Source organism: Anabrus simplex, chromosome 2 (genome assembly GCF_040414725.1).
Source record: "Anabrus simplex isolate iqAnaSimp1 chromosome 2, ASM4041472v1, whole genome shotgun sequence".
Taxonomy (NCBI): Eukaryota; Metazoa; Arthropoda; class Insecta; order Orthoptera; family Tettigoniidae; genus Anabrus; species Anabrus simplex.
This window is the reverse complement of record NC_090266.1, coordinates 424,100,028-425,111,448: the sequence shown is the minus strand read 5'-3', so window position 1 is coordinate 425,111,448 and position 1,011,421 is coordinate 424,100,028. Positions and strand designations below refer to the sequence as shown.

The following is a 1,011,421-nucleotide window of genomic DNA, read 5'->3' as shown; positions in this document are numbered from 1 at the left end:
TTGTTGGGAATTACCATGTTTTGGACATCAGTGTTAATAGAATTAATGTCTATTCCAATTTTAACACTGTTATTTTAAATGTTAATTTGTTCATTGTGTTTACAAATGTCTTTCTGGTAATGTATTTTTTACTTAATATTAAGATTATAATTAACTACAAATTAGTTATAAGTAATGTTAATAGTGTTATGTCTTAACCTTGAGAAAAGGTATAAAGGCTGAGGATGCTGGGAAGTCGAGCAAAACTCGTCCCTGTTAATGCAGTATTGTAGTAAAATGATTTTCTAGCAACAAAAAAAATGATGTATTGAATAGGTGGAAAACAAAAATGAAAATCGTATGCAAATTATAGCAAGTTTCAATACGGGTCTGAACATGAGAATAGTTACATGCAATACTAATGTCATTCCACGCCATATCTCCACTGACAGCTCGGAATGTACCACTTAGACGAGCAGCTCGTCTTCTTTCTCCCAAGTCTTCCCAATCCAAACTCTGCAATATTTTTGTAACGCTACTCTTTTGACGGAAATCACCCAGAACAAATCGAGCTGCTTTACTTTGGATTTGTTTTCCAGTTCTTGAATCAAGTAATCCTGGTGAGGGTCCCATACACTGGTGGGGTTTTACCATAGACTTATATGCCCTCTCCTTTACATCTTTACTTCAACCCTTAAACACCCTCATAACCATGTGCAGAGATCTGTACCCTTTATTTACAATCCCATTTATGTCATTACCCCAATGAAGATCCTTCCTTATATTAACACCTAGATAATTACAGTGATCCCCATAAGGAACTTTCACCCTATCAGTGCAGTAATTAAAACTGAGAGGACTATTCCTATTTGTGAAACTCACAACCTGACTTTTAACCCTGTTAATCTTTTTTTTTGCTAGGGGCTTTACGTCGCACCGACACAGATAGGTCTTATGGCGACGATGGGATGGGAAAGGCCTAGGAGTTGGAAGGAAGCGGCCGTGGCCTTAATTAAGGTACAGCCCCAGCATTTGCCTGGTGTGAAAATGGGAAACCACGGAAAACCATTTTCAGGGCTGCCGATAGTGGGATTCGAACCTACTATCTCCCGGATGCAAGCTCACAGCCGCGCGCCTCTACGCGCACAGCCAACTCGCCCGGTACCCTGTTAATCATCATACCATTGCCTGCTGTCCATCTCACAGCATTATTGAGGTCATTTTGCAGTTGCTCACAATCTTGTAACTTATTTACTACTCTATACAGAATAACATCATCTGCAAAAAGCATTATCTCTGATTCCACTTCTGTACTCATATCATTTATATATAAGAAAACATAAAGGTCCAATAATACTGGCTTGAGGAATTCCCCTCTTAATCATTACAGAGTCAAATAAAGCCTTGCCTCCTCTAATTCTCTGAGATCTATTTTCTAGGAATATAGCAACCCATTCGGTCACTTTTTTTTTTTGTCTAGTCCTATTGCACTCATTTTTGCCAGTAGTCTCCCATGATCCATCCCATCAAATGCTATAGACAGGTCAATCGCGATACAGTCCATTTGACCTCCTGAATCCAAGATATCTGCTAATATCTTGCTGGAATCCTACAGATTGAGCTTCAGTGGAATAACCTTTCCTAAACCCGAACTGCCTTCTATCGAACCGGTTATTAATTTTGCAATCATGTCTAATATAATCAGAAAGAATATCTTCCCAAGGCTTACATGCAATGCATGTCGAACTTAATGGTCTGTAATTTTCAGCTTTATGTCTATCGCCCTTTTCTTTGTCCGCCTCCGTAGCGTAATGGTTAGTGTTATTACCTGCCGTCCTCGGGGGCCCGGGTTCGATTCCCGGTACTGCCAGAAATTTAAGAATGGCAGGAGGACTGGTATGTGGTTGAAATGGTACATGCAGCTCTCCTCCAGTGGGGGTGTGCCTGAAAAGAGCTGCACCACCTCGGTATGAGGACACGACTTTACTTTACCCTTTCCTTTATACACAGGGGCTACTATAGCAACTTTCCATTCATTTGGTATAGCTCCTTCATGTAAACAATAATCAAATAAGTACTTCAGATATGGTACTATATCCCAACCCATTGTTTTTAGTATATCCCCAGAAATCTTAATCAATTCCACCTGCTTTTCTAGTATCTTTTGTATCTTATTGTAAGTGTCATTATTATCGTATGTAAATTTTAATACTTCTTTAGCATTAGTCACCTCCTCTATCTGGACATTATCCTTGTAACCAACAATCTTTACATAATGCTGACTGAATACTTCTGCCTTTTGAAGATCCTCACATACACACCCCTTGTTCATTAATGATTCCTGGAATGTCCTTCTTGGAATCTGTTTCTGCCTTAAAGTACCTATACATACCCTTCCATTTTTCACTAAAATGTGTATGACTGCCAATTATGCTTACCATCATGTTATCCTTAGCTGACTTCTTTGCTAGATTCAGTTTCCTAGTAATTTCCTTCAAGCTCTCCTATCTTCCACAGCCATTTCTAACTCTATTTCTTTCCAGTCTGCACCTCCTTCTTAGTCTCTTTATTTCTCTGTTATAATAAGGTGGGTCTTTACCATTCCTTACCACCTTTAAAGGTACAAACCTGTTTTCACATTCCTCAATAATTGCTTTAAACCCATCCCTGAGTCTGTTTACATTTTTATTTACCGTTTTCCATAGATCACAGTTACTTTTTTAAAACTGCCTCATGCCTGCTTTATCAGCCATATGGTACTGCCTAATAGTCCTACTTTTAAGACCTTCCTTTCTATCACATTTATTTTTATTACGACAAAAACAGCTTCATGATCACTAATACCAACTATTACTTCGGTTTCTCTATAGAGCTCATCTGGTTTTACCAGCACCACATGCAGTATATTCTTCCCTCTAGTTGGTTCCATCACTTTCCAAATCAGCTGTCCGTCCCATATTAACTTATTTGCCATTTATCGGTCATGCTTCCTATCGTTCACATTACCTTCCCAGTTGACATTTGGTAAATTCAGATCTCTCGCTACAATCACATTCCTTTCCATGTCGTTTCCCACATAGCTGTAAACTCCAAAGACATCAAGTTGCCTATTATCTTTAGAAATGAGCCTTACACCAAGAATGTCATGTTTGCCAACTTTTTCGTAGCTTACAAATTCTTCTTTCACCATAATGAATACCCCCTCCTACCATTCCTATCTTATCTCTACGATACACAGTTCAGTTCCGTGAGAAAATTTCTGAATCCATTAAATCATTTCTCAGCCATGATTCAACTTCTATTACAATATCTGGTAAGTATATACCGGTATATATTAAATTACTGAGTTCTATTCCTTTCTTTATAATACTTCTACAGTTCAACACTAACATTTTTATGTCATCCCTACTTGACTTCCAGATCCTTTACCCTTATCACCGCTCCCTAGACCTCCCCGCTTCCCTGAATGTACCTCATTATAACCCTTCCAAACAAGTTTCCTAACTTATACGTACCACTGCGGTTTAAGTGAAGGCCATCTGAGCGCAGATCCCTATCTCCTAACCACCCATTAGGATCTAGAAATCTCACTCGCAGTTTCCCACTTACCCACTGTATAGTCTCATTTACATCCCCAATCACCCTCCAGTCAGTATCCCTCCTACTTAGTATTCCATTGATAACAATCTCCGCTTCCGTGAACTTCACCCGTGCTGCATTTACCAGATCCCACACATTCCCAACTATGTTGGTACTTATACCAGCTTGCCTCATGTTGTTGGTACCGATGTGAAACACTGCCTGCTTCTCCTTCTGCTTCTCCTTCACTTCTACTTTCTTCAACATATACCTTAACCTAATTCCTGGATAACACTCTACCCTGGTTCTCTTTCCTCCACACACTTTCCCCACATGTCTTACAGTGGAATCCTCCATGATCAGAGCCTCAACCCTACCCACCTCAACTGATCCCCTCCCCTCCTGGTCAGCCCAATCTTTACTGACAGCTGCAGAAGCTACTTCCTCCTCCCTGTTCCACCTGACTTTTCCTACCCTCTACTCTACATTTCCCTTTCCTACCATTTCTCTTCCTCCTACTTCCACACTTGTAAACAACAGTTCCCTGTTCCTCATCTTCCCTCTGTTGTTCTACCTGCAGTGACTCATACTGAATTCTGATCCTGAATAGAGCCCTTAGCCTGCAATCTCCTTCCCCTTAAAACATTAGACCACCTGTCTTCTACAGTTCTCCTGTTTCCTTTCCATCCCTCTTTTACGCCTACTGTATCCTGTATATTGTTTGAGGGAGGCCTACCTCCCTTCCTCTCTTCTGAGAGAATCCTAATTATCTCCCTCAAACATTCCAACTCCTTTCTCATACTCTTTAATGCCTGGCCACACCCACAGTTCCTACACTTGCTCTCCTTAGCCATTCTTTACGGAAAAATAAAATAATTATTTTGTGCAAAAAAAAAATGAAAGGAAAGAAATATTGTCTAGGATATTAGACAAAGTTTACACGCAATAAGGTAATTTTCATACTACTACACCTCAATACTTCTTAGTTGTACTCTATTTTTATCTTACAACACCCTAACAGGATAAAAACTGCCTTTAATTACTGAATACCAAAAGGAATACACAAGAATTACACAATTCTAAATTGCAGTTAAGCCTATCCTAATTACAACAACAGAATTCTAGTAAGAGAGTTTCTACGGATATCTCTACTATAGGCCTACTACACAAATATCTTACAATAATAGAATAAGCACGCTAATTTCTCATAGATATTACTTGTATATTACAGTACACTACAATAATTTTAAACCATGTTCAGACGTATCCTAATTACAATACTGTATGTTACTACTGTACCCGGATGAGATAGGCCCTAGTTTTCATGATTTAGTTTTTATACGATAAATACAGATATATAGGAATATTAAGTTGAATACAGTGTCAGTTTTGTGTGAACGGAAGGATTTCAACATATCGGGACAGTCCGTCGCCACAGTTAAGCTTGTCATTATGGGGAAAATATTTCTTGGTCAGAAGCTAAGAGGATTAAATCTAGAGCTCACAACAACAGAAGTAATGACTACACGGAAGTGAAAGAATATTTATTTCTGAACAAGGGCGAGCCAGGTGTCTCACTGATACCGAGAATATGACGTACCAGTATTTTCCCACGCCTCGAGGCATTTTGTGTTGTCAAGTTGCAAGGAAGAAATTTTAAACTAACCGATGCGGTGTTGACCAATGGGAAAATTTATCATAGGCCCACAGTTAAACCAACATAAGAGAAACTCAGAGTGAACTCCAGTTAGCTTCTCCGATAACAATAATTAAATTATTCCAACCACAGAATTGAATAGAGGGGATTTTTGTAATATCATTCCCGTGTTGATTAATAGTAATTATCATAAATTAAAGTAATGAATTCTTGGAAATGACTCACGCTATCTCGCCATTGGTCAAGAAGAGCACGCCATCAGGGACGCCGATTTAGCACGCGAAAGGTGGAGGACAGGAATTAAGTGATATTTCCATGATCACCGAACGATATGAGTTCAGAATACGACACATGAATGTGTATCGCAAGTTTATTAAGTGGGATAAATCAAGAGATCCAAATCCACCTGCATATGCCCCCTCCCCATGAGATGACCACGGATGACCTCGGCGGGAAACCATATCGTCCATAAATAACCAGTAGTGGGACCTCACATCACCCAGTTGTTACCAGTCACCAGTTGTGACCGGTCGAGCTTCACATCAACCAGTCGTTTGAAATAATTTGTTACGCTGACGCGGTGACTCTGTCGGTACCAGAAAACTCATTATAGATTCTGTTAGAGTGAAAGTACGTTAGTAGTCATGAAGGTGAAGACGAACAGTGATAATTATTCAGTATATCGAGTGTAAATTATCAGTATCACTGTATGTGAAATTAATACATTTCTCAACATTTCATGTGTTGGAATTTAAAGGATCGACAGGAACGCTGATAATACTTTTTTAAGGCAGTGTTCAGAGCCTGAAATAAATATTTCATGATAGACGGTGTAACAATTACTGTAGCAGGCAACTGTAGGAGCGAGGCGATCGCAGGACGGCATCGTATACTTCAGGAAGTGCGGATTGAAGAACGCGATACGTGCTGGTTCGAATGAAACGACACTTCGTCGTAATGTGTCACGACGTGTGATTCGGGCTAAAGGAAGAATAATTGTGCAAATGTAATGGGTCTAGAGGCACCTATAAGTGTTTTTTTTTGTATAAATTAATGTAAATTCTGTAAGGAAGGTATTAATCATGGGTAGTCACCCAGAAGTATTTTATTGTGTTAAATTTATAAAGTGCGATATGATGGACGAGTAAATTACCATGGGGCCAGCAGGCCTCTCATCTGCTACGAGACAGTGGAATTCTACATAGGAATGAGTATACAAATTTGATATTTGGGGATGTTATCGCGACTAAACGGGGTTCAGTGTAAATTAATTGTGGTTACTTAACATGGTCCGCCTCCCGAATCCATGATTTTAATTTTTTTTTGTTAGATGGACGAACTAATTTATATTAACGTTATAATGGGTTAGATTAATTAATTTGAGTATTTGTTTGTTATATATAATGTAAATATGGGATATATTTCTTTCAATTAATGCATGCTGTTTGTAATACTTTGATTTAAGTTCATTTCAAGTGTTAAATTACTCTTTGTGCTAACCCATTTATTTGATTTCAATCACTGCAGTGATTATTTGTATTTTAGTTAGGAATATTTTCTACCAGACAGCCAGATTATGAAAGTGCCAGAGTATGTAAAATTTGTGTTGCGTACGGAAGGTCATTAAAATAATAATGTTCTATCTGCTTTGGGCGTTCGTAAGTTCTATATAATAATAATAATGCTCGGTGTGTTTGCGAGAAAGAAATAATAATAATGTTTGTGAGTTGGCAAAGGAAAGTAAATTAATAATAATAATAATAATATTTTGTGCGTTTGCAAGTTAAAGTATAATAATAATAATAATAATAATAATGCTCGGTGTGTTTGCGAGAAAGGAATAATAATAATGTTTGTGAGTTGGCAAAGGAAAGTAAATTAATAATAATAATAATAATAATAATAATAATAATAATAATAATAATAATAATAATAATATTTTGTGTGTTTGCAAGTTAAAGTATAATAATAATAATGACAGTGCTTTGTGAGTTAGCCAGTGCAAATAATAATCAACGTGGAGATGACATGTAGCGTTAAAGAATTTAATTCACGTAGTCAGTTTGATTTTACGTAAATTGTTGATTTCACGTTTGGACTTTATTTTAACCATTAAAATTTGTTTAAAAGCGATAGAGGCACACGAATTAGAATGGTCACGATATGTTAAAAGCCCAGAGTGGTTTGAGCCCATATTTAGAGTTGGAAGTCATGAGGGACGAATATCCGGCGTGAAATAAATGGAGCCGTATTGTTTGTAATGATGAAATAGATGAATCTCAAGGCCTAAGATGATATAAAGTGCATATTCCGGTGTTATTAGTGGCAGAATCCACGCACCGAGGATTAATTTACGAATAAGGAATAGTTTAGCAATCGCCGGCATTGGAGGTATTTGCCCAGCCGCGATGTGCCATAGGTTGTGAGATGTGTCTTGGGAGGACGTGTGTCCCCATATAAATTAACAGCAGTACGAAACTGAAGGTACGGTCCCGAATACCGTGTTGTCCCGACCGACATAAAGCAGAGCTTGGTGGTTCATAACGGGATTTAACATATGTGACTAAATTCTAAAGAGTGGAAATTAAAATATCATCTTTCCATTTTTAATAATAATAATAATAATAATAATAATAATAATAATAATAATAATAATCCAAGTGAATCTTGTCTTAAGTAACTTGCTTAGTGCCAAAGTAGACCGAAATTGTAAAGGTTTATGCATTTAACCATAAATATCGCTAACGGTAGTGTAAACGTGAAATTAGGATACTATAATAATAATAATAATAATAATAATAATAATAATAATAATAATAATATGAAGAGGAATAATAATAGGAAGGATTTATTCGATTAATTTGAGAATAATTATGGTGAGATCAATGTAAGATATTAATCCCATGATGAATAAGTGACGCGATAATGATAATCTCCACTGATGGAAATAATGATAATAATAATAATACTGTAATAATAATAATAATATTTATTAGGAAACTGATATTAAATTGTGCGGATAAATTACGAGGAAGAACGACCCTTCGTTTGAAACGTCGGCAAAGGTTGGCATGTAATCATCCCGGATGACAAATGATAATAATCAAATCTAGGATTATAATTGAAATTAATGATAATAATAAATTAATGGCAATCAAAGAATATAATAATGATTAGATAAAGAATGATAATTATATTATTTAATCATAGGAGGATATGATAGGGACAGTCATCCTGTGTCGAACTGCTCAGAACCAGATGTGGGGTTTTCACGGGGGAGATTGTTAGCGGATGCGAAGATAACCCACGGACGGCACATGTCTTCATTGTCAGAGCGTAGTAATGAACCTTTCCGTACGTCTTGTCGTATTGACAAGTGTAAATATTGAAATAGGCTTTGAGTTAATGAACTCTACCTGGCGTGTTTGTGAATCTGGAAATAATAGGCTAGAGTTTGTCCGTACTATAAATTCCCGTTTTTTCGAGGCGATAACATTTCCACAGTGGGTGTCCGGCTCACCAGAATGTACATACTGAAAGTGTCTCATGTCCAAACGGAACGAGGAGATGACCGTAAATAGTTACTGTCATGCCTTCGTCTCCGAAAGAAGATCTCCAGCGATGAAACGTCCATGCATACGGATGTGAATTCGACCCCCAGTAACCAATTGGGGCGAATTCACCAAATGTTTTACACTACCAGAGTAGTGAGGTAAATCCAAGTAGTATGTCATTTATTTTTCAGGATGGAAGTGTCCCAATGTAATAATTGTAATCATGTGTAGTTTGCAAAATAAGTGAATAAATTGCTCCTCATTGCAATTTCAATAGGAAACAGTTTCCGTACCTTTTTATTGTAGTTAGTCAATTATGCCCATGGAATTTAAGTTGTCACTTCCCAGTCCTATTGTGGAGTCAAAAATGTGTATCCGTGAATGAGTCGTCCCCCGTTACCGTAATTTGCATGCCCCGTTCATCCCTGTGTTCATATGATGTGCCGATATATAATTCAATTCAGAAATGAAAATTAGAAGTTTGAAATTTGCAAAAACTACTCAAAGAATACCAACAAAGCTAAATGCTGAGACAGATTATTATTAGTACTATTTTATCTTACCATGCTCTAATAGATACACATGGAAGATACACCCGAATATAGCAGGCAAGATACGGTGCTATCTAAATATAGGTACCGTATCTACACTACAATTATCAACTGAAATGTGGTTATATGATGTTTACAGCTGGTGGATTACTATTATTTTTCCTACTACACGGGATGGAAAATAAAAGTGTCCTTAAATGATGAAAAATAAGAGTTTGTCTACAATATGTTCTGTCAAAACTATGCCAGGAGCTTGAACTCAATATTATTGGGATATAGGAATTAGATTATTAACTTTTACTTGATGAATAAACAAAGGTACAAAGTATGCCAGGAATACAGCAATCAGCTGATTTTTGTATTTGTTTACACAACTTCCATGTGCATGTACTCTTTGATCTCGTCGGAATGCAGCAACAATCGTCAACAATCTAAAGACTGTTGAGTACCGTAATTATCCAGTGAAGTACCGTGTATTCTCTTTAACTTATTTTTAAATCGAAGTTTACAGGCCTATTGTGTTATTGAATTGAATAAATTATTACCTTCGTGATAGTTGAATGGATATCTATACGAAATACCGGAAAAGCTGAGGAAGTTACAACTCCTTATGATAAACTGCCATTGTAAGTATTACACCAACGAACCTACAGATATTTTAAAATATTTTTTTAAACTTAATATTATTACCTAAAGTATTTTCTAAACCTAAATTCGAAACAAGGTACACCTAGCTAGCCTACTTAACCTAGAAAGTGTAATCTGCTGAACACCAACTGAACCACTTGTTATAAAATTAAAATAAATATCACTACTCCCAGTTTCTACGAACAAGCATTAAACACCAATATATAAATAGCACTAAATGGATCACACACACACAAAATTAAATAATTTCAATAAGTTTTAACTATTTTATCACTGCAGTAATACAAGAGCACTCTCAATAGCCAACCATTCACAAGCGCATCCAACAATGGATCCACGTGTAGAGTCACTGTACTGTGTTGTAATGCAGACGGAAGGAAGAGATTTTCTTCCCTCGTCATACGAAAGTTCGATAAGCCACGATGTTTTAAGGGCATCAGGTACTTTTCATGCCAAGTACAAGGCATCTAAAATGCATACAGTACAGTAATCCAATGAATAAAGCACTTGCACAGGGGAGTCAGTATAGATTTCTCCTCGTCTTTGAATTATGTCTTCTTTTGTTTTCATTGCAAGGTTTTGTTTGCCAGCGAGTTATCCAATTGCAATATTTGAATACTGTAAATGCACCTTGTTGGATGGATACATTTTGGAAATAGTTTTCTTTTTTTAATGCCATTTGAAAGGTTTGAACCGTGAATCAAGGTTAATTGCATGCAGTAGCGAGTCTTAGAATAATTTGTGATGCTGCAAGGGTTGGCATTTCTGAATTACGAGTTGGTGGTTAATTCGAAACCATTCAATTCGAAGTCCGATTTTTGCATCCCAACGACTTTGAATTAATGAGATTTTGCTGTATATACTGTATTTCCAGCATGAATTCTACGTAATATGTAAATATTGATCTCATTTTCATACTCAGGTCAGTGTATGAGGGTTTTCTGAAAACGTTTATTTCTTTTTTCTTCCAGCTCCTCTACAGGTGTGTCCAAGCTATTAACTTGTCTCATGACAATGCTCATGCTCAGATGGATGTAAAGCTACGCAGTCTTATTTGTTTGGGCCTTAATGAACAGGTGCTTCACCTCTGGCTTGAAGTTCTGTGTTCATGTGTTGAAGTTGTCCAGAAATGGTAAATATGATTTCTTGTATTCAGATAATAATTCATTTTCAATGCAGTTTCATTTGTAAATTAAATCAGAACTCTCTGATTATGCTATAGAGTGAAACTTTATTTTGCATATTAATTTAAAATTCAACAAATTTATTTAACTCTAGATGTTTTTGTTTTGGTAATTTTTAGAAATATGTATTATGTTCTATTGGTTTTTCTATGTTAATTATTTGTAGTTTTCTTTCCTTGTGTTATTTGCTTAAATTATAAAATGCTTCATACTCAGGAGGAACCCATCCTACTTCAAGGTTGGGAAAGTATAATGTTGTTATCATCGAAAGCGCTGTACAGTATCCATTTTACAAATACAATATTGGCTGATAATGGAAGACTCGGTGCCTGTGAGTGTGGCAAGCCCATCATAATAATAGCCTATATGAAGCATCAGAGTGGATCAGAACAAAAATCTAAGGAGTACCTCAAAGCGACGCGCATCTACTTTGGTGCGAGAATTGGACGGATGTCATTGATCAACAGCCCAATCTAGGAGCTCTCTGGAAGAAGAAGAAGAAAAGAGAAAAAGAACCACCACCTTCTTGTCCACAGGAGAATGATGGAAATTGTACCTTTGGATAGTGCAAAAAGCATCCACCTCTGTATAGGAAGATAAGCTCTTGAAGATAGGAATTACATTTCGGCGTATCTCGCATGTGTTCCATTTAGAGTGTTGCAAGAACATTTCCAGAAGTTGATATTTCTAGACTATTTGTCGAACAGTATGTCGAGCTGACAGGCCAAGAGGCAGATCACTAGTGATCTGCATTTAGGGTAGTCGCCCAGGTGGCAGATTCCCTATCTTTTTTTTCCCTAACCTTTTCTTAAATGATTGAAGAGAAATCGGAAATTTATTGAACACCTCCTTTGGTAAGTTATTCCAATCTCTAACTCCCCTTCCTATAAACAAATATTTGCCCCAATTTGTCCTCTTGAATTCCAACTTTATCTTCATATTAAAGACACCACTCAAACTTATTTGTCTACTAATGTCATTCCACGCCATCTTTCCACTGACAGCTCGGAACATACCACTTATTGCAAGAAATCAGCTTCATTTCCCGTATCAAATCTTATTTAAATTAAATCAATAAAAGTAAATTTTCACCTTTTTGATACTTATATTTGCTTTAAGCGAATTATTTATAGTACATGTTTCATTCTTTCTGAACATCTTCAGCTATGTTACAATGCATAGGTAAAATTACAAAGAATTTTTCATCTTCTCAAAAAATATCATAAAAAGTATCGTGTTTTGCTTAAAAACTATTTGAATTTCAAAAAGATAAAAATAATTAAAATCTTTGAGGAGGGTTGAGTGGGGTAGCGAAATGTGAAGGGAAATGGATCTACTTATATTCTAACCTATTTTTAAATAATTTCTATTCACTTGAACAGATGTTTTTTTAAAAACATTTCCAACACTTTTGTTCACTGTGATGTGTATGTTTCTTAGTTGTTTATTATTAAAAATGTTTTTGAAAAAGATTTATTTCTTGTCGATGTTCCGTTTTTATTTAAAAACTGTTCTCTTCAGCTGCTCTTTTCCAAGGTGAATGTTGTCGTTTGATTTATTTTCATAGAAATGAGTCTCTTGAAATCTGTTTATTGCAGGATCCCTGAAGCTGATTGCTGTCTTATTGTTGTTATTACGAAAAGAGCAGTTAGGGGCACGCAGCTGTGAACTTGCATCCTGGAGATAGTGGGTTCAAACCCCACTGTTGGCATCCCTGAAGATGGTTTCCTGTGGTTTTCCATTTTCCTAGGCCTTTCCTATCCCGTCGTCACCATAAGACCTGTCTGTGTCGGTGCGACGTATAGCAAGTAAAAAAAAAAAAAAAAAAAAACTTGTGTTTGGTGAGTACGGAGAGTGTTCGAAGACCTTCCAATGCCACCGTTGCAATAAGAGCTTGACATTGTTTGCAACATGTCAACGTGCATTGTCTTGCGACACGATAGTGCGATCGTCTCACCATAAATGTGGACGTTCGCGCTGTATAGCCGGGCACAGGTATCACTCCAGATATCGGCAATAGTAGCCACTGTTGGCGGTTCGTCCTTCAGGCACAGCATGCATAAGAATAACACTTTCGTATTCGTATGCTACAATCAGCGTAAGCTTCATCCAACTGGGTTCCTGCCTGAATTTCTGTGGACGTGGCAAACCTGGGTGACACCATTCGTTCCATTGACGCTTTAATTCAGGCTCGTAGGCTTATGCCCACGTCCTATCTGTGGTATCTGTCCAGATGGATGCCAGCCAGTGCATACTGGTGCCATTTCTATACGTTGGTGAGTTGATTTGGAAGCCAACTGGATGCAATTTTCGTTATGTTAAGACATTTCGCCAGTATGTGCCACACCGTTTGACTGAGACCAACCTCTACGAATTCACGGACAGTCCATCGATGGTCTACGGAAACGAAACAACTCACGATGTTAATCTGACTTTGAGAAATGGACAACTGATCTATGCGATGCATATTCACAGTCTCATTCTGACCCACACGAAACGCCTTGTTCCATCGTGTAACAATTCTGTACAGTAACACATTCTCGTCACATAATCCTATTACACCAGGTCGAGTACACAGACACATCCTCAAGGTAACGGGGAATAAAGACACCATTCTAGAAAGACGTGAGTTAAGACATATAAACTTTTCATTTCCTTTCCCTTCCGCAATACAAATTAAATTTGAAATCACGAAATAGTTTGGCATCAACCACAGCAGTTTTGATGTGTTATTTAGTTTCAAGTTTGGATATGTTGTTCGGACCTCATCAATGTTTTAAATTAAGACTGTAAATTGTGTCATACCAGAGTGTTTAAATTATTATTGGTTATATGTGTGCTTATGTCTTCCAATTGGAGCATGGCTGAAGATGTCCCAATATATTTGGGGTCAAAACTAGTCCCAGTGTTATAAGACAATATACTGTACAATCTAATGGTATTGAATAGGTGGACCCTTCCAATAAAATACTGTATAACTTAACCAGTGTGGCACAGTGCAGCTGGTAGGATTGTCTGTTGAGAGACCTTTGTGACTGTCACTATCAAAGGTTAGAATAACTATATGTTTGATGAAACATTTTAACAAGTTTACATATCCTCTGCTGGTTGCAGATCGTGAGGTAAGCTGCCCAATTACAAGACCGTCACTTCACACAATACAACAGTGAAGCTACCTTAGGACAACAGTAAATCAAACAGCTTTTCACAGCCTTCTAGTACAGTTTAAATGGAGCTTCTAAGGAAGATTTTCAACATATCATGCAATCAATAAACACCTGAGGACTGTAATACACACCAACTTTTACTGTATAAAAGATTCAACCATTCAGTGTTCTTATAGAAGATTTTCAACATATCATACAATCAATAAACACCTGAGGACTGTAATACACACCAACTTTTACTCTATACAAGATTCAACCATTCAGTGTTCTTATAGAAGATTTTCAACATATCATACAATCAATAAACACCTGAGGACTGTAATACACACCAACTTTTACTCTATACAAGATTCAACCATTCAGTGTTCTTATAGAAGTGCCTCACCACAGACATTTAAAGACGTTTTCTAAAATATTTAATTGGAAGAATATGTCCGACTCTTTGGCTGAATGGTCAGCGTACTGGCCTTCGGTTCAGAGGGTCCCGGGTTCGATTCCCGACCAGGTTGGGGATTTTAACCTTCATTGGTTAATTCCAGTGGCCCGGGGGCTGGGTGTTTGTGCTGTCTCCAACATCCCTGCAACTCACACACCACATATAACATCATCCTCCACCACAATAACACGCAGTTCTCCACACATGGCAGATGCCACCCACCCTCATCAGAGGGTCTGCCTTACAAGGGCTGCACACGGCTAGAAATAGCCACACAAAATTAATTATTAAAATTGGAAGAATATGTTTTTAAAATATTGTAGACACGAATTTTAATTAAGTATTAATATTACACAAATGAATAACAGTCTGCAGAATGTTAAAATAACCGTCTTCTCAAACAACGTGAACTGTTCCAACAATTAAAGAAACCGTGCAAATGGTGTCAAGTTTTAGATCACACTGACATGACGGGATGGAACTGGGTTGATGTGAGGACGGGGAGGGTAAGGCATGATACTGACTAAGGTGGGGTTGAGGGGTGTGGAATGGTGGGTGATTGCTGGAGGGGAGATTTGAAAACATTGTGGAAAAGGGGGTTATGTTTACTTGATTTCTTTCTATTGAAAATAGGGATTGCATAACATAATTTTGGCTGAAGATGGTTTTTAGAGAGACTGAAACTAGTCCCGAATCTATGTAATTATTGTTACATTAAATGAGTATTGAACAGCTCTTGCTTTCACATTTGTAATTGCTCTTCAATACGGACTGTCATGAAGTTTATTGCTTATGAAGTGAAGGGTGTATGTTTTTAGAAGGTGATCAGCGTTCGTGGATTAGAATTGAAGTTGCCCGTGGCAAAAATGCATCAGAATGTTATGGCCTGTCACGGCCTGTTTATTCGTATGGTTTGGCGGAGAAAGGGGAGGCAATGTTGTTTCGTCATCTATTGCATCTCGTGAGGGGGGAGCGGGTTCTAGCTGTGATTCTGTGACGTCGTATTTGAGCATTCTACTTATTAAATTTATGTGTTTCCTGTTTACCCATTCCATGCATTTACGTATTTGCTCGTATAGGGTTTTTTTTTTGCTCATTCATTTCATTTAAATTCTGGTCTTTGTTTTCTAGTTTATTGAGAAGAATGTGGATGCTCTCTAGATTGTTCATGAGGCTTCCTTTATTGATCCTGCTAATGATTTGAAGATCCTGTTTGATATTAGTAAATTTATGATCTGCCTCTTTCATATGAGCTCCCATAGCAGAGAACCTCCTCTACTTCTCTGCATTAACATGCTCCTGATATCTTATTGCGAAACTCCTTTTATAATTTTGCCAAAGGCATGTAATAAAGTATCAATTAGGTGGGTAGGTGGTATTTCAATCTAATAAGTTGATTTAACTCATTGATACGGTCATGAAGTGGACATGAAGTCTAAATTAGTCAGGCCGTATTCATTATTGCTGGAACACATTCTTGCTCTCTGTTCTCAACCTCTGTTCATGTTGGTATGTTATCCTCTTGCACTGGAGATTTGCTATGATCATTATCCTGCAATGTTTCAGTCCTTTTCTCACCGCTAACACTCACTCGATTTATTATATTTTGAAGGTCGTCCTCAGAGAGAACGTTTGCCGATGCTTCAGGGGGGTAAAGTTGATGAAGACAAACCCTGTTTAGGAGTGCATTCAAAAATCGCTTCGTACGGGGACTTTTTAATTCCAAAATATACTGCACAGGTCCACTCCGCGGTGTTGCGCTCCTTGCTCCTGCATCCATATAGTTGGCACATTTTCTATGTCTTGATTTTCTTGCTGTATGCTGCCTTGGCTCTGGCTGTGTCTAAGTTTACTGTGCACAATGTTAAAATTGGGCCATGCTTCAGTTAAGCTGCTCATTATTTTGTTAATGAACTCTCGAGCATTATCTGACAGCAACACTGAGGTAGCACCTAACAACATAAAAATGTCAACAATGTTATCGGATAGCTCCTCAGCTTTTTCGGACTTCAGTGGCCTGAGAACAACGAATTTAATGAGATGGTCCTGATAAACCATTATGAATTTATAGTCTCCATCTGATTGCGATTAGAAGTCAGTGAGATCAACTTGATATCTGAAATTTAACTTTTTGAACAGCATAGGCTTCACTACTATTCCTTTCCTCTGACATAAGCTAAGATAAATCTGGACATCTCTGTATTTTATATTGTGGTACTTTGACTTCAAGCATTTTATCATTCGGTCGCATCCACTGTGGCTAGTCGTTACATGAGCATCATACAGAATATCATACAGTTCTTCATCATAAACATGGTACTTTATCTTATCTTCTTCAGTAACAGGTTGTATTAGTTTTGTTATCTCAATCACCTCGAGCACTTCATATCTCTTCAAAAACTTGTAGTCATTGCCGTCCCTCTTTCGTCCAAATGTTAGTGATTTAACCTTGCTGATAAGTGACTCGTACCTTTTTCTGCCCATGAAGACACAATTATAATTGGGGTTTCCCCGTTCCACTCTAGGATGTTCATAGAATTTCACTGATTCAACCATAACTGCACTGGTGTGTAACATAACAATAACCAACTGACGACAATTATTACATTCATGCCGTTGCCTGGTACCTTTGTTGGATGCTAATAGGAGCTCATGTTAGAGGACAAATATATGTCTTATTGTTTGAATCACATTCATAGTCGGTAAAAATTCACGACCAAATTAAACTCTCACCATTAATAATCTGCTACTGTACACATCCACTAACCAGAGCCAGTGATGGTACACCTTCACTAGTGAATGTGTTTTATTCATTTTATGGTAAGCTTTCACACTGATCATTTTAGTGATGGTATACATGCACTAGGGAAGGTAAACCTTCCCTAACCAACCACTTCCACTATAACATATGTACTATTTTTAAAAATTCATCATTGTATGGGTGAATTTAAGAAACAGCTCTCCTGAAAAGGTTTTTGTTTATGAGTTTTGTAAAAACACCCCTACGTTGGTCCTAACCTATCATGCCTTCTATGATATAATATCCACCTTTTTTCAATAGAAAATGGCCTCTTGGACCCAGCAGGTGTGCAACTCTCCAATGACAGCTGTAGGAGTGGATATAGTTTGTACAGTACATTAACATTTCATCAAAATTATAAGAGAAATGGACTCACCACTATATAAAAGGGTGCAGTATTTTTAAAATGAGCCTCACTCACTGCCTCTTATACTGTTATACATTATACAGGGAACCCTATATCAGGGTGAAATGGTCAGATCCAACATGTCGAAACCTACCCTGATATTTTTCTCACTGCAAGGGTATTTTAAATAAAATGCATTATTACAGTTTTAGCTATTACTATGTACTGGTGATATTTTTAAGAAATTGCTGGAAAGGCCAACATTCTGGGCTGGTAAGCTGTGGAGAAATTATATCAACCCCTGCCAGAGCAGATGAATGACTGCTTTCATGGCCTTGTCTTGACTGCACGGGTCCAACGTGGACCCACTAGTTCATTTTAGGGTAACTGTATTTCTTCATTAAACTTTTTTTATATAGTCCTGCAAATAGATTTTGTATGTTAGCACTGGTTGTAGTGTTCTATTCTTTACAATAATGTGGAATCCTATTAACATGTTGAGTCTTGCAGAGGGAAAAATGTAAAAAATGTTATATGAAACCAAAATCATCATATTCTCCATAAGTCTTTCATATGTGTGATTTGCTAGTTAATTTCTTAACAATCATTTAAACATTTCAATAGAAACTACAGAAATATAAGAAACGACACTAATGCTGTAGCAATGCATTAGTTGAGTGAAGAAAGTTGTGCTGATATGAGTCTGGAACAAGAACACCTTTCAAGCCCAAGGAAGAAGAAAACATTTCCTAACATAGCTTTCAGTGACTAGGAAAAAAGCTGTGAAATTTTGCTTAAATGAAGGTGGGAGAATAATCTTAAAGTTAAGCAGTGTGCAAAACCGATTCCAGTTTGTAAAATCAGAAAATGAATTGTACAAATGGAAGAAAGAATTACATGAAGAAAGAAACATGCATCAAAGTGAAACTCGGAAAAGTTTAACTTTTTCATTCCGGGAAAGTGAGAGCGGAAATGTGGACTTGTGGATGAGTACCTAGGGTGGCTGGCCCTGTCTGCTGTACAGGATATTTTCTGCTCTCAGCTCTCTTGCTCGTGTTTGTTCAGGTTGTTAAGTCATTACAGGTTGATTTTTTAAATCTATACTTTATCTTTATACTGTACCTCCTTTTAGATCCGTGGCTTTGGACATAACACTGGCAGAGTTAAATCTTTCCTTTCTTCATCATTTTTTTTTTCAAAGTCACTACTTGATATGAGGATAAGAGCTTCTTCTGCAGTATAAAGTTTCTCCTGCATTATGAAATATGATACCAGAATGTTTGAAGCTATCTATAGAAGCTCTAATATGTTGGCATTGAACAGCAGTTATGCGGCAAGTGATGAGCGTGAAAGTCACATGAACTCTTACCTTCTAACTTACTGCCCCTGACATCTGGTGACTCTACTGTTAAGCACAGACTCGCAAGACAACCGCTAGATATCTCGAAGGTTGAACTTCCTGACCACTCTACTGTAGCAAATCACAGGAAAGCAGAACTACGCGCAACTGCTACAGCAGTCCACCAACCATGTGGAATTGCTCCTGTGTGACTGCTATAGCAATCTACTGGGTACCTGGCATGGCTCTCTTCTGACTGCTTCAGCAGTCAACCAGACTGATGAGGTTGAAAGGTTTCAGACTGCATGTGAGAGACAAGGTACCACCAATGGAGATCTATGAGACTGGGCTCTTTGAATTGTAAATGAGACAAACAGTGACTTCTGGGCTTTGCCAAGCTAGTTAAGTAGATTCAAGAAATCGTACAGAATTAGAAGTTTGAAGAGTACTAAATTTATTGCAAGGAAACATGTAGAGGAGACTTCATAATTCACTGATGCTACAGAGAGGAAACATATAGAGGAGACTCCATTAATCACTGATGCTACAGAGAAATTCGTAGCTGATGTGAAGACCAAGCTTGCAGTTATTCCATGCAACTGGCATGCATAATGTTGATCAGTTAGACTTTGGGAAAGAAATGTATGCCAACCATATGTTATCATTTCATGGTGAAAACATACGGAGTTACTAGTGCAACCAGTGTCTTATGCCAATGATAAGTATGAGTGAATAATCACTGTTTCCTCACCTTCATATTTATCTTCACGAACCTCAGAGAAAATCAGGACCAAAAGTGAAAAGCTGTAATCTTATAATTGCTGTATCAAAATCTGACGAAATGGGAAAGAGTAATTTTCAATACTTTATTCAAAATTCATTCTTGGTATTCTCAGAAAATAATTCAGGGCTATTGTTAGACTATTATCCTAAGAATATTGACAGTTTTGTCTTTCAGGAAGACAGTGAAAAGACTATTGAAGTTACGAGTATTCCTCCAGGAACAACCCATAAGGTTCAACCTCTTGATAAAGAATTTTTCCAATAGTGGAGAGCATTTTATCAGAATATTGTCCAACAGTATAATTTCTGAAAACTGGGTGGCCCTATTCACAATGAAAATTGAACTTAAACATAATGCTATTGAAACAGGGTGCTATGTAATATAAAGGAATCATTCACAATGTATCACAGATTTTCAGTTAAACATTGGGTGCCTCTGTGGATCCGTGGTAGAGTGTCGGCCTCCGGATCCCAAGATAGCGGGTTCAAACCCGGCAGAGGTAGTCGGATTTTTGAAGGGCGGAAAAAAGTCCAATCGACACTCCATGTCGTATGATGTCGGCATGTAAAAGATCTCTGGTGATACATTTGGTATTTACCCGACAAAATTAATTAAAATCTCAGCCATGGACGCCCAAGAGAGATCCGGTTTACTCTAGGTCCGCTAGATGGCAGACAGAGTAAACCGGAACGTCGAAATTGACGAGCAGACAGCCAGATGGCGTCAAATCGAAATGTCTGCAAACGGTAGCTGAGGCCATACGATTATTATTATTATTATTAGTTAAACATTAAGATTCTCCGCTTGCGTTTATGCGGATCATAGGATATCAGCCAATCAGAACATATTGCTGTTTATATGTTCATAGTTATTAGCACTAGTTGCATAATGGCGTCGTTTGGTGAATGGCTGGTTGCAATTTATGAAATTTTTCCCTGCATTTATGACGAGAAAGACAGGTCATACAAAGAGACAGTGTTGAAATCTAATGTATGGCCATCGACTGTACGTGAATTAAATTGTGAAGGAAGAATGTGGTTTACTGCATATATACAAATAATTCATGTCATTGAATAATATGCACACCCTAATTTTAGGAGAGAATTTTTAAAAAGATTGGCTTTAATTTGTCTTTTATTTACAAGAAATTAATCCTGCCTAATGATGTACTCCAAAACTGAATAAAATATAAATTTGTAAGTCTCATTTTGTTTTTTCACCAGTCATGAGTACAGCTTTCTCTGACATCATGCTTTCTTCCTGCTGCACGGTTTCCAATGTACTCTGCATCTTCAATAACCCTAGGCTTTTCCTTAGCCATGAATGAGCTCACAAGAACTTGTAGACATTCTTTATATGTCGTTCACATTTCAATTACAGTATAAAGTTCTAATGTGCTACTGACAACTGACGCCAGACAGACCAAGGTTGAACAATGCTATAGTGTAACAGGATCCATTGTGTGAGGCAAAGCAGTACCAATCTTATTTCATTTAATGCATGCACCCAAGTGTTTCTTTGTAAAATTTCAGAAAAAAATTGTAAGGGATATTCATGTAAATGCAGTATATTACTGCAGTTGTAACTTATTTTGCTATCTGGCCACAAGCAGCTATTTTAAATCAGCTGTCAGCTAATAAAGAATAGACCTTCACTTGTTCTCTTTTTTCATTGGCTAATACTTCATGCCTTATTCATTGTGAATGCTTACATCCCAATGGTAGAGTTTCGGCCTCTGGATCCCATGATAGCGTGTTCAATCCCAGCAGAGGTAGTCGGAATTTTGGAGGGCGGAAAAAAATTCCACACGACACTCCATGTCGTACGATGTCGGCTTGTAAAAGATCTCTGGTAACACATTCAATGCTCACCCGACAAAACTAATTAAAACTCAGCCTTAGACATCTAAAAGAGATTCAATTTGCTATGCCATCTAGTAGGCCTAGAGTAAAATGGAACGTCAAAATTGATGAGCAAGTAGCCAAATGGCATCAAAATAAAATGCTTGCACATGGTAGCTGAGGCCAAATGATGATGATGGTGATAATTATTATTATTGTTTCTATTATTGTACCGGGAGGTACACCTCAACCCCGCTCATTCAAAAGAAGCGGCTTAATGAAATTCTCTATCGACCCAAAAGTGAAATTGCTACTACTGGAAGTTGGGACATTAATCAGAAGATGTCACCATTGAAGTATTGAGTAATTGTGTTATTGTGAAGTTGCCTAACTGACAGAATTTATTCGCCTTGTGTTTGTTTACTTCAAGATGTTTGAACTTTTCTCCATAGATGGCAGTACAAAAACTAAGGTCACACACTCTGGTGCAAGGAAGAACTATTTGTTATTGAAAGAAATTTTGTGTTTATAGGTTTTCACAAGTAAATCAACTTTCATTTTATATATATATATATATATATATATATATATTTCTAGGTTTGCAACACTTCTCTCTCATTCTGCAGTTTTTGAATGTGACCAATCACTAATTTTCTGTACTTATTTTTCAGCCTATCACAGGATTCTTCTTGGTTTTTGAGTGTAAAATTTTGAATTTGCCAATATAATTGAGAGGGTGTGTCCAGATTAGTCCAGAATCCTCTCAAACCTTCCCTTTGGGTATATAAGCTGAGGCTTTTCTGGGTACCTTGTCTATTGATCGTCGTCTTTAATGTTCACCAGTTTTTGAACTCGAACCCAAAACACTCCATCATCAAGTAGCTGCCTTTTCATTTCTGGTGTGATTTCAGCTTCCTCACTAACAGCAAGCTTTTGAAGTACAGATTTATTTGCTGGTAAACTTTGTAAACAAAACAAGTTGCTTCTCCACCTAGTCTGCCCAGGAATTTTCAAAGATATTCTGTCTTCAAACTTTTTGTCCAATTGAAGTCGGTCAAATAATGCTTTCAGGATGTGGCTATTCTTGATACTTTTCATTATGCTAATAACAGTTGCCATGAAAGATTTCACGGTGTTACATTTTAAAATATCTTCGCATAAAAGATGCAAGAGGTGAGCAAGGTAACCAAGTGGTATGATTGACAGATATTTCAACTTAACCAAGGCCAAAGCAGCTCTCATGTTGGAAGCATTATCTCCAATTACTACCAGAAACTTCTCTTTCAATTACATTGATCATCAACTCAGCTCAATTAAGGTGCATTGTGTCTGTTTTCCTTTGTTGCTACAAACTCTCCACAAAAAGCAGTTCTGGTTTTGAGATGACAAAGTTTATTATTGACTCATTTCTGATAATACTCCAACCGCCACACTGTAAATGTAAGTGTTTCGAGTCATTTAGCTGGCTTGCGACTTCATTTTGCGTTTCTGCATACTGAGCTTTGAGATATGAAGAAGTTAGACGGTACCTGGATGGTGGTTTGTATGATGGATGAAGTTTTTTCAAGAATTCTAACCACAGTGGATGTTCAACCATAGATAATGGAGCTCCGCTTATGAAGACTGCTTTCGCCAAACTTTGGTTGAGGTTTTCCTATATTTAAAAAAAATAAAAATATTAGGCATGCCATATAGTTATTATAGCCTACAACAAAACAAGTGTTCTTGAGTAAACAATCCCTTTACAAGACAAGTTACTATTTACTTTCTGATATAAAAAGAGAAGCAAAAACAGCAAAATTAAGTGTCCCAAACATGTATCGACATGTCCGAAAGTCCGATAAGGAAGTTATTGTCCTATTGCTGAACTGTCCAGCGCTAAACCGCTACAATGTCGTGTAACGCTCGCAGAAGCAACTGCCTCCACAGGCAGTTAGCATCGTTTGCGAAACCTAATTTTGCTGTTTTTGCTTATATTTTCATTACAGAAAGTAAATATAAAAGTATGAAAAAATCGAAGGTGATACAGTAATTGTAAACAATTACCCAAATTTGTTACTTAGGCAAATTGATCATGTTAAAGAATATGCTGCAGTTAAATAGGTACCAGTCACCAGACCTAATGTTTATACTGTAACTGAACTGCAGTATATAGTATTTTAAAAAATTATTTTACTTACATCTAATTGACTATCCATGTGGTCCAAAAAGTTCAATAAGTCTCCTCCGCTGGTGCTTGATGATGGTCGAGGTCAACTAAAGGTGGAATGGTCACTCCTTCCAGATAGGCTACCGGTACTCGAATTGCCCGGGGATGTTAAATTAAAAATTTGGCTGCTACTTGAACTCGGCCCTGGATTTGATAATTCTGGTTCACAAGACACATCTGCTTCCAATTCCTTTTGCTGTTGAAGATATTCAGGTGTTTTCTTTGTCCTGGATTTATGAATGGAATGGCCTACTTTTGTATTTACAGTGTTTGGCTGAACAAATTATTTTCTTCATTTCTTCAGGACATTAAAAGCATTTTCTGATATGATTGGTCATTTTATTAATATTAGCATATTTGTATACATTATAATACTTGCAGACAACACTGCCTTTGTTATTGTCTTTAAATAACTGCCAAGCCGGAGGGAAGTACAGTGTCAGTTTGAATTCTGGGTAGGATGAGCTGAGCAGTGTTGCCAACCCACATGCTTGCTTGCATACATCTTCACCCATTATAGAGCCCACATACTACAAAAACTTCCTGACATGCATTTATATTATTTAGAGTATGATTTAAATATTAATATTTTTTTATATTTAAAATTGAATAAAAAATAACTTAAAGCACTTTTACTAAGCATTTTTTTTAAATGTCCTTTCTATTGAATATATTTTGTTACCTTTTGAGTTTTGTCATAGGCCTACACATATTTCAGTTAATATACGTATAACCTACTCTTACTACAAAAGTAGCTTTTCCCTCCCACATTTTTGCTGCTCATTTCCAGTACCGTAATAAAACTCGACCTTCTCATTACCAGTATCTTCGTATTTATTAAAAATTTTAAACACAAAAAGACCAAAAGGTTTTATCCAATATTTTACTTTAGTTTAAGGAAAAAACACACTTTAAGAACTAAGAAAGACAAGGTTACAGTGCCAAAACATATAAATACCCAAAAATACCCTGACGTCCATTTTCCTTTTTTTTAGTTTTGAGGAATCAATATTGTTCCTGATTTCAATTTAAGGCATCAAATATCTGTGTTTCAGTCCTTCTTTCTCCAACACTTCATCAACACATCAAAAAGTGTTGTACAGAGTTCAAAAACTGAAAATACCCTCATTTTGGGTATTTAAATGACCCCTGGGTATATACGCAGGTAAATTCCCAATTTATATTTACCTTCCCACTGGGTATTTATGCAGCCCACATCGCTACTGGCAGGAGGATGGTAATGAAATTATCAGTTCTTTCAATAGAAGGATAAAATCTTGCTGCGCATTGAAAGTGAAGAATTGAAATTATTGCTAGATTTACAGTAGCTAAACATCCAGATCATTGACCCTATTTAATTTGTGGCAAAGAGAAATACAGAGCATTCTGCCTAACAAAGGATGTTAAATTAAAGAAGAGAAGAAAAATTCTACCAAAGTAATTAACAAGAAATTGTGGCAACCATATGATGATATGAATAGGGCCGTTTATTAATGGTTTAATCATACTTGTGCAACAGGACTGTCTTGAAGTGAACCCTTCTTACAAGGAAAGTCTTGGCAGTACTCTTCTGATTTTGATTTAGAAAAATGCTAGTTATGGCCTAGCTTGACGATTTTGTGTACAGTACATCACAACATAGTGTTTCAAGCAGTATGTGGAGAAATTGCTGATAGGTCATGTTGCAGTGGTAGATCTGAAGGTTACAGTGAATTATGACATTTTCTATGTGGAAAAAATAGAACTGTTCTTGAGTGCTACGTGGTTTGTGAGCAGAAAGGCATGAATGATGTGTGTTATGTTCTGTTCTTAGTGTAGTAACTTAATGCTAAAATGCAGCATCAAAACAAGAAGATTTTGCTCGTCATTGACAATACTCTGTACCATAGCTGTGAATAGCTATCAAATTTAGAAATAACATTCTTTCAAATCAACACAGCTTCATTTTCCCAACCAAAGGATCGGGGTGTGAATTGCACAGTTAGATTGAACTGTCAGTGAAAAGGATAAACTGATGCATTTAAGTATTTTTATAAAGGTAAGTTTGCCTTGTTTCACAGAATTAATGCTCACTCTTCAAATCACACGTATATGACAACTATTTTCCATGCTTTTAAAGTGGTTGGCTTCAAGGGACTGTGCTGTAATTTAAATCTTATATTAATGTTGTGAACTGTTATGAGCAGGAAAGGTAATTGTTGGAGTGTGGTCAGATAAAGGATCCACACTAAATGAATGCTTGTAAAAATAATACTATCCTTGCTGGGAAGTCTCAACATGACACTGCTGTCTGATTAAAAATCATTTGTTCCAGCAGAACAGTATCATTGATTAATTTAGAAATAAAACTGGTTGTTATAATTTGAATATCTTTATTTCCCAATAAACAACTAAGAGCTGAATGTAAACCTGAACTGCTTCTTTTTTATATGTATAGAATCAATATTACAGTTTTGTTGGAATTTAACTTATTGGATGCACTTAATTTGTTGTAGGTATCAGCCTTGGAGTTTCATCTACAGCCCTGGTTGGGTTCAAATCAAGTGTGAACTTCGGATCCTTTCTCAGTTTGCATTCAACTTGAATCCTGACTGGGAGCTGCCTGCCAAAAAGGAACAGTCACAGCCTCTGAAAGATGGTGTACGAGATATGCTAGTTAAACATCATCTTTTTAGTTGGGATCTCTAGGATACAGATTCATTGTTCAGTTGGGACTTGTAACCTCCACTGAACCATGGCTGTTGGTTATGATCAGTCAAACCAAATTTCAGTTTCACATCCTGGACCATATGTTGAGTGTTGAAAAGAAAATTCTGGACCAAGATTGGGTTACCATCCCTCTGAATAATCAGCAGATGAAGAAGTTATCTGTAAATATACATCATATGTACTTGAAAGTGCTTTGAAGGACCTTTGTAAGACTGTTGCACTCCTTCAGTATTTAAGTGATTTCAAATGTACAAATATGCCTGTGTTATGGTATGTGATGACCAGGAACCCTGCTTAGCCATGTTTTCAGAAAAAGTGACATAATACAGATAAGTGTGGAAATGTATTTGTATAATCTAATGCTTCCAAAGAAGTAACAAATGGAAAGGTGTCTAAGCAAAACTGTCTCATTCCTGATAGCATGTTTCTGGCAATATGTTAATGTTGTTTTGTGATGTCGCTGAATTACCTCCTCCTTATTGTCAAAGTCATCTTCATACAGGCCATGAAGGCCGTTGGAGGGGTGAAGGTAAAGGCATCCACTATCCGTAACCTCGGCACTAGATGGGGTAGAGTGGTTAGCTCTGCACCTGGCCACCTTTACCCCAGGAATTAAACTGATATTCATTTATTGTTTAGGCTGAGTGAACTTCAGAACCATATGCACCTCCGAAAGTGGAAATCTCGTTTCTTAAAGTTTTCGACTCCGTGGTGGGGAATCGAACCCATGTCCTACCGGGTGAACCGAGCACGCCTTTACCACCTTGACCGAGTAGCCCCTCCTCCTTATCGTAAAATATAATTACTTCTCTGGACTTTGTCTTCTCAGCCTTACATGTTTCATAAGCCATCTTCTCTTATCTTCTTGCTGTTGTATTTATACAAGTCTTCATTCTTATCTTTTACTTTGTTTTATTTTGTCTCCTGGATAACTTTCTTCACCTGAAAATATTTTATTCTATTTGACTGTTGTATCCTATGTCTAATTCTTGTGTTGGTTTCTCAAGTTGCAGATTGTATGAATGTGTATTTATTGAATGAAACCAGAACTGTTCATTTTTGTAACAGTGATAGCATGTATCATTTATAATTTTAATTTCAGAATCCATTTGTACCTAAAATGAATTATTTATTTAATTAAATAAAAATATTTGTTAGAACTCCCATGTTTTAACTATTTACTAGCCCATAGAACTGTAATAGAACTGTAATTATACTTCATTATTATTGACAATGTTGCAAGTTATGTTAGAACTATAAGGACAAAAGAGAACAAGCTGTTTATTTGTGTAGATGTATTGAAAGAACAGGAATGACATATTCTAACTGGTACATCATTTTCTACATTCCACATACCTGATAGTGTAAAATAAGGAGTTTAACGCATATTGTTTCCTACCAAAGAAAGTTATAGCTTACTGTTGTTACCTACATCACCATCATTGCAAGTAATGAACTTCATTCTGGTTCCGTATTGACTTTAAATAGCTAAGATAAAATTCTAAAAGAATTTAATTGTATAAAGTCCACCTGTTTAATACATATTTGCCATTTGATAAATGGTCTGTCTAAAAAGCTACATAGGACATGTTTCCACCTAGCCTAGAGGTCATCATTAGCTAAAATAACACAAAGGTAAAAGATGTATACAAAAACAGTGATACATAAAAAACTTGAGATAAAATACAGTCATCAAATGCAGTGAATATCTATGTTTAAAATGTTCATAGCTTTAATCTTGGATGAATTTAGTTTGTAACAGGTGTGGGTCCAACAACATTTAACACAACTGTTGGTTGACTGGAGGAATATTTTAAACTTGTGAAGACTGCTAAATAAACTTTCTTCAGCTTATCCCAGGTATTTCTGGGGTTGTTGGAGCCTCCCAGGCTCATTATGGTTTTAGCCGGGGGTTTAAGACCGGATGCCCTTCCTGGCGCCACGTAATTCTTAAGATGAAAATCTCTACCCAGGATCAACCGGGATTCGAACCTCAGCCTTCCAGGTGGGAAGCCAGCAGCTAAGCCACTGAGCTAATCACGCTTCTCTTGTGAAGACTGTTAGATGTTCATTTATTGTGCTTCTGGAAATGGAGGGAAGTTTTAAAATCCGTAAAATTTCTTCATGGAGAATACAAGTATAGCCAGGATCTAAAAGTGAAACCAAAAAGCTGAGTGTGAGAACGAAGAATGAAGTAGAAGTAAAAGATCACATGAAGAGTCGCAACATATTACTCGCTTCCTCCTTCCTCCAGCCCTGTGCTTTTATAGATCAGGTTGGGTCAGTGTTGACCTCCACACTGATCCAACAAACATTTGCAGTCAAGGGTCTACAAGTTCACATGTAACCAGTATGATACCAGTTATGTCAGACAGACTGGGAGGAATTTTTAAATCCGCTACAAAGAACAGCTAATTACAGAAGATTTTCCGCTATGAGTGAACACATGAAAGATCACAGTCACTCATTCTCCACCATAGATAAAGATCTAGATACCCTACATGTAACCAAAAAGGGAGCTTTATTTAACATTTTAGAAAATATTTATATAAACCTCGATAAAAAAACCAATCCCATCTATAATCTTAACGAAATCCAAGAAAAAACGTACATCCTGGTTGACACAATAATCGAAAAAGATCTGAAGCAACACTCAATTAAGTCTGTCACAGCACGCATTATTGGTCCACCCTCGCACTCACTCTCCCTCCCCTCACCCGCTGTTTTCCCCACCCAACACAACATCAGAATGGTCGCCAGTCAGTGTGGAGGTCAACACCGACCCAACCTGATCTATACAAGCACAGGGCTGGAGGAAGGAGGAAGTGAGTAACATTTTGCGACTCTTCATATTATCTTTTACTTCTGCTTCATTTTTTCGTTCTCACACTCGGCTTTTAGGTTTCACTTTTAGATCCTGGCTATACTTGTATTCTCCATGAAGAAATTTTATGGAATTTAAAACTTCACTCCGTTTCTTTTTTTTTTTTTTTGCTGGTTGCCTTACGTTGCACCGACACAGATAGGTCTTATGGCGACGATGGGATAGGAAAGACCTAGGAGTTGATGATGATGATGATGATGATGATGCTTGTTGTTTAAAGGGGCCTAACATCAAGGTCATCGGCCCTTGGAAGGAAGCAGCTGTGGCTTAATTAAGGTACAGCCCCAGCATTTGCCTGGTGTGAAAATGGGGAAACCACGGAAAACCTTCTTCAGGGCTGCCGACAGTGGGATTCGAACCCACTATCTCCCGGATGCAAGCTCACAGCCGCGTGCACCTGACCACATGGCCAACTCGCCCAGTCACTCTGTTTCTAGAAGCATGACAACAGAACAACATTTAACAGTCTTCACAAGTTTTAAACATTCCTCCAGCCAGCCAATAGTTGTGTTAAGTACAGTTTGACCCACACCTGTTACAACCAAATTCGTCCATGACTGAAGCAACGAACATTTTAAACTCACCTGTTCAATATATAATTAAATTATTTTAGAATTTTATCTTAAATACATCACAATCATTACATTGCCCACCTCCATATTGTAATAGTTAGCGTTATTTCCTGTCATCCTCGGAGGCTAAAAGATCAAAGATCAAAGAAAATTAACTGTGGAAGTAATAAGCCATAGGCCTGCATAATTTTTTAGATATTTTTGCATCACCCATTTCTGTTTTTGGTTTCTGTTCATATGCAGAAATTGTAGATTCATTTACTTTGCTGTAACAAATTACACCACATCTTAAAACTGCAATTGAACAACAGACATGTGAAAAGTTAAAATGATACTAATAATGTGTTTCAGTTGAGCTTGTAATGGAATGAACTCATTGTTGACTAGGCTTTAGTTTTCATTCATTTAATGATGGTCGAAAGATATCAAGTAATTTTTCTTATCTGAAATCTCTGTCAAAGTCAATTCCTGTCGATAGTTTTGATTCCTCTGGTTTTAAACATGCTGTGTGAGAAAGAAAAGAGCATATGGGAAGTGATGGATGCCATGAATTTAGCAAAGTCAGTACTGGGAAGACTGGTCAAAATATTGGATGGCAGTTGTTACATAATTTCTGTAGTATTCCAGTCTAACCTCACCTATGAAGCGTTTTCTTTTATTCTGTTGAGGAAAGCTTAAATTTAAGAAATTATTTATCTACTGCAAGTTATATTCACTATGACATGATGAAGGTAAGAAATTTAGAATATGCGTTTTGCTGCTGCCTTAGAAAAACAATTACAATTTTTGTACTCTCAATAAAACTGCAGGATTTGTCTGATTCTATGAATTTAGAGAGTGTCCGTGAATTCCCCGTACCCTTATGTCAAAACATTATATTGTATAATTGAGTATTTACATATAAAATCTATGTATCCAGGGGATCTCTATGTGCACCATTGTGCCTTACATGGAATTCTATCTGTCTCCAAGTCCTCACTGACTTCTTGCAGAGTATCTCAAGAGTTATCTTTCAAAAAGGCTTCCTCCACACGTTGGCACATTTCTTCGTTAGTCATGTACCAATGTTGAGCCACACGGGACTTGATTACTCCCCATAATGAGTTGTCTGGCGTGGTAAGGTCTGGGCTTCATGGTGGCCATTTCAATGGGGCTTGAGAAGTTGGTGAGCCACACCCAATCTAGCAGCCTCGAAATTGTTCATCAAGGAACTCGCGCACCTGAATAGCAAAATGTGCTGGAGCCCAGTCCTGCCGAAACCCCACATGATCCATGATTCCCTTGTCTTGGGGCTGAGGTATTAACTAAGTTTGTAACATGTGCAAATAAGAATTTCCATTCACATATCCTTCAAAATAATATGGTCCAAACTGGTGACGTGATGACATCCTGGCCTATACCATACCAGGCGCGTTCTTTTCCAACTCTTGCACATAATGAGGATTTTCCTTAGAGCAGAAAACCACATTCCTCCTCTGTGAACTGCAATATATCGCATATTCATCATAAAATAACACTCTTGAGTGAGACACAGCATTTTGAAATTGTGCCAACAGAGCACGGCAGGCTGCAAGTCGCTGCTCCATGTTGTCAGATAATTCATTCACATGCTTTGGTCTAAATACTTTCATTTTCAAATCTCTTTTAATGTGGTCATGAATACAGTATTTGACCATGGTACTTGAAGTTCAGCTGCTCTTTTGCGAATGGATTTAATTGGAGACTGCTCATTGTTTGAGCGACAGTGGCACACGTCTCTTCCTGCATTTTCTTATGTCCACTACGCGGCCTATCTTTGACACTGTCTGAAGCAAAAGCACGTTTCTCCCAATTAAGCTGAGTAGCTTTACAAGTTAGGGGCTTGCCAAAGCGATCTGTAAATGCACTCATTATCTCTGTCGTTTGCCCTGTCTGTGGTCTTTCGTGCACCCACACACACGACACTAATCGCTCCTCAACAGTGTAACTGTGTCCGCTCACATCAGCCATGGCTTCACAACTGAAATAAAACTGACAGCAACGCTTTTTGAGAGCTTCAAATACAACAACTATTTAATTCCCCAATTATACAAACTCAATAGTCCATGTCATAATAGAACAAAATGAACCGAGCTCGATAGCTGCAGTCGCTTAAGTGCGGTCAGTATCCAGTATTCGGGAGATAGTAGGTTCGAACCCCACTGTCGGCAGCCCTGAAAATGGTTTTCCGTGGTTTCCCATTTTCACACCAGGCAAATGCTGGGGCTGTACCTTAATTAAGGCCACGGCCGCTTCCTTCCCACTCCTAGCCCTTCCCTGTCCCATCGTCGCCATAAGACCTATCTGTGTCGGTGCGACGTAAAGCAACTATCAAAAAAAAAAAAAAAAAAAAAAAAAAAAGAACAAAATAATAATATGAAATTAGGGGTACAGGATTTCTTGGACATCCTCCATATGATTTTATTATGATCACAAAAGACAACCAAAGGATAACTCAGAAATTTGAATATATCCAGCCACATACAGAAGAAGAATATCTCTCATATCTTCAGCCATTGAACTTTGTGACTTTTCAATTTCCAGTACCGAGAACTTGATACAAAACATCACAACAGGCTATTTTCACTAGTTCTTATAATCCTGAATGTGATTGCTCAGAATTATTATCTGACTGCTATTTTACCAATTCCATGTAAGTCAACAAATAAATTAATCTCTGAAATAGCATTCTGAGTACAGGCTGTAACTCCCAATTATACTGTTCAGTTTCATAAAGATGGTACAAGGAAATAGAGCAACTGTTGAGGCTGAACGATTGATCTTCGAGGGTAATCCCAAAAATAAGGTCTCCTATTTTTGTTATAAATATAGAACTCCGTTCGTGTGGCTGTTGGTCACAATATTGTGAAGAGTGTTTCCCGTGCTCGCATATAAACACGCACACGCCGTGCTGAGGCACTCAGTCTTGGCTTGGCAGCCATTGAGAATGAAGCTCCCGTTGGATGTTTGGATGTTACCGCCAAGTGCGAAGTGCGTGCAGTTATTCGGTTTTTAATGCAAAAGGTACTGAACCAATTGAAATCCATCGCCAATTGACGGAAGTTTATGGTGAGTCGTGCATGGATATCAAAAATGTTCGTAAGTGGTGTAGAGAGTTTGCAGCCGGTCGGACTGAAATTCACGACAAACAAAGGAGTGGAAGAACATTAATTTCTGTCCAGACAGTCGTTAAGGTTGAGCAAATCATGTGTGAAAATCGGCAGATCACCCTGGATGATCTCTGCACTTTGGTTCCTGATGTTTCCCAAAGCGCCGCTCACAGAATTTTAACGGAAAAGTTGAAATACCGGAAGGTGTGCACAAGATGGGTGCCAGGCGAAGGATGAGGTTCACAACTTCCTGAACAGCATGGCGGGGAGCTGGTACGACATGGGCATACAAAAACTGTCACAGCGTCTACAAAAATGCATCGACCGAAATGGTGATTATATAGAAAAATAGCTAAATGTTCAAACTGTAAAATGATGTAAACCATTGTAGAAATAAACAGGTCTATGTATTTATAAAAAATAGGAGACCTTATTTTTGGTATTACCTTCGTAGGATTCTAATGAGCATCCCTGATTTGGCAGAAACTGAGAGACAATTCTGAAAAGTGGAAAAGATGGCACTTCAAAATAGAACATTTATTTTGTTTGCTGCAAATAAGGAAAAGAATTTGGTATATTCAGGTGAAGAAGTTGCATTTCCAATATGAGGTAGTTATGATATATCAGTCCTGTGTTTAACAAATGATATATTCTGGAAAAGTCTAACTAAAGAAAGAAAAACTATCAAGATTGAGAAAGATTGCTTTACATTAGAATAGCTAAATTTTATGCTAAGATATCAGTAGTATATTATGCAGATAAGATTCCAGTATTAAGACTGATGAATTTGAAGTTATGTTTAAGCCTTAAAAATGTACATGAAGCACATAGTAATAATATCATTATCATCATCATCATTTGTTTAGCCCTTCAGTTGCAATAGATTCTGTAAGAGACTCCAGGGTGTCAAAATTTTGTTCCACAGCTGTTTTTTAATGTGTCAAAAGCCAAAGATATGGAGCTGTTGCATTCAAATACCCTCAAAATGTTACCAGTGTCAGTCAAGGTCAAACCCACTATCTTAGGTGCAGAAGGGCAACTGACTGACTGTGCCTCTGAGGTTGGCAAATTGAGAGAGACAATGAATCCATCCATTTTTCCTGACTGATGTAATGTTACTGTGTTTGAGGGATATATAACAACACAAAGTTACAAACTCCAATTGTGACTGAGGTCCAAGTGAAATATAGTCCCTAACAAAAGTTTAAGATCACACCATATTTTGTAATAATTTTTTAATGGAAGGTAACATTTTTGAGGATATTGACAAATAAATTATATTACTGTAGTGCAGTAAATTATGAAATTTCTTTAATTTATCTTCAACCAAGCAGCAAATAAATTCCTTTTCCCCAAACACATGCCATTAGTGTAAATATTTTCAAAATCATGTAGAAGAGATCTATGATATATTAGAACATTTTTTATGAAAAAATACACATTTTACTCTTATTACACATCTTCAACATTTGTAATTATTAATTAGAGGATGGAAACCTTTTTAACAGCACCCAGTTCTTTGGCTTTTCCAATCAACTTTGGTCAACAACGGCTTCCTGACGAGCACTTGATGATACTGTCACTTCTCTCTCAGTATGTAAGAAGTGGTTGTTGTTGTTGATGCACTTTCTCCATACTTTCTTCAAATTCTCTCTTTGCAAAAGGAAGTGAAGACTTGAGGTTTCAATCTAGCGATCAGTCTGTCTTCACAGATAGATGTTGCCCTGGACCGGCCATTGCGTGATTTATCATACACTTCACCACCTTCAATAAATGCCTTAATTGTGTTCGTCATACAAGTCTTGAATCAAAATCTACAACCTGTTTTCCAGTCAATGACCAGGTCAGGGATGGCATGAATGAAGCCCCCAACTTGCGGCGAGGATAGGAAATATGCCGGCTGCCAAGGCCTGTCGCACTCCTCTGGGGCAACGATTAATGACTGACAGATGAAATGAAATGATAGTAGCGAGTGTTGCTGGAATGAAAGATGACAGAGAAAACCGGAGTACCCGCAGAAAATCCTGTCCCGCCTCCTCTTTGTCCAGCACAAATCTCACATGGAGTGACCGGGATTTGAACCATGGTATCCAGCGGTGAGAGGCCGGCACGCTGCCGCCTGAGCCATGGAGGCCCCCATACAAATCTTATGCACCCTTAATTCCATTGTCATTAATGTGTGAGATTTGCTGCACTTCCTCGTATCAATAATTCGTCATTTTAAATATTACCCCCCTTCCCTGCCTCCACCTTTCACCCCTGTGTGATAGAGTATGGTCCTAGAAGATCTTCCTTTACCTTTACTCTTGAGAGGAAAATAAGACTAACCAACTCACCCAAATCTGGCTATGCTACCTCCTGTAATGATGGAGTTATTTGTCCTCTAAGATACGAGTATTAATATTTTCCTCTTCATTGATACCGTTTGTGAAAAGTACAAAACAATTTTCAAAACATAAGAAACATATTTTTCTAACCTTTTAATTAGTCTGGAATATTGAAATATACTTCATAATTTTAAAAATTTACAAAAAATTAGAACAGGACTTGTGATGTGCTCACTGGTGAACCACGAGAAGTGAAGAAAAATATTTATGAATACAAATTTGATAAACATATGTCAGAAAACTAAAACTTGTAACTCAACTCTGCTTAAATGTAAATACCAGCCACAATCCGAATTGCCTACAGAAAATTCACGTTCAAGATATCAAGAGAAATGTTAGATCAGGATTTTGTAAGTCAGCACATTATTGGACATGCGCTAGTGTCCGCTTGAATAACTGCCTTGGCCTCAACTGACATAAGTTTCCCAATAGGTTGCAGCGGACACCAGTGTCACCTTACTTTATTCTCATTTTTTACATTAATTTTTACATTTGCATTGAATGCATGGTGGAATGTTGCTACTGAAACACCAGAGAGTAAAAATGAAGTTACAGCCCAACTTAAATCTCAAAAATTGAAGATTTTACAGACGTGAAAATTGATATTTGGAATCTCCTTTAAAAATAAAGAAACATGTATTTATGTTTTTGGAAAATACACTTAGATGGGAGTTGGGGAAGGTCTGATCAAGGATTTGAATTTTGTTATGGGGATGCTTATATATATCTCATAAACTTAAGATGTTACAGATGTGGGAATAGGTATTTGGAATCTCCTTTAAATATAAAGAAACATGTATTTATTTTTTCTACTTGAGAGAAGACTGTGTCTCACATGTACATTTCTATGTCGCATGGTTGTCTTAGCCCCAAAAGATAATACCACAAACATGGTTTACAAAGAATTTCTGGGCTAAATGAAACTCGCCTTTTGAGTGAGTTTTTATACTTTAGGAATTTTCAGATAATGTCTTAGTACAATGGCGAGGAACGATTACTTTGATCAAATTACGAAATCCACGCGAGCGAAGCCGTGGGTAATTGCTAGTATATATATATATATAAAATAACATGTCCTGACTGACTGGCTGACTGACTGACTCATCATCGCCGAGTCAAAACTACTGGATATAAAGAAATGAAATTTTGGGCATACATTTATATTAGTTTGTAGGTACTCACTATGGGAGTATGTTTGGATAGTCTGTCGCTAAGAGGGTGATTTTTTGAAATGTATATCTCAAAAACTTACACCGTTTCGGACGTAAAAATTGGTATTTGGAATCTCCTTTAAAAATAAAGAAACACGTACTTTTTTGTTTCCTGAAGATCCCATTGGGGGGGGGGGGTGAAAAGGTAGAAATAGTGGTTGAATACCTTTTATGAGGATACTCATATCTCAAAAACTGAAGATGTTACAGACATGAAAATTGGTATCTGGAATCTCCTTTGAAAATAAAGAAACACGTATTTTTGAGTTTTTGGAAAATCCAATGTATAGGGGGTGAACAGGATTGACAAACGCGGTGATGTTTTAAAAAGACTGTGTATGCAAATGATCTCAGACACGTAATATATTACAGACTTGAAAATTGGTATTTGGAATCTCCTATAAGAATAAAGAAACATAGATACTTTGTTTTCGGAAAATCCACTTAAGGGGAACTGAAAAGGAGGGTGAATTTCTTAAATGAGCAGATGCACAGTATATCTCAAAACTTAACATGTTACAGACGTGAAAATTGGTATTTTGAATATTTTTTAAAAATAATGAAATGCATATATTTTGTTTTGTTTTCAGCAAATCCACTTAATGTATGGGGGGGGGGGGGGGAAATTGAAAGAATTGAAAAATTAGTTGAATTATTTGTACGAGAATACTTATTTCTAAGAAAACTAAAGATATTACGAACGTGAAAATTGGCATTTGGAATCTCATTTAGAAATAAAGAAACACGCATTTTTGGGGGGAAATCAACTTGGTGTGGGTTGGGGATGAAAACGGAGTTGAATTTGTTTTACGAGGATACATATATTTCAAAAGCTGAGGATGTTTTTTTTTTTTTTTTTTTTTTTTTGCTAGGGGCTTTACGTCGCACCGACACAGATAGGTCTTATGGCGACGATGGGATGGGAAAGGGCTAGGAGTTGGAAGGAAGCGGCCGTGGCCTTAATTAAGGTACAGCCCCAGCATTTGCCTGGTGTGAAAATGGGAAACCACGGAAAACCATCTTCAGGGCTGCCGATAGTGCGATTCGAACCTACTGTCTCCCGGATGCAAGCTCACAGCCGCGCGCCTCTACGCGCACGGCCAACTCGCCCGGTGCTGAGGATGTTACAGTCGTGATAACTGGTATTTGAAAGCTCCTATATACGTAAAGAAACGCTACTTTTTTTTTTTTCAGAAAACTCCCTAAAAGGGGTAGTGTGAAAGGAAGTGAAAAAATTGAATTATTTTAGGGAGAAACTTATATCTCAAAACTGAAGGTTACAGGCGTGAAAATGGGTATTTGGAATCTCCTTTAAAAATAAAGAAGCACGCATTTTTTGGGTGGGGTGAAATCGACTTAACAGGTTGGAGTGGGGTGAAGGAAAAGTTGAATTCTTTTTATGAAGATTCTTATATCTCAAAAACTGAAGATGTTACAGACATGAAAATTAGTATTTGGAATCTTCTTCCAAAGTAAAGAAATACGTATTCTTGTGTCTTAGGAAAATTCACTTAAGGGGGTGAATGAATTGAAGAATTAGTTTAATTCTTTGTATATGAGGATATTTATATCTGAAAACAAAATATGTTAAATATGTAAAAGTTGGCGTTTGGAATCTCCTTATAAAATAAAATAAAATAAAACAGGCATTTTGGTGGAAATCTACTTGGGGAGGGGGCGGTGTATAAGGAGTTAAATTAATTTTATGAAAATACATATATCTTAAAATCTTAAGATATTACAGTCATGATAATTGGTATTTTGAAGCTCCTTTATAAATAAAGAAACACGTATTTTTGTTTTTGGAAAATTCACTTAAGGTGGGAGTGTGAAAGTAAGTGAAAAAATTCAACTTTTTATTGAGAAACTTACATCTCAAAACCTGAAGTTTACAGGCATAAAAATTGCTATTTGGAATCTCCTTTGGAAATAAAGAAACACGCACTTTTCGGGGGAAGGGTGTGGAATCAACTGAACCGGCGCGGGGGAGTGAAAAAGGAGTTAAATTCTTTTTATGGGGATATCTCAAAAACTGAAGATGTTACAGGCGTGAAAATTGGTATTTGGAATCTCCTTTAAAAATAAAGAAATACGTACTTTTTGTTTTCGGAAAGTCCTCTTAAGGTGGATGGAAAGAAGTGAAGAAGTTGAGTTTTTTATGAGAATACATATATCTCAAAAACTGAAGATGTTACAGACGTACAGACGTGAAAACTGGTATTTCTAATCTCCTTTAACAATAATGAAACAAGTATTCTTTTGTGTTCTGAAAATCCACTTAGGGAGCTGAAAAGAAGTGAAAAAAGAGTTGAATTGTTTTTATGAGGATATTTGTATCTCAAAAACTGAAGATGTTACGGACGTGAAAATTGGTACCGGTACTTGGAATCTCCTTCAAAAATAAAGAAACGTATTTTTTTCTCGGAAAATCCACTTACATTGATTTGGGGCTGGCTGAAGGACTAATAAAGGGGTTGAATTCCTTTCATGGGGATACTTATATCTTAAAAACTAAGATGTTACAGATGTGAAAATAGGTATTTGGAATCTCCTTTAAAACTAAAGAAATATGCATTTATTTTTTTCGACTTGAGAGAAAACTGTTTCTCATATGTCGCATGGTCGCCTTAGTCCCAAAAGGCAATACCACAAACGTGGTTTACAAAAAATGTCTGTGGTAAATGAAATTAAATTTTTCAGTGAGTTTTTATACATTAGCCAACGGCCGTAGCCGTGTTGAAACACCGGATCCCGTGAGATCTCCGAAGTTAAGCAACATTGGGCGTGGTCAGGAGTTGGATTGCCACGCGCTGTTGGGGGGGGGGGGGTAAGGGAATGGAGGAGCGGAAAGGAACTGGCCACCCTACCGCACGTAAACTCCGGCTCAGGAACACCTCTGCGGAGGTTCGGACCTGCCTCCGGGCAGAACAACCCTTACCTTACCTTATACATTAGGGATTTTCAGATAATGTCTGAGTACAATGCTGAGGAACGATTAGTTTTATCAAATTACAAAATCAACGTGAGCGAAGCCGCGGGTAACTGCCAGTATGAAGATAAAGTTGGAATTCATGAGCATAAATTGGAGCAAATATTCATTCATAGGATGAGAAATAAGGAATTGGAATAATTTATCAAAGAAAATTTTTGATAAATTTCCAGGTTCTTTGAAAACATTTCGGAAAATACTAGGTAAACATTGCATAGGGAATTTTCCACCTGGGCGACAGCCCTAAATGCAGGTCATTGAGGTCATTGATGACTGATTGATTTGATCCGGCATTATCTCTAATATCAGTATGAAACTCCCAGAGGATAAATTTCTCAATAAGGAATATATATATTGTATCTTACTTGGTTCATGCATGATGGATACTGTATAGAGTACAAACTACAGGCCGTGCGATCAGGGTCGTGTAGTTGTGAGCTTGCGTTCGTGAGATGGGTTCGTTTACCACCGTCGGCAGCTCTGAAGATGTTTTTCTGTGGTTTCCCATTTTCACATCAGGTGAATGCTGGAGTTGTGCCTTAATCAAGGTCACGTCTGCTACCTTCGCAATCCTTCCCTTTCCCATTCTTGCGTCGCCGAAAACCTTCGATGTGTTAGTGTAACGTTAAACCACTACAAAAAATCTACTTTAAGAGCAGGAAACGCCTTGACATCATTTTGTAACATTACGAACGGAACCTTAAATAGACTAGAAATTGAAGTGGCGGAAGGTTTGTTTGAAGCTTATCGTACGTAGTTTATGAAGAAAACCATGATACATACAGCCCATTTTGGGCCTTGTCTTGCCAGGATGACTGCTGCCCAACCACGTGGCATACGTATATTGGAGTGCCGTACGGTCAATTTATGCCAGGCTTTCGTGACCGGTTACGCTGCAGGTCACAATTCATACAAACTACAAAAGGATAATAAAGCCATTAGTTTTACGTGCCACTCTGTACTATTAAGCCAACGGCCGTAGCCGTGTTGAAACACCGGATCCCGTGAGATCTCCGAAGTTAAGCAACATTGGGCGTGGTCAGGAGTTGGATGGGTTGCCACGCGCTGTTGGTGGGGAGTGAGGGAATGGAGGAGCGGAAAGGAACTGGCCACCCTACCGCACGTAAACTCCGGCTCAGGAACACCTCTGCGGAGGTTCGGACCTGCCTTCGGGCAGAATAACCATTACCTTACCTGTACTATTACAATTTTTGGAGACGCCGGTGTGTCGTAATTTTTTCCCACAGGAGTTCTTTTATGTGCTGAGAAATCTACCGGCACGAGGCTGGCGCATTTGAGTACCTTCAGTTACCACCGGACTGTGCTGGAATCGAACACGACAACTTTAGCTCAGAAGGCCGTTTGAGTCATTGAGTCCGGCAAAACTAAAGGGACAGATTGACTAAAGATGACTGTGTGCTTGCAGTGACTGACTTATCTTCTCATGTATTACATTTCCAGTAACTCAGTATACTTAATGAACTGTTATGTGCTGCACACGTAGGCGAATACGCCTGGATGGTCTCTATGGAATGCGTTTGAGTATTTCCGGAGAAGTGATGCGAAAGGTTTATTTCGCAGTTTTGAATGGTACGTAGATGTCAGAAGGGATGTCGGTCGCACAATTCCCTGGTCTGAGACGAGAGAAGATTTAACTATTTTTTCACTGAAGTAATAACTTAATGATTACCAGTCAATATCTTCATGCACTACGCCTCACCAATTTTGTCAAGTACATTAGCAGAAACAGGTTTTTAATCTTCCGGAACGCTGCAGTGTTCCTTGTTTGTGTGATGTTTTGTGGTTAAAACGACCATAAACTAATTTCTTATTAAGGAACAATCTGCGGTTCACACTCTTGCAGGAATGTCATGAAGTGTGGAACGATTTTTCCCATTAATTACTTACAGGCGAATAAGGGTCTGCTGGCCAGTGGAAATTAAAGATCTACACTTTTCATCAATGTCTGGTACTGGAGCTACATGCGGTATATCATCCTCCATTGACGTGTATACCCTCCAAGTACTTTTAGAGACTGTAGCGTACGGTAGTTCACCCTCGATGATTAAGGTTGCAGGATCGAATCTCCGGACAGTTGGCTGGCATAATAATAATAATAATAATAATAATAATAATAATAATAATAATGATAATAATAATTGTAGCGGGTGGTACACCCCCACGCCGCTAATTCAAACTGTGCGCCAGTTGAAACTCCTCTACTGGAGGAAGTCTGAACTTTATCTACTGTGTTAATTTTCAAGTTTCTCAGAAGATGTCACTACTTGGAAATTTTGAAGTTTCTGAACTAGGTCGTTTTCGATGTATTTTTGTTTTGCCTGTAGTAAGAAGTGTGGACATTCTCTTCCAGATGGCACTACTGAAGAACTACAATTGTGCACCCTAGTGCGAAGTGAAAGAACTATGTTTTTGGAGAAATTTTGAATTCATAAGTTTGTTCTTTGTTAAATTTCTTTCAGTTATTGTTTAAGTTGGCAATATTAACCTTTTCTTTCTGCCAGTTTTGAAACTGGCCAATCATAATTTTCTGTAATTAATTTTCCACCAATAAGGTGTTTCTTCCTCATCTAGTGTAGGGGTTTTCGTCGTTAACCAATAAAATATTTGTGGGAGGGTGTTCTCATTCCTGAAACGCCTCGAACTTTCCACGAGGGTATATAAACTGCTGATTTTCGGGTCTCCGGGCCACTTCAGTAACATCTATCAGTTCGTAAAGTACGTAGCAGGGGGCGGGAAGCGTCTCTTTCTTCGGGCAGCAGTTCAGCCACCAGGTAATGGCCGTTTAATAACTTCTTTTCTTGTCAGCTCAGCAGTTTAAGTCTCGGGGCAGGTCCGAAGCCTTTCCACCATGTAACTTTTCCCTAAAATGTAAAGACACTTAGTATCAATTCTATCTTTTAAACTACATATTGGGATAGAGAGTGCTTAACCCTCTCGAGCTCCCACTCATATTGCATTGAGGTGAACTTATTTTCACAACCGTTTCTTCCTTAACGTAATGTAAATTGTTTCCTTCTAAAAGTCACCTCTTTAGTATGGGATTAGCCCTTGCAGTAACGGCCTAGTGCCAAGTAGGTTTTATATAAAGTGTATTAGGAGTGCAAGAACGCCTCCTCTCAAGTTGGTATTTTAGAGGCCATGTAATTTACCTGTTTCTTTTCTTAATAGGCCTCAGTAGGTTGGGTATTTTTACCCCTGTTTTCATGTCTTTGGAGGACAACTTGAATGTGGAGTTTGGTGTGGCCTATGATAGGCTTAAATTTTGAGAGCGAGTTGCTCTTTCTTGAAAATTGAGTTGTTGTATGCCTCGAGGAGGCTTTACCGTGTAAAGAGGAGCAAGTGCTCCTAGGCATGATTGGGGTCTTCTGCCCCTTTGTTGAATTCTGTATATCGTAAGATTAGGCTTATAGCTCAAGAATTGTGTGTCTGGCTCTCGGAGCCCAAATCCTGTAATCACTGTAATTGTACATTTTCGAATTGTGTTTCGGCTACTGAGTACCTGTTCTATTTGTTATTTCTTAATCTTGAAAAGAAAATATAACCTTGTTAAATTTTATCTTAACTTTAATTTCGTATTTTGAGACCTGTTCACCCCCGCACCTTCTTTCACCTCTGCTAATCCACCAAACCACGGTAACAAGTGGTAGCAGAGCGTGGTTGAATGGGTCTCAATTTAGCCCCTTTTGACGGCTAAACATTGCCTTATTTTCGAACTCTAACAATTTTCTCAGTTGCTGGAATTTTTTGATTTTTCCGTTTGTTTTCAAAATTGCTTTGTCAGCATGCCCGGCCCTCGCGATGTTCTCCATCTTAACTATTTGCGTAAGGAGGAGTTGATCTATGAATTAACTATTAGAAACGTGCAATCTGGAGGCACGGTTGCGGTAGACACAAATAAGCTTAGAGAGTCTCTTGATTTGCCCATTTCCATCCCCACTTTGGGAGAGAAAGAAATTGACGACTCTCTCTCCACGATCACGGACAATACTACTGAGCTGGCATCTGTAATTACCTTTTTTTGAAGAAAATGATCCTTCTCCCAATCAAATTAAACGTGTGCAAGCCAGGTTATTTCATTTTTCTAATAGAGTTAACGATCTGTTGTCTCTGAAGTTGAATGACGTTCAGAGGAAGGAAGCTAGTGTGGTTCTTGAAAATCTTTCTGAATTGTCCAGTAAGGTTACCCAATTGTTAACTGGGGAAGTTCCTCCCAAAACTGATCAACCCACTACGTTGAATGTAGGTAGCGAGGAAGAGCCTTCTAAGGAAGAAGTCAATAGGAAAACCGTTGGAGCTCAAACAATCTCTGCCCCATTGGACAACGAGTCTGAACGCCGTACCTCGTTGAATAATGTACATTCTGAATTAACTTCTTTGCCACTTAAACCTTTATCTACTATGTCACCTGGGTTCAGCAGCTTGCCTCATCCATTAGCAATGTTGCTCAGAGGTATCTCTAAGTTTTCTGTTAATACCACCAGTGAAGTAATTTAATTCTTAAGGTTTTTAGTTGAGTTTCAGGACCATGCTCTTGTTTTTTCTCTTTCTCCATGTCAAATTTTGCAGATAATTTATCCTTATGCAATTGGTGTTCTCTAAGACAAAATAGCAAGAGCCATTGCCGAACAATCATCTATTGAAGACTTCCACGCCCACCTGCTAGCTAACTTCATTCCGGCTAGGGCAAGGTCCTCACTTATTCAGAAGTACTATTATCGTGTACAGCGGTTGGATGAAAACTTGGCAGATTTCATCCAAGATATTAAGTTCTATACTAGGGTGTTTGCTCTTCACTTCCCTGAAGATCAGATTGTACAGGCTATTGTGGAAGGTATTTCACCATCTTTTAGGTCATATTTGTGTTTCGCGGCGTGCCCGCAAACCTTCTCTGAACTTGAAGCATTGGCCGTCTCAGCGGAAGGAGTTAGATACGCCGATTCCTTGCGTGTCGCGAAAGAACCCCCTCCTTCTTTTAGTAATCCTCGGCCTCCACCTCGCCGACCAGTCACACCCCGTAAATGTTATGCTTGCGTGTCGCCTGACCATCTTCGCAATAAATGTCCATTGGTCAAATCTAGTAGGGCAAATAATGGAGCTGGTTCATCACAAGGCTGTTTTAAATGTGGGGCTTTCTCACATATCGCCAAGAATTGCCCAAATTCGAATAGCACCCCCTCCTGCTCAACTTCTGGTGCAACTTCCACCAATGTCACTAATAATAAGTGACTAGCGGCTTCGGCTGAGTCGACTAATTCAGCTTCCCAAGGCTCAGCCCCTGGTAAACAGGTCGAAAATTCAGGGAAAATTCAGTCTTCAAATTCGTCTTTTGAATGCCCCAAAGATTGTCTTAGGATTGCGGCGTACTCGCCCGCACCCGTACCTTTTCTCAAAATTGAGTTAAATAATGAACCTGTAACAGCTCTTTTAGATTCAGGCAGTGTTTGTTCAATTATTTCGGCTCAATGGTATTCGAAATTGAAATCTATTTGTAAACTTCCTGACTATTGTTCATCGTCTGTTCAATATGTTTCGGCTAATTCTTCTCCATTAGAAATTTTAGGTTCCTTATATGTCAAAATTCGCATTTTTAAATTTACTTGGAAAATTAAATTGTTTGTGGCCAAGCACTTGTCTTGCCCCATTATATTGGGAGCTGACTTCATTTCTCACACCGGTCTAGTGTTCGACCTTCAGAGTAAGTCGTGCACATTCAAATTTGCTTCCAATTGTAAAATCCCCTTGTTAAAGTGTAATTCTGTATCATGTTCCTCTATTTCGCCTACCCAGGATGAGATGTTGTTAGACCTTAGACATCTACCTGAGGAGCAGGCTGATAGTATTCGTAAGTTGTGTCAGTCGTTTCCAGAGGTGTTCTCTGATACTCTTGGTGTTACTGACCTTATTGAATACAAAATTGAGGTCACGGATTCGATTCCGGTCCGTTTTCCACCATATAGGCTATCTCCACCTAAAATGAAGGCTCTGAAAGAAATCATTGATCAAATGTTGAAGGATGGTATCATTAGGCCCTCTAAGTCGGCGTATTCTTCACCTATTTTTCTAGTCCCGAAACCCCAAGGGGGCTTCAGGCCTGTCATTGATTATAGGGTTCTCAATCGGAAGGTGGTGTTACAATCTGTGCCCCTTCCTGACCTTCATTCTTGTTTTTCATGGTTCCGTAAAGCTAAATTCTTTACCATCTTGGACCTGAATCAGGCCTACAATCAAATTCCCCTAGCCGAAGAGTCTAAACACCTTACAGCGTTTGTCACGGATTGGAATTTGTATGAATACAACCGCGTGCCTTTCGGGCTCCCCACGGGAGCAGCTGTACTCACTAGACTGCTAGATAGGGTCTTCTCCGACATCAAATTTGAGTACTTGTATCACTATCTTGATGATGTCGTCGTATTTTCGGAGACTTTCGAAGAACATCTAGATCATCTGCGAGAAGTTCTCAATCCCCTTCGTAAGGCTGGGTTAACTGTGAAGTTGTCCAAGGTTGCCTTCGCTAAGCCCTCCATGTCATTCCTAGGGCATATTGTGTCGCCCGATGGTGTTGCAGTCGATCATTCTAGAACACAGGCCATCCGTGATTTTAACCTCCCATGGACATCAAAGGGATCGCCAGGTTCATTGGTATGGTGAATTTCTTCAGGAAGTTTATTCCTAACTTCGCTAATAGAGCGGCGCCCTTGAACCTTCTCCGTAGGAAAGGCATCACATTTGAGTGGGGACCTTCTCAACAAGCCGCTTTTGAAGATCTTAAATTAGCTCTGTGTAATGCCCCTGTTCTGGCTATGCCCGATTTCTCCAAAAAATTCATCGTCCAAACCGACGCGTCGTCGTCGGTGGTAGCTGCAGTCCTTCTTCAAGAGACTGAATTAGGGAGGAGACCCATCGCCTATGCATCTAGGACTCTATCGGCTCAAGAATCCAAGTATTCCATCTATGAGCTCGAAGGTTTGGCAGTCTTATTTGCCTTAGAAAAGTTCCGTCTCTATCTGGAACATGTCAAATTCGACCTGGAGACGGATAATCAAGCCAAGGTAGGCCGCGTCGTACTGGTCGTATAGCCCGTTGGGCCATCCGAATTTCTGCCTTCCAATTTGACGTTAGGCATATCAGAGGTACTGAAAATGTTGTCGCAGACGGACTCAGCCGTATGTTTTCCAATGACATCGCGACCCATGAATCGGTCGATTGTTCATCACCTCCCGAGTCCATACTATCTGAGGTTAATGCCATCTTAACAGATGCTCCCATGCTCTTTAGGGATATCGAGAAATACCAACGTGAAGATCCGACGCTGGCTCCGATAATGGAAACCCTTTCTTCTGGGGAACACGTCGTCCCTTATGTACTGAGGAATGGTGTTTTATGTTGCCCTTCGAGGCATGATAAGATGATGAAAGTTGTCGTTCCAGCTATTCTTGTACCTATGATCTTTAAGTACTATCATGAGACCCCATTAGGGGGACATCTAGGCATCTTTAAAACTCGTGAAAAGATTCGTGAAAAGTTCATCTGGAAGGGTATGGACGGTGAAATCCGTGAACTAGTAAAGGCTTGTAAATCCTGTTTGCTTAGTAAACCCACCATGTCCACTAAGGTAGGCCTTTTGTCTTCTCATCAGGCTTCGCGCCCAATGGAACGCCTGTATATTGATTATGTAGGACCCTTCCCCCAGTCAAAGGGAAATGCCAACAAGTTCATCTTAGTATGTGTAGATGGTTTTACAAGATTTTCCTGGTTATTTCCGACTAAGCTGGCTACCGCTCAGTCCACCATTACTTGTCTAAATTCAATCTTTGCTTCTTTTGGTCCGTGTCAATATATTGTGTCTGATAATGCTAAGGCTTTTACATCTAATCTATTTCGTAAATTCTGCTTTGACCTGTCCATCTCTCATGTGACAACTTCTGCTTATTACCCTCAACCATCTCTGGCTGAACGGGTTAATCGTAATCTCAGGTCCGCGCTTATTGCCTATCATCATGAAGATCATTCTAGGTGGGACACGTCCCTGCATTGGTTAGCTTTTGCTTTGAACTCGGCTGTTCATTAATCACATAAATTTACTCCAGCTTCGTTGATGTTCAAGTTTGTTCCCAACACGCCGCTCTCTAACCTCTGGTCTCTGAGTGACATTCTACCTGAGACAATAGATCCCGATAACATTAAAGATCTTTGGAAGAAGGCTAAAGCCAATCTTAAAGTGTCTCATGAAAAGGTTAGGGAAAGATATGATCGTGGACGGAGACCCACCAATTTGAAGGTAGGCGACCAGGTGATGGTCAAGAATTTTGTTCCCGCGGGCAAGCTTGCCCCCAGATTTCATGGGCCGTGTACTATTCTCGATTTCCTTACTCCCGTTACCTTATTGCTAAGCAATCCAGCCACCGAGAGGATATTTAGGGTTCACCTGTCATAGGTGAAACCGGTGTAATTTCTGTGTTAACTTGCTTCATATAATTTTGAAAGAAATATGAAGGTTATATTTTTGTTTGAGGGGTTTCACTTTTAAGGCCTTCTGCCCTTGGAATCTGTTTCCTTTGTGGGTAACCATTTATTGTAAACCTTCCCCGACCTGTTAAACTGCCATCCTGTCCTTACCACGGCCATTACCACGCTCCCGTCTCCTGCCCAACTACACACGGTGGCTTTCAAATGAAATTATTTCTACGCCGCTGGCCCCTCAGTTCCACCACAATGAATGTACCCTAAAATTATTCTGGTCCAACAAAATTCTGCCGCCGAGCTTTAATGTTTCAGTGCCCCCGCAGTAGCGCGGCGCCGTACCGCTACTGAGGCAGGGTATGGGCCCGCCCTTCTCCAGTGAGGCCAACCAGTGTACGGCGAGCCGGAGTCCTCCTCCCGGCCAAGGCTGATGTGCGGCGCACAACCTGTATCTGGCCCGCGACCTGCATGTTCGCCGCGGGCGCGGCGTGCTTCTACTCCACTACTCCTCTCATAGTGCGGGCGAGCGGTATCTCAGGGTACTTGAGGGGTTCGAGCGGCCTCCTCTGGACACAAGCAGCAGCGGCCGGTCTGGCCGTCTAACTTAATCAACCTTGGATATATGTAATCAGCTACATAGACATTTAATATCAACAATTACTACAGTTTTGAACCCAACTGCAATATCCGGTGGATTTAGAAAATTTTTCCTCAACTTTAAAAACTGAAAGTTTCCTTCTGAATTCAACCTCTACAAGCATAAAGACTTTACATCTAAAGTTACTATAAAGGATTCTGAAACTGAATCAAACCAAATTTAGAAAAAAAATTATAAATGCTTCTGCAATTAATTTCTATATCAACATCATAACTTGGACCTTATTTTGAAACAAAATTTTATGTTCTTCTGTGTTACCCCTTGGAGGAACTTTTGGGGGGGGGGGGGAGGTCTGTACCGGGTGGTACACCCCCACGCCGCTAATTCAAACTGTGCGCCAGTTGAAACTCCTCTACTGGAGGAAGTCTGAACTTTATCTACTGTGTTAATTTTCAAGTTTCTCAGAAGATGTCACTACTTAGAAATTTTGAAGTTTCTGAACTAGGTCGTTTTCGATGTATTTTTGTTTTGCCTGTAGTAAGAAGTGTGGACATTCTCTTCCAGATGGCACTACTGAAGAACTACAATTGTGCACCCTAGTGCGAAGTGAAAGAACTATGTTTTTGGAGAAATTTTGAATTCATAAGTTTGTTCTTTGTTAAATTTCTTTCAGTTATTGTTTAAGTTGGCAATATTAACCTTTTCTTTCTGCCAGTTTTGAAACTGGCCAATCATAATTTTCTGTAATTAATTTTCCACCAATAAGGTGTTTCTTCCTCATCTAGTGTAGGGGTTTTCGTCGTTAACCAATAAAATATTTGTGGGAGGGTGTTCTCATTCCTGAAACGCCTCGAACTTTCCACGAGGGTATATAAACTGCTGATTTTCGGGTCTCCGGGCCACTTCAGTAACATCTATCAGTTCGTAAAGTACGTAGCAGGGGGCGGGAAGCGTCTCTTTCTTCGGGCAGCAGTTCAGCCACCAGGTAATGGCCGTTTAATAACTTCTTTTCTTGTCAGCTCAGCAGTTTAAGTCTCGGGGCAGGTCCGAAGCCTTTCCACCATGTAACTTTTCCCTAAAATGTAAAGACACTTAGTATCAATTCTATCTTTTAAACTACATATTGGGATAGAGAGTGCTTAACCCTCTCGAGCTCCCACTCATATTGCATTGAGGTGAACTTATTTTCACAACCGTTTCTTCCTTAACGTAATGTAAATTGTTTCCTTCTAAAAGTCACCTCTTTAGTATGGGATTAGCCCTTGCAGTAACGGCCTAGTGCCAAGTAGGTTTTATATAAAGTGTATTAGGAGTGCAAGAACGCCTCCTCTCAAGTTGGTATTTTAGAGGCCATGTAATTTACCTGTTTCTTTTCTTAATAGGCCTCAGTAGGTTGGGTATTTTTACCCCTGTTTTCATGTCTTTGGAGGACAACTTGAATGTGGAGTTTGGTGTGGCCTATGATAGGCTTAAATTTTGAGAGCGAGTTGCTCTTTCTTGAAAATTGAGTTGTTGTATGCCTCGAGGAGGCTTTACCGTGTAAAGAGGAGCAAGTGCTCCTAGGCATGATTGGGGTCTTCTGCCCCTTTGTTGAATTCTGTATATCGTAAGATTAGGCTTATAGCTCAAGAATTGTGTGTCTGGCTCTCGGAGCCCAAATCCTGTAATCACTGTAATTGTACATTTTCGAATTGTGTTTCGGCTACTGAGTACCTGTTCTATTTGTTATTTCTTAATCTTGAAAAGAAAATATAACCTTGTTAAATTTTATCTTAACTTTAATTTCGTATTTTGAGACCTGTTCACCCCCGCACCTTCTTTCACCTCTGCTAATCCACCAAACCACGGTAATAATAATAATAATAATAATAATAATAATAATAATAATAATAATAATAATAATAATAATAATAATACGGCAGATCACTTCAGGGAACTGACAATACACAATTCTGATTGCACCCCAAATTGCAATTGTCCTAACATAGCTGAAGTCGAGACAATTCAATGTTTAGGTGATATTAAGTGAAAAAGTCAACGTAACTATCATATACGTAAAATTAAAAGAGCTACTTGTATATTTCACAGTTTAAAATAACTTACCTACGTCGTAAATGTAATGTAACTTTAAAGCTTTTCAGTCAGTCGAACACTAATTATAACACCCATGACACTAAAACATAAAATAATGTGGTTTTTACAGGTATGTTTGTAGTGTTATATGTGTTATAATTAGGGTTCGGCAGACTGAATACCTTTAAAGTTACGGTACGTTACCTTAACGGAGTCGACACGAAAAAGTATGGCTTCCTTCTTAACAAAATGGCACATCGTAAATATTAAATTAATGAGAGATATTTACTATATTCCACAAAACTCTGTGGTATATTACTATGTATTTTGCGAAATGTATTTATGCGAAATCGAAGGTGATTGGAGGACTTAGTAGCATATTTAATGCCTTTGGAGGGATTCAGCTAAATTATTCACTGATATAATTAGGATTTCTAAATACAGTAGTTCAGTAACGTATTTGATCAGGTGGAGTTTCCAAAGACATAAAATCAGAAATTAAATAACTATAGTATCTGGGTTTTATAATTGGACGAAATAGACGGTGTACTAGTCAACTTCCTAGTCACATTAAACGTATAATGTGGAAATGAAGAAACATTCGGAGAGTAAATCAACGGGGGTGTCCAGGTTTTATAATTCTACGAAATAGACCGTGGAAAAATTCGATGTGGAAATGATTAGCAACATTGTCAACAAGGAGGTTATTAATCCAAATGTTTGTTGTAAAATTCTTAGTAATGTAAACTGCGATAGTGCAGTTAGTGTATTGTTCGAAGTAGAAATTTGGAGATTGTAAGAAGACTGTCAAGCATTAGACCGGTTTTTAAACCGTGGCGACTACAGTGGTTATTAATGTACCACCCTGTCACGTGAATTCTCGCGCATACTTGAAGCTGTGACTTGATAACTTTAATGAAATAAATATGGTAGCTAGACAATTGCTTAACGAAAATTTCATTTCTCTAAACTAATGTCTGCTTGGTGTTGGGATTTCATTTTCCGCCAGTGTATGTATGTACTTCAGATGTGGTACTGTATCCCAACTCATAGCCTTTAGTATATCCACATAAGTCTTATCAATTCAAGCTGCTTTTCTAGTTTTCAACTTGTATATCTTTTTGTAAATATATTTGTTATCATAGGTAATTTTTAATACTTCATTAGTATTAGTCACCTCCTCTTCCTGGAATTATCCGTATATCCAAATATCTTCGCAGACTGCTAATACTTCTGCCTTCTGTAACTGCTCATTTCCCTTCGTCATTTATAATTCCTTGAATGTCCTTCCTGGAACCCGTCTCTGCCTAATATTACCTGTACATCTCTTTCCATTTTATCACTAAAATTCAAATGGCTGCCTATTATGCTTTCCATTATGTTATCCTTAGCTGATCTTCTTCTGTGAATCTGCCTTGAGATCCTGAGCATCTTGCTTCAGTTGTTCATAGCTTCTCCCTTGTTTGACATCTGTTAACATTCAAAACCTCCTTCTTCCTCTCCCTTTTTTACATCTATTTTTCCCTCCATCACCCTCTGTTTAAGACAATTTCTACGTAGTATGTGACCCAACCAGGATATTTTCCTCTTCCTTATCGTTTTCATCAGGTGTCTCTTCTCTCCTACTTTTCTTATCACTTCATCATTTCTCACTTTATCTGTCCACTTCACATTTTCCATTCTGCTCCACAACCATATTTCAAAACTTTCGAAATACTTTGTTTCTTTCTTTCTTTCTTTCTTAGTGTCCATGTTTCAGCTCCATACGACACTACACTCCACACAAAACACTTTGCGAACCTCTTTCTTAAATCAATAGGGATTGCTTTAGATGTCAAAAGCCCTCTCACCTTTCCGAAGGCTTCTTTTCCCATAGCCGATGTCTTCGCTAAATTCAAGTTCCTAATCCATGTTCTTCCGTATACTCGTATTCGAGCAACATGTATTTTCCGGATACATGGATTGTGTGTACCCACGCACCCAAGAAACGAATCACACCTTGTGTATGTAGAGTTGCGTAACTATTAGGGTTTATATGTGGTCGCATCCCAATATACAGTGCATGCAAACCGCATAGCAAATCCGGATTGTGGGCAAGAGCAAACTTTATACCGGTTTGCATTTTAATATCATATTTCGTCGCCATAAGATTTATCTGTGTCGGTACGACGTAAAGCCACTAGCAAATTTAAAAAAAAAACCTATAATACTGCGTGAAATTCCTGACCCTAATTTATAAATTCTCAGCAGTCTTCCACTAAAAGTAAACTCGTGTCGGCAACCCGAGGTAGTACAGCTCTTTTCAGGCACACCCCCAATGGAGGTAAGCTGCATGTACCGTTTCAACCACATACCAGCCCTCCTGCCATTTTTAAATTTCTGGTAGTACCGGGAATCGAACCTGAGCCCCCGAGGACAGCAGCTACTAGCACTAACCGTTACGCTAAGGAGGCGGGAAGTCTTCCACTGAATCACTGCTATGGCTTGTTTAACAAATATAGCAATGGAACCTCGAACAATTTAGAAAAAATAACGCAACTAAAAGGTTTTTCCAAAATATTTTCAGTGGCATTTGTTCTTATTTTACTTGAGAAGGCATGTTACGACGTCATAACATATATCGTCGTTGCGCCTGCGAAAACCGCTATGTTGTGGGAGAAATACTTATTATTATTGCTAGGGGCTTTACGTCGCACCGACACAGATAGGTCTTATGGCGACGATGGGATAGGAAAGGCCTAGGAGTTGGAAGGAGGGAGAAATACTGACCCGCAGCACATCTATCTATATATATATAAAATAAGAGTTTTGTCTGTACATTGCTCAGAATTTGAAAAGAGTGGTATTTCTGTATCGGTCATGTCCCAGTAACAAGAAAATGCATTTTTACTTTTCCGTAATGTCTGTCTGTCTGTCTGTCTGTCTGTCTGTCTGTCTGTCTGTCTGTCTGTCTGTCTGTCTGTATTATGTACACGCATCACGAGAAAACGGATGAAGACATTTTAATGAAAATCGGAATGTAAAGTCGGGTGATGAACCGCTACAATCTAGGCTATAAATTATTTTAATCACGCTGAGTGAAATGGTAGTTTAGGAGAAGGCTTGAAATTTAATTCTCAAATATTTGTTCTTAGTGGTCGTGTCTTAATGAAAATCGGTATGCAATGTCGGGGTAATAAGTCTATATAATCTAGGCCGTAAATATTGTATTCACGCTGAGAAAAATGGTAGTTTAGGGGAAGGCCTGAAATTTAATTCTCAAGTATTTATTATATTAGTGATCGTATCTTCACGAAAATTGGTTTGCAAAGTCGGAAAATAAGTCGCTGTAATCTAGGCCATCAATTATTTTATTCACACTGAGTGAAATGGTAGTTTAGGGGAAGGCCTGAAATGTGTAATCTATATATATAAAATAGCTTGTCCTGACTGACTGACTGACTGATTCATCATCGCCGAGCCAAAACTACTGGACATAAAGAAATGAAATTTTGGGGATATATTCACATTATGATGTAGGTGCTCGCTAAGAGAGGATTTTTGGATATTCCTTCGATAAGGGGGTGAAAAGGGGGGGGGGTGAAATTTTAAAATGAGTGTATCTATATCTCAAAACTTTAAAGGTTTATAGATGTGAAAATTGGTATTTAGAATCTTCTTTAAAAATAAGGAAACACGTATTTTTTTGTTTTCATAAAATCCCAATAGGAGGGGTGAAAAAGGGTGAAAATTGGGGAAAATGGGTTGAATGCCTTTAATCAGGATACCGGTACTTATATATCAGGAACTGAAGATATTACAGACCTCAAAATTGGTACTTTTGATCTCTTTTAAAAATAAAGAAACACGTATTTTTTTGTTTTTGGAAAATCCAATTAATGGGAGGGTGAAAAGGGGGTGAATTTCTAAAATGAGTGAATCTATATCTCCAAACTTTTAAAGTTTGCAGATGTAAAAATTGGTATTTAGAATCTTCATTAAAAATAAAGAAACACGTATTTTTTGTTTTCGGAAAAACGCAATAGGAGGAGTGAAAAGGGGTGAAGAAGGGGTTGAATGCCTTTAATGAGGCTACTTATATCTCAGAAACTGAAGACATTATAGACCTGAAAATTGGTGTTTGGGATCTCCTGTAAAAATAAAGAAACACGTACTTTTTTGTTTCTGGAAAACGCAATTAAGGGGGGGGTGAAAAGGGGTATAATGTTTTAAAATGAGTGTATCTATATCTCAAAACTTTTAAAGGTTATAGATGTAAAAATTGGTATTTAGAATCTCCATTAAAAATAAAGAAACACGTATATTTTGCTTTCGGAAAATCCTAATAGGAAGGGTGGAAAAGGTTAAAAAATTGGTCGAATGCATTTCACGAGTCTACTTATATTTCAGAACCTGAAGATATTACAGACCTGAAAATTGGTGTTTGGGATCTCCTTTAAAAATAAAGAAACACGTATTTTTTGCTTTTGGAAAATACAATTAATGGGGGGTGGTGAAAAGGGGGTGATTTTTTAAAATGAGTGTATCTATATCTCAAAACCTTTAAAGGTTATAGATGTAAAAATTGGTATTTAGAATCTCCTTTAAAAATAAAGAAACACGTATTCTTTTGTTTTCGGAAATTCCCAATAGGAAGGGTGTAAAAGGGTGAATAATGGGTTGAATGCCTTTCATGAGGCTACTTATATTTCAGAACCTGAAGATATTACAGACCTGAAAATTGGTATTTTGGATCTACTTTAAAAGTAAAGAAACACACGTATTTTTTCGTTTTTGGTAAATCCAAATATTGGGGGGGGGTGAAAAGGGGGGGTGAATTGTTTAAAATGAGTGTGTCTACATCTTAAAACTTTAAAATTTACAGATATAAAAATTGGTAGTTAGAATCTCCTCTAAAAATAAAGGAACACGTATTTTTTTGTTTCCTGTAAATCCTAATAGGAGGGGTGTAAAAGGGTGAAAAATGGGTTGAATGCCTTTAATGAGGATACACATATCTCAGAAACGAAAGATATTACAGAACTGATAATTCGCATATGGGATCTCCTTTATAAATAAAGGAACACGTATTTCTTAGTTTTTGGAAAAGCCAATTAATGGCGGTTAAACAGGAGTGACAAATTGGGGTGAATTTTTTGAAAGACTATATCTACAGAATATCTTGGAAACGTAAAATGTTACAGACGTAAAAAGTGGGTGTAAATCTCCTGTAAATGTAAAGAAATATAGGTGATTTGTTTTTGGAAACTCCGCTTAAGGGGAACTCAAAAGGGGTGAAATTTTAAAATGAGAATTTTTACAGTATATCTAAAAAAAACTTAACATGTTACAGAAGTGAAAAATGGTATTTTTATGTCTATTAAACATAAAGAAAAGTGTATTTTTAGTTTTCGGAAATACCACTTGGGAGGAGGGTGGGGGTGGGGGGTGGGTAAAAGTGACTGAAAATGGTGATGAATTCTTTTAATTAGACTACTGATATCTCCAAAATGAAGATGTTACAGACGTGAAATTTGATTTTTGCAATCTCCTTTAAAAGTAAAGAAACACGTATTCTTGGAAAATCCAATGAAGGGGGGGTGGGTGAAAGAATTGAAAAATTAATTGACTTAATTGTATGAGAATACATACATCTAATAAAAACTAAAGTTGTTACAGACGTGAAAATTAGTATTTGGATCACCTTTGTGATAGTACATATATCACACCCCTGAATTATATGTAGAAGTTAGAGATATTATTGTCAGTATTCGATTTATTATTATTATTATTATTAGTATTTCATTTGTATATTTTGACATTTATATTGGTAAGCTGGAAGATATCCACATATGTAGGTATGAGTAATTTGTTTTGCACGAGTGGGAAAACCTTGCTTTAATAACTCTGGTAATTTGAATGAGTCATCTGGCTACCCCAGTGTGTGTTGTGATGTACTTGTGTCAGGGAATTCCATTTGTCATGTATATATCCCAGCCTGTTGAGATAAGCTTGTTGTTGTACCAGGAAAGTTTGGTGATTCATGAAAACTCCCCAGAGTTTGTTATTGTCTTGGGAGGAAGAAGTAGTTCAGGGCTTGGTCTTGATTTGAGATCACTCATGATTGGCTGGCAAGCACCAATCCAGACGTCTCATCTGAAAGGAGGGGGATGTTGATGTCTATAAAGGTTGGTCATACGGCGGCAACCAGATGATTGTATGAAACACTGTAAGGAACATTGTAAGGGTGATTGTAGAGGTGATTGTAAAGGAACGAGAAGGAAGATAACTACAACTACAACTGACGCACTGTACGGGAAGGAAGTGGAGCTGATACACGGTACTGGAGTGACATGGCTGCAATGGACTGGACTTCAAACGTTCGTGGAGGGTAGTCGTGTTATGTTTGTGGAGAGTGCTTGCGCATTAAGTATTGCAGCACTTGTGGCGGCCTAGCATTATATGTTGGTGAAAGCTATCTCAGACTTTCCATAAATTTATATGTTGAGGATCGACAGACGTGTGTATATATCTTGACAACAAGTGTTAAAATATGTGAACACAGTAGTACAAGGTACAGTATCTGTGTGACGTGATAACTGCCGATTATGAGAATCGGTAAATCGAATTGATATAGAGACAGTGAAGGGTGTTTATCTTCATACATGTACATTGTTCATCGGACTATTTACAAATGGTAACTTAGTTCTCACTTTTGTTTTCCCACGGTTTTCATTATTGTTGTTGTTGTAAATATGGAGTCTTCCAGCAATATTTTATGTGTGTATTATATGTATAATGTTGTATGTTGATGAGGTGCACATGCACGGAATTTGTTCAGAATATAGTTAGCTATTTTAGAATCAGTGTTATTGATAAACCTAGGTGCAGTTCCTACCTAATTAGTCGTTTTCAGGAGGTTAGGTAAGGCCTGCAGCAGATGTACCAGTACGCAGCATTATGTACACGCCCTGGGATATAAAGTTTATCATGCTCTTATCTAAATTCGAGGGATCCATTCTGGTGAACTCTGGCGCCCATACTACGGACATTTCGGTTAATTATGCTTATTAATTTCATTAAGTTTTTGAGTAATTTTATTTATATATTTTTATTCATGATTTTATTTATTATTATCATCGAAAAAGTTACAATTGGCGCCCAGCGTGGGGCTGAATGATTGGTACATCTGTTAGGCGTATAAGCGTAGGTACACTTGTCAGGTGTGGTTGGAATTCTGCAAACTATGTCAGTGAAGTGTTTTATATGTACGTGATATGTATGTTGGAGTATGAAGAAATGTTGTAGCGAGTCGAGTATTATAAAATTGAGAAGTAGAGAGGTTGTTAAAGTTGCTGGTACCATGAATCAGGATAGGAGAAGTCAAAAGAATTCCACCACATTGAGTTTATCTAATTTAAGTGAGAGTAGCGAAATGGCTGATAGTAGGAAAGATCAATCGGCAACGATATGTGAGGAACCGAGTAACCCGTCTCAAACTCAGAATGTAGGGGATCAAGGGGAGGCTTCAATGCTCAGTATGCTTAAATCGCTACTTGATAGTCAGAGTAAAGAGTTGAAGAGTGAATTGAATTCCTTAAGTAATGAAATATGCAGTATTAACAGTAAAATCGATAATAATAATGTTGAATTGTCCAGTAAAATCGATAATAATAATGTTGAATTGTCCAGTAAAATTGATAATAATAGTGTTGAATTGTCTAGCAAGATTGATAGTCAGAGTAAAGAGTTGAAGAGTGAATTGAGTTTTTTAAGTAATGAAATATACAGTATTAATAGTGAATTAAATTCAGTTAGTACGGAACTGTCCAGTAAGATTGAGAATCAGAGTAAGGAATTAAATTCAGTGAGTGTTGAATTATCTAGTAAAATTGATAGTTTAAGCAGTGCTGTGAATGGTAGAATAGATGAATTAAACCAGAAATTTGACCATCAAAGCAGGGAAATTCAGGAAGTCAATAATAAGGTAGAAGCTCAATGCTTGGAATTGACTGAGAAAATCGAATGCCGATTTAATGTAGTTAGGAAAGAATTTGTTGAAAACAGCAAGGAATGTGATAAGAGAATAAAAATAGTGGAAGATAAAGTCGAAGAAATAGATAGAATTAAAACAAGTCAGAATGTTTTAGTGAAGCGAATAGATGAGAAGAATGAGAAATTGGAGAAAGACCTTAAGTCGGTAAAAGATGACCTCAATTCAGTAGAAGGAAATGCCAGAATGGTAGTGGAAGAAGGAATTAAATCATGTCATGTGAAATTAAGGCAGGAGATCAGTCAAATCCAATTAGGTAGCAATATATGTAATAGGTACGTATCTTGTACGAAGGACTCTGAATTACCCAAGTTTAATGGCCGGCAGTTTAATCCGATGGAATTCTTGAAAACGGTGGAGAAACGGTTTTCTAAGAATCTTGACGATGGTTTGATCGAGTGGAGTATGGTTGATGAGATGTTGGATATTGCATTTGTTGGAGAAGCGAGATCCTGGTTTCAAGTTTACAGACAGGGTATTTCGAGTTTGGAGGAATTTAGGGAGAAATTTATTTCTAAATTTTGGAGTGAAGCTATTCAGGGAAGGGAAAGAGATCGCGTGCTATTTGGCAAATATAGACCTCAGGAAGGTGTGTCTATGACGGAATATTTCTTAGCGCATGTTCTGATCAGCCAGAATATTGAAGGTCTAGCATCGGAGAGAGATACAGTCCGCCAGATGTTGAGACATTTTCCTGAGAAGGTCGGATTAGCTGCATGTATGCAGAATATTGTTACGATTAAGGAATTAGAGCAGCTGTTAGAGAGGTTTGATGCTTTGGAAGGGCAGGGGAGGACTAGGCAAAGTGAAGGTAGAAATTACGGGGATAATGGGAGACAAGGTAATCAGCTAGGGGGAGATAGGAATTATCAGAATTTCAGTCATTCTAGGCAAGGGAATCAGGGTGGTAATTCCGGAAGGGGAAACAGACAGTCTAATCAGGGAGTTAATCACCAGGAATATTTTAGCAGAAGACCTAATCAAGGGGAATCAGAAAGTAGGGGGCGTACGGATCAAAGACCTCCAGATCAAGTGCAGAGACATGATAATAGTGAACAGTCCATGTCAAGTAATTTAAACCGGAATCGGACTTCTTAGTTGGGTCAGATAGGCAGTCCGATACCGAAATTCCTATTCACGCGATGAAACAGGTAAGTTACGAGGTAGACGTGAAAGAGGAATCATTGTATGACCATGTGTTTTGTGTTCCGGGAGATTTTGAGAATAGAGGGCGTGATGAAGGTAAGAAAGCTGTGTCGGATGTCTTACTTTGTGCTAGTGGTGATGGTAATAGCGGTGTTGCGATCGATAATCTTGTAGAAGTTTCTGAAATTGAAAGTGAAGTTTTTTGTGAAGTTGATGAAGGTTGTTTTGTGAGTGAAGAGTGTTTACGGAGTATACATCATGAGGATGTTTGTGTTAATTTAAGTGTACGTGAGGAGAGTAAAGTTAGGTCCATTATGTGTGAAAATGGTGACTTTAAGATTAATGAAACTTCTGATAAGAGAGTCGAAAGTAGCAGTGTTGTTGACATGAAAGTGGTGCAAGTAGGAGCTGATATGGAAGGTGGTGAAGATGGATTAATTGTTGGGTCATTAAGTAGTAATGACAGCAATTTCAAAGTGTATTATGGTAAGAATTTCTGTAATCGAGTGAGCGTGAGTGAGAATGAAGTGCGTATGTTTGACAAGCGTATGTGTAATGTTTCATTTAAGACTGAGAGATGTGTGAAAGATTTGAATGACGTGCTGAGTGATATCGATGTGGAATGTGTGAAAAAGTATGTGATCTGTTTGCTTGCATTAATTATGAGTTTGTGGAAGAGTAAACATTGTGAGATTCCCGCGCATTTCAGAAAGAGGGATTTCTTGGTTATGAATGTCCGGAATGAAAGTTTGTATGATTCTTGTGTGACTGGATGGTATGAATGTTTGTGTGTGAGATAGTGTGGATTCTAGACGTAATCAGATTTTATTTCGGTACGCATTCCTCGCTTATCGATGCCAATGTTAAGTTTATGTATAGTTTTTGCATTTCATTTATATCAGGGTCCGTATGCTGTGGACAGTAGAATAGGCAAGTGTGCTTATAGGCTCCTAACCGCTGAAAATAAGGTCCTTGGGACATTTAATATCTATAGCCTTCGCAGATATAAGAGATAGGATCTGCACCTTGGATGTATATATTATCATTTATGAGTTATGTGTACAGTAGTAAGAAGGGATTGTATTCAATGGTATATGAAACAATCGGAGTTGTGTGTATATAGCCATATTATTATTATTATTGTTTGGACAAATTGTATTTCGTGTGTGCGAATACAATGCAGTAGACGCAATGTACATATCATTATTACAGTAAATTATGAGTTCAGTTATATAATTTATGAAGTTCTGTTTTATGGTGAATCATAATATATGATATCATCGATTCACCAAGGGGGCGTTATGTGATAGTACATATATCACACCCCTGAATTATATGTAGAAGTTAGAGATATTATTGTCAGTATTCGATTTATTATTATTATTATTATTATTAGTATTTCATTTGTATATTTTGACATTTATATTGGTAAGCTGGAAGATATCCACATATGTAGGTATGAGTAATTTGTTTTGCACGAGTGGGAAAACCTTGCTTTAATAACTCTGGTAATTTGAATGAGTCATCTGGCTACCCCAGTGTGTGTTGTGATGTACTTGTGTCAGGGAATTCCATTTGTCATGTATATATCCCAGCCTGTTGAGATAAGCTTGTTGTTGTACCAGGAAAGTTTGGTGATTCATGAAAACTCCCCAGAGTTTGTTATTGTCTTGGGAGGAAGAAGTAGTTCAGGGCTTGGTCTTGATTTGAGATCACTCATGATTGGCTGGCAAGCACCAATCCAGACGTCTCATCTGAAAGGAGGGGGATGTTGATGTCTATAAAGGTTGGTCATACGGCGGCAACCAGATGATTGTATGAAACACTGTAAGGAACATTGTAAGGGTGATTGTAGAGGTGATTGTAAAGGAACGAGAAGGAAGATAACTACAACTACAACTGACGCACTGTACGGGAAGGAAGTGGAGCTGATACACGGTACTGGAGTGACATGGCTGCAATGGACTGGACTTCAAACGTTCGTGGAGGGTAGTCGTGTTATGTTTGTGGAGAGTGCTTGCGCATTAAGTATTGCAGCACTTGTGGCGGCCTAGCATTATATGTTGGTGAAAGCTATCTCAGACTTTCCATAAATTTATATGTTGAGGATCGACAGACGTGTGTATATATCTTGACAACAAGTGTTAAAATATGTGAACACAGTAGTACAAGGTACAGTATCTGTGTGACGTGATAACTGCCGATTATGAGAATCGGTAAATCGAATTGATATAGAGACAGTGAAGGGTGTTTATCTTCATACATGTACATTGTTCATCGGACTATTTACAAATGGTAACTTAGTTCTCACTTTTGTTTTCCCACGGTTTTCATTATTGTTGTTGTTGTAAATATGGAGTCTTCCAGCAATATTTTATGTGTGTATTATATGTATAATGTTGTATGTTGATGAGGTGCACATGCACGGAATTTGTTCAGAATATAGTTAGCTATTTTAGAATCAGTGTTATTGATAAACCTAGGTGCAGTTCCTACCTAATTAGTCGTTTTCAGGAGGTTAGGTAAGGCCTGCAGCAGATGTACCAGTACGCAGCATTATGTACACGCCCTGGGATATAAAGTTTATCATGCTCTTATCTAAATTCGAGGGATCCATTCTGGTGAACTCTGGCGCCCATACTACGGACATTTCGGTTAATTATGCTTATTAATTTCATTAAGTTTTTGAGTAATTTTATTTATATATTTTTATTCATGATTTTATTTATTATTATCATCGAAAAAGTTACACCTTTAAAAACAAAGAAAAACGCGTTTTGGGGGGGGAAACCATCCTGGAGGGCGGGAGTGTAAAGGAGTTGAATTCCTTTCATGAGGACACATAAATCAAAAACTGAAGAAGTTAGAGTCGTGATAATTGGTATTTAGAAGATCCTTTACTATTAAAGAAACAAGTATTTTTTGCGGGAAAATTCACTTAGGGGGGGGGGGATTATTGTGAAATGAAGTGAAAAAAGGTAAATTATTTTTATGGGGATACTTATATCTCAAAACTGAAGGTAATAGACGTGAACATTGGTGTTTGGAATCTCCGTTAAACATAAAGAAAAAAGCATTCTTTTAATTTTTTGGGGGGGGGGTGGCGGTAAATAAACTTAAGGCGGTGGGGTGTAGAAGGAGGTGAGACCAATTGATTTTACTGTTATTAATGTACTTATAAGGATCCTCCGTTGCTCAGGCGGCAGCACGCCGGCCTCTCACAGCTGGGTTCCGTGGTTCAAATCCCGGTCACTCCATGTGTCATTCGTGCTGGACAAAACGGAAGCGGGACAGGTTTTTCTCCGGATACTCCGGTTTTCCCTGTCATCAGCTATTCCAGTAACACATAATAATAATAATAATAATAATAATAATAATAATAATAATAATAATATTCCGGACCGTCGTCAGATCTGCGACCGCGCTGGAAACGGCTCCTGGACGGGTAATGACTAAGAATGCAGTCCGGCCGCGGGTTCAGTGCCGCCAAGGCACCCAATATGACAGCACGCCAGATCTCCTGAAGGATTTTATCCATATTAAAAATATTATAGGAAAAGATGGCAAAGATTTACGGACCCAACTGACCGGGAGGAATACCTGAGCCTAGCCCGGAAGTACAAAATCGATTGCTGGAAAGGAAGATTTAAAAATGGGAGGAAACGTGCCGTAAAATAATAGAAAACCAGTCAGATCGGGAATTTTGGTGGATTCTCGCAGAAAACGAGTCAGATAGCGAATTTCGGCGGATTATATATTTAAAACAATAAGCATTCAATTATAAATTTCAGTATAATACCGTAGCGAAGCACGGGTATCTTGCTAGTTTATATATAAAATAAGAGTTGTGTCTGTACATTGCTCAGAATTTAAAAAGGATGGTATTTCTGTATCGGTGGTGTCAATAGTAACAAGGAAATGCACTTTTTAATTTTCCGTAATTTCTGTCTGTCTGTCTGTCTGTCTGTCTGTCTGTCTGTCTGTCTGTCTGTCTGTCTGTCTGTCTGTCTGTCTGTCTGTCTGTCTGTCTGTCTGTCTGTCTGTCTGTCTGTCTGTCTGTATGTATGTATTGAACCCATGACCTTTGTGCCCTAAGAACATTATGCATAAATTGACAAATCATTTAGAAGTTCGATTCTTGAGAGCATGGATTTGACACGTGACGAGGGGGTGATTACCTTCGGTCCCACGCTCTGGGGTACGTGACGTCAGCCACACGTGTCGACGGCGGAAGAATCTCAAGTCATTTTTGTGAACTATTTCGAAGCGCGTGTACATGGCGTGATCCAAGCCAAGTCAAAAAATATAGTGCCTATCAAAGGAGGTCAATCATCTCACAAATCGAACCCGTATAAATTTTAAATGTCCATGAACACTACCGCCAGAAATGTAGCAAGTATGTAGTCACTTTCAAAACTCTTGAAATTACAGTTTAGTTAAGACAGAAAATGTATAGAAATTTTCTTGGCGGCAAAGGGAGATACCCGAAGAGAGGGGGTAACTCCTATAAATATGAAGGGACGCCATGACGAAGTCTCCTTCTCCGACATTTAGAGTACGAAGCGGACGAAAAACTGTTGAGCTGCTCTGTGAAATCAAACAACAAAAGTAGACTGAGTTCAACTGCAGATTTTAGCCATTGCGGCTGGGGTCTTGACTCCATGTGGAGATAGTTTCTTGAGTGGAAATAATTGTACCAGATAGGACGGTCAAAGTACTGAATACATTCTAATGTGATAAAGTAATTCGTGTGCGGAAGTAATTATAGTCCATCGTGTGCGCTCCACAAACAAGTGAAGGGTAGTTTCATTTTTTATGCTTTATTCCAGGAAACCTGAAGAAATATAATAATGATCTGTAAAGCCATGAATGTAAAAATGGCTAAATAAAATGCCAGGGTCGCAGGTGAGCCCTATGACGAACAATGGTGTGACTACATGAGGTAGGTGACTTTCCATCTTAGTACCTATTATATCTTGTTTCATGATCTCTAAAAGTGTATTTGAATGGGGATATACGACGCAGTGGTCACCCCTATTAAGTTTTGTAAATGTGAGAATACGACTAAAAGAGTCATTTGTTTTATTTTCCACTTGGAAAAATTTTTGAAGTCTTGCGAGTGCCGTATAATGTTGTAAAAAAGTTATTGAATAGGGTTTCGAAGTGATATCACGTCCACCGAGCTCGATAGCTGCAGTCGCTTAAGTGCGGCCAGTATCCAGTATTCGGGAGTTAGTAGGTTCGAACCCCACTGTCGGCAGCCCTGAAGATGGTTTTCCGTGGTTTCCCATTTTCACACCAGGCAAATGCTGGGGCTGTACCTTAATTAAGGCCACGGCCGCTTCCTTCCCACTCCTAACCCTTTCCTGTCCCATCGTCGCCGTAAGATCTATCTGTGTCGGTGCGACGTAAAGCAACTAGCAAAAAAAAAAAGATATCACGTCCAATGTAGATCGTCATCCGTGTGAGTGTACTGCCTATATTTTGTGATGTCAAATTAAGATGTTCATTCGACGTAAAATTTTTCTGTCTGCAATTTGACGTTAATAATGTAGGAATCCATGGTTACTCATTTTCAATCGAGTGGAAGCGCGCTGTCGGGTGAGAATCTAGGGTGATGAATTTGGTCACGGAGAGAAACGTTTTCTAGGCCCATTTTAAACTGTGTCTGACTGACCATAAAGGATCTAGTAGAATTTTCAATCATTTTTCGTAAAAATCAAGTTATTAAAAATACGATATCATGTTATGCGAAGCTGTTCATCACTAATGCATTTGCGTATTAGACGTCATGAATTCTAGTAATGATTTTATTCCAGTTCTTTGTCGGTGATAGTTGTGGAGTTGGGAAACAGAGGTTAGTTTTGTCGTATGAGTTGATATGAGATTTGTGAATCAGGTTGGACCTGTCAGTGAAGACGGGACATGATAGCCCGAGGAATATTTATAATGTTGGGAATGGAAAGAAATATATAAAAATCCATGGCGGTATTAATTTGCGACGCGTATATTTATTGTGGGCATCTTGAAGCATAATCTGTGCATTTTGTTGGTTAGAATATCGTATTTGTTTAATTATGTCGGCAGAGTTTAAAAGGGAGCATTTTGAGAAGCCAGTCAACTGGAACAAACCAGGTGTTTCATGTTACTGCCAAGCGAACTTGGGGACGAGAGGCCTCAGCTGAGAGGGTTACACCGTAGGATAACGGGACAGGCGTGGAATTGAGATTGTATTCTCGGCCGGGGAGAACGTTAAAATGCTGGATTTAGTTGAAATTCATAGCCGGTAATAACCTGAGTATTGTGGAATACTGTAAAATTTGTTTAATTGGGGACGTAATGAACATTTGAAATCACAAACTTCGAGTATAAGGAACAGAGTAACCAAATTCAGGGTTGTCCAAAATATAGAGCAATGGTTGTGATTGAACCGTGTGTTTGGTCTCCTCCCGCCTTAAAGGACATGATACCTGTGCAGTGCTCCTAGTGAGCCCATTGAAATTTTCTACTATTAATTGTGCGTGTTTCCATCTATCTTGGCCATGTTGTAATAAATGTATTCTCTCCCTGTTCCTCACTTATGGCTCCTTGGGCAAGGAACTCATTCCGTCCTGGAGCGTCCCTCCGTATTTGCTTTCCTTTTCGAATGTTGATCGTCTGCCATGCCCCTGCTCGCGTCAGCTTACCCCCTCCCGGCTTCTCCGAGAGAGGGGGCGTGCTGACGTTGGTATTGAGACCTACCCCTCCCGGCGAGCCGGTGTGCCTCGCCGGGTGATGGACTTTCTCACTTACCTGCTGCTCTTGGAGTAGAGCACTACTCTTTCGTTGAACCAAGGACCGTGAGGGGGGCATGGGAGGTAAGATCTACTGGCTTGCTATGTGTTGGTAGGATGATGGGAGGAACTTGAAACTAGGAACTTGTACGAATATGTAACGCCATGCATCTGGTTGTAATTTGATAAGGGACGGCTTGGTGCCGAGATATTTTGTGAAAGTAACTTAAAGTGTTGTATGTTTCTTGTATCATGGGGAAAAAGCTCACGAAAGTGAGAGAAAGGTGCCAGAATGTTCTGGACGTGTAGTTTAGGAAGTATGCGTGTCATCGTGCCCGAATGAGTTGTTCATTGTGTTTTCACTGTTAGAAGATTTTTCCTTACCTTGTAACTGGTGAGCTGTATATACGTTGTAGCGCTGTAGTGATTAGTCAGACATTTATTTGTACCAAGGCGCGCAGGTTACGTTATGTCAGACCGTTTATTGGAGGAGAGGAATTCCTCTATGTTTTACGAGGATGAGAAATGGAAACGGGTCAAAACCTCCTTTAGTTATGTTGATTTCCAAGCGCTTCCGAATTTGTTTGTTTTCCATTGTCTGTGAATAAATGTTGTTGTCAAGCTGTTTGGAATTGGGTCTTGACATTAAACCTCTGGGTTGGACCTTTCATTTATATCCAGATCCCTGGCCCGCTCTCCTTTGGGTCGTCCTGCCGGTTGAATTACGGCACAGTGATTATGGTTTGTCTGCGAGGGGTGCGCAAAATTTATAAATGGTATGACGAGATATGACATCGTAATTATATGGCGAGTCGTTTGGTTTGTACGTAGATTATTAGGATATCCAAGTGTTAATAACGGTTAGGACTAGATTAGATTTAAAGTGTGAGATCATGAGACAAGATATATAACTGGACATGAATTATGTAACAATTCCTTTCCAGCCAGATAAATATGACAAGATTGAATTTACGTCACAGCTGCGTAGGAATTTGTGAAGAAACCAGAGTCCGCGGAGATAAAATTTACTGTTCTTTAACATTTCGTTAAATCATTTAAATTTATCTAATTATTAAATTCAGTGAAACCGCATTTTGAAATAACTTTAATCAAGCTAATAACTTTTAAGATGCATTCTGGAAATGTTAGTTTGTTTTCTGGGGAATATTTAAATGGTAAAGTAACGATTAGGGGGACATATCCGAAGGAAATGGATTTTTCTGCCACAAAGTTTGTGAGCATTGCTATTGTTGTAATTATTTAACTTTGATTGATTGAGCAGTGAATATGCTGGGGATAGTAAAGGGGAAACTTTGGTCATCAACCGATGTAATTTAATTGTGTTTAGCCTTCAGCCTAGAAACTTGGATGGTCATGGGGTCATCAACCTCAGTGACTTAGATTAGGGCCATATGCCACTGTAGCATCATTTCCTTGCGGTCATCATCCACAATGACTTTAAAGTAACTTAGAAGTTTAGATGTCGGTCCATGACATAGACGCAGGTCACATCGATTCAATTAAGGGTCCATGCCGTAGAACTACTGTGTGGCACTCACCGATTGGACTGCCTTAATTATACCCAGAGTCCAGAGTTCGTGTTACGAGGGCTGGACCATAATGAATCACTATGATGGTACATGTGGTCTCACATGGAAGCCGAATTTAAGGATTTCCAGACTTTCCTTTCTTAATTAATTAATAATTGAGATAATGGTTTCTAGTAAGAATGCCCATCAGGCAGTTACGTTAAAGTCTCACACCAGTGTTCTGACCTTTATGTAAAAATGATTGTGGTGTCCAGTGGACACAATTGACTTCTATGATACCGTTGACATATCAGATTGCTTCAGAATGTTCCTGAATAAATAGGAATCTTTTTAACAGACCTTTCTTTCCAGTAGATAGATTAGAATTACTGAACCCTACCTTTACCTCAGCAAGTGACGAAGAACCCGATACGACCCAAGAGACAGATTTCATGAACTTTGCTGATAGGTAAGAAAGGTAGGTATCCCTCAATATGGACCAAAGTATGTATGTATGTATGTATGTATGTATGTATGTATGTATGTATGTATGTATGTATGTATGTATGTATGTACACGCATCACGAGAAAACGGCTGAAGAGAATGTAATGAAAATCGGTATGCAAAGTCGGGAAATAAGTCTCTACAGCCTAGGCCATATATAATCGTATTCACGTTGAAGGAAATGGTAGTTTAAGGGAAGGTCTATATTTTTATGTTATGAGTGGCCCTATCGTAATGAAAATCGGTATGCAATGTCGGGAAATAAGTCGCTACAATTTAAGCCATAAATAATTGTATTCACGCTGAGTGGAATGGTAGTTTAGGGGAAGGCCTAAATTTTAATTCTCAAATATTTGTGTTATTAGTGGTCCTATCGACAAATACTACATTACTAAAGTTATATAGTATTAAATTTCCGATCATTTATGTCTTATAATTTTTACCGTACCGGCTATGATAAGAGAGATATTCATGAATTTGGATTTTTGTTGCTAAGTCCATTTCATCGCCAAGTCACGAGAAAATGGGTAAACAAAATGTAATGAAAATCGTTAAGTAAAGTCTGGGAATGAGGAACTACAGTCTACGCTATAAATAATTTCGCAAGACACCCTTATATCACAGAGTCGAAAGAAAACTAAATGTGAAGGCCTAAAATACAGAAAGATCATAACATTGAACAACAATAACATTACATTGACCATTGTTTGTTGTGAAGTGCTTTTTGCATTATGTTGCCAGTCATATCCGACAGATGGGATTACTACTGTATACCGAGTTTTTTAAAATTTGCTTTACGTCGCGTCGACACGGATAGGACTCATGGCGACGATGGGATACGAAAGGGCTAGGAGTGGAAAGGAAGTGGCCCTGGCGTTAATTACGGTACACCCCCTGCACTTGCCTGGTGTGAAAATGGGAGACCACGGAAGACCATCTTCAGGGCTGTCGACAGTGGTTTTCGAACCCACTACCTCCCGGATGCAAACTCACAGCTGTGCGCCCCTAACCGCACGGCCAACTCGCCCGGTCGTACCGAGTATAACCGTCTGCCTGAATATTGGCGGGAAGTAGCTGGTAAGTTAGGTAACTTTCTTCTCAAGCATGCCATTCCTCTGGTTCATAAATTTTCTGATACTACTGGTACGTAACAAACTGGTTCATCATAGCATTCGAGCTGTTCAATCTCTACCCCGAGGAACTGATTGGAATGAGCAGTGTGTATATTTAACAGAACAATGGCAGAGTAATGTTCACGGCTGTCTGCGGCCTGGTCATTCCAGCTCTGGAACTTTGGACTGTTAGATCGGCATCATCGTAGTACTGCTCGTTAAAAGTGAGAAAATGCGTGGTTTTTCATTTGAGCGAGTATTTTATATAACATTGTTTTTAATCCCTATATTCCTCCTGATATTTTTGTAATGGCCCAAGTTAACTGTAGTTAGGAAAACCACAAAGACAGTCTTTCTGAGAATCCCGTAGCGAAACACGGGTACATCAGCTAGTCTATATATAAAATAACTTGTCCTGACAGACTGACTGACTGACTGACTGACTGACAGATTCATCATCGCCGAGCAAAAACTACTGGCCATAAATGAAATAAACATTCATATTACAATGTAGGTGCTCACCAAGGGAGGAATTTTAGATATTCCCCCGCTTAGGGGGGAGAAAGGAGGATAAATTTTTAAAATTAGTGTATCTACAGTATATCTCGAAAACTGAACAGTTTAAGGACATGGAAATTGGTATTTGGAATATCCTTTTTTTTACTTATTTTTACTTCGGAAAATACTGTTAAGGGGGGTAGAAAAGGAATTGATATCTTTTAATGGATACGAATATCTCAAAAACTGAAGATGTTACAGGCATGAAAATCGGTATTTGGAATCTTTTTTAAAATAAACAAACACACTTTTTTGTTTTTGGAAAATCTACTTAAGGGGTGGTGAACGGGAGTGACAAAGGGGGTGAAGCTTTGAAGTGAGTATATCCCAAACACGTAACATGTTACAGACGTGAAAATTGGTATTTGGAATCTCCTGTAAAAGTAAAGGAACACGCATATTTTGTTTTCTGAAAATCTACTTAAGGGGAAGTGTTAAAGGGGGTAAATTTTTAAAATGAGCATGTATACAGTACATATAAAAAACTTAACACGTTACAGACGTGAACATTGGTATTTTTAATCTAATTTAAAAAAGTTACACGTATTTGTTTGTTTTCTAAAAAACCTCAGTAGGGGGTGGGGGTTGTAAATAGGACTGAAAAAGGGGTTGAATTATTTTTATGTGGATACCTATATGGAAAAAAACTCAAGATGTTACAGAAATGAAAATTTGTATTTGGAATTTTCTTTAAAAATAAAGAAATACGCATTTTTATTTTTGGAAAATTCAACTAAGGGTGAATAAATGAACTGAAAAATGAGTTTAATTCCATGTATGATGATACTTAGATCACAAAAACTAAGGATGTTACGGTCGTGAAAATTGGTGTTCGGAATCTCCTATAAAAGTAAAGAAACACGCGTTTTTTGTGCGGGGGATCAACTTAAGGGGGGTGTAAAAGGAATTGAATTATTGTTATGAGGATAAAATAAGAAGTAGACTTAAAAACATACACCCCTAAGGGGTTTTGACTGCGGGATGAGGAATGATGACAAAATGAAACGTTTATATGAAACCGTTTGAATTACGAAGTTAAAATGTCAAATGATACCCTAGATGTTAAATAAGAGATGGTTTGAAACATATTTAACCCCCGAAAGAGTTAAATGGGGGTTAAGATCCAAAAACAAATATATTCTTTCCTTCCTCCGAAACTGTTTAACGTACGGAGACAAAATTGCAAATAGCGGTATATATTTTGAATCCTAGGTGTGAAATTGGAAATATATTTAATTAAGGTACAGCCACAGCATTTCTATGGTGTGAAAATGGGAACCACGGAAAACCATCTTCAGAGCTGCCGACAGTGGACTTCGAACCCACTATCTCCCGGCAAGCACACAGCCGCGCGCCCCTAACCGCACGGCCAACTCGCCCAGTGGGTGAGACTTTGGGACGGGTATACAACTGGGGAGAAGAATCAATACCTCGCCCAGGTGGCCTTACCTACTATGCTGAACATGGGCCTTGTGGGGGATGGAATGATTGGCCATTGGGGGCTGCCAAGGTGAGGCACTAAAGGCGTGTTCGATTCACCCGAAGGGACGTGTGTTCAATTCAACGTCAGAGAGTCAAAACATCCAGAAACGGGACTTCTATTTCTGGACAGGCACATGGTAATGGGGTTCACTGAACCTACTCAAAAATAAGTATAATCTTAATTCCTGAGGACAATGATAGCCAGCTCGTCCTACATAGTGCCGAAGTTAGGAACAGAGAAAGCCTTTACCTTACTCTTCTCCGAGGGGTCTGTACGGAGATTGACTGAATGTGACCACTCCTGTTTCTGTGCCTTTTAATTTGGAATATATCAGTCTAACAATCGTCTCCCACATCTCCCTCTGCTCCTTTAACAATTCACGGTAATCCACTAGTTTCCTAGGTAACCTACTCTCCTGTTGATATGGGCAGGATCATGTAACGTGTTCATTCGTATCTTACTAGGGAAAGTTTTTTACCTGGATCTAAAATTTAGGCTCCAAGCAAATTAATGTACTACAATAATACGGGTACAACTTTAATACGTTGGTTACGTACAGTCTTGGCAGGCTGATATCTTGATGAAAATGAAAATCCACAGCCTGTTTGCAGTCATTCGACTGGGTCAGGTATGGAATTAATGAAGCCCCCATCTAGCGGCGAGAACAGTAATTGTGCCGGCTGCCGAAGCCTGTCGCACTCCTCTGGGGCAATGATTAATGAATGGCAGGTGAAATGAAATGATATTGGAGAGTGTTGCTGGAATGAAAGACGATATGGAAAAGCGGAGTACCCGGCGAAAAATCTGTCCCGCCTCCGCTTTGTCCAGCACAAATCTCACATGGAGTGACCGGGATTTGAACCACGGAACCCAGCGGTGAGAGGCCGGTGCGCTGCCACCTGAGCCACGGAGGCCATTATATCTTGATATTGCTGAAAAATACAGTACACTTTATTATAACATATAAAATACGTAGAAAACAATATCAAGAACGCAAGAGAATAACTACGGTTATTCGAGAAGAACCACAGCATTTCCTAATAAAAAATTTAAAAAAAACATTACTGACAGTTTACAAACTCCTAAGGACAAAGAAACCGCGAAAAAGAATAAAACTTAATTTAGGGTCATGAACAATGTTTTTTTTGTTTGGGTCATGTCCATAGACTGGTTTGATACATCTCTACATGCCGCTCTATCTTGTGCTAACATTTTCCTTTCCTCCTAACTACTACATCCTACATCTACTATAATCTGTTTGTCACATCGGTTTTCATACCTAGGTCTACCCTCACTGTTCTTACCGCCTACAGTTCCCTCAAAAACTAACTGAACAAGGCCTGGGGGTCTTAAGATATGTCCGCCAATGTATCTCTTTTTCTGGTAAAATCTCGCCAAATCGTTCCACCCTCACCAGTTCGATTCAGTATCTCTTCACTCATAATTTTACCTATTATTCTAGAAATAATAATAATAATAATAATAATAATAATAATAATAATAATAATAATAATAATAATAATAATAATAATAATAATAATAATAATTTCACCATCATGATGTTCGAAATTCCTTTTATGAGGGACATTGGAGTGTCGTAATTTCGTCCTGAAAACGGATTCTTTAACATGCCAATAAATCTACCGACATGAGTTTGTCTCATTTAAACATTCCTAATGCTAACCGACTGTGCTGAGATTCGATCCTGCAGTCTTATCATGGGAGACGAGCGCTTCAGCCAACTATTCTAAACTATTTCCACCGGGCAAGTTGGCCGTGCGGTTAGGGGCGCGCAGCTGTGAGCTTGCATCCGGGAGATAGTGGGTTCGAATCCCACTGTCGTCAGCCCTGAAGATGGTTTTCCGTGATTTCCCAGTTTCACACCAGGCTATGCTGGGGCTGTGCCTTAATTAAGGCCACGGCCGCTTCCTTCCCATTCCTAAGCCTTTCCTATCCCATCGTCGCCATAAGACCTATCTGTGCCGGTGCAACATAAAGCAAAAAAAAAAAAAAAAAACTATTTTCCCTGCTGACAGTCCATTCTTCCATAAAATTGTGATATTTTATACCACATTTTCTACGATTTGTTCTACGATACTGACAATTTTTGTTAGCTCCTGAGACGAACGGAAGTGAACTACGATTACGTGGGAACTCAATATAGCAGCAGGCATCTGCCCAATTGCTTGCAGATGGATCAATTTAAAGTGCAGAGCTTCTGTTGTTATGGACCGAGAGCCTGGTGATGACAAGTGTGGTGACAGCTGATGCAGAGTGCTGGAGGGAAGATGCTCGCCGGAACACAGAGAAGAACGACCTTGAATATTGCGCGAAGTTCAAGTGCATCTGATGACTGTTGAGAGAGGTTGATGCATTCATCCTTGTCAAAAGAAGAAGGCTTTCACTTTGATTGTAAATTCTTCCCAGAGAATACAGCTGTGTTCGGGTCTAGACTTCAGCGGTGGCCATGGCGAGTGGCGACCGGTTTATTGATAACGGACCTGCCAGGGCGACACAGTGGTCTGCTGACCCATTGCACCACCGCGCGCCTGCCAATCCACATACGCAACAGTCGGTCGTACCGCTTCTGCAAGAAGCCTTCCGCTTTGCTTCGCCGTGGCTCGTTCGCTAGTCCATGCCCCGCCAGCTGTATTGCCTCGCCTGGTTCTCTCGCGAAGTGCTGCCAGACTTCTCTAGTGACTGCCGTAAGTACCAGCATTAATCAAAATTTCCCGCTGTGCTCGTCTTTGATGGTATTGCCCAAAGCTCCCTCTTGCTCTAACCGAATTTAAAAGCCAGTTTTCTGTTGTTTAGTAGTATAAGTTTATCCTTACTTTCTCGTACCGTAGAAGAGTCAAGCTGAAATGACTTATTCGTGTGTCTGAAGTGTGTACTTCTGTACGTGGTAGTGAAATAAGGAAAGGTTACTCAGGCGTGTGAAGAGTGAGTGTATGGTAAATTTTAACAGCTCTCTGGAAATTTTGTTATTTTTTTTAACAGCAAACTGTGACATTTGTTACCTATACGTTAAAATTTGATCAATGCGAAACTTAAATCAAGTGGAAGTGCGTAAGTGCGTGCAGCGCGTTTTTTCGGTTGTTAATTATTTTACGTTAGTCGGAACCTGGTTAACACTAGAACGGTATCTAGCCAAATAAACTTTGTCAAAAATGCTGTGCAGAGGTTGGAATTTAAGAGTACTTTGTGTGTTACTTTGGTCTCCAAGTTTTGAGACCTCTCTTAACTAGAGATATGTCCAGAAGTAATCGCGTAAACAAGGCCGATGACTTCGTATTCTCTGCCTTCCTTGCCCAGCAGAGTGAAATTACAGATTAGCCCCGTAAAAACAAGTCTCTCCCGCCAAATGCCTTACACACCGCAATAAGTTATTCTTTTTGGCATGTTTCAAAATTTTGTTGCATACTTTAGAAACGTATTAAAAGTAATATTACGTGTATTTTAGATGTTTCATTCTTGAATTCAGTGTGTAATATAAAGTTTACTTTTTTATCTTTAGTATTGTATAAAAGAAATATTGTTCTGTGAGCTTATAGTGTTCATGGTTATAATACAACCTGCAAATTTATTCTGAGTATTGTAGAACTGTTCCAACTTCTCGTATCAGCTATTTCTGTTCGTCTCTCTTTGCTGTCTTTCATATTCCTTTTACATGAGAGTTTTGCTCACTTTCCTTCAAGTCGTCACGGCATGCCTCCTAGTACGCTCAGAAAATGCGATCGTACTAGTGCTGAATTGCGTAGTAGTTAATTATGTTCCGGCTCCATAGCTGAATGCTTAGCATACTGGCCTTTAATCAAGGGGTCCCGTGTTCGATTACCGGCTGCGTCGGAGATTATAATCTTCATTGGTTAATTCCGACGGCTTGGAGGCTGTGTGTGTTCTTCAGCATTAGAATTAATCATAGATAAGAGCCCCAGCTTCACAGTCGTGCAGGTCGCCTACAGGCGTAAACCCGAAAGAACTGCACCAGGCTTTACCGGAGGCCACGCGCCATTAATTATTATTATTATTATTATTATTATTATTATTATTATTATTATTATTATTATTATTATTATTATTATTATTCCGTGCTGAGTATCTCGGATGGTAGAGCGCTGGCTTTATGAGTCCAACTTGGCAGGTTCTATCCTGGCTCAGTCTTGTGGTATTTGAAGGTACTTATATACGTCAGCCTCGTGTCAGTAGATTTATTGGCACGTAAAAGAACTCCTGCGAGTCAAAATGCCGGCACCTCGGCGTCTCAGAAAACCGTAAAAGTAGTTAATGTGACGTAAAAACCAAATTATTATTATTATTATTATTATTATTATTATTATTATTATTATTATTATTATTATTATTATTATTATTATTATTATTATTATGAGTGCGGATTTTATGTTGCTGTGATGCACCCATTTGAGTAATTGTAGCTATTTGGATCAGGTCTTCCAAAATACAATACAAAATACAATTGATATTGCACTATTTTCCTCAAGTAAATCCATATAAACCGTGGATGGCAACGCACATACTTTGTAATGTGAAAGTTGATGCGGCTTGGAATCGAACAATTGAATTCGGGCACTGAGAGAAGGGTTGTGTGAAGGTGACTTTGTGGCCTCAACGAACCATGAGAAAACAACCCTAACAGATAATGCAATGGAAATTAACGAGATGCTATGACTAAAGATGTCCCAAGATTCGAATGTGAAACAAACCACATATTGGGTGAAACCGAGGTGTCCTACCCGCAAGACAGAACAAGACCAAATTCGTGGTATCTGGCATATCAACCGCAAGCTCGTTTCTGTAGCAACAGAGAAAACACTTCAACCCAATGATCTTTTAAACATTGCTTTTCAAAAAAAATCATCTGGGAATGAATATCTTACTCGGTGAATCTTCGTTTATAACTGTGGACGTAGGGCAAAAGTGCGTATTCCAAAACATAACTTTTCAGGATAGAATGTTAAACATTCAACCCCTTCTAATAAATCAGGGATTTGCACTGTGGATATACTTGGTGCAAATACGTGAATAGAAATGGATAATCAACCATGACAGATCCTATAACGGAATATACAATTTTTATTGCCATCTTCTTGATAAAAAGTACGCATTTCTGATAAAAAAATGTTAGAAGAGACAAAAATAGTTAAGTTCACATAAGTAGTCTTGCTTTCATTATTACTGTTTTTGTTAAAGCAGGAAAAACGGCATTTTTGAACATGGGTAGATTTCCCGGGTGAAAAATTTAAGCGATACACTTACTTTTGTTTGAGAACATATACATAAATTAACTTGATTATACAGTGTTTATTTATAGTAAAATCTTCTAAACACTAGGCCCTAAGTAAGAATACGTAAGTAAAGTTATTTACTTATACACAAACAAATTAACGTGAATGCTGACCGTGGGAAGTAACATAAATGTATAGGCCTATGTGTTTTCTTTTACACATTCACAACGACTCTGACCTGGCGATACCTTCTTAAAGAGTGCTGCACTCCGCCCTTGCTACTCTCAGTTAACACCAAATGACATGGTTCTGAGAGTAGAGGGCCGAACCTTTGAAGCTGCAATAGTTTTGAAAAACTGAGTTTCATACCACAGAGCCGACATCCTAAATATGGTTTCTCCTCAGCTAATCACATTTCCTCAAACTGCGACGGTGTAATTTAACAAGTGTCGGGGTATTTTTTGTAATTATATTCCCAAATAAACACATCTATACGACCAATACAGACAGCACTGGAACACAGGATACCAAATCAATATTTCCACTTACATGACCTCACAATGTGTGCTATCAAGAGTAACATATCTGGAAAAGCCTTCCAGGGGTTTGCTGCTTACGAAACGTGGGAGGCAATCATGGAACACAGCTGAGAATGGCACTAATTTAACTTATGTGTGCAAAAAATCTTTCCTTTCATTTTCCCGATTGATCTCCCTTGGAGAACTCTGAATTGTTTGTGAGGTCTAGGGAGTCTTCCATTTGCCCACCTTTCATGGACCTTCCATTTCTTTACCGACAATTCAATCTTGAGAGAGATTCAACACTGTGAAATTTTGTCAATTGGTCACAGTGGATCTTAAGATGATGTAATGAAACTGTGTATCTAATAGCATCCTTTCCCACCTTCGTACCCGACCGTATTAGAGTCACACGTAGTGCATATTTAGACAGTTAATAGAAGTCAAATGCACAGTAAATACATATTATTTTTACAGTGAAGTGAGTCCAGTAAATTTAGGGATTCCACGTGTCATGATTTGTATTTCAGCTCCAAAAATACTCTTCGAATGGGTTTACTTCGGTGACACAACTTACTTATTAAATCAATGGGAGATTTCTTCTGTGTGGCACCGCGAAGTATTACTAGTTTTGGAATATGCCTTCTAGTACGATTTCTAATTAGCTAAGTTCAAGTTACGATGAACAACGACCATTCATGGAAAAAACATTGTGCCCTGAAGATTTCCGCAATTAAGCCACATTGGGCGTTGTCAGGTCTTGAGTAGGTGACCACGTACTGTTGGCTGGTGGAGGAATGGAAAGGAACTGGCCACCATAGGACAAGTTGGTTGCCAAAGTCCAAGACTCGATAAGGCAATAAGTTAATCTACTTTCAATGGTGCAGAGCTGTAATTGTGTCATGTGTCAATCCTAGATGTTAGAGGTATAAATAGTGTTACCATTTCAAAGCGTAAGCATAGGTGAAGTAAAAAAAAAAAAATGTATGACGAGTGGTACACTATAACCTGAGCGTGAGTTTTGCAACGCTAAAGTTTAACTAATGCTAGGATTTTAGCCAGATTATGGTAGGCTATCCTGCCATTGAAATCCTCAAGAGATAAACGTAAACAACTTTAGGACGTTCTAGGACATATTGCTCATAGTTGATGCCACGTAACTATGCTTATGCTATATTGATTACAAGATTATTTCCACTAAACGAGTTAAGTTAAGGTTTGATCCATTGAATACTACAGATTTAAGTCGAGATTTAAGTCCAAATAACTTTTTCTTTGGTACTGATTAAAGTCGCACTAATTCAGGTTGGTTTTCGGTGACGGTGGTATAGTAAAGTATTAGGCGCGTGGAACAAGCAACTCTGACATTTATTAAGGAACATTTGCCCGGGCATTTGCCCGATGTAAAATTGAGAAACCATGGAAAGCCATCTTCAGGGCTCTCAATCCGTCTCCCAAAAGCAGGCTTACAGTTATACGGTCTGTGCCGCGCAACCAACTCTCTCAGTGTCCAAATAACTATTGATCATTCTAGGAGCCAATAGTGAATGGTAGTTGCTCCATGAACTCAAACACTGAATCTTTTATATTAAACAAAACTCGTAGCACATGCAGCCCATTATAGGCCTCGGACTGCCAATATGACTGCTGCCCAACCAGATGGCCTGCAGATATTGGAGTGCTAAGTGATCAGTCCAACGATATCATTTTCAGTATTGCTTATTTTTCGTGACCTTTTATATTACTGATATTAACACAGGCTACGATGCTAATCAGTCAAATGCTTCGAGAGACAAACGTAGATTAACATATTGTGTAGTTGCTGCCGATCATTACACACGTATGACACTAATGTGGCCGTACCCCTTACATCACTGAAATAGAGTGTAGATCTGTTGGAAGTACGAGAATTATTTCCCAAGTAACCACATAATATTTGATGAGGTATTATTCCATGGTGATAATACTCATGTAATTATATTAATACTACATTAACCATGGAGCTATGCCTACCCGAGGCTCGGTTCACTCTGAAGGGAAGGCGATAACTTTAGAAACGTGACTGGAGAGGCGCATGGTCCTACGTTCATTTAGCCAGCAACAGAAATGAGTAACATCTTAATACCTGGAAGTAAAGGTTGGTGCCGAAATTACAGATAGTGGGCGCCTTTGTCTTGTAATCGCCCAGGGGACATTTATATAGCCGCTATGGTGATGATTTGACAATGCTATTGATTTTATGTCCCACTAACTACATTTACGGTTTTCGGAGATGCGGAGATACCGGAATGTTGTCCCGTAGGAGTTCTATTATGTACCGGTGAATCTACCGTCACGAAGCTGGCGTATCTGACCACCTTCAAATACCACAGGACTTAGTAGATGGTGAGCAGAGTTAGCTCAGCTTTACATACTCGACGACAATGGGGAGTTTACGCTTATTTTTGTTCATACTAGGCTGTAGTTCAAGACAATTTTAAAAAAAAGATTGTTCTAATAGGGTTTATGTATCGAAGGGCTAAATGGTTAGCGTGCTGGCCTTTGGTCACATGGGTCCCGGGTTGAATTCCCGGCAGTTTCTGGAATTTTAACCATAATTGGTTAATTCCCCTCGCACGGGGACTGGGTGTATGTGTCGTCTTCATTGTCATTTCATCCTCATCACGACGCGCAGGTCTCCTACGGGAGTCAGATCAAAAGACCTGCATCAGGCCTCTCCGTAGGCCACACGCCATTATTATTATTATTATACAAATAGTAAGTGTATAGCATAGCAGTATTCCGTACACCGGTAATCTTAAGAATGCATAACAACTGAAGTGATATTCAACAACTAGCATTATAATTCTCATGTTTGTACTTACGACAAGGAATAGCTACAGCCGAAAAGAAGAGACAGTAAACTACTACTTTCTTCGAAGTGAAATGGGAAAGCTCACAAGTCCACTTCGGTGATGGTTTATCGTTGAACTGGACCTGGAATGCACCAATGTCTCTTATTTCATGTATAATGACCACTGTGACCAATGATGAGGGATAAGTAGCAACATTTATTAGTGAAGTCCATTCTCTAATTACAGTATGTTAGAAGTTCTTAAGATGTTCACATTCAACCTTATTGTAATCCTTGAAAAAATATTGTGACCAAATAATTAAAAAATAATATTAATACGTTCCAGAATTTGCACCTCAGTCCTACTCGTTGGCTGAATGGTCAGCGTACTGGCCTTCGGTTCAGAGGGTCCCGGGCTCGATTCCCGGCCGAGTGGGGGATTTTAATCGCTTCTGATTAATTCTTCTGGCTTGGGGACTGGGCGTTTGTGTCTGTCCCAACATTCTCCTTTTCATATTCAGACAACATACCGCACTACCTACAACCAGAGAAACATGCAATAGTGATTACATCCCTCCATATAGGGTTGGCGTCAGGAAGGGCATCTGGCCGTAAAGCAGGGCCAAATCCGATGTGCGACGCAGTTCGCACCCGCGACCCCACAGGTGTGGGAAAGAGCGGTAGGAAAAGAAGGAGAATTTGAACCTCAAAGACATACAGCTTAAGCTGACAGTGCTCAGCTATTCTACAGGTAATAATAATTTCGTGTGGCTATTTCTAGCCGGGTGCAGTCCTTGTAAGGCAGACCTTCCGATGAGGGTGGGCGGCATCTGCCATGCGTAGGTAACTGCGTGTTATTGTGGTAGAGGATGAGAGAGTGGTGTGTGAGTTGCAGGGTTGTTGGGGACAGCACAAACACCCAGTCCTCGAACCATTGGAATTAACCAAAGAAGGTTAAAATCCCCGACTCGGCCGGGAATCGAACCTGGGACCCTCTGAATCAAAGGCCAGTACGCTGACCATTCAGCCAACGAATTGGACGTTCTACAGGTGTGGAGGCTATACTGAACAAACTGAAACTTTCTTTCTTAATCCGTTTACCCTTCAGGGTCGGTTTCTCCCTCGGACTCAGAGAGGGATCCCACTTCTACCGCCTCAAGGGGAATGTCCTTGAGCGTGAGAATTTGGGTGGGGATACAAGTGGGGAGGAGGACCAGAACCTCGCCTAGGTGGTCTCACCTGCTATGCTGAACAGGGGACTTGCAGGGGAATGGGAAGATTGGAAAGGATAGACACGGAAGAGGAAGGAAGCGGCCGTGGCTTTAAGTAAGGTACCATCCCAGCATTTGACTGGAGGAGAATTGGGAAACCACGGAAAGTCACTTCGAGGATGGCTGAGGTGGGAATCGAACCCCATCTAGTCTGGTGACCTCACGAGGCTGAGTGGACTCCGTTCCAGCCCTCGTGCCAGAACCCAGGCCTCCGGGGGTGGTAGTTAATCACTCTAATCACTACACCACAGGGGCGGACACAAGTTCAAACACTGCTGAAAATCGAAAACTCCATTATGCGGACTTATGGACTGCGGGGTTCCGGGCGTGCAGCTACTGGCTTGCATTCGGGAGACAGTGGGTTCGGACCCCACTATCGACATCTCTGAAGATTTTTTAAAAGTTATTTTACGTTTTCGCTCTAGGCAAATGCTAGGACTGTACATTAATTAAGGCCACAGCATTACCTTCCCGTAACTACCACTACCATATCCATCACCATTACCACCTCATCACCATTATCCCCGTGTGTGTATGGAATCTGCGTGATCTGTTTGCCTGTGGTATCTGCAGTAATGTGTACTTATCTTCTCCGTCAACGTGGTCTGCCTTTTTTAAGGTCGCCATAAGACTATCTGTGGTGATAGAGAAGTTTCCATTCGCTTCCCAGTTCCCTATTATTTGACTGACGAGGCTGATTGAGCCGATTCATGGACTACAGCCGTCTCCTTCTCAAACCTGCCACTAATGACATACACAATATAGACATATTGACGTAGGTTGACGTAGGTTGACCAGTCCTACAGTACCTACTATCTTCTAAAAGCTTTCACTCCGTACCCTAATGGGGTACGGCTACCCTTGTAGAGGGTAACGCTCTCTCTCCGGCCAGATGTGTTGCGGTGATTTTACGTGCGGAGAAGGGTGAGAGGGGAGCGCAGAAGTAGGAAAATGTAACACAAGAATGTTCTCTGCAAAATAAATGAGAGCGTGCCGATTCGTCACCCTCACACTTGTGCAGCACAGTAGCTGGTTTTTGTGAGACATTCGTCGGCTAATTGCTTCCCTGTAGATGTAATTTGCGGTGAAGGAAGAGGGTGATGACGTATTAATTACTGAACTACTGGTTTTTTTGTGAGTCAGTATAAAGAAAACGTGTGTATTTGTACGTGCACATTTCTTGGAACCAACCGAGATAGCTCCAAACGATTAAGCACTAAGTAGAGCGCACATTATTTCTATATCCAGAAGATCAATGGATTCAAACTCCTTAGTTGATGCTCCTGAAAGAAAATAATTTCCTGTGTTTCTGCTCCTTGTATGTACCATGAAAGCATGCTAATTTGTAGTTTTACGTGACTTTCAATCATGCGATCCGTTGCTGTCAGCTTGCATTCTGGAGATGGTGGGTTCAAGAACCCCACTGTCGGCAAATCTGAAGATGGTTTTTCGCGTCGCCATAAGACCTATCTGTGTTGGTGTGACGTAAAGCAAATAGCAAAAAAAAAAAAAGAAAAAAAGAAACTATTTCGCCATCTTCGAATTCCTTTTTATAAAAGAATTTTGTTTAATACTGCAGGTATTTTTGAAATAACATTTTCTACCTTGTGTATAATACTCTGATTTCACACATCTTTTTCCTTGCTATATATCATAACTCGCCACTTCATAGTCCGGCCCCATGGCTAAATGGTTAGCGTGCTGGCGTTTGGTCACAGGGGTCCCGGGTTCGATTCCCGGCAGGGTCGGGAATTTTAACCATCATTGGTTAATTTCACTGGCACTGGGGCTGGGTGTATGTGTCGTCTTCATCATCATTTCATCCTCATCACGACGCGCAGGTCACCTACGGGTGTCAAATCGAAAGACCTGCAGCTGGCGAGCCGAACATGTCCTCGGACACTCCCGGCACTAAAAGCCATACGCCATTTAATTTTACCACTTCATAAAATGATTCACTGTCACAAAGACTGCGTTAATTGACAAATGCCTGGAATTCAAAAAAATTAAAAGTCACGTTCCTGTATTTTGGTATCCACGGAAAACTGGAGGTCTAATGGATATTAACACGATAATAACAGCCACGTAAATCAACTCGCTTTTTTTTGCTTACTTTCACCAACTGTTGGATAAAAAAATTGGGATTTAAACTCGAGATTGCCAGATCGAATTCCAGCGCAGTAGCTTGGCGCTTACGGGTACTTCGATGAGAGCTCTATATCAGTAGGTTTACTGGCAATATAAAGAAACCGCCAAGGCAGTCATGCCGCTTCGTTTCCTGGCTGCCCTTTCATCAAAAAAGCAATTAAGGTACACTACAAACAGTCACGACACCTACAAGCAAAACCAACACCAACACCACTACTCAGTCTACCTCCTCAACAGCCCCCGCAACCGAACCCAGGACCAGCCACTACCTCATCCAACCTGCCTATCACAGACACAAATACACTATTACAGTTATTACTGAACCTACTCCTGACCCATTTCACGCTAGTACAACCAATACCCAGACCCTCGAACCCAAGTACCACCGAACCCACCCCGCCAAGCATAGCGTAAGAAGCAAGAAACCACGCCTCACTTCCTAAACACCGCCCAGCCTTCTCAACAGCCAGCCTAAACCTAACAACAGCAAAATCCTCAACCAAAGTTATACATCCACAATAAATCAGAACCACCCCAATTAACGAAGCACTGGAAACACCGGTAGCCGAGGCGGAAATAACTAAAAGCTGCAATACCACATGCTGTATTTTCTAAATTTTAAGTATCAATAACACCTGATACGCATGAATATAAATATATTCTAGCGCACAACCCAGCGACAGGGCCCGATATAGTTAAGCAACTTCGGGCTTGGTCAGAGTATGGATGGGTGACCATCTGGGCTCGACCCCTGCCGCTGGTTCGAAAAAATTTAGATAATCTCCTAAACAGCCATGGCACGCACCGAATAACGTTGGGTTTTAACCATATCTGCAATTACAGTACGCATAATGCAGTAAAACTCCACCATTTATTATTATTATTATTATTATTACTACTATTATCAACTTTTATATATTTTTATTCCTTTTATACTTATTTTCACAAACAGGCCAGGTGAGGAGCGCGGCATAGCGCACCGGTACTGGCACCGCAACCGGCACCCCCTAGGGGGTGTCCAAACAGAAACATGGGGTATTTGGAGGAAGTGTTTTCCGTACTGGCTTTTGGTTCACAGGGACTCGGGTTCGATTCGCGGATGATCTTCGGATTTTAACTGTGAATGGTTAATTTCTCTGGCTCTGGGACTGAGTGTTTGTGTTCGTCTAAATACACTTCTCTTCAACTGCATGCACCTGGCTAGAAACTACCTCAGGAACACTCAATAGTGAATACATCCCCCACATGGTGTTGGCATTAGGCAAGTGGCTGCGTGGGTCGGGTCACGGAGCAATCAGCTTTCATTCGGGAGATAGAGGGATCGAACCCGACTGTCGGGAGCCCTGAAGATGGTTTTCTGTAGTTTTCCATTTTAACACCAGGCAAATGCTGGGGATGTGACTTAATTAAGGCCACCGTCACTTTCCACTCCCAGCCCTTTCCTATACCATCGCCGCCATAAGACCTATCTGTGTCGGTGCGACGTGTAGCAAAATTTTTAAAAAAGAAGGAAAGGCATTCAGCCATAAATCTGGGCAAAATTCTCATCAAGTGGAGACTCCAATAAATTGGAAAGAAGACCAGGAAGCGGTTGACCCTCCGTGGCTCAGACGGCAGCACGTCGGCCTCTCACCGCTGGATACCGCGGTCACTCCCGGCCACTCCATGTGAGATTTGTGCTGGACAAAGCGGAAGTGGGGCAGGTTTTTCTCCGGGTACTCCGGTTTTCCCTGTCATCTTTCATTCCAGCAACACTCTCCAATATCATTTCATAGCATTTATCTTTCTTTTTTTTCTGCTAGTTGCTTTACATCGCACCGACACAGATAGGTCTTATAGCGACGATGTGACAGGGAAGGGCTAGGCGTGGGAAGGAAGCGGCCGTGGCCTTAATTAAGGTACAGCCCCAGCATTTGCCTCGTGTGAAAATGGGAAACCACGGAAAAACATTTTTAGGGCTGCCGACAGTGGGGTTCGAACCTACTATCTCTCGAATACTGGATACTGGCCGCACTTTAGCGACTGCAGCCATCGAGCTCGGTATAGCATGTATCAGTCATTAATAAATCACCTTGGGAGTGACGACCCCATTGTAATAATAGCCTATATGTTGTTTGAGTCATCAGTCCACAGACTGGTTTGATGCAGCTCTCCATGCCATCAAATCCTGTGCTAACCTTTTCATTTCTACATAACTATTGCATCCTACATCTGATCTAATCTGCTTGTCATATTCATACCTTAGTCTACCCCTTCCGCTCCTACCACCTACACCTTTTTCAAAAACCAACTGAGCAAGTCCTGGGTGTCTTAAGATGTGTCCTATCATTCAATCTCTTCTTCTCGTCAAATTTAGCCAAATCGATCTCCTTTCGCCAATTCGATTCAGTATCTCTTCATTTGTGATTCGATCTATCCATCTCACCTTCAGCATTCTTCTGTAACACCACATTTCAAAAGCTTCTATTCTCTTTCGTTCTGAGCTAGTTATCTTCCATGTTTCACTTCCATACAATGCCACGCTCCACACGAAAGTCTTCAGAAACATCTTTCTAATTCCTCTATCAATGTTTGAAGTGAGCAAATTTCTTTTCTTAAGAAAGCTCTTCCTTGCTTGTGCTAATCTGCATTTTATGTCTTCCTTACTTCTGCCATCGTTAGTTATTTTACTAACCAAGTAACTATATTCATCTACTTCCTTTAAGACTTCATTTCCTAATTTAATATTTCCTGCATCACCTGCCTTCGACTGCACTCCATTACTTTTGTTGTGGACTTATTTATTTTCATCTTGTACTGTTCACCCAAGACTTCGTCCATACCATTCAGCATCTTCTCGAGATCTTCTGCAGTCTCAGATAAAATAACAATATCATCGGCAAATCTCAAGGTTTTGATTTCCTTTCCTTGGATTGTGATTCCCTTTCCAGATTCCTCTTTGATTTCCTTTACTGCCTGTTCTATGTAAACATTGAAAAGGAGGGGGGACAAACTGCAGCCTTGCCTCACTCCTTTCTGGATTGCTGCTTCTTTTTCAAAGCCCTCGATTCTTATCACTGCAGAATGATTTTTATACAGATTGTAGATAATTCTTCGTTCTCGGTATCTGATCCCAATCACCTTCAGAATCTTAAATAGCTTGGTCCAATCAACATTATCGAATGCCTTTTCCAGACCTACGAATGCCATGCACTTGGGCTTGTCCTTCTTGATTCGATCCTCTAAGATCAGACGTAAAGTCAGGATTGCTTCACGTGTTCCTACATTTCTTCTGAAGTCAAATTGATCTTCTCCCAACTCAGCTTTAAGTTGTTTTTCCATTCTTCTGTAAATAATACGTGTTAAAATTTTGCAGGCGTGAGATACTAAACTAATGGTGCGATTGTTTTCACACCTGTCAGCACTGGCTTTCTTGGGAATAGGTGTAACAACATTCTGCCAAAAATCGGATGGGACTTCTCCTGTGTCATACATCTTACACACTAAATGGAATAACCTTGCCATGCTGGTTTCTCCTAAGGCAGTCAGTAATTCAGAGGGAATGTAATCAATTCCAGGTGCCTTGTTCCTATTTAGGTCGCTCACAGCTCTGTCAAACTCTGACCTCAAAATTGGGTCTCCCATTTCATTAGCATCAACAGCCTCTTCTTGTTCCAGAACCAAATTATCTACATCTTCACCTTGATACAACTGTTGGATATGTTCCTGCCATCTTTCTGCTTTGCTTTTCCCCTAGAAGTGGCTTTCCATCTGAGCTCTTAATATTCATACACCTAGATTTCCTTTCTCCAAAGATTTCCTTGATTTTCTTGTATGCAGCATCTACCTTTCCTAGGACCATACAACCTTCGGCATCCTTGCACTTCTCCTTCAGCCAGTCTTCCTTAGCTACCTTGCACTTTCTATCTACTTCCTTCTTTAATCGCCTGTATTCTTTTCTGCCCTCTTCATTTCTAGCATTCTTGTATTTTCGTCGTTCATCAATCAGGTCTAGTATCTCCTGAGTTATCCACTGATTCTTAGTTGATCTTTTCTTCCTTCCTAACATTTCGTCAGCAGCCCTGCTGACTTAATTTTTCATTACTATCCAATCTTCCTCTATTGTGTTTCCTTCAGCCTTTTAATTTAGTCCATTTGCAACATGTTCCTTGAAACAATCCCTCACGCTCTTTTCTTTCAACTTGTCTAGATCCCAACTTTTTGCATTCTTTCCTTTCTTCAATTTCTTCAGCTTCAGACGGCATTTCATGACCAACAAGTTGTGGTCAGAGTCCACGTCTGCTCCTGGAAAGGTTTGCAATCCAACACCTGGTTTCTGAATCTCTGCCTAATCATAATGAAGTCTATTTGATACATTCCAGTGTCTCCAGATCTCATCCACGTACAAAGCCGTCGTTTGTGGTGTTTGAACCAAGTATTGGCAAGGACTAAATAATGATCAGTGCAGAATTCAACCAGCCTACTTCCTCTTTCGTTCCTTTGTCCCAATCCGAATTCTCCTACTGTATTACCTTCTATTTCTTGGCCTACCACTGCATTCCAGTCTCCCATTACATTTAGATTCTCGCCACCTTTTACATATTGTATTAAATCTTCTATCTATTCTTTCGATTTCCTCATCATCCGCTGAGCTAGTAGGCATATAGACCTGCACTATTGTGGTGGGCATTGGTTTGGTGTCTATCTTGACGACAATAATTCTTTCACTATGCTGGTCGTAGTAGCTTACGCGCTGTCCTATTTTCTTATTCATTATTAAACCAACTCCTGCATTTCCTCTGTTTGATTTTGTGTTGATAATTCGGTAGTCGCCTGACCAAAAATCCTGTTTTTCCTGCCAACGTACTTCACTTATGCCAACTACATCTAACTTTAGTCTATCCATCTCCCTTTTCAGATTCTCTAACCTACCACAACGATTCAAACTTCTAACATTCCACGCTCTGACTCGCAGAATGTCAGTATCCATCTGCCTGATGATCGCCCCCTTTCGTGTAGTCCCCACCCTGAAATCCGAATGGGGGACTAGTTTACCTCCGGAATATTTTACCCGGGAGGAAGCCATCATCAGTACATCATTCATACAGAGAGAGAGCTGCATGTCCTCGGGAGTTAGTTACGGCTGTAGTTTCCCGTTGCTTTCATTCGTGTAGCAGTATCAATTGAGCTAAGCCATGTTGAGTATTATTACAAGGCCATATCAGTCAATCATCTAGACTGCCGCCCTTGCAACTTCCGAAAGGCTGCTACATCCCTGACCCAGTCAAAGACTTGAACACAGGTTGTAGGTTTTCATTTTCAGCAGGAAGCAGATAATATGTTCACTCATTCTGGGCTGTGAACTAGATCCGTTGAGTCCTCCAGCGAATAAGCAACTTCGAGTTATCGTGCGATCCGCAACTGAAGAGGTATAACATGCTATGTGACCGACTAGTCCCATCACGGGTATTATTTTCAACTAGCAAGATACCCGTGCTTCGCTACGGTATTATACTGAAATTTATAATTGAATGCTTATTGTCTTAGATATATAATCCGCCGAAATTCCTTATCTGACTCTTTTTCTGCGAGAATCCACCAAAATTCCCGATCTGACTCGTTTTCTATTAGATTACGGCACGTTTTCTCCCATTTTTCAATCTTCTTTTCCAGCAATCGATTTTGTACTTCCCGGGCTAGGCTCAGGAATTCCTCCCGGTCAGTTGGGTCCGTAAATCTTTGCCATCTTTTCCTATAACTTTTTTAATATGGATAAAATCCTTCAGGAGATCTGGCGTGGTGTCATATTGGGTGCCTTGGCGGCACTGAACACGCGGCCGGACTGCATTCTTAGTCATTACCCGTCCAGGAGCCGTTTCCAGCGCGGTCCGCACATTTGACGACGGTCCGGAATATTATTATTATTATTATTATTATTATTATTATTATTATTAGTTGCTGGAATGGCTGATGACAGGGAAAACCGGAGTATCCGGAGAAAAACCTGTCCCGCCTCCGTTTTGTCCAGCACGAATGCCACATGGAGTGACCGGGATTTGAACCACGGAACCCAGCTGTGAGAGGCCGGCGCGCTGCCGCCTGAGCAACGGAGGATGCTTATAAGTACATTAATAACAGTAAAATCAATAGGTCTCACCTCCTTCTACACCCCACCGCCGTTAAGTTTATTTACCGCCACCCGCCCCCCCAAAAAAATTAAAAGAATGCTTGTTTCTTTATGTTTAAGGGAGATTCCAAACACCAATGTTCACGTCTATTACCTTCAGTTTTGAGATATAAGTATCCCGATAAAAATAATTCACTTTTTTCACTTCATTTCACAATAATCTCCCCCCCCCCTCCTTAAGTGAATTTTCCCGCAAATAATACTTGTTTCTTTAATAGTAAAGGATCTTCTAAATACCAATTATCACGACTCTAACTTCTTCAGTTTTCGATTTATGTGTCCTCATGAAAGGAATTCAACTCCTTTACACTCCCGCCCTCCAAGATGGTTTCCCCACCAAAACGCTTTCTTCTTTGTTTTTAAAGGAGGTCCAAATAAGAATTTTCACGTCTGTAACAACTTTAGTTTTTATTAGATGTATGTATTCTCAAACAATTCAGTCAATTAATTTTTCAATTCTTTACCCCCTCCCCCCCCCCCTTCATTGGATTTCCCGAGAATACGTGTTTCTTTACTTTTAAAGCAGATTCCAAATATCAAATTTCACGTCTGTAACATATTCATTTTTGAGATATCAGTAGCCTAATTAAAAGAATTCAACACCATTTTCAGTCACTTTTACCCCTCCCCTCCACCCAAGTGGTATTTCCGAAAACTAAAAGTACACGTTTCTTTATGTTTAATAGAGATAAAGAATACCATTTTTCACTTCTGTAACATATTAAGTTTTTTTTAGATATACTGTAAACATTCTCATTTTAAAATTTCACCCCTTTTGAGTTCCCCTTAAGTGGAGTTTCCAAAAACAAATCACCTATATTTTTTTACATTTACAGGAGATTTACACCCACTCTTTACGTCTGTAACATTTTACGTTTCCAAGATATTCTGTAGATATAGTCTTTCAAAAAATTCACCCCAATTTTGTCACTCCTGTTTAACCGCCATTAATTGGCTTTCCAAAAACTAAAAAATACGTGTTTCTTTATTTTTAAAGGAGATCCCATATGCAAATTATCAGTTCGGTATTATCTTTCGTTCCTGAGATATGTGTATCCTCAATTAAGGCATTCAACCCATTTTTCACCCTTTTACACCTCTCCTATTAGGATTTACAGAAAACCAAAAAATACGTGTTCCATTATTTTTAGATGAGATTCTAACTACCAATTTTTACATCTGTAAATTTTAAAGTTTTAAGATGTAGACACACTCATTTTAAACAATTCACCCCCCCTTTTCACCCCCCCCCAATATTTGGATTTTCCAAAAACGAAAAAATACGTGTTTCTTTACTTTTAAAGTAGATCCAAAATATCAATTTTCAGGTCTGTAATATCTTCAGGTTCTGAAATATAAGTAGCCTCATGAAAGGCATTCAACCCATTATTCAACCTTTTACACCCTTCCTATTGGGATTTTCCGAAAACAAAAGAATACGTGTTTCTTTATTTTTAAAGGAGATTCTAAATACCAATTTTTACATCTATAAACTTTAAAAGTTTTGAGATATAGATACACTCATTTTAAAGAATCACCCCCTTTTCACCCCCCCCCCCATTAATTGGATTTTCCACAAAAAGAAAAATACGTGTTTCTTTATTTTTAAAGGAGATCCCAAACACCAATTTTCAGGTCTGTAATATCTTCAGGTTCTGAAATATACGTAGACTCATGAAATGCATTCGACCCCTTTTTCAACCTTTACCACCCTTCCTATTATGATTTTCCGATTCAAAATATACGTGTTTCTTTATTTTTAATGGAGATTCTAAATACCAATTTTTACATCTATAACCTTTAAAAGTTTTGAGATATAGATACAGTCATTTTAAAATATTACCCCCTTTTCACCCCCCTTAATTGGGTTTTCCAGAAAAACAAAAAATACGTGTTTCTTTATTTTTAAAAGAGATCCCAAACACCAATTTTCAGGTCTATAATATCTTCAGTTTCTGAGATATAAGTAGCCTCATTAAAGGCATTCAACCCATTTTTAACCCCTTTTCACTCCTCCTATTGCGATTTTCCGAAAACAAAGAAATACGTTTTTCTTTATTTTTAATGAAGATTCTAAATACCAATTTTTACATCTGCAAACTTAAAAATTTTGGTGATATAGATTCACTCATTTTAAAAATTCACCCCCTTTTCACCCTCGTATTAATTAGATTTTCCAAAAACAAAAAAATACGTGTTTCTTTATTTTTAAAAGAGATCAAAAGCACCAATTTTCAGGTCTGTAATATCTTCAGTTTCTGAGATATAAGTACTGGTGTCCTGATTAAAGGCATTCAACCCATTTCCCCCCATTTTTCACCCTTTTTCACCCCTCCTATTGGTATTTTCTGAAAACAAAAAAATACGTGTTTCCTTATTTTTAAAGAAGATTCTAAATACCAATTTTTACATCTGTAAACTTTTAAAGTTTTGAGATATAGATACACTCATTTTAAAATTTCACCCCCCTTTTCACCCCCTTAGCGAAGGAATATCCAAAAATCCTCTCTTAGCGAGCACCTACATCATAATATGAATATATCCCCAAAATTTCATTTCTTTATGTCAAGTAGTTTTGGCTCGGCGATGATGAATCAGTCAGTCAGTCAGGACAAGTTACTTTATATATATATATAGATTTCACTATTGAGGAACGCCGTGAACAATAAGTGTGTAGTATTTGACAGATACTAAACTACTAAACACTACTAGGTTTTTAATGAGGAAGCATGGTGTCGAGGATACACGCTCGGAATACGTAGAGAGATCAATTTAAATTAATTCTTGCTTGTAGTTTTGTGTGACTGTTGATATCGTGATCATGGCCGCAGGACCTCCAATTTTGCGCAGAATTTAAACCCTTGGGATGTGATTTTTAATTTCAAAATCGCCATATGTGTTGTTCACTATGGTGAGAATCCTGTGACTCTGTCACTCAGCTATCACGCCCCTAATTATTTTTCCAAATATCTGTTTTGTATAAGAGCGTCTTTGTGATTCTGAGAAATATACAAGAGAGTTTTATGGCTTGACATAAAGCTTAGGAACAGTTAACGACATCGTCATACTGTATGTGCTACTGGGATTCTTCTGGAGCCGATGGCTTTGTGCAAGACATTTCTTATATTACAGATTGACAGATTACTTATTAAAGTGTTCATTAATAGTAACTGAGAAGTAAGAACATAGGGTATTAATAAATCTGGTTGTGCACAAAGTTCTGAGGATTTTTCTTCGTGAAAATTAAACAGATTTACTACTTTAAATTTATCAAAATATCTTCCATTATTTCCATGATTTCACTCTGCCTGCCAGCAATTTTAAAATTTCATCAATGCAGAACTGAGCTGGTTAGGCACGAAGAAGTCATCCGAAAGCTTAGTGATGGCGTTGAAATTATAAAAATGTTTTTTCCATTAAAACAGTTTTGAAAAATTGACCGGTTGGGCAAAATAGTTGACCTTCTATGCTTCATATTGTGCTTTCGATTCTGACAGAGTCAATTGGCATTTGAACTTGAATGCAAGGGCTCCGCGGCAGTAGATTTACTGGCTGTAATATTAAGATTTACTTCCCTGAGTGCAGGAGTGGTTATGTTCTCGTCCAGCACGTATGGGGATACGGGATACTGAGTATCCATTGGACTATACTGACACAGACTGAACCGAGTAGATCCTTCGGGCCCGCACACAAATCCTGACTTCTTAACTTTTTCCTTTGCTATGTTGGTAATATGCCTTTGCTGGCGGGACCTAGTGTTTACAGTGCACTATGTCTTCTGGTATGGGCTAGAGCAATCTTGTTACTTTCATTGATCTGTCTCAGCTTTATCCTTAGCTTTGACAAAATGAAAGTGACCGAGGTATGAGTGATGCTAGTAATGCCATTCCTTCTGCAGCCAGTCCCTGCTATGAATGGTGTGAAAATATTGCTCATAGGGTAGGTTGTTGCATGCATTTCAGTGGGCTTGGCAGACTGATATGTAATAGCAACTTCTGGCTCGGTGAGGAAAGCAACGGGAAACTACCTCACTCCTCATTTCCCTAGTACGCCTCTTCAGTGATGCCTAGGCCATCTATGACAGCTGATGGCAGAGCTGTTGAGGATCCAACCAGCCTTCGGGCTGAGGACTAACATACATACATGTTGGTAATACTGTACATTGGCTTCTAAGACTATACAGGATATCGAGCTGATAACGTGTCGAAATTTATTTTAAACTAGCTGATGCACCCGTGCTTCGCTACGGAATTCTACATTGTATAGGCTACAGAATTCTAGGTTAGGTAGTGTACACCTTGTGAGCAACATTGTATTATATTGCATTGCTCTTAACGCTACCCTAGAAACACGACGGTGAAGTCACCAAACGTCTTTTCTCATACGAAGAATGGGTTAGGGAATTTTCATTGTAATGATAGGCCCAGTTGCCTACCATCAGTCACAATCAGGTTGGGGAGTTTTCATTATAATGGCAGACACTCACTCTCCACCTGCTGTTTTACATCCTCAGAAAGACTGTCTTAGTGGTTTTCCCAAATGAAATGAACACAGGGCATTACAATGACGTCAGTAGGAATGGCGCGATTAAAAGCAATATGAAATAATCAAATGTAAAACCACGCATTTTCTCACTTTTAACGAACAGTACTACGCTGCCGATCGAACAGTCCAAAGTTCCAGAGCTGGAACGACCAAGCGGCAGACAACCGTGATACGTGAACACTCATCGTCTTTTTTCGCCGGGTGTGTGTGTGTGTGTGTGCGCGCGCGTGTGTGTGTGTGTGTGTGTGTGTGTGTGTGTGTGTGTTCGAACAGTGGAGAGTCCCAGGGCAAATCTATGCCCTTTTACTAATCTGTTTCCTAGGTGTACCCGATGAGTCGGAAAATTTCATTTCACTACACTGGCGGCAGAAAAATCTATCTGACTTGGAGGCAAATTTTTCCTCCAAACCAGAGGAGAAATCCCTCTTCACTCTAATTTGGAATAAAATGAATGTAAAATTTAATAAAAGTGAAGAGGAAGATGCTTTAAGAAACGGCTCTTTTGAGGGTTGAATTTTGAATTATTTAGTGAATCGTGCTATAATTTGAATAGACCTAAATTGTAATTCTAGACCAGGTCATACTACTATTACCGTACTGAGTGAGCCTCTGCCAAATGTGCACACTGCTCAGTCAAAACAGAGCGTCAGAGTAGGGATCGAATAGCTGGAATACCATGATGAACCAGTGTGTTGCGTACCAGCAGTGTCAGACAATGTATTAACCAGAGGAATGGCATGCTAAAGAAAAAAGTTTTCTAACTCCCCAGCTATTTCCCGCCAATATTCAGTCAGGCTGTTATACTTGGTACGCCACAGTAACCCCATCTATCGGGGTTGAGGTCACCATAAGAGGCAAAGAACATCACAACAGACAATGGCCAATGTAATGTCATTGTTGATCAATGTTATGCGCTTTCGATATTGTAGGCCTTTACATTTAGTTTCCTTCCGACTCTGAAATACTACTCTTATCATAGTCCTTACGGTAAAACTGAATAAAACATAAATGATCAGAAATTGTATTCTATATAACTTTTGTTACGTAGTACTTTTCTATAGGACCAATAACATAGCTATTTAAAATTCAATTTTAGGCACCTACCCCTAAACTACCATTTCATCCAGGGTCAGTAAAATTGTTTATATCTGAGACTATGTTTTCTTCTTACCCGACTGTATATACCGATTTTTGTTCAATTCTGTTCACCCATTTTTTCGTGGCTCGGCGTTGATATGGACTTAGCAACAAAATTCGAAATTTATGGATATCTGTGTTATCATAGCCGGTACGATAAAAAATGTATACGACATAAATGATCAGAAATTTAATTCTATGTAACTTTAGTTATGTAGTATTTATCGATATGCCCACTAATAATATAAATATTTGATAATTGAATTTTAGGCCTTTCCCTAAACTACCATTTCGCTCTGCGTGAATAAAATGATTCATAGCCTAGATTGTAGTGGCTCATCCCCCGACTTTACATACCGATTTTCATTAAATTCTCTTCAGCCGTTTTCTTGTGATCCGTGTACATACATACATACATACATACATACATACATACATACATACATACATACATACATACATACAGACAGACAGACAGACAGAAATTACGGAAAAGTAAAAAAAAAAATGCATTTCCTTGTTACTGTGGACATGACCGATACAGAAATACCATTCTTTTCAAATTCTGAGCAATGTACAGACAAAAATCTTATTATATATATATATATGTGTGGATGTATTTTCTGGCCTTGAGGAGACTTCAAACACCGACAGTATGTTAAAATGAACATTAATTCAGCTGTTCATTGTCTTGTATGTATGTATGTTTAGTCATCAGCCCGAAGGCTGGTTGGATCCTCAACAGTTCCGCCATGAGCTGTCATAGATGGCCTAGGCATCACTGAAGAGGCGTACTAGGGAAATGAGGAGTGAGGTAGTTTCCCGTTGCTTTCCTCACCGAGCCAGAAGTTGCTATTACAAATCATTCTGCCAAGCCCACTGAAATGCATACACCAACCGACCCTATGAGCAATATTTTCACACCATTCGTAGCAGGGACTGGCTGCGTAAGGAATGGCATTACTAGCATCGCTCATACCTCAGTCACTTTCATTTTGTCAAAGCCAAGGATAAGACAGAGACAGATCAATGAAAGTAACAAAATTGCTCTAGCCCATACCAAAAGACATAGTGCACTGTAAACACTAGGTCCCATAGATTTGATTTGTCTGGAGGTATGAGAAAGGGAGCAAAAAGCAATGTGAATGGATATTTCCAAAGTTGTGGAATACACTTTTATTTTCTCACAGTGATTGTTAAGACGGTCCGAATTTTGACTCTTTGTAATGACAAACCTTTGTCTTGTTCTCTAACTGTTAAACTACTTTCATCTTTTCTTTAGCATACGCCGGTAACCGTGATTTCGAGAACCACGCACATCACAACGGACGTAAATATTAACACAATACAGTATTTATATCCTGTAAACGATTTCTCATAACGTTTCTCCTTTGTCTCAATAGTTTATATTGTGATTTTTAAAGGATAATTATCCTAGACATTAAACATGCCTGTCCGGCTCCTTGGCTGAATGGTCAGCATATTAGTCTTCGATTCAGAGGGCCCCCGGTTCGATTCCCGGCCGTGCCAGGAATTTTAACTGCATTTGGTTAATTCCCCTGGTTCGGGGACTTGATGTTTTTGTTCGTCGTAATACACTTCTCTCCACTTGCATACAGCACACAACAGAGACATACAATAGTGAATACATATCCCACATGACGTTGGTGTCAGGAATGTCATCCGGTTGTAAAACTGGGCCAAATCCAAATCAAGTGCCGACACCAATAAACTGAGATAAAAAAAGCCAGGAAGAAGAAGATACATTAAACATGGCTCAAGATGTGACATAATACGAGACCGTTTTCTTATCTCGCACATCCACAGAGTTTCTGAACCTACCTCAGATGGTATAGATCGCTAGTTTTCTGACGCCAGTCTTGCGTCAGTAGATTTACCGGCACGTAAAAGAACTCGGCACCTCGGCATCTCTGAAAACCGTAAAATTATTTAGTGGGACGTAAAACCAATAACATTATCATCATCATCACCATCATCATTATCATCATCTTGAACTTGCTTCTCTGTCTGCAACGACACATCCCTCGCAGCGGTCCAGGTTCACAAGGCTCTCAATTCTATCCCTGAAGAAATGTGGTTACCAGGATGTAGTGAAGAACATCCTCTCTTTCTTTCAGTATATTAATGCGGTAGTCCGTTGGTGCTAAGTCAGGAGAATAACGAAAGTGCGGATGCCAGATTCTGTCTCGCAATGTAATGATGTAACGATCTTTCCAATATTTGGCATTCATACCTGTGACATTTGTTTCCTTCTGAAGTCACCTCCGTCTTTGAGATGTTCAGCAGAATTGTATGGAAGAGTGAGGAGCAGCTTGCACTAGAGAGAAAAGACACTCCGTCGGGTTTAGAAGAGAAACTGTATTGCTCGTGTAAGACAAGCAGTTTGCGGCCAATTTGTCGGTGAAGGCCAGCGAGCCATCATCAGGCTGGTACTCCAGTTCACACAACGTGCCGCCATGTGTTAGGCAACACCTAACAGAGAGGAGGGCGACATTGACCTAGAGTTAAGTAAAAAACATCAACAACAACCGAGGCAGCATAACTGGACCTCCGGTTCTTGGCTGCGATCTTCTGGGACTTGTTCTACTCCTTCCAGAAGTTCGAACACTCATTCCTATGTGTTACTGTGTTTGGGTGACACTCCTTGAAATTTTAGCAATGCAATTAATTATGGTCAGTAAGTCTTAGATTTTACCTTTCCATGACGATGACCACGGAAGAAACTGCATTTTTGGGGGTCCTGAACATTAGGGTAGACTCATTCATAGCAGGTGATTAATGTCCCCACAATTGCTAACGGTTTTCAGTGACGCCGGATTACAGGAAATCTTATCGCGCACCTATTGTTTTTGCTGCTACTGAATGTTTTAGACTTACTGATAGTAATTGTTGAAATAATGAAATACAAATCTACCTTAAATATATTCATTCATTCATTCATTCATTCATTCAACTTCGCTAATCGGCCAACTAGGGACCACGATAAGCCTCACTTTACATTCTGGCATTTGTTCATCTTTCGCTTGATCCACATCGTCTTTATTTGCTCACTGTGTTTAGCACGACGTTCTTCTGTCCATTTAGCACCAGTTGCCCGCTTATTATTATTATTATTATTATTATTATTATTATTATTATTATTATTATTATTGTCCGCCTCTGTGGTGTGATTAGCTGCCACCCCCAAAGGCCCGGGTCCGATTCCCGTTTCTGCCATGGAATTTGAAAAGATGTTCGAGGGATGGAACGGGGTCCACTCAGCTTCGGGAGTTCAAGTTAGTAGAAAGGGGTTCGATTCCCACCTTAGCCATCCTCGAAGTGCTTTTCCATGGTTTTACACTTCTCCTCCAGGCGAATTCCGGGATGGTACTTAACTCAAGGCCACGACCGCTTCCTTCCAATCCTCCCATCCCCCTACAAGACCGCTGCTCAGCATAGCAGGTGAAGCCACCTGGGCGTGGTACTAGTCCTCCTTCCCAGTTGTATCCCTGACCCAATGTCTACGCTCCAGGATACTGCCGTTGAGGCGGTAGAGGTGAGATCCCGCACTGAGTTCGAGGGAAAAACCAACCCTGAACGGTAAACAGATTAGGAGAGAAGAAAGATTATTTATTTATTTATTTATTTATTTATTTATTTATTTATTTATTTATTTATTTATTTATTTATTTATTTATTTATTTATTTATTTGCTAATCAGCCAACAAGGGACCACGATAAGTTTCATTATAAAATCTGGCTTTCATTATTATTATTATTATTATTATTATTATTATTATTATTATTATTATTATTATTATTATTATTTCATGTATTTATTTAATTGTTGTGCAGCCGTTGGTAGGCAGATCCTCTGATGAAGATGAGCGGTGTCTGCTGTGTTAACCTACCAACGTGCAAGTGTGGTGGAGGATAGTGTAATATATTGTTGTGTGAGGCTGGTGTGAAAAGGGCAGCACCAAACACACAGTCTCAAAGAATCAACCAGCATCAGTTAAATTCCTGTTACCCACCTGGAAATCGAACCCAGGATTTAGCAGCCCAAGGCATTCCGCGCTAATCACTGCGTCGCAAACACAAGCTGTGCTGATCATACAGCCAGTTACATAGGATATTGTACATGACATACTAAACATTCCAAATTGAAATAAAAAGGTGCCGGACTGAGTTGCTTAGACGGTAGGGACGCAGTCCTTTTAAACCCTAATGGACGGGTTCCATCCCAACACAGTCCTGTAGTATTTGAAAGTACTGAAATACGCCAGTCAATCCGATGTCTTAAAATAACTCTTATGGGACAACATTCCGGAACCTGGACGTCTCCTAAAACCGTAAAATTGGTTAATGGGACGTAAAATAATAATTATTATTATTGTTATTATCCGACTCATTGGCTGAATGGTCAGCGTTGAGGCCTTCGGTTCAGAGGGTCCCGGGTTCGATTCCCGGCCGGATCGGGGATTTTAATCGCGTCCGATTAATTCTTCTGGCTCGGGGACTGGGGGTTTGTGTTAGTTGCAACACTTTCTTCTTCATATTCAGACAACACACTCACTACCAACCACAACAGAAACACGCAATAGTGATTACATCCCACCATAGAGTCTTGGCATCAGGAAGGGCATCCGGCCGTAAAATAGGGCCAAATCCACATGCGTGACACAGTTCGCACCCACGACCTCACAGGCATGGGAAAAAGCAGTAGAGGAAGATTATTATTATTATTATTATTATTATTATTATTATTATTATTATTATTATTATTATTATTATTATTATTATTATTATTATTATTTGCTATTTGCTTTACGTCCCACCGAAACAGATAGGTATTATGGCGACGATGGGGCAGGAAAGGCCTAGGAGTGGGAACGAAGCGGCCGTGGCCTTAATTAAGGTACAGCCCAAGCATTTGCCTGGTGTGAAAATGGGAAACCACAGAAAGCCATCTTCAGGGCTGCCGACAGTGGGGTTCGAACCCACTATCTCCCGGAAGCAAGCTCACAACTGCGCGAGCCTACCCGCACGGCCAACTCGCCCGGTATTATTATTATTATTATTATTATTATTATTATTATTATTATTATTATTATTATTATTATTATTTCTGCCTTCATAGTTAAATTGGTAGCATGCTGGCCTTAGGTTCAAGGCGTCCCGGGCTCGATTCCCGGCCGGGCCGGTGATTTCAACTTCATTCGTTAATTCCTATGGTTCGGGGTCTAGATATTTGTGCCGTCTTCAGCATTAGAATTCACCTTAGCTAGAGCCCCATCCTCACGGATGCGCAGGTCGCCTATATGGCGTCAACTCAGGAGACCTGCACCAGGCCTTTCCGGAGGCCACACGCCATTTATTATTATTATTATTATTATTATTATTATGATTATTATTATTAAATAAAAATAAGATAATATCGGGAGCTAATCAGTTAATTTAATTAAATAATGTATACATCTTCCTCTCCTTCCAGTTTTCACTCACCTGTGAGGTCGTGGGTGCGAACTGTGTCACCATGTTGATTTGGCTCTGTTTCACGGCCGAATGCGCTTTCTGACACTAACCGTATGTGGAGTGATGTGTTTTTGTGGTAGTTGGTGTGTTGTCTGAATATGAAGAGGAGAGTGTTGGGAAAAACACAAACACCTTGTCACCATACCAGAGGAACTAACCAGACGAGATTATAATCCCCGACTCGACCGGGAATCGAACACGAGGCATTCTGAAACGAAGTCCTCAACTCTGACCGTGCAGTCAAGGAGACGGACAAATAATGTTTCTCTCTAAGCGAATCAAATCTGAATTGGATGATTACGGGTGTAGACGCAGTCCAGGCCACTTACCATCTCTTTTCATCGTCTTTCATCTTCTAATTAATCACACCATCAATACAAAAATTAGTGTAGTAGTATTGATGGTTATTTGCTTTCTGGATGGATGAAGCATGAAAATGTGTTAATTATGTGATAAACCCACGGAAGCAGGACTTCGAGTTGGACGGTGTCTTTTCTCGCACTGAAATTATTCTGATTTAGCTGGTAATTGGGCGCGGAGTTCAGCGAGTAATTCAGGATTTAGAATGCTACTCTTCTGATACATTTTTTTAAGGCGTTACTGTTAGTAATATAGCATTTCAAAACTGTCTCACATTAGCTTCCTCTTGAAGAATATTAAATCATCATGTAATGCATTAGGAAAGGGGTGTTCCACCTACGATACGCCTGTTACATCGAGCACGCACTGAGAGATGCACGTGCCTTAACGGTATAATTGTAAATATTCCTCCGTTTTGAAATTTCACTGGCTTAATGGCTGGGTATATCTTGTTCGGAGATCATCATTTACCATCTATGCGTAAAATTGAGATTAGTTTGCTTACTGTATGTTAAATTGAGATAAAAAGAGCAATTTTATTCTTGTCAGCGTGTAATTGACATTGAGCAAGCAGGCATGCTAGCTCGTAGATGTACGTGACTATTGAAATCATGATCATAGCCTCGGGAACGCAAGTTTTAAGTGGATTGCCAACCACAAGGACGTGACTTTAGATTTCAGAAAAATCTGAAATGTTTTGATGAGGATTTTAACCACAGCTGCCTTGACAAGAAGCCAGCGACAATATCATTCGCCTATCACGCCTCTATGAATTGGAATTGAATTCAGTTTTCGTCACATATTTATGCAAAATACCGTATATCAGATGCTGCTTTACGTGATCTTAATGTTCTTACTAAGTATCCTGATGACCTGTACTTCTGTAGTGTTGAGTATTTGTAAACAATTGATGAATTGATGAGAAGAAATACAGAAATAAACCGTGGACAATGTCTTAGGTACAATCCCCTAAAGCTGAACTGGAAAATCAGGGAAAACAGAGAAATCACTTTTAGGATTTCTGGTTGTACTCCCGAGATTGAGTAGAGTCCATATCCTGTTTGAGACCAACAAGACATTCCTATGTTCGGGGCAGAGGGGAGAAACCAAACCGCCTGTGCAACTATTATGCTAAAATCGATCCATTTTCGCCTCTCCTATCCTTCGAAATACTGGAAATTTACCAACAAACCAAAAGTCTACGCCCTCAAGGCCTCACATCAAGTTGAGATAAGGGACCAATGGTCGGGGATCTCAAACAAACCCACAGCTGCCGCTCTTCGAGCGGCAGCAGTCGCAACGCGAGGCTCAGGATCAGTGTGTGTGCTTCAGCCACAGTAACGTCGTGGTTACGTCATAGACCGTGAAGGTGAAGGTCTTCCAGGCAGTTTTGTTCATTGCAGTGACATGGTGGCGCTATATTAACCGCGTGACGAAGCTTCTCCAGTGTTTATTACTTATAAAGATGGTCAAAAAATGGAATATTTAATTAATCTTAAGTGTATGCGTGATCAGCAAACCATAAGTTGAATTGAAAATACCTACTGTCCACATATGCCACCAAAATCTGGTTTTGCTCCGACTTTTGCTCAGTATCTCAGGGGTGACCGGTTCTCGCCCTCTCACGAACGTCTAACTAACTTTACTAGGCTGAGATTTCGGAGACATATATTTCCACTGACAGACATGAATAAAGATGGAGCTGTGCTAAAATAATGGCTACAAAAATCAAAGAATGTTAACTTGATAAACAAAATATACAACAGTTACGACAAAAACCATGACATAAACACGAATAGAAATGTACTTAAATTCATCTCCAAAATGTCTGGAATTCAAAATATGTGCACTCGAATCTACGAACACAGTTAGCCGTCGAATATTTGATCACAGCCGAAGGATTGAATTATTTCTCATCATGATCTGCCTATCATCGATGAGTCCCTATTCGCCTCGCGCAGATGTTTTGAGGGGATTACTACAGTTTAACCTAATCTACAATACTGTACATCCTGAGTGAATCGTTATCTTATTAACTCCACACGCAACATCAAATGAACATGAATTTCAACCCTCGCATGGATTTCATCTACGACACACAATTATTCACAAAGCAATGAATCACAACACAAATTAAAATAAATCAGCACACACATATCCTTAAGAATATAATGCACTCCGTTAACGCAAATACACTCTCATGTACACTCTCATTCAACATTAAACAAATCTCCATTCATGCGGATAAAAACTGATAATCATGGCAGAAACTAAACAAATCTACTCCTATCTTACGTTCTTGTAGTTATTTCCTGTTCTAAAATACTCGGTTGTGGAAATCAATAACTTACACTCGTGAGTAGTGCAGTGCTAACAATATCATCATATAGGCCTCAGCAAATCTGACACTCCCTGGGAACCGTATAAATACCTTCGCAGTCTAGCTGGCATATAACATCAGCTGACAGCGATGACCAGTATCACACACGCATATCTTCATTTCACAGGACACTCGCCTGCACATAGTACACCTGGAAAACGACGCTCCGTAATAACACACATGATATGATTGCTTCAATGAGAAAAAATGTTGAAGAAATGAGACGTCAAATTGAATGTGCACTCATAACTTTCCTTAGTATCAACCAATTTCAATATTTGAGAGATGAAATGAAAGAGCTTCATCCACTGAGTGTTCTTAAGCCAAAACGAACTCCGTACCTCAATTAGAACCAAAGATATGATTTCTTCGAAGAGACAAAAATAGAAAAATCAAATAATTTGAGGAAGGTGGAAGTTAAGTGATCTATAGTACCTGATGACAAATCTGTGAATGAATACCTTTCAGTTAAATAAAATGAAGGAAATCGACCGGATTGAATGGTCGGACTGACTGACTTTAGTTTTCCTTTTTTTTTTTAAATATACAGTTAGTTTAATCTGTTACTTATTCTTCTGTACTCTAATTTTTCTCGATCTTACCTTTGGTTCCTTCCCTTAATTTAATTTATCTTAATTCAACTTTACTCTATCAATTTAATTATGACCAATTGTTTTCTGGTGATTTAACTTTATTTCACAAATTCTGTAGATTTTCTCGCAAAGTCGTCTTAGATTTAACTTCGTTATATTTAATTTTTAATAATTTATTAATTATATTTAATTCTCGGTAGCCTTCTTGAATTCATTTCTCCATAAATGGTGTTCAGAAACTATTTATCCTGCTGTGTAGTGCTTGTTATAATTTATTATCACGATACCCGTGCTTCACTACGGTTTTTTCTTTGCTAGTGGCTTTACGTCGCACCGACACAGATAGGTCTTATGGCGAAGATGGGAAAGGAAAGGCCTAGGAGTGTGAAGGAAGCGGCCGTGGCCTTAATTAATGTACAGCCCAAGCATTTGCCTGGTGTGAAAATGGGAAACCACGGAAAACCAACTTCAGGGCTGCTGACAGTGGGATTCGAACCCACTATCTTCCAGATGCAAGCTCTCAGCCACGCGCCCCTAACCGCACGGCTAACACGCCCGGTCGCTACGATTTTAAATTGAAAGTTATTTTTCAAAATTGTACATTTTGGAGAGTCTACCGTCGATTGAACCTGTAAAATACACCCTCAGATCGTACATCAAACGGTTTTGAGGTAATGATTATCAATTTTCTCATTAAGCACATATATGAACCCTGTGCAGAAGAACTGAAATGTTTTAAAACCCTATCTTATTTAATATCTAAGACAGCGATCAACCTGTGAAATTTAGATGTTATACGTCGAACAGTAATGGAGGAATGAATGTTTTCTAGGCGGTGAATGTTTTAAAAATATTACTTAACATCTAGGACATAGAAGACTACACTTCATATAAAATTTTAAGATCGTGCCCGAAACGGTTTCAGAAGAAGCGATATTGTGATTTTTGAGAGTCAAAGACCATCTAAATCCCTTAGTGGAGAAATATTTTGAAGTATATTTTAGATCTAGGGTATAAACGAAGACCCTTCACGTAAAATTACAAATTTGTACGTTAAACGGTTTTGGAGGTATGAATAATTTTGTTTGTGGAGATAACTCCATTTAACACCTTAAGGGTGGGATGTTTCAAAATATTTCCTAATCCACACCTAGGATTGAAAATATATACCGCTATTTAGAATTTTGTCTTCGTAGGTAAACGGTTTCGGAGGACGGAATGGATATATCTGTTTTTGGATCTTAACCTCCATTTAAATTTAAATTTTTCTCAAACTTTCTGTTATATATCATAATTTGAAATTTTAACTTCGTAATTCAAACGGTTTCCTAGAAGTGAATATTTTTGTCATCATTCCTCGTCCCCTAGTCAAAACCCCTTAGGGGTGTATTGTTTGAAGACCACTTCTTATTTAAAATCTGAGACATAGAATTTAGTGTGTATAGAGGGCAGCACCGATATCTGATAACAATCGAGATGAAACCTCCTTTATTATTTAGGTCTGTTATATACATTAAGCTTGTGGAAAGTGATTAGTAATTTGAGAAATTTAAATCTTTAAATATTATACATTCAACGTGTGCAAGAATGTGTAGGTACCAGGAATGGTATTCAGTCTTAAACAGAAATGTTCCTCCAGTTATGTATAAGTTCAAGATTATTTCAGTTAAACCCCTGAGTTTTACAATTAACTTTCTTTGGCAATAGAGGAAAGGAGTCGGAAATTCGGTTGAGTACCTTGGCTGTTGTGCGTATGCTGGGATCAATACGTGGGCTACTACTAGACTTAGGTTACCCCTTTTCGATAGTTGGTTTAGTCAATAATCCTTTTTTATGCTTTATTTTGTGACAATCACACATATCTCCACCACAGCAGAGCAGATTGACAGACAAATTTCACGAACTTTAAGAACATCTACTGATTAGCATATGACTCATTACGGTCTGCGGGGAGTGGCTCCTTGTTAATCAAAGGATTAACGATGATGGATGACTTGCTTGACTACTGCTGTGCAAAGATACCTTGATCTTTACGACTATTATTGGGAACAGTTTAAAAGACCTATTAGCATTGGTTATTACCGTATTATTATTATTATTATTATTATTATTATTATTATTATTATTATTATTATTATTATTATTATTATTATTATTATTATTTGCTTTGAGTTTTCCACCAGCATAGCCTGGTTGAAACACTGAATCACATGATATTACTGTAGTTATGGAACCTTTGACGGGGTCAGTACTTGCGAAGGTGAACGTTTGCTGTTGATTTGTGGAGGAGTAAAAATAGACATGCTGCACTACCTCATGTAAACTATGGCTTGGGATTCCTCATTAATATCACTTGGCTGACCTGGCGACGTTCATCAAGTTGTCAACGTCCAAACCTGACAAGGCTCTATGCACCTTTATATGTTGTGATTATTTTTATGTCAGTGAAATGAGTGTGTGTTTCCTAATTTGGCTATGTTTTTAGCCTGTTGCTTTCGAATGACATACACGTGGCATAACGGCCTTTTATAGAGTTGTGGAGGTGGGGCCTACCTAGCCGAGGCGATAAAGACGTGCTCAGTTCACTCAGCAGGGCGTGGGTTCGATTCACTATTAGAGAGACTAGATATTTAGAAACGAAATCTCCATTTATGCAAAGGCTCTGGGTTTCACTTAATCTCCACTAGAAGTGAAAAAATCAAGCTGTCCGACTCGCTGGCTGAATGGCCAGCGTACAGGTCTTTGGTTCAGAGGGTCCCGGGTTCGATTCCCGGCCGGGTCGGCGATTTTAATCGGTTCTGATTAATTATTCCGGCTCAGGGACTGGGTGTATGTGTCCATCCCTACACTCCTCTCAACATATTCAGACAACATACCACACTACCAACCACCACCGAAACACGCATTAGTGATTACATCCCTCCATATAGGGTTGGCGTCAGGGAGGGCATCCGGCCGTAAAACAGGGCCAAATCCACATGTGCGGCGCATTTTGCACTCGCGACCCTACAGATGTTTTAAAAAGCGGTAGCAAAAGAAGAAGAAGAAGAGAAGATGTGAAAAATTAAGCAATATTGTAATGTTACCTGACTGTTGATTTCGTGATCATAGCCATGGGACCTTCTATTTTATGTAAAATCTAGACCACAGGAACGTGACATCTTTTATTAAAACCCACATGCAATGGTAGGAAGTGAGAAATCGTGGCAATGCCACTCGGCTATTACGTCCCTACCAGAAACGAGTAGCCTACCAGGTTGATTCCTGAAGGGAAAGTCAGCTAGACATAGGGCTAACCGCTGTTAGGTTACGAATTGTTGAACCTTTACCTTCCACTCCTACAGTGACCTTTATGGCCTGCATGAAGCAAGGTGGAGCAAGTGACATGGTGTACCTTCTTTGCAGTCAGGAAATCAACGCCATACGTCGAGATTTAGCATGATGGTATATGTCCAGAATGTGTGGGAGAAAAAGTTACCGCTGCCAACAACAGTTGTTATTTGTTACCATGACATTGATAGTGACGGTATGGAACGTGTCTGCTTACAAATTACGTAGGTAATGGGTATTCTCTCGCAATCGGCTCCATCACATTCGCACTCTCTGTCAATAAATTTGCCACTACAACACTTCAGAGCCACATACAGTACTTCGTCGTGCAAGATGTGAATATGCAATACAGTGGTGGTAAGTGAAATAGACTTGGTGATTCCCCTCTAGCTAAAATTTATATGTACAGTAACTCCTCTACCTTTTAAAGCGTACATCATGTTGTATGTTGAGGAGTGGAAGGTTAACTCGATACTCGGTGGGATAGAGTAGTTAGCACTAAGCCTTTGCTCCCAGTAATTAGACTGGTACTCATTTTTTTTTGGTGCAGGCTGAGTGAACGTCAGCGCCATGTGCCGTCCCGAAAGTGGAAATCTTGATTTTTTAAATGTTTCGGTTTCCTGACGGGTAATTGGACACACATCCTTAGCTCTGGGGTTCTCTTAGCCTACACCAGATTGAAAAGCTCAAGCAACCTTGTAATGTTACGTGACTGCTGATTTCGTGATCATAGCCATGGGACCCTCTGTTTTACGCAAAATCTAGACCTCCCCTTTACTATCTCGGCAAGGCAGCCCAGCACTGAAGATCAGTACTAGGGAAATGAGAACTGATGTCGTTTCCCGTTGCTGTCCTCACCAAACTAGATAGTGCTGTTACGTATCAGTCTACTAAGCCAACCTAAATGCATACACCAACCGACCCAGTGAGCGACACTTTCACATCATTCATCACAGGGTCTGGCTATAGAAGGAACGGCATTTCTAGCATTGTTCACACCTCAGTGACTTTCACACTGTCAAGGTCAACGATGAGACTGAGACAGGTCAAACCGAGCTCGATAGCTGCAGTAGCTTAAGTGCAGCCAGTATCCATTATTCGGGAGATAGTGAGTTTGAATCCCACTGTCGGCAGCCCTGAAGATGGTTTTCCATGGTTTCTCATTTTCATACCAGGCAAATGCTGGGGCTGTACCTTAATTAAGCCCACGGCCGCTGCATTCCCTCTCCTAGGCCTTTTCTGTCCCATCATCGCCATAAGACGTATCTGTGCCGGTGCGACGTAAAGTAACTTGTAAAAAAAGAGAAAGGTCAATGAAAGTAACAAAGTTAATCTAGCCCATGTCAGAGTAAGTACTTCACTGGTAACACTTTATCTTACCCGACATGGATCTGGGAAGTTAATACATTTACAGAGTGTTCCATCAACCCCGTCAAAATACACGTATCACTGTTAGTCTTGGTCGATATTGCTCTGCTTGTTGCTTACTGCCAGCAACGTAAAGCGAGCCAACCTTGCATAGAAAAACGACTATTTGCGATTTTCGTACCCTGTTTACTGCGTATTGTTACAATGAAAGTACCACTAATAAGATCAAGTTAGTAGTTTGTGCAAAGATATATGTTGTGACAGAACTTAATGAACGCCTAGAAACATGAATCAGAGGTATGACGCGGAAATTAAATGTCGGCGTTAAAGTGGCATGCAAAAGTAGCGCGCTTCCTGAGACCTAGGAGTGTGTCGTCATTATGAATTGTATGAATCGGTAAGATACTGGTAAGATCTTTGTGATATGAAAGTGGATGTACGGTTCGAATCCTGTTGTATGCAGATATTTTTGAAGGTATTCACAGCTTCATTGCACCCATGTACGGCAGAATGGCTCCCTTGCGACAATAATATTGGCTAGTGTTACGATAATGTGCCTGAAGTCCTAAGCTATTACAAACATTCACAACACAAAGCCTACTCATTTACTCGTGTTGTGGGAGTAAACATAATTGTTTTCCTAATCTACACTTGTGACGTATTCCATTGACTAATAAGGCGATATGTTATTCATTTACGACGGAAGTCATTACAGTGGCAACTCCTGTATCACAAGCGAAACAAGGAAACCTAAAGCCAAGACGTCCCGCAGTCTTGCACGATGTCTGTGTTCAACTGGGACACCTGGAAGGAAAACTCCTATTAGAGATACTCTTATAGTTATAACGTGTGGTCATGACGAAGAGGTTCCTTTAGACGCTGTCAGGAATGCCCCTCATATTTATTGGTGCACAGGCACTTGTACAACAAACGATTATTACTGTAGCTGGGCATCTGCTATCAGAGTATTACCTAACAATAAATTTCATGCGGACCATATGCAATTACATTAGAAGCTTCACGATCTGACTTCAATGGTTTGAGAATGGTTTGATGCAGCCATTTTATCTTTCTCTCTTTCATTCCTTCCTTCTTTCTTTCTTTCTTTCTTTCTTTCTTTCTTTCTTTCTTAATCCGTTTACCATCCAGGTTTGGTTTTTCCGTCGGACTCAGCGAGGGATCTCACCTCTACCGCCTGAAGGGCAGTGTCCTGGAGCGTGAGACTTTGGGTCGGGGGATACAACTGGGGAGGAAGACCAGTACCTCGCCCAGACAGCCTCACTTGCTATGCTGAACAGGGGCCTTGTGGAGGGATGGGAAGATCGGAAGGGAGAGACAAGGAAGAGGAAAGGAAGCGACCGTCGCCTTAAGTTAGGTACCATCCCGGCATTTGCCTGGAGAAGAAGTGGGAAACCACGGAAGACCACTTGGAGGATGGCTGAGGTGGGAATCTAACCCTCCTCTACTCAGTTGACCTCCCGAGGCTGAGTAGATCCCATTTCAGACCTCGTACCACTTTTCAAATTTCTTGGCTGAGCCGGGAATCGAACCACGGCCCCCGGGGGTGGCAGCTAATCACGCTAACTACTGCACCACACAGGCGGACAGCCATTTTATCGACGGCCCTATTTTCGAATGAATCACGCTACGTAACATTTAACATTTCGGTGCGCTCTCGCCTAACACACTTCGTAATCCGTAATTCTTGTCTCTTCTGTTGAATATTTTGGTACAATTACTTTTCTGCCTGCAATAATCATCTTAATTAATCATTAGATTGTGGGGAAATTCCATTAAAGAAAGAGCAAAACCTGTTTTGTATCAGCGGTGCACAAATCATCTTCATTTGCGTACAATGATGTATCTCTACCCTTCACAAGTACCTTTACAGGTGTGTTCCGTGACTTGTATTGTATTCGTACTGTAGAAGAATAGCATCACATACCGGAAGTACAACATATTACAATCTCAGTAAGAACAAGCATTCTGTATCGGTCGCGAACGAACTTTACTCAGGTAGAAGAGATCCGTGGCAGATAGGCTTATTTGGGTACTTGGCATGCCAAGACGATTGCTGCCCAGACAGATGGCCTGCCGATATTAGAATGCCACGCGGTCAGCGTGACGACGACGTTCTCAGTCATATTGCTGAACCGGTTGCGTATCGTATCAGACAGCTCCTGACTTGGCCTCACATTCCAGCCCTCAGTCCAGAATTAAAATCCTGAGACTGGACGGAAATTGAACCCGGAGCCTCAGGGTAAGAGGCGGACTGTATACCACCGGAAGTACCCACACATCCGATCACAGATACAAACAATGAAATACATTTTAGGATGACAGAAGAAGCAAGCAAGTTTATACGGGTTGTATTATTCAATTGTTGATATCGTGATCATAACCAAGGGAATAACAAAAGAGACGAAAATTAAATGTGATAGTTTTCAGTTCTGTGTTGCTTTTCCTACGATGTAAGGACCTTTCAGAGTGAGACTGTATAGTGGGGCGAACATTGAATATGTAATTTTAATAGGAACAGTACTCACACCGAGGAATGCACATTAAAATACATCGAGTGATGTGATAACCAACAAGTATTGTTTCTGGATTCTCATTAAGACAACCGCTGTTCAAGTTCCAGCAATGCACATGAGATTTTGTAAATGAAATGTCACGCTTTTGTGGTTTGTACTCCATGTAAATCTAGTGGTTTCATGGCTATGATATCAAGAGCTACGTAAAACTACAAGCTTGCTTTAACTTGCAGATTAATTAATTCGGAAATACGATAAAAGTAATGACTACTTCTAAAATATGTACTTCTTACCTCGAGTGCACCACTTTCTCGAAATTGTCAGACTGCGTAATAAATCCCCTATAAGCTCGCTGAGCTCGTTGTCCGCATGAGAATTCTCTACTGTAAACGAGATGAATGCCATCCTTCTCTACCCAAGTCTATCGCTTTATGTCAACAATGGTACTGTACTAATATTACAAACAAAAAGAAAACAGTTCTGGTAGATAGGAAACTCTCGCAACGCTATTTAGTGAGCTCATACGTGCCGTTGCTTGGTGACAAGCCTCAGTTTGAGGTATGTAGATCCTTGGAAGAGCTACACAGTACTCTAAAATATATCCCATATCATTCTTTTCATCCCTTTCATCATCATAATTTTTGGAGGAACATTGCCCGAAGATCCCGTAGATACTGTATCAAAGTTAAAGGAAAACATAATATTTCAGAGAAGCTGTAATATGTCTGTCTCACGTAGCGACTGCTACTGCTTGAAGAGCGGCAGCTGAGATAGAAGTTGAAATTACCGACCTATTCGGTCTTACATTTCAATCTGACGTAGTTGCTCGTAAAGCGTGGACTGTTGGTACGTTTTGGTTCGAAATTTGCGACATTACAGTCGGTGCGACGTGCTGAGCCCTATTTCCAGTGCTTCCGGGATGATAAATAATTGGAGTACCTGGAGTGGGTATCGGGGAGTCTTTGAAAGAGAAGTCAGTTTCGACTATGTAATTGGGGTTATGCATAGGACGATGTTTAATGAGGCAGTTTCAGTGGGTCGTAAAAGAGGGGGAGGGGGGATTTTAGGTATGTGAGGTATGCAGTATTTAATTATGGGTAGGGGGAGGAGTGGCTGGCGAGGGTCTGTCTCAACGGGGTTAGCTACAGTTAGTTATACGTGTTTGGAGTGCTTGAAGTAGTTCTATGGTGAGCGGTTGTGGGGTAAGGTTGGTTACGATGGGGTGTGAGGTGAAGGGGGGGGGTGTTTTTTAGGTTTAACGGAGACGGGGGTTGTTTGTGTTGATACGCTGTGGAGAATAGATGTATTTTCCTGGCTTAATGTGCCTTGATGGCCTTCTTGTAGAAAGGGTAGCGAAAGCTACATTTTGTTTACATTATTTACGCCTTGTTCGTTAAAATTTAAATCAGTGGCACACATTGGCACCAGTCACATTGTTTTGCCAAGGCACCTGCTGCCGAGGTAGATTGAATGCAGATATTGTAGTGAAAGAGACAGGAATTGAATTTGGAATAACCAGGTACGAAATAGGGACTTTATCCCTACAGAGCGAAGGTGGTTTTAACATCTCATTTATTTTAAGAAACTCTCGTCATTTGTGGAAATCACCACCACCACTACCACCACCACCACCGTCATCATCATCATCATCATCTCTCATTATGTTGGATAATAATAATAATAATAATAATAATAATAATAATAATAATAATAATAATAATAAGAAGAAGAAGAAGAAGAATATGGTGTGGGCTACTGTAGTTACGTCCTAGTTCGTAAACCATGGACAACGGCTGAGTGGCCTAGTAAGTGGTCCTGAGAGTCTGGATACCAGTTGCTACGGAATGGGAATGGGCATCTCGGACATATTCTGAGTCGTGGCCCTCCTTGTGCTCAAGCGGCTAGGACTATACAATTCACCAGTGGTCCCTAACCCGTTAGAGGAGAGGTCCTCACTTTGACTATTTGTAAGTAGGGTAGCATGTTGCTTCACGAATTTACCAAGTCAGAACTTTTTAAGCAAGCCTCGGACCTATGGGAGTAACGGAGTCCCACTCCCATTTGACACGCGAGGAACTCCTTGAAAACAACTTGGCGAACGAAATGGAATTCGGTAGGGAGCTATCAATATTAATGTGGCTTATGAGAAAAAGAAAGTAGAACTGGCTGAGTCAGCATAAAGGATGCGTATGGATGTGCTAGTAGTACGTGATATTCGGGTAAGGGGAGATAACGAGGAAGAGATAGGAGATTATAAATTGTACTTGACGGGTGTTAAAAATGGAAGGGCAGAGTGTGGGGCAGGACTGTTCATCAGGAATACTATTTCAAGCATGTAAATGAGCGAATGATGTGGGTAGATTTGGAAGTTGGAGGAATTAGGACCAGAATTGTCACAGTGTATTTACCATGTGAGGGTGCAGATGAGGTTGAAGTTGACAAGTTTTATGAAGCAGTGAGTGACACCGTAGTCAGGGTGAACAGCCAGGATAGGATAGTGCTAATGGGCGATTTCAATGCGAGAGTTGGAAATAGAACTGAACGATACGAAAGGGTGATTGGTAAATGAGGGGAAGATATAGAAGCTAATAGGAATGGGAAGCGTTTGCTGAACTTCTGTGCTAGTATGAGTTTAGCAGCTACGAATACATTCTTCAAGCATAAGGCTATTCACCGCTACACGTAGAAGGGTAGGGGCACAAGATCCATAATAGACTATATCTTAACCGACGTCGAATTCAGGAAATCTGTTAGGAATGTACGGGTTTTTCGGGGATTTTTGGATGATACAGACCACTATCTGATCTGTAGTGGACTAAGAATCTCTAGGCCTAGGAGAGTGAAAGTGAAATCTGTCTGCAAACGAATAAGTGTAGAAAATCTCGAGGACGAGGAAATTAGACAGAAGTACATAGATATGATTAGTGAGAAGTTCTGAACAGTGGACAGTAAGCAGGTTTAGAATATAGAAAGAGAATGGGTGGCATACAGGAATGCTGTAGTGGAAACAGCAAGAGAATGCCTAAGAACAACCGTGTGTAAAGATGGGAAAAAGCTAACATCTTGGTGGAACGATGAAGTGAGAGCAGCTTGTAAACGTAAACAGAAGGCTTACCAGAAATGGCTCCAAACAAGGGAGATGCAGACAGGGATTTGTACGTAGATGAAAGAAACAGAGTGAAACAAATAGTTGTTGAATCCAAAAAGAACTTGTGGGAAGATTTTGGTAATAACCTGGAAAGGCTAAGTCAAGCAGCAGGGAAAACATTCTAGAAGGGAGGGAAAAATGAAATGAACAGTCTTTTGGGTAATTCAGGTGAATTCATAATAGATCCCAGGGAATCATTGGACAGGTGGAGGGAATATTTTGAAAATCTTCTCAACGTAAAATATTCATTGTAGTGTCGCGAACAACCGAGCTCATAGAGAGGAGGAAAATTATGTTGGTGAAATTACGCTTGAGGAAGTGGAAAGGATGGTAAATAAACTACATTGTCATAAAGCAGAAGGAATAGATAAAATTAGACCTGAAATGTTGAAGTATTGTAGGAAGGCAGGGATGAAATGGCTTCATAGAGTAGTAAGATTAGCATGGAGTGTTGGTAATGTACCTTCAGATTGGACAAAAGCAGTAATTCTGCCTATCTATAAGCAAGGGACCAGGAAGGATTTTTTTTTTTTTTTTTTGCTGTTTGCTTTACGTCGCACCGACACAGATAGGTCTTATGGCGACGATGGGATAGGAAAGGCCTAGGAATTGGAAGGAAGCGGCCGTGGCCTTAATTAAGGTACAGCCCCGGCATTTGCCTGGTGTGAAAATGGGAAACCACGGAATACCATCTTCAGGGCTGCCGACAGTGGGGCTCGAACCCACTATCTCCAGATTACTGGATACTGGCCGCTCTTAAGCGACTGCAGGTATCGAGCTCGGTAAAGGAAGGATTGCAACAACTATCGAGGTATCTCGTTGATTAGTATACGAGGCAAAGTGTTCACTGGCATCTTGGAAAGGAGGGTGCGATCTGTGGTTGAGAGGAAGCTGGATGAAAACAAGTGTGGTTTCAGGCCACAGAGAGGCTGTCAGGATCAGATTTTCAGTATGCGCCAGGTAACTGAAAAATGCTACGAGAGGAATAGGCAGTTGTGTTTATGTTTCGTAGATCTAGAGAAAGCATATGACTGGGTACCAAGGGAAAAGATGTTCACCATACTGGGGGCTATGGGATTAAGGGTAGATTATTAAAATAAATCAAAGGCATTTATGTTGACAATGAGAATTGATGGTGGAATGAGTTCCTGTTTCAGGTTAGACAAGGCTGTAATCTTTCACCTTTGTTGTTCGTAGTTTACATGGATCATCTGCTGAAAGGTATAAAGTTGCAGGGAGGGATTCAGTTAGGTGGAAATGCAGTAAGCAGTCTGGCCTATGCTGACGACTTGGTCTTAATGGCAGATTGTACCGGGAGCCTGCAGTCTAATATCTTGGAACTTGAAAATAGTTGCAATGAGTATGGTATGAAAATTAGCCTTTCGAAGACTAAATTGCTGTCAGTAGGTAAGAAATTCAACAGAATTTAAGGTCAGATTGGCGATACAAAGCTGGAACAGGTAGATAATTTGAAGTATGTAGGATGTGTGTTCTCTCAGGATGGTAATATAGTAAGTGAGATTGAATCAAGGTGCAGTAAAGCTAATGCAGTGAGCGATCAACAGTATTATTTAAGAAGGAAGTCAGCTCCCGGACGAAACTATCTTTACATCGGTCTGTTTGCAGACCAACTTAGCTTTACGGGAGCGTGAGCTGGGTGGACATAGAATATCTCATTCATATGTTAGAAGTACAGACATGAAAGTAGAGAGAATTATTGCTGGTACAAACGGGTGGGAACAATGACAGGAGAGTACTCGGAATGAGGAGATAAAGGCTAAGTTAGGAATGAACTCAATAGATGAAGCTGTACGCATAAATCGGCTTCGTGGTGGGGTCATGTGAGGCGAATCGAGGAAGACAAGTCACCTAGGAGAATAATGGACTCTGTTCCGGAAGGTAAGAGAAGTAGAGGGAGACCAAGTCGACGATGGTTAGACTAAGTTTCTAACGATTTAAAGATAGGAGGTATAGAACTAAATGAGGCCACAGCCCTAGTTGCAAACAGAGTTTGCGACGTTCAGTAAATTCACAGAGGCCTGCAGATATATAATATATTATTATTAATACATATTATTATTATTATTATTATTATTATTATTATTATTATTATTATTATTATTATTATTATTATTACGTCTATTCTAATGGCTAACGGACTTAACGGACGCCATGCGTTGGGAATTCTTTATCGTGCTGGAAGCCAACGACAAGGAGTTGTCACGTTCATACGCTCTAAAATGCCTCCGACCTCAGTCACCTTCGAACCTGCCATGCTGAAAACAGGCAACCAGGCTGAGTGGTTCAGACTTTAGAAGCATTGACTTTCTGAGCCCAAGTTGGTGGGTTCGACCCCGACCCAGTCCGGTGGTATTTGCAGGTGCTCAAATACGCCAGCTTCGTATCGGTAGATTTACCGGCATGTGAAAAAACTACGACAAACTTCCGGTACCTGATCGTGTTCGAAAACCTTAAAGGCAGTCAGTGGGACTTAAAAATCCAATAACATTATTATTACTATTATTATTAGATCAACGACTGTGCCATAATCGATGGTTTCCTCAGAAAATACTCGTAGATTTAAAAAAAATGTTTAATGGTAAGTTTTGTGAACATATGTTTAAAATCCTCACCGCCATATTTAACAATCTTTATGTGAATTTTACTCTACCAAACTACTATGTCATCTGTTGCTCCTTGAACTCTTTAAACAAATGACGCTGACTTGTTAATGAGCGAAATGTTCTGGAAAAAAAGGAGCTGCTTAATTGAAGTGGCATGGCGTTCTTGGTTCACCCGGAAAGATTTCGATTCCCCGTCACAATTTCGAAAAATTTTGAAACGAGATTCCATCTCTGGAGAGGAACACTCAGCCTATACAAAAAACGAGTACCGTTATCAGGTTAATTCCCTAACCACTAACCACTCTACACTATTCCAATCAGTGCCGAGGTTACGAACTATAGAAGCCTGATCTTTAAACTCTTTAGCCGGCCTTAGTGGCGCAGTAGGTTAATCTTTGCCCTTCTGTTTCCAGGATGGCTGCTTCGATCCTGGTTGAGGTCGGTTGTATTAAGAATGCTGTAATGCCACAACTCCGTGTTGTTGGTATGTTTAAGATATACTACAGGAGAAAATTCCAATACCCCACCGTTTCTTGAAATCTATAGCATTTTCAGGACTTTAAACAAATTATATTATTATTATTGTTGTTATTATTATTATCTGAAATCTTAATTGATTACGTTCTTGTGATTCTCCTCTGTGATAAGGTAGGTCCTACCGTCCTGGTAGAGAATTTCGCTTCGGAGGAATACATTTGTTACAAATTTGTTAGAGGTATCTTTACAGGCCACACTTTGTATCCTCATGGACCCATACGGATGGAGGTTTACATTCTTACTATACCTACTAACGAAGCACTGCATTTTGTACGGTCCTCATTACTGCCCGTAGGCCCCCAACTGAACTGCAAAATGAGATAACATTCCAAAACCACAGGCCTAAGGCTTGGTAGCAGTCATAACAGAGCACCGCATTTCGCACTGAATTAGGTTCCGAGATACCCTCTTACCCTAGCACGAGGTTCCGAGATACCCTCTTATCCTAGCACGGCACCTGCAAATTGATACTCCATTTGCTTAGCCTCGCACCTAGCACCTCATTCTGTTGAGATCTTGGCTACGATCTTGTTCAATTGTCGAATAACAATTAATAAGAATGAATGATGATGAGTACTCACCCCGAAGGCTGGTTGAATCCTCGACATCTCCATCATCAGCTAACATAGATGGCCTAGGCATCACTGAAAGGCGCACTAGGGTAATGAGGAGTGATGCAGTTTCCCATTGCTTTCCTCACTGAGCCAGACGTTGCCTGGCTCACTGAAATGCACAAACCAACTGACCCCATGAGTGACATTTTCACACCGTTCATTACGGGGACAAGTTGCATAATGAACGACGTTACTGGCATCGCTCATATCTCAGCCACTTACATTTTATCAAAGCAAGGATGAGACTGAGATAGGTCAATGAAAGCAACAAATTTGTTCTAGTCCGTACCAGAAGACACAGTGCACGTCGCGCCAGCAAAGACAGTAAATAAAGATACACAAACTAATCCTGCCGAGGACGCAATCGAATGAAATATTTGTCATTCTCATACAAAACAAAAAACAAAAAACAAAAAAAAAAAACAACAAGAAAACCTGTTTGGATTTTGTCTTAAATCTGTATGCATATAATAAAAATACTTCGCATTGCAGTGATTTTTGGATCAATAGATGAGCTACGAAGGAACTAAGTGCGTTGTGCCTTAGGTCTTATCTCCAAGAAAACACCGCTCTTAGCATAGACTTACCATCGACCGAAGCAACGTAGTTTTCGTAGTAATCTGGCCACATTTAAGTACTGGCCTACTGCGATTTGTAAGCTCTCATGCGTTGTCCCAGTTGAGTTTCGGCGGCCAGTATGCGCACCTCATCATCGTCTGATGAAGATTTCATGTTACTTAATCCCAGATGAAGTGCATGATATTTTGCTCGTAAACAGAATAAATTTGGAATTCATCCACTGATCCAAAAACGGCAGCAATGTGGAGAACTCTATCATATATAATTGGTTACAGGAGATTGAAAATATAATATATTTTTTTTTACAATTTGCTTTACGTCGCACTGACTCAGATACATCTTATGGCGACGTTGGGATAGGAAAGGGCTAGAAGTGGGAAGGAAGCGACCGTGGCCTTACTTAAGGTACAGCTCTAGCATTTACCTGGTGTGAAAATGGAAAAAAACACGGAAAGCGATCTTCAGGGCTGCCGACAGCGGGGTTCGAACCCACTATTTTCCGAATGCAAGCTGAACCACGCAACCACTTGCTCAGTAATAAATGAAACTGCATTAAATTATATCTTAGACAAAATGAATGAATTAATTAATTTGTATGAATTCATTATTATTTAACACTCGAATCAATCTCTCAACAGAGGTGTCAGCTACTAGACTCAGGAAATGGAAGATCAATTTGCAATTACGGTTCTGGGGTTGGTGCATAGCTTGGGACCAAGGTCAGTGTGAAGTGTTGTGCTCTGTTATGACTACTACCGTTTAATAACACGTCTCATTTTGCAGCAATTCAGCGCGGTACTACAGTAAGGTCAGTATAAATGTCGGTACTAAGGACGGTGTAAGGCGCAGTGCTTCGTTGTGTATACAGTGCAGTAGGTGTATGACACGCCAGGTAGTTCGGTGGAAGAGTCCCCGTGATCCACGATTAAGTTCCTTTACGTCGCACTGACACAGGTATGTTTTATGGCAACGATGGAATAGGAAAGTTCTAGGAGTGGAAAGGAAGTGACCGTGGCCTTAATTATGGCACATCCCCAGCATTTGTCTGGTGTGAAAATGAGAAACCACGGAAAGCTATCTTCAGGGCTGCCGACAGTGGATTTCGAACTCACTATCTCTCGAATGCAAACTGACAGCTGCGTGACCCAAACCACGCGGCCACTTGCTCGGTACTACAGTTTTTCTGAATGAAATCGCAGCTGGCGACCTTGAGTGTATCCAACCGCACACGATTCTGGAGCAGCCAGCAGTTCGCCTTCACGCATTGCACGCTGTCTGGAGCTCAGAACATAATCTTTCTCCGCGTGACGATTCCATTAGTGAGACGAGCTCAAACCTTCGGACAACGGAAGCTACAGAACGATCGACATTGTTGCCTTTAAAAATAAGGAGAGAGGTTACATCATCGAGCCAACTGTCCGCTTTGAAAGCCGTAAGTCGCAGCCCGCAGATGCCCACTATTTACGTACCAACAAATCCTTACTTCTGAGATAAGTACCAGCTAGAGGAAATCGTCATAGTGGGTCTGATGATTGGAGAGAGGGGTGGGGGGTGAAGACCAATTCCCGCTTTTGCCGCCAATTATTGGAAACAGATATCTCCACCAATGATAACTTTAGGGTAAATTGCCGTCATTGCCTTAAGGGGTTCAATAATAATTCTAAGAAAAGCATTGTTACAGTTAGGCTACCATCTAAATTTCTCGAGATTGTATCTATTTCTTTTCGAAAAACTAATGTAAAAGTATACTTCACTGCAAGGCAGCCTCTACATGAGAGGAAGTATTTAATAAATAAATAAATAAATAAATAAATAAATAAATAAATAAATAAATAAATAAATAAATAGTCCTGCTACAGTATTTGTATTCAAATTACTTCCTCTAGGAGCAGTGATCTGTATCCTGTATGCAGCATCTACCTTTCCTACACATACAGCCTTAAACATCCTTGCACATTTCTTTCAGTTCCTTAGCCGTTCTGCTTCATTCTTTAATCGCCTGTATTCTTTTCTGCCTTCCTAATTCTTTGCATTCTTGTACTTCCGCCGTTCGTCAATCAGGTCTAGTATCTCCCGAGTTATCCACTGATTCTTACTTGATCTTACCTTTCTTCCTAACCTATCTTCAGCATCCCTACTGATTTCATTCTTTACGATTGTCCACTTTTCATCCATTATGGTTCCTTCAGCCTTCTCATTTAGTTCTTATGTAACATGTTTCTTGAAATATTCCCCCACCCTCTTTTATTCAACTTATCTAAATCCCATCTTCTTGCATTCCTTCCTTTCAGAAATTTCTTCGACTTCAGATGGCATTTCATGACCAACAAATTGTGGTCATAGTCCACGTGTGCTCCTGGAAAGGTCTTGCAAACCAGCGTCTTATTTCTGAATCTCTGCGTAATCATAAAGTCTTAATTGATAGCTCTCAGTGTCTCCCGAACTAAATTTTGATCGGGGCAGACTTCCTCTTTCATTCCTTTGTCCCAGTCCAGATTCTCGTACTGCATTATCTTCTCTTCCTTGGCCTACTACCGTATTCCAGTCTCCCATCAAAATTAGATTCTCGCCTCCTTTTACATATTGTGTTAAATCTTCTATCTCTTCATATAGATATATTCTTTCGATTTCTTCATCGTCCGCTGAGCTAGTTGACATATAGACTTGTACTGTTGCCTGGTGTCTATCTTGACAACAATAAACCGTTCACTATGCTGGTCGTACAAGCTTACCCGCTGCACTATTTCTTATTCATTATTAAACCAACTACTGTTGATAATTCCGCTGTCGCCTTAGCACAAATCCTACTCTTCCTGCCAACGCACTTCACTTGTACCAACTGCATCTGAATTTAATTTATCCATTTCCCTTTTCAGGTTCTCTAACTTACAATAACGATTCAAACTTCTAACATTCCACTCTATGACTCACAGGATGTCAGTATTCATCTTTGTGATGATTGCCCCCTCTCACATAATCCCTACCTGGAGATTGGAATAGGGGGACTCTTTTATCTCCGGAATATTTTACCCGGGAGGAAGCCATCATCAATACATCATTAATTCACACAGAGAGACCTGCATGTCCTCGGGAGATAGTTAAGGCTGTAGTTTCCCGTTGCTTTCAGCCGTGTGGTAGTATCAACATGGCTAAGCCATGTTAAATATCATTACAAGACCACATCAGTCAATCATCCAGACTGCTGTCCTTGCAATTTCCGAAAGGCTGTTACCCACCTTTCGATGAACCATTCGTTAGTCTGGTCTCTCGACAGACATCCATCGGACATGGTTGAACCTACGGCTCGGCTATCTGTTTCATTGGGACGCACAAGGCTCTCCACCTCTACAAGGTCTCATGGTTTACTTGGGAAGTTTCCCTTAAGGTTGCGAAATCGTGTTCTAAAGAACTCCACTTAGAAACAAAATTCCAGCGTACCACTTATCTTAAAATCTATAGCAATCGAAAGGATTCTTCTTATTCTTCTCATTATTATTATTGTTATTATTATTATTATTATTATTATTATTATTATTATTATTATTATTATTATTATTATTATTATTATTATTATTTTGAATCCAAACATAGAATTTAGCTCTCGTCTCTTAGGCAATGGATTTTCATCAGTTTGCATCACATAGCTCCACTATCTAAGTGATCAATATGCACAGCTTCACCCAGCATCTTTATTTCTATTTACATTCACCTGTCCATCTCATCGCTATGAATACTTTCCTTCTGTATTTACTATAATAGCTCTCCCTGTTCTGCACTCTTATGAGTAGTATCATTGATATCCGAGTTGAGCTGGCAATGTTGTACAAGTTGTGTTACTGAACGTTTTTTATTCGGATGGGAGGTTGAAACTTCACCGTCGGCAACCCCTAAGATGGTTTACACACTATTCCATTTCTTTACGTCAAATAAATATCGGATCTGTAGCTTAATTAAGGACACAGCCTATCCCAGCATTTTCGAAAAACTGCAACGTGAAACAGCCAACAGAGAATTATTCATAGCCAGTTTTCGCTCCAGCACTGAAGAATCATCCTGAAGTATGAGCAATATAAGGATAATTTAGATTGGGAACACACTTCCTTGTGGTAAAATACAGCTGATCACAACGTACCCTCCATGTCTGACTTCACACAATAGGATGTTTACAGATGTTATGGTACGAGACGAAGGATCAGGGTTTTGAAAACCGGAGCAGTCAGTGGTTACGCTGACTTTTCCACATACTTTGGGGAAATGCTGAGAGATTTTTATTTTAGTGCCAATACCATCGCCTGTTGGTTAGCTGATTAACTTCGCTACCAGTTGATCCAAGTTCGATTCCCGACTCAGCCAAGAATTTTGGCCTGTTTTAGGATCTGGACCTTAGGTTAATTCAGCTTCAGGAGCACAACAGAGAAGAAAGGTGGGTTAGAACGTCTCTTAGCCATCGTAGATATAGTTTTCCATGATTACTCATTTCAAGTCTAAATCCAGGCGAAATTTGGAATGCTAACTATTATACTGCACACTTCTTATTTCTCCGTATAAACCAGAAGGTCTCTGAAGGAGTAGAAGGTAAAGATTTCCTCTATTTCTGACAACGCCGGCTCCATAGTGTAGGTGTAGCGTGCCTGCCGTTTACCTGTAAACTTCGAGTTCGATTCCGGTCCAGTCCAAGTACTTTCATTCTGGAATGAGGGCTGGAGCGGGATTCACTCAGCCTCGTGAGACCAACAGAGGAGGTGTCAAATACGAGAAGCAGCGACTTGGTCACGAAAGCCAAGTAATACGGCTGGTGATGTCGCCAAGCTGATCACCTGGCACTCCAAAATCTGCAGGCTATATGGCTGGACAGGAATCGTCTTTACAGGCCAAATCCTGTTGTGCCACGGGGTTTATTTTCGTGACCTCGGCATGTAGCACTATACTCGACACTTTCCCTACAGGAATTACCTGGTTCTCATTTATTTTGTAGGTCGATTGAACCTCAGGGCCATGCGACTGTGCAGAGTGGAAGGCTGGTTCCTAATTTCCTCGCCTTCCCAACGGGGAATAGAATCCAAATCCTTCCAGATAAACCGAGCACGCCCGCACCGTCCCGTTTAGATAGTTATTTACAATTCAAGACCCCAATAATTACAGGTACCCCAATATAGACTCTTCAGCATTACAGATTGCCAGCCTAACTTCACACAAATTTAGTTCACCGGACTGTTGACCACGATGTATTGAACCCGTTATATATAGCAGCAGCGATTTTCTCTTGGACTCCTCAATGTGTTTTCTGGTAACCTAAGTATGTTAGTGTGGAGAAAGGAACCATACCGGCACGACTAGAGCATGTAGAACAGGACGGAAGTTTGTTTCATTACCCATTATGTTTCTATAGCCGACCGGAAATATGGTTGTAAAACAAAGTATTTCAACCTGAAAGTAGCATCCTGAGGATCAGTACTGGAGTAGAGGATATTCACCACGTGGTGGGGTCCCCTCTTCCTGATGAGGTTAGGACCCCTTGAATCGAAAGCTGCGACGCTGATCATTCAGTGAAGGAGCCGAATAATAATAATAATAATAATAATAATAATAATAATAATAATAATAATAATAATAATAATAATAATAACAATAATAATAATAAATCCCATGAACTACTTTTACGATTTTCCGAGAGGTGCCGGAATTTTGTCCCGCAGGAGTTCTTTTACGTTCTCGTAAATCTACCGACATGAGGCTGGCGTATTTGAGCACCTTCAACATATATAACTAGGCTAGAGTATCTCCTCTATCGGTAGAAGCTCAAAATACATCCATGATATCCCTGTCTGTCGCAAGAGGCAACCTTCAAGGGGTCTCATACTGGGAGGGTGGGTTGGCAACCACAGGTGTTCCAGTTGAGTCTGACATTGTTTCCTCTTTCTTGTGATAGACTCCTCACTGTCATTCATTCATTCATCACACGTCACTTTCTATTTTACAGCCGGGTTAAGTGGCTCAGATGGTAAAAGTACAGGCCTTCTGAGTCCAAGTTGGTGGATTCGATCCCGGCTCAGTCCTGTTGTACTTGAAAGTACTCAAATGCTTCAGCCTCGTGTCGGTAGATTTACCGGCACGTACAAGAACTACAGCAGAATAAAATCACGGTACCTCGAAGTGTCTAAAACCCATAAAAATACTGAATGGTACTCTAGAAACCAATAACATTATTATTATTATTATTATTATTATTATTATTATTATTATTATTATTATTAGGGGCTACCCAGCTGAGCGATATAAGCATGCTCGTTTTACTCGGAAGGACGTGGGTTCGATTCCCTGTCAGGAAGTCGAAAAATTTTAGAAAAGAGATTTTTCACTTCTGGAGAGATACATACCCCGTAGGCTCACTCAACCTGCACCAAACATGAGTACCATGTTAAATCCTAGCGTTAAAGGTGGCTGGCCATAGATCCAACCACTCTATCCCACTTACTGCTGAGGTTGTGAATAGTGGACGCATTTACCTTTCATTCCTCCAAGGGTCTACATGGCGTGTACGGACATGACTTTTTTTTTATTATTATTATTATTATTATTATTATTGTTATTGTTATTATTATTATTATTATTATATGGTTGAGTGGTCAGCGCCTTGGCCTCCAGTCCTCGGGGCCCAGGTTCGATTCCTTGCTGGGTCAAAGAATTTTAATCTAAAACTGTTAATTCCCTGGCTCTGGGACAGGGTAACTGTGTTGTCCCCAACATTCTTGCAACTCGCACATCACACACAACATTATCATCTACCACACAAACACGCAGTTCCCCATAGATAGTAGTTGGTGCCCACTATCATCAGAGAGACTGCCTTACAAGGGATGAACAAGCCTAACAACAGCAACACGTAATTATTTTTATTATTACTATTATTATTATTATTATTATTATTATTATTATTATTATTATTATTATTATTATTATTATTATTATTCCGTAATTTACTGCAGCGAAACAGGAAAACATAGAAATCAAGAAATAATTTCAAAAACTGCTGAAGTTTGGACTCCAACTTTCGTTTCTTCGTAGCTCATAAGAATGAACTTACTGTATATAAAATCCGAGCCAGCACCGCGGTGTAGGGGTAGCGTGCATGCCTCTTACCCGGAGGCTCCGGGTTCGAATCCCGGCCAGGTCATGGATTTTTACCTGGATCTGAGGGCTGTTTCAAGGTCCATTCGGCCTACGTGATTAGAATTGAGGAGCCATCTGACGGTGAGATGGCGGCCCTGGTCTAGAAAGCCATGAATAACGGCCGAGAGGATTCGTCGTGCTGACCACACGACACCTCATAATCTGGAGGCGTTCGGACTGAGCAGCGGTCGCTTGGTAGGCTATGGCCCTTCGGGGTTGTTGGGTCATGGATATGCGGGGTATAAAATCCGAGAAAAATCTCGGAAAACCGACCGGAGTTGTGAGAGAAACAATTGAAAGAATGAACCTCACACACCACCCAAGTTTCCCATGCATATGAACACTGAACCTCGTTAAGCACGTCTTACAATGACCAGAGAGGTCTCACGAAGAATACGCTCTATGACTCCGACGATCCCGCCCGTTATTCGATGTCAACTTGCCAACTGTACTGGCACGATATCAGCACAGCGTTCTTAGTGCCTTGTTTTCGAGATCCTGTAAGTTAGCTCTGCACTTCCGTCGTAAGTCACTTAAATCTTTATTCCGTAGCAATATTGAATCTCGGTTGGAGAAAGCATGCGCCACACTCAACAAAAGAACGAATGAAAACAGTGGAAGAAAACCTCTCCACAGAAAATAATACCAAGAATAATATTTGTTGTTTCTTCCTAATAACAGTTAGGAGTCCATGATGACTAACAGCTCCGTCTACTTACTATACATGTGACATTTCTTTCTTCAACAACACCTTGCTACGTTTGTGGTATCAGTGGACCACACAGACTTAATCCTATCCTGTTATCATGCGATGACTTTAGCAAAAATTACACACGAAATCGCCACGATTCGTACCCAGGACACATGGGTTAGGAATCAAGTGACTAGACCACTGTGCCAGGATATTGTTAGCATCAGCGTCACATTGATCTTAATAAGTCCAAATAAAAATTATTATTTCTTGATCTTGACCAATGAGAAATGAGAAGGTTAGCGGTTCACTCATTTCGGACCGAGATATGGTCTTTTTCTCAAAGATTTTAAGGAAATCCTTCCGATATTATTTTTCACAGCAATTTGAGTTGGTCATCAACCACTTGAAAGGTGATGGATCGTTCTTAAATGTGTGCCATTATCGGGCATCAAGCATCAGACTTCCTAGTTGGCATGTTAAGTCATCAATTGAGGACTGTATTACGTTTACGAAACGCAAAATAGAATTGATGGAACCTAGTAAGCTGTTTTTTTTTCAAAGATTGGTTTATCGAGGGTAGGCAACTTTTTACATGGCATGGTTAATTTAAATCGAAATCACCTTTAAATAATGCATATTGAGGATCCTTCCACAGTCAGTCCCGCAATAGTTATCAACAGGTACATAGCTGATTAGGCGTCGCAAGTCATGCAAACATTAAATAAATGCAAATCAAACTTCTTGCTTTATGTGACTGTTGATATCGTGTTCATAGTCACGGGTCCTCCAGTTTTACGTGGAATCCGAACCACATAAAAGAGACTTTTTATTTCAAAAACCTATATACACTGGCCATGTTTAGACCACGGCTGCCTTGGCGTAAAGCCAGTGACTACGCCGCTCAGGCAAACATTAAATAGCTGAATACACAGTATTTTATTTGTAGCATCTCCATGTTTGGATTTGTGACATCGTGATTAATTTGTGTTTACGTAACGTCTGTTCGATAACCTGTGTCGTGTAGTGTCAGTACTAGTGTGTGTATTTTCAATTAAATAAGTCTAGTACTGAAATGAATAATAATAATAATAATAATAATAATAATAATAATAATAATAATAATAATAATGTTTCACTTCCCATTAACTACGTTTACGGTTTTTGGAGAGCTTTCTAATATCACCGAACTCAGCCGAGAACGAACCTATCACCTTGGGTTCAGAAAGCCAGCGCTCTACCGTCTGGGACAGTCAGCCCAGCTACGGATGAGAATCAGGACGGGTGGACAGAGAAGTAGGAATAAATAGGCCGTTGCCTCTGAGAAGGACGCCATCCCAGCAATTGCTTGAACTTGATGAAGGCAAATCGCAGATAACTAATCCGAGGATGGTCACTGGTGTGATTCAAATATCATCTACTTCCAGGGTTTGTGAAGATTGCGGTCAGGACTTAAACACATTAGCGTATAGCAAGGATCAGAATAAGTTCAAATAACGCCTAAAAGTGAAATGTGTATTACACTATTTATCTGTATATGTGTATTGTGGAAGTAGAAACTGAGGCTGGACTACTTGTGATTCGTTTCACTTGTCTCCTCCTCCTTTTGCACCACTGTTTTCCTTGAGGTTATGTCACAGTTACTTTGTTCGGGAAGTAATGAGGTATCCGGCTAATGTTTTTAGAGCAGAAATGCTGGCTGTTCTAGTTTTACGCTACCTGTTGAACAGCGGCAGTTTCAGTAATTGCATGTCATCTACCATATTACTGCTCCTTATTACGTCACTTCCCCCACCCAGTCCACCTTCCTTGGATCTAGGTGAAACACTTCGTTCAAATGAATTTCCTCGTAGCAATGAGTTTGGACATAGTTGAATCCTATCATTAATCGTCCAGGCGTTTCAGTTTTCGCTGTTCTCTGCTGTTATTTTCCAGCTGTGTTGAACCCATAATTCTATAAGTCAAGGGTTCAGTGTGTAGGCGTATCGATTATGCGAGTACCACGTATTCGTAAATGCACTTCACATCTATTAGAAATAAGAGTTCGTGATAAAAATCTGTGCTCTTAATCTTCAAGTAGCAGCCATTGGAGGAAACGGTCATATACTGGAGGTAAGCTAAAACCCACTTATGTTTTTGCGAGAAGTGTTAATCAGACCCTCCATGGCTCCTACGCTTCACTACGCGTTCTGGGTTCGAGTCTCGGAGACTGTTAATAAAATATAACCTTGAATTTATGATATGATCGATTCGAACGACACCGTCAAAATCGTGAAGATGTTTTCCCATGGTTTACCATGTTCCTACAAAACAAATGCTAGGGATGTATTTCAATTTTAGTCATTGCTCCGACTTTCCCAGTCCTAGCAATTTTCATACCAATGTCGCAGAGGAACCACCTTTGTTAGTGCGATGTTAACCTATTATAAGGAAAATGGAATTCAGGTATATTTTCTTGAATTATTATAATGTTATTTGCTTTACGTCCCACTAACTACTTTTACGAATTTCGGGGATGCTGAGGTGCCGGAATTTAGTCCCGCAGGAGTTCTTTTACGGGCCAGTAAATGTACCGACACGAGGCACCTTCTACTACTACTGGACTGAGCCATGATGGAACCTGCCAAGTTGGGGTCAGAAAGCCAGCGTCTCAACCCTCAGAACTACTCAGTCCGGCTATATTTTCTTCAGGGACTGCAATATACTAACTGACTGAGTGGCACAATTTATTAGACGCTTGCCTCGGGAGAATACTAAAACAAAGAAGACTCCTGGCGGTAGTTTAAAATAATAATAATAATAATAATAATAATAATAATAATAATAATAATAATAATAATAATAATAATCGATTTCCTGTTGGGTAGATGATTTTAGCCACATTGGCTCAATCTACCCCTCTTAGTATACCTACATCACACCACGACACTAAACACAACCAAATACGCAACAGTGAATTCTCATGGGACTAGCGTTAGTTAAAGGCATCTGGCCTTAAAACAGGGCCACATGTGTAACGAAGTTCACTGCACGAACTCACCGGGGTGTGGGACAAGCGTCGGAAGAAGAACTAACACAGTTATCCAGGTTGTAAGAAAGCGTCTAATATGCATAATCATAGATCATAGCTTTTCATAACGCCGTCCGTGATTCGAAACCTGGCCAGTGCGTATGGGATTTATGAAGTGGAAGGTCGAGTTTCTGTTGTTCAGGTCACACTTAAAAATGTGATCCCGTGGCTGACGATTTCGAAACAAGCACTTATGTGCTTGCTTTGCTTTTCATCCCTGGATACAGAACTTACGAGGTAACTGATAGATTTTCTATGAGTAACTGTTGTGAAATTTACAAGTGGAGTCCAAGTCCAGATGTAGGAGGACTACCAGTACGTATATTCGCCATTAGCTGTGGTTTTCATAATTTGCGCTCTTTAATAGTAAAGGACTGAATAGCGTGTACTTGTGTGTGCACTGTACATATCTGAACAGGATGGTTTTTGTGGTTTACACGAGCATTTGGAAAGGATGTTGCCATGGGCAATGAGTAAGTGCCATTTGCCAGATGCTGAGAAAGGCATTTCAATTAATGCTGATAGTAGAATTCGATATTAAATTCAGTCTTAGTTTTGTTAAATAGCTGGTACAAAAGGAACTCGATTATCCGGACTAGTTGGTACCAGTGGTAGTACAAATAAGCAAAAATCCGGATAATCGAATTCGAAATTTTATTGTAATAAAATAAATATACAATACAGTATATGAAACATTTATGAACTATTATGAATTCAACATTTTAAAAATTAAAGATAGATGCACATGAAGACTAATAAAATAAACATGCAATATTTGTATGTTCAACCGTTGTCCCGTATATCTACGGCGTCAGGTATGAAGTGAGACGAATCGTCGCAGCGAGTTTTTACGATCGGATGCCCTTCCTGACGCCAACCTCATCAGAGGAGTTAATGAGATTAAATGAATGATGTAATATGTGATAGTAGGAAGGGAGAGGGTAAACCCCGATGCCGCCACATAGCCTACTCCTGTCAAAATAGCACCAAGGGGTCTGCTCAAGGCTTTACCTCCCCATCCGACGGACGAATCACCATCAACAGCGTCATATGCCCTCACTCCATATGAGCACTGCGGATAGGTTTGTAATTTAATCCAGGATTTTGGCACGCAGTCTAGTGATTATAAATTGTATACCAGCGCCTCCCCTACCCTGCCGGCCAACATTCTGAAGGTGACAATTTTTTCGACCAACGGGACTCGAACCGGCTAACTACGGTGCCAGACCGCGTGTACTTCACGTCTTAACGATAATGGCCACCATGCGGGCTAAAATAAACATACATTACAATATATAACACATTTGTGAACAGTTATGAAGCCTTAAAGCTTACGTAACGTATCGATATATTAAAAAAATCAGGGACCTTCCACGTCCGGATAATTGAGGATCCGGATAACTAAGGTCCGGATAACTAAGATCCGGATAATTGAGTTTCTACTGTACTTTATTTGCAAGGAAACTGGAATTTTGCACATTTTAGTCTTCTGTTCTACCTGGTGCTACTTCCTGTTAGATGCAGTATTTTTGTATCTGTCAGAACGAAATGTAGCCTCCATTGAAGTCTCAAGTCTTGTGTATGGCCGTGGTAGTATAGGAGCTGTTAGGTATGGATATTGCCGAGTAACGCCATTCAGAACACGACTGTAAAAGGAGCGTATAATTGCTATGGATGGTGTTATGCATATGGTCAGTCGTGCTGCAGTAGCATTTCTGGCTCATTGAGGAAAGCCATAGCAAACTACCTTACTTTTCATCTTGCCCAGTACGCTGCATTTTTGTGCCACCATTTACAGTTTCCTTACAACAATTTGACCTCCAGTGGTGCTATTTGAAGATCCAGTTAGCCTCGGAGCTGATGATACAAAAGATGGAAATCCACCATTAACGATGCCATCAAAGAAATAATTCACGTATTCGATGGTCCTGTGGCAGTTATTCCGAGTGAAAATGGACAAACATTACTTAAAAATGTATTTCAGGTTTCGCTCAAAGTCGAACGCCGGGAATAAGTACTTTTTGAGAGCGGATGAGTGTAATGCTCCCGCCACATCGTTCATCATATTGTGCAAGCCTGTAATCATGTCATTAAAGCCAGACGGGTAACGATTTGCGCTGTCACTACGTCCACCTCAGAGGCAACAGATTAGGTAACCAGAGTTTAAAGCTCGACTCAAAGTTAGCCGTTAGCTGCTAGTTAGATAGCTGTGTAAAATTCCACTTCTTTAAATATTGATTCCAATTCTAGTTGCCTCCTGAGAAAATACGAAATGTTGTTGTCTCTATAGCAATATCAGTCAGTGATCAAAATCCTCAATGTATCCAAAAATAAGGAAGATTGTGCACCAGAACTCTGTAAAGACGATAACATTATCGGATCATTTATTTAATAAGAGATATAGAGTGATAGTATAGGATGAGCGAGATGAGACTACACATATTTACAATCTGCTTTACGTCGTACCGACATAGATAGGTCTTATGGCGACGATGGGATAGGAAAAGGCTAGGAGTGGAAAGGAAGCGAGCTTGGCTTTAATTATGGTACATCCCCAGCATTTGTCTGGTGTGAAAATGGGAAACCACGGAAAGCCATCTTCAGGGCTGTCGACAGTGGGTTCGAACCCACTATCTCTCGAATGCAAGCTGATGGCTGCGTGACCCAAACCACACAGCCACTTGCTCGGCTACAGGAAAGAGAAACACAGTAGATAGTGGGTCCTACTTGATGACCTGTTAACCACTATCGTGGAACTGAACTTAAGGATAAGTATTACGAATCTTAAGAGATTGCCTGACTCAAAGTACATTTCAGAATTTGTAAACAGAAACGTGTCTTCGGTTTTATAATTATACATGCTCATGATTTATGAATAAAGGAGAAGAAATAATAATTTTGTGCTTTCACAAGTTCATTGGATACCGGAAGATTTAGATAAACACGATGATGATGATGTTGATAATTGTTCTTTTAAGAAACGTAACACATAGGTCATTGACCCTTTCTGTAAAGAAACAGCCACCGAGCAAGTTGGCCTCGTGGTTCGGTTCGCAAAGCTTTGAGCTTGCATTCGGAAGATGGTGGATCTGAACCCCACTGTTGGCAGCCCTGAAAGCGACTTTCAGTGTTTTCCCATTTTCACACCAGGCAAATATGGGGCTGAATCTTAATTGAGTCATGGCTGATACATCGCCAGTCCTAGCTCTTTCGTATCGCATCGTCGCCAATAGTCCTGAGTCAGTGTGACGTTAAAATACTGCAACGGGCGAGATGGTCGTGCGGTTAGGGGTGCGCAGCTGTGAGTTTGCATCCGGGAGATAGTGGGTTTGAACCCACTGTCGGCAGCCCTGAAAATGGTTTTCCTTTTTCACACCAGTCAAATCCTGGGGCTGTACCTTTATTAAGTTCACGGCCGCTTCCTTCCCACTCCTACGCCTTTCCTATCCCATCGTCGTCATCGTCGGTGGGACGTAAACAAAATAAGTTACTTGCAAAAAATAGGAAAAGACAACCAGAAAACATAAGAAACGTATCTTTGTAAGTACAATACTATATCTTCGAGGTTATTGTTAATTATTTTGTGGTAAATGCTACATTGTACCATTTTGTTATCATAGCAACTCGGCTCCATGACAGAGGAATTTTTGAAAACGAAAATGATGTACATATTCCATAATAAGCGTTGTCGTAATTAGCGAATGGCTTCGCGGTTTGGGTTACGTAGCTGCGAGCTGGTATTCGGGAGACAGTAGGTTTAAACCTCTCTGTCTGCAACCTTGAGGATGGCTTTCCGTGGTTTCTCATTTTAATAATAATGTTATTGGCTTTACGTCCCACTAACTACTTTTACGTTTTTTGGAGACGCCGAAGTGCCGGAATTTAGTCCTGCAGGATTTATTTTATGTGCCAATAAATCTACCGACACGAAGCTGACGTACTTGAGCACCTTCAAATTCCACCGGTCTGAGCCAGGATCGAACCTGTCAATTTGGGGTCAGAGCCATTCAGCCCGGCGGTTTCTCATTTTCTTACAACGCAAATGCCTTACTTGAGGCCATATCCGCTTCCTTCCCAGTCGTAGCCCATTCCTATCCAATGGTCGCTATATTACCTGTCTGTGACGGTGCGACGTAAAGCAAATAGAGAAAAGAGGAAGCGTTGTCGGAGTACGCCCTGGCGAAGTGCTCTAGCCCAGGTTCGAATTCCGACGACGTCAGGTGGATTTGCATTAGGACCAGCGCGTGACTTTGAAATAAAAATGAACGTCCTTAAATAATGAGGGATCAAGACTGGAGGGCGCAAGGACTTGGTGTCAGGTACCATTCCGTTATGACATCGTCAGATTATCAAGCCCGAACTTCAGTTTTATTTAACACACCGCTCACGTTCGTTGGCCTTCCTAAGTAGGACGACGCGGGCAGTGCTGAATAGCAGGACGACGTGGAACGGGACGGATCGTTCTAGTACTAGCGGGAAATGTGGGATGATAGGTATGCTTAAAATTATAAATACGAAACAAAATATGCTATGAGAAAAGCAAGCAAGCTTGTGGTATTACGTGGCTGATGATGTCACGATTATAACCATGTGACCTTAGGTAAGATTCGAAACACAGATGCGTGACTCTGAATTTCAAAAATCCCACATGCATTGGCCGGGACTCGAAAAACATCACCTTGATGAAAAGTCAGAGACGAAGTCAGTCGGCCATCACGCTCTCCTGTAGGCTGCAAGAAGAAGACTGGGGTTAGTGTAGTGGTGTTCTCCTCGGGATTTATTGATGACAGGACATACATACATACATAATACAGACAGCCCGGACCATATATTCGTCATTCGCTTCTTGGCGCCATGGAAGTACCCAGCAGAGAGTTAAAGAACGCTGAGGTATTGGGCTGTACATAGCGCTAAGGATCAATATTTCTTCTTCTGCTTCTACTACCGCTTTTCCCACGTCTTTGGGGTCGCGGGTGCGAGATGTGTCGCACATGTGGGTTTGGCCCTGTGTTACGGCCGGATGCCCTTCCTGACGCCAACCATATATAGAGGGATGTAATCACTATTGGGTGTTTCTGTGGTGATTGGTAGTGTACTGCGTTGTCTGAATATGATGAGGAAATTGTTAGGACAAACACAAGTATCCAGTCCCCGAGCCAGAAGTATTAATCAGACGCGATTTAAATCCCCAACCCGGTCGAGAGTCGAAACCGGAACCCTTTGAGCCGAAGGCCTCAGCCAATGAGTCGGACGCTAACGATCAAGACTGAGGTGATATATTAGAACAACTTGTTTAATGTCTGTTCTACTACTATTGACTTTAAATAATTCTGAATAAAGTCCAGACTAAGTAGTTCAGACGGTGTAGCGCTCAAGCTGGTGGGTTCGATCCTGGCTCAGTAAGTAGTATTTGAGGGTGCTTATGATCACCAGCCTCTTGGAAGTAGATATGATCATTTACTGGTTCGTGAAAGAAATTCTGTGGGACGAAATTCTGGCACCTGGGCGTCTCCGAAAACCATAAAAGTAGTTATTGGGATTTAAACCCAATAATAATAATAATAATAATAATAATAATAATAATAATAATAATAATAATAATAATAATAATAATAATAATAATAATAATAATATTAGAAAACTGGAGTGCCAAAATGTTAGGCCTACCATTTCAACGAGCCAGTAAAATTACCCACATGAATCTCTCGCATGTAAGTGCCGTTCAGTGCAAACCGGCTGTGTCTGGTTTCAATCCAGCGATCTTGTGCAGAGGAGGCGAGAGCCTAATCAACTGCGCTGGCCAGATTGATGTGTGTTTGATCTACGGCATTCGTCGGACGTACATTTAAAGGTCTCACTCTACTGTATGATAAATTACAATGTATTATTAGTTTATGAAACTACAGGCTAAGATGTGTTTTGAGTGTAAAAATAGCTTCGAAGAATAGAAAACAAGATTCGCAGACGTAGTGCAGTTGAAGCAGAGTTGATTCTTGAGCTAAACATTACAATGTTTTTTCTCATACTATACACAGTCTATTTAGGTGTGATCATTATGGTACTCATCACTTTGGAATGATCTTTATAAGATTTCTGAAGAACTTCCTCAAATATACAACGGTGTCACCGAAGTTTAAAAATAACGATTTTGTGAATAAAATGCGATTGCTGTTCTCAAATTATTCTTTTTCAATCTTTTATACCGACCTTCTTCTTCTTCTTCTTCTTCTTCTTCTTCTACTACCGCTTTTCCCACATCTGTGGGGTCGCGGGTGCGAACTGTGTCACACATATGTGGATTTGGCCTTGTTTTACGGCAAGATACCCTTCCTGACGCCAACCCTAAGTGGAGGGATGTAATCACAATCGCGTGTTTCTGTAGTGGTTGGCAGTGCAGTGTGTTGTCTGAATATGAAGAGGAAAATTTTGGGACAAACACAATCTCCCAGAATTAAATCAGACGCGATCAAAATCCCCGATCCGGCCGGGAATCGAACCCGGGACCCTATGAACCAAAAGCCTCAACGCTAACCATTTAGCCAAGGAATCGGACTGCAATACGTTTGTTTAGAATAAAAGGATGATTTGAATGAAATTAATAGTATTTTTATAGCTACAAATAGCTTAGACCTATTTTTAGAAGGTGCCTACAATATTCATTTTCTTTATTATTATTATTATTATTATTATTATTATTATTATTATTATTATCATAGACGTTGCTAACTTCTATATTAATCCTTATAATGGTCCCCAGATTACAGGAAATGTGTATTCATTAAGTCTTACCATATGCTTCGAATGAGTAGTATTGTTCTGCTGAATACAGAACGTGTGCTCACCAAAACTAGAAGCAAAAACTGATGTAGGTAGTTAGGTTTGAAAATTCTCAGCTCGCTATCTTGAAAAAATTCTGTGGCATATTTAAAAAGTAAGCAGCAAGAAAGTAAACAAGCTTGTAGTTTTACGTGGGTTTTGATATCGTGGTCGTAGCCACGGGACAAAGAAAATAAACATTTTAATGCAAATTTATAGTGTCCGATGACACTGATTGATCACATTATCTATACGATAAACTAAATTCGTTCTATCATAATTATGTTTAGTTTGCTTAGTTTATTATCTAATTCTTATCATTATACCGCTTTTCCCACAACTTGTGGGGTCGCGGGTGCGAACTGTGTCGCACATGTGGATGTGGCCCTGTTTTATGGCCGGATGCCCTTCCTGACGCCAAACCTAAATGGAGGGATTTCATAACTATTGCGTGTTTCTGTGGTGGTTGGTAGTGTGGAGTGTTCTATGAATATGAAGAGGAGAGTTTTGGGACAAACACTAACAACTAATCCCCGAGCTAGAAGAATTAATCACACGCGATTAAAATCCCCGACCCGACCGGGAATCGAACACGGAACCCTCTGAATCGAAGGTCTTAACGCTGACCATTCAGCCAAGGAGTCGGACTTTGCTTTTTCTTTTAAATGCTATATCTTCGGGGCCCTACCTGCACCATAGGATATGAACCTGCGTGTAATTGTAATTGAGGAAGTGTAGAGTGTAAGAAAAGGAACATTAAGGACGGCACAAGCACCCAGTCCCCAGGCCAGGGATATTAATAATTTACAATTAAAAACCCCTGACCCGGCCGGGAATCGAACCCGAGGCCGTCGGGTCACAGGCGGACGCATTGCCCTCTACGCCGCGGGGCCGGATCGGACTTTGCTTAGTTTGCTATATGTGCTTAAAATATTATTTCATTAGATTTGTAAATAGTCATAACATCATAACACTGAACAGCCATTTGATAATCCAGTCTTGTGTAACCTATAAAGGTGAAGAGAAGATAGTGAGACACGTAATATTCCCTCTAAATTTAGCCTGCACTTCTAAAATTCCGTGTTCCTCAAACTTAGGCTTCACCTACGTACGAACCTACGTTATATGTAACACTTTATAATACTATGATTCAGCTTTTAAACGACTAAGCTAACTTGGCGTAATACAAGAATACGAGCATTTTTTCCTCGGAATCGACTAGGAGAAAACGACCAAGATACATATTCGAGACCCGGTGCGTGTGAATTACACTATGGTTGGCCTCGCTTGGATGGCCCCCACTCCGACTGATTTGTCATATCTACTTCATGAAAATGCCAATATAAGGTCGTTTTCATAGGCAATGTCCATTTTTTCCAATCCTAGTCTCAATGACGAACATTCGCACACTAGTGCAAACACCATGGTATCACGGGTTATCATGCAGTAAGTGTCTTGGGCTGGTCATCGTGATAACCAAGAAATCAACATCGGTAACAGAAAATTTTCCTTTTATAACCTCGTATTAGCCAAAAGTAATGAATAAGTCATCCAATTTTTCTCGAGATTAATTTATACTACGGGAATAATATATACATTTAATTTGTACCAGCGAGGTTCTAAATCGAAACTGAAGAGATTATTTCGCTGTAACTCGTTTAAGGACCATTTTTAAATATCAAAGTCCAAGCAGATAGGCCTATTTAAACAGTGAAAGATAAATACAAAATTTGCCATCAGAAAAGCCGCACCCAGAATTATTTATCCGAAAGAGACGGATGTTTGTATGAAGCACCACCAAGGATAATAGTGAAGATGATTTGAACTTCGCTGAAGTTGCCTAGCAGAACCGCCACCAGAGGGGATTAACTAAGCCATAACATCAGTAACTGGAACGACTGGAGGAAAGGTCAGTGAGTAGCCAGCATGTTTCGGCGGCACATTCGACAATAGTATCAATAACTCGCAGAGTTTAAGGGATGGCAGATTGTTGGACTACGGGTGGCAGGATGCACGTTCCGTCGAATTGGCCACCACCTGAGCTGCTGCGACTGAATAGTGCAGCGGTGCTAGGTGCAGTGGACACAGGAGGGAAGATTTATGCCCCGATAAGGCTCTGAGTGACCCAGAAAGACTACCAGACGAGAGGATCTTCTCGTCGTTGGACAGGCACTGTCCACCATCCAACAACATGTAAAGGCATCTCAGTGTCCACCAGCGCCATTTCGAGGTGCCTCGCAGAACAGGGCTTGTCTCCCATTGACACCCCAAAATCGGTCGTCTGGAGTTTTGTCGCGAGGGGCTGTCGCATGGACGGCTGAGGATTGGCGACGGGTCGTCCTTAGTGACAAATCAAGATTGGCATGAATGGCCACCAGAGTACGGAGGTGCAGTGATAAGCGCGCACTTCCGACATTCGTTGTTGAGTGGCACACCACCAGAACTGGGTCCGTGATGGAGTGGGGAGCAAGCTGCTATACTTCCAGGTCTCCTCTGACGATGTTGAGGGGATCATTAATGACACAAGGGTGCGTTTAGTATATTCTGAGGCATCGTAAGCTTCTCATAATGAGGCGGCTCGAAACTGACATGTTTCAACAACATAATGCCCGCCCCTACATCGCCTGGGTTTCTCAGGTCTGCCTTCCTGCTGTTGACACACTTCCTTGGCTCGCTAAATCCCCGGGTTTGTCGCACAAAGAACATGTATGGGATCAGATAAGACGGAATCTTCATTCTACTGAATGTGGAGTGGCAGTTGCAACAAGTATGGGCCAATTATCCACAGGAGAACATTCAACGTCTCTACGACACCAAGCCATTTCGTATCACTGCGTGTATTCAAGTTAGTGGAGTGCGACAGGGTACTGAAAGACACTCTTCAAATATACAATTTTGCCTGGATAAACGGCTCATTTGTTTTCATTTTGTATTCAGTTATTTGCATCATCGTTTCCATTGCCGGTACCGCGTATCATTCCATTTCTATGTCTCCTGTGTGCGGCTTTTTCTTATGGCAATGTGTGTATTTACGCTTCATGTACAATAGATTTCTGAACTGTCGCCGAGCCGGGTATCCTCGTTTATTCAAATCCCAGTCATTATGACGTATACCCATAGATTCTGGAGAGAGTTGAGTTCAACACCTCCCACAAGCCATCACTGATTTCTTTTCGTAAATTCTCCTCTTGATCACGGGTATTGTAGAGTGGTTCGATTGACGTAGCAATTTTCGATTTATTCTCAAATCTAAAACTGAACTGCACCAAATCTAACCCTTGGCACCTAGGGCGAACGAAGAGCCTTGGCCTGCCATGATGACTGCTGCTCAGTCATATGATATGCAGATATTAGAGTGTCATATGTTCAACATGATGACTCCCTCAGTCGTATTGCTTGACTTTCTTGGCCGGGTTCAGACATTTATATCGGATATATCACACCGCTATTCTGTTTTCCTCTAGATGCTGACAAGTGAGTGAATTCCGTCGCAGCCCTCAGACCAGATTTGAAATTCGAACAAGACGGAAATTCTATATGAGACCTCCGAGTAATAGGCAGACTCATTACCTATGTACCATGGGTCTAGTCCTTCTCAGTTCTAGTTGTGGTTAATTACAAATACATCAGAGCAGAAACAACAGTACCGTATGTTATTAGATGAAACTCGTACACACTAAAACACGAGGATGTTGATCATAATACCTCAAGACCCTAACATAAACAACAACAAAAACAACAACTTTGTCATGAATCAGTACTAACAGTTCTTTATTTGTGATTTACAGACTAGTAGTTTCTCTTTCACTCATTTCCAAAATAGCGGAACGAGTAGATTTCAAAGCATTGTTCAGTGCAATCAGTGGTTTAGTTAATGTTAACCAGCATGATTTTGTCCGAAAACGCTCACCCACCACCAATCATGCTGTGAACTCCCACTTCATATCTAGCGCACTGGATAATTGCAGGCAGGTTGATGCCGTGTACATGGTCTTTCCCAACACTTTTGACTCTGTGCAGCATAATACCCTACTGACTAAGTTGTCAGCATACGGCATTCATAGAAGCTTGCTTTAATGCTTTATGTGCTATCTATACGACAGGAGGTATTCAGTGAAACATAAAGGTCTCATTTCTCGTCCTTACTAGCCTAAGTCTGCAATTCCACAAGGTTTATTATTAAGACCTATGTCTTTCCTTCTATTTGTTAATGATCTGCCATCACAAACCCATTCGAGCAACTACCTGCTCTATGCTGATGACCTTAAGGTCTACAGGATAATTGAAAACATGGGTGACTGTGAAATGTTACATTCAGATATAAACATTATTAGTGATTGGTGCATAACGTGGCATTTAACCTAAATATTTCAAAGTGGAGTGCAATATCCTTCACGAGAAAATAGCAAGTTAATGCATTCAAGTATTATGTGAAGGGTGAAGAAGTGAAGCTTGCTGCCAAATTTAATGATCTTGCTGTACTTTTTAGTAATCAAAATGGTTTATCTTTCAATGAGCATGAGTTAAATAACGCCAATAAGGCATTTAAAATGTTAGGTTTTCTGAAAAGAAATCGCAAGAGTGTTAAATTCGTTGTCTCATTGAAAACCCTGTATTTTTCACTTTTACGGTTTAGTCTAGAATACTGCTCTGTAAAAACACGACTCTCGTGAGGAGACATTTTGTTTTGTTCTGATGTGGAGATCTGTATACTCCATGCTGTTGACACTAATGATGACTAGGACTAGAATGCGTTTATAAATATATAATGTATATTTGGGTTTAGTCAGCTGCTCCCAACATTTTATAATGTCTTTATGATTTATCATGCATATAATAATTGAAATCGCATTTTATTTTACAAATTTTCTGGCCGTAGTAGGTTACCTGTTCCTACATATTTAACAAAAACTCGATTACTTCTTACACATTTTAATATTTCATTACATATTTTGCCTACATTTCACGGTGAAAGTGGAGTTGAACATGGAGCTAGACATGAATCCCGGCTATTGTGACGTGCGTACTATCAGTGACATTTCAAGTGTAAAAGAAGATCTGGGTTTAACTCCATATGACATTACTAGATTTCCTGTGGCCCCCATTGATCGTAGTTTCGGTGAGTACGAATCAGTTTTAAACGACACTAAATGGGGTTTCACATTCAAGGAACCAAACACTATTTTATTACCCATTGCTTTGTAACATGACGATTTTTATAGAACGATTTAGGTTCATCGGCTGATTGATTGTACTAATTATGAAAATGACTTTATAATTAAACTACTCAACCTTATAATGTAACGTTTATATGCTGTAGATAGACATGTTCAGGCAGTTAGTTATTAAGTGGCATTTCAAGTAATTTGAAAGTGCCAATATCACCGTAGAATATAGCTGTACTTTCTTTTTGATTGCGTTCGGATCTTTTTTTAAATTATTTCAGTCTATGTTTTATTCCACATTTGAAGATTTTAGTCCATTTCATGCATCTTTTAGTACACCTAATTCCTAGATGCTCTAAATATTGTTACACATTTAGTGAAAATTCGGTTACTTCTTACATCTTTCAATTGCACAAACTGTTCATGATTTTTGGTGAAAATGAAATCAAACAGAGAATCGGTCGTAGATTCAGATTAATGTGACGTGTGTGATATCACTTAATGGTTATGACAGTGTAGAAGACATTTCTAAAGATTTATCATTTTCATATACAAGCAAGCCTTATCTTGATTAATTTTTCATCTTCGTTTTGTTCTCCATCGAAGTAACGGAAGTAAAACAAGAACACTTTGAAGTAACACCATTTTATGGCTCTTGATCCACTTCTAGGCACCGCTAGTGTTGGACGGTACGTTCACAGGTGTACTTCCCCCGATGTAAACACGGAAGACATAACCATCATGTCCATAATCATGAGTAAGTGTCCATAAACCGTTCAGCCTTCGAGAATTCTGTTTAAAATTATTAACAGAAAGCTTAAATTATGAAAATCTATGCTTGTGAGGAACGCTACTGATGGATATAGTCAGAGAAATGACGTAACGTTGCGCAACTGAATATAAATACTCCTTAAGATGGAATGAATGACTGCCTTGCCCAATTCTTCTTAGAATACCTAATCTATCTATAGCTTCACAGAACATTTATATATTTTCTCTCCAGTATATTTACAGTATATATATTTGCCCATGTAAATTTGCAGAAGTTCATTCAATGTTATCTTAGAACACACATTTGATGTCAAAGGTTAAAGAGACACGTTCTTTGGCTTATTTCACATAGATGAACTCCAGGTTGTTTACAGAGGAATATATTTAAGAAAATATTAATGTTTACAGTGTTATATACAATATTTATTCATTCCTTTTGTAGATGAAAAAACTACCTTTTAGTGTTTCGGAAGACAGAGAATAGCAGTAATTTAAATAATGACCACTGTGCTGAAACATACGGGATGACAACCAGGAAAGGCTTCCTGATTAGTTGAAAACAAATAGCTAGATGTGTATGAATAGTCACGACCATACTTTGCCAGCCATTACTACTACCAAACTGAAAACAAGGAAAGAAAAAACCATTGTACTACAGCAGTACTGTGCACTTGGGTTACTGATCAACGGCTGTCTTCCTTGGAAGCAGCGCTGGGTGCTATGTGGTCAGTTCTCGGATCCTATCGCCGTTAGTGTTCACTACGCTTTTATTAGGCTTTCATTTTTTCGGATTAGATAGGTCCTCGTGAGACTGAATGACCCCCCCCCCCACCCAAACTAAAACAAACCATAAATTCGTGTAAGATCCGGAAATCGAACATGGGATTTCAGAACAACAGTTTGCACCGTAGACCAGAGAGATAAATAATAATAATAATAATAATAATAATAATAATAATAATAATAATAATAATAATAATAATAATAATAATAAAATCGTCGCCATAAGACCTATCTGTGTCGGTGCGACGTAAAGCCCCTAGCAAAAACAATAATAATAAATGCAGACAAATATGACGTGGGTAACTACTTCTTCTTCTTCTTCTTTTCATTATTGGGCCGAGTGGCTCAGACAGTACAGGGATGGTTTTATCAGCTCTAGTTCACGTGTTCGATACCAGCTTAGTCTAGTGGTGTTTGAAGGCTCTCAAATACGTCAGCTTCATGTCGGTAGATTTATCGGCACAAGAAAGAACTCCTGGCAGACAAAATTCCCCACATCTGGGCGTCTCCGTAAAACCTAAATGTAGTTAGTGGGACGTAAAATGACCATTGACATCATCATCATCATCGTCATCATCATGAACCGTGTTCAGTGAGGAAAGAAGCAGGGAACTACCTCGCTCTTCATTTCCACAGTACGCCTCTCCAGTGACACCTAGGCTGCTTATTACAGCTACTGAAAGGGCTGATGGGATCTAGCCAGTCGTTGGGCTGAGGACTCGACACATCATCATTATTATTATTATTATTATTATTATTATTATTATTATGATTATTATTATTATTATTATTTTTGCTAGGGGCTTTACGTCGCACCGACACAGATAGGTCTTATGGCGACGATGGGATAGGAAAGGCCTAGGAGTTGGAAGGAAGCGGCCGTGGCTTTAATTAAGGTACAGCCCCAGCATTTGCCTGGTGTGAAAATGGGAAACCACGGAAAACCATTTTCAGGGCTGCCGATAGTGGGATTATTATTATTATTATTATTATTATTATTATTATTATTATTATTATTATTATTATTATTACCAGCTCCGTCACTGGCCTTAGGACCTTGGGGTTCTTGGTTCTATACGCGGCAAGATAGATGAATATTAATCTTAAAATATTATTTCCCTGTGCTTTGGGCTGTGTGTTTATATTGTTCCCAATATTCCTGCAACTCGCACACCATATATCCTTCATCGCAATAACACGCAGTTTCCTAAACACGGCAGACGCCGCCCACCCTCGTTACAGAATCTGCCTTAGGGCGGCTGTGCCACGTTAGCAATAGCCACTTGAAGTAATATATTATTATCATATTTTCTCAAGCGTTTCAGTCAGAGAAGAGAGAATCACCATTACATCTCCACTGTTGTGAAGTGGTTACTAGTTAACATGTTAGCGATTCTTATGACTCATGTGTAAAAGTCTAGTTGCAGTAAAACAATGGAAGGATGATAGCATGATTAACATGAGCTTATTTCTTATAAGATTATGCATTTAATATTTCATCAGGAAAAAATTACAGAATAATCAAAATTGAGAATAAATATAATCACTGCATAACGTAATTTTGTCATCTAATCGATATAAATAAAGTTGTAGGGGGTCGGCTGTCTGTAATTTTTCAGATATTTATCCGTTTTAGGTCAACTTTGGATCGTATCAGTGGTTTTTATTTTTCATGTCTGTTTTTCTGTTTGTTCCATCATCACGGTGAAACGGCTGGATAGTTCTCGACCAAACTTCATATTTAGAGTATACTCATCCAGGCGAAGGTTCTGATATGCATATAACTTAATTTCTGAACAGACGAGGGGTTTATAGAAAAACTAGAGCAGATTTTTTTCCATTTTATCTTATACTATTGATTTTCTGTAAAATCCGTGCACTATATGTGAAACGTCCCTTCATTATAAACAACTTTTGTTATGTACTTAATTTCGCTTACTCTTCAAATGACGGAGAAGATTACTATTTTCGGCGGGTCTCGTGTTCTCATTGAATGACTGACAGACCGACAACGAACCTACAGGTTACGATGGCAACGTCTCTGACTGCTTGCCAGCAGGGAAATTACGTATTGCCATTTTCGTCATCATTCCTGTAAACTCGTGATTGTTCCTTGGGTAGAATGCAAGAGAGACGTCAATCGGCCATTCTGCGAGATATTGGCGGAATACCGTTGGAGGTTACAATTGTATGACTTATTGTCGTGTCTCGTTTGTTGATACGTTAAATAGCGATGCATATTTCGATTATAATCAAATCTCTCCAGCTCGATTGTGACAGGCATTAGGAAGAGGGGTCTGTCTTTGTAATGAAAACTCCGGAACTCGACTATGATTGGCGGCAGTATGAAATGTGGCTGCCATTATCAACAAAACTTCCCCAATGTCTACCTTACATCGGAAACAACGTATGGTGTCCTCCCTGTTTTGTATCCCGGTAGTGCTAAGAGGCATGCAATTTAATATAATCGTTACTCACTGTCTTTACAGTAATTTACGGAGAAATCCGTATACAATATACCGTAGCGGAGCATGGGCACATTTGCTGGCCGTTAGTAATTTTCAAGTTTGTACAATTTTTAACTTGAAAATTTGAAAAGAAAGAATTCAGAAATCGGGCACATGTCCCAGCGCGTTCAAACTACCAACTCGATTCACTGCGGTGCATCAGCTACTCTTCCACTTCCTGTCGTAAACCTTACTCTCAATCCAACTTTTTGGAGAACTCTCACTTATCTGCAGGCATCTCTTTACCGTAATTTTAGTATGTGTGTATCTCAGTGATAAGATTGTAAAATAATACCTGCTTATCGTACTGTTGAGAATTTTCTCGTGGATTACTCATGTTGTTGTTTGAGTCATCAGTCCATAGACTGGTTTGATGCAGCCCTCCATGCCACCATATCCTGTGCTAACCTTTTCATTTCTACGTAACTATTGCATCCTACATCTGCTCTAATCTGCTTGTCATATTCATACCTTGGCCTACCCCTACCGTTCTTACCACCTACACTTCCTTCAAAACCCAACTAAACAAGTCCTGGGTGTCTTAAAATGTGTCCTATCATTCTATCTCTTCTTCTCATCAAATTTAGCCAAATCGATCTCCTCTCACCAATTCGATTCAGTATCTCTTCATTCGTGATTTGATCTATCCATCTCACCTTCAGCATTCTTCTGTAATACCACATTTCAAAAGCTTCTATTCTCTTTCTTTCTGAGCTAGTAATCGTCCATGTTTCACTTCCATACAATACCACACTCCACACGAAAGTCTTCAAAAACATCTTTCTAATTCCTATATCAATGTTTGAAGTGAGCAAATTTCTTTTCTTAAGAAATCTCTTCCTTGCTTGGGATTACTCATAAAAAAGGCAAAGAACCTCGGTTAGCCAGGGCTCTGTATTATAAAGTAATTTTTATTTAACTGAGTACAGTACATGCAACAGCAACAGTTCCACAGACTTCAAGCTGATAACATCACAACACTGTCTTGGCAGACGAGAGGACAGTGCTGGCATATAGCCCACCCCAGGGTCGAATTTACAACTATCAGATTACCGTGGGATCAAATTTACGGTCAAGCCAATGCAAATTGTCAGTGACGCGACGTGAGTTGAATACACTTGATTTTCTATTGGTAGTGGATCGACTCCTTCACAACGATTTTCGGATATCCTGTACCAATCATCGTGATTTTGTTCATTAGAATAAATAGTACTGAAGTGATAACTTTGTTGGAGAAGATCTTGATGCTAATTTCAGCAATACTGGTCTGAGCAGATATCCGCCCCATGAAACTGCTACTCCGTGTCATTTATCCCCATTTACTTCCAAGGCTCCCTATCTAACATCTAAAACTGTTCCGAAGTTCTTGTTCTTCTCTCAGGTTTTCGTAACAGTTCGGACTTTGTTCAACAAAGCAGAAAGATACAGCTAGTCCTAAGTACCTCAGGACCTCAGGTTGTATGCTGTCAATATGTGAAGAATTCTTATGATGAGATATAAGGATTCTTCACATATTTCTTCCAGTGAAGTCGTAGTAGTATTCGGTCTATTCACTTAGTTTCTACCATTCTCCCAGAACACACTCAACAACTGTGGCCTAATAGTTGAAGCATTCGTTTCCCTAGTGAAAAGATCATAGTTGACCGGGCGAGTTGGCCGTGCGGTAAGGGGACGCGCTGCTGTGAGCTTGCACCCGGGAGATAGTTGTTCGAATCCCACTGTCGGCAGCCCTGAAGATGGTTTTCCGTGGTTTCTCATTTTCACACCAGGCAAATGCTAGGGCTGTACCTTAATTAAAGCCATGGCCGCTGCCTTCCAACTCCTAGGCCTTTCCTATCCCATCGTCTCCATAAGATCTACCTGTGTCGGTGCGACGTAAAGCCACTAGCAAAAAAAAAAAGACCGTAGTTGGATTTCCAGTTGTCGTAGCTACTTTTAATTTTCAAGTTGATTTCTGCTGTCCAAATAAGTGGATTGGTCGATTCCCACTTAGGGACAGTGCCAACCACACTGCTCCATCTCCTCTAACAGATGCCAAGAACGTCCGGAGCCTTGTTATGCGCATTCCTCATGGACCATTGGGCCGGAAGAGGTGCTTACTTACTTACTTACTTACTTACTTACTTACATACCTATACATACATTATGTTTTCTGGTACATTTCAACCCAAGTTAACTTCCATTACGAAGACTTTTGTGAGTTATTTTTGTAGTTGAAATTTCGTGTAAGAAGGTTTTGGATATCCCCTTTACAAAGTAATTATTTCAGACTAGGATTAGTGTAGTTACATCAGCACTTGAGATAAAACAATCTCCCAGAATTTTTGGAGTGGGTGACCCCTGGTGGAACCATATACAATACAGCCGGTACTAAGGCTAGGATTCGAACTTCAGAAATCCGATGATGTATCTTCTCAGTTCATACATGGACTGTGAGCTAACACGCTGAGCTACAAAGTAGAATAAATTATTATTATTATTATTATTATTAACAGTTTTTACGTCTCACCAACTACTTTCACGAATTTTGGAGTCGCTGAGGTGTCGAAATTCTGTCCCGCAGTCAAATCTACAGACACGAGGTTGACGTATTTGAGCAACTTCAAATACCAACGGACTGAGCTGGGACTGAACCTGCCAACTTGAGCTCAGGTGGTTTGCGCTCTACCATCTGAACTACTCGGCCCAGTGGAATAAATTACTCTGTAGTACCAACAAATTCCTTACCTGTACTGTCTATTCGTTATATCCGTCCTGCTTCGATTAATGTTGCTTATTAGACCTCCACGCAGCAGAATTATTATTCTTTCTTAATGTTTCATTTACACATGTTATTATCTCAATTGGTTCATTTGATTTCTGCCAGCTACATTTCATTCCCTTTGTAGGTATAATAGACTTTAATCCAAAATCATCTCCGTGAAGGCCTCTGCAATTTGTAAACTCGGAACCAAGTGGAAGGATATACTAAACCACCTTTGCTCCCTGAAATCAACCTGATTCTCATTGTTGGCAGGTTCGATTCTGGCTCAGTCCGGTGGTATTTGAAGGTGCTCAGATACGTCGGCCTCGTGTCGGTACATTTACTGGCACGTAAAGAAATCCTGCGGAACAAAATTCCGGCACCTCGGCGTCCCCGAAAACCGAAAAGGTAGTTAGTGGGACGAAAAGCCAATAACATTATTATTATTATTATTATTATTATTATTATTATTATTATTATTATTATTATTATTATTATTATTATTATTTTGGCCGAGTAAACCACAGCACAGCCGCCTCTGTGGTGTAGTGGTTAGCGTGATTAGCTACCACCCCCGGAGGTCCGGGTTCGATTCCCGGCTCTGCCACGAAATTTGAAAAGTGGTACGAGGGCTGGAACGGGGTCCACTCAGCCTCGGGAGGTCAACTGAGTAGAGGTGGGTTCGATTCCCACCTCAGCCATCCTCGAAGTGGTTTTCCGTGGTTTCCCACTTCACCGCCAGGCGAATGCCGGGATGGTACCTAACTTTAGGCCACGGCCGCTTCCTTCCCTCATCCTTGCCTATCCCTTCCAATCTTCCCATCCACCTACAAGGCCCCTGTTCACCATAGCAGGTGAGGCCGCCTGGGCGAGGTACTGGTCATACTCCCCAGTTGTATCCCCGACCAAGAGTCTGAAGCTCCAGGACACTGCCCTTGAGGCGGTAGAGGTGGGATCCCTCGCTGAGTCCGAGGGAAAAGCCGAACCTGGAGAGTAAACAGATGTTGACGATGATGAAACCACAGCACCATGTAACTCTACAGAAGTGGTAGCCTTATTTTTAAATATCTAGCCTTCCTTAAGGGAAACTGAACTCACGTCTTTCTGGATGAACCAAGCTCGGCTCAGCTTGGTAACCCCAAATTGTGTTTCATGGATACAAACTTAAACAAAGAAAACATGATGAAATCCCCACTTCCAGTCATTCACTGACTGAATTAAAACAACAATACCAAAAGTAATCCCCATAGTCTTGATTTTTAAAATCTTGAATCTTTAGAGGCCTACTTTCGCTCCAACGTACCTTCCTCCGCCGAATTACATTAGCTTCTTGTTATGTGTTAACATTGAAAAGTATGGGTGGTTCCTTCCCAAAGAATATCGTTTTAAGAATAACAATAGTTCACTTAACTTGATTCCACCAAGTGTCGAGAAGACCGGGCAAGTTGGCCGTGCGCGTAGAGGCGCGCGGCTGTGAGCTTGTTTCCGGGAGATAGTAGGTTCGAATCCCACTATCGGCAGCCCTCAAGATGGTATTCTGTGGTATCCCATTTTTATACCAGGCAAATGCTGGGGCTTTACCTTAATTAAGGCCACGGCCGCTTCCTTCCAACTCCTAGGTCTTTCCTACGAGAAGGAAGCTAGCGCAAGGCAGTTGTGGTGGTATTTATTTGCTTGAAGGGAGATGTCTCGTGATAATCATCCTCTCTTGACCCTAATCAAGGAAGGAGAGAGAGAGAGGGGGGGGGGGGTAGGAGAAAAAGAAAAGGATTGAAAGATGTGCGAACGTTAGAACAATAAAGATATGGGCAGAATAATTAAAGGGGCAGGAAAAGTGTAAAATTTGCAGATTTTCTTTTTACGATTTGCTTTACGTCGCACCGACACAGATAGGTCTTATGGCAACAATGGGATTGGAAAGGCCTAGGAGTGGGAAAGAAGCGGCCGTGGCCTTAATTAGTGGGAGCAATGCCACAATCATCTAGGAGCTCCGTGGTCTCTTGGTGTTAAAACGGTAAACTGCAGAAAACCATGTACTGGGCTGCCGACAGTGGGATTTGAACCCACTATCTCCCAGATGTAAGCACATAGCTGCACCCCCCTAACCGCACGGCCAACTCGCCCGGTAAATTACAGATTCTATTGGACTCACAAACCCAATATCACCGGGTTCGGAAGAGAATAAATGTTGCCAAATGGAGGTAGGGGAGGACATATGAAAATGAGGAATCTGGCACAAGTGAGTGAGAGCAACGCCACAAACATTTAGGGGCCCCGTGGTCTCCATTCCACGCTCCTGGGTGGAAACCCTGGCAATTTCTATCAGATACCCGTGAAGTGACCACAAATTGATGTTTATGACGTTATTCTGGTATATATATATATATATATATAATTTCGTGTGGCTATTTCTAGCCGGGTGCAGCCCTTGTAAGCCAGACGCTCCGATGAGGGCGGGCGGCATCTGCCATGTGTAGGTAACTGCATGTTATTGTGGTGGAGTTATGTGTGGTGTGTGAGTTGCAGGGATGTTGGGGACAAGACAAACACCCAGCCCCCGTGCCATTAGAATTAACTAATGAAGGTTAAAATCCCCGACCCGGCCGGGAATTGAACCGGGGTCCCTCTGAACCGAAGGCCAGCACGCTGACCATTCAGCCAACGAGTAGGACGATTCTGGTATGAACGAGATAGATGAAAGCGACGAAACTAGAGGAAACCTGACTTACCTTCATTTAGTCCAGCACAAACTCACCGAGACGTCAGTCTGGCCTACAGAATTTAAAGACTAGGTCGACGACTAACCATCAAGACTCCTCTCTTAACTTGCCAAGTCTGCAGTAATCAGGTATAGTACGTTACGCTGACCAGCGGGAGGTGGGCTCATACGTCCTCGATTATTCCGGACAATTGCACGATTTTTCACCGTGTCCGGGGGTCCGGGCGCAGATGAAAATATTCGTCAAACGTCCTCGATCTTCCTTGCAAAATTGTACTTAAGGTTTCTATTTATGTATTTTGTAGCAATTTGTAAACTGAGGGTTTTTCTAAGTGAAATGTTTGGATTTCATTCTTCAGTACTAGTATTTCATTACTGTATATGACACTTTGGATAGAAAATAGTTTTTCGGATTGACGCCTAGGCTATTTCTGATAGCTGTTGACGAAGCTGCAGAGGATCAAACCAGCCTTCGGGCTGAATACCCAACATACATACATCTAATACAGTTTGATAACACTTTGTTTGTTGTGATCGGAGATTGAAAGTTCAGCCAATAACATCAATTCAAAACTTAATTATAATTTAAGAACTTATATAGACTTGTTCGATGAAGTGTCTTCAAAAAATAAGATTCTTAATTTAAAGTGGATGTGGAATGAAGTGGATGAATTGAAACTCTTGGAATCGTCAAAGGAAGCGGTCAGGATTTTCAGTTTCCTCCCTCAAAGAATGTAATTATAAAGCTCCAAATCTCCATAACATTAAAATGACAACGGAAACTGTGAAATCCTTTCTAAAAATTATTTTAAACAGTTACTGCAGCCGCAGTAACTTGTACTAATAAAAGAGTTGAACCTATCATCGAAAAGCTGTACCCTCAGAAAAATACATATCTAGTACTTGACGAAGTCCATAGCTGGACCATCTTCACCTTGCACCTAGCGAGTCATATTTCTAAGTCAACATTTTTACTAAAATGTTCAAGTTGTCCTTGTTTCTATTTCATAAATATGGCAACCATGTCATAACCTCATGTAACATTGCTTACTTAAACTTCAACCTAACAGAAATCTACAATTAAATTAATAATTTCTACTCGCACGAGTTGGCAAGAAGAAAATACTTTAAAACAGCGGAAGGTAAACGGTTCTGTTCTTGTCGAGATAGGTCGAAACTACACTGGTTGGTCTAAGGATTTATTCCAAACATGTACAGTATCAAATATTAGAATACCTAATATAATGCATATGACGCAACTGATATAGTACGTATATTCATGTAACATTGGATGCTACGAGTTTAAAAATAATTACCACCAGTCATCAGTCACCAGTGAGCTTGTAAACATTGACTTTGTTATTAATTTTACCTTCTTTATTGGTGTTCACAAGTAGAAATGCAGGTGGAATGTGGTAAGCGTGACGGCCCTCCTCAGACATATTGCTTAGCATTCATATTGTGTTCATTGTTTCTCAGACCAGGATATGAATCCTTGGACGACCAGGGATATTGAATCCGAAATTCTGATGAATGGATCTTGCTAATCAGTTCCCTTTTTCATTGTCAGGGCTGTTCAAAGAGAAGATCGTTTACATTATTTCAACGATTTTGAAAATAATTATTTTATTTTGAGGGAGGTAATTACGTTCGATTCAAAACTCTTAATTACAATGACAACTGTTCGCTGTCGTGGTGCAAGTTTTAGCATTGTATCTTCTCATCGTGCCTTTGCTGGCGGGACCTAGTGTTTACAGTGCACTATGTCTTCTGGTATGGGCTAGAGCAATTTTGTTACTTTCACTGATCTGTCTCAGCTTTATCCTTGGCTTTGACAAAATGAAAGTGACTGAGGTATGAGTGATGCTAGTAATGCCATTCCTTCTGCAGCCAGTCCCTGCTATGAATGGTGTGAAAATATTGCTCATAGGGTCGGTTGGTGCATGCATTATAGTGGGCTTGGCAGACTGATATGTAATAGCAACTTGTGGCTCGGTGAGGAAAGCAACGGAAAACTACCTCACTCCTCATTTCCCTAGTAAGCCTCTTCAGTGATGCCTAGGCCATCTATGACAGCTGATGGCAGAGCTGTTGAGGATCCAACCAGCCTTCGGGCTGAGGACTAAACATACACACATCTTCTTATCTAGTAAGGTTAAATTTGATTTCCAGTTCTGTCATAAAATCAGAATAATTTTAGAGACTTGAAGTGAGTTCACACAAGCATGTAGAGCAGTAGGCTGAAATCTCACTCTCGGCAATCCAAGAAATATTTCTCGGTGGAGCGTGATGTTCGGTTACCGACCAGTGCATGTATGATGTTTTAAATTGAGAGTCACATCTCTGTTGTTCGTACTTCACGTAAAATGAAAATCTCATGGCTATGATCACGACATCAACAATTGCGAAAAGATACAAGAAAAATAAAATAAAGTAATTATAGTAATAATGTCATACGTAAAATATGTTTGTGTGTCAGAATTATGCTCTGAAAAGGGATTTTAAGATGTCTGTGTATTTACTGAAGTTATTCTCTCAAATTTTAGCACTTTTAAGTGACAACTGACTGCGTCAGGAATCGATTCTGCAACCTTGAGTACGTAAGACGAATACCTCGATCAAATACGCTATGCAGTCGGTCAGTTTCTTCCATGGCTTCACTTTTCTACTCCAAGTAAATTCCAGGGTGTTTCTTTCTCAGTTTTAACCCCCATTTAATTACAAATGTTCACATCGGTGCAGACACGAGAGAAACAGAGGTTATCAATCTTCATACACACACTAAAGGCATGGGGCTGTTGACCAAGATATTCCAAGTCCCTTAATTGAAGTAACAACAACAATAACAGCAGCGTGAAGAAAGAGCAATATCTAGCGGAATTCAAAAACTTTGTATGAAGAACACAGTGGGAATTGAAGTCGCGCGCGCGTGCGTGTGTGTGTGTGTGTGTGTGTGTATACCGGGCGAGTTGGCCATGCCGTTAGGGGCGCGTGGCTGTGAGCTTGCATCCGGGAGATAGTAGGTTCGAATCCCACTGTCTGCAGCCCTGAAGATGTTTTTTTCGTGGTTTCCCATTTTCACACCAGGCAAATGCTGGGGCTAATTAAAGCCACGGCCGCTTCCTTCCAACTCCTAGCCCTTTCCTATCCCATCGTCGCCATAAGACCTATCCGTGTCGGTGCGACGTAAAACCACTAACAAAAAGAAGAAAAGCAAAGTCGTGTGTTACATGACGCTTGGAGCCATTTTTATCTAACCACTGCATTCAAACTTGCATTTTGGGTCTTCGATGTAATGACGTCAATCCGGCTCCTTAGCTGAATGGTCAGCGTTAAGGATTTCGGTTCAGAGGCTCTCGGGTTCGATTCCCGGCCGGGTCTGGATTTTAATCGCGTTTAATTAATTCTTCTGGCTCGGGGACTGGTTGTTTGAGTTTGTCCCACATTCCCGTCTTCATATTCAGACAACACAGCACACTACCAACCACCACAGAAACACGCAATAGTGATTACTTCCCTCCACATAGGGTTGTCGTAGGGAAGGGCATCCGGCCGTAAATCAGGGTCAAATCCACATGTGTAACACAGTTCGCACCAGCGACCCCACAATGTGTGGGAAAAGCGGTAGGCGACGAATGTGTGATAACGTCAGTAAGTTCGACAGGTGGCCTATATTCCTGTGGAGTACAGAGCACATGAATGCTGCTGGGAACTTTCTGCAAGCTTAACTCACTGCGGTCCTCACCTGCAGTCGTCGGTTGCAATTCGTATGTTCAGCGATGAGTTCCGTCATTATCGTTGTCCTCGTTGTTACTTCATTTAGGATTTAGGACATACCGGTCGTCAGCTCGGTGGACCTCTGTTTAATAATCATAATACCGAGTGAGTTGAAGTGCGTTTAGGGTCGCGTAGCTATGAGCTTGCATTTAGGAGATGGTGGGTTCGAATCCCACCGTCGGCAGTCCTGAAAATGGCGTTCTTTCAACTACTATAGTTCAATCACATCCTAATGCTAACCGACTTTAATGTGATTTGACCCTTCGACCTTGAGCTTAGGAGGCGATCATCTAACCAGCTACTCTACTCAGTTTAACACCCATAAGCACCTCCGACCACAGACGGGATAAAACCCACTATCTTGGGAAAAGAAAGGCAACTACGAACCGACTGTCCCACTGAAGTTGGCACTTCCTATAATGTTTGTAACTAGGGATTTGGGATTAACTTTCAGTTATCACAAGAATAGACTGGTGCCGAACGTGCGATCTTCGTTCACGAATTCAAGCAAGCGCCATCTTATTCATTCTGTTCGCTACTTGAGTATCTGATTTATAAGAAGAATTAAGTATTTCCTTCAGTGATATTCATTTGATAAAGATTACATTAGATGAAATGATCACCGTTCCACAGAGTAACCTTGATGGCTGCGACTCCAGCGGATGAAGGCTCGCACTGCCCCAGTTGCCCTGGCAGGCCCGCCAGTGACCCAGTAGCCAGGGCCCAACCCGTCTTTCGTTCTGTCTCCATTCCCCCACTTCCTCTTCTGCTGAGGTCGTCTGCGTCACCTTGCGTCCATCGCATCGCGCGCGACAATTACACAATTTCCATCTGACTAACAAATGATTTGTCGTTGGCTTGAAGACAGTGCCGAGGGTTGTGCTTACACTAGTCCGCCAACAGCCGGTCAAGACACTTCTCGAGAGCTTTCCTCTGTACTGAAGGTAGGGTGTTGCATGTTAAGTAGCCTCTATCACTTGCTGCATGAAGTAGTGCTTCCTTATTTCAATCAACTCATACGCTTATTGGCAGACAGAATGTGAAATTATTATGGGAAAATCTGAGTAACGTACATATAGGAATAATTTGTTCATCAGTTCTGCGATATGTGTCCTATGGTCGCTATAAATTTTTCCCTGAAATGTTGTTAAACTGCGTCTTTCATAGATTTGCCCTTTCGTACATTTTGAAGAACACATTTTTTAAAATTTCGTACCACATCGTACAAATCTCTCCTTTATATTTAATTATGTACTAGTTCTGACCTAGCTGATACTTTACAAGGAAATTATTTTATAGAAAATATAAACCACGGAATATTTTGTTATATTCATATAAAGCCATTCGTACATCAGCCTCGCGAATAACGTTTCTCATTACAAGTTAAGCTTCATATTAATATCTAGCGCTAAATGCAGTTAATCTACAGCAAACAATACGTGACTTAAATTGGTTAATTTACTCGTGTCTAAATTCTAACTCTAATATTTGTTTCAATGCTCTTCAATTTGAGCCCTTCATTTCCGCCGCTATGGTAACGTAATAACAGAGTTCTATACGGCTGGCCCGAGTTCAATTTCTGTCTGTGCCACGAATGTCGGACAGGTTTGAGGGCCTGGGCGGTCTGCATACAACCTTAGGTAACATAATTGATTAGAGAAGCCCACTCTCGGCCAATCTAGTAGTGATTATCTTTGGTTTCCTACGTAAGTGCCGGAATGGTACTGTACATGACATTTCTTCACCATAGTCACTTCCTTCCCAATTACAAATACGTACCACTACAGACGCAAAAGTTACAAAGATTGTCAGACATATTACACGCGCACATAAAGTATACGAGACTGTTAATCAGCATGTCCCATGAACCTTACATTAAGTAATTCATAATAAACCTCTTCAATAAATATACATTCGAGTTTGAAATGAACTTAAGGACTCCTTCTGCTCAAAAATTTTCTCTACGTACTATTGCGATTTACTGTGTACTTGTGCGTGTAATGGGTAGGCTTGTTTAGGTCACTATATACTCGGTACTTTGATTATTGGCTGATGATGAGGCTAGAGACTTTCAATTTTTGGAACCCTAGGTTATATCAGAAATACACCTACTGTAATGTCAGGTCCTTGAAGCGAATTACTTATAAATCAAGTTAATATGAAAATATGCTTACAACACTTTTTCCTTAACTCTATGTTAATGGTACGATCACTCTAATGTTCTCACGCTCAGTATGATTAACTTAAATATTTGGCCTACTCGCTGTTTAACGCAGTTATATCTTTCGTCCGTGTGCCATGTCGGCCTTGCTTGAAAGAAACTTTCACACATTTAACTTTAGGGACACATTTTTTTAATTTACTTCCATACTTTGTAAAATTCTCACAAAATAATCAATGCTTGTGTTCCGAACAAGTACGTCACCCCACTGAGGACCTACGAAACAATCTGTAATCTACCATTGTGGCGATAAAAATAAAATTATAGTCTGTCTAAGTTCATTTCTTCCTCTTGTAAAACATGAGTCTCACAGTTTGGAGCATACTGTAGTTCCCCATCCACCCTATGGTTCATTAGAAGGGCTCAGACATTTAAGACTTTTGAAACGATGGATCTCTCTCCGTACAACCATTTCAAGAAAAAATCAGCTAAATACTTCCACTGATCTCCGTATCTCCGTTTAATACGATACGATACATAACGTCGTGGTGACTGACTGTTTTCTGGCTCCGCTGCCCCCCCACCTCCAACTTCAAAATAATGTTCGAATGTAAAGCACGCCTTATTATGCTGTGGGTAGTTACGTTATACAGCGTGAATTTGAAATAACTTCAGATATTTAGGAAGTGATTTGAAATATAAATAATGTAAATTGTAAAATACTTTTTCTCGATTAATATTTCCCGATCTGAGCAAAAAAATAAATAAATATAGAAACATGTCCTTCATTTGACTCTTCCATTTACGAAAATGACCCCTTCAATGGTACTTTTCTTTCCTTAAACTTAAATAAAATTATACCAAATGAAGGTCTTTGTAAAGTGAATGGTTTTTAATGCGAAACACTGCCGTATTAACATTTTAAGATGCAATAATATGAATAGTAATGTCATTGGCCTTACGACCCATTAACTATTTTCACGGTTTTCGGAGATACCGATATGCCGGAATTTAGTCCCTCAGGAGTTCTTTTACGTGCCAGTAAATCTACCGACACGAGGCTGACGTATTGGAGCACCTTCAAATACCACCGGACTGAGCCAGGATCGAACATGCCAAGTTGGGGTCAGAAGGCCAGCGCCTCAACCGTCTGAACCACTCAGGCCGGCATTTCAAAACGTAGGCCTGTTAAAGACAGGCTCAACGTATACGCTTAATTTCCTATAAACTATTCTAAAATATTATTTTATCAGTTACATAAATTCCTGTATCGGCACAGTGAAACTTACGTTCGAGTCAACCGTTTACGTAACTGAAGTTTCAAATACAAGTTAAATTCTACTTTTCTTCTCAAACATTGTTGCTCGAATGAAGGAATTACTCTACATTGTTCCTTTAGGGAATAACATTTCCATCATTCCTGCGAGGTCCAATTTTATGTCAAATTCTCCCAGTCTGAAGTCATAAAACAATTTTCTGGAGATCGACAAAGCTGTTTATGTGCAGCTATATTCTAATTGGCTTTGATCTTCGTTGTGCAATGGCGGGAGCTGCTTAGCTAAGACAGTAAAGACATGCTCGATTAGTGTGGCTTCATTTCACTGTCAGGAAGTCCAGAAATTTAGAAATGAGAATGTCCTTGGGTTAGCTTAGCATACACCAGAAATGGATAACAGTTGATTTTTGTGGTCAAAAACCATTCTATTTCACTTCTGCTCCTCCAAGGCTTTTCATAGCCTATAAAGAAATAGGTTTGTTTTGTTGAGCATCGAAAACCTCAAATGATTTTCAATCATAATCTAATGTATATTGTGACGGGGAAATAAGAAACCGTTTCTGAAGTTTCATGAATGTAAATATATTCGTTTCATTGCCAGTTATGGAGGATTTTGTTTTGAAATAAGGCATATTTCGACCTATATACTGTTTATCAAACCAGATAAACATATACAACTCACTAAGTAAGTTTTTGAAAAAAGATGAGAAATCCTTTGGGTATTGTTTGTAATGTGTAAACCCATCTATGTCGCTAATATTTTATTCGAGAACTCACTATTTCATCGTAAATTATGGGGTTGAAGAACGTTTGAAGTTTTTCTCTGTTTTATCTGTCTGAACAAAGTCAGTTATACTAAAATCGAGATCTGAAGAACTTCATAGATGATGTAGATGTGCTTGATTACACAGAAGAACAATATGCTGAATAAGAGCTATTTGTGTGGCATTATATAGAAGTTAAGGCTAGTAGTACAATATTAAGGCTGTAACAGTGCGTTTGTTCGTGAATTTTAATTGATTTAGTATTTTTATTTATTTTATATGTAAATTCTTGTTTATGACAGGTATACGACAATTCAACAATCTTTTTTAATGCATTGACTTTGAAAGGAAATTTGTGTACACATACATTTCAGTAAATCCACAAAATTACATGATAAACTGTAAAGCAGATGTTTCAGTGTATTTTACTTAATATGAAAGTAAATGAGAGGAAGTATATAATAAATCACTAAAATCCCATTGTTGTTTGCTACCGATCTTAGAATTGTGTAACCTACTCACTATGTCTGTAGTTTCTTTCCAGAATATTTTTCTTACAAGTTGCTTTATGTCGCACCGACACAGACAGGTCATATGGCGACCATGAGACAGGAAAGGGCTAGGAGTAGGAAGGAATCAGCCGTGGCCTTAATTAAGCTACAGCCTGGTGTGAAAATGGGAAACCACGGAAAACCATCTTCAGGGCTGCCGACAGTGGGGTTCGAACCCACTATCTCCCGAATCCTGGGTACTGGCCGCAACTAAGCAACTGCAGCTATCAAGCTTGGTTTTTCCAGAATCGAACTAAGTCAAGTGACTTAGTTTATTTTTGGAAACACCTCTGCATTCTAACGTTAATAACGTCAACACAGGGGTTTAGTTTGTTAATATTGTTCTAAATTTTACTTTCGAAATGTTAATCTTATGTCATAATGAAGTAATAATGCCTAAATAGGCTCCGGTTCAAAAATGGATTTCCTGAAAAATCAGTCATTTTGACTTAATGAGTTTTGGAAACGAGCTCTTCAATTATAGGACAACCACCAAGGTTAATATGGTACGTAAGCCGTTTGGAATTTAAATTCCACCATTACATTTCGTTTTAGAACTTCCACTTGTGCTCTCCTGCACAGTAAAATTATAATGAACAAAGCGTTCTTTTGTACTTAATTACCGGGCGAGTTGGCCGTGCGGTCAGGGGCGCGCAGCTGTGAGCTTGCCTTAAGTAAGGCCACGCCCACTTCCTTTCCATTTATACCCCTTTCCTATCCCATCGTCGCCATAAGACCTATCTGTGTTGGGGCAACTTGATCATCAGTTCTGCTAAATAATTAGGAAAATCCACGGTAAATAGATTTGTGTTGTTGTCCTTCTGTTGATGTGCTGTGGATTATAACAGACGCCAGGGTGTTCCAAAGGATTTCATTGCCACGCCGACAACCAACGACACGGAGTTACTACATTTAAATACCATCAAAGCCCAGCGACCTCAGTTGGGATCGACCCCACAAACTTGGGAAAGAGAATGACAACTTCTAACAGATTGCACTACTCAGTAGGTCGACAATTACCTTTTGCTTGCAACATTTGTCATGGTTATGGCCTGAGTGTGCTGAAACTTGGAATAAGGTGAGTTTTCCGTTGTTAATGAACATTGGATTACTTATCCTATGGAGATCTTCTGATATCAAGATTTCCTCAAGATCTCAAGATCCTATCTTCTTTCTACGCATGGCATTTTCTTCACAACAAAGTTAAAAAGAAAAAAAAAGAATAAAAAGAAAAAGCAAAGAGCAAAGCTACAGTGTAAGCCTCAGTCGAGTTGCCTGTTATTCCCAGTGCCATGTCTGGGCGAGTGGATGATGCAATAACTGCCCTACCTATATAGCTCGCCCAGTGATGTCATGGTCTTTGCGATAAGCTTCCGTACAGCGCACAGAGTGATTGCTTCTTAAAGAGCAGTAATTGATCGGTTTAGTGCGTTTCATGGTTTCTGAATTAAGTGTTGAACAGCGTACTTTCGTGTGCTGTAGATCTTTAAATGCAATTCACACCGAAATTTGAAGATTCATGGGGCTGAATTGCAGGGAGTGCACCGAAATATCTTCATACGCTGCAACGCTTGTCTACAGGCTGAGGGAGATAATTTTCAACACTTACTGTATTGGATCAGTTTTGTTGTTTTTCTATCTGTTTTTCAATCTGATGATCTATTCATTGAAGTTGATGAGTTTTCTACGGGCGTATGGGAACAGTGTGACGACGAACGCTCTCTCGTTTACCGATACGCGGCATGCAGGAAGGACGGCAACTCTTGCGGGGCTCGCCCTTCGTAAAGGCCGTGCAGGCCCTTGGAGCAGTGGAAGGCGAAGTCTTTCACTACCTTTTACTTCGGCATTAAATGGGATAATGTGGTTAGCCCTGTACGGGGCCACCTATGCCTCCAGGAATTTACCTGGTACTCATTTTTGGTGTAGGCTGGGTGAACCTCAGAGCCATATGCCCCTCCAGAAGTGGAAATTTCGTTTATAAAATTTTCACCTTCGTGGCAGGAAAAAAAAAACAATATATATATAAATGTAACATTTCAGTACTGGAATACTGGATACTGGCCGCACTTTAGCGACTGCAGCTATCGAGCTCGTTATCCACTTGAACAACAGTATGTTAAGATGTATAATGCAGTTCTGGGTATCGTACTGGCAGAAACATTGTTTTTCCGTGTTATTTTCCAAGAGGCTCGGGATTGTGATTAACAACTCAGTGTACTTAAAATGCGTGTGAAGGCTCATAACCTGTGTAATTATTGTGTTTGGACTAGTTATTTTTCTTGGAAAGCTAGCAGAAACAGCTTTGATGTGTGTACGACAGTCTCATACTCTATCATTTTAACTTCTCAAGGTACCGAGAGAGGTTGCCGTGAGGTTAGGGACACGCAGTTGTGAGCTTGCATTCGGGAGAGAGTGGGCTCGAACCCCATTCTCGGCGGCCTGAAGATGGTTTTCCATTTTCCCCATTTTCACACCAAGCATATGCTGCGGCTCTACCTTAATTAAGGCCACAGCCGCTTCCTTCCCACTCTCAGCCCTTTCCTATCCCATCGTCGCCTTAAGACCTAACTGTGTCAGTACGACGTAAAGCAGATTGTAAAAAGAAACTTCTGAAGATACCCTTAGATTTTCCATATCAAAGAATTCCCTTGCTTAATTTTACTATTGTGATATAGCTTTTCCCAATTAGTGTATTCCACTAATTATGAAGCTCCATTTTTCAGGTGGGTTGATCTCCCGCGGCCATTAAGAAGCATAACCACAAACAATCGATTGCACTGAGTAGTAATTAACAGCGTGTTCCGCTGTAGATTGTATCTGCTGTAATAAGATTCGGATGAGAGCATCGAGCATGAACAAAAAACGTCCTTAACCATTAATTACTCCTCCCTGTCCACACTGAATCACGACGATTTTCGGAAGTGAATAATTGAACTATTGTTGGGGGCTATGTTTCACCGTTCTTATAAGGGGTGAGCGGAATTAGATCATGAGGGTATCTGCCTTACCGGGCGAGTTGGCCGTGCGGTTAGGGGCGAGCAGCTGTGAGCTCACGTCCGGGAGATAGTGGGTTCGAACCCCACTGTCGGCAGCCCTGAAGATGGTTTTCCGTGGTTTCCGATTTTCACACCAGGCACATGCTGAGGCTGTACATTAACTAAGGCCACGACCGCTTCCTTCCCGTTCCTAGGCCTTTCCTGTCCCATCGTCGCCATAAGACCTATCTGTGTCGGTGCGACGTAAAGCAAATAGCAAAAACAAGTATCTGCTTATATTTTTAAGTATTATTTTTACTTAATTTTCTATTATATATTTAATAATAATGATAACAATAATAAAACAAAAAAAATAATGAAATGGCGTATGACTTTTAGTGCAGGGAGTGTCCGAGGACATGTTCGGCTCGCCAGGTGCAGGTCTTTTCATTTGACACCCGTAGGCAACCTGCGCGTCGTGATGAGGGTGAAATGATGATGCAGACAACACATACACCCAGTCCCCGTGCCGGCGAAATTAACCAATGATGGTTAAAACTCCCGACCCTGTCGGGAATCGAACCCGAGACCCCTGTGAGCAAAGGCCAGCACGCTAACCATTTATCCATGGAGAACAAAAATAGTAAATGATGGAGAAACTTAAATTATACTGGGGCCGGGGTGAGTGGAGCAGATGGTAGAGCACTGGATTTCTGAGTCCAAGGTGGTAGGTTCGATCCTGGCTCATTTCGGTGGCATTTGAAGGTGCTGCATTACGCTAGTCTCGCGTCGGTAGATTTACTTGCACGAGAATTCGTGCGGCACAAAATTATTATTATCATTATTATTATTATTATTATTATTATTATTATTATTATTATTATTATTATTATTATTATTATTATTGTTGTAGTTTTTTTCTTCTGCTGTGGTATATACACCCATATTAAACCTTGTCATTACATTTTTATTGGCAGTATCAATACAGTCAAGCATGCTTGAATCTAATGCATGCTAATAATAAAATACTTTTAAAGTTACCTGATTTATAAAAGAACTGCTCTCGTCGATTCTTCTGCAGTGTAAGTTATTCACTATTTTAAACACAAAATACTAACCACTGTTAAACGAGACTATCCAAAACGTATGGTCTCCACTCCGCAACTGGTAAAAGCGAATTGTAAACTAAAATTCGAAACGTGACGAAAGCCTCACTCTGTGAATGATCACCAGAACATGTTACATGAGGTTAGAACTTTTTTTTTTTGCTATTTTGCTTTACGTCGCATCGACACAGGTAGGTCTTATGGCGACGATGGGACAGTAAAGGCCTAGAAATGGGAAGGAAGCGGCCGTGGCCTTAATTAAGGTACTGCCCTAACATTTGCCTTGTGTGAAAATGGGAAACCACGGAAAACCATCTTCAGGGCTGCTGACAATGGGGTTTGAACCCACTATCTCCCGGATGCGAGCTCACAGCTGCGCGTTCCTAACAGCACGGCCAACTCGCCCGGTGAGGTTAGAACAATATAAGTTAGTTTGCAGTAACATCGCCATAACACTCGCCGCTACAGCATCGTCTACATTGTCCTATTTTATTGCGGGCATGTCAAAGGTAGCACCTAGCTTGGCATGTTAAAATGCATTGAAACTTTCACTTCCTCAAAGGTTTACTGACCTTCAAAACAGTTACCAATATTCACTATGAGGGCTGAAAGCGAATTAGCCCCAGGGTCAGGATAAACGTAGAAAACGTGTAATACAATCCTACTTTCATTTTCTCATATCATTAATTACTTTAGAACAGTGGTACTCAGATATTAATTTGGTCTCATTAAATTATCTAAAATGTAAATAATATAACACATCCAAATTCTTATCACCGAAAATCTGGTGGGTCTAAGCCCCTGATTATAATTCATTCTTTTCGATGACCTATCATTGAGATTTTTATTTTAGCAGGTATACACTGAAGGTTCTAAAAAAATCCGATATTCTCTGCTGGGTTTAATGTCACGCTCTGGGAGTCTGGAGAACGACACTCAACTTCTGATCCACACAGAAAGATGTAATATAATAATAATAATAATAATAATAATAATAATAATAATAATAATAATAATAATAATAATAATAATAATAATAATAATAATTAGTTCAACGTCCCTTGAACTACTATTGGTGTTAATTAACGTTAGAGTTCTGGAATCTTTACCAGAAAAGTGATTGTCAACATGCCAATGAATCTACTGACTCAGGTCTGCAGTGTTCAAGAACTTCTAATTCTAATCCCATGGGTCACAATTCGGTACCGCAACCTTCAGTATATGATGCGAACACGTAACCAATACAGCCAGTCGTTAAAATTTTGTTGTTTTTACGGAACATTGTGGTCAGCAATCGCGTGCATTTTGTGCGTGTATAATCAGTCCTCTGACTTGCATGACAGTGACGTCTGTTTTGGTGTGTATATTAGTAATATATTCGAGCTAGAATTGCGTACCACAACTACTACTTCTTCAACATCTCTTCAAGTTGTGTAGATTACAGTAGAAACCAGGATGTTGGAAATTTGTTTCTCGGGAATTTTTACCTTACCATTAACACGGATTTCAAGCACCTAAGCACCCTCAAATACTACCAGCATCAGTAAGGATAAAATCCACTATCGTGGGAACTGAAGGACGTTGACTAACCAAATGCGCTATTGATGTCGTCACTAACGTTATAAAACATCCTCCCTTACTTTTCTATAAGATTGTAGTGTATAACTCCGAACACGTACCTCTTCCTTTTTTTTTGCTAGGGGCTTTACGTCGCACCGACACAGATAGGTCTTATGGCGACGATGGGATAGGAAAGGAATAGGAGTTGGAAGGAAGCGGCCGTGGCCTTAATTAAGGTACAGCCCCAGCATTTGCCTGGTGTGAAAATGGGAAACCACGGAAAACCATCTTCAGGGCTGCCGATAGTGGGATTCGAACCTACTATCTCCCGGATGCAATCAATCAATGAATACTGATCTGCATTTAGGGCAGTCGCCCAGGTGGCAGATTCCCTATCTGTTGCTTCCCTAGCCTTTTCCTAAATGATTTCAAAGAAATTGGAAATTTATTGAACGTCTCCCTTGGTAAGTTATTCAAATCCCTAACTCCCCTTCCTATAAATGAATATTTGCCCCAGTTTGTCCTCTTAAATTCCAAATTTATCTTCATATTGTGATCTTTTCTACTTTTATAAACGCCACTCAAACTTATTTGTCTACTAATGTCATTCCACGCCATCTCTCGGCTGACAGCTCGGAACATACCACTTAGTCGAGCAGCTCTTCTTCTTTCTCTCAATTCTTCCCAACCCAAAATTTGCATCATTTTTGTAACGCTACTCTTTTGTCGGAAATCACCCAGAACAAATCAAGCTGCTTTTCTTTGGATTTTTTCCAGTTCTTGAATCAGGTAATCCTGGTGAGGGTCCCATACACTGGAACCATACTCTAGTTGGGGTCTTACCAGCGACTTATATGCCCCCTCCTTTACATCCTTACTACAACCCCTAAACACCCTCATAACCATGTGCAGAGATCTGTACCCTTTATTTACAATCCCATTTATGTGATTACCCCAATGAAGGTCTTTCCTTATATTAACACCCAGATACCTACAATGATCCCCAAAAGGAACTTTCACCCCATCAACGCAGTAATTAAAACTGAGAGGACTTTTCCTATTTGTGAAACTCACAACCTGACTTTTAACCCCGTTTATCAACATACCATTGCCTGCTGTCCATCTCACAACATTTTCGAGGTCACGCTGCAGTTGTAACTTGTAACGTTGTAACTTATTTATCACTCTATAGAGAATAACATCATCCGCAAAAAGCCTTACCTCCGATTCCACTCCTTTACATATATCATTTATATATATAAGAAAACATAAAGGTCCAATAATACTGCCTTGAGGAATTCCCGTCTTAATTATTACAGGGTCAGATAAAGCTTCACCTACTCTAATTCTCTGAGATCTATTTTCTAGAAATATAGCAACCCATTCAGTCACTCTTTTGTCTAGTCCAATTGCACTCATTTTTGCCAGTAGTCTCCCATGATCCACCCTATCAAATGCTTTAGACAGGTCAATCGCGATACAGTCCATTTGACCTCCAGAATCCAAGATATCTGCTATATCTTGCTGGAATCCTACAAGTTGAGCTTCAGTGGAATAACCTTTCCTAAAACCGAATTGCCTTCTATCGAACCAGTTATTAATTTCACAAACATGTCTAATATAATCAGAAAGAATGCCTTCCCAAGGCTTACATACAATGCATGTCAAACTTACTGGCCTGTAATTTTCAGCTTTATGTCTGTCACCCTTTCCTTTATACACAGGGGCTACTATAGCAACTCTCCATTCATCTGGTATAGCTCCTCCGACCAAACAAGAATCAAATAAGTACTCAGATATGGTACTATATCCCAACCCATTGTCTTTAGTATATCCCCAGAAATCTGATCAATTCCAGCCGCTTTTCTAGTTTTCAACTTTTGTATCTTATTGTAAATGTCATTGTTATCATATGTAAATTTTAATACTTCATTGGCCTTAGTCTCCTCCTCTACCTCGACATTTTCCTTGTAACCAACAATCTTTACATACTGCTGACTGAATACTTCTGCCTTTTGAAGATCCTCACATACACACTCCCCCTGTTCATTAATTATTCCAGGAATGTCCTTCTTGGAACCTGTTTCTGCCTTAAAATACCTATACATACCCTTCCATTTTTCACTAAAATTTGTATGACTGCCAATTATGCTTGCCATCATGTTATCCTTAGCTGCCTTCTTTGCTAGATTCAATTTTCTAGTAAGTTCTTTCAATTTCTCCTTACTTCCACATCCATTTCTAACTCTCTTTCCAGTCTGCACCTCCTTCTTAGTCTCTTTATTTCTCTATTATAATAAGGTGGGTCTTTACCATTCCTTACCACCCTTAAAGGTACAAACCTGCTTTCGCATTCCTCAACATTTTTTTAAAACCCATCCCAGAGTCTGTTTACATTTTTATTTACCGTTTTCCACCGATCATAGTTACTTTTTAGAAACTGCCTCATGCCTGCTTTATCAGCCATATGGTACTGCCTAATAGTCCTACTTTTAAGACCTTCCTTTCTATCGCATTTATTTTTAACTACCACAAAATCAGCTTCATGATCACTAATACCATCTATTACTTCAGTTTCCCTATAGAGCTCGTCTGGTTTTATCAGCACCACATCCAGGATATTTTTCCCTCTGGTTGGTTCCATCACTTTTTGAATCAGCTGTCCTTCCCATATTAACTTATTTGCCATTTGTTGGTCATGCTTCCTGTCGTTCGTATTTCCTTCCCAATTGACATCTGGCAAATTTAGATCTCCCGCTACAATCACATTTCTTTCCATGTCGTTTCCCATATAGCTGACTATCCTATCAAATAATTCCGAATCCGCGTCAGTGCTACCCTTTCCCGATCTGTACACTCCAAATATATCAAGTTGCCTATTATCTTTAGAAATGAGCCTTACACCTAGAATTTCATGTGTCTCATGTTCAACTTTTTCGTAGATTACAAATTCTTCTTTCACCAGAATGAGCACTCCCCCTCCCACCATTCCTATCCTATCTCTACGATACACACTCCAGTGCGGTGAGAAAATTTCTGCAACCATTATATCATTTCTCAGCCATGATTCAACTCCTATTACAATATCTGGTAAATATATATCAATTAAATTACTTAATTCTATTCCTTTCTTTACAATACTTCTACAGTTCAACACTAACAATTTTATGTCATCCCTACTTGATTTGCAGTTTCCTGTTCCCTTATCACCGCTCCCTAGGCCATCCCGTTTCCCTGAATGTACCTCCCTATTACCCTTCCAAACAAATGTCCTAACTTATACGTACCACTACGGTTTAAATGAAGGCCATCTGAGCGCAGATCCCTATCTCCTACCCACCCATTAGGATCTAGAAATTTCACTCCCAGTTTCCCACATTCCCACTCCATAGTCTCATTTAAATCCCCAATCACCCTCCAGTCAGTATCCCTCCTACACAGTATTCCACTAATAACAATCTCCGCTTTCTTAAACTTCACCCGTGCTGCATTTACCAGATCCCACACATCTCCAAATATGTTGGTACTTATATCAGCTTGCCTTACGTTGTTGGTACCAAAGTGAAACACTACCACCTTCTCCTTCCCCTCCTCCCTCTCTTCTACTTTCCTCAACATCTGCCTCAACCTAATTCCTGGATAACATTCTACCCTGGTTCCCTTTCCTCCACACACTTTCCCCACGTGTCTGACGATGGAATCCCCCATGACCAGAGCCTCAACCCTACCCACCTCATTTGATCCCCTCCCCTCCTGGTCAGCCCTATCTTTCCTGATAGCTGCAGAAGCTACTTCCTCCTCCCTTTTCTCCTTCCCATGATCCTGTTCCACCTGTCTTTTCCTATCCTCTACTCTACATTTCCCTTTCCTACCTTTTCCCTTCCTCCTACTTCCACACATCTCAGCAACAGTTCCCTGTCCCTCATCTTCCCTCTGTTGTTCTACCTGGAGTGACTCGTACCGATTTCGCACAGACACCTACAGACACCTGCAAGCTCACAGCCGCGCGCCTCTATGCGCACGGCCAACTCGCCCGGTGTACTTCTTCCTGAACCTTATCATTTTTGTATCATGTTTCTAAATTTCTCACACTCCTGTACGTCGTTAATTTAACTTTCTTGTCAAATAGTTAAACATTCTGCGTTATTAATTTCATGTCTTATGGAGGGGTGTGAAAAACAAGATGCACGGTCATTGACGACCTCAGTTCCAATCCCGGACAATGCCCGTGTGGTTATTGAAACCAAAATAAGCGACCTTGAAGTTCGGATTCCACATAAATCTGGTGGCTATAATTACGGTATTACCCCCGTAAAACTGGGGGTCCTATGGCTACAATTATGATAAAATCATTCACATGAAACTGGAGGTTCCGTGGCTACGATAAGCATATCAACAATCAAGTGAAACAAAAGGTGGTGTGGCAATGAGTAAGATATAAACAACCACGTAAAACTGGAGGCCCCTTTTGCCATACTTACAACACTAACAGCCCCGTAAAACTGAAAGTTTCATGCTGCGATTACGATATGAACAGTTAAGTAGAAATGGAAGTCCCGTGTCAGTGATTAGGATATAAACAATCACGATCCAAGGAGAGGATCAAAACCCTGAGATTTGGCGATGATATTATTTTATCTGATTCTGCAGAAGGTCTGGAGAAATTGCTGAATGGTATGGACAGAGTCTTGGAGAAGGAGCAGCCTACAATAATGAAAACAAATACATACAAAACAAAAGTAATGGAGTGCATTCGAGCGAAGTCAGGTGATGTAGGAAATATTAGATTAAGAAATGAAGTCTTAAAGGAAGTAGATGAATGTTGTTTCTTGGGTAGGAAAATAACTAACGATGGCAGAAATAAGGAGGACATAAAATTCAAGCTAGCACAAGCAAGGGAGGTCTTTCTTAAGAAAAGCACGTCGAACATATTGATATATGAGTTAGAAAGATGTTTTTTTTGAGAATTTTTGTCTGGAGCGTGCATTGTATGGAACTGAAACATGGACTACCTCACAAAGAAAGAGAATAGAATTTATTGAAATGTGGTGTTACAGAAGGATGCTAAAGGTGAATTGGGCAGATCGAAACACGAATGAAGAAATACTGAATCGACTTGGTGAAAGGAGATCAATTTCGTAAAATTTGACCAGAGGAAGGGATAGAATGATGGGACACATCTTTAGACACCCAAGACTTGTTCAGTTGATTTTTGAGGGAAGTGTAAGGGGTAAGAGCGGTAGGGGTAGATAAAGGTATGAATATGACAAAAACATTAGAGTAGATATAGGATATAGTAGTTACATACAATTGAAAAGGTTAATACACGATTGGGTGGCATGGAGAACTGGATCTAACCCAAACAACAATACATACATTATTATTTTTTACAAAATGTCCATCAGTTGCTCATCTAAGGTGATCTGTAAATATGTCACGTTTTGTCTAAATGTGAGGTTCAAGTTGTTATATTCATTCGGTCACCATATACTCTATTATTATTTATTCATCTGGACATTTGAGAAGTACGCCCTGAATTAAGGTCGAACTAAGTTCTGTTCGACCTCTTTGTTGTTTAAAGTCCAGTACTCAGGTTGCCAAAGCTTACCAAAAATGTACGCTCTGTCACTGTTAATGTCGCGTGAGCCTACATTAGCAAGTGTAACAACATTATTCACCGTGCGTACTGACAACAGTCAGCCAAAAGCACGTACGCTGTGGATCGCAGTCGGTCAGGCATGCTCACTCACCATATGAGGGACTAGAATCTGAAGATTTCCACAACAGCACTGAATTGAACTGTATTCTACGACAGAGCGCCGTTTACTGGAGCAGATTATCCCGTTATATTCTTCTATTCGTTGTTACTAGGAACTAAACGACAAGACAGCGGTACTGTTACTACAGTTTACAGTGAATGAGTAAATGAATGAGCAATGTGCTATTCTACGTCTAAACGTATTATGTGGTTGTCCACTTTACTAATTACGGTAACCTCTGAAGCAGCCCAATCAAGTCAGAGGTAGTATTACGAAGTGAGATAGCTACGTAGCAGGCCTATAGGCCGTGCACTTTATAACTTCCACGTAAGAGGTTATACGATTTCTTCAAAAAAATCACAGCACAAGAAAAATTTACATCGTTCAGTATTGAGCTGATAAGCCATCAGTACGAAAACAGTCTCTTACGAAGCGAAGGGCCAAAATCGGTAACTGCAGTCGCTTAAGTGAGGCCACTATCCAGTATTAGGGAGATAGTGGGATCGAACCCCACTGTCGGCAGTCCTAAAGATGGTTTTCCGTGGTTTTCCATTTTCGCACAAGGCAAATGCTGGGGCTGTAACTTAATTAAGGCCACGACCGATTCATTCTCGCTCCTAGCCCTTTCCTGTCCCATCATCGCCATAAGACATATCTGTGTCGGTGCGACGTAAGAAAAGAAATCGAAGTGAATTGACGGGAAGCCGTTCACAACCAAAAATAGACTGCTGGAAGGCTCAGTGTGGTTACCGACCGTGTACTGTAAATAACTGGTAAAGCGATCAATCAGCTGCCTCCATGGGGCTACAGAAATCCCCGGATACACTTTGGGATATAGCACTGTACAGTGTATGCTTCAAACTATTCGTATTTTAAAATGAAGAATGACCGAATAAATTGCAACATCTACTGTTTTGATTCTGTCACTACTATTTTATACCTTAGATTCAGGCACTTGCAAGCATACATTAATCCAAATTAGTTCTACTGTTTAAAGATAATAATAATAATAATAATAATAATAATAATAATAATAATAATAATAATAATGCTGGTTTTGCATCTCATTAACTACTTTTATGATGTATTCAAGCTCATTCTGCATTTTCAATCGTGAACTAACCAGCGTTTCACCCCATGTGACAACGGACTCTTCAGTTAGATTTCCAGATGCTGAAGTTGCTGAAGATGCTGAAGGCTAGTGCGGCATTGAGGTACTACTGCAGGTCTCCTCTGTAGGCAGTGATGGAAAGAGTTCACGAGAAAAGAAGTTGGGTTGAATTACAATTACATTTACCTGAGAAATAATTTACTCCATTACTATTACATTACTTTTTTCAACGAATAATCAGTAAAATTACAATTACTTCACAGAATGCCAGTCTTATGGAAGTCAGTGACATTTATTTCGTATGGGGCTGGAATGATGCCAAAGTTTGCAAGGAAAAATATACTACAGTACTTAATTTTGTGTGGGTGCTTTTTTAGCATGCAGATTGGTAAGTTCACAAATGAGAAGAAGTGAAGGGCTTTAATACTTTAATATTCTCAGTCGACGACATGAATTTATGGTTTCCTTCTGGGAACTTACCCCGTGGTGTATGGGTAGCTTGTCTGCCTCATACCCGTAAGCTTCGGGTTCGATTCCCGACCAGGTCAGGGTTTGGGATCCACTCAGCCTATCTGATTAAAACTGAGGAGCCGTCTGACAATGAGATGGGAACGCGGTCTAGGAAGCCAAGAATAACTGCTGAGAGGATTCATCATGCCGACACCTCGTAATCTGTAGGCCTTCGGGCTGAGCAGCGTTCGCTTTTTAGGCCATGGTCCTTCGGGAATGTTGCGCCATGGGGTTTGGTTTGGTCTGGGAACTTAATTTTTGGTAGTTCTATGATTTTCGCAGACAACGAGGTGCAGGAGATTTTTTTCCTATCAGTAGATCTACCGCCACGAGGCTCGCGTACTTGAGCACGTTCAGATACAGCCGGACTGAGCCGGGATCGAATCCACAAACTAGGGCTCGGGAAGCCAGTCTTCTACAATTTGAGTCAGTTAGTCCAGTGAAAACCCACTTCTCCTCTCCAATAGTGACCTCAATGGCACAGACCGTTAGTGGCTGCCCTCCTATTTCTGAGATATCGGGTTCAATCCTAGCTGCGGTCGGTGGAATTTGAAGACAGTCGAATGTGACAAATCAGGGTACTTAGCTTCCGGAATGTTAAAACTTTCCTGCGGGACAAAATTCCGACGTCCCAATGTATCTTAAAATATATGAGGTTGTCAAACAAATTTCTTCTTCTTCTCCGTTGTACTCCTGAGTCTGACTACGCTCTATACCCCACCTCAACTGTCAAATAAGTCTTAAATTCGTGAGAAGTTGAGAATAGAATACGAGCCAAATTACTATGCTTTCACTACGAGCGTGCTTGTCAAGCATCCTAGTTACTGATGCATTCATTCATTTTACTGCATAGGAAACAATATAAGTGCTAATGAGAATCAATGTTGGACGAGGATATCTAACAATAGGAAAATGTAGGAAATTGGCATACCTGGGACGAACACCGAGGGGTCATCTGTAGCAGCTTCTGAAGTTAATTCTGCAAGGGAAAATAGGAGGTTGTACAGGTGTTGAAGGACTGAGCGAGTGACTGCATGGTTTGGTACATGTAGCTGTCAGCTTATATTCGGGAGATAGTGGGTTCGAACCCCACTGTCGGCAGCTTGGGGATTAAGTGTTTATGTTTGTCGGCAGCCACGGTCGTTTCCTTCCCTTTTCTGTCCCATCGTCGCCATAAGATCTATATGTGTCGGTGCGACGTAAAGCAGATTGAAAGAAAAGAAAATATATGTTGAAAGAAAAGTCCGGCTCTTCGGATGAATGGTCAGCGCAGTGGTGTTCGGTTCAGAGGGCTCTGAGTTTGATTGCCGGTCCGGTCGGGATTTTAACTTTGTCTGGTTAATCCCTCTAGCTTGGGGATTAAATGTTTATGTTTGTCATTTGCATACAATACATACATACATCACTGATGAACGCAATAGTGAATACAATAATAGTGTTAATTGCTTAACATCCCACTACCTACTTTTGCGGTTCTCGGAGACGCCGAGGTGTCGGAATTTCGTCCCGCAGGAGTTCTTTTACGTGCAAGTAAATCTACCGACACGAGGCTGTCATATCTGAGCACCTTCAAATATCATCGAGCTGAGCCAAGATCGAACCTGCCTAGTTGGGGTTAGAAGGCCAGCGCCTCAACTCTGCCCGGCAATAGTGAATATATTTCTCCACTTAGGGTTGGCGTCAGGAAAGGCATTCGGTCGTAACAATGAGCTAAATCCATTTAAGGGTAATTGGGAAAAGGCCAGGAAGGAGTACTGGAAGATGACAGCCTCCTGGCTGGGAGATATTCAAAACTGGGTTGATATACGAAACCCTCAGATGATATTTCGCCTTGCAGAAAACAGCTAACGTCGGGAAACTGATATGGTATATTCAAGAAGAAGTGTTGTACAATGTAAAGAAACATAGCATTTCTTTTACGTGATATTAAGTGTAAACAAATATTAGACTATAATGTACCAGTACATGAGCTGAGCCGGGAGTGAATACATGATCTAGGGCTTTGATCATTTCCATGTTGAAACACTGAGTCCACGTACATGTGCTGGAAGAGTCCTCCTCCATGGAGTAATGGGGACACGAGGAGGATTAGTATTCGTGTGGTCCTCTGACTTCCTCCTTCTTGTGTATTCCAACCAAGCTCCAACTTTATATCATCTACTGAATGACAGAATCATGAAACAATGTAACGCGACCACAGTACTAATTCACGCGAGGAGCACAACATGCTGCATTAAGCGAGCTCAGGAATGAAGAATAAACACGTGTACTTTAAAGAGAACTCGAATTCATTGCCCTTACCTCCACTATTGCACCCCACATTCACTCAAGTAAAATTATGGTACTAAATATATTTCTCAAGACCTCAGTACCAGCCCAGTTGCAATCTAGCCCCAAATAACGCCAAGTTATATGAAGGTGCCAACAAGCCAGAACTGTAACACTTCATGGCCGTTGACAAACTTTTATGAACCTTTGCTAGAGTGAAATAGACGGGAGAAAACGGAGATCTCGTTAAAGAAAAGTCTCATTTTCTAATTGTCTACTTGAAGCTTATCATTAATCATCAACATCTCAATCCAGAATATGGCAGACATGGCAGTTTTGGCCAATAATTAAAGTTAAGCGTAATTGTGCAGGTAGTAAAACGTAAACGGAGTTTATCACCATATATATATTTCCTTAAATCTATTATAAGTATAACAATGTTATGTAGCATATTTCGCGTCTCTACTACTACGTCAGTCTTCTTTCACGTTATAGAAAAACTACCGATAAGGTTCTTTCGAATTTAAGGTCTCTTTAATGACATCAGACTGTGGCAGGATTCGTTCCTGTGACCTTGAACACAAGAGGCGGGAACCTAGCTAACTACACTACGCAGTCATTAAAAAAAGAACAACAATGACATTCACGTCTTTTGTCGTCCTTGTTATTCTTGCCGTCGTAATTATTCGTTAATTTAGGCTGTAAATTTATTTGGATCTAAGTGTGGGGTTGGTTGTCACTCTTATACCATAGTATCTCGGGTTTAAATGTCGGGACTGAATATGAAACATTCGCTATATTAAGCGAGAATGGAACATTTTCCCTTCAATACCGAGCCCCTCAACAATTAAAATAATTAAGGATCTCCTACATTCGTAAACACTCGAGGTTGATGACCGGAATTTCCCCTACTATGAGTTAATAACTACAATAATTAAAATACCAATATTAATTTTATTTTATTGAAAGAGGTTCCGCTCAGGAAAACATAGATCGAGTGAATTGGCTACGCGGTTTGGGGCATGTAGCTTTCAGCTTGCATTCGGGAGATGGTGGGTTCGAACACCATTTTTTAAATTTCGTGTGGCTATTTCTAGTCGATTGCACCCGTTGTAAGGAAGACCCTCCGATGAGGGTGGGCGGCATCTGCCATGTGTAGGTAACTGCGTGTTATTGTGGTGGAGGATAGTGTTATGTGTGGTGTGTGAGTTGCAGGGATGTTGGGGACAGCACAAACACCCAGCCCCCGGGCCATTGGAATTAACCAACGAAGGTTAAAATTCCCGACCCGGCCGGGAATCGAACCCGGGACCCTCTGAACCGAAGGCCAGTACGCTGACCATTCAGCCAACGAGTCGTACTCGAACACCATCGTCGGCAGCCCTGAAGATGTTTTTTTTTGTTTTGTTTTTCGTGTTTCTCGTTTTCACGCGAGGCAAATCCTGGAGTTGTACACCAATTAAGGCCACGGCGCTTCCTTCCTGGTTCTACCTTGTCCTATCTCATTGTTTTTTTTGTTTTTTTTTGCTATTGGCTTTACTTCGCATCGGCACAGATAGGTCTTATGGCGACGATGGGACAGCAAAGAGCTAGGACTGGGAAGGGAGTGGCCGTGGCCTTAATTAAGGTACAGCCCCAGCATTTGCCTGGTGTGAAAATGGGAAACCACGGAAAACCATCTTCAGGGCTGCCGAGAGTGGGGTTCGAACCTACTCTGTCCCGAATAATGGATACTGGCCGCACTTAAGTGACTGCAGCTATCAAGCTCGGTGTCCCATTGTTATGATAAGACCTCTCTGAGTCGGTGCGACGTAAAGCAACTAGAAAAAAACATCGAGATATTTCAGTCAAGATATTTTAGTAAAATGCAGCCGGGCTGAGTAGCTCAGACGGTTAAGGCGCTGGCCTTCTAATCCCAACTTGGCAGGTTCGATCCTGGCTCAGTCCGGTGGTATTTGAAGGTGCTCAAGTACGACAGCCCCGTGTCGGTAGATTTACTGGCACGTAAAAAGAACTCCTGCGGGACTAAATTCCGGCACCTCGGCGTCTCCGAAGACCTAAAAAAAGTAGTTAGTGGGACGTAAAGCAAATAACATTATTATTAGTAAAATACATGTCTTTCGCGTATTGCTTATTGACCGTCCGTGACAGATCCACGAAATTTTTCTGAATGATTTCATGAATGATACCTGTCAATTAGGAACAATTTATTAGTATGTGTATCGTTTACAGCAGCAGAAATAACGAGAATTCTGAAGTGCTGTGTGTATCAAGAAGGCATCTTTTTTTTCAATTTGAATTTTCATTAACCAGCTCTGTACAAATACTAGTTTCAAAATACATATTTGAAGAGACTTCAGGAAGGACACAAGGCGGGTGGCCGTAGAGTGTACCACTCTAACCCACCAAGTGCCGAGATTACGGGTAGTGGAAGCCTTTACCTTCCACCCAACCAAGGACCTTCATGGCCTGTGCAGAGATGGCTCTGCTTTGGTTTTGCTTTTTCAAGAAACACGAACTTCCATACCTTCCGTTATATAAATCATGCATGGAATGAATACATGTTGAGTATGGATTCCTACATCATCTACCCAAAATGAAGGCTAAAGGATGTACTCGAACGCAATTCAGGGAGCTGAAACGATTTAGAGACAAATGTTATGATATAGAAATGATAAAAGTTAGAGTAAGTTCACAAAGTACTAGTCAATCACGTTTCCCTAGACGACGTGAGATGATGCACTCAGGAGTGCAATGGACCCCGGCTTTAGGATCTCAATCATAATTCTCTCCAGCCACTTGCACGGGGAATTCCCACTCATGAACCAAGATGTAATAATGTTAATTTGAACGAATGGTGTGTTGACCGCATCAAATTTTAAAGTGCTGTTGAATATAAATAAACTTCAGGTTGCATTCAACCTCATGATCCATTACGAATTCACAAGTTTAACCGCATAAATAGACTAAACGTAAAACTACCGTTGGTAAAGGTCGAATTTGAACTGCTGGTGGACCAGTTTAGTTTGATCCATGCCTACTCTTAATAATATCCGAGGGTGGGAGATGTAAAGACATAATAACTATGAGATTTGTTTTACCTCTTTTCATTGTGATGGACATTAAGAGATGTCCGTATACTGGAATTTTGCCATGAAAAGGTGTTCTTTTGCGAACCAGTAAATATATGACACGAGTCGATAGTATTTAAACACTCTTAAATGAAAATCTCAAAGTCTTAAGTGTGTAAAGTAACGATGAGGCAATGTTCCCTCACGCCTCTCTCCAGCTTATGACTTATTGTTTTCATATCCCTAACCTCGAAGTCATCGGTAAGACCAAATGAACTTCCCATCCAATCATCGCTGTACTTGAGAGTGAAGTCTCACTTCATAGGGGACATTGTCACAAGCTGAATATATACGTATTTTATATGGCAGTCATGTGAAATTTCGAAGCATTAAAATCTATAACTCAACGATTAATTGAGTAGTCACCATGAAACTCAGCATCAAATGAATTTATCCCAGTAGATATCACTGTAGGATAACCAATGACCGAGTGCCTTACCAAAACTTAGATGTCGGCTACCAAATCATTGTCCATAGCTAATCCACGGGCCACTTATCAACAATTTTAAGCCGGAGTGTACATGGCACTAGGGTAGGCAGAGCCTTCCTGCCCGTCCTCTAGACAACAACACGCGGACAACCCATCCAAGTGGTGACCCCCACCAAATGCTTTTCCCTACAGTTTTGTTAGTTTTTAATTTTCTTCTGATACTTTTGTCTTTAGATGATATTTCTTCGTTGCATTTTTTTTTGAAGTTTGATTTTTGCTACTCCATTGCAAATATATATATTTTCATTGCGGAACTCTGTTATTCCGCATCTCGCTGTTTTGGTTTCCCAAAATAAAAACTCTTGCTTAATCTCGAAGATCTCACTGAATCTCTGGTCCTTCAGCGCGGCTACGTCGTTCGCATTATTTTTAGGCTATTTAGATTTTTTAAAATTTCTATATCCCGAACGTTATTTGTAACCTTCATGTAATGTTCAAAGGAGGTTGGTTGGTTAAAGGAATGTATGGTCCCCCCCCCCCCAAAATGGAATTAGTGCATGTTCCTTGTAGTTAATATTTATCGAACTAAATTTCAATGATCACAATATAATTCACCTCCCATTTAGATACAAACCCGTGGATACCCTCAACAAACAAATCTGTAGGTTTACTGTTTCCGAGAAAAGTGTACTTGCCAGGAACTTGCCACGGGCTCATTTCTTTTTGTAGAGCGATTGTCTGTCTCGACATATTAATGTGCTCTTTACTTTTCAGGTAACATTTATTCATTATGAAAAAAGACGATTATTAGACTCAGTTCTTAATTATCTAGGCGTGGATCTAAACGAGGCCACAGGGTCAGTTGCAAATGAAGGATTTCGGAGACGCTTAGTAATAATAATCATATTGGCTTTACGTTCCACTAACTGCATTTACGGTTTTCGGAGACACGGAGGTACTGGAATTTAGTCCCGCAGGATTTCTTTTACGTGCCAGTAAATCTACCGACACAAGGCTGACGTATTTGAGGAACTTCAAATACCACCGGACTGAGCCAGGATCGAACCTGCCAAGTTGGGTCAAACGGCCAGCGCCTTAACCGTCTAAGCCACTCAGCCCGGTGAGATGCTCAGTTAATTCAGAAAATTTGTAGACTGAATGCTGGATGGCTTAACATACAAGTCTGTGTTGAAGATTTATGTATGTATGTATGTATGTATGTATGTATGTATGTATGAAGATGTAGTATATGCGAGACACAGTTTCGTATGTTAAGTCTACCTACTGTAAGATGAAATGTAGCTACGATAGAGATGTCTCAGAGGTTTTCATCGTATATCTTAGGTCATTAGAATAAGTTACAAAATCATTATTTAAATTTGAGATGTTTTCAAACAGGTAAAACCTCCCATGTCTTGCACAATGACTGTTATTTGGAAACGGTAAACTGTTATTTTTTAAAGCTCATAAATTACAGAAGACGATGGGCTTAATGGTCCAGAACTGTCCCGGATTCAACCTCATTGACATTCACCGACTTAGCATCGGGCTGATTATACCTTTCCAAAGAACCAAGATAACAGGATTCTAAAATAGTAGGGAGTTACATCGCGCGCGAATGACCTGGAGTGGTTTTTTATTGAGCAATAACTAAATAGCCGCATTCCACGCCGGAGTTGCATCATCGATAGGGAATCTTGTTTCCGCAGTTAAAACACCTAGACACACACGTTATTGTGTGGAGATTGAGGGCAAGGTTAATTAACCCACTCGTTATGGAACAAGGCCATACGCAGGACTTTTCCGGGGTGAGGGATCACTCCAGAAACAAAAGCTAAAGGAGCAATAAGAAAACACCCTGTGGATGGGGTGGTAGAATACACCCACGGTATCCTCTGCCTGTCGTAAGAGGTGATTAAAAGGGGGGACCTAGAGCTCTCAAATTGGGAACGTGGCTTGGTAACCACAGTTCTCCTAGATGAGTCTGGCAGTGGTTCCACTTGTGTCAGGCTCCTCACTTTAATATTTCCTATCCGACCACCCTTGGTGAACATCTGGTCTCTTCCGACTCCAGCGTTGCCGGTGCCGTTGTTCCTCGAAAGTGGGGCATCTTCCACATTCCATCTGAATGTTAACAGAGGCTGGTTCCCCAGTAATAATAATAATAATAATAATACTAGTAATAATACTAGCGTATAGCCTGCGGAGAGTCCTGGTGCAGGTCTCTTGAGATGACGCGCTATAGGCGACCTGCGCATCTGTGAGGATCTGTTTCTACCTAAGATGAAGACGACACGAACACCCAATCCACCCCCGAACCAGATGAATTAACCAATGAAAGTTAAAATCCCAGACCCGGCCGGGTATCGAAACCAGGACTCCTTGGACCAAAGGCTAGGTTGCTGACCATTTAGCCATGGAGTCGGACAAATTTCGTGTCCTTGTCCCGAGATGGTATAGCTCCTTCCAGGCACCCCCGCCCGCCCCCACCCCCGCGCCATTAGACCTGAGCTACGTGTGCCATTTTAACCTCATACCAGCCCTCCTGCTATTGCTAAATCTCTGGCAGTACCAGGAATCGAACCCGGACCTCCGATCACGGCAGCTAGTAGCACTAACAGTTAATGCTAGCAAGGTGGATGTTCCACAGTTAAACATCCTCTTAAAGCAATAACTACCACCATCAGCAAATATAAACGCCATATTTTCAGTCATGAAATAGATTTAATCGAATATAAATGTTCAAACATTTTTTGAGCAGTGCCATTTATAACTCATCGGAAGTCACAGCGAGCTACTACGCTGCGCACGCTATATCCCGAGCATGTAACGCGATACAAAGAGTTCTGACATTTGTTTTAAAAATAGAGGAAACCATTTTCTTTTTACACTCTAATTATTATAAAAGACGTTTAGAGGTTTGATGATACATTTTACAAATTTACAGCGGCTCGATAACTTGAAAACTTTTTTATTAAAATTATGCCACCCATATGTTATATTTCATAGTTTGGTCTTGTGTATCCTAGAATTTCATTAATTTACAACATGCACTTACAGAATTATTTTTAAACACTGTATACAAACATTATTTATGTTCTTCTTCTTAATCTGTTTACCCTCCACAGTCGGTTTTTCCCTCGGACTCAGCGACGGATCCCACCTCTACCGCCTCAAGGGCAGTGTCCTGGAGCTTCAGACACTGGGTCGGGGAATACAACTAGGGAGGATGACCAGTACCTCGTCCACGCGGCCTCACCTGCTATGCTGAACAGGGGCCTTGTGGGGGGGGGGGGGATTGGAAGGGATGGACAAGGAAGTGGGAAGGAAGCGGCCGTGGCCTTAAGTTAGGTACCTTCCCGGCATTTGCCTGGGGGCGTACTGGAAAACCACTTCGAGGATGGCTGAGGTGGGAATCGCACCCCTCTCTACTGAGTTGACCTCTCGAGGCTGAGTGGACCCCGTTTCAGCCCTCGTACCACTTTTCAAATTTGGTGACAGAACCGGTAATCGAACCCGGGCCTCGGGGAGTGGCAGCTAATCACACTAACCACTACACCGCAGGGGCGGACTTTGCCATTTTCACCAACAGGCAAATGCCGGGACGGTACCTTAGTGAAAACCAAGGCCGATTTCCTTCCCAATATTTCCCCCGCCCATCCGTAAGGGAAAGACGCCAAATCTGAGCGCGTCCGTTAAAACAAATAGGAGTAAATGTAATGATTAGAGCTGGGATTTTTATGTAGTATCAAGCGGCATAATATGCACATAAATATGTAACAAAAAGCACCAAAATATGTAGCAAAATATGTAGAATGGGCAAAATATGTAATATCATATAATTAATATAAACTTACCATTTTGTCAGTTACAACACACTAAACACGCTTTATATTACATTTTGCAGCACAGTGAACAATTAAGTATTTTTCAATGATCTTTAGAGTCATATTATATGAATATATCACACACATATTCAATAGACACTTATTATTTTCAACACTCAAGGCACGTTTATTCCTAAAAATTTTGTAGCACAGTGAACTATTAAGTATTTTTCGATGTTCCCTGGGGTCACGGAAAGGCGTTTGTCACTTAGGATGTTCTTATATGCAGAGAAAGATCTTTCAACATCACATGATGTAACTGGGGCAAATTTTAGGAGAGGAATTTTCGCTGGAGAAATGTCCTCGGGAGCATCAACGTCATCTCCATTTAGAATTCGGCACACACTGTGAAATGTTGAATAACTAGGATTTCCCTTCAACACTTTTTGCAATTTACTCAATACACTTGCACCAGTTTCCCCATGCACATCACTTAGTTTTTCAATAGCATCCTCTATGATGGCAATAGAATCTTGCAGTGACAGTCCTGATGTTTTTAGACGTTTGATGGTTTCTGGAAGCCAGCAGAAGTTGCCCCTGATGTAGATGATTGAGGAGACATACTTTGCGGCAGTGGTATCTCTGGCAATTGCTGTTTGTAAGATAGCACTCGTTGTGGAGCTTTTAGAGAAACCTTTTTTGTTGCTGAAATTAATCTATTCACTTGTGGAAACTTAGCTCTGATATATTCGGCAACACGTTGCAGTCCATGAGCCAAGCATGTAAAATGGAGCATATTGGGATAAAACACCTTCAAAGCAGTTGCAGCCTTAAGCATATATGCTGCAGCATCAGAATACATCACTAATACCTTTTCCTCTTTCATCTCAGTCAGCCACAGAGCTCTTAATTCATCATTCACAAATCTCGCAATAGTTGAGTGATTTGTAAAGTCTAGCTCTTTACAGTAGATCAAACATGGTTTTGAGGTGCTGTCAGGTTGTAGCTTCCCCACCACAAGATTTGCAATAAATCTACCCTTAGCATCTGTTGTTTCATCCACAGCAACCCATATGAAAACATTTCCTATATGCTGTCTTATGTTGTGCATTACCTCGTCGTAGCAGACTTGAAGATAATTCTTGCGTAGTGTTGATTGGTTAGGAACATGTTGCTTGCAGTATTTTTCCAGAAAAGATGTGAAATCAGGCACTTCAAGTTTATACCATGGAATATTGGCCGCAATCATTGCACTGCATAAGTCTTTATAAAAAGGGTTACTTGAAGGTGAAGGCTGCATCTGTGTTAAAAGGATTTGTTTCTTTTATAGACCTAACTGTTGGTTTTTTCTATGCAGAGCACTTCATGCATGTTGCTCAAGCTGGGATTTCATGGAACATGCGATATGTTTGTTGTATGCTTGGCAAATCACTACTTTGCCATCAGTTGCAAAGGACTCGTCAACTGCAATCCATGATTTTAACTTTGAAGCCAGCGAGGACGCTACTGGTGCCATATTGATTCTAGAGGAAACTGATGTTCATGAACTATGTTCTTCAGCTATTCAAAAGAAACTAAAACCTAATTGAGACATTTCATAGGAAGATAGCTCTAACAACAGATTTGGAAATTCCTAAGTACATAACAAGGAAGTCACAGAAATGCGCTTAGAAAAATATTCCTGGAAACTCCAACATGAAAGTGGCTAGTTGTAAAGCAATTAACTCTAAAAGGGATGAAAGATTTAAGACTGGCACATGTAAAGTAACAGTTTTCCTGCAGCTAATTGGAACCTTTAGAATAACCTATTTCGCAAGGGTCTCTACCTGCATCTATCATCCTATCAAATACCTGCCACTCATAATTACCTTAATCCCCCTGTTGATAGAACAGACAACAGTCCCACATCAAGTGTGAAACTTTAATTCAGCAATTTATTATATATGAAAACAGGAAAACGGTAAAATATGTAATTTGATGTAATATCACTAAGAATATGTAGAATACCCACAAATATAAAAAAATATGTAAAATGAAATTCGGTAATAATAACCCTAATATAGTGTTTTGTGAACATATGACTTTTCCCAGCACCTAAATAGCAAGGAACAAAATATGTAATTATATAGAAATCCCAGCTCTAGTAATGATTATTATTGTATCCCCGCTAAAATGGAGCACCTCTGCCGTTCAAAAAATTTGCCTTGGATTCAAACCACTACGCTGCCGATACTGCCACACATTGTGCTCCAGTCCTCAACCCCTTCGGCCACACACAAGTTAGGCCCTCACATGCTAGAGGTTGAATAATTAAGTATAACCGTTCTACCGCCAAAGTTAATATCCGTGTCAAAGTCCCCAATGATGTTTCACAGTGTTCATTTAACTTTATTAGATTACAAAACACGTGGCATAACCTATTCATTCGATCGGATTACAGCTACCTGTTTCATTTCAAGGTGCAATAAATCATAAGTTTGCAGAATGGTCCTTAGTATTTGGCGCGGAATTGTTCATAGTAACTTTTCCTTTGCTAGGTCCATGGATCAATTTACAGTGATGGCACACAGATAGGGGAGAGACTTATCGGCCATAAGGAGAAATTCAAGTTATTTGGATCTGTAAGTTATGCGCGTTATTTGGGTTGCCTATATCCGAGAAAGTAAGGGGCCGGTGAACCACCCCGCATAGGTATTTCAACACTTATACTGCCCGGCTCCAGGGCTAAATAGCGTTCTGGCCTTTGGTCCAGAGGTCCCGGGTTCGATTCCCGGCCGGGTCGGGGACTTTAACATTATTTGGTTGATTCTATTGGCTCGGGGGCTGGGTGTGTGTTCCACTTTAAGCATTAGAATTCATCACAGGAAGGGCACCATCCTCATAGACGCGCAGGTCGCCTATACGGAGTCAAACTGAAAGACCTGCATCAGGCCTCTTCGGAGGCCACTCGCCATTAAAACACTTATACAGTTAAGACAGCATACTTTAAGTTTTCCGTTTTATGTATTTATACGACGCCAATAAATGGCCAAAGTAAAAACATTTTGGACAAAAAGAACTTGGTCTGGAGTGTAAATAAATATATATATTAAATACACTAAAACAAACAAATGTACCAAGATTAAAATATTCATAGATTTTTCAGTAAATTGACTAACTATATTCATAGAGGAACGTTTAAAGGCTGCGAGGGTTAAATTCTTCTTCTTCTTCTTTATCTGTTTATTCTCCAGGGTCGGTTTTTCCCTCGGACTCAGCGAGGGATTTCACCTCTACCGCCTCAAGGGCAGTGTCCTGGAGCTTCAGACTCTGGGTCGGGGGATACACGTGGGGAGGGTGGCCAGTACCTCGCCCAGGCGGCCTCACCTGCTATGCTGAACAGGGGCCTTGCTGTGGGATGGGAAGATTGGGAGGGATAGACAAGGAAGAGGGAAGGAAGCTGCCGCGGCCTTAAGTTAGGTACCATCCCGGCATTTGCCTGGAGGAGAAGTGGGAAACCACAGAAAACCACTTCCAGGAAGGCTGATGTGGAAATCGAACCCAACTCTACACAGTTGACCGCCCGAGGCTGATCGGTCCGCGTGAGGTGAGTGGAAGAGTGGGTTCAAACCCCACCACCCGGAGCCTTGAATATAGTACTTCGTGGTTCCTCATTTTCAAACCACGACAATGCTTGGGATTTAACTTAATTGAGGGTACGTACGATACCTTCCCGTGCTATCCCTTCCAAATCCCTGCGTCCCCCCAAAAGAAATAGCCTATGTGTTAGTGCGACGTTAAATTTCTAATAATAATGTTATTTGTTTTACGTCCCACTAACTACTCTTTTACGGTTTTCGGAGACGCCGAGGTGCCGGAATTAAGTCCCGCAGGAGTTCTTTTACGTGCCAGTAAATCTACCGACACGAGGCTGACGTATTTGAGCACCTTCAAATACCACCGGACTGAGCCAGGATCGAACCTGCCAAGTTGGGGTCAGAAGGCCAGCGCCTTAACCGTCTGAGGTTAAATTTCTAGTTGTTGTTGTTGTTGTTTGGGTCATCATTCCATAGACTGGTACTTCTTGTACAGAAAGAAAAACTTCAATGGCATTTTAGTAGAGATCGAGCTGCATAGTCTTACCGGATAGGTACTCGCAATCTGTGTTCAAGGTTGCGGGATGAAATTTTGGTGCATTCGATTGAAATGTCTGTCTGCCTATAAGAGAGAGAACCATGACAGTAGATCTGGTGGCACGTTAAGAATCCAGCCTTCTTCTTCCTGGCCTTTCCACATTTTCTTGGGTTCGGCACTTTGTGTAGATTTGACCAATTTTACGGCAGGATGCTCTTCCTGACGCCAAACCTACTGTATGTAGACGAATGTATTATTGTATATTTCCGGGATGGTTGGTAGTGTGGTGTGCTGTATGTAAATGAAGATGTATCTTAAGACGAAAAAATATACCCAGTGCCCAAACTATTGCAATTAACCATACGCATTTCAAATCCCCGACTCGATCGGAAATTGAAGCCGGAGCCCTCTGAATTGAAGGCCACTACGCTACCATTCGTCAAGGAGACGCACTCACCTTAATAAGTTCATGTTAGAAAAAATTGCGACAATACAGTGCATGCGAAGCCGATCAAAGTTGAGAAAACATTATTGCATTAGCATCAGTATCTAATATTTAAAACTCTCATTTTTGTAACTATCAGTGTCTTCCTGGTGTGACTCACTGTCAGTTGTAACCTTTAAGTAATGGTAAAGTCCAACTTTATCAGATGCAGATGTAGTCAGGATGATATTTCAGGATTAAATTTAACCAATTATGATCTTAATTCAATTTTGACATTTTTGTGATGTGTTCGCCTTCTATATCCCAAAGTTTATTTGGGCGAGTATTTATAAATGATTGCAGCAAACCATAGATACTATTCTTCGGTGTTTTAGGATTTTCTCTTATTTGAGGAGCATGAAGAATTCAGTCACGTTTGATGAACGATCCTTGAAGTATTTCTAGAGCTGCTCATTATGCGACCTGGTAGGCGTGTGGTGCTTTGTCATTCCCATGTAAACAGACACACATTAACATGCGTAACAAAACAAGTAGTGCTCCTGTAATTATTTCTCTTCTTTACCAACTTGGTTTGTTTGACACCTGTCTGTCTCCTGCGGCATACATAATATCTCGTGGCCAAATAATGGAACAAGGAATGTAATCAATTCGATATGCTCATTACGACGTTATGATGGGGACAGGAAGCGAATGTTTGAATAGGAAGAGAATGAAGATAGGTACGTCAGACGAGTCATTCGATTCCAAATCTAGGGCCAAGGACGGCTATTACGTGCCCCACCAGCGATTAGCTTTGTAGTAGCCTTTTGCAGTAAAACGTGGTAGCGCTTTTAAATGTGATATTATAGGGCATTGTATGTACATTACTGAGTATCAACCCTTCACTATGTCACACTCCATTACAATGCTGCATTATTGACAGATTTCAGATTGGAACCGCTGCACATCGTACAAGACTGTATGTGATAGAGTTAGGCCTATCATGTTATACTTTAATTAAATGTAGAGCCTGATGTATCATAAACTGTTCAATCACTTTACTACATTAACATACATATGTGAGAATATTAAATTGGTGGTGTGGGGATAACATGCTTGTCTCTTATCCGGAGGGCCCGGATTCGATATCTGGCCAATACAAGGTTCATACTAGTCTGAGGGGTGGAATGGGGGGTCAATCAGCCTCGTGAGATAAACTAAGGGGCTGTCTGATACGAGAGCCGGCGGATTTCGTGGTGAAAGCTAAGTAATACGGCTGAGGGTATCGCCACGTTGATCATGCGATACTCCATTACCTGCAGGCCAACTGGCTGGGCAACAGTCGTTCTGGCAGGCCAAGATCCTTGATGGCCTATATGTGACAGGAGAGAGGGGGGTTAAATTGGGTTACGAGCAGAATAAAAACGATGACGTAATCATACATTAATAAAACAAGACTAGAAAACAATTTTAGCATAGATTACTATAAAGTGATCCCACCAACCAGGGATTCCAGGTGTCCCGTATTTTACGAGATAACCTTATATTTAAGGAAATTTTCTTGTATCCCTTGTAAACCTTTCACGAAACCCAGTTTATCCTGTATTTTTAAGTCTGAATTGAAATTTATATTTTACCTCAAAGATACAAGAAATATAAAGATAAATAAAGATAAAAGAAATTATCAGACACGAACAACCTTCGGCCTATCAAGCGACCGAAGTCCTGCCCAAAGTCAGCTGATTATGAATGTAAACATTCGATGAGAAAAAAATTAGTGTGCCCTATAATGAGATGCATTACTATGTTGTGACATTGCGAGGCAATATATTATGAATGATATACGTGTAACCTTGAATATTTTAGTTAACATTGCATTTTTACAACAATGAAAATGGGTTATTTGAAATAAAATAAAATGATTACGTACTTGCAACGACCACATTTGCAGTAAGCTCTGCCTTATTACCACAGAATTACTGTATATTCTTAGTACCTGTACTGTACATTAGGTGAAAATCTGGCATTCGGCTAGTTTTGAGGAGGGAAACCACAGGGAACCGAGAGTGTACCTTCATCCAATCTCTTTTCTCAGTTGTTATCACGAAACTGAGAACAGCCACATTCCAATCCTCATATCAAAGTTTAAATCGCTCCAGGCCATGACAGAGTCAAGGATGGAACCCAGGCCAGCCCAAGAAGCTAATATGCTAGACCACCCAGTGACGCATTAGTTTGTCTCCAACTACGTAACGGTCAAAAGAATGCTTATCAACACGGAGACAACCGTCTCAGTGAGTGAGCCGAAAGTGAAATGAAGAGTATTCATCAAGCCACTAATGAAACTTGAAGAGCCTGTGTCAAACGCTCACTCCTGTCTTCGAGCCTAAAGCCTGGAGCCTGGAGTTCTCTATGTTTACTTGTCAAGTCACTCACTCTAACACCAGCTGCAGGATTTTGCGAGCAGTAGCATTATGCCTCCATAGTTGACATTACATTGCTCGTGGCTCAGATCTGGCGTCATCCGAATATTTTCGAAAGAAATCATATGAATATCTGCAGATTCTACTGGAATATATCTATCGTCTACTTACAGACTGTTCGATCAACTTCCTTTACCCTATTTAAATACTGTGTGTTTCTTAACTGAATAACCTCTCGGGAAAATTTCAGTCATTCCTGGTAGTACGGAGTCTTTTCTTCATCTGGCACTATCGGCCCGGAATGATCTTCGGCCTATCAAGCGACCAAAACTCAGCCCGAAGGCTGCAGATAACGAGGTGATGCATGGTCACCGCGACGAATCCTGTCGGTCATTACTCTTGACTTTCTAGACTAGGGCCACCGTCAAATAGCTCGTCAATTGTAATAACATAGGCTGAGTGGACCTCGAATTCGCCTTCAGAACCAGGAAAACTCCCTGACCTGGCTGGTAATCGAACCCAAGTCCTCTGGTTAAGAGGCAGGCTCGCTACCCCTAGACCGCGGGGCTGGCCTTGGAGTAATAGTACCTAATGATAATAACAATAATAGAGGAAGAAGAAAATGCAGCTACGACGAACAGAAAGGAAGCCAGTGTGTTGCGACGTTCCCATGATAAAGGAATGAATAATACGGCACAGTCTGCTGGAGTATCAAGTCGAACAGTTCTAAGAGTGAACAAGGAGTGGCGAATTTCAACAGGAACCTCAAACTGGCATAGCAACACCCACAGTGATCACCAACTCGTTGCACGCCTCAAGGGAACACCATGTGTCCGTTGGCCTATATGGAGCAGGAAACCCAGTAAGATCAAAAAGTAACACATTTGAAATGGGTTCAGTGGCAGCAATTCACTGTGTGGGACTGGAAATGTGTGTTTTAGTCCGGAGTCTCACTTTCTTTGATTTTCTAATTGGAGGTGACCAATGTACAGTGGTCCAATGAAGTCCTGGCAGTGTTCTTAAGATTGGTTGGGTTCTCTGGTGGTCTGTGCTATTGTCTGGGTCTTTTCGTTCAATTTACTGAGGCATTGAACCTGTATGGGTATCTAGACACTCGAAATGGTCAAATTAACCAAGCCCTTCCTGGTACTCATCACCTGGCTACTCCTTTCTCCCAGGACGACAGTCATCACGTGCCCTGGTATCACACTCTGCTTTTATGGCATGACGGGCACTCCACAAAATTCTGATCTCGACTGGCCCGCTAAATCCCCATACTTCAATCCAGTAGAGAGTCTGTGGGGTCGGGGTGAATGAACCCAAATTGGCGGGTTTAGTCGCGGCTTAACCGTTGGTATTTGAAGGGGGTCGAATACGTTAGTTTCGTGTCGGTAGATTTATCAGGGCGTAAAATAACTCCTATGAGACAAAATTCCTGCACCTCAGCGTCTCCAAAAACCATTAAAGTAGTTAGTAGTGCGTAAAACCTTATTATTAAGGAATTCTCTGGGACTATTTGGAATAAAGGGTGAAATACACGGACGAGTATCCCCGTGATCTGAAGGAAATTCGGAAGCTCCTGATGCACGATTAGTTGCAAATTGATTTTGCACACCTCTACAACCTAGTAGAATCCACTACACATAATATTCATACAACTGATCAAGCGTTATTAGGTAAGTTGTGCTGCAGAGCTTAAATAAGTGAAAAATAGAACTGCAAAATTTCATTTTCTCTAGAAATTCCTAGCACTCAACGTTAGTTTCATAGATGACATGAACAAACAGCTCTGTACAGATCATGAAGGCATATGGAAGATCGGGAAGTACAGGTGCACTTTATTCGTAACATCGCCCCTAAGAGGGACAGAGTAGTAAGCATTATCCCTGCCCGCGTCTCGTCGCCGGTATTAACCTCATATTACTTTCTCGTGCAGGCTATATGAACCTCAGTGTAGTGTGGCTTTCCAGAAGTGGAAATCTCGTTTCTAAATTTCCTGACTCTCTGATGAGCAAGTGACACCATGTCCTCTAGAGTCCTCCGCTTCGGCAAGGCAGCTAAAATATGATTTGATGAATTCATTAAATATAATTATGATAGGTATAATTCTGCTAATGATTAGCTGCCACCCCCGGAGGTCCGGGTTCGATTCCCGGCTCTGCCACGAAAATTTGAAAAGTGGTACGAGGGCTGGAACGGGGTCCACTCAGCCTCGGGAGGTCAACTGAGTAGAGGTGGGTTCGATTCTCACCTCAGCCATCCTCGAAGTGGTTTTCCGTGGTTTCCCACTTCTCCTCCAGGAGAATGCCGGGATGATACCTAACTTAAGGCCACGGCCGCTTCCTTCCCTCTTCCTAGTCTATCCCTTCCAATCTTCCCATCCCTCCACAAGACCCCTGTTCAGCATAGCAGGTGAGACCGCCTGGGCGAGGTACTGGTCATTCTCCCCAGTTGTATCCCTAGACCAAGAGTCTGAAACTCCAGGACACTGCCCCTGAGGCGGCAGAGGTGGGGTCCCCCGCTGAGTCCGAGGGAAAAAGCCGAACCTGGAGGGTAAACAGATGATGATGATGATGATAATGATAATTTTGCTAAACTAAGATGATTATTTCACGGTTTATCATAAGAGTGTACATACATAATACAGATGAAAAGCGTAGAGCTGTAAGGGAATTGAAATGTTATTGTCCAGTGGGTTTCGAATTTTAAATAATGTGAGTGGGTGCTACTTTATTTATTTTTATTTTTTACTAGTTGTTTAACGTCGCACTAATACATCGAACATTTCGATGACGCAATGATGGGCTACTGTCTGTAGGATTTGAACCCACTGTATCCCGAATGCAAGCTCACAGCTACGCGACTCTACCAATTTGCTCGGTTCCTACTTTATTTAGTTATAAACTGAAAAAAAACCTCAGATGGGTTCGATTTCCATCATCGGCAGCTCTCAAGATGGTTTCTCGTAGTTTTCCATTTTCACACAAGGCAAATGTTGGGGCTGCACCATTATTAAGGCCACGATCGCTAACTTCACAATCCTTTCCTACTCTTGAGTCGCCGAAAACACTCGATGTGTTAATGCGACGTTAAACTACTAGCAGAAAACCCTGAGATTACTACATACCTAAATTTAAATCACATATGTCTACTAGAAAATAAAAATCAGAATACTATATAATTGTTTAAAGTGGCAGTATCCGGACACCTGGCTGAATATGGCGTACAAGTTCTTGGCGCCCTCCATCGGTAATGCTGGAATTCAATGTGGTGTTGGCCCACCCTTAGCCTTGATGACAGCTTCCACTGTTGCAGGTATACGTTCAATCAGGTGCTGAAAGGTTGCTTGGGGAATGGCAGCCCATTCTTCACAGAGTGCTGCACTGAGGAGAGGTAGCGATGTCGGTCGGTGAGGCCTGGCACGAAGTCGGCGTTCCCAAACATCCCAAAGGTGTTCTATAGGATTCAGGTCGGGACTCTGTGCAGGCCAGTCCATTACAGGGATGTTATTATCGTGTAACCACTCCGCCACAGGCCGTGCATTATGAACAGGTGCTCGATCGTGTTGAAAGATGCAATCGCCATCCCCGAAGTGCTCTTCAACAGTGGGAAGCAAGAAGGTGTTTAAAACATCAATGTAGACCTGTGTTGTGATAGCGCCACGCAAAACAACAAGGGGTGCAAGCCCCATCCATGAAAAGCACAACCACACCGTACATAACACCACCGCCTACGAATTTTACTGTTGGCACTACACTCGCTGGCAGATGACGTTTACCGGACATTCGCCATACCCACACCCTGCCATCGGATCGCTACATTATGTAGCGTGATTCGTCACTCCACACAACATTTTTCCACTGTTCAATCGTCCAATGTTTACGCTCCTTACACAAAGCGAGGCGTCGTTTGGCATTGACCTGCGTGATGTGTGGCTTATGGACAGCCGCTCGACCATGAAATCCAAGTTTTCTCACCTCCCGCCGAACTGTCATAGTACTTGGAGTGGATCCTGATGCAGTTTGGAATTCCTGTGTGATGGTCTGGATAGTTGCCTGCGTATTACACTTTACGACACTCTTCAACTGTCGGAGGTCTGTCAGTCAACAGACGAGGTCGGCCTGTACGCTTTCGTGCTGTACGTATCCCTTCACGTTTCCACTTCACTATCACATCAGAAACAGTGGACCTAGGGATGTTTAGAAGTGTGGAAATCTTGCGTACAGACTTCTGACACAAGTGACACCCAATCACCTGGCCACGTTCGAAGTGCGTGAGTTACGCGGAGCGCCCTATTATGCTCTTTCATGATGTCTAAAGACTACTGAGGTCGCCGCTATGGATTACCTGGCAGTAGGTGGCAGCACAATGCACCTAAGATGAAAAACGTATGTTTTTGGGGGTGTCCGGATACTTTTGATCACAAAGTGTATATTGGTCATTTTGGCGAAAAAATCGGCTTAATTGAAAGGATTGAATTTTCTTTCTTTTTACTAAGTTATTTCGTTTAATTCAAACTATTTATTACCTTAATAATAAGGCTTTGTTCCTCGGTCTGCATATGCACACAGCAGAAATGGGCATGCCGTCTGGCGACTGCTTGGTTAGGTTACGCGCCACCATTGTTTGCCGATGTCATGGTCATGTTTCCAATCGATCAAATATGCATGTTCTGCTCTAAGATTACTGTGTTTCTATACAAATGTATAACCTACTACGGAGTAAAATTCTGGAACTCGACTGTCTTCGAGCAATAACTTTGATTGTATGCTTGCATGGGTAGTCCTGAAGGTACTACAACAGTGCTGCACATCTATGACTTGGATGCTGAAGTTTGTAGATACAAGTTTTAGTTATACCTGGTGTATGCATAAGTTTTTGCCGATTTTAGTGGTAATGAAACACGTAATTGTCAAGGGAAATTCATTGTTTGCTTATTCAAAATATTGGCCATTGACTTCTACACACTTCGCCCATCTTTCAGGTAAGTTATGAATACCATGCCAGAAAAACTGCTTTTCTTTTGCGGCAAACAATTCGTCGAGCCATTTTCCAACTTCCTCGAAATTGCTGAAGTGCTGCTCTGCGAGAGCGTGCCCCATTGATGCGAAGAGGCGACAGTCAGATGACGCCAGCTCGGGGCAGTACGGCGGGTGCGGAATGATGTCCCATTCAAGCGATTTTTAGGTGTCTTTCACTGGTTTTGCTGCGTGAGACGGCGCATTGTCGTGTAACGAAATCATTTTTCCATGTCTTCTGGCCCATTCAGTTCGTCTCTCGATCAATGCGTGATTTAAAGGAATCATTTGTTGGCGATAGCGTTGTACATTTACAGTTTCGCCGGGCTTCAGGAGTTCATAACACACAATACCGCTCTGGTCCCACCAGACACAAATCACCACGTTTAAATTGTCGAAAGCATGTCTCGCATGTTCTAATCGATGGAGCGTGTTCACCATATGCTTCTACCAGCAAACGATTATTTTCCACAGCCTTTTTCTTTGATTAAATAAGAAAAGCAATGCGTGCCGCAAATGTTCTTTTTCAGGCACAAACCTCGACATGATCACTGAACGATACAACACAGACGCTAGTGTTTGGCCGACTCAACTTGTGTGTGTTGGTAGGTTAATGTCAGACGAACAAACTGACGTATGTGTCAAATTCATATGCTGCGTACTGTTTGCTGGCGCCATCTCTTAGAGAAACCGGAAAAGACTTATGCATACACCTGGTATTTGTATGTTTCTTTTTTGGTGTTGTGAGCACTAGTTCGGTAGGGAGAGCTTGTAAACATTTGTAAAGTGCGTGCAAATTATCTTCTGTTGTCGTGTATCAAGACACTCTTATTATTGAAAGATAGTGTGCTGCAATAATTGATAGCATATAACCAAAGGAATAAACAATATGGGTAACCTAAATCAACCTTATCTAAGTTACGGAAGGCTAAACGGAAGGCAAGGAGATGGCAATCAGCAATTACCGTACAGGATCCTCCACTGAAGAAATCAGGGACCAAAGTTCATGAAATGTTATCGGAAACGGATTGTTTTTATCAAGAAGGTGTCGCACAAACTTCAACTCAGGTAAGTTCTTCACCTATACCCAACAATCTTCATCACAGTACAGAAACAACAACCCAACAACTCAGGGAAAGTTGCATTGTGAAAAAAAATGCAAGTGAATCCTTTTCGAGGAATTGAGAGTATACAGGGTGAAGCGAAATTCGCGCACTCGGGCGTCGCAGGGCGACTCCTCACATGTCAGCAATAAACATTGTATCTCACAAAAGATCGTCCTGCGAGTATATCCGGCAGAAAAATAACGTTGAAGAGTGGCAATCTGGCAACCCTGTAACCACATGTAGGGTAACTACCTCTGTCAGCACGTATTAGCCGTGCTGTACAGTTGGTGCAGTGGTCGAGGGTTCAATCCTGGGTTGAGGCGCCTTTTTATTTGCTACTTTCCATCGGACATTCATCATCATCATCATCATCATCATCATCATCTGTTTACCCTCCAGGTTCGGATTCTCCCTCGCACCAACTGTACAGCACGCAGCACGACTAAGACGTGCTGACAGAGGGATCCCACCTCTACCACCTCAAGGGCAGTGTCCTGGAGTTTCAGACACTTGGTCGGGGATACAACTGGGGAGAATGACCAGTACCTCGCCCAGGCGGCCTCACCTGCTATGCTGAACAGGGGCCTTGTGGAGGGATGGGATGACTGGAAGGGATAGGCAAGGAAGATGGAAGGAAGCGGCCGTGGCCTTAAGTTAGGTACCATCCCGGCATTCGCCTGGAGGAGAAGTGGGAAACCGCGGAAAACCACTTCCAGGATGGCTGAGGTGGGAATCGAACCCACCTCTACTCAGTTGACCTCCCGAGGCTGAGTGGACCCCGTTCCAGCCCTTATACCACTTTTCAAATTTCGTGGCAGAGCCGGGAATCGAACCCGGGCCTCCGGGGGTGGCAGCTAATCACGCTAACCACTACACCACAGAGGCGGACCCATCGGACATTATATACTGTAATACAGTAAGACACCGTTTCTTAGGTTACATGTATCCTACATTTACAAAATTTAGTAACGCTGAACACGTTGTAACGCATCTAGTAGATGAAGTGGTGCGAATAAATTCATGTCCACGGCGTGGAAAGGGCGTCTTTCAAAGCTGACCAATGAAAAAGAATGTTCGTCCATTTCTAGGATCGTAGTATCTAAGTGCAAATAGTTTCTAAGGGACCCGCTGCAGTCGCTGTTGACGATTAAGGTGCCAGATACCATACCACCTGGACTACATCTAAGAAATAAAAAACATACGCCTCAACCCAGGATCGACCCCTCGACCTCCTGCACGCTAACCCAAAACTCTTTCCACTGCACCAACTGTACAGCACGCAGCACGACTAAGACGTGCTGACAGAGGTAGTTACCCTACATGTGGTTACAGTGTTGCCAGATTGCCACTCTTCAACGGCCTTTTTTCTCCCGGATATACTCGCAGGACGAACGTTTTTGAGAGACATTTTTTATTGCTGGCAGGTGAGGAGTCGCGCTGCGACGCCCGAGTGCGCGAATTTAGCTTCACCCTGTATACTTGTAAATGTCCTCTTTGAAAAACCTCGTCTGTGACGTGTTATATTCTGAATGTAATGGCAAGAGTGTAGAACTACAACGAAGAGATCACCAGAGATTTTCAACTAGAGTCGTAGTGAAGTGTGTTTCTTGTGGATTTGTTTTGTGTCAGACGTTTTCCAGTCCAAGAGACCACACTTCGAGCAAATATCGTAACACATCATTTGACGTTAACAAAAAGATGGTATCAACTTTTGGAATATTCTGTAGAGGCAATGCAGCCATGGAGAATTTCAGCCCTGGAGTGGGAATGCATGTTATGAGTAAAGCTACTTACTATGCTCGATTGGAACAGCATTGCATCTGATTTGAAGTCTTGTAGGCCTACATCACTGGTTTTAGGGGATGCAAGACGTCGTGCGAGGCAGGCACACATTGATGGAAATAAAAGTTAACTTTGGAACAATGCATTGCTATTTCTGTAACATATGGCGGCATGGGGCACAAACGAAGATTTATAAGTACCTTTGGTGTTGGCTGCGTAACTTATATTCTCTCTCGTTTAGTTATAGGTTATGAAGTCCTCTCGCAGTATGACCACAAATGTGCCTGGCAAGGAAGGATTTAGGTTCTCAGAGTCCAGACTTCAAATTTTGATTTGAAGGCCATACTGAAATGAAAATCTACAACCTGGTTTCCCGTCATTGACCGGGTCAGGGATGTAATGAATTAAACATATATGGGCTGTTATTACAATGGGGTCGCCACTCCCAAGGTGATTTATTAATGAGTGATAAGTGCTATGAAATGATAATGGAGAGTGTTGCTGGAATGAAAGATGACAGGGAAAACCGGAGTACCCGGAGAAAAACCTGCCCCGGCTCCGCTTTGTCCAGCACAAATATCACTTGGAGTGACCGGGATTTGAACCACGGTATTCAGCGGTGAGAGGCCAACGCGCTGCCGTCTGAGCCACGGAGGCTCCTGAAGGCCATACTACCGAGTGTGAAATGAACTATGAAGAGTTGTCCCCTGCGATGGAGGCACAAGGGGCAGAAAGGCTCTGGAGGTGGTCTGAACATATTGTCCTCCGAAACACCGAAACGCGGCTGTACTCTCAGACGAAGACTCCAAAACATACCTGCATCTTCGGAAGTTGAATATTGATGGTGACACCAAACCTATCCTCAAGGAAGAGTGTGTTAGTCATGTGGCTAAGAGACTGGGCACAGATCTGCGAAATTTGGTAAAAGAGCGGAAAGGCAAAAATGTGGCACTTGGTGGAAAGACACTAGGCAGCCTGAAGGAGGATAAAATAAAAGACAATATACACGATGTAAACAAAGTGAAATCTGCCGTGTTTGCTACACTTAACCATTGTGCCAGCACACATTAAAACCCACAACATAAAAAGTATCCATCTGGGGTGTCATCATGGTGCTTTTATAACAGAGTGATTGCCACAGGAAAGGTACCTGAAACGCACAAGTCAGTAATTCACACTCCACTGAATATGGATGTGTTATTGAAAATTATGCCTGTGTACAGGAGAATGGCATCAGAATCCCGTTTTAGCAAGATCCAGTGCTGCGAAGAAACGAAATGATAATGAAAATCGCCACAGTGTTTTCTGGTTTAAACGCCAAAAATAAATCTTTGTTTCTTAGAAGAAAATTTCAATGGCTGTGTCAGAAGCAATTTCATTGGTCAATCATGGAAAATGTAGAACTGAAGTTCCCAGAACTTCAGACGGAAGCTTCATGTGCGAAGTGAAGAGACTCCTCAGAAAACAGAGGGAACATCGTCGAGTGCAACAAAGTGTCCACCGGTCTTGGAGAAGGAGAAGGAGAAGAGATATGCCCCCAGAGTCACCAATATTCGTGCAGAATATGTTAAAACATATCGTCCCCTCTATGGCAAACTAGCGAAAGTGAAAAAATCTAGGGAATATTTAGTTCTGAAGTTTTGGTCTACATTTTATTATTTATATATTGACAAAGTCTCACATCTGCAGCTCGTTCTGTATGGCTAACATATAAAACTAATCATTAAATATAAAAATTGATTTGACATGAGTAATCGCAACTTCTTTCAGATCTCCTAATTTTTTGACAATTTTCATATTCCTTAGTTACGTGTCAGGTGACTTTTAGGTAATGGATCAGGAGGAAAACGTCATCTAAACTTTGTTTTCAATTTTCAACATTTATTTCAATTTTCTCCCATAATATTTTGCCAAATGTAAAAAACATTGTAGGGTATATGTATCACAGTTTTATTAAGAAACCTGCTTACAGAAATCAACCATAAGAGGATGTATTCAAAGCTTTTATGTCTGGATTGGTTATGAAGTCGTGCTATTATATTAATAACTATACAATAAGGGAGGCCTATAAAATGCTGTACGGTACGTGGCAGTTTTTCAGATAGGTGGGATCTTTAAATTTTAGTACATAAAATTAAACAAATTTTAGTACAGTATAAGTCAGAATATAAATTTTGTAACAGTATATTTGAAGAAGTGTAGCCTCCGTGGCTCAGACGGCAGCGCGTCGACCTCTCACCGCTGGGTTCCGTGGTTCAAATCCCGGTCACTCCATGTGAGATTTGTGCTGGACAATGCGGAGGCGGGACAGGTTTTTCTCCGGGTACTCCGGTTTTCCCTGACATCTTTCATTCCAGCTACACTCTCCACAAAAATTTCATTTCATCTGTCAGTCATTAATCTTTGCCCCAGAGGAGTGCGACAGGCCTCGGCAGCCTGCACAATTCCTATCCTCGCCGCAAGTTGGGGGCTTCATTCATCCCATCCCTGACCCGGTCATTGACTGGAAAACAGGTTGTAGATTTTCATTCAAGACTTGTATGACGAACACAATTAAGGCATTTATTGAAGTATATGATAAACCACGCAATGGCCGGTCCAGGTCAACATCTATCTGTGAAGACAGACTGATCGCCAGTCATGTTTTCAAAATCAAATCAATTTTCTGAATTTATCTACTTCTATTTAGCCGACTTTCACAGAATGTTTTGTGAAAATCCATGTATTAGGTAAAAAGGATCTCTTTATCTCCAGACTGTCGTCTTAAAATTACCAAGAGACAACACATGTGACGTGTTGAAGTGTAGGTTGAGTTAAGGTTAGATGATCTTCAATATTGTAAAATTAAGTATACAAGGCAGTATACAGGATATGAGGAACAAAATTTGAAAATATAACCGTCAATAGACACTATCTAGGGATTCGTTGCTCAGACCGTCGAAGCAGAGTAACATTTGACATGTGACATGTTGAAATGTAGGTTGATTTAAGATTAGATTACCTTCAATATTGTAAGGATACTAGACTTTCCACGGGATATGAGGAATCAAATTTGAAACGTAAATCTACAAATTTACGCTTGAACCACTTCGAAGTACAAGATCTTTGTAAGGTAGAGGTAATAGATGAAAAAAATGTTTTTTGGATGAATTTTCTTGCATACAGAATTTATTGATAGGTTACCGCCACCTCGAACTTTAACTCTTGTTTTTTATTTGTTAAGAAGGAAGTGTCGGCTCAGTTAATATGCCACTGTGTCGGGGTGCTATACAGAATGGAGGATTTAATTGCAGCATGCAAGCAACTGGGTATCATCTCATGAATACGAACTGTAAGTATCAACCATAAGAGGATGTATTCAAAGCTTTTATGACTGGATTGGTTATGAAGTCGTGCTATTATATTAATAACTATACAATAAGGGAGGCCTATAAAATGCTGTACGGTACGTGGCACTTCCGCTGTCAGACTTGTAATTATCTCTTCAAGGCCAGTGAAGAGCTATAGGTGCGTTTTCCTGAGCTCGTAGGGAGGAGCATATGGGAGATATCCTTTTGTGGGTGACCTTACTCATTCACCCTGAGGCGTGAATCCTCCTGATAAATAGTTACGTGTGTGGTGAAACTTTCCTTGGAGTTTATGGCGATGGATGATTGATTCATTTTGGCTTCTGGGAAGGATTCTACGGAGTCCTTTTAAGGATAGAATACCACATTTCTCATTGACAAATTATGCATTATTTAGATTTTATATGCTGTTCCTACGACTGTATTTGCTTCCAAAATGAGTTTAAATGGTAATGTTACACAAAAGGTGAACCTCATTTCCCGCTAATCCTTCCAGAATATATATTATTTTGTAATACAGCCATAACAAAGTCGCATAGTTGACTGTTAGTTCGGATATAGCCTTCTTATTCCATGCTTTAAATTAAGAAATTCTGTGAGGTATACAAAGGAAAGGATGATAAACATAAAGTTGATAACCAAAGGCCAGTCAGCTTGACGTGCGTTGCTTCTATGCTCTGGGAAAGCATTATTTCTGATTATATTAGTCACGTTTGTGAAATTACTAACTGGTTTGATAAAAGGCAGGTTTGGTTTAGGAAGTGATATTCTAGTGAGGCTCAACATGCAGGATTTCAGCAAAATGTAGCAGACATTATTTTAGATTCAGGAGGTCAAATGGACTGTATTACTACTGACCTATCCAAGGTTTTTGAATGGAGATGACTGACGAAAATGAGGGCTATTGGAATAGACAAGAAGTGACTGAATGGGTTGCTAAATTTCTAGAAAACAGAACTCGAAGGATTAGAATAGATTTAATGATAGAAAGGTGTTCCGCAAGGCAGTATTTTTGGAACTTCATGTTTTCTTATGAAAACCGGATGGCCCACCCGCCCCTTATTATTTGGTTTTATGAAACCCAACCAATATTCAATTCTCCTTAAGTTCGATATTGCTCTGCATCCTGCCTGTGTATCGACGATGTAAACGGGTCATGGAACTAGCAAAGGATTGACTATGCACAATTTCCCCGCCCAGTCCGTCGGACCATGGTACAAACGTACGATTTATTGCTCCCTGAAATAACAAATTTACCCGCAGTACGACCGAATTTTACCTGACAGGTTATGCCACATGATCTGTAACGGTAGAAAGTTAAATGAATGCCGTCAACCATGATTGAAAACTCTGGCGCGGATATTAACCTTCCAGGTGGAAGGGTCGTAGTTAGTACTACACTTCTGGGGAGTATCATGCATGGATGGAGTCCATGTATTAGATTGCTCAGTAACATGGTGCTAGCTAGCTTCTCGCCACGGTGGCCCTGTTTCTACTCCCGGCGATACATGTAGAATAGCAAAATAGATAGTCTGGACTCCGTGGTTCGGAGTCCATCTTAGTCCGTACGTGCAATGGTTTATGATCAGAAGAGAAACACTAACATAAAACAGCTTGCTTGATTCGAGAAGATCCTCTATTTTGTGTTTTAAAAGACTGTAATTGGGAGGCGTGATGGCATTGTTACCTGTACTGTCTTCTCCGGCCAATTCGTGGGAGGATTTTTAAAAGTGGAAAGTCACGTCCCTGTTCGTATCTCGCTTGAAAATGAGGGTCTCATGGTTATAACCATATCCACAGTCTCATAAAACTACAATCTTGTTATTATTATTATTATTATTATTATTATTATTATTATTATTATTATTATTATTATTATTATTATTCACCTACCGCTTTTCCGACACCCATGGGGTCGCGTCGCACATGTGGATTTGGCTCTGTTTTACTACCGGATGCCCTTCCTGACGCCAACCCTATATGGAGGGATGTAATCACTATTGCGTGTTTCTGTGGTGGTTGGTAATGTAGTGTGTTGTGTGAATATGAAGAGGAGAGTGTTAGGACGGACATAAATACCCAGTCCCCGAGCCAGAAGAATTAATCAGAAGCGATTAAATCCCCGACCCGGGACCCTCTGTACCATTCAGCCAACGAGTCGGACACACATAAAACTGCAATCCAGCTTGCTAACCTTTCCTGACAGCACTAAACCAACTTAGCCATAAGGATCAGTGACACAGTAACATAAAAATCGCTTGAAGAAGATTGCGGGTGTGTTGTAGGATCGCTAGGTTGCTTATTATTGTATGCGTATTGTGACACTTAGAGATAATATGATCGCAAGCGCCACATAACAGGCTTGTAACAGGACTGTCTGGACTGGATCTTGCGCATGCTGTTTTAAGCCTGAAAACCGGCTCCAAGACTTGCCATACTCCGTTAGTTAGGTTCAAGATTTTGTAGCCACCTGATAGTAGCGCCAAAAAGTAATCAACACATCAGAGTGCAGGCTCTATTCCACCTGCTGGAACCAGAGGAAACAGCTGATTTGCGTTATTACTTCAGTCAGCTATTGATATTGTTGACTGTTGATAATGTGATCATAGATACAGGACCTTTAGTTTTATGTGGAAGCTGAACCACAGGGTGACTTCTCATTAAAATAATCTCACATGCATTGGCTGGTATATATCAGGATAATTTCTATTGGGAGGCAACACAGGATTAAGAAAAGAAAAACAATAAGAAAATAACGTCATTAAATTGTAATGATTGCGCAAAGGATGACTGATTAGCAATGCTAATAAGACGTTCGCTTCAAGGTTTGCGGGCTTGAATCCCGACACATCGGTAGGTATTTAAGAATACCTTCATGTGAGATATTTGTCAGTACACATTAACGCATCTCTCTCAGGGAGAAATTCTGGCATTCCAGTCGCTCTTTTGACCATAAAAGACGAAAGTGGAGCTATATTGTTTTTATTATTAGCAGTAGTAGTACTGTATTTCGGACGCAATTTCAAGGTCACAGACATTAATATTACTGCTTTTTACGCCCCCACTAATTGCTTATTACGGTTTTAGGAGACGCTGAGGTGCCAGAATTTTGTCCCGCAGGAGTTCTTTTACGTGCCAGTCAATCTACCGACACGAAGCTGATGTATTTGAGCACCTTCAAATACCACCGGACTGAGCCAGGATCGAACCTACCAAGTTGGGGTCAGAAGGCCAACATCATAGATAACATGCTTCATTAGACGTAAACATTAATTAAAATAAACACAATAGGCGTCGTGTGTTTCAAATATAATATCTTAGTATCTTGTTTCTTTTATAAGTTCTATTCTATTGACTGCAAACCTTTTTCACATTCTACTTCGAACAAGTTAATCCTGCATAAAATAGACAAAGAAAAATCCTTCATATCTACTTGACGAATAATGATGGTGATTACTGTTAAGGAAAATCAATATTGATATTAGGTTTTATAGAACTCTGATTCTACTCTGCTTCGAATACAACCAACCTATATGAGATCATTTTATTTACATATCCCGTGGTTCATAATACTGTTAGGTGATCAATCACGATGGTGATAAAATGTACACCGACTGAGCAAATGTCATGGGATAGCGGAGCACTGATGCGCAGGTGTGTTGTCTGCGCACTACACGCCCCCTGTGCCAGTGGCAGTTGTATGGGAGATCTTGTGAGCAGTGGCTGTACATGTGACAGGTGTAACATGGAACGTCGTCGTGAGCTGACACCGTTCGAACGGGGTATGGTGGTCGGTGCCCGACGGATGGGAAGTGCGATTTCGGAATTGGTGCGGGAATTTGGCTTCACACGATCAACCGTGTCCAGGGTGTATCGTGAATGGTTGAATGCGGGTGTCACCGTCCAGAACAGACGAACGACCGGCCGTCCACCCACCCTCGATGACCGTGACCGGCGACATCTGAGACGGATTGTCAATAGTGACAGACGGGCAACCGTGCAACAAATCACGGCTCAATTCAACACAGGCCGTGCTAGACACGTCTCCCAGTGGACAATCCGTAGGAACATGGGTTCTGTGGAGTATGGGAGCCGGCGCTGCACACGAGTGCCACTGTTAACCCAACGTCATCGGGCACAATGACGCACATTTGTCGCCAGTCACCAGGGATGGACACTGGAACAATGGTGTAACGTGATATGGTCGGACGAATCACGATTTCAACTGCACCATGCCGATGGGAGGCATCGTGTATGGCGCGGACCACATGAAGCGATGGATCCCGCCTGCCTCGAAGGTGTGGTCCAGGGCGCTGGTGTCTCTGTTATTGTCTGGAATGCATTTTCCTGGTATGGAATGGGCCCCCTAGTTGTTCTGGAAGAGACTTTGAATGGTACGCGGTATGTTAAGCTGCTCGGAGACCATCTCCACCCATTTTTGGCCTTCCAGCGCCCAGACGGTTCTGCGGTGCTTCAAGATGATAACGCGCCGCCACATCGCTCCCACGTCGCCCGGGAATGGTTCCAGGAAAATGCAACGGAGGTCCAACGACTGCCATGACCACCCAGGAGCCCCGATATGAACCGTATCGAGCATACCTGGGATGTCCTGGAACGCAGGCTCCGTGCCATGGATCCTGCACCCACGAACAGCCCAGCATTGGCGGCCGCTGTGCAAACGATTTGGTGTCAGCTGCGTCCAGAGGACTACCAGGGACTTGTCGACTCACTTCCACGGCGTCTCACTGCAGTTCGCAGGGCCAGAGGAGGCCCCACACGCTATTACGTGACTATCCCATGACATTTGCTAAGTCAGTATTAAATTCAGCCACTGGACAGACTCGAATCAGTGGCTAACACAGTGTTCACTTCCAGAGCCCCACATATAATTTTACCGATCCACTGATTCACAAGTATTGCACGAGAGCATTAGGTACTGATGTTTAGAGCCCGGAAGTTAGGCAAAATGCCTTTTTTATTTCCATGTTTGTATTGAAGTGTCAAATAGAACAAATATATTTCCGTACATTTGGGAACGGTAGGGCCAGTTATTATTTTGCTTTTTTTTTTGCTTGTTTTAGCTTCCGTTGCCGATTTGATCGTTTAATGCCTTTCTTGCCCTTTTTGAGTTTTGTGAATATTTTCTGCTGCTATTTATTAATCAAATGGAAGAAAAGAAAATATGTTTCCCATGTACTGTGTTAATAATACAGAAGACTATTTCATTTTAAGTTAATAGATAAAAAATAAGAGCCTCCGTGGCTCAGACGGCAGCGCGTCGGCCTCTCAGCGCTGGATACCGTGGTTCAAGTCCCGGTCACTCCATGTGAGATTTGTGCTGGACAAAGCGGAGGCGGGACAGGTTTTTCTCCGGGTACTCCGGTTTTCCCTGTCATATTTCATTCCAGCAACACTCTCCATTATCATTTCGTAGCATTTATCAGTCATCAATAAATCATCCTGGGAGTGGCGACCCCATTGTAATAATAGCCTATATATGGCCACTCATTACATCCCTGACCCGGTCGAAGACTGGAAAACAGGTTGTAGGTTTTCATTTTCAGATAAAAAATAACATTTACAAAAACAATATTTTAATATTACACACATCTCTACTAAAACCTCACTACACAAGCCAAATGGTCGAGAGGGTTGTCAGGTCCCGTTCCTGCTACGTAAGCTTAAGTGGTGGTGGTGATTATTGTTTTAAGAGGAAAAGCAGCTTGGTTACCATCTTCTATTAACACTAATCAGAAGGAAAATGGAAGAGGTCTGACACCTCGAAAAATGAAGATATCAGGAAAAGAAAGGGAAGGGCCACGAAGGGCGTGAATATGAACAACTCCCTAATTCTTGAAAACCTAATACCGTCGGTGGCGGAGAAGAGCAAGAGTTGATCACAGGAGTTCGGGTATGAAAGATAAGAGCGATGAACCTGACACAAGTACTGTAAGTGGAAGCAACGCCAGTCACCTAGGGGAACCGCGGCTGCAATCCACACTCCCAAGTTGAGAGCCCCTGGTCCCCCTTTTAGTCACCTCTTACAACAGGCAGGGGATACCGCTGATATCATTCCATCATCCCCACACACAGCGGGACGTAAAATGGGATGCAGATATACATTACATAACTTACAATGAACCATCTTCATTATTTTAGTGCCCATTTTTGTCATTATAAATGCCTTTTAAATTATTTTACTGCCTATTTCCTAGATTTTAAGTGCTATTTTAGCCAAAATAAATGCCTGAGCTTCCGGGCTCTACTCATGATTATTAGCCGGGGCTTGAGGCATGTTGGTCAGTTGGGTGAAATCTCACTTTCGGCCATCCTACAAGTGCATTTCCGTGGTTTTCTATTCCAAATGAAGGTGACACATAATGGTTTAAATAACACAGATTTCCCATAAAAAGCATATTAATTTAATAACATCAAAATAATAATGTTATTCGCTTTACGTCCCACTAACTACATTTTTACGGTTTTCGGAGACGCCTAGGTGCCGGAATTTAGTCCCGTAGGAATTTTAATTGTTAGTAAATCTAGCGACACGAGGCTGACGTATTTGAGTACCTAGCCAGGATAGAACCCTGTTATGTTGGGTTCAGAAGGCCAGCGCCTCAACTGTCTGAGCCACTCAGCCCGTCTACTATTAATTTCACAGGATTTCCATGATAGATATTGCACACATGTGTACCCCCAAGACTTACAGTGAATTACGATATTTTCGGATGCATTACTGAAACAAATTGTGTAATGGATGGAGCCATGAAGACAGAAAAGGCAGAATGTGTAAGAAATAGTATTTCAGGGTCACAAAAAAACCACTGTAAAATTGGTCCATATCAAGTGCCGTCCCCAATTAGGAAATAAGGTCAAGAAGAATAAGATAGTGCTTTCTTCCATCGCTTCGCGTTTCTGACCCAAGTTGGTCTAAAGGAATGAATTGAAATGCGGATGAAGGCCAAATTATTAATTTAAAAACACTGCAGGTGATTGCCAGAATATGTAGTGAATGGACCACAGTCGTTTCTTTCATAATCCTAATCCGAATGAATAAGAAATACACATGGTGTCAAATGGATTATTTATAAAATAAGTATTCAGACTGTTCATCACAATATTCCAAGCTCCTTACCAGAAGTAATAAATTAATCCGAAACCATCTTGAGTCTGTCCGTCATCTTGATTTTAATTAATATTTCTCTCCTCTGTGGTCTTACTTTGGTGTAATCTGACACTGGTGTTGGTGTCATAAACTCAGGGGTTCGTAAATATGTTCTTGCAGTCACAATTCACTTAACATAGGCAGCTACTGACGAAGCAGTAAGTGAAGGTTCACATTTTTATACCTGTGGACTGAAGAAGATATAACTGAAGCTCAAGTCCGAGCTATCTGACTTCCTTGTTCAGACTCTCCTCCCATTATCCGTAAGAAAGGTCAAGGAAATAGACTACACCTTATCTCTATAAATAACGATACTATGTTACGCTTCAAACCAGCTTTCCTACCAAACCGTGGTTCAATTCCACTATATGGCATCTTACATCGTTAATGCTCATAAGACCGGGCGAGTTGGCCGTGCATTTAGAGGCGCCCAGCTGTGAGCTCGCATCCGGGAGATAGTAGGCTCGAATCCCACTGTCGGCAGCCCTGAAGAAGGTTTTCCGTGGTTTCCCATTTTCACACCAGGCAAATGCTGGGGCTGTACTTTAATTAAGGCCACGGCCGCTTCCTTCCCATTCCTAGGCTTTTCCTCTCCCATCGTCGCCATGAGACCTATCTGTGTCGGTGCGACGTAAAGCAAATAGCAAAAAATAAGTGCTTATAAGTCTCGGGAACATATGTTAATACCAGTCATCTTTATCAATTAAAGAGTTACACTCGCGTTTGAATATGATCCTCAGTTTATAGCAGATTTGAATCTCATAGTTTAAAACACGGTGCAATATGATCAGTTTACTTTATGAAACTGTTAGTTGTATGAAGTGAGCTGTCTACCAGCGTACCTGGTTTAGCCTACTTTCTGATTTAATCATAGGCTACACAATCCTTGCCGAATTTCTAAAAAGTACCTATGTGACAATATGATTCCATATGATTTCACTCGTTCATATTGCTACAAGTTTCTGAAATTAGTTGGTCTAAAAGAATGAACTTTCTTGTGAACTGTGGCTTCTGAACATAACATTTAATGAAGCATATTTTCTTTATCTTTTGAAAGTGCACTTCAACTGTGACTCGCTTCTCTCGAAAAAAGATTGCACCTAGCCAGTGGATCACTCACTTCCTTCATAATCATAGACCCTATGGATAAGAAACAGACGAACTATTCACATATTCAGAACTATTGATTACGATGTTCCAAACCCTTTACCTGAAGCAATACCAAATATTCATCTACTTTTTTTTACATAATTCTCTCTCTGTTAAAGTTTCTTACGTGGTAGGCTATATGCGCGAATATTTGGACATTTTGCTTACCATGCCATTGACTCCCCATTGAAGATATGTTGGTAGGAAGCTTCTGTTGACCGAACAAGTGGCTGCACGGTTTGAGTTGCTTTCGAGAGATGGCGGGTTGAACCCCACTGTTGGCAGCCCTGAAGATAGTTTTCCGTGGTTTCCCATTTTCACACCAGGCAAATGCTGGGGCTGTACCTAGCCATTTCCTATCCCATCGTCGCCATAAAACCTGTCTGTGACGATGCGACGTGAAGCAAATTGTAAATAATAATACAAATATTTTGTTATCTTAAAACATCAATGCTTATTCAAGCGTTCACTCGATTTGTTCCGCTTAAACGCACATTAAAAGTGAAGCCATATCTTCACTAAAGCGGCAAAGTGCTTACAGACATGCGGTTTTTGGAGGTATGTTATCAGCAGCTAAAGAAGACTACACCACACCACGCGCTATTTGCGAGATTTTTTTTCTAACGAAATGGAATATTCTCGGTAAGCGTGAAGGAAGTGTGCGGCCTCGCCTCGCCCAGTGACCAACACCGGACAACTGGAGCAACTGTAAACAATACAGTTTCCAGGTTGTTAAACAATAACGCTCAGTTTTTTATGTTCGGGAATGGCTCGTTTAATGGAGTGCAACAATTCAAATTGGTATGTTGAAGAATGTGAGAGAACGATTTTACTATCTGCTGCAAGTACTGTAGATGATTTATGTGTTTATGTAGAGGGTCGGCAGCCATTTAACCGGCTCTGGACGCATTTTCTTTGATTAATTCTACGTAGAATATTTTAACAAGATTATATTTCGGCATCCTTTAAATAAATGTACATGTATATTTATTCATTTGTATGAAGAAGATAAAGCAAGAGAGAGAGAGAGAGAGAGATTCTTCAGTTGCACTGCACTTAGCCTAATTCCTAAATAATGAGATAGATTGTTAGTAAACTTATCATGCAAGTAATAATAATAATGTTATTTGTTTCACTTCTTTTCAATGAGTATAGCTTTTCAAGGACGTCAGGTTTCAACATTTTATTTCTTTACTTTATTTATTTTACGTGCCAAAAGTTGTCGAAGTTGTTGAAGGTCAAATTATTAATTTAAAAACCCTTTCTTCTTTTCCTTTCTTAATCTGTTTACCGTCCAGGGTTGATTTTCACTCGGACTCAGCGAGGGATCCCACCTCTACCGACTCAAGGGCGAAGTCCTAGAGCAGGGGAATACAAATAGGGAGGAGGACCAGGAGGATCAGGAGGACCAGTAACTCGCTCAGGCGGGTGGATTTCCCTCGGACTCATCAAAGGATCCCACCTCTACCGCCTCATGGGTGGTGTCATAGAGCGGGGGAATACAAATAGGGAGGAGGACCAGGAGGACCAGTAACTCGCCCAGGCGGGTGGATTTCCCTCGGGCTCATCAAGGGATCCCACCTCTACCGCCTAAAGGGCGATGTCCTAGAGCAGGGGAATACAAATAGGGAGAAGGACCAGGAGGACCAGTAACTCGCCCAGGCGGGTGGATTTCCCTCGGACTCATCAAGGGATCCCACCTCTACCGCCTAAAAGGCGAAGTCCTAGAGCAAGGGAATACAAATAGGGAGGAGGACCAGGAGGACCAGTAACTCGCCCAGGCGGGTGGATTTCCCTCGGGCTCATCAAGGGATCCCACCTCTACCGCCTAAAGGGCGAAGTCCTAGAGCAAGGGAATACAAATAGGGAGGAGGACCAGGAGGACCAGTAACTCGCCCAGGCGGGTGGATTTCCCTCGGGCTCATCAAGGGACCCCACCTGTACCGCCTCAAGAGTGGTGTCCTAGAGCGGGGAATACAAATACGGAGGAGGACCAGTACCTCGCCCAGGCGGCCTCACCTGCTATGCTAAACAGGGGCCTTGAGTGTGTGTGGGGGGGATGCGAAGATTGGAATGGACAGGCAAAGAAGAGGGAAGGAAGCGGCCGTGTCCTTAAGTTAGGTACCATGCCGGCATTTGCCTAGTGGAAAAGTAGAAAACCACGGAAAACCACTTCGAGGATGGTTGAGATGGGAATCGAACCTCTCTCTACTCAGTTCACCTACCAAGGTTTAGTGGACCCCGTTCCAGCCCTCGCACCACTTTTCAAATTGCGTGGCAGAACCGGGAATCGAACCCGGGTCTCCTGGGGTGGTAGCTAATCACAATAACCACTACACCACAGAGGTGAACTTTAAAGCCATCCAGACGATTACCAGAATACCTAGTGCATGGACCACAGTCGTTTCTTTCATAATTTTAATCCAAATGAATAAGATACACACATGGTGTCAGATGGACTATTTATTTATTAAGTATTCAAAACTGTTCGTCACAATATTCCAAGCTCCTTACCGGAAGTAATAAACTAATCCGAAAGCATCTTGAGTCTGTCCGTCATCTAAGAGAAGTGGGGATCAACGATAAGTGCTCCAAAAATAATATGTTCTTTAAGTAGCTGATATTATGAAGTTGCAAATATATTGTTAAGTCCGCAATCGCTTCTTAGTGATACTCTTGATTCACAAGCATCTGTATAACTCGCTCCTCATTATGCCTTTTATGCTTCATTACGACACCACCATCGGTTTTCGCTGCTTCCCTGCAACCATATTACCTTTGGTGGTGCTATTTGAGGATCCGACCAGCCTCCAGTCTGACGGCTTAGCAGACAGACACGCATGTGTACTGTACTGCAAGGACGCGTGGCAGTTTTGAAAACTCTGTAACACTACTATTCATTGCAGAATTTAACTGTAGCAGTTCTAGTCGTTAGAGATGGTATGATTTGTATCGATAGTCCGGCTCTTTAACTGAATGGTCGGCGAAGTGGCCTTCGATTCAGAGGGCTCTGGGTTCGATTCTCAGACGGGTCCGCGAATTTAATCTTAAATGGTTAATTCCCTTGGCTCGGGGCTGGATATCTGTGCTGTTCTCAACATCCCTGTAATTCATATACCACACACAACACTACCCGCCCGCACAATTACACGCGGTTTTCCAATACATGAGAGATGCCACCCACGCTTGTTGGAGGGTCCGCCTTACATGGGCTGCACCAGGCTAGTAATAGTCACACAGAATTATTATTTTATTTATATGGTTCTGATAAGTGAGTGTCCGTCTCCTTGGTTGAATAGTCAGCGTAGTTACCTTCAATTTAAAAGACCCTGTGTTCAATTCCCGAGTTTAATAGCGTTTTATTAATTTTTCTAGTTCGGGGGATGGTAGCTTGTGATAATTGTAATACACATATTCATTTACATGCCACATATCACACTACAAACCACCACAGAAACACGCAATAGTGAATACATCCCCTCACAAAGGGTTTGCGTTCGGAAGGGCATCCGGCCGTAAGAAAGGCTTAATCCATATACAGTAAGTGCCGACTCCAGATAACTGGAAAAAGGGCAGGAAATAAGAAGAAGTTCTGATAAGGGAGTAATGTAATTATGTAGTTAAACATTATTAACAAAGGTCGTTCTTGAGGGGGGGGGGGGGGGGTGATTAGCTCATTGTCTTTAGCTGTCGGCTTGCAACCCGGAAGGCTGAAGTTCGATTTCCGGTGGTTCTCTGCGAGAGTCAAGGTAAAATCCAATCGCATTTTCTCCCTGGAATTATCATGCTACTCATTTCTGTTGTAGGCTGAATGAACCTGAGGGTTATGTGCCATTCCAGAGCTAGAAGTCCCGTTTATAAGTGTATCAGCATCCTGGCGAGAAAACGGACTCTACATACTTCCGGGTGAACAAAGCACGCTTCTTTACGTCAACTAGATTGTTCCCCAAAATGTTGAAAATATGCTTTAATAAGGGAATAACTTTACAGTAGCTATTGGTTGCATTAGTTCTCTTCCCGCCGATTTTGGCGCGGATGAGAACTTACTTTCTTTTCTTCTTAATCCGTTTACACTCCAGGTTTGACTTTTCCCTCAGCGAGGGATCCCACCTCTATCGCTTCAAGGGCAGTGTCCTGGAGCATGAGACTTTGGGTCGGGGGAAACAACTGGAGAGGAGGACCAGTACCACGCCCAGGCGGCCTCAGCTGCTATGCTGAACAGGAGCGTTGTGTAGGGGTGGAAAGATTGGAAGGGATAGTCAAGGAAGAGGGGACGAAGCGACCGTGGCCTTAAGTTAGGTACCATCCCGGCATTTGCCTCGAGGAGAAGTGAGAAACCACGGAAAACCACTTCGAGGATGGCTGAGGTGGGAATCGAACCCCCCTTTACTCAGTCGACCTCCCGAGGCTGAGTGGACCCCGTTCCAGCCCTCGTACTACTTTTCAAATTTCGTGGCAGAGCCGGGAATCGAACCCGAGCCTCCGGGGTTGGCAGCTAATCACGCTAACCACTACACCACAGAGGTAAGAAGTATCGCACATATGGATCGCCTTGATAGCCAGGCTAAGAAATCAGCATCGAACACGGATACACCGTAGCGTACTTGCTATGGCGCGATCCTGGCACCTCGGAGTTCCGTGTTCAAATTCCTGCCTTAGCGATTTTTTTCGTTCGATTGATGCTCTCAAGCCGGACTTAATCCACTTGGGTATTTACCAACAAAGCCTCGAAAATGCATTTGACTTCGACGGAGAAATCTGATTGGCTAACTTTAGCAGCTAGATATCGAACTATTCTTTTCAAATTATTTATCAGTATCTTACGCTCGTACACGGTTCACGTGGTTTCCGACCACCCTGTATGAAGTTCCAACTACGATGAGTGTAAATTCCAAAGCTAAGATATGCCAAAATAGTCCTACTGAAGGAAAACAGGCACACCGCAGGAACACTGCCAAAGAAGGAACACGTCTGTTTTTGAACTTCAGTGAAAATTCACAACCTGTTTCCAGTCGTTCGACCGGGTGAGGAATGGAACGAATGAAGCCTCCATCTAGCGGGCAGGATAGGAATTGTGCCCGCTGACGAAGCCTGTCGCACTCCTCTGGGGCAATGATTGATGAATGACAGATGAAATGATAATGGAGAGTGTTGCTGGAATGAAATATGACAGGGAAAACCGGAGTACCCAGAGAAAAACCTGTCCCGCCTCCGCTTTGTCCAGCACAAATCGCACATGGAGTGACCGGGATTTGAACCACGGAACTCAGCGGTGAGAGGCCGGCGCGCTGCCGCCTGAGCCACAGAGGCTCTTTGTTTTTGGACTTCAGTGTTGGCGAATTATCACATGGCCGGCCTTATAAGGGTTTACTCACAAGAAGAAATGGGAGACTTTCCATTATCACAATCATACACCGGTGCAGTGGTTAGTGTGACTAGCTGCCACCGCCGGAGTCCCGGGTTCGATTCCCGGCTCTGCCATGAAATTTGAAAAGTGGTACGAGGGCTTGAACGGGGTCCACTCAGCCTGGGAGGGCAACTGAGTAGAGCGGAGTTCGATTCCTTCGTCAGCCATCCTCGAAGTGGTTTTCCGTTGTTTCCCACTTATCATCCACGCAAATGCCGGGATGGTACCTAACTTAAGGCCACGGCCGCTTCCTTACCTCTTCCTTGCCTATCCCTTCCGGTCTTCCCGTCCCCTCACAAGGCCGCTGTTCGGCATAGCAGGTGAGGCCCCCTGGGTGAGATACTGGTCCTCCTCGACAGTTGTATCCCCTCGACCCAAAGTCTGAAGCTCCAGGATACTGCCCTTGAGGTGGTAGAGGTGGGATCCCTCATTGAGTCCGAGGGAAGAACCAACCCTGGAGGGTAAACAGATTAAGAAAGAAGACAGAAAGAAAGAACAATCACACACCTCTTACAGGAATTCAGGTGCGACCTTTTTTCTTTTTGTTGGTGAGAGGCCAGCGTGATAAGAAGTGGACCATGACGACCTCAGTAGGACTGGCAATGCGAAGATCTCCAACAGAAGAAGTAGAGTAGGTGATTAATGTCTTCAACTGTATTGTTTCTAAAACTATCGATGCCGGGCTCAGTGACTTAGACGGTTGAGGCCCTGGCCTTCTGACCCTAACTTGGCAGGTTCGATCCTGGCTCAGTCCGGTGTATTTGAAGGTGCTCAAATACGTCAACCTCGTTCCGATAGATTTTCTGGCCCGTAAAGGAATTCCTGCGGGACTAAATTTCGACACCTCGGCGTCTCCGATTACCGTAAATAGTAGTTAGTGGGACGTAAAACAAATACCATTATTATGATTATTATTTATACTATCGATGACGTGTCGAATGATAAAGTAAGGAAAATGCTTGTCTGATTTAATTTTAAAACTGGCCGAGCTAGTTGGCTACGCGGTTTGGATCACGTAGCAGTGAGATTGCATTCGGGATATGGCGGGTTGGAATCCTACTGCCGGCAGCACTATTCTGTGTTTTTCTTGCGTTTGGTAGTGTTTATAGGAAGAGGTGTATATTGAGTCAAATACCGAAAAACGGGCCAGTTGGCCGTACGATTAGGGGCGCACAGCTGTGAGTTTGCATCTGGGAGATACTTGGTTCGAACTCCGCTGTCGACAGCCCTGAAGATTGTTTTCCGTAGGTTCGCATTTTCACACCATGCAAATGTTTGGCCTGTACCTTAATTAAGGCCACGGCCGCTTCCTTCCCACTCCTAGGCCTTGCCTATCTCAACGTCGCCCTAGGGCCTATCTGTGTCGGTGCGATGAAAAGCAAATTGTAACAATAAATTCCTCTTAAATCAGGGGAATACACCCGGAACCCTCCTGAGTGGAAGGCCAGGATGCTGACCATTCAGCCAACTAATCGGACACAACGTTTACGTTCTTTGCTCTCCCTTCCTTAAACCATACAAGTATCCCTCACTACAGTAGCCTACTCAGTGAGTCAGTACAATATTTTTTTTTGGTGAGAACTTATTAGGAGTAAGTTCTAGCAGACTGAATGTACAGGAATGTAATGATTGAAGTCCACGTTTCAGTGTTACTTAACTGCAGTCCCAAGTACAGATCTTGGCAGTTAGTACACGGTTAATTCAGAATAGTCAATTGTCTTGAGCGAATATCATCAGGGAACTACCAAAAGTACCTCCATTTATCCTACTCTCGGCTATCCTAGGAATGAATTTCCATGCTTTCCCCATCTAACTCCAGGTGAATGCTGGGATCCTACATAACATACAAATCACGACCGCTACCTTGCAAACTCTAGTCCCACTTAATTACAACTACACACACTAATATTGACATTACAGCCATACATGTTAATAAAGAGACTTCACAAGCACAAAGCACATGAACATGTTCTCAGAAACAACAAGAGTAGAAGTAGTTGAAAATAAAATATTAAACCGATTTTCGTTCAGTGACATTTTTCATTTGCCGTAAGAAGGCTTACAGAAAAGTACTGGGAACATAGAAAGAATCTTGTGATTACGTTCTTGGATATTGAAAAGGCCTAAGACAGTGTCCCTCGAAACAAGATTTAGGAATGCCTGGAAGACCTCAAGGTGTCAAAGTACCTGACTGACAATGGGAAGATGCTATACCAGAATTGCTACAGCTGTGTTGGGATAGGCAATAGAAGATCGAAACAAGAAAAGCTGACTGAGTGGAACAATATGTTGGTAGGATGGTGATATAAATGAAGTAAACAGGAAGGTAGTTGCCAGTGTAGACTTCAGTGGTATGGGCACATTATGAGAATGAAGAAGGAGGAGCCTGTCAGAAAATACTTTGACCTTACTATCCAAGGGGAAGACCAAGGAAACGCTGGATAGATACAGTGAAATCACACGTGGGGGAGAGAGGTCTCCAATGAGAAGATGTCCTGGAACAGAAGTTTTATGCAGACAGGAAGAGATGGCGAGAGCTTGTACACCACACCAGGGAAACTGGAGTTGGAAAATGATATATGTAAACGTTCAGTTTAAACGTGATGCTTAAATTTGAAGTTCCAAATTTCAATTGAACCCTGCGAATTTAGGAGGGGAAGGAAGAGGGAACATTGTTTTCCTTTCAACAAATGTGTGACAATTTTATTGCAGCCAATGACTTTACAGATGGAAGATCATCTTACAAGAGGTAATACCGAGTATTTACTGGTTCATATTTAAACAGTCATGCACGTGCCTTAGCGATTTAAGTGTTGTTTCATAGCTTTGGAAATCGTGATGAACAGTTCTGTGTAGTCTACTTACTGCACATGAAGTTTCCTTGCAACCCTGAGTGGCTGTGCTGCCTGTGTATAATATTGCAACCAATGGGGGTTACGATTAGAGACTTGCTCGTAAGGATCCATCCCATCATGCACATGAAGATCAAGTGGGAATGCACGGTAAACCAAGAATGGAACTAAAAGTGATTTAATTTATCTTATGCTTCTATAAATTAATGAATCTCGTTTCAGTCCATCAAACTTGCGTTAATTTCGAGGCAATTCTAGGAATAGAACCCAGGCCAACTAGGCGCTAAGTCGTAGACTATGATGATGGGAACGATTTAATAAAATTGGTCATTGAAGACTGCTAGCTCCGCCGTGTAGCTAGCCTGCCTTTTACCCGGAGGCCCCAGGTTCGATTCTCGGTCGAGTCATTGATTTGACCTTAATCTGAGATGTGGTTCGAATTCCACTCAGCGTACGTGATTACAACTGAGGAGCTATCTGATGATGCGATATCGGCTGCAGTCTAGAAAGCCAAGAATAACGGCCGAGAGGATTCGTCGTGCCGACCTCACAACACCTCGTAATCTGCAGGCCTTCAGGCTGAGCAGCGGTCGGTTGGTAGGTCATGGCCCTTCAGGGTTGTTGCGGCATGGGGTTTTGTTCGGTTTAAAACAGAACCATGGTAACGCTTAAGATGGAATGGAATTTGGAGTAGCGTATGGCTTTTAGTGCCAGGAGTGTCCGAGGACAAATTTGGCTCGCCAGATGCAGGTCTTTTGATTTGACTCCCGTAAGCGACCTGCGCGTCGTGATTAGGATGAAATGATGATGAAGACGACACATGCACCCAGCCCCCGTGTCAGTGAAATTAACCAATTATGGTTAAAATTCCTGACCCTGCCGGGAATCGAACCCGGGACCCCTGTGACCAAAGGCCAGCACGCTAACCATTTAGCCATGGAGCCGGACAACGCTTAAGATGAGGATGGTATTAACTGTGTTAATGCTTTACATTAAACGTTTTTCAAGAACTATCGATCTTAAAGAGATAACGGAAAAATAAATTCCTTAATGTATCTCGGCCGTTGCATAAGAAATTTCTCACCGGGCGAGTAGGTCGTGCGGTTAGAGGCGCGCGGCTGTGAGCTTGCATCCGGAGTTCCAATTCCACTGTTGGCAGTCCTGAAGATGGTTTTCCGTGGTTTCCCACTTTCACACCAGGCAAATTCTGGGGCTGTACCGTAGGCAACGACCACTTCCTTCCAATTGCTAGGTCTTTCCTATCCCATCGTCGCCATAGCACCTATCTGTGCCGGTGCGACGTAAAGCCACTAGCAAAAAAAAAAAAAAAAAAAAAAAAAAAACCACTTTCGAAGTGAAAAATCACATTCCTGTACTTTGAATTCCATGTAAATCTGGAGATTACATGAGCATTATCACGACATTACCCTCCCATAAAATAACTAGCTTGATTGGTTGCCCTTAATCTTGTAGCACGCGTCTCCTGCATGAAAGCACTCATAAATGCAAATCGACTATTGCGGGAATTCACTCTGCTACCTTGAGCATGGGAGGGCAGAACCTAGTGAATTGCATTACTGAGCCTGTCTATCTGGTCGTTGCTTAAAGTTAGTTATTAAGTTGAACTTAATTTTCGGAAATTCTGAGAGGGGATCGATGATCTCGATTTTTAATCACTTAAAGCAACGATCATCATTATTTCAGTGTGTTTGAATGTGACAACGTCGTTTGATTGGCTTCCAGCTTGTATAAGAACTCTTGTAGGATAATATTCTGACTTCCTGACGTCTGTTGAAATGACAGTTATTACTATTATTATTATTATTATTATTATTATTATTATTATTTCTCTCTTATTCCGCTTACCCTTACCCTCCAGGGTTGGTTTTCCCCTCGAACTCAGCGAGGAATCCCATCTCTATCTCCTCAAGGACAGTGTCCTGAAGCGTGAGACTTTGGGTTGGGGATACAACTGAGAAGGAGTACCAGTACCTCACCCAGATGGCCTCACCTGCCATGCTGAACAGGGGACTTGTTGGGGGATGAGAAAATTGGAATGGGTAGACGAGGAAGAGGGGAGGAAGGGGCCGTGGCCATAAGGCCATATGTTAGGTAGGGTACCATCCCGGCATTTGCCTGGAGGAGAAGTGGAAAACTACGGAAAACCACATTGAGGATGGCTGAGGAGGGAATCGAACCCCCCTATACTCTGTTGACCTCCCGAGGCTGAGTGGACCCTGTTCCAGCCTTCGTACCAATTTTTCAAATTTTGTTGTAGAGCCAGGAATCGAAGCCGGGTCTCTTGGGGTGTGGCAACTAATCACACTAACCACTACACCACAGAGGCGGACATTATTATGATTATTATAATTAATGAGCGAGCTGGCTATGCGATGTGTGCAGAATGGCTTTAATACTGAATTCCGGTTCTACCCTCACCGTCGGCAGCGCTGAACCTGGTTTTCTGTAGATTCCCATTTTCACACCAGAAAAATGGCGCTCCGTACCTCGATTTTAATGTAGGCCACGGCCGCTCCTATTCAGTTCTAGCGTTCTCCCATACCAGCGTCGCCGATAACCTGTTTGTCTCTGATGTCAAACCACAAGCAACAATCACAAATAGTGTTTACAGTGCACTGTATCTTCTGGGATGTGCTAGAAGAAGCTTCATCGAACTGCCTCAGTTTCTTTTTTTTTTTTTTTTTTTTTTTTGCTAGGGGCTTTACGTCGCACCGACACAGATAGGTCTTATGGCGACGATGGGATAGGAAAGGCCTAGGAGTTGGAAGGAAGCGGCCGTGGCCTTAATTAAGGTACAGCCCCAGCATTTGCCTGGTGTGAAAATGGGAAATCACGGAAAACCATTTTCAGGGCTGCCGATAGTGGGATTCGAACCTACTATCTCCCGGATGCAAGCTCACAGCCGCGCGCCTCTACGCGCACGGCCAACTCGCCCGGTGCCTCAGTTTCTTGGACTCCGGCAATGTGAGAGCGAATGTGGTATGATGAACGATGTCAGTAAAACAATTCCTTATTCGGCCAGTCCATGTGAAAGTTTCACTCATAGGGTTAGTTGATGAATGCATTTCGGAGCACTTGGCAGACTGATATGTGATAAGCACCTGCCGGCTCGGTAAGGAAAGCAGTGGGGAACCAACTCACGCGTAGATTTCGTAGTTCGCCTGTTCAGTGATGCTTAGGTTACCTATGGTAGTTGATCTTCGAGCTCATAAGTTAGCATGCATTCACATTATTATCTTCATCATCATCATCATCATCATCATCATCATCATCATCAACATTACATTTGCAGGTAAAGTAAACTTGTGTCCTCATCCCAAGGTGGTGCAGCTCTTTTCAGGCACACTCTCAATGGACGTGAGCTGCATGTGCCATTTCAACCACATACCAACCCTCCTACCATTCTTTAATTTCTGGCAGTACCGGGAATCGAGCCCGGGCCCCGAGGACGCAGCTAATAACGCTAACAATCGTGAAAGGTTCTTGGGAAACGATAAGTGCCATAAAATCGTAATTTCATTTCCTTCATAAAAAGTAATCCACGTACCTTGGCCAGCAACGCAGGGAAGAGTATGTCCAATTAAAGCCACATGGTATTCAACTACTGACCGCGAAATTGAATCTGATACAACTCTCTTTGCAATGCTGGAGTTTATTGATATAACATGGATTTTTGCTATTCGAACGTTCTTGTTACATCAATGAAAGACTGAATGAAAACTGCAATATATTTTTCAAGTAATTCTTCGATAGCTATTTTACATATCTTTTTAAATAACCAGATACTCAGTACTAACAATGTTTTTCGTAGAAGTGTGAAAGCTGTGCGTTATGGCTTACTTTTATAGGCAGTAAGTTAGACTACATATTTTATATAGGCCTACTTGTAATAATAGGTTAACATCGAGCTCGTTGCTCTTTGCAGCTGTTTCTAACGAACTTTAGCAAGACACTCATATCGTTACCAGATTTCATAAACTTGCCATAATCTATGTCTAAACTGGTTGCATATAACAATATAACTTACCATCACATCCTTTGTTTTGACCAAAATTTTCTATGAAACAATTGAAAATTACAGGCAAATAAGTAAAACGTATGTAAATACGTTTGTTTTTGCTTTCCACAAGTTTACATTTATTTGATGTAAATTGTCTCCCAGTTACACGCACATTTTATAATTGATTATAAAGCTTATTTGACCTACTGTGTCATATGTATTGCCATGTACAAACCAGAATGAAATATTCTATAGCGTAACATTGGAGCAGAACTTCGATCCGTCCAGAGCTGGTGTGTTGGAATTCTGGCGAACCATCAAAGGACGTTACACGCACGTGCTGCAGAGTTCTTACACGCTCTGCCCGTGTGCTTTGGGCTCGGGTAGACTAAATGGAAAGCAGCACTGACGGCCTACGTCTTGTGTTCGCAGTGTAGCTTGGTATTTGTTTCACCAGTGGGTACGTGGTCTGAAATAACAGGGTTAAGTAAAATGATTGAATTGATCTCGAAGAGGCCATGTAGGTATATTCTTCAAGAAGCATGAAGTTCAGGAAATTTGCAGTACTCAGCTGAAGAATGGCAGACGAAAGGAAACTAAATATATTTTGAACTATTTCTTTCGGCCTTTTCTCGGTTTGTTGTGGATTTTTTAAATTTACAGGAAACCAACCACTGCCGTAGCTCAGACGAAGGAGCCTGCAAACTTGGAACCTGTTCACTTCGAATATCCTTAATTCGTATCCCTGTCCGGGCTTTTCACACTAACTCCAGGAAAATGTTTGGGTGGTGGCTCATTTCTAGTATCAGGGTTCAAATCCTAACCCTGGAGAAAGTAGGAAAGCAAATACAGTAGTTAGTTTAATGCATATTATACACCACCATATAGTTTTTATAATTATTGTTGACAATGTAACTGTGTAGGAAAGCAAATACAGTAGTTGGTTTAATGCATATTATACATCACCATGTCCGACTCGTTGGCTGAAAGGTCAGCGTACTAGCCTTCGATTCAGAGGGTCCCGGGTTCGATTCCCGGCCGGGTCGGGGATTTTAACCTTCATTGGTTAATTCCAATGGCCCGGGGGCTGGGTGTTTGTACTGTCCCCAACATCCCTGCAACTCACACACCACGCATAACACTATCCTCCACCACAATAACACGCAGTTACCTATACACGGCAGATGCCGCCCACCCTCATCGGAGGGTCTGCCTTACAAGGGCTGCACTCGGCTAGAAATAGCCACACGAAATTAAATTAATACATCACCATATAGTTTTTATAATTATTGTTGACATTGTAACTGTATATACTGTTATATGTATGGTGACCGAGCGAGTTGGCCTTGCGGTTAGGGTCGCGCAGCTGTGAGTTTGCATTCGGGAAATCGTGGGTTTGAGTCATACCATCAGCAGCACTGAAGATGGTTTTCCTTGCTTTCCCATTTTCACGCCAGGCAAATACTAGGGCTGTACCTTAATTAAGGCATGGTCGCTACCTTCCCAGTCCTAGCCTTTTCTTATCCTTCCGTTACCATAAACCTTTGATATGTTAGTGCAACTTTAAACAAGTAAATATAAGTTCTATATGTAAAGCTGTACGAACGATCCAAGAGCGTCCCATATTTCTGGATCAACTGATGATACAACTTTTACCTCTAACAGTTATAATGAACAACATACTCGTCTCCTAAGTCACTTCCCACATATCATCTCCATTCATCACTCACCGACTAAGTGTGGAAATCTAATCAGAAATTTTAAAACCCAATAACGCTATCCGAACAATCCTGAAATTCTTCTGTCCATTGACATAGTATTTTGAAGTCTAGAGTTCCCTAGCTTCATAGGCGGGAGGTGGTGGCTATCTTCCCCCTCATACTGGGCAAATTTTAGTATTACCAGTATTTAGCTTTCCGAGATTTAATGTTTTTTCTTTCAGTTTTAAATTCTTAACTCTGAAATGGCGTATGGCTTTTAGTGCCGAGAGTGTCCGAGGACATGTTCGGCTCGCCAGGTGCAGGTCTTTTGATTTGACACCCGTAGGTGACCTACGCGTCGTGATGAGGATGAAATGACGATGAAGATGACACATACACCCAGCCCCCGTACTAGCGAAATTAACTAATGATGGTTAAAATTCCCAACCATGCCGGGAATCGAACCGGGGACCCCTGTGACCAAAGGCCAGCACGCTAACCATTTAGCCATGGAGCCGGACATTCTTAACTCTATAGCATGAAAACAAACTACTTGTTAGAGATTGACTATATCTAATTAAACTGAACATTATACTCCAAACTTTTTCATCTAAACATACGATTCGTAAGGTAAAGTGCATTTGAAAATTTATTTTCGTACCGAAACGAGTGTATTTATCAATTTTACGACAAAAACTTCCTTAAACAATATCGGTTATGTGATCAAAAATAATGAGATATTCAAGACGTAATTGTAAATTATTTCGCCCTATTCTTGAAATGACTTCTTACCCCAATTGGGATCATAGTTCACAGTTTGAAACACTGTCATAGACCATACGATCTCAGGTACAAAACTAGAGAAAGGGAAGATCTGCCTTCTTAGTCGAACTATTAAATCCCCTCCTCGAGAGGGCCAAGAAATAGTTCCAATGGGAAATGTGAGATTTGAATCCCAGCGATAATAGTAGTTGTCTTAAGCGAGACATTACCCCGAGTCCCCCCTTTAACCCAGCCCAGGAAAGAAGAAACTGCAAAAATATCACCACATTCATCCCCAGAGCATCTAGCCCACACAAGGGAAAATAGTTAATGTTAAACACACCGCAAAAGACTTCACAATAGTACAGGTTACCAGACAGTTTCTACACACTCAATAGTTCACGGGACAGATAATAAAAAAGTGTCCGAAATGAATCAACATTTTAACTGCCTAAGATGGGTTTTGAGTAACAAAACCATAAGTTTATCGACACATTGCATGTCGCGTTCTTACAGAACAAAATATACTTAGACCTCATAATAGCCCTCTTTCATTTTTTTCTTAAGGAGTAAAATCTGGCCGTGAACCGTGTCTAACCGTGACCGATGTGATGATGAAGGCCTACCATGCTATTGACACAGAGCTGCTTACCAAATTACCGTAGGCTATCATCAGCATTTATTGCCCTATTTCGTGTCGTAATCCTCTTTCCGCCACACCTGCAAACATTTTTGTTTAAGATAAGGTGTTCAAAACACTTCTAGACCCAATGATGCAACGTAAGAGGTCAGTCAACTGGCAGGAAGCACGTGCAGGTTAACCTTAGTCCGTAGTCTGTCGCCTTGACCCAAATATAGTGCATACCTGTTGTTCTGCACGAGTTAACGCCAGTAAACAGAGTTATATAGTTTTGTGTTGACCGTTTCTCATGGGCACTGGGACTGTGCACAATGTATTTGTTAAACTACAAGTGTTTCTGATTATGAGCAAGGCTCCTCCGTCAGTTAAAGAGGAGAGTCTGGGGATGAACAGATATTCTTACCTAATGTACGGATTTTCAGGAAACGTATCTTATGCAATGAAAATAGTGTTCGTGAAACCTATATACTTTATATACTTCACGAAAAAAATGCTCTTTCCTGAAAATGTTAACTCTATATTTTCGTTACGTTCCTTTGCAATATTATTGCAAATCAGGAATTTAGCAGATCAATCAATCAATCAATCAATCAATCAATCAATCAATCAATCAATCAATCAATCAATCAATCAATCAATCAATCAATCAATCAATCAATCAATCAATCAATCAATCAATCAATCAATCAATCAATCAATCACCACTCATCTGCACTTAGGGCTGTCGTCCAGGTGGCAGATTCCCCATTAATTGTTTACATAGTCCTTTCTTATATGAATTTAAAGAATGTGGAAATTTATTGAACATCTCCTTTAATAAATTATTCCGATCCTTAATATATCTATAAACGAATATTTGCCATAGTTTGTCCTGTTTAATTCCAGCTTCATATTATGACCTTTCCTCCTTTTAAAAAATCCATTCCAGCTTATTCGTCTACTGAAAATGAAATAGCGTATGGCTTTTAGTGCCGGGAATGCCCAAGTACAAATTCGGCTTGCCAGATGCAGGTCTTTGAATTCGACGCCCGTAGGTGATCTGCGCGTTGTGATGAGGATGAAATGATGTCGAAGACGACACATACATCCAGCCCCCGTGCCAGCGGAATTAACCAATTATGGTTGAAATTCACGACCCTGTCGCGAATCGAACCCGGGACACCTGTGACCAAAGGCCAGCACCCTAACCAATTAGCCATGGAACTGAACATTCGTCTACTGAAGGAATTCTATGCCACCTCTCCACTCACAACTCGGAATATATACTACTTAGGGCCGGTTCTACCACCTACTGGTAAAGTAGTGCGTAATTTGCCCTCCACGTAAAAGGATGTTTCCGTTCGACCACCCCCAGGTAGCGCTATCGGCAGCATAAATCGTAGTTACCCGGCGCGTAATTTATCGGCCACTTCGAGAGCCCGATAAGACTTTACCTGCCGGGCAAGTTTTGAGAGTTGAACATTATTAGGTGTATTTCTGGTGACATACAACTTAAATTAGCTTTTATACTGAAAAAGGATGATACTGGAACACTGGCCGATATTGTATTGCAGGATCTTGAACATTAATGCTTCCGTTGTGTTGCAACGGCCACACCAGACTCTTGCATCGGTAGCTTAGTAGGGAACACATTTTATAAGTCAAGCTTTCGTAAAGAAACTTTAAAAGGATATAAAATCAAAATCTATTTGGAAATAATTTCAAATGGGCTTTAATTTTCTACTTTTTCAGTTTTCAGACACGAGGTATAACTTAGTGTATGTATCCTAACTGTTCAGGTGTTCTCGTAGCGTAATGCCAAACACGCTTCCTTTGTAATGCGAGGTATGCAGGTTCGAGTCTTTACTATGACGAATCTTTTTTATTTCCATTGTTTGCGTTATGTTAATCTGTATGCCTCTTTTCATACGTTCTTTTGTTAATAATATATTTCATTGAAATATTTAATCACAATATTATGTCTACTAGGAAATTGCTCTATATGTATGCTACGGTACTTATAGAAAGTGGTGTTATGATGAATAGCACATGGGACTGTCGCCCAGGCAGCAGATTCCCTATTAGTTGTTTACATAGTCTTCTTGTAAATCTTGTAAATTATTTCGAAGGAATTGGAAACTATTCCATTCCCGAATTCCTCGTCCTATGAATGGATATTCATCCCGATTAGTTCTTTACATTTACAGTACCTTCCAACTTTATCTTCATAAAGTTAAATATTAGAATGAAATGCTTTATCAATAAATGGAAGCATGTGGAATTAAACGAGGTCACAGAACTAGTTGCAAATAGACCATCGTGGAGATACTTAATCAATTCACAGAAGCCTGCGGATAGAATGCTCAAAGGCAATCAGTCCGTAAAGAAGATGTGTGTGTGTATATAGGCCTACGCAGGGCCTATATGGAAGCGTGTAAAAGAGAGTTAAGAACAACGGCAGGGAACGAAAATACATTTTAAAATGTAAATTAGAAATACGATGAAAACCTGCGTACCTTGTATTACGGAGCGAGCGACTTGATCAGTCTACTACGAGAATACTTTTCAAAAACGCTGCCTTACATGACAGGTTATAACGGGCGTAAGAAAATGTAATCTCGAGGATTTTAATCCCAATTAGGTATTGATATTGAAGATCATAGATTAAAATCACGAAAGCTTGACATAAATCGTTGTCCTTAACTCTTAAGACTCCCCGTATTAGGCTTTTTGGTGATAATCAGCAAACGCAAGCACAGGGAAATAAGACAATCGAAATGAGTTTCATGTATCTGACGATAGATAGCACCACACTCGAAAGCGAGAAGTCGCTGAAAATCAGTCTAGCCAACTTCGTATATCGGTGTCTAGCTCCGGGTAGCTACCTAGCGCTTGCACGGAGGTGGTTGGACGCAAGCCCAAGTACCAGCCGATTTACACCTCCAGGTAGTTTACCTCCCGGGCAGCTGCCAGCCACTTTACCAGCAGATGGTAGAACCGGCCCTTAATCGAGCTGCTCGCCTCCCTAATCCCAAGTTTTCGCAGCCCAAAGTTTGCAATATTTTCGGAAACCACCTAGCACAAACCATACCGCTTTCTTTTGGATCTTTTCCATCTCTCGAATCAAGTAATGATGGTGAAGGCTCCGTACACTGGAACTACCATCATCATCATCATCCTACCACCACTACTACTAGGAATAGTTATTACAACCCCTAAGTACCCTCATAATCATATGAAGGAATCTCTAACCTTTACTTACAATTCCGTTAATCTGATTACACCAATGAAGATCTATCCTCTTATACTGTCCAAAAGAACTACCGGAACATGTTTTTGAACATCTAGTGCGTTGCAGTACTTTTCACACAATTGGTACCAGTGGGCTTATTGCATATACTGAGACCTTATGTGTTCAAAGCAGGAAATATCTTAGTCATACTGTCTCTGTAGCCTTAGCCCTGCAGCGCAGTGCCAGGAGACCCCTCAAAATAAAGTGAATACACGTGTTTCGGTGTGCCGTAGCGTGGTAAACAGGATGAAGTTGCCATTTGCTGAGTTCGTATATCTTTAAGCACGTAGAGTGAGACTTTTTAACGACGTACTTTGATCCAGAAGTGTGAACTTTTCTTCGCGTTGCCAAGGACTTCAATGTCCCTCCGTCTGTCGTTTATCGGTTATACAATCGACACAAGAAGACAGGTAAGATCGCCAGACAGACTGGACACGGTCGTCGTCGCATCAGAACCTAAAAAGACGACCGATATCTGGCCATTTCTGCGTTGCGTCATCGTACCACCAGTGCCAGAGAACTGCAACAAGACCTCAGAAAGGTAACAGGAGTCACCATATAGATTAAACTGTAAGGAACAGGGTTACGGAAAGGAAGTTACGACCCAGACAACTGTTCGAGTGCCCCGCTTAAACGCACAACACCAAGCAGCTCGCCTTTTGTTCGCCTGTAACCACGTCAATTCGCAACTTCATTGGAAACTGTGTTGTTCACAGACGAGTCACGATTTCCCTTGATTCAAAGTGTTGACTGCGTGTGTCTATGGAGAGACCTGTGAGCGTTACTTGCCAATTGTTGTACAGCGAGTGGACAGATTCCAGTAGGGTTCTTTGATAGTGTGGGCTGACATTAGCGTCTTCAACCGCATGGCTGCCTTACCGCCAGGGAGTACATCAGCCAGATCTTGTTAGTCTATGAGGTGGGTGCTTCATACGGTGTTGGCACAGAATTCCTTCTTACGCACGACAATGCCAGGGCCCATGTAGCGGCCGACACAAGGGACGTCTTGAGAAGACTTCACATTAAAGTGGTGGAATAGCCAGTGGTGAGTCCCGACTTGAATCCCATTGAGAACGTATAGGACATGCTTGGCAGCCGTCTTCGTGGTCGTCCCGTTGCACTGCAGACTCTCATTGAAGAATGGGAGTGAATACCGCAGACTTGTACGGAGTGTGCCACTTAGGTGTTAGGCTGTGATAAATACTTACAGAGGGCATAAAGTTCTCAAACTCGGGAGAAAACCAAATTGGATGACAAAATGAGTGGCTATTCCCGCGTAGATTTTGACACTATTCGTACATTTAAGTTTGTTTTGCGAAAATGAATGATAATCAGATGATATTACTATTATAAAACTTACATGTTACAGTATATTATAATAATTTTGTGTGGCTATATCTGGCCTGGTGCAGCCGTTGTAAGGCAGACCCTCCGACAATTGTGGGTGGCATCCACCATGTATATGATACTGCGTGTTATTGTAGCAGAGAATAGTATTGTATGTCATGTGCGAGTTGCAGGGATGTTGGGGATAGTATAAACACCAGTACCTGGAACAATGTAATTAATCATTTGACATTAAATTCTCCGACCCGTCCGGGAATGGAACCCATGGCCCTCTGAACCGAAGAGCACTATGCTGACCATTCAGCCAAGGAGCCGGACAATCAGAAGATGATTTGTTATGTGCATTTTCTGTAATGAATCCAGGTATACCTGATAGCATTACTAATTGTCAATTTTTATTCCATGCAGTGTGGCACACGTGCAAAAACGTGTTCTGATAATTCTTCTGGACAGTGCACATGGTATCTCTTCGTGAAACTTACAACCTGACTTTTCAGCCCGTTTACCATCATACCATTGTCTGCTCTACATCTGTTAACATTGTCCAGATTTTTTGCTATTGCTCACAATCCTATAACTTCTTAATTACTCGATACAGTATAACAATACTATTATCTAGCAAAAACCTTATCTGATGTTCCGATTCTTTGTTGATGTCATATATAATAAAACATAAAGATTCAATGATACTGCCTTTAGGTACTCCCTCTTAATTATTACGGGATCAGATAATACTTAATTTAGTATAATTATTCTCTGAGTTAAATTTTCTAAAATGTAGCTACCCTAACAAATGCCTTGAATATGTCAATAGCGATACAGTCCATGCATCTTTAAGAAAAGGCTACGAAAGCAACAGATAGGGAAGCTGCCACCTGGGTGACTGCCCTAAATGCAGATCAGTATTGATTGAAAAATTGAAATCTAAAATATCTGCTATATGTTGTTGGAATCTACAAATTGAACCACATTTTAATAACAGTTCCTAAACCCAAACTGTCTCCTATCGAATCAGTTATTAATTTCGCAAGCGTACCTAATATAATGAGAAAAAAATGCTTTCTCAGAGCTTATATGCAAAACATGTCAAGCTGACTAGTCCTTCATTTTCTGCTTTGTATTTATCATTGTTTCCTTTGTACACTGGGGCTACTATAGCAACTCCCCATTCATTTGGTATAGCTTCTTCATGGAAACAGTAATCAAGTAAGTACGTACTTCAGGTATGGTGCTATATCCCAACCCACTGCCTAGAGTATCCCATAAATCTTATCAATTTTAGCTGCTTTTCTGTTCTCAACTTTTGTATCTTTTTGTAAGTATATTGGCGTAGGTAAATTTCAGTATTTCGCTAGTATTGGTCACCTCCTCTGCCTGGACATTTTACTTTCTTTTCATACTGCCGACTAAACACTCCTACCTTCCGTAAATCCTCACAAATTATACTCTCTCGATGTTCATGAATGATTCCTGGAATGTCCTTCGGGGAACCTGTTTCTGTTTGAAAATACATATACCTACTGTATGTACCGCCTGCCTTTGCTGGCAAGACGTAGTGTTTACAGTGCACTATGTCTTCTGGTATGGGCTAGAGCAATATTGTTACATTCATTTATCTGTCTCAGCTTTATCCTTGGCTTTGACAAAATGAAAGTGACTGAGGTATGAGTGATGCTAGTAATGCCATTCCTTATGCAGCCAGTCCCTGCTATGAGTGGTGTGAAAATGTAGCTCATAGGGTCAGTTGGTGCATGCATTTCAGTGGGTTTGGCAGACTGATATGTAATAGCCACTTCTGGCTCGGTGAGGAAAGCAACTCCTCATTTCCCTAGTACGCCTCTTCAGTGATGCCTAGGCCATCTATGACAGCTGATGGTGGAGCTGTTGAGGATCCAACCAGCCTTCGGGCTGAGGGCTAAACAAACAAACAAACAAACAAACAAACAAACAAACAAACAAACAAACAAACAAACAAACAAACAAACAAACAAACAAACAAACAAACAAACAAACAAACAAACAAACAAACAAACAAACAAACAAACAAACAAACAAACAACATCAAACATTTGTACCGTTTTATTTTTCACCAAAATTCATATGACTGCCAAACGTGCTTGCCATCACGTTATCCTTAGATGACTTCTTCGCTAAATTCAATTTCCTAGAAAGGTCCATCAATTTTGCTTTACTTCCACAAGAATTCCTAACTCCGTTTCTTATTAACCTGCACCTACTTCTTAATCTCTTTATTTCTCTATCGTAATATAGTAGGATTTTACCATTCCTCACCTGCACTTACTTCTTAATATACCGTACTTATTTTCCTGCTATATTATAATTGGCCCTTAAAATTTCTTACCACTTTTAAAGATACATACCTGTTTCCGCACCCCTCAATAATTGCTTTAAACTCATCCCATAGGCTCTTTACATTTTTATTTACCATTTTCCACCAATCATAATTACCTTTTTTAAACTCCCTCGTGCATTTCTTGTTAACCGTATCGTACTGACTAATTTTCCCACTTTTTTACAACCTTCCTTCCTATCGCATTTACCTTTAACTGCGGCAAAAAACCTTCGTTTAGTGTGATTAGCTGCCACCCCCGGAGGCCCGGGTTCGATTCCCGGCTCTGCCACGAAATTTGAAGAGTGGTGCGAGGGCAGGGATAGGATCCACTCAGCCTCGGGAGGTCTACTGAGTAGATGGGGGGGGGGTTCGAATCCCTCCTCAGCCATCCTCGAAGTGGTTTTCCGTGGTTTCCCACTTATCTTCCAGGCAAATGCCGGGACGGTACCTAACTTAAGGCGACGGCCGCTTCCTTCCCCCTTCCTTGTCTATCCTTCCAATCTTCCCATTCCCCGACAAGGCCCCTGTTCAGCATAGCAGGTGAGGCCGTCTGGGCGAGATACCGGTCATTCTCCCCAGTTGTATCCCCCGACCCAAAGTCTCACCCTCCAGGACACTGCCCTTGAGGCGGTAGAGGTGGGATCCCTCGATGAGTCCGAGGGAAAACCAACCCTGGAGGGTAAACATATTAAGTAGAAGAAGAAGAAGAAGAAGAAGAAGAAGAAGAAGAAGAAGAAGAAGAAGAAGAAAAGCCTTCATGTTCGCTTATACCACATGTCAGATATAAAAAGAAGCCCTGCAAGTGACACCTGTGACGAATTCTGATGTTGAAGATGGCACACGTACCCTGCCCTCCTGCCAGTATCAGAAATCGAGCCCCGCCCCCAAGAGGACGGCAGCTAATAGCACTAATCGTTACACTGTCCGGCTCCATGGCTAAATGGTTAATGTGCTGGCCGCTGGCCTTTGGTCACAGGGGTCTCGGGTTCGATTCCCGGCAGGGTGGGGAATTTTAACCATCATCGGTTAAATTCTCTGGCACGGGGGCTGGGTGAATGTGTCGTCTTCATCATCATTTCATCCCCAGCACGACGCGCAGTGGCCTATGGGCGTCAAATCAAAAGACCTGCACTTGGCGAGCCGAACATGTCCGCGGACACTCCCGGCACTAAAAGCTATACGCCATTTAATTTCCATTTCATTTCATCGTTACACTATGGAGGTGGACTTTATTGATGGTGATAAAAGGGATCAGGAAATTAAACTGAGGATGGGAACCAGCCCTCTAACTCACCGTTTTCATCCTGAGTCAGCTGGGGGAAAGGAAGTTACTAGTAACGCAGTTTGGATCAGGAGGGAATTTCCGCGATCGTTCCGCTTCGTCTCAGGTCAGCTAGAAAAAAAAAAAAAAAAAAAAAATACCTCATATCTTAGAAGACAGCAATGCTTGGATTTCATGGAATAACCGCAGCATTGACGTACTGAGAACTCTTCAGAGGAACATAACTCGAACCGAAGGCTGTGATCGATTTGCCGGACTGCTATATTCTCCCTTCTTTCCGAAAGTTCGTTGGCCCGCTCTTCGATCCTTTCGCCGCTGTCAAACAGATCTAAGTCGAGTTCGCAACACAGCAATGCGTAAAGCACTGTAATGCTGTACAAGTAGAACAATGTGTTATGTTGCAGCAGTGATTTCATCACTTCAAACACTAGTTGTTGTAAGCTTGCTATTTGCTTTACGTCGCACCGACATAGGTCTTTTGTCGACGATGAGATGGGAAAAGGCTAGGAGTGGGAAGGAAGCGGCCGTGGCCTTAATTAAAGTACAGCCCCAGCATTTGCTTGGTGTGAAAATGGGAAACCACGGAAAACCATCTTCAGGGCTGCCGACAGTGGGATTCGAACCCACTATCTTCCGAATACTGGCCGCACTTAAGCGACAGCAGCTATCGAGCCAGTATCCAGTATTCGGGAGATAGTGGGTTCGAACCCCACTGTCGGCAGCCCTGGAGATGGTTTTCCGTGCATTTGTTTGTATGTGTTAGCCGAGTGTGCTAAAACACGCTTCATAATAGGACTCGGAAGTCAGAGGTGAAGGCGACTACCTTAAGTGTGGTCTCCAACTCAATTCAAGAAATGCAGATATGGTACATTATTACAGTTCATTCTGAACCAACTCTAGCTTCAAATAATCGTACGTTTCCGAGACACCAAAATAGCATAGAATCAGAATGCCAGGTTATTACATTCACTTAACAGGCACCAGATTAACGTAGGATACCGGACAGTTTTAACGCACGCAAATACACTAGGTTGATAAGCAAAGGTCTCAAGAGTTAACTATTTATATCACCACGCCTGCTGTTAATCTGTATATATAAAATAAGAGTTTTGTCTGTACATTGCTCAGGATTTGAAAAAAAAAAATATATATATTTCTGTATCGCTCATGACCACTGTAACAAGGAAATGCACTTTTTTACTTTTCCGTAATTTCTGTCTGTCTGTCTGTCTGTCTGTCTGTCTGTCTGTCTGTCTGTCTGTCTGTCTGTCTGTCTGTCTGTCTGTCCGTCTGTATGTACACGCATCACGAGAAAACGGCTGAACGTAATTTAATGAAAATCGGTATGTAAAGTCGGGATATGAATAATAATAATAATAATAATAATAATAATAATAATAATAATAATAATAATAATAATAATAATAATAATAATAATGTTATTTGCTTTACGTCCCACTAACTGCTTTTACGGTCTTCGGAGACGCCGAGGTGCCGGAACTTAGTCCCGCAGGTGTTCTTTTACGTAAATCTACTGACACGAGGCTGACGTATTTGAGCACCTTCAAATACCACCGGACTGAGCCAGGATCGAACCTGCCAAGTCGGGATATGAACCACTACAATCTAGGCTATAAGTCATTTTATTAACGCTGAGTGAAATGGTAGTTTAGGGGAAGGCCTAAAATTTAATTCTAAAATATTTATATTAGTGGTCCTATCGATAAACAATACATAACTAAAGTTATATAGAATTAAATTTCCTATCATTTATGCCTTATACATTTTTACCATACCGGCTATGATAACACAGATATTCATGAATTTGTATTTTCGTTGCCAAGTCCATATCAACACCGAGCCACGAGAAAATGGGTTAACAGAATTTAATGAAAAGCGGTATAGGCCTATAGAGTCGGGGAATAAGAAACTACAGTTTCGGCTATAAACAATTTTATTCACCCTGGATGAAATTGTAGTTTAAGGGAAGGCGCCTAAAATATAATTTTTAAATACCTATGTTATGGGTCCTATCGAAAATTACTACATAACGAAAGGTATAGAGAATTCAGTTTCTGATCATTTGTGTTTTATTCAGTTTTACCGCAGCAACTATGATAAGAGTGGTATTTCAGAGTCGAAAGAAAACTAAATATGAAGGCCTACAATATCGACAGCGATAACATTGAGCAACAATAACATTACATTGACCATTGTTTGTTGTGATGTTATTTGTCTCTTATACTTCCACTCAACTCCGATAGATGGGATTACTGCTGTGAACCAAGTATAACAGCCTGACTGAATATTGGCGGGAAATGGATGGGAAGTTTGAAACATTTCTTCTTTAGAGTGCCATTCCTCTGGTTCATACATTTTCTGATACTGCTGGTACGTAACATACTGGTTCAGCGTAGTATTCCAGCTATATGATCCCTACTCTGACGCGCTGTTTTGAATGAGCAGTGTGCCCACTTAAGGCAGATCACTTAGCAGTAGTAGTAGTAGTATGACCTGATCTAGAATGGCACTTAGGCCTATTCCAAATTATAGCGCCACAATTCACTAAATAACTAAAAATTCAACCCGGAAAAGAGCCTTTTTCTTAAGAAAACATTCTTCCTCTTCACTTTCATTAAATTCTGCATTCATTTTATTCCAAATTAGCAGTGAAGAGGTGACTTCTGCTCAGGCTTGGAGGAAAAATTTGCCTCCAAGTCAGATGGATTTTTCCGCCGCCAGTGTATTGAATTGAGTTTTTCCGATTCATCGGGTACTCCTAGGAAACAGATCAGTAAAAAGACAGAGTTTTTGCCCTGAAACTCTCCACTATTCGACTCCCCCCGCCGAAAAAAGACGAAGAGTGTTCACGAATCACGGCTGTCTGCGGCTTGGTCATTCCAGCTCTGGAACTTTGGACTGTTAGATCGGCAGCGTAGTACTGTTCGTTAAAAGTGAGAAAATATGTGGTTTTTCATTTGATCGAGTATTTCATGTGAAATCATTGCTTTTACTCGCGCCATTCCTACTGACGACATTGTAATGACCTATGTTCATTTCACTTGGGAAAACCACTAAGACAGTCTTTCTGAGGATGTAAAAAGGCAGGTGGAATGTGAGTGTCTGACATTATACTGAAAACTCCCCAACCTGATTGTGAGTGATGGAACTACCTTTACAATGAGAACGCCCTATTCCAGTTTTCATATGAGAAAAGACGTTTGGTGAATTCCCCGTCGCGTTTCTAGGGTAACGTTAAGAGCCATGCAACTTAATACAATCTTGCTCACAACGTGTACACTATCTAACCTAGAATTCTGTATACAATGTAGTATTCCGTAGCGAAGCACGGGTACATCAGCTAGTAAGTAGTATAAAATCAGGTTTTGAAAACAAAGAGAGTGATGCCTACGAAAGTCACGGCACCTCAACCTGGGCTAACCGGCAGACGGTCAAACTTTTCAGTGGGAGGGAGCGGGAGAGTTCCCCGGCACGTCACCGTTAGTTTGTCCAGGGCTACTATATTCGTCAGTTAGGTTACACCACTACTCCACCAAAACAAAGAAGTACATCTACCATGGCTGAATTAGCCTATTGAGAACATTGTTCTGTCAAAACGACTACCCAACTAGATGGCCTGCAGATATTGGAGTTATGTGGTCAGCGTGAGGACATAATCAACCGAAATGCTTGGCTTCCATAAACGGCTTCACTGACTCTCACATCAGACAACTCCTCAGTTCATCTCACGAGGTTCAGTGAACCCCGTTACGTTTAGGTATTTGCATATTTCTTTGGGTGTTTATATATGTTTATATATTCCTTTGTACAATAATGATGACTACATGTCCCCGGACAAATGTCATAGCAAAAAAAGATACAAAGCCACTCCACACTCAGTCTAGGATTAAAATCGTTGGGCGAGTTGAGAATCGAACTCGGTATCTTCGGAAAAGAGACAGACACGCTATCATTACACTACAAGGCTGATTTCTTACTACAGTAAACAATTCTTAAATTCGTTGAAGATCGGATGATGGAACTCAGGTTATCTCAAACAGCCGTTCGTGGCTCTACTACAAGACCAGGAGGACGCTCCATTAAAAGCAATGAAGACAGATAGCCTGGAACTACATTTCGTTAATATTCTCTGCACGAGTGAGAAAGGTAGGCAATAACCTGGTTGTAGAGGATAATATTCTACCTAACATTTGCCATGTACGTCACTGAAAGGTTTCTTATCTGAAACATGGCATTCTAGTCATTAAAATAATAGTTCCACCAGGTCTACACATTGTACTTACCGATTGTAAACGGGTCTCGAACCTTGGTGAGGTGAACAAGGTTTATGCATTCCGAAAGGCTTGCCCCACAGCGAAACCACCAATGCTTCTTTAGATGTAAACCAGTTTGCAGGCACGGTACAGTGACGCCTTCGATGGAGGCTAAATATCATGTCCCTCTATCTCAGCTCACTCAAGAACATCTGGGAGATCAGTTCTCGAAAATATCTAGCACTTTAGCGATATAATAATCCGGTTAAACATCCAACTAACAATAACCAATAAAATAAATAATTCCGAATCCAGACCGAAAGTGCGGTGGACAACTGTTCTGCTCGTTTTATCAACAGAAAAGTACTGTCTACGTTTCTAACGTTTTAACATTGTTGAAGTGTATGCATTCATGCCCATTTATGAATCCTCACCATGTGCATGAACTTGAATTTTAATATTTTTAGAAATAGTTCATGTATGTGACATCCTTAAAACTTTTCGGAGATAAAATGGTAGACGTCTGAGATTCTTCTTGCAACTAGGACTGGTTTGGTAAAAAAAAAAAAAAATCGTCTGATGAAAGATATCAGAACGACACTTGTCATATAGGTTCAGTTCTAAAGCATTCAGCTCCATGACCCAGACAAGATTACACTTGGACTTGGTGTCTCCCAAGTTCGTTAAATTCATAATATCAAGATGGCGGCTATGTGTACCACAAAAACCGACGAATCAATAGCCAAAGTGACGATGTCTACAACAGTTAATAAAGACAGTAGCTTTGTATAAAACTACAACTGCACCATGACTGAAGGACAGCCAGCGACGACTTGCCAGCAATGATAGTGGGGCAGGTAGTGTGGAGCCTACATCCAGTGCCACATTCGCTTGTTCATGCACCATCAGATTGGTATAGCCTACGTAGCGTTAACAATCTCCTGAGGTGAAAAAAGGTATATATTTAAAGTAAACAATAATAGTACAGTTTGGAATGAATCAAGGAAGTGAAGTGAAAATCCACAGCCTGTTTCCAGTCATTCGACCAGGTCAGGAATGGAATGAATGAAGCCTCATCTAATGGCGAGGATAGGAATTGTGCCAGCTGCCGAAGCCTGTCGCACTCCTCTGGGGCGATGATTAATGAATGACAGATGAAATGAAATGATATTGGAGAGTGTTACTGGAACGAAATATGACAGGGAAAACCGAAGTACCCGGAGAAAAACCTGTCCCGCCTCCGCTTTGTTCAGTACAAATCTCACATGGAGTGACCGGGATTTGAACCATGGAACCCAGCGGTGAGAGGCCGGCGCGCTGCCGCCTGAGCCACGGAGGCTTCGAGATGTTCAATAAATTTCGAAATTCTTCGCAATTATTTAAGAAAAGACTAGGTAAACAACAGATAGGGACTCTGCCCACTGCGCTACTGCCCTAAATGCAGATCAGTGGTGATTGATTTGAGTGATGTTAGTGTTCATTGTTTTTTACGAATATTTGATTTATAGTTTATGTTGTAATAACGAGTATCACTTTTTATTTTTCATTTTTACGTTTGGGTATCAAATATTGAACTGTAATTAACAAAAAACAGTTTCCAGTCTAAAATAACAGGGAAGAGGAAGTATGTATGTATGTTCATACTTTGGATAGTAGGTTACATGTTTGCGAACTCTGAATGGAACGTGGTTGATGGTAATATTTAGACACTATAATTTTCATCTCTACTTCAAAGCTTGCCAATTGCCACGAAATTTGGCATTGGGAAATTCATGTAGATTGTAAACAAGGAGTTGAATCTTCTTATCGATTGCATCTTTATGGGACTGAAAGTGACAGTCGATAATAACTGATTAATCATTGCAGGGTTTATTACGAAACCGGGATCGAAGTGGAAATCTGTATAATTTATAGAAATTTTGTGACTGAAACTTATCTACTTCAGATTTGTGATGATGATGATGATGATGATGCTTGTCGTTTTAAGGGGCCTAACATCGCAGGTCATCGGCCCATACTTCAGATTAAATTGCTTCATGAGTAATAGTTAAATGCAGGGCACGACGTATAGCGGGCACTCGATTCCGGTTCATTGTTGTATAATGGACTAGAAATTACTACATCAGTAGACTTTGATTGTGTTACCGTGAAAATTAAGGCACTATATTTTATGTTTGCAATTTTTATCGTATTTTAATGCTTCCCGTTTTCACAAGTTTGTTGAGTCCCTCGGTCGGTTTCTGAATTAGCGTAGGATTAGCGGCTGAATACTCTTCGTTCAGTCTTTCGATATTCCTATAGAAACTCTCTCCCCGCTAAGAGTTAGGCATACTTAGATTTGAGCCCAGGACATTTGTGTCGGCGTGCGATTGGCTAATATTCTGCGCCACTAAATGTTAGATTGTCTCACTGAATGTGTAGTTATATTTCCTTAATGTTCTCTTGAATTAGCACGTTCAGCCTTCAGCAAGTTAAGCCGACAACTTGTTGCAATGGATACTGCACAAATGAGTCTTGAAATATTATCGTACCTGTTATAAAGCCAGTAAATGCCTTCAAACCCCGTACTTATTCTCCTAAATAATTCTGCCCATTCTCTGAGAATGAGGCATCATTGATCATGATGGTGATCGAGTAGAGGTACATAGAGCCTCTCTCCTCAGATTTAATCATTCTCTTCCTCGTAAGAATAGTTCGCAAAGAAATCACAATTGGTGGACAGCTTTGAGATAGGCATGGCTAAAATATAGGTTACTGTACCAATGAGTTCCCAGAGGGCTTCCCAAGCACGTCGAAGGGCCTTCAAGTTCTTAACCTGTTTTCTTTGTCCCCCCTCCCCCTCCTCAACAACAATTCGCTCATACAACTCGTGGGGTTCCCCTGAGAATGTGAATGTCACTAGTCATGTGTTATTTATTACTTAGAGTTAAATGAAAGTACTTGTGATTTTACAGCAGTGGTTCTGCAGCCTGAGGTTTGACAAGTTCTTTCCTGATGGAAGAAGATATTTGACACTTTAATTTGTACAATTTGAGCATGAGTCTCCGTACAATACTGTACATATCAAAGTACATTACCTAATTATTATTTTGTATCTTTATACCATTAAATATCTTGAATATTTAGCTCTAGTTAAGCGTTTTACGGAATTTTGCACGGCGATTAAGCATACAAAAACGCGCGGCTGTGAGCTTGCGTCCGGGAGATAGTGGGTTCGAATCCCACTGTCGGCAGCCCTGAAGATAGTTTTCCGTAGTTTCCCGCTTTCTCACCAGGAAATGCTGGGGCTGTACCTTAATTAAAGCCACGGTCGTTTCCTTTCCACTCCTAGCCCTTTCCCATCCCATCGTCGCCATATGACCTATCTGTGTCGGTGCGACGTGAAGCAAATTTGAAAGAAAATTAATTCTCAACAGTCAATGTATGGGCGGAGCGTTATCTATCTTTAAGATTAATACGTTTTATGAAAACAAAGCAAAACCATCTCCATACAGACCATGAAGGCCTTTGGAGGAGTGGAAGGTAAAGGCTTCCGCTGTTCGTAACCTCGCCACTAAGAGGGATAGAGTGGTTAGCTCTATGCCCGAACTCCTTCGTCACCAGAAATTAACCTGGTACTCATTTTGGTGCAGCCTCAGTGAATCTCTGCGCTTGTCCAGAAGTGGAAATATAAGTTTTCGACTTGCTGTCGATGAATCGAACCCATGTCTTTCCTGGTGAAACGAGCACTGCTTTACTACCTCGGCTAGGTAGCCCGTTAATACATTTTATATCAGTTTCGAATTTTAATGATATACTTTACACGATTACATAAATGCTGCAAGTGCGGAATTTATAGATATTCTTTTCTTATTCATTTTCCATCCGGCTCCTTGGCTAAATGGTCAGCGTAATATCCTTCGGTTCAGGTGGCCTCCGTTTCGATTCCCAGCAGGGATTTTAACCGATTCCTTTTAGTCGATTCCTTTTGTTCGTGGGCTTGGCATTTTTCTTTCTTTCTTTCTTTCTTTCTTTCTTTCTTTCTTTCTTTCTTTCTTTCTTAATCTGTTTACCCTCCAGGTTCGTTTCTTCCCTCGGACTTAGCGAGGGATCCCCCTCTACCGCCTCAAGGGCAGTGTCCTAAAGCGCCAGAATTTTGGTCGTGGGATACTACTGGGGAGGACGACCAGTACCTCTCCCATGCCGTCTCACCTGCTATTCTGAATAGGGGCCTTGTGGAGGGATGGGAAGATTGGAAGGGACAGGCACGGAAGAGGGAAGGAAGCGGCCGTGGCCTTAAGTTAGGTACCATCCCGGCGTTTGCCTGGAGGAGAAGTGGGAATCGAACCCACCTCTATTCAGTTGACCTCACGAGGCTGAGTGTACCCCATTCCAGCTCTCGTACCACTTTTCAAATTTCGTGGCAGAGCCGTGAATCAAACCTGGGCCTCCGGGGGTGGCAGCTAATCACGCTAACCACTACACCACAGAGGCGGACTTTGGTATTTATAATCGTCTTAATACACATCTTCATTTACATGCAACACATCGTACTGCAAACCACCATAGAATCATCCAACAGAGAACACATCCCTCTGCGTAGGGCAGGTGTCAGAAAAGGCATCCGGCAATAAAACTGGGCGATGTCAATACAAAGTGCCGAGCTCAAGTAACTGGGAAAAGGTCAGGAAGAAGACTTTTCTTGTTCACTTTCATATTCTGTATACAGTGCATGTCTCAAAGCAGATGGTTACCTCGATGTAGGCCTAATTTCATTAAATGGGTTTGGTAGAAGTGATTTTTTCCTCGTATTTCTTGGTTTTGTCTTGTACTGCACACAGCCCAGTCTCTTGTAAACTACTGAGAGTGCGGGTTGATGAATGCAGCTTTCTGTTCAGTGCCTCCTCGTCCTGACAGGAAAAATCTATTCTAATGATGATATATTACCCAAGAACTGCTAAAAGCTTAAATGTTGTTGTAAACGTGCCTTACTTGTAGAATAAACAAACGTCAGAAGAGTGCCGACAAACGATCACAGCACGACCCGACATCACTGAAGAGCTGTAGGAAACGTGGTATGATGTTGATTCCCGACAATTTCCTTTCGAGACCAGAATGAGATATTATATGTCAGTTTGCCAGGCCCAGTAAAACATAAACATCAAGTGACCCCACAAGTCACACCTTCACACCACTCCTCACAAGGATTGGCTGTATACCGAATAGTGCTACCAGCAACGCTCACACCATAATAGCTTACATCCGGGAGATAGCGTGTTCGAATCCCACTGTCGGCAGCCCTGAAGATGGTTTTCCGTGGTTTCCCATGTTCACACCAGGCAAATGCTGGGGCTGTACCTTAATTAAGGCCACGGCCGCTTCCTTCCAACTCCTAGGCCTTTCCTATCCCATCGTCGCCATAAAACCTATCTGTGTCGGTGCGACGTAAACCCAATAGCAAAAAAAGCATACCCTAATCACTTTATATTTTTAAAGCTAAAAAATCAGACTGTGACAAATTGATGAAAGTAAGGAACTTATTCTACCCACACTAGAAGATTGAGTGTATTGTGAACACTAAGTATACCTCATTAGACATGAATGTGTGCAGGCATATACAGTATGAAAAAGAAAAAAACTGCCGGGTGAGTTGGCCGTGCGGTTAGGGGTGCGCAGCTGTGAGCTTGCATCTGAGGGATAGTGGGTTCGAACCCCACTACCGGTAGCCCTGAACATGGTTTTCCGTGGTTTCCCATTTTTACACCAGAAAATGCTGAGGCTGTACCTTCATTAAGGCCACGGTTACTTCCTTTTCACTCCTAGGCCTTTCCTATCCCATCGTCACCATAAGTCTTATCTGTGTCGGTGCGACGTAAAGCAAATTGTATAAAAGAATAAAAAAGGGAACAAACTCAACTCGTCCAACTGAGCAGCGCAGCAGCTTAGGCGCTCGCCTACTTTGTCCCAGGTTGGGGAATCGATTCCCCTTAAAATCGACTGGAATTTAAGTGCACTTAATTGATAAGGACAGTAGATTTACAGGCAGATTGGAGCACTCCTCTTAAAGGGCAATACTCCTGCACTCAAATGGCTCTCAAGCGATGACAGCTGAAGAAACGTTAAACATGCAACATGTAACACTGCGCCGCGGGGGCCGGTACGACGACCCTACTATAGACAAGATTATTGTAGTCACATTACTAGGGGGCGAAGGGCAAAGCACTTACCGAGTAGCTGACGGACGAGGTGAAAGCTGATAGCTGGAGGTCTTGGTGAAGGTCACGGCTCACCACTTTCGCCCAGGTCAAGGCCCGGTGGACTCTTCGTATACTAGACACTAAAGGGGTATTTACAGACGCCATCTACATTAACAATTTGTCCTCGGAAGAGCTCCGCTACAATGATGATGTTATTGGTTGAAGTGAAGGATTACTAGTGCCACTGCACGACACGCGTTAGGCTGATCATCCCCAGCATGCACCGATCGAAACTATCAGCTAAAAGTCGATATAGGTTGAACATTGAATGGGAGCAAACCCACACCTAGACCGAAGCTGAAGCCGATCTTAATAGTTTAAGCAGATAAACAAAGAAGACGATTCCCACAGCTCTCAAAATCTCGGTATATTGCATTCAGAAGAAATGCTATTGTTTAATGTTGTTCGTCTTAGAAACAGGGACTTCGTGATTATTAGCTCTGGGTTCGGTGCCCTCTCTAATAGACTTCAGAGAGCTCAGAATGGTTGCGTTCGCTTTATAATGAACATCCCAAAATTTCATCACATAACTCCTGCATTCCATGAGCTAAACTTACTTAAACTAAACCAGCGTCACACCTATTCGTTTCTTCTACTCCACAAAATAATATACACCCTCTATCTAACAGATACTTTCTAGTTGCTCACAAGCATTCATAACATCCCAATCAGAGTTGCTGCTAACCTAACCCTCAAAATACCAAATCACAGATCCGCCCTCTACAATATTTCTTTTGTTGTCAGTACTATTCGAATATGTACTTCGTTGCCCAATGATCTAAGTAAGGGACACCCTATCTGAACCGGTATTTAAAAAGAAATACTGGCAGGGGTACTTGGAAGGATTAAGTTGAGTGTAAATACATGAATTCTATTTTCCTGTTTCATTACGTTTTTCACTAACGTTTACTACATTTGTTTTATTGATGCACTAGGGCAATTTTCTTTATTCTGGGTTATTTTATATACGTTTATTTTTTCCTTCCTTTAATGTGTTTTCATAACTATGTGTACTAGACTCACACCAGTCAGGTTTTCGACGCAGTCACAGTACATATACTGCCTTACTAAGCGTAACTGACGATATAAGAAAGGCTACTGATGAGCAAAAACTGACAATTCTATTGAACTTCAGCAAAGCATTTGACTCTGTAGATCATGAGTTGCTTCTATCCAAACTTTATCGCCTAAGTTTCTCGTAGAGTAGGGGAGACCGGGGCATGTTGTTACAATTTTTGGTTTTCATTTTTTTAAATTTTAAGGTGAATAGTAAATGAAATTTCAATTTTGCTGATAGAAGGAACAAACTTTTATCATAAGAATAGCAGTTGAAAAATTCTAGAACATGCACACATTTGTCAATAAGATACATTATTATAAGATTAGGTATTCTGTAACAACATGCCCCACAGCGGGGCAGGTTGTTACATGCGAGGGGCACTTTGTTACATAGAGTAAAATGTCACTGAAAATATGAGAAATATTTATAATTTTCATTTTAAATTCAAAATATGTTTAGCCCATTCATTAAATATAACATAATTATCTGTTCAGTCTTATCGTTGGCTTTGACAATATGAAAGTGACTTAGGTATGAGCGATGCTAGTAATGTCATTCCTTATGCAGCCAGTCCCTGCTATGAATGGTGTGAAAATGTTGCTCATCAGGTCAGTTGGTGCATGCATTTCAGTGGGCTTGGCAGACTGATATGTTTGTGACTCCTGGCTCGGTGAGGAAAGCAACGGTAAACTACCTCACTCCTCATTTCCCTTGTACGCCTCTTCAGTGATGCCTAGGCCATCCATGACAGCTGATGGCGGAGTTGTTGAGGATCCAACCAGGCTTATGGCTTAGGACTGACCGTACATACACAATTAATATCATAGGTTATCACCTGCCCCTATGACCTAATTAACATCATTTTAAACCAATACTCTACTAGTTTATAATGGTCTGAGCTGAAGTTTATTCACGTAGCCTACAGTGAAGACAAAAAAATATGAAAAAATGCCCCTCTAAAATTATTTATGTCTCAAACATGCCGTAATGCTGAATTTCCATCTTCTAATGTTTCTGGTAATTTGAGACTATCTGTGCTAATGGTAACTGTGGATATACTTGAGCCAGGCTTGTTCCACGAAGAATCGTTACATGTATCAACGTGCCCCACGTGGTAAGTAACAACTAGCCCCAGTAGGCGCCATCTTATATTTTGTGTTACAGTTAATCACAGAGGAAAGATAAAATTATCTTACATTAGAAAACTAAGGCTTATGTCTGAGGGTTTAAATCACAAACAGAAAAAAATCTGTTTATCTGTATATTTGATCACGTGGTTAAAGATCGGAAAGGTGCAAGACGCTACCTAAACACACAGCGAAAATAAACTTTTCCATTTTAAAAAATTCACAGATCCACACGCAGCCTGAGACTCCCTTGGATTGTGAGGGACGGTAAGGTCAACACATTATATGGAGAGGGGTGCGCTGCTCCTATTGGTTTTTTCAAAAACATGTTTGTAACAACTTGCCCCTGTAACAACTAGCCCCGGTCTCCCCTACTCTGAGACGGATTGGAGCCTATTTACACGAACGTCAACAACGCGTCGTCAATCAATGTACCTTTAATTCGTGGCAGTTTGTGAAAACAGGTGTCCCACAAGGGCCAACCCTAACTCCTTTTCTATTTTCTGTCATTATCAACGACCTAGCTAAACAGATGACACATTGTAAACGTCACATTTATGCTGACGACGTACAATTGTACATCCATAACGAAATGGCGTATGGCTTTCAGTGCCGGGAGTGTCCGAGGACAAGTTCGGCTCGCCAGATGCAGGTCTTTTGATTTAACACCCATAGGTGACCTGCGCGTCATGATGACGATGAAATTATGATGAAGACGACACGTACACCTAGCCACCGTGCAAGCGGAATTAACCAATTATGGTTAAAATTCCCGACCCTGCCGGGAATCGAACCTGGGACCCCTGTGACCAAAGGCCAGCACACTAACCATTTAGCCGGACTAAATAAGGGAATAATAATAATAATAATAATAATAATAATAATAATAATAATAATAATAATAATGCATTATTTGTAATAGTACGTAGCTGCAATTGATTTGGACTCATTTCAGGCAAGTGTTGGCATGATACCATGTTTAATATTCCGAAGAACTGCTCCTAATCCTAATGGCCATTAGTCAATCATACAAAAAAATGGTACCGGGCGAGTTAGCCGTGCGCGTAGAGGCGCGCGGCTGTGAGCTTGCATCCGGGAGATAGTAGGTTCGAATCCCACTATCGGCAGCCCTGAAAATGGTTTTCCGTGGTTTCCCATTTTCACACCAGGCAAATGCTGGGGCTGTACCTTAATTAAGGCCACGGCCGCTTCCTTCCAACTCCTAGGCCTTTCCTATCCCATCGTCGCCATAAGACCTATCTGTGTCGGCGCGACGTAAAGCCCATAGCAAAAAAAAAAAATGGTTGGTGACCGCAATGTCTTTAGCTCTTAAACTAGAACAAGAATAAGCTTATGCTGAAGGGAGACTCTAGGGAGACGGTCAGGCCAGTATGACCTCTCAGCAATATACTCTTAATTTTCATTTTTTGCTAGCGGTCCTATACTTAATTTTCAGTTCTGATCACGTCCAATTTTGATTACGTTCTGAGATATTAAGGGATATGGTGTTTTAACATTACTACGCTGTTGAACATGACTAGTGTAAGCATTTTTGTTAATTTTGTACTATAAATTGTTTTCTTTCAGTAATTGTGTGAGGTGATCTTCTTTGTTAGTGGGTCCTATTCAGTTGCAAGAAGAGAAACTCTGATGTTTTCTAGCTCTCTGAAGCGGAACGACTAGCGCGTGTACTTGCAGCTGCATATTATATCTGATACCGGATAATTTATAGGCGAAGAAAACGAGGCGTGAAGAGTGGAACGAACATTCATCGATCCTGTGAAGGTGGCGAAGGATGCGGTTAACGTATTGATCGTGGACGAATGCAACTAGCATATTAAACGTGTCATGCTTTCCAGTGTTAACTGTTCGTGAGCCATTTAGGGGAAGAACATGAACACCGGCCAATGCAGCAGGACTTTGGCACTTGTAAGAAGAGACATGTTTTCTTCGCGGTTTCTCTCATCAATACCAGGAAAATGGTGAGATGGTACCTGGACACATACTGTAGGTACCTCTTGATGCGAGCTCGAATTAATTGTAAATACTGTACATGCAGACTCGTGTCCTGAACCACGGTCCCTACATGAACTGACCTTGAGCATATATGAGAAAGCGAAACCACCCTTCCGCTCGGATCAACTAGACTGGTACTCTTAATCACGACAGGACGGTTTTAATTAATGACCACTGGCCGTGTCAGGAACATTCCTTGCTCAGCTGGTTGTACTGTAAGATACATTACTCCTATGATGAAATTTCAGGAATAGATATGCTATAATGTATTTCTCTTTCACCTTGTTGTTTTATCCCATAAATTAGCAGTCACCTAGTATCTTGAACGAAAAACAGGTATATATTTAAAGTTAACAACAATAATACATTTTGGAATGAATCAAGGAAGTGAAGTGAAAACCCACAGCCTGCTTCCAGTCATTCGACGGGTCAGGAATGGAATGAATGAAGCCCCTATCTAGCGGCGAGGATAGGAATTGTGCCGGCTCCCGAAGCCTGTCGCACTCCTCTGGGGCAATGATTAATGAATGACAGATGAAATGAAATGATATTGGAGAGTGTGCTGGAATGAAATATGACAGGGAAAACCGGAGTATCGGGAGAAAAACCTGTCCCGTCTCCACTTTGTCCAGCACAAATCTCACATGGAGTGACCGGGATTTGAACCACGGAACCTAGCGATTAGATCATACCTTAAGGCAAGTTAAAATCGAAAACCAGAGAACACTATCATATAGATAATCACTCGTGAATTTTGCTATTCAAATGGCTAGACTGCAGATAAATTTGATTGCTGACCGTAAATTAAAAAGTGACGCATAGTTTTTTTTCCTTTGCTAATTGCTAACACACAGGGAGAATGCTGAGCATTATCGATCTTAAGGAGAAATTTAATGTTGGTTGGGTTTCATATTAGTGGGCCACCCGGTATATTATTTATTTATTTATTTATTACCGAGCTCGATAGCTACAGTCGCTTAATTGCGGCCAGTATCCAGTAATCGGGAGATAGTGGGTTCGAGCCCCACTGTCGACAGCCCTGAAGATGGTTTTCCGTGGTTTCCCATTTTCACACCAGGCAAATGCCGGGGCTGTACCTTAATTAAGGCCACGGCCGCTTCCTTCCAATTCCTAGGCCTTTCCTGTCCCATCGTCGCCATAAGACATATCTGTGTCGGTGCGACGTAAAGCAAATAGCAAAAAAAAAAAAATTAATTCTTGATTTACATTCTTGGCGAAGTTAGGGCTCACGGCCCTCTCCTACACGTAACCACTTTATCAAATGACTCACATAGGCCCTACAAAGAAGGAAAGTCCCAATTTCTATAGCTCAGAAGTCATGAAACTAGAATTTTTTAGAATTTTCAGAAATTTACCGGGCTTAAGTGATAAATCTTTCCTTCACAGCACCCCACTGCTAAGTGTTACAGCTTGTGGAGCATTTAACCCTGTTATTTGGAGAACTTTCCACGGGTCTCTAAAAGTTGCATGGTTTTTGTAAGCTGCCAGCGGACAGCAGGTTTTCAGCCCGAGATTTAAAGGAAATATTTTGAGGATCATCTATATAAGCCTATTTGCGAGAATACGAGGTATGTGAGACCATTGTTCTGTAAATTGTGGGTAATTTCTCAGGCAATCTGGTATGTATCTAATATTATTTACTCTAATAGGACTGTGTTTAATTAAAATAATGCGTAATAATAATTCGTAACATTTTTAAAATACTTTTCACACACATTTCTTTGCTCTCACGCCCAGGTGAAAGACATTTATTTTATCGGTGTATAAACACTTGGTCTTATCTTCTCTCTCCTTACATAGTAGACCTTTTATTGATGATGAGGAATGTTGTGCTTCCCCGGCTTCTGGAATGCAAAAGGAGCTGCTGAAGGAGAAGCAAACAATTGTGCAGAAATGGACGGCAGTGTCAAGTAATGTGAAGCCGTGGAAGAGGACTGGCGTCTTCGAACACAGAACAATGAAAATGCTGTATCTACTCTATATACATAATCAGATTAGATATTTTTGATATTAAGAGGAGATACTCCATAGCAGGTGAAACCTGAGTCCCGACATCAAACATTAGCCCAGGTTCCGTTCTACTGTTTTACTGGACACTATCGGGCTGATTATTGCACTTCTTACACTATAGCGGCGAGACATCAAGTCACTCTCAAATAACAATGCTTAAGAGTTCAATATTGATAAACTGGGTGAACTCATTGCATTACAAGCGATCTGGAAATAATTATAGAGACCAGAACGTCCCGGATATTCTTCAAATTTTAATCAGAGTCAATGTCTGATACGTATCAATGACGTTTCAGCAGGGCTGAGAGTAAAGTGCAAAGACTCATTCCTGCTTAATTGTACTGGAACTGATTACTGATACAAATTCATGAGAAATACGGTAGTATAGTTACTATACACTAAACTTTTCAGATTCCGGAGATCTATTGAGGATATCATCCGCGTAATTTTCCCTATCGACTACTTTCCCGAAATGAAATTCTAAATTATAAACGATTACGAAATCTGTCCTCATTGACAGAGAAATGAAGGTACGATACAATTTTTACAAATCTACAAGTATATACTTCAATTCAATAGTGGTTCAGGCGTGTAATCTTCTTCTTCTTCTTCTTAATCTGTTTACCCTCCAGGGTCGGTTTTTCCCTCGGACTCAGCGAGGGATCCCACCTCTACCGCCTCAAGGGCAGTGTCCTGGAGCTTCAGACTTTGGGTCGGGGGATACAAGTGGGGAGAATGACCATTACCTCGCCCAGGCGGCCTCATCTGCTATGCTGAACAGGGGCCTTGTGGAGGGATGGGAAGATCGGAAGGGATAGACAAGGAAGAGGGAAGGAGGCGGCCGTGGCGTTAAGTTAGGTACCATCCCGGCATTTGCCTGGAGGAGAAGTGGGAAACCACAGAAAACTACTTCCAGGATGGCTGAGGTGGGAATCGAACCCACATCTACTCATTTGACCTCCCGAGGCTGAGTGAACCTCGTTCCAGCCCTCGTACCACTTTTCAAATTTCGTGGCAGAGCCGGGAATCGAACCCGGACCTCCGGGGATGGCATCTTATCACACTAACCACTACATCACAGAGGCGGACCAGACGTGTAATATTTAACAATTTCAACCATTTCGACAATAGAACTTGCTTCCTTAGGTACACATCTATCTTATATTGTACTTTAAATAACTCAAACTCTAACACGGAAGACCGACAGAGGGAAACGCTGAATAATAGAGGGAGCACTTTGTAACATGTAATTATACTATTCAGTAATTCGTTTAATATTTGACAGACTGTTAAGTAAGACAAACTGATAAACAGTGAGATTTATAAATTACGGTTTCTAATTGGTACTATTCAGAAAGGAGAATGTTAACTACTTTTCATTATTTGAAAATTATGTTCCGCTTTTATAATTTTATTGAAAATGTGAAGATGATACCCGTGATTTCAGTTTAACTATCCGCAATATCCGTTTACTGTCCGGCTCCCTGCCTAAATGGTTAGCGTGCTGGCCTTTGGTCACAGGGGTCTCGGGTTCGATTCCCGGCAGGGTCGGAAATTTAAACCATAATTTGTTAATAGCGCTGGCACAGGGGGCTGGGTGTATGTTTCGTCTTCATCATCATTTCATCCTCATCATGACGCGCAGGTCGCCTACGGGAGTCAGATCAAAGACTTGCATCTGGCGAGCCCAACTTGTCCTCGGACACTCCCGGCACTAAAAGCCATACGCCATTTCATTTCATCCCTTTACTACTGTATTTTCTCAGATAAAAATTCACCTCTATGCATTGAAAGTAAGTATACTTGTACACACGAGGTTACGGTAGAGAGTAAAGTTAGTATCTAAATGACCGGGCGAGTTGGCCGTGCGCGTAGAGGCGCGCGGCTGTGAGCTTGCGTCCGGGAGATAGTAGGTTCGAATCCCACTATCGGCAGCCCTGAAATTGTTTTTCCGTGGTTTCCCATTTTCACACCAGGCAAATGCTGGGGCTGTACCTTAATTAAGGCCACGGCCGCTTCCTTCCAACTCCTAGGCTTTTCCTATCCCATCGTCGCCATAAGACCTATCTGTGTCGGCGCGACGTAAAGCCCCTAGCAAAAAAAAAAGTATCTAAATGTGGTGGGGAGACGTATGCCGTACGACCCTGTAGGCAGAATGTGTTTGCATGTTGTATCGTGTTTCAAGAATTACTGCTCACATTTTGATATAATTTCCTTTTCTCATCAGTTATATGAGTGAGTACTGTACGCGCGCGAAGCCGCGAGTACAAACTAGTTTTAGTAAAATTATAAAAGAAATATAATTCTTTGTACATAGATACATCTCATAGACTGTTGTGTCATTCAGCGTTCAGTCTGCAAGCCTCTGTGAATTTACTAAATGTCTCTACGGTCTCCTATTAGTAACTAGCCCCGCGGCCTCGTTTAGATCCATACATAAAAAATTATGACAAACAATGGGATTCATGATAGACCTATTATTTATTTAATTAGAAACTGAGACTAACCATCGAACTCTTGGTCTCTCTCTACTTATCTTACCATCCATAAACCATTTTTCACTTAGGTAGCCTATCTTCCTCTATTCACATTATATGACCCCACCACCGAAGCCAGTTTATTTGTACAACTTTATCAATTGGGTTCGTTCATAACTTAGCCTTCATCTCATCATTCCCCACCCATTTTTACTGGCGATCATTCTCCCTACTTTCGTGTCTGTTGCTTCTAACTTATGAATAAGATATCCTGAGTCCACTCAGCTTTCACACCCGTACAGTGAAATCAGTCTGAAAACGAACCGGTGTAGAGATAGTTCCGTCCGGGAGATGACTTTCTTCTTACAGAATACTGTTGATAGCAACTATGAGCTCACTTCACTAGCTTTGCTGCACCTTGATTCAACCATTATTATTATTATTATTATTATTATTATTATTATTATTATTATTATTATTATTATTATTGGGGAATATACATTCTAAATACTAGAAATGATATACTTGTTCCAGTTGTGGATTTCCAACCTAATATTCTCTGTGGGGCCGATGACCTCGATGTTAGGCCCCTTTAAACAACAAGCATCATCATCATCATCATCAATATTCTCTGTAAGGTTTCTTCCCTGCCGACATGACTTTAGTCTCGGAAAGGCTAATTTACATATCTCATTTCTCCTATTTTCAAGTTCCAAGAAATCAGATTGCATGCTTTTAGCACAGTCTGCCAGTAAGACCAAGTCGTCAGCATAGGACAAACTGCTTAATACATTTTCACCTAACTGAATACTTTCCTGCATTTTTATACCTTTCACTAGCAGATCCATGTAAATGATGAACGACAAAGTTGAAAGATTACAGCCCTTATAACCTTTGTAAGTACCTTGAACATAAATGCTTTTTACTGTTTCTAATCTACCCTTAATCCCATAGCTCCTAGTACGACTAACATAATCTTTTCCTTCGGTACTCTCTCATATGCCTTCTCTAGATCTACGAAACTTTTTTAATGCTTTTTGTTCGGGGCGTCAACCTAGAAAGATCTTTTGCCCCTACTTGCACCATATGTGAGGAACCTGCGTGTATTTTTTGAATTTCGGAAGTGTAAAGTGTTGAATGTGAGGAAAGGAACGCTAAGGACGACGCAAACACTCAGTCCCCAGGCCAGGGATATTAAACATTTACAATTCAAAACCCCTGACCCGGCCGGGAATCGAACCCGGGGCGGCTGGGTGACAGGCGGACGCGTTGCCCCTTACACCGTGGGACCGGACTCTACGAAACTTGAACATAACTGCTTATTCCTCACGTAGAATTTTTGAGTTACCTGGCACATAATGAAAATGTAATTCTGATAGCCTCTCTGTGGTCTGAAACTACCCTAGTTTTCATCCAACTTCCTCTCAACCACTGATTACATACTCCCTTACAAGACGCCAGTGAGCATCTTTCCTGGTATACTGATCAGTGAAATACTTCGCGAGTTGTTGCAATCCTTTCTGTTCCCTTACTTATAGCTAGTGCAATTACTGCTTTCGTCCACTCAGAAGGTACTTTACTAATATTCCATGCTAATCTAATTATTCTATGAGGCCATTTAATCCATGCCTTCCCACAATATTTTACCATATCAGGTCTATTTTCATCCATTCCTTTGCTTCATGTCAATGGCGTTTATTTACCACCCTTTCCACATCCCCAAGCGTAATTTTACTGACATAATTGACCTCCGACCCGTGAGATCGGTTGTTTGCGACATCAGCATAAAGATTCCCTTTTACGTTGGGAAGATTTCCTTTAAAATATTCCTTCCACCTATCCTGTGATTCCCTGGGATCTGTATGAGTTCACTTGATTTACCCAAAACACTGTTCATTTTCGTTTTCCCCTGTCTGTCTTTCGTAATTTCGTGATCAGCTTACCCTCCAGGGTTGGTTTTTCCTCGGACTCGGTGAGGGATCCCACTTCTGCCGCCTCAAGGGCAGTGTCCTGGAGCGTGAGATATTAGGTCGGGGATACACCTGGCGAGAATGACCAGCACCTCGCCCAGGAGGCCTCACCTGCTGTACTGAACAGGGGAAGATTGGAAGGGATAGACAAGGAAGAGGGAAGGAAGCGACCGTGGCCTTAAGTTAGGTACCATTACGGCATTTGCCTGGAGGAGAAGTGGGAAACCACGGAAAACCACTTCCAGGATGGCTGAGGTGGGAATCGAACCAGCCTCTACTCAGTTGACCTCCCGAGGCTGAATGGACCCCGTTCCAGCTCTCGTACCACTTTTAAAATTTAATGAGAGAGCCGGGAATCGAACCCGGGCTCTCGGGGGTGGCAGCTAATCACACTAACCACTACACCACAGAGGCGGCCCTTCGGCCCTGTCTGTCTAAGATTCTTTATTGTTGTCCGCACAGGTTTCCCTGCCACATGACCCAGCCTTTTCAGATTATTACCGAAGTCTTCCCATGCCTTCGTCTTGGATTTAACAACTATTTGTTTCGCTCTATTTCTTTCATCTACGTACAATTCCCTGTCTGCATCAGTCCTTGTTTGGAGCCATTTATGATACTCCTTTTTACGTTTACAACCTGTTCTTTTTTCATCATTCCGCCAAGTTGTTCGCTTTTTCCCTTCTTTACACACAGTCGTTCCTGGACATTCCCTTGCTGTTTCTACTAAAGTATCGCGGTATGCACACCCAGTCTCTATCTATATCCTGAACTTGCTTACTTGCTACAGTTTGGGCATTTTCACTAATCATATTCATGCACTTCTAATTTCTCCGTTACCGAGCTCGATAGCTGCAGTCGCTTAAGTGCGGCCAGTATCCAGTATTCGGGAGATAGTAGGTTCGAACCCCACTGTTGGCAGCCCTGAAGATGGTTTGTTTCCCATTTTCACACCAGGCAAATGCTAGGGCTGTACCTTAATTAAGGCACGGCCGCTTCCTTCCCACTCCTAGCCCTTTCCTGTCCCATCGTCGCCATAAGACCTATCTGTGTCGGTGCGACGTAAAACAACTAGCAAAAAAATCCCCGTCCTGGAGATTTTCTACCCTTATTCGTCTGCAGACTGATTTCACTTTCTATATCCTAAGCCTAGAGGTATTTAGTTCACTATAGTTCAGGTAGATCATAAAAAAATATTCCCGGAATACCCGCACATGTCAAACAGATTCCCTGAATTCAAAATCGGTTATGATATAGTCTATTACGATGAATCTGGTGCTCCTACCCTTCCATGTGTATTCTTAAAAAATGTATTTGGAACTGCTAATTCCATACTAGCATAGAAGTATACAAAATGCTTCCCATTCCTATTAGCTTCCACATCTTCCCCACATTTTCCCCATTATCTTCTCATATATTTCTGTTCTACTTCCGACTCTCGCATTGAAATCGCCCATTAACTCTATCCTGTCCTTGCTGTTGACCCTGAATACGAAGCACTCAGTGCTTCATAAATCTTGTCAACTTCGTCCTCATCTGCACCCTCACTTGTTGAATATACTGAGACAATTCTCGTTCTAATTCCTCAAACTGCTAAATATACCCACATCATTCGCTCATTTACTTGCTTAACAGAAATTACATTGCGTGCAGTCCTACGTCACACTCTGTCCTTCCGTTTTTAACAACTGTTAAGATCACTTTATAATTTTCTATCTCTTTCTCGTTATCACCCCTTACCCGAATATCTTTTAACTTCTAACACATCCAGCCGAATCCTCACTGCTGAGTCAGTCGATTTTACTTTATTTATTCCATAATCGCCATAAATATTGATAGCTCCCCATCGAATTCAATTGCAAATAATGTAAACTTATTTAACTATTTCCTTTTCTGAATAAAACCGTTTGGAAATTGTAATCAAACGGTTCAAATGAGGTGCATATGGCAGTGTTGGTTAGATAAATAATTTCTATGCGGGCTTTATTTTTCATCGAGGTTGATTCTCAAACAGTTCCAACGGTTGAGTGAAAAGTTAATAAATACGATATTAACCACCGTAGTGATGCTTCCATCATATCCTAAGGGTTAGCAGAGTAGCTTACCATCCGATTGGCCTGGGTTGGGTTACGGAGTGTACCGCAAAATGAAGACTAGTTCGAGGGCCTGAAACTAGGTGCGCTCAGCCTCTTAAACACTACTAAGAAGAGAGGAGTGGAATCAAATCTTTTCCTAGTTCATTGTCGAGAAGGTACCCAACATACAGGTAACAGTCGCTTTCTTGCCGATATTAGACCAATTTAAATTTCAAATACACAGGTTATCAGTCAGAATTTATCCACACTAAGTACATAGAGTTGTTGAATACCGTATCCCAATAAGCAGCAGCAACAACAACAAGAAAGACTATATCAATTGGTGTAGCTTTTGTGTCTAAGATAAAGTCGTATACCGTAATATCGCCAGAGAATGGTCTGTTGAGTTCCAAGAACTACTATACCGGTTTTCTGATGTTTTGTTCGTAGTTTTCCACCTACCGATGCCTGTGGAGTATGCAGGAAGTAAGGCTTCATACACACTAATATTACCACGATTACTATTGATCATGGATTATGCAACACATTTTCGTATTATGTGGTTTATGCGTAGGTTAGTTCAGTATGAAATAACAAAATTGTGTGAATTTTGTATAGTTTGAACTTCTATTTAATGGTACTGAAACGATCCTGTTGAGCTAAGTGAAAATCAAGTTATTGATTAATGCATTATAAATTGTTTTTACAATTGGCTTTACGTCGCACCGACACAGATAGTGACGATGGGGCAGGGAAGGGCTAAGAGTGGGAAGGATGCGGCCGTGTCCTTAATATTAAGGTACAGCCCCAGCATTTGCCTGGTGTGATAATGGGAAAGCACGGAAAATCATCTTCAGGGCTGCCGACAGTGGGGTTCGAACCCACGATCTCCCGAATGCAGGCTCACATCTGCGGGCCCCTAACCGCACGGTCAGCTCACTCGGTATTACAAACTGAACCCATGTCCTGAGATGGGTGAAAATAACCGTCGTTATTTTAAAATATAATTATTTGATAAATGCATAACAATTATAAAAAGCAAAGTCACCTCCGTACAGGCCATGAAGGCCCTTGGAGGAGTGGAAGGTAAAGATTTCCACCATTGTAAACCTCGGCACGTGATGGGGTAGAGTGGTTAGCTCTACCGCCCGGCCGCCTTTGCCCCCAGGAATTAACCTGGTACTCATTTTTGGTGTAGGCTTAGTGAACCTCAGGGATCAACTGCACCTTCGGAAGTGGAAATCTCGATTCTTAAATTTTACGACTTCCTGACGGGGATTCGAACCCACGTCCTTCCGAGCGAACCGCGTACGCCTTTACCGCCTCGGCCAGGCAGCCCCTGCATAACAATTATCTTACTCTTTTTCACGTATTTTTTCCGTGGTCATAAGTAATATTTTGTGTTAGCTGTGGAAAATCATTCAAAACTATTTATTTTTCAGTATACAATTACTATTCTCTGGTATACAAACATAGCCACCTAGTTATTTTCTCACAATAATAATAATAATAATAATAATAATAATAATAATAATAATAATAATAATAATAATAATAATAATAATCACTCGTAACTACAGCAAGTAGGCCCTACATCTTAAAAAAGGAAGAAGTGTACGACAGATGTAGGAGATGCCGAGAAACAGCTGAGACTGTGAAGCATATTGTAGGTGCATGTAGGAAAATGGCAGGCAAAGAGTAATATCGTCACTGCGCGAGCAATACCTCGTATCCCACAATGCTCTTCCTATCCGTTATTTTCCTTAAGACTGGTCACGCCTCCTAGCCATACATCCCAATGCAGTCCATCTGAACCATGTTCGTTATGTTCAATTTTCTATGCTGGTTTGTAAAGAAAAATGGACCCTATTGTCCGTACTTTAGGAATGTATATTTTTCACGAAGTATTTACGCACTCCTACAGTATAATGCATTGCTCGCGCAGCGACGATGTACTCATCAGCATGATGATGTAGTGAAAATTGTGCACCAAGAGCTGGGAATCAAGTCGGGACTTATGGATTGGAAAGTCACATATTATGTGTACATATCATCTGATGTTCCCGGAAACGAAGGTTTCAAACTGTACCGGAACCGATCTCTGCAGACAGACACAACCATAACATCAGCTAGGACGGATATTGTTCTTATTGACACAGCTCGGGAAGACTGATCTGCTAGATGTTACAGTCCCGTCAGATCACAATGTCCACCAGGCCTGTCCGCAAGATTGAAAACGCAGCAGAAGTTCGGAAACTGTAGAAAATGGACCTGGCAACAGTGAGGCCTAATAGTCATTTCCGCCACAGGACTTGTGCACAATAAGCTGCAACAACACCAGCAGGATCTGGACATCACTTACATACTTCTACAATTGCAGAGAGGTGTAATTTTGAGTACCTGTCGCATGATAAGATCCTTTCTGTTGCAGCAGTAGAGATCGGAAGAACTTGACAACAATCTGTCTCATGATTGGTGAACCGCCACGGTGAGTGAGATGTGAATAATATATTATCATAATTTTAGACTCCAGAGAACCATGGATACTGAAGTTACAATCCTTTCTGCTGTCATTTCTTGATAGATACGGTACTTTTGCATCCATCTCTTGCCACAGGTCAGAAGTCCCAGTCTCATCCATGGCTGTGGCAATATGGAAGCTGCTGTGGTGTGGGTAGTGCCGAGTAATGATATCTGGAGCACAACCAGTGCGTCTGAGTGTCACGAAAGGTGTAGCACATAGGGTCAGTTGTACTACAGTAGCACCGTCTGGTCCATTGAGGAAAGCAATGGCAAACTACCTCATTCCTCATCTTGCCTATTGCGCCTCATTTTGGTACAGCCATTGGTTTTTATGGTTTTCCTATACGTACAAAGCTTTTGGTGGTACTATCTGAGGATCCAACCGGTCTCTGAGCTGATAACCTAACAGACAGACAGACAGTCCTTTTAGCTCTTTCTGAGTGCCTCATGTCGGTCAATAAGACCGAGGAGCGCTTTAGGGGCCAGTATATCGCGATTACTTCATACCTTAAGGCAAGTTAAAACCGAAAACCAGAGAACACTATCATGCAGTTAATCACTCGTGAATTTTGCTATTCAAATGGCTAGCCTGCAGATAAATTTGATTGCTGACCGTAAATTGAAATATCTATGCGGATTTCATACAAGTCCAGAAACACGTTAAACCACATATGAGAATTAGCTGAACATGCAATGGGAATAGCTCAGGTTTTTGCGGGCAAAAGGCCAGCACTTAGCATCATTATGCCAAGAGCGATGGCGAGAATTTGCCCATGGGCTGGAAATTCCCGCAGCCACATATTGGGGTTTCCTTATTGAAGTCTAATGTTTTTTCTTTTGTAATTTCTATGCAGCATCCATAATCAACAGTTACGTGTTGAAGGGAAATAGAACAACACCGATTATAACGGACTTGAAAAATGGCTCAGTAATTACTTGCGATTTGTAATGGTAGCCTCTCAGAAAAAACGTCCCCTTTAGTTACACAACCTCCACGTCTTGACATGCGAGGCTAGTGTACATCGACGTCACATCGTTCCCTCGGGTAGGCTTAGTGACGAAGGACTCGCATTCATTATTCATGAATATTAGGAGATTATATATTGTGGAGTGATGTAAACAACTATTTTATAGCTTAAGGACAATACGTACTTTACTTTCTAATCTCCTCACATAAAGGAAGGCGTGATGGCCCAGTGCCGTTTTCGCTGGCTTCTCACCAAGGCGGCTGCGGTTCGAATACTGGCTAATGTTTGTAAGTCACATCCCTGTGATTCAAATGGAGGTCCAGTGCCTATGGTCACGATATCAACAGCCACGTAAAATTTCAAGCTTCCATTCGCTTTCCTTCTCATAAACTGGTAGGAAGCATACTGTGCTCCAACCCCGTAGTCTATCGTAGTATGCTATTCCAAGGTTTCGTATTTCCACTTAGGGAAATGGTGGGATGATGTCTTTCTCACAGACTATAATCATATCATTCCAAATACTAGTCTCAGGAAATACTTACCCCTATAGACAACTAAGTAGCAAAGGTAACCAGAAACATCGCCCACAAGAGCCTGAAGAATATGAAGTCCGTTAAATGAAACAACAATAAGCGTAACATATCAAACAAAGGTTGGGAAAATATGATTCTTACGTGAGGACACCATGTGGTATAGGAAATGATGTGTTTCTTACTCCTTGTTGCAATTTATTTCTTTTCTTGTGTCATAAAATTACCTTGTAATTACTTTTTGTATTCCTTTTGTGGATATGTAATTTATGTTTCACTTTAACTTTGCTGCTATGCCACTGTACGCATGGATATCTCCCAATTAGATTGCATTAAAAAAAAAAATACTGTAGGGATGGCTACACTGGACAGGCAGTATCAAGGGACTCATGTACGAGAAGCTGATTTAAATTGCTCTCTCCATCACCCTGGGAGTGATTTTCTGTTGTTCCCTTACATTCACTCCTAGAGGATGCCTCCAGAATGTTTGTGGGTAAGACTAAAATTCTTGTCATTACGAGAGCTCGGACCTCGATCCTTTCAGTCCAGTAGTTAACGTCTTATTCTCCTCCCCCTCGTCCTCCTTATTCTTCATCATCTCCATCTTTTCCTATCATATTCTCTCCAGGACGTTGACCACCGATTGGAACCCACTCGCTTCAGCCGCGATAACCTCGAATAGACATGTCGAGCTCGATTTTATGAACAGTAGGGTGAATAGTTCCTTTCTATCCATTTACTTCTTTTATTTCTATTGGTTTTATGTCGCACTAACTCAGACAGATCTTATGGCGGCAATGGGATAGAACAGGGTTAGGACGGGAAAGGAAGCGACCGCTGCCTTAATTCCCCTGACGTGGAAATGGGAAACCTCGGAAACGATCTTCAAGGCTGCCGATTGTGGGGTTCGAAGCCACTATCTCCCGAAAGCACTCCAAACCGCGTGGCCAACTCTCCTTGTTTACGTGTCTTTGTTGCTGACAGATTTTCAACAACTAGGCTAAGGCACTGTATACTAAACCACATCAAGACTTCATACTCAAGGAATAGTCTGAATCGAGTCTTGTACCACGTATATAATAACTTGTTATTCTAAAATAAGGACCATCAATCCTCTATGATGAAGAACATTACTTACCTACATACATACATTATCATTAAAGACTGTTGTGCCTTTCAGCGTTCAGTCTGCAAGCCTCTGTGCATTAACTGAACGTCGCCACAATCCTCTGTTTGCAACTAGTGCTGTGGCCTCATTTAGTTCTATACCTCTTATCTTTAAATCGTTAGAAACTGAGTCTAACCATCGTCGTCTTGGTCTCCCTCTACTTCTCCTACCCTCCATAAAGAGTCCATTATTTTCCTAGGTAACCTAACCTCGTCTATTCGCCTCACATGACCCCACCACCGAAGCCGGTTTATGCGTACAGGTTCACCCATCGAGTTCATTCGTAAATTAGCCTTTATCTCCTCATTCCGAGTACCTTCCTGCCATTGTTCCCAGCTGTTTGTACCAACAATCATTCTCACTACTTTCATGTCTGTTACTTCTAACTTATGAATAAGATATCCTGAGCCTACCCAGCCTTCGCTCCCGCAAAACAATACTTACATCAACACAAATTATTACATACTAAAATATAAACTTATTCTTCGCGGGTGAGTAGTGTCCACAGCGCAGACGGTTTTAGCATCGCGGTTTCGTTCTCAGGCATCTTTCTCGATAAATCACTAGCTAGAACTTTGATTAATTATACAGAGATGTTTCTGGTTTTGGAAAGATAGGAAAATGTCTATCGAAACCGTTACGAAGTGTATCAGTTGTGACGCTCGTGGTTAAGTTGAAAGGTGGAGTGGAAATGAATAGAGGCTCGAAGGTAATTGGCCACTGAAGTATAGTGATAACAGTTGACAAATTTACGCGAGAGAACGATAATTTCCTTCACTCTGTATCTCAAGCGCTCAATACTTATCTACAGAGATTTCAGCTAAATTGTTATTAATTCATTTATGAGGCCCCGTACGCTTAATGTGTGTGAAGGCTTGTCTGAAGACTACTATCGAAATGATCTGCCGGTTGTGTGGCTCAGACGGTAGAGCGCTGGTTTTCTGAGTCCAAGTTCGCAAGTTCGATCCTGGCTCAGTCCGGTGGTATTTGAAGGTGCTCAAACACGTCAGTATGGTGTCGGTGGAGTTACTGGCACCTAAAAAAACTGCGGGAAACATTGTGGCACCTCGACATCTCCTCAAATCGAAAAAGGCTGTTATTGGATCGTAAATGCATATTATTGTTACTAAACACTACAGGTCTAGGATTATGCGGGAAGCAGTGGAAATACGTAAACATTCTAATAATTTTAATAGAGACACTGGGGATGAATTAAATAATACGTGGTTGCCAGCCGTTAAGGATTTACGTAGATTGTTCTCTTCCTTGTCCTTTCACTATCGTTATTTCGTTTCGGTGTTTTCCAAATTCGACTCTCCTTATCACTAGATGGTTCACTCTAGGCTATGTGCTGTGGTTCATATTTCATAACCTGTATTCACCTGTTACGGTATCGTTTTTAGTGCTGACTAATACCGAAACGTTTTTATTCCTCCCCTGAAGGGGGAGGCGGGCCTGTTAGACAGGAAACCCGTCTCTCAAGCCGGGAGATTTGTTACGGTGAAGGAGATGCACGGAGAAGGTGAAGGGTTGGGCGGCCGTGGCCTATACTAGGAACTGTCCCGGCATTCGCCTTAGTGCAGGAGATTGGAAAACCACGGAAAACCATTCTCAGGACAGCCGACAGTTGGGTCCAGCTGTGAGGTCCAGCCCTGTCCCATCTCCCGAATGCAGAGGCGCAGAGCCACAGTAGAGCCGTGGCCACCCCTCCTCTGCTTGGTTAGCCGGTCAGAGTGCAGAGCTGTTGGACCACGGACCAGCCGTGACCAATTGTGAGCCGAGACCCACTCTGCATTCACCGACCTTTTAATGCTTTTCACTCCCGGGTCTTCAAACTTGTTGTGGTGGTTCCTTCTGCTACACACTTTTCTTTCCATCTTCAGCTCTATTCTATTCTATTCTATTCTATTCTATTCTATTCTATTCTATTCTATTCTATTCTATTCTATCAGCCTTTCGTTGAACTTTTTAATTTTTATTTAATTTATTTAATTTATTTCTTCTACCATATTTGTCCCTGATTCTTCCGATATCCTAGCTGTTTACTTTACACGCACTTACGATGGAACAAGAAACGTCTGTATTGGAGCTAAAATGGTGCCGTCACCTCCCACTCGGAAGGCTAGTGCACAGTGAGCCATCTAGTGGCGAACGAGAGTACCACTTACTATAGACCAACGGTGAAGCATTCTTAAATTCAAACCTCATTATTAGGGAAGTCTTGCTCGTGAACGCACGCGATTTCCTTCTGAAGATGCGGAATAAAGTTCTCTGCAAAACGTAAAGGATTTCACCTTGTTTTCTTGGTACGGCAAAAGCTCAAACGTTTATTATCGTGTCTACAATTGCGAGCCGTGAAAGCATCAAATTATTATTATTCTTTCGTTTTGGCCGACTATGGATCAAATTAGTTCGAATTGAGCTTCATCTGTTTCTGCACTTTAATCCTCGACCAGTACTCCTCCATTCTTTCACTCTGCAATCTCCTCCTTTCTTCTGTCCATGACGCTTGGGTACGCGATCTAACTTTTTCTTTAAACCTTTTCGTGGCCTTGCTCCTCGACTTGTAAGCATCCCTGTTGCTGATTTCCGTTCCTTGTATTTCCAATTCTTCCTGGTCCGTCTTCACCTCCTGGTACCAGCGCACTGTAGTTTTCCTGATCTCAAGAAACCTTATTATTTGATTTGTCAGTCTTCCCGGGTTCATTCTGTAGATGTGTATGATGTATGATCCATCCTCTGTTCTTTGGGGTCCCAGTATCATCCTCAGAATCTTTCCCTCCACTAGTTCCAACTTCTTGACCAATCCTTTTTTGCTATTTGCTTTACGTCGCACCGACACAGATAGGTATTATGGCGACGACGGGACAGTAAAGGCCTAAGAATGGGAAGGAATCGGCCGTGGCCTTAATTAAGGTACAGCCCCAGCATTTGCCTGGTGGGAAAATGAGGAAACCACGGAAAACCATCTTCAGGGCTGCCGACAGTGGGATTCCAACCCACTATCACCCGGATGCGAGCTCACAGCTGCACGCTCCTAACCGCACTGTCAACTTTCCCGATGTTGACCAATCCTGTTATTATTATTATTATTATTATTATTATTATTATTATTATTATTATTATTATTATTATTATTATTATTATTATTATTATTATTATTATCGCCGCATTGGAGTGTGCATTTGTAATTAACAGGGGTTAAGATTGCAGAGAATGCAGCTGTGGCCTATACTTCAGGTAACATTCTCACATTCATTAGGAGTTCAAGGCGAGACTATGGAAAACTACTTATAGGTTTTATATTTTACTCCACTTCTGTATTAATATGCTACCCGGGGCTAATCAAATCCGCTCCATTGTCTCAAACCAGTTCGTAATTCGTGCGAAAACCAACAATCGAACCTAGGTCAGCTGGGCGGGAAGATCTTTAATAGATGGCGAACTTATCTGCAGAATTATTTCCCAAGCGCAGCGCCTTATCGAAGTCTGGATTTTGGTGACATAGCAAGTGCCCTGAACTAGGTCAGAGAATCACTAAAGTTAATCACCCTGGGCTAGACTTTTCTTGAGGTAGGTGACCGGTATTTTGCCACTCCTCCTCCAGCCAGCAACACGCGATCTACACATGCGAATTGTTTAACTTCGGAGATCGCACGGGATCCAGCTATTCTATGTGATTATCTGGCATTATTTCTGAGGAGAAAGTTAACTATGAATGTACTTTTTTTCTTTACAATTTGATTTACGTCGCACCGACACAGGTAGTTCTTGTGGCGACGATGGGATAGGAAAGGCATAGGAGTGGGAAGGAAGTGGCCATGGCCTTAATTAAGGTAAAGCCCCAGCATTTGCCTGCTATGGAAATGGGAAACCACGTGAAACCACCATCAGGGCTGCCGACAGTGGGGTTCGAACCCACTATGAGTATTGTAAACTAAGATAAAGAGCGACTTGAATTCTGTCAGACGGCTGAGAATTATCATTAATTAATGTTATTGGTTTTACTTCCACTACGGTAACTAATTTTTTTTGGTTTCCGGAGAGGTCGAGAACCCGGAATTTTGACCCGCAGAAGTTCTTTTACGTGCCAGTAAATAAAACAGTACGAGACTGTTGCATTTGAGCACCTTCAAAATACCACCGTACTGAGCTGGGATCGAAACCGCCAACTTGATCTGATGTAACACAATGCCCGACGGGGAAATCTGTTTTCGTCAAGTATTTTTGAAAGGGTCCGCCTCTGTGGTGTAGTGGTTAGCGAGATTAGCTGCCACCCCCGGAGGCCCGGGTTCGATTCCCGGCTCTGCCACGAAATTTGAAAAGTGGTACGAGGGCTGGAACGGGGTCCACTCAGCCTCGGGATGTCAACTGAGTAGAGGTGGGTTCGATTCCCCCCTCAGCCATCCTGGAAGTGGTTTTCCGTGGTTTCCCACTTCTCCTCCAGGCGAATGCCGGGATGGTACCTAACTTAAGGCCACGGCCGCTTCCTTCCCTCTTCCTTGCCTATCCCTTCCAATCTTCCCATCCCTCCACAAGGCCCCTGTTCAGCATAGCAGGTGAGGCCGCCTGGGCGAGGTACTGGTCATACTCCCCAGTTGTATCCCCCGACCAAGAGTCTGAAGCTCCAGGACACTGCCCTTGAGGCGGTAGAGGTGGGATCCCTCGCTAAGTCCGAGGGAAAAACCGAACCTGGAGGGTAAACAGATGATGATGATGATGATGATGATTTTTGAAAGGGACAGGGATTTGTCAATAATTTGTTCCACTTTCCTGTTCAGATTGATAGTTTTCTGGCATAACATAAATTTGTCAGTGTTTATATATTAAGTTGGTAATATTGTATCCGTAACATAAGTAATACGGTGTACAACGTTCACCTCACACAGCAGTGTCGCCCCATTCTTCCTATGGACAGTTTCTTTAATTTCCCTTCTTTGCTATTTGTTTTACGTCACACTGAAACAGACATGCCTTAAGGCGGCGATGGGATAGGACAGGGCTAGGACTGGACAAGAAGCAACCGTGGCCATCATTAAGGTACTGCCTGGTGTGAAATTGGGAAACTACGGAAAACCATCTCCAGTGCTGCTGACCGTAGGGTAAGAACCCACCACTTACCGAATACAATCAATCAATCAATCAATCAATCAATCAATCAATCAATCAATCAATCAATCAATCAATCAATCAATCAATCAATCAATCAATCAATCAATCAATCAATCAATCATGATCTGAATTTTTGGCAGATTCCCTATAAACTGTTGACATAGCTATTTCTTAAACATTTTCAAAGAACATGGAAATTTATCGAACGTGACCCAACTCGATCGGTCAATTACTTTTTATATTTTTAATTAATATCCTTTGGCCTTACGATGATCATACAACCAACCTCAATAATACAGGACCCACGAACCTGCTTCGCTGGCGTAGCAGGGGGTGAGGTGATACTCCCACGTGGCGCGTGACAGGTGGCGAATAGGGGGGTCCTAACCGGCTTGCCGGCGGACTTGGGGGAAATAAAATACCTCTCACGGACCAAACACACAAACCCCTGTGGGTGGGGGACGCAGACGAAGAATATACCCACGGTATCCCCTGCCTGTCGTAAGAGGCGACTAAAAGGGGCGACCAAGTGATGAATGTTTTGGAACCATGAAACTACTTGTGATTAGTACCACCACGCGGAGAACACCGTGGGTCGCTTTTACTTGCGCGTAGTACCGTAAATTAGCTACCTCCGTAGCGTAACGGTTAGTGTTATTAGCAACCGTCCTCGGGGGCCCGGGTTCGATCCCTGGTACTGCCAGAAATTTAAGAGTAGCAGGAGGGCTGGTATGTGGTTGAAATGATACATGCAGCTCACTTCCAATGGGAGTGTGCCTGAAAAGAGCTGCACCACCTCGGTGTGAGGACACGATTTTTTTAATGTACCAAATAGGTTTGTGATTAGTAGCACACAGGAGCACCGTGCGGTCGGCTTTTGCAGTACCTCTGATTTTTTTTTTTTTTTTTTGCTAGTTGTTTTACGTCGCACCGACACAGATAGGTATTATGGCGACGATGGGACAGGGAAGGGCTAGGAGTGGGAAGGAAGCGGCCGTGGCCTTAATTAAGATACAGCCCCAGCATTTGCCTGGTGTGAAAATGGAAAACCACGGAAAACCATTTTCAGGGCTGCCGACAGTGGGGTTCGAACCTACTATCTCCCGAATACTGGACACTGGCCGCACTTAAGCGACTGTAGCTATCGAGCTCGGTGTACCTCTGATTAGTACCACCATATGAGCAGGACCATGCGATGATAGCTACCGTGGTTCTGCCTTGCCTATGATTAGTACCCACTATATGAGGAACACCACGGGATAGTGCCGGTCCCTGCGGTTAGTACTCTTATGTGATGAACACCATAGGGTTGCGTTGCCTGCAAATGGCGCCGCAATATGAGAAAAACCATAGGTTTGTATTATATGTCGAATTTCATAACCTGTGAGTAGTACCATAATGTGTGGAATACCGCGAGTCTCTGCTACTTTTGATTAGTACCGCAACAGGACAAATACCATGGTTCTACTTTCCTATCGATAAGTACCCTTATGAAGGGTAGATAACTTGGATTTTGGACCGCCTTTAGACTGCAAGCATCATCGATTCAGTGTTATGCTATAGCAGCAGTCCCTTGGTCAGTAATCCTATTGTTTTACGACAGTCTCTGTGAATGTAAGGCATTGCGGGTCGCATCCACTGATTGTTTTAAATTTATATCCATCCATTCATTCTTCGTCCTCACGTTTTGAATTCTGGTCAGTGGAGAATTTTGGACTTTTAATTTGTCATTCCATTTCGTCTCATTTCGTACCATTAGGGGCCGATGACCTCGATGTTAGGCCCATTTAAAAAACAATCATCATCAACATCAATAACACAGGATCTGAATGTCATACTTGGCAATTACACTTACTGCCAGTTAAATGAAATAATTTAGTACTCTATTTGATGAAATCGATGTAAAAATGGAAGTGCAGTATATTGTTTTGATTCTTGATCAGATATAGGCTAATCGGAGTCTTCAGAATTTTCCAGTGGCAGAGCAGACTGCATTGTGCAGTATTTTGTAGATAGTGGTTCTTGAAGGTCTAGTATAGACCTAATAGTTATGAAGACTTGGTAATGTGGATTAAAACTCCTGCATAATTCGATTACTTTATTCAAATGACTTTTCAACTCTGCTCACAATATCCTGTGCCATGGAATATCATGCGACGTGAAACGCATGAACGTCTAGTTCACTTTTTCCAGACGGACTGAGTGACTCACACGGTCGAGCGCCAGCTTTCTGAGGTCAAATTGTCAGGTTCGATTCCGGTTCAGTCTGGTGGTATTTGAAGGTGCTCAAATACACCAGCCTCATGTTGGTAGATTTACTTGTATATAAAATAATCCAACGGGGCACAATTCCGGCATCTTGGCGACAGTAGATAGTAGGAAGTAAACCCAATAACATTATTATTATTATTATTATTATTATTATTATGATTATTATTATTATTATTATTATTATTATTATTATTCATTTTTTCTCCACCATCTATATTAGCTGCAGTCAAACCAAAGCTGTCCTCGTTATATATCATACGGTGTGCGAAATCTTCATTCCAGCTGTGAGCTCGCATCCGTGAGATAGTGGGTTCGAACCCCACTGCAGGCAGCCCTGAAGGTGGATTTCCGTGGTTTCCCATTTTCACACCAGGCAAATGCTGCGGCTATACCTGAATTAAGGCCACGGCTGTTTCCTTCCCACTCCTAGGCCTTTCCTGTCCTATCGTCGCCATAAGACCTATCTGTGTCGGTGCAACGTAAAGCAAAAAAATACCTTCATTCATGAGTGACTTCAGCGATATAAGTGTTAGCGAAGCAGCTTCCCGTCCAGTTGCTTTTAGTTCGATTCTCGTCTCTGTCACGAATTTTGAATTTGAGGGCCTTGAAGGAAGCACTCAGCTGCATATACTGAGAGCAGAAGGTGATGGTTTTTATGTCTTTCCCACTTCAACTCCCGGTGAATTCCGCTACTGCCCTTAAAATGCACGGCTATTTGAAGAAAGCAAGCAAGCTTGTAGTTTTACATGGCTGTTTGTATTATTAACCTAGCCCCTTGACCACCAGTTTTACACGGAATCCGAACCAGAGGGACGTGACGTTTCATTACAGGAATACCATTTATGTTGACTGGGATTCTAAACGTGGGTAGCTTGGTGCGAAGCCACTGGCGGTTACACTAAGCTATCATGAAGTTCTCACTCATTTCCTTCACAAACATGACTTCAGTTAATTAGAATATACCCAACTGTGGGTAGAGTGCATATGATTCACACGCACGAAGACCACCAGGCTGTTGATCACGATGACCATATCCCAATCAACAACAGCAATATATCCAAATTCATGCTTGAAGAATATTTTCAACTTTTATGTAGACACTTTGTTGGTAGATGTGATAAGATTACAAAACTTTTTATCACACCAAATCAGAAATTCAAAATTTCAGAACCTACTTTGGGCAAATACGAGATGTTGCAATCAAAGGGTGACCTCAACAAATGCACGTTTTGGGGAAAATATATTTGAAGTTATTTCACTTGGACGAGTTCAGTTTGAAAATACACATGGACGTCTATTGTATTTAAAACAGTTTATAATAGTATTTTCAGATAAACATATTTATTCAGAAAACGTCAAACTGAATCATTCTCTATATTCTAAATTTTAAAATATTTACAAGAAACGAATGTATCTAATGAACAAATGAGAAATCTAGAAGAAAGTTTTTTTTTTACAATTTGTTTAACGTCGCACCGACACAGATAGGTCTTATGGCGACGATGGTATAGGAAAGGGCTAGGAATGGGAAGGAAGTAGCCATGGCCTTAATTAAGGAATAACCCTGGCATTTGCCTGGTGTGAAAATGGGAAACCAAGGAAAACCGAAAGTGGGGTTCGAACCCACTATCTCCCGGATGCAAACTCACAGCTATACGCTCATAACTGCACGGACAACTCACCCGGCACAAAGGGTTTTTGCAACCAGATCTTCTATTACAAAAGAAAATATGTCACTTAATCGTAGTAGTCGTATCGTCGTAGCTGTTGTCATTATGTACTTGTGTTGCCTGAACCACTCATCCAAAATGAAGAAGAAGAAAACATACGATGTCGACGAAAAGGTTGTTCCCTGGGAATTGGATATGCGGCAATAGCTCACGCTTGTTCCTCATTTTTGCAGGTGGTGTGGAGATAGGAGAATCGTACAATTTTTGGAGATTATTTTCATTTACTGGGTAGAATTTCTTAGGGTCGTAACTTTGGCTTTTCCTTTTACGTTTACGTAAACTGGGAGGAGAATTGTTGAGTTTGTTCTTCGTACTCCCAGCCACGTCGCTCAATTACTTTCCTCTGTTTTATTCAATGCTTATAAGGAAAGACGTGTGAATTCAATAAGGTTGACTCACATTACTGTTCTCCATGGGCCATAATTAGAAATTAAGATAAAGAAATACAATTTTCGTCCCATTTAGAGTTCACGCTTTATCTTCGCAGCGCCTCCTTCCTGCATGGTCACGTACGACGAGGAAGGCCGTGTGTTGCCATAGTTTTCCAGCCCGGAAACGACGAGGTTATTGGCCAAGATCCAACTGCAACATAACATTTCGTGGTTCTTCTTCTTGGAGACGAGGGAACACCTCTGTACATTAAACAGTGTAACGGAATATTCTGCCTTATAAAGTATTCGACGGTCGGCAACAAGCCAAGTCTCTGATTACGAAAGCATATCTATGGCCACGCTGCATGTACATCACTTGGGAGCGTGGGCGCCGATGGAGCAGCATTCCTGGCTGGATGTGCTCACATTATGTGGTGCAACTCTTTAAAATAAAGATGTGAATATTTTGTGACACTTACTGATCTCACGACAAGATAATAGGAACTGGAAATTATCGTTACTGCCATTATGGAGCAGCTGCTTTGGGATATTGATTACCGAAGCCGAACATGTTCCTGTCATGACAGGGCTCGAAATCTGAAGCCGAATGTCTTACTATGAGAACAAACAGCATTGAATCAAGTGATTAGTAGCAAGTACTGTAATAATCCACTTACAGACCGAAAATATTAATTGATTAGAAACATCAATGACAAGCTTGTAGAATGTACGGTGTCAAATGTTACATTGATTGAACCCACTATTGATAAAAAATACATACATACATACATACATACATACATACATACATACATACATACATACATACATACATACATACATACATACCGAGCTCGATAGCTGCAGTCGCTTAAGTGCGGCCAGTATCCAGTATTCGGGAGATAGTAGGTTCGAACCCCACTGTCGGCAGCCCTGAAAATGGTTTTCCGTGGTTTCCCATTTTCACACCAGGCGAATGCTGGGGCTATACCTTAATTAAGGCCACGGCCGCTTCCTTCCCACTCCTAGCACTTCCCTGTCCCATCGTCGCCATAAGACCTATCTGTGTCGGTGCGACGTAAAGCAACTAGCAAAAAAAAAAAAAAACATACATACATCATCTTTATAGACCGTTATGCCTTTCAGCGTTCAGTCTGCAAGCCTGTGTGAATTTACTAAACGTCGCCACAATCCTCTATTTGCAACTAGTGCTGTGGCCCCATTTAGTTCTATACTTCGTATCTTTAAATCGTTAGAAAGTGAGTCTAGCCATCGTCGTCTTGTTCTCCCTTTACTTCTCTTATTCATAAACATACCATAGAAAAAACATATACCTACTATTATATTTAAAACAAAGCCGTCACTAATTGTAAGAATGTACTGCACAGTTAGAGCACAAGGACGACGCATTCCCTCTTAATAATAATAATAATAATAATAATAATAATAATAATAATAATAATAATAATAATGATAATAATCTATATAAATACAATTATAAGTTTTTCTGTACCCCTCAAATTTTTGCCTCGTCATTCGTATTTATCTCGGATTAGGTATAAACAAAAATCAGAAGTGCAGGTAGATTCAGTTCAGTTTTTGTTTTTGTTTGTATGTCAAGACATTACTGAAAAACGGCTGAACAGCATTTCCGAAAACCCGATGTTTCAGTTCAGGGATAGCCAGGGTGTGCATTGAGCTATATTAGTATTGATTAGTATGTAGCAGCGTAACAATATTGAGGAGGCCAAAATGGGTAATGCCACATTTTTCCGTTACTATTAGCTGAATCGAAAACTGTATGTGATAAAAGGTGTACAAAATATGTTCTAATTGTTATGGTCCTTTATATTTTTACCGTGCGAGGAGCAATAACGGAGATATTCGCGATTATTATATTCTAATAATAATAATGTTATTGATTTTAAGTCCCACTAACTACTTTTTACGGTTTTCGGATACGCCGAGTTGCCGGAACTTTGTCCTGCAGGAGTTCTTTACCTAAACGAAACTGACGTATTTGAGCACCTTCAAATATTACTGGACTGAGCCACGATCGAACCGGCCAAATATGACCTTCGATGTTAGGCCCCTTAAAACAACAAGCAAGAACCGGCCAAGTTGGGCCGGGTTACTATATTATTCAAAAACTCCGGAAATATTAGTTCTATCTAAAAAGTGTGCACAACATTATTATAGAAAATCTTATTTCCAATCATTTATAGCTTATACATTGTTAGCGTACGAACTATAGACCTAATAATGAGCATATTCGCAAATTTTAATTTTTCTTACGAAGACTTATCAATGACGACCACCGCTGACGTAGTGATATTGTTCAGTCATTGTGGTAACGAAGTAACGGGTGATAATGGTGGTTGTAGTTATTTTTATAAGCTGAAAAACCGTGTGGCCATAAGCCCCAATTTATCAGGAAAATAACGAAGATGACTACGGAAACGATAACATACATGGGGAACGATCAGTCGAAGAATTAGACAGAAAGGAATAATAATAATAATAATAATAATAATAATAATAATAATAATAATAATAATAATAATAATAATAATAATAATAATAATGTTTTTCGTCCCATTAACTACTTCTAAGATTGACAGGGACCTCGAGTGCCGAAAATTTTGTCCCATAGGCTTTCGTTTACGTTCCAGTAAATCAACCTACGCGAAGGTGGTGTATTTGAGTAACTATGAATGGCACCAGTCTGAGCTGGGATCAAATCCGCCGACTTTGAGCTCAGAAAACCAGGGTTCTGTCATCTGATCCCCCTCAGCCTGACTATCCGAGAAATGCTTGAATGATTGGGATAACATTGCTAACCAACATTGTTATTGTTGCAAGATCACAGTTACAAAAAATAGTGTTTGGCGCTTTTATTCAAATAGGCTTGTAAAGTTTTTTCCAGGAAAGCCAGCAAACTTAAGACAGAAGCCAACGTTGCACATATTCACCGCCCCTTTCAACACAAAGTACATGATGTTTAACGATGGCATCTTTCACTGCACCAAGAAACCTTTCCCAGGCTGCACAAGAACGCAGCACAGCTCATGTGTATGTTTGGGTTCACATACTGTTGCGAGCAAGTTTTCTCGGCCATGAACCGAATAAAATGCAAAGACAGATCATTGCTCGGAGATGCAACACTGAAGAACGTTCTGCGCATCATGTCAGCAAATGCATTGACTCCCGATATATCAGCACTTGTGTCCGCAGTAAACCGTGTACTTTCTGATACTCAATAAACATATTGTATTCTCTATCTTGAAATTGTCTTATGAATAACTCCTACATTCCACCTTCCACAGTGATGCAACCCCATTCCACAGTATTCTCCGTCACAGGTTTCCGCCATTATTGCATTTCCTACATAGTTTTACATTTCTCTGGCACTCATTTTGGAGACCAACGCATCGCTCTGAATGAAGCAATACACAGAGTACCCATTAGAATTTTAAACTATTCCACTATTGTAAATAAGTGAATGGGCTCCATCGGGATAGAAATCTATACATTTTCTGTACCCTCTCTCCTTGACCCATTTGTAATCATTGAAGATTTGAAATATATGCTCTCACGATGTTCAGTCTTGAAAAATTTTACTAAGTAATGTTCAATATCATCCATGTACCTTACGATCAGGCTGTTCCAAATCCACGAGTTTGAGTTTGCATACGCGCGAGTGCGCAGCAGTGTTGCTTGGAGCACGGTTGGAGGGGAAGTAGGGTCGAAGTGATAGCCAATACGTCTTTGGGCGAAGGTCGTAGCACAAGTCCATGCGCTTTTTTCCAGTTTTGATGTTTCCCATCACTAAGTAACATAATATTCTGTTACTATGTCAAGCCAGGGAGGCCCGTTTCCTAGGTCGTGGTGACTGTTCACTGTTTCATTCACCAAGAGGCACTGTGTGCCGCAACAGTGGAAGAAAGCTGTAGAGACGTGTGTGCATTTTGTCCGGCGTCACGGTGTTAATCGGTTCAAAAGGTTTTTAAAAGATCTCGAGGCGGCTTACGGTGATATACCCTACCACAACACTGTTCGCTTCGTACGCCGGGGAAGAGTTTTTGACGTGTTTTATGTCATTCGCTAAGAAATTCGCTCTTTTACTTTTTTTTTGCTAGCTGCTTTATGTCGCACCGACACAGATAGGTCTTATGGCGACGACGGGACAGGAAAGGGCTAGAAGTGGGAAGGAAGCAGCCATGGCCTTAATTAAGGTACAGCCCCAGCATTTGCCTGGTGTGAAAATGGGAAACCACGGAAAACCATTTTCAGGGCTGCCGACAGTGGGGCTCGAACCTACTATCTCCCGAATACTGGATACTGGCCGCACTTAAGCGACTGCGCTCTTTTACTAGAAATGAGGACAGGCAAAGCAAAGTCTGTCTGATCCAAAATCAAAATGGGTAGCAGACTTGGCGCTTCTTGCGGATATAGCAATGCACCTAAACCACCTGAATATGTGATTGCAAGGAAAAGATCTATTAATCGTAGATATGTACGATAGACTCATAGGCGTTCACATAAAAGCTCCGTTTATTTGAGCGGCAGATTCGAAATAAAGATTCCTGAAGATGATTTTCCGTGGTTTCCCATTTTCACAGCAGGCAAGTGCTGGGGCTGTACCTTAATTAAGGCCACGGCCGCTTCCTTCCCATTCCTAGGCCTTTCCTGTCCTATCGTCGCCATGAGACCTATCTGTGTCGGTGCGACGTAAAGCAAATAGCAGCAGCGAAATAAACATTTAACGCTTTTCACTCGTATTGCGCCAACGGCCGTAGCCGTGTTGAAACACCGGATCCCCGTGAGATCTCCGAAGTTAAGCAATATTGGGCGTGGTCAGGAGTTGGATGGGTTGCCACGCGCTGTTGGTGGGAGGGTAAGGGAATGGAGGAGCGGAAAGGAACTGGCCACCCTACCGCACGTAAGCTCTGGCTCAGGAACGCCTCTGCGGAGGTTCGGACCTGCCTTCGGGCAGAATAACCCTTACCTTACTGGTATTGCCTCTCTGATAATGACTCCTGAGACCTCTTTGGGCAAGTATCTAAAGAAGATTATAAGGCTTCTCCAGTCTTTTGAAATGAGGTTCCAAGAGCTCGATGTTTTTGAAAAAGAAATGCGATTATTTAGCACCCCTTTCTCAGTTACCCCTGACGACTACCTGCCGTCAATGCAGTTGTAAATAAAACCAAACCAAACTGCATGGCGCAACAGCTCCGAAATGCCATGGCCTACCCAGCGACCGCTGCTCAGCCCGAATGCTTGCAGGTTATGAGGTGTCGTGTGGTCAGCACGACGAATCCTCTCGGTCGTTATTCTGGGCTTTCTAGACGAAGTGGAAATAACAGACTTACAGAATGCTACCCTACGAAAAGAAAGATATTACAACACTATGTATCTCTCACGATGGTATCGTTCACTGCACCAAGAAACCTTTCCCAGGCTGCACAAGAACGCAGCACAGCTCATGTGTATGTTTAGTTCACATACTGTTGCGAGCAAGTTTTCTTGGCCATGAACCGAATAAAATGCAAAGACAGATCATTGCTCGGAGATGCAACACTGAAGAACGTTCTGCGCATTATGTCAGCAAATGCATTGACTCCCGATATATCAGCACTTGTGTCCGCAGTGAACTATGTACTTTCTGATACTCAATAAACATATTGTATTCTCTATCTTGAAATTGTCTTATAAATAATTCCTACATTCCACTTTCCACAGTGATGCAACCCCATTCAACAGTATTCTCCGTCACAGGTCTCCGCCATTATCCACCGCGCCGTGACGACAGCTTACCCCCAGAGTAGAGCTGTATTGCACATCGCAGGCTTACTCACGAAAGGCGGCGAGTACAACGCTACTCACTGGCGAGCAGCCCGGCTGGAACAGCCTGCCGTACGTAATTAAGCGCGAGTCACTAGAAATATCTGTAGTCTCGCCTATCTGTAATTCTGCAAGAGGCTGTCCGTAATTCTTTCGATTAACTTACATTCCACTTTACAAGTAGAACGTTTTGAGGCTGACAGCATCATTTAAGTCTCTTTAGAATTTGTTACCTTCACGTAGCCTTTCACAACTGGAAGCAATGCCAATTCTCCTACAGAATGGACAACCCCCGTACTTTGCTATTCATCGAGTTCAAAGTCGAAACTAAATTTTTCCACGCTGTAATATCTCTAAACGCCCTTGACTAATGGCTTACTTCGTTCATCATAGTGCTTAGTTTTTAAGTACTGTCGGAGATCATCTGGTATCATGCAGTCGCACGACAACATCTACTCTTCATAAATGCAGCACATTGCGGCTCCTGCTCACTCGTATCAACACTCGGATTCACTGGCCGCTATATCATGTGCATCAGACTCCCTGTTATTATGGATATCACTCATTTCATTAGTTATTTATCATAAGTAAAGGTTTAAAGTCATCTTTTCACCACTAAAGAGATTGAAAACGGTGTTTACAAGCTTAAATTCACCCTCTGGGTCAGGCGGCAGGAAATTTTAAATAAGGTACTATTTCTGCATTGGAGAAGAGAAAATTAAAAAGAATACTGGGAAACGTACACCTCAAATAGACGTTTTCTGCACCAAGATTCGAATATAAGACCTCCGAATACAGCAACTTTCGGCACTTATCGTGGAATGTGGCATCGTGCACTCCCTTACGTAGGTAAATATGTTTTGTCGCACAAATAGGTGCTCTCTTCATTTGTGTAGGCTATAGCCGATGTACCAAAAATCAACGCCCTATTCAAACCTAAGGAATTTGAAATACGGTAGTACAGGATGGCCATGCATTGCCACCACGATGGGTATGGTTGAATGACTGATAGGGACTCGTATCTTACCTGACAGTTTAAGAGTTCAGAACACCATCATTTTTGTAGCACAGCTGACTTCTGCGCCATGTCATGTCGAGGCAGTTGTTTTGTGGAGACAATCCGGGGGCACGTCCGTGAAAGTATCCTCCATAAGAGCTCGCAACTGCACTTGCAAAGGACACTTGCAACGCCAACTGTACTGGTGCTCTATCTTGTTGCAGGACAACATTATCTTCAATACCAGCATGTTGCAATTGTGGCTTCTATCATTCTTAAGCATATCCTGTAAAGAAGATTCAAACAAAGAGGGAAAAATTGTGTGGAGAACTCATTCCAACCCACACCATGACGTGTGGTTGATGTCTCTTTTTTTCATAATCACGCCGGCTTTCTGTAGCTCAGAAGATGACTTTTCGGGAATAAGTGCTCCGATAGACATCACACTCGTCTCTAAAGAGAACATCATCGTGGGAACGTTGGGAATGGAACACTGCAAGAAGCGCCCTGCATCTCACTTTACACAAATACCCATTCAGGCATCACTCAATTAATTGATGTTCCACATCAGAGCGGCCTCAAAATATAATTTTCATGGTACTCGCAAGTAAACGTTATGAAGTCTGTCGTAAAGCCAAATAACTGTCACTAATCTCCGTTTGATAGTTTACGCACTGCATGGTTAACAACATGATTTCTAGTAGACCTACGGCTCTCGACACTCTGACACAAATTATCACGGATAAAAGGGGGTACGCCTACGTCGTGGCTGCTTGTACAATAGGGGACAATATTCCAAACTTTTTGGTCCCGAAAAGTAGGATTATGCTCAATGTTCACATTAGAGCCTTGGAATTCCCTGATTTCTCAGTTTCTTTACCCGACGTCTCACATTTCCGTGAAAAAAATACCTCATCTATAGGCCTGATTTTGCGAGTGTTAGAAAGTTTTGTGTATTCTTTGCTCTTACCAGCGTGCACTACATTCACCCCTCATCTGTCTGACTCACAGAATTTAAGCTAACATCAGAGCTAGTCAGCGTCGTGACCTTCTGTTCAGAGGATGCCGTGTTTGATTCTCGGCCAAACCGAGGATTTAAGCCGCATCTGGTTAATTCCTCTGATTCTGGGACTAAAGTTTGTGTTAGTGCCAGTACACACCTCTTCATGCACTTACAACAAACCATAGTACCAACCACCACAGAAATACGCAGTAGTGAAAACGTCCCTCCATATTAGGTTGGCGCCAAGGAGAGTATCTGGCCCTAAAACAGGGCCCAACCCACACGTACGACACAGTTCACACTCACTACTCCACCAGAGTGTGGGAAATATGGCATCATAATAATAATAATAATAATAATAATAATAATAATAATAATAATAATAATAATAATAATACGACTCCTTGGCTGAATGGTCGCATTAAGGCCTTCGGTTCAGAGGGTCTCGGGTTTAATTCCCAGCCGGGTCGGGGATTTTTATCACGTTTGATTAATTATTTTGGCTCTTGGACTGGGTGTTTGTGTTTGTCCAAACACTATCCTCTTCATATTCATACAACACACCACATTACAAACCACCACAGAAACACGCGATAGTGGTTACATCCCTTCACATGGGGTTGACGTCACAAAGGGCATCCGGCCGTAAAACAAGGCCAAATCACTTGTGCTACACATTTCGCGCCCGCGACCCCACAGGTGTGAGAAGAGCGGTAGGATAATAATAATAATAATAATAATAATAATAATAATAATAATAATAATAATAATAATAATAATAATAATAATAATAATAATAATACTAATAATACTAATAATAATAATAATAATAATAATAATAATAATAATAATAATCGAGCGAGTTGGCCGTGCGATAGGGGCGCGCAGCTGTGAGCTTGCAATCGGCAGAGAGTGGGTTCGAACCCCACTGTCGGCGTCCCTGAAGATGGTTTTCCGTGATTTCCCATTTTCATACCAGGCAAATGCTGGGGCTGTACCTTAATTAAGGCCACGGCCGCTTCCTTTCCACTCCTAGCCCTTTCCTATCCCATCGTCGCCATAAGACGTATCTGTGTCGGTACGACGTAAAGCCAATTGTAAAATTAGAAAAAAATTCAATCGCGTTGAAATCTAATGGAAGTTGAATACGTTGAATAGCCCCTGACCATACCGAACATTTCACGCAATATGTAGGGCTGTCTGTGAAACCATACATTCCACTTCTCACTGCCTGTGCGCAGGGTACCCGAGAATTTATCATTTCCAAGTCTCGGTTATCACTGAATATCAAAGAGGTGAGTGATGTGAGGCGAAATAATGACGAGCACGTCACGTCAAGGTATGCTAACGGACTCACCTAGTGACCAGTTAACAGAGTGCTGCGGGCACGAGACACACCAACTTCCGTTTGCAGGTCTTAAACAATGCCATGGTTGACCCATATTGACCTCATTTTGCACCTCGTGATATGGTTTCTCTTTCGTTAATATTACTCACGTTGTTCTTCGTACTAGTGTCGTCTGCTGCAGATAATACCAAGCATTCGCAGTATTGTAGGTACAGTGAATTGATCTCATTAACCATTTCTCAGGTGGGCACTGATCTACTTGTAATCATGAATTAAGTCAATGATAAAACATCTACCTGGGCTGAATGGTTCAGACAGAAGAACCCAAGTCGACAGGCTCGATCCCGGGGAGTTAGCTGCACGGTGTGGGCCACGTAGCATTAGTCTCGCTTCTGGGAGATGATGGATTCGAACCCGACTGTCGGAAGCCCTGAAGATGGTTTTCCGTAGTTTCCCATTTTCACATCAGGTAAATATTGAGGCTGTACCTTAATTAAGGCAACGGACCTTCCTTCCCAGTCATTGCCCCGTCCTGTCCCATAGTCGTGTTAAGACCTGTCTTAGTGGGTACAACGTTTGAATTTGAATTGAATTTTTTGATGATTTACATGCCACTGAGGCTGAAAAGCCCCTTTATGTAGTGTCTTCATCCAATACAATATAGGTTAATGAACACACTAACTACTTTAAAAAAAATATTAAATTAAGCATTATTATTTAAAAAATACAGATACCAAATCCAATAAAATTAAAACATAAATTATATAAGAAGTAAGAAAGTATATCATTAAGCCTATTTATTATTTTAGACTACAAGAGTCTAAATAATCTAAAGCAAAAACAGGGAAACAATTTTCTAAGAAATATACATATTTCTGGTTGTTAGACAAAAGAATGCCTGATCTCAGCCCCTTGCGTACTCCTCCAGGAAGATAGATGTTAAGGACAGCTTTAGTTGGGTACAGTTAGTGTTATTTGAGAAACGGTGAAAATTAAAGACGTTAAAGATACGGGATTCAGTGCAAACAAAGGATTTGTTAAATTTAGTGGTACGATGAAGGGGAATTTCAAGGGTAGTTTTTGTAAACCTGTTATCTCTGTTATGTACTGACTTCATAGGTTTAAATTCATCGCAAAGGTAGGATGGGGTCATCAGTTTGAGAATTTTGTGCGTAGCAACGGCTACTGAGATTTCCCGTCGTTCATGGAGTTTCAACCATTGCAGCTGTATGTAACAGGGTGTTATGTGTTCATCGCGCCTGGCATTTGTCACGTAACGAACACATGCGTTTTGGACCCTCTGTAGTTTTATGTTGAAAGTTTCAGATAAGTCGTTGTATACGACTGATCCATAGTCAATTATTGGGAATATAAGACTTTGAACAAGTAGTTTTCGCATGAAAGGTGGTGTACGTGTCACGTTACGTTTCAAAATATGCATGGATGACACAACTTTTCTGATCACATTTGACGTATGATCAGACCAGGATAGGGTTCTGTTGAAAATTAGTCCTAGATTGTTAACGGTGTCACTATAATGGATATCTGTATCTAGAATTTTTATTGCTGGGAGGGATTTGAGATCAACAGTTTTCAGAAGTTTGTGTAACCTATGCAAATAAGCTGGGTCTTAGCCACATTTAACTGGAGGTTATGATTTGCGCTCCATTCGATCAATCGAGAAATGTCATGTTTAAAATGCATTATACAAGAAGATGCGTTAGTGGGACAAAAGTGGAAGTAAGCTTGTAAGTCATCAGCATACATATGAAAGGTACTGATTTTAATAACTTCAGAGATGTCATTAATATAAATAGAAAAACATAAAAAACAGAGGACTGATCCTTGTGGTAAGCCACAGTTTACTGATTCGCAGCTAGAGGATCGTCCGTCAATAAACGTGACTCTTTGTGATCTATTATTTGATAGATATTATTCAAACCACGACAGAGTACTCTGGGAGAAGCCAATTGACTTCAGCTTAGCAAGAAACAACTCATGATTAACCCTTTCGCACTCAGCGCGCCGATCTATCGGCGCGAGAGGTTATGGCGAAAACACTCACGGCGCCGATATATCGGCTCTGTCATATTTAGGCATTTTCGTCATTTCCGTGGCTGTTAAATCGTAACAGTTGATCGTGACGGTACCTTAAAACGTTGAATTTGCGTTTTACTCTACAGATATATCCACCTGCCCTACAAAATATTTTTATTTTCGACAAATGAAATCTGTTGACCGTGAATGTTTATGTTGTGGTTATTTGAAGTTGTTAATTGCGTGGATCTGTTTTGGTTGGCTTATGAATACAACAATTTGATCTTGATATGAGTTTAGTTAAGAGTATATTTCGTTTCTTTGGTATATCGTGTGTTCGCTGTACTTCGCAAATTATAATTTTACTCCATTTCATAACTCCGTTGTTGCACGTGCTTGCGTCATCTTTTTCTCGTAATGGCTAGGCCATATTCAAGGCCGAATGAGGCCGATATCCTTGAATTTTCAGATGATTTAGACAGTAATAATGACCTTATTTTGCCGAAAGTGATTCGCATTATGTGGGAAATGACACAGTCACAGCTGCTCACCATGCATCGGACGGCGAGGACCTGACATCGATGACCGTTACATGTACAGTGAATAACTATGTGCCATGCTTCATGAATGAATTGCAGCACACACATCATACTGATATCAAATTAATCAGAAATAAATGTTCTTTCTTTCACGTCTAAGAGTAAAGAAGGAATACGCAATAATGTCTGATTTTTCAGCCATTGAAAATCAAAAATTATTTTTTTAAATTTATTTTCAAAATTTAATAATTTTTTTCTGGCTTTACCAATAACAATACGTTTTAGGTATGTTCATTTCTGAAATGCTCATAGTTTCCTGTATTAGTGTGATTTATTTTATTTTCATGTGTGTTAAACTCTTTACGTGTTGATTTTTTGTAAGTCGGTTTGGAAAATGACAGATATTAGTCTGAGTGTCTTCGAGCAAACTCCTGTATATAGGCTGAGTGCCAAAGGGTTAACAGAGTCAAATGCCTTAAGAGAAATCAAAGAGACATAAGATAGCAGGCTGCCTGTTATCGGTGGCCGCGCATATATCATCTGTAACTCTCAGCAGAGCAGTAGTAGTACTATGGCCCTTCTTGAAGCCAAATTGGTAGGGATTTAGAATGTAGTGTTTAGACAAATATTCACATATCTGCTCATGAATAATGTTTTCTAGTGCCTTACTAAGTGCACAGAAGATGCTGATAGACCTAAAATCACTACAGACTGCTAGTATTTTCTTTTCGGGCACAGGTCGTACATAGGAACGCTTCCATTCTGAGGGATGAACTCCATTCTGTAGAGAGAAGTTAAATAAATGCACAAGGGCAGGAAGAAATATGTCAATGCAGGTTGAAATCATGGATATTGAGATATTACCTGGACCTTTAGCTTTAGTTCGAATTGATCTAACTGCTTTTTCTACCTGTGAAGGGTGTACGTACATGAAATAGAATTTATCTCTTTTACTTGGAGTGAGAGATCTATAATGTTTGACAGTTATGGTACTTTCGGAGAGTTGAAGTTAGAGACTGATGCCATATTATATTCACTTAGTTCAGATGGAGTAACAGGCATCTGGCTATCTAGAGAGTGACTGACTTGAATACCAAGTGATTTTGCAGCACGCCAAGAAGCTGAGCTGCTCTTATAATTACGGAAGATGTTGTACGTGTATTTCACCAATACCAAAGGAATAGCTTTCAAATTTTAGGCCTGTCATATCCTATCGTTACAGAAAAACTATCTGAGTGCGTGTGACGTTAAATAACTATTCCGTTGGTATTTAAAGGTACCCAAATACGACAGCCTTTTGTCAGTAGGTGTACGGGGACGTAATACAAGTTCTGAGAGAGTAAATTCTGGCACCCTGGCGTCGTCGGAAAGCGAAAAAGCTCCTATTAGGACGTAAAACCAATAGCATTATAAATATATACATCTTCATCATCTGTTTACCCTCCAGGGTCGGTTTTTACCTCGGACTCAGCAAGGGATCCCACCTCTACCGCCTCAAGGGCAGTGTGCTGGATCTTCAGACTCTGGGTTGGGGGATACAACTGGGGAGGATGACTAGTACGTCGCCCGGCGGCCTCACCTGCTATGCTGAACAGGGGCCTTGCGGGGGATGGGAGGATTAGAAGGGATACATAAGGAGGAGGGAAGAAAGCGGCCTTGGCCTTAAGTTAGGTACCATCCCGGCATTTGCCTGGCGGAGAAGTGGGAATCCACGGAAAACCACTTCCAGGATGGCTGAAGAGGGAAACGAACCCCCCTCTATTCATTTGACCTCCCGAGGCTTAGTGAACCCTGTTTCAGCCCTCGTACCACTTTTCAAATTGTGTTGCAGATCCCAGAATCGAACCCGGCCCTCCGGGGGTGGCAGCTAATCACACTAACCACTACACCACAGAGGCGGACATATATATATATATATACTACCGCTAAACGTTCCAGAGATATTCTTTGCCTGATATATGAACTTCTCGGATACATCTATCCAATTCTTCCCAGACCATTTCAATGGGATTGATTACAATCAGTGTTTTAGGACGGCCTGCCCATTTCTTTCAGAACCTTGTCTTTACTCTAAGGGTCGATGACTTTGAAGTTAGACCCCTTTAATCAAGAATAATAATAATAATAATAATAATAATAATAATAATAATAATAATAATAATAATAATAATAATAATAATAATAATAATAATAATAATAATAATCAGCAGCAGCAGCAGCATTTTTCCTTTGATGCAATGTACTTTATACAATACGCTGACCGACGTTTTGGGTCATTATCCTGTTGCAAGGTAAAACGTTTTCCTATTAGGCGCAATCCAAATGCTACTGTATGACACTGAAATGTGTGGTGGTATGACTTCTGGTTCATTCGTCCTTCTGTTTTCACAATGTCTCCAACTCTGTCTCCTGCAAAGTACCCACAAACCATAATAGAACCTCCGCCATGTTTAACTGTACGTAGAATGCACTGCTGGGCCAACCCTTTCTCCTTCACGTCGGCGAACAAACACCCTTCTTCTGGTAAAAAAGTCTTCGAACTTGGATTACTGTTTGAATAGAACTTTTCTCAATCTTCAGGTGTCCAATTACGATGTTTCTTAGCTTGTTTGAGTCTCTTCTTTCCATTTATCGGCTTCAGAAAGGGTTTCATTGCTGCCACACGTCTTTTGAAGCTAACTTTAGACAGTCTTATTTTTAATATTACAACATATATGTTCTTCTTGTTCATAATTTCCATTTGAGCCGAAAGGCGTAGTTCAGGGTTATGGTGTTAATAGAGCTCGAGGGACTGTTTACTCTCGGCTCAAGTCCAATGACGGGTATAGGTTCCTGTGTTGTCATTAACTTCAGTTTTCATTATCTTGCACACAAATATTGCATCATATAAGTATATCATATGGTACTAAATAAGATAACATCAGTAAAATTAGTTCATTTAACGTGAGCGAAAAATACAGTTTGCTCATATGCGAGCGACTGAAAACCTGCTAGCTATTTGGAGGGTAGGATGAAGAATCAGAGTGCTTATTCGTAACCAGATGAAGGGAATATAACAAGAGTTCTAAAGTTAATGAAATTCCTTTAAAACGAGAATTTTCGACAGTCTGGTGTCTCTTATAAACCATAGTTCGTTATGCACGTAGCGTAGCTATGGCAGTTAAAATATTTAAGTCATATAATATCCTTCTATATAAGATACCATCAGTACAATTAGTTCCTTCAAAGTGAAAGAAAAATACAGATTGAGTTGACTGTATCATCTAATGTGACCAGAAACCAAAATAATAAAAAGGCTCCACTTGGAGGCTTAACTCCAGTAATTATTTGCACTTTGGAATTCTAGTTAGCTTTCCCTTTCATCTGTTTACGAATAAGCAAGCAGTAAGCTATGGCAGTTACAAAATTCTAGTCATAAAAAGAGGATTGACAGAAATAAAATCTAGGAAGGGCTTCTATATTCTTACACATTCATTATACTTGCGAGTTACGTCACTTTCTTCTTAGGGGCTTTCTACTTTTACATACTGTACATCTTGGATGTGAAGTGGTAGAGTGTCTTTTAAATATTTGTTTTTGTTGAAGAGAGATTTCTCTCTGAAAATCTACTCCTTTCGTCGGTTATTTTGATACTCAGTATCTACGTCATCTGCTGGCTCTGCGGTGTAGGGGTAGCGTTCGTCCCTCTTACCCGGAGGCCCCTGGTTCGATTCCCGGCCAGGTCAGGGATATTTACATGGACCTGAGGGCTTTTTTGAGGTCCACTCAGCCTACGTGATTAGACAGTGAGATAGCGGCCCCGGTCTAGAAAGCCAAGAATAACGGCCGAGAGGATTCATCGTGCTGACCACACGACACCTCGTAATCTGCAGGCCTTCGGGCCAAGCGGTCGCTTCGTAGGCCACGGCCCTTCAAGGGATGTAGTTATTTTAACATAACATCTTTGTCATCTAACAATAATGCTGTGATGGAGGGCCATCGTCCTGAGGCGGTTAATGACTAAGGAAATTGGTTCTTGTTTTATTCCTTAAACTACGAACTCTTTGTTTTGTTTAAAAATCACATTACTTTAGTCCTTTTATTCTATTTATTGAATGATAATCAGGTTTTTGAAAGGAATTTATAGATATTTTCTCAAAATTTTTCATACACAACTTGCTGTTCTGTCTTGCGCTTTCCTGGGCTCAGAATTGACTGTAAGGACAATGGAACTATTGATCACATCACTCCGTCATTAATATGGTGATATAAATTGTCTTGGGTTTAGTATGTATATATTTTCTCCCAGATATATTTCAGAAAATATTTTTCATTCTTTTTAATTTCAGTGCAGTATGTCTCTAATTATGACCAAGATTCTTGCTGGGATTCGGTATATGCAAAATCCGGAGTAAAATAAATTTGGGACTGGATCCCTCATCCCTGATTACAGGACGCTAGTTCTTAACCAACCGGACTATTTTAACTAAATATGTGGGTTTTCATTTTCATTGCAACTCCATGGACTGGTTCACACCCCACAATAGGACTATGACGTTTCAATGTCCGAAGTTCGAATTCTGGCACTAACAACAGCTATTCTGTGAGTAGTACCTTCCGGGATCTCTATTCATTCACGGTAGTGCCTTATTTCACGTCCTGAGGCTCCTATCTTAGTTCTGGGTTCAATTAACTTGACAAATACTGCAGAAAACACCTCAATAACATGGGCACCAGGACAGTTTAGCCCCCCCCCCCCGGCCACACACACGCTGGTATACGGCTTCTTCGAACACCATAAAAATGTAGCTAGTGGGACGCAACCTTAACGTCATTAACCCGTCAAAGCCCAAACACAGTGCAGAAAATAAATCTATGCACTTCCTTTCAGATTATGATAGCTACACTACAAAAAACAATGCAAAACTAAAAATCTGCAGGAAACGTTGTCCACAAAGAAAATATAGGGATGTCACCTGTAGGTGACATTGATCAGTATAGTTACAGTTCGCAGCTTGCTGGTAGCCTAATTTCAAGTGTGAGGACAACTGCTGCCCCTAACGCATATTCGGACTGTCCCGGATTCTGAGCCGATTTAGACCCCTGGTAAGGCTCAAAGTCCACGAGGTAACCAAATTCCGTAGCAATTGACCACAGTTATGTCTATCATATGGTTCTTGGACATTTTCACAATGAGATTCTTCTTCTTCTTCAATGAGCAGTAACTCAAAACTCTGAACTGGACACAGTTGCGGTCCGTCATATTCAGAAGGTTCCTCATGCACGTCACCTCGCCAAATCGGAAAATAAAATAAGGATAAGAATAATTATTCTTCTCTGTAGCTGCCCGCAATGTAGAGTATCTTTTCGTAGAAGATGCTGGTTTATTTGTCCTAGAAAGACCAGATGCCTGCTGCATTTCATTAGAAGGTATCGGCGTACCATCATAAGCTAATATCACATATATTTACACTCAACCTCGACATTCCACCAGGAAGGGGATTGACATAGACAGAATCACATGTTTCATCGCCACCTCCCTTATCCGTAAACTGTCCATCATTTTGAGGAAACATAATATCATCTGGGGGTGCATTATTACTGTCATATTCCAACATTTGTAGTAGCTCACCCAGTGTCAGACTGGAGAGAGAGAAAAAACATGAAGTGAATATCAGACACTATTCATAATTGAAACTGGACAAAAAGGCCTACTTGATGTGACCAATGTCACCTACAGTCGACACCATGCATTTTCATGGCAATAACATATGCTGAAATTATAATATTATGCTTAAGAATGTATCACTTTCATTATTGAACCTTTAAGCAATTATACATGCATAAAATGCAAAATAAAATTACCTTTTATCACATGCTTTCCATGGCACAATAACTTGCGGTTGCTTCACCACTTCAATCCAGTCAGTTTCCTCTTCTATCTGAGCGAAAACTGACTGACCAGTGCAGGCTGAGAGTTCAAAAATGGTCCATTTCAAATTATAAGACCTTTCTTTAAATACTTCCAACAGGTAGAAAAGTTCAAGCAGCCTGATGAGCAGGCAATGTTATTAATATTAGGTGTCACCTGTAGGTGACATTGGGCTTTCTGGGTTCAATTAACTTGACAAACACTACAGCAGACACCTCAATAACATGGGCACCAGGACAGTTTAGCACCCCCCGCCCCCCCACACACACTGGTATACGGCATCTTCGAACACAATAAAAATGGTATGTTTTTTTTTTGCTAGTTGCTTTACGTCGCACCGACACAGATAGGTCTTATGGCGACGATGGGACAAGGAAGGGCTAGGCGTGGGAAGGAAGCGGCCGTGGCCTTAATTAAGGTACAACCCCAGCATTTGCCTGGTGTGAAAATGGAAAACCACGGAAAACCATTTTCAGGGCTGCCGACAGTGGGGTTCGAACCTACTATCTCCCGAATACTGGATACTGGCCGCTCTTAAGCGACTGCAGCTATTGAGCTCGGTAATAAAAATGTAGCTACTGGGACGCAACCTTAACGTTACTAACACGGGCCTAAAATAATCAATGATATTTAATATCTGTATACCGTAGAGTTAATTTTTCATAGGAAAATTCAACCTGTAATATTTCTACAAAACTGCCGGCTGCCGTGGTTCGACTTCCAGCTCAACTACGACTTGAAGGCTGGATCGAGGTACTGGAATGGGATACATTCTGCCAAAGTTAATACAACTGAAACGTCGATCAAAATCTCATTTTGCGGTCATCTAAGGGGTAATCTTCTGTCCGGAGAAAAATATGTGATGGTACCCAACATACAGGTCAAGAGGTTATTCCATTCCCAAACCAAGTCCAAGTACCGAGCGAGTGGCTATATGGTTTGTGTCACGTAGCTATCAGCTTGCATTCGGGAGATAGTGGGTTCGAACCCCACGGTCGGCAGCCCTGAATATGGTTTTCCATAGTTTCCCATTTTCACACCAGGTAAATGCCGGGGCTGTACCTTAATTAAGGCCACGGTCGCTTCCTTCTCACTTATAGCCATTTCCTATCCCATCGTCGCCTTCAGACCTTACTGTATCGATGTGTGGTAGCTTCGCATCCTTCTGTCGCTGAGAACTTTCATTGTGTTAGTGCGACGTTAAACAAGTAGCAAAAACAAAGAAAATGAGCATTTAACAAGCACTACAGCCATACAAGAGGCAGCCAATTAAACACGCATGACAGCTGCAAAATCGCTCCCACCAACGTGGAAATTTCGTCCAGTTTTGCTCAAATTATTTAGTTAAAAGTAAAAACTTCAGCATTACATTTCCTTACTGAAGTGCTCTCTTGGCGAGAGAATAATTCCACAGAGCATCTTTCAACACAATATCCAAACTGACTAAGTTTAAATAACGATCAGAACAATCCTGAGCTCTGATGGTCAATATCAATATCCTGGGTGAGGAAGACATCATCATGAGTAGAGGTGGTTAAGTCATTACCATTTACCTGGAAGAACGAGTTCGATTATGCCCTACGAAGGCTAAATATTCATAAATGAGACTCACACATTTTCGAGCGGAATATGGCCCTGGGGTTCACTCAGCCTACAGCAGAAATTAGTAAAAATCTTTACTTCCTACCCTTCTGGGGAGTTCCATACTATATACTGTGCCCTTTCGTCTTATGGGTGCAATACGTAGATGGCTTTAAACATCTACATACTACGACAGGATGTACTATTAGTAGGCCAGTGACTTCTATTGGCACTCTTCACTGTGAGTAGTTTTCACGAATGCTGATTAGAGTAAATTGGTGCAGCAACATTCACAATTGCATCCCTTCCTCCACCCTCTATCTTCCCATGTTGTCAGTGTATGCGAGAATGCTCCATTCGGTGCGAATCAGAAATAAATATTTTTAAAAGCGACATTTTCTTAAACAAAATGACAGGCTTTCATTTTACTACTTAGGAATGATAATTAGTCAGACAGCTTGCATTCGACAAATAGTGAGTTCGAATCTCGCCGTCAACAGCCCTGAAGATAGTTTGATATCACTGCTTTAACGCTAAATTTATTTTATTATTATTATTGCTATTTGTTTTACGTCCCACTAGCTACTCTTTTACGGTTTTCGGAGACGCCAAGGTGCCGGAATTTAGTCCCGCAGGAGTTCTTTTACGTGCCAGTAAATCTACCGACACGAGGCTGACGTAAATTTATTTTAATAGCAGTCTGGTATTTTGTTCTTGTTCCGAGAGCATAATGATGGACGTTCGGGGCAACTTAATTGTCATTCGTGTGTATTTGTGCGAGTATATACACCTACCTTAATTTGCCAGATATACCGTGTTAATTATTGCTCATAGAGAAGAGTGTAACTGTATTGTTTGTAGGTAGGATTCCCCACCATTTTCTTAAAATCCATATTCATGACAGAAGTCAAGATTCATAGTTGTGCGATACTGAGCCACTCACCATTTTCCAGTGGTTTATCTTTTAAAGCACACAGCTAGTTCGTTCGTTCGTAATCTGTTTTCTTTCCAGGGTCGTTTTATTCTTCGGACTCAGCGAGGGATCCCACCTCTACCGCCTCAAGGGCAGTGTCCTGCAGCTTCAGACTCTGGGTCGGAGATAAAACTGGGGAGGATGACCAGTACCTCGTCCAGGCGGCCTCACCTGCTATGCTGAACAGGGGTCTTGTTGGGGGATGGGAAGTTTGGAAAGGATAGACAAGGAAGAGGGAAGGAAGCGGCCGTGGCCTTAAGTTAGGTACCATCCCGGCATTTGCCTGGAGGAGAAGTGGGAAACCACGGAAAATCACTTCCAGGATGGCTGAGGAGGGAATCGAACACCCCCCCTCTACTCAGTTGACCTCCCAAGGCTGAGTGGACTCCGTTCCAGCCCTCGTACCACTTTTCAAATTTCGTGGCAGAGCCGGGAATCGAACCCGAGCCTCTGGGGGTGGCAGCTAATCACACTAACCACTACACCACAGAGGCCGACACACAGCTAGTAATGATGGTAATTATGACCTCGCATGCTCTGTCATAAACATAGTCTTCACCATGATGATGAATTGTGGATTAAAACTGAGATTAAATTGAAATTGGAACTTCAGTACCGCCGATGTAAGTGGTTTACTTTACTGGACCTGCATCCTCCTTTTTCCTGCATATTCCAACTCGCAAAACCAGGATTAATCCACCCCTTCATATTCCGTATTCCCGCCTCTCTCTCGTTCAAAGAACTTTATTTATCCGCATACCAACCCTCCTTAACTCTTTATTCTGACAGGACCGTGGACGCTTTTTCTTCGTATGCCTCCTTTAATCGATTCTTCCTTAACTTAACGTAGTCCATTTTCTTCATGTTCCTTTTTTATTTATTTACTTTTTACTATACTATACCGTTACTTATGTGTTATATCTGTACTTATCTTAGTGTGCATAGCTATAAATTCTTCTCTTACTTTTACGTTCAATCTTTAATTTTCCTCGTTGTTTCTTTTGCCTTCATGTTTTGTTGTTAATTGGTGTCTCTAGAGTTTGTTAGTTTTTAATTTTTCCTGTATTTTTATCATTAGATGTGTTTTCCTCATTGTTATTCCACTTACTTTTTATGTTTGCCATATATATATATATTTTTTTTTTTTTCATTGCGGGACTCTGTAATTCGGCTTCTCGCTGTTTTGGTTTCTCAAATAAATAAATAAATAAATAAATAAATAAATAAATAAATAAATAAATAAATAAATAAATAAATAAATAAATAAATAAATAAATAAATAAATAAATAAATAAATAAATAAATAAAATTAGACAATATAGATCGCCAGTTGAATTTAACCCATTAACTGCCAAATTTCCGTCCTGTAATTTAAACCGTTTCCTAAGTTTCTTAAAGCGTCTAGTAGTCGGGAAAAATAACATCGAGTGCACACTTTACATAACCTATCACCTATACTTTCTTCAGCTTATCCTAGTTTTTATGGAGTCGCTGGAACCATCCAGGCTCTTTTTGGGTTTGGACGGATGCCATTCCTGATATAATTTTATTTTTTAGATTAAAATAACAACACAGGATCGATCAGTATTGCAACCTCAGCCTTCCAGGCGGGAAGGCAGCGCCTAAGCCACTGAGCTAATCACACCCAGCAACAAATGGGGATCAGTCATAAAGTACCTCACCACATCAAAAGGAAATTATCTGTGAAACAAAATGTTATAGGGTGTCATCTATAAACTATTGGCCTAAGAAACAAAATAACATACTTGAATTATGGATTGTCTATGACTTACAATTTTTAAAAACACAGAGATGAAGAAATCTTGAAAACCCTATGTTCTTCCTGCAACTAATACATAGATAGATATGGTTTATTTTAACTGGCAAAGTTAGGGACACATGCCCATGCCTTACACTTAACCAGTGAAATACAAAAATAACATAAAATATTAAAATATTGAATAAATAAAGAAAGAGACTGAAACAAATTGCTATGCTATGCTGTCCTACTGCACATCAAATACCTATTATCTTTCTTTTTCTTTCTTTCTCAATCGGTTGAATCAGGGTTGAATTTTCCCTCGACTCAGCGAGGGATCCCACCTCCACCGCCTCAAGGGCAGTGTCCTGGAGCGCGAGACTTTGGGTCGGGGGATACAATTGGGGAGGATGACCAGTATCTCGCACAGGTGGCCTTACCTGCTATACTGAACAGGGGCCTTGTCGGGGAATGGGAAGATTGGAAGGGATAAACAAGGAAGAGGGAAGGAAGTGGCCCTGGCCTTAAGTTACGTACCATCCCGGCATTTACCTGGAGGAGAGGTGGAAAACCACGAAAAACCACTTCGAGGATGGATGAGGAGGGACTCAATTGACCTCCCGAGGCTGAGTGGGACCTGTTCCAGCCCTCGTAACACTTCTGAAATTTTTTGGCAAAGCCAGGAATCTATTATCTATTATATCTATTATAATACGCAATATAAATTAACATTTTGAATCCTTCGAAGAAATTAAAACACAATGAATTGCAATAATAATAATAATAATAATAATAATAATAATAATAATAATAATAATAATAATAATAATGAAAAATCCACAGCGTGTTTCCAGTTATTCGACCGGGTCAGCAATAGAATGAATGAAGCCCCCATCTAGCGGCGAGGATAGGAATTGTGCCGGCTGCCGAAGCCTGTCGCACTCCTCTGGGGCAATGATTAATGAATGACAGATGAAATGATATTGGAGAGTGTTGCTGGAGTGAAATATGACAGGGAAAACCGCAGTACCCGGAGAAAAACCTGTCCCGCCTCCGCTTTGTCCAGCACAAATCTCACATGGAATGACCGGGATTTCAACCACGGAACCCAGCGGTGAGAGGCCGGCTCGCTGCCGCCTAAGCTAACAGAGGCTCTGCAATAATTATAATGATAATAATAATAATAATAATAATAATAATAACAATAATGAGAAAAAGAAGAATCACTGTCGCACTAGGCTATGTTTTAAACGATTCAACACTCATGCCCAAGCTTGAACAAGTTCAGAACACCAAGGGAATGGTCAAATCAGCACAGCCAACCTAGGGACTGCTTTCGAATATATGCAGCGAAAGAATCCCCAAATGAGGATAATGGCAATTACGGAGCTAATACTGGCGCAGGTATAGAATGTGAAGTTCCGAATACACTTCGAAATGTTATGTGGCATGATCCAGCGAAATTTGTCATTTGGAATTTTAAATCAACCACATCTACAACTGTCAAAAGAGTCATTTTATTTACTGAGTGTTATTAGATTCTTGTCCGGCCCCGTGGTGTAGGGGCAGTGTGCCTGCCTCTTACCCGGAGGCCACGGGTTCGATTCCCGGCCAGGTCAGGGATTTTTACCTGGACCTGAGGGCTGGTTCGAGGTCCACTCAGCCTACGTGATTAGAATTGAGGAGCTATCTGACGGTGAGATGGCGGCCCCGGTCTAGGAAGCCAAGATTAACGGCCGAGAGGATTCGTCGTGCTGACCACACGACACTTCGCAATCTGCAGGCCTTCGGGCTGAGCAGCGGTCGCTTGGTAGGCCAAGGCCCTTCAAGGGCTGTAGTGCCATTGGGTTTGGTTTTTTATTAGATTCTTGCGACGCTTCCGTCTCCTACTGTCCTATCCAATGGCGTATCGAAGCTTTTGACCATTCTGACAACGAATTAAACTTGTGATCACGAATCAGCCCATTACTGAGGCTACCATGAAGTGTTTCGTTCCGTAGAATAGGAATGAGATGTGCTAAACAAGAATTTGGAAGGGAAGAGGCTGCAGCTTAGCAGGAAAGAACTAGTAAATTGCCCTGAGCTGAAAATGGCTAAACCGTGGTATTTAAGCCCACCCGTCTCCCGGGTCCACTAAGCCTGATCCTATAGCGGCTATGAACGATTATAAATAATAGTTTATTTTATGTAGTACCTTGGCCAAAATTACTGCAGAGAGAGTTTTTGGGTTATTATATAGTTTTAAGGGGATTGATATTAAAACCGTATTTCCTAATACTATGGTCAGAAATTATTGTTATTTATATAGGTATATACTCCTTATCTTATTGTATGTTTTATATGTTCTTAAAATATTTGGTTTTAATCTTGAGGTCCTGGATTTCTTGCAGATTGCAGTCTCACTATGATTCAGCACCAGTACCAGACGCCATTACAATCTGTTCTGTAACGAATGTGGACTCTTGTTGCAGGAGGAACCAGTGGAGTCATGCGTGGGATATGGCTGGTGGCGCTGTTAGCTGCAGCCTGTCTGCCTATTGGAGGTGATGGCAGTGAGTCGGAGAACGAACCGCACTCCCGGCAAAAGCGACTGCTGTGGGTGACCAACGATGGACGTCTTGCATTGCCACCGGGCACAGCGCTAGTCATCACACCGTCGCTGACTCTGCCGTTCGTGCGCTACCCGCCAGAGGGCTTCCTCTCCAACATGTCCATCAGCTTACCGTTCACGAGTAAGTCCTTCCATTCAAACTGCCTTAATTCAAGTTCCGCAGTGTAACCTCCACGTGAACCCCTCCTGTACACACACGCACTTGCTAGCACAGTAGGCCTACTACCATCACTAGCTTCTCGGTGGTTACGGTTCGAATCTCCGATAGAAGATGTAAATTGGGACGTCACGTCCCAGTGGCTCGGAATCCAAACAGAATTGCTGGTATCTTTTTTTTTCTATTTGCTTTACGCCGCACCGACACAGATATGTCTTATGGCGACGATGGGATATGAAAGGCCTAGGAATGGGAAGGAAGCGGCCGTGGCCTTGATTAAGGTACAGCCCCATCATTTGCCTGGTGTGAAAATGGGAAACAACGGAAAACCATCTTCAGGGCTGCCGACAGTGGGGTTCGAACCAACTATCTCCCGATTACTGGATACTGGCCGCACTTAAGCGACTGCAGCTATCGAGCTCGGTTGCTGGTATCTTAGCCCATAATCTCGAAATTTAAAAATAATGTAGATGGATTAGCTCACTGTCTTACTTGCACCTTACTTCGTAAGACACCGATGAGTTGGCTGTGCGGTTACGGGCGCGCGCAGCTGTGAGCTTACATTCGAGGGATAGTGGGTTCGAACCCCACGGTTCGCAGCCCTGAAGATGGTTTTCCGTGCTTTCGCCTTTTCACACCACGCAATTGCTGGGGCTGTACCTTAATTAAGGCCACAGTCGCTTCCTTCCTACTCCTAGCCATTTTGTATCCCATCGTCTCCATAAGACCTATGCGTGTCGGTGCGACGTAAAGCCAATTAAAAGAAACTTCATAAGATATTCAGTTTCGTTTCGTGTACTAGAAATGGAAGCTTGGTTTGATTTTGATCTCTCCCTTACGCCTTAATATATTCGAATTGGGTGTAATAACTCTGTACCAGCACGATTAACTCCATTTTCCTGGTTTCCGTCTGATTTATCCGGCGTCGGCACTAATATGGATTAAGCCCATTGAAATGAAATGAAATATCGTATGGCTTTTAGTGCCGGGATATCCCAGGACGGGTTCGGTTCGCCAGGTGCAGGTCTTTTGATTTGACTCCCGTAGGCGACCTGCGCGTCGTGATGAGGATGAAATGATGATGAAGACAACACATACACCCAGCCCCCGTGCCATTGGTATTAACCAATTAAGGTTAAAATAAAAAAACGTGTCCCGCCTCCGCTTTGTCTAGCACAAATCTCTCATGGAGTGACCGGGATTTGAACCACGGTATCAAACGGTGACAGGCCGCCCCTCTGCCGTCTGAGCCATGGAGGCTTCAGCAGTCTAACAGAATTCATTATTCTTTTTATTAACAGAGTACCAATGCAGGAGTCATGCGTTCTGCATTTCGAAAAGACAGCAACAGGTCGTAGACGGGATGACCACAACAAGATATGAAACTAACGTAACTGTAATAAGTTTGTTGTTGTGAGAGGATTGGGACATCTTGGCCAAGAGCCCCATTTACATAGTGTGTGTAAAATCAGTCTGATCACATGTGTGTCTGTAATATCCGATCTGATTCGTACATTTGTAAATAATTGGGAAGGACACGGCAGGAACCTGCTGTACATGTTAAATATCATCCCGACGTGCTCCTGGAGTTGAAGCAGGAAAGCATTTCAATAATGAATTAGAGTAGGATTTCAAAATCCTTCTGTTCTTAGTTGAGTTTTCTGAAGCTAAGTGAAGCGTGCCACAGTCCACAAATCACGGTGGCGGACCTTACTCTAAACGTTCTATAATTATTCAAAACTTATGGACTACGGTATGGCACGCATTTACATTTACAGTATAGTATCGGATAAGCGATTTATTTGACAACAATTATTCAAAAAGATTGATGATGATGATGATGATGATGCTTGTTGTTTTAAGGCGCTTAACATCGTAGGTCATCGGAATTGATAAATTGTACATTAATATTAGTCTATTATGAGATATCAGAAGAACATAATTTTATACACAAAAATTGTGAAAGAATTCATTTTGAAAACAAGATAGCGTAACCTTGAGTTTCATTTAGCCATCAAGTGAGGTTTCAAGAACATATAAATTTGATAGTACATGTTCGAAATCTACAGTAAACTGAATGACATTAATCTAACCGTTTGAAAATCAATGTATTTGAAAAGGTGCTCGTTCTGCTGGTAACTGACATGAGAGTTAAATACTGACAAGATATAAACTTTCTCAGCATATCAGCCATTCATTCATTCCTGTTTCATGCTCTGAACAGTCAAGAACTGCAGAGGTCCCAGTCACCGAGCTTGCTCCTGTATACCGCCTGCTCGCCTGCCTCTTCGGTCAAGTGTTCAGTCCACGGTACAATTTTAGTACCACCACGTCGCCGCTTGGAGCGCTTCGCCGGCCGCCTGTTCACTGCTAGCCCCGGCTAGCTCTCCGCCAGCACCTCAAGAGCCGCCCGGTAACGGCCGCCATTTTGAAATTCACAGGTCGGTCCGACTTCGTGGATACACTCTGGGAGGCCACCTTTCAGCGGTCTCTCATTCCTGCACCACCAGTTCGACCGTCTACAAGTACCAGTGCAGCAGACTGGCCTTACTAGGCCAAACCAAAGCAAATTTGTCCGCGCTCGGTGTGTACTTGTTCGTACCTTGTCCCGGCGTGATCCGTCACAACTATACCTGGTACGACTGGTGCCTCCGAGTGCCCCCCCTCTCGACTCAGGTCCTCCTCGGAGTTTGACCACTTGAGTGCTGCTTCCTCCCCTTACCTATCGCCCTACCAGCCCATCGCCCCCCCCCCCCCCCCCCCGCAATATGGATCCCCCCAGTGGACCGAGTAGCTGGGGCCCATATTCCAATCTCAATACTCCCTTTAATGTCTCATTTTCCTCCGTCCCACTCAGTAAGGACCACCCCTTCTTTGCAATCTACAGCCCCTCTGATACCTCTAAACAGTCACTCCTCTCCCATAGACGCACAATAGCACTTGCCCTTCAGCACGTGACCAAACGCATCCACTCCGTAGAAGAGGACGAAAATCACGTAATTTACGTCATTCCCATCAAACCCCGTTTCTGTAGCCACCTCTCCAGCCTACTCCAAACCACCGGCATTCCATTTGTTGACTCCACTAAATCCTCTTCAATCTCTCCCCCCCTCGGTGAAGAAGAAGGAGAAGAAGAAGAAGAAGCACCTGCCATCAAAGAAGACACCGCAGCTCCTGTCAACTCTGAACACCAGACTCACGAAGAAAAAGAAGATGCTACCCAGGATGCCGTGGAAACAAGTGATGCACACCGTTTCGAGCAACCGTACCACTACACCCGGAATAATTCCATCTTCCCCATTTCGTCCAATTGCTCATTCCTAATAGTACCACTCATCAACCCAGGTCCAATACCTCTCACCCGGCAAGCAGTAATCCTGGCCATCGAGCCCATTATTCAAGACCATATTGCCATCATCGAAGAAACCCACAATAGCCACCTGATTATCACTCCCGTTCGTAACCGCTCAATTCCCATCACTCTCAAAAAACTCAGCTCTGTGGACATTCCCTGTCCAATCCTCATTAACCCAGTCACCAGCTCCAAGCAACAGGTACCCTCTCTCACTGATGATACCCAAACCAACCACACTCACCCCAGTGAAAAAGAAATCCAGACCTCCCCACCCCAACTCCCCAGCAAAGAAGTTCAAACTATTTCCACTCTGTTTCAGCCACTATCCCCCTCCACTCAGGACTCTTCCCCTTCCACTTCATCTCAATCACCACCATCTGACGTGCCTAACTCCAATAACACTAACCACCCTGATCCACCGAAGAACAAACCCAAGAACCCTAAAAACAAATCCAAAACTGTTCTCCAGTCCTCTTACCATCGAACTCATGCTCCGCCAAATCCTTCACTAGTAATCCAATGTTACAACTGTTTGAAAATGAATCACACCGCCGCCACCTGCAAGGATGCTGCAAGATGTAATAGATGTGGAGGTCCACACCGCCACCCCGACTGCACAGTTCCCAGAACACAGCCTAAATGCGCCAACTGTAATGCAGGTCACGCTGCTTCGTTCCCAGGCTGTCCCTATATCAAGAATGCCATCAAATCCCATTATAAATCTTTCAAACACATCAAACCCCATCAACCACCGCCCCCGCGCCTAAACAGCAATATTCCCCCACCTCCCGGCCTTAGCCTGCCCTCCAGCCCGCCCCAGACTTTAAATCTAGACACCTCCCTCCTCCTGCAATTACTATTACAATTAATTGCTCTTCAAGTAACCCCTGTAACTCCTACCATGCCTGCCAAGCAATTAATCATAAATTAAACCCATCATCAAGTTCAATCAAGTTATTCTCCCGGCCTAGCCCTCTCAGTCCTTCCTTCCAACCTCTTCCCTCTCTGAGCTAGTTCTTCTGTCCGCTAAGTCTCTCAAATAATCGCAGTTCAGCAACCTCAGTCTTGGTTAGCACTTGGATGGGTGACCACTCACCCTCCTTTTGCATACCTTATTATGACTCAAAATTCTAGTACTTCCAACCTACTAAGACTTCCAATCTCCAAACCCCACTACGGGAAATCATGACTACCTAGGGCTTGTCCCTAAGTCACTTCTGACCCCCCCCCCGGGGGTCCAGGTCATATCCTGACCAATGCGATTCCCAACCAACGGTACCACCACCAACCCAAACCACTCAGTACATACTTACAGGTCGAAAGCAGCACTCAAGACCTTCGGGTCGAAGGGCTAAAATTGCACAAAGGATCCGGGCTCCGCCCGCATATCCCTTGTGACGCGTGGTCTGTGTCAGCATACATGCCTGTAAAGAGATATACAAAGATTTATTTCATCACTTGTTTCATGGTGCTGAGGACAGACACATATTACCGGTAAGTCTGGAAGTTCCGTTGACCATTCAGAACATCAATTGCGCGGATGACTGTATACTAGATGGGATGATATCGATAGTGAGGCGTGTTACGTAGCAGGATTTAATTGCTAGCGTTGTATTGCCTGCAGGGTTTTGATGAAACCAGTTTGCCTAGTTCTAAGTTCAGCATCGCCCATGTAGAGAGCTATTACTTCCTGCAATGGTTGATATTTCTGTCTTATACCATTAACTAGGGTCCATATATATATGCCGATGGGAATTTTCATCTTAAATGTGTAGCTTTGTATCGTAAATTAATTTTGATAATGTTTCTGAATGAACTGAGTCATATGTAGTGTATAATGATAATTGTCATTTTATGTTGCAGTTGATTTCGACAAACTTGGCCTTACAGACAATCAGAATCCATACGGAGTTTTACCACCTATTTTGGCTCGCAGTATGGGCAGAATGTCCGGTATGCTTCTTGCAGATTACATCGCCAAGATGCTCGATCGGAGGCGACAGAGCCGTGCAGCTGATCCACTGCCAACACCACCACCACACGCTAACTTCCATGGCGGAGAGAGGTTAGGAACTTGCCTATACTTTGGAACTATTGCTAACTATAGACAAATAAAGATTTTTCTTACAGGTTGGAGAATTAACTTGTGTTTTCTTTGAATAAAATTGTATTTTCGAATTGACATTCCATACCCGTAGTCATCTCACCTCAATATAAATTAATAATGGGTCTGGTATATACACCAGACAGTAAGAGACCAGTAACTATTTATTCATATACTGTATTTTATGAATAATGATTGTTTCTGATTAAATATGAGCTGAATATGACAGAAGAAAATCGTAACTGGAACACAAATTCTTTCTCGTCCTAGACAAAGGTTTTTTTCCAATTTCCAAATTGTTGTTGTTGTTGTTGATGATGTTGTTTGCAACATCAGTCCGTATACTGGTTTGGTGCAGCTTCCATGCCACCCTATCTTGTGCTAAACTTTTCATTTCTACGTAACTATTAGATCTTACGTCTACTGTAATCTGTCTGTCATATTTGTACCATGGTCTACCGCCTGCCGTTCTTACCAACTACATTTCCCTCAAAACCCAACTGAACAAGTCCTGGGTGTCTTAAGATGTATCCCATAATTCTATCCCTTCTTCCGGTCAAATTTCGCCAAGTCATTCTCCTCTCACCAACTTGATGCAGTATCTCTTCATTCATGATTCCATCTATCCATCTCACCTTCGGCATCCTTCTGTAACACCACATTTCAAAAGCTTCTACTCTTTTTCTTTCTGAGCTAGTTATCTTGCATATTAAATCACCTACAGTGTCATGCTCCAGATAAAAGTCTACAAAATATTTTTCTGATACCTATTTCAATGTTCGAAGTGAGAAAATTTATTTTCTTAAGAAGGACCTCCCTTGCTTGTGCTAGCCTGCATACTGTATCCTCTTACTTCTGATATCAACAAATCAACAATATCCATGTACTTCCTCTAAGACTTACTTGCCTACTTCAGCATCACCTGACTTCGTTCGACTGCACTCCATTACATTTGTTTTGGATTTATTTCCATCTCGTACTCTTTCTCCAGGACTGAATCCATACCATTCAGCAGTTTCTCCAGATCTTCTGCAGACTCAGATAATAATAATACTATCGGCAAATCTCAGAGTTTTGATTTTCTCTCCTAGGATTGTGATTCACTTTCGAAATCCCTTTTCGATTTCTTTACCGCCTGTTCTATATAAACATTGATAGGGTGAGGAACAAACAACAGACTTGCATCATTCCCTTTTGGACTGCTGCTTCTTTTTCATAGCCTTCGATTCTCACCATTGCAGACTGACTTTTGTACAGACCGTAAATAATTCCTCTTTCTCGGTAACTCATCCCGATCACCTTCAGTATCTCAAACAGCTTGATCCAATCAGTGTTATCAAACACCTTTCCCAGATTTACGAATGTCATGTACGACAGCTTGTCCTTCTTAATTCGATCTGCTAGGATCGAAAGATAGCAAATATTGTTCTAGATTTTATTAATCTTAAGATATGTACTGTAAAACAGGCAACTCCCTTGAGTTATAATACTGACCATGAAAACAAGTATCAGGTATTAGCAAGGACTAAGTTATGATCGGTACAGAATTCAACCAGCCGACTTCCTCTTTCATTACTTTGTCCCAGTTCGAATTCTCCTGCTGCGTTACCTCCTCTTCCTTGGTATTCCACTGCATTTCCGTCTCCCAACACAATTACATTCTAGTCTCCTTTTACATATTGTATTAAACCATCCCTTCATATATTCTTTCGATTTCATCATCATCATCATCATCTGCTGAATTAGCACGCATATAGACCTGCACAATTGTGGTGGGCGTTGGCTTGGTGTCCATCTTGACTACAATCATTCCTCGTTCCTCCGTGCGGTTAGGGGCGCGCGGCTGTGAGCTTGCATCCGGGAGATAGTGGGTTCGAATCCCACTGTTGGCAGCCCTGAAGATGGTTTTCCGTGGTTTCCCATTTTCACACCAGGTGAATGCTGGGTCTGTACCTTAATTAAGGCCACGGCCGCTTCCTTCCACCTCCTAGGCCTTTCATATCCCATCGTCGCCATAAGACCTCTCTGTGTCGGTGCGACGTAAAGCCACTAGCAAAAAAAAATCCTATTGATTATTAAATCATCTCCTCAATTTCCCCCGTTTGATTTTGTGTTGATAATTCTGTTGTCGCCTGACCACAAGTTGCTTGCTGCTTGTTGTTTAAAGAGGTCTAACATCTAAGGTCATTGGCCCATTGACCAAAAGTTCTGATCTTCCTGCCAACATACTTCTCTTACACCAACTACATGTAACTTTAATCTATTCATTTACCTTTGCAGATTTTCTAACCTACCACAAGGAGTCAAATTTATAACATTCAATGCTCCGACTGGCAGAATGTCAGTATTATCTTCTTGATGATCGCTCCCATCTCGTGTAGTCCCCACCCGGAGATCCTAATGGGGGACTATTTTACCTCCGTAAAATTTTACCAGGGAAGAAGCCATAATCAATATATAATTCATACGTACAGAAAGAGCTGTATGTCCTCGGGAGGTAGTTACCCGTTGTTTTCAGCCGTATAGCTGTATCAACACAGCTAAGCCATGTTAAATATTATTACAAGGCCTTATCAGTCAATCATCCAGGCTGCCGTCCTTGCAAATTCCGAAAGGCTGCTACCCTCATTTCGATTAACCATTCGTTAGTCTGGTCTCTCTACAGACACCCATCCGATATGGTTGCACCTGCGGCTGGGCTATCTGCTTCATTGTTTTCATAAAAGCTGTTTCAATTGTTTTATAAGAAAAGTGTTTCTAAATTTTGCCCTTGGCTAATAGCTTCAAACACCTCATGTCAGAGTTTTATTCTGTAAAAATATGAATATTTCATGTTTTATGTTTCAGGGCTCTTCTTTACGCCATAGTTGAAGATTTCCTCGCCAATTTTGGGATGGACGGAAGGGCATGTCTTCTCAGAGCGATCTGTGAAGTACACGGACATTCGTTACACCGATTCGGATTGCTTGGGGAAATAATTAAACTCTTCTTCACGTGAGTACAAACGTGTGATTTATTTTCCAATACTCCTTCTCCACAACTGACAGATTTTAATAACTTATTCAACTGTTTTAGCGCAAGCAAGTCTCCGTATGCAGATTTGCTGGAAGAATACGTTACAGCTGAACGGGCTGGTCAAGACCATGGGGAATGTTGGCGGTACTACAAGGACTGCCCAAAATCACTATTCCTGGCGACGAACGAAAATAAATACGCGTAAGTTGAATTCGCCCTGAAAATTAAGGTTTTGTGCTCTATAATAATTATAATTGTACGTAAACGGCCGTAGCCGTGTTGAAACACCGGATTCCGTGAGATCTCCGAAGTTAAGCAACATTGGGCGTGGTCAAGATTTGGATGGGTTGCCACGCGGAAAGGAACTGGCCACCCTACCGTACGTAAACTGCGGCTCAGGCACACCTCTGCGGATGTTCGAACCTGCCTTCGGGCAGAATACACCCTTACCTTTAATAATTATACACTGCTATAGTTGGTATTCTTACGAACCCTTCAATGCAGGAGGTTCTGGACTATATTCTCAGAGTCAAGAATTAGTGATATACGTACCATTCTGCGGGCTATAAAACAATACCTGTTAATAGTGTGTACGTTATTTAGGAGATACTTAAACACTGTTTATATAAATTAGACCTAATGTGACGTGATGTATAACAACAAATATCGAGGTATTACTTTGATTGCTGTACGATGTTCGTCGTGGTGTAATAAATGCAAGGTGCTAAAGAATATTCTGGTAGGATGTAATGTATCTCGTTTTTAAATCTGATATTGACCTCCCCAAGCCTTTTGAGAGGGTAGACCATGGGAGATGATGACGAAAATGAGGGCTACTGGAAGAGTGATTAAGTGGGTGGCTACATTTCTTGAAAATAAAACTCAGAGAATTGGAGTAGGTTAAGCGTTATCTGACCCTGTAATGATTAAGACGTGGGTCCCGCAGGGCAGTATTATTGGTCCTTTATGTTTTCTTCTATATGTTAATGATATAAGTAAAGAACTAGAATCACAATAACGGTATTGGCGGACGATGTTAGAGTGTATAGAGTAGTAAATTTTGTTGCAGGTTTGAGAGTGAATGCAGGGGGACTTGAACAATATTGTGTGATGGACGGTAGATAATTGTATGAAAGTAATTGGGATTAAAAGAAAATTTGTATGTTTCACCAAGAGGAAATGCCCTCTCAGTTTTAATAATTGTGTTGATGGGGTGATAGTACCTCATGGGGAACACTGTAAGTACTAGATGTTAAGATAAGGAATGATCTCCTTCGGGGTAATCAAATTAACGAGGTTGTTAACAAACGTTACAGATCTCTTCACATGATTATGAGAGTGTTTAGGGGTTGTAGTAAGGATGTAAAGCAGAGGGTGTGTAAGTCTCTGGTAAGACTGCAGTTGGAGTATGGCTCCAGTGTATGGGATCCTCACCATAACTGCTTGATACGAGAACAGGAAAATATTCAAAAGAAATGAGCACGATTTGTTCTGGGTGATTTCCGACAAAGGAGTAGTGCTACGAAAACATTGCAAACTTTTGGCTGGGAGGACTTGGGAGTAAGGAGACGAGATGCTCGACTAAGTGGTATGTTTCGAGCTGTCAGTGGAGAGTTGGCGTGGACTGACATAAGTAGACGAATACGCTTGAGTGGAGCTTTCAAAGTAGGAAAAATCATAATGTGAAGATAAGTTGAAATTCAAGAAGACAAACTGGGGCAAATATTCATTTATAGGAGGAGGAGTAAGGGATTGGAATAAATTATCAAGGGAAATGTTCGATACATTTCAAAGTTCGTATAAAATATTTAAAAAAGCTAGGTAAACAATTGATAGGGAATCTGCCACATGTGTGACAGCCCTAAATGCAGATCGTTGATGATTGATTGATTGATACTAGTTCTTAACCTGTGCGAATTCTCAATTTACTTTCGCATTTCATGCAGATGTATCCAGTGTGGAGGAACAAGAATATTTCCAGGAAAAAAGTAAGGATTTTAAAAATGGACGGTAAATTTTTCCTTTTGTATTTATTGAGAAATTTACGCAGACTCCCACTAACTCACTACAGACTGTTATAAACCATTGTCTACGACGCATCTTTAATATCAGATGGTCAGCATCGTGAATACCTCTTTCACTTTCATGCAGGCCGGCTCTATGGCTAAATGGTTAGCGTGCTGGCCTTCGGTCCAGGGGATCCCAAGTTCTATTCCCGGCCGGGTGGAGATTTTAACCTCCATTGGTTAATTCCGATGATTTGGGGACTGGGTGTGTGTGCCGTCTTCGTAATTAAAATTCATGTAGGTAGGGGCCCATCCTCGTAGACGCTCAGGTCGCTTATACGGCGTTACCTCGAAAACCTTCACCAGGCCTCTTCGGAGGCAGCCTTCTGCAACTCTGGTAATAAGAGACCGTGTTTACAATGAAGAACTTTGGATATCTACCTATCAGTTCCCAACTGCAGTCGAAGTTAAAAGAAGAACATGGAAGTGGAGTGTTCATACACTGAGAAAGCAAATTAAATCAATGGAGAAGACGGCTTTGGATTGGAACACCCCAGGATCCCGAATCAGAACCGACCCTAGAAGGACGTGGAAAAGAACTGTAGAGGAAGAAGCCTTTCAAATGGGGAAGAGTTGGAGTGAACTTAAAACAATGGAAAATCGAATACCAATATGTTTCACGGATGTTCTATGTTCCAGCTAAACTAAGTGGTTTTATGTCAAATTCGAAAACTGGTATGCTTAATATTCATTCCGTCTACTGGATTGGAATACTATCAAGTACATGGACCGATCTCAGATGCGGAATACAAGAACGAATTTCACATTTTATCGGATCCCAAATGCATTATTCAGTAATTTATGAAGACAGAATGTTTGTTACTGTTGTCGATTTGTATTTCGATTTGAGTCATTTTTAATTTTTTTTTTTTGCTAGTTGCTTTACGTCGCACCGACACAGATAGGTCTTATGGCGACGATGGGACAGGGAAGGGCTAGGAGTGGGAAGGAAGCGGCCGTGGCCTTAACATTTTTAATCATCAACCCTGTATACTTGTATGCTAAGTAACTAAAATAAGCATTTAGCTCGATAGCTGCAATGCGACCAGTATCCAGTATTCGGGAGAGAGTGGGTTCGAACCGCTCTGTCGGCAGCCCTGAAGATGGTTTTCCGTGCTTTCCCATTTTCACACCAGGACAATGCTGGGGCTGTACCTTAATCAAGGCTACGGTCGCTTCATTCCCACTCCATGTCCCTTCCTGTCCCATCATCGCCTTAAGACCTATCTGTGTCGGTGCGACGTAAAGCAACTTGTAAAAATTAATAACTACAAGAACGCAGTTCCTTATGTAAACCTGGACATTGGTGACCAAATCAGTTCCCTCAGCTAAGCCACGCACTGCTCAGGCATTCTGAGTCAAAGTACACGCGCAATTCTTTACCACTCCTCCAGCCAGCAGTACGCGGTCTGTTCATCAAGTACAGACTACGACCAATGTTGCTTAACTTCGACGACCTCGCTGAAAATCGGTATTTCAAAATAGCTTTACCATTCAATCTAGAAACTATGGAGGAATATAAAACAATGGCGGTGAAATTAATTTAAATGAAGTAATATCGGATCACCAAATCTTGAAGGAAATTGACGGATTTTACTGTTTGGGTTGTAAAATTAGGACCGGCTTAGAAACCACCCAACAACTTCAGGATTCATCCCCGTAACCTTAATCCAGAAGTCGAGAACCTAATGATCTTCGCTAGAAAGGGGTCAACATTTGATCAGAGGAAGAGCTAACCAGATAATAATGACCTGGAAACACCCAGGGTCTGTCTGGTGAGACAATAGCCCTTTATTCCCTAGTCGCACTGTCGCACTCCCCTGGAGCATTGATTAATGACTGACAGATGAAATATTGGAGAGTGTTGCTGGAATGAAGATGACAGGGAAAACCGGAGTAGCCGAAGAAAAACCTGTCCCACCTCTGCTTTTCCCAACACAAATCTCACATGGAGCTGGGATTTGAACTACGGAACCCAGCGGTGAGAGGTTGGCGCGCGGCCGCCTGAGCCACGGAGGCTCTGCTGAAAGGAAACGTGAACATCCTTAATTGAGGAACAGATTAAACATTTGCCTGGAGTAAAATTGGAAAACCACGGAAAACTATCCTCAGGGCTGCCGACGGTAGGGCTCGAATCCGCCATGTCCTGAACGTAAAGTTACAGCTTGCGCATACAATGCAGCTAGTATACTCTGGTTGTGACAATGATTTTTTACTATCTGTTTTACGTCACACCGATGCATACAGGTCTTATGGTGAAGATGGGATAGGAAAGGGTCACGATTGGGAAGTAAGCGATCGTTGCCTTACTTAAAATACAGCCCCAGCATTTGCCGTGTGTGAATATGGGAAACCACGGAATACCATTTTCAGGGCTGCTGACAGTGGATTTCGAATCCACTATCTCTCGAATGCAAGTTCACAGCTACGTGGCATAGAGCACACTGTCCACTTGCTCGGTGTGTATATGTAATTATGATATGGGGGTGTCAAATCAATAATACGACTACGAAATTAGGGTAAAGTAAACTTCTACTGTATAGATAAATAGACTTTTCTTCTCTTTCTGGGCCGATGACCTTCGATGTTAGGCCCCTTAAAAAAAAAACAAGCATCATCTTCTCTTTCTAACTGTTCCATGGGGGCACTAATGCGTATGGTTCTTTCCGGTGCTGCTGAAATAGGATGTGGAATGTAGTGTAACAGACAGTTGCAAAATTTGCCAGGTGTGAAAACGGAGTAACCACAGAGAATAATCTTCAAGCCTGCTGGCGGTTGGATTCGATCCCGCTATATCCCAGATTTAAGTTTACAACTATACAACATAATAGTACTCTTAGTGACACTGTGATGACATATGTTGGCATGGAGAACAGCATCAAATCGGTCTGCGGACTGAAAATCGGAACGAATTACCTTTCTCTTTGTTCGGAGCAATATGTCGTACAGGTGATATTTCCTTCTTGGCGAGAAATTCCCAGTCTGTATTGGATAAAATTAATTGCAGCGTCTCGTAAGACGTATAGGAGTTGATATGAAACTTCAATTACATACAGTAGTGAAAAATTGTTATATTCCTGAGAAACTCGATTATTCACCACACTCTCTCCGTAAACGGCACAAATCTTGCATCATGTATTGTGAAGTGCTTACAGTAATAAAACAATGGAAGGTGTCTTGGATACTGATTTATGTTGATATGTCAAATGTTTGTTAAATAGGCTTCGTTGACTGAGAAGAAGCAGTAAAGATCGCTCACAGTCACTTTAAGAGGCTACATACATTGTTCATAGGATGAAGCAACTGCAACCTCTTCGTCATACTTGTCCAACGGGCATGTAGATAATTCAGGGGAATGCTTATCCGGTAAAGACAGTAGCGAGAAAGAAGCGAAAACAGTTCAAACACAATTCCTTACTTTGTGATAATAATAAACATTTAATGAAAATCATAAACCAAAGTTATGTTTCCAAAGTTTTAACAACACACCACAGGAATTTTTTTTAAATACTTGGAATTTTGTTCTACGGTCGTGGAGTGAATATTTAGACTGCGAATTATAAATAACTTCCACAATCATGGAGAAAAATCTAAGTAAGATGTTAATAATAAACATTCTTCTAGGTCAAAGATGCAATATTTTGCACTAAATGCATTATATTCAAGTTCTAAATCTCAGAATACCTAGCTATCTCATATTATACCTTAGGACTAAACTAAGACAAATAATGACGATCCAGTATCTGTGAAATATGATACAAGTCCACAGCACTCGTTGTCGCACATTTCATGGACACTAGACAACATACGTGATGCACTGGAACTGAAGAGGTTAAATGATACACATACAGAGTGCTCGTAGTACGTCGAGAAACTGCTCAGGAGCAGTTATTTTACTGCAGAAATAGTGATCTACCAAGTTCAAGAAGATAGTCTGTAAACAGAAATTTCATGTATGGACAGAAAATAGAGTATAAGTGCAAATAGTATTTATTTTTGGCTCCCGTTGAGTCAAAATTCACATAATATGTATGTATATTACACTTGTATATATTTCTGCAATGTGATTTTTAAAGTTGTAACTGTTTTTTTGAAAATCTAAGGATACCCATTTGATTGGGCGCAACACATAAGGCGTTCTAGATAATAAGGGCAAACTTCACAGCAGTTCGTTGACCTAATTTCATATAATAATAATAATAATAATAATAATAATAATAATAATAATAATAATAATAATAATAATAATAATAATAATAATAATAATAATAATAATAATAATAATTTCACCACAGTTTTGTTCTCTGCATTATATATTTATACATGATTATTATTATTATTATTATTATTATTATTATTATTATTATTATTATTACTGGAGATATTAATCTAGGAAATTAACATAAAGGAAGCCGACAGAACCATTAAACTACAGTTGTGTACAAACCTCCGCAAATCAGATGAAAGAACAAAACATAAATAATGCAAATACAGCTGAGAGAAACTAAATGAGGTTCTTAATAGAGGCAGTTTTGAAGTGCTGGGGTGTGGATTTCCCATTACTACCCGTAATTTGAGTGCTTGAAATCATAGACTACTTCCTTTGAATCCTTATTTTATAATATAGGAAAGACAGGAGAATTCCAAAACTGTTCCTGAGGGCATGTGTGTTGCCTCCCACAATCAGATTCATATTAAAAACATAAATTGATCGATGTTGCGTTCACCCTTACTACCCCGGATGACTCATATAATTTTGTTTTAATAACCACATTTTAGCCCTTATAACCTAAATTTTTGTCTTTATTGTAAATTGTGTTCGACTCCACAACATTTCTCCACATTCACACTGATTTGATGAGCGATGATTGATAAAGATGAAAAAACAAAACATACAGTACTATAAATAACACAAAGACAGTTGAGAGACGCTAAATGAGATAACACGTCACGCTGCCTCTATGATGAACCTCATTTACTCTCTCTGAACTGTCTTTGTATTTTTCATGTTTTATTCTTTCGTCTGATTTGTTCAGGTTTGTACGTAACTCGAGTTTAATAGTGTGTCAGTTTGATGATTGATTTGTATATCCTACAGATATCTCTAGAATACCTTTTACAATTTGTTTTACGTCGCACCGACACAGATAGGTCTTATGGCGACGATGGGATAGGAAAAGTCTAGGAATGGGAAGGAAGCGGCCGTGGCCTTAATTAAGGTACAGCCCCAGTATTGGACTTGTGTGGAAATGGGAAACCACAGAAAACCATCTTCAGGGCTACCGACAGTGGGGCTCGAACCCACTATCTCCCGGATGCAAGCTCAGAGCTGCGGGCCCCTAAACGCACGGCCAACTCGCCCGGTTAGAAGACATTTAAGGCCCGTGTTAGTTAAATATGACTTTTCGTTTGAAACTTATCTATCATCATTAGTCTATAACTCTTCTTCTGTATAATTTAATAATTTATATTAATTTCATATTTTGTATAATTTGGTATCTGATGTACACGTCGTAAGATTGGATTTAATATATATTTATGATGTGATTTCATTTGATTTCAGAATGGATACAGCGGCTCATGAGGACGATGAAAACGAAATTTACCAGGAATATGGACCTCCAGAAAAAAGGACTTCAAAGATAACATTGGAGCCAAAAGACGTCTCTGCGAAAGCTATGTGAACAGTCTGAATACTTCGTGAATGTGAATGGTGAGTGGGGGAGGGGGTTACGGGATCACTGCTTGGTCATGAGTCAGCAGTCATGATCTTGGCTGGGGAGTGATATTATAGCGGGTTTCTCTTGTTTTAGTCAGTGAACTTCACAGTGTGTGCCACCATTCTAGTGGAACAATGGAATACTATCATTATAATACATTTTTCCATAGGTTACCACATAAACTGATAATAAGCAAGCAAAACAATGCGATACGCACTTAGTAAAATATATGACATGCTTAGCCTCTGTAGCCATATAATGGATTGTACTATATAGGGGAGAATTTGATTCGACGATGTGACAATGTATATTTGATGTTGGGTATGGACACATGGGTCAAGATCTGTCATGTTTGAAGTCGCACGTTTTCTTCCTCTTTCTAATAATTTACTTGTTACGATCTAATATCTGTGGTGTGCTACTCAACTTGTTATCATCTTTGAATTGACATTCCCCCTTAGATCTAATTCCTAATATTATAGTCATAATGTTTATCATAAATATAGAGAAGTAGATTGTCACTTCTTCAAGGCTCAAGTAGTTTTCTAGTAATTCTTATAATACAAAATAGTCTTCACTACCAGATTCATCTCCTAGAACTAAGTGCAACTGAAGATGATCACCAAAATATTTCTTTGTTTAGTAGTAAAGGAGTATTTAATGTATATAAGTAGGTTAAGGATCCACATTTTCTTACCTCGAATTCAGGAGATAAGAACAATATGTTCAGCACCTTCACTCTCTGAAGAAATCTTCTGACGGAGGAAATTCCTCCTGTAGTCATTTTCACAGCTCGCTGAACCGACCAGGAAGTGGGGGACTGAACAATGGTCCTTCCAGCAACTAGCCATTGTTTTTAACGCAGCAGCTCATCATGTACATAGAGTGTTTATAATTCACACTGTATAGACTTAACTAAGGAATTTGTATGAAGTAAAATTTGAGTAATACATCATTTAATGACCCAATTAATGCATATGATATATTATATAAAATATTTATTTATGATTTATTTGTATGAATTGTAGGCATTCCTACGGAAACATTCAGCAATGTTGAAAAGGCTCCGTAAATTAGACAATACGCATATTCGAGTGTGTTAAATGTCTGTATTACTGTAAGTCCATGTTTGTTAACATTATGTTACTCTGAAATAATATTAAAAGTCTGTTGAATATTGTAAATGTAGTTACTTTTTAAATTAATTCGCATTGCCTAAACAATCCCCAACATGCAACACAAAAATATTTTAACTGCCAATAAAAGTTTTAAAATAAAATAAATAAAATAAAAATAAAAAATCAAGTGATATACCATCCACCGTATAGTATTTCACCCTTGGAGAAAACCACACTCAGTGTAGTCATATCATCAAAGATTATGATAAGAGAAAACAAGTTGGTAGATTTTTTGTGACTTGATACGTGGTTATAGCCACGGGAATGATAACGATGATGGTGATATAACAAAAACAATGGCGCATGGCCTCCACAGAGGCCTGGTGCAGGTATTTCAGGTTGACAAGTTATAGGTGACTTGCGCACCTGTGCGGATAAGGCCCTACCGAAGATGAATTCTAATGCTGAAGACGGCACATACATTCAGTCCTCAAGCTTGATGAATTAACCAGTGAAGTTTAAAGTCCCTGACACGGCCGAGAATCGAACCCGGGATCCCTTGGACGAAAGTCCAGCATGCTAACCATTTAGGCACGGAGACGAACATGATTATGATGATGATGATGGTGATTATTCTTATTCTTATTCTTATGTCCGCCTCTGTGGTGTGGTGGTTAGTGCTATAAATGCCACACAAGGAGGCCCAGGTTCAATTCCCACTTCATCCCTCCTTAAAGTGGTTTTCCATGGTTCTCCACTTCTTTTCTAGGCAAATACCGAGATGGTACCTAACTTAAGACCACGGCCGTTTCCTTCCCTCTTCCTTGTCTATCCCTTCCAATCCCCAACAAGGGCCCTGTTCAGCGTGGCAGGTGAGGCTACCTCGGAGAGATACTGATCCTCCTCCCCAGTCGTATCCCCGACCAAATGTCTCACGCTCCAGGAAAGAAACCAAACCTGAAGGCTAAACTAATAAAATGAATTATTATTATTATTATTATTATTATTATTATTAGTAGTAGTAGTAGTAGTAGTACTTTTCAGTCCACATCCCTTTATTGGCTCCCAGTTCTGTCAGGTTTAATGCCGCCTGATTTAAGAAGATCACATGCTCTCATTCGAGAGTTCAAGAAGATAGAAATGAACCCTCAACTGCATGTTCTGGATGATATTCCTGTTCTCAAGATAATGAGGCTGAAGTCACGCCATCCATCTTTGCATGATGCTGTCACATTGGCTGATGGGAATTTTCACTCTTTACAAGAACGGAGAAGTCGCTGGAAAGTTGCCACAGACAGTTCCTTACACAACATCTTTTCTGGTGAACATCTTCCTGGTGGACATTATCTACCGCGTAAGATTTGGACCACTCTGAATCGGGTGAGAACAAATCATGGACGATGCAGGGATGCCCTTTATAAGTGGAAATTTATTTCATCACCAGAGTGCGACTGTGGTGCATCTCGGAAGACGATCTCCCATATTGTAAGTGAATGTACACGACGTTCCTACACAGGTAGCCCAAGTGACTTTTTGGAACCAACAGAACAAGCCATACAGTGGATCACCCAACTGGACATTCTGCTATAAAACATGTTTCTTGTCTGTGTATATGTGTAAATATTATATACTTGTACATATGTATCTTACTTGTTGCCATTAGCCAATAATAATTAATAATAATAATAATCAGTGTCGAATGTGGAAAGTATCAGAAATAGTTTTCCACAGGTGTATCAGTACTGGTTCGTCCTATCACAAAATAAATTTAATATAAATGTTCGTAATACTTTTTCCTACATCGTTTGTTATATATACTTTTTTCGAAAAACATTTTTTGAAAATAATTGTGTTAAATTAATACCTTGAATCCCCTCCCCCTCTACTGAGGAATATTATAATAAATGAAGCCTAGTTTTCTTTCAGGTGCACATTTTACTCAAATATCAACTTTCATATTAATCACTCCAGTAAATTTGGCGTGATACCTCTGAGAACTAAACAGACAAGACTGAAATCGAAGGAGGAATTGATCATTGTACACCTCGCCCGAGGTAAAAAGAAGTAGTATTGACAGAAAATTTGAAATGTACGGACAGAAAGATGTAATACATCTTCTCCTTTGACCGCTTTCCCCATACCTTGTGAGGTCGTGGGTGCGAACCATCGGGCACATGTGGATTTGGCCTTGTTTTACGGCAAGATTCCCTTCCTGACCTCAACTCTATCTGGAAGGATTTTATCCTTATTGTGCGTTTCTGTGGTGGTTGGTAGTGTGGTGTGCTGTCTGAATATGAAGAGGAGAGTGTTGGGAAAAACACAAACCAGTTCCCGAACCAGAAGAATTGATCACACGCGACTAAAATCCTCAACCCGGCCGGGAATCGAACTCAGGATCCTCTGAACCGATGGCCTCAACACAGACCATTCAGCCCATATTCATCTCTGTTTTGCCCAGTAGATTAATTTACATTTTATTTTTTGTTATGTTTGCTTGTCATTTCATGCACTGCTTTGTCACTTCAACCCCTCCAACTGAGAACATTGTATCTGCATAAAATAACCTTTTGAGGAAAGTAGTTTAAAGTTTCGAAAATTTCAAGCAAATCAGAGAGTTTTTCGATATTAAAGATTATAGGTTCAATGAAATGCATTTACTGCCTAGTTTATTTTGCCCCAAGAAGGGTGTCTTAATGTATTAAATAACCCATTTACATGTAGTTACGATATAACTGAACTGGAATTATCCAGCGACGAACAGCGTGTGATGAATTTACGATGTGCTTCATTGAAGATATTTAAGTCAAGTTACGATGTTATTGTTTGGAAATTTTAATCCAATAATGACCATTTTCTTCAAGTTGTGTCTTTTTTTACTTTAAATTTTATTTTTACTTTTTAATTGAGCTAAAAGGAGGAACTGACTGAACTTAACACTTTTGAGATAGTTGCCTGCGAACAACACAGCGTTAAAGACCACGGAGTTAACAATGTCTTTCAAAATAAATTACCACTTTAAAGGTTGGGATAATGGACGGTGGGAGGGAGGGAGATATGGATAAGGGTATTTAAAAAAATACTACCGGTAGTTATTATTTGTACCTTTTCAATGTTTTATTGTTTGGAAAATACAAATATGAAAACCTAACCAAGTGAACCGAGAGACCTTTTTTATAAGTCTTTATTAGTCACGAATCGTCTCTGATTCAGTTGGTTCGGCTACAGCAGTTTTCAGATTTTTGTAGGAATCCCTTGGACGAAAATGCCAGCATGTTAACAATTTATCCACGGAGACGAACATGATGATGATAATAATAATAATAATAATTATTATTGGGTCTGCCTCTGTGGTGTAATGGTTAGTGTGATTAGCTGCCACCTCCGGAGGCCCGGGTTCGATTCTCGGCTCTGCCATACAATTTGAAAAGTGGTGCGAGGGCTGGAACGGGGTGTACTCGGCGTTTAACCCTGCACTGGTTGCATTCCCGCCTGTACTGTTTCTCGACTTCAGTGACGGGAAATGTCTCTCCCCAGTAGCTAAAATTAGTACTATAATCAACTGATGATCTCTCAGGTCACAAAGCAGTGAGAATGGAAACTTGGAACAAATTGGCGCGTCAATGCGGACAGAAGCTCAAAATCAGTGCTGTCCTAAACATTCAGTGTTGAGTGAATGAATTGAATACTTCCTATAAGATGATCGTAACTTCACTTTTACAGAACATGTTATAGACGACACTCCATTTAAAAACATCGTATCTTAAGTTACGATGTTCGTAACTGAAACAAATTAAATAATAACAGTTAGGATGTTCTTAAATACCGAGTTAACAAAAATACATATTTCGAATCAGGGTGAAAATTTTTTTCAGTTGACAGAGCTCATTTTTAGTACATTATAAGTGAATAATCTCAAAATCACAAAAAGACAGTTACGATGTTCTTAGTTGGAGAACATCTTTAAAGTTTCGAAAATTTCAAGCAAAACCTAACTTGTGCATTCATATATTCAGTAAGATGTTCGCCCACAATAGTCTAATAGACTTTTGTTAATTTTTCTCTGGAAACTTTATACATCTGTTGTTATTGGGTATACTGTGATTATAAGTGGTCATTTGTCCATATTAGAGAAAACGTTTGACAAATCATTTCATTATTCGGACATCATTAATTGCTTACCTTAATATATATTAAGTTTCAGAATTCTGTTGTACGAAGCTGTGTTTGAATAGAATTCTTCAAGGAAGACTCATCGATCTATGGTAGGGATAACAATGGAAGATATATTTTGAATGAGTTGGTTGCTGAAATTCGCCGTTGTAATGTATAAAGGAAAACTGACGATGAAGCCAATTCATCGTTTGTGAACTCTGATGATGCCAACCCTGTCAAATGCACTTCCCATCTCCTATAGACCTCTTTCTATTTAGAAGCGGATGTTTAGCGCTCCACTCAGAAGTAAACTTAACATCGTTCTCCTGTGGACAAGATTTGCCATTAGCATGGGATGTATGGCGCTTTTAACGATATCAACAACATTGCACTTTCCCGACCTCGAAGTGAGATGGGTCATTCATAACAGTATGATTTACCTTTCCTGCTTCTCCTGTTTCAGTAAGTACCATTTGTGTAGTTACATAAACTTCTGATTTATATTGACAATGCTATTTTTCACTTGGACTCTTGAATTGAACAGCTGGCATTTTGGACATGAAAGAAAACATTTCACGAACATTATCTTAGGAAAATGTCTCACCAAATATTGAAATACAAAACGTGTTTTTGAAAATTTCTCTTTGAAAATACATTCATTAAAAAAAAGAAAAAATAATAATAAATGCGCTCAGTGAATGAATCCCACGAGCACAACGAAGGTTGTAACACGGAATCGCCAAATGTTTCATTTGTGTTTAATGCTGATAACTTGCGCAGAAATGACATTATGGGGCATATATGTCCGTCCCTCTTTCATAGATGCTGGACTCCGAATAAGCCTTAGTAGCACTGTGAGCGGCGTGAGTCACAGAGTGTATACGTAGCACACCCCATCAGTACAATGAACAAGTTTTGGCTAGTAAGCGTCAACTCAAGTTCTAAGTGGCGCCTTTGATGTTATAACGGTAGTCAATTGAAGAGCTAACAAAAAAATATCCTTCCACGTGTGAACACTTCCCCTCCTTCCCCACACTCAATCTCGGTTGCCGTCCTGAACGTGGCGGGTAATGTAAGCGGCGTTTATAACACAGACATAACATCAAAGGGATCGGTTAGGATTTGAGTTGACTCCGAGTATACCTAGATGAGTTTTAGGGAGGATACATCGTCGGACTGACAGAGGAAGGTTGGGCATTTCGATGCAATGCTCGCCGTTTAACCCGTACTGACTACATTTTGCGTCGGTTTTGGACGCATTGGGAACATGGGGATTCATGCGTCGAGAGGGCTCGGTTCGACCCCAGCGGTCTGCCAGCAGGGAGGATCGTTTCATCATGCGTGAGAACGTCACGGGAGTCTCTGTGCGTCATTCAGAGACAAAGTCGTGACAGTTGGTGTTACCCATGTGCACAGCAGTACTATATCGAGGCGGCCAGTGGAACAGGATATGTCGTCGTGGCGTCCCTTATGACGTCTACTATTGCAACCTGAACATCGACGAGCATGTCTGATCTTTTGCCATGACAAGCAGCATGGTTGTTTGGTGGTTGACTACGAGTGATGTTCAGTGTCGAATCACGATTCTGCCTGGGTACAGATGACTACAGAATTCGAATCTGGAGACGTCCTGGCTAGCGCAGTGATCCACGCTTCATGGAGTGTGATGCCATTTCCTACAACTCCCGTTTGTGATCGATGGTATGGTGATAAGTCCAGGAATTTTTTATTTTGCTATTTGTTTTACGTCGCACCGACACAGATAGGTCTTATGGCGACGATGGGATAGGAAAGGCCTAGGAATGGGAAGGAAGCGGCCGTAGTCTTAATTAAGGTACAGCCCCGGCATTTGCCTGGTGTGAAAATGGGAAACCACGGAAAACCATCTTCAGTGCTGCCGACAGTGGGGTTCGAACCCACTATCTCCCGATTACTGGATACTGGTCGCACTTAAGCGACTGCAGCTATCGAGCTCGGTGCAGGAAATTTTACCACCGTCTATGCTTCCTTTCCTGGTGCAGCTCCACATGCCTATTTTCCAGCCCGCCTTTAAACAGCACGGGTATCTCTTGCCTTCCTTCTTAATGTCAACATCCTTCCACGCTCAGTAAGTCCTCCAGACCTTCAGGCAGTCGATAACTTTTCGGACCAGATTAGACGACCATTTAGGCCAGCTTCAACGACGGCATATTTGGGGTGTCAGTTGCACCAGCTGTGGCAGGATCTTTCTCAAGAGAACTTCCGACATCTGTATGCCTCCATGCCCGACCATATCGCCATCTATCTCTAGGCTACGAGTGGTACTAAGTGCTCATGCATGTGTTTGCTACTCTACAATAAATGCTTGGTGTGGCACAATATTTTGGGGTTTTCATTATTATACCATGTTATGTGCCTGGACCCATTTACATATCCCTGGAATGACTCCTATTCGGTGCGCAGTTCTGTTTGCAAATGAACTGTGTTTCAAATACAAAACATGTTGGTGAGCTCTGGGGGATCGTAATAATCTCACTCCATAGAAAGTACAAGGCACATTTGTGAAGGCTATGCGATCGTAATAATTTCTTATATTTATGGAAATATTTGAAATAAAACGCATATTTGTAAAACTATATGCAAATAATAAGACTTGATTACCGATTACTTTTTATAAATGTTTGAAATACAACACATGTTCACAAACATTATGGGATCGTAATAATATTGATCATATTTATGGAAATATTTTAAAATCAACATTTGTTTATTTGTTTGTAAACAGAGTATTTTACAGAATGACGGTTGTCGGACTCCGAGCGGCCAAGCAGACAATATGTCATCGCATGCCCATTGCCTTTTAATGTCCGACTCGTTGGATGAACGGTCAGCGTACTGGCCTTCGGTTCAGAGGGTCCCGGGTTCGATTCCCGGCCGGGTCGGGGATTTTAACCTTAATCGGTTAATTCCTACGGCTCGGGGGCTGGGTGTATGTGTTGTCTTCATCATCATTTCATCCTCATCACGACGCGCAGGTCGCCTACGGGAGTCAAATAGAAAGACCTGCAACTGGCGAGCCGAACCCGTCCTGGAATATCCCGGCACTAAAAGCCATACGGCATCTCATTTTGCCTTTTAATTGAACACCTCCTTGGAGTTCGAACTGGAATGTACCCATCTTGAGAAGTATGTCTCTTGTAGTTTGACTGATAAGGATACGAAGAGGATCTTAATAATAAGTGGTCATGTGTATATAAATATTTATAATAAAACGTAAATTCATGGAAATATTTGAAGTACAAAACATATTTGTGAAGTCAGGGATTACAATAAATATTCGACCGGGCGAGTTGGCCGTGCGCGTAGAGGCGCGCGGCTGTGAGCTTGCATCCGGGAGATAGTAGGTTCGAATCCCACTATCGGCAGCCCTGAAGATGGTTTTCCGTGGTTTCCCATTTTCACACCAGGAAAATGCTGGGGCTGTACCTTAATTAAGGCCACGGCCGCTTCCTTCCAACTCCTAGGCCTTTCCTATCCCATCGTCGCCATAAGACCTATCTGTGTCGGTGCGACGTAAAGCCCCTAGAAAAAAAAATATTCGGATTTATGGAATTATTTGAAATAAAAAGGGTGTGTGAGAAGATTATAATATAATCATAATTTCTTGTATTTTTGGAAATATTTGAAATACAAATCATGTTTGAGCAGACAGTGGGATAGTAATAATAAAAACCAGGATATATTATTCCGAGAAATGTTTTATTAGCAGTGCACTGAAGTTGGTAATACAGAATATATATATATTTTTTTCTTTTTTCAGTCATCAAAGTACATTTGTTCCATTAAACAGTAACACAACTTTCACATTCGATAAAAATAACACCGTAAAACAAAGATCTTGGAGGGTAATTTTCAGACTTCCGTTAATTTCTCTTTGAGAAATTTATACGTCAGCTGGTGAGATCTTAAATTGAGTGGACTCGCTTCCCATAACTCGCTGTACAAGAGAAAACACAACAGACAAGCATAATTCATGTTAAATATCTGAAACAGTGAATAAAATAAATATATGATTTACAGATAGTTACTATTAAGCATTACTGATTGATCACAGGTAGTTAGCGAATACCTGATTTAGAGTTCTAGAATATCTGAGGTTAATGATACATTATCAACAACGTACCATGGTGGTCGGGAAAATAAGTGGATAAGGGACAGTGTCTGGCGTAACAGATGCAGAGCGTTTTACAGTGTGTCGATTGTCGGGCTCTGAGCAGCCAAGCAGCCAGTATGTCCTCACACGGCCCTTGCCTTTTAATTCAACATCTCCTCGGAGTTCGAACTGGAATGTACCTATCTTGAGAAGTATGTCTCTTGTAGTTTGACTGATGTGGATACGGAGAGCTGAAAGTAATATTAATTATACAGAACGGTTGAATTGGAGCAAGATATGGACTGACACTAAGCTAAATAATAACGCTAAATGTTATGTTAAAGATAAAATGCACTATTATAAAAGGAAACATACGATATAGACCTTTATGTCATCTACAGGTGTATCATAAGAATAAATACTGAGCGTAACGATAAAAGTGGTCTAATAACATAACGTTGATGCATTCGTTCTGTATGGTTGCTATTCTGATAAAAAAGGACATTTGAATATTATTCAGTAGAGATCGCTTATGACCGGAATAACCAAGTTAATTCTGCGAACATACAATTACACGTGAGGTACAGGAAATGATCCTCCCTGAATGTTGCGATGCTGAACAATCAGCATTAGAAGATCACCGGGCGTACCCTAGACAACGTCAGAAAATGGCACAAAATTGATCTGTGGGCTGATCCTTTCACCGCAGGGTCAACAAAAACCTATGGGTCTTTATCAATGACAGCGCTTATATTTATGTCCATAAACATCTAGGATTTATCCATCCAGAAAGAAGATTGATTAACCGATCTGTGCAATCTATATAACTGCGATGTCGTTGCTGTATAAAGAACCCATAGAGGGATACCAGGATGAAGATCGAGAATCAAAGGTTTGAGACTTATTCTGGAAATGTCATATGGTAAATATGGTAGTGACATATTCTTTAAGATGGGATTAAACATTACATCTGCTGCTTTGTCGGAGAGAAACAACACCGAAATACTCACTGTTGAAACAACACAGTTCTCTATAATATTTTTATAAGCTCCAAGAGGAGAAGTTTTGTGTGTAAGGAACATTTCGATTTCAAGTACCGTAACATAAACTTAATTATTGTGATCTCAACTCCCATGGAACAGAGTGGGGCTATACATCTAGAAATAAAAATGGCACAGAGCTTGGAAAGTGGCCTGAAAACAATAGACTCGGTCTGCTTCATGACTTGAAGCAACCCCCACCATTTAACAGCGGCCGGTAGAGAAGGGTATATAATCCTGACCTTATCTTTGTTAACAAGAAACTAGCCAAGCAGGGTACCAAAACTGTTGGCAACGCTATTCCCCGTCCACAGCATTGACCATTAATATGCATTCCAGTGTATGGGACCCACACCAGGACAACTTGATAAGAGAACAGGTGATCCAAAGGAAATCAGCACGATTTGTTCTGGATGATTTCCGACAAAGGAGTAGTGTTAAGAAAATGTTGCGAACTTTGGGCTGGGAAGACTTTGGAGTAAGGAGACAAGGTGCTCGACTACGCGGTATGTTTCAAGCTGTCAGTGGAGAGATGGTGCGGAATGACGTTTGTAGGATAAACGAATAAGCTTGATCGGAGCTTTTAAAAGTAGGACATATAGTAATATGAAGGTAAAGCTGGAATTAAAAAGGACAAATCCGGGAAAATATTCACTTATAGAACGAGAAATAAGGGATTGGAATAAATAATCAAAGGACATGTTCGATTAATTTCCAAGTTCTTTAATAACGTTTAAGAAAACGCTAGGTAAACACTTGACAGGGAATATGCCACCTGGGCGACGGCCCTAAATTCAGATCATTGACGATTGATTGTTTGGTTTATTGATTGATTGATTGATTGATTGATTGATTGATTGATTGATTGATTGATCGATTGATCGATCGAACCAACAGTTAAACCAGAACGTGTACCTTCCCAACGTAGGTTCAATTTCAAGAAAGCAAACTGGCCTAAGTTCAGCTCTGAACTTGATGCAGCCGTGGAGAATGTGTAACCAAAACAGGAGAATTTTGACACCTTTATTTCCATAGTGTAGAATGTCTCACGAAGAAAGGGGTGTACAACAGAATATTCCCCAGGTTTTTCTGACCAGGATATATCTCATTTGGATAATTACTGTAAATTGTATGCGACAGACCCCTTCTCCAAGGAAGCAGTGGAAGATAGACAAGCATTTCAGTCAAACACGCACAGACATGGAATAACCTGATCACTAATATCGATATGAAACAAAATAGTTGACAAGCATAGTGTCTTCAGTGGAGATACAATTAGTCCACTTCTCAATTTTACTCAAGTAACTGTTCATCACATAGCAAACCAACTGATCTTAAATGGAAATACTTCAAAATCTAAGTCGCATAGTAAAACATTGAACTGTGCATTGAAGAAGAGACTGATTTCGTTGATAAAATTTCTAAAATGGAAGAACTTTTGAAAGGAATCGACAGTCTGAAACCAAGCAAGGTAACTGGCTTGGATGATCTCAGAGTGGAACAAATAAAGCAATTTGGACCAGCTGCTTTGCAATGGTTACGTTCGTTGTTGAACAACTGTACATCCGGGTTGAAAATCCCTAGGTTATGGAGAAGGGCTCGTGTAGTTACGATCCTAAAACCTGAGAAAACTCTTGAAAGCAACTTTTGACCTGTGTCACTCTTATGTCACACCTATAAGTGCTGGAGAGAATGCTTTTCAACACAATATCTGACTTTTCCGATAGTAAGCTGATTCCTGAACAAGCGGGCTTCAGAACAGACAAGTCATACTGTGGACAAATTATGAACCTTTCTCAGTGCACAGAGGATGGTTTTGAAGTCAAATGCATTTCTGGTATTGCCTTAATAGATTTGTCTGCACCGAAGTCTGTTTCCAAAATCATTCTTCAATACGTCAATCAAGTTTATAAACGGACAATATGACAATGGACTTTAGAGTTCGCTTCTTTAAGCTCAGTACAACATGAAATGTGTGGGAACTCATCGTTCTCTAATTGCTATCGATAGAATTTCAATGTTTTTCAGAACATTTAACATATAATTATACACTTCATTTAAAAGCCGACCTTCCCATTGTAATTCTTATTCAAAATATTTAAATGTTGCCTTAAATCTGTGAGCACTGCTGACTCCCACATCCACTTCTCGCTACCCAATTCTGCCACTTCTTTCTCTTACATGTTCACAAATGTGCTTATTCCCTCACGAAGTTGAAAGAAGAGTTTCAACATATTACCACGGCTAAGATAGCGTACCTCGCTATGATATATTACATCGCCATGTTCAGTATACATTTCAGCCAAAAATGACTTCAACTACCGATTTCTTCTCTTATAGAAAACATAAAGTTCTTCACAAACTCTCCATCAGAAAATGGCTTCCCTTTCGCAGCTAATAAATGTGCAACTCTCTAACTAGTCCGAACTGTAGCCATGTGCTTCTCGATATATTTCGATAAGACCTGTTTATTGAGCTGTGAGATCTTTCATTAAATTTGAAATATTTTCCTTCCTCAATACTCCATGGTATTTACTATATACCCATTTGTGATTAGAGTCACAATGCCGCCTGATGTTGTGTTATTGAAAAACTGAAATATTTTCTTCACATATCAGACGCATCCCCTTTCCCCTGTTTTTGATATGAAAATGACCATCAGTCCATTTTCTTTAACAACATGCCATTCACTGTCTACTTTTCTGCGTATAGAAAGGGTTATTTTCACGAAAATATATTAAAACCCCTTTAATTATCAGTATTTGAAAGTTCCAACCTCCCAAACACATTCCGAATGTAAACTGGCCATTTCCTCTGAATGTCGCAAGGTAGCTGGATCTAAACTACAATGAAATGCATCAAGCCTTTCACTCCCCGAGCAAGAACTGCAGCTGTAATTCGAAAAGACGAATTGGGAAAGTATGATTCTTACGTGATCGTAAAGTGGGAATATGCATCTTGGAACTTTCCTACAGCTGTGTAAAAGTATGAAGTCTTCACTTCAAGAAGAAAAATCACTCAGATAATTTCCATATAGTATCTCCTCCCTTTTTAGGTGAAACCAACCGAGCTCGATAGCTGTAGTCGTTTAAGTGCGGTCAGTATCCAGTATTCGGGAGATAGTGAGTTCGAACCCCACTGTCGGCAGCCCTGAAGATGGTTTTCCGTGGTTTCCCATTTTCACACCAGGCAAATGCTGGGGCTGTACCTTAATAAAGGCCACGGCCGCTTCCTTCCACTCCTAGCCCTTTCCTGTCCCATCGTCGCAATAAGACCTGTTTGTGTTGGTGCGACGTAAAGCAACTAGCAAAAAAAGGTGAAAAATTATTTGTTCACTAGGTTTTTCCGGTAACACGAAAATAATCCGCTGAAGCCTAGCCCATTAAAATTCCTTCCCGGGCTCAGTCCGACCCACGGCCCGTGTGTTGGTCACCCCTGCTCTAGATGATCTTTAATAAAGGGAAAAAGGTTTAATTTTCTTCGGGAGCTGTATCACAAACCCGAAGACTGGAGTAATTATTTACGAGTGGATCCCGGCATATAAATGAAAGCACGGTCGTAGTAATTTCAAAGTACAGTACAGAATACAACCACAGGAAGGACTAACATTACCCATGAAGGACTGCTACAAATAAACTACGAAGAAGGCATAAAGAAACGATCCTGTATTCACAAACGTTAGCATCAAAACAAGAGCTACTCTGCAGCTTGCCATAAACTTCCCACATTTAAGTACGAAGTTCTGAAAAAGTGAATCCTTGAAAGTGAGTTACCTGAATACCACAAATAATTGAAGGGTCCGTTGACCTGGCTGTTAGACCTCTTTAAACAATAAACATTATTAACAAATAATCGAAGAAAATAAAATATTTGCACTCATGTTCATAAAAAACAGAACACATTGAAAGACTAGATATAGGAAGTTCATATTCACAGGACATGTTCATTAGTATGTTCTGCAGAAACGATTAGCATTTCAGTCACCTAGGATCAGTATGTGTCCTGCGGCCTAGTAGGCATTGGGTCCTCCACGGGCGTGATGGCATCGATGCGGATAAAGCGCGAATGGCGTCCTGGGGGTATAGTCATCCATGCTTCATTCACCTGGTTCCACAGTTCATCTTTGGTGGTTGGTATTGTGTCACAGCGCCGCATCCGTCGTTTTACCATATCCCACACGACGCAGTTTGTCACCCATATGTTTTCGTGAATGTCAGAAATATGACGGAAGGTCATTTGATTTATTTTCTGCTTGGATAAAATTTAAAAGTATTATGAGCGCTGTGTAACATGTTGTAAAAGTTATTAATGAGGGTCACGAAGTGATATCACGTCCAAAGTAGATCGTAATTTCCGTGAATTCATTGCCTATATTTTTGTGATGTCAAGATGATTTATTTGACGTAAAAATTTTCTGTTTGAATTTTGATGGAGGTGGCACAAGATATCCGTGGTTACCCATTTTCCATCGGGTGTATGCGCGCTGTCGTGTTGAGTAATGCTGATCGTATCTGTCACGAAGTGTAATGCTATTCGATGTCCGTTTAAACTGTGTCTGATTGACAATAAATCCAGCTTTAAAAAATACGAGGTCATTTTATGCGAAGTTGTTCATTATTAAAGTATTGTGCGTAATTTATGCGTCGTGGATTCTAAGGATTTTTGTTCCATTTCTTTTATCAGTGAGAGTCGTCAAGTCGAAGGCAAGAGGTTAGATTTGTCGTATCAGTTGAGATAGGATTTGCGAATCAGGTGATTGGAAGCCTGTAAATGATGCCGGGATTTTACGTGAATCCGAGGGATATATTTGTATAATGTTTGGGATGGGAAAGTGTGAGAGAATCCACGCAAGTGTTAATTTGCGACGTGTGCAATCATTGAAGGACATTTAAAAGTAAAATCTATTTGCATATCTGTTTGGTCAGGAATATCGTATTTTAATTCTATTTGCGAAGTCAAAAATTTCATTCTTGTGGGACCAGTTAAGCGTGAAGGATAGATGTTTTATATCAAAGCTGACAGCAAGGAAGGTCGCTTGTTTCCAATGCCGCCAGCTGATCGAGGGTGGCAGTTCGAATATAACGGGAGTTGTGCTGCTTGTTACGTGTTGAAAATGAGATTGCATTCTTTAGAACGGAGATCAATAATGTGCGTGAACTAGTTGAATTTTCATCCGGGAATAACGTGTAGGTTATTATGTACTATTATTTTGTTTAATTGAGATCGTAATGTATATTTGAAACCACGAGGTTAGAGTATAATGAGCGAAGTTAGCCAATTCAAGTGTTGTCCAAAATATAGAGTGATGGTAGTGATGATTGATTTATGTTTGAGGGGTGCACAAAGATTCATGGAAATGTCATGATGAGATATGACATAGAAATCGGTTTACATTTTTACGGCGAGTTACTTATGCAGATTTTTGTTGTGTACTTAATTATTAGGGTTATCCAAGTATTAATATTTGTTAGTATTAAATTAAACTTAAAGTGTGATGACATGAAACTAGATATAATACTGGAAATAAATTATGTAAATTTTCTTCCAGCTGCACGATTCTAACGACGATAAACTATTGTAACAATGATAAAATATAACTACGTCAGAATTTGCGTAGGGACTTGTTAAAGAAACCATTCGTCCGCGGAGATAGAATTTGTTGTACATTAAGATTCATTAAATCATTTAAATTATTAAATTCAGTGGAAATCGTATTTGTGAAAGTTCAAATATTAACTTAACGCTTAAGGGGGACATATCCGAAGGTAATAGATTTTACTGCCACAAAATATTGTGAGCGTTGTTGTTGTTGTTGTTGTATTATTTGACTTTGATTGTTTGAGCATTAAATGTGTTTGGATTAGTAAATTGGAAACTTTGGTCATCAACCGATGTAACTTAATTGTGTTTAGCCTTCAGCTTGGAAACTTGGATGGTCATGAGGTCATCAACCTCAGTGACTTAGATTAAGGCCATATGCCACTGTAGCATCATTTTCCTTGCGGTCATCATCCATGATGACTTTAAAGTAACTTAGAAGTTTATATGTCGGTCCATGACATAGTCGCAGGTCACATCGATTCAATTAAGGGTCTATGCCGTACAACCACTGTGTGGCACACACCAATTGGACTGCCTTAATTATACCCAGAGTCCAGAGTTCGTGTTACGAGAGCTGGACCATCAAGAATCATTATGATGGTACATGCAGTCTCACATGGAAGCCGAATTTAAAGATTTCCGGACTTTCTTTTCTTCATTTAATATCTGAGACAATGGTTTCTAGTAAGGATGCCCATCAGGCAGTTAAGTCAAAGGCTCAAACCAGCATTCTGATCCTCTGTATTAAATGATTTTGGCGTCAAATGGACAAGATTGAGTCCAAATTATATTGATTTTAATATTTTCTTTCGTGATTTCATTAACAAATACAAATACTATTGAATAGAACTTTCATTTCAGTAGATAGGTTAGGATTACTGAACCCTACCTTTCAACTCAGCAAGTGACGAAGAACCCGTAACGACCGATAGGTAAGGAAGGTAGGTATCCTTCATAGTGACCGAAGGGTTCAATATATCGCAATTTTCAACGTATTGCTGAATATTTGTGGGACAATGATGATCTCAAATGTGAGAAGAACAAATTATTAACTACCAATCTTTCTAAAATTCCCGTTTATACACTAACAATAATTCAATTACAATCTCATCAAGATTTCTAACACAATGAACTCTCTCGGATGCCACGAGGCTGACGTGTTTGAGCACCTTCAAATACCAACGTACTGAGCCAAGATCGACCCGCCAAGTTAGTCTCAGCTACTCAGCCCGGTTCTCAATATTATCTCTATGTAGACTGTATAGATAATAACCAGACTTATAATGCAGAGCATGATTTCTACTCGTCTGGACGTTGATAGATTATGAAAGGTTTAAACCAAAATCTGTATCGATGAAATGTTCAGTATATTCTGTCACCCAACATAAAGATGAATAACGTGGATAATTGCTTACGTTCACCACTAGACTCCATTCTTGAAGCAGTGTTGACAGTATCGCCGAAGAGACAATAATGAGGCATTTTCTGCCCTACTACTCCAGCGCACACTGGTCCTGAAAAACAACATATTGCATGAAATCGTCGTATGGACCACGAAATTAGAAAAGATATGACATTACATTAATTTAACAAAATACTTGCCCAATAAATAATAATAATAATAATAATAATAATAATAATAATAATAATAATAATAATAATAATAATAATAATAATAATAATAATGCTATTGGTTTTAAGTACCACTAACTACATTTTTATTGTTTTTCGGTGACACTGAGGTGCCGGAATGTTATCCTGCAGGAGTACAGTAAAGCTACTGACACGAGGCTGATGTGTTTGAGCACCTTCAAATACCAACGTACTGAGCCAGGATCGACCCCCCAAGTTAGACTCAGCTGCTCAGCTACTTGAACTACTCATCCTGGTTCTCAATACTATTAATTTTATCTTCGAGTCAAGGTACTTAACCTACATGACGAGTACAGTAAACAAACATCGCATTAGTGCCTCAACTTACCTGAGTGAATTCCTATGCGAACTTTCAGCTGAGTTTCAGGACGGTGTGCTATAGTAAATGCGATGACCGCATCAAGAATTGCAAGAGCCATGAGAGAAATTTCCTTTGCATGATCATCTCCATTTCTCTCTGGTAGCCCAGAAACAACCATGTAAGCATCGCCAATAGTTTCCACCTGAAAATATAGCCAAGCTTTAATCGACGTAACAATACAACTGCCTAACTGTATAGACTGAATTATTCAATTTTCAAGTTCTATTGTTAATTTGGAACAACAAATTAGTACCTTATACACATCATAGAAGCCAATGATTCGATCAAAAGTACTGTATAGGTCATTTAAGAAGTCCACAACCTGTAAGAAATTAATTACTAATGAATATTACATAATATAATTACACAGATGATGTGTGGGTCCTTATGTTCTGGAAGAGGGATGTTAAATGAAGTTCGGAAGAAGAGATGCGGAAGTCATTACAAGTCTAGAGACACTGATGTGCGGGGTATTCACTTGAAAATTATTTAGTACAAGCTCAGATATTATACGAATGATTGAGGTATTGTCCAAGTCGAGGTTGTGAATAAACACAGAATATTGAATAGCACATAATATTACCTATCGTACATTACGTAAGTAGGGAAGAGAACAAAACGTTTCACACGCAATTCCTATAAAGGTTTAACAATCATCAGTTTCATCCTGGATTATTTTTCGAATCGGGTAGGGATCAAAAGGACCAATTTGTAAATAGTTCATTGCCAAACTACTAACCAATTAAAACAAAAGCCTACGTTATTGTTATTATTATTATTCATATTATTATTCTTATTATTATTTTTATTATTATGGAAGCGTTTATTTAGCTTTGTATGTCTCACAAGTATGCACAGGAGAGGAAGGGTGGAATGGGAACTCAAGAGTGCCTCTCCAGTAATGTGAAGTGATGGGCAAAAAAAAAAAAAAAAAAAAAAAAAAGAACCATCCTCCTTCAGCTTCCATACGCCATCACTGCCATAACATCGTCATGGTGTTCATAATTTCAATTACATGTCAGTATTAAGTTACTCAGTAATTCAGGACAGATATCTACGTATTTTCTAGGGTTTAGTATCTTCGTTTCTCGTCCAGTTAGCGCGGGTTCGTTTACCAGCTCTACCAACGAGAGTTTAAATCCAAGTATAAAATTTGAAACGTGATGCTTAGCCTCCTGAGGGTGACTGAGATGAGATATGGGTTCACTCTCTGTCTCGGCTGTCCGTAAAATGATGTTACCCAATATACAGGTTACGGCCACTCTCCCCCACAACTTAGACTGATAGAAACCACAAAGTTGCACAGGCGAAAGGCAACTACCCATCTCATTCTCCTCCAATAACCACAATATCTTTTCAAAAATGTCCCTAAACATTTCGCCTGGAATACTAATAAAATTAGTACCTCGACAGTTACTGTAATCCTTCATGTTATCTTTCTTTTTTGATTGGCACAGTTACTGATTCTTGCAGTTGCCAGATACCCCACGCAAGTCCCGTGCAAGTTACATTACTGTGGAATCTCGCCCACGCCCGTTGCTTTTTGAAACCATAGTTATTTACCATTCTACCTATTTTCCCAACCATGGTATAATTAGCAACATTTTTCTCATCTCGATGAATTCTGTTGTCCAAATTTCGTCAGAAATATAACAACGTGTTCACCTGATTTAGCCAAAATTATACTCCATTTCCTGTTCCTTTCCCTTTTTATTATTTTTCATTACATCCGAGGAAGGGTTGCTTGCCACTTAGACTTTAGAGGATATTGCCAGAGTCCTCCTATGATTTCCACTTGATTCTGCACCTTTCCTTTTTGCACTGCTTCCTATCCATACCAAGTGTCCTCGTAAACCACCCATTTCTTTTCTATACCTTGGATCTGTATAGTGTTGATTCTTGGGAAATATTCTGCCTAATTTCCATATTCTGAGTGATATTGACAGCAATTCATCGATTTCCATTTCCTTCGCGGTTGATTCTAGGATGTCTTTGAATTGGAAATTGGAAATGGGGCTCCGTCCTCCCCATAGGTCTGAGGCTAGCTAAAAAAAATATTCTCAGTGTGTTCGGTATATTTCTGTGAAACAGAGTGCTAGCCTTACTTACACATAGCCCCAGTGATAATTTCTTCTATTCTGACGGTTTAGGGACCATGGTGAACTGGACAGTACTAATTGGCTGACCACAAGGAAGACCACGACTCAGAATATATCCGAGATTCCCGTTCCTATTCCATAGTAACTGATATCTCGACTCTCAGGACCATTCACTATGCTACTCAGTCGTTGCCCGTGGCCCACGACCTACTGGGTAGGACGTGACTGCATGAACCGAAGCCTTGGATCACCTTCACCTTTAAAATATCATTGGACTTAAAGGGAAGGCAAGGGGAAATGTTCAGCAGCCTCCGATAGAACAGGTAGCCTAATCCTACCTCTTCAAAATTAGTTTTTTTAAAGTACTCATTTTCAACTATTCGTACAACCTTCGTTAATGGTGGTGCCACTAGTCACCAGTAGTTTAGATGCAATGTTTCTTTTATAGAGTAGCTCTTCCAATTTTAATGAAACCTTGTTATATTGAGGTAATGTTCATTAATATTCACATTTTATGCTAGATATTGTCACTGATGCCAAATTGAATCAAACAGTAAATGGAATTTTCAGCAGTCTTTCCTACTGAATGGAGCGGTAAATCCTACGTCTTACATAATTTGATTCATGATAGCACTACTGGCTGGCACCTTGAATGTCAATGCTACCTTTTATAATTGTGATAATGCTCAATTTTTATTTCAATCTAAATGTAGCCATTATAGGTAGCCTATGTATCATTTTCAGCGGTTCGAGGTGGGGGTTCCGATGGTTGAGCGCTGGTTTTCTGAGCCCTAGTTAGTGAATTCGATCTCGACTCAGTTTAGTCGTACACCTGAATGTGCTTAAACACGGGAGCCTTGTATCGGTGGATTTAACGGCACGTAAACGAATTCTTGTAGAAATAAAAGTCCAGTGCCGCCAAAAAATTGTTATTAGGACCTAAAATCATTATTATTATTAATTTCAATGACATTTCGTAGATTGAGGTCCTACAGCGAACGCCTTATTAACCAGCCTCGGGTTAACCAACCGATCCGATAATGATTGCTTCCGATCTCACATAATCGTTGAACAGTTAGATGTTATGTTTCTGACAAAATGACATGACTTCACCTTTAAAATATCATTGGACTTAAAATAATCAAAAACCATTTACAAATTTGTTTAAGTAAATTCGTATTCATGTGTTAAGTTAATTGTATTGGTATTTTAGTTTGAATAATTTAATGACGGCATCTAAATGTTTACAGAATATTTCTTTACTGAATAAGTTATTTTATAGAGAGTAAAAATACAGCTGTTGGACCATTAAGTGGATTTAATATTGCGTTTCACGGCAGAAAATCACGCTAATATGTTGTACTGTACTTATATATGATATTTTTCTTTTTATATAATACTGTAGATTACTGAAATTAAAAAAAAAACTTTATAAGCCGAATGTTTCTAAATACTGTTTAAAACAGGATGAAATTGCTTAAATTCATGTGTAGTATTGTAAAACATGCTTTTTTTTCATCCCACAACGGTCCAGTCCCGAGAAGACTGGTAAAGAGTGCTTCCATTGTACATTGAATACGCAAATTTGACGCTGGGTGTTTCTCTTTGCGCCATTTGCAAACAATACATCATTTCTTTATGAATATCCTCGATCATATATCAAACACTTGTCTAATCTACTTGTGAGATGCAGTGATTAGGTGTTTACCTCCTGTATGCAACATTGGGAGTAATAATAATTTCGTGTGGCTATTACTAGACGATTCCAGCCCTTGTAAGGCAGACCCTCCAATGAGGGTGGGCGGCATCTGCCATGTATAGGTAACTGCGTGTTATTGTGGTGGAGGATAGTGTTATGTGTGGTGTGTGAGTTGCAGGAATGTTGGGGACATCACAAACACCCAGCCCCCGGGCCATTGGAATTAACCAATTAAGGTTAAAATCCCAGACCCGGTCGGGAATCGAACCCGGGACCCTCTGAACCGAAGGCCAGTATTCAGCCAACGAGTCGGGCACATTGGGGGGTTAGAATGTCGTTATAGTTGGTCGGTACTTACAAATGGTATCCATGTAAATATACTTTTATGAACGTTTTCCAGGGCAAAGTTTCGGCACTTCGGCGTCATTTTTAGTGTATTGGTAGATAAAAATGTTAAACGCCAAGTATTATAAGTATTATCATTATCTGGTTGTGTTATTGTATTATGCTTATTATTACTGATGTCCTGAGAATGATTTTCTGTGGTTTCACATTTTCACTTCCAGGCAAATACCCGGGACAATTCCTGTTCAATAGGCAACAGCCTATTCCTTCCACGTCCTTACCCAATTTCATTCACCATCATTCATGTCATCTTCATTAGCTCCTCAAATGAGGTTAGAGTCGGGAAGGGCATGCGGCCGTAAAACATGTCATATACATTCATCTCACCTCATTCCCAACCCCGTATCAAGAAGCGAGAATAAGGGGTAGACATACATTCCAACTGGTAGTGAATTATTTATCTAAACTCTTCCTTACGTTACGCTGTGAATGAACTTCACTCATGCATGTTCATCACAAATCATTCAGTGACAATAAATACACAGGTTACAAGAATTAATTCAGTACGCTTGCGTTACCATAACGATCTCTTCTAAACTAATTCACAGGCCTTTCTTGAATGCGTGTAATTTCTTATTTTTATTTTCTGGACTGGGAATGGAATATCACAGCTAGTGCAAATATATTTTGTTCTCTTGCCATGCACTTTAGTGGAGTATAAGCTGCAGCGTATACTAGCTCGCGTTAGTAGTCATCTTCCAGCCTCTGTGCAAGCCATTCTCGTGACTAAGTCCAATAAGTCTTCGGTTACAAGTCGTGAGACGCCGAGGTAGCCCTAGCATAGCACCACAGAGTTAGTCCCGTAAGACTACTGTAAACAGGCCGCCTTACCCACTCCTCCTCCTCAACGCGCAGTAGCAGAATCCTCCTCACAGTTAGTCCCATAAAGAGCATGTATAGCAGTCAACTTGCACACACCTCCTTCTCAGCTGAGGGGCCTTGCTGTATGACATGATTGTATTCCAGCTCAGGCAATATCACATGTGGGAAGGATACTTCGCGTGGGCACAATGAAATAAACTAGATGTGGTAAGAATGCTTCCAATGGACACAAGAAAATAAATACTTCCCACAGCATGTGAAAGGGTAATCCAACTCCAGTCAAGAATATTGCTAGGTAGAAAAATATGCCGTTTGGGAAATGTATAATATAAGGAAGGATGAAGGAATGTTTTTGAAGCATTACTGAAATGGAAGCATTAGAAGTAACAGATGATTCTGAAGAACGACATTTGTACGGTTCACTGAAAATATGCCGATATCTAACCATCTAATGATGAAAGGACCAGGTAAGTTCTAATATTATTTTTAAGTTTTCATTGATATACGACAAGGATACATTCCAGTTAAAGGGAATGTGTTTCTTAAAATTCAAGCAAAACTAGAGATCAGTTTCACTTCATTGCTAACCGCTGATATTTCCATCTTTTCTATCAATGACTTTAGTATCTGAAGCGAGGAAGAGAAATGCAACCGATGCTCTATCACAAAAATTTGGTGTATGTTAAAGAGTTAATGAAATGTTTAATGTGAAAGGTTTATAGTATGTTTCACATGCCCAGGCTACTTTCTTTAAGTGTCTACATATGTGACCTATGTGATAAATAGGAGGTATACTTGCTTTGAGAAAACAATAACCTCCTCAATAAACGTATACCACCCACGTGTTGGTGATGTATTAGGGGTCTATGTCACTGGAGACAGCAGTGGGAAATATGTCCCAGAATCTATAGTAAATGGCATTTTGTAGATTATACAATACAGATATCTTACCGTGTATGCAGACTTGGACCTATTAGTGAATTGTGAGGCATTCAATGACCTTGGAATGCTTACTCTGTTTCCTGTAGAATATGTACGTAGTGTATACTACGCATGATTTTTGAATGTTTAAAATAGTATGAATCTGTTAATAACCCTCAACTTGTGAGAAGATAATTCCTGATATTTGTTTTGATTATGAATTTTTCACCTAACTCATTCCTGGTTGGCAGCGTTTTTCCCCAGTGTGCTAAGTTGGGATCGTTTGTTGGTAAATAGTACAACCACCAAGTCGCATGGCTAGTGCACACCGTGGAGGCCACTGCGTAGGCTACTTGGAACCACCAGCAGTGCCAATGCACTATGAGAGACTTTGCCTCATTACCAAAAATTGATGCCTGCCTGGCCATCAGATGATAAAGATGTTGAAACTCCGAAGTTTTATAGCACGCTGTTAGTGGCTTAAGAACAGGAACGTGCTTGTAATTTAACCGCCATGAATACATTTGTAGAGATATCTTCATTTACCTGTGGGGGTCTGGATAAACATCCATTTATCTCCAGCCAAAAAATGATATTATTTTGAATCATGATATCAGATATTTTGTGTTCTCAACAGATCAGAAGAACTGGCAGATTTTGAGAATCAACTTCTATATCATCTGATGGCCAGGCAGGTATCAATTTTTGGTAAAGAGATAAAGTCTCACATAGTGCATTGGCACTGTCTGTGGCTCCAAGTAGCCTACGCAGTGGCCTCCACGGTGTGCACTAGCCATGCGTATTGGTGTGTGTGCTATTCACCAACTGATGATCCCAACTTAGCACACTGGGGCGAAACGCTGGCAACCAGGAATGAGTCCAATAACGGATCATTTATATTGGTAAGATAATTCCTATCACAAGACTTAAGTAACACAAAAGCGTTCCATTTGTAACCATTGTTTAATACAATTTGAGGCTCAGTTCTTCGTGTTAGCCGATCGAAAAATGCATTCAGTTAATTTGAGTGTACGTAAGCGACACTGTTTCTTGCCATGGCTGTATTAACATAGCTTGAAGATATTACCTCCATAGGTGTACTCTGAGCACAGAGTGCTGTGAAGCCTACAATATCACTGAAGTAAATTGTGACTTGTTCAAATTGTTCTGGCTGCACCACCTCTCCCGACATCAACTGCTGAGCAACTTGCCTGTAACATAGATTCATGAAAGAAAAACAACAATTATATAGATATATATGGAAGAATGAAATCTCATCAGGGTATTTTTTTAAATATCAGGGTAAAATAGCAAAGAATTACCTGTTTGTTTAACTTAAAATATACTTTCTACTGATACATCATCGTTTAATTAGAGCAAAGAGATAAACTCTAAGTCCAAATGTACTCTTATTTCAACCAGTTTTCAAGTTAGGTTTGAAAACAGCGATGATGTATGAACATTTAATTGATTTTCATTGTGTTTGAAGCAACATATGTTAAACTCTAACCTTGGTAACACTTGGTACAAAAGTTCCTCAGATCTCCTCTTCTCTTGACTTAGTTGATCTGTCTTTTCTTCAACCAAGACCTCCAGATTGTTGGCATATTGTTCCATACGCCGCAGGAGATCGTCCATTAAGTCTTCCCCGTATCCTCTGATTGCCATAAATATATTACGAATTAAATTAAAAATTCAAATAATATAACCCAAATTTATTTATCATGTGGGCTTCACGTGTAAATAAGGTAGCTGTTAGGGCACTATAGACGCTGAAGAAAACATTAAAAACAGATAATGATAATTTAGAAGTTTTTGAGACAGCTTATGACACAAGAATACGGCATAAGTCGAACTGTAGACGCAGATGCGATTGTTACGTGACGCGTAAAATTGACTTAAATACAGAAAGTAATGCGTACAAAGTGATTTTACAATTTTTGAAACTTTCTTGTCATTATGTAATGCAAGACAGCAATTTCTAGAGAGAGTTTGATGTTGAATATAGAACCTGGTGACCACTAGCACGTTCATCACCGGAGTAATCATTGCTCTCCTTCCCCGACCCCTATCCTGTCGATACTGTTATCAATAGACACATTTAATCAATATTCTGCATTCCGCTGACTTCAAAACACTGGGTTCAATTAAACTCCAAAGATTCATAGCACGCTGTTAGTGTCTTAAGAACAGGAACGAGCTTGTAATTTAACTGCCATGCATACACTTGTAGAGATCTCTTCATTTACCTGTGGGGTCTGGATATAAATCCATTTATCTCCAGACAGAAAAAAATGATATTAATTTGAATCATTATTCAAGGTATTTTGAGCTCTCAATAGATCAGGAGAACTAGCAGATGTTTGTACCTGACGATAACTTTACATGCCCCAGCGATCCCTTTGTTTTCCTTCAAATAACGGTAACACGTATAACAATTGTAAAGTGTTTTTTATAAAAGGGGTACAGTAGAGTTAAAAGTTTTCCAGCACAATTTGATAACTAAATATAGTTTTATCATATGCTAAGTGGCTGCGCGGTTTGGGCAACGTGGATATCAGCTTGCATTCGGAAAATAGTGGGTTCAAACACCACAGTCGGCAGACATCAAGTTGGTTTCCGTGGTTTTCCATTTTCACAAAAGGAATATGCTTAATTAAGGCCACGGCCGCTTTCTTTCCACTCTTAGCACTTTCCTATCCCATCGTCGCCTTAAGACCTATCTGTGCCGGAGCAACGTAATGCAAAATTCTATAAAAGGAGGAAAGAAAAGAGTATCATATACAAAGCAAGGAACAAAAGTAGTATCATTTAAAACAGAAGACAATCAAGTGTGAAAGGATTCTAGCTCCTTTGAGCTAATGATACTTCCTATACAGTTGGGAAGTTAATCCCGGTGATTACGGCTGTGTTAATCTGGATAATTAGACCTACATGCTAGTAAATTGGAAATTAAATTTAGTTTATACTTCAAGAGCTACCTTACTTACATGCTGTTAGCCAGTAATCTTTAGGTGCTTAATAATGTGTGTTTAGTGGTTAAAGAGTTATTCTGTTCCCTAAGAGGAAGAATTTCCATCGTTGCTAGTTTAGTTATTGTAGAACAGTTATTAAGAGTTGTTGTTGACTAACTTTCTTATGGTCCTTATGATAGTTCTGATGGCATGGAAGGTCGGACGATCGTCAGGATTCTCGGACCAGCACCGCTCCATTAATTCAACGAGTTCCACTGGGCAGTCTTCACTCAGCACAATCGGTCTGAATGGTGGGTTTTCATGAGCAGCAACACGCGTTACTATGTCTGTAGACAGAGAATACGATATTTGCAATACCAGCTGAAAAAAATCCTCTCAAATTCCGTTAAAATGTGTTACCAAAACTGATATTGATATGGTAGAGTAATCTGAGTTATATGCGCATCACACGGTAGACTCGGTTTATTTATCTCAGATAACTTACCAAGTGCTGGAGTACCTTTTGTGAAGGAATTCTGAACGCAGGTAAAGCTCTATGTAAAATTATAAATATTTTCTCCAAATAACTTTTATCAAATGAATAATTACATTTGAAATAATTAAATGCATACAAAAATCATAATACACATACAAAAAATAAGCAAATATCTCCTAAATTACGAATACATCGGACTTTTATATTAAGATATTCTTTGGCTAGAATATGAGTTATAGTCTTTAGAGTTTGTGCTGTGTAAATAAAATATAGTACGGTACTTAACATTCTAGACCGTTCATGGGGGTTTATCCATCGTACTTTCGACATTGTTAACTGTGGCAGAAGGTCATCGTGAAGAATAACACAAATGCCGTAGTCTACCGTCAGAACATTTGAGGGTTGTCACTGATCTTCATTACACATACAAATTAGGCCTATTTAATCATATTGGGAAGTCTATTACCGAAATGCAACTAATCATGAGTCATTAACTATCCAGTTTTTAGAAGCCTTCTGTCGTTATAACAACAGTCGCAGCTTCTTTTATGACGTTGCAAAGGTACAGTACTATACGTACAATGATAGATTTACTCGGAAGTAGTGGTATTGGGCGGGGTTAAGCCGCCTCCGCCTCTGTTGGTGCCTGGGAGGAGGCCGCCTCCGCTGAGGAGACTCGGCTACGTGTGCGGTCTTGACCTCATATGACGCCATAACCTAACGCTGGATAAGAGTGCTGGCTTAACCTCACATAACGTTGACCACGTGTGCGGGCTTAACCTCACATAACCTAAGGCTGGCTAAGAGTGCAGGCTTAAACTCACATGACGTCAATAGCTAAGAGTGCAGGTTTAATTTCAAATAATGTTACGCTGACCACGTATGAATGCTTAACCTCACATGATGTCAATGACTACGTGTATGGGCTTAACACCATATGACATCACGCTGACGACGTGTGCAGGCTTAGGTCTGGGTTCGACCCCAGGATTAGGGGCTTTAACCTCACACGACGTTAAAAGCTACGTGTGTGGGCTTAACCTTACAGGCTTAACCTAACTGGACACGCTGGCCGCCGTAAGTGTTCTGGGTGACCTTAAGGCTTCGGCAGTCTTGTTTACCTACATGCCTTGAAGGTGCATTATCGATAGCATTGTCTGGGTCCCTGGCTAAATTGTTGCCTGCTGGCCTTTAGTCCATGGGGTCTCGGGATAGATTCTTGACGGGGTCGGGAGTGTAACATTTATTGGTTAGTTTCGATGGCCCTGGAGCTGGGCGTGTTTGCCCTCTTCATCATTAGAATTCATCGCACGTAGAGTCCATCCTCATAGACGCGAAGGTTGCCTATACGGCGTCAAGTTGAAAGATCTGCACCAGGTCTCTTCGTAGGCCACACGCCGTCATTATTAACAATAGAGTATAGAGAAGGAAATCTGAGCACTGGACGAGTTGCCGTAATCCGCTGCCCAGATGGCGCCATGAGCTCCTGAGACCTATTGCGAAGAACAGTGGTATGCATAACTACTGCCAACTTCGTATGAAATATATATATAGAACTCTCACTTTTGGAATACAACAGCAGCTGGACAATTTGGAGTATTTGCGAGATGATTGTGCTTTCATCGAAGTAGATAATCCCTTCTTATCTCCTTTTTGCGGAAGAAGAATCAACATTTCAAGCAGCAGAAGTTTGGGTAGTAAACACAACATATGGACTTCACAGCTCCCTAACTGAGAAGATTTCACTGTGATAACATTCAGACCACCTAAATATTCAAGGAATATATATATATTCCCGCACAAACTGTGAGCAAACGATAGTTTTGCCACGACAATTACTATTTCCACTCGCAGCAATACATCATATGCACTTTACGGTGTATAGGTAAGGTATAGATGGCATTTAGTAGAACCATAATCTTGTATTAGTGAAGCAGATACAAAGATTCCGACGCATAAAAAGTGCTTTCTACAGCCCCTCCCAAGGATTCCAGCCTTTGTGAAAAGGCAGATTATCATAAGGAGTTGTAACTTCCGCCGCAAATTTTCCGGTATTCCGTATAGATATCCGTTCAAACTATCACGAAGGTAATAATTTATTAAATTAAATAACACGATACGCCTGTAAACTTCGATTTAAAAAGAAGTTAAAGAGAATACACGGCAATTTCACTGGATAATTACAGCACTAAACAGTTTTTGGATTGTTGACGATTGTTTCTAAATGCACATGGTAGTTGTATAAACAAATACAAAATCAGCTGATTACTTTATTCCGATAATTTGTAGTCTAAGTTCCCTGCACACTTTATACTTTCCACCTTCGTTTATTCATCGAGTAAAAGTTAATAATTAAATTCCTATACCTATCCCAATAATATTGCAGTTCAAGCCCCCGGCATATTTTTGACATAAGTTGTTTTAGCCAACCTCTTACTTTTCAGCATTTAAGGACAATTTTATTCTCCGTCACGAGTAGTAGGGAAAATAATATGAATCCACCAGCGGTAAAAATCATATAACCACATTTCAGATGAGAATCGTAGTGTAGATACGTTATATTTAGATAGTACCGTATCTTGCTGCTATATTCGAGTGTATCCTTGTGTATGTATACTTCGTGTGTATCTATTTGGGCATAGTACTGATAATAACCTGTCTAAGCATTTAGCTTTGTAGGCAATCTTTGAGTACAGTAGTTCGTGCAAATTTCAAACTTGCTGTTTTAATTTTCTGTTTGTGTTTAGTAGTGGCAAACGGCACTGGTATCGTAATTAGGATACGTCTGAACGTACGGTAGTTTAAAATTATTGTAGTGTACTGTACAGTAGTATACGAGTAATATCTTATTATAAATTAGCGTGCTTATTTTATTATTGTAAAATATTAGTGTAGTATAGTAGAGGTATTCGTTGAAACGCTCTTAATAGAATTCTGTTGTTGTAATTCGAATAGGCTTAACTGCAGTTTAGAATTGTGTAATTCTTGAGCATTCCTTTCGATATCCAGTAATTAACACCAGTTTTTATTCTGTTGGGGTGTTGTAGGATAAAAATAGAGTTCGACTAAGTAGTATTGCAGTGTAGTACTATATTAATTACCTTATTGTCGTGTGATTTTTAGTACTATCCTAGACAATATATCCTTCCGTTCATTTTTTCAAATAACAAGTTATTTTATTTTTATATTATTTTCATTTTTTCCGTAAAGAATGCCTAAAGAGTGCAAGTGTACGAACTGTGGGTGTGGCGGGGCATTGAGTTGTATGAGGGAGGAGTTGTAGATTTTGAGGGAGATAACTATGATTCTCACAGAAGACAGAAAGGCAGGCCTCCCTCAAACAATGTACAGGCTACAGTAGGTGTAAAATAGGGATGGGAAGGAAAGGGGGGATTGTAGAAGACAAGTGGTCAACTGTTCTAAGAGGAAGGAGATTGCAGGCTAAGGGCTCTATTCAGGATCAGAATCCAGGACAGGTGTCTGCGAGAAATTGGTACGAGTCACTGCAGATAGAACAACAGAGGGAAGACCAGGAACACGGAACTGTTGCTGAGATGTGGGGAAGTAGGAGGAAGGGAAAAGGTAGGAAAGGGAAATGTAGAGAAGAGGATAGGAAAAGACAGGTGCAACAGGGCCATGAGAGGAGAAAAGGGAGGAGGAATTAGCTACCCCAGCTATCAGGAAAGACAGGGCTGACCAGGAGGGGAGGGGATCAAATGAGGTGGGTAGGGTTGAGGCACTGGTCATGGGGGATTCCATCGTTAGACATGGGGGGAAAGTGTGTGGAGGAAAGGGCACCAGGGTAGAGTGTTATCCAGGAATTAGGTTGAGGCAGATGCTGAGGAAAGTAGAAGAGGAGGAGGAGGGGAAGGATAAGGTGGTAGTGTTTCACGTTTGTACTAACAACGTAAGGCAAGCTGGTATAAGTACCAACATAGTTGGGGATGTGTGGGATAGGGCAAATGCAGCACGGGTTAAGTTTAAGGCAGCGGAGATTGTTATCAGCGGAATGCTGTGTAGGAGGGATCCTGCCTCAAGGGTGATTGTGGATTTAAATGAGACTATGGAGTGGGTATGTGGGAAACTGGGAGTGAAATTTCTAGATCCTAATGGGTGGGTAGGATATAGGGATCTGAGCTTTGATGGCCTTCACTTAAAACGCAGAGGTACGTATAAGTTAGGAAATTTGTTTGGAAGGGTAATAGGGAGGTACATTCAGGGAAACGGGGTTGTCTAGGGAGCGGTGATAAGGGTACAGAGATCTGGAAGTCAAGTAGGGAAGATATAAAAATGTTAGTGTTGAACTGTAGAAGTATTGTAAAGAAAGGAATAGAAATAAGTAATTTAATAGATATATATTTACCAGATATTGTAATAGGAGTTGAATCATGGATGAGAAATGATATAATGGATGCAGAAATTATCTCACGGAACTGAAGAGTGTATCGTAGTGATAGGATAGGAATGATGGGAGGGGAGTATTCATTATGGTGAAAGAAGAAATTGTAAGGTACGAAAATGTTAAATACGACAAACACATGAAATTCTAGGTGTAAGGCTCATTTCTAAAGATAAGTGGCAACTTGATGTCTTTGGAGAGTGCAGACCGGGAAAGGTTAGCGCTGACACAGATTCAGAATTATTTGATAAGATAATCAACTATGTGGGAAACGACATGGAAAGAAATGTGATTGTAGCGGGAGATCTGAATTTACCAAATGTCAATTGGGAAGGAAATGCGAACGACAGGAAGCATGACCAACAAATGGCAAATAAGCTAATATGGGAAGGACAGCTGATTCAGAATGTTATGGAACCAACTAGAGGGAAGAATATCCTGGATGTGGCGCTGGTAAAACCAGATGAACTCTATAGAGAAACCGAAGTAATAGATGGCATTAGTGATCATGAAGCTGTTTTTGTCGTAATAAAAAATAAATGTGATAGAAAGGAAGGTTTTAAAAGCAGTACTCTTAGGCAGTGCCGTATGGCTGATAAAGCAGGCATGAGGCAGTTTTTTAAGAGTAACTATGAATGGTGGAAAACGATAAATATAAATGTAAAAAGACTCAGGGATGAGTTTAAAGCAGTTTAAAAGGGAGGTGCAGATTGGAATGAAATAGAGTTATAAATGGTTGTGGAAGTAAGAAGAAATTGAAGCAACTTACTAGGAAATTGAATCTAGCAAAGCAGGCAGCTAAGGATAACACGATGGCAAGCATAATTTGCGGTCATACAAATTTTTGTGAAAAATGGAAGTGTATGTATAGGTACTTACAGGCAGAAACAGGTTCCAAGAAGGTCATTCCAGGGATAATAAATGAACAAGGGGAGTCTATATGCGAGGATCTTCAAAAGGCAGAAGTATTCAGTCAGCAGTATGTAAGATTGTTGGTTACAAGGATAATGTCCAGATAGAGGCGGTGACTATTGCTAAAGAAGCATTAAAATTTACATATGATAACAATGATATTTACAATAAGATACAAAATTTTAAAACTAGAAAAGCGGCTGGAATTGATAATATTTCTGGGGATATACTGAAGACAGTGGGTTGGGATATAGTACCATATCTGAAGTACTTATTTGATTATTGTTTGGTTGAAGGGGCTATACCAAATGAATGGAGAGTTGCTATAGTAGTCCCTGTGGATAATGGAATTTGTGATAGACATAAAACTGAAAATTACAGACCAGTAAGTTTGAAATGCGTTGCATGTACTGTAAGCTTTAGGAAAGCATTCTTTCTGATTATATTAGACATGTTTGCGAAATTAGTAACTGGGTCGATAGAAGGCAGTTCGGTTTTAGGAAAGGCTATTCCACTGAAGCTCAACTTGTAGGATTCCAGCAAGGTATAGCAGATATCTTGGGTTCAGGAGGTCAAATGGACTGTATCGGGATTGACTTGTCTAAACCATTTGATAGGGTGGATCATGGGAGACTACTGGCAAAAATGAGTTCAATTGGACTAGATAAAAGAGGGACTGAATGGGTTGCTATATTTCTAGAAAATAGATCTCAGAGAATTAGAGTAGGCGAAGCTTTATCTGGCCCTATAATAATTAAAAGGGGAATTCCTCAAGGCAGTATTATTGGACCTTTATGTTTTCTTGGATTACATATAAATGATATGAGTAAAGAAGTGGAATCCGAGGTAAGGCTTTTAGCGGATGATGTTATTCTGTATAGAGTAATAAATAAGTTACAAGATTGTGAGCAACTGCAACATGACCTCCATAATGTTGTGCGATGGACAGCATGCAGTGGTATGATGATAAACGGGGTCAAAGTCAGGTTGTGAGTTTCACAAATAGGAAAAGTTCTCTCAGTTTTAATTACTGCGTTGATGGCGTGAAAGGTTAATATAAGGAAAGATCTTCATTGGGGTAATCACATAAATGGGATTGTAAATAATGTTATGAGGGTGTTAAAGGGTTGTAGTAATGATGTAAAGGAGAGGGTATATAAGTCTCTGGTAAGACCCCAACCAGAGTATGGTTCCAGTGTATCGACCCTAACCAGGATTACTTGATTCAAGAACTGGAAAAATTCAATGAAAAGCAGCTCGAGTTGTTCTGGGTGATTTCCGACAAAGGAGTAGCGTTACAAAAATGTTGAAACGTTTGGGCTGGGAAGACTTGGGAGAAAGGAGACGAGGTGCTCGACTAAGTGGTATGTTCTGAGCTGTCAGCGGAGAAATGGCGTTGTATAACATCAGTAGTCGAATAAGTTTGAGTGGCGTCTTTAAAATTAGGAAAGGTCAAAATATGAAGATAAAGTTGGAATTCAAGAGGACAAATTGGGGAAAATATTCGTTTATAGGAAGGGTAGTTAGGGACTGGAATAACTTACCAAGGGAGATGTTCAATAAATTTCCAATTTCTTTGCAATCATTTAAGAACAGGCTAGGAAAGCAACAGATAGGGAATATGCCACCTGGGCGACTGCCTTAAATGCAGATCAGTATTGATTGATTGATTGATTGATTGACTGATTGCTAGTGAATATATTGTAATCATCTCAGGGGATGATCTGCCACTAAATTGAAGTTTCATGTGCCTGTGACCCTTCAAACAATGCCTGTGTGGGAACTGATGTATTTAATGCATGGCTCCGCTAACAGAGGTCGTTGGTGAAGTTTTCGGTTGTTTCGCTGCATTATAAACCTTCTGAATTAACAATCCGGTAGAATGTCATCCCATTAGTGACAGATCTATTGAACAGCTGAAATGCCAATCAAATGTTAATTCGTTGGAATAAATTTCGGAACAAATGAGCAGATGTGAGGTTATTGTAAGCTTTCAGATGAGAATATTCAGAAGATATATCACATTCGTAAACTTTTCTATAAAATTAGTAATCACCATCACATCATTTCATAATTTTACGTTCGAAATATATATATTTCAAGAAATGTACTATAGGTTTAGCAAATTTTATTGTATTCTATTTTCTGATCAAATTATTCCTGATAAATCAATATCTTCCTTAACAAAGCAATTAATTGTTTTTATAGCATTTACATCATTGGTGTTAAGCTGAAGAAGTATTCATCTACATATTTTAATTACGGATTTTTATTATCGAATTAGTCTATGGGGGTAGATATGCTATTATCGAAAGAAACATATGTCAGGTCCTTTTCACGGAAGAGTCTTTGAAAAATGTTTGGTAGATCAGGAAAGGTATGGGGAAATGCTTCTGGCTTTAATTTCCACCTCTGTCATGGAATCTATACTTTCACCATTCGTCAAGGACGAGTCTACTTTCAGTACGAATTTGTCGAACAAATAATATAACGCGCGAAATAATTACGAGTCAGTTTTCTGGCCTTTCTAGGGATACCTTTCTTTTATTTTGTAAGAAGGAATTGCTATCTTTAGATATACCTCCGGATATGGAGAACGTGAAAATGTTGCAGTATCTAGTTTTACCACCTTGCTCTTCAAACACAATATATTTTACACATAATGTTCACTAATTAGACGTCATCACATTGACAACAAATAGCAACAAAACGATCAGCAATTATAATGAAATCGTGAGATAACAGTCACGGCGCTTATGACAATACTAACATACTGCCGTCTCTGTCGACAGTGCTGCCGCTGCGACACACTTTATTTGGCTCACGGGTAAAAACAGAAGAGCTCACACTTCTATGCTATGTCATGCTATGCTATGCTATGCTTTGAATTTCACCTACTGAGAATGAAAGCAATTTATTTATTCATTAATCTAATAGAATCCCCAAGGCTTAACTCTAAATGCAAGTATCTCATGCTTACAATCATATTGGTAATATTCTGTCCAATCTCTAAACGAGTACGAAAATTTAACTAAGGCAGACCATTCAACAAGTAAAGTTTGTGTTGAAATGCAGGTGCCGTTGTCCACAATACATCTTGCGAGGTTAATGGTATTATGGGCGCTTGAATAAGTACTAGTTTCTTCAAAATAGCATACCTGCCGGTCGTAAAGACTGTCTGGCCATCTCGTATGGCCCAGCTCGTAGAATAATTTCTTCTAGGATCACTCCAAAACTGTAGACATCTCCTTTCTGTGTAGCTGGTGTTCCAGGAACGTGTGTTACCGGTAACAATTCTGGAGCCACCCACAGCAATTCTGCAAGAAACCAGAATTATTTTTTTGCTAGTTGCTTTACGTGGCACTGACACAGATAGGTCTTATGGCGACGATGGGACAGGGAAGGGCTAGGAGTGGGAAGGAAGCGGCCGTGGCCTTAATTAACCTTTTCACTCCCAGGTATCTTCCCTGCTTATGTATGTTCTATCCCAGGTTATTTTAGATATTTTGACACTAGATGAAATAGGCTGATATTTATAACTATTTACAAGGTTTTAGGACGAATATGACATTAAAACATTATCTGTTCAATTTTCATCTAAATTTCACGACTATGTTATAAATTTCCATGCACGGGTTACACCATATGAAGAGGCTGATTGTTCGCTTCCTCCTCCTCCTCCTCTTCACCTTGAGATAAATCACTTTCCACAGAATCATTCACTGATATATAACCTTCACTATCCTCGTAATAGTCAGATTCATCATCATTACCTAAAACATCATCTCCCATTTAACTCTGCTTACTAGTGGATGCAGCCATCTTGCTCAGCTACAGGCAGCTGTCAAAGAAGAAGAGACTAAACACGGGACTGGGAGAGAGCGTGAAATTTGAAATACGAGTTAACTCGTAGTTGGGACAGCAGAAGACACACAGGTTCCCGACTTAACTCGGAAGTGGGAGTGAAAGAGTTAAGGTACAGCCCCAGCATTTGCCTGGTGTGAAAATGGGAAACCACGGAAAACTATTTTCAGGGCTGCCGACAGTGGGGTTCGAACCTACTATCTCCCGAATACTGGATACTGAAACCAGAAATTTAGGAGAATATCGGCAGTGAGGTAGATGCATATGAAGTTTTCTCATCTTTAGTTAATATTGGTTGTCCATGAATTTTTGTCATTTGTATATTTTGATTTCTCCGTATTAAGAATGTTACGAAACTTATGATCTGTTGTAACTGGTTGCTTAGTGACAGATAACTGAGTCTTACAGTAAAGTTCTGTGCTTTTGCAGAGTCTCTAATATGTATAAGCGAAGTTTATGTGGTGGTATTCTTATGTAAAAAAAGGACAAGAATATTTGTGGTATATGTGAAAAAGGCGCTGTTTATTTATCAATGGTTCGGAGATAATTTGCCAAATATGCATGGAAAAAAGTATGGTGTGATTTCAAAGTACATTCTTCCCACGCAATGGGTATGAATTGCAACAATTTACAGAAAATAATCCAGATCATTCAGCAGCAGAGGCCAGAACTATTAAACGGATTGGTCAATGTGTTCACCAAGACAAGTTAGACCTCACGTACCTTTGATCACAGAAAGTTGCACGACATTGAGTGTGGCGTCTTACCACATCCACCACGTTTACAAGATTTCGTTTCGCTCTGTATAAAATTTTAGAAACATAAAACACGAGCAAAATGCCAGTATCATAGGATAACTAGATTTAAGTAGTTGAAAAATGTACAATAGCTTGGTGAATAAGGATACTTTTAACCTCACCAATATTATTATTATTATTATTATTATTATTATTATTATTATTATTATTATTATTATTATTATTATGTGCGTTCGAACCTCACTGTCGGCAGCCCTGAAGATGGTTTTCCGTGGTTACCCATTTTCACACCAGGCAAATGCTTGGGCTGTGCCGGCCCCCGTGGTGTAGGGGTAGCGTGTCTGCCTCTCGCCTAGAGGCCTCGAGGTCGATCCCGGCCAGGTCAGAGATTTTTCTCTCGATCTGAGGGCTGATTAGAGGTCCACTCAGCCTATGTGATTAGAATTGAGGAGCTATCTAACGGTGAGATTGCGGCTCGAAAGCCCAGAATAACGGCCGAGAGGATGCGTCGTGCTGGCCACACGACCCCTCGTAATCTACAAGGCCCTTTCAAGGGCGTTAAGTGCCGTGGGGTTAAATGCTTGGGCTGTACCTCAATTAAGGCCACGGCTGCTTCCTTCCCACTCCTAGCCCTTTCCGGTCCCATCGTCGCCGTAAGACCTGTCTGTGTCGGTATGACGTAAAGCAACTTGTAAAAGTATTATTATAATGTCTGTTTGTTCCAACATCACGGGGAAAAGGCTGGGTAGGTCTCGATCAAAGTTTGTGTTTAGAGTCTGCTCTTCCGGGAGCAGGTTTAGATATACTGTACATATGGTTTAAATACCAGTGAAGAGATTGGGGGTTTATAGGCAGACCAGAAGAGTGTTTTCAATTTTCTCATACACTACTGATTTTCTGTAAGATCTGTAAACTATATGCGAAGCGTCCCTTCATTTTTAATCATTTCTGTTATGTACAGGGTCTCTCATATAAATCCAGACCGTACAGCGGCGTTTTTACTCTCCGAGACTTAAGCAGCAGTACGCGAGGCGTGCGCATAGTCCTTGACCTCGCAAGGAGCGTGCACGCGTTCAAGCTAGCAGTCGTCAGGCTGAATCTCGATGTTAACGTGGTGAGACAATTATTTTCGTATGTAAAATGTATTTCAAGTACAAGTCGGCTCGACGTGTACGCGACGCATTTGTTCAGCATCTTCCTGGTGAAGTGTCACCTTCACGGGAACAGATTCACGTAATTTTGAATAAATACATCATAAATAAAAATGTAGGGTGTCCACTGTCTGCAATTTCATTTATTTTGCCTTAATTTGATATATCCGTTTTAGATCAGCTCAATACCGTATCCGTGGTTTTTAGCTTTGGTATCTGTTTGTTTGTTTGTTTGTTTGTTTGTTTGTTTGTTTGTTTGTTTGTTTGTTTGTTTGTTTGTTTGTTTGTTTGTTTGTTTGTTTGTTTGTTTGTGTTTAGAGTCTGCTCATCCAGGAGCAGGTTTCAACATGCATATCCATCGTCGCCATAAGACCTATCTGTGTCGGTGTGACGTAAAACAACTAGCAGAAAAAAACATGCATATCATTAAAAAATTACTGAATAGACTGGAGGTTTATAGGAAGACCAAAATATATTTTTTCAGTTTTATTTTACATTATTGGTTATATCTCGTCCAAACTTGATATTTAGAGTCTATTCATCCAGGAACAGGTTTTGATATGCATCTTATAAATAAAATGCTATGGATTCCGCTGACTGTAATGTCATTTATTTCGCCAAATTTTGATATATTCTATTATCCGTTTCAAGTCAATATTCAAGATCGTATCCGTAGCTTTTAGCTTTCGTGTCTGTTTGCCTGTTCCATCGCCAAAATTCATATTTAGAGTCTACTCGTCCAGGAGCAGGTTGCAATATGCGTATGTTGTTGTATGTTGGGTATTCAGCCCGAAGGCTGGTTTGATTCTCTGCAGTTCCGCCAACAGCTGTCATGAATAGCCTAGGCGTCACTGAAGAGGCGTACTAGGGAAATAAGGAGTGAGGTAGTTTCCCGTTGCTTTCCTCACCGAGCCAGCCGCTCCTATTACGTATCAGTCTACCAAGCCCACCGAAATGCATGCACCAACCGACCCTATGAGCGATATTTTCACACCATTCATAACAGTGACTGGCTGCATAAGCAATGGTATTACTAGCATCACCCATACCTCAGTCACTTTCATATTGTCAAAGCCAAGGATGAGACTGAGACTGTCAATGAAAGTAACAAATGTGATATAGCCCATACCAGAAGACATAGTGCACTGTAAACACTACATCTCGCCAGCAAAGGCATTCAATATGCGTAGCATTTAAAAATCACTGAATCGACTGGGGTTTATGGGAAGAACAGAAGAGTTCTTTTAAATTTTCTCATACATTGTTGATTATATCTCGACCAAACTCCATATTTAGAGTCTACTCATCCAGCAGCGGGTTTCGATATGCATAGCATTTACAAATCAATGAACAGACTGGGGGTTTGTAGGAAGACCAAATTAATGTTACCGAGCTCGATAGCTGCAGTCGCTTAAGTGCGGCCAGTATCCAATATTCGGGAGATAGTAGGTTCGAACCCCACTGTCGGTAGCCCTGAAGATGGTTTTCCGTGGTTTCCCATTTTCCCACCAGGCAAATGCTGGGGCTGTACCTGAATTAAGGCCACGGCCGCTTCCTTCACATTCCTAGGCCTTTCCTATCCCATCGTCGCCATAAGACCTATATATGTCGGTGGGACGTAAAGCAAATAGCAAAAAAGAAGAGTTCTTTTCAATTTTCTCTTACACTATTGAATATATCCCGGCCAAACTTCATGTTTAGAGTCTATTCATCCAGGAACAGGTGTTGATATGCATATCGCTAAAATATCACTGAACAGACTGGGAGTTTATAGGGAAGATCAGAAGAGATTTTTCTTTTCAATTTTCTTTTACACTATTGATTATATGTAAAATCTGTGGACTATATGTGAAACGCCCCTTCATTTTAAATAATTGTTATTATGTACATAATTTCACTTACTCTTCAAATGACGGAGAAAATTACTATTATCTACGGACTTCATACTCTGCAGTCAGTGACGGACACCCTCGCACACCTACAGTTATTTGAAGGATCCACAACACGAGAAAATCAGAGGATACATAATATTTCGCTTGGCTTGAAAATTAACCCCACCTAACGTAACTGAACACCGAGGAAACAATATGAGGTAGGACTTTTCTCTTTGGTGTGTGTGTGTGTGTGTGTGTGTGTGTCTGTATATTTCTAAAAGTTGAACTGATGGACTTACTTCAACCAAACTATTTATTTGGAATCTGCTCACTCAGGATTGTGTTAATAGGTGCATATGGAGTTATGGAAATCACACGGAGTTGGTGTTTATAGGAATGTTATTCTCAAATATATTCGTTAACATTAGGTCTCTCAAATGGTTAAGAAAATGTTATTACCGTTGCTTTGTGCTATGCAAGTATTTATCGTACGACGGATAATATTGCAGGTGATTATGAAGAATTAGATTTTTATTCCAGGGCCCGTGGGGCATGTCGTGCATGGCACTTCAAAGTGCGTGACGGGAAAAGCTAAAGAGCCATTTTACTCCTTCCGATAGGGCAGATATTAAGGGGGTATCATGAACGTCAGAGCACCACGCCAGTTGTCAGAGATACAATATGCAACCTGGGAACCACGAAGAATTTCGCACAACTTCGGACCAGGAACTGGACCGTACAATAAATTCGGAAATCGTCCTCATTCTCTCCCGACTTCGTTCAGCTTCATCGTATTTCACATTACTGCCACGCCCCTTCGTACGAAAATATCATTTTAACATGTCGCATTAAACGTGTGAATAGAGCCGTGTTACTTCGCATAAATTCCTGAAGGAAATATGTAATCCATTGCAAATTCCCGTGCGAAGAACTGGTACAAATGCTAGTTGTAAATAAATTTGAAACTACTGGCTCAGTGCTCAATAAAGAAAAACCTTGTGCGCACACGAACAGTTTGAAACCAACTGATCCAGCCACAAGAGTTACATATTTTAAGTGGTATCTTGCATCATGGTCCGCCTCTGTGGTGTAGTGGTTAGCGTGATTAGCTGCCACCCCCGGAGGTCCGGGTTCGATTCCCGGCTCTGCCAAAAAATTTGAAAAGTGGTACGAGGGCTGGAACGGGGTCCACTCAGCCTCGGGAGGTCAACTGAGTAGAGGTGGGTTCGATTCCCACCTCAGCCATCCTGGAAGTGGTTTTCCGTGGTTTCCCACTTCTCTTCCAGGCGAATGCCGGGATGGTACCTAACTTAAGGCCACGGCCGCTTCCTTCCCTCTTCCTTGTCTATCCCATCCGATCTTCCCATCCCTCCACAAGGCCCCTGTTCACCATAGCAGGTGAGGCCGCCTGGGCGAGGTACTGGTCATTCTCCCCAGTTGTATCCCACGACCAAGAGTCTGAAGCTCCAGGACACTGCCCTTGAGGCTGTAGAGGTGGGATCCCTCGCTGAGTCCGAGGGAAAAACCTAACCTGGAGGGTAAACAGATGATGATGATCTTGCATCATTGAATGATCGTTTATCTGACCCACAGAATGTGTTCTTTTCGGATAAGGCCTGATTTCATCTTAATCGTCGTGTGAACAGTTGTAACTCTCGCTGTTGGTGTGCAGAAAGTCCTAGTGGTGTTAATGAAGTCCCTTATTGTGATAGGCAGAGTAATGTTTGGTGTGCTGTTAGTGCAAGACGAATAATTAGACCTTTCTTTTCGAGACTACAGTAAATGCGGTGTGTGATTTTTACTTGTGGGTTAAACTGAAAGAAAATGTGTATCGAACAAATCCTCACAAATTCGAGGAACTTAAAGAAATCGTTACGAATGAAATCAGAAGCATTGCAATGGCAGAGCTCACTCGCGTCAGCCAGAACGTGGTTACCAGATACAATGCCTGTATAACTCAGGAAGGACGAAACTTCTAGCATCTTTTATAAGGCAAGATTTCATATTAGACCAGGGCCTCTCAAACGCCCAAACTCTCACGCGTGCAGAGCGAGGTGCATAGGCTCTGTGCACTGTGCATCCGTACGCTTCGCCTCAACTCGGCTTGACTCGGATGGTGTAGTGTGCTGAGAGCGACGAAGCGTTTGGTGGTAGACGACGTGTTTATCAGTGAAATAGATAAGCGCACGACAACTACATAATAATGGAGCAACCTGTTTCGAAGAAAGCAAAGACTTCCGAAAGTCCATTTCAATCGAACTGGGAACTTTCGTATTTTTTTTGTCTGTCGTGACGATAACACCAAATGCTTATTCTGTTGGACGATAATTACGTGCGTAAAAAAATCGTCTACTGAAAGACACTACAACAGACTACATTCGGAAAATTATTGTGAAATCATAGGACACGTCAGAGAGAAAGAATTAAGGAAGTTGAAACATCTTGAAGAAGAACATTCTATATCCACAAATGAGGTTTGTTCCAGTACTGTAGCATTATCATTTTGGTTACGGGTTCTGCATTTTTAAAAATTATGTTTACATTCCTCTCAAACATGTATGTGTATTTCTAATTCACTTTTTTTAAATTTTTTAATAACACTGGTAACCTTGTCCCATACAACTGAGCGTCTCCGCTCACCACACGTAAACATTTCGCAGTGGGGGAGAAACAGCAGTGAAGGTGAGGAACGCGGAGACAAACCGAACGGGTGAGACAGGTGTAGGGAGAGAGGAGTGGAGGGGTCTGCACTCTGGTCAACCAAGCGAAGTCGTCTTTTGCACCGTGCACAGTGCATGCACCACGCGCATGCACCCTGAGAGGCCCTGTATTAGACTGTACTGTATATACGCTTCAAGTGAGGCGGCAACGTGCGACATACTGTAAGTACGGCTGAGGCAACTGCCGTAGCGCAGTGTACAAACACCGTGCGCTTGGTCTGTGTTTACATGAGACACCCTGTAAGCTTACTCTTCAAATGATGGAGAATACTACTATTTCCTACGGATTTCATGTTCTGAATCCAGTGACAGACACCCTCGCAAATCGGCAGCGAATCTACCGTTTGCCTTGGCAACGTCTGAGTCTGCTTGCCAGCAAGGAAGCAATCTAATACCATTTTCGTCATCATTCCTGTAAACTCGAGATTGTTCGTTGGGTAGATGTCGAGAGAGACGTCAAGCTGCCATTCTGCGGGATATTTGAGGAATATCGTTGGAGGTAGTACTAAGCGTGGCTATTCATATTTGAACAGTGCAGTGGAGTGTAGGCCATGATTTCACACTGTAAGGTGTTTTCTGGCATTTGCTATCATTTTTAGTGTATTTCTGTACTACATCCGTTTTCCGTTTAAATTTCATGCCTTTCCCTTGCCTTTTTGGGCTTAAGTAATAACACCATAAGTCATCATCTTATTCCAATACTTAACATTCCCTGTGCCTAAATTTCTCCTCTGTTACCACTTTCTATCCAGCTCTCCTCAGATATGATCCTATCTTCAGTTATTTTCAACTTTCTTAACTGTCTTAATTTCTTCGTGCTAATCTCGAAATTAGGACTATCTTTCCTTTGAGTGATATTATCCACTATTTAAATCGTGCATTTTTTCCTTCATAAACCGGCTCCATGGCTAAATGGTTAGCGTGCTGGCCCATGGTCACAGGGGTCCCGTGTTCGATTCCCGGCACGTTCGGAAATTTTAACCATCATTGGTTAATTTCGCTGGCACGGGGGATGGGTGTTTGTGTCGTCTTCGTCATCACTTCATCCTGATCATGACGCACAGATCACCTACGGTCGTCAAATCAAAAGACCTGCACCTGGCGAGCCGAAAATGTCCTCGGACACTCCCGGCACTAAAAGCCATACGCCACTCATTTAATTTCCTTCATAATCTATAATTTCGCCGATTAAGTCGCATAACGTTCTGTTGACTGGAACTTATTTAGAGTCAGTGGGTAGGTTGTGACACTTTTGACAGTTGGTACCGTTTACTATGGCCGTTAAACACGATGTAATGTTGGGAAATCGTCGTTCAAAGCTTAAAAGCTGCAATTCACGTCCAGGCCGTCTGAAAATGATTTTCAACGTGAGGCAGGTTTGAATGCGGTGAGATTTAGGAAGATATTTGGAGATCGACGCTGATAGCAGGCCAGGTTCATCTCGTAGAGAGAACGTCATTGTTGATGTATGGGGTATGGGGGTGCTTTTAATAATGTTGTTTTACATCCTAAGGTTACCGAAGACACCTAGGAGCCGGATATTTTGTGCCGCAAGTTTTCATTTATGTACAGGCAGATCTACCGACACGAGTTTTGCAGCTTTCCAGCATTCCACGAGCGACACCTCTTCACATGCCATAGAAATGAGCAGGACCAAACCCACTTCCTTCGTGACATCTAGCCAACGGTCCATTCTCTAACACATTTAGCCCAGCAAGGCTGCTTCAGAGCGCGGCTCGATATTCAGCGTGTGATACTGATCGTGAACCAATGTTCTGCTTTTAGAAGATTAGATGGTGCCGTTTAATTGAAATATCGTTACATGGCTACAATAAAACTGGCAGAAAGGTCATTTCATTTAGACGAGAAAACCACATCACTGAAGAATATTTTCAGATGATTGCAGAACGACGAATTAGCTATACGTCGTCAAACGGAATACGGATTGCTCAGATGATTACTAAATCTTAACTTTAACTGATAAAATTCGGCACATAAATGTCGCTGAAAATTCATATCACTCCCGATTTAAATTATTAGGTTCTGTAATTATCGACGAGATTTGTTATTTTCTAAACGTGATTATTAACACACAAAATTGTGCGGGAATTCCTTGTAATCAAAGATCACAATTATCACACAAATCAATGGATAGGACTCCCACAGTCATTCACAAAATCTACCGTCACCTATATGAAATTTGATGTGGAAGAGAAACTCTAAATACACCAAAATAATAGAAAATAATATCACTAGAAGAACGATCGTACTACATTCTACTGAAAGATAACATCCATCATGCTCGGAGAAAAGAGTATAAGTCAAAAAATTGCCAAAATGAGATAAGTCCAGATTCTATGAGGTAGAGTCATCACACGGCTATAGTAAAGTTTTATATGTCTGAAGAGAAGCAATGAGGCGTAAGGGCACATGGTAAGTATAACTGAGAAAGAAATTAATTTGATTGGTCAGAACTGTATACGTCAACATATACTGTTTATACCATTGCACCTTCCTACAAGGCATACTGACGATTTTAATATAATATAATATAATATAATATAATATAATATAATATAATATAATATAATATAATATAATATAATATAATATCAGAATGATTAGTTCAGCTGAGAATTGCTGCTGCTAATAAAATAGATTTTCCTGCTGTATGAATGAGTGTTTTTTGATGCAAGATGGTATCAAGGGCTAAGAATATTTTGGAGATGGTTCTGGCTCAGGAAGAGGACATCTCCGATAAAGAAGGTATAATGATCTGTTCCTTTCTTATTTTACAAATTCTTCGCCATTCGTTATAACACCTTATAGTGTCAGGATGGTGGTTGTTCATGTCATTTCAGATCAGCATGAATCCAGTGGAGTTTTCACAAGTCACGTCATGGTCTTCCTCGGAACTTAACGATGAAAAAATAAAATTAGCAGAAGTTGAGAAGCTCCTGAACAGTGACAGTGATGAACAGTGGGCCATATAATTCAGTTCACTGATTTCGAACACTTTTAAAAATACCAGCAACATTTGTAGAGTATTGCTTACAAATTCCAATGAAAACCACAGTGAAATATCCGACTTCGACGATTTTCATCGTGACAAGACCTATTTATACGAAAGCAGTGATTCAGGCAGTCCAAAAAACGAAGGCACTTACAGGTGGCGAATTCAAACAAAAAAATTAAGAAACGTGTTGCAGTGTTTTCCAGAAAACTTAGAGGTAAGCGGAAGCTGAGTAGAAATGCAGCAAAGGAATATGTAACCGCAAAGGTAATGTTATAAGAGCTAAGATGTCAAAGCTACTTACGGACTGTCGGATGAAGTGCAAGAGGGTTCTGAAGGCAATCCACAGAGAGAAACTGATCAGGGAAGAGCTGTTTGATGAATTTTGGTCTTTGGCTGACAGAAACAAAAGAGCTAATTTCATCGCTCAATTCGTAGAAACGAAAAAGCCAGGTACATCGCGAAAGTGCACAAATGATCCAGATAGACAAAAACTAGGAAAGTGACTCAGTTGTTTCATTTCAGAGTTGATGGTGACCGATTTAGGGATTGTAGAAACTGCTTCATGCGGACACTTGATGTGTTACAAATGATCGTTAATGTTGTTATCGCAAATCAAAGAGCTAGTGTGTCCGGTGCAATCCAACCAGACTGGAATGGGCGACACCCATCAGCTAACAAACACAATGACAGTAAATTACAAGAAGTTAAGCAGCACATCTCATCTTTCCCAGCGTACGAATTCGACTACACGAGGTGGAAAAGCAGTCGTCTGTATCTACCACCCCACCTGCATTTGAAAATTATGTGCAAGTTGTATTGTGAGAACACATGCGATCCAGTATCCCGTCCAATATACGAAAAAGAGTTCCATAAAATGAACATACTTTTAAGAAACTCAAAGGAGATACATGCTACAAATGTGATGTTTTACACACACACACACACAAATAAGACTTGAGGAAGACCAAGAAGAGAAGTTAAAACTGGAAGATGAACTTGCACTTCATCATGAAGAAGCATATGCAGCTAATTTAGCAAAGGACGAAGACAAACAGCTGTGCAAAGAAGACCTTCCGGCCCGGTGCTACTCGTTCGATATGCAACAGTGTTTACCAACACCATTTCTTCAGACATCTTTTTCTTTTTACAAACGACAATTGTGGACCTTTAATCTCACTATACACGAAACAAGCAAGAAAGATGTAATATGCTGTTTGTGGAATGAGAGTGAGAGAGGGCGTTGGGCAAATCAGGTCGCAACCTGCAATTACAAACAATTGATAGGCCTTCCATCACAGGTTAAGAAGGTTACCATGTATTCGGACACATGTGGGGGCAAAATAAGAACTCCCATGTTTCCGCTATGTTCTTCTGTGCACTGACCGATAACAAAAACTTGAAATTGATAGATCATAAATTCATGGTTAGCGGCCATAGCCACTTAGATTGTGATGTTGACCACGGGCTCATAGAGAAGCAGAAGAAGAGACTGAAGTTTCCTGTCTATCATCCCCACGATTGGAGCCAGCTGATACGTTCTATGGGAAAGAAAAAGGAGTTTCAGGTCATTGAACTTTCCCACGAGGCCTTTCTGGATTTTGGAGGCCTGTACAGAACTTCATTTATGCATCGCAAAATGGACACTGATGGTAATTCTTTTAGCTGGCGTAGTGTAAAGTGGATACGTTATACGAGGGATTGGGGTGTAATGTACTTCAAACCTACACTGAAAAATGAGGGCTCGTTTAAGAACTTGGACCTCAAAAGAAGAGGATACATAGAAGAAGTGTTTAGACCAAGTAGGTGCTACAACGGCAAGCTTCTCGTTTCTAAGAAGAAGAAAAAGGACATTTTATACATGATCCCTGTTATTCCAAGTGCTTTTCATCAGTTCTATAAAGATACGCAAACATCCAGTATTGCAGACATTTATCCAGATGGGGAAGGAAACGAGGATGAAGACTGAACTAGAAACAAACATTAGGCAGTAATTCACTGATGGCTGAAGAAGGAAAGCCATTTTATAGACCGAGTTCACCGAATGCCTCAGGACGATTACTGAGAGCATTTTATTTGCATTATTTTTGATTTTAAATTCGTGCAACTGTTTATATCTCTGGTTTGATATTAGTGCAATTTAATTATGTTTACAATTTTTTATGTACTTTTAGCTATTCTGAACCTGAAAACACGAATGGTCCAAACAGTATAAGTGAGAAACTGTAGGAAGTCAACAGTTTTCTAAAATGTTTCATTGAAATCAATTTTCATTTATTTTACAGCATTTAGACTAAGAACCTAACATTTTTAAACACTTGCATGCTTTGTAGTAAGTATAGTATTTGAATAAGGAAAAAAAGTTTCTACTGAAAAGTTACATTTTTTGACGTTTATTCTTTTGCCCGAGCATGCTAGAAATTTACAGAAAGGTACTTAAATTTAGTAGATAGGAGTTGATTCCCTGGACTGGTCTGCAGCATCTCCGGCTGTTTTCCCTTTAGATTCCTGGCTGCATCTTCATTTAGTGGTACATTACTGTTGATGTATCCCAAGTCGGAGGCCTGTGCGTCGATGAATTAGTTCCTGTTGGGTGTGACAGGACGATTTCCCGTGTACCTTCAAATGTGGTAAGTCCTCTCCTCAAGCTGAAACTGAGATAACACATTTCAATGTGCTCCAATCAGGCCTATGCATGTTTGTTGGGAAGCACGAGAAATATTTAACTTGCATCTACAGTCAGTTTCATGAACAACACACGGAGAATGAGATTAGCACTGGAATTAGCTTCATTGTGTGTAGAGAGAATAGCTTGAAGTGTCCTTGGCGTGATTACAGCTGGATAAATTAAAAGTAGCGTAGCGATGAATAGCTGCAATATAGATCAGCGTCGAGGCGCTGCAAAGTTTGGGTAGAGTTGATCAGAAATGCATAATCGAGTAACGCTGAATAACGTAGAATGGCGTTGAGATTTGAGTAGAGAATAGAGTAGAATTGAGTAGAACGAGAGTTGGTCGCACACAGCTTATACCGGTATTAGTTCATGACCCGCGAGGTGTGATCTGCTACAAATCAATCGTAATATTTCACAATTTCCATCTTGACGATTATTGATTCAAGACTTCGAGAATACTCGTTGAGTCCGGCTGGTCTTGCAACGTTATCCTCTTGCTGTGGTCACATGTTAGGCTCTATCTTCCAATAAGAAAAAGAGAAGTGTCCACGCGCGGATCGATATATGTCTACCTGTTAGCCTGATCGCCCAAGGTTACATACATACTGTATAACCTTCGTAACAGCTGATGCGCAATCCCACTGACCTAATTAAACCGTTCTAATACAATGATCTCATCTTCAGACAATTCATTTCCAATTTATACGGGTACAGTGTGTTGGTATATATGATTTATTGTCTCTATCATGTCACACAACTGTTTTAAATAACCCAGTAGTGTTTTAATTCCTTCTTGGTGAATTTTCTCCGAAGTCACAGAGAATATCTGTCACCCCTTAAATAAAAAAGTTAAGTTATATGAGTTTTATTTTGAAGTAAAGTTGACGAGGGAAAGAGTTTGGCACGGGAAAAATGTTTTGTAGATGCTCGCGATTTCACGTATTTGGCTTTCTGGCACTCATAAAGCAACCTTCGGAAACCTGATGGAATGGATAGAACAGAAATCTCATATTAATTATTGCTACTTCTCTTTATCGGAGGTAGATGGGCGTAATTTATTGAAGCAAGGTGTTAACGAGTCATTTTGAAAACGGGATCAATCACTGACTGATCTGTTTTCTGTTATTTTGTTAAGAATGAAGGTATAATTTTAGTGTCTACTTAGTTAATGTAACTTAAAAGCTTTTCATTCCGTCGAAAACACCAGTTAAAACATAAAATGTAACACTGTAACATACTTGTAAATATACACGAATGACATTTTTATTTGTCTTTTGGTTAAGATTTGACTTATTGTAAAGAACGGGGTCAGGATTTTGATGACTTAAAATGTTTAAAAAGTGTACTGTAAAATGACGGTAAAGTGAATCGAAAACTTAAAAATTTTACATAAAAACTTTTAATGAAATTTTACAATCAGCTTACTAATCGAGTTGACATAATTTTAACACACAAACAAATGTAAACAGACTGCGTCATTCTATACTAACATAAATTAAACGGATACCTAATCTCATTTCGTACTTTGATAAAGACACACATAAATACTGGTTAACGTTTCAGCCCATTGTTTAATACTGCAAATTCAGTTTTTATTTCAAGATTTTTTCTGTTATATGGTCCGTTAAGTCGGGAACACCTGAAGAGCAAAACAAACAACCCAAAATTTTGCTAATCGGATACATTATTCTATTAGCGCATACATGAAAAATGTACACTTAAAATGTTATGTACAGTCTTACCTCATACCTCACTACAGTAGATGACGATGACCATTCACAGATTCTCCCAGGAAAAAAGACAACGGTTGTCGGCCAGCACATTCTTGTATGTTGAGAAGTTCCTTTCAACGTCTAAAGTTGCGACTGGAGCATACTTGAAGTGCACTAAGTCACTGGATGTAAGTTCCTCTTCAATCCCAATGATGCTAAAATCGTCACCCGTCAACACCCGAGAGATGGAGCACAAAACATTAAAGCCCGAATTCTTGTCATGAACTCGTTTCAGTTTCTCTGGCGTTGAAATACTAGAACCATCATGAATGCATTTTAATTTGTCTACGGCTGTTCTGACTAAATTGATCATTATTTCAAGAGCCACGCCTCACTCCTGAAGACGTGTAATATTTGACGACAAGGAACCGAAATTCGCCTTGATGTATGCTAGTTTTCCCTCTATTTACGTAACTGTAAATAATTCTTGGGCAATCTGAATGACTTTGGAGCCTTGCTCGTCGAGATAATCTATTACATGTTTCACTGGCTGAAAGTTGTCACAGTAGTAAACACAGACGTCGATGCACGTTCCTCACCGTGTGATGCAGGGCTGCGGAGGTAATGGAATGTTCGGTGCTTGGGATTTAAAATGTTCTTTGAGTGATGGAGCCTTAAGAAATACTTTCTTGGTTTGCGACACGAGCTTGTCTACTTCAGGGAAATTTGATCTGACTTCTTCGGCTACTCTGTGGGATGTATGAACTAAACAGATTACGTGCACCATTCTTGAGTAAAATGCTTTGACAGCTTTAGCAGCTTCAACTATGTGACGTGTTGCATCAATCACGACGAACAAAACATCGTCATACCTTTCACCCTCAGGCCACAGTAGTGCAATCGATTTATCAAAGAGACGACATCACATTGCTGAATGGTTCACAGCGTGCAAAACCTCGTTCGTGAGAAAAAAATATTTTTGCAGGTCTGTGATGTACCACGGAGCGCCACGTTTGGTAAAATAAAATATAATCGACCAACTTCACAAGCTCTCCGATAAAATGATAGTTGTGACGTACCCAGAAATCACTACATACATAAATATTAATACTTAGAATAAGAACTTTTCTATAAATAGTTTCCGTGGTTCCTCATCCCAATTTAACTTTAGATCTCCCTTGTATGATGATTGGGCGCCAGTCCAGAGCAGAAGGCTCTAAGGCAAACTTTACAATTAACAAGAGAGACTCCAGACATTCCCTGGGGTAGGGTGATAGGACACTAACCATTAAGTACTCTTGAGAGTAGCAAGGAAAATTAATGCATGCAATCGGAACTAACTTTAAAAAGAGAAAATAAATCAATTTATTAAGATAAAAGGTAAAATGCTGTTACTGTACAAAGAACTGAAACACTGATAATTTTAAACTTTTAGAATTTTTCCTGAACTTTAATTGACTTCTCGCGGACTTGCAATGATGTAATTGAAAGCTCATCAACTGTAGACTCTTTCATCTGAACTGCTTGCGAGGTACTGGACTTCCTTCTTATCAGGGTTGCTTCCGAGTCTGTAGACTTCCTTCTCACCTTGGCTGCTTATATCGTCATCTTAATATCGTTCCTGCCTGTAACGTGCGTCAATGAAGATTTGAAAGACGCCTTCTCTATCATGAACACTCCCTATTATACTCATATCCATAAAACAGAAATCAGATCTGATAAATTCGACCACTATGGTTATCTTGAATTGGAGAGATTCCTAAGTCGGAATTCGTCCAAGTTAAACGGATAGACTTTCCAGATATAAAACTCTAACTATATTTGAGTCAGCCTGAATAAGTCTTCTGTCGATTCTGGACGGAAATAATTGACTGCGAGTAGTCTGAAGATGTAACTCGACATGAGTTAAGATAGGAAGTAAGTATAGCCTTGAGATTCTAAGTTAAACTTGAAGTAATTCAGCTCTGCTGCTGTATTGCTCGAAGCTCGTGCTGTGACTCTACTATCACTGCCTACTGACCATATCACTGGAGCGCCACCAACTTCTATGAACAGTGAAAATCTACATTCTCCCCAGGATCCATCCGCCCCATCCAACTTCCCCACCTCCAGAACTCGCCGACCCATCACTAACCTCACTCCACTGGGACCCATGTGTTTCTCCTGCCCAATCTCATCCAAGACTTCTGTTCTCCGGCCCACACATTACACCCAAATTGCCTTAGGCGATATGGTGGAATATTTAATTCATTAGGTTCTGTCTAGAAATAACGTGATATTCAACAATTTTATCAAAGCCTGCAGAGTTGTTGCAACGCAACCCCAAGAAGAAAAGAAATGACGTTACGATCAACAAACGCCATAGGGTCACGTTAACAGCAGAATAGGAAAGGAGCACAAATAAAATATACAACACACAAACCCTCAAAATAAATTAACTTACCCAGACACAAGCGGAAGCAATGGAATCTGTGCTGAAAATCCACCCCATTTAAAAAAAGATCCAGGGACCCCAGGATAATAATGAGCACAACTACCAAAAGAAAACACCAGCATACTTTAAAAGAATAATATAATTAATCATAAGAAAATTTTTTAATAAATGGAAATTTGAAAAAATTAGGAAACAAATTATTGATAATATAGTAACATTTCTGCAAAATAAGTAAATCAGTGAAACTAAAATAAATATAGAAATTGAAAATAAATTGTTCAACTAATGAAAACTAGAAATGGTGCACCATGAATTACCTCTATTTTTGAATAACATTTTAACATTCTAAAATATAATACAATTATATTTCGAACGAACAGGTAGGGTTAAGAGTTTATGACAATTCCTTGTGGAGGTATCACCCACCCAAAATGTGACCTAAGGCATATGTCCATTCACGGTGAAATGAAATGAGAACGTATGGACAACCCAGAAGAATTTTTTATACACGCAACAAACCAAAATTTAGAAAAAAATATCAATCACAGATAAATAAAATAGAAACCCCAAAATTAAAATCGAAGGAATAGTAAACCAACAAAATAAAATCACATGGTCGGTAAAATAGAAATAATAGCAGGCTCAGTAACCCATGCGTCCGTACACACGAACCCACGCCAAGATCCAAACAAAGCAGCCTCCCCACGCGAGAACAAAAGAAAGATGTGCAAGATCATGCAACAATGACACATTTACGTAAGAGGACAAAATGGAGGCAAGATAATAGCAACAATGAGAAGTTAATAAAATGATATTAAACGCTTGAAACACTCCACTAAGGAACGCATAAGCCCCCACCAAATAATGGATTTTAAGTTAACTGCACTTCTTTAGAATATTACAGTTAAAACATAAGCTTGAACTAAAACAAGTGTTAAAATATTTAGGACGTCCCAGCATTAATAATTAATAAATAAACGTTTTCTTTTAAATGACTTATATGGATATTAATATTTGGAAAACAATACGAAATATTTAAAATACTGAACAGGTTTTAAAATAACAGAGATAAATTAAAATTTACCCAAACGTGAATTAATAAATAATAATAATAATAATAATGAAACAATATACATTAAAGTAATTTGGAGATAAAATATCTATGAGAAATTAACATTTAAGAAGCACAAAATTAATAATACAATTTTAAGTTAAGAAGAAAAAAATGAAAGAAAAAAATGATTTATACAGAGGTCAACATGAGGTACTTACTGAATCAAAAACTGCAAAAAATTAATAAATCAAAACGAAATTATAAAATAAAAACCCACAAGAACCGGGGCAAGGAATACCATAACTACAAGACAGAAGAAAATTAATAGAAATAACACAGCACCAAATAAAATAATACAAGGAATGACAGTAAATGAGCCGAAATAAATAATAATCAGAGAGGGAAAATAAAATTTGGATAAGCAAAACGAATTTCAAAGTTACCGGTCAAACAATGGCCATGTCATTTAATATCACCAAAATGGCGTTCAAATGGCGTAAAAGAAAGAGAATACAAACCCAGAAATCTCACCACAAGCCCCACAGCAATAATCTAAATGGCACATAATAAAAAATTACACGAGCAAACAAAATATATTAAAGGGAGGTACTTACAATAGTAGTGAGGTATGCAATAATATCTTACATGTGCTGGTAATCACCAACAAAATAAACAGTTTAAATTAACTATTACACTTTACATTCTAAGATTACATTATCAACTAAAAACAATTTAATCCCTAAACGGGATTCTTAAATCGGATTCATCCGTCTCATACGGATTATTTCATCTTGGCATACGATGGCTGATCAATGGCCTCAAGCGTCCGCACTCGACCAGTCTCAACGGCGGACAGTCTCTTTCAGAAGGTGACCACATAAGCGTTAGTGTCGGGCGAATAATGTGCGCTCTGGTGCGAGAGTCCGTACACAAGTTAATTCACTGACAGATGGCGTCTGAGTCCACAACCATCACACACAGAATATGCGAGGCAGTAACGAAGGAATCTTTCACAATAAACACGAAGACGATCCCAATATAGACTCATTTAAAATGAGCAGAAGAAAATGTTAACAATGTCCAATCCATATCAGAATTTGAAGTTAGATGAGCCATCCAGACACGTACTTTAGTATACACCGGTTTTTAGAGTAGAGTCTGATTTCCAATAGTATATTTGCTAACGTAATAACGTTACATTGTCAAATCCCACCAACGTAGAAGATTTACGCCACCTTAGAAGTGGTACAGCACGTTCTGTTGGGGGTGCCTAAGCAATTATGTCATAAGTGCACTTAGCCAGGGAACATTCACCCCTCGTACCCTGATAACATCTAGCTCACCGCACCCTGGGAACCAAATTTCTGGAGATTTCCACGCACCTTTGTTAGACAGAGAAATTTGAGATATGCATTCTTAACCACCAAAACTTCCCATTGAGAATAGTTCAGCCTATCTCGTGAGTTTGTGCAAGATTTTACATTAACAGGGCTTCTAATAACTGTATCGGAGTGAATATAATTTTTGGTGTACCCATTTAAATTAATTACAACGTAGGTGGAATACAATCGTTGTGCGCGAATGATTACGTGTGGATAGCGTGGATGCAAGCGGAAGTAAAAATAGTGGCGCCATCAAGCAAATGGCCGACTTTAGTTTAATTGAAACCACGTCAAGTTAATTATACAAAACGGTACGATCATACTCATACTTTCAGCTCCGTACCGCGATACAAAAATAAGAAACTACGGACACCTGTTAATAACTTAGCGAAGCCATTGGAAAAATTCGTAACGCTCCGTGATATTACAGGAAGTTGAGTTAGAATTACGTAGTCGGATCGAAGGTCTATAACAGAGATGTGAGCCAACCATGAGTTGAGTCTATCACTCAGTCGGGGAGCAGTCAGTCAGTCTACAGTACATGTGCGTGCGCAACCGAATTCGAGGGAACGCGAAGTGACTGACTATTCAGAGCTTGTATCAATATAATGCGGAAATGTAAGTGAACATTCATAAAATATATTTATACACTTCCCGTGGAGAAAATAGGCGCCAAGTAGATGACTTTCTTAACGTAACAACTTGTTATTGCCTAGGACAATGTACGATTTCATGAGACAAACAGAGAAGTACGTCAGGATGAAAGTAGCCGGTTTGTTTTAAGAACTGTGGGGGTGGAGGGCTAAAATTTAGCAGAGACTAACGGCATTCCAAACAGGTAAATAAGGGAACATTTTGATAAATAACAATCTCTTGTGTAATCACCTGTCTTCAGATTCAAGAGCATGTCCTTGAGCTCATTACGGACATTCATTTGAACCTACAGGCAGAGGGCACTGAACGAGAACGGGAGAGAGTAAATAATCCCTAGCCAGCCGTGTAGAACAGGTATCCCATTTGACCGAGACTTTAAGAGGGCCATTTTTGTCGCAGATCAGACCAGCTGATAGAAAGTTATATAAATGTGGGACAGTGTCACAAATTACGCTGATAGAGTGAGGTCATCACCGGAAGTGTGTTAGGAGAAATATTAATATTACAGCATAGAATTAAGATGAAGAAGATAATTGCGTGTGTGCATAAACAAAGCGTGTGTTATCAGTGTATTAATGTGCCAATTTGGATATACACCAATCTTCACCATGACAACGCTAATATATATTTAACATGGCCTAAATCCAAGGAAGGTGCCTTGGGCCAGATGAGATATAGCCCGACAAACGCAGCTGGGAGAATGAAAATACCAGATCATTGAAATGTTGTTTTAATTAATATGTAAATAATTAACCATATCCGTGACCACGCTATCATCCGCTCTAGATGTAATTACGCCAACTTTTCTTTATATTAGATTTTGGAAAGGACAGCTAATATTGCTTTAAATGTATAATAGTAGGTCACTACCATAAATTACGGGCGTGTCGTAATTACGGGCATCCCATCATGATCTGCATAACGTGTATAATTTCATTATGTTCGAGATTGTGGGATATCTACTGTGTTGTTTAATAATAAAAAGTTTATATCTACCGTGTTCATAAATTCTAAGTCATATGAGAATAATAATAAGTAAAATAATAATAATATTGTTGTGTTGCGAATGATAATTTCATAGTGATGGGTCGCAACGATGATAATATTAATAATTGTCATTATGTTTTCGACAACGTGGTTAACAATAACTACATTACAAACCATCACTCTCATTTTTGATCCGTATTGAACACAGCGATCTCACTTAGTTTACAAAGGAGTATATTTATTGTTCCACCTATTCAATATAACCAGTACCACGTTATGTGGTCAATTGGACATAGAAAATCTAAATATTATGGGGACATGTTTCGCCCTTCTTATTTTATTTTATTTTATTTAAATTCATATAATTTAAATATAGATAAAGAAAATGTAGGGAAAACTGCAAACAAATTGTCATTACTAACGTCTATCTGTACTTAAGATTTAATGTGCTGTTCATACTGATTGCCACAACTCATCTCTTACCAAACACATATATTTCATGCGTTACTTTCCATGATTTTCTTTTTATATGTCAGTTTCTTTAACTGGCGTCAGTCTAAGATTGGAGTTATTTCTTTTGTAGATACTAATTCCTAATTTATTTTATGTTTCTGTATTTCTACTTTTTAATTCATTTTTAGATATTAAGTATTTTAGGTCATAAGTCCACTTCGAACCTGAAAAGTCTACTTTTTTTATTAATTTTTAGGTATTAAGTATATTTAACCTCCCCCATGGTCTGGTACCTTGACGTGGTGGGGAGGCTTGCGTGCCTCAGTGATCCCGAGAGCGATGCCGGCGGGAGCTTCGGCTCCTGGCAGGGTCACCCTTGCCGGTAAGGTCGAGGATGATGGGCCAGACTAAATGACAGACCTTCAGCTGTAGGTCCTGAAGGAAGAAAATCTTTGTCTCAGGGAGTAGGGAATGAGAACACCACCAGTCCTGAAGTTGCAACATAGCAGGGGCAGAGGCCAAAAGAGGGCAGCCCCCTCACTGCCCTATAGGCACTGTGGGCCCATATCTCACATGCCCGAAATAATTCTCATGAAAAGTCAAAACGAGAGATACACCGGACTGCTGAACCCGATGGCAACATGGCGAGGAAAAAGGATTATGAGATTTGGAATATGGAATATAAGAGGATTAGCTGGAAAGGAGAATGAATTAGTGGCAGAATTCGAGAGAGCAAGACTTGTAGTGCTGGCACTGACAGAGACAAAAAAGAAAGGTCAAGGGGTAGATACAATGGTGAACGATCATGTGCTCATTTATAGTGGAGTTAACATCAGATTAAGGGCCAAATCAGGAGTAGCACTACTGATCCACAAGAACTTCAGAAACAAGATTCAGGATTGGAAATTCCACACGGATAGAATTCTAACGGTCAGCATACGATTAGATCCAGAGATGGAGCTGATGACATTTATTGTGGTTTACGGAGTGAACGACGATGTAAGAAAGGAGGAGAAGGATAGGTTCCACGAAGAGCTACAGAATGTGGTGGATGACACTCGAGGGGAAATCATTGTATTAGGAGATCTCAACGGCAGAGTCGGAAACCAGCCAGAGGGAAGTGGCGGAGCTGTTGGCCGGCATGGTGAGCCTGTGGTTAACAACAATGGTGAGAGGATTGTTGATTTCTGCGTTGCCAATAATCTCGTCGCAGTGAACACCATGTTCCCGCATAAGATGATACACATGTACACGAGGGAGGAACCCAGCCGAGATGAGCGCTCCATCATAGATTATGTGTTAGTGAAGAGAGATCACCTCCAGAAGGTGACAGACTGTCGAGTATACCGTGGCTATGAAATAGGAAGTGACCATTTTCCCTTGATAACAACAATGGAAACAACAGCAAAGGTACAGAGGAAACAACCTAAGAACAAGAAGCAAGAAAAGATTAAGGTGTATGAGTTAAGAGAGAACAGGGAGGTACAGGAGCAGTTCACACAGGAAGTGGAGGAGGAGTGTCAGAGGATAGAGGAGAGGATCGAGGAAATGGACCTGGAGGGAAAGTGGAACATGTTCAAGAAGATACTATTAGAAGTGGCAAGTAAAGTATGTGGAACAACAAAGGTGGGGGAGTACAAGAAAAGAACATGCTGGTGGAATGATGATATCAAGGAAGAAGTAAGAAAGAAAAAGGAAATGTGGAAGAAATACTTAAGAAGCAAGGATGCTGAGGACCATGAGATGTATAAGGAACAAAGAAGAAAGGTTAAAGACCTAGTGAAAACAGCGAAAAGACAGTCTTGGGAAGAATTCGGACAAAGAATGGAGAAAAATTATAAAGAGAACCAGAAGCTGTTCTATAGAGCACTGAAAAACATGAGAAAGGAGAAACAGTGCCCTCTAAAGTTTATAAAAGATAAGGAAGGGAAAATCTTAACAGAAGAGAAAGAAATAATGGAGAGATGGAAAGAATATTTTAATGATTTACTGAATGGAAATGGGAATGAAGACAGCTCATGGTCAAGTGAGGAAAGAGAGGAGACGGGGGGAGAAGGAGAACAAGAAGAAGGAGAGGACTTAAGGATAAATGAAATGCAGTTGGCTATTAAACAACTCAAGAATGGGAAGGCCCAAGGACATGATGGAATCGCTCCAGAAATGATTAAGAACTTGGGAAAGAAAGCAGGAAACTTTCTATTCAAGATTATGGTGGAGGCCTGGAGAACAAAAAGGTACCTAGAGACTGGGAAGTAGTAGTCATCATCCCCATCTTTAAGAAAGGAGACAATCGAGAGTGCAGTAATCACCGTGGCATATCCTTGTTATCAGTGCCTGGGAAGGTCTTGTCAAAGATCCTGGAGACTAGATTAAGAAAGGAGGTAGAGGCTAAACTTGAAGAAGCCCAGTGTGGCTTCCGCCCAAATAGAAGCACGCAAGATCTCATATTTACTGTTAGGATGGCCAGTGCCAAGCTACTGGAAAAGAACAAGACCCTTCATGCTGCCTTTATTGACCTGAAACAGGCATTTGACAGAGTCCCGAGGTCCAAACTCTGGAAAGTCCTAAAGGAGTATGGAGTTAGCAAGTCACTTTGCAGTTCAATCATGAGTCTGTATAAGAACTGTCGGAATTACGTGCGGACAGGAAATGTGAGGTCAGCAGAGTTCGCTACGAGACAAGGAGTCCGGCAGGGCTGCAGTCTTAGCCCTCTTCTTTTCATCGTATACCTCGACCATATTATGAAGCTGTGTCATGAGAAAATCAAGAAATTGACGGTCGGAAATTATCTCATGCGACCAGTACGATTTTCTGACCTGGCATTTGCTGATGAGCTGATTGTTGTTGCCTCCAGCGAACAAAACCTGCAGCACAACATCAATGTATGGGTGGAAGAGCTTAAGGAAAAAGGTATGGAGGTGAATGTGGACAAGACAAAGACTATGGTTATCAGCAGGAATGAGGAGAGACACTGTATCATGGTCGATAGTAAACCATTAGAACAAGTCACCAAGTTCAAGTATCTTGGCTCAATCATCAGCTCAGATGGGAAGATGGAGGAAGAAATAACAGAAAGAATAGGAACAGCAGGGCGCTTGTTTAATGCCATCCGAACAAACTTCCTCAACAAGAAGGAGATCTCAAAGGGCACAAAATTAGCCGTTTACAAATCCACCTTTATTCCCACATTGACCTATGGCTGCGAATCCTGGGTGCTAACAGAAAGAACCAAGAGCAGAATCCAGGCGACAGAGATGAGGTACCTCCGGAAAGTAGAGGACAAAACCAGGAGAGACAGGATCAGGAATACAGCCATCCGGAAAGTATTGAATATGAAGCCACTGGAGAAAACCATCCAAGAATATCAATTGAGATGGTTTGGCCATGTCCACCGAATGTCGACAGACCGCTTGCCGAGGTTAATGAGGGAGGTGAGAGTGGAAGGAAGGAAGGCTCGAGGAAGACCACGGAAGACATGGGAGGAGGGGATTAGTGAAGCACTGCAGGAGAGGGGACTCTCGGTACGAGAGGCCGTTGCCATTACCGGAGATAGGAGTAGATGGAGATCTCTCGTATCCTCGACACCTCATGGTACAAGAGGACCGGATTAAGTAAGTAAAGTAAGTATATTTAAACTTGAAAAAGTATTAATGTGCTGTATATTCCGTTTGCTGCTCTACTTGGTAATACTGTTGTAAATTTTTACTTTTAGATATTAAGTTCTTTCTAACATTTGTTGTTTTTAATAATTAATGCATAGTGACTAAGCCACCTGTAATTGGAGAAACATCTCTTTTGCTGGTATGAAATAAATAAATAAAAATAAATCACCAGACACATTAATTTAATCTTAAAACAAACATTGTTTACAGGACAATGACACTTTATAATTTGTAAAAATTGAACTATGATTTCTTATGATATTAACTTTACAAAAGAGTGGTTATAAAATATGCTTTTGGGACATGACATGTACAACACATGCTAAAATTATTGTAAACTAATTTAAAATCTTGTCTAAAAGAAAACAAAATATATTTTCAATTATAATAAAATCAATAATAATAACAATAAATATTCAGGCTCAGGAGTCTACAGTTTAACATGTTCCCAGTGTGGAATTTCATATGTTTGACAGACTGGACGAAGCTTCCTTATAAGGTACATGGAACACTTCAATGCGGAAAAGCATAATAAATATTCGGCAATGAGCATGCACTTCAATAGAAAAGGAACTCACAATAATCAGGAATACAAATAAAGGTAAACTCCTAAATGAATAAGAGAATATATATATTTTTTGGACAAAACACCTAATAAGGATCGCAATCTTAACGATGGTACGGAAGTCAAGAGTCCCTTATATACGTTAACGCCTAAGCTACCTGTATTAAAAATAGTCAATCCAAAACAACACAAAGTCCCACGAATATTTAAATTCTTTAAATCAAAAACTCCCCTTATCCCACCGAATACTAAGCCTGCACTTGCCCCTCCAAACAATCCCCCTCCCACATTAACATCGACATGTAATGCTCCGCTCACCTCCGCTTTCCCTCAGTATGCCCCTCTTCCTCTATCACATCGTTACAATACGCGAAGTAGGAACTCAAGACAGACCAACGCTGCTAATACAGTAAGATAGATATACATACGGCATATGAATAAGTACCCACTTTACATAATACACAATTCTTGGACAATAACATATGATTTAAACACACACGTCAAACACGTCCTTTTGTTCTTTTGCAGTATAACCACATTCTATTCATCGATGTTCCACATCTTCCACTCGTCTCAAAGCAGCTTAAACCAGCACACTAACGTCTGTTTGAAACGGTTATATCAGATAATATTTTAGACCAATCAACTTAATGAGGATACCATCATAATATTCGCCTTTTCTCTTAGCCAATCTTTTAATGTCGGAATATAAACAAGGTTCACCCTCAAGTTTTCAACCATTTTAGCCCATTGAAAACTTACGTTGACAACTGCCCCAGCAAATATATGCTGACTTTTATAACGAAGATGATCCACTTCAGTACCAGACATGTGCCGCTTTATAACTTTACATTGACACACATTTTCTTTTAGACAAGATTTTAAATTAGTTCACAATAATTTTAGCATGTGTTGTACATGTCATGTCCCAACAGCATATTTTATAACCACTATTTTGTAAAGTTAATATCATAAGAAATCATAGTTCAATTTTTACAAAATATAAAGTGTCATTGTCCTCTAAACAATGTTTGTTTTAAGATTAAATTAATGTGGCTGATGATGCCCAATAAGAAGGGCGAAACATGCCCCCATAATGTTTAGATTTTCTATGTCCAATTGACCACATAACGTGGTACTGATTATATTGAATAGGTGGAACAATAAATATACTCCTTTTGTAAACTAAGTGAGATAACAATAACTATTTATGAATATTTGTAAAACCAGATAATAGCAATAAAAAGATCACTGTTGCGATTTTCATGAGTTATTTAACTGGCTCTAAGTTGTGAATTTTACGATGTTTTCAACATAACATAAGAATAGGTGGATATTGATATCCATGGGAAGATCTGTCATTGATTAGCCATGCAGTAACAAAATAATTGGGAACTTACGAGAAATACTGTAAACGATAAATGTTTTGAATTGTTTACGTAACAGTGAGTAAAGTGATTCAGTGCTGATCGGATGTGTAGAAGTGAGTTGAGGTCTGATACAAATGAAAATATCCTGCAACAAGAAAAATGAGAAAAAAATAAATCCCCGCAAGAGGAGGAAATTGTTACATTGAGGTACCAGTAGAGATGCTCCTGGAGTAACAAGTGACGAGCTAGTGAACAAATGCCTACGAATAAGGATGGAAGGAATATTTAAAAAGCTTCGATGAAATAATAAGGCAGAAATAAGAATCAACGTTGAAAATAAGAAATGAAATAAATTGGGACTAGCCGCTTTGTAAAAGGGAAAGGCAGGTGTCTGCTTATAAATGCTCGAGTACAGGAGATAAAGACGACCGTAATCACATCTAAACGCACTGGAAATATTTAATCGATGTTGAGTTGATTCCAGATTGTGTCCTCTGATATGAAGTAGAGTTAAATTGATACCCAATTATTTTATACTTTATAATTACACCTGTGAATGATAATAATAATTAACAAGAAAGGTCTAATGGAAAACTAGAGGCTAAAAAAGGAAGATTTTGAGAAAAATCCTGGATCCCATCAAAGAGAACAGCGAGTACAGAAGGCGTCAAAACCACGAATTATACAAGCACGTGGAGAAGATAAGTAACACGATTCGAAAAAGAAGGATTGCCTTTTATAGCCACGTGACAGGAATTAACCCAGGCCGGATATCTAAACGGTTTTTAACGTGCTTTCAAGATAGAAATTCGAAAGGGGCATGGTTCATAGAAGTTGAGAAAAATCTACGAAAAATGGAAATTTCTCCTAAAGATATTCAGGAGCGTGCTCTGCTTAAGGGAAAACTACGCACGCACAAAGGGTTCCAGGAGAAGCCGAAGCTGAAGACAGAGAAGGCGTGGACTCAAGAGAGAAAAGAACACCGGGGACGAATGCAGGAGAATTGGGTGGCAGTTAAAGCTCGACAAAGGAAACAGTTGAACTGACGTGGTCCCTAGTTGGCCGAAGCGAAGAAAGATAGTAGTAATAATAATAATAATAATAATAATAATAATAATAATAATAATAATAACAATAATAATGCATGACACGGCGACATTTTTCTATGGAGGTTAAATAATATTACTTATAGCTATGATTTTTGATTGACCTTTCTTTCGTAATTTTTTCTTGAAAGGATGAGTATTGAATAAAGTTCTGAGGATCGTACAGCCGGATGTATTTTCATGCCTATTTGTTTTGGATTTAATCCTTTAATATTGAAGTTAAGAAACATTTAAGACATTTTTAAATTATTATAATGACTATGATATGAGATAATTGGACTTGCTCACACACACCTTCCACAGTGAGACATTACCATAGCCACTGTGACGAGGGAACTCTTTAGAACATTCGGTGACATTCAGTCATTTGAATGACAGGTGCGGTCAGCATCTGAGAAGTAAGTAACAGTCAATTGGTACGGTACGTGATTTTCTTGCTCTTTGTAAATACTATAGGTTAGATAGGATAGGGTGTCTTCTCTTTGACGAGTGTATTTAGATGGTAGAATTAGGATTACTGAGGCTTAGCTGTTTCTTTCTTTTATAATTTAATTTATTTTATGGTCATTGTGGGAGGATTCACCCACGCTATAATGTAAACATGAGGTCAGTAACCTTAGGGGAGGAATACAGCTTGGTTACGTCCTTTAAAACAACATTTCGCTTACGGCATCGAAGCAAATTGCAAATGAATAATTAAATCACTGAACAGGCCTCTATAGAAATGTAAATAAATAGGAATGTAAGCGTAAAGCTGTAGACATACGACATTTTTAACTGGATAAAATATAAGCGAATCATGCAGACCCGGTAGGGTTAAACATTTGAATGTGTAATGATAATACGAGGGTCGAGTCGTAAGTCATGGCAACTATTGTTTTGCTCGAGAACAGGAGACAACACGGAAAATTTGGAAATATAGGGCATAGTGCCTGAAGACAAATTCTGACTTCAGGAGATTCCCATAGGAAAGTGACAGAACACAGGCCATTGGTAAACATTGATTTATTATGGTATAGACAGCAAAGACACAAGACTACGTACAAAGGACAGGTATCCACTGGTTATAGACCTTCGAAATAATCACCCAAGGTTTCCACTGTGCATTGCCAGGAGTGGGGCAGGCGCTGAATACAATTCACTGCATTTTTATCGCTAACGTGTGATACCTCTCCCCGAAATGCTGTTACGATGTCCTCTTTGTTAGCAAACCGTTGTTCACGTAATAGCTTCTTGACTCTGGAGATTAGATCATAGTCACACACCTAATGCTTCAAGCAGCTCTGCATGGCATTGGCGTGCATTTCTGCCTCGGAGAACTGCTATTTTAATGTACGATCGTTGCTCCTGCTTGTTGACTACCATTTTGTGACGCTCTCACTCACACACTGAACTTGGGGGCATGTTTAGACACACACTGTTGTTTACATACACCATCTAGTGGCATCATACGCAAGTACATACCGTACGTTTCCAAATGCATATCTTGGATTTTCCGTGTTGTCTCCTGTTAGCGAGAAAAAAATAGTTGCCATGACTTATGACTCATCCTCCGTATGTAAATGTTAGGCAGTTCTGTTCACCTGATTTCTTTATGAAAATTTCTGACTTAAAGAATCCATGCTGACAACACAGTGATCGTGAAATGCTCATGGATAAATTTTGTTTGTGTATCCAACCGATACCAGGTCATGAAGGATCAATTGGGACCATATTTAATGTTATGCTAATTTTGATGATAATAATAATAATAATAATGATAATAATAATAATAATAATAATAATAATAATAATAATAATAATAATAATAATAATGCAACGGGGAGAAGTAAACTGAGGCGAGTTCTCAGGAAACTCCTAATTTTTTATTGGAGCAGTTCCATTTCACATAAAGTCAGTGCAATTCATTTCGTGATTTTTAATTTTGGTAACTGTCAATTAAACGGAATGTAACTTTAACAACGATCATAGTTATCTTATGGAACAATCAATGTACATGACATTTTAGATGAAAGGTAACTATGTTACGTCAGCCATTAATCAATATTGCACACCTGTGGTGTCAGCAATTAATTTCAATTTAGTTAATCAGTTATTGGAGAATTGTTGATTATGCCGTAACCTAACTATTGAGAGTTATTTTGCAGTTCGATTCAATTTAACGATTTTATTGCCCAGCAAAATTGATGTGAATTTAATTCATTTCGATTAGAATAAATTAATTAGTAAACAACTAATCTGGTCCATTCTCATTTAGTAGTGATGGTACCAGTAATACATAATTCCCTTGTGTACCAGCTTTAGAAGAAGAATAACGAGTCGATCACGTTCTAAGCAGATGAGAGTCTCCGAGACGTAAATATATTTTATTACAGAGCGCCGTGACAGAATGATAGAGAAGATTACCGCTGATTCGATGTTTACAAGAGTACACTATTCAGCACCATTTTCCGCTTCAATATGAGCCGTGAAGAGATTGCTGACAACGCCCTGCTTCTAATGGGATACTCATTAAACTCAACGGAGAAGCCGCCATTCAGAGACTCGCTCAAACAATAGGTGCAGCTCAATTAGGATCTTCAGAAACTTTTAGACACCTCTCCACCCCAACCCTTAAAAATTCCACACCCACCCTCCACCCTCATCACAGCTTAGTCAGTTGTGTGTTACGTGGGATGGACCTGGCTATCTTCGATGACGATATTCTTAATGAGCTTTATGCGGAATGAATTCCGATTCGGAAGGCATTTCGTACCTTAAATTCCTCCGGCCCCACCTTCATGGTACGCATATTCTTGTCCACTGTCGAGGGTGTAGATCGTGTCATCGCCAGTGGAGTTTCTATTTTTCGGCGTCATCATAGGGTCAAATCCTATAAAATCTTCCCTCCCTCAGCCCCTCCGTTTTGACAGGTGTCTAGTTTACAATTAGCACCACACGGCCCGATGCACCATCGAACAACCAGCCTGCGCTCACTGTTCCCAAACTCATCACATCTTCAAATGCCCTCACCTTCAACTTCCCCAAATGTCATACCTGCGGGGACACACACCCCACATACTCTCGCAAATGTAAGGCCTGCCCGTCCCCTCCCACCAACTGACAGGATCTCGTAGTCCAATCCGCACGATTGACTCCCCGACTGGCTCCAATCGCTCTCTCTTTCCATCACCAACTTTAGAGGATCTAATCCGCTTCATTACCATATCCCTGCTAAATATCCACCCTTTTCACCAATCCTTCGTCCTCGAACAACTCCAAACAGCTGTCCATCAAACTTTAAACTTGCGGTACCAAACCTCCCACTCAGATCTGAACACACACTTCACCTTCACACCACTCGAGACATTGGTTTAGTTCCTCACAGTACCTAGCTTCCTTTACTATAACGCCCACACGCCCCCACCTACCAGTCTAGGATGACGATTTCTATAGCTGTATGGGACTTCCTTCTATAACTTCCATACCCACCTATCGTAGCAGTCATCCAATGTAACTCAAATACTGTGGCAAAATCTGTGACTTGGGTACGTAACTCCTACCCACAGCGAACAATTTAATATTACGTTAAATGACAACGATGACGAAACCCTTAATGCTTATCATCAGCACTACTGCTAAACTCAACAATTATATGTTATTTCAGAATCAGTCCTAATTACATTTTCCGTGAGGTAAAAAATGTGTCAGTAAACTTTTGGCGATAAATGAAAGCAGCATGAGAGTGGGAGAAAAAATTACAAACCACGCCACGCCATTTGCAATCGCCCATTGTGTCCAGTGAATTTGAGGCGACTCCACGCAGAATAACATTGCAAACTTGTTGGGAAGACTAAGTCCCAAAATGGAAGATAGGTTTGGTCGAAGGTGGCTATAACATCATCTCCAAGTGGAGATAGGTTAGAAGGTAAATCGACGGTATTCCAAAATCTGAAATCGTCATCCAGATTCAGGTTCAGGCAACAGACGGTCATTCATTCTAATGCCGAGATCCTGCGGTAGAAATGGAAAATATCATTGTTGTATCATAAAGTATTGCGTGTGCTGATCGGTGGTTTGACAAACGTGTTCGGTCCGTGCAAGGAAAAACGTGTGAAGGGCATTTATATTTTTATGTCGTTATTTTCAAATGAAAGATATAAAATAAGCCATAAAACATTGTACCCAGGATAGGAATCCTGATGAAAGGAATAATATGTTTTGTAAAGCCACTGTCTGTTGGGATCGCTATATAAGAGACTAGCAAGATACCCGTGCTTCGCTACGGTATTATACTGAAATTAACAATTGAATGCTTATTATTTTAGATATATAATCCGCCGAAATTCGCGATCTGACTCGTTTTCTGCGAGAATCCGCCAAAATTCGCGATCTGACTCGTTTTCTAATAGACTGCGGTATGTTTCCTCCCATTTTTCAATCTTTCTTTCCAGCAATCGATTTCGTACTTCTCGGGCTAGGTCCAGATATTCCACCCGGCCAGTTGGGTCCCTAAATCTTTGCCATCTTTTCCTATAAGCGTTTTTAATATGGATCAAATCCTTCAGGAGATCCGGCGTGGTGTCGTCTTGGGTGCCTTAGCGGTACTGAACCCGCGGCCGGACTGCATTCTTAGTCATTACCCGTCCAGGACCCGTTTCCAGAGTGGTCCGCACATTTGACAACGGTCCAGAACATTATTATTATTATTATTATTATTATTATTATTATTATTATTATTATTATTATTCTTAAAAGATGTTCTGGACCCCACAGCAAGATGCAAGACCGCTACTTGGCGGTAAATTACATCTGCTTCCATTGTCATTGTTACAATGTGACCAGCACCATCGTCGCGCGTAGGCAAGTGTGCGGGATTTCTGGCGATACCAATGACATACTTCCGTGCATTATTGACCTTGTTATAGAGGTGAACAATTTGACGGTCCATCTCATTCCTATCGTTTATTTCAAATGTGTTTAAATTTTTATTTATATGCCAGGAGAATCTACTGTAATCTAAGAACGTTCTCCGAAGGAAAAGATGGCTGTTGAAAACGAACACAGGAAAGAATAAAAATGATCGGTTTATGATCAGAATAAGTACATCGAAACTATATAGCCTGTTTCCAGTCATTCGACAGGGTCAGGAATGGAATGAATAAAGCCCCATCCAGCGGCGACAATAGGAATTGTGCTGGCTGCCGAAGCACACCTCTGGGGCAATGATCGATTAATGACAAATAAAATGAAATTTGGACAGTGTTGCTGGAATGAATGATGACAGGGAAAACCGGAGTATCCGGAGAAAACCTGTCCCGCCTACGTTTTGTCCAGCACGAATGTCACATGCAGTGACCGGGATTTGAACCACGGAACCCAGCTGTGAGAGGCCTGCGCGCTGCCGCCTGAGCAACGGAGGCTCCTTATATGTACATTATGAACAGTAAAATCAATTGGTCTCACCTCCTTTTACACCCCACCGCCGTTAACTTTATTTACCCCCCCCCCCCCAATTTTTTTTTATAGAAAGCGTGTTTCTTTATATTTAAAGGAGATTCAAAACACCAGTGTTCACGTCTGTTACCTTCAGTTTTGAGATATAAGTATGAAAATGAAAACCTACAACCTGTTTTCCAGTCATTGACCGGGTCAGGGATGGAATGAATGAAGCATATATAGGCTGTTAGTACGATGGGATCGCCACTCCCAAAGTAATATATTAATGAGTGATAAATGCTATGAAATGATAATGGAGAGTGTTGCTGGAATGAAATATGACAGGGAAAACCGGAGTACCCGGAGAAAAACCTGTCCCGCCTCCGCTTTGTCCAGCACAAATCTCACATGGAGTCACCGGGATTTGAACCACGGTATCCAGCGGTGAGAGGCCGACGCGCTGCCGTCTGAGCCACGGAGGCTCTAGATGTAAGTATCCCCATAAAAATAATTCACTTTTCTTTCACTTTCTTTCACCCCCCCCCCACTAACCGTAAGTGAATTTTCCGGCAAAAAGTACTTGTTTCTTTAAAAGTAAAGGATCTTCTAAATAGCAATTATCACGACTCTAACTTCTTCAGTACCGGGCGAGTTGGCCGTGCGTGTAGAGGCGCGTGGCTGTGAGCTCGCATCCGGGAGATAGTAGGTTCGAATCCCACTATTGGCAGCCATGAAAATGGTTTTCCGTGGTTTCCCATTTACACACCAGGCAAATGCTGGGGCTGTACCTTAATTAAGGCCACGGCCGCTTCCTTCCAACTCCTTGTCCTTTCCTATCCCATCGTCGCCATAAGACCTATCTGTGTCGGTGCGACGTAAAGCCCCTAGCAAAAAAAAAATCCTTCTTCAGTTTTTGATTTATGTGTCTTCATGAAGGGAATTCAACTCCTTTTCACTCCCGCCCCCCAAGATGGTTCCCCCCACCCAAATGCGTTTTTCTTTGATTATGGAGATTCAAATACCAATTTTCATGTCCGTAACAACTTTAGTTTTTATTAGATGTATGTATTCTCATACAATTAAGTCAATTAATTTTTCAATTCTTTCACCCCCGCCCCCTCATTGAATTTTCCGAGAATACGTGTTTCTTTACTTTTAAAGCAGATTCCAAATGTCTAATTTCACGTCTGTAATATCTTCATTTTTGAGATATCAGTAGCCTAATTAAAAGAATTCAACACCATTTTCAGTCACTTTTAACACCCCCCCCCTTTCCACCCAAGCGCTATTTCCGAAAGCTAAAAATACACGTTTCTTTATTTTTAATAGAGATAAAAATACTATTTTTCACTTCTGTAATATGTTAAGTTTTTGAGTAATACTGTAGAAATTCGCTTTTTAAAATTTCACCCCTTTTTAGTTCCCCTAAGTGGAGTTTCCATAAACAAATCACCTATCTTTCTTTACATTTACAGGAGATTCCTAATACCCACTTTTTACGTCTGTAATATTTTACGTTTCTCATATATTCTGTAGATATAGTCTTTCAAAAAAATTCACCCCAGTTGTCACTCCTGTTTAACCGCCATTAATTGGATTTTCCAAAAACAAAAAAATACGTGTTTCTTTATTTTTAAAGAAGCTCCCATATACAAATTTTCAGTTCTGTGATATCTTCAGTTTCTGAGATATATGTATCCTCATTAAAGGCATTCAACCCGTTATTCACCCTTTTACACCCCTCCTATTGGGATTTAAAGAAAGCAAAAAATACGTGTTCTTGTATTTTTAAAGGAGATTCTAAATACCAATTTTTGCATCTGTAAACTTTTAATGTTTTAAGATGTAGACACACTCATTTTAAAAATTCACCCCCTTTTCACCCCCATTATTTGGATTTTCCAAAAACGAAAAAATACCTGTTTCTTTATTTGTAAAGTAGATCCCAAATACCAATTTTCAGGTCTGTAATATCTTCAGGTTCTGAAATATAAGTAGCCTCATTAAAGGCATTCAACCGCTTTTTCACCCTTTTCCACCCTTCGTATTGGAATTTTCCGAAAATAAAAAAATACGTGTTTCTTTATTTTTAATGAAGATCCTAAATACCAATTTTTAAATCTGTAAATTTTAAAAGTTTTGAGATATAGATGCACTCTTTTTAAAAATTCACCCCCTTTTCACCCTCCCATTAACTGGATTTTCCAAAAACAAAAAATACATGTTTCTTTATTTATAAAAGAGATAAATAGTACCCATTTTCAGGTCTGTAATATCTTCAGTTTCTGAGATATACGTATCCTCATTAAAGGCATTCAACCCATTTTTCACCCCTTTTCACCCCTCCTATTGGGATTTTCCGAAAACAAAAAAATACGTGTTTCTTTATTTTTAATGAAGATTCTAAATACCAATTTTTACATTTGTAAACTTTAATTGTTTTGAGATATTGATGCACTCATTTTAAAAATTCACCCCCTTTTCACCCTCCCATTAATTGGATTTTCAAAAAACAACAAAATAAGTGTTTCTTTATTTTTAAAAGGGATCAAAAGTACCAATTTTTAGGTCTGTAATATCTTCACTTTCTGAGATATAAGTACCGGTATCCTGATTAAAGGCATTCAACCACTTTTTCACCGTTTTTCACCCCTCCTGTTTGGATTTTCTGAAAACAAAAAATACGTGTTTCCTTATTTTTAAAGAAGATTCTAAATACCAATTTTTACATCTGTAAACTTTTAAAGTTTTGAGATATAGATACACTCATTTTAAAATTTCAACCCCCTTTTCATCCCCTTAGCGACGGAATATCCAAAAATCCTCTCTCAGCGAGCACCTACATCTTAATATGAATGTATTCCCAAAATTTCATTTCTTTATGTCCAGTAGTTTTGGCTCGGCGATGATGAATCAGTCAGTCAGTCAGTCAGTCAGTCAGTCAGTCAGTCAGTCAGTCAGTCAGTCAGTCAGTCAGTCAGTCAGTCAGTCAGTCAGTCAGTCAGTCAGTCAGTCAGTCAGTCAGTCAGGACAAGTTACTTTATATATATAGATTGAGAGGGGCTGGTGGTCCTGTAACGATAAAAGGCCACGTACGGCTTCCAGGTATGTCAGCTACCCTTTGTAAAGTGCATTTGTTTATTTCATTACGTCACCATTTTATTTGTGACGCACTTTCGTCACCCTTTTTATTTCGTTGAAATGTCAGAATATAGGACCAAAGGTCATTTTATTTCTCTTGGATAATCGGTAGAGCCTCGAAAGTAGCGTGTGAAATGTTGTACAGTAGTGGATTTGATGGTTGTAAAACGAAAGTAATGTGTAGAGTGGAGTATCATTTCCGTACGTTTATTCATATATTTGTTGTTTGCCCAAGTTAAGATGTGAAATTATCACAAAATTCTGTTCAGTGTAAAGATGCAATTCCCGCAAGTGTAATCCGTGGTTTACCATTTAAAGCGATTGTGTAGTAATGATGGAATGCCAGCTGTTGCGGAGAGTACGCCGTAATTTGTTCAGGAATGTACGAGGTGAAACTGGCGTGTGATTTGTGGAAGGGAATTGATATTCCTAATTAAAATATGTGTAGAATTGATGAGGAGAAAATAACGGTAAACATTTTGTAAGTCAACTTGTGAGTTTCGGTTTTGATATATTTTGTTGTCAGACTCAGATAGGCGAGGAGAGGTGGGTAATTTGTCACAGATTGTTTTATGTAACAGCGTAGTGGATCGCGTAAGAGAGATATTCCGTATTATTGTCGTGTAGAGAATATGAGGTAGCAAGTGGTTCAAGTCTTGCAGAGTTAGGAGGAAACGTGGCTCAGGTGGTTGAAATCCTGTAGTGTTGAAGATATTTTGTTCCCGGGATTTTTCATTGTAGGGAACCCGAGGATTTATTTGTGTAATTTAATGATATGGAATAGGGTCATTCCATAGTTAAGATCCGACGTGAAACCGTGGTGGTTAGGAACATTTCATGTGACGTTTTAAATCAAATCTTTTCGCGTACTCTGAGTTGGTTAAGTATTGTCTTTCACGCGAGTTGTCTACGAGACGAGATTTCATTTTTGATACAGAGAAGAGATAACGTGTTTGCTTTTATAGAGGTCACGAGGGAGGGGTCTTCCTTCCAGGTAGTAAAAGAAGCCTGTTTTGGCGAGCGAGCTACCTCATTTGTCAGAAAAGAATTGTAACTGATATTTTGTCACTTAAAATAAATGTTTAGAAATAGCTTTTAGTACTCAAGATGAGAATCGTTTGGTAGAAAACTTCAGATTCATTATAGGTGCGACGGAAATGATACGATGTTGTGTTATGTTGTAAACAACCATTTTCAGAGGTGTCAAAATGTGAGAATCTATAGTAATGTTGCTTCGTGAAGGATTGTCCAAGGTCCTGCGATTATTTTATATGAATGCCACGATAGCTTGTCAATCCATAGAGTTTGTGATGGATGAGGTGTTGTTGTTGTTGTTGTTGGTTTCCAAGGCACAAGTGTAGATTCGTGTTGTATGACGTCATGCCTGTGGAGCATATGGTGGTGTAGTAGTGCATTCGCCCTAGTGTTTGGGTGAGGTGCATTACGACACTTGAGTCTAATCAGCATAATGTCATATCGGAAGGAGGTACTGGAATTAGTTCAAGGAATAACCGTAGACGTTATAAGAGATTGACATGTGTTGTTTTATTTCGCGTTGTGTGTAAATTTATGCACATTATAGGATTTAAGTTTATTACTATCCAAGCTAGTGTCTTAATAATTATTAGTGTTATAAGGTGACCATGTTGAGTGATATCATAAAATAAATGAATAGTACGGGTAGTTATGACCATGTCTTTCTTATTCCAGCTGCGAAACAAGAAAGCTATGGGATTAAACACTATATAAATATTTTCTTTAAAGGAATGTTTCTGGTAAACATGTCCAAGTGATAACGTAATTTAATTGAAACAGTTAGGGAGTTTAAAGAAACCACTTCGTCTCGGATAGATATATTTGTTGTTAATCTGGATTATGAGATTACTTCATATATTAATTTATTAAATTCAGTGAAACCGTATTTTGAGAATTAGCTTAAAACCAAATGTTTAAATTAAAAATGTATTCTGGAAATCTTAGTTTTATTTGTTGGGAAGATTCATCCTATTAACGTAACGATTAAGGGGACATCTCCGATAGCAATGGATTTTACTGCCACAAGTGTTGTGAGTGTTTGTTGTTGTTGTTGTTGTTGTTATATACTGATTTTGATTTGTTGAGTACCAGATGTGCTGGGGATTTACTAATGTGGAAACCTTGGTCATCAACTACTTTAACTTAATTGTGTTCAGCCTTCAGCCTAGAAATTTGGATGGTCATCGGGTCATCAACCTCGGTGACTTAGATTAGGGCCATTTGCTATTATCGCATAATTCTTCTTGCGGTCATCATCCACAATGGCTTTTAACGTAAATCACAGAGTTAGATGTCGGTCCATGGCATAGTCGCAGGTCACATCGATTCAGTTAAGGGTCCATGCTGTACAACCACTGTGTGGCACATACCGATTGGACAGTTTTAATTATACCAAGAGTCCAGAGCTCGTATTACGGGGGCTAGATATCACGAATCATTATGGTGGTACATGCAGTCTCACATGAAAACCGATCTTACGGATCTCCAAACTTCCTCTATTTTATTCTTAAAACAAGACGGTGGTTTCTAGTAAGGATGACCCTCAGGCAACTGAGTTATGGTCTCCAAAGTCAGCGTCTGTCATCATCGTTGTTATTATTAGTTTGCCTCTAAACGGACAGGATGAACCCTTGAACTTTAGAATTATGGGTTCAAGGATTGAGTTCGTTGATCAGCTATTGTGAAATGTCACAAGATTTTCAGATTTTGTTTCCAATGGTCAATAAACCTACATTTTTAAATCAAGCGTATTCATTGCAGAAATTAGTTTTAAATTACTGAAACCAACCTCTTACCTAAGCAAGTGATGAAGTACCTGTAAGCGACCCAATAGAAAGATCTCATGCCGATTGCTGATAGGTAAGGAAGGTTGGTATCCTTCGAAGGGCCTTAAAGGTTTCAATATTGAGCATTATAACTACTTAACATTAAAAGTAAATGTAATATAATTGAAATTTAACGTAAAATGTAATTTAATTGAAATTTAAATTGTCATAAAAATCATTTGATAATTATTATTAAATAAATGTACTGTATTTACTACGATTAAAAGCTAAATATTAAAAAATAAACTACAATGTTAACTAACCTTACATTTACATTAGCTATATATTTAAAACACTAGACTGATGTTTGTTAACGCGAGTTTGAGAGAACGGCTGAACCGATGGACATCGTAAAGCATGCTGACGAAAGCTCTTGGCCTGTATATTTGCAGATTGTCCTTAAAAGCATGAACATTTATTCCCGTATATTTTAAATGATTAAAGATAAATGCAGCATTCTGATTGGGTAATCCGCTCGCCAATACTTCAAGCCCACCTGCTGATGCACTGCCTGCATGTGCGTGACAGGAATTCTAAAGAACGCACACGCATGTGCGCGCACATGCGCCGCCTGCTATTTCGTCTCCTTGCTGAGGCCAGTCGTGGACTCGTGGTTTTTGGGTAGTATTTAACGTTGATTACACAAACATTCATCATCATTTTCCAACTCCAGTTTCCCGGTTGTGGTGAACAAGCGCTCGCCATTTCTTTCTGTCACAGTAGATTTTCTGTTCCTCTACATCTTCCCATTTGACATTTTGGACTTTCCACCGGTCTCTTCCCTCTTACTCTGTCACAAACATTGTCGACCTAATTTACTTTCATGGAATCCCGAAGGATTGTGCCTATACTAGATGACTGAATTTTTTTTATTTGGAGCAGTTTCGTACTGTTTATATTAACACGAAGAAACGCCACCGTGAGCTGCGTTTGCACACTGTTGCAAAAATGTTGCTGACTGGCATAATTGTTAGGATTTTATTATTGGGGATCAGTCTTATCGCCTTCCCCTCAAAAACCAACGTGAATACGCTGGTCTACATATTTAAAACACTAGGCTGATTTTTGTTACATCGATTTTGAGAGAACGGCTGAAGCGATGGACATCATAAAGTATTCTGACGAAAGCTCTTGGCCTGGAGATTAGCTGATTGTCTTTAAAAGCATAAACATTCCTTGCCATTCATTTTTAATTATTAAAGTATATGTAGCATTCTGATTGGCTAATGCGCTCGCGTACTGGCGAGCCCAAACCCGCCTGAACCGTGAGAGCGCTGAGCAGATGGCACGATAGAGGAGGTGGAAGGGCACAGTCAGTGTCTTTCTGGTGAGCTAGTACTTCGTGGATAGGGAAAACCGCTGTTCTGTTTTGTTGACCAGCTGTTGAACAGTGCACATGGCATTCAACATTCCTCTAAATTTAAATGAGAATTCAGTGTCTGGTTTAAAAATAAATTCCAAAGCAGCTGGAGATATTCAATCAGCACGGCTCAGTACGGGATAAATCCCCAATGGCAAATAGTCAACCATTAATGTGTATTAATTCTCTTCTAAAATATACCATAGTTAACGACATTCCATTCCTTCTGATGAGAAAATTATAGTTCCTGTGAGAGATTTCATAAAGGTTTTGTCTGTTTTACCACATGTTTATGGCCAAACAATTATTTATTTATAAAACCAAATAACATAGTGTAACAGCCCCGATGGGCCATGGCATACCAATCGACCGCTGCTCAGCCCGAAGGCCTGCAGATTACGAGGTGTCGTGTTGTCAGCATGACGAATCCTCTTGGCGTTGTCCTTAGTTTTCAAGACTGTATTCATTTACAATTGTATTAAATAATCTCCTCTTTGAACCTTTTTGAACGGTGACTACCCCTCTGAAGATGGTGACGGATCAGATGTTATTGAACTACCAGCCAGAATTTTAGCACATGAAATTTATAGCAAAACGTTTAGTTCTGCGAAGTATATCCTTTTCTAGAAAGTTGCCATTATTAATTAATTGATTAATTAATTAATTAATTAATTAATTAATTAATTAATTTGAAGATCACTGGGCTTATATCCGGTAATTCAAAACCATACACTAGCGTCAACAAATTAATACTAAAGATGAAAGTTAGGTACTTCAATTTCCTACATAATTCTTGAATTCCTTGGAATTAATGGTTTGCGTCCACATATTCCTATTCTAAAAATTGGAGCCATAGTTTTGTTCCTTAAAAATTGGAACGTTTCCCAGCGGCTCGTAAACGGAACCACATTAGGGTCTAATTCTAATAAGTATGTACGAAAATTGTTCAGATTTGGAAACAATAAGCGAAGATAAAGCTGAACAGAGAGCTCAAATCCCTCGAATTGACTTAACTATATCCGACAAAACACTTCCATTTTATTTCAAGAGGCATTAATTTCCAATTCGCTTGACATTTTGTATCTCGATCAATAAACCTTAAGGGACATGAAGGTCTTTGTTTACCTTAGCCAGTTTTTAGCCATGACCAGTTAAATGCTGCAATGTCAAGAGAGCGAAATTTTAAAGTTTGCAATAGTGCCGAAAGGTACAAGGTTTACACTGAGCAAGAGTCACGTAGCTATCAGATTGTATTCGGGAGATAGTACGATCGAAATCCATTGTCGGCAGCCCTGAACATGGTTTTTCGTGGTTTCCCATTTTCACACCAGGCAAATGCTGGGGCTGTACCTTAATTAACGCCACGGTCGCTTCCTTCCCATTCCTACGCCTTTCCTTTCCCATCGTTGCCATAAGACCTATCTGTATCGGTGCGACGTAAAGCAAATAGCAAAACAAAAAAAACCTCCATGTAGACACTAACACCAGAACATTCTTCTGAATAGCTTTAGGTTACTTATGTCTCTAATTTCAGCCGGGTTAGAATTCCATAAACGTATTGTTCCCGGTGGGGATGGACAGTAAGAATCGTGTTGATGACTTCGAGGGTGCTGTACCGCAGGGGGAGAGGTAGTTGAAATCCATTCTGACGTAATCTGGTATATCTGTTTGTAGCATTTTATGCGGAAGAGAAATAATAATAATAATAATAATAATAATAATAATAATAATAATAATAATAATAAAGTAAAATAATAACAATAATGACCATATTATTGGCTTTACTTTCCACTGACTACTTTTATGGTTTTCGTAAAGCCGAGGTGCCGGAATTTAGTCCCACAGGAGTTCTTTTATGTGCCAGTAAATCTACCGACACGAGGCTGACGTATCTGAGCACTTTCAAATACCGCCGGACTGAGCCAGGTTTGAACCTGCCAGGTTGGGGTCAGAAGGCCAGCGCCTGAACCATCTGGGCCACTCAGCCCGGTAGAAGAGAAACAGCATGGTACTTACGTCCATCAATTAATCTTAACCAGGACAGCTGATGGTGGAATGGGCTAATGTGGGAATAGAGTGGAACCTTTAGAATAAATCGAATGCAGGCATTATGCACCCATTGAAATTTAGAACCAAGAGAACAAGTTATGTTACTGTAGACTGCATCCCTATAATCAAATATTGGTAGTATCAATCCTTGAACGAGCAATTTCCTGGTACTGACAGGTAGGAATTCCCTCATTTTGTAGAGTGTGTGTAATGAACCGAATACACGTTGACAAATTTGTGTTGCATGCTCTGGTCAACTTAAATAGCCTACTCATAAAAAATATTTCAACGTTCATAACGGAGTCTTTCAGTGTTATAGGTGTCTCATTGATCTTGATAACCGGTATATTGATGCTTTCTAATTTAGCATGCACTTTCTTAGATCCTTTTATGATGGCTGGCGATTTTAATGAGTTTACCTTCGGGCAGTGGCTACTAGTCCATTCGTTAATGTTCGATAGGTCTTCGTTTAATTTCACGGTCTTCTTGCGTCAAGCGGCTTTATATACTACACAATTGGATGTCGTCTGCGTATAAGTGATATTTACAGTTCGTCAGTTCTGATAAGTCATTAATGTATAGGAAGAACAGAAGGGGTGATGTAAACCCACCCTGTGCTACCCCATCCCAGTATTTCACCATCTAGGCATATTATCTCCCACTGACACACATTGTTTACGTCCACTGAAACAGGGACGTGCCCAACGTAATACATTATTAGAAAATTTATAATTTGACTAATAAAATGTCTTTGTCTACGCAGTCACTACCTTGGTAAGATCGAGAGGAATTAGACTAGTCATTTGTCCATTATCTATTGCTAGCTAAATGTTGTTTGTTACTTTTGCTAATGGTGTGGCGGTGCTGTAATTTGATATAAACCATGATTGATATCTGTCGAGTAAATTATGATGTAGAAGATAGTCTGTAATTTGTTTGTGTACTAGTTTCTTCAGTACTTTTCCTGGTACGGGGGAATGCTAACAGGGCGGTAATCGTCAAGCGTTGTGGGGGGTACTATTTTTCGGCAAGGGTCGGATGATAGCATTTTTCCAGTTACAGGAAAGATTCCCGTCATAAAAGAAGTGTTAATAATGTGCGTTATTATAGAAATAATGACGTCTATATTTTCTTAAAAAGGCAGGTTTATTCCATCGTGTCCAGTAATCCCCGATTTTATGTCATTGGAGACGCTTTTTACATCACCTGGAGTTACATGAGAGAAGTAGAATGTTTCTCCGCTATGTTTTCTCTTTGAAGAAATTCTGCCAGTAGTGGCTCTCTTGGTATTTCCGTTCGTCTGGATTGTTCTTGATCTAAACTGAATCGGTCATTTGTAAAACCACATGAGTCACAGAAAGTAAGTTTCGAGAAAAACAGAAAAAAATCCCTATAGCCAATGTTTTTTACATTAGTTCTGTGTACTTCCTAGAGGTGGCTTCTAACAATTTGGACGGAGTCTTTAATGGCCACGATGGCTGAACCACAGTACAGAGTCTTGGGAATGCCCAAGCTATTGAAGAACTCAACTAAGAATTTTGGTATGGTTCCACTTGCTCCGATGAACATTATGGAATTTTGGTGGGAAGTCCATAAAAGAATATGTTCATTACAAAAGCAATGTATGTTGGTTATCTCACTTCGCTTCACATTAAAATATGTTTTAATCTTGGACTCATGTTGTTTTAACAAGTGCCCAAAACAACAAAACAATAAAGTTAATACAATATTACGTAATTATATTATTATAAAGTTTTCTATCAATTTGTGTTGGTTATTGCAGTATGAAATACTTTATTTTCTTGTTTTTCGTCAATTTACATTGTTATTTTTCTTCAAATCGAAAACAATCCACATCATTCTCACAACGTACTTTAAAATGTTCTTTTGCAGTAATTAAACCATTGTGCCACATGCTTAATGGGAATATATAAGTGCACACACATCTTGAATTAACAATAAGGGAATAATTGCCTATTTTTCCTACAGAACAAATTACAAATCAATACAAAACACATTCAATTTACCTAGTCATCTACTGTGCCTCTCTCCATGGCTTGAGAGTGTATCGACTACCGCAATATGTTGTTATAAAAATCAACATGTTGTTGTAGGCTGTACTGAATGATCTTCCCTATGTCCTGCATCTCGTTTTCATGAATGTGCACCGGTGAAGTATATGCCTTTTTGTAGGCAGTGATGGTATCTTGAGTGACATTCCAAGACTAAATGCATTTGTCACTAATTCATTAATATAGATTGATGTTTCCACAACCCCCGGAGCGTGCATGATACAGCAGTGCGTCATGGGCGCATCGTGGCGTTCCGCGTTTAAAACGCACGAGTCCGGGACTGACGTGGTTTTGAAAGGAACTCAATATTTTAAGATTTTATGCACTACCTAGTAATGACTGGACTGAAGTTCTTTATACGGGACCGAGCTCGATAGCTGCAGTCGCTTAAGTGAGGCCAGTATCCAGTATTCGGGAGATAGTAGGTTCGAACCCCACTGTCGGCAGCCCTGAAAATGGTTTTCCGTGGTTTCCCATTTTCACACCAGGCAAATGCTGGGGCTGTACCTTAATTAAGGCCACGGCCGCTTCCTTCCCACTCCTAGCCCTTTCCTGTCCCATCGTCGCCGTAAGACCTATCTGTGTCGGTGCAACGTAAAACAACTAGCAAAAAAAACTTTATACTGGAAATGATGCACCGACCCCTAGAGACTTTTATAGTACCGATAACTCGTTTTCGTAAAAATGTGGACTCCTGTGGTTTTAGAAATGACCGATTCAATTAATAATTCAGATCGTCCAAAGGTACATTACGGTTACTGTCCTTTACCTTTCTTTTACTGAAGATGACACTCCGGAGATAAACATCGATGTTCTGGTAATTTTGGTCAAATTTTTTAATGTTTGAAATTGAAAGGATTGAGTTTCTTTTTTCTTGTCACGAATTTATTTCGCTGAATTCAAACAATTCATCACTGTAATAATGCTTTGTTTGCCAATTGTAATTTTACATTTAAATCCAATTTTTCTCCCATAATATTCTGACAAATGTAACAAAATTTGTACGGTATATGTATCACAGCTATATCAAGAACCCTGACTATGAAATTTTCGATTGCAGAATTTTTTCAAGTAGTAGGGTTTTTTGAGTTAAAACGTAAAAATTACACAAACTTTAGTACGACATATCTCCTTATATAAATTATGTACAGAAAAATCGATACGTAGTGCTTTTAAAAGAGGTTATTATCTACATAATTACGAATTTATATTAACATTTTAATTAAATTTCATGAAAAAATGGAATTAAAAATTTCAAAACAAAAATTTATTTTGGAAAAACTATGAATTGTATATGAAAGAAATGTTCGTGATATCTCTACTTTTATGTAGGGGATATTACCATAAAGTTTCATGAAAATCCATGCATTAGGTAAAATATGATTTTATCTCTGGTGTGTCGCCTTAAAGCCATATCGCGGAGAGTTTCATATACAATAGTAGAGTTATGTGTATTTAAAATGTTGTACAAGTATTTTAGCGTTCTTTATCATCTGAGTTGTTTTATTTCGGAGTATGATTATTTCTCAAAATTGCCCTTTGTTGGTTGTTTCACATAATAATTACAGGCTGTGCCTCTGTCTTTCATTTCATCTCGAATTTCTTGACTGAGCCAAGGGTAAGAGGGTCGCTTTATTCGAGCAGTACGTAAAGGGGCGTGTCTGTCGTACAAAGTTAACATGAGATACTTTATCGTCAATGTCCTTTATAAAATGAATTACGTGCCATGGTTTGCACAGAGCATCTTCAAATCCCTGTATGTGGTTTTCTTAAGCTTGTATTTCGGACACTTCAAAGAGTATGCAGCGTAAATCATATCATGGCGGGACAGACTTTGCACAGGCATCTGTCCATGTGACAATATACGGCCATTATTGTAAATCCACAGCCTGTTTCCAGTCGTTCGACCGGGGCAGGAATGGAATGAATGAAGCCCCATCTAGCGGCGAGGGTAGGAAATGTGCCGGCTGCCGAAGCCTGTCGCACTCCTCAGGGGCAGTTATAAGTTACTGACAGATGAAATGAAATGTTAATGGAGAGTGATGCTGGAATGAAAGATGACAGGGAAAACCGGAGTACCCGGAGAAAAATCTGTCCCGCCTCCGCTTTGTCTACCACAAAGAGGAGGCCACCTGAGCCACGGAGGCTCTCATACGCCATTATTGTTAACAATTATTAGATCGACGTGTATGCGATGTTGCAACATGGCGTGTGGGTTCTAAGCGCAGGATTGTTGTATTAATGGATTCAAACATGCACGTCAGTCGCTTAGTCTCAGTAGTTGGGTCTTTCATTTTCACGTCCTTCGAGGCCCTTGACTTTCTTAGGCCGATACCTTCATTTTTCGAAGTGTCGGACTCCTTCCATTTTTTTCTCTCTGCTTAGTGTTATGTAGAGGATGGTCGCATAGTTGTTCTTCCTCTTAAAACAATAATCACCACCACCACCGTCCGGCTTCATGGCTAAATGGTTCGCGTGCTGGCCTTTGGTCACAGGGGTCCCGCGTTCGATTCCCGGCAGGGTTGGGAATTTTAACAATCATTGGTTAATTTCTCTGGCACGGAGGCTGGATGTATGTGTCATCTTCATCATCATTTCATCCTCATCACGACACGCAGGTAACCTAGGGGCGTTAAATCGAAAGACCTGCACCTGGAGAGCCGAACATGTCCTCGGACACTCCGGCCACAAAAAGCCATACGCCATTTCATTTTTACCACCACCACCACCACCACCACCACCACTACCACCACTCCTATCATAGTCGGTACGGTAAAACTGAATAATACATAAGTGATTGAAAATTGCAATCTCTATAATTTTTGTTATGCAGTACTTTTCGATAGAACCAATAACGTAGGTATTTAAAAATGAAATTGTAGTCACCTTCCCTTAAACTACCATTTCAACCAGTGGAAATTAAATTATTTGTAACATAGACTGTAGTTCCTAATTCCCCGAATTTAGATACCCATTTTCATTAAATTCGCTTTACGCATTTTCTCGTCGCTCGGTGTCGATATGGACTTAGCAACAAAAATTCAAATTCGTGAATATATCTGGTGTGATAGTCGGTACGGTAAAAATGTATAAGACATAAATGATCGGAAATTTAACTATATATAACTTTCGTTATACAGTATTTATCGATAGGACCACTAATAACATACATATTTTAGAATTAAATTTTATGCCTTCCCCTAAACTACCATTTCACTCAGCGTGAATAAAATTATTTTAGTGGCTCATTCCCCGACTTCACACACCGATGTTCATTAAATTATTTTCAGCCATTTCTCGTTATGCGCGTACAGACAGATAGACGGACAGGAGACAGACATGACGAAAATTAGAAAGCTAATGTCCATGTTACTGTGGACATGACCAATATACCAGGTGGCTCTCGAATGCTGTACTTTCTACTTATAAATGTCCCGCATGCACAAATGGTGAATGGGATGTCTACCAACTGATTTTCGCAGGGGAACTACTGCCAGCGGGCAGGGTACGTCAGATTATGAAGAGATAAGGACCGGAGTGTCGCTCGCAGCATGTTACACAGCGCTACCGGTCTAATGCACCTCTTTCATTAGTAAACATCGTTTTCGACGCATAGTTCTAGTCTGGTGCATGATACAGCCGCACTATATTTGCCGTCTGCATATCGGCAATGGCTAGTGTGTTCAACAGCGACGAATACATAGACATTTTTTCAATCTGGATAACCTGGTCGGAATGCAACAGAAGCTCCAAACAGATGTATGCCTTCCACACACGTACTACACGAACAGTATTAGTTTTTGTTTCATATACGCAACTCTTTTTTCTAGTGGAATGTCTGCACGTGTATAAATTAATTAGATTTCCTTTTCTGCATCTTCGGCTCGATAGCTGCAGTCGCTTAAGTGCGGCCAGTATCCAGTAATCGGGAGATAGTGGGTTCGAGCCTCACTGTCAGCAGCCCTGAAGATGGTTTTCCGTAGTTTCCCATTTTCACACCAGGCAAATGCCGGGGCTGTACTTTAATTAAGCCACGGCCGCTTCCTTCAACTTCCTAGGCCTTTCCTATCCCATCGTCGCCATAAGACATATCTGTGTCGGTACGACATAAAGAAAAATAGCAACAACAGCAACAACAACAACATACAGTAGCGACGATTAGGGGGTGGGACGAGGAGGGACAGTCGCCCCCCTCCACTTTGTGGAGTAAACATTACATGTTTATTCCACTTTAGCCAGCTGGAACTAGAACTTATTTTAGAAAAGCTGTTTGTACAAACCTTGTTATCTTATCTGCTAATTCCTTTGTTTATTTTCTTTAATTATTAACATAATTATTGACGGAAATATGCACAAAATGCTGTTCGTCGCGGCTAACCAGTTTATATAGCACTACGGCAAGTAGTGGAGACTTTGTATGTGCTGTGAGGAAGGGTAGTAGGGGTACATATTTTTTTTGCCAAGGTCGTGGCCACTGAGTTATAATTCACCCGCTTGCCGCGCGCAATCATCAGTCTGGCAGTCTCTTTAGTGTGTGTTAGTTTCTTAGTGTGTATTCAAATACTAAATTATTTTTAATTGCATAATCATGCCATACTTTTATTTAATTGTACCGGGCGAAGTGGCCGTGGGGTTAAGGGCGCGCAGCTGTGACCTTGCACTCGGGAGATAGTGGTTTCGAATCCCACTGTCGGCAACCCTGAAGATGGTTTTCCGTGGTTTCCCATTTTCACACCAGGCAAGTGCTGGGGCTGTACCTTTTTGAAGGCCATGGTCGCTTCCTTCCCGCTGTGTCGGTGCGATGTAAATTCAATTGTATAAATATATATATTTAATTGTAATTGTAATTTCAACGTGAGAGAATACTAACTTTACTTTCACCGGACTAAATTCTTTCGTTTGTATTATGTTACAGTTTGTTTATGTCTCAACTCACGGAATGAGCGATCAGAACTCCAAACCAAATTGTTCTTTACGAGCTGTTGCTTTACAGTACGGAATGTACAGACTGCGGAGCATCCACATGTACTGTAGCGTCTTTATAAGTGGTAAACATTATTTGTATATTCTGACTTGATTTTCTCTTGATGGGCTGTAGTTGTAGATGCCATATACAAAATAACATGAAATAAAGAATTGTACCATCTGTTATTCCCTTGTTTTAAGCAACGAATTTTACTCGCCATAGACCAAGTTGCGACACTCAGCAGTCTCGTTTGTTTCATCATCACGATCGACCGAACGAGCAGTCGGCAGGAACTTTAGTGTATTTCGAACTGTTGCCGGATTTAAGTGTGGTCTAGTTCAATAGTTCACATTAGCGACCAGTTCAGTTTGAACTACTCGTTCACGAACTACCCATCCCTACTGTACACACGTAGGCACTGTGGTGTACACGTCATGTATATAGCAAAGTACATTCAGTCCACTTTCACACTTCTTCCTTTGATAATTATGTAGGCGAAGGATCTCCTGTTTGATTCTAAGAAATCCGCAATGCTGAAACTATGTGACCTCACCGCCATAGATGCTAGCAACTTCAAGAAGTTCAAATGATGACTTAATGATGTAGGCTATATATCAAAACCTATGCTTTCATTGTACATAATCATTTTAACCTTGTAAATTGTGTATATCATGTACCGTCACTATCAAAAAGGTATGAAAGAAACAAAAAACAAAGACGTTTTAAAAATAATCAAGAGTTTAAAAATTAAAAATAACCAAAAGTTAAAATGGTCAAGAGGTTCCACTGTAGAAAATTCATTTTTTTCGTTCGAAGTAATACCAACCAATCAAACAAAATTCCTTTCTTTTGTATAATGAAAAAGAAAACTCTTACACTTACTATTGTAAATCAATTTATGTCATAAAGCAATTTCCCCATAGGACGAAAAACTCAATCCCATCCCCTACATACGTCACATCCTTTACCCCTCTTCTCCATACGTCACTTCCTCTTCAACCTACCCGCATCTCTTGGCCAGAGAAAGGGCGCAACCTTCTAGGTAGCCTTCCCTATCCCTTCAGGGTGGAGAAAGAAAACATTTATGATGATGATGATTATGATGATGTGCCCGGTACATGCACTAGCTAAGCGTCTTCGTAGGTGTACTGGTTACCAAATGATGAGCCAAAATCGGCACACTGGAGAAAAAAAGGCTGGTAACTATCAATGAGTCAGGTGGAAAATTTATAATTTCCATTAACGGACCTATGTTTTTAATCTAATAGTGTGTATTATTTTACAGGTATGCTATAGTGTTTTGTGTGCTATGATTAGTGTTTTATACGGTTTGAAAAGCTTTACAGTTACATCATGTCTCTTTAAACATTGCTTTCTAAATAAATTGTGGAAAAGGCAACACACAGTATAAAACATGCAACAGTGATGAATTTATTCAATGGTCTAATGAGATATATTCCATTTTGATATAGTGGAAATGAGAGGCTGTTCCCAAGAAAATAAAAGAAATAAATACTGGTAGAAACGGGAAATAAGAGAATCGTGACAGAAAAGAGAGGAATGGCATTGGAAGTTTTGAGGACCTATCTTTAAATTAATCTAATGTTTCAAGAAGAAACTCAAATTATTACTAACGAAAACGTTTTGTTTGAGGGTTGTAGGATATATGAAATCCATCAAAATATTTCAGAAAGTGAATCATTTGCAAAGAAAATGAGTTCATATATATTTAATTTGAAATGAACTGAATTTCTAATACAAGGAAATAATAAACTCATTTCAAATCCACGTAAGCGTCTCACTTTAAATCTTTCCATATTCATAGTCTCCTTACAACTTTAAATGTAATGTTTGTAGGGCTATTCCTATTAGTTAAGAATAGTACCATATTTTGTATTCATTCTGATTGTTAGAAATATTTTATTCGTTAAAGCTCAGCTGACCATTCGAAAAATGCCAATCCTACCTGCTGGCACTTTGGAACTATTTTATTTTCCTACACTCGTCCAGCTTATAAGTTCTAATCTGTGTCCAAACGACGAGAATTCGCCTGCTACTTGACAGTATGTTAACTGAATGCTACCGATTACTCCATTTCGTCGCCAAAAAGGCTGGAACCTTCCATTGGCGTATGGCTTTACTGCGCTGATTAGAGTGGCTACTTACAGCATGGAATCCAAACTTTAATCAGAACTGTCATTACAGACGATCGCTACTTTTTGTCGCGTTCTTTATATTGATTTCCTTTCCTTTCCCTCGTTCTTTCTGTAGGATGGTTATAGGCATGATTTTTCGAGATGGTACAACCGTTGCTGCTTTATCGGCACCTTGCTTGGATAATGCTTTAACTTCCTGTTTTTATAACATGATCCATCATTTGTGGTCGAAATGCAGCTAGACTAGGAAGTTAATATACAAGTGAATGTTACAGTACAAGCGGGCATTACACATATTACGTAATCTGTTAGCATACTGACATGTATTGACACCAGTTAAAGAGAAAGAGAAATAATTTAGTTATTTCTCTTTTGTTTTGCGGATCATTTGAAACATCAATCGCCTTGTATCTGTATGGTTTCATGTATGAGATAAGTAATTGGTTTAAAATGTATACTTGAAGCTAAAACAATAACGTAACTTTCTTACTTGTGTAATACGCCTGATCTTGAATAATTTCTGCAGGTGTTGTAAGCGTTGTGAGGCCGAAATCAGAAATTTTTAGCACGAACCGCCCATCAATAAGGCAGTTGTTTGAATGTAGTTTCCCATGAACTCCTACTTCGCAGTTATGCAGATATGCCATTCCCTGCAACAAGCAATTCAAACTAAACGCTAAAATGCAACAATAATGACTTTTCACGTGATAGAAAATGACATTAGGGAAGAATAACAGTGACTGTACATACTTTATTTTCAACATCATTCATATCGTTTCTGGAAGACGAAGACGAATGCAACACTTTGAAGGTGAAAAATGATGTAAACATATTTTTATTGAACTGATGTAGTGATTGTTCAACAACTATAGAAATATCACAAAAGAACAATGTTCCAGTTTTCCTTTCCACTGCACGCATACAAGGGTAATTTCAGGCTTGTGCCATGTGTAAAAATTATGAGGGTAGAAATGATACTTGCATAAATTGCGACATTAAAAAATATTTATATTTCTAACACACTGTAATGTTTCTCAAGAATGTATGTTTCATGTTTCTGATTATATTACGGAGCGGCTATGAGAAGTAATTTACTTTATAATATTAGTAATACTTTCTTGGCAATGTAGCTCATGTGTATTAAACCTTTCGGTACACCGAGCATAAAGAAAATTAACAAAATCTTACCTTTGTGGCATGTTTTTACTGGTGAGTAGTTTCATGGCTTCGTGCCCGCGTCTTAGGACAGAGAGAGGTAACCAAGTTTTGCTAGCCATTGGTTTCGGAACATCAGCATGATGGGCACTAGCGCTGTTTGACAATTATTATTTGTTCCTCATGATATTACGAGACGGTAAAATTGTCCTCTGTCATGGGTGGTTCTGTTCTTCAGATGTTAGAATGAGATGCTAAATGTCTCTCAGGTACCCATCATTTACCTTCATGGTGAAAGGACTGCAGTGAATTACTATTGCTTTCGTCACGAGTCTTGATAAATAGGTTTTTTTTTCGATCTTAACAACGTCGGCACAGCCGAGATTGTTGTTGTGTCCTGTGGGGACGCCGTACTCAACTAATCCTGACGGAGGTAAATTGTCTCGGATGTATCTGACATGTTCCGTAAGCCTAGCTTTCAAGGCAGTTTGATAGAAATAGAATCGGTCACATTGTTGCAATGGAACACAAAGAACTCCAGCTTGACCGGGTGTGGACCTTTCACATTACGCATCAACTGTCTTATTACCGTATGTAAACGTCATCCCGAACAACATTGCTCAAATATGGAAAGGTAGCAACATTAGCACTCGGTTCCACCTTCCTAAGAAAAAGACAAATGCTTCACAATATGAAAGATCCAATACCCATAACTGATCAACCTGGATAGTGTTCCATGCCATCAGTGTGACCGTGTAAATCGGTCAAATTGGCAGGCCAATAAAAACTACGCATATGGAAAATGTTGGATACGTCCGAGACGAGAAACCTCTGTCAGGATTAGCCTAGCACGCCATCCTCACAGGACACATCATTAATTATTGCGACAGCGCCAAGTTTGGTAGGATCGAAGACAGCTATTGATCAAGGCTCGTGCAGGAATCAATTGTAATTCTCCGTCCAGTATGACCAGAGATGATGGGTTTCAACTGAGCGACATCGAGCGTCCCATCCTAATACCTGGAGAACAGAATAACTCAAGACAGAGCACAATCCCAATACGATCTCGTAATATCACCAGTAACTAGCAACAAGCGCCAGACAGCGCTAGGAACTACTATGATGATGTTACGAGACCAAGGAGAAGCCAACGACTAGCAATTCTTGGTCGTCTTTCTTGGAACTAGTCACAAAGGTAAGGTTTTTGATTTTTGATATTTTTCATTATGCCATGGTGTACTGAAAGGTAGTACTTTGTGTTTCTACCATCAGCATTTAAGAAAGCCGTAACATAGAGGTGGAGACATGATAGATATTAACATATTCAGGCTCACTGCAACAGGCGCTATAAAGAGGTAACTGAAGTGTCCCCGTTCAATGCTTGCGTAGGTTCGATATTGGCCCGGAGGGCTTCACTAAGTCATCAGCTACCCGTATCATTGGACATGAATATCTAAAGAAACACTAATAGCGTTGCCTAAACTATAACACACATTAATGTGATATTCATATGAAAGTGCTTCAGATACATAGAGCTCAGTAAGTTGGGGTTGGGTGGCCTGAAGTAACAGAGGTTTCGAAGAAAAGGGTTATGATATATATGTTCAAACTCCTGATGTGTGGACAACCTCTCTGATTCATCTGTGCAGAAGAACGATCTATCTCCAAAGAAGAGAGCCTCGAGCAATTAAATGAAGGAAAACGTAAATAAACAATGCAGTTTCGTTACTGTATATTACCATTTTATTTACAAAATACGTTAAAATGACCTACCCTCTTTTCACTAACCTGCGGTGTTTGTGTAGGAAATTGTTACCTCACGGAAACTGGGTGCCTCTTAAGAGAAACAGAAACAAACAAACAACGGGCAAATCAACGACAATAGACGTTCTTGCGGCAGTTGCGCTCAATCCACAGATGAGCATAAGGGACATTTCGAGGGGAGCAGGAGTAAGCCAGCCAAATGTCGTTCATATTTTGCAGTGGTCACAAGTACCATCCGTACCACATATCACTTCACCAGCAACTGCATGATCGTGAATATGAAAGGAGGGTGGAATTCTGTCGGTCTTTTATTGTGGAAGTACGATAAAATGGACAATTCCTCCTGCGAGTTCTTTTGACGGACGAAGCCATGTTGAGCAACTATGGCAACGTTAACCTGGGGACCATGCACTACTGGAAAATGGAGAACCCGCGCTGGCAGAGTATTTCGGAACACCAGAGGCAGTGGAGTGTTAATGTATGGTCTGGTATACTGGGGGAGGTACATTATCAGGTCGCAGATACGCGGACTTTCCTGAGGAGATATTAGTTGTTCTCCTCGAAGATGTTCCACTCGGCATACATACATGCATGTGATTCCAACTCGACGGTTGTCCTGCTCACTACGTACTCGTTGATAGAGAAGCCCATAACAGGTCTTTCCCAACCGATTGATTGAGGGTGGAGGAACAATTAGATGCCCAGCACGTTCACCTGTAGATTTTTTCTCTGGGGTACAGTAAAGGACAAAGTCTGTCAGCAAGCCCGACGACTCCAGATGACCTAAAGCACCGCATAGTTGCAGCATGTCGTGTGATATCGAAGGAAACACTTCAGTCCGTTCATGCACTTCTTACCAAAAGATTGCAGATGTTCAGTGCGGTTGATGGTGGTGTTTTCGAGCACGTGCTAAACTAGTGACTTCCATTCGAATCGCCTGTAAGTGAAGGAGAACGTGCAAAACGGGCATCATCTTTACATTTTCAGGAGCAACAGCACTACACGAACACATTTCTGGAGCCTTTACTATTTATTACCACTGAAAAAGTACTTGTTCCAAATTCACCTGTAGCAGTGGTCGAATTGGGTAGGTATGGCATACCGGTAAAAAATACAGATAGGAAATTATGACATCAAAAAGCATATGGATATTAATCATTAAAAAATCCCTTTCATTGAAATTGTATTCCTTACTTCAGAAGGAATTTACCCTCCACAGTTCACAAATTGTAAAACGAGAGCTGCATAGGTTTTCCTCCGTTTTTCTGCTTTGGATGGCCCTTGTCTTTCTTATCGATATCTTTAGTTTTCAAGGGCCCAACTTTTCATTTTTTTCTTTTCAACGCATTTCATTGTTAGGAAAGGCTGGCACCCTCCACGTTCCACCCTTAAATTGAAAACCACAAGCCAGAAGGAATTTCTTCATTCCCTCAACAAATGATATTTTATCTCTCCCAGCACATCTGCGCTTTTGTTAAACTATCTCACTCAGTTTATTCGAACATTTTTTTTTCAGCAAGATGTAAACCAAGTGAGGTAGTTTAATGCAAATGTGTATGAGCCTGGAAGAGAATTAAACAATATCATACACTCAACGACTTATTGAGCGACTGAACATTTCCCTGCATGATGCAAGTCTTTGAAACGAGGCAGAATAAAACAATGCTCCTAGAATTAAAAATACCTGAACTTTTTGTCTGAACAGTGGTGTATGCTAGCATACCAACAGCTAATTATTCCCAACTCGACCACTGCCTGTTGCTAACGTACATCGATCTTACACGTTGGCTTTAAGGAGGACCAAAGAACCCAACAATAATTTTGTCCGTTAAATTTGCATCCATTCTTTCCAATGACCGTGTCATTCATTGGATTTTGAAGTTGTTGGTTTCATCTCATGTACTATGTACTCATAAGGAAGACAATAAAACACTTAAATTATTACAGTTTCACTGTGTTATCTCATACCTTCTGATTCAATGGCAATGAAACAAAAGCTTTATAACTCCGAAGCCTAGATCATACTGTATTTTCTCCGGCGAGGTAGGTGTGTTTATCAACAAGGCACGAGCCAAGCACGAGAACTACGCGCCCGACATCAAGGCGAGTGGCGCACATCTTTCTGTCTAAAGTCTACACATTTGAAACGCTTTAATATCTCCAAAGGTACTCATCGACTTTGCAAAATAAGCGCTTCATTGAATTTGTCGCTCGATTTTTAACTGTTCTATTGGATGAAATTAGTATAGTCCTATTTTATGAAATAAAGTTACTACCAGTTTCTCGGTAATTACGTATGTGATCGAGAGGAATAGGACAGAATTTTACGAGCCCCTTAATACACTTTAAGAAGTTGAAAACAGAATATGTATACCTTTAATTGATCAGAAGATACTTGTGGTTGACCCCTTAGCTGAATCATCCAGTGAGAATTTCTCCTTTAACGGATTGTGGATCACCGGTAGATTATTCTTAACAGCCTGAGTACAAGGTTGTTCATGGCTCAGAATATGTCCTTTTTATCCACTTCCATTCCATAGCAACCGGTATCCCGACTCTCAGGACGACCACTCAACCGTTGCCCACGGTTCACGAACTAGGGCGTGGCTAGCGCAACCCTCACCACTAACCACGCTTCTTTTTTAATATACACAGTAATTTTCTGTATGGAAAAATATCAAATATTAATTAACTTACCTTCACTACGTCGTGAATCAGAGACATCCGAAAATTCCAGTCCAACTGAAGCTCTGTATTGTCAAGTACATCCTTCAGGCTTCCCTTGGGGCAATACTCTGTAAGAATTAAGATGTTAGAAGTGTCAATGCATGCCCCGATGAATCGAACCGTATTTTCGTGTGTTACGTCACGAACCTGAAAATATAATATCGTAATGAAGCATTTCCACGTAAAAATCCTTAATTTATCTTACATAAGCTAAGGTACATAAAAAATAAACATAATTTAACTCTTAAGTCATGTTAGATTGCTGAAAGGAATACAATGTAAGTAACAAGCATAACATTATACAATGTATAAAATGTGAAGTAATGCCAATACTTTGTATGAGGAAACTAAATTGTGTATTATGCTCTGAATATAAAGCCTTAATTAAGCTCCCATGGTTCAGAAAAGAGTGTCAAGTAGCCATCACTCACTGAGGTCATGAAACGATTAAACTTACAGTCTAAGTCAACGGATGGTTACTATACATTACCACTATTACATTGTATACGTATCGCATGGCAATAACAAGGAATAATTTACCACAATGAAATGACCTTCTTGAATTGCGTTTGTACCAGTAAAGACAAATGTTCATTGGTGGAAGGTAAATCATTAATATAAGTAACTCTGCTTACGGCAGCAGCAGAGACAGAACCACCCCAGTTTTTGACGAACATTGTTAGCTACATCTTAGCATATCTGTCAACAACAATGTCAGTTAACTGGGTGATGTTTCTGAGCAAAGAGAGCATAAGTTATATCTCAAACTATTGGTTAGTGGAGTTTCAATGCTTCTCTGAAGAATCCTCTCGAACTTAACATATCCATTCTGGTTTAGCCTATGAAATGTAAATCTAATAGTCTATGTCTTGTAATCCATTTCCTACCAGCACTCTCTCTATCTCCCACCACATTACCTCATTCGAATCAATTCTTGCATCTGCATTCTTCTACTGACATTCCGATTTTTAAAAAATTTCAAACATAAAAATTTATTAAAACGTATTTTCTTTAACGAGTGGATTTCTATCCAGTCGAGATGCATTTTTCCAAGTTAGAATGTTGATACTGTTTAATTCACCAATTTTGTACTTCGCGCATTCTCCTCTTTTTTCTCACATTGTTGATAGTTTTGTCTTATAGCCTCTTCAGTCCAGAGCTTGTTTTTGCATTCGATGGATTATATTTTCCTCAAATAAATTTAAAAAATCACCAAATAATGTAGTATATTTCACTAAGTTGTTTTATGACGTGTAGCATATATGCTACATCAGGACTCAGAGTTGACTTTCCTACAATTATTATTTTTGCTTTAAATTTTTTGTATTATTATAAGTAAAGAAAACAACATGTAGAGGATATGCTACATACGGACTGAGGAGGGTAGTTATGTCTGCTCAGGTAATTATATGTACTAGTAGATATATTATGGCTGGATTATTATATTACATTTATTTCCTAATTGGTTCAATAAGTAATACATATTTCAAATGCATTCCATTATTTGCTACCAGGAATAGGAAAATTCGAAACGCATGATCAATGTAAGTTTTAAAATTCTGTGTCGTTAGAAATCCTTAACAAATGCTACGTAGACTTGTATCACTCAACACAAGTGAAGGTGGACGTCCAGCAATGATTGTTTAGGAAAGTTAAACTTCCTTTTCCAAGTAAGACATTTTCTAGAAGTATTGTATAACAAATTTATCGTTTAGATTGACAAGAAATACGAACTAAAGGAGTTAAAGACTTCATCTGGTGAGTTAAAATTTACGAAGATATAAGTCGGATGAATAACCTCAAGACAAGATGGGTAAACCTGTTCATCAAATCGTTTTACGTCCTCGGTGAGCACACATGTTACTTCCATTTCCAAACCCTAACAGAGAGGTTCCCGTTTTACTGTAGGAAGCATATTAAACTTAACAGCACCCATTACATGCAAATCTTCGAAATCATGCAAAGACCAAACACACAGGAGGTTGTAATGATTATCATTTTTGCAAACCTGCTTGATTTCCCAAAGTAGTTTCTTAGTGACATCCAGTCTCTTCTTGATTATCACTTTCTTTATCGCAACTCTTGTTTCCTGCAATACGAAATAATCCTAATGAAACATACGCCATATGACGATTGATAAACTAGTACACAATTCAGAATTTTGAAATAAATGTTGATAATAATGTTCATAACAACCAATCCTTTTAGATTTTCGAAGAGAAAATTATATTTCTCATGGAAGGAAGTGTATATTTACTGTCTCAGAGACGATCCATAGAGTATTTAATATCACATATCCCTAATAGCAGGCTACTGAATACAGTTACCGTCAGACCTGCTGTAAAAAGTCAGTACTGAAGCAGAACTTCAATTGAATTTCGAGTGTTTTATTAATTCTCAACATGTCTCTAAGCCAAAAAAGGGATTCGAAACTTTATTTTGTAATTGAAAATAAATAATTTCGTTGAGAAATAAATTAGAAGCCATTCATGCTACCTTCAAAGAATTTATTTCCACATGGTATCTACATGTGTAGCATTCTGCATTCAGAAGATGAATAGGTTCGAACCCTACCGTCGGTTGTGCCAAGAATGGTTTTCAGGACAGTTTCTATTCATGGGTCACAGCTGATTCCTTCAACCTCCTTACCCAATTACATTCACCATCATTCATTTTACCTTCATTAGTTCCTGAACAAAGGTTGGTGGCAGGAAGGGCTTCCGGATGCAAAAATCATGTCATATAATTTCTTCTCACCACATCAGGAAATGGGGCTAGGGTTAGACACACACACATACATATACATGGTAGTAATTCAATATAGGAATGCAGCATTCTTGACAATGTTATGTAGATCTTTTTATTCGACTTGAATGTTTTATACCTGTGAGGTTCTTCAGCCTGTCGAAAATAATTCAGTATAATACCTGAAAAGGAAAACATTTATTAACAGATTCTACCAAAAACCAATTTTTTAATTTTGATATATATTTTTTATTTAAAACATATATTATGAAATAATTAATATTATTAAGAAATGTAAGGACATTTATGTTTATAACATTCTAATAGTTGAATGTTAGATCTTCTCTCAATGAAGTGTTCTGATATTGGCGTGAGGCCAGCTGGCTAGTTTCTCGGTAACTCTCCGTTGCGTCTTGTACCAGTGACGCATATCGGCTTTCGCGGGACTGTAGTAGTTTTATTATTGTTATTATTATTAGTAGTAGTAGTATTAGTAGTAGTATAAGGAGTAGTAAGTTATTGTATTTTGAATTGTTTTTGGAAATTATTTAAGGGCTTTTTAATGATCATTTAATAATAATAATAATAATAATAATAATAATAATAATAATAATAATAATAATAGCAAAGCTACAAATGCATTTTCGCAAAAGCCGATGACGTCACCGGAACACGACGTAACGAAAAGTTGCCGACGAACTATCCAGCTGGCCGTGAGCCAATGATAGAGCATTGCACCACATCGCGCTCTTTGCTGAACTACTAGAGAGAGAGGAACCATAGCTAGAACGCTTCATTAAGATAAGTTCTAACATTCAACTATGAGAAGGATATAGACGTAAATTTTCATAATAATACAGGGTGGTCGGTAATAACGTGAACCGGGTATAAAAGAGTTAGAGGAAAGGTCATACTGATAAATAATTTGAAAACAACAGTTTGACGTCTCACGCCATTGTTATTTTATCATCTCCTGAATTTAGCCAATCAGAACGCTTCCCGGGCGAATTTAAACGGACTTCACGAGTCGATGTTACTAAATCCACCCGTGGCTTAAGACTGGCTTAAAAACCATGCCGAGAAATCAGTATCAAACTCAAACACAATGTGGGTTCCAGATGGTGTCACCGTAGCATTCCTGCTATGGGATGATCCTGTCAGCCGGAGGTCCGCGTTCAAATCCCTCCCCTGGAGAAGCTAATTTCTTCGACTGGTACTCTCAAGCCCGTCTTAACCCCGGTGCAGATTTTGCAGCACCGCCTCTCAAAACCCATTTGGATTCCCCGCAAAGCGATCTAGTTACCTAACTTCGGCAGCTGATAAAATGACAATGAGCGAGATATTGAATTATTTTTTCAAATTATTTATCAGTATAACCAGGCTTCCAACGCTCATATACCCTATTAATGTTGTTTTCGACCACTCTGTATATGCTTACTGTACAAGAAACGCTGGTCCAGCATCAGTATGGAAGTATTTCAAACTTAAAATACGCGCCGCCCGCCAACAGAGCGTCATCCATAGAATTTTCCAAACCTTCTACCATAAATAACTCGTATATGAATTCGGATACGAATATAAGAATAAGATCACCGTACGCACCACTTTAATATCCCCAATAACATCAAGTTTCATTAAAATCCACCTCAGATTAAGGTAGTTATTGAAAAAATGAAACAGCTTCAATCTCCGCGACTTCGGCATAAAAGAGAAAGCGAGAATTCAACACGACGGTCAGCAGATGCAGAGTGGGTCTCGGCCCATAGATGGCCATGGCTGGCCCGTGGTCCGATAGCTCTGCACTCTGTCCGGCCAACAGAGCAGAGGAGAGGTGGCCACGGCTCTACCGTGGCTCTACGCCTCTGCCTTCGGGAGACGGGACAGCGCTGGACCTCACGGCTGGCCCTAACCGTCGGCTGTCCTGAGAAGGGTTTTCCATGGTTCTCCATTCTCCTTCACTAATGCGAATGCCGGGAGAGTTCCTGGTGTAGGCTACGGCCACCACATCTCCTTCACCGTAACAAATCTCCCGGCCTGAGAGACGGCGTCACCGTCTAAGAGGCCGGCCTCCCCCGTCAAGGGAGGAATGAAAACCTTTTTTAGTAGTAGTCAACACGACACAGTCTTGTCCCACAGTCGAACCAGGTCGGTTGGCTGCTAGAAGTTGGTGGTATGATGCGGATGTCTACGATCTCAACTTTACAGCTTCTTACTGTGAGAAGAAATTTGAAACATTTAAATAGTCTTGCGAACTTAGTCATAGAATCGAGAAGTGCGTTACTTTAAATATCTCAAATTGATTGAAATATTTCTGCAGATAGTTAACTTAGAATATTGAACAGTGCATTAGGACTTGTATTCAAAGTGATTGAAATATTTCTGCTGATAGCGAACTTAGAATTTTGAACAGTGCATTAGGACTTGTGTTTTTCAAGTGGAATTTGAATGTTAGGAAATCATTAAAACTTCACGTGTGAATTAACTTTTAATTTCACTGTATCTTTAAATGAACCCAGGACTATTAGCGAACGGGATTAATTTTCACTGTCAAATTATTATAAAGTCTTACCAGTACCATTATTCATGTTTGAACATAAACAGAACAGTGCGTATGAACGGAACTAATTTCACATGTAAATCATTTAACCTCTTCTACCAAAGTGAAGTAATTACCATTCATAGTGTCATAGGTCATAACAGTGTTAAATAAACTTTGTAAATACATGTAAAACAACCGGAAAGCAGTAGAACTGTACTAACAGTTGCGTTATCTTCTTCGAACATTAAAAGCACAAGTAAACTATTTGTTTCGTGTGAACAATATCATAAACTGTGCCAAGTGTAACTTATTTTAAGAAGAATGCGGGTTCGATTCTATTGACATTCGACCGCACGAAAGTTAATTTCTTTATTTTCTCAACTGACAAGTTTATTTGTCTCAAAGAAACATTTGTTTTCGATTTCATTGATATTCGACAGGGAATCCTTGCATTTATTTTCTTATCCTTTCATGGGAATGATTAAAGAGAGTTCAGAAATTACACCTCAGACTGATACGTCCAATATGTCTAAGGGCTTAAATGCGTGTGTTCGCGCTATACTTCCGAGTGAGTGACCTCGGCGAGCCAAACTACTATACCTTCAAGATCTTCAATAACTTCAAGAATTTCTAGAACTTCAAGAACTTCTAGAGCTTTACTGGTTCCATGATGCCGATAGCTGATCCATGATGAAGACGAGAGGAGTAGCAGAGCAATGCGGGCATCACCAGCTGCAGGACGGAGAAAGGTCACGCCCAGTTCCTCTTCTACTGTACTGAGGTGATACGAACTTGACTTTTCACAATAAAACAGTTTAAAAAATCAGAACTTCATTCAAAACGAATCCTCCCACTCTCTGTACCCACTCCCATTCAATATGCCGTACACGCCCTGCGTACCATCTCGTGCTCTCCAAGCTTAAAGTACGGGAATTTCCTGTTAGAGTACATACATATTCATTATAGACTGTTATACCTTTCAGCGTTCAGTCTGCAAGGCTCTGTGAATTTACTAAACGTCGCCACAATCCTCTATTTGTAACTAGTTCTGTGGCCTTGTTTAGTTCATTGAATCATTAGAAATCGAGTCTTACCATCGTCATCTTGGTCTCCCTGTACTTCTCTTACCCTCCACGACCGAGTCCATTAAAAAGAAATAAATAAAAATATAAAGCCAAACCCCATGGAGCAACAGACCCGACGAGCCTTGGCCTACCAAACGACCGCTGCTCAGCCCGAAGGCCTGCAGATTACGAGGTGTCGTGTGTCTGGTACGACGATTCCTTCCGGCCGTTATTCTTGGCTTTCTAGACTGGAAATAAACATATATAAAAATAAAAATAAAATTTGTGACTGGATAGAATCTGAAGATGTTCTTTCAAAAAAGAAACATGCCACAAAATCGTATTAATTTTCAGGTATAATTTATTAATACATATTTTAGTTTCCAGGTATTAGCTAAAATTATTTTATACTGAATTAGTTTCGACGTACTGAAGAACGTCACAGTTATAAATTACGGACACCATTTTCATGAAATGTGGATGAAATGATTTTTTGGTAAGTTTTCGGAAGAAGTATTCGTTTCCTTATGGTTACTTGAATTTCACGTCATTCTTCTGCAGTATTATGAACCAATCCTCCGAACAATAAGTGGAAATTATTAACTGAAGGTGAGAATAAATATTGCGCATTAATTTCCAAAATCAGTGGTAGAATTTCAAGGTATCGGAAGGGTATATGGAAAAATGTGTTCGTTCTCTTCTCTCTTAAAATCACAATATTATGTTGTATTTAAACACATATTCTTTAATGAGCACAATTTTCTATTTTGGACTTCCATATCTGCTAATAAATGTTTTATTACATTAAACTTTATCACATAAGACGTTTAACGCATATAAAATCAACTTTTCGGTGGATTCTGCTGCACCAAAGAGCATGATTATCATTATGATAATCTGAATATAAATAATATAATGGGTTTGAACAATTGTCTTCTTAAAATAAGTTGCCTTTCCACTATATTCCAGAAGATTTGCTATTCTTTGTAAAGATTCCTTTGTCAAGCTTGGTAATCACTGACAATTCCTCAACCCACTGATCTGTTTCAAGGACTTCCACTATAAAAAGCATTAAAAAGCAAAGCAAAGTCACCTACTTACAGGCTATGAGGGCCCGCTTAGAGGAAAGACCGCTTTATAGAATGCGTTATTTTGGATTACTGAAACGGACTGCAAAGGTGCATAGAAACTGTAAAGCTGCAATGTGTAGAGTTGCTTAGTAGATTATTCTACCGTAGAACTTAATTGTTTCTCCATATACTTCACGATAACAAGCTTCCGCTGTAGGTTTGCCCCGTAAGGAACGACATTGCACATTTTACTAATGCTTCTTTGTAACACTGTTTGATGAGAGCATTTGTATGAATTATTTCTTCAAAATAGAAGTGCTGATACTATGTAAATGGTTTTTTGAAGAGATATTAAGTAAACATAAAACAGCATATCGATACACGATTCTTTGCCACCAGTAGTTTTTCTGGTTATCACATCACCGTGAGGATGAGACTAGGTGATGTTCCTGTTGGTTTGGTAAAGAAGGTCTACCCAGCGTACGAATATTTTCAAGAAGTATGTTATTGTGTTGTGTAATAGTGTGGGTTATTATTATTATTATTATTATTATTATTATTATTATTATTATTATTATTATTATTATTATTATTATTATTATTATTATTATTATTAAGGCTAAGGAACGAGACATTAGTCCTGAAAAAAGGTACGATCTTAATACTTTGCAGATGTTAATGTGAAGGTATTCAATTAGGATGCTATTTTTCAGCGACGGGATATACCTATCTAAGTTGATCTTTTTACCGTCCGAACTATGTCAGATGAGTACATAAGTTCTTCTAGAAGTATGGAGATCGTACGTTCGCCAAAATAAAGTTAAACTGTTGTGGTAAGGACATACACTGACTGACAGAGCAAATGCAACACCAAGAAGGAGTGGTCAGAACTTTATGCCAATTGCAGGGTAGACTGACGTCACTGAGGTATGCTCATGATGTGAAATGCGCCGCTGTGCTGCGCACGTAGCGAACGATAAATGGGACACGGCGTTGGCGAATGGCCCACTTCGTACCGTGATTTCTCAGCCGACAGTCATTGTAGAACGTGTTGTCGTGTGCCACAGGACACGTGCATAGCTAAGAATGCCAGGCCGCCGTCAACGGAGGCATTTCCTGCAGACAGACGACTTTACGAGGGGTATGGTGATCGGGCTGAGAAGGGCAGGTTGGTCGCTTCGTCAAATCGCAGCCGATACCCATAGGGATGTGTCCACGGTGCAGCGCCTGTGGCGAAGATGGTTGGCGCAGGGACATGTGGCACGTGCGAGGGGTCCAGGCGCAGCCCGAGTGACGTCAGCACGCGAGGATCGGCGCATCCGCCGCCAAGCGGTGGCAGCCCCGCACGCCACGTCAACCGCCATTCTACAGCATGTGCAAGACACCCTGGCTGTTCCAATATCGACCAGAACAATTTCCCGTCGATTGGTTGAAGGAGGCCTGCACTCCCGGCGTCCGCTCAGAAGACTACCATTGACTCCACAGCATAGCCGTGCACGCCTGGCATGGTGCCGGGCTAGAGCGACTTGGATGAGGGAATGGCGGAACGTCGTGTTCTCCGATGAGTCACGCTTCTGTTCTGTCAGTGATAGTCACCGCAGACGAGTGTGGCGTCGGCGTGGAGAAAGGTCAAATCCGGCAGTAACTGTGGAGCGCCCTACCGCTAGACAACGCGGCATCATGGTTTGGGGCGCTATTGCGTATGATTCCACGTCACCTCTAGTACGTATTCAAGGCACGTTAAATACCCACCGCTACGTGCAGCATGTGCTGCGGCCGGTGGCACTCCCGTACCTTCAGGGGCTGCCCAATGCTCTGTTTCAGCAGGATAATGCCCGCCCACACACTGCTCGCATCTCCCAACAGGCTCTACGAGGTGTACAGATGCTTCCGTGGCCAGCGTACTCTCCGGATCTCTCACCAATCGAACACGTGTGGGATCTCATTGGACGCCGTTTGCAAACTCTGCCCCAGCCTCGTACGGACGACCAACTGTGGCAAATGGTTGACAGAGAATGGAGAACCATCCCTCAGGACACCATCCGCACTCTTATTGACTCTGTACCTCGACGTGTTTCTGCGTGCATCGCCGCTCGCGGTGGTCCTACATCCTACTGAGTCGATGCCGTGCGCATTGTGTAACCTGCATATCGGTTTGAAATAAACATCAATTATTCGTCCGTGCCGTCTCTGTTTTTTCCCCAACTTTCATCCCTTTCGAACCACTCCTTCTTGGTGTTGCATTTGCTCTGTCAGTCAGTGTATTTTAGAACTACCATGGAGTAGAAATTAAATTATTGTCATTTCTTGTATTTATGATGTCTTAAATAATTATTTGAATAATTATTAGATTACATTAATATTTCATGACCATTTAACATTTACGTTACATTTTATTTCAGCCATTCATGATGAGAATGATCTAATTTCTGAAATGAGTGACCTAGAAAGAAGTCCTGCGTCATACTCGGATTTGTAGTTAACCTTTGTCTTCAGGTGTCTAGGACTACAATTAAAGAGATCTGATTAAAATATACTTCTCTCTCAGTTCTGCAGTCAGTACTGTGAAACTACGAAAGGATTAAGTCCTTAAATTCGAATGATTAGCGATCTCGTGAAAAAATGATATGACGATGTTATGAAAATGTAATTAAAATCTACAGTGAGAAACAAGGCAACATTCACTTAGTCAGCAAACTGCAGGTGTTCAGTGTTAATGTGATGCTATTTCCATACGTTCTTTTCATTCCCTATCAGTGTTCTTGTCTTCTTCTTTTTATCAGTCCTTTAATTTGTATCAGATTAACTGGTCTTGGAGTACATGAAGTCAATAATAATCATTACCCAAATACCGGTGACTTCAGCCAGGATCGAACCAGTATAAAAGGAGGGCAGTGACTAACTGGTTACACTGATGAGATCGGTTGAGGAATATTGATGATAAGTTAGTCAGTTCCCAGTAGATCTTAACGAAAAGGTGAACAAATATAAAGATTGTTCAGGTTAGTAACGTAGGACGAGTATGAATTTTGTTAGAGGTACTATCAAACTGTCAATATCACATGTGTGACGATGTGTTGCAATTTCAGAATGAAAGGAAACACATAATGTCAGATAGAAAACTTTAATCCAAAAACATATTTTTTCAAGTTGAGCTCAGCAGTCTTAAAGAAATAGTAGGACTTTGGATAATTCATATTTTGTTTGTGCACCGTAGGATGCATATTGAACTGGATGAAAAAAAGGACAAAGGTAGTGGGTGAAATAAAATAAATCCGCTACGTAGTAATAATTTCTAATTTACCAAATTGCAAAGGCGATATACCTTCTCAGTAGAGAAATATTTATTGATTCAAAATGACGACACCGTAATGACGATGTAGGCATGACAGTGCCACAGTAAGTTTTATCGTATCCAGTATAACATCTCTGAAGTCGGTTTGATGATAATGCAGACAAGAACGATTCTTTCTACGAGTTTTTCTTCAGATGTTTCATAAATGAGCCTTTACAGTATCAACAGAGGAAAGTATCTAGAAATGTAAGATTTAGAGAGCGCTCTGGCCAAGTAACAGGAACTCCTCTTCCAATTCACTATTTCAGAGAACTCTAATTGAGATATTAGCATGTACGGCCCAGAGTGCGAGCTGGAGCATCACCGTGTTGAGCCACATCTCTCAGGAATGCAAGCATGCACAGCATGCTCTGCTGAACCTAGACGAAATAATTAAAACCCGCGTCCTTCTGTCTCCAACTAGACTTACGATAAGGGTCTACGGCAATATTTATTCATCCTGCTTTGCTTATGAACTGTCTGTTCCCTTGCTTTAGACTCCCACTGTGCATATTTGTGAACACATTATATCAGCATGACGCTTATCACAGAAAAAAAATTGATAAAACTTAAATATTTAGCACTGCGCCCTCATTTTAGAAACAGGAAGCATGTTCACTTTCGTTTTAACAGATTCTTTTTATAGTCTACACTGAACATAAGCATTAAAATATTCTAGGGAAGTGTGGATTGATTTATCACACTACAAGCATTCACCCTTTGAACAATGTTTACTTTTATTAGCTAAACCATATGCAGCTGTGGGTCTGTCTTGGAAGTAGAGCTCTTATGGCCGATTTAACCAAGCTTCGTTTGTGAATTTGACGACTGTTCAACTTTGACGATTCGTTTGTCGTGCATTTTTTTCGTTTCTTCAATTTCTGTTCACTTTGACGATCGTCAAACGCACCGTCAATTCTGACGCGCCGATTTTCGATCTTCAAACATGGCGATTCGTTTAAAATGATGTCTCTGTGTTGTAAACACTGCAGTGCTCAGTGTTAGTTGGAAAATACAGACATTTTTAAGCGTTTTGGCGTTTTACAGGAAGTGTTAAACCATTTAACCAACGTTATTTACAAGATCATGAACCTGGGAGACAATTTTGATGCTGAATTATTGTATATAGAATTACTGGAAAATCTAGGACCTGAATGTGCAATTCCTGACTGTAATGATCATTTCTTCTCAATGGATGACTTTAATTTCGTAACTAGGTACAGCCATTCCAAGAGGGTAGTATTGAAACTTTTAGAGCAAGTTGAAGATAGACTGGAATATCGTACTAACAGAAACCGTCCGTTAACACCCTTACAACAACTATTTTTAGCTCTGCGTTTTTATGCTGCTGGTTCTTTTCAATTGGTACTAGCAGATGTGGATAGTATATCTAAATCAAACATCTTTCACTATACAAGGAAAGTTTCTGAAGCAATTGGTTCCTTGAGGCCCCTGCGTGAGAGTTTTCCTGAAGGTGATGAAGCTCGTTCAGTTATTCGCGATTTTCCTATGATAAGCAACTTATCTGGAATAATAGGAACCATCGACTGTACACACATACCTATATTGTCTCCTCGTGGGCACAATGTAGAAGTTTTCCGCTATAGAAAGTCCTATTTCTCAATTAATGTACAAGCGTTGCTTTACGTCCGTAGGTATAACCTTAAATTACCCTACACGTGTCTCCTGGGTGGTGCTAAGTAAGCAACGAAATTGGCTGCTGGACCTTAAACTCTGCTTAACGGATATCCCAGCAAATAGAGGATGTATTTAGCTTCGACTATAATGACGGAAAATTATTCCAATCAAAATGGCTCTTTTCAGAGCCAAGCAAAGGACATAGGGCCCGCTTTGAAGGTTCTACAACTGAATGTTGAGGGTATAAGCCGATCCAAAAGTGACTACCTCTTAAAACTGCTTAACGACAACCATGTAGATGTTGTACTACTTCAAGAAACACATTGCGAGAATGAGAACCAACTTCACTCCAGATGTAAACTACCAGGATTCAATATTGTTGCAGCTACGTTCCATAAAACCTATGGCATCTCTACGCACTTTCGAAATAATATTGAGCGAGTAAAAATTCTTGACATCAGCTCTGATAACATTTTCACCACCAGGATTAAAGTTGCAGACTTGGAAATAGTAAACATTTACAAACCACCATCTCAACCTTGGTGTAATGAAGCCATCATGAATGTAAATCATCCGGCAGTCATTATGGGAGATTTAAACAGTAGGAGTACTTCCTGGGGGTATGGAGATACTAATTCAGATGGTCTTGGTGTGTTAGAATGGTCTGAAACAGAAGATGTTTTCCTTGTGTACGATGCAAAAGAGAAAGGCTCCTTTCACTCAGGAAGATGGAAGAAGGACACCAACCCAGACCTCTGTTTTGTTTCAAGGGACGAGCACGGAAGACCTTTACAATGCAGCAGAAAAGTACTGAACAATTTTCCCCGAAGTCAGCATAGACAAATTCTTCTAAAAATTGACATTGAAGTCCCAATAATAAGATCAACACCTGTACCTCGCTGGAATTTTGTAAGGGCAAACTGGGAAACGTTTACTAAGGAGTTGGATCACAATATCCAGTGGATTCCACCCAAACTGGACAACTATAAGCGATTTGTTAGTTTAACATGCTCCATACCAAAGAAACACACTCCCAGAGGATTTAGAAAAGAATATATCCCCGGATGGAATAGAAGATGTGATGAGCTGTACAAAGAATACCAAATCAGCAACAGAACAGAAGTCGCTGATGAACTATTGCAAAGCCTAGATTCTGCCAGAAAAGATAAATGGAACTCAATGACAGCAAGCATGAATTTCCAACACTCAAGCAGAAAAGCATGGACTCTTCTTAGAAAACTTGGTAGCTGTACTCCCAAATATATTAATAAGAGCTCAGAGGTATCTCCAGTAGATGTAGCTAAAAGAATCATCAAACTGTCCAAAATACCAGAAAATGTCAATAAAGATGAATCAAGAAACTCAAGAAAGAGCTAAAAACTAGGCTATCCTCGACTGAATCAACCCCCCAGTTCTCAGGGGAATTCACAACTGCAGAAATCTCAACAGCTCTAAAAGAAATAAAAACCAGGCAAAGCAGCAGGAGTGGATGGGATATATCCAGAATTCCTGAAACATTGTGGACCTAGAACCCTACACTGGTTACTAATGTTCTTTAATGACATCTTAAGAAATGGTAGGCTTCCATCTTTGCTTAAGAGAACTAAAATAGTTGCCATTCTAAAGCCCGAAAAAAGTGGAGATAGTCCTGAAGATTATAGACCAATAGCACTCTTAAGTATTTGCTACAAGTTAATGGAGATAATGATTTACAACAGAATCTCAACCACAGCCTTCCAACGCATACCAATTGAACAAGCAGGATTCCGACCTAACCGAAGCTGCTGTGACCAGGTCTTGGCACTCACCAGCCACATTGAGAACGGATTTCAAGACAAGAAGAAGACAATCGCTGTTTTTGTGGACTTGACATCAGCTTATGACACAGTATGGCGACAAGGGATGATTTTTATATTCTTGAAGATCATTCCCTGTAAGAACCTTGCAACACTGCTGAACAACATGCTATGCAATAGAGCGTTCGAAATACATTTAAACGGCAATAAGAGTAAGCCCTATATACTAAACGATGGTTTACCCCAGGGATCAGTTCTTGCTCCTCTACTATTCAGCATCTATACTGCAGATCTTCCAGAAACTACTTCCAGGAAATTCATATATGCAGATGACATAGCTCTGGCTGCCCAATCGAGTGACTTCAAAACAGCAGAAATTACACTCACAGAGGATCTCCATAACCTGAACGAATATTTCAGTACTTGGCGACTCAAACCTAACTTGAACAAAACTGAAGTAAGCTGCTTCCACCTAGACAACCAAAAAGCCAACTATGTACCTCAAGTCGAATTCAAAGGCCAAAAACTTAAGTATAACCTATATTCAAAGTATCTGGGCGTCACAATTGATCGGACACTTTCATATAAGCAACATCTCTCTAACACTGCAGCCAAGATAAAAACAAGGAACAACATATTGCACAAGCTCAGTGGAACAGGATGGGGAGCAAACGCGACAGTACTACGAGCATCAGCTCTTGCCTTGATCTATCCAGTTGCAGAATACTGCTGCCCTGTGTGGCTTAACAGTGTATATACTTCAAAAGTTGATACACAACTGAATGATACTATGTGGACAATATCAGGCACCATCAAATCGACACCCCTAAAATGGTTACCCGTTTTATCCAACATCCATCCCCCTCACATACGAAGAGAACTGGCTCTAGTAAGAGAATGGCAGAAATGTCGCAGTAACCCTCAACTGCCCTTACATCAGGACTGCAACCCTCAGAAACCGACGAGATTAAAGTCCAGAAACCCATCATGGAAGTTAGGCGAGAAGCTCCTGGAAACACATTTTGATGCTGATGAGATCTGGCGCGAAGAATGGACCTCTTCAAATCCTGACCACCTGGGTTTAATCCACCATCCTTGTAGAGCTCCTCTTGGTTTCAACTTACCGAGAAGGGAATGGACGTCTCTAAACAGAATCAGAACAAACCATGGAAGGTGTAAATTCTGGCTTCACAAGTGGGGAAAATCTGAAGACCCATTCTGCGACTGTGATAATGAGCCTCAGACCATCCAGCACGTTGTTATGGACTGCCCAAAAAGAAGATTCAATGGATCCATTGAAGAATTACATAGTGCCTCTACAGAAGCAGTGGACTGGCTGAAAAGTCTGGACATTAAGTTTTAAATGCTGACTTGTAAATCACATACTTATTTAAGAAATATGTATTTATATGTACTTATAATGTATCCTTGTTTTGCCATACGAAATAATAATAATAATGTAGAGACTACTTGTGATGCTAATTTACTAATAAGGAAGATCATTGCTGGATGGCCCGGATCGGTTCACGACAGTTCTATTTTTGACTTTATCACTATCTGGAAGAGAAAAGACGACTTAACAGGAATTGAGTCCTGAGGAAATTAATGTAAGCAGATCAAGAAGGTCCTCCAGTTGTTAATCGGAACAGAATAGTTGAAAACCACTTCCATTAAGACAGTGATTTAAAAGTGGAATACATTTAAATCACGCGAGTTCTTTTTCACTAATATTACATAAGCAAGCAAACACTTTATTGTTTTCTATAGCACACAAGGTGTAGGTAATATTTAATGTGACTGTATGTTTGTTACTAATAGGTTATATATATGTTAATGTTACTTAGTGTTATATGCAAATAAATTCGTAGAAGTGTGGCATATTAATTAAAAGTGGTTACAGATATTTTTTCATTATATTTCAAGAGGAACCTTGAGACAGCATAAAATATAGTCTATCGTTTCTTCTAATTAAAGTAAAGTTTTGCTATTTGTATTAAGGCTAGTTCTTCTTTATGCCTTAATTGCAGCATGTTTAATTCTTGCTTGCAAAGATCCCTTCTTGCTTGTGACAATTCAATAACTTTTTCATGGGATTTCAATGCTTCTGTTTTCTTTGACTTCTTAAAAGAAGGCTGGTTTCTTGATGACCACGATACTTTGCTACCGTTAATTGATGGTGGAAGGTCATTGATTATATCTGGGAACCGTTTCTTCAATTGTAGGAATATGGATCTCTGTGCTTGGTTCTCCTTCAAACGACACCAGTACAATGCATGATTCAGTAGTGTTGCTAATGGATGTGGTTAGCCCTATATATGCAGAATCGCTATCCAAGTTGTTGGAAGAGGCTCTACTTGGTCCCTGATTATTTCCAGCAACTATGATGTTTGGTCTAATGAAGGGGTTACAGCAACTCCACCTCCAGTTTGAAGCATATTCACCTTATCCTGACATCGTTTTTTTTTTTTTTTTTTTTTGCTTAGCCCTTCTTTTGAAGTTGTCATAAAACGTTTTCGACTGTTTCACTAACCTTTTACAAATAAATTCATGAGAATTAAAACAATTTGCAAGTTCTATCCATGCTTTATCTTTATCACGCAACGTTATGCCATCGGTTTTCTTGTTTTCGATTGGCTCTTTCCTTTCGGCAACAAGACTCACGAACAAACTCTTCTCGTCTTCAGAAATTTGGATCGTCTCTTCTTTGACGAAATATTGTCATCTTCCATTTTGAGACCACTCTTAATAACAGAAAATTAAATTACAAATCACGTCTACTTTCAACCATGGTTCAGTACTTGCTATCTTCAATTATTCGTCGAGAATTTGCAATAAGAATGGACGATAAAACTCGATGTATCACCTCGGTATGGATCACGAGATTTCCATGGCCTTCTAACCTCCTGTAAAACGTTGTTTCAAAACGCAAGAGCGTGTCATAACAAACGGAGCGTCCATTCCAACTCACTAGTGATGACGAAATGTAAAAGATTTTAACGGAGCGTCAAAAAGGACCGGGTCTACGTATTTGACATCCGTCAAGCATATTAGGACGAAGCTTGGTGAAACCGGCCATTAGTATCACAGATAAAGCTGAAACCACATCTAGCGAGCACAAAGCATTCTTCACGTTCACCTTGCAGCTTCAAGAATGTCATTAAGCTTGCTAAAACTCCCTGCTCATCATATTCAGTATTTTTATTACTAACTCTTTTCCAGGCTAACAATACTTCTTCTGGTAATTAATATTCCACCAAAGGTATAGCATGGCAGTATATTTCTCTGTAGAGTTTCCAAAGCACGGAACTTGTTTGCAATTTATCATACACGGTAGGCCTATTTAGTGGGATTGTTTCTTCGCTAGTGGCTCGATTCAAAACAAGAGAAAGAAGCTTACGAACATTAGCTCTTGTTAGTAAGTTTGTTTATATGGATTTGGTCCTGATTTGGACTTTATGGGATTCGTGTGAATCTTTTTATTTCAGATTTGTTTCGATATTGTTATTTTATTTGCCCACCGGTTCGCTTTCGCTTCTCCCTCATTATTCTCTATCCTTGAAATTTTGTGTTGGAGTATTCATGTGTGTTAATCTGTAAAGTAATGAAACTGATAGATGCTATTTCTTTCGTGAGTAGAACTTTTCATTTTCAGGACTGAATTTTATTTGAAGTCAGTGATTGTGCAACCTTTCATGTTTTTAAAATGTGTGAAATTTATTTTGTTACTTTCATTGACCAGTCTCAGTCTCATTCTTAGCTCAGTCTCATGAAAGTGACTGAGGTATGAGTGATGCTAGTAATACCATTCCTTATGCAGCCAGTCCCTGTGATGAATAGTGTGAAAATGTCGCTCATAGGGTCCGTTGGTGCATGCATTTCAGTGGACTTGGCAGACTGATATGTAACAGCAACTTCTGGCTCGATGAGGAAAGCAACGGGAAAGTACCATACTTCTCAATTCCCTAGTATACCTCTTCAGTGACACCTAGGCTATCTCTGACAGCTGTTGGCAGAGATGTGGAGGATCAAACCAGTCTTCGGGCTGAATACCCAACATACGCACATTATTATTATTATTATTATTATTATTATTATTATTATTATTATTATTATTATTATTATTATTATTATTATTATAGCAGGTTGGAAATATCAGAGACATGGAATAGCGTATGATACAATAAATTTTGAGTCCTAAGCAGTTTTATGAAGGGACAAAAATATTTTTCTCCTATTCTTACTTATTATGCAATGAAACTGTAGTACTTACACTCTACTGTTGGATTTAAACAAAAATCGTTTGCTAAAGGCAATATTTAGTCAGTCGAAAGTCACGTAACGAGATTTGCTTACACCAAGAATTAAACAGTAATCACAAACTCTAACGGTACTATTGTAGTATATGATGTAAGAAAAAATGAGCAAGTATATAGGTATCACAGCTAAAGAATGCTATAACTAACACTATCAATAAGAAGAGTAAATAACAGGTGACACCAAATTTAAAATACTGTCCTTTTCCCCTGGCCTTCCATAGATACTGTAAAGTTTTATGGTAAATAAATAATAATTAATTAATTGTTGTGAATTTCCCCAGGAGATCAGGACTCAAATTTTGTCACAAGTGTATTAAGACCGACGCTGTTGCACGAGAGCATAGGTAGCACGTATCACGTGTGAAGAATACGTGAATGATTTTTGCCACAGCGAATGAGAAGTTCTAACGGAACCCATAACTAGGACATGAGCACGAAGTTACAAAGTAACATGCTGCATGAAACTTTACTCGGCTTACACAGTGGGTGACGAGATGCAAGTACATGAGCAGAGATTATCTAATAAACTAACTGATTCACCTGATTTAACATGCCATAACTTGAGCAGAATATTATTTTACCCGTGAACTTAGAAAATATGGAGAAGCTGCCGAACAGTAAGAACATAGCCTTGGAGAAAACGTATAAGACCGAAACCTACGAATCTGTAAAAATGAAAATGAGATACAGGTGAATGAAGTCAGGTAATGCGGAAAATGTCTGATTAGAAAATGAAATCTTAAAGAAAGTTGATTAATATTATTACTTGGCTAGTAGCATAACCAACGATGATAGTAAGGAGAATACAAAACGTTGACTAGCCCAAACACGAACGGATTTTAGACATGATATAGGCTTTTGGGCTTTTGCCGTGTCAAGAATATAAGGTGAATTTCTTTACGTTTCGCAGAGAACTTTGCTCTGCGTCATCAAAAGAAAATCTCGACTGTCCACGAGAAAGGCTTCTCAAAACAATGAGAACATTCCAGAATATCGCCAATATTTCATTATTTGAGGAGTGTTCAAATGTATTTTCACTAGTCTATGAAGAGAAATAGTGCTAATTAAATAAAGAAATAAAAATATTTTTATTGAAAATTTCAGACATCAAACATTATTTTCCGAAATGTAAATGTGAAAAACATTCTCCCTAATGAACAACAGCTGGTCTTTATTATTATTATTATTATTATTATTATTATTATTATTATTATTATTATTATTATTATTCGGGAAGTAATCTAACATCAATTTCAGAAACTTCCTTTAAAATCTATTCCTGGTTATCGAATTGTCCAAGTTGGTGTTGACCATTTTACAAATATACAGTATCTGGGTTATGCCGACGTTTCAAGTTGATGAGTATAGGTTCTCCTGGGCCACACATTTCATAATCTGCAAACACGTTTTTTGTGATTTCCTTATAATAGTTATTCTTTCGTAAATCACCTCCTAGAAAACTGGGATATCATATACTATTTGCACTTTGGCCTCTTAGTGTACTGGCTTTATAATTCATATTGCTACTGTTAGGAGTCCTATTAACGAGAGAAATTTACCCATATTGGCACTTACAACGTTTTAGCATGGTATCTGCAATTCATATTAGGTCCATATCTTTGTACTTTTAGCGGTGTAGTAAATGAGCATTGAATGTCCAGTAAACTAAGATGATAGAGGATGTTTAAAGAATGGAGATATCATAGAGAAAAATTAAAACGGCCGAAACGGGCAATTTTTTCCGTTCACTTCATAGGTTTATATGCACAAAAATGATTCATAAGGCAAGACATCTGGCAATAAATACCAACCTTATAAATGCCAACTGCCGTATACACGTGGGCAGGTATCAGTGTATTACAGGACACAATGGAGCTCCGGCGGCTAATGTGGCCATCGGCGTTCGGCTGCAAATATAATGACACAGTTCATATAATACAATTCCAGTGTAGCATTAATACAGTATAATATCAATTGCATCGGGAAACCGATATTCTAGAAACAAAGATTAATTCTTCACGTTAGAAGGAAGCTATCTAAAAAGTATTCTGTTAGTCCTGTACTTACATTAAAACTAGGCCTGTCGCAGCTATAGCTGCGAACAAAGGCTACAAATGAAACTGGTGGTAAAGGAAGCGTGAGAAAAGTAACGGAAAATATACTGAACTCCGGAAAATCTTTTATTTGCATTTGAACTTACAATTCCGTCGTGATTATACATATGAAATTTTTGAACCTTTACAATTGAGGGGTGCGTTCAGTGGTTGAGAGTAAGTTGCATGAAAACCAGTGTGGTTTCAGACCACAGAGGGGTTGTTAGGATCAGATTTTCAGTATGCGCCAGGTAATTGAAAAGTGCTACGAGAGGATTAGACAGTTGTGTTTATGTTTCGTAGATCTAGAGAAAGCATATGACAGGGTACCGAGGGAAAAGATGTTCACTATACTGGGGGACTATGGAATTAAAGGTAGATAATTAGAATCAATCAAAGGCATTTATGTTGACAATTGGGCTTCAGTGAGAATTGATGGTAGGATGAGTTCTTGGTTCAGGGTACTTACAGGAGTTAGACAAGGCTGTAATATTTCACCTTTGCTGTTCGTAGTTTACATGGATCATCTGCTGAAAGGTGTAAAGTGGCAGGGAGGGGTTCAGGTAGGTGGAAATGTCTGGCCTATGCTGACGACTTGGTCTTAATGGCAGATTGTGCCGAAATCTTGCAGTCTAATATCTTGGAACTTGAAAATGGGTGCAATGAGTATGGTATGGAAATAAGCCTTTCGAAGACTAACTTTATGTCAGTAGGTAAGAAATTCAACAGAATTGAATGTCAGATTGGTGATACAAAGCTAGAACAGGTCGATAATTTCAAGTAAGTGAGATTGAATCAAGGTGTCGTAAAGCCAATGCAGTGAGATCGCAGTTGCGATCAACAGTATTCTGAAAGAAGGAAGTCAGCTCCCGGACGAAACTATCTTTACATCGGTCTGTTTTCAGACCAACTTTGCTTTACGGAAGCGAAAGCCGGGTGGACTCAGGATATCTTATTCATGAGTTAGAAGTAACGGACATGAAAGTAGCGAGAATGATTGCTGGTATAAACAGGTGGGAACAATGGCAGGAGGGTACTCGGAATGAGGAGATAAAGGCTAATTAGGAATGAACTCGATGGATGAAGCTGTGGGCATAAACCGGCTTCGGTGTTGGGGTCATGTGAGGCGAATGGAAGAGGATAGGTTACCTAGGAGTATAATGGACTATGTTATAGAGGGTAAGAGAAGTAGGGGGAGACCAAGACGACAGTGGTTAGACTCAGTTTCTAACGATTTAAGATAAGAGGTATAGAACTAAATGAGGCCACAGCACTAGTTGCAAATAGAGGATTGTGACGACATTTAATAAATTCACAGAGGCTTGCAGACTGAACGCTGAAAGGCATAACGGTCTATCATGTTAATGTATGTATGTATGTATGTATGTATGTATGTATGTATGTATGTATGTATGTATGTACAATTCCCCTATCATAATCGTCTTGTGCATGCTTGTAACATACATGAATTACTTTAATGCAGTAGGCTGTAGTTCACCATAAATTATTGCATTTGACTGTCTATTCATTGACTGATTATATAGTAGTTCATTGTAAAGTATGCTTTTTCGGTGAACTGACCCCAATATGGTGCAGTTATAATTTTAATTGTGACATCTCTCCTAGCTTTAATTCTACTAAATGCCAGGCAGAAAACACACCGAGATAAGTAAAAATACCTATTTTGTCAAAACTTTGACCCTGTGCTTTTGCCTCCCTTTGAATTTGAAATGCATGTTACTGTCAGTAGGAACCAAACCAATGCTAGGCAGATAAATGACTTGATTCTTGTAAGCTCCTGCAATGACTTCTAATTTTTTAGTTTTGTCATACATCGCTTATTAGAACCAATATGGAGCAAGAACTTACATTCTGGTGATATCTTGATTTCACAGGGCCGTCTATCGGACTAACATAGAATGATCTGCATTGACCACTTTCACAAAGCCCTCTATCGGGCTGGCATTGAAAGATTAGCGGAGACAGTTTTCGTAGAGCCATCTAGGACGAATGCAGTTAACTGCAATGACTTAAGCATCATATTATTTGAATTGGCTATTTTACGCAAATGAAGGATTTGATGAAAGAAATGACATTTATCTAGTAATCCTGAGATGAAGAACTTTCTTTTGATGTACAACACATAGGTATTGCCGTTTCCTCACAACTTTATGTTACACTTTCAAAGTAAATATATATATATATATATATATATATATATATGTATAGAGCCTATATAGTCCGTCTCCGTGGCTAAATGGTTAGCGTGCTGGACTTTGGTCACAGGGGTCCCGGGTTCGATTCCCGGCAGGGTCGGGAATTTTAAGCATCATTGGTTAATTTTTCTGGCACGGGGGCTGGGTGTATGTGTTGTCTTCATCGTCATTTCATCCTCATCATGACGCGCAGGTCGCCTACGGGTGTCAAATCGAAAGACCTGCACCCGGCGAGCCGAACCCGTGCTGGGATCTCCCGGCACTAAAAGCCATACGCCATTTCATTTCATACCCTATATAGATAAGATCAAATAATGTACGTGCGTAAAAAGTCCGACTCGTTAGCTGAATGGTCAGCGCACTGGCCTTCGATTTAGAGAGTCCCGGGTTCGATTCCCGGCCGGGTCGGGGATTTTAATCGCTCCCGATTAATTCTTCTGCCTCGGGGACTGAGTTTATATGTCCGTTCCAACACTCTCATCATATTCAGACAACATACCACACTACCAACCACCAGAGGAACCCGCAATAGTGATTACATCCCTCCATATAGGGTTGGCGTCAGGAAGGGCATCCGGCCGTAAAACAGGGCCAAGTCCACATGTGTGACGCAGTTCGCTCCCGCGACCCAACAGGTGTCGGAAAAGCGGTAGGAAAAGAAGAAGAATGTACGTGCGTAAAGACACTATTAATAGAGAAGTGTATTGAATTTAGAATTCAAAAATGTAAGTGTATTACAAGTAGTATTGTTAATAGAGATTTTAATGAGAATGTTGGGGGCTGTTATGTTGATTATTTGTGTAGTAATTGGGGTGGCCTTCCTTACTCTATTGGAGCGGAAGGTTTTAGGTTATATTTTAAGACACTATTAACTGATGTAATGGTAGATTACTCATAATGTTTTACTTTAATTTAAGCAGCTGAGATTATTTGAAAAACAATGTGTGGCAGTTTTTTTGCATGGGTGATGTGCGAACTTCAACCATTAAGTCAGTCAATTTAAGGTCACCATATTAAATTCCTTAACTCTTTTACTAAACATTGTTTTATTTTCTTAAACTCCACAATATACTATGACGAAGATCTGATTAACTGCAGCTGGAATTTGCAAGAATACTTATAACGCCGCGAAAGAAAGCACAACTACGTCTAAATTTCATCTGACAACACTGAGTACATTAGTCCTCATATTAATACGCATTACGTATGTTAGTAAAATGTTATGTCTTAATAAATATCGCTTATACCTCGGATATGAACTCAGAAATGACGCTAGTATGCATACGTAGTACTTCTATGTTTCAGCATTCAATATACTAGATATAAGTAGGGAAAGGAGTTTCAGGCACGAATAGCTTAGAGTGCAAACGTATTTGAACAAGGCGCAAGTCTAATCTAGCCGCTCTACAGTTATGCCGGTGAGTTGCATACATTTTAGGGGTTGTGATAGTTCAGGTCTGTAATATTTATGCAAATCTCACTGTAGAACCGTTGTGCGGCCTAGGATACATTTGCGCCTTGCATTCTAACCTAGATATAATGCAATACATTTTTTTAAATATTCTCATTTAACATCCTACTTTAGTACTGTATGTACGTTCACGTCGACAATAGTTCGTTAATTTTCACGTTGCTCGAAACAAAACACATGGGGCAACAGCTCCGAAGGGCCATGGCCTACCAAGCAACCGCTGCTCAGCCCGAAGGCCTGCAGATTAGGAGGTCTCGTGTGGTCGGCACGGACGTTATCCTTGGCTTTGTAGACCAGGGCTGCTATATCACCGTCAAATAGCTTCTCAATCGTAATCACGTAGGCTGAGTGTAACTCGAACTAGCCCTCAGGTCCAGGTGAAAATCCCCGCCCTGGCCGAGAATCGAACCCGTGTCCTCCTGGTAAGAGGCAGAAACGCTACCCCTATTCTATGGGGCCGACTTCCTCGTTGCTCTAAGAGGTCCAAATTAAATGAATAAAAGCTTGACCCTCTTAATTACAGTGTAAAGACGTAGACGATATTCCATAAAAGTAAACCACATTCATTCTGATGTGTTTAGAAGCGAAAATTCTAGTACAATAATCTAGAGTGAGAACACAGAGGTAGATCTCATACGAGACGTCACCCTTTTCAGTTCTAAAACATTTCTAACTGACGATACGAAAATTGTTCCCCATGGATAAACTTCATTTCGTAAATCTGTTGATATCTTGAATTCTCGCTTTTCGGCCCAGGTTAGTTGTACGTTAAACTTAGCCCTCAAGAAACTGATAGGAGTATAACCTTGATGTTTAACAACAGTCATTGTACCAGGGGTAAGGCCTCTCCGCATATTTAAAATTGCCTCTCAATGCCTATGCTGGTACCTGTGTAAAATATCTCGAACTATCAGATACTCTAACAGTTTGACTGTCGGGGACTAGGCAACTCGAATTCAGACTGCTCCCTGGTGTGCAAGTATTATATTAACCTGGAAGAATGTTGATGAATAGAAGTTCGGTAACCTGTTTACAGTTATTCATTTTTAATCATTCTGAAGTTGTCGGTTCTGCCCCCCTGTCAAATGTAATCAAAACATAGTGATCACTCAATCAGTTTGTCCCTATCTATTATCCTACTGTCCAATCAAAAGAGTTGTAATAAATCCTTCTAGAAACATCGGCTGAGCTTCTATTTACGAGCAAGGTTTCTGGGCTAGGTTGTCTTGTATGGATTGACTTGCGTGTGAGCATCATCTGAGAGGGGGCTAAGGGAGTAGAGGCTGGGAAGCAGAATGGACATTATATGAAAATCAGGTACGGTATTTTAAGTTAATAAACTTGTGTGTGAAGTTCGGGAAGAATTTAGGTTTTCTGTTAGCATGTAACTGCTATATCGTCCATCTCTTTTCTAAAGTCATGTAAAGCTTTAAATTTCGGAGGGTGAATTAATGTAAGGAGTTTGCATGTGCTGAAGGATATACCCTAATGGCAACTTGCAAAATATAAGGAAGCACATGAATGATACCCTCGTTAAACTTCCTATCTACTTAATATGTGGTGACAAATTTTCCTAAATATATATTTTTTTTAATCACTCTTTCGGCCTTTAATGTTCATCCTTTACTTAGTCACAGTGCAGTATGGATTAGCCTCTGCTACGTAGGGGCGTAAGCCCAATTAGGTAAAGTAAGCATTTGTTCTCCGGTTTTGCCTCCATTCATCTCGTTTTTCGGCCTTGTAAAATTAACCTTCTTTCTTTAACTTTCGTAAACTTGTGGTAGTGTAATGTGGACCTTCGGTCCCTGTACCTCGGGGATCTGTTGATCCCATTGAGGTAAATAATGAGTGTCCGAGCCCATTTTGGAGCAACTGTGGTTGCATTCCTAAATTTTAAGATAAATCGGTGGCCTAATTATGGGTGAATTATAAATCTGTTAAATGGATTACGGGGTTCTAGCCCCTTGCCTTGTAATATTTTTCCTGTGTCTAAGACCTTAAAAGTCATTGTGTAAAACAAACTACTGGGTTTAAGACCCGTTGTCTAATTGTATAACTGTATCAGAAGCTACGGCTTCTTTCTTGAATGGTATTTTACATAACTTGTCCGATTGTACAGTCTGAAGTATTTACTTATATAACGAAGTGTAGGCAATAGAGTTTACCTTGTATTAATTTGAAATAGGTTTGAGCTTCGGTGCTCCTGCAATGTGCAGTACTTTTGAACCGTTAGGCTCTTTCCTACTGGTGACCTCCGAGCTTTCGTGTTCCCGTGTAAAATTAATTAAGAGCTAAAACTCCCATCCTTGTGTTTTCTCAAACTTATGAGCCTTGGGCTTTTGTTGTTGATGGTGGAGTCTCTTGCTCCCTTACTGTTGCTGTGTTATTTTGTTTTCCCGTGGTGAAAAGAAAGAAAGAAAGTACAGTATTCTCAAAACTTAGCAGATCTTCTTGAACTCAAATATGTGTTTGTCTAGCCCTTCACCCATCACGCTTCTTATCCCTCTGCGGTCCTCTACAATACCCGAAACAGTCATAATCGTAAGGAATGTACGGAAGAAATGTTTCCTTCAAAAATGTATGCATGCTCTTAATGAGATAATTCACTGCTATTCTGTTCACATTCCGATGGCAAATACTGATGGATCACCTAACATTGAATGACGCTGAACGTTGCTGCCCCACAGAGTGTTTACAGGACGTCACATATACACAAATATTAACATGATATTTGACCAAGTTTCGTTTTGATGTGTATTTCTTCTGGTAAATGGTTGAGGGTATGATCAATTCACATCATTAGAAGCAAATTCACTGCATATATTATCCTAAGGTAAAAATCTTACTACCGGGCGAGTTGGCCGTGCGCGTAGAGGCGCGCGGCTGTGAGCTTGCATCCAGGAGATAGTAGGTTCGAATCCCACTATCGGCAGCCCTGAAAATGGTTTTCCGTGGCTTCCCATTTTCACACCAGGCAAATGCTGGGGCTGTACCTTAATTAAGGCCACGGCCGCTTCCTTCCAACTCCTAGGCCTTTCCTATCCCATCGTCGCCATAAGACCTGTCTGTGTCGGTGCGACGTAAAGCCACTAGCAAAAAAAAATATCTTAGTCATTGCGAATTCTATGATTGTAACAAATAAGACTGTCTGTTACTGTTGCTGCATAACGTTAGGATCATTAACCAGGTGTATGCATAGGTTTTTGCCGTATTTTGTGGTAAAGAAAACACGTAATTTTCCAGGGAAATTCATTTTTTGTTTATTCAAAATATTGGCCATCGTTTTCTACACACTTCGCCCATCTTTCAGGTAAGTTTTGAATACCATGACAGAAAATCTGCTTGTCTTTTGCGGCAAACCATTCGTCGAGCCATTTTCTAACTTCCCCATTGATGCGAAGAGGTGACAGTCAGATGACGCCAGCTTGGGGCAGTACGGCGGGTGCGGAAGGATGTCCCATCCAAGCGATTTTAAGGTGTCTTTTTTCTGGTTTTGCTGTTTGAAACGACGCATTGACATGTAACACAATCACTTTTCCATGCCTTCTGACCCATTTCGGTCGTATGTCGATCAATGCGTGAATTAAATTAATCATCTGCTGACGATAGCGTTGTCGGCCTTCAAGAGTTCCTAATACACAATACCGCTCTGGTCCAAACAGACACAAAGCATGATCTTCTTGCCGAGACGATTTGGCCTTGCTGTTGAAGGACCAGCTTCGCCAGATGACAGCCGCGATTTTCTCCGCTTCAGGTTTTCAAAATAAATCCATTTTTCGTCACCCGTCAAACTTAGGTGCATAAATGACTTTCTTTCGTGGCGTTGAAGCAGCATTTCACAAGTGACTTTGTGATTTTCCATTTGCCGTTCATTCAAATCGTGTGGAACCCATTTACCGAGTTTATTGATCTTCGCCACTCCTCGTAAACGTCTGCTAATTGTTTCTTGTGACACATTTAATACTTGTGCCAATTGCTGTTGGGTTTGAGTTGGGTCATCATCCAGTGCGCGCACTGTCTTTCACATTGAAATTACTACGTTTAAATTGTCGAAACCATGTCTGACATGTTCTAATCGATGGAGCGTGTTCACCATATGTTTCTACCAGCAAACGATGACTTTGCAGAGGCTTTTTCTTTTGATTAAATAACAGAAGCAATGCATGCCGCAAATGTTCTTTTTCAGGCACATGATCACTGAACGATATAACACAAACGCTAGTGTTTAGTGGACTCAACTGTTGTGTGTTGATACTTTAATATCAGACGAACAAACTAACGTACGTGTCAAATTCAAACGCTGTGTACTGTTCGCAGGCGCCTTCTCTTAGTGAAACCGGAAAAGACATACGCATGCACCTGGTATCAACTTTCTCCATATACTTTAATTCCATAGCGTTTGCTATTTTGCTTTACGTCGCACCGACACAGAGAGGTCTTACGGCGACGATGGGACAGGAACGGCCTAGGAAAAGGAAGGAAGCGGCCGTGGCCTTAATTAAGGTAAAGCCCCAGCATTTTCCTTGTGTGAAAATGGGAAACCACGGAAAACCATCTTCAGGGCTGCCGACAGTGGGATTCGAACCCACTATCTCCCGGATGCGAGCTCACAGCTGCGCACTCCTAACTGCACGGCCAATTCGCCCAGTAATTCCATAGCGTTAATGAGCCATGTTACCTCAGATAATTGGAATACTAAGAGGGAAATCTGGTTTCCGAGAACAGATAGGCTTGAATCCCATTGTTTATTATCTTTCCCCACCGTGGTGTAGAGATAGCGTGCCTGACTCCTACCCAGAGGCCCCGGGTTCGATTCCCGGCCAGGTCAGGGATTTTTACCTGGACCTGAGGGCTGGTTCGAGGTCCATTCAGCCTACGTGATTAGAATTGAGGAGCTGCGAGGGCAGATCAGAAAATAAGTTGCACTTCCCAGTTATGGCGATTTATTACACCACCTATACAACAGCAACACGACTATAACGACGTACACTGTAACGTCACTTTTCCACATAGTTTCCAAGAGACTCCAAACATTTCTGCGAACGCACAACCAACTTGTCGATGCCGGATGCATAGAAATTTCCTCCAGCGTTCTGCAACCACTCGGAGACAGCGGCCTTCAACTCCTCATCGGTCTGGAAACGTCGACCACCGAGCTCTGTTTTGAGCTTACCGAACAGATGAAGTCACATGGCGCTAGGTCGGGACTGTAGGGTGGATGTTGCCAGACCTCCCACTTGATACGCTGCAGCAGTTCTCTCGTTTGGTGGGCCTTGTGAGGTGTTGCGTTATCGTGCAACAAAACCACACCGGCGCTCAATTTCCCCCGGCGCTTTTCTGTAATCGTTTTACGCAACCGGTGCAACGCTTGATAAGACGACGCCGCCGCGTTGATCGTCGTTCCTTTCGGCATGAATTCCACGTGCAGCAAACCCTCCATGTTAAAGAACACTGTCGCCATAATCTTACCGACTGAAGGTTGAACCTTGGCCTTCTTTCGTTGGTGCTGATGAGGGGTGCACCCATTCCATTGGTGTTCGCTTCGTTTCGGGGGTGAAGCGGTGGACCAACGTTTCGTCGCCTGTGACGATTCGCCGCAGAAACCTGTTGCCGTCTGCGGCATAGCGTTGAAAAAATGCCAGGGAGGATTGGAAACGTTGTCCCTTGTGCTCATCGGTGAGAAGACGTGGGACCCCTTCTTTGACACAGCTTACGATATCCAAGGTCCTCGTGAACTATGGCGAAAACACTGCCATACGACATATTCAGCCGCGTCGCGATTTCTCTCAGTTTAGTGCGCCGGTTCTGTCTAATGATCGCATTCACACTGTTGACCTTTGCACGGGTCCTGGACGTTGCGGGCCTGCCTTCGCGATGGTTGTCCGTGATATCCGTGCGTCCGGCTTCGAATTGCTGACACCACTTTAAGATACCTTGCCGGGAAATGGCCCGCTCTCCATACACAGCACTAATTTCACGAAGAATGTCCGCGCAATTCTTCCTTTTGGTCCATAGGAATCGGATTGTCGCACGCATCTCATATTTGGAGTGAACGTCCAGTTGACGCGCCATTGCATATGGCCGCTATTCACACAATACTAGACGAGACACCACAGTGACCTGCCTAACAGACGTGTGGGCAGTGTCTGTCCCTTTCTCCGCTGTGCCCACGTTTGCGACACACAGCGCGCTGTTGCGGCGCGTTAGTTTAACTAACCTTTTGATCCACCTACGTATCTGACGGTGAGATAACGGCCCCGGTGTAGAAAGCCAAGAAAAACGGCCGAGAGGATTCGTCGTGCTGACCACACGACACCTCGTAATCTGCAGGCCTTCGGGCTGAGCAGCGGTCGCTTGGTAGGCCAAGGCCCTTCAAGGGCTGTAGTGCTATGGGGTTTGGTTTTGGTTTGGTTATCTTCCCCCACCCCTTCACAAATGCATTATTACAGGTTTCCATTCAAATGTTAAGGGGCGATATGGCCGACTATTTGATCCCATAATTATCGATTTTTCTTTTCACATTCTGGAGATCCGCCAACTGTTATCAGGGGATCGGGTTGGTCATATACATTTAAAATGAAAAATACATTAATACTACAAATTTCATCGATGCAGCTATGCAATACCGTACGCGAATATGTCGGCAATGGCAAATTACCAGATCTCACCTTTGTATGAGCTGGCCTTCAAACTATTGTAAAAAGCACGACCCTCTTTATTCAGTTATTGTAAGATCGTCAACTCTATTGATAATCTTTATTTGGTGAGGGCCGATTTATTGGTAGTACTATAAAAAATTAAGATATATTTGCTTTGTGTGAGAATGTTGCAGTTCTTTTTCTCTTGAGACCAGAGAAGTGAGTTTTGTACGTATATTCGGAGACTTAAACTGGGTTGATAATGATTTGTGGTCAACAATACACATGTCATCTTAGGTTTACAACATGTTTTAATAAAATGTATATCCCCTGATTGTTGCACGTGTTTTCTACTCCTGCTACTTTGATTCACAGTTCAGTTTTTAATATTCATTTAGTACCTACGAGAATGCTTGTCAGGTATTCGTGTTAAACTGTGTGTTAATAACGATTGATCTTCCACATCGTCCATGTAAAATGCACAATAATTACGTAATATATCGCGCCCTCCGACTAAGGCTGTGTATTTATTCTCAGGAGGTTCGCTCCACGTATCACTGCTACACATGTTCCAAGTTTGCAATCTCCAGTTATCAGTCGATATTGCTGTCAGCCAATTAAATTGTACACGTGTCGTCGCATCTCAACCAAGGTTAAAGTGTAATTAGGAATACATTGTATTTATATGATGTGTTATGAAAGAAAACAGCGTGAATTTAACAAATATATAGGCCTATCTCTACAAAATCTATGGTTGTCGGTTGGGGTGATCTCAGTATTGAAAATTAACTATGCTCAATTATAATAATTATCATAATATTAATGACATAAATAACACAATTGCACACTGCAGTGAAAATACATTACTGGTACTACTTACTGGTGTTTAAAATATTGTCCAAACTTAGTCTGTTTTAGGTTATACATGCCAAAGGGTAAAAATAACAGCACCCAAAGACATCCCTATACTGAGTGACTAAAATGTCACCTAGACACTGTTCTTGCATGATATGCTCAGCTTCTGAAAAACTAGATGAAGTCATATTTATCTTCAGAAAAGTAGCAAATGGTCAGCAAAGCTCATAAGTTATCATTTATGATTTAAAATGTTCTTAAGATTCCTACATTTTGCTTAATCTGTACTTTTTCAGCTGGAAAATGGTTTGGAGAACTGGGTTAAATTGAGAATAATGGGAGGTCCAATTAAAATGAAGTCTGGAGTCATCCCCCACATATTTGAATGCCAGTCAGACAGGAAGAGAACAATGATTCATTCACCGAGGCCTGCTGCTGCCAAACATTTGCAAGCTGAGTTGATTGAAGAACTGCTTAGGCCAAATGAAATACAAGAAAATACCCTACCACAGGAAGAAGCTAAAGAAAGTAATGTTGAGGGGGAAGAAGTAAACACCTTGTCCTGACAAAAAATTGAAAGGTTTACATCCAACACCAGCACATCAGATGTTGGAATTCAAGTAATTCCTCAGTTTTGAAGTAAGGCCATTCAAAGTAAACTCCCTGTGACAAATACTGCCTCATCTCCAATGAAATTCAACCATCTGGTTTCATCCCCAATAAAAACAGAAAGTTCCAGAGAGAGCTGTAGTTCTGACTGTGAGAGTAGCGACTCTAATTATAAAGCTGAAGATGGTGACAGTGACGAAGAAGTAGACAAGGTACTTTCAAGTGAAATTAAATTGTTAAAGGAAAAACAAGAACAAAAACAAAATAGTTAATAGTAGACTAGAACTAATGATTAAATGTAAGACTAAGCTGTATCTTGGATTGCCAGAGCAATGTTTATATGTACTGGACCTGCTTGTTAAACAAACTAACCTTGAAATGATCCATATTTTACTAACACTAAAAAAATTAGACTCAGTGAACCATTTAATATTCTAACAGATGAATTTGGAATTTAGGCCAATTGTGCTAGTTGCATTTTGTCTAAACCTGTCCCTGTATTAGCTCAGTGTCTGAAGGAATTAATACTTGGGCCTGAAAGAAGCAAAATTATACAGTTTTTGCCCATGCTATTCAGGGCAAGGTACAGTAACGTTCAGTCTGTTATTGACTGTCTAGGAACAGAAATTGAGAAACCATTCAATCCAGTGCACCAAGCACTTTCTTGGTCAGAATATAAACACTGCAATACTACCAAGTACCTACCCATCTTATAGTCTACCTTCCACACCAGATGATTTCATCAATTTCATTTCTGAAGTGATAAGTGATTTCCTGTTGTTTGAAAAATTTGTCTACCTTCCACACCAGATGATTTCATCAATTTCATTTCTGAAGGTTATGGTGGTCACATAAGTGATTCCCTGTTGTTTGAAAAATTTGACTTCCTATAAAAGTTACCTACTGACTGTGTAGTTATGGCTGACAGAGGGTTCAAACCTGCGGAACCACTTCTGATACAAAAAGGAAACACACTGGTTTGACCACCTAGTGTACCTATTGGAGCAAAAATATCAAAGGAAGATGTAATGCACATCAAGGGAATAGCCAGCTGAAGAATTCATACAGAGCATTTAATTAGAAGACTAAGAGAATTCAATATGTTGAAACCTGATGCATGTGTTGACCAAAATTTAATAGCTATGAGTGATGAAGTTATTGTAATAGCTAGTGCACTGATTAATTTACAGGCACCACTGGTAAGGTATTAGGGCTATTAATAGAGTTAGACAATTAACAGTAAATATACTGTATATACTATAATGATGTAATCAATTAATGAAACCAATAGCATAGGATCAATCTGTTCACATACATATACATATATACAGGCTTACATACATACGTGTGTATTGGTATATATATTTACATCTTGAAATAAATTAGGCCTGCCTACTTTATTTGCTCATTGGTGATAATCACACAATTGTATTTCATTTTATTCATGATATGTATATCTTCAAGGTGCCTTTTACACATACCCCTCCCACACTCAACCCCACCCACCACCATCATCACACACATTCATACCTGTTATACATGAAGAACAGCTCGTTATTATTATTCTTATATCAGTCCATGTTAGCGTGTGGGGTTATTTCATGGAGCACATATGAGGAAATATAGCAGGCCTATTTTTCCTGCAAAACAAACTTTAAAATATAAATCAGACTCGATAAACAAATGCCAGCCTACGGAACTTAATACTTATGGGATTAACTCTTCTCATAAGTAATGGAAATATGCAGTCTTGGCAGAATTTCTCACCTTCAGTAATGGCTCTAATAGCCAGTTCCCTATCATAGTCCACCCAATAAACTGAAATACTGTTTGTTACTTCAAAATTTGGATCTGCAACTCAAAAAACACCCTTTTTCATTTGAGAAAAATGCATCTGTACTTGAATCTGCAGTAGGAAGTTGTCATTAATTTTGCCATTGTTGATATAATTTTTTACTGTAGCTTCTTGAGCTTGACACTTCACCTCAACAACAAAGTCCTTTCTAATACTATCTGGTGAAGCTCCATCACAGGATGTGATGCAAAAAGCAGGAGACCACATTTTTGTATTTTGATGCCAAGTTGTGTTTGTAATGTGGCTACGACATCCATTTCAATTGTACATCCCCTTTTCATTGTCTTAGTCTGCTTTGTTTTCACAGCACCAATCACTCATTCCACAAATGACCCATGTGTTGTTTTGTACCTAGTTGCTTCATAGATGTATTCATGCCAAGCTGGATCATCATTTTGTTTCAAAGTTTGCCTCTCTGCTAACTTAATAGACTCAAATGACATGTTCTCTTGAGCAAACTTGAGAAAAGAATCACTATCTCCACCTCTTTCTGCAAATTTAATTGCAAGATAGTGCAACGACAGCTTTTGTGATGCAGCTGCCTTCTGTGAAATACCTGCACAGTTGATTTTCGATTTTGAGCTCTTTACCTGTAACAACTACAGCATTTAAGGAGCTGCCATTAGAGACACTGCTGTTAGTTGTTACCCCAGTACCTTGCTTCTGTTTTACCCGAGTTCTTTTTAATTGATAATTTTTTTGATGTCCCATCAGCAGATAGCTCTGATTTTTCCAGAAGTACTTCACAGATGCTGTAACTTTCTCCTCACTTCGACAATGAATCCACATCAGAAATGCTACTGCATGTTTGCAACCACCTGTATTGAAAGAAATCAAATTTATGTTACATGTGGGTTTTCTGATAGCCTAAGGGAGCAAAGGATGGTTGTATAGGCCTATTAAAAATGTATAAAATCAACAAATTAATGAACAAATAATAAATAATAATAGTATGGCAGAATGTTATACTTTCCCCTCTGCTGGTTTTAAGTAGGCCTAAATACTGTACCTTATTAAAAAAAATCTCTTTATATTATAAAATTGTCTAGTTACTTGTGAGTATTATTTTTATGTATATACCCTAATTTGTAAGTTGTTGTGGTTGTCTCTCCACCATAGACATTCAAGACTTCATAGTACATATTTGCCTTTATATGAAATGGAATATTTTCTCCTCCAGAAAAAGGTGTATTCATTAGCAAAAGGCGTAAACACTTTTAGGCCTAGATGTAGTGTTTGCTAAGTTTATTTACTCACAAGAAGATGCAGCACAGTCATGACATTCTACACTGGCTATGCAGCACTGTTCCTCATTTTTCCATAAAGAATGGCTAAGGACTGCACGTGTAGGAACTGTGGGTGTTGCCAGGCATTAAGCAGTATACGGGAGGAGTTGAGAGTTTGAGGGAGATAATTAGGATTCTCTCAGAAGACAGGAAGGAAGGTAAGCCTCCACCAAACAATGTACAGGATACAGTAGGTATAAAAGAGGGATGGGAAGGAAAGGGGGGGAATTGTAGAAGACAGGTGGTCAAATGTTCTAAGGGGAAGGAGATTGCAGGCTAAGAGCTCTATTCAGGATCAGAATTCAGGACAGCTTGCTGAGAAGTGTGGAAGTAGGTGGAAGAGAAATGGTAGGAAAAGGAAATGTAGAGTAGAGGATAGGAAAAGACAAGTGGAACAGGGTCATGGGGGAGAGAAAAGGGAGGAGGGAGTAGCATCTGCAGCTGTCAGGAAAGATAAGGCTGACCAAGAGGGAAGGGGATCATATGAGGTAGGTGGGGTAGGTAGGTTCCATTGTTACACATGTGGGGAAATTGTGTGGAAGAAAGGGAACCAGGCTAGAGTGTTATCCAGGGATTGGGTTGATGCAGATGTTGAAGAAAGTAGAAGAGAAGGAGTAGGAAAAGTTGGTAGTGTTTCACACTGGTGCCAACATCTTAAGGCAAGCAAGTATAAGTACCAACATAGCTGGGGATATGTGGAATCTCATAAATCCAGACGGGTGAATTTTATGGGAACAGAGATTGTTACCAGTGGAATACTGCATAGGAGGGATACTGACTGGAAGGTGATAGGGGATTTAAATGAGGCTATGGAGTGGGTATGTGGGAAACTGGGAGTGAGATTTCTAGATCTTAATGGGTTGGTAGCAAATAAGGATCTGCGCTCAGGTGGTCTTCATTTAAACCGCAGTGGTATGTATGAGTTTAGAAGGGTTATAGCGAGGAATATTCTGGTTAAATGGGGTGGTCTAGGGAGCGGTGATACGGGTACAGGGATCTGGAAGTCAAGTAGGGATGACATAAAAATATTAGTGTTGAACTGTAGAAGTATTGTAAAGAAAGAAATAGAATTAAGTAATTTAATAGATATTGTAATAGAAGTTGAATCATGGCTGAGAAATGATATAATGAATGCAGAAATATTATCATGGAACTGGAATGTGTATTGTAGGGATAGGATAGGAATGGTAGATGGGGGAGTATTAATTCTGGTGAAAGAAGAATTTGTAAGCTACGAAAAAGTTCAAAGTGACAAATATGAAATTCTAGGTGTAAGGCTCATTTCTAAAGATAATAGACAACTTGATGTCTTTGGAGTGTACTGATCGGCATAGGGTAGCACTGACCCTGATTCAGAATTATTTGATGAGATAATCAGCTATGTGGGAAACGACATGGAAAGGATTGTGATTGTAGTGGGGGATCTCAATTTAGCAAAGGTCAATTAGGAAGGTAATGCGAACGACAGGAAACATGACCAACAAATGGCAAATAAGTTAATATGGGAAGGACAGCAGATTCAGAAAGTGATGGAACCAAGTAGAGGGAAGAATATACTGGATGTGGTGCTAGTAAAACCAAATGAGCTCTATAGAGAAACCGAAGTAATAGATAGTACTAGTGATCACGAAGCTGTTTTTGTCATAGTTAAAAATAAATGTGATAGAAAGGAAGGTCTTAAAAGTAACACTATTAGGCAGTACCATATGGCTGATAAAGCAGGCATGAGGAAGTTTAAAAAAATAACTATAATCGGTGGAAAACGATAAATAAGAATGTAAACAGACTCTGGGATGGGTTTAAAAAAGTTGTTGATAAATCTCAAAACAGGTTTGTACCTTTAAAGCTGGTAAGGAATGGCAAAGATCCACTATATTATAACAAAGAAGTAAAGAGACTAAGAAGGAGGTGCAAGTTGGAAAGAAATACAGTTAGAAATGACTGTGGAAGTAAGGAGAAATTGAAATTACTAGGAAATTGAATCTAGCAAAATGTCAGCTAAGGATGACATGATGGCAAGCGGGCAGCCATACAAATTTTAGTGAAAAAAGGTAGGGTTCCAAGAAGGACATTCCAGGAATCATTAATGAACAACGAGAGTGTGTATGTGAGAATCTTCAAAAGGCAGAAGCACTCAGTCAGCAGTATGTAAATATTGTTGGTTACAACGATAGTGTTCAGATAAAGTAGATGACTAATGTAAAGAAGTATTAAACTTTGCCTATGATAACAATGACATTTGCAGTAAGATACAAAAGTTGAAAACTAGAAAAGCAGCTGGAATTGTAAAGATTTCTGGGGATATACTAAAAACAATGGATTGGGAAATAGTACTATATCTTAAGTACTTATTTGATTATTGTTTGCATGGAAGAGCTATACCAAATGAATGGAAAGTTGCTACAGTAGCCCCTGTGTACAAAGGCAAAGGTGATAGAAATAAAGCTGAAAGTTACAGGCCAGTCTATTTGACGCGCATTGCACGTAGGATTTGGGAAAGCATTCTTTCTGATTATACTAGACCTGTTTGCAAAATTAATAACTGGTTCGATAGAAGACAGTTCGGGTTTTGGAAAGGTTATTCCACTGAAGCTCAACATGTAGGATTCCAGCAAGATAGGCCTATAGCAGAAATCTTGTATTCAGGAGGTCAAATGGGCTGTATCGCGATTGACCTGTCTAAGGCGTTTGATAGTGTGGATCATTGGAGCCTACTGGCAAAAATGAGTGCAATTTGACTAGACAAAAGTGTGACTGAATGGGATGCTATATTTCTAGAAAATATATCCCCGAGAATTGGAGTAGATGAAGCTTTATCTGACCCTGTAATAATTAAGAGGACAATTTCTCAAGACAGTATCATTGGACCTTTATATTTTCTTATACATATAAATGATATTAGAAAAGATGCAGAAATGGAGATAATGCTTTTGGCGGATGATGCTGTTCTGTATAGAGTAATACTGTATATAAGTTACAAGATTGTGAGCAACTGCAAAATGACCTCGATAATATTGCGAGATGCACAGCAGGCAATGGTATGGTGATAAACGGGGTTAAAAATCAGGTTGTGAGTTTCACAAATAAGTAAAGTCCTCTGAGTTTTAATTAGTTTGTTGATGGGGTGAAAGTTCCTTATGGGGAACCGAGATGTTAATAAAACGAAAGATCTTCATTGGGGAAATCACATGAATGGGATTGTAAATAAACGGTACAGATCTCTACACATGGTTATGAGGGTGTTTAGGGGTTGTAGTAAGGATGTAGAGGAGAGGGCATACAAGTCTCGGGTAAGTCCCAAATAGTGGATCCGTTAATAACGATTATAAGATAAAGTTACCTTAGCGATAACAGCGTAATTTTTTTTGAGAGTTCATACCGACAAGGAAGATTGCGACCTCGATGTTGGATTAAGGAATATGATTAGGTGTAGATTGCAGTGTATGGGACCCTCACCAGGATTACTTGATTCAAGAACTGGAAAAAATTCAAAGAAAAGAAGCTCGATTTGTTCTGGGTGATTTCCGACAAAAGAGTAGCGTTACAAAAATGTTGCAAAGTTTGGACTGGGAAGAATTGGGAGAAAGGAGACGAGCTGCTCGATTAAGTGGTATGTTCCGAGCTGTCAGTGGAGAGATGGCGTGGGAGGATATCAATAGACGAATAAGTTTGAGTGGTGTCTTTAAAAGTAGGAAACATCACAATATGAAGATAAAGTTGGAATTCGAGAGGACAAATTGGGGCAAATATTCGTTTATCGGAAGGGGAATCAGGGATTGGAACAGCTTACCAAGGGAGATGTTCAAGAAATTTCCAATTTCTTTGAAATAATTCAAGAAAAGGCTAGGAAAACAACAGATAGGTAATCTGCCACCTGGGCGACTGCCCTAAATTCAGATCAGTAGTGACTGATATTTATATATTTTACAGAGAGGATCTAACATTATTGAGGTCGTTAGGGCACGTCTAATTTTAGACGGGGGTGAGTGGAAGTCCACGTCGAGTGACGCGGTGGGTTGCAATATCTTGTCGTCTTGTTTCGTATTGTGATAGTTAGCTTGAGAACATGGGTGGTGACATTATTAGTTGCACTCCAGAAAGAAAACTGATAATTCTGCTTCCTCCTCTTCCAATCCCTCTTTTGGGCAGCCCTTTGAGGTGCCGGTTATTAACCTACACAGGAACTCAATAATACTGATTATCTGTGTGTTTATTATTACGGTTAATATGACGCATATCTCTCAGGTTTTGCATTGCAGTTTATAAAGTTCATCCCTTGTTATAAAATGATGAGAATATATCGGCAATCGATAAGATGTACGAAGCAGTTATAGACTCCATACTCGAGTATTTTAGTTTGTTCTATAGGTTTCATGTCGCATCGACTCAGACAAGTCTTATGGTGTTAGGATAGCTAGGAATGGTAAGGACTTAACCGTGGCCTTAATTAAAGTACAGCCCCACCATTTGTCTAGTGTGAAAGGAGAACCCTCGGAAAACCATCCTAAGCCTGCCGACAGTGGGGTTTGAACCCACGATGTCCCGAATGTAAGTTAACAGCTACAAGGCCCGAACCACGCATCTAACTCGCTTGATATATTTTAGTTTCATCACCAAATTTTAAATATAAAATCTGATGGAGCATTCCTTATTATACGCAGCGTGAACCCGTTATCCGCCGACAAACATTCGGGCGTTGTTCAGGGATACCTTCTGAGTATAGGTCTACTGGTATAAGTAGGCCTAATCCGTAGTCTTTGGTGGTTCGTTGCAGAGTAATTGCATTGTTTCGTTTGGTGCCCCAATTAACTTTGTATCTGTAATCCACTGAAAATAATAACAATGTTAATTCCTTTACGTCTGTCCTAAATGCTATTTTTTGACAAACACCGGGGTGTCGGAATTTTGTTCCACAGTAATTCTTTAACATGCCGGAAGCCAACGACATGGAGTTGTTACGTTTAAAACACTCCTCACAGGCATATTACAGGGTTTTCAAATTTTATGAAGCTATTTCCTCAGAAAGAATGGTGATTGGGTAACAAACCGAATAAATCATAATTATATTATTAACATGCAACGAACCACCGGAGTCCACGTGTCCCTTGTAACAATGTCGTCGGAAGGCATCCTGAAGGTGGAGTTCGGTTTCATCCTGTATATTATTATTATTATTATTCATTTATTAAATAATTACTTGTTTGAGAGAAAATAATCATATCTTCATAACACCAGAGCAGATTATGAGAAAGCCTGGACATATTACCAGCTCACACGCTAAATAATACCTTAGACGCAGAATTGTATTTCATCTGTAATTGCTGGTAGGCAGTTCATATGAAATTTCTTGAGTTTTACGAGTATTTTTGCTTTCAATGATAATTTCGATTGCAGTGTACAGTAGTGTCATCATTCGTTGAAATACCAAACGGTGTTGAATCATTGGAATCCATGAGATACCTAATATTGAACGGGGTGAGTAGTTGGTAAATGACCTCATGCTACTGACTTCTGGAGGAGCGAAAGTGAACGAGCTCAAGATTCCTGATCATCATCTTTTGACTTTACTTTGGACACTGATCAGGTTACCAATAACCTGATAGCCTACGTGCAATCATTGAAGCTCTTAAATTTGATAGCATTAGCTCGATCAATGTGAAAAGTTAAATCCTTTCATGTAGCAGTCGATTACTTATTATGTATGGAAGAAATTTGTTGGATGAGAAAGTTCCGTATACTAAAATACCGAAATTCCGAAGATGCGTAGAATGCTGTCGTTAACGCTACTATTTACGAAATGCTTATAGAATGTGTTTACATTTGTATAGTAATTCCTTCAGCAAATAACTTTTGAGATATCGAATAAGGGATTCAAGCGTCAATCGAGCATATTCATCAGTTTTAAGCACTGATGCGATACTAAAGTGAAGTATTCGAATACGTAGAAGCAAATATATTCATTAAAACAGAGCATTTATTTGGAAATGAATACTGCACCCATAAGGCGATTAGCCTGATGGATGCGTTAATTAAATTATTAAAAAGCATACGTGTGAATACTACAGATACCAAGGAAGAGCCAGCAACTTCATAAAGTTCTACACAGAGACCTCAAAGGATGGAAATATATCTCCAAAAGTTCGTTAAAATCACGTACCGGAAATAGGTTTGGCTAAAAGCTTTTTCAAATAAAATTTTATGATGCTGCTAAGTGCGAAACTTTCTACAAGGTTTTCTCACGGGAATCGGGAGAACGGATTGCGGCACACCCAATTGTGTGACAAAGATAGAGGTAATACCTGTCACCTCTTGGCGAAAAATGGTTTCACGCGAGCCAAGACACGCGGCAAAATCTTAGCCAATCAGAAATTCCAAAATTTAACCGCCTTGTTCCAGCGGGAATATTTATCCAGTATTTCGTGATTTGGTGACGAGAGGAGTAGCAAAATATCGTGTCCTACTCTGGAAATAATATTTGGAGGATCATTTATGCGAATATGTGATTAATTATTCTGTAAATAATAAGTTATCAGCATTGTGTGGAAGAATGGTTTCACCCATGACACTGACTGTCATGGCGGGAAAGTGCCATGGTGCGATGGTAAATAGGCCCTATGACGCGTTTCGATTTATAAAGAAATCAACGATCATCTCTGATGGAGTGCAACAGGTGAATCACACCAAATTTAGGAATTATCAGAATACAGTTACTGAAAATTAAATCTACGGGCATTTGAAAGCTAAATCCAAGGTGTCATATCACTACGCCACACCCCTCCAGTTGGACCACTCGGGAGGCGGAGCTTCCCTAATTTCCAAACAAGTGGCGACACTTTGCCGATATCTCAGTCTTAGTTGCAATTTCCGAGCCTACAGTCAAGTCTTCAAGTGCAGTGCAGGGTGATAGTATGTGAGCCTGCTACTCATATTAGGCATCGCTTTGTGTAATTCGTGAGTTTAATCAGGTGACGAACATTTAGGAGAACACTGGTAATATTGGGTGATCAGGTCATAGAAAATGTTGACATACTTACTACGGTCAAATGTTGATGATATTTGTGTGATAGAATGTTTTATAAATGAACACTTAATGTGGTAAGCCGCTCGGAGAGCACAGACTGAACCATGGGACTTTTCAGAACATTAGTTTCACAGCAGTTTTCTAGTTCACATAACTTACACACTAGTAACTAAGTGAAGAAGTCATTACATTCTGTAGGACAACATTATTTTGATATAGTTTTTCTCTGTGACTGATCAGAAAAACGGTGCAATTAAAGTTGCGCATTGTATAAAAATTACTGTTTCATTTGAGACATCTGGACCAGCGCTACTCGCGCTATTTGAGAGGGAGAGGCTTAGTTACCATTGGAATGTAACGGGAGAAAGACTGGGTGTACACTTTCTATTTCCGAGTGAGGTGAATAACTTTTAATCCCTTGCTCAAACAACGGAAGGGGCAAGCCTTGCAGACTTTGTGGCAAGGACATCAACAGGCTAGGTAATTTGTTTCATGACAATGAACACCAACTCAATGTGTGCTAATTCCGTGTATACTGTGTAAATTATATTTACGTGTGAAATTCAAGAGTGCGTGTGCTTCGGCAAATATTACGAGTGCTACACAATTAAAATGGATCGGAACCGTGTGTGCGAAGTGTCAGGTATTCCCAGCAAGATGATCAAGATGGAGTAAAAACCATGTAGCGGAGGCTGATGAGGATCCAGCCCACCTGCCGGCACCTAAGGTAAAGAGCATGTTGTATTTATGTGATATGTAATTGATGATGACGTGAATGATTCGTGGTCAATTTTAGGTTAGTGATACCGGGTATTCTTGTATATATAAAATTCACGTACCCAAGGGAGCTGAGTTTTTGTAGGAGTGAGACCACGGCAATTACATCTAACGATTCGGGGTGTAAATTTCAGGTGTCAGTAATATCATAACAATCATTAAATAATAATCACGTTCTCTTAAGTTTCACGTTAATCTTATTTGAGTCATTTTTGGACATGAGTCTTGTGTGTGTGACGTATGGAGAATTTTACCTTACAGTAGGTGTTTCATGCACAATGTATTTTCGAGTCTTATCATAATAATAATAATAATGATAATAACATGGATAAATAGTCATATTTTTGTTTTCTTGTGGATGTTTGCCGAGTTATTTTAAAATCAGCTGATGTGAAATTGCGGCGTATCTGAGATATTGTTATCTTACGTAATCACAGTTTGATATCCAGTGTAAGTTGTTAAAGGCACGATATTATTTTTCTTCGTGTGTCATGGCTTCGAGTTTTCGATAGTTGAGTGTGGCAGGCAATCTTGTTTATTACATTCAATTTTAGAGTTAGGAATCGTTGCCAGCCGGCTCTGAAATTCATGGCAGCTTGTAAATATGAAATGAAAGATCGAAGAAACCGAGTAGAAAGATGCAGTAATGTCCCTGATGGTAATAATTGTGAGATGGAAAATAGAGTCTCGAGGACCATATCATATAATAATGTCGTATTTATGAATATGAGAACGACACGATGAATTAGTAAAGTTATTGAGCCCGTGTGGATATGAACAGGGCTTTGTTTACAAATAAATGCTACGTTGAGAGTAATGAGATCGATATGAGAATTGAATGATAATCTATTTGAATAATAGAGTTAAACATACGACAGCACATGTGACAATTATAGGCGGAAGGTTTAAGTACGCAAATATTTTCTGGGGATGACAGAACACTCGGAGATATTCTAATAAGAGGCCGAGTGGAGGCATGAAACAGAGCGAGCTAGCGATGTATGATTTTTGAAAGTTAATTTGTGATCATGATGACGCATATTTCTCATTCATGGTTCTTTTAAAGTCGAGAATATCAATTTCGGACATTTACGTCCTATGTTTTGGGATTGCCGCCAAATTCAACTCAGTTGTAATGAAGTTCATTTTGATAGCGATGTTTTGCTTTATTAAATTTCCGAGTTTTTGATTAATTTTCGATAGGCAGCTGTCACGTTATTTTTGGAATTTTGTTTCTTTTCTTTTCCTATCCTTTTTGATATTTTTATTCGCTGTGTTTAAAAGTGTAGAGGCCGAAGGTACGTGAATCTGATTGTATTTGTTTGATTTAAATGTAGGAGTAGTTAGGTTAGTTTACATTTTGATTTCTTCTTTTGTTTTGGAGCACATTGTTTCTCCAGTACTGTGTATATTTTTGTAAATACGAATTTTAAGTATTAAGTTAATGGGACCACGTGTTATTCATAGTCAGAATCAAATGAAACAAGTTCTTTACGCAGACATGAAGGCACCGTAACAAGCAAATGAAATTGGACACCACTACTACTAATTAAGTATGCAAATGAACCGACTTTTGGTATAAGGTTTGTGATAAACGCCGCAAACTGACTAACTAAGATAGAATCTACCTCCAGTAACGGTAGGACAACACAATTTGGTTATGCTCAGTACAAGTGTAGTCAGCGGCAGTGTAAAGTAAATTAATGTAAAAAGGCGAATTCATTTGATAAATGTAATAACTGAGGCATTTGGCCTAATTTGTTTTGTTTTGAGTGTCCAGAACTATCACAGGAGGTGAATAATGATATAAGAGTTGATTTGTTCATAATAAATGTTGCGTTCTTGGTGATTTTTCTTGGTTTAGACACCAGTTATTTTTGTTGTGGCAAAGTTATATAAATATTAACTAGATATTGTCCTGCATAACGGGATGTGTTCATGGATTTTCGTGTCTTTTCCACTTATTGTGTTCACATAATTTTGACTTAACAGTTGGGTATATTGCCAAGTCAATCTGTATTTGGAATCATGAATTTAAGATACCCATTTGTGATTTGAGAGTATTTGATTAATTAATTAATTTATTAAATAATTAATTAATTAATAATTTATAAAATCCCATTTAGTTGAATTACGGTTGGAATGTAAGTCATGAGATATTTCTGTGAATGGCAAGTCTTGGCAGACCATTGGTTCGTTTTATTGGAGTGTCAATGGACATTGGAGTCATTAGTTCGATGGTGATGATTGTTATTTCAATTTGTGACCTTCAGTCAACTTTATGTAAGGTAGATTTCGATTTCAGGAAGACTTGAGTTTTGTTACTTCCAGTTTATTTCTTTATATTTTATTCCAAATTTATTTCGATTCATTTTAATTCTGTTTTGTTTTCTTTTTTCCCAATTTTTGTTAATAATATTTTTGATCATTCAAATTCAATTCAGTCTTTGGGTACCGTTATTTGTAGTAATTTGACCCGCCGACATTTTCCTTCCTCACCCCTAAATTTTATGTGGCCCGACGAACTCGAGGAAAGCTGAGGGACGGTACCACGACTCAGGAGACGGAGTCTTCGTGAGCGGTACGTATATTTAAATGTTTTTATTTTCAGGAGCAGCCGGAGCAACAGTCGAGCAAGACGTGTACCGCCACCCATGCCTTGAAAAGGGCACAATACGAACACTCCCTCTCACCTACCCACACACCCTGTACACGCAAAGAGTGGTCTCATAATCATCCTCTCCTGTCGTGTTGTGGAAAAGAAGTTCAGTGTACCGGGAATGAGAAATACTTAAACTCATTTTTCGTACGAGAAAGCGGATTAATGGTATTGTTGATTCAGATTATTAAATGAATATTTGTAATACATGTAAAAATGATTTACTTAGGTAAAACACATTATTGTTTTTCAAAATATCTAATACTATTTGAATTTTATATATGTACGGGCTGCTAACACAAGCAATATTCAAAATGAACGTTGTAAAACCATGAAAGTTTGGGGCAGCAAAATTGGAACTGGACATGCAGGACACGTTCCGGACCCTCCATGCTCACGCTTGAATAAAATTCAGTACTGTGTGACTATCTCGAACTGGAATACGTTTCTGACTTTCGAGGCATGGGATCAATAAGTCCGTGGATCACTTTCTGCGAAATTGTGGCCCACGCTTACAGCAACGTGAGAGGAACTTCTCCTAAGTCTGCGTCTGCTGATGAGAGGAGTTCAGTTTTTCTGCGGTAAGTACGAATCATGACCGACACATGTTACGTAGGACTTAGATCCGAAGAACTGGCAGAAAACTGAAATTTTGGGATGTCGTCAAGAAAAACCGAATTCTCATAGGAATCATACAATAGAGACGTAAGTTTAAATAAATCATTTTTAACCAAATCAACTCACGCAATCATAAACATCTTAAGTTGTAAAACTGCGTCATTCTGTAATATATTCTTCGTGAAACTACTCAATATGAGCATTGACAGTGTCAGTTTGATACATCCTCTTTGTAACGTTCGCCATCAGAGGGACAGCCACTGGGTTGAGTACCTCGTCCACCTACTGTTGAGCACAACAGTTACAATTTACGGTTTTAAAGCGAACTAGTCACCAGACCACAATATTGTGTGTTTCACAATAATAATTTCAGCTTGATCTGGCTCGATCCTTCTCCTCAGTACGTAGCCGGACACATTTGTGACAACATCGATGGTATCAAGAAAAAACACGATACATCACTAAAAACAACGCTCTGCTATTTGTTGATCCAGCGTAATATTTCCCGACATCAGGCCAGATCAGACTTACACGTCAGTGTTTTGGGAATTGTATTGTTGTAGAACCACTGGGTCGTCAGCTAGTTCCACTCGAACGATTATCAAACGTCTGTCACGTAACATAGGGTACCACAGTTGCTCGAATTTGTGCGTATTCTGCTCAGGTGTCCCTTCAGGTCATTCATGACCCTGCCGCATTGTTTTCCATTGGACTGCACTATGGGTTACATACTGGACGTGGCTCCTCTGTGACCAATCACGGGGGGAGTGCTGTATAAACGATCGAATTGACCTGAAACCAGTATGGTTTATGCTTCTTCACGGCACTATTTTAAAATTTAATTTTTTAATATTTTAGTATGATAAAGTAAATGATCTGATTTTTCAGTATGTTCTCCTCTGCTGAAGAGGTTTGAAATTAAACTAGTGTCCAAAAGTTAAGCGTAATCACTAAACGAGGCCATACTGCCTGATAGGAATGTCAGGCGGATTGCTGAACAAACGGAAGCTGAATCACACACACCATATGTCACACAACGTGTCCCAAAAAAAAAAAACAGTGTCAGAAAGGTTCTGATAGCAAAGCTACACCTTTGACAACAATTACCAAAACTTAGCAATGTCTTCCACAACGAAATATGTTGTCAATAGGGTGTATGGTTACCTCTAACGGCCACACATTCTTCGCAGCGACGTGGTATGCTCTCTATTAGATGGTCCAAGAGTTCTTGTGGCAGTCGATCCCATTCCTCCGAAAGGGCAATGAGAAGGTCTTGGTCTTGGAGGGTCCTTGGTGGAGGCTGACGGGATGCAATTCGCCTCCCCAATGCATCCCAGGCAAGTTCTGTAGGATTCAGATCCGCAGACCTCGCTGGCCAGTCCATGCGATGAATGTCTTCCCCAGCCAGAAATTCATGCACCAGAGCAGCGCGGGGCGATCGGGCACTATCGTCCATTAAGAGGAAGTCTGGACCAACCGCACCTCTGAAGAGTCAAACATGTGGTCTCAGTATCTCATCCCTGTATCTCCGAGCGTTAACAGTGTTCCTCGGACCACCCATGAAGATGTGCAGGTCCGTACGGCCATTCAATATGATGCCACCCCTCACCATGACGCCACCACCACCATACTGGTCCCGTTCCGCGATGTTCCTGTGGATGTGTCGGCTAGCCGGTTCTCTCCAGATTAATGTGCGACGAGAATCGTTCTGCAAACTGAAGCGGGATTCATCTGTAAAGAGCACATGCCTCTATTCATCCATGGTCCAGTTTCGATGTTGACGGCTCCACAGTAAACGGGCCCGTCTCTGTGCTGGAGTGAGCGGGACGCACACCTCTGGACTTCGGGTAAACAGCCCTGCTCTTCTGAGCCTCCGGTACACAGTTTGCTGCGAAACGGCACCCCCGAGACCGCTGCAAGCTTCGCCGACAATTGTCTTGCAGGTGCACTCCGTCATCGTCGAGCCGTTAAGGCCAGATATCGGTCTTGCTATGGGGTGGTTACCCTTGGTCGACCTGGTACTGGCCTACGAGTAATATCTCCTGTGTCTCGAAATCGTCTCTAAAGCCTGGAAATGACACTTTGGGGCACATTCAAGGATACGGCGACTTCGGTCTGTGTCTGGCCTGCTTCCAGGCGGCCTAGTATTCCACCCTGCAAAACAGGGTAAAATGGCGTCGTTGTGCCATTATGTTGTCACGTTCACCACGAGGCTACACTCCGCACGCTATAACAGGGCAAACACGACTGAGGGAATATGGGGCGCAGGCACTGACTGTGTTTACATTGCGGTTACGCCGCTATTCAAAGCAGGGAACACTCCTTTCCTATACAGAGCGAACACGTAAGGTTGGTAGGTGCATATGTCGTGCGATTTGCGGTCTATTTCCTGTTGCCCTACTTACTCGTAACTTATGCGTAACTTTTGAACACTAGTGTATGTCATTGGACGCTTATTTTAGTCCGTCAGTTAAGGTTAATAATCTATCTACGAGTATATATGTAAAATAACTTAACCTGACTGACTGACTGACTGACTGACTGACTGACTGACTGACTGACTGACTGACTGACTGACTGACTGACTGACTGACTGATTCATCATCGCCGAGCCAAAACTACTAGACATAAAGAAATGAAATTTTGTGAATACTTTCATATTAACATGTAGATGCTCGCTAAGGGAGGATTTTTAGATATCCCGTAGCTAAAGGGGTGAAACGGGGGATGAATTTTAAAATGAGGATATCTATATGTCAAAAACTTAAAAGTTTACAGACGAAAAAAAAATTATAAATAAACATGTAGTTTTTGTTTTCGGAAAATCCCATTAAGAGCGGTGAAAAATGGGAAAAAACGGTTGAACACCTTTTATGAGGAGACTTATATGTCATAAACTGAAGATGTTACAGGCATGAAAATTGAAATTTGGAATCTCCTTTGAAAATAAAGAAATTCATACTTTTGTGTCTTTGGATAATCCGTTGAATAGGGGGTGAACAGGAGTGACAAACGGGGTGAATTTTAAAAAGGACTATATCTGCAAATTATCTCAGACACGTTACCTATTACAGATTTGAAAACTGGTATTTGGAATATCCTGTAAATATTAAGAAACATAAATATTTTTTCATAAAATCCACTTAAGGGGAACTGAAAATGGGGGTGAATTTTTAAAATTAGCGTATCTACAGTATATCCCAAACACTTAAGATGTTGCAGACGTGAAAATTGGTATTTAGAATCTCCTTTAAAAGTAAGGAAACACTTATTCATTGGCTTTTTGAATTATGTGTATGAGAATATATATATACCAAAAAACTAAAGATGTTACAAACGTGAAAACTGGTATTTGGAATCTCCTTTAAAAATAAAGAAACACGCTTTTGGTGGGGGAATCAATTTGGTAGGGGGGATGAAAACAGAGATGAATTCCTGTTACGAGGATACATATATCTCAAAACTGAAGATGTTACAGTCATGACAACTGGTATTCGGAAGCTCTTTTAAAGAAACGGGTACTGTTGGTTTTGGGAAAATTCACTTGAGTGGGAAGTGTGAAAGGAAGTAAAAAAATGAATTATTTTCCTGGAGAAACTTGCATCTCAAAACTGAAGGTTACAGACGTCGAAATAGGTATTTGGAATCTCATTGAAAAATAAAGAAACACGGAAACCAAATCAATGGGCGGGGGTGGAGTGAAAAAGGAGCTGAATTCTTTTCATGAGGATATATCTCAAAAACTGAAGATGTTACAGACATGAAAATTTTTGTTTGGAATTTTCTTTCAAAGTAAAGAAGCACGTAATCTTCTGTCTTTGGAACATTCACTTGAATGAATTGAAAAATTAGTTTAATTCTTTGTATGAGGATACTTATATCTCAAAACTAAAGATGTTACACACGTGTAAATTAGTATTTGGAATCTCCTGTAAAAATAAAGAAACACGCATTTAGGGCGGTGGGGGTGTGTGGCGAGAATCAACATCGGGCGGGGGGCGGTGAAAAAGGAAGTTAATGTTAATTCCTTTTTATGAGGATACATATATCTCAAAACTGAAGTTGTTACAGTCGTGATATTTAGCATTTGGAAGCTCCTTTATAAATAAAGAAACACGTTTTTAGGTTTTTGGAAAATTCACTTAGGAGGGTGAAAGGAAGTGAAGAAATTTAATTCTTTTTATGGAGAAACTTACATATCAAAAACATAAGGTTACACACGTGAAAATTTGTATTTGGAAACACCTTAAACAATAATCACACAATTTTGGAAGGGGGAATCAACATAGCGGGCTGGGGTGAAAAAGGAGTTGAATTCTTTTTATGAGGATACTTATATCTCAAGAACTGAAGATGTTAGAGGCATGAACATTTGTATTTGGAATCTTCTTTCAAAGTAAAGGAACACGTGTCATTTTGTCTGCGGAAAAAACATTTAATGGGGCTGAATGAATTGAAAAATTAGTTGAATCTTTTGTGTGAGGTTACTTATATCTCAAAAACTAAAGATGTTAAAGACATGAAAATTGGTATTTGGAATCTCCTTTAAAAAATAAAATATGCACTTTTGGGAAGGGGGGAATCAACTTAATGGGTAGGAAGGGGGGTGAAAAAGGAGTTGTTTTACTTTTATGAGTATACCTATATCTCAAAAAATGAAGATGTTACAGACGTGAAAATTAGTATTTGGAATCTCCTTTTAAAATATAGAAACCTGCATTTGTTTTTCTAAAAATCGACGAAAGGGGTGTGGGGTTGAAAATAAATAATTAAAGAGTTGAAATATGTTTATGAGGTTACTTTATCTTAAAAACTGAAGCTGTTGCAGACGTGAAAGTTGGTATTTAGGATTTTCTTTCAAAATAAAGAAACACGTATTTTTTTGTTTTCGGAAAGTCCACTTAAGGCGGGAGATGGGTGGAAGGAAGTGAAGAAGAAGAAGAATTCTTAAGAGTATACATTTATCTCAAAAACTGAAGATGTTACAGACGTACAGGCATGAAAACTGGTATTTGGAATATCCTTTAAAATAATGAAACACGATTTTTTGTTTTCAGAAAATCCAGTTAAGGGGCTGAAGAGATGGGAAAGTGGGTGAATTTTCAAAATGAGTACCGGTATATCTACATTATATGACAAAATCTTAACATGTTAGAGACAAGAAAACTGGTATTTGGAAAGTCCTTTAAAAATACAGGAACCTGTACCTTTTAGTTTTCGGAGAGGGCACTTAACAGGGGGTGAAAGGAACTGAAAAATAATTGAATTCTTTTTTATGAGGATACTCTTATATCTTAGAAACTGAATATGTTAGAGACGTGATAATTGGTATTTTTAATCTCCTTTAGAGTCCGCCTCCGTAGCGTAACGGTTAGTGTTATTAGCTGCCTCCTCGGGGGCCCGGGTTCGATTCCCGGTACTGCCAGAAATTTAAGAATGGCAGGAGGGCTGGTATGTGGTTCAAATGGTACATGCAGCTCACCTCCAATGGGGGTGTGCCTAAAAAGAGCTGCACCACCTCAGGCTGAGGACACGAGTTTGTCCGGCTCCATGGCTAAATGGTTAGCGTGCTGGCGTTTGGTCCAGAGGGTCCCGGGTTCGATTCCCGGCCGGGTCGGGGATTTTAACCTTAATTGGTTATTTCCAATGGCTCGGGGGCTGGGTGTGTGTGCCGTCTTCAGCATTAGAATTCATCACAGGTAGGGCCCCATTCTCATAGACGCGCAGGTCACCTATACGGTGTCAACTCGAAAGACCTGCACCCGGCCTCTTCGGAGGTCACACGCCATTAATATTAATTAATCTCCTTTAGAAATAAAGAAACATGTATTTTTGTTTTCGGAAAATACAGTTAGATGGGTTGAGTGTGGGGGAAGGACTGATCTAGGGTTTGAATTCTTTTTATGGGCATACTTATGTATATCTCAAAATCTGAAGGTGTTACAGATGTAGGAATAGGTATTTGGAATCTCCTTTAAAAATAACGAATCATGTATTTATTTTTTCGACTTGAGAGAAGACTCTTTCTCATTTTTTAATTTAGAAATGCATTTACTTCTGCTTCCCCCATTTGGAGGCTGCCAAAAAGACAAAGCTTACATAAAAATGTTGATTAGTAATTGCAAGGGCCGTTTAAAATGTGTCTATAAATAGGTATACTACAGTAAAGCCTAAATAATAAAAATTGTATCAGTCAATAATTATGAAATCCATGATCAATTCCTCATAGGACAAAGATATAACTAGGAGTATAAATGATTTTTTACTATTGCTAACGATCCTTTCAGGGCCGCTAACCCAATGTCCTTAATGAATTTGTTATGCAAATTAAATTTCTTACAATAGTTGTGGAATGTGTGAGTAATGGTGCTTCTTGCTCCTATCATCAATCCTAACACATCTATGGAGTCCAGATGATATTTCTCGGCATAGTATGGAATTGTGGGTTCATATATATCACATTTCTCCTTCTGTACATCATGTGGTTGAGTGGATGATGCTTCGGTTCTAATTGTGGGGTCTATTATGAACCCTTTACTTGAGCCCTGTGATATAGCTATCATGTCAATCCGTCGTCTTAGCCCCAAAAGGTAATACCACAAACATGGTTTACAAAGAATTTCTGGAGTAAATGTAACTCAATATTTGGGTGAGTTTTTATACTTTAGGAATTTTCAGATAATGTCTTGGTACAATGCCGAGGAACGATTACTTTGATCAAATTACGAGCGAAGCCGCGGGTAATTGCTAGTCAGTTCATAAGCACGTAATAGTACATGAAATAGAAAAGAACACTACCTCAGTTTTCTGTAGTCCTATCTTTGATGAGAAGAGCCGCCCCGACTCGGGCATGACGTCCTCAGCTCTCACTCTCCACGCCATGTTATTGAGGTCGGCCGTTACTCGGGCATGTCTGAAATTAGACAGAAAAAAGCTGGGGAGTGGTAACCATTGAGCATCACTCAGAGATTATATCATCAAATATATCATAAGTAAGATGTATTGAGTGCATTACTGCTCAGGGAGTGTCGTGATTTAGTCTCTATATTTGTTCAGTATTCATATTAATAAGAAAGTAAATAAAATTAGTACGTTTCTCATGGAACAAAATCTTTGTGTCAAAAACTTTTAACAAGACGTTTGCTACTTGTGTGGCAATCCCAACATAACATCTACTTTAAAAACAAAGTAGGCATAAAATTATCTTGACATTTGCCAACATCTTTATACACGAAGTCTGTTGTTCACCAATGACAAATAAATTAACCCCTTACTGCATGACTTCTCTTTTTTCCGAAGGAAATCTGATTGCTTAAATATAGTGTCCTGACTTCAGGAAAATAGTAAAAAAATAATCTTCATGTGCCAGATCGTTGTTATTAATTTATAGTTAGTGCCATAGATCGGGCAGCATTCAATAATGGTTATCCTTTGGTGGTCTCAGTTTTAGGTGTGACGGTGTACCAAACTGGAAATAGAAATAATATACATATAGAACTTCAGAAAGGGCTATGCATATCCAATTAAAAAGTTCAACACTTTAAAATTTCGTTTTAATCTGCGAAAATTACAAAAGTTTCGGAAAGACTTGACGCAATAATAAAGAGTACTTATGACACACACACAAATATGACTAGTCATTAAAGCATTTGACGTAAATATAGCTATTCCTCATGGCGGTGGACGCAAATGTAGCTAATCCGTATGAGAGTTAACACAGAAGTACCTAGTCTTCATGAAACTTGTCACTAACTTAGCTAGTTCTCATGAAACTTGATGAAGCAATGTTTGTCTTTGTTTAAGCACAATTCTGCATTAGAGTGGTAACAAGTTACAAAATATTTTCCTTTGCAGTCTGGGTACTTGCAACGACAATGTTTTCCAGCCAGATTTCTATGTGATTTACCCCATCCCCTCGTACATCGCTCTATGAAGTTCTGTTGCAGATCCTTTTTAATATCCAATTGTTCTTTGACTTCATTGCTTTGCCTACCTCGTTTTCTTGATACCAATTTCCCTGCTGTACGGAGAGCATTAGCAACAGGGCATGTAGTATGAGATATTTCTTCTCATAGAAGCCAGCTATTTACACAAACTAAGTCTATGAGGTGAAACAATATCTTCAGATACCACTTCTTCGACCTGATTTGAAACCTGCAGTACCCTAGCATGGAGTCTAGAAGATCAATGCTCCACTTATTGTCATTGCAGACCATCATGGAACACGGGCAAGGTATCATTCTGGGTTTATTTTCCTTTCTGGAGAGACTTTCGATTTCACCTTCTGGTTTGAGACCGACATATATTGAAAAATTGTTCACCACATTGTTATCTTCTTCTCCTTCTTCGGTTTTTCCCTCGACTCAACGAGGAATCCCACCAATAGCACCTCAATGGTAGTGTCCTGGAACTTCAGACTCTGGGTCGGCGGATATAACTGGGGAGGATGACCAGTACCTCTCCCCAGCGGCCTCACCTGCTATGATGAAGAGGGGCCTTGCGGGGGATGGGAGGATTGGAAGGGATAGACAAGGAAGAGGGAAGGAAGCAGCCGTGGCCTGAAGTTAGGTACCATCCCGACATTTGTCTAGAGGAGAAGTGGGAACCACGGAAAACCAATTCCAGGATGGCTGAGGTGGGAATCGAACCCACCTCTACTCAGTTGATCTCCCGAGGCTGAGTGGACCCCGTTCCAGTACTCGTACCATTTTTAAAATATCGTGGCAGAGCCGGGAATCGAACCCGGGCCTCCGGAGGTAGCAGCTAATCACACTAACCACTACACCACAGAGGCGGACCCACATTGTTATCAACCCAGGAAACTACAGACAGTTCTACACCATCCCCTGCTGTGATATTTTCTACCGTGCTATTTCGCCCCTTCCTTTTTATTTCTGCCTCTTTAGGTATAACACAGTAAGATACACGAATGGAACGTACTGTCCTTAGTGAGAATAGTCCTTCGTTGTGAAAGTACTGTATGTTTCCAAAGGGGCACTGGTGAACCAATTGATAAAAAAACATGATTCACGTGTCAAGGGACTGTTTGAGTAACCCGCACTACATCGTAACTGTTGGCTGTTAAGTCTGGAGCACCAGGTGTAACAACACTGCTCTGGGTTCCTGCAAATATTTCATAATCGTTGTCGAAACCTGTCACACTACTTCAGACAAAGGCTTTGACCCCTCACTTGTGTGGCTTTTGGGGGTGAACTGTTTGGTAGATGGTCTAAAGTTTGTAGGAATAATCTGATCATCGACAGATAGGAATTCCTCTTTCGGTATAAGCAGTAACCTTTCACACACTTTGTCCAGTAAGGGACTAATTTTGAAGATTTTGACACAGTTAGGTTCACTTGCTGGTACTAACTTCATATTGTCACAAAAATGTATTAAACGCTTCACTTCTTCCCATCAGTTACAGGTCATTACTTCACCTCAGCATGGCCAAGGTATCTGCTCCAGTAGTGCCTCATGGCTGGGAGTTGAATTGCTGACATGTATACGGACATGCCAATAAAGTGTTCTATCTCATCGGTACTCAAATTTATGGACCGGTATTGCAAGATAGAAATGTGTCTTTTCCGTTAAATACTGTACAGTCTCACTACTCCAAAGTCCAGAGTGTCCTGAGGTAGAGTAATATTTTCAACAAATTTTGTCTCATCTTGCATTCTCACCAGATTCCCTACATTCTAGTCCATTTTAGGCTTCCCCACCTTGGTGGATGTCTTTGAATTGTGTTGGGTTGTAGCAAGCGAAATCGCAAGAGGAATGGCATCAAGGTCAAGGTATTCAGTAGGCCTAACCTTAATATCATCGGCTGTGTCTGATTCTGTTTCTGGTATAATATTAACATTGTTTCTTGTATTATGCATTTTAAGAATATCATCACCAGACTTCAAAGTAAGAATGTTATGTCCCTTTCCTTCCATATGTAATTCACTATCATCATCTGACAGATCAGGGTCGTCACTAATATTCCCGTCGGGTATAATTAGTGCATGAGTTGAAGAGCCACAAAACTCTTTTATATCCATTGCAATAATCTAACTGAATCATCAATCACTACTGATCTGCACCTGGGCGACTGCCCTAAATGCAGATCAGTAGTGATTGATGATTCGTTTGGAAGAGAAAGAGATTGGACTGTTATACTTCCAGCAGCAAGAATTGTGTTACCACTGCTACTAAACTATTTTCATTCGTCCCCTGAAGATAGAGATGGGCCTCTTAGATGGCGACGAGGTCTTTCAGGCCAAGTGATTTGTGTTTTTGATGGAGATGGGTGGAGAAGGTCAGGAGGTTGGCGGCCGTGTCCTGTGGTTGGAACTGTCCCGGCACTCGTCTTAGTGCAGGAGAATGGATAACCACGGAAACCATTTTCATGACAGCCGACAGCGGGGATCAGCCCCTCTCCGTCTCTCGAATGCAGAGGTGTACAGCCACGGTAGAACCGTAGCCACTCGTCCTCTTCTCGGTTGGTTGGTTAGCGTGCAGAGCTGTCGGATCACGGACCAGCCGTGGCCACTTGTAGCTCGAAGCCTACTCTGCAACCGCCGAAGAATTAAATTTGCCTATTTACAGTTGTCCTGATGTATTAACGTTTCCGCAGAAATTTTATAAAAACACATATCGAACTACTACTGTATGAAAAACAACTCTTTTTGTAATCAGATATCCAGTCATTAGCTGACAACACAAGATGTTCCTTACCTTCCTAACAGATGGCACATGCTGCTTACATGAAGTTATACTTGACAGTGTACCATATCTGTCACTCCATGCAGTCACGAAATAAACACTTTATTATAAGCTACATAAAAATAAAATTGGGATATGCCATATCAGTCACAGGATGCGGTTAAGGGGTTAATTTCAGTATGACAAGAATTGAATGACCAATATCTTCCGAGAATTTATGTCTTCAGAATTCATTTCAATATCTTTCTTTCTTTCTTAGTCTGCTTCCCCTCCAAGGTTGGTTTTTCCCTCGGACTCAGCGAGGGATCCGCTTCAAGGGCAGTGTCCTGAAGCGTGAGGCATTGGGTTGGGGATACAACTGGGGAGGATGACCAGTACCTCGCCCAGGCGGCCTCACTTGCACCTGGTTTCCCACTTCTCCTCCTAACTTAAGGCCACGGCTGCTTTCTTCCCTCTTTCTTGCTTATCCCTTCCAATCTTCCCATCCCCACTAAGGCTCCTGTTCAGCATAGCAGGTGAGACCGCCTGGGCGAGGTACTGGTCCTCCTCCCCGGTTGTCTCTCCAGGCCCGATATCTCGCACTCCAGGACACTGCCCTTGAGGCGGTAGAGGTGGGATCCCTCGCGTAGTCCGAGAGAAAAACCAACCCTGGAGGGTAAACAGATTAAGATAGAAGAGTGACTAGAATACTGGACTGCGCTCTACGTAAAATAGTACAGTGTTTTTGAGATGGGATTCACTTATTGCCTTTTGTACCGTTTTTGCATTGTGCGAGGAAGTCTATATCGGGCTAACTGCACATGAAATTGCTGTAAGATGTTGTGCAAGATGGGACTAAGGGACATTTAATTTCTAGCTGGTTGCATATGTTCGGAAAATATAGGGGAAGCTGTATCACACGGTATAATGGATTAATCTATTACATTATTTAGTTAACATTCGTTTCGGTTCTTTGAGCCATCATCAGCACTGTAAAAAACTATCCATTTTAATATACATCGATTAAAATATATCGTCGTTGCTGGGACAATACTTCCTATGTGATAATACTTTTCGAGATATACTGACCCGCAGCACTTACGTTATGAAGAGCGAGAATGCCCTGACAATATTCACACAATATTGCACCTTAGATGACAGAACCTTAGAGGCGAAAGTTCTAAGCTAAAATATTTCACACAGGAGGTTTTGTCCCGGCAGTGACGATATATAACGTACGAAGATAAAATTTAGCTATGATGTACCACGTGTCTGTGAAGACCATAGTAAAATAGTGGCAAAATCACTATTTTGCCATCATCATTTGGCTAGATACAGTTGTTCTAGGTGTACAAAAATTATTATGTGCACTTAATGAACATTGTAAATTATTATATTATTAGTTGGTTGAAGTTCGCGGTTAATTTTTTATGAGAGTTTATTTCTTGCGATGTTTTTTAAAGACTGCAAAATCACTCCAAGCTGTCGGAAGGGTAAACTCGAAAACTACTTGTGTGATATGAATGATATTTTCATGGATGCTTCCTACGTCATGCAACTAGAATGTAAACTACAATCATGACATTTGTTAATTGGTTCTTTGTGGGAAAATTTCTAAAAGTTTTATTAACATTTTCATAAATGTTGTTGAATATTTTATGGCCTATTCTTTATAAATAAAGAGCTACGTTAATGATTGTAATCTACTTTTCAGATAATTGCACACTAAAACTGTGTGTCAACTTTTAGTGGTCTATCATTAACGGTTACTGAGATACTAAAATAAAATTTCTAAAACATACAATTTTACAGGAAAGCCATTTAAAGTAAAAATTTAAGTTTGTGACCAACATGTACAGTTTCAATCCATTCCAACTTCATATTCCTCATGATTGAGGACTTTCTCATCAGCCTGCTGTCTTTTTCTTTTCATCCTCTTTGTTCTGACTTCTTTAGAGCTTTAAAATTCAGCCCTCTCAGCATCAATTACCATACGACGATCAATTTCAGCTAATACTGTGGCCATATTTTCCCCTCGAGACATTCCTAAAGACTCCAGTACCTTACATATGGATGCATCACCTGCATGGAAGCAGATAACTGAATCCAATACACCTCTTTCTAGAGTAGGAAGACTTACAAATACGCTTTTTGGCACACGTTCCTAAATGCAATGATGGAAACTCATTAGGTTTCTGTGTTCGTCCATGTAAACATTTTTCCAAGATATTTTTGTCACTAAGATCTCTATAAATAGGTTGTATGGCTTCAGTAACACCATAAGGTAATGAATGTATATGCGATTATTCTTTACCCTCAGCCTTTGCTCTCTGGTACCCATACGAGGAGACTGGACTTGGAGGACATAACACATGTTGTAGATGGTCATCAGCTGATGTTTTGTGAATTAAACTAGCCCATACAGATTTTCTCATAGCTTTCAAATTACCCTGGTTTCTCCTTATAGCTAAGCCATAGTAGAGTTGTAATAAGTCTACTTCTGTATCAGTGACACGGCCTCGTCCAGTAATCAATTTCCAACCTGATGGTCGGCTTCATATCTAAATGGTTAGCGTGCTGGCCTCTGGTCACAGGGGCCCGGGGTTCGATTCCCGGCAGGGTCGGGAATTTTAACCATCATTGGTTAATTTCTCTGGCACGGGGGCTGGGTGTATGTGTCGTCTTCATCATCATTTCATCCTCATCACAACGCGCAGGTCGCCTACGGGTGTCAAATCGAAAGACCTGCACCTGCCGAGCCGAACATGTCTTCGGACACTCCCGGCATTAAAAGCCATACGCCATTTTTTCCCCACCTGATAGTATCACACGCTTCAGCCCTTTTCGAAGCTTGCGTAAACGACTACCTATTATCTTCTGAACATGCCCTACGCATTCCAGCTTGACTATTGACACATTTTCTCCATATGGTTTAGCATTTACAACGTTCTGGAAACCCCTGGAATCACCATCCCCAAGGTATTTTGTGTACTGAACACCGTACTTTTCCATCTGACTTTCTAAAAATACTCAAGACACCCTGTGACACCATTCCCCCACTGTAATCTTCGAAATCAATGGCACGTTCATGGTTTTCATTATGTGACTGGCAACCTTGGCCATATTTTGTCAGACACTCCCCATTAATGATTTTTCCATTATCCAGAGATGTTGCAGTGACAGCCCCATTTAGGAACGTATGCCTCCTGTTCTTTTGCTAACTCCCATCAAGGGCTGCAACAATGTTTCTATCCCCATCATTCACTTAAATTGCTTCTTGCACAGCGTTTTCCATGCTCATATTCCTTAAAATTTTTAGTCTGTCAAAATGTACCTAGTTATATCTGTCAAATCTAGGTGGAGGAGGCAAATTAATGACAGAACATAAAGTTTGTAAAGCCCTAAATCCCTTTCCAATGTAACGTACGGTCTATGCTACTATTATGTTTGTATTATACATACGCGTCTCCGTAACTCCAGATGTATAAGCTTCTTCCTGGGTATCACACACACTACATGCAATGCTAAGTTTTGAAGCTAAACCTTTTCTTCCCTGGATATTTTCTGTAACTTGTAAACACCCACCACTCTTACACGATTTACAGACTACCCTCTTATTTAGGAGTTTAGAAAGAGCACTCAACTCAACTACTACACAACCAGATACAATATGATTTAGGCCTATATCAACACTTTCACACATCTCTTCTAAGTAGCGAAGCTTTTTCTTTGATACACTTGTAGGTGTCCTATCCTCATGTGGTAAACTTACGTTCACCGGTACCAAATGTCTCCTTACCCGGCATTATTACAGACCAACAAACATTCACACCAGGGGCGGATCTGCTATAAGGGCTAGAGGGGGCGGGCACAACCTTTGTAATCCTTTGTAGTTGTTATTGCAAACACTATGAAGCGAGTATGATATTCAACGCTAATAGTCTGTCAACAGCCTTGGTTCTGCTGGTCCCAACCACCTCGCCTCCCCACGTGTTCTCAGTGGCGCATCAGTCGACTGGCTTACATGCCATCCTCAGCTGCCTGGCAGAGTGGCAGTGTTCATGGGTGTTGCTTGCGAGTTACCGCGTCGCCTGGCGCCACAGGAAGATGGCCCCTTGCGCTGGCTTTATTTCACGTTTCATTTAGCTACCAAACTCTAAGTTTTAAGGGGACTTAACATCTAGGAGGAGAATTTTTGGGGAGCTGATAAAGCCTTGCACACCCCCCCTTCGCCAAATCGGCGCCATTGCGCGGAAGTGTGATTATTGCGGTACGGTAATTCTCAATTGTTTGGTGGACAAGCGAATGTCTAATTTAAGATGAACCGAGTCGAATGTTTATTAGAAACTCCCTTCAATTCATTAAGTCTAAAAGAAAAGATTCAAATTAAACGTTTAGGTGATTACCAACCAACCTATTTCACGTTATCTCAATTTGATGGCAAGAAAAAGAGAACTTTCTGTAATACACGGTTCAGTAAAAAGTAATTTTTAACAGTGAGTGAAGAGAAATAAAGTCCGTTTTGTTTTTACTGTGTGTTATTTCGTGGTGAAGGATTGTGGTCAACCACCGGGTGTAAGGATCTAAAACATTTAAGTGAACAAATTAAAACATCTCAAGAAAGCGCACTACTCTTAGAAATTTCCTGTAAATACAAAATTATTGGGACTGTTAACATTGCTGATCAAATTTACTCTGCATATAAAATCTCAATCCAGAAGCATAATGATGCAGTCACAAAAAAAAGACACATATTAAATAGAGTAGTACTGTAGAGTGCTTAACATTTTGTAGAACTCACGAGTTATCACTCATAGACCGTAATGAAATACAGGGCTTAGCAAACCGTGGCAATTTCTTAGATTTGTTATATCTTCTTGGTAATCTCGACAGTGTGTTAGATGACCATTTGAACGGTACTCGCACATCAATTTCTAAATATACTTCACACATTATACAAAACAAACTATTAGATTTAATATATCAAATGTACATTGAAGATTTGGTCAAAGATATCAACGCTGCAACTTTTGTTTCCGTGCAGGCAGATGAAGCAACAGACATTACTTGCCAAAGTCAATTTCTTATCATATTGAGGTACATTAACGAAAATAAACCTGTTGAAAGATTCCTTTCCTTTGAAAACGTTACTGATAGGACAGCCTATGGTCTCACTGAGCTTCTGAAAATACTGCTTGAACATTTCAATGATGAGGGAAAGCTCATAACTCAGGAGGTGTTCATGCTCTGATGCAGAATCCTCTTCCATATGCCAAGTACGTTCGCTGTTACTCTCAACAACTAAATTTGGTAATACGAATTGCTAGAAGCAAGAGCATAAAATCAGTTCGGTTGTTCTTCCCTAACATTACTGGATTCAATGTGTTTTTCTCTTCATCGCCTAAGAGAAGTGATGTATTGCGATTAGTTTCTTCAACAAGATGGAACTTTCAGTCTCGGGTTGTGAGTAGTGTTCATGAAAACAAATCACATTTATTGGAATTTTTTTAGAAGGCTGAGAACGAAGATGGTTGGTATGATGTAGACCTAACAATAAGGGAGTGTTTTGGTTTAAAAAATTACTTAACAATTCAGAATTTTTAAACTGGAATTCTTCTATGAGATGATGAAACATGTTTGTACAACCTGTGACAATACGGTTCGGTGAATGAAGTCAGAACGGTCGATCCGGCAACACTTGCGACATGCAACGCTACACCTGTGTAGCAACAGGTTTTGACCACCTGCTCCCAACGTCGTTCAGTTGAGCATCGTGTGTGTGTGCCGTGTAAGACCTCTTTGACACAGTGCCTGTTTAGTGCGTTGGTTCTGAACGGCGAACAGGAACATGAACGACCGAAAAATCAATATACAGTTTTGTTTTAAGCTTGGCAAGACACCGAAAGAAACGCATGCGATGCTGGTACGTGTTTATGAAGATCAAGCATTGTCCTTGAATTGTGTGTACGAGTGCTTCGACCGTTTTCGATGAGGCCGGGAAAGTGTTTCTGACAACCCCCGTACAGGAAGCCGTCAGTGACGAAAACATTAAGAAGGTGAGGACATTGATCACGAACGATCAGCGATTAACTGTGAGCATGATAGGGGATGAACTGCAGATTAACCATGAATCCGTGCAGCAAATCGTTACTCCGACGTTATGGAAGAGGAAAACGTGTTCTTGTCTTGTGCCGCATCACTTGACTGACGATCAGAAGCAGGCACGTTTAGAGGCTTCACGGGATTTTGTCGAAACGGCGGATGGGACACCAAATTTCTTGAACTGTATCGTCACTGAGGATGAAACCTGGTGTCACAGGTGCGACCCTGAAACGATACAGCAAAGCATAGAATGGCGTTCTCTCGCCAGATCTCAATCCTCTAGACTTCTTAATATTCTCACGTCTCAAACTCGCTTTGAAAAGAAAGGGATGTAACGATATTCCTGACATCCAATGAAACGTGACGAGGCTTTTGAACACCATCCCAACGGAAGCCTTCTTGCAAAGTTTCCAGGACATATATGGCCGATCTCAGCAATGCATAGTTATGGGAGGGGACTATTTCGAAGGACAGTAAGGTTACTGTCGTGCATTGTTCATCTATGTTGATAATACAGAACTATTCACCGAACTTTATTGTCTCAGGTTGTATTTTGTAAAACACGATTCAGATGCAGAGTGCCAGTGCAGTTACCATATCCAGCGCATTATAACGTTTTGAATCAGCTGTTTATGAAATAAGAGAGAACAATAAAAGGTATCGGCTAGATGAAGATGAATGTTCTACTCCAACAACAAAAACTAAATACAGCTCTGGTGTAAATCTGATTAATGATGCCAAAGAAGTGTGTGATATAGTGATCAACCAAATCAAAGAGCGTTTCTAACAGTCTCATATATTTAGTAGTTGTGAAATTATTGATCCGAAAAAGTTTGCTACGTTCAGAGAAATTTTCTCAACGAATTTAATCAATTTTTCATCGACTTTCAGTCTATTTATTTCACAAGAGAAATTGAGTAATGAACTTTCAGTGATTTATCGCAATTATATCAATGACACCTTTAAAGATATACCATCAGTCTGTGATTTGTTCACAGTCTTCATGAAACATTCCTTCGAAGAATCGTTCTCTGAGGTACACAAAACTCTACAAATTGCACTAATTACTCCAGTTTCAACAGCGGAGGCAGAGCGAAGTTTCAGCACATTAAAAAGAGAAAAGAATTACCTTTGGAATAGTATGGGTCAAAACAGACTGAATTCACCCACTGTTTGCTCAATTTATGAGGAGGAAACTGGTGAAATTCGCAACTTCAACAACAGAGTCATTGAAATGTTTGCCATTCAGAAGAATAGGCGTTCTCAACCGCTATATAAGTAATGTGTCATTTTGTGAGTTCAATTCTACTTCTTTATTATTAACTATTTAGTGTATATACATAGGCCGATATATTATGCTACATGTACTGTCTTTTGAAACTTTTGTGGTACAGTATAGTATAGTACAGTATAGAAACACATGTTTAAAAATAATGCCTGCCTGCCTCAATCCCAATTTCATGGCCAAAGTCTTTATATCGGACCCCACTGGCGGAATTGATCACGAGCCGCCACTGATACACACACACAGGCTAAATGGATCTGAATAACGACGAGATGTTTACAAATAGAGAATTTCATGCACGCTACGCGCTTCTGTGTACAACTTAGCACGTTGCAGCTGGTAGGTCTAAGAGCAATCAGTTCTTACGCAGGGCACACAATCGATAAAATTAAAATTACCGCTTTCCGATGTCTTTACTGGTAGAAACGGGCGTGGATAGTTAGCGAAGACTGTTTTAAATGCAACATTTAGGCCAAAATATGCTTGTAACATGTGTAAACTATATATATTCTGAAAGAGAGAACACCAAAGAATAATAATACACGAAAATTTAAAAAAATCGATTTTTGAAAATAATTCACCTGCATGTGCCCTTAAGCATACTTGTTGGAATTTACAACAAAGTGTATAATTTCCACCCACTCAATACCATATAAAATGGAATAATCTATTAGATTATTTAGTTAACAACTGTTTCGGTTCTTTGAGCCATCATCAGCACTGAAAAACATACATCGATTAGAATAAATATAACGTACCGTGCCATTTCACTGTCCAAAGATTATAATTCAATGGAGTTAAGATGGACGCAATTGCCGATATCAAATTTAAACATAACGCCTAAATTCAGTCATTCATATCAAGGAGATACGAAATAGCACGAGATCGGAATAATAAAACTCAACATGGCAGTGGCTGAGACAAAATAAGACTCAGAATTGTTAAAACACTGTACAATTGCAAAATGATAAATGAATGAGCAAACTTAAAGAGCGGACGTGTTAATTTGAATTGACTAGAAACACGTATATAAACTCATGATTTGGAAGAAAATAATTATAAGAATAAGATTTGCGAGGTCAATACTCATTAAAGGACGCATAATAACAAAAGCAGTAATTGAAACCGCTAAATAAGAAGAGAATTATAAAGGAAATTCATATATTGAAGTTTCATCACAGCGAAGACTAGGCTTCTATTTATTGAGGAGGAAAAGAATTCAATACTACGCGGCAATAGCTAACTGAACTTCTAAAACAGTAATTACGGTATATGAAGCTGAGACAAGGGTAGACATATTGGTGATCTGCAAACGATATTATGATTAAATTCGAGGCGAAAGAATTATCACTGAAACTTTGAATTCAACGTAATGTCACAACTATCTTCATATATGAAATGAACCGTTCCCATCCATCTAATTTGAACATGCCAGGCTAGGTTCGGTGAGCTCGCGGAAAGTTCGAAATGGGCGGCAAAACTAAAGACTAACTTCCGAAGAAGTAAATACCAGAGGTATTTGAGAATGGGAAACAGTTGCATTTGTTGTGAATAAGAGATCAAGTAAAGGGGTAAAATCGATTTATCCAAAACGCATGATATTAATTCAAACTAAAAAGCAAATTAAACTGAAAATGAGATAATCGGACTCCAATATCCATAAATTTACAGAACATGTGCCGCGCACATATAAATACAATGAAAAGAAATACACTGGTCAGATCAAATACCGATCAAAACTTAATGAATAATCAAATTACAAAAGAAATGTACTTGAAATCTTGGAGTGAAATCTACATCTTCCATTGTATTGATGCCGATAAGATACTATGCCGATTATACCAACGGGGTTGCGTTAGCGAAAACGTCCATAACATGTTCCACGATAAAAGAAAATCACGCTAGTTTCAATCCCCAAATTACACAAATAATTCATAAAAATATAGACACATCACAATCAATCCAGGTTCCCTAATCTTATATCTACACTGAAGCTACCGACAGACCGATCTGTCGTCAATGATTCAGCACTGAGACTGGCTTCCCTTAAAATTAGCATCGGGCTAAGTAGAATGCAAATGCTTAACCAACGCTGCCACAAAAGAATGGACAATGACAAATATAACAAATCACACCAGTACACAAATATATACAAATCACACAACAGAAAAAATCAGGGCGTCTGAAAAATAACCACATAGAAATATGCACTTCCTCCTACGAATGCCTCTCACTTGCATGGCCCAGTTAAAGGAATGAGCCAGAAGGTAACGCCCCTCTGGGATCAGCTGTTAAGGCGCTCTTCTTAGTCAGCTGGCTGTAAACGTCAGAATCTCTAGCTGCGGGAAAGAGTACACAGCGAGCGGTCGACCACGCCTACACACTCGTGATAGGTCTATTTCAAACGCTTAGCAACAGGCGATGCACCTTGCAGCCGTGTTCAAATTTTTAAAATACCCGCAGTTTGAAAGCTTGCCACTGCCTCCCCTCTATCGGCGCGAGGTCCAGAAAGAAGTCCTATTGGCAAACCGCCGCTCCTACAAAACTACAAAACAAGACAAAACAAGATCTGGTTGCCATGCATTTCTAAGAAGACCATGGTGCGATTGTCCGGAGGAGGCTAAGCTAAGATGACGGCAACAAAGGAATACGTTTCCCAGAGCATCCCCCGATGACCAGCGGCAGAATATGATTGCCGAGCCAAAGCTGCAGATGTCGAGGAAGAACTAATTCAATCCGGGAGCCGAAGGAAAATATAAGATTTTCAATAAAGTAAGGTAAATAAGTGTTATATATTCCAATGTAGTCTTCTTAATTGTTTGTGGATAGATTATCGATGCTTGTTGTCTTCAAAATGATTCAAATATGTTAGATTCTAGCGGTATAATTTTATATGTATGTCAAAATGCATGGATATAGGTAGTCATCTTAAAGACATAACCAATCCTGGTTAGGGAGTGTGAAGTGAATGATTCATTAGTGCCATTGCTATGAAATTGAAACATATTGAAAGGTTATTCTATATGAATTGTGAGATGTATATTGGTAGAATATTTAAGGTTATATGTGAGTGATGATTAATATTATGGACTATGAAGGTTGAACAGTGCCATAGGAAGTCAGAGTAGGTTAATATATGGATATGAGAATAATTCGAATGGATTAATCAAGTGATTAAATAGGAATTAAATGATTCTAAGCGTCAAGATGAGGTACATATGAGAATTATTGGGGAGAAAAAAGGAAGAAACATGATATGATATATGGGAAGAAAGTGATTTTGAAATATTAAATGAGCATAAAGAAGGATAAATAGTTTGAATATATGTTGCTATGTCGGTAAAGAAGTAAATGACTGTTTCTGAAGAAAAAGGGGAGGATATATGACGCAATCCAGGATCATTAATATTCATGATACCATAATGATAATTCATTGACAAGAAATCCATATCCTACGATGGTGAAAACATATTGTGGTGTTTATAATAAGTTATGGCATAAGTAGATAATCGCAATGAATCATTTTAGGAAATGTTGAGTTGTAATTTGATTAATTTTAACCTAGATCTCTACCATAGTGTTGTATTTTCCTTAAGGATAAGCATCGTATACACCGAATCACATGCAGAGGCATTATTATTTTTTTATAGATAATTCCAGGAGGTTAGATAATTCATAGACTTTTCATGATTGATACTATCCTTTACTTATTTTAGTAAATGACACAATGTGTTAGAATTCAGATATTCATTGAGAATATGTCTCATTAGTTACATTCATTGTCAAATTGAATCGAAGATTAACGAAATGAATGATATATCTATGTTGACAAATGATATTAGATATTAATATGAATATTAGCACATGTAATTGTTAACTAGATATAATTATCTTTTTCCTGACGCATATAAATAACTTGATAATCCTACAACAAACGAAGCCTAATGCTCATCCTAAGTAATCACAAGAATAAAAGTGAAATATGATCCCGTTAAAGACTAAACAAGTTAATATTTTCCTGTAATTTCCAAGATGATTTGTAAATAATTTTTCATAATTTGACTGATGATGTGAAGATGATATATGAGTTCATTTCAAATTTCATTAATTTTTGTTGTACATTATTATCATATTTTTGGTCAACAATCTTATTTACTACTGTAACGGTTCAAATCCCGTTACAAGATGATATCTGTATTTTTATTATTGTATGATTTTATCTGTATTTTATTATTATTATTATTATTATTATTATTATTATTATTATTATTATTATTATTATTATTATTATGTCAGTATTATTATTATGTTATCTGTGATATTGTACTATTATTGTAATTATCCGTTTTATTCAATTTTGCAATTGCCTGTTACTTGCAAGATTGCACTTAGATGTATACATATATACGTATGTGTAGTATAACACTCAATACCTGTACAGTGAGAATTGTTGTATATATCAGAGATTGAATGTGACGTTGATGCATTGTGCAATATTGTTGGCGATTCTGCCAAGTCATTGCCAAGCCATGGCTACGTCATCGTATTTATTTAGATATGCGCGCATCGACTTAGTCGCCGCGGGGCTATTTCACCACTGGATGTAATATCTGTCGCGTAGGTGGGAGTATGTCATTGTTATTTCTGGAGATTACGTAGTTGTGTCAACCAACGTCTATATAAGGTAGCTCCATATTGTAGCGTCAGTCATTACTTATACGGATGCAGTACAGTGAAGTAGTCTACTAGATCAAGAGGCCTTAGGTGGTCAGCCAACCAGTGTGAACGAGAGATGGTGAAGACTCAGTGAGCCATTATTGGTCATTGAGAGAGTGAGACCAAATGGTTGGTCCGTCACTTAGTGGAAGACGCGGACGCAAGGCTTACCAAGGAGTCAGAGAGGGCAACCCTGGACCTACCAAGAGGTCATACCATATTGACTTACAAAGAAGTCAGATGATATGGAGAAGAAGCAGTCGCAAGGATGTATCACCACGTTAGGCGTGACACATCTACAGTAAACACCAGAGCAATGGATTACGTCGTAATTACACTAAAAGTGTTGAAGGTACAGTCAAGTGAATCAGTGAGGGAAATATTTCGTATAAATTGTTAAATGTCCGGTCAAGAAGAATTTAAATTCATGCCTAGTTTCTTTCTGTTGCAATGTCATAATTTCATATTTTCATCTGTTTTATCGCAACAAGACTCACTATTTTTTGATATATTATTTAAAGAATATATATTGTTCTATCAAACGAATTCAGAGTTTCATTTCATTGACAGTAAAATATCTTAACCTCAAAATTAATGGGGAAACCGAACGCCAATCTCCTTTTCCCAGAACTTATATGGTATGTTGTCAAAAGTAAGCTTATTACCCCACACCCTAGAGATAGTCAAGAGTCTCATTCTATTATTGCTGTACTGAGTGACAGCTGGCGCCCTTCAAATAACGTATGTGTAAGTAAGCAGGTAACAAGTAAGTGTGAGTACAAGGTTCGACGAGTGTGTATTTTATTTAATGAATGTTAATTTTTATAATTTCCATTTTAAATGAAGATATTCAGATTATCAATATAAATGCAGATTTACATATGTTGTAAAATAAGATTAGTAGTAAGGAACATCTCATTGTGTCGACGCAACGTGGGACTCGAATAAATTCAGAATTTGTTCTGAATGACAGCATATCATAGGTTCATTTTGGGAGGAGTGTGCGCATTTAAGCCAACGGAAATTATTACCGGTAAATGTCAAGAGTGTAATTTTGTGATATATATTTGTATTTTGGGGATATGTCAAGGGATTTGAAGAGGGAAAATAATTTGAGATCGCGTACTATCACTAGTGAACCAAAGATGGACAAGGAAGACAATAACAAGTCATGTGACGACGAGGTCATTGCTTCTGCGGACATCCAAGGTGAAATTCAGAGTAGGGAGCAGGTGAATATGATGGAAGATTCTGAGATAATTCAGGAAAGTGCAGAAATTGAGAAGCACACTGAAACTCAAAAGGAAATCGCGGGGGGGATGAGCCAGGATCTTTTTAATTTGCTGATGGCCAAAATGGACGAGTTCGAGGAAGAAAGGAATAGGAGTTTCGAAAAGTGGAAGAAAGAGATTGATACTAGTAATGAAAATAATAATAAACAGATGGAAGAAGTGATTGGTAGCTGTAGCAAAATGGAAGAACAGATTGATACTAGTAGTGAAAATAATAAAGAGATGATAGAGATGAAAGAATTATTTAGTAGTAGTAGTAGTGAAAATAGTAATAAACGAATGGAAAAGATGAGTGAAAATAATAAGAAAGAGATGAAAGAATTAATTGATAGTAGTAATGAAAATTTTAATAAACTGTGTAACTCTCTATGTAGCAAAATGGATCAGTTTATTATCAGTAATAACGAAAATTGTAATGCGATCATTAGTAAAATAGATTCTAAGATATTAGAGATAAATAATCAAACATCTAAGTCAACATGTAAGTTAGAAAGTAAGTCAAATGAAGAATGTGTTGAAATTGAAGGTGAAATGAAGTTGAATCGGAGCAATATTCATATTCAAATTAAGCATGGTAAAGGAACTGGTACAGAGAATATCGTAGAATTAAGTGATAAAAGTTCTAGTAATCGGGAAGAAATTCATGAGGTAGTCGAGAAGAGATTGGACAAGATTTGCAATGCAGTTGGGGAGGAGATGGGGGAACAGATAAGTAGAAATGAGCAAGTTGAAAGCAAACTTGTGGAGGTCACTGAACTACGGAACGAACAGGAAACGCTATCACAGCAGGTAAGAGAAAGAGAGGAAGAATTGAAGGAAGAAGTGAGAATAGTGGAAGAGAATTCTGAGAGAGGAGCGGAAGAAGAAGAAGAAGAAGAAGAAGAAGAAGTTGTAAACTGCCAGGAAGTGATACGGCAGAAAGGTAGAGGTAAGACAGGTTTAGACGTGATAGTAGCGAGTGGTTTGTTCAGTAGGGATCGTGATTTAACTGGGTTTTCTGGAAAACAGTTCAGTACTACAGAATTTGTAAAAGGAGTTGAGAAAAGATTTGCAAATAAGTTGAGGGATAATATTATCGAATGGGAATACGTGTTAGAGATCTTGTCTAATTCATTCATCGGTGAAAGTAAAACCTGGTTTCAAGTGTACCGTAATGATATGTCTAATTTAGGAGAATTTAAAGAGATGTTCGTTGACAAGTTTTGGGATGAGAATATACAAGATCGTGAGAGAGAACGGATTATGCTTGGTAAATATAGACAACAGGGGGGAGTGTCTATGACAGAATACTTTCTGACACACGTGCTTATATGGAAAAATCTTAATAGTATTGGTTCAGAAGTTGATATCGTAAGGATTATGTTAAAACATTATTCTGATAAGATTAGGGAAGCTGCGTGTATGCAGAAAGTCAGTACTATCAAAGAAATGGAGGTATTGTTAGATAGTTTCGAGGCTCTGAATGGTAGAGTAGGTGATAATCGACCGCAAAGTAGAACTATAGAAGGAGCGGGAAACAGGTCAGATAATTATCAGAGGAGAGGGAATAATAATGATCAGCCGAGGAATAATAGAAATTTCAATAGTGATAGAGGTCAGCAGAATTACCAGAGAGAATCGGAAGATGGGAGGCGTGCAGATGTGAATTATGTGAGGAATTATAGACAAAATAGCTGGAGAGGGAATAATTATGATCAGCCGAGGAATAATAGAAATGTCAATAGTGACAGAGGTCAGCAGAGTTACCAGGGAGAATCGGAAGATGGGAGGCGTGCAGATGTGAATTATGTGAGGAATTATAGACAGAATAGCTGGAGAGGGAATAATTATGATCAGCCGAGGAATGATAGAAATTTCAATAGTGGTAGAAGTCAGCAGAATTACCAGAGGGAATCGGAAGATGGGAGGCGTGCAGATGTGAATTATGTGAGGAATTATAGACAGAATAGCTGGAGAGGGAATAATTATGATCAGCAGACGAATAATAGACATTTCAATAGTGATAGGGTTCAGCAGAGTTATCAGGGGCAATCAGGAGAAGGAAGGCGTGGAAACTTTATAGGCCAAAGTGACGGAAGGCGTGAGGATTTAAGTCATCAGAGAGAGAGAGAGTAATAGGCTAAATGCGAATGGTATTCAGGAATAGTCATCGAGCAAGAGTATTCCAAACTCACAGGGAATCAGGTAAATTAAGTGAACAGTCCGAAGGTAGAAAATGAACAGGTATTTAGTATAAGTAGTTATGTAGTGAAAGTAGATTTAAGTATAGTGTGATTGTGACCTAAGTAATGTTAAGTGAGGTATTTAAGTAATGACGTAGTCGTAGATAATGGTGTAATTAATAGTAGTAGTAAGTTAGACGTAAGAAGTGTTCTGGTAAGTGATGGAAGTACTTATAATGCCGAGAATGTGATGTAAGTAGTGAGGGAATAACTCCGATGATGGAAAATTGTGATATGAAGAAGGTAAGTGAAGGTACTATCAGATCTTATAACAGCCGTTGGGTAAGTCATAGTGAGTAAATAAGATAGCGGTACCAGTCAATTGAAGATAATTGAAAGTTTCAGCCATGCCTTGTGGTACCAAAACTTGTGTATTCAGTTGTTTTAGGAGCTGACTTGGTTGCAAATCATGGAAGTAGAGTAGACTTTAATTTAGGTAGTGTGTGTTTGTTCTGGGAGGAAAACTAGCAAAGAAGTACGTATTAATTATGATGGTCTGAGGTAAGTGTGTTGGTGACGTGTGTTCTTTGAAATATATGGGAGGTAAGTGAAGTTGTTCCTAGTGAGAGGAAATGTTTTGTTGGGTGTGTTACGTGCCTGTACGACCTGTATCCGAGGGATCGTCGGTATGAGGCAGTGACGTGAGGTAATTTAAGTGAATTACAGGAGGAGTAATGGTGTTCGATGTTAGGTAAGCATCGAGATGTATTTAGTGGTAAGTGAGGAAGAACACGTATTTGAACATAAATTTGTAGTACATGACCATTGATCGTTTGTGGGAGGTAAGTACCCCATTCAACTTAAAAATGCTAGTGAAGTCTAAGAACAAATAATCATTATGCTGGATTACGGAATAATTGAACCATCTTGTAGCCATAGTATTGATTATTTAATTGTTGTTACCAAGTAGGATGTGATCTATTGAGATATGTAAGTTAATAAGGGCAAAATTGATTCAATTTGAGTGACAGAGTGCTACTCAGAGTTCCATTTCATCATCTGCAGAGGCGGGAAATATGTTGAAGTTATATTTTTGTATCAGGGGTATTTCACTATTGTGAACCGTATCGGGAAGTGTGCATATTCTTATAAATTCAGGAAGGGGATATTGTCGGTGTTTATAGTATTATATATGTAAAGAAGTACTTCACGTGAGATTTGTTGAGATAATAATAAGATGATTAATCTTTGTAAGAAACTGGTAAAATAAAACTAACATCTGCGATATGCGTGTGAACCAAGTGTCGTATTGGTGTATTGGAAGAATAAGTGCTACATTGTCATGTTCTGTGTGACAAAACTGAGAACAGGACATTGGACAGTTATCTGCGATAACAATATGCAAGAAAAGTTCTCATATAAGTAAATTTTCACAAAATGTTTCGATATGTTAAAAAAAGGAGAAGAATGTTGTATATTGATTGAAAATTATTTGTGTGTGTTAAATTAAGGGCTATGCTCTTGTGAATTGTATGAGAATGGGACACTGGACAGTTAACTGCGATGACAATGTGCGAGAAGAATTCTCATATATGTGATGTATTATAAAATGTATGGATGCTGAAAAAGAAAATTATTGTTGTATACTCATTTAAAGTGTGTATATGTGTCAGTGTTATATTTATATTATGTTGTTCATAAATCAATCGATTCTTTGTTCTTCGATTTATTTATGAGGGAGGCGAATTGTAACGGTTCAAATCCCGTTACAAGATGATATCTGTATTTTTATTATTGTATGATTTTATCTGTATTTTATTATTATTATTATTATTATTATTATTATTATTATTATTATTATTATTATGTCAGTATTATTATTATGTTATCTGTGATATTGTACTATTATTGTAATTATCCGTTTTATTCAATTTTGCAATTGCCTGTTGCTTGCAAGATTGCACTTAGATGTATACATATATACGTATGTGTAGTATAACACTCAATACCTGTACAGTGAGAATTGTTGTATATATCAGAGATTGAATGTGACGTTGATGCATTGTGCAATATTGTTGGCGATTCTGCCAAGTCATTGCCAAGCCATGGCTACGTCATCGTATTTATTTAGATATGCGCGCATCGACTTAGTCGCCGCGGGGCTATTTCACCACTGGATGTAATATCTGTCGCGTAGGTGGGAGTATGTCATTGTTATTTCTGGAGATTACGTAGTTGTGTCAACCAACGTCTATATAAGGTAGCTCCATATTGTAGCGTCAGTCATTACTTATACGGATGCAGTACAGTGAAGTAGTCTACTAGATCAAGAGGCCTTAGGTGGTCAGCCAACCAGTGTGAACGAGAGATGGTGAAGACTCAGTGAGCCATTATTGGTCATTGAGAGAGTGAGACCAAATGGTTGGTCCGTCACTTAGTGGAAGACGCGGACGCAAGGCTTACCAAGGAGTCAGAGAGGGCAACCCTGGACCTACCAAGAGGTCATACCATATTGACTTACAAAGAAGTCAGATGATATGGAGAAGAAGCAGTCGCAAGGATGTATCACCACGTTAGGCGTGACACATCTACAGTAAACACCAGAGCAATGGATTACGTCGTAATTACACTAAAAGTGTTGAAGGTACAGTCAAGTGAATCAGTGAGGGAAATATTTCGTATAAATTGTTAAATGTCCGGTCAAGAAGAATTTAAATTCATGCCTAGTTTCTTTCTGTTGCAATGTCATAATTTCATATTTTCATCTGTTTTATCGCAACAAGACTCACTATTTTTTGATATATTATTTAAAGAATATATATTGTTCTATCAAACGAATTCAGAGTTTCATTTCATTGACAGTAAAATATCTTAACCTCAAAATTAATGGGGAAACCGAACGCCAATCTCCTTTTCCCAGAACTTATATGGTATGTTGTCAAAAGTAAGCTTATTACCCCACACCCTAGAGATAGTCAAGAGTCTCATTCTATTATTGCTGTACTGAGTGACAGCTGGCGCCCTTCAAATAACGTATGTGTAAGTAAGCAGGTAACAAGTAAGTGTGAGTACAAGGTTCGACGAGTGTGTATTTTATTTAATGAATGTTAATTTTTATAATTTCCATTTTAAATGAAGATATTCAGATTATCAATATAAATGCAGATTTACATATGTTGTAAAGTAAGATTAGTAGTAAGGAACATCTCACTACGACGAAGCAAAATTAATGGGTTTTATATCAGGCGATAATTTTCCTTAAATTACATTTCTTCTTTTCAATTTTAGGATTTTTAATAAATGATTATGATGAAGATATAATGGGATTCCTATTCATCATCTAGCTTCAGCAGTTTGAAAATATTTAGATTCAAGGTGTAATATAAATTATATCCTTGCGGAAACCAATGATTCGTAGGACGGAGACGTCCATCATTATTTTGGGCAGATAATGCGCTCTTCGAAAAGTTCTTCTCATCTTTCTCGGAACTCACGTTAAAAATATTAATCGTCGGACCCTGAGAGTACGCTGGTCTGGATATTTTCGCGACCCGCCCTGGACGCAAGAAAGGCGCAGAACGAAGATAAAATGTAGCTATGATGTACATATTAAAATATTCAGTCCCTCTACCATGTCGTAAGTGTTAAAACGTGCATATTTTAACGACGACACCATAAAAATTATCACAATGATGATGAAAATTAAAATATATTTGGTTTTCATTTTTGAAACCCCATCAACTGAAATATCTTCATTGAAGAATACACTGCTGCTGTGCTGGGCTATTAGTGATCATACATTTTTCTCTTGTAGTTTAATGACATTACTAATTTGTGTTGGTTTACGATAAATGCCATTATTAAAGGCTGTTATTGTTGCTTTTAATTGTTTGATCAAGAAAATTAAGGCAGGAGTTAGATTCAGTTTCTGAATATAAGGGTCTAACATATTGAAACAGCGAGTAAGGTTGAACTGTTCGTGATTTGTTGATCTATAATTACAAATATATTGTACACATATAGTACCCAAGAGAATATTCCATTGACGTTGTTGATGATCTTAGTATTTTCAAGGTTGTCTATATATATCTCAGCTAATATCCCTGATGCTGGTGCACCCATCGGGAGACCATTCTGTTGACAAATGTTGTTATTGAGTGAAAAGTAATTATTGTTTAGTAAAAATTTTAGTAAAATCATAAATTCATTAATTTCTTGGATGCTTAGATGACTGTGTTTAATTAAATTGTTCTTTACTAAGTTAATAATTTCTTTTATCAGTACGCATACCTACATATTAGTGATATCGCATAATGAACGTAAAGTATGAAAGGGTTGTAAGATCAAATTTTTGGTAGTAATGCGAAAATCGACTGAAATTTTAATAGTTGTCCTGTTAGAGAATTTAAAGTGTTTGTTCAAAAATGTATGAATGAAACGCTGTTTAAAGAAATAATACGTCTTCCCTTACCTTCATACCACTAACCCATTTCCACCCCCACCCCTTCCACTCCATCCCTCCTTCCGATACACATTGCCAGCCTTGCATGTTCCACTCCTGTCAATGCTGTCCGATGCTCATACACACACACACACACACACACACACACACACACACACACACACACACACACACACACCCATCTTACCTATAAAGATACTCCATCGACCTACGAGGTGAGTAGACATTTATGTCATATCATATTCCATTATACCATATTTTCAATACAGATTTAGAGAACTTACATTTCTATAACCTTATACTTTCATTCATAGGCCCTATCAAAATAAATACAACGCGGAATAACATTTTCAAGTCCCGTATTATATCTGCAAGAGAAAATATATAGGATCATTCAGAGCACAGCACAGCACCATTCTTTTCTTCAAAGAAGACCTTTCATTTGATGAAATCTCGAACATTTAAACAAGGTATACTTTAATTGTCATCATTGTGATCATTTCAATTGTGTCGTCATTAACATATGCACATTTTAACATTAAAGACATCCTACGAGGACGAAATATTTTAATATGTGCATCACACCTAAATTTTATCTTTGTACGTTATATTTGTTGTAATCGATATATTGAAACCGTTACCGGTATTGTATTAATGCTCCGAGATGTGTTTCATCACATTGCGCAACAGTTTCTATGTCAGACAAGGAGACGCCAGTTCAAGAGCAGCCAAGCCAGTGAGACCAGAAGGCAATTCCCCTTAAGCAGTCTGAACTAGCCATTACCAGTTTCAGAGTAGAGAGGGACCAGAAAACCGCATAGCCACGCCTCCCAGGAGTACCAACTCAGCACGAGCCAACCTTGAAATACGACCAGACAAATATTCTTTCGTGAGGCTGAAGTATAATATAGTTGCAAAGGCACGTAATGGCAACACATGAAATTTATACGCAGTTTTAAACCATATGAGACGCTAACATTCCTGTATCAGTGAAATTACGCATGATTGCATTTGGAAAGTTTCCATAAAACGGACGCTAGCATCATGCCCAGACATATTAAGAGTGGTAATCCCCTCTGGGTAGCCAGGGACGCGGTGGATTTATTAAGTATTTCACGATCGGATTCGACTCAGCCAGATATTAATCGACGTTGGAAATCGCTAGCCACACGTTGACCGTAACAGCTGTGTCATACATCTTCGACGGAAGAGGTTATACCAGTTTGGATGGGAGTAGCCTAGCCCGACTCCATATCCCTTGAGGAAGGTTATTTAGGATAGCGAACCCCAAGCCACAGGGAGATTCGCCAACTAGTGTTAGAGTTGTTGAGACGGGTCGCACTTCGAGTGAAGATTTGTCTTTGTGCGGCAATGAAATGAACTGTGAAACGCAATAACCGCGATGTAAGTTAAGAAATTTGTATTGTTATTTAATCCGAGGACTTAATAATATTCCCGAGTTGAAATTGTGCGACCCGCGAATGAACTTCTAGCAGTGGCGTGTAATGAGGGGCAGTCTAGCCTAAGCAAGCAACGGGTGCGGAGGTGCTGAGTCGAGTGTGCCGGTATAGTGGGAGTTGAGTGAGATCGGAGAGTGGACAGGTTAAGCGGAGAGTGACGAGGAAGATGGTTGTGTAGAACAATATCGGGTCGTTATCGGAAGATGGCTGGGGAAAGAAGGAACCAACCAAAGGTAAGAAAGGTAAAGTGGAATTGGGAATGAAGGGTGAGATGATGTTGGTGGCAGCAGTCATAACTGTACTGCTAGTTATTGGGGGTGGGAAAGTGAACCCCGGCCCGAATACAAGTGGCAACATGAGCTAGGAGGACGTGGAAGTCATAAGGAAGGTGGTAAAGGAGGTAGCGGAAGAAGTTTGCCCGTTTGAACAGATCAAAAAGATGATACAGGAACAGGTGAAGGAGTTCGAAAATATGAGGCAATGGATACAGGAAAAACGGAAGAAACAATGACCAAAGTGGGAGACAATGAGAGAGAAATTGTGTTACTAAGAGAGACAATAAATCATATGGAAGAGGAGGTGTCGAATCTGAAGAAAGAAGTAGAAGCCAGAGGTCAGGAACGTAGAAGAAAATGCATATTTATGTATGACGTGCCGGATGAATAGGGAGAAGACACAGTTGACATAATTTACAAAGTGGTGGAGCTCATCCAGAATAAAAGGAACTTCAGCGAAGTTGATACAGATGATGCGGATATGGTAGGTAATGTGAGAGGACGCAGGCCTATAAAAGTGAAGTTATCCCCACTGATGGCGGAAATAGTGATAACAAGCGCGGGAAATTTACAGAGTAAAAAACTTGGATTAAGAGAGACATGGGATGAGAAGGGAATAAGAATTTGAAAATTTTAAAGAAAAATTAGTGAGAGCCAGACATCAAGGAATAAGGGCGCATATTAGAGGCCAGCAATTAGTGGTATCAATGGTAGATGGATACGATTTTTGTCAGTGACGAAACTAGGGGAACAGGGCGAGTTGGCCGTGCGGCTAGGGGCGCGCAGCTGTGAGCTCGCATCCGGAAGATAGTGGGTTCGAATCCCACTGTCGGCAGCCCTGAAGATGGTCTTCCGTGGTTTCCCATTTTTACACCATGCTAATGCTGGGGCTGTACCTTAATTAAGGCCATGGACGCTTCCTTCCCATTCCTAGGCCTTTCCTTTCCCTTCGTCGTCATAAGACCTATCTGTGTCGGTGCGACGTAAAACAATTAGCAAAAAAGAAACTATGGGTAATAGAAGAGAGGCTGAAGCAGGAGCAAGTGATGGCGACGAGATCGGAGGAAAGGCAGGTAATAGAAAGCAGTGCCGGAGAAAACGGGCATAGTGGAAAGGACAGAGCAATGGGAAACAGTGAGTTAATAGAAGTGTTTGTGGAAGCAGTTGGGGAAGCAGGAAGAGAAATGATTTTCGAGGGCAGTACAGGAAAAGAAAAGAGGATGCAGGAGATGTTGGAGGAGGGAAAACCTCAAGAAATGGCAAGTGGTCACAGGCTTAGTGAAAATGAAGGCTCGAGGGAGGAAGCAAAGGTAAGAAAAACTATGAACAAAGGGAGAAGTCTAAGTTTAAAGGAGCTGTGGGGATAGAAAGCCAAAAGTGATGAGGGCATAGTAACGAGCAATAAAACGTTAAGTAATATTGGAGGTTTGTAAAGAGTGATTGTAGTTAAGTATATTTGAAATGCAAGTTAATGAAGGTTTGTGGAGCATGGCTTGTAAATATTTGAATGGTAAGATTATTTTAAATAATATTGAAATAATAAAAGGTGACTGAGTAAAGGAAGGACGGTTTAGAGAGAGATTGTAAAGCTGGAAGGTTTGTGGAATATGGCTTGCAAAGTTAAAAAGGTATAGAGATTGGTGAAGTAATGAAGGATGGTTGAGGATTGTAAAGAGGGATGAAGTTAAATTTGGTAGCTTTGTGGAGTGTGACTATGTTAAAATTAGTTAAGGGTTTATAATTAGATTGGAAGGTATAGTGTGATTATAGTTAAATATATTTGAAATGTGCCCGCCTCTGTGGTGTAGTGGTTAGTGTGATTAGCTGCTACCCTCGGAGGCCCGGGTTGGATTCCCGGCTCTGCCAAGAAATTTGAAAAGTGGTGCGAGGGCTGGAACGGTGTCCACTCAGCCTCGGGAGGTCAACTGAGCAGAGGTGTGTTCGATTCCTACTTCAGTCATCCTGGAAGTGGTTTTCCGTGGTTTCCCACTTCTCCTCCAGGCAAATGCCGGGATGGTACCTAACGTAAGGCCACGGCCGCTAACTTCCCTCTTCCTTGTCTATCCCTTCCAATCTTCCCATCCCCGCAAGGCCCCTGTTCAGCATAGCAGGTGAGGCCGCCTGGGCGAGATACTGTTCATCCTCCCCAGTTGTATCCCCCGACCAAATGTCTTATGCTCCAGGACACTGCCCTTGAGGTGGTAGAGGTAGGATCCCTCGCTGAGTCCAAGGGAAAAACCAACCCTGGAGTGTAAGCAGATTAAGAAAGATATTTGAAATGTAAGTTAATATGAGATTGGATTAGAGGTTTGTATGTGGAGTATGATTAAGTTAAAATGAGATTGGAGTGGAGTGGAGGTTTGTGTAGAGTGATTAAGTTATAGAGATTGGTGAAATAGTGAACGATAATGAAGGGCTGTCAAGTAGGCTTGTAAAGAGTTATTGTAAATAATGAAAGCTGTTTGAGTAAAATGGGACTGGATTGGAGGATTGTGAGATGAAGTCAAATGAGATTGGAATTTTTGATTGGAGGTTTGTGATTAAGTTAAAATGAGATTGAATTGGACTTATTGTTTAGAGATTGTAAATTTTGAAATTTTGGGGAGTTTGATTGAAGAGTGATGAAGCAGAAATAGGAAAGACGGTAAGTAACGAGTAATGAAGGGTTGTCAAGTTAACGTGAGATTGGTTTGGAGGTTGATAAGGAGTGAAAGGTGGCTGAGTAAAATGAGTCTGGATTGGAGGATTGTGAAGAGTGGTGAAGTTAAATTTGGTAGATTTGTGGAGTGTGATTAAGTTAAAATGAGACTGGAGTGGAGGTTTGTGGAGGATTGTTAAGACAGACATTAAGTTAAATTTGGTAATTTTGTGGAGTGTGATTAAGTTAAAATAAGATTGGATTGGAGGTTTGTGATTAAGTTAAATGACGTCAAAATGAGATGGTAATGGAGGTTTTGTGAAGAGTGTTTATATAAGATGATTTTGAAACGTTTGTGGAATGGGAACAAGTTAAAATGAGATTGGATTAGAGGTGTGTGAAGAGTGATTAATGAAGGACTGTTAAGATATTGTAAATCTGGGAGGTAAAATATGTGGTTCGGAATTTAAATGGGAAGTAGGATAGTATGTGCAATATGTACTTAAAGTGATGGGATCTTAATCAAATTGTTAACACGAGCTCAGCAGACGGAAAGATGATACGTTGGACTGTTTCAGCAATTCTTAAAATAGTGAGTTACGTCACGTTAAGGAGGGAACAACTAGGTCGAGTAACATTAGAATGTTATGCAAGACAATGGTTGCCAGCTCTGACACGTAACATGCGAGTCTGGAAGGCAATTAACTAAAGAACTGCTGATACAGACAGGAGAGGAAAGGAAGGTTATTACCCTTCCTCTGGGTGGCCGTTGGCCACTTTGTCGTGTTACCGAGTATTCTGTTTATTTTATTTTGTTCATTCAATTGCCATTTTGCCATATTGCCGAGTATTCTGTTTATTTTATTGTGCTCATTCAATTATTATAACTATCTGATCTCCGATTAGGAGTTCTCCGATTAGGAGTTAAGCATTAGTTATGATTTCATCGTATAAAGTTTGTGTTATGATTCGATTGGGTAAGCCTGATTGGGTTGGAAAGGACATTATTTTCTCCGTTATGATCGAATTGGTTGAAAAACTGTAAGATATGGAGATAAATAAAGAATAAATAATAGGTATACTGAGGCTACCAAGGCTATCATTGAAGCCCAAACCTCAATTGAGCATGATGGAAGTCTAAAGCACATTATAATGTAAGCATCTGACACATTGTTCCATTTACAAAACTTGAAAGTAGTGAGAAAAAACGTCGCACTTATTTCTGAGAGCAAGGCATCGGAGACTGATATTGCAGCCCAGACTCTCGCCCCTCTCCCCTCGACTCGCCACACGCGGCTTGCTGCTGTATATCGGATAGGAGCACGGGCCGGAGGGTGATAGGTGTGCTAGGCTTCGGTCCGTCAGATTGCCACTGCTATCAACCATGCGTTACTCATAGTATACAGGGTGTACCAAAACTCGACAGCAACATTTTAGGAAGGGATTTCTCACATAGAGAGAAGAAAAAAGGTTATGGCAACATGGGTCCGGAAACGTTTACTTACAGTTTTGTTCAAACTTTTGTACATTTACACCGTACGTCTGTAACGGCAGCTGAAACACTTTGAGCATGCCTCAGAGGAAATGTTCAAATTGACGACCTTCACCTTCATTACAATCCTCCGCCCGTTGTCGCATGGAGTTACGCACGCGATAAAAATGCCTGGTGTAATGCGTACTGCCTGAGAGGTTATTACAATTCGCTCAGGTAAAGTTGCTTCATCAGGAAAATCAGTCACATGCATGAGAGACTTAACGTGTCCCCACTGATAAAAGTCCAGGGGGTACAAGTCAGGAGAACGTGCTGGCCAAGCAATTGGTCTTCTTCTACCTATCCAGCACTCAGGAAAATGGGTATTCAGGTACCTGCAGGCATGAAGACTGATATGTGCGTGAGCACCATCATGCATGAAAATCATCTGTCGTAGGGATGCAAAGTGACATGTGCTCCAAGTAATCAAGCTATTCAGTACGCAAGAAATTCGTATAGTTCTGTCCAGTAAGCCTATTCGGAAGAACGTAAGGTCCCAACAAGGAATCAACAATAATGCCTGCCCAGATGTTAATGGCGAACCTCTGTTGATGAGAAGATTGGATATTTGCATGAGGATTCGTATCACTCCCCGCATGTTAATTATGGAAATTATGTATGCCGTCTCTTGTGAATGTCGCTTCATCTGTGAAGAACACAGAAACTGCGAAGTTAGGCGTCATGCCGCATTGTTGTAGGAACCACCGGCAGAACGTTACTCGTGCAGGATAATCCGCAGGAGACAAGCCTTAAGGCCACCATACACAGAAAGCTAAGCTACGCTACACTATGCTACGCTAAGCAATGCCAAGCTGTGGTGTGCTATGGCACGAATAAAAAAGCTAAGCCAAACTATGCTAGGCATCAGTTTCATGGTCTCGCTGTTGTAAATATTTTTTCTCTCTGCGCTGCTGTTCTGTGGCGTGGTTTTTTACGAAGGGGTTCTACTGGCTGAGATTGTGTAGGTGTGGGGGCGGACGGAACATGTGATAAGGAGTGTAGGTCATCAGGCATCACATTCTGGACTCTCAATAATCTGGGTGGCTACTTCAATTACCTCTTGAACTCGATATGTTTCCTGCCTGTCAATGTTTGAATGTGTGCTGTAAGGAAATTTAAGCTATTAATACACATCCAAAAGTATATTAAGAAGTGACACATGGAGATCTGTTTATGGAGAATGAGTATATTGAACTGTCCTTCCCCTTGTGCTTCAAACACAATTATTCATATTTTTCATTTTATTAGTGAAATGTTTATACTGTCTTATTTCCAAAACATAACAAAATGGAGAAGTTCTTATTTTCTTATAACCTCGAATGAATTACATGCGTTTTAAATTATAATATACTCAACATATAAATTCACTTTTAACTTAATCGATTTTTAACATTTTAAAAATATTTTAAATATTAATCATACTGCGTTAAATGACAGGTCACCTTCTTGTAGAAATATAAGGCAGAAGGAATTCCATTTGTTCGCGGAATATCCATTCCTTCCTGTCCACTTTTAGCCTACTCTCTTTTTATCCCGTGAGTGCCTCCCTAAAACAGTTTCTCAGTCATTTCCGTAAGTTTTTATTCTTTACTTAAAACTATATATGTTTTTATTTTACCTTTCACGTTCTTAGTAACTGTTGATATACTTAAGAATATGGCATACAGTTACATAACAGGTTCTTCAACTGTATCTGCTAAATTATAAATATTGTGCGTAAAGCCATGTAAAAATTGTATTATTCTCAAACAGTTGGAACTGTGAAAATTGTGATTATATAGCTAATTTATAAATGGCAGCCTGCTTACCATCAATTTGAAGTACTGTACTTATTTCCTGCCAACAGTTTTCCTTTCTTGTCAAGTCTCTGTAGTAATTTGATGACGTATCATAATGGCAGGAATATCTTTTCACCTCCTCAATTAGTTGTTCATCTTTTGGCCTGTTATCCATTGTATTAAAATAACGAAGTACTACCAGAAGAGACTCACACGACACGACTAAACACACATGACAGCTCGTCAGAACAACGGCCCAGAAATGAAAAGCGCATGCGCCAGGCCAGCTACAGCCAAGAAAATCGCCTGCCTAGCGATCTGTCTAGCTTAGCTTGGCATTGTATAGCTTAGCATAGCGGCCTGTGTGTGTCATTGTACTTAAATGCATTGGGAGCGATACTTTTCATAACACCGCGTAGCTTAGCTTAGCCTAGCTTTCTGTGTGTGGTGGCCTCTATATACGCTGCAGATGATACGGATACAATAGGTTTTCTCGTAGCAGTCTCCAGATCGTCAAGTGCGGCCTATTCCTCTGCAAGCCTAATCTCCAAGTGCTGATTCCATGACTTTCAACCACAGCACTGAGTACAGCTTCCTCCTCAACGGCTGTACTGGTTATTATTATTATTATTATTATTATTATTATTATTATTATTATTATTATTATTATTATTATTATTATTATTATTATTATCGAACGTCCCACTAAGCACTTCTGTGGTTTACTGCGACGTCGAGGTGCCGGCATTTTGTCCCATAGGAGTTATTTAATATGCCGGTAAATCTGCTGATATGAGTCTGTCGTATTTGAGCACCTTCAAGTACCACCGAGCAAAGTCGGAATTAAAACCGCAAACTTGAGCTCAAAAGGCCAGCGCTCTACCGTCTGAACTATTCAGCCCGGTACAGCATATAAAAAATTCCAATCAGTTCTTTCTCTTCAGTAATAATACATGTATATAATACATGTTTACATGCAATGGGATATCATTATTACTTAAACACTTTTACTATTAAAAATATTGTAAATGCATTTGCAAGGATATAATATATGGCAATATTCAATCTACATTATTCTCTCCACCTACACCTATTGCAAACTGAATTTCAACAGATCAAAATCTGTTATTCATAGCGTAACAGATAATGCTACAATCTTGAAACGACTACAGCATTTGAATAACAAACGTAGGAAAACACATGCATCTGTGGAATTATTACTGAAACCTAAATTGTAATTCCACTCAACATCACCGTTACAACATTTCCCACATTAAAGCAATTGAATTTTCCGCCAGTGAATTCAATCGGAGGACTAGTGGAGGTCTCCGGAGGAAGAACAAAAACAACTGCTCCGCTCCGCTCTGCTCCTACCCTTCCCAACTCTAAGCTCTACGTTCTTGTACAAGAGCACTGAAGAGCGGCCTGCAAACCACAATATTACAATTACTGTTAACCACAAAAACAGACGTCATGCACCAAATCACATACTGATACTTCACTTACTTACTTGCTTACTTACTTACTTACTTACTTACTTACTTACTTACTTACTTACTTACTTACTTACTTACTTACTTACTTACGTAAACAGTCTGCAAACGATCATCACTAATCGCAGATACCAGACGTGTAAAACAGACTGAAAACCACAGACGTGAATTAGAATCAGAATCAGAATCACAAAGTTATTTCATTCCCTCTCCTCACTTGAGGAGGGGCGGGCCATCAGCTCAACGAGGAGCTCTTCGGCCACAGAGCAGGAAAAAAATCAAAGAAAAGGAGATAGTTGAGTGGGTATGTTTCGTACATACCGTAAAGGGAGGACAGTTGTTATTGCTCCTGCTTAAAGGCACCGTGACAACAAGTCGGGATCCAGGGAGGACCCGCAAAGCCCCCTGCCCAAGCGAACCCCCGCGAACACCATAGGGAAAGGAGGCGAGGAATTTATTGAGAGGAACGGACGCCGGGCGCGCAATTCGAAAAATGACCATATTACAGAGAGTTACATAATGACATTACATATAATTAGCTGGAATAATGGGCGGGATGAAGTTGGAGGAAGGAGTAGGGTAATGTTGTGATAGGAGGTAGTAGAGGATTGTGGTCATGTTGGTGCCAGAAGTAGCGAGTAAACGGAAAAGGTCCAAGAGCGGGTAGGGCGATAAAAGGAAGTTAGGTTGTGGAGCAGGTAAGGCGGTGACTGGCGGCGGTGGGGTGGTTGGCAGGGCGTTGTGGGGTCTGTGCAAAGGGGTGAGAGAAGGGGGGCGACCAAGACGTGGTGGGGAGCGAGAGTGCTCCGCGTGATAAGTTCTTCGTTGTAAGAGGACATCGGAAACACAGACGTGTTATCGGAAACGGCTAAGCTTAAAGATGATCGGATATCATGTGTGAGAGATAAGGTATTTTAAGACTCACATCAGATTTATTTACAACATGATTACTTATGTAACAATTGTAACCGGTGTCTCGAATTTCTTTCGCAGCAAACAGGGCATGTAAATTATTACTAGCATCAGTTCACCTAGAGCCACCGGCGAGTGCAGACGTACGGAGTGGAGGGTCCCTGGAGTGGGAGAAGGTAGTGTAAGTGCGGAGTGTTGGAAGTCAGCGAGGTGCTTACAGGCAATGATTGGTACAGAGCAGTACAGGGCGAGCATAGGTGGTTGGGAGGGAAGGAAGAAGAAAGAAGAAGTGAAGACAAGAAGATGCAGAATAGAACTGGATAAAATAGGATACTTTATACTTTCTGCAGCGGTGATTTTGATATTGCTGTGGATTGGGGGAGTAGAACTGAACCCAGGTCCGACTTCCAGAGGAAATATGAGCTGGGAGGACATGGAAACAATCAGAAAAATCGTAAAAGAGGTGGTAGCAGAGACATGTCCCTTCGAACAAATCAAGAACATGATCAAGGAACAAACGAGGGAGTTTGAAAAAATGAAGGGGTGGTTTCAGGAAAAGATAGAAGACACAGCTTCACAGGTGAGAAGAAATGGTGAAGAAGTTTCAGCATTAAGAGAGGAGATAGGGAGATTGGAAGAGGAGATATCGAAACTGAAAGCCGACGTAGTTGTTAACACCCGAAGTCGCAGAAATAAATGCTTATTTATATATGGAGTGCAAGAGGGTAAGAAGGAAGATAAGACGAGTATAGTTCATAAAGTAGTGGACATAATTCAGGGTAAAATGAAAATAAATTTCAGTGAAGTGGACATTGATGATGTGACAAGAGTGGGAAGATTTAGAGGTAATAGGCCTATCAAAGTGCAATTATTTTCTACACTGATGGCTGATGCAGTGGTGCGTAATGCAGGTAACGTGCAAGGGGAAAAAATATGGATAAGGAGGGACATAGGAGCTGAAGAGTGGAGGAATGAAAAAACTCTTAAAAAACACATGATACGAGCTAGGCAGCAAGGGTTGAATGCAGTCATCAGAGGACAGGAATTAGTGGTGACAGGCAACAGATGGAGGAGAGTATGGTCGGTGAATAGACTGATGGACCTAGAACGGAGGATGAAACAAGATGAGGAGGCTAAGAGGAGTGTAGTGAATAACGGGGATGACAAACGAGTGGAAGATAATAGGCAAGTGAAAGATAACGAGGGTAGAAGTGTAATTATAGGAAGTAGTACTGAAAAGTGTCAAGAGAGACAGGGCGAGGTGCTAAGTGGAAGTATGAACAACGGTAAGGAAAGAGCAGTGGACGGGCAATGCAGGAGAGAGGCTGAAGATCAAAGGGGTGATGGGGGAAAGGAGAGTGAGCAACAAGATGCTGAGAGAGCTGAGTGTAGTGGTGTAGTTAGACAAGATCAGGGTATAAAAGTAAGGCCAGTGTTAACCCGTGAGTACCTCGCACAGAATTTGAGTTTGAGCGCAGGGAGAGATAGAAGATATACGGACATGATGAGAGCAATGAAAAGTAGTGAGGGTTTTGTTACAAGAAGTAAAAAACAATAATATAGCGAGTAAGTAAGTAATTAAGGGCGTGGAGGCTGAAATGTTGTGAAGGAGAAGTGGTATATAAGTTATGATATGTTATAGGGTTGAAATGTGGTGTTGGAGAAGTGGTGGTATAAGATGGTGGATGGCAGTTTGTTGATATTTGGAGCTGGAGGAGTGATGGTAAATGTGGTGTTGGATAAGTGTTGTAATTTGGCTATTTGTAAATTTTGGTTTGGGGGAAGTTGGAGTTTTCGGTAGGTAATTATGATGGGTATTAGGATGAGTATGAGTGTATGGCAAATTGAGCAAATTATGATATGTTATAGGGTTGAAATGTGGTGTTGGAGAAGTGGTGGTATAAGATGGTGGATGGCAGAAGGTGAGTGTATTTGTAGAAGAAGTAGAGGTGGTGGTACTGAGATTGTATTGGTGTCTGGTATAAATGCTGAGTGATGGCAGATGAGTGTGTGTTAGGGCTGAATTGTGGTGTTGGAAGTAGAGGTGGTATATGTTGAAATGTGGTGTTGGAAAGGTATGGAGATGTAGTTATGATATGTTATAGGGTTGAAATGTGGTGTTGGTGAAGTGGTGGTATAAGATGGTGGATGGCAGAAGGTAAGTGTATTTGTGGAAGGAGTAGAGCTGGTATGCTGAAGTGTGGTGTTGGAAGTATTGAAGGCTTAGTATTCAAGTTATGATATGTTATAGGGTTGAAATGTGGTGTTGATGGCTATTTAATTTTTGGAACTGGAAACAGGTGAGTTTATTATCATTTTGTATTGTATTGGTGACTGGTATAAATGCTGAGTGATGGCAGACGAGTGCGTGTTAGGGCTGAAATGTGGTGTTGGAAGTAGAGGTGGTATATGTTGAAATGTGGTGTTGGAAAGGTATGGAGATGTAGTAAGGTAAATCGGCTATTTGTAAATTTTGGTTTGGTAGAAGATGGAGTCTTATGACGGGTAGGATGAGTATGAGTGTATGGTAAATGCAAGTTATGATATGTTATAGGGTGGAAATGTGGTGTGGGAGAAGTGGTGGTATAAGATGGTGGATGGCAGAAGGTGAGTGTATTTGTGGAAGGAGTAGAGCTGGTATGCTGAAGTGTGGTGTTGGAAGTATTAAATTATGATATGTCATAGGGTTGAAATGTGGTGTTGGAGAAGTGGTGGTATAAGATGGTGGATGGCGGAAGGTGAGTGTATTTGTAGAAGAAGTAGAGGTGGTATATGAGGTAGGGTTGGTGTGGTATTGCTGAAATGTGGTGCTGGAGTATTGCTGGCCAAAATTTTTGGAGGCGTGATTGGTATTTGTTATTCATTGCCGAAATTTCTGGAGATGAGAGGTAATTTTATTATGGAGTGTTATGACGGAATGAAATGAAATGAAGCAATGTTAACGCGGATTGGTAAAAGTTGCGGTATGGTTGATTGGAACGTAATGACGGAATAAGATGGCCGGTTTGGTATGCAATCATGTAATGGCTGGTTTGGAATGCAACCTGGTAATGCTGCTGTTGCAGCCTTTGCTGGAGTAGGTCAGGGAGCAATAGAGGTGATGAAAATGCTGAAGTAAGAAGGTTGCGTACGTGAGAGTGATAACAAGCATGGAGTTGTAACACCAGCAGTAGAATGTAAACATTGACCAGGCTGTTGTGAATTGATGTAGATGGAGTTGGTTCTGGTATAAAACCGGGACGGTATTGTTTATTTCATTTTATGTCATTTAGTATATAGTGGAGAGGGGTGGCTCAGGTTGGACTATTCTTATTAATCTTATTTGTTATTTATTATTATTATTGTGAACATGTATTCGGGGCTGAACGCCTGTTTTGTTCACTAATAAATACAATACAATACAATATTACTAGCATTAATTTGTGTCACAAGGTTTGAATAAATCTGTAATTATACGTTTCCGGGTCCATGATGTCATAACCTTTTTTTCCCCCTCCCTATGTGAGGAATACATTCCTAAACTTTTGCCGTGGAGTTTTGGTACATCCTATACTTCCTCATCTCATACTTTTTTGAAAAAGTGCACATTTTTTTTGTTGCATTTTATAGATAAGAGAGTGCTAGTATTTCACTCCCGTTTACGTATACATCCTTGTAGGAGGACACTACAGAGCTGCTGTTATAGGAGCAATATAGTTTTCTTTCTATTGGTAGATCTCCTGAAATGAAATTCAATCATTCAGGTTTAGTGTTCTCTTTCGTTGGTTGGAATCGAACCCGTTATCATGGGTCGAACACCACCACTGATCTCACGAGGAAGCTAATTAAGCACTGAAGGATGGGTACGACCGCTGTAAAATTCAATATTTTTATTTAATAATAATAATAATAATAATAATAATAATAATAATAATAATAATAATAATAATAATAATTTCAGAAACAAGCGGCCAAAATGGGATTGCAAATATAATCTGAGAAAACAAAGTTAATGACAACCATCATTAAAGACCCTCAGAATATCACAATTAACAATAACATAATATCTCAGACAGCTTGCTTTAAATACCTGGGAGAATGGATAAAAAACAACACAAAGGAAAAGGTAGCTGTAGATATAAGAGTAAACAAAATGGAAAGGACGTTTCATATGACAAAAATATATACAATAAGAAATCTCTATCCTGGGACTTGAAATAAAGGCATATCAAACAGTGGCTCGGCCAGAAATTTTATATCCAGCAGAAACTTTTCAACTTACAAGAATTGGGGGTCTTGAAAAATTAGAAAAATTGGAAAGGAGAATTTTAAGAAAAATACTGGGACCTACAAGAAACAGCAATTCCGAATTTAGACTACGATCAGAGAGCTATATTTGAAAGTTGAAAACTGACAACTGTAATGTGGAAAAGAAAACTCCAGTTTTAGGACATATTTACACAATGAATGACAATAGATTAACTAAACAAATCTTCAACCTATTGAACAGTTGCAAATCCAAGCCAACGTGGTTCGTTGAAATTGAAAAGGATATGAAAAACGCTGGAATTAAAATAGATACGATAGAAAACAAAACATAACACGTTTCAGAGAAGTAACGCGAAAGACAGTATTTCAGGGGAGAAGGAAGTAACATCTGAAGAAAAATGGACTCAAGAGGAAAAGGATCAACATTCTCAGAAAGTGAAGGAAGTTTGGTAACGAAGAAAGTTAAATGCAAAGAAGAGTAACCAAAGTTGATTTATCGTACTCTCAAAAGGGTTATTCGAATAATAATAATAATAATAATAATAATAATAATAATAATAATAATAATAATAATAATAATAGTAATAATAAAATAATAATGGGGCATGGCATATCTATAGGCTTGGTGGTGACCTAATGAGGATAAAATGAATGGCGAAGACGTCATAAAATACCCAGTCCCCAAGTCAGGGGAATCAACAGTATGAGGTGGCTGATTCTGAAAACTGAACCGCAGCCATCGGACTAAATGCAAGCAATCTGTCCATTTATCCACAAAGTCCGGCTTTCACTGGATAAATCTCAGCTACCATCTCCACTAATCAGGGGTTGAGCATTGGCAGTAGCCGAGGCCAGGGCAGTAGCTTGTAAAGCAGCCTTGGCAACACAGCAGGCTTCTCCGTTGGCTATTGGCTGCAGCTCAAAAAGCTGAAGGCTTGACGTTCACTAAACCAACTATCGAAAAGGGGTAAACTAAGTCTAGTGGTAGACCACGTCTTGATCCCAGCATACGCCACTGACCTCGAGAGTTATTCGGGACATTCGCGCGAGTTACTGTTATTATTATTACTGGGAGATTTTGTGATGCGGTCGTGAAATACAAGTAGAACTGGAAACGTGTAAAGTGTAAATAGTAGTAAGAATATTAATATCCCGGTCGTGAATAGAACACATATTTTTAAAAACAGTTATAAAGAAATTTACGCCGTGGGCTTAAGAACAAAGAGGAGTAGGGATATTAGTCCCGATAAGCTAGTAAGGCTAGATCAAAGTAGTGCGGAAATTTCTTTAACGTCATGAATAGTGCCGGAAAACGTAAACTTCCATATCGGTGTATGTGCCAGGGGTGTAATTGGCCGAAGGCGGCGTGTTTAACGAAGTGTTTCTTTGTAGAGTTATTACCATTGGAAGCAGCCTAGGAGCATGGTTCGGTAGATTGAACCCAGGATCTTCAATACAGCGACCAGCGCAGCCTTTATGGAGGTGTAAACCACCACGGGAGCCTCCCGAAGTCTCGAATGAAGTCCGGCATACCAGCACGAACAGTACGCCTTAATAAGTAATTAGTGGATGCGGAGTTCTTTTCTGTTGTAGGCTATTATGTAAATATTGTAATGCAGATTTAACCTTAGCCAGATCCCGGCTCAGTTAGGGTAAGGAAGCAATATTGTGTGCGTTAAAGTTTGGTATCTTTTAGTAGAAATAATTTACTTGGGAACTCGGTTATAGTGTGTTTTTATTAAGCCTTCAATAAGTCCATTTGGGAAAATTAATGTGTTTAAAGAAAGAGAACAGTGACGGCCCCGCGGTGTAGGGGTAGCGTGCCTGCCTCTTACCTGGAGGCCCCGGGTTCGATTTCCGGCCAGGTCAGGGATTTTTACCTGCATCTGAGGGCTGTTTCAAGGTCCACTCCGCCTACGCGATTAAAATTGAGGAGCTATCTGACGGTGAGATAGCGTCCCCTGTCTAGAAAGCCAGGAATAACGGCCGAGAGGATCCGTCGTGCTGACCACACGACACCTCGTAAACTGCAAACCTTCGGAATGAGCAGCGGTCGCTTGGTAGGCCATGGTCTTTCGGGGCTGTTGCACCATTGGGTTTGGTTTGGAAAGGGAACAGTTAGTTGAAACGTACTAATGTTTGAGTGTGCTTCAAGCAGGAGAGACGAGCTAGCTTTGTAAATAATGTCTCGCTAGAGATTTTTATGGGTGAGTTATTTAAATATTAATGCATGAAAAGTAGTGTCTTCGATAACGCACAAAATTAGACGTGTAGAATTTAGGTATAGGAGGGAAGTGGAATCAGAGATAAGGCTGTTTGCAGATGATGTTATTTCGTACAGAGTAATAAATAAGTTACAATATTGTGAGCAACTGAAAAATGACCTCAATAATGTTGTGAGATGGACAGCAGGCAATGGTATGGTGATAAACGGGGTTAAAAGTCAGGTTGTGAGTTTCACAAATAGGAAAAGTCCTCTCACTTTTAATTACTGCTTTGATGGGGTGAAAGTTCCTTATGGGGGTCACTGTAAGTATCTAGGTGTTAATATAAGGAAAGATCTTCATTGTGGTAATCACATAAATATGACTGTAAATAAAGGGTACAGATCTCTGCACATGGTTATGAGGGTATTTAGGGATTGTAGTAAGGATGTTAAGGAGAGGGCATATAAGTCTCTGGTAAGACCCCAACTAGAGTATGGTTCCAGTGTATGGGACCCTCACAAGGATTACTTGATTCAAGAACTGGAAAGAATCCAAAGAAAAGCAGCTCGATTTGTTCTAGGTGATTTTCGACAAAAGAGTAGCGTTAAAAAAATGTTGTAAAATTTGGGCTGGGAAGAATTGGGAGAAAGGAGACGAGCTACTCGATTAAGTGGTATGAAATGAAATGTCGTATGGCTTTTAGTGCCGGGATATCCCAGTACGGGTTCGGCTCGCCAGATGCAGGTCTTTCTATTTGAGTCCCGTAGGCGACCTGCCCGTCGTGATGAGGATGAAATGATGCTGAAGACAACACATACACCCAGCCCCCGTGCCAATGGAATTAACCAATTAAGGTTAAAATCCCCGACCCTGCCGGGAATCGAACCCGGGACCCTCTGAACCGAAGGCCAGTACGCTGACCGCTCAGCCAACGAGTCGGACATTAAGTGGTATGTTCCGAGCTGTCAGTGGAGAGATGGCGTGGGAGGACATCATAGACGAATAAGTTCGAGTGGTGTCTTTAAAAGTAGGAAACATCACAATATGAAGATAAAGTTGGAATTCGAGAGGACAAATTAGGGCAAATATTCGTTTATAGGAAGTGGAATTAGAGATTGGAATACCTTACCAAGGGAAATGTTCAATAATTTTCCAATTTCTTTGCGATCATTTGAGAAAAGGCTACGAAAACAACAGATAGGGAATCTGCCACCTGGGCGACTGCCCTAAATGCAGATCAGTAGTGATTGATTGATTGATTGATTGATTGATTGATTGATTGATTGATTGATTGATTGATTGATTGATTGATTGATTGATTGATACTCTTTCTTAAATAATGTGTGCATGCACGTAGTCTTGTATAGTTGGCTGTACAAGTACTCTGAAATGTGTGAACGTCAGGACTCGAATACCCAGTCCTCCTATTAGCTAGAATTTTGTGATGAGAGGACGATATTTTTGTTATCCCTGTCAAGATATTATAAGTAAACCAATACTAACCAGGACGAAATGTTTTAGAGGTTTGGTGAATTTTATGTGTTTTTATATATGCGTTCCATAAGATGGGAACCGGAAAATCGAGAGAGGAAACTTAGTGGACCGAGCGGTTCTAAGAAATAATGCCTCGACAAATATATAATAATGTGTGATAGTTCTAGAGGAATTACCATTAAAATGTAATGCGGAGTACGGAATAATGCCATGAATTACAGAGAAGTACGAGAAATAAGTATACTGGAAGTGATATTTTTTATTTTTATTTATTTTTATTTATTTTTATTTATTTTTTATATTTATTTATTTATTTATTTATTTATTTATTTATTTATTTATTGATTTATTGATTTAAAAATATGCCACCAACAGAGATATTCTTCATTTATAGGAAGTAGTAGTAGTAATGTTTTATTTTACCTGGCAAGATTGTGATGTTTGGGACATCACTGCATGTTTTCAATTATTGAACTATATAATTAATTGATAAGATGTATATATTTAATCATTGATAGGCCAAGTTTAAATTAATATGTATATATATATGGTTTTTATCATCCATTTCAATCATAATTTCATTTCTTTGTATCGCGGCTATAACGTATTCTGAACGAACGAATTATTGGGTAAAGTATTTCAACATCATTCATATAACTTGCAGTAAATTTTCCAATAGCTGTTGTGAGGCGACCAGAGTCAGCAGGCTAATTTCAGCCCATTTCCAGGAAAAGTACGTCATCTAGGTTACGAGAGACCTCACCCTCTCTACCTCATGAAGAGACAGTTGATACATTATAAATGCCCACTTTTCGAACTTCGCTACCTGACGCTTTATTTCAGCGGGAAAGTTCAGCCTATGTGAATGAACGTAATGAAGCAACGTGATGGATTCACAGCAATACATAGGAGAAGGGATGAGACCTCGAATTTTACTGGACCATGTGATATGGCTGATGGAAAGAGACTTTTGAACGGATATACTTCGAAGACAAGATCTGGAGAGGACATTCTGATTCTCACTCTTCGAAGACACTCTTACTACGATTCTACGTCTGCACATCGGAGAAGATTTTAACTTAGTTCACTTCGCATCTGAGTAGTACCGTAGGATACTACTCAAAAGTTACTCTCATTGGGACTTGTTATCACAATGACGAGAGGTACTCAACGGGAGACCGGTTTTGACTAGTATAGGGAAGGAGAGCTTTTATTATGAATTTAGCTACACTACTGTTCCGTAATACGGAAGAATACAAGTGTATTCTCTCCATGAAGATAACTCATGGTGGTTTTGCATTTAAAATTAGGGCTCATTACGTCTTTATGTAAGAAGTAAAGAAGGAAGTGTTAAAGGCAGGAAAAAGCATAAGTAGGACTGGAATCCAATAACAGATGAGGCAGCCGGTACGAGAGATCCACCCATCATCAGCTTCAAGACAACAGAGTCTACATTTGGTGAGCTTATGGCATAAGTTACTGCAAGTCTTCGCGCAACAGTTCATTTTCTTAGAGTTAATTTCATTCAATTTTTCTTTTGCTTCCGTAAGTTCAGATTTCGTTATTACGCCGTTACGTCACGTTTCTCATCCTAATAAATAGCTGTTTTAATTTGTATGTTCTGAAATTATTATTAATGATCCTTAAATTCCAAGTTAGTGTACTTAATGATCTGTGTTACATCACCCTACCCCTGGGAGTTTTTGAGTCTCATTACGTATTATTATTATTATTATTATTATTATTATTATTATTATTATTATTATTATTAATTATCAACTTTCGGTCCCAGGAATTAACCTGGGAGGAGTCCATGTGGCTTTTGTCACCACATGGCTCTGGGCAAATTGGAGTGAAACGCGTCGTTGCTTGTCATCTGCAACTATAACATATTGGGTTCAGCAAGAGAACCCAACTTAGCCTCTTTCACTCCAACTCCAGCATGTAACCTACAAGAGGTGTCCCTGTTAAACCGAGCAACCCAGTGGAAGGTTGGGTAACCAATCCCAGCGGGAAACTGGGCCGGTGAGCCGATCAGTGCTGGTGGCTTCAAGGCTTACAACCTTGATAGTTAAAAACCCGTTACCTTTTAGGTAACCACCATTACGACTCTCGTAATACTCGAAACATGGAGACAAAGAATATTCAGAAATGTACCCCAGGTGGTAAACAATCCACCCCCACACAGTCTGGGGCAAGCAGGTCATCGGATTCTGGGGAACCTGCACCTTCATGCTTCCCACTTCTATCTAATTCTGCTAAACGACAACCAAAGAGAAACATCGAGTACTTTGCTACAATAAATATTAATTCCCTACTGAAGGTAGGTAAGCTCAGACAAACGCTTGACGTGCTGGAAAAGTACAAGGTTATGATAGCAGCGCTACAAGAGACTCGGTTTACCGACGAGGATACAATAGAGTCCGGAGTGTACAGAATCTACAAGGGAAAACCTGGTGAAAGAGTTATCAAGACACTTCCACAATTTGGTACTGGGTTTGCAGTACACCACAAGATGGTTGACCATATTTTAGATTTCACTTCACCTAACGGAAGGACCTCGTTATCCTTCAGGTCTCGTAATAGAGCATACACAATCATAAATTTCCACTCACCCACGAATGACACAAACCGTTCATACCTGGAAAATGTAGAACAATGCTGGGCCACCTTAGAAGAAACTCTAGATAAGATCCCTTCCCACCATTCCATCATACTCATGGGAGACTTCAATGCACAAGTCGGTAAGGAGTGGAAGTACTGGAAGATAGTAGGCCATTATCCAGCCCATAAGAGAACAAACAGAAATGGAGAACGTCTCATTGAACTCTGTGACAAGTACAACTTAGTCCTGAAATCAACAGCCTTCAAACGTCTACCTAGAAAGGCCAAAACCTGGAGGAGTCCAAATCCTATGGTTGGTGAATTCCAGTTAGACCATGTTGCTATAGCACGGCAACATCATACGAACATACAGAACGTCAAGGTATTGCGAGGAGCCAACATAGATTCTGATCACTACCTTTCACTTGTCAAGATCAATATGCAACCCTTTAGAAAAACACCAACTCTCCAAAGTAGTCATAAGATACCCAGGTTGAACACTCTGCGACTGCGTGATGAGGATTGTGATTTTCAGGATACCCTCAGGAAGAATACAGAGAAAGAAGGATGGCCTGCCTTACAAAAGGCCTTGCTGGATGCCGCTCAAGAAACTATCCCTGCATCATCAACCAAAGGCAAACACCCATGGTGGAGTTCAAAGTGTGATGAGGTTATAGAAGAAAGGCGTAAAGCCTGAAATAGGTGGAACCAACATAAAATTGAAGCCAATTATGAAGCCTTCCTCATGCAAAGAAAAGCTACAGCTAACACCATCCGCAGTGCCAAGAGAAATTACCTCAGGAGCCTAATGCAACAGGCTGAAAATAATTTTCAGAGGAACAACTCAAGAGACCTGTACAAAGGACTTAAGAAGCAAACGACCCAGTACACAGCTCCTACCCTCATCCTCCACGGGCCAGATGGAAAACTTCAACTGAACAATAAAGACTGCACCAAAACACTTGCAGATTATTTCCAGAAGCTACTAAACGCAGAGGAAACTAAAGAAAAGCTTATTTTCCATGAGCCTTCACACAGGAACCCTGATTCTCAACCACCTACGAGAGAAGAAATAAAGGACATTATCGCTGTTCTCAAGAACAACAAGGCTTCAGGTGAAGACGGCATAGTTGCCGAGATGTGGAAACATGCAGATGACCAGTCTTTGCAGAGCATCCATCAAATCATAAAGGACATATGGACAACAGAGTCCCTACCCGAAGGATGGACGTCCGCCGTGATTCATCCCCTCCACAAGAAGGGAAGTAAGACAGACCTCAACAATTATAGAGGTATTTCCTTGTTACAAAGTACCTACAAGATCCTCTCTGTAGCCCTGCTCAATAGAGTCACCACACAGCTAGACTCACAGTTAGGTGAATACCAAGCTGGTTTCCGTAAGACTAGATCTTGTCCAGAACAGATACACAATCTTAAGACAGTTCTCAATTACAAAAGCCGATGTGGACATCCCTGGATGGTGGTCCTAGTAGATTTTCAGAAAGCTTATTACTCTGTGGACAGAGACACCCTTTTCTCCATACTATGGGAACTTGGTCTGGATGGGAAGACCCTACGATTGGTTCAAGCCACTCTGAGGAACACGACGTCCAAGGTCAGGTTCAGAGGTGAACTATCTGAAAGGTTTCCAATCAGAACAGGAGTTAGACAGGGTGATGGTCTCTCCTGCATTCTCTTCAACTCTGTCCTGGAAAGATCATTAGAGAATGGAGAGCTGGACTGAAGCTTGGGTACAACAGCGACAACCTCATTGTCCCGTGCCTAGCCTTTACCGATGACCTCATTCTACTGGCAAACAATATAGAGGAGGCTACCTACAACTTACAGAATCTTTATTCTGTAGCGGTTAAGACTGGTCTGAAAATCAGCATCCAGAAGACTGAATTTATGACCAATATCAAGGAGTCCCCTTCTGCAATTCCTCTCACAGACGCTACCATACGAAAAGTACCTGCAGTTAAGTACTTGGGAGAATGGATCTCTGCGAATCAGAGCGAGAACCCAGCCATAGATGCCAGATGTACCAAGTTTGAAAGGGCTTATCACTCGTGTCGTAGTATCTATTCATCTAAGTGCCTCTCCAAGAACCTCAAACTCAGACACTACAACTCGGTAGTCAAACCATCTGCTCTGTATGCTTCTGAGTGCCTTGTAATGGCTAGGAAGGGCCCACTCAGAAAGCTGGAGTTAAAAGAGAGGAAGATCCTGAGGAGGATATTAGGACCAATCAGAGAGGAAGGAGGCACTTACAGAATCCGCCATAATGATGAACTGTATGAACACCAGGAGGACATCGTCACGTCTATAAGGAAAAGGCGCCTGACCTTTTATGGACACTTGGCCCGTCTGGATTCCAAAAGACTCACCAACAGGATATTCACAGTAACAGGAAGAGGCAAGGCTTCTAAGAACAAATGGATCACGTCAGTTAAGACAGATATGGAACAACTAGATATCCCACTGGGACAAACTCATGACCGACTACTGTTCCGTCAAGCCATCCGACACGGAGTTTTTCCAACGTCCCTTACAAGTAAGAAGACTACAGGAACTAAGTGGACCGAGGAGAGAAAGCTGGCTCATAGTCAGCAAATGAAGGAGTATTGGAAGAAGAAGAAAGCAACAACTTTACCCAAGAGTAGATACGAGCCCCGTGGTCCTCAGTAGGCCTAAACGACAAAGAAGAAGAATTATCAACTTTTCGTTTTCAAGCCATAAGCTGGAAGGCTGGCGCCCATGGGATATTGTTTATGGAGAAATAATGAGATATCATTTATTTATTTTAATATTAAAGTGACCCGCCACGTTATATTTTGTCAAACATCTGTGGGCCGAGTGGGTACGTCACAAGATTAAGGCCTGAAGGCCTTCTCTTCCATCTAACCAGGCACTGAAATATACACATACCTTGTATTACAATATATTACTTACAATAATTAGATTTAATACAAATTAAATTAATAATAATACAGGAATGGTAAGATTACATTAAGATGAAATAAATTTAATTATGATGAAATAAATCAGATATGATAAAAGGATAAATTCTAAAACTAATATCCTACATTAAAAAAGAGGTAGTTCATAATATTTGATTTGAAAAACAAATCGGGTAAGACTTTTAGACCTCTCCACTACCAGGACATCCATAACAATATAATGGTTGTGAGTAGCGGCATCAAGTTTACAGTGATCCTTACTGGTGCATAAAAAGTCTCCAAAGTGCTTCCTTGAAAGTGCGAATAGCGATCAACCCCCTAATACATTCGGGTAGGAGGTTCCACTCACGGCAGGCAATTACTGTGAATGATTTATCGTAGGTGGCAGTTCTATGGGTAGGTAAACCAAGGATGGAATTGTTAGCAGATCTGGTGTTAAGACTGTGATAAGGGGATAGGTATTTGAAATATGAAATAAGGTAAAATGGCTGTGAGGAATGAAGGATTTTTATGGAGACGGCATAGGGTATGCACAGTGTGACGGATTTCTAGTCGGGGCCAAGATAGGTGGTTATATGAAGGAGTTGCATGGTCATAGTACCGTAGGTTACAGACCTATCTCACACATGCATTTTGACCACGTTTTAATCTGCTCAATAACTTTCCCCGAGCGTCTCTATAAATCGCATCACAACTGTCAAAATGAGAGAAAACCAGAGCTTCTACCAGCATTTTTTGAGTTTTTTAGGAAATAAACTTTTATACCCGCGCAGCATGTGCAATGCAGAGAATGTTTTCTGGGTGATGTTCGTAATATGCGTTTTCCATGACATGTCATCATCGAAAGTAACGCCTAGAACTTTTACTCATGACATGAATGGTATGTTAGCGTTACACAACCCTATAGACGGAATCTCTGGTCGATTGACCTTCGTAAGTAGTTTCGAGTATCGAAGGATGATGGCTTGCGTTCTTGCTGGGTTTAACCTAAGACCATATCTCAAAGACCAAGAAGAAAACCATGTTAGATCCTGGCTGATTTTGTCTATGGTCGAAAATATGAGATCTGGAGATGTATGAAGGTACATTTGTACATCATCAGCGTAAATATGGTATTTGCAGTGCATTAGTTTTTGGGAGACATCATCAATGTAAATAGAAAAAAGAAGGGGTCCTAACACCGACACTTGGGGCACACCACACTGCACAGACCGCCAAGTTGATTTATTTATCCTATCTGTAACATACTTCCGACGGCCATGCAGGTAGGAATGCAACCAAAGGAGGGCACTCTCCGAGAAATGAAGAAATACAATTTCGAGAGCAAAATGACAATATCAACAGAGTCAAAAGCTTTTGTCAAGTCTAGGAGTATTAAGACTGTCACTTCCTTGTTGTCCATAGCTTCTCGGACGTCTTCTGTGTGACCTTCAATAATGCCGTTGTAGTACTGTGTGCTTGACGAAAACCAGATGTAGTGGGTCAAGTAAGTTGTGAGTCGTCATGTAGTCTGTTATTTGTCTATGAGCGATGTACTCTTGCGCTTTGGATAAAGCAGAAAGTATGCAGATGGCTCTGTAGTCAGATGGTTCAGAAGGGGAAGCTACTTTTTTAGAGGACGTATAATGCCCGCTTTCCATTTCGGGACATGTGCTGTCTACAAGTGGAGAGTTTAATATGTTAATTAGTGTAGGTAATATCATATCCAGAATAATTGTTACCATCTCTATTCCTATACTGTCATTTCCTTTTGCCGTTGATGTTATCCGATTTATATCAAACCTGACTTGTGAGTGAGTTGCTGGACGGAAGTAGAAGTTTTCTCTATCTGTTCGCGTCTTTGCATAATTCCCGTCTAGAACTTCCTGTTCCAGGGCTGCATTTAATGTGCAGTTAGATGAAAAATAATCGTCCAGTTTTTCCAAGTGTATATTTATTTCGTCGTCTCGTCCTTTAGTAATTCCAAAGATCTTTATGGATTTCCACAACACAGCTGTTGGAACATTTGGTTGAATTAAACTGTGAGCGTGTCGTCGTTTCGCGTTTCTAATCTGTTGGGTCGTAGCGTTTCTCGGTCTCTTATAGTTTACTAAATCGTCAGGAGTGTAATGTTTTCTAACTCGTCTATAAGCAGCATCGCGTTCAGCCATTAGTGCTCTAATCTCATCTGAGAGGGTAATTCGAGCCTTCTTTTCAGGGGCATGTCTATCGTACAGTTCAGTCAGACTGAAGAGAGTCGCTTTGTCGTTTATGTCTTTAAGTTTAAATATGTCATGTAATGGCACTGCAACTGCGTCTTGTAGAAGTTTTTTCTTATCAATTCTTCGTAGATCTCTATATGAAATTATTTTCGTTTTGAACTTGGAACTTTTACTAAAATAGGGCACAAATATGGCATCATGTCGCGATGTACCTGGGACACTAATTTGACCGTGATGAAGAACTAATTCAAGTTGGTTAGTGGCAATGAGATCAATTAAGGTGTGTGATGTGTCTGTGTGATGTGTAGCATTGAGAGGGAGAAACGTTAAATTGCAAGCTTTAAAATAAGTTGGGTTGTCTGAGGAGAGTTAAGTTCAAGAAGGTTTATGTTGAAGTCGCCCATTATAATTATATTTGAGTAATCAGTGATTAAATATTGTATTTGAGTCTCTAGATCGCATAAAATACCCGCATTCGGTGGCTTATATACTACACCCAGAAGACAGTTTACTTCACTCACAGTTATTTCCAGGAACATGAATTCAGGTTTTCGCTCGTACGGATCTGGAGATCTATATATTATTTTAGGGCGTACGCTGGTCGTAACATATGCGGCGGTACCCCCGGAGGGCTTATTTAATCTGTCGGATCTAAGCGGTGTATAACCCGCCAGCTGCAGTCTTTCTATTGCGTGGTGTGGTTTTAACCAAGATTCAGAAATTAATATTGCGTGGAAACTGGGAGGCATAAATAGGGCTTTTATTTCGTGTATTCGCGCTTCCGCAAGGTGGCTTTGATCCTTTATATGGCAAATCTTTAAAGCATTACTCTATTGAGACAACTGGTCGTTAATAATGTCCCTTGTCGACTGGGAATGACAAGAAAGCTCAGATGACAATAGTTGTGTGTTGCCTGCACAGCTGGTTCCAGCGACATGGGGGGAGTGTGGAGTAAGTGAAAGGTTTTGAGGACTGTTTGCAAAGAAGAGGAGAGTCTGTTCGTTTGTCTGAAGTTCGTTATCAGGGGGACTGTAACTTAGGTTGTTCTCAGTTATATTCTAGATGATTATGACAATAATGGGAATGGAAATAACAATTTACAGCGATCAATACGATAATGGCAACGTGGCATTTATGTAAGTGGAAATAAATAAGACAAAAATAAGGCAATGAACTCAGTCTACTGCTACTAACACCAATCTTCCACCACGGCAGGCAAAGAAAACTACATTACTAATTACATTCTAATAGAGAGTTAAAGTTAAAACTATTATATACTACAAGGATAACTCTAAAATTAAACTATAATAGAAATTTACAAAAAAATGTTGTGACCCTTTCTCCCGCATATCACTTCAGTTTATTTAACTGTTCCATAGTGCACACTTTAAACTTAATTGATCCTATTTTTATATTAATTATTCCATCAATGCTCCATACCTGGCGTACACCAAACCTCGAAATTGCCTCCTTAAGGACTGCGAGCCTTGTTGCAGTCAGATCCTCTCTTATTGAGACCACCGTTCCCTCTTTTCTTGTGGAAGATTTCACTCCGCTTACGGTAGGAAACGAATTTCACTTTTAGAGGTCGTGGCTTCGCGCGCAGTCGTCTTCCAATGCGATGGCTCCTGTCAATGTCCTGAATGTCAAGGTCGACACCAAGATCTCTTGCGATGCTTATTACGATGACATCGGGATCTTCCTCTTCCTTTTCTGGAATGCCGAAAATACGGATACTTTGCCGTCGCTGGTATTGCTCCAGTTCATCTTGCTTCTTTTTAAAGTCACGTTTGATTTTCACAAGTTCCCTGTCCTTAGCGTGAAGCTGATCTTGTAATAGTTTGACAGTTTCCTTGTACTCAGCTCTTAGTTCCTGGAGCTGCAAGGAGCAGAATTTGTAAAAAAAAAAAAAAAATCGTACTTAAGTTTGAGAGTGCTTCAGACAGGAGAGAGAGAGAGAGAGAGAGAGAGAGAGAGAGAGAGAGAGAGACCGAGCTCGATAGCTGCAGTCGCTTAAGTGCGGCCAGTATCCAGTAATCGGGAGATAGTGGGTTCGAGCCCCACTATTGGCAGCCCTGAAGATGGTTTTCCGTGGTTTTCCATTTTCACACCAGGCAAATGCCGGGGCTGTACCTTAATTAAATCCACGGCCGCTTCCTTCCACTTCGTAGGCATTTCCTATCCCATCGTCGCCATAAGACCTATCTGCGTCGGTGCGACGTAAAGCAAATAGCAAAACAAAAAAAGACAGGAGAGAAGAGCTAGCTTTATAAATATTGTCTCGCTAGAGAGTTGAGTTAAAAGGGCTTTTAAATATTGAAAGAATGTGAAAATCTGTAGACTAGGCCTTGAAAGGCGTGTCAAGCTGTCAAGCCACAGCTGATTTAGACGGGGGAGACTTGGATCCCTTAGCTGCTGGAAGATTAAGGGGAGGAAATAAGCTCGCCGGCCACTAAATATTACGATATTTCTTTCCAGAAAGAAAACATTTCAGATATTCCAAATGTTTATGCGTGGTTCACCGTAATGGAATTTAACCAATTAATGAACGTCAAATTGATAAGAAGTTCTTCTCTCCCTGTAAAATAAATTAAGTAGGGATTTCAGATACCCATTTGTTGAAAATCAGGAGGTTGTCAGCTCAAGTCCACAAGGCGATTCGGGATCTCGTCACACATAGTTTTCCCTGGGGTACAGCCGTATTTGTTTTCCTTTCCAGCCAATTAAGTTTTGTATGTGTGTTTATGATTTGTTATTATTATGTCATCCAGTTCAAATGTGGGTTCTGCCCAGCGAAATATTTGTTGTTGTTTGTTCAATTTGGATTTGAATCCCGGACCAAGTTTGTTGCCTTGTTTGATCTACTTGTGTTATACATTTATTTTGTGCTTATTGGGTTATAAGTTAGTTCTCGAATAATGTTATTGGCTTTACGTCCCACTAACCACTTTTACGGTTTTCGAAGACGCCGATGTGACGGATTGATAAGGAGTTTTAAGTGCCAGTATGCCTGTATGCGTGTCAGATGAAAGGTATGAGTGCCTCAATGGAAAGTGTATGCGAAGGTTCACCCGCGTGGAGTGGAGTGTTTACAAGTCATGGTTGATAATGTGAATGTTAACTAAATACTCGAATAGATTATTGCATTATGTATGATATTGAATAGGTAAAACTTATACACTTTGTTTTAAATATTATAGTCAATACGGAACTTGAAATTATGAATGTCATTACTTGCAATGTTAATGCCAACCAGGCATCAAGAATGGCTAATGCGTATCTCAACTCAACTCTAAAATTAAAATCTCAAAAATTGTAAAAGTCATAAAATTGCTAATCTCTTTCCTCGTCAATAATTTGTCTCTCGCCTCATGGCTCCATTGGAGTGGGACCCATTTCAACTTTATATTAACAATAGAATAAACTTCATAATGATAAATAACAAAAACATAGTCAACCTTAACTCAACCAACCAAAATATATTTTCCAAAAGTAAAACAAAATGACCCAATAAAAGGGACGGTCATATTTGTCATTCCCCAATCAAAAGTCTTTCTAATATTTCCTTCGCCGAAGTGGAACATGCAATACTGAGCAAAGAACGAAGAATAATTGGTCGTCCTCATCTAACCAAAAAGAAACAAATTACTAACTTAGCAGAAATAGAAGAGGCAATCTCACTTATTCCGATCGATAGACAATATGACATGAGATATGCCGTAAGGAAACCTACAGAACTAAATTAGGATAATCCGTCACCTACCTCCCATATCTCAAATACCCAACTGTCTAATTTGAAACAAAAGATTATAGACCAAAACCTCATTATTGCAAAAGCTGATACATGGAATGTCACTGTTATAATAGAAAAGGAGGATTACATCAAAAAATCTGAATCCTTTTTCAATAATAATAACTCGCTTTAAATTAAAGAAGGATACCACTACCAAAATTAACGGCCGTAGCCGTGTTGAAACACCGGATCCCGTGAGATCTCCGAAGTTAAGCAACAGTGGGCGTGGTCAGGAGTTGGATGGGTTGCCACGCGATGTTGGTGGGGGTAAGGTAATGGAGGAGCGGAAAGGAACTGGCTACGCTACCGCACGTAAACTCCGGCTCAGGAACACCTTTGCGGAGGTTCGGGCCTGCCTTCGGGCAGAATAACCCTTACCTTACCTATTGCCAAAATTCATAAAAACTTCACAAAACTTTGAAATTTCTCCTTTCCTCTTGAATGAGCAAGAACGTTCAGAGCTGGACATTATCAACACAAGATTGCCTACAGCTAGGACAGCACCTAGATTCACAAGACCAGCACATCTATAAGGCAAACTATTAATTTTAAAAACAAACCTACATGTAAATTATCACGCTTTATTCACGCATTTTTGAATAAGCATTATAGGCCTACATTTTCTAATAGAAAACCTATTAAGAATTCGATCGATTTTTACTTCCAAAAATTTGATATTACAACCCTTTCATACTTTACATTCATTCGATATCACTAATGTGTATTCATACGTAACGATGAAAGAAACTGTTAACTTAGTAAATAATATTTTAAGTAAACACAGTCGTCTAAGCATCCAAGAAATTAATGAATTTCTGATTATACTAAAATTTGTATTAAACAATAATTACTTTTCTTTCCATAAAAACATTTATCAACAACGTGGTCTCCTAATGATTGTACCGGTATCAGGGATCTTAGCTGGGACATATATATCGACAACCTTGGAAATACTAAGATCATCAACAACGTCAATTGAATGTTCTTTTGGGTACGATACATTTGCAATTATAGATCAACAAACCACAAACAGTTCAAACATATTCGACTACCTTAATACTTCAGACCAATATATTAAATTTAAAATAGAAATTGTATATAATTTCTCTAATAATTGTCTTGATCTAACAGTTAAAATAAATAATGGCAGCCTTAATTATGACATTTATCGTAAACCAACACAAACTAGTAATGTCATAAAGTAAGACTCTTTGTAACCGGGAGTTCAGAAGAAAGCTGCCTTCTACAGGCTGGCCTAGAGAGCACTTAATATTCTACTATCAAAAAGAGAATATAAAAAAATAACTGAATTCTATGTACACTTCATAAACTGAAAATATTTCATATTTTGTGTTTATTATTAGCATTTTTGCCTAAGGAGTATTGGATTTTTGTCGTAGAATTAAATGCTCTGTAAGGTTAATACTTTTCTGGTAAAATATTCGTAATGACATATAGGAGAGAACATACTTACTTATAAGCAATACACGCTCGAGTCAAGGCAAAAGCTACGAAGACAGCGGTTGCAAATGATCCATATAGCACCATAGAATATGAACCTGCTGAAGCAAACCATTACATTAAAAATATAACACTTTTGGTGGCAGTTCTCTAGTTTTAAACCTATAATAATTGCATTCATTATTTACTATCCTACATTATAAAAGCATTCTTCAAACTTATTGCCATACAAGTAACAGCAACATTTAAAATACACTGACTGACAGAGCAAATGCAACACCAAGAAGGAGTGGTCAGAACTTTATGCCAATTGCAGGGTAGACTGACGTCACTGAGGTATGCTCATGATGTGAAATGCGTCGCTGTGCTGCGCACGTAGCGAACGATAAATGGGACACGGCGTTGGCGAATGGCCCACTTCGTACCGTGATTTCTCAGCCGACAGTCATTGTAGAACGTGTTGTCGTGTGCCACAGGACACGTGTATAGCTAAGAATGCCAGGCCGCCGTCAACGGAGGCATTTCCAGCAGACAGACGACTTTACGAGGGGTATGGTGATCGGGCTGAGAAGGGCAGGTTGGTCGCTTCGTCAAATCGCAGCCGATACCCATAGGGATGTGTCCACGGTGCAGCGTCTGTGGTGAAGATGGTTGGCGCAGGGACATGTGGCACGTGCGAGGGGTCCAGGCGCAGCCCGAGTGACGTCAGCACGCGAGGATCGGCGCATCCGCCGCCAAGCGGTGGCAGCCCCGCACGCCACGTCAACCGCCATTCTTCAGCATGTGCAAGACACCCTGGCTGTTCCAATATCGACCAGAACAATTTCCCGTCGATTGGTTGAAGGAGGCCTGCACTCCCGGCGTCCGCTCAGAAGACTCCACAGCATAGACGTGCACGCCTGGCATGGCGCCGGGCTAGAGCGACTTGGATGAGGGAATGGCGGAACGTCGTGTTCTCCGGTGAGTCACGCTTCTGTTCTGTCAGTGATAGTCACCGCAGACGAGTGTGGCGTCGGCGTGGAGAAAGGTCAAATCCGGCAGTAACTGTGGAGCGCCCTACCGCTAGACAACGCGGCATCATGGTTTGGGGCGCTATTGCGTATGATTCCACGTCACCTCTAGTGCGTATTCAAGGCACGTTAAATGCCCACCGCTACGTGCAGCATGTGCTGCGGCCGGTGGCACTCCCGTACCTTCAGGGGCTGCCCAATGCTCTGTTTTAGCAGGATAATGCCCGCCCGCACACTGCTCGCATCTCCCAACAGGCTCTACGAGGTGTACAGATGCTTCCGTGGCCAGCGTACTCTCCGGATCTCTCACCAATCGAACACGTGTGGGATCTCATTGGACGCCGTTTGCAAACTCTGCCCCAGCCTCGTACGGACGACCAACTGTGGCAAATGGTTGACAGAGAATGGAGAACCATCCCTCAGGACACCATCCGCACTCTTATTCACTCTGTACCTCGACGTGTTTCTGCGTGCATCGCCGCTCGCGGTGGTCCTACATCCTACTGAGTCGATGCCGTGCGCATTGTGTAACCTGCATATCGGTTTGAAATAAACATCAATTATTCGTCCGTGCCGTCTCTGTTTTTCCCCCAACTTTCATCCCTTTCGAACCACTCCTTCTTGGTGTTGCATTTGCTCTGTCAGTCAGTGTATTTCTAAAAAATAATGCAGTTAATAATCCCTCTTAAAGTAATTCATTATTGTATATACAGTATATTTTAAACTGATGTGAAAGTGAAAAATGGCCATATTGTATAGAAACTTCATATGATATGAGAAAAATGAAGAAACTATATTTTAATAAACTAATAGCAAAACATATTTTCACCTGACATTACAATAAATATATGGGTAGTAACATCAAGTTCATGCAATATCTTTGGAAGGTTATAACTCAAATATTGTATCATCAAGAGGTATCTGGTTTTATGCTTCTAACCTTTGATCATCTATAACATACACTGCTCACAAAAGAAATTTGGACACGCCCTTAGATGTTCGAAAGTACGTCGTATAAATGCAAAATGGGATGGGGATTCAACTATTACGGCAATAACATGTCCTGTTTACATAACAGATGGCTCCACCCTCTTTCGAATATTTGGGAGGTATCCGTGTCAGACGAAAGGTATGAGTGCCTCAATGGAAAGTGTGTGTAAAGGTTGACTCGCGTGGATTGAAGCTTTTACAAGTCATGGTTGATCATGCGAACCAAGGTAGGCAATGAGGGAAGCAGTTGTCGTCGAATGAAGCCACTCGTGCACTTAACACAGCTTCGAGAAGGCTACTCGCGGCCATACATTGCCAGAATGCTAAGGGATGGTATCTATTGAAACGTTCCCAGAAGAACGGGGATGTTGCCAGGCACCCTGATTTGGGCGTGAAAGGAAAACAACCCCAGGGCAGGATCGTTCCGTGCGTCTACAAGCTCTCCGAAACTGCCAACTACAGCACGAGAAATCCAGTAGCCTTCTGGAGTACCAGTTAGTGACCGAAGAAGCAGAAGCACGTTTCGAGAGCACCACTACCCGCTCAAGTACCTGTACTTGATAGGCGGTATCGTGGCAGGAGACTGCAGTTTGCTAGTGATCCTCTGCAGTGGCAGCTAAGACACTGACATCTTGTTCTGTTCTCAGATGAATCCCGTTTCACGTTGTATCGTTCAGATGGTCATCTCTGAGTCTGAAGAAGACATGAGGAGTTATTTCATCCGACAGTTGAACAATCTACCGTTGCTTATGGAAGATGACCTGTTATGGTGAGGACAGGTGTACGTTTTGACACGAAAGCCGATCTGATCATTCGCAATGGATCTTTAACTGTTTGACGCCGCATTGACGAGATCTTAGTGCCCATGTGATACCTCGTGTGAGGAAACTTAGTCGAAAACGTAGTATTCATGCACAAAAATACTAGAGAGCATGATGACAATATCGTTATGTGATTCCTGCAAAAACACCACGTGCAACGAATGGAGTGGCCATCCAGAAGTCCCCACTTGAATCTGGTCGAACAAGTTTGGAACCACCTAAAGCAACGATAAATCCAGCACCCCAAGCACTATGAGCTCTTGAAAACGCCCTTTGTAAGAGTGGGGACGTCTTTCTCAACTGAACGTGCGGCACATTGTGAGAAGGCGTGGTGAAGCTATTATCAATGTGAAGGGTGGCAATACTTCTTGCTAAGACGTTTAATTACCACGTAGCGAATAATTTGGTGTATGATCAGGAACCTCATTGGTCATGATACGTTGCGCAATGACACCGTGCATTGGATGTCCAAAGAACATTTTTAATTTCAGTTCCTAATTGCTGTAAAGTAGAAGGTTTGTTTTCATTGCGTGTCTGTTTTCATTTCGATATATATATATATATATATATATATATATATCATGGAGGTATGAACATATCGAAAAGTAACAAGTTATTTCTACAATTTTCTTTACATCGCACCTACACAGACATGTCTTATGGCGACGATGGAGTAGGAAAGGGCTAGGAGTGGGAAGAAAACGACCATAGCCTTGATTAAGGTACATCCCCAGCATTTGCCTTGTGTGAAAATGGAAAAACACGGAAAAAACATCTTCAGGGTGGTCGACAGTTGGGTTCGAATCCACTGTCTCCCGCACGCAAGCTGACAGCTACATGACCGAAACCGCACAGCTACTTGCTCTGTCCCAATTTACTTTTTGAGCAGAGTATTTTAAGAGGATCTTATTTTCAGTATTTCACCGAAGAGATTTATTCATCATCTTTTTATTTAGATCTAACACCTTTATTTTCACTAGTTCTATACACTGATATTTATGATCAGTTTATTTTTTTAATAAAATGAGAGTTTAGCTATTTCACTTATCTGCGTACATTGATTGTGAAAGAATGAGTTACACTGAGAGCATTTGAGTGTTGATAATTACAGAAGTCTTAGTGGTTATTTGATTTTATCATTAAATTATTATTATTATTATTATTATTATTATTATTATTATTATTATTATTATTATTATTATTATTATTATTGTCCATCTCCACAGCTGAGTGGTCAGCGTCTTGGCCTTCAGCCTTCGAGGCCTTCGATTTCCAGCCAGGTCGAGAGATTTCATCTTAAAATGGTTAATTCCCTTGGTTCGAGACTGTGTATTTGTGCTCGCCCCAGCATCTTACTTTAACACACACAACACTAACACACGGTTTCCGATATAGAGTAGATGCCGCCGACTCTCATCGGTGTATCTGCCTTACAAGGACTGCACCTGATTATCAATAACTCTTCAACATATTATTATTATTATTATTATTATTATTATTATTATTATTATTATTATTATTATTATTATTATTATTATTATTATTATTATTATTTTCATCCTGTAAATATTGACTAAGTTAAGGGCCTCTGTTTGATTGTGATACTAAGAAAGAGGAAATTAAAATTTGTAGTTTGCTGTGGAAAGGAATATAAGTGAACTCATTACTGCCATTATTAAAAGTCTTGGCAGGTTCGATCCTGGCTCAGTCCGGTGGTATTTGAAGGTGCTCAAATACGACAGCCTCGTGTCTGTAGATCTGCCGGCACGTAAAAGATCTCCTGCGGGACTAAACTCCGGCACCGCGGCGTCTCCGAAGACCTTAATAGTAGTTAGAGGGACGTAAAGCAAATAACACGATTATTAAAAGTACTGTAAAATGTAAACAACAATTGAGCCAAATGTGAATACGGAAGAATCAGGCATTAAGAGGCAGAAAGTTCTGTCACGTTCTTCTGACTCAAAATCGAAGTGCACTGATGTTGCCTTAGATTAAACACTTATTTTCTAGAACAAATATAAACTAAGATTGTTGTATAAGTTTACACTATTGCAGAAGTACTTTTACCGAAGAATTTTAATTACAATCAGGTCTTTCTTGAGTTATAAAATGGAGCATGAGAACATTTTACAACTGATTGACTTAAGTTCAGCTTAACCTTGTGATAGCACATATATCACACCCTGGCAGTATTTCAGTTGTATATTTTGTTCTTAATATTTTACGCTGAAGGAGCCTCCGTGGCTCAGACGGCAGCGCGTCGGTCTCTCACCGCTGGATACCATGGTTGAAATCCCGGTCACACCATGTGAGATTTGTGCTGGACAAAGCGGAGGCTTTCCCTGTCATATTTCATTCCAGCAACACTCTCCATTCTCATTTCATAGCATATCTCAGTCATTAATAAATCACTTTGGGACTGGCGACCCCATCGTACTAATAGCCCATATCTGTTTCATTCATTACATCCCTGACCCCGTCAATGACTGGAAAACAGGTTGTAGGTTTTCATTTTTCATTTTATGCTGGAAAGTCTCCATATAAGTGATATGAGTAATTCGTTTTGTACAAATGGATGGGAAAACGGTGTTATTTTCAACTTGGAAAACTTGTATGACTCATGTGTATAACCCAGAGTCTGATGAGGTGGCCTTGTTGATGTTGTAGTCGGAAAGTTCCTATGACTCATGTGAAACACCCCAGAGTCTGTTGATGTTGTTATTGTCATGGGATCCGGGAGAGGTTCAGGGCGTGGTCTTGACAAGGGGATCTACTCGTGATTGGCTGGCCAGGATCAGTCTTGACGTATCATGTCAGGGAAGGAGGAAGCTGAGGTCTACATAGGCGTGTGATCAAACGGCGACAGGTATACGATACGACACTGGACTGGACTTCAAACTTTGGTGGAACGTGGTTTAATAATGTTTGTGGAACGTGACTGACCTACAGCTGTGGAGTGCTTCGGCAATGGGAATTGTATCACTTGTGGCGGCTTGGAATTATATGTTGGTGAAAGCTGTGGGGTGCAATGTCTCAGACTTTCCAGAATTTACGTTTTAGAACGACAAGCGTGTGTTGCTCAAGTGAATGTACCTTTAAACCAAGTGTTAGAGTCAGTGAAGACAGTATTATAAAGGTACAGTATTTGTGTGATATAATAAGTGTCAATTATGAGAATCTGCAAGTCGTGTTGATACACAGAGACAGTGAAGGGTACTGGTCTACTAGTGTCATGCGAAAAACGCTCTATGCTCGGTTCGTATTAATCGAGTATGGCCATGACCGAACTTCGCTTCTCAGAGGCGAGGCGAGGCAAGCTATTTTCGCTGCTTGCTGGATACTCGCTCTTTCACACGCTATCTTAGTCACAGGTAGAAGTGCTCGCCTCCCTCCGTCCTTGTTTAGACGTACTCAAGTATCTCTCGAGACATTACGCTTTTACTACAATGGTGGTCTGATGAATGGACATGAAGATACCAATAGTTACTCATATTTTTAGACTGTGTTTCTGCCTCGTATGTAAGCAAAACTGGAAATAATGTTGTAAATATCACTCCTGTTGAAGAAATGGTTAATGAACTTCACGTACTGCCACGTGTATTCCTCCTGGCTAGCGTTCTTCACTGCTCTATACACGTTAACTAAACACGCATTATTAATGCATAAGTCATATACTTCACTACTAACATTACCAAATACATTTTATACAAACTGTAAAAATTAATAAGTCATTACATCATGAAAGTTAAATATAGGCCTCAAACTTAAATTTAAAAAATCCTCTTTGTTCAAGGTTTCCATCCAAGGAGATATGGCTAGTTCAAAACTCTAGCTCCAATTTGGGAATGAAATGCATACTAATTATTTATTGTTATGATTGTTATGAATTACTAACAAGTCATTGAACTGGTCTGGATCTAGCTAACCCCTACGACTCCTTAAAAGCATTCCCGTTTTACTGAAGTTTTTTCGCTGCTTGCTGGAATGCATACCGTACGTCCGGCAATTACTAACAGAGTAGGTAGACTAATTTCATGCTCCTTTCACCGGGAGAATGGGAAACCACGGAAAACTATTCTCAGGACAGCCGACGGTGTGGGCCAGCCCCTCTCCGTCTCCCGAATACAGTGGCGTAGAGCCACAGTAGAGCCGTGGCCACCCCTCCTATGCTCGGTTGGCCGGTCTGAGTGCAGAGCTGTTGGACCACGGACCAGCCATGGGAACTTGTGGGCCAAGAACCACTCTGCATCCTCCGGCCCTTAACCAACCATTCCATCACAATTTTATACCTCAGAATTGCCGGCCTATGCTCTTGGTAAATAAGGGCTTACTCATATATGGATAATAATGTCGTGTGGCCTCCCAAGAGGCCTGGTGAAGTTCTTTCGAGTTGACGTATAGGCGACATGCGCATCTGTGAGGATGGGGTCCTTACCTATGACGAATTCTAATGATGAAGACGGCATACACATCCAGCCCCCGAGCCATCAGAATTTACTAATGAAGGTTGATCCCCGACCCGGCTGGGAGTCGAACTCGGAACCAACTTGACCAAAAACCAGCACGCTAACCAATTAGCCATGGAGCCGTATTCATATTTGGATGAACCACATTGATTGCAACGTCAGAAAAGTAAGCAAGGTCTTCCTCCCTAGTCAGCAAACTTCGCTTCGAACATGCCTTGTCGAATGAATTGGAGCAAACTCGGGCATTTTAGTTTACACGTTCCGCTCATGTGTGATATTGGTTGCATATGCAGCAAGGCACCTGTTGCTCTGTCGTAGTTGCCTGTCTCGAGTTCGAACAATGCATACCCCTATTATCTACATACCAGGTAGCTCTCGAACGCCGTACTTTCTTCTTATAAATGCCCCGCATGCACAAATGATGAATGGGATACCTACCAACTGATTTTCAGAGTGGAACTACTGCCAGCGGGCAGGTTACGTCAGAATATGAAGAGATAAGAAACGGAGTGTCGCTCGCAGCATGTTACTCAGCGCTACTGGTCTAATGCACCCCTTGCATTGGTAAACATCGTTTTCGACCGCATATTTCGAGGCTGGTGTATGGTACAGCCGCACTATATTTGCTGTCTGCATATCGGCAACGGCTAGTGTGATCAGCAGCGGTGAATACATAGACATTATTTTAAGCTGAACAACCGGGTTGGAGTGCAACAGAAGCTCCAAACAGACGTACGCCTTCTACACACATATTTCGCCGAACAATATTCGTTTTTCTTCCATACAATCAACTCTTTTATCGAGTTGCATGTCTACACGTGTCTAAATTAATAAGTTATTAGATTTCTTTTACTGCATCTTTGGCGTGTCTGCAAACAGTAGTGGCAGTTAGGGGGTAGAGTGAGGAGAGACAGTCGCACCCACCCCCACTTTGCAGAGTAAATATTGCATTTTATTCCACTTTAGCCAGCTGGAACTAGGAGTTATTTTTAAAAAAAGCTATTTGTACAAGCCTTGTTTTCTTTTATGCTAAATCTTTCCTTTATTGTATAGCGCTACGGCAAGTAGTGGAGACTTTGCATGTGCTGTGAGGAAGGGTAGTAGGGGTACAAATTTTTTTGCCGAGGTCGTGGACACTGAGTTATAATTCACCCGCTTGCCGCGCGCATTCGTCAGTCTGGCAGCCTCTTTATTGTCTGTTAGTTTCTTAGTGTGTATTCAAATACTAAATGATTATTAATTGCATAATCATGCCGTACATCTATGTAATTTTACCGGGCGACCTGGCCGTGGGGTTACGGGCACGCAGCTGTGAGCTAGCACTCGGGAAATAGTGGTTTCGAATCCCATTGTCGACAGCACTGAAGATGGTTTACCGTGGTATCCCATTTTCATACCAGGCAAATGCTGAGGCTGTACCTTAATAAAGGCCACGGCCGCTTCCTTCCCATAAGTTCTATCTGTGTCGGTGCGACGTAAAGTCAATTGTATAAAAGGATATAGTTAATTGTAATTGTAATTTCAACGCGAGAGAATACCAACTTTACATTCACCGGACTAAATTATTTCGTTTGTATTGTTATTTTATTTGTAAATGTAATTAATCTGCCCCGTGGATTAGGCCTATTCCTAATAATAGTTTTTTTGAGATATTGATTCAATGCTACATAATAACATTTTCACCAGGTCTCACAAACATACTACGGGGCATTTACTTAATAAATAACATAACACAAAGAAATAAATTAGGAACGTTGGTATTAGCTCTTGTTGAAATACGATTACAACTGATTTTTTTTTACAATTGACTTCACGTCGCACCGACTTAGATAGATTTTATGGCAACGATGAGACACGAAAGGGCTACGCGTGGAAAGGAAGCGACCGTGGCCTTAAATAAGGTACATCCCCAGCACTTTCCTGGTGGGAAATGGAAAACCACGGAAAACCATCTTCAGGGCTGCTGACAGTGGGATTCGAAACTACTATCTCCCGAATGCAAACTCAGAGCTGCGCGCCCGTAACCCCACTGCCACCTCTCCAGGTATAATTAAATAGAAGTACGGCATGATTATGCACTTAAAAACCATTTAGTATTTAAATACTCACTAAGAAAACAACAGACACTAAAGAGACTGCCAGACTGATGAATGCGCGCGGCAAGTGTGTGAATTATAACTCAGTGGCCACGACCTCGGCAAAAATATTGTGACCTATCGTCACATGGAATATTTATTCGGAAACATATATATATGTGGGAAGTATGTATGCTTGGAGCTTCTTTGTTAGTATGGGGGCTCAGTTGCATCATATTGTGTAACATCTTCGCCATCCTGGCGCCTAACGCACGTAGATTATGGCTGATAAAACCCCCGAACTGAGCGTGCGCGAATAGGGAAGACAAAAAATATATAGTTTCTGCTGACTCCGCCCCTAAAATAATGAAGACTCACAGTAGAGCCAACGTGAGGAGGTGATTTTAGAAGTGTTTTAGGGATAATAACGCTTAAATTAATCATGAAGCATATGTCGAACTAACAGCAAGAATAATAAATCATTGACAAAATTATCAATCAAAATAAAAATATATTATTTATGAAATTACGTCTCAAAGAATTTACGTAAGATGCTCTGGCGTCCTAACGCTAGCTGTGAACCAGACACCCAACAGGGGTTCCCCGTTAGGCTCTTGATTTAGACGGCCGAATTACGATTAAAGCACTGGTCGTTCTGATTTCCAAATTACATCTAGTATTTGTGATTGGCGAGCCACACAATCCGGATCGCTGATTTCCATAAACTTAATATATCTGGAGATCTCAAAATTATGGTGGGGGGCGTTCCTCTGTCCAACCCCGACTCCATGTGAGACCATATATGCTCGCACTTCTGAGGGTAGCTAGTGAGTCAACAAGCAGTCTTTGTGGTGACCAGACGGTCGTTCTCTGGTCGGACTTTCCTGTTCTTTGTATAGAAAATGTGCAAATAATCGGAAGTGCAATACGTTTAATTTTTCATACGAATTGTCAGTAGAGAAGTTAACTGAGCGATAGTGCTGTATGAATTACAGATCGATCGCGACGCGGCACGTAATTACGTGAATTACGTCATATATTTGCATCGCGAAACTGTGACGCTATGATGTGCCGAATAACGGACGGAGAAAACTATTCTTCAATTTATCTCCCGTAGTAGGGAGAGAGTCCGTGGAGTGTGATAGTAATTTTGAAACTTTGTGAAGGTGGACATGTGAAAAGGTAGCATGAATGTCCGTGTCATATAATATAAACAGAATTCCAGTACTACGTTATCGTGCTGAATGACGGCGTAATTGTAGAAGTACAGAGAAACAAACGTACGAGACAGGGTTTTGAAATAAATATAGGAACCCAACATCACGTTAATTCCGAGTAGTAAACTATTGCAGGGACGACACCGTGAGTTTCTGTACTAGCTTTGTCTGACTGAGGTAGTCTAGCTGCGTCCAGCATCAAATTAATAAATATGCAACTTTCATTCTGTGAGAGATCGCAATCATACCAATAAAAGGGGAATTTTGACTGTGACGTGTGCAGAAGTAGTCTTTGTGAAAATCAGTGTGATTAGTATCTTTCCAGTGTTCACGACTCCAAGACCATGGATTACTCAAGATTCATCGAGGGACATCTGGAACCCGTGACCTCCCACCTCAGCGACATGGAGTAGACGCTTCAAGTCAGTCCCTTGAGGGCTCGGACTATGGAGGACAAATCAAAAGCTGTTGAGTACCAAGTTATGACTTTGTAATGCTAATATTCCCTTTGTAAATAAGTTGAAATGTAAGGATAGGATTAGGATAATTTCTAGTATTGAATTGTTAGATTAGTTCTCTTAGAGTGCTCAGTAGGATCCCTTTTAATTTAAGTACTTGAGGTTATTCGGGAAGGAAACTAATTAGGTTAATTGCATGTATTTTAGGCCCATTTTATTTTATTGCATTTGCATGTTTGGGGTATTTGTATTTACGAGTGCTGTCAGAGGAAAATGGGGAAGAGAGTATTGAATTTTGCTGAGGTAACGAACTAGCCTTCCTCTGAGTGACTATTCAAGGTGAGTCAGGATAATATGACGGTAGGGCTTTCGCCAAACTGCCTTTCAACAGTATTTTAATGTGGTATAGTAACAGCACTCTTTTCCTAATGTAAATTAGTAGATTTTGTTGCGTGGTAGGTTAAGACGTGGCTGTATCTAGATGTGTGTGAAGAATTCATTGTGCCCAAGTTCGAATATCCACCCTCCAAACACTAGCTAGGCCCCTGTGTTTTTTGTTTGTTGTTGTTTGATATTCTAATTTTATTTACGTTAATTTTTTAGGTTGGATATTAAATGCCGATTTACTGAACGTAGTATCAATTTATATCAGGTACATATTTCTCATCTCTTTGGGCTGAGATAATAGGAAATTTTAGCTTATGAGCTTGTGAAATTCTGGTTGACTCTGCAGTGAAAGGAGCGATGTTTGAACTCCGACCTTCTGTAAAGTTGAGGAAAGATGAAGTGATATAGCGGCATGATTTTGAGAGATATTTATAGGATGATGAACGCCCGAGCTCATATTAGCATGTTAGCATGTTTAGCATGCCCCAGTACTATTGCGTGAATATAATGAGACGCTGACCATGCATTGAGAGTGCGTTAATGTATGGAGATGTTTGTTTCAAGAAGGTTAGTGTCCCGCCGAGAGGGCTGTCCCGAGAGATTTACGGCTGGCGACCCGAGGGTTGTAGCTTCTTGTGAGAAAGACAGCCGAGCCGGGATCTCTATGCGGGTTGACAAAGAAATTAATGTTTTTCGGACACTGTGTTTTTCTGTCAATAGAAGACGCATTTTTACTTGATTACCACATTCGCAACAAGCTATGTCGAAATTAATATAGGAACATTTAATTGTTACCCCCTAATGATGCGGTAGACAGGGTTTTTGTTTTTCAGGTGACCTGATATGGCAGGAACTGAGGTCACTACTTCGAACCTTGGGACACGATGAGAATTGTCAGTCACACAGCAGCGGATTATAATAAAGCAGAAATGCAGCCATTATTTTTATTCTATATGTTTTTCTTTTTCAGGTGGTAGGAGTGTGTGAACGTGATGTTTAGATAACTATTGATTTCTTGAAACTAGTTTTCGTGTGTGCCTTGAGGATTGCTCCGCGCCAGATAATATACAGGAGCTCTCCCCACCCTAGATAAATACTCCAGACAAAATCTCTTTACAACGAAGCATCTATTCGTAGATCTCATATCATCCCTTCCCTCTCTTCATTCTTCACCTGTAACCAGCAGGCGTGTCGATGATGTATTCTCCTACCTTGATGGCCTTGCACGCGGGTCGCTGTATAGTACAGTACTCATGAGTTAAACCCAATGACTCATCATAATTTCCCAGCTTCAAGAATAACTTTTCCGTGTACAAAATATGAGACGAAATGACACAAACTCAGACTCAACATATTGACCATATTTACAGTACATAATGAATTCCTATCTTATAATTTAAATAATAAATGGTGTTGTAATATATACAATATGATTCCAAAAGACTTATTTACAATTGATTGAAGTTAAATTAATATGTGTTAATGAATAATTTCCGATGACGGATAAACTTGATATCGAGTGGTATCAAGTAATAGGACTGTACAATAAATTAGTACGGCTGGAGAAGCCTGGGCGGTTACATACAACCTCCTGTTATTTACAAATATAACATATATGAAAATAACACACTACACCAATGCGGCTGATATAACCATCATTACATCTTACATAATAAAAACATACGTAATCAAATCTTGTTCTTCACTGTAGAGTGTCTGTTCCAAAGATACCATATAACACTTGTAATAATTCCTGCCAATTTTCTTCCGAAAATTTGTCAGCAACACTCATAATATTTACAACATAACAACAGGTAAATAACACTGTCTTTGCACTTCACCATCAAAGTGTTCTGGAGTTCCAGGGTATTGAAATTATATACACCACACACACGTCATCACACGTGGCTTACCTCTCTTAGATGGCAGCAAGCAATTTCTTGTTTTCATTGCAAAAATAATTTCTGTCCGTCTCGTTGGCTGAATGGTCAGCGTACTGACCTTCGGTTCAGAGGGTCCCGGGTTCGATTCCCGGCCGGGTCGGGGATTTTAATCTCTTCTGATTAATTCTTCTGGCTTGGGTACTGGGTGTTTGTGTCCGTCCCAACACTCTCCTCCTCATATTCACACAACACACTACACTACCAACCACCACAGAAACACGCAATAGTGATTACATCCCTCCATATAGGGTTGGCGTCAGGAAGGGCATCCGGCCGTAAAACAGGGCCACATACACATGTGCGACACAGATCGCACCCGCGACCCCACAGGTGTGGGAAAAGCGGTAGGAAAAGAAGAAGAAGAAGATTGCAAAAATAATTTCTACTTAGAAAATTATTGCATTAATTTCCTTCTGCAGTTTCAAACAATTCTCAAGTTATTCATGGCTGCTACAATAGTGTCAGGTCTAGGTTCACAACCTATATATGAATTCACATTTTCTAACTGAAGTACATTTAGTGTTATCAAAACAACACCTGGGAGACATTACGGTTGATTCTCAGAAATATATCGTCTCAGAGAGCGAATATTATAAGTGCCAAACATGACACGATCACCATCTTTCAATCTGTACGCACAAGGACCAACCCGACAATGAATCTTATGGACCCTGATACAACAAAAAGAATTTCTTCGTCACCTTCTCTTCACTGGACGAGAGCATGGGAACACGTAACAGAACAGAATTTCCTACCTGAATTTCGTCTAATACCTGACGTCTCTGCTGTTTGCTACGCTTCTCACCCGCTTTAATAAAATTCTCTCTCGCTAATCTGACATATATCTTAGTGTACCGCTGAGGTTCCTGTGTAATACCTAGTACTTTTGTCAGCCCATTCCTTGGATTGCTGCCAAAATGAACCTCTAATGGAGTGAATTTCGTGCTATCGTGCTGTACCATATTAATCCATTTCTCAATCGACGCTAAAGAACCCACCCACGCAGTGTGCTTGTCATGAACTAAAGATCTAAACATCGTACCAAATTCCTTCATCGTGCGTTCACACATATTCCCTTGCGGATTCCTAACTGAGGAAAAAACATGCGTGATACCTAACTCATTCATCACAGACTTCCACTTCTTCGAGGTAAATTGAGATCCGCTATCAGATAATAACCTCCTAGACCTACCTAATTCCTGAACATACTTGTCACTAATAATCTTACTGCAACTAAGACCTGTCGCTTTTCTTATCGGATACAGTCTGACCAACTTAGAAAAAGCGTCAATCACCACAAACACGTATTGATAACCATATTTACCACGAACTACGAGTCAAAATAAGTCTATACAAAGAAGGTCACCGGTTTTTTCAGTAATGACCGCTTGCCTAGGTCCTTCGAGATACCTATTGGGAGCTTTACTTCGTTGGCATAAATCATAAGAGGAAATAGTTTTCCTAATTTTCCTTGCCATCATATCCCATACAAAACTTCTCTGAATCTCATACAACACTTTACTTGCTCCATAATGTCCCAACTCTTTATGAATGAACCAAATTTGTTCTCAATGACTTGGGTACACATATACGCCAATGATCGTCACCACAATTCTTCTTTAAAAATTGATCAACAATTCTATAAGTGTGCCTACCTTTCTTCACACTTTCCTGATCTCCGTTCTCAAGTTCACTTATCACATCTTTACACTCATCATCCTGAGATTGTTCAAAACGCATCTTCTTTAATCTATTCAAAGCTTCCTTATTGTCTTTATGAAGACATGCACAGATTAAAATGCCTTCCTTCATTACTCAAATCCCGGTCTCTTGATAGCAAATTGGCTAACATATTGTTCTTGCCCTTAATGTGTTCCACTTTAAAATCATACTCCTGTATAGCTAAAATCCATCTACTGACCCTGCTAGATGACAATTTGCAAGTAGAAATAAAAGATAACGCATGATGATCGGTCCAGATCTCAAATTTTGTACCCAGCACGTACATCCTAAATTTACTTAGAGAATATATAATCGCTAAGAACTCTAATTCAGTTATAGTTTCTCAGCTGCACTAAGCCCCTCTCGAAGCCAATGAAACAATCCCTAAATTATTCTCATCATCCTCCTGACATAGAACTCTGGCAATACCACAATCTGATGCATCAGTCATCATAACATACTTCCTATCTTCTCTAGGATATTTCAGAATCACAGCTTTCCCAAAACCATCTTTCAGGTCTTCAAATATCTTCTCATGGTATTCTGCCCACTTCCACTTATTGCTAGCTTTCAGCAAATCTCTAAACCGCTCTAATAAGTAGGAAAATCTTACTACAAATCTTCTAAAAAAGTTACACACTCCGATGTATGATCTCAATTCTTTTATATTCCTGGGCCTTTTTTCATTCAATATTTTCTCTATTCTCGTGCTTTCTGGAGTCACACCTACTGCAGATACACGGTGTCCTAAAAAGATGACTTCGGGCTTACAAAATATGCATTTCTCCAGTTTAAGAGTGAAACCTGTCTGTTCCAACTTGGTAAATACCCTGTCGAGATGTTCTAAATGCTCTTCAAGACTGCTAGACGAAATGACTATATCATCAATATAAATAGTGGCATAGTGGTCGGCTTCGTTCCCCAGAGCAATGTTCAACGCACGAATTAAAGCAAAAGAACTAGTACGAGTACCATATGGGACACGACAGAATTGATACATATTACTCTTGTGACTGAAAGCTAGACCTTTATCTTCCTCCCTTAACGGAATCTGCCAAAAACTACTACGTACATCTACAGTAGAAAACCAAACTTTCCCTTGAAAATCCTCTATCAGCTCCTCTACAGTTAACGACTTTAATTGATCTGCCGCAATACGTCTATTCATCTCCCTCGCATCAATACATAAACATACAGAACCGTCGCTCTTAGGCACAATCAATAAAGGATTGACACACTGACTACTCGAAACTTCAAGAATACCATCCTCTAACATGGCTTCTATTTGATTGTCTACTGCTTTGTCATATTTATGTGATATCTCATTCCAGCGAATATACTTTGATCCAGCACTGAAAATGAGTGTTCATACACACGCGTTTTACCAGGATTCGATGAAAATACCACCTTGTGTTTTCTCCACACATACACCAACTGGTCCCTCTGACCTTCTTCCAAATTGCTATATCTACTGCTTCTCTCAAAGCATCATCTTGGTTCTCCTCTAACAACACTTCACATAACTTAAAATTTGCTCTTTCTTCTTCATCTCGTGAAACCTCATTGACACACCACATGTTACAAACCTCCACTTTCGTCTGAACTTCGGCATCCCACCTGACTTACATATCCTCATTATCCCACCTTAAATATACCATCGCCTCGTTGTAATCTAACCGAGCTCAGTATAAACTTAGCCAGTCAGATCCCAAGATAACTTCAAATATCAGGTTCGGAATAGCAAGGCATATCTGAATTTTCGACTTCCCGTTAATACAAATAGGTATGACAACTTGTTTACATATTTGCTTGGATCGTTTACCTACAGCAGTGACGATATATGTGTATTTCACAGGCATTTATTCAATCTCAATATTCTCCTTTTTCTGTCCTCATACCACTTCGAATTTACACATGACCTGTTGCACCCATCGGATGAGTCTGATTGGCAACATTTTAATAATTGTATTTGTTAATAAATAGTAATAGCCAGCGTTCTTAAACAAAGGGACAGCATTGGAAATTAATGGTAGCTAGCTCGTGAGAATGAAGCCTTGATAGGAACCCACGCTTCTTTCTCTGCTAAAAATAAATTATTGGGACACCTGTTATTACATCATCTTTTGGAACTGCGTAGTTAGAATGGAAAAGTACTGGCAGGAGTGACTGAGATGGAGAATCATGGTTCTAAATACCCGAATCCCCTTATTTTGGAATGAACTCGTCCATATAGATGAACAGCGGAGTATGTGCTCCAATCAGATTGCTGCATTTAAATAATTTCAAAATTAGCGCGACCAAATGATATGTGGCTTGTAATTAATCCCTGTCAGTATTTAAGGAAGATTATATTAAGAGGAGATGTCAGTAATTATTATAGTAATTCTGAACTAACTTATTGGTTTGTGGCAAATGGATTGGAATATTGTGTATCCAGATGTTTGTTATCACCGGCAGTGGGAACCCCTTGCCAGCGTGGAGAGTGGTTTACCAGTGCGGCAGAAGATATAGTCCAACTAACGCCTACTGTATTGTAAAAGAAATTACGAACAATTTTAGAGTCACGATGCATCATGGCAGTAACAGGAATTGATGCAATTTGTGTGTACAAAGCATTTCATGTTTTTGGTAACTTTGTTTTGGAGCTACCCAGCATTCCTTTGGTTGGGATTTTTAGTGGCAAGAATTAGTGTTCCTACGCCGATTAGTGCGCCAACATCCCCGAGTAGTGGCTTCTCACGGGTCAGTCATCATCAAGAGTCCTGTGGCGGTCAGACGTGTCTTAACTTTGCTCCGTATTCAAGTACAAAGGTACAGAATTGTGTGTATTTATTACTACAGTGGAGGTGGAAATACGCTTTATAAACAGTAGTTGGGCTGTTAAGGTATTTAAAACCACCCAAGTGAGTGGAGTATTAAATTGACAGATTTTACGAGTGTTCAGTCTATGCAGGGCGAAGACGAAACTTTGAATTATGCAGTGGTTGCATCTTAGGTGACGCAGTTAGAGTGTGTAGCCCGCAGAGCAACCCAGACAGTTTAAAATATATGTGTAAGCCGTAAATGGTAGAGACAATTAGCCTGCTACCGCGGAGCTGTTAGTATGTTTGAAACATTTGAGCGGAGGAAATACTCTCCCTCTCTATAAGTATTTAGGTCGAGTGGGGGTGGACACTTTCTCCCGCGGCTGGGGCTTTACAAAGGAAACCGTTGAACCCATGCAAGACTTCGCTTCGTGAGAAGCAGCAGTGTGTTAAAGCAGAGTACGTAAAATCCGGCCTAAGTTCCAAAATATCTGAGTACTGCGTATGTGTGTATATATGTATTACAGTGTAATGTCTAGTTTTAAAACAAGTTGTCGTGTTTAATATTATGGGTAGGAAATAAACGTGTGCAAAGTGTCAAGCGAGAGTGGAAAGTAGTAATATAAGCCAATGCCGGATACAGCAAGAATGGTCAATGATATTAACATGTTGGTCATGAATCTGTAAGACAACATGGCTGCCTTTAGTCCTGGTGATCCCGAAATGGCACCAATGTGAGTACACAATCTCATGTTTGATTTAAAAATCTAAAGCTTTCCTTTGATAATGGTATCTTTATTTAGATAGGTATGCGAGTGACGATGATGTAACTGTAAACCCGAGTACACAGCCAGAAAATTAGGATAATTCTGTTTATGAGTAGTGTAAATATTTATTATTATTATTATTGTTATTAATCGTGTGTGTACTAAATTTGATCTGTTAGTATCGAACAAGTTATATTTTTGAGGCAATTATAATGGTGTTTCGCATATACCCGCACTATTATTATTATTATTATCAGTAGCATTGTCAGTATTGCATTTAGGCGGATTTTTTTTGTTTCACGCAAGCACAGTTACCGTAATGGAGGAGTGATGAAGTCAATTAATGATAATAACACATATATGTATATATATATATATATATATATATATTCAATAGTTACTGTCGAGAATTCTGTTGGGACGACAGTAACACTGATACATCCACATATTGGTTGCTATGGCAAGTAACGCGGTTAGACAGTTGAGTGAACAATGCTAAATAAAAGGATTTATTTTGGCTCAGGTAAAACAAGGTGTTGTCAAATGATAAGAACGATATTGAGCAACGGTAATTTATTTGAGATGTTTGAAGGTCCGTAGTCGAGAGTATATGGTAACACATGAGGTTATTTACCTGAAGATAATTATGGAGAACAAAGAGTATGGCGAACATATTCTCAATAAAAATGGAAATATAAGTATCAGCGTGATAGCTGAGAGGTAATAGAATTCGTGCAGAATAAGAAATGATGATGACGTCGTAAATGAATAAATGTGAGGAAATAAATAAGCCAGTTAAAGAAGGTATACGAGTTAGAAGGACCAGATGATACATGTAAATGGTTTAGCCGTGACACAATATCGTTCTATTCAGAGAAAGTATAGTACGCATTTAAATGATATTTTAAAGCTAGGTTGGTAACATGGATCACGCAACTGGGCTGGTGTGGATGCTTGCCAGTAGGAACTATTTTATTGGTTTTAACAGATTATTATTATTATTAATATTAAATATATTTATTACTTTATTTGCCTCGTATTAGCCATCATTTAGGTACATTCTTTTATTGTCTGTGCATTGTCTATGCATTTTATTCTGAAGAAACCACAGTAACATTTGCAATGGGTCATGGCTATATTTCAGCGAATTATAATATGTTGAGACGCTGAAATAAGCCAAAAGTGTGGTGTGTGCTGATGACAAGGTTCATATATGTATATATTAGTGGAACTTTAGGTATTAGGTTAGGATTTCTGGCTGCGTTATCTCGCTTGGTGTACATATTAGCATAAATTAGTGTATGTTTATTTAAAGTAGGAGAGTCTGTCTTTTCTAGATTAATTTTACGATATCTAAGTAAGGGTCACTCGCATATATCGAAAGTAAAGCTTTAGATTTGTGTGCAACAACAACCAAGGTTCATTATGTGAGTTAAAGTTACTGAATTCTCAGGTTAAAGCAATTATTGTTTATTGCACCTAGAAGGAAGATATTGAAATTATGGGAACTCAGTAACGGTTTTGATAAGAGAAATATTATTATTATTATTAATATTGGTGAACTCTATTATGAGAATTTCATGATTATGCCTTTACACAGTGGATTAGGTATTTCATTAAATTATGGCAAATATGGTTTTATAGATAAAGAAAACCCAATAAGCACTGTTAAGAAAGATTCTATTCAAATGGTGTTACTCATGGCAAATGAATGTTCTAAGATAACTGACATAAACATACTATAATTTATCAGGATGGTGGATCAAGAGTACCGTAATTACAGGTCATGTTAAGATATTATTATTTATTATTATTATTATTATTATTATTATTATTATTATTATTATTATTAATATTGAATATTATTATTTAACATTTTACCAATGCAATTCACAAGCAATTAGAGAGTCTTGATGAATACCATATTAATCACTTGTGGATTTATTAATTAATTAAATAATTTACATTTTATATTTTTTTTATTCAATTTATCTACGATTTGGTTAACAACAGTATTGGATTTTGGTAGGCGATTATAAATTCTTTAGGATTTTTTTTTATGATATCCAACATAGAAATAACATTCATTAAGTGATATTACTATTATCGTTTCAATTATTATTATTATTATTATTATTATTATTATTATTATTATTATTATTATTATTATTATTATTATTATTATTATTGTTGTTATTACAATATTATTATTATTATCATCTCGATGCATTGTAAATTCACTGATATCACTATATTGGAGGATTTGAGTCACAAGATAATGATTTCCAGTGGTCAGTTAGGCAATTAATTATGTAATTAATAAATTTGAGTACAATCAAATTAGTAAAATTAATTAATTATTATATTATGGTAACTTTTGGTATGTTTGTTTGCAAACTTATTTCACATATCTGAGAGGTTAGTAGTGACATTCCTAGATTTTGATCTGCGCAAAATCGTCGTATTATTTCAATTATTATTATTATTATTATTATTATTATTATTATTATTATTATTATTATTATTATTACTATTGTATTACATTTTAGGTTGGTTTTCCAAACTACAGATATGCATTTGGGATACACTGTGGGGACTTTCCTGTATTCTTTTAATTGGTTTACAATGTAATTCAGTGATATCAAAACAATTTTATTAATTGGTTAATCGATACTTTATTTATTTTTTTATATTTATATAAAACAATTTTATCTATTATAATTATTTTGACTGATGGCAAGTAGTTTTTTTTGATGAATAACTTGAATTGGCTATACAAAAATTTATTCACATCAATATTATTATTATTATTATTATTATTATTATTATTATTATTATTATTATTATCATTATTATCATTATTATTATCTTCACTAAGAGTTCTCATGATTATATTGTTATTCAATTGATCCACCTGGTTTATAAACAACATTATCCTAGTAAATATGTACAGTTACACAGACATTATATAATTGGATGAATTAATATGGGAAACATCATTTAAAACAAAATTTTATGGAAAATTATAAATATTATTCTTTAGGGATTAATGAGGTAGTCATGTGTGTCATTATTGAGAATTCTAGTTGTACAGTCTCATAAGGTAATAATGTAACATTAACCAATCTTATTTTACATTTATAAAATTTATTTACTTTTCTCTTTTGATTTATAAATAAAAGTTTATATACTTATTTAAACTCAAATCAGTCTGAGTCATAAGTCATTGTAGTCAATAGTTTTACCGAATGCACTATCCCTATGCATCCTGATTCGACGACAGGGACTGATCGCGCCTGAGAAGAGGACCTCACCACCTTCGGTAAGTATTTTTTTTTTAGGGCAGCCGAGGCAATGTTGACATCTAATCTACACCGAAGGAGCTCTGCAAGGGTGCATAGGTAATCAGGAATAAGTTGTAAAATGGCGCCCAACGTGGGGCTTGACTGTCGTCTATAAGGGAATGGTAAGTCAACGTTAGGGTTATTTAAATGACCAGACTGAAACTTAGAACATTCATTGAACTTGTAGTAAAATGAACACTGTGTAAATGGCGGAATTTCATATATGTGATACATATTGAATATATGTTATTAATGTTTATTTATGTAAAACATGGGACATTTGTTGTTGTTGTATATAGCACGTAAGGTCACCTAGGCATAGAGGCAGACTTTTATGCATAATGGTTATAACACAGGAGCAGTGGGAGCAGCTGGTCGCGAGCATTAATATGCTCAACACCAAGGTAGAAACTGTACAGAGTGAGATGAAGGAAGGACAGGACGAAATTACCAAGAACTTAACAGAAAGTTTAGAAAATAGTCAAACAGTACTCAAGGACGAAATTACTAGGAACTTAGCGGAAAACTTAGAAAGTAGTCAAACAGTACTCAAGGACGAAATTACTAGGAACTTAGCGGAAAACTTAGAGAATAGTCAAACAGTACTCAAAGAAGAAATTACTAAAAACTTAGAGAGTAGTCAGGCAGTGCTTAAAGATGAAATCACTAGGAACGTAACTGAAAGTTTTTCCCAGAAACTAGAGGATACGCGGGCTATGTTGGAGACACTCGATGATAAAATTGTTAGTAGTCAGGGCGAACTGAGAAAGGAATTCCTAGATAACCAAGAAAAGTTATTAAAGCTCTGCGAGACTAATAGGGAACACACTAAGCAGGAGTTGCATAGTTTAGCCGTTGCACATAAGCAACTAATTAAGCAGATAGGCGATGTAAGCATATCATTTACAAAAAGTTTGCAAGAAACCAAAGAAGAAGTGCAAGCTCAGTGTGAAAAGATGTCACAAAAGATCGTTATGATCGAAGATAGGGTCAATCAGGTGGAGATGGAGACACGTGATAACCTTACGGCGGTTAGCACTAAAATGCAGGAAACCATGGAAAGGTTGGACCAGGGATTCAAAACGGTCGAGGCCAACCGGGTAGCAGACCAGGAAAAGGTGACACAACAATTCGCTGACATGAAAGAAGACATAGTTGAATGGCAGGTGGACATGAATAGTAAATGGGAACAGTTAGATAAAGGCTTGATCTCTAGTGAAGAAGGGGTTAGAGAAGAGGTGAAACAAGTCCTAAATAAGGAAATACACCAGTTGCAAGTACAAAGTGATAACTTAGCGACGTTAATAAAATTTGTGACAGAGGAACAAAGCGAAATTAAGAAACAGCTGGCTCAAACCACGACACCACAGGTAGTGACAGATGCTAATCCGTTCCGGGATTTGTTGATTAACAAGGAATCCAATACTCCATTAACTTCAGTTGGAGGTGGACAAACAGTTGCTGCACCGGCAAATCTCATAAATGTGCTTAAGATTACTGACGAACAACCGAGAAAATTTAACGGGAGTGGGTCGTTAACTCCAAAAATGTTTCTGAAAGATCTTAAGACCTACTTTAGGGAAATGCAAGTACCTGAAGAAAAGAGGTTGAGAATCGCAGAAAGATATCTCGAGGGCTCTCCTAAAACATGGTTTATTGGTTTCCGATTTTTATTTGAAACTTTCGAAGATTTTGAAAAGGCATTTCTGAATCGGTATTGGGGAAGCGACGCTCAACAGAATTTAAGGCTTGAGTTGTATTCCAGAAAGTACAATTCCAGTATGCCTACGAGATACAGTGATTACTTTTTGAACCAGCTGGTCAAGATGAAAGAGCTAGATAATCCTCCTTGTCAACAGGAGTTGGTTCAAGCCATAGTAAAGCAGTTTCCTCCAGATGTACAAAGGATGATGATTACCGCCAAAGCACAAAGTCCTGAGGAAGCGGAAGGAATTTTGCGACAGCTGGACAACACTGTAAATATGAGCACTCCGAGGCAAGCCAAGGCCACAGAGCACAGGGCATTTGTAGTTGACGCGGTGAAGGCAAATGATAAACAAGACGAGAAGGGACGTGTCACTGGTACAATTTCAAGACGACTACCGAATGAGAGGAATACACCAAGTGGTCGAGAATTTTATGGACATCGGCAGTATCAACAGAACTACAATTATCCCAGGTCATATTCGAGAAGATACTGGAACAAGGAGCAAAATAGATACCAAAATAGGAATAGAAGTCAGCCATATCAACGGTACAGTCGAAGAGGAACGTGGAGTGATCATCCATCGCAGAGATCAGGCTACAGGAATCCGGAATACCGCAATTATGAGAAGAAAAGGTATGTGCAGGAACTGCGGGAGCAACAGCAACAGCAAGAGCAACAAAAGTGGAAGCAAGCGTTGGACAGACAAGACTTAAATCCCGATCTCACTGGAGCAGAGAGTATTGAATTTCAGCGAGCAAGGGAGCAGGATGGTCGACGCCAACAATCGCTTAATCCAATGGCTCAAGCTTACCCACCTGGGGGTAACAGTCAAGAAAAAAAAAACGTCAATTTTGAATTGCTAAATGCATCTAAATGGAAGGATACTGGCTTAGTGGATGAAAATGCAAGTGAATGGGTGGTAGCACAAGTAGACTCTTGGGTTGTTGAACCATCAGTGGTTCATTTGAATCAATATCCCGCTAGACCTTGGCACGCTGTCGTGGATAGCCCAATGGATGCACAACCTGCACCAGAAATAAGAATACGAGAGGTAGCCGAACATCTGCAACAACAAGCGCAGCGTCGCTTGAGGAGAGTTCAGGGAAGAAGATTTCATCGTCCGCTGAGAGTGGGAGAACTTGTATTGGTCCGACGTCCAGCTACTTCAGTACCTGCAGCTAGATACTATGCTAAATTCGCACCACTTTACATAGGCCCATATCGTGTCACTCAAACCTTTAACAACAATGCATACAAGATAACGGATCTGGACGGGAACAACGAAGTCATTTTCAATGCTTCAAACTTGAAACTCTATAGACAGCCACGACACGAGGTTCCACCACAAGTTAATATCGCCGAACAGTGGGGAATATCATCAGAAGAAGATGACGTCTGCTCCGAGAAGGAGGAAGAAGATGCGGAGGACACGGATTCATCATCAGATGAGGAAACGACATCCCTTGTTTCCGAGGATGAAGACAAAACCATTTCGGCCCAACGCCAGGGAGAAGAGAGAAGAGAATGCTGTCCAGTATGTCTGCAAGAACAAGTAGAATTGAGGAAGGTTTTACTAAATATAGCAGAACAGTTAATAGAGGAACAGAGACGCGTTCTTCAAGAGAATCAAGAGCTCCGGAGTAACTTGCTTAAGTCAAATAGAGCATAAAATAGTACAGACTCACAGATGGTTGCAAGTGATGCACACAGTTTACATTATCAACATGGAGGTGGAAAAATTTTCTCGATACTCTCGAAAATTTTATTTAAAGTGGGAGAGTGTTGCACCCATCGGATGAGTCTGATTGGCAACATTTTAATAATTGTATTTGTTAATAAATAGTAATAGCCAGCGTTCTTAAACAAAGGGACAGCATTGGAAATTAATGGTAGCTAGCTCGTGAGAATGAAGCCTTGATAGGAACCCACGCTTCTTTCTCTGCTAAAAATAAATTATTGGGACACCTGTTATTACATCATCTTTTGGAACTGCGTAGTTAGAATGGAAAAGTACTGGCAGGAGTGACTGAGATGGAGAATCATGGTTCTAAATACCCGAATCCCCTTATTTTGGAATGAACTCGTCCATATAGATGAACAGCGGAGTATGTGCTCCAATCAGATTGCTGCATTTAAATAATTTCAAAATTAGCGCGACCAAATGATATGTGGCTTGTAATTAATCCCTGTCAGTATTTAAGGAAGATTATATTAAGAGGAGATGTCAGTAATTATTATAGTAATTCTGAACTAACTTATTGGTTTGTGGCAAATGGATTGGAATATTGTGTATCCAGATGTTTGTTATCACCGGCAGTGGGAACCCCTTGCCAGCGTGGAGAGTGGTTTACCAGTGCGGCAGAAGATATAGTCCAACTAACGCCTACTGTATTGTAAAAGAAATTACGAACAATTTTAGAGTCACGATGCATCATGGCAGTAACAGGAATTGATGCAATTTGTGTGTACAAAGCATTTCATGTTTTTGGTAACTTTGTTTTGGAGCTACCCAGCATTCCTTTGGTTGGGATTTTTAGTGGCAAGAATTAGTGTTCCTACGCCGATTAGTGCGCCAACATCCCCGAGTAGTGGCTTCTCACGGGTCAGTCATCATCAAGAGTCCTGTGGCGGTCAGACGTGTCTTAACTTTGCTCCGTATTCAAGTACAAAGGTACAGAATTGTGTGTATTTATTACTACAGTGGAGGTGGAAATACGCTTTATAAACAGTAGTTGGGCTGTTAAGGTATTTAAAACCACCCAAGTGAGTGGAGTATTAAATTGACAGATTTTACGAGTGTTCAGTCTATGCAGGGCGAAGACGAAACTTTGAATTATGCAGTGGTTGCATCTTAGGTGACGCAGTTAGAGTGTGTAGCCCGCAGAGCAACCCAGACAGTTTAAAATATATGTGTAAGCCGTAAATGGTAGAGACAATTAGCCTGCTACCGCGGAGCTGTTAGTATGTTTGAAACATTTGAGCGGAGGAAATACTCTCCCTCTCTATAAGTATTTAGGTCGAGTGGGGGTGGACACTTTCTCCCGCGGCTGGGGCTTTACAAAGGAAACCGTTGAACCCATGCAAGACTTCGCTTCGTGAGAAGCAGCAGTGTGTTAAAGCAGAGTACGTAAAATCCGGCCTAAGTTCCAAAATATCTGAGTACTGCGTATGTGTGTATATATGCATTACAGTGTAATGTCTAGTTTTAAAACAAGTTGTCGTGTTTAATATTATGGGTAGGAAATAAACGTGTGCAAAGTGTCAAGCGAGAGTGGAAAGTAGTAATATAAGCCAATGCCGGATACAGCAAGAATGGTCAATGATATTAACATGTTGGTCATGAATCTGTAAGACAACATGGCTGCCTTTAGTCCTGGTGATCCCGAAATGGCATCAATGTGAGTACACAATCTCATGTTTGATTTAAAAATCTAAAGCTTTCCTTTGATAATGGTATCTTTATTTAGATAGGTATGCGAGTGACGATGATGTAACTGTAAACCCGAGTACACAGCCAGAAAATTAGGATAATTCTGTTTATGAGTAGTGTAAATATTTATTATTATTATTATTGTTATTAATCGTGTGTGTACTAAATTTGATCTGTTAGTATCGAACAAGTTATATTTTTGAGGCAATTATAATGGTGTTTCGCATATACCCGCACTATTATTATTATTATCAGTAGCATTGTCAGTATTGCATTTAGGCGGATTTTTTTTGTTTCACGCAAGCACAGTTACCGTAATGGAGGAGTGATGAAGTCAATTAATGATAATAACACATATATGTATATATATATATATATTCAATAGTTACTGTCGAGAATTCTGTTGGGACGACAGTAACACTGATACATCCACATATTGGTTGCTATGGCAAGTAACGCGGTTAGACAGTTGAGTGAACAATGCTAAATAAAAGGATTTATTTTGGCTCAGGTAAAACAAGGTGTTGTCAAATGATAAGAACGATATTGAGCAACGGTAATTTATTTGAGATGTTTGAAGGTCCGTAGTCGAGAGTATATGGTAACACATGAGGTTATTTACCTGAAGATAATTATGGAGAACAAAGAGTATGGCGAACATATTCTCAATAAAAATGGAAATATAAGTATCAGCGTGATAGCTGAGAGGTAATAGAATTCGTGCAGAATAAGAAATGATGATGACGTCGTAAATGAATAAATGTGAGGAAATAAATAAGCCAGTTAAAGAAGGTATACGAGTTAGAAGGACCAGATGATACATGTAAATGGTTTAGCCGTGACACAATATCGTTCTATTCAGAGAAAGTATAGTACGCATTTAAATAATATTTTAAAGCTAGGTTGGTAACATGGATCACGCAACTGGGCTGGTGTGGATGCTTGCCAGTAGGAACTATTTTATTGGTTTTAACAGATGATTATTATTATTATTAATATTAAATATATTTATTACTTTATTTGCCTCGTATTAGCCATCATTTAGGTACATTCTTTTATTGTCTGTGCATTGTCTATGCATTTTATTCTGAAGAAACCACAGTAACATTTGCAATGGGTCATGGCTATATTTCAGCGAATTATAATATGTTGAGACGCTGAAATAAGCCAAAAGTGTGGTGTGTGCTGATGACAAGGTTCATATATGTATATATTAGTGGAACTTTAGGTATTAGGTTAGGATTTCTGGCTGCGTTATCTCGCTTGGTGTACATATTAGCATAAATTAGTGTATGTTTATTTAAAGTAGGAGAGTCTGTCTTTTCTAGATTAATTTTACGATATCTAAGTAAGGGTCACTCGCATATATCGAAAGTAAAGCTTTCGATTTGTGTGCAACAACAACCAAGGTCCATTATGTGAGTTAAAGTTACTGAATTCTCAGGTTAAAGCAATTATTGTTTATTGCACCTAGAAGGAAGATATTGAAATTATGGGAACTCAGTAACGGTTTTGATAAGAGAAATATTATTATTATTATTAATATTGGTGAACTCTATTATGAGAATTTCATGGTTACGCCTTTACACAGTGGATTAGGTATTTCATTAAATTATGGCAAATATGGTTTTATAGATAAAGAAAACCCAATAAGCACTGTTAAGAAAGATTCTATTCAAATGGTGTTACTCATGGCAAATGAATGTTCTAAGATAACTGACATAAACATACTATAATTTATCAGGATGGTGGATCAAGAGTACCGTAATTACAGGTCATGTTAAGATATTATTATTTATTATTATTATTATTATTATTATTATTATTATTATTATTATTATTATTAATATTGAATATTATTATTTAACATTTTACCAATACAATTCACAAGCAATTAGGGAGTCTTGATGAATACCATATTAATCACTTGTGTCAATCAATTGTGGATTTATTAATTAATTAAATAATTTACATTTTATATTTTTTTTATTCAATTTATCTACGATTTGGTTAACAACAGTATTGGATTTTGGTAGGCGATTATAAATTCTTTAGGGTTTTTTTTATGATATCCAACATAGAAATAACATTCATTAAGTGATATTACTATTATCGTTTCAATTATTATTATTATTATTATTATTATTATTATTATTACAATATTATTATTATCATCATCTCGATGCATTGTAAATTCACTGATATCATTATATTGGAGGATTTGAGTCACAAGATAATGATTTCCAGTGGTCAGTTAGGCAATTAATTATGTAATTAATAAATTTGAGTACAATCAAATTAGTAAAATTAATTAATTATTATATTATGGTAACTTTTGGTATGTTTGTTTGCAAACTTATTTCACATATCTGAGAGGTTAGTAGTGACATTCCTAGATTTTGATCTGCGCAAAATCGTCGTATTATTTCAATTATTATTATTATTATTATTATTATTATTATTATTATTATTATTATTATTATTATTATTATTATTATTATTATTATTATTACTATTGTATTACATTTTAGGTTGGTTTTCCAAACTACAGATATGCATTTGGGATACACTGTGGGGACTTTCCTGTATTCTTTTAATTGGTTTACAATGTAATTCAGTGATATCAAAACAATTTTATTAATTGGTTAATCGATACTTTATTTATTTTTTTATATTTATATAAAACAATTTTATCTATTATAATTATTTTGACTGATGGCAAGTAGTTTTTTTGATGAATAACTTGAATTGGCTATACAAAAATTTATTCACATCAATATTATTATTATTATTATTATTATTATTATTATTATTATTATTATTATTATTATTATTATCATTATTATCATTATTATTATCTTCACTAAGAGTTCTCATGATTATATTGTTATTCAATTGATCCACCTGGTTTATAAACAACATTATCCTAGTAAATATGTACAGTTACACAGACATTATATAATTGGATGAATTAATATGGGAAACATCATTTAAAACAAAATTTTATGGAAAATTATAAATATTATTCTTTAGGGATTAATGAGGTAGTCATGTGTGTCATTATTGAGAATTCTAGTTGTACAGTCTCATAAGGTAATAATGTAACATTAACCAATCTTATTTTACATTTATAAAATTTATTTACTTTTCTCTTTTGATTTATAAATAAAAGTTTATATACTTATTTAAACTCAAATCAGTCTGAGTCATAAGTCATTGTAGTCAATAGTTTTACCGAATGCACTATCCCTATGCATCCTGATTCGACGACAGGGACTGATCGCGCCTGAGAAGAGGACCTCACCACCTTCGGTAAGTATTTTTTTTTTTTAGGGCAGCCGAGGCAATGTTGACATCTAATCTACACCGAAGGAGCTCTGCAAGGGTGCACTTTGACTGCCTGAATCTAATAAAGCCTCATAATGCGCCCTCCATACTTCGATTGTAACAACGGGGTTATCACTTTTACTAGCAACTTCAACTTGATCCATTTCCACCTCCCGTAATAACTCATCTCTGACATCGAGATCATAATTCATGTGCGTCATTACACAATTTCTCGCAACATGTGCTGAAGACTGATAATCTGATCTCTCATTACCGTCTACTATCAGTTTAAATTACTCTGTCTCCTTGTATCCTGATTTCGGATTGTACCTTCCACAACATTACGCTCCCTCTGAACATTCCTATTTTGCTGGTGTGACTGATTACCTACAGGTTGTTGTCTCGCTTGGAATTGGCCACGGTGATTGTGTTCTTGTCTTCTGGGTGTTGTTTGATAGTTTGTGTATTCTCGTGTACTACTACTATTTCCTAACGCATCAAAACTTGCTAGCAATCTTTCCATTCCTTGAATAGAATCTATCTGTTGCATACAGCTAGCTTCGCGGATTTTGTCTGGAAAATGTCTGAGTAATAATTTCACTATATCTCTCTCCGCTGACATCCCATCTACGTTTTTACAAATCATAACGTGGGCCAGAAAATATTCCGTCATAGAGACCCCTTCGTGTGGCCTAATTTTACCGAAGACAATGCGTTCTCTTTCCCTGCTTTGTATAACTTCACTCCAGAATTTCACTATACTGGTCATGTTACTGTTATACACCGCAAACCTTGTTTTGTTTCCCCAATAAAAGCATTGCCAATTATTTCTAACGCTTCTTCCCATTCATTGACCCCTTCTTCTATACGTTTCTCAAAGCGTTTCTTCACAGTGTTTAAAAAATTTAAAGGGTTTGTCTGCCTCCCATTGAATTTAGGTAGTTCTGTTTCACATATTAAATTTGTACCATGGCACTGACTTCCTATATTACCCTGCTTTTCTCTGATTTCTTTACGTATTTGTGCCTCCGACCTAACAATACATTCATTAATTCTTTTCGCTTTAGTTTATACGTCACTCGCAAAGTGTTCATTGGTGACTTTAATTACAACCGCATATTTCCCTGCTTTCTTAAATTTTTCATTACATATTTTAGCATTAATCTCTAACTTATCGCACAGATCATCGTATTGTTGTTGTACTTGTTCTCTAACTTTACTAACTTCTCCTACTTGTTCCTGAATTTTACGATTAATTCCTGTGATCTGCTGGTCTACTTCGCCCCCAACTTTACAATTTTCCTTTTCTACCAACTCTATGACTTCGGTTCTATGTTCACTTAACTTTCTTTCTACCTCTTTCTCATGTTGGCTACGTCTCATCTCCTGTTCCCCTAACTGTTTGTCAAAAAGTTTCTGCTGCTCTAGTGCTTCATCTAATCTACGATTTAAAGCATCCATCTTGGTGTTAACTTCTCTGCTGATTTCGGTTTTCGTCTGTTCTATCTCCTTTCTAATTTCGTACGTTGCCTTCCTAATTTCATTCGTTTCCTTCCTAATTTCATCTATCCCTTTCGTTTGCTCTAATATCCCTTGCATCATCACAAACAGTTGTTGAACATTCATTTCACTATTCGTATTACCTACTTTTTCGCCCTCCATCCTATCTACATCGGATTCTGTGCTATTTTCCATGCTGCCACCACTCTCCACCGTTTTATCTACTTCAGTGCTCTCATCTACAACATTCCTAGAATTCAGCGCCTCGCCTCCCTTTACTAAGTTTCCGCTACGTAAATTCATGTCCTTTTCACCTTGTGCAGCCATGATTCCCCAAAATCACACATATAAATTATATGGACAGTCACTTAACCCCCACAAACACATACTCTACTTTACTGCGTTGTTATCACGAATACTTAACGGTTTTCGAGCTCCACGTTGGTGCGACGAATGTAAGTGTTCGCTCTCCTAAGCTTCACACTTGGAGAGACGAAAGTTAATAGCTGGGGACACATGAATATAAATATAAACTATTTGTGGCTTGCCCGCAAATTGCCACGCAAATAGAATCAATTATCACTCCATGGTTTCCCGTTTGTCTATGCATTGTTTGGGCGCCAGCTTTACAGTTTTAAACAAAACTGTACAACAAAATTTATATTTAATAGCATAGAGACCAACACTTAAATCACAGGGGTAGGATTTTAAATAATTAACCATTAAGTATCGCTTTGAGAAAGAAAATTAACGCAATATCTGGTCAAATGAATTTATTAAACAAAGAAATGAGGTGAGTCGGAAAAGTACCTTTTAGCTTAAAGGGAATTAAGAATTTAACGTTACTGTAATTTACTGTTGCTTGCATTGTCTAATTGTGGCTCACCAATTGTAGCTTCCGTTGAGGTCATCCGTATTCCGTGGTTACTCGTTCCCCTCTTTATCGTTGCAGACTGGCTCCATGGACATCCTTCCTTCCTTCTGCGATATGGTTTGGACTATCTGGACTAGCACTCCCTAACTGCCTAGTCTTTAAATTAGACATTGGCCCTATGCTTGTGAATATTGATCACCGTTGATCGTATGAGGAGAAAATTCAGTATTGTGAATTTCTGCATGTTATCAGAAATCTTAATCCAACTTAGCTATTCTACTGATATAATACAGACTTGTACCAAGTACCGTGCACTTGAACTAACATAGTTCTTCGTCCAGAATAATTATAGAATGTATCACAAGCCGTATGCTTGTTTCGTCTCATCCTGATCCGACATTATTACAGCAGCTACGTACTGTGTCTTAAAGCGACAACTACTTGTGTCTCGAAGCGACCACTCACTATCTCAAAGTAACAAAGTTGTGTGTCTTGAGGATTGCTCCGTGCCAGATAATACATAGGAGCTCTCCCCACCCTAGGTGACTACTCCAGACCAAATCTCTTTACAACGAAGCATCTCATTCGTAGATCTCCTATCATCTCTTCCCTCTCTTCGTTCTTCACCCGTAGCCAGTAGGCGTGTCGTTGATGTAGTCTCCTAGCTTGCTAGCCTTGCACGCGGGTCGCTGTATAGTACAGTACTCATGAATTAAACCCAATGACTCATCATAACTTCCCCGCTTCAAGAATAACTTTTCCGTGTACAAAATATGAGATGAAATGACACAAACTCAGACTCAACATACTGACCATATTCACAGTACATAATGAATTCTTATCTTATAATTTAAATAATAAATGGTGTTCTAATATATACAATATGATTCCAAAAGCCTTATTTACAATTGATTGAAGTTAAATTAATATGTGTTAATGAATAATTTCCGATGACGGATAATCTTGATATCGAGTGATATCACGTGATAGGACTGTACAATAAATTCGTCTGGCTGGAGAAGCCTGGACGGTTACAAGGTTAACACTCCGCATGAGTGAGAATGTGTTGGAATGCTAATTATTACACTTTAAATGAAGCCATAGAGGGTCAGTAATAATAATAATAATAATAATAATAATAATAATAATAATAATAATAATAATAATAATAATAATAATAATAATAATAATAATAATAATAATAATAATAACAATAAATAGTTCGTGGTGTGGGTTATCGTAGTCACGTCCTAGTTCGTGAACCATGGACAACGGCTGAGCGGCCTGGTAAGTGGTCCTGAGAGTCTGGATACCAGTTGCTACGGAATGGGAGTTGGCATCTCGGACATATTATGAGTCATGGACCTCCTTGTGCTCAAGTGGCAAGGACTATAAAATCCACCTCTGGTCCATAACCCGTTAGAGGAGATATCCTCACTTTGACTATGTGCAAGTAGGGTAGCGTCCTGCTTCATGAATTTACCAAGCTCAGAACATTTAAAGCAAGCCTCGGACCTATGGGAGTAAAGGAGTCGCACACCATTTGACAAGCGAGGGACTCCTTGGAATCAAATCGGCGAACAAAATGAAATTCGATGAGCATCTATCAATATTAATGGGGCTTATGGGAGAAAGAAAGTAGAACTGCCTGAGTCAGCAAAGAGGATGCATCTAGATGTGCTAGGTGTAAATGATAATCGGGTAGGAGGATATAACGAGGAATATATGGGAGATAATAAAGTTTACTTGACGGGTGTTAAAAAGGGAAGTGTAGAGTGTGGAGTAGGTATTTTTTTATCAGGAATGCTATTGCACGCAACATAGTTTCTGTTAGGCACGTAAATCACCGAATGATGTGGGTAGATTTGGCAGTTGGAGGAATTAGGATGAGAATTGTCTCAGTGTATTCACCATGTGAGGGTACAGATGAAGGTGAAGTTGACAAGTTTTATGAAGCATTGAGTGACATCGTGGTTAGGGTGAACAGCAAGGACAGGATAGTGCTAATGGGCGATTCCAGTGCGAGAGTTGGAAGTAGAACTGAAGGATACAAAGTGGTGATTGGTAAATGTGGGGAATATATGGAAACTAATAGGAATGGGAAGCGTTTGCTGGACTTCTGTACTAGTATGGGTTTAGCAGTTATGAATACATTCTTGAAGCATCAGGATATTCACCGCTACATATGGGAGGGTAGAGGAACCAGATCCATAATACACTATATCTTAACCGGCTTCGAAATAAGGAAATCTGTTAGGAATGGAACGGTATCCCGGGATGTTTTGATAATACACACCACTACCTGACCTGTAGTGATCTAAGTATCTCTAGGCCTAGGATAGAGAAAGTAAAATCTACCTACTAACGAATAAGGGTAGAAAATCTCCAGGACGAGGAAATTAGACAGAAGAACAGAGATATGATTAGTGAGAAGTTCCGAACAGTGGACAGTAAGCAGGTACAAGATATAGAAAGACAATGAGTGGCATACAGGGAAGCTGTAGTATAAACATTCTGGTGGAATGATGAAGTAAACGTAAAAAGAATGCTTATCAGAAATGGCTACAAACAACTGCTGATGCAGACAGTGAATTGTACGTACATGAAAGAAACAGCCAAATGAATAGTTGCTGAATCCAAAAAGAAGTCATCGGAAGATTTAGGTAATAACCTGGAAGGACTAGGTGAAGCAGCAGGGAAAGTTTTCTGAACAGTAATAAAGAATCTTAGGAAGGGAGGGAAAAACGAAATGAACAGTATTCTGGGTAATTCAGGTGAAATGATAATAGATCCCAGAGAATCACTGAACAGGTGGAGGGATGAAATAGCTTCATGGAATAACAAGATTAGCATGGATTGTTGGACAAAATCAGTAATTGCACCAATCTATAAGCGACGGAACAGAAAGGATTGCAACAGCTATCGAGGTATCTCATTGATTAGTACACCAGGTAATGTATTTATTGGCATCTTGGAAGGGAGTATGTGATCAGTGGTTGAGACGAAGCTGGATGAAAACCAGCGTGGTTTCAGACCACAGTGGGTCTGTCAGGATATGATTTTCAGCATGCGCCAGGTAATTGAAAAATGCTATGAGAGAAATAGACAGTTATGTTTATGTTTCGTATATCTAGAGAAAGCATATGACAGGGTACCGAGGGAAAAAGTATTCGCCTTACTGGGGGACTATGGGATTAAGTGTACATTATTAAAATCCATCAAAGGCATTTATGTTGAGCATTGGGCTGCAGTGAGAATTGATGGTAGAATGAGTTCTTGGTTCAAGGTGCTTACAGGGGTTAGACACGGCTGTAATCTTTCACCCTTGTTGTGCGTAGTTTACATGGATCATCTGATGAAAGGAATAAAATGGCAGGGAGGGATTCAGTTAGGTGGAAATGTAGTAAGCAGTCTGGCCTATGCTGACGACTTGGTCTTAATGGCAGATTGTGCCGAAAGCCTGCAGTCTAATATCTTGGAACTTGAAAATAGGTGCAATGAGTATGGTATGGACATTAGCGTTTGGAAGACTAAATTGATGTCAGTAGGTAAGAAATTAAAAGAATTGAATGTCACATTGGTGATACAAAGCTGAAACAGGTAGGTAATTTCAAGTATTTAGGTTGTGTGTTCTCCTAGGATGGTAATATAGTAAGTGAGATTGAATCAATGTGCAGTAAAACTAATGTAGTGACCTCGCAGTTGCGATCAACAGTATTCTGTAAGAAGGAAGTCGGCTCCCGGACGAGACTATCTTTACAGCTGTCTGTTTTCAGACCAATTTTGTTTTACGTGAGTGAAAACAGGGTGGATTCAGGATATCTTATTCATAAATTAGAAGTAACAGACATGAAAGTAGCGAGGATGATTGCTGGTAAAAACAGGTGCGAACAATGGCAGGAGGGTACTCGGAATGAGGAGATAAAGGCTATGTTACGAATGCACACGATGGATGAAGTTGTGCGCATAAGCCGGCTTCGCTGTTGTGGTCATGTTAGGCGATTGGAGGAGGATAGATTACCTAGGAGAAAATGGAATCTGTTATGGAGTGTAAAAGGAGTATAGGGAGACCAAGACGACAATGGTTAGAATCAGTTTCTAACGATTTAAAGATAACATGTATAGATCTGCCAACGGCCGTAGCCGTGTTGAAACACCGTATCCCGTGAGATCTCCGAAGTTAAGCAACATTGGGCGTGGTCAGGAGTTGGATGGGTTGCCAGGCGCTGTTGGTGGGGGGTAAGGGAATGGAGGAGCGTAAAGGAACTGGCCACCCTACCGCACGTAAACTCCGGTTCAGGAACACCTCTGCGGAGTTTCGGACCTGGCTTTGGGCAGATCTAAATGAGGTCACAACACTAATTGCAAATAGAGGATTTCGGTGACGTTTAGTAAATTCGCAGCGGCTTTCAGATTAAACGCTGAAAGGCATAACTGTCTACAATGATGATTTATTAATGTCATAATAATAATCCATCAATACTAAAGGTGTTCAACTAGGAAGAAATCCATATAAAATCACTATGGATTGTTTAGCTTTCGCAGATGATATGGCGTTAGTTACAGACTCGTTAAATAATGCTCAAGAACAAATAACAGAATTACAGGACAAGCGGCCAAAATAGGATTGCAATATCATTTGAAAAAACAAAGTCCATGACAAATATCATTAATGCCACTCAGAATATCACAGTTAACAATAACATAATATCTCGGAAAGATTGCTTTAAATACCTCTGAGAATGGATAACAAACAACACACAGGAAAAGGTGGCTGTAGATATAATAGTAAACAAAATGGAAAGGATGTTTCAAATAACAAAAAATATATTCAATAAGAAATCTCTCTCCTGGAAATTGAAATGAAGACATTATCAAACAGTGGCTCGCCCAGAAATTTTATATGCAGCAGAAACTTTTAAACTTACAAGAATTGAAGGTGTTGGAAAATTAGGAAAAGTGGAAAGAAGAATGTTGAGAAAAATACTGGGACCGATAAGAAACAACAATGCCGAATTTGGACTACGATCAAACAGAGAGCTATATTTGAAAGTAGAAAAACTAACAACTGTAATGTGGAAAAGATGACTCCAGTTTCTTAGACATATTTATGAAATGAATAACAATACATTAACTAAATGATCTTCAACCTATTGAATAGTTACAAATCCAAGCCAACGTGTTTCATTGAAATTGAAAAGGATATGAAAAACGCTGGAATTAAAATAGATACGATAGAAAACAGAACACGTTTCAGAGAAGTAACACGAAAGGCAGGATTTCAGGAGAGAAAGGAATTAACAATTGGAAGAAAATGGACTCGAGAGGAAAAGGAACAACATTCTAAGAAAATGAAGGATGTTTGGAAACGAAGAAAGTTAAATGCAAAGAAAAGTATCCAAAGTTGATTTATCGTACCTTCAAAAGGGTTATTCGAATAATAATAATAATAATAATAATAATAATAATAATAATAATAATAATAATAATAATAATAATAATTGTTCCGGGGTTTCCATTTTTCAAAGAGGATTAGGAAGTGCCAGGGTTGAATGGCTGGACAAGGAATTACTTAGAGCAACACTTAATATAACAAATTTAGAAATTTTATTTATTTCCTTTTTTACTAGTTTAAAATGGAAAGATATGCCATCTGAGTGAAATACAGGCAAATATAAAAGATTATTAATGAGCTCGTCAGCTATAATGATAAGAGGGACTTTAGAAGTCCGAAAGTCAGGTACAAAAATTGAAGTAATTATCAACTGGTCAGTTTACATAGACAAGAGCATTATTGCCCTTGATGGGTACAAATGTATTATAAGAGCTGGATTTGCTCCAAGGAGTTACACTACTCATGAATCGGAGCTCCAAATACCATAGTCTAGCCTCGAAGAGTTAATCAGTTTCCTTTGCTATACAGAAATTTCACTACGAAACCCTTCGGACGAACTCACTTCAGAGTGTCCATCAATTACTCCACAATTACAGTGACGCTAAGCACTGCTCCTAAAGGGAACCAAGACGCAGAAACAGTTACGAATAAACAGGGGCGTAATTGCCCATACTAAATGGCTTTAATGACAAAAGAAAATTGTTGCACTTAACCGGCCACACACAAAATGCAGTGAGGCGAAACACCTGCATTCCTTCTAGAAATTGTTAAAGCCCTAAGCGGGCTTATAGCCCAATGATACAGAGGCTAATCCTATAATATTCCGGGGTGACGAAATGAGAAACATTAATGCCCAAGGCAAGATTTACGAAAATTTGAGGTTTGGAAACCTTTAGTAACCCCATGCAAGGTTGAATGGAAACCGACAGAGGGTCATCACCCTTTCTTCCCTTACGTTGCATATTTTCCAGTAGAGAATAGAACATTGCCCTCAGACGTGCCGAAAATTCTACATTTAAACCACGAGTTTTAGAAAATTGTATTAAAAGATTAGAGGTCGAAGCCTTCCCCTCGAACTACTCGCAGGAGCTATCACATGTCTAGGTAATTTCTGCCATTACCTTGTGTCGATGAATCTTCCTCACGCAGGTCTCGACCCTGCCTCTCCAGGTTACGTCGCACTCCCCAAACACTGGTGCATTTCAGACCTACGGCCCTAAAGTGCCCTGCTTTTATGGTACCATAAGGGGAAGATTCCAGAACTCTTTACTGATAGGCTGGATTCCTATACACACCCCCGGTGAAATTAAAACGGCGAGATAATATTGTATTGAAGTCTTAGTATTTGAATTCTTCGTAGAACTGTACGTTCAAAGAGTAGTTGAAATTGGATTCGTGTCTTTCAAAAGATCCAAGTGAAGTGTATCTAATGCTTAGTTATTCTGTATGTCTCATTAGACGGAAATTCGAGTGTAGTAGCCCAGATTCTGTTTAAAAATTTACTAGAAATTTTGCTTTTCCTTTCAGCATAGTGATTGTGATGATGTATTAGAGAGAGCTCGCTTGCTTGTATGTGTAGCGTGGCTAGGTCAATACAGGTCACGTTCTTAGGTGGGGACAGCTGGTGTACTGATGTTTTGTTGTGACCATTTGAGATTTGAGCCCAGCGGAGGTGGATTGTATCCTACTGTTCTAGAGTTGTAATCACGGAAGGTTGGTTGCATCTGAAAATGTTTCACGGTTAGATGATACGCATATTTTCGAATACTAACAATGACCGGGGGTTACAGTAAAACTTTTGTGTTCACTTTTCCGTATATTTTGGGGGGCGAACATAGTGATAGCCATTAATTCAGACTGATATTTATTTTACTTGACGTTCAGATGGACTGGTTGTTTACCTACGGGTTGTATTTTTTGTTTGTGACGTTTGTGATTTATGATAGTGGTTGGACATATTTGATGATAGGATTGTTATTGCGTGGACACCATAGGTTAGTGGTTGGATTGTGTCATGGGGATTGGTTCGTGGAGTATGTTTCGGTCATGGCAGGTTCGATTAACTGATGCAGCTCATCGTGAGTTTGTGTTGAGTCATCTAGCTTGCACAGGAGTGTCGTCACCGCATGGAACTCCATGGAACGGTTGAGCAGTTCACCCCTGGTCCAGTGTTCGTTTGTCCATGTTGTATATAATTGTTAGTGTTTGGGATTTGCATTTTTAAGATTAGTACGGGATTGTCTTCCGGTTATGTGAATGAAGACTGACTCCTTGGAGAAAGTCAGGTATTTAATGGGTAACCCACGATTTTATTTCGGATGAATAATTTTACTGTAGTGTTTCTTTAATGACGTACTACAATGTTAGCATGGTAAGATAGTAGACGTACACAGGATTTCTCGTACAGATTCATCAAGAATAATGATGATTGTTCAAATAACTGACCCCTACAAGATAAGAAACAATGTTAATTATTAAGGTAATTAACGATGTCAGTGAAAAGCATTTCCTCGGTTCGGAATAGTATTGTTTTTTCGTCCATGTGGACAATTCAGTGTTCACTTATTTAAGTAAAATCGCATCTCGAGTGTTCAACTGAGCTCAAGTGATAGGCTTGAAATTAATCTCTACGTTATAGGTTTTATATTTGTTGAAATTCAATTTCATTCCATTAATGTAAACCATGCTATTATATTCTGACACTTGGTTTGTATGAAATGCAGTGTTGAGCATTTTTCATATTCAATAGATTTTTATGTTGTGAATATATTGGCACAAGAGATGCATGTTTAACTTCACGATCTTCAATCATCAGACTATAGCACTGGGGAGTCATATTTTGACCATCAGCCCAAGTAACTTAATTTATTTATCAGTCAAGTATAGCGATCTGTCCATAAAAGAACCGGAATTTATTTCGATTCAGTTCAGGGTCCAGGTGGCAGACAATGTATCCTTGCATTGGCAGCCTATTATGGCGAAAGTATGGAGTTCGATTCCCGAGAGTTATACTTTCTTGAATCAAAGGGTTCTAACCCACGGTTGTTTATGGAAGCTAAATGAAGGGACTTTCAGGTTGTTGTTGTTGTTGTTGTTGCTGTTTCAAATTCATTTTAAGAGTGGTTTTCAGTTCCAGCCCCTCAGGCACTTACTGTCAAGTTACTCTGAAATCGTGCAAACTCGTAACAGTGTACATATTAATTTTGGCCTCTTGCAGTTGTTTGTTATCCTATTGTCTCGTCGTCATGACATTTTTGTTGTGTAGTAAATGCATTTCAGTTAGTGTATCCAAGCCTTTATTTTCTAGTAGTTAGGTTTTCCTTGATATCCGCTAGTCATGTCAGCAAGTGACGAACAACCCATTATCTACCCTGCGATGCAAGATTCTACCAGTACATGCCGGCGATTTAGTCGAGGTAATTGATTGCTACATGAGCAATTAAAGGATTCAGTACTTCGTGTACAATCTTATCAAGTCTACCTGGAACATAAACTGAAGTTGACCCTGTTTGTAAAATTTACGCATGACATAATATAAAGTACTCCGGAAAGCAATTTACTAATTGCTACTAAACACGGCTTAGCATTGTGTCGCTTCATCTGTCATAAAAATCGATTTTCTCCATGAGGAATTCTCTGTACACACCATCTCTTTTCTCACATCAAACACATTTAGACTGTGTATACACACCCATTACATATCAGAACCGTGGTACTGAAGCATTAATTACGTTATTTGTCCAGTCTTAAGTGATAATCCATTCGTTTAAGTTTAATATAAATAATTTCTCTCATTTTATAACGTAGGCATATGGAACGAATGTCTGGTACAAGGAAATATGCCTGTCTCTGTCTGAAATCTGCCACGGTCACAGAATAATTATTGAAAATGACATGGCACATAATGTTTCAACATTCAAATTAGTAGCTCAGAAATCATGGTCAGTGTATGTGAACATTTTATAAATCGAAATCTCTGCATGAACTGAATTCAGAATTTGTGGGAACATAACAAGTAGTATTGCAGGAATTGGTTCATGCATAGAGGAATGTTGGTGAGTATATGAAAGGGGTATGAACTAGCAAGCTATACGTTAATTTACTGCTTTTTCACTCATCACATTTGGCAATAACCTTGGTATTTGGCCTATTCGAGGAACAAAATTATTTTCACCATTATTCGCTGCTTGTTTACCTCCATGTTCTGTAGTGGCATGCAGTGAAAAATGTTTCGCTTGGTTTATTTTTCATGTCCTTTAAATTTTGATATGCCATATTAACCAAATAATTTCATGGGAGAGTGGAAATTACATTTTGTATTACATAATATAAATAACTCCCAACTATTACTAAATTCACTGTACACACCATTAAACACATTTAGACAGTGCATGCATACTCAGTATATTTTAGCCTTAAATAGGTTATTATGAATGAGACAAAGAAATCATAAATTTTAGCATTACTCTGACAATCAGGGTGATTGCCCATGAAACCACAGGGAGGCACATCAGGTGGGGGGCCATCTTTGCCTCCTGGCCAATGAATCTTCTTCCCTGGCACAGGACTGTAGTGACGATCCACTCCACAGTAATGGGCAACCACTTCAAATCTCCCAGTAACTGGATCAAGATCCAAAACAGAGTAGTCTGCATCTCTATCTCCATTATCATCAATTCTCACATTACCTGTAATCCCTGAAAAAGTATATTCTGTGGGAAATACATCTAAAAGTTTGAATTCAAAATTTGTGGGAACATAACAAGTAGTATTGCAGGAATTGGTTCATGCATACAGGAATGTTGGTGAGTATATGAAAGGGGTATGAAATAGTAAGCTGTACGAGAAAGGTAGAAGAGCATTCTTTTTAAAATATGTTGATAACAGTAGGTCAAGATTTCCCCATAACTACAAACACGGCTCTCTTTCAGAACAAGGTAACATATTGTATTGAAATACATAAAGTACCTTCAAGCAACATCACTAAAATATGTATTACCTAAAATCATACATACTTGCACTATACAAGGAGAAAGGTAATGCTGTACCGCAACGATACAGGATAACGGAGAATGATATTTGCAAGCCATACGTGAAAATCGTTTTAATTTTTCGGACCTACTGTAGGTACGGTGACGGTTCAGAATACTTTTAGGTAAGGTAATATGGTAGTTATTATCGCAGCAGCATAGTGGCTTTCTACTGTATGCTGTGAATCATTCCAGTCGCAAGGTTAAGCGACCTCTTGTGACAAACACAACACAACACAACAGGATGAATGTCCGATTAGTAGAATGAATCCCAAGCACAGAATTGGCTATTGCTAGACTTATAACAGGCATGTCTGTGGACTACAAGTAGAGTAAAACTACTGTCTCTTATTGCTGAAAAAATGGAGTTTTACAAAAAACGTTGACGGATATGCTTCTTATTTACTGTGAAGCACATCGCAATTCAGAAGTTGCCATCCAACTGTATGAGAACGAATTCCTCATCGCCACACGCCCAATACGAAACGTTCGTTGCTGCGTACCAGAAACTACACCATACTAGTAGTGTTTTACCGTCCTACAGAGACTGTGGAAGGCAAGGACCGCGCCGAATGTTGGCAGTAGAATCCAACATTCTGGACGTACCGTAGTTGAACGGCACCCGGAGAAAGGCACACGAAATTTTGGGCGCGATGTTGGTGCGTTCCAGTGGACTGTGAATCGGGTCCTGCGTGAAGAGCGTCTACGACCATATCATGTGCAACGTGTACAGTGTCTACAAGACAAGGTGTTTCCACAAAGGCAACAATTATGTACGTGGTTTCTAAGCAAAGTGGCACAACAGCCGCTGTTCCCTTCAAAGTGCTAGCTGTTTCACAAGGAATGGGGTGTTAAATTTCCATAACACCCATACATGGACTGTCCTTGATCACCTACAATTCGGCAGGGACATTTTCAGCTGTAATTTATAGTGAATGTTTGAGCCAGTATAATGAGTGATTGCCGAATTGCCGTATTACCTACGCGTCTGACAGGTGTAAATTATCAAATGGTCCTCAGAGATGAAATATCAGCGTATCTTGAGAATGTACCGTTGTAAATGCGCATGAATATCTACTTCTTTCATGAATGTTGCACCACCTCACGTGAGCCGCGGAGTGCCTGAATACCTAGACCACACATTTTCACACTGTTGGTTAGGATGCAATGGACCGATTAGGTTGCCAGTTTGGTCTGCTCATTTAAATCCCTTGGATTTTTACTTATGAAGCATCATCAAGTGTCTGGAGTATGCAAGTGAAATTGACACGGAAGATAAGCTCCGCCAGTGTATTCTCTCTGCAGAAAAATCCATACAGGATGAGCCACAAGTATTTGCACGTTTTGCGGCATCATGGATTCGTCGCTGTGATACATGTCTGCGAACAAATGGTGGGCATATCGAACACATACTCTAATAGCGTGGGCGTCCTCGGTATCAATTTGGAAGTGTCCTCACCATTTCCACCACCATCGTATGTCATGTTGTCTGTGAGAACGTCCGCGATATATAACTTACTGTTAACAAGCACTCACCGTGTGTCACGGACGCAGATATCGGTGACATGGTTGTTTGACGGACACCTGCGTGTAGTGAGTACAAATTACAAACACTCGCCACGCGTGTGAAGTAAATCAAACAGAAAAACGTTGACTTTTGTAGTTCTGGACAATAACATGACGTTGACGTAGTAGCAAATACACTTCCTATACACCCCTCACGTTTGCGGTACAACTTTCCCTTACACCAGTGTGATGTTGCTGAGATACTTTGTTCACCACTGAAATATTGGTAGCATACGTTTTTTGTGAATTCATTTGTGTTAAAGCTATTAAACAAATGAATAGTCCACATTAATTTAAGCATAATATAACTTTACATTGGGATGATCAACGGAAAAACTGATTATCATTCCACCATAAGTGAAATGTACAGGGAACTCTTATCAGAAAGGAAGTATTTTCATTAATTCCAACATTTTTAAACTTAAATTGAGCTCATAATAAAATTTTATGTATAAAGCAAATTACTTCTGTAGGCGATGTTTCAAATATGAAGGCGCCCATATCAATGAATGCTTTGTACTAGCTGTCCATTTCATCGGTCGTTAACAATATGTCAGGTAAGTGAGAGTGTAATAAAAATTACGTCATCACCTGAGTAGTAATATATAACTAAAAGTTGCTTAAAAATAAAGCTTTACTTTCATCACGACTAATTTCCTCCGTCATTATTTTTTATTCAGATATTATTATACTTCTTCTTGGTAATTTTACTACACAGATTTTTTTAAAGAAGAATGTACAGAATGATAATAGAAGAAAATACAATGAGTTAGGAACACTTTTGTTTTAACATTTAAAGGACTGCCAACATTTTATCAAACTAAAAAGAAATACAAGATAAATATACAGTACATATACATGCTTTAATGCTAAAATGTGTAAGTCATTGTATGTAAAGAGAATGGAAGGATTTCTGTCAATTAGGTTACCCTAGGATACATCATGTGCACTTACATCAGGAATATAGTGAAGTGAAAGACAATTCAGGTATTCACAGTCACAATCACGCAAACAAGGTATGTTTTACCAGATTGTAGCCCAGGATGGAAGGTTCGAGGTTTCCAATGTTACACCGAAAACTGCCTTTTACTACTTTTCTTTGTGAATATCGGAGACAGTGGGCTCCTTGAAAACAATAGAATATAGCTTCTGGTGAAAAGTTGGGAATCTTCCAACTCAGTTAGATTAAGGTCCATATGCCCAGAGGTCTTCTTTTATCCATTTAGTGAGGGAGTTGACGGTAATTGAGAATTGTCTCTAAATGCACTGACAGACATGTATAAGCAATCAGAAGGAGGCGTGAAAATTAAATAAAACATCATTTATAACAAATAGTAATATATTTTGCAAACGATTACGATGCTATTGCCCTACATGTTGCGGGGATCACATGGAAAACATCCTTAGTACATCTATGTAGAATATTGATTCTCGTAGTACCACTATCAACAAAATATACGTTTCCTGTAAACCTGGAGGTAAGGTGTTTGTGTCATCAACAATGTACGTAGGATGCTCTCGCTCCTCATGACTCCATCATCAGTAAACAACTTCAACAATGTTGCAATCTGTGCAGGCAGTCTTCATGTGTATAAGATTCCTTGTTACGACATCGCAGCAATGATGGCGCAGGGTGTCTCATGATCATGCAGTGGAGTCTCTACATGCCCTCAAATGGTTGGTAGAGATATAATGTGTCTCTCCTATTTCTACGGTCCGTGATCCGTTCTCTATTCGTGCTGATCAGAAAATTCCTTACTGGGGTAGGTACCCCAGCTGTTCGTTCGCATGCCGCGCAATGGTGCAAAACTTCCAACAAATTTAAAGTAGCTCCACGATTTGACCATCTCAAACATTCTAAGCTGCTGGAGTTGGCAGCATACACTTCTTACACAGTAGTTATTATTTATCTCACTGATCTGTAGTCTTACTCTATTTCACGGCGAATATGTTCCGAGTAGTGGAAGTAATGTGTCTTAACAGTGACACGCAAATCGTTTACACATCGCTTATCGAGCAATTGACATTTTAGTCAGATTCACTCTCCTGGGTGCTTAAGGTTCTATATCAGTCACTCTATTTTATTAAATTAAATCTCTTGATTTTCGCTGTTAATAGTGTCCTATGGTAATCTGGAATATATATTGCCTCATAAAGAATAAATATAAATTATGGGCACTGAATGATTCAAATAAATGTTTGAATCAATATGGAACATTTTACCTGTGCCAGCATAAAAATTAAGAGTGTACTGTATTTATTCAAATGATCAAGATATTGACTACAAATTTAATCAATCCACAGGGCTATTTGGAGGAACTCGGTCATGAGATGTTTCCAAATTGTAACTGATCACTGTTCGTTTATTCATACAGAAGGCTGGGATATTCTTGGCCATTAGCCTTGCGCACATATAGATACAGAGACTGACTGGCAACCTCGAGATCTGTGAAAGTGTGTGTAACTGAAATAATTTCGACTTATATTTTGATAAGTGCTCCGATGTTTTAAAATATAGTACCCTAGAACTTATCTATACTGAGCAGAGAAAACTCGGAGGAAATTCGTACTAACGATGTTAGCTGTTAAGTGCTGTGTTTTGATCATGGAATTTCCTTACGGCACAACTTAACGGTATGACTTGAAGCTCTACACTGCAAGTATGTGTGATGAATCCTTCCTGACTCCCTCCTTAGATGAGCTAGAGGACACCATGAAGACTCTGGGTAAGTAAATACATCATTTGTTCAACGTTAAAGGAAATTCTTATTGAAGTGAAGGTTAACTACGCGACAGAAATCTTAACATTTGATATTGTTGTTAAATCCTCAATACCGAACAGGTTTCATTTATGCAGTTTTAGTAGTAACACTGCTAAAGGAATACATTCGAAAAAAGATCGCGATATTTCCCTAGTAATGCTAAAATAGAATAATATATAAAACACAAATTTGAATAAGTAACTGTTTATAATTATATCTGTAACACTGCAAGCCAAATACTTTTCTCGAAATGACCACTTTGTCGTTTCCTTTCTGGTAGCTATCAAAGGACGCTCTGGCGGAAATATCCTCAGGGAATTTTTTTTCTTCCAAGTAACAAATTAACACTGTTGTTGAGGGCTGAAAGCCTTGGGTTCCTTATTTCCTTGATTGTTATTCGTATTTCTTTTTCAACATCTGAATACTCTTCAGTGCTGGTCGTTTTATACGTTATTGACATCACTCGTCTCTCCAACATACTCCTTGGCGAGACCATGCTGATACAGTACCTCACGCAATACATGTGCAACTGGACCGTTCAAAGCACAGCACAAGCGTGGTGAACACTTCAGAGTTAAGATTTCAAGACACAGTAAGCGGGGGGGGGGGGGTTGTACCTGGTGGACCTAGTTCGATTCCTGGACGGCTCGAGGGATTTTAACCTTAAGTACCGGTACTTAATTCCCTTGGCTTGGAGACTGGATATCTGCGCCGTCCTTAACATTCCCGCAACTCATGCACCACACACAACACTATATACCTCCACCTTAACACGGAGTCTCTCAAACGCAACCACTGCCACACACCCCCATCGGAAGATCTGCCTTACAACGACTGCACCAGGCTAACAGCCGCCACTCGAAAGTATTATTATTATTATTATTATTATTATTATTATTATTATTATTATTATTATTATTATTATTATTATTATTATTATTATTATTATTATTATTATTATTATTATTATTATTATTCGAGCCTCCGGGGCTCAGGAAGCAGCACGCCGGCCTCTTACCGCTGGGATCCGTAGTTCAAGTCTCGGTCACTCCATGTGAGATTTGTGCTGGACAAAGCGGAGGCGGGATAGATTTTTCTCCGGGTACTCCGGTTTTCCCTGTCATATTTCATTCAAGAAACACTCTCCAGTATCATTTCATTTCATCTGTCATTCAATAATCATTGCCCAAGTGGAGTGCGACAGGCTTCGGCAGCCGGCACAATTTCTATCCTCGCCGCTAGATGGGGGCTTCATTCATTCCATTCCTGACCCGGTCGAATGACTGGAAACAGGCTGTGGATTGTCATTTTCATTATTATTATTATTATTATTATTATTATTATTGTTATTATTATTGTTATTATACGCGAATAAGCCCATTAAGAGTACGTAAAGTACTGTACATAGAGTCGTGCATTTGCCTTCATCTGTGCCCATATTTCTTTCATTCTTTTACTGTGGGCTTCCTTTCTGTCTTCAGACGAGGTCGTTCCAGTCTTCTCCTTCGGTTTTTCCTCCTGGTCAACTTGCCATTTGTGAAGTTTGGATCTGAAGATTACCCTGTTTTGGACAACTGCTGGTGTAATTCCTGCCTGTTTCCAATCGCTTTTGATTACGCCAGTCCATTTCATTATGTCTGTTTTAGCTCTACCCCTGTTTTCATAGAAATGGACTATTTGTTTGGTAAGTCTGTCTAGATGCAGTCTTTTAGTATGTCCATAGAAACGTAACATTCGTTTTCTAATGTAAGTGTAATATTTGTGTATTGTTTGATTTCCTGTCTGCCTCTAAGTTGGTATTGTCCATTGGTGAGTTTTGGGCCTAGAATTTTTCTTATAGTTTTGCGTTTCTTTTTTTCAATGTTTTCGATGTCTGCTTTCCTGTTCAAAGTTAGCGTCTCTGATCCGTAAAGATACTCTGATTTAATTACTGTATTGTAATGTCTTAGTTTTATGTGCTTGGAGATAGCCTACATATTTTGTTATAGATATTTTGTGTTAGTCGATATGCAGTTTCCATATTTTGGCAGCTACTTTCATTGGCTTTTGTTTCGAGTCCATTTTCCTGAATTGTTTCACCAAGGTACTTAAATTGTGATACCCGTTAAATTTTTCCATATTTTGTCTCCATGAATTTTGGTGCATGTTTGTTGCGGGTCATGTATTCTGTCTTTTCAAAAGATATCCGAAGGCCGTCTTTTTGCGCATTTTCTTTCAGGAGTCCAATATGATTCTGGGCTGTTGAAATGTCTCGAATACATATTGCCAAGTCGTCCGCAAATGCTAGGCAATCTATCGCTAGTTTTCCTCTGCCTAAAGTGATTGTTTGGTGAATTTTGAGGACCAGTTTCTGTTTGCGCCGTTCTTGTATTAATTTTTCAAAGACGTAGTTGAAGACGAAAGGTGAGAGTCCATCTCCATGTCTTGCTCCCGTTTTCATTTCAAAGGGAACTGAGGTTCCCCCATGAATTTAACCTTGGACTTCGTGTCTGTCAGTGTCTGTTGTGTGATTGCAAAGTGTTTTCATGTCTAAACCTTGTTCTTTCAATATTTGGAAGAGTGATTTGGGATCAACTGAATTATAGGTTTTTTGGAATCAATAAATGTGCAGACTAAATTTTTGCTACAAATTCTCTGATGTCTTAGGTTCAAGATTTGCTCTGGACATGATCGGTCTGGTCTGAATCCTGCCTGATATGCTCCTATTTGTGGTTCTAGTTGTTGTTGTGCTCTATCGAGAAGACATTGGTATAGAATTTTGTATGCAACCGATACCAGTGACCTTCCTCTATAGTTGTTTACATCTGTTCTGTCTCCCTTTTAGTGTAGTGGGTGAATGAACGTATTTTTCAAGTCTTCTGGGATTTTTCTGTTTTTCAAATGTCTTGCATGATTTTTGTGATTTCTTTTATGGTGTTTGGGCCTGCTGATTTGGGGACTTTCGCTATGATTCCATATTCACACAATGCTTTATTGTTGTTAAGTCATTTGATCTATCATGTGATATCTTCATCTGGTGGTAATGAATTTGGATTAGTATTTTCAGGTTCTTGTGGGGAAAATCTTTCTGTTGGTTCTGGACATTTCAGTAATCCTTTAAATTATCTGGCGATTTTCTCGCAGTTTTCTTGGTTGTTTAGTGCCAACTGTCCATTTTCTTCTTGAAGCAGGTACTTTGTTGTTGATATCCTGCAACCTTAGTTTTGAAGTTCTTATAGAAATTTCGTGTGTTGTTTCTTTCAAAGTTTTTCTCAATTTCAAGTAGTTGATCCTTTTTAAATTTCCTTTTGGTCTGTCGGATCAATTGAGCTGCCTCTTTCCTCACTGCCAGGAATGTTTTGTGGTTATTCTCCGTCTTTTTGCTATTCCAGTTGTTGTATGCCTTCTATCGAGATTGGATTGCTTGTTCACATTCCTCATTCCACCAAGGGTGAATCCTCCTTTCCTGCAGAGGAATTAGTGTCTTTTGTTGTTGTAATCAATTTGCTTTTGAGTTGTTGCTAAGTGTTTGCCTCCTTTCTGTCTAATTCTTCTTGAGAGATGGGCGGATCCTAGTGGGATCAAATTTTGGAATTAGTGGCTTCTTTTTTTCTGAATCTCTGAGTTTCAACTGTAGTTTGATTCTTATTAAGTAATGATCTGAGTCTGTGTTTGCACCCATTCTGACTTGCACATTCATAATTTATCTGTGGCTTGGATAAGAGATTGCTACATGGTCAATTTGGAATTCACCGATGAGTGTGTTCTGTGATGTCCATGTCATTTGTTATGTTGGTTTCTTTTTGAAGTGTGTTGACATGATTTTAAGGTTGAATATCCTGCAGAGTTCGACTAATCTTTGTCCATTTTGGTTGGTACATTTATGTGCTGGGAATTTTCCTATTGTTTTTTGTTTTCTTTCTTTACCTAATTGTGCATTGAAGTCGCCTAGTAAGATTTTGACGTGGTGTGGAGGAATTTTGGATACTATTTCTTCTAGAGTTTCCCGGGATTTGTTTGCCTTTTTGCGGTCTGTTTTATTGTCCTCAATGATTGGCAAGTGTGCAAGTGTGTTTTATTTCCACATTTTACGGCAATTGTCATTAATCTATCGTTTACAGGCTTCACATTTGTTATTTAGTTCAGTATGATTTTCTTGATTGCAAAAGCGACTCCTAAAAATGGTGTGTTTTTGAGAATTCGTTTTTTCTGTTTTACTTTTGAAGAGTCTGTAGTTCCCGAAATCCATTGCGTTTTCGTCAGTCAGTCTTGTTTCTTGTAGTGCCAGTACCTGTATTCCTTGTTCGTTTAAGGTTTTCTCTAGTTCATACAATTTTCTTGCTCGTATGAAAGTATTTATATTTAGTATTCCGAAAAAGGTTTTGCTGTTTGGGCGAGGTTAGGTAGAGGTCTCCGACTCCCTATGTTTACGCGTCAGTCCGGACTTCCCACAATCCGACAGTGTGGTTGTACTGTTCTTGTCAGAGTGAATTGGTTATCACCTGAGGTAAAAGTTTGATTTCTAACAAGCCTCATGGTACTTGATTATCACAAGTTTGGACCATGGTCCAGTTCTTATTACTGGAGTGGTGAGTTCCAGAACATGAATTTCCAGCCGCACATCTGGTGATCAGACGCTGACCACTTTGCCGCTTGATGCATGTCAGACGCGAAGTGGATATGAGTTGGCTCTTCCGTCCTCTCTGCTATTGGGATATGTCCTCTTCTGCCTTTGAGGCCGTTGACCATTTTTCCCCTTACCTCAGTTGATCCGGTTGTCCTAACTTGGCTATGCCTTATTCACACCTGTCATGCACCCTGTCGAGGTTGAGGGCCCCCATCCCATTGTCACACGTAGGATTATGCCTAGCTCTTACTCAATTCAGAGCTAAACCCCACGCAACAAGACCAGGCACGGAGTATTGACTGAATAATTAACCAGTATTCTAGTTACATTAATATTTATTAATTATATATCGCGAACTACGTGTACTATAAAACTGTAAAATAGGTATGTACCTAATCCTTCAAGAAACATTCTGAAATATTCGTGGTAGAGCCTAATGCTAAAGACAATAATAGAGATTAAAACTACTCTAAACTAATACATGTGAGTTTATTTTAGTTAAATACAGTTTTAGATAAAAATTTGTGAATAATTTCTATTATAATGTGTTCTACCCAAGGTCACATGTTCCAACTAGTTATAACTTGCTTTAAGTGGTTTCAACTAGCAGAATTTGATTATATTAGCTTTTACTGATTAAAAGCGGCGTTGAAGGATTTCTGGTTTTAACAGTAACGTACGTAATATCTCCAGCAACACTACAAAATTATTTTTAACGAGTGATTAAGTCATGCCTTTTCTGGTGTCATTCCAGACAAGAGTTTCATAGCTTCATTATTGTATGATGAGGTTATCTCGGACGGGAAGCGTGAGAGAACTGATGGAGCTGTGGGCGTAAGGTACTGCTCTTGAGCCATATCTATACAGTGAGATCAGTTATGATTTACTCCGACGCGCGGTGTTTTTACCCTGGGCGCTCTCGCGTTCGTTTGCCACGTGCGGATCGAGGTTAGAAGCGTTAAGGTGAAACTGTGACCGTTCACAACGCCACCAATGGTACGTTATGATCCCCAGGGGATGAAATATGCCGTTTTCCGCGTCATTCCACGATAAAAATGTCCAAGTTAGGATTTTTCCATCCGTACCGGGACACGAGACAGTGCAGGAGCGCTTGAACTTGAAGTTTTCTCACTCCAACTGCAAGCGAGATGAAATGAGACGCGTTATCGCGTGACTGAGAATCTAGGTCACTAGCAGAGCTCATGGAGGATATCCAACGTAAGAACTAACATTATAAAGTATTTCTATCATCCATTCACCACTGCCAACTCGCCGAGTTAATTGTTTTTCTCAAGACAATTAATTCAAATCGCACAGTACTCAACGGATTTTCACGTGCAAACATTCGTTTGAATGAGAGAATTTTACACATAATTATGAAGCCGAGAAGTACTCTACATAATTGAAAGAACGGTAATTACGCCGTAACAAGGGTGCGCTTTAATGGTTACCAGATGTTGGGTCTTGACCGTGGTAACGAGCTTAAAGACTCCCCTAGCACTCGTCACCATCCATGGACAGGGACCAAAGGACGCTTTTAAGATTGCTCAAGAATCTACGAAGCTATATTAATAAGATTCACTCAGTGAAAATGGGAGTATAGGAGCTACAATTTGATACCCCCTTCGTTACTGTACGTCACGTATTACTGGAGCGCATTTTGAGAAAGAGGCGAATTCCCCCCCCCCTCCTCCGGCAGCTTCAGTTTATCTTGCCTGTATATTACGGAGCTGCGGAACAGGCATTATCATTTCATTTTCAGTTCGTCATCAGTTCGTTACCAGTTCGTCGTGACTTGTGTGTGAGTTCTTTGTGAAGGAATCATTCTGAAGTGTGAACAGCTACTACAATGTTGTATTAAAGTCTGCGATTTTATGTGGAAGTAACCACAATCTGATTAAGCTATTTACGTGTACAGTGTAAAGTACAGTATGCCACTAATAAATTTAGTAGAAACGGCACGAAACTGCGATGATCGTTGTCCGTGTGACGAGGAGGTCGTGCATCGAGCCTCATACATGACTAAACTAGTACGGCGAGTGTATCAGAAACGGGCGTGAAATATTTATGAAAGTGAATGAACGGCTCATTGTCGGCAATGTATAAGGGCAGTGCCTCATCAGATAAATCCTTAACGCAGTAAAGAGCTCGACCTACGTATGACTAAGTGCAGTGGAGTATGTCTGAATTATTGTTATGCAGTACGAGGGTGTGAACACATTAGTAGCCTATCCAGTGACATTTCTAAGTGAACCAGTGAAACTTCAGGGCCTAGAGTAACTATCAGTAAGAAGGATAGGTAGGTGAGGAGGAAATAATGTTGGGCTTCAGAGACATAAGTGTCATTAGGCTGGGGTGCTCGTGTCATTGAGCAGATCCACCCATATATTTAATCTGTGATGTGTGATATAAACTAACGCATTCACATTAAATAACTTCCCCTCATTTGCATAAGGAGTCTACAAGAACGTCGGAGTGAACGAGATATCTAGCTGTCTGCCGAAGTTCCGCCTTGTATAGCAGAGATCGTCCGGAACTTCGCACGAGATCAAGCCATCATGTTCGTGACTCATCAGTTGGTCATCAAAGGACTTCACATCGCTGAGGGCATCGTGAAGGCCGCGTAAATATATGAGTGTACCCTCCTGTAAAGCTGTGTTCGTGGTTGCTGAAGGCTGAGTACATTTTCAACTACTATCATTATTTGAATATCGTATCATAACGTAAATACACAAAAGTAAATTTGCATGTAGATATAACATAGGTCGTTAGTATGCTATTTCAGTGGGATGACAGCATTTTATTTGATGGGTTTTATAGGAAATTTTTCTTCATGGTTGGGGCAACCATATTTCGTTTGTGCTTATCTATAAGGGTTTATAGTGAATGACGTAGATTTAAGAACCTTAGATTAACTAAGTGCGAAGTGTCGTAAAATAATAGGGCGTAAATATTCTGTATAAATGACTCAGATCATCACCGATTCACTGGCTAACATGAGCCATCACAAGCTTTTTAATTTGTTGATTGGACACTTCACATGAGATACGAAAACTCCCATTTAGAATTTAAGACGTCGGAGACAACGAACGAGACACGAAAATGGAATATATATTGTGCACCTATTTAGCTCGGGAGTGCTTGAAATAACTTGACCCGTGTGCTAGATTCATCTTCAAGGTGGCTTGTTTTCGGCATATCGAGGGGAAAGGGACAGCTTATTGTCCAGGCTGTAGCTCGGACGTGGTATTGTGAAATGTAGATGAAGCTCCTTTCGAGTTAAATTGATTAGCGCGAAGTGCATGCTGCACCAATGATAAAATAATTAAGGCCAGAGGTAGATACAAGGTGTAATTAGTCAGGATAAGCCGCCAGGAAAGGAATGATGTATTTTTCTGTGAAGAGACAGATTCTAAAGGGACCCGGAAGGGAGACCCGTTGTGTTTTGGAAGTGAACCAGGTCACAGCTGGCGTGATTTATGATACCCGGCCAAAGAACGAGACGGGCCGAGCGCTTGCTCTGTTTGTGAAGGGTAAAGGAGTAATATCTGTCGTATTTCCCTCAAAACAATGATTCCAAGCTACCATTTATTATTAACACCGTCGATTAAGCTCCAGTATACTGAGATGGGCGAACCCACCAGTTTCTTCTTCAGCCATTAAAACATATAGGGTTACAGGTTAACATATTCCATGTCTCAGGAGATCCAGGTTCATTCCTTGGATACAGTGAAAGTTGGTGCACACTGTTACTACCGACGGATGGATTGAACCTCCTGCAACTACATCTAGTGTATTTAAAGTGGATATGTTTTGTCTATTTACTACAGGAAGTGCAAAATTGTATATTCATGAGATATTGGATATTTGAAGTCGCCCTATTGCAACGTTGTATATAATGTCATGTTGGGTATTTGCTGGAGTCCAAATGAAACAAGCGTGTATATTATATTGCATATTCAGCAATGATTAATTTAGGGAAATGGCGTGATACGATCTTCAAATATTTGGAAATGTAGTCATAGAAACATACAATTTACTTCAGTTCATCCGAATGTTAGGGTATCGTAACTTGGTATAATTTGAATATATTAATTATCGACAGATAAAAAGAATTATAGCAGGGTATGCCCATACTAATTAAATATGTGTAATCGTGATAGGCAATGCGCAATGTGATAAGTGCAAGTGCAAAGTGTAAGTAATTCAAGAGGAAACGCCTCTTTAAGATTGAAATAATTGAATGTAGAATGAGGTGTTGAAAGAGACTACCAAACATTTAAAACGTCAAGATCAATCTGAATATTATTTGTAAAGTGTTTTGTATGGCATATCCATGTGAATAAGATGTGTTTCACTAGTATGGTAGAGTTGTTATATAAGATATAGTTTATCTTCTCATTAGTAATGAATAATGAACTAGTATTCCTCTCATAATTAATATTCCCCTACTAAAGAGATTATTAGAAGACTATCGCCCCATCGGACGGTCCATTCAGACCCGTAATGTTCTACCGACTTAGCTAGCGTACTATTCTAGTAGGGGAGATGAGACTTTGATACCGGGCTGAGTTCGAAGCTCATCGGAGGTGCTCCATTCTAATATCATGTTTGAGCCACGGTATTTTGTTTATGTACTGAAGCCTTGGACATGTGTTACAAGAGTAACACAAACGATTGCAAGAAGTCCATTAATTACCAAATTACGAAAGGAGGTGTTTAATCAGCCAACCTCCATTTTCCACACATTTTTTGGCACGTACTTACACAATTATTCATCACTCACTGTAGTTCACGTTGATGAATGTCGGCAATTTCCTGACGAATATTTTCAATTCTGTTCGGTGTGCGAGTTCTTCTTATGCACGGCATTTTTACAGTTACTCCAGAGATATTAATCGCATATGGATAAACAAAGGGGGATCGACGGGTCAAAAAAGCCCTACGCATAACTCTGTTCTGAGGAATCACTTTGTGAATTTCTCTAATGAAATTATTTGCAGTGTGACCAGTGGTAGAATCCTGTTGAAGAAATACAAAGTCATGCTCCCTGTCAGTAATTCTCTGAAAAAGGGTTGTTGATATTGCGTGCACACATAACCATAGAGGTGGAACCAGGCCTCATCCAAGAAGAATATTAAATGTGGGTCTATTTGCCCATTGTATACATGTTCCCGACTCCACTCACAATATGTGCGCCTACCTACAAGGTCACCGCGTTGAAGAGCATATGCCACAATTAATTTATATATCTTTAAGTGTAACAGTGTAGTATAACTGTATAGAGACTCGTATGGAATTTCCACTTGTTGTGCACGACGACGAAGTGAAAATTTATTTTATGAGAATTTTTCAAACGATAGCCTATGCCATCTAAATTTTTCTTCGGTGAGAACCCTACACTGCCTTCTTGGTTTCTTAGGCCGGATACTTGCAGTTCCTCAAATATATTGTGAAGATTATGGACTCTTCTACGAGGGAATCTTTCTTGAAACCGCATTTGAAATTCATGAATTGAGGTAACATGAATCGTAAATATAGACACGCCGTGCCGTTGAAAACGCACGTGCCATAATACCCTTCCTGACTAATTACAGAATTAAGGAAAGACAAACAAACACACACTTGGGAAAAGCGGAAATACGACTGCAATATCAGACACGTGTACAAGGTCAGCTAGTAGGCATGTGCAGGTGTGGAATGGCGCGGCATGCCATCTCATGTTTAGTTCCCTCACCCCGGCCTTCGTTTCGTGTGCGCGAGAAATTTACATTTTCATTCAGTCTGACACATTTTTGCACACACTCATAAAAGAAAGCCTCGTGTCCTAGTTTCTTTATCAATCAATCAATCAATCAATCAATCAATCAATCAATCAATCAATCAATCAATACTGATCTGCATTTAGGGCAGTCGCCCAGGTGGCAGATTCCCTATCTGTTGTTTTCCTAGCACATTTGTAATGACGAGTTATATTTCCTTTCGGCAATCATTTATGAGCGGGAGTAACAGCGAATTAATATCGCAACAAGATCAGTCAGTGAAGTAACGTTGAACTTTGCTGTATACCTCCAATATCCTTGTAACATAAATTAACGACAGAACACTAGTTGTGAGTGCATGGCATTAAAGGATATACACTGAGTGGCCAAAAGTTATGGGAAGGGGTTTCCCATTAGAAAATCTGCCGTGTATGACCCCTGAGCGTTGCCGCTAGCTGCGGCGTGACTGAGCAGTCTGTCTCAGGCACCAGTGTCGTGAAGATGGCAACAAGTCGTGAGTTAACCAACTTTAAACGTGGGATGATCATCGGCGCACAGCGCATGGTTCATAGCATTGCGGAGATTACACGCGAATTCGGGTTTCTGAGGTCAATAGTGTCGAGGGTGGATCTTCAATATCGCAGAGAGAATGTTACCATCCGCGTAAAGTACCGCACGGGAAGACCACAGGTGTTTAACGAACGGACATCACGTCGCCTCCGCAGAATCATACTGGGTGCTCGACTGGCTACTCTGAGACACCACCGCCCGGTTGAATGTTGGGCGTCAAGAACCCATTTCTACCAGGACAGTAAGGAGGCAACTGTACCGCAAAGGCTTCACCACCCGACCACCAACTCGTGTCCCTTTGCTGACACATCGATACAGAGCTCATGGGCCCGCTAACATCGGCAATACACCATGGAACAGTGGCGGCGTGTGATATGGTCCGATGAATCCTGGCTCCAGTCGTATCGAGCTGATGGGCGTGCGAGTGTGTGGCGTATGCCTCATGAAGTTATGAATCCCGCGTGTCAACAAGATTGTGTCCAGGCGGGAGGTGGCTCAGTTCTGGTCTGGGCGGCGTTCTCATTGTCGCAATTAGGCCCCATTTTCCGGCTGCAGGGAGCACTGACACGTGCACGCTTTGTGGACATTCTTTCACACCATCTACATACATAAATGATATGAGTAAAGAAGTGGAATCAGAGATACGGCTTTTTGCGGATGATGTTATTCTGTATAGAGTAATAAATAAGTTACAAGATTGTGAGCAATTACAAAATGACGTCGATAATATTATGAGATGGAAAGTAGGCAATGGTATGATGATAAACGGGATTAAAAGTGACGTTGTGAGTTTCACAAATAGGAAAAGCCCTCTCAGTTTTAATTAGTGCGTTGATGGTGTGACAGTTCCTTTTGGGGATCATAGTAAGTACCTAGGTGTTAATATAAAGAAAGATCTTCATTGGGGTAATCACATAAATGGGATTGTAAATAAGGGGTACAGATCTCTGCACATGGTTATGAGGGCATTTAGGGGTTGTGGTGGCACGCAGGTGGTTGGAGGAGCACTCCAGCGAAGTTACGACCATGGATTGGCCCTCCAAATCCCCCAATCGAGCACTTATGGGACGCTGTCTATGCTGGTGTACACTCCATGAACCCCGCACCAGCTACACAAGACTAATAATATTGTAGGTATCAGTGTAAGATGCGTGGGTCCAGATCCCTCCAGAACGATTCCAACACCTTGTAGAGTCGATGCCTCGCCGTATTGCGGGCGTTTTGAGGACTCGCGGAGGAGCAACTCGTTGTTAATTATCATTGAATGATTAATAACTAGTTGCTCCTACGCGAGCCGTCAAAAATATCACATTCAATATCTTCCCATGACTTTTGGCAACTCAGTGTAAATCGATTTGTGGCACAATTCCAACTTTCTTATCTATGTTCTCACAATTGAACAACCTAAAACGGCAAAGCACGCTACTCAATGTCTTCACAATAGCAACGATTCTACAGTAAACTACGCTATTACTTTACTCAAAGTATTAATATTACATGTACGCTTCGACTGTTTTAATAATAGTCATATCAGGTGAAGCTTACGACTGCAATCAAAATATTCATAACAGACGAACTCTGTGAATTTCCTAAAAATATTCATATCAGATGTACTCTGCGATTGTAGTGAAGAAATTCATATCAGATGTACCTTACTACAACAATTTTCAGCACAAACTCCAGGAAAATTCTGACATAAAACCTTATTTGACGGCAGATGGCCGAGTGCAAAGCCAAATAATATTGCAGTTACACACATTCCCACACTCTCTGCGTACGCAAGAATACATGACTGACGATTAAGGATGTTCCACGTACCCTTGATGTAAGAACAAGAAATTCTTCACTGCAGAACTTGGTGAAATAAAGTAGTATTTTCAGTTCAGTTCTATTTTGAGACATCATCAGCAATCTTAGAGCAAATATGATCACTGGTTCCTTCGACAATCTGCTGTTTAACAGAGACATTCGGTGCTCTTAATGGCTAAATAGAAAGCGAAGAACGTTACCATCTATGACTTGACATAGAATTTACATTATTTTGTATTATGGAACCGCTGATCTTCAGATTGATTCCGAACAGTCGTGAAGAGTGTACAGCACAACCACGGTAGGAACGAGAAGAACGTTGCGTAATTACAGTGCCGTAGCTGAGAGAATGGTTGTTGAAATTTGCCTCAGTTTTGGTCATGTGAAGTGGATTTGTGGAAAATTGATTTAATACACATTTATCCATTGTGGTTAAACACTAATGTATACATTTCCTTTTTCACATTATGTGATAGGGATGAAAAAAGAGTCAATATTATGGTCAGTAGGTTGGGGAAATGTACCAGGTGTATGCATAATTTTTTTCGATTTTTATGGTAAAGAAAACACGCAATTTTCAAGGGAAATTCATTTTTGTTTATTCAAAATATTGACCATCGTTTTCTATAAACTTCGCCAATCTTTCAGGTAAGTTATGAATGCCATGCCAGAAAAACTGCTTGTCTTTTTCGGCAAACCATTCGGCGAGCCATATTCCAACTTCCTCGAAATTGCTGAAGTGCTGCTCTGAGAGTGCGTGCCCCATTGATGCGAAGAGGTGATAATTAGATGGCGCCAGGTCGGGGCAGTACGGCGGGTGTGAAAGGATGTCCCATCCAAGCGATTTCAAGGTGTCTTTCACTGGTTTTGCTGTGTGAGACGGCGCATTGTCGTGTAACAAAATCAATTTGCCATGTCTTCTGGCCCATTCCGGTCATCTTTCGATCAATGCGTGATTTAAATTAATCATTTGGTGGCGATAGCGTTGTGCATTAACGGTTTCCCCGGGCTTCAAGAGTTCACATTACACAGTACCGCTCTGGTCCCACCAGACACAAAGCCATGGTCTTCTTGCCGAAGCAATTTATTGAAACCATGTCTCACATGTTCTAATCGAGGTAGCGTGTTCACCATATGTTTCTACAAGCAAACGATGACTTTCCATAGCCTTTTCCTTTTGATTGAATAAAAAAAGCAATGCGTGCCAAATGTTCTTTATCACGCACAAACATAGACATGATCACTGAACGATACAACACAGACGCTAGAGTTTGGTGGCCTCACTTTGTGTGTGTTGGTAGGTTGATGTCAGACGAACAAGCTGACGTATGTGTCAAATTCATACGCTGCGTGCTGTTCGCTGGCGCCATCTCTTAGTGAAACCGGAAAATACTTATGCATACACCTGGTATCAACTTTCTCCCGAAACTGAAGAACTGCCAGTGCCAATATTAACCGCCCTGCAACCTCATTGCTCACAAGAATTCGAAAGGACTGGGCTGTTAAGGATCATCCACCATAAGAACAGAAAATACATATTGAGTTTTCACGTAGCATATTCTAGCAATATTTAACAAAACAAATGCGTTAACAAATTATTTACTAAACAAATCTAGTTATTTATATATATGCTTCTTGATATATGAGCTGGAATATTATGACCATGATAATTATATTAACAGTTTGATTATAATTAAGCTCATTATTTATTTCTGTTTTTAGATTTTCAGCAACAGATTTTTGACTCATTAAATTTAAGTGTAGATGTTTGCAAGATAATTGTACTTAACCATTTTATTCACCTTTTTGTACACACATATGTTAAGAAAATTTAAATACAATATCCCACCATTGAATGTTCTATTCCACATCCTTCTCGTGATGGAAGCACCATCTTCTATGTTCCCTCCTTCCGTTAGGGTTTCATTAAGAGCCATTCCTAACAAATATACTCCGTCATAAAAGGCCCCAACAAAGAAATTCACCTGTAAAATTAAAACATGACATATTAAGATTTCTGCCAATACCACAATTATATCGTAGATAATTATTATGCATGGACACTTACAATGTTATTTACTATTTTTGCCTTTATTCGTACTGGAGATGTTAGGACTCATGGTCCTCTGTTACACTTCTTTATCAGTGTAGATATGTGAAAAATATTCATAAACTTATCTTACAAACTAGAATAGTGAAACTTATAAAAGGAAGTGGACAAGAAAGAAAATAAACGATACTGGACTTCCACATCAAATAATATACCCACAGAATTTCTTTTTTCTGTGGTACATAGCGTATATTTAGTCATTTGTCCGGAGGCGGTGTGGATTATTGAATAGCATCACCAAAGATGATTATACGGAAAGCGCAATAATGTGTGACGATGCCATACTGAGGCGTAATAGGCAAGATGAGGAGTGAAATAGTTTGCCATTGCTTTCCTCCTTGAGCCATGATGTGCTGCTCCTGCTGTAGACTGATCCTATGAGCAACGCCTTTACAGCATTGAGACACACACTACCACCCAGAACCTAGTAGCTCCAATATTGTCACAGCCGTAAATTAGACTAATTGTAAGACTTCGGTGGAAGCTACATATTGCTGTGGCCTGTAACACGAGGCATATTGCATCCAAAAAAAATGTTTAAAATATGTAGAATACAAAATACTCTTAACCGGGAAATTGGGTAGCACAAATGACAATAATTCACATTGTATTGCTCCCATTACATATTCGGTCACTGGTAATGCAGTTGTAATTTTATCCAGTGTCTAGGGATATCGTGATCAACAGTCACTTACAGTGAGTGTACGGAAGTCTTTCCTTGATAATTTTGTTACTCTGGTGTCCGGGTTGAGAAAGATACTGGGAAAAGTCAAACAAGATGGATTTCTCCCATTTTCTCAATAATCTAGGTAGTTAGGGTATAAAAATGACGAGTGAAAAGAACGTGGGTAAATCAGTCGGATTTGGTTTCCGTAACTAATCAACATGTACGAAAGAGGTAGCAATTAAGTAATGAAGTACACTATGTATGGCTTTACATCTCCCTAGAAAACTTCCGTACGCACTTGGAATCTATGCTACATTGAGTTCCATTCCATATTTTTACACCCTGAATCTTCAAAAAATGTTATTTCTCTCACTGAAAATTGTATTTCTGGCCTATTATTTGTATACCACACAGTGCCAGTAACTTTCTACAAATAATGTCAAAATAAACTATTCTTACAATGCATGCAGAAATACCGTAATGTTAATGTTTATTCTTAGTGATTTAAGTCCACTAGGGAGCTCTTCTGACTATATCTTTTTGGATTCTCGCTTTCGTTTCCAATACCTGTTGAGTCCTGCTATTATTTTTTCCTTTCTTTCCTGTGAAAGAGGTTTGCGTGGTTTAACAACTTTTGGTAGAGGAGACCACGAATCTAATAATTTACAAAATTTAGGGCGGTCTGAGACATCAGTATCAGAAATCCCAGCGGAAGCTTAGTCCTTCTTTACTTCATTGGGCCACATGTTTCCAGTCTTGTAGCTTTGGATGAGTGAGAAGATCTTCTTCCTAAGCCTGCCGTTGTCCATTCTCGAAAGGTGTCCGTAAAACTTCAGCCGCCTTTTTCGCATGCTAGTGCTAGCCGTTTCCAACCGTTGGTACAGTTAAGAGTTTGCTTTCAGTCGGTAGGTTCCATCCGGGAGCACTCTTAGCCCATGCATTTTCCGGAACATACGTCTTTCAATTTCTTTACAGGTCCTCCATGGTGCTTTTCTTGTTCATCAGTAAGGTGTCAGCAGCAGATAAGAACTGGGGACTGACAACAGTTTTGTAATGGCATATTTTAGCGTTTTTCGGAAAGCACTTCTTATTGTAACGGTTTTACGACAGTTGGTATGCTGCGTTGAGTTTGCCACACCTGTCTAAGATGGAAGTTCCATCTCTATCATTGGGATGGACCCTTCGCCACAATACCGGAATCGTTTGACTTTTCCTATCTTGTCATAGATGGTCATGAAAGGGGCCTTCCCGGGGCGCTTACTCTCGATGTATTTGTTCTTGTATGATATTTGTAGTCCTATCATCGCTGCTGTTTCATGTAGGGACTGAACAGCAACTGCATCTCCTCAGTGTCACTCTGCGTGACAGATGAGTGATTTCGTCGCTAGTTTCCCCCTAAAGCGACCGTGGCTCGAATTATTGTCAATGAATGTGAAATTTCCGAATTAAAATTTCACACACCAGTGGCTTAAATTCCACACGAAACTGTAGGTTTCTTGGATTCACTTCAATAGTCACGTATATCTCCAAGTTACTTCTTGTTCCTTCAATCAATCAATCAATCAATCAATCAATCAATCAATCAATCAATCAATCAATCAATCAATCAATCAATCAATACTGATCTGCATTTAGGGCAGTCGCCCAGGTGGCAGATTCCCTATCTGTTGTTTTCCTAGCCTTTTCTTAAGTGATTTCAAAGAAATTGGAAATTATTTCTTCCTCGTATTTTTCTTCACCTTTATCGACAACTACGGATGAAAACGTCGTGTGTCGGATTTAACTAATTTTACGGGAGAAGCAAGAAACGGTTTATCTTTAGATTTTGCTCTTTCAGTAGGTCTATTGATGACAAATTGATGTTTGGTTAATACGTCTGTTACAGGACATGAAGTTTTTATAGATCCGCGATTAAGAGTTGCGAGGCTTTCAGTACATTGTTATAGACTATAGTGTAACTAATATTGCATGAAAAATGGAAATAATTGCACTTCTATTTGAAAATATTAAGTTTAGGTGACTGTAACAGGTGTTTTGACAACTTGATCTCTCATTAGTTGTTTTAATATCGGGCGAGTTGACCGTGCGGTTAGGGGCGCGCAGCTACGAGCTTGCATCCGGGAGACAGTGCGTTCGAACCCCACTGCCGGCAGCCCTGAAGATGGTTTTCCGTGGTTTCCCATTTTCACACCGGGCAAATACTGGGGCTGTACCTTAATTAAGGCCACGATCGCTTCCTTTCCAGTCCTAGACCTTTCCTATCCCATCATCGCCATAAGACCTGTCTGTGTCGGTGCGACGTAAAGCAAGTAGCAAAAAAATTGTTTTAATGTATTGAATGCACATTATTACGGGCAACTAAAACTGTAATGTTTAATCATTATCAATGGCCAATGGTGACCATGAAGTGTGCCTGATTTACATGATTTACTAACAGATCGCTGGAGGACAGAATAATTCAGTTTTCGAATGTTTCCTCATTGAGCAACTTGACATACGATGTTTTCACCCTTTACTTGAAATATTTATATTTTAGAAGAAATATAAATGTACTTACGAGGATTTGTTTCTGAAGTTGTGTTGATCCCATTTAGAAATTGGGTCTCTTTAGTTATATCTCTACATTTCCAGTCTTTTCATTTTGTCTGAAATTCCTCATTTCTTTTCGCCAGTCCATAAACACACTGATTTCTTTTAACCCAACTCGTCCCTCTTACTGCTCGTCTGCGGTCGGGCTTGAAAAATCTCCCGTATCTTTCTCTGTTGATAATTCTGGTGATGTGATCAATTGATGTTGATCAATATGACTTTGCTGGACGTCTCTAGGTTCATGTAGTCTCCTTTTACACTGATGTTTCTCTGTATGTCTCCTTTTTACTTTCTCACACTTTTTCTTAGATACACAATTCATGTAGCTCTGCGTCTATCTCCAGCTTATTCTACAACTTTATGACCTATACAGTAACTGTCAGGAAGAAAGTTTTATAGACCCTCATTTCTGCTTCTTTTAAATCCCTATCACCTCCTATTGTATTACTTACGTAGTAGCCTACATATTCTTTGCGTTTTGAATTTTGTGACTAATTTCTGAGTTCAGTTTTCAATCATCATCACCTTTAGAGCTTGAACAGCTTAATCTGTTCGAGGATCTTCTTCTTCCATTACCGGATCTCATTTAGTGAAATGCATGATTACATTTGCTGACGTTAATTTATGTCATGGAATGCCCATACTCATTCGGAAATAGTATTCTGTAAGTAATATTTACTATTGCTAAAAAAACTAACATCATCAGCGTATTTTCGTTTCGAACGAAGAATAAGTACCCTTCGATATACAATCATCAGATTAACTAGAATTTGGAAAAGTTAGACAATATCCCATAACAATAAATTAAACTTAATAAGAAAATTTATATTTCTCATAGGCACTAATGGCTCAGAAAGCTGGGCCGTGAACAACACATCATAGACAAAGAAAGTTACTTTTGATATATGGGTATATGGATGATTACTAATAATGCCACGGGCGCAGTACCGAAGTAAGGTAACAATTTGAAAACTATTATACATCAAAAAACATCTGTCGAAGGAAATCTTGCAATAATTTGCAGAAGAAGTGGTGACCATGAAAGATTAGTCATGCAAGGCATCATCAATGGTAAACGTTCAGAAAAAAGGTGTCCAAATCGTTGAGTGAACGAAGTAGAAGAGCTCAGTGGGTAAGAAATGCAAGAAGCAATCCACATAGCGCAGAACTGAATAATCTTCCATCTGTCTTATTTTGTTATTTCCAAATATACTTTCTTGTTCTACATCGGCAATGATCTTTTCGTATAATGCGACTGAAAAAGATGATACTAGTGACTGTATTCACACTGGTCTTATTTTTTAATTTCCAACTATACTTTCTCGTCCTACCTTGGCAATGATTTATGATTTGATCCATGAAGTATAGGATGAGGAGGGGACTGATTCTAGCACTTTGGTTAACACACTTTTCCATTTTAAATTAGTTGAAAGTTAGACCATTAAACCTGACAGCCCCTATGCCTACGTTGCCTAGGCTTAGTATTATATTCCCCAGTTTAGGACTTATGTGCTACAGAAGCCTTGTCAAGGGTCATACATTTCCTCAGGTAGGTACTATACTGAAGACTGATTTCAGATCTATAAAAGTGCCGAAAGATCCTTCTTACTGTATTTTCTATCACAGTCCTCAGCAAGATGATTAAATCTGTGTTTAACGATAAGACCTAAAGCCATCCTTTTTTTTCAATTGCTATCTTGATCTCCTATCTATGATACGCGAGTAGATCCTCTAGATATCGAGCAGTTGGGTTGGATTATAATATTTTCTTCCCAGGTTCCCTTTACTATTTCTTCGTTCTATTCTATCATAAATAATTATACGATACACTTCCCTGCTGTCCTGCTTTCAGTGTGGAATTAATTTTACACGCGTTATCCTAAGTGAACACTCAGCCGATTCGTTGAGAGAGTTATCATAAGGTTTTATTTCATACTGTATAAATAAACTAAAAGGAGTACGTAACTAAAAGTTAGACGTTGTTGATGTAGGTGAGATGTGACAGGTCTTATAGGCTAGTTTGACCATGAGAGTTTGGCTACGCGAATAAAGTGGTTCTTCAGGACTTTACGGAGAAGTGCTTCAAGTGAAAGTGTACACGGTAGTTCACCATTTAGTAAATATACTAAGTGAATGAAAATATGAAATCTGCAATGAATTTAGTAAATTATCAATCAATCACTACTGATCTGTATTTAGGGCAGTCGCCCAGGTGGCAGATTCCCTATCTGTTGTCTTCCTAGCCTTTTCTTAAATGATTGCAAAGAAATTGGAAATAAATTGAACATCTCCTTTGGTAAGTTATTCCAATCCCTGACTCCCCTTCCTGTAAACGGTTATTTGCCCCAATTTGTCCTCTTGAATTCCAATTTTATCTTCATATTGTGATGTTTCCTACTTTTAAAGACACCACTCAAACTTATTCGTCTAGTGATGTCCTCCCACGCCATCTCTCCGCTGACAGCTCGGAACATACCACTTAGTCGATCAGCTCGCCTCCTATCTCCCAAGTCTTCCAAGCATAAACTCTGAAATATTTTTGTAACGCTACTCTTTTGTCGGAAATCACCTAGAACAAATCGAGCTGCTTTTCTTTGGATTTTTTCCAGTTCTTGAATCAAGTAATCCTTGTAAGGTTCCCATACACTGGAACCATACTCTAGTTGGTGTCTTACCAGAGACTTATATGCCCTCTCCTTTACATGCTTACTACAATCCCTAAATGCCCTCAAAACCATGAGCAGAGATCTGTACCCTTTATTTACAATCATATTTATGTGATTACCACAATGAAGATCTTTCTTTATATTAACACCAAGATACTTACAGCGACCCCCATAAGGAACTTTCACCCCATCAACGCAGTAATTAAAACTGAGAGGACTTTTCCTATTTGTGAAACTCACAACCTGACTTTCTACCCCATTTATCGCTATACCATTGCCTACTGTCCATCTACCAACGTTATTGAGGTCATTTTGCATTTGCTCACAATCTTGTAACTTATTCATTACTCTGTACAGAATAACATCATCTGCAAAAAGCCCTATCTCTGATTCAACTTCTTTACACATATCATTGATATATATAAGAAAACATAAAGGTCCAATAATACTGCCCTGAGCAATCCCCCTCTTAATTATGACAGGAACAGATAAAGCTTTGCCTACTCTAATTCTCTGAGTTATATTTTCTAGAAACGTAGTCACCCTTGCAGTCACTGTTTTGTCAACTCCAATTGCGCTTGTTTTTACCAGTTGTCTCCCATTATAGTGATATCCACAATGAACACATGTTGAGAAGGCCAGCACCATTTTGAAATTAAACTCAGAGAGAGTTCCATATGCAGAGCAGAGAGATAGCATTGGATCTTTAGTTTGTTAAAAGTCTGAGTGAAATGAGCTCAAAGTGCAGGAGTGATTCATGATATTAGCATTAAAGAGCCAGTGAAAGTGATACACTCTGTGTTTTAGCATTTCGCAAACCTTATGAGTGATATTCTATACAATTATGAGCCCTAATTGGAAATATCGTTAAAACAAAGATCACAGCTTAGAAGCAAGACTCCAGTGCCATTTTGAAGCCAAAGACAATCTGTGGAAGAGCAGGCATGCCATCGACGAAGGACAACGAAACAAAAGAGAGTGAAGACCAGTGCAGCATTTGTATTGAGCAAGGCAACAACAATCATAATGTAATCGAATGCAAAATTGCGGCAGATAGTAGAATTTTCAGTGCAATGGCCTATTTCTTGAGGAGAGTTCGAAATAGCTAAAACAAGTGGAAGCTAACCTGACAGTGCAAAGACAGCAAGTCAAAGATGATTCTAGCCAGGACTGTCCAGTAGAAAGTGCAAAGCGTGCTACCTCTACAGATAGAATCAGTACTGGAGGTTATGAAAGACAATCCGTACAACAAAATAATGGAAAATATATCAAACAAATAGGAAAAAAATTACCGTATATCCCGATTCGCGGTAACTAAGGTCAAAGCTCCAAATAGAGCCCGAGATAGCCATCCCCACAAAGATAATGTAACCAAGAACAACACTGAAGGAAACCCGGAATCGCACATCACATCAGGATGGGAAAGATAGTCAAAAGAAATGGCCAGCTGTGGAATATAGATCTTCAATGAATAGGGGGTGGGGTGAAAGGAAGGCAAAGTTTGATTGCATATTCGTAAATCATTGTAAGTGTTAAATACTCGTATGCAATTAGTATCTGGAGAAATCTTCCCTCGTTGTAATGGAATTGTAACAGCCTCTTTCACCCGAATTAAGGACCAATGAGCAGTACAAAGGACACGACAAGCGGGGCCTGAATAGATAGCTCATCTAACTCTCATTGTACAGGGATTTTGTCAAACACTGGACCCGACATATTCATGGTTAAACAAGGAACCATGAGCGACATTGTAATACGTCAATGAAACATAAATAACACAATGTGGTTTTCTCTCACAACATTTAGTTAATTGCTCCATACAAACCTCTTCTCCTTCAATGAAGTTATAGCCGTAATACAAATGTGCTCGTCGTCTTACTTTGTTCGAAAATTCATTATACTTTTCGCTGGTGGGCTGCAGCAGTGATACACGAAGGAGGGCTTCATACGCTTGCCTAGCTACATCATCATGGCTGTCCTCCATTTTCCAATCATGATCACCCCAATATGGGCCCTAAAGCAATAGAAAGGGTATTTTTGTTACAAATATAATATTATTACCTCAAACTCAAAGTTATACTCGTACCTACTTCACTATTCTTATATTCTTTCAGTTTTCCATTGTTGAACATGGATATTTTCATTACTTTTCCTCCCATTACAGCAATGTGTGGCTTTAATAATAGTATCTACGATACATTCAATCGTCTTACATTTTGCTTAACGTCATAGCATAAGGAGAAGTACGTTGTGTGCTAATATTGATGTCAATGAGCACTAGAGGGATTGTTAAGTGATCTCTGGCTCTTAATTTGCATTACCAGTCGAAAGTTTTCGATCAACTAAAATAATTATGAAATTATGCATAAATAAATAGGGACGGGCTAATATTGCACAGACTGACATCCAACGAACTCGTAAAGATAAATAAAAGAAAAATGTATCCTTATCTTGTACGAAGGTTGTAACTTAAATAGTGGCAACTATTTACAACAGATACAAAAGAGTTACATGTTAGCAACCTTTACTGCCCTTCAATGTAGTCACCAGCGTTGTGTATAACCCGTTGCCAGCGATGTGGAATTCGTAGTATACCATTAGCAGAGCCTGTTCTGTTGATGGTGCGAATGGAGCGGTCTACTGCCTGTCGAATCTCTGCAACAGTTCTGAGTTCACGGATCGTCTGGTTTCGATCACTGTCCAGTAACGCGGCAAGAGCATGCACTTCTTCTCTGACGCTGGTAAGACGACCTGCCCGATGAATGTCCGCTACAGTTGCCGACCATCGTTGAAGGCTTTTACCTAACGTGCCACTGTTCTGCAAAGCTGCCTCTGTGGATCAGTGGTAGAGTGTCGGCCTCCGGATCCCAAGATAGCGGGTTCAAACCCGGCAGAGGTAGTCGGATTTTTGAAGGGCGGAAAACAGTCCATTCGACACTCCATGTCGTACGATGTCGGCATGTAAAAGATCTCTGGTGGCACATTTGGTGCTCACCCGACAAAATTCATTAAAAATCTCAGCCACAGACGCCCAAGAAAGTTTCAGTTTAGTTGGTCTGCCATCTAGTGGGCCTAGAGTAAAACGGAACGTCGAAATTGACGAGCAGACAGTCAGATGGCGTCAAATTGAAATGCCTACACACGGTAGCTGAGGCCATACGATTATTATTATTACTGTTCTGTAAGACAATGCAGATTCCCCGCAAGCCTCTTGAAGACCTTGATGACACTGTCGTGCTGTACGACATCTGGCACATTCAATCTTGATAAAACTCCGTTTTTCCTGTTTGGAAAACATAGTGACAACGTTACGTTAGACCGCTAGCTCACACGTGACTGTGTTTCTCTCGCTTGTGCGCACGCAGGTGATGTGGGAATGGCGAGTCAATTTGCTCTGAGGTAAGGTAGGTATGTAACCACCGTGCGCTTTTAGCGACAATATTAGATTCCGTTGCATAGCGTCTCCACAGCAGTGTTGCCACTATTTAAGTTCCAACCCCCGTATTTGAGTTTCCACTAAAAGTAGACTACATGTTCTCCGTTAGATAAAAACAGCACTGGAACAGATGAATCTGGAACAGTGTTTAAATCTGCCTCAATCTTTCAATCACAGTTATAAATGCAAGGAGCGTTTGTTTAAATTATACATCGTATATGCCATGACTTTTTGTTTCAGTTTTGTGATGGTTAATTTTCATGCAGCCTGAGTACAACAGGTCGGTGTGACGCGAACCAAATAGGGCTATTATTGTGGTCCTGCACAAGGAGGGCTATTCGACGAGAAAAAATATCTTCAAAAGTTAGAGTGGTTCAGTCTAATATTGTGTATACACTTCAACGGTTTAAATAAACCAGGACTAATACGAGTGCACCTCGCTCTGAAAGGTCTGAAGTTGCATACTAAAGGTAAAGCAAATTCTCCGTCGTCTACAGGAAACCGAAGAGAACCGTACTGCACCAGACCTTAGTCAAGAACTACAGGTACATACGTGCGGCTCCGATTTATATTTAACTGTACAGCATGGGCTTCATGATGAAGGATTTTAAATTGACGAATAGCTGTAAAGAAACCACTTTCAGTTATGCAGAATAAAACAGACTCCATTGGGCACAAAAGCATAACAGCTTGGGCTCTGAACTATGACCCACGGTTCTATACACAGATGCATCAAAATTTAAGGGGTTCAGGGAGCATCCGAGGGTTCATATTTTTCGATGTCGTGGAAAGCGAATGGATAGTCAAGGTGTAGTTCACACAGATATGCATGGATGGTTTAGGAATATTTCTGGAGCTGATAAATTTGGTAACCTTGTAAAGGCAAATTGACTGCTAACAAAGAAACTTTATCATTCAGTAGGCTACTTCACAGACACGCCGTTCGTTCTGGGAAGAAATTTGTTGGTCTTCGATTTGTCCTACAACAGGACAATTACCCTAAACATAGTTCCCTATGTATAGAAATTATGTAAATAACAAAGAAACACAAGAGGAGTTGTAAAATATGCCCTAGCGAGCTTAAGCACATCGAATTCTATGAGATAGTTCAACTGAGAGGTCATAAAATAGAGAAACTAGTGAGTACAAAGTGTCGAAACAAGAAATAGATATCAGAACTCACTATTCCGAATTCCGAGAGTTCATTCGACTGGAGGAAGCAAAAATCTAAACAAAGTTACGTTTTATTCACTGTTTTCCAAATAGTAATGCTCATAGTATTTAGCATACTATATGCCATTATTTCTATAGCCTCCAAGACAATTTATTTTATGTTTAACCTTGTATACTAAGATGATCGAAAACTCTGGACTGACAGTATACCTTCTATGTCATTTGAAGTACCTAAACTATAGATAATCGAACAATCTTCTATTTTCATTTCACAAATTAAGTAATGATACTAAATACGAAATTCAAAGATAGTTATTCGTCAGGTCACGTAAGTATATATACGTATTCATTTAATTAATTTAACCTTGTGCAAGAAATTAATTTGATTGAACTTTTTGCCAGTACTAGGCGATTCACATTTTAAAAGTAGAAATAAGTCAAGTTGTTTCAGTTCCACTTCCTTAAAATTATTTGCGTAAAATAAATTACATATTTCTAAAAGACAACTAAATCCAATACGCATGCAACTACTGTAGCATTTTTAGAATATAAGTAATATTTGGTACATACCGGGAATATTTCAACATCCAGGAACACCCAATCTCCTTTTGTCATACCTAAGGAATGGGCAGCTAGCATGAACTTCCTCACCAAAGTGCCACGGACACTCAAAATTACAACTGTAACATGAGAACAATATATTGGTTCCTCTCTCAGTGTACAGATATAACTCTCATCACGTCACCTTTACCATCACACAGGTATTTTTCAGAGTCTTAAAACATTTTTGTAATCGTAGAGATATACAAAGAAATATAATTGCTAAACTTTTTTAGGATAAATTTTTATTTCATTACTCCATCGAAATGATTGGAAGAAAAATGTATTAAACTGAGTCTCAGAACGCCTAAACTGATTAAATATTAGGAATATACGAGCAATATTATTATATATTACCGTTTTACAAAAAACTTGACAAATGACCGAAGGACTTTTTTGAATTGTAAACCGAGCTCTAAAATTAACAGTGGCATATAGCTCTTTAACATTAAATACAGTAGTTCACCAGTGGAAGTGACCTACACTCGGGTATGCTGTTCTCGACGGTATTTCGTCATATTGTGGAGAGTACTTTGTACGAAGGTCGCTAGGTCAGTATGGATTACGCAACACTCCCGATTTCCTACTCCAAGTATGAAACAAAAATATTCACTACAATGCATCTTCTTCTAGCTACACTCCCCCTCAAACAAAAAGGTGAACAAATTGCGCTCATGTCTCTTAATTCAGTTTAAAGCAAGGAGTTACAAAATAAGAGGGATTCCTGCCTGTGATAAGAAAGTACACGAGCTTTCCTTCTCAAAAATATATATTGCTTTTCTATCCATCTGCAATATGAAATTGCTAACAACACATTAATTTTCCCTATAAATTCTGTCTCGTGAATCATTTTTACTAAACTCGCATTACCATATGTTAGTTCCTTAATTTCTACCCTAATATGTTATTTCCTGGAAGATACAGGAGCATCGCATGCATCTGTCTCCATTTTTGTGAAAATATCTAAATCCTTGATCCAGTAATGTAAAGTTATATACCTCCAACAGTTGCGCGCTCATATACCTCAAAGTATACTATGAAGCATCACTACTCCTATGTTGATACTGAATTTGTACTGTACGATTGAAATCGCATTCTTCCCACGACTATTCAAGGGGTACGTACCGCTACTTCAGTCTCCTCGTAGCATGATCCTTATTTGACTGCCTTAGCTTGGCCATTTGTTAGGACAAAGATAATGAAACCATCAGTTAATTACGGGCATGTATAATGTGTTTCAAACTTCTGACCGAAATTCACTACTACCATTACTTGAACATAACTGAAAATGACAATTATCCCTACATTACCAAAACACCAATGTGTTTTACTGTCCCACCATTTAGAAAAGTGATAATAGTGCTACGAAATACATACGAATTTCAAGATTGAAAAATAAAGTCAACTAATTCCTGTTAAGAAATGTCCTTTCACAGAGAAACTATTCGCATAAGCTATTTATAATACACCGTTTTCGTATGAATATCAAATACATCATTTCTGCTTCCACAGAGCTACAAATAACACGGTAAAGGAGAAGGCATGATTCATTCACTACATTGAACATATTCGGACCCATATCGAAAGATCTTACTGTATAATGCACTAAGTATCAAGTTTCCAGCAGTAATCACATCATATTTCAGTGAAGGGTACTTGGGAATGTTTGACAGGTTTTGGAATATATACCTTAGTATTCCATATATATATGTGTGTGTATAAAAAAATAAACAATGATCACACAGAAACGTTGTTCCTATTCACTCTTTAAACCTTTAAATATTTTCAAAATATTCTTAACACAGCAAACTTTGATAAGGTACGAGACAAAACAGCAGCTCAATTACGGGTCAATATACTCATATAACTGTTTCATGGCTGTAAGTCACATTTCCTTGTTTGGAAAGAACGCCAAACCAAATATAAGGAACAGACGTCAAAAGCAAGTATTTCATACTGCCAATAGCATTAGGAAGTAAGTCTTACTAAAGAACGGCTTAAATTTATAACAAAATAACCCTCAATTTCACTAAAAGTGAAGGAAAACAGTTTTTCTATGAATGTACTATTTCTGTTAATCCAGATTTATGGAGGTAATAACATAAACTTCAGTGTTGATAATACTTTAGGAAATAAGAACATGTTTCACTTACCTCTGGCGTACATACTTGCATCTTGAAGATAATGTTCCAGTGGTCCCTCGTCATTCCCGTCCAGTTCTTTCACAAAACGAATCAGATCTGCTCTCCGTAACCCATGCTCCAAATTCTTCCCTGAATCATAAAAGCAATTGTTCCAGTAGTAAACAGTTATCAGTGTTGGAAATTTAACAAAATATATTTACATACTTCACTAGCTTCAAAATTACCACTTGCATGTTCATCAAAATCGCGTACAATTTGAATTCCTTATCAAACAAAGCCAATTGCTTAAGGTCAATAGGTTTCTGAGAATAGAAAATTCAAAGAAATTATCATACATAAGGACTTACAAATGAAAGGTAACACGTTCGCTGCAAGAGAGTATCTTTGGTGATTCAATAGTAAGGAAGATTTGCAAACAATTCTGAAAGCAAGTTATCATTCTCACTCTAAAATATTGAATATACATAACCTGAGCAGTAGTGTTCGTTGATTGGAAACTACTTTGCCTCAAACTTCGGATAATAAGTTAGCAATTGAAAAGCAAACTGGTAACAGACAACGATAAGTAATTGGTAACTGATAAACGCAGAATAAAAATGACATCTCAAAGCCATGAAAGTTCATAAATGTATTTATTTACCGCACACAACAGTGCTATTTCGATTAAGTGTGTGGCACTCTTATAACACAGACATATTAATAAACATATATTGCTACTAATATTCTGCTCATGGCTACATTTTATCGTATAATATACATAGTGGCCTACAATGGAGACATTAATTTTAGTTGAATTCAAAAGACAGTGATAAACAAAAAGACAACATGAAAACGTGAACAAATGTAAGTTAATTATAAGTATTTAAGGAAATTCGTTATGATACGTAAATGTAATACTACGAGTGCGGACCGCTATCACAGCATTTTTTCAAACAGGAAACACTCAACACATGTACTGTATAACTCTCAAACCTAGGCTGCAAATTCCTTTGGAAATAAATTTGCAGATACAGGACGTCATGCCCGACAACAAATTTATCGTCATGAGAGAACTTTTTGGTATTTTCTGCCTAGTACTTAATCCTCCTATTAAATGATAGCATGAAATAAGTAATGTATATGTAGAATGCTAACATATCCTCCTTACTCAAATAAGTTATCGACTTAAAAGTTAGGCTTATTTTTACAAGACTGAATTTCACAAACACCTCTATCAACAGTACGTAATGTCTCATATCAATGAAGTCCTAAATAAGCATGTAATTGTGACTGAATATCACTCTAGACCAACTACATACATACATACATACATACATACATACATACATACATACATACATACATACATACATACATACATACATACATACATACATACATACATACATACATACATACATACATACATACATTGCCGGGCTGAGTGGCTCAGACGGTTAAGGCGCTGGCCTTCTAAACCCAACTTGGCAGGTTCGATCCTGGCTCAGTCCGGTGGTATTTGAAGGTGCTCAAATACGACAGCCTCGTGTCGGTTGACTTACTGGCAAGTAAAAGAACTCTTGCGGGACTAAATTCCGCCACCTCGGCGTCTCCGAAGACCGTAAAAGTAGTTAGTGGGACGTAAAGCAAATAACATTATTATTATTATTATTATTATTATTAGTATTATTATTATTATTATTATTATTGTTATTATCATCCATACATACATACATACATACTGAAGCGTATCACATGTTCACGGTCCAGTATATCAACATATTATTAATCAGCATAGTTATTTATTCATCATTTCAACCGCCTGGATATTTCAAATATAGCGCTAAGCGGAACCTGAACTCCGTGATGTAGAAGGAGTCGTCCACGCAGAGCTAATATATTGACCGTGTGAGTACTTGAGAAGACCCCGGTATATCAACGAACGTGGAGTTCAAAGTATTCCAAACCAACTGACTAGAGAGAGAAACCAGGGAATGAGCGCGAGAGAGCACTTTGAAATTTGTCACGTGGAGCATAGAGTGCCAACTCCACGTAGAGAAACACGAGTGATCCAGGCTTGTCATAGCTATTTATTCCAAAAAGCTAATTGTAACCTATATCGGGCTATATTATGTGTACATATGATTTATGGTAACGATGTTTTGTCACTACGGTATTATCCAAGAAGAGCTGATATTTTGCGGTTCGACTTCAAACAGCCGTTGCAGACGAACTGTCACTTCACAGAGGCGACCTGTACAGAGTCTGGTGCTTCCCCGAGGGTAACGGCCGCGGCCACAACTTATACATATACGAGAGCCGGTCATTCTCTTAGTCTCGTCCGCGCAGTCGCGCCGTAATTATTTTCTTATTCGGACAGTGTATTATTCTAAGTGTGCCGTACGTTCCGATGCTAGACTTCGAGGCCGCGTGCCCTTCGTGTATCAAATTGAAATGAGTATTTGAACTTAAACTACGAACATGTAACTTGTAATACGAGTATTGACTCTGAATAATAATCTCAGTATCAAACTAAGGATAGCTCATCCGAGCAGTGATTGCTAGTTCGAGCTGTATTGAAAATATCGAGTACGCAGAAATTTTAGTGTGGTTCCCGCTAAGTTTAATGCCTTTATAAACTTGTGTTGTTCGTATCATCGTTGTTTAAATCTGGCTATGGGCTGGACATTGTTATTTTTCTCATTTATCAGATCAAATGCGTATTTGTATACTGTAGGTTTGGAGAAAAATAATAAATATCTATCTATCTATCTACTTTATAAACTTGTCCGTGACCGGTTATCTAATCCAAGTGGGCACTACTTTTGACGAACTAATTCGGAAGTAGGAGATTTAGCAAATTGATCTCGCCCAGGTTATAGCACCGTGCGATATTCGTACAAGGCAAATATAAAGAGGAGTATTGGTGTTTGCAGCCACCATTTCCAGAACAAAACTAAGCTCAAGAAAGAATACGATGACTAAGCAGAAGCCAGTCCAGAGGATCGAAGCCTAGTGTTCCAGTCTTGACGTCCACGGTGTCATGAGGGCCTAAGCCAACCATGGTCCCGACTGGGAGCCGGAAGCGATGATGGTGGATATCAGATGAGTTGATCTACACTTCTAAGTATGATACATAATTTAAGCTCGAATTGTGTCCTGTTTCAATTAAATGTTAATATTGCAAATATTCATTTTCCTTTCAGTAATTTATATACCTTATGCATATTATGTTCAATTTAAATTCATTTACACCTGGGGCTGACCATTTGCGAGTGCATTTAATAGCTTTGATCAGAATGGTTTGAGGGAATAGTAGTTTAATAGTTATGCGTTGTTTTATTGTATTTATGTGACACTTTTTCCTGTAGTGCAAGTCTACTGATGTTATGATCATTTACATAATCGGAGGTAACAGAACCTCATATGTTGTGCGAGGATAATGGCTGGATTACTGTGTAGTTAAGGCTAGGATGAGCATGCTGCATGAATTACAGCTTGGAGCCAAGCCAGCGGGTCCTTATTATTTACCACCGTCGTAATGAGATAAGTTATGTAAGAGTAATTAAGTGACAGATCAAACAGTGGCCGAGGTTAAGAAGTGAATGCATTGAGGATATATTTAAAAAGCCGGGATTCGCCTGAAGTCCTTAGTATCGCCACTGAATGAGATATGTTTGAGTTGCGAGACAACCATTTGAGAGGCTGGTAGTAGCCCGAGTTACGAACCTGCGTACTGTGAGATGAAAAGCCTGTAGTGAAATGTTCGTGTTAGCCACTAGAGCTAACATCTTTATAAGTGATATAGAGGAGCCGTGAGATGGCTTAATTATGCCGCAAGTGATATAGATAGCGAGGAAGGCTTTTTATGTATTTGCTTCCCAGCGTGCTAGCAGCTGAAGCTGGTATATTTTGTCAGCCAAGAAGGCTGGTTTTTGTGCGAACTGCAGGTTGGAAAGTTGTCTGTGGGTGGTGCGGTGCGAAGCGTAGTCCCGTTACATTGTACCTTGAGTGAGGGGAGGTCTGTGAACTCTTAAACTTTTCACTTTCGTTGGCTCATTTATTTCGCTCGCCCACCTGTTGGTCTTTGCCTTGAGGTTCCCAAATCTCGCCACGTGGGCGTGACCCATATATTGACATCCCAGGAGTGCAGCGGAATGTCATACCATATGAATTCAAGAGTGTATTTACCTGTGTATTTCAGGGTTGAGTGAATTTATTTTTGTTTTTGTCATATCATGTTTGTGTGTACAACGTTGATTTAAGTTGTGTGACAGCACGGCTTGTATTATTGTTCGGAGGTTTTTCCCTCTTCATTTGCATTCGGGCCGCTTCCGAGATTGTAGAATCAGTGTTTTTTGGGGTTAGGGATGTCAGTCCCGAGATTGCGTGTATTTTATGTGTTTGCCGACATGTTAGGAATATTTGTATGTAAATAGTTGGGCGTGACAATGCGAGTCTTATTATTGTGTATCATCATTTCAGTGTTTACATTTTCTCAAGGCTTTAAGCCATACCGTAGATAAATTCATCTGATTAAACTCCGCGCAAACACGCGATCCACCCGATAATTCACCACTTACGACACTTTATTTTGGGTCCTTAACCCATATTCCGGCTCACATTTCGTGACGTCGATTGATGTTCATTGTAAATACCTGTAAACCTGTGTATATTATATTGGCGTATTTTCTCTCATGCTAAGTAGCTTATTAAAATTTTGTTCAATCATCTAAATATACGACTTCTCATATAATTAAGATATGTAGACTTATACCTGTCCTATTTTGTTTAAGTAAATTTTAGTTAGATTTTGCACCCACTATTCTACCGGGCGATGCACGCAGCCTCTCCGCTGAGCTAGGCCAAGGCATAAACGACAGGGTAAGGTACAATACATACATACATACATACATACATACATACATACATACATACATACATACATACATACATACATACATACATACATACGTACATACATACATACATAGGTACTGAGATATTGGTGACGATTAAGGAGAGGGGAAGGTGGTTTACTGTTGAAAGAAGCTTTCCAATATCAGATTGCAAGTAGGTATAGTGAATCCTGGGCTAATCAATTAAAAAGGATTATGGAAGGTCTGGGATTATGGTGCTTGTGGGATGAACACTGGAGAACACTGGAAGATTGTTATAAGGAGGGTTAAGGATATACAACTGCAAACTTGGAGGGAGAAATGTACGAAAAGAGAGACACTAGACATACTGAATAGGATTAGTTAGTAGGGTAAGAAATAGTAATGTAAACAAATCGGCGATTCCCACCTCAGCCATCCTCGAAGTGGTTTTCCGTGGTTTCCCACTTCTCCTCCAGGCAAATGCAGGGATGGTACCTAACTTAAGGCCACGGGCGCTTCCTTCCCTCTTCCTTGTCTATCCCTTCCAATCTTCACATCCCCGCAAGATCCCTGTTCGGCATAGCAGGTGAGGCCACCTGGGTGAGGTACTGGTCATCCTCCCCTTTTGTATCACCGGACCCAGAGTCTGAAGCTCCAGGACACTGCCCTTGAGGCGGTAGGGGTGGGAACCTTTGCTGAGTCCGAGGGAAAACCCGACCCTGGAGGGTAAACAGATAAAGAAGATGAAGAAGAAGAAGTAAAGATAAATTAATCGACTTTACCTATACTATAACGTTACATACTGAGCTGTGGGACATATCATTTGACAAGTACCGAGACCGAAATTTAAAAATGACGAATGGTCTGAAACCGCAAGTAAGTTTAGTGTTTCGATAGATGGTGCGCTTTCGAAACGTAAAGGTTTAAGGTCATGTGGTAGACGTGAAAAAATGAAGTTGTCGGCCAAGAAGAAAAGTGGCAGTGGAGGTTGTGAACAAGAGAGTTCCTGGTTTCTCTACAAACATCTGGCATTTGGACTTTATAACCATGCAGTAAAGTTTTCAAACAGTTAATTGTCAAGTCTTATTTCACGACATAAATTCGTATCCAATGTCTTTTATCTAAATACGAACATATCAACAAAAATCGTTCCTTGGTACTGTACTAAGACATTATCTGAAAACCTCTAATGTATAAAAAGTCATCGAAAAATTTAGTTTCATTTACCACAAGAACTCTTTGTAAACCACGTTTGTGGTATTGCCTTTTGCGGCTAAGGTGACCATGCGAAACAGAACTGTACATGTGACAAAGAGTCATCTTTCAAGTCAAAAAACGAAGTAGTATACTTTTAAAGGCGATTCCAAAACGTATTTCAACGTTTGTAACATCTTTAGTTTTTAAGATTTAAGTAGCCCTATAAAAAGAATTCAGCTCCTTTATCAGTCCTTCCCCTACTCCCAAACCCACCCCACCTAAGTGGATTTTAAGAAAACAGAAAATACACGTTCCTTTATATTTAAAGAAGATTCCAAATACCAATTTTCACGTCTGTAATATCTTCAGGTTTTGGGATATAAGTATCCTCATAAAAATAATTGAACTGTTTTTCACTTCTTTTCACCCCCGTTAGGTGACTTTTCCGAAAGCAAAAAATACATGTTCCTGTATTTTAAAGGACTCTCCAAATACCAAGTTTCTTGTCTGTAACATGTTAAGCTTTTGACGTACAGCGTTGATATACCGGTACTCATTTTTAAAATTCACCCGCTTTTTCAATTTTTCAGCCCCTTAATTGGATTTTTCAAAAAATACATATTTCTTTATTTTTTAAGAAGATTCCAAATACCAAGTTTCTTCTCTGTAACATGTTAAGCTTTTGACGTATAGCGTTGATATACCGGTACTCATTTTTAAAGAAGATTCCAAATATCAAGTTTCTTCTCTGTAACATGTTAAGCTTTTGACGTATAGCGTTGATATACCGGTACTTATTTTTAAAATTCACCCGCTTTTTCATATTTTTCAGTCCCTTAATTGGATTTTCCAAAAAAATACATATTTCTTTATTTTTAAAGGAGATTCCAAATACCAGTTTTCACGTCTGTAACATCTTCAGATTTTGAGATATAAGTATCCTAATAAAAAGAATTCTATTCCCTTTTCAGTCCTTTATACCCCACTTATGTGGTTTATACGAAAACTAAACGTACGTGTTTCTCTATTTTTAAAACAGATTAAAAATACCAACTTTCACGTCTGTAATATCTTCAGCGTTTGAGATATAAGTTCCTCATAAACAAAATATTTAACTCCTTCTTTATTTATCCCCCCCCCAGTCGATTTCCCGAAAACAGAAGAATAAGTGTTTCTTTCTTTTTAAATGAGATTCCAGATACCAATTTTCACGTCTGTAACATCTTTAGTTTTTTATATGTAAGTATCCTCATACAAATAATTCAATTACTTTTAAATTTTTTCAGCCCCCTTAAGTGGATTTTTCGAAAACGAAAGAATACGTGTTTCTTTATTTTTAAATGAGTTTCCAAATCCCAACTTTAACTTCTGCAACATATTTAATTTTGGAGAAATAAGTACTCTCAGACAAAGAATTAAATTAATTTTTCAAAAGTTGCACCTCCCCTCTTATGTGGATTTTTCGCAAACAATAAATTCGTACTTATTTTTAAAGGATACTCCAAATACCAATTTTTATGTCTGTAACATGTTCGGATTTGAGATATCAGTACCGGTATTCTAATAAAAATAATTCAACCCGCTTTTCAGTCTTTAATACCCCCTTAAGTGTTTTTTTTCGAAAACAAAAAGTACGTGTTTCTCTACTTTTAAAGAGATTAAAAATACGAATTTTCACGTCGGCAACATGTTAAGTTTTTGAGATCTACTGAGATGTACATTTTAAAAAATTCACCCCATTTTCAGATCCCCTTATGTGGATTTTCGCGAAACAATTTATCTATGTTTCTTTACGTTTAAAGAAGATTCCAAATACCAGTTTTCACGTCCGTAACATGTTACGTTTCTGAGATATACTGCAGATATACAGTACACTCTAGTATAAATGTATCACCAAAATGTTATTTCTTTATGTCCAGTAGTTTTGGCTTAATGGGATTTTCCGAAAACAAAAAATACCTGTTTCTTTATTTTTAAATGTGATTCCATTTACCAAATTTTACGTCTGTAAACTTTTAAATTTTTGAGATAAAAATATACTCATTTAAACAGTTCAGCCCTCTTTTCACCCCCGTTAACGACGGAATATCCAAAAATCCTCCCTTAGTGAGCACCTACACTCTAGTATAAATGTATCCCCAAAATGTTATTTCTTTATGTCCAGTAGTTTTGGCTCGGCGATGATGAATCCGTCAGTCAGTCAGTCAGTCAGTCAGGACATGTTATTATATATAGATGGCGCTGTTGCAACTGCGATATCCATGCAGCGAACGGCCAGGCATCTTAGCGAGGATTTCTTGCTCGTCTACGTATCTTCTTGTCCATTCATTCAGTTGCTCTACATTTCCAAGCAATCTTCCGCAATCTTCCTTGGCCAGTTTTGCCGGGAAATATTAAGGCAAGTTTAAAGTACATATTTCTCAAGTTAGGCGGACATTTGTTGCCCGTCTAAATGCGCCTTAAGAGATTTGCTGAATTCAAAGTCGGTTACTATATAGTCTATAACGGTTCTGGTGCCCCTACCGTCCCATATGCAGCCTTATGGTTCGTAGCTGCTAATCCCATACCAGAATAGAAGTCCATCAAATGTTACCATTCCTATTAGCTACCATATTCGCCCCATATTTACCCATCACTTGTTCGTATCGTTCAGTTCTATTTCCAAATCTCGCACAGAAATTGCCCATGAGCACTATCCCATTCTTGCTGTTGACCCTGACTATGATGTCACTTAGTTCTTCATAAAACTTGTCAACTTCATCCTCATCTGCACCCTCGTGAATGCATCAACTGCATAGGATATTAAATATGAATCATCAAATAACCAATGCAATCAATTTGACAGACCCACGAGCATTAGCGCCAATGCCCAATGTGACACCAAACAGACCAATGAATGTATTTCTGACACGTTTGCCTTTCATACTGGATTTATCAGTTACAGCTTTCTAGAATTACAGTCATACTTGGATGGAATGCTATAATTGGTCTCTTAGGAAGGGTTTTGTTTGGTAGCTAAAGTCCTATGTGTCATTCTTTTGTGAGGTGTACTGTAGGAACCGTACGCACCACTCTGTTGGCAAGTTTGGTCATTAATTCCTGGATATGCAGACACTAGAAGATGGTGGAACGGTAACAAAAACTTGGGTTGTTGGGTGTAGTAACTTCTATAAGAATACTACGCCAGATCTTGTCTGTTGTTCGTTTCCCACGCGGGAAACTGGAACGGAAAGACGAAAGCTATCGATACAAGCTTAGACATTAATTGTAACATTAAGAAACTTACAATGATCAAATTATTAATTTTTTAATAATAATTTTTAATTTTCGGAAAGTGCAAGGAAATGGGTGGCAGAGGTCACCATAAGACCTCTCAATTTACAATAGTAATAACAAGAGCAATAATAATAATAATAATAATAATAATAATAATAATAATAATAATAATAATAATAATAATAATAATAATAATAATAATAATAATAATAATAATAATAATAATAATAATAATGGTAGAACATAAAAGATTCCACTCAGGTCATGTTCATAGAGCTGCAAAACTTGTACTCTGCTGATAGGGCCTTACCTAATCCCCTGAAAACGAATGAGCAAGTAAAAACTAAACCTAGGTTCTTCAATAACTTCTCCACTAATTCAAAATAAACTATCTATATTCTGATAACTGTTGGAAGACTCCCTGCGTACTACTTCTAGAATAAAACAGTAGGAAACGAGAGCGAGGACTGCGCTACAATTTGTAGTGAGCCCGATTACCAGTTATTACCATGCATACACAACGCACTCATCATCAGCACATGGTATATCACTTTGATACTGTACCTCTTTTCACTAACACCAACACTTGGTTTTAGAGACACTTTCGCCCTGAAACCGGTCTACAGATTACGGATAGTTACAACTAGTTACAACTAGTTACAACTAGTTACAACTAGTTACAACCAGATCAGTACCTTAGCACAAAAGTTGTATAAGTCTTAGCAAGTAAACTACATCACTGCTCCAATCGTCAACACTCAATCGTACACTCGTTAATGGCCAGAGTTAAAAGATATAGTGGATGATATTCACAATAAACTCCTCTATAAATTGTGTCCGTAAAACTGTTCACAGTAATCGTCCCTCGTAAAATTGTTCGCTTGGCTTGCGTCCTCTAAGCGCGTATATAGACTTTTTCATCCCCACTCCTTCTAGATATTTTGAAGCTTGTGCTGGCCTCTCTGTAAAGTTTCCCTTGCATGCTTTTCCAAACCTGGAAATAGCTGTGTGTTTCTCCAACTGCCTTACAAAACAAATTACTAATATCTAACATGGAGACCTTCCAGCTTCTAGTATTCGTACCTTAATACTTCAATATAATAATAATAATAATAATAATAATAATAATAATAATAATAATAATAATAATAATAATAATAATAATAATAATAATAATAATAATATGCTGTAATAAATGCAGTGTGGGGATGTGGTATGCACCATCACATCTAAACAGTGTATTTACTAATAAAATCAAACGACACGTTACGGAATTATGCTAAAGAAAGTTATTATTATTATTGTTATCATTATTATTATTATTATTATTATTATTATTTTCCACAATCTTTGTTGTTTTTGTTGCGTTCATATTGCAATACTGTTCATATTTTTCATTCAGTTGTCAGGCCAGAAGTGTCATCGTGGGAGCCCACGCCCTCAACAAGAATTTGCAGTACCGGTATTAACGTCGTCGGAAAAAATCGACTCATTATCTACTTCTGGCTTACATTAACAGGAAATCGGTACTCTCTTTCGAATGTCCTGTCAGATATTTCATGGTTAACGACAATGGTACCTGGGCTACCACAAAGGCATGCATTGTTGTGATTTATGAATGATTAAAGCAAGTCGAATCACTTTAGCATTGTTTGGTTCTTTTTATTCATTGTTTGGAATAGCATCTGGTTCCATCTCCTTACATACATACATACATACATACATTATCATTATAGACTGTTATGCCTTTCAGCGTTCAGTCTGCAAGCCTCTGTGAATTTACTAAACGTCGCCACAATCCTCGATTTGCAACTAGTGTTGTGGCCTCATTTAGTTCTATACCTCTTATCTTTAAATCGTTAGAAACCGAGTCTAACCATCGTCGTTTTGGTCTACCTCTACTTCTCTTACCCTTCATAGCAGAGTCCATTATTCTCCTAGGTAACCTATCCTCCTCCATTCGCCTCACATGACCCCACCACCGAAGCCGGTTTATGCGTACAGCTTCATCCATCGAGTTCATTCCTAAATTAGCCTTTATCTCCTCATTCCGAGTACCCTCCTGCCATTGTTCCTACCTGTTTGTACCAGCAATCATTCTTGCTACTTTCATGTCTGTTACTTCTAACTTATGAATAAGATATCCTGAGTCCACCCAGCTTTCCGTAGTTTATATTTCTAAGGCCAACTCCTACATTTTGCGGATCTGTCAACAAGGCTATCAAAACTTTCTCTTCTGTCTTCAATCTTGCTCGAGTTTGTGCTTCCTGGTACCATTCTGGATATTCTGCATGTCTGCAAGCAATTACAGAATTTTTAGAGCAATATTATCATTAATACACACATTCTTTTCAAAATATGGCTGTTCAAGCTCACATAAAAGTCTGAAAACTAAGTTCTCATTGATACAATCTGTAGCTTGTCTTTCAAGTATTCCATTAGTACATGTACACATTCTTCTGTAAATAATGATCCCTCTACAGATCCTAACAAATAATTATATTTTTGTCCGACTCGTTGGCTGAATGGTCAGCGTACTGACCTTCGGTTCAGAGGGTCCCAGGTTCGATTCCCGGCCGGGTCGGGGATTTTAACCTTAATTGGTTAATTCCATTGGCCCGGGGGCTGGGTGCTTGTGCTGTCCCCAACATCCCTGCAACTCACACACCACACATAACACTATCCTCCACCACAATAACACACAGTTACCTACACATGGCAGATGCCGCCCACCCTCATCGGAGGGTCTGCCTTACAAGGGCTGCAATCGGCTAGAAATAGCCACACGAAAAAAAAGAAAAAATATATTTTTGCATTCAAGCTCAACTTCAGTTCTATTTTCAATTTCTAATGTTCAAAGTAAAGGGGCCAGAATGTTAATTAAGTCATCCCCCTTTAAAACAGACGGTGACACAGGATAGTTTAAACTTTTCTCATTTCTAATTTCTTCCCCTTTAAAATAATTTTCTTTTATAACCCTTGTGGAACTTGATCTTGTGATGTGTCTGCCTTGGAGAAAGCGTTTTCTTTGTTTATATAGAGCAGAACCGCAGCTAAGATTCTGCAAGCCCCACCGGACAAGGGCACGTGTTCCTTAAAATATTTTGTTCACTATCAATCTAAGAAAAAGACAAGTCAGATTAGGACAACATTAAACGCGGAATGTTCTTAAAGATTAGGTACCATAACATACATTGAGAAATTTAATACTGCTACTAAATAGTTTTTATTTCTCTCTTGAAGAGGGAGGCGGACCTCATTTACAGTGACGCCGCCTTTCAGGCCAGGAGATTTGTGGTGGTGATAGAGACGTGTGGAGAATGTGAGGGGTTTGGCGGCCGTGGCCTACACTAGGAACTGTCCCAGCATTCGCCTTAGTGGGTGGTGAAGGGGACATGCTCCTCTCCCTCTCCTGAATGCAGAGGTGTAGTGTAGTGGTCCTCTGTTCGGTTGGTCGGTCGCAGTGCAGAACTGACGGACCAAGGACCAGCCGTGGCCACTCCTAGGCCGAAGCTTACCCTGCAACCGCCGACGAGAGAGATTTAGAGAATTTTCCAAGTGATTGTTCATAAGGTGTTAGAGTAACGGAGGTGTCCCATATCAATAAAAAGTCATCAGTGATCTGCATTTTAATCTGTAGTCCAAGTGGCACATTCCCTATCAGCTGTTTACTTAGCCTTTTTTAAAGTTTTCATGCACGTGGAAATCTATCGAGCCTTTCCCTTGATAATTTATTCCAATCCTGTACCCCTCGCCCTATTATTGAATATTTTCCCGAATTTGTGCTCTTGAATTCCAAAATACATTTTCTACTTTTAAAAGCTCCGCTCAAGCTTACTCGTCTACCTATGTCATTCCACGCTATCTCTTCAATGACAGGTCGAAAAATACCACAAAGTCCAGAATCTCGTCTCCTTACTCCCAAGTTTTTGAGATTTAAGTATCCCCATAAAAATACTTCAATATTTAAACCTCCCCCCTTAAGAGGATTTTACGAAAACAAAAAAATACATGTTTCTTTTTTAAAGGAGATTACAATCACTAATTTTCACGTCTGTAACATATTCAGTTCTTGAAACATAAGTATTCTCACAAAAAATAAGTCAACTCCTTTTTCACTTCCTTTAACCTCCGTTAAGTACGTTTTCCGAAAACAAAAAATATGTTCCTGTATTTTTAAATGACTGTCTAAATACCAAGTTAAGTTTTTGACATATACTGTAGATATACCAGTACTCATTTTAAAAATTCATCCGCTTTCTCAATTCTTTTCACCCCTTAAATGGATTTTCCGAAAATAATTCAACTTTGTTTCCCCTTGCCCCAAAATGCGTTATGATACTTTTAAAGACACCACTGAAACTTATTCGTCTACTAATGTCATTCCACGTCATCTCTCCACTGACAGCTCGAAACATACCACTTAGTCGTGCAGCTCGTCTCCTATCTCCCAAGTCTTCCCAGCCCAAACTTTGCAACATTTTTCTAACGCTACTCTTTTGTCGGAAATCACGCAGAACAAACCTAGCTGTTTTTCTTAGGATTTTTCCAGTTCTTGAATCAAGTAGTCTTGGTGAGGGTCCCATACGCTGGAACCATACTCTAGTTGGGGTCTTATCAGAGACTTGTATGTCCTCTCCTTTACATCCCTAGAACAGCCCCTAAATGCCCTCATAACCATGAGCAGAGATATAAACCCTTTATTTACAATCACACTTATGTGATTATCCCAATGAAGATCTTTCTTTATCTTAACATCTAGGTACTACAGTGATCCCCATCAGGAACGTTCACCCCATCAACGCAGTAATTAAATCTGAGAGGACTTTTCCCATTTGTGAAACTCACAACCTGACTTCTAACCCTGTTTATCATCATGCCATATCGTACTGTCCATCTCACAACATTATCGAGGTCATTTTCCAGTTGCTCACAATCTTGTTACTTATTTATTACTCTATACAGAATAACATTATCCGCAAAATGCCTTATCTCTGATTCCACATCTTTACTCATACCATTTATATATATTAGAAAACATAAAGTTTCAATAATGCTGCCTTGAGAAATTCCCCTCTTAATTATTACAGGGTCGGGTAAAGCTTCGCCGACTTGAATTTTCTGAGATCTATTTTCTATAAATATAGCAACCCATTCAGTCACTGTTTTGTCTAGTCCAATTGCACTCATTTTTGCCAGTAGTCCCCCATGATCCACCCTATCAAATTCCTTAGACAGGTCGATCGTGATGCAGTCAATTTCACCTCCTGGATCCAAGATATCTGCTATATCTTGCTGGAATCCTACAAGTTGAGCTTCAGTGGAATTTTCCGAAAACAAAAAATACGTGTTTCTTTAATTTTAAAGGAGATTACAAATACCAATTTTCACGTCTGTAACATCATTAGTTTTCCTACTATATAAGTATCCTCATACAATTAATTCAACTAATTTTTCAATTCTTTCACCCCCCCTCCCAACAAGTAATTTTCCGAAAACAAATGAATTCGTGTTTCTTTATTTTCAAAGGAGATTCCAAATACCAATGTCTACGCCTATAACATTTCAAGTTTTTTGTATATCCTCCTACAACTAATTCAACTTATTTTTCAATTATTTTACCCCTTAAGTGGATTTTCCGAAAACAAAAAAATACATGTCTGTTTACTTTGAAAGAAGATTCTACATACAAATTTTTATGTCTGTAACATCTTCAGTTTTAGAAATATAAGTATCCTCATAAAAAGAATTCAAATCCGTTTTCAACACCCAGTCCCCGTTAAGTTCATTCCCGCCCCTCGGCCGAAAATGCGTGCTTCTTTATTTTCAAAGGAAATTCCAAATACCAATTTTCACGTCTTTAACCTTCAGATTTTGAGATATATGTATCCTCATAAAAAATTCTACTTTTTAACCCCCCCCACAAAGTTGATTTTTTCCCAAAAATGCAAGTTTCCTTATTCCTACAGGAGATTCCAAACACCGATTTTCACGGCTATAACATCTTTAGTTTGTTTAGATATAAGTATCCTCATACAAATAATTAAACTTTTAATTCTTTCATCTCCTTAAGTGGATTTTCAGAAAACAAAACAATACATGTTTGTTTACTGTTACAAAAGATTCCAAATATCAATTTTCACGTCCGTAACTTCTTTATTTTTTGAGATATAAGTATCGTCACACAAATAATTCAACTAAGTTTTCAATTTTTTCACTCCTCCCCACCCCCTGCTTTAAATGGATTTTCCCAAAACAAAGAAACACGTACGTATGCCTTTATTTTTAAAGGAGACTCCAAATACCAATTTTCACCCCTGCAACATCTTCAGTGTTTTTGAAATATCACTATCCTAATAAAAACATTCAACCACCTTTTCAGTCGCCCCCCCCCCCCTCTTGAGCGGTTTCTCCGAAAAAGAATACGCGTCTCTTTATTTTTAAAAGAGATTGAAAATACCAATTTTCACGTCTGTAACATGTTAAGTTTATGAGATGTTCACTAGTTGTTTTTATTTTTAAAATCACCCCCTTTTTCATTTTACCTTAATTTGACTGTCCAAAAAATGTCTGTTTCTTTACTTTTACAGGAGAATCCAAGTACCAATTTTCACGTCTGTAACAATTTATGTTTCTGAGATATACTGTTGATATAGCCTTTTAAAACTTCATCCCATTTTTCAGTCCTGTTTATCCCCCAATTAAGTAGATTTTCCAAAAACAAAAAATACGCGTTTCTTTATTTTCAAATGATATTCCAAATACCAATTTTCATGTCTGCAACATCTTCAGTTTTTGAGATATAAGTATTTTCACGAAAGGTATTCAACCAGTTTTCACCCCCCCCCCCCCCTTAAGGATACCTTTCGAAAACAAAAATCGTGTTTCTTTATTTTGAAAGGAGATTCTAAATACCAATTTTTACTCTGTAAAAGTTTATGTTTTTGTGATATAGATATGCTCATTTAAAGAATCACCCCCCTTTTCACCCCCTTAGCGAAGGAATATAAAAAATCCTCCCTTATTGAGCACCTGCACCCTATTATAAATGTGTCCCAAAATTCCATTTCTTTATGTCCAGTAGTTTTAGCTCGGCGATGATGAATCAGTCAGTCAGTCAGTCAGTCAGTCAGTCAGTCAGTCAGTCAGAACATGTTATTTTATATATATAGATTGGGCTACACTTATCATTCCAATCACAGGTCTCACTTTGATAGCAATGGTAGATAACTGCGAAACAGTTTGCATAGGCTTTCATAATCTTTACCCCTGTGGGTGGAGGGGTTGGTAGTAGAACACCCACGCTATCCCCTGCCTGTCGTAATACGTGACTAAAATGGGCCCCAGGGTCTGTTAACCTGGAAACGCTGGTTGGAGACTGCGGGCCCTTAGCTGAATCCTGGCACTATTTCACTTAATTGTGTCCGGCTCCTTACTTAAAATTTTTCCTAAACAACCAGCCTTGGGTAGTTAACTCGGAAAAGAAGACACGAATAATATTTATTATTTATTATTTTTCAATTGATAGAGGTTGTCAAACCGACAAGGAACACCATACAGTTCCTATTACCTTTGTTGCTTCTTTGAAAATATATCTTTGTTTGGGAGATTTCATAGGATATTTTAAAGACTTGGGTGTATTAGGAACATTTTTAGGATGGAATTCCACTTGAGTGTTTCCGGCAATTTACCATCTTCTGTTCAAACTGCAATTCATCAAAATGATAGCAGAACAAAATATATAATGAAACACGTAAATACAAAAATCGTCCCTATAAACGTATGGTCCTTCAGCAATAATGTCGACGTAATAGCTTACTAACCTCGAACAAGACGGATTTACATGTGGGTTGCCATTTTAACTCCTGCAATGTTGTACCATACCCACTGAGCTAACCATTGCTTAATACTGGAAAGCGAAACACTTTAATCCTACCAGTTGGTTTATTCTGACAATTTGGAGTAGCACAGTCCATTTTCCTTAAAAATGCAAATATATTTCACATTAATCACATCGGGCTTTGCCACGACTTAAAGATGCTGAAGACTCAATATGGCCGTCACCCCAGAGGATTGTGGAAACGGGTCCAGACCTCCCTAGACTGACCTTATCTCTAGCATATGCTAAGCATATACTTTTCAGTCCTAGGAAACGTTTAATTCAATCATCGACTCTCTTCTGTTAGATTTCCTCCCATTCATATCACATACGTACAGTGTTTTAGGATTGACGTCGTGGTATAAATTTCACCACACTGTGAATAGTCGTCTACAACACAACAGCTTTGAAATGAGGAAGTCAATAGCTATACTATAGACACCTCACAATCAGCGAGTGACTGTGTAGTGTCACGGTGCCTTCTGCAGACAATAGCCGGAATCTATTCAAAATACCTCTTTCAAGAACTGTTCTTTTAACAAAGGCCAAACACAAAGTACAGTGATTGTAGCAAGATTGACTGCCTCTCAATGGCCTATTAAGGAGAAAGCATTCACGGATTCAGGCTGAGTGGACCCCGTTCCGTTCCAATCCTCGTAGCACCTTTCAAATTTCGTGACAAAGCCGGGAATCGAACCCGGGTCTCCGTAGGGGGAGGGGCAAGTTAATCACACTAACCGGTACACCACAGAGGCGGACCCTGGGAATATTAATAACAGATATATTCACAATTATTTCAATTTCCACAATATTTCAATTATCTCCGGAAGTATCCGTTCCAAGTCCGCCTCTGTGGTTTAGTGGTTAGTGTGATCAGCTGCCACCCCCGGAGGGCCGGGTTCGATTCCCAGCTCTGCCACGAAATTTGAAAGATGGCATGAGGACTAGAACGGGGTCCACTCAGCCTCGGGAGGTCAACTGAGTAGGGGGGATTCGATTCCCTCCTCAGCCATCCTTCAAGTGGTTTTCCGTGGTTTCCCACTTCACCTCCAGGCAAATGCCGGGATGGTTCCTAACTTAAAGCCATGGACGCTTCCTTCACTCTTCCTTGTCTATCCCTTCCGATCTTTCCATCCCAAACAGGGCCCCTGTTCAACATAGCAGGTGAGGCCACCTGGGCGAGGTACTGATCCTCCTCTCCAGTTGTATCTCACCGACCCAAAGTCTCACTCTCCAGGATACTGTCCTTGAGGCGATAGAGGTGGGATCTCTCGCCATGTCCGAGGGAAAAGCCAACCCTGTAGGGTAAACGGATTAAGAAAGAAAGAAAGAAAGAAAGTAAAAGTATTTATCCGTTCTATCTAAAACGGATACATAAAAAGTAATAGAAATCTTCATTTATGCGTCATACATTTTCACGCACGGGCTGACATAACAGAATCATTCACGAATTTAGATTTTCAGCCCGAAGTCCCTCAACGCCGAAAATTGTTTACAAGGAAGTATTGTTCAATCATGGTAACGAGTTCAATGGCGATGGTGGTCATTTTTGTCCTGATTACTTTTTAACTAGCTGAAAAACATGTGAGCATCAGCCCATATTGTCCGGCTGCTTAGACGAATGGTCAGCTTAGTCGCCTTCAGTTCAGAGGGCTCCGAGTTCGATTCCCTGCCGTGTCGGAGATTTTAGCCTTAGATGGTTATTTCCCCTGGTTTAGGGACTGGGTGTTAGTATTGTCACCAATATCCCTGCAACTATCCTCCACTACAGCAATACGCAGTTCCCATACATGGCAGATGCCACCGACGTTCGTTGGAGGGTCTGCCTTCCGAAGGCTTCAACAGGCTAGCAATAGTCAAGCAAAAGTATTATTATTATTATTATTATTATTATTATTATTATTATTATTATTATTATTATTATTATTATTATTATTATTATTATTATTATTATTATTATTATTATTATTATCTTTTCAAGAACACAGTTGAAGATTATCGGGGATATCCCATCACCTTGTCGGACTCCTGTTTTGATGTCAAAGGAATGGGAGAGACATCCGTGGAACTTCGCCTTGGATTTTGTATCGGTCAGGGTGGCTCTAATTAATGTTGAGGTAACTGTTTACTTACTGCAGATAAAGAACATAATGCATACTTCTTACAAGTTTTACTGCCGTTCGATGGAATCACCACTATTGTGTGTGATATATATATATATATATAACTCACTGGGGCCATCAAGGACCACGTTAAGTCTTGTTGCATTTGACACTGAACTTGGCCTTCTTTAGAGCCCAAATTTCCCTCATTCTTTGTGAGTGGGCCTGCTTACGCTCCTCTGTCCAAGGGGCACCGTGTCTTCTCTTCGGTTGCTCGTCTCGGTTTAGCCCATTCGTCAATATTTTCTTGCGGAAGAGATCTCTGTTAAGGGCGTCTTCAGCTGAGATATGTAGCATTTGCAGGTCTTCTTTGGTATTTCTAAACCAGGGAATTGTAGTTTTGGGGTTTGAATCAAAAAGTGAAAGATTTCTTTAGTTAACTTTCTTCCGTCCATTCTTTTCAGATGGCCGTAAAATCGTGCCCGTCTTTTTCTGATTGTGTCGGTAATTTTCTCTATTTTGCTGTAGACTTCCTTGTTGGATCTCTTTTGATGGATTCCATTTCTGTACTTTGATCCCAAGATTCCTCTCACAATTTTGCGTTCTCTTTTCTCCAGTTCTTCAAGGAGTCTTTTGTTGGTATTTAGAGACAGGGTTTCGGCTGCATATAGAACTACTGGCTTCAGAACTGTTTCATAGTGGCGTATCTTGGTGTTTTGGGAAAGGCATTTTTTGTTGCAGATTGTGCGGGATGTTTGGTAGGCTATTTCCAGTTCGAGTATTCGCTCCTGAAGTGCTTCTTTGTCCAGTCCATTTTTCATGATGATCTCACCCAGGTATTTGAATTTGTCTACTCGGGTGATGTCCCCGTATTTTGTATGGAGTTTTGGTGGAGCCTCTTTTATGTTAGTCATTACTTCTGTTTTCTCAAACGATATCTGCAAACCAGTTTGATCGGCAATTTCCTTTAAAATTTCAACTTGAGCTCTAGCGGTTTCTATGTCGTTTGAGAGAACAGCAATATCATCGGCAAATGCTAAGCAGTCTGTTGCGATCCCCTTGGATTTGGTTCCTATTCTCAATGGACTGTAGTTGGTTTCCTGTAATCTCACCCGCCAGGTTCTGATGATCTTTTCAAGAACACAGTTGAAGAGTATCGGGGATATCCCATCACCTTGTCGGACTCCTGTTTTGATGTCAAAGGAATGGGAGAGACATCCGTGGAACTTCACCTTGGATTTTGTATCGGTCAGGGTGGCTCTAATTAATGCCAGCAGTTTCAAATCAACTCCAAATTCATTTAAGATGTTTAGCAGGACTTCCCGGTCAACGGAGTCGTACGCTTTCTTAAAGTCCACAAAGACAGACACATACTGCTTTGACCTTAGTGTACAATATCTGATGATCGTTTTGAGATTTTGCGTCTGTTCAGCTGTTGAGCGACCTTTTCTGAACCCTCCTTGGTATTCACCTATTTGATGTTCGACTTGTGCTTCCAAACGCTCCAGGATGGCAAGTGATAGAATTTTGTAAAGTCACGGGTAGCAAAGATATTCCTCTGTAGTTGTTGATATTCTTCATGCTGCCTTTTTTGTGTAATGGATGGCTCAAAGCTATTTTCCAATCTTCGGGTAGGGTCTCCTTGTTCTAAATTTCTTCTATTTGCTTTTGCAAGATATGAAGTGATTCCTCTGGGGCATATTTCCATAGTTCTGCTACTACTGAGTCTTCCCCCGGCGCTTTGTTATTTTTGAGACGGGCAATGTGGCGCTTGATTTCATCTCTGTCGGGCGGTCTGGAATCTGGATACCTGAGTAAGGGTTCCTTGGTCTCAATGGCGCTTTGCGGTTTAGAGCAATTAAGTAAATTCTTGAAGTAATCTGCCAGAATGCTGCAATTTTCTTCATTTGACGTCGCCAGTGTGCCGTCCTTTCGCTCAAAGCATAGAGATGGTGGTTTATAGCCAGTGAGTTTGCGTTTGAAGGCTCTGTAGTACTCTCTGCTTTCATTCTTCCTAAGGTTTTGTTCTATCTTTTCAGTGAGAGATTTTTCGTATTTACGTTTCTCAGTTCTGAACACCCTAGCTGCTTGGGCACGTTGGGTTTGGTAGGTTATTATTATTATTATTATTATTATTATTATTATTATTATTATTATTATTATTATTATTATTATTATTATTAGCCCATATTTATCCGGAATATCATGAAGGTGATAATCGAAATGAGAAGGTAAACGTGAAGAAGGAGAAGAGGAAGAAGAATATAATCATGAAAGGACAGACCAATAAAAGACTCGCTTGACCTCGGAAGCCCTAATATCGCCGAAATGGATGAAAACTAAATGAGATAGAATGAGATAGCCTACAATGTTAGAAGGCCATAAAACCAATCAACAAAAACATTACTCTGAATGCTGTAAACTGAGGTGTGCTCTGTCACCTCGGAAACCACTTGTCTATGTTAGATGGCATAACTGCTGTAATTGTAGTAAACCTAACCTAACAATAACGGATATAGCAGCTAGTTCCATATGATAATAACAGTCAACCAGAGCGGTATAGTCAGATACTTGTTTCACAGAAAGCATATTCCAGCCCAGTTGAGTTTGGTGGTTGTTTGACGGTGTTTAAACGGCTGTCATGGCTCTTTAAATGCATGGTGTTATATCGTGCTGTCGTTGGCTTCCAAAAGAATCCGGTATGTTAAAAAACCGTCACGCTGGCATCTGTTAGTATCATTACCAATTGGAATGGACGTCAAAAATGTTATGCTATAATACTGAATATAGCCGTGCTCATGAACAAGCTTCGTTGGTGGGGTCATGTGTATTATTATTATTATTATTATTATTATTATTATTATTATTATTATTATTATTATTATTATTATTATTATTATTATTATTATTACCCGCTGCTTTTTGCACACCCTGGTAGGGTTGCAAGTGCGAACTGTGTCGCAGGTTTGGATTTGCCCCTGTTTTAAGGTCGGATGCCCTTCCTGACATCAACTCTAGGTGGAGGGATATATTCACTATTGGAAGATTTTTGCGGTAGTTGCTAGTGTATGTGTGTATATAAAGAGGAGAGTCAGAAGAATTAATTAGTTGCGGTTGAAATCACGGACCCGGCCGGAAATCGAAATCCGGTACCCTCTAAACCGAAGGTCTCGACGCTGACTATTCAGACAATGAACCGTCTTATGATGATGATGATGATGATGATGATGATGATGATGATTGTTATTATTATTATTATTATTATTATTATTATTATTATTATTATTATTATTATTATTATTATTATTATTATTCCATAACAAACTTTGAGTTTCTTCGCTGTACAAAGTTCTTTATTCTATTTCTCCATTTTAGAGATTTATTCATGATGGTGTTTGTCCTATGTAATTGTGTGCGTTATTGAGATTTTTCTCCTCTAGGTCTCGGTTTGAGATAGGTGTTCCAGAGGTCGAAATAGTAGAAGTAAAGTAGATACTTCCTTTGTATTCACCTTAATTGAGTAAGAAAGCAATAGCGGCATACAACTCAGAGGACAGATGCCAAATAATCACTCTATTGTGATTCTTGTGTCTCTAGCGTGACCCGCTATGAAAGCAGGTTTGAATGAATAAGATGACAACGTAAGAGTCCATTTTCTCTCTATCCTTACGTTACTCGTGTTTGTGGCCACATCTTGTCAGAAAGAAGTGACATCTCAATCTCTTATGCCTGTTTTGGGACGTACAGGCTCTTTAAATGCATGATGTTATATTGTGCTGTCATGGACGTCGACACACAACGCTTCTGCTACATTTTACACTTCAGTTTTCTGGAAGTAGAGTGGTCTAAATCCGAGGTTAAGAAAATTAGTCAGTGGCTTCTCTTCTCACCGGCCCCGCGGTGTAGGTGCAGCGTGCCTGTCTCTTACTCGGAGGCCGCGGTTTCGACTTCCAGCTAGGTCAGGGATTTTTACCGGGATCTGAGGACTGTTTCGAGGTTCACTCAGACTACGTTACTACGACTGAAGAGCCATCTGACAGTGAGATGGCGGCCCCGGTCTAGAAAGCCAATAATAAAGACCGAGAGGATTCGTCGCGCCGACCACAAGACACCTCGTAATCTGAAGGCATTCGGGCTGAACAGCGATTGCTTGTTAGGCCCTGGCCCTTCGGGGCTGTTACGCCGTGGGGTCGGGTTTGGTTCGATTACTGTTTTCACGATTGAGTATTACATGAATGTAATCGCAAAAAAAATGTTTGCTCGAAGTGAACCAAATTGATAAACTAAATTGAGTTTATTTTTTCCAACCAAACTATCCCTTTATCTTAAGCTAATGTAGTATACTGCATTCAGCCACAACGAATATTAATATTTGGATCTTTTTATACACTAGTTGCAATTTTAGTTGAGGTAACTGTTTAATTACTGCAGATAAAGAACATAATGCATACTCCTTACAAGTTTTACTGCCGTTCGATGGAATCACCACTATTGTGTGTGATATTCGCTGATAATGAAGTGGAAGGAAGTATTATCATGTCATCAGCAGCATATTTTGGTTGACCTCTTGAATAGAAGCTTGCCTAGTACATTAAAATGTCTAAAGAATGTTCACGTCAATTTTAACTCACAGAGGCAACGGGGGCGGCAAACTAGAACGGGCCAGTTGCAAGGGGAGGGCTACAGAGGCCGAGGGACTAAAAGGTCCCAAGACATCCGACGTGGAAGGCACAGTGCAAATTTAGGTGATGAACGTAGGAAGGCCACTGAGATCCCTCATAGTCAGCTTGATGAAGAGGCAATCGGTACCCAAGGACGGCATGATTGTCAGGGGTGAAACAATTGAATTTATGGGTGTAAGTAAAGGAAGGATTTACACACAGGGTACTGTGCGCTTCGCTATTGTAAATACAAGCCACACATTTCATGTCTTGGGGAGTGACTTTCAGTGCACACAGGATGGTATAGTTGGGCAAGACATCATGTCAGATAGCGTAATCTATATATAGAATTGGATGTCGGTATGTTTGAAGCTAATAGACTCAAAAACTACTGGACCGATTTCGCTGAAATTTTCACAGTTTGTTCTTATTACATCTGAGAGGGATTATGAAGTGGTTTGAACGAAATCTGATTGGTAGTTCGGCACTAATGGGAGAAAAATAAAATAGGGGAAGATAAGCAAACCGCAAGACAAGTGCGATCAGCGGGTTGCATACCCGACAGTATGTGAAGATTATGATGTGTTCCTTACCACTTATTTCTGCTTTTATCTTTTATATAATTATATAAAAATGAAAAGTCCAAGTTCTGTCCCCATGGCACAGGGGGTGAGAAGGTAAGAAAATGTCGCAAATTACAGAGATTACGGGTGAATGTGTGTATGTTCCAGCATAGCTCTCAACCAAATTTGATACTCATATAACTTACTATCTGGAAAAATTTCTGTAGGGGCAAGAAACCCCTAAAGGAAGGGGGTGAACCTTAAAAATCCGAAAATGACGATATTAGGGACGAATTCATAGTCTTTGGGGTAGCTGAGATGAACTGTGATACTCTGAATGTCGTTTAAGTCAAAGTTCGTTCCCAATCGGTATGGTAAACATATTATGACTTACTGTTTGGGAAAGAAAACTGTAGGGTAAGACACACATACGGGCGGGATCGTACAACTGAAGATGTTACAGACGCTAAAATTGGTATTTGGAATCTTCTTTAAAAATGAAACTCATTTTTCATTTTTGGAAAGTCCTATTTAATAGGGGTGAACGGCGTGGACAAAGGGGGTGAGCATTTTAAAAGACTATATATATCTACAGTATTTCTCAGAAAGGTAACATTCTACACACGTGAAAACTGGTACTTGGAATGTCCTGTGAAACTAAAGAAACACAGGTAATTTGTTTTCGGAAAATTCGCTTACGGGAAACTGAAAAAGGGGATGAATTTTTGAAATGAGCTTATCGATAGTACATATCAACACTTAACATGTTACATACGTGAAATTTGGTATTTTTAATCTCTTTTAAAAATAAAGAACCACATATTTTTTGTTTCCGAGAAAACACTTAGGAGAGGGGGATAAAAAGGACTGAAAAGGGAGTGGAATTCTCTCAAGAACTGAAGATTTTAGAGACGTGAAAAATTGGTATTTGTAGTCTCCTTTAAAACTAAAATACGTAATTTTTGTTTTTCAGAAAATCCACATAAGGGGATGAAAGAATAGAAAAATTAGTTGAATCCTTTGTATGAAGATACTTATATTTAAAAAATTAAAAGTGTTGCAGACGTGAAAATTGGTACTTGGAATCCCCTTTAGAAATAAAGAAGCATGATTTTTTTTTCGGAAAATCCACATAGGGGGAATATCTGAGAAATTAGTTGAATTATTTTTACGAGGATACTTGCATCTCAAAAACTGAAGATGTTATAAACGTGAAAATTGGTATTTGGAATCTACCTTTAAAAATAAAGAAATATGTATTTTTGTTTTTGTAAAATCTACTTAGGTGGATTGAGGGTGGGGGTAGGGCTGATAAAGGGGTTGTATTATTTTTATGGGGATACTCATATCTCAGAAACTGAAGATGTTACTGACGTGGAAATAGGTATTTCGAATCTCCTTTAAAAATACACTTTTTTTCGACTTGAGAGAAGACTATTTCTCACACCTACAGTTCTATGTCGGATCTTAGAACCCAAAAGGCAAAACGTGGTTTACAAAGACTTTCTGGGGCAAATGAAACTCAATTCTTCGGTGTGTTTTTACACTTTAGGGATTTTCAGATAATATCTTAGTACAGTACCGAGGAACGATTACTTTTATCAGATGACGAAATTCACGGGAGCGAAGCCACGGGTAACTGCTAGTTTATTATAAGGGGGGTCATGTCACCATTGTGTGGGAGAACTACCTCATGGGCGCGTGCGAGGCGAAGCTAATCCATCTCGAACTACGGACCGGGAAGATCGTTGTCATTGGAGTAGACTGAAATCTACCAGTGGGAATTATGGAGAGGGAAGTCAGAACGCAATGAACCGATGTCTAGTATGATGAATACCACTGAACAGGAGGTGACTTTATGCAGTCCATGAGTGCACATGCAGGAGGTAGATAACACCTGCCTAGCACAAGTGCGGAAGGTGGAGCATAACAGTGAAGCGGCAAACGTACTCATCTTCACGCCGGTTCGAGCCCCACTGTCGGCAGCCCTGAAGATGGTTTCCCATTTTCACACCAGGCAAATGCCGGGGCTGTACCTTAATTAAGGCCACAGCCGCTTCCTTCCCATTCCTAGGCCTTTCCTATCCCGTCGTCGCCATAAGACATATCTGTGTCGGTGTGACGTAAAGCAAATCGCATCTTCACGCCCGCTGAAGTTCAGGCTGAAGCTGGCAGAATACGACTTCAAGATCGTATATAAGCAAGGCAAACAGAACTGCAATGCCGATGCCCTCAGCAGATATCCCACTGAAGCTAAGTACCAAACGTGAGAGGTAAACTCGGCCAGGTACAGGCCTCGTCAGGAGGCGACAGTGGGCAATCAGACCTCAGACGAGAGTAGAAAGGTGGTACTGACTTCAAAACCGGCAGACGCCACTGCAGAGGGAATTGAAACAGAAGGTAGTGAGGTTCGCAAGGACGCTAAGGAACAAAAGGAATTTTCGTCCTAGAATACCTCATCTTAGGAGATGAATTAGTTAAGAGGAAGCCGAGAAATTGGCCATACTGAAGGAGTGTCACGATTCCTTGGTGGGGGTGCGTGAGTGAGTTTAATGGAAGGGCGCGAAGAGGGACACTGAGTCTACGTTCGCACACGTCCCTCCTGCCAAAAAATAAGGGCAGTGGACCAGACGTCAGGGCCCCCATGGTGATTACGGAGGACACACCTAGCACAGTCTTTGAGGAGATACCCCTAGATGCAGTTGGCCCTCTTCCTGTGACGGAGTCTTGGAGCAGGTACTTTCTGACATGCCAGGATAAGCTGTCGAAATACCTAGTGGCGAGTTCCATGCCCAATCAAGAGGCAGAAACTGTGGCTTAGACGCTAATCAATAACGTGATAATCATCTATGGTGTACCAGGGCAGATCCTCACTGATCAGGACAGTAATTTCATGAATGATGTGTTCATGGGGCTCTATAAAACGCTGTGCATTCGGAAGAGGCATACTACAGCATTCAGGCCACAGTGGAGTGGCAGTGTAGAAAGATACCATAAAGTGCTCGCGGAGTGCCTAATGCGTTATGTTTGCTCAGGGGAGCAAAATGATTGAGACAAGTGTCTGCTCACAGCTAGATTTGTCTATATCACCATGAAGAGTAGAAGTACGCGGTTCACCCCCTATGAATTAATTTTCGGACGGAAGCCAAATATCCCTGGTGTGCTACAGAAGCCTCCTGAGGTGAGTTATAATTAGTATAAGAACGTGGTGGAAGAGCTGACGTCACAGTTCAGGTAAAATGATGAGCCCACTAGAAAGACTTTACCATGCGAGTTGGCCGTGCGGTTGCGAGAGCGCAGCTGTGAGCTTGCATCCGGGATATAATGAGTGCGAATCTCACTATTGGCAGCCCTGAAGATGGTAGCCACGGCTACTTCCTTCCAACTCCTAGACCTTTCCTATCTCATTGTAGGAATAAGACCTATCTCTGTTGGTGCGACGTAAAGCCAGTAGCAAAAAAGGAAGATTTTAATTGAGCGAAAAGAATTAGAGAAAGAACACTACGATAAAAGGCAAAATGAGGTCGCCTTTCAGGCAGGTGGACAAGGTCCTCTTGAGCAATGATGCATTGCGAATGAATTTGAGTCAACCATTCGAAAGTCCCTACGAGATAGCATACATATCAGGGGTGAATTGCACCCTACAATTTTGAGCAAAATGGTGAAAAGTATTAAACTGTATTTGTAAATGATCAACATGGGAATTTTGAAATCAAGAGTACCTGTAACAACAAAGTGCAAATCCTTAGAAATCAAAGAGGTGGGATGCGAAGCCGATTCTCTTGGGCAGCAGAACTCGACGTGGGTTAGTAAATCAATAGGAAACCTGTTAGAAAGGTAAAGGGTATCCTGTATTTACCTCGCAGGTAGACAGACAGATTAGGACATACTTCTACAATCAGGGTGAGATACAATTATATAATACTGAATAGACGTTGGTTACCTATGTGAATTTGAATCAATTTAATGATGTATTTTCGAATGTTAAAAGGTACATTCACTGGACACAATTAGTATGTACACAGCTAGAAGGAAACACGAAATTAACGTGTCAGCAAGACGTTAAAATTCTAAGTGATCGTTTAAAAGGAATTAAAGTGTCAGAAGAAATAATTACTCGGTTTACTAAACCCATAGGGGAAATTGAAAACATCAAGCGAAGGCGAGGTTTGATTAACACAGTAGGTTCCATTGCAAAGGCACTGTTTGGAACATTAAGTCACGATGACGCGCAGAAATACGAATCAAAAATCAGTGAAGTAGGGCAAGACAATTCTCAATTATGAAAATTTCAGAACAAATGACAGTAATAAAATCTACATGCAATCTATGAACAGCACTGTTTATAATATCACCGCAAACGAACAGATGTTAACTCAGAATATTGCAGAAATTAGATCTCATCTTGTCAATGGCACGCTTCGGATTACAGAAGCAATTAAGCAAACAGAATTAGAAATCTCAGTAAATAGACATTTGATTGAAATTGAAGGCTTTCTCATACAACTGTATTAGCATTACAGTGTTGTATTGTCAGGTACAATGAATGACAGGTAGGAGTCATTCAAGTTCAGATAATTTCATCAAATGATGTCATTAAGGGTTACAAGAAATATCAGGGAGATTTCCATGAAGGATTACCTTTGACATTTAAGGTCAACTTAGGGTCACCTGATCTACAAGGTAGCCACTGTGTAAGTGTTCACGAGTAAGAGTTACTTAGTGTATATTATAAGAACACCCCTTATAGATAGAGTGACTTATACACTGCATCACATGATGCAATACCCCACGTATATAAAAAGTAACCCATATCATTTTGTATATATTCAAACATTTTGGACTACATCTTCATGGACAAGGAAAAGCAAACTTATCTTCAACTGGATAAAGAGAGGGTAAAGTAGTGTACAGTAGTGACACCAACTGGGAAATTGTCCTGCTAAATTCCACATAAATACAGTGTATGTCCAAAATAGTAGTGCGATAAAGTTACTCAGTGGAGTCAGTCAAGTTCCAGCCTACAAAGACTACTCTCAGACAGCAGCTTATGTGGATAGCCATCAGAGGAAATACATGTCTATGTATGAGCAGAGGAAACAAAAGTAACATGCATGTGTAAAGATATCAGATTAGCTATTGTGTTAAATACAGGCTATGCAATATATGGCCCGCATAGCAAAATGCAAGGTGTAGATGAAAGAAACGCTACACAGAGTAAGGATTTAGTACCAGAATTGGCACTTGCTTACGACTGATGTGAACAGAAAGGTAGTGAAATTAAATTAAAGCAGGTGCATGAAATGAATACATTTTCACTGAATAACCTTGGTGATCTAAAGTGGGCTACTATTAAGACAGATGAGGTGTAGAGAACGGTGAAACAGAAAGAATAAGAAGAAATACGTGTTAACGTGTAGAAATATATTGTTTGGATTGTTGTTAGTATTATAGATTTATTTTTATGGTGCTATTTGTAATTGTTGCTGTGATTTCCCATATGAGGTTTTCCAGCAAAGAGATGGTTTGACGGTGCACGGCTGCATTGCCCGAATGTTTGTATAAAGAAAGTAGTACTTATGAAGGGAGGCAAGATTAAAACGTCAGCTGAGGACTTAACGATATTTCAACATCCCAGGCGGATCCGAAGACGCTCGGAGTTGTCTCAGTAAAATAGAATTACACTCCAGGCCTGCAGAGGGATACCCTAGTATGCTTGTGAAGTCTATAGAATCAGCATAAATAAATGCAAGTATTGACCAGATGAGAGAACAGCCTTCCCTTTCGGCACAGAGTCGCAGATCCTTACGCACCGGCGACAGTAGGATGTAAATAGTATATGACAGAAATGGACTCAACGTAGGGTTCTACCCATTTCATCCCTAAGGGGGGAGATGTGTCCGCAAACCTCCCCGAGAGTCGAACTGGAGGACTGCCGGATATTAGGCAGCCGTGACTCGATCCTGGAGTAAAGACAGAAAGTGTGGCCGGGAAGGAAACACCCGGTATAGGAATAACAAATTGTAATAAGATGTGTATCGTAATGAAGTGCTATTACATTTTATGCATTTAATAATGAAGGAAAACATTCCTATAGAACTAGATCAAGAAATGGTCCTAGCCAGCCGGGGAACTCGCTCCACATGTTTACGAGGACGGATGTTTGTTATTGACAGATCATGTTTAAGTAGAACGTACAAGTGCGAGCAGCTTCGGCCGACAATATTATCAAAGGCAGTACTCCCAGTGCAGGGATTTTCCAGTCAAGAGAGAGAAACGAGAGTGCAGTGTCAGATATAGAGATTTTAGTGCCCAAAGGACCACTAGAGGGAAGCATTCGCCAGGGTAGATGGCTCGGAAACGCCCAAATCCCAGCCCCTTGGCAGTGGGGAGGGATTGACCTTTGATATACTGTGGGTGGATAAAAACTCCAACGGAAGATGTAATCGGGGGAGTTTTCGGCAGTAAACTTGCAGACAGACAGGCGTAAAGTGCCGCAAAACAGTGCTTGAAATGCGCGGAGAGTTAGAGAGTAGTGGGCTAGCTCCCGTCAAGACATTATAGTAATGACGTGTATATACTGTATAGAGTTTTCGTCTCTCTTCCATAATAAACAGCAGCATTTCCTATTTCGTGTTGTTATTTCGGAAGATTCGGGACCGAGTACGTACCCAGTTACTTCCTTACAGGACCGCTCGGCAAGAAGGGCAGTACATCAAATCGTTACACTCGGTGACCAGCCAAAGGTCCGACTCGTTGGCTGAACGGTCAGCGTACTGGCCTTCGGTTCAGAGGGTCCCGGGTTCGATTCCCGGCCGAGTCGGGTATTTTAACCTTAATTGGTTAATTCCAATGGCACGGGGCTGGGTGTATGTGCTGTCTTCATCATCATTTCATCCTCATCACGACGCGCAGGTCACCTACGGGTGTCGAATAGAAAGACCTGCACCTGGCGAGCCGAACTTGTCTTCGGACACTCCCGGCACTAAAAGCCATACGCCATTTCCATTTCACCAGCCAAAGGTACGTCTTCCAGGACAGGTAAGTCACGACAATCAAGCTGCCTGCGGTGTCAACAGACTGGACCTACACCAGGAGATATGGTCTGGGCAGCAGTTTCCTTTGACAGCAGGTGCACTTTCTTTGCTATCACAGGAACATTGACAGCAGATTTGTACGTCAAACTGGTGACTGAACCGCTTATGCTGCCATTCATTCGCAGTATTCGAGCGCATGTTTTCCAACAGAGTAACGATTGTCCTCATACCGCAGCTCTCACCCAACGTTCTCTACAGAGTGTCGACCAGTTGCCTTGGCCTGCGAGATCACCAGACCTTTCTCGCATTGGGCACGTATGGGATAGTATGGGAGGATGAATCCAGTGTCATCCAATACCAGAATTAACCGTTGCTGATTTGACTAGCTAGGAGTTGGAAGGAAGCAGTCTTGGCCTTAATTAAGGTACAGCCCCAGCATTTGCCTGATTTGGAAATGGAAAACCATATAAAACCATCTCCAAGTCTGCCGACGGTGGGGTTCAAACCCACTATCTCCTGAATGCAAGTTCATAGCTGAGCGGCCGTAACCGCACTGCCAACTCGCTCGGTTTGTTATAGAGTGATCGACACTGAAATATTTCTCTCTAAGGATACGTTGGATAAATGTAAGTTGTCTGTAGTCGTCCTTGGAACATTCCTTTGTTAGTCCAGTTTTCTAATAACATTCTGGAAGTGTTGTGAAGCAGTCTTGAAAGTATTCACCAATATTTGAAGGATATAAAATAGTTAAATCCGTCCGATAAAAGATTAGAAATATACGAAACTGATTGATGGCTGGAGAAAGTGCTCTCAGCATCACACTTCATCGTTGAAAAATACTTCATCTGCAATCTGCAATGAATACCTTCCCCGTCTTCACTTTCTACCTACCAGTTCTTTCTCTCTCATTCAGTCCATACCACCTCAGAATAAGTTGGAAGTCCCTGATTGGAGAAAGTGCTCTTAGCATCACACTTTATCGTTGAAAGATACTTCATCTGCAATGAATACCTTCCCGGTCTTCACTTTCTACCTACCAGTTCTTTCTCTCTCATTCAGTCCATACCACCTCAGAATAAGTTGGAAGTCCCTGATTGTGTTCCAAAGAATAACTTTGTTCAAACCTCTGTGATGACTTCACAAACCTTCTCTTCTCCATTCATTGTCAGATGGACAAATGAGGGTACTGGACTTGTATGTCTTCGTGACCTGTTCCTTATCAGTGTGCGACTCAAGTAAGGTAGGGAGAAACTACAGAAATCTTCTGCGAATGAGCAGCCGAGAATGTCACATTTTCACAACATTGTTCTCCCTGTTTGGTACACCAGTATTCCTTGTTATAGGTATGAACTACCATCAAACACCCGTGCTTTACATTGTGGATGCTTTCTTATATCTGAGTTGGAATAGAGATACGTGGAACTGCTATTCCTATGTTCAGAGCAAAAGAAATGTACCACCTATTATATCTACCGTGACCGTCTGAGCTACTTATTGGGAGCTCTGGAGCGAGAGAAATCACGCAAAACCATTACCGGATGAAGGTTCTCACACAGCTAGCGATCGATCTTCAATATTCAGAACAAAACTACTTTTACCTTAGTTTTTAGTTTGTTTTATTGTGCTTCTTATGTCAGTAATATTTCAGTCTCTGTATCTTTAAATTTATTTGTAAATGCCTAAAGAAATATTAATTTAATAATTCATTATCATCCATTAGTCGTAATTGTCCATTTTTGCTTAAGTGTAACACTTCATAAAAATAACAACTAAATAATTAGCGTTGAAGTAATGGTATTACCAGGTTGAAAGCGTGATTTTCAGCTCCTTAACACTACACATTACAAAGTACTGGATACATCATATTACCCTGTCATAGTTTTGGAGTAAAAGACAGAGAGTGAGAGATGTTAGAACACTGAAACGGCATGTAATCAAGAGCTCATACCCACGGTGAGAGAGAAGAGATCAGAACGATCGATGATAAGGGCCACGTGCTTCCAGCCGAACAACGCGAACACACTGGCGAAGACCAGCTTGAGGCGACATGGGCAGTACGACATCCTGGTAAGTGTCGGGTACTGCGTCTTGTCTTTGAAGATCCCTTGCTGTAAAACATGAGAACACGGTATTATGTTCTTCTTCAATTGGAAAGACTTTCTCCCTTTCATCGGTATTGACGTACGGAGGCGGAAGGAGAAGAGAGTGTACGGCGAGATTGAAAAAAAATTGGACAAGAGATGGAGGTAATTGAGGTACATGCTTAAGCTACGCACTTCCAGAGAGCTATTTTTAGGAAACTGTTTAACTTGGACCAGAAAATCAGACACAAAACGAAGCTACTTCTGTGGACCTCGATAAGCCTAACCCAGAAATAACGATCATTGATCTGTCAGTTGAAATCCTGGTGTCCAAATGGACCAATGATGAAAGGAATACGACGTTCATTATACTAGCGTAGGAAGTTGAAATATGCCCAGTGGGCGTAAAATCATAATCATGTTGAATCATTTAAAGTTCTATGCATTACAACACATAAGGGAGACGGATTAATAAAATGCATACAGCACACAGAGTAACAATGATAGTACTCAAAATCAATCATGAGAAATATTATTCAAAATAACTTATTAAAACACATGAGTACCAAAGGGAATTCTTGAAATTAATCAACAACAAGACTGCACTCAGATATTAAAGACGTATTGAACAACGTTTTCAAAGTACGTGATTTGAACTGAAACTGTACAGCCTACCTTGTTATTTGGAAAGACCGATTAGTCTGCTTTGAAATGAATTCGCTTCAAATTGATTCCAACCAACAGAAACCTAATTTATAAAGGATACTCTAATCTGGGTTTGAGGAGTGACAAAATGAAGAATTATTTTGACGTAAATCCACAGCTGGGGAAAAATAAAGAAAGGAATGCCTAAATAGTTGCACATGCTGCATTGATTTATTGGGAATATTCGTGACCACAATGTCTTTTTCACTTACCTGTCTAGCCAAAGTCGTTTCATCTTTATGACCACTCCGTCAAATATAAGTAGCGATCTGAAGGCTCATTTCTGAAGATAATAGGCAACTTGTTACCTTTGGAGTGTACAGACCGGGAAAGGGTAGCGCTGACACAGATTCAGAATTATTTGATAAGATAATCAGCTATGAGGGAAACGACAAAGAAAGGACTGTGATTGTAGCGGGAGATCTGAATTTAGCAGGTGTCAATTGGGAAGGAAATGCGAACGACAAGAAGCATGACCAACAAATGGCAAATAAGTTAATATGGGAAGGGCAGCTGATTCAGAATGTGATGGAACCAACTAGAGGAGAAAATATCCTGGATGTGGTGCTGGTAAATCCAGATGAGCTCAATAGAGACACTGAAGTAATAGATGGTATTAGTGATCATGAAGCTGTTTTTGCCGTAGTTAAAAATAAATGTGATAGAAAGGACGGTCTCAAAAGTAGGACTATTAGGCAGTATCATATGACTGATAAAGCAAGGACGAGGCAGTTTCTAAAAAGTAACTATGACTCGTGGATAGCGGTAAATAAAAATGTAAACAGACTCTGGGATGGGTTTAAAGCAATTGTTGAGGAATGTGAAAACAGGTTTGTACCTTTAAAGTTGGTAATGAATGGTAAGGACCCACCTTATTATAATAGAGAAATAAAGAGATTAAGAAGGAGGTGCAGACTGGAAAGAAATAGAGTTAGAAATGGCTGTGGATGTAAGGAGAAATTGAAGGAACTTACTAGGAAATTGAATCTAGCAAAGAAGGCCGCTAAGGATAACTTGTTGACAAGCTTAATTGGCGGTCATACAAATTTTAGCGAAAAATAGAAGGTTATGTATAGGTATTTTAAGGCAGAAACAGGTTCCAAGAAGTAAAAAACAGGAATAATTAATGAACAAGGGGAGTGTGTATGTGAGGATCTTCAAAAAGCAGAACTATTCAGTCAGCAATATGTAAAGATTGTTTGTTACAAGGATAATGACCAGATAGAGGAGGAGACTAATGCTAAAGAAGTATTAACATTTACATATGATAACAATGACATTTACAATAAGATACAAAAGTTGAAAACTAGAAAAGCTGCTGGAATTGATAAGATTTCTGGGGATATACTAAAGACAATTGGTTGGGATATAGTATCATATCTGAAGTACTTACTTGATTATTGTTTGGTTGAAGGAGCTATACCAAATGAATGGAGATCTGGTATAGTAGCCCCTGTGTATAAAGGAAAGGTTGATAGACATAAAGCTGAAAATTACAGGCCAGTAAGTTTGACATGCGTTACATGTAAGCTTTGGGAAGGCATCTTTTCTGACTATATTAGACATGTTTGCGAAATTAATAACTGGTTCGATAGAAGGCAGTTCGGTTTTAGGAAAGGTTATTCCACCGAAGCTCAACTTGTAGAATTCCAGCAAGATATAGCAGATATCTTGGATTCTGGAGGTCAAATGGATTGACCTGTCTAAAGCATTTGATAGGGTGGATCATGGGAGACTACTGGCAAAAATGAGCGCAATTGGACTAGAAAAAAGAGTGAGAATGGGCTGCTATATTTCTAGAAAATAGATCTCAGATAATTAGAGTAGATGAAGTTTTATCTGACCTTGTAATAATTAAGAGGGGAATTACTGAAGGCAGTATTATTGGACCTTTATGTTTTCTTATATATAAATAAATGATATGAGTAAAGGAGTGGTATCAGAGGTAAGGCTTTTTGCGGATGATGTTATTCTCTATAGAGTAATAAATAAGTTACAAGATTGTGAGCAACTGCAACGTGACTTCGATAATGTTGTGAGATGGGTAGCAGGCAATGGTATGTTGATAAACGGGGCTAAAAGTCAGGTTGTGAGTTTCACAAATAGGAAAAGTCCTCTCAGTTTTAATTACTGCGTTGATGGGGTGAAAGTTCCTTTTGGTGATCATTGTAAGTATCTAGGTGTTAATATAAGGAAAGATCTTCATTGGGGTAATCACATTAATGGGATTGTAAATAAAGGGTACAGATCTCTGCACATGGTTTTGAGGGTGTTTAGGTGTTGTAGTAAGGATGTAAAGGAGAGGGCATGTATGTCTCTAGTAAGACCCCAACTAGAATATGGTTCCAGTGTATGGGACCTCAGCAGGATTACCTGATTCAAGAACTGGAAAAAATCCAAAGAAATTCAGCTCGATTTGTTCTGTGTGATTTCCGACAAAAGAGTAGCGTTACTAAAATGTTGCAAAGTTTGGGCTGGGAAGAATTGGGAGAAAGAAGACGTGCTGCTCGACTAAGTGGTATGTTCCGAGCTGTCAGCGGAGAACAAGGGAACCTGGGAACAAGGGATATTTGACGTTTGAAGTCTGACTAGCAGTCAGGATGGCTAGAATAGCTGCAGTGATCTGTATATGTGTAATCAACTGGGAATGAGATCGGGAAAGATTTGATTTTGGCCTTCGTTTTAGATTACTACTCCTTTATTCACTAAAACTTTAAATATCAAATAATGGAAATCTAAATCTAAGTTTCAACTCACTTCCCGTCTCAGTTTTGTTTTAAAAGGTTAGTTCATCCTGCTCCAGACTGCCAAACCAAGTTTGAATTTGAGGCAGAACAGATAACCAACTAGCTTTAAGTGCAAGCATATTACTTACTAGCAGCGCTTAAAGCAAGGGATGTATGCGTAGAAGAGGAAAATATTTTGGTGATGACTGGGTGGAAAATGAAAAATATTTTATTTTCAAGAACTTAATTACTCAGAAAAACATTTGCGGTAACTATGAAAGCTATGGATGTGACGTCCATTTATTCAAATACCAGGAGTGTGAGCACTTTAATTTACACACGATCCCTTGAAACAGATGTCTAGTTGGCGTGGTTACAGTAGCGTAGCCAGGATCGACCGAGGAGGGGCGGGAGGGTGTATACTTACAGAATTATGATATAACACAATGAAGGTGCTTATGCGTGTGCGGTGCGCGCATGCAAGACTTGTCATTGTAAGGACACTTATACATATGAATTATGTTGATATTCAGATTGCAGGACACTACAAAATCTTATATAATATCTTATATTAAAGTACAGATCAAGAACATCAAGGTCAACAGTATTATAGTGAATTGTATGTTCAGTTTACAATCTAAAATCCACCTTTAGAGTCTTCTTAGAAAATAGATGAAACAGATCTGGTGGTTCTACCATTATGTCTCTCAATGTTTATTGTCACTTTCTGTTTATTTTCATTTGCTACGCCCCTAAGTGGTTATTAAAGAGCTGGGAGTTACTACCGAACAATTTAAAGCGAAAGGAAGTTAGGGAAGGAAGTTTTAACGACGGTATGATTAAGAACAATCTTAAAATCCTGTTTAGAAATCAAGGTGTTATATGAGAAAGCATGCAGAAATGTTAAGAACATTTGGAGCAATGTTAAAAATATGAAAATTCGTTAATCAGATATATCAGCACAGCGCTGAAGGGTGAATCCCTGAAGTTTTGCGCTCGACGCAGGCCGTGAGGTGCTTATAAGGACAGCATCTCCCGACCCATATCAGTTCTAACGGAGTGCTCCAAAGCACGTCACTTTGTGCTGAAGTAAATCAGTTCAACTCAACTTTTTGGGGGCGTTCAAGAACACTTCACGTCACTTTGTGTCTCACAACACAAGAAAACAATTTGACTCAGACTTTTGGAAGGTTTAGATCGCAATCCACGGCACTTTGTGTCGTGTTAAAGCAGTCCAACTCAGTGTTTTCGAAGTGTTCAAGCACACTGCACGTCAATTTTTGCCGTAGTGAAACAATTCGATTTAGCCTTCTAGAAGTGTGTAGATCGCAACTCACTCCACTTTGTGCGATAGTTAAACAATTATACTAACTTCTCTTATGTAATTCAGGGTACGATCCATGTTGTTATACCAAACTGCGGTCAATCAGCTATTAAGAGTAAGTGCGTAAGAGTGCGAACCCACGTCACGCCATGTCGCATGCTGTAGGTTTTTGTACTATGAGACAGAATGTACAGTACAGTTCACCGCAGTAAGAGAGAGTGATGGCTAGAAACATTTGTCTACCATTCGCGATATTTAGGAAGGGACACTTTATGTGGAATAATAATAATAATAATAATAATAATAATAATAATAATAATAATAATAATAATAATAATCACTGGAATAAGAGATCATTATTCTGTCAAGTCATTGAAGCTTCGATGAAAATACCGGCCAAGAATGACATTGGGAAACACGCCCTGTATTTATATCAAGTAACGTTAGCTGTTTGGGTGCAGTGAAAGCAAACTTCGGCGTTCCGAGGGCAAAACGTACTGTCAAATGGCTGCTCTCCGATCGGATTCCCGGCGTTTTTGTCAAGACAAAAAAGTACCATGGAAACTTTGTCACATATTAGATCAAGCTCACACGGACGTAATGTCACGAAATGCAAATTGTTACCGAACTCTGTGTCATCCTAGAACGTAACACATTCTTCTTGATGAATCCCACATGAACGCAATAAAATATTATTTTCCTGGTTATTACATGCTGATTATTGATGAATCCATTGCAATCAGTAACATATTCGGGCATGTGAAATGTACATGTATAAAAATGCAGAAATGGACCATCAAACTAGATTTATTACAACTGGCAGGGGAGGGAAGAAACTGATTTATAAAGGTTATATGTATTTGAAACACAGACCAATGAAAAAGGGAACAAGATGGAGGTGTGTATTTAGGGAAACCTGTAGTGTCATGATTGTTACTGCAATTGATGTAAATGGAACACAAGTGTTGTCTGAAGAAGAACATACACATGCTCCTGACTGGGGCTCTTGTAAAGCCTCCAAAGTTAGAGAAAAAATTAAAAATTCAGCTAAGAGATTTAATGAACCACCTTCCGCCATAGTACAAAACGCATTGGCTTCTACGTCAAGTGAAACTAATGTAAAACTTCCAAAAAGTATACGCTGCGGAGGACTATTAGACCCATAAGAACCAGAAGTTCACCTCCCGAACCAACATCAATAGAAGGTTTAGAAGATATGCCTCAGATTTTTAAAGAAACTACGGATTGAGAACGATGGCTACTTCACCTGGACACACGGGTAGGGTTAGTTGTATTCAGTTCTGAAAGTAACTTACGAATAATCAAGGCAGAGAAATATTGCATATTTGACGGTACGTTCAGAGTTGCTCCCAAAATTACAGCACAACTATACAGTATCCACTGCAGAGTGCACGATGTCTTCTTCCCTGTAGTATTTGCCCTCACAAAGAGACGCAATGAAGTAGTGTACGAAGAATTTTTTCATGTCCTGAAATACGTTTCTGAAAAATATAATGAAGACCTTCAACCAGTTTATGTCTCTACTGATAACGAAGTTACATGCATGTCAGCTGTTAGAGAAGTATTTCCAAACGGTAATATCGCTGGGCCAACGGCCGTAGCCGTGTTGAAACACCGGATCCCGTGAGATCTCCGAAGTTAAGCAACATTGGGCGTGGTCAGGAGTTGGATGGGTTGCCACGTGCTGTTGGTGGGGGGTAAGGGAATGGAGGAGCGGAAAGGAACTGGCCACCCTACCGCACGTAAACTCCGGCTTAGGAACACCTCTGCGGAGGTTCGGATCCACCTTCGCGCAGAATAACCCTTACCTTAATATCGCTGGGTGTTTCATTGATTTTGCACAAAGCCTCTGGAGAAGTAAGGATTAGTGGAACGGTATCAGGATGAGGAAAATTCGGAATTACGTGCGCAGTTCCATTCACTTTTAGTCATGCCCTTCGTTCCTGTCAACCGCGTACCTGAAGCATTTGAAATTCTGAGAGCTGAAGTTGATGACGATCTGCAGGCGATTTGTTATTACCTAGAAGTAAATTATGTTTGAGGAAGATGGCATGGCAGAGAACAAAGAGCACCTCTGTACCCTCCCGCAACATGGAATTGCTACAAGAGAGTACTATCCAATTTACCACGAACAAAAAATACGTGTGAGGCGAAGCACAACCGCATAAATAAAATTATCGGTCAGGATCATCCATCAATTTATAAACTCTTGCATCCCTTACAGATTGAGAATGCAGAGATATCTCGGGCTGTTGAAAGACTGGCCATTCGCCCAGGAAGAATAAGAAAGTTTACGTTGATTTCGATCGACGAGTTGAAAGAGTTGTTGGAAGGTACCAGGAATATGAGGCCGAAAGCAGACTTCTACAATATCTGAGAACCCTTCTAAAATAATATTTTGGATTTAGAACCGATCTTATTTTAAGCCTCGCTGAAAATGTCCATGTGACGAAAATAATAATGGCATTCTAGCAGAGTGACTTTACATGGTTGTGACATTAAACCTTCTGTGACGAAATGTCCACGTGACTTAAAGGGTGTGACTAAAAGTCCGTGGTACGTTTTTGTTGTGACAAAAGGTCCGGATACGCTCCGACCGATGCATACGGTAGCGATGTTCTGAAAACAATATTTCCATGCGGAAAAAAATCGTGCATCGACCAGACCAGAGATAATTGTATAGTTCCACCATTTTCTTTTTTTAGTATTAATAATTTTGTGATACTATCAATGACGCCAAAAGCAGAACCTAGGACCACGTCAGCGGTCTGTATGCCTGGCTAATTATTCTTAGTGGGTGCTGATAACATTGCCGTGATTCTTCGCCGAAACTGAGTTAGTATCCATTGAATTAGATTATATTTCTTTCGTATATGTGAAACTAGCTGTCATAAAATGAATGTAATAATTTTATGCTTTACTAGACGGTTCTTGCCACTTTTCTTTAAATATCCATTTAAAACATTAGCTATTCAGATGATCTGTCACCCGTTACGTGTGAGTTTATGAATTGAATTCAGTGGTTAGGATTTGTTTTGTCGATCAGAGATGCCAAGCTGGCAGCTTCGTGTTAGACTGTCTTCATGTCAGTAAGGTGAGAAGGAAAAAATATTAAAATTACAATTATAACTCCCCCGTGGGAGAATACAGTGAGATGTGTAATTATTCAAGTATTTCAGAGTAACTGCATCCTTTTTACTGAGTTAAACACACAAAAGCTTTTAAGTTGTCTTTGAGAGCCATTTGGCCTAAAAATGTCTAAGTGTTAATGTTATAAAACAGGGCTATCTGGCCATAAGGAACGTCGACGAGGTATGTTAATATTTCCAGTGTTGATGTATGATTTGCAGTAGAATTGAATGCTGCAGTAGTATTTAAATTAATTGCATTTGAACAATTTGAGTAATACTAGTCCATGGAAGGACAGTATCAGGCTAGGAAGTGAAGCTAGTATCTGAGTTATATATTAGGGACATTTTAGGAGCACTGTAGAGAAAGTCCAGTGAGTTATTATGATATTTTCCTGTCAGATAGGAATGTGGAGCATGATGGTTACGACCATCATCATTTTTGAAATAGTCATTTTAATGCAGAGAAAATTACAGAGCTAAATTCATTTGAGGATTAGTATTCGCCATGTGTAAAGTGGGAGATTTTTGATGGGAGGATTAAAGTCATTTTTATGCAAATTTACCTGTAAATAAAGGTGTATGTCGAGTTATGAACCATTGTAAGAGTAGACTGAGGGGTGATAATTCTACTGTTTCATGAACAGACAAGGACAAGTGCAATTATTCATTCACAGATGCACATTTTAAAGATGGTTTTACGAACCACCCAGCATAGTCATTTGGATAGCGTTATGTCGACGTGAGAACAATGTCGATACTTTTTTAGCAGTTGTACAATCAACTTAGGTATACTCTCTATTCCTAAGAGTTAGAGGAAGCAGTAAATTCATGCCATTAAAGTAGATTAAGATGTATTGTTTGTTAATAGTTTTATTATTATTATTATTATTATTATTATTATTATTATTTTGAAGGTGACCATATTAATGCAATACAACATCACCGGGCGAGTTGGCCGTCTGGTTAGGGGCGCGAAGCTTTGAGCTTGCATCCGGGGGATAGTGGGTTCGAACCCCACTGTCGGGAGCCCTGAAGATGATTTTCGGTGGTCTCCCATTTTCACACCAGGAAAATGCTGGGGCTGTACCTTAATTAAGGCCACGGCTGCTTCCTTCGCATTGCTAGGCATTTCCTATCAAATCATCGCTGCGACGTAAAGCAACTTGTAAAAAAAGCAATACAGTATCACAGTTTGTGAATGTTACATCAAGGTGGTCATGTGAGGTCCAGTTATAGTTCTGACCAGAGTTAATCCTCATAATAACAACAAAATATTTTGAAACCCAGCCAGGAATAAAAGGATATCTAAAAAGTGTGGAATCTTCATTGACCCAGTTTAAAATGCTTGGTATAGCATCCAGACAAACATTTATGTATAATTTATTCCCGATTTTATCGAGGGTCCTAGTGTGTTTATTATTATTGATGGTGTTAAAATGGTTCTGTCCATCTTATTGTGTCGATAACCTGTATTGAAGTGTTGTGCTGTTGTACAGCATTGAAATGCATATACATATTAGGGAGATTTAAAAATCCATAATTAGAAGTTATTAGCTTCGATATTTGTACTAGCAAGTTAGGGAGAATGACAGTTAACGGTCAACAAGCAACATTTTTTCGTTTTAAATATTTACATTCATCATCATTAGAGACCGTTATACCTTTCAGCGTTCAGTCTGCAAACCTCCGTGAATTTACTAAATGTCGCCAAATTCCTCTATTTGCAACTAGTGCTCTGGACTGATTTAGTTCTATACCTCTTATCTTTTAATCATTAGAAACCGAGTCTAACTATCGTCTTCCTGGTCTCTCTCTACTTATCTTACCCTTCAAAATAGGGTCCATTATTCTCCTAGGTAACCTATCCTCCTCCATTCTCCTCACATGACGCCATCACCGAAGCCGGTTTATGCGCAAGCTTCATTGATGGAGCTCATTACTAACTTAGCCTTTATCTCCTTATTCCGAGTACCCTCCTGCCATTGTTCCCACATGTTTGTACCAGCAATCATTCTTGCTGCTTTCATGTCTGTTACTTCTAACATATGAATGAGAGCTCCTGAGTTCACCCAGCATTCGCTCCCGTAAAGCAAAGTTGGTCTGAAAACAGACCGATGGAAAGATAGTTTCGTCCGGGAGCTGACTTCCTTCTTACAGGATACTGTTGATCGCAACTGCGAGCTCACTGCATTAGCTTTACTGCACCTTGATTCAATCTCAATTACTACTGTATATTACCATCCTGGGAGAACACACATCCTAAATACTTGAAATTATCTACCTGTTCGAGCTTTGTATCTCCAATCTGACATTCAATTCTGTTGGATTTCTCACATCAATTTAGTATTCGAAAGACTAATTTTCATACCATACTCATTGTACATACTGTATTTTCAAGTTCCAAAGTATTAGACTGCAGGCTTTCGGCACGTTTATAAAACATTGCTCTGCACTTTAGAGAAATTCTCGCTCTTGCTGCGCGTTGTGCCTTAGTAATAGCTGCACGCGGATTGTTTCCCCCTCGAGTAGCTCTTCATGCAGGCTTTACCACTTCTTTCCATCCAACTGTTTTAGTTTCCTTCTTCATAACGTTTGGATATAGTCATTTCTCCATTCAGTACACGACATTAATCCTCAAGAGCGAATTTTGAACTCACAATTACCTGTTGTTTGGTTTCATATATATATTACTATTGCCTACTTTCTTATTCATCTACCATGAAGATTATAAAGCGGCAAAACACACTACCTGTTAGTGACATAGTGCCACATCTCTTACCTACTTCTGGTACAACTACAAAAAGACAACATGGAACGTTGTTCCTTTTACTGTTCGATGTATTATATCTGGCCCATCGGGTTAAGGGAAGACACATTTTTACTCACACTCATTACCTCTTTAAATGGCTTGGAGAATATTCACGTTTTCGCAAAGTCACTCTATCAACCGCTATATACTATTCTACAAATTGTAATGCACGATCTGCTTAAAGATGGTTTGAAATATTTTCAATTTAATTCACATGAGCAAGCACCACCACCGGATATATGCTTCCCAATTCTCTTATGATATTTGACGATATCGCAATAGAACAGCAAAACGTTATTCGTGCATACTTTAGTATGGGGCAAAATACATGTGTAGATTGCATCTATTTATGTCAAACCTATTCTCGTGTGCCTAAGCAGTTGATACGCGACAATGCAAATATTATTGTGATTTTCGGATATGCGGCATGTGTATGATGAACATGTTCACACTGATATGACGTTCAATGACTTTAAACGTATTTGTGCTACATTTTGGTCACCACATCGTTACGGCTTTTCAGTTATTGATAAAGAAAGTGATGTTCATTATGGACGATATTGCATGGGTTTTTATCATTTGTTATGTATGAATACAGAGTTACAGTCTCCACTTGATCAAAAAACCACCATCATGTCAACATCCAGCAAAGATATTACAAAATATATAATCCGTGCTCGAAACAATATTCAACGAAAATTTAAACAGCCTAAAAACGTATTCAAGCAGACAATTATTTATTTTTGAAAACGCAAATAGATTCACCACTGAAAAAAATTGAATTCTACTTCATTGTCCCAGTCTACTATATGTTTTGTTTCTATGCATTCATCTTATAATAAAGAGAAGCATCAACAAGAAAAGCATAAAGAAGAAGAGAAGCGGGATGAGGAAGAGGAGAAGCAGGATAGGGATGAAGAAGAGGATGAGGAAGAAGAACTTAACGATACTTCACCATCTAAGCGTGTTAAGTTTTTAACTACAGAAGTTGTTGCTGAAACACCTACTACATCAACACAAGATCTACCTTCTTTGTCTGAGGTTATGATCAAGCCAGGGTATCGTAATCAGTTTAAGAATTTTATGGATCTCTCTTTGCTCCTTATTTAGAAAAACTCTTTACAGGACAAACTGACACAACCTAGGGTATTTGCTATGAATACGACTGTCTCTGAATAGGTAATGCAAATGTTAAAATTAATCGCAACAGACTCATCGTAAAAGGTGTTACCCATAAACCTACTAAAGGACACTTTGAACTTCTTTTCTCACGAATACCTGATAAGGATATCATTTTACACGATGATCTTAAAAATATAAAGCAATATGTTTTGCTACTGACGCAACACGACGTAATTACAAGAGGACAGAAGCTGTGAATTCAAATAAGTCACAAGTATCGAGAGTTTATTTCTAAGATGTTTCCATCACACCAACCAACTGCACGTGAACTTAAAGTTATCTACAAGCCTTTGTTGCCGTATATAGACGAAAGATACTGCAATGACCCTAACATAATCGTTAAAAGGTTACAACTTCTAAGAGCTTCCCAAGATGCTGGTCACACAGGTCACGAATAAGAAATTCTAGAAATAGAGAGAGAATTACGTCATACGGGTATTATTCAGTAGTGGCTCGTCAAGATAAGACCTCGCCTGTAAAGATAAGCATCCCACACGGGTTACATAAACCAGCACGTCGCACTACTGTCGCAGATGCGTTATTACACGCGAAAAGGGTGATCTCTGGCAAGCAGACTTAGTAGATGTGACTCCATATGCCTCTAGCAATAAGGGTTTAAGTATCTACTTACTGTCATCGATGTGTACTCTAAATTCGCCCTTGCACAACCTGTGTGTTCCAAGACAGTAGCTCAAATCAAAAACACATTTAAACATATCTCGTTGTACAACCGGAAAGCTACCCAAGTCTTCTTCAAACCGATCAAGGTAAAGAGTTTTATAACAAGGATTTTTCTCCTTACCTCAAGTTACTTGGCATTCATCACTACTCTACGTACAGCAATCTCAAGGCAAGTGTTGTAGTACGCTTTAATCATAAACTAAACAAAGATGTGGCGAGAATTTACAGCTCAGGTTTCTTATCGTTGGATTGAACTGTGACCTAGACTCGTGTCTGCCTGTAACGATACACCTCATTGTACTATCGGCACAAAGCTACGTCTTGTTACTAAGAATTCTCCGTACTTAGATGCTCTTCATCTTGTAATCAAAACGAATATTCCGCGCCGCTATCGCTTTAAAAAAGGTGATTTCGTTCGCATCAACAAACAGAAATCTCTCTTTGCAAAAAGATACATCCCTAACTGGAGCACAGAAATTTTTCAAATCCAGTGACGTATTTACTTCGCGATCTCACGGTCAGCCTATTGAAGGAGGATTCTACATCGAAGTACTGCAGAAAACAAAATATCCTGATCACTATTTAATCGAACGTATTATTCGACGTCGTAGAAATAAACTGTATTTCAAATGGCTTGGTTTTAATAACAACTTCAATTCATGGATTAATAAAGAGGATGCACTTTAAAACTTGAGTTTTTTTATTCTAGAACCTCTACCTCTCGTTTCTTCTATGTCATAAGACAAGATTAAACTTGCAAGATTTTTTGGCTTCATCTGTTTGCAAACAGTAAGGGAAAGTTGGGCTAATGACTAAACTGACGAGTTTTGGGGCCCACAACACAGTGCAATCCAACACAGCCACCTGTTTGAACACAAATTTGTTGCCGTCCACTCAGGTTAATATTTAAAAATTAAACAACACATGCAATACGTATCACAATTCATATTTATTTTAGAATGTATACATTTTTCTTTCTTCAAGTAAATCTGTTCTGTCCTTTCTTACATAGATTAATACTACTGTCTTCGCTGTTCAATGCCGCCACCCAGTAACAGTTTTTCTTTCATTGCACCGGCAAGGACAAGTGCTGCTCTCTTCTCAGCAACTGTAGCATTAGGCGACGACACACGCTGCACAGCTTTACGATACAGATTTTCAGCTACACGTCTTAGTTTAGGATCTTTTTGACGATAAACACTGTCATGCTTTTTGCATATTAATACCAGGATCACCACATGCCAAGCGGACGTCAAGTCGAGTTCCAAGGCCACAGTACTGGTAACTAGGAAGATGAACCTCAAAAGGAGGAAGACCAATTACCTTATTGATGAGTCCATGCCCAGCATGCTTCCTCGTCTTTCTCCCAGCACATTTCTTCACCTTTTTCTGCGACAGCTTCCTTACTCTTTTCGCGGCTATGATAAGTGTTTATAAGCGAAGACAACTCGTTAGTTTTAGGTCCGTGATACAGTTTGATGAGTGGACATGTACGACACAGTCTCACTGAAGGTCTCCTAGCTAAACTTACTTGTTCATGATGTAAACTACACGTTTGAAGCTCTGCCAAAACAGGATCTTGCGTCCACTCACGAGGCACCTTATCGCAGATCTTCTTTACAGCATTCGCAGCTACATTAACCAAAAATGCCTTTGGTAATGCATTCCAATCTTCTTCAGTAAAAGTGTCTAGTTTATTTTTGCATGCATAAAACTTTACGATTGCCTTTTCAACTGCGTTACACTTAGTTTCAGATAGAAATGGCATGATGTCTTTACTCTACAAAATGTTTCTTTCACACTGACGTCATTTCGACACTGCAATTTGCATATGTTGTTCATCTACCGCCATGCACTGCAACACAACCAATCAAAGAGAGAGATGTCGTAGAGACCGTTTAATTGTTTCTCCGCTATGCTCCTTGTGAAGAGTTTTAAATGATGGACAATCTAATTCATGCATGTCGATAATTTCACACGCTGATGGTAGATAGTCACGCACCTTCAAAAAAAAAGATCTACTCTTGACAAATAAGCGTTCATGAACACAGATAGAAAGCTAAAAGATATTCCTTTTTCTTCCCACAGGAGACCTAATCTTTTTCTATCCATTGTGTCTGCTTTTTTGGCTTCATCTGTTTGCAAAAAATAAGGGAAAGGTGGACTAATTACTAAACTGACGAGTTTTGGCGCCCACAACACAGTGCAATCCAACACAGCCACCTCTTTGAACACAAATTTGTCGCCGTTCGCTTTGAAGCCTTGTACATCAAATGTTTATGTTCTTGTCATGATGGAATAAAGCGTTCCACTCTCTATCACAGTATCTCAAAGACCAAAGAAAAATTCACATCTACACCAAAGAATTACCTTGATAACGAACAAGTCTAAACATGCATAACAATGTCGACGTAATCGCTGCATGTTAAAACGGAATGTTTAAATCGCCCGCGCTTATTACGTCACACCTCTGTCACTACTCCAATGAGGGACTAGGCCAGATGTGGACGACGAAGGAAGGGTATCTGACCGTTAAACTGGACCCAAGATTGCGACTGTGTAGTTAGGCCCATCGAAAATGTCTGTAAAGAGAGAAGTGCACCTGTCTGTACAATTGGGTCCAAGATGGCGACTGTGTAGTTAGATCACTCCAAAAAATGGCGTATGTGAGGACGGAAGGCATCTATCCGTTAAACTGGGCCCAAGATAGCGACTGTGTAGTTAGGCTCCTCAAAAATGGCGACGGGAAGGGTATCTGCTCGTAAAACTGAGCCCATATGGCGACTGACTAGTTAGGTATCTCATAAAGGTGACGGATGACAACGATTGTGTAGTTAGGCCCCGTCAAAATGGCGACGAGAAAGGCATCTGACCGTAAAACTGTGCCAAAATGGCGACAGCGTAGTTAGGCCCCACAAAAATGGTGATGGGAAGGGCATCTGACCGTAAAAATAGGTCAGCATGCTGTAGTTAGGCCCCTCCAAAATGGCGTCGGGAAGGACATCTGGTCATAAAACTAGGTTAGGCCATACGTGCCCCCTCTGGTGGAAGGATCAAAATGGCGACAGGAATACCATCTGACCGTAAAACTGAGGCCTTGTGTTGTTAGGCCCGTCCAGATGGCGTTGGGAATGGCATCTTGCCATAAAACTAGGTCCTGTGTAGTTAGTGCTCTCCATGAGGTTAGGCGTGCTCTCTTATGCGAATCGCCATTACCCTACTACTCAAGATGGCGTCGGCAAAATCCGCGAATCCCCATTGTCCGACTAGTCACGATGGCGTCGGGAAGGGCATCTGGCTGTAAAAGTGAAGTTAGGCCCCTCCAATATTGCGACTGTGATGTTAGGCTTGCTCTCTTATGCGAATGCGCATTGCGATACTATTATACTAGGGGTCAATGACCTCGGGGTCAGAAACTGAATCGTTACACTACTAAGGGTCAATGACAGAACAAACATTGCCCTACTACTCTCGGCCTCTCCGAAAACCGGAAAGTAGTTAGTGGGATGTAAAGCAAATAACACGATCAAAACCACGTAAAACATATACTGTAGCTTTCACTCAAAAGCAGCGATTGTTAGGCAAGTTCCATGTGCTACATTATACCATTGGCAACATAGAACTCGGACTGGCCACCTAAAGGTTTTTAAGACAGAAAAAATAGGGATTGGCTCAAACGGGAAGCGTGGTTATCATAATAACCGCCATCTGAAATAGCACGCTGAGAGCTGTCAGAACACGCAGGTTGGTTTAATAGAACCGCAACTCCTGGAATTCTACCCATATGGCCGAAGATGGAATCGCTTCTTAACCTGGAGGGAAATTTTCATTGAAAATCAAATGGCGTCAGGAAGTGTGCCCGGCATTGAACTCAGTCCTAAACCCGAAATATGCCAGAGTGGTTCCAGCGACCGCAGATATAACTGGATGAAGGAAATGTTATCTGCTGACGAAATCGCAAAGTTTTTTGATTCCATTCCACTACCTCTCTCTCAAAAATCGCTTTCAATTGTTGCCTTTCATCCGGTGTTATCTTGTATTTTCCGACAGTTTCCACAATCTTTGCTGCCATTATGTGCTCTTCACACTTCCGTAGATCTGATTACATTTTGCTGAAACCGGTTCCTGAATGATTTTCTTTTTCATTCTGGTAGGTGAGGATTCATAGGAACTAGACATGGTTGGCATGTTGCGTAGCAGTGTCCAACGTATCTTCAGACAATGTATTCAACGTTCTATTACAGTCAACGTTATCATCATACTGCACTGTCTACCCTTCGGATATAACTATGACTCTATCACCGTTACCATCACATTACACTGTCTACCCTTCGGATATAGCCATGACTCTATCGATATAATCGCCCGGAAGACTAAACATTTCCCATGTAATAGACTCTCCATGTACGTTGTATTCGTGTCGTCCGATTTATATTTCTGCATAATCGCAGTCACCAGTATTGGTTTCAAAACAAAAGGGTTACTGGAGATTAGGCTAAAAACACAACAATCTTATTGGTATGCACACAATATTAGCGTATAAATAAACTCTTGTTCCACACCACGAAACTCAAATAACAGTCACTATAGTATTTAATACATGCAACTTAACAAGCATGCACCCTGTCACACAAGCGGATCATACCTTATACACGATGAATAGAATTTTATGGTTACAAGCATTTCAGATGTGCGATTAGTTATATCTTAAGGGTTACGGCGACTGTGAGTGCCACAGTCCACACCTGATGCTTGGTTCAAGTGCTTTCCCTGTTACATCGCTACGCTTTATGGCCTGCTTTGGCATTTTGAAATTTCCTCATATTTTGCGGAATCTATTTGTACAGTGGAACTGTAACTATAAAGAAGGTTCATTTTCCATCTGGACAGCTCTAATGAAGCCCTGAAGTGTTTGTTAAGGCTATTACCGTTCCCAGTTCATCAACATTTTCAACTCAGATCATTTTTGCAAATTAGCAAACTCGTGTATTTCACTTAAAGCAGAAAAGAAAAAGTACCGGTAATTTATATTACCGCTGTACCATCTAGTGATTTTTTCGAAACCACTCTATATTTCCTCACTAACTAACTAATCTCGTGATATTACAATCAACTTATGGAGTATCCACTGCAAGAATACAACAAAACTCACTGTTCGAATAATACATTCCTATGGCATATGGTATACGATATGACACAGAACCTAGTTCTTGTATGTCTGGGTGATTTACTAATTATTTCCTGGCACTCTCTTCTGTAATGAATTATCGACCTTCCTGAGCAGTAAATCAACATGTTGGCTCCCTCTGTGTAGTGGCAGTAACCATTAGCGAATTGTACGTTCTGTACAGCATACATGATATAATGTTTCATTGCAAGTGCCTATTGTGCCTTGTATGTTAACAGGTTTTATCAGGTAATTTTAGAAAGGGTGGTTTAGAAACCATATTTTTTTCTGTCGCTTAGATAGTATATCAGGTAACTTGCGCTTTTCAGTAGATTGATTATGATGCCCATTTGCATTGACCGGATGGTTAAATTCGGTATGCTGGACATGTTACGGTGAATCTGTGAAAATGCCTATTTTGTGTAATGCAACAAACTGCTACACTTCTGCACAATCGAGTGTCGTCTGTAAATTCACGAAATAGGTGCTGTTCTCCTTCTCCATTTCACATAATAAGCAAATCCTTTCCTATATAATACACGTAATCAAAAAGTACGAGGATTGGGGCAAAAGTCATGCAACTATTTTTTTCTTGTAGATATGTGAACGGGTCACAAACGTATAAGTGTCGTGTGGAAGTTCTGCAAGCATAGTGTGTATGCAGAACAACAGATGGCTCTGTCATAGCTGGTAGTAGCGCAGCGAGGACTGTGAAATCATCGCGCGAGATGGAAGTAACCTGTGTTGAGCAGCGCCCTTACATCAAAATAGCCGTTCTCCGAGGGAGAAATACGATGGAATGTCACAGTGAATTAGTGGAAACTCTTGGAAATAATGTCGTACAGTAGCACGGTGGGTAGGAAAGTTTCAGGAAGGACGTGTCAACCAGTGATGAGGAACGTTCGGGACGACCTGTCAGTGTGCGGACCAACGTGGCACGTGCCGTCATCGAGCAGCTCCTGGATGAAGACAGGCGATGGACGCTACTGGAGTTAGAGAGGGCAGTCAGTCCGCGGAGTGACGACATGCTGGATCACCAAGGAGGCAGAAGGTCCGTCAGAATCCTTCCCCAGTCAAATTGATGGTGATCGTCGCGTATGACGCCAGGGGTGTCATTGTTTGCCACTTTGTTTCACATGGCAGAACAGTGACCGCACAGTACTACAGGGACTTCCTGGTGCGACAGGTACGACGTGGCGTTCGGGAGAAACGTCCGGATCTTGTGGACAGTGCAATAATCCTGCACGGCAATGCAAAACCACATAAAGCAGAGTGTGTAGGGCAGCTACTGCGACGTTGGGGATGGGAAGAATTGGAGCACCCACCGTACTCTGCCGACATTTCGCCCTGTGACTTTGATCTCATTCGAAAGGTTAAGGAAACACTACGTTGCAACACGATAGGACATTGTTAATGCTGTGCGCCAACAGGTAACCCGATTCACACATGGTGCGGCAAATGCTGAAGCAGATGGTATTCAGCGCCTCCCACATCGTTGACAGCGTGTGGTGTCAGTAGCATAGGACTACCTTGAGGGTCCTTAGGCCCAGGTTTGTCATGTCAACTTTATGTGTACTGTGTTGTCATTCTTTTGCACCGGGAAGGCCATATTGCCCTGTATGCTACCGTAATAAATTAGTGTGTTACGATATTTCAGTGCTATTCATTGTCCACACATGTAGTTAACACCTTGTCCTTTCGTCTGTATATGTCACATTTTCCAATCGAACTGGTATCTTCAAAAAAAATAGTTGCCATGACTTTTGCCCCCAATCCTCGTATATTTCTTTTTAATAAATAAAACGTACAGTTAATGTGGGAATACTGAGAAATTATACGTATTTTCACCAACAACTAGTACTTTCCTACAATAATACTATAAGTCATAGCTTAAATTATTCTCTTTGCAAAATTGATTTCATGGAACATGATTACTGATACTTCTAACCATTGCGTGATTGTTATTGTATTTAGAGTAGAATCACTCCAAGGAGACAACATTAAGGATCTTCCAGTGATTTACTTTCTCTAGCTGTTTAATGTTACACTAACAGAGCCAGGTTTCCGAAGACGCTAGGGTAGGAAATGGCTAGGCATTTTTTCTGTTGTGAAAGTGGGAAACGAAGGAAAAACATCTTCAGAGCTGTTGATGGTGGGGTTCGAACCCACAATCTCACGAATAGACGCTTACATCTACACGATTTGTATCGTGTAGCAAGCCCATTCGATGTTCATTTAGAGTTTTTCAGGAAATAAAGACATATGTGGTATTGGAGGTCAAGAGAAGGTGGAATATTCTTTTTTTTTCAATTTGTTTTATGTCGCACCGACACGGATAGGTCTTATTGCTACGATGGGATAAAAGAGCCAGAAGTGCGAAGGAAGCCATAGTGGCCTAAATTGACGTACAGCCTCAGTAGTTTTTGCCTGATGTGAGAATGGGAAACCACAGAAGACCACTTTCAGGGCTTCAGACAGTGTGGTTCGAACCCACTATCCCCAGAATGCAAGCTGGCAGCTACGTAGGGTAGAATATACTCTCTGATTCCTGATCATAAATGATCTGTATGTTGGTTAGATGGAAGTACAGTCCTCTGAGGTAGCGTTTAGTCGTCTGAAGTGGTCCATTTAAAGTTTCGGGTATAACAAATATACCTATTTATGTAAGGGCAATTAGATATATGAGTCCTAATATTAACACTGAAGCATTAAGTATGTTATGCAGTGGATATACCGACAGGCAAAAAAAGTATTGTATACATTGGAGAAATAGCTCATTTCGGGAATAAGGCCTAAATTAACGATATCCTGTAGGCCTATAACAGAGAGCTGTTGGTTGTTTAACATAATAGGTATTTTACAAATAAAATTTTGTTTATTTACTGTATTAAAACGTGTTTAGCACGTTCACAAACAATTAACAGTCACAAGAACAAAAACGAAGTGAAAATACACTGACTGACAGAGCAAATGCAACACCAAGAAGGTGTGGTCAGAACTTTATGCCAATTGCAGGGTAGACTGACGTCACTGAGGTATGCTCATGATGTGAAATGCGCCGCTGTGCTGCGCACGTAGCGAACGATAAATGGGACACGGCGTTGGCGAATGGCCCACTTCGTACCGTGATTTCTCAGGCGACAGTCATTGTAGAACGTGTTGTCGTGTGCCACAGGACACGTGTATAGCTAAGAATGCCAGGCCGCCGTCAACGGAGGCATTTCCAGCAGACAGACGACTTTACGAGGGGTATGGTGATCGGGCTGAGATCGGCAGGTTGGTCGCTTCGTCAAATCGCAGCCGATACCCATAGGGATGTGTCCACGGTGCAGCGCCTGTGGCGAAGATGGTTGGCGCAGGGACATATGGCACGTGCGAGGGATCCAGGCGCAGCCCGAGTGACGTCAGCACGCGAGGATCGGCGCATCCGCCGCCAAGCGGTGGCAGCCCCGCACGCCACGTCAACCGCCATTCTTCAGCATGTGCAAGACACCCTGGCTGTTCCAATATCGACCAGAACAATTTCCCGTCGATTGGTTGAAGGAGGCCTGCATTCCCGGCGGCCGCTCAGAAGACTACCATTGACTCCTCAGCATAGACGTGCACGCCTGGCATGGTGCCGGGCTAGAGCGACTTGGATGAGGGAATGGCGGAACGTCGTGTTCTCCGATGAGTCACGCTTCTGTTCTGTCAGTGATAGTCACCGCAGACGAGTGTGGCGTCGGCGTGGAGAAAGGTCAAATCCGGCAGTAACTGTGGAGCGCCCTACCGCTAGACAACGCGGCATCATGGTTTGGGGCGCTATTGCGTATGATTCCACGTCACCTCTAGTGCTTATTCAAGGCACGTTAAATGTCCACCGCTACGTGCAGCATGTGGTGCGGCCGGTGGCACTCCCGTACCTTCAGGGGCTGCCCAATGCTCTGTTTCAGCAGGATAATGCCCGCCCACACACTGCTCGCATCTCCCAACAGGCTCTACGAGGTGTACAGATGCTTCCGTGGCCAGCGTACTCTCCGGATCTCTCACCAATCGAACACGTGTGGGATCTCATTGGACGCCGTTTGCAAACTCTGCCCCAGCCTCGTACGGACGACCAACTGTGGCAAATGGTTGACAGAGAATGGAGAACCATCCCTCAGGACACCATCCGCACTCTTATTGACTCTGTACCTCGACGTGTTTCTGCGTGCATCGCCGCTCGCGGTGGTCCTACATCCTACTGAGTCGATGCCGTGCGCATTGTGTAACCTGCATATCGGTTTGAAATAAACATCAATTATTCGTCCGTGCCGTCTCTGTTTTTTCCTCAACTTTCATCCCTTTCGAACCACTCCTTCTTGGTGTTGCATTTGCTCTGTCAGTCAGTGTATAATGTTTGATGAAAAATTTCTAAAGCTATAAAGCAGGCTTTGTCATTAGATATTAAATGTTTTAACAATACCCTGTTTGAACTTAAAAGTTATGCTTAGGTACAAATTTATACAGGCCTACTACATTTATAGCCGAATCGGATGGCTAGGTGCAAGTAAACAATGCAAAAATTTAAAGTATATAACCATTATTGAACTCATGTCATTGTGGCTCTCCCTGTATTAGTGCTTTGTTCATCAAATAGACTCAGTTGCACCATTTTAAGCAGAGTGTTGACGTTGTTCTTTCGACCCATACAAAAATTCTTCGATATATGAGAGTTTAAAAACCCACCTGCTACGAAGACCGTGCTTTCAGAGATGTCTAGGAGACATGCAGCTGACGCTTTCAACATTCTGTTACTAGGAGTTGTTGTTGTTATTATTATTATTATTGCAGTTGTTGTTGTTGTTGTTGTTGTACCAGTTTAGTTGTTGCTACTGCTGTACTCGTCTTGCACTTTAATATTCTGCCATCTGCAAGGTTTTCGTATGTGGTTCCCTAAAATTATCCATATATTTCACAGATTTAGCAGCCACTTCGGCATTATAAATTGTTCCAGAGTAGAGCGATTGTTGCACCCCCTAATTCCTAAATTGCACTTCCTGCATCAGCTACGGCAACTTTATTTAAGAAAATACAGCATATAAAGCATATCTCTTAAAAATATTTTCAAGGACACACTGAACCAGAGCAACGCGTCTCACACGTTATCATCTGGATTTTATCAATACACATACAGGAATCATAAACGACGGCGTATTGATAGATAGATAGATAGATAGATAGATAGATAGATAGATAGATAGATAGATAGATAGATAGATAGATAGATAGATAGATAGATTAGGATATTGGACGAAGTATACAAAGGCTGAATGTTCCATTTAATTCTTAAGATTTCCTACCTTTTGTATAAATAGAGAATTAAGTGGTTTTGAAAATCATTCTGAGGCATCCTGGATCCTGTAGTTGCTCTCTTCAATTCCATATGAATATCAGGCCGCGACAGCTTCCTCCTCTAACATACAGTATATCTGATTAATAAGAAATATACATGCCCTTGCTGGCAGGACCTAGTGTTCACAGTGCACTATGTCTTCTAGTATAGGCCAGTAGCGGCTTTTCAAGTGCATCAGGTACAGCCCGGCTGCACTAACATTTCTCAAAACAATTGTCTATCATTTTCTGCAGTCCTATATTTTCTCTTTAAACATATTCGTTTAAAAAACCGAAGACTGCGCCTTATACGTTGTGATTACTCAACCGGTGTAGCGCCCATAATTAAGCAAGCACTGCAGTTCGTTTCTTTTACGAGTGCGTCTATATAACGCGGCCTCTCTGCTTAGTTTGCTGCCATGTACGTATCTGAATCTCACGCTGAAACACAATTGAACAAACAAGACACATTTACTATTATATTTTGTCGCGAGAGTTGTGGCTACTGTTACAACACCTGTAACAAGAAGCTTGTTATAAATTCGAACGTGTGGTGCTCGGAGTATTCTTTTATAGTGAAAGTAAATGTCCGTTGTTATGTGAATCGTGACCGTGTGGCGGATTAGTTGTGAGTGAACTGTACATAAAATACGCGCTTTTGAAGAGCATTTAGTAGCACAGCTCAAAGAGTGAGCTCTTGGCGTTTTTATAGATACTGCGTGAAGCGTAGCACAATTATTGTTGTATGGATGTTTGGAGAGGAAGTGCGGTTGAAATTCATTAGGGATATAAATATGTAGCATGCGAGGCCGTACTTATAGTGTTGAAATATTTTCTTATAGTGTGAAAGAATAGTGTTCCTTCCAAGGCGTGTTTTTCTAACATGAAACCCTCCGTGCATTTAGTTTGTATTTTAAGAGAAACTCCATTTTCGAAATGGAAGGAGGAGGATAAAAAGGAAATTTTATCAAGCAATCGTCCCCAACCAGTTTTGACTTATCAGAAAATAACTGGTTCTGCCTCCGAACAGATGTACACACGAAATTTCCAGGTATCTTGATATAGTAGTTATCCGTGGTTATGCGGTATTCATTATTTGCAGAGACTCTTTTGTTGGCCGTGTCTTATTGTTGGAGTGAAACAGGCAATCTGGAATCACGCAGGATTTGAAAATATGTCCTGTGCTACAAGGTCTTTCCAAAAACACGAAGGTTCCTCGGAGCATATAAAAATGCCGTGGGATTTAAAGAAAAAAGAATCAGAATCAAATTGCTGACGCTTTAAAAGGAAATGCTCGTCTATACATGATAACATTTAATGAGAGTGTGAGGCTTAACAGACTTTTCATGCGATTACCAACCGGTGCAGTTTTATTTTTTTCTAATCAGGAAATGGCATTTAGAGGGTATGATGAGAGCGACTCCTCCTTATTTAAAGGGAATTTTAAAAAACTGTTGATTGAAACTTCTATTTTCCAGCAATTGATTAGAAATGCAACAGCATTATGCTTCTGTAAAGGTTTATAGCGGAGAATAGAAAGCTATGCAATGTGAGTTAATAGACTGCATCTATACCTTTTTTAGGGTTTCTGCGAAAGAAGAAATTTTAGAAACCTCTTTCTATTCAGTTCAGGTCGACGATACAACTGATATCACAAAGAAATCGCAGTGTTCGGCGATACTTCGGTATACGTATTACCCACAAATGTGCGCTAGTTGAACGCTTTCGGTTTTTTGACGTTAGTTCGGACTGTACTGCGATTACTTTATTCATCTTGCTGTATGCTGTTTTGAGTGAATTTTCCTACAAAACTAAATTGATTGGCCAGTGTTATGACGGAGCTAGTGTCATGGCGGTCATGTAAATGGTCTTCAAACTAAGGTCAAAGAAGATGCCCCTCAAGCATTATTTGTACATTATTTCGCACACCGATTAAGTCTAGTGGTAAAGCAAATTATTACCAACATATTATCAGAGTGCCGTTTTTTTTGGTTTTTTTTGCGAGCTTTGGTGGCATTCCTTCATTTTTTCATTTATCATCCAAAAGAACTTTCGTCGCTGGTTCAGTAATTGCGAAGCGAATACCATCTGGTGTGGATACACGTTGGTCGTCACATAGGAAACTTTTGAACGTGGTTGTCGAGGAGTGGGAGGGATTGAAAGAAAAATATTTGAAAGACTTGTGTACGATCCTCAGTCAGACGAAGAAAACTTTAGTCAATCATAGGTGTTGTTCAATAATTTCAATAGCTTCCAGTTCACATTTTTATCAATAGTATTCAATGACATTTTAGAGCGTGCTAATATATTATTTAACGTGCTCCAAAAGAAGTCTCTGAGCGTTTACTTCTGCCTCTCAAAAATAAGCACCACACGGCAACTGATACTAGGTAAAAGGAATGAAGAAACATTTAAAACCTACTTTCATACGGCTGAGAAGAAAACCAAAATTGAACTAAAAATAAAATTCTACTTCAAAAACAGAAAGTGAGTTTTCCAAAGCATGGAGTGCTTTATTTTCAGATACTGGATTTAGTCTCCGTGGAAACTGATACAAGATTTCAAGATATGCAGGAGCTCCAATTTCTTTTCTTAGGATATAGCTCTACATTACATACATACATACATTATCATTATAGACTGTTATGCCTTTCAGCGTTCAGTCTGCAAGCCTCTGAGAATTTACTAAACGTCGCCACAATCCTCGATTTGCAACTAGTGTTGTGGCTTCATTTAGTTCTATACCTCTTATCTTTAAATCGTTAGAAACCGAGTCTAACCATCGTCGTCTTGGTCTCCCTCTGCTTCTCTTACCCTCCATAGTAGAGTCCATTATTCTCCTAGGTAACCTATCCTCCTCCATTCGCCTCACATGACCCCACCACCGAAGCCGGTTTATGCGTACAGCTTCATCCATCGAGTTCATTCCTAAATTAGCCTTTATCTCCTCAGTCCGAGTACCCTCCTGCCATTGATCCCACCTGTTTGTACCAACAATCATTCTTGCTACTTTCATGTCTGTTACTTCTAACTTATGAATAAGATATCCTGAGTCCACCCAGCTTTCGCTCCCGTAAAGCAAAGTTGGTCTGAAAACAGACCGATGTAAAGATAATTTCGTCTGGGAGCTGACTTCCTTCTTACAGAATACCGTTGATCGCAACTGCGAGCTCACTGCATTAGCTTTACTACACCTTGATTCAATCTCACTTATTATATTACCATCCTGGGAGAACACACAACCTAAATAATTGAAATTATCGACCTGTTCTAGCTTTGTATCACCAATCTGACATTCAATTCTATTGAATTTCTTACCTACTGACATCAATTTAGTCTTCGAGAGGCTAATTTTCATACCATACTCATTGCACCTATTTTCAAGTTCCAAGATATTAGATTGCAGGCTTTCGGCACAGTCTGCCATTAAGACCAAGTCGTCAGCATAGGCCAAACAGCTTACTACATTTCCACCTAACTGAATCCCTCCCTGCCATTTTATACCTTTCAGCAGATGATCCATGTAAACTACGAACAGCAAAGGTGAAAGATTACAGCCTTGGCTAACTCCTGTAAGTACCCTGAACCAAGAACTCATTCTACCATCAATTCTCACTGAAGCCCAATTGTCAACATAAATGCCTTTGATTGATTTTAATAATCTACCTTTAATTCCATAGTCCCCTCTAAGTTTGAAGAAGTTTCTAAAATTATCCCTTTTGATGCTCTAGAGAACTTAAAAATCTCTTATTCCACGATATTTGACACACCAAACCAAACCAAACCAAACCCATGGCGCAACAGCCCCGAAGGGCCAAGGCCTACCAAGCGACCGCTGTTCAGCCCGAAGACCTTCAGATTACGAGGTGTCGTGTGGTCAGCACGACGGATCCTCTCGGCCATTATTCTTGGTTTTCTAGACCGAGATATTTGACGTACACCGGTTAAAAAATGAACTTCAGTACACGATTCCGATTCTACCTACAAAGATGCCAGTTTGGAGGAAATAATTCTGTCTCACAATAAAAAATGGACTCAAGGACTTGTTCAAAGAAGCGTATCAATTATTTTGTTAAATAGGTACCATACCATCTGCCAGCTCATCAGTAGAAAGAAGTTTTTCGTGTCTTAAGCGGATAAAAACCTACTGAAAGAATTCAACATCCCAGGAGAGGCTAACTGCGCTGGCAAGCATATCCCTGGAGAAGTCACTGCTGAACGACTTGATGCATACAATGCCCTTTTACGATGACATTATTGCCAAGTTCGCTGCTTCAAAGGACCGGAGAATAGATTTAACATACAAGCAATACATGTTACCGAATGTGAGCAATATTTGTTTTTTAGTTAATTTAATTTAATTACATTGTGCTTTTTAAAGTAAGTGCATGAAAATTATACAGCGCATATTTGTAGCCCAATATCTTCCCAAAACATCAACCCGATACCTTATTTCCTCCTAGCTAGATTATCCAACACACCTATTCAAAATGTACACGTTTACTGCACAGGCGCGAGTTGGGCTGCACCAAACTTACACCCCACGAGCCGCCACTGGTATAGGCTAGAGCAATTTTGTTACTTTCATCAATCTGTCTCTGTCTTTTCCTTGGCTTTGACAATATGAAAGTGACTGAGGTATGAGCGATGCTAGTAATGCCAATCCTTATTCAGCCAGTCCCTGCTATGAATGGTGTGAAAATGTTGCTCATAGGGTCGGTTGGTGTATGCATTTCAGTGGGCTTGGCAGACTGATATGTAATGCAACTCTGGCTCGGTGACGAAAGCAACGGGAAACTACCTCACTCCTCATTTCCCTAGTACGCCTCTTCAGTGATGCCTAGGCCATCTATGACAGCTGATGGCAGAGCTGTTGAGGATCCCACCAGCGGAATCGCTGACGGACTGAACATACATACAAGAAATATACACACCAGTATAGAAACCACAGGCTCACAGGTTATCAGAGAGACTTCAAAAGTCCATCTATCACGCTGTCGCAGGCCAATTACACGAACCAGTATAGTAAACAATAATGCAATAGAGTACATTTGTTTGAATTTCACAGGATATACAATGCTCATTATGCCGTTCTACATTAGTTATTAACAATTCCCTATCGCGCGTACAAGGAGTGCAGAATAAATCAGAAAGTAGTGTGTTCACACCTGACTTGTAGTACCATATCACGTGAGGATGCTGATATAGACGACCTGGCATTATCTTGCTGATAATGAACCGAAAATATGATGCACGGAGCGCTACTGATCTTTGATCAATATTGATGTAATGAGCACTCGTGATGATGTTATAGATAGGTACTCGGGGAGTTTTACACTCAAATACAATAAAATCATTATGAAAGGATGTATAGAATACTCTTCCCTCCCAATGACCACCGTATGACCAGCAATTAAAGGGAGAATATTCGCCTATTGTAATCATAACTATTACAAGCAGTTACTTTTCTTAAAAATGCGAAATACAGAAGATATAGTAAAAGAATGTTACAAGATGTGATTCAAATATAGTTCACTTATAGATATCGTATAGATACTACTTGGGCGTAACTTTATTAGTTAGACAACCTTACACATTTGAGGAATTTCCTGGACTTTAACAAAGTCATAAAGTAAAATCTGCCTTCCAATATATTTTTTTACTTCTAGCTACATCTACACGCATTTTCTCTGTTTTTGCCTTATTTAGGTTTCTTTCCCCATATTCCTCAGATAAGAATTTTGCTGGGTTTCTCCATTCTCTGTTTGATTATTTAACAAGAGATTCAGATTCCTTTTCAGTTTTATCTCTCCCTTTCCCATGCATATATTTCTCTCTCATTTGTCTTTCTTTACACTGTTTTAGTAGATATGCCACCTCTAAACCACGATGTCTTGTGTTTGTGCGGTATGACTTGTGCGAATATAGTCCTTGATAACATGATCACCAGGTCGCTGCCTTACAAGGATGTGACCATCAGAAGTATGATTCATAATAAAATAAATATTATATATTTAAGTCGCTCCCCTCAATGCCTATTGCAGACGGTACATCTTTTGACAGTTTGTCGACAGTAGTCTTTGAACAGCGATGAATTCTTGCGGAAGACTGAAAACATACATTGTCTGTGCTTATAGGTGATTATACAGTAGGAATTGAAAACTACGATATTTCACTACAAACTTAATTCGGAGATACGGGCCGTTGAGAATATCGAGTGCTGTTTTCGGTAAAAAGACGAGATCTTCAAATTCCGTTGAATCAAAGTATTAAAGCTCAGAAAACTTTTAATATCAACGTAATGTTGGTTGTGAACGCCTCTGCCGTGCAGAAAGCACTGGGGAGGTGTTACTGTTCGTCTAAGTTGCACAAAGGCACTATATGAAGCTGATTGTTCACTCACAGGCATCTTCTAGAAGTGACGATTAATTCCAGTGTTGCCATCTTAGCCTTTCCTATTTCCTTTCAGCCACATTCTGCTCGAAAAGCCCCATGAAACTTGTAGGCCCTTTCTAATAAAATATGGAGTGAAATCTAGATCTTCTTTGAGTTCAACTTTCAAGTATTTTTCATGTATTAAGACATAAATTTACAGAGGAATATTAGCTCTGCTACTGCCGTGACAATCACTTTCGTTATTATTAGTTAGTGCTCCTGTTCGCATGGCAACAAATATAGGATGAGAAAAGTAATCTTTTGGTAAATGTATCGTTTTTCTATCATCGCCTAAGGCAATGCTAAGTTTGCTATTTGCTGTAAAACAGTAACAACGAGGCAAGGAGTGAAGTCATCATTCAGTAATTTGTTCTCTGTGCATTCATTGGCGTGTCAGTTTGTGGTGTGATAATATTACATACGGTACTGAAGTAGTTTATTTACTGAGTTTACAAGTAAGCCACGAGTGGTTAAAATGTTATTCCAGCAAGAAATTATTACTTCAGAAAGACAACGACGATAGTAAATGTACCGTAGTGCCTAAGTATCGTTAGTGAACATTGGAAGCAAATAAACTTGCCCTTGACTGACATTTCTTTCTTTCTTTCTTTCTTTCTTTCTTTCTTTCTTTCTTTCTTTCTTTCTTTCTTTCTTAATCCGTTTACCCTACTATACCTGGGCCAACAAGTACGCACTCATAATACATTTTACCTGAAACGCATGGTCCTGTGAAACTAAAATTCTTATTATAGTTCCTTCATGGTTTTCGAATATTTATGAACTTGCGTAGTGTTTTGAAATATGTGAGTAAAATGTATATTGCACTATTACTTTTGATTTTATGACCAAACGAGTACACATTTCCGCCTCTGCGGTGCAGTGCTTAGCGTGATTAGCTGCCACCCCCGGAGGACCGCGTTCGATTCCCGGCTTAGCCACGTAATTTGAAAAATATTACGAGGGCTGGAACGGGGTCCATTAAGCCTCGGGAGGTCAAATGAGTAGAGGTGGGTTCGATTCCCACCTCAGCCATCCTGGAAGTGGTTTTCCGTGGTTTCCCACTTCTCCATGCAATTGCCAGGATGGTACCTAACTTAAGGCTACGGCCGCTTCGTTCCCTCTTCCTTTCCTATTCCTTCCAGTCATCCCATCCCCCCACGAGGCCCCTGTTCAGCATAGCAGGTGAGGCCGCCTGGGGGAGGTACTGGTTTTCGTTCCCAGTGGTATTCTCCTCCCCAGTTGTACCCCCGACAGAAAGTCTCACGCTCCAGGACACTCCCCACGAGGCGGTACAAGTGGGATCCAAATCAAATCAGTCAATACTGATCTGCATGTAGAGCAGTCACCCAGGTGACAGATTCCCTATCTGTTGTTTTCCTAGCCTTTTCTTAAGTTATTTCAAAGAAATAGGAAATTTATTGAACATCCCCCTTGGTAAGTTATTCCAATCCCTAACTCCCCTTCCTATAAATGAATATTTGCCCTAATTTGTCCTCTTGAATTCCAAATTTATCTTCATATTGTGATATTTCCTACTTTTAAAGACGCCACTCAAACTTATTCGTCTACTAATGTCATTCCATGTCATCTCTCCCCTGACAGCTCGGAACATACCACTTAGTCGAGCAGCTCGTCTTCTTTCTCACAGTTCTTCCCAGCCCAAACTTTACAACATTTTTGTAACGCGGCTCTTTTGTCAGAAATCACCCAGAACAAATCGAGCTCCTTTTCATTGAATTTTTTCCAGTTCTTGAATCAAGTAATCCTGGTGAGGGTCCGATACACTGAAATCACACTCTAATCGGATATTTACCAGATACTTACATGCCCTCTCCATTACATCCTTGCTACAACCCCTAAACACCCGCATAACCACGTACCTACAATGATCCCCAAAGGGAACTTTCACCCCAACAACGCAGTAAATAAAACTGAGAGGACTTTTGCTATTTGTGAAACTCACAACCTGACTCTTAACCCCGTTTATCACCATACCATCGCCTGCTGTACATCTCACAACATTATCGAGGTCATGTTGCAGTTGCTCACATTCTTGTAACTTATTTATTATTCTATACAGAATGACATCATCCTTACCCTGATCTCTTGCTGAGTCCGAGAGAAAAACCAACCCTGGAAGGTAAACAGATTAAGAAGAAGAGGAAGAAAAGACTAAAACACAAGCCTTTCCTCGACAGTCGAAATTACTCTCTATAAAGTAATTATAAATTATAAATGGACTATTAATATGTCTTAAGAATGAAAGTTACACATTCCAGGTTTTATACGGTTTTCGAATGGAATCAAAATAGGTGTTGTAGTATTTCGTTACAAACCATATAGAGTGCAGTTGTAGCTTGGAGTTGTACTTTGACGTCTATGGACCTGCGTTATCTTGAGAAAGCTACAATACAACTATCCAAAACGAGTGACCATCTACAGCGTCATTTGCCCTCAATCCATATGAGCACTTCGGAGAGGTTTGGAATTTAATATAGGCTCTTAACACGCATTCCAGTTATTAGAAATTGTATAACACCACCTTCTCTACCCTGCTGGCCAACATTCTGATGGTGAAAATATTGTTGGGGACTCGAACCGGTTAACCATGTTGTCAGACTACACAGGCTTAACGCGTTTATGATCATGGCCACCGGTGGACTGCTCTATGTAGAGCTCATCGACAGAGATAAACCCCAGAATGGAAAAGAAAATGATTTATTCATTTAGTTGAAAGATAATATTTTTCACGGGCGCCCACCACTGTAAGTGGGCGGGCAGGCGGGCGATGAGCGCACGCTATTCAACCACAGTGACGTTGTGGCTACGTCACAGGCCGTGAAGGTTGGGCGAAGTTCTCCCACTCACTCCCGATCACTGCGGCGATACCCGAATTTGAAATGGAGGCAGGAAATAATGAAAGGAAGAGGGCAGAAATCCACGTCATTTTCAATGTATACGTTGTAAGAAATAAGTTGTTTATGTTCATTGCAGTTTATGTGTTTTGACCGGATGCAATAAAGAGTTAGGCCTACAACCTCAAATATTTTTATAATGTGCGTAATGCATTACAATTTTCTCAATTACATTTTAAGGGGTGATTTAGAAACATTTCTAATATAAAACGGAGTTAAGGTGCAGTTTAAATTATCTGATAAACTCACCAACAATCCAATAAAATCAGTGAGGTTATTAATTTTAAGGCATATTGTACATCTATCTGGTAGATACATTTACACTGTTGTTGTACTTTAATCTTGGATAGTAAATATCGATGTCCTCACTCGTGATGAAATTCTCTCTCGCCATTTAGAGGCTGGCTATTATCACCGGACGCCTGTTCAATTTTAAAACTATTTTCAGAAATTTACTGAACAGGGGAAATCACACAAAACTAAAACACTGTGCAAAATAATTGTTGCATTATGTGAATATAAATTATTACTTTTTGCTTAATGAATATCAGGAATTTTACTTTTTTGAATGGAAATCCTGTCTGTCATTACCATCCAAGGAATTGTAAAACGTAGCTTGTACGCTTGAACCCTGAACCTTTGTAGTTTTCTTTGAGTGAATAAATATAAGAAAATAAAACTGACTGTTTATATAGAGCGCAGCATAAATCAAACCGGAATATCTTGAAAAGGCATGTTATTTTTGTTGCGATTACGGAGTTTTATTTTAAATAATGTTCCCCAATCTGCACTTCGTGGAGTACTGGAGGAGAGCTTCGTAATCAATCACAATCGAACGACACTGCTTCACATCCCTGCAAAGTGGATTCGCTCTCTCGCTTCACTGTGACATATGCTTGTTACCTAAGCTGCCCGTATTTACGTCACACCAGCCCGGCCGCAATGGGCAAGCCTCAACGGACGCCCAGCTGAGCACCTCTGTTGTAACCCTTCACTGGTACAGAATTTTAGTCTCTCATAGGTTCCCGTTTCCCCAATATATCTGTGGAAGGCAACATAAGTCAGGAAGTACGTGGTTCGAGCTGATAGATATAGCTGTGTACCTACGTTGTTGCTGTTGTTGTTGTTTGAGTCATCAGTCAATAGACTGGTTTGAAGCAGCACTCCACGCCACCCTATCCTGTGCTGTGCTAACCTTCTCATTTCTACGTAACTACTGCATCCTACATCTGCTCTAATCCGCTTGTCATATTCATACCCTGGTCTACCCCTACCGTTATTACCACCTACACTTCCTTCAAAAACCAACTGAATAAGTCCTGGGTGTCTTAAGATGTGTCCTATCATTCTATCTCTTCTTCTCGTCAAATTTATCCAAATCGATCTCCTCTCGCCAATTCGATTCAGTATCTCTTCATTTGTGATTCGATCTATCCATCTCACCTTCAGCATTCTTCTGTAACACCACATTTCAAAAGCTTCTATTATCTTTCTTTCTGAGCTAGTTATCGTCCATGTTTCACTTCCGTACAATGCCGCGCTCTACACGAAAGTCTTCAAAAACATCTTTCTAATTCCTCTATCAATGTTTGAAGTGAGCAAATTTCTTTTCTTAAGAAAGCTCTTCCTTGCTTGTGCTAATCTGCATTTTATGTCCTCCTTACTTCTGCCATCGTTAGTTATTTTACTACCCAAGTAACAATATCCGTCTATTTCCTTTAAGACTTCATTTCCTAATTTAATATTTCCTGCATCACCTGCCTTCGTTCGACTGCACTCCATTAGTTTTGTTTTGGACTTTTTTACTTTCATCTTTTACTGCTTACCCAAGACTTCGTCCATACCATTCAGCAGCTTCTCGAGATCTTCTGCATTCTCAGATAAAATAACAATATCATCGGCATATCTCAAGGTTTTGATTTCCTCTCCTTGGATTGTGATTCCCTTTCCAAATTCCTCTTTGATTTCCTTTACTGCCTGTTCTATGTAAACATTGAAAAGGAGGGGGACAAACTGCAGCCTTGCCTCACTTCTTTCTGGATTGCTGCTTCTTTTTCAATGCCCTCGAATCTTATCACTGCAGACTGATTTTTATACAGATTGTAGATAATTCTTCGTTCTCGGTATCTGATCCCAATCACCTTCATAATCTTAAATAGCTTGGTCCAATCAACATTATCGAATGCCTTTTCTAGATCTACAAATGCCATGTACGTGGGCTTGTCCTTCTTGATTCGATCCTCCAAGATCAGACGTAAAGTCAGGATTGCTTCACGTGTTCCTACATTTCTTCAGAAGCCTAATTGATCTTCTCCCAACTCAGATTCAACTTGTTTTTCCATTCTTGTGTAAACAATACCTGTTAAAATTTTGCAGGCATGAGATACTAAACTAATGGTGCGATAGTTTTCACACCTGTCAGCACCGGCTTTCTTGGGAATACGTATAACAACATTCTGCCGAAAATGGGATGGGACTTCTCCTGTCTCATACATCCTGCACACTAAATGGATTAACCTTGCCATGCTGGTTTTTCCTAAGGGAGTCATTAATTCAGAGGGAATATCATCAATTCCAAGTGCCTTGCTCCTATTTAGGTCGGGGTCACAGCTCTGTCAAATCATGCCGAATATGTGACAATAACATCGCTGAGAGAAACGTATTTTTTTAAGAATTACAAACGTTGTGGTCGTGAGAGATTCATTGCATTTTTCTAGTAAATAAATAAGACATAAAAACTATAACTGATGCCAATTTCATCCGTTGAAACATTCTCGTTTTCTCAATATCACTGTGAATGATAGACAGAATAAGGATTATACATAGACATATATATAAGACAGATTCCAATAAAAAGTAGAAGGAAAAATGTTGTCCTTGTTGGTGTTGTTGAAGTTGCATCAACTTACGTGTAGAGGCACCGATAACGCCGTCATTGGTTCCGTGTATAAAACGAGAGTAAAATTTGCTCTATGTTGTGTGTAACATATACCAGAGTGCATTTTTTTAATATTTGGATACTGAGTGGAAATTCGAAATAACACAGAACTTTGTTTTAAAATTTACTTTTAATGGAAAAGAAAACAAATTCCAGAAGTGCCGTTGTCTCTGCCAAGATTAAAGTAGTCGATCAGTGGGAAAAACTGCTCCTCCCTACTGCACGAATTGAGGTAGTGGTTCAAGCTGGACAGATATTATCTACGGATGACAATACATTAGATAGTATATTGATGTTCATCATCAACCAACCTTACGAATGACCCACAAAATTTAAAATTAGAAAAGGTGAAGTCTCCATTGCAGAATAGTGCTTTTCATTATTGCAGCAAATGCATTAGTGATTTTTCCAGTTCCAATTCATTTAACGAAACTGTCTCCCTTTGAGTTTTATGTTTCATTCAATTAAGTGAATGGCTTGGGGGTTCATGAGTGCACAATGTCACGCTACAAGACCACGCCTCCTGGCCTTGGCGCGCCTTTAATGGAACGCAAAAGAACAATTCACTTCCTGCTCACAAACTTCATTTGCCTGGTTAACCCCTTACCATATCTTCTCGATTAGAGATTAATTTTCTATCCAGATTATCTCGATGATCTGAATATTTTACGCATGATATACTGTTTTCATGATGTGAGTTACTGTAGTCACGTCCTAGTTCGTGAATCATGGGCAACGGCAGAGTGGCCTAGTAAGTGTTCCTGTGAGTCGGTATACCAGTTGCTATGGAATGGGAGTGGGCATCTCGTACATATTCTGAGTCATGGCCCTATTTGTGCTCAGACGGCTAGGACTATACATCCACCGGTAGACCATAACTCGTTAGAGGAGAGATCCTCACTTGGACTATGTGCAAGTAGGGTAGCATCCTGCTTAGTGAATTTACCGAGCTCAGAACACTTTAAGCAAGCCTCGGACCTATGGGAGTAACGGAGTCCCACTCCCATTTGTCAGACGAGGGACTCCTTGGAAACAACTTGGCGAACGAAATGGAATTCGATGGGGAGCTATCAATATTAATGGGGCCTAAGAAAGAAAGAAAGAAAGAAAGTAGAACTGGCTGAGTCAGCAAAAAGGATGCATCTGGATGTGCTAGGAGTAAGTGATATTCCGGTAAAGGGAGATAACGAGGAAGAGATACGAGATTATAAAGCGTACTTGACGGGTGTTAGAAAGGGAACGGTAGAGTATGCGGTAGGGCTGTTTATCAGGAATACTATTGCAAGAAACATAGTTTCTGTTAGGCACGTAAATGAGCGAATCATGTGGGTAGATTTGGGAGTTGGAGAGATTAGGACGAGAATTGTCTCAGTGTATTCACCATGTGAGGGTGCAGATGAGGATGAAGTTGACAAGTTTCATGAAGCATTGAGTGACATCGTAGTCAGGGTGAACAGCAAGGATAGGATAGAGCTAATGGGCGATTTCAATGCGAGAGTTGGAAGTAGAACTGAAGGATACGAAAGCGTGATTGGTACATGTGGGGAATATATGGAAGCTAATGGGAATGGAAAGCGTTTACTGAACGTCTGTGCTAGTATGGGTTTGGCAGTTACGAATACATTCTTCAAGCATAAGGCTATCCACCACTACACAAGGGAGGCTAGGGGCAACAGATCCATGATAGACTATATCTTAACAGACTTCGAATTCAGGAAGTCTGTTAGGAATGTACGACTTTTCCGGGGATTTTCCGATGATACAGACCACTGTCTGGTCTGTAGTGAACTAAGTATCTCTAGGCCTAGGATAAAGAAAGTGAAATCTGCCTGCAAACGAATAAGGGTAGAAAATCTCCAGGACGAGGAAATTAGACAGAAGTATATGGATATGATTAGTGAGAAGTTTCAAACAGTAGACAGTAAGAAGGTTCAGGAATGGGTGGCATACAGGGATGCTGCAGTAGAAACAGAGAGGGAATGCCTACGAACAACTGTGTGTAAAGATGGAAAAAAACGAACATCTTGGTAGAATGATGAAGTGAGAGCATCTTGCAAACGTAAAAAGAAGGCTTATCAGAAATGGCTCCAAACAATGGCCGAGGCAGGCAGGGAATTGTACATAGATGACAGAAACAGAGCGAAACGAATAGTTGTTAATCCAAAGAGAAGTCGTGGGATGATTTTGTTAATAACCTGGAAAGGCTAGGTCAAGCATCAAGGAAACCTTTCTGGACAGTAATAAAGAATATTAGGAAGGGAGGGAAAAAGGAAATGAACAGTGTCTTGGGTAATTCAGGTGAACTCATAATAGATCCCAGGGAATCACTGGAAAGTGGAGGGAATATTTTGAACATCTTCTCGACGTAAACGGAAATCTCCCTGGTGGTGTTGTGAACAGCGAAGCTCATGAGGAAGAGGAAAATAATGTTGGTAAAATTACGCTGGAGGAAGTGGAAAGGACGGTAAATAAATTCCATTGTCATAAAGCAGCAGGAATAGATTAAATTGGGCCTGAAATGGTGAAGTATAGTGGGAAGGCAGGGATGATATAACTTCATAGAATAGTAAGATTAGCATGGAGTGTTGGTTAGGTACCTTCATATTGGACAAAAGCAGTAATTGCACCTATCTATAAAAAAGGGAACAGGAAGGATTGCGACAACTATCGAGGTATCCCATTGATTAGTACACCAGGCAAAGTACTCACTGTCATCTTGGGAAGAAGGGTGCGATCAGTGGTTGAGAAGAAGCTGGATGAAAATTAGTGTGGTTTCAGACCACAGAGGGGCTGTCGGGATCAGATTTTCAGTATGCGCAAGATAATTGAAAAATGCTACGAGAGGAATAGACAGCTGTGTTTATGTTTCGTAGATCTAGAGAAAGCATATGACAGGGTACCGAGGGAAAAGATGTTCGCTATACTGGGGGACTATGGAATTAAAGGTAGATTATTAAAATCAATGAAAGGCATTTATGTTGACAATTGGGCTTCAGTGAGAATTGATGGTATAATGAGTTCTTGGTTCAGGGTACTTACAGGAGTTAGACAAAGCTGTAATCTTTCACCTTTGCTGTTTGTAGTTTACATGGATCATATGCTGAAAAGTATAAAATGGCAGGGAGGGATTCAGTTAGGTGGAAATGTAGTAAGCAGCCTGGCCTATGCTGACGACTTGGTCTTAATGGCAGACTGTTCCGAAAGCCTGCAGTCTAATATCTTGGAATTTAAAAATAGGTGCAATGAGTATGTTATGAATATTAGCCCTTCGAAGACTAAATTGATGTCAGTATGTAAGAAATTCAACAGAACTGAATGTCAGATTGGTGATTCAAAGCTGGAACAGGTAGATAATTTCAAGTATTTAGGTTGTGTGTTCTCCCAGGATACTAATATAGTAATTGAGATTGAATCAAGGTGTAGCAAAGCTAATGCAACAGTATTCTGTAAGAAGGAAGTCAGCTCCCGGACGAAACTACCTTTACCTCGGTCTGTTTTCCGACAAATTTTGCTTTACGGGAGCGACAGTTGTGTGGACTCAGGATATGTTATTCATAAGTTAGAAGTAACAGGCATGAACGTAGAAGGAATGATTGCTGGTACAAATAGGTGGGAATAATTGTAGGAGAGTACTCTGAATGAGGATATAAAGGCTAAGTTATGAATGAACTCGATGGTTGAAGCTGTACGCAAAAACCGGCTTTGGTGGTGGGGTCGTGTGTGGCGAATGGGGGAGGATAGGTTACCTAGGAGAATAATGGACTCTATTATGGAGGTTAAGAGAAGGATATAAGGATCCTTATTAAAGGCATTCAACCTTATTCACCCCTTTTCACCCCTCCTATCGGGATTTTCCGAAAACAAAAAATACGTGTTTCTTTATTTTGAAAGTAGATTCTAAGTACCAATTATTACATCTGTAAATTTTGAAGGTTTTGAGATATAGATGCACTCATTTTTAAAATTCACCCCCCTTTCAACCCTCCACTATTTGGATTTTCAAAAAAAAAAGTACATGTTTCTTTATTTTTAAAGTAGATCACAAATACTTTTTTTCAGGTCTGTAATATCTTCAGTTTTTGAGATGTAAGTATCCTCATTAAAGGCATTATACCCATTTTTCACTCCTTTTCACCCCTCCTATTGGGATATTCCGAAAACAAACAAAAATACCTGTTTAATTATGTTGAAAGGAGATTCTAAATACCAATTTCTACGTCTGTAAACGTTTAGAGTTTCGAGATATAGATACACTCATTTTAAAAATTCACCTCCCCTTTTCACCCCCCACTATTTGGATTTTCCTAAAACAAAAAATATGCGTTCCTTTATTTTTAAAAGAGGTTCCAAATTTAAATTTTCATGACTGTAACATCTTCAGTTTTTGAGTTATAAGTCTCCTCATAAGAGGTGTTCAACCACTTCCCCCCCTTTTCACCCCCTTTCATGGGATTTTCCGAAAACAAAAATACGTGTTTCTTTATTTTGAAGGGAGATCCTAAGTACCAGTTTTTACATCTGTGAACTTTTAAAGTTTCGAGATATAGATACACTCATTTTAAAAATTCATCCCCCTTTCAACCCTCCACTGTTTGGATTTTCCGAAAACAAAAAGTACGTGTTTCTTTATTTATAAAGGAGATCCCCAATACCGATTTTTAGGTCTGTAACATCTTCAGTCTCTGAGATATAAGGATACTTATTAAAGGCATTCAACCATTTTTCACCCCTTTTCGCCCTTTTCACCCCTTTTCACGCCTCTTATTGGGATTTTCCGAAAACAAAAAATACGTGTTTCTTATTTTGAAAGTAGATTCTAAGTACCAATTTTTACATCTGTAAAGTTTGAAAGTTTTGAGATATAGATACACTCATTTTAAAAATTCACCCCCCTTTCAACCCTCCACTATTTGGATTTTCCAAAAACAAAAAGTACATGTTTCTTTATTTTTAAAGGAGATCCCGAATACCCTTTTTCAGGTCTGTAATATCGTCATTTTCTGAGATATGAGTATCCTCATTAAAGGCATTATACCCATTTTTCACTCCTTTTCACCCCTCCTATTGGGATTTTCCAAAAACAAAAAAATACGTGTTTCTTTATTTTGAAAGGAGATTCTAAATACCAATTCCTACGTCTGAAAACCTTTAGTTTCGAGATATAGATGCTCCCATTTAAAAAATTCACCCCCCTTTTCACCCCCCATTATCTGGATTTTCCAAAAACAAAAAATGCATGTTTCTTGTTTTTAAAGGAGGTTCCAAATTTGAATTTTTATGACTATAACATCTTCAGTTTTTGAGACATAGGTCTCCTCATAAAAGGTGTTCAACCCATTTCCCCCCTTTTCACCCCCTTCATTGGATTTTCCGAAAACAAAAAAATACCTGTTTCTTTATTTTTAAAGGAGATCCCAAATGCCAATTTTACTACTCTAAACCTTTAAGTTTTTGGATTATAGATATTCTCATTTTAAATATTAACCCCCCTGTTCACCCCCTTAGCGACGGAATATCCAAACATCCTCCCTTAGCGAGCACCTACATGTTAATATGAATGTATTCCCAGAATTTCATTTCTCTGTGTCCAGTAGTTTCGGCTCGACGATGATGAATGTCAGTCAGTCAGTCAGGACAAGTTATTTTATATATATATAGATTTTTTGTAATTCAAGAAATAGCTCGTTTGTTGCTTTTTGCTTAAACGGGCCCAACATCTAGGGTCATCGGACCTCAAGAAATTGAAACATTCACGTATCGTATTGTTAATAACTTCCCACTCAACAGTCAAATGCTTGGTGGTTCCCCTATTACAAAGTGGCCTAGTTAGCTGACTACTACATGTAGATCATTAATGTTATTGGTGTATCCTGCTTTAACAGTGACAATACCCTCACAAAATGGCACGGGTAGCTTACCCCATGTAACTGGCCAGCCAAATATATGCCGCAAATCCAGAATTAAAAACTAGTCTTACATGATTCCATTTGAAAACCATTTGACGAACATTTCCTCGGACACTCCTGGTACTAAGAAGCCTGGTACATACACTGTATGTATCAATGCATGCTAGGAGACTACAACAGTTTTTAGAATTAGGAATGTGGATAAAAATGCCTTCCTGACTCGAGATTCTTCCCACTTGAAGCAGTAAGCTCACAATGAAGGGTACCTAACTGTTGCCGCTGACTTTTGAACGAGACCAGTTTCTTGACGTTTCAGAAAAACAGAAACGGCATTTGGTGCAATTTGACGTGCAATGGATCGCTGGAAGTGGGATGAGAGGGAGGGGAGTATGGAACGCAAAGAAAGGAGTAGACGCGGAACCGGTCTGCCTGTTATGTATCAGAGGTGAATGTGACCTTTTGTATGCATACGCTGTTATAAAATTAAACCAGCAGTACGTTCGCAACCTTCGTGGATTGCAGTCGCTTTCGTGCTCGCTAGGTGTGACTCATCCATAGTCTGGTATTTCCGTCGTACAGCTTTCAGTGTTCGTGTAGGATATTTATCGCTCTTGAACTGCAGCTAATATTATCAACTGGACTATGAATGATCTGTCCGATACGGGGCAGATTATTAATTCTGCCCTACAGACTTGATATGCAGATCCAGCTACAACACCTTTACGAATAAATACTCTTGATTTTCAATCAGATCTTCAAGATCACCAGCAACAAGCCCTTCCAGTGGAGCAACATCACCCTTTACGTACTCGACGTCATGAAGAGAGCAACGTTAGCACCGGCAACTTATCAACAGAACGAGGATCAAGTACAGACACACGTAGTCATAATAGTTCTAATATGGAGTACAATTTGGACCCTAAAACTAAGCGTTTTCGTGCCGATCCTGATTTACATGGGGAACATTCAGCAGATATGGATACTGAGAATGAAAATGACACTTCCGACACAACTAATGACACAAGTGCATCAAACCAACTTTCTGTTAATACCCCATTAGCTGCCCCATCATCTTCTACTGGGGGTACACCGCCGTCATCCCGTCTCAGTCAAAATAATAGGTACAATAATACTGATAACGGACCGTTCCTTGTTGTTGTTGAAGGGACTAAGGATAATATAGGAAACTTACATCCGATGTTAACAGGACGATTAATCTTTAGTGAAAATATAATTCCCCGTCAACAAGTTCTGGACATTAAACCTTCTGGTAAGAATAGACTTCGTATCGAGACCTTAACCGGAATAGCAGCAAACAAGCTAGTTGAATCAAACTTTTTGAAGGAAAACACCTTGATGCCTATATTCCAGGCAGTGTTGTGCACAGGCTTGGAATTATCAGAAATGTAGACATGACATTTAGTGAAGATGAAATTCTAAAGGAAATTCAGAGTGCTATTCCCATTTCCCAAATGAAACGATTTACAAAGAAGCTTCCCAATGGAGACACGCAACCAATTCAAGTCTGCCTCATAACATTTCGTGCCCAACACCTACCTCAACATATTTATATCCTAGGAACACGATGCGAAGTTCAACCTTACATCTTTCCAGTGATGCAATGTCACCGATGTTTAAGATATAACCATTCAATATCTCAATGCAGAGGACATCAACGCTGCAGTAGGTGTGCGGGACCCCATAACGTAAGAACTTGTACTGACACTGCACCACCAGCATGAATGTATTGCCACGGTGCACACTTAGTCACGGATAGGGAGTGTCCCGAGTACAAGAAATGGTCCGAAATCAAATACCTTATGGCTCAAAATAATTTATCTCAAGAAGTAGCAATCAAAATTTACCATAACAGAAATTATTCTACTACTGTATACGTTTTTGCTATTTGCTTTACGTCGCATCGGCACAGTCTACTGCTGTAATGGCCTCGTCTTTCAATTGGCAAAGAAGGGAAGAATTTCCTTCTGTCTCACAATCAGCGGTCCCGTCTCCAGCTGACTTTCAGCCACATCTACCACGCACGGATATATAGCCGGCTAACATGCAGCCTCGGTATCCAGAACAGGTTTCTCAGCAAGTAAACAACTTGACCAACTCGTCGCTAACCTCACAGCACAATCAACAACAAATAATGCCTCCTCAAAGACAACAAACGCCAATGAGAGTGCATCATCGCACACCACAGCAATTGCACCGGCCCCAGAGAATTCCTCCCCCATCTACACAGCAACCAAATTATCCATCGATTCAACAACGTCAGTACATTCCCCCACATTTGCCTGTAACACCAATTTTCCACAACCATTATCCCCCAACCACATAACATCATGACAACCGCCTCCCAAAATTATGAGCATTTGATCGGAAAGATATTTAACCCTATCATGCTCTTCCTTACTCAAGCTCAATCTACAACGCCCGAGGCCTTTAACCCGGCTATAACACATAACATGATCGCAAGTATATTTACTTCAGGTAATGAATAAAATACTCCAATGGAACGCACGTTCCGTACTTGCGAATAAAGAGACCTCACGGAGAATGTTATACACTGAAGGTATTGATTTCGCCACCTTGAGTGAAACTTGGCTTAATAACAATTCTAATCTAACCATTCCTGGCTATCATGCCATCCGACAGGACCGAGAAGACGATTATGGAGGGGTAGCAATATTAATAAAGCATGCAATTCCATACGTAGAAGCAGTTATTGATCACTCGCAGATTGCAATTTTTCAGGCCGTTGCCGCAAGATATCGCATTAACAACCAAAATATTACATTGGTCTCACTATATAGCCCACCGCGAACAAAAATTCAACTTCAAGAATGGTATCGGCTTGCGCAACAGATAGAGCCACCTTTTATCTTTTGTGGAGATTACAACGCACATAGCACAACATGGGGTTGCGAGATAAATGATACATATGGTGATGCTGTCTTACAAATAGTAGATGAGTTCAATTTATTTGTGTTAAACGATGGATCGGCTACCCTGTTACCAGTACCGGGACAACGTCTCTCCGCTGTCGACCTAACCATTTGTTCTTCTAATATCTCATCTGATTTTCATTGGAAAACCTTGCCGTATTCAATGGGTTCTAATCATTATGCTATCATCATTTCGCCTGTTTTACCATTTCGTCCCTCACCGGTCAAACCCACTGTTAAATGGAACGTTCAAAGCGCTGACTGGGACCAATACAGCAGGGTGATAGACGCAAATATACACTCCGTGTTACATAAAAAAACACGCTTGATAAATACAACGCCTTCGTACACACAATTAATTTAGCTGCCGCCATATCCATCCCTGAACGAAAACAAAGCAACATCTCAAAAAGATTCCCTGCTCCATGGTGGAATTCCGAATGCAGTCGACAGATAGCTAGGAGAAATCAGGCCCTCAGCAAGTTAAAGCGAGCAACTACAATAGAAAATTCCCTCAATTACAAGAATATAGATGCGGCAGTCAAACGCTTTCTGAAAAGGGTAAAGAAGAACAGCTGGCGATCTTACTGTGAAAACTAAGGATACACCCCTATCGTAAATATGGTCGATGGTTAACAAAGTGAAGAAAAAACGCCAATCCCTAAAGCACTTAAATGTTGGACGGAAGAGTTTTCAGATCTTATTGCTCCACCTACGACCTCGCTTCCTCCAAAACAACGACCACAGTTCGAACTTTCCCGAGCTACACAAGATACTCTTACATCACCTTTCACGCTGCAGGAATTAGAACAAGTTTTGAAAACTACTGCTAACTATGCGCCTGGATATGACCATATACATTTCTGCATGCTTTCTAACTTATCTCGCAATGCCAAGGAAATATTGCTCTTACGTTTCACATAAATTTGGAATGAAACCAATTTTCCCGACGACTGGACGACGCAGATTATTGTCCCAATTTTAAAACAAGGTAAAGATCCTAACGAAGCTTCTTCTTACAGACCAATCGCTCTATCTTCATGCATAGCTAATACTTTTGAACGGCTGTTGAAACTTAGACTGGAGTGGTGGTTAGAGTTTCACAATTTATTGTCTCGATCTCAATATGGGTTCCGAAAAAGTCGTTCTACTTACGAGCATCTTAGCATTCTGACTACGGACATTGAACATACATTTCTAAACCATGGTTACCTTACCGCCATATTTCCCGATATATCTGGGGCATATGACAGCGTTATTATACAAGTACTTTCTGAAAAGCTACATGACCTTGGTTTTCCCGAAATATACGTGCGAGGTATATATAATTTATTTTTCCGGCGGACAATCTAGATTCGAACCCAAGAAAACACCTTGTATGAGCCCAGATTAGTAACAAAAGGACTCCCTCAGGGTGCTATACTGAGTCCTTTACTGTATGCCATCTACACTTCAGATCTCGATCACATGTTTAAACAAAGTTCTTCAGTATTCAGATGACATGTGTATCTACGCATCATCGCAGTCTCTTTGGTTAACATGTTTATGGCTACATGACGCTGCAAAGAAACTCCACACCTGGACATTTCAAACAGATCTTAATTTATCCCCAACAAAATCCTCTATTATTGACTTCACTTGAAAGCAACTCCACTCAATATCACCATCTGTACAACTGGGGCCATATTCCTTCCCTTTACGGACTTCAGCCAAGCTACTAGGCTTATACCTCGATAGTAAACTTACATGGAGAACAGACGTCGAGTACCTGGCAACTAAAGTGGGCCGAACGTTAAACATAATCAGAGCATTATGTCGAATATGGTGGGGAGCTGACCCATCTGTCCTATTACTATTATATAGATCGTTAATCCGATCTGTACTAGATTATGGCTGCATCTTTTTCGGCAACGCACCGCAGTATGTTCTTCAAAAACTAGATGTCCTACAGTTCCGCGCACTCAGAATATGTCTCGGAGCCGTGAATTCAAGTCCTACTAACGCACTGCTGGTAGAGGCTAAAGAAAAGGCCCCTTCAGATAAGACGCGATCTGCTTGCCAACAACTTTCTTCTGCAACGCTCTTCCATAACTAGCCACCCTCTAACATCTAAACTGCGCCACCTCCTTCCACTGTGTGACAGAGGAACAAACAGAAGACTACGGACACCTTTATTGGTCAAAAGTATCAAGAAATTGCAGCACATCATACCCCTTACTCTTGAGGATACATCGCTCCCAGTATTTCGACAGAGGTATGAACTTTCAGTATTTCAACCATCCACATTTCATCTTCCAGAATTTATAATCTGCAATACCAATATCAACAAAAAAGTAACAAATTTCATCAATGCACATTGGGGCAGTTATACTCAAATATACACAGATGGATCTAAGACCGAAGAAGGAGTTGGATATGCGTACTACTGCCCTGCACTCAACACTTGCAAAATGTTCTCTCTTCCTAACGAAGCTTCAATATTCACCTCTGAAATACTTGCCATTAACTCAGCCATCACGTACGGCGTCCAGCACTTCAGCAGAATATTAATCCTCACGGACTCCAAGACTGCACTTTAAAAACTAGAACAAACATGCAGGAACACGCGTTCGAATAAATACATCATGGGCATCCTAAGTAGTGTATACCAAGCTAAGGAAAACGGAAAAGAAGTTCATCTTATGGGGATCAAAGGTCACACTGGAATTGTACACAATGAGACCGTAGACCAACTGGAAAAGCAGAGCATTACAGAAGGCCAGTTCCAAGCACTACGCCTGCCATACACGGACTTTCAAAGCCACATCAAGAAACAGGCTTGCAAAGAATGGTCAAAGTACTGGGCAACAACTCAACTCATCAAAGGCAAGCATTACGCCGCTATCCAGAGACACATCCCACAGAAACCATGGTTCAATCTACTATCTCTAACTCGCCGCCATATCACATCAATTATCAGAATGCGACTTGGACATGCATCTTACCCCAGTCATCTGTTCAGACTCAAAGTTATAGACTCCCCAAATTGTCCCTCTGACCCCAATCAAGAAGCAGACCTCAACCATACAATTTTAGGATGCACTAGATACAAACTACAAGTAACCAATTCATATCAAACGCTTTTAAAACTCAAAGTTCCACTTCCCACTTCCGTTTCGTCGTTGTTCAACAGCTATGATATCCGTATATATCAAGCAATAGCCAAGTTTTTAAGTGAAGCCAATTTAACATTGTGATACGTTTGTTCTATAGTCTATAGTTAAACTCTTCTCATCCAACCAAAGTTCCTGTACCGTGACTTTCTATCAACAATTAGTCACAATGCCATGAACGGTCCCATGTTGTAAAGATGCTGCTCTTCCTGTTTTCTAAACGTACAAAGCTGGCAGCATGGTCTTACGGACCAAATGTCAATATGTTAATAAAAAAATAAACCAGATGTAGCCGTTAAGTTTTTAGTGGATTTCTTCGATATATCGGAGGAAAAGCAAACTAGGGCAGATCGCATAGTTTTCGAAAAATTGGAAAACAACTACTTGATGAAGAAGTTCTTGTTGAAGAGTATAGCTTATGGCAGATGAAGAATTCGCCGATGAAGATGATATTGAAAGTGATTTTGGGGATGATCCAGCGATCCAGTGAGGTGAATAGAGGAGGATTGGTTACCTAGGAGAATAATGGACTCTATTATGGAGGTAAGAGAAGTAGAGGGAGATCAAGACGACGATGGTTAGACTCAGTTTCTAACGATTTTAAGATAAGAGGTATAGAAATAAATGGGGCCACAGCACTAGTTGCAAATATAGGATTGTGGACTCTGTTATGGAGGGTAAGAGAAGCTCTACAGGTCGAAAACGAGACGACTTAAGAAAGTGGTCCAGCATAATGTGACAGTGACGAGAACAGTGGATCCTCGTATTCTCGATCACTACCAAAGAAGAATAGAACAAAATTTCTTGAAGGTGACTTGGCTGATGCTTACGAAATCTGGACGAAGCAGCCAAGAGGAAATGATCCTCCTCAATAGTGGCCTCCTGGAGTAGCCCTAGACATATCCCCTATAGTCAAATTCACTACCGTAATAGCACAACAAATAAAAACAAGACAGTTCTGCAAAACTTCGAAAAGACGCTGAGACGACATGGCAAAAACAGAAAGCTGCTATAAGAAAGTATAAATAACGAGGTAAGTGATCAGTTCATTGCAATACGGAAAAACATGGAATTATACCCGACAGGATGCTACGAATATGGGCGATGTCGTTTAAAGCACAAATTGATCCAAACAGCACCTTCCAAATCATGGCTGCAGCGGTTCAAGAGAAAAAACTAGACTGTTTCTCGCAACATCACACATAAATTTGGCAGCAGATTTATTGGTGATACCGCTGATATAGAAGAGAAAGCTGAAGAATTTGTTACGGAAGTAAGGTGTTTCATTGAAGAGTACAATTTAACACCAGAGCAGATAATTAATGTAGATCAGTCAAGATATTGTAAATAGTTACGTTCTGGGAGAGCTCTTGCCATTAAGGAACAAAGACGATTTATGGCACCGTCGGTTCAGTTGCAGTTGCAGCAACCACCTATTCATACATGATAATGCCTGTTATTGTAATAGATGGCACCATTCTTCTACACATGTATGGTCTTGTCTCGAAACCCAGTGGGAAATTTCCAACAAGCATGACACTTGAATTACCCATTGTGAAAAAATATGCTAGCAAATCAGCAAACATGACAACAGGATTTGGAATTGGTCTTGGAGCAGGTGTTATGGCCGGATTTGCACAGCAGAGATCGAATTCTTCTTTCTGTTGATTCTTGTATATCAAATAAAATGATCTATACAATGAGACAGTTCCAGAAGATGTTCAATTTCACAAGAAGCTGATTCCTGCAAAATATATTGAATTGGTACAACCAGCGGACGGTTTCTTTTCCCGTCCAATCAAAAGTATGGTACGGTTCACCACAGATATGATAGTGTTATCGTCCACAGTTGAAGTGTGCCAAAGAGAACAATTTCTTCGCATTGAATCGTTAGGGCACTTCCAATTTTCGGAAAATAGATTCAAACAATGGATCCGATTTGCTTTCTTCAAATGTGGTTACACCGATGTACATCCAAGATCATTTCAGACACCTTCTGAATACTGTTGCGAGAGTGGTTTGGAAGAAGAATGTTTCAAAGATGACTGTGTTCAGCTTGCGTTCATTCGATATGCTCACTGGGAAAGATGTTTATGTCTAGACCACGGATTACTTATCGATCTCACAAGGCGAGTTGGCCGTGCGGTTAGTGGCGCGCAGCTGTGAGCTTGCATCCGGGACATAGTGGGTTCGAATCCCACTGTCGACAGCCCTGAAGATGTTTTTCCGTGGTTTCCCATTTCCACACCAGGCAAATGCTGGGGCTGTACCTTAATTAAGCCCACGGCCACTTCCAACTCCTAGCCCTTTCCTATCCCATCGCCGCCATAAGACCTGTCTGTGTCGGTGCGACCTAAACTCACTAGCAAAAAACTTATCGGTCTTCATTTCTACTGCACTTGAACTGCTACGGGTGCGTAATTTATTTTATTTCCAGTATTTAAACGTTAGTGAATCCATTTTCTCGCCCATATACATTATTCAGCGACGTTTGGACTAATTTGCACGAAGATTCCTGTCTTTATTTGTATTCATTGGCTATATTTGGCAGCTATGTTTCTTGCCTATGGCAGCTGTAGTTTGCATGGCAAGCATATTTCGATATTGGCTATTCAACACACTATACAGATTCAAAATGTGCGTGACAGCAGTTGGGTACCCTTCCTTGTCAACTTTATAATAATAATAATAATCACTGGAATAAGAGATCATTATTCTGTCAAGTCATTGAAGCTTCGATGAAAATACCGGCCAAGAATGACATTGGGAAACACGCCCTGTATTTATATCAAGTAACGTTAGCTGTTTGGGTGCAGTGAAAGCAAACTTCGGCGTTCCGAGGGCAAAACGTACTGTCAAATGGCTGCTCTCCGATCGGATTCCCGGCGTTTTTGTCAAGACAAAAAAGTACCATGGAAACTTTGTCACATATTAGATCAAGCTCACACGGACGTAATGTCACGAAATGCAAATTGTTACCGAACTCTGTGTCATCCTAGAACGTAACACATTCTTCTTGATGAATCCCACATGAACGCAATAAAATATTATTTTCCTGGTTATTACATGCTGATTATTGATGAATCCATTGCAATCAGTAACATATTCGGGCATGTGAAATGTACATGTATAAAAATGCAGAAATGGACCATCAAACTAGATTTATTACAACTGGCAGGGGAGGGAAGAAACTGATTTATAAAGGTTATATGTATTTGAAACACAGACCAATGAAAAAGGGAACAAGATGGAGGTGTGTATTTAGGGAAACCTGTAGTGTCATGATTGTTACTGCAATTGATGTAAATGGAACACAAGTGTTGTCTGAAGAAGAACATACACATGCTCCTGACTGGGGCTCTTGTAAAGCCTCCAAAGTTAGAGAAAAAATTAAAAATTCAGCTAAGAGATTTAATGAACCACCTTCCGCCATAGTACAAAACGCATTGGCTTCTACGTCAAGTGAAACTAATGTAAAACTTCCAAAAAGTATACGCTGCGGAGGACTATTAGACCCATAAGAACCAGAAGTTCACCTCCCGAACCAACATCAATAGAAGGTTTAGAAGATATGCCTCAGATTTTTAAAGAAACTACGGATTGAGAACGATGGCTACTTCACCTGGACACACGGGTAGGGTTAGTTGTATTCAGTTCTGAAAGTAACTTACGAATAATCAAGGCAGAGAAATATTGCATATTTGACGGTACGTTCAGAGTTGCTCCCAAAATTACAGCACAACTATACAGTATCCACTGCAGAGTGCACGATGTCTTCTTCCCTGTAGTATTTGCCCTCACAAAGAGACGCAATGAAGTAGTGTACGAAGAATTTTTTCATGTCCTGAAATACGTTTCTGAAAAATATAATGAAGACCTTCAACCAGTTTATGTCTCTACTGATAACGAAGTTACATGCATGTCAGCTGTTAGAGAAGTATTTCCAAACGGTAATATCGCTGGGCCAACGGCCGTAGCCGTGTTGAAACACCGGATCCCGTGAGATCTCCGAAGTTAAGCAACATTGGGCGTGGTCAGGAGTTGGATGGGTTGCCACGTGCTGTTGGTGGGGGGTAAGGGAATGGAGGAGCGGAAAGGAACTGGCCACCCTACCGCACGTAAACTCCGGCTTAGGAACACCTCTGCGGAGGTTCGGATCCACCTTCGCGCAGAATAACCCTTACCTTAATATCGCTGGGTGTTTCATTGATTTTGCACAAAGCCTCTGGAGAAGTAAGGATTAGTGGAACGGTATCAGGATGAGGAAAATTCGGAATTACGTGCGCAGTTCCATTCACTTTTAGTCATGCCCTTCGTTCCTGTCAACCGCGTACCTGAAGCATTTGAAATTCTGAGAGCTGAAGTTGATGACGATCTGCAGGCGATTTGTTATTACCTAGAAGTAAATTATGTTTGAGGAAGATGGCATGGCAGAGAACAAAGAGCACCTCTGTACCCTCCCGCAACATGGAATTGCTACAAGAGAGTACTATCCAATTTACCACGAACAAAAAATACGTGTGAGGCGAAGCACAACCGCATAAATAAAATTATCGGTCAGGATCATCCATCAATTTATAAACTCTTGCATCCCTTACAGATTGAGAATGCAGAGATATCTCGGGCTGTTGAAAGACTGGCCATTCGCCCAGGAAGAATAAGAAAGTTTACGTTGATTTCGATCGACGAGTTGAAAGAGTTGTTGGAAGGTACCAGGAATATGAGGCCGAAAGCAGACTTCTACAATATCTGAGAACCCTTCTAAAATAATATTTTGGATTTAGAACCGATCTTATTTTAAGCCTCGCTGAAAATGTCCATGTGACGAAAATAATAATGGCATTCTAGCAGAGTGACTTTACATGGTTGTGACATTAAACCTTCTGTGACGAAATGTCCACGTGACTTAAAGGGTGTGACTAAAAGTCCGTGGTACGTTTTTGTTGTGACAAAAGGTCCGGATACGCTCCGACCGATGCATACGGTAGCGATGTTCTGAAAACAATATTTCCATGCGGAAAAAAATCGTGCATCGACCAGACCAGAGATAATTGTATAGTTCCACCATTTTCTTTTTTTAGTATTAATAATTTTGTGATACTATCAATGACGCCAAAAGCAGAACCTAGGACCACGTCAGCGGTCTGTATGCCTGGCTAATTATTCTTAGTGGGTGCTGATAACATTGCCGTGATTCTTCGCCGAAACTGAGTTAGTATCCATTGAATTAGATTATATTTCTTTCGTATATGTGAAACTAGCTGTCATAAAATGAATGTAATAATTTTATGCTTTACTAGACGGTTCTTGCCACTTTTCTTTAAATATCCATTTAAAACATTAGCTATTCAGATGATCTGTCACCCGTTACGTGTGAGTTTATGAATTGAATTCAGTGGTTAGGATTTGTTTTGTCGATCAGAGATGCCAAGCTGGCAGCTTCGTGTTAGACTGTCTTCATGTCAGTAAGGTGAGAAGGAAAAAATATTAAAATTACAATTATAACTCCCCCGTGGGAGAATACAGTGAGATGTGTAATTATTCAAGTATTTCAGAGTAACTGCATCCTTTTTACTGAGTTAAACACACAAAAGCTTTTAAGTTGTCTTTGAGAGCCATTTGGCCTAAAAATGTCTAAGTGTTAATGTTATAAAACAGGGCTATCTGGCCATAAGGAACGTCGACGAGGTATGTTAATATTTCCAGTGTTGATGTATGATTTGCAGTAGAATTGAATGCTGCAGTAGTATTTAAATTAATTGCATTTGAACAATTTGAGTAATACTAGTCCATGGAAGGACAGTATCAGGCTAGGAAGTGAAGCTAGTATCTGAGTTATATATTAGGGACATTTTAGGAGCACTGTAGAGAAAGTCCAGTGAGTTATTATGATATTTTCCTGTCAGATAGGAATGTGGAGCATGATGGTTACGACCATCATCATTTTTGAAATAGTCATTTTAATGCAGAGAAAATTACAGAGCTAAATTCATTTGAGGATTAGTATTCGCCATGTGTAAAGTGGGAGATTTTTGATGGGAGGATTAAAGTCATTTTTATGCAAATTTACCTGTAAATAAAGGTGTATGTCGAGTTATGAACCATTGTAAGAGTAGACTGAGGGGTGATAATTCTACTGTTTCATGAACAGACAAGGACAAGTGCAATTATTCATTCACAGATGCACATTTTAAAGATGGTTTTACGAACCACCCAGCATAGTCATTTGGATAGCGTTATGTCGACGTGAGAACAATGTCGATACTTTTTTAGCAGTTGTACAATCAACTTAGGTATACTCTCTATTCCTAAGAGTTAGAGGAAGCAGTAAATTCATGCCATTAAAGTAGATTAAGATGTATTGTTTGTTAATAGTTTTATTATTATTATTATTATTATTATTATTATTATTATTTTGAAGGTGACCATATTAATGCAATACAACATCACCGGGCGAGTTGGCCGTCTGGTTAGGGGCGCGAAGCTTTGAGCTTGCATCCGGGGGATAGTGGGTTCGAACCCCACTGTCGGGAGCCCTGAAGATGATTTTCGGTGGTCTCCCATTTTCACACCAGGAAAATGCTGGGGCTGTACCTTAATTAAGGCCACGGCTGCTTCCTTCGCATTGCTAGGCATTTCCTATCAAATCATCGCTGCGACGTAAAGCAACTTGTAAAAAAAGCAATACAGTATCACAGTTTGTGAATGTTACATCAAGGTGGTCATGTGAGGTCCAGTTATAGTTCTGACCAGAGTTAATCCTCATAATAACAACAAAATATTTTGAAACCCAGCCAGGAATAAAAGGATATCTAAAAAGTGTGGAATCTTCATTGACCCAGTTTAAAATGCTTGGTATAGCATCCAGACAAACATTTATGTATAATTTATTCCCGATTTTATCGAGGGTCCTAGTGTGTTTATTATTATTGATGGTGTTAAAATGGTTCTGTCCATCTTATTGTGTCGATAACCTGTATTGAAGTGTTGTGCTGTTGTACAGCATTGAAATGCATATACATATTAGGGAGATTTAAAAATCCATAATTAGAAGTTATTAGCTTCGATATTTGTACTAGCAAGTTAGGGAGAATGACAGTTAACGGTCAACAAGCAACATTTTTTCGTTTTAAATATTTACATTCATCATCATTAGAGACCGTTATACCTTTCAGCGTTCAGTCTGCAAACCTCCGTGAATTTACTAAATGTCGCCAAATTCCTCTATTTGCAACTAGTGCTCTGGACTGATTTAGTTCTATACCTCTTATCTTTTAATCATTAGAAACCGAGTCTAACTATCGTCTTCCTGGTCTCTCTCTACTTATCTTACCCTTCAAAATAGGGTCCATTATTCTCCTAGGTAACCTATCCTCCTCCATTCTCCTCACATGACGCCATCACCGAAGCCGGTTTATGCGCAAGCTTCATTGATGGAGCTCATTACTAACTTAGCCTTTATCTCCTTATTCCGAGTACCCTCCTGCCATTGTTCCCACATGTTTGTACCAGCAATCATTCTTGCTGCTTTCATGTCTGTTACTTCTAACATATGAATGAGAGCTCCTGAGTTCACCCAGCATTCGCTCCCGTAAAGCAAAGTTGGTCTGAAAACAGACCGATGGAAAGATAGTTTCGTCCGGGAGCTGACTTCCTTCTTACAGGATACTGTTGATCGCAACTGCGAGCTCACTGCATTAGCTTTACTGCACCTTGATTCAATCTCAATTACTACTGTATATTACCATCCTGGGAGAACACACATCCTAAATACTTGAAATTATCTACCTGTTCGAGCTTTGTATCTCCAATCTGACATTCAATTCTGTTGGATTTCTCACATCAATTTAGTATTCGAAAGACTAATTTTCATACCATACTCATTGTACATACTGTATTTTCAAGTTCCAAAGTATTAGACTGCAGGCTTTCGGCACGTTTATAAAACATTGCTCTGCACTTTAGAGAAATTCTCGCTCTTGCTGCGCGTTGTGCCTTAGTAATAGCTGCACGCGGATTGTTTCCCCCTCGAGTAGCTCTTCATGCAGGCTTTACCACTTCTTTCCATCCAACTGTTTTAGTTTCCTTCTTCATAACGTTTGGATATAGTCATTTCTCCATTCAGTACACGACATTAATCCTCAAGAGCGAATTTTGAACTCACAATTACCTGTTGTTTGGTTTCATATATATATTACTATTGCCTACTTTCTTATTCATCTACCATGAAGATTATAAAGCGGCAAAACACACTACCTGTTAGTGACATAGTGCCACATCTCTTACCTACTTCTGGTACAACTACAAAAAGACAACATGGAACGTTGTTCCTTTTACTGTTCGATGTATTATATCTGGCCCATCGGGTTAAGGGAAGACACATTTTTACTCACACTCATTACCTCTTTAAATGGCTTGGAGAATATTCACGTTTTCGCAAAGTCACTCTATCAACCGCTATATACTATTCTACAAATTGTAATGCACGATCTGCTTAAAGATGGTTTGAAATATTTTCAATTTAATTCACATGAGCAAGCACCACCACCGGATATATGCTTCCCAATTCTCTTATGATATTTGACGATATCGCAATAGAACAGCAAAACGTTATTCGTGCATACTTTAGTATGGGGCAAAATACATGTGTAGATTGCATCTATTTATGTCAAACCTATTCTCGTGTGCCTAAGCAGTTGATACGCGACAATGCAAATATTATTGTGATTTTCGGATATGCGGCATGTGTATGATGAACATGTTCACACTGATATGACGTTCAATGACTTTAAACGTATTTGTGCTACATTTTGGTCACCACATCGTTACGGCTTTTCAGTTATTGATAAAGAAAGTGATGTTCATTATGGACGATATTGCATGGGTTTTTATCATTTGTTATGTATGAATACAGAGTTACAGTCTCCACTTGATCAAAAAACCACCATCATGTCAACATCCAGCAAAGATATTACAAAATATATAATCCGTGCTCGAAACAATATTCAACGAAAATTTAAACAGCCTAAAAACGTATTCAAGCAGACAATTATTTATTTTTGAAAACGCAAATAGATTCACCACTGAAAAAAATTGAATTCTACTTCATTGTCCCAGTCTACTATATGTTTTGTTTCTATGCATTCATCTTATAATAAAGAGAAGCATCAACAAGAAAAGCATAAAGAAGAAGAGAAGCGGGATGAGGAAGAGGAGAAGCAGGATAGGGATGAAGAAGAGGATGAGGAAGAAGAACTTAACGATACTTCACCATCTAAGCGTGTTAAGTTTTTAACTACAGAAGTTGTTGCTGAAACACCTACTACATCAACACAAGATCTACCTTCTTTGTCTGAGGTTATGATCAAGCCAGGGTATCGTAATCAGTTTAAGAATTTTATGGATCTCTCTTTGCTCCTTATTTAGAAAAACTCTTTACAGGACAAACTGACACAACCTAGGGTATTTGCTATGAATACGACTGTCTCTGAATAGGTAATGCAAATGTTAAAATTAATCGCAACAGACTCATCGTAAAAGGTGTTACCCATAAACCTACTAAAGGACACTTTGAACTTCTTTTCTCACGAATACCTGATAAGGATATCATTTTACACGATGATCTTAAAAATATAAAGCAATATGTTTTGCTACTGACGCAACACGACGTAATTACAAGAGGACAGAAGCTGTGAATTCAAATAAGTCACAAGTATCGAGAGTTTATTTCTAAGATGTTTCCATCACACCAACCAACTGCACGTGAACTTAAAGTTATCTACAAGCCTTTGTTGCCGTATATAGACGAAAGATACTGCAATGACCCTAACATAATCGTTAAAAGGTTACAACTTCTAAGAGCTTCCCAAGATGCTGGTCACACAGGTCACGAATAAGAAATTCTAGAAATAGAGAGAGAATTACGTCATACGGGTATTATTCAGTAGTGGCTCGTCAAGATAAGACCTCGCCTGTAAAGATAAGCATCCCACACGGGTTACATAAACCAGCACGTCGCACTACTGTCGCAGATGCGTTATTACACGCGAAAAGGGTGATCTCTGGCAAGCAGACTTAGTAGATGTGACTCCATATGCCTCTAGCAATAAGGGTTTAAGTATCTACTTACTGTCATCGATGTGTACTCTAAATTCGCCCTTGCACAACCTGTGTGTTCCAAGACAGTAGCTCAAATCAAAAACACATTTAAACATATCTCGTTGTACAACCGGAAAGCTACCCAAGTCTTCTTCAAACCGATCAAGGTAAAGAGTTTTATAACAAGGATTTTTCTCCTTACCTCAAGTTACTTGGCATTCATCACTACTCTACGTACAGCAATCTCAAGGCAAGTGTTGTAGTACGCTTTAATCATAAACTAAACAAAGATGTGGCGAGAATTTACAGCTCAGGTTTCTTATCGTTGGATTGAACTGTGACCTAGACTCGTGTCTGCCTGTAACGATACACCTCATTGTACTATCGGCACAAAGCTACGTCTTGTTACTAAGAATTCTCCGTACTTAGATGCTCTTCATCTTGTAATCAAAACGAATATTCCGCGCCGCTATCGCTTTAAAAAAGGTGATTTCGTTCGCATCAACAAACAGAAATCTCTCTTTGCAAAAAGATACATCCCTAACTGGAGCACAGAAATTTTTCAAATCCAGTGACGTATTTACTTCGCGATCTCACGGTCAGCCTATTGAAGGAGGATTCTACATCGAAGTACTGCAGAAAACAAAATATCCTGATCACTATTTAATCGAACGTATTATTCGACGTCGTAGAAATAAACTGTATTTCAAATGGCTTGGTTTTAATAACAACTTCAATTCATGGATTAATAAAGAGGATGCACTTTAAAACTTGAGTTTTTTTATTCTAGAACCTCTACCTCTCGTTTCTTCTATGTCATAAGACAAGATTAAACTTGCAAGATTTTTTGGCTTCATCTGTTTGCAAACAGTAAGGGAAAGTTGGGCTAATGACTAAACTGACGAGTTTTGGGGCCCACAACACAGTGCAATCCAACACAGCCACCTGTTTGAACACAAATTTGTTGCCGTCCACTCAGGTTAATATTTAAAAATTAAACAACACATGCAATACGTATCACAATTCATATTTATTTTAGAATGTATACATTTTTCTTTCTTCAAGTAAATCTGTTCTGTCCTTTCTTACATAGATTAATACTACTGTCTTCGCTGTTCAATGCCGCCACCCAGTAACAGTTTTTCTTTCATTGCACCGGCAAGGACAAGTGCTGCTCTCTTCTCAGCAACTGTAGCATTAGGCGACGACACACGCTGCACAGCTTTACGATACAGATTTTCAGCTACACGTCTTAGTTTAGGATCTTTTTGACGATAAACACTGTCATGCTTTTTGCATATTAATACCAGGATCACCACATGCCAAGCGGACGTCAAGTCGAGTTCCAAGGCCACAGTACTGGTAACTAGGAAGATGAACCTCAAAAGGAGGAAGACCAATTACCTTATTGATGAGTCCATGCCCAGCATGCTTCCTCGTCTTTCTCCAAGCACATTTCTTCACCTTTTTCTGCGACAGCTTCCTTACTCTTTTCGCGGCTATGATAAGTGTTTATAAGCGAAGACAACTCGTTAGTTTTAGGTCCGTGATACAGTTTGATGAGTGGACATGTACGACACAGTCTCACTGAAGGTCTCCTAGCTAAACTTACTTGTTCATGATGTAAACTACACGTTTGAAGCTCTGCCAAAACAGGATCTTGCGTCCACTCACGAGGCACCTTATCGCAGATCTTCTTTACAGCATTCGCAGCTACATTAACCAAAAATGCCTTTGGTAATGCATTCCAATCTTCTTCAGTAAAAGTGTCTAGTTTATTTTTGCATGCATAAAACTTTACGATTGCCTTTTCAACTGCGTTACACTTAGTTTCAGATAGAAATGGCATGATGTCTTTACTCTACAAAATGTTTCTTTCACACTGACGTCATTTCGACACTGCAATTTGCATATGTTGTTCATCTACCGCCATGCACTGCAACACAACCAATCAAAGAGAGAGATGTCGTAGAGACCGTTTAATTGTTTCTCCGCTATGCTCCTTGTGAAGAGTTTTAAATGATGGACAATCTAATTCATGCATGTCGATAATTTCACACGCTGATGGTAGATAGTCACGCACCTTCAAAAAAAAAGATCTACTCTTGACAAATAAGCGTTCATGAACACAGATAGAAAGCTAAAAGATATTCCTTTTTCTTCCCACAGGAGACCTAATCTTTTTCTATCCATTGTGTCTGCTTTTTTGGCTTCATCTGTTTGCAAAAAATAAGGGAAAGGTGGACTAATTACTAAACTGACGAGTTTTGGCGCCCACAACACAGTGCAATCCAACACAGCCACCTCTTTGAACACAAATTTGTCGCCGTTCGCTTTGAAGCCTTGTACATCAAATGTTTATGTTCTTGTCATGATGGAATAAAGCGTTCCACTCTCTATCACAGTATCTCAAAGACCAAAGAAAAATTCACATCTACACCAAAGAATTACCTTGATAACGAACAAGTCTAAACATGCATAACAATGTCGACGTAATCGCTGCATGTTAAAACGGAATGTTTAAATCGCCCGCGCTTATTACGTCACACCTCTGTCACTACTCCAATGAGGGACTAGGCCAGATGTGGACGACGAAGGAAGGGTATCTGACCGTTAAACTGGACCCAAGATTGCGACTGTGTAGTTAGGCCCATCGAAAATGTCTGTAAAGAGAGAAGTGCACCTGTCTGTACAATTGGGTCCAAGATGGCGACTGTGTAGTTAGATCACTCCAAAAAATGGCGTATGTGAGGACGGAAGGCATCTATCCGTTAAACTGGGCCCAAGATAGCGACTGTGTAGTTAGGCTCCTCAAAAATGGCGACGGGAAGGGTATCTGCTCGTAAAACTGAGCCCATATGGCGACTGACTAGTTAGGTATCTCATAAAGGTGACGGATGACAACGATTGTGTAGTTAGGCCCCGTCAAAATGGCGACGAGAAAGGCATCTGACCGTAAAACTGTGCCAAAATGGCGACAGCGTAGTTAGGCCCCACAAAAATGGTGATGGGAAGGGCATCTGACCGTAAAAATAGGTCAGCATGCTGTAGTTAGGCCCCTCCAAAATGGCGTCGGGAAGGACATCTGGTCATAAAACTAGGTTAGGCCATACGTGCCCCCTCTGGTGGAAGGATCAAAATGGCGACAGGAATACCATCTGACCGTAAAACTGAGGCCTTGTGTTGTTAGGCCCGTCCAGATGGCGTTGGGAATGGCATCTTGCCATAAAACTAGGTCCTGTGTAGTTAGTGCTCTCCATGAGGTTAGGCGTGCTCTCTTATGCGAATCGCCATTACCCTACTACTCAAGATGGCGTCGGCAAAATCCGCGAATCCCCATTGTCCGACTAGTCACGATGGCGTCGGGAAGGGCATCTGGCTGTAAAAGTGAAGTTAGGCCCCTCCAATATTGCGACTGTGATGTTAGGCTTGCTCTCTTATGCGAATGCGCATTGCGATACTATTATACTAGGGGTCAATGACCTCGGGGTCAGAAACTGAATCGTTACACTACTAAGGGTCAATGACAGAACAAACATTGCCCTACTACTCTCGGCCTCTCCGAAAACCGGAAAGTAGTTAGTGGGATGTAAAGCAAATAACACGATCAAAACCACGTAAAACATATACTGTAGCTTTCACTCAAAAGCAGCGATTGTTAGGCAAGTTCCATGTGCTACATTATACCATTGGCAACATAGAACTCGGACTGGCCACCTAAAGGTTTTTAAGACAGAAAAAATAGGGATTGGCTCAAACGGGAAGCGTGGTTATCATAATAACCGCCATCTGAAATAGCACGCTGAGAGCTGTCAGAACACGCAGGTTGGTTTAATAGAACCGCAACTCCTGGAATTCTACCCATATGGCCGAAGATGGAATCGCTTCTTAACCTGGAGGGAAATTTTCATTGAAAATCAAATGGCGTCAGGAAGTGTGCCCGGCATTGAACTCAGTCCTAAACCCGAAATATGCCAGAGTGGTTCCAGCGACCGCAGATATAACTGGATGAAGGAAATGTTATCTGCTGACGAAATCGCAAAGTTTTTTGATTCCATTCCACTACCTCTCTCTCAAAAATCGCTTTCAATTGTTGCCTTTCATCCGGTGTTATCTTGTATTTTCCGACAGTTTCCACAATCTTTGCTGCCATTATGTGCTCTTCACACTTCCGTAGATCTGATTACATTTTGCTGAAACCGGTTCCTGAATGATTTTCTTTTTCATTCTGGTAGGTGAGGATTCATAGGAACTAGACATGGTTGGCATGTTGCGTAGCAGTGTCCAACGTATCTTCAGACAATGTATTCAACGTTCTATTACAGTCAACGTTATCATCATACTGCACTGTCTACCCTTCGGATATAACTATGACTCTATCACCGTTACCATCACATTACACTGTCTACCCTTCGGATATAGCCATGACTCTATCGATATAATCGCCCGGAAGACTAAACATTTCCCATGTAATAGACTCTCCATGTACGTTGTATTCGTGTCGTCCGATTTATATTTCTGCATAATCGCAGTCACCAGTATTGGTTTCAAAACAAAAGGGTTACTGGAGATTAGGCTAAAAACACAACAATCTTATTGGTATGCACACAATATTAGCGTATAAATAAACTCTTGTTCCACACCACGAAACTCAAATAACAGTCACTATAGTATTTAATACATGCAACTTAACAAGCATGCACCCTGTCACACAAGCGGATCATACCTTATACACGATGAATAGAATTTTATGGTTACAAGCATTTCAGATGTGCGATTAGTTATATCTTAAGGGTTACGGCGACTGTGAGTGCCACAGTCCACACCTGATGCTTGGTTCAAGTGCTTTCCCTGTTACATCGCTACGCTTTATGGCCTGCTTTGGCATTTTGAAATTTCCTCATATTTTGCGGAATCTATTTGTACAGTGGAACTGTAACTATAAAGAAGGTTCATTTTCCATCTGGACAGCTCTAATGAAGCCCTGAAGTGTTTGTTAAGGCTATTACCGTTCCCAGTTCATCAACATTTTCAACTCAGATCATTTTTGCAAATTAGCAAACTCGTGTATTTCACTTAAAGCAGAAAAGAAAAAGTACCGGTAATTTATATTACCGCTGTACCATCTAGTGATTTTTTCGAAACCACTCTATATTTCCTCACTAACTAACTAATCTCGTGATATTACAATCAACTTATGGAGTATCCACTGCAAGAATACAACAAAACTCACTGTTCGAATAATACATTCCTATGGCATATGGTATACGATATGACACAGAACCTAGTTCTTGTATGTCTGGGTGATTTACTAATTATTTCCTGGCACTCTCTTCTGTAATGAATTATCGACCTTCCTGAGCAGTAAATCAACATGTTGGCTCCCTCTGTGTAGTGGCAGTAACCATTAGCGAATTGTACGTTCTGTACAGCATACATGATATAATGTTTCATTGCAAGTGCCTATTGTGCCTTGTATGTTAACAGGTTTTATCAGGTAATTTTAGAAAGGGTGGTTTAGAAACCATATTTTTTTCTGTCGCTTAGATAGTATATCAGGTAACTTGCGCTTTTCAGTAGATTGATTATGATGCCCATTTGCATTGACCGGATGGTTAAATTCGGTATGCTGGACATGTTACGGTGAATCTGTGAAAATGCCTATTTTGTGTAATGCAACAAACTGCTACACTTCTGCACAATCGAGTGTCGTCTGTAAATTCACGAAATAGGTGCTGTTCTCCTTCTCCATTTCACATAATAAGCAAATCCTTTCCTATATAATACACGTAATCAAAAAGTACGAGGATTGGGGCAAAAGTCATGCAACTATTTTTTTCTTGTAGATATGTGAACGGGTCACAAACGTATAAGTGTCGTGTGGAAGTTCTGCAAGCATAGTGTGTATGCAGAACAACAGATGGCTCTGTCATAGCTGGTAGTAGCGCAGCGAGGACTGTGAAATCATCGCGCGAGATGGAAGTAACCTGTGTTGAGCAGCGCCCTTACATCAAAATAGCCGTTCTCCGAGGGAGAAATACGATGGAATGTCACAGTGAATTAGTGGAAACTCTTGGAAATAATGTCGTACAGTAGCACGGTGGGTAGGAAAGTTTCAGGAAGGACGTGTCAACCAGTGATGAGGAACGTTCGGGACGACCTGTCAGTGTGCGGACCAACGTGGCACGTGCCGTCATCGAGCAGCTCCTGGATGAAGACAGGCGATGGACGCTACTGGAGTTAGAGAGGGCAGTCAGTCCGCGGAGTGACGACATGCTGGATCACCAAGGAGGCAGAAGGTCCGTCAGAATCCTTCCCCAGTCAAATTGATGGTGATCGTCGCGTATGACGCCAGGGGTGTCATTGTTTGCCACTTTGTTTCACATGGCAGAACAGTGACCGCACAGTACTACAGGGACTTCCTGGTGCGACAGGTACGACGTGGCGTTCGGGAGAAACGTCCGGATCTTGTGGACAGTGCAATAATCCTGCACGGCAATGCAAAACCACATAAAGCAGAGTGTGTAGGGCAGCTACTGCGACGTTGGGGATGGGAAGAATTGGAGCACCCACCGTACTCTGCCGACATTTCGCCCTGTGACTTTGATCTCATTCGAAAGGTTAAGGAAACACTACGTTGCAACACGATAGGACATTGTTAATGCTGTGCGCCAACAGGTAACCCGATTCACACATGGTGCGGCAAATGCTGAAGCAGATGGTATTCAGCGCCTCCCACATCGTTGACAGCGTGTGGTGTCAGTAGCATAGGACTACCTTGAGGGTCCTTAGGCCCAGGTTTGTCATGTCAACTTTATGTGTACTGTGTTGTCATTCTTTTGCACCGGGAAGGCCATATTGCCCTGTATGCTACCGTAATAAATTAGTGTGTTACGATATTTCAGTGCTATTCATTGTCCACACATGTAGTTAACACCTTGTCCTTTCGTCTGTATATGTCACATTTTCCAATCGAACTGGTATCTTCAAAAAAAATAGTTGCCATGACTTTTGCCCCCAATCCTCGTATATTTCTTTTTAATAAATAAAACGTACAGTTAATGTGGGAATACTGAGAAATTATACGTATTTTCACCAACAACTAGTACTTTCCTACAATAATACTATAAGTCATAGCTTAAATTATTCTCTTTGCAAAATTGATTTCATGGAACATGATTACTGATACTTCTAACCATTGCGTGATTGTTATTGTATTTAGAGTAGAATCACTCCAAGGAGACAACATTAAGGATCTTCCAGTGATTTACTTTCTCTAGCTGTTTAATGTTACACTAACAGAGCCAGGTTTCCGAAGACGCTAGGGTAGGAAATGGCTAGGCATTTTTTCTGTTGTGAAAGTGGGAAACGAAGGAAAAACATCTTCAGAGCTGTTGATGGTGGGGTTCGAACCCACAATCTCACGAATAGACGCTTACATCTACACGATTTGTATCGTGTAGCAAGCCCATTCGATGTTCATTTAGAGTTTTTCAGGAAATAAAGACATATGTGGTATTGGAGGTCAAGAGAAGGTGGAATATTCTTTTTTTTTCAATTTGTTTTATGTCGCACCGACACGGATAGGTCTTATTGCTACGATGGGATAAAAGAGCCAGAAGTGCGAAGGAAGCCATAGTGGCCTAAATTGACGTACAGCCTCAGTAGTTTTTGCCTGATGTGAGAATGGGAAACCACAGAAGACCACTTTCAGGGCTTCAGACAGTGTGGTTCGAACCCACTATCCCCAGAATGCAAGCTGGCAGCTACGTAGGGTAGAATATACTCTCTGATTCCTGATCATAAATGATCTGTATGTTGGTTAGATGGAAGTACAGTCCTCTGAGGTAGCGTTTAGTCGTCTGAAGTGGTCCATTTAAAGTTTCGGGTATAACAAATATACCTATTTATGTAAGGGCAATTAGATATATGAGTCCTAATATTAACACTGAAGCATTAAGTATGTTATGCAGTGGATATACCGACAGGCAAAAAAAGTATTGTATACATTGGAGAAATAGCTCATTTCGGGAATAAGGCCTAAATTAACGATATCCTGTAGGCCTATAACAGAGAGCTGTTGGTTGTTTAACATAATAGGTATTTTACAAATAAAATTTTGTTTATTTACTGTATTAAAACGTGTTTAGCACGTTCACAAACAATTAACAGTCACAAGAACAAAAACGAAGTGAAAATACACTGACTGACAGAGCAAATGCAACACCAAGAAGGTGTGGTCAGAACTTTATGCCAATTGCAGGGTAGACTGACGTCACTGAGGTATGCTCATGATGTGAAATGCGCCGCTGTGCTGCGCACGTAGCGAACGATAAATGGGACACGGCGTTGGCGAATGGCCCACTTCGTACCGTGATTTCTCAGGCGACAGTCATTGTAGAACGTGTTGTCGTGTGCCACAGGACACGTGTATAGCTAAGAATGCCAGGCCGCCGTCAACGGAGGCATTTCCAGCAGACAGACGACTTTACGAGGGGTATGGTGATCGGGCTGAGATCGGCAGGTTGGTCGCTTCGTCAAATCGCAGCCGATACCCATAGGGATGTGTCCACGGTGCAGCGCCTGTGGCGAAGATGGTTGGCGCAGGGACATATGGCACGTGCGAGGGATCCAGGCGCAGCCCGAGTGACGTCAGCACGCGAGGATCGGCGCATCCGCCGCCAAGCGGTGGCAGCCCCGCACGCCACGTCAACCGCCATTCTTCAGCATGTGCAAGACACCCTGGCTGTTCCAATATCGACCAGAACAATTTCCCGTCGATTGGTTGAAGGAGGCCTGCATTCCCGGCGGCCGCTCAGAAGACTACCATTGACTCCTCAGCATAGACGTGCACGCCTGGCATGGTGCCGGGCTAGAGCGACTTGGATGAGGGAATGGCGGAACGTCGTGTTCTCCGATGAGTCACGCTTCTGTTCTGTCAGTGATAGTCACCGCAGACGAGTGTGGCGTCGGCGTGGAGAAAGGTCAAATCCGGCAGTAACTGTGGAGCGCCCTACCGCTAGACAACGCGGCATCATGGTTTGGGGCGCTATTGCGTATGATTCCACGTCACCTCTAGTGCTTATTCAAGGCACGTTAAATGTCCACCGCTACGTGCAGCATGTGGTGCGGCCGGTGGCACTCCCGTACCTTCAGGGGCTGCCCAATGCTCTGTTTCAGCAGGATAATGCCCGCCCACACACTGCTCGCATCTCCCAACAGGCTCTACGAGGTGTACAGATGCTTCCGTGGCCAGCGTACTCTCCGGATCTCTCACCAATCGAACACGTGTGGGATCTCATTGGACGCCGTTTGCAAACTCTGCCCCAGCCTCGTACGGACGACCAACTGTGGCAAATGGTTGACAGAGAATGGAGAACCATCCCTCAGGACACCATCCGCACTCTTATTGACTCTGTACCTCGACGTGTTTCTGCGTGCATCGCCGCTCGCGGTGGTCCTACATCCTACTGAGTCGATGCCGTGCGCATTGTGTAACCTGCATATCGGTTTGAAATAAACATCAATTATTCGTCCGTGCCGTCTCTGTTTTTTCCTCAACTTTCATCCCTTTCGAACCACTCCTTCTTGGTGTTGCATTTGCTCTGTCAGTCAGTGTATAATGTTTGATGAAAAATTTCTAAAGCTATAAAGCAGGCTTTGTCATTAGATATTAAATGTTTTAACAATACCCTGTTTGAACTTAAAAGTTATGCTTAGGTACAAATTTATACAGGCCTACTACATTTATAGCCGAATCGGATGGCTAGGTGCAAGTAAACAATGCAAAAATTTAAAGTATATAACCATTATTGAACTCATGTCATTGTGGCTCTCCCTGTATTAGTGCTTTGTTCATCAAATAGACTCAGTTGCACCATTTTAAGCAGAGTGTTGACGTTGTTCTTTCGACCCATACAAAAATTCTTCGATATATGAGAGTTTAAAAACCCACCTGCTACGAAGACCGTGCTTTCAGAGATGTCTAGGAGACATGCAGCTGACGCTTTCAACATTCTGTTACTAGGAGTTGTTGTTGTTATTATTATTATTATTGCAGTTGTTGTTGTTGTTGTTGTTGTACCAGTTTAGTTGTTGCTACTGCTGTACTCGTCTTGCACTTTAATATTCTGCCATCTGCAAGGTTTTCGTATGTGGTTCCCTAAAATTATCCATATATTTCACAGATTTAGCAGCCACTTCGGCATTATAAATTGTTCCAGAGTAGAGCGATTGTTGCACCCCCTAATTCCTAAATTGCACTTCCTGCATCAGCTACGGCAACTTTATTTAAGAAAATACAGCATATAAAGCATATCTCTTAAAAATATTTTCAAGGACACACTGAACCAGAGCAACGCGTCTCACACGTTATCATCTGGATTTTATCAATACACATACAGGAATCATAAACGACGGCGTATTGATAGATAGATAGATAGATAGATAGATAGATAGATAGATAGATAGATAGATAGATAGATAGATAGATAGATAGATAGATAGATTAGGATATTGGACGAAGTATACAAAGGCTGAATGTTCCATTTAATTCTTAAGATTTCCTACCTTTTGTATAAATAGAGAATTAAGTGGTTTTGAAAATCATTCTGAGGCATCCTGGATCCTGTAGTTGCTCTCTTCAATTCCATATGAATATCAGGCCGCGACAGCTTCCTCCTCTAACATACAGTATATCTGATTAATAAGAAATATACATGCCCTTGCTGGCAGGACCTAGTGTTCACAGTGCACTATGTCTTCTAGTATAGGCCAGTAGCGGCTTTTCAAGTGCATCAGGTACAGCCCGGCTGCACTAACATTTCTCAAAACAATTGTCTATCATTTTCTGCAGTCCTATATTTTCTCTTTAAACATATTCGTTTAAAAAACCGAAGACTGCGCCTTATACGTTGTGATTACTCAACCGGTGTAGCGCCCATAATTAAGCAAGCACTGCAGTTCGTTTCTTTTACGAGTGCGTCTATATAACGCGGCCTCTCTGCTTAGTTTGCTGCCATGTACGTATCTGAATCTCACGCTGAAACACAATTGAACAAACAAGACACATTTACTATTATATTTTGTCGCGAGAGTTGTGGCTACTGTTACAACACCTGTAACAAGAAGCTTGTTATAAATTCGAACGTGTGGTGCTCGGAGTATTCTTTTATAGTGAAAGTAAATGTCCGTTGTTATGTGAATCGTGACCGTGTGGCGGATTAGTTGTGAGTGAACTGTACATAAAATACGCGCTTTTGAAGAGCATTTAGTAGCACAGCTCAAAGAGTGAGCTCTTGGCGTTTTTATAGATACTGCGTGAAGCGTAGCACAATTATTGTTGTATGGATGTTTGGAGAGGAAGTGCGGTTGAAATTCATTAGGGATATAAATATGTAGCATGCGAGGCCGTACTTATAGTGTTGAAATATTTTCTTATAGTGTGAAAGAATAGTGTTCCTTCCAAGGCGTGTTTTTCTAACATGAAACCCTCCGTGCATTTAGTTTGTATTTTAAGAGAAACTCCATTTTCGAAATGGAAGGAGGAGGATAAAAAGGAAATTTTATCAAGCAATCGTCCCCAACCAGTTTTGACTTATCAGAAAATAACTGGTTCTGCCTCCGAACAGATGTACACACGAAATTTCCAGGTATCTTGATATAGTAGTTATCCGTGGTTATGCGGTATTCATTATTTGCAGAGACTCTTTTGTTGGCCGTGTCTTATTGTTGGAGTGAAACAGGCAATCTGGAATCACGCAGGATTTGAAAATATGTCCTGTGCTACAAGGTCTTTCCAAAAACACGAAGGTTCCTCGGAGCATATAAAAATGCCGTGGGATTTAAAGAAAAAAGAATCAGAATCAAATTGCTGACGCTTTAAAAGGAAATGCTCGTCTATACATGATAACATTTAATGAGAGTGTGAGGCTTAACAGACTTTTCATGCGATTACCAACCGGTGCAGTTTTATTTTTTTCTAATCAGGAAATGGCATTTAGAGGGTATGATGAGAGCGACTCCTCCTTATTTAAAGGGAATTTTAAAAAACTGTTGATTGAAACTTCTATTTTCCAGCAATTGATTAGAAATGCAACAGCATTATGCTTCTGTAAAGGTTTATAGCGGAGAATAGAAAGCTATGCAATGTGAGTTAATAGACTGCATCTATACCTTTTTTAGGGTTTCTGCGAAAGAAGAAATTTTAGAAACCTCTTTCTATTCAGTTCAGGTCGACGATACAACTGATATCACAAAGAAATCGCAGTGTTCGGCGATACTTCGGTATACGTATTACCCACAAATGTGCGCTAGTTGAACGCTTTCGGTTTTTTGACGTTAGTTCGGACTGTACTGCGATTACTTTATTCATCTTGCTGTATGCTGTTTTGAGTGAATTTTCCTACAAAACTAAATTGATTGGCCAGTGTTATGACGGAGCTAGTGTCATGGCGGTCATGTAAATGGTCTTCAAACTAAGGTCAAAGAAGATGCCCCTCAAGCATTATTTGTACATTATTTCGCACACCGATTAAGTCTAGTGGTAAAGCAAATTATTACCAACATATTATCAGAGTGCCGTTTTTTTTGGTTTTTTTTGCGAGCTTTGGTGGCATTCCTTCATTTTTTCATTTATCATCCAAAAGAACTTTCGTCGCTGGTTCAGTAATTGCGAAGCGAATACCATCTGGTGTGGATACACGTTGGTCGTCACATAGGAAACTTTTGAACGTGGTTGTCGAGGAGTGGGAGGGATTGAAAGAAAAATATTTGAAAGACTTGTGTACGATCCTCAGTCAGACGAAGAAAACTTTAGTCAATCATAGGTGTTGTTCAATAATTTCAATAGCTTCCAGTTCACATTTTTATCAATAGTATTCAATGACATTTTAGAGCGTGCTAATATATTATTTAACGTGCTCCAAAAGAAGTCTCTGAGCGTTTACTTCTGCCTCTCAAAAATAAGCACCACACGGCAACTGATACTAGGTAAAAGGAATGAAGAAACATTTAAAACCTACTTTCATACGGCTGAGAAGAAAACCAAAATTGAACTAAAAATAAAATTCTACTTCAAAAACAGAAAGTGAGTTTTCCAAAGCATGGAGTGCTTTATTTTCAGATACTGGATTTAGTCTCCGTGGAAACTGATACAAGATTTCAAGATATGCAGGAGCTCCAATTTCTTTTCTTAGGATATAGCTCTACATTACATACATACATACATTATCATTATAGACTGTTATGCCTTTCAGCGTTCAGTCTGCAAGCCTCTGAGAATTTACTAAACGTCGCCACAATCCTCGATTTGCAACTAGTGTTGTGGCTTCATTTAGTTCTATACCTCTTATCTTTAAATCGTTAGAAACCGAGTCTAACCATCGTCGTCTTGGTCTCCCTCTGCTTCTCTTACCCTCCATAGTAGAGTCCATTATTCTCCTAGGTAACCTATCCTCCTCCATTCGCCTCACATGACCCCACCACCGAAGCCGGTTTATGCGTACAGCTTCATCCATCGAGTTCATTCCTAAATTAGCCTTTATCTCCTCAGTCCGAGTACCCTCCTGCCATTGATCCCACCTGTTTGTACCAACAATCATTCTTGCTACTTTCATGTCTGTTACTTCTAACTTATGAATAAGATATCCTGAGTCCACCCAGCTTTCGCTCCCGTAAAGCAAAGTTGGTCTGAAAACAGACCGATGTAAAGATAATTTCGTCTGGGAGCTGACTTCCTTCTTACAGAATACCGTTGATCGCAACTGCGAGCTCACTGCATTAGCTTTACTACACCTTGATTCAATCTCACTTATTATATTACCATCCTGGGAGAACACACAACCTAAATAATTGAAATTATCGACCTGTTCTAGCTTTGTATCACCAATCTGACATTCAATTCTATTGAATTTCTTACCTACTGACATCAATTTAGTCTTCGAGAGGCTAATTTTCATACCATACTCATTGCACCTATTTTCAAGTTCCAAGATATTAGATTGCAGGCTTTCGGCACAGTCTGCCATTAAGACCAAGTCGTCAGCATAGGCCAAACAGCTTACTACATTTCCACCTAACTGAATCCCTCCCTGCCATTTTATACCTTTCAGCAGATGATCCATGTAAACTACGAACAGCAAAGGTGAAAGATTACAGCCTTGGCTAACTCCTGTAAGTACCCTGAACCAAGAACTCATTCTACCATCAATTCTCACTGAAGCCCAATTGTCAACATAAATGCCTTTGATTGATTTTAATAATCTACCTTTAATTCCATAGTCCCCTCTAAGTTTGAAGAAGTTTCTAAAATTATCCCTTTTGATGCTCTAGAGAACTTAAAAATCTCTTATTCCACGATATTTGACACACCAAACCAAACCAAACCAAACCCATGGCGCAACAGCCCCGAAGGGCCAAGGCCTACCAAGCGACCGCTGTTCAGCCCGAAGACCTTCAGATTACGAGGTGTCGTGTGGTCAGCACGACGGATCCTCTCGGCCATTATTCTTGGTTTTCTAGACCGAGATATTTGACGTACACCGGTTAAAAAATGAACTTCAGTACACGATTCCGATTCTACCTACAAAGATGCCAGTTTGGAGGAAATAATTCTGTCTCACAATAAAAAATGGACTCAAGAACTTGTTCAAAGAAGCGTATCAATTATTTTGTTAAATAGGTACCATACCATCTGCCAGCTCATCAGTAGAAAGAAGTTTTTCGTGTCTTAAGCGGATAAAAACCTACTGAAAGAATTCAACATCCCAGGAGAGGCTAACTGCGCTGGCAAGCATATCCCTGGAGAAGTCACTGCTGAACGACTTGATGCATACAATGCCCTTTTACGATGACATTATTGCCAAGTTCGCTGCTTCAAAGGACCGGAGAATAGATTTAACATACAAGCAATACATGTTACCGAATGTGAGCAATATTTGTTTTTTAGTTAATTTAATTTAATTACATTGTGCTTTTTAAAGTAAGTGCATGAAAATTATACAGCGCATATTTGTAGCCCAATATCTTCCCAAAACATCAACCCGATACCTTATTTCCTCCTAGCTAGATTATCCAACACACCTATTCAAAATGTACACGTTTACTGCACAGGCGCGAGTTGGGCTGCACCAAACTTACACCCCACGAGCCGCCACTGGTATAGGCTAGAGCAATTTTGTTACTTTCATCAATCTGTCTCTGTCTTTTCCTTGGCTTTGACAATATGAAAGTGACTGAGGTATGAGCGATGCTAGTAATGCCAATCCTTATTCAGCCAGTCCCTGCTATGAATGGTGTGAAAATGTTGCTCATAGGGTCGGTTGGTGTATGCATTTCAGTGGGCTTGGCAGACTGATATGTAATGCAACTCTGGCTCGGTGACGAAAGCAACGGGAAACTACCTCACTCCTCATTTCCCTAGTACGCCTCTTCAGTGATGCCTAGGCCATCTATGACAGCTGATGGCAGAGCTGTTGAGGATCCCACCAGCGGAATCGCTGACGGACTGAACATACATACAAGAAATATACACACCAGTATAGAAACCACAGGCTCACAGGTTATCAGAGAGACTTCAAAAGTCCATCTATCACGCTGTCGCAGGCCAATTACACGAACCAGTATAGTAAACAATAATGCAATAGAGTACATTTGTTTGAATTTCACAGGATATACAATGCTCATTATGCCGTTCTACATTAGTTATTAACAATTCCCTATCGCGCGTACAAGGAGTGCAGAATAAATCAGAAAGTAGTGTGTTCACACCTGACTTGTAGTACCATATCACGTGAGGATGCTGATATAGACGACCTGGCATTATCTTGCTGATAATGAACCGAAAATATGATGCACGGAGCGCTACTGATCTTTGATCAATATTGATGTAATGAGCACTCGTGATGATGTTATAGATAGGTACTCGGGGAGTTTTACACTCAAATACAATAAAATCATTATGAAAGGATGTATAGAATACTCTTCCCTCCCAATGACCACCGTATGACCAGCAATTAAAGGGAGAATATTCGCCTATTGTAATCATAACTATTACAAGCAGTTACTTTTCTTAAAAATGCGAAATACAGAAGATATAGTAAAAGAATGTTACAAGATGTGATTCAAATATAGTTCACTTATAGATATCGTATAGATACTACTTGGGCGTAACTTTATTAGTTAGACAACCTTACACATTTGAGGAATTTCCTGGACTTTAACAAAGTCATAAAGTAAAATCTGCCTTCCAATATATTTTTTTACTTCTAGCTACATCTACACGCATTTTCTCTGTTTTTGCCTTATTTAGGTTTCTTTCCCCATATTCCTCAGATAAGAATTTTGCTGGGTTTCTCCATTCTCTGTTTGATTATTTAACAAGAGATTCAGATTCCTTTTCAGTTTTATCTCTCCCTTTCCCATGCATATATTTCTCTCTCATTTGTCTTTCTTTACACTGTTTTAGTAGATATGCCACCTCTAAACCACGATGTCTTGTGTTTGTGCGGTATGACTTGTGCGAATATAGTCCTTGATAACATGATCACCAGGTCGCTGCCTTACAAGGATGTGACCATCAGAAGTATGATTCATAATAAAATAAATATTATATATTTAAGTCGCTCCCCTCAATGCCTATTGCAGACGGTACATCTTTTGACAGTTTGTCGACAGTAGTCTTTGAACAGCGATGAATTCTTGCGGAAGACTGAAAACATACATTGTCTGTGCTTATAGGTGATTATACAGTAGGAATTGAAAACTACGATATTTCACTACAAACTTAATTCGGAGATACGGGCCGTTGAGAATATCGAGTGCTGTTTTCGGTAAAAAGACGAGATCTTCAAATTCCGTTGAATCAAAGTATTAAAGCTCAGAAAACTTTTAATATCAACGTAATGTTGGTTGTGAACGCCTCTGCCGTGCAGAAAGCACTGGGGAGGTGTTACTGTTCGTCTAAGTTGCACAAAGGCACTATATGAAGCTGATTGTTCACTCACAGGCATCTTCTAGAAGTGACGATTAATTCCAGTGTTGCCATCTTAGCCTTTCCTATTTCCTTTCAGCCACATTCTGCTCGAAAAGCCCCATGAAACTTGTAGGCCCTTTCTAATAAAATATGGAGTGAAATCTAGATCTTCTTTGAGTTCAACTTTCAAGTATTTTTCATGTATTAAGACATAAATTTACAGAGGAATATTAGCTCTGCTACTGCCGTGACAATCACTTTCGTTATTATTAGTTAGTGCTCCTGTTCGCATGGCAACAAATATAGGATGAGAAAAGTAATCTTTTGGTAAATGTATCGTTTTTCTATCATCGCCTAAGGCAATGCTAAGTTTGCTATTTGCTGTAAAACAGTAACAACGAGGCAAGGAGTGAAGTCATCATTCAGTAATTTGTTCTCTGTGCATTCATTGGCGTGTCAGTTTGTGGTGTGATAATATTACATACGGTACTGAAGTAGTTTATTTACTGAGTTTACAAGTAAGCCACGAGTGGTTAAAATGTTATTCCAGCAAGAAATTATTACTTCAGAAAGACAACGACGATAGTAAATGTACCGTAGTGCCTAAGTATCGTTAGTGAACATTGGAAGCAAATAAACTTGCCCTTGACTGACATTTCTTTCTTTCTTTCTTTCTTTCTTTCTTTCTTTCTTTCTTTCTTTCTTTCTTTCTTTCTTAATCCGTTTACCCTACTATACCTGGGCCAACAAGTACGCACTCATAATACATTTTACCTGAAACGCATGGTCCTGTGAAACTAAAATTCTTATTATAGTTCCTTCATGGTTTTCGAATATTTATGAACTTGCGTAGTGTTTTGAAATATGTGAGTAAAATGTATATTGCACTATTACTTTTGATTTTATGACCAAACGAGTACACATTTCCGCCTCTGCGGTGCAGTGCTTAGCGTGATTAGCTGCCACCCCCGGAGGACCGCGTTCGATTCCCGGCTTAGCCACGTAATTTGAAAAATATTACGAGGGCTGGAACGGGGTCCATTAAGCCTCGGGAGGTCAAATGAGTAGAGGTGGGTTCGATTCCCACCTCAGCCATCCTGGAAGTGGTTTTCCGTGGTTTCCCACTTCTCCATGCAATTGCCAGGATGGTACCTAACTTAAGGCTACGGCCGCTTCGTTCCCTCTTCCTTTCCTATTCCTTCCAGTCATCCCATCCCCCCACGAGGCCCCTGTTCAGCATAGCAGGTGAGGCCGCCTGGGGGAGGTACTGGTTTTCGTTCCCAGTGGTATTCTCCTCCCCAGTTGTACCCCCGACAGAAAGTCTCACGCTCCAGGACACTCCCCACGAGGCGGTACAAGTGGGATCCAAATCAAATCAGTCAATACTGATCTGCATGTAGAGCAGTCACCCAGGTGACAGATTCCCTATCTGTTGTTTTCCTAGCCTTTTCTTAAGTTATTTCAAAGAAATAGGAAATTTATTGAACATCCCCCTTGGTAAGTTATTCCAATCCCTAACTCCCCTTCCTATAAATGAATATTTGCCCTAATTTGTCCTCTTGAATTCCAAATTTATCTTCATATTGTGATATTTCCTACTTTTAAAGACGCCACTCAAACTTATTCGTCTACTAATGTCATTCCATGTCATCTCTCCCCTGACAGCTCGGAACATACCACTTAGTCGAGCAGCTCGTCTTCTTTCTCACAGTTCTTCCCAGCCCAAACTTTACAACATTTTTGTAACGCGGCTCTTTTGTCAGAAATCACCCAGAACAAATCGAGCTCCTTTTCATTGAATTTTTTCCAGTTCTTGAATCAAGTAATCCTGGTGAGGGTCCGATACACTGAAATCACACTCTAATCGGATATTTACCAGATACTTACATGCCCTCTCCATTACATCCTTGCTACAACCCCTAAACACCCGCATAACCACGTACCTACAATGATCCCCAAAGGGAACTTTCACCCCAACAACGCAGTAAATAAAACTGAGAGGACTTTTGCTATTTGTGAAACTCACAACCTGACTCTTAACCCCGTTTATCACCATACCATCGCCTGCTGTACATCTCACAACATTATCGAGGTCATGTTGCAGTTGCTCACATTCTTGTAACTTATTTATTATTCTATACAGAATGACATCATCCTTACCCTGATCTCTTGCTGAGTCCGAGAGAAAAACCAACCCTGGAAGGTAAACAGATTAAGAAGAAGAGGAAGAAAAGACTAAAACACAAGCCTTTCCTCGACAGTCGAAATTACTCTCTATAAAGTAATTATAAATTATAAATGGACTATTAATATGTCTTAAGAATGAAAGTTACACATTCCAGGTTTTATACGGTTTTCGAATGGAATCAAAATAGGTGTTGTAGTATTTCGTTACAAACCATATAGAGTGCAGTTGTAGCTTGGAGTTGTACTTTGACGTCTATGGACCTGCGTTATCTTGAGAAAGCTACAATACAACTATCCAAAACGAGTGACCATCTACAGCGTCATTTGCCCTCAATCCATATGAGCACTTCGGAGAGGTTTGGAATTTAATATAGGCTCTTAACACGCATTCCAGTTATTAGAAATTGTATAACACCACCTTCTCTACCCTGCTGGCCAACATTCTGATGGTGAAAATATTGTTGGGGACTCGAACCGGTTAACCATGTTGTCAGACTACACAGGCTTAACGCGTTTATGATCATGGCCACCGGTGGACTGCTCTATGTAGAGCTCATCGACAGAGATAAACCCCAGAATGGAAAAGAAAATGATTTATTCATTTAGTTGAAAGATAATATTTTTCACGGGCGCCCACCACTGTAAGTGGGCGGGCAGGCGGGCGATGAGCGCACGCTATTCAACCACAGTGACGTTGTGGCTACGTCACAGGCCGTGAAGGTTGGGCGAAGTTCTCCCACTCACTCCCGATCACTGCGGCGATACCCGAATTTGAAATGGAGGCAGGAAATAATGAAAGGAAGAGGGCAGAAATCCACGTCATTTTCAATGTATACGTTGTAAGAAATAAGTTGTTTATGTTCATTGCAGTTTATGTGTTTTGACCGGATGCAATAAAGAGTTAGGCCTACAACCTCAAATATTTTTATAATGTGCGTAATGCATTACAATTTTCTCAATTACATTTTAAGGGGTGATTTAGAAACATTTCTAATATAAAACGGAGTTAAGGTGCAGTTTAAATTATCTGATAAACTCACCAACAATCCAATAAAATCAGTGAGGTTATTAATTTTAAGGCATATTGTACATCTATCTGGTAGATACATTTACATTGTTGTTGTACTTTAATCTTGGATAGTAAATATCGATGTCCTCACTCGTGATGAAATTCTCTCTCGCCATTTAGAGGCTGGCTATTATCACCGGACGCCTGTTCAATTTTAAAACTATTTTCAGAAATTTACTGAACAGGGGAAATCACACAAAACTAAAACACTGTGCAAAATAATTGTTGCATTATGTGAATATAAATTATTACTTTTTGCTTAATGAATATCAGGAATTTTACTTTTTTGAATGGAAATCCTGTCTGTCATTACCATCCAAGGAATTGTAAAACGTAGCTTGTACGCTTGAACCCTGAACCTTTGTAGTTTTCTTTGAGTGAATAAATATAAGAAAATAAAACTGACTGTTTATATAGAGCGCAGCATAAATCAAACCGGAATATCTTGAAAAGGCATGTTATTTTTGTTGCGATTACGGAGTTTTATTTTAAATAATGTTCCCCAATCTGCACTTCGTGGAGTACTGGAGGAGAGCTTCGTAATCAATCACAATCGAACGACACTGCTTCACATCCCTGCAAAGTGGATTCGCTCTCTCGCTTCACTGTGACATATGCTTGTTACCTAAGCTGCCCGTATTTACGTCACACCAGCCCGGCCGCAATGGGCAAGCCTCAACGGACGCCCAGCTGAGCACCTCTGTTGTAACCCTTCACTGGTACAGAATTTTAGTCTCTCATAGGTTCCCGTTTCCCCAATATATCTGTGGAAGGCAACATAAGTCAGGAAGTACGTGGTTCGAGCTGATAGATATAGCTGTGTACCTACGTTGTTGCTGTTGTTGTTGTTTGAGTCATCAGTCAATAGACTGGTTTGAAGCAGCACTCCACGCCACCCTATCCTGTGCTGTGCTAACCTTCTCATTTCTACGTAACTACTGCATCCTACATCTGCTCTAATCCGCTTGTCATATTCATACCCTGGTCTACCCCTACCGTTATTACCACCTACACTTCCTTCAAAAACCAACTGAATAAGTCCTGGGTGTCTTAAGATGTGTCCTATCATTCTATCTCTTCTTCTCGTCAAATTTATCCAAATCGATCTCCTCTCGCCAATTCGATTCAGTATCTCTTCATTTGTGATTCGATCTATCCATCTCACCTTCAGCATTCTTCTGTAACACCACATTTCAAAAGCTTCTATTATCTTTCTTTCTGAGCTAGTTATCGTCCATGTTTCACTTCCGTACAATGCCGCGCTCTACACGAAAGTCTTCAAAAACATCTTTCTAATTCCTCTATCAATGTTTGAAGTGAGCAAATTTCTTTTCTTAAGAAAGCTCTTCCTTGCTTGTGCTAATCTGCATTTTATGTCCTCCTTACTTCTGCCATCGTTAGTTATTTTACTACCCAAGTAACAATATCCGTCTATTTCCTTTAAGACTTCATTTCCTAATTTAATATTTCCTGCATCACCTGCCTTCGTTCGACTGCACTCCATTAGTTTTGTTTTGGACTTTTTTACTTTCATCTTTTACTGCTTACCCAAGACTTCGTCCATACCATTCAGCAGCTTCTCGAGATCTTCTGCATTCTCAGATAAAATAACAATATCATCGGCATATCTCAAGGTTTTGATTTCCTCTCCTTGGATTGTGATTCCCTTTCCAAATTCCTCTTTGATTTCCTTTACTGCCTGTTCTATGTAAACATTGAAAAGGAGGGGGACAAACTGCAGCCTTGCCTCACTTCTTTCTGGATTGCTGCTTCTTTTTCAATGCCCTCGAATCTTATCACTGCAGACTGATTTTTATACAGATTGTAGATAATTCTTCGTTCTCGGTATCTGATCCCAATCACCTTCATAATCTTAAATAGCTTGGTCCAATCAACATTATCGAATGCCTTTTCTAGATCTACAAATGCCATGTACGTGGGCTTGTCCTTCTTGATTCGATCCTCCAAGATCAGACGTAAAGTCAGGATTGCTTCACGTGTTCCTACATTTCTTCAGAAGCCTAATTGATCTTCTCCCAACTCAGATTCAACTTGTTTTTCCATTCTTGTGTAAACAATACCTGTTAAAATTTTGCAGGCATGAGATACTAAACTAATGGTGCGATAGTTTTCACACCTGTCAGCACCGGCTTTCTTGGGAATACGTATAACAACATTCTGCCGAAAATGGGATGGGACTTCTCCTGTCTCATACATCCTGCACACTAAATGGATTAACCTTGCCATGCTGGTTTTTCCTAAGGGAGTCATTAATTCAGAGGGAATATCATCAATTCCAAGTGCCTTGCTCCTATTTAGGTCGGGGTCACAGCTCTGTCAAATCATGCCGAATATGTGACAATAACATCGCTGAGAGAAACGTATTTTTTTAAGAATTACAAACGTTGTGGTCGTGAGAGATTCATTGCATTTTTCTAGTAAATAAATAAGACATAAAAACTATAACTGATGCCAATTTCATCCGTTGAAACATTCTCGTTTTCTCAATATCACTGTGAATGATAGACAGAATAAGGATTATACATAGACATATATATAAGACAGATTCCAATAAAAAGTAGAAGGAAAAATGTTGTCCTTGTTGGTGTTGTTGAAGTTGCATCAACTTACGTGTAGAGGCACCGATAACGCCGTCATTGGTTCCGTGTATAAAACGAGAGTAAAATTTGCTCTATGTTGTGTGTAACATATACCAGAGTGCATTTTTTTAATATTTGGATACTGAGTGGAAATTCGAAATAACACAGAACTTTGTTTTAAAATTTACTTTTAATGGAAAAGAAAACAAATTCCAGAAGTGCCGTTGTCTCTGCCAAGATTAAAGTAGTCGATCAGTGGGAAAAACTGCTCCTCCCTACTGCACGAATTGAGGTAGTGGTTCAAGCTGGACAGATATTATCTACGGATGACAATACATTAGATAGTATATTGATGTTCATCATCAACCAACCTTACGAATGACCCACAAAATTTAAAATTAGAAAAGGTGAAGTCTCCATTGCAGAATAGTGCTTTTCATTATTGCAGCAAATGCATTAGTGATTTTTCCAGTTCCAATTCATTTAACGAAACTGTCTCCCTTTGAGTTTTATGTTTCATTCAATTAAGTGAATGGCTTGGGGGTTCATGAGTGCACAATGTCACGCTACAAGACCACGCCTCCTGGCCTTGGCGCGCCTTTAATGGAACGCAAAAGAACAATTCACTTCCTGCTCACAAACTTCATTTGCCTGGTTAACCCCTTACCATATCTTCTCGATTAGAGATTAATTTTCTATCCAGATTATCTCGATGATCTGAATATTTTACGCATGATATACTGTTTTCATGATGTGAGTTACTGTAGTCACGTCCTAGTTCGTGAATCATGGGCAACGGCAGAGTGGCCTAGTAAGTGTTCCTGTGAGTCGGTATACCAGTTGCTATGGAATGGGAGTGGGCATCTCGTACATATTCTGAGTCATGGCCCTATTTGTGCTCAGACGGCTAGGACTATACATCCACCGGTAGACCATAACTCGTTAGAGGAGAGATCCTCACTTGGACTATGTGCAAGTAGGGTAGCATCCTGCTTAGTGAATTTACCGAGCTCAGAACACTTTAAGCAAGCCTCGGACCTATGGGAGTAACGGAGTCCCACTCCCATTTGTCAGACGAGGGACTCCTTGGAAACAACTTGGCGAACGAAATGGAATTCGATGGGGAGCTATCAATATTAATGGGGCCTAAGAAAGAAAGAAAGAAAGAAAGTAGAACTGGCTGAGTCAGCAAAAAGGATGCATCTGGATGTGCTAGGAGTAAGTGATATTCCGGTAAAGGGAGATAACGAGGAAGAGATACGAGATTATAAAGCGTACTTGACGGGTGTTAGAAAGGGAACGGTAGAGTATGCGGTAGGGCTGTTTATCAGGAATACTATTGCAAGAAACATAGTTTCTGTTAGGCACGTAAATGAGCGAATCATGTGGGTAGATTTGGGAGTTGGAGAGATTAGGACGAGAATTGTCTCAGTGTATTCACCATGTGAGGGTGCAGATGAGGATGAAGTTGACAAGTTTCATGAAGCATTGAGTGACATCGTAGTCAGGGTGAACAGCAAGGATAGGATAGAGCTAATGGGCGATTTCAATGCGAGAGTTGGAAGTAGAACTGAAGGATACGAAAGCGTGATTGGTACATGTGGGGAATATATGGAAGCTAATGGGAATGGAAAGCGTTTACTGAACGTCTGTGCTAGTATGGGTTTGGCAGTTACGAATACATTCTTCAAGCATAAGGCTATCCACCACTACACAAGGGAGGCTAGGGGCAACAGATCCATGATAGACTATATCTTAACAGACTTCGAATTCAGGAAGTCTGTTAGGAATGTACGACTTTTCCGGGGATTTTCCGATGATACAGACCACTGTCTGGTCTGTAGTGAACTAAGTATCTCTAGGCCTAGGATAAAGAAAGTGAAATCTGCCTGCAAACGAATAAGGGTAGAAAATCTCCAGGACGAGGAAATTAGACAGAAGTATATGGATATGATTAGTGAGAAGTTTCAAACAGTAGACAGTAAGAAGGTTCAGGAATGGGTGGCATACAGGGATGCTGCAGTAGAAACAGAGAGGGAATGCCTACGAACAACTGTGTGTAAAGATGGAAAAAAACGAACATCTTGGTAGAATGATGAAGTGAGAGCATCTTGCAAACGTAAAAAGAAGGCTTATCAGAAATGGCTCCAAACAATGGCCGAGGCAGGCAGGGAATTGTACATAGATGACAGAAACAGAGCGAAACGAATAGTTGTTAATCCAAAGAGAAGTCGTGGGATGATTTTGTTAATAACCTGGAAAGGCTAGGTCAAGCATCAAGGAAACCTTTCTGGACAGTAATAAAGAATATTAGGAAGGGAGGGAAAAAGGAAATGAACAGTGTCTTGGGTAATTCAGGTGAACTCATAATAGATCCCAGGGAATCACTGGAAAGTGGAGGGAATATTTTGAACATCTTCTCGACGTAAACGGAAATCTCCCTGGTGGTGTTGTGAACAGCGAAGCTCATGAGGAAGAGGAAAATAATGTTGGTAAAATTACGCTGGAGGAAGTGGAAAGGACGGTAAATAAATTCCATTGTCATAAAGCAGCAGGAATAGATTAAATTGGGCCTGAAATGGTGAAGTATAGTGGGAAGGCAGGGATGATATAACTTCATAGAATAGTAAGATTAGCATGGAGTGTTGGTTAGGTACCTTCATATTGGACAAAAGCAGTAATTGCACCTATCTATAAAAAAGGGAACAGGAAGGATTGCGACAACTATCGAGGTATCCCATTGATTAGTACACCAGGCAAAGTACTCACTGTCATCTTGGGAAGAAGGGTGCGATCAGTGGTTGAGAAGAAGCTGGATGAAAATTAGTGTGGTTTCAGACCACAGAGGGGCTGTCGGGATCAGATTTTCAGTATGCGCAAGATAATTGAAAAATGCTACGAGAGGAATAGACAGCTGTGTTTATGTTTCGTAGATCTAGAGAAAGCATATGACAGGGTACCGAGGGAAAAGATGTTCGCTATACTGGGGGACTATGGAATTAAAGGTAGATTATTAAAATCAATGAAAGGCATTTATGTTGACAATTGGGCTTCAGTGAGAATTGATGGTATAATGAGTTCTTGGTTCAGGGTACTTACAGGAGTTAGACAAAGCTGTAATCTTTCACCTTTGCTGTTTGTAGTTTACATGGATCATATGCTGAAAAGTATAAAATGGCAGGGAGGGATTCAGTTAGGTGGAAATGTAGTAAGCAGCCTGGCCTATGCTGACGACTTGGTCTTAATGGCAGACTGTTCCGAAAGCCTGCAGTCTAATATCTTGGAATTTAAAAATAGGTGCAATGAGTATGTTATGAATATTAGCCCTTCGAAGACTAAATTGATGTCAGTATGTAAGAAATTCAACAGAACTGAATGTCAGATTGGTGATTCAAAGCTGGAACAGGTAGATAATTTCAAGTATTTAGGTTGTGTGTTCTCCCAGGATACTAATATAGTAATTGAGATTGAATCAAGGTGTAGCAAAGCTAATGCAACAGTATTCTGTAAGAAGGAAGTCAGCTCCCGGACGAAACTACCTTTACCTCGGTCTGTTTTCCGACAAATTTTGCTTTACGGGAGCGACAGTTGTGTGGACTCAGGATATGTTATTCATAAGTTAGAAGTAACAGGCATGAACGTAGAAGGAATGATTGCTGGTACAAATAGGTGGGAATAATTGTAGGAGAGTACTCTGAATGAGGATATAAAGGCTAAGTTATGAATGAACTCGATGGTTGAAGCTGTACGCAAAAACCGGCTTTGGTGGTGGGGTCGTGTGTGGCGAATGGGGGAGGATAGGTTACCTAGGAGAATAATGGACTCTATTATGGAGGTTAAGAGAAGGATATAAGGATCCTTATTAAAGGCATTCAACCTTATTCACCCCTTTTCACCCCTCCTATCGGGATTTTCCGAAAACAAAAAATACGTGTTTCTTTATTTTGAAAGTAGATTCTAAGTACCAATTATTACATCTGTAAATTTTGAAGGTTTTGAGATATAGATGCACTCATTTTTAAAATTCACCCCCCTTTCAACCCTCCACTATTTGGATTTTCAAAAAAAAAAGTACATGTTTCTTTATTTTTAAAGTAGATCACAAATACTTTTTTTCAGGTCTGTAATATCTTCAGTTTTTGAGATGTAAGTATCCTCATTAAAGGCATTATACCCATTTTTCACTCCTTTTCACCCCTCCTATTGGGATATTCCGAAAACAAACAAAAATACCTGTTTAATTATGTTGAAAGGAGATTCTAAATACCAATTTCTACGTCTGTAAACGTTTAGAGTTTCGAGATATAGATACACTCATTTTAAAAATTCACCTCCCCTTTTCACCCCCCACTATTTGGATTTTCCTAAAACAAAAAATATGCGTTCCTTTATTTTTAAAAGAGGTTCCAAATTTAAATTTTCATGACTGTAACATCTTCAGTTTTTGAGTTATAAGTCTCCTCATAAGAGGTGTTCAACCACTTCCCCCCCTTTTCACCCCCTTTCATGGGATTTTCCGAAAACAAAAATACGTGTTTCTTTATTTTGAAGGGAGATCCTAAGTACCAGTTTTTACATCTGTGAACTTTTAAAGTTTCGAGATATAGATACACTCATTTTAAAAATTCATCCCCCTTTCAACCCTCCACTGTTTGGATTTTCCGAAAACAAAAAGTACGTGTTTCTTTATTTATAAAGGAGATCCCCAATACCGATTTTTAGGTCTGTAACATCTTCAGTCTCTGAGATATAAGGATACTTATTAAAGGCATTCAACCATTTTTCACCCCTTTTCGCCCTTTTCACCCCTTTTCACGCCTCTTATTGGGATTTTCCGAAAACAAAAAATACGTGTTTCTTATTTTGAAAGTAGATTCTAAGTACCAATTTTTACATCTGTAAAGTTTGAAAGTTTTGAGATATAGATACACTCATTTTAAAAATTCACCCCCCTTTCAACCCTCCACTATTTGGATTTTCCAAAAACAAAAAGTACATGTTTCTTTATTTTTAAAGGAGATCCCGAATACCCTTTTTCAGGTCTGTAATATCGTCATTTTCTGAGATATGAGTATCCTCATTAAAGGCATTATACCCATTTTTCACTCCTTTTCACCCCTCCTATTGGGATTTTCCAAAAACAAAAAAATACGTGTTTCTTTATTTTGAAAGGAGATTCTAAATACCAATTCCTACGTCTGAAAACCTTTAGTTTCGAGATATAGATGCTCCCATTTAAAAAATTCACCCCCCTTTTCACCCCCCATTATCTGGATTTTCCAAAAACAAAAAATGCATGTTTCTTGTTTTTAAAGGAGGTTCCAAATTTGAATTTTTATGACTATAACATCTTCAGTTTTTGAGACATAGGTCTCCTCATAAAAGGTGTTCAACCCATTTCCCCCCTTTTCACCCCCTTCATTGGATTTTCCGAAAACAAAAAAATACCTGTTTCTTTATTTTTAAAGGAGATCCCAAATGCCAATTTTACTACTCTAAACCTTTAAGTTTTTGGATTATAGATATTCTCATTTTAAATATTAACCCCCCTGTTCACCCCCTTAGCGACGGAATATCCAAACATCCTCCCTTAGCGAGCACCTACATGTTAATATGAATGTATTCCCAGAATTTCATTTCTCTGTGTCCAGTAGTTTCGGCTCGACGATGATGAATGTCAGTCAGTCAGTCAGGACAAGTTATTTTATATATATATAGATTTTTTGTAATTCAAGAAATAGCTCGTTTGTTGCTTTTTGCTTAAACGGGCCCAACATCTAGGGTCATCGGACCTCAAGAAATTGAAACATTCACGTATCGTATTGTTAATAACTTCCCACTCAACAGTCAAATGCTTGGTGGTTCCCCTATTACAAAGTGGCCTAGTTAGCTGACTACTACATGTAGATCATTAATGTTATTGGTGTATCCTGCTTTAACAGTGACAATACCCTCACAAAATGGCACGGGTAGCTTACCCCATGTAACTGGCCAGCCAAATATATGCCGCAAATCCAGAATTAAAAACTAGTCTTACATGATTCCATTTGAAAACCATTTGACGAACATTTCCTCGGACACTCCTGGTACTAAGAAGCCTGGTACATACACTGTATGTATCAATGCATGCTAGGAGACTGCAACAGTTTTTAGAATTAGGAATGTGGATAAAAATGCCTTCCTGACTCGAGATTCTTCCCACTTGAAGCAGTAAGCTCACAATGAAGGGTACCTAACTGTTGCCGCTGACTTTTGAACGAGACCAGTTTCTTGACGTTTCAGAAAAACAGAAACGGCATTTGGTGCAATTTGACGTGCAATGGATCGCTGGAAGTGGGATGAGAGGGAGGGGAGTATGGAACGCAAAGAAAGGAGTAGACGCGGAACCGGTCTGCCTGTTATGTATCAGAGGTGAATGTGACCTTTTGTATGCATACGCTGTTATAAAATTAAACCAGCAGTACGTTCGCAACCTTCGTGGATTGCAGTCGCTTTCGTGCTCGCTAGGTGTGACTCATCCATAGTCTGGTATTTCCGTCGTACAGCTTTCAGTGTTCGTGTAGGATATTTATCGTTCTTGAACTGCAGCTAATATTATCAACTGGACTATGAATGATCTGTCCGATACGGGGCAGATTATTAATTCTGCCCTACAGACTTGATATGCAGATCCAGCTACAACACCTTTACGAATAAATACTCTTGATTTTCAATCAGATCTTCAAGATCACCAGCAACAAGCCCTTCCAGTGGAGCAACATCACCCTTTACGTACTCGACGTCATGAAGAGAGCAACGTTAGCACCGGCAACTTATCAACAGAACGAGGATCAAGTACAGACACACGTAGTCATAATAGTTCTAATATGGAGTACAATTTGGACCCTAAAACTAAGCGTTTTCGTGCCGATCCTGATTTACATGGGGAACATTCAGCAGATATGGATACTGAGAATGAAAATGACACTTCCGACACAACTAATGACACAAGTGCATCAAACCAACTTTCTGTTAATACCCCATTAGCTGCCCCATCATCTTCTACTGGGGGTACACCGCCGTCATCCCGTCTCAGTCAAAATAATAGGTACAATAATACTGATAACGGACCGTTCCTTGTTGTTGTTGAAGGGACTAAGGATAATATAGGAAACTTACATCCGATGTTAACAGGACGATTAATCTTTAGTGAAAATATAATTCCCCGTCAACAAGTTCTGGACATTAAACCTTCTGGTAAGAATAGACTTCGTATCGAGACCTTAACCGGAATAGCAGCAAACAAGCTAGTTGAATCAAACTTTTTGAAGGAAAACACCTTGATGCCTATATTCCAGGCAGTGTTGTGCACAGGCTTGGAATTATCAGAAATGTAGACATGACATTTAGTGAAGATGAAATTCTAAAGGAAATTCAGAGTGCTATTCCCATTTCCCAAATGAAACGATTTACAAAGAAGCTTCCCAATGGAGACACGCAACCAATTCAAGTCTGCCTCATAACATTTCGTGCCCAACACCTACCTCAACATATTTATATCCTAGGAACACGATGCGAAGTTCAACCTTACATCTTTCCAGTGATGCAATGTCACCGATGTTTAAGATATAACCATTCAATATCTCAATGCAGAGGACATCAACGCTGCAGTAGGTGTGCGGGACCCCATAACGTAAGAACTTGTACTGACACTGCACCACCAGCATGAATGTATTGCCACGGTGCACACTTAGTCACGGATAGGGAGTGTCCCGAGTACAAGAAATGGTCCGAAATCAAATACCTTATGGCTCAAAATAATTTATCTCAAGAAGTAGCAATCAAAATTTACCATAACAGAAATTATTCTACTACTGTATACGTTTTTGCTATTTGCTTTACGTCGCATCGGCACAGTCTACTGCTGTAATGGCCTCGTCTTTCAATTGGCAAAGAAGGGAAGAATTTCCTTCTGTCTCACAATCAGCGGTCCCGTCTCCAGCTGACTTTCAGCCACATCTACCACGCACGGATATATAGCCGGCTAACATGCAGCCTCGGTATCCAGAACAGGTTTCTCAGCAAGTAAACAACTTGACCAACTCGTCGCTAACCTCACAGCACAATCAACAACAAATAATGCCTCCTCAAAGACAACAAACGCCAATGAGAGTGCATCATCGCACACCACAGCAATTGCACCGGCCCCAGAGAATTCCTCCCCCATCTACACAGCAACCAAATTATCCATCGATTCAACAACGTCAGTACATTCCCCCACATTTGCCTGTAACACCAATTTTCCACAACCATTATCCCCCAACCACATAACATCATGACAACCGCCTCCCAAAATTATGAGCATTTGATCGGAAAGATATTTAACCCTATCATGCTCTTCCTTACTCAAGCTCAATCTACAACGCCCGAGGCCTTTAACCCGGCTATAACACATAACATGATCGCAAGTATATTTACTTCAGGTAATGAATAAAATACTCCAATGGAACGCACGTTCCGTACTTGCGAATAAAGAGACCTCACGGAGAATGTTATACACTGAAGGTATTGATTTCGCCACCTTGAGTGAAACTTGGCTTAATAACAATTCTAATCTAACCATTCCTGGCTATCATGCCATCCGACAGGACCGAGAAGACGATTATGGAGGGGTAGCAATATTAATAAAGCATGCAATTCCATACGTAGAAGCAGTTATTGATCACTCGCAGATTGCAATTTTTCAGGCCGTTGCCGCAAGATATCGCATTAACAACCAAAATATTACATTGGTCTCACTATATAGCCCACCGCGAACAAAAATTCAACTTCAAGAATGGTATCGGCTTGCGCAACAGATAGAGCCACCTTTTATCTTTTGTGGAGATTACAACGCACATAGCACAACATGGGGTTGCGAGATAAATGATACATATGGTGATGCTGTCTTACAAATAGTAGATGAGTTCAATTTATTTGTGTTAAACGATGGATCGGCTACCCTGTTACCAGTACCGGGACAACGTCTCTCCGCTGTCGACCTAACCATTTGTTCTTCTAATATCTCATCTGATTTTCATTGGAAAACCTTGCCGTATTCAATGGGTTCTAATCATTATGCTATCATCATTTCGCCTGTTTTACCATTTCGTCCCTCACCGGTCAAACCCACTGTTAAATGGAACGTTCAAAGCGCTGACTGGGACCAATACAGCAGGGTGATAGACGCAAATATACACTCCGTGTTACATAAAAAAACACGCTTGATAAATACAACGCCTTCGTACACACAATTAATTTAGCTGCCGCCATATCCATCCCTGAACGAAAACAAAGCAACATCTCAAAAAGATTCCCTGCTCCATGGTGGAATTCCGAATGCAGTCGACAGATAGCTAGGAGAAATCAGGCCCTCAGCAAGTTAAAGCGAGCAACTACAATAGAAAATTCCCTCAATTACAAGAATATAGATGCGGCAGTCAAACGCTTTCTGAAAAGGGTAAAGAAGAACAGCTGGCGATCTTACTGTGAAAACTAAGGATACACCCCTATCGTAAATATGGTCGATGGTTAACAAAGTGAAGAAAAAACGCCAATCCCTAAAGCACTTAAATGTTGGACGGAAGAGTTTTCAGATCTTATTGCTCCACCTACGACCTCGCTTCCTCCAAAACAACGACCACAGTTCGAACTTTCCCGAGCTACACAAGATACTCTTACATCACCTTTCACGCTGCAGGAATTAGAACAAGTTTTGAAAACTACTGCTAACTATGCGCCTGGATATGACCATATACATTTCTGCATGCTTTCTAACTTATCTCGCAATGCCAAGGAAATATTGCTCTTACGTTTCACATAAATTTGGAATGAAACCAATTTTCCCGACGACTGGACGACGCAGATTATTGTCCCAATTTTAAAACAAGGTAAAGATCCTAACGAAGCTTCTTCTTACAGACCAATCGCTCTATCTTCATGCATAGCTAATACTTTTGAACGGCTGTTGAAACTTAGACTGGAGTGGTGGTTAGAGTTTCACAATTTATTGTCTCGATCTCAATATGGGTTCCGAAAAAGTCGTTCTACTTACGAGCATCTTAGCATTCTGACTACGGACATTGAACATACATTTCTAAACCATGGTTACCTTACCGCCATATTTCCCGATATATCTGGGGCATATGACAGCGTTATTATACAAGTACTTTCTGAAAAGCTACATGACCTTGGTTTTCCCGAAATATACGTGCGAGGTATATATAATTTATTTTTCCGGCGGACAATCTAGATTCGAACCCAAGAAAACACCTTGTATGAGCCCAGATTAGTAACAAAAGGACTCCCTCAGGGTGCTATACTGAGTCCTTTACTGTATGCCATCTACACTTCAGATCTCGATCACATGTTTAAACAAAGTTCTTCAGTATTCAGATGACATGTGTATCTACGCATCATCGCAGTCTCTTTGGTTAACATGTTTATGGCTACATGACGCTGCAAAGAAACTCCACACCTGGACATTTCAAACAGATCTTAATTTATCCCCAACAAAATCCTCTATTATTGACTTCACTTGAAAGCAACTCCACTCAATATCACCATCTGTACAACTGGGGCCATATTCCTTCCCTTTACGGACTTCAGCCAAGCTACTAGGCTTATACCTCGATAGTAAACTTACATGGAGAACAGACGTCGAGTACCTGGCAACTAAAGTGGGCCGAACGTTAAACATAATCAGAGCATTATGTCGAATATGGTGGGGAGCTGACCCATCTGTCCTATTACTATTATATAGATCGTTAATCCGATCTGTACTAGATTATGGCTGCATCTTTTTCGGCAACGCACCGCAGTATGTTCTTCAAAAACTAGATGTCCTACAGTTCCGCGCACTCAGAATATGTCTCGGAGCCGTGAATTCAAGTCCTACTAACGCACTGCTGGTAGAGGCTAAAGAAAAGGCCCCTTCAGATAAGACGCGATCTGCTTGCCAACAACTTTCTTCTGCAACGCTCTTCCATAACTAGCCACCCTCTAACATCTAAACTGCGCCACCTCCTTCCACTGTGTGACAGAGGAACAAACAGAAGACTACGGACACCTTTATTGGTCAAAAGTATCAAGAAATTGCAGCACATCATACCCCTTACTCTTGAGGATACATCGCTCCCAGTATTTCGACAGAGGTATGAACTTTCAGTATTTCAACCATCCACATTTCATCTTCCAGAATTTATAATCTGCAATACCAATATCAACAAAAAAGTAACAAATTTCATCAATGCACATTGGGGCAGTTATACTCAAATATACACAGATGGATCTAAGACCGAAGAAGGAGTTGGATATGCGTACTACTGCCCTGCACTCAACACTTGCAAAATGTTCTCTCTTCCTAACGAAGCTTCAATATTCACCTCTGAAATACTTGCCATTAACTCAGCCATCACGTACGGCGTCCAGCACTTCAGCAGAATATTAATCCTCACGGACTCCAAGACTGCACTTTAAAAACTAGAACAAACATGCAGGAACACGCGTTCGAATAAATACATCATGGGCATCCTAAGTAGTGTATACCAAGCTAAGGAAAACGGAAAAGAAGTTCATCTTATGGGGATCAAAGGTCACACTGGAATTGTACACAATGAGACCGTAGACCAACTGGAAAAGCAGAGCATTACAGAAGGCCAGTTCCAAGCACTACGCCTGCCATACACGGACTTTCAAAGCCACATCAAGAAACAGGCTTGCAAAGAATGGTCAAAGTACTGGGCAACAACTCAACTCATCAAAGGCAAGCATTACGCCGCTATCCAGAGACACATCCCACAGAAACCATGGTTCAATCTACTATCTCTAACTCGCCGCCATATCACATCAATTATCAGAATGCGACTTGGACATGCATCTTACCCCAGTCATCTGTTCAGACTCAAAGTTATAGACTCCCCAAATTGTCCCTCTGACCCCAATCAAGAAGCAGACCTCAACCATACAATTTTAGGATGCACTAGATACAAACTACAAGTAACCAATTCATATCAAACGCTTTTAAAACTCAAAGTTCCACTTCCCACTTCCGTTTCGTCGTTGTTCAACAGCTATGATATCCGTATATATCAAGCAATAGCCAAGTTTTTAAGTGAAGCCAATTTAACATTGTGATACGTTTGTTCTATAGTCTATAGTTAAACTCTTCTCATCCAACCAAAGTTCCTGTACCGTGACTTTCTATCAACAATTAGTCACAATGCCATGAACGGTCCCATGTTGTAAAGATGCTGCTCTTCCTGTTTTCTAAACGTACAAAGCTGGCAGCATGGTCTTACGGACCAAATGTCAATATGTTAATAAAAAAATAAACCAGATGTAGCCGTTAAGTTTTTAGTGGATTTCTTCGATATATCGGAGGAAAAGCAAACTAGGGCAGATCGCATAGTTTTCGAAAAATTGGAAAACAACTACTTGATGAAGAAGTTCTTGTTGAAGAGTATAGCTTATGGCAGATGAAGAATTCGCCGATGAAGATGATATTGAAAGTGATTTTGGGGATGATCCAGCGATCCAGTGAGGTGAATAGAGGAGGATTGGTTACCTAGGAGAATAATGGACTCTATTATGGAGGTAAGAGAAGTAGAGGGAGATCAAGACGACGATGGTTAGACTCAGTTTCTAACGATTTTAAGATAAGAGGTATAGAAATAAATGGGGCCACAGCACTAGTTGCAAATATAGGATTGTGGACTCTGTTATGGAGGGTAAGAGAAGCTCTACAGGTCGAAAACGAGACGACTTAAGAAAGTGGTCCAGCATAATGTGACAGTGACGAGAACAGTGGATCCTCGTATTCTCGATCACTACCAAAGAAGAATAGAACAAAATTTCTTGAAGGTGACTTGGCTGATGCTTACGAAATCTGGACGAAGCAGCCAAGAGGAAATGATCCTCCTCAATAGTGGCCTCCTGGAGTAGCCCTAGACATATCCCCTATAGTCAAATTCACTACCGTAATAGCACAACAAATAAAAACAAGACAGTTCTGCAAAACTTCGAAAAGACGCTGAGACGACATGGCAAAAACAGAAAGCTGCTATAAGAAAGTATAAATAACGAGGTAAGTGATCAGTTCATTGCAATACGGAAAAACATGGAATTATACCCGACAGGATGCTACGAATATGGGCGATGTCGTTTAAAGCACAAATTGATCCAAACAGCACCTTCCAAATCATGGCTGCAGCGGTTCAAGAGAAAAAACTAGACTGTTTCTCGCAACATCACACATAAATTTGGCAGCAGATTTATTGGTGATACCGCTGATATAGAAGAGAAAGCTGAAGAATTTGTTACGGAAGTAAGGTGTTTCATTGAAGAGTACAATTTAACACCAGAGCAGATAATTAATGTAGATCAGTCAAGATATTGTAAATAGTTACGTTCTGGGAGAGCTCTTGCCATTAAGGAACAAAGACGATTTATGGCACCGTCGGTTCAGTTGCAGTTGCAGCAACCACCTATTCATACATGATAATGCCTGTTATTGTAATAGATGGCACCATTCTTCTACACATGTATGGTCTTGTCTCGAAACCCAGTGGGAAATTTCCAACAAGCATGACACTTGAATTACCCATTGTGAAAAAATATGCTAGCAAATCAGCAAACATGACAACAGGATTTGGAATTGGTCTTGGAGCAGGTGTTATGGCCGGATTTGCACAGCAGAGATCGAATTCTTCTTTCTGTTGATTCTTGTATATCAAATAAAATGATCTATACAATGAGACAGTTCCAGAAGATGTTCAATTTCACAAGAAGCTGATTCCTGCAAAATATATTGAATTGGTACAACCAGCGGACGGTTTCTTTTCCCGTCCAATCAAAAGTATGGTACGGTTCACCACAGATATGATAGTGTTATCGTCCACAGTTGAAGTGTGCCAAAGAGAACAATTTCTTCGCATTGAATCGTTAGGGCACTTCCAATTTTCGGAAAATAGATTCAAACAATGGATCCGATTTGCTTTCTTCAAATGTGGTTACACCGATGTACATCCAAGATCATTTCAGACACCTTCTGAATACTGTTGCGAGAGTGGTTTGGAAGAAGAATGTTTCAAAGATGACTGTGTTCAGCTTGCGTTCATTCGATATGCTCACTGGGAAAGATGTTTATGTCTAGACCACGGATTACTTATCGATCTCACAAGGCGAGTTGGCCGTGCGGTTAGTGGCGCGCAGCTGTGAGCTTGCATCCGGGACATAGTGGGTTCGAATCCCACTGTCGACAGCCCTGAAGATGTTTTTCCGTGGTTTCCCATTTCCACACCAGGCAAATGCTGGGGCTGTACCTTAATTAAGCCCACGGCCACTTCCAACTCCTAGCCCTTTCCTATCCCATCGCCGCCATAAGACCTGTCTGTGTCGGTGCGACCTAAACTCACTAGCAAAAAACTTATCGGTCTTCATTTCTACTGCACTTGAACTGCTACGGGTGCGTAATTTATTTTATTTCCAGTATTTAAACGTTAGTGAATCCATTTTCTCGCCCATATACATTATTCAGCGACGTTTGGACTAATTTGCACGAAGATTCCTGTCTTTATTTGTATTCATTGGCTATATTTGGCAGCTATGTTTCTTGCCTATGGCAGCTGTAGTTTGCATGGCAAGCATATTTCGATATTGGCTATTCAACACACTATACAGATTCAAAATGTGCGTGACAGCAGTTGGGTACCCTTCCTTGTCAACTTTATACGGCTTACTGAGTTACTACTACTTATAAATATAATTCTTCTTCTTTATTCTGATTAGCTATAGAGTAGAAAGGTAATTTACTTCTGAAGGATACAGGACCTGATGCATGCTTGAAAGCACTAAGACTCAGTTTCAAAAGACGATTTCAATGGAATAAATAGTGAGAACATTGCATTTTATACTAAGATCTATAGTTTCAATTATGACAGATGAAAGCGACCATTTTGTGAACACAAAACCAATTCCGTCACAGTGTATCCTGCGTAATGTTAATAGGCCATGATGAATCAAAGTAACGTAATACTCAGATATTAACACGTTGACTGCCAGGACACATAGCAAGAAATGTCCCGGTGGCCAAAGCATTTTTTTCTATTATGCGTGTAGTAAATAAGCAGTAAAGCAAAATTCGAAGTGATATTTCACTTAAGTGTTCAATGTACGTACGAAATACAATAAAAATTTTCAGCACCCCGAGGTACCGCCGTGGCCCCACAGAAAAGTTCACTGCATGGTTTTGCCTAGACGGCCAGAGCGGTACAGTCTAGCGGTACCAGAAGCTTGCATCGCTTGATAGTACACATTGTAGATAACAGAGCATGCCACGATTGTTTACTAGCGCTTAGGACTACAATCGCAAGGCACTCATTCTTTTACAGTAGGGTGTGTGTGAAATACTTGCGAGATATTTCTAAGTTATTTTTCCAGTGAACGGAGAGGTTAGTTATAAAAATGAAACCGTTTTCTTCTTGAACTCGGAAGATAATGACGCTAGCCATTCAGTATGAGATCTCTGGTAAGTAGTGTCCATATCAAACTGGTCTATTACATTTTGCAACACAAAAAACTCTTCACCAAATTAAATTTGAAGGATATTTATTTCCTATTTACTCCTTGCCAAATGCTCAGCGGTAATGTAAAATTTTCCTATGTTGTCAATTTAGAAAGTGCAAATACGCTCATTTTTACGTTATATTTATTGCGATAACCGTAGAAATCAGCTCAGGTATGGGTGCAACAATTTGGAAGGAGTCAGTGTGGCCTATTGATTAGGTAAGCATAAGCTTGGCGTGAAAATGGGAAATCACAGAAATCCATAACGAGGTTTCCCGACAGTAGTATTCAAGTCCACTATCTCCAAAATCTTGAGCTTGCGAGTTAGCTAACCTGGCACACCTAAGCGCATGGCTAAACTGATTGGACAAATACTCACATATTGCCAATAAGAGGAGGTTGGATTAATAAAAAATAAAGACTATATTTTGGAAACCAAGCACGCCAGGATTTGCTCTGAGGCCATAGCGGTACGCTAGCATAGCGAATTTAACGGCTAAGCGGTCCGCCGGCCCGGCAGGGAAAGTCAAATAGCAACACCTGTCAGCGGTACTTTGTACCGCCGTGGCCTCATGAGACACTCACTTAGCGGTACAATGTACCGCTCTGGCAGCCAACGTGTTAAAAGGCGTGCAGTAGTAAAGAAGACTCGTGTACGTCATCATGTTCCTAATCTGAAACTAATTTCAGTCGTGTTTTCAGGGCCTAGAATAGCTGTATGAACCCACCTAGAAGAACATATGAGCAATCGTTGATGTTAATAATAGAGCCGTGCTGAATTCTTGGTAGTAAGAAATAGGATCTTAGCAATTAGGTTAAGAGGTCGATGAATAGTAGCTTAGCATGAGGTTAGAAGATTGTAATTACCGGAAGGAAAAAGGATGGATGGTAATACAGAGGAGACCTTGGGCTGAATATTGAAAGAACATTCTTCGTCGATATGATAGGAATGACGATGATACTAATAATGTTAATAATAGCGATAACTTACCGACGAATTCTTCCACTTGTTGAGTCGGCTCAGAATTCCAGAAGTGACTGAGAGCGCTTCTTCCGAGGGTGGCTGCAAAGAAAAACCATCATAAGTATTCTACTGGAGCATTCCGAAACTGAAATAAAATTTTACACCTGAATCCTCTCATACTGTGTCTTTTGAAAGATATATATAGCCGTATATATATTCCACAAGATTAGAAGTGAATTTCGGTTTCATTTCCAAGCTAAGGGACTGTGAATTGGAAATTCCTACAAATAACTCACAAATAACAAAACCAGAAGGAAGAAGCAACTGAGGATGTGAATAACTGACTCAATGCCATGTGCTTGAAACCTCCTGAAATTCTATCGACTTTAAGAGACACTGAAGTTCAGGAATTTTTACCCTGAAAGTGGTTTATTTAACAAGTCGGATACTGGTGTCTCTTATTTGAGCTCCTTCAATTGCCAATCAAAGATACCGGGATTTTATTCTGGAACCACGAGCATTGAAGATGATCGCCTAACCAAATGCAATAGTGCGCTGTCCAGTAATACGTCATATGAAATGGTAGTCTGACAACGTAAAGGCTCATATTTCAATATGACTTAGTGAAACCTCACAAAGCATACATATATTTTAGTGTTCCTTTCCACATTATAATGTCGTAGTCGACCTACTGCTTTAATTTCAAACAATATTTCACTGAAGAAGTTTTTTATATACATCGCAGATCGAAAACCGATCCATGTAGGCATTTTCTGACAGGTTATGTAGGGGGAAATGTATCAAACATTCACTAAATGCGAGATTTGTTACTCCTCGAGACATATAATATGCATCTCTTTTTTTTGTACACATCTTCTAAGCTGAGATCCCCTGCTATGAATTTACCAAAACGTCAATAATAATGATGATGATAATGATTCACCAACAAAAATCTCCTCACACATTTCAGAAATATTCAAATACTCGTACATGTATGTGTAGCTATGAAACTCTGTATGAGAAAAAAATTCTACTGATTCCTTATGTCCTATAGTTGTCAGCCACGGGTTGTCAGTGTCACGAGTATTCATAGACTTGTAAGATACGTGGATTATTCACTTGCGAGTCAGATATCCCTGAAATGGTTTTCTACGGTATTCCATTTCATGCGCTGGCAAATATTGAATTAATGTCTTTCTCAATACTACATCCGCATCTTTTATAGGCTCAATGAAATGCAAGCATATGTGCTACGTAATATTGGTTTCCACACAAAATTGGTGCATGCAGTAAGCTTACGAAGTTTCTGACTACGATGTTCTAGACTTCTAAAATGGAAGGATAAACTCTGGTATGAAAATTTTACATAATATAATTTTCATCAACAACTGGGGGCGACAATGGCAAGATAAATGAACACATTAATTTTCATCTTCAGCCCTGTGTGAATATTATCCAATAAATATAGTCTAATGACCTATTTCTTACGCTCGTGAAGGCCGCGAAGTAAACCAATGGAAAGTGCGCTCAGATTTGTGAAGTTTTATTGTGTTCTTACAACCTTTAAATGAAGCTATTTTTCCTTGTAACAGAGCCTACTATTGGTATATTCTTCTTCTTTCTTTTAGCCTTTTCTCCCAATTTATTGGGGCCGGCACTTGTTGTGGATTTGGCCCGGTTTCTATAGATACATCTGATTCAAAAAGAAGGACCAGACAGACGTAAATATACCGCTCATCATGGGCTTCATTAGTGGCACAACTCAAAAAACGGCAAGTTCTGTGATAAATGAGTACAAAGTTTCCTTTGATAGTGAAATGCAGAAACAATACGATTAATTTACGGAATAAAGAGCAAGCGGCACTAAAGTGGATCGATAGGAGTTCAGCTAATAAAAATGTTACTTAAAAATTGCTCCTTCATTCGCCTTGCCGAAGCCATGACCTAGATGTTTTCAGATGTTGCTGCAATGTTTTATTAGATTATTTGGACTATCTTGGGTTTTTGCGGCTTATAATAATGAAACAATCACTCCTATTTCACATTTTTTGAGTTGTGCCACTATTGCAGCCCATGAGCGATGTGTTGAGATACGGAACATCCGATGATTGACGTGTATCAAAGGAGAATTGAGATTATTAATCAAATACATAAAAATTATTACTGGTTAACGTGTTGGTGGATTAATTTCGATCAATCCTGGATATCGTCACGAAGACTTGCTATGTATTTAAATGTATTTGTACATCAGCTGCAACTCAAATAAAACATAAAATCGGAAGGGCAAAATAATTTTAGTACCTGATCACCCATGCCAGTAATAATGGGTGTGTTCCAGTAGGCTGCTAGACGAGCTACGGGTTCCAGTGCGAAGGCACACGCTGGACCAATGAAAGCGATCACCTTGTTCAAGAAGTGCATGTCAGCTGCCAGTCCTGGAGCCGTCTCCCCGGAACACGAGGGATAGCTGTAATAAACAGAAAATCCAAACAACTGAAACACCAACCACAACAGTGTGCTTCTCTATTCTTACGCCCTGCATTACAAGACATTGTCTTGCTCCATGGATAAATTGTTAGCGTGCTGGCCTTTGGTCCAAGGGGTCTAGGGTTTGATTCCCGGCCGGGTCCATGATTTTAACCTTCATTGGTTAATTCCAATTGGTCGGGGGGTCATGGACGCGCAAATCGCCTATACGGCGTCAAATCGAAAGACCTGCAAGATAATTCTGTACAGCTGTCTGCATAGACAGTGGATTCTAAATACTAAACTAATATCCATGACGCTTACAGGGTGAGCTTTAATTAATCTACGTAGAAAGGTATTTTGAGTTTGGAAGGCAAGAGGCGTGTCTATCTCAAGTGGTAAAAGCACGGGTTTTTTTTAACATGGAGGAATGTGGGTTGGATTTCATGTCCGGTTGTCAAAACACTACCCTATAGGCCATCATGTCCTGAGCAAACGTAGCAATGTTTATGAAGATCTTTGTGCATCTAAATATGACATTGACTTATTCTTTCCAGTGTGCAATCTGCAAGTCCCTATAGTCCAATACGAACCTCCAAGTTGGGCTATTTTCAGCTACAGTCTTATACCTACATCTGACCGTGCTCCTTATTATGTAATGAATGTGGTTCTCGTTATGTAGAATTATCGCTGTCCAGTTAACAGTATCAAAGTATCTATATGTTTTCTAGTAATATTTTCTAGGAAATTCAGATCACCGTGGCCACTCCCTAGCTCACCGAGCGAGTTGGCCGTGCGGTCAGGGGCACGCGGCTGTGAGCTTGCATCAGGGAGATAGTGGGTTGGAATCCCACTGTCGGGAGCCCTGAACATGTTTTTCCGTGGTTTCCCATTTCACACAAGCAGATGCTGGGGCTGTACCTTAATTAAGGCCACGGCCGCTTCCTTCCATCTCCTAGGCCTTTCCTATCCCATCGTCGCCATAAGACCTATCTGTGTCGGTGTGACGTAAAACAAATAGTAAAAGAAATTCGGACTGTTGGTAGACAAGCCTAAACAACAAGCACGAAACACCAATGATGGCAGTACAGCCCGCAGGGCCATGGCCCGGGCAGAGAGGAACGAGGCCCGACGTCATGTCCCACATTCATCCAGAATTTCCCCGCCGCGGCGGGCTTGGCGTCATTCTCCGGGATTGGAGACTTGGTACGAGGGACCCCAAGGGGATCGGGCAATGCGACAGCTGCGCGCCCTTAACCGTACGGCCAAATCGTTCAGTTGTGACAGGTAGAACGACTACCAAAGTGCATTAGTGTTGTTCGTGATTAGTGTTGTTACCAGGCGTGGTAGGATATATAAGGGGCATGTTCAGCGGCATTATATTGTCACAGCGAGCGGACGTACGTGCTTCCCGCTGAGTCACTCTCCTCGCCAGGCTAATTGTACTTTTTAGTACTAGTCAGGCAACTTGTACTTACCAGGACAAACAGGAAAAAAGCAACACTTGTCTGCGACTGTGCACTCTTCAGAGCATGCTAAGAGCATAGTCAGGTAGCACTTCTCAGTGCTCATTCCCTTTTTAGGTAGAAGCGGGAATGGACATAGTCCTCCCAGAGGACTTCGACTACGAAGCTGCAGAAGAGGGGTTCATCCGGAAGCTTGACGCCGGGACCTATTTCCTGGACCCCTCCTTTCCGGCGCAATTGGTGTACAACCGATGGGGCAACGAGAGACACTTCGGGTTCATCGTCATCAAGGGACTTGTCTACAAACTGCAGAAGGAAGAAAGAGGAGTTGACCCGGTCGACCTAGTCGAGGAAATCCTGTCATGGGTGCTAATCGTATGCCTGCTAGCGCCTCCTTCATAATGGAGACGTCGATGTGTGCCCCATAGGACAGGGAATACACTCGCGTGAGGCAGCGTATCAGCACCTGATATACACTGACTGACAGAGCAAATGCAACACCAAGAAGGAGTGGTTCGAAAGGGATGAAAGTTGGGAAAAAAACAGAGACGGCACGGAAGAATAATTGATGTTTATTTCAAACCGATATGCAGGTTACACAATGCGCACGGCATCGACTCAGTAGGATGTAGGACCACCGCGAGCGGCGATGCACACAGAAACACGTCGAGGTACAGATTCAATAAGTGTGCGGATGGTGTCCTGAGGGATGGTTCTCCATTCTCTGTCAACCATTTGCCACAGTTGGTCGTCCGTACGAGGCTGGGGCAGAGTTTGCAAACGGCGTCCAATGAGATCCCACACGTGTTCGATTGGTGAGAGATCCCGAGAGTACGCTGGCCACGGAAGCATCTGTACACCTCGTAGAGCCTGTTGGGAGATGCGAGCAGTGTGTGGGCGGGCATTATCCTGCTGAAACAGAGCATTGGGCAGCCCCTGAAGGTACGGGAGTGCCACCGGCCGCAGCACATGCTGCACGTAGCTGTGGGCATTTAACGTGCCTTGAATACGCACTAGAGGTGACGTGGAATCATACGCAATAGCGCCCCAAACCATGATGCCGCGTTGTCTAGCGGTAGGGCGCTCCACAGTTACTGCCGGATTTGACCTTTCTCCACGCCGACGCCACACTCGTCTGCGGTGACTATCACTGACAGAACAGAAGCGTGACTCATCGGAGAACACGACGTTCCGCCATTCCCTCATCCAAGTCGCTCTAGCCCGGCACCATGCCAGGCGTGCACGTCTATGCTGTGGAGTCAATGGTAGTCTTCGGAGCGGACGCCGGGAGTGCAGGCCTCCTTCAACCAATCGACGGGAAATTGTTCTGGTCGATATTGGAACAGCCAGGGTGTCTTGCACATGCTGAAGAATGGCGGTTGACGTGGCGTGCGGGGCTGCCACCGCTTGGCGGCGGATGCGCCGGTCCTCGCGTGCTGACGTCACTCGGGCTGCGCCTGGACCCCTCGCACGTGCCACATGTCCCTGCGCCAACCATCTTCGCCACAGGCGCTGCACCGTGGACACATCCCTATGGGTATCGGCTGCGATTTGACGAAGCGACCAACCTGCCCTTCTCAGCCCGATCACCATACCCCTCGTAAAGTCGTCTGTCTGCTGGAAATGCCTCCGTTGACGGCGGCCTGGCATTCTTAGCTATACACGTGTCCTGTGGCACACGACAACACGTTCTGCAATGACTGTCGGCTGAGAAATCACGGTACGAAGTGGGCCATTCGCCAACGCCGTGTCCCATTTATCGTTCGCTACGTGCGCAGCACAGCGGCGCATTTCACATCATGAGCATACCTCAGTGGCGTCAGTCTACCCTGCAATTGGCATAAAGTTCTGACCACTCCTTCTTGGTGTTGCATTTGCTCTGTCAGTCAGTGTAGTTTGAGTCTCCATTTGGCCGGCTGGTCGAATCGTGCAATATCCAGATTTGTGGGGCATTCGGATGTGATAGCAGCCCGATGTTGGACTGCATGGAAACGTAAGGACCGGCATGCTCGTCATCAAGGTTCTGATCAACCATGTCTGACCACCACAATGGAGAATCACAGTATTGTGAACCCAGCACATCGTAATCCCCTTACATCTGCGCCTCCCAATCGGAAACAAATAATACACTGCCTGCAACATTCTGTGTCAACCGGCACCATTGGTCGGAGACTAGCAGCAACCGGACTAGGGGATTACCGTCCCATGTGTAGGTTGTCGTTAACACCACAACACAAATGGCTGGGTTTGGAGTGGTGTCGTGACCAGGAAGAATAGACTGCTTATGAATGGCATCGCATTGTGTTCAGCGGTGAATCGCGATTCTACACTACTCCGGATGACCGTCGCCTGTATGGCGGAGACCTGGGGAAGACGTCCCATTCTTTCAATGTTTTAGAGAAACACAGAGGTGTTACTCCTGGCGACGTGGTGTGGGAAGCCATCGGGTATCATTTCAGATCACGGCTTGTAGTGATTGATGGAACTCTGACGGCACAACGGTATACATCACCGACATCCTGCATCCTCATGTGTTACCTTCATGCGACAGTATCGTGGTGACATTTTTCAACAGGACAATGCTCGTCCATACACGGCACGTGTCTCCATCAACTGTCTGATTGATGTTGAGGTACCCAGTGGCCAGCAAGATCCCCAGATTTTATCCCCGATAGAACATATGTGAGATCAACTCGGACGTCAACTCTGTCCCAGTGCCAGTATCCAGGATATCGAGGACCAGTTACAACAACTGTGGACCAGCTTGCCTCAGGAGAGGATACAACGGCTTTATGACACTCTTCGCAATCGAATCAGTGCATGCGACCAGGCCAGAGGGGGTGCAACGTCATACTGATAAGTTGGCTGGTAATGCCAAGTTCTCTGTAAATTTGACTCGATTTTGTTATCTCTGAAATAACATCACACACCCTCCTAACACGAGAAGTACCATTTCCTTTGCTCCTCCCCTTCCGGGTGCTTCAATATTTTGTCTGGCAGTGCATCTTAATGACAATAACAATTTCAAAGAAAATCGTTTACTGTGTCATGCATTGACACAGCAAACGATAGGGGAAGACGTCTTCAACGTGATGTTTAACTATTTTTGTGAAAAGGAACTTAGTTGGGCTAATTGTTGTGGACGTCGCCATAAGACCTATTTGTGTCGGTGCGACGTAAAGCAGCTTTCAAAAATAATATATGTTGTGGAATTTGCACTGATGGCGGAAAGTCAATTTCTGGTTGCTACTTAGGCCTTCGTAGGAGTGAGAAGTGACTCATCATGTAGCATGGAGCAATTGTTGTATCCATAGGCAAAGCCTTGCGTCCAAAAGAATATATGCTGAAAAAAGATAATGATGTTCTTAATGTATGTATGTTGGGTATTCAGCCCGAAGGCTTGTTTGATCCTCCGCAACTCTGCCAACAGCTGTCATAGATAGCCCAAGCGTCAAAAAAGTAAATTTTGTAAAAGCCAACAGATTCCAGACTGTTTAAAGCACTTCGTGAGAAGTGGGTGGTATCCACTCCACATTATTTTTGCACAACGATGTAAGGTGGCTTTCTCGAGGAGAAGTCCTTGCACGATTATTTGAACTCATACATTAACTACAAGTCCTTTTTTGGAAAGCACACTTTTTATGTAGCAGTGACTGGCTTCAGCAACTTGCTAATTTAGCTGATATCTCTTCAGTGATAAGTAAACTCAACTTAGGGTTACAGAACAGCTCAACAAGAATATTTAACGTTTCAAGCGAAATTGAGTCAAGTAAAGAAATACACTTTTGGAAAACCTGCGTTGAATATAATTAACCTGAAGTCTTTGAAACATTGCACACCTTCTTCAATGACAACAGCTTGGACCTATCTTAAGAGGTCAGCAATAACGTAGTATTACACTTGACAGGCCTCATGATTTTTTTAGGCATCATTTCCCTAAACGTGAAGATGGAGATATTTGGATTGCAGACCCGTTTAATGAAGACAGCTTCAAGGCCACCAAGCTAATTTGAAATTTCAATAGATTGTTCGTCCAAGTTGGATTTCAAAATGAAAACCATTGGAAATTTCCGGGCAAGCATTAGTGAGGAATATGGACTTCTACGTATAAAAAGCCTTCAATTTTCAGTACCATTTAGTACTACTGAACTGATAGAGAGAACTTTCCGTTCGTATTTTTACATTAAAGACAAATATCGGAAAAAGCTCAATGGAAGCCCTGAATTCAGATTGTACTCATCAACATTTAAACCTAATTTCAAAAAGCTAAGTGCGTCGAAATGGGTTTAGAGGTCTTATGTACTCTACAAGCGACAGGACATTAAATATTAAATCTCAAATGTCTTATTTTCCTTCGCATATTTATATTTGATAATACAATATAAGGTACTGTAAAATACAACCATATTACAATAATTTAGTTTTGAATATAATAGTTTTCAATAAAATTCGAAATAAGAATGTCCGTTGACTATTTTATTTCTATTTTCCCAAACCCGAAAAAGGCTACCCATGAGCACAACTCGTGAGATTGGTTCAAAACTCCGTGAAGCAACTGTGAGACTTGTTTCGTACCGGCAACAACAACAACAACAACAACAACAACAAAACAGCTGTTCCAAAATTAGCATTAGTAAATAAAAGAATTTGAGCCTCCGTAGCTCAGGCGGCAGCGCGCCGACCTCTCACCGCTGGATACCCTGGTTCAGATCCCGGTCACTCCAAGTGAAGTTTGTGCTGGAAAAAGCGGAGGTGGGACAGGTTTTCCCCCGGGTACTCCGGTTTTCCCTGTCATCTATCTTTCCAGAAACATTCTCCACTGTCATTTCATTTCATCTGTCAGTCATTAATCATTACCCCAGAGGAGTGCGACAGGCTTCGGCAGCCGGCACAATTCCTAACCTCGTCGCAAGATGGGGCTTCATTCATTCCATCCCTGACCCGGTCATTGACTGGAAAACAGGTTGTAGGTTATCAAATAAAAGAAGTTCGATCGCACAGCCATTTTTAGGGCTCTGAACTAACTCCACGAGCTATATACAGTAATGGCTGTTATTTTATTAGCAACTATCTCCAAAACGTACTAAGGTGTACGAACAACTAAAATTGCACTACATTTCAACATTATCGAAAATAGTACAAGGCAAGAGACTAAATATAATGCGTTTTCATCAATTTTTCACTTTGTTACTTTTTTTAGAGCCGGCCCCGCTGTGTAGGGATAGCGTGCCCGCCTCTTACCCAGAGATTCCGGGTTCGATTCCCGGCCAGGTCGGAGATTTTTACCTAGATCTGAGGACTGGTTTGTGGTCAACTCAGCCTACGTGATAACAATTGAAAAGATATATGATGGTGAGATGGCGGTCCCGATCTAGAAAGCCAAGAATAACGGCCGAGAGGATTCGTCGTGCCGACCTCACAACACTTCATTATCTGCAGAACTTCGTGCTGAGTAGTGGTCACTTGGTAGGCCTTGGCCCTTTGGGCTGTTGTGCCATGGGGTTTGGTTTGGTTACTTTTTAAGATAGTGCGTAATAAAATGATGGGCAATAACAACACATTTGCGAACAAAACTTACATGCCTGTGTTGTGAACATAGTAGGTTACTGAAATTTCATCTTATTAAAACCATTAGGTCTATCATAGGACTATGTGGGGATGTAGCGATATGGTTACGTTAGTACAATGGGTAGTAAGGGCTACGGGAGACAAAAAAGTGTTTGGGAACCACTGGTTAACAGGAACAAATTCACACAACCGTCGGTGTTTTTAAACAAGCAGATTATAGTCTCCAGTTTTTCGGTGTTCTACTAGAATTTGACCCGAATTGCTGTCACGCCCATGTTTATAAATGAACAATAATGATTTTCCGATAGTTCATGATGATCACTAACACAAACTATTTCTTCATTTTAAATTTTCCTTTGAGTAATTGCATTTGTAAAACGCTAACTTCGGTCTGGCGATTATCAAAAGGCTAAATCTTGACTCAGGTGCACAAAAATAAGACTCGCAAAGAGAAACTCTAGCGCAAGAAAAACTCAACAGACTGATGCACGCATTCAGAACCACGAGTATTTTGAGGAAAAAACCCAACAGGTGTGGGAAACCTTTTTTACGACCATAGTAATTTTAGTTCTATTTGTTTTCTTCACCTAAATTAATGCGTTCCTTGCAGTTAATAAATGAAGAAAGGAGGCGAAATTAATCCAAAATTGTATTCAGTCATCACAAGTCTCACAACTGCATCGTTTCGACTACTAATTAACTTGTTAGTATAATATTGATAGTTTGATCATGATCTCGCGAGTTACTTATTCTAACATTACATCCCCACTCTCTGTTAGGTCATCAGCCCAGAGGCTGGTTGGATCCTCAAATAGCACTAGCAAAGGTTATGCGGTTAAAGGAAACCGCAAAAACCAATGGCAGCACCAAAATGAGGCGTACTATGCAATATGAGGAGTGAGGTAGATTGCCACTGCTTTCCTCACTGGGTCAGAAAGTGCTATTGCAGCACGACTGACCCTATGAGCAACACCTTTCATAACACTCAGATCCACTAGTCGTGCTCTGAATGTCGTTACTCAGCACCACCCATACCCCAGCAGCTTCCATATTGTCACAGCCATGGATGAGACTGGGACTTCGGTGGAAGCTACACTTTACTCTGGCCTGTGCCAAGAGATGGATACAAAAGTACTGTACCCATCAAGAAATGGCAGCAGGCAATACATCCCCACAAGTTTTATTTATTTATTTATTTATTTATTTATTTATTTATTTATTTATTTATTTATTTATTTATTTATTTATTTATTTACTTGTTTATTTATTTATTTATTTAGTGCCGGGAGTGTTCGAGGATATGTTCGGCTCCTCTGGTTCAGGTCCTCCTATTTGACGCTTACGGGCGACCTGCATGTCTGAGTGTGAAATGACGATTAAGGGAATGAGGGAGAGAGTGCGTGAAATCCAGTGTCAGCACATAGCCTACTCCTGTCGAATAACACAAGGGGTCTGCTTACGTCCACATCCAACAGGTGAATCACCTTCAGCGACATATGTCCTCACCCTATATGAATACGGCGGAGAGATTTGAAATTGAATCCAGGCTTTTGGCATGCAATCTGTTGATACAACATTATGATGGAGAAATTCTTTTCCATCAACGAGACTTGAATCAGCTAACCAGGGTGTCAGACCATGTAGATTTGATGCCTAAATGGTCATGGCTACCAGGTGGGCTACACGTTTTATGAAAACGTTCTATAATTATATAAATTACAACAATTGTTATTATAAAATATATCTATTTGAGTTGTGCTATAATTTATTGGAGTTTTGGGATGAATACTGAAGTGTTCTGCCAAAAGCTGACATGCCCCTTTATCGACATATTAAGGAGAGCTAATTCAAAGATTATAAGTGCTCTATGAATAAATATGTGGTTTAACTGCTTATTTTATTGAGTGTATATGAGACATATCTGGCAATAGAATCTGACACTTCCTATCCTAACACAAATTATTGATTATTTTTCCCTACATGACCTTATAAAGTACATGTCATAATTTGACTTATTATACTTCTCATCCACCTCAGATGCCAGTAACTGACATCTCCACACATTCATTTCTATATAGAAGGAAATACAAATTTCTTCTTCATATTAAAACTATTCCGAGGAACATGGTACATTCTAACAACCACTGGCACATCTGGTGAAAATTTAAAATAAAGAACACAATCTGAATTCAAAGTTATGTAAAATGATTGTGATTATCAACAATTTATTTTGGTATAACATCAACCTTTGATATCATTCGGTTTTCCATTTCACATATATTACTCGTCGTCATCATTATCATTGTCACCGTAACTCCAACTCTCAGGACCATTACAAGGAGCTCTTGCAGTAGTGGCTAACAAGTGGTAAAATCCACGGCAGGCCATGATGGTTCAAGAGTATCACTACCAGTATCGGGAATGATGACAATGGTACCGGCTCGTTTCTTCTGAATCACTGCGTTAAGTTAACCTCTGCCTATTCCATACACATTTCCGTGTAACTTCTTACACACTTCACTCCTCTCAGCTGATAACAAGCGTAGTATTTCACTGTTATCAGTCTGTCACAATGACGACTTTTGTCTTGTCTTTGATCTCTCTTACCCGCCGTTTTGTTCTTTATTTCAATACAATCCCTTAGGAACTGATCTAGAATTCTGGAATCACCTAAAACAAGAAGTCCGTGGAAATTTTGCTGATCGTCTTTCTTAAAGTTCACATTGCACTTCATACGAAAATATGGTCCTGCAATACGTTTCAAAAACAAGTCACTGTCGTGTAGTGTATTCTAAACCTAAGCTTTTCTTTGTCATACAAATTTTAATGAAAAATGGAAGGGTATGTATAGGTACTTTAAGGCAGAAACAGGTTCAAGGAAGGACATTCCAGGAATCATTAATGAACAAGGGGAGTGTGTATGCGAGGATCTTCAAAAGGCAGAAGTATTCAGTCAGCAGTGTGTAAAGATTGTTAGTTACAAGGATAATATCCAGATAGGGGATGTGCGTAATACTAAAGAAGTATTAAAATTTACCTATGATAACAATGACATTTACAGTAAGATACAAAAGTTGAAAACTAGAAAAGCAGCTGGAATTGATAAGATTTCTGGGGATATACTATGGCAATGGATTGGGATATAGTACAATATCTGAAATACTTATTTGATTATTGTTTGGTCGAAGGAGCTATACCAAATGAATGGAGAGTTGCTATAGTAGCCCCTGTGTATAAAGGAAAGGGTGATAGACATAAAGCTGAAAATTACAGGCCAGTCAGTTTGACATGCATTGCATGTAAGCTTTGGGAAAGCATTCTTTCTAATTATATTAGACATGTTTGCGAAATTAATAACTGGTTTGACAGAAGGCATTTTGGGTTTAGGAAAGGTTATTCGACTGAAGCTCAGCTTGTAGGATTTCAGCAAGGTATAGAAGATATCCTGGATTCAGGAGGCCAAATGGACTGTATTGCGATTGACCTATCTAAGGCATTTGATAGGGTAGATCATGGAAGACTACTAGCAAAAATGAGTGCAATTGGACTAGAAAAAAGAGTGACTGAATGGGTGGCTATATTTCTATAAAACAGAACTCAGAGAATTAGAGTAGGCGAAGCTTTATCTGAAGCTGTAATAATTAAGAGGGGAATTCCTCAAGGTAGTATTATTGGACTTTAAGTTTTCTTATATATATATCAATGATATGTGTAAAGAAGTGGAATCAGAGATAAGGCTGTTTGCAGATGATGTTATTCTGTACAGAGTAATAAATAAGTTACAAGATTGTGAGCGGCTGCAGAGTGACATCGATAGTGTTGTGAGTTGGACGGTGGACAATGGTACGATTATAAACGGGGTTAAAAGTCAGGTTGTGAGTTTCACAAATAGGAAAAGTCCTCTCAGTTTTAATTACTGCGTTGATGGGGTGAAAGTTCATTTTGGGGATCATTGTAAGTACCTAGGTGTTAATATAAGAAAAGAAATTCATCGCGGTAATCACATAAATATGATTGTAAATAAAGGGTACAGATTTCTGCACATGGTTATGAGGGTATTTAGGGAATTGTAGTAAAGATGTAAAGGAGAGGGAATATAAGTCTCAGGTAAGACCCCAACTGGAGTATGGTTCCAGTGTATGGGAACCTCACCAGGATTACTTGATACAAGAACTGGAAAAAATCCAAAGAAAAGCAGATCGATTTGTTCTGGGTGATTTCCGACAAAAGAGTAGCGTTACAAAAATGTTGCAAAGTTTGGTCTGGGAAGACTTGGGAGAAAGGAGACGAGCTGCTCGGTTAAGTGGTATGTTCCGAGCTGTCAGTGGAGAGATGGCGTAGGAGGACATCAGTAGACGAATATGTTTGAGTGGTGTCTTTAAAAGTAGGAATGATCACGATCTATATATATAAAATAACTTGTCCTGACTGACTGACTGACTGACTGACTGACTGACTGACTGACTGACTGACTGACTGACTGACTGACTGACTGACTGACTGACTGTCTGACTGACTGACTGACTGACTGATTCATCATCGCCGAGCCGAAACTACTGGACATAGAGAAATGAAATTTTGGGGATACATTCATATTAAAATGTAGGTGCTTGCTAAGGGAGGATTTTTGGATATTCCGTCGATAAGGGGGTGAAAAGGGGGGTTAATTTTTAAAATGAGAATATCTATATCTCAAAAACTTAAAGGTTTAGAGTAATAAAATTGGCATTTGGAAACTCCTTTAGAAATAAGAAACACGTATTTTTCGTTTTGGGAAAATCCAAATAATGGGCGGTTAAAAGGAGGGGTGAATATTTAAAATGAGTGTATCTATATCTCGAAACTCGAAAAGTTTTCAGACGTAGAAATTGGTATTTAGAATCCCCTTTCAAAATAAAGAAACACGTATTTTTTGTTTTCGGAAAATCCCAATAGGAGGGGTGAAAAGGAGTGAAAAATGGGTTGAATGCCTTTAATTAAGATACTTATATCTCAAAAACTGAAGATATTACAGACCTGAAAATAGGTATTTGGTATCTCCTTTAAAAATAAAGAAACATGTACCTACTTATTCTTTTTGGAAAATACAAATAGTAGAGGGTTGAAAGGGGGGGGTGAATTTTTGAAATGAGTGTATCTATATCTCAAAACTTTCAAACTTTACAGATGTAAAAATTGGTACTTAGAATCTACTTTCAAAATAAAGAAACATATATTTTTTGTTTTCGGAAAATCCCAATAGGAGGGGTGAAAAGGGGTGAAAAATGGTTGAATACCTTTAATAAGGATCCTTATATCTCAGAAACTGAAGATGTTACAGACCTGAAAATCGGTATTTGGGATCTCCTTATAAATAGTGAAACACGTCCTTTTTGTTTTTGGAAAATCCAAATAGTGGAGGGTTGAAAGGGGGTGAATTTTTAAAATGAGTGTATCTATATCTCAAAACTTTAAAAGTTTACAGATGTAACAATTGGTACTTAGAATCTCCTTTCAAAATAAAGAAACACGTATTTTTTGTTTTCGGAAAATCCCATGAAAGGGGGGAAATGGGGCGGGGGAGGGTTTGAACACCTTTTATGAAGAGACTTATATCTCAAAAACTGAAGATGTTACAGTCATGAAAATTTAAATTTGAAACATCCTTTAAAAATGAAGGAACACGTATGTTTTTGTTTTTGGAAAATCCAAATATTGGAGGATTGAAAGGGGGGTGAATTTTTAAAATGAGTGTATCTATATCTCAAAACTTTCAAAGTTTACAGATGCAAAAATTGGTACTTAGAAATTACTTACAAAATGAAGAAACACGTAATTTTTTGATTTCGGAAAATCCCAATAGGAGGGGTGAAAGGGGTGAAAAATGTTTGAATGCCTTTAATAAGGATCCTTATATCTCAGAAACTGAAGATGTTACAGACCGGAAAATCGGTATTTGGGATCTCCTTTATAAATAATGAAACATGTATTTTTTGTTTGTAGGAAATCCAAATAGTGGGGGGTGAAAGGGGATGTGTATTTTAAAAACTTCAAAAGTTTGCAGATGTAAAAATTGATATTTAGAATCCCCTTTAAAAATAAAAGAACACGTATTTTGTTGTTTTCTGTAAATAGGAGGGGTGAAAAGTGTGAATAAGGGGTTGAATGTCTTTAATGAGGATACTTATATCTCAGAAACTGAAGATATTACAGACAAGACAGTTAGTATATGGAATCTTCTTTTAAAATACAGAAACATTTATCTTTTGTTTTTAGAAAATCTAATTAATGAGGGTTAAACAGGAATGACAAATTGGGGTGAATTTTTAGAAAGACTATATCTACAGTATATCTCAGAAACGTAAAATGTTCCAGACGTAAAAACTAGTATTTGGAATCTCCTGTTAAAGTAAAGAAACAGGTATTCTCGGAAAATCCAATGAAGGGTAGGGGGGGGATGAAAATTTGAAAAATTAATTGAATTAATTGTATGAGGATACTTACATCTAATAAAAACTAAAGTTGTTACAGACGTGAAGATTGGTATTTAGATCTTCTTTACAAATAAAACGACGCGTTTGGGGGGTGGGGGCGGGAATCATCTTTGGGGGCAGGTGTGAAAAGGAGTTGAATTCGCTTCATGAGGACACATATCTCAAAAACTGAAGATAATCGGTATTTAGAAGATCCTTTACTATTAAAGAAACAAATATTTTTGCCGGAAAATTCACTTAAGTTAGGGGGGGGGGAGTGTGAAAGCAAGTGAAATAAGTTAATTATTTTTTGGGAATACTTATATCTCAAAACTGAAGGTAACACACGTGAACATTGTATTTGGAATCTCCTTTAAACATAAAGAAACACGCCTTTTGTTGGGGGGGGGGGGGTAAATCAACTTAACCGCGGTGGGGTGAAAACGGAGGTGAGACCAATTGATTTCACTGTTCCTAATGTACTTATAATGAGCCTCCGTGGCTCAGGCGGCAGCGCGCTGGCCTCTCACCGCTGGGTTTCGTGGTTCAAATCCCGGTCACTCCATTTGAGATTTGTGCTGGACAAAGTGGAGGCGGGACAGGTTTTTCTCCGGGTACTCCGGTTTTCCTCATCATCATTCATTCCAGCAACACTCTCCAATATCATTTCATTTCATTTGTCATTCATTAATCATTGCCCCAGAGGAGTGCGACAGGCTTCGGCAGCCGGCACAATTCCTATCCTCACCGCTAGCTGGGGGCCTATTCATTCCATTCCTGACGCGGTTGAATGAATGGAAACAGGCTGTGGATTTTCAATGTACTTATTCTGATCATAAACCGATCATTTTTAATCTTTCCTGGGTTCGTTTTCAAGAGCCATCTTTTCCTTTGGAGAACCTTCTTAGGTTACAGTAGATTGTTCTGGCATATAAATAAAAATTTAAACAAATTTGAAATAAACGATCGGTATAAGATTGACCGTGCAATTGTTCACTTCTATAATAAGGTCAATAATACACGGAAGTATGTCATTCGTATCGCCAGAAGTCCTGCGCACTTGCCTACGGGCGATAATGGTGCTGGTCATACTGTCATCAATGACAATGGCACCAGATGTAGTTTACCGCCAAGTAGAGGTCTTGCATCTTGCTGTGGGGCCCAGAACAATAATAATAATAATAATAATAATAATAATAATAATAATAATAATAATAATAATAATAATAATAATAATAATAATAATAATAATAATAATAATAATAATAATAATAATAATAATAATAATAATAATAATAACAATACCTGAATTCAACTAATTTCACCCACCCTAATAATAATAATAATAATAATAATAATAATAATAATAATAATAATAATAATAATAATAATAATAATAATAATAATATTGTTCTGGACCGTCGTCAAAATGTGCGGACCGTGCTGGAAACGGGCCCTGGACGGGTAATGACTACGATTGCAGTCCGGCCGCCGGTTCAGTACCGCCAAGGCACCCAAGACGACACCACGCCGGATCTCTTCAAGGATTTGATCCACATTAAAAATGCTTATAGGAAAACATGGCAAAGATTTAGGGACCCAACTAACTGGGTGGAATACCTGGACCTAGCCCGGGAAGTACGGAATCAATTGCTAGAAGAAAGATTAAAAAATGGGAGGAACGTTGTCGTAATCTCTCAGAAAACGAGTCAGATCGCGAATATCGGCGGGTTATATATAAAACGATAATCATTCAATTATAAATTTCAGTATAATACCGTAGCGAAGCACGGGTATCTTGCTAGTATGAAGATAAAGTTGGAATTCAAAAGGACAAATTGGGTCAAATATTCGTTTATAGGAAGGGGAGGGAAATGTTCAATAATTTTCCAATTTTTTCCGATCATTTAAGAAAAGGCTAGGGAAACAACAGATAGGGAATCTGCCACCTGGGCGACTGCCCTAAATGCAGATCACTAGGGATTGATTGATTGATTGATTGATTGATTGATTGATTGATTGATTGATTGATTGATTGATTGATTGATTGATTGATTGATTGATTGATTGATTGATTGATTGATTGATTGATTGATTGATTGATTGATTGATTGATTGATTGATTGATTGATTGATTGATTGATTGATTGATTGATTGATTGATTGATTGATTGATTGATTGATTGATTGATTGATTGATTGATTGATTGATTGATTGATTGATTGATTGATTGATTGATTGATTGACTGATTTGTTTTCGTCATTTCCCTCTTTGCTATTTCCTTGATATAATTCTCAGAGCGTTCTTCCGAAGTTATCATTTGATTTTTGGTCATACCAGTACTTAGAGTCATGTACCGTAAGATTTTCTTCTGCAATCTCATTTCTTGGAACTGTTGTGTTCAGAAATACTTCAAGTAGACCTATCTGTGATTACAATCTTAGGTGCAGGACATGGGGCAGCAGTTGGAATGCCATCTCCAGGGTGGTGATTTCATTTAAGTTTCTTCTCTGGTAGGCCTGCATCATCACTTGAGTCTGAATCAGAATTACTAGGGTTATAATCATCTGAACTGTAATCCAATCCCAAACGCTCAGATTCTGATCCACATTCGTCATTTTCATTATCTGAAACATAGTTTGAACCACATAAGAAAATGCAATAACAATGTTCAGAAGACATTCGGACTACATTTTTTTACTTACCTTCATTTATTTCAATTATCCGATTACCTAAAGCCATTTCCACTTTTTTGTGCTCTGAATTTCATTTCGGATTACATTTTTTACTGACCTTCATTTATGTGAAGAAAAAGATTGCCTAAAACGATTTTCATTATTTTTTTCACTCTGCATTTATTTATTCCCATTGTACGAAGCTATAACTTTGTTCATATGGTGTATTACACAATAAATACGCCAAAAACAGGAAAAAGAAAACTGATGCTATGACTGCGTATGTACTGTATTGTAGTGCAACTACCAACAAACTGAACATTCCTTCTCCTCAACAACCAACCAACCAACAATGAAGTAGGCCTACATACTAGTCAATGTTATCAACTCTAGATAATGCCAGTTTCGCATTGTTACAGGAAATAACGCGTCAGATTTAGACATACAGAAGCATTTTCAAATAGCGTGCCAAAATATGACATGTACTGTACTCAGGTAAAGAACATGTCAGTTTTTGGAGTGTTAGAAAAAGTATCATTTGGACAGTGGCTTTATCTAATAACCTATTATAGAGAGATATATCATAATTTTCTATCTGAAAGAACATATGGTTGTCAAGTAATAACATGATGAACACCATTTTTACCAAACGTGACACTTCAGCTTTTGCTGTATGACTACAGAATAGATTTTAAAACAGATGTTATGCAGCGATATATATATATATACACTGACTGACAGAGCAAATGCAACACCAAAAAGGAGTGGTTCGAAAGGGATGAAAGTTGGGGAAAAAACAGAGACGGCACGGACGAATAATTGATGTTTATTTCAAACCGATATGCAGGTTACACAATGCGCACGGCATCGACTCACTACGATGTAGGACCACCGCGAGCGGCGATGCACGCAGAAACACGTCGAGATACAGAGTCAATAAGAGTGCGGATGGTGTCCTGAGGGATGGTTCTCCATTCTCTGTCAACCATTTGCCACAGTTGGTCGTCCGTACGAGGCTGGGGCAGAGTATGCAAACAGCGTCCAATGAGATCCCACACGTGTTCGATTGGTGAGAGATCCGGAGAGTACGCTGGCCACGGAAGCATCTGTACACCTCGTAGAGCCTGTTGGGAGATGCGAGCAGTGTGTGGGCGGGCATTATCCTGCTGAAACAGAGCATTGGGCAGCCCCTGAAGGTACGGGAGTGCCACCGGCCGCAGCACATGCTGCACGTAGCGGTGGGCATTTAACGTGCCTTGAATACGCACTAGAGGTGACGTGGAATCATACGCAATAGCGCCCCAAACAATGATGCCGCGTTGTCTAGCGGTAGGGCGCTCCACAGTTACTGCCGGATTTGACCTTTCTCCACGCCGACGCCACACTCGTCTGCGGGGACTATCACTTACAGAACAGAAGCGTGACTCATCGGAGAACACGACGTTCCGCCATTCCCTCATCCAAGTCGCTCTAGCCCGGCACCATGCCAGGCGTGCACGTCTATGCTGTGGAGTCAATGGTAGTCTTCTGAGCGGACGCCGGGAGTGCAGGCCTCCTTCAACCAATCGACGGGAAATTGTTCTGGTCGATATTGGAACAGCCAGGGTGTCTTGCACATGCTGAAGAATGGCGGTTGACGTGGCGTGCGGGGCTGCCACCGCTTGGCGGCGGATGCGCCGATCCTCGCGTGCTGACGTCACTCGGGCTGCGCCTGGACCCCTCGCACGTGCCACATGTCCCTGCGCCAACCATCTTCGCCACAGGCGCTGCACCGTGGACACATCCCTATGGGTATCGGCTGCGATTTGACGAAGCGACCAACCTGCCCTTCTCAGCCCGATCACCATACCCCTCGTAAAGTCGTCTGTCTGCTGGAAATGCCTCCGTTGACGGCGGCCTGGCATTCTTAGCTATACACGTGTCCTGTGGCACACGACAACACGTTCTACAATGACTGTCGGCTGAGAAATCACGGTACGAAGTGGGCCATTCGCCAACGCCGTGTCCCATTTATCGTTCGCTACGTGCGCAGCACAGCGGCGCATTTCACATCATGAGCATACCTCAGTGACGTCAGTCTACCCTGCAATTGGCATAAAGTTCTGACCACTCCTTCTTGGTGTTGCATTTGCTCTGTCAGTCAGTGTATATATAGTGGACGTAATCTGACAGTTAAATATTCAGAATTATATTTCTTTTTGTGTACAAAATTATGAATTATTAACGCTTTCTTACCGAAATTTTTCTGTACAGTAGCAGCAGAAGTATAGTTCTTTCTCATTTTAAAAACATAACGTATTAGTGAATATGTTTAGAGCAGAGGCATTAATTCTAGACATTTTTCAGAATTTTGTTGAAAAATCACATTCAGATTTAGATTTTGACTGAAGTTTACCTTGTTCTTGAAGTCAAAATTTCAGGAAATGTAAAGTGAGCAAAGTTAATTATAATTTCGGACTAACTACTGTAATTATTATCGTAAGAACACCTGTAAAAGGTAAATTTTAGCACACACTCACATGAAAAAAGCTATATGCTAATATTTTGATGGATGTCCTTTTGATTTTAGTACTGCCTCGATTCTCCGTGGCATTGAGTCGACCAAACATCGGAGATCTTCTGGTGTTATCACTCTAAAGCACGATCGGACGATGTCTTCCAATAGCTTCTTCTAGTTGCTAGAGTTTCGACGTGGCACCAATACTTTCAAACTTGATCACTAGTTCTAAATCGGGATGAGATCAGGACTGTTCCCAGGTCAACGTAGAACAGCAATATGATGGTCCATGAAATATCACCAATTGCTTCGAGTGGTGTGACACTTCTCGCCATCCCGTTAAGGGTGCTGAACGTTACCCCCAAAGAAATAACGAATATTAGGCATCGGGTTTAAATCTAAGAGCCTTTGTTGGTATTTTGGCATTAATATCGCCCTCTATAGCTGCTAGGCACCCGACACCATGCCTTGCCATGCTTCCCCACACCATGGCGCTAACAGGATGCTTCATACCGGCGGTGATCCATTCAGGTAGCATGTCTTCACCTATTCGGCGACGTACACACCTGATGCCATCACTTCCAACTGATCTTGTATGACTCCAAATGACTTCACCACAGCTTTCTTGCGTCCACTCCCTGTGTGCTAAAGCCCACTTATCACGCCCTTTCCTTTAACCTCGGTTTTCCATTTCTTTCCATGTATTATGAGCTTCGGCTCCTGTATTTTCTGTACCTCTCGATCCACTTTCGGATGTGATTCCCCTATGAAATAATGGTAGCGACTGTGAAAGCTGCTTAAGCTTTTAAGAGCAGAAAATGGAATTCTGCCAGAGGTATTTTAACGTGAAGTCATTAATGTAAATTCATTAAGCTAATGTGAGTTTGAGGCCCATGAGGACAGTATAAAGTGTAAAATACAAATTGTTCCTCAGGATTCGAGGCTCTTCTAAATGTAACTCAGAATTTAAGGGTTCGATTCCCCTCGTGGTGATTTGCCCTGGAAGCTTCTGCTTCTTTCTATTATGAACAAATACTATTCTGTATTCTCTCTGCTGAGGCACTTCTTGTGTAAAGAATAGTACTTCTCCTATTCCTGCCAATGATATGTAAACTTTAAAAGACCTATCGGTCTGGGAGACTTCTTTCCTCGGGTTGTGAATTAACCAATCTTCTGAACTTGTACGTTTGTAATCTATTGTTAAATCTCTATCATTGGTGTTTCTGAAATAATTTCCTTCGGTAAAGGAAGGAAAATTAAACTAAATATTGTTGTCAAAATTTAATCTTGGGTTGATGCTTTGTTTAGCCACTTACCCCTCATGCTTCTTCCCTTCTCTGAACCACGAAATTCATGGAAGAGTATCTATAAATAAATCGTATCAGATTCTTAAGTATCTGACAAATCTTAGTGAAAGTATAAGAAACATTTATCCTAATTCTTTCTAGTCGTGTTCCAAAGATAATAATTCCTTCCATGTTAAGATAAATCAACATTACTACTCGAAAAATGCTTGTTCTATATCACATGGCGTGGCAGGAGAATATCTGATGTACAGCATGTTATTTCTCTGTATGCCGCCAAATGGAATGCGTTTAGAACTTGATGGTTTATATTTCATATGGCACATCACATTTACCTGATTAGTCGTTTGAAATACATGTGCGAGATGCTCTTTCTGCAGCTATGACCGCGTGAACTGCGAGTTCTCTATGCCAGACAAATATTCTGTATATCTAGTAGTGTCCAAGTACACAGCCTAAACTCAAAGGCATATTGCTAAACAAGGAAGGAACGCCACGCAATCCATATTTTTACAATAGCATTGAGTAGTGTTAGAGTACAAACGCAATCACCACTTGGAAATTATACAGTATTTGAAAAGCTTGAAATTGCGGTGCAAATCATCACAAACATCCACAACAAAAAATGGAAAATTGGCAAATGTTCATCTGACTGATTCAAATATCCTTCCCTAAATTACAGCAGAAGGACTTGGCTATTAACGGTGGAAGTTGTCATTAACTTCGCAGTATGGCCATATTAAACATACAATAATGCCGCAGTATGACCATATTAAGCATACAATAATGCCGGAGTATGACCATATTAAACATACAATAATGCCGCAGTATGGCCATATTAAACATACAATAATGCCGCAGTATGACCATATTAAACATACAATAATGCCGCAGTATGACCATAATAAACATAAAATAATGCCGCAGTATGGCCATATTAAACGTGCAATAATGCCGCAGTATGGCCATATTAAACATACAATAATGCCGCAGTATGGCCATATTAAACATACAATAATGCCGCGGTATGGCCATATTAAACATACAATAATGCCGCAGTACGGCCATATTAAACATACAATAATGCCGCAGTATGGCCATATTAAACATACAATAATGCCGCAGTATGGCCATATTAAACGTGCAATAATGCCGCAGTATGGCCATATTAAACATACAATAATGCCGCAGTATGGCCAAATTAAACATACAATAATGCCGCAGTATGGCCATATTAAACATACAATAATGCCGCAGTACGGCCATATTAAGCATACAATAATGCCGCAGTATGACCATATTAAACATACAATAATGCCGCAGTATGGCCATATTAAACATACAATAATGCCGCAGTATGGCCATATTAAACATAAAATAATGCCGCAGTATGGCCATATTAAACGTGCAATAATGCCGCAGTATGGCCATATTAAACATACAATAATGCCGCAGTACGGCCATATTAAACATACAATAATGCCGCAGTATGACCATATTAAACATACAATAATGCCGCAGTATGGCCATATTAAACGTGCAATAATGCCGCAGTATGGCCATATTAAGCATACAATAATGCCGCAGTATGGCCATATTAAACATACAATAATGCTGCGGTATGGCCATATTAAACATACAATAATGCCGCAATATGGCCATATTAAGCATACAATAATGCCGCAGTATGGCCATATAAAACATACAATAATGCCGCAGTATGGCCATATTAAACGTGCAATAATGCCGCAGTATGGCCATATTAAGCATACAATAATGCCGCAGTATGGCCATATTAAACGTGCAATAATGCCGCGGTATAGCCATATTAAACGTGCAATAATGCCGCAGTATGGCCATATTAAGCATACAATAATGCCGCAGTATGGCCATATTAAACATACAACAATGCCGCAGTATGGCCATATGAAACATACAATAATGCCGCAGTATGGCCATATTAAACATACAATAATGCCGCAGTACGGCCATATTAAACATACAATAATGCCGCAATATGGCCATATGAAGCATACAATAATGCCGCAGTACGGCCATATTAAACATAAAATAATGCCGCAGTATGGTCAAATTAAACATACAATAATGCCGCAGTATGGCCATATTAAACATACAATAATGCCGCAGTAGGCCATATTAAGCATACAATAATGCCGCAGTATGACCGTATTAAACCTACAATAATGCCGCAGTATGGCCACATTAAACATACAATAATGCCGCAGTATGGCCATATTAAACATAAAATAATGCCGCAGTATGGCCATATTAAACGTGCAATAATGCCGCAGTATGGGAATTATTAAACATACAATAATGCCGCAGTATGGCCATATTAAACATACAATAATGCCACAGTATGACCATATTAAACATACAATAATGCCGCAGTATGGCCATATTAAACGTGCAATAATGCCGCAGTGTGGCCTTATTAAGCATACAATAATGCCGCAGTATGGCCATATTAAACATACAATAATGCCGCGGTATGGCCATATTAAACATACAATAATGCCGCAGTACGGCCATATTAAACATACAATAATGCCGCAGTATGGCCATATTAAGCATAAAATAATGCCGCAGTATGGCCATATTAAACATACAATAATGCCGCAGTATGGCCATATTACACGTGCAATAATGCCGCAGTATGGCCATATTAAACATACAATAATGCCGCAGTATGGCCATATTAAACGTGCAATAATGCCGCAGTATGGCCATATTAAGCATACAATAATGCCGCAGTATGGCCATATTAAACATACAATAATGCCGCACTATGGCCATATTAAACCTACAATAATGCCGCAGAACGGCCATATTAAACATACAATAATGCCGCAGTATGGCCATATTAAACATACAATAATGCCGCAGTATGGCCATATTAAACGTGCAATAATGCCGCAGTATGGCCATATTAAACATACAATAATGCCGCAGTACGGCCATATTAAACATACAATAATGCCGCAGTATGACCATATTAAACATACAATATGCCGCAGTATGGCCATATTAAACGTGCAATAATGCCGCAGTATGGCCATATTAAGCATACAATAATGCCGCAGTATGGCCATATTAAACATACAATAATGCCGCGGTATGGCCATATTAAACATACAATAATGCCGCAGTACGGCCATATTAAATATACAATAATGCCGCAGTATGGCCATATTAAGCATACAATAATGCCGCAGTATGGCCATATTAAACACACAATAATGCCGCAGTATGGCCATATTAAACGTGCAATAATGCCGCAATATGGCCATATTAAGCATACAATAATGCCGCAGTATGGCCATATTAAACGTGCAATAATGCCGCGGTATGGCCATATTAAACGTGCAATAATGCCGCAGTATGGCCATATTAAGCATACAATAATGCCGCAGTATGGCCATATTAAACATACAATAATGCCGCAGTATGGCCATATTAAGCATACAATAATGCCGCAGTATGGCCATATGAAACATACAATAATGCCGCAGTACGGCCATATTAAACATACAATAATGCCGCAGTATGGCCATATGAAGCATACAATAATGCCGCAGTACGGCCATATTAAACATACAATAATGCCGCAGTATGGATAAATTAAACATACAATAATGCCGCAGTATGGCCATATTAAACATACAATAATGCCGCAGTACGGCCATATTAAGCATACAATAATGCCGCAGTATGACCATATTAAACATTCAATAATGCCGCAGTATGGCCATATTAAACATACAATAATGCCGCAGTATGGCCATATAAAACATAAAATAATGCCGCAGTATGGCCATATTAAACGTGCAATAATGCCACAGTATGGCCATATTAAACATACAATTATGTCGCAGTACGGCCATATGAAACATACAATAATGCCGCAGTATGACCATATGAAACATACAATAATGCCGCAGTATGGCCATATTAAACGTGCAATAATGCCGCAGTATGGCCATATTAAGCATACAATAATGCCGCAGTATGGCCATATTAAACATACAATAATGCCGCAGTATGGCCATATTAAACATACAATAATGCCGCGGTATGGTCATATTAAACATACAATAATGCCGCAGTACGGCCATATGAAACATACAATAATGCCGCAGTATGGCCATATTAAACATACAATAATGCCGCAGTATGGCCATATTAAACGTGCAATAATGCCGCAGTATGGCCATATTAAACATACAATAATGCCGCAGTATGGCCAAATTAAACATACAATAATGCCGCAGTATGGCCATATTAAACATACAATAATGCCGCAGTACGGCCATATTAAGCATACAATAATGCCGCAGTATGACCACATTAAACATACAATAATGCAGCAGTATGGCCATATTAAACATACAATAATGCCGCAGTATGGCCATATTAAACATAAAATAATGCCGCAGTATGGCCATATTAAACGTGCAATAATGCCGCAGTATGGCCATATTAAACATACAATAATGCCGCAGTACGGCCATATCAAACATACAATAATGCCGCAGTATGACAATATTAAACGTACAATAATGCCGCAGTATGGCCATATTAAACGTGCAATAATGCCGCAGTATGGCCATATTAAGCATACAATAATGCCGCAGTATGGCCATATTAAGCATACAATAATGCCGCAGTATGGCCATATTAAACGTGCAATAATGCCGCAGTACGGCCATATTAAGCATACAATAATGCCGCAGTATGGCCATATTAAACATACAATAATGCCGCAGTATGGCCATATTAAACATACAATAATGCCGCAGTATGGCCATATTAAACATACAATAATGCCGCAGTACGGCCATATTAAGCATACAATAATGCCGCAGTATGGCCATATTAAACATACAATAATGCCGCAGTATGGCCATATTAAACATACAATAATGCCGCAGTATGGCCATATTAAGCATACAATAATGCCGCAGTATGGCCATATTAAACGTGCAATAATGCCGCAGTATGGCCATATTAAACATACAATAATGCCGCAGTATGGCCATATTAAACATACAATAATGCCACAGTACGGCCATATTAAACATACAATAATGCCGCAGTACGGCCATATTAAGCATACAATAATGCCGCAGTATGGCCATATTAAGCATACAATAATGCCGCAGTATGGCCATATTAAGCATACAATAATGCCGCAGTATGGCCATATTAAACGTGCAATAATGCCGCAGTATGGCCATATTAAACATACAATAATGCCGCAGTATGGCCATATTAAACATACAATAATGCCGCAGTACGGCCATATTAAGCATACAATAATGCCGCAGTATGGCCATATTAAACGTACAATAATGCCGCAGTATGGCCATATTAAACATACAATAATGCCGCAGTATGGCCATATTAAACATACAATAATGCCGTTTTCATGCATTTGTTTTCTGAATCGGTATAATAAGTAAGACGGAAGAGAACTAGTGAATATTCGTTAAAACTCCAGCAATTGCAGGTAATTACGATATTCTCTAATCATTTGCTTCTTATACTGACAGAAATCCTTAAAAAGAAGAAAGGGATTAAATGAGAAGAGAACTGATTGAAATTGGACTTTCTAAGGACCTGGAATAACTAAGGCAAAGCGTTAATAACCTTTATACAGCTATTGTCAACATCAGTGGCATGATATCTGGAGATTTCAAGGTATAAACTGATGTTTGACAAAGTAAGCTAGTAATCCATTGCATCTACAGTGACTGTTATCACCATTTTTACAATCTCCACAACGTAAAAAATATATCCGATGAAATTTCGAACAAAATTCAGTGGCGAAAGAGCGATAATTGGAATGAAACCAAGATCGAGAAATTAGAGAGTAGAGAGAATAGACAGATACTATTATTAGGGTACCAGACAATGTGTTCACCGGCAGTTTTGAAATGCAATAAATGTTGAAGAAAACGTTACATGAAAATCAGCGCGATTTTAGAATATAGAGTGGCTGTAAGGGCCAGATGTTAAGCATGCGCAAAATGAGTGAATAATGGTACGATGATAAAAGACAGTTATATTTCGCAGAGAAGACGTATGACAGTAGGCCTGCCAAAGGAGAAGGTGTTTGAAATATTGAGGGATTATGAGATCAAGGGTAGGTTAAAGGCAATTAAAGATATTTACGTTGACAACCATGCAGTAGTGAGAAATTATGGTAAAAAGAGTTCCAGAATTATTGGTTAAAAGTGGTTATAGGAGTAAGATATGATTGTAATCTTTCATCCTTATTGTTCATAATTTACTGAAAGGTGTAAATTGGCTGCAAGGTATTCAGGTAAGTGGAAATGTAGTAGGCAGTTCGACTTACGCTGATGACTTCGTCTCAATGGCAGACAATGCTGAGAACTTGCAGCCTAATATCTATGAATTCGAAAATTAATTTCGGTTGAGAAGAAGATTAAGAGAACTGAATGCCAGGTGGGGTACACAAGACTCGAAGAGGTGGACTTTTCTAGTATATAAGATAATGTCTTTATTTCCTCAGGACCGAGCTCGATAGCTGCAGTCGCTTAAGTGCGGCCAGTATCCAGTATTCGGGAGATAGTAGGTTCGAACCCCACTGTCGGCAGCCCTGAAAATGGTTTTCCGTGGTTTCCCATTTTCACACCAGACAAATGCTGGGGCTGTACCTTAATTAAGGCCACGGCCGCTTCCTTCCCACTCCTAGCCCTTTCGTGTCCCATCGTTGGCATAAGACCTATCTGTGTCGGTGCGACGTAAAGCAAGTAGCAAAAAAATATATATATATTTCCTCAGGATGGTAGGAAGGGGTACTCGGAAAGAGGAGATAATGGCTAAGTTAAGAATGGATGAAGCAATACGAATTAAACTGGCTTCGGTAGTGGGATCATGTGAGGCGAATGGAGAAGGATAGGTTACTTACGAGAAAAGTTGATTGGTCATGGAAGGTAAGAAATGTAGAGAGAGACTAAGACGACGGTGGGTAGACCCGGTTTCTAATTACCTAAAAATAGGAGGTATGAAACTAAACGAGATCGCAGAGCTAGTTACAAATAGAGGATTCTGGGGACGTTTAGTTAATTCACAGGGTTTTGCTGAAAGGCACAACAGTCTATAATGAAAATGTGTATTGTTATTTTTCAAATAGCCCGTCACCTTTATTAACACTGCCGGGCTGAGTGGCTCAGACGGTTAAGGCGCCGGCCTTCTAACCCCAACTTGGCAGGTTCGATCCTGGCTCAGTCCGGTGGTATTTGAAGGTGCTCAAATACGATAGCCCCGTGTCGGTAGATTTACTGGCACGTAAAAGAACTCCTGCGGGACTAAATTCCGGCACCTCGGCGTCTCCGAAGACCTTAAAAAGTAGTTAGTGGGACGTAAAGCAAATAACATTATTATTATTATTATTTATTAACACTGCTAATTAGGTCACATGTAGAACATCTCCTCGTCCGCGTACATAAACGTAATCCGCTCTGGTTGTTAAGTCTACGAACATAAATTAATCGTGGTGTCATTAATGTCCGAGAAAGAACAAAAAGTGTTTTCAAAATTTTATCAACATTTAAATTATAGTTATTACCCTTATGGCTTTATACTTGGTTTGAGGGCATTAAGCGAGTTCCCCGGTCTCGTGAGAATAACTGAGAAGATATCTGATCCTTAAAAGTAGTAATTCTGATTTTGTAAACTACCATTGTGGGATTCATCGTACTAACCATTTTATTATTATTATTATTATTATTATTATTATTATTATTATTATTATTATTATTATTATTATTATTATTATTATTATTATTATTATTATTATTATTATTATTTGGCAAATGGCCCGTCAGGTTGATTAACACTGCTAATTAGGTCATATGCAGAATATCTTCTCGTCCACGTACATTAACGTAACCCTCTCTGGTTGGAAAGTCTACGAATATAAATGAATCACGGTGCCATTAATGACCAAGAAAGAATGAAACGTATTTTCAAAATTGTATCAACATTTAAGTTATAGGTATGACCTTTATGGCTTCCTCTTTGCTGTGAGGGCATTAAGCGAGGTTCACTCGGTCTCATAAGGTTAGCTGAGAAGCTATCTGATCCTTAAAAGTAGAAACTCTGATTTTGTAACCTGCCATTGTGGGTTCATCGTACCAACCAGATAACACTCAACTCTGTACCAAAGAAGATTGTTGCTGGAAATGCTAAAAATATACCATCCAGCCACACTGAACTGAAAATGCTGACTCATCCAGCATTGGAGTGCCGCACTCGCCTATTACTAACTGAGTGTACTTCCTCCTACTAATGGCATTAAAGAAGTAGATAAATATATTTACCCCTCGTAAGCCATTTGAAAACAGATTAATGGCAAGGAAATGGATATCTCATCTTCAGTAAATACACACTGTCTGCGCTAGAAATAACCGTTTCTCCTTCGTTACGATAATATACTTGATGTGTTCTTAGCAAGATTCTTGCAGATAACATGTGTAATTAGACTAAGTCAGCAAAATTTTAATTCGGAAATTATTCGTAAACTTTCTCTCTCCTCATACTATCAGGACAAAAAGGACTAACTCCTCTGGATAAACATGACCAATATGGCCAGGGAGAATGTTGTAGTGCTCCATCACCCTTCAATAAGCTGTTCAAACAACAGCACCATATTCGTGCTTTATCACACCGTGAGATCAAGAAACCCTTCTGGGAGGTGATATCATTGGTCGTCTTAGAGGAACCTTCTTGAATCAATAAAGAAAATACTTTCACTTTTTTCGTATTGACTCCTTTAGGAGATATTTCTTGTATAACACAAAATTGCCTCAAAATCTGAGTTCAAGTACAAGGTTGAGATACAGTACTCAGCAACGGTCTGATGTTTCTTGCTAGTAAAGAACGTCCCCATCCACTGTTTACGATGCCTACCACCTAATGTAAAAATCTAAGTTCCATTACCATTGTCTCGGAGGAACCATGTGTTTACCGAGGCAGGCCAAGAAGTAAGGCATCTATCGCCGCGGTCTAGAGGTTCGTGCAGTGGTCTCTGGTCAGTCCTGAAGGCTCGGAGCAGGGCTGCACTCACACTCGGGAATACAACTACGAAGAAGTCGGTTGCAATCTCGCTCCTGCTTGTCTTAGATTTGGCTCTCCAACTCCCTACGCAAATGTTGGGATGTTATCCAACATATCCAACCTGCTTCCCAATCCAACTCTCGATTGATTCCAGGTATACGCCGGTACAGACACCACAGCCATACAGATGTCACACACAGTACATCTTCAGGCCCACAATGTAGTTTTGTTAATCCTACCATTATTTTCTTCTGTGCGGCCAAGTAATTGACAGTATTTTGCCGAAAATACCGGTTTTGAAATTCTTGGGTGAAAGTAATTTGGACGTAACCCTATGCAATGAGCACCCCTCAAAGAAACTAAACCCCATGGTGCAACAGCCACGAATGGCCTTGGCTTGCCAAGCGACCGCTCCTCATCCCGAAAACCTGCAGATTATGAGGTCTCGTGTGGTCGCGTGGTCCTCTCGGCCTTCATTCTTGGCTCTTTAGACCGGGGCCGCCATCTCACCGTAGGATAGCTCCTCAATTGTAATCGTGTAGGCTGTGTGGACTTCGTGCCAGCCCTTAGATCCAGGTAAAAATCCCTGACCTGGCCAGAAATCGAACCCAGGGCCCCCCGGTAAGAGGCAGGCTCGCTACCCCTACATCGCAGAGCCGGCAAAATTCTCTACCGTGCCGGGAATCGAACCCACTACCCTTGTGAAAAAAGTCGAGGGCGCTAACCATTTAGCCATGTAGCCGGACAAATGAGCACCCCCACCTCCTAATAAAGTGAACAGTATTCACTTCACAATCAGTTCTGACTCTGAGGCTCAGTGGTAGAGAGTCGGCCTTCGGTTTCCAAGATTGCGCGTTCAAACCCCGCAGAGGTAGTCGGATTTTTAAAAGGTCTACACTCCATGTTGTATGACGTGGACAAGTAGAAGATCTTTGGTGACACGTATGGTGTTCACCGGACAAAATCAATTTAAATTCAGCCATAGACGCCCAAGAGACATTAGTTTTAGTGTACCATTTGGTAGACCGAGAGTAAAACGAAACGCCGAAAGTGACGAGCAGGCAGCCAGAGGACGTCAAATTAAAATGTCTTGTCATGACAGCTGAGGCCATACGATTATATTATTTTTTATTACGCACAAGGGCAGTAGAGGGGACGACACAAAAATCTTTACATTTTGAATGTATTTCTTTTAGAAATATTTTCTTCTTTTCTATTTCCCTTTTCAAACAACAGCAACAAGAACAATAATTAACAACAGGGACAAATATTTAGAGGAGTTTTTAACAGAAATGTAACAAATCAAACTTTAGAGCTTCATTAATAACCGGGAAATGAGATCCCCATTCTTCAAGATTTATTAGCCTTTACCATGGTATACCTTTGATATATAGCACAACCCATCTCATACATACAGCATAATTTACACTGCTCGGGAAGATGGAACTCCCAACCTCCAAGACCCAATGAGCCTAGCACCCCCATCAAGGTACCTCATTAATATATTCCCTGAGGGAAAATATGAATCTTTAAAGCTTACAAGCTTTTGTACGTTTTGATTCTCGCTGCCCTTATTTACAGAGAAGTAACAAAATTACACTTTGGTCAGAAGGATCCAGAAGAGACAGGAGCAGAAGCCCATACTACATAGCCTAGAGTAACTTAAATATAATGTTCAACAGAAAAAGGCCAATTATAAGTGGATGCTGAACCCGCTCAAGCAACCTCATAATATGACTTCAATAAAACCTAATGGGACAGAAGGCTCATTGACACAGGTGATAAGCTATATTACATGTGACTAAGACCAGGAAAGTTAATAATTGAAAAGCAAGAAGGAGAATATAAAATTTAGCAATGCTTAGTCACAATAACACAGAATAAGTAAGGGAAACAGAGGTCCACGCTTGTCCTTCCTTTTGACACGTCATCTGCTCGGGTAGTTACACTCGTAGCAAGAAAACCTAGAATCCTACAATTTACAAAACTAGTTTAAATTTAGAAAACTCTTCAATAAAACAAAGTAATGAGTGATTTTAGCCACCTACCGTAGATGTTGCCCCAGCTCGCCTGCTGCCCTAAGTGAGGAATGCACAATTGAAGATAAATACATAAGGCCCAAGATCGTTCTATTTATAAGGGCGAGATGGGTGACGACTGATTGATTTAAATTATACATTACAGTTGCGGCAACTTAAAAAACAGAATAACTAACCTAGCGGGTGCCAACCCCTGACTATTACGAGGGCTGTAAATAAAGTAGTGGCAATATTTACAACGCAATATTTAATGAACTAACAAATTCAATTGCATTACATTACTTCAGTGTTGTCACGCGCAAACTCTATTATCTTCTGGCAAATGTCGGGAAGCGGTTGGGGACCATTGGCAAGGCGTTATCAGTTGATGGCAGCGACAGAGCGTCCTACTGCGCGGAATGCCACGTCAGGAAAACGGCGGCCTCGGAGAGGTTCCTTCAACTTCGATAACAGTTCGAAGTCACAAGGACTCATGCCCGGTGAGTTCGGAGGATATTTCAAAACCTCCCAATGCCACCATTGCAACAAGAGCTTGACTTCTGACATCTGTTAACAATTTTCAAAATGATGTGCTTTGTCTGAAAGTTCGGCATGTCGCCGTACTCAGGCGTTTAAGGTGTTGCCTACCACTACGGAGAGGCCTTACAGGTTACACACGTATTATTATTATTATTATTATTATTATTATTATTATTATTATTATTATTATTATTATTATTATTATTATTATTATTATTGAAAAATCCTCAGCCGGTTTCCAGTCATTCGACCGGGTCAGGAAAGGAATGAATGAAGCCCCCATCTGAATTACTTTGAGTTCGAAATGTTGACCATCAAGGGTAATGAATATGTATGGTCTTTTCTTGAGGAATGATGATACAGACCGAAGAGCTTTCTTCAATATTGCATTAAATTCTACGTTGATACGATGTTTGGTGTCTTCTGGGGTTGTCAGAATTGGTAGGTAGATACTTTCCTTGAACATACCCCAGAGGAAAATGTACAACGGTATCAAATCAGGTGACCGTGCTGGGCATCTACGTACAGTACAATGTCCTAAAAATATCTCGTTTAAAATTGTCCGGGCCACCGGCGAGTAGTGACCAGAACATCCGCCGTGCTGGAACAACATATCCCGTCGAATTTGATCGGGTACCTTTTATTAGAAGGGTACATATTTTCTGCCGAATTCGTTTTAGATCCTCCACGAATCAAAGTGATTGACCAAAATGTATGTTTTTTTCTATTTCCAGAAATTTATGTGTGCTTTTATTAAACATAATTTTTCCTTAAGGTGGTGAACTTTGAATTACCTACCTTATGAATTCCAAATTTGTATAACGCATTCAGCATTGAAAGGAAGATAGTCTATTATTTCCTTCGAGAACTTCTTGTTATAGGTTCACTTATAAACGTTATACAAGGAACAATTTTACATTAAAAACGTTGTTTATTTAACGTTCCTTCAAATGGTGTAAATTCTAAGCGACGTCGACGTCCCGACAATTTGACCAACACGAGTATCTTAACATTGTGGAAGTCAATGACACGGAGTTGCAGCTTTAAAGCCCCAATTGCCACATTCTACCGAGCTCAGACGGAATTGAACTCGCTCTCTTGGGAATAGAAGGACGGCAGCCCGACTGCGCCACTGAAGTCAGTTACATCGATATTACGGGATTATACGTTCAAGTGAAAGAATAACACAAACAATCAGATTCAATACAATATTATTTAAATATTTATTTTGACACGTAACTGTGAATTTATTACTATTAACACTTCTGTATTACGCTCACTTTTACACACTTGAAATACTTTTCTGAGTGTGGTTGGATTGCGACTGAAATGACTTATATGGACTATATAGCAACTGAATTTATGTTCAAAAAACTGTTAGGAAAGTGCGGGTATTTCGGGGAAACTGGATGATACAGACCACTATTTAATCTGTAGTCAGTTAAGTATCACTAGGCTTAAGACAGAGAAAGCGAAATCTGTCCTCAGACGAATAAGGATATAACATCGCCAGGACGAAAACAATAGACAGAAGTACGAGGTACATGGATATGAATAGTGATACGTTCCAAACAATAAAGAGTAAGCAGGTTAAAGAAATAGAAATAGAATGCGTGGAATACAGGGACTCTGTGATAGAAATAGCAAGGAAATATCTATGAACAATAGTGTGTAAATATGGGAAAACGCGAATTTCTTAGCGGAATTATTAAGTGAAGGCCACTTGTAAACGTAATAAAGAAGGCATATCACAAAATGGTCCCGAACAATGATTTATACAGACGGGGAATCCCAGAAGAATCCATAGTAATATTTTGGTAATAACCTAGAAAGACCAGGTCAAGCGACAGGGACACATTTCTGTTCAGGAATTGAGAGTCTTAGAATGGGAGGAAAAAAAAAAGAAAATGAAATGAATGAAATAATGAATGATGAAACGAATATCCTTTTGAATAAATCAGATGAACTCATAGTAGAGCCAAGGGAATCACTGAACAGGTGGAAAGAATATTTTGAAAATATTCTCAAAGTAAAAGGTAATCTTGCCGCTGGCGTCAGGAACAACAGAGCACACGGGAAGGAGGGCAATGATATTGGCAAAATTACGCTTGAGGAAGACGAAATAATGATAAATACACTCCATTGTTATAAATCTGCAGGAATAGATTAATGTAGACCTGAAATGGTGAAATATATTTGGAAGGCAGGGATGAAATGGCTTCGTAGAATAATAGAAATAGCATGGAATGCTATTAAGGTACCTCCTGATTGAACGAACGCAGTAATTACCTATGCTGACGACTTAGTCCTATGGCAGAAATCCTCCATAGAATAACAGGAATAGCATGGAATGTTAGTATGGTACCTTTTGATTAGGAAAATATGTGCAACGAGTTTGATATGAAAATTAGGCTTTCCAATAGGAAGGCTTGCAACAACTGTTGAGGAATTTCATTGATCAGTATACCAGGCAAGATGTTCACTGGCAATTTGGAAGGGAGGGTGCGCTCAGTGATTGAGAGTAAGTTGAAAACCATTGTGGCCTTTCAGGATCACATTTCCAGTATGTGCCAGGTAACTGAAAAATACTACGAGTGGAATCGAGAGTTATGTTTGTGTTTCGTAGATCTAAAAAAGGCATATGCCAGAGTAGCGAGGCAAACCTTGTTCATATACTGAAGGATTATGGTATTATGGGCAGATTATTAGAAGCAATCAAAGACATTTATGTTGACAATTGGGCCGCAGTGAGATTTAATTGAGGGTAGAATGAGTCCTTGGTTCCAGATACATACAGGGGATGGGCATGGCTGTAATCTTTCACCTTTGATGTTCATAGTTTACATGGATCATTCACTGAAAGGCATAAAGTGGCAGGGAGGAATTCAGTAAGGTGGAATTGTAGTAAGCAGTTTAGCCTATGCTGACGACTTAGTGTTAATGGCAGACGGTGCTGAAATCCTTCATAGAATAATAGGAATAGCATGGAATGTCAGTAAGGTACCTTCTGATTAGAACCTGAAAATATGTGCAATGAGTGTGACATGAAAATTAGGCTTTCCAAAATCAATGTGATGTTAGTAGGTAAAATAGACTGAGAGAACTGAACGTCAGGTTGGGAATACAAAACTTGAACAGATAAATCATTTCAAGTATTTAGGACATGTGTTTTACCAGGATTGTAGTACAGTAAATGGGACTGAATCAATGTGCAGCAAAGCTAAAACAGTGGGCTCTCAGTTGCAATGAACAACGTTCCGTTAGAAAAAAGCTAGCACTCGGGCGAAACTAACTTTTCATCGGTCTGTTTTCAGACCAAATTTCCTTTAAGTGAGTGATCTGAGTGGACTCAAAATATCTTATTAATGAGTTTGAAGTAACAGACATTAATGTAGCGAGAATGATTGCTGGTACAAGTATGTGCAAACAATGGCAGGACAGGGTGTTCGAAATGAGGTGATTAAGGCTAAGTTAGGAATGAACTCGACTGAAGCTGTACGCATTAATCGGCTTTGGTGGGGGATTACCTAGGTTAATAATGTATTTGATCATGGAGGTGAAGAGAAGAAGACGGAGACCAAGACAACGATTGTTAGGCTCAGTTTCTGGTGATCTAAGAATGAGAATTATGGAACTAAACGAGGCTGCAGAGCTAGTTACAAATAAAGGATTATGGAGGCGATTAATCAATTCACAGAGGCTTGCCGACTGAAGGCTGAAAGTCATGACAGTTTGTAGTGAATATGTATATATTGTACCAGTAAAAGATAGCCCACGCCAACTTGTTATTTGAGAAGAGCATGAATTTAAGTTCTCAAGGCGCTTCCTAGTCAAAAATATCTAGGGCTTGATACAGGACAATAGGTTCTATCTACAATAAGTGAAGATGTACTTTGAACTCTTTGTTTATTCAAGCTGTTAGCAAGTTTGAAATTCATATCGCCTTGGTACAGTGAATCGCCATTTTCCGAATCGTCTTCCAGAATGGTTCTCCACGCAACTCGTACTCCAGGGTCCTCTCGTCACCATGGAATTGGTACCCGTACTGCACCCATCATTTGAGCCTGATTGGGAAATTTAATTAATTCTAATTGAAATCGGATGGGAGATATTCATATATGACATCTAAATAATAAAATTATGGGACACTCAGGAGGCCACTGTATATGAACAAAGAATTAGAAGAAGCCCAAGCTTCCTTTCTTTTCAGGAAGAAAATGCTATCCCTGTAAGGTAAACAGTCAACACCCAGTCTGTTGCATCAGAATAGAAATTGCGCAGTAGAAGCGGAAAATTCCACTGGATGAGTGAGACAGAAAACAATGAACATTACTACCTGAAATCCCTTGATCTGAAATGGACTCGTCCATACAAGTGACTGGCGAATATAGCTGGTCCAATTAGGTTTCACCATTTAAACAATTTCAAAATTAGCGGGACGGAATATTTAATCTATCTGCAATCAAGGCTAATAGTTAAGATGCACTTTATAACAGCAGGATAATGGTATTGATCAAGTAATTTTAGGACCAAGCGAATGCATTAATGGTAATGGAAAACATTAATTGCGCACTGAATTCTCAGTTAGCAACAGAGATGTGCAGTTCCCGCAGTGCAGTTCAGGAGGCTACTGTATATTAATAAAGAATTAGAAGAAGCCCAAGCTTCCTTTCTTTTCTGGAAGAAAATGCTATCCCTGTACGGTAAACAGTCAACACCCGGTCTATTGCATCAGAATAGAAATTGCGCAGTAGAAATTCTCCTGGATGAGTGAGACAGTGCCAATAACAGTGTTTTTCAGAATATCAGGGAGCTTAATGATGGAGAAACATATTCTATGAGTCAATTTACATATTGCCGACAAGAGATTTTGAGTTGCGTAATAATTACAACACAATTGTAATACGAGTTTGTTATGCTCACTAGTGACGGAACTTAGACATTCTAACATGCAAGGAGATCACTGCAGTCTTTTGTCAAGACCGAAGGGAATGCCGACAACAGCTGGTAGTGACTGCGTGTGTATGAAACAAAAAGACGTCCAAGACGAATAAAGTTATTAACAGTCTTTCGCGGTTGAGCACGAAATAGGGTGTGTACATGTTAAATGATTAGTGTTCCGATATCATATATCAGCAGTACAGTGAGAATATCGTGTGAAAGTGTAAATAATAAAATATAATATTTCTGTGTTAGATAAGTAGTGGTTAAGCAATATGGATATCTCAAGAAAAATGAAGAATATTATTAACTGGTGTAACATGGAATATTAACTTCTTATGGCGGTTCCTCTGGCGGGTGGGAGTTAGTTGATAAATGTGAGTATTATTCTCATATTATTATGTAGAATCTAAAACATATCTTTACTGTAACATTAATGTAGGTGCGCGAGTCGTAGATTTACACACGAGGGCACAGTCAAATTATTTAGGGTCCTTTTTGTCGTGTTAATGTGCTTAGATATAATAATTATTATTAATATCAATATGTTGCTACTTCAGGTTATTTGTAATGATTTTTATGATTGTGTGAAGCACAATTTCAATTTTGTGTGGTGTCGTAAATATGTATATTTTGAGATATTCAAAGGACCGTCGTTGGAGAATTTTTATTATTATTATTAATTAATTAATAGTGTCATTTTAGTTCTGTGGACCACCGTATCGAGTTAGGATTGTGGTAACTTAACTTAATGTTAAGTCTGGAAATTACTTGAGTTACTATTATAATCTCAGTAAATATGATAGTAATCGTTACTTTTTTGTAGTGGAATCTCAGTAAATAATTGGGTGATTATTATTACTATAAAATTTATAGCCTCAAATAAGAACTATTTGTCATTGAAATGAAATGCGATGTTGAGTGACGATAGCAGACAGAGATTTACGATTTAATTTAAAAAATTATTTATCTTAAGAGTTAATCAGTGATGTGATAACATATTTTATTTTATAAACAATACTCTTGGATATTGTGACAACGTAACATTAAAGGTTTGAGTCTAAATTTACATCACATTCACTAATTATGGATTAATTACATTTCTTCATTTTTCTTAATTATTATAAATAAAATTTATTTACAATTTTCAAAATCAGTCTGTGTCATGATTTTATTTAGTTAGATGACTATCCCTAGTTGAGCTACTCCTTATGCATCCCTAATCGACGACAGGAACTGATCGCGACTGAGATGGATCTCACAGCTTTGGTAAGTATATTCTTTTCAGGGGCAGCCGTGGCATTAGTGGACTTCAAGTCAACACCGAAGAAGAAACTCCAGAAGGGTGCAGTACCTCGTATCAGAAGGTCTCGAATTTCTCGGATGTCTACGGCGATCTTGTTGCGGGGTATTTCACTCGTGGTTTAGCATTATACGAGGGTCCACGACACGTTCATAATTACTTGTCACCAACATTTGAGAAGTACTGCCTTTAATTTATATAGGCAGACAACGTGTTGTTTGAAATATGCCAATAAACTTCACTTGACACTTACATAGAGAAATTAATGTCACTTCAAACTGTTAAAGTTTAAAATGCGGATAGCATTGATTTGAGAAGAAAGTGTTACCAAAAGAATGAAATAATGATTGAACACAATTTATGGTTATTTACCACTGAAAAACGATGAATCTAAACACAGTTCACATGCTATAAACTGTCTGTGGTTACTTACCAAAACGTAAAAATAATACTGTCGCACTTGACATACAAAAAAAGGGCTATTAAAGAGTTTATCTGTACGACACTGCTACTAGCGATGAAATTAATAATAACTAGCCAGTCACTCTTAGCACTGTGAGTCTCATAAAATAACAAAGTCACTGAAGAATATTTAGAAGCAATTATATATAATTATGGGCAGAAATCAGTTCAAATCCAGTTAAGATTAACACCGTAATGGATTATCAGTTTAAGTCGTTCGTATTTAATAGTACGGTTGACACAGTCTATCGTACTCAAAGTTTATCACTAGTTAAGGAGCACTTAAGTGTTGAATGGCAAGAAATATGCAAACACTTGTGCTATAACGATGAGATATCTCAAACACTTTCAAATATCACAGTTACTGAAATATTAAATAATGTTCTAACACTTGCACAGCAACGAAATAAGTTAGACACTTCATTTGGTTTTGATCGAAGAAACATTAAGTTCCACAGTTCGAGAACTAAGTTCAATTCCCGGCGTAAGAATTTACAAGTCGCGTCTTACAATCACCACGTCGTCACTTGTCTTTACTTTCCGATGGACAGAATAACAGCCGTTGCCGAAGAATGTCTGTCTATCGCTTAGTAGCCCCGTATTTCATACTGTCAAGGCCTAAACGTCATAGGATAACGTGATTATTTCAAAGTGGATTCACTCGAAAATACCTCGATGTATTTTCTTGAGATTTGACAACAGTGACGTCTTTATGATTGGCTACAAAAATCTCCCAAAATGAGACGACCATTATTTTAAAAAGTTTTGTAAATTTCTGAATCGAAAATTCTCGAATGCATGACTCATGGATTCCAGATTCATCCAGTTCACGCCACGAGATAGGTTGACGAGTTGGGCGGGCTAGACTGCCTTGCTCCTGTATCTACGTCACGCACAGATGTTCACTCGCTCGCTGTATCGTCCTGGCAGATGTAAACACAGCGAGCTTGGAGTTCTCGGCGCGCGTGATAATTATACGACATTGCTCTTAATAAATGCGGCATGTGCCGTGCGTTCCTGGTACAATATATATAAAAATAACGTTCTTCAGCTTATCCCAGGTATTACTGGGATCGCTGCAGCCATACAGGCTCATTTCGGTTTTGGACTGGGATTATGAAGAGATGCCCTTCCTGATGCCACCCACGTCATTCTTGAGATGAAAATCTCGACCCAGTATTGACCGGGATTAGAACCTCAGCCGTCCGGGTGGGAAGGCAGCAGCTAAGCTACTGAATTAATCACGCCCCCTACGAAAATGTATGTATGTATGTATGTATGTATGTATGTATGTATGTATGTATGTATGTATGTATGTATGTATGTATGTATGTATGAAATTACCTTCGAAAATTGGCAAAAGTAATATTAGCACTTGATCGTTACCTTAACCCATATATGCATGGTTTCAGCGTACGAAGGAGAAGTTTTAATTTCGCGAAATAATATGAACTTCCACTCGAACAAGAAAGACTAAGCGCTCATGTCTCGAGAGCAAGTTGCTGAAGACAGCTGGGCAGCAAGCAGTTGGAAGCAATCCAGCGAGCTTTTGTGACATCCAGAAATAACGCAATAGGTAATTAAATAAGTCTCAATAATATTTTATATTCACACTCTGTCATTCTTCTGCTGGTTTTCTTTTATTCACATCGCAGAGTACCCCTCGTGTTTCCGGTTTATACTTTTCATTTGAATTACTCTATTAATCGCACATCTTAGTTTTCCTAGTAACAGAGCAAACTTTAAGAATAATTTATAAAAAAACTGTACCTGTACTAACGATATGTGAAGAAATACTCATTATAACAGCAGTAAACGTCATAGTTATAAATAGGACGTTTTCATATTAGTTTTATTTAAGTACAGTTAACTACTCCTCCGTTCCTTACTTGGGCTGTGGGCGAGCAGTTACGTGCAAGCAATAAAGGTGCGTTTTACGTCCTCTACTCACGCTATAATAGTTCTATAGGTTCCTTCTATGGCAAGACTGCTGGTTAGAAAGGAAGACAAGTCTTACTTTACCAGTTTGATGTACATGATCGGTGGATGAGATTCTGGCTCAAAGTTATGATGAAATAACCAATATTACAAGTACTTAATATAAGATATTGTATAACATTTTATACTCTATATGTGCGCCAGTATTGATAGGACGACAGTTCATACGCAGTTTACTACCGAACGAAGCGATAACAGAAAAACGATTAACTGACTTATTGATGCTTTTAAATTTCCCGTAAAGATATTTAAGTGAGGTTCAGTGGGATGGCTCTGTATTTACAAGCTCATTTCCTCTCGTTAATTTACCCAATAGTGCAGACGATCTCTTTCTCAGATTACAATCGTTTAACTCCGTCTAAGAAGTCTTGGAATATTCGTTTCTCTCTTCATCCTCTGACTGATCGACGGAAAGAACATTCTCATCTGAATTACTCTATTCATCGCAGACCTCAGTTTTCACTGAAACAGAGTAAACCGTATAAAAAGTCGCATTTCTTATAATGTTTCAAAGTTAAACAAATTGAGCTACAATCATACGATACTAAATGATAAGTTGAACAGCCACGTGCTGTTGGTTGGGGGAAGGTTAGAGGAACCGAAATGAACTAGAAATCATAACCCATTGCAAACCCAGGCTCGGCAAAGCCTCCTTGGAGGAGAAAATCTGCCTTCTTCATCTGCTTCTCCTTTTATCCCCTTCTCCTCTCATTCGCCCCTTAAACGAAATACCATCATCATTTTCTTCTTCTTCTTCTACTACTACTACTTCTGCCTCTTTGTCTTCCCTACTTGTGCGAGCATATACATGAGGAAGTGTTAAATTGTGCCGTTAAATGAAACCTTACTACAGTACTGTAGATTTCATTGCTCTACACTGCATCAATTACATTAGTATATTTACGCGACAAACATTACACCGTATAATGTATACTACACTTCACAATTGTCACGCAACACAAAATTACACTTAAGTTTATTAAATTACATTGCATATCACTGCGACCGGGCTCCTGGTGTCCGACTCCCGACCGGGACGGAGAATATAACTATGTATGGATGATTCGCCTGGCTTGGGGACTGAGTATTTGTCTACGTCTTAATAAACATCTCTTCACCTGTAAACAACACACCACACTCCTAGCCACAACAAAGAAACGCAATAGTGAACACATACTTCCACTTAGCGTTGTCGTAGGGAAGGACATCAGACCATAAAACTGGGCGAAATCCACACGAAGTGTCGACCCCAAGAACGTGAGAAAAAGACCAAGAAGAATAACGGTTGCGTAGTACTGCGTTATACCACTGCACGCTACAGTATAAAATAGAGCACACATTGAAAAATACCCACAAACTCCATTGGAGGTAGACTTGGTCAGAGATCAATCGAAAGGAAGATCCGGCAATAAATTCTATCAGTTATGCCCGTGCACTGATACAAATTGAAAATATGGAACTTTCTTAGAACTTGTGGCTCGTAGTGTAGGTTACCGTAGTCACATCCTGGCTCAAGAACTATACCCAACGGCTGAGTGGCCTATTAAGTGGTCCTGAGAATAGGGATACCAGTTGCTATGGAGTAGGCGTAGGCATCTCAGATATATTCTGAGTCATGGCCCAACTTTGCTCAGGCTCCCTCGATGGTCATTAAACTGTTAGAGGAGAGATTATTATTGGAAGTATGTGTAAGTAGAGCAGCATCCTGCCTCAAATAATTTACCGAGCTCAGAACATTTGAAGCAAGTCTCGGACCTATGGGAGTAACGGAGTCTCACTTTCATTTGCCAGCCTACGGGCTGCTTGGAAACTACTTTGCGAGCGAATTGAAATTCGACGGGGAGCTGACAGTGTTAAGGGCACTCTGAAGGGGCTATGTCTGCCATGTTAAAATGGGCGTATTTAAGAAACATTTTCTCATAAAGTTATGAACCAAGGAAAATCATTTTGTATACATATTTATTCAACCTTCACACGTAGACAGACGACGCCATTTTTAATATCTGATGTTGTTTTGAAAATATACATTTTTAAGTGAACATCAAAATTTTAGGTTTTAAAATAAGACATTTTGTTCCATAATTCAGAAATTGTAACCTTGATTTTCAAACTCTCGTGTTAAAATACGTAGAATGATTAGTCACACATCACCTACAAGTTTGGTTAATGTACCTTCAATGGCATCCGAGTAAATATTCCTTAGGTACACAAAAAACTACTTTTTAGGAAACGAGCCTCAATGCATTCCACCTCCATAGAGTGGATCATCTGGTTTCTCTTCCATCTCATCTTGTAATCTTCTACTTACACTTCTTTTCCTTCTGTCTTCCAAGATTCACCAGTTCCTTTTCTGCTGCATCTGCTTTCCTTATTCTTTCCTTAACTATAATTGACATTTGTTTCACAGTGTTGTGTCCTGGAAGTACACACAGTCTTTATAGAACTTAGCACTTCGAGATATTGCCCTCACTGTATGTTGCCACGGCATCATAAACATCAAAATGGAGTGTTTTTATACCCACAAATACTCTCTTGGGTATCCGAGTCCAGGTCAAATTATTTAGGCACTCGTTAGCGTTTTGGCTTTTACCGTGAAAGCATTTCTGGAGGAGTTTTTCATCGGATAAGTCTCCGAAGACTGGCCTTATGGATTCCACGACTGCATACAGGAGACTCTGCTTGTGGTCGTAGTTTCTTTCATTTTTATGGTATTTTCACCACGTGTCCTCTCCTTTTGAACACAAACCGTGCTGTGGTTTTTCGTTTGTGGATGCTGTGTGACAGTACAATGCCCATACGGCTTTTCGCATTTGTTCAACACTTTCAGTATTTTGTCTAATGGCATATCCATAATACCTCTGAAGCCTATCAATAGTTTTTTCTGTTAATCTGTTTCTCTCTCCTAGTGTTTTACCATTACTCAACTTCTGCTATCCCATTGCCTGCTTCATACGTCGTAGCCTCGTCCCCATACGTTTCTGTATATGTCCTATACATTCAAGTTTCTGAACTTGCACTTCTTCACCATAAGGCTTCGACTCAGAGATTATCCTGTAGGCTTTAGAATCTCCATCTCCTAGGTAATTAACATACCGAGCATTATAACAACGAAGTGACCTTTCAAAAATGTGTTTTACTCCCTGTATCTCCATGCCACCACTTGGCCCACTGTAATTCGTTTCACATTTTGTCTGTGTGTATATTACTCTTCCTTCGTGGACATCTAGAGTGTTTTGTTAAAATAGTAACATCAATAACCGTAGAATTATCTCCGCAAGTAACTGATGGCCACGCTTCTGCCAAGAATCATCAAATGCAACAGTGAGGTCCCTAGGAGAAATACTCTCATTTGTAGACACTGGTTCCTCAACAGCAGATTTCATGGACCTGAACACCACGTCTTCTACATTAGATCCTATGAATTCTACATATGTTCCAAATTTTCGAGAAGGCCTGGCTAAATTTAGAATGCCACATAACGTATCACCCGCAGTAAGTCCCTTTCCTATGGCGCGCAGACCGTACACTAACCTAACACAAATTCAAAAAGGCTTGCTTTACTGTTCTCACCATAATATCTTGGAACTGAATTAAAGAATGTCACAGAGTTTTCACAGCTCGAGCACACAAGTTGAATATCACATGCAAGTTCAAAGTGTCTTTTTACTTGAACTGAAATACTTGCCTATTGAGACAGTTTACACAATACATTGTTTGTCAGTGCGTCGGACAAAAATCCGAAGTTAATAATTTCATTTATGTTTGTAATATCGTCCTCAAAACTAAAGTTTTCAGCGCTATCAGCCAACTTCCTACTTGAAGTGGACCTGCGTTCCGCATCATTTTTGTAGTCACTTGAGGAACACACGTTTGCAAGCTTACTTGTAATGTTCGGAATAACAACAGTGATTTTCAGCTTTCCCACATTCATGCGCGCCTTGAAAATCCTATTACTATGACTAGGCATCTTGTTCAATCTATAAAACCGAACGCAAAACAAAGCAGCTGAACACTGTTGTAAAAAGATGCCGCCAAAACAAACAATAAACACACGCAGTTATGTTCTCTAGTTCTGCCGTCCAGGTTAGCCAACAATTGAAAATTGTACTTTCCTGCAGCAGAGATATCCTTCGCATAAAATGACCACGTTCCGAAACATGAACACCTTCAACAGAGACTTTGTCACCGCTGACAAATGGAATGGAATGTTATGTCCCATCAGTTCGAGGACATGTCCTGCACGACATCAACAGCACTCCAGATAATATAACACCCTTTCAAACGTCGCAGAGGTCTGAAACAAAAAGTATTCGAGAGAAGAAAGTCACAGGTATATAAAACTGCAAAAAAAATAAAAGAAGTTTTTCAATTTCACCCCTTCCGGGTGCCGTTAATTGGACTTGTGGAAGAAAGAAAATAGGACTGGCTGTGTCAGCAAACTGGATGCTTCTCGATATGTTAGGAATTAATGATATTCGGGTAATGGGAGATTACAAGGAAGAGACAGGAGATTATGAAGTTTTCTTAACAGGCATACAAAAGGGAAGGGCGGAGTGAGGGGTTGGACTCTTCATCTGGAGTATTAATGCACGCAACATAGTTTCCGTTAAGCACGTAAATGAGCCTATTATGTGGGTAGATTTAGCAGTTGGAGGAATTAGGAAGTGAATTGTCTCACTGCATTCACCATGTGAGGATGCAGGTTACGATCAAGTTGACGAGTTTTATGAAGCACTGAGTGACATCGAAGTCAGGGTCACTAGCAAGAGTATTGTGACCGTATCGGTAATATATGTAATTGTATCGGTAAATGACTCAGAGAATTTAGGCGTTTTCTAGCCTTCTCTGTCTGTATGGAATTTGGGTTGCATCAGATTGCGCAAGAGCCCAGATGCGGTGGCGCCGACTCAAGTGCTGTGTGGCTTTAAAATTCCCGGAGAAATAAAGGTAGCTAAGGAAAGAAAAGGGAGGGAAGGCACATTCTAATAACCCCGCCCAATAAAAATGGCCGAATTACGATAGTGCCAACTTGCTAACTTGGTCTGAGACTGGATATTTCGAGATGATTGCATTACTTACTAAGTGAAAGATCGGCAAGTCATATGTGAGCATTTTAGACCTTTGACAAAATTATAAAGGGTTATAACAATTCGGTATTAGCCAAATTGCGTCGCAGAAGATGAAGTAAGCTTCAGAAGCGTACCCAAGCCAGCTGTGGACCCAGACTCAGAAAGGGAAAGCGAAGGAAGCGGCCGTAGCCTTAAGTTAGGTACCATCCTGGCATTTGCCTGGAGGAGAAGTGGGAAACCACAGAAAACCACTTCCAGGATGGCTGAGGTGGGAATCGAACCCACCTCTACTCATTTGACCTCCCAAGGCTGAGTGGGCCTCGTTCCAGCCCTCGTACTACTTTTAAAATTTCGTGGCAGAGCCGGGAATAGAACTCGGGCATCCGGAGGTGGCAGCTAATCACACTAACTTCTACACCACCCTTAAACATTTAATGAAAAAGTCGGTAAAGTTTGTTTGTCTGGCAGATGGCATTCGAGATTTTGATGCTATAAACCTCAATCCCCTTACCCACAAAACATCCATAGGCATGGAACAAGAATTATTTTCAATGTACAGAAGAGCTAAATCGAAAGCAAAATTCGTTTGCATGGGATGCTCGACTGAAAGAGTCGCAGTCTTCATCATCATCGTCTTCTTTCTCATTATCGTCTACACTCTAGATAACATCTGCGACGATCTGATCACCGTCTAGTACTTCTTCCGTTGTGCAGTCAACATCAGTTTTAGAAAGCCACTCATCGACGTCGTTCGTTTGAACATTAGCTTTCAAGTTTTGAAAATCTTGTACGATTGCCAGTGTGTCTTCATATTCATTTAATCGTCATTTTGATAAATTGCAACTGCCATTGTCGGCCAAAATTTATGCCAACATTGTTCGAGTGTTGATGCATTCATTTCCTACCAAGCCTCAGCAACTGTATAAATAACATCCTTTACATTAGAAGAGTTCATTGCCTCAAACAGATTGCTGCCTTCTTCTCTCGTCGCTAAAATGGATGGAACACATTTCCAGAGATATCTCCTCGTTATCCATTCAATTACCCCTTGAATCATGGGTTGGATGAGAGAAGTGACATTGGTTGGGAGAAATACAGCTTTTATTTACCCCTTTTTAGTTCCTCTTCAAATGGATACGGTGGCGCGTTATCCAACATCAAAAGGGCACGTACAGGGAGTTTTATTGCTTTCAAATTTTATTTGTCTGCAGGCGTAAACTCTTCAAAGAACCATGATCTGAAAGGCCACTGTCCTTCCAGGTCGATTTTATATTGGCAATGAAATGGCGTATGACTTTTAGAGCCGGGAAATCCCAGGACGGGTTCGGCTCGCCAGGTGCAGTTCTTTTCCATTTGACGTCCGTCGGCGACTTGCGCGTCGTGATGAGGATGAAATAATGATGAAGACAACACATACACCCAGCCCCCGTGCCAGGGAAATTAACCAATGATGGTTAAAATTGCCGACCCCGCCGGGAATCGAACCCGATTACCCTGTGACCAAAGGCCAGCACGCTAACCACTTAGCCATGGAGCCGGACATATTGGCAATAATACGCTTGAAGGGATGACAAATCAATATCCGCTGCGCGAGCAGTACCACGTGTCTGACAATGCACTTCCTATTCATTATTTTGCTGAAGAATTGCCACGCCTTTCAGCCACACATGGATATGCACTCCACCAGAACAATTCTAGTTGTGTTCATTTTCTTATGCTTATGAGCAAAGGAAACACGATAGAACACATGGTACTTGTGCAAATGATTAGGGTTATGATTTGAAGGAAAGAAACATAGAGTGTCAACTAATCAAGTTAAAAAATTCTGTGAGTAATCTGTTAAAAGACGATAATGAAATATGTTGTATCCTCAATGTACAGCTAAATATTCAACGCCTACTCTATACTGGCATGTTCCCCAAATCAATCCTCCTTATACGAGAATTATACTACATTATAAATGAGTAGTAGCCTACATCATGATCCAACAGCATACAAAATTTTCTATGAGTAACTACCAGAATGGAATGTCGTTCTTAGCACGACATACACCTGCCAACTTCGAGCGGTTCACGAGAACACTACAGTGGACGTCGCTAAAATAATTGGCAACTGTAGATTCCACGAGATGTACAACAAACGTCTCAGTGAGCAGTCTCAGCACTTCTTTGAAGCTTGGCTTTTATACTTGTTTGGTTTCGAAAACTACACGAACACCGACTGCTAAATATATTAAACAAGGGAGCATATCTGGTAACTATTTTTATTATTTTATAACGTTCCATCAGTAATTAGTATAGTTCTGTAAATCATATGACAATAAAGTCATTAATCATCATATTAAGGATAGAGACCCCGAAGACAGGAGCCTGGAGAATGTCTGTCCACATCACCAATAGTTCCGAGGTTCGATTATTTACCTTTACTGACTTAAATCTAAAGATACTTAAATAAATAGATTTATTCAGTGCAGTTAAGCACACTGAGTTTTACAGAAACTAAGAGTTACAACGCCAAAAGATTGTCTTAAATGTGATTCACGTACAAACCCACAATAGTTGTCTGATATATTTTCATTAGCATCTGTGTGAATACATACACTATCATTAAATAAATCGTCATTACAGACATTTTTAGCATATATTTTTAGCAAGGTGCGGTGCTTTTACCTCAACTGATAAAAGGATAACAGAATACACTGAATAAATTGGTACCTACAATTGACACACCGGTTGTGAACTGGTATAGTTACGTCAATTTTGAGATAATTAGGAGCTACTGCTTGCACTATACTTTGTATAAAATGAGAGCTTGAACACAATACTAGTATTTTACTAAAAGGAAAATGCGGCAAAGTTAATAAATCATAGGAATCTTCTGCTTTAGAGTTACTTACCTCATTTACATATTTTACTACGGTATGACACTGACTTTCATAGCTAAACAGGAATATTTTATTCCATCCACCATATGCGTGCCTGGAGTGAGATAATCAGAATCCAAATTATTCCTGCCAGAAGTATTGCAGTATATAACAAAGACTAAGTTATATGCTGAGGATTTAAAGCATATGGTGAACCGTATCAGCTCACGGTCCAATTGAATTAATTTAACACTGTGGAGCATTTTGAATTTACCGCTGAACAACGAGCTTAGCAACGTTGGGTGACCGTGTTGTTATACGTGTCGAACCCGTAGCAAGCGAGGTGCGGCGTTTTTCCCTAGACGAACCAAGGCAGGATGCCGTGATTTTACTGGTGTAAACCCTGTCAATGGCGTGGGTACGCGAATAGAAGAGAGAGTCAGCACACAGCATGCTAGAGACAGAGCGAGTGATTTGAAAGCGGGGAACTACTGAACAACGTCAGGTTGCCATCTAACACGAAATATCCAGGCCTGTACATTTGAATCGGATCCCGTATCTTAGTCACAGAGCCATATCCCACAGATTCTAGATAAGGATAATTCCTTGTTATATTTTCGAAGTACCGTGAGCCATTAAAATGATGCACCAACTGTGCCTGTTTGTTTATTTCCTACTTCCTTGAAAGATCCGTTGTGAGGTAGCTGTCCGATCACAAAAGGAAGGTTAGTGTTCTCGGGGAAGTACTAGATGGTGCGGCCCTACCCTCCGACTGTAAAAGGCCGATAGCGTCAGGGCAAGGTCTCAATTACTCATTCAGTCGTTCATTCACTGACTAACTCACTCGCTTACTTTCTTAGACTCATTTCGGTAGGGAAGTGGTATTCAAGACGTGATCAACAAAGCGTACAGTATTATATCAGTGATAGAGCAGACTTAATAACTATTTGTTTAAGCTCGCCCGAGCAACATTTGCTTAGTTTATAAATGCTTAATACGAGTTCACGCGGCGTAAATAATTGACGACTTACCGCTGTTAGAGACTAGATCTCGACTGGGAAAATATCTCTTAATTTGGTTACTATCGTTGACCGCACTGATGTCTCGATAGAGGATATTGGGAATTGTATCCTTAACAAGGTTACGACAGTGTATTTGAGTACAAACAAAGTGGTGAAGAGGATTGGGAGTGACCACATTTACTAGGTTGCCGGCACCCAACAGCAATACGAGAACCATTAAAATGATGTAACTCTGCCTGTTTTGTTTATTTCCGACTTCCTTGAAAGATCCGTTATGAGGTATCTGACCGATCACAAAAGGAAGGTTTGTGTGTCTCGGGAACGAAGACAACAAACCATGGGCCGAAGAGGACTGCACCAGCAGACTTGTAGACCTGTAGTCAGCATCGCTGCCATGTGCTAACTCAGACAAATCAAGCGGTACCAACGACACTGCGGGTGGCAGAGAAGGAGGTGAGTTGAACTGTTTTTTAAGCGATCGGCGATGGATTCTGTCACACATTGTGCCATCTTGATTCGCCGGATGACGTCATTCAGCTGAGTGGCGCTTCAGTTCTGCTTCGTATGCTCGCTCCCGAGTTTCGTCTATTGTAATAATGCGATTGAGTATGTCGTTCCCTTTGCGGTGAAACCGCTCCAGGTGGATATGGCAGACCTCATATCGTGTCCAATTGTGTATCTCTGTTAACTGACGTGGCACCCAATTTGAACATTAATTATGCGCCTGCAAGTCCTATTCTTAAATGCGGAATAATGCAGGCACACACGTGCCCGAATGTGTTGATGATTTTTGCACAGTACAACGTCGACCATCTGTTAAGCATTGTACAATAACGGGCTCGACCCGGTCTGTATGGATGGATACCGCATTACTACTGCTCGTCCATGTTGGAGGGACGCCACACAATGTGCAACAGTTTGATATGGTGACGTCCTATCGTCCACAGCTGACGGGCATTTCTGCCACGAAGTTTGCATTTAAAAGCAAAACCACTGGCCCATTTCACTTATATCCATATTGGTTCACGGCCAGACGCACGCTGTTGGATGCTTGTGATTTGGCTACGCGTGCGCACAGTCGCGATCTGTCGGTAACCTTCGGTGTCGTGTACCACAGGGTTTCCAACTGTTTTGCCATATTTTTGGGAAATACAACACCATTTCCATGACTTATGAAACGACCAGCACATGAACAAATGTTCCTTTAAATCACTTTCATATGCCGTAACGCATTGTTTGCTTTATGAAGTATTTGTAACATTATCTCTCATTCTTCAAGCATCAGAGCAGAACCATTGTACAGAACAAACCCGGTAATCCGAACCCCGCAAATCCTAAATTTGGGGTAATCCGAACAGAATCCCCGAGAGAGGAGAAAAATATTAAAATCCCACACGCAATGTAAGAAAAAAGACTTAATTGCAGTAATATACCTCAAATGTATTATTTAAGCTAGTGTATACAGTAGTGTAATAGAAACAAAATAAACTTACAGTACAGAACATTGTTAATTAAATTCTAGTATGTGGTAGTCGATAGAAGTCAAGCCCTTAAAAAATAGAATGACAAATCTGTAAGCAATTTCGTATTGTGTTCTGTACCGCCCTTACAAAACACGCTTGTTGCATATAAACGTCAGTGTTGTATTTGATTGTATTTTGTAATGCACTGTTTACCATTACTGTAGTTTCCCCTCAACTGAAGTAAATTTCACATATGTATGAAGACATCAACTAGAAAAATCGGCAATCTTCTTTGGGAGTAAAGAACTAAACCTCCTACGTTGTCATGTGGCTATCAATACCGTAGCTGCAACCGTATAATGCACTGCACATACAGTATTGCATGCTTTTTTTTTTTTTTCGGAGAATCCAAACATTTACACATTTGAACAGACCAAAGACCCAATTACATCGGATTATCGGAATTCTACTGAACATAGAAAATTACGGGTACCAGAGTGATTCTGCAATATGTAGTTTAATCTAAGATAAAGAAAGTGTGGTCTGGCTGTGTGTGGATGTGACAAAAGAGCCGACAAGAGGCGAGGTTAAAGGAAAACTGACAGAATTGTATAGACGTGAACAATGATATTTTCAAGGCAAGCATAAGAAGGAACAAACCCTGGAGTCAAAATGTGCCTTATGCATTTAATATCATATCATGAAATCTACCAAATGAGTTCCTTGAATATTAATTATTACACAGCCAAATATTCACTTAAAGAATCCGAGACAAAATTATGGGGATAATTATAATTAGCCGAGAAATATGAGAACGCGCTAAGGAAAACAGAGGATAATGAAGAAACATATAAAAGATGGGGAAAAGGAAATTAAAAGGCATCGGGCAAGTAAAGTTAACTCAATGTATGCCCATGAAAGTGCGGAACGTATAAAAGGAATATGCTACGTTTTAACCCTGCTCTTGGTAGTGAAAGATGATTTTGGTTAGGTATTTATTGACAGAAGAATGGAGATTGAAATATGTGGGAATAAAATTTTAAGGCGTTAGGAGACTAATATGGCTCTGACCAATATTTAGTGACAGAAGGTGAATAGCCTATTTGCGCGGGGACTAATGCTGCGAGAGTTCTAATGCACGAGATGGTGTACAAGACGGTGACACAGTTCTGACAACATTACGGAAATGGTTTCTCCTGTAGCCAACCTGACCGGAAGAAAATTCCTTCACATGGAAGAAAAATTTCCCTGCCAATATGGCAAGGGTGCTCACACTTAGTAGCACGTTGGGGCAATGCAGCGCAGGTTGTAATATACAAGATGGCGACAGTCACAACCTCCGCCTCCCTCTGGGTCTCGCCCTCACTCGCTCGCCTTCCTACTCCTCCTGATAAACGTGACATGACTTACATGGCTCCAGGTTGGATGAAGCGCAGTTCTACAGCAAGCTGCTCTTCCTGGTTGGGTTGAAACATGGTTTTACGGCTGGCAGCCGTTTACTATTTAGATGATGCATAATTTCATGGCTGACTGGCCTTCCCTTTTGAATTTACGAATGAAGTCTAGTTTTACGGATGGATGCCTTTCTCTGTTTGGATTATGCTTAATTTTGTGGCTGGCTGCCGTTCCCTTTTTGAGTTTATGAATGAGGTCCAGGTTTATGACTGGATGCCTGCTCTGAGCTGATGAAATAATTTTATTGATACTGGTCATTTTATGGAGTCTTGAAGATAGTTTATTCTCGATGACATCGATTTCAATTTAATAATAAAAAGAAGAAATAAAAAGATACATCTTCATTACAGAATGTTATGCCTTTCAGTGTACAGTCTGCAAGCCTCGGTGAATTTACCAGCTACCACCAGAATCCTCTATTTTTAACTAGTTCTGTGACCTCGTTTAGTTCTATACCTCTTTTATTTAAGTCGTTATAAACTGAGTTTAACCATCATCGCACGGGTCTTCTCTATTTCTCTTGCCCTCCATAACAGAGTCAATTACTCTCCTAGGTAACCTGTCCTCCTCCATTCACCTCACATGACCCAACACCGAAGCCGCTTCAGGGTACAGCTTCATTTATCGAGTTAATTCCTAACTTATCTTTTATTTACTCATTCCGTGTACGCTACTGCCATTGTTTCCACCTGTACGTACCAGCAAACTTTCTTGCTACTTTCATGTCTGTCACTTGTAATTTATGAATAAGATATCCAGAGTCCACCCAGCTTCCACTCCCGTAAAGCAAAACTGGTCTGAAAACGGACTGATGTAATGATAGTTTCGTCCCGAAGCTGCATTCCTTCTTACAGAATACTGTTGATCGCAACTGCAAGCTGACTGCTTCAGCCTTGCTGCCCCTTGATTCAATCTCACTTACTATACTACCATACTGGGAGAACACGCAACCTAAATGTACCGGAGGTACACCAACTCTGTGCATTCAAACTAAACGCCATTTAGAAGGCCATCTATAATATGAACCTTAAAACTCATTTCGGAAGAAGTTTGAATATTTACCGTCAGATGTATATACTGTCGACTTATGTGCACCCTCTGGTATGAAGATAAACAATCAATTTTCAAAGTAATTTTCTGTGTAAAGGTTTCCTGAACTGAATTGTTTGGAGATTGTTTTGGTACTCTAACATTTCTAGCACTTCTATCTCTTCCCGCCGGGTTTAAAAAATTAACCAATAAGGAATTTTTGAAATGTATTTCATTTACCAATAAGAATTGTGGGTGTGTCCAGGGATTCTGCCCAGAGATTTCTGGAACGTTCCTCTCCACTATAAAAGCTGGGACCTTTCGGGACATATTGTCTTTCGATCGCTCCATTCCAGCAGTAGAGTGTGTTCGTAGAGGATGCAAGGGAGGGCTTGCCTCGTCTATCTGCGGAAGGTCCACCAGCTCAAGGTAATGGCAGACATATTTTAGTCATGTAATAGTCCCAGAAAGCTAGTTTAAGGGGAAGGTTTCAAAATCCGTTCTTAATGTAACTCTGTCCATGTAAAACTTAGGGACTTAGGGAATAAAGGATGGCAACACTTTCTAATTCCCCTTCAACTTGTTATTGAGGTGACTATGATTTTGTAAACTTTAACATTTATCTCTTCCTTTCGTAATTTTAATTTTCTCTCCATCTAGGCACTTCCGTAGTATAGGCTTAGCCTGTGTAACGACGGCCATAAGCCCACATACGGTTTTTAATTATGTTCTGGTGAATTTCAAAGGAGTGCAAGTGTTCGCCTCCTAACATTTTTATTTTCGGCCAATAACGTTAACCTTTTCTTTTTCCACTAAGGCCATGTAGAATGGGTACTTATTACCCCTGTTAGAGTTAACTACTATTATTCTATTTCCTATGTAAATTCGACTGTTGAGCAGATAAAACAGTGAATACGGTTTGTTCTGTAAAAGGTAGGTTGTGCCTTGGAGAGGCTTTAAACGTGTACATTTCGGGGAATAGTCTCCTACTTAATTATGTGAAGCAAAGACGCTCCGTGTGAATGTAGTTAATTTTGGGAGCTCAGCCTCCTTGTGGATTTATTGAAGAGAGCAATAGTGCTCTTGTAAAATTGTAACTTGGGAGCTTCAAGCCCATTTGTTAAATCGTTGTTGACTGATTGTTTTTCTAAAATTCTTTCTTAAGCTCATGAGCTAACCTTATATAGTCCATTGTTATTTGTTTAAAGTTTAAAATCTGAAAAAAGGAAAAACGGGAAGAAATAAAATTCAAAAATTTAAAGTTTTAATTTAAAATTTGATCTTCTCTCTATCCACCCATTCATGCCCGCAACTTCTTACACCATTATGCTCCACTGTATTCCTGTAACACGTGGTAGCAGAGCGTGGTTGAATGAGTCGGGATAAAGCCCCTTTTGGCGACTGTTCATAAAACTTGAAATAGAACTCTAAAAAAAATCCTATTTCTGGAATTTTCTAAATTTTTCAGTTTTTCTTTCAGTATGTCTGGTCCTAGGGAAGTCCTTGCACCGTGGTATCTTCGCTAGGAAGGATTAATTTACTAACTTTTAAATAGAAAGGTCCATCTGGTGGCAAGGTTGCTATAGATACTGCTAAACTTAAAGAATCTTTAGAACTTCCCATCTGTATTCCGGTATATGAGGAGAAGGAAGTTGATGAGGCTCTGTCCACCATCACCGACAATACTACTGAGCCTGTCTCGGTTTCGAGTTCTTTAAGAAGGTGAACCTTCTGGAAATCGTCTCAAGCGTGTTCAAGCTCGATTGTTTCATTTTTATAATAGGGTTAGGGACCTATTGTCTCTAATGCTGAAGAACGAACATGCTAGTGAAGCTAATTCGCTAGATGAACACCTTTCCGAGATGTCAAACAAGGTTAATCAATTGTTGTCGGGAGCCGCTAGTGCTAAGAGTGACTATCTTACAACAGTAAGTAACAGTAAATCTGCCGAGAGTAGGAAATCTGTTGTCTCACAACAAACTCCTGCCCCATCTGCACAAATGGCTGATCATCCACAACAACTTCCACTTTTCTTCATTAGTAACGCAGCTTTCGAACCCCCTCAATATCCAGCGCCATTTCCAATAATTTATCCAGGATTTAGTAGCCTGTCGCACTCCTTAGGCATGTTGCTTAAGGGCATCTCATATTTCCTATAAATTCGACAAACGATGTGATCTCATTTCTAAGGTTATTGGTGGAATTTCACGATCATGCTTTAGTATTTTCTCTTTCTCGTTCTCAAATTCTCCAAATCATTTACCCATATGCGGTTGGTGTCCTCTCTGATAAAATCTTATAAGCAATAGCTGATAGAAGCTCTATAGAAGACTTCCATGCCCGTCTCTTAGCCAATTTCATTCCTGGTAGAGCTAGGTCCTCATTGATACAAAAGTACTATTTCCGAGTCCAAAGGCTGGACGAGAATTTAGCTGACTTTATTAAAGATAAAAAGTTTTCCACAAGGGTGTTCGCCCTTCATTACTCAGAAGATTAGATTGTACAGACCATCGTCGAAGGGATTAAGGGATTTCTCCATCCTACAGGTCTTATTTATGTTTCGCTTCTCGACCTCAAACATTCACTGAACTTGTGGCTATGGCAGTGTCAATGGATGGAGTTAGGTACGCTGACACCTTACGAGTCGCTAGGGAGCCTCCTCCATCAGCTTATAGTTCTCGGCCACCATCTCACCGAGCGTTCTCTCCCCGCAAGTGTTATGCGTGTGTGTTCGTCCGACCACCTTCGAAATAAGCGTCCTTTGGTAAAAACTAGTGGGACTAGGAATGGAGTAGGGCTATCTCAGGGAAGATTTAAATATGGTTCATTCTCATATCTGGCCAAAAATTGTACGTCTCCTAACAGCACACCTTCCTGTTCTACTTCCGGCGCTGCCTTCACTAACTTAGGCGATAGGGAGTGATAAGCGCAGCCGACTGAGTCACCAAGTGCAGCACCTCGAGGCTCATCCCAGGTTAAGTCGGGCACCAAACTCGCTTAGGAAATACAACCTCTCTAATTTATCCTTTGAAGGCCTAAGGCAATGTCTTAAAATCGCATCTGAGACCCCGGCATTGAGCCCTTTCTCAAAATCGAGATTAACAACGAACCAGTCACGGCTCCATTGAACATAGGAAGTGTTAGCTCTTTTATTTCTGAGGAGTGGTATGCTACATGGAAAGCTTGTTGTAAATTTCCTGATTATTGTTTTTCTTCCGTCAAACGTGTTTCGGCAAATTCTTCACCCTTAGAAATATTAGGATTTATTCAGGCTAAACTTCGCGTTTCTAAATTTACTTGAATAACTAAGTTGTATGTTGCTAAACAGTTGTCTTGCCCTGTAATATTGGGGGCACATTTTATGTCACGTTCTAGTCTTGTGCTCGATCTTCAGAGCAAGTCTTTCACATTCAAGTTTGAGAGTAATTTACATATTCCTCTTTTAAGATGTAACTCCGCTTCATCATCATCAAATTCGCCTACCCAGAGTGAGATGTAGTTAGACCTTAGACATCTACCTGAGGACCAGGTTGCTAGTATTCAGAAATTGTCAGTCTTTTCTTGGTGTATTTTCGGAAACTCTTGGTGTTACTGACCTAATTGAATACAAGACTGAGGTCACTGATTCGCTCCGGGAATGCTTCCTCCATATAGGTTATCTCCGCCTAAGATGAAGGCCCTTAACTAAATAATTGATCAAATGTTGAAGGATGGCATTATTCGACCTTCTAAGTCGGCGTATTCATCGCCCATTTTTCTTGTACCGAAACCCTAAGGTGGTTTCAGGCCTGTCATCGATTACATGGCTTTAAGCCGTAAGATCGTATTACAATCAGTGCTCGTTCCTAATCTTCACTCATGTTTCTCATGGTTTCGTAAGGCTAAGTTCTTCACCATCCTAGATCTTAACCAAGTGTATAAATCCGATTCGTCTGGCGGAAGAATAAACATATCTGACCTCTTTCGCTACAGATTGTAACTTGTACGAACACAACCGCGTGCCTATCGTGCTCCCCACAGGCGCAGCTGTTTTTACCAGACTGCTGGATGGGATCTTCTCCGACAACAAATTCGAATATCTTTACCATTACCTTGACGATGTAGTGGTGTTTTCTTAAACCTTCGAAGCACATGTAGATCTTAAGGAAGTCTTAAATCGCCTTCGTAAGGCTGGGTTGACAGGTAAATTATCCAAGGTAGTCTTTGCTAAGCCTTCTATGTCCTTCTTAGGGCATATTGTGTCGCCCGATGGAGTTTCGATAGACCATTCTAGAACGCAGGCAATTCGTGACTTCAAGCCTAGTAAAGATATTAAAGGAATCGCTAGATTCATTGGCATGCTAAATTTCTTCAGGAAATGCATTCCCAACTTCGCTAATGGGGCGGCGCCCCTAAACCTACTTCGTAGGAAAGGTGTCAAATTCGAATGGGGGCCATCGCAGCAAGATGCGTTCGAAGACCTTCAGTTAGCTCTCTGTAACGCCCTAGTCTTAGCTATGCCAGATTTCTCTATGAAATGCATAGTTCAAACCGATGCCTCTTCATCTGCAGTCGCGGCTGTTCTCCTCCAAGATACAGAACTCGGAAGGCGACCTATTGCCTATGCGTCTAGGACCTTATCGGCTCAAGAAGCCAAGTACTCCATTTATGAATTAGAAGGATTTGCAGTCCTATTTGCCTTGGAGAATTTCCTCCTGTATTTGGAACATGTTAAGTTTGAATTAGAAACCGACAATCAGGCTCTAAGTAGGGTATTGGCTAGGCTCTGTCGTACAGGACGTATCGCCTGGTGGGCAATCCGTATTTCGACTTTTCAATTTGACGTGCGATACATTCGGGGATTAGAGAATGTGATCACAAATGGGTTAAGCAGTATGTTTTCTGGTGACGTTGATTCCATTGAGCCGGAGGAAAGTTCTTTTCCTTCTATTTCCATACGTTCTTGTGTTAGTGCTATTTCGACTGATGCCCCTATGTTATTCCGTGACATCTAAAAATATCAACGGGAAGATCCAGTGCTGGCTCCTATTATGAACACCCTCCCTTCTGGGGAATATGTTGTCCCTTATGTTCTTCTGAGTTATGGGGTTCTGCGTTGCCCCTTGGGGCATAATCAGAAGATGAAAGTAGTAGTTCCAGCTGTTCACTAAAATCGTACGCTACCAAAGTAAATTAAGATTTACTTGCAGCTTGGTGGAAGCATGGAGAGCGGAATAAAATAGGGGCCTTAGAAGGTCCTGGAATGGATTACAATAATCCAATAATGCATTGTTCTGAGAAGTTAATGAAGAAGGTCTCAGTACACTACGATCTATCACACACCACAATTTATCACGAAACCAGTGATTTAATTGATACCTGAACATATATATTTTGGAATGGTGTACTGAATCCCAATTGGAGTGATTTCATTTTCGGGGTGACAACCCAGCTGGGTGGGAGTAACCAATTCATCATACTGCAAGTACTAGATTCAACAGTTTGTGCGGGGGAAGGAGGTATTGGCAATAAAGAGGGTCGATATTGGTGAGGGAGAAAGGCGCTCTCACGACAGATCCCGCCTCTTAGGTCGGCTAATGGGTTTTTAATGTTGGCTGTATGGAATAGGCTCCCGTAACTATGGTGACCAGATGTCCTCCTTGTCCGGATATTTCCTGCATTTTAGGTCTTGTTCTTGGGTCCAGATGCATTTCATAAATCGTGAAGTGCCCTCATCTTTTCATTTAAATGCTCATTCAATCAACTATTTCACAAACAATTAGTCATTCGATGACGCAACATCTTTATTTAACTAGTTAATTATAAGGTATAATCATGAGGTAAGTAGATAGATGGAAATGAAATGTTCAACATTTTGTTGAATTAACGCAAACTGAGTTAAGAAATTACTTAAATCCCGCGCTTGACCATAATGTATTGACTTACTTTTGTTTCTTAACTCAGTCAAGCCGATGCATTTGTACTGCTTGCGCACTTCTGATCTGGTTGTGGGGGTGGGGGATGGCAGCTAATCACACTAACCACTACACCACACCTGGTGATATCTACTAAAAGAATATTGTGCTAGCGGTTACGAAGTTTTATTCAGTGGTGGAGCAAAATAAGTGCCATAACTTGCCGTATCAACCCAAAAAATAAGCGAAATATTACTTAGGCAATTTTATTTGAATGTCACAGACTTAATGTTGTTTTTGTTGTTGTTCAATTTTAAACCTGCGTACATGCTTCGTTACTAATTTTGTGCTGAAGCTAGGAGAAGTTCGCCTCTGTGATGTAGTGGTAAGTGTGATTAGCTGCCACCCCTGGTGGTCCGGGTTCGATTCCTGGCTCTGCCACGAAATTTGATGAGTGGTACGAGGGTTGGAACGGGGTCTACTCAGCCTCGAGGGATCAACTGAGGAGAGGGGATTAGATCTTCACCTTAGCCATCCTCGAAGTTGTTTCCAATGGTTTCCCACTTCTCCTCCAGGCAAATGCCGGGATGGTACCCAACGTAATGCCACGGCCTCTTCCTTGTCTATCGCTTCCGATCTCCCCATCCCCCTCATAGGGCCCCTATTTAGCATAGCAGGTGAGGCCGTCTGGGCGAGTTATTCGTTCTCCTCCCCAGTTGTATTCCCCTACCAAATGTCTCACGCTTCAGGACTGTGCCCTTGAAGCGATAGATTTGTGCTTCATCTGAGCCCGACGGAAAAACCAACCCTGGGCAGTAAACGGATTAAGGAGGAAACAACAAAAAGACAAAGTCACCTCCGTACAGGCCATGAAGGCCCTTGGAGGAGTGGAAGGTAAAGGCTTCCACCATTGTTAACCGCGGCACGTGATGCGGTAGAGTGGTTAGCTCTACGCCCGCCCGCCTTTGCCCCCAGGAATTAGCCTGTACTCATTTTTGGTGTAGGCTGAGTGAACCTCAGGGTCACATGCACCTCCGGAAGTGGAAATCTCGTTTCTTAAATTTTACGACTTCCTGACGGGGATTCGAACCTACGTCCTTCCGGTCGAACCGACCACGCCTTTACCGCCTGGGCCAGACAGCCCCTCAAGAAGTAAAGACAGCTAGGCCAATATGTTACCTGTATCATTGTAGAAACTAAACTCTAGTAGTGGGTATAATTTTAATTATTTGAATCAAGGGTTGAGGGAAGCGTCCTGAGACCTGATAATAATAATAATAATAATAATAATAATAATAATAATAATAATAATAATAATAATAATAATAATAATAATAATAATAGCCTGTTAACCGTCATATCAATAGATCCTTTTATGAATCAAAAGTAACAATATCGAACCTTACTTGTTCTATGTTTTAACCGTCATATCAATAGATCCTTTTATGAATCAAAAGTAACAATATCGAACCTTACTTGTTCTATATTTTAAATATTACTAGGCTTGCTCATATCTGAACCTGTTTAATGGCAGTGCTTATTAATAATTCTGCGCGAGGCTGGCAGTACTGCAAATAATACGGGAGACCAGCAGTATACCAAAACCTGTTTACGAACGGTGCTAACACTACATAACAAAAAATTGTTATGTTTAATTCTTTGTGTTTTTGTATAAAAGCAGCGTGATAAACGCCAATATGCCGTTAGTTCTTTTTTTTCAGATGTCGATACTTATCGATATTTTAACGGTTTTTGAAACATTGTCAATTTACAACTGTTTCTGCTAATCGTAGTTGTTCAAAGTGACCACCAATAGATCGCTCTAATGTGATGTCCCAATTTTATTAGTATAAAGCTTGAAGGGTTCAATATATCGACTTCTTTAAAATCCAACTCTATACTTCGATATTTTTCACTAAAGTCTTCCTGTCGTTTGTGAATGTAGATGCAGTTCTTTTGTTATATGTAACGTTGATTGTTGTCTTTCATCGTAAAATGCCAATATCCAGAAGTTGTAAATTGCCAGCAGACAGGTTTTGTTATGATTGCGGACATTATGTCGGATCTAAACAAGTGAAACAAACATTGTGCCCGGCACAAAATTCTGTTAGGCGTACCGCGCTATATTCGGTGTGCATGTTCATGACTAATATGTTACATGGGCTCCCCATGCGACTTGTGGCAGCTGCTGGTCTGCTTTAGAGAGTTTGCTACGCGAAACAAGAAAATGTATGCCATTTGCAGTTACCCGAATATGACAAGAGCCTAAAAATCACCCAAACTTTAAATTTTGTATGATGGACATTACCCATTACAGAAAAAAAATGCCAAATCCATCAGCGCCCAAACAGACTGCTAGTGAAAATGAAGTAGAGACGAATTCAAGTGACGATAGTGATTACAGTTTTAGTGATGAGAGCAATGTGCTACCACTGCTCCTTACTCAACAGATATTATATTTGTTAGGGAATTGCAATTAACCAAATTAAAGGCCAAACACCTTGCATCCCGCCCTAAACAATATAACCTGCTCGATAAATCCTGCAAAATAACAAAATATAGGGCAAGGCATGAAGATTTTGCGTGCTTCTACCAGATATACGAATATATTTGCTTTTGTAGTGATGTTAATGGTCCCTTTGAACTCATTAAGATTCCTCATACCGGGCGAGTTGGCCGTGCGTGTAGAGGCGCGCGGCTGTGAGCTTGCATCCGGGAGATAGTAGGTTCGAATCCCACTATCGGCAGCCCTGAAGATGGTTTTCCGTGGTTTCCCATTTTCACACCAGGCAAATGCTGGGGCTGTACCTTAATTAAGGCCACGGCCGCTTCCTTCCAACTCCTAGGCCTTTCCCATCCCATCGTCGCCATAAGACCTATCTGTGTCGGTGCGACGTAAAGCCCCTAGCAAAAAAAAAAAAAAAGATTCCTCATGAACCATATCAATGGCGACTGTTTATGGACAATTCAAGTAGAATTCTATAAGCTGTCCAAATGCACAGTAGGAATGTTTCCTTCCATACCAGTAGCTCATTCTGCACAACTTAAAAATACTTACGAAAATATGAATTTTTTTTGCTAGGGGCTTTACGTCGCACCGACACAGATAGGTCTTATGGCGACGATGGGATAGGAAAGGCCTAGGAGTTGGAAGGAAGCGGCCGTGGCCTTAATTAAGGTACAGCCCCAGCATTTGCCTGGTGTGAAAATGGGAAACCACGGAAAACCATCTTCAGGGCTGCCGATAGTGGGATTCGAACCTACTATCTCCCGGATGCAAGCTCACAGCCGCGCGCCTCTACGCGCATGGCCAACTCGCCCGGTAAAATATGAATCTGCTCTTGGAAAAACTAAACTATGGATGCTGCATATGGTATGTTGGGGTGATTTTAAGATTTTGTGATTTCTTCTGAGGTTTCAAGGTCGCTACACGAAATATTCATGCTTCCCCTGCCAGTGCGATAGCAGAGCACATGATCAGCATTACAGTAGGGAAGAAGGGCCAGCAAGAAAAGAACTCGTGCCAGATGCACACAACATAAGCCCCCTGTGTCCAGGGAACAGATTCTGTTACCACCATTCGATATCAAACTTGGTCTTGTTAAATAATTCATCAAAGGTTTAGATAGTAACAGTGAGGCTCCAAGCCTCAACGGACCTCAGATGCTTGCGATGTTAAAATCAAAAGAACTTGTAGAAGGAATGACTCTTGATGAACGAAATGCTTGAGATATTTATCGAATGGTAGTGAAACAGTTGCTGGACAACAATAGAAGTGAGAATTACATGCAACTGATAGAGGTTTTACTTGCTAGTGGCTTTACATCGCACCGACACAGATAGGTCTTACGGCGACGATGGGATAGGAAAGGTATAGGAGTGGGAAGGAAGCGGCCGTGGCCTTAATTAAGGTACATCCCCAGCATTTTCCTGGTGTGAAAATGGGAAACCCACGGAAAACCATGTTCATGGCTGCCGACAGTGGGATTCGAACCCACTATCTCCCGGATGCAAGCTCACATCCGCGCGCCCCTAACAGCACAGAAAACTTAGATGTAGAATGTCGGTGAAAATGGATTTTTTTAATTCATGTTAATGTCTTTAGTCCAAACTTTGGAGCTGTACGGGAAAGAAGGTATCGGAAACGTTGGGACTGTGCCTGCTATGATGGGGTATAGTACGAGCAGAGTGGTCAGAAGTGCATAACAGGAAATGAAATTAAATGGCGTATGGCTTCTAGTGCCGGGAGTGTCCGAGGACATGGTACAAGTCTTTTGATTTGGCGACCTACACGTCGTGTTAAGGATTAAATGATGATGAAGACGACAACCCCCATGCCAGCTCAATTAACCAATGATGGTTAAAATTCTAGATCCTGTCAGGAACCGAACGCGGAACCCCTGTGTCCAAAGGCCAGCACGATAACCATTTAGCCATGGAGCCGGACACATAAGCTGAAAAGCCGTTCTAATCTACATTTTTGAATGACAAATATTGTCGTACGAAGATTCAGTGTTATTCAATATTTTTGCACTTATTCCCACCAGTACTTGAGTTATTGTATGTTACATTTCTTCTGTAGGACTCTAGTTCTATTAAATAAGCATGCAGCATTAGCAGCTTTTTAAGAAAGTTGAAAAATTCACTACCACATCCAAGATATTGACACTTAAGGAAAACTGCTTGCATATTCATAATCAGCATCACCAAATTAAGCAATAGAGACACACACAAAAAAAAGATAAACAAAAACTTCGTCAAATTTTGTTACGTAGTGTACTGTAATCGTCCGCCTCTGTGATGTAGTGGTTAGTGTGATTAGCTGCCACACCCGGAGGCCCGAGTTCGATTCCCGGATCTGCCACGAAATTTAAAAAGTGGTACGAGGGCTGGAACGGGGTCCACTCAACCTCGGGAGGTAAAGAGTAGAGGTGGGTTCGATTCCCACCTCAGTCATCCAGGAAGTGGTTTTCCGTGGTTTCCCACTTCTCCTCCAGGCAAATGCCGGGATGGTACCTAACTCAAGGCCACGGCCGCTCCCTTCCCTCTTCCTTGTCTATCCATTCCAATCTTCCCTATAGCAGGTGAGGCAGCCTGGGCGAGTTAGTGGTCATTCTCACCAGTTGTATCCCCGACCCAGAGTCTGAAGCACCACGACACTGCCTCTTGAGGCGCTGGAGAAGGGATCCCTCGCCGAGTCCAAGGGAATAACCGACCCTGGGGTTTAAACAGATAAAGAAGAAGTGTAATCAATAATGCTAAGGAAGAGCTGTTTCCCTGACCGAAATTATTGTGAATAATAATAATAATAATAATAATAATAATAATAATAATAATAATGTTATTGGCTTTGCGTCCAACTAACTACTATTTTACGGTATTAGAAGACGCCGAGGTGTCGGAATTTAGTCCCGCAGGAGTTTTTCACGTGCCAGTAGATCTACCGATACGACCGAAATTATTAACAGAGTTAGACAATTACAATGAGCAATGGAGGAACTATAATAAACCTTTCCCAGAGCGAGTTGGCCGTGTGATTAGGGTGCGTAGCTAAGAGGTTGATTCGGGAGATGGTGGGTTCGAATCCCACCGTCGGCAGCCCTGAAGATTGTTTTCCGTGGTTACCCATGTTATATCATCAGGCAAATGCCTGGTCTGTACCTTATTCAAGGCCAGGCCGCTTGCCTTCAATCCTAGCCATTTTCCATCTTTGCATTGCCAAACACCTTCAATGTGTTAGTTGAACATTAAACTATTAACAAAAATACGGGCTGAGTGGCTCAGACGGTTGAGGCGCTGGCCTTCTGAACCCAACTTGGCAGGTTCGGTCCTGGCTCAGTCAGGTGGTATTTGAAGGTGTTCACATACGTCAGCCTCGTGTCGGTAGATTTACTGCTACGTAAAATAACTACTGCGGGAAACATTCCGGCACCTCGGCGTCTCCGGAAACCGTAAAAGTAGTCAGTGAGACGTAAAGCAACTAACATTATTATTATTATTATTATTATTATTATTATTATTATTATTATTATTATTATTATTATTATTATTATTTTAAAAACTTTCTAAACATTTTACAATTCAAAGGGTAACGTCACCCCTCTTCTCTAAGAAAACCAGTTCTTACACTTAGCAATAGTGGCAAAACAAGCTATATGGCTTAATATATAGCACGCTGAACTTTGGTTCGAGGTGTCCGAGGTTCGATTCCAGATCGGGTCGGAGATTTTAACATTAATTGGTTCATTAGTCTGACTTGAAGACTGGGTGTTTGTGATATCTTCAACAATAGAAATCATCTCAGGCAGAGCCCCATCCTCACAGACATGCGAGTCGCCTGTAGCCTGCCTGCTAGAAAAGACCTGCATCAGGCCTCTCCGGAGGCCATATGCCATAATTAGTGGCGCAACAGAGAATACAAACTGGAAGTTATATCCCATGTTAACAAGTTATTTATAAGTGCATTGTTCTACCTATAAGTTGCACAAACTCGCAGTTTTGACAGAGATTAGCAATATAACAAATCCTGTCAAATCAATCAATACTGATCTGCATTTAGGGCAGTCGCCCAGGTGGCAGATTATCTATCTGTTGTTTTCTAGCCTTTTCTTAAATGATTTCAAACAAATTGGAAATTTACTGAACATCTCCCTCGGTAAGTTATTCCAATCCACAACTCCCCTTCCTATAAATGAATAACTTATTTGCCCATATTTATCTTCTTGAATTCCAACTTTATCTTCATATTCTGATCTTTCCTACTTTTAAAGACACCACTCAAACTTATTCGTCTACTAATATCATTCCACGCCATCTCTCCACTGATAGCTCGGAACATACCACTTAGTCAAGCAGCTCGTCTCCTTTCTCCCAAGTCTTCCCAGCCCAAACTTTGCAACATTTTTGTAACGCTACTCTTTTTTCGGAAATCAGCCAGAACAAATCGAGCTGCTTTTCTTTGGATTTTTTCCTGTTCTTGAATCAAGTAATCCTGGTGAGGGTCCCATGCACTGGAACCATACTCTGGTCGGGGTCTTACCAGAGACTATATGACCTCTCCTTTACAACCTTAATACAACCCCTGAACACCCTGTTCACGAAGGACGCTAAGGAATATTTTAGGGAGACCAGTGGTATACAATTTGCCTATAAATGAAAGGCATGTAAGATGAAATGAAATGGCGTGTGGCCTCCGAAGAGGCCTGGTGCAGGTCTTTTGATTTGACTCCCGTAGACGACCTGCGCGTCGAGGATGAAAGGATGATGAAGACGGCACATACACCCAGTCCCCATGCCAGGGGAATTAACCAATTATGGTTAAAATTCCCGACCCTGTCGGGAATCGAACCCGAGGCCGCTCTGACCAAAGGTCAGTACGCACACCATTTAGCTATGGAGCCGGACTAAAACGTGTCCTCATCCCAAGGTGGTGCAGCTCTTTTCAGGCACACCCCCAATGGAGATGAGCTGCATGTACAATTTCAACCACATACCAGCCCTCCTGCCATTTTTAATTTCTGGCAGCACCGGGAATTTAACCCGGGCCACCGAGGACGGCAGGTAATAGTGCTAACCAATACGCTACGGAGGCGGACGGCGTGTAAGTGGTACACTAAAATCTGTTTGCGAACGATAACATGAAGCGAGACCAGCAGTACACAGAAACCTATTTAAGAAGGGTGTTAAGAAATAATTTTGAGGGAGACTAGCAGTTCACTAAATCCTGCTTCAAGTGCCAATCCATAACTGTGACTTTGAGATCAAAAACGGGACTAGTAATCGTTTTGGTGGTATATGAGTTATTAGTGTAGGCCTAGTTCTTATCTTTGTCTGACTCGTTGGCTGAACGGTCTTTGGTTCAGAGGGCCCCGGGTTCGATTCCCGACCGGGTCGGGGATTTTAATCGCTTCTGATTAATTTTTCTGGCTTGGGGACTGGGTGTATGTGCCCGTCCTAACACTCTCCTCGTCATATTCAGACAACATACCACACTACCAACCACCACAGAAACGCGCAATAGTGATTACATCCCACCATATAGGTTTGTCGTCAGGAAGGGCACCCGGCCGTAAAACAGGGCCAAATCCACATTGTTCGACGCAGTTCGCCCTGCGACACCAAAGGTGTGGGGAAAAACCGGTATCAAAAGAAGAAGAAGAAGAAGAAGAAGAAGAAAAGCCTGTAGTTCTTATCTTTATATGATTCCGAATCTGTTGACGCTAGGATGTGACCTTTTCAGTAGCTCTTTCTCTGTCTAAATCAGTGTTGACATGTTGTGTTGGGCGAAAATGAAGTATGGGACAGTGATCAGGAGTGAAATCTGGCGTCCAAATCAAATATGAACATAGTTGTCTGACTAAATAACCTGGGTTGTTTAATAGTAAGGAAATCCTTCTGTATTGTTCCATCCTTGTTACAAGCCGAGATGCTGATAGGTTATTGATTTGTCTTTCCATGACAGCGTCGATTTTGATATATAAGTTTATCCACTTATATGTGATGTGTACTAATATGTTTAGTCCGCCTCTGTGGTGTAGTGGTTAGCATGATTAGCTGCCACCCCCGAAGGCCCGGACTCGATTCCCGGCTCTGCCACGAAATTTGAAAAGCGATACAAGTGCTGGAACGGGGTCCACTCAGCCTCAGGAGGTCGACTTAGTAGAGGGGGGTTCAATTCCCACCTCGGCCATCTTGGAAGTGGTTTTCCGTGGTTTCCCACTTCTCCTCCAGGCAAATGCCGGGATAGTACCTAACTTAAGACACGGTCTCTTCCTTCCCTCTTCCTTGTCTATCCCTTCCAATCTTCACATCCCCCCACAAGGCGCCTGTTCAGCATAGCAGGCGAGGCCGCCTGGGTGAGGTACTGTTCCCCAGTTTTATCCCCAGACCCACGTCTCACGCTCCAAGGCCCTGCCCTTGAGGCGGTAGAGGCAAGACCAACTCCAATACTCAGACCACAATGCAGAAAAACATGGCTACCGTACCGGGCCAATGCTGACAGGCGACGAATAACCTAATAATAGTCGTAAGAAATTCGTAGTACGAAAATGTTTATCCATATTTATCAAACACACAATATTTGAAACATAAAATAACAGTGGTAATTTTAATTGCGCTTTATCTACGAGAGTATGTCACATAGAGCGGACTTTGAAAGCTAAACAGCAAGTTATACGTACGACTTCAACTAAATGTAAGCACATATTCAAGGAAATTACAGACTATGTAACATAACACCAACAGAAAGTCACTTTCCTTCTCTTAACACTAGCACAACATACATGTTAGCTCATTATACACCCTTCAGCAAAATATTGCAGTCGAACAAAACTAGCAGTGTGCATATCCAACAAACAATTTTTAAGAAAGTTTCTACACCACTCATTCATAAGTTTTAGAACCTCCATTGTGAGTTTTTGTTTTTTTTTGCTAGGGGCTTTACGTCGCACCGACACAGATAGGTCTTATGGCGACGATGGGATAGGAAAGGCCTAGGAGTTGGAAGGAAGCGGCCGTGGCCTTAATTAAGGTACAGCCCCAGCATTTGCCTGGTGTGAAAATGGGAAACCACGGAAAACCATTTTCAGGGCTGCCGATAGTGGGATTCGAACCTACTATCTCCCGGATGCAAGCTCACAGCCGCGCGCCTCTACGCGCACGGCCAACTCGCCCGGTCATTGTGAGTTTCAAAAGTGTTTCTGCATTTAGTTCTGTTACTGGGAAGAGTCCAATAACATCTTTGTGGTCAGAAAGTATTGAAGACAACATAAAAACCCGAATAGTAGTAGTGGATCCAGCTCAGAACTGCCACTTCTAAAATCTTTCCAGCTTTATATGTCAGTTTAGAACTGACAAAGACTTCATCCAACATCAATGTCACAACTTTATCATTGTGTTGGAGATGTTTAGCCTTCTCCTTTAAAAATGCTTTTTTAGAAGTCCCAATACCAGTGCTATTTGGACCTATTTTTGTCAAAAAGTATCCTAAATGGACAGGATGTGGTAAAGACATCACATGTGTATTCCTCAACATGCGATAAGCCCCAGGAAAAGAATAGTAAAAAGATCATGTCCATATTAGCAACTCAGAAGTATATCTCACTTGCTTCAGTAAACTAAGTTCCAACTGTTCTACTTCAAACTTAATTTTATTGCGTTTCAGTTTTTCTTTTTCACAATTTTAAACAAGTTTTTTTTTAGAAAGTTCAACAAAATAAGTAGGCTACTCTATCACTCAGTTCAATACTACTGTCTTCATAATTACCAAGATTACTTACCAGAGTTTCCAATTTGCTCCATCTGTCACACTTCAGGCCATCCTGGCCTTCACATCCTGACATAAACCTTAATTTTTCTGCAGGCAAAGGAACGTTTTTAAAATGCGCTTTCACTTCTAGGTCACTCATCACTTTGAAACTCACCACTATTGACGTTGAAGTTTTAAGAATATATCATCTTTTACAATCACACTGAATGGGCTCACATTTCACTTCTTCACTTCCGTCGTGAAAACCTGAAAATGATCAATCTTGTCCTCTTCACACCAACGTTTAAACGCTTCTTCGTCTCTCTGTAGCAATTGCCGTTTACGCTCTTCAGGGTCCTTTCTATCTCGAGGCAAACTTACGGTATTATACGAAAGCTGATAGTCAAATATGGTTGGATAGGCATCAGGTGCTAATTTAGGATTCTTCTTAGGGATTCGAATCGGTTCACCATTCTCAACGGGAAGAACATCTTCACGCACAATAAACTTAGGATAAAAATGTTTGATGCGGACAACAGTCTTATTATTTACAGTGAAATTTTCACGATGAATGAAACGAATTCGTTTCTCTCGTAAGACTTTGTCCTTCAGGAAAAGTGAAGGCACAAATTCCCGAACAATTGCCAGCATTAGACTTGCGGAGAGGTACACAACACGATCGACCCATGCTAATCTAATATATGTACATTACATTCCAAATCGACACTAATGATATTAACAATAACCCACGAACACAAAGATAAACAAACACATAACCTATACGTGACCACGTGTTAACTAGCTAACCTATACGTAGTATATTAAACTCCAGAAAAAAAAGAACCGGACGACTCCTATACTTCTTTGTCGCTATTGAAAGCTATTAAAATCAGCCATAAAAGCAGACCCGAAATACTTCAGTCGCAACGATTACTTTAAACTGGCATTCACGATCACACTGAATTCATTCATGACCCACGCTCACCGCCATCTTGCCACTAATCGAAACCTGCCTTGAGGTCTGAGTATTGGAGTTGGTCTTGGTAGAGGTGAGATCCCTCGCTGAGTCCGAGGGAAAACCAACCCTGGAGGGTAAACAGATTAAGAAAGAAAGAAAGAAAGAAAGAAAGAAAGAAAGAAAGAAAGAAGGTTAATATGTTTAACTGATTTAAGAAATTTTTGCTATAAAACTACACTAATTTTTGAGTTTCACTTTACTTTTGGTAATTAAAATAAAAAACGGGACATGTCAGCCATTTTCTGTATCAATTTCCTAGTATGTTTCTTAATTATATGATTAGGTATTTTATATATGACTTTAATCTTACGGTGTAAGAATATTATTATTCAGAATTAGGGCCTATATACAAAAATCGATATAGACCTATCTCAACACCACTAATCAGGGACATGTACCGTTTTGATCTCAGCGCCTCAATTCTGAGGGAGACTAGCAGTGCCCCACACCAAAACAATGACTGATCCTCCGTACGACTATTTCCAAACAACAGTTCTGAGGACTAGCAACACACCAGTATCCTGTTTATAAACGTTGCAAATCAATATTTCTGAGAGCGAAACTGAAGACCCACGATGTGCGCGTTTGAGTTAGATTGGATTGTGAGTGTCTCTTAAGTCAGCCCAATCTCAGTGAGAGTGGTTGCCAACGCCCATCCCTTTACACCACTTCATGCCATTTGACCTGGATAGCGTTTCTTTTGCTAACAGGCAGCGTCTGCCCGCCCGTTCACGGTCGCTTGCCCTTTATGACAGCTCCCTCACTCTCTCCTCGCTTTAGTTATGATGTAAAGTCAGCTGAATTATTCATGCGTCAGTCCTCCGGCGCTCTTGTTAGCGGGATATCCTAATGGTGCCATAAATAGTTAGTGTTCGCTGAATGGTCTTCGCACTGAGCAGTAAAGTCACCTGAAGGGCGCACACGTGAGCCAAGTTCTTACCTACGTAATAATAATGTTATTTGCTTTACGTCCCACCAACTACTTTTATTTATTTATTTATTTATTTATTTCATGCCTTCATTTGTGGCGAAGTTAAGGCTCACGGCCCTCTCTTACACTTAACCACATATCTAATAAACTTTATAAAACAGAATAATGAAATAACCACATATCTAATAAACTTTATAAAACAGAATAATGAAATAATTTAACAAAATATAAATCCTAACCTCATTCATTCTTCCATTCATACTGCCATTCATACAAGCTGGTTATACATTTAATAGGTAATCTCGGCAAGACCGCTTGAAAGAAGCTAAGGAAGTGCAATTCCTAACACTAACTGGAAGGGAATTCCATAGCCTTGCACCAGACACTTGAAAGGAGCGGTTAAATGAAGATGAGCGATGCACAGGAATCGAGAGTGTCGTAGTCGATCGTGTGTTGTGTTCATGAGAGGAGGAGAGTAAATTAAACTTTGAGGATAAATACTGGGGTTTAGATTCATTCAGCAGACGAAATACGAGAGTAGCAACGTGAAGATGTCGTAGTTTATCGATTTTTAACCAGGAGAGAAGTTCATAATAGGGGGAGATATGAGTTGAAAATTTAATTGAAAATATAAACCTAATGCATGAGTTCATTGCCCTCTGTAATTTTAGTGTCTGTTCCATGGTGGCATCTATCATTACAATATCACAATAATTAAGTATGCGAAACATGAGGGTCTGGATAAGTTTAATTTTCAAGCTTAGTGGAAGAAGTGATTGGCGAGTTTTGAGAGGGTGAAGTGACGAGTGAATTTTCCTACAGATGCTTGTTATGTGCTCACTCCAATCTAGTGTGTCACTTATGATAATTCCAAGATTTTTTACCGACTTCTGAAATGGTATAGCTACACCACAAAGCGAAAGTGAAGGCAATAATTTCTTATTAAGGATATTTAACTGCCTTTGTTGCCCTATTATAATAGCTTGTGTCTTTTTAGGATTAATTAATAAACAATTCTTATTAGAATAGGAGCTAATCAGATTTAAAATGGAATTCATCTGATGAATTCCAAACTCAATATCAATAGCTTTACAGTGATAATATATTTGTAGATCATCTGCATATAAATGATACTTACAGTTACTGAACTGAGAAGATATATCATTGATATATAGAGTAAACAGAAGAGGTCCAAGCACGGATCCCTGTGGGACACCTGTTTGCTTCGTCTTCCAGTCTGTGGTAGTGCCGTTTATGACAACACGTTGTCGCCGATTGGAGAGGTACGAAGCAAAGAGCTGAATAGCAGAGGGACTCAGATTAAATCTTTGTAGTTTCGCTAATAATATGTCAATATTTACTGTGTCAAACGCACTACTGAAGTCAAGTAGAATAAGTATAGTCACTTTCCGCTCATCTATAGCTCGTCTAATGTCGTCTGTAATTCTTAGCAGTGCCGTCCCTGTGCTATGACCTTTCTTGAAACCAGATTGGAAGGGGTCACGCAGAGAATATTTTTCCAGATATTGTTCAAGTTGGCTATAGATCAATTTTTCTAGAGCTTTAGACAGTGCTGAAAGAATGCATACAGGACGAAAGTCGGATGCTACATTAGCTGGCGACCTTTTTGGAACTGGGACAACTTGTGTATCTTTCCATTTTGTCGGAAAATAACTACGGGAGAGGCATGCATTAAATAAGTCAGTAATAACCGGCAATATTATATCCATAATGTTAGTAATAAAGAAAATAGGGATTTCATCAGCCCCTGTTGCATGAGATTTAATTGAAATCAGTACTCGTCTCACTTCAGACTCTGAAACAGTTCGAAATTCGAAATATGGACGATCAGATGATTGTTGTCGTATTATAGACTTGATGGTGGCCTGCACTATATCGTGTTCAGGAGTAAAAACATCTGTTGAAAAGTGTCTATTAATATCGTCAACCGGTATTTCTGGTTTAGCATGGTTCACAGGAGGCCTTCCAATACCTAATGAACGAAGTTGTCGCCAAGTACTACCAGCGTTTATATTATTGGATAGACGCCGGAAGTAATCGAATTTCTTATTGCGGATAATTTGTTTAATTCGATTACGCAGTACACGGTATTGTTCAAATGTGTCAGCTGATAAATTTCGTTTGTAACGTCTATATAACGAATCACGCTGAGCCATCAAAGATTTAATTTCAGTTGTCAGCCACGGACAGGGCGGCCGTGTTACTTTCACACAGCGCTTAGGAGCATGCTTATTGTAAAGTCCATGAATATGAGAATTAATATTTTCCAGTTTTTCATCTATGTCATTCATTAGTATTATGTCACCCCAAGGACATTTGCATGCATCTTCTTTTAGGTGATTGAAATCTATATTTTTAAAGTCTCTAAAAGTCACGTATTTCGACCTATATTTAGGAACTCTTAGCGAATACGCTAAGTATATAAGGTCATGAGTTGATATTTCAGGAACAGGTATTTGACCGTGTTTAAGAACCTTGTGTGGATTATTGGTTATCATGAGATCAATCAGTGAATCGGAAGAGACGGTGGAAGTATGAACGTGGTTAGTTGGTTCCAAGGGCAATATTGTCATGTCACAGGAGAGAAAAATATTTCGAAAACGTATTGTTTCACTAGTCCGAGTTAACAAATTTGTATTAAAGTCGCCTAGTATAATCACGTGTTCATAAGATGGTAAAAGTCTCATTAAATCGTCCTCTAACTCACCAATGCCCCCTGCATTTGGAGGCCTATATACAACCCCAATGAGTACTTTAACAGTGTCTATAATAATTTCAACAAACATAAATTCAGGAACAGGATTTGTAGTAGTGGTAGAAGTTTTTACCACTGTACTCCTGAGATTAAGCTTACAAAACAATGCAACACCACCTCCACGCCTGCTCATCCTATCAAATCGATGAATACGATACCCTTGTATTTCAACCATACTGGAAGGAATTGAACTACATACCCAACTCTCACTTACAGCAATTATATGAAATAAACTGTTTTCAAATATAGCTTTCAGTTCATCATGGTGAGCTACAACAGATTGGCTGTTAACATGAGCACACAACAAAGCGCGTGGAAATGCTTTCACTTCCGTTTCTAAAATACTACGAACAGATAGATCTGAAGAGAGAATCTGGGAAGAAAGAGGGGTAAGAGGAGTAAAACTAGAAGTCGGTGCCAAAGAGAAAGGAGGGGTGGTGTCTGTGTCCAAGTCTATGCTCGCAATAGAAGTGAATGACATTGTTATACTTAAATCCTCAGGCAGAAGTTGAGAATAAACAGATAGCGGCTTACCTCGACATAGCATAAAATATAACTTCCAGCTGATTCACACAAACACACACACTTACTAACCATAACTAACCTAAAACATAGAATTGGCCTAGTATACATTAGCAATAACAAGAACACAATCATAATTATTTCCTAGTGCTTTCGCCCAACCGTCTAATCAAAGAATTTAATTCTGCAGGAGTGTTTAAGTGCATCTTCTTTCCATCGGCTGTGAGGACGATAATCGTGCCATTTTGCGTATAGGTGTTACGCATTCCAAATATATCACGTGCCTTGCGGAACATCTCCTTCCTTGTAGCTGTCAGAGATTCAGTAATAAGAACTTTAGTGCCTTTTAGCAGCCGCTTAGCGCGCCACACACTATCTCGTTGCTGATATCTAAGAAATTTTATGATAATTGGCCTGTTTCCTGAAGTCACCACATCAGCAGTCGATCTCTGTTGTCGCCCTAATCTGTGACATCGATCAATGCACTCAATATTCAGGTCAATCTGCAGTTTATCTCTGATGGTATCCAAGGCCTTGCTGTACACATCTTCATCAGCAGTCTCCTTAACACCATGCAACAGGAGACAATTGCGTCTGCTGTATTGGGCCGCTTCATCTGACAATGCTTCTTGTATCTCAAGACGCTGTTCAATTTCACTTATACTTCTCTTCAAATCGGATATTTCCGCTGAAATCGATTCTCGAAAGTCACGGAAGTCACTTTCAAGCACACGTAACAACTCTTTGGGATTAGTGGCATTGTTAGTAGTAGCAGTTAGAGCTTCCTCCAGGCGCCCTTGGAATTGAGACATACGTCTTTCAAATTCACTAATCTTCTCATTCACAGCTTTGAGGGTCATGTTTGATGCACTAAAAATGAAATATATATATTCAATAAATCTAGTGGATCCCACTCACGGTAAATATGTGTGATATATTTTGATATTCGGTAGGCGAATTACGGAGCACTTTCACACACGTTTAACTACATGCGCCATCTTGTCAGAATATTACGGTTTCCGGAGACACCGAGGTGCCGGAATTTTGTCCAGCAGGAGTACTTTTACGTATTTGAGCACCTTCAAATACCACCGGAGTGAGCCAGGATCGAACCTGCCAAGTTGGGGTCAGAAGGCCAGTGCCTCAACCGTCTGAGCCACTCAGCCCGGCGAGTTCTTACGTAGCAAGGTACCCAATTGCACAACATTTAATTATATGCAGGTTATAAAAAATGTCCGACTCGTTGGCTGAATGGTCAGCGTACTGGCCTTCAGTGCAGAGGGTCCAGGGTTCGATTCCCAGCCGGGTCGGGGATTTTAACCTTCATTGGTTAATTCCAATGGTTCGAGGGCTGGGTGTTTGTGCTTTCCCCAACATCCCTGCAACTCACACACCACACATAACACTATCCTCTACCACAATAATACGCAGTTACATGGTAGATGCCGCCCACATTCATCGGAGGGTCTACATTACAAGGGCTGCACTCGACTAGAAATAGCCACACGGGATTATTATTATTATTAATAACAAATCATTCGGACAATTAACTATTATGAATTTTGGTCATTATTATTCTTATAATTATTTAATCTGTTTACCGTCCACGGTTGGTTTTCCCCTCGAACTAGGCAAGGGATCCCACCTCTACCGCCTCAAGGACAGTGTCCTGGAGAGTGAGACATTTGGGCGGGGATACAATTGGAGAGGACGACCAGTACCTCTGAACAGGGGCCTTGCGGGGGATGAGAAGATTGGAAGGGATAGACAAGGAAGAGGGAAGGAGGCGACCGTAGCCTTAAGTTAGGTACCACCCCGGCATTTGCCTGGAGGAAAAGTGGGTAACCACAGAAAACCAATTCGAGGATAGCTGAGAGGGGGGGTGGGGGTGAATCGAACCCTCTCTACTCAGGCGAACTCCCGAGGCTGAGCGGACCCCGTTCCAGTCCTCGTACCACTTTTCCAATTTCGTGGCAGAGTCGGAGAATCGAACCTGGGCCTCCAGGGATGGCAGCTAATCACATTGACCACTACACCACAGAGGCAGTCTTAGTAAATATTATGAAACGAAATTATATAGGAATAAGATATTAAGCCAAAGAACTATCTTGTTAATTTAAATATGGTATGTAATATAGATCAAATTACAAGAAATGACAATTTGTTAACGTAGCAGAATTATTCGGACACTGTTTCTCATCCTCCTTTGTTCAGCCCTGAAGAGTAGTGGCCTTGAAGGTGCAGAGCTCCAGCAAGATTGTGAGCTTAGTATTGAATGCACTCTCATTGAAACAGCAGTATGGGGCGGGAGGGAAAGGGGACGATATTTAATCAAAGACAAGCAAATCAATGGCATCACGTGAAAGGCAAAGGTATCAACCAAAATGCTGCAAATGAAGAGAATTGGCCGATATCATCTCTAGACACAAGAATGAAGACAGGATAGAACTGAAACAACACACTGGTCGTCCGAAAGTTCTCACAGACGGAGATGATTGTGAGACAAATAACACATCCTCGAACTCGGCAAGTGTACTCTTGAAGTTCAGTCAGCCACTGGCAAGAGAATCCATACGGAAACAATTAGGATGACACTGAAAACAGCCGGCTACAACGGTAGGATCGCATGAAACAGGCGAGATAAACAGGCGTAAACGATTAAAGTTAGCAAGGGAGTATGAAGATAAACACGAAATATGGTGGGAAAAGGTCTCATTTGTAGATGAGAGCAAATTCAGCGCGCATGGTTCAGATGGTAGGCAATTAGCCTGGAGGAAACCTAACCAAGAACTAACAACAACATTTTGACCGGGACTGTGAAACACGGCGGTGGACATACGATGGTATGGGGCTGTATGTAAACTTCGGGTGTGGGTGAGCTGGTGTTTATTGAAGACATCATGAAAAATAAAGGCTACCTAAATATTCTTCGCCAACTTTTACAAAAAAAAAGTGCAGAAGAACTCGGAATTGATGAGAAGTGCATGTTCTATCAAGACAATGATCCCGAGCATGACTCCCATATTGTTCAGGGTATCTGCTCTACATTTGCCCTAAAGTGCTCCATCTTCCACCACAAAGTCAAGATATGAACACAATCAAACAATGTTGGGATAAACTTAACGGCAAGTTTCAATGTAGATATCCAAAATCAAACTAAGAACTGATAAAGAGACTTCTCGGAGGATGGGAGAAATTCTCCTTAAGAAACAAAACATTTAGTGCACAGCATGACACGACGTTTGACGGAGGTTATGAAGAGGAACGGCGTTCCAACTAGTTATTAATTTAAAAGTATCAAAACGAAATTTATTTTCACTGATATGTGTCCGAAAAATTTTGTTGTCAGGAAATTAGTGTTATATATATTCAGATTTCGATTATTACAGGAAATGTTAAGTAATTTATTTTTACCATGACTGTTCATGAAATACATGCGATGTTAATTTTGTTTACGAAATGTGTATGAATACATGACAATGTCAGTATTAAATAACAAGTGTCCGAATAATTGTATTATTACCTGTATCCTAAAAACTTCGGATTTCAAGCCGAGGGAATCAAATTTATTTTAAATTACATTTTATTGCTATTTCACGTGGGCGTGTATTCGTTCTTATTTCACAATAAAGCAACCACGAGATAAGAAAATCGCAGGGAAAAGAAATTTCAAATCAAATCAAAATCTCTTTATTTGCAAATGAGGTTTCTACCTCGGTGGCAAATGGTACACTAAAATATATTATTGTCAAGCACTAAATTTTAAATTAACAAGAGAAGAATTTTTTTTCTAGAATACATTAATATACAATTTATGCTAACAATGTTTTTCTATTAAACAAACAGGTCATCCTTAATAAATTTGTATTGTTTACAAAATTCTCCTATACTTACAAACATAGTCAACTCATATACAGTATGTGGAATTACTTCAAATAATACTATGCAACTGGTATAAGATTAAAATTTACATTGCATTTATTTACTTTTTTTAACCCATTTTGGAACCTAAGTAGCATAACGACCTGCTGCGTCTTAACCAGAGCCCCCTTTTGCCACCACTTTTCAGAGTTCCTGAAGGGCCTTCACAGCTACCGTAGCGGTCCCAGGGCCCTCGAAGTCCCCACTGCACTTCACCCCTACAGCCAGTCCCCTACTTTGGCTGTCCAAACTCCATGGACAGGGGATGGAATTAATTTTTTTTAACACACATTTTTTTATTTACAATAGCCTGCACTGGTCGAATGCCCTCTGACATTTCATTTATTTTTCCTGTTGCTGCTTATTATCTTCTTGAAAACCTGTACAGATTTTGGAAAAGGATCAAACACTACTCCTGGTAAACTGTTCCACTCCTTCACGCCCTTCCCAATGAATGAACATTTACCCCAGTCGCTTCTGTTAAAATTCCTTCTAATTTTATACTTGTGGTCAGTTCTGCCAATATAATTATTTTCCAACTGAAGCCTCTCACGGATTTTTCCCATGCTTCTTCTCCTGTATAGGCTCTATATAATCCTATAAGTCTAGTTTTCTCCCTTTTCTTACTTAAAGTTTCCCACCCAAGTTCCTCTAACATTTCTGATACACTACTGTTTCTCCTGAAATACCCTGTTACAAATCTTGCTGCTTTCCTCTGCACACTATCTATTTCTTTTATTAGGTATTCTTGGTGAGGATCCCAAACACTGTTTGCATATTCCAATAATGGATGAACCATACTTAAGTAACTTTTTTTCTTTTAATTCTTTGTTGCATCCTTTAAGTAGCCTCATTATGACAGGTAACAATCTGTATGCGCTCCCAACAATGTCATCAACATGACCCTTCCAGTGCAAATTACTTTCAAATCTCACACCTAAGTATTTGCACTTGCCATCTTTTGGGATAACTACCTCATCCAAAGTATATTTAAATTCAGTTTTAAAGCTCCTGTTTGTAAATGTTATAACAGTTGATTTGCCTCCATTCACCTTCATATTATTTTCTTCAACCCATTCCTGGATACTGTCAAGGTCCCTTTGTAATTCTGAACAATCCTCAATGTTATTTACTTCCCTATAAACAATTATATCATCTGCATACAATCTTATTTTTGATGTTATATTGTTCCCTAAATCATTTGTGTATATTAAGAAAAGTAACGGACCGATTATACTACCCTGTGTGATTCCCTTCCAAACTTTCTCTTTCCGTGATATATTACTTCCTACTTTGACTTTCTGAACCCTTGAATTTAGAAATGTTCTTATCCAACGTATAACCCTTACGTCCAATCCTATTCCCTCCAATTTCTTTAATAATATTCCATGTTCCACTCTATCAAAGGCTTTGGAAAGGTCTATGGCTATGCAGTCTAACTGACCTCCTGAATCCAATTGATAGGATATGTCCTGCTGAAATCCCACCAGTTGTGCCTCACAAGAAAATTTCTTTCTAAATCCATACTGGCTCCTCATGAACCAATTTTTATCATCACATATCCCTCTGATGTACTTTGCTATTAAACTCTCCAGTATTTTACAAACTATACTGGTCAGGCTGATTGGTCTGTAGTTCTCTGGTTTCCTTTTATCACCCTTTCCTTTATAAATTGGTATTATTATAGATTCCTTCCATTCTTTTGGTATCACACTATTATTTATGACATAGTCAAAGAGAAATTTTAAATAAGGCACTATGTACCACCCCATTGTCTTTAATACCTCCCCAGTAATTTGATCACTTCCTGCTGCTTTTCCTTGCTGAAGCAGTTGGATTTCTCTGAAAATATCTTCATTTGTGAATGAGAAGCTTCTTGTTTCCCTCTATGTCTCTCCCTCTCTATCTTCTGTTACTGTTTCCAACTCCTGACAATCTTCTACTGAATCTCTGAATTCCCTACTAAATAGATTTGCTTTCTCAGTATCTGTTGAATAGTGTTCACCCCCTTCTGCCACCATTGTAGGAATTTGGATTCCTTTTCCTTTTTGGTTCCTAATATATGAATACGTCTTTTTCCATTTCCCTTTGTGGTCATTACCCTCTTGAAGTATGCCATTCATGTATTTCTCCTTTGCTTCCTTTATCGCTCTATTCAGTTCCCTCATTAGCTGTTTTCTAGTTTCTCTGTTCTCCCTACACTCTTTGATTTTCCTGTTTACTATTCTACATTTTCCTTTTAATTTCCTTATTTTCCTTGTATAATAAACAGGGTCTGAGGTCATTTTACCCTTCTTAACAGGTACAAATCTCTTCTCTCCTTCTCAAATGATTCCTTTAAATTTAGCCCAAAGTGTATCCAAATTACTCCCTTCACTTATCCAACAACTGAATTGTGATTTAAGGTAAGTCTCAAATTCATCAACTTTAGTTTTTCTGTATAATTTCTTGTCTTGTGTGACCCTCTTATTAAGCATTTTTGGTACAAGTCCTACATCCATTATTACAGCCTTATGGTCAACTATTCCTTCAATTACCTCAGTTTTATCAACAATTTCCCAGGGTTTAACCAAGAATACATCTAGCAAGTTGTTGAGACGAGTCGGTTCTTGTACTACTTGTGTAAGTCCTCCCTCCCAAATTAACTTATTTGCCGGTTTCTGTTCATGGGCTTCACTTGCAGTTCCATTCCATTCAACTTCAGGCAAGTTTAGATCTCCCCCAATTATTACTATATCATTATTATTGATTTTATGAGTATAATCTATTATTTTCTCAAATATTGCCATGTCTCTTTCCTCTCTTCCAGGCCTATATGTTCCTATAATTCCCACCTCCTTCATATTATCACAAACTAATTTCATCCCTAATATTTCATCCCTTTCATCGGTAAACCATTCATGTGAACAATAAGTTTTCTTCACCAGAATAAACACCCCCCCCCCACCGTTTTTATCTCCTCGGTCTCTACGATAGACTGTATACCCTTCTGGAAATACTTCTCTATTACCCACCCCTTCTCTCAACCATGATTCTACTCCTATCACCACATCAGTCTCATAAGATTCCATCAATGTACTGAATTTTATTTGTTTATTTACTACACTCTGACAGTTTACCAAGAGCAATCTCAGACCCCCTTCCTCCCTAAAACTTGACTGTTGTAATTGGGTAACATTTGACTCATGGGTTGAGAACTTCCCTGGAACCCAGATCTTTGTACATAGATCTTGATTTAAGGATCTGGGTTTTCTGGCAAGTTTCCCTGTATATGCCAATTTAGTGGTATGGGTTTTCTTAAGTACATATTAGTTTGCAAATCTCTGTTGATAATTGTAGCAGTTTGTCTACAGAGAGTTGCTTTTCCATTACCATTCAGATGTAACCCATGCCTAGTGAACATTTGCCTGCCAAGACCTAAAGTATCTACTACATAGACATTTCTAAAACTCTTACTTAATCTCTTGATTTTTATATTTACATCATGTACAGCTTTGTTCACACACGAGTCTTCTATCAGGTCATACCTAGGTGGCACATTAACTACAATTACTTTTGAGTCAGGTAGTTTCGAAATCTTACCTCTGAGGGTCGTAATTAGTTCCTCACCTTCATTTGCAGCAATGTCATTTGTACCACTCACAATCACCACATAGTTGTCCTTCTCTAACACAGGATCACAACTTGAAAGGACGTCTTCAGTTTTGGCACCTGGTTTTATTAGTCCTAAAACCTCAGTTTCTGGATTCTGCAGCTCATCCTTGATGCCTTCTGCCATACCCTGCCCTTGACTGTCTGCGTAGAGATGAATTTTTGGCGATCTTGACTTTCGGTTGGTTTTCTTCTTCTGTAGGTTACCTCCACTGGATTTACAATTATTCGGAAAACTTGATGTGTCTTCTTCTGGAACTTGTTGCAATGAGTGAAATCTATTTTGGCACTGCAAATAGTTTTTTCCCGGTTTTAAGTTGTACGTAGTTTCTCCCATATGTTTAACATTAGGCCTAAAATGGCTACGCGTCACTTCCGTCCACGGCGATCTTTCTTCTCCACTGTCTTCTTTATCATCCAGTTTCTTTACTCTGTCCTTTAAGCTTTCATTTTCAAGTTTCAGAGCACATAAGTCTTCTTGTAGCACTCCTAAAATCTTAAGCATAGATTCGTAAGTCTCTCTTTCTTGTTGTTCTACCTCACTATCAGTTTGTTTACACTCGGGACACAGCCACACACTTTCTTCAATATCAGACCTATTTACAATATTTGCACAACGAAAATGGTACCATTCATCACACTTACGACACAGAATCCCATTTTAACTACTCTTCTGCATTTGCCACATTTTTCACTGCATCTTACACCATTATCCACCACGGATATCACAGACTCACACACAGTAGTCGCCATCTTGAATTGAATTTGTTGTGGGTTAAGAATTATTTTAGGATGAACAGAAATTCGCTACTGCATGAGTTCAGTAATGGTGTACGAAGATATTTTATTTCTTAATTTTACCGGGATGTTCTCACAAGATTTCTACAAGCTGTAGGAAATGATTGGACCAACACCGAGGAAACTGGACGCAAGTAGAGGTGTGGTATCTTTTTAAGGAAAGTGCTAATCAATCATTCTGAGGGAGACCAATGGTGCATTACACCAAAACAATGACTCCGATCCTTGTACCTGCGATTTTCTATCTCGTGCTCGATTTATCATCAAATAAGAACCAATACCCGCGCACGTGACAGTGTTCACATCGCCCATCGTGGTACAACTGTTTTTATTGTTGTTATTTTGTGTCAACAGTTCAAAGAAAAGAAAGATAGAGAAATAAAAATATCCGTTGTAGAAAATAGATTTTCTGCGAGTGGTGGGGTTACACAGACACTAGACCAAGCGCTGATTAGCTATTGGGGTGTGACGTCAGAGCGCGAGAGATTTGAAAAGTGTGCACTGGCTACGTGTGCAATCTCTCGCGCTCTGACGTCACACCCCAATAGCTAATCAGCGCTTGGTCTAGTGTCTAGTGTCTGTGTAACCCCACCACTCTTAACCTCAGGAGTCACTAACATTACACACCCAAGTTCGATGCCCAGGCTATCTGCATAATCGTACAAGCTTAGCGTTACAGGCATGGATTCCATCCCAGGCTTAACCTAACTGGCATAGCCTACTACACAAGATGGCTCCCATGCATTGCCATTACGGGTCTAAATGAGTAGAGCTACCTCAGGGGCTCACAACTTGTGACTTCGAGTTCGACTCCCCGATTAAGCTCGCAGAATCGAGTTCGATATATTCGCTCAGTCACTACTGATCTGCATTTAGGGCAGTCGCCCAGGTGATAGATTCCCTATCTGTTGTTTTCCAAGCTTTTTCTTAAATTATTGCAAAGAAATTGGAAATTTATCGAACATCTCCCTTGGTAAGTTATTCCAACCCCTAACTCCCCTTCCTATAAACGAATATTTGCCACAATTTGTCCTCTTGAATTCCAACTTTATCATATTGTGATCTTTCTTACTTTTAAAGACACCACTCAAACTTATTCGTCTACTGATGTCCTCTCATGCCATCTCTACACTAACAGCTCGGAACATACCACTTAATCGAGCAGCTCCGTCTCCCTTCTCCCAAATCTTCCCAGCCCAAACTTTGCAACATTTTTGTGACGCTACTCTTTTGTCGGAAATCGTCCAGAACAAATCGAGCTGCTTTTCTTTGGATTTTTTCCAGTTCCTGAATCAAGTAATCCTGGTGAGGGTCCCATACACTGGAACCATACTCTAGTTGGGGTCTCACGAGAGACAAATATGCTCACTCCTTTACATCCTTACTACAGCCCCTAAATACCCTCATAACCATGTGCAGAGATCTGTACCCTTTATTTACAATCATATTTATGTGATTACCCCAATAAAGATCTTTCCTTATAATAATACCTAGGTACTTACAATGATCCCCAAATGGAACTTTCACCCCATCAACTCGGTAATTAAAACTAAGAGGACTTTTCCTATTTGTGAAACTCACAACCTGACTTTTATCCCCGTTTATCATCATACCATTGCCTACTGTCCATCTCAAAACATAATCGAGGTCATTTTGCAATTGCTCACAATATTGTAACTTATTTATTATTCTGTGCAGAATAACATCACCTGCAAACAGCCTTATCTCTGATTCCACTTCTTTACACGTATCATTGATATATATTATAAGAAAACATAAAGGTCCAATAATACTGCCTTGAGGAATTCCCCTCTGAATTATTACGGGGACAGATAAAGCTTCACCTACACTAATTCTCTGAGTTCTATTTTCTAGAAACAGAGCCACCAATTCAGTCACTGTTTTGTCAAGTCCAATTGCACTCAATTTTGCCTGTAGTCTCCCATGATCTACCCTATCAAATGCCTTAGACAGGTCAATCGCAATACAGTCCAATTGACCTCCTGAATCCAGGATATCTGCTATATATTGCTGGAATCCTACAAGTTGGGCTTCAGTCGAATAACCTTTCCTAAACGCAAACTGCCTTCTATCAAACCAGTTATTAATTTCGCAAACATGTCTTATATAACCAGAAAGAATGCTTTCCCAAAGTTTACATGCAACGCATGTCAAACTAACTGGCCTGTAATTTTCAGCTTTATGTCTGTCATCCTTTCCTTTATATTCAGGGGCTACTATAGCAACTCTCCATTCAATTGGTAAAATTCCTTCATGCAAACAATAATCAAACAAGTACTTCAGATATGGTACTATATCCCAACCCATTGTCTTTAGTATATCCCCCGAAGCCTAATCAATTCCAGCTACTTTTCTAGTTTTCAACTTTTGTATCTTACTGTAAATGTCATTGCTGTCATAGGTAAATTTTAATACTTCTTTAGTATTAGTCACCTCCTCTATCTGGACATTGTCCTTGTAACCAACAATCTTTACATACTGCTGACTGAATACTTCATCCTTTTGAAGATCCTCGCATACACACTCCCCTTGTTCATTAATGATTCCTGGAATGTCCTTCTTGGAACCTGTTTCTGCCTTTAACTACGTATGCATACGCTTCCATTTTTCACTAAAATGTGTACGGCCGCCAATTAAACTTGCCATCATGTTATCCTTAGCTGACTTCTTTGCTAGATTCAATTTCCTAGTAAGTTCCTTCAATTTCTCCTTACATCCACAGCCATTTCTAACTCTATTTCTTTCCAACCTGCACCTCCTTCTTAGTCTCTTTACTTCTCTGTTATAATATAATATATCTTTACCATCCCTTACCATCTTTAAAGGTACAAACCTATTTTCACATTCCTCAAAAATTGCTTTAAACCCACCCCTGAGTCAGTTTACATTTTTATTTACCGTTTTCCCCGATCATAGTTACTTATTAAGAACTCAGTGAGTTCATGCTTCATGTTGTACCCTAATTCCTTGCCTAGCAGCTCCATAACCATACATCTGTATTATGCCCCTTCACTAAAATATATTACTGCATCTAGAACTCCTATTTATAGTGTGACACCCACAAAAATATTTTAGGAACACGGCCCCAGATACAACGATTTAAGCACTCCTTGGGATTTTGAGTCCTTCCATGAAGGCACTTCTCCAGTAATTTTGGATTGCTTAGATCCCTGAAAATAGCCTTTATTGCCTCAACAGAATAAGGCAAGGAATGCTTATGCTCTAATTCAGTACAATTTTCCTTTGCTTTCTGGAACCAGCACCTTGGGCAAAGGGCATGGCAGGTATGTCGATCAGTTGATTTGTGTATAAGACTAGCCCATTCAGATTTTCTCATAGCAACTAGGTTTCCCTCCGTCCTCCTAATTGCCAAAACCAAACCAAACCCCACGGCACTACAGCCCTTGAAGGGCCTTGGCATATCAAGTGACCGCTGCTCAGCCCGAAGGCCTGCAGATTACAAGGTGTCGTGTGGTCAGCACGACGAATCCTCTCGGCCGTTATTCTTGGCTTTCTAGACCGGGACCGCTATCTCACCGTCAGATAACTCCTCAATTCTAATCACGTAGGCTGAGTGGACCTCTAACCAGCCCTCGGGTCCAGGTAAGAATCCCTGACCTGGCCGGGAATCGAACCCGGGACCTCCGGGTAAGAGGCAGGCACGCTACCCCTACACCACGTGGTCGGCTCCTAATTGCCAGTCCATAATATTTCTGTTAAAGGTCTATTTGTCCTTCAGTGAGGTGACTCCTCGCACTCAAAGCTAACCTTGACCTTACAAGCACGAGTTCAACCCCGGCTAGGGTAGTGTGCACTTTCTGAGCTTGAGTTCAATAGTTCGATTCTTGTAGACGTCACCTAATTCTGTTACTGGAAGGATCTCTATCCTCCTCGTACTACCCCACACACTCGTATTATTGAAGAAATTATGTGTGTTGTTTGTTTGTTTGTTTGTTTGTTTGTTTGTTTGTTTGTTTGTTTGTTTGTTTGTTTGTTTGTTTGTTTGTTTGTTTGTTTGTTTGTTTGTTTGTTTCGGGGTGACTGACTGGTTGTGAATTGTCTGCGTATGTGTTTTTAACGCTCAGAGCAAACTCTTGCGGTGATCACGTGGCTTACTGTGCTAGTCTCATAGTTGACCATTACGTGTAACTCTATGTTTTCTGCTGCCTGGAACACTTGATTTCCGATTTTAAACTTCGAGCTCCTAGATTTGAATTCTGGAGACTTCTACTAGCCTGAAGTAGCTTTTACATCACGCAGACTTCAAACCCTTGTATTCAGAACAAACTTGAAAATTTTATCTGCTGAGACAGTTATGTCAAACGCGTGAGACAAAACGGCGGGGCAGAGCATGTAAAATACTAAGGTTGCACTGTTTTTACATGCAGTGAACACGTAGACACGATCATGCATGTTTAGTCTCATTCGTTATTAGGTACTCCATCTCTCTCGTGAACTCAAGACTTTAAACATGCTATGATTAAGAATTTTTACTTAGTTGATAAAATATTGTGCTAGAGAGTTGTGAGATTTTATTTATGATGAAAAGAGCATTTAGAGTTGGTGTTAAATGCTTTAAAGTGAACGAGAATAAATTTGTGTTCAAAGAGGTAGCTGTGTTTAAATGCACTGTGTTGTAGGCACCGAAAGTTGTTAGTTTAATATTTATCTCGCCTATCATTTCCTGCCTGCAAACTGATGAAGTTAAAAGGCAGATGGGCAGACGTAATGGATTAAAACAATCTGAGGTGGGAAGAAAAAGGTATTCCTTATCACTTTCAAGCTAAGACCACGAACCCTCATTTTTCAGGAACAGATCAAGTGTTTGTGAAGTGAAAGGAAGGAATGCTTCCGCGAGTATCTACCATCAACATGTGATGTTACCGACCTACATGAATAAGAGCGTCAATCATAACAGACTCATCCCAAGGAGAATAGTATAGAAACGATTAAAAATCTTAACGCCATGTGTGTATGCTCTTTGATTGGTTATGTCGCAATGCAAGCCTGGAGGTGAGCCACATATGTAAATTTCAGTGTCCAAATGTCGTTTCTGACAGTGAGAAAGAAACATTTGTGCTGGGAAGACAGAATGTCATTTCTGTCTGATACTACGTGTAATGCTATTGAAAAGGCGATCGTAACGTTTTATGTTCGCAATAAGAAATTAACACTTTTTCTGAAGAAGAGGTGAATGATTTATCGAAGGCATTTCTGGTGAATGTAGCTGCGAATGCTGAAGAGAAGATCTGGGAGAAATTGCCTCGTGAGTGGACGCAGGATCCTGTTATTTCGGAGTTTCAAACGTGTAGTGTACACCATCAACGAGTTGACTGCTTTTATGAACACTTATTATGGCTGCGAAGAGAGCGGACAAGCAGACGCAGAAAAGGATGAGGAGACGTGTTTGGAGAAAGGTCAGGGATCGTGCTGGGCATTGGCTCATTAATGAAGTGATTCATATTCTTCCTCTTGAGCTTCATCTTCCTGGCTATTAGTACTGTAGCCTTGGCACACGACTCGATGAGCCTGACATTAATATGTTGGATGCTGCTTACAAAGAACTACACCTTGCTTACCGTGCTAATCAACATGAAAACAAACTTGAAGTGAGGCGTGTAGCTGATGAAAATCTGATTGGCAAAGCTATGCCATGTGGGATGTCATCTAAAGCTACAGTTGTAGAGAAGATAGCAGCGCTTGTGATCACTGGTGCAACGAAAGGGAACTGTTGGTAGGTGGAGGCATTAGAAGACGAAGATAGTAGAAAACATCTATGTGAGAAAGGACAGAACAGATTCATTCGATGAAAAACAATTAGTGTAACGTATGCAGTTGTTGCTTGATCCTTAAATGTTTACGTTAATTCTAATCCACTCCAAATCCAAAATTAACTATTATTAATCATGTTTACAGACAAGCTTAATCATGTTTCAGGAAATAGTACAGAGGAGAGGTTTTTTCTGTAAGGCTAGAAGGCATAAAACGTTTTAAAGTAATCCTGTATGCAGTGGCGTACCGTGAATACATTCGTTACCTCAGCTGCAAAAATAATTTTAAAATATAAGCAATCGTAGCCCCACAACACTCTCTAATGTCAACATTACCATTTCATAAGGCTGCATTTTTCGTGGAATGGTCTACCTGAGAAAGGCATTTCAACAATATTTTCAACCACACACTCGCACATATTTCCAAATTGATATTCACGGCAGTGACGACACCACCATAACTTAATCTATAGCAGATTTTAAACAATGTACTTATAGTTTCACCCGGTGGCGCTTCGTGATAGTACAGTCATGGTTTTCACAAAGATACACTAGGACTTAATATTTGATTTTAACTTAAAAAGACTAACATCAATTTAATCAACAAATTTTAACTGGTAGTTTACCGCCGTCGAAGTTTTATAGCTTCACTCGCTTACTGAGTGTGCGTGCACCAATGACAAACGAGGGAAAATATTCATCACGACGTATGGCGCCCATCAGATCGAGCCTGTTTGGTAAACAATGTTAACTTTCATATCTGAATAGCCCATACAACTGATTTAAATTATAAACTGCAGTATATTTCTAAAACCAGCAAAATTGAACAAGGAACCATTTGAGTTTAGTTAGAAGTCACGTTTTGTTTTCATTACAAAATTTATTATCTCTGCAGTGTAAGCAGGCAACTGATGTCAGAGGAGTAGGGGTATTACGCATTTAACAGTGGAAAATTCCACTGGGGTAGACAAGGAAACTCTAGTTGAAGTGAGGTAGAAGATGCGAGAACGTCTACCAGAAACCCTTCAATTTGTGTTGGACCCGTCCAGATAAGTAAGTAAAGAATAATTCCCAGCCAATGAGAATTCGCCATTCCTATATTTTAAAAGAAGCGGGATAAAAAAATTCAGCCCATCGGCGATATTAAACATTAAATAACAAAATTCCATATCAACAGAACACTAGATTTTACCTAGAAAATTCACGTCCAAGAAATTAGGCTAATTTAATGACAGATAATTTATTACACACAACTGCGTGATATAAAACCATCGTATCAAGAAGGGTGAGTGCTTGAAACCAAATAGTGCAACCCAAGCCACCACTATTATGCTAAATTGGACGATCGATTCTTCAATTACACCATATAAACTGGAAGGCAACGACTTTATGTACTTAAACAGGATGGACAATTAATTGGCAAAACATTTATTGTAACAGAACGACGCTCCAGAAACCAGGAATCTCCGTGCACTAAATTAATATCATTCTGCCAAATCGCAAGCAAGCTAATAGAAAGTCCGCTCTTCACGAGTTAGTCGTATTCAGAATTTCCGTCGGGAAGGACGTGAATTAAAAATCGCTCCGTAAAGTGAACTAGTATACCATAATAGAGTACATTTTACAAGTGTGAATATGGGACTAAGTCCTAGTGTGCTGCGTTTAAGACAGTATCATCTGTGCTGTATCAGTGATTTAAGCGATATAAAATTGATTTCGTGGAACAGGAATTAATTATGTCAACTGCAGATTTATATCTCGTAATAAATATTTTGAAATCACATTACAGTCTTTGTTAAATTCAGCCGTAGCGAGAGATATTCCCACAGGCGAGAACAGTTTGAAGAACACTTTCCATTTCATATTTGTTGGAAATCAGCTGAGGGTCGGTGGTAGCAAGCACTTTATTGTTACTAATGCTAAGTGGTTAGTTGAAAGACAGCTGGGAGAGGATTTCGAGGACAGGTAAACGCCCTAGGAACAAACAAAACTGCAGGGGGCCACTTTGCCGAGAGACAGGAGAGGTTCAGAACAACAGTATCTGTGTACTGGGGGAGAACGCCGACTTCTGACACAAATAACTATTACCAACATAAATAATTCGCGACACAATATAGGATATTCAATGCGAATAAAAGTGTGCAGATACTCCAACATAAACTGCGCGATATTACAGTGTAATCAGTACATCGTAACATCTTGTGGAATCTAAGACAAATCTTTCCCGTTTGTGTACATATTATTTACGCGAGTCGGTAGTAATAATGTTTAGTTAGTGTTGTAATATGTCAAATTATTTAGGGATATTTTTGTTGTTGTCTACGCATTATTATTATTATTATGGAATTAAGGAGAAATTGAAGGAACATACTAGGAAATTGAATCTAGGAAAGAAGTTAGCTAAGGATAACATGATGGCAAGCATAACTGGTGGTCATACAAATTTTAGTGAAAAATGGAAGAGTATGTATAGGTATTTTAAGGCAGAAACAGATTCAAAGAAGGACATTCCAGGAATCATTAATGAACAAGGGGAGTGTGTATGCGAGGATCTTCAAAAGGCAGAAGTATTCAGTCAGCAGGAGGTAGAGATTGTTGGTTACAGATAGGGGATGTGAGTAATACTAAAGAAGTATTAAGATTTACCTATGATAACAATGACATTTACAGTAAGATACAGAAGTTGAAAACTAGAAAAGCAGCTCGAATTGAAAAGATTTCTGGGGATATACTAAAGGCAATGGGTTGGGACATAGTACAATATCTGAAATACTTGTTTGATTATTGTTTGCATGAAGGAATTTTACCAAATGAATGGAGAGTTGCTTTAGTAGCCCCTGTATATAAAGGAAAGGATGACAGACATAAAGTTGAAAATTAGAGGCCAGTCAGTTTGACATGCATTGTATGTAAACTTTGGGAAAGCATTCTTTCTGATTATATAAGACATGTTTGCGAAATTAATAACTGGTTTGACAGAAGGCAGTTTGGGTTTAGGAAAGGTTATTCGACTGAAGCTCAGCTTGCAGGATTTCAGCAAGATATACCAGATATCCTGGATTCGGGAGGCCAAATGGACTGTATTGCGACTGACCTATCTAAGGCATTTGATAGGTTAGATCATGGAAGATTACTGGCAAAAATGAGTGCAATTGGACTAGAAAGAAGAGTGACTGAATGGGTGGCGATATTTCTAGAAAATAGAACTCAGAGAATTAGAGTAGGCGAAGCTTTATCTGACCCTGTAATAATTAAGAGGGGAATTCCTCAAGGCAGTATTATTGGACCTTCATATTTTCTTATATATATCAATGAAATGTGTGTCCGACTCGTTGGCTGAATGGTCAACGTACTGGCCTTTGGTTCAGAGGGTCCCGGGTTCGATTCCCGGCTGGGTCGGGGATTTTAATCTTCATTGGTTACTTCCAATGACCCGGGGGCTGTGTGTTTGTGCTGTCCCCAACATCCCTGCAACTCACACACCACACATAACACTACCCTCCACCACAATAACACGCAGTTACCTACATATGGCAGATGCCGCCCACCCTCATCAGAGGGTCTGCCTTACAAGGGCTGCACTCGGCTAGAAATAGCCACACGAAATTTAAAAAAAAGAAATGTGTAATGAAGTGGAATCAGAGATAAGACTTTTTGCAGATGATGTTATTCTGTACAGAGTAATGAGTAAGTTACAATATTGTGAGCAACTGCAAAATGACCTTGATATTGTTGTGAGATGGACAGTAGGCAATGGTATGATGATACACGGGGTTAAAAGTCAGGTTGTGAGTTTCACAAATAGGAAAAGTCCTCTCAGTTTTAATTACTGCGTTGATGGGGTGAAGGTTCCTTTTGGGGATCATTGTAAGTACCTAGGTGTTAATATAAGAAAAGATCTTTATTGGGGTAATCACATAAATATGATTGTTAATAAAGGGTACAGATCTTTGCACATGGTTATGAGGGTATTTAGGGGTTGTAGTAAGGATGTAATGAAGAGGGCATATAAGTCTCTGGTAAGACCCCAACTAGAGTATAATTCCAGTGTATGGGACCCTCACCAGGATTACTTGATTCAAGAACTGGAAAAAATCCAAAGAAAAACAGCTCGATTTGTTCTGGGTGATTTCCGACAAAAGAGTAGCGTTACAAAAATGTTGCAAAGTTTGGGCTGGGGAGATTTGGGAGAAAGGAGACTAGCTGCTCGATTAAACGGTATGTTCCGAGCTATCAGAGGAGAGATGGCATGGGAGGACATCAGTAGACGAATAAGTTTGAGTGGTGTCTTTAAAAGTAGGAGAGATCACAATATGAAGATAAAGTTGGAATTCAAGAGGAGAAATTGTGGCAAATATTCGTTTATAGGAAGGGGAGTTAGGGATTGGAATAACTTACCAAGGGAATTGTTCAATAATTTTCCAATTTCTTTGCGATCATTTAAGAAAAGACTAGGAAAACAACAGATAGGAAATCTGCCACCTGGGCGACTGCCCTAAATGCAGATCAGGATTGATTGATTGATTGATTGATTGATTGATTGATTGATTGATTGATTGATTGATTGATTGATTGATTGATTGATTGATTGATTGATTGATTGATTGATTGATTGATTGATTGATTGATTGATTGATTGATTGATTGATTGATTGATTGATTGATTGATTGATTGATTGTTAATATTATTATCAATATGTTGTCAAGTCAGGTTACCAGCGTATTTTCTCCGATCATGTAAGGTTTTATTTTGGTTTCATGTGCTGCCGTAAGCACATATTTTATAAATTAGTGGAATGGAGAACTATTGAATTAATTTTCATGATTAATTATGATATTTTAAAGTAACCGGCAAATCTAGCCTGGATTGAGAGATATAAAAAATTGTATACAATTACATTAGGAGTTTTACTGATTTAAGGTCATGATGGCAGGAATATTAATCTCAGGCATATTTTTATTATTTCCACTTCTAAGAAACAATCCGAAATATACAATTGGGATGTCATAAAGTCGTATAGTAGGAATTATTGATTGTTGTAAAAGGGCGATGTTGAGTGACAATATGGGGTCAAGTATTTTAATGAGGTCCGCATTATAGAATATATAGTATTAGGTGAAATTCATCTTATTGAAAGAAAGAGGAATTTTATGTTCCAGCCTGGGGGCTGATGAAAAATAAGGCCTGCGGTAAAGCTGAAAATGAGTTAGAGATTGTTGAACAAGAAGATATTGCATTAATGAACCAGTTGATTGAGCTAAGGAACATATATGGCAAATAGTGTTCGCCAGTTAATGATAAGGACGAAGTGAAGAAACAACAGACCCATAGTGACGCAACATCGTTAATAGATAAAAGGTACATGAGTAAATTATTTAGGATCGTCACGAAAATGTGTATTAAAGGTTTGAAATACCAAATTGATTTATTTAGAATTGTTAAGGACAGGATCTTTGGATCATGACACTTTATATTCGTGTTTGACGGGTTTTATATAATTGATTTCATTTTATTCAATACATAATTGAATCTTACATTCGACAGAATGAGGATTACCACGAGAATGATATACTTATAGTCGTGGTGAATGGTGATTTTGGTGATTATATTATATTGGACACTGAATCAGCCAACCTCGTCACTATTCATTTTATGTAACCCGAAATTGAATCATCTTTGTACGGCTCCGTATATGGAGAACTTACTAATGTATAGTTGAATATAGACTTGTGGTAGGATGTTATTATTTTTCAGCAGTGTGGTTCTTATTTGATTTTAGTTATAAGGGTATTCATTTGATTGTGACTCCTTTTGTAAGTAGTAGTTTATTTCTTCGTAAGGTTTCTTAAGTGGCAGAGTTATCATCCCTAGTTTAATTTAAGTAAAATCAGGAAAGGGACTCGCGTAAAATACAGAAGGAAATGTCTTTGATTCATTTGATGGATTCCTAGCAACAACAACATGAGTTACTGAACTATGAGTTGTAAATTCAATTTATACACATTGTGGAAACTTTATGTTAATGAATCAAATTTTTGTTCAGGCAGTTCTCTAAATTTGACATAATATAAATTGTAACTTTTATAGAGTGGATTTCTTTCATGTTTTACACAGTGATGTAATGGTTGTTTTGAAAATGAGTTTGAATAATTTCAGTGATAATCAGAGATATTTATCAAGGGAGAATTGACTCCGTTATCCTTGAAGGTTCTGAGTAGTTAAATTTATAGTACACACTGGTAAGAATGAAGGTTGACTTCAGTGGCTATTCTATTATTTTATTATTATTATTATTTTCAAGACACACATATTATATTATTATTATAGCATCACCATTGTAAAGTGTATCTATTCAGCATAAATGTCTGATAAGTGGTAAATTGGAAATACATTCTGAAATTAATTAATAACTACAATTAATTATGTCAATAATATATTATGTAACCTTTTGGAAGTTAATGGTGTGATGAAATCTTATTCAATGATTGATAGTCATGGGCACATTATTATTCTATAGCTACGGCAATTGATTTTGTCAAAATTTATTTCCTTGATTTAGGAAGATTACATAGTCATTTTCCTCTGATTTGAATTAATAAAATTTATATACACATTTTTAAAAATCAGTCTGTGCCAAAGGTCTTTTATTTCAGTAGCTAGTTGACCTTCGTTAGATAATCCCATATTCATCCAATAATTGATGACAGGGATTGATCACCAATGAGAAGAGTCTCGAAATCGAGGTGAGTATATTTTTAGGAGCAGCCGAGGCAAGAATGGACCTGAATTGATCACCGAAGCTCTACAAGGGTGCAGTATAACACACGTTATATTCATGAAGAATGCCACAGCACTCGCGAAACCTTCACCTATAACCCAACAGGAACACTACAAAAATTAACTTTATACCACCATCACAGACAACCAAATACGAGTATAAAATTATTTTACATCGCGCTTAATCTTGTGTTCATGCTGGGCAACCTAAATATTTTTCTGTGGCTATCGGAACACATACTCTACACGTGCCAGCAATGACTTGCTCGAAGAAACTTTATACATACTGAAATAAAAAAATACAATATATTCTTCTATATTACAATAAATTTCATAAACTGGCTCTATTTTTATTAGCAGGTCGATGTGCTAGTGGCTATACTGATAATATGTTGATATTTTTCTTGCATTTTCTAGTGTGTGGCGCTGAACACTTCGAGTGTCAAGTATTAAAACTAACATACCTTACCCAAGCTAGCTGTCCTGTCACCGTAAATTGCTGTCGGGTGAGGACCCACAGCCCCAGGACCCGGTAGTGTTCGACTGGAGGTCCCTGGTTCCTCCTTGAGACACTTATTTGAATTTGCAGCTCCTGTGCTCTTTTATTTTCGTCGAGTAGCGTCAGTGGGAAAAAGAATCGATCTACATTTCTTAAGATTATCTATGAAATTATATTTTTGACAGATATCCGTAGGAGAGGAGTTCTAAAAGACCTTCGGTAGGTTTAACGGTCACACATCTTTTACGATAATAGTGTTGGCATTAATCTTAACATCAGCATTACCTGTACGAAAACAATCGTTTTGATAGCGAATACCATAGGTAGTGCCGGTTTGTCCTATCAAATGTAAGAAGCAAAAAGTGAACCATACGTTTTTTGAATAAATTGCTTGAACTGTTCACGATACTCTGGTGTGATCACAACCTCAGAGAAGAAAGGTTGATTTTGTTTTTATGTAGTGGGTGTTTATGTAACTATGTATGTATTTAAAGGCTAACTGCTTTTATGGTAAAGAGACGTCTAGATCCTTTTCTTCTTATTATTCTTTCTCATCCTGCTTCCCCTCTTCCTACTTTTCCTTATCTCGAGATGTTTGCATGGTAGTATGAATTGTAGTAGGCTTAAACGAAGAAGTAGAATTAAAAACCTCTCTTACAGATGTACCGAGTTACATTTTCAAAAGAAATCAGGATCTGCGTGAATGTGTTTAACTCTTTACATTTACGTCGAATATTGTTTCGCGCTTAGATGACACGTTACGTAATCTCTTTGCCTGATGTTGACATGATGTCGGTTTCAAGTCAAGCGAATTTGTAACCGCTGCGATGATACGTATAAAATGACCGAATCCCATTTGACATCGTCCGTGAAGAAAAGCACTTACTTTGTCAATAACGTTGTGATAACCAACTTGTAGCGCACAGGCGTCATTGAATGTCATATCACAGTTAACGTTATCGCCATACATATGTCGCACGATGAGCTCATCTTGTCGGGAAAGTACAATAATATTGGCGTTGTAACATATCAACTGTTTAGGCACGCGAGAGTAGGTTTGGCATAATAACAACGTCTTTCAGGACAGCCTCTCGAAGGAGGATTCTACATTGAAGAGCTGCAGAAAACAAAGTGTCCTGATCACTATTTAACAGATCGTGTTATTCGTTTTCATGGTAATAAATTGTAATTCAATTGGCTTGGTTTTAATAACACTTTCGATTCATGGTGTAACATAGAGGCAGTGGCGTGCACTGAATCCCATCTACCCCAGCGCTGCTGGGGTTAATAGCTTTGTATTAACATTTTCTTATTATTCCTTAAAACGCTTTTTTATATAATTTAAAAACTGCGAACATCTAAGCCAAGCCAAATACAGCTGTCTCAACAATCCCCTCGCACCACCGCAGTTCAGCTTCTCCAGCGAGCTCGGTTTTCTTGCCGGTGCGAAGGAGAGCTACCCCAGCGAAATTTAAATCGTTTGGTTGACGCATTCAATTGAAGCTTCCTTGTCCTGGGAGCGGGGCGGGGCTGCAGAGGATCGTCTGATTCAGTAGCGATGGATTGGTTGTCCTCGTTTTGGTTGCGGAGCTGGGCGAGCTCCTGTTAAATGACGTCCTGCCGAGTGGCGATGTTCTGGACTGCAGCGAGGATGTCGGCGAGTGATGTCTATTGTTCGGCCATTTCAGCTTCTTAGAGACTCTGCTGGGAGCGAGACCGACCGTAGGTTGTGTTGACCAGGTGTACCTGGAGTGGTAGTCTGAGATTGTTGTGCCTGCTTCTTTGGTGCCGGTTTGCCGGCTTGTTTCTTCTCAGCGTAGTGCTGCGATATTCTGGACTGATGAGTCATCGGACGTCGTCGTGGCGGGGCGGTGAGACAAGAGCGTGATGTAAGAAGACCGTACTCCCCGTCCACCTGCAAATTCTCTATAAAAGACGGGCTCTCCCGACTAAAGTATGCACGAATAACGTCTTGCAGTTTTGTGGCGACATCATCAAAAGTTTTGAGAGATTTGGGAAGCACATCATTTGGAGACAGTACATGCTCACGCGCATTAAAATGAAAATACCTCAAACCAGCTTTAACCAGATGCTGCTTCGTAAGTTGGACAGTTATATACTGCGGTTGATAGAGTGACCGCAAAAATATAAGTAATCTGGAAGCGTAGCATTTGAAGAGGTAATGAGTATGAAATAAAGACTTGTCTTTTCGCATCCCGATGGCTCGGTAATGTTACATCAAACTGTAGATGAAAACAATATTCCATGACAAATTTGCGTAGTTGTAACGGAACTAGGTAACAAATGTGACACTATGTCCCTGAAAGGTAGTGTGTCTTGCTGCTTTATAATCTTCTCTTTTTTGCTATCTGCTTTACGTCGCATCAACACAGATAGGTCTTATGGCGACGATGATATAGGAAAGGCTTAGGAATCGGAAGGAAGTGGCCGTGGCCTCAATTTGCCTGGTGTGAAAATGGGAAACCAAGGAAAACTATCTTGAGGACTGCCGACAGTGGGGTTCGAATCCACTATCTCCCGGATATAAGCTTACAGCTGCGCGCCCCTAACCGCACGGCCAACTCGCCCGGTTTTATAATATTCATGCTGACGGAATGAAGAAGTTGAACGTGATAAGAATGTATAAGGAGTGAGACAATACGTAACTATCAGTTCAAAAATCGCTTGACGAGAGAAGTCGTGCACAGGATGGTGAAACAAAAGTATCACAAACTTATGAAAAGGAAACCGAAGCCGTAGGATGGAAAGCAGGTGTAAAGACAGCGTGAAAAGCTATTCGAGGAGAATAAAATCTCTGGTTACCCATCACTAAGGCTCTACGCGCAGCAAGGGTGAGGAATTATCTTAAGACTAAAGCAATGTTATCCAAAAGTACCCCAAAAATTTCTCTACCGAAACGGGGAGGATTCCTTCCAGCACTCTTTGTTGGACTAGCGGCTTTAGGATCTCTGCTGGGTAGTTCAAGTGCTGTAGCAAGAACTATCAAGACAGTAAAAGAAGCAAGGCAGCCGGTGAAAGAGAGTGAACGTCACAATAAGACAATGGAGGCAATTGCATTGCGCGGTGAAGGTGTACACATGAAGCTAGCGCCATATAAAAAAGATATTGGTATCTACATATCGGCAAAAAACGTCTACTTAATGCATTGTCACATCGATATCTAACTCACGAACAAGTTTCTACGTTTGCTAAACAACTAGGATTTCACGATTTTCGCGGTTTGTTTAGGCGAGATTAGCTACCACCAAACCCACGTGAACGTGAGAGTGTTGTGATCAGCTTAGATGACATTTGTGGACCTGCAATTCATTCATTACGTTGCCTATGTAAAACGTAAGTATAAGGTATTTTAATTCAATAGTTATGGAGACTAAACCCCTCCATTTGAGCTCATACGTTATTTCGGAAGCAGGTCAGACGCACTATAGAATAGAAACCACGCACAAAACTTGAATACATGCATGTACGGTTGATTATATCTAATGTCCTTATATGAAATCCAGACTCTAGGAAAGAGCAACAGTGTGCACGTGATGTCCAACGTTGCGAAAAAGTTCACAGTTCGCGGAAAATGACCTGGAACAAGTGTCTACTTTAATCCACCCATCGAAATCAAATATAGGTCTCATAGTCTTGGACTGGTATCGTTTGAAATATACGATGTAATCTATAACGTGTGAGACGGAATCAACAAGTTCTGCTACGATGAGTATGTGCTAACGCCACAATCAGGTACTTATTCAGTAGACGATATTCATGAACACACTGAAACAGCTTTGACTGAACTGTTTGGTGATGAGAACTTTAGTAATAATAATTACAGGTTCTCTCTTACAGTTGTAACCGTCCAGGATTCTCCAGCCCTACTAATTTAATATAATATCATTTTACGCGATATCATTTGATATCAAGTTTATCCGCCATCGGCAATTATTTGTAATAACATATTTATTCAAAGTCAATCATTTGTAATCAAGGCATTTTGGAATCATATTGTATATATGATAACATCGTTTTATTATTTAAATTATTATATTATGTAGGATAAGAATTCATTATGTTGTAAATACGGTCAATATGTTGAGACATAGTTGTTTTCATTTCATCTCATGTTTGTGTATACGGAGGGTTATTCTTGAAGCTTGGGATTTTGCGTGCGTCATGGGTTTATCTTATGAACAAGGCTAGTAAACAGCGACCCGTGTGCGAGGCTTGCAAGCTGGTCAGCTATATCATCGCCACGCCTTCTGGACTTGTCGAGGAACAAGAGAAGGGGAGTTGATGCTTCGATCTATCGAATCAGATACTTCGTTGTATATGAGTTTTGAGATTGAACTGTTACCAAGAGTGGGGGTGAGCCCGGATATATACTGATTCTCAACACGAGAACGGGACCTAACAACTTTACGACCTTACAACCTTACAACCTAACTACGTGAACTTCATCACTACTACTTCTACTGTGAACATCTACTTTGTACGACGTGATTTGATTTTTGATACAGTGTGTGGTCGCTCCGCGACATAGTTATTTTTGTACAATGTGTTATCGCTTCGATACAGTACTCAGCTGCGGTAATGTTATCGGATCTACGTGAAACGAAATAAGCTTACGGCTTGTGTTATTTTCAGTAAATATTGTGGACGAAGAACTATGTTTAGTTCAAGTCTACGGAAATTTGGCACAAGTCTGTACCGTATAAATAGTGTAGCTCAGTTGGATTGAGATTTCTACTAATATGGAAAAATTCATATCTCTGAATTTTCTCCTCATACGATCAAAGCTGATCAGTTTTTAAAAGTATAGAGCCAATGTCTAATTTAAAGACTAGGCCTGTAGGGAGTGCTAGTCCAGATAGCCCGTACCATATCAGAGAAGGAAGGAAGGATGTCCATGGAGTAAATTCTACATCGAGAAGAAGAGAACGAGTAACCACGGAAACCAGATGACGTCAACGAAAGCTGTAATTGGTGAGCTTCAATTAGATAAAGCAAGCAATAGTAAATTCAGTAAATTCTAAATCCCTCCACACTTTAAGGAAACTTTTCCGATTCATCTCATTTTTTGTATAATAAACTCATTTGTATTTAATATTGCGTTAATTTTCTTTCTTAAGCGATACTTAATGGTTAATTATTTAAAATCCTACCCCTGTGATTTAAGTATAAGTCTCTATGCTAGTAACTATAAATTTTGGTTTACAGTTTTATTTAAAACTGTAAGAATGGCGTCCAAACATTACATAGAGAAATGGGGAACCATGGAATGTTAATTGTTTCTATTTGCGTGGCAATTTGCGGGCAAGCCACAAATAGTTTATTTAATATTCATGTGTCCCAAGATAATAACTTTCATCTCCTCAAGTGATTTGCTGAGGAGGGAACAGTTACACAGTAAACATCACACAGAAATGTGTCATTGAATCTTCCTACAAGATTGACTTTAAATCACAACCTGCTACGATTGGAACGTTGCTATGATTATCATCAAATGAAATAATACCGAACAATCTATAACACATTTCGCATGTAATCATCACTTTTAATATCGTCACAGACTTGTATAGTAATCAACGACTTTCGCATGACGTGCACAACTTCACCATTGCAGAAGACGATGGTTATAGCATTCGTAGGAAACCGTCAGTAGTGCTTTTATCATACTGTGACTCTAACACACGTCAGTGGCATCGCCCTTAGGATTGTGAATAAATATAATCAGCTCGTTAATTTAGATCGTCAAACGTAAGTGCGTGATGTAATACATGTAAATTAGTTACTTGATGTTCCTGATAAAGGTATATAAAGATGAAACGAAGAATACAAGATTCAGTCTGTGCTGAACTCTGAAAACACATGGATCACACCGTGGGCTAGATGAGCAGTAAGAAGTGTAAAGAAGAAGAAAGTGTAGCCACCAAACTACTCTGTAAATGTGAAATTTGCTTGCGTAGCATTGAGTCTGATGCACTGGTGAGCAATTCTACTAAGTTGTTTTACAAACACAAGACCTTATTTTACACTCCAAAGATTCTGATTCATTATTTACCTGCTTTCTGTCTCGTTCTACGTACGCATCTTCCCTTATACTATTTTTGGGATATTTTACCACTACATAGTAAGATATCGAGGGACGTAGCGGTGTGCAGACGTTGTCGACGGCATTACATTGATTGTGGTAAAAGTGTTACTACCGAGTGGGATGCACAAATTCCAATTATTAAGATCTGTTGCCAGTGTGTACTTGAATTAAGCAATGCATTTTAAAGTAATCTTTTGATATTGTATCCGAATTTTGTTAACGTATATGATAAGCAAAAGAGCTTGATTGGTGTATTTGTTTGTTACAATGAGCCTATGCATTTAACCTTCTCTCGTAATACCTCAATCAGTTCTACTTTCATCCACGAATATATGTACAGCTATGTAAGTATAAATTTTTGCATGGTGCTACAGGTAAGTATTATTTCATGCATACATTTTAAAACATTTTCCAGCTACAGGTCTATGGAATGGGGTAGGCTTATCAGGTAAGATGTAGCGCGAATAGCCTTCCGTTTTGAACACAAGGAGTCGACCGCCGGTTCATGTAAAAACTCCTGTAGGCTACTAGAGTTCTATAGAGTTCAAATCTAAGCTCGACAGTTGAAATCAGAAAATGAGTGTTAAGGTCACCAACAACAGCGCGAAAGTTAACTGAGAGACTAGCAGAGCAAGCCACACGATCACCGCAAGAGTTTGCTCTGAGCGTTAAGAAACACGTGCAGAGACAAGTCGTAACCTGTCACTCACTCCGAAACAAATACACGTTTTTCTTCAATAACACGGGTGTGAGAGGAAGGATAGAGCCCCTTGTTACGCGAAAGAGAAGGAAGGAAAGGAGGAAGATGATGATGAGGTGAAGGTTAGAGCCCCTTGTGAGGAGAAGGAAGATGAGAAGGGTATAACCCTTTCCAGAAGCAGAATTAGCTGAAGCCAACAAGAATTGGACCATTGAACGCAAGCTCAGAAAGGGCTAAGCATTGAACTACTTCAACCGGTATCAAGCTCGAGCGAGGTTAGCCGACCAGTCGATCTTGGGCTTGTGAGTATAGGATTAGTCAAGAAGTCGAACTTGAATCTCCGAGATTAGCCGCGGTGTCAAACTCGAAGATACAAGTTACAAGTTCTGAGCCCTGAGTAATTACAAAGTAATAAATAGCAGCCATCCTGCCTAGTAGCTTTTGCGCCAGCTCCCAAGGGTTAGTACGATGAGACCAATAGGTCTCAAGTTACAGGTAGTGAGTCCGTGAGATAGATCTACTGAGTTATCCCCATAAGAGTTTCAATCAGTCATCAATTACTTTCATTTACGGCTGTCATCCAGTTTGCAGATTCCCTATCAATTCTTTATCTAGCATTTCTTGAAATATTTTCAAACAATTTGGAAAGTTATCGAATATTTCCCTTGATAAATTATTCCAATCCCTTACTACTCGTCTTATAAATGAATAATTGCCCCAATTTGTCCTCCTCATCTTCATACTTCAGGGTTCGGACCCACGATCTCCCGAATGCAAACTCATAGCTGCGCGCCCCTAACCCATACAAGAATTCAAACGTCAAGTGTATTGTGAGTGTTGTATTATAATTTAATTAGTTTTATCAGTGATTTAGAAGTGCTATTCTTAATTTTGGGTCTTTTCTGACACTATTACGTACGAAAATCCTAAGTAGTAATGTTCGAAATTATTCATTGTTAAAACTGGACTGACCGAGCAAGTGGACGTGCGGTTAGGGTCTCCATAAAACCTATCTGTGTCAGTGCGACATAAAAAATTAGATAGTTTTGAATGTGTGTCCGATTATCAGTGTTTCTGAACGACCTTTTTGTGTCACAAAATTATTTTAGAGGAGTATATGTGAGATTTAATTGCTTTAAAACACCTTTACCACGTTTTATATTCAGTACCTACTCCATTTCGTTCTTTATGTGTGACGGCATAGAACAGCATGCCTTCCTTTCTTTATGTGGGTACGTTAACCATGTGATGTGTGACATCATAAACATGGTTAACTCGTCAATCTCTCACCTACACTTCGAAAATATACTAAATTGCTTATTCTTTAAAAATTGAGGAAATTCGTGAGTTTCACATCTAAGTTTGTTTTTGGGGCCATAAAAATTCTAGTACCCAAGTCGGTGAAAGTCAGCTTCTTTACGGAACCCACAACTCTTTCCTCGCTCACTCCAATCAAACTCTAGAACACTACCAACTTGCAGTTCTCATGTGTCTACTCGAATCCTGGACCTCAATAATTGCAATTATATTCACAATTGCATATTTCGTAACAACACAGGTCTGAGACAAATATTACTCGCACACTTTTCAGTGATAGATGGACGCCCTAGTGCTGAATCGGACGACCTCGGTTATCTTCGAGATTCGTATTGGCAACCTTTGAACCACAAAGTACGAATCGCTTATGCATCGCTGTGCGACATCTGGCGTACACTTTATGTACTAGTACTGTTGTTCTTTATACAGCAAAGCCAAATTATAGAATTCATGCTAGGAACAAGATTCGCATCGAGAAATGTTGTATAATGTTATATAATGTGTTTGTGACACAGTTGTTGGCTGAAGATAATAAAAGTTTAGAAAATTCATATCGATCGGTCATGCGAGGGTTGGGGCAAAAGTCATGGCAACTATTTCTTTTCTTGAAGATACCAGTCCGCTCGGAAAATTTGACATATACAGACGAAAGGACAAGGAGTTAACTACATGTGTGGACAATGAATAGCACTGAAATATCGTAACACACTAATTTATTACGGTAGTATACAGGGCAATATGGCCTTCCCGGTGCAAAAGAATGACAACACAGTACACATAAAGTTGGCATGACAAACCTGGGCCTAAAGACCTTCAAAGTAGTCCCCTGCTACAGACACCACACGCTGCCAACTTTGTGGGAGGCGCTGAATACCATCTGCCTCAGCATTTGCCGCACCATGTGTGAATCGGGTCACCTGTTGGCGCACAGCATTAGCAATGTCCTCTCGTGTTGCAAACCGCCTACCACGTAGTGGTTCCTTAATCTTTCGAATAAGATCAAAGTCACAGGGCGAATTGTCGGGAGGGTACGGTGGGTGCTCCAATTCTTCCCATCCAGAACGTCGCAGTAGCTGCCCTACACACCCTGCTTTATGTGGTTTTGCATTGTCGTGCAGGATTATTGCACTGTCCACAAGATCCGGACGTTTCACCCAAACGTCACGTCGTACCTGTCGCACCAGGAAGTCCCTGTAGTACTGTGCGGTCACTGTTCTGCCATGTGGAACAAAGTGGCAAACCATGACACCTCTGACGTCATACGTGACGATCACCATCATTTTGACAGGGGAAGGATTCTGACGGATCTTCTTTCTCCTTGGTTCGTATGCCCTGGCCCAAAATTAATCGATGGCGATTATTCGTAACAAGAATTGATCGCCGTCCTGTTGCCAGTGTGCAAGGTGGTCGGTGCATATTGCATAGCGCACCCACCTTTGAACTTCCGTCAGTGCATGCGGTACCCACCGCGATGCGATTTTGCGCAGTTGCAGCTCATTACGCAATATTCTGTGGACGGTGCGTTTCTCGATGCCACTTGCCCTCTCCATCTCCAGTAGCGTCCATCGTCTGTCTTCATCCAGTAGCTGGTCGATGACTGCAGGTGCCACGTCGATTCGCACACTGACAGGTCGTTCCGAACATTGCTCAACACTGGTTGACACACGTCCTTGCTGAAACTTTCCTACCCACCGTGCTACTTTACGGTATGGTGGGACATTATTCCCAAGGGCTTCCACTAATTCACTGTGACATTCCATCGCATTTCTCCCTCGGAGAACGGCTATTTTGATGTAAGCGCGCTGCTCAACACGGGTTACCTCCATCTCGCACGACACTCACCAACTGACTGATTTCACAGCCCTCGCTCCACTACTACCAGCTATCACAGAGCCATCTGTTGTTCTGCATACACACTATGCCAGCAGAACTTCCACACGACACATATACGTTTGTGATCCGTTCACACATCTGCAAGAAAAAAATAGTTGCCATGACTTTTGCAACAATCCTCGTATTATCGATTCAATTCAGATTTCATTTCCATTCAATTGGCAGTATTACCGGAATCGGGAGAGCTCCCTCCTTATTCCTCACCCCTGTACAAAAATCTATCACTAAAAAGTGTGTGAGTAATACATGGGGATGATGATCAAAGATATCACAGTATCATTAAATGAAACAATAGCGACCACAGAAATTACCGCGACGTCTCCAAAAACCGCAGAAGTAGTTAATGGGACATAAAACCAGTAACTTTGTTATTATTGTTGTTAGCTATTTATTTTATTTACAATTTGCTTTACGTCGCAAGGACACATTTAGGTCTTATGGCGACGATAGGATAGGAAAGGGCAAGGAATGGAAAGTAAGCGCCCGTGGCCTTATTAAGGTACACCCCAGCATATGCGTGGTGTGAAAATCATATTTACGACTGCCGACTGTGGGGTTCGAATCCACTATCTCCCGAATGCAAGCTCACAGCTGCACGACTCTAACCGCACGGCCAACACTCTCGGTATTAATATTATTATCATTAGTAGTAGTAGTAGTAGTAGTAGTAGTATGCTCGATAAAATGACGTCCAATAAGTACAGCGTGTAGGTTCGTCCAAAATATGTTAGAAAGGTCGTGGACAAGACCAATGTCGGTGTAGAGTCGAAGATGGATGCTACTGGAGGTAGGCAACCGGAAAAGCCGACCTCACCTGAGTGGGAAAATGTGAAACAGAAAAAGAAGGAGTTTGTCCAACATGTATTTTCCCACAAGCGTGAAGAACTCCGTACACCAGAATATTTAGGTACAGGTAGCGATGGGGACCCTCCGTGGCTCAGGCGGCAGCGCGCAGATCTTTCTCGGCTAGGTTCCATGGTTCAAATCCTGGTCACATCACGTGAGATTTGTGCTGAACAAAGCTAAGGCGGGACAGGTTTTTCTCTGTATGCGCCAGTTTTCCCTGTCATCTTCCATTCCAGCAACACTCTCCAGTATAATTTAATTTCACCTGTCAGTCATTAATCATCACCCCAGAGGAGTGCAACAGGGTTCGACTGCTGGCACAACTCTTATCCCCGCCGCTAAATGGGGCTTCATTATTCCATTCCTGACCCGGTCGGGTGACTGGAAGCAGGCTATTGATTTTCAAGTAGTGATGGAAACAGATAATCTTTCATTGATTTCCAATTTACCATTTAACTGCCCACTACTGAAAATTAAAGAGAAGTAACTTCCCTTTGTAAAACTACTACTAGTAGTAATAATAGTAGTAGTTCCTGGCTGAGTAGCTCGGACGGTACAGCGCTGGCCTTCTGAGCCCAACTTGAGAGGTTCAATCCTGACTCAGTCCGTTGGTATTTGAAAGTGCTCAAATACGTCAGCCTCGTGTCGGTAGATTTACTGGCACATAAAAGAACTATAGCGGGATAAAATTCCGGGACCTCATTGTCTGCAAAAACCGTAAAAGTAGTTAGTGGGATGTAAACCAATAACATTATTATTAATTATTATTATTAGTAATAGTAGTAGTAGTGATAGTAGTAGTAGTTACATATTTCAGAGTGATGACAGAGGTTATGGTGCTCTTTCACACCAAACAAAAAGTAATATATTTATTAGTAAACTGGTAGGCCCTATACAGGGCATGATAGCCGAGTAGGATCGTCACTGGCTACTCATCAATGTGGATGCGATTCGAATCGCTGGGCTGAGTAACTCAGACAGTTGAGGCGTTGGCCTCCTGCCCCCAATTTGGCAGGTTCGATCCTGGCTCAGTCCGGTGGTATTTTGAAGGTGCTCAAATACGTCAGCCTCGTGTCGGTAGATTTACTTAACGTAAAAGAACTCCTGCGGGACTAAATTGCGGCAACTCGGCGTCTCCGAAAACCGTAAGAAAGTAAGAAAGTAGTTAGTGGGACGTAAAGCTAATAACATTATTATTATTATTATTATTATTATTATTATTATTATTATTATTATTATTATTATTATTATTATTATTATTATTATTATTATTATTATTATTATTATGCGATATTGATAGTCAGATATGAAAAGTTTTTTTAGTAAAAGAATTCCACCGTTCAACCCCTTAAGGATGGAGAAGACTACATCGGATTCGGTGGGTAGTCGCCTAAAAGACAAGAATGAATATGAACACTCAAATATACATATATATATATAACCAAACATACAAACACAGAATCAAACATAAGCATATTAACTACATAGCGACGCACTAATTAAACTACTTACTGAAAACCGGAAAGCTCAAGAACTTCACAGATGAATTAGATAAGCAAAATATGCTTGTGGTATGGCGCCAAGAAATGAGAAATTTAACAGAAGATCCGTTTGAATCTCAAGGTTATAGAGCGTGCAATGGGAATCCAGGTCAAAAGGTCATGAAACATTGCCCCCAATTGGGTACAGGATTTATATTAAATTTGAAAATAATAGATTCCGTGATTGATTTTAAAGCCATCTCATTGAGAATTGCAATTCTAACTTTACAAACCACAAACACACTTTACATCATGAATGCTCATGCCACTACCAATGAAAAAAAATTTCTAACAAAATCTCTGCAAGAAGTCGACAATTTTTGGGATCTCCTAGATCAGACAATGAATAAAATAAATGTGAATAACATCAAGATCCTTATAGGGGACTTTATCGCTCAACTGGCTAAGGAAAAGAAGTATCGAGATGTAGTAGGAAAGTGGGCTCCTCATAAATATACTAACGGAAATGGTCAAGCACTCATAGAGATTTACAGAACCCATGGACTAATCTCCAAATCTACATATTTTGAAAGACAACCACACAAACTTAAAACTTGGAAATATCCTTACTGGAAAAAAGGATGGAAGGCTAGTGCACTAGCCATTCAGCTATTCAGCCGGACAGTTGTGTTCTCATTATGGTAATATTGATTAACGGGCTGGCCAACCTGAACAGCATGACGCAGTTTTCAGCGGCATGCTAGTCCGGTGAATTTGCTACAAAAGGATGGCGAGTGACTTAAATCCCGCTCCCAGCCGTCTTGTACGTAGTGTACCATAGTTCCTCATTTTCACCTTCAAGGGGCAGGGATCATCCTCATTGGAATAGGCCAAATTACTCTTAATGTCATATTGTCGAACAATCACCGCAAGTTAATTACGTTTGTTATGTTTAAAGCGTGACGTTACGCCCTGTACTGTTACAAAACTGGGTCAATGCACTAGTGCTTGTCGTTCCTCTGGAAAGAGGATATGCAGGTTGTTATTGTTTTTGTTGACAGTGGACGCTGAACCTTGACGATACAACACCAGGAAGAAACTGGTTAAATTCTTACCCACGTACCCCGGCAGGCTCATCATAGCTACCACCAGCCGCTGCGTTGCAATTCTTGAAATTCCAAGAACACGACTTTCCCCGAGAAGGGTGAGCAATCTACAGACCTTGTGTTAATTTGGTATAACAGTTACCTTCCGCCCTGCATAACAGCATTTTATATTTAAATTACTGATTCAGACAACATTCCACACACATATATTCTTCAAGTTCCTATATTTTAAACTTCTTATACAGTCAGTCATTACAAGCATATAATCATTAATCAAACCGCTCTCACAAATTACAAATCAATCCCTTTCAGTAAATGAGCTACTTAAAGTGACTGTTAAAAAAAATTGCGTCAATGCACTAGTGCTTGTCACAAACAAGGGACGAACAATCAACTTATATACCCTGACAGTGAAAGGCGAGTGCGTGGCGGCCAGCAATAGAAAACTACGTCATAGCGGTGATAATGTGGGTGGGGCCAATACAGAGCAAGACAAGAGCACCGGCGAATTGTTGAGGTTCACGATAAGGACGTGCCTAGAAGAAACTGGAGGCTGATTACCAATGGAATAGGTGCCAAATATGACCTGGAAGTGGGGACTACTGGAATATTCTACTGCCCTTTATAAGGAGCGCAACTGGAGCATGCCAGTTAATATGGGGATAGTCTCAAGTGGAAGAATGCAGAGGATAAGTTGGACGGAAATGAAGAGCAATGCCGAAGTCCTCAGAGAGATAAGAGAAGAACGGAGTCTGATAACCGAAATTGAAAAACGGAAAATAAAATTTATTGGTCACATTCTGCGGCATGAGGAGTTCCTTTGTAATATCATTGAAGGAAAAATTGCTGGAAAAAGAGGAAGAGGACGACCCAGAGTGTCTTACTTCAAGAACCTGCTTCTGAAGATGAAGTGCAAGACCTACGCTGAGATGAAAAGACTCGCTCAAGATAGACAACTGTGGCTGCAGCGACAAGACTTAGTCTTTAGAATATGATGATGATGATGAGTCTCAAGTGAGTCAGTCGCGAGTGAAAGTGAGCAGTACGAGACGGACGCGAGTCCGTAATGAGTAACTCGTCGGGAGTGAGTCTGTCAGACGGCTAGGCAGAGCCCAACGAGGCTAGCTAGATGTGAGCTGTGCTGGAACAACAGGAGTTCGAAACGGTTGTGTTCGTGTGTGTGTTCGAATGTGTTACGGTCGTGAGTAAAAACTGTGTCAAGTGAACTTACGATTCATTGTGAATGGTAGTTCAATAAATTTAGTGGATAGTTAAACACACTACCTTTCCGTGTAACAATTTTAGTTTTTATTACCCCGTAAACCCGCCACAACTGATGTCAGAAGCGAGATTCAACTGGTAGCCTGTTTCAGTGCTGGGGCATTTCTAGAATGGAGTTCCAGGCCCTGTAAGATAGGCTTTATGCTATGGAGTCACGACTTCAATCTAGTCAGGATGAAGTCAAGTAGAAATTTCAACCCAGACAGGGTGAACTTAAAGTTGGTCAGGCTGACCTTAAGCCACTGTTTAAATCCTGTCAGGATGAACGTAAGATTGAACTTCGAATTATAATTAAGGCTGGACGAGATTAAAGACGCGTTGAACGAACTTAGGGATAGACAGTACAATGTAGAGGAGGAAGTGCATATTCTTGAAGTGAATTTAACAAGTGGAATAAATGGAATATAAAAACTGCTCAAGGCAATGCCTCCGACTGTAGAATAGGGCATTCGCTACTTGAGGCAAGAGGTGATTGATCTACCGGGACAATGACGACTCTAGATACAAGAGCTAGACCTGCCAGTGGCGACAGCGGTACTAGCGTCGCGGAAGTTGAGCTCCTATAAATCGACAGGAGTACATCGTGGATGACGTTCGAGATCCAGTTCGAGACCGTGGTCAACCATAATGAGTGGACGCCACAGATTTGGCCGTACAACTCATCGCCGAGGTGCATGGATTAGCGACGGAGATCCGGGCTCTGTGTACGAAAAGACAGTGATGGTGCTCGAGTGTCGCTACGGTCACCACCAACTGGCAGCCGCCTACCGAATCCAACTAAAGAAGAGGACACAGCCCACAGGTGAATCGCTGTCTCGGAGATAGAACAGCTTGGCCACAAGGTGATAGATTGCTCACTGCCGGAGAATACACAGCGCGAGGCTGCCCACAAATATCTTGACGGGAACCGCGATGCCGAGATCCGCATAAACCTAATGCTCAGTGAACGCCTTTGCGTTAAGGAAGCCCTCACCATCACCCAGAGGATGGAAGTGGCAAAGATGGCACACACTCTGACGTCATCGGTGAGTATACGAGCCGTGAGGGGTGAAGAGAATCCGCAGATCCACTCGTCAAAACCGATGCAACTCTTGCTCTCACCAGGTCACCAAATTTCCAGGCAATGCTGGCAATGCGGGCAATGCTGGCAATGCGGCGAGCGCGGACATCTAGGGACTCCCAGGGGTGGGGTGACGGACACAAATCATTAAGTACACTAACTTGGAATTTAAGGATCATTAATAATAATTTCAGAACATACAAATTAAAACAGCTATTTATTGGGATGAAAAACGTGACCTAACGGCGTATTAACGAAATCTGAACTTACGGAAGCAAAAGAAGAATTGAATGAAATTAACTCTAAGAAAATGAACTGTTGCGCGAAGACTTGCAGTAACTCATGCCTTTAGCTTACCATATGTAGACTCTGTTGTCTTGAAGCTGATGATGGGTGGATCTCTCGTACCGGCTGCCTCATCTGTTGTTGGATTCCAGTCCTACTTATGCTTTTCCTGCCTTTAACACTTCCTACTTTACTCCTTACATAAAGTCGTAATGAGTCCTACTTTTAAGTGCAAAACCACCATGGATTATGTTCATGGAGAGAATACACTTGTATTCTTCCGTATTACGGAACAGTAGCGTAGCTAAACTCATAATAAAAGCTCTCCTCCCCTATAATAGTCAAAACCGGTCTCCCGTTGACAACCTCTCGTCATTGAGATAACAAGTCCCAATGAGAGTAACTTTCGAGTAGTATCCTACGGTACTAATCAGATGCAAAGTGAAGTAAGTTAAAATCTCTCCGGTGTGCAGACGTAGAATCGTAGTAAGAGTGTCTTCCAAGAGTGAGAATCAGAATGTCCTCTCCAGCTCTTGTCTTCGAAGTATATCTGTTCAAGTCTCCTTCCATCAGCCATAGCACATGGTCCAGTAAGATTCGAGGTCTCATCCCTTCTCCTATGTATTGCTGTGAATCCATCACGTTGCTTCATTACGTTCATTCACATAGGCTGAACTTTCCCGCTGAAATAAAGCGTCAGGTAGCGAAGTTCGAAAAGTGGGCGTTTATAATGTATCAACTGTCTCTTCATGAGGTGGAGAGGGTGAGGTCTCTCGTAACCTAGATGACGTACTTTTCCTGGAAGTGAGGTGAAATTAGCCTGCTGACTCTAGTCACCTCACAACGGCAATTGGAAAATTTACTGCAAGTTATTAATATGAATGATGTTGAAATACTTTACCCAATTATTTGTTCGTTCAGAATACGTTATAGCCGCGATGCAAAGAAATGAAATGATGATTGAAATGGATGATAAAAACCCTATATATATATATATAAATTTTAAAATGACCTATCAGTGATTAAATATATATATCTTATCAATTAATTATATAGTTCAATAATTGAAAACATGCAGTGATGTCCCAAACCTCACATTCGCCCCTCTGAGCCTGAAACAAGTAGTACTTCCGTTGAGGGCTCACCTACACTTTGCCACTTACGTTTCACTTGTTTCACAACTGTACATTCATTCATTACTGTATACAACATAACAATATTTTACAAAATTACAACTTGATGATTCCACCTACAACTTAATAACAAATAATATATAACACTTCAAAATTTCCTTTAAAACACAATATTACAACTTAGCGAGTTTCTGATGTCTCACGTTTTCTCAAATGTTCATCATCTCTTGCTGATTTCATGAATCCAGTGTATGCAACACTTGACCCTTCAATTTAGATCTGTACAAAATTTACACAAACAAAATGCATCGTATTACTCTTTCAAGTGTTTACACGTTCTTGCTGTATGACTATCACTTCACACACGCTAACACATTCACATGGTTTTAGCCTAGGGTAAAATTATTGCAAGTCTTTATGAAGACATCATATAGTCTACGGGGAATTTACAAATCTTACTCTGCAATATTAATGATCCTCGTTATATTAAATCAAATACTAGATTACCCATACATGGCATTACATAAAGAGAACAGACGTAACTTTGGTAATGAACTCGTGTCAATCGTATACACACACATCGTGCAGCAAGCAAAACAAAACTTGGGAAACACCACGTTCCAGAGAGCGGTCACTCCACGCTGCGACAGGTGTATATTATACAAGAGATAAGCGTGGCCTGGCTCACTGACCTATATTCCAGCTCTATGGAAAATCCACCGGACTCGTAATATATTTACGTAACCTCCTAATGTTGTACGAACCCAGTAAAATGCAATCGCCGTCAGATAATGTACACTGACTGACAGTGACAATGCAACACCAAGGAGGAGTGGTTCCAAAGGGATGAAAGTTGGGGGAAAAACAGAGACGGCACGGACAAATAATTGATGTTTATTTCAAACCGATATGCAGGTTACACAATGCGCACGGCATCGACTCAGTAGGATGTAGGACCACCGCGAGCGGCGATGGACGCAGAAACACGTCGAGGTACAGAGTCAATAAGAGTGCGGATGGTGTCCTGAGGGATGGTTCTCCATTCTCTGTCAACCACTTGCCACAGTTGGTCGTCCGTACGAGGCTGGGGCAGAGTTTGCAAACGGCGTCCAATGAGATCCCACACGTGTTCGATTGGTGAGAGATCCGGAGAGTACGCTGGCCACGGAAGCATCTGTACACCTCGTAGAGCCTGTTGGGAGATGCGAGCAGTGTGTGGGTGGGCATTATCCTGCTGAAACAGAGCATTGGGCAGCCCCTGAAGGTACGGGAGTGCCACCGGCCGCAGCACATGCTGCACGTAGCGGTGGGCATTTAACGTGCCTTGAATACGCACTAGAGGTGACGTGGAATCATACGCAATAGCGCCCCAAACCATGATGCCGCGTTGTCTAGCGGTAGGGCGCTCCACAGTTACTGCCGGATTTGACCTTTCTCCACGCCGACGCCACACTCGTCTGCGGTGACTATCACTGACAGAACAGAAGCGTGACTCATCGGAGAACACGACGTTCCGCCATTCCCTCATCCAAGTCGCTCTAGCCCGGCACCATGCCAGGCGTGCACGTCTATGCTGTGGAGTCAATGGTAGTCTTCTGAGCGGACGCCGGGAGTGCAGGCCTCCTTCAACCAATCGACGGGAAATTGTTCTGGTCGATATTGGAACAGCCAGGGTGTCTTGCACATGCTGAAGAATGGCGGTTGACGTGGCGTGCGGGGCTGCCACCGCTTGGCGGCGGATGCGCCGATCCTCGCGTGCTGACGTCACTCGGCCTGCGCCTGGACCCCTCGCACGTGCCACATGTCCCTGCGCCAACCATCTTCGCCACAGGCGCTGCACCGTGGACACATCCCTATGGGTATCGGCTGCGATTTGACGAAGCGACCAACCTGCCCTTCTCAGCCCGATCACCATACCCCTCGTAAAGTCGTCTGTCTGCTGGAAATGCCTCCGTTGACGGCGGCCTAGCATTCTTAGCTATACACGTGTCCTGTGGCACACGACAACACGTTCTACAATGACTGTCGGCTGAGAAATCACGGTACGAAGTGGGCCATTCGCCAACGCCGTGTCCCATTTATCGTTCGCTACGTGCGCAGCTCAGCGGCGCATTTCACATCATGAGCATACCTCAGTGACGTCAGTCTACCCTGCAATTGGCATAAAGTTCTGACCACTCCTTCTTGGTGTTGCATTTGCTCTGTCAGTCAGTGTATAAGCACAAGGTCCTAGTTTCTTATGTATACGATACAGTCCTAGATATAAAACTCCAGCCATATCATCAATAAAAACCGTGGCGAAATCACCTGCCATATCACCTAATGCAATATTTAATGCTCTAATTAAGGCTGCAGAACTTGTCTTCGTCCCGTAGGAAACGCGCTGAAACTGATACAAGCTGTACTTATCACTAAATGCAGTCAAAGGCCTGTCCTCTACTCTTAAAGAAATCTGCCAAAAACTACTTAAATCAACAGATGAAAACCATTTTTTACCCTGAAAGCCCTGAATTAACTCTTCAATTGTCTGCGATTTTAGCTGGTCAGCACAAATACGTCTATTCATATTTCGCGTGTCAATGCAAAGTCTGACGCTCCCATCAGTCTTAGGCACAACGATTAAAGAATTTAAATACTGGCTATTAGACACTTCAATAATCCCATCGGCTAACATAGCTTGTATTTGATCGTCAACTGCCTTGGCATATTTGTGTGGGATAGCATACCGTGGCCCGCTGAAAGGACTGTCATCCAGCACTGAAAAAGAATGTTCATAAACATGTGTTTCACCGGGGCTCTTAGAAAAAATCTCAGCGTGTTCACATAACAGTGCCAACAATTCGTCCCTCTGTACTTCCTCTAATTTACTGTTACTCGCAGCTTCAAATAAGGCATCCTTCTGATCCTCTTTCAACCACAACTGGCATAAATTAAACCCCTCACTGGGTTTCTCCTCATATCTAGAAACCTCAATAACACTCCACATAGCACAAACATTCGTTTTCCTCTGAATTCCATTTTTCAGTTCGAGTTTGACATACTTATTGTCCCACTTCAGATTTACCGTTGCCTCTTTGTAATCTAACTGAGCCGATTTCAAAGTCAGCCAGTCACATCCCAAGATGAGATCAAATACCAGGTGAGGAATAACCAAACATACCTGTACTGAAATAAAACCCTCTATACAAATCGGCACCGCAACCTGCTTGCATATTTGTTTCGCCTTTTTACCAACAGCTGTAATAATGAATGTAGACTTAACAGGCATCTCTTCCATCATAATACCCTGTTTAACTATAGAGCCATACCATTCTGAACTAATACATGATTTCTGACTTCCTGTATCAATTAACGCATTAACACACGCCCCCCAAACTTGTAATTGAACCACAGGAGTAACCAATTCATCACCCGAATCTAAATAATTATGATCTGGTTCACACATAAGATCTTCCTTAACATCTAGGTCATACGGCAATAGTTTCATAACACAATTTCTAACTACTTCCTGGTAAGGCTGGAATTCTGACCCATCATTACAGCCTGCATTTAGTTTAAAGGTTGCGATCGTGTACCTACACTTGGCTCGTTAGTAACTTGTCCTCTGACTTGTTGCACATTTCCCGTTCTATTTTCAGGTGCTCCACCCCTACCGTTATTTCTTGGCTGAAACTGATTACGATTCTCGTAGTTTGGCTGTCTCCTATTGTCCCTTGGTTCACTATGAGGAACAAAATTATGAGAGTTTCCTGTTCTATGCCCAATGTTTCCTAGTGCATCAAAACTCCCTAATAACTGCTCCATTTCCTGAATAGTTTTAATACTTTGCATACACGCTGCTTCGCGTACCCTGTCTGGAAAATGTCGTAACAGTAATCAGACTACATCTGAATCAGCCGTGATTCCGTCTAAATTCTGGCAAATCATAACATGTGACAAGAAATAGTCATAGAGACGCCTGCATTTTATTTGATTTTCCCCAATACTACCCTTTCTCTTTCACGGCTTTGAACGTTTTCGTTCTAGTATTGTCTGTGAACTTGGTCTTAAATTCCCTCAGACTTTTCATGTTACTTTTATAGACTGAAAACCAGGAACGCGTCTCTCCCACAAAAGCATGATCAATAATGTCGATCGCCTCTTCCCAGTCCATAAACCCTTCCTCAATCCGTTTCCCAAACCGTTTTTCTACTATTTTAAGAAATTCTAGTGGGTTAGTTTGTTTCCCATTGAACTTCGGTAATTCGATTTTCTTACTGTAAATCCCTCCATGACTTTGCCTCTCAGTGTTACCTTGTCTTTCTCTTACTTCTCGTCGTATGCGTGCTTCTGCCATCGCTATGCGGTTCTCTACATCTATCTCTCTTCTTTCAATTTCATTCACTACAGTGTTCTGTTTTTCTTTCAATGTCTTAATTTCCACTGTATTCCCTTCCACTATCGCAAACTTTTCTCTTTGTTCCCTAGTGTTGTCTTCTATTATACACTTAACGGTATCGATATTGTTTTGTACCTGTTCCTTAAATTCTCTTAATTCTTCCTTTTGGGTCTCAACTTTATTATTAATACTTGTCACCTGTGTCTCTAACTCCTTTCTGGTGTTGTTGCTTTCTTTTTCCATTAATCCCAACAACTCACTCCTCTGCTCTACAAATTTTTTTTCTACCTCTTTTTTGTTTTGCTTAGTTGTCTCTTTCTGTTCCTCCATCTGCTTGTTAAATCTTTCATTTTGCTTAAATAGTTCTTGTAACTGTTTACTATGTTCGTACATCCTTTTATTAGCTTCGACCTTGTGTTCATTCAATGCCTTACTTAATTCTCGTTTAGTTTTTTCTACTTCATTTTTAATTTCTGATTTAGTTTGTTCCAATTCCCTTTTTATTTCATTTTTATTTCAGATTTATTTTGTTCCATTTCATTTTTTATTTCAGATTTATTTTGTTCCATTCCATTTTTTATTTCAGATTTACTATCCTCTATCTTACTTAACATTAACAGCATCATTTCAAGTAACTGATTATTATTACTCTCAATGTTAGGGCTAACCTCTGCCTCGCCCCCCATCGTACTATCGTCTGAATCTAACGCAACTTCGTCATTCATACTCTTATTTCCTTCGCTATCTTCGCTCCTATTATCAGTTTCCTCATCTACACATTTATCTACCTCTTCCTTAGAATTACTTAAAGTATTACCCTTCAGCACGTGCCCACTACGCAGCGTCATGTCTTTCTCCCCTTGCTTAGCCATGCTACCCCCAAAATCAAACACACAAGAAAAATATACTGTGGATACACAACAGTTACCCCAAAACTACTGATTTTATCCTTCTATACAGTACTTAATGATTTACGAGCCCCTCAGTTGCGGCGACAATATGTGACGTACCCACTCGGCCCACAGATGTTTGACAAAATTATAACGTGGTGGGTCACTTTAATATTAATATAAATAAATAATATTTCATTGTTTCTCCATAAACGATATCCCATGGGCCCCAGCCTTCAAGCTTATGGCTTGAAAACAAAAGTTGATAATTAATAATAATAATAATAAAAAATACGTAATGAGACTCAAAAAACTCCCAGGGGTGGGGTGACGGACACAAATCATTAAGTACACTAACTTGGAATTTAAGGATCATTAATAATAATTTCAGAACATACAAATTAAAACAGCTATTTATTGGGATGAAAAACGTGACCTAACGGCGTATTAACGAAATCTGAACTTACGGAAGCAAAATAAAAATTGAATGAAATTAACTCTAAGAAAATGAACTGTTGCGCGAAGACTTGCAGTAACTCATGCCTTTAGCTTACCATATGTAGACTCTGTTGTCTTGAAGCTGATGATGGGTGGATCTCTCGTACCGGCTGCCTCATCTGTTGTTGGATTCCAGTCCTACTTATGCTTTTCCTGCCTTTAACACTTCCTACTTTACTCCTTACATAAAGTCGTAATGAGTCCTACTTTTAAGTGCAAAACCACCATGGATTATGTTCATGGAGAGAATACACTTGTATTCTTCCGTATTACGGAACAGTAGCGTAGCTAAACTCATAATAAAAGCTCTCCTCCCCTATAATAGTCAAAACCGGTCTCCCGTTGACAACCTCTCGTCATTGAGATAACAAGTCCCAATGAGAGTAACTTTTGAGTAGTATCCTACGGTACTACTCAGATGCAAAGTGAAGTAAGTTAAAATCTCTCCGGTGTGCAGACGTAGAATCGTAGTAAGAGTGTCTTCCAAGAGTGAGAATCAGAATGTCCTCTCCAGCTCTTGTCTTCGAAGTATATCCGTTCAAAAGTCTCCTTCCATCAGCCATATCACATGGTCAGTAAGATTTGAGGTCTCATCCCTTCTCCTATGTATTGCTGTGAATCCATCACGTTGCTTCATTACGTTCATTCACATAGGCTGAACTTTCCCGCTGAAATAAAGCGTCAGGTAGCGAAGTTCGAAAAGTGGGCGTTTATAATGTATCAACTGTCTCTTCATGAGGTGGAGAGGGTGAGGTCTCTCGTAACCTAGATGACGTTCTTCTCCTGGAAGTGGGGTGAAATTAGCCTGTTGGCGCTGGTTACCTCACAACGGCTATTGGAAAATTTACTGCAAGTTATTAATATGAATGATGTTGAAATACTTTACCCAATTATTTGTTCGTTCAAAATACGTTATAGCCGCGATACAAAGATATGAAGATTGAAATGGATGATAAAAACCCTATATATGTATCTATACATATTAATTTAAAAATGACCTGTCAGTGATTAAATATATATATCTTATCAATTAATTGTATAGTTCAATAATTGAAAACATGCAGTGATGTCCCAAATATCACACATTCAGGAAGAAAAGGGGAGTGAAATCTCAGTTTATGGGACGCAAAGATATTGGTCATGTAGGGGTTCTTGTTGAAGTTCGACTCCAAAATGTGGGCAACCATGTTCCCACGGAATCTGAGACAAGATGTAGGTGCAGAATGTGCAGCACAAAAGAGAAACAGAAGAAAACTAAAATATTATGCAAAGCCTGCAATGTACCCTTGTGTGCCAGCCCATGCTTTGCCCATTTTCATAATCAGTAAGATGCCTCACTAACAAGGGCCAGGTGTATTTTCAGCTTTGCTAGCCTATTACTGAGAAGGAAAGTGCTTTGTAACTTTGCAATTGTAGACTCTGTATTTCTAGTATAAGGGTATTTTAGAGCAATGTTCCACATGCTAGACAAATTTTGCTTCATATCCTTGTTTGCAAATTGAAGTCAGTTTTATTTGATGGTATTTAGTATTTTGTGATTTTCTTTCTTATTTTACAGCTTTTTTTTACTGGTAATAAATTCATTTTGAAAATATGATATGTTACATTGTTTATTTGAAAACTATTCCCAAAATATTTAGAACTCACAAAAAACAACCATGCCTATGTCACGTTTAGTGTCCCACTTCAAATATTTGTTGGAATTGACCATCCAAAATTTTGAAAACAGTGTTTTGTCAAAAAGGACCTTCTAAGGAGCTAAAAACTGCCAAAAATATATAATTACACCTATCATAGAATTTTGAGCTATAAAGGGATAATTCAACTTGGGATCAATTTAATGTCAGTTTATCAAATTTTCATAATTAATTGTTATTACTGTATTTCAACATATTAATTCCGATTCAATCCAGTTTAATGTATAGTTATTTAATTTATCACATGTAATGCTAGTTTATCTAATTAATCAGTGTTATTCAGTGTAAATGATATTCAGTTCAGTTCTGTCCAAATATTTAATTACTGTAACTCTTGTAAATTTTATTTTCTCAATTTCACGATATGCTTTATTCTGTAAAAATCTAAAAGTCATTATTTTTAGTTCAGTTTTGTATTTCTTATTTAATTTAGTCTGTTTCTTTTTTTTCAATATATTCAGTAAAATGAAACGGCGTATGGTTTTTAGTGCCAGGAGATCCCAGGACGGGTTCGGCTCGCCAGGTGCAGGTCTTTTGATTTGACACCAATAGGTGTCCTGCGCGTCATGATGAGGATGAAATGATAATGAAAACAACACATACACCCAGCGCCGTGCCAGGGAAACTAACCAATGATGGTTAAAATTCCCGACCCTGCCGGGAATCGAACCCGGGACACCTGTGACCAAAGGCCAGCACGCTAACCATTAGGCATGGATCCGGGCAATATATTCAGTAATGATTGACCATTCTGTCTTATTTAGTAGCTTAGCGACAGTTGGGAACCTTTATGTACCCCAACAGCGACCAGGCGAGCGGTCTGCGGCATGGGAAGAGAGGACTCAGGTATCTCAGCAAGCGCCGAGGCAAACTTCGAGAACCCAATTAGATCTCATGCGACGAAATATATTAAGTATAAAGAGTATGATGTCCGCCTCTGTGGTGTAGTGGTTAGCGTGATTAGCTGCCACCCCCGGAGGCCCGGGTTCGATTCCCGGCTCTGCCACGAAATTTGAAAAGTGGTACGAGGGCTGGAACGGGGTCCACTCAGCCTCGGGAGGTCAACTGAGTAGAGGTGGGTTCGATTCCCACCTCAGCCATCCTGGAAGTGGTCTTCCGTGGTTTCCCACTTCTCCTCCAGGCGAATGCCGGGATGGTACCTAACTTAAGGCCACGGCCGCTTCCTTCCCTCTTCCTTGCCTATCCCTTCCAATCTTCCCATCCCTCCACAAGGCCCCTGTTCAGCATAGCAGGTGAGGCCGCCTGGGCGAGGTACTGGTCATACTCCCCAGTTGTATCCCCCGACCAAGAGTCTGAAGCTCCAGGACACTGCCCTTGAGGCGGTAGAGGTGGGATCCCTCGCTAAGTCCGAGGGAAAAACCGAACCTGGAGGGTAAACAGATGATGATGATGATGATGATAAAGAGTATGATATAAATGATATGAGTAAAGAACTGGATTCACAGATAGGGCTAATTCTGGGTGATGTTATACTGTATCGAGTACCGGTAGTAAATAAGTTGTGAACGACTACAAAAAGACCTCGACAATGTGGTGATATGGGCGGCAGACAATGGTATGATGGTAAACGGGATGAAAAGTCAGGTTGTAAGTTTCACCAAGAGGAAAAGTCCTCCGGCCAGCCGCAGCTTGTGTGTTTTTCCCAACGTCGTTAATGACGGATTTCCCTTCTTGGTACAGTTCTTCACAGTATGACGTCTCAAGCCACAGAAAACAACGACTGTTGGTCTTCAGTTTTTCTATACGGTCCTGGATACGGGTTTGCATTTTTGAGCTCAATGGAGTCTTGAATCACAGAAAACGCAGAAAGACGACAGCTACTTCGTCACTCTTCTCTTTGCCTTCTCTGATTCCGTGTTCACTTGAAAAGTAGCAGCTATCGGTATGAACGTACCTGTTGTGAAATACCGGTAATATCTCCTTATTATCTGTGTAGGCCTACCTGTAGTCATGGTTCCTTTCACTTCGTCTTTAAGGAACTTCTTTAATTGACCTGTATGACTCTTCGGAATGCTTTCTCTTCTGATATAAATTATCTATCGGTGGATGATATCCTCTGCAAAGGCGCGTATGTTCTTCGCCGCAAACATTCGTCCGTTGTCATTACATTCTTTCCCCACGAGCCGTCTTAAAGCCCATATGCGTGGGTTACGCTCTACATACATGCTATTCAAGATGTCAAATGAGGCGTGTGACATCGGTTTAACATTCTCTAGGTAATCTAAGTGGGCCTGAATGATACGACTCTTAGCACATTGCCGTGAAACCATGATCTTTTAAGTTTCGTCAGCAGCTTATTTATTTATTTATTTATTTATTTATTTATTTATTTATTTATTTATTTATTTATTTAGCGTATGGCTCTTTGTGCCGGGAGTGTCCGAGGATATGTTCTGCTCCCCTGGCAAAGGTCTTTCCATTTGACGCCATGAGTGACTCGCGCGTTTCAGTGGTGGTATTCGTTCTTTTTTTGCGTCGCACCGACACATATAGGTCTTATGGTGACGATGGGGTAGGAAAGGGCTAGGAATATGAAGGAAGCGGCCGTGGCCTCAATTAAGGTACAACCCCAGCATTTCCCTGGTGTGAAAACCGGAAAACACGGAAAACCATTTTCAGGGCTGCCGACAGTGGGGTTCGATCCCACTATCTCCCGGGTGCAAGCTCACAGCTGCGCGCCCCTAACCGCACAGCCAACTAGCCCGGGCATCTGAGTGTGAGATGATGATGATGATGATGATGATGATGATGATGATGATGATGATGATGAAGACGACGACGTAGGATGAGGGTGGATACGACTTTACATTTTTAAAATCCCACAAGCGTTGACTCTGATACGTACTGTGTCTACCGTGATGATAATCCTGTGAATATGCCAATCGGGTATCACGCACCAGTCAAGATGTATGAGTCCCAAGAACTATGGATCCAATATATCACTAGTTTGGTATTTCTTATAAATAATACCTTGAGGCACTTTCATCAGAAATATTACAATACAGGCATTAACTGATAAAGAATACGCTGAAGAATTGCAGGTTAGATCTGTCTAGTCTACCCACTAGGCTAAAGAACAAAGGCAAGACAGAAAGATCTTTAATTCAGATATACGTAGGTGTGAAAATTATTACACTCAAAACTATTTCCTATTACTTCCGCTGTCACATTACTTATTGCAGAACCGAGCTCGATAGCTGCGGTCGCTTAAGTACGGCCAGTATCCAGTATTCGGGAGATAGTAGGTTCGAACCCCACTGTCGGCAGCCCTGAAAATGGTTTTCCGCTGTTTCCCATTTTCACACCAGGCAAATGCTGGGACTGTACTTTAATTAAGGCCACGGCCGCTTCCTTCCCAATCCTAGCCCTTTCCTGTCTCATCGTCGCCATAAGACCTATATGTGTCGGTGCGACGTAAAGCAACTAGCAAAAAAAACTTATTGCAGACTGCGCATAAAAATAAACGTAAACATTGTTTGTACTGTAGTGGAACACTATTACAGGTTACTTGTTATTTGTTCAAAATAAATTATAGAATACCAATTATATTTTTCTTTAGATTGCATCAGTAATGATCTTATAGCGAATTTAGGCTCATTTATCAACGTTAAAATAAAATTAAATAAAATGGAATCACACGAAGTGGTAGTGTGATACTTTTCATTACTTGAGCACTGATATGATTCACTGTACTTTGTATTATTCACTATCCGAACTGTCCGACACTGATGATGTAGAACTGTCAACAGACCAAAACAGAAAGATATAATCTCAACGTAATATTTAAAAAATTATGAATAATAGACTATTATACAAATTGCAGTCAGTCGGATTAGTGTTTGAAAGACAGGGAGTTCCATGGTAGAGATTAGAAGGACAAGTGAAGGCTAAAAACTAAGGCAATTTTATTTTATAAATTCTCTTTTGAGTTTAACAGCTTTCGCATCTCTGTACTCTCCTCCAGGTAGTCAAAGCTGAGTTAATGTACGTTATTAAAGTTTTAAACTAAAGGTAGCCGACATGTATGAGGTGAGAAGCATATTTGATACTGATGATAACAGTGGCAGCTTACATGTAAAGAACAACTATAAGCAGTGTTGCGAATGTACGTGATCTGAATCTGTGGGTCTCTTCCAGTAATATTGAACAGCGTGATCTGAATGAATGACGAGAGATTGCTGAACTGTGAAGAAAATGCGAATCGGCGCATATAAAGTATTATCGGAGTAAGGAGGGAGCTGTCTCGGTTCCGATAGTGCTGCCAACTGAATGAAAATGAAATCTGAATTGAATCGAGAATATGATCGATCGATATGAAGTTTCCAAACCGTTATTATATTAAGCCAACAACTATGTCACATACACATTATATAACATTATATAACATTTCTCGATGCGAATCTTCTTCCTAGCATGAATTCTATAGTTTGGCTTTGCTGTGTAAACAACAACAGTACTAATGCATAAAGTGTACGCCAGATGTCGCACAGCGATGCATAAGCGATTCGTAGTTTGTGGTTTAAACGTTGCCAATACGAATCTCGAAGATAACCGAGGTCGTCCTATTCAGCACTAGGGTGTCCATCTATCACTAAAAAGTGTGCGAATAATATTTGTCTCAGACCTGTGTTGTTATGAAATATGCAATTGTGAATATAATTGCAATTATTGAGGTCCAGTATTCGAGTAGACACATGAGAACTGCAAATTGGTAGTGTTCTAGAGTTTGATTGGAGTGAGCGAGGAAAGAGTCGTGGGTTCCGAAAAAGAAGCTGACTTTCACCGACTTGGGTACTAGAACTTATATGGTCCCAAAAACAAACTTAGATGGGAAACTCACGAATTTCCTCATATCGTATGTTCCTTAAAGTACTAAATGTCATTGTTATTATACGTACATTTAATACTTGTTTAGTATTAGTCACCTCCTCTATCTGGACGTTATCCTTGTAACCAACAATCTTTACATACTGCTGACTGAATACTTCTGCCTTTCGAAGATCCTCACACACACACTCCCCTCGTTCATTAATGATTCCTGGAATGTCTTTCTTGCAACCTGTTTCTGCCTTAAAGTACCTATACATACCTTTCCATTTTTCACTAAAATGTGTATGACTGCCAATTATGCTTGCCATCATGTTATCCTTAACTGACTTCTTTGCTAGATTCAGTTTCCTAGTGAGTTCCTTCAATTTCTCCTTACTTCCACAGCCACGTCTAACTCTATTTATTTCCAATCTGCACCTCCTTCTTAGTCTCTTTCTTTCTCTATTATAATAAGGTGGGTCTTTACCATTTCTTACAACACTAAAGGTACAAACCTGTTTTCACACTTCTCAACAATTGCTTTAAACGCATCCCACAGTCGGCTTACATTTCTACTGATCATAGTTACTTTTTAAGAACTCCCGCATGCTTGATTTATCAGCCATATGGTACTGCCTAATAGTCCTACGTTTAAGACCTTCCTTTCTATCACATTTATTTTTAACTACCACAAAAACAGCTTCATGATCATTAATACTATCTATTACTTCGGTTTCTCTATAGAGCTCATCTGGTTTTACCAGCACCACGTCCAGGATATTCTTCCCTCTAGTTGGTTCCATCACCTTCTGAATCAGCTGCCCTTCCCATATTAACTTATTTGCCATTTGTTGGTCATGCATCCTGTCGTTCGCATTACCTTACCAGTTGACATTTGGTAAATTCAGATCTCCCGCTACAATCCTATTCCTTTCCATGCCGTTTCCCGCATAGCTGTTTATCTTATCAAATAATTCTGAAACAGCGTCAGCGCTACCCTTTCCCGATCTGTACACTCCTAAAACTTCAAGTTGCCTATTATCTTTAGAAATGAGCCTTACACCTAGAATTTCTTGTTTGCCAAATTTAACTTTTTCGTAGCCTACAAATTCTTATTTCACCAGAATGAATAATCCCTCTCCTACCATTCCTATCCTATCTCTACGATACACACTCCAGTTAAGTGAGAATACGAAGGTTGGAACTTAAATAGAGGCAACTATTTATTTACAACAGATACAAAAGAGTTACATGTTAGCAATCTTTTTTTTTGCTATGGGCTTTACGTCGCGCCGACACAGATAGGTCTTATGGCGACGATGGGATAGGAAAGGCCTAGGAGTTGGAAGGAAGCGGCCGTGGCCTTAATTAAGGTACAGCCCCAGCATTTGCCTGGTGTGAAAATGGGAAACCACGGAAAACCATTTTCAGGGCTGCCGATAGTGGGATTCGAACCTACTATCTCCCGGATGCAAGCTCACAGCCGCGCGCCTCTACGCGCACGGCTAACTCGCCCGGTGTTAGCAATCTTTACTGTCCTTCAATGTAGTCACCAACGTTGTGTATAACCCTTTGCCAGCGATGTGGAAGTCGTAGTATACCTTTAGAAGAGCCTGTTCTGTTGATGGTGCGAATGGAGCCTGGCGAATCTTTGCAACAGTTCTGAAGCGAATGTCACGAAAAGATTCCTTCATCTTCGGAATCAAATCGAAGTCACAAGGACTTAAGTCCGGGGAGTATGGTGGATGGTACAGTACTTCCCAGTCCCATCGACCGAACAAATCAGCCACAGCTTGCGATGTATGTGCCCGAGCATTGTCGTGCGAAATGATGGGTGGATTTTGCAGAAAGTGTTGTGGCTTCTTTCTCAAAAACTGGTCGCAGGTGGTGCTCCAAAAACGAACAGTAATACTGTGCATTGACGGTCTGCCGTGGAGGAATTTAATGCGTTAGGATAACACTATCACAGTCGTACACGGGGATCACCATAACTTTCACCGTACTGGGGCTCTGACGAACTTTCGACTTTCGTGGTAACCCATAACGACGCCATTCGTTCGATTGGCGTTTCAGTTTTGGCTCGTACGATTTCGGTGATGTCTCATCCAGGGTTATGATACGGCGTAAGAAAGTCTCTACTTCGCGCTCATAGCGCTCCAAGTGCGTCTTAGCAGCGTCGTAACACAACCATTTGTGCATTTCCGTCAAACCATGCGGAACCCATTGTGATGCAATTTTTCGCTTGCCCAGGCGTTCCTTCAGGGTGTGAAGCACAGTTGTATGCGCTAATCCGGTTTCTTGGGCGAGCTTACGAATCGTCTGGTTTCGATCATTCTCCAATAATGCGGCAAGAGCATACACATCTTCTTCAGTGACGCTCGTAGGACGTCCTGCCCGAAGAATGTCCGCGACAGTTTGCCGACCTCCGTTGAAGGATTTTACCCAATATGCCACTGTTCCGGAAGGCAATGTAGATCCCCCGCAAGCCTCTTGAAGACCTTGATGACACTGTCGTGCTGTACGACCCCTGGCGCATTCAATCTGGATCCAACTCCGTTGTTCCTGTTTGCAAAAACATAATAACAACGTTACGTTAGATCGCTAGCTCACAATTGACTGTGTTTCTCTCGCTTGTGCGCACGCAGGTGATGTGGAAAGGGCGAGTCCATTTGCTCTGAAGTAAGGTAGGTATGTACGTAATTAACGTGTGCTATGAGCGACAATATTATATTCCGTTGCATAGAGTCTCCATAGCAGTGTTGTCAATATTTAAGTTCCAACCCTCGTATTTCTGCATCCATTATATCATTTCTCAGCCATAATTCAACTCCTATTACAATATCTGGCAAGTAGATATCTATTAAATAGTTCTATTCTTTTCTTTACAATACTTCTACAGTTCAACACTAATAGTTTTATGTCATCCCTACTTGACTTACAGGTCCCTGTACCCTTATCACCGCTCCATAGACCACCCCGTTTCCCTGAATGTACCTCCGTATAACCCTTTAAAACAATTTGATTAACTTATACGTACCACTGCGGTTTAAGCGAAGGCCATCTGAGCGCAGATCCCTATCTACTAACCACCCATTAGGATCTAGAAATCTCACTTCCAGTTTCCCACATACCCACTCATTTAAATCCCCAATCACCCTTCAGTCAGTATCCCTCCTACACAGTATTCCAATGATAACAATCTCCGCTTCCTTAAACTCCACCCGTGCTGCATTTACCAGATCCAACACATCCCCAAGTATGTTGATACTTATACCAGCTTACTTTACGTTGTTGGTACCAACGTAAAACATTACCACCTTCTTCCCCTCCTCCTTCTCTTCTACTTTCTTCAACATCTGTCTCATCCTAATTCCTGTACAACACTCTACCATGGTTCCCTTTCTCCACACACTTTCCTCACATGTTTAACAATGGAATCCCCCATGACCAGAGTCTCAATCCTACCCACCTCATTTGATTCCCTCCCCTCCTGGACAGCCCTATCTTTACTGACAGCTGCAGAAGCTACTTCCTCCTCCCTTTTATCCGCCCCATAACCCTGTTCAACCTGACTTTTTCCTATCCTCTACTCTACATTTCCCTTTCCTACCATTTCCCTTCCTCCTATTTCCACACCTTTCAACAACAGTTCCCTGTTCCTCATCTTAGCTCTGTTGTTCTACCTGCAGTGACTCGTACCGATTTCTCACAAACACCTGTCCTGAATTCTGATCCTGAATAGGGCTCTCAGCCTGCAATCTCCTTCCCCTTAGAACGTTAGACCACCTGTCTTCTACAATTCCCCCTTTCCTTCCCATCCTTCTTTTACACCTACTGTATCCTGTACATTGTTTGAGAGAGGCCTACTTTCCTTCCTGTCTTCTGAGAGAATCCTAATTATCTCCCTCACATTCTACAACTCCTCTCTCATACTCAGCAATGCCTCGCCACACCCACAGTTCCTACATTTGCACTCCTTAGCCATTCTTTACGGAAAAATGAAATGAAAATAAAAAATAAAATAATTATTATGTGGAAAAAATTAAAGGAACGAAATATTATCTAGGATAGTACACAAAGATTACACGACAATAAGGTAATTAATATACTACTACACTGCAATACTTCTTAGTTGTACTCTATTTTTATCCTACAACACCCTAACAGGATAAAAACTGCCGTTATTTACTGAATACCGAAAGGAATACACAAGAATTACACAATTCTAAACTGCAGTTAAGCCTATCCTAATTACAACAAAATAATTCTAGTAAGAGAGTTTCTACGGATATCTCTACTATAGGCCTACTACACAAATATTTTACAATAATAGAATAAGCACGCTAATTTCTAATAGATAGGTATCCGTCAAATGCCATGACCTATCCAGACCAGAAAGATGTAATTCATTAAATGTTGTATCATATCCGACCATTGATTCGTTCCCTGTACCTTTGTTATACATTTTTGAGTTTTCTCACAACGTTTTCATAGTGGAAACAGCGCCTTTTGAACAGACGCTCCTAAACTAATACAGATATCTGGTTATTGTTTTGTATATTCTTGTGCTATAATATTGCAAGTTTATTCATGTCATACGGTAAATAAATAACACAAATTTCATCCATTACAGAATACCAGTCTGATGTTACATCAGAGATCATCTCGTGAAAGTTACCGAGGACACAAACAGTGTCAAGATCAGTGTCACTGTAGATCCCTTGGCGAGCTTTGTGGTTTAATTTGAAGCGCTAATGAACCCCTGCTAGCAGCCTTATTTACTGGCCTCCAGGAGGTGACCTTACAATATATAGAACAATCGAACAAGATGTTTAGTTTGTCTTAAAGATGCAAGTTAGTTCGTCGAAAACAGAAAATCTGCGTAATTGGAAACTTCCTGACATTTTATTCCTTGACATGATGCTATTCAGGTGCTTGAAGAAACCCTGATATGAATCCAAGTTACATTTCTGCTCATGAATTTGGAGATGAATTTCTTGTACAAACTCGGATGCGAAATCATCAAGGGAGATGAGGATAAAGTTGGCTAAGTCCAGGTAGTATTTTAATATGAATATGTTGTCTCTTCATTTTGCCCACCGTCAAGGCGTAAAGATTACCATCAAAGAAGACTTCAGAACGTTAAGTGCACGGAGCTGTTCCAAGTAGCAGCAGCAGCAAAATCTACAATATTTCTTAGTGCTTTTTACGACGTGTCCTGTGTTTAGAACCTGTAACTATGCCACTCGTCTATTATCCCTTTAATAGTATTACTGTAGTAGTAGTAGTAGTAGTAGTAGTAGTAGTAGTAGTAGTAGTGCAACAATTTCACATATAAACAAATGGATATCATAAGATAAGAGGCCTGGAAATGTGGCCAGATTCGGGACTACTCTGCGGGGATTCAAATGAACGGACGATGACATTCCTTCTCACCTTAGACTACGACAACTTCAAGAGAATTAATCCTCTAAAGCCATTCCCATGTTTCAAATAAAATTGTATTTCGTCCGAAGAAAGATCCTTACGGGACATTTCACATCAAATCAGCCAGAAATATGCAAGAATGAACTTGAACAATATGAAATTTCGAAATTTTAAAAATAGATGAGAACAAACGTCAAAATCAAGATTTTATAAACCCATCGCGCAACAGCCCCGAATGGCCATGGCCATTACGTTTTGTAAAACGACCATTGCTCACCCCGAATGCCTACCGATTATGAGGTGTCGTGTCGTCAGTACGACGAATCTTCTCGGCCGTTATTTTTGGCTTCCTGGACCAGAAAACAAGATTATGCAATAAGTCATTAAAATTATAAATAAATATTATTTTTCGTAAATTCCGAAGTCCGCCTGTCAGTTATCCTTAGAGATATATATGTACCTTTTACAATTGGATTTACGACGCACCGGCACAAATAGGTCTTATGGGCTAAGAGTGGGAAGGAAGCGCACGTGGCCTTAATTAAAGTACAGTCCAATCAATCAATCAATCAATCAATCAATCAAATCAATCAATCAATCACTACTGATCTGCACCCCAGCATTTGCCTGGTGTCAAGATGAGAAACCACGCAAATTCATCTTCAGGGCTGCACACAATAGGGTTTCAACACACTATTTCCCGAACACAAGCTCACAACTGCGCGTCCCTAACCGCACGGCCAACTCGTTCGGTCCTTAGAGATAGGAAATTGAATGAGGTTTCATTTTCACACACATAATCAGTGATGGGAAAAGAACAAGAAAACCGTAACTGAGCTGAATTATACAGTAGTTCCCTTAGAGATATTTTGCTAAATTATAATTACAAATATTTTTAACAAGTGAAAAAAATGAAAATCCACAGCCTGTTTCCAGTCATTCGACCGGGTCAGGAATGGAAGGAATGAAGCCCCCATCTAGCGGCGAGGATAGGAATTGTGCCGGCTGGCGAATCCTGTCGCAATTCTCTGGCGCAGTGATTAATGAATGACAGATGAAATGAAATGATATGGGAGAGTGTTGCTGGAATGAATTATGACTGGGAAAACCGGAGTACGCGGAGAAAAATCTGTCCCGCCTCCGCTTCGTCCAGCACAAATCTCACATGGAGTGACCGGGATTTGAACCACGGAACCCGGCTTTGAGAGGCCAGCACGCTGCCGCCTGAGCCACGGAGGATGCTTTTAAACAAGTAATCAATTACAATTACAATTGCTTCACAGAAATCCAGCCTTAAGGAAATCAGTGACATTTCTTTCTCAAAATTTCGCAAAGAAAACGATATTACTTCATTTTGAATTTCTTTTAGCATAGAGAAGTTAAGTGGCAGTCCGCCTTCGTGGTGTAGTGGTTAGTGTGATTAGCTGCCATCCCCCGAAGGCCCAAGTTCAAATCCCGGCTCTGCCACGAAATTTGAAAAGTGGTATGAAGGCTGGAACAGGGTCTACTCAGACTCGGGAGATAAACTGAGTAGAGGGGGGGTTCGATTCCCACCTCAGCCATCCTCGAAGTGGTTCTCCATGGTTCCCACTTCTCCTCTGGGCAAATGCCAGGATGGTACCTAACTTAAGGCCACGGCCGCTTCCTTCCCTCTTCCTTATCTATCCCTTCCGATCTTCCCATCCCCCTACAAGGCCCCTGTTCAGCATAGCAGGTGAGGCTGGCTGGGTGAAGTACTGGTCCTCCACCCCAGTTGTATCCCCGAACCAAAGTCCCACGCTCCAGGACACTGACCTTGAGGTGGTAGATGTGGGATCCCCCGTCGAGTCTGAGGGAAAACCACCCCTGGAGAGTTAACGGATTAAGAAAGGAAGAAGTTAAGTGACTCTCATCAATACGTGAGACAAAATAAGACACCTTGGAAAACGAAACCCACGGCGCAACAACCCTGAAGGACCATGGTCTTCGAAAAGACCACTACTCAGCCCGAAGGCCTGCAGATTACGAGGTGTTGTGTCATCAGGACGACGAATCCTCAGATCAGTTTGTTTCTTGCTGTTCAGCTGTAAGCATGTTACCCCGAGCTCATCATGATTTTTGCAACACAGCAATTGCTTTCAACAGTACAGTGGGATGTATCTCACAAATATTTTATAGACAAGAACTTTATCTGACAGAGGTTGTTTATAATATTTAGAACAATGGACGATCATAATTTATCTTCTACCTTTATATGAAACCATGCTTCTTTCAGTTAAGAAAAACTGCAACCATTTCTGCAGAGACATGATGTTATTTTCTTATGCGCTTAGTGTCCCCTATTAATATTTAATGTTTAATCTTCGTACTTTCTACGACGTTCCATGCATAAATGATTTCATATATATCCATTTTCTACCTTTATACAAAACTAAGCTTCTTCCTGTAAATCAATAAATTACAATAGAATAAGTGTCAGTATTTTACTTATCTCAAGTTTTCAACAAGCTTCTCCTCTGCCATGATGTTTTCCTGTTATTTACTTCCATTCTCTCCAAACTGGGTTTCAGTTTTTGTAGTAATTTACAAATGTCTCTACAGACATTCGCAAGTATTCAAGAAGTCGTTCAATGTAGCTGCGTAATTTTTTATACAAGTTATTCAACTCGTCAAGTTCTTCCCGTCGAAATTCATTTCATGAGTCCGCTGTCAATCAGATCAATCCACACTGGAGAAACCTCATTTAGCAATAATAATTTCGCAAATCGTGATAACACGGGCGGCATCTTATCCATACAATTGCAGTTGCAATAATACTGCTTTCTGTCTGGCCAATGTACCAGATCAACGCTGCTTTCCTGCTTGCTCTCGGATGCACTGATCCAAGCTTAAACCTGCTTTCTGTGTGGCCTTAGGTTTTAAGATTGGCAAAGACGTTTTTCAATTCTAAATGGTGAACCTATTCGTGATACTCGAAAACATTCTTGTAGATAGAAGATAACTGATACGGTGATGTTCTGTCAGTGTCTATGTGCTTCAAAGCGCCGAGTAATTTAGATGCAAGTGTATTTTACAAGAATCTGTGCTTGCCTGTGGAAAAGTTTGGCTGGATCTTGGAGTGTAACAAAACCTGTAAGTGTGACAGATGGAGCAAGCTGGAGAATTTGGTGAGTTATCTTGTCAGTTATAGTGATAATAACACAGTGTATCTCCTAAAGAATAACTTAATTGATGAATGTAGACTGTTACACAGAAAAAAGTAGTGATTTGAAGGGATTACCTGGGTTTGTAATGCAGGGTTTTACATTACAACAACTTCCGATTCATGCTTTGGTTATTTTTTATCAAGAAGACTACATCAAATTGAATGTCGTCCATGTAAGTTAAAGACATCAGTGATTAGAATCAATAGTGTTTTTTCATTCATGTTCCTTAATTGGTAATTACATATTTTATTTCATACTTCTTTCTTTGTTATTTGCTTTACGTCGCATCGACACAGATAGGTCTTATGGCGACGATGGGATAGAAAAGGACTAGGAATTGGAAGGAAGCGGCCGTGGCCTTAGTTAAGGTACAGCCCCGGCATTAGCCTGGTGTGAAAATGGGAAACCACGGAAAACCATCTTCAGGGCTGTCGACAGTGGGGCTCGAACCCACTATCTCCCGATTACTGGATACTAACCGCACTTAAGCGACTGCAGCTATCAAGATCGGTTTGTTTCATACTTTCACCATCATTGTGTGAGTTGCTATGTTATATGTCAACATATGTTTTAAGAGTCTCCGGAAAGGAACGATTAGCATCACCATGGCCGTTAATTAGGATTCGGGCGTACCTTCCTTTCACTGGGTGCTGAACATTACAAATTTTCCACCACTTTGAAACTAAGGCAACAAGTTATGTTTCATAAGTCTCATGAGGGTGTGAAAAATTATTTTTTTTTTTTTGCTAGGGGCTTTACGTCGCACCGACACAGATAGGTCTTATGGCGACGATGGGATAGGAAAGGCCTAGGAGTTGGAAGGAAGCGGCCGTGGCCTTAAGTAAGGTACAGCCCCAGCATTTGCCTGGTGTGAAAATGGGAAACCACGGAAAACCATTTTCAGGGCTGCCGATAGTGGGATTCGAACCTACTATCTCCCGGATGCAAGCTCACAGCCGCGCGCCTCTACGCGCACGGCCAGGGTGTGAAAAATGAGAAATTTCTTACCTTAATTTCGTTTTAAACATTCAAAATGATGTTATTAATATAATTTTAACAGTTTTATCATGTACTTTCATCCATCCAGTGAAGTGAAATCTGAGAGAAAACGTTATTTTACTAAGTGAAATATCTAAATAACCAGCCTGCTGTTCTCTTCTACTTTAGGGCAGTCCGTGTATTCTAGTTGATTATATATGATGGGTAGTTTTTGGCGAATGGCTTTCATACGTACAACAGTGATTTTCCCTATGATGTTACATTTACCATGTTATATTACCGCCATTGGTAAAATATGTACGTGATATTTCCGTATTAGTCAATACCAGCAGCCTGGCTACTTCGGCCGTCTTCTTTAATGTTACGGTCTGAGTATTGGAGTCGATCTTGGTAACGATTACTAGAATATAACGATTACAATTTTATTCCATAAAGATGAGATTGCAAGACAATCGAATTTCTTTTTGTCTTACAAGAGGTTTTAATTTTTGTAATGGTTTGGAGTTAGAATGGAGAAATTAAACCCTTGTTTGTTGTTGTTCCTTTTTTATCGTAATGTTTTGCAGTTAACTAGTCATGCTGGGGCGAAAAACATGACGAAATCCCAACGGAATCTAACACCAAATTTAACTTCACCAGAGTGACTTTTAACATTTATGTGATGTTATTTATTAACTGAAAACGCTAATGTTGATTCAGCTTTTAATTTTAAATTTTGAAAGTGTTTTTCATGCTTGGTTGTTTAATTTTCATGCGGATTTTTGTGAGTTACTTAAACCGTATAGTGCGAATTACAGCATTTATTATTATTTATCAAGGAAGCTTGGAATTAATAACACGATATTGTACCCAAAACTAAGGTACAGAAGATATAGTTTTGAAGTACGAAGTATTTAAGGGTGATGATGGCAACGGTTCTGCCTCGGCTGACGTGGACCGAGTGACCTAAGCCACGCTGCCATCTGGCCATCTGGCACGTCATTTCACATCACCTAATTTCTTGCCGTATTTAACAAATCCCAAATTAAATTAAGTTACAGCAAATTGAACTACAACATCCTATGCACCATCATTTAAACCGCAACATATCCAAATTTCATTAAAATCCAACCACGGACATAGTTATTTAATGAAATTTTAACTAATGCAACAAACATGACCTAGCCCATATTTCAGTATATAAGAGGGTCAGTCAAAACCCAAATCATCTCACTCGTGATTCAGAGCTTTGCGTGGCACTACGACGATCGACGTGATGTCTTAAGCCGGGTATCGACTGCGCGCGACTGCCGCGTGTATCTGTTCGAGCGTGGCAAACTCTTTCGTTTGTGTTACGCGTAACATCATGTTTGTGATACCAGAGTCGGGCGCGGCAGGTGATCGACACTGGCTCCTCAGTTCTCTGAGTACTGCACGTGCAGACGTATTGTAATGAAACAGATACACACATCACACAAAGTATCCACAGTATCGTTGGGTGCATTTTTGTCGACCATGAAGTTGAATTCCTTGAAAGCAAACCACTTGGATACGTAAACAGTACCTGCATCTGTAAATAATGAGAGACTTCTTAATCCGGGACTTTCCTGTATGACGCCAATAAAGTTGTCATTTTTCTCTTTAACTCTTGAACTGGCATTTTCATTTCCTCACCAATGTCCTTCCATGCGTCCTCGCGCGTACTTTTGTTGTGATAACTATCCCTGTGGGTGGGGGACGCAGATGAAAAATACACCCACGGTATCCCCTGCCTGTCGTAAGAGGCGACTAAAATGGGCCCCAGGGGCTCTCAACTTGGGAGCGTGGGTTGGCGACCACGGGGTCCTTAGATGAATCCTGGTATTGCTTCCACATACTTGTGCCATGCTCCTCACTTTCATCTATCCTGTCCGACCTCCCTTGGTCAACTCTTGTTCTATTCCGACCCCGACGGTATTGGAGCATTCGAGGCCTAGGGAGTCTTTCTTTTTCACGCCCTTCGTGGCCCTTGCCTTTCAATCAATCAACATCAATCAATACTGATCTTCATTTAGGGAAGTCGTCCAGGTGGCAGATTCCCTATCTGTTGCTTTCCTAGCCTTTTCCTAAATGATTTCAAAGAAATTGGAAATTTATTGAACATCTCCCTTGGTAAGTTATTCCAATCCCTAACTCCCCTTCCTATAAATGAATATTTGCCCCAGTTTGTCCTCTTGAATTCCAACTTTATATTCATATGTGATCTTTCCTACTTTTATAAACGCCATTCAAACTTATTCCTCTACTAATGTCATTCCACGCCATCTCTCCGCTGACAGCTCGGAACATACCACTTAGTCGAGCAGCTCTTCTTCTTTCTCTCAGTTCTTCCCAACCCAAACACTGCAACATTTTTGTAACGCTACTCTTTTGTCGGAAATCACCCAGAACAAATCGAGCTGCTTTTCTTTGGATTTTTTCCAGTTCTTGAATCAGGTAATCCTGGTGAGGGTCCCATACACTGGAACCATACTCTAGTTGGGGTCTTACCAGAGACTTATATGCACTCTCCTTTACATCCTTAATACAACCCCTAAACACCCTCATAACCATGTGCAGAGATCTGTACCCTTTATTTACAATCCCATTTATGTGATTACCCCAATGAAAATCTTTCCTTATATTAACACCTAGATACTTACAATGATCCCCAAAAGGAACTTTCACCCCATCAACGCAGTAATTAAAACTGAGACGGATTTTCCTATTTGTGAAACTCACAACCTGACTTTTAACCCCGTTTATCAACATACCATTGCCTGCTGTCCATCTCACAACATTTTCGAGGTCACGTTGCAGTTGCTCACAATCTTGTAACTTATTTATCACTCTATGTAACTTATTTATCACTCTCTTCATCCGTTACTTCATTTTTCGAAGTGACGGATCTCTACTTTTTCCTTCTTTTTTCTCTTTGTCTACCTCCTGTGTGTGGGGGACGCGGACGAAGAATGCACCCTCGGTATCCCTTGCCTGTCGTAAGAGAGGCGTAAAAGGGTGACCAAGGGATGATTGCATCAGAGCCATGAAACTCCTTGTGATTAGTACCATCATGCGGGGAGCATCATGGGTCGCCTTTACTTGCGACTAGTACCACTCTGTTAGGTACTCAATAGTTTTGTGGTTCGCAGCAGTAGAAAGGGGTTCACTGTTGGTTTCCAGTGCCTGTGATTAGTACCGCCACGGTCTTACGTTGCCCGTGGTTAGTATCATTAAATGAGAAACACCACGGGTCTGGGTGTTGCCTGTGGTTAGTAACTCATATGAGCGACACCGTGGGTCTTCGTTGGCTATGATTAGTACCCACTATATGCGGAACACCAAGGGAATACCGGCGTCCGTGCTTAGTACACCTAGGTAAGGAACACTATGAGTTTGCGTTGACTATGAGATTCGCCATTATGTGAGGACCATCAGAGGTCTGCGTTACCTGTACGACGTACAATACTTGTGAGTAGTACCATTATGTTTGGAACACCGTGAGTTTACGCTACCTTTGATTAGTACCGCAACCTGAGAAATACCATGGCTCTCCTTTACTAGCGATAAGTGCCATTATGAGGGACCGTTCACCTGGATAGTGAACCCCTTTAGACAACAAGCATCATCGATTCAGGATTGTGCTTTGGAAACTGTCGCTTGGTCCGTAATATTGTTTCTGGTCAGGTGAGGCATTGCGAATCGGATCCACTGATTGTTTTAAATTCATATTCATTCCTTCATCCTTCATCATCACGTTCTGAATTCGGGTCAGTGGCTGAATTTTGTATTTTTAAATTGCCTTTGCATTTCGTCTCATTTCGTACCATTAGGGGCCAATACCTAAATGTAAGACCCCTCTAAACAACAAGCATCATCATCATCATCATCATGATTGTTGTGATAACTAGCACTTTTAGGATTCCAAAAGATCTCTTTACATTTATACAGCTGTATCAGAGCTATGCAAATTTCATTCTCCATTTTGCCGCGGTAGAACCACCCCAACACCCGTCTCAACTGAACGAACACAGCACACTGAAATCCCTTTGCCGCGGGACAAAAGACCGCTCCGATTTGGCTCGACCCGCGCCAAGTTCGAGCGCGGCAGTGTTCGTCTTGCCGCGCGAGGCAACATGGTATCGACTTCGCGAGGCAAAGCAACGAACATTGCCGCGCGCAGTCGATACGCGGCTTTAAGACAAGTGATACTGAACGCCGGACATAGAATTCTACAAGTGAAATGTTACACTTAAACTCTTCGCGGACTTGTATTATTTTCATAGTGAGTTGGATATTATATTCTAATCTACCGTGTGAACGAACTTAGAATATTTCTTCTTGAAAATAACTTTGCCTTCTTTAATCTTTCTTACGTGAAGAACTTCGATAGTTTTTGTGAAAATAATCTCAGGGCTTTGGTTTCATTAAACACAGGTGAACAATTACAATTGTGAGGGAACACACGTTACTTTCCCGTCAACACGAGTGAACGTTCTGTAGACTACAAATAGTACTAACTGAACATGTTAGTTTTATTATTCGTTTGGACACTCGATTCAAAGTGTAGATGTGTAGTAGAACATAATATTCAAACAGTTCCGTGTATTATAAACGTATACTCTTTAGTGATAACCAGCAGTGTTCACCCTTGTGAATAAACTCTTTGTAAATAAGTGAAATAACAACTTTCTATTGGCGTTCCGCAAGGCTATGGAAACTCGTTGTAAATAAGTGAAATAACGACTTCCTATCTGCGTTCCGCAAAGCTATGGAACTCGCTGTCAGGGGATGTCAAGAACTCGCCTCATCCAAAATTTCAAATGTGTATAATGAAAAATGAAATTTAATGGAAATGCCCTGTGAGTGTGTGGATGAATGAGTGAATGATTGGCAGAGTGAAAGGAAGTATACGAACACATGAATGATCGAATGAATGAATGATATCCTAACTATCGATAGACAGAATGAACGAGCAGTAGGAAATTATATATATATGTATATCTTGTACAGTACTTTTTATGTATTTTGTAAACAATGTAAATAATATCTCATCTTAACGTAGGTCTAGGGAATATTTTATATGTACATGGGGACTCACCCTTTTTCTCTAGACCTTCCATATTTATGAACAGAATTCTGGTAAAGAAATAATACTAATACTGATAAGTGATCGCGAGTTCGATTCGATGGACATTCGAACATTATTCAGTTCATTATTCACATCACCAGTAAGAATCAATTAGTTTCTTTCACACAATTGAAATCAGTATTCGAGTGGTGAAGAATACGTCTTTTCTGGTGGAATTCGGGGACTATAAGTTGAAACTCGTACAGTAACCCACGAGTGTAAGTGAACCGCGCGACGAGACCTTCCAGAACGTCGAGATCTTCGAGAACTTCCGTTGAGGGACCCAGACGTAGTTTCATGGTGCTGACTCGAGATCCATGGTGAGGGCAGCCAACGGGTTCTATGGGGATGACGTCACCGGGGGACACCAAGGAAGACAATACCCTAGAACAGCCGCACTTGCAAAAGATGACATAATCTTGAGCCACTGAATATTGAACTAGTAACCACTCTTTCCCTCTCTGTCTCTCTCTCTCTCTCTCTCTCTCTCTCTCTCTCTCTCTCTCTCTCTCTCTCTGTGTGTGTGTGCCCACTCCAAACAGTCTACCGTACACGCCCTGCGTATTCTCATGCTCATAAAGCTAGTTACTAAAAAGTACGGGCATTTTCTGGTACAATATGTAGTCGGCCAAAGTGTTGCCAGCTGCCACGGTTAGACGTAGGATTAGGAGTAAACATATTGGTATAGCTTTTTGACAAGTTTAGGTGTAGATTTTTAAGGTAGAATTTTAAATATATATAAGGCTTTGTTTGTAATATGAAGTTTTGAAATTTAAATTATAAACTAGGATTAGATGCCCTATCATTTTAAATGTAGAACGTTTACTTGCATAGTAATAGTTCAGTTTTGAAACCCAAAGAATTTGGTGGTAATTTAGTCTTTTCAGAGAAATCTGTCCGGCAATCGGCATTACACGTTATATTAGACTTCGTTCTATTTTCAGATTGTCTACCGCCGCCGTAAAATTATTTTTAGAGGAGTAATTTTCTTAAGTTTAAACTAAAATGTATGTCAGGTCAAGGTGCAGCTTATGACTAAGAGATGGATTACAATAAGAGAATTTAAAGGAATTTTGCAGTGAAAAGAGTAGCTAAAGTTGGATTTGAAAGTAATGTCGTTAAATTGTTATATAGTGATAATATGATTTTAGCTCTAAAACATGTATACATCGCACGTCGCTCTCATTATTTGGGGTGAGATAAGTCGTAACATAGTGGATGTGCTGGAAAGGGTACCTATAATGCAAAATTAAGCTTAAAATGAAGCGTTTCATTTACAATGGGAGGATGCTCGAGTGATTCGATTTACTTTGAAACTAAAAATTTATATTGATTTCTGAGGAGTAATTAATTACGGTGAAATGTAACATTTTCAAAACGTAATGATTACAGCTAAAAGTTATTAAATAAGTATTCGTTACAATAAGTCGACTACTTTCACTCGGTTACTTCACAACTCTGCACTTAATTATAGGTTCGTTGTATTAATAGTTCAAAGTATTATTTAGATAATAATTGAAGAGTTAATTTTATTCTTATTGCAAAACTGAAAAAAAGAATATCTGAATACACAGATGCTTTTGGTTTCCGCAGTTACATAAATCTCCGTTGTCAAATTTGTGGGTCACCGAATGATATACGAATTTAAAAAATAAAGAATTACGACAGAGTATTTTATGCTACGAAGGAAATGTCATATCGATTGTGTTAAAAAAATTTGGATTCTCTCGCAAGCAACAGTGTTTATTATACTGCAATAATGACGAGGGTAAGATTGAGCTCTCACGAGAAGCACGTTACTACTCAACAAGTGGGCAGAAACGCAGCGCGTGTTCAACCAAAGTACTCTGTGATAGCAGTTCGTGTTGGTTGCATATAAGTTAAGGCGTGAGTTTAGAAAACTGAACAAATAAATTCACTTTCATACAATTAGCGGAAGACCAAAAACTTTTGTAAACGCAGTCCGTCTCCTGCTTTGAACAAGAAACCCTAGTGACTTTCAAAGTGTGTCTTAAACGCGGGGAAGTAGATCAAATTTAATAAATATGGTTCCAGAACATGTTAACAAATATTTGAATGCTTGAGACAGGTATTATTGTATTCCATACAGTATTCTTACAATTATAAATAAATGACGGTTTTATCTTTAATACACATTATTTTTGTAAATAGGTGTATACCGTAAAAGTGTATTATACGGTATTCAACCATTAATATAATGAAGACTGTTGAACAGAGGGAACGGTGCAGAAATGAACATCTCCAACCACTTTATTTTTCTAAGATACTACTTCAAAATTAAAAGGTGTTCATTCTTTTGCTATCCTATTTCACTTATTTAATTTGAAAGAATCCTAGAATTACATAAAGTAGTTAATGCTTATGATGCCCTCCCATCTGGATATTATAATGTTGTTCATTACACTCATTAGTTTATATAATCTTCTCTCTGCTCTCCTCCATATCACAGATTTCCGTGCATCTGTTAAAGTTACAGAGTCTAAAAATAGGACAGTTCCACATGATATCACCATTAAGAGTCAAATACTTCCAAGAAAATTTGTTTTCGTTAATCCTATTGTTGTGACGTGAATGAATCTTATTTTCAGAGATTTTTTGAGGCTAGATAATTCATTCATTGTCTTCAGTGGTCTGTATCTTGTTTAATATCCCTTGAGATTTACAGGTCTTCGCTTACAAAATTCACCTAATATTTCTAATACGTAATGTTGAACCTTAAGGGACATGTTTCTCGAGGCTTTAAATTCTCTATTATGGTTCAGTTCAGTTACAGTGCTGTTCAGAACGATTACAACAATTCCACGCCCTGGTACTGAAACTCGAAGGATAGTTTTCGGGAAAGTTAATAGATCCTAGGTTCTCATGTTACCTCATTCTCATTTCCTTGAAATATATTGCTGTGGAGAGCAGGAAAGGACCATCAGTGGCCTGCGATAGAAAACATACACCTTCTCTTTTGATGTCTTCGGATGGTGATTTTTAACCCAATATGGAATATTTGTTTCGACACGATACTTTTCAGCTCAGAGTCATACTGTCAAATTTGTAATATTCGTAGTCTAAAGAGACCGTGATGAACGGCATAAGTTTCTCATTGCATGGTCATATTTTTTAACTCGCTCTCGTATTACATTTTAATGAGCTTATAAATCCTAGAAGACTAGAAAAGCCGTGAACTACCTGTGTTGCAAATACGAAAGTTTTCAAAAATACTCATATTTCTTAGGCACTTTCAGAAGCAGATAGATGGCTTCCTTTCCGGATAAATTTCAGTATCAAAGAGTCTTGTTCATCAAAACATTTTATGAGGAAATTGTAAATTACCGTGTTGATCTGTTTAATGACTTTCATCTCCTTTATGGCATAAACCAGTGAAATCATTCCAGAGTTGCACTTTCTCACTCAGCACATGTATGTTTGTATGTATGTATGTATGTATTGCACTCATAATCGAATGAGCCTAATGTAAATGATAGTTTAATTATTGAAATTCGCAGATGTGAACACTGCACAGGCAGGGAAAAGCTAGCAGTCTCACAAATACCACCCAGGAGCCGTGTTGGCTGGAAGTACATCCGTCAAATATGCTTTAAGTCACGAACAGGAAATAGCTAACTAAAAGCCTCCGTCTAATAAAGTTTTATTGCGCCGAAGTATGCAGACCTTGTATCTGGTTTCTCACGGGAAATCGGCAATATGGAATGTGCCCATCCCTAGTGTGCGACAAGGAAAAAGAAAATACCTGTCACCCCTCGGCAGAAGGTGGTTCAACCCAAGCTACGAGGAGCGTCAAAATTTCAGCCAATCACAATTTACGAAATTTAAGTGTCATGTCCTAGCGGGAATCTGTATCCAGTTCTCCGTGATTTGGTGTCGAATATAATGGTGGAATACAGTTCCTGACTTGCAAATAATATTTAACGAATATTTCACGCAAATACGTGGTTAATTATTTCTCAAAACATAAGTTTTCAACATTGTTTGGAAGAGTGGTTGCGCCCAGAGAGCGGAGTGTCATGGCGGCAAGGCGCCATGTTCCCAGTGTAAATAGGCCCTATGACGCTTTTCAATTTAAAAATTAAGCTGCGATCATTTCTGATAACGCAATGCAACACTCAAAGCAAACCTAATTTTGGAGTATTTGGAGTGCATTTCCGAACATTTTAACCTACGGACAAGTGAAAAAACGATCCAACGCCGCATCCCCTCCAATCGGACTATTTTGAAGTGGTGGTGTGAGAATTTACAAAAGCAGTAGCCGCAGTGTGGTGATATCTCAGTCCTACTTGAAATTTCAGTGCAGACAGGTGATTCTACAGCGAGTGCAGCGCCGAGAGACGACTTTACACTTGTGTGAGTAAAGACTTAGGCAAGCAAAGAACACTTAGGGAGATCTCTAAAATAATATCAGATTTTAGGAATCAGTCAAACAATTATCCTAGCAAAATGACAGTTGTAGCAGTTTTACGAACTTTTCATAAATGAACATTTAATGCAATGAGGCTGGCGGACAACAGAGACGGACAATAGGAGTTTGCTTAATCTGTAATTATACAACTTTTCTTAGCTCACAATTAGCTTGCACGTTACGATCCTAGTGGAGAAGTATTATTTTGGAGGACGGTATTTTCATAAACATTTCTCCATATCTTACATGGGAACATTACAATTAAACGTGAACAGTCTATAATATGATTTCATCTGAGTCATTTGGGAGCAAACATTAGGTGAGCTAATTGCAGGGTTAGACTTTGTTTACTACTGGAGCTTAACGGTACAAGGACTGGTATCCACTTTCATTTGTCAGAGAGAGGTCGATGCCTGCTAAAATCCCTTGTGTAAACAAGCGGTAGAAGGAGGGTGCTGAACAGAGACGACCAGCAGGAGAATCGCCAGGTAGATCTTTTCTTCCAGTGCACGTCAACTCATCGAGAGCTATTGCAGTGTAATTTATGTTTTTCTTCATATAATTGTTAAAGGGCGTGTGAAATAATCTTACGTGTGCAACGCAAACATGAGAATGGATCCAATTCGTGTGTATGAAGTGTTGAATAGCCTTCGCAAGATGAAGAAGATGGTGTAAAATCATGTAGCGGGGACTGTGAGGATTCAGCCCGCCTTCCAGCACAAAGGTAATGTGAGCATATTATAATCATATAACAATTTACTTGAGGGCTATGAACAATCAGTGGTCAAATTTAGGGTAGCGATTTCTGTAGGCTTAATAAAATTAAATTTTACGTACCGGATGGTGTAATTATATTCTTCGAAGTTATTTGTAGTTAGAGTTGGATGTGACACCAGGACAATCATATCTGACGACTCGGGATGTGAATGCCATGGTGTCATGATGATAGTAATAAATATAATAATCTAATAATCGTATTCTTCTTGGCGAGCTTCTCTCACGTATTTCTAGATAGATTTTGATATGAGTTACTATTTTAATGGTTGTGAATCTAATATTTCTGTAGATATTTTATGCCCTATTCCAGTTCTGATTTTTAACATATAATAATATGGCGTTTTGGTGATACTTTGATTTTGTGGACACTGCCGAGTTGTTCTGGGATTTTTAACTAACTGTAATTATAGCGCATCCAATTTTATTATTCACTTTGCACTATCACATTTTTAGATGATCGTTTTTCGTTGGACATCTTACCTGTTATTTGCGGTATTGTGTTTATTTCATATATAAATACTTTTTTATATTTTTTGATGTACGTGGATTCACATTTTCGACAACTGGGTATTTGACAGGCAAATCTTGTTGTTACAGTCAATAAATAAGGATAGGGAAACAATTGCAGGTCAAATCTGATAATCCATGGCATGTAAATGTGGAAATAAGATGAAATAGATGAACAATGAGATGGCAATACCCCTGATGATAACAATTGAAAAATGGAGAATGTGAAGCTTGAGGACCATGTTGTATTATGGTGTCGTAATAAATGAATGCGTACGACACAATGTATTATTAATGATTGGCCCGTATTCAAATGAGCGAAGCTATATTGGCAAATAAATGCCACTTTGAGAATAATGAGATGAATATGAATTGAGAGATAAACAATTTAACTAGGATAGTGTGAAATTTTGAAAGTCAGTCATAATTGACATGTAATATTCCTAGTTAGAATCCTTGAAAGTTGTGAGAGGTCATGCACAGACATTTACGTCTGATATCACGAGATTGCCATCAAATTCACCCTATTGTTTCTTTAAATCTGTTTGATTACGATTTTTCTGCATCTGGATCTGTGCGTATTTATTTTAATTTAAATTCTGATAGGCGGTGATAACGTCCATTTTATTGAGATTTTCTTTTAACGGTTTCTTTTGCTTTGCGCGGATATTTTATTTTTGGTCACCATGTTTTAATATTTTTGTTGTGGTGCCAGAAGGTACGTGAAAGATTGTTCATGATTTAATTGATGTAAATAAGATAGGTGTAGTTAGGTTATTTTTGAATTTATTTGTTTTCTTTTGGAGCACTGTGATTACTCCATTGTCATGTACATTTTGTAAATAAATAATTTCACTGTGTTAGGTTAGCAAGACCACAGATCGTTCATAGCCAATGTCAAAATAAACATTTATGCTCCAGGACATCGTAAATCACAAAACTTTGAACCCCACTACAAAAGTTAAAGTAGGTAAATGGTTCGGCCCTTGATAAAAAAATAGTTATGTCATAAGTGCCGTAAAATGAGTAGTCAAGATGGAATCTGCCTCCATCGATGGTGATGCCATGTAATTTTAATCATTCTCTGTGCAAATACAGACAGCGGCAAGGTAAAATAAATTAATTTGTAAAAGGGTCGAATTCATTTAACAAGGTAAAACTAAGGCACTTGGCCTAATTTGTTCTATTTCAATTGTAAAGTGTCCAGGCTATCACAGCTAGTAATGTGTAAATTAATTAAATATGTAGCTATTCGTCATCAACGTGTGATTTGATAACTTTTCTTGGTTCAGCCAATGTTTATTCAATTTTGTGGCTAAGAAACAGTAAGGTGGTGAGATACCGCGTTCATGGTGATTGTACACAATTATATTTTACAGTGGGCAGTTATCAACTTAATTGAACTTAGTGTAATCAAGTCTAGGACATCCACATTATGAAATCATTTAATTAATTAATTATTTAATGTTACGCAAGTCCAGTTATTTGAGATACGATTTAAATGCATTTCATGTGCCTTATTTAAATGCTGAATATTAATGGACCTGTAGTCTGTTGTGGTTGTATCTCGTATCTAAGAGATACCAGTTCGATGGTGATGAGTATTATTATTAAAATTTATCGACCTTCAGTCGAATTCATTCAAGGCAGATGTTTATTTTGTTGAGGAGATTTTTGTATTGTGACATTTCAAGTAACCTTATTGATTTTAATTTGATTTAACTTCATTTTATTCTACACATTTTTCCGACTTTGTTCAATAAACTATTTTATTATTCAAATTTAATTCAGTCTATGGGTACCGTCATTTTGGTAGTTTAGTGGCCCCTCGTCTTTCACTTCCTCATCCCCGATTGTGTGTGGCCTGTCAACCCCGAGGAAAGCTGAAGGACGTAACCATCCCTGAGAAGATAAGAGTCTACATGAGCGGTAGGTATTATGTAAATGTCATTTGTTTGCAGGAGCAGCCGGCACATCAATCGAGAAAGAAGACTACCGCATCGTTGGCCTTGAAAAGGGCACAGTATGTATGTATGTATGTATGTATGTATGTATGTATGTATGTATGTATGTATGTATGTATGTATGTATGTATGTATGTATGTATGTATGTATGTATGTATGTATGTATGTATGTATGTATGTATGTATGTATGTATGTATGTATTGCACCCTTGAAAATTGGTTATTAGTTTATTTGGGAAGAATATTTTAATTCTAGTGTGGAACTATGCATAAATTTATCATCCAGGCAGGTGATTTCAACTCTGCATTGTCTGTTAGCCAGCAGGAGAAACAGGTTTTTCCCGTGCCGTACATACGAGTCTGGGTTTTTTTGTGCCTTGTTAAAGACAGCAGAAGGTGGCACGTGGACAGGAACCCGACCAGATTAAAAGCGATCAATACTTTGAGATTTTGACGTCATGATATTCAACCAATTGGACCGCAAGGTTAGCCTGATCGCAAAGTCTTAGCCAATAAAAATTAATTAACAGACACACCTACGTCTTGAAGGAATAAATACCCATGTATTTGAGGAAATCACTCTTTTTGCTCTCTTTGCGCTCTTTGCTCTCTTTGCTCAGTTTCATTCTGTTCGGCGCTTTCTGTTCTGCTCAGTTGTCTACGGGAAGAATTGTTCGAGCACATGTGTTACTGGAAACGACGTATTCGACGTGGAATATTACCAGTATTCATTTAAGGAAAGACGAAAAATTTCTGCTTCTGAGGAAATTTTGGGACATAAAATTATCGGAAACGCAGCAGTTCAGATTTCCTTAGTTTTATAAATCTGAAGAAAATTTATAAAGTAGGTAAAAACTGTGCCATCTTGAAGAATCGAGTGTGTGTGGAGTATTTTTTCTAAGACATATCTTTTAGTTTCAGCTTCCACCAGAAGACGCAAGATCCCCACCAACCCTAAAATAGTCTGGAAGAATGGAACTTCAGTGTTACGACGAAGTGTGTGTTTATCCTAAGTCCTCGCCTGCTGCAGCCATGTATCTTTAAAATGTGAGGCGTAATTCAGCCCGGGAGAGAATAACATCGGAGATGGAGTTTGGTTAAATATTCATTGATCATCAGCCGAGTCCAGAAGTCAAGTCTACTACAGCTAAGATTTTAAATTATACTTTTCTCTTTTCTCTGTTGTAATAATTATGTAGACGTAGTCCTTGCTTGAATATTTAAAGTCATTTCTAATAGCCTTTGTAGTTAGGATTTTCACTCTTCTTTCACTGGTGTTGGTAGATTTGATGTGTGTGAGAGTGTATTTGGGACCTATAATTTGTTCTATGTGAGTGAGTGCTTCGTGGCATGTTCTCACTGTCCCATGTTAAGTCTAGGAAGGTGTTAAAAATATTTGACCCACGCGATAATAATTATTAATTTATAAATTAATGATGGAATAAAATTTTGATTTATTTGGGACAGAATATCGACGTGTTCTGTGAATTTAGGATTTTTCCTTGATGTTTTGTGGTTTACCATAGGTTCGAGATAGAATAGAGTCATCTATGATTTCATTAATCCATAGCCTGCGATGACGCGATCGCGCGCGTATAATAATAATAATAATAATAATAGACATTATTACGGTCTAATAGAACGCTTAAAGGTCATGAGTGTAATTATTGCTGTGCTTATAAGTGATTAATGTGTGCTATTTTGAAGTAGATGTGACCTGGAATATTGGTCGTGGTTTGAATGTCCACAGATTTTGCATTTACTGTTATTGGTATTTTTGAGACTTGTAAATGGATCTTAAGATAGGTTTTTATTTGTGTGTCCATTACATGAGTCAATTAAGGAAGAGAGTGTGTTTTTGAACATAATTTCTTCTTGTGCAGCACATATTGGTCAATAATTTATGATAATGAGAGATTAAAAATAACGTAGTCGTGACTCATAGACCGTATGCGCGAATGTTTATTTATCTGTGACTGTAGGCAGTTCTATGGAATTTTAGTGACGATTTCTACTACAAAATTTATCCTGGAACATCGTTGTGGAATTTATTTCATTGGAAAAGTGATAATCCTGTCACAATCACACGTCAGACGATTATAATGGTAGCCCTTGTCTGATATGGTCATCACGAGAAGTTCTCATGTTTCAAATAAAATTTAAAAATAAAAATCAGAAGATAGGATTCGATAAATTTATTTAATAATGTTACCGTGGACCAAAGCTTGAATGTGAGATGGATGAATGATTGATTTTGTTTATAATTGTGATTTCCATGGTTATATTTCGTCATGTTGTGTGTACGCTGAGCGCGTAAAGTTTCGATTATTTTGTTGTTTTGTGGCGAGCATATTTGGCTCAATTATGAATCTTTAAGTGATTTTATGACGAAATAAGATAGATTAGGATCTTTGCTTCGAGAAAAAAATACTTAAGCAAGGATCGCGTCAATGAAATAAGCTCACAAAATGTAAAATGTTTAACGCTATAATGCGAGATTTTTAAGCCTTTATTGTGAGTTGTGCACAACACTAGGTCAATTGACGTAAGAATAAGAATCAAATGAGTTAGATATTTGATTTCAAAATAATTTTGTTATATAATTTGAAGCTTAAATAATTAATTGAAATAATATTTAATTAATAGAAGGGAGTTATTGGATTTTTCGTGTGACGTAGAAATTTGACTCACAATTTAAATGAACCGCAGAGTATTGTCAATTCAAATTATAATTCAAGAAAAGGAAAAATAATTCATATTTTGAGATTTTGAGATAGGTTTTTCTCAAATAATAATTTGTTTAATTTCTTAGGACGACTTATTAAGGCTAAAATTCGTCTGTTTACAGAATTCAAATTAATGGAGGACTGCGGAAGAATTCCGGCAGGGAAGAATTAAATAATTTTATTTCAAGATTTTGAAAATATTTCTAGAACCTGGAAAGTGCTAATATTTATTTTAATAAATGTTAAAACCCATTTCTTTTTAGTGTTTTCATTTGTCGTCAGTCCTTAGATTGTCCCTGACCCCTATAATTTAGCGTCGCCTGTAAGCGAACGTTCCAACCTTGGGAACTTTTGCTTACCGGCTGAGCTGCCCGGCAAAACGGGGGCAGTATGTATGTATGTATGTATGTATGTATGTATGTATGTATGTATGTATGTATGTATGTATGTATGTATGAATGTATGTATGTATGTATGTATGTATGTATGTATGTATGTATGTATGTATGTATGTATGTATGTATGTATGTATGTATGTATGTATGTATTACATCTATTGCCTATGGATTGCAAGAGAGAGACGGAAAATTTACTTTTCTTCAGAATGACTAAATAGATCTAAGAGTCTGATTTCTTTGCCTGGATTACAGCTGATGGTACCATTCTTGATGCTCAAATGTTCGCGCATGAACACTGTTTTTCCTCAGAAAGAGCATTGTAATTGTTTCAAGAATAGTTTAATATATTGGCATGAGGCATAAACATTTTGTGGATTGTGTAAAAAGATGATGACAACGCATGGGAATCTTAGTACCTAAGACGCCATACGCTGAACATCTGGTAGGAACGCATAGTGGGGAGACGAAATACACTCTTTGTGACGCTTGTGGTGCAACAAAATTGATAAGACAAGTTTTCATCCAAATTTTCAGTGCTATGCACTAACTTGATATATTTCTACGATATGTAACTGGAAAGAGGTTGTGAGACCCTGTAGATGAACGAGTACGAGCACAGCGGATTAGTTTTTGGTGGTGATTTTACCCGTATTTATTTCAGCTTAAAGCCTATCACTCTGCAGTTAGGTGTTGTTAGAAACGGAACGAGCGTTACATTTTCGTAGCTTGGTCATAACTGCTACAGCTAGTCCAGTTAACGAACATTTCGACAAACAACGTAACATAAAGTTTTCTTAACTACATCATCAACATGGATACCAATTTCCTGGAAAGCACTTCAACCAAGTGTAAACCAGAGCATGGATAATTTATTTTCGATTTCCATTCAGGAAATTATTGGATACTTAAATTAAATTAAATTAGTTAAATTAACTACCAGGAACTTTGTGTCATATCACATGACCTTACTCTGCGCAACTCTGTCTCCTTGCAAATGTGCGTAATAGCGTTTTATTCACCTAGAGGAAGCTGAACATTCGGTTGGTAGAGAATAACTATTGTATTAAGTAACCATTTTTCCGACTATACAAACGAATCTGCTTTGTAATTTTGTTCATCCATGATGATATATTTGAATTAATTAGTTAATTAGTTAAAAAATTCCAGTTAATTCAGGAATCACGTCAAGTTCGTTTATTTTAACTTATTATAATAATATATTTATTGCAGCCAAATAGCCATACCGAAACACTGTACTTGCGCGCTTGAACCTTCGTTTGCATATTCTTTAATTGTTTTCGTTCTTTTGATGCAGAGTTCTTCGTGGTAACGTTCACATATGTATCCACATAGTTTGCACTTACATGTCTCGGTACAAATTAGATGGTGGAAACCATGTTCTGCCAGTCTTGTGAGCACGTACCTCATCTCCAATCTGGATGTTTTCCATGTCCGGTCTAACATGGCCCCAGTTACAAAGGTTGCTGAAGGAATGTCTTTTCTTATTTTGTTGAGTGTTGCTAGGAGAATTTCATATGCTCTGGTGTTGGGTAGGCTCAGGTGCGTTCTGAGGTCTTCAATGAGGAAGGATTCTCGCACTAGAAGGTAGACGAGTTTTGATCTTGTCTTGGACACTCCCATCACTCTTTCTAGAGAGGATAGGTTCTTTTCTGTGAGATACGGCCATGTGATTTCTATTCCATATGTTAGTATAGGCATGATTTTTGATCTAAATAGTGCCATCATCGTCTCTAGGCTAAGTGTTCTGATGTAGTTGATTTCGTGCATCGCCCGTACTGCCTGTGTTGTTTTCTCTGTTATATGCTTAGTAAAGCATTTGGCACATGTTTGCAGAGTAATACCAAGGTACTTGGAGCCTCCGTGGCTCAGACGGCAGCGCGTCGGCCTCTCACCGCTGGATACCCTGGTTCAAATCCCGGTCATTCTATATGAGATTTGTGCTGGACAAAGCGCTGGCGGGACAGGTTTTTCTCCGGGTACTCCGGTTTTCCCTGTCATCTTTCATTCCAGCAACACTCTTCATTCTCATTTCGTAGCATCTATCATTCATTAATATATCACTTTGGGAGTGGCGACCCCATCGTAATAATAGCCTATATATGATTCATTCATTACTTCCCTGACCCGGTCACAGACTGGAAAATAAGTTGTAGGTTTTCATCTTGACCAAGGTACTTGAAGTCGTTTACTATGGCTACTTTCTGACTCTTTATGAAGCTTTCTGCCATTGCTGGGATTTTTCCTCCTTGCCTAAATACCATCATTTTTGTTTTTGATATATTAATTTCAAACTTGTGTTTCTAGCACCATTCCTACATATCTTCTATCGCGTTTTGTAGTTTTGTGATGTCCTTTGATCCGATTACTGTATCATCGGCGTAGCCGTATGATACTACGTCTTCCTTATGGGTTATTCTCATTATTTCTTCCGCTGCCAGGATGAAAAGTACCGGGCTAATTGGGTCACCCTGTAACACACCGTTCGTTTGAAGTATCGGTTCTGTGAGTGATATGTTGTGAGAGATTCTCATTTTGTTCCATTGTAGTATCGCTTTTATGGTTTCAGTCCACACATTGTTTCTGTTTAGGGTTTCTTCCAGCTTCTGAGTCACAAGTTCCCGATTTATGAGGTCGAATGTTTATTTTAACTTATTTCCCCTACATAAAAATTCAAAGTGAATCTGGACACGCCTCATATCTACAATAGTACGTAAGTATTCAGCCTATCGACTGGACAGCCGAGGAAGACGAGCCCGCAAGGGTGCAGTGTGTACGTGTGTGTGTGTGTGTGTGTGTGTGTGTGTGTGTGTGTGTGTGTGTGTGTGTGTGCATACATGCTTAGTTGGTCAGTTATGGTTGGTGTTATAAACTTCAGATTATTTTAAAAGGATGTCTAGAACAGTAGAACCTAATCTAACCCCATGGCACTACGGCCTAACAAGCGACCGCTGCTCAGCCCGGAGGCCTGCAGATTACGAGGTGTCGTGTGGTCAGCACGACGAATCCCCTCGGCCGTCTTTCCTGGCTTTCGAAACCGGGGCCGCTATCTCACCGTCAGATAGCTCCTCAATTCTAATCACGTACGCTGAGTGAACCTCGAACCAGCCCTCGGATGCAGGTAAAAATCCCTGACCTGGCCGGGAATCAAACCCGGGACCTCCGGATAAGAGGCAGGCACGCTACCCCTAGACCACGGGGCCGGCTCTGGAACAGTAGTGCTTGACTATATAATCAGATTTACATCCAATCATATTAATACGTGAAATGAATTATAATGATAAGCCGCAAGTAAGATACACGAGTACAATTCTCTCATCGATAATGACTTGTGTAACCCGCTACACATGGTGCTAGGAATCGACCGAGCAAATTCATTAGGTTGAAAAATTTGTATCAAAATGCTCATGACTAATGAAGGAAGTTATATGACACCTCAACCCTTTTACAATACAATACAATACAATGGATTTATTTTGTCTGGCAAGATTAAGGCCATTAGGCCCTCTCTTCCATCTAACCAGAAAATACAGTATCTACATGTGCAAATTAAAATAAATAGACTTAGGCCTACAATTGAAACATCTTGCAACTACTATACAATGCAATATTATGATGAAAAGCAAAAAATTAAAAATAGGAAAATGATGATGATGATCATGATGATGATGATGAAGATGATGATGATGAAGAAGATGATTATTTACACAATTATGACATGATTACCTAATTTTAATTAACCTTGATAATAACAGTGAGATTATATAAAGTCTATAGTTTGAGGAAGGCTAAATCTACAAAATTTTCATAACATACAAATAACAATATAGGACTTCATCTATTACTTACTAGGTACCGGTGACAAAGTTGCCTAAAACTAGCAGGTGAGGCTCCTCCAACAGAGACGGGTAGTGTATTCCACTGTCGTGCCGAAGAAATAACAAATGAGTTTGTGTATCGTATGGTACGGTGAGGTGGAATAGATAAAAGTGTATCAGATTTTGACCGTGTTCCGAAACTGTGATTGGAAGAAAGGTGATGAAATTTACTGTACAAGTAGGGAGGTGAGCATGAGGAGAGTATTCGATGAAGAACGCATAAAGCATGAAGATTACGGTGCTGTTTGAGTTTTAGCCAACCGAGTTCATCGTAGGCAGGTGTAACATGGTCAAAGTAACGTAGGTCACATATGTAGCGAATACAGGCGTTTTGCGGGCGTTGTAGTTTGTCGTTAAGAGTAGCAGTCAGGTCGTTGTATACGGTGTCACAGTAGTCGAAATGAGGTAATACAAGAGTGCAAATGAGGCATTCTTTTAATACTCGAGAAAATATGTTGCGGAATCTTCTAAGTGAGTTAAGTGTCGCAAATACTTTCCTGGAGATGCCGGTAACCTGCTGCTTCCAGGAAAGATGTTCGTCTATAATAACACCGAGATCTTTGACAGATTCACTGAAATCATTGGGTGAATTTTGTAGGTAGAGTTTTGGTAAAGTGAGGTTGCTTATGGTTTTTGAACAAAGCCGAAGATGTGAAATTAATATAGCTTGAGATTTTACGTTATTTAATCTAAGTCCATGCATGTCAGTCCAGTTACAGATTTCTTGTAAGTCTCTATTGAAATTTTTAATTTCGTCGGTTAGTCTTTCCGATTCACAGTGCAAATATAATTGTATATCGTCAGCGTACATGTGGTGTCTACAGCTGTTTAAAGACGACGTAATATCATTGATATAGACAGAAAATAGAAGCGGTCCTAGGACAGACCCCTGTGGAACACCAACTTCTATGGATCGCCAGGAAGAATATTCATTACTGTTATTTCTTACACACTGCAGACGACCGCGGAGGTATGAATTCATCCACTCAAGACTGTTTGTCGAGAACTGGAGTTTAAATAATTTGTAAAGTAGTATGTCTATGTCAACTGAGTCGAAAACTTTAGAGAAGTCAAGAAGAGCTAGGATGGTAACTTGTCTTTTGTCCATCGCATTGCGAATGTCGTCGGTAACCTTAAGTAGTGCAGTACTAGTGCTGTGGTAACGTCGAAAACCAGACTGGTGTTCGTCAAGAATATCGTGTGTTTGCAAGTAGTTGGAGACTTGTTGGTGTACAATGCATTCTAGGGCTTTTGCAAGGACCGATAATATGCTCACAGGTCTATAGTCGGTTACGTCTTCAGGCGGTGATTTGTTAGCGAGCGGGACGACAACGGCAGCTTTCCATAAGGAAGGATACGCGCCAGTCATTAGTGAATGGTTAAATATGTGCGTTACAGTAGGTAAAATTATGTCAATTATTGTCTTAATAAGTTCTATTTCTATGCTGTGTATCCCTTTGGACTTCGATTTTATTCGAAATATGGCTTGTTTAACTTGCGAAGGTGTCACATGTGAAAAGTAGAATTTTTCTCTGTCAGGTGCAGGGGAGTTGTAATTGCTGTATAGTGTTCTATGTTTCATTTCTCTGTCAATGGTATGTCCGGGAGTGGTAAAATATGTATTGAGGGAGTCCAGGGATATGTCAATAAGATGATCGTCTCTTTGTTCACCTATTCCCAAGTGTCTTAGTTCTTTCCAAGCCATACCAGGTTTAGTACTTTGTTTTAACAGGGTATGTGCATGTCTAATTCTAGCGTTGCGTACTGCCTGTGATGTTTTATTTCGTAGCTGTTTAAATGCGTCAAAATTGTCTTGTGTCGGTTGTCGCTTAAACTTTCTGTGTGCGGCATCTCGTCTTGCCATTAACTCTTTTAGCTGCAGGTTTAACCACGGTGCTGGGGCTCGTGTTACCCGTACTGTGTCGATCATAAAGCGCTGTCAGATATTCGTTAAATATATTTACTTTAATGTCAATGTCGTCAACTGTCAGTATATGGTGCCATGGAACATTTACTGCGTCTTCAGTAAACATACTGTAGTCAATTTTAGAGAGATCTCTGAATGTAATAGTCCTTGGTTTTGTCTTTCGGGTCTTTAAGGAATAGGATAACGGATACTGGAAGCGATTTAGTAACCACCGTCTGCACATGAATTTTTTTAATAATAGCTCCTTTTCCTCGTCCTCTGAATCTCCTGTATATTAATCTCTTTTTAATTATTCACCGTAGCAATTTCGTACTTAATTTATTCTACATAATTTCGTGTGTCCCTTGCTAGCCTTGTAAGAGTAGTATGAGGCGGCATCTACTGTGTAAAGGAAACTGCATTTAATTGCGATAGAGGGTAGTGTTGTATACGGTGTGTGATTTCAAGAATAGTAATATCGTACTTTGATTGCTCGAAACACTGAGTTTCGTTGTTGACATTTGCGAGGAGTGTTCAACCTCACATACAAACGGTGACGGAATAGGCCTTAGTCACACCATCTTCTTGCTAAAACTTCCCATTCTAAATGAGCAATCAGTTTGATCTAGACACTTAACACATTGTGGAGAAGTTGTCGCTTTTGCCTGTTGACCTGGATATGTCTTTCAAGCGGAAGAGAAATGGAGAGAATAGAGCGTGACTGGGGTTGGGATACGAAGTTGATCGGATCAATACGCTCGTTTCGTCTTTCCGCCTTTAAAGGATACGTCCACTGATCAAATCGAGAAAATTCTAAGATTACTGGATACTGCCCAACATGTACCGTACTTGACTTTTTCCGACAATAGCTCGATACCCTGCTAATATTTCATTCTCAAGATGCAGCCTCTACTTGCGCACCCAACGATCAACTCTCAAGCAGCACTGTGACCTCTTCCGTATCCCTGCTCCTCTCCTAAAAATCACTAAATACGAGTATATCCACTACCTCCCAGTTATTCTTCTTCCTTTCTTACACACAAGGCCGATAAGCAGCTTCATTGTTAATAGATGTTTAAAGTAATTCCCGCATTCGGTGAGGCTGGGATCGTACAGGGCTGGGAATGGGAAGATTGCGGCCGTGGCCTTAATAGTCCGGCGCAAAAACAGCAAACCAGAGCTGCTGACTGTGGGGTCCGAGTCCATCATCTCCCGAATATTAGCTAAAAACTACAGTTACAGCGCATTCGATCGCTAAGTAGCTCACATTACGCCATTCATGTCATAATAATTACCAATCGAAGCCTGTTCATTCGCGTAGCTCAATTGCTACTTCATCGCTGTTACCTGTAGTTCATATCCCTAGTCTACAAAGTCTTCACGCCCGTATAGCAAACTTCGGTAGAAAGAATGTGCTCCATGATTTCACTTCCTTATTTCAACATACTGTCATTTGCGAACTCTCTGCTTAGTTCTAATTTCACCTTCAGTCGATAGCTCTCACAATATCAATCAATCAATCAATCATTACTGATATGCATTTAGGGCAGTCGCCCAGGTGGCAGATTCCCTATCTGTTGTTTCCTAGCTTTTTAAAATGATTTCAAAGAAACTGGAAATTTATTGAACATCTCCCTTGGTAAGTTATTCCAGTCCCTCACTCCCCTTCCTATAAACGAATATTTACCCCAATTTGTCCTCTTAAATTCCAACTTTATCTTCATATAATGATCTTTCCTACTTTTAAAGACACCACTCAAACGTATTCGTCTATCAGAAGGGATAGTGGAAGCAATTTAGGAACCACCGTCTGCACATGACTTTTTTTAAATAATAGCTCCATTTCCTCGTCTAAAGATACTAAAGACGAATAAGTTTGAGTGGTGTCTTTAAAAGTAGGAAAGATCACAATATGAAGATAAAATTGAAATTCAGAGGCATATTGGGGCAATTTTCGTTTATAGGAAGGCGAGTTAGGGATTGGAATAACTTACCAAGGGAGATGTTCAATAAATTTCCAATTTCTTTGAATTATTACAAGATATTAACATCATTCCGTTTTCACTTTACAAAGGAAATCATTTACGCAGATATATGTATTGAATAGGAGGACAAATTAAATACCCTTTATAATTATTTAAGAAAGGGTTAGGAAAAACAGTGAATCTGCCACCTGGCGACACACCTAAATGCAAATCAGCAGTGATGAATTTGATTTCATTGAACACCTGTGGTCTTCCCGTGCGGCGGTTTGCGCTGATGGTAACATTCTCTCTGCGATACTGAAGATCCAACCTCGAAACTGTTGAGCTCGGAAACCCGAATTCGCGTGTAATCCCCGCAATGCTGTGCGCCGATTATCATCCCACGTTCAAATTCGGTTAACTTGCGACGTGTTACCCTCTTCAGGACACTGGTGTCCGTAACAGACTGCTCAGCTACGCCGCATCTAGCCGCGACGCTCAGGGATCATACACGGCACATTTTCTAATGGGACAACCCTTCCCGTGACTTTTGGCCATTCAGTGTACATCGACGGTGCGCGAGCAATACCTCCCATAATGCTCTTCCCATCCATTGTTTTCCTTAAGTCTGGTCACGCCTCCTAGCCACACATGGATATGAAGTCCATCAGAACTATGTTCATTGCGTTCATTTTCTTATGCTCACCCGTAAAGGACACTGAACCTTATTATACCATACTTTAGGAATGTATATTTTCATGAAGTACAATCATGTTCATAAAAACAGAACACCTTGAAAGACTAGAGAGAGGAAGTTCATATTCACAGGACATGTTCGTTAGTATGTTCTGCAGAAACGATTATCATTTCAGTCACCTAGGTTCAGCATGTGTCCTGTTGCCTAGTAGGCACCTGGTTCTCCATGGGCACTTGTTCCATGTGTGATGGTATCGACGAGTGTAAGGCGCGAATGGCGTCCTGGGGTATAGCCATCCATGCTGCATTCAACTGGTTCCACAGTTCACCTTTGGTGGTTGGCATTTAGTCACAGCGACGCAACGGTCGCTTCACCATATCCCACAAATTTTCGATTGGCGACAAGTCCGGTGATCGGACGGGCCAGGGCAACAGTCTGACATCCTGTGACAACAAGAAGGCGCGCGTTCATGCAGCAACATATGGTCGCGGATTGTACTGCAGAAATATGGCGTCTGGGGTGTCGTGCAGAAAAGGTATGGCTATGGGTCGCAGGATGTCATTCACGTAGGTCAAACCGGTCAAAGTGCCCTGGACACGCACCAACTGTGATTTGTGGTTGTACCCAATAGCACCCCACACAATAAGGCCTTGAGTTGGCGCTGTATGTCTTGTGCGAATGCAGTCAATGTGATACCTCTCCCCCTGTCTGCGGTGAACCAAAATGCGGCCATCATTTAAAAACAAACAGAACCTGGATTCGTCCGAAAACACTGTCTGCTGCCATTCCTGTCCCCACTGACGTCGTTTCATACACCATTGTAATCTATCACGTTTATGCATATTAGTCAAAGGTAGGCAGAGAAGTGGAAGACGCGCCGGTAACCCAGACCGTAATAAATGGCAACGGATTGTCACTCCTGATGGTGTACGATGTGTTACACTGTTCCACTGTTGCGCCAGAGCCGAGGAAGACGGAGATCTGTTCTGATTGTTGGTTACAAGGATAATGTCCAGATAGAGGAGGTAAGTAATACTAAAGGAGTGTTAAAATTTACGTATGAAAGCAGTGACATTTACAACAAGACACAAAAGTTGAAAACTAGAAAAACGGTGGAATTGATAAGATTTCTGGGGATATACTACAGACAATGGGTTGGAATATAGTACCATATCTGAAGTACTTATCTCATTACTGTTTTGCATGAAAGAGCAATACCAAATGAATGGAGAATTGCTATAGCAGCCACTGTGTATAAAAGAAAGGATGATAGATATAAAGCTGAAAATTACAGGCCAGTCAGTTCGACATGCATTGCATGTAAGCTTGGGAAAACATTCTTTCTGATTATATTATACATGTTTGCTAAATTAATAAGTGGTTTGATAGAAGGCAGGGTTTAGGACAGGTTATTCCACTGAAGCTCAACTTGTAGGATTCCAGAAAGATATAGCAGATATCAGAGATCAAATGGACTGTATCGCGACTGACCTATCTAAGGCATTTGATAGGGTAGACCATGAGAGACTACTGACAGAAATTAGTGCAATTGGACTAGATAAAATAGTGACTGAATAGGTTGCTATATTTCTAGAAAATAGATCACAGAATATGCGAAGTTTTATCTGACCCTGTAATAATTAAGAGGGGAATTCTTCAAGCTGTATTATTGGACCATTATATTTTCTTATATATAGGGTGTTTGGGGTATACGTGCAGATGTATCTTGTAGCAATAGAGAATGATGTGACGAACCACTATATATCAAACTTTTAGTAATCCTCGGAAGTTATTCTCGAGAGCAAAGGGATACGATATTTTTAGAATAGGTAATATGTCCTGTTCTTGTGAATAAATAGCTTCCCTTCAATAACAGGCAAGTTACGCGCCATCCGTGCCAAACTGGTTTCTGTTTATGTTTAAGAGCAAATGTACTACTGTAACAGCTGAACGCTACCGATGCAATGCCACGAGATGTTACGTAACATACTTGCCAAACTGGTTTTATGTTTAAGAGCAACTGAACTACGATAAGAGCTGAAGGCTGCTACTAGAGTATGCCATCTTACGTAACATTCTCGCCAGACTGGTTTTGTGGTTGTTAGTATTTTGTTTCCGTCTTAGGGGCTTCAGACAATTCTGGTCATCGTTTTCAGACCCTGAAGATGTATCGAATTGTCAGGGTTAATACTGGTTCCTTTGCTGTTACGTCTTTTAGGGGATTGAGATATCTGTGTACATCAGCGCCATGGTCGAGTGAGTATGGAAATGACCTGAAAACTTGTGTCAGTGCGGGATCTGTAAGAGCGTGTAATATAATTATTGGAGCGTAAGTTTGGTATAGACGCGCCGGAACGTGAAATACGGTTCGATCCCCGTTGTGCATTGCCGAAAGTTAGAAGAAAGAAGGCAAAATCGTGTTGACGTGTATGTAAACAAAGTTCTTTACATCAACGAAAGCATGCGTGGGATACGATGTCCAAATGAGTAGTATCGGAATTTAATGATCAATGCACATCGAAAGTTTTGTTTGGAGCCAAGACACCAGGGTTGTTCAGAATATCCACTGCTGCTTAAAAAATACGTTCACGGAGGTCATCCGAAGTGGTTACTTCAGTTCGACATACTTTGTTTTTCATGTCCCTCCAGACATAAAAGTTCACTGGAATAAGGTCTGGAGATCTGGCTGCCAATTGATGGTTTCACATCGTCGTCCTGTTCACCGTTGAGGAAATGTCTGCACCATCGGGTAAAATCCACGTGGTTCTGCGTAGTCGAAGCGACGCGTCCTCTGAGAGCTCCAGTAACGTACTGTAACTATGAGCAAGATAACATTAATAAAAAGATGAATAGTCCAAGTAACCGACCTCTAACTACACCCATCCTGATATTAATTCAGAACCGGTGCTGGAAGTTGCCTTGTCCTACTGAGTGGGGATGTACCACAGCCCATGAATGGGATATAGTGGGTTCGAACCCCTCTGTCGGCAGCCCTAAAGATGGTTTTCCATGGTTTCCTCTTTTCACACCAGGCAAATGCTGGGTCTTACTTCCCGATCCTAGCCTTTTCCTGTCACATCGTCGCCATTAGGAAAGCTACAGCGATCAAATATGCAAGTAAGGTGATTGGTACCGCTTTGACTGTCTCAGACAGTTGAAGCGCTAACCTTCCGACCCCCAACTTGGAAGGTTCGATCTTGGCTCAGTCCGATGGTATTTAAAGATGCTGAAATACGTCAGCCTCGTGTCGTAGATATATTGGCATATAAAAGAACTCCTGCGGTATTAAAGTTCGGCACCACGGCATCTCAGAAAACGATAAAAATAGTTAGTGAGACGTAAAGCAAAACAACGCAAATAAAAAACTGATTGGTCCAAGTAAACGACCTCCCACTGCTTTCATCCAGATATTAATTGAGAGGCGGTGCTAGAAGTTGCCTTGACATACTGAGAGGGGATGTTCCACAACCCATGAATGAGTTATGTACATATTAAAGACTCCTCATCGAGCAAAAATTGCTTTATATATCACTAATACACTTGACAGAAATTCTGGATTGCGTGCTTGATCAATTAACCAACGGCAGAAATTCACTCTTAAATCACCACCGAGCTTGATAGCAGCAGTCGTCAAAGTTCGGCCAGTATCCAATATTCGGGATATAGTAGGTTCGAACCCCTCTGTCAGCAGCCCTGAAGATGATTTTCCGCGGTTTCCCATTTTCACACAGGCATACAGGCTGTACCTTAATTAAGGCCACGGTTGCTTCTTTACCGATCCTAGTCCTTTCCTGTCCTGTCGTCGCCGTAAGACTTATCTGTGTCGTGGTGACGTACATCAACTTATAAAAATATGGTAATCAGCTGGTGAAAGACGCCGTACCCGTTGAATGAGGCCAGGATGCATTCACTCTTCATGCAGTGTTCTACGTATGGTCCAAGTTGGTACACCAACGACACGTGATATACTACGCGTTCGGCGCGCGGGATCATAGTTTACCATTGTCAGGGTGTCTTTCTCCGCGTCTAGGATCACACGTGGCCGTTCAGGCCCTCGCTTTTCATAGAGTGATGTAACACAACCTGTATCGCGATCATGTTGCACTACAGCAAGTATCGTTGTTGGATTCGGCACTCATCTGTTGGGAAACCTTTCTCTATAGAGTCGTGGAGCACGACCCGTATTCTGTTCTGCCTCACGGTACACTAGCAGCATATCATGGTATTCGCGGTTTTCATACGCTTGCATTTTTCAAACACTACTACGATGTAACTCGCGTACGACTAGTACGGATGATAATTCGCCTCTGTGACAGCTGTTATTCAGGTAAAGGTCAGGCTGGCAGCTCATACCTCTAGTCCGGTTTCATGTAGGGGACGGGAACCTCTCTAACCACATCCCGTCGCTAGGAACAGCAGACAACCGAACCGGCACGTTACACGTCTAGTGCTTTTGTCGAACTGCTTACGTTGAATGTTCTCCCACAGTGTGATTTCTTTATCATGGATTTTTGGGAGAACTGCTCGCAGTATGCAGAAACACCCCGGTCTTCATTTCTTCATTTTGTTATAATGCACAACATAGCTCAACTATAAAACCTATAGGATGTCCGGTTAATCTGATGGGCAAAATAGTGTTGACGTGTACGTAAACAAATTTTCTGACGCCAACAAAAGAATGAGTAGTATCGGAACTGAATTGTCAAAGCACATAGAAGGTTTTGCTTCATGCCAATAAGGGACATGTTATAAAAGTAAATAAATTAAACGTACCTTCATTTCGTGCTACCGAACGAAAAGAACATGTGTTAATGGTAAAATAAAGCATTCTAACTTACTGCTGCTTTTGTAGTGCTTAGTAAACGAATCAAAATAAACGTTGCCAGGCTGAGTGGCTCAGACAGTTCAAGCACTGGTTTCATGAACTTAGCAGGCTCGATCCTGGCTCAGTCCGGTGGTATTTGAAGGTGCTCAAGTATGACCGCTTCGGATCGGTAGATTTACAGGAACGTTAAAGAATACCTACGGAAAAAAAATTCGACACCGCGCGTCTCCATTGCGACGTAAACGTAATAATCATCATCACCATTATTATTATTATTATTATTATTATTATTATTATTATTATTATTATTATTATTATAACTGTGTTAGTATATCACTACTATTATAAAAATAAAAGTTAATTGCCACACTCAAACTTCGCAGCTCGTAATCTGTCAACAAGTCCAAATTATTATTAATCTTAATTCCGGACGTGTCTCCGAAATTATTGAAACATATACTTACAAATTGTTTTACGGCGCACCGGCAAGTGGCTACGATGGGACAGAAAATGGATATAAGTGAGAAGGAAGCGGCCGTGGCCTTAATAAGGTATAGCCCCAGCATTTTCCTGGTGTGGAAATTGGAAGCCACGGACAACCATCTTCAGGGCTGCCGACAGTGGAGTTTGAACCCACTATCTCCCGAATGCATACTCACAGCTGCGCGCCCTTAACCGCACGACCAACTTACTCTAAGCACTAATGCCAAGCTGAGTAGCTCGGATGATAGAACGCTGGTCTTCGGATTCCAAATTGGCAGGTTCGATGCGGCTCAGTCCGATGGTTTTGAAGGTGCTAAAATACGCCAGTCTCGTGTCTGTAGATTTACTTGCAAAAAAATACAGCGGTACAAAATTCTGGCACCTCGGCATCTCCGAAAATCGCGAAAATTCGCTAGTGGTACGTAGAGACATTATTATTATTGTTACTATTATTAGTAATAGTAACATTATTATTATTACGGAAGCTCTAATTAAACGGATCAGTTACAGTCATCAATTTACCTATCGGCACTTACTGTCCAGTAATAAGCCTTCTATTACAAATACCCCGCGGCACTTCCACAGTAGCTGTTTATCCTTCGAGCAATGTTCACGCATGAATGCAACTATGGTTTTTGAAATTCGTCTCAATAACTATATCACTGAATACGTACAGGCTTTTTTTCAGTGCCCACTGTCCTTTCAATGACCTGAGGATAGTATAATATAGCAAAGACAACTCGCATTGTCTATTGTCAGAAATTCATCGTAGACTGTCACAAAAACAGCACAGAAATGTTGCGCCCATTTTTCATTAACTCATTACCTACTTCCCTTCACTGAGTAATGCCATTGGCATATAATAAATCACACACAACTGCACAACACTTGATTCGCATGTATGTGCTGGTATGGATCATCCACGTCACGTACTGTACGTAAACGAGTACAAAATAACACTCTGCGGCAACATAAGAAGGTACAAGAGTGGATACTTCTGTAAGGAGTATGTGTACCTTTCACACGGACTACCCCAGACGGGTTTTCGAGTACAGCAAGTGGCCTGGCACGTGAGTCAGCCTCCCCTACTTGCCAACCGTTTAAGGGAAATCCACAACAACATGTGTTGCCCTACGATAAGAAACAGGTGCAACAGTCCCTGTACTCTGCTACTGTACCTCCACTTCACGAGGACAGAATGTCATAACTGGCGTATCCTGCTACGGCCGATCAAAATACATTAGGACCTGAAACATTTGGCTCAGGTATGGAAAAACTAATAGGACAAGGTCAAACGTACATAGCATATACTGTCAGATGTATATTTCTTTGCCGATTGGCAAAATATCTGCACGTATACTCCTAGCATTCTGTATATAAATGATATGAGTAAAGAAGTGAAATCAGAGGTAAGGATTTTGCTGCTTATGTTGTTCTGTATAGAGTAATAAATAAGTTACAAGATTGGGAGCAACTCCAAAATTACCTCGGTAATATTGTGCGATGGAGAGCAGGTAATGGTGTGGTGATAAACGGGGTTAAAAGTCAGGTTGTTTCACAAATAGGAAAAGGCCTCTCAGCTTTAATTACTGCGTTGATGGGGTGGAAGTCCCTTATGGGAATCATTTTAAGTGCCTAGGTGTTAATCTATATATATATATAAAATAGCTTGTCCTGACTGACTGACTGATTCACCATCGCCGAGCCAAAACTACTGGACATAATGAAATGAAAGTTTGGGGATACATTCATATTAAGATGTAGGTGCTCGCTAAGAGAGGATTTTTGGATATTCCGTTGCTAAGGGGGTGAAAAGGGGGGTGAAGTTTTAAAATGAGTGCACCTATATCTCAAAACTTTAAAAGTTTACAAATGTAAAAATTGGTATTTAGAATCTTCTTTGAAAATAAGGAAACACGTATTTTTTTGTTTTCAGAAAATCCCAATAGGAGGGGTGAAAAAGGGTGAAAATGGGGGAAAATGTGTTGAATGCCTTTAATCAGGATACCGGTACTTATATCTCAGAAACTGAAGATATTACAGACCTGAAAATTGGTACTTTTGATCTCTTTTAAAAATAAAGAAACACGTATTTTTTTGTTTTTGGAAAATCTAATTAATGGGAGGGTGAAACGGGGGTTAATTTTTAAAATTAGTGAATCTATATCTCCAAACTTTTAAAGTTTGCAGATGTAAAAATTGGTATTTAGAATCTTCATTAAAAATAAAGAAACACTTATTTTTTTGTTTTCGGAAAATCGCAATAGGAGGCGTGAAAAGGGGTGAAAAAGGGGATGAATGCCTTTAATGAGGCTACTTATATCTCAGAAACTGAAGATATTATAGACCTGAAAATTGGTGTTCGGGATCTCCTTTAAAAATAAAGAAACACGTATTTTTTTGTTTCTGGAAAACCCAATTAAGGGGGGTAAAAAAGGGGTAATATTTTAAAATGAGTGTATCTATATCTCAAAACTTTTAAAGGTTATAGGTGTAAAAATAGGTATTTAGAATCTCCATTAAAGATAAAGAAACACGTATATTTTGTTTTCGGAAAATCCTAATAGGAAGGGTGGAAAAGGTTGAAAAAGGGGTCGAATGCATTTCATGAGTCTACTTATATTTCAGAACCTGAAGATATTACAGACCTGAAAATTGGTGTTTGGGATCTTCTTTAAAAATAAATAAACAAGTATTTTTTGTTTGTGGAAAATACAATTTATGGGGGGTGAAAAGGGGGTGATTTTTTAAAATGAGTGTATCTATATCTCAAAACTTTTTAAGTTTATAGATGTAAAAATTGGTATTTAGAATCTCCTTTAAAAATAAAGAAACACGTATTCTTTTGTTTTCGGAAAATCCCAATAGGAAGGGTGTAAAAGGGTGAATAATGTGTTGAATGCCTTTCATGAGGATACTTATATTTCAGAACCTGAAGATATTACAGACCTGAAAATTGGTATTTTGGATCTACATTAAAAGTAAAGAAACAGGTATTTTCTCGTTTTTGGAAAATCCAAATATTGGGGGGTGAAAACGGGGGTGAACTTTTTAAAATGAGTGTGTCTACATCTTAAAACTTTAAAATTTACAGATGTAAAAATTGGTGGTTAGAATCTCCTCTAAAAATAAAGGAACACGTATTTTTTGTTTCCAGTAAGTCCTAATAGGAGGGGTGTAAAAGGGTGAAAAATGGGTTGAATGCCTTTAATGAGGATACACATATCTCAGAAACGAAAGATATTACAGAACTGATAATTCGCATATGGGATCTCCTTTAAAAATAAAGAAACGCGTATTTTTTAGTTTTTGGAAAAGCCAATTAATGGCGGTTAAACAGGAGTGACAAATTGGGGTGAATTTTTTGAAAGACTATATCTACAGAATATGTTGGAATCGTAAAATGTTACAGACGTAAACAGTGGGTGTAAATCTCCTGTAAATGCAAAGAAATATAGGTTATTTGTTTTTGGAAACTCTACTTAAGGGGAACCCAAAAGGGGTGAAATTTTAAAATGAGAATTTTTACGGATATCTAAAAAACTTAACATGTTACAGAAGTGAAAAATGGTATTTTTTATCTCTATTAAACATAAAGAAAAGTGTATTTTTAGTTTTCGGAAATACCACTTGGGTGGACGGCGGGGGGGGTGGTAAAAGTGACTGAAAATGGTGATGAATTCTTTAATTAGGCTACTGATATCTCAAAAATGAAGATGTTACAGACGTGAAATTTGATATTTGCAATCTGCTTTAAAAGTAAAGAAACACGTATTCTCGGAAAATCCAATGAAGGGGGGGGGGGGGTGAAAGAATTGAAACATTAGTTGACTTAATTGTATGAGAATACATACATCTAATACTAAAGTTGTTACAGACGTGAAAATTCGTATTTGGATCTCCTTTAAAAACAAAGAAAAATGCGTTTTGGTGGGGAAACCATCTTGGAGGGCGGGAGTGTAAAGGAGTTGAATTCCTTTCATGAGGACACATAAATCAAAAACTGAAGAAGTTAGAGTCGTGATAATTGGTATTTAGAAGATCCTTTACTATTAAAGAAACAAGTATTTTTTTGCTGGAAAATTCATTTAGGGGGAGGAGGGATTATTGTGAAATGAAGTGAAAAAAAGTAAATTATTTTTATGTGGATACTTATATCTCAAAACTGAAGGTAATAGACGTGAACATTGGTGTTTAGAATCTCCCTTAAACATAAAGAAACAAGCATCCTTTTAATTATTTTTCGGGGAGGGGGGGGTGGCTGTAAATAAACTTAACGGCGGTGGGGTGTAGAAGGAGGTGAGACCAATTGATTTTACTGTTATTAATGTACTTATAAGGATCCTCCGTTGCTCAGGCGGCAGCACGCCGGCCTCTCACAGCTGGGTTCCGTGGTTCAAATCCCGGTCACTCCATGTGGCATTCGTGCTGGACAAAACGGAGGCGGGACAGGTTTTTCTCCGGATACTCCGGTTTTCCCTGTCATCAGCCATTCCAGCAACACATAATAGTAATAATAATAATAATAATAATAATAATAATAATATTATTCCGGGCCGTCGTCAAATTGCGGACCGCGATGGAAACGGCTCCTGGACGGGTAATGACTAAGAATGCAATCCGGTCGCGGGTTCAGTGCCGCCAAGGTACCCAGTATGACAGCACGCCGGATCTCCTGAAGGATTATATCCGTATTAAAAATATTATAGGAAAAGATGGCAAAGATTTACGGACCCAACTGACCTGGAGGAATACCTGAGCCTAACCCGGGAAGTACAAAATCGATTGCTGGAAAGGAAGATTTAAAAATGGGAGGAAACGTGCCGTAAAATAATAGATCGGGAATTTTGGTGGATTCTCGCAGAGAACGAGTCAGATCACGAATTTCGGCGGATTATATATCTAAAACAATAAGCATTCAATTATAAATTTCAGTATAATACCGTAGCGAAGCACGGGTAAGCATATACTGTCAGATGTATTTTTCTTTGCCGATTGGCAAAATATCTGCACGTATACTCCTAGCATTCTGTATATAAATGATATGAGTAAAGAAGTGAAATCAGAGATAAGGATTTTGCTGCTTATGTTGTTCTGTATAGAGTAATAAATAAGTTACAAGATTGGGAGCAACTCCAAAATTACCTCGGTAACATTGTGCGATGGAGAGCAGGTAATGGTGTGGTGATAAACGGGGTTAAAAGTCAGGTTGTGAGTTTCACAAATAGGAAAAGGCCTCTCAGCTTTAATTACTGCGTTGATGGGGTGGAAGTCCCTTATGGGAATCATTTTAAGTGCCTAGGTGTTAATCTATATATATATAATAACTTGTCCTGACTGACTGACTGACTGACTGACTGACTGACTGACTGACTGACTGACTGACTGACTGACTGACTGACTGACTGACTGATTCATCATCGCCGAGCAAAAACTACTGGACATAAAGAAATGAAATTTTGTAGATACATTCATATTAAGATGTAGGTGCTCGCTAAGAGAGGATTTTTGGATATTCCGTCGCTAAGGGGGGTGAAAAGGGGGTTGAAATTTTAAAATGAGTGTATCTATATCTCAAAACTTTAAAAGTGTACAGATGTAAAAAATTGGTATTTAGGATCTTCTTTAAAAATAAGGAAACACGTATTTTTTTGTTTTCGGAAAATCCCAATAGGAGGGGTGAAAAACAGTGAAAAAAGGGTTGAATGCCTTTAATCAGGATACCGGTACTTATATCTCAGAAACTGAAGATATTACAGACCTGAAAATTGGTACACTTGATCTTTCAAAAAAATAAAGAAACAAGTATTTTTTTGTTTTTGGAAAACCTAATTAATGGGAGGGGAAAAGGGGGGTAAATTATTAAAATGAGTGTATCAATATGTCAAAACTTTGAAAGTTTACAGATGTAAAAATTGGTATTTAGAATTTTCATTATAAATAAGGAAACACGTATTCTTTTGTTTTCGGAAAATCCCAATAGGAGGGGTGAAAAGGGGTGAAAAATCGGTTGAATGCCTTTAATGACGATACTTATATCCCAGAAACTAAAAACATTACAGACCTGAAAATTGGTGTTTGGGATCTCCTTTAAAAATAAAGAAACGCGTATTCTTTTGTTTTTGGAAAATCCAATTAATGGGGGAGGGGTGGAAAAGGGGTGAATTTTGAAAATGAGTGTGTCTATATCTCAAAACTTTTAAAGTTTATAGATGTAAAAATTAGTATTTAGAATCTCCTTTAAAATAAAGAAATGCGTATTTATTTGTTTTCGGAAAATCCCAATAGGAGGGGTGAAAAGGGATGAAAAATAGTTTAATGTCTTTAATAAGGATCCTTATTTCTCAGAAACTTAAAATGTTACAGACCTGAAAATCGGTATTTGGGATCTCCTTTATAAATAAAGAAACATGTATTTTTTTAGAAAATCCAAATAGTGGGGGCAGGGGTGAAGGGGGGTGTATTTTAAAAATGAGTGTATCCATATCTCCAAACTTCAAAAGTTTGCAGATGTAAAAATTGATATTTAGAATCTCCTTTAAAAATAAAAGAACACGTATTATTTTGTTTTCGGAAAATCCCAGTAGGAGGGGTAAAAAGTGTGAATAAGGGATTGAATGTCTTTAATTAGGATACTTATATCTCAGAAACTGAAGATATTAGAGACCAGAGAGTTAGTATATGGAATCTCCTTTAATAATACAGAAACATTTATTTTTTTGATTTTGGAAAATCAATTAATGGGGGTTAAACAGGAGTGATAAATTGGGGTGAATATTTAGAAAAACTATATCTAGAGTATATCTCAGAAACGTAAAATGTTGCAGACGTAAAAATTGATATTTGGAATCTCCTGTTAAAGTAAAGAAACAGGTATTCTCGGAAAATCCAATGAAGGTTGGGGGGGGGGTGAAAATTTGAAATATTTATTGAATTAATTGTATGAGGATACTTACATCTAATAAAAACTAAAGTTGTTACAGACGTGAAAAGTGGTATTTAGATCTTCTTTAAAAATAAAACGACGCGCTTGGGGGGGGGGGCGGAGAATCATTTTTGGGGGCGAGTGTGAAAAGGAGTTGAATTCGTTTTATGAGGACACATATCTTAAACACTTGAAGATAATCGGTATTTAGAAGATCCTTTACTATTAAAGAAACAAGTATTTTTGCCCAAAAATTCACTTAAAGGGGGACGGGGAGTGTGAAAGTAAGTGAAAAAAGTTAATTATTTTTATGGGAATACTTATATCTCAAAACTGAAGGTAACATACGTGAACATTGGTATTTGGAATCTCCTTTAAACATAAAGGAACACGTTTTCTTTTTTTGGGTGGGGGGAGGTAAATCAACTTAACCGCGGTGGGGTGAAAACGGAGGTGAGACCAATTGATTTTACTGTTTCTAATGTACTTATAAGGAGCCTCCGTGGCTCAGGCGGCAGCGCGCTGGCTTCTCACCGCTGGGTTTCGTGGTTCAAATCCCGGTCACTCCTTGTGAGATTTGTGCTGGACAAAGCGGAGGCGGGACAGGTTTTTCTCCGGGTACTACGGTTTTCCCCGTCAACATTCATTCCAGCAACACTCTCCAATATCATTTCATTTCATTTGTCATTCATTTAATCATTGCCCCAGTGGAGCGCGACAGGCTTCGGGAGGGCTTATTCATTCCATTCCTGACTCGGTTGAATGAGTGGAAACAGGCTGTGGATTTTCAATGTACTAATTCTGATCATAAACCGATCATTTTTAATCTCTCCTGGGTTCGTTTTCAAGAGCCATCTTTACCTTTGGAGAACCTTCTTAGATTACAGTAGATTCTTCTGACATATAAACAAAAATTTAAACATATTTGAAATAAACGATAGATATATGATTGACCGTGCAATTGTTCACCTCTGTAATAAGGTCAATAATGCACGGACGTATGTCATTCGTATCGCCAGAAGTCTTGCGCACTTGCCTACGGGCGACAATGGTGCTGGTCATACTGACATCAATGACAACGGCAGCAGATGTAATTTACCGCAAAGTAGAGGTTCAGTACCGCCAAGGCACCCAAGACGACACCACGCCGGATCTCCTCAAGGATTTGATCCACATTAAAAATGCTTATAGGAAAAGATGGCGAAGATTTAGGGACCCAACTGACCGGGTGGAATACCTGGACCTATCCCGGGAAGTACGAAATCGATTGCTGGAGAAAAGATTGAAAAATGGGAGGAACGTTGCCGTAATCTCTCTGAAAACGAGTCAGATCGCGAATTTTGGCGGAATCTCTCAGAAAACGAGTCAGATCGCGAATATCGGTGGGTTATATATAAAACGATAAGCATTCAATTATAAATTTCAGTATAATACCGTAGCGAAGCACGGGTATCTTGCTAGTATGTTAATATAAGGAAAGATCTTCATTGGTGTAATCACATAAATGGGATTGTATATAAAGGGTACAGATCTGTGCACACGGTTATGAGGGCGTTTAGGTGTTGTAGTAAGGATGTAAACGAGAGGGTATACAAGTCTCTGGTAAGACCCCAACTAGTGTATGATTCCAGTGTATGGGACCCTCACCAGGATTACTTGATTCAAGAACTAGAAAATATCCAAAGAAAAGCAGCTCGATTTGTTCTGGGTGATTTCCAACAAAAGAGTAGCATTACAAAATTGTCCAAAGTTTGGGCTGGGAAGACTTGGGAGAAAGAAGACGAGCTGCTCGACTAAGTGGTATGTTCCGAGCTGTCAGTGGAAAGATGGCGTGGAATGACCTTACTAGACGAATAAGTTAGAGTGGTGTCTTTAAAAGTAGGAAAGATCACAATATGAAGATAAAGTTGGAATTCATGAGGACAAAACGGGGCCAATATTCGTTTATAGGAAGGGGAGTTAGTGATCAGAATAACTTACCAGGGAAGATGTTCAATAAATTACCAATTTTTTTCAAATCATTCAACAAAAGGCTAAGGAAACAACAGATATGGAATCTGCCACCTGGGCAACTGCCCTAAATGCCGATCAGTAGTAAGTGATTGTCATAACAGTTAAAGGCTGGGCAGAATCTCACCACTTACCGCTAATTATTAATCTGATATGTATGTAAAAACATAGTGTGACTTGTTATCGTGGAAATATTGAAAAGAGAACAGTGCACAAACCGATAGTGAGAGAATACCTCAGCAAAGACTTCAAGGACACTTTTAAATGGATAAGTTCCGAAATTAGGAAGATAGGAATAGGACTAGCAATTGAAAATAATCAAAGAGATGCGGCAATAGAGCTTATAGAAAATATTACATTGGTAGCAGAACAGAAGATGTGTGCTCAGAGGATAGGACTGCCAAGAAATAGTGGGTGGCACAATGAAGAATGCATTAAGAAAAGGTCGGAAGTAACGAAACCATTAAAATCATATTATAGTAAGGTAGGGGGTCTTGAATCAATAATTGCATTCCGTAGTTAACGAATTAGAGAATATAGAACTGTTGGTAAACACAAATCACTTATGGCAGAATAAACAAGCTGAGAAACTAAACAGAGATTCTAAAAGTAAGGACAGTAAGAAAGTGTAGAGTGGAATATAGTAAAGACTGGGATTTCGAGGGGATTGGAGTGCACCCTGCCTACTTTGGACGAGGAAATGTCAGTTGGTGAAGTATAAAATGCAATAGAGAAAGTGAAAGAAGGAAAATAAAGAGCAATTTCAGATATGAATAAATGATTTTGGAAGGAAGTAGGTAATTTTTGTTGCTATTTGCTTTAGGTCGCACCGACACAGATAGGTCTTATGGCGACGATGAGATAGGAAGAAAGCGGCCGTGGCCTTAATTAAGGTACAGCCCCAGCATTTGCCTGGTGTGAAAATGGGAAACAACGGAAAACCATCTTCAGGGCTGCCGATAGTGGGGTTCGAACCCACTATCTTCCGGATGCTAGCTCACAGCTGCGCGATCCTAACCGCACGGCCAACTCACCCGGTGGAAGTAGGTAAGAATAACTAGGTACAAACTCTAAGGCATTGTAAAAGTATTCAAGAAAATATTTGAAGGATAGGGAGCACCAAAATCATGGCATGGGAAGTCATTTGCTCTACAGATAAGAAACGGGGTAGAGGTTGGACCCAAGTAAGGATAACGTTATCAGATTCACTAAGTACGATACAGTCTATAGAGCCTACAGGGTTTATGTTTAAAAGACTAATGAAATGGACAGCGGAGTGCTCGATGCTGTCGAGACTCCAATCCCATGAGGAAAAGTGATAATATAATGGTTGTTAAAACAACAATGAATAAATACACGAAGAAGAAAAGAGGCAAACTGTACATCACGCAAACGATTTAGAGGAAGCTCTTGATTCGGTGAGTAGACGGGCTGATGTATATTAAGTTAAGTCAAATGGGAATATCAAGGAAGATAATAAGAGCAATTGAAAAGACATATTCGGAATTTAAATGTTCTATCAAAGGGAAAAGGATGGGGTAGTAATGGGAGAGATATTATCAAAACTAGATCAAACACAGGCTTGCAAATTGTCACCAATATTATTTTTATTCCGGTCAACAAAACCAATAATAACGGCCGAGAGGATTCGTCGTGCTGAATAACGCCACCTCATAATCTGCAGGCCTTCGGGGTGAGCAGCGGTCGCTTGGTAATCCATGGCCCTTCGGGGCTTTTGCGCAATTGTGGTTGGTTCCTTTTATATTTTTAATATTTATTAATTTTATCTTCCAATCGAAAGGCTTTGACAAAGGAGCCTCTTGTTGCCTTGAGAACCGATATTCCGTGTCTGACCTTCGCGGTCGATATCCTTCTACTCGATGAAGCGGCTAAAGTCAGTCCAATTTGCGTCATCACAATAATTTTTTCCAGTGCGATAACCTTCCCCACATTTGCTCTCTGTAGACGATAGATAATATTATGACCGCCAAATGGTTGATGTTCTGAGTGAGATGGATAGAAGGAGTGTCATCTCCTTGCATAGAAGCACAGCTTCGGAAATTTCTCCAAGCCCAAGAAGACCGAATATGTTTCGTAATTTGTCGTTCTTCAGAAGTTACTTTAGAAAGAAATTGAAGCCCGATGTGATATAGCAAATTATAAGAGAATTTCCCCACATGAAACATATTCAAGATCTTATGTCAAAATAATTGAATTGAATTTGAAGTCATGTAACTGGTGGCAGTAAGTGACGCCAGTGGAGAAAATACAGTACGGGTAGCGCCGAGAGCATATCACACATTTAAAATGCCATAGAAATTATTCTGGTGATAAAGTTAGGACAGCCTGAATTTTACAACAGCGGCAAAAAAATTTGTATCTAATCCGTGATTAAATGAAATGCTTGTTCAGAGTCACATTGGTTGCTTAATATACCATCATAGTTACCGTCGTTATTTAAGAGAACAGGGATGAAGAGTCAACGTCATTTAATTCAATTTACTGGACCAGCCTCCACGCTATTCGTCTCGGACTGTTATAGGAGTCGCAGTACTTACAAAATTTTTGGCAGTCGAGCCGTAAGAAATCCAACTATATTTCATGTTTTTCTTTAGGAGTTGGACTTAATCTAATTCGTGTTAAGTTTGTGAGGGACTGATAAATATTCAGGCTTTTGAGCGTCAATACTCTGCTTATTTTAAGCAGTAGGGAAAGAGTAGCGTTACAAAAATGTTGCAAAGTATGGTCTGGGGAGAAATGGGAGAAAGAAGACGAGCTGCTCGACTAAGTGGTATGTTCCGAGCTGTCAGCGGAGAGATGGCATGGGATGACATTAGTAGACGAATAAGTTTGAGTGGCGTCTTTAAAAATAGGAAAGATCACAATATGAAGGTAAAGTTGGAATACAAGAGGACAAATTGCGGCAAATATTCATTTATAGGAAGGGGAGTTAGGGATTGGAATAACTTACCGAGGGAGATGTTCAATAAATTTCCAATCTCATTGAAATCATTTAAGAAAAGGCTAGGAAAACAACAGATAGGGAATCTGCCACATGGGCGACTGACCTAAATGCAGATCAGGATTGATTGATTGATTGATTGATTGATTGATTGATTGATTGATTGATTGATTGATTGATTGATTGATTGATTGATTGATTGATTGATTGATTGATTGATTGATTGATTGATTGATTGATTGATTGATTGATTGATTGATTGATTGATTGATTGATTGATTGATTGATTGATTGATTGATTGATTGATTGATTGATTGATTGATTGATTGATTGATTGATTGATTGACAGGTGAAACCAGAGTACCCAGAGAAAAACCTGCCCCACCTCCGCTTTGTCCAGCACAAATTTCGCATGGAGTGACCGCGATTTGAAGCAGGGAACTCAGTGGTGAGAGGCCGGCGCACTGCCGCCTGAGCCACAGAACCTTGATATTTGTTGCCTATTAAAATACGAAAAAATTGAAGCTGGTTGAAATATATTTTAGAACCTACTTTTTTTCATATCTGAGAGCCTATTTTAGGCACCTAAACATTTTGGTACCTAAACATCCGAGGTCTACTGATAACATATTTTGGCAATGATTACGAAATCGGCATAGACTTTTATTGAAGTTGGAACACGCGTAAATATGTCTAATGTTCATCCATCACCAACAAGATGTTAACATTGTCTAGACCGAGCCTGACAAGTTAAAACTTTGCTAAATGTGAACAGGTCCGCCTCTGTGGTGTAGTGGTTAGTGTGATTAGCTGCCATCCCCGGAGGCTCGGGTTTGATTTCCGGCTCTGCCACAAAAATTTGAAAAGTGGTATGAGGGCTCGGAGCCTCGGGAGGTCAACTGAGTAGAGGTGGGTTCGATTCCCACCTCAGCCATCCTGGAAGTGGTTTTCCGTGGTTTCCCACTTCTCCTCCAGGCAAATGCCGGGATGGTACCTAACTTAAGGCCACGGCCGTTCCTTCCCTCTTCCTTGTCTATCTATCCCTTCCAATCTTTCCATCCCCCCCGCAAGGCCCCTGTTCAGCATAGCAGGTGAGGCCACCTGGGCGAGGTACTGGTCATCCTACCCAGTTGTATCCCTGCCCAGAGTCTGGAGCTCCAGGACACTGCCCTTGAGGCGGTAGAGGTGGGATCGCACGCTGTGTCCGAGAGAAAAACCTACCCTGGAGGGTAAACAGATAAAGAAGAAGCGCTATAAAATGCCCCTTTGGATTTTGTGAAATTTGAGATATTCCGAGTACCCAGTTCGGGCCATGGTGTGGCCATGGTTTGGAAATTTGCTTGAAGAGTTATTATTTTATGAAAGTGTGATTTGAACTAATTGGTTCGGGTAGTAAACTGAACTGTGGATCCATATGGCAGGAGTCGTCCCACGATTCGAATTAATGATTATGTAATATATATACACTTAGACTTCACGGTTTGGAATGTTTGAAAGTAGAAAGGAAGATTCGGTTTCTAATTTACATTAGAGTTCGTTCAACACCGTTGATTTACTTTTTATTTGAGAATATCAAGGGTAGCCAGAGCGTCTGTGTGGGACGGCGAGTCAGAGTTGGTAGAAGACTAGAACATACGGTGTAACTGTATTCAGTCGACTTGAGTTTTGAATGGGCCATCACAATTTCCGTAGAAGCTTTATCACAGACCGAACCTCGCAGCCGGCGGGAGGAAGAATTTCGAACCACTGCTACTGCACTACTGACACCAGACGGGATTTACCCGGCGGGTACATGAATAATAATAATGATACTAGTTTGCTTTAAGTACCACTAAATACTTTTACGGTTTTCGGAGACGCCAAGGTGCCGGAATTTTTCGCGCAGGAGTACTTTTGCGTGCCAGTAAATCTAGCGACGCGAGGCTGGCGTATTTGAGCACCTTCAAATACCACCGGACTGAGCCAGGATCGAATCTGCCAAGTTGGTGTCAGAAGGCCAGTTCCTCAACCGTCTGAGCCGCTCAACCGGGGCCGGTATATGATTGCTACGCCATAGATCTGTCGCGCATGCTCATGTTTCCCAAGTAAATACGTTTAGATTACAAGAAAAAAACAGGGAACTTAATTATGGATGGGCTACGTAGTGCAGTTTTAAGTGAGCGGTTCCTAGAGGAGAAGCCAAAAACATGGACAATTTTTATTACAACCACAAGTAAAAAAAGTAATAATGAACTTCAAATACAATTTTATTATACACCCCAAAGCATAATTACACAAAGAATATATTGGTATAACTTATTTTGCAATAGGCTTATTGGTTCGTTTGTAATTACAGACTGCCGGGCTGAGTGGCTGAGGCGGGTGAGGCGCTGGCCATCAGATCCCAACTTGGCTTAGTCCGGTGGTATCTGAAGGTGCTCAAATACGTCAGCCTCGTGTCGTAGATTTACAGCCACGTAAAAGAACTCCTGCAGGACTAAATTCCGGCACCTTGGCGTCTCCGAAAACCGTAAAACGAGTAGTTAGTGGGACGTATTGCAAATATTATTATTATTGCAATTAAAGACTAAACGCGAGCATCCATAATAAATAGTCCTAAAGTCACAGACAACGAATTTTGAAAAAAATAAATGCAAGCAAAGAACGGTAGGGAACAGGACGAAGTAATCAGATTGTTCGGAGGCTCCACCCACGATACTATTTCCGGCCGTGCCGGGGATGTTAGTTTTATCTGATTAATTATTTTGGCCCGGACGAGGTGTCTGTGTTTGTCTCCGTGCACTTCCCTCCCCCCCCCCCCCCCACACACACACACACACTATGAGCTACGTTGTTGTTATGTGGTGTACGTTGTGTATGTCCATAACACAATAAATACACATTTCCCTATCTCAACACAATCGGTTGTGGACCCACTATCACTGTTTCAATTTGACCCAAAAGGGTTTGAGACACTCTGTAGATAATTTCATACACTCCGAGACTGTAATCTTATTTGCCGGGCTCATAGGCTCGGCAGCTGGGCTTTTGAGCCCAAGTTGGCAGGTTCGATCCTGGCTCAGTCCGGAGGTATTTGAGGTGCTCAAATACGTTAGCAATGAGATGGTAGATTTACCGGCACATAAACGAATTCCTGCGGAACAAAATTACCGCATCTCAGCGTCTCCGAAAGTCATTAAAAGTAGTTAGTGAGACGTGAAACAAACAATGTTATTATTATTATTATTATTATTATTATTATTATTATTATTATTATTATTATTATTATTATTATTATTATTATTATTTACTCCAGACGTGGACTAATTTTGACTATTTCTTATAATGATAAAAATGGTTCTGATGTTCGTGTGGAAAATGTTAACAATTCAGCCATATGATGTTACGGACATTGTTCCTGTCACTGTCTCTTTCTGCGTTACTTTGCTTACTCTACGCTATATTACCCGTAAAACATATCAATAAGTGATTCCCGTTCTTTTCCTCTAATTTCAACCCATTAACTATCTAGCATTTCATTATTTCTGTTATGCCCCCTTTGTACGCCTTGTGCAATCATCATTTCATCTTCAATTAAATGCCTTCTTTATCTTTCTTTTTTTCCTATTGGCTTTACGTCGCACCGACACTGATAGGTCTTATGGCGACGATGGGACAGGAAAGGGCTATGACTGGGAAGGAAGCAGCCGTGCCCTTAATTAAAGTACAGCCCCAGGATTTGCCTGTGTAAAAATGGGAAACCACGGAAAACCATCTTCAGGGCTGCCGACAGTGGGGTTCCAACCCACTATCTCCCGAATACTGGATAATGGCCGCACTTAACTTATCTTTCTTAGCCTGCCGTTTATTGTCCTAGTTTTACTTTTCATGAAATATTTTCTCTTTCTTATTAATGTCGTCCGAAATTATGCCGTTCCCTACGTGGATGGTAATATCAAGTGAATTGTTCTCCTAATGCTACATATGATTCGCTATAGTTGGTTCCAATAGCGGCCTTTTGAAACTCGTTGTTTATGGATAGTAGTTGTCTGGCAAATGTTGCATCTATGAGTAATTGTCACCGCCCTTAATATTTTAAACCAACGCATGAACCCGCTCGAGAATAACCAAAACCATCGTTTGAATGTAACATTTTGTGGGTTTATCAGTCATGACACTGTGTACCCTAAGCAAAAGAATAACAGTAAACAATCGAACCAACACATATTCATCGTAAATATGCAATTTCTTTCACTTGTTACAACATAACTAGACGCCATACTTGGGCAAGGTCACCCATGACACTGTTATCTACCTTATCTGGAAAATATTAATTTATCCAGCATATTTGCTTGACATTGTCCCTTCCGATTACCATCTCTCCATCCGTTAGACATTTATCTTAGAGGACGGCAATTTCAAACCCTCGACGAGATGGCACCTACGCCGGATAAATAAGAATTCCATTGTTGTGGAATTCCATTGTTGGATGCGCTTGTTAACGGTTGGATGTTGAGAGAGCTCTTGCATTATTGTAGTGATAACGTAGTTAAAACCTATTGAAATACCTTAAATTTACTGTATGTGTGTGTGATTCATTTAGTGCTATTTATATGTTGGTGTTTAGTGCTTGGTAGAAATTGGGAGCAGTGATATTTACTTGAATTTTATAACAAGTAATTCAGTTGGTGTTCAGTAAATTACATTTTCTATGATAAGTAGGCTATCTAGGTGTACCTTGTTTCGAATTTAGGTTTAGGAAATACTTTAGGTAATAATATTAACTTTAAAATTTATTTGTAAATATCTGTTGGTTCGTTGGTAGAATACTTACAAAGGCAGATTATCATAAGGAATAGTACTGTAACTTCCGCCGCAAATTTTCCGGTATTTCGTATAGATATCCATTCAAACTATCTCGAAGGTATTAATTTATTAAATTAAATAACACGATACGCCTGTAAACTTCGATTTAAAAATATGTTAAAGAGAATACACGGTAATATCACTGGATAATTACGGTACTTAACAGTTTTGGGATTGTTGACGATTGTTGCTACATTCCGACGAGATCAAAAAGTACGGGCTACATGCACGTGGTAATTGTGTAAACAAATACAAAATCAGCTGATTACTTTAATTCGATAAGTCGTAGTCTAAGGTCCCACCATACTTTGTACTGTACATTGCACCTTCGCTCATACATCGATTAAAAGTTAATAAACAAATTCCTACAGGGCCTGTCGTAATAGCGTATTTTTGACAGAAATTATTGTAGACAACCTCTTATTTTTCGGCATTTATGGACACTTATATTCTCCGCCCGTCCCGCAAAGTATGGAAAAAAATAGTAATCTACCAGCGGTAAAAATCATATAACCACATTTCAGCTTAGAATCGTAATGTAGATACGGTATATTTAGAGAGTACAGGATCTTACCTGCTATATTCGTGTGTAACTTTGTGTGTGTATCTTTCGTAAGTATCTATTAGAGCATAGTACTAATAATAATCTGTCTAAGCATTTAGATTTGTTGGCAATCTTTGAGTACAGTAGTTCGTGCGAAATTTCAATTTCTGTTTGCGCTTAGTAGTGACATACGGTACCGGTATCATAATTAGGATAGGTCTCAACGTACAGTAGTTTAAAATTATGCACTGTACTGTACAGTAGTATACGAGTAATATCTATATATATAAAATAAGAATTTTGTCTGTACATTGCTCAGAATTTGAAAAGAATGGTATTTCTGTATCGGTCATGTCCATAGTAACAAGAAAATGCACTTTTTGCTTTTCCGTAATTTCTGTCTGTCTGTCTATCTGTCTGTCTGTATGTATGTACACGCATCACGAGAAAACGGCTGGAGAGAATTTCATGAAAATCGGTATGTGAAGTCGGGGGATGAGCCTCTACAATCTAGGCTATAAATAATTTTACTCATGCTGAGTGAAATGGCAGTTTAGGGGAAGGACTAAAATTGAATTTTCAACTACTTATCTTATTAGTGGTCTAATGAAAATCGGTATGTGAAGTCGGGGGATAAGCCTCTCCAATCTAGGCTATAAATCATTTTACTCACGCTGAGTGAAATGGTAGTTTAGGGGAAGGCCTAAAATTGAATTCTCAACTATTTATATTATTAGTGGTCGTATTTTGAAGAAAATGGGTATGCAAAGTTTGGGAATAAGTTTCTACAATCTAGGCTATCAATAATTGTATTCACGCTGAGAAAAATGGTAGTTTAGGGTAAGGCCTAAAATGTAATTCTCAAATATTTCTTATTAGAGGTTTAATCGATGAATGTGAAGTCGGGGGATAAGCCTCTCCAATCTAGGCTATAAATCATTTTACTCACGCTGAGTGAAATGGTAGTTTAGGGGAAGGCCTAAAATTGAATTCTCAACTATTTATGTTATTAGTAGTCCTATCTTGATGAAAATCGGTATGCAAAGTCAGGAAATAAGTCGCTATAGTCTGGGCTGTAAATTATTTTATTCACGCTGAGTGAAATGGTAGTTTAGGGGAAGGCCTAAAATGTAATTCTCAAATATTTCTTATTAGAGGTTTAATCGATGAATGCTACATAACTAAGGTTATATAGTATTCAATTTCCTATTATTCATGTCTTATACATTGTTACCGTACTGGCTATGATTACAAATATATTCATGAATTTGGATTTTTGTTACTAAGTCCATATCAGCGCCGAGTAACGAGAAAATGGGTAAACAGTATTTAATGAAAATCGGTATGTAAAGTCGGAGAATAAGAAACTACAGTTTACGGTATAAAACATTTTACAAATCACAGAGTCGAAAGAAAACTAAATGTGAAGGCCTACAGTATAGAAAGCTCATAACATTGATCAACAATACCATTACATTGACCATTGTTTGCCGTGATGTGCTTTGTCTTCTGTTGCCCCCCATCTCCGGTAGATATGATTACTGCTGCGTACAGAGTACTTTTTATTTGATTTACGTCGCACCGACATAGATAGGTTTTATGGCGATGATGGGATAGGAAAGGGCTAGGAGTGACTTAGGCCTTAATTAAGGTACAGGCCCATTATTTGACTGATGTGAAAGTGGGAAACCATAGAATACCATCTTCAGCACTGCCGACAATGGGTTTAGAATCCACCATCTCTCGGATGCAAGCTCACAGCTGCGCACCGCTAACCACACGGTCAATTCGCCCAGTCGTACAGAGTGTAACAGCCTGCCTGAATATTGATGGGAAGTAGCTGGGGAGTTAGATAACTTTCTTCTTTAGCATGCCATTCCCCTGGTTTATAAATTTTCTGATACTACTGGTACGTAACACACTGGATCATCATAGCATTCGGGCTATTCAATCCCTACTCCGAGGCACTGATTGGAATGAACAGTGTGCATGTTTAGCAGAATAATGGCAGATGAGTGTTCATGGCAATCTGCAGCCTGGTCATCCCAGCTCTGGAACTTTGGACTGTTAGATTGGCACCGCAATCTAACCGCAGCACGGTTCGTTAAAAGTGATAAAACGTGCGGCTTTCCATTTGATCGAGTATTTTATATGATAGCATTGCTTTTAATCGCTACATTCATACTTACGTTTTTGTAATGACCTGTGTTGATTTCAGTAGGAAAACCACAAAGTCAGTCTTTCTGAGAATCCCGTAGCGAAGCACGGGTACATCAGCTAGTCTCATTATAAATTAGGGTGCTTATTTTATTATTTAAAATATTTGTGTAGTATAGTAGAGGTATCGGTAGAAACTCTCTTACTAAAAATCAGTTGTTGTAATTAGGATAGGCTTAACTGCAGTTTAGAACTGGGTAATTCCTATGTATTCCCTTCGATATTCAGTAATTAACAGCAGTTTTTATCTGTTAGAGTGTTGCAGGATAAAAATAGAGTACGAATAAGTATTATTGTAGTGTAGTAGTATATTAATTACCTTATTGTCGTATGAATTTTGAGAACTGTCTTAGACAATATACCTTTTCGGTCATTTTTTGCACAAAACAAGTTATTTTATTTTTATTTTCATTTTTCCGCAAAGAATGGCTAAGGGGTGCAAGTGCAGGAACTGTGGGTGTGGCGAGGCATTGAGGGGCATGAGGGAGGAGTTGGAGAGTTTGAGAGAGATAATTAGGATTCTCACAGAAGACAGGAAGGAAGGTAGGCCCTCAAACAATGTATAGGTTACAGTAGATGTAGAAGAGGGACGGGAAGGAAAGGGGGAATTGTAGAAGACAGGTTTTCTAATGTTCTAAGGGGAAGGAGATTGCAGGCTAAGGGCCCTATTCAGGATCAGAATTCAGGACAGGTGTCTGAGAAATCGGTACGATCCACTCCAGGTAGAGCAACAGAGGGAAGATGAGGAACAGGGAACTGTTGCTGAGATGTGTAGAAGTAGGAGGAAGGGAAAAGGTGGGAAAGGGAAATATAGAGTAGAGGATAGGAAAAGACAGGTGGAACAGTCCCATGGGAGGGAGAAAAGAGAGTAGGAAGTAGCTTCTGCAGCTATCACGAAAGATAGGTATGACCAGGAGGAGACGGGATCAAATGAGTTGGGTAGGGTTGAGGCCCTGGTCATGGGGGATTCCATCGTTAGACATGTGGGGAAAGTATGTGGAGGAAATGGAACCAGGGTAGAGTGTTATCCAGGAATTAGGTTGAGGCAGATGTAGAGAAAAGTAGAAGAGAAGGAGGAGGAGAAGGAGAAGGTGATAGTGTTTCACGTTGGTACCAACAATGTATGACAAGTTGATATAACTACCAACATAGTTGCGGATGTGTGGGACAATGCAGCACGGGTGAATTTTAAGGAAGAATACTATGTAGGAGGGATACTCACTGGAGGGTGATAGGGGTTTTAAATGAGACTATGGAGTGGGTATGTTGGAAACTAGGAGCGAAATTTCTAGATCCTAATGGGTGGGAAGGAGATAGGGGTCTGCGCTCAGATGGCCTTCACTTAAACCGCAGTGGTACGTATAAGTTAGAAAATTTGTTTAGAAGGGTAATAGGGAGGTACATTCAGGAAAATGGGGTTGTCTAGGGAGCAGTGATAAGGGTACAGAGATCTGGAAGTCAAGTAGGGATGACATAAAAATGTTAGTGTTGAACTGTACAATTATTGTAAAAAAAAGAAATAGAATTAAGTAATTTAATAGATATATATTAACCAGATATTGTAATAGGAGTTGAATCATGGCTGAGAAATGATATAAATGTTGAAGAAATGTTCTCGCGGAACTGGAGTGGGTATCGTAGAGATAGGATAGGAATGGTGGTAGGGGGAGTATTCATTCTGATGAAAGAAGAATTTGTAAGCTACGACAACGTTAAAGATGCCAAACATGAAATTCTAGGTGTAACGCTCATTTCTAAAGATAATAGGCAACTTGATGTCTTTGGAGTGTACAGACCGGGAAAGGGTAGCGCTGACACGGATTCAGAATTATTTGATCAGGTAATCAGCTATGTGTGAAACGACATGGAAAGGGATGTGATTGTAGCGGTAGATAGGAATTTACCAAATGTAAATTGGGAAGGAAATGCGAACTACAGGAAGCATGACCAACAAATAGCAAATAAGCTAATATGGAAAGGACAGCTGATTCAGAAAATGACAGAACCAACTAGAGGGGAAAATATCCTGGACGTAGTGCTGATAAAACCAGATGAGCTCTATAGAGAAACCGAAGTAACAGATGGCATTAGTGATCACGAAGCTGTTTTTGTCGTAGTTAAAAATAAATGTGATACAAGGAAGGTTTTAAAAGTAGGAATATTAGGCAGTACCATATGGCTGATAAAGCAGGCATGAGGCAGTTTTTTAAAAGTATGGTATGATCAGTGGAAAACGTAAACGTAAACAGGCTCTGGGATGTGTTTAAAGCAAATGTAGAGGAATGTGAAAACAGGTTTGTACCTTTAAAGGTGGTAAGGAATGGTATAGACGAACCTTATTATAATAGAGAAATAAAGAGACTAAGAAGGAGGTGCAGATTGGAAAGAAATAGAGTTAGAAATGGCTGTGGAAGTAGTGAGAAAATGAACGAACTTACTAGGAAATTGAATCTAGCAAAGAAGTCAGCTAAGAATAACATGAAGGCAAGCATAATTGGCAGGCATACAAATTTTAGTGAAAAATGGAAGGGTATGTATAGGTACTGTACCAGGAAAGCCTATGTCCTGGCCCATATCAATCGAAAGAAACGTTATTCCAGCATAAAATATCCGTCCGACGTACGAACATTTAAATAAAGGAATGTTCCAGCATGTGCCAGACTTCACGAGTGCACTAGGCGAAGTCAAGTGACGTCACCTGTCGCCCGAAGCTCACCTCCCTTAGAGATATTTCTCGAAAAGAATTTTCTTTTCGCAAGCTTTTCAACGCCTTAACCAATTTCAACGGGACAAACGCTGAATTGTAGCGGACGTCATAAAAGTTAATCCCTGTGAATTTCGAATTAATCCATCCCATGGTTGTTGAGTTATAATAATTTAAAATCTAGGAAAATTATACACTCACGGTCACATGGCCAAGAGAAACCACCCCTCCCAGCGCCGGTATATATATGTCAAGGCTAAAAAGCAGAGCAGCGCAGTACAAGGACGAGTACACGGATGTGTGTGAGTGAGACAGAGGAGAGACCGACCCTCGTACAGTATGTCCACGCAGTCACGGTGAAAGTACTTGCCGTCGCGTTTCCGGAACACGAAGTTATATCGCCGACAAAATTATAAAAGACGTCGCACAGTATTTAGTACATCACGTCGCGACTACAGTCTAATTCTAAAGACATTTGAGAATATAATACGAGTGAACTTATTGAAGTGCAAATATCAAATATTTAACGTTCACAGAATATATCATTACGTGTAGACTTAGTTTACTTCACATGATATTGAACTTCTACAGAAACTAATGTGTAGAATTACCAGAACTCATTTCTTTTCGAGTATTGAACTGTATTTCTTTATTCACGCCATATTAGTATACGACTTACAGTAGTAATCTGGGTGAATACTAAGAACTTTTTCTGAGGTAATATGACGTTATAATAACAAGATAATCAGAAAATAATCCTTAGTGACTTAATGACCGTGTTCAAAGACTGTGATTATAGACTATGATTTGCCTTTTTCAAGTGTGAACTGTGTAATTATGGACGTTTCAGTAACGACTTTAAATAGTATTTCATACAGGAAGGACTGTGATTATTCATTTAACGTCTTAAAGTTCAATTACCCCATAAACTGTGTTCAACAGTAAATGACAGTGTCAGTGATAACTACTCGCACTAAGTGAATTTTTCGTGTGCGAAAAATCACCTTAACGAGCTGCAATTCTACACGATCCAGTTCCAGCTATCATCACCTCATCGGGGGACGTCAACATGGTGTGTTAAGGGAACACCGCCGATCCTGATTCTCCACGGAACATTCCAGACGTCCATCCTTCAACATTTGTAGCAACATTTCTTTCATTAAGTGAGTAGTAACAAACTGACTAAAATTTTCTCATTAATTTTGAACAGTGGGAACTTCTGTGCCGCGTGTGAACAAATATTTCAGAGTTCTCATAGTTTCTCAGAAGTGATTAATTTAATTTTCAAATTTAATTTTCATATCTCAAGTGTGCTATACATCAAGGTTTACAAACTGAAAAACTGAAAACTTTTAACAGAAATTTAATTTCTCATGTCAACAAGTGTGTGCTCATATTTAGAAAGACTTTAGGTGGAAATCTAATACCTCGTCTTCTCACATATGAAAGACTTTGGAATCAGTGATATTCATTTAATTTTCATGAACAGAATTCAGGAAGATTACGTTCAAACTTTTAATTTCAATGCCGGATTTGAGTCCAATAATCATATTGCAGGGTGAAGAATTAATAAATTGTTCAAAAAAATTTAACCATCTATTATTCGCTCTGCGAGTCTATCCTACACTGTATCGGCTCCAAAACCAAGTTCCACTCCCTGAGGTCCTACTCATGATCTTTCCCAAAAAACGTTTCCTGGTACAGAGAGGATAGAATATATGATAGATTGCGCCCAACGTGGGGCTCGATTTGGAGCCACGCCAAAAATAATTGAAGGCGCTGCACATGATTAGGCCTCGATTGGAGTCACGATACCAGATATAATAGATTGCCGCAACACTCAGGGTTCGATTTGCGTCATAATAAATTTCAATTTGAGTACAGGATTCGACTGCAACTATTACGAACACGAAGAACTTCTTGTATTTGACTTATTCGAATATTCCGGAAACATGGATAACTTACTTGCAGCAATCGAAGCTCTCAGGCTTAGCATTAACGATCAGAATGCTAAGATTGATAGGTCTAACAGCCAGATAGCACAAATGAACACGCAAATAGATCGAATTTATACACAGATGGTAGAGTCTAATTCCCAATTACAGGCTCAAAATAACCAATTACAGGCGCAGATAGTTGACTAATTCTCAATTGCAGTCAAAACTGCAGGCTCAACTAATTGATTCTAATACTCAACTTCAACAACAAATGCAGGCACAAAATACTCAACTACAAGCGCAGTTAACTGAGTCAAATAGCAAGGTCGAGACTTAACTTCTAAAATTGATAGGACCTTGAACACTAAGTTTGCAGAGGCCGATAAAATCATTAATAAAAGGCTCACTGAATCCAGTGCCCTTATCGAGCAATGATTCTGTGAAGCTGGAACTCGCCTCGAAAAGAAACTTACTGATTCTAGTGCACAAGTCGAAGCCACATTGAAAAACATGCGGGTTCAGTTTGTTGAAAACTTAGAATCTATCAAGGAAGAAATAAAGACAGAGGTCGTCAAGTCTTTAGACAAAGATCTTAGAAATATTCTTCCTTCCGTTCAAGCATTTTCCACCGAACTCAAAATTTACGGACTGAATTTCAAGAATCCCATGGTAACATCTCACAAGCTCAAGTAAAGCTAGCTCAGGTGCAGGAAAACCTGCGAGATGCATTAAGGAACGACGTGGGCAAATTACGAAGCGAGATAGGATTAATTAAGAGCACGCAAGGAGAACTCGACAAGTGTATTACAGGACAGCTAGACAGCACGCATACCCAGATAGCTGCTTTCTGTAAAGACGTACAAGTCATTAAAGCTGACTTGAGAAATGAAATAAAAGATTTAGACGCCTCAATTAATTCCAAAATTGAGAATTTGTCTGAAGAAGTGAATCAAATTAAACTCAAAGAACATACAACTGACGTCACAAGTCCTGGTTCATCGAGGGAAGTACACAGCACAACAACCCTCATTAAAGTACCAGATGACAAACCAGTCAAATTTTCAGGACATGACGAGTATACTGCTCGAGAATGTTTGTTAAATGTCGACTATTACCTGGAAGAGAATAGGGTAGATGACGATAGAAGACTTAAGAGTAGTATCCAAGCTTCTAAAAGGACGAGCCTTGCCATGGTTCATAGCTTTTAAGAGCAACTTTAAAAACTATGACGACTTTAAAAAGGCACTTCTCAAACGCTTTTGGGATTCTGAAAGACAACACCTCGTCAAGATGCAACTCTACTCTAGTAAATACAATACTTCAGTCAATACTTCCCGATATTCAGATTATTGTTTAATGCAATTAAAAAAATTACAATTTTTAGATCCACCTTTGCCAGAATTCGAACTCATTCAAATCCTGACACTTCAGTATCGGCCTCATGTTCAAGAGATACTAGTCGCTGCCAACATTAAAACACTGGAACATTTCGACGCTACTTTGCGCAGGTTAGATAAGGCTAATATCCAATCTAGTCCGAAATCTAACAGGAGTCGAGAAATAAATACGAACTCTGCGGAAATAAAACCTCCGGAGAGAGAGGAACCCAGGACACGTGAAGAAGGCAGATTAAGCCCTACCAACCCAACCAGATTCCGGAATTTTAGACGTCAGAGGAATCAGGATAGACACCTTTACCAACCTAGGAATTCATGGAGACAGCGTGAAAGCACTCCTGAAGGAAATCGTGAGTCCAGACGACGAGAACTCGATAGTAGATGGAGGGATACACGGGAATACGTCAGGGAGAGAAATCGTAATCCTGATGAGCTTGGAGCCACGTCCCTGGAATACCAACGTCAATTCGGACCAAGAGAACAAAGATCACCTGATCCTGAATCAACAGGCGCTTTTAAAAAAACGCCGATCTCACAATAGGGAGATTGACTACAGAACACGATGAGGACGAGATTTCAAACTATTGTACTGCTGTTATCGATTACTGGCACATTGACGATTCCGAATTACTATTCGAAGACGCACAAACACCAAGGCCAATCAATACCCGTTCATTACCTGTCATAACAGTACGCACAGGCAACCTACAGGTGATTACGCTCATCGATTCTGGAGCGCAAGCTTCTTTAATTTCTGATAGGCTTGTAGACTCGCTTAAAAATCAGAACAATGTTTTGTTATTGCCTGCAGCTCAGATCAAAGTAAGAGGGATAGTTCCTGATAAAGTTGTTAAGTGTAAATCCCAGGCATTTTTAGAGTTTGAAATTAACAGTCAGACATTCGAACACATATTTTTGGTAGTATCACGTCTTAACTTCAACTTAATACTTGGATCAGATTTGATGATCAAATACAAAGGAACCATTGACTATGACGCCAACCTCGTAAGATTAAAGAATAATTCCGTAGGACTACAGCTGGTAGGACGAAGCGACCTGGAAGTTCAAGAGAATGGAGCCCGTTTCGAAGAAGCCGGTGGTGACATTATTAAGCCCGCTGTAAGCGAGGTTGCGCCAGCCGTAGCAGAATGTCAAAAGGGTGACCAAAGTGAGGACGATGCAGAGTCCCTATTCAATGAGAACTCCATCATAGGTCCGGATTATATAATGTCAATAGCCAGTGTGGTTGAAGACCCGGAAATTAAATTCAAATTGGAAGAGGCTAAAAATGATGTTCTACAAAAATTTGCAAGTGTGTTCGATGACAAGCCTGGAGAGATAGCTGGCTACGAATATCATCTTGATGTAAATGACTTGTCCCCTTATCAGAAGAAACCATATCCCGTCCCCGAGAAATATCGAGAAGAAGTTCGTGACTTAATTCATAAAATGACAGATGATGGGATAATTTCGCCTTGCGTAACTAAGTACTTGAATCCATTGGCCATAGTGCGTAAGCCTAACGGCGGTATCAGGATTTGCCTTGATGCGAGGGTCCTAAATGACCGACTGACCTTAGAATATGACCGTCCTCCATTACTTAAGGATATCATCAGAAGATTCCACGGCATGAATTTCTTTAGTTGCCTTGACGGAACTTCTTCATATTATCATATAAAATTGGATGCTGAAAGTAGACTTTTCACAGGCTTCTTATTTGAAAATAGGACCTCTGTTTTCAACAAAATGCCCTTTGGCATTAAGAACTCGGGAGCTGTTCTGATCAGAGCCCTGGAAAAGCACTTATCAGATGACGTAAAGGACATAACTACGATTTATGTTGACAATATTTTGATTGCCTCGAGAACTTTCGAAGAGCACGTGAGAGGTGTCAATCTGGTCCTACAGGAATAGGAGAAGAAGAATTTCAAGATAAATGCCCAGAAAAGTCAGCTTTTCCAAACATCAGTATTATTCCTAGGACATGTAATTAGTGGTGATGGAATTCAACCTAACCCTGCCAAGATTAAGAGTATCATTGACTTTCCTAGACCTCAGCGCATTAAAAACGTGAGACAGTTCCTAGGACTTTGTCAGTTCTTTCCTCAACACTGTCCAGATTATACTGAGACGGTAGCTCCACTTCAGCAACTACTACTTAAGAATAATAGATGGAAGTGGACTGAGGAATGTGAACGAGCTTTCCTTACCACCAAGGACATGTTGAAAAACTCTGTTAAACTAGTTTATCCGGATTTTTCTCTTCCATTCTTCGTAGAGTGTGATGCCAGCTCTGTAGGAATAGGCGCAGTGCTGTATCAAGTGAGACCTGAAGATCCCGATCACAGACTTTACATCTCGTTTCTAAGTAGAAAACTACGACCTCACGAAAGGTCCTATACCATAACTGAACTTGAAGCTCTGGCTGTTGTTTTTTCTCCCCAGTATTGGAAGAAAATCATCTACGGCTATCCCATTACGATTTACACAGACCATAAAGCTCTGACATTCATACTGTCATCCTACATGACGAATGAAAGAGTTTCCCGATGGGCTCTTTTCATTCAGCAGTTCGACCTCACAGTAATACACAGGCCTGGTCGGAAGAATGCCTTAGCAGATGCCCTCAGCCGCAACCCTGCTGAAGTTGTCGAAGTTCACGAGGTTAACATCATGAATGATGATGACGAAGAATGTATTCGCAAACTGCGCTACCTTGCCCAGATGCAACGAAGAGACGCCAAATGTAGGGAATTAATTCGATTTTTATCAGGTTCGATTCCCGCCGATGATGATGAATTCCCACGTCTCCAACGACTTTCTTCAAACTTCTGTTTACGGGATGGGATTCTGAAGAAATACATTGACTTAGCCAAGACGCAACGCAGGATTTATGCACCTGTCAAAATCAGGAAGGCTATCATATGGCATTGTCACTCAATTTCAGGTCATGCTGGTACGGATAAAGTTCTCAACTTTATTAAGGAAAGGTTTACATGGGAATATCTTAGGCGAGACACTAGGAGAATTTTGCGGTCTTGTGATTTATGCCAGCGGATCAAACCAAATAATTACCTACTTAAGGAATTTCCTAAACTGCTGATCCCGGAAAAGCCCGGAGAATTAATGGCAATCGATCTGTACGGCCCTTTGCCAAAGGCGACCAGGGGGAACAGACATGTCATTGTTGTTGTGGATGTCTTTTCCAAGTATACTATGCTGCTGCCTATCCAGAAAGCTAATGCCGGTAACATCTTAAGGAGGCTGAAAAAGAACATCATCCCTGAGATGGGAAAGCCTGAATACTTACTAACGGATCACGGAACGCAATTCACTTCCGTAGAATTCCAACAGGCCTTAGAAGAACTTAACATCCGTCATATCATGAATTCTATTAGGCACCCGGAAGCTAACTCTGCTGAAAGGATAATGAGAGAACTCGCTAAATTCTGCCGAATTTATTGTAGCGAACATCACTGGAAGTGGACCGAGATCTTGCCAGTAATGCAAAAGATTGTAAACTCTATTGTGCATGAATCCACTAATGACATTCCTCTCAACTTGCATCATGGGATAAAACCAGAGCGACCTTGCGACAGAATTCTACCAGCTCTACCAGATGCTATCGTGCTGCAGCAAGTTAAGATCAACGACGCACTGACCAGGCTAAGACATGCAGCTGCCATCAGAGAACGACGCCAGCGTAATAGGAAGTTCAGAAGACCATTAAATCCTGGAGACCTTATTTTAATACACAGACAAGCTACTTCCAACCCTGAGAGAAGGATTTACGCTAAGTTCTCTCCACTATTTGTAGGTCCTTACCGTGTCCGCACTGTATTGAGAAACGGAGCTTATGAAATTGTAAGATTGGATGGCACTTTTGAGGGTATTTATAACTCAGCCAATTTAAAACAATATATACCACAGGAAGAGTAAAGCCTGGAAAAGAAAATCCTGCGTATTTTCTTTTCGTCAAACCAAGGGGAACATGTACCAGGAAAGCCTATGTCCTGGCCCATATAAATCGAAAGAAACGTTATTCCTGCATAAAATATCCGTCCGACGTACGAACATTTAAATAAAGGAATGTTCCAGCATGTGCCAGACTTCACGAGTGCACTAGGCGAAGTCAAGTGACGTCACCTGTCGCTCGAAGATCACCTCCTCTAGAGGTATTTCTCGAAAAGAATTTTCTTTTCGCAAGCTTTTCAACGCCTTAGCCAATTTCAACGGGACAAACGCTGAACTGTAGCGGACGTCATAAACGTTAACCCCTGTGAATTTCGAATTAATCCATCCCATGGTTGTTGAGTTATAATAATTTAAAATCTAAGAAAATTATACACTCACGGTCACATGGCCAAGAGAAACCACCCCTCCCAGCGCCGGTGTATATATGTCAAGGCTAACAAGCAGAGCAGCGCAGTACAAGGACGAGTACACAGATGTGTGTGAGTGAGACAGAGGAGAGACCGACCCTCGTACAGTATGTCCACGCAGTCACGGTGAAAGTACTTGCCGTCGCGTTTCCGGAACACGAAGTTATATCGCCGACAAAATTATAAAAGACGTCGCACTGTATGTAGTACATCGCGTCGCGACTACGGTCTAATTCTAAAGACATTTGAGAATATAATACGAGTGAACGTATTGAAGTGCAAATATCAAATATTTTACGTTCACAGAATATATCATTACGTGTAGACTTAGTTTCCTTCACATGATATTGAACTACTACAGAAACTAATGTGTAGAATTACCAGAACTCATTTCTTTTCGAGTATTGAACTGTATTTCTTTATTCACGCCATATTAGTATACGACTTACAGTAGTAATCTGGGTGAATACTAAGAACTTTTTCTGAGGTAATATGACGTTATAATAACAAGATAATCAGAAAATAATCCTTAGTGACTTAATGACCGTGTTCAAAGACTGTGATTATAGACTATGATTTGCCTTTTTCAAGTGTGAACTGTGTAATTATGGACGTTTCAGTAACGACTTTAAATAGTATTTCATACAGGAAGGACTGTGATTATTCATTTAACGTCTTAAAGTTCAATTACCCCATAAACTGTGTTCAACAGTAAATGACAGTGTCAGTGATAACTACTCGCACTAAGTGAATTTTTCGTGTGCGAAAAATCACCTTAACGAGCTGCAATTCTACACGATCCAGTTCCAGCTATCATCACCTCATCGGGGGACGTCAACATGGTGTGTTAAGGGAACACCGCCGATCCTGATTCTCCACGGAACATTCCAGACGTCCATCCTTCAACATTTGTAGCAACATTTCTTTCATTAAGTGAGTAGTAACAAACTGACTAAAATTTTCCCATTAATTTTGAACAGTGGGAACTTCAGTGCCGCGTGTGAACAAATATTTCAGAGTTCTCATAGTTTCTCAGAAGTGATTAATTTAATTTTCAAATTTAATTTTCATATCTCAAGTGTGCTATACATCAAGGTTTACAAACTGAAAAACTGAAAACTTTTAACAGAAATTCAATTTCTCAAGTCAACAAGTGTGTGCTCATATTTAGAAAGACTTTAGGTGGAAATCTAATACCTCGTCTTCTCACATATGAAAGACTTTGGAATCAGTGATATTCATTTAATTTTCATGAACAGAATTCAGGAAGATTACGTTCAAACTTTTAATTTCAATGCCGGATTTGAGTCCAATAATCATATTGCAGGGTGAAGAATTAATAAATTGTTAAAAAAATTTTAACCATCTATTATTCGCTCTGCGAGTCTATCCTACTCTGTATCGGCTCCAAAACCAAGTTCCACTCCCTGAGGTCCTACTCATGCCCTTTCCCAAAAAACTTTTCCTGGTACAGTACTTTAAGGCAGAAACAGGTTCCAAGAAGGACATTCCAGGAATAATTATTGAACAAGGAGAGTCTGTATGTGAGAATCTTCTAAAGGCAGAAGTATTCAGTCAGCAGTATGTAAAGATTGTTGGTTACAAGGATAAGGTCCAGATAGAGGAGGTGACTAATGCTAAAGAAGTATTAACATTTACATATGATAACAATGATATTTACAAGAAGATACAAAAGTTGAAAACTAGAAAACCGGCTGGAATTGATAAGATTTCTGTGGATATACTAAAGACAATGGGTTGGGATATAGTAAAATATCTGAAGTACTTATTTGTTTATTGTTTGGTTGAAGGAGCTATATCAAATTAATGGAGGCTATAGTAGCCCCCGTGTATAAAGGAAAGGGTGATAGACATAAAGCTGAAAATTACAGGCCAGTAAGTTTGACATGCATTGCATGTACCTCGTAAGCTTTGGGAAGGCATTCTTTCTGATTATATTAGACATGTTTGTGAAATGAATAACTGGTTTGAAAGAAGGCAGGGTTTTAGGAAAGGTTATTCCACTGATGCTCAACTTGTAAGATTCCAGTAAGATATAGCAGATATCAGAAGTCGCGATTGACCTGTCTAAGGCATTTGATAGGGTGGACAATGGGAGACTACTGGCAACAATGAGTGCAATTCGACTAGACAAAAGAGTGACTGAATAGGTTGCTATATTTCTAGAAAATAGATCTCAGAGAATTAGAGTAGGCGAAGCTTTATCTGACCCTGTAATAATTAAGAGTTACCGAGCTCGATAGCTGCAGTCGCTTAAGTGCGGCCAGTATTCGGGAGATAGTAGGTTCGAACCCCACTGTCGGCAGCCCTGAAAATCGTTTTCCGTGGTTTCCCATTTTCACACAAGCAAATGCTGGGGCTGTACCTTAATTAAGGCCATGGCCGCTTCCTTCCCACTCCTAGCCCTTTCCTATCCCTTCGTCGCCACAAGACCTATCTGTGTCGGTGCGACGTAAAGCAACTAGCAAAAAAAATGCTGTAAACACCACAATTTACTGCACTAATTCTTTTTCGCTGACTATTTTCAACAATACATTAGGCAATGAAATGAATAGTTAAAGAAATTAAGAAAGTAAAACTAATTGTTTAAATCTAAACCTTTACGATATGATAACAGATTTGGTGTTACGAGACCATATATGTTAAAATACCTTTTTTTTTCCAATATTTTGTTCCCAAACGGAAGTATTTTACTATTTCGGATATTCTAAATAGAATTGTATGATTCTTTTATATTAATGTTATATTTTTTTTGCTAGTTGATTTACATCGCACTGACACGGATAGGTCTTATGGCGACGATGGGACAGGAAAGGGCTAGGAGTGGGAAGGAAGCGGCCATGGCCTTAATTAACGCACAGCCCTGGTAAGTAAAGTAAACTCGTGTCCTCATCCCGAGGTAGTGCAGCACTTTTCAGGCACACCCCCCAGTGGAGGTGAGCTGCATGTGCATTTGCCTGGTGTGAAAATGGGAAACCACGGAAAACCATTTTCAGGGCTGCCGACAGTGGGGTTCGAACCTACTATCTCCCGAATACTGGATACTGACCGCAGTTAAGCGACTGCAGCTATCGAGCTCGGTAATGATATATTTACCTTACGATGAAAATGAAAATCCACAGCCTGTTTCCAGTCATTCAGGAATGGAATCAATGAAGCCCCCATCTAGCGGAGAGGATAGGAACTGTGCCGCCTTCCGAAACCTGTCGCACTCCTCTGGTTACCTTACGATCAATTATGAAAATTAGATTTTAATCACACCATGTAAAGATCGGAGACACGTAAGAGATACTAAAAATAGCCGAATGTATTTTACAATTTATTTTTTTATGTCGCACCGACACACATAGGTCTTATGGCGACGATGGGACAGGAAAGACCTAGGAGTGGGAAGGAAGTGGCCATGGCCTTAATTAAGGCACAGCCCCAGCATTTGCCTGCTGTAAAAACTGGAAACCACGGAAAACCATCTTCAGGGCTGCCGAGAGTGGGGTTCGAACCCACTATCTCCCGGATGCGAGCTCACAGCTGCGCGCCCCTAACCGCACGGCCAACTTGATCGGTACCGAATGTTTTACCGTCTAAACCTTTTGTCAGCAAAGAATGTTTAACACAATACTATCCTGATTACCTATGCACGGGTTATCCTAATGATTCGCGCAGGATATTTTAAAGCAGTCTTCATGAAGTAGACAAAGTCTTCCTTCAAAAAGTTGTTAGCCTGCTTTATTGTCAATTGATTCATTTTCATTGTTCATGTGTGGTTGCTCTGATCACAATAACGTAGCTGTAGGATGCAAGTGTAATCTCTGAGAAGAAAGAACAACCTAGTCAACAACTTGAAAAAATTTCAAGTCATCAAAGATATTCCCTGCATGGCGTGTAATATTTCAATAAAACAAATCCTGGAAATGAACAAAGTAAGGAAAACGCAGAAATGAAAAATAGAATAAATTCAAGTGAAATAGAAAATAAACCAGTTCATTTCTTATTACAAAGTAAATCGCACCATCTCCATAAAAGGAATCCTACTTGACCGCGCTGTTGACTGTGTACACCTAAAAGAGGTGACAAGTAGGAGACTATATCAATCGGTCGACTGCTTCTGAACCTCTTACAATCCTCCGACTGAGCCGAGACTGGTTAAATACCGGATAAACCGAGCGAGTTGTCCGTGCGGTAGGGGCGCACAGCTGTGAGCTAACGATTGGGAGATAGTGGGTCCGAACCCCACTGTCGCCAGCCCTGAAGATGGTTTTCTGTGGTTTTTATTTTCACACCAGGCAAGTGCTAGAGCTGTACCTTAAAGCCACGGCCGCTTCCTTCCTACTCCTAGCCCTTTCCTATCCCAACGTCGCCATAAGACCTATCTGCATCAGTGCGATGTAAAGCAAATTGTTATAAAGGTAATAAGGTAATCGACAAATTAAACACTGACGATAAATGAGACTGTACATATTTTCATATTTCATATATTCGCATTCGTCATATGTATAAAGCAGTATTTACCACGTCGCTAGCACATCCGCTCCGCACCAATACTTTAACTGCAAGCGAGCGCACACGCTCCGTCTTCCTACCACCCTCCGGAGCAACGATTGGTTCCTGAGCAACTTTAACTGCAAGCGATCGCACACGCTCCGTCTTCCTACCAGCCTCCGGAGCAACGATTGGTTCCTGAGCAACAGGTTACTACCAGAGGATAATGGATGTAGCGCTGCACTCCCACTAGCGATTGCAATCACAGGAGCAACTGCTCCGCTCCCAGCACTGACCACTACTACTCGGTCGAGTATCACTGCTACGGTGTTCGGCTGAGGATCATTTGCGTGCTCTGGTAGATTTAATTCAGGATCTTCTGGTGCGTTAATTTCCAGGTTTGATTCCCACGGTCCCCACAATATTGCATGAAGCTAAGTGAAAAGCAATACACTTCACAAATATTGATTAATGAAGCAAATATTACAAGACTTTCAAACAGAGAACAAAGCACGTGCGAATTGTCTGAGCCGAGAAGAAGAGACTAGCACCTATTGTAATAAGAGGTGCATTGGCAACAGAGCTGTGAGGATTTATGTTAGGGAATGAGAACTTCCGTTTTAAAGCCCACTACCGTCATAAACGTCCCCCTGCTGGGCAAGTGAGGGGCCAGGAGATCAAAGATTTTTCTTTGCTACCGGCTGAGGTTTAGTTGCCATCCTAACTTTACCTCGGATCGAGGAGGGGTATTTCAGTCACCTTGACAAAGAATTCTATAATGTATAATGTATTCCAAACGGAACGTACAGAAAACAATAGCACGGTTCAACCAGGAAGAAGAACTAAATAAACTCTTCATACCGTGGAACATTCTGTAACTTTTTTGTTGCATATCATCCTTGATATTCCAAACTTGTTTGCTTCCTGTCGCCTTTAAACTCTGTAAACACTTACTTTTCATTCAAACAAGGGCCTTAAAGTATGCAAACGGTTTCCTTTTTAGTCACTAATAACAGAATCCTTTTTCAAGATCCTAGATCTGATTTCCACAGCAGCTACAAATATTGCGGTGTGTATATTCCGTTGTAAACAACGCATTACGTAGAAATTACTCTCACTAACAAAGAAGTTAAACACCTTAAAGGAATGATGGAAATGAAATAAATATGAATACTTTACAAAGGACATGTGACTGTTCTGCAATGATTACAACGGAGTTGACTGTAAGGACATGTTATTAGGATATAGAACCAACTCAGGTCTGGATACATGCGCTGATTCGATTCTTAAACCGTTGTATCCTCTCACGAGACAATTCGGCCCACATATGTTGTAAATGCTGACGATATCCTGCAGATCGGTACTGCGTTTAGTCCCGCTTCCACGCTAGTCTCACGCGTGTTCTACCGGGGTCAGATCGAGGAACCTCTCGTCGTCAAGGTATCCCGAACCACTATCATAGGTGACATGAAGTCATATCCTATGGGTCTCCACAACATTATACCAGGAGTAATGAATGCATGATGTGTCTCCTCACCACAGGGTCAGCATACTCGCACACGCTTGTCATCCGTAGAGATGAGATTTATCGCTGGACACGGTGCGAGGCCATCGTCAACATCCCATCCCTCTTTGTTACGGTACCACTCCAAACTTAGACTAATGGCTTTAATATGATCTTTTTCTTTGTTTTTGTTTTAATTTGCCTCACGTCACACCGTCACAGATAGGTCATCTGGCGATGATGGGAGAGGAAAAATCTAGGAGTGGGAAGGAAGCGGCCGTGGTCTTAATTCGGGTAGCCTACAGCCCCAGAATTTGCCTGGTGTCAAAATGGGAAACCACGGAAAACCATCTTCAGAACTGCCGACAGTGGGGTTCAAACCCACCATCCTCCGTGATTGCTACGTGACGCAAAATGTGCGGCCACTTATTTGGTTTATTGTGAAATCGCAAATGGTGACTGTTGAGGACAATGTGACAGTTCAAAGTAGAGAATAAGTTGACAGGATACTCAATCTAGTGGTTGACATTCTGAAGAGGAATAATATATTTGGCATGTTTCAACATGACAGTTCCCACACTCATACTGCATGCATATGAATGGAAGCTTTCCAGAACATCACACCTTTACAATGGCCCTTCAGGTTCTCGGACTTAAGCACAATTGAAGATAATTATATTAGACATACCAGATAGACAAGTGAACAACTCTCCTCACCCACACCAAACTATGGAGCATCTGACCACCACGGTGCTGCAAGCGTGGACCGAAATTCCGAAGAAAGGAATGTACGGTTTTACTGACTCACTGTCTCTAAGAATTCAGTATTATATTGCAGCATGAAGTGGCCATACATTGCACTGACTGCCACCCATACGTGGGCACAGAGGAAGCGGAAATTATTATCGCATCACTGTCCAAACCTTGTTCTATATGTTCAATTGCATATTTACATTCTTACCACTTCATGGTGCTGCCTTTATCGCTTTGGATCGTGTGTGTGTATATACAATGAGGTTATTTGTCAGGTATTATGTTATGGGTGTTTTAGTATATCTTGATGTGTTTTTGAGGTAACAATGATGAAAATGATGGCTTTGAAGCAATTTAAAAGCTAAAGTTAATAAGGACATTCATAATGTGAAAAGGCAAATTTATAACGTTCCAAAAGTCGGAGAGAAGCGAATGCAATTGTTTTCAACCTAGTGGGAGGATGCAGCGGTGACGACTGCTTAATATTTACTTGTTGATTTTCTTCACAAAGAATAAAAGAGTATGGATTTAGTATTTTTAAAAAGCACAGAATAGGAACACCATCCACTGTTTAAACTAATATTTTAATGCGATCTGCTTGATATAAAGCATAATATTTTAGACTGTGAAGGAAGCAAAGAAATAAACAAGAAGACATAATCTCTTCACAACCTATCTTCTGGTTTTGTTATCTCGCAAACCACTCAGTGTTTCCTTTTCATTTACACGCTGTCAAATACAGTCGGTACTAGCCGCAGCATGCTGTATGCTATCTTCGCAGTAAACTTACGTGTCACTAGCTTGTTTGTTATCAAGGCTATCGCAGGTTTGATTTCTGGATTTTGAAAGTGAGATATTTTAAATTTGAAGTCATCTGTCCATGTTCTGATTCAAGTATGATCACAGGATCATGCAAATCGGTATTTTTATAACAAATGTAACAGTAGTGGGAATATCCGAAGTTCGAATTCCGGTCCATTCACTACCATATATGCTTGTTATCTATATCATTGGCAATGCCTAACAACGACCTAATTACTGACTTAACCTTGACTTCTCATAATAAGGTCGTCGAGGCATTCACCTAGTATTCTGAGTAATCTTTAACCTCATACTTCTAGTTATTAATCCACCATTTCGATTCAGAATATGGTACTTAGGTATTCAGTCCAACTTCTAATCATTTTTTCTCAGAATTCCAAATTCCAATTCATCACCTGAGTCCTGTAGATCATTCTTGTTATCGATCTAACAGTGTCTTGAGACTAACGCGGTCCTAGGATGTGTTGTACTTGTATAAGAAATTGGGAAGGATAAGATATTACCCAAACATACACTCGGAACTAAAATAGCAAGGCATGGAAAGGAAATTTAAAGAATGACTAAACGTGGTCTCTTATAAACAAACTTGCGATTTTACGTAATCGTTCATCCAGTGAATACAGATAGGGCTTGTATTTTCAAGCAAGCAGATATTTAGTTTACAGTGCAAAAGTATTTCAAAATTGGTTCGTAAATATAGGGACATAGCCCCCTGAGCACATGTTTAAAATAGTAAAATATTAGAAGGAAAAACTGTGTGTGAGATAACATTTCCGTAATGGGAAGTCCCTATAGCAAAAGCCACGATGAGAAAATAATGAAGATTTGTGTTTACAGACTCCAAATATCGAGTTATCGACTGACAAATGTGTAGGATGTGGTGAACTTGTGACACAGTCAAGGGATTCTCACCAAGGTAGTCACGGTTACCCAACCGAGTCACCGAAACCTAGGTTTATGACAAATATTAAGTCTTTCACGAAAATAAGTACACGTATTCATTTAAACAATGATATTGAACGCTACGGCTAAAATTCGAATATAATAGCAAAATTTTGGAATTCGGGCTGTGAAATTCATATTCAAAGCATAGAACAAGTTCAAAAACGCTTTCTAATATTGCTGCATCCCTAAACAGCAAGCAATTACCCTTGCATGGTACCGTACTACTAAATTTGTATAAGTTATGAAGAAATTGGAATATCGAAGACAGATGGATGAAAGGAAATTCTTATACAAAATGTAAGTGCAACAACTGACAATCCACGGAGCAAGTGGCCGTGCGGTTACAGCCGTGCGGCTGTGAGCTTGTAATCGGGAGATAGTGGGTTTGAACCTCACTGACGTCAGCCCTGAAGATGGTTTTCCGTGGTTTCCCATTTTCACACCAGGCAAACGCTGGGGCTGTACCTTAATTAATACTACGGTCGCTTCCTTCCCACTCCTAGCCCATTCCTATCCTATCGTCGCCATAAGACCTATCTGTGTCGGTGCGACGTAAAGCAATTTGTAAAAAACTGTTTATGAAAAATCGTCAATCTGTTTTGATAGAAATATCGAAGTAAGGGCTAATCTTTCAAATAGCACCTTTATATTGATGATATGCGTTGAACACCTATTGAATGCTTCCCTGTCGCGTTGATCGTAATGGTCTGACGTAGGAAAGGCAGTCTGCGAGGAGGAGGAGGAGGAGGAGGAGGAGATAGCAGAACCCCTACATTAATACCTACCATTGTACCAATGTACAGCGGCTACCTTGTCTAGTAACCTCCCTGCCTCAGGTCCCAAAAGTTAGACTGATAAAACTAATAGGTCATAAGTTACAAGTTGTAAGCCCCTGAAGTAGCTCTCTAGAGTTAGGGCCGTAAGAATAGTGTATAGCAACCATCTTGCTCAGTAGCCCTTGCCTCACTCTCTGAAAGTTAGGTTGATAAAACTCATAGGTCATAAGTTACAAGTTGTGAGCCCCTGAGACAGCTGGCTAGTTAGATCTATACGAATAAAGTATAGCAGCTATCTTGCATAGTATCCCTACATCAGTTCTGATGATGATGATGATGATGATGATATTTATTATTTAAGAGGGCCTAACGGCTAGGTCACCGGCCCTAATTGTAAGAGGTGAACGAAACGAAATATAAACTTCAAAATGTATCCACTGGCTAGAATCTAAAACGAATAATAATTTAAAAATGATAGTGAAACAGAAACAAACAGTGGATCCAATTCACAAAGCCTGAATTACTGGGATGATGCATAAAGAGGTTCAAAATCCAGGTCGCCAGCCCCTCTTAATGGTACTAATCACTGGGAGGTAGAACCATGGTGTTCCTCCTATATTGGTACTATCCACAGGGAATGTAGACCTATCGTATGTCACATGCAACGGCATCACTCACAGGTAACACAAACTCATGGTACTACATGAGGGTACTACTCATAAGCAACGCAGACCCATGGTGCTCCGCACATAGTGGGGCAAATCACGGGCGCCGGTATTCCCGTGGTGTCCCTCACTAAGCGGAACTAATATACCCATGGTGTTACTTACATCGTCATAGGCAATGCAGACCTACGGTGCATAACACATTATGGTAACGACTACAGGTAATACAAACCCATAGTACTCTTCACATAATGGAACTACTCTCAGGTAACGCACACCCATAGTTTTCGCTCATAGTGGTACTTACCATGGGCGCCAGCCAAACCCGTGGTTTTTCTCACATAGTGGTACAAATCGCAGGCAACGTACACCCATGGTGTTTCTCGTAAAGTGGTACTACTCATGGGTAGCGCAGATCTGTTCTGAACTCAGGGGAACCGACACATTCCAGCACAGCGTTACGGCACATGGGCATTAGTTCCCGTAGCCGAATGCCCGTTCTCCCGCTTCGGTAGAATACACACAATCGTAGACCCTACTAACCACAGAACCGTGGTGTTCCTTACATAACGGCACTACTTATTGGTAACGCAGATCCATGGTGTTCCTCACATGGTGGTACAAACTGCAAGTAACGTCGAACTGGGGTGTTCCTTACGTAATGGTACTAAGCACAAGTAGTTTCATGGTTCTAATGTCATCATCACTTGGTCGCCCCATTCAGTCACCTCTTACGACAGACAGGGGATACCGCGGGTGTATTCTACGTCTGCGTCCCCCACCTACAGGGGGTTGTGTGTTTCGTCCGCAAGAGCTATTTTATTTCGCTCAAGTCCACCGGCAAGCCGGTTAGGACCCCACTACCCGCCACCTGGAGTGCGCAATCTGAGAGTATCACCTCTCCCGCTGCTACGCCAGCGTAGTAGGTTCGTGGTGCATCAGTTCTCCAAAGTTAGGCTGCTAAAACTAACGATTTTGTAGGTAAGATACATTTAAGAAGTAATAATTTCGTGTAGCTAGTTCTAGCCGAGCGCAGTCCTTGTAAGGCAGACTATCCGATGAGGATTCACATGTTATGAGAACATAATGTGAAGGAGCGGCATCTGTGTGTGTCTAGGTAAATATTGGTTCTTCAACTACATACACTCTCGATGTTTTAAAAAGGTAAGCCATTAATTATAAATTACTCATAATGTGTTGCTAAAATATTAATATTTTACATTTAACTCTCACAAGTAAAGGCGCTAAAATAACATACGCAATATTCCCTGCTTATTGTAAGAGGCTACTAGGCACCCCCTCAGGGTCTGTAACCTTGAGAGTGTGAGTTGGTAACAACGGGGCTGTGTGCTGAGTCCTGACATTGCTTTTATTTATACTGTTTTATCTTTTTTTACCCCTATTACATTATTATTATATTTTTATTTACTACTTTTACAGTTTTCAAAAACACCGACATGCCGGAATTTTGTCCTGCAAAAGTTATTTACGGTATTATTACTGTATTATTACACCCTACTGAATACTGTTATAATTTTCAAAGACATCGAGATGCCGTAATTTTGTCCTGCAAGACTTCCTTACGGTATTATTAGTGTATTATTACACCTTACTGAATACTGTTACAGTTTTCAAAGACACCGAGATGCCGTAATTTTGTCCTGCAAGAGTTCTTTGCGGTATTATTATTGCATTCTACTAATTAACTTTACGGTTTTCAAAGACACCGAGATGCCGGAATTTTGACCTACAAGTGTTCTATTAAATTATTATTACATCCTACTGAATACTCTTACGGTTTTCAAAGACACCAAGATACCGAAATTTTGTCCTGCAAGAGTTCTATTACATTATTATCATTATTATTATTATTATTATTATTATTATTATTATTATTATTATTATTATTATTATTATTATTACATCCTAACACCTCGGTGTCTTCTAAATTAATAATAGTCACTAATTCTTTTCTTATTCTGTCGCTTATCCCACACTCGTAGAGTTGCGGTAGGAAATGGTGTCACAAATGTATACCTGGCCCAGTTTTACGGCCAGATGCCCTTTCCTCCTCATAATCCTGGTAGCGTACTCCTCCTCCTGATCTGGTCCACTTTTACGACTACATGCTCTTCCTAGCTGTTAGGGGCGGGCAGCTGTGAGCTTGCATTCGGGAAATAGTAGGTTCGAATCTCACTGTCGGCAGCCTTCAAGATAGTTTTCTGTACTTTCCTATTTTCACAGCAGGCAATATTAGGTCTCTACCTTAATTTAGACTGCACCCACATCCTTCCCTCTCCTAGCCCTTTCCTATCCCCATCATCGCCATAAAACCCATTTGTGTCGGTGGGACGTAAAGTCAGTGATAAATTGCTAGCCTTCTGCGTCCTATTTGGCAAGTTCACTCCTAGCTCAGTCCGGTAGGTATTTCAAGGCGCTGAAATACGTTAGCCACGAGTCGGTAGATTTACCTGCACGTAGAAGAACTAGGGGGTGACAACAGCATTCCAGCACCACGGTGTCTTCGAAAATAATATGGGTGACTACTTCTTTACTTATTTTGCCGCTTTTCCCACACTCGTAGAGTTGCGGTTGCGAATGGTGTCACAAATGTAGACCTGGCCCAGTTTTACAGCCAGATGCCCTTTTCTCCTCCTCATCATCATCCAAGTAGCGTACTCCTCCTCCTATCCCTGATCTGGCCCAGTTTACGGCCAGATGCCCTTCTATTCTCCACCTCCTGATAATCCTAGCAGCGTACTACTACTCCTGATCAGGCACAGCTTCACGGTCAAATGCCCTTTCATCCTCCTTATAATCCCAGTAGCGTAATCCTCCTCCTGATCTGGTCCAGTTTTACGGCCAGGGGCCTTCCATCTTCATCATCCTGGTAGCGAACCCCTTCCCTTAATCTGGCCAATTTTACAAACAGATGCCCTTCCCTCCTGCTCATAATCCAAGTAGCGTACTCCTCCTCATTTGGTCCAGTTTTACGGCCAAATGCCCTCCTCCTCCTCCTCCTCCTGATCTGGTCCACTTTTGCGGCCAGATATCCTTCCCTCTTCATCATCATTCTAGTAGCGTACGCCTCCTGATCAGACCCAGTTTGACGGCCAGATGCCCTTCCCTCCTCCTCATCCTTGTATCCTACTCCTCCTGATCTGGCCCAGTTTTACGTCCAGATGCCATTCCCTCCTCATCATCCTAGTAGCGTGCTCCTCCTGATATGTACCAGTTTTACGGTCAGATGTCCTTCCCTCCTCCTCATAATCCTAGTAGCGTACTCCTACTGATCTGACCCAGTTTTACGGCCAGATGCCCTTACTAGCGCTCTAGGGAAGGTTAGGTCCATGTCGCTATCTTGTCTCCAGCTCTAAGCCCCTAGAGAAGTTATGTTGATGCCTGGTCAGCGTCATGTTAGACCCACAGTCTGTTAGGTTAGGCTTATTCTCTTATGCAAGTGTTGAGTCTCTTAGGCTCGTACTCTTATGCTTCGAACTAGGGTCAGTAAGGTTAACGCCCTTAGGCCTAGGATTATATCCTGGGCTCTCTATAATGTTAGGCCTGCATACGTATGCAGCGTAACATCGTCTTAGACACGTCACAGCAACCGTAAATCGTTCTTATAGCCAACCGCAAGCCGGAAATCGTTATCTCCTTATCTTATCTTCATCCCAAACCACAAACCAGAAGTCCTTATCGCCAACCAGAAACCGGAAGTAGTTATCTTGTCATATCATCTTCCTATTAATCATCCCATTGTTCCCATTGTGTTTGAACCCGCCTAGCCCTACTACTTATATGCACCACGGGTTGAAATAGTAGTAGAAGTAGTAGCGCCGGCCCTATATTTTAGGGGCGGTGCGTCTAGCGCTTACCAGGAGACCTCTGATTCAATTACCAGTCAGGCCTGAGCTTTTTAACCGGATATGGGGTCTAGTTCGAGCTCCATTCAATGTATGTGAGAACAATTGAGGAGGTATCTGATAGTAAGATAGCCAAGAATAACGGCCGAGGGGATTCATCGCGCTGACCACGCGTCTTCACGTAATCGGCAAGCCTTCGAGACGAGCAGCAATTGCTTGGTTGACCAAGGCTCATCAGAGGAATAGACGTTGAGGAAAGTCACTGCGTCCTGGAACGAACGTTAAACCTTGGGTGTCCAGCCTTCCCACGTTCAAGTATAGAAGACAAATTGGGGCAAAAATTCATTTTTTAAGACGAGGAGTAAGAGACAGGAATGTTCGATAGTCTCTAGTTCTTTGAAAACATGTAAGAAAAAACTAGGTAAACAATTTATAGGGAATCTGCCACATGGGCGACAGTCCTCAATGCAAATTGATTGATTGATTGATTGATTGATTGATTGATTGATTGATTGATTGATTGATTGATTGATTGATTGATTGATTGATTGATTGATTGATTGATTGATTGATTGATTGATTGATTGATTGATTGATTGATTGATTGATTGATTGATTGATTGATTGATTGATTGATTGATTGATTGATTGATTGATTGATTGATTGATTGATTGATTGATTGATTGATTGATTGATTGATTGATTGATTGATTGATTGATTGATTGATTGATTGATTGATTGATTGATTGATTGATTGATTGATTGATTGATTGATTGATTGATTGATTGATTGATTGATTGATTGATTGATTGATTGATTGATTGATTGATTGATTGATTGATTGATTGATTGATTGATTGATTGATTGATTGATTGATTGTAAAAGGTGGATTTTGTGTGAAATGAAAGGTAGTTGAATTATAGGCCGGCATTAAAACCGATACTACACCGCAGTAGCATGCCTAATAATCCCCTGGGCCGATGACCTTCGATGTTAGGCCCCTTAAAACAACAAGCATCATCATCAATAATCCCCTTGTTTCGTTCCGTAAAACACCAGTCACCATCACCTTTGCCGCAGTAGTCGGGAACAGGTGTGAGCCAAGTTGAATCTTAAGCCATTTGTTTTCTTCTATCGCTTTGTGTGTGCTTACCGTGGCAGTCTAGGAATTTGCATTTTTAACACATCAGTAGGATTTAAAAAATCTTCCTCCGCAAAGTTGTTGCTCGTATAGAAAATGCATTGCATTATGAAGTGATCGAGTTAATATATTGTGAGATGACCTTCGCTACACAGTGTGAAACATCTAAATATTTTGTATGCAGTTTAGAATTCAGATGGTTATATTCTACAATCTTATTAAGTAGAAACGAAGTGGTCATCATCGTTGAGTAGTTTCAGTGTCTACGTTACTGCACACTAAGTTATTGTCTTGTGTAATCATTTGTTCAGTTCTCAATATTCAGAGCAAAGAAGGAAAATACCTCCCGAGACCCCGACATCCGTTCCAGCAATTCAGGATGGACGCTGTTTGTGTTGCGATTTGAATCTCGAGCCTCTGAAGCACACCCAGTCCTTTACGTTAACTTCCTGACTCAGTTCTGAATCAAACGCATTAATGGACGACTAAATTTGTAATTCATCCATTGTACAGTTTAAGAAAAGAATATGGGCAGGCCTAGGGTTGTTGTAAGCCATATTTTCCAGTGTTGCCCACTTGCAGTGTCTTCGTTTGTGTGACCTACCTGCGTGGCAAGAGGGGCATAGGGTACTTAATTTAAATTTTGTTTCAGACACACTGTAATTTTCGGTGGCTATTTCGAGCGAGGGCTTTCATCGAGTTTACCCCTGTTTACTTCAGTAAATACCTAACTTCACGTTTCCGAGCTTTTATGTATGCACGGGCCCCTGCACCTCGTTCAATCAAGTAAAGATCTAAGAGCAACAACAACTTAAGGTGAAATTTGTCTGAAAATAGTATCGTGGTGACTGCACGAATGGGCCTATATAATTCTGATTAATTTGACGCTAGGTTCAGTCCTATAACTCCGAGATTGAAATACCATAAGATATATTTTCAGTGATTGAGGAAAATCCAGACTAGATTCAATATCAGGAGAGCCGATTTTAACTCAGAAATTACCATGCTCAGTTTCTCTCCCAGTCTCCTATTCTTACGCTCTAAGCTATGGCAAAGAAAATTAATTTCTGTGCTAGCCTACATCCAACATTGGTGAAATATATAGTTTGTAGTGCGCTATGTCTTCTACTATGGAGTAGAACAAGATTTCTTTAAGTTATAACGATCTGTCTCAGCATCGTCTTAGCTTTGACAATGTGAAAATAGTAGATATGTGAGTGATACTAATTTTTTTGTATTGCTTTTACGTCTCATTGACTAAGATAGGTCTAATGGTGGCGATGGTATAGGACAGGACTAATACTGGGAAGGAAGCAACTGTGGTCTTAATTAATGCACAGTCCCACCATTTTCCTGGTGTGAACACGCAAACCATAGAAAACAATGTTCAGGACTGCCGAGAGTGGGGCTCGAACCCTCCATTTCCCGAACGCAAGCTAAGAACTACACGATCCAGAACCACTACTAACACAATTCATCGTGCAGTCAGTCCCTGTAATGATGGTGAGTGGGAGCCGCTGGTATGTTCGGCTGGTGCCTGTACATCAGCGGGCAGGCAGACTGATATGTAATATGTTCGAGATCCCGGATCATTATGGAAGTAATAGGTCGTCCATCCCACTCTCCTGTGTTTTAGGGAGAGTTGCATAAGCTCTAGGAGTTCTAATAGGCCGTACTCCTAATGTTAACGCAAATCGCATTGTAGACACGCCATGCGGGCTAGCCGATACATCCTACTCGCTTAATCGTTGGCTTACTTCTAAAACCTCGTATGTCTCAATGCTCTTCCTACCCATTATATTCCTTAAGACTGGTCACCCCTCCAAGAGACATATTTATATGCAGTCCATCAAAACAATTTTCGTTGAAATCATTTTCCTGTGCTGATGTGTAAAGGAACATGAATCTTAAATACATTATGCCGTAGGAGTGCGTCAATTCGCCAGGCAAACGTCGCCCTACCTTACGGTATGGTGAGGTCCATTTTCCTTTACACATCGGCATAGGAAAATGAACACAACGAACAGTATACTCATGGACTGCATATAAATATGTGGCTGGGAGCCGTGACCAGTCTTAAGGAATATAATGGGTGGGAAGAGCATTTGGAGATACGAGGTTTTAGAAGTAAGCCATCGTAATACGTTTGCATTCTAACCCATTACTGCACAAAAATGTGAAATCTAGTTATAGCACATTCTGGACCTATGAAGAGAGCAACAGGACACTTCAGCTATCTTTGTCGGTTGATAGTAGAACTATTACTGAGTCGACTGGAGTTAGGTCTGAGGCCTCAATACTTCCGTGCATACATAGATATAAACGTACATACATACATACACGCATATATGCATACATAGATACATACATACCTTCTGCCCCGTACTGGGAAATACGTGATTCCTAAAATCAGCGATCATCATTCGTCTCTCCAGTACACAAGGATATGGAATTTTCTTAGAAGAAGACATTAAAATAACTCGTTAAGTATGTTTTCCAGTTGAAGTTCTGGGGTCAATATCGAACATGTAAAAAGTTCTAATTTGCATGCATCAAGCACAAGCTTCTGGTTAATATTCTTGTGTTTGGAGAATATCCAAATGTAATGAAGGTATTCTTTGAGCTTTCCTAAAAAATAACTACTTACCTGGCTTGCACTTTGTTGAGGCAGACTTTATGTTTTTTGAGGAACAAGTTGTTCACCTCCTCCAGTGCCATGTCAACAGCAGGACCACAGCGCTCTAAATCAAAAGGTGAGTCGAGATGCGAGGCCATCAGCACACCAACATTGTAGACCAGAAAGTCTTCACGACAAGAACCGACATTAGTGGAGTTGGAGAAGAGATGTGGTACGGCGAAGAACGCCGTGCCGAACAGCACGACCAGAAGGCGAGCCATGGGACGGCGCCACAGGGCGTCTTGTACGACCCGGAGCTTGCTGGTCAGTGAGCCAGGCAGAACGCGCTGCCTCTCTTTAGCTTACGGTCTCCATAGTAACTGGTTCGTCCTAGTGCGCCTGACACCATCAATGGAGGTGGTGAAGCTCTGTATTTCGCCACCTGATTCAATAGAAACCAATCAAGATTACAGAAAATATCCTCCGGTGTTAAAAACTTATCACTCTGAGTTCTGATATCATATGTAGGTCAATCGATTTCTAGTGAAGTAGAAAAACTTTGACTGAGTGTTCTAATATTTTTGAATTGTTCTGTGTAGAAAGATTGAACACATTAAAGATTGCATGAAAAAGCATCCATAAAATCGGAACATAGAAACACAAAAATAAGCATGGTAGTAGAAATGTGTTATGACTGTACAGAAATACTAATTTTACATAATCGGAAGTCTTCTGCACGAGACTTTAAACATAATTTACCATTACATTTCATTAAAATACTTGTTGGTCTCGTTATGAAATGCACATTATTTTAAGGATATAACATTTATTTAAATATATTTTACATATTGTTGTTGTGCCTAGAAAAATCGTTATGTGATAATATTCCAGGTTAGAACTCTGAGCAGAAAGGTTATGTCACCTAAGGTTCAATACTACATGAACTATATCAACGAATTTTCGTTCTGCCGGGCTCAGTGGCTCGGACGGTTGAGGCGCTTGGCCTTCCGACCCCAACTTGAGAGGTTAGGTCCTGGCTCAGGCCGGTAATATCTGAAGGTGCTCAAATACGTCAGCCTCGTGTCGGTAGATTTAGTGGCACGTAAATGAACTCCTGACGACTAAATTCCGGCACCTCGGCGTCTACAAAAACCGAAAAAGTAGTTAGCGGGACGTAAAGCCAATAATATTACTACCTAGGTATTAATTTTCGTTCTAACTGATAAATGTGCTGCGGGTTAGTATTTCTCCCCTCAACACTGTCACATAGCTGTATATCGAGGTGCAGCGACGATATATATTCTTTTGCTTCTTATACCGCTTTTTCCACGTATGTGGGTCGCGGGTGCAAAGTGTGTCGCACATGTGGATTTGGCCATGTTTTACGGCCGGATGCCCTTCCGGACGCCAACCCTACATGGAGGGATGTAATCAGTAATCACTATTGCGTGTTTCCGTGGTGGTTGGTGGTGTAGTGCGCTGTCCGAATATGAAGAGGATAGTGTTGGGACAAACACAAACACCCAGTCTCCGGGTCAGAATAATTGATCAGACGTGATTAAAATCCCCGACCCGACCGAGAATCGAACCCGGGACCTTCTGAACCGGAGACCTCAATTCTTACCATTCAGCAATGACGATAAATATTACTATACACTATTTATATTAACTTCAGAGAAATATTCACATTTTGTACAATTACCATAAATAAGTATAGCACTAAAACGAAACTTTGATGTGTAACTTCAAACAAAATAGATGAACTAAGTAGTAGCTGATTAGACAATCGCCTTCTGTTCTCAAAGATGTGAGACCAAACTTCGAGCCAGTTATTATTATACATACATACATACATACATTATCATTATGGACTGCTATTCTGTTGAATTTCTTACCTACTGACATCAATTTAGTCTTCGAGAGGCTAATTTTCATACCATACTCATTGCACCTATTTTCAAGTTCCAAGATATTAGACTGCAGGCTTTCGGCATAGTCTGCCATTAAGACCAAGTCGTCAGCATAGGCCAAACTGCTTACTACATTTCCACCTAACGGAATCACTCCCTGCCATTTTATACCTTTCAGCATATGATCCTTGTAAACTACGAACAGCAAAGGTGAAAGATTGCAGCCTTGTCTAACCCCTGTAAGTACCCTGAACCAAGAACTCATTCTACCATCAATTCTCACTGAAGCCCAATTGTCAACATAAATGCCTTTGATTGATTTTAATAATCTACCTTTAATTCCATAGTCCCCCAGTATGGCGAACATCTTTTCCTTCGGTACCCTGTCATATGCTTTCTCCAGATCTACGAAACATAAACGCAACTGCCTATTCCTCTCGTAGCATTTTTCAATTACCTGGCGCATACTGAAAATCTGATCCTGACAGCCTCTCTGTGGTCTGAAACCACACTGGTTTTCATCCAACTTCCTCTCAACGACTGATCGCACCCTCCCTTCCAAGATGCCAGTGAACACTTTGCCTGGTATACTAATCAATGAGATACCTCGATAGTTGTTCCAATCCTTCCTGTTCCCTTGCTTATAGATAGGTGCAATTACTGCTTTTGTCCAATCTGAAGGTACCTTACAAACACTCCACGCTAATTTTACTACTCTAAGAAGCCATTTCATCCCTGCCTTCCGACTATACTTCACCATTTCAGGTCTAATTTCATCTATTCCTGCTGCCTTATGACAATGGAGTTTATTTACTATCCTTTCCACTTCCTCAAGCATAATTTCACCAACATCATTTTCCTCCCCTCCATGAGCTTGGCTGTTTGCAACACCACCATGATAATTTCCTTTTACATTGAGAAAACGTTCAAAATATTCCCTCCAACTCTCCAGTGATTCCCTGGGATCTATTATGAGTTCACCTGAATTACTCAAAACACTGTTCATTTCCTTTTTTCCTCCCTTCCTAAGATTCTTTATTACTGTCCAGAAAGGTTTTCCTGCTGCTTGACCTAGCCTTTCCAGGTTACTACCAAAATCTTCCCATGACTGCTTTTTGGATTCAACAATTATTTGTTTCGCTCTGTTTCTTTTATCTACGTACAAAGCCCTGCCTGTCTCAGCCCTTGTTTGGAGCCATTTCTGATAAGCCTTCTTTTTACGTTTACAAGCTGCTCTCACTTCATCATTCCACCAAGATGTTCGCCTTTTCCCATCTTTACACACAGTTGTTCCTAGGCATTTTCTTGCTGTTTCTACTACAGCATCCCTGTATGCCACCCATTCACTTTCTATATCCTGAACCTGCTTACTGTCTACTGTTCGAAACTTCTCACTAATCATATCCATGTACTTCTGTCTAATTTCCTCGTCCTGGAGATTTTCTACCCTTATTTGTTTGCAGACAGATTTCACTTTCTCTACCCTAGGCCTAGAGATACTTAGTTCACTACAGATCAGGTAGTGGTCTGTATCATCGAAAAATCCGCGAAAAACTCGTACATTCCTAACAGATTTCCTGAATTCAAAGTCTGTTAAGATATAGTCTATTATGGATCTGGTACCCCTAGCCTCCCATGTGTAGCGGTGAATAGCCTTATGCTTGAAGAATGTATTCGTAACAGCTAAACCCATACTAGCACAGAAGTCCAGCAAACGCTTCCCATTCCCATTAGCTTCCATATCTTCCCCACATTTACCAATCACCCTTTCGTATCCTTCAGTTCTATTCCCAACTCTCGCATTGAAATCGCCCATTAGCACTATTCTATCTTTGCTGTTGACCCTGACCACGATGTCACTCAATGCTTCATAAAACTTGTCCACTTCATCCTCATCTGCACCCTCACATGGTGAATACACGGACACAATTCTAGTCCTAATTCATGCAACTGACAAATCTACCCACATCATTCGCTCATTTACGTGCCTAACAGAAACTATGTTGCGTGCAATGGTATTCCTGATAAAGAGCCCTACCCCAGACTCTGCCCTTCCCTTTCTAACACCCGTCAAGTACACTTTATAATCTCCTATCTCTTCCTCATTATCTCCCCTTACCCGAATATCACTTACTCCTAGCACATCCAGATGCATCCTCTTTGCTGACTCAGCCAGTTCTACCTTCTTTCTTCCATAAGCCCCATTAATATTGATAGCTCCCCATCGAATTCCATTTCGTTCGCCAAGTTGTTTCCAAGAAGTCCCTCGCCTGTCAAATGGGAGTGGGACTCCATTACTCCCATAGGTCCGAGGCTTGCTTAAAGTGTTCTGAGCTCGGTAAATTCATGAAGCAGGATGCTGCCCTACTTGCACATAGTCCAAGTGAGGATCTCTCCTCTAACGGGTTATGCACCACCGGTGAATTGTATAGTCCTAGCCGCCTGAGCACAAGGACGGCCACGACTCAGAATATGTCCGAGATGCCCACTCCCATTCCATAGCAACTGGTATCCCGACTCTCAGGACCACTTACTAGGCCACTCAGCCGTTACCCATGGTTCACGAACTAGGACGTGACTACAGTAACCCACAAACATGAACCATAGGTATTATTATTATTATTATTATTATTATTATTATTATTATTATTATTGTTGTTGTTGTTGTTGTTGTTGTTGTTGTTGTTGTCACCGGAGTTTTCCGTGGAACAGAGAGTTGGAAGAAGGTGAATGGGTCTATCTACGATAGTCAATGATTAATATTTAAAACTTTAAAAGTTTAAAATAAAGGTTATATTTCTTTTCAGATATTAAATTTTAACAAACAATAAGATATCAGGCACAGAGGTAGTTTTATACAAAAATGAAAAAAACAGAAAAACTTAGAAAAGGTAGGTTACAAAATTCAAGCTTCCAGCTCCCTATTTACAAGGTCCCTACATCACTACTGTTGCGTTCAGACAGATAGACAAGGAGAGGAATCTCCCAATTTCTTTTACAAGATATTTAAAACACAGTTTTCAAGAGCACTTTGCTCCAACGATTACAAGTTACGGCCTTCCAAAGTCACCACTCAATGTTACACAAATACCTATTACATTACAAGAAAAGAGTCTCTATGCTCTATGATTCAACCAAGGAGACTGCGCTCCCAAACCCTTACAACCTACTTAAGGCAATCTTTAAGTTAAGAGATTAGATCGTCGTTGCTCAATAACATTTACACTTTCAGGCCTCTCTAGGCAAAACCTATATTTAATAGTTCAAACAGATAATAATAATAATAATAATAATAATAATAATAATAATAATAATAATAATAATAATAATAATAATAATAATAATAATAATAATAATAATAATGCTAGTTGCTTTACGTCCCACTAACTACTTTTACGGTTTTCGGAGAACAAACAGATATCACTGTCTTCAACACTCAACAGATTAACCACGTAATAGAAGGCTTTTACAGGACTATAGAAATACTCATTCTACCGCACCTTTATGGAAAGCAACAGATTCAATTACTGGCCCCAAACTAAAAAATGTATGGAGGCGTATACTTGTGCTCCTTGAAATCAAAAGGTAAAAACCTTACTTGGGCTTGTGGCCCGATGATGCAGAGGCTAATCCTAAACTACTGAGGTGACTAGATGGACAAGTTAAGTTACAATTTACAAGCGAAAATGGTTACAAAATCATAGTCACCTCAAGATTAATTGAAGAGGAATTCGAGAGGGTAACGCACTCTCTATCCCCGGTTTTCAGTTTAAATACTTACGACTTACTTGAACTTTCACATGAGAAGGAAGAAAGTTTACATTTTAGGTAATTGACTGTTTCATAGTTAAAGATTGGAACCTTGCCCTCGAGACAGCTTGCGGAGATAACTACTGAGATAGAAAAATGGTGGTCATTACCTTAGCTGATGTTCTGCCTGCCGAAGAATGAGGCCCCCGCCTCCTCTCTTAACACACACACACAGTAACAAGACCATCAATAAGACAAGTTAACTCGAAAAGGCGTCAGCTTTTATACGCGAGAGGAAGGTTCGAGAAGACTCTGGACTAAAACCAGACACACCCTCTCACTTTATTGGCACATAAAATAGGTACAAGAAGCTTTTGATTGGCTGAAAATTAAATACACACAATTTTTAATTGGCCAGAATCCAAAGTTGGCGGGATAAGTAAGAAGTGTTGCAAACCTTGAAGTATCAAAAACAAAGAAAGTCAATTCAGTTCGGAAAACCTGTTAACACAAAATTTCTTTAAATTTCTAGTTGTTCCACTTTGCACCAGAGTGCATGACATCAGATTTTTTAATAGACATATATGAAGAAAAGTCCCAACTTTTTGAAATAGCTGTTGTCTACTTTAAGTGTTAGATAGCGTTCTTCCAGGCACTTCATTTAAATGCACGGGGTTGAGGTGTATCTCCCGGTATTATTATTATTATTATTATTATTATTATTATTATTATTATTATTATTATTATTATTATTATTATTATTATTATTATTATTATTATTATTATTATTATTATTATTATTATTATTATTATTATTTGCATCGTACTTCACTGAAATTACCGAACACAGAATATTTCAAGTAAGCATCGTACTTATAGAGTGACGGAGTCCCACAGGCCATGGACTATTTGAGAACAACTCGGCGAACGAAATGGATTCGATGGGCTGCTCTCAATATTAATGGAGCTTGTAGAAGAAACAAAAAAGAACTAGCTGGGTCAGGTAGTCACTACGACTCAATGTGTTAGGAGTCAATGATGTTCGGGTAACGGATGAGAAGGAGGGAGAGGTAGGAGGTTATAAGGCGTTCGTAGCAGGTATTAAAAGGGGGCGTGCAGAGTATGAGGTTCGTCTGCCCATCAAGAAAACATAGCACACAACATAATTTCTGTTAGTCACCTACATCAGCGAATGATGTGGATAGATTTAGCGGTTGGAGGAATTAGGAAGAGAATAGTCACAATGTATTCAAATGTGAGCGAGAAGATAAGGATGAAGTAGACTATTTTCATAAAACACACAGTGATATCATAGCAGGTTCAAAAGCAAGGAAAGGATAGTGTTAATGGGCGGTTTCAATGCGAGGATTGGAAACAGAATTGAAGGATATGAGAAGGTGATGGGTATATATGGGGAAGAAATGGAAAGGCTTGATGAATCAGTAAGGAATGTTTTACGGACTGCATTAAAGCATCATAGAGGAGAAGGGAAAGGGTAACAAATAGTATTTTAGGTAAATCAGGTGAACTCATTGTAGATCCTAAGGAATCACTGGACAGATGGAAGGAATATTTTGAAAATCTTCTCAACCTAAAAGGAATTATTTCTGTTGAAATCCCGAACGATGGAGTTAATAGGGAGGAGAATAACGAAGGCAATGACATTGTGCTCGAGGAAGTAGAAAGGGCGACAAATAAACTGCATTGTCATTTATCAGCAGGATAAATGAATTTAGACCTGAAATGGTGAAATATAGTGGGAATACAGGAATTAAATGGCTTCATACGGTAATGAAAGTAACATGGAACGTGAGTAAGATATCTTCTGATCAGACGAAAGCAGTAATTGCACCTATCTACAAGCAAGGGATCAAGAAAGATAACTATCGAGGTATTTCATATATCAGTATACCAGGCTACGTGTTCACAGGCATATCGGAAAGGAGTTTGCTATCAATGGTGGAGAGTAAGCTGGATGAAAGCCAGTGTGGTTTCTGACCACTGGACCATGTATCCAGTACGTTTCATGTAATTTAAAAGTGCTATGAGAGAGTTAGACAGTTATATTATGTTTCATAGATCTAGAGAAGTCATGTGATAGAGTACCAAGATAGCCGTACTGGAGAATTACGGGAATAGCGGTAAGATATTACAGGCAATTAAAGGCATTTGTCTTGACAATCGGGCCGCAGTGAGAAGATCGTAGAATGAGTTCTTGGTTCAAATTAGTCACAGGAGATAGACAAGGCTGTAATATTTCCCTGTTAGGTGGAAATGTAATAAGCAGTTTGACTTTTGCAGACAATTTGGTCTTAATGGCAGATTGTGCTGAAAGGCTGCAATGTAACATCTTGAAGCTTGAAAAGAGGTGCATTGACTAAACTATTAAAATTAGCATTTGCAAGCCTAAAGTGATGTCATTACAGAAGAAACCTAAGAGGATTGACTGCCAGGTAGGGATACGTATCTTTTAGTCGTATGTTACAGTCGGGGGCATCATTTCTAGTAGCCATTCAAGTATCTCCCAGGATGGTAGTAGAGTCTATATATGTGAATATATCAGCATAAAAGCAGATATAAGCAGGAAAGTAGTAAAATATTGGTTAAGATTAAGAAGGCGAAATGGGAGGGAAATATTGAACCTAGCATACCAACACCAGATGAAACACCTAGACGATGATTATTGGGTGTCGAAAGTGAAAAGTGTGCTAGATAGAATAGGAATGGGAGAATACTGGGATAAAGAGATTAACAGTAAAGAGAAGAGATTCATCAAAAAGGTAACTATTAGAGAGAGGGACATGGAGAAACAGATGATTAGGGCACAATCTGAAACAGAAAGAACACTATCAACATTTTCTGGAGTTATTCAAAATTTGTCATGTAATTTCGTTCGTGACTCTCTTACTGACTTTAAAAATATAAAATTCCATTTAAATTTAAAAAATATGAAAATATTTATTAAATAAAATACACAATCGTCGGACCTTGTACTCACTCGCAGTTCTTACCTGCTTACTTATACATACGTTATTTGAAGGGCGCCAGCTACCACTCAGTGCAGCAATAATAGAATGAGAATCTTGACTATCTCTAGGGTGTGGGGTAATAAGCTCACTTTTGACAACATACCATATAAGTTCTGGGAAAAGGAGATTGGCGTTCGGTTTCCCCATTAAATTTGAGGTTATCTAATTCTGTCATTGAAATAATACTATGAATTCATTTGATAGAACAAAATATATTCTTTAAATTGTATAGAAAAATAGTCTTGTTGCGATAAAACAGATAAGAATATGAAGTTATGACATTGCAACTGAAAGAAACTAGGCATGAATTTGAATTCTTCTTACCGGACATTTAACAATTTTACACGAAATATATCCCTCACTGGTTCACTTGACTGTACCTTCAACACTTTGAGTGTAATTAAGACGTATTCCTTTGATCTGGTGTTTACTGTAGATGTGTCACGCCTAGTTTGGTGATGTATCTATACGACTGCTTCTTCTCCTTGTCATATAACTTCTTGGTAAGTCTGTACTGTATGACTTCATTGCAAGTGTATCCTTCTATGACTCCGTGGTAAGCCTTTCCGTCTGTATTTTCAACTAAGTGACCGACCCACTGTAGCCTCACTCTCTCAATGACCAATGACTAATGGCTCACTGAGTCTTCTCCATCTCGTTCACTCTTGTTGACCCTCGTTGACTGACCGACTGAGGCCTCTGCATCGTTATGACTTCTTCACTGTTCAGCTTCCGTTGAACTAATGACTAATGACCGACTGAGCCCACTCCATCTCGTTCACTCTCCGACCAACTATGGCCTCTGCTTCCAATTGAATAATGACTGACGCTACAAGATACACCCAGCTTTTATAGACTGGTTGACACACCTACGTAATCTCCAGAAATAACTATGATCTACTCCCACCTCGCGATAAATGTTACACACTATGGCGAAATCGCCCGCAGCACCCAGTAGGTAACTCCAAGAACGTGAGCTCACCGCTAAATAAGCACAATGACGTAGCGGTGACGTAGCGATGACGTAGCGATGACGTAGCGATGACTTGGCAGTATCGCCAGCAGTATTGCACAATGAAGCAATGTCATATCCACATCTGATATACAGCAATTCGTACTGTACATGTTTTTAGGGTTAATCTACACACACGTATATATGCGTACATTTAACTAAAATCACGCAAGCGACAAGCAGTGCAGAATTGAATTGCACAATAATTATAATACAATAATAGTAATCTCACAGATCAAATAATAATAGTACGGACATAATAATAATAATAATAATAATAATAATAATAATAATAATAATAATAATAAATACAGATATCATCTTGTAACGGGATTTGAACCGTTACAGTCAATAAGGAAAGAAAGACTCCCAAATAGAGAACTAAGAGGTGTGGTGTGGTGGCTAATGGGATAATATAGAAATAAGGGGCTGAGAGAGAACCATAATGAAAATCACTGTTTATTCTGTGGAGAAATAATGGAAGAGGCTCATCTATTGAGAGTATGTAGGGGAACTGATGCACTGAGAACTAAATATGTTGGTGATGAATATAAATTAAAAGTAGAAAGAGAGAAGGCATTTTATGCAATAGCTAAATTGTTAAATAAAGAATGGATCACTCCAGGAAAAATAGCAAAGTTTCTTTGTTTTTTAAGAATAATGTGGCAGAAGGATATGAAAAGAGATTAGCACTAACTAAAAGTATTGTTACTGTTAAACAAATACTTGCGTCAAAAATAGTAAAGGTAAGATACATGGTGACATTTAAGCGAGCATTGGAATAGTGTGTTTCACCTGAAAAGGTTCTTTAAATGCCTGTGAAGGCGCTTTTTTGTCTTGCCTGAAAAGGTTTGACATACCTAATATGTCGTATCTGCTGGCAAGTGAGTATTTACAATTATTTAAATTATTTCTGCTGTGAAGTAGAAGTGTGTGTTTTTTGTTAGTTTGCCGTGAGGTGAGCAGTTATATTGTATGTTTGATAATGATCATTTTCGCTTTAAGTGTATACATAAGTTAAGGTAATATACATGTTGTCCTAGACAACATAGCATTGCTGTCTAGGACAAAACAAATTATATCTTGTATGGTTAAACAAATATAAGAGGAAAATGTAAAATGTAAGACATATATCAAAAATGAACAAATTACAATAAAAGAGTGCTCTCTCCCTTAATTCCGGATAATCCGGAACTAGGGGATGGGCGTACTCCTATTCATTCATTCATAGTAGTGTCTAAAATAAGATAAATTGAATCACGGTGTAGCAAAGCTGATGCAGTGAGCTCGGAGTTGCGGTCAACGGTATTCTGTAGAAAGAAGTGAGTCCCGGATGAAAATATATTTGCGATTAGGCGTTCCTTCCAGATATGCACGAGACAGATGACAATCAGAATTTTGCTACTGGTGGATATTTAAAATTATAGGCCAGTCTACTTCTCTAAAAGGGAGGAATCTATCTTTCTTACGTACTGCGTCTTAACTTCCCCTAGGGATCCATCTGTTAGCAACTTTGTTATCGGGCTTCGCAGATGTGGCCATTTTCTCGAAGAACAGCAATCAAACACAGTTCAAAGAACTGTTTTCTCCTTCGTGTACCCCTGCCTGAAAATATGCACCATTAAATTCAAATAATTAATGTCCCTTGGCTGTAGAAAAGACAATTAATTAACTTATATTATTCCCTTGAGGTTGAGACAGAAGTAGTCCCGTTGCCAGTGTTGACTGATGAATTGCAGTTCACAACCATCACTTTGCACACATTTTCAATTGAAAACCTTCGTCTTTTGTCCTGCAAAACACTTCTGTAACGTGAAAAACTTCTTTCCACGTCAGATGATTATTGGGGCATATTTAAACGATGTTAACTGCTCCACAGATAGAGGCGAGTCTCTTGGCGTGACAGACGTTTTCGTTCGAGAATGTATCGAACGTCGCAGATTTGTTTATAACAGTATTTTCTCAAATTACATAATTCACTTTCTCTTTCACATTTTGTCATATACTACCAGGAACGGAACTTAGATTGCTTACGGTTTTTAAAGAAAACAGCAAGTGATTAATGTAACTTATTTATATTTAGCTCTAACCACTCAGAATGTTTATACAGGCTTTATTTGTTTACATAATGATATTTGAATATTGTCTTTCACATTAAATTATATTCTACTGGATTGAAGATATAGAACAGGAACTGAAACGACAGACAGAAATGTTAATTTTCCTCTAATAATCGTATTTGTTTTGTCCTCTTGTCATAGCAGGCCAAGAGGTAAGCTCCTTGAATAACTCATGATACTCATCGGGTATATATGGATGCCCTTCCTTCACAAAACACTCACACCAAGAGAGTTGGCCGCCTAATTCAGGTCACATAGCTTGCAGTTGGGAGAAGTGGTTTGGTATCTCAGTGTCGGCAGCCCTAAAGATGTTTTCCGAGGTTTTTCATTATCACACCATGTACACTCTGGGGCTATATCATAATTAGCCGGCCCCAAGGAGTAAGACAAACATGCCTGCTTATTACCCGGCGGACCCGGGTTCGATTCCCGGCCAGGTCAGCGTTTTAACCTGGAACTGAGGGCTCGTTCAAGGTCCAGTCAGCCTACGCGAATTCAATTGAGGAGCTATTCAACGAAAAGATAGCAGTTTCGGTCTAGAAATCCATGAATAATAGCCAACGGGAGTTGTTATTTCATCCACATGACACTTCGCAGTCTATAGGCCATCGGACGGAGCAGTGGTCGCTTGGTAGTCCATGGCCCTCCGGGGCTGTTGTGTCATGGGTTTTGTTTTGCTATATCTTAATTAAGGCCGTGACCATTTCTTTCCAAATCCTGGACTTTATCCACCCTTGTGTCACCAAAATCTTTCCATCGGACTGGAATGTTTCAACCTTCAAACTACTGTTTGCTCATAGCCAAACTATGCCAGTACATTCTGGATATTGTACCGGGAAAAAGAAAGTCTGTCTTTGAGGCCGCTGACACTAGCTTGAAGAGCATGGAATATTTCTAAGGGGGTGGTACGTAAGCATTGGAGTTGGTACAGAAAGGGGTACTAGTTCATTGAATTTATATTCCTTTGAAAATTTGGTTTTAATGTTCATTGGAAACAAATTCATATCACCTTTTATACAAGTTTAGTTGATGCGTTGTATCAGGCTGTAATCTCCAGACTCCGGGATGGTTACTGGGCACGATCTGGACAGGAACCACGCCCGTCCTTGAAGCGAAGTTTTCGACGTTCTAGAATTTCTCGAATTTCTGGAGGATCTGGAAGTTCTCGAATTTCTAGGTGCACACGTTGTGGGGTTCGGTCTCACACGAAATACTTAGAGGTGAGGCGTGATGCGCACACAAGTCCCACATATGGCATTCAATTCACTTGTAGCACTGTCGAATAAATTAACATTGACCTCTGAATACTGCATTCATTCATTCATTGCAAGTGGGCTACGTCAAATGTTAATGAAATTGACACTCGTATCTTGACTCAAACACCTCGTTGAATCACAAAGGTTCACAAAAAATCACTTGAAAATAAACAATTAAATAGAATATCTGACCACACGTTGTATGTCAGCCGACTAGATACTTCGGAAAATTAGGTACAATTTACAATGTCTAGTTCACGACGTAAGTCCACTAATATTGTCACGATAGACTGGAATGTTCTATTAGATCACTAGCCTTTATCATCACTGTCCCTAACTTACTGACTTCGTCAGTTTTATAATCAGGACACAATGCTGAGCCCAATATTCACAGTTCGTGGCAAGTTCAGTACATATTAGCATGTTCGTAATAAAATAAGCACATTTAATGGCACTCGGAAATGTCCTATTCCGTCTGTAAATAAAAATTACGTGCACTTAAAGACTGTTCAGCAATGTCTTTAAATAATTATTAACGTTAAACTGTATTTGGAAAGAGTCTGACACTGTCTGTGAATAATTATTATGAAGTAGAAATTATAAGTTTCAGTATGGCAGTGAAAAATCACAAGGAAAATTCTATGTTCTATCAGGTTGTTACGAAAACGCAGGTCCTAATATGGGACTTTAAGAAAAATACTGAGTTCCGCTTCACTGGAACCAAGTACTAGAAATGCAGAGTATCGTCCGGACATAGGTTCGGTCTTTCGCACTTGCAGAGCTCCACCCGTCACCCGTATCGTAGAGACGGTGGAGTATTACTGACCCTGTAACCTGAATCACCTTACTTTTATATCTGAGCCACCGAAGTATCTCGAAACGTGGATATTATCCACCTCTATAACTCCTAAAGTACATGGTGGATTTGCTCGAGAATTTGGTAATTTGCATCTGTTATGATGGCCTCAATGTTAGCGGTGCAAAAATAACAATATCTTAACTCTAAATAGACTTTTACACAGGGGTCGGAACATTACCATATATGGTCACGCCTTGCTGCATGAAGCCAGCTCGAGGCAGCTACGTCACGGCTGTGTGCGTAAGCGAGTTCGGCGGGCTTGCCTATCCTCCACTTCGCGCGAAGTTTAACACTCATACTTCGAACTTGCGTTCACGTAGAGGAGTTACCGGTACAATATACATATCTGCATTAGATTTGATATTATGAACTAAGAAAAAAGATGTCGTGTTATAGCAGTCAGTAAGAGGTTGGGGTTTTTTTTTTTTTTTTTTTTTGCTTTACGTCGCACCAACACAGATAAGTCCTATGGAGACGATGGGGCAGGAAAGGCCTAGGAATGGGAAGGAAGCGGCCGTGGCCTTAATTAAGGTAGAGCCCCAACATTTGCCTGGTGTGAAAGAGGGAAACCACGGAGAACCATCTTCAGGGCTGCCGACGGTGGGGTTCGAACCCACTATCTCCCGGATGCGAGCTCACAGCTGCGCGCTCCTAACCGCACGATCAACTAGCCCGGTAAGAGGTTAGTGTATTAGTGTTTGTCTGAGGAAACTTCTTAGAAACTTAACTAGTTTAGAAGTTACGAGAGAAACAGATTTCAAAAATGTTGTTTATGGGAAACGATTTATCATGTCCGATAAATATATCCGCATGAAAAATATTGTTCGAAATATATTATATTTAAATAGCACAAAATTAAAAATTAGGCCTACTCATCTTCTTTTGCTTCTTCTGTTGCTTCTTCTTTTGCTTCTTCTTCTTCTACTTGGTCTTGTCTCAGTTAATTGGGGTTAGTGTTATGTGTGGATTGAGTCCTGTTTTAAAACCAGATTGCTTTCCTGATGCCAACCATATATGGAGGGATGTATTTACTATTGTGTTGTAAATTCGATCTATTTAGAATTTTTAAGCCGAAAGTTACGTTCACGTGAATTATGATACAAAACGACAAAATTAGAAATGCTCGCAATCGCATAGGCTCTTAATAATGTTATTGGATTTACGTCCAAATAAATACACTCTATAACAAAAGAAACTACGCACCAGGAAGGCGTTGTCCGATTGTAAGGAAATTACGTATGCAAAGACATTCGGACCGAACATGCAAATGATTAAAGTTTCGTGACCAGTAAATGAATAGCGGGAGCTCCCACGCATCCGAACTACGCGTGCATCAGGTGTATATAAGGCGCGATTCTGAAGCGTATGCTCAAAGTAGCTGTTGCATTCGACTGCGCTATCGTAACGTCGGCTGTAGGAATGCCACGCCGAAGGATTCGTGCTCATTACGAGCAGATGTCAGAGTTTGAAAGAGGTTGTGCGATCGGATTGAAAGAAGCTTGTTGGTCGAATCGAGCTGTCGCTGGACATTTGGGTCGAAGTGATGCGGCGATCAGACGATGCTGACAAGCGTGAGTCAGCAACGGCAGGCATCAGCGTCAGGACGGCAGTAGTCGACTGAGGGCCACAACAGCACGGGCAGACAGAGCGATTGTCAGAACAGCTGTCACAGCACCGGAGTCGTCTTTATCAACGATCCAGCGTGCGACCCACATACATGTGTCCACCATGACCATCAAGAGACGCCTTAGAGAGAGGAATTTGCGCTCGCGCTGCCGGTTACGCCGCTTAACACTCACGCCTGTTCACCGTCAAGCCAGATTACAGTGGTGCCACGCTCGAGCAACGTGGAACTGCGCTGACTGGGGACGTATAGTCTTTAGTGACGAGTTCCGTTTCCAAGGGTGCCCTGACGACAACAGCAGATGTGTTTGGTAACGTCCAGGTCACCGTGGGGATCCTACTTTGACTATCGCACGCCACACAGCCCCACAACAGGGGGTGATGGTCTGGGGTGCAATATCCTTTGACAGCCGGACCCCTCTGGTAGTCATTCCTGGCACACTGACAGCACAGCGCTATGTTGAAGACATTCTACGGCCGATTGGGTTACCGTTCCTTCAGCGAAATCCAGGACGTACTTTCGAACAGGATAATGCCCGGCTGCACACGGCACGTGTAGCTATGAACTCTCTTCAAGCTTGCCCTATCCTTCCTTGGCCAGCTCGGTCGCCGGATCTCTCTCCCATAGAGCACATAGAGCACTCGACTGTGACAGAGTAAAATACTCCTACACAAATAATTTACAATAATAGAATTAGCACGCTAATCTCTAATAGATAATACTTGTATACTACAGTACACTACAATAACTTTAAACTACGTTCAGGCGTATCCTAATTAAAATGCGGCATGTTACTATTAAGCACAAACAGAAATGAAAATTGCAAGTTTGAAATGTGCAAGAACTACTCAAAATTTACCAACAAAGCTAAATGCATAGACAGATTATTATTAGCACTATTTTATCTTACTATGCTCTAATAGATACACACGAGAGATACACACACAAAGATACACACTAATATTGCAGGCAAGATACGGTACTATCTAAATATACTGTATCTGCACTAAAATTATCAACCGAAATGTGGTTATATGACGTTTACAGCTGGTGTATTATTATTATTATTATTATTATTATTATTATTATTATTATTATTATTTTCCCTACTACGCGGAACGGAGAATAAAAGTGTCCTTAAATGCTGAAAAATAATAGGTTGTCTACAATAATTTCTGAAAAAAATTACGCCGGGGTCTTGAACTGCAATATTATTAGGATACAGGAATTTGAGTATTAACTTTTACTCGATGAATAAACGAAGGTGCAAAGTACAAAGTATGCAGGGAACTTAGACTACAAATTATAGGAATACAGTAATCAGCTGATTTTGTATTTGTTTACACAACTATACACAACTCCTTGACCTCGTCCGAATGCAGCAACAATCAACAACAATCCAAGGACCGTTGAGTACCGTAATTATCCAGTGAAGTACCGTGTATTCTCTTTAACTTCTTTTCTAAAATCGAAGTTTACAGGCGTATCGTGTTATTTAATTGAATAATTTATTACCTCTTTCATAGTTTGAACTGATATCTATACGAAATATCGGAAAAGCTGCGGAAGTTACGATTCCTTATGATAATTTCAATCAATTAATCACTACTGTTCTGCATTTAGGGCAGCCGCTCAGGTGGCAGATTACCTATCTGTTGTTTTCCTAGCCTTTTCTTAAATGATTGCAAAGAAATTGGAAATTTATTTAACATCACCCTTGGTAAGTTATTCCAATCCCTAACTCCCCTTCCTATAAACGAATATTTGCCACAATTTGTCCTCTTGAATTCCAACCTTATATTGTGATCTTTCCTACTTTTAAAGACACCACTCAAACTTATTCGTCTACTAATGTCATTCCACACCATCTCTCCACGAACAGCTCGGGACATACCATTTAGTCGAGCAGCTCGTCTCCTTTCTCCCAAGTCTTCCCAGCCCAAACTTAGCAACATTTTTGTAACGCTACTCTTTCGTCGGAAATCACCCAGAACAAATCGAACTGCTTTTCTTTGTATTTTTTCCAGTTCTTGAATCAAGTAATACTGGTGAGGGTCCCATACACTGGAGCCATACTCTAGTTGGGGTCTTATCAGTGACGTATATGCCCTCTCATTAGCATCCTTACTGTCCGGCTCCATGGCTAACTGGTTAGCGTGCTGGCCTTTGGCCACAGGCGTCCCGGGTTGGATTCCCGGCAAGGTCGGGAATTTCAATCTTACTTGGTTAATTTCGCTTTACACCTACTGAACTACTTATTATAAAATTCAAATAAATAACACTACACCCAGTTTCTACCAAATCAAAAGACCTGCATCTGGCGAGCCGAACTTGTCCTCGGACACTCCCGGCACTAAAAGCCATACGCCATGTCATTTCATTTCAGCATCCTTACTAAAACCCATATATACCCTCATAACCATATGCAGAGATCTGTACCCTTTATTTACAATCATATTATTTTGTGTGATTACCCCAATGAAAATATTTCCTTGTATTAACACCTAGGTACTTACAATGATCTCCAAAAGGAACCTTCATCCCGTCAATGCAGTAATTAAAAGTGAGAGGAATTTTCCTTTTGTGAAACTCACAACCTGAATTTTAACCGCGTTTATTATCATGCCATTGCCTACTGTCCATCTGACAAAATTATCGAGGTCGTTTTGCAGTTGCTCACAATATTTTAACTCATTTATTACTTTGTACAGAATAACATCATCTGCACAAGACCTTATCTCCACTTCTTTACACATATCATTTATATATATATATATATAAGAAAACTTAAAGGAAAAATAATACTGCCTTGAGGAATTCCCCTCTTAAATATTTGAAAGTATTGTACCAACGAACCTACAGATATTTGAAAAAAAAATTAATATTATTGCCTAAATTGTTTCCTAAACCTAGATTCTCCGTCGCTCAGGTGGCAGCGTGCCGGCTTCTCACCGCTGGGTTCTACGATTCAAATCCCGGTCACTCCATGTGAGGTTTATGCTGGACAAAGCGGAGGCGGGACAGGTTTTTTCCCCGGTACTCCTGTTTCGCCTGTCATATTTCATTCCAGCAACACTCTCCAATATCATTTCATTTCATCCGTCATTCATTAATCATTGCCCCAGAGGGGTACGACAGACTTCGGTAGCCGTCACAATTCCTATCCTACCGGACGAGTTGGCCGTGAGCTTGCATCCGGCAGATAGTGGCTTCGAATCCCACTGTCGGCAGTCCTGAAGATCGTTTTCCGTCGTTTCCAATTTTCACACCAGGCAAATGCTGCGGCTGTACCTTAATTAAGGCCACGGCCGCTTCCTTCTAACTCCAAGACCTTTCCTATCCCATCGTCGCCATAAGACCTATCTGTGTCGGTGCGACGTAAAGCCACTAGCAAGAAAATTTCCTATCCTCGCCGCTAGATGGGGGTTCCATTCATTCCATTCCTGACCCTAAACCTAAATTCGAAACAAGGTACACCTAGCTAGTCTACTTAACCTAGAAAACGTAATCTACTTTACACCTACTGAACTACTTATTATAAAATTCAAATAAATAACACTACACCCAGTTTCTACCAACAAGCACTAAACATCGATATATAAACAGCACTAAATGGACCACACACATACATACACACACACAAAATTGAACAATTTCAATAGGTTTTAACTACTTTATCACTGCAATAATGCAGGAGCACTCAACAGCCGACCTTTCACAAGCGCATCCAACAATGGAAAAGATATCTTCCTAAAGATAAAGTATTACCCTGTAAGTGGACTTATAAAAATTATTTATTTATTTATTTATTTATTTATTTATTTATTTATTTATTTATTTATTTATTTATTTATTTATTTATTTATTTATTTATTTATTTATTTATTTATTTATTTATTTATTTATTTATTTATTTATTTATTTATTGTCTTTAGTAGTGGTGAAGTTAGGACTCATGGCCCTCTCTTACACTTAACCACATCATTTTACACAAAAATTGTGGAGAATATTAAATATTTTAAAAGAAACTAATTTGTAATATAAATTCAAAATAAATGCAACATAATAAATATACGAACACGTACATTTCATTTATCAAACTACTGAATGAAATTTGATGTAAAATTTAGTTTAAATTAATTTAATGAAAATTAACTAAATTACACACACACACGCACACTCACTCACTCACCATCATTCACTCATCAAGATTCACACCGTTGGTTTATGCATCTAAGAGGTACTTTCTGTAGAAAGACTTGGAAGACTCTAATGACTTACTGCTGCGGATGTTATTTGGAACAGATTTCCATTATCTAGTTCCCGTCCCAATAAATGAGCGATTATAGGCAGCTGACCTACTAAAGGGAATGTCAAGTGTAGTAACAGAGCGTGTCTTATGCTGGTGTTAAGAGGAAAGGTATGTAAAGTTTGATGACAGGTCCGGGAAGTTCTCTCAGTTTGTGATATGGATACCAACACGGCACCGAGAAGATTACTCAATTGTTCAAAATTCAGGAGAGAATGTTGCTTGTAATAAGGTGTGACTTGTGAGTCATAGGGTAAGGAAAACATAAATCTCATGCAGGAATTCATGGCCCTTTGTATCTTTCTAATTTGTTCTTTCGTTCCACCTTTGAATACAGCATCACAATAATAGAATAGAAAGAGAACTAATGTTCTTATAAGTCTGACTTTCATATTTAACGGTAAAATGTTTTGGTGGTACCGGTATTGCAAAGGTTGTACTGAGGCATACACGCTATTACAGATATGAGTCACATATCCATTCTAACTTAGGTTTTCATTTATAACAACACCTAGATTGTTTACCCCGTGGTGTAGGGGTAGCGTGCCTGCCTCTTACCGGTTGCCCCGGGTTCGATTTCCGGCCAGGTCAGGGATTTTTACCTGTATCTGAGGGCTGGTTCGAGGTCCATTCAGCCTACGTGTTTACAATTGAGAAGCTATCTGACGGTAAGATAGCGGCCCCGGTCTAGAAAGCCAAGAATAACGGCCGAGAGGATCCGTCATGCTGACCACACGACCACTCGTAATCTGCAGGCGTTCGGGCTGAGCAGCTGTCGCTTGGTAGGCCAAGGCCCTTTGGAGCTGTAGTGCTGTGGGGTTAGAGTTAGATTGTTTACCGAAGTTTCATATGGAATTTTGGTATCAGATAGAGTGAGTGCAGGGATGTCTAAAGTCTTTGTAATGTTTATTAATTTCGATTGTCCAACTATAGTGGCTTTTGTCTTGGAGGGATTTATTAATACAGAGTTTTCACAAGCACATGATGATATATTTTGTAATTCAGCATTCATTCTATCAGTTACTATACGAACATCTTCCATTTTTGTGTGATAACTGATGATATATTTGGAGGTCATAAGCATATATATGATAATATTCCAATATTTCAATCGAGATGCTCTGTCGTTTATGTACAAAATAAAAAGCAATGGTCCAAGTGCAGAACCTTGGGATACTAATGTGATTCGTTGCCCATTGAGAAGTATTATTTTCTATAACGACTTACTGTCTGCGGTTTGTGAGGTACGAGCTAAAGAGTTGTAAGGCTGTCTGATTTAGATAAAGGGATTTTAATCTGGCCAGTAATATGTGTATGTTTACAGTGTGAAATGCACTACTAAAAACAAGAAGAGTAATAATGTGACCTTCTGTTCACGCATTGCGTAGGCTATCTAATGTCATCATTAACCTTCAATACAGCAGTGGTCGTGCTGTGTCCCTTTTTAAATCCTGACTCAAAAGGGTGAAACAAGGAATATGTGTTAAAATACTCGGTTAATTGCCGATGGATTATCCGTTCGAAGGGTTTGGGGAGTGATGAAAGTATATACACCGGCCGATAGTCTGATAGGGAAATAGCTGGAGACTTTTGTGGTGCCGGTTCAACGATTGCATCTTTCTCCTTGGATACGTTCCAGAACTGAGGCAGAAATTATATATGTGAGTAATTACTGGGCAAATAATATCTAGAATACGTTTAATGATGATGCGGAGATCATCAGCTCCAATGGCATTTGACATGACCGAAAGTTCACGCTTCACCTCAATTTCATTAACAGTGTGGAATTTGAATATTTATCTATTTGGTGCCAGTTTAGTCAGTAATTTGTTTATTATATGAGTTATAATCGTGGTTGATGCTTAATTTTAAAGTCAGAGAAGTGTTTATATAAGTCATTAAGTGGTATATCTGGGTTACAATGGTTCGGTTCTAATGTCCCTATTCGTATGCAGCGAAGTTCTCGCCATTTGCTTCGTGCATTCGTATTATTGGCTAGCTATTGGTAGTGAAAGAATTTCTAATTTCGGATCACTACCTTAATTTTGTTGTGCTGAGACAGATACAGTTCAGCACATTAGGAGAGATGGATCATCTATACAGCCGATGTAATGAATCTTGGTGGGACATCATGAGTTTAACGTCATCTGTTAGCCATGGGGAGAGAGGTCTAGATAATTTAACTCTACGTTTCGGAGCATGCTCGTCGAGGAGACCAAGTAAGAGGGAATTGAATTATTGTAGTTTCATACCAATGTCATCCATGTTAATTATATCCTTCCAATGAGAATTAGAAGTGTCCAGTCTAAAGACACGCATATTTATACACTGACTGACAGAGCAAATGCAACACCAAGAAGGAGTGGTCAGAACTTTATGCCAATTGCAGGGTAGACTGACGTCACTGAGGTATGCTCATGATGTGAAATGCGCCGCTGTGCTGCGCACGTAGCGAACGATAAATGGGACACGGCGTTGGCGAATGGCCCACTTCGTACCGTGATTTCTCAGCCGACAGTCATTGTAGAACGTGTTGTCGTGTGCCACAGGACACGTGTATAGCTAAGAATGCCAGGCCGCCGTCAACGGAGGCATTTCCAGCAGACAGACGACTTTACGAGGGGTATGGTGATCGGGCTGAGAAGGGCAGGTTGGTCGCTTCGTCAAATCGCAGCCGATACCCATAGGGATGTGTCCACGGTGCAGCGCCTGTGGCGAAGATGGTTGGCGCAGGGACATGTGACACGTGCGAGGGGTCCAGGCGCAGCCCGAGTGACGTCAGCACGCGAGGATCGGCGCATCCGCCGCCAAGCGGTGGCAGCCCCGCACGCCACGTCAACCGCCATTCTTCAGCATGTGCAAGACACCCTGGCTGTTCCAATATCGACCAGAACAATTTCCCGTCGATTGGTTGAAGGAGGCCTGCACATCCGGCGTCCGCTCAGAAGACTACCATTGACTCCACAACATAGACGTGCACGCCTGGCATGGTGCCGGGCTAGAGCGACTTGGATGAGGGAATGGCGGAACGTCGTGTTCTCCGATGAGTCACGCTTCTGTTCTGTCAGTGATAGTCACCGCAGACGAGTGTGGCGTCGGCGTGGAGAAAGGTCAAATCCGGCAGTAACTGTGGAGCGCCCTACCGCTAGACAACGCGGCATCATGGTTTGGGGCGCTATTGCGTATGATTCCACGTCACCTCTAGTGCGTATTCAAGGCACGTTAAATGCCCACCGCTACGTGCAGCATGTGCTGCGGCCGGTGGCACTCCCCACTCCCGTACCTTCAGGGGCTGCCCAATGCTCTGTTTCAGCAGGATAATGCCCGCCCACACGCTGCTCGCATCTCCCAACAGGCTCTACGAGGTGTACAGATGCTTCCGTGGCCAGCGTACTCTCCGGATCTCTCAGCAATCGAACACGTGTGGGATCTCATTGGACGCCGTTTGCAAACTCTGCCCCAGCCTCGTACGGACGACCAACTGTGGCAAATGGTTGACAGAGAATGGAGAACCATCCCTCAGGACACCATCCGCACTCTTATTGACTCTGTACCTCGACGTGTTTCTGCGTGCATCGCCGCTCGCGGTGGTCCTACATCCTACTGAGTCGGTGCCGTGCGCATTGTGTAACCTGCATATCGGTTTGAAATAAACATCAATTATTCTTCCGTGCCGACTCTGTTTTTTCCCCAACTTTCATCCCTTTCGAACCACTCCTCCTTGGTGTTGCATTTGCTCTGTCTGTCAGTGTATGTTTAATGTCCCTGGAAGTGATATACACTCATGTTCATAAAATACAGAACACCTTGAAAGACTAGAAATAAGAAGTTCATATTCACAATATATGTTCATTAGTATGTTCTCCAGAAACGATTAGTATTTCAGCCACCTAGGTTCAGCATGTGTCCTGTTGTTTATTAAGCACTGGATCCTCAATGGGCACTGATAATTGCTCCATGCTTGATGGCATCGACGCGTATAAGGCGCGAATTGCGTCCTTGCTTATAGCCATTCACGCTGCATTCACCTCGTTCAACAGTTCATCTTTGGTGGTTGTAATTGGGTCAGAGCGCCGCATCCGTCGTTTTACCATATCCCACACATTTTCGAGTGGCAACAAATACAATGATCGGGAGGGCCAGGGCACCAGCCTGACATCCTGTGACAACAAGAAGGCACGTGTTCGTGCCGCAACATGTGGTCGTGCATTGTCCTGCTGAAATACGGCGTCTGGGGTGTCGTGCAGAAAGGGCACGGCTACGGGTCCCAGGATGTCATTCACGTAGGTCAAACAAGTCACAGAGCCCTGGACACGCATCGACTGTGATTTGTAGTTTTACCCAATAGCACCCCACACCATAAGGCTTGGAGTTGGCGCTGTACGTCTTGTGCGAATGCAGTCAATGTGATGCCTCTCCCCCTGTCTGCAGCGAACCAAAATGCGGCCATCATTTCCAAAAACAGGACCTGGATTCGTCCGAAAACAGTATCTGCTGCCATTCCTGTCCCCAGTGACATCGATCCATACACCATTGCATTCTAGCATGTTTATGCACATTAGTAAAGGTAGGTGGAGAAGTGGACGACTCGCCGGTAACCCAGGCCGTAATAAACGGCGACGGACTGTCACTCCTGATGGTGTACGATGTGTTACGCTGTACCACTGTTGCGCCAGAGCCGAGGAGAACGCAGATCTGTCCTGCAATGCCATTCGGATGAGGTGTCGATCTTCTCGAGGGGTGCTCTGGGTCATGTTCTACGGCCTTCGGTGAACCATTCTGTACACACCCATCGCACCGCCGACACACTTCGTCCCACACGAGCAGCAATTTCGCGCATGGATGCATCACGTTCTCTCATGCCAATAATGCGCCCTCCTTCAAACTCACTCATTTGACGGTACGGTTCACGCATATGTCTGCGAGGTATCCTGCACATCTGCTCAAGTCACACTGATCCAATTACCTTCGGTTTATAACGACAATGAGAGCCGCAGTCACATTTTACCAGTCGGTGGTGGTGCGCCGGTATATCGATGTGGACCTTGAACCCGAGGGCAGACATGGTTCAAATTCCTAACCACATCTTCAGAACATACTAATACACATGTCCTGTGAATATGAACTTCCTACCTCTAGTCTTTCAAGGTGTTCGGGTTTTTATTAATATGAGTGTTATTTCGTTTTATATTTTGGTACTTTAAGAGAATATGACAGGTATATCAAGGCATGCTTGGAACAGGAATCTGGCCATGTGACAAAATTTTATGAGGGTTATACGTGACCATTAAATCAAGAAGGGAATTGGATGATGAGATGGTCCCGATAGTGTGGTTAGTCGGTTGTGGTGGTAATACTGTCATGTTAAATGACTGGAAGTTGTTTGCTACATTTCACTTGTCTGCTGTCCCCGAATGTTAATATGTGTTCATAAGTTGGTATAGTCGGTGCAGAATGTCTTCAAAGTCAGACATCTACCCTACTCGGGGTGGGGGTCTGTAGACAACAAAAATTAAAACCTTTACTGGGGAAATAATTGCCTCCGCGAACATGAACTCAGGTATCGGCTCAGTGGAGTGGCCAGATGTGTAAACTAACAACTGATACCGTCTCTACAGCATAAAGCTACTCCTCCCCCACTCCTGTCAACTCTGTCGTGACTGTATAGAAGATATCCGTTCATATCAACCATGCTACTAAGAATGGGCTTCCTCAACCATGTTTTACTCACTCCAGCAATATGCACGTTGCTGTCTTGAAGTAGAGCTCTAACCTCGTCAATATGGGCTGGGACAGACTGTGAATATGTATGAAAACAGTTCAAAGAATGGCGTTTATTCACACTTTCTCTAGCGTGTTACAAAGCGATGGTAGCGAAGAGAGGAAGTATTGGGTAGTTGGGGAAGGGAAGAAAGCAGGTCCGCTGTCTATTTAAAGGTCATTGCCACACTTAGGGGGAGACATAACGGTACTCGGTTAAAAAGGCATTATCCAGGAGAGAAAGCATGCTTCTTACCTTAGTATCTCTGTAGAAGTGTCTCCAACTTACACTTGCACACAATCACACACACAACATAAAAATTAACCGAAATAAGGCACACGCAATATAACATAAACCTATCCTAAGATTACTACAGAATAACACAGCCACAGTGGATTAATCAGTTTATGTCTGCACCAAGCCTTTGCAGAACAGACTCTAGTTAAGCAGGTGAATTTACAAAATATATTTTCCGCCACTGTTCATTAAAATAGCACATCCATCTTGTGACCAGGCTCTTATCCCAAAACATTCCCTGGCTTTGTGTAGCATCTCCTTCCTCGTCTGGGTAAAAGACTCTGTTATTGACGGCTGAGTACATTTTAGAGCCCATTTAGCACGCGAACACTGTTTCACTATTTCACTATTCTGGGTCTTTTCCCGTTAGTCAATACGTCTGCTACTGTCCTCTCACCTCCTCCAAATCTGTGACACCTGTCAATGCTGGCCATTGTCAGTTCTATGTTCAGTTTCTCCTTCACAGTGTTTAGAACTTTTACAGCTGTATCCTCATTGGGACACTCACTAACACCGTAAAGAAGAAGACAATTCCTCCTGGAGTATTGTTCTTGAGCGCCCAGTCCAACACCTTGATTGTTAGCTCTCAGCCAATGTGCTGAGAGTTCTAGATTAATGGATTCAAGCTAAGCACTTATAGATGCCTGAAATTCACGGAAGTCCCAGTGCAGAATATTCAGTTGTTCCGTGAGGTTAGTAGCCCTGCCTGCAGCCATAGTTGCTTGTTCCAGTCGTTTCTCATACTCATTCATGCGTTCTTCGAATGATGATACCTTCGACTGTACTGCCTTCAGAATCATGATGTTCACTCAAGACGGCAATGTTACACTTATTCAACAGTTACTATCACTTTCAATAACTAATTGGTAGTTTTCGTGAGGATACGGCTGGTGTTAAGCAGAGCGACTTCTCCTTGTAAGAGAATTAAGCATAATTCTGACAGAACTATTGAAAGACACAAAGCGAGTTTGGTCGTAAAAGGTTTTCCCCAGGTAAAAGGGGTTTATAACGAAACATTCAGTCTTGTTGTAAAGATGAGCACAATACGAATCATCTTAAACGTTGCAGCTAGCAAGAACACGTCACATGCAAAATTCGATCTCTCTATTGCTTTTTACTATGGGGATATTTATGAGGGCGAGGAGATTTACATTCAGCAACCTGAAGGATACAATAATGGAAAATGGAACAAACCAAGTTTGTAAACTCAAGCAAGTTGCAAGATCCTGGTACAAGAAATTTGTCAATTTCCTGAAGAAGCTCACCTTCACTTATAGTAGTGCCGATCCCTGTTTATTGACGAGAAATAAGGGTAAAATTCAACTTATACTAGCACTCTACGTCGACGACGGTCTTGTCGCATCAACCAGCGGGACAGAAAAAAATGTCATTTTGGAAAATTTGAAAGATGAATTTAAAGTACCCATCTACCGGTATCTTACTTTCTTTGGGATGGAAATCACTCAAGAGAGGATGATAGTACAATGATAGTAGACCAAAAAAATTATACAAGAAGAACTCTCAAGAGATTTGGTATGGAGAATTGCATACCAGTTTCAACATCCATCATTGGTTTTTCACAAGAAAAGTCCGAATCAGGGAGAGAAGAAGAGAGATATCCTTTTAGTCAAACAGTGGGTGCACTCACGTAATTTATGGTATCAACCAGACCGGACATTGCATTTGCCGTCGGCGTCGTTTCACGTGCACTGGAAAAACCAACTGTTGAACACAGTTTTTGTTAAACGTGCATTTCGCTACTCCAACGGATCTGCGGAACTATGCATTGTGTATAGACCTGAAGTGTTTCTGAAATTTACAGCGACGCAGATCTTGGTGGAGACATTAATACCTACGCTCTCCATCAGGGATAATATCCATGTACGCCGGAGGAGTAACCTCATAATCTATCCAGAGACAGGGAAGCGTTACTATCTCCACTACAGAGGCCCAACTAATAGCTGCGAGTGAGGCTGCGCGTGAAATGGTTTGACTAAGGAGGCTTTTAGAAGAGCTTGGCAGTCTTCGTAAGACTCCAAAACTATACACCGATAATGAAGCAGCTATTAGAATAGCCAAGAACCCCGAAATACATCGATGGACGAAACATATTGGGCTTCGCCATTTCTACGTGAGGGATGATGCACTGGAAGGGATAATAAATATTGTACCTAGTTTGACGGACAGTCAGTTAGCTGATATGCTATCTAAACCATTTCACAAACCAAAGTTACATTTTATAAATAAAATTGGACTTTCAATGAAGTGCATTAAGAGAATTCCTCAATGAGGGAGTGCGTTAAGACACTTGAGACATTCACTTAATTATTCTTTGATTGCATCATTTTATATTTATACACTGCTGTGAAAACTTAAGGACGAGATAGACAAAGCAACTTAACATATCAACTACTCGGTGGAAATGAATGAAAGTGCGGTAACATGTTCCCAGACGTCTCCCACACGTGCATAGAAACCTGGCGTAAGGTTAGCGCGACTACAGCGCCAAATGGGTCTCGCCCCACAAAACGCGGCAGTTGAAGGAACGGGACCAAACAGTGTGAGTCAATCAGCGACCTGGTACAGTGCACTATGATGGTGTTATTCACTAAAACATGTCCCAGAAATAACATTTCGATGACTCCACACGGGGAAGAATCATCGAGAAACTGGAAGAGGGACGAAGTGTGATAAGTGTACCCCAGGAGTTTGGTATTGCTTACAGCATTGCGTCACGTGCATGAAGAGCATTCCTAACCACGGATACTGCTGACCGTAGGAGAGAAGGGGTCGACCACGGTCAACTAAAGCAGCAAATGAAATGGCGTATGTCTTTTAGTGCCGGGAGCGTCCGAGGACAAGTCCGGCTAACCAGGCGCAGGTCTTTGGCGACCGTAGGCGACCTGCGCGTCGTGATGAGGATAAAATGATGGTGAAGACGACACATACACCCAGCCCCCGTGCCAGCGAAATTAACCAATTAAGGTTAAAATTCACGACCCTCTCGGGAATCGAACCCGGGACCCCTGTGACCAAAGGCCAGCACGCTAACCATTTAGCCATGGAACCGGACGAGCAGCAGATGACCACTACGTGGTGCAACAGGCAATATGAGACGTCAAACAGCGGGAGCAATTGCAACCACATGTAAGAGGACTGCAAGGCACCCAATCTCACGCTCCACAGTGGCACGGTGACTGCATGGGGGTGGTCTGTTTGCACGACGATCATTACATTGTTTTCCGGTCACACCCGCACATCGGCGGCACTGTTTGCGATGGTACCAAGAGCATCAGGTGTGGGCCGACGAGGAGTGGGGTCGTTTGCTCTTCTCAGATGAGAGAAGATTCAGTCTGAGTAGTGATTCTAGAAGTACCCTCATTTGGCGAGAGATGGGAACACGTAATGCACCCAGGAACATTATCCAAAATGATCATTTTGGTGGTCCAAGTGTTATGGTGTGGGAAGGTATAATGTTGCATGGACGTACTATGCCCAATAATCCATAATAGCGGCCCATTTACGTTCGGGCGCCACTTTTATATACCCTACAGGACATAAACAATAATGGATTATCGAACTTACCTGCTTACCTCTCGATAAATAACTGCACCAGCCTAGCTGCAGCCGGTAGACGGTCGATTTGGGATTCTTGTGACGAGAGTATATTGGGTCGGGAAAATTATTCTATTACTCTAAATTATGAAATGAGGAACTCAGTTGCATTTTGAATATATAATTCTATAAAGCATAAGTTTCTCTGTTCATAACCAATTTTTCTTTACAACAGATTGCCCTCGTAGTGCAAAAGATAAATGCCATAAAGGCTTACATCTATAATTTCCAAAGACAAAATACAATAGCTTGATGATTCTGTGCGTAGGAGTAGATCAGTGAACCCAAAAAAACGTGTCCCCTACATGGAACAGCACCAATTGACCTACAAAATAAAAAGTCATGATGATATTTAGAGTTGTTTCGCAGAAATAAGGCTCTATTTAAAGGTTTCCTCATATTTTGGGGAAATATATACATCTAAATAGCAACACTGCATGTTACAAACGCTGACTAAGATAAACCCAACACTGAAGCTACACGTTACCCGACCACATATAAAATGCATACGGATGTGCACCCATATCCACTGAGTACTCTTTATACACACTAGATAAACTAACAATCCTAATTCCTTAGTACCAAGATATCATATGTACAATACACATCAATATTGACAAGTAAGTGGAAAAAAGGGGGAAAAGAAAAGGAAAGAATCGCTGTCACAAATAATTCTATGCCTGAAAAAGAAAGAATCCGTACAACCTTCACTTTTTAAAATGTCTGCGACTCCAAGGCGTGTAGGGTTGGGACGATGACTTGTTCGTCTCGCCAGTAAAGACTCCCCCACCTCCCATACATGCACATAAATCATATTCAGGCATGCAAACACTACGTTACGTTATGCAGATCTATCCATCCAAATAGAGAGAATGGTAAACTGATCCAAATAATACTTACAAGAAATATTATCCGCCGAAAAATACTAAGGAATATACTGATCTAATACACACGAAACAAGCTTACGTAACACTAGGCACACTTCTTCCCACCACGTAACATAACTTACGTCGCTATCTGCTACATAAAAATATTTATACTTTACAATTTTATTACTTTAAAAACCATCTTAATAAATGGCCTGATAGGCCATAATCAAGTCATATACTAATACACTGACTGACTGACAGAGCAAATGCAACACCAAGAAGGAGTGGTTCGAAAGGGATGAAAGTTGGGAAAAAAACAGAGACGGCACGGATGAATAATTGATGTTTATTTCAAACCGATATGCAGGTTACACAATGCGCACGGCATCGACTCAGTAGGATGTAGGACCACCGCGAACGGCGATGCACGCAGACACACGTCGAGGTACAGAGTCAATAAGAGTGCGGATGGTGTCCTGAGGGATGGTTCTCCATTCTCTGTCAACCATTTGCCACAGTTGGTCGTCCGTACGAGGCTGGGGCAGTGTTTGCAAACGGCGTCCAATGAGATCCCACACGTGTTCGATTGCTGAGAGATCCGGAGAGTACGCTGGCCACGGAAGCATCTGTACACCTCGTAGAGCCTGTTGGGAGATGCGAGCAGTGTGTGGGCGGGCATTATCCTGCTGAAACAGAGCATTGGGCAGCCCCTGAAGGTACGGGAGTGGGGAGTGCCACCGGCCGCAGCACATGCTGCACGTAGCGGTGGGCATTTAACGTGCCTTGAATACGCACTAGAGGTGACGTGGAATCATACGCAATAGCGCCCCAAACCATGATGCCGCGTTGTCTAGCGGTAGGGCGCTCCACACTTACTGCCGGATTTGACCTTTCTCCACGCCGACGCCACACTCGTCTGCGGTGACTATCACTGACAGAACAGAAGCGTGACTCATCGGAGAACACGACGTTCCGCCATTCCCTCATCCAAGTCGCTCTAGCCCGGCACTATGCCAGGCGTGCACGTCTATGCTGTGGAGTCAATGGTAGTCTTCTGAGCGGACGCCAGCAGTGCAGGCCTCCTTCAACCAATCGACGGGAAATTGTTCTGGTCGATATTGGAACAGCCAGGGTGTCTTGCACATGCTGAAGAATGGCGGTTGACGTGGCGTGCGGGGCTGCCACCGCTGGGCGGCGGATGCGCCGATCCTCGCGTGCTGACGTCACTCGGGCTGCGCTTGGACCCCTCGCACGTGCCACATGTCCCTGCGCCAACCATCTTCGCCACAGGCGCTGCACCGTGGACACATCCCTATGGGTATCGGCTGCGATTTGACGAAGCGACCAACCTGCCCTTCTCAGCCCGATCACCATACCCCTCGTAAAGTCGTCTGTCTGCTGGAAATGCCTCCGTTGACGGCGGCCTGGCATTCTTAGCTATACACGTGTCCTGTGGTACACGACAACACGTTCTACAATGACTGTCGGCTGAGAAATCACGGTACGAATGGGCCATTCGCCAACGCCGTGTCCCATTTATCGTTCGCTACGTGCGCAGCACAGCGGCGCATTTCACATCATGAGCATACCTCAGTGACGTCAGTCTACCCTGCAATTGGCATAAAGTTCTGACCACTCCTTCTTGGTGTTGCATTTGCTCTGTCAGTCAGTGTATTTACAAATTTGATTACTATATTTCTGCGTAACAACCCCCTAACCCTAACACATGCTTACAAGTGTGGTTCACTTATCTATCATTTTGGTGACCTCCTCATCCCTCTGTCACGGTTAGGCTGTGCCTGCTCAGCCCATCATGGCAGCGATGTGGTCCTGGGTCGATCCTCTGGATTCAGTCTCCGTGGGTAGCTCGTTCATTATGCCGTCTTCTTGAATGATGGCTCGTTCATGATGTCGTCTTCTTGCGGTTGTGGTCGGAAGGTCTCGTATCACATGTCTCTCGAAACACGGCAAAGGTTTTCATTAGAATGAAATGCCTAATTTATTAACAGCATATCACTCCCGGTACTTTTATTTAATTTTTGAGACAGAAATCAGTACTGGCGATCTGCGACGTTAAAAATCATTGTTCCCCTTTATCTGCTTAACCGAGCACGAATGAATATAGGCAATATATCTGCTATCTGAAATCAGCAACCTGATCGGTCGAACAAATTGTAATTATCTCTTGCTCGACTGATTTAGACTCATAAGTCTAGCGGGAATAACACAAATGGCTTTAGTTTATACTCGCACTTCTTCCGCACTTCGCAATATATCTGCGGGTTTACCCGTACCGCTTCATGATGAAGTCTATATGTACGGCATTGTCTACAGTCGGTTAATTAGGCACTCGCGACCTCACTGTAAAGCGTCTAAATACCATCATACGATTGAATAATTACTGGAAAGTATATAGATTACCGATCCACTGAATAAACGTTAGCACAACAGCACTAAAGTAATCACAGTCTTTGTCCTAAACAAAGGTTTCTGGCGCAAATACAGACAGACACGCGACACGCACTAGCAGCAATCTCGCCATCGAATGAACAACCTTCCTCCACATCTCTTATAGGGAGCAAAAAGCGAAGCGACGCGAGGGAAAGTCCCTCGAAACACTCTTGAGTTTGGTACGCAGCCACTAAACAGTTTCCCACCGTAGTCGGATTATTACGTAATTACTAATCTCGTTACTTGTTAACAGCGTTAAACGTATAATTGGCTTCTTAAAATTCTGGAGATAATTTCAATCTTTTTATTATTCTGGAAACCCTTCAGATAGAGGAGATATCACTCAATTCCCGTGATGTGGTGAACCTGACTGCTCCCGCTTAAAAATATTGTTAGGGTGATATGCTGCTTCCCAAAACAAATTATTATCTCTCTTTCCTTCTCCCACATATATTCTATTTCACTTGTGCATAACCACACGCTGCCTAGGGAATCACCTCCTGAGTTCCTGCCTTCTATATGTCATCACGCCCTTACAGTTGGCGTCATGTTGCGCAATATTACTTCTGCGTTAAATATCGCTTATTAATGAATGAACAGAATAGTAGAGTACCGACCTCCAAATCTTTGAACGAGGTACACTCACCGGTCAACGTTATTGTGATTGTGTACTCCTTCCCTACGTGCGTCTTTTCAGGGGTGCATTCGGCTTTGACTTTACTATTATGGATGATAATGCACGACAGCATCGAACAGCGCAGATGGCGGAGCTCTTGGAACAAGAGGATATTCAGCAATGGACTGGCCTGCCCATTCCTCGACTTAAATCCCATTGAAAACCTGTGGGACATGTTGGGCAGATGTATTGCAGCACGTCCGCATGCAACTACGACCATCCAGCAGTTGTCAACCGCGCTGGTGGTGAAATGGAACATCCTACCACAAGTACTCCTTCTCAATCTTGTGGCCATCATGGGAACACGTTGCAGAGCATGCATAGCTGTCCGTAGTGATCGCACAGCATTTTAAGTACCATGTCACTTCTTTTGTGATATCCTGGGGACCATCATGACTCGCACTGACTTACTATACGTGTAATTTGTTGTATCTGTATAAAAGTGTGATTTCTGTTCATCAGATCGCATATTCCTTTCAGTTGTCTACCGTACCATACTGTAGCAGTTCTTCCTATGTATGGTTCAAGTTTTATCGAGCTGTTACTTGGAAGTGACACAACATGCGAAAGTTACTTTCGTCCTTAAGATTTGCACAGCAGCGTAGTGTCGATTATCGATCCCTAATCTAAGAATATTATTATTCCGATATATCTTCTACTGTTTAAAATAATTATTCTTTGAAGAAAAATATAATCAGTCTTTGCCTGTATCTGGATCTACATCACTGTGTGAAACGAGGGATCGTTTAGAGAAGTACGCGCTCTTTTCATGCTGCTTTCCTTCGGATCTTTTCCATTCCCCTTACCAAGTAGTCCAAGTGTGGGTCCGATACACTAGAACCGTAGTCTAATTGGGGTCTTACAAGAGGTGCCCGGACATTCGCGGTCACTGAGATAAAATTGTACCCACTCACAGAAATTCCCCAGTCGTCACAGGACATTTGCGGTCACTGCAGCACGGGGTGGGCCTCATTAGCTTAATCACGGGGTATCCCCGCTAACCTGCCTGAGCTCCTGCTCGTTCCTTGCAGATCAACATTTTCTCTCGCGGGCATTGTTTAGAGACTGATACCTTCAGACACAAGCACAATTCTATATCGAAACTTTCTGGTGAAAGTATTTACTGTTGTGTGCTGTAATGGATTTGACAGTTACTAATAACGCAAATGGTTATATGTACAGAAAGTATTGGGAAAGTCAACATGAAATCGTTATCTGGGTGTGTCTGAAGGAGAAGAACAAGTCATTTCGTGTTTTTGGAAACATATAATTCTGTAGATGATAAATAATATTCTATTTCCTATCCGGCCTCCTGGTCAACTCTTGCTCTCTTCCGACCCCCACGGTACGATGTTTGCCAGGTCCAGGTAGTCTTAGATGTTCACGTCCTTCGTGGTCTTTCCCTCTTTTCTCCCTAAAAGAGAGTCTGACCTCTTCGACGTCTTTCTGGTTAGTTTTCTACTTACTCACAAAAACAGTAATCACCACCATCACGAAGAGGTCCCGTGGCTACCACGATATAAACAGTCACGCAGATATACAAGCTCGTATTTTTGACATTTAAACTCTAATACACCAAAAATTGAATTTTTATATACAAACGTCAGAAGCTAATTCAAAAAATAAGTTCACTATTTATTTATCGTGGAATAATTAAATGTAGGTCTAGATAAAAGTCACTGTTTATTCCGCACCAGTCCTTCATTTTTAGAAAAACAAAAGCTAATCCATCGTTAATTAATTAAATTTATGTATTTATTTCTGGTAGTCTAACGTCAAGCGAACATATTTTTCGGAGAAAATGGGATGGGAAAGAATTAGAAATGTCGGACTCAATGGCTCACACGGTTGAGGCGCTGGCCTTCTGGCCCCAACTTGGTAGGTTCGATCCTGCCAACCCACGCTCCCAAGTTGTGATCCCCGGGGCCCCATTTAGTCGCCTCTTACGACAGGCAGGAGATACCGTGAATGTATTCTTCGTCTGCGTCCCACACCCACAGGGGTTCACAACCTCCCAACACTAGTACATACAATAATTTGGTCGATAGCAAATTATATGTTTTAAAATGCTGATTCCCATCACGCTTTGTCCAGGCTTTGGACTGGCATAATGATTGTATTAAAATCATTTTGCCGTGTTTAAAATCAGCTGCAACTAAGATTCGTCAATTATTTTTGTCGTCTTTAGGTCGCTGGTTTCTTCTTAAGGGTTCTTTCAACCCTGCCATCTTCACATATTTCGTCTTCCTCCTCTTAGTTTCAATATTGAGCTCCAGTTTCAGGTACATGCAGTTCGTCGCTTCTGCTTCCTTCTTTAACCCTAGAGAGGGCGCGTCATGGTATTTTCGACCGGATTCAGAGATAAATACAGTTCTTAATGTAGCGAGCCGGTAGCTTCCATCCCCTCAGTGCCTTTCCATGGTCTACTCCACTATTAGTAGGCGTAAACAATTCACCACTCACGCTCCTCTGTTTCAGCCTAAGTGCATTGTTCGACAGAGCCGGTCTAAAACTCCTGGCGCGCCCCATGACGTATGCGTGTTGAAGAGAAAAGTTTTATTTGATGTCTTCCATTCATATAGCGAGAATGTGTTGGTTTTATTTTATTTTCCTGTAAAATAGTGCCTTCGTATGTACTGAAGTCCAACACATCATGGATAAAAATAGGGAGAGAGAAATCTAAAAAGTTTTAGAAAAGGAACATTCGTCAAATGTTAAAATTGCCTGAAGAAGATCAGCCCTCTGCAGCTCCACGAGAAATAGGACATGGAAGATGCGCCTACTGCAACAGAAGAAAAGAACAGAAAAACCGAGAATAGATGCCGTGTAAGCCAGCGACATATCTGCGAAGAACACTTGTTGATGGCATGTGCTCGGTGCGGTACGGAAAGTCAAGAATCAAGTGATGACGCAGAATGGACGTCAATTTTTTAACATCTAATTTTTGTATTGTTAAAATACCTTTCTACATTATTACTAGTAAAAAATTATTTACTAGTTTAATTTTAAAAATAGTTTTTGCTTAATTTGTGCTAGTTTTTCCAGACCCGGTCTAAAACACCGTGCGCGCCTCCTTACGGGGTTATTTTTACGCACCCTCTCCAAATCGTCGAATCGTGGATATGGATTTCCAAATAAACTGTTAATCTTGTGATGCCATCCCTGTACAGTATTTGTTGTTCGATGTCGTTTTTTTGTAACATCTCCACATAGTGATTGGTATCTCACTATTTTCAAGCCATGCGTCTACAGAATAGTCGAAGAAGCCAGTAAGATTTCCTGTAGAAGGAGCTTGAGAACGTATCACCAGCCATCCTTCACTGATGTCATCTGGCTTCAAAAATGCCAGAGCAGCGCACATTCGGATGTGGAGACGTATATCTTCGTTCTCCTTGTAGTCGCTCGTCAGGCCGAGTTCTTGTACTTTTCTACATAGACACTGCTTCATATGAAGGAAAAAACAGCCACTTAACTCTTCTGACGGAAATACTTCTCGTAGAGCTGATATCGTAGCTGCTTCGAAGTCAATGGTGATTTTCTTAGGATTCCATTGGAGAACCGCTTCCAAGATAAGGTAGTAATAATAATAATTTCGTGTGGCTATTTCTAGCCGGGTGCAGCCCATGTAAGGCAGACGCTCCGATGAGGGTGGGTGTTGTGTGGTGTGTGAGTTGCAGGGATTCTGGGGACAGCACAAACCCCCAGCCCCCGAGCCAGTGGAATTAACCAATGAAGGTTAAAATCCCCGACCCGGCCGGGAATCGAACCTGGAACCCTCTGACACGAAGGCCAGTACGCTGACAATTCAACCAACGAGTCGGACTCCAAGATAAGGTGAAAGAAACAAATATAAATTTCTTTCTTTTGTTAGGCAGGAACGCAAAAGACGACTGGATAAACGTTGCTTTCATCACTCCGCCCTCCAAGATCTGCGTGAATTGGTGTATATATGGGTGAACTGTTTGCTGCTACTCTTGAACGTACCATCCATAAACAATTGCGCACAATGCCTAAGACTTTTTCTACCTTTTTCGGCACTAAAATTTATAATTCTTTCTCCCATGCCATCGTCAGCTAAAAAACGGCCTGCCATTATTCATCCTTAACGCCTCTTCATTAAGAATTATCAGAGCACTTGTTTTTGGCTCTACTTGAAATCCGCGTGCATGATTTCGTTGCCGACGCATTGTTCTTTCATTGTTCTTTTTAAAGTTTCTTGAACTGGCATATCAGTGACCAAGTCATAGCCCCTGTTATGCAGTTCACCCAACTCCTGCACATCAATATGTGATAGTGGAGTTGCTTCTTCTCTTGCTTTCTTATTTGCCCCTCGAACCTGCTTTTTCACTACGAAGGCCGCTTCTTCAGGTGGCCCACACTGATGAGCGATGGTATGAAGTATTTCTCCGCCTCTTGTCCTTAGCCGGCCTTTACACTTGTTCTTCACCTTCAGACATACCCAGGTGACAATACCAGGTTGACTCTCCCTATACTTTCTGTACATATAACCTTTGTAAAGTGCACAACGATTTCCCTGATTAGTAATTGTCAACTCCCATTACAGCACACAATAGTAAATACAGTACTCACACCAGGAAGTTTCGGTATAGAATGATGTTTGTTGCTTAAGGTATCAATCTCTAAACAGCCTAATGCCCACGAGAGAAAAATGTTGATCTGCAAGGAGCGAGCAGGTGCTCAGGTAGGTTAGCGGGGATACCCCGAGATTAAGCTAATGAGACCCATCCCCTGCTGCGGTGACCGCAAATGTCCTGTGACAACTGGGGAATTTCTGTGAGTGTGTACAAGTTTATCTCAGTGACCGCAAATGTCCGGCAACCTTACCAGAGACTTAGAAGTAGTCCTTGCTAATGCTTTCGACATTCAGTTGTAGGAGTCTGATAGATGGACCAAGGTTTCTCGTTAATGAGGTCTGAGAAGAACCGTTTCTATTATTTCGTCGATATGTCACTGCCAGGAGATCCTGTGGATAGTCTGGCTGACTGTTTTCGCTGTTGCTCAGTTAGCACCACCCAGGAAGCACGTGTAAGGGAATTAGAGGTTAAACCTACGGACATGAGCAACTCTACCTCCCTTAGAAGTAGTGATGGCAGTCTTAGACGGGGTCTCGATGTTATTCGAGACTAGCGTAAGCACGTGTTTCCCGCGAGAGATGCCAGAAGATCTCGAGAGCGTTGCCCCCGCACGGTGCGGCGAGCAGCGCACAGTGGGGCCGTAACTGTAATGTAGCAGGACAAAATTACAACAACAAAAACATATTCTCCTGTCTCCATTTCTTCCTCCCGAACTGTAGGCAATAACCAGGGATAATGAATTTGAACCCTGGTGACGACATATAAACACATATGGCTAGCAATAACACTCCATTATCTCCCCTTTCTGGATGAGGTTGTCTGGCTTACTGCTAGTTGTGTTTTAGCAGTGAACTTCGTCGGTCGGTAATGTAGTATCAGTGGACGATATTGAATATCTGAAGTATGGAAAAGAAGGCTACAGGTATGCAACTTCGTGGTAATTTTATTTAAACAACTATTTTTATCACTATTTCGCACCAAACACATGCCTATTATATAACTAGCTGCAGTACCTGTCGTTGACGGAACAATCATACAGAATGTACGAAGTTACCTAACTACCCCAGCTACTTTCCGACAATATTCTATGTTGTGTCACAATATGCTGTTTTACTCGGGAAGGAGCAGTAATCCCATTTATCGGAGATGAGTAGCAGCCGAAGAGACGAATCACATTACAACAACGGTCAATATACTGTTATTGTTGATCAGTTTTATCAGCTTTCGATATTCATTGTAGGCCTTCACATTTAGTTTTCTCCCAACTGTGGGATGTTAGAACATCTAATGTAAAGGCAGCCGTTCTTTCATGACTCCCTCTTGTCATATTCTTCAAGTGATCGTTCATTTACGATTTTTCTCATTTTTTATAATCACCCCATTTTTCTTGCCGATATGAACCGATGACCACCCGGTTTTACATCTTAAAACAACCATAACAAAAACTATCGCCAGTTAACACGGTGAACAGTTGGCTGTTGAGAGAGCTTTTGCATTATTGTAGTGATAAAGTAGTTAAAACCTATTGAAATTCTTTAAATTGTGTGTGTGTGTGTTCCATTTAGTGCTATTTTATATATTGGTATTTAGTGCTTGTTAGTGATGGGCAGTCTGAGAAGATTTCTCGGGATTTCTCAAGACTAGCACAGGCATTAATTCATGCGAGAAATTTCGAGAGATCTCGAGAGCGTTGTCCCCGCATTGTGTGCCGTGCAGCGTGTCGTAGGCCTACAGGTAGGCGGAGCTGAATGTTGTTTGTGCTGAGTATGCGAATAGCAAACCACGCGCCTTCTCCATTCCGTAAGTAGGTGTCAACAAGCGATTAGGGCGTTCATTTATTTCATTTCTACTTAGGTCTATTTTGACGCAGAATAATATAATTGTAACGGTTACACATTCTCTCATTACATACAGCGCAAGTATGTGAATGAATAGGCTAAGTACAGAAACTGACGGGTACTGTAGGTACACCTACCTGGATACCTGCATATTCGAACTCGAGACGAGGCAAGATGCGCCTTGCTGCATATGCAACCACCATTACGCACGAGTGTAATCTAAAATGCTTCAGTATGCTCCAATTCTTTCGACAGGTAGGTGTACATCGTTATCAGACCCCACATTCAATATCATATGACCACTGCTTGTGTTTACCGATATTTTGGTGACGAAAGAAATAATTCCTTACAATGTTATATAGTATTCGCGTCATAATTAGGTATTTCGGTATATGGTGGTGCAATGTGTAATTGTGTCCAGTTGTACGCGACAACTTGAAGACTATGTCTGAAACGCAACGTAAGTCGTGGATGTCGGTTATTTTGAAGAGATGTCACATAACACAGGCCGCTGTGTTGTTTGTTCAAAAGAAGTAAAATACGTCGGCAGAAATACTTCCACGATGATCCGGCACTTGAAAACACATACCATCGCTGAAGAGGAATCGTCACAAAACACCTCCGGGCCGGTCTGCATCACAAGAAGCTACCCAGTCGAAAACAACTCCGAGGTATCCGGGTAGGTGTACATCCTACATACAGTTATTAACAAATTACACGGATTATTCACCTAAGAAGTCCACCTGAAATCGGTCGTGAACAGTTTAAGATACTGACATTCCGTTTCCACTTTCGTTAATGGTATTAAGGAGCTCATAGTTAAACATGCAGTGCTTTCCTAGGCTTTTGACAAAATGCATTGGCACACACGTTTCCATATGCGAACTGGTGATATACTATCAAGCTTACACTCCTAGTTACTGGGACGTCCCAAAGCTTGCAGCATAGGAGAATCGGTCTCGAGAGCGATGCCCATCACCCCTCTCGAAAGAATTGGAGCATACTCAGGCATTTTATATTACACGTTCCACTCATGTGTAATGGTGGTTGCATATGTAACAAAGCACATCTTTCCCCGGCTCCAGTTCGAATAATGCACGCCTCTAGTATCCAAGTAGGTGTACATTCTGTCTACAGTTATTCACAAATTTTACAGGGTTATTCAGCTAAGATGTCAACTTCAAATAAGTTGTGAACAATTTAAGATACTGACATTCAATTTTCACTTTCTTTAAAGGTATTAAGGGGCTCACAGTTCAAAACGCAGTACTCTCCCAGGCTTTTAGTAACATTTATCGGCACACACATATCCATATGAGAACTGCTGATGATATTCTATAAAGCTTACACTCGTAGTTACTGCGACGACGTACAGCTCGCAATACAGGAGAATCGGTCTCGAGATTCTCGCGAGAGTCTCGAGATCTGTGGCGTCAGTCTCGAGAGTCTCGAGCGAGAGCGTTGCCCATTACTGGTGCTTGTTGGTAGAAATTGGGAGTAGTGATATTCATTTGAATTTTATAACAAGTAATTCAGTTGGTGTTCAGTAGATTACGTTTTCTAGGTTAAGTAGGCTAGCTAGGTGTACCTTGTTTCGAATTTAGGTTTAGGAAATACTTAAGGTAATAATATTAACTTTTAACACGATACTTTTAAATGCCTATAGGTTCGTTAGTATAACACTTACAAAGGCAGATTATCATAAGGAGTTGTAACTCATTGTAACTTCCGCCGCAACTTTTCCGATATTTTGTACAGATATCCGTTCAAACTATCACGAAGGTAAAAATTTATTAAATTAAATAACACGATATGTCGGTAAAATTTTATTTTAAAAGAAGTTAGAGAATACACGGTAATTTCAGTGGATAATTACTGAGTAATTAGGATTGTTGACGATTCTATTAGAATTGTCGATGATTGTTGTTACATGCACATGGTAGTTGTATAAATAAATACAAAATCAGGTGATCACTCCATTTCGACAATTTGTAGTTTCAGTTCCCTGCATACTTTGTTCTTTCCACCTCCGTTTATTCATCGAGTAAAAGTTAATCAAATTCCTATATCCCAATAACATTTTAGTGCAAGCCCCCGGCGTAGTTTTGACCGAAATTATTATATTATTTTTCAGCATTTAAGGACACTTTTATTCTCCGTCCCACGTAGTAGGGAAAATAATAGTAATCCACCAGCGGTAAAAGTTCATATAACCACATTTCAGCTGAGAATTGTAGTGTAGATGCAGTATATTCAGACAGTACCGTATCTTGCCTGCTATATTCGTGTGTATCTATTAGAGCATAGAGATAATAACCTGTATAAGCATTTAGCTTAGTTGGTAATCTGAGTACAGTAGTTCTTGCAAATTTCAAATTTGCAATTTTCATTTATGTTTGTGCTTAGTAGTGACATAATGTACCGTATAGTAATTAGAATACGTCTGAATGCAGTTTAAAATTATTGTAGTGTACTGTACAGTACTATACGAGTAATATCTATTAGTATTTAGAATGCTTATTTTATTATTATAAAATATTTGTGTAGTACTGGTATAGTAGAGGTAATACCAATATAAATGGTCAGTTATTGGACATCATAAATTTTCCAGCTAACTCATTCCTGGTTGCCAGCGTTTTGCCCCCGTGTGCTAGGTTGGGCTCATCAGTTGGTACCTAGCACACCTACCAAGATGCTGGATAGTGCATACCGTGGAGGCCACTGCGTAGGCTACTTAAAGCCACCAGCAGTGCCAATGCACTATGATAAACTTTGTCTCATTACCAAAACTGGATGCCTGCTTAGACATCAGATGACATAGATGTTGATTCCTACAGGGGATCGGAAATATTTGTCCCGAATGAGTAAATTTATAATACCAATATAAATGGTCAATTATTGGACATTATAAATTTTCCAGCTATCTCATTCCTAGTTGCCAGTGTTGAGACAAAGTTTATCATAGTGCATTGGCACTGCCGGTGGCTCTAAGTAGCCTACGCAGTGGCCTCCACGGTATGCACTAGCAAGCGTCTTGGTAGGTGTGCTAGGTACCAACTGATGAGCACAACCTAGCACACGTAGGCGAAACGCTGGCAACCAGGAATGAGTTAGTTGGAGAATTTATAATGTCCAACAACGGACCATTTATATTGGTATTATAAATTTACTCATTCGGGACAAATATTTGAGATTCCCTATGGGAATCTACATCTATATCATCATAGTAGAGGTATCCGTAGAATCTGCCTTACTAAAATTCTGCTGTAATTAGGATAGGCTAAATTGCAGTTTAGAATTGTGTAATTCCTGTGTATTCCTTTCGCTATTCAGTAATTAAAAGCAGTATTTATCCTGTTAGGGTGTTGTAGGATAAAAGTAGAGTTCGACTAAGTAGTATAGTAGTGTAGTCGTATATTAATTACTTTATTGTCGTGTAATCTTTGAGTACTATCCCAGACAATATATTCCTCCGTTCATTTTTTTTGTACATAAGTTAGTTTATTTTTCCTTTTCTTTTCATTTTTTCCGTAAAGAATGGATAAGGAGTGCAAGTGTAGGAACTGTAGGTGTGGCAAGGCATAGAGGGGTATGAGCTAGGAGTTGGAGAGTTTGAGGAAGATAATTAGGATTCTCACATAAGACGGGAAGGAAGATAGGACGCCCTCAAACAATGTACAGGTTACAGTAGGTGTACAAGGGGAAGAGGAAGGAAAGGGGGAGTTGTAGAAGACAGGTGGTCTAATGTTGTAAGGGGAAGGAGATTGCAGGCTAAGGGCTCTATTCAGGATCAGAAGTCAGAACAGGTGTCTGTGAAATCTGTACGAATCACTCCAGGTGGAACAACAGAGCGAAGACGAGAAACAGAGAACTTTTGCTGAGATGTGTGGATATAGGAGGAAGGGAAAAGGTAGGAAAGGGAAATTTAGAGTAGAGGATAGGAAAAGACAGGTGGAACAGGGTCATGGGAAGGAGAAAAGAGAGGAGGAAGTAGCTTCTGCAGCTATCAGGAAAGATAGGGCTGACCAGGAGGGGAGGGGATCAAATGAGGTGGGTAGGATTGAGGCTCTGGTCATGGAGGATTCCATCGTTAGACATGTGGGGAAAGTGTGTGAAGGAAAGGGAACCAGGGTAGAGTTTTATCCAGAAATTAGCTTGAGGCAGATATTTAGGAAAGTAGAAAAGAGGGAGGAGGGGAAGAGGTGGTGGTAGTGTTTCACGTTCGTACCAACAACGTAAGGCAAGCTGATATAAGTACCAACATACTTGGGGATGTGTGGGATCTGGTAAATGCAGCACGGGTAAAGTTTAAGGAAGCGGAGATTGTTATCAGTGAAATACTGTGTAGGAGGGATACTGACTGGAGGGTGATTGGGGATTTAAATGAGACTATGGAGTAGGTATGTGGGAAATTGGGAGTGAAATTTCTAGATCCTAATGGGTGGGTAGGAGAAAGGGATATGCACTCAGATGGCCTTCACCTAAACCGCAGTGGTACGTATAAGTTAGGAAATTTGTTTGGAAGGGTCATGGGGAGGTACATTCAGGGAAACGGGGCTGTCTAGGGAGCGGTGATAAGGGTACAGAGATCTGTAAGTCAAGTAGGGATGACATAAAATTGTTAGTGTTGAACTGTAGAAGTATTGTAAAGAAAGGAATAGATTTAGTAATTTAATAGATATATATTTACCAGATATTGTAATAGGAGTTGAATCATGGCTGAGAAATGATATAATGGATGCAGAAATTTTCTCACGGAATTGGAGAGGGTTTTTTGCAAGTTGCATTTTTTCGCACCGACACAGATAGGTTTTATGGCGACGATGGGACAGGAAAGGGCTAGAGTGGGAAGGAAACGGCCGTGGCCTTAATTAAGGTACAGCCCCAGCATTTGCCTGGTGTGAAAATGAGGAACCACGGAAAAACATCTTCAGGGCTGCCGACAGTGGGGTTCGAACACTCTATCCCCCGCATACTGGACACTGGCCGCACTTCAGCGACTGCAGCTATCGATCTCAGTGAACTGGAGAGTGTATCGTAGAGACAGGATAGCAATGGTGGGACCGAGGAATGTTGGGAGGGGGTGGTATTCATTCTGGTGAAAGAAGAATTTGTAAGCTACAAAAAAGTTAAAGTTGAGAAACATGAAATTCTAGGTGTAAGGCACATTTCTAAAGATAATAGGCAACTTGATGTCTTTGGAGTGTACAGATCGGGAAAGGGTAGCACTGACATGAATTCAGAAATATTTGATAAGATAATCAGGTATGTGGGAAACGACATGGAAAGAAATGTGTTTGTAGCGGGAGATCTGAATTTAATAATGTCATTTGGGAAGGAAATGCGAACGACAGGAAGCATGACCAACAAACGGCAAACAAGCTAATATGGGAAAGACAGCTGATTCAGAAAGTGATGGAACCAACTAGAGGGAAAAATATCCTGGATGTGTTGCTGGTAAAACCAGATGAGCTCTATAGAGAAGCCTAAGTAATAGATGGTGTTAGTGATCAAGAAGCTGTTTTTGTCGTAGTTAAAAATAAATGTGATAGAAAGAAAGGTCTTAAAAGTAGACTATTAGGCAGTACCATATGGCTGATAAAGCAGCAACGAGGCAGTTTCTGAAAAGTAACTGCGATCGGTGCAAAACGGTAAACAAAAATGTAAACAGACTCTGGGATGGGTTTAAAGTAGTTATTGAGGAATGTGAAAACAGGTTTGTACCTTTAAAGGTGGTAAAGAATGTTAAAGACCCACCTTATTATAATAGAGAAATGAAGAGACTAAGAAGGAGGTGCAGATTGGAAAGAAATAGTTAGAAATGGCTGCGGAAGTAAGGAGAAATTGAAGGAACTTACTAGGAAATTGAATCAAGCCAAGAAGACAGCTAAGGATAACATGATGGCAAGCATAATTGGTGGTCATACAAATATTAGTGAAAAATGGAAGGGTATGTATAGGTATTTTAAGGCAAAAACAGGTTCCAAGAAGAAAAATTCCAGAAAAAATTAATGAACTAGGGGAGTGTAGGCTATATGCGAGGATCTTCAAAAGACAGAAGTATTCTGTCAGCAGTATGTAAAGATTGTTGGTTACAAGGAAAATGTCCCGATAGAGCAGGAGACTAATGCTAAAGAAGTATTAAAATTTACATATGATAACAATGACATTTACAATAAGATACAAAAGTTGAAAACTCGAAAACCGGCTGGAATTGATAAGATTTCTGGGGATATACGAAAGACGATGGGTTGGGATATAGTACCATATTCGAAGTACTTATTTGATTGTTTGGTCAGAGGATCTATACCAGATGAATGGAGAGTTGCTATAGTGGCCCCTGTGTATAATGGAAAGGGTGATAGACATAAAGCCGAAAATTACAGGCCAGTAAGTTTGGCATGCGTTGCATGTAAGCTTTGGGAAGGCATTCTTTCTGATTACATTAGACATGTTTGCGAAATTAATAACTGGTTCGATAGAAGGCAGTTCGGTTTTAGGAAGGGTTATTCCGCTGAAGCTCAACTTGTAGGATTCCAGCAAGATATAGCAGATATTTTGGATTCAGGAGGTCAAATGGACTGTATCGCGATTGACCTGTCGAAAGCATTTGATAGGGTGGATCATGGGAGACTACTGGCAAAAATGAGTGCAATTGGACTAGACAAAGGAGTGACTGAAACGGTTGCTATATTTCTAGAAAATAGATCTCAGAGAATTAGAGTAGGCGAAGCTTTATCTGAACCTGTAATGATTGATTGATGTTTGTAGTTTGAAGGGGCCTAACATCTAGGTCATCGACCCCTGATTGTACGAAATGAGACGAAAGGAAATGGCAAATTAAAAACCCAAAATCCTCCACTAACCACAATTCAAAACGTGAGGACGAAGAATGAATGGATGGATATGAAGTTAAAACGATCAGTGGAACCGACCCCCAGAGCCTCACATGCACAGAAGCTGGCGTAAAACAATAATATTACTGACGAAGGGACTGCTTCTATAGCACGATAGTGAACCGATGATGCTTGTACTCGAAAGGAGTCCAAAATCCAAGCCATCGGCCCCTCATGATGGTACTTATTGCTAGAAGAGTAGAACCATGGTATTTGTCATGTTGCGGTACTAATCAAGTGTAGCGTAGATTCGCGGTATTCCACACATTATGGTACTACTCACAGGTAATGAAATTCGCACATGTATTACAGACCTACTGTGGTTCGCAAATTGCGGTGCCATTGATAGGCAACGCAAACCTATGGTGTTCATCACCTAAGTGTATTAACCACACAGAATCTATACCCCGTGGTGTTCCTCATATAGTGGGTACTAATCATATGCAACCCGGAAGCATGCATTCCGTCATCCCATGGTGTCGCTCATATAGTGCTACTAATCACAGGTACTGTAAAACCCGTCGCGCTCTCATTTGCTACTAATCACAAACCTATGTGGTACTACGCGCAAGTAAAAGCGACCCAAGGTGTTCCCCGCGTGGTGGTACTAATCACAAGGAGTTTTATGGTTCTATATAATCATCCCTTGGTCGCCCCTTTCAGTCGCCTCTTACGATAGGCAGAGGAAACCTTGAGTGTAATCTTCATCTGCGTCCCCCACTCACAGGGTGGTTGTGTGTTTGGTCCGCGAGAGGTATTTTATTTCCCTCAAGTCCGTCGGCAAGCCGGTTAGGAACCCCCTATCTGCCACCTGGGACGCGCCACGTGGGTGTATCACTTCTCCCCCTGCTACGCCAGCTTAGTAGGTTCGTGGCCTGAAATAATTAAGAAGGGAATTCCTCAAGGCAGTATTATTGGACCTTTATGTTTTCTTATAGATATAAATGATATGAGTAAAGAAGTGGAATTGGAGGTAAGGCTTTTTGCGGATGATGTTATTCTGTGTAGAGTAATAAATAAGTTACAAGATTGTCAGCAACTGCAACGTGACCTCGATAATGTTGTGAGATGGACAGCAGGCAATGGTATGATGATAAACGGGGTTGAAAGTCAAGTTGTGAGTTTCACCAACAGGAAAAGTCCTCTCAGTTTTAATTACTGCGTTGATGGGGTGAAAGTTCCCTTTGGGGATTATTGTAAGTATTTAGGTGTTAATATAAGGAAAGATCTTCATTGGGGTAATCACATAAATGGGACTGTAAATAAAGGGTACAGATCTCTGATGGTTATGAGAGTGTTTAAAGGTTGTAATAGGGATGTAAAGGAGAGGGCATATAAGTCTCTGGTAAGACCCTAATTAGAGTATGGTTCCAGTGTTGCTGGGACCCTGACCAGGATTACTTAATTAAGAACTGGAAAAAATCCAAAGACAAGCAGCTCGATTTGTTCTGGGTGATTTCCGACAAAAGAGTAGCGTTACAAAAATGTTGCAAAGTTTGGGCTGGGAAGAACTGAGAGAAAGAAGACGAGCTGCCCGACTAAGTGGTATGTAAAATTCTAAATTCCCATGGAGGGAATTAGATATTTTTCACCAATAGAGCATGTCAAAAATGTCAAAAACATATCAGATGTAAGGCTTTTCCGGCGTTTGCCCTATTAACCAGCGTTTCGTCTTAGGTCTGACACTAGACTCATCAGAGTGGGATGTGTTAGATCCAACCCACAGACGCTGGGGTGTATGCAGGCGAACTTAACTTACTTCAAATGTTTTCATTCCCCACCCTGAAGGGGTGGGGCGGGCCACCTAGAGGGCAACACCCTCTCTCTGGCCATGAGAGACGGTGTGGTATGGAAGGAGTGATTGATAGGTGAGGTGGGGGAATGGTATTGTAATTTCCGGGGTAGTGAAAGCGGGATAACTTTATTATAGTATATGATATGGGGGAGGGCATCGTGTATATATATATATTGCATGTACACTGCTATATAAATACGGTCTACAGTTTGGCAGTACTTGGGATATTAACATAAATTAATGAGTTTTATCTTACAGTCATGTATGAAGTTCTAAAGTTTAACACAGTACTGATTAGAAATTTTTCGTTGATTCCTTCGCCATGATGATCTCTTCTGACGATAGAGGGGCCAATATGTGAAGAGTAGCATTAAACTTTTGATGCCCTCACAAGATGACATTTGACAGGATGTAAGCGTATTCAGTGATTAAAAATATTGGGGAGGATGCGATGCTATGATGTGGGTGCAGGAGCTGAGAGGCTGGGGATGTGTTCAGACAAGGGTTTCTAACGGAGTAAAGTGGAAGTGCGAATTTAGGCCGGAATGGGTGGTAAGAAAATGAAGATTGAATGTCTGGTTTACTGCGGTTTGTAAGTGAGTGAGGACTAAGGGACGGTTGTAGGGATGGATATTTAGTAATGGAATGGTGACAAAACGAATTAGATCGTCTACTGTAGGTATTTGAAAAGGGGAACGGCTAGGTGACGTAGGTGTATCAATGGTTCTGATAGGGGCTATGAGTTCTGGTTGATTTCGACGTGGTGCACTTCGGCGACGGCAGCGGCGAGAACACACTGCGTGATTACCTCCACAGGTATGGCATTGCGGGGGTTGATGCGTGTTGGGGCACCTGGGTGTAAAGTGATCTTGATTGCAATGTCCACATTTAGGAGTCTTGGGGGTACACTGAATGGTGGTATGATTATTGTAGATGAGACAGCGCTCACGCCGGATGGCTTGTGGTGGTGGGGCACGAGATGGTTCCACTTTATGGTGGTGTCTATGTATAGAGACCCCGCCGGCCAAAATACGGTCGACATTTTCGGGCGATGGCAGAAGAATTCTCACCATATAGGTGGGGCCCGTGGAGTTCTTGATTCTGAATGCCTTCTTGACTGGGATGCCTTCCACGTGAAGTTCGGAGATTATTGTTTCTTCCGTAATAGAGGGCTCAACACCTCGTATTACACAGCTGAGAAGGCGGTAGCGTGGTGGGGACAGGGGAGTTTTGATGGGTTGAGGAGAGAGGAGTTGAAAAGAGGTAGTTGATCCAAGTTGGTGAGCTATTGCCGTGGTAGTTGAGTGGCTGCGATGTCCCCATTAACTTGAATGATGACTCCAGTTGTTCGTCGGATGTCCGCTATATCTTCACGGCGCATATTAAATCTGAGCAGGGTGGAGAAAATGGCATTGGGAGACTGGAACTCGGGGGCAGGATTTGAGAGTAGAAATTAATGCATTCCTGAGGGGGTAGGTTGAAGCAAACGGGAATAAATGATGGGACGTCTTGTGCCGGATACGGATGAAGGTCCGAGTGGAGAGGGGTTAGTGGTGGTGGGTGGAGAATTGGCAGAAATGGGCTGATTGATGGCGTCCATGGACTGCGGAGGCGCACTTGCATTGTCTGTCGATGATACAGGGTTCGGGTCCAGAGCAAGGCGTCGTGAGGCTTGTTCTTCCTCCGGAGCAAACTGTGGAGAAAACCTCTTAAACTGGAAGTGAACTGTAGTGTTGTCCCCCAGCGAAGCTGTTGTCGTGGGAAGAAATCTGGCATGGTAGTCAGGAGCGGCAAAACTAGACATTACGGCTGAGTGGTAAGCTGCTGCAGCTGTTTGACTGAAGTCAGTGGCGGTGGTGGCAGTGGCTGTCGTGCTTATTGCTGTAGAGGTAGCTGGACGATAATGTTGATAGCGATGCATAAGGAAGAGTGGTGTTACGGTCGTCTGATGAAGTGCAGTACGACTGACGATGAGCTCGCCCTGAGGTGATACCTCTCGGAATTTCTTCTGTCCACCTGGTCAGAACACTTTTTAACAGGGAATACCCTGCGTGCCTGAGTTACGGTGTAGAAAAACAGTTGGGCGGCGAAGGATGCCTGCAGGCGAACTGTCTGTCTGAGAAAGTTTTCATTCCCCACCCTGAAGGGGTGGGGCGGGCCACCTGAAGGGTTACGCCCTCCCTCTGGCCAAGAGCTTGGGCGGGGTGGAGGAGATGTGTGAAAAGTCGGAGGTGGGAAAAGTTGATGTGGAAAAATATGGGGGGAGGGGGTAGAGGGCTCCTGGCTAAGTGAGGTGTAATGATACATATGCCTTTATTAGTAGATTATGAATTAAGTACAATACAAGTGAATCATACATCTATACAGAGAAACTAGATTTAAAGAGTTGTGCTAGGGAAAAGTGGAGAGCGAAGAGGTGATAAAAGGAGAAGTGCGCAAGTGACGTAAGGAGAAGGCGAAGATTGTCGCAGTGCAGCAGGTGTGGGAAAGAAGAACTGGATGGAGGTGGGGGAAAATGGTGATTGGAAGTAGAAGATTGGGGAGGAGGGGTAGGCCGGGGACGTCGACGAGGTGAGGGTGGTCGATTCAAGGATTGGGGAGGAGAGCGGGAATGTTCAACGCGGTGGTGACGGCCGTAGAGGTATAAGCCATGATGGACGTCTTCGGGCGTCGGTAGATGGAGCCGCAGCAGGTATGTAGGTCCATCGGCGTTGAATATTCGGGACCCGCGTTGTAACGGGAGTCCTGATTGGCGAAGGGTATGGGCGATGAGGTCAGAAGGGAGACCAGGGTCTACCCCACAGACGACGCAGCTGGAAGTTGGCTGTTGTTCTGTCGGTGGTGGTGGCGATGATAGGCGACGAGCTGTAGTTTCCTCGGCCGACGGCTGAAGCTGAATGGGATTTTGAGCAGGGGAAAGAGAAGCGGGGGGAGGAAACGTCATAAGGGGAAAAGGATGGGACATTACAGAAGTTGTGAGAGGAAAGTTAGGGGAGGTGTGGGCAGAAGAGGTGGTGGTGGTGGTGGTGGTGGTGGTAGTAGTACTAGTGATGGTAATGATAGGGGAGGTGTAGCGAGGTGGCGAAGGTAGAGGTGGTGAGCGGTATGAAGGTGGTGTTGTTGCTGAAAACGAAGTGATGGATGCAGGCGTTTGTTGGTCGCTGTCGGGGAGCTGTGCTATGATGTTTGAGGGCGTAGCTACCACACGATGAAGACGATTGTTGATCAGTGCTCCATGATGAATGATTTCGTCCCAGTCGGCTGAAGAGGCCAAAGAGAGCAGTACTACGTCTGAAGGTCCTGAGCCGGCGAGGAGCCGGGAAGCGCAGTGGACTCCAGATGGTCGAAGGGCATTGAGAATATCCTCTTCCAGAATGTCGAGGTGGACATCACAAACGAGGAAAGTGTAGGTAGAGGGAAGGCCGACCTCCATCTCGGTGCCAGCCTATGTGCTTTATTATGGTCAGCGGGGTGCGAAATTATAGGTGAGGCGTCACTCGGCCGACGAAAAAGAGAATTGTGAGTCCCTCCTCGCAGGCGAACCCATCAGAAGCCCTTATAAGAGGCACAGTCTGACAACTGCATACGGGAGATAAATCTCCACAATGGAATTATTGCCCGTCTAGCAATTCCGAATGGAAAATTCTCACTAAAGGAGGATTTTTAGATATTCCAAGGCTAAAGGGGTGAAAAGGGTTTTTTTAAATGAAGATGTCTATATCTCTAAAACCTAAAAGTTTACAGACATAGAAACTGGTAATAGGAATCTATCTCAAACAATGTACAAGATACATCTGATATGTTTTTGACATTTTTGACATGCTCTATTGGTGAAAAATATCTAATTCCCTCCATGGGAATTTAGAATTTTCCATTCGGAATTGCTAGGCGGGCAATAATTCCATTGTGGAGATTTATCTCCCGTATGCAGTTGTCAGACTGTGCCTCTTATAAAGGCTTCTGATGGGTTCGCGTGCGCCTCCCTGGTTAGGTCTTTCATCGACGTCTCTCGAGTGGACTATACACAACTCGTCGCATAAGACTCTCCTGTTCTTTTTGATCGGCCGGGTGACTACACATCTTTATTATCCGCTCGCGCCGAACCAACAAGCATATAGGCCGACTCCTCGTTGGACGTTAGCCGTCCTCATACCTCATACCCACCATGCCTACAACCACTGTCACCACCACCATAGCGTCCTGTTATCACACTTACTCTTCCCATTTTCTCACCACTACTACATCGTCCCATCCATCGCTTGTTATGTCAACCTTCCTTTCCACGTCAATCCTCCCCAACCCCCATCGCATCTACCGCCTGTCTACGCCAACCCCATCTTTATCGGCATCTACTATGTCACCACCATCTTCAGCCGCATCAGCAGCAGCCAGTCAACCTTCGTTGCCGCCATCCACGGCGTCACCAACAACAGCCCGTCAACCTCCGTTACCGCCATCAATAGTGTTGCCACCATCTTCAACCGCACCTGCAGCAGCCGCCGACCGCCCAACGCCATCGACATCAACTCCACCCGCACTGTTCAGTTGCGTCGTTCGCGGCGTCGACCCCCTCATCTCGCCAGCGGAAGTTCACCATCAACTTCGTCGTCATGCCATACCCATCTGGAGGGTGTTTCGCATCTTTAACACCCACAGCCCCACCTATCTAATAAGTCTCCAGCTCACCAGCGCAGCAGCAGTTGACCACCTCGTCTCCCATGGTGTCAATCTCTACGGCCGTCGCCATACTGTCGAACCTTCTCGTTCCCTTCCCCACGCTCGAAATCCTCAATCCACATCTCGTCGTCACACCCGGCTCGATCATCCTCCTTTTCACCGTACACTAGTGATGGGCAACGCTCTCACTCGAGACTCTCGAGACTGACGTCGCAGATCTCGAGACTCTCGCGAGAATCTCGAGACCGATCCTCCTGTAGTGCAAGCCGTGCGACGTACCAGTAACTACGACTGTAAACTTTGTTAGTATATCATTGACAGTTATTGCGTGAAATAACGTTCTCATATGAAAACGTGTGAGCCAATACATTTTGTCAAAAGTCGGGAAAAGTACTCCATATTCAACTATGAACCCCTTAATACCACTAATGAAAGTGAAAACCGAATATCAGTATCTTATACAGTTCACGCCTCATTTGAGGTGGACATCTTAGCTGAATAACCCTGCATAATTTGTGAATAACTGTAGATAGGATGTACATCTACTTGGATACTAGAGGCGTGCATTATTCGAACTTGACACGGGGAAAGATGTGCTTTGCTACATATGCAACCCCCATTACACATGCGTGGAACGTGTAATCTAAAATGTCCGACTTTGCTCCAATTCTTTCAGCAGGGGTGATGGGCAACGCTCTCGAGACCTATTCTCGTGTGCTGCGAGCTGTGCGACGCGACGTCCCAGTAACTATGAGTGTAAGCTTGATAGTTATCATCAATAGTTCTCATATGGAAACGTGTGTGACGATGAATGTTGTCAAAAGCCTAGGAAGGCACTACATGTTGAACTATGAGCTCCTTAATAGTATTAACGAAAGTGAAGACAGAATTATAGTAGGGTCTATCTTAAACTGTTCACGAGTTATTTCAGGTGGAATTCTTAGTTGAATGACCCGTATAATTTGTTAATAACTGTTATTTGGATGTAAACCTACCCAGATGCCTCACAATAGTTGTCGGCAGGATAGCTTTCTGTGATTCAGACCGGGCCGGAGGTGTTCTGTAACGATTCCTCTTCATTGATATTATGCGTTTGTAAGTGCCGGATCCACACAAAAGTATTTCTGCCGACGTATTTTACTTCTTATGAACAAGAAACACAGCGGGCTGTGCTTTGTGACATCTCTTCAAAATAACCGACATCCACGAGTGCGTTGCGTTTCGGACATCGTCTACAAGTTGTTGTGTAAAACTAGTTCAATTTCACATTGCACCGTCATATATCGAAGTACCTAATTGTAACGGGAATGCTCTATAACATTGTAAGGAATTATTTCCTTCGTCACCAAAATATCGATAAGCACAAGCAGTGGTCATACGTTATTGAACATGGGGTCTGATCAGTAGCGGCGATTGGGAATTAAAAGTGGGGGGGGGGGCAAAAAATGTACAGACAACAAAAAGTACATGGGTTAGTGGGATATAGCGGGCGGGGGGGGAGAGGAAGACGGCGTGGTGTATGCATATCGCACCCATAAGCGAATTTACCTAATTAATTTACGAATTAAAATTGACTATTTCGCATATGAGATACCACAGTTAGGCTGTGAAACTAGCAGTCACAAAGGAACTTTCTGGCGCCAGTCAGGCGGCAAGTAAAATCCATGAAACTCTTCTCAGAGCACGACCAAATTGTAAACCACCCTAAGGAGTCCATCCAATAAATTTTATGACACCGCATAGGAGTGGCGACTTGCTGTTTGGTTCTCACGAGAAAATCACGCGTTGAGGCCTGACCTACTTAGCTAGGACAAAAGGGACAGCGAAAATACCCGCCAACCGTTGGGAGGAAGTGGAAGCACCCACGCTACGAAGGGCGCGAAAGTCTCAGCCAATCACAAAATTCTAAATTTGAATGAACTGTTATAGCGGGAGGCTACAGTCAGTATTTCGCGATCTGAAGCCCGGTGAGGTGGTGAAAAACAGTGTCCTGACTTCTTTATAATATTTGGTGAATTATCAGTGCAAATCTGTGGTTAATTAGTGCCTAATTAATAAAATGTAACTTCGCACGGAGGAGTAAGAGGACCCAGAAGAATGAGCTGTCATGGCGGGATGGAGCCGTCCACCGGAAGAAAATAACACCAGTGACGCGCGCTGTCGTGTGGATTATCCTGTGATCATTTCCCGCGGCGCAATATCACATGTAGTCGGACAAAATTTAGGAAGTTCTGCATATAAATTTTGAAAACCCTACCCTACGGATGTACGATAAAGCGCTCCCTAGGACTAGATTATTACGCCACATCCCTTCCACGGAACTATTTTCTAGGTGGTGGGAGGACTCTTTACAAAACCCAGCGACCAGAGGGTTGAATTCTTATTGTGTCTTGAGTATTCTCAGTATGAGTGTGTTGTCTTGAGTGTGACAGTGTGTTTTCTAGAGTCTTCGCAGTGATTCTGTAATAGTCTCAGTTTTTCTTCAGTATTCTCAGTGAATCTTCGTTTGACAGAGTGGCAGAGTGTGTCACCTAATTCATTTAGTCAGCTTTACTTTTGGCTGGTAAGAAAGCGATTAGACACTTCTAGGCATTTTGAGAAAGCCTTGTATTATTTACTTGGGAGAGTAACATTTCAGTAATGAACACTTTAACAAACTTTACTGTTTATGCAGAGATGACAGGCAAGAGCTACACTTTCAACTTAAATGAACTCACCTTACGAGTCGAGAGGAACAAGTCCATGTTTTCGGCATAATTACCTAAAAACTTCTCTAACCCACGGGTAGTTTCACACTTGTTATCAGCATAAATTTTCTCCACAACATAAACTGTATTTTAGCTTGCTTGTACCATTTCAATAAACTATTTGGCAAGCGAGATATTTACGGGCAGAAACGAGTAAAGACAGACAGGGAGGAGAATGACTTTTCTTCAATGAAGGCCGCAGCAGTAAACCTTGGGCAAACAGTTATGTTCCGTTGGGGTTAATGTTCTGTAAGCTGCGACGTAAACAAAGCTGAGAGACCGGCGTGCAGACCAACAGGTGATTTCCAGGTAGACAGCGAGACGACCGTCCAACTACACAACAGGAGTCTGCAGTGGGATCGTCTAACTTTCACTGGAGTGAGAGAAATGCGAGTGTTGTATGCTAATATAAACGTGTGTTACGGCATGGCAAATATGTGTCAAATTTGCGTGTGTAAAAATTTGGAATACCACAGCAGCGTGAAGATGGAATTCTAATTTCACCATGACCGAGGCCAGAGGGCGAGTCAACATGCCTCCATCACACAGGTATGAGCATCAATAAATAATGTAAATAAATATGTAGGACTGTGATTAATCGATGATCAATGTAGTTTAGAGTATTAGATAGGATTGTAAATAATTCACGGTTGATAATTGTAACTATAATAATAATAATAATAATAATAATAATAATAATAATAATAATAATAATAATAATGTTATGTTGCACTTTCAGCTAGGTTATTTGTGCACCTCATTTAGGTAGATGTTGTTTGCGTGTTTTATTGGTTTATTTCTGTAGTATGTCACTTTGACAGTTAGGCAGCTTTGATATTTGATCTATGTGTGTAATGCCAGTTTATTATTATTATTCATCATGTGATTAGATCGTTGATTTTTGAGTTATATTTTTGTTGGAGTTTTGATCTTGTAGACGCCGCCGCGATGATTTTAATGTTTTATTTTTGCTATTTTTGCGCATTTCAGCTTGTTTTTGTTGGGGAATTATCCTTCAGATGCGACGATTTTGATTGTACCTATCCCGTGTATTTTGCGACGATTTTTGGTAGACGCGAGTATTTATTTCTGTGTAGTTGCGGTTACACATGTTTCAACATCTGTGTTTGAGAGGCAATCTCGTCATCTTTTTGTTATATAGAAACAGTGAGTGCCATTGATGAGTCAGCTCTGAGATTTTGTGTTATGTTAAGCAGAGAATGATCGAGAGATCGAGCTAGATGATTAATATCCCTGATGATCTACGTTGATGATGGAAATATGATTTGGACCATGTCATGAAGTGTCGTAAGAAGTCGTAATGTGCACGACAGATATCTTGCCCGCCGGATACGAGCGAGGCCGTATTGTGAGAATAATGAATAATAATGACGTCGAGATTTAATGAGTAAATAGAATTGTGAAATGAAGAATTTAACCACGAGTGTTAAATGTGTTACGACATGGGTTATGGTTGTAGGCAGAAGCCTGTATTTGTTTAAATAATTCCAGGGAAAGTAGATGTTCGGCAAATATGCTAGCCATTGTACAATGTGAGCAGAGCGACGAGTCAATGTGTTTTTCAATAATCATGTAGAGTCATGGATGACATGAAATAACAGTAATTTGTCCATCAAGGTTAAATTGTATCATGTCCAGACATTTATCGTCTGAGTTTAGAGATTGCCGTCAATTTCGCAATATTTTTGCTACTCGCAGCGGGGTATATTTTTCGGGAGACTCCGACTTTATTGTGCGCATTCCATCCTTATTAATTTCCAATAGGCCGCGATGGTGGGAGCTAGTTTTGTTTTGTTTGTTTTTCTTTCTGAGTGTACTTTATTACCGTGTATTTGTAGGACGCAAGCGTATGTGGATTATTTATATTTTGATCTGATGTAAATAGATAGGTGTAGATAGGCTAGTTTTGTTTTTGTATTTTCTTTGTCGGAGCAGTGTTACTCCATTTAACAGATGTAATGATGTAAATAAGATTGACAGATGTTAGGTTAATAGATCATCGATTAAGTCACGGTCGAAATGATAGTAGTGGTATGCTCATACCAGGCATTTAAGTAATTACCAAAACCTTTTAAAATCCACTACATTTTATTGCAAAATGAAGCGATCTTTAATAAACAAATTGTATAAAACTGCCGCAATGAATGAGGTAAACAAGATGGCATCTGCCTCCGTCTAGTGGTGGTACCACAAATATGAGTTGATAATGAAATGCAGTTAGCGGCAAATTCAATAGAAATTTTAATGTACAAGGATCGCTATCATTTGATATGTTAACATCAGGCACTTGGCCTAATTTTGGTTCATTCTTAAGAAGTCCAGTCTATCACAGGTATGCAAGTGAAGTTTAAAATTTAGATGAGTGGTTGATACACTCAGATTTGATGTTTCAATAATTTATTGTGTTTAATCATGAGGTGTTTGAATAAGACAATGGTTATGTCGGAAATGAAGTGTGATGTTCATGGCTGTTGTTTTTCTTCGAATTATTCCTTATATGATACACTTGGTTAGTGCAGTCCATGATTATTTAAATTTGGGTATTTTACCAAATGAGCCACATGTGATAAATATTTGATAACTCCTTTAAGTCAGTGGATTGATGACGTAACTAATTTACTTTATTATGATTCAGCTACTTTAATTTATTTTGAGAGATATTTTCGACGCAATATAATTCTGTATTTTCAAGAAGGTGGTCTTTCTGACCAGAGTTTTAAATTGATTCACGTTATCAACATGAAGACAGTGTCAACAGAGTCTGGAATAATTTTAATTAAGGTGTTTGACCTTCAGTCAGTTTATTAGGCAGATTATGGTGTTTTGTAAGGCAGATCTTCAATCTTTATTTTTCTTAGTTTCATTGATTTCAGTTTTTTTACATTTTTCACTAGTTCAGTTTACGTTCACTTTTGGCATTTTGCATTTTATTTAATCAATCAGTCTTTTATTTAAATTTTATTCAGTCTTTGGGTACCGTCATTTTAGTTAGTTTACCCCATCTTTTCATTCCCTCTCCTTATTCGACGGGTGGCCTCTCTTCGGGGATAGCGGACGGTCACGACTGAGGAAGAAGAGTCTACATGCAGCGGTGAGTATTATTTACATGTCATTTATTACAGGAGCAGCCGGCGCACAGAAGAAGGAAGAGTTCACCGCAGTTGTTGCCTTGAAAAGGGCACAATATAAACTGAAAAAAAACCTCCAAAGTGGGAATTATTTATGCTCTCTGAGCTAATTTCCACAGAGAGGTAAATGTTTTACCAACTTAAGTGTGGCAATAATTTGAGACTGATTCAATAATAGACTATACAATAAAAATTTCACCAAAGAAGAATATATACATATATTACAATTAAATAAAAGTACGGCGTGATTATGCAATTAAAATCATTTAGTATTTGACTAGGCCTATACACTAAGAAACTAATAGACAGTAAAGAGACTGCTAGACGGACGAATGTGCGCGGCAAGTCGGTGAATCATACCTCAGTGTCCATGAACTTGGCAAAAAAAATATACCCCTGGTACCCTTTCTCACAGCATATGCAATGTCCCCACTACTGCACTTGCTGTGGCGCTATGCAAATCAGTTAGCCGCGACGAGCGACATTTTGTGCGTATTTCCGCTAGTAATTAACGAAAATAAAGTAAAGAATTAGCTGATAAGAAAACAGGGCTTGTACAAAGTGCTTTTATAAAAAAAATTATTCCTATATTGCTAGTTTCAGACGGCTAAAAGGGAATAATTTTTTCTCCACAAAGTGGGGGAGCAACTGCCCCACCCCCCGCCCCCTTTGTCGCCGTTACTGGGTCTGATAACGATGTGCACTTATCTGTCGAAAGAATTTGAGCAAACTGGAGCATTTTAAATTACACATTCCACTCATGCGTAATGGTGGTTGCATATGCAGCAAGGCGCATTTTGCCTCGTCTCGAGTTCGAATAATGCACGCCTCTAGTATCCAGTTACTACGTGTACCTACAGTAGCCGACAGGTTCTGTACTTAAACCACTCATTCGTGTATCTACCAGTGCATACAATGCCAGAATGCGTATCCTTTATAATTATGTTATACTGCGTCAAAATAGACCTCGGTAGAAATGAACGCCCTAGTCGCTTGTTGACACGTATTTACGAAATGGAGAAGGCCCGTGGTTGGCTATTTGCATACTCGGCACAAACAATATTCAGCTCCGACAACCTCTAGGCCTACGACACGCTGCTCACCGCACAATGCGGGGACAACGCTCTCGATATCTCTCGACATTTCTCGCGAGAAATAGTGCCTGCGCTAGTCTCGAGAAATCTCGAGACCTAGTCTCAGACTGCCCATCACTGCCGTACACAACACGTCCGTCCACTTACCCCCTTTGTTCATATCTCATTCCCTCCACCTATCCTAGACCATCTACGACAACTCACGACTGTCCTTTCCCACATAGCTTCTACACTACACCACCTTATCCCCTCTCGCAACTCTCATCTCTGTACTCCTGTATAAATCCTCACATCTTCACTTCTCCCATCTTCCTTAAACTTCACGCCTAATGCCCATCCTTTTCATTGCCAGCAGCGTAGCCCATCTTCCACCAATCCGTCAAATCGCTTACCCATCTTTTTTTCATTTATCCCATCTCTAAGTTATCTTCACATCTCTCGGTCCGAGCAATCGCGTTACGATCTAAGGGGCCCGCCCCGCCCTTTGAGTGGGGAATGAAAACGATAAATGATGATGATGTTCGCCTGCATACACCCCAGCGTCAGTGGGTAGGGTCTGACACATCCCACTCTGATGAGTCTAGTGTCAGACCTAAGACGAAACGCTGGTTAACATCTGATATGTTTTTGACATAAGTGGTATGTTCCGAGCTGTCAGCGGAGAGATGGCGTGGAATGACCTTAGTAGACGAGTAAGTTTCAGTGGCGTCTTTAAAAGTAGGAAAGATCACAATATGAAGATAAAGTTGGAATTCAAGAGAACAAATTGGGAAAAATATTCATTTATAGGAAGGGGAGTTAGAGATTGGGATAACTTACCAAGGGAGATGTTCAATAAATTTCTAATTTCTTTGAAATCATTTAAGAAAAGGCTAGGAAAACAACAGATAGTGAATCTGCCACCTGGGAGACTGCCCTAAATGCAGAACAGTATTGATTGATTGATTGTTTGTTTGTTTATGTTTCCATGTTAACAATGAAAATTAACAGCAATTTTCATCCTGTTAACGTGTTGTAGGAATAAAAAATCGTACAATTAAGTAGTATTGTAGTATAGTAGTAGCCTATATTAATTAACTTATTGTCGTGTGATCTTTGTGAACTAACCTAAAGCATATTTCTTTCCTTACATTTTTATTTTTCACAGAATAAGTTATCTTATTTTTCCTTTTCTTTTCATTATTTAGTAAAGAATTGCTAAGGAGTGCGAGTATAGGAACTGTGGGTGTGGCAAGGCATTGAGGGGTATGAGCTAGGAGTTGGAGAGTTTGAGGAAGATAATTAGGATTCTCACATAAGACAGGAAGGAAGATAGGACGCCCTCAAACAATGTACAGGTTACAGTACGTGTACAAGGGGGAGAGGAAGGAAAGGGGGAGTTGTAGAAGACAGGTGGTCTAATGTTTTAAGGAGAAGATTGCAAGCTAAGGGCTCTATTCAGGATCAGAATTCAGGACAGGTGTCTGTAAGAAATCTGTACGAGTCACTGCAGGTAGCACAACCGAGGGAAGATGAGGAACAGGGAACTGTTACCGAGAAGTGTGGAAGTAGGAGAAAGGGAAGAGGTAGGAAAGGGAAATGTGGAGTAGTGGATAGGAAAAGAAAGGTGGAACAGGGTCATGGGATGGAGAAAAGGGTGGAGGAAGTAGCTTCTGCTGCTATCAGGAAAGATAGGACTGACCAGGGGGGGAGGGGATCAAATGAGGTGGATAGGGGTGAGGCTCTGGTCATGGGGGATTCATCGTTAGACATGTCGGGAAAGTGTGTGGAGGAAAGGGTACTAGGGTAGAGTGTTATCCAGGAATTAGGTTAAGGCAGATGTTGAGGAAAGTAGAGAAGGAGGAGGGAAAGGAGAAGGTGGTAGCGTTTCACGTCGGTGCTAACAATCTAAGACAAGCAGGTATAAGTACCAACATGGCTGGGGATGTGTGGGACCTGGTAAATGCAGCACAGGTATAGTTTAAGGAAGCGCAGATTGTCATCAGTGAAATACTGTGTAGGAGGGATACTGACTGGAAGGTGATTGGGGATTAAAATGAGACTATGGAGTGGGTACGTGGAAAACTGGGAGCAAGATTTCTAGATCCTAATGGGTGGGTAGGAGATAGGGATCTGCGCTCAGATGGCCTGCACTTAAACCGCAGTGGTACATGTTAAGTTAGGAAATTTGCTTAGAAGGGTTATAGGGAGGTGCATTCAGGAAAACAGGGTGGCCTAGGGAGCAGTGTTAAGGGAACAGGGAATTGGAAATCAAGTAGGGATGACATAAAAATGATAGTGCTCAATTGTGGAAGTATTGTAAAGAAAGAAATACAATTAAGTAATTTAATAGATATATACTTACCAGATGAGCCTCCGTGGCTCAGACGGCAGCGCGTCGGCCTCTCACCGCTGGATACCGTGGTTCAAATCCCGGTCACTCCATGTAAGATTTGTGCTGGACAAAGCGGAGGCGGGACAGGTTTTTCTCCGGGTACTCCGGTTTTCCCTGTCATCTTTCATTCCAGCAACACTCTCCGTTATCATTTCATAGCATTTATCACTCATTAATAAATCACCTTGGGAGTGGCGACCCCATTGTAATAACAGCCTATATAAGTTTCATTCATTCCATCCCTGACCCGGTCAATGACTGAAAAACAGGTTGTAGGTTTTCATTTTCATACTTACCAGATATTGTAATAGGAGTTGAATCATAGCTGAGAAATGACATAATGGATGCAGAAATTTTCTCACGGTACTGAAGGGTGTATTGTAGAGATAGGATAGGAATGGTAGGAGGGGGTGTATTCATTCTGTTGAAAGAAGAATTTACAAGCTATGAAAAAGTTAAAGATAACAAACACAAAATTCTAGGGGTAAGGCTCATCTCTAAAGATAATAGGCAACTAGATGTCTTTGGAGTGTACAGACCTGGAAAGGGTAGCGCAGATGGTACTTCAGAATTATTTTATAAGATAATCAGCTATGTGAGAAATGATAAGGAAAGGAAAGTCATTGTAGCGGGTGATCTCAATTTACCAAATGTCAATTGGGAATGTAATGGGAATGACAGGAAGCATGATCAACAAATGGCAAATAAGTTAATATGGGAAGGGCACCTGATTCAGAAACTGATGGAACCAACTAGAGGGAAGAATATTCTGGATGTGATGCTGGTAAAACCAGATGAGCTCTATAGAGAAACCAAAGTAATAGATGGTATAAGTGATTACGAAGCCGGTTTTGCGGTAATTAAAAATAAATGTGAAAGAAAAGAAGATATTAAAATTAGACTCTTAGGCAGTACAATATGGCTGATAAAAAAGGGATGAGGGAGTTTTTAATAAGTAACTATGATTGGTGGAAAACGGTAGATAAAAATGTAAACAGACTCTGGGATGGGTTTAAAACAATTGTTGAGGAATGTGAAAATAGGTTTGTACCTTTAAAGGTGGTAAGGAATGTTAAAGATCCATTATATTATAATAAAGAAGTGAAGAAACTAGGAAGGAGGTGCAGGTTGGAAAGAAATAGAGTTAGAAATGGCTGTTGAAGTAAGGAGAAATTGAAGGAACTTACTAGGACATTGAATCTAGCAAAGAAGTCAGCTAAGGATAACATGATGGCAAGCATAATTGGCAGCCATACAAATTTTAGTGAAAAGTGAAAGAGTACGTATAGGTATTTTAAGGCAGAAACAGGTTCCAAGAAGGACATTCCAGGAATCATTAATGAACAAGGGGAGTGTGTATGAGAGGATCTTCAAAAGGCAGAAGTATTCAGTCAGCAGTATGTAAAGATTGTTGGTTACAAGGATAAAGTCCAGATAGAGGAGGTGACTAATACTAAAGAAGTATTAAAATTTACCTATGCTAACAATGACATTTACAGTAAGATACAAAAGTTGAAAACTAGAAAAGCAGCTGGAATTGATAAGGTTTTGGGGGATATACTAAAGAGAATGAGTTGGGATATAGTACCACATCTGAAGTACTTGTTTGATTATTGTTTGCATGAAGGAACTTCACCAAATGAATGGAGAGTTTCTATAGTAGCCCCTGTATATAAACGAAAGGGTGACAGACATGAAGCTGAAAATTACAGGCCAGTCAGTTTGACATGCATTGCATGTAAGCTTTGGGAAAGCATTCTTTCTGATTATATAAGACATGTTTGCAAAATTAATAACTGGCTTGATGGAAGGCAGTTTGTGTTTAGGAAAGGTTATTCCACTGAAGCCCAACTTGTAGAATTCCAGCAAGATATAGTAGATATCCTGGATTCAGGAGGTCAATTGGACTGTATCGTGACTGACCCGTCTAAAGCATTTGATACGGTAGATCATGGGAGACTACTGGCAAAAATGAGTGCAATTGGACTTGACAAAAGAGTGACTGTTTCTAGAAAACAGAACTCAGAGAATTAGAGTAGGTGAAGCTTTATCTGTCCCTGTAATAATTCAGAGGGGAATTCCTCAAGGCAGTATTATTGGACCTTATGTTTTCTTATATTTATATATATAAAAGAACATGTCCTGACTGACCGACTGACTGACTGATTTATCATCGCCGAGCCAAAACTACTGGACATAAAGAAATGAAATTTTGGAAATACATTCATATTAACAGGTAGGTGCTCACTAAGGGAGTATTTTTAGATATTCCATCACTAAAGAGGTGAAAACGAGGGTAAATTTTTAAAATGAGGATATCTATATCTCTAAAACCTAAAAGTTTACAGACGTAAAAACTTGTAATAGGAATCTCCTTTAAAAATAAAGAAACATGTATTTTTTTGTTTTTGGAAAATCCCATTAAGGAGGGGGGGTGAAAAAAGGTGGAAAAGGGGTTGAGACTTATATCTAAAAAACTGAAGATGTTACAGACATGAAAATTGATATTTGGAATCTCTTTTGAAAATGAAGAAACACGTATTTTTGTGTTTTTGGATAATCCGATGAATACGGGGTGAACAGTAGTGGCAAATGGGGTGAATCTTAAAAAAGACTATATCTGCAAATTATTTCGGACACGTAACACATCAGAGATTTGAAAACTGGTATTAATAATTTCCTGTAAAAGTAAAGAAACATAAATATTCTTTTCGGAAAATCCACTTAAGGGGTACTGAAAAAAAGGGTTAATTTTTAAAATTAGTATATCTACGGTATATCTCAAAAACTTAACATGTTGCAGACGTGGAAATTGGTATTTGGAATCTCCATTAAAAATAGTGAAAAACTTATTCTTTTTTTGGTGACTGGGGAGAAAGAACTGAAAAATTAGTTGAATTATTTGTATGAGGATATATATACCAAACAATTTAAAGATATTACAAATGTGAAAACCGGTGTTTGCGATATCCTTATAAAATAAAGAAACACACATTTTGGGGGAGGGGGGGGAATCAACTTGGTAGGGGGGATGAAAACTGAGATGAATTCCTTTTACGAGTATACATATTGTACCGGGAGGTACAGCTCTATGCCGCACGTTTAAATCTTGCGCCAATAAAAACTCCCCTACAGGAGAAACTCTGAACTTAAAACTAGACCTCCTTAAACTTTTGCTCACAAGATGTCACTACCTTAATTTTGTGATTATGAAGTTGCTAGTACTGTGTGAATTTCAACCCTTTTTTTTTTTTTTTTCCTGTTCCTCAAGAAGTGTGGACACTCCCTCATAGATGTCTCTACTAAAAAACTATGATCATGCACCCTGGTGCAAAGTGAAGGAACTTTATTTGAAGAAATTTTGTATTCATAAATTTGTTCTTTACTAAATTTTGTTCATTCAGTTGTGGGTTGGCAATATTTATCTTCCTTTCTGCCAGTTTTGAATTTAGCCAATCCAGAATTTTTGTAATTAATTTCCTACCAATCACAGGTTTCTTCTTCGATTTGATGTGTAACTAAGTGACCCAGTAAACGTGAGAGGGTGTGGCTGTTTTATTCATGAAAGGTCTCGAACTTTCCCCGAGGGTTTATAAACTGCTGATTTTCACGTCTCTTAGCGACTTGATCAACATCTAACCTAGTGTGTGGACGTGTAGCAGGAGGCGGAAGGTCATCAGGCAGCAGGTCTTCAGTAAGGTAATGGCCGTTTAACATCTTTATTTCCTGCTAGCTCAGCAGGTTAACCCGCGGGAAAGGTCCGAAACCTTTACAATGTAACCTATCTTTCCAACATGTAATTTTCTGCCGTTTGATGTAAAAACTTCATAAAATCTTTAACTGTAATTCGAGGGTAGAGAGTGATTTACCCTCTCGAGCTCCCCTTAATTTTGGTTTGAGGTGACTGTTTTGGTAACTGGTTCTCTTCCGTAATGTTTTAAATTTCTTTCTTATACGGGTCACCTCCATAGTTTGGGAATAACCCCTGTGTCATCGGCCTAGTGCCTTTTTAGCTTTTAAGAATGCATGTGTAGGAGCGCATATACATGCCTCCATTCCTTTTGGTATTCCAGGCCATTTACTTAACCTGTTCTTTTTCTGCTAAGGCCCAGTAGGTTGGGTACAAGATACCCCCGTTTCATTTTGTAAGTGGTGCCTTAATCGCAAGTAATTGTAGTCTACTATTGCCTTGGAGAGGCTTGAAAAACTGAGAACGTGTCAGCTCTTTGCTTGTGTTTTAAAAGTGCCTCTGGGAGACCTGATTTTGTAATTGGGAGCAAGTGCTCCATGTATCACGGGTTTTCTGAACTTGTGAACAAATTGTTGCTTGGCTAAAGTTGAACTAGGAGCTCAAAAGTTGTAAAGCTAGGGGCTTGTAGCCCAAGAGTGTCTAGGATTTGAAATCTTGGATTTGTTAAATTTTGTTATTCTTGCTTGTTAAAACTCAAAAAATATAACCTTTGTTAAAGTTTTAATTTAACTTTGATTTGGTAGTTAGACCCATTCACCCCGGCACCTTCTTTCACCTCTGCTGATCCACCAAACCACGGTAACACATATATCTCAAAACCTGAAGAAGTTACAGTCATAATAATTGGTATTTGGAAGCCCTTTTAAAGAAACGGGTACTTTTGTTTTTGGAAAATTCACTCAAGTGGGGAGTGAGAAAGGAAGTGAAAAAATTTTAATTCTTTTTCTGGAGAAACTTATATCTCAAAACTGAAGGTTACGGGCATGGAAATTTGGAAATTGGTATTTGGAATATCCTTTAAAAATAAAGGAACACATTTTTTTGGGGGGGGGGGGGGGAACCAACTTAACGGGTGGGGTGTGGAGTGAAAAATGAGTTGAATTCTTTTCATGAGAATACTTATATCTCAACAACTGAAGATGTTAGAGATATGAAAATTTGTATTTGGAATCTCCTTTGAAAATAAAGAAACACGTATGTTTGTGTTTTTGGATAATCCGATAAAGAGGGGGTGAAGAGGAGTGACAAATGGGGTGAAATTTTAAAAAGACTATATGGGCAAATTACCTCAGACACGTAACATATTACAGTTTTGAAAACTGGTATTTGGAATTTCCTGTAAAATTAAAGAAACAAATACTTTCTTTGGAAAATTCACTTAAGGGAAACTTAAAAAGTGGGTGAATTTTGAAAATCAGCCTATCTACAGTATATCTCAAAAACTTAACATGTTGCAAAGGTGAAAATTGGTGTTTGGAATCTCCTTTGAAAATAAGGAAACTTGTATTCTTTAGTTTTCGGAAAAAAACCTTAACAGGGGTGGGGGTGGGGGCGTGAAGAAATCGAGAAAATAGTTGAATTATTTATATGAGTAAGGTAAGGGTGTATTCTGCCCGAAGGCAAGTCCGAACCTCCGTAGAGGTGCACCTGAGTCGGAGTTTACGTATGGTAGAGTGGCCACTTCCTTTCCGCTCCTCCATTCCCTTACCCCGAACAACAGCGCGTGGCAACCCATCCAAATCTTGACCACGCCCAATGTTGCTTACCTTCGGAGATCTCACGGGATCTGGTGTTTCAACACGCCCACGGCTACAGCTGTTGGCTTATTTGTATGAAAATGTATGTATATATACCAAAAATGTAAGGATGTTACAAACGTGAAAACTGGTATTTCTTTTTTTGGAAAATCGATGTAAGGGTTGCGAGGTTCAAGATAAGTAAATAAGGAGTTGAATATGTTTATGAGGATACTTTAACTAAAAAACTGAAGTTGTTACAGACGTGAAAGTTGGTATTTTGAATTTCCTTTCAAAATAAACATGTATTTTTTTCTTTCGGAAAGTCCACGTAAGGCGGGAGAGGGGTGGAAAGGAGTCAAGAAGAAGTTCAATTATTCTTATGAGTACACATTTATCTCAAAAACTGAAGGTGTTACAGACGTACAGACATGAAAACTGGTATTTTGAATCCCCTTTAAAAATAATGAAACACATATTTTATTGTTTTTGGAAAATCCAGTTATGGGGCTGAAAAGAATTTGAAAACCGGGTGAATTTTTAAAATGAGTACCGGTATGTCTACATTATATGTCAAAAGCTTGGTATTTGGAAAGTCCTTTAAAAATACCCTAATATGTACCTTTTTTGTTTTCGGAGAAGGCACTTAACAGGGGGTGAAAAGAAGTGAAATGTTGTTGAATTATTTTTTATGAGGATACTATATCTTAAATAGTGGAGATGTAACAGACTTGAAAATTGGCATTTTGGAATCTCTCTTAAAAATAAAGATACATGTATTTTTTTTATTTATTTTTTTCGGAAAATACACTTAGATGGGGGTGGTGGTGGGGAAAGCACTGACCAAGGGGTTGAATGCTTTTTATGGTGATACTTATGTATATCTCAAAAAATTGAAGATGTGTAGATTTGGGAATAGGTATTTGGAATCTCCTTTAAAAATAAAGGAGCATGTATTTAGTTTTTCGACGTGGGAGAAGGCTGTTTTCTCACATGTACAGTTCTATGTTGAATGGTCGTCTTAGCCCCAAAAGATAATACCACAAACATGGTTTACAAAGAATTTCTGGGGTAAATGAAACTCAATTTTTGGGCGAGTTTTTATACTTTAAGAATTTTCATATAATGTCTTAGTACAATGCCGAGAAACGATCACTTTGATCAAATTACGAAATCCACGCGAGCGAAGCTTCGGGTAATTGCTAGTATATATATCAATGATATGTGCAAAGAAATGGAATCTTAGATAAGATTGTGAGCAACTGCAAAATGACCTCGATAATGTTGTGAGAGGGACAGTAGGGAATGGTATGATGATAAACGGGGATAAAAGTCAGGTTGAGAGTTTCACAAATAGGGAAAGTCCTCTCAGTTTTAATTACTGCGTTGATGGGGTGAAAGTTCCCTTTGGGGATCATTGTTAATACCTAGGTATTAATATAAGGAAAGATCTTCATTGGGGTAATCACATAAATATGAATGTAAATAAAGGGTAAAGATCTCTGCACATGGTTATGAGGGTACTTAGGGGTGGTTGTAAGGATGTAAAGGAGAGAGCATATTTTTGTCTCTGGTGAGACCCCAACTAGAGTATGGTTCCAGTGTATGGGATCCTCACCAGGATTACTTGATTCAGGAACTGGAAAAGATCCAAAGAAAAGCAGCTCTATTTGTTCTGGGCGATTTCCGACAAAAGAGGAGCGTTACAAAAATGTTGCAAAGTTTGGGCTGGGACGATTTGGGAGAAAGGAGACGAGCTGCTCAACTAAGTGGTATGTTCTCATTTAGTTTTCAAAAGGAGTACATTTATTGTTCCACCTATTCAATACAATCAGAACCACGTTATGTGGTCAATTAGACATATTCTGGGGAAATGTTTCGCCCTTCTTATTGGGCATCATCAGCCACATTAATTTAGTCTTGAAACAAACAGAGGACAATGACACTTTATAATTTGTAAAAATTGAACTATGATTTCTTATGATATTAACTTTACAAAATAGTGGTTATAAAATATGCTGTTGGGACAAGATTTTAAATTAGTTTACAATAATTTTAGCATGTGTTGTACATGTCATGTATGTCCTCTATGTTTGTTTTCAGATTAAATTAATGTGGTTGATGATGCCCAATAAGAAGGGAAAAACATGTCCCCATAATATGTCTAATTGATCACATAACGTGGTACTGATTGTATTGAATAGGTGGAACAATAAATGTACTCCTTTTGCAAACTAAGCGAGAACGCTGTTTTCTACGGATCAAAAATGTGAGTGATGGTTTTTAAGTGGTATGTCTCGAGCTGTTGGAGAGATGGTGTGGGAGGACATCAGTAGACGAGTAAGTTTGAGTTGTGTCTTTAAAAGTAGGAAAGATCACGAAATGAAGATAAAGTTGGAATTCAAGAGGACAAACTGGGGCAAATGTTTGTTTATAGGAAGGGGAGTTGGGGATTGGAATAACTTATCAAGGAAGATGTTCAATAAATTTCCAATTTCTTTGCAATCATTTAAGAAAAGGCTAGGAAAACAGATAGGGAATCTGCCACCTGGGCGACTGCTCTAAATGCAGATCAGTAGTGATTGATTGATTGATTGATTGACTGACTGAATGCTTGGCAACAAAAGTCTAAATTCATTATTCTATTATCATAGCCAGTGCGGTATAACTGTATACGGCGTCAATTATTGGAACTTTTATTCTCTATAACTTTTGTTACGGTATGTAATACTTCTCGATAGGGCCAATTTCGTATTTTTTAAAATTAAATTTTAGGCACCTTCCCCTAAACAGCCATTTCATCCAGCGTGAATAAAAATTGTTTATAACAGACTGTTTTTTTGTTTTGTTTTTTCGTGTGGCTATTTCTAGCCGATTGCAGCCCGTGTAAGGCAGACCCTCCGATGAGGGTGGGCGGCATCTGCAATGTGTAGGTAACTGCGTGTTATTGTGGTGGAGGATAGTGTTGTGTGTGGTGTGCGAGTTGCAGAGATGTTGGGGACAGCACGAACACCCAGCCCCCGGGCCACTGGAATTAACCAATGAAGGTTAAAATCCCCGACCCGGGCAGGAATCGAACCCAGGACCCTCTGAACTGAAGGCCAGTACGCTGACCGTTCAGCCGAGTCGGACATTACAGACTGTAACACCTTATTTTCAGACTTTCCTTACCGATTTTCATTAAATTCTGCTCACCCATTTTCTCATGGTTTGGCGTTGATATGGACTCTGCAATAAAAAATCGAAATTCACAAATATATGTTATCATAGCCGGTACAATAAGAATGTTTAAGACATAAATGATAGTAAATTTATTTCTATATAACTTTATTTATGTAGTATTTATCAATATTTAATATTTATTATTATTATTATTATTATTATTATTATTAACTTAAATATTTCAGAATTAAATTTTAGGCCTTCCCCTAAACTACCATTCCACTTACCGTGAATGAAATAATTTATAGCCTAGATTTCAGTGCACCATTCCCCGACTTTACTTACCGATTTTCATTAAATTCTCTTCAGTCATTTTCTCGTGATGCCGGTACATACAGATAGACAGAAAATTAAAAGTGCCTTTTTCTTGTTATTGTTGACACGACCGATATAGAAATACCATTATTTTTCAATTCTGAGTCATGTACAGGAAAAACTTGTGTATATATACATATAAAGTAACACTTCCCGACCGACTTACTGACTGACTGACTCATCATCGCCGAGGCAAAACTACTGGACAGAAAGAAATGAAATATTGGGAACACATTTACTTTACAGTGTAGGTGCTCACTAAGAGAGGATTTTTGATATTCCACGCTACGGGGGTGAAAAGCGGGTTGAATTATTGAAATGTGTATATCTATATCCCAAAAACTTGACAGTTTAGAGATGTAGAAATTGGCATTTGGAACCTCCTTTAAAAATATTTGGAACCTCCTTTAAAAATAAAGTAACACTTTCTTATTCTGTGAAAATCCACTTACAGGGCGGGGGGATTGAAAAGAAGTGAAGGAGTTGAATTCTTTTTATCAGGATACTTATATCTCTAAAACTAAAGACGTTACAGCCGTGAAAATTGGTATACATCTATATAAAAGGCAATTGGCACCCACTAAGGGAGGGTTTCAAAAAATGCTAACCCTAAGGGGATGAAACAGGGGTAAAACCTGAAAGACCAAAGTATTCATTTCTCTGAAACCATTGATCACGCAAAGCTGAAATGGGACTCAATGATTGCTTCTTTATGTACTAGATGTTAAATAAGACAAGTTTAGAAATAAATTTAGCCCTTACAGGTAAAACAGTGGTCAATACCCAAAAAAAAATATATTCCTATGAAATGGGAGCGGGACTCCATTACTCCCATAGGTCTGAGGCTTGTTTAAAATGTTCTGAGCTTGGTAAATTCATGAAGCAGGAAGCTATCCTACTTATACAAAGTCAAAGGGAGGATTTCTCCTCTAACAGGTTAGGGACCATGGTGGATTGTACATTTCTAGCCGCCTGAGCATAATTAGGGCCATGACTCAGAATATGTCCGAGATGCCCACTCCCATTCCGTAGCAACTGGTACGCCGACTCTCAGGACCACTTACGAGGCCACTCAGCAACTGCCTTTTGTTCACCAACTAGGATGCGACTACAGTAACCCACACCATGAACCATCAAGGTCTAACCACTTAAAAATATCTAAAGACACCAAATTATTGTCGATTATGGATATATGTATCCTAAGAATATGAAAAGAGATGTCACCCGCACATATATGGATTCACAACTATCTGCATCTATTGTGGAATTTGTTAAATTGCATTGTAATGGGTAAACACTTAACAGTTCCATGGTTCCGCCTCATATCCATAGTAGCGGAGCACGGAACGGTTCCATGACTCAGCGCCAATGGGTTAAAGACACCACATCATGCAGCCATCTGTAAATGCTGAGTCGTGGTTTCATGTTTCCATGATCCAGTCCCGAGACTAGTACCAGCTACAGATATGTAGCATCAAGGCTACTTGACATAGCGACCAGACAACTGGTCGGCAGTTGTAATGCGAAACAATGTGGTGAGAGCAGACTTGAAGTGATGAAGGCGCCTTAGAATTCATGCTTAAATAGGGGAACCAGTAGGCATGGCCAAGTAATAAGCTAATGGTGTGAAGATTACACAAAAGTTACGGTAAAATGAAAAATCAATAAATTTAATCAACTATGTGAATTACAATAAAGACACAGTGGTTATGAAAAAAAAATCATGAAGATTAATACGGAAGGAATTAACAAGTTAATGACAATATCACGTGAAACGTCGCAGCACAGGCAACACAATGAGCAACTAATAAGATTCAAATGACCGAAGATGCTGCAATATAAACTATCGTGAGATAGGACGGTTAATAACTGAACAACCAGGCAAGAGTACGGTTGAAAGGCAAAATTTTAACTTGAAGAAAAGCCATTAAAGCTTCATAGAAACTACCCGTAAAGAACATCAACAAGAAAAAAAAGGTACTGTGATATTTAAATACATTAAATTACATGTATAGAAAACCAGTTAGGCTCAAATAATTACATCTAAATCATTTTCGCAAAAAATAAAAAAAATAAAAAATAAAAAAAATAATAAAAAAAATAAAAATGCGAACACTTTCAATCCATCAAAATCATTGACTTGCATTTACTCTCTCATACTCAACATACATTAAAACATGAAGTAACAATTCCCCTCCCCTCTTCAACGAACAGACACATTCCCCTACTTCCCCTCCCATCTCCACGGAACAGAGTTCATTGCCTACAAAATTTCCCCACACCCCCTACTTAGTTTCCAGGACTGTGCAAGGACACTGGTTACAGTCCAAATGCAGCTGCTGAAAGCAACGGACAAATGATTAGCAGCTTAGGTAAGTACAGAAACATTTCCAACCAATCACTACTGATCTGCATTTAGGGCAGCCGCCCAGGTGACAGATTCCCTATCTGTTGTTTTCCTAGCCTTTTCTATCGGGGACAGCTGAGGACTACTACAATCATTTTTTATGACTTCCTCATAGTATCACTCACTCACTATTACTGACAAGTTCACACAATGTAAGCAATATTGTACGTATATGCATAATTTAAAGTGAAAATCTGAAGATGTTCTAGCAGAATGAAACAGGGTCATTCTATATTTAATAGTGTGTATGTTTTACAGGTATATTCTAGTGTTAGTGTTGTGTGTGTTATAATTAGCATTTTCGATAGAGGGAAAAGCTTTAAAGTTGTGTGTGGCAATCGAGAAATTGAATCTCTGTGATTGTCTACAAGCCAGATACTTGCTTGTTGTTTAAAGGGGCCTAATATCAAAGTTCATCGGCCCAGCCAGATACTATGCAAGCTTCTGGTTCATAGACAGTACTGTACAGGTTTACCCTGCTTGGCAGATTTCTAATATGGTGAATTATTCTATTGTAGCTAGCAGCCAAATTTTGTGTGGTTGAGTGTACATTTGTACAAAATTTGTAGTATTATTAAAATGGCATCAATACAGCATATACACAGAGTGGCCAAAAGTCACGGGAAGGGGTGTCCCATTAGAAAACATGCCGTGTATGACCCGAGCGTTGTGGCTAGCTGCAGCATAGTTGAGCAGTCTGTCACAGACACCGTTGTCATGAAGATGGCAACATGTTGAGAGTTAGCCGACTTTGAATGTGGGACGATCATCGGTGCACAGGTCATAGCATTGCAGAGATCACACGCAAATTCAGGTTTTGGAGGTCAACAGTGTCAAGGGTGGATCTTCAATATTGCACAGAGAATGTTACCACCTGCATTAACTGCCACACAGGAAGACCACAGGTGTTTAACGAACGGACATCACGTCGCCTCCACAGAATCATACTGGGCGCTCGACGGGCTACTGCGAGTAGGATCACCGCCCAGTTGAATGTGGGAGTCAGGAACCCATTTCTAACAGGACTGTAAGGAGGCAACTGCACCGCATAGGCTTCACCAGCCATTGACCAACTCGTGTCCCTTTACTGATGCATCGACACACAGCTCAATAACGTGCATTGGCCCGCGAACATCGGCAATGGACCATGGAAGAGTGGTGGCATGTGGTATGGTCCGATGAATCCTGGTTCCAGTTGTATTGAGCTGATGGACGCGCGAGAGTGTGGCGTATGCCCCATGAAGATATAGATCCTGCGTGTTGACAAGGTTGTGTCCAGGCGGGAGGTGGCTCAGTTCTGGTCTGGACGGCGTTCTCATGGTCGCAATTAGGCTCCACTGTCCGGCTGCAGGGAGTGCTGACAGTTGCACGTCATGTGGAGATTCTTTCAGACCATCTGCAATCCCTTTCTGGCCCTAGATTACCCTGATGAAGATGCCATGTTTCAAGAGGACAATGCACCATGTCATTACCCTGTGGTGGCACGCAGGT

At 40.1% G+C, this 1,011,421-nt stretch overlaps 3 protein-coding genes across 5 annotated transcripts in view; 2 read left to right on the top strand and 1 right to left on the bottom strand.

Moving 5' to 3' along the window:
- LOC136862876 (small G protein signaling modulator 3 homolog) overlaps positions 1-28,096 on the top strand; it is a 312,577-nt gene extending 284,481 nt beyond the window's left edge. The window contains exons 16-17 of the mRNA XM_067139149.2: positions 10,940-11,100; positions 26,570-28,096. Of these exons, the coding sequence (XP_066995250.1) occupies positions 10,940-11,100; positions 26,570-26,762 (354 nt within the window). The 3' untranslated portion in view covers positions 26,763-28,096. The remainder of the gene's footprint in view (positions 1-10,939; positions 11,101-26,569) is intronic.
- A 46,728-nt stretch (positions 28,097-74,824) lies between these two features.
- Positions 74,825-313,646, top strand: LOC136862875 (uncharacterized). 3 transcript variants are annotated; one of them, XM_067139145.2, is made up of 6 exons: positions 74,825-74,949; positions 295,916-296,176; positions 301,431-301,632; positions 304,519-304,665; positions 304,747-304,887; positions 312,316-313,646. In XM_067139145.2, the coding sequence occupies exons 1-6, from the start codon at positions 74,880-74,882 to the stop codon at positions 312,434-312,436; spliced, it is 942 nt and encodes a 313-aa protein (XP_066995246.1). In that variant the 5' UTR covers positions 74,825-74,879; the 3' UTR covers positions 312,437-313,646. The 3 variants fall into 3 exon arrangements, with proteins under 3 accessions (XP_066995246.1, XP_066995248.1, XP_066995247.1); XM_067139147.2 differs by lacking the exon at positions 74,825-74,949 and adding an exon at positions 129,544-129,683; XM_067139146.2 differs by lacking the exon at positions 74,825-74,949 and adding an exon at positions 156,736-156,866.
- Positions 313,647-321,892: 8,246 nt separating this feature from the next.
- LOC136863567 (atrial natriuretic peptide receptor 1) lies at positions 321,893-936,077 on the bottom strand. The gene is made up of 23 exons (XM_067139947.2): positions 935,827-936,077; positions 723,247-723,412; positions 720,973-721,044; positions 623,946-624,105; positions 590,433-590,552; positions 588,250-588,359; positions 584,896-585,084; positions 576,888-577,023; positions 557,400-557,630; positions 514,709-514,793; positions 459,737-459,851; positions 426,652-426,747; positions 408,347-408,427; positions 406,309-406,485; positions 401,183-401,342; positions 348,395-348,553; positions 339,608-339,776; positions 337,986-338,132; positions 337,563-337,686; positions 330,783-330,851; positions 330,497-330,671; positions 329,931-330,029; positions 321,893-322,125 (listed from the first exon to the last, which is right to left on the bottom strand). The coding sequence occupies exons 1-23, from the start codon at positions 936,075-936,077 to the stop codon at positions 321,893-321,895; spliced, it is 3,324 nt and encodes a 1,107-aa protein (XP_066996048.1).
- Positions 936,078-1,011,421: the final 75,344 nt, after the last annotated feature.

Excerpts from the sequence above, each read along its gene's own strand:
- LOC136862875 (XM_067139145.2), top strand. The coding sequence starts at position 74,880 with ATGCCCCGCCAGCTGTATTGCCTCGCCTGGTTCTCTCGCGAAGTGCTG. Across the intron at positions 304,666-304,746 it reads ATAATTAAACTCTTCTTCAC|CGCAAGCAAGTCTCCGTATG; the intron begins GTGAGTACAAAC and ends CAACTGTTTTAG. Across the intron at positions 304,888-312,315 it reads ACGAACGAAAATAAATACGC|AATGGATACAGCGGCTCATG; the intron begins GTAAGTTGAATT and ends ATTTGATTTCAG.
- LOC136863567 (XM_067139947.2), bottom strand. The coding sequence starts at position 936,077 with ATGGCTCGCCTTCTGGTCGTGCTGTTCGGCACGGCGTTCTTCGCCGTA. Across the intron at positions 337,687-337,985 it reads TTGTACCAAGTGTTACCAAG|GCAAGTTGCTCAGCAGTTGA; the intron begins GTTAGAGTTTAA and ends TCTATGTTACAG. Across the intron at positions 322,126-329,930 it reads AATGGAGTCTAGTGGTGAAC|CTCTCCGTATCCACATCAGT; the intron begins GTAAGCAATTAT and ends TATTACTTTCAG.